We start from the raw sequence: 1,153,433 nt of genomic DNA, 5'->3' as shown, positions 1-1,153,433 counted from the left end.
TTGTCTTTCACACCTCCAATACCCCAGTTGGTATTCATACAGTTCCTGCAAACACCTTGTCACTCTCTTTACACTTCTCCAGTGACCGATTCAGCACTATGTAATAATCCATTCACTGCGCCAGAACCCAACCAGTAATACATTTACCTAGGTACTCTCCTTGAAGTACTCTAATGATTGAGTCAGTACTGAGGTACTTATGTAGTTAACTAAGATTTAGTACGTGCACTGCTTCAAACGTCTATGCACTATGTATGCAGGCCTCTAACCACCTATACACTTGTCTTTCAGACCTTCAATACCCTTGTCAGTATTCTTACAGTTCCCGCAAACACCCTGTCAGTCCCCTTACACTCCTCCAGTGACCCATTCAACATCATGTACTAATCCATTGACTACACCAAAACCCAACCACTTATAAATTCAGTGAGACACTCTCCTTGTAGTACTCTAATGATTCAGTCAGTACCCAGGTACTTATGTAGTGAACCCGGCCTTAGCACATGGAGTTCTTCAAATGTCTATCCACTATGCATGGAGGCATCTAACCACCTACACAATTGTCTTTCACACCTTCAATTGACCAGTCGGTATCTATAAACTCCCAAAAAAACTCTAACACTCCCCTTGCACACCTCCAGTGACTCATCCGACACCATGTACTAATCTATTCACTGCGCAAAAACCCGAACCTTTAAAAGATTCATTCAGGCACTCTCCTTGCAGTACTCTAATGTTTCAGTCAGTACGCAGGTACTCATACAGTGACGCATGCCTTTTCACAAGCACTGCTTAAAAGAACTATCCATAATGCATGTAGTGGTCTAACCAGTTTCACACTTGTGCTTCAGGCCTACATTTCCACAGTCACTATGCATACACTCCAGCAAACACACTGTGACTGCTGTTGCAAACCCATAGTGAGTCTTTCAGTACCATGTAGTAATCTATTCAGTAAAGTAAATTTCAAACAACTGTGAATTCACTCAGTGTCTCTCCTTATAGTACTGTAATCATTCAGTCAGTAAGCATGTAGTCTTTCAGTGAGGCAGGCTTTAGGGCATGGACTGCTTCAAAGTAGTATGCACTATGCATGTAGTGGTCTAACCACCTTCACACTTGTGCTTCAGGCCTATAATTTCTTCGTCGGTATTTATATAAAATGTGTTTGTATTGTAATAGAAAAGTATAATACATAAAGAGATTAATATACTTTTTTGTGATTAATTTTTACAGATACTGTGTATTACCATTAAAATAGAGAAATCATGCCGGACAAAGTAAGAAAAAGAAAAGAACAGAAAAAGGACAGTTACTTGAAGAAAAATCAACCACAAGTATTGAATGAACAACATAATGTGGCTAAAAAGAAAAAATCTTCTGGTAAGATCACAAAGCAATTTATTAAAAATGTTTGTAGGACCAGACAGAATGTACAGAATGCTGAAACCTCTGAGAATGCTTCAACTAGAAAAAATATTCAAAATAATAGGAAAAGCAAAAAAGCAAATGGACAGTCAAAGGAGACGAATTACGGTAAAAGAAGACAAAATCAGTATAAAGAAATACGCAAAAAATTATTTTACAAGAGAGTAGTACATAATTTGCAGAAAGATGTGAAGAAATATAAAAAGAGAGCTCTATTTTATAAAAAGAAGAAGCATATTGAAACCATTGTTGAAAAGGCTTTTGAAGTAAAAAGGAAACTATTCATTTTAGTATTAAACAGAATTCGATCACTAGATTAACCAATCCATTTAATGAAGGCCAAAAGTAAGAGGAAATGAGTAATTAACAGAACACATTTTTGTGATGCTTTTTTGGGTGAATGGAAACACAGTTCAAGTTCAGAGCCTTTATTTAATGAAGAGAGTTATTTACAGAGCAATAATTTATTGCATGCAGTTGACACCAGTGGTCGAGGTTATGAGGTTAGAAATAGTTGTCCAATTGACAAAGAGAAAATGGTTCAAAGAAATGCAGAAGAAGTGATAGCTGATGAAGCTCTGGGGAGATGTCCTAAAGACCCTGTGTACACTTGGGATTGCAGTAGTATTTGTAGTGTACGACAAGAATCTATTGATAAATTATGCAGTTTCTTACGAGCATATAGTAAAAAAAAGTGTTAAACAAAAGATTAAGGTGTTGCAAGGACAAGACCCTTGCAGAGTGAGAAAAAATACTGGTTTGCAAGGTCATTCTCTGGCTTGTCTTTCTAGGAAAGTTTGTCAAAGTGTTTTTTACCATTTCAGGATGTTGGCAGTACATCATACTCAAATGCGGAAGTTAGTGAGAAGATTGTATTATGCAAAAAGTCCAGCACTAAAGTTAAATGAGTTGAATAGTGCTCTTTTGCATGGGTCAGTATCAGATGTGAAGAAGGTTTGTGATGATATTGAGTTTTGTTACTTTGGTCCTCAGCAAGAGTGTGCAGAAACTGACACATTAATAGAAAAAAATGTTGAAGACAATGTAGAACCCATGATTACAAAAGATTTTGAAGATCAAATCACAAAGTTTAAGGTGATTTCAGGTGAAAGACCAAATGTTTCTTGTATTTGTTGTTGGCGAACTCACTATAAAAATCAGACTAGGAGTGTCAATCTGTATTTAAAAAGTGAAACAGAAGATAATGATAAGTGGAAGGAATTTGCAACTTATCTGTTGGTAGAGGATTGTTTTGATTTGGGATCTGAGCAGCGTATTTGTAAATATTGTTATAACAAATTAGATGAGAATAAAATGCCTGCTAGAGCTGTTCATAATAATCTAGAGTTGGTTGCTATTCCTCCAGAGCTGATAGATTTAAATACCTATGAGTCTATTCTCATTCAATGTGTGCACCCGTTTCAGGCTATTGTTCGTATGGAGCCTAAAACAGGTAAATTGCCTCCATCAGACTTACAAAGAGGATTGAAAGGAAGAACAACATTGAAACTATTGGTGTAGACCGTGCAGAAAAGGAACCACTAGTTATTCTAGTTAATGGCGTTCCTACTAAGAATAAGAACATCTGGCAAGAGTTAGTGGATGTTAGAAAAGTGCAAAAGGCAACATTGTATCTGATAAAAAATTATGAGTACTATAGAAATGTGTTTCTAGAAGAAGAAGAAATAGATTTAACAGAAGATACTGACACATTCAGGGGCCGATTCCGATTTCGGCCGCAAGACGAACTGACCAACACGGACCCGGACCGAATGCCGACCGACACGGACCAGCGCAGTATGACCTGTGCAGTACGATGCAACGCATGTGAATTATAACCGACACGTACGGAATACAAGCCGTACGACCGAGCCATAAGGAAAATAGTGATCGGGCCGGAAAACCGACGCGATTTTCACCGACCGACACGAACCCGGAATGAACCCGACCGACCCGTACCCGCGATGTACGATTTGCGCAATACGATGCAATGCGTGTAAAACCAGACCGACTCGCACGGAGACTAAGCCGCACGACCGACACGCACAGACAACCTGACACACAAGCAATAGAGACCGCAGCGACCGACGCATACCAAACACAGAAGATAGGCTGCGTGAACGAGGCGGAGAAACCCGCACGAGACAACAGCAGCGTCCATTTCCGTCACATGAACGTCTCCTTCATGCCTACAAAACACAAAGGAAAAAAGACAAAAAAAGGACCAAACAATCAATGACAAAGCCAATAAATACCAAAAAAAAACATGGGACAAAGACACACCCACCACTCCAACTATATAAAAGACTACAATCACTACCATCATCCCTTACAAACAGGAGACACAGCCAGCAGCAAACACCAGTACACAGCAACCACAGACACACTCACAACTCACCCATCACACAACTCACACACCATCAGCACCACATACAAAAGCACACACACATGCACCCAGCAAAACCAACACCAACCCACCATCACTTGCATCCTCACACACATATCCTTCACCACCACCACCCATCACCATGCCCCCAAAGAAGATTCCAAAGTTCACAGATAGTGAGTTAGAAGTGCTGGTAGACGAGATCATCAGAGTAGAGCCACATTTGTTTGGTACATTGGTCCAAAGGACCCCCATCTCACAGAAAACCAAGATGTGGGTGAGGATTGTGGACAAGGTGAACACCCAAGCACCAGCAAGGCGCACAAAGGACGATATCCAGAACAGGTGGTATGACGTGCGCAGGAGGGTCAAGAAACTCATCAAAAAAGATCACGCCCTGAGTCAGTGCACCGGCGGTGGCCCTCCTGCCAAACCAGTCTACTGCAGGACCTGGGAAGAGAAGGTGCGGGACATCATACCACCAGAGAGCGTCCATGGCCTAACAGACATCCCAGAACCTGGTGAGTACACAAACAACATATCCAAGATTGTGTGGCAAGGGGACAGTGAGACCATGCACTGCAAGCAAAGCTACACTAACCAATAGATAATCAGCCCAAGATGTGTATGCCAGTCAGACAAACACAATACCTGGCATCTCAGAGTGACTGAGAACTGTGCCATGACATGCACCAACCTACAAACAACTAGAGCAAGCCAGTGGCACAAAGCCAAATAGATCCTGCCAGACAGTTTGCCACCACAAACACACCACCTCACAGTGCAGCTGACTGTCAGGAAGGAATAGTGGGGATGCAGGTGAAGTGAGTGTAGCCAAAAGCATGATGGTGTCTGTAGTCACAGATAATGCTCCCCCTCCTGATTGGCCCATTAAGACCTCTCAGAAACATGCCCACATCACAGGGAGTGGAAAATGACTGACAAGATGGCTGACACTGGCTCCTGCTGTGAGGAGCACAAGGCCCTGCTAGGGTTTGTGTGAAGCACAGGGGCTCACTTTGGACTTGTAGCCAAACAAACACCAGGATTTCACTGTCAGCCATCTTGCCATTGCTGTTACGCCCCCTCACAGGGAAGCAGAGTCAAGAGGGAGGAAGTATGGGCATGCTGGGATGGGGGGTGTATCCAAGAGCATGATGGGACTCGCAGTCACAGACAACCTACATCCACCCACATGGCCCAGCAAGATCAAAATGAACCATACTCGCCTCACAGGGAGTGGGAAGGGACTGACAAGATGTCTGACACTGGGCTCTGTTGTGGGAGCACAAGGCCATGCTGGGAAATGGCCAACAACAAACATCAGGACTTCACAGTCAGCCATCTTGCCATTGCTGTCACACCCCCTCACAGGGAAGCAGAGTCAAGAGGGAGGAAGTATGGGCATGCTGGGAAGGGGGGTTGTAGCCAAGAGTATGATGGCACTCGCAGTCACAGACAACCTACACCCACCCACATGGCCCAGCAAGATCAAACTGAAACATACTCACCTCACAGGGAGTGGGAAGGGACTGACAAGATGTCTGACACTGGGCTCTGTCGTGGGGAGCACATGGCCATGGCCATGCTGGGAAATAGCCACAAACAATATCAAACTCTATCCGTGACAAGCTGGGAAAAAGCAGTGTACAGGCAGGCATCTGTTCGAAAAGTAGAAAATGTCATGTTTGTGAACCAACGATGCATGTAGAAACATAAATCACGTTGTGTGTCTCTTCCAAACACAGGTGGTGCTGGGCACCCAGCACCAAGTGATGAGGATACCCAGTCCCAGACTCTGGTGGACACTGAGCTCTCTGGTCTGACTCTCTCACTTTCCTCTTCGGATGACGACGACCCACCTGGCCCCTCCGGTGTGAGCCATCATGCAGCACCAGCAGCCTCAACATCTGCCCCCCCTGTACCCACGCCTCCAGCATCTGGACACCGACAGGGCACACCCGCCAACACGGACAAACCAAGGCCAATCAACACCCACAGCACAGGGGCACAGGACTCCCAGAAGCTACAGCAAACACCACCAGGAACACCACTCAAGGGGTCCCAGTGTCACCTGTGCGTCCCGCCGCTGGTCCTGCCCGTGTGGAGAGGGGTGCTGGGAGGGGTGGGAGGCACAGGGTGTGCCTTGCAGATGGGTCTGGACTGCATGATGACCCCCACCTGGCACGCATCTTAGATGCGTACTAGGATAGCACCGGAGGATTTGGCCAGGTAGTGGTGATCCTCAAGGACATGCAACATGAGCAGGTCGCCCACCATGCCCGCATGGAGGCCAAGTGGGATGACATTACTGCGGTGCATCGTGACATACTACAATGCCTCCGCCAGATCAACACCAACCTGTCCACGCCCCACTGTGTGCCCACAACATCTGTCGCAACACCATCTGCCAGCGGAACAGGGAGGGAAGAGGACTCTGGCGGAGATTCCCCTGCACATGAGGATCCCCGGTAGAAGAGGGGTCGTCCGAAGAAGGACATGTGAGAGGCAGATGTCCCAGCACATCCCCCAGGGCCTCTAAACCTGTTCTGGACAATGTTCTTTGTGCGCAACCCGTTCACCTTGTCCAATCGCACACAACTCGCCCACATGACATGGAGGGTTCATGTTGGGCCAATGTATCAGATGACTGTGGACTTTACTCTGGACATTTCATCTACCAGCACTTCCAACTCCAATGTGAACTTTGGATTCCCAAACCACTGTACAGCACCCACCATCCTGTGCACTTCCCCTCACACATGTTTGTAAATAAACTCACCAGTACACCATACTTGCCTCTGTTGTGATTCCAACTTGTCATGTTCAGGGAGATGTTGATCTGCTACACAACACAGTGCATGCCAAATACTGCAATAATGTGACCAACGTAAGGTGAATCATGGAGATGTGACACATGTGAGGGAGATACACCACTATGGCAACACAAAACATACTCACCATGGCCATGTTACTCATCACACACAATGATGTTGACCTGAAACGCATTGGCATGCACAGACACAACACCAACCCCAGTCAGTGGTAACAAGTCCACAGGTGAGGTAGGCAGATGTCACTCAGATGTGGGAAGACAGACAATGCACATAACAAAGCGTATCACAGGTTCATTACACATCAGCAACACGTTTATTCCACACTAGTTGCACGGTAATTCTACGTAACAGTGGACACACGCTCCCAATGTGTTGGAGAATGGAAGTCCAGGGATGTGTGGTGCATCAGTTGATGGGAATTGTCAACTTCCAAACTGGTGTTGGCTTCTGGGTGTTGGGGGTCAGTGTTGACCACACAACAGGCAAAGTACCCTGGGAAGGACAGACAAGATACTGTCAAAAGCACAGAAGAACAGGAGAGAAATGCAATACACATGCACAAAACATGTTGCAAGACACCTACACAAACACTAGTTAGCAGTACTACTCTATTGTGGAGTGCACACCACCTGAATGGACACATCACAGCACGCATCCAGTCAAGTGGCACACAGACACACTCAGACAGCAACAGAGCTGGCACAACACATTCCAGGCTACCTCCATACATTCACATAACAACCATGGAAACTCACATTCAGGTGAAGAAGTTGTTGATGAGCTGTGAGTAGACGTCACCATCATCTTCATCATCACTGGCATCTTGGCCCAGGCCGGGATCCTCCACAGGTGCCGGACGTTGGTCATCGTCATCGTCATCCGTGATGAGAGGCACCTCCTTCCGCACCGCCATGTTGTGTAGCATGCAGCAGACAAGGATTATTTTGCACACCTTTGCAGGCTCATATGGGAGGGCCCCTCCGGTCTTGTCCAGGCAGCGAAAGCGGCTTTTCAGGAGGCCGAACGTCCGCTCAATCACCCACCTACTCCAAATATGTGCCTCATTGTAGCACAGCTCGACCGGTGTCACAGGGTTCCTGAGGGGTGTCAGCAACCACGGCATGTTGGGGTATCCGGAGTCACCTACACACACAAAAATGAACAAGTAGCTGAGTTTTGTAGGAGGAGTGCAGAATACAACATTGACAAACACACACAATGAGAAACAGTCAGTACACACCGACAAGCCAGGCATGCTGAGCTGGCATCTGTGACATCAGCTTTGCTATGCGACTACTCCTCATAATGTAGGCATCGTGCGCAGAACCAGGGAACCGTGCACACACATGTGTGATTGACATGTCAGCAAGACAGACCACCAGAGTATTGATCGAATGGTGGTGCTTCCTGTTACGGTATGCCTGCTCATATGCCTCAGGGCAACATGTGTCCCATCAATAGATCCGATGAAGTTCGGCATCCTCCCCAGTGTATAAAAGGCATCCTTTATTTCAGGAAGTTCAGCTGGGCTCGGGAACTTGATATACAGGTCGAGGAATTGCAACATCCCCTCCAAGACATCGCGTAGCACCCGACTAAACATCATTTGCAACATCCCACCAGCAGTAGCCACAGTGTACTGGAAGGTACCAGTAGCAAAGAAGTGCAGGGCTGCCATCACCTTCACCTCTGGAGTCAGTGCTGTAGGGTATGTCCGGCCAGATAGCAGATGTGGCGCCAACTGCTTCGCCAACTCCTCAATCAGTGGCCTGGTGAAGCGGTACCCTCTGATACTGTCACGTTCCTGCATGGTTGCAAGGTCTGGGAACGGACGATGCACAGCTGGTGCCCTGCAGTGCAGAGATGCACAAAGGAAGATTGTCAGTACATCCCCCCATGTGGCCATGACCACGATCAATATCACATGCTAGTTCATGACATTACACAATGTACTGAGGTGTGTGCTGTTGGTCATGGACACGTATGTCACCTACAAGACCACCACCTCACATCTCAATTCCACATGTCCACATGAGTCCCATGTAGTGCAATGGCCAATCATCTGGCTGTGTCACCCAACTTATGTGCTGCTGCAACGTTCCAAACACACACCACAGTGACAATTGAGGCCTCATGTCTCCCAGGCATCACAGATCTTTGCCATGCAGAAACCCAGGCTCCCTGTATTGCCACATCAACACAGCAATGGACATGGCGTAGCACGTACACACCACAAGGCAAGCGCAAGTCCCACAGGTAGTGGCCACTCTTGTTCCTGCCGGCACGACATGTACGTCTCTAAGACACACACCCCATCAAGGTTGATGCATATACCACATGGATGTGGAGACTGTCACCCATTGGGAACATTTGATCAGACACATCTGAGACACAACATGCACACAGACTGTGGGTGCACATCAGCATTGTGGCTACAGGTATCACTGTGACGTACATGCCATCATCCCTAGGACTCAGGGTGTATGTGGCCTGTCCTAAACATATCCAACCTGACACTGTGTCCGTGACTCATGCCCATTACTGTCCAATTGCACATCACAGTGGTAATGTGCGCAACACACAGAGGATTCTGCCCCCATGTACACGTGCACAGCCTGGGAGTGGCTGCACAAAGTGCCAGCCAAAAAACAGAAGTGGCCCCCCACACACCAAGGGAATGCAGCCTTACATGCCATGGGACACTGTGTGGCCAATTGTGTAGTGTGGTAGGTGTGCACAGGTGTCCCTGGCCAGTATATGTGTGTTGCATCCGTATAATAGTCACACTAATGAGGTCCGACGCGGGTGACAATGCGTACGCATTGCACGGGTCATGTCCGAGCCGTGCGTACGCTTTGTCATTGAATGCAATGAGGTCCGACGCGGGTGACAATGCGTACGCATTGCATGGGTCATGTCCGAGCCGTGCGTACGCTTTGTCATTGAATGCAATGAGGTCCGACGTGGGTGACAATGCGTACGCATTGCACGGGTCCTGTCCGAGCCGTGCATACACTTTGTCATTGAATGCAATGAGGTCTGACACGGGTGACTATCATGCATATGCGTCGGACAGGCATGGTCCGAGACAGGCGTACGCCTTGGCCATTGAATCATATGGAGACGAGTGCATGTGTATATTCAAAATACGCGTTGTACAGTCAGTTGAACGAGCCGGGCGCACCCATTGGCTCCGGACTGTCTTGGAGACGGATGCGGATTCAAAACTTGTATGAGTTGTGCACTGGAAATTCAGTTGGATGCCTACAACAATGTTTCAATTTCAAGTGTTCCATGAAGGTGAAGATTTGAACGATGCGGAAGGTGTACGAGTTGTACTTTTAAATGGATTGGCCAGATTCATAGAATGCAACCGTGTTGGACCTATCACTTGGGACACATGGCACAGAGTCTGCCTCTGCAGCACAGATATAAGGCTGGCTGGCCCCCAGGGAGCTCACTTGCCTGCACTACATGCTCCTGGACCACATCCCTGCTACCACTGCTGCTGTCTCTGCATCCTCTGGCTCCTGCTATGGCACGTACTCTGAAGAGGGCCCCAGCCTTCACTGAGGAGGAGAAACAGGCCCTGCTGACGGACTCCTTCCACAGTAAAGCAAACTCTATGGGAAACCAGGGGAGCAGGTGAGTGTGCAGTCCACTGACTTCCTAATTATGCATGTTGGCTGACTAGCAGTACTAGCAGTGTGTACACCAGTGGCAAGCATTCTCGATGACTACTTTCATCCCCCAAAGTGTGTGGGTACATGTAATGAATAGGTTTTCTGCTGATAAAGTGCATTATTGCAAGCTTAAACTATCCAGGCATTGTTAACATGTCAGACATGCAGGTGATTATTCCTTCCCCATGGTTGCACAACCTGTGCAATTCATTTCCCTTTGTGATGATGACATGCATATCCAAATGTGTGCTGCACAAATCTGGGGCATGTGTGTTAATGTACTTTTCACTTTGTCTTCCTCATGTTGATACCCACCAGAAGCAGGAGATCTGGCTGACCATTGCCCAGGCTGTTCGTTCTGTGGGGGTCTACAAGCGCCGGATCCGCAACTGCCAGAAGAGGTGGCAGGACCTTCGGGGCTGGACCCGGAGGATAGCTAGAGTCCAGCTGAAGCTGTCACCTCCACGTAGGAGGGGCGGACACCGGACCCTGACTCCCCACATGCTCTGGATACTGGTGGTGGTCTTCCCAGACCTGGATAGGTAGCTGAAGGCCAGACAGCAGCAGGAAGGGGGTAAGTCCATGCCTAATCTGTGTACTATGTCTGACATGCTAATTGCAGTCTTTTGGCCTGGTCACACTTCCACATTACGTAGGTCTTGTAGTCCAATACTCAGGTCCATCAATTGTGTGATGCACCCTCCTCATCTGTTCCACAGGTGTGGCCCCTACAGTCTGTTGCTTGTGTCACTGGGGCACTGTGTCCCTGCAGTCAGCTATGCTTCAGCTACCGGTCAGCATCTGGTCCTGTGACTCTGTTGAGTGTTACATGGGTGGGTCAATTGTTTACACAATGCCTGAGATCTGACATGTGATCTGTGTGAGCCCTTGAGATGTGTACCAATTGCTGTTCTGACTCGCAACATGCGGCTGGTGTATTCCAAACAAACTCATGCAGCAGGGGACTCCAATTTTGGGGCCTCAGGAGTATGTATATCCAGTATGTCACACTTGCTTAGCCACCTGACTACTGTCCAGGGCCAAACACTGTTTCATGTAGACCTGGCCAGTCATGGCTCCTCAAGGGCATTTAGAAACACTCTGTAATCCCACTCCTGTGTATGAAATTGCAGTGTGAAATGTGCCCTCAGGTGTCTGCCTCCGTGTCATTAGGGTGTGGCTTGTTGTTATGTACAACTGGGGTGTCCATGATTCAGAGTGTCAGCATGACATCTGAGATGTGACTGTGAGAGACAAGACCTGTGCGACATATATGTGTGTGATCATCTGACAGCGCACAATGGTGTATGCAACTGTGTCTTTCATGTAGCTGGGTTACATGCATGGCAGACTGTGATGTGTTAGTTTACAGGGATTTGTGTATGCAGAGACTCATATGTATGATTTGCATGATGTTGTCTGGATGCCCTGCCTTGTTGACTGACTTTCAGGGCATCCCAGTGCCATGGCATTGAACTTGCTATGAGTGATCCTGCATTGTGTTCAAGTGTGCACCATGCACCCCATTGTGGCATTGCCCATCAGGACATGGGTACATCATAGTGTGTGTTGCTGGCATACATCACAGGCATGTGAAATGAGTCTCTGCCCATCCCTTCATCCGGACACCTGTACTGAGTCAGTAGCAAGAGATGTGCTGTGTGTATAGTGACATACTCCTACATGTTTACTTGCATGTACAACTAATGTGTGGGTGGTGCATGTTGGCACATTGGGGTGTTAGCATCCAACATGCAACGGACATATGTGTGAAAGTCAAGGAGGGATATGTTTGCCATGGTTGATGTTGAGAATGACAATTGTCTTATTGTAAACAGTGTCGGCACTTTGAGCTGTGTTCAGCTGATGATGCCAGGGCTTGCCCTGTGATGTGATGTACTCACTGTGGTGTGTGCAGTCGGTGCAGGTGACTGATGTTGTTCTCTTACTTCCTATTCCTATCCAGATGCATCCACGGCCACAGGAGGGGACAGCTCCATGGACCAGGAGGAGCCACAGAGCCTGACAGGGACAGAAGGAGAGGAGTCGGGTGGACCCAGTGGCACAGAGGGCGGTTTCAGCCACACAGAGGAGTTGTCAGCACCATCACCCCCAGCTGAGGGCCACAGCAGCTCTGAGGATGACTCCCTTGTAGAGGCGGGTGTGAGCAGCCACCAAACCCCAGCTAGTGAGGCTGTCCCCACCACCGCCACCACCACCACCACTCTCCCATCGGCTCCCATCCCAGAGGTCCCTGTGGGCTCCCGTGTTCGTGAGCATGTCTCCTTTGTGCCAGGCACCGCACCCCCTGCCCCTGTGTCCCCTGCTGCCTGAGTGAGGTGTCTGTGGACTTACTTAGACAGATCCATGTAGGGCAGACATCGATGCTGAAGGTCCTCCATGCACACACAGGTCAGTTGACACAACTGGTGTCATTCATGGAGGGCATTTCCTCAGGCATATCTGCCCTACAGAGCACCAATCAGTCTGTGGTCTCCTCTCTGATGGCAGCAGTGTCCCTCCTCTAACAGTCCCGCACCCCTCCTACCCCTGCACCACCCACAATTCCTAGCACCCTACCTGTCCCAAGCACAGAAACCCCCAAACCAAGGTCTAGACGTGCACACAAGCAAGCGCAGGGGACTGATGCCACACTCACAGGGGCTGGTTTGCAGACACACACACAGTCATCCACAACCACTCCGCAGTCCTCCGAGGCCTCTCCCTCCCAGCCCCCTTCCCTTGCCTCACCTGCAACCCCATCCCCCCAGAAGCTCTTCCTCTGTGACCTTGGCCTCTTCCCCACTGACCCTGCAGATCCTGATTACAAGGGGAAGAGGAAGTCCCCACACACAGAGGGGAGTGCCCCTCATACCCGGACACCCTCCCCTAGGCACAGTCAGACAGAGACCCCACCTGCAAGTCCCCCCGGTGCCAGAAGAGCAAGACCCCCCACCACCACGCAGCTCCAAGGCAAAGTCTCCATCCTCCAACCCCCAGGCCACCACTCCAGAGGTTCCCCTGCCACTCCCTGCCCCGGGTTCCCCCACCCACAGATACACCATCCCCAAAATGCTAAGGCCGTCCCCCCTAGCACTTGCTCCTCCATACTTGGTCAGACAGTTAGTGCCACTGATGTGGGGACCGTGTCCCCCCTGCCCTGCTGACCTCACCTGTCCCCCATTCCGCTCCCATGGATGTAGGCACTGCTTTGGAGTCCACCACCACCCCGTCTGACTTGGGCACTGCAGTGGTTAGCCAATCCACTCCATCTGACCTGCCCACTGGAGTTGTGGCAGCACCCACACCATCTGACTTGTGCCCCACAGTTGTGACAGCACCCACCACTTCAGTCAGCTCCACTGCAGTTGCAAGTGTCTCGCCTGCATCCACCACCTCTTCACTGCCTCCTTCTGCTGCGCCCTGATCCTGTCCCTGCGGTGCCTGGCCTGCCCCCATGTATGCCCCTCCGAGGGGATGACCCCGGTCCTTAGCAGTGCAGACAAGCAAGGTGTGACAGTTGTCACTCTACTTCACTCCTTGGCATTTGGACATGGACTGGCCATTGGCCTTTAGTTTGCACAGACGTTTAACTTTTATGCTGAATAAAGTTTTTTTCTTTCTCCCTGTGAGATTTAGCTGTACATTATGTTGATGATGTTTAACATGCCCGTGCACCTGTGATGCTTTGTTTACAATATTGAATACTGATGTGTTGCTGTGAGGTACTCCCTGTGGTCCATGAGATATGTATCCTATTCTGGTGGGTATCCATGTCATCCTTTGCAGCTACCTGGGTGTGTCAGGATCAACTATTTGTGGACATCTCTCTGTGAGCATTTCATTTGCATGGTCACATCTCTGGCTTGCACCCATGCACATTTGATGTGCTTCCCATTGTCCAATTTGTCACTTCCACATACTTTGTGCTCATCAACACTGTACCTACAGGTGTGGGCATCATTGTAATATGAGCAACTGGGTCCTCTGTGCAACTTGCTAGACATAGGTTTTGGGTATGTGCAGATGACTTAGGGGAGACTCACGTACCCAGGCTGTTGTGACCAGAGCCTTCATTGTGTGGTAACTGATGGCTGACTGACCAAGTGTTCTGCAGACATGAGTGAGACTTGCGATGAATATGTTTGGCACAGCTGGGCTTCCACAGGAGTTGTGTCCCCTCAAGTAAGGGTGTTGTCAAGTGACATGGCCTGGGCCCATGGTGTGTGTTGTATGAGAATGTGTGTGTGTCGACATCCCTGTTCATACACAGACAGTGTTCCCTTGATATGTTCATGTTGCTGATGCTTGCTGAGTGGTACTGAGTTCATCCCACTACTTTTCCAATGGGCTACCAGATGTGTGGGTGCATGCCACACTACTGTTAATTGGCGTACCATCATTGGGATTTGTCAGTTCTGAGTGGTGATGATGTTGTCAGACACAGATGGGACACAGTCAGGGTTCCTCAAGGCACCTGTTTATTTGCTAAATCTTGTAGTTGTCCCTAGGTGGTACCTTTCAGTGATTGAGACATTTGTATGTGTGTGTGACTGCTTCCAGTTGTCGGGTTCATGGTTTCGATGCTGGCAGGTGTCAGCACGTGTGCCTTGTGGTTCTCCTTGGCTTCTGCATTGTCCTGGGACTGTGGCAGGGATTCTGGAGGTTACGTGAGCTTTGAGGTCATGGCCATGTACCGCATACTGTGCAGTATGTCTGTCATTCCCCAGGAATGTAAACTGTCCTTGTGTGATGTGTCTGTGCACCTTAGTTACTCCCAACATTCCTGTGTTTGTCATGGGTGCATGTGCAATATCACCTGTCCATGTGGGCTTCACAGATACACATTGTTGCAGTTCAGGGTGTGTGGTGTTGAAGGTGGACTGATGTGAATGTTTGCATGGATGGTCCCCTAGCTCCCGTTTGTCCATGGATGCGGGGCCATGCTGAGTGATTTGTGTTTGTGTATGTGTGATGTACGTTTGTGGAACAGGACACATGTCTGGGTTTCCCAGTTTGTACGACAACTGCCGTTGTCATCACAGTGGAGTTGTCATGCATGCTTGTGTCTCCCACCAATGTCTGGTCCCTGTGGGTAGTGCTGTTGTGTGTCAGTCTCTTGCTGTGTTAGTTGGTGTTCATTCCAGGTTGTGTCACATGTATCTGTTGGGCTCCCTCTCATCTCCCAATGTCTGATTACCCACTGAGGGTGTCCCAATGATGGTTTAATTTTGTATGGCACTGTGTCCACATCTGTGTCACTGTGGTTCTGCCCCCCTCATGTGTTGTGTAGTTGCCTGGGGATACTGTGACACACACACACATGCTGTGTCAGATGTGCAGTGTGAGTTTGCCTGTTTGTGTTTGTGCATCTGCACCAGTGCATTGGTATTGCTGTTGTGGGCCTTTGTCTGGATGCTATTTCTGTGATTTTGCCTGCTGTCCCTGTGAGTCATATGACATCATTGTGCACATTCATCCTGGTTGTTAGGTGCCATTGCTGGCATGGAATGTGAGTTTGTGAGCTGACAACTACAGTCTACACATGTTTTTTTGATTGGTGTGTATTTTCGAGATGTGTGCATGCTTGGTGATGACCACTTCTGCTCTTGTGTCATTGTACACTGTCTGCATTGTCAGCCCCCATGTGTGGTGCTTGTCTGCACATGGCCGAGAGTGTGTTATGTTTTATCAGCACTGTTAGCCTCACCACATCTCTGTGTTTATGGGACACAACCACTAGTTTGCCCCAGAAGTGTTTAATGTGTTGGGAGCAGGGATCATACATGCTGTTTGTTATTTGTAGCTTTGACCATGATGACACATACCTTTTGGTCACTGTGATGAGGGAGGGTTTAGTCCCCATCCCCACAATGCTCAACATCTGCTGCATTTTGGAAGCCCACATTTAACTTCTGTTCTACACAGTGAGGGTGTGTTCTTTTTACATTGCCACAGTGCTATGGTGATGCTTGCCTTGTGTATGTTACACTCATGTGTTTGTCACACATGTGCTGTTACTTACATTGTAAGTTTGTGGCCATAATCACTGTTGTGGGCATTTGCCACAGACCACACACTGTTGACATGATGTTAGGGGGGATGTATTTTGCGGACATACCTGATGTTGGAGTAAGCTGGATGTGTTGCGCATCACCCATCCTATTGCTGGGGGTAGCAGGGGTGATGGGCAACAGGTCCCCTGTGAGTGGTGGTGGCAGGGGTGATGGGCAACAGGTCCCCTGTGAGTGGGGGTGGCAGTAGTGATGGGCAACATAAGCCCTATGGGTGAGGGTGGCAGGGGTGATGGGCAACAAGTCCCTGTGAGTGGGGGAGGCAGTAGTGATGGGCAACATAAGCCCTATGGGTGGGGGTGGCAGGGGTGATGGGCAACAGGTCCCCTGTTAGTGGGGGTGGCAGAGGTGATGGGCAAGAGGTCCCCTGTGAGTGGGGGTGGCAGTATTGATGGGCAACATAAACCCTATGGGTGGGGGTGGCAGGGCGATGGGCAATGAGTCCCCTGTGAGTAGGGGTGACAGTAGTGATGGGCAACATAAGCCCTATGGGTGGGGGTGGCAGGGGTGATGGGCAACAGGTCCCCTGTGAGTGGGGGTGGCAGAGGTGATGGGCAAGAGGTCCCCTGTGAGTGGGGGTGGCAGTATTGATGGGCAACATAAACCCTATGGGTGGGGGTGGCAGGGCGATGGGCAATGAGTCCCCTGTGAGTAGGGGTGACAGTAGTGATGGGCAACATAAGCCCTATGGGTGGGGGTGGCAGGGGTGATGGGCAACAGGTCCCCTGTGAGTGGGGGTGGCAGGGGTGATGGGCAACATCAGCCTATGGCTGGGGGTGGCAGGGGTGATGGCCAACATAAGCCCTGTGGCTGGGGGTGGCAGGGGTGAAGGGCAACAGGTCCCCTGTGAGTGAGGGTGGCAGTAGTGATGGGCAACATCAGCCCTATGGCTGGGGGTGGCAGGGGTGATGGGCAACAGGTCCCCTGTGAGTGGGGGTGGCATTAGTGATGTGCAACATAATCCCTATGGGTGGGGGTGGCGGGGGTGATGGGCAACAGGTCCCCTGTTAGTGGGGGTGGCAGGGGTGATGGGCAACAGGTCCCCTGTGAGTGGGGGTGGCAGTAGTGATGGGCAACATCAGCCCTATGGCTGGGGGTGGCAGGGGTGATGGGCAACAGGTCCCCTGTGAGTGGGGGTGGCAGGGGTGATGGGCAACATCAGCCCTATGGCTGGGGGTGTTAGTGGTGCTGGCCATGCAACCCCTATGGTGGGCTGTTGTTAGTGGCCAGGATGTGGATCCCCTGTGTGTGTGTGCCATTTTGCGGGTACGTGTCGTTTGTTTATGTGGTAGGTGTCTGACTTACCACCTGCGCCGTCGGCGTCGGTTCCTGAGCCGGTCATAGGTGTAGAGTACTGGTATGACCTGCGCGATGGTATTCATGATTTGTTTGTGTTGTGCACGCTGCTTGTTGCTCCGTCTCGTACCCGCTGCAAGCTGGTCCGTCTCGTAGCCGTGTATTGATTTGTGGCGCTAATCGTAGCTGATATGCTTGTTTTCCGGATGCTGTGACGTGCCGTACGTGGCGACCCGTCCGGCGCGTAGGAAGTACGCATCGTACTTGTCATGCCGGAAACTGCTATGGATACTGCTTCCGGGCGACTCGGTTCAGTGTTAGGAATTACGGCGCGGACGGGGAATGGAGCTTGAATCACATCCTACGTGTTTTTGGCAGATATGCGCATCGTACTTACTCTACAGGACGGACCGGCTACGGGTACCTGTCGGTCGCACGGTAAGGCTACGGACAGCTGTCCGACCGGCTATCGGAATCGGCCCCTCAGTGGACAAATTGAAAAAGTGGACATGTCCAGATGTGAAGAAATCTATGAACATTACAGTGTACATCCACTTCATTCCATAGAAGTGATGGGGAATACGATTGAGTTGTTCCAAATGAAAAAAGAAAAATGAAGTCCCATGAGTGTATGGGAAGAGAGCTTGGAAGCGCGCTGTTTCCCGCAGTTGTTTCCAACAGGAAAAGGTGGACGATATGATGAACGTCCTGTGCAGATTCCTGCATCTAAATATTTGGACAACAAGATTATATGCAGAAGATACAAGATTTCGACAATGTATTCCTTATATGTTTCATCTTCTGTTTGAAAGAGACTTGTCTGGACTTTCATATGCAGTAAATCACATTTTAAAAACTGGAATGCATCTGCAACATGTAACTGCAAAGGATTTTATGGATAAAGTGCATCAGAGAGATGATCATTTAGAATCTCAGTTGATTAATCTGATGGTATGTCAGCGTGGGACTAATGAATATTGGTACCGTTGTCATGGAGAACTGAAATGTATGCTACGGACCTTAGGAACGCCTACATGGTTTGTTACACTAAGCTGTGCTGAGTATGCTTGGTATGATTTACTTGAATTTCTTCGAGAGGCAAATTCAAATAAAAAAATATTGAATACAATATGATATGTTAATGTATGCAGATATTTCAATCATAGATTTGAAGCTATGATGTCTTTCCTCTGCAATAAAAAGAATCCTCTTGGAGAAGTTGTGGATTTCTTTTGGAGAAAGGAGTATCAAGCAAGAGGTGCTCCTCATATACATATGTTGTTATGGATCAAGGACGCCCCCAAATTTGGAACAGATTCAGATGATACTGTTTTGTCTTACATTGAAGAATATGCCACATGTGCTGTACCCAATAGCAGAGAAGATAAAAACTTAAAACAACAAGTGTTACAATTCCAAAGCCATAGATGTGGAAAATACTGTCGACGAAAGTACAAGTCTAAGGATAAGTTCTATACCAAATATTGTTTTGCATTTCCACGTCCTGTATTATCCAAAGGAAGAGTGACCCGTTTTATGTCAGCTATGCGACATACCATCACAAGAAAGTCTCTGAAACATACCTACAACTTAAGAAGAAGCGAAGAGTCAAAATACATAAATTACTATAATCCAGTTATTTTATCCATGTGGAACGCTAACATGGATATTCAGTATGTTGCGGACTATTCCATTGCTGTTGCTCGATATGTAACGTCCTACATTACTATATCTGAAAAGACGGAATTGAAAGAAATGTGGGAAGAGATTTCTCACGAGAAGACTCTAAGTAAGAAATTATACAGTTTCAGTTTGAAGATGTTATCGCATCGAGAAATTGGAGCATATGAATGCTCAGATCGGTTATCATCTGCAAGTCTATACTCCAAAAGTAGAAGAATCATTTGGGTGAGTCTAGGTCTTGCAGCAATGCGAAATTGGGTACTGAAATCTGTTCAAGAAATTGAATATTTAGCAGAAAAAGAACCAGAAAGTACAGATATTTTGAAAACGAATATGTTGGACACATAAAACCCAAACAGAAGTCATCATCTTGAGAACATGTGTCTCTATGAAGTGCTGCAAAACTACACTTTTAAACGGAATACTACAGAGAACATCAATGATGGAAAATATGCTCTGATTGGTTTCGAAGGATGTTTGGTGAAACAAAGGAACGGAAATGTAATTAATCACAGGAAACTGAGTTGCAACACTGCTGATAAAAGAGAATTTTACTATTTAGCCCTTTTGCAAATGTTCAAACGGTGGCGTTCAGAACTGGAATTACTTGGAGATTTTCAGAGCTATGAAGATTCATTTAATGCTCGTAAAGATAGCATACAATGCAGTGCTTTTGCAAATTATGTTAACATGTTGAATGATGAAATTGATCAAGAAGCTACAATTGCAGCTGAGATTGCTAGAGACAGTTCTCAAGACAGTCAAAGTTCTGCTGTACTGAGTCAAGATCCACTAGGACAACCAATTGTTGAAAATGAAGCAGCAATTGCCATGAATGAGGTGGAAACAGCAATGCATCAAGCTCAAGAAGATGTAATGCAGTTAGAATACTTGAAAGAACAACTAAATGTTGAACAGAAACAAATATATCAGCAAGTGAAAGAACAGATTGACCATGGATTACTTCATGAAAAGAAAGAGTTCTCATGTACATCAATTCAACCTATCCGAATGTATGTGAGTGGTCAAGCTGGAACAGGAAAATGTTTCTTAATTAAAGTAATTACAAGTTATCTGCAGAAAACAACTGAGTCTCATTTGTCTTGTGTTGTCACTGCTCCAACTGGGTTGGCAGCGCATAACATTAAAGGAATTACTTTACATCATTTACTAATGCTACCAGTAGAGCATGAGAAAAAATTGGAATACCACAAACTATCTGGAGAAGCTTGTTGTGAAGTTTCAAGAGTCCTGAAGAAAATGAAACTTCTCATTATTGATGAGGTAAGCATGGTCTCAAACTTGATGCTTGCCTTTGTGCATTTAAGAATGCAGCAAATTCTTAAAACAAAGTATGACATGTTATTTGGAGGAAAACACGTCATAGTTTTTGGAGATCTACTGCAACTGACTCCTGTAAAAGGACAACCAGCATTTAAAACACTTGCGCATGAAGATACCAGAAAGTCTCTGGGTAGTGTTGGAAACGTGAACATTTGGACATATTTTGAATACAAAGAACTGACGAAAAATATGCGACAGGCAAATGATGCTGAATATGGAAGTATTTTTCACGATATAAGAATTGGACTTCTGACAGAACATGGCAAACAAGCTTTGCAAAGTCGATTACTTTCCAATTTGTTTCCAAATGAAAATGTAGTTCCTGAGAAAATATGCATGAATTTTGCAGAAAATAAATCAGTGATCTGCTTAATGCCAACACTGAGCGAGTGTTCTATATTCAACGAAGAACTATTAAAACTGGAAAATGAAGGAATCACTATTATTTTGACGGTAAAATTGAAAACAAAACTGGATTCTTTAGAAAAAAAGTTATCTAAAACGGCTGGTTTAGAAAAGACTCTATATGCATGTATAAACTGTCGGGTAATTTTAAGGCGTAATTTGGAAGTAGAAAAAGGTTTAGTTAATGGAGCAATGGGAAAAGTGGTGGATTTTGTTAATTATCAGAAAAAAGATGGAATTGAATTTTTAAAAATTAAATTTGATCAGATTGAAGAAGTTAAAGAAATTGGTCATTGTTCAGGTCGTTTTTTGCTTGTTAAAGATTTATATGTCCGTAGGAAGCAATTTCCATTTTCTCTGGCATACGCAGTGACTATTCATAAATCTCAAGGATTAAGTGTGGACAGTGCATTGGTGAACATTGGATCTACCGTGTTTAAAGAGGGTATGGCATATGTTGCTTTGTCGCGAGTCAGAACATTATCTGGTTTGTTTTTGATTGATTTTGATGACACAACGGTTACTGCAGATGCAAACTGTGTAAAAGAGTATAATAGGTTAAGAAGGGCGTATGCTCCCAATTTAGGACAATATCCTGTATTTGAAAAGTGTGTGGTTGGTTGAAAAAGAAGGTATGAGAATATCTGTACTGAAGGTGTAGAGAAGGGAAAAGAACAAGATAATGTTGTGATTGCAAGCAAAAAGAAAAAGGACACTGTTGAAGAGATTGTTGGTTATGAGTTGTAAAATAATTCAGGTGTCAACTTCTATGCTAATATAGTGGTCAATGTTGTTTTTTATCTTTAAGGTTTGCAACAACAAATTATGCAGAATCGGGAAAAAAGATTTTGTTCCTTGTTGCATTCTGTTTATGAAAAATTGAGAACAGATTCAAGTAAAATACAAACTGTTTCAGATGTTCATAATCTTTTGGATGTATGTTCTGGCTCTACACAATTTACGCAAAATATCCAACAAGATGCTCAGGAATTTTTTATGTATATGCTTACCGTTTTTGAAAATGAAGGTGTAGAAATAGAAAATATTTTTGGCCTTGTTACAAATGGGAACATCATTGTGAAAATTGTATGTGTACATCTAGCATTAATGTAGAAACTGAAAGATTTCTATATTTAACATTACCGGACTGTAAATTAGTGTCTTTCAATAAATTAGTTAAAGCTGCAAATCAAAACATGGAGTGTAGCCAATGTAAATCAGAAATGTTATCCACATTATTTAAAAAAAAATATGGACAATATATAATTTTAATGATGCAACGTTGTACAGCTGATGGAAGAAAATTGGACACTTTAATAAAGCAATTTGTAGCAACACAACTATCAATATCAGAAAGGACTTTTGTAGCAATTGCAATAATTTTCCATGATGGTCCTTCCACAACACCTGGACATTACACTGCCTATCTAAAATGTGACAAAGGCTGAACACTTTGTAATGATGCCCAGTTGGTTTTCAAACAACGTTTGCCTAGTGAATTACCAAATTCCTACCTAATATTTTTAAAGCTAAAGTTTTTGGAAGATAATTCACTCTCTGAGGAATTTATTATTATAATGTATTAGGATTACCATTGGACCATTTACATAAAAAAACAGTGCAAAAATACCATTTGGCCTCAAGGAAAGGTATATGTTTGAATTATGGACTTTTTCTTACTCATTGACTCTGTGAATATTTTAAAGCGACAACATTTACAGTTTTTATAAATTGAAGTTATAAAATTTTGTTAGCAGTAAGCATTTTATATATGTGTGATTTGTATTTTCTGGCATTTTACTGAGAATAGAATGTTGTTGTTTTTTTAAACAATCTTTTTGATTTTTTTGCCCGCTGTTATGTGATGAGTACGATTGAAATCACTATTTCTAGTGAAATTCAATATATTCTGAGAACAGCAAAAAAGGCAAACAAATTACTTTGTTTAAATTATGCTGTTTTGTTAAAAATGTATTATTACATGTTATAACTATTTTTTCTTTTATTTCACAGATCCTAATGCTAAAATAAGCAATTTACCCAAATTTACATTACAAAAAACATCTGAAAAAAATGTGTACCATTTTTTATTTCTATTACTGTGAAGGTAAGTTTAATTAAGTATTAATATGCACAATGGGCAGATCTGAAAGATGCTACAAAGTTTGAATACGTTTTTGAAAAAAACACACTGTTTATACCTATGTAGTTTTGGAATCTCCCTGTCATAGGATATCATATGACCTGCAAAAAAACAGATTTGAGTGGTTTATAATATTTCCCATTGTACCTATTGAAGGACCGCAATCATTTCCATCATTCTTCTTTGAGTATATTTGCAGGCAAAACTCTGCGCTTACCTCCTATCATTCACAAGCAATTTTCCAAACAGAAATATGATACTTTTATAGCGTAAGACACTCTTTTATATTTACAAATAGAGGAAAAGGCACTCTCTGTACCTTTTTTTGTCAATGTAAATACGACCTCATCATACACACCACTTTGCATTGAAAGGGTGTTCTATAAGTGTTGCTGTGCGTGATTGCACAGAATACTGATAGAACAAGACACATCTCCAGATGTATCAAAAATAATAAATCTGGACATGTGCGTGAATGCTCCAATTGGTGTAGCAAAGCACAACAAGGAGAATTGTTTTCATTTCTCCTAATTTTTTAACCTTCAATATATGCTAAAATGCTCAGCATACATTGAAGGAGATAAATGTCTTTACTGATTGTTTTTGTGCAGGAAGGTGTGTCTTACTGCACAAAAACAAACTCCACATGACACAGATATCCTTGCACCATGTTGCAAGGGTGCCTGTGTCACCACATGGCTGCAGTTTAAGCAGCTGTGCAGAGAGAAGCATTGAGAAGCATAGACTTGCAACATATTTATGTACATATGTTGCATCCCTGTGCTTCGGAAGTACCACAGCACACTGCAGTTAAAGAGGTTACTGTGTGATGCTGCAGCACTTCCTCATAGTTGCACTTATACATTCACCATACACTACTAATGCATTCGTTCAGTCAATTACGCACTACACATACATTCATCTAAACTTTCACACACCAGCATACAAATATAGCTCTTTTTTTAAACCAGGAAAGTTAGTTCTTACAAGAACTTTTTTTTTCTTCTTTTTTCTTTTATATTATTTTTTTTTTTGTTTTCTGAACAATTTTTAATTTTTTTTTGTTTTTCTGGAAAAAAAAGGTAAAAACAGAACTGGAGGAACAAAACAATGAACTTCAGGGATAAAAAAAAACTAGAAATGATGGTTTTCTTGCTTCCTGCTAATTAAATCAATGGACTGCTCTCCGAAGCAAAGGACAGCATTGCATTTTAGGCAGAGGACTTTCAGTGTGGCAAACTGTGGACGGATGTCCAAGTGTTGGTCTGATGAATCCACGCGCAAATTACTCGGCTGTGATGCCTGTGAAGGACCAGGAAGAACTCGCATTCTTCGGCACTCTTCACGTGCCAGGTTGACTGGATGCATGGTTTTGAGGTGTTTTTTCATGCTGGCTGTACCACATGAATACTATTTAGTTGGATCGCCACGGGAGAGCACTCGTTGACATATCTTGCATGTCACTAAGGTGGCATTGGTTTTGGATTGCCCCTCTGGAAAAGTAAAAAATATCCAGACCACAGATGAATACCTTTCTGGGCGTGGTGGTTCAACCAGAAATTCATCTTCAGATGAATGAGCAGATGCTGGAGATGCCTGCTGCCCTGAAGCCATTGTTTGCAAAAAAAGTTTGATCTAAGTGTGAAATTAGTCAAAAAAAGTTCTTCTCAGCAGAGAGATGCTCCTCCAAAGAAGGTCTAAGAAGAATGACTGAAATGGATGGGGTCTTTCAATAGTTAGAATAGGAAGTCTAATGAACCAATCAAATCTCTTTTTTTCAGGTCACATGGGATCCGCGCACCATGCGCATAGACAGCACGCACCGAGCGCGAATTCACGAAATTGCATTTAAAAGCAATATAGGATGATTAAAAGTAAAATATATTAATTTTATGAGTAGCTTAGATTATGTCTTCCCTTAATATTTACATGAAATACATATATATATGTTTTTTGACATTTAAAATATTTCATGGGATTCGTGCACCCACCGCGTCAACCACGCACATGACGTTTCGCGGAAGCACACAGGCGTTGCGTAACGTACTTCGTACGTGTCGCGTATGTGCTTGGTGTCGCGTACAGGTCGCATAGCAATCGCGCACGAAAATACGTACCCAACACACACCGTACGCGGATCCTACACTACAATCGTAAAATGGCGACTATGTTCTGCACAGGGATTGAGAAAGGTGCGCATTGGGTGCGCGAATCCAAAAAATAATTGAAAAAAATAAATAATGACAAAGTATTAAAAATATAGTTTAAAAAATATTTTAAAAAATTATAAAAAATAGAGTTAAAAAAAATAACTAATATTTTTTAATTTTTGTTTATTAAAAACAAATAATATTTATTTTTTTAAGAAATAAGTAAAAAAAACTTTAACAAATGGTGAAAAACAATATAAAAAACATAAATAAAGGAATTGATACACTGAAAAATAAAGATTTAGAAATCCTATGAAAATCATTAAAAATCATAGGTTAGAAATAAGTTATAGACAGGAATTAGCATTTAAAAAACCTTAGAAATTCACTGAAAAAAACCATAGGTTTCAGGGGCGTTATAGTTAGCTGGACATTTCCCCCGTAGAAAACCATTGAAATTCCCCCGTTATAGTTATTTCAGCTAACTATACCTCGCGCCCCCGCAATGCACTACTGATGGCATCACGTATTACATCACTCATGACATGGTCAGTGACATCACTTATGACATCACTGATGACATCTCAAATGACATCACTGATGACATCACTGATGACGTCATCCATGTGATAATTTGATGCATCTTCTCACAACCTAATATAACCTTTGATACACCCACTCTAATTTACATACTGCCACTCTCAAAACCATAGACACTCCAACACCAATAAGTACATACCCCATCACAGAGTCTTAGGTCTACACACCCATCCACTCACTCACCCGTACAGTCACTCATACTTATGGTCACTCAGTACAGGACTATCATATGCACTCATACACCTATATAGACACTCACACACCGCTACTCATCCATAGAGGTACTCACACACGTACTCAGTCATGCAAATAACTAATCACACTGCCATTTACTCACCTATACAGTTATACACACACTAGCTCAATTACTCATACAAATACTAGCACATTCTTATGCTCTTATAGAATCAATGATGCAAGCACACACTCATCCATACTGCCATCCACACGATCACAAACTCTCACTTATAGTCATTTCTGTACTCCAACACACATATATACTGCCGTTCACATATGTACTAAATCACACATATATATTCACTCACTAACACAACCATACACATACTCACCCACCCATACAGTCCATCACAGACCTAGTCTTGAAACCATGCACCCAGTGAATCACTCACTCACACATCTATGCACAGAGTCATACACACCCCACCCACACAAACACTCAGGCACCCATACAGATACTCAGACAACCAATCAATAACTCATATAGACACTCATGTAGCTATTTACAAACCCATGCAGCCGCTTACAGACAGACGCATACAGACATTCACACAGTTTAGTCACTAACCCATGCATTCAGTAAGATACGTTTAATCACTCACTTATACAGTCAGTCACGCACCTACTAAATCCTCCATACAGACACTTATACACCCACTCATTCCTCAATACAGCTTGGCATATATATAAAACACATTGTTGGATTATTTTAAAGCGTGCATGCCACTTGCACGAGGGAGGCACCCATCAAGTAAAGTGTTCGGCGGAACGAGTGGCGTTTGTTGGAACTCTTAAATGTGCTCTGCCAGAACCGCCGCAGCGAAGGATACAATGTTTCTGCCAACAAGAAGTTGGAACATGACCTCATGTTTTAGTGCGGATTACTATAACCGGCACTTTCAGACTCAGGATATCGTGTTTGAACAAAAGCGGCTGATGAAAGGGTTGAAAAACAAATACTGAAGCTCCTCAACTAACTGCTCAGCGATACAGTGTGACAAAAGAGGTATGTCCTGTTTCCCATTAAATAATGGAAGTTTACGAAAAAGAACAAACATTGTAAAATATATACCACCATGGAATATCAAACGAAAGAACATACACTCAAAGATGGCGGCTAAAAATCGGGAGGGACTGCATTTCCAGCATAGTCCTTCCTCGCTGAACACTGGGCAGGAGGAGCCTAATGAGGCTTTTTTAACAAAACTCCGAAGCTACAGATCTCCTTACTCACTTGACAGCATCTGAGGAAGTCAAAGAAGACGAAACGCGTCATGCTGGATGAAATAAAGGATTTCTAAGAACCCAAAGAGTGCTCCATGTTTGTTCCTGAAGGAGGGACACATTGTTGGATTATTTTAAAGCGTGCATGCCACTTGCACGAGGGAGGCACCCATCAAGTAAAGTGTTCGGCGGAACGAGTGGCGTTTGTTGGAACTCTTAAATGTGCTCTGCCAGAACCGCCGCAGCGAAGGATACAATGTTTCTGCCAACAAGAAGTTGGAACATGACCTCATGTTTTAGTGCGGATTACTATAACCGGCACTTTCAGACTCAGGATATCGTGTTTGAACAAAAGCGGCTGATGAAAGGGTTGAAAAACAAATACTGAAGCTCCTCAACTAACTGCTCAGCGATACAGTGTGACAAAAGAGGTATGTCCTGTTTCCCATTAAATAATGGAAGTTTACGAAAAAGAACAAACATTGTAAAATATATACCACCATGGAATATCAAACGAAAGAACATACACTCAAAGATGGCGGCTAAAAATCGGGAGGGACTGCATTTCCAGCATAGTCCTTCCTCGCTGAACACTGGGCAGGAGGAGCCTAATGAGGCTTTTTTAACAAAACTCCGAAGCTACAGATCTCCTTACTCACTTGACAGCATCTGAGGAAGTCAAAGAAGACGAAACGCGTCATGCTGGATGAAATAAAGGATTTCTAAGAACCCAAAGAGTGCTCCATGTTTGTTCCTGAAGGAGGGACACATTGTTGGATTATTTTAAAGCGTGCATGCCACTTGCACGAGGGAGGCACCCATCAAGTAAAGTGTTCGGCGGAACGAGTGGCGTTTGTTGGAACTCTTAAATGTGCTCTGCCAGAACCGCCGCAGCGAAGGATACAATGTTTCTGCCAACAAGAAGTTGGAACATGACCTCATGTTTTAGTGCGGATTGCTATAACCGGCACTTTCAGACTCAGGATATCGTGTTTGAACAAAAGCGGCTGATGAAAGGGTTGAAAAACAAATACTGAAGCTCCTCAACTAACTGCTCAGTGATACAGTGTGACAAAAGAGGTATGTCCTGTTTCCCATTAAATAATGGAAGTTTACGAAAAAGAACAAACATTGTAAAATATATACCACCATGGAATATCAAACGAAAGAACATACACTCAAAGATGGCGGCTAAAAATCGGGAGGGACTGCATTTCCAGCATAGTCCTTCCTCGCTGAACACTGGGCAGGAGGAGCCTAATGAGGCTTTTTTAACAAAACTCCGAAGCTACAGATCTCCTTACTCACTTGACAGCATCTGAGGAAGTCAAAGAAGACGAAACGCGTCATGCTGGATGAAATAAAGGATTTCTAAGAACCCAAAGAGTGCTCCATGTTTGTTCCTGAAGGAGGGACACATTGTTGGATTATTTTAAAGCGTGCATGCCACTTGCACGAGGGAGGCACCCATCAAGTAAAGTGTTCGGCGGAACGAGTGGCGTTTGTTGGAACTCTTAAATGTGCTCTGCCAGAACCGCCGCAGCGAAGGATACAATGTTTCTGCCAACAAGAAGTTGGAACATGACCTCATGTTTTAGTGCGGATTACTATAACCGGCACTTTCAGACTCAGGATATCGTGTTTGAACAAAATCGGCTGATGAAAGGGTTGAAAAACAAATACTGAAGCTCCTCAACTAACTGCTCAGCGATACAGTGTGCCAAAAGAGGTATGTCCTGTTTCCCATTAAATAATGGAAGTTTACGAAAAAGAACAAACATTGTAAAATATATACCACCATGGAATATCAAACGAAAGAACATACACTCAAAGATGGCGGCTAAAAATCGGGAGGGACTGCATTTCCAGCATAGTCCTTCCTCGCTGAACACTGGGCAGGAGGAGCCTAATGAGGCTTTTTTAACAAAACTCCGAAGCTACAGATCTCCTTACTCACTTGACAGCATCTGAGGAAGTCAAAGAAGACGAAACGCGTCATGCTGGATGAAATAAAGGATTTCTAAGAACCCAAAGAGTGCTCCATGTTTGTTCCTGAAGGAGGGACACATTGTTGGATTATTTTAAAGCGTGCATGCCACTTGCACGAGGGAGGCACCCATCAAGTAAAGTGTTCGGCGGAACGAGTGGCGTTTGTTGGAACTCTTAAATGTGCTCTGCCAGAACCGCCGCAGCGAAGGATACAATGTTTCTGCCAACAAGAAGTTGGAACATGACCTCATGTTTTAGTGCGGATTACTATAACCGGCACTTTCAGACTCAGGATATCGTGTTTGAACAAAAGCGGCTGATGAAAGGGTTGAAAAACAAATACTGAAGCTCCTCAACTAACTGCTCAGCGATACAGTGTGACAAAAGAGGTATGTCCTGTTTCCCATTAAATAATGGAAGTTTACGAAAAAGAACAAACATTGTAAAATATATACCACCATGGAATATCAAACGAAATAACATACACTCAAAGATGGCGGCTAAAAATCGGGAGGGACTGCATTTCCAGCATAGTCCTTCCTCGCTGAACACTGGGCAGGAGGAGCCTAATGAGGCTTTTTTAACAAAACTCCGAAGCTACAGATCTCCTTACTCACTTGACAGCATCTGAGGAAGTCAAAGAAGACGAAACGCGTCATGCTGGATGAAATAAAGGATTTCTAAGAACCCAAAGAGTGCTCCATGTTTGTTCCTGAAGGAGGGACACATTGTTGGATTATTTTAAAGCGTGCATGCCACTTGCACGAGGGAGGCACCCATCAAGTAAAGTGTTCGGCGGAACGAGTGGCGTTTGTTGGAACTCTTAAATGTGCTCTGCCAGAACCGCCGCAGCGAAGGATACAATGTTTCTGCCAACAAGAAGTTGGAACATGACCTCATGTTTTAGTGCGGATTACTATAACCGGCACTTTCAGACTCAGGATATCGTGTTTGAACAAAAGCGGCTGATGAAAGGGTTGAAAAACAAATACTGAAGCTACTCAACTAACTGCTCAGCGATACAGTGTGACAAAAGAGGTATGTCCTGTTTCCCATTAAATAATGGAAGTTTACGAAAAAGAACAAACATTGTAAAATATATACCACCATGGAATATCAAACGAAAGAACATACACTCAAAGATGGCGGCTAAAAATCGGGAGGGACTGCATTTCCAGCATAGTGCTTCCTCGCTGAACACTGGGCAGGAGGAGCCTAATGAGGCTTTTTTAACAAAACTCCGAAGCTACAGATCTCCTTACTCACTTGACAGCATCTGAGGAAGTCAAAGAAGACGAAACGCGTCATGCTGGATGAAATAAAGGATTTCTAAGAACCCAAAGAGTGCTCCATGTTTGTTCCTGAAGGAGGGACACATTGTTGGATTATTTTAAAGCGTGCATGCCACTTGCACGAGGGAGGCACCCATCAAGTAAAGTGTTCGGCGGACCGAGTGGCGTTTGTTGGAACTCTTAAATGTGCTCTGCCAGAACCGCCGCAGCGAAGGATACAATGTTTCTGCCAACAAGAAGTTGGAACATGACCTCATGTTTTAGTGCGGATTACTATAACCGGCACTTTCAGACTCAGGATATCGTGTTTGAACAAAAGCGGCTGATGAAAGGGTTGAAAAACAAATACTGAAGCTCCTCAACTAACTGCTCAGCGATACAGTGTGACAAAAGAGGTATGTCCTGTTTCCCATTAAATAATGGAAGTTTACGAAAAAGAACAAACATTGTAAAATATATACCACCATGGAATATCAAACGAAAGAACATACACTCAAAGATGGCGGCTAAAAATCGGGAGGGACTGCATTTCCAGCATAGTCCTTCCTCGCTGAACACTGGGCAGGAGGAGCCTAATGAGGCTTTTTTAACAAAACTCCGAAGCTACAGATCTCCTTACTCACTTGACAGCATCTGAGGAAGTCAAAGAAGACGAAACGCGTCATGCTGGATGAAATAAAGGATTTCTAAGAACCCAAAGAGTGCTCCATGTTTGTTCCTGAAGGAGGGACACATTGTTGGATTATTTTAAAGCGTGCATGCCACTTGCACGAGGGAGGCACCCATCAAGTAAAGTGTTCGGCGGAACGAGTGGCGTTTGTTGGAACTCTTAAATGTGCTCTGCCAGAACCGCCGCAGCGAAGGATACAATGTTTCTGCCAACAAGAAGTTGGAACATAACCTCATGTTTTAGTGCGGATTACTATAACCGGCACTTTCAGACTCAGGATATCGTGTTTGAACAAAAGCGGCTGATGAAAGGGTTGAAAAACAAATACTGAAGCTCCTCAACTAACTGCTCAGCGATACAGTGTGACAAAAGAGGTATGTCCTGTTTCCCATTAAATAATGGAAGTTTACGAAAAAGAACAAACATTGTAAAATATATACCACCATGGAATATCAAACGAAAGAACATACACTCAAAGATGGCGGCTAAAAATCGGGAGGGACTGCATTTCCAGCATAGTCCTTCCTCGCTGAACACTGGGCAGGAGGAGCCTAATGAGGCTTTTTTAACAAAACTCCGAAGCTACAGATCTCCTTACTCACTTGACAGCATCTGAGGAAGTCAAAGAAGACGAAACGCGTCATGCTGGATGAAATAAAGGATTTCTAAGAACCCAAAGAGTGCTCCATGTTTGTTCCTGAAGGAGGGACACATTGTTGGATTATTTTAAAGCGTGCATGCCACTTGCACGAGGGAGGCACCCATCAAGTAAAGTGTTCGGCGGAACGAGTGGCGTTTGTTGGAACTCTTAAATGTGCTCTGCCAGAACCGCCGCAGCGAAGGATACAATGTTTCTGCCAACAAGAAGTTGGAACATGACCTCATGTTTTAGTGCGGATTACTATAACCGGCACTTTCAGACTCAGGATATCGTGTTTGAACAAAAGCGGCTGATGAAAGGGTTGAAAAACAAATACTGAAGCTCCTCAACTAACTGCTCAGCGATACAGTGTGACAAAAGAGGTATGTTCTGTTTCCCATTAAATAATGGAAGTTTACGAAAAAGAACAAACATTGTAAAATATATACCACCATGGAATATCAAACGAAAGAACATACACTCAAAGATGGCGGCTAAAAATCGGGAGGGACTGCATTTCCAGCATAGTCCTTCCTCGCTGAACACTGGGCAGGAGGAGCCTAATGAGGCTTTTTTAACAAAACTCCGAAGCTACAGATCTCCTTACTCACTTGACAGCATCTGAGGAAGTCAAAGAAGACGAAACGCGTCATGCTGGATGAAATAAAGGATTTCTAAGATCCCAAAGAGTGCTCCATGTTTGTTCCTGAAGGAGGGACACATTGTTGGATTATTTTAAAGCGTGCATGCCACTTGCACGAGGGAGGCACCCATCAAGTAAAGTGTTCGGCGGAACGAGTGGCATTTGTTGGAACTCTTAAATGTGCTCTGCCAGAACCGCCGCAGCGAAGGATACAATGTTTCTGCCAACAAGAAGTTGGAACATGACCTCATGTTTTAGTGCGGATTACTATAACCGGCACTTTCAGACTCAGGATATCGTGTTTGAACAAAAGCGGCTGATGAAAGGGTTGAAAAACAAATACTGAAGCTCCTCAACTAACTGCTCAGCGATACAGTGTGACAAAAGAGGTATGTCCTGTTTCCCATTAAATAATGGAAGTTTACGAAAAAGAACAAACATTGTAAAATATATACCACCATGGAATATCAAACGAAAGAACATACACTCAAAGATGGCGGCTAAAAATCGGGAGGGACTGCATTTCCAGCATAGTCCTTCCTCGCTGAACACTGGGCAGGAGGAGCCTAATGAGGCTTTTTTAACAAAACTCCGAAGCTACAGATCTCCTTACTCACTTGACAGCATCTGAGGAAGTCAAAGAAGACGAAACGCGTCATGCTGGATGAAATAAAGGATTTCTAAGAACCCAAAGAGTGCTCCATGTTTGTTCCTGAAGGAGGGACACATTGTTGGATTATATATATATATATATATATATAAAGTTTCCCACACGATGACCTTTCTTCCACGGTCATAAATCGAGGCGCACACTGGAGCGATTACATTTCTTCAATTATTAGTTACCACATGACCACAGAAACAGATAGACGTGTTTCGGCTTCACGCCTTTTTTAATGTCGGTGGGGTCTTTAAAAACTAACGTATTTTAAATAAATTAAATCATAGACATCAAAGAAGGAAGCAATTCATTCAGATCACTGACATAGAGAAAATCTCTCTCTAGTCATGAAATTCAAGGGTTATTTTTGTCGGCAATCTTTGAGTGGTATACTGATACATGTAAAACATGGTTTCCATCTCAACCAAATTAGACACATAATTAAAGTTCTATATATTTCTCAAGTTTCAATTCATTATTATATGCATATGCAATATGAAGCCATTACACTGCATCCATTATTTCATTGTTTAAGAATTAAGCCATGAATGGGCAATTATTGCAAGACATGAAATTCATTATTATCATATCTTAGTTGCACTCCTCCCGCAATGAAAATATTTAAAACAATACCATATACCTCAAATGATTTCTGTATGTTCATAATCCATAAATTATTGATTAAAGACGTTCTACATTTCATATTCCGAGTTCTCCAAGAATATTTTTGTTATTTCATACAACTCTGCACACCTTGCTAACTTTATGAAATGTGGACTCATAACTCCGCTTCATTATTCAGACCCTGTGGAGGTTTTGTCTGCAATTCTATGATGTACTTGGATTGTAGTATTCTTAATTTTTTGGTTCTGTCCCCTCCTCTTTCTTCTTTGGGGACCTGGGCTAAGCAAAAGCATGTTAAAACGTTTTGATTGCTTTTATGTTTGTGCAGCTTTGAAAGGACATGCCACAGGATACGGTACATCATGATTTTTTATGGCCCGCATATGCTCAAAGATTCGTTTTTTTGTTGGATGAATCGTGCTACCAATATATTGCATATCACAAGGGCAAAAAAAAACAACAACAAAAAAATATATATATATATTTTATATACATATATATGTTCATCTAAGGCCAGAAAGCATTGAGTATGCACTCAACAGTAGAGGCAAACCATTAGGTTTATTATTTCAAAAAGGAAACCAGCATCTTCATTCCGGTGTTTCAATTTCGCCTGACGCGTTTCGAGGCTCCAGCCTCTTATTCATAGGCAGCTTGGAATGAGAATGTAGCATGCAGCTGATTGACTGCATGCTATTCAATTTATACTGACCCCCAGTGGGCCTCGCTGAGTGCGTAATACCATTAGTGTATGCTGGGACTTGTGGTCCTGATTAGAGCAATTCCCACAAGGCAATACTAATTATACACACCTGTGAGGCCCCACTGGGAGGTAACAAAAAGAAGCTAATTACCTGGTACTGCAAAGTTAAATCCCAGCCTGTGACCAAGGACCAGGAGGTCAGAAACGCGTAAGGCTTGACAAATTAAGCTGTGTGACTATGCCGGTTTTGCCATTAACTTATGATCTGCTGCAGAGTGCGTCTTAATGCTTTGGGCATCTTTGGTTGGAATATATATATATATATATATATATATATATATACACACACACAGACACACACACACACATATATACATATATATTAATATATATTTATATACAGATAAACAAATATATGTGTTCACTGAAAAAACCAAAGGTTACAGTAACGTTATCGTAAGGCGAAATGTTCTGTAACAACTCTAAAAACCACAGAAGTTATCTCAAGTAGCTATAACTCATGCCCTAGGGTAACAATAGCTTGCACCCCGCCATGCAGTTTTCTCATCAATAATTTCATTGCCAATCTTGCAGTGATATTATCAATCAAGTCATCGAGAATGTCATAAGTGATGTAATATGCTGGGTATTGACCAGTGCATGGTTCAGGGCACGAGTAATAGATACTTGAGATAGCTATAACTGGTGAATTTCTGTGGTTTTTACAGTTTAAAACGTTACGTTGTTACTGAACATTTCACCTAACTACAACGCTACTTAAACCTATTTTTGTTCAGTGAATTTTAAGGTTTTAAAAAAATGTAATTGCCATACGTAAAGCCAACCCCCCCCCCTTTGGCCATGCGTGGCAGGGGATTGCCTATATATATTTCACAGAGTAGCATCATCATCATCAGTCTTTATTCGATTTTAAAAAGATCATAAAAGACACAAACATGAAACAAAACTTAACATCTTGTGCCCAAAGAAGTTATAAAAAACCCATCAATAAATACTTAGAAAAGTTTAAAAAAGCATTAAACAATTCAAAAGACTGGAGAGTAGAAATACATAGTTAAAAATGACAACAAAGTCTACTGCAGTGTATAAATTACTGAGTGATTAAAAAACATATCATGATACAAGAGGAGAAACCCGAGCCCCAGTTTTATGTTAGAGGGCTTCTAGGGTTTGTTTAATGGCTTTATTCCGTAAAATCCACGCCCATCCCAGAAATTTGGCTAATGCTATAGAAATGATTGTTAAGGTGCTTGAACGCAAAATTCTTAATGCCACAGCACTACTCCTAGTACTTAAGGTCTTGCACATTGGGGACAACCAAACTCGTCTTGGGGTAGCAAATGCAGGGCAGACAAACAGGAAGTGGGCAGTTGTTCCTGCTTGTAACCCACAGGCAGGGCATATTTCCTCACGTACACTGGACCACCTTCCTGTCAGACCTGAGAGGTAGAGAACCAGCTCTAAACTGGAAATAAAGTTTCCTATCTCCAGGTTTGGCAACCAAGTTCCAGTAGTAGCTACTCTGCGGCCGATTCCGGCCGCAAAACGAACCGACACGGACCCGGACCGAATACCGACCGACACGGACCAACGGCGTACGACCCGTGCAGTATGATGCAACGCGAGTGAATTACAACCGACACGTACTGAATACAAGCCGTACGACCGAGCCGGAGGGAAAATAGTGATCCGGCTGGAAAACCGACACGATTTTCACCGACCGACACGAACCCGGAATCAACCCGACCGACCCGTACCCGCGATATACGATTAGTGCAGTACGATGCAATGCGTGTAAAACCAGGCCGACTCGCACTGAGACCAAGCCGCACAACCGACACGCACAGGCAACCCGGCATACAAGCAATAGAGACCGCCAAACATAGAAGACAGGCAGCGTGAACGACAGCAGCGTCCTTTTCCGTCACATGAACGTCTCCTACATGCCTACAAAACACAAAGGAAAAAACACACAAAAAGGACCAAACAAGCAATGACTAAGCCAATAAATACCCAACACAAATTAATTGGACAAAGACACACCCACAACTACAACTATATAAAGGACTACAATCACTACCATCATCCTTTGCAAACAGGAGACACAGCCAGCAGCAAACACCAGTACACAGCAACCACAGACACACTCACAACTCACCCATCACACAACTCACACACCATCAGCACCTCATACAAAAGCACACACACATACACACAGCAAAACCAACACCAAACAAACATCACTTGCACCCTCACACACACATCCCTCAACCCCACCACCCATCACCATGCCCCCAAAGAAGAATCCAAAGTTCACAGATAGTGAGTTAGAAGTGCTGGTAGACAAGATCATCAGAGTAGAGCCACATTTGTTTGGTACATTGCTTCAAAGGACCCCCATCTCACAGAAAACCAAGATGTGGGCGAGGATTGTGGACAAGGTGAACGCACAAGCACCAACGTTGCGCATAAAGGACAATATCCAGAACAGGTGGTATGACGTGTGCAGGAGGGTCAAGAAACTCATCGAGAAAGATCACGCCTGGAGTCAGCACACCGGCGATGGCCCTCCTGCCAAACCAGTCTACTTCAGGACCTGGGAGGAGAAGTTGCGGGACATCCTACCACCAGAGAGCGTCCATGGCCTAACAGACATCCCAGAGACTGGTGAGTACACGAACAAAAAACCCAAGATTGTGTGGCAAGGGGACAGTGAAACCATGCACCCCAGCGAACCTACACTAACCAATAGATTATCAACCCAAGATGTGTATGCCAGTCACACAAACACAATACCTGCCCTTTCATAGTGACTGGGACTTTGTCATGACATACACCAACCTACAAACAAATAGAGCAAGCCACTGGCACTAAGCCAAATACATCCAGCAAGACAGTTTGCCACCACAAACACACCACCTCACAGTGCAGCTGACTGTCAGGAAGGAATAGTGGGGATGCAGGTGAAGTGAGTGTAGCCAAAAGCATAATGTGGCCTGTAGTCACAGATAATGCTCCCCCTCCTGATTGCCCATCAAGACCTCTCTGAAACATGCCCACATCACAGGGAGTGGAAAATGACTGACAAGATGGCTGACACTGGGTCCTGCTGTGGGGAGCACAAGGCCCTGCTAGGGCATGTGCGCAAATCAGAAGCAGGACACCACTGACTGACATCCTGAATGACAACTTGCACGCCCTACAATGGAAGCACGTGTCATGATGGGAAGGAGGACTGACAGCCCTGACCATACTAATCAGCATGGGGAGACACCCCCCCAACACAAACTCCACACAACTCACCGGGTACAATGCTTTGACACACACCTCATTGAAATATCAGCAAAAGATCCCCCGTACTGGCTGCTGCTGTGTGAAGCACAGGGGCTCACTTGGGACTTGTAGCCAAACAAACACCAGGATTTCACTGTCAGCCATCTTGCCATTGCTGTCACACCCCCTCACAGGGAAGCAGAATCAAGAGGGAAGAAGCATGGGCATGCTGGGAAGGGGGGTGTAGCCAAGAGTATGATGGAACTCGCAGTCACACACAACCTACACCCACCCACATGGCCCAGCAAGATCAACCTGAACCATACTCGCCTCACAGGGAGTGGGAAGGGACCGACAAGATGTCTGACACTGGGCTCTGCTGTGGGGAGCACAAGGCCATGCTGGGACTGCTAGCCAAACAAACACCAGGATTCCACAGTCAGCCATCTTGCCATTGCTGTCACACCCCGTCACAGGGAAGCAGAGTCAAGAGGGAGGAAGCATGGGCATGCTGGGAAGGGGGGTGTAGCCAAGAGTATGATGGGACTCGCAGTCACAGACAACCTACACCCACCCACATGGCTCAGCAAGATCAACCTGAACCATACTCACCTCACAGGGAGTGGGAAGGGACCGACAAGATGTCTGACACTGGGCTCTGTTGTGGGGAGCACAAGTCCATGCTGGCAAATGGCCAACAACAAGATTAAACTCTGTCCGTGACAAGCTGGGAAAAAGCAATGTACAGGCAGGCATCTGTTATAAAAGTAGAAAATGTCATGTTTGTGAACCAACGATGCATGTAGAAACATAAATCACATTGTGTATCTCTTCCAAACACAGGTCGTGCTGGGCACCCACTGACAAATGATGAGGATACCCAGTCCCAGACTCTGTTGGACACTGAGATCTCTGGTCTGACTCTCTCACTGTGATCTTCGGATGACGCCGACCAACCTGGCCCCTCCGGTGTGAGCCATCATGCAGCACCAGCAGCAGCAACATCTGCCCCCCCTGTACCCACGCCTCCACCATCTGGACACCGACAGGGCACCCCCGCCAACACGGACAAACCAAGGACAATCAACACCCACAGCACAGAGACACAGGACCCCCCGGAAGCTACAGCCAACACCACCAGCAACACCACTCAAGGGGTCCCAGGGTCACCTGTGCGTACCGCCGCTGGTCCTGCCTGTGTGGAGAGGGGTGCTGGGAGGGGTGGGAGGCACAGGGCATGCCTTACAGAGGGCTCTGGACTGCATGATGACCCCCAACTGGCACGCATCATAGATGCGTACCAGGATAGCACTGGAGGATTTGGCCAGGTAGTGGGGATCCTCAAGGACATAAAACAGGAGCAGGTCGCCCACCATGCCCGCAAAGTGGGATGCTCTTACTGCGGTGCATCGGGACATACTACTATGCCTCCGCCAGATCAACACCAACTTGTCCCCACCCCCCTGTGTGCCCACAACATCTGTCGCAACACCATCTGCCAGCGCCACAGGGAGCCGTTCACCTTGTCCAATCGCACACAACCTCGCCCACATGACATGGAGGGTTCATGTTGGGCCAATGTATCAGATGACTGTGGACTTTACTCTGGACATTTCATCTACCAGCACGTCCAACTCAAATGTGAACTTTGGATTCCCAAACCACTGTATAGCACCCAACATCCTGTGCACCTCACTCACACATGTTTGTAAATAAACTCACCAGTACACCATACTTGCCTCTGTTGTGATTCAAACTAGTCATGTTCAGGGCGAAGCCGATCTGCTACACAACACAGTGCATGCCAAATACTGCAACAATGTGACCAACGTAAGGTCAATCATGGGGATGTGAGGGAGACACACCGCTATGGCAACACAAAACATACTCACCATGGCCATGTGACTCATCACACACAATGATGTTGACCTGAAACACATTGGCATGCACAGACACAACACCAAGCACAGTCAGTGGTAACAAGTCCACAGGTGAGCTAAGCAGATATCACTCAGATGTGGGAAGACAAACAGAAGAGAAATGCAATACACATGCACAAAACATGTTGCAAAACATCTACACAAACACAAGTTAGCAGTACTACCCTATTGTGAAGTACACACCACTTGAATGGACACACCACGGCACGCATCCAGTCAAGTGGCACACAGACAAACTCAGACAGCAACAGAGCTGGCTCAACACATTCCTGGCTACCTCCATACATACACATAACAAACCTGGAAACTCACTTTCAGGTGAAGAAGTTGTTGATGAGCTGGGAGCGGACGTCACCATCATCTTCATCATCACTGGCATCCTGGCATCCTGGCCCAGGCCGGGATCCTCCACAGGTGCCGGACGTTGGTCGTCGTCATCCTCATCCAGGATGAGAGGCACCTCCTTCCGCACCGCCATGTTGTGTAGCATGCAGCAGACCAGTATTATTTTACACACCTTTGCAGGTTCATATGGAAGGGCCCCTCTGGTCTTGTCCAGGCAGCGAAAGCGGCTTTTCAGGAGGCCAAATGTCCGCTCAATCACCCTCCTGCTCCGACCATGTGCCTCATTGTAGCGCAGCTTGGCTGGTGTCACAGGGTTCCTGAGGGGTGTCAGCAACTGCGGCATGTTGGGGTATCCGGAGTCACCTACACACACAAAAATGAACAAGTAGATGAGTTTGGTAGGAGTGTGGAATACAACAATGACAAACACACAATGAGAAACAGTCAGTATACACCGACAAGCCAGGCACGCTGAGCTGGCATCTGTGACATCAGCGTTGCAATGTGACTACTCCTCATTATGTAGGCATCATGCGCCGAACCAGGGAACCGTGCACACACACGTGTGATCAACATGTCAGCAAGACAGACCACCAGAGCATTGATCGAATGGTAGTGCTTCCTGTTACGGTATGCCTGCTCATGTGCCTGTGGTGGTATCAGGGCAACATGTGTCCCGTCAATGGATCCAATGACGTTTGGCATCTTCCCTAGTGTATAAAAGGCATCCTTAATTTCAGGGAGTTCATCTTGGCTTGGGAACTTGATATACAGGTCGAGGAATTGCAACATCCCCTCCAAGACATCGCGTAGCACCCGACTAAACATCGTTTGCGACATACCACCAGCAGTAGCCACAGTGTACTGGAAGGTACCAGTAGCAAAGAAGTGCAGGGCTGCCATCACCTTCACCTCTGGGGTCAGTGCTGTAGGGTATGTCCGGCCAGGTAGCAGATGTGGCGCCAACTGCTCCGCCAACTCCTCAATCAGTGGCCTGGTGAAGCGGTACCCTCTGATGCTGTCACATTCCTGCATGGTTGCAAGGTCTGGGAACGGACGATGGACAGCTGGTGCCCTGCAGTACAGAGATGCACAAAGGAAGATTGTCAGTACATCCCCTCATGTGGCCATGACCACGATCACTCTCACATGCTAGTTCATGACATTACACAATGTACTGAGGTGTGTGCTGTTGGTCATGGACACATATGTCACCTACAAGACCACCACCTCACATCTCAATTCCACATGTCCACATGAGTCCTATGTAGTGCAATGGGCTAATCATCTGGCTGTGTCACCCAACCTATGTGCTGCTGCAACGTTAAAAAAACCCACCCCAGTGACTAATGAGGACTCATGTCTCCCAGGCATCAGGAGTAGATATTGCAGCGCACAATGGTGTATGCAACTCTGTCCCTCATGCAGCTGGGTTATATGCATGGCAGACTGTGATGTGTTAATGTACATGGATTTGTGTTTGCTGAAACTCATATGTCTGATTTTCATGATGTGGTCCTGGATATGTTGTTTGCATGGGATGGGCAAGTGCGCCGGTCATCTGCAGAGTCAGATTTGCCCCTGAGCTAGGATTGTGAGTCAGTGCATATTGTTGTTGTCTGGATGCCCTGCCCCTGTGACAGGAGACAGTGTTGACTGACTTACAGGGTATCCCAATGCCATGGCATTGAACTTGCTATGAGTGAGCCTGCCTTGTGTTCAAGTGTGCACCATGCACCCCATTGTGGCCTTGCCCATCAGGACATGAGTACATCATAGTGTGTGTTGCTGGCATGCATCCCAAGCATGTGAAATGAGTCTCTGCCCATCCCTTCATCCGGAAACCTGTGCTGAGTCAGTCGCAAGAGATGTGCTGTGGGTCTAGTGACATACTCCTACATGTTCACTTGCATGTACAACTAATGTGTGGGTGGTGCATGTTGGCACATTGGGGTATTAGCATCCAACATGCGACAGACATATGTGTGCATGTCAAGGACGGATATGTGTGCCATGGTTGATGTTGGAAATGACAATTGTCTTATTCTAAACAGTGTTGGCACTTTGAGCTGTGTTCAGCTGATGATGCCAGGGATTGCCCTGTGATGTACTCACTGTGGTGTGTGCAGTCAGTGCAGGTGACTGATGTTGTTCTGTTACTTTCTATTCCTATCCAGATACATCCACGGCCACAGGAGGGGACAGCTCAATGGAACAGGAGGAGCCACAGAGCCTTACAGGGACAGAAGGAGAGGAGTCAGGTGGACCCAGTGGCACGGAGGGCAATTTCAGCCACACAGAGGAGTCGTCAGCACCATCCCCCCCAGCTTAAGGCCACAGCAGCTCTGAGGATGACTCCCCTGTGGAGGCGGGTGTCAGCAGCCACCAAACCCCAGCTAGTGAGGCTGTCTCCGCCACTGCCACCACCACCACCACCACCACCACCACCCCCCTCCCATCGGCTCCCATCCCAGAGGTCCCTGTGGGCTCCCGTGTTCGTGAGCATGTCTCCTTTGTGCCAGGCACCGCACCCCCTGCCCCTGTGTCCCCTGCTGCCCTGAGTGAGGAGACTGTGGACTTATTTAGAGAGATGCATGTGGGGCAGATGTCGATGCTGAAGGTCTTCCATGCACACACAGGTCTGTTGACACAACTGGTGTCATTCATGGAGGGCATTTCCTCGGGCATGACTGCCCTACAGAGGACCAACCAGTCCGTGGCCTCATCCCTGACGGCAGCAGTGTCCCTCCTTCAACAGTCCCACACCCCTCCTACCCCTGCAGCACCCACAATTCCTAGCACACTACCTGTCCAAAGCACAGAAACCCCCAAACCACGGGCTAGACGTGCACACAAGCAAGCGCAGGGGACTGATTTCACACTCACAGGGGCTGGTTTGCTGACACACACACAGTCATCCACAACCACTCCACAGTCCTCCGAGACCTCTACCTCCCAGCCCCCTTCCCTTGCCTCACCTGCAGCCCCATCCCCCCAGAAGCTCTTCCTCTGTGACCTTGGCCTCTTCCTCACCGACCCAACAGATCCTGATTACAAGGGGAAGAGGAAGTCCCCACACACAGAAGGGAGTGCCCCTCACACCCGGACACCCTCCCCCAGGCACACTCAGACCGAGACGCCCACCCGCAAGTCCCCCCAGCGCAAGAAGAGCAAGAACCCCCTGCCAGCACGCAGCTCCAAGGCAAAGTCTCTGTCCTCCATCCCCCAGGCTACCACTCCAGAGGTTCCCCCGCCACTCCCTGCCCCGGGTTCCCCCACACACAGATACACCATCCCCAAAATGCTAAGGCCATCCCCCCCTAGCACTTGCTCCTCCACACCTGGTCAGACAGTTGCTGCCACTGATGTGGGGACCGTGTCACCACCCCCTGCCCTGCAGACCTCACCTGTCCCCCATTCCGCTCCCATGGATGTAGGCACTGCTTTGGAGTCCATGCCCACCCCGTCTGACTTGGGCACTGCAGTGGTGAGCCAATCCACTCCATCTGACCTGCCCACTGGAGTTGTGCCGGCACCCAGCCCATCTGACTTGTGCCCCACAGTTGTGACAGCACCCACCACTTCAGTCATCTCCACTGCAGCTGCCTCCTTCTGCTGCGCCCTGATCCTGTCCCTGCGGTGCCTGGCCTGCCCCCATGTATGCCCCTCCGAGGGGATGACCCCGGTCCATAGCAGTGCAGGCAAGCAAGGGGTGACAGTTGTCACTCTAGTTCACTCCTTGGCAATTTGACATGGACTGGCCATTGGCCTTTTGCTTGCACAGACGTTTCAAATTTCATATACTGAATTTGTGACTCTAGTTCACTCCTTGCCCTTTGGACATGGACTGGCCATTGGCCTTTTGTCGGAACAGACGTTTCACTTTTCATATGCTGAATAAAGCTTTTTACTTTGTCCCTGTGAACTTGATTTAGCTGCACATCATGTTGAGGTTGTTTTAGATGCCCTTGCACCTGTAATGCTTGGTTTATAATGTTGCATACTGATGTGTTGATGTGAGGTACTCCCTGTGGTCCATGAGATATGTATCCTATTCTGGTGGGTATCCATGTCATCCTTTGCAGCTACCTGGGTGTGTCTGGATCAACCATTTGTGTACATCTCTCTGTGAACATTTAATTGCCATGGTCACATCTGTGGCTTGCAACCCTGCACATATGATGTGCTTCCCATTGTCCAAATAGTCACTTCCACATACTTTGTGCTCATCACTACTGGCCCTACAGGTGTGGGCATTATTGGTATAGGAGCAACTGGGTCCTTTGTGCAACTTGCTGTACATATGTATTGAGTATGTGCAGATGACTTAAGGGAGACTCACGTACCTAGGCTGTTGTGACCAGAGCCTTCATTGTGCGGTAACTGATGGCTGACTGACCAAGTGTTCTGCAGACATGAGTGGGACTTGGGGTGAATATGTTTGGCACAGCTGGGCTCCCACAGGAGTTGTGTCCCCTCAAGTTAGTGTGTTGTCCAGTGACATGGCCTGGGCCCATAGTGTGTGTTGTATGTGTATGTGTGTGTGTGTCCACATCCCTGTTCATACACAGACAGTGTTCCCTTGATATGTTCATGTTGTTGATGCTTGCTGAGTGGCACTGGGTTAATCCTACTACTTTTCCAATGGGCTACCAGATGTGTGGGTGCATGACTCACTACTGTTAATTGGTGTATCATCATTGTGATTTGTCAGTTCTGAGTGTTGATGATGTTGTCAGACACAGATGGGACACAGTGAGGGTTCCTCAAGGCACTTGTTTGTTCGCAATATCATGTAGCTGTCCCTAGGTGGTAGTTTTCAGTGATTGAGACATTTGTATGTGTGTGTGTGACTGCTCCCACTTGTCGGGTTCACGGCAGTGATGCTGGCAGGTGTCAGCATGGGTGGCTTGTGTTCCTCCTTGGCATCTGCTCAGTCCTGGGACAGTGGCAGGGATTGTGAAGGTCACATGAGCTTTGAGGTCATGGCCATGTACTGCATACTGTGCAGTGTGTCTGTCATTCCCCAAGGTTGTAAACAGTCCTTTTGTGATGTGTGTGTGCACCTTAGTTCCTGCCAACATTCCTGTGTTTGTCATGTGGGTATGTGCAATGTCACCTGTCCATGTGGGCTTCACAAATACACATTGTTGCAGTTCAGGTGTGTGGTGTTGATGGTGGACTGATGTGAATGTTTGCATGGATGGTCCCTTAGCTCCCGTTTGTCCATGGATGAGGGGCCATGCTGAGTGATTTGTGTTTGTGTATGTGTGATGTATGTTTGTAGCACATGACACATGTCTGGGTTTCCCAGTTTGTATGACATCTGCCTTTGTCATCACAGTGGAGGTGTCATGCATGCTTGTGTCACACCAATGTCTTGTTCCTGGGATTGTGCTGTTGTGTGTCAGTCTCTTGCTGTGTTAGTTGGTGTTCATTCCAGCTAGTGTCACATGTGTCTGTTGTGCTCCCTCTCATCTCCCAACGCCTGATTGCCCACTGAGGGTGTCCCAATGATGGTTTACTTTTGTATGGCACTGTGTCCACATCTGTGTCACTGTGGTTCAGCCCCTCTCATGTGTTGTGTAGTTGCCTGTGGATACTGTGACACACACACACACATGTTGTGTCCGATGTGCAGTGTGAGTTTGCCTGTTTGTGTTTGTGCATCTGCACCAGTGCATTGGTATTGCTGTTGTGGGCCTTTGTCTGGATGCTATTTCTGTGATTTTGCATGCTGTCCCTGTGAGTCATTTCACATCATTGTGAACATTCATCCTGGTTGTTGGGTGCCATTGCTGGCATGGAATGTGAGTTAGTGAGCTGACACCTACAGTCTACACATGTTGTTTTGGTTGGTATGTCTATTTTCGAGATGTGTGCATGCTTGGTGATGGTCACTTCTGCTGTTGTGTCATTGTAAACTGTGCGCATTGTCAGCCCCCATGTGTGGTGCTTGTCTGCACATGGCCGAGAGTGTTATGTTTTCACAGCACTGTTTGCCTCAACACATCTCTGTGTGTATGGGACACAACCACTATTTTCCCCCAGAAGTGTTTGATGTGTTGGGAACAGGGATCATACATGCTGTTTGTTATTTGCAGCTTTGACCATGATGACACTTACCTTTGGTCACTGTCTTGAGGGGGCTTTGGTCCCCATCACCACAATGCTCAACATCTGCTGCATTTTATGAGCCCCCACTTGACTTCTGTTCTACACAGTGAGGGGGTGTTCTTTTTACATTGCCACAGTGCTATGGTGATGCTTGCCTTGTGTATGTCACACTCATGTGTTAGTCACACATGTGCTGTTACTTACATTGTATGCTCCTAGCTATATTCACTGTTGTGGGCATTTGTCACAGACTACACACTGTTGACATGATGTCGTGGGGGATGTATTTTGCAGACATACCTGATGTTTGCGTATGCTGGATGTGTTGCGCATCACCCATCCTATGGCTGGAGGAGGCAGGGGTAATGGCCAACAGGTCCCCTGTGAGTGGGGTTGGCAGGGGTGATGGGAAACATAAGCCCTGTGAGTGGGGGTGGCAGGGGTGATTAGCAACATAAGCCCTGTGAGTGGGGGTAGCAGTTGTGATGGGCAACATAAGCCCTGTGAGTGGGGGTGGCAGGGGTGATGGGCAACAGGTCCCCTGTGAGTGGGGGGGCAGGGGTGATGGGCAACATAAGCCCTGTGAGTGGGGGTGGCAGGGGTGATGGGCAACATAAGCCCTGTGAGTGGGGGTGGCAGGGGGGATGGGAAACATAAGCCCTGTGAGTGGGGGTGGCAAGGGTGATGGTCAACAGGTCCCCTGTGAGTGGGGGTGGCAGGGGTGATGGGCAACAGGCCCCCTATGGGTGTGGGTGGCAGGGGTGATGGGCAACATAAGCCCTGTGAGTGGGGGTGGCAGGGGTGATGGTAAACAGGTCCCCTGTGAGTGGGGGTGGCAGGGGTGATGGGAAACATAAGCCCTGTGAGTGGGGGTGGCAGGGGTGATGGGCAACATAAGCCCTGTGAGTGGGGGTGGCAGGAGTGATGGGCAACAAGTCCCCTGTGAGTGGGGGTGGCAGGGCTGATGGGCAACAGGTCCCCTGTGAGTGGGGTTTGCAGGGGTGATGGGCAACATAAGCCCTGTGAGTGTGGGTGGCAGGGGTGATGGGAAACATAAGCCTTGTGAGTGGGGGTGGCAGGGGTGATGGGAAACATAAGCCCTGTGAGTGGGGGTGGCAGGGGTGATAGGCAACAGGTCCCCTGTGAGTGGGGGTGGCAGGGGTGATGGGCAACAGGCCCCCTATGGGTGTGGGTGGCAGGGGTGATGGGCAACATAAGCCCTGTGAGTGGGGGTGGCAGGGGTGATGGGCAACATAGGCCCTGTGAGTGGGGGTGGCAGGGGTGATGGGCAACATAAGCCCTGTGAGTGGGGGTGGCAGGGGTAATGGGCAATAGGTCCCCTGTGAGTGGGGGTTGCAGGGGTGATGGGAAGCATAAGTCCTGTGAGTGGGGGTGGCAGGGGTGATGGGCAACTTAAGCCCTGTGAGTGGTGGTGGCAGGGGTGATGGGCAACAGGTCCCCTGTGAGTGGGGGTGGCAGGGGTGATGGGCAACAGGTCCCCTGTGAGTGGGGGTGGCAGTAGTGATGGGCAACATCAGCCCTATGGCTGGGGTGGCAGGGGTGATGGGCAACAGGTCCCCTGTGAGTGGGAGTGGCAGTAGTGATGGGCAACATAAGCCCTATGGGTGGGGGTGGCAGGGGTGATGGGCAACCGGTCCCCTGTGCGTGGGGGTGGCAGGGGTGATGGGCAACAGGTCCCCTGTGAGTGGGGGTGGCAGTAGTGATGGGCAACATCAGCCCTATGGCTGGGGGTGGCAGGGGTGATGGGCAACAGGTCCCCTGTGAGTGGTGGTGGCAGGGGTGATGGGCAACATCAGCCTCTATGGCTGGGGGTGTTAGTGGTGCTGGCCATGCAACCCCTATGAAGGGCTGTTGTTAGTGGCCAGGATGTGGATCCCCTGTGTGTGTGTGCCATTTTGCGGGTACGTGTCGTTTGTTTATGTGGTAGATGTCTGACTTACCGCCTGCGCCGTCGGTGCCGGTTCCTGAGCCGGTCATAGGTGTAGAGTACTGGTATGACCTGCGCGATGGGATTCATGATGTGTTTGTGTCATACTCGCTGCTTGTTGCTCCGTCTCGTACCCGCTGCAAGCTCGTCCGTCTAGTAGCCATGTATTGATTTGTGGCGCAAATCGTAGCTGATATGCTTGTTTTCCAAATGCTGTGAAGTGCCGTACATGGCGACCCGTCCGGCGCGTAGGAAGTACGCATCGTACTTGTCATGCCGGAAACTGCTATGGATACTGCTTCTGGGCGACTCGGTTCAGCGTTAGGAGTTACGGCTCGGACGGGGAATGGAGCTTGAATCACAGCCTACGTGTCGGTCGTGTTTTTGGCAGTTATGCGCATTGTACTTACTCTACAGGATGGGAGGTGGGTGTGGCAGGGTTGACGGGCAACAGGTCCCCTGTGAGTAGGGGTGGCAGAGGTGATGGGAAACATAAGCCCTGTGAGTGGGGGTGGCAGGGGTGATGGGCAACATGAGCCCTGTGAGTGGGGGTGGCAGGGGTGATGGGCAACAGGTCCCCTGTGAGTGGGGGTGGCAGGGGTGATGGGCAACAGGTCTCCTGTGAGTGGGGGTGGCAGTAGTGATGGGCAACATCAGCTCTATGACTGGGGGTGGCAGGGGTGATGGGCATCAGGACCCTGTGAGTGGGGGTGGCAGTAGTGATGGGCAACATCAGCCCTATGGCTGGGGGTGGCAGGGGTGATGGGCAACAGGTCCCCTGTGAGTGGGGGTGACAGGGGTGATGGGCAACATCAACCCTATGGCTGGGGGTGTTAGTGGTGCTGGCCATGCAACCCCTATGGTGGGCTGTTGTTAGTGGCCAGGATGTGGATCCCCTGTGTGTGTGTGCCATTTTGCGGGTACGTGTTGTTTGTTTATGTGGTAGGTGTCTGACTTACCGCCTGCGCCGTCGGTGCCGGTTCCTGAGCCGGTCATAGGTGTAGAGTACTGGTATGACCTGCGCGATGGGATTCCTGATGTGTTTGTGTCATACTCGCTGCTTGTTGCTCCGTCTCGTACCCGCTGCAAGCTCGTCCGTCTAGTAGCCATGTATTGATTTGTGGCGCAAATCGTAGCTGATATGCTTGTTTTCCGGATGCTGTGAAGTGCCGTACATGGCGACCCGTCCGGCGCGTAGGAAGTACGCATCGTACTTGTCATGCCGGAAACTGCTATGGATACTGCTTCTGGGCGACTCGGTTCAGCGTTAGGAGTTACGGCTCGGACGGGGAATGGAGCTTGAATCACAGCCTACGTGTCGGTCGTGTTTTTGGCAGTTATGCGCATTGTACTTACTCTACAGGATGGGAGGTGGGTGTGGCAGGGGTGACGGGCAACAGGTCCCCTGTGAGTAGGGGTGGCAGAGGTGATGGGAAACATAAGCCCTGTGAGTGGGGGTGGCAGGGGTGATGGGCAACATAAGCTCTGTGAGTGGGGGTGGCAGGGGTGATGGGCAACAGGTCCCCTGTGAGTGGGGGTGGCAGGGGTGATGGGCAACAGGTCTCCTGTGAGTGGGGGTGGCAGTAGTGATGGGCAACATCAGCTCTATGGCTGGGGGTGGCGGGCATCAGGTCCCCTGTGGGTGGGGGTGGCAGTAGTGATGGGCAACATCAGCCCTATGTCTGGGGGTGGCAGGGGTGATGGGCAACAGGTCCCCTGTGAGTGGGGGTGACAGGGGTGATGGGCAACATCAGCCCTATGGCTGGGGGTGTTAGTGGTGCTGGCCATGCAACCCCTATGGTGGGCTGTTGTTAGTGGCCAGGATGTGGATCCCCTGTGTGTGTGTGCCATTTTGCGGGTACGTGTCGTTTGTTTATGTGGTAGGTGTCTGACTTACCGCCTGCGCCGTCGGTGCCGGTTCCTGAGCCGGTCATAGGTGTAGAGTACTGGTATGACCTCCGCGATGGGATTCATGATGTGTTCGTGTCGTACTCGCTGCTTGTTGCTCCGTCTCGTACCCGCTGCAAGCTGGTCCGTCTCGTAGCCATGTATTGGTTTGTGGCGCGAATCGTAGCTGATATGCTTGTTTTCCGGATGCTGTGAAGTGCCGTACATGGCGACCCGTCCGGCGCGTAGGAAGTACGCATCGTACTTGTCATGCCGGAAACTGCTATGGATACTGCTTCTGGGCGACTCGGTTCAGCGTTAGGAGTTACGGCTCGGACGGGGAATGGAGCTTGTATCACAGCCTACGTGTCGGTCGTGTTTTTGGCAGTTATGCGCATTGTACTTACTCTACAGGATGGGAGGTGGGTGTGGCAGGGGTGACGGGCAACAGGTCCCCTGTGAGTAGGGGTGGCAGAGGTGATGGGAAACATAAGCCCTGTGAGTGGGGGTGGCAGGGGTGATGGGCAACATGAGCCCTGTGAGTGGGGGTGGCAGGGGTGATGGGCAACAGGTCCCCTGTGAGTGGGGGTGGCAGGGGTGATGGGCAACAGGTCTCCTGTGAGTGGGGGTGGCAGTAGTGATGGGCAACATCAGCTCTATGACTGGGGGTGGCAGGGGTGATGGGCATCAGGACCCTGTGAGTGGGGGTGGCAGTAGTGATGGGCAACATCAGCCCTATGGCTGGGGATGGCAGGGGTGATGGGCAACAGGTCCCCTGTGAGTGGGGGTGACAGGGGTGATGGGCAACATCAACCCTATGGCTGGGGGTGTTAGTGGTGCTGGCCATGCAACCCCTATGGTGGGCTGTTGTTAGTGGCCAGGATGTGGATCCCCTGTGTGTGTGTGCCATTTTGCGGGTACGTGTCGTTTGTTTATGTGGTAGGTGTCTGACTTACCGCCTGCGCCGTCGGTGCCGGTTCCTGAGCCGGTCATAGGTGTAGAGTACTGGTATGACCTGCGCGATGGGATTCATGATGTGTTTGTGTCATACTCGCTGCTTGTTGCTCCGTCTCGTACCCGCTGCAAGCTCGTCCGTCTAGTAGCCATGTATTGATTTGTGGCGCAAATCGTAGCTGATATGCTTGTTTTCCAAATGCTGTGACGTGCCGTACATGGCGACCCGTCCGGCGCGTAGGAAGTACGCATCGTACTTGTCATGCCGGAAACTGCTATGGATACTGCTTCTGGGCGACTCGGTTCAGCGTTAGGAGTTACGGCTCGGACGGGGAATGGAGCTTGAATCACAGCCTACGTGTCGGTCGTGTTTTTGGCAGTTATGCGCATTGTACTTACTCTACAGGATGGGAGGTGGGTGTGGCAGGGGTGACGGGCAACAGGTCCCCTGTGAGTAGGGTTGGCAGAGGTGATGGGAAACATAAGCCCTGTGAGTGGGGGTGGCAGGGGTGATGGGCAACATAAGCTCTGTGAGTGGGGGTGGCAGGGGTGATGGGCAACAGGTCCCCTGTGAGTGGTGGTGGCAGGGGTGATGGGCAACAGGTCTCCTGTGAGTGGGGGTGGCAGTAGTGATGGGCAACATCAGCTCTATGGCTGGGGGTGGCAGGGGTGATGGGCATCAGGTCCCCTGTGAGTGGGGGTGGCAGTAGTGATGGGCAACATCAGCCCTATATCTGGGGGTGGCAGGGGTGATGGGCAACAGGTCCCCTGTGAGTGGGGGTGACAGGGGTGATGGGCAACATCAGCCCTATGGCTGGGGGTGTTAGTGGTGCTGGCCATGCAACCCCTATGGTGGGCTGTTGTTAGTGGCCAGGATGTGGATCCCCTGTGTGTGTGTGCCATTTTGCGGGTACGTGTCGTTTGTTTATGTGGTAGGTGTCTGACTTACCGCCTGCGCCGTCGGTGCCGGTTCCTGAGCCGGTCATAGGTGTAGAGTACTGGTATGACCTGCGCGATGGGATTCATGATGTGTTCGTGTCGTACTCGCTGCTTGTCGCTCCGTCTCGTACCCGCTGCAAGCTGGTCCGTCTCGTAGCCATGTATTGGTTTGTGGCGCGAATCGTAGCTGATATGCTTGTTTTCCGGATGCTGTGAAGTGCCGTACATGGCGACCCGTCCGGCGCGTAGGAAGTACGCATCGTACTTGTCATGCCGGAAACTGCTATGGATACTGCTTTCGGGCGACTCGGTTCAGCGTTAGGAGTTATGGCTCGGACGGGGAATGGAGCTTAAATCACAGCCTACGTGTCGGTCGTGTTTTTGGCAGTTATGTGCATCGTACTTACTCTACAGGACGGACCGGCTATGGGTACGTGTCATTCGCACGGTAAGGCTACGGACAGCTGTCCGACCTGCTATCGGAATCGGCCCCTCATTGGACAAATTGAAAAAGTGGACATGTCCAGATGTGAAGAAATCTATGAACATTACAGTGTACATTCACTTCATTCCAAAGAAGTGATGGGGAATATAATTGAGTTGTTCCAAATGAAAAAAGCAAAATGAAGTCTGATGAGTGTATGGGAAGAGAGCTTGGAAGCGCGTTGTTTCCCGCAGTTGTTTCCAACAGGAAAAGGTGGACGATATGATGAACGTCCTGTGCAGATTCCTGCATCTGAATATCGGACAACAAGATTATATGCAGAAGATCCAAGATTTCGACAATGTATCCCTTATATGTTTCATCTTCTATTTGAAAGAGACTTGTCTGGACTTTCATATGCAGAAAATCACTTTTTAAAAACTGGAATGCATCTGCAAAATGTAACTGCAAAGGATTTTATGGATAAAGTGCATCAGAGAGATGATCATTTAGAATCTCAGTTGATTAATCTGATGGTATGTCAGCGTGGGACTAATCAATATTGGTACCGTTGTCATGGAGAACTGAAATGTATGCTACGGTACTTAGGAATGCCTACATGGTTCGTTACACTAAGCTGTGCTGAGCATGCTTGGTATGATTTACTTGAATTTCTTCGAGAGGCAAATTCAAATAAAAAAATATTGAATACGAGACACCTGGAGAATTGTGCTCTTTGGATCCTGTTAATGTATGCAGATATTTCAATCATAGATTTGAAGCTATGATGTCTTTCATCTGCAATAAAAAGAATCCTCCTCTTGGAGAAGTTGTGGATTTTTTTTGGAGAAAGGAGTATCAAGCAAGAGGTGCTCCTCATATACAAATGTTGTTATGGATCAAGGACGCCCCCAAATTTGGAACAGATTCAGATGATACTGTTTTGTCTTTCATTGAAGAATATGCAACATGTGCTAGACCCAATAGCAGAGAAGATAAACACTTAAAACAACAAGTCTTACGATTTCAAAGCCACAGGTGTGGAAAATACTGTCGACGAAAGTACAAGTCTAAGGATAAGTTCTATACCAAATGTTGTTTTGCATTTCCACATCCTGTATTATCCAAAGGAAGAGTGAACAGTTTTATGTCAGCTATGCGACATACCATCACAAGAAAGTCTCTGAAAAATACCTACAACTTAATAAGAAGCGAAGAGTCAAAATACATAAATGACTACAATCCAGTTATTTTATCCATGTGGAACGCTAACATGGATATTCAGTATGTTGCGGACAATTCCTTTGCTGTTGCTCGATATGTAACGTCCTACATTACTAAATCTGAAAAGACGGAATTGAAAGAAATGTGGGAAGAGATTTCTCACGAGAAGACTCTAAGTAAGAAATTATACAGTTTCAGTTTGAAGATGTTATCGCATCGAGAAATTGGAGCATATGAATGCTCAGATCGGTTATCATCTGCAAGTCTATACTCCAAAAGTAGAAGAATCATTTGGGTGAGTCTAGGTCTTGCAGCAATGCGAAATTGGGTACTGAAATCTGTTCAAGAAATTGAATATTTAGCAGAAAAAAACCCAGAAAGTACAGATAATTTGAAAACGAATATGTTGGACACATAAAACACAAACAGAAGTCATCATCTTGAGAACATGTGTCTCTATGAAGTGCTGCAAAACTACACTTTCAAACTGAATACTACAGAGAACATCAATGATGGAAAATATGCTGTGATTGGTTTCGAAGGATGTTTGGTGAAACAAAGGAAAGGAAATTTAATTAATCACAGGAAACTGAGTTGCGACACTGCTGATAAAAGGGAATTGTACTATTTAGCCCTTTTGCAAATGTTCAAACCGTGGCGTTCAGAACTGGAATTACTTGGAGATTTTCAGAGCTATGAAGATTCATTTAATGCTTGTAAAGATAGCATACAATGCAGCGCTTTTGCAAATCATGTGAACATGTTGAATGATGAAATTGATCAAGAAGCTACAATTGCAGCTGAGATTGCTAGAGACCATCAAAGTTCTGCTGTACTGAGTCAAGATCCACTAGGACAACCAGTTGTTGAAAATGAAGCAGCAATTGCCATGCATGAGGTAGAAACAGCAATGCATCAAGCTCAAGATGTAATGCAGTTAGAATACTTGGAAGAACAACTAAATGTTGAACAGAAACAAATATATCAGCAAGTGAAGGAACAGATTGACCATGGATTACTTCATGAAAAGAAAGAGTGCTCATGTACATCATTTCAACCTATCCGAATGTATGGGAGTGGTCAAGCTGGAACAGGAAAACGTTTCGTAATTAAAGTAATTACAAGTTATCTGCAGAAAACAACTGAGTCTCATTTGTCTTGTGTTGTCACTGCTCCAACTGGGTTGGCAGCACATAACATTAAAGGAATTACTTTACATCGTTTAGTAATGCTACCAGTAGAACATGAGAACAAATTGAAATACCACAAACTATCTGGAGAAGCTTGTTGTGAAGTTTCAAGAGTCCTGAAGAAAATGAAACTTCTCATTATTGATGAGGTAAGCATGGTCTCAAACTTGATGCTTGCCTTTGTGCATTTAAGAATGCAGCATATTCTCAAAACAGAGTATGACGTGTTATTTGGAGGAAAACACATCATAGTTTTTGGAGATCTATTGCAACTCACTCCTCTAAAAGGACAGCCAGTATTTAAAACACTTGCGCATGAAGATACCAGAAAGTCTCTGGGTAGTGTTGGAAACGTGAACATTTGGACATATTTTGAATACAAAGAACTGACGAGAAATATGCGACAGGCAAATGATGCTGAACATGGAAGTATTTTTCAAGATATAAGAATTGGACTTCTGACAGAACATGGCAAACAAGCTTTGCAGAGTCGATTACTTTCCAATTTGTTTTCAAATGAAAATGTCGTTCCTGAGAAAATAAACATGAAAATTGCAGAAAATAAATCAGTGATCTGCTTAATGCCAACACTGCGCGAGTGTTCTATACTCAACGAAGAACTATTGAAACTGGAAAATGAAATTATAAAAATGGAAGCCATCGATAAAATAGAGCATGAAGGAATGACTATTATTTTGACGGGAAAATTGAAAACAAAACTAAAACGTCTGGTTTAGAAAAGACTCTATATGCATGTATAAACTGTCGGGTAATTTTAAGGCATAATTTGGATGTAGAAAAAGGTTTAGTTAATGGAGCAATGAGTAAAGTGGTGGATTTTGTTAATTATCAGACAAAAGATGGAATTGAATTTTTAAAAATTAAATTTGATCAGATTGAAGAAATTAAAGAAATTGGTCATTTTTCAGTTCGTTTTTTGCTTGTTAAAGATTTATATGTTCGTAGGAAGCAATTTCCATTTTCTCTGGCATATGCAGTGACTATTCATAAATCTCAAGGATTAAGTGTAGACAGTGCATTGGTGAACATTGGATCTACCGTGTTTAAAGAGGGTATGGCATATGTTGCTTTGTCGCGAGTCAGAGTGATGTCATCAGTGATGTCATTTGAGATGTCATCAGTGATGTCATCAGTGATGTCACTGACCGTGTCATCAGTGATGTAATATGTGATGTCATCAGCAGTGCATTGCGGGGGTGCAAGTTAGAGTTAGCTGAACTAACTATAACGGGGGAATTTCAATGGTTTTGTACGAGGGAAATAACCAGCTAACTATAACGCCCCTGAAACCTACTGTTTTTTCAGTGAATTTCTAAGGTTTTTTAAATGCTAATTCCTAACTATAACGTGCCTGAAACCTATGGTTTTTTCAGTGAATATATATATATATATATATACATATATATATATATATATAAAGCTTCCCACGCGATGACCTTCCTTCCACGGTCATAAGTCGAGGCGCACACTGGAGCGATTACATTTCTTCAATTATTAGTTACCACATGACCACAGAAACAGACAGACGTGTTTCGGCTTCACACCTTTTTTAATGTCTGTGGGGTCTTTAAAAACAAACGTATTTTAAATAAATGAAATCATAGACATCAAAGAAGGAAGCAATTCATTCAGATCACTGACACAGAGAAAGTCACTCTCTAGTCATGAAATTCAAGGGTTATTTTTGTCGGCAATCTTTGAGTGGTATACTGATACATGTATTCAATAAATTATCAGCATTAAAAACATTGTTTCCCTCTCAACCAAATTAGATACATAATTAAAGTTCTATATAGTTCTCAAGTTTCAATTCATTATTATATGCATATGCAATATGAAGCCACTACACTGCATCCATTATTTCATTGTTTAAGAATTAAGCCATGAATGGGCAATTATTGCAAGACATGAAATTCATTATTATCATATCTTAGTTGCACTCCTCCCGCAATGAAAATAATTAAAACAATACCATATACCTCAAATGATTTCTCTATGTAAATTATTGATTAAAGACGTTCTACATTCCATATTCTGAGTTATCCAAGAATATTTTTGTTATTTCATACAACTCTGCACACCTTGCTAACTTTATGAAATGTGGACTCATAACTCCGCTTCATTATTCAGACCCCGTGGAGGTTTTGTCTGCAATTCTATGATGTACTTGGATTGTAGTATTCTTAATTTTTTGGTTCTGTCCCCTCCTCTATCTTCTTTGGGGACCTGGGCTAAGCAGAAGAATTTCAAGGTTTTGATTGCTTTTATGTTTGTCCAGCTTTGAAAGGACATGCCACAGGATACTGTACATCATGATCTTTTATGGCCTGCATATGCTCAAAGATTCGTTTTTTGTTGGATGAATCGTGCTACCAATATATTGCATATCACAAGGGCAAACAAATATATATATATATATATATATTCACTGGAAAAAACATAGGTTTCAGGGGCGTTATAGTTAGCTGGGGTTTTTACTCGTACAAAACCATTGAAATTCCTTCGTTATAGCTAGTTCAGCTAACTATAACTCGCGCAACTGCAATTCACTGCTGATGACATCACATATTACATCACTCATGACATGGTCAGTGACATCACTCATGACATCACTGATGACATCTCAAATGACATCACTGATGACATCACTGATGACATCATCCAGTGAATGTGTGTTTTTCTGAAAATTACATATGTGTTATATATGTATATCTCAAGGTCGATGGAAGAATAAATGGGTATATAAGTGTCTAAATGGATGATTTGTTTTTGAAAAATTGATTGTATAACTGACTGATTAAGTGTATCTTAGTGAATACATGGCTTAGTGAGTAATGTTTAAATATGTAAATATCTGTATCAGTCTCTCACTTTGTGTATAAGTGGCTGCATGGGTTGGTGAGTAGCTACATGAGTGTCTATATAGGTTATTAGTTGGTTTTTTGAGTATCAGTATGAGTGTCTGAGTGTCTGTATGGTTCGGTGGGGAGTATTACGTAGTGCATAGGTGCATGAATGAGTGACTCACTGTTTGTATGTGTTGAAGACACTTAGGTGCCAATTACGATCCGGCAAAAAAATTCCCCGTACGACTCGTATCCGGTCTTTTTACCGTACGAATCGTACAAGTGCCGTACAAACTGGCAATCACGATTCGCATGGTAAAAAGTCCATACGAACCGCATTCTGAATATTTCCCCACACGTCCTCGGGTCGGAAAATGTGTCCGACACGTCCTCGTACGATTTACCGTACAAATGTGAAAAGTGAAGTCCGACCGAGGAATCACGATCCAACCCGTGCGTCGATCTCACAACCGTATGGTAAAAACACCGTCCGCACCGAACTCCCATTGCAACCATGGAGACATGTCCCCGCATACGCGCCCAACACTCCCCCCCAGCACCCATACGTTCGAGTCGCACTCCCCGTTAATGTACACACACCCCCCTGTATGTACACCCGTGTACGTGTCGAACCCCCACCCGTGTATGTACACCCCTGTACGTTCGAGTCGTACCCCCACCCCTGTACGTGTCCTACCCCCGTGTATGTACACCCCTGTACGTTCGAGTCGTACCCCCACCCCTGTACGTGTCGTACCCCCGTGTATGTACACCCCTGTACGTTCGAGTCGTACCCCCACCCCTGTACGTGTCCTACCCCCGTGTATGTACACCCCTGTACGTGTCCTACCCCCATGTATGTACACCCCTGTATGTTCGAGTCGTACCCCCACCCCTGTACGTGTCCTACCCCCGTGTATGTACACCCCTGTATGTTCGAGTCGTACCCCCACCCCTGTACGTGTCCTACCCCCGTGTATGTACACCCCTGTACGTTCGAGTCGTACCCCCACCCGTGTACGTGTCCTACCCCCGTGTATGTACACCCCTGTACGTGTCCTACCCCCGTGTATGTACACCCCTGTACGTTCGAGTCGTACCCCCACCCGTGTACGTGTCCTACCCCCGTGTATGTACACCCCTGTACGTGTCCTACCCCCGTGTATGTACACCCCTGTACGTTCGAGTCGTACCCCCACCCGTGTACGTGTCCTACCCCCGTGTATGTACACCCCTGTACGTGTCCTACCCCCGTGTATGTACACCCCTGTACGTTCGAGTCGTACCCCCACCCCTGTACGTGTCCTACCCCCGTGTATGTACACCCCTGTACGTGTCCTACCCCCGTGTATGTACACCCCTGTACGTTCGAGTCGTACCCCCACCCCTGTACGTGTCCTACCCCCATGTATGTACACCCCTGTACGTGTCCTACCCCCGTGTATGTACACCACTGTACGTTCGAGTCGTACCCCCACCCCTGTACGTGTCCTACCCCCGTGTATGTACACCCCTGTACGTTCGAGTCGTACCCCCACCCCTGTACGTGTCCTACCCCCGTGTATGTACACCCCTGTACGTGTCCTACCCCCATGTATGTACACCCCTGTATGTTCGAGTCGTACCCCCACCCCTGTACGTGTCCTACCCCCGTGTATGTACACCCCTGTATGTTCGAGTCGTACCCCCACCCCTGTACGTGTCCTACCCCCGTGTATGTACACCCCTGTACGTTCGAGTCGTACCCCCACCCGTGTACGTGTCCTACCCCCGTGTATGTACACCCCTGTACGTGTCCTACCCCCGTGTATGTACACCCCTGTACGTTCGAGTCGTACCCCCACCCGTGTACGTGTCCTACCCCCGTGTATGTACACCCCTGTACGTGTCGTACCCCCGTGTATGTACACCCCTGTACGTTCGAGTCGTACCCCCACCCGTGTACGTGTCCTACCCCCGTGTATGTACACCCCTGTACGTGTCCTACCCCCGTGTATGTACACCCCTGTACGTTCGAGTCATACCCCCACCCCTGTACGTGTCCTACCCCCGTGTATGTACACCCCTGTACGTGTCCTACCCCCGTGTATGTACACCCCTGTACGTTCGAGTCGTACCCCCACCCCTGTACGTGTCCTACCCCCATGTATGTACACCCCTGTACGTGTCCTACCCCCGTGTATGTACACCACTGTACGTTCGAGTCGTACCCCCACCTAGGCCTGGGCAGTAAATTCCGTTCCGCTCACGGAATTTGCGTAATTTGCGTAATTTCGCGTTCCGCGGAGGCCGCGAAATTGCTCAAAAGTCTGCTTTCCGCGATTTCGCGAAATTTTTGCTTGTTCGCGTTCTGAAAATGCGTGTTCGCGAGATATTTCTCCCCGAGCACGCAAAAAGCAATAGTGAACAGGAAAAAAGCATCGCGAACAAGCAATTCCGCGTGTTCGCGGAATTTCTGCGTGTTCGCGGAGATTTTTTACCGTTTCGCGGAGATTTGCGTAACGCAATTACGCAAATTCCGCCCACCCCTACCCCCACCCCTGTACGTGTCCTACCCCCGTGTATGTACACCCCTGTACGTTCGAGTCGTACCCCCACCCCTGTACGTGTCGTACCACCGTGTATGTACACCCCAGTACGTTCAAGTCGTACCCCCACCCCTGTACGTGTCGTACCCCCGTGTATGTACACCCCTGTACGTTCGAGTCATACCCCCACCCCTGTACGTGTCCTACCCCCGTGTATGTACACCCCTGTACGTGTCCTACCCCCGTGTATGTACACCACTGTACGTTCGAGCCGTACCCCCACCCCTGTACGTGTCCTACCCCCGTGTATGTACACCCCTGTACGTTCGAGTCGTACCCCCACCCCTGTATGTGTCGTACCACCGTGTATGTACACCCCAGTACTTTCAAGTCGTACCCCCACCCCTGTACGTGTCGTACCCCCGTGTATGTACACCCCTGTACGTTCGAGTCGTACCCCCACCCGTGTACGTGTCGTACCCCCGTGTATGTACACCCCTGTACGTTCGAGTCATACCCCCACCCCTGTACATGTCCTACCCCCGTGTATGTACACCCCTGTACGTTCGAGTCATACCCCCAACCCTGTACGTGTCGTACCCCCGTGTATGTACACCCCTGTACGTTCGAGTCATACCCCCACCCCTGTACGTGTCGTACTACAGTGCATGTACACCCCTGTACGTTCGAGTCGTACCCCCACCCCTGTACGTGTCCTACCCCCGTGTATGTACACCCCTGTATGTGTCGTACCCCCCTGTATGTACACCCGTGTACGTCAGAGTCGCATCCCCACCACAACCTCCTAAGTACGGAGCGCACCCCAGGCCCCAACATCACAACCGCATGTACGAGTCGTACCAAGCCACACACAAGGACAGCACCGTACAACCAAATGGCCCATGTACACACCGTACACACGCTAAAAACGCACGTACACAACCAGGACAAAACAAAACAACACAAGAATACACCATTCGAATGGCACAAAGCCACAAAACATGTCCAACAAACACTAAAAAAACACATTCACTGACCTGCAACTGCCAAAAACAAACAGAGGCCCAAAACACCACCACTCCTTATAACACACCCACCCAAACTTCAAACACAGCCACACCCACCAATGGACCAATAAAAAGGGCCCACACACACAAACCATGAGCCTTTGCAACAGACTCACTGCTGCCAGACACCACATACAACCTACAGCACCATACTACAAGCTTCACCACACCTTACACTTGCACACCTTCACACAACCACCTTCACAAACACCACCTCATCACATTCACACACACACACCTGCACAACCACACCCACACCCCCACAACCATCCACACACACCCCCCACCATCCACACCCACACCCCTCACCATGCCCACTAACAAGAATCCAAAGTTCAGTAACCGAGAGTTGGAGGTCCTTGTCGATGAAATCCTCAGAGTCGAGCCACAGCTCTTTGCAACATTGGTCAGACAGACCAGCATTGCAGCAAAAACAGCCATGTGGCAGACCATCGTCGATGCTGTGAATGCTGTTGCGGACACCAGAAGGACCAGGCATGAATGCCAAGCCAGGTGGTACGATCTGCGGAGGAGGGTCCGAGCCAAGATGCTGGAGGAACACAACCAGGCCAACGCCACTGGAGGAGGGCCCTCCCGCAGAACCGTACACTACCAGCCCTGGGAGGAGAGGGTGATGGCCATACAGCTGGTGGAGGCAGTCGAAGGATTAGGAGGACTCCGAGACCCGGGTGAGTACACAAACAACGCACCTCACATGGGGGGAACGTCATCCACAACCAAAATCACTAACAGGCACGCAACCACCCCAAGCTATCGCATGACTCAACCACACTCCATGAACACGCACATGCCACTGGTGCCACCATGCCCCATGCACCCAGCTGGACAATGTCAAGTCACAGGCCACAGAAGACACCAACACATGACACGGTAACCCGGATGGCGGGAGGGTGGGCCCCAAAATTCACATAGTGCAACTCAGAAGCAGACAACAATGCCCTGTGCCCATATGGCCTAGGTCACAGCCATACAAACACTGTGTCCCCACACAGGAAAGACTCGCCAGCAAATGGCGGACGCCTTGCATTAACACATGGGGGTGAAGGCACTGTTTTGCACATGACAGCAGCTAATGAACAGCCAACATTGTGAAAGAGTGGCAGCACACACCACCACAGCAGCAGCGCAGAGACAGACACTACACCCAATGGGTGCCTGGAGATCAGAAACAAACTCACATCAACAAGCCAAGGGCCATTCAAAGATCTGCTAACAGTGTGTGCCCAGGAAGCTGGCCTGAGGTGACAGAGGGTGACACACAGAGGGAGGGAGAGGGGGACAGAGAGGGAGGGAGAGGAGGACAGAGAGGGAGGGAGACACAGGGAGACGGACAGAGGGAGGAGGCTGACACACGGAGGGAGGGAGACACAGGGACACGGACAGAGGGAGGAGGCTGACACACGGAGGGAGGGAGAGGGGGACAGAGAGGGAGGGAGACACAGGGACATGGACAGAGGGAGGAGGCTGACACACGGAGGGAGGGAGAGGGGGACAGAGAGGGAGGGAGACACAGGGACACGGACAGAGGGAGGAGGCTGACACACGGAGGGAGGGAGAGGGAAACAGAGAGGGAGGGAGACACAGGGACACGGACAGAGGGAGGAGGCTGACACACGGAGGGAGGGAGAGGGGGACAAAGAAGGAGGGAGACACAGGGAGAGCAAATCAGCCGTGTGGTGTGTGGGAATGTCTGCTCGTCAGCAGGTAGACTGCGTGCATGTAGCCAAGGGTGGCCAGTGCCAGAACCCCCCCTCTTCCCCATGGCAAAACACAGGGCCATGTCACAACCTGTTCATGAGCACAACGACAGCTACCTGCATTATATAAGTGTGTGGATCCACTCCATGTGCACATGTACAGTGCTACACGGAAGGCACCAATGCATGGCTCGCCACAACTGCCCACTCCACTGCTGACTGCAGTCACACTTGACGCAGCAAGTAAGACTGTGCCACACATAGTTAAAGGGGCCAAAGTGGTGCCCAAGGGACACACCCATGCACAAGTGCACTGTGAGTGGAATGCAAGACAGATCCTAATTGCAAGAGGAAATGTGCCAACGTTGAAACTGATGAAACATGGATGTTGCATGGACCAAAATTAACATTGTCTCTCTCACACACAGGTCAACGTCGTGGGGGGGAAGACTCACAGGTCCCGGATCTGCGGGAGCCCGATCCCACCAGCAGCGACGACTCGCACCACTCTGTGGACGACCCCGACCAACCTGGCACCTCTGGTGTCCAACCACCTGCAGCACCTGCGTCAGGTACAACGGGACCAACCACCACCCCCACTCCTGCCACATCCCAGGAGACACCCAGGATCCCTGCCCACCACCACAAAGCAGCCAGGCTGGCCAGGATGGACACGGTGTCCCGGGCACCCAGGAGGAGGCAGGCGACAACGCCAATGCCACCCCTCAGGGGTCCCGGAGACCCGATGTGCCCACAAGGGCAGGCCAGGTGCAAGTGGGCAGGGGTGGTGGGAGTGGAGGACGGCGGAGGTGCCAGCCTGACCATTTGGCTGGGGAACCGGTATATTCCCATGTCCGTAACATCCTGGACTCATACCGGCAGGACACCACGGGCATGGCCCAGGTTGTGTCCATCCTCGAGGGGATCAAGACTCAGCAGGCCCAGCAACATGCCTGTCTACGGCAACACCAACGGAGGATGGAGGACAGACAGGCTGAGCAAGTGACGGCGTTCCAGGGGATTCACGATACACTCTGTCGGATGGCCGACAACATGGGCAATTCTCCCTGTACCAGAAGGCGTAGAACATCACCACCCACAGGGAGGGATCAGGAGGAGGAGGAAACATCCGATGGAGCATCCCAAACATCGTCACGGCCCGCTTCTGAGGGTCCCCGCAGGAGGCCGTGTCGTCCACGGAAAGGACCGTGAGAGTCGGCGCTACATCACCATCTCCCAGGACACCTGGCCTGGCACCTGGCCCACTGGAGCAACAGCATCACAGCATCACGAGACATTCTCTGCCACATGGCCTTGCTGGTCACTGTCTGACCAATGTGGACAAAGACTGTGGCATGGACTCTGAGGATTTCCAATGGCAAGGACACCAACTCCCCTACTGAACTTTGGATTCCAAACTCCCGGAAAGCCCCTCATGTCATACCCCCCCCCCCCACCCCCCCACAAAAATAAAAAATCACACCATTAAGAGAAGATGCCTGCTGGTTGCATTATTACCTTACATGTGTCTTGTAAAGTTTAAACATGCCTGAGTTCTCTTTTGACTTCAACCATCCACACCCTGGGGCCTGAGTCTGGCACAGGACACACGGGCCACAGTGTATTAGGCAAGACAGACATGGAGAACAATACACACCCGTGATGGGCCCAACCAGCTGAGGGGGTGGCCGCACAACCGTGCTGACAGACACATTGAGTACAGCAACAGTCATGCGCAGAGGTCAGGGATCCAGTCCAGTGTCCTGGGGGGCACCCAGGTATGTGTAGACAGGTGGCAGAACCATGTCCTGCAAGCTTGAGTCCGGTGGATGCAGAGAATGGGGGCCTGGCCAACGTTGGATGCATGGGGATGACACATGTCACAATACCCACACAGTCATGGACATCATGCATAATACACAGTCTCAGCCCACACACACAGCTTGCATCTTGCTACTCGACACATAGACACATAGCCACTATCAGGGGAAACCCTGCCAGACATGCTGGATGCACCGTGGCAACACACCAGCATTGACTGAGAAGAGGCACCTTGGAGGCATAGGGACACCTTTATTGGTCATGTATTCGGGATTGCAGAGGCAACTTGAAGTACACATGAACACCTCATGTGGAGTAACATGTGGGTCCAACACTGGCACCCCCCTTCTGCAGCACAAATGCGTGATAGCCATGGAACTGGCACACAATTGTCGGCCAACAGCTAAACACCCACAGCTGCTCACGGAGAGACTGCCATACACCATTGATCCGCTGATGTTGAAGTCCCACACCATGTCAAGCCAATGCAAACCGTATGTGTTCGAGGGCAGTGTTACACACATTGATGCCATCATCACAATCCACTATCCCATCACTGATGACTGTCAACCAGTCAGACCATCTATTCAGGTGTACACAGCTGCATGTCGTGTCCCATGGTGATGCTACATGGCTGCAGAGGAACCAAACATCGACAGGGGCAGTGTGCATACATCGTGAACAACTGCCACACCCAATACACCCCTGATGCATCCCTTACCCTAAGGAGACTTCCAAACTTGTCCGTGCGTGTAACGCTGAGTCAGCACACGATGACGTGTCCATGAGGAATAGCAGTGCCACAACAATGCAACCAGCAGACGGCATGCGCAAGTACCTGGGGATGAGAGACACACAAGAAGTCAGCCACAAAAAGCACAGCCACTTGCATGTGCATGTACTCGACACATGTATGGATGACAACATGCTAGGTCACAATTATGACTGGGGAAATACAACCATCACTGCCACCATCACTCCAGTGACACACCCACACACACATCTGACTCACGTGCCATACATGCAGGTGGAGACACACATCACAACACATGCCACACGTGGAGCAATGTGTGCACACTCAGACACTGGTACTCACCACTAAGCAAAGAAGTCGCGTATGAGCCGAGTCCGGATGTCCTCTTGCGGCTCCACATCCTCCACATCACTAGCCCCATTGCCAAGCCCTTCGTCCTCCACGGGTGGATGGTCCTCGTCATGTTGATCCAGGATGAGTGGCACAGCTTTCTCAACTGCCATGTTGTGCAGCATGCAGCAGACCATGAAGATTTTGCAGACCTTCGCAGGGGCATATGGGAGCTCACCGCCGGTCTTGTGGAGGCACCGAAATCGGCTCTTCAGCAGGCCAAACGTCCTCTCTATCACTCGCCTTGTCCGGCCATGGGCGGTGTTGTAGCGGAGCTGGGCCGGCGTGATGGGGTTGCGAAGAGGTGTGAGCAGCCATGGCATGTTGGGATAGCCAGCGTCCCCTACATGGGAAGCACATGGACATCGTTAGAACTGGTGAAGCGGTCGTGCTGGTAGGCTATGCAAAATTCAGGACAGACAGACTGTACCCACCAACAACACATGCTCGTTCGTTGCGCAGCTGCATCATCATTTCAGGCATCCTGCTACGCCTCATGATGTAGGCATCGTGTGCTGATCCTGGAAAACGAGCACAGACATGTGAAATCACCATGTTGGACAGACACACCACAAGGGCATTGATGGAGTGGTAGTGCTTCCGATTGCGGTACGCTACCTCCTGTGCGTGTGGTGGTACCAAAGCTACATGTGTCCCATCTATGGACCCAATGACATGGGGCATCCCTCCCAGGGCATAGAATCCACGCTTGACCCCAGTCAACTGTTCAGGGGTTGGGAACTTGATGAAGTCATCCAGGTGAATCAACATGGCCTCTAAGAAATCATGCAGCACACGGCAGAACATGCTCTGGGACATGCCACCAACATGAGCTATGGTATTTTGAAAGGTACCCGTGGCTAGAAAATGTAGGGCTGCCATTACCTTCAGCTTGGGTGTCAGTGCTGTAGGATACCTGTGCAGCGGTTGCAGGTGTGGTGCCATTCTCGCCGTCAACTCCAGAATCAACCATCGTGGGAAGCGGTAGCACCGGATCCGATCATTCTCCCGCATGGCAGCCAAGTCCGGCATTGCTCGGGGAAGAGGCGGCACTCTGCAGTAATTTGGAAGTGACAAGGAAGAGTGAGTGCACCACAACAACAAATCATTTGTACTGAGCACATGTTAATCTGTCTATACACATATGCTACATACGGAGTGAGGTATGTGCCACATGCCCTGGACACGTATGGCTGCCAGGTGACACTCCTACCAAGACCCAGCTACACACGGAGATTGAGAACCTCCCCATGCCATGCCATGGGATTAGCTGTGTCCCAGTGCAAGTGAACAGCCAGACGCAAGACAGGAGTGACATACACCCACACATCAGCAGAAGTAGGAGGCCGATTGCAGAGACTGGTAGCGGAACACTAGAGCCACAGGTCACATGACATTACACTAGGACAGCCCACACACCTTGCCATGAAGGTGCACATGTCATGACTCACCACACATTCATTGAGAGGATGCAGACATGTCCTTGTCACGCTACTCCGTGTCCCATGCATACATGCGCACCTCACATCCGAAACCACATGTGGCATGGTGTGCGGAACAGTGTGCAATGTCAATCTACACACAGACACATGTTGGTTGCTGCAACAGCTGCAGCTTTTGAGGGTGCTCCAATATCAACCAACTGGGAAGCCCCCACACATACATGACATAGTCACATCGTGCACCGTGGGTAGTGACAAGTCAGGTGTGGTAACCCCTGTACCGGGCATCAGGGGACACTTCCGTTTGTTGGTGTCCGTGCCATGCCAGTGTCGGTCATCCCAAGTGTGCAGTACGACATGCACACATGTCCAAGGAGTCAAGGGCATGCCTGGCACACATTGCACCGTCACACATTACATCTGTACACATCTCATCATACATCTGGTGCCTTCTCGACTCAGGAGTAATGTGCCACATCACAGCCTGTCACACCTGTGCCCCACACATGTAGTAATGCACAGACAATGCCTTGATGTCCATTCATGGACAAGTATGTCCATCCATGGACAAGTATGTCCGCCCTATTCCTTCCTGTGTGCTGCCTGTCACCACTGTGATGTGTGAAAACTGCCGTACTGCTGCTAAGAGGGCCTGTGTACGTTCCCATATCACTATGGGAGTGCTGCCGTATGTGTACCCATCGTGATGGCGAGCGTACAGGCATGTGTACGGTCCGTACCACTACGAGTACGCATACGCAAGAACACCCATAGTGGTAGGGCCGTACACACGCCTGTACGCTCCCTATCACTATGGGTGTCCTCGCGTATGCCTACTCGTAGTGGTAGGGCCGTACACATGACTGTACGCTCCCTGTCACTATGGGTGTCCTCGCGTATGCGTACTCGTAGTGGTACGGGCCATAAACACGCCTGTACGCTCCCTATCACTATGGGTGTCCTCGCGTATGCGTACTCGTAGTGGTAGGGCCGTACACACGCCTGTACGCTCCCTATCACTATGGGTGTCCTCGCGTATGCGTACTCGTAGTGGTACGGGCCGTACACACGCCTTTACGCTCCCTATCACTATGGGTGTCCTCGCGTATGCGTACTCGTAGTGGTACGGGCCGTACACACGCCTGTACTCTCCCTATCACTATGGGTGTCCTCGCGTATGCGTACACGTAGTGATAGTGAGCGTACAGGCGTGTGTACGGCCCGTACCACTACGAGTACGCATATGCGAGGACACCCATAGTGATAGGGAGCATACAGGCGTGTGTACGGCCCGTACCACTACGAGTACGCATACGCGAGGACACCCATAGTGACAGGGAGCGTACAGGCGTGTTTACGGCCCGTACCACTACGAGTACGCATACGCGAGGACACCCATAGTGAGAGTGAACGTAGGCACGCGTGTACGGGCCGTTGCTACGCATTTGGGGTGCCCTAGGGCCCCGGAACGCACCGTACCTGTGTGTGAAGCTCCAAATTACATAGGGGACACATGAGGGACAAGTATTAAGGCCTACATGCATGCTGGTTGTCATGGAGACCAAGTTCAAATTTTGAATTTGTTCAGGAAGGTGCACAGCAGAAGTCAGTTGGAATGAATCTACTTTGTTGCAATGTGTTTGTGGGGCTGACATCATGCGGGAGAAAAAAACAGATTGAGAACCCACAGACTGCTAGGTTTGAAGGGATTGGAGGAAACATAGGATGCAAATGTGAGTGACCAATCACTCTGTACTCCTGTGCATGAGATGGGCCAGCAAGGCAGATATAAGGCAGCCAGGTCCCATGAGGGAGCACTTGCCTGCACATCTCTGTATTCCACGACCCAGCTGCTTCTACTGATTCCCTGGAACCATGTCAAGGGCTGTGGAGAGGTCACAGCCATTCACCCTGGAGGAGAACATGGCTTTGGTGGATGTGATCCTCCCACGGTACCCCATGCTGTATGGGCGACCAGGTTATCAGGTGAGTTCAGTGTCCACTGGCACAGACTGTGTCCCTTTTTTTGTGACTGTGACTTCTGCCATTGTGTCCAGGTGTGACACACATGCTATGTACTGTAGGGGGGGTCCCGGGGGGGGAATGCCTGATGTCTCCCAGCAGTGCCCTGAGACAGGAGGGGTGGGTTCCTATCACTCCCAGCAGTGCCCTGAGACAGGAGGGGTGGGTGCAGAGTCCTCCCAGCAGTGCCCAGAGACAGGAGGGGTGGGTTCCTATCACTCCCATCAGTGCCCTGAGACAGGAGGGGTGGGTTCCTATCACTCCCAGCAGTGCCCTGAGACAGGAGGGGTGGGTTCCTATCACTCCCAGCAGTGCCCTGAGACAGGAGGGGTGGGTGCAGAGTCCTCCCTGCAGTGCCCTGAGATAGGAGGGGTGGGTGCAGAGTCCTCCCAGCAGTGCCCAGAGACAGGAGGGGTGGGTTCCTATCACTCCCAGTAGTGCCCTGAGACAGGAGGGGTGGGTTCCTATCACTCCCAGCAGTGCCCAGAGACAGGAGGGGTGGGTGCAGAGTCCTCCCAGCAGTGCCCTGAGACAGGAGGGGTGGGTTCCTATCACTCCCAGCAGTGCCCTGAGACAGGAGGGGTGGGTTCCTATCACTCCCAGCAGTGCCCAGAGACAGGAGGGGTGGGTGCAGAGTCCTCCCAGCAGTGCCCTGAGACAGGAGGGGTGGGTGCAGAGTCCTCCCAGCAGTGCCCAGAGACAGGAGGGGTGGGTGCAGAGTCCTCCCAGCAGTGCCCAGAGACAGGAGGGGTGGGTTCCTATCACTCCCAGCAGTGCCCTGAGACAGGAGGGGTGGGTTCCTATCACTCCCAGCAGTGCCCTGAGACAGGAGGGGTGGGTTCCTATCACTCCCAGCAGTGCCCTGAGACAGGAGGGGTGGGTGCAGAGTGCCCTGAGACAGGAGCGGGTTGGGTGCAGAGTCCTCCCAGCAGTGCCCAGAGACAGGAGGGGTGGGTTCCTATCACTCCCAGCAGTGCCCTGAGACAGGAGGGGTGTGTTCCTATCACTCCCAGCAGTGCCCTGAGACAGGAGGGGTGGGTGCAGAGTCCTCCCAGCAGTGCCCTGAGACAGGAGGGGTGGGTGCAGAGTCCTCCCAGCAGTGCCCGGAGACAGGAGGGGTGGGTTCCTATCACTCCCAGCAGTGCCCTGAGACAGGAGGGGTGGGTTCCTATCACTCCCAGCAGTGCCCAGAGACAGGAGGGGTGGGTGCAGAGTCCTCCCAGCAGTGCCCTGAGACAGGAGGGGTGGGTTCCTATCACTCCCAGCAGTGCCCTGAGACAGGAGGGGTGGGTTCCTATCACTCCCAGCAGTGCCCAGAGACAGGAGGGGTGGGTGCAGAGTCCTCCCAGCAGTGCCCTGAGACAGGAGGGGTGGGTGCAGAGTCCTCCCAGCAGTGCCCAGAGACAGGAGGGGTGGGTGCAGAGTCCTCCCAGCAGTGCCCAGAGACAGGAGGGGTGGGTGTGATGCACAGTGTGAGCCTGGCTTATTGATTGTGTAGTTGCCCTCATTCCACCTGTGTCCTTTCAATGGCACGTACTGCTTTTGGCCTTCCTCCAGAGGATCATGTCCCTATGACAAAGGTGCAATGCGTTGGATGCACACTATGCCTTGTTGTAAACAGCAAATGTGTTCTAATCTGTGTCCCTGTGACATGTGCCAGGTGTATTGATGTAGTGTCACTTGTTCATCCTCACAGGTAGACGCCTCTGCCAAGGAGCAGATATGGCTGGACGCCGTCAGCGCCGTGAGGAGTGCAGATGGTCGAAGGCGGCACCTGTCCCAGGTGAGGAAACGCTGGCAGGATATCCGGTGCTGGACGCGGAGGATCGCACGGGTCCTGCTGGGGGACTCACCTGAGAGCCATAAGAACCGCGGGCGCCGCCGTCTCTCCCACATCCAGAAACGTGTGCTGGCGGTGGTCTTTCCAGACTTGGACAGGCGTCTACACGAGATGCAGCAGCCGGAAGGGGGTAGGTACATGTGTGTGTTTGTTGTGTTTCACCAGCATTTGTAAGTGCACTGTTCCATGGATACACTTCCAGGGTTTATGGTGCTGTGAAGATCCTGTTCCCCACAGTATTGCAGTGCTCTCCTGCCTCCCTTCCCCTCCTTGCAATGTGTTCCCTGGTCTGTGTGTAGTCACTCCATCACAAGGTTATGTAGCCTGACACCTTCTACAAGTGTACAATGCCTGCAGCATCATGTGTGGGGGTGGTGTGTAACAGGTTTTGTGACCTTGCCTGTGCCCTGTCCAGTTCTGGACTTGTGGGTTCCATGTCAGTTGGCACTAATGCTGAGTCCAGACATGGGAGTTAATCTCTCGAGTGACAGGCCTTCCAGCAGGCATGTCCCATGTGGTGGCCTGTGACATGATGTGCATGAGTGTGCGTTACGCATAGTGCAGGGATGTTAGCGTGTGTTGCAGTCATTCCCATTCAGGAGCATGGAGTTGTGTGGCCACTACTGTCCCCAGGGGCATATTTTCCTAGGTATCATGTGTGTAATCCGAGAATGTCGACAATCTCTGTGTCTACAGCATAGGTTGTGCTCTGTGCCATTGTCCCCTGGCACCATGTTTATTGACGTGAGATGTATTACAAGTGTCCACTGTCCAGCCTGACCTGATTTTCCAAGTACATACTCACGGTGGCCATTGCCTGTGTGTCTTGTAGCAATCATCTGATGATGCCCATTTGTACATGATTATTTGGACAGGCGCACCTTGGGTATTTGGTGTGCAATCTTGAATTATTGCATCCCATGTGTATTTCACTCAGACTAAGAGATGTAAGTGCTTCCTGTGTCTCCACAGATTTGTCTCATGTAGGGGGTGGGTGGTGCGGCCATGGCCTACATGTCAAGACCTGTAATCTCCTTGCTCGGACTGGCCAGTGTGTGATGTTTGTCTGGACATACACTCAAGGTGCAGTGTGCCAGTCAGGGTGGGCATGTTATCAGTATTACCTATGCTGCATGTGCCTCTAGTTCCTGGATATGGTCCCTGCTCATCCCAATTTCCTGCCACGCTGTGTGGTGCAGATGCAGTGCTGTATTGTCCCCAGGGCCTTGCTCCTCAGTCAAAATTCCATGTCATCTCCTTTGCTATTGTGTCATGCTCTCCATAGTTTTTCCATGGCATGGTGGGCCCCCAACATGATGCCCTGACCCCTGTGGAAGACAACGGCTTGTAACTGTGCAGGCAAGCTAGGGGACACGCATCCCACTGTGTCCCCCATCCAGCTGGGACTCCTGGACTGACCTATGGGCTTTGTTAATATTGAACTTACTTCATACTAGTTTTTTGCTCATGCTGAATAAAGCTATTTATTTTTTGCCCTTGGAACACTCCTGCTTTGCTGGCATTGCTGTTGGTGGGGCTGCTACATGGTTGTGGGTGTTGGTCATGTGTTGGGTGTGTGGGAAATGTAGTAGTGTGCTGCTCATAGGGGGGACCCTGGGATCTGTCTGCCATCACACGGTGTTAGCTACCTTTCTCCATTCATGTAAGCAGTTGCTGCATGTTGCAATTGTCCCAAGGTGTATTCCTTCCTCTCTGTACCCTGACTTCTTCCCTGCAGGGTGTCCCCTGACTTTAGCGCAGAGCTGTGTGTACATTAGCTGGGTGTGTGACGTAGTCCTTCACCTTTGCACATGCATGCTGAGCCATTCTCCACCTGCATCATTCGTGGCATCCTTGGTAGTCATTGTACTTTTGTATGTGGACTATTGACATGACTTCATGTGGACATGTTTTCTTTTTGGCCCTATGCATGCGTATACTCCCAGCCTCGCACACATGTGGTACATGTACTGCAGGGTCTTTGTGCACCTGACTGACATTTGTGGGCATGGTATCTGTGGCTACTCCACCCTTTGCGTTCCATGGGCACTGCTGGGAGTGATGGGCACCCACCCCTCCTGTCTCTGGGCACTGCTGGGAGGACTCTGCACCCACCCCTCCTGTGTCTGGGCACTGCTGGGAGGACTCTGCACACACCCCTCATGTCTCAGGGCACTGCTGGGAGTGATAGGCACCCACCCCTCCTGTCTCTGGGCACTGCTGGGAGGACTCTGCACACACCCCTCCTGTCTCTGGGCACTGCTGGGAGTGATAGGCACCCACCCCTCCTGTGTCTGGGCACTGCTGGGAGGACTCTGCACACACCCCTCTTGTCTCTGGGCACTGCTGGGAGGACTCTGCACACACCCCTCCTGTCTCAGGGCACTGCTGGGAGTGATAGGCACCCACCCCTCCTGTCTCTGGGCACTGCTGGGAGGACTCTGCACCCACCCCTCCTGTGTCTGGGCACTGCTGGGAGGACTCTGCACACACCCCTCCTGTCTCTGGGCACTGCTGGGAGTGATAGGCAGCCACCCCTCCTGTGTCTGGGCACTGCTGGGAGGACTCTGCACACACCCCTCCTGTCTCTGGGCACTGCTGGGAGTGATAGGCACCCACCCTCCTGTGTCTGGGCACTGCTGGGAGGACTCTGCACACACCCCTCCTGTCTCTGGGCACTGCTGGGAGGACTCTGCACACACCCCTCCTGTCTCTGGGCACTGCTGGGAGTGATAGGCACCCACCCCTCCTGTCTCTGGGCACTGCTGGGAGGACTCTGCACCCACCCCTCCTATGTCTGGGCACTGCTGGGAGGACTCTGCACACACCCCTCCTGTCTCTGGGCACTGCTGGGAGTGATAGGCACCCACCCCTCCTGTGTCTGGGCACTGCTGGGAGGACTCTGCACACACCCCTCCTGTCTCTGGGCACTGCTGGGAGGACTCTGCACACACCCCTCCTGTCTCTGGGCGCTGCTGGGAGTGATAGGCACCCACCCCTCCTGTGTCTGGGCACTGCTGGGAGGACTCTGCACACACCCCTCCTGTCTCAGGGCACTGCTGGGAGTGATAGGCACCCACCCCTCCTGTCTCTGGGCACTGCTGGGAGGACTCTGCACCCACCCCTCCTGTGTCTGGGCACTGCTGGGAGGACTCTGCACACACCCCTCCTGTCTCTGGGCACTGCTGGGAGGACTCTGCACACACCCCTCCTGTCTCTGGGCACTGCTGGAAGTGATAGGCACCCACCCCTCCTGTCTCTGGGCACTGCTGGGAGTGATAGGCACCCACCCCTCCTGTCTCTGGGCACTGCTGGGAGGACTCTGCACACACCCCTTCTGTCTCTGGGCACTGCTGGGAGTGATAGGCACCCACCCCTCCTGTGTCTGGGCACTGCTGGGAGGACTCTGCACACACCCCTCCTGTCTCTGGGCACTGCTGGGAGGACTCTGCACACACCCCTCCTGGGCACTGCTGGGAGTGATAGGCAACCACCCCTCCTGTGTCTGGGCACTGCTGGGAGGACTCTGCACCCACCCCTCCTGTCTCTGGGCACTGCTGGGAGGACTCTGCACACACCCCTCCTGTCTCTGGGCACTGCTGGGAGGACTCTGCACACACCTCTCCTATTTCACAATATGTACGCTCATTACATACACGAATGTGGGTACGCTCCATGCATTCGAGGTGGTGGTACGTGTCGTACTTACACTGTTGGGGTGGGGGGTACGCTCCATGCCTTCGAGGTGAGGGTACGTGTCGTACTTACACTGTTGGGGTGGGGGTACGCTCCATTCGTCCGCGGGTGAGGCCACGGGTCGTACTTACACTGTTGGGGTGGGGGTACACTTCATACGTCCGCGGGTGTGGGTACGGGTCGTACTTACACTGTTGGGGTGGGGGGTACGCTCCATGCCTTCGAGGTGAGGGTACGTGTCGTACTTACACTGTTGGGGTGGGGGGTACGCTCCATGCCTTCGAGGTGAGGGTACGTGTCGTACTTACACTGTTGGGGTGGGGGGTACGCTCCATGCCTTCGAGGTGAGGGTACGTGTCGTACTTACACTGTTGGGGTGGGGGTACGCTCCATTCGTCTGCGGGTGAGGCCACGGGTCGTACTTACACTGTTGGGGTGGGGGTATGCTCCATATGTCCGCGGGTGAGGCCACGGGTCGTACTTACACTGTTGGGGTGGGGGTACGCTCCATACGTCCGCGGGTGGGGGTACGGGTCGTACTTACACTGTTGGGGTGGGGGGTACGCTCCATGCCTTCGAGGTGAGGGTACGTGTCGTACTTACACTGTTGGGGTGGGGGGTACGCTCCATGCCTTCGAGGTGAGGGTACGTGTCGTACTTACTCTGTTGGGGTGGGGGTACGCTCCATTCGTCCGCGGGTGAGGCCACGGGTCGTACTTACACTGTTGGGGTGGGGGTACGCTCCATACGTCCGCAGGTGGGGGTACGGGTCGTACTTACACTGTTGGGGTGGGGGTACGCTCCATTCATCCGCGGGTGAGGCCACGGGTCATACTTACACTGTTGGGGTGGGGGTACGCTCCATACATCCGCGGGTGGGGGTACGGGTCGTACTTACACTGTTGGGGTGGGGGTACGCTCCATTCGTCCGCGGGTGAGGCCACGGGTCGTACTTACACTGTTGGGGTGGGGGTACGCTCCATACGTCCTCGGGTGAGGCCACGGGTCGTACTTACACTGTTGGGGTGGGGGTATGCTCCATACGTTCCTTGGGTGGGGGTACGGGGCATACTTACACTGTTGGGGTTGGGGGTATGCTCCATACGTCCGCGGGTGGGGGTACGTGTCGTACTTGCACTGTTGGGGTTGGGGGTCCGCTCCATGCATACGGGGTGGGGGTACGGTCCGTACATATCCGTCCCCACGCTATGTGATGCTTGTGCGGGCCGTCCCCAGGCCTTTGCCACGTGGGTACGAGCTGTCCCGCCATTGTTGGGGTGACGTAGGTGTGGGCGTGGTACAACTCGTACCCACGCTCTTAAGGCGTGGGTACGGGACGTACCTGTCTGGTTGTGTTGCAGGTTCGCGTCGACAAGGACTTCCATTGTGGCGGTCGCTGGCTTGGCTGGACACGGCCCCACCCCCTCGTAGTGACCAGGGCCTGGGAGTCAGGTATGCCCAGGGCATGTGTGCTGTGTGACTATGGTGGGGGTTTTGTGGCCTGCCCCATGTCCTGCCCCCCCCCTTTCCCCCCCTTTCCCCCCTCCCTTAGTTGTTCTGACCTTCTGCGGCGTCTGCGTCGTAACCTGTAGAGGAGGTCAACTGCTATGAGGGCCGGGATGACACGTAGGTTCGGGTCCATGTCTGTCCGTCGCGTACGGGTACTCCTTGTTCGCGTCGTCCTGTCTGTCCGTCGCGTACTGGTACTCCTTGTTCGCGTCGTCCTGTCTGTCCGTCGCATACTGGTACTCCTTGTTCGCGTCGTCCTGTCTGTCCGTCGCGTACTGGTACTCCTTGTTCGCGTCGTCCTGATTTCCCGGCAGTTTTTGGCAGCCGGAAAATATTCACCGTGCGGGATGACGTCGGTGCGAATCGTAATTCCTGGTTCGTGAATGGCAGGCTGCGAGCGTCCCGACGTCAGGTCGGCGCTTTCCCGGATCGTATTTGTAGGTTTATTTTCGTCGGTCGGGGTTTTGTACGATTCGTACGGAAATGGTGTTTCCGTGCGAATCGTACTTCCATGTTGGTAGATTTTGACGACCGGGTACGCGTCGGACGGAGAATATGCTCCATCCGACGGTTCGTACCCGGTTTTTACAGGATCGTGATCGGCGCCAATGTGTGTAGGACTGTATGGGTGGATGAGTGTGTGCATGGGTGTGTTAGTGAGTGAATGACTGTCTCAATTGTGTCTTTATGAGTAACTTCATATGTTTTAAACTAGTATATGTGACTATTGGTGTATATAAGTGAGTCTATGTGAGAGTGAGAGATTGAAAGAGTTCCTGTATGAATAAGTATGTGTTTCTATAAGTGATTGTTTAAAAGACGAAGTATGTGTAGGTTTCTGTAGAAGTAAGTGTGGTGGTGTGTGTATAACTGTATATGCAAGTAAATGGATGTTTGATTCTTTATTAGCATGAGTGACTATGTGTGTGAGTAACTCTATGGATGAGTGGCGTTGTGTAACAGGATGTATAGGTGTATGAGTACATATGATGAGTGAGTACATGTATGAGTGACTGTATAGGACTGTTGGTGAATGAGTGGATGTGTATGTGGATCTTAGAATTACTGAATAGGTTGTTGTAACTGTTATTGGTATGTCCATTGTTTTGAAAATTTTAGTTTCTATTTTTGAATGTGTGTATCAAAGGTTATATTAGGGGGAGAGGAGGTCTGCCACTCTATCACAAGGATGATGTCATCAGTGATGTCATTTGAGATGTCATGAGTGATGTCAATGACCATGTCATGAGTGATGTAATATGTGACGTCATCAGCAGTGCATTGCGGGCACGCAAGTTATAGTTAGCTGAACTAACTATAACGGGGGAATTTCAATGGTTTTGTACGAGTGAAAAGTCCAACTAACTATAACGCCCCTGAAACCTATGGTTTTCTCAGTGAATTTCTAAGGTTTTTTAAATGCTAATTCCTAACTATAACGTGCCTGAAACCAATGGTTTTTTCAGTGAATTTCAAAGGTTTTTTAAATGCTAATTTCTAATTATGCCTACAGAGATAGGACATGTGAAGAAAGAAGAAAAAACGCACAGAAAGACAAAAAAGAAATGCAGAAAGAAGCAACAGAAGTCCTCAAAGACGAAGAAAAGTGCAGGAAGAAGGATAACGTGCTGAAAGAAGCCTTGTTGCAAAATCATCCAGTACCCTCAACTTTTTCAGACAGATACTGGTGGTAACTGAGTCTGACTAACCAGTCCTAGAGCCAGTGCTATGTTAAAAGACACTCAGAATACAGTGAAAACACCTACATACACTAGGAAACACTATGCGTTGGGGTCCCCCTGTGATTAGCATGACCTCCACTGTAAGCCCCTAGTATATAATAGGGCAGGGGATTAAAACTACCTCTTAAAACGCGCCACAGGGCATGTTTGCACACGTCACCTCAGGCCCTGTCCACTCCCTTCACCACTGTGTAAACACGCCCTGTGGCCGTTTTTAGTTGGGAGATTAAGTTCATTTGAATCCTGAGGGTCCCTAGGGTCCAACTAGCCCACTAGGTACCTCCAGTAAGCGCCACAGAGCTGCGTTGCAGAGAGGTGCAAAAAGTGGCATGGCCTGGATCACCTCTCTGCAACGCAGCTCAGTGGCGCTTACTGGAAGCACCTGGTGGGCTAGTTAGCCCCCAGGGGCCCTCAGGATTGAAGGGGAATTATTTCCCCAACTTAAAACGCGCCATAGGGCGTGTTTGCACACGTCACCTCAGGCCCCGTCCGCTCCCTTCCCCACTGTGTAAACACGCCCTGTGTCCATTTTTTAAGTTGGGAGATTATGTCCCCTTGAATCCTGAGTGTTCCTAGGGGCAAAATAGCCCACTAGGTACATCCAGTAAGCGCCATTGCAGAGAGGTGTAAAAAGGGGCACGTCCTGCACCACCTCTCTGCAACGCAGAACAGTGGCGCTTACTGGAAGCACCTGGTGGTCTAGTTGGCTCCCAGGGTCATTCAGGATTGAAAGGGAATATTTCCCCAACTTAAAACGCGCCACAGGGCATGTTTGCACACGTCACCTCAGGCCCCGTCCCCTCTCTTCACCACTGTGTAAATGCACCCTCTGGCTGTTCTAAGTTGAGAGATTAAGTCCCCTTGAATATTAAGGGTCCCTAGGGTCAAACTAGCCCACTAGGTACCTCCAATAAGCGCCACAGAGCTGCGTTGCATAGAGGTGTAAAAAGGGGCGTGGCCTCAGAACACCTGTCTGCAACGCAGCTCCCTGGCGCATACTGGAGATACCTGTTGGGCTAGTTGGCCCTCAGGGACCCTCAGTATTGAAGGGGAATTAATTCCCCAACTTACAACTGGCCAGCAGGCGCGTTTGCAGAGTGCTGCAAGGAGGGGGCGTGGCCTCCGGCGCGATGCCGGTCTTTTATTTATTTTATTTTTTTAAGAAGGAGGGCTCTGTGGCCTCCCTTTTTTTTCTAATGTATTGGCCCTGGGGACCCCATCCCCCAGGGCCTGCACCCTAATTTATTTTGTTGAAAAAAATAAATTTGGCCCTCCCAAGGCCTTAATCGGCCCCAGGGACCCCAACCCCCGGGTCATGGCCTTTTTTTTTTTATTCTTAAGGAGGGGGTTGCGTTGCCCCCCTCCTCAGGCCACTTATGGCCCCGGGGACCCCATCCCCCGGGGCTGGCCTTTGTTTTTTATTATTTCTAAAAAATATATATTTATAGAAACACCTAGGACATGCTGGACAAACCGTATGTACCTATCACCATGACGATTTGCGTGATATTCATTAAAAGGTGACTATGCATACAATGAATCCACGTGGAATGTATTTACACCACTAGTGAACTCTGACGTGTCTGACACCCTACCGTGCCTAATCCCGGAGCCCCTGCCGGTGGGTACTCTCCAAGTAGACACCCTTGTTGTTTATTTATACAAACATGGGTAGCTATTGACGGGCACATTTGATACACACGCACACCAAGCCATTCAAAGAGGATTCGACAAAAATTCGACCAAACTATGCAAGAAACCCCCCTCACAGTTAATAAAACACACATCCACCGCCGGATGTGTAATACTTTTTATTTTACTCTCTGGAAAGGAGACAAACCTCACTTGAGAGTCACAGCGTGTTCCTGGCTGAGCCCAATGCTGTGTTACACCCACCAGTGCCCCCCGAGTGCCACACACCTTTGTGTTGTATTCCACCAGCTAGTGCGTATGCTATGACACTCTCTAGCCCATGTGCACTGTAACACCACCCCGTGAATATGTCATGCCACACTTGCCCTCGCACGGGTTATATTGCCCCATCTAACGTGCCTTCCTCGATGCCTATGTTATAATGCCATACATATTAAAATCTGGGATCCATATCTTTGTTACAGTGCATATGCAACGTTACACTCCCCAGCACATATTTTATATTACAACTTTAGAGACTAGTTAGGTTACACAACACTGCCCTGTGCATATCACACTCCAAGGCGCATATCGCATAGCACGCGCTAGTGCCTGTGCTATCTCACGCTATCCAATGAATCTGTCATTGCGCACAATGTATTGTATATTATATTTCACGCCCGGTTCATCTTATATCACACTTTTTGGTGCATAGTTTATACCATATACTATATCTAGTTTTCATTTTCAATCGTGCTCTAAGGACTATGTTCTATATAACACTGCGTCCACCTACCCTTTTCACGGGCATTACATTTTGCGATGGGGGGCGGAGGGTCAGGGGGTGTTTCTGCCAAGTGAGCCCGGAGTCACAGTCACAAACGTCCTCCTCTTCCTGAATAAAAGTGAGATTATGCTGCATACTTTTTCATATTTTAAGTAGTTCGCACAGACACACATTTTAAAAACAATAAAGTTCCTAATACCAACCTTCTCTGAACAGTTAGCTTGCTGCCCCATCCACCTCCTCCCTATCCTCTGTTGTCTGAATCCATGGACTAGCCTCCTCCCTCCTGCCATGCATGGTCTGATGTGCTGCCACTGCCCTCCATTTAGCATGATGTACCAGTCCACTCCTCCTGCCGTCCATTGCCCAATTCCATGGCCCATCATTGACCTCCTGCTTACCCGCTGTGCTTAGCTTGCTGCCCCTATTCTCCTTCCCCCTGCCCTCCGATGTCTTTGTGCATGCCCCTACTCCATCCTTTTTGCCCACCATGTTCCATGGACCTGCCACTCCTATCTACTCTGAGTGTTCTGTTGAGCTGCCACTCCCCTTCCACCTGCCTAGCATTGTCAGATGACTGTAACCTGTCCCTGCCACCTCCACCCTGCCTGTCCACATGCCATGCCCCTATCCCCTTCCTCCTGTCCTCCATGGTCCATTTTACTGCCACACCCTTCTGCCCTCCCTTGTCTGTTGTGCTGCAACTGCTCCTCCTGCCTGCCCCGCACGGTCTGTTGTGAGGCCCCTTCCCCTGAACTCTCTTGTCTGTGCCCAGGTCCTGACCCTCCCTTCTATCCTCCATGGTCCTTTGTGCATGCCCCTGCACCCTCCTTCTTGCTCATCATAGCCATTGTGCTGCCACTAACCCTCCCACTTGCCATGCATGGTCTTCTGTGCTGCCATGGCCCCTCCCACCTTCCCTGTGTGGTCAGCTAGCTGCCCTTGACCCCCTCCCACCTTCCCTCCATGGTCTGTGTGTATGCCATCATAGTCTCACTGTTGCTGTCCATGGTGTGTCTTGTTTCTATTGCCCATCCTGCCTGACCTCCATGGTCATCTTGCTGCTCCTGCCCTGCGCCCTTGCCCCCAGCCCTCTGTTTCCATGTGCAGACCCCTATTCCCTCCCTCCTGGCTTGTCTGTTCCATTGTAATGCCCCTGATCCGTCCCTCCTGCCCTTTATGGTCTGTTATGCTGAAGCTTTCTCTCCTGTCTGTCCATTATGGTCAGCTAGCTACCATTGCCTTTTTCCCGTCTGTTCTCTGTTGTCCATGTGCATGGTCCTGTCCCCTCCCTATTGCTTTCTATGGATTGTTGTGCTGCACTCCTGTCCTGCATGCACTGTGTGGTGTATTGTGCTGCTGCAAACCCTGATGCCTGCCATGTAGGGTCAGTTTGGTGCACCTCTCCATGTCCCTCCTGTCCTCTGTTATCCAAGTCCATGTCCCTACCCCAATTCCTCCTGCCTACCATGTTCCAATGTACCATACTTGCGAACATTTTGAACTTGGTAAGAGGGAGATTTTGAAAAGCAACTGGGGTATTGATTTTCCCCTTTGAGTTACATTGAAAAAGAGGAGATTGTAGACAGGAGACAGATCAAATAAAGCCCATTTGAGCTTAAAAACATTGGACGTTTCCTGGCTGAAACAGGTCTGTTGGCATGTATGGTTGTACTACCACTGCCTCTTCCTTCTGCCCACAATGGTCTACTATATTGCCACAGCCTCTCTTGCCAGTCCTGTATTGTTGGTTTGTTGCCCCTGACCCCCTTTCCACTGCCCTCCATAGTCTGTTGTGCTGCCAATGCCCTTCCTGCTTGCCCAGTGTGGTCAAATTGTTGTCTCTGCACTCTCCTACCTGCCTTCAATTTTCAGAGTCTGTGCCCCTGGCTTCTGCCTCTCAACAGTATCCCAATGAACAACTAGATTGCTAACATTCTATATTTATTACAAAAGTGTGGAACGCCTGACGTCATCTTGATGTAATCAAAACTGTAATACCTAGAGCATTTCCTTTAGAAATTACATATATGAGAGGGTCTTATTTGCATCAAAATTATGGTTAGTGCTCTAAAAAAGTAAAATGAGGATATATTTCCTGAGTTTTCAAATAGCGACAAAGAACTTTTAAATTATTTGTAATCTTTATGTTTTTTTTATCCAGTTGACCACTTGATTAAATGTTGCACCTAGGGGAGAGAATGTGGTGTTACTTCCAGAGCTGCAGACTTTGCAACTGGGGAACCAGGTTGGAGTTTCTGCTTCAGCTCAACATTCTGTGATTCTGGTCAAATCACTTAATCTCCCCATGTCTACAACTAAAATGAATTTGATCTTGTGTGATGTAACCAATGCTCAGGTAAAGCACTCCAATACCTGACAAGTCTGCACTACATAAAACTGCAAATACACACTTCTGTCAATGGGCTACATGTGGGCTACATCTGGGTGATTTTTGTGCTGCATTTGGGCTCTTTTGTCTCTGGTGGCCATCTTGGGAGATTTATTTGTTATGAAGTTTCCTAATTTCCTCATTTACAGCAGTCTCCTCAGTAGGAAATACTTACAGTTTTTTACTTTGGTTCCATCAAGAAGACATTCAGATGTGTCACACATTTGCCATAAATTCTGAATGTTAGCACTCTAGTTGCTCATTAGATCACTGTAATAAAGCTACTGTTTACCAGGGAAGTCTGCTGTTGGTATTCAAAGTGCATGTTTCAGTCTGCATGTCAGAATTGTTTTATGAAATAGAAGAGGATTTGAGAAGTAAAAATGTGCCCTAATTTTTCTTTCTGCAGCACTAATCATATTTTCTATGGCAAAATAAACCCCCTCATTTTGTTCCTTTTTAAATTAAATGTTTTAAGAGTTACCACTTTATTCCAATCAAGATGGCTTCAGGTGTGCAATACGTTTGTCATAAGTAGGACTGTTAGCACTCTAGTTGTTCTTTAGAACACTCTGGAAAGCTGCAGTAGAACACAAAGGAATCAACTGACAGTCTCTGCCCTTGTTGGATGTACATGTTTACTGAGAATGTCAGACTCCATTCTCACATGACTGAGAAAGATAATGTGAATTTACATATGCTCTCAGTTAAGCTTATAGATCACCTTCCAAACCTCTGTGGGAAAATCATGAGAAAATAGTTTTCTCTCAAACATGATTCATGATATCACAGCAGAAGGCTTTTTCACATGGTAAAATCACCTTAGAACACACCACAATTCCTAAAATGAGTATGGTACCATCAACAAATGATTTATAATGTAACTAAAGTCTTAAAACCTTCTATTAACTGCAATGCTTTTTAAAGAGGTGCTATCATGTATATTGGTCCCAAGATGGCTGCCAACACTTCTTGGATGAAGTACTGACAGCCAATCAGATCTCACAATGAGATGTGTGGTTAGGCTCCAGACAGATATATCTATCTTTTTAACTCTAATTTTCTCAGGAACTACTGAACGGATTTACTCCATTTAAGCAAAAGGCACAAGTCTGAACTGAGGACTACCTCTTTGCCAAATTTGGTGTAATTCCGTTCAGCAGTTCGGACTGCAGCTGCGTCAACAGGTCCTATGGGAAAATGCATGGGGAAAACTTGTTTTGGGTCCCCCCTTTTTCTCGGCCCCCGCTTGATGAATCACCGTGAAAGTTTCTGGATAGGAGCGGACCGGAGCTGGCCAATAGTTTGGAAAATTTCGCGAAGATTCGTCAAACGGCGCCAACGTTATTCCAAATAGAATGTTGCGGATTTCCTATGGAAAATAGATCCTAACTATAACTACCTACTGGTGACTGCCAGTAGGTCATATACATATTTTATATACATATATATGTTCATCTAAGGCCCGAAAGCATTGAGGATGCACTCGACAGTAGATGCAAACCATTAGGTTTATTATTTCAAAAAGGAAACCAGCATCTTCATTCCGGTGTTTCAATTTCACCTGACGCGTTTCGAGGCTCCAGCCTCTTATTCTTAGGCAGCTTGGAAGGAGAATGTTCACAGAAAGCTCTAATTAGCTGATTAACTGCATGCTATTCAATTTATACTGACCCCCAGTGGGTCTCGCTGAGTGCGTAATATCATTAGTGTATGCTGGGACTTGTGGTCCTGTTTAGAGCAATTCCCACAAGGAAATGCTAATTATACACACCTGTGAGGCCCCACAGGGAGGTAACAAAAAGAAGCTAATTACCTGGTACTGGAAAGTTAAATCCCAGCCTGTGACCAAGGACTAGGAGGTCAGAAACGCGTAAGGCTTGACAAATTAAGCTGTGTGACTATGCCGGTTTTGCCATTAAATTATGATCTGCTGCAGAGTGCGTCTTAATGCTTTGGGCATCGTTGGTTGGAATATATATATATATATATATATATATATATTCCTCAAAGATAAAGTACACGGCACACCTCTTGATGATTTAGAGTTGTTTATTCAGTTCGTGCCTGTCTCCTACGCGTTTCGAACCGTAGTTCCTGATCACGGTAGATCAGGAACACTCTACCGTGATCAGGAACTACGGTTCAAAACGCGTAGGAGACAGGCACGAACTGAATAAACAACTCTAAATCATCAAGAGGTGTGCCGTGTACTTTATCTTTGAGGAAGATTTTCGCGAGACCCTGTCCTGGTCTCGACGCGGGCACCAGCTGGCTAAGGTGCTCCCACTGTCACTTGGACGATTTGCTAAAGGATATATATGTATATATATATATATGCAAAAAAGAAGCAGAGAACTCTGGGTAGTTCTCAAGTTTAGGTGGAAAGCAGCTCCTGTATGGAGCACTCTCAACACCACCGACACTCTAGATCTGCTCACCTCAAATGTCTGTTTTTCTATCAAAATCTTTAAGCCTAGGATTAGCACAGTGCCATCCACGCCGAGATAGAAAAGGACAAAGTCTTTTGCCATTTGAACAGCAAAGTCTTTAAGCATATGTATATATATATTATCTACTGGCGGTCGCCAGTAGATAGTTATAGTTAGGACCGTGTTTCCATAGGAAATCTCAAAATTCTATTTTGAATAACTTTGGCGCCGGTTGACGAATGCTCGTGAAATTTTCAAAACTAATGGGGCGCTCCGTTCAGCTCCTACCCTGAAAGTCTCGGGGTGATTCGTCAAGCAGGGGCTGAGAAAAAAGGGGGGTCCTAAAACGTGTTTTCCCCATGCATTTTTCCATAGGACCTTTAGACACAGCTACAGCCCGAAACGGCTGAACAGAATTACTTGAAATTTGGCAGAGAGGTAGCCATAAGGTCAAGGAAGTGCCTTTTGCACGTGTGGTGTAAATCTGTTCAGTATTTCCTGAGAAAATAGCATTTAAAAGCATATCAATATCTATACGCGCGTACCGTGCGTGCACTGAGCAAGCCCTGTGCGCGCACCTTGCCGTGCGCGAGCATAATTCTGATTGATTGTTAGATGTCAGTAAACATTCGAATCGGTCGAAATCAGGCAGTGTCGGCCGCCATTTTGTCTGTCGCACTAAAAAGGAAAGGTGGAGACCGTGAACAGGGGGCAGGGTAGGGAGTTCTAGACCCCCTAGTCATTGTCAGGGGGGCACAGTAGGACCACGAAGGGCAAAAAAAAGATTTTAATTTTTTTTAAAACATCGCGAGGTGCGCACACTCTACGCGTACCCGAAAAAACCTTAAAAACATCACGAGGTGCATGCACCCAGCGCGCACCCGAAAAAAATAAATTTAAAAAAATCACTTTTAAGTGTTTAGATATTAGCCCTTGTGTTCATTGAGTGGTTTTTGGTACCTACAAGTAAGTACCGATGCAGAGTCTAAAGTTCAAGAGGAAGACTCTGTTCCCTTCATCATTGAAATGTACACCGTCTCCTCTATAAATGTCTTGCATGTTGTAACGCAAGTTGTTGTGGTAAATAGAACCCATACCATAGTCTCTGAGGAAAGCAGAAACAGACTTATTGACGTGCTTTCTTGCTTTGTCAATCTGCGGACAAAATTGGTTGGACCAGTTCCACTTTTGCGTTTGGCATATATTAGAATATACAAAGGCAGTTTGTGGAAAAAGTGATATCAATTGCAGAAAGGTGTCCTTAATAAGCATTTCCAGACCTACCCCAGTTAAAGTGCCTAGGTCATTTCCACCACAGTGCACAATAATAAGGTTAGGCTGTGGGAGATGTAGAAAGGTTTTCACCAAAGGCATTAATTGGTGCCACTTTAACCCTCTCTGACCAATCCATTTAATGTCTACATTTGGCAAAGCAAGGTCTCTCACCATACCTCTTTTTTCTGCAAATTTTTCACTCCAGAAGACATAGCTGTGACCTACAATCCACACTGTGAACATCTTTCAAGGAGAACAGGATGCACTCAGGAGGTGTCTTTCAGTAGAATTGCAATATGAAAAGAAAGACAGTTGAAAAATGCAGGCATACATACTTTTTTTTTAATACAAAGAACTCATTGGCTGTTTCAAACCATTCTACACTAAAAACTAGGCTGTATGTTTACATTTTTAAAAGCATCTTTTGGATTGGTTCAGAAAAATGTGTTCCCACTGAACATTACTTTGGATTTGCTGTTAGGTTTGAAAAATCAAGCAGTCTTGCTCTTTGGATTTGAAACATTGTCTGCTGAACTTCTGACCTCTCTGCTCACACGTGTGTATCATGAGCTGTTGCTATGGTAGCAGGCAGAAGTCATGTTGGGGGAAGGGATGATTTGCAAAGGGGTTGAAAGTAGCAACCAATAGAAATGTGTGATTCCATTTGAAAAAATGTGGGAAGGACTGTGATTTTACATTAACATGTATATGTGGGAAAAAAGAGAGGGAAAAATTGCCATTTACTGGTTGTGGAGAGAGGAGAGAGGTGTACATCTCTGAGATTCTGGATCTGATAATCTGCTGTTTGAGTGCCACATTTCTTTCTCAACTAATTAATTTTAAAGGTGAGTTATGAGTTTGAGAGGAGAAGTATGTGGTGTATTTTGATGTAAATAATAGAATTGTCATTCTTGTTTTAAAGTTGTGTTTTACATTTTGTGGTTTAGAAGATATTTAACTATCTTGAACTTGTAAGATATTATGGAGTATGTCTTCACTGTAAGTTAAGGTGTAGTGGTATCAGTGAGGAATATTGTTTTGAGACTCGCAGAAAAGGGGTAGTTTGTTATCTTAAAGTGTGATGGTTAGCATTCAGCAGAAATCATTTACTGACCAATGAGAGGAAAATGCAAACACATTTGAAAATAGTATGGTACATTTTCCTACCACTTTAAAAGTTGTGTTTTACATTTTATGTTAAGGAAGATATTTAAGTGGCTTGAACATGTTATATATTATGGAGTATGTCTTCATTATAAGTTAATGATTACTGGTATCACCCAGGAATACTGTTTTCTACCTATAATCATACCATGAGACAGTGAGCACACAGGAAATGTAAACAGAGATTTCATTCCGGTTGGTCTTGCACCATTACCCTTGCACTCGCAGGAAAGGGGCAGCTTGTTTTTTGTAAGACTCTAGTCTAATCAGTCATCCTCTAACACATGGTCATGGACTCAAGGAGCTGTTAGGACATGTGCTCCTTTGTGCTTGTCTAAACTAGAAGGAACATGTGTCAGTCTGTTACAGTAATTATCACTTGCTCTACCCCAGTAGTAAATGTGGTTTCAAATTGCCAAAGGAAATATCGCTTTCTGCCTAGAATGAGACCATGAGTCTGTGTGCATACAGGAATTGTTGTCAGCGTTTTAATTTGTGTTGCTGTTGTTCTGTAAAACTTGCACATTCAGGAAAGGCCTAGCTTGTTTTCTTCCAATGTGTTGGTTAGCACTCAGCAGAAATCAGTATTTCAAAAATGTGAGGCAAATGCAAACACATTTGAAAATAGCATGGTAGATTTTTCAACAATTCTTGCAATGGCTGAGGTGGTTCCTACATGTTGAAAACTCCAATTAACCCGTACCACACATGTACTCTTACACACATGTCTGTACTCTTCATGCAGTTGTGGGAGTCTCCATGCAGATCTCTCTTGCAGCTGACAATACACAGTCTCCAGAAACACACTATTTGCACACACACAGCAGCTTCTGCTACACTCCCATGTGTAATAGTCAGCTCAGTGTGGTGTTTCAGATAGCAGTGTGTAACGCAAACAGATTCAAAATCACCAAGGCTCATTTCCTTTGCTCTAGTCTAATCAGTCACCCTCTAACACATAGTCATTGTCTCAAGGAGCTGTTAGGACATGTGCTCCTTTCTGCCTGTCTAAACTAGAAGGAACATGTGTCAGGCTGTTACAGTAATTATCACTTGCTCTACCCCAGTAGTAAATGTGCTTTCAAATTGCCAAAGGAAATACCGCTTTCTGCCTAGAATGAGACCATGAGTCTGTGTGCACACAGGAATTGTTGTCAGCGTTTTAATTTGTGTTGCTGTTATTCTGTAAAACTTGCACTTTCAGGAAAGGCCCAGCTTGTTTTCTTCCAATGTGTTGGTTAGCACTCAGCAGAAATCAGTATCTCAAAAATGTGAGGCAAATACAAACACATTTGAAAATAGCATGGTAGATTTTTCATCAATTCTTGCAATGGCTGAGGTGGTTCCTACATGTTGAAAACTCCAATTAACCCTTACCACACATGTACTCTTACACACATGGCTGTACTCTTCATGCAGTTGTGGGAGTCTCCATGCAGATCTCTCTTGCAGCTGACAATACACAGTGTCCAGAAACACACTCTTTGCACACACGCAGCAGTTTCTGCTACACTCCCATGTGTAATAGTCAGCTCTGTGTGGTGTTTCAGATAGCAGTGTGTAATGCAAACAGATTCAACGTCACCAAGGCTCATTTCCTTTGCTCTAGTCTAATCAGTCACCCTCTAACACATGGTCATGGTCTCAAGGAGCTGTTAGGACATGTGCTCCTTTCTGCCTGTCTAAACTAGAAGGAACATGTGTCAGGCTGTTACAGTAATTATCACTTGCTCTCTACCCCAGTAGTAAATGTGCTTTCAAATTGCCAAAGGAAATATCGCTTTCTGCCTAGAATCAGACCATGAGTCTGTGTGCATACAGGAATTGTTGTCAGCGTTTTAATTTGTGTTGCTGTTGTTCTATAAAACTTGCCCATTCAGGAAAGGCCTAGCTTGTTTTCTTCCAATGTGTTGGTTAGCACTCAGCAGAAATCAGTATCTCAAAAATGTGAGGCAAATGCAAACACATTTGAAAATAGCATGGTAGATTTTTCATCAATTCTTGCAATGGCTGAGGTGGTTCCTACATGTTGAAAACTCCAATTAACCCTTACCACACATGTACTCTTACACACATGTCTGTACTCTTCATGCAGTTGTGGGAGTCTCCATGCAGATCTCTCTTGCAGCTGACAATACACAGTGTCCAGAAACACACTCTTTGCACAAACGCAGCAGCTTCTGCTACACTCCCATGCGTAATAGTCAGCTCTGTGTGGTGTTTCAGATAGCAGTGTGTAATGCAAACAGATTCAACGTCACCAAGGCTCATTTCCTTTGCTCTAGTCTAATCACTCACCCTCTTACACATGGTCATGGTCTCAAGGAGCTGTTAGGACATGTGCTCCTTTCTGCCTGTCTAAACTAGAAGGAACATGTGTCAGGCTGTTACGGTAATTATCACTTGCTCTACCCCAGTAGTAAATGTGCTTTCAAATTGCCAAAGGAAATATCGCTTTCTGCCTAGAATGAGACCATGAGTCTGTGTGCATACAGGAATTGTTGTCAGCGTTTTAATTTGTGTTGCTGTTGTTCTGTAAAACTTGCACATTCAGGAAAGGCCCAGCTTGTTTTCTTCCAATGTGTTGGTTAGCACTCAGCAGAAATCAGTATAAAAAAAATGTGATGCAAATGCAAACACATTTGAAAATAGCATGGTAGATTTTTCATCAATTCTTGCAATGGCTGAGGTGGTTCCTACATGTTGAAACCTCCAATTAACCCTTACCACACATGTACTCTTACACACATGTCTGTACTCTTCATGCAGTTGTGGGAGTCTCCATGCAGATCTCTCTTGCAGCTGACAATACACAGTCTCCAGAAACACACTCTTTGCACACACACAGCAGCTTCTGCTACACTCCCATGTGTAATAGTCAGCTCAGTGTGGTGTTTCAGATAGCAGTGTGTAACGCAAACAGATTCAAAATCACCAAGGCTCATTTCCTTTGCTCTAGTCTAATCAGTCACCCTCTAACACATGGTCATGGTCTCAAGGAGCTGTTAGGACATGTGCTCTTTTCTGCCTGTCTAAACTAGAAGGAACATGTGTCAGGCTGTTACAGTAATGATCACTTGCTCTACCCCAGTAGTAAATGTGCTTTCAAATTGCCAAAGGAAATATCGCTCTCTGCCTAGAATCAGACCATGAGTCTGTGTGCACACAGGAATTGTTGTCAGAGATTTAATTTATGTTTCTTCTATTTTGTAAGAGTTTGACTCGTAGGAAAGGATCAGCTCATGTGATAGGATTTGAAAAGTTTTTTTTAAAAAAATGTAATGAATTTAAATTACATAAAGGTATTTCTTTTTAGTTTTTTGCAGGTATTGGTGAGCAACAGTGAAAAAATATAAAGATGCCTATAAAGTCAAGAAAAAGAAAAGAAAAGAAACAACAACTATATTTGAAGACGACTGATAAAAAACAATAGGAGGCGAAGCACGTGTTGGAAAACAGAAAAAGTCTTCTGGTAAGCAAACTAAAGAATTTTTAAAAAATATCTTCAAAAAAAAAAAAAATGATCGAAAGATACATTCAAGCAGTGTTTCAAGTAAGAAACAACAACAGAGTCGACAGCAAAAAGAAAATGCTAATATAGACTCAGAAGTTAGGAAGAGTGACTTAACACGGAAAATAGATTTTAAAAACATTCGTCGAAAAATGTTTCAGAGAAGAGTGATGTTAAATTTGCTGAAGGATGTGAAAAAATATAAGAAAAAACCAAAATTTTATAAGAAAAAGAAATTTATTGAAAGTATTGTTACGAAGGCTTTAGAAATAAAAAAAAACTATTCATTTTAATTTTGAACAGGATGCGTAGATTAGATAAATTAGTGAATGCAATGAAGTCACAAAGCAAAAGGAAAAGAGAAGTCAAAAAAAAAAACTTTTGTAAAGTGTTCTTAGGAGAATGGAAACATAGTTCAAGTACTGAACCATTTTTTAATGAAGAGAGTTATCTTCAAAGTAATAGTTTGTTGCATGCAGTTGACACCAATGGTAGAGCTTATGAAGTTAAGGATGGTTGTGTAATGGAAAAGGAGAAAATGGTTCCAAGAAATGAGGAACAAGTGATGGCTGATGAGGTTATGGGAAGACGTCCTAAAGCCCCGGTGTACACTTGGAATTGTAGTAGTATTTGTACTGTGTGTCAGGAATCTATTGATAAATTACGTGACTTTCTAAGAGAATATAGTAAAAAGAGTGTTAAACAGAAAATTAAGGTGCTTCAAAGACTAGATCCATGCAGAGTGAGAGAGAATACTGGTTTGCAAGGACATTCTCTGGCTTGTCTATCTAGGAAAGTGTGTCAAAGTGTTTTTCACCATTTTAGGATGCTGGCTGTTCATCATACTGAAATGAGAAAGTTTGTGAGAACATTGTATTTTGCTAAAAGTCAAGCACTAAAGTTAAATGAGTTGAATAATGCTCTGTTCCGTGGATCTGTATCAGATGTAGTGAAGGTTACTGATGAAATTCAGTTTTGTTACTTTGGTCCAGAACAAGAAAGTGCAGAAAATGACACAGTTATTGATGAAAATGTGGAAGAGAATGTAGAACTCACTGTTAGTAAAAATTTTGATGATGAAATGACAAAATTTGCTATCATCTCTAATGAAAGACCAAATATTACTTGTGTATGTTGCCGGAGAAGCCATTACAAAAATCAAACAAGGAATGTTGATCTGTATAAAAAAAGTGAAAATGAAGATAATTATAAGTGGAAAGATTTTGCAACATATATATTTCTGGAAAATTGTTTTGATTTGGGTGAAGATCAGCGTATTTATAAATACTGTTATAACAAGTTAGAAGAAAATAGAATGCCAGCTAGAGCTGTACATAATAATTTAGAATTGGTTGATATTCCTCCAGAACTTTCTGATTTAAATACGTATGAGTCTATACTCATTCAATGTGTCCATCCGTTTCAGACCATAGTGCGTATGGAGCCAAAAACTGGTAAATTACCTCCTTCGGATTTACAAAAAGGTTTAAAAGGAAGAGTTGTCTATTTGCCATTAGATTTGAAAAAAAATATGGAAACAATTGATGCAGATACTTTGGAAACTGAACCATTAGTTATTCTGGTTAATGGTGTACCTACAAAGAATAAGAAAATTTGGCAGGAGCTGGTGGATGTACGAAAGTACAAAGAGCAAATTTGTATTTGAAAAAAAATAATAAATGGTATGAAGCCATTTATATGGATGAAGATGAAGAAGAAATACTAGAAGACACATGAATACCAACTGGGCAACTTGAAAAAGTGGATAAGTCAAAAGAAGAAGAAATTTATGAACATTTCAGCATACATCCTCTACATTCTAAAGAAGTTATGGGAAACGCTATTGATCTGTTTCAGATGAAGAAAGCACAAGGAACTCCCGTGAGTGTATGGGAGGAGAGTTTGGAAGCTCGTTGTTTTCCCCAGCTGTTTCCTACAGGAGAAGGAGGACGATATGATGAACGTCCAGTACAGATTCCTGCTTCTGAGTATCGGACTACAAGACTATATGCAGAAGATCCGAGATTTCGTCAAAGTATTCCTTATTTGTTCCATCTTTTAATTGAAAGTGACTTGTCAGCACTATCTTATGCAGTAAATCACATTTTGAAAACTGGAGTACATCTACGTAATGTGACTGCAAAGGATTTTATGAACAAAGTGCAACAGCGAGATGATCATTTGGAATCTCAATTGATCAATTTGATGGCTTGTCAGCATGGGACGAAGGAATATTGGTACCGACGCCATGGAGAATTGAAATGTATGTTACGGAATTTAGGAACTCCTACATGGTTCCTTACCCTAAGCTGTGCTGAGTACGCTTGGGATGATCTTCTGGATTTTCTTCGAGAATCAAATTCAAATATTGAAAACATCCAATACAAGACAGCAGGAGAATTGTGCTCATTGGATCCAGTTAATGTTTGTAGATATTTCAATCATAGATTTGAGGCTATGATGTCCTTCATCTGCAATAAAAAAAATCCACCTCTTGGAGAAGTTGTGGATTTCTTTTGGAGAAAAGAGTACCAAGCCAGAGGTGCTCCTCATATTCATATGCTGTTGTGGATCAAGGATGCTCCAAAATTTGGAACAGATTCTGATGATGCAGTTTTAAGTTTCATCGAAGGATATGCAACATGTGCTATACCTAAAAGCACAGAAGAGAAACATTTAAAAGAGCAAGTTTTACGTTTCCAAAGTCATCGGTGTGGAAAATACTGTCGACGAAAGTATAAGAGTAAAGATAAATTCTACACAAAATGTCGATTTGGATTTCCATGACCTGTTCTTTCAAAAGGAAGAGTAAACAGTTTTATGTCAGCTGTGCGACATACTATTACAAGAAAATCGCCTAAGAATACCTACAACCTAAGAAGAAAAGAAGAGTCAAAATATATAAATGACTACAACCCAGTCATTTTATCCATGTGGAATGCTAACATGGATATACAGTATGTGGCTGACAATTCTATTGCTGTTGCTCTCTATGTCACATCTTACATCACTAAATCTGAGAAAACGGAATTGAAGGAAATGTGGGAAGAGATTTCTCAAGAGAAGATGTTATCGCATCGAGAAATTGGATCCTACGAATGCTCAGATAGGTTATCATCTGCAAGTCTGTACTCGAAATCCAGAAGAATAATTTGGGCAAGTTTTGGCCTTGCAGGAATGTGAAATCGGGTACTGAAATCTATTCGAGAAATTGAATATTTAGCAGAGTTCGAACCAGAAAGTACAGACATTTTAAGAACAAACATGTTGGACACATATTATCCACAAAGAAGTCATCACCTTGAGAACATGTGTCTCTATGAAGTGCTGCAGAACTTTATTTTTAAACGGAATGTCACAGAAGATATCAACAATGGAAAATATAAAGTCATTGGTGAAGAAGGATGTTTGGTGAAGCAAACAAAAGGAAGTTCGATAAATCACCGGAAGCTGAGTTGCGACACTCCTGATAAAAAGGAATTTTACTACTTGGCACTTTTGCAGCTGTTTAAACCATGGCGTTCAGAGGAGGAACTACTTGGAGAATTTCAGAGCTATGAAGATTCCTTCAATGCTAGCAAAGATACCATAGAATGCAGTACTTTCACAACTTATGTTCAAATGTTAAATGAAGAAATTGAACAAGAAGCAACAATTGCAGCTGAAGTAGCTAGAGACAGTTCTCAAGACAGTCAAAGTTCTGGGACATTCAGTCAAGATCCTCTAGGACAACCGATCATCGAAAATGAAGCAGCAATAGCTATGACTGAAGTGGAAACAGCTATGAATCAAGCTCAGGAAGATTTAGTAGACTTAACATATTTGGAGGAGCAACTGAATGAAGAACAAAAACAAATTTATGAAGAAGTCAGACAAAAAATTGATCACGGATTACTACATGAAAATAAAGAGTGCTCATGCACATCTTTTGAACCAATGAGAATGTATGCAAGTGGACAAGCAGGAACTGGAAAAAGTTTCTTAATTAATGTAATTAGAAGCTACCTACAGAAGAAAATGGATTCCATTTTGTCTTGTGTTGTTACTGCTCCAACAGGGTTAGCAGCGTATAACATCAAAGGAGTTACCTTACATCGTTTGCTAATGATACCAGTAGAGCATGAGAACAAAATACAGTACCACAAACTAGCAGGAGAAGCATGCTTGGAAGTTTCAAGAGTATTGAAGAAAATGAAAGTACTCATTATTGATGAGGTAAGCATGGTATCAAACTTAATGCTTGCCTTTGTGCATTTAAGAATGCAGCAAATTCTGAAGACAGACTTTGACATCCTATTTGGAGGAAAACACGTCATAGTTTTTGGAGATCTTTTGCAACTTACTCCAGTTAAAAGAGAACTGGTATTCCATACACTTACACATGAAGACACAAAAAAGTCATTAGGAAGTATAGGCAATGTAAATATTTGGACATATTTTGAGTATAAGGAACTCATTACCAATATGAGGCAAGCAAATGATGAGGACTATGCAAGTATTCTGAAAGATATAAGAATTGGACTACTCACAGAACATGGCAGAAAAGCATTACAGAGTCGATTGCTGAGTAATTTGTTTCCAACAGAACAAATAGTTCCAGAGAAAATATACAAGGAAATTGCAGAAAAAAATACTGTAATCTGCTTAATGCCAACACTACATGAATGTTCTGTATTCAATCAAGAACTTTTGAAATTGGAAAATGAAGAGATTATAAAACTGGAAGCTGTGGATAAAATAGAACATGAACGAATAACTGTTATATTGACAGGCAAATTGGGTACTAAATTGGATTCTCTCGAGAAAAACATTTTAAAAACAGCAGGTTTGGAAAATAATCTTTATGTGTGTATGAACTGTAGAGTAATTTTAAGACGGAATTTGGATGTAGAGAAAGGTTTAGTGAATGGAGCTATGGGAAGAGTTGTGGGTTTTATTAATTACCAGAAAAAAGTTGGAATTGAATGTTTAAAAATAAAATTTGATCAGATACAAGAGGTTAAAGACATTTGTCGTTGTTCAGTTCGTTTCTTGCTTGTGAAAGACTTATATGTGCGTAGGAAGCAGTTTCCATTTTCTCTAGCATATGCTGTAACTATTCACAAGTCTCAAGGATTAACTGTAGATAGTGCTTTTGTAAACATTGGATCTAGTGTGTTTAAAGAAGGTATGGCATATGTTGCTTTGTCACGTGTGAAAAAATTATCTGGTTTATTCATGATAGACTTTGATGACTCAAAAGTAAGTGCTGATGCAAACTGTGTAAAGGAGTATAATAGATTAAGAAGAAGCTATGCTCCTCATTTAGGTCAGTATCCTGTGTTTGAAAAACGTGTTGTTTGTCGGAAAAGGAGATTTGAGGATATCTGTAATGAGGATGTACAGAAAAGAAAGCAAAAAGATAGTGATGTGACTGCAAGCAAAAAGAAAAAGGACAGTGTGGAAGAGGTTGTTGGTTGTCATTTTGAAAATAGCTCTGGTGTCAACTGCTACGGAAATGTAGTGCTGAATGTTGTATTTTATCTTGAATTTTTGCAAGAGCAGATAACACTAAATCATGAAAAAGATTCTGTTCTTTGCTGAGTCTCCTCTATGAGAAGCTGAGTAATGATAAAACTAAAATAGAAAGTGCTTCTGATGTTAGAAATCTTTTAGGTGTATGTTCTGGACGTACACAGTTTACACAAAATGTCCAGCAAGATGCACAGGAATTCTTGATGTATATCCTGATGGTACTGGAAGATGAAGGGGGAGAAGTAGAAAATGTATTTGGTGTCTCTTATAAATGGGAACATTGTTGTGATAACTGTATGAACACAAGCAGTAGTGATGTTGATTCTGAAAGGTTCATATATTTACCATTACTAGAGAGTAAAACAGTGACTTTTAGTAAATTAGTTAAAGATGCTAATCACAACATGGAATGTTCTCAATGTAAATCAGACATGTTGTCAACGTTATTTTTAAAGAAATATGGACAGTATGTAATTTTAATGATGCAACGTTGTAGAGCTGATGGTTCAAAATTGGACACTTTAATAAAGAAGTTTACAGGACAACAATTATCAATATCTGGAAAAACTTTTGTTGCAGTTGCAATAATTTTTCATGATGGACCTTCTATAACTTCTGGTCATTACACAGTTTATCTTAAATGTGAAAAAGGATGGACACTGTGTAATGATTCTCAATTGATTTTCAAGCAACGTTTGCCTTATGATTTACCCAATTGTTACCTAATTTTTCTGAAACCCAAATTTTAAATACTAACATCATCATTGGAAGAAAGCATTATTAAAATTTAAAAGGATTTAAATTGGATATTTCGCTCAAAAGAGATTTTAAACTTATCATTTGGCCGTAAGGAAAGGTAAAACAAACAATTGTGGACTTCTTTGACAGATATTATTTTGGAAAATGTTCTTTTGCAACAAGGTTTACAGACGTTATTTTTTGGAAATTGTTATTCTTCTTAAAAGGTATTTTTAACATTTCTATTAAAGTATGTTTTAGTGAGGATACATTTGGGGCTTTTTTAAACAATCTTTCAGATTGTTTTTTTTTTGCCCTCTGTTAAATGATGAATACAATTGATTTCACTATTTTCAGTGAAAATCAAAACATTCTGAAAACAGCAAAAAAAGGGCAAAAAATTGCTTTGCTAAATATGAAAAAACATGTACTGTTTAATAAAGTGTATTGTTGAATATTAATACTTTTTTTCTTTTTTTCAGAACTAGAAAGAAAATTTAGAAGATGTTATTCAGTTATCTTTGCAATTAAATAAAACCATTTAAATCTAAATTATTTATTTTGATGGTCAGGTAAGTTTAACATATCTGTATGTGTCACTGGTTTCGTTTCATGCTTCCTTTTCTTCACCTCTCCTTACTCGACTTTTCTCATTTCTCTTCTCACTCTCTCTTCCTGCTTTACTACTCTTTTGTAACTTCCTCACTCCTTCTATACTACTCCCCTACCTTTACTACCTCCATCACAAATTTTTCATCCATGTTTCTTTTTCTGTATCCATATGTCTTAGTCTTTTTAACTGCCATACTCCTTGTCAGTTGTTTGCTCTCTGTGTCTGTCTCTCTTGGTTTGTCTGTTTTACCCTTAATTTCCTTAACATCTCTGGGGCACATTTACAAGCCACCTGCGCCACCACTACGTCAATTTTCTTGACGAACTAGTGGCACAGGGTGTTCCTCCATATTTACAAGGAGAGGATAAGCCTCTCTGTGTGTCTTTTCCTCTCTTTGTAAATACAGCCAATTCAAATGCAGCACTAAAATGAGCTATTATGTTTTTTGGGTACCTATACATAAATACTGATGCAGAGTTTAAAGTTTAATAGGAAGACTGTCTTCCGTTCATCTGTGAAATGTACACCATCTCTTTTTTAATTACTTTGCCACTCCCCTCTCTTTCTCAGGGAGTTTTTTTTAAAAACCCATTGGGTGCGCGCTGGGCGCGCGCACTCTAAAAAAAAAAAAGAAATAGATTGTAAAAAACAAGTTGTGGTGTTTTGATTTTAGGTGGCTCTAAAAAGAGCCCTTGAGTTAATGTAGGGACAGAGGAAGAGAAAAACGAAAAAAAAAATATGAAAATTATGGTCTCTCGCAAGGATGCTCCTCAAATTTTCTTTGAATGAGATCAATACTGCTCTCAACCAAAGTAATAAGACGACCACAATCCATGCAGTGTGTACTCATCCTCAAAAAACAAGGACGAATATCCAGAGGTGTGGTAGAAGGTGAAGGCAACACTGCAGAAGAAGTGCTTGCCTGAGCTGCCGAAGATGTGCTCGGCTGAGCTGCTGCAGATGTCGTCAGCTGAGCAGGTGGAGGGTTTGCTCCAGAAGCTCGACGAAAAGTCACTGGATGCATTTTCTCAACATGCCTCGTCATAGTATGAATACTAAAACAATACTTCTTGTTAGGATTCCCACGTGACAAGACCCGCTGACACAGTTTGCAGGTGACCTTTGGTGCATTCACCTTCTTTTGTCCCTCTGGAAAAGTGAAAAACTGCCATATAAAGGAGTCTTTCTGCTTCCTCTGCCTCTGTCTCTCAACAGTGTCCAGCTCACTCTCAGAAGATGGCTGCTGCTCTGCCATTGTATCTCAACACACAGATTAGCTCCTTCTCCTAGGGAATCAGAACTAACAATGAGAGGGGTGGGTGTGATTTTGGAAGAATCTGGAAATGAAAGTACTTTGAACCAATGAAAAGTGATGTTTCTGGATCACATGACTTGCCATGAGGGGATTGGGTGTGGTGTTGAAACAATCTGAAACTGAAAGTAATGAAAACCAATTAGAAGTGTTGTTTTATTCATTACATACCCCGAGGTGCGCGCACCGAGCAAGCTCCCTGTGCGCACGGTACAATTACGCATGCGCGAACGCGTATGCGCGCATGTGCTTACGTACTATGCGCGTATGTAACGCACATACGCAGCACACGCGTATGCGTAAACGTCAGCGCGCGTACTCTACGCATATACGGAAGTGTACCGCGTGGAGTACATACGACGCACGTAAGCATGCGTACGTACGCATGCGTACTAGATGCGCACTCCTAGCGCACAGTAAAACATATGTATGCGTACGTAAATAACGTACGCCGGAATTCATGAAAAATGTACGCAAACGTACTAGGTGTACGCTCCGAGCGCGCAGTAAAACGTATGTATGCGTACGTAAATAACGTATGCCGGAATTCATGAAAAATGTACGCAAACGTACTAGGTGCGCGCTCTGAGCGCGCACCCCAAGAATTTATATAAAAAAAAAAATAAGTGGAAATAACTTAATAGAAGATATTAACTATGCTGTTCAACTTTATCTTAATTAAAACTTTAAAAAAAATGAGCCACACCAAATTAAAGGATACAGAAAATATATAAATGTATACATAGGGAAGTTTTTGAAAAAGAAATATTTAAAAAATATAATTAAAAAATACAAAAATTAGCATTTAAAAAACCTTTGAAATTTACTGAAAAAACCATAGGTTTCACACACGTTATAGTTAGGAATTAGCATTTAAAAAACCTTGCAAATTCACTGAAAAAACCATAGGTTTCACACACGTTATAGTTAGGAATTAGCATTTAAAAAACCTTGCAAATTCACTGAAAAAACCATAGGTTTCACACACGTTATAGTTAGCTGGACATTTTACTCGTAAAAAACCAATGAAATTCCCCCGTTATAGTTAGTTCAGCTAACTATAACTTTCGCGCCCGCAATCCACTGCTGATGACGTCACATATTACATCACTTATGACATGGTCAGTGACATCACTGATGACATCACTGATGACATCTCAAATGACATCACTGATGACATCACTGATGACATCATCCTTGTGATAGAGTAGCACATCTTCTCACACTCTAATATAACCTTTGATACACCGACTAAAAATGTAAGAGTTTCATTCTCAAAACCATACATACTGCAATACCAATAACTACATACCCAATTATTAACTCTTAGGTCTACATACACCTCCACACACTCACCTGTACAGTCACTCATACTTACAGTCACTCCATACAAAAGTATCATATGAATTTATAAACACACCTATATAGACACTCACACACTACCAATCATCCATAGAGGTACTCTCACACTTACTCAATCATGCAAATAATCACACTCCCATTTACTCACCTAGGCAGTGAAACACACTCAAGTTCACTTACTCATAAAAATAGTATCACATTCTTACGGTCTTAGAGATTCATTGATACAAGCATACACTCATCCATACAGCCACTCTCACAATCACACACTCTCACATCTACCCACTTATATACTCTTACACGCATATATACTGCCTTTCACATATGTAGTTAGTCACACATGTACCACTGAGATATACATTCAATCCCTAACACACCTATACATACAATCACCCAACCATACAGTCCATCACAGATGCAGTCTTAAAACCATGCACCCATAGAATCACCCACTCACACATCTATGCATAGAGTGACACACACCCTACCCACACAAACATTCATGAACACATACAGATACTTAGACAACAAATCAATTACCTATGTAGAGACTCATATAGCTGTTCTCAAAACCATGCAGCCACTTATACACCAACATACAGACACATACATACATTTACACAGTTTAGTCACTAGTCTGCAGTAAGATACATTTAATGACTAACTTAAAGAATCATGTTATGCACCACAGAAAATCATCCATTTACACACTTGTACACCCACTCATTCTTAAACAGGCCTTTCCCTATATATATTAAACATATTGACATTTTTCAAAAACACATACTCACTGGATGATGTCATCAGTGATGTCATCAGTGATGTCATTTGAGATGTCATCAGTGATGTCATCAGTGATGTCACTGACCATGTCATGAGTGATGTAATATGTGACGTCATCAGCAGTGGATTGCGGGCGCGCGAGTTATAGTTAGCTGAACTAACTATAACGGGGGAATTTCATTGGTTTTTTACGAGTAAAATGTCCAGCTAACTATAACGTGTGTGAAACCTATGGTTTTTTCAGTGAATATATATATATATATATATATATACACACACACACACACACACACACACACATATATATACATATATATTAATATATATTTATATATAGACAAATATATGTGTTCACTGAAAAAACCAAAGGTTACAGTAACGTTATCGTAAGGCGAAATGTTCTGTAACAACTCTAAAAGCCACAGAAGTTATCTCAAGTAGCTATAACTCATGCCCTAGGGTAACAATAGCTTGCACCCCGCCATGCAGTTTTCTCATCAATAATTTCATTGCAAATCTTGCAGTGATATCATCAATCAAGTCATCGAAAATGTCATAAGTGATGTAATATGCTGGGTATTGACCAGTGCATGGTTCAGGGCACGAGTTATAGAAACTTGAGATAGCTATAACTGGTGAATTTCTGTGGTTTTTAGAGTTTAAAACGTTACGTTGTTACTGAACATTTCACCCAAACTACAACGCTACTTAAACCTATTTTTGTTCAGTGAATTTTAAGGTTTTGAAAAAATTTAATAGCCATACGTAAAGCCAACCCCCCTTTGGCCATGCGTGGCAGGGGGTTGCCTATATATATTTCACAGAGTAGCCACTCTGTAGTTATTGTTAGGATGACCAGAGAAAGGACTATTAGTGTGAAAATTGTACTTAAATTATACATTTTACATACAACTATGATTGTACAATTTCTAATACTTGTGTAGTTTAAGGTGGGTTTGTATGCTAAACATAAATAACGTTTGCATAACCATAACTTATCTTTAACCTTTGTTTTATGTGTGAATATATATATATTCACTGAAAAAACCATAGGTTTCACACACGTTATAGTTAGGAATTAGCATCTAAAAAACCTTGCAAATTCACTGAAAAAACCATAGGTTTCACACATGTTATAGTTAGCTGGACATTTCACTCGTACAAAACCATTGAAATTCCTCCGTTATAGTTAGTTCAGCTAACTATAACTCGCGCGCCCGCAATCCACTGCTGATGACGTCACATATTACATCACTCATGACATGGTCAGTGACATCACTCATGACATCACTGATGACATCTCAAACATCTATAACATGTGTGAAACCTATGGTTTTTTCAGTGAATTTGCAAGGTTTTTTAAATGCTAATTCCTAACTATAACGTGTGTGAAACCTATGGTTTTTTCAGTGAATTTGCAAGGTTTTTAAAATGCTAATTCCTAACTATAATGTGTGTGAAACCTATGGTTTTTTTACTGAATTTGTAAGTTTTTTTAAATGCTAATTTATGTATGTATTATTATATTTCTTATATATTTATTTTACAATAAACTACCTATGTATATAGTTATAGATTGACTGTATCCTGTAATATGGAATGGCTCAGCTGTTTTTTTTTTAATTTGGATAAAGTTGAACAGCATAGTTAATATCTTTTATAAACTTATAAACAGTTGCATTTTTTTTTGTTTTTAGGGTTTTTGACGGTGCTTGTGGGTCCTTTTGAGACGCTGTGACAAGGCCTAGGGCGTTAGGAAGTGTCTTCCATTACTTGTTTTCACATTCTTAACTTTTCTCTTTGGCTATCTTCTGCCGCGCGGGTGCACGCACCATGCGCGCACCGTCTCCTTGTGCGCATGCGTGCTTCGTGTGTGCATGCGTGCGTGCTCCGTGCGTGCTCCGAGTGCGCATGCGTGCGTGCTCCGTGTGCGCATGCGTGCGCGCTCCGTGCGCGCACGGTGCGCGCATGGCAAATCATGTGATTACGAAACAACACTTTTCATTGGTTCATAGTAGTTTCAGTTCCAGAATCTTCAAACACCACACCCACTCCACTCATTATTTCCTCTTATTTTCTGGGAGAAGGAGCTGAACAGCAATGGCAGAACAGCAGACTTCTTCAGAGAGTGAGGAGGAGACCTTTGTGGCAGCAAGGCAGAGGAAATAAAAGGACTCATTCATCTGGAAGTTCTTTACTTTTCCAGAGGGTCAGAAGAAGGTGATTGCCCCAAAAGTCACCTGCACTGTTTGTGGAGTTGTTTTGTCTCGAGGAGATCCTAAAAAAAAATACTCCTTTAGTATTTATACTATGTTGAGGCACTTTCAAACAGTGCACATGAGTGTAGAACAGCCACAAGAGACAACCCTCCAGGTCCTCAGCCGAGCACATCATCTGCGGCCGCAGAATCACCTGCTTCAAGTCCTCTGGATATCCGCTCTCTGTTCCACAATATACATATACGGTGCAATGTGTGCAATGTTGTTCTCTGTTATGGTGAGAGCAGCATTAACCTGATAGAGAACAAAATCCAACAGCACACATGCACCACCCCATAATTTTTTTTTTTTTTGTGTTCCTGGTGAACAGTTTTTCATTTTTTTTTTTTTGTTGCTCGACAATAAAAACAGTTCTTTTCAGAACTCACTTCACTTCTCCAAGAAGAGCTATATTCTTAATATACTGTGTTGTAATTTTATTGAATGAATGTGTAGTGTATACATGAATGATTGAAATGACTGAGTGAAGAGGAGGAAAGGACTGATAGAATGAGTGAGAAAAAGAAAGTATGATCAGTCATGAAAGGGAAGTGAAAGACTGACTGCAACAAAAGGACTAAAGGTAGAGGATACAGGTAAGAAGAGTGAATGAGTAAGGGAATGACAGTGAGTAATGGAGAGTGAGGGAGGGGTGAGTGAGAAAAGGGGAGTAAGGGACGGAGATAGGAAAAGGGAGTAACAGATGAAGCGGATGAAGTACAGCAGGGTAAAGGGATTGAAAGTAAGAGAAGTGCAGTGATGGTGAGATAACAGGTATGAGGATTAGAAAAGGGGGTAAGGGAAAGTGAGAGATGGGGAGTGAGGGGATGGAGGGATTTAGGAAACTGGAGTGAGAGAAAGGGAGTCAGGATTTCAATGAGCAAAGCAGAGTGAGGCAGAGTGAAGGAAAGAATGCGAAAAGGTGAAGGGGTGTGAGATACAGACAGGAGGAAGTGAAGTAGGAAAATAGGAGTGACTATGAGAAAAGGAGAGTGACAGTTAGGGAAGGTGAGGGAAGGAGAATGACGGAGAAGGTTAAAAAATTAACATAGATGGAAAATGAGTGATGGAAAGAGTCGGAGTGGTAGAAACAGAGGGGCAGATTTATAACAAACTAACGCAGCACGGTGCAGCAAGTAATTTTGCTGCGCCGTGCTGCGTTAGTTTCGAAGCACAGAGATGCAACATATTTACAAGAATATGTCGCATCTCTATGCTTCCCCTGCACTGACGAACAAACTGCAGCCATGCGCCGGCGCAGGCTCCCTTGCACCTTGCAGCAAGGATGCCAGCGTGGCGGGGAGATTGTTCTTGTGCAGGAAGGGACACCTTCCTGCACAAAAACAATCACAAGAGGCTTTTTCCTCTTTCAATGCGTGCTGTAGCATGCAGCACGCACTGAAAGAGGAAAAAATGAGGAGAAATGAAAAAATTTCTCCTCGTTGCGCCTCGTAGCATTCACACGTATTTCCAGAGTTATGATTTCTTATAAATCTGGAGATGTGTCTAGTTCTATGGGTGTTGCGTGGGAACACCCACAACAACACCCATGGAACGCCCCTTCAACGCACAGTGCTGCATGTGAAGTGGCTGTATTTACGAGGAGAGGAAAAGTCACGCAGGGTGGCTTTTCCTCTCCTTGTAAATATGGAGGAGCCCCCTGCGCCACCAGTACGTCATGAAAAGTGGCGTAGTGGTGGCGCAGGGGGCTTGTAAATCTGCCCCAGAGATGTTAAGGAAATTAAGGGTAAGTCAGACAAAGGGAGGGAGACAGAAACAGAGAGCAAGGAACTGAGAAGGAGTAAGGCAGTTAGAATGACTGAGACATATGGAGACAGGGAGAGAAACATGGTTGAAAAATAGTGATGGAGGCAGTAAACCTAGGGAGTAGTAGAGAAGGAGTGAGGGAGTTACGAAAGAGCAGTAAAGGAAGAAGAGAGAGGGAAGGGCAATGAGAAAAGCAGAGTGAGGAGAAGTGAAGAAAAGGGAGCATGAAAGTGAAGGGGTGAGAAATACAGATATTTTAAACTTACCTGACCAACAAAATAACTTAATTAGAAATAAATGGGGTTTTTTAATTACAAGAAAAATGGATTCGATTTCCTAAATTTTCTTTCTCGATCTGAAAAAAAAGAAAAAAGTAGTAATATTTAACAATACATTTTAGAACACAGTACACATATTTTCATATTTATCAAAGTAATTTTTTGCCCTTTTTTTGCTGTTTTCAGAATATATTGAATTTCACTGAAAATAGTGATATCAATTGCATTCATCACTTAACAGCGGGCAAAAAAATAAACAATCTGTAATATTGTTTAAAAAAGCCCTGAATCTATCCTCAGTAAAACATACCTTGATAGAAATGTAACATATATATTAAAAATATCTTCTAAGAACAATAACTATTTGCAATAAATAACGTCTGTAAATCTTGTTGCTTAAGCACATACACCAATTTAATATTGGTCAAAGAAGTCCACAATAGAAATATTTACCTTTCCATGAGGCCAAATGGTAATTTTTAAACCCTTTTTAGGTGAAATATCCAATGGTAATCTTATAAAATCGAAATAATGGTTTCTTCAGATGCTGCAATTTGTATCTAAAATTTTGGTTTTAGAAAAAGTAAGTAGGAATTTGGTAATTCTGCAGGCATACGTTGCTTGAAAATCAATTGAGAATCATGACACAGTGTCCAGAAGTTATAGAAGGTCCATCATGGAAAATTATTGCAACTGCAACAAAAGTCTTTCCTGATATTGATAATTGATTTCCTGTAAACTTCTTTATTATAGTGTCGAATTTTGTGCCATCAGCTCTACATCGTTGCATCATTAAAATTATATACTGTCCATATTTCTTTAAAAATAACGTTGATAACATTTCTGATTTACATTGAGAACATTCCATGTTGTGATTTGCATCTTTAACTAATTTACTAAAAGTCACTTCTTTTAGTCTCTGGTAATGTTAAATGTATGAACCTTTCAGAATCAACATTAGTGCTGCATGTGTTCGTACAGTTTTCACAACAATGTTCCCATTTATAAGAGAGACCAAACATATTTTCTATTTCTACCCCTTCATCTTCCAGTACCATAAGCATATACATTAAGAATTCCTGTGCATCTTGCTGGACATTTTCAGTAAACTGTGTACATCCAGAACATACATCTAAAAGATTTCTAACATCAGAAGCACTTTCTATTTTAGTTTTATCATTACTCAGCTTCTCATAAAGGAAACTCAGCAGAGAACAAAATCTTTTTTCATGATTTAGTATTATCTGATCTTGCAAACTTTCAAGATAAAATACAACATTCAGCACTACATTAGCGTAGCAGTTGACACCAGAGCTATTTTCAAAATGACAACCAACAACTTCTTCAACATTGTCCTTTTTCTTTTTGCTTGCAATCACATCACTCTCCTTTTGTTTTCTCTTCTGTACATCCTCATTACAGATATTCTCAATTCACCTTTTCCGACAAACAACACGTTTTTCAAACACAGGATACTGACCTAAATGAGGAGCATAGCTTCTTCTTAATCTATTATACTCCTTTACACAATTTGCATCAGCACTAACTTTTGAGTCATCAAAGTCTATCATGAATAAACCAGATAATTTTTTCACTCGTGACAAAGCAACATATGCCATACCTTCTTTAAACACACTAGATCCAATGTTTACAAAAGCACTATCTACAGTTAATCCTTGAGATTTGTGAATAGTTACAGCATATGCTAGAGAAAATGGAAACTGCTTCCTACGTACATATAAGTCTTTCACAAGCAAAAAACAAACTGAACACCGACTAATGTCTTTAACCTCTTCAATCTGATCAAATTTTATTTTTAAAAATTCAATTCCAACTTTACCCATAGCTCCATTCACTAAACCTTTTTCTACATTCAAATTACGTCTTAAAATTACTCGACAGTTCATACATACATAAAGATTCTTTTCTAAACCAGCTGTTTTCGATATGTTTTTCTCTAGAGAATCCAATTTAGTTTCCCTGTCAATGTAATAGTTATTCCTTCATGCTGTATTTTATCCACGGCTTCCATTTTCATAATCTCTTCATTTTCCAATTTCAAAAGATCTTCATTGAATATAGAGCATTCATGTAGTGTTGGCATTAAGCAGATTACAGTATTTTTTTCTGCAATTTTCATGTATATTTTCTCTGGAACTATTTGTTCTGTTGGAAACAAATTACATAGCAATCGACTCTGTAAAGATTTTATGCCATTTTCTGTGAGTAGTCCAATTCTGATATCTTTGAGAATACTTGCATAATCATCATCATTTGCTTGCCGCATATTGGTAATGAGTTCTTTATACTCAAAGTATGACCAAATATTCACATTACCTATACTTCCTAACGACTTTTTCGTGTCTTCATGTGTAACAGTATTAAATACTGGTTGTCCTTTAACTGGAGTGAGCTGTAGTAGATCCCCAAAAACTATAACATGAGTTCCTCCAAATAACACGTCATAGTCTCTCTTTAGAATTTGCTGCATTCTTAAATGCACAAAGGCAAGCATTAAGTTTGATACCATGCTTACCTCATCAATACTGAGAACTTTCATTTTTTTCATTGCTCTTGAAACTTCAAAATATGCTTCTCCTGTTAGCTTGTGGTATTGTATTTTGTTCTCATGCTCTACTGGTAACATTAGCAAACAATGGAGGGTAATTCCTTTTATGTTATATGCTGCTAACCCAGTTGGAGCAGTCACAACACAAGACAAAGCTGAATCAGTTTTTTTCTGTAGGTAGCTTCTAATTACTTTAATTAAAAAACGTTTTCCAGTTCCAGCTTGTCCACTCACATACATTCTGATTGGTTCAAATGCTGTGCATGAGCACTCTTTATTTTCATGTAGTAATCCATGATCAATTTGTTTTGTGACTTCTTCATAAATTTGTTGTTGTTCATCATTCAGTTGTTGTTCCAAATTTGGTAAGTCTATTAAATCTTCCTGAGCTTGGTTCATAGCTGTTTCCACTTCATTCATGGCTATTGCAGCTTCATTTTCTACGATTGGTTGTCCTAGGGGATCTTGACTGAGCGTACCAGAACTTTGACTGTCTTGAGAACTGTCTCTAGCTACTTCAGCTGCAATTGTAGCTTCTTGTTCAATTTCTTCATTTAACATTTGTACATAATTTGAGAAAGTACTGCATTCTATGTTATCTTTGCATGCATTAAAGGAATCTTCATAGCTCTGAAAATCTCCAAGTAATTCATCCTCTGAACGCCATGGTTTAAACAGCTGTAAAAGTGCTAAGTAGTAAAATTCCTTTTTGTCAGTAGTGTCTAAACTCAGCTTCCTGTGATTAATCAAACTTCCTTTTGTTTGTTTCACCAAACATCCTTCCTCACCAATGACTTTATATTTTCCATTGTTAATGTCTTCTGTGGCATTCCGTTTATAAATGTAGTTCTGCAGCACTTCATAGAGACACATGTTCTCAAGATGATGACTTCTGTTTGGGTAATATGTGTCCAACATATTTGTTTTCAAAATGTCTGTACTTTCTGGTTCGTTCTCTGCTAAACATTCAATTTCTCAAATATATTTTCCTTACCTGATTTTGCATTCCTGCAAGGCCTAAGCTTACCCAAATTATTCTTCTGGATTTGGAGTACAGACTTGCAGATGATAGCCTATCTGAGCATTCGTATGAGCCAATTTCTCGATGCGATAACATCTTTAAACTGAAACTGTATAGCTTTTTACTGACCGTCTTCCCGTGAGAAATCTCTTCCCACATTTCTCTCAATTCCATTTTCTCAGATTTAGTGATGTAAGATGTGACATACCGAGCAACAGCAATAGAATTGTCAGCTACATACTGAATATCCATGTTAGCATTCCACATGGATAAAATGACTGGGTTGTAGTCATTTATATATTTTGACTCTTCTTTTCTTCTTAGGTTGTTGGTATTTTTCGGAGATTTTCTTGTAATGGTATGTCGCACAGCTGACATAAAACTGTTTACTCTTCCTTTTGAAAGAACAGGTCGTGGAAATCCAAATCGACATTTTGTGTAGAATTTATCTTTACTCTTGTACTTTCATCGACAGTATTTTCCACACCGATGACTTTGGAAACGTAAAACTTGCTCTTTTAAGTTTTTTTCTTCTGTGCTTTTAGGTATAGCACATGTTGCATATTCTTCAATGAAAGATAAAACTGCATCATCAGAATCTGTTCCAAATGTTGGGGCATCCTTGATCCACAACAGCATATGAATATGAGGAGCACCTCTTGCTTGGTACTCTTTTGTCCAAAAGAAATCCACAACTTCTCCAAGAGGTGGATTTTTTTTATTGCAAATGAAGGACATCATAGCCTCAAATCTATGATTGAAATATCTGCAAACATTAACCAGATCCAATGAGCACAATTCTCCTGCTGTCTTGTATTGGATGTTTTCAATATTTGAAATTGCTTCTCGAAGAAAATCCAGTAAATCATCCCAAGCGTACTCAGCACAGCTTAGGGTAAGGAACCATGTAGGAGTTCCTAAATTCCGTAAAATACATTTCAATTCTCCATGGCGTCGGTACCAATATTCATTAGTTCCACGCTGACAAGCCATCAGAATAATCAATTGAGATTCCAAATGATCATCTCGCTGTTGCACTTTGTTCATAAAATCCTTTGCAGACACATTATGTAGATGTACTCCAGTTTTTAAAATGTGATTTACTGCATAAGATAGTGCAGACAAGTCACTTTCAAATAAAAGATGGAACAAATAAGGAATACTTTGACGAAATCTTGGATCTTCTGCATATAATCTTGTAGTCGGATACTCAGAAGCAGGAATCTGTACTGGACGTTCATCATATCGTCCACCTTTTCCTGTAGGAAACAGCTGGGGAAAACAACGAGCTTCCAAGCTCTCCTCCCATACACTCACGGGAGTTCCTTTTGCTTTTTTCATCTGAAACAGATCAATAGTGTTTCCCATAACTTCTTTAGAATGAAGAGGATGTATGCTGAAATGTTCATAAATTTCTTCTTCTTTTGACTTATCCACTTTTTCAATTTGCCCAGTTGGTATTCCTGTGTCTGCTAGTAAAACTTCTTCATCTTCATCCATATAAATTGATTCATAGTACTTATTATTTCTTTTCAAATATGTTATGTTATGTTATGTTAAGGGTTTGTTGAGCGCGACAGCTGCCCCAGCAACGGGGCGTCCCGGCGCTAAGAACCATAGCATGACCTGTGGGGGGGGGAGAAGGTTTATAGGGGTGGGAAGAGGTGGGTTTTGATAGCTTTGCGAAAGGCGGCTAGGTTGTCGAGGCAACGGATGTGGAGGGGAAGAGAGTTCCACAGTTTTGCTCCCAGCAGTCTGAAGGAGCGGCCCCCAATACGGCAGAGTTTCGTGCGGGGGACCACTACTAAGTGCTGCCCCGTAGAGCGTAGATGGCGTTGGGGGGTGTACGGTGTTAACAGCGGACGGAGGAGTTCAGGGCCCTCCATTTTCAGGATTTTAAACGCCGTGGTCAAGGCTTTAAATTGGATGCGGGCTTCTACAGGAAGCCAGTGAAGTTTGTGTATTGTGGCTCTAGCCGAACACCTTCTAGGGAGGCCTATTATTGCTCTGGCCGCAGCGTTCTGTATTCGCTGGAACCTGATTGTCTCGGCTTTATTGGCGCCCAAGAGTAGGACGCTTGCATAGTCCAATCTAGCCAGGATGGTAGATTGGACAATGAGCTGCCGTGTTTTGTGGTTGAAGAAGCCTAGAATAGGTTTAAGGCTTCTCAGCAACCCGATGCAGGTAGCCGCTACTTTTTTTGTGTGATTCTGGTAGTTCAGTGCAGAGTCGAGCCATACACCCAAGTTTTTGACCGAAGATTTAGGAGGGGGAGTGGGGCCCAACAGGGGGGGCCACCAGTGGTCATTCCAGCAGCTGGAGTTCCTGCCTAGGAGTAGCACTTCGGTTTTCCCTGCATTAAGTTGTAAACAGTTTGCTGTCATCCAGTTGGCGACTGCGGCCAGTCCATCCCTGAATCTTGTGGCGGAAGTGGAGGGCACCTCTGTCAAGGTGATAACCAGCTGTGTGTCGTCGGCGTACGACACCAGCGTGAGCCCCCATTCCCTGGCTACTGCCGCAAGGGGCTGCATGTACAGATTAAAAAGGGATGGACTGAGGGAAGACCCCTGCGGGACTCCCTGACCTATGGTCTGAGGTTGGGAGATAAACGGGGGGGCTGACACACAGAAGGACCTGCCCGTAAGGAATGATCGGAACCACTCCAGTGCCAGTTCTTGTATTCCAAAACTTTCCAAACGGCTTAGAAGGATATTATGAGAGACCGTGTCAAAGGCTGCGCTGAGATCGAGTAGTATCAGCGCAGCACTCTGACCGGAGTCCATAATCTGCCGGAGGTGTTCAGTAGTGGAAAGGAGGGCAGACTCCGTACTGTGCCCAGGCCTAAACCCGTGTTGGGAGGGGTCTAAGATGTTATTTTCTGCTAGGTGGTTCATGAGTACTGTATTAGCGTGGGTCTCTGCCAATTTGGATACCCAAGGGAGCAGTGATACGGGCCTGTAGTTCTCCGGTTTAGTGGGATCTAGGGTGGGTTTTTTAATAATAGGCTTTACCCATGCTTGTTTCCAGCCGGTGGGTACTGTGGCCGATGAAAAGGAAAGATTGAGAAGTGTGGCCAGTGAGGGGAGAAAGAAATCTAGGGCTCCTAAAAAATAAGCTGGTCTCATGGGGTCAGAGGGGGCTCCCGATTTCACCCTTCTACAAATTTTAGCTAGATCATCATGAGCGATAGCTGGCAGATGTGTAAGCCTGGATCCCTTAAAAGGACAGTTAGGGGGGCTGGTGTAGATGGAGGAGTTTGGTGAAAAGGAATTATAAATTTTCCTCACCTTGTCAGTAAAGAATGTAGCGAGGTCTTCACACTGTTGGGTGGAGGAAATAATCGAGGCAGGGTTGCCCCCGGTTTGTAGCTTTTGGACTAATTTAAAAATTGTTTTTGTGGGGTTAGAACTGGAATCAATTTCCCTGGCATAGAAGGAAGCGCGGGCGATGCGTATAGCTTTATGATATATTTTGAGAGTGTTCAGATATAAGTATTTGTCCTCAGTCCTGTATTCTTTTCTCCATCGGCGTTCTGCTATTTTGCATTTTTTTCTCAATGTTTTTAAGTTCTCGTCATACCATGGATTAGATGGAGTAGAACGTCCTTTAGTCCATTTGTTCGGAATGAGAATATCAAGTCCTTTGGTAATCCATGCTTGGAAGGCGGCATATGACGCATTAACGTCATTTATGGTATCAAAGTTCGGTTCTCCTAATCTGGCCGGAAGGTCTAAGTTTTGGAGTTTGTGCCAGGTTCGTTTGAGGCAAGAGGTAGGCGTCGCCCTGATGGGTTGGGTAGCGACTGATATCACGACTGTGACGAGGAAGTGGTCCGTCCAGCCCATGGGTTTAGGTGGATCCGCATTAGCTCCCGGGATATTGGTAAAGACCGGGTCAAGTAGGTGCCCGGCGGAATGGGTAGAGGATTGTATAAGGGAGGTGAGTTGTAAGGCTGCTAGGTCAGCCAGGAGGTTGCTGATGATAGGATCCGAGATGGCATCAAAATGAAGGTTTAGGTCCCCTAAGATCGTAAAATTTGCGGAGCTAGTGACCAACGCATGAGCTGACTCTATATATAAATATAAATTTTCTCTTTGTACTTTTCGTACATCTACTAGCTCCTGCAAAATTTTCTTATTCTTTGTAGGTACACCATTAACCAGAATAACTAATGGTTCAGTTTCCAAACTATCTGCATCAATTGTTTCAATATTTTTTTTCAAATCTAATGGCAAATAGACAACTCTTCCTTTTAAACCTCTTTGTAAATCTGAAGGAGGTAATTTACCTGTTTTGGGCTCCATACGAACAGTAAGTTCTGCAGGAATATCAACCAATTCTAAATTATTATGTACAGCTCTAGCTGGCATTTTATTTTCTTCTAACTTGTTATAACAGTATTTACAAATACGCTGATCTTCACCCAAATCAAAACAATTTTCCAGAAACAAATATGTAAAAAAATCCTTCCACTCATAATTATTTTCTATTTCACTTTTTTTTATAGAGATCAACATTCCTTGTTTGAGTTTTATAATGGCTTCTCCGGCAACAAATACAAGTAATATTTGGTCTTTCATTAGAGATGATAGTAAATTTTGTCATTTGATCTTCAAATTTTTTACTAACAGTGGGTTCTACATTCTCTTCCTCATTTTCTTCAATAACTGTGTCATTTCCTGTACTTTCTTGCTCTGGACCAAAGTAACAAAACTCAATATCCTCACAAACCTTCTTCACATCTGATACAGATCCACGGAACAGAGCACTATTCAACTCATTTAACTTTTGTGCTGGACTTTTAGCAAAATACAATCTTCTCACAAACTTTCTCATTTCAGTATGATGTACTGCCAGCATCCTAAAATGGTGAAAAACACTTTGACAAACTTTCTTAGAAAGACAAGCCAGAGAATGTCCTTGCAAACCAGTATTCTTTCTCACTCTGCATGGATCTAGTCTTTGAAGCACCTTAATCTTCTGTTTAACACTTTTTTTTACTATATTCACTTAGCAAGTCACGTAATTTATCAATAGATTCTTGTTGTACAGTACAAATACTACTACAATTCCAAGTGTACACTGGGGCTTTAGGACGTTTCCCCAGAACCTCATCAGCTAACACTTCTTCCTCATTTCTTGGAACCATTTTCTCCTTTTCCATTACACAACCATCCTTAACTTCATAAGCTCGACCACTGGTGTCAACTGCATGCAGCAAACTATTACTTTGAAGATAACTCTCTTGATTAAAAAATGGTTCAGTACTTGAACTATGCTTCCATTCTCCTAAGAACACTCTACAAAAGTTATTTTTTTTCACTACTTTTTTCCTTTTGCTTTTTGACTTCATTACATTGACTATTTTATCTAATGTACGGATCCTGTTCAAAATTAAAATGAATAGTTTTCTTTTTAATTCCAAAGCCTTTGCAACAATTGATTCAATATGTTTCTTTTTCTTATAACATTTTGCTTTCTTCCTATATTTTTTCACATCCTTTAGCAAATTGAACATCTCTCTTCTCTGAAACATTTTTCTACGAATGTTTTGAAATTCTGTTTTTCTTTTTAAGTCATTCTTTCCTGCTTCTGATTGTACATTAGCATTTAGTATTTTTTTTCTATTGTCTTGTTGTTTTCTACTTGAAACACTATTTGCAGTGGATACATTTTTTAAATTTTTTCTATGTTTGAAGATATTTTTTTTTAAATCCTTAGTCTGCTTACCAGAAGACTTTTTCTTTTTTCCAACATGAGGTTCTTCAACTAATTTGTGTTGTCCAGTTGTCTTCAAATATAGATGTTTTTGCTGTTCTTTTCTCTTTCTTGATTTTATAGGCATGTTTAACCAATACCTAAAAGAAACTAAAAAAAAATACCTTTATGTAATTTTAATATATTACTATATTTTTTTTGAGCTTTTCAAATCCTATCATATGAGCTGCCCCTTTCCTACGAGTGCAAGTCTTACAGAACAAGAACAACACGAATTAAATCTCTGACAACAATTCCTGTGTGCACACAGACTCATGGTGTGATTCTAGGCAGAAAACGATACTTGATTGGCAATTTCAAAGCACATTTACTACTGTGGTAGAGCAAGTGATAATTACTGTAACAGCCTCACACATTTTCCTTATAGTTTAGAGAGGCAGAAGAGAGCACATGTCCTAACAGCTACTTGAGACCATGAGCATGTGGAACCTGGCTGAGTGATTAGACTAGAGCAAAGGAAATGAGCCTTGGTGACGTTGAATGTGTTAGCGTTACACACTGCTATCTGAAATACCACACAGTGCTGAATATTAAGCATGGGAGTGCAGGACAAGCAGCTGCCTGTGTGCTAAGAGTGTGTTTCTGGAGACTGTATATTGTCAGGTGCAAGAGAGATCTGCATGGACACTTGCACAACTGTATGAAGACTGCATACATGTATGTAAGAGCACATGTGGTAAGGGTTAACTGGGCTTTTGAACATGTAGGAACTACCTCACCCATTGCAGGAGTGGAAGGAAAATCTACCCTGTTGTTTTCAAATGTGTTAGCATTTGCCTCGCATCTGTGAGATAGTGATTTGTGCTGAATGCTAACCATCACAGTTCAAGAAAACAAGCTGCCCCTTTCCTGCGAGTGCAAGTCTTACAGAACAAGAGCAACATGAATTAAATCTCTGACAACAATTCCTGTGTGCAGACAGACTCATGGTGTGATTCTAGGCAGATAACGATATTTGATTGGCAATTTCAAAGCACATTTACTACTGTGGTGGAGCAAGTGATAATTACTGTAACAGCCCGACACATTTTCATTATAGTTTAGAGAGGCAGAAAAGAGCACATGTTCCAACAGCTACTTGAGACCATGAGCATGTGGAACCTGGGTGAGTGATTAGACTAGAGCAAGGGAAATGAGCCTTGGTGATGTTGAATGTGTTAGCGTTACACACTGCTATCTGAAATACCACACAGTGCTGAATAGTAAGCATGGGAGTGCAGGAAAATCAGCTGCCTGTGTGCTAAGAGTGTGCTTCTGGAGACTGTGTATTGTCAGGTGCAAGAGAGATCTGCATGGACGCTTGTACAACTGCATGAAGACTGCAGAGATGTATGTAAGAGTACATGTGTGGTAAGGGTTAATTGGAGTTTTGAACATGTAGGAACTACCTCACCCATTGCAGGAGTGGAAGGAAAATCTACCATGTTGATTTCAAATGTGTTAGCATTTGCCCCGCATCTGTGAGATAGTGATGTCTGCTGAATGCTAACCATCACAGTTCAAGAAAACAAGCTGCCCCTTTCCTGCGAGTGCAAGTCTTATAGAACAAGAGCAACACAAATTAAATCTCTGACAACAATTCCTGTGTGCACACAGACTCATTGTGTGATTCTAGCAAGAAAACAATATTTGATTGGCAATTTCAAAGCACATTTACTACTGTGGTAAAGCAAGTGATAATTACTGTAACAGCCTGACACATTTTCCGTATAGTTTAGAGAGGCAGAAAAGAGCACATGTCCCAACAGCTACTTGAGACCATGAGCATGTTGAAACTGGGTGAGTGATTAGACTAGAGCAAAGGAAATGAGCCTTGGTGATGTTGAATGTGTTAGTGTTACATACTGCTATCTGAAATACCACACAGTGCTGAATAGTAAGCATGGGAGCGCATGAGAAGCACCTGGCTGTGTGCTAAGAGTGTGTTTCTGGAGACTGTATATTATCAGGTGCAAGAGAGATCTGCATGGACACTTGCACAACTGCATGAAGACTGCATAGATGTATGTAAGAGCACATGTGGTAAGGGTTAATTGGGCTTTTGAACATGTAGGAACTACCTCACCCATTGCAGGAGTGGAATGAAAATCTACCCTGTTGTTTTCAAATGTGTTAGCATTTGCTACACATCTGTGAGATAGTGATTTCTGCTGAATGCTAACCATCACAGTTCAAGAAAACAAGCTGCCCCTTTCCTACGAGTGCAAGTCTTACAGAACAAGAACAACATGAATTAAATCTCTGACAACAATTCCTGTGTGCACACAGACTCATGGTGTGATTCTAGGCAGAAAACGATATTTGATTGGCAATTTCAAAGCACATTTACTACTGTGGTAGAGCAAGTGATAATTACTGTAACAGCCTGACACATTTTCCTTATAGTTTAGAGAGGCAGAAAAGAACACATGTCCTAACAGCTACTTGAGACCAAGAGCATGTGGAACCTGGGTGAGTGATTAGACTAGAGCAAAGGAAATGAGCCTTGGTGATGTTGAATGTGTTAGCGTTACACACTGCTATCTGAAATACCACACAGTGCTGAACAGTAAGAATGGGAGTGCAGGAGAAGCACCTGGTTGTGTGCTAAGAGTGTGTTTCTGGAGACTGTGTATTGTCAGGTGCAAGACAGATCTGCATGCACGCTTGCACAACTGCATGAAGACTGCAGAGATGTATGTAAGAGCACATGTGGTTAGGGTTAATTGGGCTTTTGAACATGTAGGAACTACCTCACCCATTGCAGGAGTGGAAGGAAAATCTACCCTGTTGTTTTCAAATGTGTTAGCATTTGCCTCGCATCTGTGAGATAGTGATTTCTGCTGAATGCTAACCATCACAGTTCAAGAAAACAAGCTGCCCCTTTCCTACGAGTGCAAGTCTTACAGAACAAGAGCAACACAAATTAAATCTCTGACAACAATTCCTGTGTGCACACAGACTCATGGTGTGATTCTAGGCAGAAAATGATATTTGATTGGCAATTTCAAAGCACATTTACTACTGTGGTAGAGCAAGTGATAATTACTGTAACAGCCTGACACATTTTCCTTATCCTTTAGAGAGGCAGAAAAGAGCACATGTCCGAACAGCTACTTGAGACCATGAGCATGTGGAACCTGGGTGAGTGATTAGACTAGAGCAAAGGAAATGAGCCTTGGTGATGTTGAATGTGTTAGCGTTACACACTGCTATCTGAAATACCACACAGTGCTGAATAGTAAGCATGGGAGTGCAGGAAAATCAGCTGCCTGTGTGCTAAGAGTGTGTTTCTGGAGACTGTGTATTGTCAGGTGCAAGAGAGATCTGCATGGACGCTTGTACAACTGCATGAAGACTGCAGAGATGTATGTAAGAGTACATGTGTGGTAAGGGTTAATTGGAGTTTTGAACATGTAGGAACTACCTCACCCATTGCAGGAGTGGAAGGAAAATCTACCATGTTGATTTCAAATGTGTTAGCATTTGCCCCGCATCTGTGAGATAGTGATGTCTGCTGAATGCTAACATCACAGTTCAAGAAAACAAGCTGCCCCTTTCCTGCGAGTGCAAGTCTTATAGAACAAGAGCAACACAAATTAAATCTCTAACAACAATTCCTGTGTGCTTACAGACTCATTGTGTGATTCTAGCAAGAAAACAATATTTGATTGGCAATTTCAAAGCACATTTACTACTGTGGTAAAGCAAGTGATAATTACTGTAACAGCCTGACACATTTTCCGTATAGTTTAGAGAGGCAGAAAAGAGCACATGTCCCAACAGCTACTTGAGACCATGAGCATGTTGAAACTGGGTGAGTGATTAGACTAGAGCAAAGGAAATGAGCCTTGGTGATGTTGAATGTGTTAGCGTTACATACTGCTATATGAAATACCACACAGTGATGAATAGTAAGCATGGGAGTGCAGGAGAAGCACCTGGCTGTGTGCTAAGAGTGTGTTTCTGGAGACTGTATATTATCAGGTGCAAGAGAGATCTGCATGGACACTTGCACAACTGCATGAAGACTGCAGAGATGTATGTAAGAGCACATGTGGTAAGGGTTAATTGGGCTTTTGAACATGTAGGAACTACCTCACCCATTGCAGGAGTAGAAGGAAAATCTACCCTGTTGTTTTCAAATGTGTTAGCATTTGCCTCGCATCTGTGAGATAGTGATTTCTCCTGAATGCTAACCATCACAGTTCAAGAAAACAAGCTGCCCCTTTCCCACGAGTGCAAGTCTTACAGAACAAGAGCAACACAAATTAAATCTCTGACAACAATTCCTGTGTGCACACAGACTCATGGTGTGATTCTAGGCAGAAAATGATATTTGATTGGCAATTTCAAAGCACATTTACTACTGTGGTAGAGCAAGTGATAATTACTGTAACAGCCTGACACATTTTCCCTATCGTTTAGAGAGGCAGAAAAAGGCACATGTCCGAACAGCTACTTGAGACCATGAGCATGTGGAACCTGGGTGAGTGATTAGACTAGAGCAAAGGAAATGAGCCTTGGTGATGTTGAATGTGTTAGCGTTACACACTGCTATCTGAAATACCACACAGTACTGAATAGTAAGCATGGGAGTGCAGGAAAATCAGCTGCCTGCGTGCTAAGAGTGTGCTTCTGGAGACTGTGTATTGTCAGGTGCAAGAGAGATCTGCATGGACGCTTGTACAACTGCATGAAGACTGCAGAGATGTATGTAAGAGTACATGTGTGGTAAGGGTTAATTGGAGTTTTGAACATGTAGGAACTACCTCACCCATTGCAGGAGTGGAAGGAAAATCTACCATGGTGATTTCAACTGTGTTAGCATTTGCCCCGCATCTGTGAGATAGTGATGTCTGCTGAATGCTAACCATCACAGTTCAAGAAAACAAGCTGCCCCTTTCCTGCGAGTGCAAGTCTTATAGAACAAGAGCAACACAAATTAAATCTCTGACAACAATTCCTGTGTGCACACAGACTCATTGTGTGATTCTAGCAAGAAAACAATATTTGATTGGCAATTTCAAAGCACATTTACTACTGTGGTAAAGCAAGTGATAATTACTGTAACAGCCTGACACATTTTCCGTATAGTTTAGAGAGGCAAAAAAGAGCACATGTCCCAACAGCTACTTGAGACCATGAGCATGTTGAAACTGGGTGAGTGATTAGACTAGAGCAAAAGAAATGAGACTTGGTGATGTTGAATGTGTTAGCGTTACATACTGCTATCTGAAATACCACACAGTGCTGAATAGTAATCATGGGAGTGCAGGAGAAGCACCTGGCTGTGTGCTAAGAGTGTGTTTCTGGAGACTGTATATTATCAGGTGCAAGAGAGATCTGCATGGACACTTGCACAACTGCATGAAGACTGCATAGATGTATGTAAGAGCACATGTGGTAAGGGTTAATTGGGCTTTTGAACATGTAGGAACTACCTCACCCATTGCAGGAGTGGAAGGAAAATCTACCCTGTTGTTTTCAAATGTGTTATCATTTGCCTCGCATCTGTGAGATAGTGATTTCTGCTGAATGCTAACCATCACAGTTCAAGAAAACAAGCTGCCCCTTTCCTACGAGTGCAAGTCTTTCAGAACAAGAGCAACACAAATTAAATCTCTGACAACAATTCCTGTGTGCACACAGACTCATGGTGTGATTCTAGGCAGAAAATGATATTTGATTGGCAATTTCAAAGCACATTTACTACTGTGGTAGAGCAAGTGATAATTATTGTAACAGCCTGACACATTTTCCTCATAGTTTAGAGAGGCAGAAAAGAGCATATGTCCGAACAGCTACTTGAGACCATGAGCATGTGGAACCTGGGTGAGTGATTAGACTAGAGCAAAGGAAATGAGCCTTGGTGATGTTGAATGTGTTAGCGTTAAACACTGCTATCTGAAATACCACACAGTACTGAATAGTAAGCATGGGAGTGCAGGAGAAGCACCTGGCTGTGTTCTAAGAGTGTGTTTCTGGAGACTGTGTATTGTCAGGTGCAAGAGAGATCTGCATGGACACTTGCACAACTGCATGAAGACTGCATAGATGTATGTAAGAGCACATGTGGTAAGGGTTAATTGGGCTTTTGAACATGTAGGAACTACCTCACCCATTGCAGGAGTGGAAGGAAAATCTACCCTGTTGTTTTCAAATGTGTTAGCATTTGCCTCACATCTGTGAGATAGTGATTTCTGCTGAATGCTAACCATCACAGTTCAAGAAAACAAGCTGCCCCTTTCCTACGAGTGCCAGTCTTACAGAACAAGAGCAACACAAATTAAATCTCTGACAAAAATTCCTGTGTGCACACAGACTCATGGTGTGATTCTAGGCACAAAACAGTATTCCTGGGTGATACCAGTACACCTTAACTTATGGTGAAGACATACTCCATAATATCTTACAAGTTCAAGGCAGTTAAATATCTTCCAAAACATAAAATGTAAAACACAACTTTAAAAGAAGAAACACATTTCTATTATTTATATCAAAATACACCACATACATCCCCTCTCAAATTCATAACTCACCTTTAAAAGTGGTTAGTTGAGAAAGAAATGTGGCACTCACACAGCAGATTATCAGAGCCAGAATCTCTGAGCTGTACACCTCTCACCATAACCAGTAAATGGCAAACTTTCCCTCTCTTTTTTCACACATATACATGTTAACTTCAAATCACATTGCTTCCCACATTTTTTCAAATGGAAACACACATTTCTATTGGTTGCAAATTTCAACCTTTTTCCAAATCATTCCTACCCCCAACATGACTTTTGCCTGCTACCATAGCAACAGGTCATGCAACACTGGTGTGAGCAGAGAGGTCAGAAGTTCAGCACACAATGTTTCTAATCCAAAGAGCAAGAGTGCTTGACTTTTGAAACCTAACAGCAAATCCAAAGTAATGTTCTGTGGGAACACATTTTTCTGAACCAATACAAAACATGCTTTTAAAAATGTAAACATACAGCCTAGTTTTTAGTGTAGAATGGTGTGAAACAGCCAATGAGTTCTTTTTATTAAAAAAAAGTATGTAAGCCTCCATTTTACAACTATCTTTCTTTCCATATTGTCATTCTACTGAAAGACACCTTCAGAGTGCATCCAGGTCTCCTCCTCACTCCCTGAAGAAGACTGCTGTTCTGCCATTTTCAAGTAAAATTGATAGCTGTCCACCTCCTTGTCCCAGGAAATAAGAAGAAATAGTGAGGGGAGTGGGTGCGGTGTTTGAAGATTCTTGAACAGAAACTACTATGAACCAATGCTTCTGAGTGGCATTTATAGAGGAGATGGTGTACATTTCACAGACTTCTGAGTGCATACAGGTCTCCGCCTCACTCCCTGAAGTAGACTGCTGTTCTGCTATTTTCAAGTACTGGAAAAGCTGTTCAGCTCCTTGTCCCAGCAAATAAGAAGAAATAGTGAGTGGAGTGGGTGTGGTGTTTGAAAATTCTTGAACAGAAACTACTATGAACCAATGCTTCTGAGTGGCATTTATAGAGGAGATGGTGTACATTTCACAGACTTCTGAGTGCATCCAGGTCTCCTCCTCACTCCCTGAAGTAGACTGCTGTTCTGCCATTTTCAAGTACTGGAAAAGCTGTTCAGCTCCTTGTCCCAAGAAATAAGAAGAAATAGTGAAGGGAGTGGATGTGGTGTTTGAAGATTCTGGAACAGAAACTACTATGAACCAATGCTTCTGAGTGGCATTTATATAGGAGATGGTGTACATTTCACAGATGAAGGGAACAGAGTCTTCCTCTTGAACTTTAGACTGTGCATCGGTACTTACTTGTAGGTACCAAAAAACACTCAATGAACACAACGGCTCTTTTTAGAGCCAACCAACATCTAAACACTTACACATGATTTTTAATTCTATGTTTTTTACGAATTTTTTGCCGCTGTACATGCACCGTGCGCGCACCGTGCGCACACCCCGCAATGTTTTGAAAAAAAAAGTAACATTTTTTTTCACCCTTCGGGGTCCTTCAGGGACCCCCTGAGAAAGGCTAGGGGGTCAGGAACTATTTACCCTGCCCCCTTTTCATGTTCTCCACCTTTCTTTTTCACTGTCACACACAAAATGGCGGCCGACACCTTCCTGATTTCGACCGATCCGAATGTTGACTGACATGTAACCACCAGTCAGAATTACGCTCGCGTACGTTATGGTGTGCGCACGGTGCGCGCACGGTGCGCGCATATAGATATTTATGTACTTTTAACTGCAATTTTCTCAGGAACTACTGAACAGATTGACACCATATATGCAAAAGGCACATGCCTGACCTGAGGACTACCTCTTTGCCAAATTTCAAGTAATTCTGTTCAGCCGTTTGGGCTGTACCTTCGACTATAGGTCCTATGGGAAAATGCATGGGGAAAACGCGTTTTGGGACCCCCCTTTTTTCTCAGCCCCCGCTTGACGAATCGCCCCGAGACTTTCAGGGTAGAAGCTGAGCGGAGCAGCCCATTAGTTTTGAAAATTTCGCGAGATTTCGTCAACCGGCGCCAAAGTTATTCAAAATAGAATTTTCAGATTTCCTATTGAAACTCGGTCCTTACTATAACTATCTACTGGCAACCGCCAGTAGATAATATGTATATATATATTCACTGAAAAAACCATAGGTTTCACACACGTTATACTTAGGAATTAGCATTTAAAAAACCTTGCAAATTCACTTAAAAAACCATAGGTTTCACACATGTTATAGTTAGGTGGATATTTCACTCGTAAAAAACCAATGAAATCCCCCCGTTATAGCTACTTCAGATAACTATAACTCGCGCGCCCGCAATCCTGTGCTCATGACATCACACATTACATCACTCATGACATGGTCAGTGGCATCACCCTTGACATCACTGATGACATCATCCTTGTGATAGAGTGGTGGTCGCGCGAGTTATAGTTATCTGAAGTAACTATAACGGGGGAATTTCATTGTTTTTTTACGAGTGAAATATCCACCTATCTATAACATGTGTGAAACCTATGGTTTTTTACGAGTGAAATATCCACCTAACTATAACATGTGTGAAACCTATGGTTTCTTCAGTGAATTTGTACGGTTTTTTAAATGCTAAGTTATGTATGTGTTATTATTTTTTTATATATTTATTTTACAATTAACTATGTATTAAAAATGTTTTTATTTTTTTTAATGGTTTTTCACCGTGCGCGACCAGTGCGCGCACCCCCGCGTTTAAAAAAAAAATTGTAATGTTTTTTTCTGCCTTCGGGGTCCTTCAGGGACCCCCTGACAAAAGCTAGGGGGTCAGGAACTCTCTACCCTGCCCCCTTTTCACGTTCGCCACCTTCCTTTTCCACTCTCGCACTGATAACAAACAAAATGGTGCACGGTGCGCGGCTATAGATATGTATGTGCTTTTAAATGCAATTTTCTCAGGAACTACTGAACAGATTGACTCCATATATGCAAAAGGCACTTCCCTGACCTGAGGACTACCTCTCTGCCAAATTTCAAGTAATTCTGTTCGGCCGTTCGGGCTGTACCTTCGACTAAAGGTCCTATGGAAAAATGCATGGGGAAAACGCGTTTTGGGACCCCCCTTTTTTCTCAGCCCCCGCTTGACGAATCACCCCGAGACTTTCAGGGTAGGAGCTGAGCGGAGCGCCCCATTAGTTTTGAAAATTTCGCGAAGATTCGTCAACCGGCGCCAAAGTTATTCAAAATAGAATTTTAAGATTTCCTGTGGAAACACGGTCCTAACTATAACTATCTACTGGCGACCGCCAGTAGATAATATATATATTTCGAAACAACCAAAAACACCATAGCGTTTAGAAATGGGAAGCACACGAAGAATTTCAAAGCAGCAATGCTTTATTGTGCAGACCCCCCCTTTGACCTGACAGACGCGTGTATATATACGCACACCCACACACATGCAAACGTGGTTTTGGATAGTGCTGGCTTTGGATAGTGCTCATTCAATCAGCACACTAGAAACAGCCTTTGTATCAAAATATGTTTTTTATTTCATGAAGCGCAGACTGGCTTTCTCAGCTTATCAAGCTGACAAGATTTAGTCATTTCGACCTTTCACCAATCAAAAGACAGTGGTGACCTAGAAATAGACAACGTTCCTCATTATGAGTTTAGATATAAAAGAGTTACTTTTAATTCATGCGATACATTACCTCATCCTACTTTTCAAAGTCAATCAATGTTGATATTACATTTTAAATGCATTAATGTATTATATTAATAATTGTAACTCATAGTTGATTCTTATTCAAATCATAGACATCGATGCATTATTTTTCATGGCTGATTTTCTGTTTCCAAACTGTAAATAAGACAAAATCCTTTTTCTATTCATTCATCTAATCCAGTCCAAGTGGACTACATCATTCTTCTATTCATTGGCCATATTTGTTTTATTTGATGTTTAATTATTAAATCACTCAATACCACGTATTCTGCCCATGTGGATTAATTAAACCCATTCACATACAAAGTAATTGATCACATAAACCCTACATTGCATTGTGCATATTAACTACTCCTAATTCAGTCTTGTCTGATCTCTCTCAGGTTAGCTGCTTATTAGAACAATACAACATGACTATGAATGTTTGTAATGGTATACTGAAAAAACAAATACAACAATTATTAATTTTTCCTTGCCAGGTAACATGTTCTTTGATCATTTATAGGCCACGTTTTTATATTTATTTATTTATTCAAAAGATTTATAAAGCGCACGGCTACCCAACCTGGAAGCGGGACTAGCGAGGAAGGGGCTCAGATGGCATTAGGCCTGACTAAAAAGGAAGGTATTTAGCTTTTTATGGAAAACAAGGAGAGATTGACAATTCCTGAGTTCTAGCGGAAGGGAATTCCATAGTTTAGGTCCCAGGAAGGAAAACGAACGGCTGCCCATACGAGTCAGCCAAACTCTGGGAACAGAGAAAAGAGAGAGATTGGCTGATCTTAGGTTGCGAGAGGGTCGATAAGGCTTGACAAGATTGAGTATGTATACGGGGGCCAGGCCATGCTGAACTCTAAACATGTGCCAGAGGGCCTTAAACTCGATACGCTTACTAACCCTGAGCCAATGAAGTTGATGGCGCAGAGGGGAAGCAGAGGTGTGCCGAGGCAACCTAAAAAGTAGGCGGGCTGTCGCATTCTGAATGAGCTGGAGATGATGTACAGAGGTCTTGTCCGCACCCAGATATAGTACATTTCCATAATCAAGTCTGGAGATCACCAAGGCCTGCAGAACAGTCCTCTGAGCAGACGGTGGAATTAGCCAAATAATTTTCTTTAGCCACTTGAGGATATCAAAGCAGGCCGAGGTGACTCCCGAGATCTGAGCAGCGAGGGAGAGCTTGCTATCGATGGAAAAACCCAGGTTCTTAACCTTAGGAACTGGGGTAGGCAAGGGTCCCAAAGAGACCGAATGGCTGGCTCCCCAGAGCTCAGGATTGTTCCCCAGAATGAGAACCGCAGTCTTAGAACCATTCAGCCTTTAAGCATTTCTGGACATCCACAATGAGATGTTACACAGACCAAGTTTAAGTAAGGAAGGATCCTGGTGTTGACTGGCGATAAAAAGAAAATAATCTGCGTATCGTCAGCATATGAAAGGATGGTCAACCCAGATAATTCTGCAATGTCTGCCAAAGGGCGAATGTAGAGATTGAAATGCAGAGGACTCAAAATAGATCCCTCAGAACTCCAGATGTTAAGGCAACGGGACTAGATTTAGCAGTGTGAGAGAAAACTTGAAAGGAGCGATCCTTTAGAAACAAAATCAACCACTTCAATGCTACACCTACAATGCCAGAGCTTTCAAGGTGATCTACCAGAATAGAATGGGAGACCGTGTCAAAGGCTGCGCTCAAATCTAATAGGATGAGCGCTGCTGTACCCCCACGGTCAAGCTGCTGTCTAAGGTTCTCCGTGACTCCCAACAGAGCTGATTCGGTACTGTGACCAAGACGAAAGCCAGACTGTGATGGATGAAATAACTTATGTTTTATCACATGTACAGAGAGTTGAGTTAATGTGTTTTTCCAATATTTTGGAGAAGATAGAGAGGAGAGATATAGGCCTGTAATTTGACCAACAAAGGGGATCTAAGCCAGTCTTTTTCAATAATGGAAGCACAAGAGCGTGCTTCCAGTTACGAGGCAGCTAGGCCAGTTTTAGGGAGGAATGAATACGCTTGGTAATCACCTCGAGGGCCTCATCGTCCAGGCATCTGAGCTTAGATGGGGGCAGGGGATCAAGTGGGGAGCCAGACTTAATGTTTCCCATTACATTTTTCAAGTCAATTGGGGGCCAAGCCTTAACTTGGTAAGATACATCAGACGTATAGTCAGGGGGAGCCGCTATGACCTGGTCAGAGGGTTGAGTGGTGGGAAAGATGAAATTATCATGAGGAGAGGAACCCAGCTCAAGCTCACGATGGATAGCCATGACTTTGTTATGAAAAAACAGCGCAAGTTCATTACAGTGATCAAATGAAAGGGTAGGGGCAGGCAGGAATGCATCTGGTGCAGAGAGTTCTGTTTAGGCCTGGCAGTAAATTCCGTTCCGCTCACGAAATTTGGGAAATATGGGTAATTTTGCGTTCCGCGGAGAATGCAGAATTGCCCAAAATTCGGCGTTCCGCGGCTTCGGGGAATTTTTTGCTTGTTCGCGTTCTCAAAATGCGTGTTCGTGAGCTATTTCCCCCCGAGCACGCAAACGGCATTCGCAAACAGGAAAAAAGCATCACAAACAAGCAATTCTGCGTGTTTGTGGGATTTCTGCATGCTCGCGGAGATTTTTTGCTGTTTTGCGGAGCTTTGCGGAGCTTTGCGGAGTGCGACTACGCAAATTCCGCCCACCCCTAGTTCTGTCACAACTTTAAATAGGGTTTTCTGACAGTTTTGGGCGGACATAATTTTAACCGTGTAAAAGGAGACATGCGCTGATCTGCATAAATCGTGATACTTTTTTAGTGCCTCCAAATAGATTGCTTTGGCCTCTGGCTGATAGTGCTTTCTCCACAGCCTCTCCAGAACTTTACATTGTTTTTTTCCACTCCAATGGAGTCAGTAAACCACGGAGTGGAAGGAAGCAATCTAGGTTGGGATTTAGTGGAAAGAGAAAGAATGGAATCGATAGCCTCAGACAGCCAGTGATCAACAAATAACTGGTCAGAGTCCTGTTGAGATGTAATAGAGGGGGTAGTCTGCCAAAGCATCTCATTAAGTGCCTTCATATCAAGTTGAGACCAATTCCGGATTTTCTTAGGCAAGGTGGAAGGACGAGGCGAGGGAGCCAGTGAGGAGTCAATAAAAAAAGGAATAGCCAGGTGATCAGACCAACCTAACTAAATGGGAGCAGTGGACACAGTAGGGAGATTCGAGTAAATAGGATCCAGAATATGACCTGCTACATGAGTAGGTAAGGAATTGATAAGTGAAAGATTCAGAGTCAAAAGATCATTCAAGAGAGTACGGACTGGTTTATTGCTAAGATCATCAAAATGAATATTCAAGTCCCCAAGCAGTGAAACATTTGCCACACGTAGAACATGGGGGACAAGTGATTCAGTCAGCAGAGAGCCCTAGTTGTTAGGCGGGCCAGGAGAGCGATAAATGAGGGCCCCAGAAAAGGTGAAATTAGGGGAAAGCGGAATGGAAAAGAATAGGGGTTGACTGTTTGGTATCGTGAGTGCCTCCATTTTGCAATTATATATATTTTTTTATAATGGCGATTCCCCCACTAGTTTTCAATGGTCTATTGATACCTAATAAAGCCAAATTCTGAGGTAGCGCCACAATCACATCAGGCATGGACCCATCATGGAGCCAAGTCTCAGTTAGAAAGACCACATCCTGATCCATGTCAACTAGGAAATGAAATAGATGTAACTGGTGTTTGGAAAGGGAGCGACAATTGAGACTACAAAACACACAAGATGATGGACGGAATGTTGCACATTGGCAAATCATTCACCCCCAGTCACAGATCTGGGTTTAATCCATCGTTATTTTGCTCACCACGCCACCCCAGTTCAGACATGGCCATATGCAAATCAGTCTTGACCCTGTGCCTCATGGGAACAGTCCAGCCCAAACTGCCAAGCCATGTCTTCCCTGGACCGGAATCAAGCATCCTAGGACCGGTTTTGGGGTTTCACCCCTCTTCAGCCAGGATAGCTTGACTCCAGTGGCGTAGTGAGCACGGGACCCATGTCTGGGCATACCCTTCCCACATAGGTTGAACAGCAAAACACACAAGATGATGGACGGAATGTTGCACATTGGCAAATCATTCACCCCCAGTCACAGATCTGGGTTTAATCCATCGTTATTTTGCTCACCACGCCACCCCAGTTCAGACATGGCCATATGCAAATCAGTCTTGACCCTGTGCCTCATGGGAACAGTCCAGCCCGAACTGCCAAGCCATGTCTTCACTGGACCGGAATCAAGCATCCTAGGACCGGTTTCGGGGTTTCACCCCTCTTCAGCCAGGATAGCTTGACTCCAGTGGCGTATTCAGCACAGGACCCACGTCTGGACATACCCTTCCCACATAGGGTGAACAGCAAAACACACAAGATGATGGACGGAATGTTGTACATTGGCAAATCATTCACCCCCAGTCACAGATCTGGGTTTAATCCATCGTTATTTTGCTCACCACACCACCCCAGTTCAGACATGCGCAAATCAGTCTTGACCCTGTGCCTCATGGGAACAGTCCAGCCCGAACTGCCAAGCCATGTCTTCCCTTGAGACTACAACAGCAGAAAACCTTAGGTGGATGTGAAACAGAATTGTCGACTCCGGAGAAGTGAGAACACTCTCCATCAGAGGAAGGATAAGAATCAGGCCACGTGAGAGTGGGAAGAAAATTATCAAAACAACAGTGAGAGCAGTGCGTGATACTAGCATCCAGAACAAGAATCTGACAGTTCATGTTTGGGGTAGGTTTAAGACTACTACGGTCCCGAGAAGAGTATACGAGTCGAGGCTGCAAAGTGGAATGACCAGGGGTTCTGGCCCCTGGCCCCGGCCGGACACGGACGGGCGCAGACGGGCTTGCCTTAGGCATGCCTTCGCCGTGTCCCAGTGGTGCGTCCACTCCGCACGTCCGCTCCGTACGTCCGCTGCACACCCATCATGGCATGGGTTTAAATAAAGCAAACCCGGAAATGCCGTAAGCGCGAGCCTGGTTGGTTCGGGAATGCACTCTGCCCAATCGGCACACAGATGTGGCGGAACGGGGCGGAAACAAGAAGAAGTAAAGGTTCCCCAAGCTGTGCAAAGGAGCAATGAGGTAAGAGCCCCACTAGTTAAAATTAAAACATCAACACTGATTCGCCACAAATTTAAAAATACAGGACTTCAATCAGCAAAATCTAAAAAGGAGCGTTTTATCAAATGTAATCACATGCTTCTTTAACACTGTTATTCAAAATATGTTCAAATATGTCCCTTAAAGTTTGCAATTCCATGTTTGTGGTTTAAAATCTTATCCCTAATTTTCACTTCTGATCGCTGTTCTTCCTCACCATTAAGCCTCTTTGGGTGTTTTGTCTCCAGCGATACTTGGTATTGTGATTCTAATTGCCTGAAGAGTAAGGTCTCCTCTGGTCCTTTGTTTTACAGTATCAATGCCAAATTATCTCGGTTCTTCTGCATTGCTTTGATGTCTTAATACCACATGTCTTGTCATAAAAAGACATGCTGCCATATGTTCCTAGATTTCCATCCATCTCCGAGCTGATGCTTTTTGATGTTTGAACAAAGAGTTCAGAATGCTCCAAAGTCTCAACACCCTATCCATAGGCAGGAACATTTTATCTACATCCTTTTTTCCACCTTTCCTCAATGAAGACCAGCTCTCTGGAAGGATTCAACTGGCATTTAGAGATCTTGAAAAGAAATCAATGCTGGTCTAAGTAGTCATAGTCAGATCTAAGTGTTGCGTCAGTTGTTCCTTCAAGGGGACATAAACCAACCAGTCATGTGGATAAGGGAAGATTAGCGCCCCCTATAAATGGAGATGAGCAGTAAAATCAGCTGCAACCTTTGTAAGTATCCTAGGGGCAGAACGAGGTCCAAAGGGAAGGGCCTTGAAGTGCCAATTCAATCGTGAATGCAAACTCTACGTTATCTTTGTTGTCCTTTCCACATTGGAATTTGCAGGTATGTATTCAATAAATCCATTGTTGCTATAACAATGTACCTCTTAATTAGAGGACTAATCCTTTGGATGGTCTCCATTTTGAAAGGAATGTCCTTCATATACTGGTTCAGGCTGGTTAAGTTGATCACAATCCGGCAACCTTCTTTCATCATAGGAAAATGGAACACAATTGAGTAAAGCTTCTTTGACACTGGAATGATTGATTGTTTCCTCAATAGAGTCTGTATTCCTTCCTCTAAGGCTGAAATATTCTGTTAGCACCTCAGTTAGGGTGTAGGTATGGTCCCAGAGTCCATTGGAAAGGAGATGACCTCTTTCTGACAACTCTTCTTTACAATGTTTAATACCCACACATCTGAGGTAGGCTATTCCCAGATGTCCAGGAAGTAATGGATAATCCCACAGAAATTCCTGATCATTAACTTCCTGTGACTGCAGATAGTCAGGAATGCTAGTCCTTATTTCTGGCAACTAGTTTCTGTTTCTTTTGGAACTTCCATCAAATGGATTTTGATTACTACCTCGAGAATGTATCCCACTTTTATTGCCTCCTAGAATACTGTATAAAAGTAGACTTTTGCCTGAAGATATTAGATGGTCTTGACTGCTGTTCCATGTCCTTAAGTAGCTTGTGTAGCTTGTCTTCTTTGCTAAATTGCATTCCACTCCTTTGGAAAAAGGTTACGTTGTGCAGCCACAGAAGCACCACAGGATCGTCCTGACATCCAACCACATTAAAAGTGATGTTAGAAAGGAATTTAATGTGGTTTTTCATGATTTACAGCAATTGTGAAAGTGGCAGCATGTGAAGGGGCATGGAGAGGTAATCCGGGACTTTGGTAGAGGGCAAAGAGGAGAGGCTCTGGCTGGAACAGAGGCAAGAATTAAGGTAGGGGAGAGTGTGCACAGCATGGGGACAAGTGAGTCGTCTGAGGGAAGGGTTAGATACAGTAAGAAAGGGAAGGCAGCAGAACCGGATGGAATACCAACTGAGGTATAGGTAAAGTTGGAAGAAGTTGCAGTCCCTGTGTGGAAAATATTGTTTAATTAAATTTTGAGTGGTAGGGGACAGATTATGAAACATGGAATAAGGCCACTGTCAGACTAATTGTAGAATGCAATGAGACTGCGATGAGATGTAAGTCATATAAGGCCAATGTCTCTTTTAAATTTTGATTACAAAGCTTTTGCTTTGAGAATGGTGATAAGGCTCGCTCAGCAAGTGGGAGTACTGATAGATGAAGACCAAAATAGGTTCATGCCTGGTAGATATCTGAGGGAATTAACCCACCTGCTATAGGGATCTAAAGATTTGGCTGTTGCAAACTTAACACCTTTATCGGTAATAACACTCAAAGCCTACAATCAGGTAATTTGAGTTATCCGAGGGAAGTATTGAACAATATGGGACTGGGTTTTGCAGGGTTTTGCAGGGTCATTGAGTTAATCTATAATTTAAGTTATTATTATTATTATTATCATTATTATTATTATTATCATCATCATCATTATTATTATTATTATTATTATTATTATTATTATTATTATTATTATTATTATTATCATTATGATTAGTATTATTATTGTTGTTATTATTGTTGTTATTATTATTGTTATTATTATTATTATTATTATTATTATTATTATTATGACTATTATTGTTATTATTATTAATATTATTGAGTTAAGGGTCATGTTTTGCAGGGTCATTGAGTTAATCTATAAGGCACCCAAAAGCACCCGAAAACAAGGAGAGATTGACAATTCCTGAGTTCTAGCGGAAGGGAATTCCATAGTTTAGGTCCCAGGAAGGAAAACGAACGGCTGCCCATACGAGTCAGCCAAACTCTGGGAACAGAGAAAAGAGAGAGATTGGCTGATCTTAGGTTGCGAGAGGGTCGGTAAGGCTTGACAAGATTGAGTATGTATACGGGGGCCAGGCCATGCTGAACTCTAAACATGTGCCAGAGGGCCTTAAACTCGATACGCTTACTAACCCTGAGCCAATGAAGTTGATGGCGCAGAGGGGAAGCAGAGGTGTGCCGAGGCAACCTAAAAAGTAGGCGGGCTGTCGCATTCTGAATGAGCTGGAGATGATGTACAGAGGTCTTGTCCGCACCCAGATATAGTACATTTCCATAATCAAGTCTGGAGATCACCAAGGCCTGCAGAACAGTCCTCTGAGCAGACGGTGGAATTAGCCAAATAATTTTCTTTAGCCACTTGAGGATATCAAAGCAGGCCGAGGTGACTCCCGAGATCTGAGCAGCGAGGGAGAGCTTGCTATCGATGGAAAAACCCAGGTTCTTAACCTTAGGAACTGGGGTAGGCAAGGGTCCCAAAGAGACCGAATGGCTGGCTCCCCAGAGCTCAGGATTGTTCCCCAGAATGAGAACCGCAGTCTTAGAACCATTCAGCCTTTAAGCATTTCTGGACATCCACAATGAGATGTTACACAGACCAAGTTTAAGTAAGGAAGGATCCTGGTGTTGACTGGCGATAAAAAGAAAATAATCTGCGTATCGTCAGCATATGAAAGGATGGTCAACCCAGATCTTTCTGCAATGTCTGCCAAAGGGCGAATGTAGAGATTGAAACGCAGAGGACTCAAAATAGATCCCTCAGAACTCCAGATGTTAAGGCAACGGGACTAGATTTAGCAGTGTGAGAGAAAACTTGAAAGGAGCGATCCTTTAGAAACAAAATCAACCACTTCAATGCTACACCTACAATGCCAGAGCTTTCAAGGTGATCTACCAGAATAGAATGGGAGACCGTGTCAAAGGCAGGGCTCAAATCTAATAGGATGAGCGCTGCTGTACCCCCACGGTCAAGCTGCTGTCTAAGGTTCTCCGTGACTCCCAACAGAGCCGATTCGGTACTGTGACCAAGACGAAAGCCAGACTGTGATGGATGAAATAACTTATGTTTTATCACATGTACAGAGAGTTGAGTTAATGTGTTTTTCCAATATTTTGGAGAAGATAGAGAGGAGAGATATAGGCCTGTAATTTGACCAACAAAGGGGATCTAAGCCAGTCTTTTTCAATAATGGAAGCACAAGAGCGTGCTTCCAGTTACGAGGCAGCTAGGCCAGTTTTAGGGAGGAATGAATACGCTTGGTAATCATCTTGAGGGCCTGATCGTCCAGGCATCTGAGCTTAGATGGGGGCAGGGGATCAAGTGGGGAGCCAGACTTAATGTTTCCCATTACATTTTTCAAGTCAATTGAGGGCCAAGCCTTAACTTGGTAAGATACATCAGACGTATAGTCAGGGGGAGCCGCTATGACCTGGTCAGAGGGTTGAGTGGTGGGAAAGATGAAATTATCATGAGGAGAGGAACCCAGCTCAAGCTCACGATGGATAGCCATGACTTTGTTATGAAAAAACAGCGCAAGTTCATTACAGTGATCAAATGAAAGGGTAGGGGCAGGCAGGAATGCATCTGGTGCAGAGAGTTCTGTTTAGGCCTGGCAGTAAATTCCGTTCCGCTCACGAAATTTGGGAAATATGGGTAATTTTGCGTTCCACGGAGAATGCAGAATTGCTCAAAATTCGGCGTTCCGCGGCTTCGGGGAATTTTTTGCTTGTTCGCGTTCTCAAAATGCGTGTTCGTGAGCTATTTCCCCCCGAGCACGCAAACGGCATTCGCAAACAGGAAAAAAGCATCACAAACAAGCAATTCTGCGTGTTTGTGGGATTTCTGCATGCTCGCGGAGATTTTTTGCTGTTTTGCGGAGCTTGGCGGAGCTTTGCGGAGTGCGACTACGCAAATTCCGCCCACCCCTAGTTCTGTCACAACTTTAAATAGGGTTTTCTGACAGTTTTGGGCGGACATAATTTTAACCGTGTAAAAGGAGACATGCGCTGATCTGCATAAATCGTGATACTTTTTTACTGCCTCCAAATAGATTGCTTTGGCCTCTGGCTGATAGTGCTTTCTCCACAGCCTCTCCAGAACTTTACATTGTTTTTTTTCCACTCCAATGGAGTCAGTAAACCACGGAGTGGAAGGAAGCAATCTAGGTTGGGATTTAGTGGAAAGAGAAAGAATGGAATCGATAGCCTCAGACAGCCAGTGATCAACAAATAACTGGTCAGAGTCCTGTTGAGATGTAATAGAGGGGGTAGTCTGCCAAAGCATCTCATTAAGTGCCTTCATATCAAGTTGAGACCAATTCCGGATTTTCTTAGGGAAGGTGGAAGGACGAGGCGAGGGAGCCAGTGAGGAGTCAATAAAAAAAGGAATAGCCAGGTGATCAGACCAACCTAACTAAATGGGAGCAGTGGACACAGTAGGGAGATTCGAGTAAATAGGATCCAGAATATGACCTGCTACATGAGTAGGTAAGGAATTGATAAGTGAAAGATTCAGAGTCAAAAGATCATTCAAGAGAGTACGGACTGGTTTATTGCTAAGATCATCAAAATGAATATTCAAGTCCCCAAGCAGTGAAACATTTGCCACACGTAGAACATGGGGGACAAGTGATTCAGTCAGCAGAGAGCCCTAGTTGTTAGGCGGGCCAGGAGAGCGATAAATGAGGGCCCCAGAAAAGGTGAAATTAGGGGAAAGCGGAATGGAAAAGAATAGGGGTTGACTGTTTGGGATCGTGAGTGCCTCCATTTTGCAATTATATATATTTTTTTATAATGGCGATTCCCCCAGAGGTAGCGCCACAATCACATCAGGCATGGACCCATCATGGAGCCAAGTCTCAGTTAGAAAGACCACATCCTGATCCATGTCAACTAGGAAATGAAATAGATGTAACTGGTGTTTGGAAAGGGAGCGACAATTGAGACTACAAAACACACAAGATGATGGACGGAATGTTGCACATTGGCAAATCATTCACCCCCAGTCACAGATCTGGGTTTAATCCATCGTTATTTTGCTCACCACGCCACCCCAGTTCAGACATGGCCATATGCAAATCAGTCTTGACCCTGTGCCTCATGGGAACAGTCCAGCCCGAACTGCCAAGCCATGTCTTCCCTGGACCGGAATCAAGCATCCTAGGACCGGTTTCGGGGTTTCACCCCTCTTCAGCCAGGATAGCTTGACTCCAGTGGCGTAGTGAGCACGGGACCCATGTCTGGGCATACCCTTCCCACATAGGTTGAACAGCAAAACACACAAGATGATGGACGGAATGTTGCACATTGGCAAATCATTCACCCCCAGTCACAGATCTGGGTTTAATCCATCGTTATTTTGCTCACCACGCCACCCCAGTTCAGACATGGCCATATGCGAATCAGTCTTGACCCTGTGCCTCATGGGAACAGTCTAGCCCGAACTGCCAAGCCATGTCTTCCCTGGACCGGAATCAAGCATCCTAGGACCGGTTTTGGGGTTTCACCTCTCTTCAGCCAGGATAGCTTTACTCCAGTGGCGTAGTGAGCACGGGACCCACGTCTGGGCATACCCTTCCCACATAGGGTGAACAGAAAAACACACAAGATGATGGACGCAATGTTGCACATTGGCAAATCATTGACCCCCAGTCACAGATCTGGGTTTAATCCATAGTTATTTTGCTCACCACGCCACCCCAGTTCAGACATGGCCATATGCAAATCAGTCTTGACCCTGTGCCTCATGGGAACAGTCCAGCCCGAACTGCCAAGCCATGTCTTCCCTGGACCGGAATCAAGCATCCTAGGACCGGTTTCGGGGTTTCACCCCTCTTCAGCCAGGATAGCTTGACTCCAGTGGCGTATTCAGCACAGGACCCACGTCTGGACATACCCTTCCCACATAGGGTGAACAGCAAAACACACAAGATGATGGACGGAATGTTGCACATTGGCAAATCATTCACCCCCAGTCACAGATCTGGGTTTAATCCATCGTTATTTTGCTCACCACGCCACCCCAGTTCAGACATGGCCATATGCAAATCAGTCTTGACCCTGTGCCTCATGGGAACAGTCCAGCCCGAACTGCCAAGCCATGTCTTCCCTGGACCGGAATCAAGCATCCTAGGACCGGTTCGGGGTTTCACCCCTCTTCAGCCAGGATAGCTTGACTCCAGTGGCGTAGTGAGCACGGGACCCATGTCTGGGCATACCCTTCCCACATAGGTTGAACAGCAAAACACACAAGATGATGGACGGAATGTTGCACATTGGCAAATCATTCACCCCCAGTCACAGATCTGGGTTTAATCCATCGTTATTTTGCTCACCACGCCACCCCAGTTCAGACATGGCCATATGCAAATCAGTCTTGACCCTGTGCCTCATGGGAACAGTCCAGCCCGAACTGCCAAGCCATGTCTTCCCTGGACCGGAATCAAGCATCCTAGGACCGGTTTTGGGGTTTCACCTCTCTTCAGCCAGGATAGCTTTACTCCAGTGGCGTAGTGAGCACGGTTCCCACGTCTGGGCATACCCTTCCCACATAGGGTGAACAGAAAAACACACAAGATGATGGACGGAATGTTGCACATTGGCAAATCATTCACCCCCAGTCACAGATCTGGGTTTAATCCATTGTTATTTTGCTCACCACGCCACCCCAGTTTAGCCATGGCCATATGCAAATCAGTCTTGACCCTGTGCCTCATGGGAACAGTCCAGCCCGAACTGCCAAGCCATGTCTTCCCTGGACCGGAATCAAGCATCCTAGGACCGGTTTCGGGGTTTCACCCCTCTTCAGCCAGGATAGCTTGACTCCAGTGGCGTATTCAGCACAGGACCCACATCTGGACATACCCTTCCCACATAGGGTGAACAGCAAAACACACAAGATGATGGACGGAATGTTGCACATTGGCAAATCATTCACCCCCAGTCACAGATCTGGGTTTAATCCATCGTTATTTTGCTCACCACACCACCCCAGTTCAGACATGCGCAAATCAGTCTTGACCCTGTGCCTCATGGGAACAGTCCAGCCCGAACTGCCAAGCCATGTCTTCCCTTGAGACTACAACAGCAGAAAACCTTAGGTGGATGTGAAACAGAATTGTCGACTCCGGAGAAGTGAGAACACTCTCCATCAGAGGAAGGATAAGAATCAGGCCACGTGAGAGTGGGAAGAACATTATCAAAACAACAGTGAGAGCAGTGCGTGATACTAGCATCCAGAACAAGAATCTGACAGTTCATGTTTGGGGTAGGTTTAAGACTACTACGGTCCCGAGAAGAGTATACGAGTCGAGGCTGCAAAGTGGAATGACCAGGGGTTCTGGCCCCTGGCCCCGGCCGGACACGGACGGGCGCAGACGGGCTTGCCTTAGGCATGCCTTCGCCGTGTCCCAGTGGTGCGTCCACTCCGCACGTCCGCTCCGCACGTCCGCTGCACACCCATCATGGCATGGGTTTAAATAAAGCAAACCCCGAAATGCCGTAAGCGCGAGCCTGGTTGGTTCGGGAATGCACTCTGCCCAATCGGCACACAGATGTGGCGGAACGGGGCGGAAACAAGAAGAAGTAAAGGTTCCCCAAGCTGTGCCAAGGAGCAATGAGGTAAGAGCCCCACTAGTTAAAATTAAAACATCAACACTGATTCGCCACAAATTTAAAAATACAGGACTTCAATCAGCAAAATCTAAAAAGGAGCGTTTTATCAAATGTAATCACATGCTTCTTTAACACTGTTATTAAAAATATGTTCAAATATGTCCCTTAAATTTTGCAATTCCATGTTTGTGGTTTAAAATCTTATCCCTAATTTTCACTTCTGATCGCTGTTCTTCCTCACCATTAAGCCTCTTTGGGTGTTTTGTCTCCAGCGATACTAGGTATTGTGATTCTAATTGCCTGAAGAGTAAGGTCTCCTCTGGTCCTTTGTTTTACAGTATCAATGCCAAAGTATCTCGGTTCTTCTGCATTGCTTTGATGTCTTAATACCACATGTCTTGTCATAAAAAGACATGCTGCCATATGTTCCTAGATTTCCATCCATCTCCGAGCTGATGCTTTTTGATGTTTGAACAAAGAGTTCAGAATGCTCCAAAGTCTCAACACCCTATCCATAGGCAGGAACATTTTATCTACATCCTTTTTTCCACCTTTCCTCAATGAAGACCAGATCTCTGGAAGGATTCAACTGGCATTTAGAGATCTTGAAAAGAAATCAATGCTGGTCTAAGTAGTCATAGTCAGATCTAAGTGTTGCGTCAGTTGTTCCTTCAAGGGGACATAAACCAACCAGTCATGTGGATAAGGGAAGATTAGCGCCCCCTATAAATGGAGATGAGCAGTAAAATCAGCTGCAACCTTTGTAAGTATCCTAGGGGCAGAACGAGGTCCAAAGGGAAGGGCCTTGAAGTGCCAATTCAATCGTGAATGCAAACTCTACGTTATCTTTGTTGTCCCTTCCACATTGGAATTTGCAGGTATGTATTCAATAAATCCATTGTTGCTATAACAATGTACCTCTTAATTAGAGGACTAATCCTTTGGATGGTCTCCATTTTGAAAGGAATGTCCTTCATATACTGGTTCAGGCTGGTTAAGTTGATCACAATCCGGCAACCTTCTTTCATCATAGGAAAATGGAACACAATTGAGTAAAGCTTCTTTGACACTGGAATGATTGATTGTTTCCTCAATAGAGTCTGTATTCCTTCCTCTAAGGCTGAAATATTCTGTTAGCACCTCAGTTAGGGTGTAGGTATGGTCCCAGAGTCCATTGGAAAGGAGATGACCTCTTTCTGACAACTCTTCTTTACAATGTTTAATACCCACACATCTGAGGTAGGCTATTCCCAGATGTCCAGGAAGTAATGGATAATCCCACAGAAATTCCTGATCATTGACTTCCTGTGACTGCAGATAGTCAGGAATGCTAGTCCTTATTTCTGGCAACTAGTTTCTGTTTCTTTTGGAACTTCCATCAAATGGATTTTGATTACTACCTCCAGAAAGTATCCCACTTTTATTGCCTCCTAGAATACTGTATAAAAGTAGACTTTTGCCTGAAGATATTAGATGGTCTTGACTGCTGTTCCATGTCCTTAAGTAGCTTGTGTAGCTTGTCTTCTTTGCTAAATTGAATTCCACTCCTTTGGAAAAAGGTTACGTTGTGCAGCCACAGAAGCACCACAGGATCGTCCTGACATCCAACCACATTAAAAGTGATGTTAGAAAGGAATTTAATGTGGTGTTTCATGATTTACAGCAATTGTGAAAGTGGCAGCATGTGAAGGGGCATGGAGAGGTAATCCGGGACTTTGGTAGAGGGCAAAGAGGAGAGGCTCTGGCTGGAACAGAGGCAAGAATTAAGGTAGGGGAGAGTGTGCACAGCATGGGGACAAGTGAGTCGTCTGAGGGAAGGGTTAGATACAGTAAGAAAGGGAAGGCAGCAGAACCGGATGGAATACCAACTGAGGTATAGGTAAAGTTGGAAGAAGTTGCAGTCCCTGTGTGGAAAATATTGTTTAATTAAATTTTGAGTGGTAGGGGACAGATTATGAAACATGGAATAAGGCCACTGTCAGCCTAATTGTAGAATGCAATGAGACTGCGATGAGATGTAAGTCATATAAGGCCAATGTCTCTTTTAAATTTTGATTACAAAGCTTTTGCTTTGAGAATGGTGATAAGGCTCGCTCAGCAAGTGGGAGTACTGATAGATGAAGACCAAAAATGGGTTCATGCCTGGTAGATATCTGAGGGAATTAACCCACCTGCTATAGTGATCTAAAGATTTGGCTGTTGCAAACTTAACACCTTTATCGGTAATAACACTCAAAGCCTACCATCAGGTAATTTGAGTTATCCGAGGGAAGTATTGAACAATATGGGACTGGGTTTTGCAGGGTCATTGAGTTAATCTATAATTTAAGTTATTATTATTATTATTATTATTATTATTATTATTATTATTATTATTATTATCATTATGATTAGTATTATTATTGTTGTTATTATTGTTGTTATTATTATTATTATTATTATTATGACTATTATTGTTATTATTATTAATATTATTGAGTTAAGGGTCATGTTTTGCAGGGTCATTGAGTTAATCTATAAGGCACCCAAAAGCAAGGATTTTGGTGAATCGTAAGCTGACAGGGCAGGTGAATATAACTAGAGGGACTATGCATATCTGACCCTTAGCTCCACACCAAATGTATATGAATATAGAGCCCTTTGCGCAGAGTTTGTGATTAAATGCGATTAGATAAAAGTAGTGTGTCTTTCTACGCAGTGGTTTTGAGATGAAGGTTGCTTTATATGCAGATGACTTTATGGTGTATACAGCCAACGTAGGTGAGACGATGGTGCAGATTAAGAAGGAAGTGCAGACTTTGGCGCACTCTCAGAGAGGGTAGCAGGTGAATGAAGAGAAGAGAGACTGGGTTGAACCAGTTAGGCCCATTGAACAGAGTACCTTAAATCCTGAGTTGTGGAGAAATGCGTGGATCTGCATAGAAGATGAGTCGTGCAGCCAAAGTGATGTGTTGGTTCCGGGATGCGGCGAGGCTGTGGTGCGAGGTCCTGGTGCATCAACGCCAAGGATCCATTTGACGGGGCTGGTGATGCATAGTCTGGTGTCAGAGAAGCAGCTCGCAGTCAAGGGATGCGTCAGTTCTGAGGAGCTATGAGGCTGTGATGCGGAGTCCAGCATTGTTGTCAAGGCTGCAGTCAAAGAGAGATGTGAAGGCCTTCGTTGAGGATTCATCGTGCAGTGGCGGCTGTGAAGGTGATGTGGGATGTGGCTGCGATGCAAGTCTTTGTAAAAGTTCCAATTCATGCAGCAGCGAGAAGCATCAGTTCTGCTGGGGATTGCGCCACGCAGCAGAGGCGATGCACCAAGTGAAATACAGCAGTTATAGTTACGCCCCCGCAATCCACTGCTTATGACCTCACATATTACATCACTCATGACATGGTCATATTTTTTTTTTCACTGAAAAAAACAAAGGTGAAAGTAACATTATAGTTAGGCGAGTTTGTCAATGACAACATTGTATTGAACTAAAAAAAAAAACACTGAAATTCACCAGTTATAGTTAGAAGCACTAACTATAACTTGTGCCACCACAGTTCCACTGCTCATGACCTCACATATGACATCACTCATAACATGTTCTATGACATAATTTATGACATCACTGATGACATCTCAAATGACATCAATAATGATATCATCCAATGAATGTGGTAGTTTGTTTTGTAGTTTACATAATGACGAGTAACTAACATACAACAATCTCTTCCGCATGGTGGGCTCCCTGGGTCCTTTAGAAGCCCCCTCCCCTTCTTTAATGATTGCAGCCCTGGGGGTGGGCTACCTGGGGCATCCAGTGGATCAGGGAGGAAAGCAATACATCCCCCCTCCCCCTACATAATATGTTCAACCCTGGGGGTAGGCTCTCCGAGGACTCTATTGGCCCATGAAGGGGAACTGTGCATCCCTCCTCCCCATAATATGTCCAGCCCTGAGGGTGGGCTTCCCGGTGCCTCTTGTGGCTTGGGGACGGGGCATGGCATTGTTTTCAGCCCAGGGGTGGGATCCCTGAGGTCTCTGAGACTTGGGGAGGGGACCAAGCAGCCCCCTACCCTTTATGAATACAGCCCGGGGGTGGGTTCCCCAGGGCTTATAGTAAATAAACACCATCATTTTTTCCGATTCGCTGCATTTGTTTGAATTTTATTTCTTATTTGGTCCCAGAGGGTATCCGTACCCTGCCCCTATAAATCTTTATTTTTGTGTAATCCTATTTTTAAATTGGCTCTCCTATGAGAGTCTCTCACAGACTCGACTGCCTAAATATACAATTATTCTTACCCTACATTTCTCAAAAACTACTGAACAGATTTACACTAATTCATATAAACTGCAGTCTGCAGACCAAGATCTAGATTCCTGCTGAATTTGGTGTAATTCCAATCATCAGCGTTTGCTGTAGCCGTGTCTAAAGAAGCCACACTCATATAGAAACTCTCATACACCCACTCCAACTGCCCTATGACCTCTCACATGCCCATTCACAGACCCATACCAGGACTCACACAACCAATCACTCATCCATAGAGCCACTCACACATCCACTCACTCATACAGGCACTCACATACCTACTAACCCACCCATACAGCTACTCATGCACCCACTCACTCACCAATACAGCCAATGACACATCCAGTCAAACAGACATACAGACACACACCCACTCATACACCCTTACAGCCACTCCCACATCCACTCAGTCATCCATACAGAAACTCACACAGCCACTCACTCACCCATACTGGTACTTACTCATCCATACAGCTACTCACACTGCCACACACTCACCAACACAGCTACTCACACACCCACTCAGTTACCCATGCAGCCACTCACTCATCACTCACCCATACAACCACTCACACATCCACAGATCCACTTACATGCCCATTCACACATCAATACAACCACTCATGCCCAATCACTCAGCCTTACGGCCACTCACACAGACATTCACGCTGCAATGCAGCCTTTGACACCCCTCACTTACCTATACACACACTCAAATGGCTACTCACTCACCCATAAGCCAATCAGTCACCCACACAGTCACTCACGCACCCATTCCCACACCTATGCAGTCACTCATATGGCCACTAACTCACCAACATAGCCACTCACACACCCACTCACTCTCCAATACAGTCACTCACACAGCCACACACTCACCCATACACCTACCATCATACCCGCTAATATATCCATACAGCTACTCACACATCCCCTCGCACACCCATACAGCCACTCAGACATCCACTCACATACAAATATATGATGTTTCCCCGCTAAAAAACACTCCGCATACCATTACCACGAATTTTTGGCAACGCAAGTTCAATGACCCTGCACGTTTTGACAATGGAAACTTTTACAATGATTATGCCTTTACCACACCTACCATTACAACGCAAAGGCATGCATGGTAAAGGTATACTCATGGTGAAAGTTTGACAGGTAATTGAGAGTAACCTGTCCTACCCTACACCCTAATGTAATACCCCTGCATGACCCTACACCGACACCCAGTCCTCTCCCTACATTTACACTACCCAGCACAACCCCCAGATACTACCCTAAACCACTACTCTGCACTACACACCCACCACAACAATACCCTAAAGCCTAAAACACTACCCCAACACTACCCTCCCCCGACCCCCAGTCCGGTCCCTTCACTGAAACACTACCCTGCACGACCCCCCAACACAATCCTAAACCCTAAACCCTAAATCACTACCCTACCCTACACAAACACCACAACACTACCCTGAACCCTAAAACACTACCCCCAGCATGACCCCCCGATCCCCAGTCCAGTCCCTACACTCAAACCCTGCCCTGCATGACCCCCGACCCTACCCTAAAACACTACCCTACACTACACAAACACTACAACACCACCCTAAACCCTAAAACACTACCCCCAGCAAGACCCCCCAACCTCAGTCACTACCCTACACTACACAAACACCACAACACTACCCTAAACCCTAAATCACTACCCCCAGCATGAGCCCCCCGACCCCCAGTCCAGTCTTTACACTCAAACACTGCCCTGCATGACCCCACAACACTACCTAAACCCTAAAATACTACCCTACACTACACAAACACCATAACACTACTCTAAACCCTAAAACACTACCCCCAACATGACACCCCCAACCCCCACTCCTGTCCCTACACTCTAACAGTACCCTGCATGACCCCACTGACACTACCCTAAACCCTAAAACACTACCCGACACTACACAAACACCACAACACTACCCTAAACCCTAAAACACTACCCCCAGCATGACCCCCGACCCCCAGTCCGGTTCCAACACTCAATCACTACCCTGCACGACCCCCCAACACTACCCTAAACCCTTAAACACTACCCTACACTACACAAACACCACAACAATACTCTAAACCCTAAAACACTACCCCCAACATGACACCCCCAACCCCCATTCCAGTCCCGACACTCTAACACTACCCTGCACGACCCCCCAGCACTAACCTAAACCCTAAAAAATTAACCCCCACCCCAGGCTTAATCCCCCTCACCTCTCTCTCCTCGTGGTTCCTCACTCCTCCTGGTTCCTGCTTCACATCGTCTGTCTCCGAGGGGCGGTGCACGTTGTTGTGAGGAAACGGAAGAGCCTCTGTTTCCTCACAACAACGTGGATCGCCTATATTTATTTTTACAACGCATGTGCATTTACCATAATACCCTTACAATGAAATTTGTTGTAAAGGCATGCGTGGTAAATGCACATGCATTGTAAAAAAATGCGGAGTAATGGTATGTGTGGTAGGTGCACCATATGTAGTACTTGAATGCGAAGTAATGGTATGCTGGGTCAAAATTCGTTCTGAAGGATATTTACTCTCACATACTAATACAGACAGTCACACAGCCACTCACATGAGATATGTTAGAAACAGTATGACTAATTACTAGTACAGAAAGAATAGTAATTTAGCTTATGCTGTTGCTTAGTATATGTCTTTAAGTCTCAGAAACGTTTACGAAACACGCTCATGGGATGATGTCATCAGTGATGTAATTTGAGATGTCATGAGTGATGTCACTGACCTTGAAATAAGTGATGTAATATGTGAGGTCATAAGCAGTGCATTGCGGGGTGTAAGTTATAGTTAGCTCATGTAACTATACCTGTGAATATCTATGGTTTTGTACAAATGAAATCTGAGCCTAACTATAACGTCCCTGTAACCTTTGATTTCTTCCGTGAATATATATATATGTTTCCGAAATTCCACCCCCTGCCACTGAACACCTTTAAGCCGGGTGCCATACCGTGATGGTGGACTCGGGAATATATCAAACAGCTACTTCAACCAAGAAGGACAGGCACTCGAGGGGTCGATGTCGAGATTTATTTCCAAACAGAGCAAACGCGTTTCGGGATCCTCCCTCTGTCAATGCCAGTGGCATTACGATAATTGAGGGGGCCCCCCTGCAAGGTATGTGGAGGGACCCCTCCGGATTCTATCAGGAGCTCCCCAGCCGAAGTGCAGTTCTGAGGGGGCCCCCAGGAACTTGGGGGCCCCCCCGCACTGCGGGGGATGCGGGGGCCTGTGTTACGCCCCTGGTCAATGCTCTTTAAAGTGAAACACATAACATCACTTTCATATTTAAATTGATCTGACTTCGCTCCCATTGGTAAGGGCAAAAACTGTTAGGGTCATATGGGGTCATGTGTTTTGGGCGACTATTGAAAGGTGTTTGTCGAGGCCTCGACACTTTGCTAATTTCTCACATAGTAAGGACTGTGACAAGTTAGAGGTAAGAAATGATAATGCTCTGATTTCTAACTGGTAATCTTCGTTAAATGTCATTTTACTCTTTCTCATCACTCCTCTCTCTCATCTGCGGTCTGTGCCTTTCACCGTGATGGCTCTCCTTGGATATTACAAACACGGGCTTCCACGTGTGAGTTCGGATACCAGTGTCACTTGAGCAAATGGAAGGGGCTAAAAATGTTTGTATAAGTTAAACAGCTAGCACAATTGTCTGTTTATTGTACTTGACAATCTTAGAATTATAGGATAAGAAAGAGTAGGATGCAGTGTAATGAGGATTTACGGTAAGTAGTCAGCGCACTGTAAAGAATGTGGTTTTCGTCTCATTTTCCAGGAAGCATAGTTATTGGTGACGGGATGAACAGTCTATTTGCTCCAAATGGAGAAAGTGTCTAGGCAAAGCAGCTTGAGGAATTTCTGCTTGATCCTGATAAGGTCTGAACCAGCCTGTTTAGTGGTGATGACATTCATAGGCTGTTCTCTCAAAGTACCTAGCAAGTCCAGAAGATGGTCCCAGAGTTCCATTAGTAGTTTCAGTTCTCTCACTAACAACATTTATTTTCTAGAAATCTATTTAAAAGAACGGTTCAGTTTCATAATTGTTAAAAGTCCACATTTATGTATTTTGTTTTGTCTGGGAATTGAGAGCACTGGATGAAGTATTATTCGTACCCTATGTCCCCCCCCCCCCAAAAAAAAATCATTGGCTTCCTAATCCCACATCCATCAACCTCAGGCTTGGTTTAGGGATGTGTAGCAAAGGAGAATCCTTTGACTTATGGAAGCTACATAAAACTTTCCTCCACCAGAAGTGTAGCATGGTGGTGGGTTTTATGATGCCACCCTCCCACCTTTGAAAAAAAAGTTACTACATCGCATCATCACTTGTAAATTTAGATATGTTTCTCAAAAATTAATATATCCAGAAATTATTTGGTCTTCCCAAAGCAAGTTGACAGATATTATGGTTTCGTAAGAAATGAAATCACAATATAAGTGAAGAACACAAATGCAACACTACTACATCACTGAAAAAGTTAATTCCTTTCCTATATTGACATTCATTTTCTCCTCCTGTGCCTCTTCTAAGGCCTTCTGTCCTCCAATGTCAGAATGTCATTGTAACTGTTATATTACAACTGTAGTTAATTGACTGATCCCCCTTAAATTTATATTCAATTGAGTTTTATGCCGTCTTTTAAAGCAGTGTCTGAATTCAGTCAATTAACAAATATTTTCCTGAAGGAAGAATTTCATATTATTCGAAGGATTGATGGTTGCACAAGTTATCCCGTTACATATTGCTAATTAAACCAAATCCGCTGACGCTGCCCCCTATTTACAAGGGATGCGTAAATAGGAGGCAGCGCCAGAATTAAGACCAGGGAAAACCTGGTCTTACCCTGGCGCAACACGGAGAAATGTTTCATTTCTCCTCGTTTTTCTGTTTTCATGTATGCTGTGATGGAGCAGGGGAAAATACAACATTTTTTGTACCATTCGAAGTCAATGACCTCATAACCTTAAAAATACTAACTGTTTGAATGCACGAAGTAATCAATAAATGCACCATTAATTAGACACTACACGTGGGAAACTAACTGGCATTCGCAAAAATCGAATTTATTTACCAATGTGAAATTAAATTAACATAGGTTTGTGATTTGTGTAGAAAAACAGGAGTAAATTGCATGTATTTCATTTGTAGTAAAATATATTGTGGCAAAGAATGCAGATGGTAAGTAAAATGGCTTTAAATGTCGCTTATACTAGGTAATAACTAACACGGGTCATTAGAATGGTGGGTGGTAAACAGAAGGGCTTATTTTCTATGTCTAATTTCTGCTATGTTGTTTTCATATTAGTTCCGTTCGGGCCTGCTAGCCCTCGCTGGGAAAATGGCCGCTGCCGAGAGATGTGACTGTACGCAAGAACAACAAGCATTGGCATAGCCAATAGGTCTCGCTTTCGGGATATTGTAAGTTTTTAGTTATGTTTTATATTATTGTATGTTAAAGTTCTAATAAAAGTGTTAAAACTTTCACATACAATAATATAAAACATAACTAAAAAGGGAGATCGGGACGCAGAGAGTAGAGGCAGGGTGCTGTGGCAGAGCTAAGCAGGCATAAGGTATTGGAAACATAGGGTGAGAGTGGGGGGCATGGGGGGCAGAGAGTAGAGACAGGGAGCAGGGTGCTGTGGAATAGAGCGGGACAGGCAGAGGGCACCGGAAGCACGGGGTGAGAGCAGGAGAGGGCAGAGAGCAGAGACAGGGACGGGCAGAGGTGAGGTTAGATCTGAGGGAGGTAACGGAGAGTGAGCATGGCAACAGAAGCACGGGGTGAGAGCAGGAGAGGGCAGAGAGCAGAGACAGGGACGGGCAGCGGTGGGGTTAGAGCTGAGGCAGGTAACGGAGAGTGACAGTAAAGGATGAAATGTTATGAAGCTAAAATAACAGGAATAAATGATCTCTCCTGATGTGCGGCTGGTGCAACATTTTATTTTCTGAACTGCCTTGTTCCAAATTAACGCAGGAAGACCAGAGAGAAGAGCAACATTGCAGATGGATGAAAATAAGAGCTGTATCTATTTTTGAAGCATGGAAAGCGAGAAAAGGCCAGATTGTGCAGACAGTAGGGTGCTAAAAACAAAAGCAAAGGAAGAAAGAAAACAGAATGTGCTATCACTCTAAGATTTTAGACAGAAGACAGGAAGGAATGTGGTGAAACCGAGAATGGATGAAGGACGGGGGTTACAAAACCAGAGAGTGGGGAGAAAAAAAATGATTTTAGTTTTAGAGAGATGGAGAGAGCGAGTTCACATCCCAGCCGCGGAAGAGCTAAGGCTAACATGACATAGAGGATGTTCCGAGAGAATTAAATTAAATGTCGACTTCAGACAGCGGGTCCGGGAGAATGACATTCAGCATTTCTTCGGAGGCTATGGCAGGCTCCTGGAGGTGGATAACAGGTACGTTGAGGAAAATGAAAGCAGACCCACTCACAGAAATGCTACACTTTTTTATGTTTTCCCATAAAACGTTCTCGTGCCAAAGTAAAGCTTTTGAAGTCCACACTGAAATTTTGAGGTGATAAGCTGCCTTGTGGGAGGTACGATGCGAGCCTCGTCAAGAGACTCCCCAAGCTGTTTTTCAGTGCACACAGAGATCGCGCAAGTTTTTAATACATGCGGAGTACGTCGTCCCGATTTACAGTAAGCTTCATATGAAGAAGCCATTGTTTTATGAAGTACAACAGCAAGCAGGAAAGAAACAAGATAAATTAGCATATGGGATTACTTGGCGGAATTTACAAGGCACACCAAACTGCCTACAACAAATGCAGCCTATGAGCCTTTGTGCTACCGACCAGTACTGGCTGCATCCGCTCTTCTGCCTTTTGTTTTCGGGTTTTTTTAACGCCATTGCCTAATTAAGTGCTAATGTTCCCCTTTGTTTGTTCCAAGCCTAATTAACTCCAGGTAGGAGGTAATTGATGTCTGCTGAAGCCGCGTGAGCTCTTCAGAAAGACAGAAGCAGTGCGTTGCTGAATGAGCTTAAATCAGATCAGAGAAAGAGTTGCTAAAAGAAATCTGTTCCGTCTTGGAATTTTAGAGGGTGAGACAGAGCGAAAGCGACCAAATCCAGTTTCACGCCGGCATTTGGAGTTGTATGCACACGTGCCGCGAAAGTGCATCATGATGCACTTAATGACCAGCGAAAGGAGGAATGACAGATGGCTGCTGCGCGCGTGCACGCTTGCGTGCACTCAAGCTTAAGGCCACCAAAATGCCTGTGGTAGCACTTTGAAAACCCGCTTTCTAAATGTCTCGCAGAGCAGCGCATGCGCTGGCTCAGGCGAGACCTAAAAATGGCCCCCACGCATGAGCAGAATGGAAGTTTTAGTCACAAGTGTGTGGCCTCTGCCCGGAGTGAGAGATGTCAAGGACAAAGTGACCTAAGACAAGAGCTGTGCCAACAGTCCCTGCATGAATGCTTGGGAACGGCTGAGAGACTCGAACTGCAGAAGAGGATCCAGTGCATGACCGATGGAAAATTGTTGCAAATACATTAACAAAGTTAAAATATCAGAACTTGATAAGTCACGAGAACTGTACATGAATGTATTATTTACAGAACAGGTTTAGGCAAGGAGGTCAATGATGTGACCATCACCACCCCTCCAATGGACCAATCAGAATAAATGTAGCCCCTAAAAAGTTTTCAATTTTGGGTATAGCAAGTTAGTGAAAGGGTATAAAAGAGTTGTGCTTATAATGACGTTGCATCACTTGCTTATTCTACTATTCAACACAACACGCTGTCTGTTGAGACGATTTCCTACTTGATGCTGAAAAGACTTTGACAAATTTGAACTTTGAACATTGATGGGGAAAAGGAACGAGATCGTCGTGGGATTCTATCCTGGGAGGGAATACGTCTGAGGAGGTTAGAGGGACAGTCAATCAGTTTGGGAACCTATCATGTGATCTGCGGTTCAAGCTCTGGTGAACCATTCTCGTCATCGCCCTAAGACCAAGGGTAATGAGTATTTTCCGTTTCTATTTCAATCTTTACTTGAATGCTTATGAAATTAATGTCTATAATTTTGTCTAATAAAACTTTACTTAATCAATGTATTCAATGAATCTAGATAACATTTCATGCTAACTCAAACTGAGTCTGTGGTTATTAGAATTAAAGTTATGATCCATAAATGTTAAAGGTTTTATTGTGATTGAGCTGGACTTAATCACCATCAACTGATTGCTACTAGTTGGTCCATTGACCCAAAATAGCGGAGTATCTTGATGTTTAAAACCGACAATTCTAGAGTCAAATGTATATAATGCATATAGTTATTATGTAGGCAAATAAATAGTATCAAGGTACCCCGTATGTCTTGCAGCTCGCCAGCTTATCATTGATCCAGAAAACTGAGTGAATGTGTGTTTTCGGAGTTATGGGCCCCGCCGATGAACAAGTGGTGTAAGGGTTTTCCTGGGTTGGTGTAGTTTGTAAAGGTTTTACTATAGCCGCGCTGCAACAGTTTTCATTGTGCAGCACACATGAAAACTGCAAAAGGCCAATGATTGTTTATGTACAGGAAGACCCCCCTTCCTGCACATAAAAATCATTTTTTATGCTGTTTTGCAACTTCTGTGTGTGCTGCATTCATCATCACACATAGAAGTTACAAAATGTAATTTCAAGATTGTTTATGTGCAGGAAGGGGGACCTTCCTGTATATAAACAATATTCCCCCTTATGCAGACACCCTGGCACTATGGTGCATAATGTGTTATGCTCAGGGTAATACTACCAGTAGTTACTGGTCAGCCTAATTGTGATGTTTATGACAGTGGCCCGATTGGCGTAATGGTTTATGTTATCCCTGTGAAGGCATGACAAGTGCCTAGTGGACAGTGATATATATGTGATGTTGTTCTAATGTGTTTTTCTGGGTAATGCAAAGGCTATTTTTTATATAACCTTGTGTGGAGTTTCTTTTGTGGTGTGCCTAGTGTGTCGCTGCTGTGTGACACATTGACTCTGGGATAAGCCTGACTGCTCATGCCAAGCTACCAAGGGAGTGAGCAGGGGTTATCTTCAGCATGTAACTCACTTGCCCTGACTAGAAAGGTGGGTTCTGCCTGGCTTAGGTGCATACCCTAGCCAACCAGAAACCCCATTTTGACAAACAAGCTGGAGACTTCTGGTGGCTCCTGGTCCACAGGGAGCACCAGCACACTTCTGCTCAAGCCAAAGAAATGTAATAAGCTTAATACCTACAATCGAACATTCTCTGGCTTTGCCACGGAGATCTGGAACTCCCTTCCAGTGGATACAAGACTGATTCCCTCTACACTTGCCTTTAAAAGGGAAGTTAAAGCTCTACCAATGAACACATTGTTGAACTAGATGCTTTGATCCTCTTGCCTCTAACTCACTGTATACATATCATTTGTTGCAACCCATTGTCACCTGCCTTACTGTCTTGTTTGCTCTTGATGTTTATTGCCCTACTTTTCGTTCTCACCCAACCTGCTTCCTATGTCCACCTTAATTTCATCTTGCTCCTGTTGTATATTGTCCCACTGTTACCCTGATTTTTCTCCCCTAGCTGTTTTCCTATGTCTACCTAAACAATATGTAAAGCGCTCTGATACCCACCAGGGTCATGCTCGCGCTATACACAACTTTAAAAATAAATAAATAATACATTTCTAACATATGGCATTTACTTACGTTTTCCAGATGGAATAACATGTGTCAAAGTCGTGTTTGGGTAACACCGCTTAGTGCCATTTGGTGACTTTGCGTGTTTACTAGAGTGTAACACATTGCAACTAATGGACGCTTTGCTTTTAACTTCACAGTGCAATTGATTTGTTAGATTGGGCATCCGCTGTGAAGCCATTACTGTGGAAGCAAGGTATTGCTGTAGAGCTCGAGCATTATTCATAATGGACAGATGTTCAGACACAAAATATTTTGTACCTTGATTTTCACTTGGCATTTGCAGATTAAGTTACAACACTGTTGTTTTCACTCAGTAGTGTGGTCACTCCCGTGGTGCTTTCATTGTAAAGACACTATGCAGAGATTAGTTGTGTGTTTTGTTTTGACTACCTTTAGTGCTGTGTTTCAGTGATAGTTTTTTGTGTCAGTAATTACAGGTGTAATCCCCTTTTCAACGCTGAGTCCTGAGGATGGTCTCGCGGACCTATATGGCCACTTGAGACCGAAACGTCGACAAAGTATTTTTCTTAGCATCATATGTAATATCTTACTTTGTTTTCAAGTTCCATTTCATTATTTTGAATGTTAATTATTTAGTTGATGGAGCCTTGGATTATTCTAATCATTGTCTGTTGAGAGGATTGATTGTGCTTCTCCCTGGAATTGATTGATACTAGTAGAACGGAGGGATTCTGTAAGTGCGCTAGTGTGAATACACTAATAAATGTATGTATAGCGTTTTGCTGTGATATATGAAATAGACTAATTGCTTGTACAATAGATATGATGGAACATTGTTGGAGTTAATGGACTAAATGTGTAATAGAATAATATACTTTTTTCTACTTCATTTTTTCTACTTCAACACTCCTGGATTTGATTTAATGAGCAATATGTAACGGGATAACTTGTGCGACCATCAATCTTTCGAATAATATGAAACAATACCTGCAGGAACATTTTTTATAATTGATTGTAGTACCCGGATCCTTGGGAAAATTGTGTCGCCCTGTAGTATTATAATAGTGTCTGAATTCAGGTCACGAGTCAGGGGTTGGACGTGGGTGTACAGAATCCCCTTTTATTTTTAGGAAGGACACTGAGTTGGCCTTATATCGAGGCCGAAGGTGGTGAGAGGTATTACCTTGTACCTTCTGCAGCACTTAATGCATGTAGCCTGGTCTCAGGGAGTTAGTAACCTCCATGGCACTTTTAACATTTATGAGAATCGCCCAAAGGAGAATACGTTTTAAAATCTTATTTGAGAAGGAACTGAGAACTTCACATCATTAAACCTTCTAATGCTTTTCAAACTGTGCTTTTTACCTGACTATTGAACACCAGCAGGATGCACACATGCTTTAAAAACACGTTTAACTGTTTTAAAGATACACCCGACATTTTTTATTTCCACACTAAACGCAGTTTTAAAATGTAATTGCCAAGTTCCACGTTTGTCTAAAAATATTAGTACTTGTTTCAGCCATTCCCGAGTACAGTTACACATTGATATGTGTCCAACATACTTGTGATATGTTAAACGAAAATATATTGTTGGTTATGATTATGTTATTTTCTTCTTTTTCCTACTTTTTACAAAATAAGCCCTTCCACTCTGAAGCGATATTACTGCTTGTGACGTCATTTCTGGTAACAAACGGCAGGGAGCAGACGGAGTAGGTGAACCAGCGTGGCAGTCCTTCTGATGAATGTGTGACTACAACGGGCACCACCCCTCCTTCTGACCGAATTTATGGCACCCCCTATAATCTAGGGTACATGATGAATTACGCATGAGAATATCCCAGGTAGGATTCACTTGGGCATACCTTAGGTGGACTCCCTTTTTAGCTGGTAGGGATATAGGGGACACCTTGTTTTGTAGTTGTAGGGCTCCTACAGCCCTGAGGAATGCCCCAGACCTATTTGGCTCTTTGTGTGGGCAGAAACATGTTGGCCGATTGTGACTTGGACTAGAGACATTATTCTCTAAAGGGTCCATCGACTTCTCTGATTTTAGCGTACCTCAGGTCCTCACTAATAAAAGTGATAATCAAGGAACCTGAAGGCACTTTTAATTTAACTGAATTCCGCTTGTCCTGTAAGTTTTATGTGAAAATTCCCTCGTACCGCCATAAGTCTTCGTGGAGGTTGAGTCTGCCCTGGTAGTACCATCTTACCAGGGTGGGGAGAGGAGGCCTATGACGTAGTGTTGCAGCGCAAGACTATGAAATGGGGAACAACATATACCGGTATCGTCCCTGCGTCGCAGACCCGTCGTCACACACACTCATTCATACATGCATTCATTGGTGGGGCCCATAACACCAACACTCACACAACCTATTCAAGAGTCTGCACACAGGAGGGATGAGTGATTTATGCGCCGGACATGTGGGGGAAACACCTAATAACCTATAGGGAAGGAAAAGTTATTTACAAAATATACATTAATGCCCTTTCGCCTATAGATCCTTAATCCTAAACATCAAGGCACTCCTCCCACTTCGGTCAAATGGACCAAATTAGTTGGATTGGTTGATGGTGATTTTAGAACCAGCTAAAACACATTTAAGACTTCAGATTCTATCTTTTAAATGAAACTCATGACTCATGAATTCTCGTTAATCAATAATTGTTTATCTAAAAATGTCATAATAATTTAAATTCGCTTTTGTCTCGTCAAGGTTTAGAAAGTTTATATCAAAATTTGAGTAAATTGCAGAACATCATATTTACCTAATCTGGCTATTTTGTGTCCTCTAATTCATTGGCTCTGCATAATTTTGTCATAAATCGTCCAAAAGCAAGCCAAAGCTCAATAGTTCTTAGCTCGGCACCTTACAGTCCCAAACGTCAGCGTCAGCCCGAACGTCAGCATCAGCGTCAGTGTCAGCCAAAGCGTCAGTAAGAAGAAAAGGAAGATGGAATCCCTCTCTATTCTACTACTTCTTTTATAATAAAATGTAGTAGAGATGATACAATATAATAATTTTAGACAGTCGTGATTTGCTGGTTGAGATCGCCCGATGTCAAGTTTAAGTTTTCAGTTCAGTTCAAGGGGTGATGTCATGAGACTGTCCAAAGTCAGCTTTTTCTGGTTTTATTGTAAGGTTGATTGTTCTCTAGGCTTGGCTGGTTGCCCACTCTGTCCTTGCTCTGGTACATGTTGAACCAAAGGTCGTGACAAGGTTTAGGAGAATTCTTGTGCATGCGTAGCTCATTCCGCGCCTCGTGGGACAGTGGCCACTTTGTCGTGTAGTGTCAGCGGCCATCTTGGTTTTTAGGCCCAAGTGCTAATTTAAGCGAAACAAACACAAAAGAGTAATTAATAGATGGAAATAATAAATCTAATGTTAACCCCTTACTAATCCCTTTATGTGCTTGTATTTATCTAGCGTATAGCAACATTTGAAGCCATTATATTCACCTTTTCGGTCCTCCTCTTGGGCAACATACAAAAGCAACATATATCATGCAATATTCTAATTACCTCTTATACTACTGTTAATATGCGTACAGATTTTAGTCATAAAGTTTATTTTAGCCATGCAAATGCAAATCCCACGTGTAATTCGAATATTAATAATGTTGGTTAATAAAACATGCAAACTTCTTTAATAATATTATAGTTAATAGATTATTTAATTAGTATTTTCATGCAGAATAGGGGAGGTATACAACATTTTGTACTACCGCTCCATCAATCCCCCCTTTGGTGATTTTATCACCACACTATTAAAATTTTGTATCAATTTGTCATGAATAGCGAAATTAATTCTTTACTTTAGTTCACATTTCTGTTTCCCCAATTTCTTCTTTTCTTGCTGTTTTATACATATTATCTTTCATTTCTTCTAATTCTACTTCTTCAAATTCCCTTTCTTATCTCTTTTTCTGTCTTCTCTTAAAAATTTCTCTATTTAACTTTTTCTGGATTTTCTTCCTTTTGTAACATAAACATCCTAGTCTTAAAACTAATACTAGAAAAATCACACATGTTAATGGAAATAAGATCCTACCTATAAATGTACCACCTAAATTAAAAAAGAAATCTTTAATGGAAGAAAGTTTCTTTCCAATCTTTTCCCAAACACTTTCAATCTCCAGTGGTGCAATTTCCTCATGCAATTCAGTTATATTTTTAATGTAGATCTTCAGATCTTTACTTTCGTCCGGAATGTTAGTACAACAAAGTTGAACTTTCAGCATTCCACAGACTCCACCCTCTTTTGTCAATATTATATCAAGGGCAAGTCAATTTTGCATCACCATGGCACGCATGGCAACCATTTCAATATTTACCAATAAAAATCCTCCAGTGGTGCTTGTTGACAAGCGATCCACTACTGTTGATAGCTTTCTAATTTTATGTGCATTCAGAGATATTCCCACTGCTGGTATCAATGCTCCAAAAATGTCTCCTACAATTTCTGACCAAGATTCTCTCTTTCTACGTGTTAGCAGACTACCTAACTTATGTACATCATCTTCTCCTCTTCCCATGTGGAATATCTTTGGAAAAACCAGACCTACATAACATGAGCCATACCAATGATCTGGCAAACGATAATATGCCTTGTTCCCGCAGATAAAATATAGTACAGGAAAAACTGGATAATTTACGCCTTTAAATCCCCATCCACCCATGATTCGGTATGTATCATGGCAATCACTGTTATCTACAAAGTAATTTTCATATGCAGTTTGATTCCTTCTAATACACAACTTTCCTTTCTGAGGCCAATCTAAATCCATTGTTGGACTAGCTTCTCCTTTCAAATGCTTTTCTATTTTAACATCCCAGACTGTCTTTTCCTCTCTTTCATCAGGTACTTTCTTTTGCATTTTTAATCTCCTTTCTTCAACCATATCCAAGAACACTTTCTCCTTCTTTAAACTACAAGTTAGATTATTCCTACATATAGATTCTAATGTTAATTCTTTAGTTTCTAAGAAAATTTCCCCCAATACCTTTGCAGGTTTTACTTTATTCAATTTGTTAATTATAGGTACTTGTGAAAATGAAATGAAATGAAAAGATAATTTATAAAGCGCCATGGCTACCCTGGGGCGTCCCAGCGCTGCAGAGGTTGGTCTGGGCGGAGTACGCTAGACTTAAACAATTTATTAAGAAAGATAATTTATTAAAAGGATGATTTATTAAAAAGCCAGGTTTTAAGGAGCTTTCGGAAGGTAAGTAGTTTAGGTTCTGATCTGATTGAGAGGGGGAGAGTGTTCCAGATCTTGGCTAGGTTGTAGGAGAGCAACCGGCCTCCACACCTGGCTCTCTTGATTCGGGGCACTGTGGTGAGATAAGATGTTCCGGATCTGAGGAGACGATTGGGATGATAGGCATTTACCAGGGGGCGATTGATATCAGGGCCTGTTCCCCAGTAGGAGCGATGGGCAACACACATGGCCTTGAATTCAATCCTCGATTTCACAGGAAGGCAGTGGAGATCCTTCAGTCGAGCTTTGACTGAGACTTGTCGCGGGATGTCGAGGAGAGTCCTGGCGGCACAGTTTTGGACAATTTGAATTCTATTGAGCGTGGACTGTGGGGCCTCAAGGTATAGGGCATTTCCGCAGTCAAGGCGAGATAGAATCAGCCCTTGGATCATGATCCGTTTTGAGTGGAAAGGGAGAAGGGGGAGAATTTTGCGAAGTAGCCTCAGGAGCCCGAAGCATGTGGCGGCAAGCTTAGTTGCTTGGTAGTTAAAGTTGAGTGTTCTGTCCAGCCATATGCCGAGACTTTTGATTTGCTCTTTGGGTTCGGGGGGACAGCCTAGGCAAGGGGGCCAGATGGAGTCGATATATTTGGTGATGGTATTTCCCAAGAGCATAATCTCTGTTTTCTCCCCATTTAGCTTTAAGCAGGAGGCCGACATACAGGCGGCGACTGCTTCCAGACATTTGTGTAGGCTGTGGTGAGAATTGAGAGGGGGTCCAATGCCACCACCAGCTGTGTGTCGTCCGCATAAGTGACAATTTTCACTCCAAGGGGGGCGGACGACATCAGCCAAGGGACTAAGGTAAACATTAAAAAGGGTGGGGCTCAGGGAAGAGCCCTGGGGCACCCCGCAGTTCAGGGGTCTACTGGAGGAAGTGAAATCTTTCTCAAATACCTGAAAAGATCGATCTGTGAGAAAAGATCTCAGCCAGGTGAGCGCCGTTCCCGAGACTCCTATCCTACTGAGACGGTGGAGAAGAATGTTGTGGTTTACAGTGTCGAAGGCGGCACTAAGGTCGAGGAGAACGATGGCCGAAGACCCACCGGTGTCTAAGATCCTTCTTGCCTCCTCCGTCACTGCGACAAAGGCTGTTTCGGTTCCGTGAAGGAGCCGAAAGCCCGTCTGTGAGGAATCAAGTATGTTGTTTGATTCCAAGAAGTGTGTCAAGACTGAGTTGACATATTTCTCTAGTAGTTTTCTGAGCCAGGGTAGCAGAGAAATAGGTCTATAGTTGGAGGGATTGTTTTGATCGAGGCTAGGTTTTTTTAATAAAGCCTTGACCATTGCTCTCTTCCATAAAGGCGGGACGATGCCAGTGTGGAGAGAGAAATTGAGCAGGTCCCGAATGATGGGTGAGATCTGACTGGTGATCGGGGTGAGAACTCGCGGAGAGGCCGGGTCAGTGGGTGATCCTGATTTGACCCGTTGCATAATACTTTCTACATGGCTAAGATCTAAGGGCGGGATATATGTGAGGGAGACGGGTAGTGCTGCCACAGAACCTGGGTGTACAGGACAGCTGGGCAGGGGGATATGTTGTGAGAAAGAGGAATTAATGATTTCTATTTTTCTGTGAAAGAAGTCCGCTAGCCCGTCACAGTGGGCCTGGGTGTTGCTGTGCTCCTTTGGTGTCTCGGGTAGTTGAAGGAGGGATTTTGCTATCTGATAGATCTCCTTGGGCTTAGAGGCTGCCTTGTCAATTTTTTCCTCAAAGTATTTTGCCTGTGCTAATTTAATACTAGATTTGTAGCTTTTGATAGCTGCTTTGTAAGCTGTTTTGTCCACGGGTAAGTAGTCGAGACGCCATTTTCTCTCAATTCTTTTACAGTTGCGTTTGGCGTCTCGGAGGTCAGTAGTGTACCAGGGGGCAGTTGGGTTCCCCCGCATGGGGTGGGTGCATTTAAATAGAAGTACCAGATCTAGAGAATTGGTAATCCAGCTGTTGTAGTTCTCGTTGCCCTCTATGGGGTTGGAGGTTTTAGTGGGTGCGGTTAGATTAAGGTTCTCCCGCCATACCGGCTGGGGAAGTTTGGACCAGTTACGTGACTTTTGGGCAGTCATGGGTTTAGGTAAGGGGTGGTTGGGGAGAGTCCATGTGAAAGGGATGAGGAAGTGATCAGTCCAGGGAAGGCTTTCCAACTTGTAGGTTCGGGCAGTTGCTAAATATGGGGTCCAAAAGATGGCCCTTTAGGTGGGTGGGCCCGAGGACTAGTTGCTGTAGTTCGAGGGCACCTAGACTGGAGGATAGTTCTCTAGCGTTTGAGTCATTAGGGTCATCAAGGTGAGTATTAAGGTCACCCAGGAGCGTGAAGTTAGCGGAGCTGAGTGCGAGGTTTGCAGCCGTTGGGGCAAGGTTAGAAAGAAATTGTCCTTGCGTCCCGGGAGGGTGGTATATAAGCAAACCTGAGAACATATTAGTGGGGCTGAATTTTATAGTGAAGGGAAGACATTCACTATCTGGAACACGAACGGGGGTGCTGGTGATTTCATAGCCTATCTTATGAATCACTGCTAGTCCTCCACCGATTCCTGTTTTGCGGTCATGGCAGAGTATTTGGTATCCATGTGGAAGAGTTTGTACCAAATCAGGTTCCGAGTGTTCATGCAACCAAGTCTCTGTGAGGAAGAGGATGTCCGGGTTTGCATCCTCTATCAGTAGAGAGATTTCCGCTGTGTGCTTGGGGAGGGATCTGCAGTTGAGCAAGAGCATAGAGTATTGTGTGGGTTCCATTTTTGCGTGGGATGAGAAATGAAAGCCACACTGGTTGCAAGCCAGATGTTGTAAGGATGGATCCCATGCGTGGAGACAGAACGGAGCAACTTCCTTCTTTAGTTGGAGGAGGGAGTGAGGGCTATGAGTTCTGGCCCAGTAGGGCGACCGAACAGGGGGGGTGGCCCCAGGCCCCGGTCGGCCACGGACGGGCGCAGACGGGCTTGCCTTTGGCACGCCTTCGGCGTGCAGGCGGCGCACCCGCTGCGCGTGTCCGCTGCACGTCCGGGGAAGGCACATTATATGTATATGAGAGGGGGGGTGTGGCCTCAGGGCCGTGGGCGTGGCCTGTGGGTTGAGGATGAGGAATGGCGGCGGAAATCACTGTGCCGTGGCAGCGTTAATATCGGCTGCGCGGCGAGTTTGCCAGAGATTTTAGAGTGGGAGAATGCGCGAGGTAAGGTGCAGGACAAGTAAAAACAAATTATTTTGTGACACGTGAATTGTTAAAAATCGAGCGTGCTCCCGGCTTCCGCCTCAGGAGTGTTGTGCCTCTGAATGCGCGCTTGTCAAACAGCGTGACTTATATAGCCGGTGCAGGGGGGCGTGGCCTCAGGGCCGTGGGCGTGGCCTGTGGGCTGAGGATGAGGAATGGCGGCAGAAATCACTGTGCCTTGGCAGCGTTAATATCGGCTGCGCGGCGAGTTTGCCAGAGATTTTAGAGTGGGAGAATGTGTGAGGTAAGGTGCAGGACAAGTAAAAACAAAGTATTTTGTGACACGTGAATTGCTAAAAATCGAGCTTGCTCCCGGCTTCCGCCTCAGGAGTGTTGTGCCTCTGAATGCGCGCTTGTCAATCAGCGCGACTTATCTAGCCGGTGCAGGGGGCCGTGGCCTCAGGGCCGTGGGCGTGGCCTGTGGGCTGAGGATGAGGAATGGCGGCGGAAATCACTGTGCCGTGGCAGCGTTAATATCGGCTGCGCGGCGAGTTTGCCAGAGATTTTAGAGTGGGAGAATGCGCGAGGTAAGGTGCAGGACAAAATACGTTATCTACATCTGAACAGTAAAATTCTAATTTCCCTATTTTGTAAAATAGACTAGCTATCACACTACATGTTATTCCATACCTTACTGGGTGGTGATGATAGGTCACTCCCTCAGATACAGATGCAGGTAACTGCATACAGATGTAGCAATCCCTCACATCCATTGTCTTTACATATTCATACAGTAGTTTCGAAAATACATTGTTAGAAAAGTCATTTATAGACCTGTCTTTATGAAGATAGTTTCTATTTATTTTTGTCGGATATGCTTTTTGAATCTTCTCTATATTAGTTTTATTTTCACTATGTCCTTCTATTGTTTCTAGTGTAACTTTTAACTATATCATCAAAGCTAATACACTCCACAGAAGCATTAGTAATCCTGTACAACAACAACACATTTTAAACCACCTTCTAAGAAACGTACTTTTAGCTTATCTATTTTCTGTGTTTGCAATTTTCGTAAAATGATCAGTGTCTTTTGACTTAGCCTCTTCTATTTCACAACTAGTTTTGTCTAACCCAAGGCTCTAAGCACCTACTTGGTTTTATCAGTTATGTCTTTTTCCGTTTTTTATAGTCTTCCATTTACAGTATTTTTGTCTTATTCAGTTTGGCATTTGATCATCTTTCACTTTTCTCTCGTAATCTTAATACAGAACTTCCTGAACATCCGTTTCTTCCCCAATGTCGGACAAGATAACTCTCAGGATTTCCGATTCTTCGTCTTCCTCAACCACTTCTTGTATGGTCACCTCTGGGTTTTCTTGGCTATCTGCCTCTTCTTTAATTTCAGGCAGGGCCACATGTGACCATTCCGACGACTTATACTTCTGGTTAGGTTTTCTCGTTCTTTTGTTTTCCTCTTCTGTAGTTATTTTCTCAATTTTCAATTTTTCTTGACTAGATACTTCATTCACTTGTTCTGCTCTTGGTGAATTCACTCGTGTCAATCTGTATCTCAATCTCTATTTTGTTTGGCCAGATTTCATCTTTTGCTGATCTTTTCATTTTATTTTTTATCATTCTTTTCAGCTCTCCATGCTCTCTTTCTCAAGACTCGACCTTCTGGTACTTCTTCATAACTTTCCTCTGATTCTTGCTTTTTGCTTTCAGCTGTTCTTCTTTCCACCACTTCTTTGATTTTTCCTACTTCTGTCCCTCCTCGTGGTTCTTGCACACAATCTTCCTGCTGACTAACTATCCCTTCTTCTAACTGGGTGTTTGAATTCCCTACAACTCCTCGGGGGTCTTCGGCAAGAATCTTTCCCTCACTTTTTGTATCTGGCACCTGTCCATCTACTTTTGTTATTTCTGGTGGAATTTCTCTCGGTTTCCCATCAAAAACTTCCTTATCAACAATTTCTTTGATTGTCTCTTCACTGCTTTTCTCTTTTCTCCAATGTACTTGTGCTTGTTCAGTCTCTGAGTCTGAGCTGGTATCAGAAATCTGTAATTTCCTTCTCAAGGGAATATTTTCTGGGGCAATAGTCCAATCTGGTTCCGATTCCCCCCTTTCGGGATTTTCTCTTGTTCTTGTTTCCTCAGCATCCGATTCAAAACTAGTCTCTGACTCTTCAAAATATTCTCCTTCCTTGTTATCCACTGGATTTGGGACACTCAGGTGCCGATTACGATCCGGTAAAAAAATTCCCCGTACGACTCGTATCCGGTCTTTTTACCGTACGAATCGTACAAGTGCCGTACAAACTGCCAATTACGATTCGCATGGTAAAAAGTCCATACGAATCACATTGGGAAATATTCCCCACACGTCCTCGGGTCTGAAAATGTGTCCGACACGTCCACGGACGATTTACCGTACAAATGTGAAAAGTGAAGTCCGACCGCGGAATTACGATCCATCCCGTGCGTCCGATGTTACAACCATATGGAAAAAACACCGTCCGCACCGAACTCCCATAGCAACCATGGAGACATGTGCCCGCATACGCGCCGACCCCCCCAGCCCCCGTACGTACGCGCCGACCCCCCCAGCCCTGTACGTATGCGCCGACCCCCCCAGCCCCCGTACGTATGCGCCGACCCCCCCAGCCCCCATACGTACGCGCCGACCCCCCAGCCCCCGTACGTTCGAGTCGTACCCCCCCAGCCCCCGTATGTACATGCTGACCCCCCCCAGCCCCCGTACGTTCGAGTCGTACCCCCACCCGTGTATGTACACCTGTGTACGTGTCAAACCCCCCCCGTGTATGTACACCCGTGTACGTGTCGAACCCCCCCGTGTATGTACACCCTTGTACGTGTCGAACCCCCCGTGAATGTACACCCGTGTACGTTCGAGTCGTACCCCCACCCGTGTATGTACACCCTTGTACATGTCGAACCCCCCCGTGTATGTACACCCGTGTACGTGTCAAACCCCCCCGTGTATGTACACCCTTGTACGTGTCGAACCCCCGTGTAATGTACACCCTTGTACGTGTCGAACCCCCGTGTATGTACACCCGTGTACGTGTCGAACCCCCCCGTGTATGTACACCCTTGTACGTGTTGAACCCCCCCGTGAATGTACACCCGTGTACGTTCGAGTCGTACCCCCACCCGTGTATGTACGGTGCGTACCCCCACCTCACCTCACCTCTTTCTGCACCTGCAGATTCAATGATGCATTATCACTGTTAGTATTCGGGGGAAATTTACACTCGGATTTCCAGTGCCCTATTCTTCCGCAATTATGACACGGCCATTTCTTTTTGGCTTCTTCTATATTAAATTGTCCCTTTCCTTTCCTATTATTACATTTTTGTTTCGTACCTGCACCATTGGCCTGTTCAATCAATTGAGCTTCCTGTCTTTCTGCTACCTTGACCTGTGCCCACATGGCTTTTTCTTTCAACTTACGCTGCTTAGCTTCAATTTCATCACTAAAATACTTTGCATGTCTCAGTACTTCATCTATTTTCTTATTTTGCCAGTCTACTGTATGCTGTTTAATCATTTCACTTATCTCTGGACGTAGTCTATATACAAATCGGTATACAAAGTGACTTAAATCCTTTTCACTCAAGTTTTCATTACCACTAAACTGCTTAAAGGCAAGGATCAACCTCTCGTAATAAGCATGTACTGATTCCTTAGCTTCCTAATGAGTCCTGTCGATGTTTACCCAATCACTCGTTTTGGGAGGTACCTTATTTTTCAGAAAAACAATTACTTGTTCATATTTTTTCATGACTTCTGGATCTGGGGCTACTGTTTTTGGATCCCTAGGGTATTCTTGTGTAGGCCAATTTATCATCAACTTGCATTCTGTCCATAAATCTGCTGGTACTATTATGTCAAATAGACTATTTAGATCAATCCACAAAGCTTTCGATAATTTTACAAACCTATCCACTTGCCTATACCACTCGACTGGCTTTTCACGTAGTCGAGGGAAATCATTGGTAAATGACAAAATATCTTGGTGCCGATCACGATCCGGTAAAAACCGGGTACGAACCGTCGGACGGAGCATATTCTCCGTCCGACGCGTACCCGGTCGTCAAAATATATCAACATGGAATTACGATTCGCACGGAAACACCATTTCCGTACGAATCGTACAAAACACCGACCGACTAAAATAAACATACAAATGCGATCCGGGAAAGCGCCGACCTGACGTCGGGACGCACGCAGCCTGCCATTCACGAACCAGGAATTACGATTCGCACCGACGTCATCCCGCACGGTGAATATTTTCCGGCTGCCAAAAACTGCCGGGAAATCAGGACGACGCGAACAAGGAGTACCAGTACGCGACGGACAGACAGGACGACGCGAACAAGGAGTACCCATACTCGACGGACAGACATGGACCCGAACCTACGTGTCATCCCGGCCCTCATAGCAGTCGACCTCCTCTACAGGTTACGACGCAGACGCCGCAGAAGGTCAGAACAACAAAGGGAGGGGGGAAAGGGGGGGGTGGCAGGTCCAGGGCAGGCCACAAAACCACCACCATAGTCACACAGCACACATGCCCTGGACATACCTGACCCTCAGACCCTGGTCACTACGAGGGGGTGGGGGCGTGTCCAGCTAAGCCAGCGACCGCCACAACGGAAGTTCTTGATGACGCGAACCGGCAACACAACCAGACAGGTACGTCCCGTACCCACGCCTTAAGAGCGTGGGTACGAGTCGTACCACACCCACACCTACGTCACCCCAACAATGGCGGGACGGCTCGTACCCACGTGGCAAAGGCCTGGGTACGGGCCGCACAAGCATTACATAGCGTGGGGACGGATATGTACGGACCGTACTCCCACCCCGTATGCATGGAGCGTACCCCCATCCCAACAGTGTAAGTACGACCCGTACCCCCACCCGCGTATGCAAGGAGCGTACCCCCCATGCCAACAGTGTAAGTACGACACGTACCCCCACCCGCGTATGCAAGGAGCGTACCCCCCACCCCAACCGTGTATGTACGACCCGTACCCTCACCCGCGTATGCATGGAGCGTACCCCCCACCCCAACATTGTAAGTATGACACGTACCCCCACCCGCGTATGCAAGGAGCGTACCCCCCACCCCAACCGTGTATGTACGACCCGTACCCTCACCCGCGTATGCATGGAGCGTACCCCCCACCCCAACAGTGTAAGTACGACACGTACCCCCACCCGCATATGCAAGGAGCGTACCCCCCATGCCAACAGTGTAAGTACGACACGTAGCCCCACCCGCGTATGCATGGAGCATACCCCCCACCCCAACAGTGTAAGTACAACACGTACCCCCACCCGCCTATGCAAGGAGCGTACCCCCCATGCCAACAGTGTAAGTACGACACGTACCCCCACCCGCGTATGCAAGGAGCGTACCCCCCACCCCAACCGTGTATGTACGACCCGTACCCTCACCCGCGTATGCATGGAGCGTACCCCCCACCCCAACAGTGTAAGTACGACATGTACCCCCACCCGCGTATGCAAGGAGCGTATCCCCAATGCCAACAGTGTAAGTATGACACGTACCCCCACCCGCGTATGCATGGAGCGTACCCCGCACCCCAACAGTGTAAGTACGATGCGTACCCCCACCCGCCTATGCAAGGAGAGTACCCCCATGCCAACAGTGTAAGTACGACACGTACCTCCACCCACGTATGCAAGGAGCGTACCCCCCACCCCAACCGTGTATGTACGACCCGTACCCTCACCCGCGTATGCATGGAGCGTACCCCCCATGCCAACAGTGTAAGTACGACACATACCCCCACCCGCGTATGCAAGGAGCGTACCCCCCACCCCAACCGTGTATGTATGACCCGTACCCTCACCCGCGTATGCATGGAGAGTACCCCCCACCCCAACAGTGTAAGTACAACACGTACCCCCACCCACGTATGCAAGGAGCGTACCCCCCACCCCAACTGTGTAAGTACGACCCGTACCCCCATGGAGCGAACCCACACACGTGTATGGACAAAGCGTACATATTGTTAAATAGGAGGGGTGTGTGCAGAGTCCTCCCAGCAGTGCCCAGAGACAGGAGGGGTGGGTGCAGAGTCCTCCCAGCAGTGCCCAGAGACAGGAGGGGTGTGTGCAGAGTCCTCCCAGCAGTGCCCAGAGACAGGAGGGGTGTGTGCAGAGTCCTCCCAGCAGTGCCCAGAGACAGGAGGGGTGGGTGCCTATCACTCCCAGCAGTGCCCAGAGACAGGAGGGGTGGGTGCCTATGACTCCCAGCAGTGCCTAGAGTCAGGAGGAGTGTGTGCAGAGTCCTCCCAGCAGTGCCCAGAGACAGGAGGGGTGGGTGCAGAGTCCTCCCAGCAGTGCCCAGAGACAGGAGGGGTGTGTGCAGAGTCCTCCCAGCAGTGCCCAGAGACAGGAGGGGTGTGTGCAGAGTCCTCCCAGCAGTGCCCAGAGACAGGAGGGGTGGGTGCCTATCACTCCCAGCAGTGCCCAGAGACAGGAGGGGTGGGTGCCTATCACTCCCAGCAGTGCCTAGAGTCAGGAGGGGTGTGTGCAGAGTCCTCCCAGCAGTGCCCAGAGACAGGAGGGGTGGGTGCCTATCACTCCCAGCAGTGCCCAGAGACAGGAGGGGTGGGTGCAGAGTCCTCCCAGCAGTGCCCAGAGACAGGAGGGGTGGGTGCCTAACACTCCCAGCAGTGCCCAGAGACAGGAGGGGTGTGTGCCTAACACTCCCAGCAGTGCCCAGAGACAGGAGGGGTGTGTGCAGAGTCCTCCCAGCAGTGCCCAGAGACAGGAGGGGTGGGTGCCTATCACTCCCAGCAGTGCCCAGACACAGGAGGGGTGGGTGCCTATCACGCACAGCAGTGCCCATGGAACGCAAAGGGTGGAGTAGCCACAGATACCATGCCCACAAATTTCAGTCAGGTGCACAAAGACCCTGCAGTACATGTACCACATGTGTGCGAGGCTGGGAGTATACGCTTGCATAGTGCAGAAAAGAAAACATGTACACATGAAGTCATGTCAATAGTCCACATACACAAGTACAATGACTACCAAGAATGCCACAACTGATGCAGGTGGAGACATCGCTCAGCATGCATGTGCAAAGTAGAAGGAGTCCGTCACACACCCAGCTAATGTACACACAGCTCAGCGCTAAATATTGGGAACACCCTGCAGGGAAGATGTCAGGGTACACAGAGGAAGGAATACACCTTTGGACAATTTCACCATGCAGCAACTGCTTACATGAACACAGAAACCTAGCTAACACCGTGTGATGGCACACAGATCCCAGGGTCCCCCCTATGACCAGCACACTACTACATTTCCCACACAACCAACACATGATCACCACCCAAAATCATGTAGCAGCCCCACCAACAGCAATATCAGAAAAGCAGTAGTGTTCAAAGGAAACAAAAATGGCTTTAATCAGCAATATCAAAAATTGTATGTTCGTAGAAAGTTCAATATTTACAAAGCCCATTGGGCAGTCCAGAAGTCACAGCTGGAACGGGGGACACAGTGGGATGCGTGTCCCCTAGCTTGCCTGCACAGTTACATTCCATCGTCTCCCACAGGGGTGAGGGCATCATGTGGGGGGGAAGTAACAGGCACCGCAGGGACAGGAGGGTGAAGGGTAGGCGTGGTGGGTGCAGGGATGGAGGACTCCACCACAGGGGGTGGGGCAGGGCCAAAGGTGGAGGCCAGGATCTCGCTGCACACCTTAGCAAGGTCCGCTAGGGAATCCCCTGCACCCGAAGGAACCACAGGCCCCAAGGAGGGGGGGGTCAGAGGGATGGGTCGCAGCGCCACTGGGGGAGGGTGTAGACAGGGGGGGGAATCAACCACCCTGACCGAGGACTTCCTTGACCGCTTGCGTGGTGGTGTCACTGTGGGGCTCAGGGACAGAGCGGCCATGAAGGAGTCTTTGGGGGAGATGTGGCCAGGAGAGCTGGGGGGAGGGGATTTGGACGGAGTGGATTGGGTGGAATGCGGACTCCCACTCTGGCTGCGTGTCACACGTTTGCCCCCCGACCCAGTGGGTGTGCCTACCTCACCCTGTGTGTGCGTGTCAGGAGGTGTGCGGTGGACCTTCCCTGCTGGTGTGGTGCCTGTGTGTGTTGTGGTGGGTGCATGCTGACGTCTGGGTGTACGTGGGACAGGGATGGGAGTGGGAAGTGTGGATGGGGCAGGGGTAAGGGGTGGGACGTAGCACTGCAGGAGACCCACTGCTGCAGTCAGTGTGGAGTCTATGGACCTCAGCAAGTTGCGTTGGTCAGCCTGCGATTAATGAATGCCCTCCAAGTATGCCTCCATGTTGTTGAGGACCTGGCTGTGGGCATGGAGGACATTAAGGATCGCAGTCTGACCAATCTGCAACTGCCGCTGGATGTCCACAGACTCAGCATTGGCGGCAGCAGTGGAGACAGGGGCAGGGGGTGCGGTGCCTGGCAGGAAGGAGACATGTGGTGACCGGGCACGTTGGGAAGGGACACGAGCACGTGGGAGGCGGCTGATGCCAATGGAGGGGGCAGTGCGAGATGTAGGGCTGCTGTCAGATGGTGGTGCAGCCACCGCCCACTCGGAGAGATCATCCTCGGACCCGTCAGCTGCATACTCTGTTGTGCCAGTCGACAGGTCCCCGGGTTCACTCTCCTCCGCCTCAGTCCCACTCGATGTGCCAGGCACGATGTCACCGCTGGCACTGGTGCTCGGTCCCTCCGCGCCGTCTGTGTCCATGTCTCCCTCCGTGTCCCCCGACGATGCTGTGGGCAGGGTGAAGAGACAGAAATTAATCATACACCTGTATACATATGTCACATGAGTCCAATCTACTTAGGTTACAGTGCATAGCCTGAAACAAAGGAAGAGTTACAACTACAAAACAAGGTACATATGTAGGCCCTGCAAGACACAGTTGTGTGACCCACCATGCCATGGAAAAACTATGGAGAGCATGACACAATAGCAAATGAGATGACATGGAATTTTGACTGAGGAGCAAGGCCCTGGGGACAATCCAGCACTGCATCTGTACCACACAGCGTGGCAGGCAATAGGGATGAGCAGGGACCGCATCCAGGAACTAGAGGCACATGCAGCATAGGTAATACTGATAGCATGCCCACCCTGACTGGCACACTGCACCTTGAGTGTATGTCCAGACAAATATCACACACTGGCCAGTCCTAGCAAGGAGATTACAGGTCTTGACATGTAGGCCATGCCCACACCACCCACCCCCTACATGAGACAAATCTGTGGAGACACAGGAAGCACTTACAGCTCTTAGTCTGGGTGAAATGCACATGGGATGCAAAAATTCAATATTGCACACAAAATACACAAGGTGCGCCTGTCCAAATAATCATGTACAAATGGGCATCATCAGATGATTGCAACAAGACACACAGGCAATGGCCACCGTGAGTATGTACTTGGAAAATCAGGTCAGGCCGGACAGTGGACACTTGTAATACATCTCACGTCAATATACATGGTGCCAGGGGACAATGGCAAAGAGCACAACCTATGCTGTAGACACAGAGATTGTCGACATTCTCGGATTACACACATGATACCTAGGAAAAGATGCCCCTGGGGACAGTAGTGGCCACACAACTCCATGCACCTGAATGGGAATGACTGCAACACACGCTAAAATCCCTGCACTATGCGTAACGCACACTCATGCACATCATGTCACAGGCCACCACATGGGACATGCCTGCTGGAAGGCCTCGCACTTGAGAGATTAACTCCCATGTCTGGACTCAGCATTAGTGCCAACTGACATGGAACCCACAAGTCCAGAACTGGACAGGGCACAGGCAAGGTCACAAAACCTGTTACACACCACCCCCACACATGATGCTGCAGGCATAGTACACTTGGAGAAGGTGTCAGGCTACATAACCTTGTGATGGAGTGACTACACACAGACCAGGGAACACATTGCAAGGAGGGGAACGGAGGCAGGAGAGCACTGCAATACTGTGGGTAACAGGATCTGCACAGCACCATAAACCCTGGAAGTGTATCCATGGAACAGTGCACTTACAAATGCTGGTGAAACACAACAAACACACATGTACCTACCCCCTTCCGGCTGCTGCTGCTGCATCTCCTGTAGGCGCCTGTCCAAGTCTGGAAAGACCACCGCCAGCACATGTTTCTGGATGTGGGAGGACTCTGCACCCACCCCTCCTGTCTCTGGGCACTGCTGGGAGTGATAGGCACCCACCCCTCCTGTCTCTGGGCACTGCTGGGAGACATCAGGCATTCCCCCCCCCATGGGACCCCCCCTACAGTACATAGCATGTGTGTCACACCTGGACACAATGGCAGAAGTCACAGTCACAAAAAAGGGACAGAGTCTGTGCCAGTGGACACTGCACTCACCTGATAACCTGGTCGCCCATACAGCATGGGGTACCGTGGGAGGATCACATCCACCAAAGCCATGTTCTCCTCCAGGGTGAATGGCTGTGACCTCTCCACAGCCCTTGACATGGTTCCAGGGAATCAGTAGCAGCAGCTGGGTCATGGAATACAGAGATGTGCAGGCAAGTGCTCCCTCATGGGACCTGGCTGCCTTATATCTGCCTTGCTGGCCCATCTCATGCACAGGAGTACAGAGTGATTGGTCACTCACATTTGCATCCTATGTTTCCTCCAATCCCTTCAAACATAGCAGTCTGTGGGTTCTTAATCTGTTTTTTTCTCCTGCATGATGTCAGCCCCACAAACACATTGCAACAAAGTAGATTCATTCCAACTGACATCTGCTGTGCACCTTCCAGAACAAATTCAAAATTTGAACTTGGTCTCCATGACAACCAGCATGCATGTAGGCCTTAATACTTGTCCCTCATGTGTCCCCTATGTAATTTGGAGCTTCACACACAGGTACGGTGCGTTCCGGGGCCCTAGGGCACCCCAAATGCATAGCAACGGCCCGTACACGCGTGCCTACGTTCACTATCACTATGGGTGTCCTCGCGTATGCGTACTCGTAGTGGTACGGGCCGTACACGCGCCTGTACGCTCCCTATCACTATGGGTGTCCTCGCGTATGCGTACACGTAGTGGTACGGGCCGTACACGTGCCTGTACGCTCCCTATCACTATGGGTGTCCTCGCGTATGCGTACACGTAGTGATAGTGAGCGTACAGGCGTGTGTACGGCCCGTACCACTACGTGTACGCATACGCGAGGACACCCATAGTGATAGGGAGCGTACAGGCGCGTGTACGGCCCGTACCGCTACGTGTACGCATACGCGAGGACACCCATAGTGATAGGGAGCGTACAGGCGCGTGTACACCCCGTACCACTACGTGTACGCATACGCGAGGACACCCATAGTGATAGGGAGCGTACAGGCGCGTGTACGGCCCGTACCACTACGTGTACGCATACGCGAGGACACCCATAGTGATAGGGAGCGTACAGGCGCATGTACGGCCCATACCACTACGTGTACGCATACGCGAGGACACCCATAGTGATAGGGAGCATACAGGCGCATGTACGGCCCGTACCACTACGTGTATGCATACGCGAGGACACCCATAGTGATAGGGAGCGTACAGGCGCGTGTAGGGCCCGTACCACTATGGGTGTTCTTGCGTATGCGTACTCGTAGTGGTACGGACCGTACACATGCCTGTACGCTCACCATCACGATGGGTACACATACGGCAGCACTCCCATAGTGATATGGGACCGTACACAGGCCCTCTTAGCAGCAGTACGGCGGTTTTCACACATCACAGTGGTGACAGGCAGCACACAGGAAGGAATAGGGCGGACATACTTGTCCATGGATGGACATCAAGGCATTGTCTGTGCAGTACTACATGTGTGGGGCACAGATGTGACAGGCTGTGATGTGGAACATTACTCCTGAGTCGAGAAGGCACCAGATGTATGATGAGATGTGTACAGATGTAATGTGTGACGGTGCAATGTGTGCCAGGCATGCCCTTGACTCCTTGGACATGTGTGCATGTCGTACTGCACACTTGGGATGACCGACACTGGCATGGCACGGACACCAACACACAGAAGTGTCCCCTGATGCCCGGTACAGGGGTTACCACACCTGACTTGTCACTACCCACGGTGCACGATGTGACTATGTCATGTATGTGTGGGGGGTTCCCATTAGGTTGATGTTGGAGCACCCTCAAAAGCTGCAGCTGTTGCAGCAACCAACATGTGTCTGTGTGTAGATTGACATTGCACACTGTTCCGCACACCATGCCACATGTGGTATTGGATGTGAGGTGCGTATGTATGCATGTGACACGGAGTAGCGTAACAGGGACATGTCTGCATCCTTTCAATGAATGTGTGGTGAGTCATGACATGTGCACCTTCATGGCAAGGTGTGTGCGCTGTCCTAGTGTAATGTCATGTGACCTGTGGCTCTAGTGCTCCGCTACCAGTCTCTGCAATCGGCATCCTACTTCTGCTGATGTGTGGGTGTATGTCACTCCTGTCTTGCGTCTGGCTGTTCACTTGCTAATCCCATGGCATGGCATGTGGAGGTTCTCAATCTCCGTGTGTAGCTGGCTCTTGGTAGGAGTGTCACCTGGCAGCCATACATGTCCAGGGCATGTGGCACATACCTGACTCCGTATGTAGCATATGTGTATAGACAGATTAACATGTGCTCAGTACAAATTATTTGTTGTTGTGGTGCACTCACTCTTCCTTGTCACTTCCAAATTACTGCAGAGCGCCGCCTCTTCCCCGAGCAATTCCGGACTTGGCTGCCATGCGGGAGAATGATCATATCTGGTGCTACCGCTTCCCCCAACGGTTGATTCTGGAGTTGACGGCGAGACTGGCACCACACCTGCAACCGCTGCACAGGTATCCTACGGCACTGACACCCAAGCTGAAGGTAATGGCAGCCCTACATTTTCTAGCCACAGGTACCTTTCAAAATACCATAGCTCATGTTGGTGGCATGTCCCAGAGCATGTTCTGCCGTGTGCTGCATGATTTCTTAGAGGCCATGTTGATTCACCTGGATGACTTCATCAAGTTCCCAACCCCTGAAATGTTGACTGGGGTCAAGCGTGGATTCTATGCCCTGGGAGGGATGCCCCATGTCATTGGGTCCATAGATGGGACACATGTTGCTTTGGTACCACCACACGCACAGGAGGTAGCGTACCGCAATCGGAAGCACTACCACTCCATCAATGCCCTTGTGGTGTGTCTGTCCAACATGGTGATTTCACATGTCTGTGCTCGTTTTCCAGGATCAGCACAAGATGCCTACATCATGAGGCGTAGCAGGGTGCCTGAAATGATGACGCAGCTGCGCAACGAACGAGCATGTGTTGTTGGTGGGTACAGTCTGTCTGTCCTGTATTTTGCGTAGACTACCGGCACGACCGCTTCTACAGTTCTAACGATGTCCATGTGCTTCCCATGTAGGGGACGCTGGCTATCCCAACATGCCATGGCTGATCACACCTCTAACCAACCCCATCACGCCGGCCCAGCTCCGCTACAACACCGCCCATGGCCGGACAAGGCGAGTGATAGAGAGGACGTTTGGCCTGCTGAAGAGCCGATTCAGGTGCCTACACAAGACCGGCGGTGTGCTCCCATATGCCCCTGCGAAGGTCTGCAAAATCTTCATGGTCTGCTGCATGCTGCACAACATGGCAGTTGAGAAAGCTGTGCCACTCATCCTGGATCAAGCTGACCAGGACCATCCACCCGTGGAGGACGAAGGGCTTGGCAATGGGGCTAGTGATGTAGAGGATGTGGAGCCGCAAGAGGACATCCAGACTCGGCTCATACGCGACTTCTTTGCTTAGTGGTGAGTACCAGTGTCTGAGTGTGCACGCATTGCTCCCCGTGTGGCATGTGTTGTGATGTGTGTCTCCACCTGCATGTATGGCACGTGAGTCAGAGGTGTGTGTGGGTGTGTCACTGGAGTGATGGTGGCAGTGATGGTTGTATTTCCCCAGTCATAATTGTGACCTGGCATGTTGTCATCCATACATGTGTCGAGTACATGCACATGCAAGTGGCTGTGCTTTTTGTGGCTGACTTCTTGTGTGTCTCTCTTCCCCAGGTACTTGCGCATGCCGTCTGCTGCTTGCATTGTTGTGGCACTGCTATTCCTCATGGACACGTCATCGTGTGCTGACTCAGCGTTACACGCACGGACAAGTTTGGAAGTCTCCTTAGGGTAAGGGATGCATCAGGGGTGTATTGGGTGTGGCAGTTGTTCACGATGTATGCACACTGCCCCTGTCGATGTTTGGTTCCTCTGCAGCCATGTAGCATCACCATGGGACACGACATGCAGCTGTGTACACCTGAATAGATGGTCTGACTTGTTGACAGTCATCAGTGATGGGATAGTGGATTGTGATGATGGCATCAATGTGTGTAACACTGCCCTCGGACACATACGGTTTGCATTGGCTTGACATGGTGTGGGACTTCTACATCAGCGGATCAATGGTGTATGGCAGTCTCTCCGTGAGCAGCTGTGGGTGTTTAGCTGTTAGCCGACAATTGTGTGCCAGTTCCATGGCTATCACGGATTTGTGCTGCAGAAGGGGGGTGCCAGTGTTGGACCCACATGTTACTCCACATGAAGTGTTCATGTGTACTTCAAGTTGCCTCTGCAATCCCGAAAACATGACTAATAAAGGTGTCCCTATGCCTCCAAGGTGCCTCTTCTCAGTCAATGCTGGTGTGTTGCCACGGTGCATCCAGCATGTCTGGCATGGTTTTCCCTGATAGTGGCTATGTGTCTATGTGTCGAGTAGCAAGATGCAAGCTGTGTGTGTGGGATGAGACTGTGTATTGTGCATGATGTCCATGACTGTGTTGGTATTGTGACATCTGCCATCCCCATGCATCCAACGTTGGCCAGGCCCCCATTCTCTGCATCCACCGGACTCAAGCTTGCAGGACATGGTTCTGCCACCTGTCTACACATACCTGGGTGCCCCCCAGGACACTGGACTGGATCCCTGAGCTCTGCGCATGACTGTTGCTGTACTCAATGTGTCTGTCAGCACGGTTGTGCGGCCACCCCCTCAGCTGGTTGGGCCCATCACGGGTGTGTATGGTGCTCCATGTCTGTCTTGCCTAATACACTGTGACCCGTGTGTCCTGTGCCAGACTCAGGCCCCAGGGTGTGGATGGTTGAAGTCAAAAGAGAAGTCAGGCATGTTTAGACTTTACAAGACACATGTAAGGTAATAATGCAACCAGCAGGCATCTTCTCTTCATGGTGTGAATTTTTATTTTTGTGGGGGGGTGGGGGGTATGACGTGAGGGGCTTTCCGGGAGTTTGGAATCCAAAGTTCAGTAGGGGAGTTGGTGTCCTTGCCATTGGAAATCCTCAGAGTCCATGCCACAGTCTTTGTCAACATTGGTCAGACAGTGACCAGCAAGGCCATGTGGCAGAGAATGTCTCTTGATGCTGTGATGCTGTTGCTCCAGTGGGCCAGGTGCCAGGCCAGGTGTCCTGGGAGATGGTGATGTAGCGCCGACCCTCACGGTCCTTTCCGTGGATGACCCGCCCTCCTGCGGGGACCCTCAGAAGCAGGCCGTGACGATGTTTGGGATGCTCCATCGGATGTTTCCTCCTCCTCCTGATCCCTCCCTGTGGGTGGTGATGTTCTACGCCTTCTGGCACAGGGAGGGTTGCCCATGTTGTCGGCCATCCGACGGAGTGTATTGTGAATCCCCTGGAACACCGTCACGAGCTCAGCCTGTCTGTCCTCCATCCTCCGTTGGTGTTGCAGTAGACAGGCATGTTGCTGGGCCTGCTGGGTCTTTATCTCATCGAGAGTCCCCTTCATCTCATTGAGGGTGGACACAACCTGGGCCATGCCCGTGGTGTCCTGCCGGTATGTGTCCAGGATGTTACGGACATGGGAATATACCGGTTCCCCTGCCAACTGGTCAGGCTGGCGCCTCTGCCGTCCTCCACTCCCACCACCCCTGCCCACTTGCACCTGGCCTGCCCTTGTGGGCACATCGGGTCTCCGGGACCCCTGAGGGGTGGCATTGGCGTTGTCGCCTGCCTCCTCCTGGGTGCCCGGGACACCGTGTCCCTCCTGGCCAGCCTGGCTGCTTTGTGGTGGTGGGGCAGGGATCCTGGGTGTCTCCTGGGATGTGGCAGGAGTGGGGGTGGTGGTTGGCCCCGTTGTACCTGACGCAGGTGCTGCAGGTCGTTGGACACCAGAGGGGCCAGGTTGGTCGGGGTCGTCCACAGTGTGGTGAGAGTCGTCGCTGCCGGTGGGATCGGCCTCCCGCAGAGCCGGGTCCTGTGAGTCTTCCCCCCCAGTGTTGGGGGGTGAACCACGAGGTTGACCTGTGTGTGAGAGAGACAATGTTAATTTTGGTCCATGCAACATCCATGTTTCATCAGTTTCAAAGTTGGCACATTTCCTCTTGGAATTAGGATCTGTCTTGCATTCCACTCACAGTGCACTTGTGCATGGGTGTGTCCCTTGGGCACCACTTTGGCGCCTTTAACTATGTGTGGCACAGTCTTACTTGCTGCGTCAAGTGTGACTGCAGTCAGCAGTGGAGTGGGCAGGTGTGGTGAGCCATGCATTGGCACCTTCCGTGTAGCACTGTACATGTGCACATGGAGTGGATCCACACACTTATATAATGCAGGTAGCTGTTGTTGTGCTCGTGAACAGGTTGTGACATGGCCCTGTGTTTTGCCATGGGGAAGAGGGGGGGTTCTGGCACTGGCCACCCTTGTCTACATGCACACAGTCCACCTGCTGACGAGCAGACATTCCCACACACCACAAGGCTGATTTGCTCTCCCTGTGTCTCCCTCCCTCTCTGTCCCCCTCTCCCTCCCTCTCTGTCCCCCTGTCCCTCCCTCTGTGTGTCAGCCTCCTCCCTCTGTCCGTCTCCCTGTGTCTCCCTCCCTCTGTGTCCCCCTGTCCCTCCCTCTGTGTGTCAGCCTCCTCCCTCTGTCCATCTCCCTGTGTCTCCCTCCCTCTGTGTCCCCCTGTCCCTCCCTCTGTGTGTCAGCCTCCTCCCTCTGTCCGTCTCCCCGTGTCTCCCTCCCTCTCTGTCCCCCTGTCCCTCCCTCTGTGTGTCAGCCTCCTCCCTCTGTCCATCTCCCTGTGTCTCCCTCTCTCTGTGTCCCCCTGTCCCTCCCTCTGTGTGTCAGCCTCCTCCCTCTGTCCGTCTCCCCGTGTCTCCCTCCCTCTCTGTCCCCCTGTCCCTCCCTCTGTGTGTCAGCCTCCTCCCTCTGTCCAACTCCCTGTGTCTCCCTCCCTCTGTGTCCCCCTGTCCCTCCCTCTGTGTGTCAGCCTCCTCCCTCTGTCCGTCTCCCCGTGCCTCCCTCCCTCTGTGTCACCCTGTCCCTCCCTCTGTGTGTCAGCCTCCTCCCTCTGTCCGTCTCCCTGTGTCTCCCTCCCTCTGTGTCCCCCTGTCCCTCCCTCTGTGTGTCACCCTCTGTCACCTAAGGCCAGCTTCCTGGGCACACACTGTTAGCAGATCTTTGATTGGCCCTTGGCTTGTTGCTGTGAGTTTGTTTCTGATCTCCAGGCACCCATTGGGTGTAGTGTGTGTGTCTGCGCTGCTGCTGTGGTGGTGTGTGCTGCAACTCTTTCACAGTGTTGGCTGTTCATTAGCTGCTGTCATATGGAAAAACGTGCCTTCACCCCCATGTGTTAATGCAAGGCGTCCGCCATTTGCTGGCGAGTCTTTCCTGTGTGGGGACACAGTGTTAGTCTGGCTGTGACCTAGGCCATATGGGCAGAGGCCATTGTTGTCTGCTTCTGAGTTGCACTATGTGATTTTTGGGGCCCACCCTCCCGCCATCCGGCTTATCGTGTCATGTGTTGGTGTCTTCTGTGGCCTGTGACTTGACATTGTCCAGCTGGGTGCATGGGGCATGGTGGCGCCAGTGGCATGTGCGTGTTCATGGAGTGTGGTTGAGTCATGCGATAGCTTGGGGTGGTTGCGTGCCTGTTTGTGGGTTTGGTTGTGGATGACGTTCCCCCCATGTGAGGTGCGTTGTTTGTGTACTCACCCGGGTCTCGGAGTCCTCCTAATCCTTCAACTGCCTCCACCGGCAGTATGGCCATCACCCTCTCCTCCCAGGGATGGTAGTGTACGGGTCTGCGGGACGGCCCTCCTCCAGTGACGTTGGCCTGGTTGTGTTCGTCCGTCATCGTGGCTTGGACCCTCCTCCGCAGATCGTACCACCTGGCTTGGCATTCCTGCTTGTTCCTTCTGGTGTCCGCAACAGCATTCACAGCATCGACGATGGTCTGCCACATGGCTGTTTTTTCTGAAATGCTGGTCTGTCTGACCAATGTTCCAAAGAGGTGTGGCTCGACTCTGAGGATTTCATCGACAAGGACCTCCAACTCTCGGTTACTGAACGTTGGATTCTTGTTAGTGGGCATGGTGAGGGGTGTGGGTGTGGATGGTGGGGGGTGTGTGTGGATGGTTGTGGGTGTGTGGGTGTGGTTGTGCAGGTGTGTGTGTGTGTGAATGTGATGAGGGGGTGTTTGTGAAGGTGGTTGTGTGAAGGTGTGCAAGTGTAAGGTGTGGTGAAGCTTGTAGTATGGTGCTGTAGGTTGTCTGAGGGGTCTGGCAGCAGTGATTCTGTTGCAAAGGCTCATGGTTTGTGTGTGTGGGCCCTTTTTATTGGTCCATTGGTGGGTGTGGCTGTGTTTGAAGTTTGGGTGGGTGTGTTATAAGGAGTGGTGGTGTTTTGGGCCTCTGTTTGTTTTTGGCAGTTGCAGGTCAGTGAATGTGTTGTTTTAGTTGTTGTTGGACATGTTTAGTGGCTTTTTGCCATTCGAATGGTGTATTCTTGTGTTGTTTTGTTTTGTCCTGGTTGTGTAGGTGCGTTTTTAGCGTGTGTACGGTGTGTACATGGGCCATTTGGTTGTACAGTGCTGTCCTTGTGTGTGGCTTGGTACGACTCGTACATGCGGTTGTGATGTTGGGGCCTGGGGTGCGCTCCGTACTTAGGAGGTTGTGGTGGGGGTGCGACTCTGGCGTACACGGGTGTACATACATGGGGGGTACAACACGTACACGGGTGTACATACACGGGGGTATGACACGTACAGGGGTGTACATCCACGGGGGTAGGACACGTACACGGGTGGGGTACGACTCGAACGTACTGGGGTGTACATACACGGTGGTACGACACGTACACGGGTGGGGGTACGACTCGAACGTACAGGGGTGTACATACACGGTGGTACGACACGTACACGGGTGGGGGTACGACTCGAACGTACAGGGGTGTACATACACGGTGGTACGACACGTACACGGGTGGGGGTACGACTCGAACATACAGGGGTGTACATACACGGTGGTACGACACGTACAGGGGTGGGGGTACGACTCGAACGTACAGGGGTGTACATACACGGGGGTACGACACATACACGGGTGGGGGTACGACTCGAAAACAGGGGTGTACATACATGGGTGGGGGTGTACATACACGGGGGTAGGACACGTACACGGGTGGGGGTACGACTCGAACGTACAGGGGTGTACATACACAGTGGTACGACACGTACAGGGGTGGGGGTAGGACTCGAACGTACAGGGGTGTACATACACGGTGGTACGACACGTACACGGGTGGGGGTATGACTCGAACGTACAGGGGTGTACATACACGGGTGGGGGTGTACATACACGGGGGTAGGACACGTACACGGGTGGGGGTAGGACTCGAACGTACAGGGGTGTACATACACGGGTGGGGGTGTACATACACGGGGGTAGGACACGTACACGGGTGGGGGTAGGACTCGAACGTACAGGGGTGTACATACACGGTGGTACGACACGTACACGGGTGGGGGTAGGACTCGAACGTACTGGGGTGTACATACACGGTGGTACGACACGTACACGGGTGGGGGTACGACTCGAACGTACAGGGGTGTACATACACGGTGGTACGACACGTACATGGGTGGGGGTACGACTCGAACGTACAGGGGTGTACATACACGGTGGTACGACACGTACACGGGTGGGGGTACGACTCGAACGTACAGGGGTGTACAGACACGGTGGTACGACATGTACAGGGGTGGGGGTACGACTCGAACGTACAGGGGTGTACATACACGGTGGTACGACACGTACAGGGGTGGGGGTAGGACTCGAACGTACAGGGGTGTACATACACGGTGGTACGACACGTAGACGGGTGGGGGTACGACTCGAACGTACAGGGGTGTACATACACGGTGGTACGACACGTACACGGGTGGGGTACGACTCGAACGTACAGGGGTGTACATACACGGGTGGGGGTGTACATACACGGGGGGTACGTCTCGGACGTACGGGGGCTGGGGGGAGTGTTGGGCGCGTATGCGGGCACATGTCTCCATGGTTGCTATGGGAGTTCGATGCGGACGGTGTTTTTTCCATACGGTTGTCACATCGGACGCACGGGATGGATCGTGATTCCTCGGTCGGACTTCACTTTTCACATTTGTATGGTAAATCGTCCGAGGACGTGTCGGACACATTTTCCGACCCGAGGACGTGTGGGGAATCATTCCCAATGCGGTTCGTATGGACTTTTTCCCATGCGAATCGTGATTGCCAGTTTGTACGGCACTTGTACGATTCGTACGGTAAAAAGACCGGATACGAGTCGTACGGGGAAAATTTTTCCAGGGTCGTGATCGGCACCCTTGTCTAGTCCAAGGGACATGTACATATCCCCCTCCTGGAATTTCTCTCATGGGACATTCTGTTACTACCTTTTCCTTTTCTCTTACGGGGAAAGCTGCAAACGTTTTATCCGAGGCATCATCTCGTTTTCTAAACCATCTACTTTTGCATTTATCCACGTCTCCCCATTTTCTTAACAAAACGATTATGTCTTTAATCTGAGTTATTCTTCCTGTGGTGTTCAGATTTTCAATATCTTTTTCAGAAAAATCTACTCTATATGGCTTTTGTAATGCTTTTACTCTTTCGAAGTCTATACCCATTTCGTTTGCCACTTTTTCTAGTCTTTCGTGTAGACTCTTTGCTCTCCATGTTATGCTTTTGCATAGAAATAGTAACTCTTCATCCTGATAATTATTTAGCTTTTCTGTGGGGATAGTCCCTACTATTAATTCTTCCAAAACCATCCTTAGCTTAGCCACATCTATAGATTGGGATTCTTTATCTTTTTGCTGTAAACTCCTTAGCCATTCACTTAATTCTTCTGAAGTAGGACCTACACTGTCTTTCTCAGTATTTTGTGGTGCTAACCTATCTGGTGTTCCTGGGACTGATTCTGTCGTCATTATTATCTTATCCACTAAACTTTGATTTACTGTCAAATTTCTAGGTGTACTCTGTTCTAATATACTTGTTGTTTGTCTCCAAGGGTTCTTGTCTATATTTTTTTCTGGCCTCTCTGTTTGTTTATTACTGTTTTAAGGAATCGTCAGACAATGCTCACTATCCTTCTGTTTATCAAAAATAGGCATTACAGGTCCTATGGTTACTGGAACAGTTATGGCTTCTAAATTTTTAGTTAATTCCCTAATCTTCTCAGTTAATTCTAAAGTGGTTTTTGCTAGTTCAGTTGAATTTTCATTACCCATTTTACCATGTTGCATTTGCTCTAATTCTTTAAAAGGATTGTTCCTTCCTGTCTCTGGTAATACTGATTCAAATGTTATATTCTGTGAAGTCTCCCTCATTGGGGCACTTGGTGTCAATATGGTAGAATCTGACTGATAAGGAGATGGATTTTTATAAAACATGTCGTCAAGAACATCATCCTCCGATTCATGCACACCATATCCTTGTTATTCGACATTGTTTCTTTTTTCCATACATTTTCTACTGCTAACTTCTTCCGTATGTCTCACAGGGAACAAACCATCAGCCATATTTGCACTTCACCATCTCCTCATTCTATCATCATGATTCTCCTGTCCATATGATCTACCAAACATGTACTTATACCTTCCGTCACTTCTCTGTCTCACTCTGTCATGCATCTCATCTTCCCATTCTGTCAATGCTTCAAACTGTGTTGGTCTAGGTCTCGGGTCTAGATTCATCATTCTTTCTCTCAAATTTCTTAAAACCGCTAACTTAAATGAACCATGTTCTGGAAATGCCAAAACTCCATCATCTTTTGTATACTTTACCCAATTGTCCAACCAAATACAAGTATGATATCCATATTTTGCAACCATAAAGGATGCGGGTGATTTCAGTGGAGGAAGCAACTGTCCCTCTCTAGTCTTAATCGGTTTGTCCTTTTTAAATAAACTCTTGATCTTTCCAAACCAGGTCTTTTTCTCTTTCTCTGGTGGATCGTAATACATCATTTTGTCTTCCTTGTATTGCTAGACTTTCCCTACAACTATTCTGTTGTTTTAACCAGTCGTAGCGCGACTCACACTAACGCACCAATCAGGAGCGTCTATGTCATTTATGTAATTCTCCAATCCCAGCGCGACTCACACTAACGCACCAATCCGGAGCGTCTACATCACCCTGTAATTCTGCAATCTCACCGCGGCATATACTAACGCACCAATCAGGAGCGTCTTCATTTCTTACTGACTATCCAATCCCAGCGCTGTCTTTCTGACGTCAGCTTTACTCGCTACTCCTTCTTCTGCTGACCCCTCCTTTACAAAATCTCTCGGTGAGCTTTTTTACGTTCTTTAAACTTATAAATCAGTTAGTAACGACATAAATACGCCACCATTATCTGTTTCGCTAACCAAAGTATAGTTAATGACCTTTCTTACAAGAATTCCGTTTTTCCCGAGAGCAGCGCTTACCTCTGCCCTACTACGGAATCGTTACTTCCGTTGATAAAGTAGCACATCCCTCTACTTTACCCTTCTAACAAGCATCAGCTAACCGTTTCTCCAGAATTAAGACACCTGGGTGCCAATTACGATCCGGTAAAAAATGTCCCCGTCCGACTCGTATCCGGTCTTTTTACCGTACGAATCGTACAAGTGCCGTACAAACTGGCAATCACGATTCGCATGGTAAAAAGTCCATACGAACCGCAGTCGGAATATTTCCCCACACGTTCTCGGGTCGGAAAATGTGTCCGACACGTCCTCGGACGATTTACCGTACAAATGTGAAAAGTCAAGTCCGACCGAGGAATCACGATCCAACCCGTGCGTCCGAACTCACAACCGTATGGTAAAAACACCGTCCGCACCGAACTCCCATTGCAACCATGGAGACATGTCCTCGCATACGCGCCCAACACTCCCCCCAGCACCCATACGTTCGAGTCGCACTCCCCGTCAATGTACACACCCCCCCTGTATGTACACCCGTGTACGTGTCGAACCCCCACCCGTGCATGTACACCCCAGTACGTTCGCGTCGTACCCCCACCCGTGTACGTGTCGTACCACCGTGTATGTACACCCCAGTACGTTCGCGTCGTACCCCCACCCGTGTACTTGTCGTACCACCGTGTATGTACACCCCAGTACGTTCATGTCGTACCCCCACCCCTGTACGTGTCGTACCACCGTGTATGTACACCCCAGTACGTTCGCGTCGTACCCCCACCTGTGTACGTGTCGTACCACCGTGTATGTACACCCCAGTACGTTCGCATCGTACCCCCACCCGTGTACGTGTCGTACCACCGTGTATGTACACCCCAGTACGTTCGCGTCGTACCCCCACCCCTTTACGTGTCGTACCACCGTGTATGTACACCCCAGTATGTTCGCGTCGTACCCCCACCCCTTTACGTGTCGTACCACCGTGTATGTACACCCCAGTACGTTTGCGTCGTACCCCCACCCCTGTACGTGTCCTACCCCCGTGCATGTACACCCCAGTACGTTCGAGTCGTACCCCCACCCCTGTACGTGTCCTACCCCCGTGCATGTACACCCCTGTACGTCCGAGTCGTACCCCCACCCCTGTATGTGTCCTACCCCCGTGTATGTACACCCCTGTACGTTCGCGTCGTACCCCCACCCCTGTACGTGTCGTACCACCGTATATGTACACCCCAGTACGTTCGCGTCGTACCCCCACCCCTGTACGTGTCCTACCCCCGTGCATGTACACCCCAGTACGTTCGAGTCGTACCCCCACCCCTGTACGTGTCCTACCCCCGTGTATGTACACCCGTGTACGTCAGAGTCGCACCCCCACCACAACCTCCTAAGTACGGAGCGCACCCCAGGCCCCAACATCACAACCGCATGTACGAGTCGTACCAAGCCACACACAAGGACAGCACCGTACAACCAAATGGCCCATGTACACACCGTACACACGCTCAAAACGCACCTACACAACCAGGACAAAACAAAACAACACAAGAATACACTATTCGAATGGCACAAAGCCACTAAACATGGCCAACAAACACTAAAAAAACACATTCACTGACCTGCAACTGCCAAAAACAAACAGAGGCCCAAAACACCACCACTCTTTATAACACACCCACCCAAACTTCAAACACAGCCACACCCACCAATGGACCAATAAAAAGGGCCCACACACACAAACCATGAGCCTTTGCAACAGACTCACTGCTGCCAGACACCACAGAACCATACTACAAGCTTCACCACACCTTACACTTGCACACCTTCACACAACCACCTTCACAAACACCCCCTCATCACATTCACACACACACCTGCACAACCACACCCACACACCCAGAACCATCCACACCCCCCCCCCACCATCCACACCCACACCCCTCACCATGCCCACTAACAAGAATCCAAAGTTCAGTAACCGAGAGTTGGAGGTCCTTGTTGATGAAATCCTCAGAGTCGAGCCACAGCTCTTTGGAACATTGGTCAGACAGACCGGCATGGCAGCAAAAACAGCCATGTGGCAGACCATCGTCGATGCTGTGAATGCTGTTGCGGACACCAGAAGGACCAGGCAGGAATGCCAAGCCAGGTGGTACGATCTGCGGAGGAGGGTCCGAGCCAAGATGCTGGAGGAACACAACCAGGCCAACGCCACTGGAGGAGGGCCCTCCCGCAGACCCGTACACTACCAGCCCTGGGAGGAGAGGGTGATGGCCATACAGCCGGTGGAGGCAGTCGAAGGATGAGGAGGACTCCGAGACCCGGGTGAGTACACAAACAACGCACCTCACATGGGGGGAATGTCATCCACAACCAAAATCACTAACAGGCACGCAACCACCCCAAGCTATCGCATGACTCAACCACACTCCATGAACACGCACATGCCACTGCCGCCACCATGCCCCATGCACCCAGCTGGACAATGTCAAGTCACAGGCCACAGAAGACACCAACACATGACACGGTAACCCGGATGGCGGGAGGGTGGGCCCCAAAATTCACATAGTGCAACTCAGAAGCAGACAACAATGCCCTCTGCCCATATGGCCTAGGTCACAGCCATACAAACACTGTGTCCCCACACAGGAAAGACCCGCCAGCAAATGGCGGACGCCTTGCATCAACACATGGGGGTGAAGGCACTGTTTTGCACATGACAGCAGCTAATGAACAGCCAACATTGTGAAAGAGTGGCAGCACACACCACCACAGCAGCAGCGCAGAGACAGACACTACACCCAATGGGTGCCTGGAGATCAGAAACAAACTCACATCAACAAGCCAAGGGCCATTCAAAGATCTGCTAACAGTGTGTGCCCAGGAAGCTGGCCTGAGGTGACAGAGGGTGACACACAGAGGGAGGGAGAGGGGGACACAGAGGGAGGGAGAGGGGGACAGAGAGGGTGGGAGACACAGGGACACGGACAGAGGGAGGAGGCTGACACACGGAGGGAGGGAGAGGGGGACAGAGAGGGAGGGAGACACAGGGACACGGACAGAGGGAGGAGGCTGACACACGGAGGGAGGGAGAGGGGGACAGAGAGGGAGGGAGACACAGGGACACGGACAGAGGGAGGAGGCTGACACACGGAGGGAGGGAGAGGGGGACAGAGAGGGAGGGAGACACAGGGACACGGACAGAGGGAGGAGGCTGACACACGGAGGGAGGGAGAGGGGGACAGAGAGGGAGGGAGACACAGGGACACGGACAGAGGGAGGAGGCTGACACACGGAGGGAGGGAGAGGGGGACAGAGAGGGAGGGAGACACAGGGACACAGACAGAGGGAGGAGGCTGACACACGGAGGGAGGGAGAGGGGGACAGAGAGGGAGGGAGACACAGGGACACGGACAGAGGGAGGAGGCTGACACACGGAGGGAGGGAGAGGGGGACAGAGAGGGAGGGAGACACAGGGAGAGCAAATCAGCCGTGTGGTGTGTGGGAATGTCTGCTCGTCAGCAGGTAGACTGCGTGCATGTAGCCAAGGGTGGCCAGTGCCAGAACCCCCCCTCTTCCCCATGGCAAAACACAGGGCCATGTCACAACCTGTTCACGAGCACAACGACAGCTACCTGCATTATATAAGTGTGTGGATCCACTCCATGTGCACATGTACAGTGCTACACGGAAGGCACCAATGCATGGCTCGCCACACCTGCCCACTCCACTGCTGACTGCAGTCACACTTGACGCAGCAAGTAAGACTGTGCCACACATAGTTAAAGGGGCCAAAGTGGTGCCCAAGGGACACACCCATGCACAAGTGCACTGTGAGTGGAATGCAAGACAGATCCTAATTGCAAGAGGAAATGTGCCAACGTTGAAACTGATGAAACATGGATGTTGCATGGACCAAAAGTAACATTGTCTCTCTCACACACAGGTCAACGTCGTGGTTCACCCCCCAACACTGGGGGGGAAGACTCACAGGACCCGGATCTGCGGGAGCCCGATCCCACCGGCAGCGACGACTCGCACCACTCTGTGGACGACCCCGACCAACCTGGCACCTCTGGTGTCCAACCACCTGCAGCACCTGCGTCAGGTACAACGGGGCCAACCACCACCCCCACTCCTGCCACATCCCAGGAGACACCCAGGATCCCTGCCCCACCACCACAAAGCAGCCAGGCTGGCCAGGAGGGACACGATGTCCCGGGCACCCAGGAGGAGGCAGGCGACAATGCCAATGCCACCCCTCAGGGGTCCCGGAGACCCGATGTGCCCACAAGGGCAGGCCAGGTGCAAGTGGGCAGGGGTGGTGGGAGTGGAGGACGGCGGAGGCGCCAGCCTGACCATTTGGCTGGGGAACCGGTATATTCCCATGTCCGTAACATCCTGGACTCATACCGGCAGGACACCACGGGCATGGCCCAGGTTGTGTCCACCCTCAATGAGATCAAGGGGACCCTCGATGAGATAAAGACCCAGCAGGCCCAGCAACATGCGGAGCAACATGCCTGTCTACTGCAACACCAACGGAGGATGGAGGACAGACAGGCTGAGCAAGTGACGGTGTTCCAGGGGATTCACGATACACTCCGTCGGATGGCCGACAACATGGGCAACCCTCCCTGTGCTAGAAGGCGTAGAACATCACCACCCACAGGGAGGGATCAGGAGGAGGAGGAAACATCCGATGGAGCATCCCAAACATCGTCACGGCCTGCTGCTGAGGGTCCCCGCAGGAGGCCGGGTCGTCCACGGAAAGGACCGTGAGGGTCGGCGCTACATCACCATCTCCCAGGACACCTGGCCTGGCACCTGGCCCACTGGAGCAACAGCATCACTGCATCACGAGACATTCTCTGCCACATGGCCTTGCTGGTCACTGTCTGACCAATGTGGACAAAGACTGTGGCATGGACTCTGAGGATTTCCAATGGCAAGGACACCAACTCCCCTACTGAACTTTGGATTCCAAACTCCCGGAAAGCCCCTCACGTCATAACCCCCCCCCCCCCCCACCCCCCCACAAAAATAAAAATTCACACCATTAAGAGAAGATGCCTGCTGGTTGCATTATTACGTTACATGTGTCTCGTAAAGTCTAAACATGCCTGAGTTCTCTTTTGACTTCAACCATCCACACCCTGGGGCCTGAGTCTGGCACAGGACACACGGGCCACAGTGTATTAGGCAAGACAGACATGGAGCACCATACACACCCGTGATGGGCCCAACCAGCTGAGGGGGTGGCCGCACAACCGTGCTGACAGACACATTGAGTACAGCAACAGTCATGCGCAGAGCTCAGGGATCCAGTCCAGTGTCCTGGGGGGCACCCAGGTATGTGTAGACAGGTGGCAGAACCATGTCCTGCAAGCTTGAGGCCGGTGGATGCAGAGAATGGGGGCCTGGCCAACGTTGGATGCATGGGGATGACACATGTCACAATACCCACACAGTCATGGACATCATGCATAATACACAGTCTCAGCCCACACACACAGCTTGCATCTTGCTATTCGACACATAGACACATAGCCACTAGCAGGGGAAACCCTGCCAGACATGCTGGATGCACCGTGGCAACACACCAGCATTGACTGAGAAGAGGCACCTTGGAGGCATAGGGACACCTTTATTAGTCATGTATTCGGGATTGCAGAGGCAACTTGAAGTACACATGAACACCTCATGTGGAGTAACATGTGGGTCCAACACTGGCACCCCCCTTCTGCAGCACACATGCGTGATAGCCATGGAACTGGCACACAATTGTCGGCCAACAGCTAAACACCCACAGCTGCTCACGGAGAGACTGCCATACACCATTGATCCGCTGATGTAGAAGTCCCACACCATGTCAAGCCAATGCAAACCGTATGTGTCAGAGGGCAGTGTTACACACATTGATGCCATCATCACAATCCACTATCTCATCACTGATGACTGTCAACCGGTCAGACCATCTATTCAGGTGTACACAGCTGCATGTCGTGTCCCATGGTGATGCTACATGGCTGCAGAGGAACCAAACATCGACAGGGGCAGTGTGCATACATCGTGAACAACTGCCACACCCAATACACCCCTGATGCATCCCTTACCCTAAGGAGACTTCCAAACATGTCCGTGCCTGTAACGCTGAGTCAGCACACGATGACGTGTCCATGAGGAATAGCAGTGCCACTACAATGCAACCAGCAGACGGCATGCGCAAGTACCTGGGGATGAGAGACACACAAGAAGTCAGCCACAAAAAGCACAGCCACTTGCATGTGCATGTACTCGACACATGTATGGATGACAACATGCTAGGTCACAATTATGACAGTGGAAATACAACCATCACTGCCACCATCACTCCAGTGACACACCCACACACACATCTGACTCACGTGCCATACATGCAGGTGGAGACACACATCACAACACATGCCACACGTGGAGCAATGTGTGCACACTCAGACACTGGTACTCACCACTAAGCAAAGAAGTCGCGTATGAGCCGAGTCCGGATGTCCTCTTGCGGCTCCACATCCTCCACATCACTAGCCCCATTGCCAAGCCCTTCGTCCTCCACGGGTGGATGGTCCTCGTCATGTTGATCCAGGATGAGTGGCACAGCTTTCTCAACTGCCATGTTGTGCAGCATGCAGCAGACCATGAAGATTTTGCAGACCTTCGCAGGGGCATATGGGAGCGCGCCGCCGGTTTTGTGGAGGCACCGAAATCAGCTCTTCAGCAGGCCAAACGTCCTCTCTATCACTCGCCTTGTCCGGCCATGGGCGGTGTTGTAGCGGAGCTGGGCCGGCGTGATGGGGTTGCGGAGAGGTGTGAGCAGCCATGGCATGTTGGGATAGCCAGCGTCCCCTACATGGGAAGCACATGGACATCGTTAGAACTGGTGAAGCGGTCGTGCTGGTAGGCTATGCAAAATACTGGACAGACAGACTGTACCCACCAACAACACATGCTCGTTCGTTGCGCAGCTGCATCATCATTTCAGGCACCCTGCTACGCCTCATGATGTAGGCATCGTGTGTTGATCCTGGAAAACGAGCACAGACATGTGAAATCACCATGTTGGACAGACACACCACAAGGGCATTGATGGAGTGGTAGTGCTTCCGATTGCGGTACGCTACCTCCCGTGCGTGTGGTGGTACCAAAGCTACATGTGTCCCATCTATGGACCCAATGACATGGGGCATCCCTCCCAGGGCATAGAATCCACGCTTGACCCCAGTCAACTGTTCAGGGGTTGGGAACTTGATGAAGTCATCCAGGTGAATCAACATGGCCTCTAAGAAATCATGCAGCACACGGCAGAACATGCTCTGGGACATGCCACCAACATGAGCTATGGTATATTGAAAGGTACCCGTGGCAAGAAAATGTAGGGCTGCCATTACCTTCAGCTGGGGTGTCAGTGCCGTAGGATACCTGTGCTGCAGTTGCAGGTGTGGTGCCAGTCTCGCCATCAACTCCAGAATCAACGGTTGGGGGAAGCGGTAGCACCGGATACTGTCATTCTCCCGCATGGCAGCCAAGTCCGGAATTGGTCGGGCAAGAGGCGGTGCTCTGCAGTAATTTGGAAGTGACAAGGAAGAGTGAGTGCACTACGACAACAATTTATATGTACTGAGCACATGTTAATCTGTTAATACACATATGCTACATAGGGAGTCAGGTATGTGCAACATGCCCTGGACACGTATGGCTGCCAGGTGACACTCCTACCAAGACCCAGCTACACACGGAGATTGAGAACCTCCCCATGCCATGCCATGGGATTAGCTGTGTCCCAGTGCAAGTGAACAGCCAGACGCAAGACAGGAGTGACATACACCCACACATCAGCAGAAGTAGGATGCCGATTGCAGAGATTGGTAGCGGAACACTAGAGCCACAGGTGACATGACATTATACTAGGACAGCCCACACACCTTGCCATGAAGGTGCACATGCCATGACTCACCACACATTCATTGAGAGGATGCAGACATGTCCTTGTCACGCTACTCCGTGTCCCATGCATACATGCGCACCTCACATCCGATACCACATGTGGCATGGTGTGCGGAACAGTGTGCAATGTCAATCTACACACAGACACATGTTGTTTGCTGCAACAGCTGCAGCTTTTGAGGGTGCTCCAACATCAACCTAATGGGAAGCCCCCACACATACATGACATAGTCACATCGTGCACCGTGGGTAGTGACAAGTCAGGTGTGGTAACCCCTGTACCGGGCATCAGGGGACACTTCCGTGTGTTGGTGTCCGTGCCATGCCAGTGACGCTCATCCCAAGTGTGCAGTACGACATGCACACATGTCAAAGGAGTCAAGGGCATGCCTGGCACACATTGCACCGTCACACATTACATCTGTACACATCTCATCATACATCTGGTGCCTTCTCGACTCAGGAGTAATGTTCCACATCACAGCCTGTCACACCTGTGGTCCACACATGTAGTAATGCACAGACAATGCCTTGATGTCCATTCATGGACAAGTATGTCCATCCATGGACAAGTATGTCCGCCCTATTCCTTCCTGTGTGCTGCCTGTCACCACTGTGATGTGTGAAAACCGCCATACTGCTGCTAAGAGGGCCTGTGTACGTTCCCATATCACTATGGGAGTGCTGCCGTATGTGTACCCATCGTGATAGTGAGCGTACAGGCATGTGTATGGTCCGTACCACTACGAGTACGCATACGCGAGGACACCCATAGTGGTAGGGCCGTACATACGCCTGTACGCTCCCTGTCACTATGGGTGTCCTCGCGTATGCGTACTCGTAGTGGTATGGGCCGTACACACGCCTGTACGCTCCCTGTCACTATGGGTGTCCTCGCGTATGCGTACTCGTAGTGGTACGGGCCGTACACACGCCTGTACGCTCCCTGTCACTATGGATGTCCTCGCGTATGCGTACTCGTAGTGGTACGGGCCGTACACACGCCTGTACGCTCCCTATCACTATGGGTGTCCTCGCGTATGCGTACACGTAGTGATAGTGAGCATCCAGGCATGTGTACGGGCCGTACCACTACGAGTACGCATACGCGAGGACACCCATAGTGACAGGGAGCGTACAGGCGTGTGTACGGCCCGTACCACTACGAGTACGCATACGCGAGGACACCCATAGTGGTAGGGCCGTACACACGCCTGTACGCTCCCTGTCACTATGGGTGTCCTCGCGTATGCGTACACGTAGTGATAGTGAGCGTACAGGCGTGTGTACGGGCCGTACCTCTATGAGTACGCATACGCGAGGACACCCATAGTGATAGTGAACGTAGGCACGCGTGTACGGGCCGTTGCTATGCATTTGGGGTGCCCTAGGGCCCCGGAACGCACCGTACCTGTGTGTGAAGCTCCAAATTACATAGGGGACACATGAGGGACAAGTATTAAGGCCTACATGCATGCTGGTTGTCATGGAGACCAAGTTCAAATTTTGAATTTGTTCAGGAAGGTGCACAGCAGAAGTCAGTTGGAATGAATCTACTTTGTTGCAATGTGTTTGTGGGGCTGACATCATGCAGGAGAAAAAAACAGATTGAGAACCCACAGACTGCTAGGTTTGAAGGGATTGGAGGAAACATAGGATGCAAATGTGAGTGACCAATCACTCTGCACTCCTGTGCATGAGATGGGCCAGCATGGCAGATATAAGGCAGCCAGGTCCCATGAGGGAGCACTTGCCTGCACATCTCTGTATTCCACGACCCAGCTGCTGCTACTGATTCCCTGGAACCATGTCAAGGGCTGTGGAGAGGTCACAGCCATTCACCCTGGAGGAGAACATGGCTTTGGTGGATGTGATCCTCCCACGGTACCCCATGCTGTATGGGCGACCAGGTTATCAGGTGAGTGCAGTGTCCACTGGCACAGACTGTGTCCCTTTTTTGTGACTGTGACTTCTGCCATTGTGTCCAGGTGTGACACACATGCTATGTACTGTAGGGGGGTCCCAGGGGGCGGGAATGCCTGATGTCTCCCAGCAGTGCCCTGAGACAGGAGGGGTGGGTGCCTATCACTCCCAGCAGTGCCCTGAGACAGGAGGGGTGTGTGCCTATCACTCCCAGCAGTGCCCTGAGACAGGAGGGGTGGGTGCCTATCACTCCCAGCAGTGCCCTGAGACAGGAGGGGTGGGTGCCTATCACTCCCAGCAGTGCCCTGAGACAGGAGGGGTGGGTTCAGAGTCCTCCCAGCAGTGCCCTGAGACAGGAGGGGTGGGTGCAGAGTCCTCCCAGCAGTGCCCTGAGACAGGAGGGGTGGGTGCCTATCACTCCCAGCAGTGCCCTGAGACAGGAGGGGTGGGTGCAGAGTCCTCCCAGCAGTGCCCTGAGACAGGAGGGGTGGGTGCCTATCACTCCCAGCAGTGCCCTGAGACAGGAGGGGTGGGTGCCTATCACTCCCAGCAGTGCCCTGAGACAGGAGGGGTGGGTGCAGAGTCCTCCCAGCAGTGCCCTGAGACAGGAGGGGTGGGTGCAGAGTCCTCCCAGCAGTGCCCTGAGACAGGAGGGGTGGGTGCAGAGTCCTCCCAGCAGTGCCCTGAGACAGGAGGGGTGGGTGCCTATCACTCCCAGCAGTGCCCTGAGACAGGAGGGGTGGGTGCCTATCACTCCCAGCAGTGCCCTGAGACAGGAGGGGTGGGTGCAGAGTCCTCCCAGCAGTGCCCAGAGACAGGAGGGGTGGGTGTGATGCACAGTGTGAGCCTGGCTCATTGATTGTGTAGTTGCCCTCATTCCACCTGTGTCCTTTCAATGGCACATACTGCTTTTGACCTTCCCTCAGAGGATCATGTCCCTATGACAAAGGTGCAATGCGTGGGATGCATACTATGCCTTGTTGTAAACAGCAAATGTGTTCTAATCTGTGTCCCTGTGACATGTGCCAGGTGTAGTGATGTAGTGTCACTTGTTCCTCCTCACAGGTAGACGCCTCTGCCAAGGAGCAGATATGGCTGGACGCCGTCAGCGCCGTGAGGAGTGCGGATGGTCGGAAGTGGCGCCTGTCCCAGGTGAGGAAACGCTGGCAGGATATCCGGTGCTGGACGCGGAGGATCGCACGGGTCCTGGTGGGGAACTCACCTGAGAGCCATAAGAACCGCGGGAGCCGCCGTCTCTCCCACATCCAGAAACGTGTGCTGGCGGTGGTCTTTCCAGACTTGGACAGGCGTCTACAGGACATGCAGCAACCGGAAGGGGGTAGGTACATGTGTGTGTTTGTTGTGTTTCACCAGCATTTGTAGGTGCACTGTTCCATGGATACACTTCCAGGGTTTATGGTGCTGTGAAGATCCTGTTCCCCACAGTATTGCAGTGCTCTCCTGCCTCCCTTCCCCTCCTTGCAATGTGTTCCCTGGTCTGTGTGTAGTCACTCCATCACAAGGTTATGTAGCCTGACACCTTCTACAAGTGTACAATGCCTGCAGCATCATGTGTGGGGGTGGTGTGTAACAGGTTTTGTGACCTTGCCTGTGCCCTGTCCAGTTCTGGACTTGTGGGTTCCATGTCAGTTGGCACTAATGCTGAGTCCAGACATGGGAGTTAATCTCTCGAGTGCCAGGCCTTCCAGCAGGCATGTCCCATGTGGTGGCCTGTGACATGATGTGCATGAGTGTGCGTTACGCATAGTGCAGGAATGTTAGCGTGTGTTGCAGTCATTCCCATTCAGGAGCATGGAGTTGTGTGGCCACTACTGTCCCCAGGGGCATCTTTTCCTAGGTATCATGTGTGTAATCCGAGAATGTCGACAATCTCTGTGTCTACAGCATAGGTTGTGCTCTGTGCCATTGTCCCCTGGCACCATGTGTATTGACGTGAGATGTATTACAAGTGTCCACTGTCCTGCCTGACCTGATTTTCCAAGTACATACTCACGGTGGCCATTGCCTGTGTGTCTTGTTGCAATCATCTGATGATGGCCATTTGTACATGATTATTTGGACATGCGCACCTTGGGTATTTGGTGTGCAATCTTGAATTATTGCATCCCATGTGTATTTCACCCAGACTAAGAGATGTAAGTGCTTCCTGTGTCTCCACAGATTTGTCTCATGTAGGGGGTGGGTGGTGCGGGCATGGCCTACATGTCAAGACCTGTAATCTCCTTGCTAGGACTGGCCAGTGTGTGATGTTTGTCTGGACATACACTCAAGGTGCAGTGTGCCAGTCAGGGTGGGCATGTTATCAGTATTACCTATGCTGCATGTGCCTCTAGTTCCTGGATATGGTCCCTGCTCATCCCAATTTCCTGCCACGCTGTGTGGTGCAGATGCTGTGCTGGATTGTCCCCAGAGCCTTGCTCCTCAGTCAAAATTCCATGTCATCTCTTTTGCTATTGTGTCATGCTCTCCATAGTTTTTCCATGGCATGGTGGGTCACACAACTGTGTCTTGCATGCCCTACATATGTACCTTGTTTTGTAATTGTAACTCTTCCTTTGTTTCAGGCTATGCACTGTGACCTAAGTAGATTTGACTCATGTGACATATGTATACAGGTGTATGATTAATTTCTGTCTCTTCACCCTGCCCACAGCATCGTCGGGGGACACGGAGGGAGACATGGACACAGACGGCGCGGAGGGACCGAGCACCAGTGCCAGCGGTGACATCGGGGCTGGCACTTCGAGTGGGACTGAGGCGGAGGAGAGTGAACCCGGGGACCTGTCGACTGGCACAACAGAGTATGAAGCTGACGGGTCCGAGGATGATCTCTCCGAGTGGGCGGTGGCTGCACCACCATCTGACAGCAGCCCTACATCTGGCACCGCCCACTCCATTGGCATCAGCCACCTCCCACGTGCTCGTGTCCCATCCCAACGTGCACCGGTCACCACATGTCTCCTTCCTGCCAGGCACCGCACCCCCTGCCCCTGTCTCCACTGCTGCCGCCAATGCTGAGTCTGTGGACATCCAGCGGCAGTTGCAGATTGGTCAGACTGCGATCCTTAATGTCCTCCATGGCCACAGCCAGGTCCTCAACAACATGGAGGCATACTTGGAGGGCATTCATTCATCGCAGGCTGACCAACGCAACTTGCTGAGGTCCATAGACTCCACACTGACTGCAGCAGTGGGTCTCCTGCAGCGCTACGTCCCACCCCCTACCCCTGCCCCTTCCACACTTCCCACTCCCATGCCTGTCCCACATACACCCAGACGTAAGCATGCACTCACCACAACAGACACAGGCACCACACCAGCAGGGAAGGTCCGCCGCACACCTCCTGACACGCACACACAGGGTGAAGTAGGCACACCCACTGGGTCGGGGGGCAAACGTGTGACACGCAGCCAGAGTGGGAGTCCACATTCCACCCAATCCACTCCCTCCAAATCCCCTCCCCTCAGCTCTCATGGCCAGATCTCCCCCAAAGACTCCTTCATGGCCGCTCTGTCCCTGAGCCCCACAGTGACACCACCCCGCAAGCGGTCAAGGAAGTCCACGGTCAGGGTGCTTGAGTCCCCCCCCTGTCTACACCCCCCCCCAGTGGCGCTGCGACCCATCCCTCTGACCCCCCCCCCCCTCCTTGGGGCCTGTGGTTCCTTCGGGTGCAGGGGAGTCCCTGGAGGACCTTGCAGAGGTGTGCAGCGCGCTCCTAGAATCCACCTTTGGCCCTGCCCCACCCCCTGTTGTGGAGTCCTCCATCCCTGCACCCACGTCGCCTACCCTTCGCCCTCCTGTCCCTGCGGTGCCTGTTCCTTCCCCCCAACATGATGCCCTGACCCCTGTGGAAGACAACGGCTTGTAACTGTGCAGGCAAGCTAGGGGACACGCATCCCACTGTGTCCTCCATCCAGCTGTGACTCCTGGACTGCCCTATGGGCTTTGTAAATATTGGACTTACTTCATACCAGTTTTTTGCTCATGCTGAATAAAGCTGTTTATTTTTTCCCTTGTAACACTCCTGCTTTGCTGGCATTGCTGTTGGTGGGGCTGCTACATGGTTGTGGGTGTTGGTCATGTGTTGGGTGTGTGGGAAATGTAGTAGTGTGCTGCTCATAGGGGGACCCTGGGATCTGTGTGCCATCACACGGTGTTAGCTATCTTTCTCCATTCATGTTAGCAGTTGCTGCATGTTGCAATTGTCCCAAGGTGTATTCCTTCCTCTGTGTACCCTGACTTCTTCCCTGCAGGGTGTCCCCTGACTTTAGCGCAGAGCTGTGTGTACATTAGCTGGGTGTGTGACGTAGTTCTTCACCTTTGCACATGCATGCTGAGCCATTCTCCACCTGCATCATTCGTGGCATCCTTGGTAGTCATTGTACTTGTGTATGTGGCCTATTGACATGACTTCATGTGGACATGTTTTCTTTTTGGCCCTATGCATGCGTATACTCCCAGCCTCGCACACATGTGGTACATGTACTGCAGGGTCTTTGTGCACCTGACTGACATTTGTGGGCATGGTATCTGTGGCTACTCCACCCTTTGCGTTCCATGGGCACTGCTGGGAGTGATGGGCACCCACCCTGTAGGAAGGTGGATATCTGACTATGGTTACCCCAAAATTTTTGCCTAATGTCTAGCTGGTTTTTCGACTTAGTTGGCCTGAGATCCTGCTATTCAGGATCTCAGCCTGGCTGTTCTCTCTTTAAAATGGACTCCATGTACCCTAGGTACATACCCAATTGGTTGGATCACCCTGTCAGCCCCTGTACCAGTGTACACTAGGTACCCAGGGCATTGGTGTACCCAAGGCCTGCCAAGGGCTGAAGCATGTATTATGCCACCCCAGGCTTGGCCTAACAATCTGACACAACTGGCTGATCACTCAGCTGGGGTAAGTTGGTGTAATCACCTCTTACTTAGGTGTAGTATACCTATACCTAACCTTAAATGGGACACATGGTAACCTATAAGTCACTCCTATGGCAGGCCTTAACAATCCTGAAGGCAGAGTGCTTGGTTCCATGTGAGATGGTGCTCTGGCATGAGCTGAGCCTGTCTGCAGTGGTCGGAACAACTTCCTTCTACTGTTTCCAGATATCGTCATACCATATACTCCTAAGTGCATTATGAACCTCGCGGTTAAATGCTATCTTTGGTTTGGCTTTATCAAAACATGTCGAGTAAGGTGTCATACGAATTGGAATACTAACCCCTCGCCAATTCTGGCGACGGGGTTAGCATTCCACCCTTCTAGAGGGACACGACATGTACAGTACCTGAAACCCGGGTAAAATCAGACATAGCCTCTGCTCCACAAAATGGATGCTGCCACCACAGACACAAGTCTGCCCTCCTGCTGCTGGGAGTCCTTCCAGCTTGGGAGGTGTGGACAAAGGGTTTCCTGCCAGGGGAGGTGCATGCACCACCCCAGACAGGATTTTGTGTATTGGTCAGGTAGGGCTTGAAAGAAACCAGACATGCCTGTGGCTCACAAGGAGCCTCGGTGCATATGCCAGTTCAAACCGGTCCTGGGGCACACCAGTCCCGGGCCTGGGGCGAGCTGGACAAAGGATTGGGGGTGTAACCACCCCCCTTCCTGGTCCCACCCATAGGGAGGGACCTAGCAGGTAGTCCGGCCCCTAGAATCCGCTTAAAGGTAGGAGCTGTGTCCTAAGACTTCAGACATCCTGGAATCAACTTAACACTAAGAAGAAGACGGGAACTTCGACGCTCTGCTGCACAGAGGACTGAAGCCAATCTCCCCTGTGGTCAGGGAGTGACCACCTTGCTAACGCAAGCACCATCCAGCGAATCAACGTCTGCTTTGCCGCCGCCTCCCGCCGGAGCCCGAGCCCGAGCCCAGAGACTGACAAGACCTGGACCTCCAGACCTCTCACCGCCCGATCCACAGTCCCTGAAAAGAGGAGACCCGTGGAGGCACCGAGACACGTGGAGCCAGCCATCTTGGAACGACTACGACAAGCTGACAAGTGCAACAACCGAGGCTCCCTCCAAGTTGTGCTTTGGGATCTGAGAATCCCAACACCCGAGCAGCATCTGCACCAAAGGTGAGCCCTCCAGCATCTCCACGATCTGCGTGGGGCCCTTCTGCATTTTGCCACTCGACGCGCCTAACCGGTTGCTGGCCTGCTGGCTAGTAGCCATCTTGGCGACGAACTCTACAAAATACGCCGCTGGTCTGGTTGCTCCAGACTGGCCCTTGCTCCCCACCAAAGGAGCAGTCCTTCTGACCTTGCTGGTCAGAACCATCAGCTTATTTCACCTCCTACAACAATTGCTTTTGCCAAGGCTTGTTTGCATCGATCAAGTCGCCGACACCGCCGACAGCGAGAGCCTGCGTGGGACAGCTCGTGAACCGACTCCTGGACGTCGTCGACCTCCAGGGACCACGTGGCTGCAGAGACAAGCTACACCTTTCTTCCTGTTTGCACCCGACATTGCCTGGTACCCACCTGGTGCCACGCTGGTCACTGGCTAGTGACTGTGAACACTGTCCCCTCTGCTTACAGGTCTTCAACATCTCCGATCCACTCTTGGATCCACTGCATCTCTCCCGGACCGACCGCCTGCAGCATCTTTGTCTTCAGGCTCCACGGAACAGATAGAAGAAACCCGACGCACTTCGAGGCCTATGCACCCGCTTCCTGTGGGTGAGGTAAAGCTGGCACACCTGTGCTCAAGTGTAGTAATACATCTCTAGTGCCTGTGTTCCAAATCTTGAGTTCCTAGTCCATCCGGAAGATCCTCTTTGCAGTAACTTTGTACTTTTTACGCACCCATTGAAACCTATGGGAGCACGCGTGTGACTATTTGCTCTGCACACGCCACCCGTGGACCTCCTGGTCACTAACTGAGGTTAGCTCCTTGTAGGCCCAGCGATTCTAGAGGCCCTAGGCCTTTTCCCTTTTCTGTTCGTGGTACTTATACCACTATTTTAGTATATGGTTTGAGCGGCCACCAGGGCCTATCCATATAAAGTGCAACTTCTGTGTATTCTACTGTAATCTTGTTTGACGATTTGTGCTCCTGTGCTCATAAAGAGACTAGGGGTTACTTTGAGAAATAAATACATATATATTTTGAATATATATCTGTGTGGTGTCCTTTCATTGGTATAAAAGGGGGTTACATTTGGTAAAACAGCTGGCTTAACACGCTTCACGAGTTTAGCCTCAAAGACTGCTTAGCCTACGCTACCACTAGGGCAGCTAGTCCGAAAAGGTTGACTTACAACCACACCATAAGGGTTGCTTGGCATGGTACAAGGTGATCACTTTAACTAGTGAGCATCATATACCAGGCCAACTTCTCACATTGGTGAGCAGCGGTTGGATTTGAGCTTGCTGTGTTTTACCATTGTAATCTCTTGGTTAGCAATTGAAAGATCACATAGGTACCTGTAGGTACATATAAAACAAGATTAGATATACATAAGTTCTACTGAACTTAGTTGTTGTAGAGCAAAGGGAGTAGCACACCCTGACTACAACTACTAGATAGGTTTAGTAGGTAAACCCAAGTGTAGGTAGATTGCAACACATCCACCCACACTTAAGAGCAATGGCAGGGGCAGAGGGGTCCACTGTACCCATCTCTGCTGAGAGTGACCCCCAGAGGGCACCATCCAGCTTTGCTACCCTTAACCAGAATGAGCTCAGGCATTTGGCAACTCTTAGAGGCCTTAAACAGCCCAAGAACCCTACCTCTGCTGAGCTCAGAGAACTCTTACAAAATGATGAGAATCAGAGAGAACTCAGGAAAGCTTCCCAGTTAGCCCCCTTAGGGTCAGGAACAGGAGGCCCCCCTTCTGAAGATGCTACAGAGGTACCCAGTTCCAATAGCCATCCCTTATATGAGAATCATACTACAGGGGAGGAAAGTGGTGAGGATACAGAAAGTAGTGATGATGAAGGGAGAACTAGCCCAGTGCTAAGTGTTATACTTGGCCCAGCTAAACTAAGGCTATTGGGGATTGACAGTGGGTTTACCCCATTGGATCTCCCCAGTGGACTTAACACAGGGCTTGGGAGGCAAAGGAATCGCTCAGGTGACTCCAATGCTTCCCATGGCTCTAGAGGCTCTCAAGGTCACTCCAGGAAAAGGATGACCACCCCTCAGAGGAGGGAACATGAGGCCAGAATGCAGGAAGCCCAGCTGAGGATCAGGAAGCAGGAGCTAGAAGTAGCCCTGATGGAAGAAAAACTGAACAAGGCTAGGCAACCTAGAGAGAGTGGGTCTTTACCCACTGGTGGCAGCATTGTCCCTAAGGACAAAGATAGGGTCTTTGATAATAGGAACCTGTCTAAGGTTGTGCCCCCCTACAAAAGTGGGGATGACATCCACAAATGGATAACTGCTCTTGAGAGAGCCTGCAAAGTACAGCAGGTTCCTGAAGACCAGTGGGCAGCAATCCTCTGGCTCTCCTTTGAAGGAAGAGGCAGAGACAGACTCCTCACTGTTAGAGAAGAGGATGTCAGAAATTACAGAGTCCTGAAGAGTGTTCTGGTAGATGGGTTAGGCTTAACCACTGAACAGTACAGGTTAATGTTCAGAGACACCCAAAAGACACAGACTCAGGACTGGTCTGAATATGTTGAATGTGCCACTAAGGCTTTGGAGGGTTGGTTGCTGGGAAGTAAGGTATCTGATTTTACAGGATTGTACAATTTGATGATGAGAGAACAGATTTTAAGTAACTGTCAAAACCAGCTCCTCCATCAACACCTGGTAGACTCAGATTTGACCTCTCCCCAAGAATTGGGAAAGAGGGCAGATAAATGGGTCAGGACCAGGATCAGGCCTAAGAATCAGGGTGGTGACCAAAAGAAAGATACCACCAAACCTCAAGAGAAGGGTGGGGATAAAGCAAAAGAGAAATCTTCCTCAGGGCCCCAAAACTCCACACAGGGTGGTGGGTCCCAAGCTCCCTCCTCTACCACAGGTAAAAAGCCTTACTGCCATGAGTGTAAAACTCCTGGGCATTGGAAAACTGACAGCAGTTGCCCAAGGGCTACAAACAAAACTGTTCCTCCAATTACTCCTGTCACACCACCTATTACTGTCAGCAGTAATCCCCCAGGTGGTGGGAGTGCCCCCAAAAATTTGGGTGGGTTTACTTGGGAAACACAGGGGGACCCTGGCTTAGCCAATTCCCCTGCAGCAGATACTCTTGTCTGTGATGGTGGCATGGGGTTTGCCAACTTCACTGCCTGTCCCAACACTTTGGGTAGGTACAGACAGGAGCCCTACATCAATGGTACAAAAGCTGAGGCCTACAGAGACACTGGAGCTAGCATCACAATGGTGGCCCATTGGCTAGTTCCCTCTGAGCAGCTTTTGCCTGGTTTCTCCTACCAGGTGACCAACATTGATGGCAAACAGAACAGTCATCCCATGGCAGAGGTATGTCTCAGCTGGGGAGGTGTCACTGGCCCTAAAAGGGTGGCAGTGTCCCCAACCTTGCCTGTAGACTGCTTACTGGGGAATGACTTAGAACTCTCAGCTTGGGCTGGAGTTGAACAAGACACCCATTCTAAAATGGTAGGCCTTTCACAAAAGGGTAGTGGGGTTGTGCCATTCACAACCCCTGTCCAAATAGATTTCCTCCCTGGAAAAGTTGGAAGGGCAGTGGTAGCCACAGCCCAGGCACAGACAGACTTCCCTGTAGAGACTGGCAGAGCTGTGACAGTCACAGCTCAAACACAAACTGAGTGCCCCCCTGAAAAGGTTGGCAAGGCTGTAATGGTCTCAGCCTATACTCAGACTGACATAGGTGTAGTGAAGCCTGAAACTATGGATCACTCCACACAAACAGAGAGTAGTGGGGAGGAAGAAAAGTCTCCCTCTCCCCAGACATTAGGAAAAAGTCAGCCTCCTCAGGGAGCTGACCTCACCCCTTGTGAAGGAACTGCCCCAGAGGTAGCCAGGCCTGGCCTGGCAGAGCCTCTGATGTCAGTGGCCCCTTCCAAGGTGGGACCCAGTCTGGTGCAGTCAGCCCAGGGCCTCAGTCAGCCCAGGGCTGCAGAGGTCAGGGAGGCCAGTGGACCCCAAGAGGGCCCCTGTCCACAAGAACCCCCCCATCAAAAAAATGAGGATTGCCTGGCTAGTAGCCCTAGTCAGGTGATGAGTAAAAACATTCCTGAGGGATCTCCTTTACAGGTAGTTAGGGACCTCCCCCAGAGGGATTCTGTTGGGTACAGGCAAACATGGGACCTTAGGGCCCCAGACCTGACCTGTCCCTCCAGTAAGCCCACAAAAGGGACCCAGCCTCCAGCTTTAGGTAGCCAGAGGCTGACCCTGAGAGCACAGTGCAACTCAGTTAAGGAAAGAAAGGCATCCATGGTGGAGGGGGATTGGAGGAAAGTGAGGCCTCACTTTGAGGACACTCACTTCAGTACTCCATCTCAACACCAGCCTTTTACTTTGCCAAGACACACCAAAGGTAGAGATTCCCTATGGTGGAGACCCTCTGATACCCTTAGGGTGAGGGATTGCTTAGTGGACCATGAGACAGGGGGTAACCATGCCAGTGCTGGTTCCTCCTTATATGGCCACTTGGGCAATATAGGCTTACCTGGTCAAGGTCAGCCTTATCTCCCTTCGTTTGGGGGGGGGTTGTGTAGGAAGGTGGATATCTGACTATGGTTACCCCCAAATTTGTGCCTAGTGTCTAGCTGGTTTTTCGACTTAGTTGGCCTGAGATCCTGCTATTCAGGATCTCAGCCTGGCTGTTCTCTCTTTAAAATGGACTCCATGTACCCTAGGTACATACCCAATTGGTTGGATCACCCTGTCAGCCCCTGTACCAGTGTACACTAGGTACCCAGGGCGTTGGTGTACCCAAGGCCTGCCAAGGGCTGAAGCATGTATTATGCCACCCCAGGCTTGGCCTAACAATCTGACACAACTGGCTGATCACTCAGCTGGGGTAAGTTGGTGTAATCACCTCTTACTTAGGTGTAGTATACCTATACCTAACCTTAAATGGGACACATGGTAACCTATAAGTCACTCCTATGGCAGGCCTTAACAATCCTGAAGGCAGAGTGCTTGGTTCCATGTGAGATGGTGCTCTGGCATGAGCTGAGCCTGTCTGCAGTGGTCGGAACAACTTCCTTCTACTGTTTCCAGATATCGTCATACCATATACTCCTAAGTGCATTATGAACCTCGCGGTTAAATGCTATCTTTGGTTTGGCTTTATCAAAACATGTCGAGTAAGGTGTCATACGAATTGGAATACTAACCCCTCGCCAATTCTGGCGACGGGGTTAGCATTCCACCCTTCTAGAGGGACACGACATGTACAGTACCTGAAACCCGGGTAAAATCAGACATAGCCTTAGCTCCACAAAATGGATGCTGCCACCACAGACACAAGTCTGCCCTCCTGCTGCTGGGAGTCCTTCCAGCTTGGGAGGTGTGGACAAAGGGTTTCCTGCCAGGGGAGGTGCATGCACCACCCCAGACAGGATTTTGTGTATTGGTCAGGTAGGGCTTGAATGAAACCAGACATGCCTGTGGCTCACAAGGAGCCTCGGTGCATATGCCAGTTCAAACCGGTCCTGGGGCACACCAGTCCCGGGCCTGGGGCGAGCTGGACAAAGGATTGGGGGTGTAACCACCCCCCTTCCTGGTCCCACCCATAGGGAGGGACCTAGCAGGTAGTCCGGCCCCTAGAATCCGCTTAAAGGTAGGAGCTGTGTCCTAAGACTTCAGACATCCTGGAATCAACTTAACACTAAGAAGAAGACGGGAACTTCGACGCTCTGCTGCACAGAGGACTGAAGCCAATCTCCCCTGTGGTCAGGGAGTGACCACCTTGCTAACGCAAGCACCATCCAGCGAATCAACGTCTGCTTTGCCGCCGTTCCCGCCGGAGCCCGAGCCCAGAGACTGACAAGACCTGGACCTCCAGACCTCTCACCGCCCGATCCACAGTCCCTGAAAAGAGGAGACCCGTGGAGGCACCGAGACACGTGGAGCCAGCCATCTTGGAACGACTACGACAAGCTGACAAGTGCAACAACCGAGGCTCCCTCCAAGTTGTGCTTTGGGATCTGAGAAGCCCAACACCCGAGCAGCATCTGCACCAAAGGTGAGCCCTCCAGCATCTCCACGATCTGCGTGGGGCCCTTCTGCATTTTGCCACTCGACACGCCTAACCGGTTGCTGGCCCGCTGGCTAGTAGCCATCTTGGCGACGAACTCTACGAAATACACCGCTGGTCTGGTTGCTCCAGACTGGCCCTTGCTCCCCTCCAAAGGAGCAGTCCTTCTGACCTTGCTGGTCAGAACCATCAGCTTATTTCACCTCCTACAACAATTGCTTTTGCCAAGGCTTGTTTGCATCGATCAAGTCGCCGACAGCGAGAGCCTGCGTGGGACAGCTCGTGAACCGACTCCTGGACGTCGTCGACCTCCAGGGACCACGTGGCTGCAGAGACAAGCTACACCTTTCTTCCTGTTTGCACCCGACATTGCCTGGTACCCACCTGGTGCCACGCTGGTCACTGGCTAGTGACTGTGAACACTGTCCCCTCTGCTTACAGGTCTTCAACATCTCCGATCCACTCTTGGATCCACTGCATCTCTCCCGGACCGACCGCCTGCAGCATCTTTGTCTTCAGGCTCCACGGAACAGATAGAAGAAACCCGACGCACTTCGAGGCCTATGCACCCGCTTCCTGTGGGTGAGGTAAAGCTGGCACACCTGTGCTCAAGTGTAGTAATACATCTCTAGTGCCTGTGTTCCAAATCTTGAGTTCCTAGTCCATCCGGAAGATCCTCTTTGCAGTAACTTTGTACTTTTTACGCACCCATTGAAACCTATGGGAGCACGCGTGTGACTATTTGCTCTGCACACGCCACCCGTGGACCTCCTGGTCACTAACTGAGGTTAGCTCCTTGTAGGCCCAGCGATTCTAGAGGCCCTAGGCCTTTTCCCTTTTCTGTTCGTGGTACTTATACCACTATTTTAGTATATGGTTTGAGCGGCCACCAGGGCCTATCCATATAAAGTGCAACTTCTGTGTATTCTACTGTAATCTTGTTTGACGATTTGTGCTCCTGTGCTCATAAAGAGACTAGGGGTTACTTTGAGAAATAAATACATATATATTTTGAATATATATCTGTGTGGTGTCCTTTCATTGGTATAAAAGGGGGTTACATTTGGTAAAACAGCTGGCTTAACACGCTTCACGAGTTTAGCCTCAAAGACTGCTTAGCCTACGCTACCACTAGGGCAGCTAGTCCGAAAAGGTTGACTTACAACCACACCATAAGGGTTGCTTGGCATGGTACAAGGTGATCACTTTAACTAGTGAGCATCATATACCAGGCCAACTTCTCACACACCCCTCCTGTCTCTGGGCACTGCTGGGAGGACTCTGCACCCACCCCTCCTGTCTCTGGGCACTGCTGGGAGGACTCTGCACCCACCCCTCCTGTCTCTGGGCACTGCTGGGAGGACTCTGCACCCAGCCCTCCTGTCTCAGAGCACTGCTGGGAGTGATAGGCACCCACCCCTCCTGTCTCAGGGCACTGCTGGGAGTGATAGGCCCCCCCCCTCCTGTCTCAGGGCACTGCGGGGAGGACTCTGCACCCACCCCTCCTGTCTCAGGGCACTGCTGGGAGGACTCTGCACCCACCCCTCCTGTCTCAGGGAACTGCTGGGAGGACTCTGCACCCACCCCTCCTGTCTCTGGGCACTGCTGGGAGGACTCTGCACCCACCCCTCCTGTCTCTGGGCACTGCTGGGAGTGATAGGGACCCACCCCTCCTGTCTCTGGGCACTGCTGGGAGGACTCTGCACCCACCCCTCCTGTCTCTGGGCACTGCTGGGAGTGATAGGGACCCACCCCTCCTGTCTCTGGGCACTGCTGGGAGGACTCTGCACCCACCCCTCCTGTCTCTGGGCACTGCTGGGAGGGCTCGGCACCCACCCCTCCTGTCTCAGGGCACTGCTGGGAGTGATAGGGACCCACCCCTCCTGTCTCTGGGCACTGCTGGGAGGACTCTGCACCCACCCCTCCTGTCTCTGGGCACTGCTGGGAGGACTCTGCACCCACCCCTCCTGTCTCAGGGCACTGCTGGGAGTGATAGGCACCCACCCCTCCTGTCTCAGGGCACTGCTGGGAGTGATAGGCCCCCACCCCTCCTGTCTCAGGGCACTGTTGGGAGGACTCTGCACCCACCCCTCCTGTCTCAGGGCACTGCTGGGAGGACTCTGCACCCACCCCTCCTGTCTCAGGGCACTGCTGGGAGTGATAGGGACCCACCCCTCCTGTCTCTAGGCACTGCTGGGAGGACTCTGCACCCACCCCTCCTGTCTCAGGGCACTGCTGTGAGTGATAGGCCCCCACCCCTCCTGTCTCAGGGCACTGCTGGGAGACATCAGGCACCCCCCCCCCTGGGACCCCCCCGACAGTACATGGCATGTGTGTTACACCTGGACGCAATGGCAGAAGTCACAGTCACCACATAGGGACAGTCTGTGGCAGTGGCCTATGCACTCACCTGATAACCTGGTCGCCCATACAGCATGGAGTACTGTGGGAGGATCACATCCAGCAGAGCCATGTTCTCCTCCAGGGTGAATGGCTGTGTCCTCTCCACAGCCCTTGACATGGTTCCAGGGAATCAGTAGCAGCAGCTGGGTCGACGAATGCAAAGATGTGCAGGCAAGTGCTCCCTCATGGGACCTGGCTGCCTTATATGTGCCCTTCTGCCCAGTCTCATGCACAGGAGTACAGAGAGATTGGTCACTCACATTTGCATCCTATGTTTCCACCAATCCCTTCAAACCTAGCAGTCTGTGGGTTCTCTATCGGTTTCATTCTCCTGCATGATGTCAGCCCCACAAACACATTGCAACAAAGTAGACAAATCCCAACTGACTTCTGCTGTGCACCTTCCAGAACAATTTCCAATTTTGAACTTGGTCTCCATGACAACCAGCATGCATGTAGGCCTTAATACTTGTCCCCCATGTAATTTGGAGCATCACACACAGGTACGGTGCGTGTGGGGGCCCTAGGGCACCCCAAATGCATGGCAACGGCCCGTACATGCATGCCTACGCTCTCCATCACTTTTGGTCTGCACGCGTATGCGTACTCGTCGTGGTACGGACCGAACACTCGCATCTACGCTCACTATCACTACGGGTACGCATACGCGTGCAGACCCATAGTGATAGTGAGCGTAGATGCGAGTGTACGGTCCGTACCACTACGGGTACGCATACGCGTGCAGACCCATAGTGGTACGGACCGTACACTCGCATCTACGCTCACTATCACTATGGGTCTGCACGCGTATGCGTACCCGTAGTGGTACGGACCGTACACTCGCATCTACGCTCACTATCACTATGGGTCTGCACGCGTATGCGTACCCGTAGTGGTACGGACCGTACACTCGCATCTACGCTCACTATCACTACGGGTACGCATACGCGTGCAGACCCATAGTGATAGTGAGCGTAGATGCGAGTGTACGGTCCGTACCACTACGGGTACGCATACGCGTGCAGACCCATAGTGATAGTGAGCGTAGATGCGAGTGTACGGTCCGTACCACTACGGGTACGCATACGCGTGCAGACCCATAGTGATAGTGAGCGTAGATGCGAGTGTACGGTCCGTACCACTACGGGTACGCATACGCGTGCAGACCCATAGTGATAGTGAGCGTAGATGCGAGTGTACGGTCCGTACCACTACGGGTACGCATACGCGTGCAGACCCATAGTGATAGTGAGCGTAGATGCGAGTGTACGGTCCGTACCACTACGGGTACGCATACGCGTGCAGACCCATAGTGGTACGGACCGTACACTCGCATCTACGCTCACTATCACTATGGGTCTGCACGCGTATGCGTACCCGTAGTGGTACGGACCGTACACTCGCATCTACGCTCACTATCACTATGGGTCTGCACGCGTATGCGTACCCGTAGTGGTACGGACCGTACACTCGCATCTACGCTCGCCATCACGATGGGTACACATACGGCAGCACTCCCACAGTGATTTGGGAACATGCACAGGCCCTCTCAGCAGCAGTACGGCGGATTTTACACATCACTCTGGTGATAGGCGACACACATGTCGGAATAGGGCGGACATACTTGTCCATGGATGGACATACTTGTCCAGGAATGGACACCAAGGCATCGTCTGTGCATTACCACATGTGTTGGGCACAGGTGTCACAGGCTGTGATGTGGAACATGCCTCCTGAGTGGATAAGGCACCAGATGTATGATGAGATGTGTACATGTGTACTGTGTGAGGGTGCAATGTGTGCCAGGCATGCCCTTGACTCCTTTGACATGTGTGCATGTGGGACTGCGCACTTGGGGTGAGCGTCACTGGCATGGCACGGACACCAACACACGGAAGTGTCCCATGATGCCCGGTACAGGGGTCATGACACATGACTCATCACTACCCACAGTGCACAATGTGACTATGCCATATATGTGTCCGGGATTTACATCGGGTTGATGTTGTTGCACCCTCAAAAGCTGCAGCCGTTGCAGCAACCAACATGTGGCTGTGTGTAGATTGTCATTGCACACTGTTCCCAACACCATGCCACATGTGTTACCGGATGTGAGGTGCACATGTATGCAAGGGACACGGAGTAGCGTGACAAGGCCATGTCAGCAAACTCACAAGGAATGTGTGGGGAGTCATGACATGTGCACCTTCATGGCAAGGTGTGTGGGCTGGACTAGTGTAATGTCATGTGACCTGTGGCTCAAGTGTTCCGCTGCCAGTCTCTGCAATCAGCATCACACTTCTGCTGATGTGTGGGTGTATGTCACTCCTGTCTTGCGTCGGGCAGTGCACTTGCACTGGGACACAGCTATTCCCATGGCGTGGCATGGGGAGGTTCTCAATCACCGTGTGTAGCTGGGTCTTGGTAGGAGTGTCACCTTGCATCCATACGTGTCCTGGGCATGTAGCACATGCCTGACTCCCTATGTGGCATGTGTGTATTGGCAGATTTACATGTGCTCAGTAGACATGAGTTGTTCTCGTAGTGCACTCACTCTTCCTTGTCACTTCCAAATTACTGCAGAGCGCCTCCTGTTGCCCGAAGAATTCCAGACTTGGCCACCATGCAGGAGAATGACAGGATCCGGCTCTACCGCTTCACCCAACCATTGATTCTGGAGCTGACGGCGAGACTGGCACCACACCTGCAACCGCAGCACAGGTATCCTACGGCACTGACACCCCAGCTGAAGGTAATGGCTGCCCTACATTTCCTTGCCACGGGTACCTTCCAATATACCATAGCTCATGTTGGTGGCATGTCCCAGAGCATGTTCAGCGGTGTGCTGCATGATTTCTTGGAGGCCATGTTGATTCACCTGGATGACTTCATCAAGTTCCCAACCCCTGAACAGATGACTGAGGTCAAGCGTGGTTTCTATGCCCTGGGAGGGATGCCCCATGTCATTGGGTCCATAGATGGGACACATGTAGGTTTGGTACCACCACACGCACGGGAGGTGGCGTACCGCAATCGGAAGCACTACCACTCCATCAATGCCCTTGTGGTGTGTCTGTCCAACATGGTGATTTCACATGTCTGTGCTCGTTTTCCAGGATCAGCACACGATGCCTACATCATGAGGCGTAGCGGGATGCCTGATATGATGATGCAGCTGCGCAACGAACGTGCATGTGTTGTTGGTGGGTACAGTCTGTCTGTCCTGTATTCTGTTTGGCCGAGCAGCACTACCGCTTCGCCAGTTCTAACGATATCCATGTGCTTTCCATTTAGGGGACGCTGGCTATCCCAACATGCCTTGGCTGCTGACACCTCTCCGCAACCCCATCACGCCGGCCCAGCTCCGCTACAACACCGCCCATGGCCGGACAAGGCGAGTGATAGAGAGGACGTTTGGCATGCTGAAGAGCCGATTCCGGTGCCTCCACAAGACCGGCGGCGCACTCCCATATGCCCCGGCGAAGGTCTGCAAGATCTTCATGGTCTGCTGCATGCTGCACAACATGGCAGTTGAAAGAGCTGTGCCCCTCATCCTGGATCAAGATGACGAGGACCATCCACCCGTGGAGGACGAAGGCCTTGGCAATGGGGCTAGTGATGTGGAGGATGTGGAGCCGCAAGAGGACATCCGGACTCGGCTCATACGCGACTTCTTTGCTTAGTGGTGAGTACCAGGGTCTGAGTGTGCACGCATTGGTCCCCGTGTGGCATGCGTTGTGATGTGTGTCTCCACCTGCATGTATGGCACGTGGGTCAGAGGTGTGTGTGGGTGTGTCACTGGAGTGATGGTGGCAGTGATGGTAGTATTTCCCCAGGCATAATTGTGACCTAGCATGTTGTCATACATACATGTGTCGAGTAAATGCACATGCAAGTGGCTGTGCTTCTTGTGGCTGACTTCTTGTGTGTCTCTCTTCCCCAGGTACCTGCGCATGCCGTTTGCTGGTTGCATTGTTGTGGCACTGCTATTCCTCATGGACATGGCATCGTGGGCTGACTCAGCGTTACAGGCACGGACACGTTTGGAAGTCTCCATGGGGTAAGGGATGCATCTGGGGTGTATTGGGTGTGGCAGTTGTTCACGATGTGTGCACACTGCCCCGGTCGGGGTTTGGGTCCTCTGCAGACATGTGGCATCCCCATGGGACACGACATGCAGCTGGGTACACCTGAATAGATGGGCTGCCTGGTTGTCAGTCATCAGTGATGGGATGGTGGATTGTGATGAAGGCATCAATGTGTGTGACACTGCCCTCGGACACATACGGTTAACATTGTCTTGACATGGCGTGGGACTTCCACATCAGCGGATGTATGGTGTATGGCAGGCTCTCCGTGAGCAGCTGTGGGTATTTGGCTATTATCCGACACTTGTGTGCCAGTTCCATGGCTATCACGCATTTGTGCTGCAGAAGGGGGGTGCCAGTGTTGGAGCCACATGTTACTCCACATGATGTGTTCATGTGTACTTCAAGTTGCCTCTGCAATCCCAAACACATGACTATTAAAGGTGTCCCTATGCCTCCAAGGTGCCTCTTCTCAGTCAATGCTGGTGTGTTGGCACGGTGCATCCTGCATGTCTGGCATGGTATTCCCTGATTGTGGCTATGTGTCAATGTGTCGAGTGGCAAGATGCAAGCTGTGTGTGTGTGCTGAGACTGTGAAATGGGCATGATGTCCATGACTGTGTGGGTATTGTGACATGTGCCATCCCCATGCATCCAACGTTGTCCATGACCCCATTCTCTGCATCCACCGGACTCAAGCTTGCAGGACATGGTTCTGCCACCTGTCTACACGTACCTGGGTGCCCCCCAGGACACGGGCCAGGATCCCTGACCTCTGCGCATGACTGTTGCTGTACTCAATGTGTCTGTCAGCACGGTTGTTCGGCCACCCCCTCAGCTGGTTCTGACCATCACGGGTGTGTATGGTGCTCCATGTCTGTCTTGCCTAGAAAACTGTGACCCATGTGTCCTGTGCCAGACTCAGGTCCCAGGGTGTGGATGGTTGAAGTGAACAGATGACTCAGGCATGTTTAGACTGTACAAGACACATGTTAGGTAATAATGCTACCAGCAGGCAACTACTCTTAATAGTGTGATTTATTATTGGGGGGGGGGGGCCAAGTGAGGGCCTTTCCGGGATTAGGGAATCCAAAGTTCAGTAGGGGAGTTGGTGTCCTTGCCATTGGAAATCCTCAGAGTCCATGCCACAGTCTTTGTCAACATTGGTCAGCCAGTGACCAGCAGGGCCATGTGGCAGAGAATGTCTCTTGATGCTGTGATGCTGTTGCTCCAGTGGGCCAGGTGCCAGGCCAGGTGTCCTGGGAGATGGTGATGTAGCAGCCACCCTCACGGTCCTTTCCGTGGACGACCCGGCTTCCTGCGGGGAACCTCAGCAGCAGGCCGTGACGACGTCTGGGATGCTCCGTCGGATGTTTCCTCCTCCTCCTCATGATCCCTCCCTGTGGGTGGTGATGTTCTCCGCCTTCTGGCACAGGGAGGGTCGGCCATGGTGTCGGCCATCCGACGGAGTTCAGCGTGAATCCCCTGGGACGCCGTCACTTGCTGAGCCTGTCTGTCCTCCATCCTCCGTTGGTGTAGCTGTAGACAGGCTATTAGCTCCGCATGTTGCTGGGCCTGCTGGACCTTGATCCCCTCGAGGACGGACACAACCTGGGCCATGCCCGTGGTGTCCTGCCGGTATGAGTCCAGGATGTTACGGACATGGGAAAATACCGGATCCCCAGCCAACTGGTCAGGCTCGCGCCTCCGCCGCTCTCCACTCCCACCACCCCTGCCCACTTGCGTCTGGCCTGCACTTGTGGGCACATGGGGTCTCCGGGACCCCTGAGGGGTGGCATTGGCGTTGTCGCCTGCCTCCTCCTGGGTGCCCGGGACACCGTGTCCCTCCTGGCGAGCCTGGCTGCATTGTGGTGTTGGGGCAGGGATCCTGGGTGTCTCCTGGGATGTGGCAGGAGTGGGGGTGGTGGTTGGCACGGTTGTACCTGACGCAGGTGCTGCAGGTGGTTGGACACCAGAGGGGCCAGGTCGGTCGGGGTCGTCCGCAGAGTGGTGAGAGTGGTCGCTGCCGGTGGGATCGGTCTCCTGCAGATCCGGGTCCTGTGAGTGTTCCCCCCCAGTGTTGGGGGGTGCAGCACGACGTTGACCTGTGTGTGAGAGAGACAATGTTAATTTTGATCCATGCAACATCCATGTTTCATCCGTTACAAAGTTGGCACATTTCCTCTTGGAATTAGGATCTGTCTTGCATTCCACTCACAGTGCACTTGTGCATGTGTGTGTCCCTTGGGCACCAATTTGGCCCCTTTAACTATGTGTGGCACAGTCTTACTTGCTGCGTCAAGTGTGACTGCAGTCAGCAGTGGAGTGTGCATGTGTGCCGAGCTATGCGTTTGCGCCTTCCTTGTAGCACTGTACATGTGCACATGGAGTGGATCCACACACTCATATGATGCAGGTGGCTGTCCTTGTGCTCGTGTACAGGTTGTAACATGGCCCTGCGTTTTGCCATGATGAAGAGGGGGGGTTCTGGCACTGGGCACCCTTGTCTACATGCACGCAGTCCACCTGCTGACGAGCAGACATTCCCACACACCACAGGACTGATTTGCTCTCCCTGTGTCTCCCTCCTTCTCTGTCCCCCTCTCCCTCCCTCTGTGTCCCCCTCTCCCTCCCTCTGTGTCCCCCTCTCCCTCCCTCTGTGTCCCCCTCTCCCTCCCTCTGTGTCCCCCTCTCCCTCCCTCTGTGTCCCCCTCTCCCTCCCTCTGTGTGTCAGCCTCCTCCCTCTGTCCGTCTCCCTCCCTCTCTGTCCCCCTCTCCCTCCCTCTCTGTCCCCCTCTCCCTCCCTCCGTGTGTCAGCCTCCTCCCTCTGTCCGTCTCCCTCCCTCTCTGTCCCCCTCTCCCTCCCTCTCTGTCCCCCTCTCCCTCCCTCTCTGTCCCCCTCTCCCTCCCTCTCTGTCCCCCTCTCCCTCCCTCCGTGTGTCAGCCTCCTCCCTCTGTCCGTCTCCCTCCCTCTGTGTCCCCCTCTCCCTCCCTCCGTGTGTCAGCCTCCTCCCTCTGTCCCCCTCTCCCTCCCTCTCAGTCCCCCTCTCCCTCCCTCTCTGTCCCCCTCTCCCACCCTCTGTGTCCCCCTCTCCCTCCCTCCGTGTGTCAGCCTCCTCCCTCTGTCCGTCTCCCTCCCTCTCTGTCCCCCTCTCCCTCCCTCTCTGTCCCCCTCTCCCTCCCTCCGTGTGTCAGCCTCCTCCCTCTGTCCGTCTCCCTCCCTCTCTGTCCCCCTCTCCCTCCCTCTCTGTCCCCCTCTCCCTCCCTCTCTGTCCCCCTCTCCCTCCCTCTGTGTCCCCCTCTCCCTCCCTCCGTGTGTCAGCCTCCTCCCTCTGTCCGTCTCCCTCCCTCTGTGTCCCCCTCTCCCTCCCTCCGTGTGTCAGCCTCCTCCCTCTGTCCCCCTCTCCCTCCCTCTCAGTCCCCCTCTCCCTCCCTCTCTGTCCCCCTCTCCCACCCTCTGTGTCCCCCTCTCCCTCCCTCCGTGTGTCAGCCTCCTCCCTCTGTCCGTCTCCCTCCCTCTGTGTCCCCCTCTCCCTCCCTCCGTGTGTCACCCTCTGTCACCTTGGCCCAGCTTCCTGGGCACACACTGTTAGCAGATCTTTGAGTGGCCCTTGGCCTGTTGATGTGAGTTTGTTTCTGATCTCCAGGCACCCATTTTGTCTGCTGTGTGTCTGTGCGCTGCTGCTGTGGTGGTGTGTGCTGCCACTCTTTCACACTGTTGGCTGTTCATTAGCTGCTGGCATGTGCAAAACAGTGCCTTCACCCCCATGTGTTGATGCAAGGCGTCCGCCATTTGCTGGCAAGTCATTCCTGTGTTGGGACACAGTGTTTGTCTGGCTGTGACCTAGGCCATATGGGCAGAGGGCATTGTTGTCTGCTTTGGAGTCGCACTATGTGATTCTTGGTGCCCAGCCTCCCGCCATCCGGGTTACCGTGTCATGTGTTGTTGTCTTCTGTGGCCTGTGACTTGACATTGTCCAGCTGGGTGCATGGGGCATGGTGGCAGCAGTGGCATGTGCCTGCTCATGGAGTGTGGTTGAGTAATGCGATGGCTTGTGGTGGTTGCGTGCCTGTTATTGATTTTGGTTGTGGTTGCAGTTCCCCCCATGTGAGGTGCGTTGTTTGTGTACTCACCCGGGTCTCGGAGTCCTTCTACTCCTTCAACTGCCTCCACCGGCAGTATGGCCATCACCCTCTCCTCCCAGGGATGGTACTGTACGGCTCTGCGGGAGGGCCCTCCTCCGGTGGCGTTGGCCTGGTCGTGTTCCTCTTGCCTCTTGGCTCTGACCCTCCTCCGCAGATCGTACCACCTGTTCTGGCAATCCTGCTTGGTCCTCCTGGTGTCCGCAACAGCATTCACAGCATCGACGATGGTCTGCCACATGGCTGTTTTGGCTGCCTGGCTGGTGCTTCTGACCAATGTTCCAAAGATCTGTGGCTCGACTCTGAGGATTTGATCAACAAGGACCTCCAACTCTCGGTGACTGAACTTTGGATTCTTGGTAGTGGGCATGGTGAGGGGTGTGGGTGGGGATGGTGTGGGTGTGGGGGGGGGTGTGGATGTTGGGGGGGGGGTGTGGATGGTTGTGTGTGTGTGTGAATGTGATGAGAGGGTGTTTGTGAGGGTGGTCGTTTGAAGGTGTGCAAGTGTAAGGTGTGGTGTAGCTTGTAGTCTGGTTCTGTGGTGTCTGGCAGCAGTGAGTCTGTTGGAAAGGCTCATGGTTTGTGTGTGTGGGCCCTTTTTATTGGTCCATGGGTGGGTGTGGCAGTTTTTGAATTTTGGGTGGGTGTGTTATAAGGAGTGGTGGTGTATTGGGCCTCTGTTTGTTTTTGGCAGTTGCAGGTCAGTGATTGTGTTATTTAAGTGGTTGTTGGCCATGTTTAGTGGCTGTGTGCCTTTCGACTGGTGTATTCTTGTGTTGTTTTATTTTGTCCTGGTTGTGTACGTGCGTTTTGAGCGTGTGTACGGTGTGTACATGGGCCATTTGGTTGTACGATTTTGTCCTTGTGTGTGGCTTTGTAAGACTCGTACATGCGGTTGTGATGTTGGGGCATGGGGTGCGCTCCGTACTTAGGAGGTTGTGTTGGGGGTGCGCCAGGAACGTACTGGGGTGGGGGTACGACTGGAACGTACTTGGGTGTAGGTACACGGGGGGTACGACACGTACAGGGGTGGGGGGTGTACATTGACGGTGGTACGACACGTACTGGGGTGGGGGTACGACTGGAACGTACTGGGGTGTAGGTACACGGGGGGTACGACACGTGCAGGGGTGGGGGGTGTACATTGACGGTGGTACGACACGTACTGGGGTGGGGGTACGACTGGAACGTACTGGGGTGTAGGTACACGGGGGTACGACACGTACTGGGGTGGGGGTACGACTGGAACGTACTGGGGTGTAGGTACACGGGGGGTACGACACGTACTGGGGTGGGGGTACGACTGGAACGTACTGGGGTGTAGGTACACGGGGGGTACGACACGTCCTGGGGTGGGGGTACGACTCGAACGTACTTGGGTGTAGGTACACGGGGGGTACGACACGTCCAGGGGTGGGGGTACGACTGGAACGTACTTGGGTGTAGGTACACGGGGGGGTACGACACGTCCTGGGGTGGGGGTACGACTCGAACGTACTTGGGTGTAGGTACACGGGGGGTACGACACGTACTGGGGTGGGGGGTGTACATTGACGGTGGTACGACACGTCCTGGGGTGGGGGTACGACTGGAACGTACTTGGGTGTAGGTACACGGGGGGTACGACACGTCCAGGGGTGGGGGTACGACTGGAACGTACTGGGGTGGGGGTACACGGGGGTACGACACGTACAGGGGTGGGGGGGTGTACATTGACGGTGGAATGACACGTACTGGGGTGGGGGTACGACTGGAACGTACTGGGGTGTAGGTACACGGGGGGTACGACACGTACTGGGGTGGGGGTACGACTGGAACGTACTGGGGTGTAGGTACACGGGGGGTACGACACGTCCTGGGGTGGGGGTACGACTCGAACGTACTTGGGTGTAGGTACACGGGGGGTACGACACGTCCAGGGGTGGGGGTACGACTGGAACGTACTTGGGTGTAGGTACACGGGGGGGTACGACACGTCCTGGGGTGGGGGTACGACTCGAACGTACTTGGGTGTAGGTACACGGGGGGTACGACACGTACTGGGGTGGGGGGTGTACATTGACGGTGGTACGACACGTCCTGGGGTGGGGGTACGACTGGAACGTACTTGGGTGTAGGTACACGGGGGGTCCGACACGTCCAGGGGTGGGGGTACGACTGGAACGTACTGGGGTGGGGGTACACGGGGGTACGACACGTACAGGGGTGGGGGGGTGTACATTGACGGTGGTACGACACGTACTGGGGTGGGGGTACGACTGGAACGTACTGGGGTGTAGGTACACGGGGGGTACGACACGTACAGGGGTGGGGGGTGTACATTGACGGTGGTACGACACGTACTGGGGTGGGGGTACGACTGGAACGTACTGGGGTGTAGGTACACGGGGGGTATGACACGTACTGGGGTGGTGGTACGACTGGAATGTACTGGGGTGTACATAGACGGTGGTACGACACGTACAGGGGTGGGGGGGTGTACATTGACGGTGGTACGACACGTCCTGGGGTGGGGGTACGACTGGAACGTACTTGGGTGTAGGTACACGGGGGGTACGACACGTCCAGGGGTGGGGGTACGACTGGAACGTACTGGGGTGGGGGTACACGGGGGTACGACACGTACAGGGGTGGGGGGGTGTACATTGACGGGGGTATGACACGTACTGGGGTGGGGGTTCGACTGGAACGTACTGGGGTGTACCTAGACGGGTGGGGGTATACATACACGGGGGGTACGTGTCGGACGTACGGGGGCTGGGGGGAGTGTTGGGCGCGTATGCGGGCACATGTCTCCATGGTTGCTATGGGTGTTCGGTGCGGACGGTGTTTTTTCCATACGGTTGTACGCTCGGACGCACGGGATGGATTGTGATTCCTCGGTCGGACTTGGCTTTTCACGTTTGTAAGGTAAATCATCCGAGGACGTGTCGGACACATTTTCCGACCCGAGGACGTGTGGGGAATGATTCCCAGTGCGGTTCGTATGGACTTTTTACCATGCGAATCGTGATTGCCAGTTCGTACGGCACTTGTACGATTCGTACGGTAAAAAGACCCGATACGAGTCGCACGGGGGAATTTTTTACCGGATTGTGATCGGCACCAGAGTGTTAATACATAAACCAATACTTATCCACAGTCAATAATCAATAAGCACTTTACAAGCAAAAATCACCAAACCAAAACAATAAAAACCATAACTCTGCTACCAGAAAAACTGTTGCAGCGCAAGACTATGAAATGGGGAACAACATATACCGGTATCCTCCCTGCGTCGCAGACCCGTCGAAACACACACTCATTCATACATGCATTCATTGGTGGGGCCCATAACACCAACACTCACACAACATATTCAAGAGTCTGCACACAGGAGGGATGAGTGATTCATGCGCCGGACATGTGGAGGAAACACCTTATAACCTATAGGGAAGGAAAAGTTATTTACAAAATATACATTAATGCCCTTTTGCATTTAGATCCTTAATCCTAAACATCAAGGCACTCTTCCACTTCGGTCAAATGGACCAAATTAGTTGGATTGGTTGATCGTGATTTTAGAACCAGCTAAAACACATTTAAGACTTCAGAATCCATCTTTTGAATGAAACTCATGACTCATGAATTCTCGTTAATCAATAATTGTTTATCTAAAAATGTCATAATTGAAATTCGCATTTGTCTCGTCAAGGTTTAGAAAGTTTATATCAAAATTTTAGTAAATTGCAGAACATCATATTGACCTAATCTGGCTATTTTGAGTCCTCTAATTCATTGGCTCTGCATAATTTTGTCATAAATCGTCCGAAAGCAAGCCAAAGCTCAATAGTTCTTAGCTCGGCACCTTACAGTCCCAAACGTCAGCGTCAGCCCGAACGTCAGCATCAGCGTCAGTGTCAGCCAAAGCGTCAGTAAGAAGAAAAGGAAGATGGAATCCCTCTCTATTCTACTACTTCTTTTGTAATAAAATGTAGTAGAGATGATACAATATAATAATTTTAGACAGTCGTGATTTGCTGGTTGAGATCGCCCGATGTCAAGTTTAAGTTGCAGTTCAGTTCAAGGGGTGATGTCATGAGACTGTCCAAAGTCAGCTTTTTCTGGTTTTATTGTAAGGTTGATTGTTCTCTAGGCTTGGCTGGTTGCTCACTCTGTCCTTGCACTGGTACATGTCGAACCAAAGGTCGTGACAAGATTTAGGAGAATTCTTGTGCATGCGTAGCTCATTCAGCGCCTCGTGAGACAGTGGTCGCTTTGTCGTGTAGTGTCAGCGGCCATCTTGGTTTTTAGGCCCAAGTGCTAATTTAAGCGAAACAAACACAAAAGAGTAATTAATAGATGGAAATAATAAATCTAATGTTAACCCCTTACTAATCCTTTTATGTGCTTGTATTTATCTAGCGTATAGCAACATTTAAACCCATTATATTCACCTTTTCGGTCCTCGTCTTGGGCAACATACAAAAGCAACATATATCATGCAATATTCTAATTACCACTTATACTAGTGCTTCGGCCATCAACTCTTCATTTTCTCTTTCCCAGGCTAGTTTTTGATAATGGATCAATTAAAGACTCTTCGGGTCTGAAGCAACTATTTAACAAAACATGCTGTCCCTTAAGCGCTGCAACACCAGTGACTTTCACTATCAGTACATTATGAATTCATCTGAGTGTCGATCAGAGGACAGCCCTCTACAGATCTGGGAGCCAGAGAGACTTCTACCCACAATCTGTAGTAATGGGTGAAGGTCTGATGAGAGGTGCATGTATCTGCCTTGCAAGTCTCCTTTTTACCGAAGAGACTCAGAACATTTGCTCCAGTCACCCATCTTGGTCTGTGTTAATGACAAGAGAGTGATTGCCTAGACAATGAAATCGAAGTCCAGATTTACCTGTTTAACTAGTCTACGGGAATGTCTGACAGAATATCGACGGACAGAAAATCGACCTACAAAAATATCGACACAAAAATATCGATGACAAGAATATCGAGATCCTAGCTACAACATGGTAAGTACAAAAATATCGAAAATAAAATATAGAGGTGCCAATTCCGATCCGGTAAAAACCGGGTACGAACCGTCGGACGGAGCCTTTTCTCCGTCCGACTCGTACCCGGTGCGAAATCCATCCGAAAATGCAAGTACGATTCATACGGAAACACCATTTCCGTACGATTCGAACAAAACACCGACCGAACAGAAACTAAACACAATTCCGATCCTGAAAGGAGCCGACGTGACGTCGGTACGCATCCAGCCTACGTTTCACGAACCAGGAAGTACGATTCGAACCGACGTCATCCCGCACGGAAAATATTTACCGGCTGCCAAAAACTGCCGGGAAATCAGGACGACACACGCAAGGAGCAGCTGGACGCGACGAACAGACATGGACCCGAACCTACGTGCCATCCCTGCCCTCCTAGCAGTCCACCTGGCGTACAGGAACCGACGCAGACGCCGCAGAAGGTCAGCACAACAACCAGGGGCAAAGGGGGGGGCAGGGGCAGGACACACAACACCAACACATGGTACCAAATCACACATGGCCTGGACATACCTGACCATCAGGGCCTGGTCACTTCCAGGGGGTGGGGGCAAGGCCAGCAACGCAAGCGTCCGCCACAACGGAAGTGGATGGTCACGCGAACCGGTACGTACCCTACCCAGGCCGCAAGAGCGTGGGTACGGAACGTACCACGCGTCCCCCTACGTCACTCCAACAATAGCGGTACGGCCCGTACCCACGTCAGAAAGGCCTTGGTACAGCTCGTACCAGCATTGCTGGGGTCATGTAGGGGTACGCGTGGTACGACCCGTAGCCACGCCCCCAAGGCCTGTGTACGGTGCGGACCCCACGGCCCGCAACAATGGTGGGACGCACCGTACCCACACACCAAAGGCATGGGTACGGCCCGTACCCAGGCACGCAGAGCGTGGGCAGGGGTATGTACGGACCGTACCCCCACCCGTGGAAGTACGGCCCGTACCCCCACCCGTGCATGTACGCCCCGAACCCCCACTCGTGTATGTACGCCCCGAACCCCCACCCGTGTATGTACGCCCCGAACCGCCACCCGTGTATGTACGCACCCAAGCGCCACCCGTGTATGTACGCCCCGAACCCCCACCCCACCCTGGTATGTACGCCCCGAACCCCCACCCGTGTATGTACGCACCCAAGCGCCACCCGTGCATGTACGCCCCGAACCCCCACCCCACCCTGGTATGTACGCCCCGAACCCCCAGCCGTGTATGTACGCACCAAACCCCCACCCGTGTATGTACGCACCAAACCACCACACCAGCCGTGTATGTACGCACCAAACCCCCACCCCAGCCGTGTATGTACGCACCGAACCACCACCCGTGTATGTACGCACCGAACCACCACCCGTGTATGTACGCCCCCGAACCCCCACCCCAGCAGAGTATGTACGCCCCGAACCCCCACCCGTGTATGTACGGACCGAACCCCCACCCCAGCCGTGTATGTACGCACCAAACCACCACCCGTGTATGTACGCCCCCTAACCCCCCCCAGCCGTGTATGTACGCACCGAACCACCAGCCGTGTATGTACGCACCAAACCCCCACCCGTGTATGTACGCACCTAACACCCACCCCAGCAGAGTATGTACGCCCCGAACCCCCACCCGTGTATGTACGGACCGAACCCCCACCCCAGCAGAGTATGTACGCCCCGAACCCCCACCCGTGTATGTACGGACCGAACCCCCACCCCAGCCGTGTATGTACGCACCAAACCACCACCCGTGTATGTACGCCCCCGAACCCCCCCCCAGCCGTGTATGTACGCACCGAACCACCAGCCGTGTATGTACGCACCAAACCCCCACCCCAGCCGTGTATGTACGCACCGAACCACCACCCGTGTATGTACGCACCGAACCACCACCCGTGTATGTACGCACCGAACCACCACCCGTGTATGTACGGACCGAACCCCCACCCCAGCAGAGTATGTACGCCCCGAACCCCCACCCGTGTATGTACGGACCGAACCCCCACCCCAGCCGTGTATGTACGCACCAAACCACCACCCGTGTATGTACGCACCAAACCCCCACCCGTGTATGTACGCACCAAACCACCACCCCAGCCGTGTATGTACGCACCAAACCACCACCCGTGTATGTACGCACCAAACGCCCACCCGTGTATGTACGCACCAAACCACCACACCAGCCGTGTATGTACGCACCAAACCCCCACCCCAGCCGTGTATGTACGCACCGAACCACCACCCGTGTATGTACGCACCGAACCCCCACCCCAGCAGAGTATGTACGCCCCGAACCCCCACCCGTGTATGTACGGACCGAACCCCCCCCCCAGCCGTGTATGTACGCACCGAACCACCAGCCGTGTATGTACGCACCAAACCCCCACCCGTGTATGTACGCACCTAACACCCACCCCAGCCGTGTATGTACGCACCGAACCACCACCCGTGTATGTACGGACCGAACCCCCACCCCAGCAGAGTATGTACGCCCCGAACCCCCACCCGTGTATGTACGGACCGAACCCCCACCCCAGCCGTGTATGTACGCACCAAACCACCACCCGTGTATGTACGCACCAAACCCCCACCCGTGTATGTACGCACCAAACCACCACCCCAGCCGTGTATGTACGCACCAAACCACCACCCGTGTATGTACGCACCAAACGCCCACCCGTGTATGTACGCACCAAACCACCACACCAGCCGTGTATGTACGCACCAAACCCCCACCCCAGCCGTGTATGTACGCACCGAACCACCACCCGTGTATGTACGCACCGAACCCCCACCCCAGCAGAGTATGTACGCCCCGAACCCCCACCCGTGTATGTACGGACCGAACCCCCACCCGTGTATGTACGCACCAAACCCCCACCCGTGCATGTACGCACCGAACCTGCTATAAGAATGGGGTGTGCAAAACACCCCCAGCAGTGCCCAGACACAGGAGGGGTGGGTGCAGGGTCCTCCCAGCAGTGCCCAGACACAGGAGGGGTGTGTGCCTATCACTCCCAGCAGTGCCCAGACACAGGAGGGGTGTGTACCTATCACTCCCAGCAGTGCCCAGACATCGGACAATATACCCCATCAACAAGTTCAGTGACCTACAAGGGTGATACCCCAGATGCAGGCGGAGCCATCGCTGAGCCAGCATGGCTATATTGAAAGGCAACCCTCACACATCCAGGAAATGTAGACACAGCACAGCACAGCATTTGGGAGACACCCTGCAGGAAAAATGGCCTGGGCCACAGAGGACGGAACACACCTTGGGACAATGTCACCATACAGTGAGAGCAAACATGACCAAATACCATTTGCAGAGACCTTTGTGATGGCACGCAGATGGCAGGGTACACCCCATGAGCAGCACACTCCAACATTTCACAGACCCCTAACACATTATCACCACCCCAACGCAGGGAGCACCAGCACCAACAGCAAGTCCAGGAAAGCATCAGTGTGCAAAACAAAAAGAAAAGGCTTTATTCAGCAGGAAAATATATCAGAGAAAATGTCCACTATGTACAAGGGCCATGGGCCAGCCCAGCAGCAATGTCCGGGGGGGGGGTACACATCGGGACGTGTGTCCCCTAGCTTGCCTGCACAGTTCACAAGTCCATTTCATCCACAGAAGAGGGGGCATCAGGGGGGAGGGTGGAAACAGGCACCGCAGGGACAGGAGGGGAAAGGGTAGGTGTTGTGGGTGCAGGGAGGGATGAATCTGCCACAGGGGGGGTGCCAGCGCCAAAGGTGGAGGACAGAATGGCGCTGCACACGTCGGCAAGTTCCCCCAGCGACTCCCCCGTACCCAATCCAACCACAGGCCCCAAGGAGGGGGGGGGGGCAAAGGGATGGGTCGCAGCGCCACTGGGGGAGGGTGTGGACAGGGTGGGGGACTCAACTCCCCTGGCCGGGTCCCGCCTCCACCGCTTGCGGGGTGGTGTCATCCTGGGGCTGGGGGGCACACTCGCAGTGGATGATGCTGTCACTGACTGTTGGCCAGGAGAGCTAAGGGGAGTGGATTTGGAGGGAGTGGGTTGTGTGGAATGCGGACTCCCACTGTGGCTGCGTGTTCTACGTTTCCCCCCCGACCCAGTGGGTGTGCCTTCCTCACCCTGTGTGTGCGTGACAGGAGGTGTGCGCTTCGACTTCCCTGGTGGTGTGGTGCCTGTGTCTGTTGGGGTGCGTGCACGCTGACGTCTGGATGTGCGTGGGACAGGCACGGGAGTGGGAATTGTGGATGGGGCAGGGGTAGGGGGTGTTACGCAGCGCTGCAGGAGATCCAGTGCTGCAGTCAGTGTGGAGTCTATGGACCTCAGCAACTGCCGTTGGTCAGACTGCGCAGCCGACATGCCCTCCATGTATGCCTCCATCTGGGTCAGCACCTGGGTGTGGGCATGGAGGACATTTAGCATCGCAGTCTGACCAACCTGCAACTGCCTCAGGATGTCCACAGACTCCGCACTCACCGCAGCAGTGGTGACAGGGGCAGGGGGTGCGGTGCCTGGCAGGAAGGAGACATGTGGGGACCGAGCACGGAGGGAAGGGCCACGAGCATGTGGGAGGCCGGTGATGGAACCTGAGGTGGCGGGGGGATGTGGAGGGCTGCCATCAGCTGGGGGGGCAGACTCCGCCACCTCTGGGAGCTCAGCCTCGGACCCGTCTGCGTCATAGTCTGTGTTGGCAGTCAACAGGTCCTCCGCCTCACTCCCTTCGGCCTCCGTGCCACTCCATGTGCCAGACAGGACAGCACTGCTGGTACTGGTGCTCAATCTCTCCTCCCGGTCCGTGCTAGTGTCTCCTTCCGTGTCCCCCGGCGATGCTGTGGGCAAGGTGAAGAGACAGGAGAAAATCAGACACCTGTACACTTATGTCACATGAGTCAAATATACATAGGTCACATTGCATAGCCTGAAAAGCAACAGGAGTAACACCTACAAAACAATGTACACATGTAGGCCATGGAACACACAGTTTTTCTACCCACCATGCCACTGAGACACAATGGAGATCATGACACAACAGCAAATCACTGCACCTGAAATTTTAGAGAGGAGTCAGCCTCTGGGGACAAATGTGCACAGCACCTGCACCACACTGCGTCGTCAAAAAGGGATGAGCATGAATCATATCCATTTACTCTTGCCGCATGCTGCAAAGGCAATACATGAAACCAGGCCACACATGACAGGGTCACTGCACCTTGAGCGTATGTCCAGTCAAACATCACACACAGGCTAAACCCAGCAAGGAGGATGAAGCTTCTGACATGTAGGCCTTGTACGCACAAACCACCCACACCTGAGACAATCTCATTGAGACGGAGAAAGTATGTACACCTCTTACTCTGGGATGGAAACACATGGCCTCCACTAATTCATGACTGTAAACACACAGCCCCTGGTGGCCATGTCCACACATCATTGACAGGCAAACATCATCAGATTGTCTCAACAACACACACAGGTAATGCCCACTGTGAGTATGCACAAGCAAAATGGGTCCCCCTGTACAGTGGACACATGTAGCAACCTGTAGGTCCTAACAGTTGAGCCCAGGGTACAATGCCACCCTACGCAACCCATGGCAAAGACACAGTGAATGGCCATATTGTTGGATGACGCACATGATACCTAGGAAGAGGTGCCCCAGGGCACAGTAGTGCCCACACTCCTCCATGGTCCAGGATGGACATGACTGCAAATTAAGCAACCGTCCCTGCACTTAGCAGGCATCCCACTCAGGCACATCATGTCAGAGGGCACACAATTGGACATGCATGCTGGAAGGCTGTACATTTTGGAGACACACCCCTATGTCGTGATTCACAATCAGTGCCAAGTGACATGGACACCACAATGACTGAAATTGGCCATGGCACACGCAAGGTCCCCATACCTGTGGCACATCACCCCCACACATGATGCTGATAGCATAGGGCACCTGCATGAACTGCCTGCATAAATAACCTTGTGCAAGAGTGGCGACAGACCAGGGAACACATTGCAAGGAGGGGAAGGGAGGGAGTGAGAACAGCACTGTGCTACTTTGTGGAGAAGTTGACGCACTGCACAATCAAACCCTGGCAGTGTATCCATGCAACTGCACACTTACATTGGCTGGGGACACACAACTGACACACATGTACCTACCCCCTTCCTGCTGCTGCCTCTCCTGTAGGCGCCTGTCCATATCGGGGAAGACCACCGCCAGCACACGCTTCTGGATGTGGGTCAGACGACGGCGGCCACGGTTCTTACGGCTCTCAGGTGAGTCCCCCAGCAGGAGCCGTGCAATCCTCCTCGTCCAGCACCGGATGTCCTGCCAGCGTTTCCTCACCTGAGACAGGCTCCGCCTCCGACCCTCTGTACCCCTCACGGCACTGACGGCTTCCCTCCAGATCTCCCCCTTGGCAATGGCGCCTACCTGTGAGGATGCAAAAGAGAGAATACATTAATCCACATGAGCAAAGACACAGAGACACACATATAGAACAATCCTCATTATGAACAGGCCATGGTATGCATGCAACTAATTGCACCTTTGTCATAGGGACATTATCCACTGTGGAAGGCCAAATGCACTACGTGCCAGTGGAAGCACACGGGTGGCATGAGGGGTACCACACACTCACTGACCAGGGATCACACTGTGCCTCACAGGCTACACCAGGATTATGTACAGCACCTCACAGCAGTCACCTGCCCCAGCACACTGATGCTACCTCAGCAGAGTACACAGACACACACAGGTACAGGACAATCACATGGCATTGCCAACTGCGGGTACACACCTCACTCTGCCCATGTGCCAGTAGACGGGGGTGTCACAGGTGTGGGGCTGGCTCAGCACGGCATGCACACAGCACTGCTCCCTGCTCACATCCGATGGCCAGGCCATATCCATCCCTCATGCTGCTTGTGTGCAACACTCCCCATATGCACTCACCCACATGACAGGGGACTAACACACACACCAATGTGCAGGGGACGAACACGGCCTTTGGACACTCACAGCACAGGTACACTGAACAAACACACATCCATGGGTACTGACACCTGTCACACTGGGGGGAACACAGGATCACATCAGGACTGTGGAAACAACATCCCCAGGAGGAGTATGCAGGCAGAATGTGGCATGCACCTTGCATTCATTGTCACAGTAGGCACTATGCAAGTGAGGAGTGCACACAGGAAACACAGCATGCTCTGCATGGGTGACATGAGGCCTTCCACACCCTGGGACCCACTCCAAACAACAGTGCATGTCTGTCACACATGGACACAATGCCAGAAGTCACTGTCACACAAAAGGGGCACAGTCTAAGCTAGTGGAGTCTGCACTCACCTGAACCCCTGGTCGACCATACAGGCTCTGGAACTGTGGGAGGATCACATCTATCAGGGCAAGGTTCTCCTCCTGGGTGAATGGCTGTGACCTCTCCACAGTCCTGGACATGGTGCCAGAGGAATCACTATCAGCAGCAGTGGTCATGGATGAATGGATGTGCAGGCAAGTGCTCTCTCATGGGACCTGGCTGCCTTATATATGCCTGGCTGGCCTGTTCATGTATAGGAGTACAGATTGATTGGTCAGTCACATTAGCATCCTACGTTTCATCCAATCCCTTCAAACCTACCCCAGTGTGTGGCTTTGCATGGTTTCAGTTTTGATAATGATGTCAAGTCAACATCCACATTGCAACAATGTAGATTCTTTCAAACTGACTTCTGCTGTGCACCTGGTGCTCAAATTCAAAAATTTAACTCAGTCTCCATGGCAACCATCAGGCATTTCGGCCCTTATACTTGTCCCTCATGTGTCCCCTATGTGTTTTCATACATTTACACACAGGTACGGTGCGTTCCACGCCCTAGGGCACCCCACAAGCAGTGATACCGACCGTACATGCGCTTGTACGGTCCGGATCACAATATTGCCGCTGGCGTATGCGTACGCCACAGTAGTACGGACTGTACACGCGCTTGTACGGTCCGGATCACAATATGGGCGCTGGCGTATGCGTACGCCACAGTAGTACGGACTGTACACGCGCTTGTACGGTCCGGATCACAATATGGGCGCTGGCGTATGCGTACGCCACAGTAGTACGGACTGTACACGCGCTTGTACGGTCCGGATCACAATAAGGGCGCTGGCGTATGCGTACGCCACAGTAGTACGGACCGTACAAGCGCGTGTACAGTCCGTACTACTGTGGCGTACGCATACGCCAGCGCCCATATTGTGATCCGGACCGTACAAGCGCGTGTACAGTCCGTACTACTGTGGCGTACGCATACGCCAGCGCCCATATTGTGATCCGGACCGTACAAGCGCGTGTACAGTCCGTACTACTGTGGCGTACGCATACGCCAGCGCCCATATTGTGATCCGGACCGTACAAGCGCGTGTACAGTCCGTACTACTGTGGCGTACGCATACGCCAGCGCCCATATTGTGATCCGGACCGTACAAGCGCGTGTACAGTCCGTACTACTGTGGCGTACGCATACGCCAGCGGCAATATTGGCCCAGGGACCCTATACACGCGCTCCGAGCGTATGTACGGTGCGTATAACAACTGTCAGTGGTGACAGGCGGCACACAGACAGGAATGGAGCGGACAGGTATTGCCAAGGGTGGACACCAATGCATTGTCTGTGCAATACCACCTGTGTGTGACACAGGTGTGTCAGGATGTGATGTGGCACTTTACCCCTGAGGTGTGGGCAAAGCACATGTACGATGAGCTGTGTACACATGTCGTGTGTGATGGTGCGCATTGTACCACACATCCCCTGCACTCCTTTGACATGTGTGCATGTCGTACACACTAGTGGAGCCATGAGTCACTTGCATGTCCCAGTCACGGACACCCGCACCTGTCCCCTGATGCCAGGTACACGGAATATTACATATGACACGTGTATGGCTGCGTTGCATGCTGCAACCATGTCATGTGTGTGGCATGTCTTTCCATGATTTTGCTGTAGGTGTGTGATTCAATGTGTCAGCAGTTGCTGCTGCCAACATGTGTCTGTGTGTCGATGGGCATGGCACACTGTTCCGCACACCAGCCCACATATGTGATTTGCCATGAGGTGTGTATGTATCCAACTACACGGAGTATCAACACAAGTACATATCCACATGCTCCCTATGTATGTTCTGTCTCGACATGTACTCCTCAAAGGCAATGTGTGTGGCCTGTCCTATTCCTATGACATGTGACCAGTGCATATCGCATCCAACTACCTGTCTGTACCATACGCATACTACTTCTGCACATGTGTGGATGTCTGTGAATCCTGTGATGCGTGTGCATGTTCACTTACACTGGCCCACAGCTAGTCTCATGCCATGTCATCGTGATCTTGCCCCCCTCCGTTAGTGGCTGTCCCTTGGTAGGAGTGTAACCTGACTGGCGTTCGTGTCCAGGAACTGTGGCACAGACCTGACTCACAACGTGGCATATGTGTATTGGCTGTGTAACATGTGCTCAGTGCATTGACGATGTTGTTGTACAGTGCTCACTCTTAGGTGTTCCTTCCATTTCACTGCAGGGCTCCGCCTCTCCCTCGACGTATGCCAGACATTGCTGCCCTGCATGAACGGGACTGTATACGCCGCTACAGATTCAGCCAACGGTTGATTGATGAGTTGACTGGCCGGCTGGAAGCACAACTCCTCCCGCGCCACAGGTATCCAAGTGCACTGACACCCAAGTTGAAGGTGATGGCAGCCCTACATTTCCTTGCCACGGGTACGTTCCAACATACCATTGCTGATGTCGGGGGCATGTCCCAGACGATGTTCAGCCGTGTTCTGCATGATTTCTTAGAGGCCATGTTGGTTCACCTGGATGAGTACATTAAATTCCCAAATCGTGAGCAGTTGACAGATGTCAAGCGTGAGTTCTATGCCCTGGGAGGGATGCCCCATGTCATTGGGTCCATAGATGGGACACATGTTGCGTTGGTACCACCACAGGCACAGGAGGTGGTGTATAGGAATCGCAAACATTATCACTCCATTAATGCCCTTGTGGTGTGTCTGTCCAACATGGTGATTTCACATGTCTGTGTTCGCTTTCCAGGATCAGCACACGATGCCTTCATCATGAGGCGTAGCAGGGTGCCAGAAATGATGCTGCAGCTGCGGAACGAGCGAGCATGTATTGTTGGTGGGTAGACTCTGGCAGTTCAGTGTTTGGCGTCATCTTCCAATCTCACTGCCTGTGCTGACACACTTCTGTCCATGATGTTTCCTTGTAGGGGACGCTGGCTATCCCAACATGCCATGGCTGATGACGCCTGTCCGCAACCCCAGCACGGCTGCCGAGCACCTCTACAACAACGCACATGGGCGGACCAGGAGAGTCATTGAGAGGACGTTTGGACTTCTGAAGAGCCGATTCCGGTGCCTCCACAAGACCGGCGGAGCACTCCCATATGCCCCGGTGAAGGTGTGCAAGATCATCATCGTCTGCTGCATGCTGCACAACATGGCAGTGGAGGAAGCTGTTCCACTCATACTGGATCAAGATGACCAGGACCATCCACCCGTGGAGGATGAAGGGCTTGGTGACGGGGCAAGTGATGTGGAGGAGGAGGAGGCTGTGGAGGACATGCGGAGTCGGCTCATACGCAACTTCTTTGCTTAGTGGTGAGTTCCAGTGTCTGAGTGTGCACGCATTGGGCCGTGTGTGGCATGTGTTGCAATGTGTGTGTCCATCTGCATGTCTGCCAAGTGAGTCAGTGGTGTGTATTGAAGTGTCACTCAAGTGATGGCGCAATGGAAGGATGTTGTCTGAGGGTCATCATTGTCACCTGTCATGTTAACAACATGATACGTGTTAAGTACATGCTTGCGGATGTGCTCCTTTGTGCTGAATCCTTGTGTGTCTCTCTTCCACAGGTCCATGTGCATGCTGTCTGCTGGTGGCATTGTTGTGCTCCTGCTACTCCTCATGAACACAGCGACATGTGCTGATTCAGCGTCACATGCACGGGCAAGTGTTGAAATCTCCTCAGGGTAAGGGATGCCTCACGTCGTTTTGGGTGTGTGAATTGTTTGTAGTCTGTGTGCACTTCTCCGGTTCATGTGTGTTCCATTTGCATACATGGTGATCCTACATGGGGAACATGACATGGGGCAGGCTTCACCTGGAGCCATGCTCAGACTTGGTGACTGTCATGTGGCAGGGGATTGGGGATTGTGATGAGGCCATCATTGTGTGTAACACTGGCCTCGGAAACATACAGGTTGCACCGGGTTGACATGGTGTGTGATTGCCCCATCAGGGCCTCAATGGTGTATAGCGGCCTCTCCGTGGCAGCAGGGGGTGTTTAGCTGTTATCCGTCACTTGTGTGCCAGGTCAATGGGATGCCAGCATCTGTGTTGCAATGGGGGGTGCCAGTGTTGCTCCCACATGTACATCCACATGACCTGTGTATGTGTTGACAGAGTATCATTGTCATTCCAACACACATGACTAATAAATTTGTCCCTCTGTCTCCAAGGTGCCTCTTCCCTGTCAATGGTGCCCTGTTGCCACTGTGCGTGCCGCAGGTCTGGCATAGTTTTCATAGGTGGTGCATATGTGTCTATGTGTAGAGTGACAAGATGCTAGGGGTTTGTCAGGGAGTGGGAACTGTATTATGCACAAGATGCACAGTTCCATCCACCTCAAGGCAAGAGAGACCATCCCCCAGGGAAACTACAACATCTGTGTAGAATCCTACCCTGCAGTCTACGGACATGTGCCTCACGACTCCCATGGTACTTGTCCATATCCGGAGTGCATCTGCACAGCTCTGCTACTGCGTCGGGCAACCAGGCCACATCAACGTCCTAACGGGATGGGGGGAATGTTTCACAGCCAGCTGCAGGATGACCTTCTAGATCCACGCCCACACTCATGATGCAGCCCACAACCCCAACACAACCATGTGGCACAGTGATCCTAAACTGCATTCTGGCATCTCCATGCATCCAACCTTGGCCTAGCCACCATTCTCAACATCCGCCTGACGCAAGCATGCTGCACATTGTAGGGACACATGTCTAGACATACCTGGGAGCGGCAAGCCAGGTCACTCCACATGATCCCTGACCTCTGCGCATGACTGTTGCTCCCCTGAATGTGTCTGTAGCCACAGTTGTGCGGGAACCACTCAGCTGGTTGGGCCCAGCACAGGTGAGTTTGGTACTCCATGTCTGTATCAGATGAGACATTGGGACCCATGTGTGTCCTGGGCAAGACTGCGACCCCACGGTTTGGATGGTTGGAGTTAATTCTGAGATCAGGCATGCTTTGACTGTACGACACACACATGTATTGTAATAATGTAGAATCACGGCATCATCTTGTAAGTGTGATTAATTTATTTGTGGTGGGGTACGGGTTTGTGGGGATGACAAGAGGTGCACAGCGGGAGTGTAGAATCCAAAGTTCACTGGGGGAGTTGGTATCCTTGTCGTAGCAAAATGTCAGAGTCCATGCCACAGTCTTCGTCAACATAGGTCAGACAGTGACCAGCAAGTCCATGTGGCAGAGAATGTCATGTGCTGCTATTGGGCCAGAGGGCCAGGTGCCAGGCCAGGTGACCTGGGAGATGGTGATGTTCTGCTGACTCTCACAGTCTTTTTCGTGGACGACCCACCTTCCTGCGGGGACCCTCGGAAGCAGTCCGTGACGATGTCTGTGACGCTCCGTCGGATGAATCCTCCTCCTCCTGATCCCTCCCTGTGTCTGGTAATGGCCTTCGCCTGGTGCCACAGGGAGGGTTGCCCATGTTGTCGGCAATCCGACGGAGTACACCGGTCATTTGGGTTTGCACCGCCACGAGCTCAGCCTGTCTATCCTCCATCCTTCCTTGGTGTTGCAGTTGACAGGCATGTTGCTGGGACTGCAGGGTCTTCATCTCCTGGAGGGTCCCCTTGATGTCATTGAGGGTGGACGCAATCTGGTCCATGCCCCTGGTGTCACGCCGGTATGTATCCAGGATGTTGCTGACCTGGGACACTACCGGGTCCTGAGCTGCCTGGTCAGGTTCGCGCCTCCGCCGTCCTCCACTCCCGCCACCCCTGCCCACGTGCACCTGGCCTGCCGTTGTGGGTGCATCGGGTCTCCGGGACCCCTGAGGGATGGCATCTGCGTTGCCGCCTGCCTCCTCCTGGGTGCCCGGAGGACCGTGTCCCTCCTGGGCAGACTGGCTGGGTGGTCGTGTGCGGGCAGGGCTCCTGGACGTCTCCTGGGATGTGGCAGGAATGGGGGTGGTGGTTGGCACAGTTGTACCTGACGCAGGTGCTGCAGGTGGTTGGACACCAGAGGGGCCAGGTTGGTCTGGGTCATCCACGGAGTGGTGAGAGTCATCGCTGGCGGTGGGGTCATCATCCCGCGGAGCCTGGTCCTGTGTGACTTCCCCCCCAGTGTTGGGGGGTGTTCGTCGACGTTGACCTGTGTGTGAGAGAGACAATGTTAACAGTGTCACATGTGGCATCCATGTTGCATGCATTTCTGATTTGGCACTCTTCCTCTGGGTAGTTGGATCTGTCCTGCATTCCTCTCACAGTGCACTTGTGCATGGCTATGTCCCTTGGCCACAGCTGTCAGGGCTTTACGCATGTGTGAGACACAATCTTAGTTGATGCATCTATTTGGGTACACAGTCAGCAGTGTGGTGTGCGGGCGTAGCGAGCCATGCAGAGGCGCCTTACGTGTTGCACTGTACGTGGCCAAATGGTGTTTTGGCAAGGCAATTTGATGTTGCAGGTAGGGGACTGAAGCATTTGTGACAGGGTTCTTACCGACACGGTGGGTGGGTATACTGGGTGTGTGGTTAGGTCTGTGCCTGCAGCACGGATGGACTCGTGCACAGATTGACACATGGACCGGTCTTCATCTACGGAAGGGGGGGTTGAGGCACTGCCAGACCTGGTCTGCATGCACACAGTCCACCGGCTGACGAGTGGACATGGCCACACCACCCAAGGGTGATTTAGTCTCCCTGTGTCTCCCTTCCTCCCTCCCTCTGTCACCCTCCTCCCTCCCTCTGTCGGTCTCCCTCTGTCACCCTACTCCCTCCCTCTGTCTGTCTCCCTGTGTCCCCCCTCTGTCTCCTTCCCTCTCATTCCCCCTCTCCCTCCCTCTCTTTGTCACTCTCTGTCACCTCAGGCCAGCTTCCTGGGCACACACAGTTAGCCGGTCTTTGAATGGCCATTGGCTTGTTCATGTGAGTTAGTCCCTGTTCTCCGGGCACCCATTGGGCAGTGTGTCTGAGTGTAGGCTGCTGCTGTGGCGGTGTGTGCTGAGACTCTATCAGAGCGATGCATCTTCATTGTCTGCTGTTATGTGCAAATTGTGCCTTCAGACCCATGGCATCCTGCATGGCAGCCATCATTTGCAGGCAAGACAGTACTGTGTGGGTACACACAGTTTGTATGGCTGTGCCCTGGGCCATATGGGCTGAGGGCATTGTTGTGTGCTTGTGAGTTGCTCAATGTTAGTTTTGCTGCCCCCACTCCCAGCATCGACCACATCCTGTGTTGTGTTGGTGTTTTGTGTGGCCTGTGACTTGGCATGGCCCTGATTGATGCATGGGGCATGGAGGTGCCAGTGGCATGTGTGTGTTTGTGGAGTGTTGTTGTGTCCGGTGGTGGCTTGGGGGGGGTGGCATGCATGATTGATTGTGTATGGCATCCCCCCCATGTGAGGTGAGTTGTTTGTGTACTCACCAGGGTCTGGGAGTCCTGGCAGTCCGTGTAGTCCCTCCACCGCCAGCGTGGACATCACCTTCTCCTCCCAGGGATGGTATTGTACCGGTCTGGGGGGCGGCCCTCCTCCAGTGATGTTCCCCTGGTTGTGATTGTCAGTCATCTTCCTCTTGACCGTCCTCCGCAGATCGTACCACCTGGATTGGCACTCGTGCCTGGTCCTTCTGGTTGTCCCAACAGCATTCACAGAATCGACGATCCTCTGCCACATGGCGGTTTTTTCGGATATGCTGGTCTGTCTGACCAATGTCCCAAAGAGCTGTGGCTCGACTCTGAGGATTTCGTCGACAAGGATCTCCAGCTCCTCCTTTGTGAACTTTGGATTCTTGGTGGTGGACATGGCGTGGGGTGTGGTTGTGGGGGTGTGGGTGTGGATGGCTGTGGGTGTGTGGGTGTGGTAGTGGAGGTGTGTGTGTGAATGTGATGAGGGGGTGTTTGTGTAGGTGGTTGTGTGAAGGTATGCAAGTGTGAGGTTCAAGTATGGTGGTGTGGGTCGTCTGTGGGCTCTGGCAGCAGTGGGTCTGTTGCAAAGGCTCATGGTTTGTGTGTGTGGTCCATTTTTATTGGTCCATTTGTGGGTGTGGCTGTGTTTGAAATTTGTGTGGGTGTGTTATGAGGAGTGATTGAGTTTTGGGCCTCTGTTTGGCAGTTTGGCAGTTGCAGGTGAGTGTATGTGATGTTTGTGGGGTTGTTGGGCCTGTTTGGTGGTGTGGGGAAACTCTACTTGACTCTCCTTGTGTAAATATGGTTTGTCCGGGTTCAGTACGTGTTTTTTTGGCGTCAGTACGGTCCGTACATGCACTGGTGGGGGTGCGGTCCGTACATTCCCTGGTGGGGTGGTGGTTAGGTGCGTACATACACGGCTGGGGTGGGGGTTTGGTGCGTACATACACGGCTGGTGGTTCGGTGCGTACATACACGGCTGGGGGGGGTTCGGGGGCGTACATACACGGCTGGTGGTTCGGTGCGTACATACACGGCTGGGGGGGGGTTCGGGGGCGTACATACACGGGTGGGTGTTTGGTGCGTACATACACGGCTGGTGGTTCGGTGCGTACATACACGGCTGGGGGGGGGTTCGGGGGCGTACATACACGGGTGGGTGTTTGGTGCGTACATACACGGCTGGTGGTTCGGTGCGTACATACACGGCTGGGGTGGGGGTTTGGTGCGTACATACACGGCTGGTGGTTCGGTGCGTACATACACGGCTGGGGGGGGTTCGGGGGCGTACATACACGGCTGGTGGTTCGGTGCGTACATACACGGCTGGGGGGGGGTTCGGGGGCGTACATACACGGGTGGGTGTTTGGTGCGTACATACACGGCTGGTGGTTCGGTGCGTACATACACGGCTGGGTGGGGGTTCGGGGGCGTACATACACGGCTGGTGGTTCGGTGCGTACATACACGGCTGGGGGGGGGGTTCGGGGGCGTACATACATGGGTGGGTGTTTGGTGCGTACATACACGGCTGGTGGTTCGGTGCGTACATACACGGCTGGGGTGGGGGTTTGGTGCGTACATACACGGCTGGTGGTTCGGTGCGTACATACACGGCTGGGGGGGGTTCGGGGGCGTACATACACGGCTGGTGGTTCGGTGCGTACATACACGGCTGGGGGGGGTTCGGGGGCGTACATACACGGGTGGGTGTTTGGTGCGTACATACACGGCTGGTGGTTCGGTGCGTACATACACGGCTGGGGGGGGGATTCGGGGGCGTACATACACGGGTGGGTGTTTGGTGCGTACATACACGGCTGGTGGTTCGGTGCGTACATACACGGCTGGGGTGGGGGTTTGGTGCGTACATACACGGCTGGTGGTTCGGTGCGTACATACACGGCTGGGGGGGGGTTCGGGGGCGTACATACACGGCTGGTGGTTCGGTGCGTACATACACGGCTGGGGGGGGGTTCGGGGGCGTACATACACGGGTGGGTGTTTGGTGCGTACATACACGGCTGGTGGTTCGGTGCGTACATACACGGCTGGGGGGGGGTTCGGGGGCGTACATACACGGCTGGTGGTTCGGTGCGTACATACACGGCTGGGGGGGGGGTTCGGGGGCGTACATACATGGGTGGGTGTTTGGTGCGTACATACACGGCTGGTGGTTCGGTGCGTACATACACGGCTGGGGTGGGGGTTTGGTGCGTACATACACGGCTGGTGGTTCGGTGCGTACATACACGGCTGGGGGGGGTTCGGGGGCGTACATACACGGCTGGTGGTTCGGTGCGTACATACACGGCTGGGGGGGGTTCGGGGGCGTACATACACGGGTGGGTGTTTGGTGCGTACATACACGGCTGGTGGTTCGGTGCGTACATACACGGCTGGGGTGGGGGTTTGGTGCGTACATACACGGCTGGTGGTTCGGTGCGTACATACACGGCTGGGGGGGGTTCGGGGGCGTACATACACGGCTGGTGGTTCGGTGCGTACATACAGGGCTGGGGGGGGGGTTTGGTGCGTACATACACGGCTGGTGGTTCGGTGCGTACATACACGGCTGGGGGGGGTTCGGGGGCGTACATACACGGCTGGTGGTTCGGTGCGTACATACACGGCTGGGGGGGGTTCGGGGGCGTACATACACGGGTGGGTGTTTGGTGCGTACATACACGGGTGGGGGTTCGGGGCGTACATACGCGGGCGGGGGGTGGTGGGGTGTTCGGCGCGTATGCGGGCACATGTCTCCATGGTTGCTATGGGAGTTCGGTTCGGACGGTGTTTTTTGCGTACGGTTGTGAAATGGGGAGGACGGGAGGGATCGTACTTGCGCAGTCGGACTTTATTTTTCCGCACGGTGGGTTTCTCGCCCGGGGACGTGTCGGTGACTTTTCCCGACCCGAGGACGTGTGGGGAAATCTTCCCAATGCGATTCGTATGGACTTTTTTCCGTTCGAATCGTACTTGGCAGTTTGTACGCTACTTTGACGATTCGGACGGAAAAAAATCCGGATACGAGTCGGACGGGGAATTTTTTTACCGGATCGGAATTGGCACCAGAATGTCAAAAATATCGTTATTAAAAATATAAAGTATTTTTTAGTTAGAAATAAATATGTAAAATAAACCAAATAATACTTATAAATAAAATAAACATAATTAAATATATGTTATAATGTTTAAAATTAATAATTAATATATATAATGTAATAAAACATTAATTAAACATATACATATAATATATAATATATATACTTACTTAATAATACATTTTAATAATTGTTTTAATAACTTATAACTTGTTAAAAATTATTATAAATTACAAATACAACATACACATAAAACAATAACATGAATAAAAATTAAATAATTAAATAATTATATATAACACATTTAAAAAATTACATTTAATTTGAATATTGTTAAAATTAATTATATATTACATTAGCTAAAATAATACAAAAAATATTAAATAGCACCGACAATAAAACTACTACTCCAGCTCCAAAAAAAAACAGTAAAGAAAATGTTGGATGGCGTAGAGCTAAAAATTACTATTTCCACTCCAGTGAGTGTAACAATAGGGAAAGTGTTGGATAACGTACAGGTATATATTACTATACCCACTGCAGGGAGTGCAACAGTAAGGAAAGTGTTGGATAGCGTAGGGGTAAAAATGACTATTCCAACTCCAAAGAGTGCAACAGTAGGGAAAGTGTTGGATAGCGTAGGGGTAAAAATAACTATTCCCACTCCAGAGAGTGCAACAGTAGGGAAAGTGTTGGATAGCGTAGGGGTAAAAATTACTATTCCCACTCCAGAGAGTGCAACAGTAGGGAAAGTGTTGGATAGCGTAGGGGTAAAAATTACTATTCCAACTCCACAGAGTGCAACAGTAGGGAAAGTGTTGGATAGCGTAGGGGTAAAAATTACTATTCCCACTCCAGAGAGTGCAACAGTAGGGAAAGTGTTGGATACCGTAGGGGTAAAAATTACTATTCCCACTCCAGAGAGTGCAACAGTAGGGAAAGTGTTGGATAGCGTAGGGGTAAAAATTACTATTCCAACTCCACAGAGTGCAACAGTAGGGAAAGTGTTGGATAGCGTAGGGGTAAAAATTACTATTCCCACTCCAGAGAGTGCAACAGTAGGGAAAGTGTTGGATAGTGTAGGTGTAAAAATTACTATTCCAACTCCAGAGAGTGCAACAATAGGGAAAATGTTGGATAGCGAAGGGGGAAAAAATTACTATTCCCACTCCAGAGAGTGCAACAGTAGGGAAAGTGTTGGATAGCGTAGGGGTACAAATTACTATTCCAACTCCAGAGAGTGCAACAGTAGGGAAAGTGTTGGATAGCGTAAGGGTAAAAATTACTATTCCAACTCCAGAGAGTGCAACAGTAGGGAAAGTGTTGGATAGCGTAGGGGTAACAATTACTATTCCCACTCCAGAGAGTGCAACAGTAGGGAAAGTGTTGGATAGCGTAGGGGTACAAATTACTATTCCAACTCCAGAGAGTGCAACAGTAGGGAAAGTGTTGGATAGCGTAAGGGTAAAAATTACTATTCCAACTCCAGAGAGTGCAACAGTAGGGAAAGTGTTGGATAGCGTAGGGGTAACAATTACTATTCCAACTCCAGAGAGTGCAACAGTAGGGAAAGTGTTGGATAGCGTAGGGGTAAAAATTACTATTCCCACTCCAGAGAGTGCAACAGTAGGGAAAGTGTTGGATAGTGTAGGGGTAAAAATTACTAATCCAACTCCACAGAGTGCAACAGTAGGGAAAGTGTTGGATAGAGAAGGGGTAAAAATTACTATTCCAACTCCAGAGAGTGCAACAGAAGGGAAAGTGTTGGATAGCGTAGGGGTAAAAATTACTATTCCCACTCCAGAGAGTGCAACAGTAGGGAAAGTTTTGGATAGCATAGGGGTAAAATTACTATTCCAACTCCAGAGAATGCAACAGTACGGAAAGTGTTGGATAGCATAGGGATAAAATGTACTATTCCAACTCCAGAGGGTGCAACAGTAGGGAAAGTGTTGGATAGCGTAGAAGTTAAAAATAACATAGTTATAAATAAAATAATTATTTAAAATAATTAGTGATTTAATTATTAAATAACTCAAAATTATTTACAAATACCAATAAATAATTATTACAAACATAACTACCAAAGAATAATGAATTAACAATACATTAATAATAAATACCAATAAATAATAATTAATAAATATTAATTACCAAATGATAAATATTACACGATAAAATATTTTTCATAACCAAAAACATATGAATTATTAAAAAGTAAATACCAATTAAAATATATTTAACAATTTTTAAAAATATATTCCGCAAAATAATAATTATGAAACATTAATTACCAATTAAAAAATATTGAACTATTAAATATTTTTCATACGCCAAAATATTAAATATTACACAATAATTACCAATTAATAATTACTTATTAGTATATTAATTAGAAATATCAATGCATAATATTTAATTATATTTAATTCACAATTAATGATTAATCAACAATTAATTATTTTTCATAACCAAAATATTATAATTTAAAATATTTACCAATTAATAATTATTGTCCAATTAATTAATTATCAATACCCAACAACTAATTTAATAATTACTTAATTAGATTTCAATTACTTCCAACATTATTCCCCTATAAACGCACGACACACTCCACTAATAAAATAATACACTTAACATAATTATCAATTAATCAACTAATTAAAACTAATTGCCAATTAATAAAAATTCATTACCAATTAATACCTAATTAACAATAATATAATTATAAATACCAATAAATGAAAATAAATTATTAATTAATTACTTCCCACCCTATTCCCCTATAAACCCACAACCCGCTACAGAACTTAAACGCAAAAATTTATTAAAATGAATTTATAATTCCTAAAAATGTATAATTAATTCCATATAATTACATTACTTCCCACCCTATTCCCCTATAAACCCACAACCCGCTACGGTACTAAAACACAAAATTGACTTAAAAAACCATTGTTAACATATAAAAATTGTATACATATATGTTAAAACCAGTAGAACACTTAACTAAAAAGATATAACACATACATATTAAATACATAATAAAATACATTACAATAATATAAATATCGATATTAGTAACATCAATATTAGTAAAATCGATATATGTGATGTCGATATTACTAACTTCGATATTACTAACATCGATATTAAAATACTTACCTTAGGATCGATATTCTGTCCATAGATATTATTGACATCGATATTCTGTCCCTTCGATATTTAAAACTCGATATTAGTGTAGGTAGATATTTTAGTTTCGATATTTTGGCTGCTCACCAGTCTACGGATGACTCCCTCCACTGCACAAGGCACCAAATGTCACAAACTGTCAGGTCTGCCTGATATTTCCAATGTCTCCAAATAGATAACCACAGATCTTCATGTAAAGTCCGCCTCCACTGAAACTAACACACCTTTGACAGGAAGGCAGGTTCTAACCTAAGTACCAGCACTTCTGGCTTACCGCTGGAAATAACTCCAAACACAGCACTAGATCAATTTCTCCCAACCCACCGACAGACATTACTTTCACCAGGAACTCTGCTTTCATTATAAGGAATTTGAAATCAATATTATTCAGATCCTCAATGGGCTATATTGTAACTCTTAGCAAATAAAGGGAAGTCTCCGGATGGACTTTTTGTTGAGCTAATAATAAGCGACGCACTAATCTCAAAATTGATGCTCCCCTCTACAATCCTACACCAGGGGGGCTGACAGGCCCGAATCACTGCCCACTGGGCCCACTTGGAAGTTACTGGGGGCCACAACTCAAACGTGTCCTGTAAGACCTGTATACAGATGCTCGTCCAATTTACCACAGATCTTGAAAGGAGTTTGTTCTAGTTTAAGTAATCCAAACCTGGTCATGGCTCTGCATACACTGTCAATATCTCGTGTCCCTTTTACTGAAGAATGAACAAGCCTTTTTTGAAATGCACTGCTGATATAGTGGGGTTGTTGATCAGGTAAGCATCTTTGAGAAAGGTTTCAAGCCAGTTCTTCGGGCCAAGGCAACTCTTTGATACAATTCTAACGGTGCCGTTACTGTTTTTATTGAGAGTTAGTTTTTTGCTGTACGGTTTAAAAGAGTAGAACATTTGTTTTATTTTTTACCTAGGTCTTACACTTGTTGTTTAAATGTTTCTCTCGAGATTCTTCTCAATACATTGACTTTTTTTGGACAATAGTTGTGACAGTATAGGAATTTGCTATTCCTGATGAATGCCCTTGACCTGGTATAATTTTCCATGGACAGAAAAATGTTGGCTTTTGATGACATAATGGAGTCCTCAAAATCCCTCTGATATCTCCTTGATTTATTTAAACTTGTAATATGATTTTTTTACCAAGCTATACTGCAATGATCTTGCACAAGACGACTTTAATCTGATTGTCCCTCTTTTTGACCATCATCATTTAGCTCTAGAACTAAAGTGACCGGTATGTTACTTTGGTTCCATGGCTAGTTGCTCACTGTTGATGGACATACAAAATTAGCACCGGACTTGATAATCAAAAATTCCACAACGTGGTTGAGAGTTCAGCATCATTAAAAATAATATGCTTTCTCTGAATGCTGCATGGAATACATCCCACAGCTGAATATGCCATAAGATAGCAACCACTGGTAAGTGTATTGTAATTAAAGACTCAATAAGCATTCGGGTGTTCTAAATGTATGCATATTTCTTTGGCAGGACACACCCCTGTTCCTTATTCTACAATTTTTCCCTCACTTCCCCTTGTTAATAACAGTGTCTCTGTATCTCATGACAACTCCTAGGCCACACTATGGGCCTGCAGAACCACGACTCCTGCTATTATGGTTGAGTACAGGAGAACGGTGATACTTTCAGATGAGGTCCTACAAGTCCTCAATAATACATTTTTGAAGTACAAGCCCCAGGCGACATTGCCACATGATTCCGATCAAGACACAGTGCAATTAGCAAAGAATAGACAGTGAACAAATATATAAGAAAATGTGATGGCAGCTACGGCCATTCCTTGTTCCTCTCATGAATTAAAAAGAATGCTGAATGGCATACCCTGAAGGGAACACCAAGAGATAGTTGGCCACTGATCTGAGGGGTCAACAGCTCTTGGTGCATTTTCAGAGAGGCCAACGGCAGTCACGTTGGAGTGATCAGCGGTGGTACAGACCAATACTTGCATTTTAGATCAATATCACCAGTTGCATTACAGGATTAAATATTCAAATTTTCCATAGGTGGCTATTTACTTAGATCTTTAACCAGGAATATCTTGCATCGTTGCATGAGTACTTCATGCGCAGAAAATGTGTAAGTGGGGTTGCAACTAACTACACAAGAACATTGTAAAGTAGCCTAGAACACGCACATGACTTCTCTGAATCCACATCACCTGAAATGCATGTGCATCGATATTTACTGCACACCATGCCAACAGACTTCAATCTTTCAACATTCAAGCATGTTCCATATTATTGTAGAGCTCTTTGCTACAATTACACAAAATGCAATTAAAAGAGTTTTAAGTTGGCAGACTGTAGAAAGCTGGCTCTGTATATACTATACCAAAGTGAGGTATAGTGTGCACAGAGTCCAGTGAAACCCCAAAGGTAGGCAGAGGTAAAAGTAGATAGAACCTTACTCTCTATTTGTGGTAGTGTGGTTGAGCAGCAAGGCAGTATCAGAGGACAGTGTTAAGCATTTGTTGTACACACTAAGGTGCCGATTACAATCCTGGAAAAACCGGGTACGAACCGTCGGTCGGAGCGTTTTCTCCGTCCGACTCGTACCCGGTTGTAAAACTTTACAAAAATGGAATTACGATTCGCACGGAAACACCATTTCCGTACGAATCGTAAAAAACACCGACCAACGAAAATAAACGTACAAATGCGATCCGGGAAAGCGCCGACGTGACGTCGGGACGCACGCAGCCTGCCATTCACGAACCAGGAATCACGATTCGCACCGACGTCATCCCGCACGGTGAATATTTTCCGGCTGCCAAAAACTGCCTTGAAATCAGGACGACGCGAACAAGGAGGACCTGTACGCGACGGACAGACAGAACGACGCGAACAAGGAGTACCTGTACGCGACGGACAGACATGGACCCGAACCTACGTGTCATCCCAGTCCTCATAGCAGTCGACCTCCTTTACAGGTTCCGACGCAGACGCCGCAGAAGGTTAGAACAACAAAGGGAGGGGGGAAAGGGGGGGGGGTGGCAGGACCAGGGGCAGGCCACAAAACCCCCACCAAAGTCACACAGCACACATGCCCTGGACATACCTGACCCTCAGGTCCTGGTCACTACGAGGGGGTGGGGGCGTGTCCAGCTAAGCCAGCGACCGCCACAACGGAAGTTCTTGACGACGCGAACCGGCAACACAACAATACAGGTACGTCCCGTACCCACACCTTAAGAGCGTGGGTACGAGTCGTACCACGCCCACACCTACGTCACCCCAACAATGGCGGGACGGCTCGTACCCACGTGGCAAAGGCCTGGGTACGGCCCACACAAGCATTCCACAGCATGGGTACGGATATGTACGGACCATACCCCCACTCGCGTATGCATGGAGCGTACCCCCATGCCAACAGTGTACGTACGGACCGTAACCCCACCCGCGTATGCATGGAGCCTACCCCCCACCCCAACAGTGTAAGTACGACCCGTACCCTCACCCGCGTATGCATGGAGCGTACCCCCCACCGCAACAGTGTAAGTACGACCCGTACCCTCACCCGCGTACGCATGGAGCATACCCCCATGCCAACAGTGTACGTACAGACCGTAAACCCACCCGCGTATGCATGGAGCGTACCCCCACCCCAACAGTGTAAGTACGACCCGTACCCCCACCCGCGTACGTATGGAGCGTACCCCCCACCCCAACAGTGTAAGTACGACCCGTACCCTCACCCGCGTACGCATGGAGCATACCCCCCATGCCAACAGTGTACGTACGGACCGTAACCCCACCCGCGTATGCATGGAGCGTACCCCCACCCCAACAGTGTAAGTACGACCCGTACCCCCAACCGCGTACGTATGGAGCGTACCCCCACCCCAACAGTGTAAGTACAACCCGTACCCTCACCCGCGTACGCATGGAGCGTACCCCCCATGCCAACAGTGTACGTACGGACCGTAACCCCACACGCGTATGCATGGAGTGTACCCCCACCCCAACAGTGTAAGTACGACCCGTACCCCCACCCGCGTATGTATGGAGCGTACCCCCCACCCAAACAGTGTACGTACGGACCGTAACCCCACCCGCGTATGCATGGAGCATACCCCCACCCCAACAGTGTAAGTACGATCCGTACCCTCACCTGCGGACGTATGGAGCGTACCCCCCATGCCAATAGTGTACGTCTGGACCGTAACCCCACCCCGTATGCATGGAGCGTACCCCCGCCCCAACCGTGTATGTACGACACGTACCCCCACCTCGAATGCATGTAGCGAACCCACACACGTGTATGTTCTAATCGTACATATTGTGAAATAGGAGGGGTGTGTGCGGAGTCCTCCCAGCAGTGCCCAGAGACAGGAGGGGTGTGTGCAGAGTCCTCCCAGCAGTGCCCAGAGACAGGAGGGGTGTGTGCAGAGTCCTCCCAGCAGTGCCCAGACACAGGAAGGGTGTGTGCCTATCACTCCCAGCAGTGCCCAGACACAGGAGGGGTGGGCGCAGAGTCCTCCCAGCAGTGCCCAGAGACAGGAGGGGTGGGTGCAGAGTCCTCCCAGCAGTGCCCAGACACAGGAGGGGTGGGTGCCTAACACTCCCAGCAGTGCCCAGACACAGGAGGGGTGGGTGCAGAGTCCTCCCAGCAGTGCCCAGAGACAGGAGGGGTGTGTGCAGAGTCCTCCCAGCAGTGCCCAGATACAGGAGGGGTGGGTGCAGAGTCCTCCCAGCAGTGCCCAGAGACAGGAGGGGTGTGTGCAGAGTCCTCCCAGCAGTGCCCAGACACAGGAGGGGTGGGTGCAGAGTCCTCCCAGCAGTGCCCAGAGACAGGAGGGGTGGGTGCAGAGTCCTCCCAGCAGTGCCCAGACACAGGAGGGGTGTGTGCCTAACACTCCCAGCAGTGCCCAGACACAGGAGGGGTGGGTGCAGAGTCCTCCCAGCAGTGCCCAGAGACAGGAGGGGTGTGTGCAGAGTCCTCCCAGCAGTGCCCAGACACAGGAGGGGTGGGTGCAGAGTCCTCCCAGCAGTGCCCAGAGACAGGAGGGGTGCGTGCAGAGTCCTCCCAGCAGTGCCCAGAGACAGGAGGGGTGTGTGCAGAGTGCTCCCAGCAGTGCCCAGAGACAGGAGGGGTGTGTGCAGAGTCCTCCCAGCAGTGCCCAGACACAGGAGGGGTGTGTGCCTATCACTCCCAGCAGTGCCCAGAGACAGGAGGGGTGTGTGCAGAGTCCTCCCAGCAGTGCCCAGAGAAAGGAGGGGTGTGTGCAGAGTGCTCCCAGCAGTGCCCAGAGACAGGAGGGGTGTGTGCAGAGTCCTCCCAGCAGTGCCCAGACACAGGAGGGGTGTGTGCCTATCACTCCCAGCAGTACCCAGAGACAGGAGGGGTGGGTGCAGAGTCCTCCCAGCAGTGCCAAGAGACAGGAGGGGTGGGTGCAGAGTCCTCCCAGCAGTGCCCAGACACAGGAGGGGTGGGTGCAGAGTCCTCCCAGCAGTGCCCAGAGACAGGAGGGGTGGGTGCAGAGTCCTCCCAGCAGTGCCCAGAGACAGGAGGGGTGTGTTCAGAGTCCTCCCAACAGTGCCCAGACACAGGAGGGGTGTGTGCAGAGTCCTCCCAGCAGTGCCCAGACACAGGAGGGGTGGGTGCAGAGTCCTCCCAGCAGTGCCCAGAGACAGGAGGGGTGGGTGCAGAGTCCTCCCAGCAGTGCCCAGACACAGGAGGGGTGGGTGCCTAACACTCCCAGCAGTGCCCAGACACAGGAGGGGTGGGTGCAGAGTCCTCCCAGCAGTGCCCAGAGACAGGAGGGGTGTGTGCAGAGTCCTCCCAGCAGTGCCCAGACACAGGAGGGGTGGGTGCAGAGTCCTCCCAGCAGTGCCCAGAGACAGGAGGGGTGGGTGCAGAGTCCTCCCAGCAGTGCCCAGACACAGGAGGGGTGTGTGCCTAACACTCCCAGCAGTGCCCAGACACAGGAGGGGTGGGTGCAGAGTCCTCCCAGCAGTGCCCAGAGACAGGAGGGGTGTGTGCAGAGTCCTCCCAGCAGTGCCCAGACACAGGAGGGGTGGGTGCAGAGTCCTCCCAGCAGTGCCCAGAGACAGGAGGGGTGTGTGCAGAGTCCTCCCAGCAGTGCCCAGAGACAGGAGGGGTGTGTGCAGAGTGCTCCCAGCAGTGCCCAGAGACAGGAGGGGTGTGTGCAGAGTCCTCCCAGCAGTGCCCAGACACAGGAGGGGTGTGTGCCTATCACTCCCAGCAGTGCCCAGACACAGGAGGGGTGGGCGCAGAGTCCTCCCAGCAGTGCCCAGAGACAGGAGGGGTGGGTGCAGAGTCCTCCCAGCAGTGCCCAGACACAGGAGGGGTGGGTGCCTAACACTCCCAGCAGTGCCCAGACACAGGAGGGGTGGGTGCAGAGTCCTCTCAGCAGTGCCCAGAGACAGGAGGGGTGTGTGCAGAGTCCTCCCAGCAGTGCCCAGACACAGGAGGAGTGGGTGCAGAGTCCTCCCAGCAGTGCCCAGAGACAGGAGGGGTGTGTGCAGAGTCCTCCCAGCAGTGCCCAGACACAGGAGGGGTGGGTGCCTATCACTCCCAGCAGTGCCCAGACACAGGAGGGGTGTGTGCAGAGTCCTCCCAGCAGTGCCCAGAGACAGGAGGGGTGGGTGCAGAGTCCTCCCAGCAGTGCCCAGAGACAGGAGGGGTGTGTGCAGAGTCCTCCCAGCAGTGCCCAGACACAGGAGGGGTGTGTGCCTATCACTCCCAGCTGTGCCCAGACACAGGAGGGGTGGGTGCCTAACACTCCCAGCAGTGCCCATGGAACGCAAAGGGTGGAGTAGCCACAGATACCATGCCCACAAATGTCAGTCAGGTGCACAAAGACCCTGCAGTACATGTACCACATGTGTGCGAGGCTGGGAGTATACGCATGCATAGCGCCGAAAAGAAAACATGTCCACATGAAGTCATGTCAATCGTCCACATACACAAGTACAATGACTACCAAGGATGCCACAAATGATGCAGGTGGAGACATCGCTCAGCATGCATGTGCAAAGTTGAAGGAGTCCATCACACACCCAGCTAATGTACACACAGCTCAGCGCTAAATATTGGGAACACCCTGCAGGGAAGATGTCAGGGTACACAGAGGAAGGAATACACCTTTGGACAATTTAACCATGCAGCAACTGCTTACATGAACAGAGAATCCTAGCTAACACCGTGTGATGGCACACAGATCCCAGGGTCCCCCCTATGACCAGCACACTACTACATTTCCCACACACCCAACACATGAACACCACCCAAAACCATGTAGCAGCCCCACCAACAGCAATACCAGCAAAGCAGTAGTGTTCCAAGGGAAAAAAATAAATTGCTTTATTCAGCATGATCCAATAAATCTTGTTTGTACGAAGTTCAATATTTACAAAGCCCATAGGGCAGTCCAGAAGTCACAGCTGGATGGAGGACACAGTGGGAAGCGTGTCCCCTAGCTTGCCTGCACAGTTAGATTCCGTCGTCTTCCACAGGGGTGAGGGCATCATGTGGGGGGGAAGAACCAGGCACCGCAGGGACAGGAGGGCGAAGGGTAGGCGTCGTGGGTGCAGGGATGGAGGACTCCACCACATGGGGTGGGGCAGGGCCAAAGGCGGAGGCCAGGATCTCGCTGCACACCTTAGCAAGGTCCTCCAGGGAATCCCCTGCACCCAAAGGAACCACAGGCCCCAAGGAGGGGGGGGGGTCAGAGGGATGGGTCGCAGCGCCACTGGGGGAGGGCGTAGACAGGAGGGGGACTCAACCACCCTGACCGGGGACTCCCTTGACTGCTTGCGGGGTGGTGTCACTGTGGGGCTCAGGGACAGAGCGGCCATGAAGGAGTCTTTGTGTGATATGTGGCCAGGAGAGCTGAGGGGAGGGGATTTGGAGGGAGTGGATTTGGTGGAATGCGGACTCCCACTCTGGCTGCGTGTCTTACGTTTGCCCCCCGACCCAGTGGGTGTGCCTACTTCACCCTGTGTGTGCATGCCAGGAGGTGTGCGGGTGACCTTCCCTGCTGGTGTGGTGCCTGTGTCCGTCGTGGTGGGTGCATGCTGACGTCTGGGTGTACGTGGGACAGGCATGGGAGAGGGAAGTGTGGATGGGGCAGGGGTAGGGGGTTGGATGAAGCGCTGCAGGAGACCCACTGCTGCAGTCAGTGTCGAGTCTATCGACCTCAGCAAGCTGCGTTGGTCAGCCTGCGATGAGTGAATGCCCTCCAAGTATGCCTCCATGTTGTTGAGGACCTGGCTGTGGCCATGGAGGACATTAAGGATCGCAGCCTGACCAATCTGCAACTGCCGCTGGATGTCCACAGACTCGACATTGGCGGCAGCAGTGGAGACAGGGGCAGGGGGTGCGGTGCCTGGCAGGAAGGAGACATGTGGTGACCGGGCACGTTGGGAAGGGACACGAGCAAGTGGGAGGCGGCTGATGGCAATGGAGGGGGCGTGGTGCGATGTTGTGCCACTGTCAGCTGGTGGTGCAGCCTCCGCCCACTCGGAGAGATCATCCTCGGACCCGTCCGCTTCATATTCGGTGGTGCCAGTGGACAGGTCCTCGGCCTCACTCTCCTCCGCCTTAGTACCACTCAATGTGCCAGCCACGATGTCAACGCTGGCACAGGTGCTCGGTCCCTCCGCACCGTCTGTGCTCATGTCTCCCTCCGTGTCCCCCGACCATGCTGTGGGCAAGGTGAAGAGACAGCAATTAATCACACACCTGTATACATATATCACATGAGTCCAATCTACATAGGTTACAGTGCATAGCCTGCAAAGAAAGATCAGTAACATCTACAAAACAAGGTACAGATGTAGGGCATGCAACACACAGTTGGTTCACCCACCATGCCAATGAAAACCCATGGAGAGCATGACACAATAGCAACTGACATGAAATGGAGTTTGACATAGGAGCCAGGCCCTGGGGACAATCCAGCAATGCATCTGCACCACACAGCGTTGCCGACAATAGGGATGAGGAGGGACCATATCCATGAACTTGAGGCACATGCTGCATAGGTAATACTGAAAACATGCCCACCATGACTGGCTCACTGCACCTTCAGTGTATGTCCAGACAAACATCACACACTGGCCAGACCTAGCAAGGAGAATTCTGGTTTTGACATCAAGGCTTGGCCCGCACCAACCACCCCCTACATGAGACAATTTGTTGAGACACAGGTGGCACTTACATCTCTTAGTCTGGGTGAAATACACAGGGGCTGCAGAAATGCAAGATTGGATGCCAAATACCCAAGGTGCGCCTGTCCAAATAATCATGTACAAATGGGCATCATCAGAGGATTGTAACTAGACACACAGGCACTGGCCACTGTGACTATGAACAAGGAAAATCAGGTCAGGCTGTACAGTGGACACTTGTACTACATTTCACCTCAATATACATGGTGCCAGGGGACAATGGCACAGAGCACAACCTATGCTGTAGACACTGAGAGTGTCCACGTTTTGTGATGACACACATGACACCCAGGAAAATATGCCCCAGGGGACAGTAGTGGCAACACAACTCCATGGTCCTGAATGGGAATGACTGCAACACACCCCAACATCCCTGCACTATGCGTATCGCACACTCATGCACATCATGTCACAGGCCACAACAGAGGACATGCGCGCTGTAAGGCATGACACTTGTGAGACTAACTCCCATGTCTGGACTCTGCATCAGTGCCAACTGACATGGAACCCACATGTACTGAACTGGACAGGGCATAGCCAAGGTCCCCAAACCTGTTACACACCACCCCCACACATGATGCTACAGGCATAGTTCACGTGGAGAAAGCGCCAGCCTACATTACCTTGTGAAGGAGTGACTACACACAGACCAGGGAACACATTGCAAGGAGGGGAAGGGAGGCAGGAGAGCACAGCTATACTGTGGCTAACAGGATCTGCACAGCACCTTTAAACCCTGGCAGTGTATCCATGCAACTGTGCACTTACAAATGCTGGTGAAACACAACAAACGCACATGTACCTACCCCCTTCCTGCTGCTGCTTCTCCTGTAAGCGCCTCTCCAAGTCTGGAAATACCACCGGCAGCACACGCTTGTGGATGTGGGTCAGTCGGCGGCGCCCGCGGTTCTTATGGCTCTCAGGTGAGTCCCCCAGCAGGACCCGTGCGATCCTCCGCGTCCAGCACCGGATATCCTGCCAGCGTTTCCTCACCTGGGACAGGCGCCGCTTCCGACCATCCGCACTCCTCACGGCGCTGACGGCGGTCAGCCATATCTTCTCCTTGGCAGAGGCGCCTACCTGTGAGGATGAACAAGTGACACTACATCAATACACCTGGCACATGTCACAGAGACACATATTAGAACACATTTGCTGTTTACAACAAGGCATAGTATGCATCCAACGCATTGCACCTTTGTCATAGGGACATGATCCTCTGGGGAAGGGCAAAAGCAGTATGTGCCATTGAAAGTACACAGGTGGAATGAGGGCAACTACACAATCAATGATCCTTGCTCACACTGTGCATCACAAGCTACACCAGGATAATGTGCAGCACCTCTAAGCAGTCACATGCCACAGGCCACTGACGCCACCACAGCAGAGTACACAGACACACACAGGCACAGGACATTCACCTGCCATTGCCAAATGCAGCGACATACCTCACTCTGCACATGTGCCACTAGACGGGGGGGGGCCCACAGGTGTGGGGCTGGCTCTGCACGTCAGACACACAGCACTGCTCCCTGCTCACATCACATGGCCAGGGTATATCCATCCCTCATGCAGCTGGGGTGCTACACTCCACATATGCACCCACCCACATGACAGAGGACTTACACACACACCGATGTCCAGGGTACGAACACATCATGTGGACACTCTCAGCACAGGTACACAGAACTAACACACATCTGTGGGTACAGTCACCTGTCACACTGGGCTGACCACAGAATCACATGAGGACTGTAGAGGCTACATTCCCAGGAGGACAAGACAGGCAGAATGTGGCATGCACCATGCAGTGATTGTCACAGTAAACACCATGCTAGTGAGGAAGGCAGACATGCACCACAGCATGCTCTGGCTGTGAGACATCAGGCATTCCCCCCCTGGGACCCCCCCTACAGGACATGGCATGTGTGTCACACCTGGACACAATGGCAGAAGTCACAGTCTTAAAAAAGGGACACAGTCTGTGCTAGTGGACTCTGCACTCACCTGATAACCTGGTCGCCCATACAGCAGGGGGTACTGTGGGAGGATCACATCCAGCAAAGCCAGGTTCTCCTCCAGGGTGAATGGCTGTGACCTCTCCACAGCCCTTGACATGGTTCCAGGGAATCAGTAGCAGCAGCTGGGTCGTGGAATACAGAGATGTGCAGGCAAGTGCTCCCTCATGGGACCTGGCTGCCTTATATCTGCCTTGCTGGCCTGTTTCATGCACAGGAGTACAGAGTGATTGGTCACTCACATTTGCATCCTATGTTTCCTCCAATCCCTTCAAACCTAGCAGTCAGTGGGTTCTTATTGTGTTTTTTTCTTGAGCATGATGTCAACTCCACAAACACATTGCAACAAAGTAGATTCATTCCAACTGACTTTTGCTGTGCACCTTCCGGAAAAAATTCAAGCTTTAAACTTGGTTTCCATGACAACCAGCATGCATTTTGGCCTTTATACTTGTCCCTCATGTGTCCCCTATGTAATTTGGAGCTTCACACACAGGTACGGTGCGTTCCGGGGCCCTAGGGCACCCCAAATGCATAGCAACGGCCCGTACAGGCGTGTGTATGCTCCGTCTCACTATGGGTGTTCTCGCGTATGCGTACTCATGGTGGTACGGACCGTACCCACGCCTGTACGCTCACTATCACTATGAGTACGCATACGCGAGAACACCCATAGTGATACGGAGCGTACACACGCGTGTACGGCCCGTCTCACTATGGGTGTTCTCGCGTATGCGTACTCATGGTGGTACGGACCGTACCCACGCCTGTACGCTCACTATCACTATGAGTACGCATACGCGAGAACACCCATAGTGGTACGGAGCGTACACACGCGTGTACGGCCCGTCTCACTATGGGTGTTCTCGCGTATGCGTACTCATGGTGGTACGGACTGTACCCACGCCTGTACGCTCACTATCACTATGAGTACGCATACGCGAGAACACCCATAGTGGTACGGAGCGTACACACGCGTGTACGGCCCGTCTCACTATGGGTGTTCTCGCGTATGCGTACTCATGGTGGTACGGACCGTACCCACGCCTGTACGCTCACTATCACTATGAGTACGCATACGCGAGAACACCCATAGTGGTACGGAGCGTACACACGCGTGTACGCTCCGTCTCACTATGGGTGTTCTCGCGTATGCGTACTCATGGTGGTACGGACCGTACCCACGCCTGTACGCTCACTATCACTATGAGTATGCATACGCGAGAACACCCATAGTGGTACGGAGCGTACACACGCATGTACGGCCCGTCTCACTATGGGTGTTCTCGCGTATGCGTACCCATGGTGGTACGGAGCGTACACGCGTGCGTACGCTCACTATCCCTAGGGGTACACATACGGCAGCACTTCCATAGTGATACGGGAACGTACACAGGCCCTTTTGGCGAAAGTACGGTGCTTTTCACACATCACAGTGGTGACAGGCAGCACACAGGAAGGAATAGGGCTGACATACTTGTCCATGGATGGACATCCAGGCATTGTCTGGGCAGTACTACATGTGTGGGGCACAGGTGTGAAAGGCTGTGATGTGGCACATTACTCCTGAGTGGAGAAGGCACCAGATGTATGATGAGATGTGTTCACATGTAATGTGTGACGGTGCGATGTGTGCCAGGCATGCCCTTGACTCCTTTGACATGTGTGCATGTCGTACTGCACACTTGGGATGAGCGTCACTGGCGTGGCACGGACAAAAACACACGCAAGTGTCCCCTGAGGCCCGGTACAGGGGTTACCACACCTGACATGTCACTACCCACGGTGCACGATGTGACTATGTCATGTATGTGTGGGGGTTCCCATTAGGTTGATGTTGGAGCTCCCTCAAAAGCAGCAGCTGTTGCAGCAACCACCATGTGTCTGTGTGTAGATTGACATGGCACACTGTTCCGCACACCATGGCACATGTGGTATTGGATGTGAGGTGCGTATGTATGCATGGGACACGGAGTAGCGTAACAAGGACATGTCTGCATCTTCTCTATGAATGTGTGGTGAGTCATCACATGCACACCTTCATGGCAAGGTGTGTGGGCTGTCCTAGTGTAATGTCATGTGACCTGTGGCTCTAGTGTTCCGCTACCAGTCTCTGCAATCGACATCCTACTTCTGCTGATGTGTGGATGTATGTCACTCCTGTCTTGCGTCTGGCTGTTCACTTACACTGGGACACAGCTAATCCCATGCCATGGCATGTGGAGGTTCACAATCTCCGTGTGTAGCTTGGTCTTGGTAGGGGTGTCACCTGGCAGCCATACGTGTCCAGGGCATGTGGCACATACCTGACTCCGTATGTAGCATATGTGTATTGACAGATTAACATGTGCTCAGTACAAATAAATTGTTGTTGTGGTGCACTCACTCTTCCTTGTCACTTCCAAATTACTGCAGAGCGCCGCCTCTTCACCGACCAATTCCGGACTTGGCTGCCATGCGGGAGAATGACTGTATCCGGTGCTACCGCTTCCCCCAACGGTTGATTCTGGAGTTGACGGCGAGACTGGCACCACACCTGCAACCGCTGCACAGGTATCCTACGGCACTGACACCCAAGCTGAAGGTAATGGCAGCCTTACATTTTCTTGCCACGGGTACCTTTCAAAATACCATAGCTCATGTTGGTGGCATGTCCCAGAGCATGTTCTGCCGTGTGCTGCATGATTTCTTAGAGGCCATGTTGATTCACCTGGATGACTTCATCCATTTCCCAACCCCTACAATGTTGACTGGGGTCAAGCGTGGATTCTATGCCCTGGGAGGGATGCCCCATGTAATTGGGTCCATAGATGGGACACATGGCTTTGGTACCACCACAGGCACAGGAGGTAGCGCACAGGACTCGCAAGCACTACCACTCCATCAATGCCCTTGTGGTGTGTCTGTCCAACATGGTGATTTCACATGTCTGTGCTCGTTTTCCAGGATCAGCACACGATGCCTACATCATGAGGCGTAGCAGGATGCCTGAAATGATGAAGCAGCTGCGCAATGAACGAGCATGTGTTGTTGGTGGGTACAGTCTGTCTGTCCTGTATCTTGCGTAGACTTCCAGCACGACCGCTTCTCCTGTCCTACTTATGTCCATGTGGTTTCCATGTAGGGGACTCTGGCTATCCCAACATGCCATGGCTGATCACCCATCTCCGCAACCCCATCACGCCGGCCCAGCTCCGCTACAACACCGCCCATGGCCGGACAAGGCGAGTGATAGAGAGGACGTTTGGCCTCCTGAAGAGCCGATTCCGATGCCTCCACAAGACCGGCGGCGCCCTCCCATATGCCCCGGTGAAGGTCTGCAAAATCTTCATGGTCTGCTGCATGCTGCACAACATGGCAGTTGAGAAAGCTGTGCCACTCATCCTGGATCAAGATGATCAGGACCATCCACCCGTGGAGGACGAAGGGCTTGGCAATGGGGCTAGTGATGTGGAGGATGTGGTTCCGCAAGAGGACATCCGGAGGCGGCTCATGCGCGACTTCTTTGCTTAGTGGTGAGTACCAGTGTCTGAGTGTGCACGCATTGGTCCCCGTGTGGCATGTGTTGCGATGTGTGTGTCCATCTGCATGTATGCCACGTGAGTTAGAGGTGTGTGTGGATGTGTCACTCGAGTGATGGTGCCAGTGATGAGTGTATTTCCCCAGTCATAATTGTGACCAAGCATGTTGTCATCCTTACATGTGTCGAGTACATGCATATGCAAGTGGCTGTGCTTTTTGTGGCTGACTTCTTGTGTCTCTCATATTCCCAGGTACTTGCGCATGCCGTCTGCTGGTTGCATTGTTGTGGCACTGCTATTCCTCATGGACACGTCATCGTGTGCTGACTCAGCGTTACACGCACGGACAAGTTTGGAAGTCTCCTTAGGGTAAGGGATGCATCAGGGGTGTATTGGGTGTGGCAGTTTTTCATGATGTATGCACACTGCCCCTGTCGATGTTTGGTTCCTCTGCAGACATGTCGCATCACCATGGTACACATTACATGCAGCTGGGTACACCTGAATAGATGGTCAGACTTGTTGACAGTCATCAGTGATGGGATTGTGGAATGTGATGATGGCATCAATGTGTGTTACACTGCCCTCGGACACATACGGTTTGCCTTGGCTTGACATGCTGTGGGACTTCCACATCAGCGGATCAATGGTGTATGGCAGTCTCTCCGTGAGCAGCAGGGGGTGTTTAGCTGTTAGCCGACACTTGTGTGCCAGTTCCATGGCTATCACGCATTTGGGCTGCAGAAGGGGGGTTCCAGTGTTGGACCCACATGTAACTCCACATTACCCGTTCATGTGTACCCCGAGTTGCCTCTGCAATCCCGAATACATGACAAATAAAGGTGTCCCTATGCCTCCAAGGTGCGTCTTCTCAGTCAATGCTGGTGTGTTGCCACGGTGCATCCGGCATGTCTGGCATGTTTTTCCGTGATAGTGGCTATGTGTCTATGTGTCGAGTAGCAAGATGCAAGCTGTTTGTGTGGGATTAGACTGTGTATTGTGCATGTAGTCAATGACTGTGTGGGTATTGTGACATGTGCCATCCCCATGCATCCCACGTTGGCCAGGCCACCATTCACTGCATCCACCTGACTCAAGCTTGCAGGACATGGTTCTGCCACCTGTCCACACATACCTGGGTGCCCCCCAGGACACTCCACATGATCCCTGACCTCTGCGCATGGCTGTAGCTGTACTCAATATGTCTGTCTGCACGGTTGTGCGGCCACCCCCTCAGCTGGTTGGGCCCATCACGGATGTGTATGGTGCTCCATGTCTGTCTTGCCTACTACAATGTGACCCATGTGTGTCCTGTGCCAGACTCAGGCCCCAGGGTGTGGATGGTTGAAGTCAAATGAGAACTCAGGCATAGTTAGACTTTACAAGACACATGTAAGGTAATAATGCAATCAGTAGGCATCTTCTCTTTATGGTGTGACTTTTTATTTTGGTTGGGGTAGGGGGGGGTTGACATGAGGGGCTTTCCGGGTGTGTGGAATCCAAAGTTCACTTGGGGAGTTGGTGTCCTTGCCATTTGAAATCCTCAGAGTCCATGCCACAGTCTTTGTCAACATTGGTCAGACAGGGACCGGCAAGTCCATGTGGCAGAGAATGTCTTTTGATGCTGTGCTGCTGTTGCTCCAGTGGGCCAGGTGCCAGGCTAGGGTTCCTGGGAGATGGTGCTGTTGCGCCGACCCTCACGGTCTTTTCCGTGGACGACCCGCCCTCCTGCGGGGACCCTCAGAAACAGGCCGTGACGATGTTTGGGATGCTCCATCGGATGTCTCCTCCTCCTCCTCCTGATCCCTCCCTGTGGGTGGTGATGTTCTACGCCTGATGGCACAGGGAGGGTTGCCCATGTTTTCGGCCATCCGACGGAGTGTACTGTGAATTCCCGTGAACACCGTCACAAGCTCAGCCTGTCTGTCCTCCATCCTCCGTTGGTGTTGCAGTAGACAGGCATGTTGCTCCGCATGTTGCTGGGCCTGCTGGGTCTTGATCCCCTCGAGGATGGACACAACCTGGGCCATGCCCGTGGTGTCCTGCCGGTATGTGTCCAGGATGTTTCGGACATGGGAATATACCGGTTCCCCAGCCAACTGGTCAGGCTCGCGCCTCCGCCGACCTCCACTCCCACCACCCCTGCCCACTTGCACCTGGCCTGCCCTTGTGGGCACATCGGGTCTCCGGGACCCCTGAGGGGTGGCATTGGCGTTGTCGCCTGCCTCCTCCTGGGTGCCCAGGACACCGTGTCCCTCCTGGCCAGCCTGGCTGCATTGTGGTGGTGGGGCAGGGATCCTGGGTGTCTCCTGGGATGTGGCAGGAGTGGGGGTGATGGTTGGCCCAGTTGTACCTGACGCAGGTGCTGCAGGTCGTTGGACACCAGAGGGGCCAGGTTGGTCGGGGTCGGGTTCGTCCACAGAGTGGTGAGAGTCGTCGCTGCCGGTGGCTCCGTCATTCCACCGAGCCGGATCCTGTGTGTCTTCCCCCCCAGTGTTGGGGGGTGATCCACGACGTTGACCTGTGTGTGAGAGAGACAATGTTAATTTTGTTCCATGCAACATCCATGTTTCATTGGTTTCTAAGTTGGCACATTTCCTCTGGGAATTTGGATATGTCTTGCATTCCACTCACAGTGCACTTGTACATGGGTATGTCCCTTGGCCACAGCTTTAGCGACTTTACCTATGTGTGGCACAGTCTTACTTGCTGCGTCAATTGTGACTGCAGTCAGCAGTGGAGTGGGCAGGTGTGGAGAGCCATGCATTGGTGCCTTCCGTGTTGCACTGTACGTGGGCACATGGAGTGGTTCCACACACTTAGATAATGTAGGTAGCTGTCGTTGTGCTCGTGCACAGGTTGTGACATGGCCCTGTGTTTAGCCATGGAGAAGAGGGGGGGTTCTGGCACTGGCCACCCTTGTCTACATGCACGCAGTCCACCTGCTGACGAGCAGACATTCCCACACCCCACAAGTCTGATTTGCTCTCCCTGTGTGTCCCTTTCTCGCTCCCTCTCTGTCCCCCTCTCCCTCCCTCCGTGTGTCAGCCTCCTCCCTCTGTCCGTCTCACTCTGTCTCCCTTTCTCCCTCCCTCTGTCAACCTCCTCCCTCTGTCCGTCTCCCTGTGTCTCCCTCCCTCTCTGTCCCCCTCTCCCTCCCTCCGTGTGTCAGCCTCCTCACTCTGTCCGTCTCCCTGTGTCTCCCTCCCTCTCTGTCCCCCTCTCCCTCCCTCTGTGTGTCACCCTCTGTCACCTCAGCCCAGCTTCCTGGGCACAGACTGTTAGCAGATCTTTGAATGGCCCTTGGCTTGTTGATGTGAGTTTGTTTCTGATCTCCAGACACCCATTGGGTGTAGTGTCTGTGTCTGCGCTGCTGCTGTGGTGGTGTGTGCTGCCACTCTTTCACAGTGTTGGCTGTTCATTAGCTGCTGTCATGTGCAAAAAGTGACTTCACCCCCATGTCTTAATGCAAAGCGTCCGCCATTTGCTGGCAAGTCTTTCCTGTGTGGGGACACACTGTTTGTCTGGCTGTGACCTAGGCCATATGGGCAGAGGGCATTGTTGTCTGCTTCTGAGTTGCACTATGTGATTTTTGGGGCCCACACTCCCGCCATCCCGGTTACCGTGTCTTGTGTTGGTGTTTTCTGTGGCCTGTGACTTGACATTGTCCAGCTGGGTGCATGGGGCATGGTGGCGCTAGTGGCATGTGCGTGTTCATGGAGTGTGGTTGAGTCATGCGATAGCTTGGGGTGGTTGCGTGCCTGTTTGTGAGTTTGGTTGTGGATGACGTTCCCCCCATGTGAGGTGAGTTGTTTGTGTACTCACCCGGGCCTTGGACTCCTTCTAATCCGTCCACTGCCACCACCGGCAGTATGGCCATCACCCTCTCCTCCCAGGGATGGTAGTGTACGGGTCTGCGGGCCGGCCGTCCTCCAGTGACGTTGGCCTGGTTGTGTTCGTCCGTCATTTTGGCTCTGACCCTCCTCATGCCTGGTCCTTCTGGTGTCCGCAACAGCATTCACAGCATCGACGATGGTCTGCCACATGGATGTTTTTTCAGAAATGGTGGTCTGTATGACCAATGTTCCAAAGAGGTGTGGCTCAACTCTGAGGATTTCATCGACAAGGACCTCCAACTCTCGGCTAGTGAACTTTGGATTCTTGTTAGTGGGCATGGTGAGGGGTGTGGGTGTGGATGGGGGGGGGTGTGTGGATGGTTGTGGGTGTGTGGGTGTGGTTGTGCAGGTGTGTGTGTGAATGTGATGTGGGGGTGTTTGTGAAGGTGTGTGTGTGAAGGTGTGCAAGTGTAAGGTGTGGTCAAGCTTCTAGTATGGTGCTGTAGGTTGTCTGTGGGGTCTGGCAGCAGTGAGTCTGTTGCAAAGGCTCATGGTTTGTGTGTGTGGGCCCTTTTTATTGGTCCATTGGTGGGTGTGGCTGTGTTTGAACTTTGGGTGGGTGTGTTATAAGGAGTGGTTGTGTTTTGGGCCTCTGTTTTGGATTTTGGCAGTTGCAGGTCAGTGATTGTGTGGTTTTTGAGCTTGTTGGACATGTTTAGTGGCTTTGTGCCATTCGAATGGTGTATTCTTGTGTTGTTTTGCTTTGTCCTGGTTGTGTACGTGCGTTTTTAACGTGTGTACGGTGTGTACTTCGGCCATTTGGTTGTACAGTGCTGTCCTTGTGTCTGGCTTGGTACGACTCGTACATGCGCGATGTTGTGTGAAGGTGCTGGTGTTGGGGCCTGGGGTACGCTCCATACGTCCGCGGGTGAGGGTACGGTTCGTACATACACGGGGGTACGACACGTACACGGGTGGGGGTACGACTCGAACGTACAGGGGTGTACATACACGGGGGTGCGACACGTACACGGGTGTACATACACGGGGGTTCGACACGTACAGGGGTGTACATACACAGGTGGGGGTACGACACGTACACGGGTGTACATACACGGGGGGTTCGACACGTACACGGGTGTACATACACGGGTGGGGGTACAACACGTACACGGGTGTACATACACGGGGGGTTCGACACGTACAGGGGTGTACATACACGGGGGTGACGATTCGAACGTACACGCGTGTACATACACGGGGGGTTTGACACGTACACGGGTGTACATTCACGGGGGGTTCGACACGTACACGGGTGTACATACACGGGGGGTTCGACACGAACGTACGGGGGCTGGGTGGGGGGTTCAACTCGAACGTACGGGGGCTGGGGGGGGTCAGCGCGTACATACGGGGCTGGGGGGGCTGTTCGGCACGTATGCGGGCACATGTCTCCATGGTTGCTATGGGAGTTCGGTGCGGACGGTGTTTTTTCCATCCGGTTGTAACATCGGACGCACGGGATGGATCGTAATTCTGCGGTCGGACTTCACTTTTCACATTTGTACGGTAAATCGTCCGTGGATGTGTCGGACACATTTTCCGACCCGAGGACGTGTGGGGAATAATTCCCAATGCGATTTGTATGGACTTTTTACCATGCGAATCGTACTTGCCAGTTTGTACGGCACTTGTACGATTCGTACGGTAAAAAGACCGGATACGAGTCGTACGGGAATTTTTTTACCGGATCGTGATCGCAACCTAAGTCGGGAAATTAATTCACACACTCAAAGACTGAACTTCAGACCAATTGTTTTTGTATAAAAATATTCTTTTAGTTATTTTATTTCTAGATCCAAGCAAGCCTGGCACAGGTAAGCAACAAATATTTCACAGTAGTAAATGCTGATTGTAAAACATTTCAATTGCAATTGTAAATGTACTATGGTTTGACTGTATTGTTTCAGAGAAATGCAATCACTTGTAAATACTGTACTTAGACTTAAATGGGATTTTCAGTAAAATGGCAGGTAAGGTACTTTTGGATTACAGCACTGTATGCCTGGATGCAGCACTGGAACATTTCCTGTAAACAGGTACGTAAAAGGTGAGTAAAAGCGTTTTTGTTAAATTGCACAATTTTAAAGAATTTCTTTAGGTTTCAAAACTCCACACTTTTCAGGAAAAAGTGTCAATGTTATCCTATGGAGGAAAATATGGTTATCGGTTTTTAGGTAAGTATTCGGTAGTGGGAGTTGAGGTTCTGGGGGTAGACACAGGGGTCCCCTAGGGTCAGTGATGCACTCTTGTTACACCCTCAGTGGCACTAGGGCGGCCGGGTGTAGAGTGATGAGTCCCATTGATATCCAATGAGGGATAGGGGGCCTCCGGTTGGTGGCTGCTAGCGAGCAGGCCACAAGGTTGTGGGAGCCAAGCTCCTGGCGTTAGGCTCAGGGCAAAGGGGATACGGTTTAGCACACAAAGTGCACCCGCAGCGGCGCAGGGGTGACTGGGTGCAGGGTGCTGTTTTGGCATCGGGTGCCCTGTTGTTTTCAATGGGGATTTTCGGTTTTGTTTTTTAGCTGCAGGCTCGGTCCAGGAAGACTTCCGGGAGGAACAGCTGGGCAGGTAAGTTGGAGGGCTTGGGGATGTAGGTACACCTGGGTTCTTTTCTCCAGCGCCCAGGGTGGCTGGATGCAGGGGTGTCTTTTGAGGTCGGGTTTCACCTTACCGGGCCATTTGCAGACGTCGGGAGTCCTGTATGGGACAACTCATGCTGGACTCGGACTTTGGAGCGCTGGGGGACCTCGCTGGGACTGGTAGGCCACTTGAACTCGGGCCGTAGGTGACGGGTGCAGTGGTAGTTCCAGGCGTCGGGTTTCTTTGTCCTCAGCAGGCTCAGAGATTATTTTCGGAGTTTCTTTTGAACAGGGCTGCTGTTCACAGGAGATCCGGTCTTTGTTGAAGGCAGTCAGTCCTCCCAAGGGTTCTGGAGGTCATTGGCTGCAGGACAAGACGGTTTTTGGCGCTGGATCTCCAGAAAATTGCAGACAGGCCAGTAGGGCTGGGGCCAAGTCAGTTGTTCTCTGCAGTCTCCTCTGTTTGGCGTCTTCTTTCATCCTTTTTCTTCATAGGTTGCCGGAATCTGCTTTTCTTGGTTCAGGGCTGCCCCCTAAATACTGTATTTAGGGGATGTTTTAGGGGTCTTGAGGTCAGTAGCCAATGGGCTACTGACCTTAGGGTGACTACACCCTTGGTGTGCTCCCCCCACATGGGGGAATGAGCACAATACATAATCCTGATTGGGGAGTGCCTGCAAACTGCAAGATGGTGAGCACTGAAGAGAGGGCTTCAACTTGCCTCCCCCACCTGAGGGGTGGAGTTGGCAGAGGTGGGCACACCTTCTGGGCTGGCTAGTTTTTTCCGCCTGTCTTCCTGCCGAAAAAGAGGGGAGGCAGAAAGGGGGCCTGCTCCTGCTAGCAGTAGAGGCTGGGGGTCGCATTACAAAGGATGCCAGGCCTTTGAAGCTCCCCTGCCACAGATGGCTCTTCCTGGCCTGGGGGAGGTGTGAACACCTCTGCCCAGGAAAGGCTTTGTCTCTGGGCTCAGGGAGCGAAGGCTCCCACCCTAGGGGTCTGGAAACATGTCTCGGGTGGCAGGCTGGTGTGTACCAGTCAGGGAACCCACCAGAGGCTGGTTGTTTTTCAGGGGGCATCTCTAATATGCCCTCTGTGTGCATTTTTCATTCAATACCACATTGGCATCAGTGTGGGTTTAATGTGCTGAGAAGTTTGATACCAAACTTCTCAGTTTTCAGTGGAGCCATTGTGGTCCTGTGGAGTTCGTAATGACAAGCTCCCAGCACCATATACTCTTAATGACGGCACTGCACTTACAATGTCTAAGAATGGACTTAGACACTGTAGCGGTACATGGCTCATGCACCTCTACCCTCACCACTGGTATAGGGCACCCAGTTAGAGGGGTGACTGATCTATGCCAGGGCAGTGGGTTGTAGGCATGGCACACTGGGATATGTGCCATGTCAACTCTTCACTTTGTTCTTCACCAAAACACACAGCCTGCAAAGGCAGTGTGTGTGTGTGTGTGTGTGTGTAAAGGTACAGGGCCTCTAAGGGTGGCATCATAAGTGCTGCGGCCCTTAGAGCTCTTCCCTGGACACAGTGCCCTGGGTACCTGTGGTACCATTTACCAAGGGCTGACCTGTGGCCAGAGATGCCAATTGGGTTAGGGTTGGGGAAAAAACACAGGCCCTGGGAACCTGATTGGCAGGGACCCAGGACACAGCAAGTCAAAGTGCATCAGTAGTCTGGCAAAAAGTGGGAGGGTTACTGCAACAGAAACCCACTTTCCTACACAGACCACAAGTATTTTTGCATAGTTGATGAACTTTTCAATATTACAGATCACCAGGATACACTAGAGATAGGAATGGAAGGAGAGGTAGAAATATAGAAGGACAAGAAGGTCCAGGGAGGAAAGTTGAAGGTGTTGCAATAGTCCCTCTATCAGAAAACTCATGTGCCCTCTACAAGTGGCAAATGTGACACCGTGGGCTTAAATACTGCCGAACAGTTGTCATATGGTTTCTCTGCCACCCACGTCCATTTGGTACCATCACCCAATGTTTAGACTATAGGTACTGCAACACTTTTCCCATGAAAACATCCACTATCTGTGAGAAACAGCTTCAGGAAAAACACAAAGGAGCTGATGGAAGGCAAAGTGGTTTTACTGAGCCCAGGCAAGAGAAGGAAGAGAACATAATATATGGCATTGGTACTCACAAACTTTCTCTCAGGGTCCAAATTTACATTGTGGTTTGTGTCCGAGGGCTGCACCAGTGGGGTCTGGGACAGTGGGAGGGGGTCTGTGGGGGTGAGGCTCAAGAAAATAAAATCACCACCTTTTAAAAACAAATCAAAGTCTTTCTGTTACCTTGTATGTCCATATAATACCTGCAAGAACAGAACACCTGTTAAACATACATTCAGAGCACAACCAGAGCAAGGTGATAGAACATAGTTCAAGTCAAGAACCACAAGGCTACAGTACCTTAACCTTGTGTGTCCATACAACAACAGCAAGGTTATCTATAAACTGGTCAGATATACATTTTTCTCAATGGTTGTTGACTTGAATGTATGCTGTTTTGCAAATGAGTTCCTCCATGCCCTTACCCACACATCTCCCATCTGCTAAAACGCTAAATGCTAAAATGCACCCAGGCCTCTAAATGCCAGGTATCTGCATCTGGACATGTATTTACACTTATATAGCATTTTTGAGTAACATAAACCTCTGGAAGGCCACTCACATTTGTCTAGTTACCAGTGGTTATCAGGACTAGGAGCATGGGAGCGGAGGAGAAACCTCAGTCCTCACTGCCTTCTTGAAAGTGACAAATTTGGCCCTTTCACTAATATAGTGACAAAGCCTAAGAAAACGGAAAGAAAAAAAGGAAGGGCAAAAGCAGTGAAAAGGGAGGGAAAAGCAAAGAAAACACTCAGAAAATGGGAAGGAAAGAAGGGAAAAGCAGTGAAAAGGAAGGGAAAAGCATAAAAAAGCACTCAGAAAATGGGACGTAATGAAGGTGAAAGCAGTAAAAAAAAAGGAAGGGAAAACAGCCAGAAAGCACTCTGCGAACCTACCTTAAATGGACCACGAAGCTGTTCTGCGGGTGGTGAGGAGGGAAGCAGGCTGGCCCAATCAAGTATCAATGTTACCTCAGTATCTGTGATGGCGCAGCATTCATTACACTTGTGGGCATATTTTTGAGAGGCTTGCGCCACCGTTGCATCACTTTCAACCCTTTCAACCATATCTGTGAGGCCATGCAAAGCCACTTTGCGTGTCTTTGAATGGTCTCATAGACATGGAGTAAGACAAGGCAGCACAAATCACTGCGTTTCCTTACTCTACATTAGTGAGGCGTTCCATGGGCATTGCGATGGGTGTTCCTATGCAACACCAATGGATTTTGACGCATTCCTAGATTTACAAGAGCCTGTAAACCTGGGGATGTGCCAAACCCTTACGCCTCCTCAGAGGAGGCACAACGAGGAGAAATATGTTTATTTCTCCTTGTTACTACCTCTTTCTATATGCAGCACACATCAAAAGAGAAAAAAGCCTCCCAGGATTTATTTTGTCGAGCAAGGTGCCACTTCCTGCACAAAAACAATCCTGCCTACAACGCAGACACCATTGCACCATGGTGCAAGTGGGTTTGATTCAGCGCTAGACAGCCCAAACTGAGCCAGCGCAATGGGAAAGGATAGGAATGCAAGGTATTGCATAGATGCAGCGCATTACAGCCCTTTCTTTTTGACGCAGAGCAGCACAGCAAGGTAAATCTGGACCTAGGTGCCCAGAATTCTACAGGAAAGCTTGCATCCTGTGCCTGGAACTGCTGTGTAGTTCCACACTCAGCTCCTATGGGTTCATCATTCCTACCCGTGTACATGAAATGACTCAGTATTCACAACCCTTCATACTGTGATTTTATTTCTATAGACCAGGGAATAATGCAACTTTGTGTACTCAGATGGTAGGATTGTGCTATGCCCTCTTTGCCTCTGGATATGGAGTACTTAGTAGAGTCAGAGGCTGTGATTGTGCCCTTAGCCTCAGTTCAGTACCTGGGACGGCACAGGATTTTTTTCCATAGTGCAGGCAGTTGTGTAATATTCCATACCTCATTGCTTGGGTTCATGGAGTATTTCTACCCTAGTGCGGGCATTATTCAACATGTTTCAGTATCAGTGACTGGTACTTCATCACCTGCTAGTTTGAAGTAATGTTTACATCAGATTAAATGTCTGTACAATAATTCTATACTTATTACCCAGGATGGTACAGTTTTTAATACAATCAGTACAGTCGATTGTGCTACAGGCCACAGTTCAGACGCTGTAATTGTGCATTATTCATTCCATCGGTGTGTACATTTGTTCAGTATTCAATACCTCGCTGCCTGGGTTTGTACAGTGTTTATTAACATAGTGCCTAGGACTGTGGAGTATTCATACCCACGGTGTGTGGTTATGAAGTATTACTTACCTTTTACATTATAATCTTTTTTTTATCTTCACTTACTATTGTATAGAAAACAAATTTTCCTGGGCTGTGGGGTTGTGCATAGTTCATTACCACAGCACATGTCATTGGACAGCATTTACCACCATCAGATCCTAGATTTCTCCACTATTCTGACCCTCTGTGCCGGAGCGGGTATGAACTACATTAGTTCACCAATTGCAAGGTATTCATTGTCAGTACTAAGAGAGCGGAGAAGTATTCCTTAATGTACTACCTTGGTGTGGATTTCTTTTGTTGCTTTCGTTCTCTACGATTTGTGGTAATCGTTATACAAGATGTTGGAAAACCCCATCATTAATTCTGCACCAGGAATGCAGCAATTGTGGAGAACTAACTCTTCAGAGCTGGGATTTTGCAGCACTGCTAGTTTCTGTGCCTAGAACTATGCAGTATTTGCTTCTTTAGTGCTCCAGGCTATTCAGAATTAATCACCTCATGGCCGGGGAGTTCGTAATATTAATTGGCGTTGTGCAGTATTAAGTGTCTACTTGCCTCTACTGGTACTGTATTCCTTCCCAAAGGCCCTGTGAGTTTGCAGTATGCATTGCCTTCAGGCTCAGGGTCGTGCAGAACTAAAAACATTCCGTTGCTCGAATGCACATGGTTCAATAAATCCAGCGGTCTTCTTTAGTGTTTGAAGACACTCTTGTTAAAAAAACACTGGTACATATCCTGCAAGGTCCACGGGTGCTAAGGAAGGCCTGCGGGTCGTACTATGAGTATCACAGGTCTATGGGATACTGATCTGCGAACACAGCTGGGCTTCACACCATTTTGAATAACTTAGAAACAAACAGGAGGAAAGGGAAGAGAAAGGCGGGTGGGGTGGGCTAGCGGGCAGGGAAAGGAGGGACAGCAGGTCTAGCTACACATAACCACAAAGTCTACTCTGCAATCTTAAGGGCCAATTGCATAGGCAGGTCCCAGACATAGGTACCGATCTCTGATGTACCCAAACACTATTCATACACTCGACATCCAATCAGAGGATTTCTAAGGGGGTGGGCGTCATGACAGGTTCCACGGGTTTATCCACGGAGAGCTAGTGATCAATATCCACTCTTGGAGGTAAATAGGCCTGTACCCCACCAAAAATGTATCTGCTTCCACCAACTGGTAGTCATTTCATGGTCCGGTCAAGGGGACACTAGTCACTTGTGATTAAAGGAGAACCCCTATTACACAATAGAGTCAAGCACTCTGATCGTGAACGACAAACACAACTTTCAGGGATTTGTGACACAGATCTCCTGCAAGACAAGAAAAGGAAAATGGGAGTCAGGATATGACATGACCACTCCACCACTGGCTTCCATTCCTACGGTTACCATAACAAATGTATCAGGGCTCGCAATGATGTTTGTTCTTATTAACTTCACCAAATGCTTTAGGATAAACAAATTAGGACCACTATACCTACTTTACTTATAGCCGGTCTCTCCCTGTTTATCCCTCCCTCTACAGCGACTCTCCACTAGCTTGCTCGCTGGAGGCCTTAAATATAGTCCACCCCTACAGGTCCTGATCTTATCCATCACAATAGCCAAGAATAAACATCTTATAGTAACACTCATATAGGAATGACGCTAAAGCAGATCTTCCAGGTTGAACTCTGTCCACTCTTTGACCCTTTCTATCATTCAAAGACTCGCGAGGCTCACTGAGTTAAGGGCCATTTGTCCTAATACAGTAGAAGAGATGTATTGAAAAAAACTAAAATCACCATAAATGTTACAAAGGAGAGCACATCATAACTGCCAGAAAGCTGAGAACCGAGACTTTATTAATACAACACTGCTACACGACTACACCCCTGAAAAGGTTCATTCCCTTCCTATATTGAAATTCATTAGCGCATCTTCGGCCTCTTCGAATACCTTCTGTCCTCCAAAGTCAGAATGCCATTGTAACTGATATATTGCAATTGTAGTTAGCTTGTGCCCCAGCACTGCAGCTCCTCGCATTTGCAAACACAATGAATGTCTCGGGGTGTTAGTAAGCCTCCATCTCACTGATAGCAGTTCATTTGTGAGAAGAACCCAAGAGGGGGAAATGAGAACGTCAAACCATGAATCCTTTGGATGGTTAAGAAGCTGGAAAATGAACACTAACAGGATACAGACATGCATTGAGAATAAGTTTAAAAATACACCCGGTACATTTTGTTTACACACTAAACCCAGTTTAAAAATGTAGTTGCCAAGTTCCACGTTTGTTATAGTAGTAGTTTCAGTCACTTCCGAACTCAGGGGTCGATTATGTTGGTGGGCGATCCGCCTGCCAATTTCCACCGCCCGCCTCCAATTTCCCCCGCCACATTACGATGGCGGGGGACCCCGGCGGACGGAAAGACCGTCCGCTGGTTTTTCGCCGGCCGACGAGTCGACCGGGCTGAAAAAGTGTTTAACACCGCCATCCATATTAAGATGACTGTGGAGATCAGCCTTTCCATAACAGCAACGCCGCCATGGAAAGGCATGCGGATCCTGCATTTGGGAGCCCGTTGCGGGCCCCCAGGGTGTTGGGGGGTGGGGGGTGCACATGGTACCTATGGTACCCCCAGCATTTGCATGCACAAGGTGGCAGGCACCGCGCGGTGCCTGTCACCTTGTGCATTCAAATGCACAACATACATTTTTTACCTTGCGGCGGGTGCTGCTTGCAGCACCGCCTGCCGAAATGTAAAAAATGAGGGATGCGCCCGCCAGTATGGCGGGTGCATCCTAATGCCAACGGCGGGACTGCCGCACCTATGGCGGGCGGTCCCTTTAGCCGTTGCGGTGGCGGGCGGACATCGCAATAGACCCCTCAGTTACACGCTGGTTTGGGGAAAACATACTGGTGATATGTTAAACGAAAAAATATTGTTTTCGTTATGATTGCTTATTACTTGTTTTTGAAAATTGCGCCCTTCCCCCTTTGAAAAAGACCACACTTTGTGACGTCATTTCTGATAACGTCATTGTAAATTCCACATGCTAATTAGGCCTCCCGCAGTTTTTCTGAGGATTCGAGCCCAGTTTGGGTCATAAGGCTTTCTTTTACTTTTGGTCATACTGGACACACTGATATCTTCGCGGTAAGTCTGGCTTAACTGAAACATAAGACTGGAAGTTTGTTGCAGGATCAGCACATTATTTATTTCATCCATCCTCGATTCCTGATTAATGCCATAATAGCAATAGTTTAACTTATATCTGAAACCTTACGCTGCTGTCAATAACAAGCTGAGTTACTTCAAGTGTCTGGGAATGCACCATGCATTCAGAGATCTCACTCCTCATTCTCACGCTTCACTTTCACGCTAACCTTGCACTCAAAACGCATAGTTATGGATTTTCTGCATTTGCCACATAATCCATTATCTGCAGCATAATTTTCAGATTTGGAATAAATTTGTTTCTAGCTCAATCGGTTCAAAAGTTACTAAAAATGCAGCAACTCATGTTACCTCACAGAGGAAGGCCCTTTCTAAAGGTTGACTGGTCACCTTTATGTCGCTTATTGCTATATGTGGGTATTAATGTGGTACTTATGAGGAGCAATAAAGGCCAGGACAGCGTTAACAAGTGTAAAAATTGAAAACTAATGCAGTAATGCCATAAAAAAATATGCAGCATTATGCAGCATAATTCACCCTTGCTTGCTGCAGAATTTAGTGAACCATGCTGCATAATTTGGCCTTTTCCTGGTGCATAATTCCAGTGGCCCTGTTTACAGTGCAATGAGGTCCCAGCCTGTGACAGAAAGCACTGTGAATAAGTAAGTAATTATTTTAAAAACTTATTTACATACTCTCAGCTAGGCTGCTGCAAAATGATACAGTGATTGAGATAAAACAAGTTCTTACAAAATATACTTTTCAGTAATAAGCAATCAAACTCTATCTAATGCAGACATTTTTGTAAGTGTCTCCTCTATTCCAGATCTCAGCTGATAACACCCTTACATTACATCTCAAAAAGAATAAATCTTTGCCACAATGAAGCTTTAATCAGAGCCACTGGAATTATTCAGCAGAAGAGAACCACATTATGCGGCAGGCTTGAATAAATTATGCAGCAAGAACAGATAAATTATGCTGCACAATGCGCCACTATTTGTGGTTAGCATTACTTAATAGGTAATGCTGTCAGAAGAAATATTTTACCTCATTAGTACCGGTTTAACACCCAAATACAGCAGTAAGCAACTACAAGACCATTACCAGTCAATCTTTGCACAGGGCCTTCCACTGCTCCGGAACTCTGTCACGCTTTAAGTAACTTTTGTTCTGTTTGAGCTAGAATCAAGTTTTTTGTTGTTGAAATCTGCAGATTATGTAGCAAATGCAGTAAAAAGTTAAATATGTGGAAAACTCTGCTACTGCAGAAACTCATAATTCCAGTAGCCCTGGCTTTAAGTGTCTCAATCAATTAATAGCTGGTAAGAAGGCTGGTTTCTTTTTTAACTTTCTGCACTACCACCACACCCTTCAATTTCAGGCATAGGCACCTCAAAGTCAGTATTAACCATTCAGGGCAGTTATTTTGTGAAAGCTGAGTCCATGGGTTGGCAGGTAGAAGGCCAGCAGGGTTGCATTCAGATGCAGAGCCCTTATCCTCTTGACGCCTGGGGCCTCACAGTAATGGTCTAGGAGACAGAGGAAAGGATTGAGATTCATAGATATTGTCAAAGAGGTGTCCCAGAATAGGGAGCACTGTATGGGGACTCATTTGTATGTTTACAAATGGCCAGAAACAGCTTCTTCAGAGAGATACATCAAAGAAGGGGACACAAGAAGTGTTTTTTTTGTTTAAAGGGTCATTCATTAGTGAAGCTGGTACTGCTGCCAAGTGTGTAAGTGGCCACTGCTGGTTACCATTAAGGAAGCAGATACAGAGGGACTGGGGCCCAGGGATTTAAGGGGTCCACTGCATCAGTTATGACTATCTACCTTTAAAAAAGGGGCATCAGAGATCATTTTCCTTTCAAGCATTAGGCCCAAGGTGATGATCCGTCATGGTGGGGAAGAGGTAAAAGATGCAGGGGAGATAGCCGGCTACTCAGGACTGCAGTTATCATTAGTGCAGCAGGTTAAGTTTCATTTGGGTCAAAGAGTGTGAGGGGCTCACAACACCCCAATTATGGGGAGCAGTTTGTTTGGAATAAAATCTATTTTTGCTTGATGCATTTGCTGTTTTATAAGTCTCATATTTAGTGCGGTTCATAAACTATAGAAAAGGTATTCCTGAAATCATCTCATAAGCCCCGCTCCCTGCACGCAGCCTTGTCCCTCCCGCTCACCAATCCTTGACATTAAGGTGCTGATTCCGATCCATTAAAAAAAATTACCGTACGACTCGTATCCGTATTTTTTTACGTACGAATCGTACAAGTCCCGTACAACCGGTGAAGTACGATTTGTACGTAAAAAATACATACGATTCACTTCGGGAAAAGGTGTACGAGAGGGAGCCGGACAGTTTCACGTACAAATCCGAGCACGCAAGTACGATCCGTACCGCCCTTCCGAATACACAAGCGCATGGAAAACGCCCCGTACGGAGCGAACGCCATACCACTCGTATCCGGGGAAACTTGTGCCCGGGATACCAGTCGCACAGCCCCCCTCCCCCCGCATATGTCAGCACCGTACCCACGTATGTCAGCACCGTACCCCCCACCGGGCCACACTGTACCCCAGCCCCGTACGTGTACACGCCGTACCCCACCACCGTACCCCAGCCCCGTACTTGTATGCACCATACCCCAGCACTGTACCCCAACACCGTACCCCAGCCCCGTACTTGGACGCACCGTACCCCAGCACCGTACACCAACACCGTACCCCAGCCCTGTACATGTACGCACCGTACCCCAGCACCGTACCCCAGCACCGTACCCCAACACCGTACCCCAGCCCCATACTTGGACGCACCGTACCCCAGCACCGTACCCCAACACCGTACCCCAGCCCCATACATGTACGCACCATACCCCAGCACCGTACCCCAGCCCCGTACTTGTACGCACCGTACCCCAGCACCGTACCCCAACACCATACCCCAGCCCCGTACATGTATGCACCGTACCCCAGCACCGTACCCCAGCCCCGTACTTGGACGCACCGTACCCCAGCACCGTACCTCAACACCGTACCCCAGCCCCATACTTGGACGCACCATACCCCAGCACCATACACCAACACCGTACCCCAGCCCCGTACATGTATGCACTGTACCACAACACCGTACCCCAGCTCTGTACATGTACGCACCGTACCCAGCACCGTACCCCAGCCCCGTACTTGTACACACCGTACCCCAACACCGTACCCCAGCCCTGTACTTGGACGCACCGTACCCCAGCACCGTACCCCAACACTGTACCCCAGCCCGGTACATGTACGCACCATACCCCAGCACTATACCCCAGACCCCTACTTGTATGCACCGTACCTCAGCACCGTACCCCAACACCGTACCCCAGCCCTGTACTTGGACGCACCATACCCCAGCACCGTACACCAACACTGTACCCCAGCCCTGTACATGTACGCACTGTACCCCAGCACCATACCCCAGCCCGTACATGTACGCACCGTACCCCAGCACCATACCCCAGCCCCGTACTTGTACGCACCGTACCCCAGCACCATACCCCAACACCATACCCCAGCCCCATACTTGGACGCACCGTACCCCAGCACCATACACCAACACCGTACCCCAGCCCCGTACATGTACGCACTATACCCCAGCACCGTACCCCAGCTCTGTACATGTACGCATCGTACCCCAGCACCGTACCCCAGCCCCGTACTTGTACGCACTGTACCCCAGCACCGTACCCCAACACCGTACTCCAGCCCTGTACTTGGACGCACCGTACCCCAGCACCGTACCCCAACACCGTACCCCAGCCCCGTACATGTACGCACCGTACCCCAGCCCTGTACATGTATGCACCGTACCCCAGCACCGTACCCCAGCCCCGTACTTGTACACACCGTACCCCAACACCGTACCCCAGCCCCGTACTTGGACGCACCGTACCCCAGCACCGTACCCCAACACTGTACCCCAGCCCGGTACATGTACGCACCATACCCCAGCACCGTACCCCAGCCCCGTACATGTATGCACCGTACCCCAGCACCATACCCCAGCCCCCTACTTGTACGCACCGTACCCCAGCACCGCACTCCAACACCATACCCCAGCACCGTACTTGGACGCACCGTACCCCAGCACCGTACACCAACACTGTACCCAAGCCCCGTACATGTACGCACCGTACCCCAGCACCATACCCCAGCCCGTACATGTATGCACCGTACCCCAGCACCATACCCCAGCCCCGTATTTGTACGCACCGTACCCCAGCACCATACCCCAACACCATACCCCAGCCCCGTACTTGGACGCACCGTACCCCAGCACCATACACCAACACTGTACCCCAGCCCCGTACATGTACACACTGTACCCCAGCACCGTACCCCAGCTCTGTACATGTACGCATCGTACCCCAGCACCGTACCCCAGCCCCGTACTTGTACGCACCGTACCCCAGCACCGTACCCCAACACCGTACCCCAGTCCTGTACTTGGACGCACCGTACCCCAGCACCGTACCCCAACACCGTACCACAGCCCCGTACATGTACGCACCGTACCCCAGCACCGTAACCCAGCCCCGTACATGTACGCACCGTACCCCAGCACCGTACCCCAGCCCCATACTTGTACGCACCGTACCCCAGCACCGTACCCCAACACCGTACCCCAGCCCCGTACTTGGACGCACCGTACCCCAACACCGTACCCCAGCATCGCGTATGTATGAACCGTACAACAACATTGCATATGTGAGCACTGTACAACAACATCGCGTATGTACGCACCTTACATACACGAAAACGACTCGTACAGAACCAGGACACTGTAAAACACCACAAGGAGGGTCAATTCGACTCGCACAACACCACAAAACACGTCTACAGTAGAAAAAACATCTAAATGACTGACCTGGCACATCCAAACAGGCAAACAGAGGCCCAAACTCACAACCACCTCTTATAACACACCCACCAAAATTTCAAACCCAGCCACACCCACACATGGACCAATAAAAAGGGCCCACACACACAAACCATGAGCCTTTGCAACAGACCCACTGCTGACAGACACCACACACAAACAACTGCACCCATACACCTTAACTTACACACCTTCACACAACCTCCTTCACACAGACCCCCTCTTCACATTCAGACCCACACCGTCACATTCACACCCACACACCCACAACCATCCAAACCCACACCCCACACCATGCCCACAGACAAGAATCCAAAGTTTACAAGGGAGGAGCTGGACATCCTTGTCAACGAAGTCATCAGAGTCGAGCCACAGCTCTTTGGAACATTGGTCAGACAGACCAGCATAGCAGAAAAATCAAGCATGTGGCAGAGGATCGTCGATAAGGTGAATGCTGTTGCGCCCATCAGAAGGACCAGGAATGAATGCCAAGCCAGGTGGTACGATCTGCGGAGGGCAGTCAAGCACAAAATGAACGAGGACTATGCCCAGAGCAACATCACTGGAGGTGGGCTGCCCCGCAGACCGGTACATTACCATCCCTGGGAGGAGAAGGTGATGGCCCTGCTTCCGCCGGTGGGAGTACACGGAGTCGAAGGAGTGGCAGAGCCTGGTGAGTACACAAAAAACGTACGTAACATGGGGGTAATGCCATCCATACCCCAACTACACCAAATGCACGCAACTACCCCCAAGCCCTCACCTGACACAACCACACTCAAAAACAACGCTCATGCCACTAACATGTGCATGCCCCATTCACAAAGCAAGGCCATGTCCCAGGCTACACGAACCACAAACACAAGCCTGGATGTCCGTGATGCTGGGAGGGTGGGACTCAAAAAACACATTGTTCAACTCAGAAGCAGACATCATTGCCCTCAGCCCATATGGCCCAGGTACATACCCATGCACCATGCTCAATGCACAGGGACTGGCAAAGTACTGACAAGGCAGCTGACACTTGACCCTGCTGTAGGCAGCACAAGACCCTCCTGTGACCACTGTAACCTCAAACACCAACACCACAAGCTCAGATATCTAGGACAGGAACTCACACTCACTGTCATGCCAGCATGCTCCATGAGGGGACAGACACATCACCTGGGAGACCCAATGCCAAATCACACTACACCCAACAGCAGGTCCTGTCACACACACCCCTTACACAAGCACACACCCCCAGGGCAGGCAATGGATTTACCCACTCTCACAATGGACATGTAACACAACAAGATCAATCCATAGCCAAAGAAGCATCACAGCCAAAAATCTACATGTCAAACACTCATGAGAACATATCAATCTGTCCCCCGCAACATACCCATCCACAAGTGAACATTGAGAGGAATGCTAGGCACATCCAACTACCTGGGGGAACTGTGCCAACTTGAATATGTATGAAACATGGATGTCACATGAAACAGCATTAACATTGTCTCTCTCTCTCACACACAGGGCAACATCATGGATCTCCCCCAAACAATGGGGGGGAAGAATCACAGTCCCAGGCTCGGCAGGAAGTTCATCCCACCGGCAGCGACGACTCTCAACACTCTGTGGATGACCCCAACCCACCTGGACCCTCTGGTACCCAAGTCCCTGCAGCACCTGCTTCAGGTACATCTGTGCCAACCACCACCCCCATTCCTGCCACATCTCAGGAGACACCCAGGAGCCCTGCCTGCACTGAACAACTGAGCCAGTCTGACCTGGAGGGACAAAGTTCTCCGGGCACCCAGGAGGAGGCAGACAACCCCGCAAATGCCATCCCTCAGGGGTCCCGTAGACCCGATGTGCCCACAACGGCAGGCCAGGCTTGTGTGGGCAGGGGTGGTGGGAGTGGAGGCAGGCAGAGGCGAGAACCTGACCAGCCAGCTGAAGGGACTGGTATGTCACACATACGCCACATCCTGGACACATACCGGCGTGACACCAGGGCCATCAGCCCGGTAGTGGAGACCCTCACAGAGATTAAGAACCAGCATGCCGAGCAACACGCCAGTCAACAACAACACCAAGGACGGATGGAGGCAAGACTGGCTGAGCTCCTGGCGGTGCAAACGGACATAAGCCGTTCATTCCGTCGGATCGCCGACAACATGGGCAACCCTCCCTGTGCCACCAGGCGAAGACCACCATCAGCCACAGGGAGGGAGGAGGAGGAGGATTCATCTGACGGAGCGTCCCAAACATCGGTCAAGGCCTGCATCTGAGGGTCCCCCGAGGAAGGTGGGTCGTCCACGGAAAAGACCGTGAGAGGCAGCGGACCATCCACATCTCCCAGGTCACCTGGCCTGGCACCTGGCCTTCATGCGCAACAGCAGCACCTCATTCACTGACATTCTCTGCCACATGGACTTGCTGGTCACAGTCTGACCAATGATGACAAACACTGTGGTCTGGACTCTGATGACTTCAAATGCCAAGGATCCCATCTCCCCCTGTGAACTTTGGATTCTAGGCACACTGTATAGCACCTATTTTGTCCCACAAAACACGCCCCCCACCGAGAATAAAACGAAATTTCTTTAATTAGATGTTGCAGTCATTTTGCATGAGTCCACAACATACGTGTGGGGAAATGTCAAACTATGCCTGAGTGTTCAACTAACTCCAGCCATCCAAACCCTGGGATCTGAGTCCGGTACAGGACACACATGGGTCACAATGTATCATCCAATACAGACATGGAGCACAATACTCACCCGTGATGGCCTCAAGCTGCTGAGGGGGGGCTTGCAATACTGTGCGGACAGACCAATTTGGAAGAGTATCATCAAGGCGTAGAGGTCATGGCTCATGTCGAGGTTCCCGGGGAGGGAGTCCCAGGTATGTTTGGCCAGGTGGGAGAACTATGTCCTGCATGCTGGAGTTCGGTGGATGTGAAGAATGGTGGCCAGGGCAAGGTTGGATGCACGGAGTTGGCCCAACGGGGTCTTGGATGACAGACGTCCAAGGTTGGTTTGGGGTCTGGGGTTGTGGACTGCCTCTTGAGTGTGGGTGAGGAGTGTGAAGGTCATCCTGCAGCAGACAGTGATCCATTGCAGCTATCTCAGGTGGATGGTGATGTGGCTGGGTCGCGGGATGTTGAAGCTGAGGTGTGCAGATGCACCCTGGATGTGGACAAGTTTTCCGGGAGTTTGGCAGTAATTGCTCCGTAGAGGGCGGGGCTGTAGCTGACACGGCTGGTGTCGTGGACCTGGGGGTCCACGACACCAGCCGTGTCGTGGACCCCCAGGTCCACGACACGGCTGTCTTGCCTTGGAGTGTCTTGCCTTGGAGTGGATCTATCTGTGGATCATGTGCATCATGCGGAGGGTGTTGCAGCATGAGGTAAAGATGCTGGTGATTTGCATGGCAAATGTGAGCGACAAATCCATGATGCACACCATCTTGTTTGCGTGGCCACTGGGTGCTTGTTAGACCCGGCCCTTGTAACATAGTCAGACCTGACCCCTGCACCTCACACCAGCCCCGAGCCCACGGCCTAGCCGATCCTTCCCACCAGAACACACACACCCGACCCGGACTTCCCCCGTCCGTGGCCTTCCTCCTTCGGCCACCCCGGGCCAGCGTGCCCACTTCATGCACCAAGATGGCCGCCCGGCCCCAGCGCGACCCTGGCCTAGAGGCGCCACTCCGGCTGGAGGACATCGCGCTCCCCTTGGGATGAGAAAGGGAGGAGCAGTTTCCATCACACCTCTGCGCTTCCCTGGGACGGTGGGTTTCGATCGACCCGCCGGCCTCCCCGAGGGCTGGCTCCACGCCTGCTGGGTGTCTGGGGCTCCTCCCGACCCGGCCCTGAAAGGATCAAAGGACAATGGCAGGAGACCCCCAACAAGCGACCCCCAGGTGACAAGACCCCTGCCTGCACAGACTCCGGACATCAAAGAGGAGTCGCCCTATAACAAGGGGTGCTCTGGGACTGTCCGGCAGATTCGCCTTGGAACACCTGAGCCCTGCTGAGTGACTCGCGGCTCCCCTGAAGATCGTAAGACCTCCGACCTTGTGCCTGAGCCCTGCTGAGTGACTCGCGGCTCCCTGAAGATCGTAAGACCTCCGAACTTGTGCTTGAGCCCTGCTGAGTGACTCGCGGCTCCCTGAAGATCGTAAGACCTCCGAACTTGTGCTTGAGCCCTGCTGAGTGACTCGCGGCTCCCTAAAGATCGTAAGGCCTCCGAACTTATACTCGAGCCTGCCGAGTGACTCGCGGCTCCCACAGACTCTCTTGGTCCCGCCGGACCCCACGACGACGAGCGTATCCCCCAGCTCGAGGATTGTGAGCTGTGCGCCGGGTACGCTCCTGCATTTGATTCTTATCCCCAAAGACTGTCCCGCTACCTCCTAACCCCCCTCCAAGACTTTGTGAGCCCGCGCTCTACTTGTATATATTTTGCCTTGCTGATCATAAAGATCCCACAACTCCGATCTGATAAAGATTTGCTCTTAAGAACTTCTCGTGTACTCTCTCTCTGTCTTGTGGTGCCGAGTGTACGATCCTAGATACGAGGTTCCTCCCCTGAGGAGTCTCCCGCCAGTGCCCGGCTACGATACCTCGAGGGTGGGTCTCAGGGCAGTCAGGGCTCCTTCCGGGCCCCTCTGAGGTCGCCTTCTAACATTGGTGGCAAGCGACGGGATTCGGGCCCATAATCTAGAGATCGTACCGTGAACGGCTGACGCACTACCGACAAAGATGGCAGAAGGAAACGCCGCGGTTCTCATAGAAGACGACGCCAGTACCGTGTTCCAGGTGGAACAGCTGGAAGAGTACACTCACAAAGAACTAAAGCAATTCTGCAAGGAACTCAGAATTGCTACCACTGGTCTCAACACCAAAGAAGATATGCAAAAGGCACTGAAAGCTTGGGTGGATTCTGGAGCCTCCCGCCCAGAAGGAGCGGGGGAGCCCCACGACGAAGCTGGACCCTCCCAAGGAGAACGCAGCAGCAACCAGGTGCGAGGCTTTGTACCAGACGGGGGCCTATCCCCGGAGGAACTCGCAGACAGAGAAAAAAGTCGCCATCACGAGCTCGAATTGGCCAAACTCAAAATTGAGGGCGAGTTGAAATTAGCCGAGAAAAAGCTAGCAGTAGAACAGTTGCGAGTACAAGGAGAACTAGAAGAGAAGAAACTCCAACGAGAACACGAGGGAAGGAGACTTCAACTGGAACATGAACGCAGCTTGAAGGAAATAGAACTGAAAGCAAGAAGCGAAGAAGCGCGTCCCCCGGGGAACCGGGAGGCGGCCGCCCCGACGGAGCAGAAGGTCCACATCCCCAAGGATGTGGTCAAAGAATATTACAAAAATGATGACATTCAGCAGTGGTTCCGGGCCTACGAGGTCGCCATGACCTCCCATCGGGTCCCACAGAAGGATTGGGGGGCTGGGTTATGGGGACGATTCCTGAGCGAAGGGAGAGACACCCTGCTCGACCTACCCACCTCCATGCAGACCTCCTATGAACACATGAAAGCGGCCCTCCTCACTAGGTACGGCCTCACCCCGGAGATGTACTTCCAGCGGTTCCGGGACTGCAGGAAGATCCCGGGTACCACCTGGGTGGAATATGTGAATTTCTTCAGTCGCGCCTTCGATGGGTGGATCAAGGGCAGCAAGGTAACCACCCTGGAAGAACTAACCGACCTTATGTTGTGGGAGCACCTGGCTGCCAACTGCTTTGTGGAACTACGCCAGCATCTGCTCGACAGCAAGCTCATGGACCTGAGGAAGCTGGCTGTCGAGACGGATCGCTGGACCAACACCCGGGTCTCCCGGGGCCCTGTAGGAGAGTACCCCCGAGCCAGTCAGGGACCACCCCGCCAGAGAGGGAGGGGAAACCAGGGAGGGCAGAGAGAGTCCCAGGCTAGTCCCCCGAAGTCCCAATCTCCACCTTTCCCGGCACCCCCACCAGCTGTATCCGCCCCCCCCTGAGACGGGGGCACCGGGTAACCATCACTTGTTTCCGTTGCCAGAAGCCCGGGCATTACGCCAACGACCCTGAATGCCCCATGGCCCCACGCACCACCCAGGCAGCACCCCCCGCTAGACAGATAGCCAATGTAGCCCTGGGGGAGGAGGTTGAGGAGGCCGAGGAGTGGGAACCCGCCGCTATGGCCCTAGTATCCTTAGGAGATAGAGAGATGGTCCCTGGGAGCCTCCTGCCCTCTAACACAAAGAAATATGGGCAGCTCGTAACGATCAATGGCCACCAAGTAGAAGCCCTCCGTGACACAGGGGCCAGCATCACCGGGGTCCTCAGCCACTTAGTCCACGAAGACAAGGTCCTCCCCAACGTATTTTGCCCTGTCATTTCAGCCGACAACACAGAAAGCCTATGTAAGGTAGCCCTGGTGCCCTTTGAGTGGGGAGGGGTGGTCGGCAAACTGAAGGTCGCAGTGAGAACCTCCCAGCCCGTCGACTGTCTCCTGGGGAACGACCTGGAAAGTTCCCCCTGGGGACAAGTTGAGCGTAAGACCCACCTAGGGATGATGGGCCTCCCTGAGTGGGTGTGCGCCACCACTCGATCCATGGCGGCTCGACTGACCCCCCTGAGGGACGTCGACGACGCCCCGGCCCCTGAAGATGAGATGGTCCCGGCCGAGGGTCCCCACATCCCCCCACCAGAAGAGTCGATCGCCAGTGACGAACCCCCGCCTTCCGACTCCACCCCAGACACCGAGTTAGGCGATCTGCCCGAATTAGCCCAGTGGCGCCACGAGGGGGGCCCCTCCCGAGAGGAGTTCTGCCGAGAGCAGGCTACCTGTCCCTCCCTGGTTGGGCCGCGGCAGCAGGCAGAGGCCCAGGCCGAGGGCGACCAGACGGGGACGCACCGGGTATACTGGGAGAATGACCTTTTGTACAGCGAACAGAAGTCGGTGGAGCTAGGGTCCGGCCGGGTGCTGGTGGTACCCCTACGCTTCCGAACCCTCCTCCTGGGCTTGGCCCACGACGTTCCCCTCGCAGGCCACTTGGGTCAGGACAAAACATACAGTCGCCTCGTGACTCACTTCTACTGGCCCAGAATGAAAGCGGATGTGAGAGCCCACTGCAAGTCCTGTCCCACGTGCCAGGCCAGTGGGAAGAGTGGAGGGAAGCGCAAGGCTCCCCTCCAACCCTTCCCTGTCATCAGTACCCCTTTTGAGCGGGTCGGGATCGACATTGTAGGACCTCTGGACCCCCCAACTTCCCAGGGGCACCGGTTCATCCTCGTCCTGGTGGACCATGCCACCCGTTACTCTGAGGCCATCCCCCTGCGTACCGTCACGGCCCCGTGGTGGGCCGGGCGTTGATGGGAATCTTCTCCCGCATGGGTTTTCCCCGCGAGGTCGTGAGCGATCGCGGTACCAACTTTATCTCCCGATACATGAGGTCCTTATGGCAACAGTGCGGGGTGTCCTACAAGTTCACCACCCCGTACCACCCCCAAGGAAACGGCCTGGTAGAGCGGTTTAACCGGACTCTGAAGGGGATGATCGCGGGCCTGGAAGAGCCCCTCCGGCGTAAGTGGGACCTCCTGCTCCCCTGCCTCCTATTCGCATACCGAGAGGTTCCCCAGAAATCCTTGGGTTTCAGCCCATTTGAGTTACTCTACGGGCACCCCGTCAGGGGGCCCCTCAGCCTGGTCAAGGAAGAGTGGGAGGCGGCGCCCCGAGGCCCCCCCTGAGACGTGTTCTGTTACGTCCTGACCCTCCGAAATCAGACTAGGAGGTTCCGGGAGATGGCAGAGGCCAACCTGGAGGCGAGTCAGGAGGAGATGAAGCGCTGGTACGACCAGAACGCCGCCCTAGTCGAGTTTCAGCCAGGCCAGCTGGTGTGGGTCATGGCCCCCGTGAAACCCTGCGCTCTCCAGGATAAATGGACCGGGCCCTTCAAAGTAGTTGAGCGGAAGAGCCCGGTCACGTACTTGGTAGACGTCCAGTCACCCCGGGACCCCCTCCGGGTCCTCCACGTGAACCGCCTCAAGCCCCACTTTGTGCGGACGGAGCTGAGCCTCCTACTGGCCACTGACGACGGGTCCGAAGAAGAGTCAGATCCTCTCCCTGATCTTCTGTGCACCAAGGAGAAGGACGGCTCCGTAGAGGGAGTGAATCTCTCCCCGTCTCTCACTCCCCAGCAACGTGAGGATTGCCGCCAGTTCCTAGGGCAGTTTCCGGACCTTTTCTCCTTGGTCCCCAAGGTCACCGACTGGTGTGTCCATGATGTGGATACCGGGGACAGCCCGCCAGTAAGACACCGAGCCTACCGAGTCCCTGATCGGGTCCGGTCCTGTATCCAAGCCGAAGTCTCAAAAATGTTGACCCTAGGCGTGATCGAACCCTCAGACAGCCCCTGGGCCAGCCCCGTAGTCCTGGTCCCAAAAGCAGCTGCCCCCGGGGTCGCCCCAGAACTCCGCTTCTGCGTGGACTACCGGGGACTCAATGAAGTCACCCGAGCCGATGCCCACCCCATTCCCCGAGCCGACGAGCTCATTGACCGGCTCGGGGCTGCTCGGTTCCTCAGCACCTTCGATCTCACCTGCGGCTACTGGCAAATTGCGCTCACAGAGGGAGCCAAGGAGCGGTCCGCCTTCTCCACCCCGGATGGGCACTATCGCTTTCGCGTGATGCCTTTCGGGATGAAAAATGCCCCGGCCACCTTCCAGCGACTGGTAAATAGAGTCCTGGCCGGGCTGGAAAAATTCAGCGCTGCATATCTCGACGATATTGCAGTTTTTAGTTCCGAATGGAGTGAGCACCTCCAGCACCTCCGGAGGGTGCTAACCACCCTACGCCAGGCGGGCCTCACCGTGAAAGCCAGCAAATGCCAGATTGGGCAAGGTTTGGTAACCTACCTGGGCCACCAGGTCGGAAGCGGGCAGGTCGCCCCTCCACAGCCCAAAATCGACGCCATCCTAGCCTGGGAACCCCCCACTACCCAAACAGAGGTCCGAGCCTTTCTGGGCCTCACGGGCTACTACCGGAGATTCATCCGGAATTACGGCAGCCTGGTCGGTCCCCTCACGGGACTTATGTCCAAGAAACAGCCCAAGAAGGTACAGTGGTCCCCTGCCTGCCAAGAGGCGTTCAATGCCCTGAAAACGGCCATGTGTACGGCCCCCGTCCTCCAGGCCCCCGACTACTCCAAAGAGTTTGTGGTACAAACTGATGCCTCCGAGCATGGCATCGGGGCAGTCCTCTCCCAGGTAAATGACCAGGGTCTAGACCAGCCCGTGGCCTTCCTCAGCCGAAGGCTGTTGCCCCGGGAACAGAGATGGAGTACCATCGAGCGCGAGGTGTTCGCCGTAGTCTGGGCCCTCAAGAAACTACGCCCTTACCTGTTCGGCACCCATTTCAGGGTCCAAACCGATCATCGCCCCTTGCGATGGCTCATGCAGATGCGAGGAGAAAACCCCAAGCTTCTGCGGTGGTCAATCTCCCTCCAGGGGATGGATTTCACCGTGGAACATCGCCCTGGTACGGACCACGCCAACGCCGATGGCCTCTCCCGATTCTTCCGCCTCAGCGAAGAGAACCCCTAAGAAGATGGGTAGTTCTCTCCGGCTTTCAGCTGGGGGGGACGCGTGTTAGACCCGGCCCTCGTAACATAGTCAGACCTGACCCCTGCACCTCACACCAGCCCCGAGCCCACGGCCTAGCCGATCCTTCCCACCAGAACACACACACCCGACCCGGACTTCCCCCGTCCGTGGCCTTCCTCCTTCGGCCACCCCGGGCCAGCGTGCCCACTTCATGCACCAAGATGGCCGCCCGGCCCCAGCGCGACCCTGGCCTAGAGGCGCCACTCCGGCTGGAGGACATCGCGCTCCCCTTGGGATGAGAAAGGGAGGAGCAGTTTCCATCACACCTCTGCGCTTCCCTGGGAAGGTGGGTTTCGATCGACCCGCCGGCCTCCTCGAGGGCTGGCTCCACGCCTGCTGGGTGTCTGGGGCTCCTCCCGACCCGGCCCTGAAAGGATCAAAGGACAATGGCAGGAGACCCCCAACAAGCGACCCCCAGGTGACAAGACCCCTGCCTGCACAGACTCCGGACATCAAAGAGGAGTCGCCCTATAACAAGGGGTGCTCTGGGACTGTCCGGCAGATTCGCCTTGGAACACCTGAGCCCTGCTGAGTGACTCGCGGCTCCCCTGAAGATCGTAAGACCTCCGACCTTGTGCCTGAGCCCTGCTGAGTGACTCGCGGCTCCCTGAAGATCGTAAGACCTCCAAACTTGTGCTTGAGCCCTGCTGAGTGACTCGCGGCTCCCTGAAGATCGTAAGACCTCCGAACTTGTGCTTGAGCCCTGCTGAGTGACTCGCGGCTCCCTGAAGATTGTAAGGCCTCCGAACTTATACTCGAGCCTGCCGAGTGACTCGCGGCTCCCACAGACTCTCTTGGTCCCGCCGGACCCCACGACGACGAGCGTATCCCCCAGCTCGAGGATTGTGAGCTGTGCGCCGGGTACGCTCCTGCATTTGATTCTTATCCCCAAAGACTGTCCCGCTACCTCCTAACGCCCCTCCAAGACTTTGTGAGCCCGCGCTCTACTTGTATATATTTTGCCTTGCTGATCATAAAGATCCCACAACTCCGATCTGATAAAGATTTGCTCTTAAGAACTTCTCGTGTACTGTCTCTCTGTCGTGTGGTGCCGAGTGTACGATCCTAGATACGAGGTTCCTCCCCTGAAGAGTCTCCCGCCAGTGCCCGGCTACGATACCTCGAGGGTGGGTCTCAGGGCAGTCAGGGCCCCTTCCGGGCCCCTCTGAGGTCGCCTTCTAACAGTGCTTGTGTAGGGCCCTGGCGGGTGCGACACAAGGAGTTGACCCAGCTGTAAGGGGACAATTCTCAGATGATTACCTCAGTCCTGTACAAGTCCAGCCTCAGGTGGCTGATGTTCAGACATTCATCAACGGACCTCATGCCTTCTTGAATGTTGGAACTGGCAATGGCTGCGTCTTTGGTGAGGGTGAGGAGCACCTAGCTGTCAATGGCATACGAGCTGATGATGAGGTTGTGTGCGCATGTGATGGTGGAGAGGGGGGTCCTGGACACATTGAAGATTGACACGCTGAGAGATGATCCCTGGGCCATGTGCCAGATGACGCCACTATACTACATGCTTAAGGCTTGAGTCCCACTCCCATGGCCTTGCTGGTGTACAGAGCAGGTGTGGAGTAGGAGGGACATGACCTGGTTGGTGTGACAGGGTCTGGAAGGCGGGGCAGCGCTGTGTAGGCAGTTGGAGTTGCACACTCAGCATGCAAAGGTGTCGTGTTTGCGCTTAGGGTATGCCTGAGAGCAGGGAGTTGATTTTCGGATGGACATTGCTTGGAGGGTGGCTGCAACATCAGACTGTAGTGTGATGTGGGTCATACAAGGACATGAGGCTCGTGCAATGTGCACGTTGCATGTGCTGACGGTCCTGTCTTTGGCACCGCGTGGCCGCAACAGTGGCACAGACAAGCTGATGACAGCCAAATGAATGGGTGGAGGGAGTTAGGGAGAAGCATCTTTGAGGCGTGTGTGTTGCAGAATCCGGCAGCTTTGTGGGCCCTTGCTGCAGGGGCCGCAGCAGCAGGCGGCATGTCCTGGAAACTATGCCGAAAGTAGCACACAAAGACAAGGATGTCAGAAAGGACAACTGCAACAGGCGTATGTAAAGGAAGGAGTGTCCGGTCACCCATGGCACACCCACAGAAAATGGATGCACAATCACCAAAGATGACTGACACAGGATCAGGAAACAGAAGGCCGAGCTGCGCACAGGAGACACACCCTCAGCAGGCGTTGACGGCCCGTTGTGGGGACCAACATGGCCAAATATATACAAAACCATGGACTTCATGCACAATAGAGATTCTAACCCATGAAGAACTGCATGCATGTTGCCAAACTACACATAGACTCATATGCACAATCTTTGACAACTATGCCAGAGATGCCGCATGCAAAGTGGCAAGAGACCTGCATTGACAGAGATGAGGCACATTGGAGGGTGAGTAACACCTTCATTACTCAGGCTCACACTAAGGGAAATGCATCAATATGAACAGACTCACAGGTCATTTGGCTGAACATGTGGGACCTACATTGGACACCCCCTTCACAACACAGATGTTGTAAATCCAAATGAACTGGCACACAAGTTAAGAGGATGAGCCAAACACCCCCTGCTGCACACGGAGAGGCTGCAATTCCCCATTGAGCCTCTTATGGGGATGTCCAACACTATGTCCACCCGTAGCATCCCGTATGTTTCTGAGGGAAGTTTTACACACATTGATGCCTTCATCAGAATCCACAAAACCATTACAGATGACTGTCACGAAGGTTGACTATCAATTCATGGGAGTCATGCTACATGTCATGTGCCCCATGGTGAGTCGATATGTATGCATGGTAACACAACATGCACAGGAGCAATCCCCACACATTCCAAACACGTCCCACCCCCAAAATGCCATGCTGCAATCCTTACCCAAAATTACTTTTCCCCATGTCCGTGCATGGAACGCTGAATCAGCACACGTTGCAATACTCATGAGGAATAGCAGGAGGCCAACGATGACACGACCAGACAACATGCGCAAGAACCTGTGGATGACAGACACACAAGAAGTCAGCTAAAACATTGTTATCCGCATACATGGTCATTTACTCTACAGGAATAATGTTGTCACCATGCAAATTGAAAATTTTGTGTCTCAGCTAAAATGTGTGGAATGACATCATCACTCGAGTGAAACATCAGAACACACATCTAAGTCACTTAGCATACAGTCAGCTGGACACACACATTGCAACACATGCCACACAAAGCTCAAAGCGTGCACACTCACATCCAGTGACTCACCATTATGAGAAGAAGTTGCGTATGAGCTGACTCCGGATATCCTCCTCCTCCTCCTCCTCCTCACTTGCCTTGTGACCAAGCCCTTCATCCTCCACGGGTAGATGTTCCTGCTCATCCTGCTCCAGGATGAGTGGCACTGCCTTTTCCACTGCCATGTTGTGCAGCATGCAGCACACGAGGAAGATTTTGCAGACCTTCGCCGGTGCATATGGGAGGGACCCGCCTGTCTTGTGAAGGCACCGGAATCGGCTCTTCAGGAGGCCAAACATCCTCTCAATCACTCGCCTGGTCTGCCCGTCTGCATTGTTGTAACGGTGATCTGCAGCTGATCTTGGGTTGCGGAGAGGCGTCATCAGCCATGGCATGTTGGGATGGCCAGAGTCCCCTACATGAAAACATCATGTAAAGAAGTGGGTCAGGAGATGCCGTAAGATACAAAGATACCACAAAACACAGGTCAAACAGAGTATACCCACCAACAAGACAAGCTAATTCGTTGTGCAGCCGCAGCATCATTTGTGGCACCCTGCTACACCTCATGATGTAGGCATCGTGTGCTGACCCTGGAAAATGTGCACAGACATGGGAAATCAGCATGTTTCAAGACACACCACAAGGGCATTTATAGAGTGGTAATGTTTACGGTTGCCATAGGCTACCTCCTGTGCCTGTGGTGGTACCAAAGCCACATGTGCCCCATCAATGGACCCAATTACATGGGGCATCCCTCCCAGGGCATAGAAATCACCCTTGACAGCTGTCAACTCCTCAGGAGTAGAAAAATGGATGAATTCATCCAGGTGCTCCAACATGGCTACTAAACATCATGCAGGACACGGCTGAACATCGTTTGTGACATGCCACCAACATCAGCTATGGTGAATTGAAACGTACCTGTGGCAAAAAAATGTAGGGCCGCCATCACCTTCATCTTGGGGGTCAGCGCAGTAGGATACCTGTGTCTTGGTTGGAGGTGTGGTGCCAGCTTGGCGGTCAAGTCCTCAATCAACTGTTGGGTGAATCTGCAATGTCGTATGCAGTCACGTTCCCTCATGGCACCCAAGTCTAGCATTGGTCTGGGGACAGGCGGTGCCCTGCAGAAAATTGGAATGAATAACGAAGAATGAGAACATAACAACATCAATGTCAATGAACTGAGCACATGCTCAACTGCTAATACACATCTGCTAAATAGAGAGTCTGGTCTGTGCAATACATCCAGGACATGTATGCCAGCCAGGTGATACTCCTACAAAAAGCAAGCTACACCCGTTGATTGGCAAGTCTACATGACATGCCTTGAAACGAGCTGTGGGCCAGTGTGAGTGAACAGCCAGAGACATCACAAGAGTGACATACATCCACATATCTGCATTTGAAGGATGTCATCTCACACAGACACCTGACGGAAAGCTAGACGCACAGGTCACATGGAATGTCAAATGTACAGATCACACACATTGCGATGAAGGGGTACACGTGAAAACAGAAAACACAGACATTGAGACGACGCAGATATGTCCTCATGTCTAAATATCATGTTCGATGCATACTGACACACGTTACGTGGGAATCCACATGTGGCATGGTGAGCCTAGATGTGTGCCATGCCCATCTACACACAGACACATGTTGGATGCAGCAACAGCAGATGCAGTTGACGGAACACCAACAGCAAGCTCATGGGAACACATGACACACACATGACATTGTCACATCGGGGCACGCTGGTCGTTAAATGTCAGTTGTTAGTGTCCCTGTCCCTGGCATCAGGGGACAGTTGCGGGTGGTGGTGACTGTGCTTGACACGTTTGTACTACCAGTGCGTACACGTACGTGTAGGCACTGGTAGGACACGTACCCATACGTGTACTACCAGTGCCTACACATATGTGTACTACCAGTGCCTACAAGTACGTGTAGGCACTGGTAGTACACGTACGGGTACGTGTACTACCAGTGCATACCCGGATGTGTAGGCACTGGTAGTACACGTATGGGTACGTGTACTACCAGTGCCTACACGTACGGGTACGCACTGGTAGTACACGTACGTGTAGGCACTGGTAGTACACGAATGGGTACATGTACTACCAGTGCCTACACGTACGTAGTACACGTACGTGTAGGCACTGGTAGTACACGTACGGGTACGTGTACTACCAGTGCGTACCCGTACGTGTAGGCACTGGTAGTACACATACTACCAGTGCCCACACGTACGGGTACGCACTGGTAGTACACGTACCCGTACGTGTACTACCAGTGCCTACACATACGTGTACTACCAGTGCGTACACGTACGTGTAGGCAGTGGCAGTACACGTACGGGTACATGTACTACCAGTGCCCACACGTACGGGTACACACTGGTAGTACACGTACCTGTATGTGTACTACCAGTGCCTTTACGTACGTGTACTACCAGTGCCTACACGTACGCGTACGCACTGGTAGTACACGTACCCGTACGTGTACTACCCGTGCCTACACGTACGTGTACTACCAGTGCATACCCGTACGTGTACTACCAGTGCATACACGTACGTGTAGGCACTGGTAGTACACATACGTGTACTACCAGTGCCTACACATACGGATACGCACTGGTAGTACACGTACAGGTACGTAGGGGTACGTGTCAAACGCACCGTACCTGTGTGCGGATTCAAAATTACATAGGGGACACATAAGGGACAAGTATTAGGCACTAAATGCATGCTGGTTGTCATGGATACAGAGTTTTCAGTTCAAATTTTTCCATCAGGTGTCCGTTGGCCACAAAATACAATGTTGCAAAGTGGTTATTGACTTGACATGATGGTCAAAATTTGAACGATGCTAATGCTGTCTCTGGTGTATGTGGAAAGGGATTGGAGTAAACGTAAGATGCAAATGAATCTGACCAATCACTATGTATTCCTCCAAACGAATGCCCCTCAGCAAGACAGATATAAGTCAGCCAGACTCCATGAGAGGGCACTTGCCTGCACAACTTTCCTGTTGACAACACTGCTGCTGTCTGTGCTTCCTCTGGCACCATGTCAAGGTCTGTGGAGAGGGCCCAGCCATTCACCCAGGAGGAGAATGAGGCATTGCTGGATGTCATCCTCCCACAGTACCCCAGCCTGTATGGAAGACCAGGGGAGCAGGTGAGTGCTGACTCCACTACCTTTGACTGTGCACCTTCTTTGAGACTGTCACTTCTGGCATTGTGTCCAGGTGTGACAGACATGCAATGTTGTTTAGAGTGGGTCCCGGGGGGGGGGGGGGGAATGGCTTATGTCTCTCATGCAGAGCATGATGTAGTTCATGTGTGCACTCCTCACTTGCATTGTGCTTACTGTGACATTTATTGCATAGTGCATGACACATTCAGCCTGGCTAATCCTTTGTGGCATTTTTGGTCTATAGTCCTGAGGTGAATCAGTGGTCCCCCCGGTGTGACAGGTGACTGTACCCACAGATGAGTGTGAGTTTAGTGGAGCTGTGGTGAGAGTGTCCAAGTGATGTGTACGCCCCCTGGACATTGATGTGTGTGAATGTTCCTTGTCATGTGGGTGAGTGTCTATGTGAAGTGTTGCACCACAACTGCATGGAGGAGGCTACAGCTCTACCCATCTGATGTGAAAAGTAAGCCGTGCTGTGTGTCTGACTTGCTGAGCTAGCCCCACACCTGTGACACCCCACAGGCAAGTGGCACATGTGCAGAGTGAGGTTTGTATCCGCTGTTGCCAATGCCAGGTGATTGATCTGTGCCTGTGTGTGTCTGTGTACTCTGCTGAGGTTGCGTCAGTGGCCTGGGGCATGTAACTGCTTGGAGGTGCTGTCCATCAGCCTGGTGTTGCTTGTGATGCACAGTGTGTGCCATGATCATGGAGTGTGTCGCAAACCTCATGCCACCTGTGTACTTTCAATGTCATGTAGTGCATTGGGGCTTCCACAGAGGACAATGTCCATCTGACAAAGGTGCTATTCCTTGGCAGCATCCTATGCCCTGTTCAACATATCAAGGATGTTCAAATGTGTGTCTCTCTGACATGGAGCAGGTGTAGTGATGTTGTCTCACTTTGTCATCCTCACAGGTAACTGCCTACAAGAAGGGGGAGATCTGGAAGCGGGCCGTCAGGGCCGTGAGATCGGCGGAGGGTCACAGTCGGCGCCTAGCCCAAGTCCGAAAACAGTGGCAGGACATCCGGTGCTGGACCCGGAGGATCGCCTGGGTCCAGCTGGGGCACTCACCTCCACGCCCCCACGGCGGGCCCCATCACCTGACCCACCAGATGAAGCGTGTCCTGGCGGTGGTCTTCCCTGACATGGATAGGCAGTTCCAGGAGAGACAGCAGCAAGGAGGGGGTAGGTACATGTGTTTTTGTTGTGTGTCACCAGCTTTTGGAAGTGCTCAGTCGCCTGGATACACTGCCAGGGTTTATATGTGCAGTGCATATCCTGTTCCCCCAAGTCAACCGGTGCTGTTATTCCTCCCTTCCCCTCCTTGACATGTGTTCCCTGGTCTGTGTGTAATCACTATTGCACATGGTCATCTAGGCTGCCAGTTAATCCAAGTGCACATTGCTTTCTGCATCATGTGTGGGGGTGGTCTGTGACATGTGTTGGTACCTAGCCTGTGCCCTGTCCTGTTCAGTCATTTGGGGGTCCATATTTTTTGGCACTGATGATGAGTCTCAACATAGGAGTGTGAGGTTTCAAATGAACACACTTGCAGCATGCATGACATGATGTGCATGAGTGGGAGATATGCATAGTGCCAGGACGGTTGCTCATGTTACAGTCAGATCATTCTAGGACCATGGAGCAGTGTGCCCACTACAGTCCCCTGAGATACCCTTGCCTCGTAATCATGTGTGCCATCCAACACTGTGCCCATTCTCTGTGTGTTCAGCATAGATTGGCCTCTGTGGCATTGTTCCCTGGCCTCATTTGTATTTATCTAAAGTGTGCTACATGTGTCCACTGTACAGGGAGACCCCATTTGGCTTGTGCATACTCACACTGGGCAGTGCCTGTGTGTCTATTCACAACTATCTGTTGATGGGTGTTTGTCACTAATATGTGTTGGCAGCCTCACAAGGTGATGTGGAGTACATTTGGGAATTCTTGATGCACATTTTTGTAAACTCTGATTAAGCGGTGTCACTTCTTGATCTGTCTCAATCACATTGTCTCAGATATGGGGGCTTGTGCGGGCAAGGCCTACATGTCCAAACCTTATGTCTCCTTGCCAGGTCTGACCTGTGTGTGATAATTGTCTGGACAGACACTCAACATGCAGTGACCCAGTCATGTTGTGCAGGGTTTAATGTGTGTGCTTTGCAGCATGTGTCAATAGTTTAAATACACGATTCATGCTCATCCATTTTTGGCACCAGTGTGTGGTCCAGATGCCACATAGTTTTGTCTTTGTGTGCTGAAATCTGTGTGGACATTCTGGCTTGCCATGAGGGTGTCTCCTCACTGCAGGTATGCCTTATTCCAACACAATTGCAGGCCCATTAGCTTATGCATTGGCCTGTGTTTGGACATGTGTGCCACTCCACATGACAGGCAGTGGGTCAGATGTGTTGCCAGCTGTGTCATCATGGTACGGATGGCCATGTGACAGGTGGCATGATTCAAGTTGTTAGTCAAAAAGTATTGTACCTTGGCACTCACTACACTTGTCAACATGTCTTCATGTTTTCAATGCTTGAGTTTGATGTTTTGTTGTGAAGGACAATAATGTGCCTGCATGACCAATGTCTCCCAAGGAAGTACACAAGAAACCACCTTTACACTTTCAGGGAACATGCTGGCTTTGTTTAAAGAAAGGCACAGTTCGAATAAGACTGTTTTTCAGATTATACATATCCATGTTCCCACAGTGTGGTGGAATTTGTGTAAGTCCTTGGTTGTTGGTGACCTCAACTTACGAGTGTCAAGTCATCCAGACCGCCGTGGTCCCATGTATATGTACTTTCTGAAACACCATTTCTTTCTAACAGTGGCTTCTTTGAATAAGGCTGGCAGCTTATACAATGACTGGGTAAATGTAGTTTTGTGTGCACCTCCTTGTGAGACTTCTTTTATACAGGCACATGTGTGTTCTGTTCACAAAGTGGCACATTCACACATTCTAAACATGTCGATTGTGTAAAGTGGTGTGATTCCCAAGCGATCAAAATGTATTTAGTTTGGGTTTCCAAAGTACTTACAGGTCCCTGAGTGTGGGGACACCTTTAGCATTGAGGTCTGGTATTTAGCTTTGGGTGCACCAATACTGTTTCATTCCCAGTAAACAAGAGGTGGCATGACTTCATAGTATTGCTGTGCTCAACTGTTCCCAGACACTAGCTTCTCAGTATATTTCTCAAACAAGTTTTTGGCTGGTGTGTCCTATTTTTCCTTGTTTCCAAGTGGCATGGTGGGTCAACCAACTGGAGAGTACAGGGCTTACATATGTACGGAGTCATCTAGATGTTACTCATGATGCATTGCCTGATATGCACTGTGACCTATTTTGTTTGGACTCATGTGTCAGATCAGGTGACTGGTTCTTTTTCTGTATCTTCACCTTGCCCACAGCATCATCGGAGGAAACCGAGGGAGACACCTGCACGGACCTGGAGGAGGGGCACCGGTGCCACCAGTGCTGGCGAGTCTGTGGGAGCAAGTGGCACGGAGGGCAAGGGAGTCAGTCGGAGGACCTGTCTGGTGGTGAGGCCAACTACAACGCTGACGGGTCCGAGGCTGACCTCATCGAGGGGTCAGAGGCTGCTACAACACCTGGCAGCAGCCCAACATCTGTCCCCGCCTCCTCCATTCCCATCACCGCCATCCCAGTTGCTCCGGTCCCTTCTGTCCGTGCAGGGCAACACCATGTCTCCTTCGAGCCAGGCACCGCACCCCCTGCCCCTGTCTCCCCTGCTGCCCTCACTGCAGAGTCTGTGGACATTCAGCGGCAGTTGCAGGTTGGGCGGACATCGATGCTGAATGTCCTCTATGGCCACACCAGACTGCTGACACAGATGGTGTCGTTCATGGAGGGCATGTCAGCAACGATGTCTGAGCAACGGATGTTGCTGCGGTCCATGGACTCATCACTGACGACAGCAGTAATTCTCCTGCAGCGCTTCATCCCCCCCTACCCCAGCCCCATCCACACTTCCCACTCCCATACCTGTCCCATGCACACACAGACATTCCCAAGCACGCACCCCACCAGACACAGGCAGCACACCACCAAGTAAGGGCAAGCACACACCTCCTGGCAAGCACACTCAGGGGGATAAATGCACACCCACTGGGTCTGGGGCACACAGACATACACGCAGCCACAGTCTGAGTCCGCATGCCTCACGACCCAGGACCTCCAAAAGCACTCCCCTTGGCTCCCCTGCACACAGTCAGACAAGGAAAGCAACATGTCTGTGCTGGCCCTCAGCCCCACTGTGTCACCACCCCGCAAGCGGGCAAGGGACTCCACGGGCAGGGGAGTTGAGTCCCCCCCATGTCCACCCCCTCCCCAGAAGCTCTGCACCCCATCCCTCAGACCCCTCCTCCTTTGTGCCTGTGGCTTCTTCCGGTGCAGGGGATACTCTGGACGACCTGGCAGAAGTGTGCAGCGCCGAGCTCACCTCCACCTTTGGCGCTGCTCCACCCCCTGTGGTGGAGGCATCCAGCCCTGCACCCACCACACCTACCCTTACACCTCCTGTCCCTGTGGTGCCTGGTCCTTCCCCACATGATGCCCCCCGGTCGACGAACCTGAGGGTTCCACTGTGCAGGCAAGCTAGGGGAGACGCGTGCCCATGTGTACCCCCAAGGACTTCTATTCTGGACTGGCCATTGGCCTTGTATATATTGTTATTTCCAAAATTTTGTTTTATGCTGAATAAAGCATTTTCTTTTTACTTTGAACACTATTGCATTTCAGGTATTGATGTTGATGCTGATGCTCCAGGAGTTGGTGTTGTGGTAATGTGTTATGTTTCTGAGAAATGTTCTAGTCTGATGGTCATGAGGTGGACCATGGTATCTGCGTGCCATTACAAGGTCTCTGCAAAGTATGTTTGGTCGTGTGTGTTATTTGTGTTTTGAGACATTGTGCCAAGGAGTGTTCCTTCCTCTGTGGCACCTGACATATTCCCTGCAGAGAGTTGCACAATTGTTGTGCTGACCTGTCTCTACATTTCCTTTGTTGGTGACGGATCCCTTCAACGATGGCCATGCCTGCTCAGCAATGTCTCCGGCTGCATCGTCTGTGCCATCCTTGCTAGTCACTGTACTTGTGTATTGAGTATGTTGAAATGCCTTCATGGCGAAATTCTCCCTTTTCAGCACTATGCATGTGTGTAATCCCAGCCTAGCACACATATGGTACTTGTTCTGCAGGGTATTTGGGCACTTGACTCACAATTGTGGGCATTGTATCTGTGGGAACTCCACCCTATTCCTTCCATGAGAGACAAAATCTTGGTGGCTGTCCCAGCACCTGTACATTCCTATCAGTCCTGGGATGTGCATGACAGTGTGTGTTCCCTTTGGCTCTCTTAGTTTAGTGGGCATTGCAATGACTATACAGTCTTGTGGCATGATCTCAGTGTGTGTATTGTGCTGCCACCGCCAGGGGTGGGTAAGCATGTGTCATTTGTCCTCACACCCACATGTGGTGTGTCATGCAGTGGGGGAAAGACATCCATCCTCCTGGGAGTGGGACACTGCTGTCAGTGATTTGTTGTTATGGCACTATCAACATAGTTGAAAATTAGGGATGCACCCATTGAGTTGTGGTCATCTGATAATGATGTTCACACCCTCATGTCTCTGTCCACTGCTGGTATTCCTCTGCACCCACCCCCATCTCTCTGTCCACTGCTGGTATTCCTCTGCACCCACCCCCATGTCTCTGTCCACTGCTGGGAGTGATAGGCACCCACACCCATATCTCTGTTCACTGCTGGGAGTGATAGGCACCCACCCCCATGTCTCTGTCCACTGCTGGGAGTGATAGGCACCCACACCCATGTCTCTGTCCACTGCTGGTATTCCTCTGCACCCACCCCCATGTCTCTGTCCACTGCTGGGAGTGATAGGTACCCACACCCATGTCTCTGTCCACTACTGGTATTCCTCTGCACCCACCCCCATGTCTCTGTCCACTGCTGGGAGTGATAGGCACCCACACCCATGTCTCTGTCCACTGCTGGTATTCCTCTGCACCCACCCCCATGTCTCTGTCCGCTGCTGGGAGTGATAGGCACCCACACCCATGTCTCTGTCCACTACTGGTATTCCTCTGCACCCACCCCCATGTCTCTGTCCACTGCTGGGAGTGATAGGCACCCACCCCCATGTCTCTGTCCACTGCTGGGAGTGATAGGCACCCACCCCCATGTCTCTGTCCACTGCTGGGAGTGATAGGCACCCACACCCATGTCTCTGTCCACTGCTGGTATTCCTCTGCACCCACCCCCATGTCTCTGTCCACTGCTGGGAGTGATAGGCACCCACACCCATGTCTCTGTCCACTGCTGGTATTCCTCTGCACCCACCCCCATGTCTCTGTCCACTGTTGGGAGTGATAGGCACCCACACCCATGTATCTGTCCACTGCTGGTATTCCTCTGCGCCCACCCCCTTGTCTCTGTCCACTGCTGGTATTCCTCTGCACCCACCCCCATGTCTCTGTCCACTGCTGGGGGTGATAGGCACCCACCCCCATGTCTCTGTCCACTGCTGGGAGTGATAGGCACCCACACCCATGTCTCTGTCCGGTGCTGGTATTCCTCTGCACCCACCCCCATGTTTCTGTCCACTGCTGGGAGTGATAGGCACCCACACCCATGTCTCTGTCCACTGCTGGGAGTGATAGGCACCCACCCCCATGTCTCTGTCCACTGCTGGGAGTGATAGGCACCCACCCCCATGTCTCTGTCCACTGCTGGGAGCGATAGGCACCCACCCCCATGTCTCTGTCCACTGCTGGGGGTGATAGGCACCCACACCCATGTCGCTGTCCACTACTGGTATTCCTCTGCACCCACCCCCATGTCTCTGTCCACTGCTGGTAGTGATAGGCACCCACACCCATGTCTCTGTCCACTGCTGGGAGTGATAGGCACCCACCCCCATGTCTCTGTCCACTGCTGGGAGTGATAGGCACCCACCCCCATGTCTCTGTCCACTGCTGGGAGTGATAGGCACCCACCCCCATGTCTCTGTCCACTGCTGGGAGTGATAGGCACCCACCCCCATGTCTCTGTCCACTGCTGGGAGTGATAGGCACCCACACCCATGTCTCTGTCCACTGCTGGTATTCCCCTGCACCCACCCCTCACATATCTGTCCACTGCTGGCAATCCTATGCAGCCACCCACCCACCCACCCGTCCCCTTGGTGCAGTACACTGCTGTCCTGGGCATACACACACCCCAATATACTGGTAATGTGCTGCACCAGGCCGTAAGCCAACATTCGTGGCGTGTGTACGCCTTGTATCCAAAACGTCCTGGTGCCGTAGGGGTACCGGTGATACGGACCGTACCCCCGCATTCATAAGGTATGTACGGTCCGTACCACGCGTACCCCTACGTCACCACTACAATGGTGGTACGGACCGTACCCACGCTCTGAGGGCGTGTGTACGGTCCGTACCACCATTGTAGTGGTGACGTAGGGGTACGTGTGGTACGGACCGTACCTACTCCCTCAGAGCGTGTGTACGGTCCGTACCACACATACCCCTACGTCTCCACTACAATGGTGGTACGGACCGTACCCACGCTCTGAGGGCGTGTGTACGGTCCGTACCACGCGTACCCTTAGGTCACCACTACAATGGTGGTACGGACCGTACCCACGCCCTCAGAGCATGTGTACGGTCCGTACCACGCGTACCCCTACATCACCACTACAATGGTGGTACGGACCGTACCCATGCTATGAGGGCGTGTGTATGGTCCGTACCACGCGTACCCCTACGTCACCACTACAATGGTGGTACAGACCGTACCCACGCCCTCAGAGGGTGGGTACGGTCCGTACCACCACCATTGTAGTGGTGACGTAGGGGTACACGTGGTATGGACCGTACCCATGCTCTGAGGGCGTGGGTACGGTCCGTACCACCATTGTAGTGGTGACATAGGGGTACGCGTGGTACAGACCGTACACACGCCCTCAGAGCGTGGGTACGGTCCGTACCACCATTGTAGTGGTGCCGTATGGGTACGCGTACACGTCCACTTCAGTTGTTGCGGTACGCAGGGATTGGTGGACACACCCCCCCCAAAGTGACCAGACCCTGGAGGTAAGTTATGTCCTCCATATTGTATGTTTTAATTTGGGTAGGGGGTATGTTTCATGGGTGTTGTTCTAACCTTCTGCGGCATGTGCGTCGGGTTCGGTGCACCAGGTCGTAGGCTAGGAGGGCCGGGATGACACATAGGATGGGGTCCATGTCTGTCCGTCGCGTACCGGGGCTCCTTTTTCGCGTCGGACTCAGGTTTCCAGCTTTTTTTAGCTGCCATAAAAAAATTGCTGTGCGGAATGACGTAGGGATGAATCGTACTTGCTGGTCCGTAAAACACTGCCTGACTCCGTACGGACGTCGCGTACGCGCTGTCCAGGATCAGAATAGTAGGTATTTTTTAGCCGTACGGTGTTTTGTACGAATCGTACGGAAATGATAATTCTGCACGAATCGTACTTGCTGGTTTGTACGGTGGATATCCCGGGTACGAGTCGTGCGGAGAATACGCTCCGTACCCGGGTTTTACAGGATTGGAATCGGCACCAAAGTGTTGGGGGGGGACCCAAACCTCAAAACATTTTGCTGAGGGGGGCTCGGAGTAAAAAAGTTTGAAGACCTCTGCTGTAATGTGCAAATTGTTCTCCAGGACAACTATAGCCCTTTAAAATATATGCTTGCCCAGTGTCTTGCACTGCACGCAGCATTAACATTGGAAAAATATGCTCCAACCAGACTTCAAGAAGAACCCACCGATGCTAACTGTAACCAGTCATATAGAAACATGTGCAGACAGGTATTTAAGTGAGATGAAAAAAGTGGGTGCCCTCTAAAAAGGAACATGCCAAATACATTTCTGTGATTCCCATAGTGTGCCATCAGACCTGTATTTTGGTATCTCTCTGAGATGTAATTTTATACAGATAAATAGCACAGCAACTGATATACGCCTAAAGCCTGTCAGTATGATTGGTTTTGTCACTGAGTGTTAGCTGTTTAAGATAAATGAGTAACAACAATGATTTCTTATAAATAATTAACAATGGAAATGTTTACATTTTGTGAATTAAACAGCATGGAGACCTGTGGAAGGAGTTTTGGCCTTCAATTATGTGTGCTTTATGTTATATATGTATCCTCTTTTTTTCTGCATATCTTATCCATCTGCACATCTTCAACCCCCTCTCTTTCCTCTTCAGCATCCTCTTTTCACTCTACCCTGAATGCCCTTCCTCGCATCTCTGTCACTTCACCACCCCCAACGTGCACTGCACTCCCTCAAATTTAAGCACTTTAATTTCTATTACTTTTGCCTTGCAAATATTTTGACATCAGTGTACCCCCTTCACAAACATATCCACGGAATTTCAGTTGTAAATGGAATACATAAATATTGTTCTATGTGCTCTGCAGAGAGGCCAACCCACTGACACACAAGTTGTTTGGCTTCAGCCTTAGCGCCTGAGTGCTCAAGCAAAACCCCTCATAAACACCTGGCATGGCTCAAGCTTCAAAGTATGCACAGAAAAAAATACAGATAAACAACAACATTATAAAATAGCTAACTCGTGGGGAAGGCAAGATTAAGTAAAGCATGTAAAATAAGAGAGGAACTAAATCGCTGAAATGCATTCGCTCGATGTTTTTAACATTCATTGTTTGCAAGTCAATCCATGTTTTTAGCATCAGTGTTAAATTAGGGGCATAGACACAGGGCCAGTTTTAATGCTATGCATCAGAGAACTGGCCACTGTAAGAACATGTTACACAGTAAGCACATATCTCTAGCTTTGGACCTGACTCAGATATTTGGATCCATTTCGCAAGGGAACAAGAGCGAACCCTGCTCCATATTTGGATCCATTTCACAAAGGAGAAAATGCCGCAGCTCCACTTCTAAAGGAGAGAGCAATGTGCAGGGAGGGCCTGGGGTGTCACAGTGGGGGAGGTTAGAGTGATAAGGGGGTCTCGGCACAATATACAGAACACAGAATTAGCTTACAACCATTACCGAGAACAAGGTACTGGATCAGAAGTGCTTGCATCCACTCTCAAGTATGACGAAAGGGTGGGATCTATGTCTTTGAATGAAGGACGTCTGAAATCACGCAGGGATGAAGCCTCCTATGCCTGAAACCATGACGCTTATTGTGTCACTGGCCTACAGTGCAGTGGCGGCTCGCCGACGGAGTGCTACGGGCGGTGAGGCAGGGTGGGGGTAGTGGACTTGGACATACGACGGACAGTAGTAAGGTAAGTAATTAAATAAATAAAACTATTTACCTTGCGCTCGCTGCATCGCCAAGTTGGCATACAACCAGAGACCCCAATGGCAATGAAGTGCTTTAAAACAGAAAGCTCAGCGTCCTGCGTCACGTTAAGAAAGTTGATTTACTGCCTGTCTTCCGTCTCCTGTTTCAGAGCGAGGCGGGGCAGGCAGCCTGAAACAGACAACCCAGACTTAAATACATCAATTTATTTATGGATACGATCGTATCTGTAAATAAATCGATCTATTTTATATTTTTAATGTAAATGTGTAGGAATTTTCAGAGGGGCGCATCCCCACAGCCCTAATGGAGAAACTGCCCCTCCTTAATAAAAACATTTTGTGATGGTTGGTCACAGAACCACAAGACAGGAATCAGATTTGAAAGGAAGATTTACTGGCGAAACACAACCTGGCGTCAGACCACCTCGAAGAGCCAGCAGCAACTGACTCAAATCGAGTGTCATCCACCTCACATTCTCAAAATAATACAGCAGTTAAGATTCCATCATAACACATCCTCTCCCTTTACATTAAGGGTATTAATCCAAAATAACAAAAACAAATAAACGAAAGAACAAAAAAAAACAGAATACATGAAAGAACTCTCCAAAAATGACATGCAATTCTAATGCAATGAAACAAAACACACAAAAAATTAGAGACAACTCATCTCTTGACATAATCCTTTAATAAATAAGAGGGTTTCTTTTGGATTCTAAAATCCCCCCCAACACAAGATCTGCACTCATTTTCCGGTAGGACAATTGGTGTTTTATCCAACTGTTTCAGAACCAAACTTGGCTCCCAGAGTTCCGTTAGCACCTAATTTCATAATCATAGCTCCAGAACATCCTTCATCGTTTTCACTCTTTACACACTCACCTCCTCTCTGATACAAAGCTACTCTGTGCAACTTCCACCTCTCCCCACCTTCAATGACCACAAATACTTTTCAACCCTCTCTATCCAAAAAGGTCGTTTAAATTTGCTCAAACCACCCATTCCTCTGCCTGATCTTATTTTAACCCAATCGCCTATCCTGAACTTTGTAAAACCATTTTCATTGACATGCTCACCACCCAAGAGTATCCAATCCCTTAACCAAGCTGGGACCAACCTTGTCCCCGACTGGTGTCCCCTCATGAGTTGAAAAGGACATTTGTAAGTGACTATGTATGGTGGTACGAAATGCCCATATCATGTCATCTACAAGTTTTTTGACAAATTGTCCATTCGACACTGCAAACTGAATTGTGCCCTTTACTAGTCTGTTGGCTCTCTCCACAATTCTATTACCCATGGTATATAGAGAGAGGTGCAAGAACGTTTGACCCCACACTTCTCAAGAAAACAATGCATTTTCATTGGAAGTCAATTGCGTCCAATTATCAGTTAGTAAAGTGTGAGGAACACCTTCCTCATCAAAGATCCTCTCCAAAAAAGCAGTGGTAGACCTGGTTGTAACATCTCTCATGAATTTAACTATTAGCCACCTTGAATGAATTTCCACTAAAACCGCAGCAAAACTCAATTCACTAGACAGTTCGTAAAAGGGGCCTATGAAATCCAAACAAATAGTGCTCCAAGGTTTTCCAGGATCATCAGTTTTACCCGTAACATCCTGATTGCCAACCCTCAATCTTTTCTCACTCTCTTTACAAAACCCACAACTTTCTACGCACTTTTTTACCTGGTCATCTATCCCAGGCCACTGGATTTCTTCTTTAAATCTCCTGCTGATCATTCCCTGCCGTAAGTGTCCTTCATGAGCTATACTAAATATGTGAAACCTCAAACCATCAGGTGGCACAAAACGATCGCCTCTCATAATCACATCCAATCCACTCACCGTCAATTCATCCAACATCTTCCAAAATGGCCTAGCTGCCACAGACACAGTACTTTCTCTCAAACCTCCTTTTTTGATCATTTCAATAACTTCTTTCAACTGTCCAAATGCATTTCTTCCTCCCATTGTGACCTGGTATATGCACCCAGATCATACGCCACCACATCATGAACCACCACATCATGAAACACCGCAACAGCCTCTTCTTGATCCAGACTCTTCACAGTGGCCTTGTCCACAGTTTCCCAACTCAAAGACATATGCAACAGGCAGTCAGCTTGTGAATTCTTCCACCCCTGAATAATTCAACGTTATAAAGGTATTCTTGCAGTCTGGCTATGAATCTGGCCAACAGTGCAGACCCTTTGCCAGCCCCACCTGCAGACAAGATCTTGATCAAAGGTTTATGATCTGTTCTCAGGACAAATCTCATGCCCCACAAATACACATGAAAATACTCTGCACCCCTCGCCGCAGCTAAAGCCTCCCGTTTGATTACGAATAGTTCTCTCAGCTTGCGTGAGGGTACGTGAAGCAAAAGCCACAGTCTTTTCAACACCATTTTACTTTTGTGATAAGACAACGCCAATCCCTGTGGCACTAGCATCAACAGTTGAAAATGACTTACATTTGGTATTAAACAACGTTGGGATACCTGCATTACATATTTCATCTTTGATGTTCTCAAAAGAAACTAATTGTTCCCCCTCTCACGTGTATTTGTTGCCCTTACGTAAAAGCTTCCTTAAATTTTCAGTTTTATCAGCAAAAACGTTTATAAATTTAGAATAATATTCTACAAGACCTAAAAATAATCTTAACTGGTCTTTATCTTTGGGACAACGAGCAGAACTTATCGCCTCCAATAAATTACGCTTGGGTGCTATATCTTCAGTAGAGATAAAATAGCCCAATTATTCCACTCGTTTAGTTAAAAACTTGCATTTGTCTCTGTGTACTGTCAAATCCACCTCCTCATGCTTCCTCAACACTTGTCTTAAAATGGTGTTGTGCTGTTCTACTGTCTTCCCTAAGACCAAAATGTCATCTTGAAAATAATCAACACCCCTTAGACTTTCAAATATGTTTGCCATCATCCTCTGAAACACACTCGCCACTGACAGCATGCGAGTAAATCAGTAAGTGCCTTCATTGGTGATGAAAGTAGTCAACAACTTAGAATCAGGGTGCAATTCAATCTGATGGTAAGCACTTCTCAGATCAATCTTAGAGCAGTACTTCCCACCACCAATTGACTGCAAAAGCTCATTGATGTTAGGAAGAGGAAACACGTCAGTCACTATATCATAATTAAGTGATCTCAAGTCAATGCAAAATCTCAAGCGGCCATCAGCCTTTTGTTTTATGACCACTGGAGAAATCCATGACGAAGCTTCCACTGGTTCTATAACTCCCTTCTTCAACATGTCTTGCAACAGATCTTTGAGCCCATCTCTCACAGACATCAGCAATCTCCTGAGCTTGTGTTGCACTGGGACAGCATCACACTTAAGGATGATTTTATGAGCATATCCCTTTACACACCCCAACCTGTCTTAAAAAACTCTGTGTGCTTGACGTAAGATGTCCTCTAGTTGAACCTCATCCAACATCATAACCTGACAAGGTGACCTTGAGTTTATTAGAATGTTAAGATCATACTGGTGCATCTCTATTCACAGTCTCGTCCACCACTAACATTCTATCTATACTAATTTGTTCATTGTCACACTGTTGCACCACATTGAACTTAGGTTTATTTTTGTCAGCTGTATAACCTTCTTTACACATGCATGCATAATGGCCCTTGCACCCACACTTCCTGCAAACTTGATCTAGTGCAAAGCAGCGCTTCAAACCTGCTGTATGATACTGACTCCTACAGCGCATACATTCTCTCCCGTTGCTCCTAAAAACTGTACTCGACACTCTCTTAGAGTTTTCATTTGAAACTAGGCTTACTTCCCCTCTTCTACCTTCTTCCTTGATCACAAAATGGGTTCCGGCCAAGACATAGTACGGAATCCGCTCTTCTGGCGGTTATAGAACAGCTAAGGGCAACGTTGGATGAGGGCAACGCTTCGGCACTGATTTTACTCGATCTGAGTGCGGCCTTCGACACAGTCTCCCATAAGATTCTGCTTCAACAACTTGGGGAGATCGGGGTCAGAGGCAAGGCCTTGGCCTGGATTGTGTCTTTTCTATCTGAACGCTCCTTTAAGATGTACGCCCCTCCCTACTTGTCCATCATCTACCCCCTCAGTAGTGGTGTCACCCAAGGCTCTGCCCTGAGCCCTATGTTGTTCAACGTGTATGTCCGCCCTCCGGCGCTCCTGGCCAAAGTCCGGACTATTGATATGATATCGTATGCTGACGATACACAATTGATATTTACCTTTTCCAACAATCCGGATCTAGGCCAACTGAAATTCCGCGAAGATGTTTTGGCCATCTCAGACTGGATGGCGGATAACTATTTACAACTCAACTCCTCGAAAACTGAGGTACTCCTGTTAGGTCGCGATACCCATAAATGGGACTATCATTGGTGGCCTGCGGCCCTGGGCACCCATCCCCAACCGAAAAGTGTAGTCAAGAACTTGGGGGTCCTGATTGACAACGCCCTCTCATTCGAGCTTCACGCCAAAAAGGTGGCAGGTACATGCTTTGGCCACCTACGTGGTCTGAAACCCATTCTGGGGTTTTTCGATGCTCCCACTTGACAAGTGATTATTCAATTGGTGGTTCAGTCCCGTTTTGACTATTGTAATGGACTTCTAATTTGCGTGAATAAAACTGTCACTAAAAGACTCCAACGGGCACAGAACGCAGCTGTCCGCATTCTCTTTGCCTAAGCACTGTCACACTTCCCATCTTCTGCGCCGCCTTCATTGGCTGCCAATTGAACAGAGAATCCAGTTTAAAACTCTCTGCACCACTCACAAGATCCTACACAGCGAGGGTCCCCAGATACTGCAGGGGCTTTGAACATCATAGGTTCCAGTGCGAGCACTGCGCTCCGCAGATCTGCATCTTGCTTGCACTCCCTGGGTATGTAGGTGTAGAGCTGGAGGCGGTCTTTTAGGGCTTTAGCCCCAGCCCTATGGAACTCCATTCCACTTGCTGCATGTAGCACACAAGATCATTGGGCATTTAGAAAACAGATTAAAACCTAGCTGTTTTCGTCCATCTAGCTTCTCTCTCGACCGCTAGCGCTGGGACGCCCCAGTGTTGGGACAGCCATGCGCTATACAAATGTACCTCACATAACATAACATAAGAACATTCTAAATTGGCAACTTCAAAGTTAGTCTTTTCTCTCTTCCCCAACTCGTTAATGCACTTTTTGGAATCCACGATGACTGTAGTCATATCTACCACTTTCTTCAATGAAGGATCTTTGGCAGCCCAAAGTCTCTCCTGAATTTTCCTCTCTTGGATATTGTACTATTAACTGGTCCCGAATCAGTTCCTCAGTCATGACACCAAACCTGCTTTTCACAGATAATTCACTTAACCTGGCAACAAGCTCATCTATCGATTCATTTTCCGCTTGAGGTTTGGGATAAAATGTATATCTTGCCATTACTAAATTAACATCCTTAGCAAATTTCGTTTCTAGTCTTTTTATTGTTTCTTTATAGACATCATCCATAGGTTGACCATTTGGACCAAGAGCCACAGGTAGATATTTAAAAATGTGTTGGCCTTCACTGCCTAAAGCACTAAGCAATAACGCCTTCTTTCTTGTTGGTGAAATGCTATGGGCATCTAAAGCAGTAAAAGAATTATCCAATATTTATACCCAATCTTCCCATGCTATTTTTGGTGTGCTAGGATGTGCTAAAAATGTAGGCGGCATCATTATATTAGTTTGCATGGCCATAACGTCCCCAAGTTGTCTAATCGTAGTTCATTTACTAATGCCAGTATATAAAAAATAAATAAAAGGACGTATTAAATATGCATCTGATGTTACCTTATGGTGCAGGTCACCATAGATAAACTTGCACAGACTGTACCCAATAAGCAACAGTCCTTGATAGGTGTGCCGACCACCATGTGAGGTATTTGTTTGCATGGAACCGGCAGTAGCAGCAACAGCGTGGATATGGTGATTCAGGTACCAGGGAGTTGCTGCAAAAATAAGATGGAGGTACGTAGACATTGCTGCGAACAAACGTATGGCATCACCAAGTGACGTGAACTGAACACGACCTGATGTGTTACTGTGCCGTGGACATACTAGATAATTCTTGTGTCACGAACGGGGTCACGTGACTCCAACTGTGCTTTCAGGAAAAAGCACTATAAATTAAATAATAGTATGTCTCATCGAAAGATCAGCCGATCACCTTCTCAAATAAGGAGAAAATTCAACAGCAAGGATACTTCTCCGACACATCATGTCTCCTTCGTGGAGACTCGAGGACACAAGGTTGTGTTTCCCGTGGATCGTGTTCAAGATCGTCACAAAAAATGTTGTCTTGGTTGGTCACAGAACCACAAGACCGGAATCAGATTTGAAAGGAAGATTTACTGGCGAAACACTACCTGCCGTCAGACCACCTCGAAGAGCCAGCAGCAAGTGACTCAAATCGAGGGTCGTCCACCTCACATTCTCAAAAGGAATACAACAGATACGATTCCATCATAACAAGAATCTTTTTGCTATAGCTATGCCCTGAAAAATGAAAATATATGTACAGCCACACGCATTACCACAAATGTCTTCCTAACTTGTGTATGTTTGTTGGAAAAAAAGGCATAGATGAACCTTAAACTGGTTCAGTTCTTAACCCCTTCGCTGCTAGGCCTTTCCTCCCCCCGCGCTAAGGCTTTTTTTGACTATTTGGAGTAGTTCGCCCTTAGGCCCCTGTAACTTTTTGACCACATAAGGTATCCACGCCAAATTTGCATCCTTTTCTTCCAACACCCTGGGGATTCTAAAGGTACCCAGGGTTTGGGGACTCCCCTGAAGGGGACCCAGAAACTAGCCACAATACAGCTAAATTTTGTTTTTTGGGGAAAAAAGTGCCGCAAATGAAAGCGACTGGGTTTTTCCATGCAAATGGTATAAAAAAAGAGTTTGTGGGGCTGAAGTCACCATTTTCCCAGCTTTTAGGGAATGACAGACTTTTGTAAGAACACCAAAATATTTTACACAGTTTGGGAATTTTTCTGGGACATAGCCTATTTTTGCTATTTTTTGTGCTTTTAACCTCCTTCCAGTTAATGGTAGAAATGGGTATGAAAGCAATATTGGATCCTGGAAAGCTATACATTTTAGAAAAGTAGACAAAATTCAGAATTCAGCGAGTGGTCATTAGTGTAGATACTTCAAGATTTCTTTATAGAAACTAACAGTTAAATATAGGAAATATTGAAAATTAGTTGAAAAAAAACAGCATTTTGTGTCAACGTTTTCACCTGTAACTTCTTTTAAATATGACAGCTCTTTGACAGCAATATACTGTTACATCCGCTGGACCTTACTGGTTGTGGGGATATATAGGACTTGTAGGTTTGCCAAGAACCCGACGAACCCAGAGCCATAAACTGGCCAGCGACTTGCAATGGTTTTTTATTATGTACCGGGTATATAGCAATTATTCTGGGAAAATGTATACATGGAGAAATTGGTATGAAAGACACCTATGTATTTCTAAAATGGGAACAAAATATAGAGTTTAGGACCAGTAGATATTTGCACATTTCCGAAATTGGGAATACTCATACTAGCATGAGAATTAACGGTCATTTTTCAAACTGACTTCTTTTTTACACATTGTCTTTCATTTGGAAGGAAGAAATGCATCAAAAGTCAATAGGTAATAACAGTTGCTTTGCAAAACTGAATTACCCTAAGTCTCCCGATAAAAATGGTACCTCACTTGTGTGGGTAGGCCTAGTGCCCACGACAGGAAACGGCTCAAAACGCAACGTGAACACAACACATTTTCACAATGAAAAAATACCCTTTTTTTGCAAAGTGCCTAGCTGCAGTTTTTGAACCCTAGCTCTACCGGCACCTAGGGAAACCTAGCAAACCTATACATTTTTGAAAACTAGACACCCAGGGAAATCCAGGATGGGGTGCTTTGACTGGCTCTCACCAGGTTCTGTTACCCAGAATCCCTTGCAAACCTAAAATATTGTCAAAAAAACTACATTTTCCTCACATTTCTATGGTGAAAGGTTCTGGAATCTGGGTGGATCCACAAATTTCCACCCACTCCGCGTCCCCCAAAATCTTCCAATAAAAATGGGTCAAGGACCTGCGACAGGCAAGGGCCCAAAACCTATTGAGGCAATATCAAAATTACCTATCACAAACCAACCTGGTTTTGCAAGGGGGGTCCCATAAGTTTTTGGCCCGGGGCTCGGCAGCCATCTAGGGAAACCTACCAAACCCACACATTTCTGGAAACAAGACACCTGGGGGAGTCCAGCGAGGTATGGCTTGCATGGGTCTCCCAACATTCTCCTACCCAGAATCCCCTGTAAACCGCAAATTTCACTGAAAAAAATCGCATTTTCCTCATATTTCTGTGGTGGAAAGTTCTGGAATCTGCGTGAATCCACAAATTTCCACCCACCCGGCATTCCCCAAAGTCTTCCAATAAAAATGGTACCTCCCCCAGGTGTCTAGTTTCCAGAAATGTGTGGATTTGGTAGGTTTCCCTAGATGGCCGCTGAGCCCCGGGCCAAAAACTCATGGGACCCCCCTTGCAAAACCAGGTTGGTTTGTGATAGGTAATTTTGATGTCGCATCAATAGGTTAAGGGCCCTTTCCTGCCGCGGGTACTTGGCCCACCCATACAAGTGAGGTACCATTTCTAATGGGATACTTGGAGAAATGCTGGGGGGATGGAAATGTGTTGTTACTTTCTGCAGCGTGAAAACCTGAGCACAATAATGCAAGGAAAATGTCACGGTCACATTTTGAGGTTTGCAGGACATTTATGGGTAAGATAACTTGTTGGGATCCACAAGAGAGACTTCACCATGTACTCCCATGGGTGTTTAGTTTATGACAAAATCTACAGTTGGTAGGTTATTCTTAGATGAAATGTACACCTTGGCAGAGAGACAAAAAAGACAAAGATTACTGCACAGCCATCTATTCCTCAAGCACACACGCATACTGGTTGGATTTGGTACGAGGGTGAGTGATGGTTCAGTATATAACATTTTATTAACAAGAGATTTCACAAAAATTAAAGGCACTGTCAATAATTGAAAGGACAAAAAACTGAACCAGTGACTCGCAGCTCATGAGCTGTAAAGCCAAGTCGAGGCACCAATGCTTTACAGGCCATTCATACACCTTTCATATGTGTGACACATACAAAACCATTCACACCGCCAGCCGCGGGCCCAGCACATTACAACATTCACACCAGCAGACAGCGCCATTCAAGGGCCCATCACTTTCGCACGCCCACATTCCTGACACAGCAACCACACCAGCTCACAGATTGCTTGGAGTGGCGTTTGGCTAGCAGTGTGTGTAATGACCAGCAGCTAGTCACTACTCACACACCGCCAGCCAAGTGCCAGTCCACGTACACCGCCAGCCGAGCGCAAGTCCACGCACACCGCCAGCCAAGCGCCAGTCCACACACACCGCCAGTCCACGCACACCACCAGCCAAGCACCAGTCGCAACACACTGCCAGCCAAGCGCCAGTCCAAACACACCGCCAGCCAAGCGCCAGTCCACGCACACCACCAGCCAAGCGCCAATCCAAACACACCGCCAACCAAGCGCAAGTCCACACACACCGCCAACCAATCAGCAGTCCACACACACCGCCAGCCAAGCACCAGTCCACGCACACAGCCAGTCAAGCGCCAGTCCACGCACACCACCAGCCAAGCATCAGTCCAAACACACCGCCATCCAAGCGCCAGTCCAAACACACCGCCAGCCATGCGCCAGTCCATGCACACCGCCAGACAAGTGCCACTCCACGGACACCGCCATCACATTTGGGATTTTTTTTATACAAATAAGAAAACCCAAACAAATTGCAAATAGATACAAATCATCTAACACAAAATCTGAAACTAAATACACTACACAAATACCAACCTTGAAACTGAACAAAAAATAGTAAACAATAGAGGCCAGGCAGTTTACTTTACCACTCATGGATGCTCCCAAAAGTTCTTTTGCGTGTGGTACATTCTAAAACAAAGAGGCACACACAGCCCAGGGTTAGAAGGACACTCGGGGCAGTACATACGAGTCTCCTTCTGTGTACCTCTTTGCCAACAGAATCTCCTACTGGGAAAGTCTTTTGAGGGTGTGGGAGGAATGTGATCAGGAAAGTGGTGATCTTTCAATCTAGCCACATCCTCCACCACTAAAACAAGGCTGCCTATTACAGACTCCTGAAAATTAGCAAACATCATCTTTGACTCAGGACAAGAATCCTTGAATACAACAAAACCATTAAAGGTTGCCAAGTGGAAAAGATGGATAGCCAACTTCTTATACCAAATGTAAGCCTTACGAAGAGCTGCGTAAGGTTCCAACCACTGATCTACTCTTTAAACACCACCCATGGGCCTATTATAGTCTAAAATGCACACAGGTTTGCACGCTTCAGCAACCTGACCCCAAACAGTCACAGGTGAAGTGCTTTCATCATGGATGGTAGTCAGCATGTAGACATCTCTCCTGTCTAAAAACTTCCCAGCTAGAAGTTCCTCGCAACGCACTGCACTTTCCCAGCCTAAACTTTTGACAAACTAGTTCTTTAGGGAAACTTTTACGGTTAGAGCAGATTGTGCCACAAGCAACAGTGTCCACTTTGACCAATTCCCTGAACAACCGCACACCAGCGTAGAAGTTATCTACATATAAATGGTGACCTTTGTTAAAAAGTCCTCTACCAAGTTCCCACACAATTTTCTGAGTCACTCCAAAAGTGGACGGACAACCAGGGGGGTTAATCCTGGATTCCTTACCGGTGTACACTTTGAAATTAGAGACATATCCAGTCTTACTGTCACACAGCATATACAGCTTAATTCCATAGCGTGCCCTCTTACTAGGAATGTATTGCCTAAAAACCAAGCGGCCCTTGAACAAGACCAAAGACTCGTCCACTGGTATTTCTTTCCCCGGAGCATAGATCTCAGAAAATCGATCTACAAAGTGATCAATGACAGGCCGAATCTTAAAAAAACGGTCAAACTCAGGGTGATCTTGTGGCAACGCTAAACCATTATCGACAAAATGCAGCATCCGAAGCAGAAGTAAATACCTATCACGACTCATGCCTGCCGAAAATATAGCCGTTGCCATCAAGGGACTAGTAGACCAATATGAAGACATTGACGGCTTCCTTAGCAAGCCCATCAAAAAAGTGAAACCCAAGAACTTCTTCATCTCTTCCAGATTTGTGGGAGTCCACCGGGTAGCTCTAGAATGGGGCTTCAGGCTGGTACTGTTGTCCCTCAAAAACTGTTCTGCAGACAAATTAGTCTGGTCAACAATCTCTGCCAAAAACACATCGTCCATAAACAACTGAAAAAAATGTATCGCAAAAAGTTTTCTGTATTCACTCATGATTCCATGTGGAGAGAACATTCACTGCCTCAATCTTCCCCTCCCACCTCTGCCTCAGATGCAGAGTCAGTCTCTGAACCATGGTCAGAGGAAGACTCAAAAAGCATACCCACAACCTGCTGAGCAGTAATCCTGCGGCTAGCCATTATCCTTACTAAGAAAGGAGACTGCACAAACAAGTCAACAAACATCCAACACTGTGCAAAATAAGTAAGTAAAAAAAATGTGTGCCTTTATCACAAAGATCTATATACTCAAAAGCTATACAATTCACTTGAAAGAGACAGCTACACTCACTAGCACCTACTCTGCAGAGAGACAGCAAAACAGATATCCCACTAGAAAGAAAAAAACAAAACCAATTACTCACAAGACAACAAAATACAAATCAAGCACAAATGCAAAAAGTTTTTGACACTCAAAAAACAGAAGCCAAACATACTGCTATTATTACACCATTTGCAAAAAACACATTCATGTAGAGAAATGAAAAACATTTACATTGTACAGAAAAAAGTCTCTTACCAAACTCATGCAACTACACAAACAGCAGAATTACCAGTAACGAAACCGCAACCTGGAACAGTCTAAAGAGCAAAAGCCTTGAACTAGAACAAAAAGGGAGAAATAAAGTATTACAATTGCAATTCACAAGAAATAAAACAATTAACATTATAACAAGCTATGTCACTACCCAAATGGGGGCAGAAAGGCCAAATACCCAGGGGGGGCAGAATACACAATAAAAAATATATGTTCCCTGGAAGCGACCCTTGCCCAAGGGGTCGCTTCCAATTTATTTATTTTAAATCTCTGGCTCTAGTGGGCTTTTCTGCACATCCCCCTGGGGCCAGAAACACCAAAAAATGCAGCCGATCTATCCCCAGGGGTGGCAGAAAAGTCTTAAGAATTTTTTAGGCCCATAAGGAAGCGACCCTTGCCCAAGGGGCTCCTTCCATTTAAAATGTAAAACACTCCCTGGTGTCTAGTGGGGTTTTCTGCTCTTGGGGGCAGAAAGGCCAAATAAACAAACCATGGCCCAAGGGGTCGCTTCCAATGTAATAAAAACAAATGCCCTGGTTTTAGTGGGCTTTTCTCCTCCCCCCTGGGGCCAGATATGCTGAAAATAAATCGGGTGACCTGTCCCTGGGGGGAGGGGGGGCAAAAAAAGTCTTTAAAATGATTTTCCCCATAGGTAGCGACCCGTGCCCAAGGGGTCGCTTCCATTTAAAAATTAAGAAACTCCCTGGTGTCTAGTGGGGTTTTCTGCCCCCCTGGGGGCAGAAAGGCCAAATAAAAAAAATGATCTGCAGAATATACTTTATAAATAAATTTGCCCCCAATAAGCGACCGTTGCCCAAGGGGTCGCTTTCAACTTAAACGGCCAAAGAATAGGCCGATCTGTCCCTGGGGGGGGCAGAAAAGTCTTAAATTAAATTAGCCCCCATAGGTGGCAAACCTTGCCCAAGGGGTCGCTTCCTTTTTGCCAGAAAGACATCCCTGGTATCCAGTGGGATTATTATGAAAAATAATGGGGTGACCCTGTGTCCCTCAGAACCTGGGTATTTGTATTATATGGCTACAATGGTTCTGTCGGGGAAATACAATTGCTTTGGGATGTTCACAATATAAATACATTACATGTAACATGTATCCATGATTCAGGAAGAGAAAAGAACAACACCCAAGCAAAAGTTTCAATCAATATTTTAAGAAGTAACAAATAAATTGGGCTACAATGGTACAATTGAAAGAATTGTGAAAGAGGGGGGACATGTGGAAGTAAATACAGACAATACACTTAGTACACTTAATATAACAAATAAAGGAATAGTTGGGAAAGTGCTATTTTTGGTAAAGTCCATATGATTGATCGCATACGCCTCCTGTTCATATGTGAATAGGCTTTTGAACTGAGATGTTGCGTAGACTCTTAGTATGCGTCGACGTTTCGACCCTATGTAAGGCGCAAAAAATTTGAAGCATCACAGCGGGTCTTCTTCGGGACGGAGGAATGTATGTAGCCTGCGGAGTAAAAGAACTTCTTTAAGGGTGTGTGCTAATGCGAACAAGTAATTAAATCAGTGTTCAGAAAGGTAATGATGCTTACCCTGCGCAAGTGTCATTAATCACTGCGCGTGTATTATGCTTCTTTTTAAAAAATGAGGTAGATTTATGTTTGACCTGTGGGGTAATAATAACAAATATCAATGAAGTGATAGCTATTTACAAGGACCGGACAAACTATGGGCTTTAACCAAGCTCAGACAAATAAATCAGGCTTTGTGCAAGTGCATATGTGGCTCAGTGTACAGATAAAGAAGCGCCCCAGAAAAAGTTGCTCCGAACATGAGGATAACATAGAGGTACTAGCACGTCTCTAAGCAATTAATTCCTTCATGCCAGTGAGGTGATTTAGCTGAAGCAAAAAAGAGAGGGATTTGAAGCCGAACCTGTTTGAAAAGAAGGTCAAAAGCCAGGTGGTTGTCTATTTCAAAGCGAAAGTGAGGTATTTAAAGAGGAGCCTGTTTAAAAGGAAGTCAAAGGACAGCTTAATAATTGCTGTTTGTCCATTCATGCCAGTCAGGTGATTTAAAAGTGAGGCATTTAATAAAGAGCTAGTTCGGAGGTAAATAATTGCCGTATTAATTTCCAGCATAAACAAAATACACAGTTAATTAGAACGTACCTCACAAGAGACACGAGTCAAAGAGGTTTGGCAAAAGTCCAAGAAGTTAATTCTTTCTGTCAGTCGGGTGATTTACTGCAAAGAAAGTGAGGCATTTAAAAGACGAGTCTATTTTAGATTTACAGAAAGTCAAGGGCCAGGGGGTTAAGACACTTACCATGATCTGCTGAAAATGACATCTCTCCAGCTCTCAGTGCGAAGCGATACTGAGGCGGGAGATTGGAGCCTGTTTATGTATGCAGCTGAACGTGGCTTTGACGTGCACGTTCACACATGACAGAGGGAGCAGGGATTTCACTAGTAACACCTGTGTAGAAGCAAGGGATGTGATGTAAAGAGAGCAACTAGCTCGCTAACTCTGTTGTGGCCATGAGTCAAGGGGAGGTGTCAAAATTGACATTAGACACAGACTAAAAAATTAATGAATTACCACATTTTGAAGGTGTTCCAACAGTCAGATAACTAATTCAAATAGCGTTTAAGCACTGGGTAAATAATGACATTTAGCTCGATGCCCACATTGTAACATGTATAAATATTAACACAAATGGAATACAGTTTATTTAAACTGTAGGTTGGTCAGCAGAAAAATGCTAATTAGTTAGTCATATGTAGTCACAAGGAAGCATATTCAGGGTATGCATAAACAAAAATCGTCACTGACTTTTTCCATAAAAAATGTTTCATTCATGAATTAAAGTACTATAGTAGAAGTTAAAATATGGTCATAGAAGGGTTTACTGCGCATGGTCATACAAAATCATATGCAATTGAAAGATTCTAAAGTCTTGTCATTTGCTTATATGTCTCCTCCTGTTCGTTTAACCCATTTTTAACTGAGTCTAGCAGGTGAATCCATCTGCATTCTTTAAAGTTCAGTGTTTGGAGTATGCTCCCGCACCTGGGATGGAGTGTCGCCTTTTCAATTACCCACCATTGTAGGTCATCAGCTGTGTGGTTGTTTGTGATGAAGTGGTCAACCAGGGGGGCTCCCTGCACATTACAACGGATTCTACTTTGATGTTGTAGAATCCTAGGGGCATATGTATGAAAGGAAAAATTAGTCGCAAACGCTGCGAATCGCAAAAAACAGCGTTTGCGACTGATTTTTCGCTATTTCATATGTATGACACACTTCCAAACAGAAAAATAAGAAATCGCTAAATTAGCGATTTCTTAGGCTGCGAAACAAGAAAACAGCGAATTTCCTAGCGAATACTTAATTTGCGATTCCTTAGCGTTGCGAATATCGCTAACAAGAAATCGCTAGCTAAGAAATCGCAAACACATGTATGAAATTGTCGCAAATTGCGATTTCACAAAATTAGCAATTTAAGAAATCGCTATTAACACCAATTGCTTGCAGGTGGTAAACTGGTGCAAGGTACAAAAACCAGCCCACAATGCAACAAACACACCCACAATGGCTGCAATGTACGTGATAGCCAGGAGGCTGCGTATTCGGGCCCTTGCTCACAGGAGAATGAGACAGGAACGTATCTTCAGGCTGCGCATCACTGAAGAGGAGATCTATGACAAGTACAGACTGCACCCACAGACCATAATGGACCTGATTGAGGAGCTGAAACCCCACTTGGAGCACCCTACTCGCAGGACACAAACAATTCCCACACATGTGCAGGTCCTGTGCTCCCTGCACCTCCTGGCGTCAGGGAGTTTTCAACGGGTCACAGCGGAGGTTGGTGGGGTGTCACAGAGTGCACTTTCGCGCTTCTTCCATGCCTTCCTAGATGCAATGCTACTGAGGCTCTCACATCACATTTACTTCCCCACCACCCAACAGGCATTACAGCAAACGATACTGGACTTCTACCAGATTGCACGTTTCCCCCACGTCATTGGCTGCATTGACGGGACCCATGTGGCCATCACACCCCCAGCAGAAACTGAATATGTCTACAGAATTCGGAAATGCTACCATTCCCTCAACATACAGATTGTGTGCAACGCTAAGTATCATATCACAGATATCGTAGCCAAATACCCCGGCAATACACATGACTCCTTCATCTTCCGACACAGTGGAATACACAGACGTCTGAGTGCTGGAGAGTTTGGGGAGGGGTACCTGCTCGGTAAATACATTGCACACATCAATACATCCACTACATCACTTGAGGGGGGGGGGACATTGACTCACCTATTGTGTTTTTTTTCCATGCAGGTGACAGTGCCTATGCAGTGTGCGACTTCATCCTGAACCCATACCTGGATCCTGCAAATGCAAGTGAGAGGAGCTACAACAGGGCACACAGATCTACACGCTGTGTCATTGAGCGAACCTTCGGAATCCTGAAGAGCCGCTTCAGGTGCCTGCATAAAAGTGGAGGCGCACTGCAATACAGCCCTGAGACCTGCTGTAAAATCGTGGCAAGCTGTGCAATGCTACATAACATGGCAATGAGGAAAGGCACCACAATTGATGTGACCGATACAGACACATCGGATGACGAGCGCCCTGCTCCCCCTGCCAGACCAGCACCAGGAGTTGGGGCAGCTGCTGGACGCCAGAGACGGACTGAGATCACACGAAACTACTTTTAGGTGAGTATTGAGGAAATGAGACTACAAAGCCTGATGATGTGTCAAGTGTTTAATCACACTTCACATGAAAGAAATTGTAATTGTCCCCAGCACATGTTGTACACACAGTGCAGAGAAGGCACAAGTAATAGGGCAAACAGCCTTTTCGGGTAAATGCACCCGTGTTGCAGTCAGTGTCCCCGCAGATGATCACCTCCGTCGGTGCCGTCCAGGGTGAGTGCCCCCCATGGTGAGCCCTTGGCCTGCTACCTGCCTGCCACTGCGGCGTCTTTCACCTGGCAAGGTTGGAGTGATGCTGCTGCGACTCGATGTGTCCTCACTCTCAGCAGAGGCCATTAGTGCGCTGCCACCAGCATTGGCTGTCTGCAGCTGTTCCACAGCAGTGGTTACCTGCTCTAGCCCTCGTGCAATGTCCTGGCAGCAATGTGCCATGTCCACCTGCATGGTTATGCTTCTGCGTGTGAGTGCGCTGGTGGTGGTGCAGAGGCGGTTGACTGCCTTTGTATAATTGTGTAGCCGTGCATTGGCACGTCATCCAGCCCTGTCATTGGCAGCTTGGGTGTCCCTCAAAGTGGCACAGAGCTCATGTATTGCCGCTACCATGTTGCGATTGTCCTGATGTATGCGGCCTAGCTGGCGATTTATTGACCGCATTGCCTTGCTTTGTAGGCGCTGTTCCTGCAGCATGCACTGTTCCAAGCCGGAGAACAAGGTGCCTTCTCCTTCTGTTGCAGTGCTGCTCCTGGGCCTTGACCTGGATATGGCTTGTTCCCTTTGCCTTGGTGTTGGTGCATCATGACGGGGCATGTCTGTCACACCCTGACTCCCCTCTCTCCTGTCGGTGTCATCGCCTGTTGCTGGGACTTCGTCCTCAAATGGAGGCAGTGGGGGCACATGTGCGCGCTTCCTGCGCTGAATTGGCTGCTGCTCTGTGTCATCGCTGGAGTCCGCATGGTCTGCAGGCTCCTCTCCCTCTGCGCTGTCTTCTTGTGGCATGCCGTGTGCTGTGGATGTAAAGGGGACTACATGAGTTTGTGTTACTGTCTGCATGTGGCACTCAATAAAGTTACAATTCTTTGACGGCTAACTTCTGACACATTTCCATTCAATGATCCCCAAAACACATATGTTGCATTTAATTGTGATGGTGTCATGGACACACAGTCAGACACAGTACTACGAGTCCCATGATGCATTGCTGGGTGTGATGTAAGACCTGGGCCGGATTGGCATGTTGGGAGTTTACTATGCGCATTTGGGGGAGTGTGCAAGGGATGGGGAGGAGTGCAGGGTGATTTGGCATGCATCTTACCTTGTCTGCTGGATGAGGGGTCGGAGCTGTCTATTGCAGCCAAACCACCAACGCTCTCAGGCAGGAGGGTAGACTCCACGAGCTCCTCATGGGGGTTGGCTGCTCTGCAGTGGATGGTCCTCCTCCAGTCTGATTGGCATCCTTGAGTCTGGCTGCCACCCTCTCCTTGGACCTCTGGCGCATATCATACCACCGCTTGCGCAGCTCCTCGATGGTGCGTGTTGTGACTCCAACAGCATTCACCTTGCTCTGTATTTCCAGCCAGATTTTCCTCTTCCTGGCCTCTGGGACTTTGAGTGCCTTCTTCCCAAAGAGGAGCTCATGGCTGCAGACCATCTCCTCAACGAGGACCTCCTGCTCCTTTTCTGAAAACTTGTGTTTTCTCTTTCTTTTTTCTGCATCCTTGCCCTGCTGGTTTTGTTTGGGATCCATTGCTGGTTGCTGTCTCCAGGAAAGCCTCCTCACACTCCACAACCAGCCTCTGGGTGTGGCTCAGGTGAGCAGGTGCAGGCAATCACTACAGTTTCCTGTTTGTGATGTCATCAGCCTGCACCAGGCTTGCAGATTCCCGTTTTTGCGATTTCTTAATTAGCGAATTTCGCTATTAAGAAATCGCAATACGGGATTCTGCGAATTATTTGCGATTTTTAAGTAATCGCAAATAATTAGCGATTTATTTTATACATCCTGTTTAGCGAATCTGAATTTGCGAATTGCAAAATCTCGCAAATTAGGATTCGCTAAAGGGGAGTTTGGTACATATGCCCCTTAGTTGTTACTTTCTTGGTAGTCTGTCATACGTAGATTTTTTTACAGGGGCATTTGATGGCATAGATCACATTGTGACTGTTGCAGTTACTGTGATGTCGTAGGTGATATGTTCTTCCAAGGTGTTGGAAAGTCGTACCAGTTAGTGTAGATTCACAAGCCTTACATGTGCTACACTTGAAATGTATAAAGATGTGGGACGGTTGCACTCCCGGGTAGATTGAGGTAGTTCAAGTAATCTTGTGTAACAAACTCTGGTGCTGGTGAGACCACCTCCTAATCGGTGAGGTGTAACTGAACAATGTCTGAATGCGTCTACGGGAAAGACGTCCTCACATTAGCACTCAATTGCGGAAAAACCGCTGTTTAAAAAGTGATACAAACGATGTGGTATGATTCTTTCTTTGTTTTAATTCATATTCTTTTCATATGACTGATCCAATAGTATGATGGTGCTCATACAAACAAAAGTAGGTTCGGTTCATTAAATTAAATCCATGGTTTTAACAAGCCATTTTTTGAAATATCCCCGATGCATTTCGGGACTTGCCCTTCGTCAGGGGGAATTCTACAAAAGAAAATAAGGAGGACATAAGGCTAGAGTCCAGGATGTATACAGACATCAGTAAAACAGTAAACACTTTGATAACCGTGATGTCTATACTGTATAAGTAAGGTGACATAAATATCAGCGTGTTGGAAAGGAATTGAGTTACGATGGTGAACTGGTAACCAAAGAGAGCTAACATTGAATCCGTGTTGGTTAGAGGACCAGAGCTGGTAGTGTACAAAGCGTATAAAAGAAGAAAACTGGAGTGTTAATGCTCGTGGGGTCAATAAAGTTGAAAAAGTTGAAAAAATGACACCAGTGCGTTCCGTGAAACCAAATCTCGGAAACATTTAAAACCCGTGATGATAAACCGAGCGTGGTAATCGGAGAGTGGGGAAAGTTTAGCAAAGATGTGGGAAACGACCAGTTTGAATTACCTGAATGGCGCCAAGGATGTGGGTGTGTCGAAACCTCTTCCAAATGGGTGAAAACATGCATCATGGTGCCCCGTACTTAATATCGTGAACCCGGAAGTAGAAAACCGAGTGAACTACGAAAAACAAGTCATGTGATAGAAGAAGCTGGAAGAAAGACTAACGTGCTTGAGAGAGTAACCAGAAATTTACACTGAAAAGATAATGTATGAAAAAATAACAAAGAAAGGTGAAACTGAAAAACAGGAAAGAAAAATATTAAAGAAAAGAAAAACAGTTTCAATAAAAAAGAGGGGTAAAAAGACATATGTTAGATGAGAGAAATATCATAGGAAAACATAATAATACAGATGTACACGATACCATAAGGAGATAATTACAGAAAACAACTGAATTCCAAGCGTTCATTAAGACCATGCGGGTAAATAGAGTTCAATCTATTTATCCAAAAGAGTTCACGTTGTAACAGAAAAGCTCCATTGTCTTTCCCTCTTTAGATTTTGACTTGTTCTAAGATCAAGAATCTCAATTGACTGCAATTGTGATTGTTTTCCGTAAAGATGAACACACAATGAACTACGTCATTGAAGGACAAGAAGACTCCACATTAGATATAAGTGTGGATGAGACCGAACTGCAGGACATGCAACAGATTAAACAAGAGGATGACGCCAATTTTGAATATCTTGGATATTCCATTGATGATCAGGGAGACTTCCCTATGCCAGGAAATATTAACACAACAGAAGAGACATCTGAAATAACCGGACACGGATCATCAACTAACTCAAGCGATCCCATAATCAACATCTCAAACCATATATTGACACAAAGCGAATACAACATACTTTGCAAAGGTTTATCATTCATTCCAACCACCGCTCCAAACAATTTTAATATCAAGCTTGAACTCCAGCAATTCTTCCGAAAAATATGCTTAAAATACTACTTCAGGAATAATGAAAATTGGACCAGACATACATCAGCTACGGAGTTCAGGCCAGCTTCGACATTCCTGCCCGCCACATATCAAATGAGTGAAAAGATCCTTGCATATCAAAAAATCGTAATGGAAGAAATAATGGATCTCCTCAACAAGAAGAAATACATCAAACACAATATATCCAAAGATGAGAGAGAGGCACTGCAGTCGCTGAATAAAAATACCTCAATCGTTATCAAAGCAGCGGACAAGGGTGGAGCTGTAGTAATACAAAGCACTCAGGCCTATATTACAGAAATCAACAAACAATTGAGCTGCACTGAAAGTTACCAAAGAATAACGAAAAATCCAACCATGGAAATTAGTGCTCTCATCAAGACACTCACCCAACAAGGACTGACAGAAGACTTTTTGTCCAAAAACGAATACGATTTCTTGAACAAAACCGACCCTAGAATACCTACCATATACACTCTGCCAAAAATTCACAAGGATCTACATAACCCACCTGGTCGACCTATTGTGTCAGGCTGGGGATCTATCCTTGAGCCTCTCAACCAGTTCTGGGATAGTTTCCTCCAACCATTTGTATTGGAAACACGCTCCTTTCTCCGAGATACCATGCACACTATACAAATAATGGAAAATCAGCCCTATGATAAAGAAACCCAATTCATGGCTACCCTTGATGTGTCTTCATTGTACACCAGCATCCCCCAAGAGCATGCCATTCAGGTCATGAAAAAGATACTGGACAAACGACCAACACGTGTCTGGATTCCAACCGAATTCCTGGTAGATTTACTGGAAATCGCAATGAAAAAGAACTATTTAATTTTCCAAAATACTTACTATATACAATGCAAAGGCGTAGCCATGGGAGCTGGATTCACTCCTAGCTTGGCCAATCTGTATATGGATGACTATGAGGATACTTACCTATATGACCTAACCAACCCTTACCTAAATAGTATCACAATCTTGAAGCGTTATATCGATGACGTGCTTATGGTATGGACAGGCAGTGAACAAAGCCTAATGGAGTACAAGACATGGCTTAATGGACGTACCACTGACATACAATTCACCATGTCCTATAATAATCAGACCATTGACTTCTTGGATATTGTTTCTCGTTCATCTCGGAGCCGCATGTGCTCGAGGTTGAGTTTCTGTTCGGCTAACTTGAGTTCCCCATCCATCTTGAGTCGTGCCATTTCCAACTCGTGCAATCTGGTTCTTTCTCTTTCTCGGATCTCCTCCTGCGAGAGGCCCGTTCCCCGCTCCTCGGGAGCCGTGGCGTTCCCCTCTGGTGTGATGCTGCTTTGGTCGGAGGGTCCGGCGACCCCAGTTTCTGTCCACGACTCTAGGGCGTGCTTTAGATCATCTTTGGTACTCAGGCCGGTGGTAGCAATGCCAAGTTCTATGCAGAATTGTCTCAGTTCGCGGTGGTTGTATTCTTCTAATTTATCCATTTGGAATTTCTCGGTGGAGTTGCTATCTTTGGCTGACATCGTGTTGTTGTCGTGGGGTGAGCTACTCTCTGTACGATTACGCGTTGATTCGGATCGCGCCGCTGGCCACCAATGTTAGAAAGGATAGACGGACCGGGAGGGTCGGCCGGGGTCAGGAGGAGAGGTCTCCGGGGAGAGCCGTCTCCAGCGGTCGTACAGACAAGTAACTTCCCCCCCACAGACAGATACCACACACGGATAAGGTTCAGTGTTCTTTATAAGCACTTCTTAAGGTACGGTTGAATGGTACAAGGAGGTCTGGACTCAGGGGTCCCCTCGATTCAAGTCTCTCAAAGTAGGGTAAGGGGTAGCGGGACAGTCTGTCTACCAGTCAGGTAGTTTGGATGAGATGATGATTAGCTCACAATCCTCGAGCTTAGTTGGTGCGGGCCGCGGCAGCGCCAGCAGGTCCCGGAAAGATGGTCGATGGACGGTCCGCGGCAGCGCCAGCAGGTCCCGGTGAGGATGGTCGTTACAACGGGCCGCGGCAGCGCCAGCAGGTCCCGGAAAGATGGTCGATGTACGGTCCGCGGCAGCGCCAGCAGGTCCCGGTGAGGATGGTCGTTACAACGGGCCGCGGCAGCGCCAGCAGGTCCCGACGAGGATGGATGTTGTAGAAGGCCGCGGCAGCGCCAGCAGGCAGGACGATGGTTCACAAGAGCGGGCTACGGCAGCGCCAGTAGTCCGTCAAGGCTGAGTTCTCTCGGTGTCTCTCGACTCCAGGATACAACTGCCTTCCTGCTCCGGAGTTGCCCCAGTTATAGGGCAGGCGCTCTTTGATGTCCGGACCCTCGCACTTGGAGGTCGGAGGGCCCGGGATGAAGGTGTCCAGACACCCAGCAGGGGGTGGAGCCAGCGCCTGGGGGAGTTGGAGGCGATCGGCACCTGGCGGGGGAAGAGCTCTTGACACTTCGTCCTCCCATTGACCTGCCAAGTGGTCCGCTCACCTCCCGGGTGGATGGTGGTGCCGGGATGTCGGGGCCGGTCAGGCCCGGGGTTAGGGTCGGGGCGAGGCCACGCGGCCTCGTGGTGCAGGGCCCAAGATGGCGGCTTGAACCGGCCGGGGGAGCCGGTGGGGCTGGGCCCCGTGATGAGTAGAGGTCCGAGGGCAGACGATCCGTCGGGAGACGGGGTACGGGTGCTTTTCGTGGGTTATGCCTGGTGGGCCGGAGCTCGGGCCCTGTCATGCGGGGAGGGAGCAAGCCCTTCGTGTGGCCTGTCCAACAGATATAACAATACAAAATGAGGAGGGAAGACTTTTTACCACACTCTACACCAAACCAACGGCACGAAACACCACCTTGAAATATGATTCCCATCATCCAAGAAGCCTCAGGGATAATTTGCCTTATGGCCAATTCTTAAGATTACGGCGGAACTGTTCCAAAAGAAGTGACTTTTACAAAGAAACAGACATTCTCATAAAAAAACTCAGGGATCGTGGCTACCCGAAGGGCCTGCTAAATCGCTCACGTAAAAGAGCTTGGTACCGACCCAGAGAAACTCTGCTGGAAATCCAACCACACACGGAAGACATTCAGAAACTGGTGTGTGTGTCCACCTTCAACACACGCAGTCATGAAATAAAGAAAGTCGTACTTAGATATTGGAATCTAGTAAGCACTGAAATTGGAACACAGGAGAAACCCATGTTTGCTTTTAAACGAGCCAAAAACATCAAAGACTATGTAGTAAGTTCCTTCCTTGGAATGGAGAAACCACAAGACCTGAGACAACAACTTAACTTACCACCAATAATGGGACATTTCAAGTGTAGCACATGTAAGGCTTGTGAATCTACACTAACTGGTACGACTTTCCAACTCCTTGGAAGAACATATCACCTATGACATCACAGTAACTGCAACAGTCACAATGTGATCTATGCCATCAAATGCCCCTGTAAAAAAATCTACGTAGGACAGACTACCCAGAAAGTAAAAACTAGGATTCTACAACATCAAAGTAGAATCCGTTGTAATGTGCAGGGAGCCCCCCTGGTTGACCACTTCATCACAAACAACCACACAGCTGATGACCTACAATGGTGGGTAATTGAAAAGGCGACACTCCATCCCAGGTGCGGGAGCATACTCCAAACACTGAACTTTAAAGAATGCAGATGGATTCACCTGCTAGACTCAGTTAAAAATGGGTTAAACGAACAGGAGGAGACATATAAGCAAATGACAAGACTTTAGAATCTTTCAATTGCATATGATTTTGTATGACCATGCGCAGTAAACCCTTCTATGACCATATTTTAACTTGTACTATGGTTCTTTAATTCATGAATGAAATTTTTTTAATGGAAAAAGTCAGTGACGATTTTTGTTTATGCATACCCTGAATATGCTTCCTTGTGACTACATATGACTAACTAATTAGCATTTTTCTGCTGACCAACCTACAGTTTAAATAAACTGTATTCCATTTGTGTTAATATTTATACATGTTACAATGTGGGCATCGAGCTAAATGTCATATTTACCCAGTGCTTAAACGCTATTTGAATTAGTTATCTGACTGTTGGAACACCTTCAAAATGTGGTAATTCATTTATTTTTTAGTCTGTGTCTAATGTCAATTTTGACACCTCCCCTTGACTCATGGCCACAACAGAGTTAGCGAGCTAGTTGCTCTCGTTACATCACATCCCTTGCTTCTACACAGGTGTTACTAGTGAAATCCCTGCTCCCTCTGTCATGTGTGAACGTGCACATCAAAGCCGCGTTCATCTGCATACATAAACAGGCTCCAATCTCCCGCCTCTGTATCGCTTCGCACTGAGAGCTAGAGAGATGTCATTTTCAGCAGATCATGGTAAGTGTCTTAACCCCCTGGCCCTTGACTTTCTGTAAATCTAAAATAGACTCGTCTTTTAAATGCCTCACTTTCTTTGCAGTAAATCACCCGACTGACCGAAAGAATTAACTACTTGGACTTTTGCCAAACCTCTTTGACTCATGTCTCTTGTGAGGTACGTTCTAATTAACTGTGTATCTTGTTCATGCTGGAAATTAATACGGCAATTATTTACCTCCGAACGAGCTCTTTATTAAATGCCTCACTTTTAAATCACCCGACTGGCATGAATAGACAAACATCAATTATTAAGCTGTCCTTTGACTTCCTTTTAAACAGGCTCCTCTTTAAATCCCTCACTTTTGCTTTGAAATAGACAACCACCTAGCTTTTGACCTTCTTTCCAAACAGGCTCGGCTTCAAATCCCTCTCTTTTTTGCTTCAGCTAAATCACCTCACTGGCATGAAGGAATTAATTGCTTAGAGACGTGCTAGTACCTCTATGTTATCCTCATGTTCGGAGCAACTTTTTCTGGGGCGCTTCTTTATCTGTACACTGAGCCACATATGCACTTGCACAAAGCCTGATTTATTTGTCTGAGCTTGGTTAAAGCCCATAGTTTGTCCGGTCCTTGTAAATAGCTATCACTTCATTGATATTTGATATTATTACCCCACAGGTCAAACATAAATCGACCCCGTTTTTGAAAAAGAAGCATAATACACGCGCAGTGATTAATGACTCTTGCGCAGGGTAAGCATCATTACCTTTCTGAATACTGATATAATTACTTGTTCGCATTAGCACACACCCTTAAAGAAGTTCTTTTACTCCGCAGGCTACATACACTCCTCCGTCCCGAAGAAGACCCGCCGTGACGCTTAAAATTTTTTGCGCCTTACATAGGGTCGAAACGTCGACGCATACTAAGAGTGTACGCAACGTCTCAGTTCAAAAGCCTATTCACATATGAACAGGAGGCGTATGCGATCAATTATATGGACTTTACCAAAAATAGCACTTTCCCAACTATTCCTTTATTTGTTATATTAAGTGTACTAAGTGTATTGTCTGTATTTACTTCTACATGTCACCCCTCTTTCACAATTCTTCCAATTGTACCATTGTAGCCCAATTTATTTGTTACTTCTTAAAATATTGATTGAAACTTTTGCTTGGGTGTTGTTCTTTTCTCTTCCTGAATCATGGATACATGTTACATGTAATGTATTTATATTGTGAACATCCCAAAGAAATTGTATTTCCCCGACAAATGGTATCCAGTGGGGGCATTCCTGCAGCACGATCGCGACACTGTGCGCAATTGTGCTGCAGGAATGCCCTGCATTGAGACGTCAGAGGAGAGGAAACACTCTTTCCTCTCCCCCAATGCCTCAATGCATGTGCATCTGGCCCCCCCGCCCCACCCGAGCACCAAAACTCACCCCTCACTCGTCTGGACGCCTGGAAAATATGGTTTCCAGGCGTCCAGCGCTTCCTGATGACGTTGGCGCGCGCTGTGCATGCTGACGTCATGGGATTGCGTGGGGGTTCGGGGGTGCTATCCCCCTTTTGGTGCAACATGTTGGGCTGCCCATGGGGGGAACGACAGCGCTCCCCCCATGGGTGGTGCCATGACGGAGCAGTTCCGTCATGAGCACAGCCCAACTGATGCTCATGACAGAACCGCTCCGTCATGAGCATCGAAGGGGTTAATACAAAGTAAGCACACATTACTCCTTAGTTGTGGCTTGGCAGTGCAGCTGTCGTCAGACCTTATATGAACAACACAAAACAAGGCTTCAAAAACACTACTGACATAGGGGCTTTGGTTCCACCCATTTGATTGGGCGGAAGTGGTGTGGTTCCGGAGAAATAGAGCGCTTGTGTTGTACTTTATGCCTTGTAGGAAATCTTATGCTCTGTACAGCAGGAATATGTAGGATTTGGTGGCAAAGCAATGATCACGGTTATAGGTCTGATTTGTTTATTATTAACAGTTATGATAAAGGCAGTAGGCCTGATGTAGTTATTGTGGCATACATTTTTAAAAGTCATTAGACATTAAATTGTGGAATGCTCCCACTCTGTATTAAAGCCCACAGAAAGGTATTTAGTTACATGGAATCCAAAGATTATCATAGTCAGGGGTGTTTGGGGTGTTACACCCCCCTAATAAATGTGGTTTATGATAAATAGTTGGGAACAGGTGCTTTCAGTCAGGTATGGTGAGGTGTCTGTCGGATTTCACCAGAAATGTTTGCACATACAGACAAAATCATACACACGCACTCTCTCCCTCTCGCTTTTTGTAAAGACTTAAAAAATGTTGGTTATTCCTCAAAATAATGTGTTTTCCCGTACTTAGGGGCCTTTTAGGATGGCGGGCGGACACCCTTGCGCTGCTGGGACTCGCCGCCAGTGGTGCGGCGGTCCCGCACCGGCAATTAGGATGCCACCACCACGGTGGCGGTAGCATCCCCCATACACATCATTGTAGCGGGCAGTGTACCCAGCTCACGCCCCTAATCTAATTGACCAAGCTACGCCCCTGATGGATCACTGACAGAATATCGAAGGTCAGAATATCAACCTACAACAATATTGCAGCAAGAATATCGAAGTCAAGAATATCAACATCCTATCTACATTATGGTAAGTACAAAAAAATTGGGAAAAACAAATTGTCAAAAATATCGTTGTTCAAAATATTGTTTTTTTAAGTTAAAAAATAATGTAAAATAAAGTAAATAATACATATAATTAAAATAAACATAGTTAAAAATAATTTAAAATGTTTAAAAATTATAAATAATATATATATAATTTATAAATACATTAAGGTGGCGATTCCGATCCGTTAAAAAAATTTACCGTCCGACTCGTATCCGTATATTTTTACGTACGAATCGTACAAGTACCGTACAAACGGCGAAGTACGATTTGTACGTGAAAAATACATACAAATTGCGTCGGGAAAATGGTCCGAGAGGGAGCCGTAAATTTTTACGTCCGAATAGCGTCGGGAAAAGTGTCCCATAGGGAGCCGGACATTTTTACGTGCAAATCGTAAAACAGGAGTCCGAGCACGCAAGTACGATCCGTACCGCCCGTCCGAATACACAACCGCATGTAAAAGGCCCCGTACGGAGCGAACGCTGTATCCTACATGTACACGGGTAAACTTGTGCCCGAATACGAGTCGTACAGCCCCCCTCACCCCGCACATGTCAGCACCGTACCCCCGTATGTCAGCACCGTACCCCCCTCCGCACCGTACCCCAACACCGTAGCACAGCCCCGCACCTGTACGCACCGTACCCCAACACCGTAGCCCAGCCCCGTACCTGTACGCACCGTACCCCAACACCGTAGCACAGCCCGCACCTGTACGCGCCGTACCCCAACACCGTAGCAAAGCCTGCACCTGTACGCACCATGCCCCAACACCGTAGCACAGCCCCGCACCTGTACGCACCGTACCCCAACACCGTAGCCCAGCCCGTACCTGTACGCACCGTACCCCAAAATCGTAGCCCAGCCCCGTACCTGTACGCACCGTACCCCAACACCGTAGCACAGCCCCGCACCTGTACGCACCGTACCCCAACACCGTAGCCCAGCCCCATACCTGTACGCACCGTACCCCAACACCGTAGCACAGCCCGCACCTGTACGCGCCGCACCCCAACACCGTAGCACAGCCCGAACCTGTACGTGCCACACCCCAACACCGTAGCACAGTCCCGCACCTGTACGCACCGCACCCCAACACCGTAGCCCAGCCCCATACCTGTACGCGCCATACCCCAACACCGTAGCACAGCCCGCACCTGTATGCGCCGCACCCCAACACCGTAGCACAGCCCGCACCTGTACGCTCTGCACCCCAACACCGTAGCACAGCCCCGCACCTGTACACACCGTACCCCAACACCGTAGCACAGCCCGCACCTGTACGCGCCGCACCCCAACACCGTAGCACAGCCCCACACCTGTACATACCGTACCCCAACACCGTAGCATAGCCCGCACCTGTACGCGCTGCACCCCAACACCGTAGCACAGCCCGCACCTGTACGCGCCGCACCCCAACACCGTAGCACAGCCCGCACCTGTACGCGCCGCACCCCAACACCGTAGCATAGCCCGCACCTGTACGCGCCTCACCCCAACACCGTAGCACAGCCCCGCACCTGTACGCACCGTACCCCAACACCGTACCCCAGCACCCACACCCAGCATCGCGTATGTACGTACCGTACCTACACAAAAAAGACTCGTACAGAACCAGGACACAGTAAAACAGCACAAGGAGGGTCAATTCGACTCGCACAACACCACAAAACACATCAACATGACAAAATACATCTCTATGACTGACCTGCCACATCCAAACAGCCAAACAGAGGACCAAATCACAACCACCTCTTATAACACACCCACCACAAATTCAAACACAGCCACACCCAAAAATTGGACCAATAAAAAGGGCCCACACACACAACCCATGAGCCATTGCAACAGACCCACTGCTCACAGACACCACAGACAAACAACTGCACCTTACTCACACCTACACACCTTCACACAACCTCCTTCACAAACACCCCCTCTTCACCTTCACACACACACCGTCACATTCACACCCACACACCCACAACCATCCACACCCACACCCCACACCATGCCCACTGACAAGAATCCAAAGTTCACTACGGCGGAGCTGGAGCTCCTTGTCAGCGAAGTCATCAGAGTCGAGCCACAGCTGTTTGGAACATTGGTCAGACAGACCAGCATAGCCCAAAAAACCAGCCTGTGGCAGAGGATCGTCGATAAGGTGAATACTGTTGCGCCCATCCGAAGAACCAGGCATGAATGCCAAGCCAGGTGGTACGATCTGCGCAGGGCAGTCAAGAGGAAAATGAACGAGGAATACGCCCAGAGTAACATCACTGGAGGCGGGCTTCCCCACAGACCTGTACATTATCATCCCTGGGAGGAGAAGGTGATGGCCACGCTTCCGCCGGTGGGAGTACACGGAGTCGAAGGAGTCGCAGAGCCTGGTGAGTATACAAACAACTCACGTAACATGGGGGGAATGGCATCCATACCCCAACTACAACAAATGCACTCACCTACCCCCAAGCCCTCACCGCACACAACCACACCCTAAAAACCACGCTCATGCCACTAACGTCTCCATGCCCCATTCACAAATAAAGGCAGTGCCATGTCCCAGGCCACACCAAGCACAAACCCAAGACTGGATGTCCGGGATGCTGGGAGGGTGAGGCTCACACAACACATTGTGCAACTCAGAACCAGACACCAATGCCCACAGCTCATATGGCCTAGGTACATACCCATGCACCATGCCCAATGCACAGGGACTGGCAAAGTAATGACAAGGTAGCTGACACTTGGCCCTGCTGTAGGTAGCACAAAGCCCTCCTGTGACCACTGTACACTCAAACAACAACTCCACTAGCTCACATACCCAGCACAGGAACTCACACACACTGTCATGCCAGCATGCACCATGAGGGGACAGACACATCACCTGGGAGACCCAATGACAAATCACACTACACACACCCCCCCTCACACAAGCACACACCCCCGGGGCAGGCAACATATTTACCCCCTCTCACAATGGACATGTGACACAACAAGACCAATCCATAGCCAAATAAGCATCCCAGCAAAAAATCTACTGGCAAACACTCAGGAGCACATACCAATCTGTCCCCCGCAACATACCCATCCCCAAGTGTACATTGAGAGGAATGCTAGGCACATTCAACCACCTGGAGGAACTGTGACTACTTGAATATGTATGAAACATGGATGTGGCATGAAACAACATTAACATTGTCTCTCTCTCACACACAGGGCAACGACATCGACCTCCCCCCAACAATGGGGGGAACAATCACAGTCCCAGGCTCAGCGTGAAGATGATCCCACCGGCAGCGACGACTCTCACCACTCCGTGGATGACCCCGACCAACCTGGCCCCTCTGGTGCCCAAGCCCCTGCAGCACCTGCGTCGGGTACATCTGTGCCAACCACCACCCCCATTCCTGCCACATCCCAGGAGACACCCAGGAGCCCTGCTCGCACTGAACAACACAGCCAGTCTGTCCAGGAGGGACAAGGTTCTCCGGGCACCCAGGAGGAGGCAGACGACCACGCTAATGCCATCCCTCAGGGGTCCCGTAGACCCGATGTGCCCACAACGGCAGGCCCGGCTCGTGTGGGCAGGGGTGGTGGGAGTGGAGGCAGGTGGAGGCGAGAACCTGACCAGCCAGCTGAGGGAACTGGTATGGCACACATGCGCCACATCCTGGACACATACCGGCGTGACACCAGGGGCATCAGCCAGGTAGTGGCGACCCTCAATGAGATGAAGAACCTGCAGGCCGAGCAACATGCGAGTCAACAACAACACCAAGGACGGATGGAGGCAAGACTGGCTGAGCTCCTGGCGGTGCAAACGGACATGAGCCTTTCACTCCGTCGGATTGCCGACAACATGGGCAACCCTCCCTGTGACACCATGCGAAGACCAGCACCAGCCACAGGGAGGGAGGAGGAGGAAGAGGATTCCTCCGACGGAGCATCACAGACATCGTCAAGGCCTGCATCTGAGGGTCCCCGGAGGAAGGTGGGTCGTCCACGGAAAAGACCGTGAGAGTCAGCGGACCATCCACATCTCCCAGGTCACCTGGCCTGGCACCTGGCCCTCTGGCGCAACAGCACCACCTCACTCAATGACATTCTCTGCCACATGGACTTGTTGGTCACAGTCTGACCAATGATGACCAACACTGTGGTCTGGACTCTGATGACTTCAACTGACAAGGATGCCATCTCCCCCTGTGAACTTTGGATTCTATGCACCCGGTAGAGCACCTTACTTCATCCACCAAAAGACTTACCCCACCAAAAATAAATACTTAATTTGGTCATAAGATGTTGCTGTCATTTGGCATTATTCACCAACATATGTGTGTGTAAATGTCAAACTATGCCTGAGTGTTGAACTAACTCCACACATCCATACCCTGGGAACGGAGTCTGGTACAGGACACACATGGGTCACAATGTATCATTTAATGCAGACATGGAGCACAATACTCACCTGTGATGGCCTCAAGCTGCTGAGGGGGTGCTAGGGAAACTGTGAGGACACACCTATTTGGAAGAGTAACATTAAGGCGTAGAGGTCATGCCTTATTTGGAGGTTCCCGGGGAGGGAGTCCCAGGTATGTGTTCCCAGGTGGGAGAACTATGTCCTGCATGCAGGAGTATGGTGGATCAGAAGAATGGTGGCCAGGTCAAGGTTGGATGCACGGAGATGGAACTACGGGGTCTCGGATGACAGTGGTACAAGGTTGGTTTTGGGTCAGGGTTGTGGTCTGCCTCCTGAGTGTGGGTGAGGACTCTGAAGGTCATCCTGCAGCACACAGTGATCCATTGCAGCTATCTCTGCTGGACATGATGTGGCTGGGGCGCGGGATGTTGACGCTGAGGTGTGCAGATGCAGCCTGGATGTGGACACGTGTCCCTGGATTTTGGATGTGGCTGCTCCGTAGAGGGCAGGGCAGTATTTGACACGGATGTTGTCGTGGACCTGGGGGATGGTCCATCTTACCTTGGAGTGGATCTATCTGGGGATCATGTGCATAATGCTGAGGGTGTTGCAGTGTGAGGTACAGATGCTGGTGATTACCATGGCAAATTAGAGCAAGCAATCCATGATGCACAACATCTTGTGTGCGTGGACAATGGGTGCCTGTGCGGGGCTTCTGTGGGTGGGACACAAGCAGTTGAGCCAGCTGTAGGGGGACAATCCTCAGATGTTGACCTCAGTCCTGTACAAGTCCAGCCTCAGGTGGCTGCTGTTCTGCCATTCATCTATGGATCCCATGCAATCTTGAATACTGGAACTGGAAATGTCTGCGTCCTTGGTGAGGGTGAGGAGCGCCTGGCTGTCAATGGCATACGAGTTGATGATGAGGGCGTGTGCGCATGTGATGGTGGATAGGGGGGTCCTGGACACATTGTAGATTGACACGCTGAAAGATGATACCTGTGCCATGTGCCTCACGACGAAAGCATACTACATGCAGAAGCCTTGAGTCCCACTCCCATGGCCTTGCAGGGGTACAGATCTGGTGGGGAGTAGGAGGGACATGACCTGGTGGGTGTGACAGGTCCTGGAAGGCATGGCAGCGCTGTGTAGACAGTCAGAGTTGCACACTCATCATGCAAAGGTGTTGTGTGCGCGCTCAGTGCATGCCTGAGAGCAGGCGGGAGATGAGTGGATGGACCTTGCTTGTAGGGTGGCTGCAACATCACACTGTAGTGTGATGTGGGTCATGCAAGGACCTGAGGGTCGTGCAATGTGCACATTGCATGTGCAGATGGTCCAGCCTTTGGTACCGCGTGGCCGCAACTGTGGCACAGTCGAGCCGAAGACAGCCAAATTAATGTGTTGAGGGAGGAAGGGAGGAGCACCTTTGATGTGTGTGTGTTGCCAAATCTGGAAACTACGTGTGCCCTTGCTGCAGTGGCTGCAACAGCAGGCGGCATGTCCTGGGAATTATGCCACAATATCCACACAAAGACTAGGATGTCAGAAAGGACTACTGCAACAGGTGTATGTCAAGGAAGGAGATACCAGTTTGCAATGGCACACACAGAGACAAAGGATGCACAATCACCAAAGATGACTGACACCGGATCATGAAACTGAAGGCCGAGCTGCACACAGGAAACACACCCCAGAAGGTTTTGACGGCCTGTGGGGGGGACTAACATGCCAAAACACATACACAGCCATGGACATCATGCACAATAGAGAATCAAATACATGAAGAACAGCATGCAGGTTGCTAATCTACACATAGACTCATATGCACAATCCTTGACAACCATGCCAGAGATGCCGCATGCACAGTGGCAAGAGACCTGCATTGACAGAGATGAGGCACCTTGGAGGCTGAGGAACACCTTTATTACTCATGCTCACACCTATGCAAAAGCATCAACATTAACAGACACACAGGTCTATTGGATTAACATGTGGGACCTACACCGGACACCCCCTGTGCACCACAGTTGCTGTAAACCCATTGTACTGGCACACAAGTGAAGGGGTTGAGCCAAACATCCCTTGCTGCACACGGAGAGGCTGCAATTCCCCTTTGAGCATCATATGGGGATGTCCCACAATATGTCCACCCGTAGCCTCCCGTATGTTTCAGAGGGAAGTTGTACACACATTGATGCCTTCATCACAAACCACAATCCCATAACAGATGACTGTCACGAAGTGTGACTATCAATTCATGTGAGTCATGCCACATGTCATGTGACCCATGGTGAGTCAACATTTATGCATAGTAACATAACCTGCTCAGGAGCAGTGCCCACACATTACAAACAACTACCACACCCAAAAAGCCTTGCTGCAATCCTTACCCAAAGGAGAATTTTCACCATGTCCATGCATGTAACGCTGATTCAGCACATGTTGCATTACTCATGAGGAATAGCAGGAGCACAACGATGCCACGAGCAGACAGCATGCGCAAATACCTGGGGATGAGAGACACACAAGAAGTCAGGAAAAACATAGTCATCTGCATGCATGGTCATGTACTCTACATGAATAAGGTTGACACCATGCCAGTTGTCAATTGAGTGTGTCAGCTAAAATGTGTGGAATGACATCAGCACTCATGTGACACATCAGCACACACCTCAAAGTCACTTAGCATACAGTCAGCTGGACACACAAATTGCAACACATGCCACACAAGGCTCAAAGCGTGCACACTCAGACCCAGGAACTCACCATTATGAGAAGAAGTTGCATATGAGCTGACTCCGGATGTCCTCCTCCTCCTCCTCCTCCTCCTCCTCACTTGCCTCGTGACCTCCATGGGTGGATGTTCCTGCTCATCGGGATCCAGGATGAGTGGCACAGCTTTCTCCACTGCCATGTTGTGCAGCATGCAGCACACGAGGAAGATTTTGCAGACCTTCACCGGTGCATATGGGGGGGACCCGCCGGTCTTGTGAAGGCACCGGAATCGGCTCTTCAGGAGGCCAAACGTCCTCTCAATCACTCGCCTGGTCTGCCCATGGGCGTTGTTGTAACGGTGATCTGCAGCTGTTCTCGGGTTGCGGAGAGGCGTCACCAGCCATGGCATGTTGGGATAGCCAGAGTCCCCTACATTGAAACATCATGTAAAGAAGTGGGTCAGGAGATGCCGTCACATACTAAGATAACGCTGAATACTGGACAAACAGAGTCTACTCACCAACAATACATGCTCGTTCGTTGTGCAGCTGCAGCATCATTTCTGGCACCCTGCTACGCCTCATGATGTAGGCATCGTGTGCTGACCCTGGAAAACGTGCACAGACATGGGAAATCACCATGTTAGCAAGACACACCACAAAGGCATTAATGAAGTGGTAATGTTTACGGTTACAGAAGGCTACCTCGTGTGCCTGTGGTGGTACCAAAGCCACATGTGTCCCATCAATGGACCCAATTACATGGGGCATCCCTCCCAGGGCATAGAACTCACCCTTGATACCTGTCAACTGCTCACGAGTTGGAAAATGGATGAATTCATCCAGGTGCTCCAACATGGCTTCTAAAACATCATGCAGGACATGGCTGAACATGGTCTGAGACATTCCATCCATATCAGCTATGGTCAATTGAAACGTACCGGTGGCAAAGAAATGTAGGGCTGACATCACCTTCATCTTGGGGGTCAGCACAGTCAGATAACTGTGTCGCGGTTGGAGGTGTGGTGCCAGCCTGTTTGTCAGGTCCACAATTAACCGTTGGGGGAATCAGTAGCGGCATATGCAATCATGTTCCCTCATGGCAGCCAAGTCTGGCATTGATCGGGGGAGAGGCGGTGCCCTGCAGAAAATTGGAAAGAATAACGAAGATTGAGTACATTACTACACCAATGTCAATGAACTGAGCACATGTTCAACAGCTAATACACATATGCCACATACAGAGTCTGGTCTGTGCAATACATCCTGCACACGTATGCCAGCCAGGTGATACTCCTACCACGAGCCAGCTACAAACATGGATTGTCAAGGTCTACATGACATGCCATGAAAGTAGCTGTGGGCCAGTGTGAGTGAACAGCAAAACACATTACAGGAGTGACATACATCCACATATGTGCATTTGAAGGATGTCATCTCATACAGACAGCTGCCGGCAAGCTAGACGCACAGGTCACATGTCATGGAGAAAGGACAGACCACACACCTTGCCATGAAGGGGTACATGTCAAATATGATTACACAGACATTGAGACTACGCAGACATGTCCTAAGCTCGCAAGTCCCTGTTAGATGCATACAGACACACGTCACGTGTTATTCCACATGTGTCCTGGTGTGCGTAATAGTTTGACATGGGCATCTACACACAGACACATGTTGGATGCAGCTACAGCAGATGCTGTTGACGGAACACCAACAGCAAGATCATGGGAACACATGACACACACATGACATAGTCACATCGTGGCACGCGGGTAGTGAGATGTCAGGTGTCATCATCCGTGTACCTGGCATCAGGGGACATTTGCGGGTGTTGGGGACTGTGCCATGCCAGTGATGCACTGCTTGACAAGTTTGAAATACATGCACACATGTAAAAGGTGTGAAGGGGAAGTGCGCCACATAGTGCCCCATCACACATGACATGTGTACACAGGTCATCACACAACTATTGGGTTAAAACATGAGGAGACATGAGCCGGCTCACTGCCTGACACACCTAGGCCCTACACATGATGCACTGCACTGACAATGACTTGATGTCCATCCTTGTGCGAGTCATACACCTCCATTCCTTTCCTGTGCGCCTCCTATCACCAGTGTAAGCTGTGAAACGCACCGTACACACTCTCTGAGGGCGTTAGTACGGTCGTATCACAATATGGGGTTTGGGTAGGAGTACGCATGTGTGCAAGGACCGAACACATGTATGTGTACACACTGGTCCTATCCCCATGGTAGTGTTGGCGTAGGCATACGCCATAGAGATAGGGCTCTTACCCGCGTATGTACGGCCCGTGGCACTATGGCGTACGCCTACGGCAACACTACCATAGTGCTACAGGTCATACCCACGTGGGTACGGCCCGTAGCACTATGGTAGTGTTGCCGTAGGCGTACGCCATAGAGATACGGGCCGTACATACGCGGGTACGAGCCCTATTTCCATGGCGTACGCCTACGCCAACACTACCATAGTGCTACGGGCCGTACCCGCGTGTGTAGGGCCCATAGCACTATGGTAGTGTTGCCGTAGGCGTACGCCATAGAGATATGGGCCGTACATACGCGGGTAAGAGCCCTATCTCTATGGCGTATGCCTACGGCAACACTACCAAAGTGATACGGGCCCTACACACGCGTGTACGGACCGTATCACTGGAGTAGTGTTGCTCTAGGGGTACGTGTGGAACGCACCGTACCTGTGTGTGGATAGTGAAATTACATAGGGGACACATGAGGGACAAGTATAAGGGCCTAAATGCATGCTGGTTGTCATGGAGACCGAGTTTCCAGTTCAAGTGGCCAGCAAAAGTCGGTTGGAGACAATATACTATGTTGCAAAGTGGTTGTTGACTTGACATCATGCTCAAATTTTGAACCATACAAAGGCCCTCACTGGGGTAGGTTTAAAGGGATTGGAGGAAATGTAGGATGCAAATGAGATTGACCAATCACTCTGTACTCCTGTAAATGAAACAGCCCAGCAAGGGAGATATAAGGCAGCCAGGCCCCATGAGAGAGCACTTGCCTGCACAACCTTTCATTCCACACCACTGCTGCTGCTCGTGATTCCTCTAGCACCATGTCCAGGTCTGTGGAGAGGGCCCAGCCATTCACCCAGGAGGAGAATGAGGCGTTGCTGGACGTCATCCTCCCACAGTACCCCAGCCTATATGGGAGACCAGGGGAGCAGGTGAGTGCTGACTCCACTAGCTGTGACTGTGCCCCTTTTTTGTGTCTGTCACTTCTGGCATTGTGTCCAGGTGTGACAGACATGCAATGTTGTTCATGGTGGGTCCCGGGGGGGTGAATGCCTTATGTCTCCCATGCAGAGCCTGATGTGGTTCATATCTGCACTCCTCACTTGCATTGTGCTTACTGTGACAATCACTGCATGGTGCATGCCACATTCAGCCTGGCTAATCCCCTTGGGAATGTTGTTTCCATAGTCCTGATGTGATTCTGTGGTCCCCCCAGTGTGACAGGTGACTGTACCCACAGATGTGTGTGAGTTGAGTGTACCTGTGGTGATAGTGTCCCAATGATGTGTACGGCCCCTGGGCATTGGTGTGTGTGTAAGTCCCCTGTCATGTGGGTGAGTGTCTATGTGGAGTGTTGCACCCCAGCTGCATGGAGGATGCATATGCCCTACCCATCTGATGTGAGGAGGGAGCCGTACTGTGTGTCTGACGTGCTGAGCTAGGCCCACACCTGTGACTCCCCCCAGTCAAGTGGCACATGTGCAGAGTGATGTTTGTACCCGCAGTTGCCAATGGCAGGTGATTGTCCTGTGCCTGTGTGTGTCTGTGTACTCCGCTGAGGTTGCGTCAGTGGCCTGGGGCATGTGACTGCTTTGAGGTGCTGTCCATTATCCTGGTGTTGCTTGTGATGCACAGTGTGAGCCATGATCATTGATTCTGTCGCACCCCTCATCCCACCTGTGTACTTTAAATGCCACGTAGTGCATTTGGCCTTCCCCAGAGGATAATGTCCCTATGACAAAGGTGCAATGAGTTTGCTGTATACTATGCCCTGTTCAAACAAGCCCAATTGTTCTAATGTGTGTCTCTGTGACATGGAGCAGGTGTATTGATGTTGTCTCACTTTGTCATCCTCACAGGTAGCCACCTACGCCAAGGGGGAGATTTGGAAGCGGGCCGTCAGGGCCGTGAGGTTGGTGGAGGGTCGCAGTCGGCGCCTGGCCCAGGTGAGGAAACGCTGGCAGGATATCCGGTGCTGGACCAGGAGGATCGCCCGGGTCCTGCTGAAGGACTCACCTCCACGCAAACACGGCGGGCGCCGGCGCCTGACCCACCAAATGAAGCATGTCCTGGCGGTGGTCTTCCCTGACATGGATAGGCGGCTACAGGAGAAGCAGCAGCAGGAAGGGGGTAGGTACATGTGTGTTTGTTGTGTGTCACCAGCTTTTGGAAGTGCTCAGTCGCCTGGATAAACTGCCAGGGTTTATATGTGCAGTGCATTTCCTGTTCCCCAAAGTCAACCGGTCCTGTTCTTCCTCCCTTCCCCTCCTTGACATGTGTTCCGTGGTCTGTGTGTAGTCACTCTTGCACAAGGTAATCTAGGCTGGCAGGTAATCCAAGTGCCCAATGCTTGCAGCATCATGTGTGGGGGTGGTCTGTGACATGTGTTGGGACCTTGCCTGTGCCCTGTCCAGTTCAGTCATTTTGGGGTCCATGATTGTTGGCACTGATGCAGAGTCTCAACATAGCAGTGTGAGGCTTAAAATGAACTGCCTTGCAGCATGCATGACCGATGTTGTGGCCTCAGACATGATGTGCATGTGGGGGAGATATGCATAGTGCGGGGACGGTTGCTCCTGTTGCAGTCAGATCTATCCAGGACCATGGAGCAGTGTGGCCACTACAGTCCCCTGAGACACCTTTTCCTAGGAATCATGTGTATCATCCAACACTGTGGACATTCTCAGTGTCTTCTGCATAGGTGGGCCTCTGTGGCATTGTACCCTGGCCACATTTGTATTTACGTAAAGTGTGCTACATGTGTACACTGTACAGGGTGACCCAATGTGGCTTGTGCATCCTCACACTGGCCAGTGCCTGTGTGTCTGTGTACAACTATCTGATGATGGTTGTTTGTCAATATTATGTGTGGTCCGCCCCACGAGGGGTAGTTAGAGTGCAATTAGGATTTAATGGAGCCCATTTTTGTGATCCCTGATTAAGAGGTGTAAGTCCTTCCTCTGTCTCAATCACATTGTCTCAGGTAGGGGGGGGTTTGTGCGGGCAAGGCCTACATGTCCAAAGCTTATGTCTCCTTGCCAGGTCTGGCCTGTGTGTGATAATAGTCGGAACAGACACTCAACAAGTATTGACCCAGTCATGCTGTGCAGGGTTTAATGTTTGTGCTTTGCAGCATGTGTCAAAAGTTAAAAGACACGGTTCCTGCTCATCCCTTTTTGGCAACGGTGTGTAGTCCAGATGCTGTGCTCGACTGTCCAGAGACACTAGCTGCTCTGTATAATTCGATATCAAGTTCTTTGCTGTTGTGTCATGCTCTCCATTGTATCAAAGTGGCATGGTGGGTCAACCAACTGTGTAGTGCAGGGCCTACATATGTGTGTAGTATTGTAGATGTTACTCATGATGCTTTTCATGCTATGCACTGTGACCTATGTAGTTTGGACTCATGTGTCATATGTATACAGGTGTCTGATTATTTCCTGTCTCTTCACCTTGCCCACAGCATCATTGGGGGACACCGAGGGAGACACCGGCACGGACGTGGAGAAGGGATCCAGCACCGGTGCCACCAGTGCTGGGGAGTCTGGCGCAGCAAGTGGCACGGAGGGCGAGGGGAGTCAGGCGGAGGTCCTGTCCAGTCCCAACACCGACTATGACGCTGACGGGTCTGAGGCTGAGCTCCCAGAGGGGGCAGAGGCTGCTCCCACAGCTGAAAGCAGCAGTACATCTCTCGCCGCCCCCTCCATTTCCATCACTGCCCTCCCACTTGCTCGGGTCCCTTCTGTCCGTGCTAGGCGACCACATGTCTCCTAGCACCGCACCCCCTGCCCCTGTCTCCCCTGCTGCCGTCAATGCCGAGTCTGTGGACATCCTGCGGCAGTTGCAGGTTGGTTAGACATCGCTGCTTAATGTCCTCCATAGCCACACCAGACTGCTGACACAGATGGTGTCGTACATGGAGGGCATGTCATCAGCGATGTCTGACCAACGGATGTTGCTGAGGTCCATGGACTCGTCACTGACGGCAGCAGTGGGTCTCCTGCAGCGCTCTGTCCCCCCCTACCCCTGCCCCATCCACACTTCCCACTCCCATGCCTGTCCCAAGCACACCCAGACATCCCCATGCACGCACCCCACCAGACACAGGCAGCACACCAACAGGGAAGGCCAAGCGCACACCTCCAGTCACGCACACACAGGGGGAAGTAGGCACGCCCACTGGGTCGGGGGGCAAACGGCAGCCACGCAGCCACAGTGGGAGTCCGCAGTCCTCACAACCCACTTCCTCCAAAACCACTCCCCTTAGCTCCCCTGCCCAACAGTCGGACAAAGAGTCCTTCATGGCCAGTCTGTCCCTCAGCCCCAGTGTGACAGCACCCCGCAAGCGGTCGAGGAAGTCCCCAGGCAGGGGAGTTGAGTCCCCCCCCTGTCCACACCCTCCACAAGTAGCGCTGCAACCCATCCCTCCAACCCCCCCTCCTTGGGGCCTGTGGTTCCTTCGGGTGCAGGGGAGACGCTGGCAGACCTTGCAACCGTGTGCAGCACCATCCTAACTACCACCTTTGGCGCTGCCCCAACCCCTGTGGTGGAGTTGTCCGTCCCTGCACCCACAACACCTACCCTTGCCCCTCCTGTCCCTGCGGTGCCTGGTCCTTCCCCCCCACATGATGCCCCCCCCTGTGGATGGAAAGGAACTCTGAACTGTGCAGGCCAGCTAGGGGAGACGCGTCCCAATGTGTCCCCCCCCCCGGAATTCGCATATGGACTGGCCTATGGGCCTTGTATATAGTGTACATTTCAAATCCACTCTTTTTTTATGCTGAATAAAGCATTTTGTTTTTCATTTGCACACGAATGCTTTTCTGGTATTGCTGTTGGTGCTGCTGCTCTCTGAGTTGGGGTGGTGATAATGTGTTAGGTGTCTGGGAAATGTTGTAGTGTGGTGCTCATGGGGAGGACCCTGGTATCTGCGTGCCATCACAAGGTCTCTGCAAATAATCTTTGGTCATGTAAGCTCTTACTGTATGGTGACATTGTCCCAAGGAGTGTTCCTTCCTCTGTGGCACCTGACTTCTTCCCTGCAGGGTGTTTCCCAATTGTTGTGCTGACCTGTGTCTACATTTCCTTGCTGTGTGTGGGATCCCTTCAACTTTGGCCATGCCTGCTCAGCAATGTCTCCGCCTGCATCGTCTTTGCCATCCTTGGTAGTCACTGTACTTGTGTATGGAGTATGTTGCCATGGCTTAATGTAGACATGGTCCCTTTTCCGCACTATGCATGTGTGTACTCCCAGCCTAGCACACATGTGTTACTTGTTCTGCAGGGTATTTGGGCACCTGACTGACAATTGTGGGCATTGTATTTGTGGGTACTCCACCCTTTTCCTTACATGGGAGGCAACAACTTGTTGGCTGCCCCAGCACCTGTACATTCCTATCAGTCCTGGAATGTGGGTGACAGTGTGTGTTCCCTTAGGCTCTCTTAGTTTAGTGGGGTTTCACATGAGGATACAGTCTTGTTGCATGATCTCAGTGTGTGTATTGGGCTGCCACCGCCAGGGGTGGGTATGCATGTGTAATTTGTCATCACACCCACATGTGGTGTGTCATGCAGTGGGGGAAGGACATCCATCCTCATGGGAGTGGGACACTGCTGTCAGTGATGTGTTGTCATGGCACTATCAACATAGTCGCACATTGTGGATGCCTTCATGCACCCATGGAGTTTTGCTAATGGGAGGATGATGTACACACCCCCATGTCCATGTCCACTGCTGGGAGGCCTCTGCACCCACCCCTCATTTGTCTGGGCACTGCTGGGAGTGATAGGCACCCACCCCTCATATGTCTGGGCACTGCTGGGAGTGATGGGCACCCACCCCTCATATGTCTGGGCACTGCTGGGGGTCCTCTGCACCCACCCCTCATATGTCTGGGCACTGCTGGGAGTGATAGGCATCCACCCCTCATATGTCTGGGCACTGCTGGGAGTGATAGGCACCCACCCCTCATATGTCTGGGCACTGCTGTGAGTGATAGGCACCCACCCCTCATATGTCTGGGCACTGCTGTGAGTGATAGGCACCCACCCCTCATATGTCTGGGCACTGCTGGGGATCCTCTGCACACACCCCTCATATGTCTGGGCACTGCTGTGAGTGATAGGCACCCACCCCTCATATGTCTGGGCACTGCTGGGAGTGATAGGCACCCACCCCTCATATGTCTGGGCACTGCTGGGAGTGATACGCACCCACCCCTCATATGTCTGGGGACTGCTGGGAGTCCACTGCACCCACCCCTCATATGTCTGGTCACTGCTGTGAGTGATGGGCACCCACCCCTCATATGTCTGGGCACTGCTGGGAGGGATAGGCACCCACCCCTCATATGTCTGGGCACTGCTGGGAGTGATAGGCACCCACCCCTCATATGTCTGGGCACTGCTGGGAGGGATAGGCACACATACCTCATATGTCTGGGCACTGCTGGGGGTCCTCTACGCCCACCCCTCATATGTCTGGGCACTGCTGGGAGTGATAGGCACACACCCCTCATATGTCTAGACACTGCTGGGAGTCCTCTGCACCCACCCCTCTTATGTCTGGGCACTGCTGGGAGTGATAGGCACACACCCCTATGTCTCTGTCCACTGATGTGGATCATAGCACGACACCCACCCACCCGCCCACACGCACTGAAGGCCTGGGTACGGGCCGTACCACCATTGTTGGGGTGCCGTTGGGGTACGGCCCATACCCAGGCCTACAGAGCGTGGGTACAGAACGTACCACGCCTACCCCTACGTCACCCCAACAATGGTGGTACGGCCCGTACCCAGGCCTGAAGAGCGTGGGTACGGGTCGCACCACGCGTACCCCTACGTCACCCCAACAATGGTGGTACGGCCCGTACCCACACTCTTCAGGCCTGGGTACGGGCCGTACCACCATTGTTGGGGTGACGTAAGGGTACGCGTGGTGCGACCCGTACCCATGCTCTTCAGGCCTGAGTACGGGCCGTACCACCATTGTTGGGTGCCGTAGGGGTACGGCCCATACCCAGGCCTACAGAGCGTGGGTATGGAACGTACCACGCCTACCCCTACGTCACCCCAACAATGGTGGTATGGCCCGTACCCAGGCCTGAAGAGCGTGGGTACGGGTCGCACCACGCGTACCCTTACGTCACCCCAACAATGGTGGTACGGCCCGTACCCACGCTCTTCAGGCCTGGGTACGGGCCGTTCCACCATTGTTGGGGTGACGTAGGGGTAGGCGTGGTGCGACCCGTACCCACGCTCTTCAGGCCTAGGTACAGGCCGTACCACCATTGTTGGGGTGATGTAGGGGTAGGCGTGGTACGACCCGTAACCACGCTGTTCAGGCCTGGGTACGGGCCGTACCCCCAATGTTGGGGTGACGTAGGGGTACGCGTGGTGCGACCCATACCCACACTCTTCAGGCCTGAATACGGGCCGTACCACCATTGTTGGTGTGACGTAGGGGTACGCGTGGTGCGACCCGTACCCACGCTCTTCAGGCCTGGGTACGGGCCGTACGACCATTGTTGGGGTGACGTAGGGGTAGGCGTGGTGCGACCCATACCCACGCTCTTCAGGCCTGGGTACAGGCCGTACCACCATTGTTGGGGTGACGTAGGGGTAGGCGTGGTACGACCCGTAACCACGCTGTTCAGGCCTGGGTACGGGCCGTACCCCCAATGTTGGGGTGACGTAGGGGTAGGCGTGGTACGACCCGTACCCACGCTCTTCAGGCCTGGGTACAGGCCGTACCACCATTGTTGGGGTGACGTAGGGGTAGGCGTGGTGCGACCCATACGCACGCTCTTCAGGCCTGGGTACAGGCCGTACCACCATTGTTGGGGTGACGTAGGGGTAGGCGTGGTACGACCCGTAACCACGCTGTTCAGGCCTGGGTACGGGCTGTACCCCCAATGTTGGGGTGACGTAGGGGTAGGCGTGGTATGACCCGTACCCACGCTCTTCAGGCGTGGGTACGGTGCGTACCACAATTGTTGTGGTGATGGGACGCATCCACGTCCACTTCCGTTGTGGCTGGATGCAGGCCTTGGTGGACACGCTCCCCCCCCGAGTGACCAGTCCCTGGAGGTAAGGTATGTACAGGGCATGTATACATTTTGCCTTGGGTGGGGGTTATGTTTCCTGCCCCTGCCCCCCACCTTTGCGCCTGGGTGTTGTTCTGACCTTCTGCGGCGTCTGCGTCGGTTCCTGTGCACCAGGTCGTAGGCTATGAGGGCCGGGATGACACGTAGGATGGGGTCCATGGCTGTCCGTCACATACAGGTGCTCCTTCCTCACGTCATCCTCAATTTCCCGGTTCGTAAAACGCTGCCTGACTCCGTCCGGACGTCACGTACACGGTCTCCCGGATCGGAATTGTGGGTATATTTTAGCCGGTCGGTGTTTTGTACGAATCGTACGGAAATGGTATTTCTGTACGAATCGTACTTGCGGGTTTGTAAGGTGGTTTTCCCGGGTACGAGTCGGACTGAGAAAAGGTTTGTACCCGGGTTTTACAGGATCGGAATCGGCACCTTAATATATACATATAATATATAATATATACACTTCTTAATATGTTTTAATAACATAAATTATTTTAAAAAATATAAATTATAAATACATCTATACACATAAACCAATAATATAAATACAAATTAAATAAATATATGTAACAAATTTAAAAAAAAAATATATTTTTAATCTTTTTTAAATTAATTATATTCTACATTAGCTAAAATAATACAAAAAATAATAGATAGTGGAGGGAATAAAATTACTATTCCAACTCCAAACAATGCAACAGTAGGGTAAATGATGGATAGCGTAGGGGTTAAAATTACTATTCCTACTCCAATGAGTGCAACAGTAGGGAAGGTGTTGGAGAGCATAGGGGCAAAAATTACTATTCTCACTCCAGAGAGTGCAACCGTAGGGAAAGTGTGGGATAGCGTAGGGGTAAAAATTACTATTCCCACTCCAGAGAGTGCAACAGTAGGGAAAGTGTTGGATAGCGTAGGGGTAAAAATTTCTATTCCCACTCCAATGAGTGCAACAGTAGGGAAAGTGTGGGATAGTGTAGAGGTAAAAATTACTATTCCCACTCCAGAGAGTGCAACAGTAGGGAAAGTGTGGGATAGCGTAGGGGTAAAAATTACTATTCCCACTCCAGAGAGTGCAACAGTAGGGTAAAGTGTTGGATAGCATAGATGTAAAAATTACTATTTCCACTCCAGAGAGTGCAACGGTAGGGAAATTGTGGGATAGTGTAGGGGTAAAAATTACTATTCCCACTCCGTGAGTGCAACAGTAGGGAAAGTGTTGGATAGCAGAGGGGTTAAAATAACAGACTTATAATTAAATTAATTTTTTTAAATAAATAATGACTTAATTATTAAATAACAATACATTAATTATCAATACCAATAAATAATTAATCAAAAATAATGACCAATTAATAATTAATTAACAATCAATTAATGATAAATACCATTAAATAATAATTAACAAAAATGAATTACCAAATAAAAATTAATTAACAACAAATTAATTTCCAAGACCAAAAAATAATAATTATTCAAAAGTAATTACCAATTATTAATCAATTAACAATAAAGTAATGATAAATACCAATAAATAATAATTAATGCAAATTACCAATTACTAATTTATTAACAATAAAGTAATTTTCAATAAATTAATTATATTCTACATTAGCTAAAATAATACAAAAAATAATAGATAGTGGAGGGAATAAAATTACTATTCCAACTCCAAACAATGCAACAGTAGGGTAAAAGATGGATAGCGTAGGGGTTCAAAATTACTATTCCTACTCCAATGAGTGCAACAGTAGGGAAGGTGTTGGAGAACGTAGGGGTTAAAAATAACAGTCTTATAATTAAAATAATTTTTTTAAATAAATAATGACTTAATTATTAAATAACAATACATGAATTATCAATACCAATAAATAATTAATCAAAAATAATTACCAGTTAATAATTAATTAACAATACATTAATTATCAATACCCAACAATACAATTAATAATTACTAGGGGTCGATTATGTTGGCCCGTATGGCAGTGGCGATCCGTCCGCCAATTCCCACCGCCCGCCTACCATTCTTCCCCCGGCCACATTACGATGGCGAGGGGGACCCCGGTGGATGGAAAGACCGTCCGCTGGTTTTCCACCTGTCGACTCATCGACTGGGCGGAAAACGTGTTTGATATGGTGGCGGTGTCTGCAAGACACCGCCATCCATATCAAGAAGATTGCGGAGATCAGCCTTTCCATGGCGGCAACGTCGCCATGGAAATGCATGTGGATCCTACATTTGGGGGCCCGTTGCAGGCCCCTAGGGTGTTGGGGTGGTGGGGGGTGCACATGGGGTGTACATAAGGTACCCCCTAGCATTTGCATGCACAAGATGGCAGGCACCGTGCGGTGCCTGCCACGTTGTGCATGCAAATGCTCGACATGCATTTCTGACATTGCGGAGAGTGCTACTGACAGCACTGCCCGCCGCATTGTTAGGAATGCCACGGGGTCTCCGCCATGGAAAGCCATGCACAGCTGCCCATGCTAATATGGATGGCGGTGTCTAAGACACCGCCACCATATATAGCCCCTTTTCCACCCGGTCGACTGGTCAACCGGCGGAAAACCGGCGGACGGTCTTTCCGTCCGCCGGGGTCCCCCCGCCATACTAATATGGCGGGGGAATTGGTGGCGGGCAGGGATCGCCTCCACCATGCGGGCGGGGGCGATCCACCCTACATCCTAATCGACCCCTGTATGTCTGATGGTTGCCTTGTGGGAAAGCTCATGCTCAAAAGAGTAGACCTGAGCTGTTTATGGTTACAAGCCAAGAATAAAGGCCGTAGGTCTCTGTGGTTCGTTTGAGAAACTTGTTGTATGTCATAGGTCACATCTGTTTATTATTAAAAGTTATGATTGTTATGACACAAGATTACTGGCTGTAGACAGGCAATATTTTAAAAAATCTTACAGATTACCATAACTGTTTTGGTGTTGGTTCTCCCCTCTGACAAACACTATGGGCCCGATTCCGATCCGGGTCGGAAAGTGTTCTGATCGACACGGACCGGGACTGAAGTCAAACCGACTTGTACAGGTGCTGTACGACCTTACAAGTACGATGAGTCCCGGTCAAAATCCAACCGACTCGCACGGATTCAATCCGGACTGACCGAAACGTACGGAAAACAGTGCCACCACTTGGTAACTGAACCGAAACCTTCCGACCGACATGGAACGGCTACAGTTCCGACCAACACGTACACGTGCCTTACAACCAGCCAAGTATGATGCAATGTGTCGCGGACAAAAGCGAGTCGCACGGAGTCCAAGCCATACAACCGATTCGCACAGACCAGAGATATTGGCAATAAAAAGAGCCCATCGCGACCGGCGCGTACGTGAAACATGCAACATAGCACAATGTCAGTGTGACTGACTCGGATCACAGCGCAAGTGACGCCCCAGGCCTACGACCCGGACAACTGAACGTACCCATCAGGCCTAAAATAATCATGTAATTGACACAGAAAAAAGGCCAAACAGGCAGTTGGAAATCCCCAAAAATCACATTTCAATCCAAGACACACCCACAACTCCACCAATAAAAAGGCCAAAAATCCAGACCATGATCCTTTGTAAATCTCACAGACCTGCAAACAGACAACACCACCACACTGAGACATACAGCCACAACCTACACACTACACAACATTAGCACCACACAATAGGCACACTCACAGTCACCCAGCCATACACATACTCACCAACCCTCACTACCACACACACACCCATCCATCTCCACCACCACCCATCACCATGCCCCCAAAGAAGAATCCAAAGTTCACAGACAGTGAGTTGGAGGTCATGGTAGATGAAATCATCAGAGTAGAGCCACAGTTATTTGGTACCTTGGTCCAACAGACCCCCCCTACCCCAGAAAAACAAGATGTGGGCAAGGATTGTCGACAAGGTGAATGCCTTAGCTCCTACCATGCGTACAATGGACGACATCATGATGGGCACCCCTCGCCCCCACCCCCTCCATTGGTTGATCATGCTGGTACTTATGGCTATCTACGCCCTATGGGTGTTGTACTTGTCGTCTGCATGGTATGCATTGATTCCTGTTGTTGATTCGTTCATAGACGTACAGTGCAGGGATGACATGCGCGATCGGATACATGCTTGGTTCATCTTGTACCCGCTGTCCGTGCTGTGGCGCGAAACGACGCGAAGAGACTCCAGTTCTGGATTCTGAGATGTGCCGTCAGTGGCGAACCGTTCGGCGCGTAGGAAGTGAGCATCGTACTTGCCCGGCTGAAAACTGCTGTTTAAATGCTTCCGGACGAGTTGAATTCTGGGGTTATGGTTCCGGCTCGTACGGAAAATGAGGCTGATTTCAGAGCCTATGGCTCGGTCAGCAGTCGGACACATTTGGGCATCGTACTTCCTTGTACGGATGGCTCCGGGACCGAGTCGGTCGTAAGGTATGTCTACAGACGGCTCTCGGAGGGCTGTCCGACCCGGATCAGAATCGAGCCCATAGTAGAATATTTTCATGATGATAATCATTGTGTTAGGCACTTTTCAGAAGGGTTTTATATTATTTTGTTAGCTGTAATGTTATAGCTGTATGCTTTTTTGTTGCCAGCTTTAGCACACTCCCGTAGGGCTCTGTTGTTTATGATATGAAACCATCAGTAATAGGTATGGGCCTTTCGGTTCATCTGGAAAAGTGATGTTAGGCTCTTTAAATTCAATATGTATATTGTGAAAAGGTATGAAAATGCCAGTAAACCTGACTTACATATTATGAAAAGCATATGCTAAAGGCAATAGATTTACCAGTGTGGATTGTCATTGCACTGTGCTAAAGCCTGTAGGCAGGAATTTTGTTACATGAAATCGCACACATTATCATAGCATTCAAATGTTTTGATATGAATTAATGAAAGGCTTATATAGTGCACATATGAATGAAAGGCTTAAATAGTGCACAGGTACTCAGAGAGTGTCCCTGCGCTGATCCAACAGGTAACCTAAGGAGGAGAGAATATGTTATGTCCTAAACTGTCAGGAGTGCCTTAACGGTCTTAGGTCCAAAGACCATTCAAGGATGTCTGTGCATGATCAAGGTGATTGTGTGTTTATTTTCCTGCACTATGCAATGCCAGCACATGAGCAATGTGCCATAGCACTTGCAACTTCATGCAGTCCTCAAGACTAGAGAACATAGGATGTTTTTTGGGTATGGCCAAGTGTGGCAAGCTTGGGTGTGGCTAGCTCACTTGGGGTTGGGTGTGGTTGACTATTGAAGCTCCACCCAACCACATGTGAGTGCTTACAATTCAGAACCTGAACTGAAGGAGGAAGTAGCCTATGCACTGTCTTCTGCATCGCAGTCTGTACTCCATTTTCAGCATCTTGGCCATACTCCGTTTTCAGCACTGCAGCAGGGATCCATCATCATGGACATACATACAAGAAAACCAAAATCACATTTGGAATTTTCAAGGCGGTATTGCGCTAGCACTTCTAGTTAGTAATAAGACATACCTGAGTACTCTAGACGTCTCGTGCGTTCTGGCCTAACCACACCTGCAAAAGAGATAAAAAGGGAAAACTAGGTTACAAGTAGCAAGTACAATCACTAGCTGCAACATACTCGCTAAAGTGTTTCAGCTTCTGAAAATAAACTGTGCTACCAGTGTCTTTTCTGTACACAAACTTACAGAAGAACAATGGGGCAGATTTACAAGCCCCTAGCGCCTCATTTACGCCGCCGTTGCGTCACTTTTGTGACGCAGCGGCAGCGCAAATCCTGCGCCATGATTCGGGGTACTTACAACGTGACGCATCTGGGAGATGCGTCACGTTGTAAAGCCCTGCGCCACATGTAGGCGTTCCTGCGCAGGGGGGGGAGTTCCGGCGCAGGAACGCCTCCTAAAAGTGGCTGAGTGAAATCTACAAGATTTCACTCAGTCACTTTAAGGCCCATGCTGCGTCAAAACCCTGCGCCTGCCTGAAGCAGGCGTAAGGATTGACGCAGCATTAGCAATATAGGGCCCCCCAGACCATTGCTGGAGCTGCGTCGAGCTTGCGACGCAACTCCAGCAATGCGCCACTTTTACGGCACAGATGCGTCACGCATCTGTGCCGTTTTTGCCCCATGGTGCGCCGCATTGTAAATGCGGCGCATCCATGGTGGCGGAGCTGTGGTGCACAATAACTGGCGCATCCCTGCTGATATGCAGGGATGCGCCAGTTATTGTAAATATGCCCCAATGTTTGTATAACAGTAATTTTTTGGGACTTTTTTGGTTTTAAGCAATCATGTTATTTGACTGCCTGTGTGCTAGAATGCAGTTGTAGAGTAAAATGTGTCTATCATGAGACTCCTGAAGTAAGGAGTGAGAAGGATTTATGTATAAGACAGTATCTCTACACTTCTGAAGGAAGAAGTTGTGAATCAGTTTTTCTAACAAATCTAGTGACGAGAGCATAGGAGGGTATCATCCGCATTTGAGGCCTATTGATTGGCGAGAATTGTGAGTAAGAGCATGTCTAATGTATTTCTCATTTATGTAGGAACACACCCTGTCTATAATCATCATCAGAGAGAGTGAGGGAGCCTATTATCCAATACAAGAGGGAACGGGGTATTCAAAGGTGAGGAACGGTATCATTACAAATTAACAATAGCAGTACCAAGGCATACATTGTTTGAAGTAACTCACATCCTTCATTATATTTTCAGCCAACAGCAGGCATAGAATTCCAATCAGCTGCTCCCAATTGGGCACCTAGGAGTAAACTGAGAAGTAACTACATCCAGGGAGATCCTTCTGTCTCTCTCCCTCATCCCAACACCATTCCCATGTTGAACTCTCAGGGTCAGCAGAATTACCACCCTTTGGGGGCGTGGGAGTTTGACAGTGGAATTGGGATCTATCATTGGTGACTCATCTTGTCTATATGGGATCAGCTATATATTAGGTTAGTGTAAGAGATTTCCTGACATAAACATTGATGACCATATCCAACTCAGATATACTGTACTAAACATAAGCTTTCCAACAAGGCAGGCATCAGATTTATCCTAATGAAAGTATAAATATGTAAATGATTCCAGTTGTAAAAACAAATAAAATCCTTCCTAAATGGCCTTAGTAGGGATTTGCATGTGGTAATCCCTACTAAGCCCATTTAGGAGGGATTTTGTTTGTTTATATAACTGCGATCATGTACATATTTATACTTTTATTATGGTAAATCTGATCCCTGCCATGTGAGAAAGTTTATGTTTATGTTCAGTACAGTATCTCTGAGTTGATTATGGTGATAAGCCAGTAAGAAGGGCTATATGCATGATTGGTTCATTGGGAAATTATATTTCAGATGCTATATGTCTGATCTGTTTATTATGAAAAATTATGACAAAGGTCGTAGGCCAGATTTATGTATTATGATACACATACATTAAAGCCAATAAGCCTTTAATTGTGGGCTATTTTTGCACTGTGTTAAAGCCTGTAGACATCATTTGTTACATAAAATCTCACAGATTACCTTTGTAGGCAAGAAGTTTGGTGTTGATTATATACTTTGACAAACACTAATAATCTGCACTTTGAACATTCTTGAAAGAATCCCTTGGGTAGGCTTCATAGGCTTAGTTGTCTTACAGGGTCCAGATCTTGTAACAACTAAGGGGCCGATTCACAGAACTAATCTGAGATAGAATCCTAAACTTACTACTTTTAGTATTCACAGAAGGCATTTAGTAATAGTAAAGCTAGGACTCCAAACTTTACTACAACTAAACTGAGATAAAATCCTAACTTTACGACTTTTGGTATTCACAAAAGGTTTTTAAGGGTCGATTCCGATCCGGGTCCGACAGCCCTCCGAGAGCTGTCTGTAGCCTTACCTTGCGACCGACTCGTACCGGGAGACGGTCCGTCCGGATGATGAAGTACGATGAGCAAAAGTGCCAAAATTCCGTCCGACCGTAGGCTGCGATTCCAGCAGCATTTCCCGTACGAGCCGTACCTCCAAACACCGATTCGAATCGCCCGGAAGCAGTTCCCACAGCAGTTTCCTGCCGGACAAGTACGATGCGCAAATCCTACGTGCCGGAGGGGTCGCAACTAGCAGCACATCACAGCATCCAGTAGAGTTACATATCAGGTCCTATTCGCGCCACAATACGATCCATGGCTACGAGACGGGCCAACTCTCAATGTGTACGAGACTGAGCAACGATCAGCAAGTACGAGACGAACCAACGATGAATCCCATCGCGCAGGTCATCCCAGTACTGCATATCTATGACCGGATCATGAACAGATGCGCCCATCGCAGACAGTAAGTCAGACACCCCCACAAACCAATGTCACGCACACGTGAAATGCTACCAACTCATAGGGAGCTGGATGACCTGCACCACTACCCCCAACGCATAGGGGGCTGTATGCCTGCATCACAACCATCCCCACTCATAGGGGTCTGGATGCCCTGCACCACTACCATCCCCACTCATAGGGGGATGGATGCCCTGCACCACTACCCTTCCCACTCATAGGGGGCTGGATGCCCTGCACCACTACCCCGCAACTCATAGGGGGATGGATGCCCTGCACCACTACCATCCCCACTCATACGGGGATGGATGGATGCCCTGCACCACTACCATCCCCACTCATAGGGGGATGGATGCCCTGCACCACTACCCCCAACTCATAGGGGGCTAGATATCCTGCACCACTACCCTTCCACTCATAGGGGGCTGGATGCCCAACAATACCAGTACCCCCAACTCATAGAGGGCCGGATGCCCTGCACCACTACCATCCCCACTCATAGGGGGCTGGATGCCCTGCACCACTACCATCCCCACTCATAGGGGGATGGATGCCCTGCACCACTACCCCCAACTCATAGGGGGATGGATGCCCTGCACCACTACCATCCCCACTCATAGTGGGATGGATGCCTAGCACCACTACCCCCAACTCATAGGGGGCTGGATGCCCTGCACCACTACCATCCCCACCCATAGGGGGCTGGATGCCCAGCAATACCAGTACCCCCAACTCATAGGGGGTTGTGTGCCCTGCACCACTACCATCCCCACTCATAGGGGGATGGATGTCCTGCACCACTACCATCCCCACTCATAGTGGGGTGGATGCCTTGCACCTCTACCACAACTCATAGGGGGCTGGATGCCCTGCACCACTACCATCCCCACTCATAGGGGGCTGGATGCCCAGCAATACCAGTACCCCCAACTCATAGGGGGCTGTATGCCCTGCACCACTACCATCCCCACTCATAGGGGGCTGGATGCCCTGCACCACTACCATCCCCACTCATAGGGGGCTGGATGCCCTGCACCATTATCCCCAACTCATAGTGGGCTGGATGCCGTGCACCACTACCATCCCCACTCATAGGGGGCTGGATGCCCAGCAATACCAGTACCCCCAACTCATAGGGGGATATATGCCCTGCACCACTACCATCCCCACTCACAGGGGGCTGGATGCCCTGCACCACTACCCCCCAACTCATAGGGGGATGGATGCACTGCACCACTACCATCCCCACTCATAGGGGGATGGATGAACGCCCTGCACCAATACCATCCCCACTCATAGGGGGATGGATGCCCTGCACCACTACCCCCAACTCATAGGGGGCTGGATGTCCTGCACCACTACACTCCCACTCATAGGGGGTTGGATGCCCAACAATACCAGTACCCCCAACTCATAGAGGGCTGGATGCCCTGCACCACTACCATCCCCACTCATAGGGGGATGGATGCCCTGCACCATTACCCCCAACTCATAGGGGGATGGATGCCCTGCACCACTACCATCCCCACTCATAGTGGGATGGATGCCTAGCACCACTACCCCCAACTCATAGGGGCCTGGATGCCCTGCACCACTACCATCCCCACACATAGGGGGCTGGATTCCCAGCAATACCAGTACCCCCAACTCATAGGGGGCTGGATGCCCTGCACCACTACCATCCCCACTCATAGGGGGCTGGATGCCCTGCACCACTACCATCCCCACTCATAGGGGGCTGGATGCCCTGCACCCCTACCATCCCCTCTCATAGGTGGATGGATGTCCTGCACCACTACCATCCCCACTCATAGTGGGGTGATGCCTTGCACCACTACTCCCAACTCATAGGGGGTTGGATGCCCTGCACCACTACCATCCCCACTCATAGGGGGCTGGATGCCCAGCAATACCAGTACCCCCAACTCATAGGGGGCTGTATGCCCTGCACCACTACCATCCCCACTCACAGGGGGCTGGATGCCCATCACCACTACTCCCAACTCATATGGGGCTGGATGCCCTGCACCACTACCATCCCCACTCATAGGGGGCTGTATGCCCAGCAATACCAGTACCCCCAACTCATAGGGGGCTGGATGCCCTGCACCACTACTATCCCCACTCATAGGGGGCTGGATGTCCTGCACCCCTACCATCCCCACTCATAGGGGGCTGGATGCCCTGCACCACTACCATCCCCATTCATAGGGGGCTGGATGCCCTGCACCACTACACCCAACTCATAGGGGGATGGATGCCCTGCACCACTACCATCCCCACTCCTAGGGGCTGGATGCCCTGCACCACTACCATCCCTACTCCTAGGGGGCTGGATGCCCAGCAATACCAGTACCCCCAACTCATAGGGGGATGTATGCCTGCATCACAACCATCCCCACTCATAGGGGGCTGGATGCCCTGCACCACTACCATCCCAACTCATAGGGGGATGGATGTTCTGCACCACTACCATCCCCACTCATAGTGGGGTGGACGCCTTGCACCACTACCCCCAACTCATAGGGGGATGGATGCCCTGCACCACTACCATCCCCACTCATAGGGGGCTGGATGCCCAGCAATACCAGTACCCCCAACTCATAGGGAGCTGTATGCCCTGCACCACTACCATCCCCACTCATAGGGGGCTGGATGCCCTGCACCACTACCATCCCCACTCATAGGGGGCTGGAAGCCCTGTCCCACTACCAACAACTCATAGGGGGATGGATGCCCTGCACCACTACCATCCCCACTCATAGGGGGATGGATGTCCTGCACCACTACCCCCAACTCAAAGGGGGATGGATGCCCTGCACCACTACCATCCCCACTCATAGTGGGATGGATGCCTAGCACCACTACCCCCAACTCATAGGGGGCTGGATGCCCTGCACCACTACCATCCCCACCCATAGGGGGCTGGATGCCCAGCAATACCAGTACCCCCAACTCATAGGGGTTTGTATGCCCTGCACCACTACCATCCCCACTCATAGGGGGATGGATGTCCTGCACCACTACCATCCCCTCTCATAGTGGGGTGGATGCCTTGCACCACTACCCCCAACTCATAGGGGGTAGGATGCCCTGCACCACTACCATCCCCACTCATAGGGGGCTGGATGCCCAGCAATACCAGTACCCCCAACTCATAGGGGGCTGTATGCCCTGCACCACTACCATCCCCACTCATAGGGGGATGGATGCCCTGCACCACTACCATCCCCACTCATAGGGGGCTGGGTGCCCTACACCATTACCCCCAACTCATAGGGGACTGGATGCTGTGCACCACTACCATCCCCACTCATAGGGGGCTGGATGCCCAGCAATACCAGTACCCCCAACTCATAGGGGTTTGTATGCCCTGCACCACTACCATCCCCACTCATAGGGGGATGGATGTCCTGCACCACTACCATCCCCACTCATAGTGGGGTGGATGCCTTGCACCACTACCCCCAACTCATAGGGGGTAGGATGCCCTGCACCACTACCATCCCCACTCATATGGGGCTGGATGCCCAGCAATACCAGTACCCCCAACTCATAGGGGGCTGTATGCCCTGCACCACTACCATCCCCACTCATAGGGGGATGGATGCCCTGCACCACTACCATCCCCACTCATAGGGGGCTGGGTGCCCTGCACCATTACCCCCAACTCATAGGGGGCTGGATGCTGTGCACCACTACCATCCCCACTCATAGGGGGCTGGATGCCCAGCAATACCAGTACCCCCAACTCACAGGGGGCTGAATGCCCTGCACCACTAACCCCCAACTCATAGTGGATGGATGTCCTGCACCACTACCATCCCCACTCATAGGGGAATGGATGGATGCCCTGCACCACTACCATCCCCACTCATAGGGGGATGGATGCCCTGCACCACTACCCCCAACTCATAGGGGGATGGATGCCCTGCACACTACCATCCCCACTCATAGTGGGATGGATGCCTAGCACCACTACCCCCAACTCATAGAGGGCTGAATGCCCTGCACCACTACCCCCCAACTCATAGTGGATGGATGCCCTGCACCACTACCATCCCCACTCATAGGGGGATGGATGGACACCCTGCACCACTACCAACCCCACTCATAGGGGTTGGATGCCCTGCACCACTACCCCCAACTCATAGGGGTCTGGATGCCCTGCACCACTACCCTCCCACTCATAGGGGGCTGGATGCCCAACAATACCAGTACCCTCAACTCATAGAGGACTGGATGCCTGCACCACTACCATCCCCACTCATAAGGGTCTGGAAGCCCTGTGCCACTACCCCCAACTCATAGGGGGATGGATGCCCTGCACCACTACCATCCCCACTCATAGGGGGATGGATGCCCCCCACCACTACCCCCCAACTCATAGGGGGATGGATACACTGCACCACTACCATCCCCACTCATAGGGGGATGGATGAACGCCCTGCACCAATACCATCCCCACTCATAGGGGGATGGATGCCCTGCACCACTACCCCCAACTCATAGGGGGCTGGATGTCCTGCACCACTACACTCCCACTCATAGGGGGTTGGATGCCCAACAATACCAGTACCCCCAACTCATAGAGGGCTGGATGCCCTGCACCACTACCATCCCCACTCATAGGGGGATGGATGCCCTGCACCATTACCCCCAACTCATAGGGGGATGGATGCCCTGCACCACTACCATCCCCACTCATAGTGGGATGGATGCCTAGCACCACTACCCCCAACTCATAGGGGCCTGGATGCCCTGCACCACTACCATCCCCACACATAGGGGGCTGGATGCCCAGCAATACCAGTACCCCCAACTCATAGGGGGCTGGATGCCCTGCACCACTACGATCCCCACTCATAGGGGGCTGGATGCCCTGCACCACTACCATCCCCACTCATAGGGGGCTGGATGCCCTGCACCCCTACCATCCCCTCTCATAGGTGGATGGATGTCCTGCACCACTACCATCCCCACTCATAGTGGGGTGATGCCTTGCACCACTACTCCCAACTCATAGGGGGTTGGATGCCCTGCACCACTACCATCCCCACTCATAGGGGGCTGGATGCCCAGCAATACCAGTACCCCCAACTCATAGGGGGCTGTATGCCCTGCACCACTACCATCCCCACTCACAGGGGGCTGGATGCCCATCACCACTACTCCCAACTCATATGGGGCTGGATGCCCTGCACCACTACCATCCCCACTCATAGGGGGCTGTATGCCCAGCAATACCAGTACCCCCAACTCATAGGGGGCTGGATGCCCTGCACCACTACTATCCCCACTCATAGGGGGCTGGATGTCCTGCACCCCTACCATCCCCACTCATAGGGGGCTGGATGCCCTGTACCACTACCATCCCCATTCATAGGGGGCTGGATGCCCTGCACCACTACACCCAACTCATAGGGGGATGGATGCCCTGCACCACTACCATCCCCACTCCTAGGGGCTGGATGCCCTGCACCACTACCATCCCTACTCCTAGGGGGCTGGATGCCCAGCAATACCAGTACCCCCAACTCATAGGGGGATGTATGCCTGCATCACAACCATCCCCACTCATAGGGGGCTGGATGCCCTGCACCACTACCATCCCAACTCATAGGGGGATGGATGTTCTGCACCACTACCATCCCCACTCATAGTGGGGTGGACGCCTTGCACCACTACCCCCAACTCATAGGGGGATGGATGCCCTGCACCACTACCATCCCCACTCATAGGGGGCTGGATGCCCAGCAATACCAGTACCCCCAACTCATAGGGAGCTGTATGCCCTGCACCACTACCATCCCCACTCATAGGGGGCTGGATGCCCTGCACCACTACCATCCCCACTCATAGGGGGCTGGAAGCCCTGTCCCACTACCAACAACTCATAGGGGGATGGATGCCCTGCACCACTACCATCCCCACTCATAGGGGGATGGATGTCCTGCACCACTACCCCCAACTCAAAGGGGGATGGATGCCCTGCACCACTACCATCCCCACTCATAGTGGGATGGATGCCTAGCACCACTACCCCCAACTCATAGGGGGCTGGATGCCCTGCACCACTACCATCCCCACCCATAGGGGGCTGGATGCCCAGCAATACCAGTACCCCCAACTCATAGGGGTTTGTATGCCCTGCACCACTACCATCCCCACTCATAGGGGGATGGATGTCCTGCACCACTACCATCCCCTCTCATAGTGGGGTGGATGCCTTGCACCACTACCCCCAACTCATAGGGGGTAGGATGCCCTGCACCACTACCATCCCCACTCATAGGGGGCTGGATGCCCAGCAATACCAGTACCCCCAACTCATAGGGGGCTGTATGCCCTGCACCACTACCATCCCCACTCATAGGGGGATGGATGCCCTGCACCACTACCATCCCCACTCATAGGGGGCTGGGTGCCCTACACCATTACCCCCAACTCATAGGGGGCTGGATGCTGTGCACCACTACCATCCCCACTCATAGGGGGCTGGATGCCCAGCAATACCAGTACCCCCAACTCATAGGGGTTTGTATGCCCTGCACCACTACCATCCCCACTCATAGGGGGATGGATGTCCTGCACCACTACCATCCCCACTCATAGTGGGGTGGATGCCTTGCACCACTACCCCCACCTCACAGGGGGTAGGATGCCCTGCACCACTACCATCCCCACTCATATGGGGCTGGATGCCCAGCAATACCAGTACCCCCAACTCATAGGGGGCTGTATGCCCTGCACCACTACCATCCCCACTCATAGGGGGATGGATGCCCTGCACCACTACCATCCCCACTCATAGGGGGCTGGGTGCCCTGCACCATTACCCCCAACTCATAGGGGGCTGGATGCTGTGCACCACTACCATCCCCACTCATAGGGGGCTGGATGCCCAGCAATACCAGTACCCCCAACTCACAGGGGGCTGAATGCCCTGCACCACTAACCCCCAACTCATAGTGGATGGATGCCCTGCACCACTACCATCCCCACTCATAGGGGAATGGATGGATGCCCTGCACCACTACCATCCCCACTCATAGGGGGATGGATGCCCTGCACCACTACCCCCAACTCATAGGGGGATGGATGCCCTGCACACTACCATCCCCACTCATAGTGGGATGGATGCCTAGCACCACTACCCCCAACTCATAGAGGGCTGAATGCCCTGCACCACTACCCCCCAACTCATAGTGGATGGATGCCCTGCACCACTACCATCCCCACTCATAGGGGGATGGATGGACACCCTGCACCACTACCAACCCCACTCATAGGGGTTGGATGCCCTGCACCACTACCCCCAACTCATAGGGGTCTGGATGCCCTGCACCACTACCCTCCCACTCATAGGGGGCTGGATGCCCAACAATACCAGTACCCTCAACTCATAGAGGACTGGATGCCTGCACCACTACCATCCCCACTCATAAGGGTCTGGAAGCCCTGTGCCACTACCCCCAACTCATAGGGGGATGGATGCCCTGCACCACTACCATCCCCACTCATAGGGGGATGGATGCCCCCCACCACTACCCCCCAACTCATAGGGGGATGGATGCACTGCACCACTACCATCCCCACTCATAGGGGGATGGATGAACGCCCTGCACCAATACCATCCCCACTCATAGGGGGATGGATGCCCTGCACCACTACCCCCAACTCATAGGGGGCTGGATGTCCTGCACCACTACACTCCCACTCATAGGGGGTTGGATGCCCAACAATACCAGTACCCCCAACTCATAGAGGGCTGGATGCCCTGCACCACTACCATCCCCACTCATAGGGGGATGGATGCCCTGCACCATTACCCCCAACTCATAGGGGGATGGATGCCCTGCACCACTACCATCCCCACTCATAGTGGGATGGATGCCTAGCACCACTACCCCCAACTCATAGGGGCCTGGATGCCCTGCACCACTACCATCCCCACACATAGGGGGCTGGATGCCCAGCAATACCAGTACCCCCAACTCATAGGGGGCTGGATGCCCTGCACCACTACCATCCCCACTCATAGGGGGCTGGATGCCCTGCACCACTACCATCCCCACTCATAGGGGGCTGGATGCCCTGCACCCCTACCATCCCCTCTCATAGGTGGATGGATGTCCTGCACCACTACCATCCCCATTCATAGTGGGGTGATGACTTGCACCACTACTCCCAACTCATAGGGGGTTGGATGCCCTGCACCACTACCATCCCCACTCATAGGGGGCTGGATGCCCAGCAATACCAGTACCCCCAACTCATAGGGGGCTGTATGCCCTGCACCACTACCATCCCCACTCACAGGGGGCTGGATGCCCATCACCACTACTCCCAACTCATATGGGGCTGGATGCCCTGCACCACTACCATCCCCACTCATAGGGGGCTGTATGCCCAGCAATACCAGTACCCCCAACTCATAGGGGGCTGGATGCCCTGCACCACTACTATCCCCACTCATAGGGGGCTGGATGTCCTGCACCCCTACCATCCCCACTCATAGGGGGCTGGATGCCCTGCACCACTACCATCCCCATTCATAGGGGGCTGGATGCCCTGCACCACTACACCCAACTCATAGGGGGATGGATGCCCTGCACCACTACCATCCCCACTCCTAGGGGCTGGATGCCCTGCACCACTACCATCCCTACTCCTAGGGGGCTGGATGCCCAGCAATACCAGTACCCCCAACTCATAGGGGGATGTATGCCTGCATCACAACCATCCCCACTCATAGGGGGCTGGATGCCCTGCACCACTACCATCCCAACTCATAGGGGGATGGATGTTCTGCACCACTACCATCCCCACTCATAGTGGGGTGGACGCCTTGCACCACTACCCCCAACTCATACGGGGATGGATGCCCTGCACCACTACCATCCCCACTCATAGGGGGCTGGATGCCCAGCAATACCAGTACCCCCAACTCATAGGGAGCTGTATGCCCTGCACCACTACCATCCCCACTCATAGGGGGCTGGATGCCCTGCACCACTACCATCCCCACTCATAGGGGGCTGGAAGCCCTGTCCCACTACCAACAACTCATAGGGGGATGGATGCCCTGCACCACTACCATCCCCACTCATAGGGGGATGGATGTCCTGCACCACTACCCCCAACTCAAAGGGGGATGGATGCCCTGCACCACTACCATCCCCACTCATAGTGGGATGGATGCCTAGCACCACTACCCCCAACTCATAGGGGGCTGGATGCCCTGCACCACTACCATCCCCACCCATAGGGGGCTGGATGCCCAGCAATACCAGTACCCCCAACTCATAGGGGTTTGTATGCCCTGCACCACTACCATCCCCACTCATAGGGGGATGGATGTCCTGCACCACTACCATCCCCTCTCATAGTGGGGTGGATGCCTTGCACCACTACCCCCAACTCATAGGGGGTAGGATGCCCTGCACCACTACCATCCCCACTCATAGGGGGCTGGATGCCCAGCAATACCAGTACCCCCAACTCATAGGGGGCTGTATGCCCTGCACCACTACCATCCCCACTCATAGGGGGATGGATGCCCTGCACCACTACCATCCCCACTCATAGGGGGCTGGGTGCCCTACACCATTACCCCCAACTCATAGGGGGCTGGATGCTGTGCACCACTACCATCCCCACTCATAGGGGGCTGGATGCCCAGCAATACCAGTACCCCCAACTCATAGGGGTTTGTATGCCCTGCACCACTACCATCCCCACTCATAGGGGGATGGATGCCCAGCAATACCAGTACCCCCAACTCACAGGGGGCTGAATGCCCTGCACCACTAACCCCCAACTCATAGTGGATGGATGCCCTGCACCACTACCATCCCCACTCATAGGGGAATGGATGGATGCCCTGCACCACTACCATCCCCAGTCATAGGGGGATGGATGCCCTGCACCACTACCCCCAACTCATAGGGGGATGGATGCCCTGCACACTACCATCCCCACTCATAGTGGGATGGATGCCTAGCACCACTACCCCCAACTCATAGAGGGCTGAATGCCCTGCACCACTACCCCCCAACTCATAGTGGATGGATGCCCTGCACCACTACCATCCCCACTCATAGGGGGATGGATGGACACCCTGCACCACTACCAACCCCACTCATAGGGGTTGGATGCCCTGCACCACTACCCCCAACTCATAGGGGTCTGGATGCCCTGCACCACTACCCTCCCACTCATAGGGGGCTGGATGCCCAACAATACCAGTACCCTCAACTCATAGAGGACTGGATGCCTGCACCACTACCATCCCCACTCATAAGGGTCTGGAAGCCCTGTGCCACTACCCCCAACTCATAGGGGGATGGATGCCCTGCACCACTACCATCCCCACTCATAGGGGGATGGATGCCCCCCACCACTACCCCCAACTCATAGGGGGATGGATGCCCTGCACCAGTACCATCCCCACTCATAGTGGGATGGATGCCTAGCACCACTACCCCCAACTCATAGGGGGCTGGATGCCCTGCACCACTACCATCCCCACCCATAGGGGGCTGGATGCCCAGCAATACCAGTACCCCCAACTCATAGGGGTTTGTATGCCCTGCACCACTACCATCCCCACTCATAGGGGGATGGATGTCCTGCACCACTACCATCCCCTCTCATAGTGGGGTGGATGCCTTGCACCACTACCCCCAACTCATAGGGGGTAGGATGCCCTGCACCACTACCATCCCCACTCATAGGGGGCTGGATGCCCAGCAATACCAGTACCCCCAACTCATAGGTGGCTGTATGCCCTGCACCACTACCATCCCCACTCATAGGGGGATGGATGCCCTGCACCACTACCATCCCCACTCATAGGGGGCTGGGTGCCCTACACCATTACCCCCAACTCATAGGGGGCTGGATGCTGTGCACCACTACCATCCCCACTCATAGGGGGCTGGATGCCCAGCAATACCAGTACCCCCAACTCATAGGGGTTTGTATGCCCTGCACCACTACCATCCCCACTCATAGGGGGATGGATGTCCTGCACCACTACCATCCCCACTCATAGTGGGGTGGATGCCTTGCACCACTACCCCCAACTCATAGGGGGTAGGATGCCCTGCACCACTACCATCCCCACTCATATGGGGCTGGATGCCCAGCAATACCAGTACCCCCAACTCATAGGTGGCTGTATGCCCTGCACCACTACCATCCCCACTCATAGGGGGCTGTATGCCCTGCACCACTACCATCCCCACTCATAGGGGGCTGGGTGCCCTGCACCATTACCCCCAACTCATAGGGGGCTGGATGCTGTGCACCACTACCATCCCCACTCATAGGGGGCTGGATGCCCAGCAATACCAGTACCCCCAACTCACAGGGGGCTGAATGCCCTGCACCACTAACCCCCAACTCATAGTGGATGGATGCCCTGCACCACTACCATCCCCACTCATAGGGGGATGGATGGATGCCCTGCACCACTACCATCCCCACTCATAGGGGGATGGATGCCCTGCACCACTACCCCCAACTCATAGGGGGATGGATGCCCTGCACACTACCATCCCCACTCATAGTGGGATGGATGCCTAGCACCACTACCCCCCAACTCATAGGGGGCTGGATGCCCTGCACCACTACCCCCCAACTCATAGTGGATGGATGCCCTGCACCACTACCATCCCCACTCATAGGGGGATGGATGGACACCCTGCACCACTACCAACCCCACTCATAGGGGTTGGATGCCCTGCACCACTACCCCCAACTCATAGGGGTCTGGATGCCCTGCACCCCTACCCTCCCACTCATAGGGGGCTGGATGCCCAACAATACCAGTACCCTCAACTCATAGAGGACTGGATGCCTGCACCACTACCATCCCCACTCATAAGGGTCTGGAAGCCCTGTGCCACTACCCCCAACTCATAGGGGGATGGATGCCCTGCACCACTACCATCCCCACTCATAGGGGGATGGATCCCCCCACCACTACCCCCAACTCATAGGGGGATGGATGCCCTGCACCAGTACCATCCCCACTCATAGTGGGAAGGATGCCTTGCACCACTACCCCCAACTCATAGGGGGCTGGATGCCCTGCACCACTACCATCCCCACTAATAGGGGGCTGGATGCCCAGCAATACCAGTATCCCCAACTCATAGGGGGATGGATGTCCTGCACCACTACCACCCCCACTCATAGTGGGGTGATGCCTTGCACCACTACCCCCAACTCATAGGGGGTTGGATGCCCTGCACCACTACCATCCCCACTCATAGGGGGTTGGATGTCCTGCACCACTACCATCCCCACTCATAGTGGGGTGGATGCCTTGCACCACTACCCCCAACTCATAGGGGGTAGGATGCCCTGCACCACTACCATCCCCACTCATATGGGGCTGGATGCCCAGCAATACCAGTACCCCCAACTCATAGGGGGCTGTATGCCCTGCACCACTACCATCCCCACTCATAGGGGGATGGATGCCCTGCACCACTACCATCCCCACTCATAGGGGGCTGGGTGCCCTGCACCATTACCCCCAACTCATAGGGGGCTGGATGCTGTGCACCACTACCATCCCCACTCATAGGGGGCTGGATGCCCAGCAATACCAGTACCCCCAACTCACAGGGGGCTGAATGCCCTGCACCACTAACCCCCAACTCATAGTGGATGGATGCCCTGCACCACTACCATCCCCACTCATAGGGGAATGGATGGATGCCCTGCACCACTACCATCCCCACTCATAGGGGGATGGATGCCCTGCACCACTACCCCCAACTCATAGGGGGATGGATGCCCTGCACACTACCATCCCCACTCATAGTGGGATGGATGCCTAGCACCACTACCCCCAACTCAAAGAGGGCTGAATGCCCTGCACCACTACCCCCCAACTCATAGTGGATGGATGCCCTGCACCACTACCATCCCCACTCATAGGGGGATGGATGGACACCCTGCACCACTACCAACCCCACTCATAGGGGTTGGATGCCCTGCACCACTACCCCCAACTCATAGGGGTCTGGATGCCCTGCACCACTACCCTCCCACTCATAGGGGGCTGGATGCCCAACAATACCAGTACCCTCAACTCATAGAGGACTGGTTGCCTGCACCACTACCATCCCCACTCATAAGGGTCTGGAAGCCCTGTGCCACTACCCCCAACTCATAGGGGGATGGATGCCCTGCACCACTACCATCCCCACTCATAGGGGGATGGATGCCCCCCACCACTACCCCCAACTCATAGGGGGATGGATGCCCTGCACCAGTACCATCCCCACTCATAGTGGGATGGATGCCTAGCACCACTACCCCCAACTCATAGGGGGCTGGATGCCCTGCACCACTACCATCCCCACCCATAGGGGGCTGGATGCCCAGCAATACCAGTACCCCCAACTCATAGGGGTTTGTTTGCCCTGCACCACTACCATCCCCACTCATAGGGGGATGGATGTCCTGCACCACTACCATCCCCTCTCATAGTGGGGTGGATGCCTTGCACCACTACCCCCAACTCATAGGGGGTAGGATGCCCTGCACCACTACCATCCCCACTCATAGGGGGCTGGATGCCCAGCAATACCAGTACCCCCAACTCATAGGTGGCTGTATGCCCTGCACCACTACCATCCCCACTCATAGGGGGATGGATGCCCTGCACCACTACCATCCCCACTCATAGGGGGCTGGGTGCCCTACACCATTACCCCCAACTCATAGGGGGCTGGATGCTGTGCACCACTACCATCCCCACTCATAGGGGGCTGGATGCCCAGCAATACCAGTACCCCCAACTCATAGGGGTTTGTATGCCCTGCACCACTACCATCCCCACTCATAGGGGGATGGATGTCCTGCACCACTACCATCCCCACTCATAGTGGGGTGGATGCCTTGCACCACTACCCCCAACTCATAGGGGGTAGGATGCCCTGCACCACTACCATCCCCACTCATATGGGGCTGGATGCCCAGCAATACCAGTACCCCCAACTCATAGGTGGCTGTATGCCCTGCACCACTACCATCCCCACTCATAGGGGGCTGTATGCCCTGCACCTCTACCATCCCCACTCATAGGGGGCTGGGTGCCCTGCACCATTACCCCCAACTCATAGGGGGCTGGATGCTGTGCACCACTACCATCCCCACTCATAGGGGGCTGGATGCCCAGCAATACCAGTACCCCCAACTCACAGGGGGCTGAATGCCCTGCACCACTAACCCCCAACTCATAGTGGATGGATGCCCTGCACCACTACCATCCCCACTCATAGGGGGATGGATGGATGCCCTGCACCACTACCATCCCCACTCATAGGGGGATGGATGCCCTGCACCACTACCCCCAACTCATAGGGGGATGGATGCCCTGCACACTACCATCCCCACTCATAGTGGGATGGATGCCTAGCACCACTACCCCCAACTCATAGGGGGCTGGATGCCCTGCACCACTACCCCCCAACTCATAGTGGATGGATGCCCTGCACCACTACCATCCCCACTCATAGGGGGATGGATGGACACCCTGCACCACTACCAACCCCACTCATAGGGGTTGGATGCCCTGCAGCACTACCCCCAACTCATAGGGGTCTGGATGCCCTGCACCACTACCCTCCCACTCATAGGGGGCTGGATGCCCAACAATACCAGTACCCTCAACTCATAGAGGACTGGATGCCTGCACCACTACCATCCCCACTCATAAGGGTCTGGAAGCCCTGTGCCACTACCCCCAACTCATAGGGGGATGGATGCCCTGCACCACTACCATCCCCACTCATAGGGGGATGGATGCCCCCCACCACTACCCCCAACTCATAGGGGGATGGATGCCCTGCACCAGTACCATCCCCACTCATAGTGGGAAGGATGCCTTGCACCACTACCCCCAACTCATAGGGGGCTGGATGCCCTGCACCACTACCATCCCCACTAATAGGGGGCTGGATGCCCAGCAATACCAGTATCCCCAACTCATAGGGGGATGGATGTCCTGCACCACTACCACCCCCACTCATAGTGGGGTGATGCCTTGCACCACTACCCCCAACTCATAGGGGGTTGGATGCCCTGCACCACTACCATCCCCACTCATAGGGGGCTGTATGCCTTGCACCACTACCATCCCCACTCATAGGGGGCTGGATGCCCTGCACCATTACCCCCAACTCATAGGGGGCTGGATGCCGTGCACCACTACCATCCCCACTCATAGGGGGCTGGATGTCCAGCAATACCAGTACCCCCAACTCACAGGGGGCTGGATGCCCTGCACCACTACCCCCCAACTCATAGGGGATGGACGCCCTGCACCACTACCATCCCCACTCATAGGGGGGTAGATGCCCTGCACCACTACCCCCAACTCATAGGGGGCTGGATGTCCTGCACCACTACCCTCCCACTCATAGGGGGCTGGATGCCCAACAATACCAGTACCCTCAACTGATAGAGGACTGGATGCCCTGCACCACTACCATCCTCACTCATAGGGGTCTGGAAGCCCTGTACAACTTCCCCCAACTCATAGGGGGATGGATACCCTGCACCACTACCATCCCCACTCATAGGGGGATTGATGCCCTGCACCACTACCCCCAACTCATAGGGGGATGGATGCCCTGCACCACCACCATTCCCACTCATAGTGGGATGGATGCCTAGCACCATTCCCCCAACTCATAGGGGGCTGGATGCCCTGCACCACTACCATCCCCACTCATAGGTGGCTGGATGCCCAGCAATACCAGTACCCCCAACTCATAGGGGGCTGGATGCCCTGCACCCCTACCATCCCCACTCATAGGGGGATGGATGTCCTGCACCACTACCATCCCCACTCATAGTGGGGTGATGCCTTGCACCACTACCCCCAACTCATAGGGGATTGGATGCCCTGCACCACTACCATCCCCACTCATAGGGGGCTGGATGCCCAGCAATACCAGTACCACCAACTCATAGGGGGCTGTATGCCCTGCACCACTACCATCCCCACTCACAAGGAGCTGGATGCCCATCACCACTACTCCCAATTCATAGGGGGCTGGATGCCCTGCACCACTACCATCCCCACTCATAGGGGGCTGTATGCCCAGCAATACCAGTACCCCCAACTCATAGGGGGCTGTATGCCCTGCACCACTACCATCCCCACTCATAGGGGCTGGATGCCCTGCACCACTACCATCCCCACACATAGGGGGCTGGATGCCCTGCACCACTACCCCCAACTCATAGGGGGATGGATGCCCTGCACCACTACCATCCCCACTCATAGGGGGCTGGATGCCCTGCACCACTACCATCCCTACTCCTAGGGGGCTGGATGCCCAGCAATACAAGTACCCCCAACTCATAGGGGGCTGTATGCCTGCATCACTACCATCCCAACTCATAGGGGGCTGGATGCCCTGCACCACTACCACCCCTACTCATAGGGGGCTGGATGAACTGCACCACTACCCCCAACTCATAGGGGGCTGTATGCCCTGCACCACTACCATCCCCACTCATAGGGGGCTGGATGCCCTGCACCACTACCATCCCCACTCATAGGGGGCTGGATGCCCTGCACCAGTATCCCCAACTCATAGGGGGCTGGATGCCGTGCACCACTACCATCCCCACTCATAGGGGGCTGGATGCCCAGCAATACCAGTACCCCCAACTCATAGGGGGATCTATGCCCTGCACCACCACCATCCACACTCACAGGGGGCTGGATGCCCTGCACCACTACCCCCCAACTCATAGGGGGATGGATGCCCTGCACCACTACCATCCCCACTCATAGGGGGATGGATGGACGCCCTGCACCACTACCATCCCCACTCATAGGGGGATGGATGCCCTGCACCACTACCCCCAACTCATAGGGGGATGGATGTCCTGCACCACTACCCTCCCACTCATAGGGGGCTGGATGCCCAACAATACCAGTACCCCCAACTTATAGAGGGCTGGATGCCCTGCACCACTACCATCCCCACTCATAGGGGGATGGATGCCCTGCACCACTACCCCCTACTCATAGGGGGATGGGTGCCCTGCACACTACCATCCCCACTCATAGTGGGATGGATGCCTAGCACCACTACCACCAACTCATAGGGAGCTGGATGCCCTGCACCACTACCATCCACACACATAGGGTGCTGGATGCCCAGCAATACCAGTACCCCCAACTCATAGGGGGCTGGATGCCCTGCACCACTACCAACCCCACTCATAGGGGGATGGATGTCCTGCACCACTACCATCCCCAATCATAGTGGGGTGATGCCTTGCACCACTACTCCCAACTCATAGGGGGTTGGATGCCCTGCACCACTACCATCCCCACTCATAGGGGGCTGGATGCCCAGCAATACCAGTACCCCCAACTCATAGGGGGCTGTATGCCCTGCACCACTACCATCCCCACTCACAGGGGGCTGGATGCCCATCACCACTACTCCCAACTCATAGGGGGCTGGATGTCCTGAACCACTACCATCCCCACTCATAGGGGGCTGTATGCCCAGCAATACCAGTACCCCCAACTCATAGGGGGCTGGATGCCCTGCACCACTACCATCCCCACTCATAGGGGGCTGGATGCCCTGCACCACTACCATCCCCACTCATTGGGGGCTGGATGCTCTGCACCACTACCATCCCCACTCATAGGGGGCTGGATGCCCTGCACCACTACCCCCAACTCATAGGGGGATGGATGCCCTGCACCACTACCATCCCCACTCATAGTGGGGTGGACGCCTTGCACCACTACCCCCAACTCATAGGGGGATGGATGCCCTGCACCACTCCTATCCCCACTCATAGGGGGCTGGATGCCCAGCATTACCAGTACCCCAAACTCATAGGGGGCTGTATGCCCTGCACCACTACCATCCCCACTCATAGGGGGCTGGATGCCCTGCACCACTACCATCCCCACTCATAGGGGGCTGGAAGCCCTGTACCACTACCCCCAACTCATAGGGGGATGGATGCCCTGCACCACTACCATCCCCACTCATAGGGGGATGGATGCACCGCACCACTACCCCCAACTCATAGGGAGATGGATGCCCTGCACCACTACCATCCCCACTCATAGTGGGATGGATGCCTAGCACCACTACCCCCAACTCATAGGGGGCTGGATGCCCTGCACCACTACCATCCCCACCCATGGGGGCTGGATGCCCAGCAATACCAGTACCCCCAACTCATAGGGGGTTGTATGCCCTGCACCACTACCATCCCCACTCATAGGGGGATGGATGTCCTGCACCACTACCATCCCCACTCATAGTGGGGTGGATGCCTTGCACCACTACCCCCAACTCATAGGGGGTAGGATGCCCTGCACCACTACCATCCCCATCATCGGGGGCTGGATGCCCAGCAATACCAGTACCCCTAACTCATGGGGGCTGTATGCCCTGCACCACTACCACCCCCACTCATAGGGGGCTGGATGCCCTGCACCACTACCATCCCCACTCATAGGGGGCTGGATGCCCTGCACCATTACCCTAAACTCATAGGGGGCTGGATGCCGTGCACCACTACTATCCCCACTCATGGGGGGCTGGATGCCCAGCAATACCAGTACCCCCAACTTATAGGGGGCTGGATGCCCTGCACCACTACCATCCCCACTCATAGGGGGCTGGATGCCCTGCACCACTACCATCCCCACTCATAGGGCGCTGGATGCCCTGCACCACTACCCCCACCCAACTCATAGGGGGATGGATGCCCTACACCACTACCATCCCCACTCCTAGGGGCTGGATGCCCTGCACCACTACCATCCCTACTCATAGGGGGCTGTATGCCTGCATCACTACCATCCCCACTCATAGGGGGCTGGATGCCCTGCACCACTACCATCCCAACTTAAAGGGGGATGGATGTCCTGCACCACTACCATCCCCACTCATAGTGGGGTGGACGCCTTGCACCACTACCCGCAACTCATAGGGGGCTGTATGCGCTGCACCACTACCATCCCCACTCATAGGGGGTTGGATGCCCTGCACCATTACCCCCAACTTATAGAGGGCTGGATGCCGTGCACCACTACCATCCCCACTCATAGGGGGCTGGATGCCCAGCAATACCAGTACCCCCAACTCATAGGGGGCTATATGCCCTGCACCACTACCATCCTCACTCACAGGGGCCTGGATGCAAATCACCACTACATCCAACTCATAGGGGGCTGGATGCCCTGCACGACTACCATCCCCACTCATAGGGGGCTGTATGCCCAGCAATACCAGTACCCCCAACTCATAGGGAGCTGTATGCCCTGCACCACTACCATCCCCACTCATAGGGGCTGGATGCCCTGCACCACTTCCATCCTCACTCATAGGGGGCTGGATGCCCTGCACCATTACCCCCAACTTATAGAGGGCTGGATGCCGTGCGCCACTACCATCCCCACTCATAGGGGGCTGGATGCCCAGCAATACCAGTACCCCCAACTCATAGGCGGCTATATGCCCTGCACCACTACCATCCCCACTCACAGGGGGCTGGATGCCCATCACCACTACATCCAACTCATAGGGGTCTGGATGCCCTGCACGACTACCATCCCCACTCATAGGGGGCTGTATGCCCAGCAATACCAGTACCCCCAACTCATAGGGGGCTGTATGCCCTGCACCACTACTATCCCCACTCATAGGGGCTGGATGCCCTGCACCACTACCACCCCACTCATAGGGGGCTGGATGCCCTGCACTACTACCCCCAACTCATAGGGGGATGGATGCCCTGCACCACTACCATCCCCACTCATAGGGGGCTGGATGCCCAGCAATACAAGTACCCCCAACTTATAGGGGGCTGTATGCCTGCATCACTACCATCCCCACTCATAGGGGGCTGGATGCTCTGCACCACTACCATCCCCACTCATAGGGGGCTGGATGCCCTGCACCACTACCCCCAACTCATGGGGGGCTGTATGCCCTGCACCACTACCATCCCCACTCATAGGGGGCTGGATGCCCTGCACCACTACCATCCCCACTCATAGAGGGCTGGATGCCCTGCACCATTATCCCCAACTCATAGGGGGCTGGATGCCTAGCACCACTACCATCCCCACACATAGGGTGCTGGATGCCCAGCAATACCAGTACCCCCAACTCATAGGGGGCTGGGTGTCCTGCACCACTACCATCCCCACTCATAGGGGGATGGATGTCCTGCACCACTACCATTCCCACTCATAGTGGGGTGATGCCTTGCACCACTACTCCCAACTCATAGGGGGTTGGATGCCCTGCACCACTACCATCCCCACTCATAGGGGGCTGGATGCCCAGCAATACCAGTACCCCCAACTCATAGGGGGCTGTATGCCCTGCACCACTACCATCCCCACTCACAGGGGGCTGGATGCCCATCACCACTACTCCCAACTCATAGGGGGCTGGATGCCCTGCACCACTACCATCCCCACTCATGGGGAGCTGTATGCCCAGCAATACCAGTACCCCCAACTTATAGGGGGCTGGATGCCCTGCACCACTACCATCCCCACTCATAGGGGGCTGGATGCCCTGCACCACTACCATCCACACTTATAGGGGGCTGGATGCTCTGCACCACTACCATCCCCACTCATAGGGGGCTGGATGCCCTGCACCACTACCCCCAACTCATAGGGGGATGGATGCCCTGCACCACTATCATGCCGACTCCTAGGGGCTGGATGCCCTGCACCACTACCATACCTACTCCTAGGGGGCTGGATGCCCAGCAATACCAGTACCCTCAACTCATAGAGGGTTGTATGCCTGCATCACAACCATCCCCACTCATAGGGGACTGGATGCACTGCACCACTACCATCCCAACTCATAGGGGTATGGATGTCCTGCACCACTACCATCCCCGCTCATAGTGGGGTGGACGCCTTGCACCACTACCCCCAACTCATAGGGGGATGGATGCCCTGCACCACTACCATCCCCACTCATAGTGGGATGGATGCCTAGCACCACTACCCCCAACTCATAGGGGGCTGGATGCCCTGCACCACTACCATCCCCACTCATAGGGGGATGGATGTCCTGCACCACTACCCCCAACTCATAGGGGGATGGATGCCCTGCACCACTACCATCCCCACTCATAGTGGGATGGATGCCTAGCACCACTACCCCCAACTCATAGGGGGCTGGATGCCCTGCACCACTACCATCCCCACCCATAGGGGGCGGGATGCCCAGCAATACCAGTACCCCCAACTTATAGGGGGTTGTATGCCCTGCACCACTACCATCCCCACTCATAGGGGGATGGATGTCCTGCACCACTACCATCCCCATTCATTGTGGGGTGGATGCCTTGCACCACTACCCCCAACTCATAGGGGGTAGGATGCCCTGCACCACTACCATACCCACTCATAGGGGGCTGGATGCCCAGCAATACCAGTACACCAACTCATAGGGGGCTGTATGCCCTGCACCACTACCAACCCCACTCATAGGGGGCTGGATGCCCTGCACCATTACCCCCAACTCATAGGGGGCCGGATGCCGTGCACCACTACCATCCCCACAAATAAGGGGCTGGATGCCCAGCAATACCAGTACCCCCAGCTCACAGGGGGCTGGATGCCCTGCACCACTACCCCCCATCTCACAGGGGATGGGTGCCCTGCACCACTACCATCCCCACTCATAGGGGGATGGATGGACGCCCTGCACCACTACCATCCCCACTCATAGGGGGATGGATGCCCTGCACCACTACCCCCAACTCATGGGGGGCTGTATGCCCTGCACCACTACCATCCCCACTCATAGTGGGCTGGATGCCCTGCACCACTACCATCCCAACTCATAGAGGGCTGGATATCCTGCACCATTATCCCCAACTCATAGGGGGCTGGATGCCTAGCACCACTACCATCCCCACTCATAGGGGGCTGGATGCCCAGCAATACCAGTACCCCCAACTCATAGGGGGATATATGCCCTGCACCACTACCATCCCCACTCACAGGGGGCTGGATGCCCTGCACCACTACCCCCCAACTCATAGGGGGATGGATGAACACCCTGCACCACTACCATCCCCACTCATAGGGGGATGGATGCCCTGCACCACTTCCCCCAACTCATAGGGGGCTGGATGTCCTGCACCACTACCCTCCCACTCATAGGGGGCTGGATGCCCAACAATACCAGTACCCCCAACTCATAGAGGGCTGGATGCCCTGCACCACTACCATCCCCACTCATAGAGGGATGGATGCCCTGCACCACTACCCCCAACTCATAGGGGGATGGATGCCCTGCACCACTACCATCCCCACTCATAGTGGGATAGATGCCTAGCACCACTACCCCCAACTCTAGGGGGCTGGATGCCCTGCACCACTACCATCCCCACTCATAGGGTGCTGGATGCCCAGCAATACCATTACCCCCAACTCATAGGGGGCTGGGAGTCCTGCACCACTACCATCCCCACTCATAGGGGGATGGATGTCCTGCACCACTACCATCCCCACTCATAGTGGGGTGATGCCTTGCACCACTACTCCCAACTCATAGGGGGTTGGATGCCCTGCACCACTACCATCCCCACTCATAGGGGGCTGGATGCCCAGCAATACCAGTACCCCCAAATCATAGGGGGCTGTATGCCCTGCACCACTACCATCCCCACTCACAGGGGGCTGGATGCCCATCACCACTACTCCCAACTCATAGGGGGCTGGATGCCCTGCACCACTACCATCCCCACTCATGGGGAGCTGTATACCCAGCAATACCAGTACCCCCAACTCATAGGGGGCTGGATGCCCTGCACCACTACCATCCCCACTCATAGGGGGCTGGATGCCCTGCACCACTACCATCCACACTCATAGGGGGCTGGATGCTCTGCACCACTACCATCCCCACTCATAGGGGGCTGGATGCCCTGCACCACTACCCCCAACTCATAGGGGGATGGATGCCCTGCACCACTACCATGCCCACTCCTAGGGGCTGGATGCCCTGCACCACTACCATCCCTACTCCTCGGGGGCTGGATGCCCAGCAATACCAGTACCCCCAACTCATAGAGGGTTGTATGCCTGCATCACAACCATCCCCACTCATAGGGGACTGGATGCACTGCACCACTATCATCCCAACTCATAGGGGGATGGATGCCCTGCACCACTACCATCCCCACTCATAGGGGGATGGATGCCCTGCACCACTACCCCCAACTCATAGGGGGATGGATGCCCTGCACCACTACCGTCCCCACTCATAGTGGGATGGATGGCTAGCACCACTACCCCCAACCCATAGGGGGCGGGATGCCCAGCAATACCAGTACCCCCAACTCATAGGGGGTTGTATGCCCTGCACCACTACCATCCCCACTCATAAGGGGATGGATGTCCTGCACCACTACCATCCCCATTCATAGTGGGGTGGATGCCTTGCACCACTACCCCCAACTTATAGGGGGTAGGATGCCCTGCACCACTACCATCCCCACTCATAGGGGGCTGGATGCCCAGCAATACCAGTACCCCAACTCATAGGGGGCTGTATGCCCTGCACCACTACCATCCCCACTCATAGGGGGCTGGATGCCCTGCACCACTACCATCCCCACTCATAGGGGGCTGGATGCCCTGCACCATTACCCCCAACTCATAGGGGGCCGGATGCCGTGCACCACTACCATCCCCACAAATAGGGGGCTGGATGCCCAGAAATACCAGTACCCCCAACTCACAGGGGGCTGGATGCCCTGCACCACTGCCCCCCATCTCACAGGGGATGGGTGCCCTGCACCACTACCATCCCCACTCATAGGGGGATGGATGGACGCCCTTCACCACTACCATCCCCACTCATAGGGGGATGGATGCCCTGCACCACTACCCCCAACTCATAGGGGGCTGGATGTCCTGCACCACTACCCTCCCACTCATAGGGGGCTGGATGCCCAACAATACCAGTACCCTCCAACTCATAGAGGACTGGATGCCCTGCACCACTACCATCTCCACTCATAGGGGTCTGGAAGCCCTGTAACCACTACCCCCAACTCATATGGGGATGGATGCCCTGCACCACTACCATCCCCCCTCATAGGGGGATGGATGCCCTGCACCACTACCCCCAACTCATAGGGGGATGGATGCCCTGCACCACTACCATGCCCAATCCTAGGGGCTGGATGCCCTGCACCACTACCATCCCTACTCCTAGGGGGCTGGATGCCCAGCAATACCAGTACCCCCAACTCATAGGGGGCTGTATGCCTGCATCACAACCATCCCCACTCATAGGGGACTGGATGCACTGCACCACTACCATCCCAACTCATAGGGGGATGGATGTCCTGCACCACTACCATCCCCGCTCATAGTTGGGTGGACGCCTTGCACCACTACCCCCAACTCATAGGGGGATGGATGCCCTGCACCACTACCATCCCCACTCATAGTGGGATGGATGCCTAGCACCACTACCCCAACTCATAGGGGGCTGGATGCCCTGCACCACTACCATCCCCACTCATAGGGGGATGGATGCTCTGCACCACTGCCCCAACTCATAGGGGGATGGATGCCCTGCACCACTACCATCCCCACTCATAGTGGGATGGATGCCTAGCACCACTACCCCCAACTCATAGGGGGCTGGATGCCCTGCACCACTACTATCCCCACCCATAGGCGGCGGGATGCCCAGCAATACCAGTACCCCCAACTCATAGGGGGTTGTATGCCCTGCACCACTACCATCCCCACTCATAGGGGGATGGATGTCCTGCACCACTACCATCCCCATTCATAGTGGGGTGGATGCCTTGCACCACTACCCCCAACTCATAGGGGGCCGGATGCCGTGCACCACTACCATCCCCACTCATAGGGGGCTGGATGCCCAGCAATACCAGTACCCCCAACTCACAGGGGGCTGGATGCCCTGCACCACTACCATCCCCACTCATAGTGGTCTGGAAGCCCTGTACCACTACCCCCAACTCATAGGGGGATGGATGCCCTGCACCACTACCATCCCCCCTCATAGGGGGATGGATGCCCTGCACCACTACCCCCAACTCATAGGGGGCTGGATGTCCTGCACCACTACCCTCCCACTCATAGGGGGCTGGATGCCCAACAATACCAGTACCCTCAACTCATAGAGGACTGGATGCCCTGCACCACTACCATCCCCACTCATAGTGGTCTGGAAGCCCTGTACCACTACCCCCAACTCATAGGGGGATGGATGCCCTGCACCACTACCATCCCCCCTCATAGGGGGATGGATGCCCTGCACCACTACCCCCAACTCATAGGGGGATGGATGCCCTGCACCACTACCATCCTCACTCATAGTGGGATGGATGCCTAGCACCACTACCCCCAACTCATAGGGGGCTGGATGCCCTGCACCACTACCATTCCCACTCATAGGGGGCTGGATGCCCAGCAATACCAGTACCCCCAACTCATAGGGGGCTGGATGCCCTGCACCCCTACCATCCCCACTCATAGGGGGATGGATGTCCTGCACCACTACCATCCCCACTCATAGTGGAGGGATGCCTTGCACCACTACCCCCAACTCACAAGGGGTTGGATGCCCTGCACCACTACCATCCCCACTCATAGGGGGCTGTATGCCCAGCAATACCAGTACCCCCAACTCATAGTGGGCTGGATGCCCTGCACCACTACCATCCCTACTCATAGAGAGCTGTATGCCCTGCACCACTACCATCCCCACTCATAGGGAACTGTATGCCCAGCAATACCAGTACCCCAACTCATAGGGGGCTGTATGCCCTGCACCACTACCATCCCCACTCATAGGGGGCTGGAAGCCCTGTACCACTACCCCCAACTCATAGGGGGATAGATCCCCTGCACCACTACCATCCCCACTCATAGGGGGATGGATGCCCTGCACCACTACCCCCAACTCATAGGGGGATGGATGCCCTGCACCACTACCATCCCCGCTCATAGTGGGATGGATGCCTAGCACCACTACCCCCAACTCATAGGGGGCTGGATGCACTGCACCACTACCATCCTCACACATAGGGGGCTGGATGCCCAGCAATACCAGTACCCCCAACTTATAGGGGGTTGTATGCCCTGCACCACTACCATCCCCACTCATAGGGGGATGGATATCCTGCACCACTACCATCCCCACTCAGAGTGGGGTGGATGCCTTGCACCACTACCCACAACTCATAGGGGGTAGGATGCCCTGCACCACTACCATCCCCACTCATAGGGGGCTGGATGCCCAGCAATACCAGTACCCCCAACTCATAGGGGCTGTATGCCCTGCACCACTACCATCCCCACTCATAGGGGGCTGGTTGCCATGCACCGCTACCATCCCCACTCATAGGGGGCTGGATGCCCTGCACCATTACCCCCAACTCATAGGGGGCTGGATGCCGTGCACCACTACCATCCCCACTCATAGGGGGCTGGATGCCCAGCAATACCAGTACCCCCAACTCACAGGGGGCTGTATGCCCTGCACCACTACCCCCCAACTCATAGGGGATGGATGCCCTGCACCACTACCATCCCCAATCATAGGGGGATGGATCGATGCCCTGCACCACTACCATCCCCACTCATAGGGGGATGGATGCCCTGCACCACTACCCCAAACTCATAGGGGGCTGGATGTCCTGCACCACTACCCTCCCACTCATAGGGGGCTGGATGCCCAACAATACCAGTACCCTCAACTCATAGAGGACTGGATGCCTGCACCAATACCATCCCCACTCATAGGGGTCTGGAAGCCCTGTACCACTACCCCCAACTCATAGGGGGATGGATGCCCTGCACCACTACCATTCCCCACTCATAGGGGGATGGATGCCCTGCACCACTAACCCCACTCATAGGGGGATGGATGACCTGCACCACTACCATCCCCACTCATAGGGGGCTGGATGCCCAGCAATACCAGTGCCCCCAACTCATAGGGGGCTGGATGCCCTGCACCCCTACCATCCCCACTCATAGGGGGATGGATGTCCAGCACCACTAACAACCCCACTCATAGTGGGGTGATGCCTTGCACCACTACCCCCAACTCATAGGGGGTTGGATGCCCTGCACCACTACCATCCCCACTCATAGGGGGTTGGATGCCCTGCACCACTACCATCCCCACTCATAGGGGGCTGTATGCCTTGCACCACTACCATCCCCACTCATAGGGGGCTGGATGCCCTGCACCATTACCCCCAACTCATAGGGGCTGGATGCCGTGCACCACTACCATCCCCACTCATAGGGGGCTGTATGCCCAGCAATACCAGTACCCCCAACTCATAGGGGGCTGGATGCCCTGCACCACTACCATCCCCACTCATAGGGGGCTGGATGCCCTGCACCACTACCATCCCCACTCATTGGGGGCTGGATGCTCTGCACCACTACCATCCCCACTCATAGGGGTCTGGAAGCCCTGTACCACTACCCCCAACTCATAGGGGGGTGGATGCCCTGCGCCACTACCATCCCCACTCATAGGGGGATGGATGCCCTGCACCACTGCCCCCAACTCATAGGGGGATGGATGCCCTGCATCACTACCATCCCCACTCATAGTGGGATGGATGCCTAGCACCACTACCCCAACTCATAGGGGGCTGGATGTCCTGCACCACTACCATCCCCACTCATAGGGGGCTGGATGCCCAGCAAAACCAGTACCCCCAACTCATATGGGGCTGGATGCCCTGCACCCCTACCATCCCCACTCACATGGGGCTGGATGCCCATCACCACTACCCCCAATTCATAGGGGGCTGGATGCCCTGCACCACTACCATCCCCACTCATAGGGGGCTGTATGCCCAGCAATACCAGTACCCCCAACTCATAGGGGGCTGGATGCCCTGCACCACTACCATCCCCACTCATAGGGGGCTGGATGCCCTGCACCACTACCATCCCCACTCATAGGGGGCTGGATGCCCTGCACCACTACCCCAACTCATAGGGGGATGGATGCCCTGCACCACTACCATCCCCACATCTAGGGGCTGGATGCCCTGCACCACTACCATCCCTACTCCTAGGGGGCTGGATGCCCAGGAATGCCAGTACCCCCAACACATAGGGGGCTGTGTGCCTGCATCACAACCATCCCCACTCATAGGGGGCTGGATGCCCAGCAATACCAGTACCCCCAACTCATAGGGGGCTGTATGCCCTGCACCCCTATCATCCCCACTCATAGGGGGATGGATGGCCTGCACCACTACCATCCCCACCCATAGTGGGGGGATGCCTTGCACACTACCCCCAACTCATAAGGGGTTGGATGCCCTGCAACACTACCATCCCCACTCACAGGGGGCTGGATGCCCATCACCACTACTCCCAATTCATAGAGTGCTGGATGCCCTGCACCACTACCATCCCCACTCATAGGGGGCTGTATGCCCAGCAATACCAGTACCCCCAACTCATAGGGGGCTGGATGCCCTGCACCACTACCATCCCCACTCATAGGGGGCTGGGCGCCTTGCACCACTACCATCCCCACTCATAGGGGGCTGGATGCCCAGCAATACCATTACCCCCAACTCATAGGGGGCTGTATGCCCTGCACCACTACCATCTCCACTCATAGGGGGCTGGATGCCCTGCACCACTACCATCTCCACTCATAGGGGGCTGGAAGCCCTGTACCACTACCCCCAACTCATAGGGGGATGGATGCCCTGCACCACTACCATCCCCACTCATAGGGGGATGGATGCCCAGCACCACTACCCCCAACTCATAGGGGGGTGGATGCCCTGCACCACTACCATCCCCACTCATAGTGGGATGGATGCCTAGCACCACTACCCCCAACTCATAGGGGGCTGGATGCCCTGCACCACTACCATCCCCACCCATAGGGGGCTGGATGCCCAGCAATACCAGTACCCCCAACTCAAAGGGTGTTGTATGCCCTTCACCACTACCATCCCCACTCATAGGGGGATGGATATCCTGCACCACTACCATCCCCACTCATAGTGGGGTGGATGCCTTGCACCACTACCCCCAACTCATAGGGGGTAGGATGCCCTGCACCACTACCATCCCCACTCATAGGGGGCTGGATGCCCAGCAATACCAGTACCCCCAACTCATAGGGGGCTGTATGCCCTGCACCACTACCATCCCCACTCATAGGGGGCTGGATGCCCTGCACCACTACCATCCCCACTCATAGGGGGCTGGATGCCCTGCCTCATTACCCCCAACTCATAGGGGGCTGTATGCCGTGCACCACTACCATCCCCACTCATAGGGGGCTGGATGACCAGCAATACCAGTACCCCCAACTCACAGGGGGCTGGATGCCCTGCACCACTACCCCCCAACTCATAGGGGATGGATGCCCTGCACCACTACCATCCCCACTCATAGGGGGATGGATGGACGCCCTGCACCACTACCATCCCCACTCATAGGGGGATGGATGCCCTGCACCACTACCCCAAACTCATAGGGGGCTGGATGTCCTGCACCACTACCCTCCCACTCATAGGGGGCTGGATGCCCAACAATACCAGTACCCTCAACTCATAGAGGACTGGATGCCCTGCACCAATACCATCCCCACTCATAGGGGTCTGGAAGCCCTGTACCACTACCCCCAACTCATAGGGGGATGGATGCCCTGCACCACTACCATCCCCACTCATAGGGGGATGGATGCCCTGCACCACTACCCCCAACTCATAGGGGATGGATGACCTGCACCACTACCATCCCCACTCATAGGGGGCTGGATGCCCAGCAATACCAGTGCCCCCAACTCATAGGGGGCTGGATGCCCTGCACCCCTACCATCCCCACTCATAGGGGGATGGATGTCCAGCACCACTAACAACCCCACTCATAGTGGGGTGATGCCTTGCACCACTACCCCCAACTCATAGGGGGTTGGATGCCCTGCACCACTACCATCCCCACTCATAGGGGGCTGGATGCCCAGCATTACCAGTACCACCAACTCATAGGGGGCTGTATGCCCTGCACCACTACCATCCCCACTCACAGGGGGCTGGATGCCCATCACCACTACTCCCAATTCATAGGGGGCTGGATGCCCTGCACCACTACCATCCCCACTCATAGGTGGCTGTATGCCCAGCAATACCAGTACCCCCAACTTATATGGGGCTGGATGCCCTGCACCACTACCATCCCCACTCATAGGGGGCTGGATGCCCTGCACCACTACCATCCCTACTCATAGGGGGCTGGATGCCCTGCACCACTAACCCAAGTCATAGGGGATGGATGCCCTGCACCACTACCATCCCCACTCCTAGGGGCTGGATGCCCTGCACCACTACCATCCCTACTCCTAGGGGGCTGCATGCTCAGCAATACCAGTACCCCCAACTCATAGGGGGCTGTATGCCTGCATCACAACCATCCCCACTCATAGGGGGCTGGATACCCTGCACCACTATCATCCCAACTCAAAGGGGGATGGATGTCCTGCACCACTACCATCCCCACTCATAGTGGGGTGGACGCCTTGCACCACTACCCGCAACTCATAGGGGGCTGTATGCGCTGCACCACTACCATCCCCACTCATAGAGGGTTGGATGCCCTGCACCATTACCCCCAACTTATAGAGGGCTGGATGCCGTGCACCACTACCATCCCCACTCATAGGGGCTGGATGCCCAGCAATACCAGTACCCCCAACTCATAGGCGGCTATATGCCCTGCACCACTACCATCCCCACTCACAGGGGGCTGGATGCCCATCACCACTACATCCAACTCAGAGGGGGCTGGATGCCCTGCACGACTACCATCCCCACTTATAGGGGGCTGTATGCCCAGCAATACCAGTACCCACAACTCATAGGGGGACATATGCCCTGCACCACTACCATCCCCACTCACAGGGGGCTGGATGCCCTGCACCACTACCCCCAACTCATAGGGGGATGGATGCCCTGCACCACTACCATCCCCACTCATAGGGGGATGGATGGACGCCCTGCACCACTACCCCAAACTCATAGGGGGATGGATGCCCTGCACCACTACCATCCCCACTCATAGGGGGATGGATGCCCTGCACCACTACCGCCAACTCATAGGGGGCTGGATGCCCTGCACCACTAACATCCCCACACAAAGGGTGCTGGATGCCCAGCAATACCAGTACCCCCAACTCATAGGGGGCTGGATGCCCTGCACCCCTACCATCCCCACTCATAGGGGGGTGGATGTCCTGCACCCCTACCATCCCCACTCATAGGGGGATGGATGCCCTGCACACTACCCCCAACTCACAGGGGGTTGGATGCCCTGCACCACTACCATCCCCACTCATAGGGGCTGGATGCCCAGCAATACCAGTACCACCAACTCATAGGGGGCTGTATGCCCTGCACCACTACAATCCCCACTCACAGGGGGCTGGATGCCCATCACCACTACTCCCAATTCATAGGGGGCTGGATGCCCTGCACCACTACCATCCCCACTCATAGGGGGCTGTATGCCCAGCAATACCAGTACCCCCAACTCATAGGGGGCTGGATGCCCTGCACCACTACCATCCCCACTCATAGGGGGCTGGATGCCCTGCACCACTACCATCCCCACTCATAGGGGGCTGGATGCCCTGCACCACTACCCCCAACTCATAGGGGGATGGATGCCCTGCACCACTACCATCCCCACTCCTAGGGGCTGGATGCCCTGCACCACTACCCCCAACTCATAGGGGATGGATGTCCTGCACCACTACCATCCCCGCTCATAGTGGGGTGGACGCCTTGCACCACTACCCCCAACTCATAGGGGGATGGATGCCCTGCACCACTACCATCCCCATTCATAGTGGGATGGATGCCTAGCACCACTACCCCCAACTCATAGGGGTCTGGATGCCCTGCACCACTACCATCCCCACTCATAGGGGGATGGATGCCCTGTACCACTACCCCCAACTCATAGGGGGATGGATGCCCTGCACCACTACCATCCCCACTCATAGTGGGATGGATGCCTAGCACCACTACCCCCAACTCATAGGGGGCTGGATGCCCTGCACCACTACCATCCCCACTCATAGGGGGCTGTATGCCCAACAATACCAGTACCCCCAACTCATAGGGGGCTGGATGCCCTGCACCATTACCATCCCCACTCATAGGGGGCTGGATGCCCTGCACCACTACCATCCCCACTCATAGGGGGATGGATGCCCTGCACCACTACCCCCAACTCATAGGGGGATGGATGCCCTGCACCACTACCATCCCCACTCATAGGGGCTGGATGCCCTGCATCACTACCATCCCTACTCCTAGGGGCTGGATGCCCAGCAATACCAGTACCCCCAACTCATAGGGGGCTGTATGCCTGCATCACAACCATCCCCACTCATAGGGGGCTGGATACCCTGCACCACTACCATCCCAAGTCAAAGGGGGATGGATGTCCTGCACCACTACCATCCCCACTCATAGTGGGGTGGACGCCTTGCACCACTACCCACACCTCATAGGGGGCTGTATGCGCTGCACCACTACCATCCCCACTCATAGAGGGTTGGATGCCCTGCACCATTACCCCCAACTTATAGAGGGCTGGATGCCGTGCACCACTACCATCCCCACTCATAGGGGGCTGGATGCCCAGCAATACCAGTACCCCCAACTCATAGGGGCTATATGCCCTGCACCACTACCATCCCCACTCACAGGGGGCTGCGTGCCCATCACCACTACATCCAACTCATAGGGGGCTGGATGCCCTGCACGACTACCATCCCCACTCATAGGGGGCTGTATGCCCAGCAATACCAGTACCCCCAACTCATAGAGAGCTGTATGCCCTGCACCACTACCATCCCCACTCATAGGGGCTGGATGCCCTGCACCACTACCATCCCCACTCATAGGGGGCTGGATGCCCTGCACCACTACCCCCAACTCATAGGGGGATGGATGCCCTACACCACTAACATCCCCACTCATAGGGGGCTGCATGCCCTGCACCACTACCATCCCTTCTCCTAGGGGGCTGGATGCCCAGCAATACCAGTACCCCCAACTCATAGGCGGCTATATGCCCTGCACCACTACCATCCCCACTCACAGGAGGCTGGATGCCCATCACCACTACATCCAACTCAGAGGGGGCTGGATGCCCTGCACGACTACCATCCCCACTTATAGGGGGCTGTATGCCCAGCAATACCAGTACCCCCAACTCATAGGGGGCTGTATGCCCTGCACCACTACCATCCTCACTCATAGGGGCTGGATGCACTGCACCACTACCATCCCCACTCATAGGGGGCTGGATGCCCTGCACCACTACCCCCAACTCATAGGGGGATGGATGCCCTGCACCACTACCATCCCCACTCATAGGGGGCTGGATGCCCTGCACCACTACCATCCCCACTCATAGGGGGCTGGATGCCCTGCACCACTACCCCCAACTCATAGGGGGATGGATGCCCTGCACCACTACCATCCCCACTCCTAGGGGCTGGATGCCCTGCACCACTACCATCCCTACTCCTAGGGGGCTGGATGCCCAGCAATACCAGTACCCCCAACTCATAGGGGGCTGTATGCCTGCATCAAAACCATCCCCACTCATAGGGGGCTGGATGCCCTGCACCACTACCATCCCAACTCAAAGGGGGATGGATGTCCTGCACCACTACCATCCCCACTCATAGTGGGGTGGACGCCTTGCACCACTACCCGCAACTCATAGGGGGATGTATGCGCTGCACCACTACCATCCCCACTCATACGGGGTTGGATGCACTGCACCATTACCCCCAACTCATAGAGGGCTGGATGCTGTGCACCACTACCATCCGCACTCATAGGGCGCTGGATGCCCAGCAATACCAGTACCCCCAACTCATAGGGGGCTATATGCCCTGCACCACTACCATCCCCACTCACAGGGGGCTGGATGCCAATCATCACTACATCCAACTCATAGGGGGCTGGATGCCCTGCACGACTACTATCCCCACTCATAGGGGGCTGTATGCCCAGCAATACCAGTACCCCCAACTCATAGGGAGCTGTATGCCCTGCACCACTACCATCCCCACTCATAGTGGCTGGATGCCCTGCACCACTACCCCCAACTCATAGGGGGATGGATGCCCTGCACCACTACCATCCCCACTCATAGGGGGCTGGATGCCCTGCACCACTACCATCCCTTCTCCTAGGGGGCTGGATGCCCAGCAATACCAGTACCCCCAACTCATAGGCGGCTATATGCCCTGCACCACTACCATCCCCACTCACAGGGGGCTGGATGCCCATCACCACTACATCCAACTCATAGGGGGCTGGATGCCCTGCACGACTACCATCCCCACTCATAGGGGCTGGATGCCCTGCACCACTACCATCCCTACTCCTAGGGGGCTGGATGCCCAGCAATACCAGTACCCCCAACTCATAGGGGGCTGTCTGCCTGCATCACAACCATCCCCACTCATAGGGGGCTGGATGCCCTGCACCACTACCATCCCAACTCAAAGGGGGATGGATGTCCTGCACCACTACCATCCCCACTCATAGTGGGGTGGACGCCTTGCACCACTACCCGCAACTCATACGGGGCTGTATGCGCTGCACCACTACCATCCCCACTCATAGGGGGATGGATGCCCAGCACCACTACCCCCAACTCATAGGGGGATGGATGCCCTGCACCACTACCATCCCCACTCATAGTGGGATGGATGCCTAGCACCACTACCCCCAACTCATAGGGGGCTGGATGCCCTGCACCACTACCATCCCCACCCATAGGGGGCTGGATGCCCAGCAATACCAGTACCCCCAACTCAAAGGGGGTTGTATGCCCTTCAAAACTACCAACCCCACTCATAGGGGGATGGATATCCTGCACCACTACCATCCCCACTCATAGTGGGGTGGATGCCCTGCACCACTACCCCCAACTCATAGGGGGTAGGATGCCCTGCACCACTACCATCCCCACTCATAGGGGGCTGGATGCCCAGCAATACCAGTACCCCCAACTCATAGGGGCTGTATGCCCTGCACCACTACCATCCCCACTCATAGGGGGCTGGATGCCCTGCACCACTACCATCCCCACTCATAGGGGGCTGGATGCCCTGCACCATTAGCCCCAACTCATAGGGGGCTGTATGCCGTGCACCACTACCATCCCCACTCATAGGAGGCTGGATGCCCAGCAATACCAGTACCCCCAACTCACAGGGGGCTGGATGCCCTGCACCACTACCCCCCAACTCATAGGGGATGGATGCCCTGCACCACTACCATCCCCACTCATAGGGGGATGGATGGATGCCCTGCACCACTACCCCAAACTCATAGGGGGCTGGATGTCCTGCACCACTACCCTCCCACTCATAGGGGGCTGGATGCCCAACAATACCAGTACCTTCAACTTATAGAGGACTGGATGCCCTGCACCACTACCATCCCCACTCATAGGGGTCTGGAAGCCCTGTACCGCTACCCCCAACTCATAGGGGGATGGATGCCCTGCACCACTACCATCCCCACTGTTGGACAGGCCACATGAAGGGCTTGCTCCCTCCCCGCAGGACAGGGCCCGAGCCCCGGCCCCCCAGGTGTTACCCACAGTAACAACCCGCACCCCGTGTCATACGGGACTCCTGCCCCCGGACATCTCGGTATCATGGGGCCGAACCACTACCGGCTTCCTCGCCCGGCCCGGCCGCCATCTTTGACACTGCACCACGAGGCCGCGTGGCCTCAGCTCGACCCTAACCCTGGGCCTGGCCAGGCCCCGACATCCCGGCACCACCAGCCACCCAGGAGGTGAACGGACCACTTGGCAGGTCGATGGGAGAAAGAAGTGTCGATGGCTCTCCCCCGCCAGGTGCCGATCGCCCCCCCAGCTCCCCCGGGCGCTGGCTCCACCCCCCTGCCGGGTGTCTGGACGCCCTCACCCCGGACCTCCCGGCCTCCAAGTGCGAGGGGCCGAACATCAAAGGGCGCCAGACCTATAACTGGGGCAGCTCCAGAGCAGGAAGGCAGTTGTATCCTGGAGTCGAGAGACACCGAGAAGAACTCATCCTTGATGGACTACCGGCGCTGCCGTAGCCCTGCCCTGTGAACTATCACTCTGCCTGCTGGCGCTGCCGCGGCCTTCTGCATCCTCCATCCTCGTCGGGACCGGCTGGCGCTGCCGCGGACCGTTGTACCTACCACCTTCATTGGGACCTGCTGGCGCTGCCGCGGACCGTTGTAACCTCCACCTTCATCGGGACCTGCTGGCGCTGCCGCGGACCGTGTAACGACCACCTTCACCGGGACCTGCTGGCGCTGCCGCGGCCCGTCCAACTAGAACACCGAGCTCGAGGATTGTGAGCTATCCATCATTTCATCGCATCTACCAGATTGGTAACAAGACTGTCCCGCTACCCCCTTTCCCAACCGAGAGACTAGAATCGAGGGGACCCCTGAGTCCTGACCTCCTTGTACCATTCTATCGTACCTAAAGATTGCTTTTAAATAACGTTAAAACCTATCTTTGTGTGGTGTACATCTGTGGGGGGGAAGTTACTCATCTGTACGATCGCTGGAGACGGCTCTCCCCGGAGACCTCTCCCCTTGTCCTCGGCCGACCCTCCCGGTCCGTCTAACACCCACTCATAGGGGGATGGATGCCCTGCACCACTACCCCCAACTCATAGGGGGATGGATGCCCTGCACCACTACCATCCCCACTCATAGTGGGATGGATGCCTAGCACTACTACCCCCAACTCATAGGGGGCTGGATGTCCTGCACCACTACCATCCCCACTCATAGGGGGCTGGATGCCCAGCAATACCAGTGCCCCCAACTCATAGGGGGCTGGATGCCCTGCACCCCTATCATCCCCACTCATAGGGGGATGGATGTCCAGCACCACTACCATCCCCACTCATAGTGGGGTGATGCCTTGCACCACTACCCCCAACTCATAGGGGGTTGGATGCCCTGCACCACTACCATCCCCACTCATAGGGGGCTGTATGCCCTGCACCACTACCATCCCCACTCACAGGGGGCTGGATGCCCATCACCACTACTCCCAATTCATAGGGGGCTGGATGCCCTGCACCACTACCATCCCCACTCATAGGGGGCTGGATGCCCTGCACCACTACCATCCCCACTCATAGGGGGCTGGATGCCCTGCACCACTACCCCCAACTCATAGGGGGATGGATGCCCTGCACCACTACCATCCCCACTCCTAGGGGCTGGATGCCCTGCACCACTACCATCCCTACTCGTAGGGGGCTGTATGCCCAGCAATACCAGTACCCCCAACTCATAGGGGGCTGTATGCCTGCATCACAACCATCCCCACTCATAGGGGGCTGGATACCCTGCACCACTACCATCCCAACTCAAAGGGGGATGGATGTCCTGCACCACTACCATCCCCACTCATAGTGGGTTGGACGCCTTGCACCACTACCCGCAACTCATAGGGGGCTGTATGTGCTGCACCACTACCATCCCCACTCATAGAGGGTTGGATGCCCTGCACCATTACCCCCAACTTATAGAGGGCTGGATGCCGTGCACCACTACCATCCCCACTCATAGGGGGCTGGATGCCCAGCAATACCAGTACCCCCAACTCATAGGGGGCTGTATGCCTGCATCACAACCATCCCCACTCATACGGGGCTGGATGCCCTGCACGACTACCATCCCAACTCAAAGGGGGATGGATGTCCTGCACCACTACCATCCCCACTCATAGTGGGGTGGACGCCTTGCACCACTACCCCCAACTCATAGGGGGATGGATGTCCTGCACCACTACCATCCCCACTCATAGGGGGCTGGATGCCCAGCAATACCAGTGCCCCCAACTCATAGGGGGCTGGATGCCCTGCACCCCTATCATCCCCACTCATAGGGGGATGGATGTCCAGCACCACTACCATCCCCACTCATAGTGGGGTGATGCCTTGCACCACTACCCCCAACTCATAGGGGGTTGGATGCCCTGCACCACTACCATCCCCACTCATAGGGGGCTGGGTGCCCATCACCACTACATCCAACTCATAGGGGGCTGGATGCCCTGCACGACTACCATCCCCACTCATAGGGGGCTGTATGCCCAGCAATACCAGTACCCCCAACTCATAGGGAGCTGGATGCCCTGCACCACTACCCCCAACTCATAGGGGGATGGATGCCCTGCACCACTACCATCCCCACTCATAGTGGGATGGATGCCCAGCAATACCAGTACCCCCAACTCATAGGGGGATATATGCCCTGCACCACTACCATCCCCACTGACAGGGGGATGGATGGACGCCCTGCACCACTACCATCCCCACTCATAGGGGGATGGATGCCCAGCAATACCAGTACCACCAACTCATAGGGGGCTGTATGCCCTGCACCACTACAATCCCCACTCACAGGGGGCTGGATGCCCATCACCACTACTCCCAATTCATAGGGGACTGGATGCCCTGCACCACTACCATCCCCACTCATAGGGGGCTGTATGCCCAGCAATACCAGTACCCCCAACTCATAGGGGGCTGGATGCCCTGCACCACAACCATCCCCACTCATAGGGGGCTGGATGCCCTACACCACTACCATCCCCACTCATAGGGGGCTGGATGCCCTGCACCACTACCCCCAACTCATAGGGGGATGGATGCCCTGCACCACTACCATCCCCACTCCTAGGGGCTGGATGCCCTGCACCACTACCATCCCTACTCCTAGGGGGCTGGATGCCCAGCAATACCAGTACCCCCAACTCATAGGGGGCTGTATGCCTGTATCACAACCATCCCCACTCATAGGGGGCTGGATACCCTGCACCACTACCATCCCAACTCAAAGGGGGATGCATGTCCTGCACCACTACCATCCCCACTCATAGTGGGGTGGACGCCTTGCACCACTACCCGCAACTCATAGGGGGCTGTATGCGCTGCACCACTACCATCCCCACTCAAAGGGGGTTGGATGCCCTGCACCATTACCCCCAACTTATAGAGGGCTGGATGCCGTGCACCACTACCATCCGCACTCATAGGGGGCTGGATGCCCAGCAATACCAGTACCCCCAACTCATAGGGGGCTATATGCCCTGCACCACTACCATCCCCACTCACAGGGGGCTGGAAGCCAATCACCACTACATCCAACTCATAGGGGGCTGGATGCCCTGCACGACTACCATCCCCACTCATAGGGGGCTGTATGCCCAGCAATACCAGTACCCCCAACTCATAGGGAGCTGTATGCCCTGCACCACTACCATCCCCACTCATAGTGGCTGGATACCCTGCACCACTACCCCCAACTCATAGGGGGATGGATACCCTGCACCACTACCATCCCCACTCATAGGGGGCTGGATGCCCTGCACCACTACCATCCCTTCTCCTAGGGGGCTGGATGCCCAGCAATACCAGTACCCCCAACTCATAGGCGGCTATATGCCCTGCATCACTACCATCCCCACTCACAGGGGGCTGGATGCCCATCACCACTATATCCAACTCATAGGGGGCTGGATGCCCTGCACGACTACCATCCCCACTCATAGGGGCTGGATGCCCTGCACCACTACCATCCCTACTCCTAGGGGGCTGGATGCCCAGCAATACCAGTACCCCCAACTCATAGGGGGCTGTATGCCTGCATCACAACCATCCCCACTCATAGGGGGCTGGATGCCCTGCACCACTACCATCCCAACTCAAAGGGGGATGGATGTCCTGCACCACTACCATCCCCACTCATAGTGGGGTGGACGCCTTGCACCACTACCCGCAACTCATAGGGGGCTGTATGCGCTGCACCACTACCATCCCCACTCATAGGGGGATGGATGCCCAGCACCACTACCCCCAACTCATAGGGGGATGGATGCCCTGCACCACTACCATCCCCACTCATAGTGGGATGGATGCCTAGCACCACTACCCCCAACTCATAGGGGGCTGGATGCCCTGCACCACTACCATCCCCACCCATAGGGGGCTGGATGCCCAGCAATACCAGTACCCCCAACTCAAAGGGGGTTGTATGCCCTTCACCACTACCATCCCCACTCATAGGGGGATGGATATCCTGCACCACTACCATCCCCACTCATAGTGGGGTGGATGCCTTGCACCACTACCCCCAACTCATAGGGGGTAGGATGCCCTGCACCACTACCATCCCCACTCATAGGGGGCTGGATGCCCAGCAATACCAGTACCCCCAACTCATAGGGGGCTGTATGCCCTGCACCACTACCATCCCCACTCATAGGGGGCTGAATGCCCTGCACCACTACCATCCCCACTCATAGGGGGCTGGATGCCCTGCACCATTACCCCCAACGCATAGGGGGCTGTATGCCGTGCACCACTACCATCCCCACTCATAGGGGGCTGGATGCCCAGCAATACCAGTACCCCCAACTCACAGGGGGCTGGATGCCCTGCACCACTACCCCCCCCCAACTCATAGGGGATGGATGCCCTGCACCACTACCATCCCCACTCATAGCGGGATGGATGGACGCCCTGCACCACTACCATCCCCACTCATAGGGGGCTGGATGTCCTGCACCACTACCCCAAACTCATAGGGGGCTGGATGTCCTGCACCACTACCCTCCCACTCATAGGGGGCTGGATGCCCAACAATACCAGTACCCTCAACTCATAGAGGACTGGATGCCCTGCACCACTACCATCCCCACTCATAGGGGTCTGGAAGCCCTGTACCACTACCCCCAACTCATAGGGGGATGGATGCCCTGCACCACTACCATCCCCAATCATAGGGGGATGGATGCCCTGCACCACTACCCCCAACTCATAGGGGGATGGATGCCCTGCACCACTACCATCCCCACTCATAGTGGGATGGATGCCTAGCACCACTACCCCCAACTCATAGGGGGCTGGATGTCCTGCACCACTACCATCCCCACTCATTGGGGGGATGGATGTCCAGCACCACTACCATCCCCACTCATAGTGAGGTGATGCCTTGCACCACTACCCCCAACTCATAGGGGGTTGGATGCCCTGCACCACTACCATCCCCACTCATAGGGGGCTGTATGCCCTGCACCACTACCATCCCCACTCACAGGGGGCTGGATGCCCATCACCACTACTCCCAATTCATAGGGGGCTGGATGCCCTGCACCACTACCATCCCCACTCATAGGGGGCTGGATGCCCTGCACCACTACCATCCCCACTCATAGGGGGCTGGATGCCCTGCACCACTACCCCCAACTCATAGGGGGATGGATGCCCTGCACCACTACCATCCCCACTCCTAGGGGCTGGATGCCCTGCACCACTACCATCCCTACTCCTAGGGGGCTGTATGCCCAGCAATACCAGTACCCCCAACTCATAGGGGGCTGTATGCCTGCATCACAACCATCCCCACTCATAGGGGGCTGGATACCCTGCACCACTACCATCCCAACTCAAAGGGGGATGGATGTCCTGCACCACTACCATCCCCACTCATAGTGGGGTGGACGCCTTGCACCACTACCCGCAACTCATAGGGGGCTGTATGCGCTGCACAACTACCATCCCCACTCATAGAGGGTTGGATGCCCTGCACCATTACCCCCAACTTATAGAGGGCTGGATGCCGTGCACCACTACCATCCTCACTCATAGGGGGCTGGATGCCCTGCACCACTACCATCCCCACTCATAGGGGGCTGGATGCCCTGCACCACTACCCCGAACTCATAGGGGGATGGATGCCCAGCACCACTACCATCCCCACTCATAGGGGGCTGGATGCCCTGCACCACTACCATCCCTACTCCTAGGGGGCTGGATACCCAGCAATACAAGTACCCCCAACTCATAGGGGGCTGTATGCCTGCATCACTACCATCCCCACTCATAGGGGGCTGGATGCCCTGCACCACTACCATCCCCACTCATAGGGGGCTGGATGCCCTGCACCACTACCCCCAACTCATAAGGGGCGGTATGCCCTGCACCACTACCATCCCCAATCATAGAAGGCTGGATGCCCTGCACCACAACCATCCCCACTCATAAGGGGCTGGATGCCCTGCACCATTATCCCCAACTCATAGGGGACTGGATGCCGTGCACCACTACCATCCCCACTCATAGGTGGCTGGATGCCCAGCAATACCAGTACCCCCAACTCATAGGGGGACATATGCCCTGCACCACTACCATCCCCACTCATAGGGGGCTGGATGCCCTGCACCACTACCCCCCAACTCATAGGGGGATGGATGCCCTGCACCACTACCATCCCCACTCATAGGGGGATGGATGGACGCCCTGCACCACTACCATCCCCACTCATAGGGGAATGGATGCCCTGCACCACTACCCCCAACTCATAGGGGGCTGGATGTCCTGCACCACTACCCTCCCACTCATAGGGGGCTGGATGCCCAACAATACCAGTACCCCCAACTCATAGAGGGCTGGATGCCCTGCACCACTACCATCCCCACTCATAGGGGGATGGATGCCCTGCACCACTACCCCCAACTCATAGGGGGATGGATGCCCTGCACCACTACCATCCCCACTCATAGTGGGATGGATGCCTAGCACCACTACCCCCAACTCATAGGGGGCTGGATGCCCTGCACCACTAACATCCCCACTCATAGGGTGCTGGATGCCCAGCAATACCAGTACCCCCAACTCATAGGGGGCTGGATGCCCTGCACCCCTACCATCCCCACTCATAGGGGGATGGATGTCCTGCACCACTATCCCCACTCATAGTGGGGTGATGCCTTGCACCACTACCCCCAACTCACAGGGGGTTGGATGCCCTGCACCACTACCATCCCCACTCATAGGGGGCTGGATGCCCAGCTATACCAGTACCACCAACTCATAGGGGGCTGTATGCCCTGCACCACTACAATCCCCACTCACAGGGGGCTGGATGCCCATCACCACTACTCCCAATTCATAGGGGGCAGGATGCCCTGCACCACTACCATCCCCACTCATAGGGGGCTGTATGCCTAGCAATACCAGTACCCCCAACTCATAGGGGGCTGGATGCCCTGCACCACTACCATCCCCACTCATAGGGAGCTGGATGCCCTGCACCACTACCATCCCCACTCATAGGGGGCTGGATGCCCTGCACCACTACCCCCAACTCATAGGGGGATGGATGCCCTGCACCACTACCATCCCCACTCCTAGGGGCTGGATGCCCTGCACCACTACCATCCCTACTCCTAGGGGGCTGGATGCCCAGCAATACCAGTACCCCCAACTCATAGGGGGCTGTATGCCTGCATCACAACCATCCCCACTCATAGGGGGCTGGATGCCCTGCACCACTACCATCCCAACTCATAGGGGGCTGTATGCGCTGCACTACTACCATCCCCATTCATAGGGGGTTGGATGCCCTGCACCATTACCCCCAACTTATAGAGGGCTGGATGCCGTGCACCACTACCATCCGCACTCTTAGGGGGCTGGATGCCCAGCAATACCAGTACCCCCAACTCGTAGGGGGCTATATGCCCTGCACAACTACCATCCCCACTCACAGGGGGCTGGATGCCCATCACCACTACATCCAACTCATAGGGGGCTGGATGCCCTGCACGACTACCATCCCCACTCATAGGGGGCTGTATGCCCAGCAATACCAGTACCCCCAACTCATAGGGAGCTGTATGCCCTGCACCACTACCATCCCCACTCATAGGGGCTGGATGCCCTGCACCACTACCATCCCCACTCATAGGGGGCTGGATGCCCTGCACCACTACCCCCAACTCATAGGGGGATGGATGCCCTGCACCACTACCATCCCCACTCATAGGGAGCTGGATGCCCTGCACCACTACCATCCCTTCTCCTAGGGGGCTGGATGCCTAGCAATACCAGTACCCCCAACTCATAGGCGGCTATATGCCCTGCACCACTACCATCCCCACTCACAGGGGGCTGGATGCCCATCACCACTACATCCAACTCATAGGGGGCTGGATGCCCTGCACGACTACCATCCCCACTCATAGGGGGCTGGATGCCCAGCAATACCTGTACCCCCAACTCATAGGGGGCTGTATGCCCTGCACCACTACCATCCCCACTCATAGGGGCTGGATGCCCTGCACCACTACCATCCCCACTCATAGGGGGCTGGATGCCCTGCACCACTACCCCCAACTCATAGGGGATGGATGCCCTGCACCACTACCATCCCCACTCATAGGGGGCTGGATGCCCTGCACCACTACCATCCCTACTCCTAGGGGGCTGGATGCCCAGCAATACAAGTACCCCCAACTCATAGGGGGCTGTATGCCTGCATCACTACCATCCCCACTCATAGGGGGCTGGATGCCCTGCACCACTACCCTCCCCACTCATAGGGGGCTGGATGCCCTGCAATACCAGTACCCCCAACTTATAGGGGGCTGTATGCCCTGTACCACTACCATACCCACTCATAGGGGGCTGGATGCCCTGCACCACTACCATCCCCACTCATAGGGGGCTGGATGCCCTGCACCATTATCCCCAACTCATAGGGGGCTGGATGCCGTGCACCACTACCATCCCCACTCATAGGGGGCAGGATGCCCAGCAATACCAGTACCCCCAACTCATAGGGGGATATATGCCGTGCACCACTACCATCCCCACTCACAGGGGGCTGGATGCCCTGCACCACTACCCCCCAACTCATAGGGGGATGGATGCCCTGCACCACTACCATCCCCACTCATAGGGGGATGGATGGACGCCATGCACCACTACCATCCCCACTCATAGGGGGATGGATGCCCTGCACCACTACCCCCAACTCATAGGGGGCTGGATGTCCTGCACCACTACCCTCCCACTCATAGGGGGTGGATGCCCAACAATACCAGTACCCCCAACTCATAGAGGGCTGGATGCCCTGCACCACTACCATCCCCACTCATAGGGGGATCGATGCCCTGCACCACTACCCCCAACTCATAGGGGGATGGATGCCCTGCACCACTACCATCCCCACTCATAGGGGGCTGGATGCCCTGCACCACTACCATCCCTACTCCTAGGGGGCTGGATGCCCAGCAATACAAGTACCCCCAACTCATAGGGGGCTGTATGCCTGCATCACTACCATCCCAACTCATAGGGGGCTGGATGCCCTGCACCACTACCACCCCTACTCATAGGGGGCTGGATGAACTGCACCACTACCCCCAACTCATAGGGGGCTGTCTGCCCTGCACCACTACCATCCCCACTCATAGGGGGCTGGATGCCCAGCAATACCAGTACCCCCAACTCATAGGGGACTGTATGCCCTGCACCACTACCATCCCCACTCATAGGGGGCTGGATGCCCAGCTATACCAGTACCACCAACTCATAGGGGGCTGTATGCCCTGCACAACTACAATCCCCACTCACAGGGGGCTGGATGCCCATCACCACTACTCCCAATTCATAGGTGTGAGAAGTTGGCCTGGCATATGCTGTTCCTAGTTATAGGGACACCTTGCACCAGTCCAATTTGACTCCTATTGATGATAGGTTTAAGACAACCTTTAAAGAAAGCTATCCTAGTGGTAGCTGTGGAGAGCAGCCTTCCGGCTAAGTCTTGAAGGAGTGTTAAGCTTATTGTTTTACCATAATAACCTCTTGAATAGCCAAATGAAAGAGTAGCCCACTCAGGTATATATATAAAATATATGTATTTATTCTAGACAGAATCCCACAGTCACTTTATGTGGCTAGTGGCAAAGTTACACTTCAAACAAGCATTTATAAACACAATAAATAGCACAGAAATCAATGGGCCCCAGGGGGGGACCAAACCATATACTAAAATAGTGGTATAAGAACCACGACAATTCTACAGGCAATGCCTAGGGCATTCAGGATCGCTGGCCCCTTCAGAATCCACCCACAGTTAAGAGGAAGGGGACCCACGGGAGGCGTGTGCAGTGCGAGAAGTTGCTATCGGGATCGCAATGTTAGCCTATGGAGAATGTCGCGGTTGAATAATTAAGGTTTAAGGTTTAAGGACACTTCTAACAACAGTACAAAGTTAAGGCTTGAGACTTAAGGCTTTGGAGAGCCCACCACCACGGAAGTACGGAAGTACCACTGTTACCTGCCCCAGGGAAGCCGGGTGCATAGGTCGAAGTAGAGGGTGCTCTACTTTGCAGGGAGCGTAGAGCAGGCCTGGAGCAACCAGGAGAACTCTTGGAAAAGAAGATTGTCCTCCGTCAGGGCCCACAAGTCGAGAGACAAGGGACCGCGGAAGGCAGCAAAATGGAGTGCGTAAAAGGGCTCCCACGGGCCACCGGAGCGGGCCAGGGAGCTGAGAGTCGGCACAAATGCTGCTGGGTGGTTGGCTCAGAAATGGGCCAAAGCACAACTTCCCCACTGGTCGGGGTCGTGTGCTGGACAAGAGGTGGCCGGTGTCTCAGGGTATGCGGGGATCTCGACACCCACGTGGTCCAGGGTGCTCAGACTTGCTGGGCCCACTCACAGGACGCTGGGATGCACTGGAGACCCACCTCGAGGTTGCTGGAAGGCGTCGAAGGTCGTGAGAGCAACGAAGTTCCAACCGGGTATCTTGTAGTCTTTTAGGTGCCTGCCAAGCAGGGGGATAACTCCTTTATCCCAAGGGAGATTTCTTCAGTCAGCTGGGCAGCAGCTTGTCGAAGGTCAGTTCTGTGAAGTCCTGTACGAATCTAAGGCTCTAGGGCAAAGTTATTCCCATATATCCCCAAGATTAGGGGATGGTCCAAAATAGAGCCTACCAATCAGAGTAGAGGCGGGAAAGGGTGGGTACACCCACTCCCCTTTGTGTGTTTCCCGCCTGGGCAAGGGGCAGGATGCCCCTGAACCGGTTCCAGGCGGTGTATGCAGAATTGGGGCTCTGCAGCTGCCTACGTGCAACTCTGAAAGGACATTTGGTGCACCCACCCTGTTCCAATCCACATATCCTGTCTGGGGAGGTGCTGGCACCTCCCTGCCACAGGAGCCCTATTGTCCAGATGGCGAGGCTGGGGTTTTCCCCAGCAACAGCCAGCCAGAGTCGTGTAGGTGGCGGACAGTAGCCATTTTGTGGTACATGTGCACTTTTAAATTGGTGTCTAAATTCTACCGCTTTTCCCATATCACCCTCCTAGCAAGGGGGAATCGTGCCCCCATGCCCGTGGCTGGACTGGGGGTATGATTCCTTCATGTTTGACACCAAACACGATATGGTTCTGTGTAGCCATTCCCAAGTTACAGCGATGACGCAATAACTTATAATGCGGTTAAGAGTATATGGTATGGCTACACTACAAACAACCCAGTAACGATTTTACGATGGTTGCAGAGAGGTCCTACTCACGTAGGGGTCCCCCCTCACACATACCTCAGCACCCAGCCCTGTAGGATTACCAGGGCCTGCCATAGGGGTGACCTATGAGAGTATATGTGTTGTAATGGTATGGGACATAGGGTACCTACATCCCTGTAAGGGGTGCTAGCACCACCTTACCCAGGCTACAGTAGTGGCCTGGTGGTGTCAGTTTGGGTGGCTGTCCCAGGGTGGCACAATAAGTGCTGCAGCCCTGGTAGGCCTACTGGGGGACCCACGCCCTGGGTACCTAGGGTACCATCTACAAGGGACTGGTAGGGCATGCCCAGCATCCAATTATGTTTGTACCTAGAGTACTCACAACAGTTTTAGGGAGAAAGCAGATAGGCTGGGGTCCTGGATAGCAGGATCCCAGCCAGACTAGTCAAAAACCACTGAAATACCAGGCAAAAAGTTGGGGGCAACCATTAGTCAGATTCCACTCTCCTACATAACCCCCCCCCCCAAACGAAAGGAGATAAGGCTAACCTTGTCCAGATAAGCCTTTATTTCCTGAGTGGCCATATAAGGAAGAACCTGTACTAACATGGTTGCTCCCTGTGTCATGGTCCACTTGGGAAATCCTACCCCAAGGGGTTCTAGAGTTTCTCCAAAGTCTAGGAAAATTACCTGTATTGGTTTTTGGGTCAGAGGTGGGCTGGTGGGGTGTCTGAGTCTGGAAGCGAGACCCTACTTGGGTTGGTCTCAACCTCCTCAGATCACTGGCCACTATGGAAGCCTTTCTGCCCATGACTGTGTCATATCTGGCCCTAAGGGTCAACCTCTGGCTGCCTACAGCTGGGGGTTGGATCCCTTTGGCTGGAATAGTGGAGGGCACTGGAAGGTTTGGGGCAGCTAGGCCCCAGGTTTCCCTGTGCTCAACAACATCCATTTGAGGGGTGCCTATACCTAGGGGTAAGGGGGATCCCTCAGTTTGTAGAGGAATGTTCACCTGGCTGAAACTACTCTGCTGGGTGTCCCTAATCTGTTGATGAGGGGGTTCCTCTGGACAGGGGCCCAGCAGGGGTCCACTGACCTCCCTGACCTCTGCAGCCCTGGGCTGACTGAGGCAGGGTAGAGAGGGGCAGGATACCTGCTCCAGACTGGGTACCACCTTGGAAGGGTCCCCTGCCATCAGAGAGGTGGGCAGGCCAGGCCTGTCCACTTCTGGGGCAGTTACTTCACAAGGGGCAGGATCAGTTCCCTGAGAAACTTGACCCTTACCTGTAGTCTGGTGGGGGGAGGACTGTTCCTCTTCCCCTATGCTCTCTGTTTGGGTAGAGTGATCCATAGTTTCAGGCTTCACTCTTTCTATTTTCTCCTGGGGTGGAGGTGAGGCCCTCAGGGGCTCATCCACTCTCTCAGGGATTCCTACCATTTTCAAATGGGCCTTGTGGTCAACCTCAGCCCAGGCTGAGATTTCTAGATCATTCCCCAGTAGACAATCTACAGGAAAGTTTGGGGACACTGCCACTCTCTTGGGGCCAGTGACCCCTCCCCAGCTGAGATTTATCACTGCCATGGGATGATCTGTCCTGATTCCATCTATGTTGGTCACCTGGTAGCTAAACCCAGGTAAAAGCTGATCTAGGGGCACTAGCCTCTTGGTCACCATGGTGACACTGGCCCCTGTGTCCTTATAGGCCACAGCCTTCTGACCATTGATTATTGGTTCTTGTCTGTACCTGCCCAAAATACTGGGGCGCATGGTAAAGTTGGCAAACCCCATGCCACCATCACAGACCATAGTTGCTTGAGTAGGAGACCTGGATAGGCCAGAGTCCCCCTGAGTTCCCCAAGAAATCCCAACTAAGTTTTTGGGTGCACTCCCACCACCTGGGGGATTACTACTAGTAGCAACAGGAGGTGTTGGAGCTGGTTTTGGAGGAACATTTTCTTTATTGCCATTCTTAGGACAGCTGGAGTCAGTTTTCCAGTGGCCAGGTTGCTTACACACATGACAATATGGTTTCTTGTTATTAGAGGAAGTATTTTGGGACCCACCCCCAGCACTGGGTTTTTGGGGCCCTTCAGAGGACTTTTCTTGTTTATCATCCCCACCTTTCTCTTTGGGCTTAGTGGAATCCTTCTTCTGGTCACCAACTTGGTTCTTAGGCCTAATCCTGGTTCTGACCCATTTGTCTGCCTTCTTTCCCAATTCTTGGGGAGAGGTCAGATCAGAGTCTACCAGGTGCTGGTGTAAAAGTTGATTTTGACAATTATTAAGAATCTGCTCCCTCATAATGAGATTATACAATCCTTGATAATCATTAACTTTACTGCCATTTAACCAACCTTCCAGTGCCTTGGTTGCACAATCCACAAAGTCTACCCAATCTTGATTCTGTGCTTTCTGGGTGTCTCTGAACTTAAGTCTGTATTGATCAGTGGTTAAGCCAAACCCATCTATTAAAGCAGCTTTCAAGATATAATAATCATCAGCATCCTCTTCTCTTACAGAGAGGAGCTTGTCTCTACCTTTATCTGAAAAGGAGAGCCACAGGATTGCTGCCCACTGCTCTACTGGGACCCTTTGTACTCTACAGGCCCTCTCAAGAGCAGATATCCATTTGTGGATATCATCCCCATTCTGATAGGGGGGCACAATCTTGTGGAGGTTCCTATTGTCAGGGACTTTCTCTCTAACTCTAGGGGTTTCATCACTGCCACCAGGGATCTCTAGACCCCACTTTCTTGAAGCTTTCTGAAGCTCCAGGGTTTCCCTGTCCAATGCTAACTGTTCTCTTTTAAGCTCAAGCTTAGCCTGCTCAAATTTGATCAGTCTGCATTTCCTCTCATGAGAGGATTCTCTTCTCTGAGAAGAGGCAGAGGACCCTTTGGATCTCCTAGAATGGTTGGATCCCACTGAGGGGGATCTGTTCCTTCTTGGATCCACCACTCTCCTTTTAAGGGTGGAGGGAGTGCCTCTTGAGCCATCACCTCCATGTTGTGAGTGGTTTGTTTCTTCCAGGTCAGGACTTTCATCCTCTTCCTGTTCCTCATCAGAGTCCACTCTGGGAGTGTCCTCTTCTGAAGGATGCCCACCCACTCTGTCTGTCCCTCTGGACCCTATGGACTCCATAAAGTCTGCTATGAGCAGGATTTCCCTGAGACGTTGTGTGTTGGCACCTTTGTTTGTCTTCAGTTTTCTAAGGGTGCACATTTCCCTGAGCTCTGCAAAGGAGAAATTATCATACTTATCTACTGGGACCCTCTGGGGTCCTTCCATAGCCTTAGTGGCACCTGCACCTGAAGACATGTTTAGTGTAGTGATGTATCTACCTACACTAAGTGTGGCCTACTGAACCCTCTCTTGAGTTGTAGTCAAGGTGTGCTAAACCCTCTACACACAACTCTAAGTTCAGTAGAACTTATTGTATTCTAGCTTGAATTTATATGTACCTTTGGTACCTTGTGGCTTTCACTTTAGAAATTCAATTTGTTATCTGGTAAAACAATGGCAAGCTTGAATCCCACCGCTGCCACCAATGTGAGAAGTTGGCCTGGCATATGCTGTTCCTAGTTATAGGGACACCTTGCACCAGATCAATTCGACTCCTATTGATGATAGGTTTAAGACAACCTTTAAAGAAAGCTATCCTAGTGGTAGCTGTGGAGAGCAGCCTTCAGGCTAAGTCTTGAAGGAGTGTTAAGCTTATTGTTTTACCATAATAACCTCTTGAATAACCAAATGAAAGAGTAGCCCACTCAGGTATATATATAAAATATATGTATTTATTCTAGACAGAATCCCACAGTCACTTTATGTGGCTAGTGGCAAAGTTACACTTCAAACAAGCATTTATAAACACAATAAATAGCACAGAAATCAATGGGCCCCAGGGGGGGACCAAACCATATACTAAAATAGTGGTATAAGAACCACGACAATTCTACAGGCAATGCCTAGGGCATTCAGGATCGCTGGCCCCTTCAGAATCCACCCACAGTTAAGAGGAAGGGGACCCACGGGAGGCGTGTGCAGTGCGAGAAGTTGCTATCGGGATCGCAATGTTAGCCTATGGAGAATGTCGCGGTTGAATAATTAAGGTTTAAGGACACTTCTAACAACAGTACAAAGTTAAGGCTTGAGACTTAAGGCTTTGGAGAGCCCACCACCACGGAAGTACCGAAGTACCACTGTTACCTGCCCCAGGGAAGCCGGGTGCATAGGTCGATTCTGGTGTCTGGTCGCGGGCTGATTTTCTATGGAAAAGTAGTCCAAACTGCTGCTAGCTGAAAGCGTCGTTGAAGTCGTGAAGGTTAAAGTTGAAGAGAAGATAAAGGTGAACCTGAAAGCAGAGGGGACAGAGTCTGGGTCACAGCACAGTGACCAGGGAACTCACAGGAAGGAACTCGTGGATGTCGGGTGCTTCAGGTGTGGAAGGTACAGCTGGGCTCTGCAGTCACGGGCTCCGGGAGGCTTCAAGGAAGGCCACCTTCTGGAGGGCGACTGTCCCACGTCGGCTGAGGGTCGCTGCGGTGTTAGTGTCCCGATTGGATCCACTAAGCATTGGCAACCGCAACCCACGCAAGATAAACAAAGCAGCTGCTGGTGCAGACCCACGAGGTCTGAGGGTGCTCTCCTTTGCAGGGAGCGTAGAGCAGGCCTGGAGCAACCAGGGGAACTCTTGGAAAAGAAGATTGTCCTCCGTCAGGGCCCACAAGTCGAGAGACAAGGGACCGCGGAAGGCAGCAAAATGGAGTGCGTAAAAGGGCTCCCACGGGCCACCGGAGCGGGCCAGGGAGCTGAGAGGCGGCACAAATGCTGCTGGATGGTTGGCTCAGAAATGGGCCAAAGCACAACTTCCCCACTGGTAGGGGTCGTGTGCTGGACAAGAGGTGGCCGGTGTCTCGGGGTATGCGGGGATCTCGACACCCACATGGTCCAGGGTGCTCAGACTTGCTGGGCCCACTCACAGGACGCTGGGATGCACTGGAGACCCACCTCAAGGTTGCTGGAAGGCGTCGAAGGTCGTGAGAGCAACGAAGTTCCAACCGGGTATCTTGTAGTCTTTTAGGTGCCTGCCAAGCAGGGGGATAACTCCTTTATCCCAAGGGAGATTTCTTCAGTCAGCTGGGCAGCAGCTCGTCGAAGGTCAGTTCTGTGAAGTCCTGTACGAATCTAAGGCTCTAGGGCAAAGTTATTCCCATATATCCCCAAGATTAGGGGATGGTCCAAAATAGAGCCTACCAATCAGAGTAGAGGCGGGAAAGGGTGGCTACACCCACTCCCCTTTGTGTGTTTCCCGCCTGGGCGAGGGGCAGGATGCCCCTGAACCGGTTCCAGGCGGTGTATGCAGAATTGGGGCTCTGCAGCTGCCTACGTGCAACTCTGAAAGGACATTTGGTGCACCCACTCTGTTCCAATCCACATATCCTGTCTGGGGAGGTGCTGGCACCTCCCTGCCACAGGAGCCCTATTGTCCAGATGGCGAGGCTGGGGTTTTCCCCAGCAACAGCCAGCCAGAGTCGTGTAGGTGGCGGACAGTAGCCATTTTGTGGTACATGTGCACTTTTAAATTGGTGTCTAAATTCTACCGCTTTTCCCATATCACCCTCCTAGCAAGGGGGAATCGTGCCCCCATGCCCATGGCTGGACTGGGGGTATGATTCCTTCATGTTTGACACCAAACACGATATGGTTCTGTGTAGCCATTCCCAAGTTACAACGATGACGCAATAACTTATAATGCCGTTAAGAGTATATGGTATGGCTACACTACAAACAACCCAGTAACGATTTTACGAAGGTTGCAGAGAGGTCCTACTCACGTAGGGGTCCCCCCTCACACATACCTCAGCACCCAGCCCTGTAGGATTACCAGGGCCTGCCATAGGGGTGACCTATGAGAGTATATGTGTTGTAATGGTATGGGACATAGGGTACCTACATCCCTGTAAGGGGTGCTAGCACCACCTTACCCAGGCTACAGTAGTGGCCTGGTGGTGTCAGTTTGGGTGGCTGTCCCAGGGTGGCACAATAAGTGCTGCAGCCCTGGTAGGCCTACTGGGGGACCCATGCCCTGGGTACCTAGGGTACCATCTACAAGGGACTGGTAGGGCATGCCCAGCATCCAATTATGTTTGTACCTAGAGTACTCACAACAGTTTTAGGGAGAAAGCAGATAGGCTGGGGTCCTGGATAGCAGGATCCCAGCCAGACTAGTCAAAAACCACTTAAATACCAGGCAAAAAGTTGGGGGCAACCATTAGTCAGATTCCACTCTCCTACAATAGGGGGCAGGATGCCCTGCACCACTACCATCCCCACTCATAGGGGGCTGTATGCCCAGCAATACCAGTACCCCCAACTCATAGGGGGTTGGATGCCCTGCACCACTACCATCCCCACTCATAGGGAGCTGGATGCCCTGCACCACTACCATCCCCACTCATAGGGGGCTGGATGCCCTGCACCACTACCCCCAACTCATAGGGGGATGGATGCCCTGCACCACTACCATCCCCACTCCTAGGGGCTGGATGCCCTGCACCACTACCATCCCTACTCCTAGGGGGCTGGATGCCAGCAATACCAGTACCCCCAACTCATAGGGGGCTGTATGCCTGCATCACAACCATCCCCACTCATAGGGGGCTGGATGCCCTGCACCACTACCATCCCAATTCAAAGGGGGATGGATGTCCTGCACCACTACCATCCCCACTCTTAGTGGGGTGGACGCCTTGCACCACTACCCGCAACTCATAGGGGGCTGTATGCGCTGCACCACTACCATCCCCACTCATAGGGGGTTGGATGCCCTGCACCATTACCCCCAACTTATAGAGGGCTGGATGCCGTGCACCACTACCATCCGCACTCATAGGGGGCTGGATGCCCAGCAATACCAGTACCCCCAACTCATAAGGGGCTATATGCCCTGCACAACTACCATCCCCACTCACAGGGGGCTGGATGCCCATCACCACTACATCTAACTCATAGGGGGCTGGATGCCCTGCACGACTACCATCCCCACTCACAGGGGGCTGGATGCCCATCACCACTACATCTAACTCATAGGGGGCTGGATGCCCTGCACCACTACCATCCCCACTCATAGGGGGCTGGATGCCCTGCACCACTGCCCCCAACTCATAGGGGGATGGATGCCCTGCACCACTATCATCCCCACTCATAGGGGGGTGGATGCCCTGCACCACTACCATCCCTTCTCCTAGGGGGCTGGATGCCCAGCAATACCAGTACCCCCAACTCATAGGCGGCTATATGCCCTGCACCACTACCATCCCCACTCACAGGGGGCTGGATGCCCATCACCACTACATCCAACTCATAGGGGGCTGGATGCCCTGCACGACTACCATCCCCACTCATAGGGGGCTGGATGCCCAGCAATACCAGTACCCCCAACTCATAGGGGGCTGTATGCCCTGCACCACTACCATCCCCACTCATAGGGGCTGGATGCCCTGCACCACTACCATCCCCACTCATAGGGGGCTGGATGCCCTGCACCACTACCCCCAACTCATAGGGGGATGGATGCCCTGCACCACTACCATCCCCACTCATAGGGGGCTGGATGCCCTGCACCACTACCATCCCTACTCCTAGGGGGCTGGATGCCCAGCAATACAAGTACCCCCAACTCATAGGGGGCTGTATGCCTGCATCACTACCATCCCCACTCATAGGGGGCTGGATGCCCTGCACCACTACCATCCCCACTCATAGGGGGCTGGATGCCCTGCAATACCAGTACCCCCAACTTATAGGGGGCTGTATGCCCTGTACCACTACCATCCCCACTCATAGGGGGCTGGATGCCCTGCACCACTACCATCCCCGCTCATAGGGGGCTGGATGCCCTGCACCATTATCCCCAACTCATAGGGGGCTGGATGCCGTGCACCACTACCATCCCCACTCATAGGGGGCTGGATGCCCAGCAATACCAGTACCCCCAACTCATAGGGGGATATATGCCGTGCACCACTACCATCCCCACTCACAGGGGGCTGGATGCCAATCATCACTACATCCAACTCATAGGGGGATGGATGCCCTGCACCACTACCATCCCCACTCATAGGGGGATGGATGAACGCCATGCACCACTACCATCCCCACTCATAGGGGGATGGATGCCCTGCACCACTACCCCCAACTCATAGGGGGCTGGATGTCCTGCACCACTACCATCCCCACTCATAGGGGGATGGATGCCCAACAATACCAGTACCCCCAACTCATAGAGGGCTGGATGCCCTGCACCACTACCATCCCCACTCATAGGGGGATGGATGCCCTGCACCACTACCCCAACTCATAGGGTGATGGATGCCCTGCACCACTACCATCCCCACTCATAGGGGGCTGGATGCCCTGCACCACTACCATCCATACTCCTAGGGGGCTGGATGCCCAGCAATACAAGTACCCCCAACTCATAGGGGGCTGTATGCCTGCATCACTACCATCCCAACTCATAGGGGGCTGGATGCCCTGCACCACTACCACCCCTACTCATAGGGGGCTGGATGAACTGCACCACTACCCCCAACTCATAGGGGGCTGTCTGCCCTGCACCACTACCATCCCCACTCATAGGGGGCTGGATGCCCAGCAATACCAGTACCCCCAACTCATAGGGGACTGTATGCCCTGCACCACTACCATCCCCACTCACAGGGGGCTGGATGCCCATCACCACTACTCCCAATTCATAGGGGGCTGGATGCCCTGCACCACTACCATCCCCACTCATAGGGGGCTGTATGCCCAGCAATACCAGTACCCCCAACTCATAGTGGGCTGGATGCCCTGCACCACTACCATCCCCACTCATAGGGGGCTGGATGCCCTGCACCAATACCATCCCCACTCATAGGGGGCTGGATGCTCTGCACCACTACCATCCCCACTCATAGGGGGCTGGATGCCCTGCACCACTACCCCCAACTCACAGGGGGATGGATGCCCTGCACCACTACCATCCCCACTCCTAGGGGCTGGATGACCTGCACCACTATCATCCCTACTCCTAGGGGGCTTGATGCCCAGCAATACCAGTATCCCCAACTCCTAGGGGGCTGTATGCCTGCATCACAACCATCCACACTCATAGGGGGCTGGATGCCCTGCACCACTACCATCCCAACATATAGGGGGCTGGATGCCCTGCACCACTACCATCCCCACTCATAGGGGGCTGGATGCTCTGCACCACTACCATCCCCACTCATAGGGGGCTGGATGCCCTGCACCACTACCCCCAACTCACAGGGGGATGTATGCCCTGCACCACTACCATCCCCACTCCTAGGGGCTGGATGCCCTGCACCACTACCATCCCTACTCCTAGGGGGCTGGATGCCCAGCAATACCAGTACCCGCAATTCATAGGGGGCCGTTTGCCTGCATCACAACCATCCCCCCTCATAGGGGGCTGGATGCCCTGCACCACTACAATCCCAACTCATAGGGGGATGGATGTCCTGCACCACTACCATCCCCACTCATAGTGGGGTGGACGCCTTGCACCAACAACCCCAACTCATAGGGGGATGGATGCCCTGCACCACTACCATCCCCACTTATAGGGGGCTGGATGCCCAGCAATACCAGTACCCCCAACTCATAGGGGGCTGTATGCCCTGCACCACTACCATCCCCACTCATAGGGGGCTGGATGCCCTGCACCACTACCATCCCCACTCATAGGGGGCTGGAAGCCCTGTACCACTACCCCCAACTCATAGGGGGATGGATGTCCTGCACCACTACCATCCCCACTCCTAGGGGATGGATGTCCTGCACCACTACCATCCCTACTCCTAGAGGGCTGGATGCCCAGCAATACCAGTACCCCCAACTCATAGGGGGCTGTATGCCTGCATCACAACCGTCCCCACTCATAGGGGGCTGGATGCCCTGCACCACTACCATCCCTACTCCTAGAGGGCTGGATGCCCAGCAATACCAGTACCCCCAACTCAAAGGGGGTTGTATGCCCTTCACCACTACCATCCCCACTCATAGGGGGATGGATATCCTGCACCACTACCATCCCCACTCATAGTGGGGAGGATGGCCTGCACCACAACCATCCCCACTCATAGGGGGCTGGATGCCCAGCAATACCAGTACCCCCAACTCATAGGGGGCTGGATGCCCTGCACCACTACCCCCCAACTCATAGGGGATGGACGCCCTGCACCACTACCATCCCCACTCATAGTGGGATGGATGCCTAGCACCACTACCCCCAACTCATAGGGGGCTGGATGCCCTGCACCACTACCATCCCCACCCATAGGGGGCTGGATGCCCAGCAATACCAGTACCCCCAACTCATAGGGGGTTGTATGCCCTGCACCACTACCATCCCCACTCATAGGGGGATGGATGTCCTGCACCACTACCATCCCCACTCCTAGTGGCTGGATGCCCTGCACCACTACCATCCCCACTCATAGGGGGCTGTATGCCCAGCAATACCAGTACCCCCAACTCATAGGGGGCTGGATGCCCTGCACCACCACCATCCCCACTCATAGGGGGCTGGATGCCCTGCACCACTACCATCCCCACTCATAGGGGGCTGGATGCCCAGCAATACCAGTACCCCCAACTCATAGGGGGCTGTATGCCCTGCACCACTACCATCCCCACTCATAGGGGCTGGATGCCCTGCACCACTACCATCCCCACTCATAGGGGGCTGGATGCCCTGCACCACTACCCCCAACTCATAGGGGGATGGATGCCCTGCACCACTACCATCCCCACTCATAGGGGGCTGGATGCCCTGCACCACTACCATCCCTACTCCTAGGGGGCTGGATGCCCAGCAATACAAGTACCCCCAACTCATAGGGGGCTGTATGCCTGCATCACTACCAACCCCACTCATAGGGGGCTGGATGCCCTGCACCACTACCATCCCCACTCATAGGGGGCTGGATGCCCTGCAATACCAGTACCCCCAACTTATAGGGGGCTGTATGCCCTGTACCACTACCATCCCCACTCATAGGGGGCTGGATGCCCTGCACCACTACCATCCCCGCTCATAGGGGGCTGGATGCCCTGCACCATTATCCCCAACTCATAGGGGGCTGGATGCCGTGCACCACTACCATCCCCACTCATAGGGGGCTGGATGCCCAGCAATACCAGTACCCCCAACTCATAGGGGGATATATGCCGTGCACCACTACCATCCCCACTCACAGGGGGCTGGATGCCAATCATCACTACATCCAACTCATAGGGGGATGGATGCCCTGCACCACTACCATCCCCACTCATAGGGGGATGGATGAGTGCCATGCACCACTACCATCCCCACTCATAGGGGGATGGATGCCCTGCACCACTACCCCCAACTCATAGGGGGCTGGATGTCCTGCACCACTACCATCCCCACTCATAGGGGGATGGATGCCCAACAATACCAGTACCCCCAACTCATAGAGGGCTGGATGCCCTGCACCACTACCATCCCCACTCATAGGGGGATGGATGCCCTGCACCACTACCCCAACTCATAGGGTGATGGATGCCCTGCACCACTACCATCCCCACTCATAGGGGGCTGGATGCCCTGCACCACTACCATCCCTACTCATAGGGGGCTGGATGCCCAGCAATACAAGTACCCCCAACTCATAGGGGGCTGTATGCCTGCATCACTACCATCCCAACTCATAGGGGGCTGGATGCCCTGCACCACTACCACCCCTACTCATAGGGGGCTGGATGAACTGCACCACTACCCCCAACTCATAGGGGGCTGTCTGCCCTGCACCACTACCATCCCCACTCATAGGGGGCTGGATGCCCAGCAATACCAGTACCCCCAACTCATAGGGGACTGTATGCCCTGCACCACTACCATCCCCACTCACAGGGGGCTGGATGCCCATCACCACTACTCCCAATTCATAGGGGGCTGGATGCCCTGCACCACTACCATCCCCACTCATAGGGGGCTGTATGCCCAGCAATACCAGTACCCCCAACTCATAGTGGGCTGGATGCCCTGCACCACTACCATCCCCACTCATAGGGGGCTGGATGCCCTGCACCACTACCATCCCCACTCATAGGGGGCTGGATGCTCTGCACCACTACCATCCCCACTCATAGGGGGCTGGATGCCCTGCACCACTACCCCCAACTCACAGGGGGATGGATGCCCTGCACCACTACCATCCCCACTCCTAGGGGCTGGATGCCCTGCACCACTATCATCCCTACTCCTAGGGGGCTTGATGCCCAGCAATACCAGTATCCCCAACTCCTAGGGGGCTTTATGCCTGCATCACAACCATCCACACTCATAGGGGGCTGGATGCCCTGCACCACTACCATCCCAACTTATAGGGGGCTGGATGCCCTGCACCACTACCATCCCCACTCATAGGGGGCTGGATGCTCTGCACCACTACCATCCCCACTCATAGGGGGCTGGATGCCCTGCACCACTACCCCCAACTCACAGGGGGATGTATGCCCTGCACCACTACCATCCCCACTCCTAGGGGCTGGATGCCCTGCACCACTACCATCCCTACTCCTAGGGGGCTGGATGCCCAGCAATACCAGTACCCGCAATTCATAGGGGGCTGTTTGCCTGCATCACAACCATCCCCCCTCATAGGGGGCTGGATGCCCTGCACCACTACAATCCCAACTCATAGGGGGATGGATGTCCTGCACCACTACCATCCCCACTCATAGTGGGGTGGACGCCTTGCACCAACAACCCCAACTCATAGGGGGATGGATGCCCTGCACCAATACCATCCCCACTTATAGGGGGCTGGATGCCCAGCAATACCAGTACCCCCAACTCATAGGGGGCTGTATGCCCTGCACCACTACCATCCCCACTCATAGGGGGCTGGATGCCCTGCACCACTACCATCCCCACTCATAGGGGGCTGGAAGCCCTGTACCACTACCCCCAACTCATAGGGGGATGGATGCCCTGCACCACTACCATCCCCACTCATAGGGGGATGGATGCCCTGCACCACTACCCCCAACTCATAGGGGGATGGATGCCCTGCACCACTACCATCCCCACTCATAGTGGGATGGATGCCTAGCACCACTACCCCCAACTCATAGGGGGCTGGATGCCCTGCACCACTACCATCCCCACCCATAGGGGGCTGGATGCCCAGCAATACCAGTACCCCCAACTCATAGGGGGTTGTATGCCCTGCACCACTACCATCCCCACTCATAGGGGGATGGATGTCCTGCACCACTACCATCCCCACTCCTAGGGGATGGATGTCCTGCACCACTACCATCCCTACTCCTAGAGGGCTGGATGCCCAGCAATACCAGTACCCCCAACTCATAGGGGGCTGTATGCCTGCATCACAACCATCCCCACTCATAGGGGGCTGGATGCCCTGCACCACTACCATCCCTACTCCTAGAGGGCTGGATGCCCAGCAATACCAGTACCCCCAACTCAAAGGGGGTTGTATGCCCTTCACCACTACCATCCCCACTCATAGGGGGATGGATATCCTGCACCACTACCATCCCCACTCATAGTGGGGAGGATGGCCTGCACCACAACCATCCCCACTCATAGGGGGCTGGATGCCCAGCAATACCAGTACCCCCAACTCATAGGGGGCTGGATGCCCTGCACCACTACCCCCCAACTCATAGGGGATGGACGCCCTGCACCACTACCATCCCCACTCATAGTGGGATGGATGCCTAGCACCACTACCCCCAACTCATAGGGGGCTGGATGCCCTGCACCACTACCATCCCCACCCATAGGGGGCTGGATGCCCAGCAATACCAGTACCCCCAACTCATAGGGGGTTGTATGCCCTGCACCACTACCATCCCCACTCATAGGGGGATGGATGTCCTGCACCACTACCATCCCCACTCCTAGTGGCTGGATGCCCTGCACCACTACCATCCCCACTCATAGGGGGCTGTATGCCCAGCAATACCAGTACCCCCAACTCATAGGGGGCTGAATGCCCTGCACCACCACCATCCCCACTCATAGGGGGCTGGATGCCCTGCACCACTACCATCCCCACTCATAGGGGGCTGGATGCTCTGCACCACTACCATCCCACTCATAGGGGGCTGGATGCCCTGCACCACTACCCCCAACTCACAGGGGCATGGATGCCCTGCACCACTACTATCCCCACTCCTAGGGGCTGGATGCCCTGCACCACTACCATCCCTACTCCTAGGGGGCTGGATGCCCAGCAATACCAGTACCCCCAACTCATAGGGGGCTGTATGCCTGCATCACAACCATCCCCACTCATAGGGGGCTGGATGCCCTGCACCACTACCATCCCAACTCATAGGCGGATGGATGTCCTGCACCACTACCATCCCCACTAATAGTGGGGTGGACGCCTTGCACCAATACCCCCAACTCATAGGGGGATGGATGCCGTGCACCACTACCATCCCCACTCATAGGGGGCTGGATGCCCAGCAAAACCAGTACCCCCAACTCATAGGGGATATATGCCGTGCACCACTACCATCCCCACTCACAGGGGGCTGGATGCCAATCATCACTACATCCAACTCAAAGGGGGATGAATGCCCTGCACCACTACCATCCCCTCTCATAGGGGGATGGATGAACGCCATGCACCACTACCATCCCCACTCATAGGGGGATGGATGCCCTGCACCACTACCCCCAACTCATAGGGGGATGGATGCCCAACAATACCAGTACCCCCAACTCATAGATGGCTGGATGCCCTGCACCACTACCATCCCCACTCATAGGGGGATGGATGCCCTGCACCACTACCCCAACTCATAGGGTGATGGATGCCCTGCACCACTACCATCCCCACTCATAGGGGGCTGGATGCCCTGCACCACTACCATCCCTACTCCTAGGGGGCTGGATGCCCAGCAATACAAGTACCCCCAACTCATAGGGGGCTGTATGCCTGCATCACTACCATCCCAACTCATAGGGGGCTGGATGCCCTGCACCACTACCACCCCTACTCATAGGGGGCTGGATGAACTGCACCACTACCCCCAACTCATAGGGGGCTGTCTGCCCTGCACCACTACCATCCCCACTCATAGGGGGCTGGATGCCCAGCAATACCAGTACCCCCAACTCATAGGGGACTGTATGCCCTGCACCACTACCATCCCCACTCACAGGGGGCTGGATGCCCATCACCACTACTCCCAATTCATAGGGGGCTGGATGCCCTGCACCACTACCATCCCCACTCATAGGGGGCTGTATGCCCAGCAATACCAGTACCCCCAACTCATAGTGGGCTGGATGCCCTGCACCACTACCATCCCCACTCATAGGGGGCTGGATGCCCTGCACCACTACCATCCCCACTCATAGGGGGCTGGATGCTCTGCACCACTACCATCCCCACTCAAAGGGGGCTGGATGCCCTGCACCACTACCCCCAACTCACAGGGGGATGGATGCCCTGCACCACTACCATCCCCACTCCTAGGGGCTGGATGCCCTGCACCACTATCATCCCTACTCCTAGGGGGCTTGATGCCCAGCAATACCAGTATCCCCAACTCCTAGGGGGCTGTATGCCTGCATCACAACCATCCACACTCATAGGGGGCTGGATGCCCTGCACCACTACCATCCCAACTTATAGGGGGCTGGATGCCCTGCACCACTACCATCCCCACTCATAGGGGGCTGGATGCTCTGCACCACTACCATCCCCACTCATAGGGGGCTGGATGCCCTGCACCACTACCCCCAACTCACAGGGGGATGGATGCCCTGCACCACTACCATCCCCACTCCTAGGGGCTGGATGCCCTGCACCACTACCATCCCTACTCCTAGGGGGCTGGATGCCCAGCAATACCAGTACCCCCAATTCATAGGGGGCTGTTTGCCTGCATCACAACCATCCCCCCTCATAGGGGGCTGGATGCCCTGCACCACTACAATCCCAACTCATAGGGGGATGGATGTCCTGCACCACTACCATCCCCACTCATAGTGGGGTGGACGCCTTGCACCAACAACCCCAACTCATAGGGGGATGGATGCCCTGCACCACTACCATCCCCACTTATAGGGGGCTGGATGCCCAGCAATACCAGTACCCCCAACTCATAGGGGGCTGTATGCCCTGCACCACTACCATCCCCACTCATAGGGGGCTGGATGCCCTGCACCACTACCATCCCCACTCATAGGGGGCTGGAAGCCCTGTACCACTACCCCCAACTCATAGGGGGATGGATGCCCTGCACCACTACCATCCCCACTCATAGGGGGATGGATGCCCTGCACCACTACCCCCAACTCATAGGGGGATGGATGCCCTGCACCACTACCATACCCACTCATAGTGGGATGGATGCCTAGCACCACTACCCCCAACTCATAGGGGGCTGGATGCCCTGCACCACTACCATCCCCACCCATAGGGGGCTGGATGCCCAGCAATACCAGTACCCCCAACTCATAGGGGGTTGTATGCCCTGCACCACTACCATCCCCACTCATAGGGGGATGGATGTCCTGCACCACTACCATCCCCACTCCTAGGGGATGGATGTCCTGCACCACTACCATCCCTACTCCTAGAGGGCTGGATGCCCAGCAATACCAGTACCCCCAACTCATAGGGGGCTGTATGCCTGCATCACAACTATCCCCACTCATAGGGGGCTGGATGCCCTGCACCACTACCATCCCTACTCCTAGAGGGCTGGATGCCCAGCAATACCAGTACCCCCAACTCAAAGGGGGTTGTATGCCCTTCACCACTACCATCCCCACTCATAGGGGGATGGATATCCTGCACCACTACCATCCCCACTCATAGTGGGGAGGATGCCCTGCACCACTACCATCCCCACTCAAAGGGGGCTGGATGCCCAGCAATACCAGTACCCCCAACTCATAGGGGGCTGGATGCCCTGCACCACTACCCCCCAACTCATAGGGGATGGACGCCCTGCACCACTACCATCCCCACTCATAGTGGGATGGATGCCTAGCACCACTACCCCCAACTCATAGGGGGCTGGATGCCCTGCACCACTACCATCCCCACCCATAGGGGGCTGGATGCCCAGCAATACCAGTACCCCCAACTCATAGGGGGTTGTATGCCCTGCACCACTACCATCCCCACTCATAGGGGGATGGATGTCCTGCACCACTACCATCCCCACTCCTAGTGGCTGGATGCCCTGCACCACTACCATCCCCACTCATAGGGGGCTGGATGCCCAGCAATACCAGTACCCCCACCTCATAGGGGGCTGGATGCCCTGCACCACCACCATCCCCACTCATAGGGGGCTGGATGCCCTGCACCACTACCATCCCCACTCATAGGGGGCTGGATGCTCTGCACCACTACCATCCCACTCATAGGGGGCTGGATGCCCTGCACCACTACCCCCAACTCACAGGGGCATGGATGCCCTGCACCACTACTATCCCCACTCCTAGGGGCTGGATGCCCTGCACCACTACCATCCCTACTCCTAGGGGGCTGGATGCCCAGCAATACCAGTACCCCCAACTCATAGGGGGCTGTATGCCTGCATCACAACCATCCCCACTCATAGGGGGCTGGATGCCCTGCACCACTACCATCCCAACTCATAGGCGGATGGATGTCCTGCACCACTACCATCCCCACTAATAGTGAGGTGGACGCCTTGCACCAATACCCCCAACTCATAGGGGGATGGATGCCCTGCACCACTACCATCCCCACTCATAGGGGGCTGGATGCCCAGCAATACCAGTAACCCCAACTCATAGGGGGCTGTATGCCCTGCACCACTACCATCCCCACTCATAGGGGGCTGGATGCCCTGCACCACTACCATCCCCACTCATAGGGGGCTGGAAGCCCTGTACCACTACCCCCAACTCATAGGGGGATGGATGCCCTGCACCACTACCATCCCCACTCATAGGGGGGATGGATGCCCTGCACCACTACCCCCAACTCATAGGGGGATGGATGCCCTGCACCACTACCATCCCCACTCATAGTGGGATGGATGCCTAGCACCACTACCCCCAACTCATAGGGGGCTGGATGCCCTGCACCACTACCATCCCCACCCATAGGGGGCTGGATGCCCAGCAATACCAGTACCCCCAACTCATAGGGGGTTGTATGCCCTGCACCACTACCATCCCCACTAATAGGGGGATGGATGTCCTGCACCACTACCATCCCCACTCCTAGGGGCTGGATGTCCTGCACCACTACCATCCCTACTCCTAGAGGGCTGGATGCCCAGCAATACCAGTACCCCTAACTCATAGGGGGCTGTATGCCTGCATCACAGCCATCCCCACTCATAGGGGGCTGGATGCCCTGCACCACTACCATCCCTACTCCTAGAGGGCTGGATGCCCAGCAATACCAGTACCCCCAACTCAAAGGGGGTTGTATGCCCTTCACCCCTACCAACCCCACTCATAGGGGGATGGATATCCTGCACCACTACCATCCCCACTCATAGTGGGGTGGATGCCTTGCACCACTACCCCCAACTCATAGGGGGTAGGATGCCCTGCACCACTACCATCCCCACTCATAGGGGGCTGGATGCCCAGCAATACCAGTACCCCCAACTCATAGGGGGCTGTATGCCCTGCACCACTACCATCCCCACTCATAGGGGGCTGTATGCCCTGCACCACTACCATCCCCACTCATAGGGGGCTGGATGCCCTGCACCATTACCCCCAACTCATAGGGGGCGGTATGCCATGCACCACTACCATCCCCACTCATAGGGGACTGGATGCCCAGCAATACCAGTACCCCCAACTCACAGGGGGCTGGATGCCCTGCACCACTACCCCCAACTCATAGGCGGATGGATGCCCTGCACCACTACCATCCCCACTCATAGTGGGATGGATGCCTAGCACCACTACCCCCAACTCATAGGGGGCTGGATGCCCTGCACCACTACCATCCCCACCCATAGGGGGCTGGATGCCCAGCAATACCAGTACCCCCAACTCATAGGGGGTTGTATGCCCTGCACCACTACCATCCCCACTCATAGGGGGATGGATGTCCTGCACCACTACCATCCCCACTCCTAGGGGCTGGATGCCCTGCACCACTACCATCCCCACTCATAGGGGGCTGTATGCCCAGCAATACCAGTACCCCCAACTCATAGGGGGCTGGATGCCCTGCACCACTACCATCCCCACTCATAGGGGGCTGGATGCCCTGCACCACTACCATCCCACTCATAGGGGGCTGGATGCCCTGCACCACTACCCCCAACTCACAGGGGCATGGATGCCTTGCACCACTACCATCCCCACTCCTAGGGGCTGGATGCCCTGCACCACTACCATCCCTACTCCTAGGGGGCTGGATGCCCAGCAATACCAGTACCCCCAACTCATAGGGGGCTGTATGCCTGCATCACAACCATCCCCACTCATAGGGGGCTGGATGCCCTGCACCATTACCATCCCAAATCATAGGGGGATGGATGTCCTGCACCACTACCATCCCCACTCATAGTGGGGTGGACCCCTTGTACCAATACCCCCAACTCATAGGGGGATGGATGCCCTGCACCACTACCAACCCCACTCATAGGGGGCTGGATGCTCAGCAATACCAGTACCCCCAACTCATAGGGGGCTGTATGCCCTGCACCACTACCATCCCCACTCATAGGGGGCTGGATGCCCTGCACCACTACCATCCCCACTCATAGGGGGCTGGAAGCCCTGTACCTCTACCCCAAAGGGGGATGGATGCCCTGCACCACTACCATCCCCACTCATAGGGGGATGGATGCCCTGCACCACTACCCCCAACTCATAGGGGGGTGGATGCCCTGCACCACTACCATCCCCACTCATAGTGGGATGGATGCCTAGCACCACTACCCCCAACTCATAGGGGGCTGGATGCCCTGCACCACTACCATCCCCACTCATAGAGGGCTGGATGCCCAGCACCACTACCATCCCTACTCCTAGACGGCTGGATGCCCAGCAATACCAGTACCCCCAACTCAAAGGAGGTTGTATGCCCTTCACCACTACCATCCCCACTCATAGGGGGATGGATATCCTGCACCACTACCATCCCCACTCATAGTGGGGTGGATGCCTTGCACCACTACCCCCAACTCATAGGGGGTAGGATGCCCTGAACCACTACCATCCCCACTCATAGGGGGCTGGATGCCCAGCAATACCAGTACCCCCAACTCATAGGGGGCTGTATGCCTGCATCACAACCATCCCCACTCATTGAGGGCTGGATGCCCTGCACCACTACCATCCCTACTCCTAGAGGGCTGGATGCCCAGCAATACCAGTACCCTCAACTCAAAGGAGGTTGTATGCCCTTCACCACTACCATCCCCACTCATAGGGGGATGGATATCCTGCACCACTACCATCCCCACTCATAGTGGGGTGGATGCCTTGCACCACTACCCCCAACTCATAGGGGGTAGGATGCCCTGAACCACTACCATCCCCACTCATAGGGGGCTGGATGCCCAGCAATACCAGTACCCCCAACTCATAGGGGGCTGTATGCCCTGCACCATTACCATCCCCACTCATAGGGGGCTGGATGCCCTGCACCACTACCATCCCCACTCATAGGGGGCTGGATGCCCTGCACTATTACCCCCAACTCATAGGGGGCTGTATGCCGTGCACCACTACCATCCCCACTCATAGGGGACTGGATGCCCAGCAATACCAGTACCCCCAACTCACAGGGGGCTGGATGCCCTGCACCACTTCCCCCCAACTCATAGGGGATGGACGCCCTGCACCACTACCATCCCCACTCATAGTGGGATGGATGCCTAGCACCACTACCCCCAACTCATAGCGGGCTGGATGCCCTGCACCACTACCATCCCCACCCATAGGGGGCTGGATGCCCAGCAATACCAGTACCCCCAACTCATAGGGGGTTGTATGCCCTGCACCACTACCATCCCCACTCATAGGGGGATGGATGTCCTGCACCACTACCATCCCCACTCCTAGGGGCTGGATGTCCTGCACCACTACCATCCCTACTCCCAGAGGGCTGGATGCCCAGCAATACCAGTACCCCCAACTCATAGGGGGCTGTATGCCTGCATCACAACCATCCCCACTCATAGGGGGCTGGATGCCCTGCACCACTACCATCCCTACTCCTAGAGGGCTGGATGCCCAGCAATACCAGTACCCCCAACTCAAAGGGGGTTGTATGCCCTTCACCACTACCATCCCCACTCATAGGGGGATGGATATCCTGCACCACTACCATCCCCACTCATAGTGGGGTGGATGCATTGCACCACTACCCCCAACTCATAGGGGGTAGGATGCCCTGCACCACTACCATCCCCACTGATAGGGGGCTGGATGCCCAGCAATACCAGTACCCCCAACTCATAGGGGGCTGTATGCCCTGCACCACTACCATCCCCACTCATAGGGGGCTGGAGGCCCTGCACCACTACCATCCCCACTCATAGGGGACTGGATGCCCAGCAATCCCAGTACCCCCAACGCACAGGGGGCTGGATGCCCTGCACCACTACCCCCCAACTCATAGGGGATGGACGCCCTGCACCACTACCATCCCCACTCATAGGGGGATGGATGCCCTGCACCACTACCCCAAACTCATAGGGGGCTGGATGTCCTGCACCACTACCCTCCCACTCATAGGGGGCTGGATGCCCAACAATACCAGTACCCTCAACTCATAGAGGACTGGATGCCCTGCACCACTACCATCCCCACTCATAGGGGTCTGGAAGCCATGTACCGCTACCCCCAACTCATAGGGGGATGGATGCCCTGCACCACTACCATCCCCACTCATAGGGGGATGGATGCCCTGCACCACTACCATCCCCACTCATAGGGGGCTGGATGCCCAGCAATACCAGTAACCCCAACTCATAGGGGGCTGTATGCCCTGCACCACTACCATCCCCACTCATAGGGGGCTGGATGCCCTGCACCACTACCATCCCCACTCATAGGGGGCTGGAAGCCCTGTACCACTACCCCCAACTCATAGGGGGATGGATGCCCTGCACCACTACCATCCCCACTCATAGGGGGGATGGATGCCCTGCACCACTACCCCCAACTCATAGGGGGATGGATGCCCTGCACCACTACCATCCCCACTCATAGTGGGATGGATGCCTAGCACCACTACCCCCAACTCATAGGGGGCTGGATGCCCTGCACCACTACCATCCCCACCCATAGGGGGCTGGATGCCCAGCAATACCAGTACCCCCAACTCATAGGGGGTTGTATGCCCTGCACCACTACCATCCCCACTAATAGGGGGATGGATGTCCTGCACCACTACCATCCCCACTCCTAGGGGCTGGATGTCCTGCACCACTACCATCCCTACTCCTAGAGGGCTGGATGCCCAGCAATACCAGTACCCCTAACTCATAGGGGGCTGTATGCCTGCATCACAACCATCCCCACTCATAGGGGGCTGGATGCCCTGCACCACTACCATCCCTACTCCTAGAGGGCTGGATGCCCAGCAATACCAGTACCCCCAACTCAAAGGGGGTTGTATGCCCTTCACCCCTACCAACCCCACTCATAGGGGGATGGATATCCTGCACCACTACCATCCCCACTCATAGTGGGGTGGATGCCTTGCACCACTACCCCCAACTCAAAGGGGGTAGGATGCCCTGCACCACTACCATCCCCACTCATAGGGGGCTGGATGCCCAGCAATACCAGTACCCCCAACTCATAGGGGGCTGTATGCCCTGCACCACTACCATCCCCACTCATAGGGGGCTGTATGCCCTGCACCACTACCATCCCCACTCATAGGGGGCTGGATGCCCTGCACCATTACCCCCAACTCATAGGGGGCGGTATGCCATGCACCACTACCATCCCCACTCATAGGGGACTGGATGCCCAGCAATACCAGTACCCCCAACTCACAGGGGGCTGGATGCCCTGCACCACTACCCCCAACTCATAGGCGGATGGATGCCCTGCACCACTACCATCCCCACTCATAGTGGGATGGATGCCTAGCACCACTACCCCCAACTCATAGGGGGCTGGATGCCCTGCACCACTACCATCCCCACCCATAGGGGGCTGGATGCCCAGCAATACCAGTACCCCCAACTCATAGGGGGTTGTATGCCCTGCACCACTACCATCCCCACTCATAGGGGGATGGATGTCCTGCACCACTACCATCCCCACTCCTAGGGGCTGGATGCCCTGCACCACTACCATCCCCACTCATAGGGGGCTGTATGCCCAGCAATACCAGTACCCCCAACTCATAGGGGGCTGGATGCCCTGCACCACTACCATCCCCACTCATAGGGGGCTGGATGCCCTGCACCACTACCATCCCACTCATAGGGGGCTGGATGCCCTGCACCACTACCCCCAACTCACAGGGGCATGGATGCCCTGCACCACTACCATCCCCACTCCTAGGGGCTGGATGCCCTGCACCACTACCATCCCTACTCCTAGGGGGGTAGATGCCCAGCAATACCAGTACCCCCAACTCATAGGGGGCTGTATGCCTGCATCACAACCATCCCCACTCATAGGGGGCTGGATGCCCTGCACCATTACCATCCCAAATCATAGGGGGATGGATGTCCTGCACCACTACCATCCCCACTCATAGTGGGGTGGACCCCTTGTACCAATACCCCCAACTCATAGGGGGATGGATGCCCTGCACCACTACCAACCCCACTCATAGGGGGCTGGATGCTCAGCAATACCAGTACCCCCAACTCATAGGGGGCTGTATGCCCTGCACCACTACCATCCCCACTCATAGGGGGCTGGATGCCCTGCACCACTACCATCCCCACTCATAGGGGGCTGGAAGCCCTGTACCTCTACCCCAAAGGGGGATGGATGCCCTGCACCACTACCATCCCCACTCATAGGGGGATGGATGCCCTGCACCACTACCCCCAACTCATAGGGGGGTGGATGCCCTGCACCACTACCATCCCCACTCATAGTGGGATGGATGCCTAGCACCACTACCCCCAACTCATAGGGGGCTGGATGCCCTGCACCACTACCATCCCCACTCATAGAGGGCTGGATGCCCAGCACCACTACCATCCCTACTCCTAGACGGCTGGATGCCCAGCAATACCAGTACCCCCAACTCAAAGGAGGTTGTATGCCCTTCACCACTACCATCCCCACTCATAGGGGGATGGATATCCTGCACCACTACCATCCCCACTCATAGTGGGGTGGATGCCTTGCACCACTACCCCCAACTCATAGGGGGTAGGATGCCCTGAACCACTACCATCCCCACTCATAGGGGGCTGGATGCCCAGCAATACCAGTACCCCCAACTCATAGGGGGCTGTATGCCTGCATCACAACCATCCCCACTCATAGAGGGCTGGATGCCCTGCACCACTACCATCCCTACTCCTAGAGGGCTGGATGCCCAGCAATACCAGTACCCTCAACTCAAAGGAGGTTGTATGCCCTTCACCACTACCATCCCCACTCATAGGGGGATGGATATCCTGCACCACTACCATCCCCACTCATAGTGGGGTGGATGCCTTGCACCACTACCCCCAACTCATAGGGGGTAGGATGCCCTGAACCACTACCATCCCCACTCATAGGGGGCTGGATGCCCAGCAATACCAGTACCCCCAACTCATAGGGGGCTGTATGCCCTGCACCATTACCATCCCCACTCATAGGGGGCTGGATGCCCTGCACCACTACCATCCCCACTCATAGGGGGCTGGATGCCCTGCACTATTACCCCCAACTCATAGGGGGCTGTATGCCGTGCACCACTACCATCCCCACTCATAGGGGACTGGATGCCCAGCAATACCAGTACCCCCAACTCACAGGGGGCTGGATGCCCTGCACCACTTCCCCCCAACTCATAGGGGATGGACGCCCTGCACCACTACCATCCCCACTCATAGTGGGATGGATGCCTAGCACCACTACCCCCAACTCATAGCGGGCTGGATGCCCTGCACCACTACCATCCCCACCCATAGGGGGCTGGATGCCCAGCAATACCAGTACCCCCAACTCATAGGGGGTTGTATGCCCTGCACCACTACCATCCCCACTCATAGGGGGATGGATGTCCTGCACCACTACCATCCCCACTCCTAGGGGCTGGATGTCCTGCACCACTACCATCCCTACTCCCAGAGGGCTGGATGCCCAGCAATACCAGTACCCCCAACTCATAGGGGGCTGTATGCCTGCATCACAACCATCCCCACTCATAGGGGGCTGGATGCCCTGCACCACTACCATCCCTACTCCTAGAGGGCTGGATGCCCAGCAATACCAGTACCCCCAACTCAAAGGGGGTTGTATGCCCTTCACCACTACCATCCCCACTCATAGGGGGATGGATATCCTGCACCACTACCATCCCCACTCATAGTGGGGTGGATGCATTGCACCACTACCCCCAACTCATAGGGGGTAGGATGCCCTGCACCACTACCATCCCCACTGATAGGGGGCTGGATGCCCAGCAATACCAGTACCCCCAACTCATAGGGGGCTGTATGCCCTGCACCACTACCATCCCCACTCATAGGGGGCTGGAGGCCCTGCACCACTACCATCCCCACTCATAGGGGACTGGATGCCCAGCAATCCCAGTACCCCCAACGCACAGGGGGCTGGATGCCCTGCACCACTACCCCCCAACTCATAGGGGATGGACGCCCTGCACCACTACCATCCCCACTCATAGGGGGATGGATGCCCTGCACCACTACCCCAAACTCATAGGGGGCTGGATGTCCTGCACCACTACCCTCCCACTCATAGGGGGCTGGATGCCCAACAATACCAGTACCCTCAACTCATAGAGGACTGGATGCCCTGCACCACTACCATCCCCACTCATAGGGGTCTGGAAGCCATGTACCGCTACCCCCAACTCATAGGGGGATGGATGCCCTGCACCACTACCATCCCCACTCATAGGGGGATGGATGCCCTGCACCACTACCATCCCCACTCATAGGGGTCTGGAAGCCCTGTACCACTACCCCCAACTCATAGGGGGATGGATGCCCTGCACCACTACCATCCCCACTCATAGGGGGATGGATGCCCTGCACCACTACCCCCAACTCATAGGGGGATGTATGCCTGCACCACTACCATCCCCACTCATAGTGGGATGGATGCCTAGCACCACTACCCCCAACTCATAGGGGGCTGGATGTCCTGCACCACTACCATCCCCACTCATAGGGGGCTGGATGCCCAGCAATACCAGTGCCCCCAACTCATAGGGGGCTGGATGCCCTGCACCCCTACCATCCCCACTCATAGGGGGATGGATGTCCAGCACCACTACCATCCCCACTCATAGTGGGGTGATGCCTTGCACCACTACCCCCAACTCATAGGGGGTTGGATGCCCTGCACCACTACCATCCCCACTCATAGGGGGCTGGATGCCCAGCAATACCAGTACCACCAACTCATAGGGGGCTGTATGCCCTGCACCACTACCATCCCCACTCACAGGGGGCTGGATGCCCATCACCACTACTCCCAATTCATAGGGGGCTGGATGCCCTGCACCACTACCATCCCCACTCCTAGGGGGCTGTATGCCCAGCAATACCAGTACTCCCAACTCATAGGGGGCTGGATTCCCTGCACCACTACCATCCCCACTCATAGGGGGCTGGATGCCCTGCACCACTACCCCCAACTCATAGGGGGATGGATGCCCTGCACCACTACCATCCCCACACCTAGGGGCTGGATGCCCTGCACCACTACCATCCCTACTCCTAGGGGGCTGGATGCCCAGCAATACCAGTACCCCCAACTCATAGGGGGCTGTATGCCTGCATCACAACCATCCCCACTCATAGGGGGCTGGATACCCTGCACCACTACCATCCCAACTCAAAGGGGGATGGATGTCCTGCACCACTACCATCCCCACTCATAGTGGGGTGGACGCCTTGCACCACTACCCTTAACTCATAGGGGGCTGTATGCGCTGCACCCCTACCATCCCCACTCATAGAGGGTTGGATGCCCTGCACCATTACCCCCAACTTATAGAGGGCTGGATGCCGTGCACCACTACTATCCCCACTCATAGGGGGCTGGATGCCCAGCAATACCAGTACCCCCAACTCATAGGGGGCTATATGCCCTGCACCACTACCATCCCCACTCACAGGGGGCTGGGTGCCCATCACCACTACATCCAACTCATAGGGGGCTGGATGCCCTGCACGACTACCATCCCCACTCATAGGGGGCTGTATGCCCAGCAATACCAGTACCCCCAACTCATAGGGAGCTGTATGCCCTGCACCACTACCATCCCCACTCGTAGGGGCTGGATGCCCTGCAACACTACCACCCCACTCATAGGGGGCTGGATGCCCTGCACCACTACCCCCAACTCATAGGGGGATGGATGCCCTGCACCACTACCATCCCCACTCATAGGGGGCTGCATGCCCTGCACCACTACCATCCCTTCTCCTAGGGGGCTGGATGCCCAGCAATACCAATACCCCCAACTCATAGGCGGCTATATGCCCTGCACCACTACCATCCCCACTCACAGGGGTTGGATGCCCATCACCACTACATCCAACTCAGAGGGGGCTGGATGCCCTGCACGACTACCATCCCCACTTATAGGGGGCTGTATGCCCAGCAATACCAGTACCCCCAACTCATAGGGGATGGATGCCCTGCACCACTACCATCCCCACTCATAGGGGGCTGGATGCCCTGCACCACTACCCCCAACTCATAGGGGGATGGATGCCCTGCACTACTACCATCTCCACTCATAGGGGGCTGGATGCCCTGCCCCACTACCATCCCTACTCCTAGGGGGCTGTATGCCTCCATCACTACCATCCCCACTCATAGGGGTCTAGATGCCCTGCACCACTACCATCCACACTCATAGGGGGCTGGATGCCCTGCACCACTACCCCCAACTCATAAGGGGCGGTATGCCCTGCACCACTACCATCCCCACTCATAGGGGGCTGGATGCCCTGCACCACAACCATCCCCACTCATAGGGGGCTGGATGCCCTGCACCATTATCCCCAACTCATAGGGGACTGGATGCCGTGCACCACTACCATCCCCACTCATAGGGGGCTGGATTCCCAGCAATACCAGTACCCCCAACTCATAGGGGGACATATGCCCTGCACCACTACCATCCCCACTCACAGGGGGCTGGATGCCCTGCACCACTACCCCCCAACTCATAGGGGGATGGATGCCCTGCACCACTACCATCCCCACACATAGGGGGATGGATGGACGCCCTGCACCACTACCATCCCCACTCATAGGGGGATGGATGCCCTGCACCACTACCCCCAACTCATAGGGGGCTGGATGTCCTGCACCACTACCCTCCCACTCATAGGGGGCTGGATGCCCAACAATACCAGTACCCCCAACTCATAGAGGGCTGGATGCCCTGCACCACTACCATCCCCACTCATAGGGGGATGGATGCCCTGCACCACTACCCCCAACTCATAGGGGGATGGATGCCCTGCACCACTACCATCCCCACTCATAGTGGGATGGATGCCTAGCACCACTACCCCCAACTCATAGGGGGCTGGATGCCCTGCACCACTACCATCCCCACACATAGGGTGCTGGATGCCCAGCAATACCAGTACCCCCAACTCATAGGGGGCTGGATGCCCTGCACCCCTACCATCCCCACTCATAGGGGGATGGATGTCCTGCACCACTACCATCCCCACTCATAGTGGGGTGATGCCTTGCACCACTACCCCCAACTCATAGGTGGTTGGATGCCCTGCACAACTACCATCCCCACTCATAGGGGGCTGGATGCCCAGCAATACCAGTACCACCAACTCATAGGGGGCTGTATGCCCTGCACCACTACCATCCCCACTCACAGGGGGCTGGATGCCCATCACCACTACTCCCAATTCATAGGGGGCTGGATGCCCTGCACCACTACCATCCCCACTCATAGGGGGCTGTATGCCCAGCAATACCAGTACTCCCAACTCATAGGGGGCTGGATTCCCTGCACCACTACCATCCCCACTCATAGGGGGCTGGATGCCCTGCACCACTACCCCCAACTCATAGGGGGATGGATGCCCTGCACCACTACCATCCCCACTCCCAGGGGCTGGATGCCCTGCACCACTACCATCCCTACTCCTAGGGGGCTGGATGCCCAGCAATACCAGTACCCCCAACTCATAGGGGGCTGTATGCCTGCACCACTACCATCCCCACTCATAGGGGGATAGATGCCCTGCACCACTACCCCCAACTCATAGGGGGATGGATGCCTGCACCACTACCATCCCCACTCATAGTGGGATGGATGCCTAGCACCACTACCCCCAACTCATAGGGGGCTGGATGTCCTGCACCACTACCATCCCCACTCATAGGGGGCTGGATGCCCAGCAATACCAGTGCCCCCAACTCATAGGGGGCTGGATGCCCTGCACCCCTACCATCCCCACTCATAGGGGGATGGATGTCCAGCACCACTACCATCCCCACTCATAGTGGGGTGATGCCTTGCACCACTACCCCCAACTCATAGGGGGTTGGATGCCCTGCACCACTACCATCCCCACTCATAGGGGGCTGGATGCCCATCACCACTACTCCCAATTCATAGGGGGCTGGATGCCCTGCACCACTACCATCCCCACTCATAGGGGGCTGTATGCCCAGCAATACCAGTACCACCAACTCATAGGGGGCTGTATGCCCTGCACCACTACCATCCCCACTCACAGGGGGCTGGATGCCCATCACCACTACTCCCAATTCATAGGGGGCTGGATGCCCTGCACCACTACCATCCCCACTCATAGGGGGCTGTATGCCCAGCAATACCAGTACTCCCAACTCATAGGGGGCTGGATTCCGTGCACCACTACCATCCCCACTCATAGGGGGCTGGATGCCCTGCACCACTACCCCCAACTCATAGGGGGATGGATGCCCTGCACCACTACCATCCCCACTCCTAGGGGCTGGATGCCCTGCACCACTACCATCCCTACTCACAGGGGGCTGGATGCCCATCACCACTACTCCCAATTCATAGGGGGCTGGATGCCCTGCACCACTACCATCCCCACTCATAGGGGGCTGGATGCCCAGCAATACCAGTACCCCCAACTCATAGGGGGCTGTATGCCTGCATCACAACCATCCCCACTCATAGGGGGCTGGATACCCTGCACCACTACCATCCCAACTCAAAGGGGGATGGATGTCCTGCACCACTACCATCCCCACTCATAGTGGGGTGGACGCCTTGCACCACTACCCTTAACTCATAGGGGGCTGTATGCGCTGCACCCCTACCATCCCCACTCATAGAGGGTTGGATGCCCTGCACCATTACCCCCAACTTATAGAGGGCTGGATGCCGTGCACCACTACTATCCCCACTCATAGGGGGCTGGATGCCCAGCAATACCAGTACCCCCAACTCATAGGGGGCTATATGCCCTGCACCACTACCATCCCCACTCACAGGGGGCTGAGTGCCCATCACCACTACATCCAACTCATAGGGGGCTGGATGCCCTGCACGACTACCATCCCCACTCATAGGGGGCTGTATGCCCAGCAATACCAGTACCCCCAACTCATAGGGAGCTGTATGCCCTGCACCACTACCATCCCCACTCGTAGGGGCTGGATGCCCTGCACCACTACCACCCCACTCATAGGGGGCTGGATGCCCTGCACCACTACCCCCAACTCATAGGGGGATGGATGCCCTGCACCACTACCATCCCCACTCATAGGGGGCTGCATGCCCTGCACCACTACCATCCCTTCTCCTCGGGGGCTGGATGCCCAGCAATACCAGTACCCCCAACTCATAGGCGGCTATATGCCCTGCACCACTACCATCCCCACTCACAGGGGTTGGATGCCCATCACCACTACATCCAACTCAGAGGGGGCTGGATGCCCTGCACGACTACCATCCCCACTTATAGGGGGCTGTATGCCCAGCAATACCAGTACCCCCAACTCATAGGGGATGGATGCCCTGCACCACTACCATCCCCACTCATAGGGGGCTGGATGCCCTGCACCACTACCCCCAACTCATAGGGGGATGGATGCCCTGCACTACTACCATCCCCACTCATAGGGGGCTGGATGCCCTGCCCCACTACCATCCCTACTCCTAGGGGGCTGTATGCCTCCATCACTACCATCCCCACTCATAGGGGGCTAGATGCCCTGCACCACTACCATCCACACTCATAGGGGGCTGGATGCCCTGCACAACTACCCCCAACTCATAAGGGGCGGTATGCCCTGCACCACTACCATCCCCACTCATAGGGGGCTGGATGCCCTGCACCACAACCATCCCCACTCATAGGGGGCTGGATGCCCTGCACCATTATCCCCAACTCATAGGGGACTGGATGCCGTGCACCACTACCATCCCCACTCATAGGGGGCTGGATGCCCAGCAATACCAGTACCCCCAACTCATAGGGGGACATATGCCCTGCACCACTACCATCCCCACTCACAGGGGGCTGGATGCCCTGCACCACTACCCCCCAACTCATAGGGGGATGGATGCCCTGCACCACTACCATCCCCACACATAGGGGGATGGATGGACGCCCTGCACCACTACCATCCCCACTCATAGGGGGATGGATGCCCTGCACCACTACCCCCAACTCATAGGGGGCTGGATGTCCTGCACCACTACCCTCCCACTCATAGGGGGCTGGATGCCCAACAATACCAGTACCCCCAACTCATAGAGGGCTGGATGCCCTGCACCACTACCATCCCCACTCATAGGGGGATGGATGCCCTGCACCACTACTCCCAACTCATAGGGGGATGGATGCCCTGCACCACTACCATCCCCACTCATAGTGGGATGGATGCCTAGCACCACTACCCCCAACTCATAGGGGGCTGGATGCCCTGCACCACTACCATCCCCACACATAGGGTGCTGGATGCCCAGCAATACCAGTACCCCCAACTCATAGGGGGCTGGATGCCCTGCACCCCTACCATCCCCACTCATAGGGGGATGGATGTCCTGCACCACTACCATCCCCACTCATAGTGGGGTGATGCCTTGCACCACTACCCCCAACTCACAGGGGGTTGGATGCCCTGCACCACTACCATCCCCACTCATAGGGGGCTGGATGCCCAGCAATACCAGTACCACCAACTCATAGGGGGCTGTATGCCCTGCACCACTACAATCCCCACTCACAGGGGGCTGGATGCCCATCACCACTACTTCCAATTCATAGGGGGCTGGATGCCCTGCACCACTACTATCCCCACTCATAGGGGGCTGTATGCCCAGCAATACCAGTACCCCCAACTCATAGGGGGCTGGATGCCCTGCACCACTACCATCCCCACTCATAGGGGGCTGGATGCCCTGCACCACTACCATCCCCACTCATAGGGGACTGGATGCCCTGCACCACTACCCCCAACTCATAGGGGGATGGATGCCCTGCACCACTACCATCCCCACTCCTAGGGGCTGGATGCCCTGCACCACTACCATCCCTACTCCTAGGGGGCTGGATGCCCAGCAATACCAGTACCCCCAACGCATAGGGGGCTGTATGCCTGCATCACAACCATCCCCACTCATAGGGGGCTAGATGCCCTGCACCACTACCATCCCAACTCAAAGGGGGATGGATGTCCTGCACCACTACCATCCCCACTCATAGTGGGGTGGACGCCTTGCACCACTACCCGCAACTCATAGGGGGCTGTATGCGCTGCACCACTACCATCCCCACTCATAGGGGGTTGGATGCCCTGCACCATTACCCCCAACTTATAGAGGGCTGGATGCCGTGCACCACTACCATCCGCACTCATAGGGGGCTGGATGCCCAGCAATACCAGTACCCCCAACTCATAGGGGGCTATATGCCCTGCACCACTACCATCCCCACTCACAGGGGGCTGGATGCCCATCACCACTACATCCAACTCATAGGGGGCTGGATGCCCTGCACGACTACCATCCCCACTCATAGGGGGCTGTATGCCCAGCAATACCAGTACCCCCAACTCATAGGGAGCTGTATGCCCTGCACCACTACCATCCCCACTCATTGGGTCTGGATGCCCTGCACCACTACCATCCCCACTAATAGGGGGCTGGATGCCCTGCACCACTACCCCCAACTCATAGGGGGATGGATGCCCTGCACCACTACCATCCCCACTCATAGGGGGCTGGATGCCCTGAACCACTACCATCCCTTCTCCTAGGGGGCTGGATGCCCAGCAATACCAGTACCCCCAACTCATAGGCGGCTATATGCCCTGCACCACTACCATCCCCACTCACAGGGGGCTGGATGCCCATCACCACTACATCCAACTCATAGGGGGCTGGATGCCCTGCACGACTACCATCCCCACTCATAGGGGCTGGATGCCCTGCACCACTACCATCTCCACTCATAGGGGGCTGGATGCCCTGCACTACTATCCCCAACTCATAGGGGGATGGATGCCCTGCACCACTACCATCCCCACTCATAGGGGGCTGGATGCCCTGCACCACTACCATCCCTACTCCTAGGGGGCTGGATGCCCAGCAATACAAGTACCCCCAACTCATAGGGGGCTGTATGCCTGCATCACTACCATCCCCACTCATAGGGGGCTGGATGCCCTGCACCACTACCATCCCCACTCATAGGGGGCTGGATGCCCTGCACCACTACCCCCAACTTATAGGGGGCTGTATGCCCTGTACCACTACCATCCCCACTCATAGGGGGATGGATGCCCTACACCACTACCATCCCCACTCATAGGGGGCTGGATGCCCTGCACCATTATCCCCAACTCATAGGGGGCTGGATGCCGTGCACCACTACCATCCCCACTCATAGGGGGCTGGATGCCCAGCAATACCAGTACCCCCAACTCATAGGAGGATATATGCCCTGCACCACTACCATCCCCACTCACAGGGGGCTGGATGCCCTGCACCACTACCCCCCAACTCATAGGGGGCTGGATGCCCTGCACCACTACCATCCCCACTCATAGGGGGATTGATGGATGCCATGCACCACTACCATCCCCACTCATTGGGGGATGGATGCCCTGCACCACTACCCCCAACTCATAGGGGGCTGGCTGTCCTGCACCACTACCCTCCCACTCATAGGGGGCTGGATGCCCACCAATACCAGTACCCCCAACTCATAGGGGGTTGGATGCCCTGCACCACTACCATCCCCACTCATAGGGGGCTGGATGCCCAGCAATACCAGTACCACCAACTCATAGGGGGCTGTATGCCCTGCACCACTACCATCCCCACTCACAGGGGGCTGGATGCCCATCACCACTACTCCCAATTCATAGGGGGCTGGATGCCCTGCACCACTACCATCCCCACTCATAGGGGGCTGTATGCCCAGCAATACCAGTACTCCCAACTCATAGGGGGCTGGATTCCCTGCACCACTACCATCCCCACTCATAGGGGGCTGGATGCCCTGCACCACTACCCCCAACTCATAGGGGGATGGATGCCCTGCACCACTACCATCCCCACACCTAGGGGCTGGATGCCCTGCACCACTACCATCCCTACTCCTAGGGGGCTGGATGCCCAGCAATACCAGTACCCCCAACTCATAGGGGGCTGTATGCCTGCATCACAACCATCCCCACTCATAGGGGGCTGGATACCCTGCACCACTACCATCCCAACTCAAAGGGGGATGGATGTCCTGCACCACTACCATCCCCACTCATAGTGGGGTGGACGCCTTGCACCACTACCCTTAACTCATAGGGGGCTGTATGCGCTGCACCCCTACCATCCCCACTCATAGAGGGTTGGATGCCCTGCACCATTACCCCCAACTTATAGAGGGCTGGATGCCGTGCACCACTACTATCCCCACTCATAGGGGGCTGGATGCCCAGCAATACCAGTACCCCCAACTCATAGGGGGCTATATGCCCTGCACCACTACCATCCCCACTCACAGGGGGCTGGGTGCCCATCACCACTACATCCAACTCATAGGGGGCTGGATGCCCTGCACGACTACCATCCCCACTCATAGGGGGCTGTATGCCCAGCAATACCAGTACCCCCAACTCATAGGGAGCTGTATGCCCTGCACCACTACCATCCCCACTCGTAGGGGCTGGATGCCCTGCAACACTACCACCCCACTCATAGGGGGCTGGATGCCCTGCACCACTACCCCCAACTCATAGGGGGATGGATGCCCTGCACCACTACCATCCCCACTCATAGGGGGCTGCATGCCCTGCACCACTACCATCCCTTCTCCTAGGGGGCTGGATGCCCAGCAATACCAATACCCCCAACTCATAGGCGGCTATATGCCCTGCACCACTACCATCCCCACTCACAGGGGTTGGATGCCCATCACCACTACATCCAACTCAGAGGGGGCTGGATGCCCTGCACGACTACCATCCCCACTTATAGGGGGCTGTATGCCCAGCAATACCAGTACCCCCAACTCATAGGGGATGGATGCCCTGCACCACTACCATCCCCACTCATAGGGGGCTGGATGCCCTGCACCACTACCCCCAACTCATAGGGGGATGGATGCCCTGCACTACTACCATCTCCACTCATAGGGGGCTGGATGCCCTGCCCCACTACCATCCCTACTCCTAGGGGGCTGTATGCCTCCATCACTACCATCCCCACTCATAGGGGTCTAGATGCCCTGCACCACTACCATCCACACTCATAGGGGGCTGGATGCCCTGCACCACTACCCCCAACTCATAAGGGGCGGTATGCCCTGCACCACTACCATCCCCACTCATAGGGGGCTGGATGCCCTGCACCACAACCATCCCCACTCATAGGGGGCTGGATGCCCTGCACCATTATCCCCAACTCATAGGGGACTGGATGCCGTGCACCACTACCATCCCCACTCATAGGGGGCTGGATTCCCAGCAATACCAGTACCCCCAACTCATAGGGGGACATATGCCCTGCACCACTACCATCCCCACTCACAGGGGGCTGGATGCCCTGCACCACTACCCCCCAACTCATAGGGGGATGGATGCCCTGCACCACTACCATCCCCACACATAGGGGGATGGATGGACGCCCTGCACCACTACCATCCCCACTCATAGGGGGATGGATGCCCTGCACCACTACCCCCAACTCATAGGGGGCTGGATGTCCTGCACCACTACCCTCCCACTCATAGGGGGCTGGATGCCCAACAATACCAGTACCCCCAACTCATAGAGGGCTGGATGCCCTGCACCACTACCATCCCCACTCATAGGGGGATGGATGCCCTGCACCACTACCCCCAACTCATAGGGGGATGGATGCCCTGCACCACTACCATCCCCACTCATAGTGGGATGGATGCCTAGCACCACTACCCCCAACTCATAGGGGGCTGGATGCCCTGCACCACTACCATCCCCACACATAGGGTGCTGGATGCCCAGCAATACCAGTACCCCCAACTCATAGGGGGCTGGATGCCCTGCACCCCTACCATCCCCACTCATAGGGGGATGGATGTCCTGCACCACTACCATCCCCACTCATAGTGGGGTGATGCCTTGCACCACTACCCCCAACTCATAGGTGGTTGGATGCCCTGCACCACTACCATCCCCACTCATAGGGGGCTGGATGCCCAGCAATACCAGTACCACCAATTCATAGGGGGCTGGATGCCCTGCACCACTACCATCCCCACTCATAGGGGGCTGTATGCCCTACACCACTACCATCCCCACTCATAGGGGGCTGGATTCCCTGCACCACTACCATCCCCACTCATAGGGGGCTGGATGCCCTGCACCACTACCCCCAACTCATAGGGGGATGGATGCCCTGCACCACTACCATCCCCACTCCCAGGGGCTGGATGCCCTGCACCACTACCATCCCTACTCCTAGGGGGCTGGATGCCCAGCAATACCAGTACCCCCAACTCATAGGGGGCTGTATGCCTGCACCACTACCATCCCCACTCATAGGGGGATAGATGCCCTGCACCACTACCCCCAACTCATAGGGGGATGGATGCCTGCACCACTACCATCCCCACTCATAGTGGGATGGATGCCTAGCACCACTACCCCCAACTCATAGGGGGCTGGATGTCCTGCACCACTACCATCCCCACTCATAGGGGGCTGGATGCCCAGCAATACCAGTGCCCCCAACTCATAGGGGGCTGGATGCCCTGCACCCCTACCATCCCCACTCATAGGGGGATGGATGTCCAGCACCACTACCATCCCCACTCATAGTGGGGTGATGCCTTGCACCACTACCCCCAACTCATAGGGGGTTGGATGCCCTGCACCACTACCATCCCCACTCATAGGGGGCTGGATGCCCAGCAATACCAGTACCACCAACTCATAGGGGGCTGTATGCCCTGCACCACTACCATCCCCACTCACAGGGGGCTGGATGCCCATCACCACTACTCCCAATTCATAGGGGGCTGGATGCCCTGCACCACTACCATCCCCACTCATAGGGGGCTGTATGCCCAGCAATACCAGTACTCCCAACTCATAGGGGGCTGGATTCCGTGCACCACTACCATCCCCACTCATAGGGGGCTGGATGCCCTGCACCACTACCCCCAACTCATAGGGGGATGGATGCCCTGCACCACTACCATCCCCACTCCTAGGGGCTGGATGCCCTGCACCACTACCATCCCTACTCCTAGGGGGCTGGATGCCCAGCAATACCAGTACCCCCAACTCATAGGGGGCTGGATACCCTGCACCACTACCATCCCAACTCAAAGGGGGATGGATGTCCTGCACCACTACCATCCCCACTCATAGTGGGGTGGACGCCTTGCACCACTACCCTTAACTCATAGGGGGCTGTATGCCCTGCACCCCTACCATCCCCACTCATAGAGGGTTGGATGCCCTGCACCATTACCCCCAACTTATAGAGGGCTGGATGCCGTGCACCACTACTATCCCCACTCATAGGGGGCTGGATGCCCAGCAATACCAGTACCCCCAACTCATAGGGGGCTATATGCCCTGCACCACTACCATCCCCACTCACAGGGGGCTGAGTGCCCATCACCACTACATCCAACTCATAGGGGGCTGGATGCCCTGCACGACTACCATCCCCACTCATAGGGGGCTGTATGCCCAGCAATACCAGTACCCCCAACTCATAGGGAGCTGTATGCCCTGCACCACTACCATCCCCACTCGTAGGGGCTGGATGCCCTGCACCACTACCACCCCACTCATAGGGGGCTGGATGCCCTGCACCACTACCCCCAACTCATAGGGGGATGGATGCCCTGCACCACTACCATCCCCACTCATAGGGGGCTGCATGCCCTGCACCACTACCATCCCTTCTCCTCGGGGGCTGGATGCCCAGCAATACCAGTACCCCCAACTCATAGGCGGCTATATGCCCTGCACCACTACCATCCCCACTCACAGGGGTTGGATGCCCATCACCACTACATCCAACTCAGAGGGGGCTGGATGCCCTGCACGACTACCATCCCCACTTATAGGGGGCTGTATGCCCAGCAATACCAGTACCCCCAACTCATAGGGGATGGATGCCCTGCACCACTACCATCCCCACTCATAGGGGGCTGGATGCCCTGCACCACTACCCCCAACTCATAGGGGGATGGATGCCCTGCACTACTACCATCCCCACTCATAGGGGGCTGAATGCCCTGCCCCACTACCATCCCTACTCCTAGGGGGCTGTATGCCTCCATCACTACCATCCCCACTCATAGGGGGCTAGATGCCCTGCACCACTACCATCCACACTCATAGGGGGCTGGATGCCCTGCACAACTACCCCCAACTCATAAGGGGCGGTATGCCCTGCACCACTACCATCCCCACTCATAGGGGGCTGGATGCCCTGCACCACAACCATCCCCACTCATAGGGGGCTGGATGCCCTGCACCATTATCCCCAACTCTTAGGGGACTGGATGCCGTGCACCACTACCATCCCCACTCATAGGGGGCTGGATGCCCAGCAATACCAGTACCCCCAACTCATAGGGGGACATATGCCCTGCACCACTACCATCCCCACTCACAGGGGGCTGGATGCCCTGCACCACTACCCCCCAACTCATAGGGGGATGGATGCCCTGCACCACTACCATCCCCACACATAGGGGGATGGATGGACGCCCTGCACCACTACCATCCCCACTCATAGGGGGATGGATGCCCTGCACCACTACCCCCAACTCATAGGGGGCTGGATGTCCTGCACCACTACCCTCCCACTCATAGGGGGCTGGATGCCCAACAATACCAGTACCCCCAACTCATAGAGGGCTGGATGCCCTGCACCACTACCATCCCCACTCATAGGGGGATGGATGCCCTGCACCACTACTCCCAACTCATAGGGGGATGGATGCCCTGCACCACTACCATCCCCACTCATAGTGGGATGGATGCCTAGCACCACTACCCCCAACTCATAGGGGGCTGGATGCCCTGCACCACTACCATCCCCACACATAGGGGGCTGGATGCCCAGCAATACCAGTACCCCCAACTCATAGGGGGCTGGATGCCCTGCACCCCTACCATCCCCACTCATAGGGGGATGGATGTCCTGCACCACTACCATCCCCACTCATAGTGGGGTGATGCCTTGCACCACTACCCCCAACTCACAGGGGGTTGGATGCCCTGCACCACTACCATCCCCACTCATAGGGGGCTGGATGCCCAGCAATACCAGTACCACCAACTCATAGGGGGCTGTATGCCCTGCACCACTACAATCCCCACTCACAGGGGGCTGGATGCCCATCACCACTACTTCCAATTCATAGGGGGCTGGATGCCCTGCACCACTACTATCCCCACTCATAGGGGGCTGTATGCCCAGCAATACCAGTACCCCCAACTCATAGGGGGCTGGATGCCCTGCACCACTACCATCCCCACTCATAGGGGGCTGGATGCCCTGCACCACTACCATCCCCACTCATAGGGGACTGGATGCCCTGCACCACTACCCCCAACTCATAGGGGGATGGATGCCCTGCACCACTACCATCCCCACTCCTAGGGGCTGGATGCCCTGCACCACTACCATCCCTACTCCTAGGGGGCTGGATGCCCAGCAATACCAGTACCCCCAACGCATAGGGGGCTGTATGCCTGCATCACAACCATCCCCACTCATAGGGGGCTAGATGCCCTGCACCACTACCATCCCAACTCAAAGGGGGATGGATGTCCTGCACCACTACCATCCCCACTCATAGTGGGGTGGACGCCTTGCACCACTACCCGCAACTCATAGGGGGCTGTATGCGCTGCACCACTACCATCCCCACTCATAGGGGGTTGGATGCCCTGCACCATTACCCCCAACTTATAGAGGGCTGGATGCCGTGCACCACTACCATCCGCACTCATAGGGGGCTGGATGCCCAGCAATACCAGTACCCCCAACTCATAGAAGCTATATGCCCTGCACCACTACCATCCCCACTCACAGGGGGCTGGATGCCCATCACCACTACATCCAACTCATAGGGGGCTGGATGCCCTGCACGACTACCATCCCCACTCATAGGGGGCTGTATGCCCAGCAATACCAGTACCCCCAACTCATAGGGAGCTGTATGCCCTGCACCACTACCATCCCCACTCATTGGGTCTGGATGCCCTGCACCACTACCATCCCCACTAATAGGGGGCTGGATGCCCTGCACCACTACCCCCAACTCATAGGGGGATGGATGCCCTGCACCACTACCATCCCCACTCATAGGGGGCTGGATGCCCTGAACCACTACCATCCCTTCTCCTAGGGGGCTGGATGCCCAGCAATACCAGTACCCCCAACTCATAGGCGGCTATATGCCCTGCACCACTACCATCCCCACTCACAGGGGGCTGGATGCCCATCACCACTACATCCAACTCATAGGGGGCTGGATGCCCTGCACGACTACCATCCCCACTCATAGGGGCTGGATGCCCTGCACCACTACCATCTCCACTCATAGGGGGCTGGATGCCCTGCACCACTATCCCCAACTCATAGGGGGATGGATGCCCTGCACCACTACCATCCCCACTCATAGGGGGCTGGATGCCCTGCACCACTACCATCCCTACTCCTAGGGGGCTGGATGCCCAGCAATACAAGTACCCCCAACTCATAGGGGGCTGTATGCCTGCATCACTACCATCCCCACTCATAGGGGGCTGGATGCCCTGCACCACTACCATCCCCACTCATAGGGGGCTGGATGCCCTGCACCACTACCCCCAACTTATAGGGGGCTGTATGCCCTGTACCACTACCATCCCCACTCATAGGGGGCTGGATGCCCTACACCACTACCATCCCCACTCATAGGGGGCTGGATGCCCTGCACCATTATCCCCAACTCATAGGGGGCTGGATGCCGTGCACCACTACCATCCCCACTCATAGGGGGCTGGATGCCCAGCAATACCAGTACCCCCAACTCATAGGAGGATATATGCCCTGCACCACTACCATCCCCACTCACAGGGGGCTGGATGCCCTGCACCACTACCCCCCAACTCATAGGGGGCTGGATGCCCTGCACCACTACCATCCCCACTCATAGGGGGATTGATGGATGCCATGCACCACTACCATCCCCACTCATTGGGGGATGGATGCCCTGCACCACTACCCCCAACTCATAGGGGGCTGGCTGTCCTGCACCACTACCCTCCCACTCATAGGGGGCTGGATGCCCACCAATACCAGTACCCCCAACTCATAGAGGGCTGGATGCCCTGCACCACTACCATCCCCACTCATAGGGGGATGTATGCCCTGCACCACTACCCCCAACTCATAGGGGGATGGATGCCCGGCACCACTACCATCCCCACTCATAGTGGGATGGATGCCTAGCACCACTACCCCAACTCATAGGGGGCTGGATGCCCTGCACCACTACCATCCTCACACATAGGGTGCTGGATGCCCAGCAATACCAGTACCCCCAACTCATAGGGGGCTGGATGCACTGCACCACTACCATCCCCACTCATAGGGGGATGGATGTCCTGCACCACTACCATCCCCACTCATAGTGGGGTGATGCCTTGCACCACTACTCCCAACTCATAGGGGGTTGGATGCCCTGCACTACTACCATCCCCACTCATAGGGGGCTGGATGCCCAGCAATACCAGTACCCCCAACTCATAGGGGACTGTATGCCCTGCACCACTACCATCCCCACTCACAGGGGGCTGGATGCCCATCACCACTACTCCCAACTCATAGGGGGCTGGATGCCCTGCACCACTACCATCCCCACTCATAGGGGGCTGTATGCCCAGCAATACCAGTACCCCCAACTCATAGGGGGCTGGATGCCCTGCACCACTACCATCCCCACTCATAGGGGGCTGGATGCCCTGCACCACTACCATCCCCACTCATAGGGGGCTGGATGCCCTGCACCACTACCCCCAACTCACAGGTGAATGGATGCCCTACTCCACTACCATCCCCACTCCTAGGGGCTGGATGCCCTTCTCCACTATCATCCCTACTCCTAGGGGGCTGGATGCCCAGCAATACCAGTACCCCCAACTTATAGGGGGCTGTATGCCTGCATCACAACCATCCCCACTCATAGGGGGCTGGATGCCCTGCACCACTACCATCCCAACTCATAGGGGGATGGACGCCTTGCACCAATACCCCCAACTCATAGGGGGATGGATGCCCTGCACCACTACCATCCCCACTCATAGGGGGCTGTATGCCCAGCAATACCAGTACCCCCAACTCATAGGGGGCTGGATGCCCTGCACCACTACCATCCCCACTCATAGGGGGCTGGATGCCCTGCACCACTACCATCCCCACTCATAGGGGGCTGGATGCCCTGCACCACTACCCCCAACTCACAGGTGAATGGATGCCCTACTCCACTACCATCCCCACTCCTAGGGGCTGGATGCCCTTCTCCACTATCATCCCTACTCCTAGGGGGCTTGATGCCCAGCAATACCAGTACCCCCAACTTATAGGGGGCTGTATGCCTGCATCACTACCATCCCCACTCATAATGGGGTGGACGCCTTGCACCAATACCCCCAACTCATAGGGGGATGGATGCCCTGCACCACTACCATCCCCACTCATAGGGGGCTTGATGCCCAGCAATACCAGTACCCCCAACTCATAGGGGGCTGTATGCCCTGCACCACTACCATCCCCACTCATAGGGGGCTGGATGCCCTGCACCACTACCATCCCCACTCATAGGGGGCTGTAAGCCATGTACCACTACCCCCAACTCATAGGGGGATGGATGCCCTGCACCTCTACCATCCCCTCTCATAGGGGGATGGATGCCCTGCACCACTACCTCCAACTCATAGGGGGATGGATGCCCTGCACCACTACCATCCCCACTCATAGTGGGATGGATGCCTAGCACCACTACCCCCAACTCATAGGGGGCTGGATGCCCTGCACCACTACCATCCCCACCCATAGCGAGGTGGATGCCCAGCAATACCAGTACCCCCAACGCATAGGGGGTTGTATGCCCTGCACCACTACCATCCCCACTCATAGTGGGATGGATGTCCTGCACCACTACCATCCCCACTCCTAGGGGCTGGATGCCCTGCACCACTACCATCCCCACTCATAGGGGGCTGGATGCCCTGCACCACTACCCCCAACTCACAGGGGGATGGATTTCCTGCACCACTACCATCCCCACTCCTAGGGGCTGGGTGCCCTGCACCACTACCATCCCTACTCCTAGGGGGCTGGATGCCCAGCAATACCAGTACCCCCAACTCATAGGGGGCTGTATGCCTGCATCACAACCATCCCCACTCATAGGGGGCTGGATGCCCTGCACCACTACCATCCCAACTCATAGGGGGATGGATGTCCTGCACCACTACCATCCCCACTCATAGTGGGGTGGACGCCTTGCACCAATACCCCCAACTCATAGGGGGATGGATGCCCTGCACCACTACCATCCCCACTCATAGGGGGCTGGATGCCCAGCAATACCAGTACCCCCAACTCATAGGGGGCTGTATGCCCTGCACCACTACCATCCCCACTCATAGGGGGCTGGATGCCCTGCACCACTACCATCCCCACTCATAGGGGGCTGGAAGCCCTGTACCACTACCCCCAACTCATAGGGGGATGGATGCCCTGCACCACTACTGTGAGAAGTTGGCCTGGCATATGCTGTTCCTAGTTATAGGGACACCTTGCACCAGTCCAATTCGACTCCTATTGATGATAGGTTTAAGACAACCTTTAAAGAAAGCTATCCTAGTGGTAGCTGTGGAGAGCAGCTTTCAGGCTAAGTCTTGAAGGAGTGTTAAGCTTATTGTTTTACCATAATAACCTCTTGAATAACCAAATGAAAGAGTAGCCCACACAGGTATATATATAAAATATATGTATTTATTCTAGACAGAATCCCACAGTCACTTTATGTGGCTAGTGGCAAAGTTACACTTCAAACAAGCATTTATAAACACAATAAATAGCACAGAAATCAATGGGCCCCAGGGGGGGACCAAACCATATACTAAAATAGTGGTATAAGAACCACGACAATTCTACAGGCAATGCCTAGGGCATTCAGGATCGCTGGCCCCTTCAGAATCCACCCACAGTTAAGAGGAAGGGGACCCACGGGAGGCGTGTGCAGTGCGAGAAGTTGCTATCGGGATCGCAATGTTAGCCTATGGAGAATGTCGCGGTTGAATAATTAAGGTTTAAGTACACTTCTAACAACAGTACAAAGTTAAGACTTGAGACTTAAGGCTTTGGAGGGCCCACCACCATGGAAGTACCGAAGTACCACTGTTACCTGCCCCAGGGAAGCCGGGTGCATAGGTCGATTCTGGTGTCGGGTCGCGGGCTGATTTTCTATGGAAAAGTAGTCCAAACTGCTGCTAGCTGAAAGCGTCGTTGAAGTCGTGAAGATTAAAGTTGAAGAGAAGATAAAGATGAACCTGAAAGCAGAGGGGACAGAGTCTGGGTCACAGCACAGTGACCAGGGAGCTCACAGGAAGGAACTCGTGGATGTCGGGTGCTTCAGGTGTGGAAGGTACAGCTGGGCTCTGCAGTCACGGGCTCCGGGAGGCTTCAAGGAAGGCCAGCTTCTGGAGGGCGACGGTCCCACGTCAGCTGAGGGTCGCTGCGGTGTTAGTGTCCCGATGGGATCCACTAAGCATTGGCAACCGCAACCCACGCAAGATGAACAAAGCAGCTGCTGGTGCAGACCCACGAGGTCTGAGGGTGCTCTCCTTTGCAGGGAGCTTAGAGCAGGCCTGGAGCAACCAGGGGAACTCTTGGAAAAGAAGATTTTCCTCCGTCAGGGCCCACAAGTCGAGAGACAAGAGACCGCGGAAGGCAGCAAAATGGAGTGCGTAAAAGGGCTCCCACGGGCCACCGGAGCGGGCCAGGGAGCTGAGAGTCGGCACAAATGCTGCTGGATGGTTGGCTCAGAAATGGGCCAAGGCACAACTTCCCCACTGGTCGGGGTCGTGTGCTGGACAAGAGGTGGCTGGTGTCTCGGGGTATGCGGGGATCTCGACACCCACGTGGTCCAGGGTGCTCAGACTTGCTGGGCACACTCACAGGACGCTGGGATGCACTGGAGACCCACCTCGAGGTTGCTGGAAGGCGTCGAAGGTCGTGAGAGCAACGAAGTTCCAACCGGGTATCTTGTAGTCTTTTAGGTGCCTGCCAAGCAGGGGGATAACTCCTTTATCCCAAGGGAGATTTCTTCAGTCAGCTGGGCAGCAGCTCGTCGAAGGTCAGTTCTGTGAAGTCCTGTACGAATCTAAGGCTCTAGGGCAAAGTTATTCCCATATATCCCCAAGATTAGGGGATGGTCCAAAATAGAGCCTACCAATCAGAGTAGAGGCGGGAAAGGGTGGCTACACCCACTCCCCTTTGTGTGTTTCCCGCCTGGGCGAGGGGCAGGATGCCCCTGAACCGGTTCCAGGCGGTGTATGCAGAATTGGGGCTCTGCAGCTGCCTACGTGTAACTCTGAAAGGACATTTAGTGCACCCACCCTGTTCCAATCCACATATCCTGTCTGGGGAGGTGCTGGCACCTCCCTGCCACAGGAGCCCTATTGTCCAGATGGCGAGGCTGGGGTTTTCCCCAGCAACAGCCAGCCAGAGTCGTGTAGGTGGCGGACAGTAGCCATTTTGTGGTACATGTGCACTTTTAAATTGGTGTCCAAATTCTACCGCTTTTCCTATATCACCCTCCTAGCAAGGGGGAATCGTGCCCCCATGCCCATGGCTGGACTGGGGGTATGATTCCTTCATGTTTGACACCAAACACGATATGGTTCTGTGTAGCCATTCCCAAGTTACAGCGATGACGCAGTAACTTATAATGCGGTTAAGAGTATATGGTATGGCTACACTACAAACAACCCAGTAACGATTTTACGAAGGTTGCAGAGAGGTCCTACTCACGTAGGGGTCCCCCCTCACACATACCTCAGCACCCAGCCCTGTAGGATTACCAGGGCCTGCCATAGGGGTGACCTATGAGAGTATAGGTGTTGTAATGGTATGGGACATAGGGTACCTACATCCCTGTAAGGGGTGCTAGCACCACCTTACCCAGGCTACAGTAGTGGCCTGGTGGTGTCAGTTTGGGTGGCTGTCCCAGGGTGGCACAATAAGTGCTGCACCCCTGGTAGGCCTACTGGGGGACCCATGCCCTGGGTACCTAGGGTACCATCTACAAGGGACTGGTAGGGCATGCCCAGCATCCAATTGGTTGGTACCTAGGGTACTCACATAGTTTACCAGAGGAAGCAGATAGGCTGGGGTCCTGGATAGCAGGGCCACAGCCTGGCTAAAGTCATAAATACAGTCAAAACATCAGCAAAAAGTTGGGGGCAACTATGCAGTCGATGCCACTCTCCTACACAACCCCCCCCAAACGCAGGGACATTAAACTAACCTTGACCAGTTGAGTCTTCATGTTCTAAGTGGAAATATCTGGAGAGGCCATCTGCATTGGCATGGTTGCTCCCAGGTCTATGTTCCACTGTATAGTCCATCCCCTGTAGGGAAATGGACCACCTGAGTAGTTTGGGGTTTTCACCCTTCATCTGTTTTAGCCATAGGAGGGGCTTATGGTCTGTCTGAACAATGAAGTGAGTACCAAACAAGTATGGCCTCAGCTTCTTCAGGGCCCAGACCACAGCAAAGGCCTCCCTCTCTATGGCTGACCAACGTTTCTCTCTGGGGGTCAACCTTCTGCTAATAAAAGCTACTGGTTGATCCTGGCCCTCCTCATTCAGTTGTGATAACACAGCACCTACCCCCACCTCTGAAGCATCAGTTTGAACTATGAATTCTTTGGAGTAGTTGGGGCTTTGGAGCACTGGAGCAGAGCACATTGCCTGTTTAAGGTCATCAAAAGCTTTCTGACAGCTGACAGTCCACTGAACCTTTTTGGGCATCCTCTTGGAGGTGAGATCATTCAAGGGGGTCACTATGGATCCATATCCCTTTACAAATCTCCTATAATAACCAGTCAGGCCCAAGAAAGCTCGAACCTGAGTCTGGGTGGTTGGAGCAACCCAGTCCATGATGGTCTGGATTTTGCTCTGTAAAGGTTGAACCTGGCCTCCACCTACAAGGTGTCCCAGGTATACAACCTGACTCTGCCCTATCTGGCACTTAGTAGCCTTGATAGTGAGCCCAGCCTTCTGCAGGGCTTCTAAAACTTCCCTCAGGTGGATCAGGTGATCTTCCCAGGTGGAGCTAAAGACAGCAATATCATCCAGATATGCTGCACTAAAGTCTTCCAGGCCTGAGAGGACTTGGTTCACCAACCTTTGAAAAGTGGCAGGTGCATTTTTCAAACCAAAGGGCATCACAATAAATTGATAATGCCCACTAGGGGTAGAAAATGCAGTTTGGGCTTTTGCAGACTCAGCTAACCTTATCTGCCAGTAGCCAGCTGTCAGATCAAATGTGCTCAGATATTTGGCTGAGGCCAACCTATCTATGAGCTCATCTGCTCTGGGAATTGGATGAGCATCAGTCTTAGTGACTGCATTGAGACCCCTGTAGTCTACACAGAACCTCATCTCTCTCTTACCACCCTGGGTGTGAGGTTTTGGTACTAGGACTACTGGGCTAGCCCAGGGGCTATCTGAGGGCTCAATTACTCCCAACTCCAACATCTTTTGGACTTCAGTCCGTATGCAGTCCCTGACATGGTCAGGTTGCCTGTAGATCTTATTCTTGACAGGCAGACTGTCCCCAGTGTCCACTTCGTGAGTGCACCAGGTGGTCTGACTAGGAGTCAGAGAAAACATATGTCTGTAACCTTGTAGAACCTGTCTACAGTCTGCTTGCTGCTGGTCAGTGAGGCTGCCTGCCAAGGCTACTCCATCAACTGACCCATCGTCAGGGTTCTGAGAGAGCAGGTCTGGGAGAGGGTCACTCTCTTCCTCCTGTCCCTCATCTGTTGCCATGAGCAAGCCCATGTCAGCCCTGTCCACATATGCTTTCAATCTATTCACATGAAGTACCCTGTGGGGACTTCTGGGAGTGCCAAGGTCTACCAGGTAGGTAACCTCTCCCTTTTTCTCCAAAATGGTATGGGGTCCACTCCACTTATCTTGGAGAGCTGCTGGGGCCACTGGCTCCAACACCCATACCTTCTGTCCTGGCTGGTACACCACCAGGACAGCCTTTTGGTCATGCCAGGCTTTCTGTAATTCCTGACTTGCCTCCAGGTTTTTAGTTGCCTTCTTCATATACTCAGCCATCCGGGAGCGGAGACCAAGTACGTAGTCCACTATGTCCTGTTTAGGGGGTTTGAGAGGTTGCTCCCATCCCTCCTTCACTAGACAAAGTGGCCCTCTAACAGGATGGCCAAACAAAAGTTCAAAAGGGCTGTAGCCAACCCCCTTCTGTGGCACCTCTCTGTATGCAAAGAGAAGGCAGGGCAGAAGAACATCCCATTTTCGCCTAAGCTTTTCTGGTAGTCCTTTAATCATACCCTTTAAGGTCTTGTTGAACCTTTCAACGAGACCATTGCATTGAGGATGGTAAGGGGTGGTGAACTTGTAGTTGACACCACACTCCTTCCACATTGCCTTCAGGTAACTACTCATAAAGTTTGTACCTCTGTCAGACAATACCTCCTTAGGAAACCCCACCCTGGAGAAGACTTCCAGGAGGGCCCTTGCCACCACAGGAGCTGTGATGGTCCTAAGGGGAATAGCTTCTGGGTATCTAGTGGCATGATCCACTACCACTAAAATGAACCTGTGCCCAGATGCTGTTGGTGGGTCCAAGGGACCAACGATGTCAATCCCCACCCGCTCAAAGGGCACCCCCACCACAGGCAATGGTATCAGAGGGGCCTTTGTGGATTTACCTGCCTTGCCACTTGCTTGGCAGGTAATGCAAGAGCTGCAAAAGCTCTTACAGTCTTCACTCATGTGGGGCCAATGAAAGTGTGGGACAATTCTGTCCCAGGTCTTATTTTGGCCCAGGTGTCCTGCTAAGGGGATATCATGGGCCAGTGTGAGCAGGAAGCTCCTAAACTTCTGAGGTATGACCAACCTCCTGGCTGCACCAGGCTTGGGGTCTCGACCCTCAGAGTAAAGGAGCCCTTCATCCCAATAAATCTTATGGGTCCCACTGGCATCCCCTGCAGCCTCAGCAGCAGCTTGCTGTCTGAGGGGTTCAAGAGTGGGGCAGCCCTGCTGCTCCAGGCTCAAGTCTGCCCTAGAAGGTCCCCCTGCCCCCAAGAACTCAACCTGATCAGGTTCCAGTTCCTCTGGGGCAGTTCCTTCTTCAGGAGCTAGATCCTCTTCTGCTAAAAGAGTCTCTACAGACTGATCCTGGGGGGAAGGCTCGGCCTTACCCCTGCTACTCCTCCTCTTGGAAGGCCCTTGGTCCATTTTTCCAGGATCCAAGGCCTGTTCAGTTCCTGTCAGCTTTGCTTTTGACCTTGTCAGGGCAAACACTTCTGCTGGTATACCCAACATTGCTGCATGGGTACTTAGCTCCACCTCAGCCCATGCTGAGGTCTCCAAATCATTCCCTAGTAAACATTCAACAGGTAGGTCTGCACTCACCACAACTTTCTTGAGGCCAGTTACCCCTCCCCAGGAGAAGTTCACAACAGCTAGAGCATGGTCTGTACTAACGTTGCTAGCATTGGTCACTTGGTATGTCTCTCCAAGTATGATCTGGTTAGGGTCTACAAGGTCCTTAGTCACCATAGTGACACTAGCCCCTGTATCCGTGTAAGCTAGTGACTCCCTTCCATTTATGGTTGGCTGTTGTCTGTATTTGCCCAGACTACTGGGGCTCACAAACAGGGACAAGCCCCCATCACAAACTAGAACAGCCTGAGTAGGAGTTCTGACTAGGCCAGATTCCTCTCCAGATCCCAGGGTCAACCCTACTGTGCCTTTGTTCTGTGCACCAACACCTATAACTGTACTAGGGGGAACAGGAGCCTTAGGGGCAGGTGTGGTGTTTTTGGAGTCTTTGGCCTTATTACAGTCTGAAGTCCAATGGGTAGTCTGTTTACAGTACTTACGCCATGGCTTCCTTGGTTGTTTGGGTTTGCTATTCTTGGTATTCTCAGATGCTGCTTTTTGGGGGCCTGTTGAAGACTGCTGGTCTTTTCCCTTTTCCCCACCCTTGACAGAGTTTTTGGCATCTTCCTTTTTAGTTGCACCTCCCAAGGGCTGGACCTTTTGCTTAATCCTGGTTCTGACCCATTTGTCTGCCTTCTTTCCCAATTCTTGGGGAGAGGTCAGATCAGAGTCAACCAGGTGCTGATGTAAGAGCTGGTTCTGACAATTGTTAAGGATCTGCTCCCTCATTATGAGATTGTATAATCCTGTATAATCATCTACTTTGCTGCCAGTTAACCAACCTTCCAGTGCCTTGGTTGCACAATCCACAAAGTCTACCCAATCCTGATTTTGTGCTTTCTGGGTGTCTCTGAACTTAAGTCTGTATTGATCAGTGGTTAAGCCAAACCCATCTATTAAAGCATCTTTCAAGATATAATAGTCATCAGCATCCTCTTCTCTTACAGAGAGGAGCTTGTCTCTTCCTTTATCTGAAAAGGAGAGCCACAGGATTGCTGCCCACTGCTCTACTGGGACCCTCTGTACTCTACAGGCCCTTTCAAGAGCAGATATCCATTTGTGGATATCATCCCCATTCTGATAGGGGGGCACAATCTTGTGGAGGTTCCTATTGTCAGGGACTTTCTCTCTAACTCTAGGGGTTTCATTACTGCCACCAGGGATCTCTAGACCCCACTTTCTTCAAGCTTTCTGAAGCTCCAGGGTTTCCCTGTCCAGTGCTAACTGTTCTCTTTTAAGCTCAAGCTTAGCCTGCTCAAATTTGATCAGTCTGCATTTCCTCTCATGAGAGGATTCTCTTCTCTGAGAAGAGGCAGAGGACCCTTTGGATCTCCTAGAATGGTTGGATCCCACTGAGGGGGATCTGTTCCTTCTTGGATCCACCACTCTCCTTTTAAGGGTGGAGGGAGTGCCTCTTGAGCCATCACCTCCATGTTGTGAGTGGGTTGTTTCTTCCAGGTCAGGACTTTCATCCTCTTCCTGTTCCTCATCAGAGTCCACTCTGGGAGTGTCCTCTTCTGAAGGATGCCCACCCACTCTGTCTGTCCCTCTGGACCCTATGGACTCCATAAAGTCTGCTATGAGCAGGATTTCCCTGAGACGTTGTGTGTTGGCACCTTTGTTTGTCTTCAGTTTTCTAAGGGTGCACATTTCCCTGAGCTCTGCAAAGGAGAAATTATCATACTTATCTACTGGGACCCTCTGGGGTCCTTCCATAGCCTTAGTGGCACCTGCACCTGAAGACATGTTTAGTGTAGTGATGTATCTACCTACACTAAGTGTGGCCTACTGAACCCTCTCTTGAGTTGTAGTCAAGGTGTGCTAAACCCTCTACACACAACTCTAAGTTCAGTAGAACTTATTGTATTCTAGCTTGAATTTATATGTACCTTTGGTACCTTGTGGCTTTCACTTTAGAAATTCAATTTGTTATCTGGTAAAACAATGGCAAGCTTGAATCCCACCGCTGCCACCAATGTGAGAAGTTGGCCTGGCATATGCTGTTCCTAGTTATAGGGACACCTTGCACCAGTCCAATTCGACTCCTATTGATGATAGGTTTAAGACAACCTTTAAAGAAAGCTATCCTAGTGGTAGCTGTGGAGAGCAGCCTTCCGGCTAAGTCTTGAAGGAGTGTTAAGCTTATTGTTTTACCATAATAACCTCTTGAATAACCAAATGAAAGAGTAGCCCACACAGGTATATATATAAAATATATGTATTTATTCTAGACAGAATCCCACAGTCACTTTATGTGGCTAGTGGCAAAGTTACACTTCAAACAAGCATTTATAAACACAATAAATAGCACAGAAATCAATGGGCCCCAGGGGGGGACCAAACCATATACTAAAGTAGTGGTATAAGAACCACGACAATTCTACAGGCAATGCCTAGGGCATTCAGGATCGCTGGCCCCTTCAGAATCCACCCACAGTTAAGAGGAAGGGGACCCACGGGAGGCGTGTGCAGTGCGAGAAGTTGCTATCGGGATCGCAATGTTAGCCTATGGAGAATGTCGCGGTTGAATAATTAAGGTTTAAGGACACTTCTAACAACAGTACAAAGTTAAGACTTGAGACTTAAGGCTTTGGAGGGCCTACCACCACGGAAGTACCAAAGTACCACTGTTACCTGCCTCAGGGAAGCCGGGTGCATAGGTCGATTCTGGTGTCGGGTCGCGGGCTGATTTTCTATGGAAAAGTAGTCCAAACTGCTGCTAGCTGAAAGCGTCGTTGAAGTCGTGAAGATTAAAGTTGAAGAGAAGATAAAGATGAACCTGAAAGCAGAGGGGACAGAGTCTGGGTCACAGCACAGTGACCAGGGAGCTCACAGGAAGGAACTCGTGGATGTCGGGTGCTTCAGGTGTGGAAGGTACAGCTGGGCTCTGCAGTCACGGGCTCCGGGAGGCTTCAAGGAAGGCCAGCTTCTGGAGGGCAACTGTCCCACGTCGGCTGAGGGTCGCTGCGGTGTTAGTGTCCCGATGGGATCCACTAAGCATTGGCAACCGCAACCCATGCAAGATGAACAAAGCAGCTGCTGGTGCAGACCCACGAGGTCTGAGGGTGCTCTCCTTTGCAGGGAGCGTAGAGCAGGCCTGGAGCAACCAGGGGAACTCTTGGAAAAGAAGATTGTCCTCCGTCAGGGCCCACAAGTTGAGAGACAAGGGACCGCAGAAGGCAGCAAAATGGAGTGCGTAAAAGGGCTCCCACGGGCCACCGGAGCGGGCCAGGGAGCTGAGAGGCGGCACAAATGCTGCTGGATGGTTGGCTCAGAAATGGGCCAAGGCACAACTTCCCCACTGGTCGGGGTCGTGTGCTGGACAAGAGGTGGCCGGTGTCTCGGGGTATGCGGGGATCTCGACACCCACGTGGTCCAGGGTGCTCAGACTTGCTGGGCACACTCACAGGACGCTGGGATGCACTGGAGACCCACCTCGAGGTTGCTGGAAGGCGTCGAAGGTCGTGAGAGCAACGAAGTTCCAACCGGGTATCTTGTAGTCTTTTAGGTGCCTGCCAAGCAGGGGGATAACTCCTTTATCCCAAGGGAGATTTCTTCAGTCAGCTGGGCAGCAGCTCGTCGAAGGTCAGTTCTGTGAAGTCCTGTACGAATCTAAGGCTCTAGGGCAAAGTTATTCCCATATATCCCCAAGATTAGGGGATGGTCCAAAATAGAGCCTACCAATCAGAGTAGAGGCGGGAAAGGGTGGCTACACCCACTCCCCTTTGTGTGTTTCCTGCCTGGGCGAGGGGCAGGATGCCCCTGAACCGGTTCCAGGCGGTGTATGCAGAATTGGGGCTCTGCAGCTGCCTACGTGCAACTCTGAAAGGACATTTGGTGCACCCACCCTGTTCCAATCCACATATCCTGTCTGGGGAGGTGCTGGCACCTCCCTGCCACAGGAGCCCTATTGTCCAGATGGCGAGGCTGGGGTTTTCCCCAGCAACAGCCAGCCAGAGTCGTGTAGGTGGCGGACAGTAGCCATTTTGTGGTACATATGCACTTTTAAATTGGTGTCCAAATTCTACCGCTTTTCCCATATCACCCTCCTAGCAAGGGGGAATCGTGCCCCCATGCCCATGGCTGGACTGGGGGTATGATTCCTTCATGTTTGACACCAAACACGATATGGTTCTGTGTAGCCATTCCCAAGTTACAGCGATGACGCAGTAACTTATAATGCGGTTAAGAGTATATGGTATGGCTACACTACAAACAATCCAGTAACGATTTTACGAAGGTTGCAGAGAGGTCCTACTCACGTAGGGGTCCCCCCTCACACATACCTCAGCACCCAGCCCTGTAGGATTACCAGGGCCTGCCATAGGGGTGACCTATGAGAGTATAGGTGTTGTAATGGTATGGGACATAGGGTACCTACATCCCTGTAAGGGGTGCTAGCACTACCTTACCCAGGCTACAGTAGTGGCCTGGTGGTGTCAGTTTGGGTGGCTGTCCCAGGGTGGCACAATAAGTGCTGCACCCCTTGTAGGCCTACTGGGGGACCCATGCCCTGGGTACCTAGGGTACCATCTACAAGGGACTGGTAGGGCATGCCCAGCATCCAATTGGTTGGTACCTAGGGTACTCACATAGTTTACCAGAGGAAGCAGATAGGCTGGGGTCCTGGATAGCAGGGCCACAGCCTGGCTAAAGTCATAAAAACAGTCAAAACATCAGCAAAAAGTTGGGGGCAACTATGCAGTCGATGCCACTCTCCTACAACTACCATCCCCACTCATACGGGGATGGATGCCCTGAACCACTACCCCCAACTCATAGGGGGATGGATGCCCTGCACCACTACCATCCCCACTCATAGTGGGATGGATGCCTAGCACCACTACCCCCAACTCATAGGGGGCTGGATGCCCTGCACCACTACCATCCCCACCCATAGGGGGCTGGATGCCCAGCAATACCAGTACCCCCAACTCATAGGGAGTTGTATGCCCTGCACCACTACCATCCCCACTCATAGGGGGATGGATGTCCTGCACCACTACCATCCCCACTCCTAGGGGCTGGATGCCCTGCACCACTACCATCCCCACTCATAGTGGGATGGATGCCTAGTACCACTACCCCCAACTCATAGGGGGCTGGATGCCCTGCACCACTACCATCCCCACCCATAGGGGGCTGGATGCCCAGCAATACCAGTACCCCCAACTCATAGGGGGTTGTATGCCCTGCACCACTACCATCCCCACTCATAGGGGGATGGATGTCCTGCACCACTACCATCCCCACTCCTAGGGGCTGGATGCCCTGCACCACTGCCATCCCTACTCCTAGAGGGCTGGAGGCCCAGCAATACCAGTACCCCCAACTCATAGGGGGCTGTATGCCTGCATCACAACCATCCCCACTCATAGGGGGCTGGATGCCCTGCACCACTACCATCCCAACTCAAAGGGGGATGGATGTCCTGCACCACTACCATCCCCACTCATAGTGGGGTGGACGCCTTGCACCACTACCCGCAACTCATAGGGAGCTGTATGCGCTGCACCACTACCATCCCCACTCATAGGGGGCTGGATGCCCATCACCACTACATCCAACTCATAGGGGGCAGGATGCCCTGCACGACTACCATCCCCACTCATAGGGGGCTGTATGCCCAGCAATACCAGTACCCCCAACTCATAGGGAGCTGTATGCCCTGCACCACTACCATCCCCACTCATAGGGGCTGGATGCCCTGCACCACTACCATCCCCACTCATAGGGGGCTGGATGCCCTGCACCACTACCCCCAACTCATAGGGGGATGGATGCCCTACACCACTACCATCCCCACTCATAGGGGGCTGGATGCCCTGCACCACTACCATCCCTTCTCCTAGGGGGCTGGATGCCCAGCAATACCAGTACCCCCAACTCATAGGCGGCTATATGCCCTGCACCACTACCATCCCCACTCACAGGGGGTTGGATGCCCATCACCACTACATCCAACTCATAGGGTGCTGAATGCCCTGCACGACCACCATCCCCACTCATAGGGGGCTGTATGCCCAGCAATATCAGTACCCCCAACTCATAGGCGGCTATATGCCCTGCACCACTACCATCCCCACTCATAGGGGGCTGGATGCCCTGCACCACTACCCCCAACTCATAGGGGGATGGATGCCCTGCACCACTACCATCCCCACTCATAGGGGGCTGGATGCCCTGCACCACTACCATCCCTACTCCTAAGGGGCTTGATGCCCAGCAATACAAGTACCCCCAACTCATAGGGGGCTGTATGCCTGCATCACTACCATCCCCACTCATAGGGGGATGGATGCCCTGCACCACTACCATCCCAACTCATAGGGGGCTGGATGCCCTGCACCACTACCCCCAACTTATAGGGGGCTGTATGCCCTGCACCACTACCATCCCCACTCATAGGGGGCTGAATGCCCTGCACCACTACCATCCCCACTCATAGGGGGCTGGATGCCCTGCACCATTATCCCCAACTCATAGGGGGCTGGATGCTGTGCACCACTACCATCCCCACTCATAGGGGGCTGGATGCCCAGCAATACCAGTACCCCCAACTCATAGGGGGATATATGCCCTGCACCACTACCATCCCCTCTCACAGGGGGCTGGATGCCCTGCACCACTACCCCCCAACTCATAGGGGGATGGATGCCCTGCACCACTACCATCCCCACTCATAGGGGAATGGATGGACGCCCTGCACCACTACCATCCCCACTCATAGGGGGATGGATGTCCTGCACCACTACCCCCAACTCATAGGGGGCTGGATGTCCTGCACCACTACCCTCCCACTCATAGGGGGCTGGATGCCCAACAATACCAGTACCCCCAACTCATAGAGGGCTGGATGCCCTGCACCACTACCATCCCCACTCATAGGGGGATGGATGCCCTGCACCACTACCCCCAACTCATAGGGGGATGGATGCCCTGCACCACTACCATCCCCACTCTTAGTGGGATGGATGCCTAGCACCACTACCCCCAACTCATAGGGGGCTGGATGACCTGCACCACTACCATCCCCACACATTGGGTGCTGGATGCCCAGCAATACCAGTACCCCCAACTCATAGGGGGCTGGATGCCCTACACCACTACCATCCCCACTCATAGGGGGATGGATGTCCTGCACCACTATCATCCCCACTCATAGTGGGGTGATGCCTTGCACCACTACTCCCAACTAATAGGGGGTTGGATGCCCTGCACCACTACCATCCCCACACATAGGGGGCTGGATGCCCAGCAATACCAGTACCCCCAATTCATAGGGGACTGTATGCCCTGCACCACTACTATCCCCACTCACAGGGGGCTGGATGCCCATCACCACTACTCCCAACTCATAGGGGGCTGGATGCCCTGCACCACTACCATCCCCACTCATAGGGGGCTGTATGCCCAGCAATGCCAGTACCCCCAACTCATAGGGGGCTGGATGCCCTGCACCACTACCATCCCCACTCATAGGGGGCTGGATGCCCTGCACCACTACCATCCCCACTCATAGGGGGCTGGATGCTCTGCACCACTACCATCCCCACTCATAGGGGGCTGGATATGCCCTGCACCACTACCCCCAACTCATAGGGGGATGGATGCCCTGCACCACTACCATCCCCACTCCTAGGGGCTGGATGCCCTGCACCACTACCATCCCTACTTCTAGGGGGCTGGATGCCCATCACCACTACCCTCAACTCATAGGGGGCTGGATGCCCTGCACCACTACCATCCCCACTCATAGGGGGCTGGATGCCCAGCAATACCAGTACCCCCAATTCATAGGGGACTGTATGCCCTGCACCACTACCATCCCCACTCAAAGGGGGCTGGATGCCCATCACCACTACTCCCAACTCATAGGGGGCTGGATGCCCTGCACCACTACCATCCCAACTCAAAGGGGGATGGATGTCCTGCACCACTACCATCCCCACTCATAGTGGGGTGGACGCCTTGCACCACTACCCGCAACTCATAGGGAGCTGTATGCGCTGCACCACTACCATCCCCACTCATAGGGGGCTGGATGCCCAGCAATACCAGTACCCCCAACTCATAGGGGGCTATATGCCCTGCACCACTACCATCCCCACTCACAGGGGGCTGGATGCCCATCACCACTACATCCAACTCATAGGGGGCAGGATGCCCTGCACGACTACCATCCCCACTCATAGGGGGCTGTATGGCCAGCAATACCAGTACCCCCAACTCATAGGGAGCTGTATGCCCTGCACCACTACCATCCCCACTCATAGGGGCTGGATGCCCTGCACCACTACCATCCCCACTCATAGGGGGCTGGATACCCTGCACCACTACCCCCAACTCATAGGGGGATGGATGCCCTGCACCACTACCATCCCCACTCATAGGGGGCTGGATGCCCTGCACCACTACCATCCCTTCTCCCAGGGGGCTGGATGCCCAGCAATACCAGTACCCCCAACTCATAGGCGGCTATATGCCCTGCACCACTACCATCCCCACTCACAGGGGGTTGGATGCCAATCACCACTACATCCAACTCATAGGGGGCTGAATGCCCTGCACGACTACCATCCCCACTCATAGGGGGCTGTATGCCCAGCAATATCAGTACCCCCAACTCATAGGGGGCTGTATGCCCTGCCCCACTACCATCCTCACTCATAGGGGCTGGATGCCCTGCACCACTACCATCCCCACTCATAGGGGGCGGGATGCCCTGCACCACTACCCCCAACTCATAGGGGGATGGATGCCCTGCACCACTACCATCCCCACTCATAGGGGGCTGGATGCCCTGCAACACTACCATCCCTACTCCTAGGGGGCTTGATGCCCAGCAATACAAGTACCCCCAACTCATAGGGGGCTGTATGCCTGCATCACTACCATCCCCACTCATAGGGGGCTGGATGCCCTGCACCACTACCATCCCCACTCATAGGGGGCTGGATGCCCTGCACCACTACCCCCAAATTATAGGGGGCTGTATGCCCTGCACCACTACCATCCCCACTTATAGGGGGCTGAATGCCCTGCACCACTACCCCCAACTCATAGGGGGCTGGATGCCCTGCACCATTATCCCCACCTCATAGGGGGCTGGATGCTGTGCACCACTACCATCCCCACTCATAGGGTGCTGGATGCCCAGCAATACCAGTACCCCCAACTCATAGGGGACTTTATGCCCTGCACCACTACCATCCCCTCTCACAGGGGGCTGGATGCCCTGCACTACTACCCCCCAACTCATAGGGGGATGGATGCCCTGCACCACTACCATCCCCACTCATAGGGGAATGGATGGATGCCCTGCACCACTACCATCCCCACTCATAGGGGGCTGGATGTCCTGCACCACTACCCTCCCACTCATAGGGGGCTGGATGCCCAACAATACCAGTATCCCCAACTCATAGAGGGCTGGATGCCCTGCACCACTACCATCCCCACTCATAGGGGGATGGATGCCCTGCACCACTACCCCCAACTCATAGGGGGCTGGATGACCTGCACCACTACCATCCCCACTCATAGGGGGATGGATGTCCTGCACCACTATCATCCCCACTCATAGTGGGGTGATGCCTTGCACCACTACTCCCAACTAATAGGGGGTTGGATGCCCTGCACCACTACCATCCCCACTCATAGGGGGCTGGATGCCCAGCAATACCAGTACCCCCATTTCATAGGGGACTGTATGCCCTGCAACACTAACATCCCCACTCACAGGGGGCTGGAAGCCCATCACCACTACTCCCAACTCATAGGGGGCTGGATGCCCTGCACCACTACCATCCCCACTCATAGGGGGCTGTATGCCCAGCAATGCCAGTACCCCCAACTCATAGGGGGCTGGATGCCCTGCACCACTACCATCCCCACTCATAGGGGCTGGATGCCCTGCACCACTACCATCCCCACTCATAGGGGGCTGGATGCTCTGCACCACTACCATCCCCACTCATAGGGGGCTGGATGCCCTGCACCACTACCCCCAACTCATAGGGGGATGGATGCCCTGCACCACTACCATCCCCACTCCTAGGGGCTGGATGCCCTGCACCACTACCATCCCTACTCCTAGGGGGCTGGATGCCCATCACCACTACTCCCAACTCATAGGGGGCTGGATGCCCTGCACCACTACCATCCCCACTCATAGGGGGCTGGATGCCCAGCAATACCAGTACCCCCAATTCATAGGGGACTGTATGCCCTGCACCACTACCATCCCCACTCACAGGGGGCTGGATGCCCATCACCACTACTCCCAACTCATAGGGGGCTGGATGCCCTGCACCACTACCATCCCCACTCATAGGGGGCTGTATGCCCAGCAATGCCAGTACCCCCAACTCATAGGGGGCTGGATGCCCTGCACCACTACCATCCCCACTCATAGGGGGCTGGATGCCCTGCACCACTACCATCCCCACTCATAGGGGGCTGGATGCTCTGCACCACTACCATCCCCACTCATAGGGGGCTGGATGCCCTGCACCACTACCCCCAACTCATAGGGGGATGGATGCCCTGCACCACTACCATCCCCACTCCTAGGGGCTGGATGCCCTGCACCACTACCATCCCTACTCCTAGGGGGCTGGATGCCCAGCAATACCAGTACCCCCAACTCATAGGGGACTGTATGCCTGCATCACAACCATCCCCACTCATAGGGGGCTGGATGCCCTGCACCACTACCATCCCAACTCATAGGGGGATGGATGTCCTGCACAACTACCATCCCCACTCATAGTGGGGTGGACGCCTTGCACCACTACCCCCAACTCATAGGGGGATGGATGCCCTGCACCACTACCATCCCCACTCATAGGGGGCTGGATGCCCAGCAATACCAGTACCCCCAACTCATAGGGGGTTGTATGCCCTGCACCACTACCATCCCCACCCATAGGGGCATGGATGTCCTGCACCACTACCATCCCCACTCCTAGGGGCTGGATGCCCTGCACCACTGCCATCCCTACTCCTAGAGGGCTGGAGGCCCAGCAATACCAGTACCCCCAACTCATAGGGGGCTGTATGGCTGCATCACAACCATCCCCACTCATAGGGGGCTGGATGCCCTGCACCACTACCATCCCAACTCAGAGGGGGATGGATGTCCTGCACCACTACCATCCCCACTCATAGTGGGGTGGACGCCTTGCACCACTACCCGCAACTCATAGGGAGCTGTATGCGCTGCACCACTACCATCCCCACTCATAGGGGGCTGGATGCCCAGCAATACCAGTACCCCCAACTCATAGGGGGCTATATGCCCTGCACCACTACCATCCCCACTCACAGGGGGCTGGATGCCCATCACCACTACATCCAACTCATAGGGGGCAGGATGCCCTGCACGACTACCATCCCCACTCATAGGGGGCTGTATGCCCAGCAATACCAGTACCCCCAACTCATAGGGAGCTGTATGCCCTGCACCACTACCATCCCCACTCATAGGGGCTGGATGCCCTGCACCACTACCATCCCCACTCATAGGGGGCTGGATGCCCTGCACCACTACCCCCAACTCATAGGGGGATGGATACCCTGCACCACTACCATCCCCACTCATAGGGGGCTGGATGCCCTGCACCGCTACCATCCCTTCTCCTAGGGGGCTGGATGCCCAGCAATACCAGTACCCCCAACTCATAGGCGGCTATATGCCCTGCACCACTACCATCCCCACTCACAGGGGGTTGGATGCCCATCACCACTACATCCAACTCATAGGGGGCTGAATGCCCTGCACGACTACCATCCCCACTCATAGGGGGCTGTATGCCCAGCAATATCAGTACCCCCAACTCATAGGGGGCTGTATGCCCTGCCCCACTACCATCCTCAGTCATAGGGGCTGGATGCCCTGCACCACTACCATCCCCACTCATAGGGGGCTGGATGCCCTGCACCACTACCCCCAACTCATAGGGGGATGGATGCCCTGCACCACTACCATCCCCACTCATAGGGGGCTGGATGCCCTGCAACACTACCATCCCTACTCCTAGGGGGCTTGATGCCCAGCAATACAAGTACCCCCAACTCATAGGGGGCTGTATGCCTGCATCACTACCATCCCCACTCATAGGGGGCTGGATGCCCTGCACCACTACCATCCCCACTCATAGGGGGCTGGATGCCCTGCACCACTACCCCCAAATTATAGGGGGCTGTATGCCCTGCACCACTACCATCCCCACTTATAGGGGGCTGAATGCCCTGCACCACTACCATCCCCACTCATAGGGGGCTGGATGCCCTGCACCATTATCCCCAACTCATAGGGGGCTGGATGCTGTGCACCACTACCATCCCCACTCATAGGGGGCTGGATGCCCAGCAATACCAGTATCCCCAACTCATAGGGGGATATATGCCCTGCACCACTACCATCCCCTCTCACAGGGGGCTGGATGCCCTGCATCACTACCCCCCAACTCATAGGGGGATGGATGCCCTGCACCACTACCATCCCCACTCATAGGGGAATGGATGGACGCCCTGCACCACTACCATCCCCACTCATAGGGGGATGGATGCCCTGCACCACTACCCCCAACTCATAGGGGGCTGGATGTCCTGCACCACTACCTTCCCACTCATAGGGGGCTGGATGCCCAACAATACCAGTACCCCCAACTCATAGAGGGCTGGATGCCCTGCACCACTACCATCCCCACTCATAGGGGGATGGATGCCCTGCACCACTACCCCCAACTCATAGGGGAATGGATGCCCTGCACCACCACCATCCCCACTCTTAGTGGGATGGATGCCTAGCACCACTACCCCCAACTCATAGGGGGCTGGATGACCTGCACCACTACCATCCCCACACATTGGGTGCTGGATGCCCAGCAATACCAGTACCCCCAACTCATAGGGGGCTGGATGCCCTGCACCACTACCATCCCCACTCATAGGGGGATGGATGTCCTGCACCACTATCATCCCCACTCATAGTGGGGTGATGCCTTGCACCACTACTCCCAACTAATAGGGGGTTGGATGCCCTGCACCACTACCATCCCCACTCACAGGGGGCTGGATGCCCAGCAATACCAGTACCCCCAATTCATAGGGAACTGTATGCCCTGCAACACTACCATCCCCACTCACAGGGGGCTGGATGCCCATCACCACTACTCCCAACTCATAGGGGGCTGGCTGCCCTGCACCACTACCATCCCCACTCATAGGGGGCTGTATGCCCAGCAATGCCAGTACCCCCAACTCATAGGGGGCTGGATGCCCTGCACCACTACCATCCCCACTCATAGGGGCTGGATGCCCTGCACCACTACCATCCCTACTCCTAGGGGGCTGGATGCCCAGCAATACCAGTACCCCCAACTCATAGGGGACTGTATGCCTGCATCACAACCATCCCCACTCATAGGGGGCTGGATGCCCTGCACCACTACCATCCCAACTCATAGGGGGATGGATGTCCTGCACCACTACCATCCCCACTCATAGTGGGGTGGACGCCTTGCACCACTACCCCCAACTCATAGGGGGATGGATGCCCTGCACCACTACCATCCCCATTCATAGGGGGCTGGATGCCCAGCAATACCAGTACCCCCAACTCATAGGGGGCTGGATGCCCTGCACCACTACCATCCCCACTCATAGGGGGCTGGATGCCCTGCACCACTACCATCCCCACTCATAGGGGGCTGGAAGCCCTGTACCACTACCCCCAACTCATAGGGGGATGGATGCCCTGCACCACTACCATCCGCACTCATAGGGGGATGGATGCCCTGCACCACTACCCCCAACTCATAGGGGGATGGATGCCCTGCATCACTACCATCCCCACTCATAGTGGGATGGATGCCCTGCACCACTACCATCCCCACTCATAGTGGGATGGATGCCTAGCACCACTACCCCCAACTTATAGGGGGCTGGATGCCCTGCACCACTACCATCCCCACCCATAGGGGGCTGGATGCCCAGCAATACCAGTACCCCCAACTCATAGGGGGTTGGATGCCTTGCACCACTACCCCCAACTCATAGGGGGTAGGATGCCCTGCACCACTACCATCCCCACTCATAGGGGGCTGGATGCCCAGCAATACCAGTACCCCCAACTCATAGGGGGCTGTATGCCCTGCACCACTACCATCCCCACTCATAGGGGGCTGGATACCCTGCACCAATACCATCCCCACTCATAGGGGGCTGGATGCCCTGTACCATTACCCCCAACTCATAGGGTGCTGGATGCCGTGCACCACTACCATCCCCACTCATTGGGGGCTGGATGCCCAGCAATACCAGTACCCCCAACTCACAGGGGGCTGGATGCCCTGCACCACTACCCCCCAACTCATAGGGGATGGATGACCTGCACCACTACCATCCCCACTCATAGGGGGATGGATGGACGCCCTGCACCACTACCATCCCCACTCATAGGGGGCTGTATGCCCAGCAATACCAGTACCCCCAACTCATAGGGGGCTGGATGCCCTGCACCACTACCATCCCCACTCATAGGGGGCTGGATGCCCTGCACCACTACCACCCCCACTCATAGGGGGCTGGATGCCCAGCAATACCAGTACCCCCAACTCATAGGGGGCTGCATGCCCTGCACCACTACCATCCCCACTCATAGGGGGCTGGATGCCCTGCACCACTACCATCCCCATTCATAGGGATCTGGAAGCCCTGTACCACTACCCCCAACTCATAGGGGGATGTATGCCCTGCACCACTACCATCCCCACTCATAGGGGGCTGGATGCCCAGCACCACTACCATCCCCACTCATAGGGGACTGGAAGCCCTGTACCACTACCCCCAACTCATAGGGGGATGGATGCCCTGCACCACTACCATCCCCACTCATAGGGGGCTGGATGCCCTGCACCACTACCATCCCTACTCCTAGGGGGCTGGATGCCCAGCAATACAAGTACCCCCAACTCATAGGGGGGTGTATGCCTGCATCACTACCATCCCCACTCATAGGGGGCTGGATGCCCTGCACCACTACCCCCAACTCATAGGGGGATGGATGCCCTGCACCACTACCATCCCCACTCCTAGGGGCTGGATGCCCTGCACCACTACCATCCCTACTCCTAGGGGGCTGGATGCCCATCACCACTACTCCCAACTCATAGGGGGCTGGATGCCCTGCACCACTACCATCCCCACTCATAGGGGGCTGGATGCCCAGCAATACCAGTACCCCCAATTCATAGGGGACTGTATGCCCTGCACCACTACCATCCCCACTCACAGGGGGCTGGATGCCCATCACCACTACTCCCAACTCATAGTGGGCTGGATGCCCTGCACCACTACCATCCCCACTCATAGGGGGCTGTATGCCCAGCAATGCCAGTACCCCCAACTCATAGGGGGCTGGATGCCCTGCACCACTACCATCCCCACTCATAGGGGGCTGGATGCCCTGCACCACTACCATCCCCACTCATAGGGGGCTGGATGCTCTGCACCACTACCATCCCCACTCATAGGGGGCTGGATGCCCTGCACCACTACCCCCAACTCATAGGGGGATGGATGCCCTGCACCACTACCATCCCCACTCCTAGGGGCTGGATGCCCTGCACCACTACCATCCCTACTCCTAGGGGGCTGGATGCCCAGCAATACCAGTACCCCCAACTCATAGGGGACTGTATGCCTGCATCACAACCATCCCCACTCATAGGGGGCTGGATGCCCTGCACCACTACCATCCCAACTCATAGGGGGATGGATGTCCTGCACAACTACCATCCCCACTCATAGTGGGGTGGACGCCTTGCACCACTACCCCCAACTCATAGGGGGATGGATGCACTGCACCACTACCATCCCCACTCATAGGGGGCTGGATGCCCAGCAATACCAGTACCCCCAACTCATAGGGGGTTGTATGCCCTGCACCACTACCATCCCCACTCATAGGGGGATGGATGTCCTGCACCACTACCATCCCCACTCCTAGGGGCTGGATGCCCTGCACCACTGCCATCCCTACTCCTAGAGGGCTGGAGGCCCAGCAATACCAGTACCCCCAACTCATAGGGGGCTGTATGGCTGCATCACAACCATCCCCACTCATAGGGGGCTGGATGCCCTGCACCACTACCATCCCAACTCAGAGGGGGATGGATGTCCTGCACCACTACCATCCCCACTCATAGGGGCTGGATGCCCTGCACCACTACCATCCCCACTCATAGGGGGCTGGATGCCCTGCACCACTACCCCCAACTCATAGGGGGATGGATACCCTGCACCACTACCATCCCCACTCATAGGGGGCTGGATGCCCTGCACCGCTACCATCCCTTCTCCTAGGGGGCTGGATGCCCAGCAATACCAGTACCCCCAACTCATAGGCGGCTATATGCCCTGCACCACTACCATCCCCACTCACAGGGGGTTGGATGCCCATCACCACTACATCCAACTCATAGGGGGCTGAATGCCCTGCACGACTACCATCCCCACTCATAGGGGGCTGTATGCCCAGCAATATCAGTACCCCCAACTCATAGGGGGCTGTATGCCCTGCCCCACTACCATCCTCACTCATAGGGGCTGGATGCCCTGCACCACTACCATCCCCACTCATAGGGGGCTGGATGCCCTGCACCACTACCCCCAACTCATAGGGGGATGGATGCCCTGCACCACTACCATCCCCACTCATAGGGGGCTGGAAGCCCTGCAACACTACCATCCCTACTCCTAGGGGGCTTGATGCCCAGCAATACAAGTACCCCCAACTCATAGGGGGCTGTATGCCTGCATCACTACCATCCCCACTCATAGGGGGCTGGATGCCCTGCACCACTACCATCCCCACTCATAGGGGGCTGGATGCCCTGCACCACTACCCCCAAATTATAGGGGGCTGTATGCCCTGCACCACTACCATCCCCACTTATAGGGGGCTGAATGCCCTGCACCACTACCATCCCCACTCATAGGGGGCTGGATGCCCTGCACCATTATCCCCAACTCATAGGGGGCTGGATGCTGTGCACCACTACCATCCCCACTCATAGGGGGCTGGATGCCCAGCAATACCAGTATCCCCAACTCATAGGGGGATATATGCCCTGCACCACTACCATCCCCTCTCACAGGGGGCTGGATGCCCTGCATCACTACCCCCCAACTCATAGGGGGATGGATGCCCTGCACCACTACCATCCCCACTCATAGGGGAATGGATGGACGCCCTGCACCACTACCATCCCCACTCATAGGGGGATGGATGCCCTGCACCACTACCCCCAACTCATAGGGGGCTGGATGTCCTGCACCACTACCTTCCCACTCATAGGGGGCTGGATGCCCAACAATACCAGTACCCCCAACTCATAGAGGGCTGGATGCCCTGCACCACTACCATCCCCACTCATAGGGGGATGGATGCCCTGCACCACTACCCCCAACTCATAGGGGGATGGATGCCCTGCACCACCACCATCCCCACTCTTAGTGGGATGGATGCCTAGCACCACTACCCCCAACTCATAGGGGGCTGGATGACCTGCACCACTACCATCCCCACACATTGGGTGCTGGATGCCCAGCAATTCCAGTACCCCCAACTCATAGGGGGCTGGATGCCCTGCACCACTACCATCCCCACTCATAGGGGGATGGATGTCCTGCACCACTATCATCCCCACTCATAGTGGGGTGATGCCTTGCACCACTATTCCCAACTAATAGGGGGTTGGATGCCCTGCACCACTACCATCCCCACTCACAGGGGGCTGGATGCCCAGCAATACCAGTACCCCCAATTCATAGGGAACTGTATGCCCTGCAACACTACCATCCCCACTCACAGGGGGCTGGATGCCCATCACCACTACTCCCAACTCATAGGGGGCTGGCTGCCCTGCACCACTACCATCCCCACTCATAGGGGGCTGTATGCCCAGCAATGCCAGTACCCCCAACTCATAGGGGGCTGGATGCCCTGCACCACTACCATCCCCACTCATAGGGGCTGGATGCCCTGCACCACTACCATCCCTACTCCTAGGGGGCTGGATGCCCAGCAATACCAGTACCCCCAACTCATAGGGGACTGTATGCCTGCATCACAACCATCCCCACTCATAGGGGGCTGGATGCCCTGCACCACTACCATCCCAACTCATAGGGGGATGGATGTCCTGCACCACTACCATCCCCACTCATAGTGGGGTGGACGCCTTGCACCACTACCCCCAACTCATAGGGGGATGGATGCCCTGCACCACTACCATCCCCATTCATAGGGGGCTGGATGCCCAGCAATACCAGTACCCCCAACTCATAGGGGGCTGGATGCCCTGCACCACTACCATCCCCACTCATAGGGGGCTGGATGCCCTGCACCACTACCATCCCCACTCATAGGGGGCTGGAAGCCCTGTACCACTACCCCCAACTCATAGGGGGATGGATGCCCTGCACCACTACCATCCGCACTCATAGGGGGATGGATGCCCTGCACCACTACCCCCAACTCATAGGGGGATGGATGCCCTGCATCACTACCATCCCCACTCATAGTGGGATGGATGCCCTGCACCACTACCATCCCCACTCATAGTGGGATGGATGCCTAGCACCACTACCCCCAACTTATAGGGGGCTGGATGCCCTGCACCACTACCATCCCCACCCATAGGGGGCTGGATGCCCAGCAATACCAGTACCCCCAACTCATAGGGGGCTGTATGCCCTGCACCACTACCATCCCCACTCATAGGGGGCTGGATACCCTGCACCAATACCATCCCCACTCATAGGGGGCTGGATGCCCTGTACCATTACCCCCAACTCATAGGGTGCTGGATGCCGTGCACCACTACCATCCCCACTCATTGGGGGCTGGATGCCCAGCAATACCAGTACCCCCAACTCACAGGGGGCTGGATGCCCTGCACCACTACCCCCCAACTCATAGGGGATGGATGACCTGCACCACTACCATCCCCACTCATAGGGGGATGGATGGACGCCCTGCACCACTACCATCCCCACTCATAGGGGGCTGTATGCCCAGCAATACCAGTACCCCCAACTCATAGGGGGCTGGATGCCCTGCACCACTACCATCCCCACTCATAGGGGGCTGGATGCCCTGCACCACTACCATCCCCACTCATAGGGGGCTGGATGCCCAGCAATACCAGTACCCCCAACTCATAGGGGGCTGCATGCCCTGCACCACTACCATCCCCACTCATAGGGGGCTGGATGCCCTGCACCACTACCATCCCCATTCATAGGGATCTGGAAGCCCTGTACCACTACCCCCAACTCATAGGGGGATGTATGCCCTGCACCACTACCATCCCCACTCATAGGGGGCTGGATGCCCAGCACCACTACCATCCCCACTCATAGGGGACTGGAAGCCCTGTACCACTACCCCCAACTCATAGGGGGTGGATGCCCTGCACCACTACCATCCCCACTCATAGGGGGATGGATGCCCTGCACCACTACCCCCAACTCATAGGGGGGTGGATGCCCTGCACCACTAGCATCCCCACTCATAGTGGGATGGATGCCTGGCACCACTAACCCCAACTCATAGGGGGCTGGATGCCCTGCACCACTACCATCCCCACCCATAGGGGGCTGGATGCCCAGCAATACCAGTACCCCCAAATCATAGGGGGTTGTATGCCCTGCACCACTACCATCCCCACTCATAGGGGGATGGATGTCCTGCACCACTACCATCCCCACTCATAGTGGGGTGGATGCCTTGCACCACTACCCCCAACTCATAGGGTGTAGGATGCCCTGCACCACTACCATCCCCACTCATAGGGGGCTGGATGCCCAGCAATTCCAGTACCCCCAACTCATAGGGGGCTGTATGCCCTGCACCACTACCATCCCCACTCATAGGGGGCTGGACGCCCTGCACCACTACCATCCCCACTCATAGGGGGCTGGATGCCCTGCACCATTACCCCGAACTCATAGGGGGCTGGATGACGTGCACCACTACCATCCCCACTCATAGGGGGCTGGATGCCCAGCAATACCAGTACCCCCAACTCACAGGGGGCTGGATGCCCTGCACCACTACCCCCCAAGTCATAGGGAATGGATGCCCTGCACCACTACCATCCCCACTCATAGCGGGATGGATGGACGCCCTGCACCATTACCATCCCCACTCATAGGGGGCTGGATACCCTGCACCACTACCATCCCCACTCATAGGGGCTGGATGCTCTGCACCACTACCATCCCCACTCATAGGGGGCTGGATGCCCTGCACCACTACCCCCAACTCATAGGGGATGGATGCCCTGCACCACTACCATCCCCACTCCTAGGGGCTGGATGCCCTGCACCACTATCATCCCTACTCCTAGGGTGCTGGATGCCCAGCAATACCAGTACCCCCATGTTGGACAGGCCACACGAAGGGCTTGCTCCCTCCCCGCACGACAGGGCCCGAGCTCCGGCCCACCAGGCATAACCCACGAAAAGCACCCGTACCCCGTCTCCCGACGGATCTTCTGCCCTCGGACCTCTACTCATCACGGGGCCCAGCCCCACCGGCTCCCCCGGCCGGTTCAAGCCGCCATCTTGGGCCCTGCACCACGAGGCCGCGTGGCCTCGCCCCGACCCTAACCCCGGGCCTGACCGGCCCCGACATCCCGGCACCACCATCCACCCGGGAGGTGAGCGGACCACTTGGCAGGTCAATGGGAGGACGAAGTGTCAAGAGCTCTTCCCCCGCCAGGTGCCGATCGCCTCCAACTCCCCAGGCGCTGGCTCCACCTCCAGCTGGGTGTCTGGACACCTTCATCCCGGGCCCTCCAACCTCCAAGTGCGAGGGTCCGGACATCAAAGAGCGCCTGCCCTATAACTGGGGCAACTCCGGAGCAGGAAGGCAGTTGTATCCTGGAGTCGAGAGACACCGAGAGAACTCAGCCTTGACGGACTACTGGCGCTGCCGTAGCCCGCTCTTGTGAACCATCGTCCTGCCTGCTGGCGCTGCCGCGGCCTTCTACAACATCCATCCTCGTCGGGACCTGCTGGCGCTGCCGCGGCCCGTTGTAACGACCATCCTCACCGGGACCTGCTGGTGCTGCCGCGGACCGTACATCGACCATCTTTCCGGGACCTGCTGGCGCTGCCGCGGCCCGTTGTAACGACCATCCTCACCGGGACCTGCTGGCGCTGCCGCGGACCGTCCATCGACCATCTTTCCGGGACCGGCTGGCGCTGCCGCGGCCCGCACCAACTAAGCTCGAGGATTGTGAGCTAATCATCATCTCATCCAAACTACCTGACTGGTAGACAGACTGTCCCGCTACCCCTTACCCTGCTTTGAGAGACTTGAATCGAGGGGACCCCTGAGTCCAGACCTCCTTGTACCATTCAACCGTACCTTAAGAAGCGCTTATAAAGAACACTGAACCTTATCCGTGTGTGGTATCTGTCTGTGGGGGGGGAAGTTACTTGTCTGTACGATCGCTGGAGACGGCTCTCCCCGGAGACCTCTCCTCCTGACCCCGGCCGACCCTCCCGGTCCGTCTATCCTTTCTAACATTGGTGGCCAGCGGCGCGATCCGAATCAACGCGTAATCGTACAGAGAGTAGCTCACCCCACGACAACAACACGATGTCAGCCAAAGATAGCAACTCCACCGGAACTCACTGGGTCTACTGGGATAACGACCTGCTATACAGCGAGCAAAGAATCGCCGAGCTGGGGGCCGGTCGAGTACTGGTGGTACCTCTCCGCTTCAGAGACTTTCTGCTCAACCTGGCCCACGATGTCCCCCTGGCTGGACACCTGGGCCAAGATAAAACGTACAGCCGCCTAGTGACCCACTTTTTCTGGCCGAAGATGAGGAACGACGTCCTGAACCACTGCCGATCTTGCCCCACATGCCAAGCCAGCGGGAAGAGTGGTCGGAAGCTGAAAGCCCCTCTGCAACCCTTCCCTGTGGTCACCACCCCGTTCGAGAGGGTGGGGATAGACATCGTGGGGCCTCTGGACCCCCGCACGGCACAAGGACACAGGTTCATCTTAGTACTGGTGGACCATGCCACCCGCTACCCCGAGGCGGTGCCCCTACGGACCGTGACAGCTCCGGTGGTTGGCCGGGCCCTAATGGGGATCTTCTCCCGGGTAGGCTTCCCCCGAGAAGTCGTCAGCGACCGAGGCACGAACTTTATATCCAAATACATGAAGTCCCTCTGGCAACAATGCGGGGTCACCTACAGATTCACGACCCCCTATCACCCCCAAGGGAACGGACTAGTGGAGCGTTTTAACCGCACCCTCAAGGGGATGATTGGGGGATTGGAAGAGCCCCTCCGTCGCCAGTGGGATGTACTACTCCCGTGCCTCCTCTTCGCCTACCGCGAAGTTCCCCAGAAGTCCCTCGGTTTTAGCCCTTTCGAACTCCTGTACGGGCACCCTGTGCGAGGGCCCCTCAGCCTAGTAAAAGAAGGTTGGGAGATGGCCCCCCTAAAGACCCCTCCAGACGTCTTCAAATACCTCCTGGCCCTACGCAATCAGACCCGGCGCTTCAGAGAGATGGCCAAGGCGAACCTCGAGGCCAGCCAGGAGGACATGAAGAAGTGGTATGATCACAATGCCTCCTCCATTGAGTTCGAGCCTGGACAACAAGTATGGGTGATGTCCCCCACCGAACCATGTGCCTTGCAAGATAAGTGGACGGGGCCCTTCAAAGTGGTCGAGCGCAAAAGCCCCGTCACTTACCTCATCGACCTGGGGACCTCCCGGAACCCCCTTCGGGTCCTCCACACCAACCGACTCAAACCACACTTTGTGCGCTCAGAACTCAGCCTCCTGATGGCTACGGACAGTGGGGCAGAGGAAGACTCCGAACCCCTCCCGGATCTTCTGAAGACTCAGGAGAATGACGGCTCCGTGGACGGGGTCCGGCTCTCTGACGCCCTCACTTCGGAGCAACGCCAGGGCTGCCGGAACCTCCTGCTGCAGTTCGCTACCCTGTTCTCCCTCACCCCCGGGGTCACCCCTTGGTGTTTGCACGACGTGGACACCGGGGACAGTCCCCCTGTCCGACACCGGGCCTACCGCGTACCAGATCGGGTACGGGCCTGCATACAGGAGGAGGTGGCCAAGATGCTCACAATCGGGGTCATCGAGCCCTCGGACAGTCCCTGGGCCAGTCCGGTTGTATTGGTCCCCAAAGCCGCTGCCCCCGGCACCGCACCTGAACTGAGATTCTGCGTCGACTACCGGGGCTTGAACGCTGTCACCCGGACCGACGCTCATCCGATCCCCCGAGCAGACGAGCTGATCGACCGGCTGGGGGCCGCCCGCTACCTCAGTATCTTCGACCTAACAGCGGGCTACTGGCAGATCGGCCTCACACCCAGGGCTCAGGAACGGTCAGCCTTCTCTACCCCCGATGGCCACTACCAATTCAAGGTCATGCCCTTCGGCATGAAGAATGCCCCCGCCACGTTTCAACGCCTCGTGAACCGGGTCTTGGCGGGGCTCGAAGAGTTCAGCGCTGCCTACCTGGACGATATCGCTGTATACAGCCACCACTGGCCCGACCACCTCCGTCACCTCCAAGAGGTCCTACAGGCCCTCCAGCGGGCCGGCCTCACAATTAAGGCCGGCAAGTGCCAAATTGGCCAAGGGTCTGTGACCTACCTTGGGCACCAAGTGGGAAGCGGGCTGGTGGCCCCGCTACAACTTAAGATTGCTGCCATCCAGTCCTGGCAGCCCCCCGTCACCCAGACCGAGGTCCGAGCCTTCTTGGGGCTCACCGGCTACTACCGGCGGTTCGTGAAGGACTACGGCAGCATCGTGGGGCCCCTCACGGGTCTCACGTCCAAGAACCAGCCGAAGCGGATTAACTGGACCCCCGATTGTCAAGCGGCCTTCGAGAAGCTGAAGGCCGCTCTATGCACCGCCCCTGTGCTCCAGGCCCCCGATTACAGTCGGGAATTCATGGTACAGACCGACGCCTCCGACCACGGCATCGGAGCCGTCCTTTCTCAGTTAAACCCCGAAGGTCATGACCAGCCGGTGGCCTTCATCAGTCGACGTCTCCTGGCCCGAGAACAGCGCTGGAGCACCATCGAGAGGGAGGCCTTCGCAGTGGTGTGGGCCCTCAAAAAGCTCCGGCCCTATCTCTTCGGTACCCACTTCCGGGTACAAACCGACCATCGACCCCTGCAGTGGCTGATGCAGATGCGGGGGGAGAACCCAAAACTCTTGCGCTGGTCCATTTCCCTGCAGGGAATGGACTTCACTGTGGAGCACCGACCAGGCCAAGACCACGCCAACGCGGATGGCCTGTCCCGCTTTTTCCGCCTCGACGAAGAGAGTCCCCAAGGAGATGGGTGACTCTCCCCGCCTTCAGCTGGGGGGGACGCATGTTGGACAGGCCACACGAAGGGCTTGCTCCCTCCCCGCACGACAGGGCCCGAGCTCCGGCCCACCAGGCATAACCCACGAAAAGCACCCGTACCCCGTCTCCCGACGGATCTTCTGCCCTCGGACCTCTACTCATCACGGGGCCCAGCCCCACCGGCTCCCCCGGCCGGTTCAAGCCGCCATCTTGGGCCCTGCACCACGAGGCCGCGTGGCCTCGCCCCGACCCTAACCCCGGGCCTGACCGGCCCCGACATCCCGGCACCACCATCCACCCGGGAGGTGAGCGGACCACTTGGCAGGTCAATGGGAGGACGAAGTGTCAAGAGCTCTTCCCCCGCCAGGTGCCGATCGCCTCCAACTCCCCCAGGCGCTGGCTCCACCCCCTGCTGGGTGTCTGGACACCTTCATCCCGGGCCCTCCGACCTCCAAGTGCGAGGGTCCGGACATCAAAGAGCGCCTGCCCTATAACTGGGGCAACTCCGGAGCAGGAAGCCAGTTGTATCCTGGAGTCGAGAGACACCGAGAGAACTCAGCCTTGACGGACTACTGGCGCTGCCGTAGCCCGCTCTTGTGAACCATCGTCCTGCCTGCTGGCGCTGCCGCGGCCTTCTACAACATCCATCCTCGTCGGGACCTGCTGGCGCTGCCGCGGCCCGTTGTAACGACCATCCTCACCGGGACCTGCTGGCGCTGCCGCGGACCGTACATCGACCATCTTTCCGGGACCTGCTGGCGCTGCCGCGGCCCGTTGTAACGACCATCCTCACCGGGACCTGCTGGCGCTGCCGCGGACCGTCCATCGACCATCTTTCCGGGACCGGCTGGCGCTGCCGCGGCCCGCAGCAACTAAGCTCGAGGATTGTGAGCTAATCATCATCTCATCCAAACTACCTGACTGGTAGACAGACTGTCCCGCTACCCCTTACCCTGCTTTGAGAGACTTGAATCGAGGGGACCCCTGAGTCCAGACCTCCTTGTACCATTCAACCGTACCTTAAGAAGTGCTTATAAAGAACACTGAACCTTATCCGTGTGTGGTATCTGTCTGTGGGGGGGGGAAGTTACTTGTCTGTACGATCGCTGGAGACGGCTCTCCCCGGAGACCTCTCCTCCTGACCCCGGCCGACCCTCCCGGTCCGTCTATCCTTTCTAACACCCCAACTCATAGGGGGCTGTATGCCTGCATCACAACCATCCCCACTCATAGGGGGCTGGATGCCCTGCACCACTACCCCCAACTCATAGGGGGATGGATGCCCTGCACCACTACCATCCCCACTCATAGGGGGCTGGATGCCCAGCAATACCAGTACCCCCAACTCATAGGGGGCTGTATGCCCTGCACCACTACCATCCCCACTCATAGGGGGCTGGAAGCCCTGTACCACTACCCCCAACTCATAGGGGGATGGATGCCCTGCAATACCAGTACCCCCAACTCATAGGGGGCTGTATGCCTGCATCACAACCATCCCCACTCATAGGGGGCTGGATGCCCTGCACCACTACCATCCCAACTCATAGGGGGATGGATGTCCTGCACCACTACCATCCCCACTCATAGTGGGGTGGACGCCTTGCACCACTACCCCCAACTCATAGGGGGATGGATGCCCTGCACCACTACCATCCCCACTCATAGGGGGCTGGATGCCCAGCAATACCAGTACCCCCAACTCATAGGGGGTTGTATGCCCTGCACCACTACCATCCCCACTCATAGGGGGATGGATGTCCTGCACCACTACCATCCCCACTCCTAGGGGCTGGATGCCCTGCACCACTACCATCCCTACTCCTAGGGGTCTGGATGCCCAGCAATACCAGTACCCCCAACTCATAGGGGGCTGTATGCCTGCATCACAACCATCCCCACTCATATAGAGCTGAATGCCCTGCATCACTACCATCCCAACTCAAAGGGGGATGGATGTCCTGCACCACTACCATCCCAACTCATAGTGGGGTGGACGCCTTGCACCACTACCCACAACTCATAGGGGGCTGTATGCGCTGCACCACTACCATCCCCACTCATAGGGGGCTGGATGCCCAGCAATACCAGTACCCCCAACTCATAGGGGGCTATATGCCCTGCATCACTACCATCCCCACTCACAGGGGGCTGGATGCCCATCACCACTACATCCAACTCATAGGGGGCTGGATGCCCTGCACGACTACCATCCCCACTCATAGGGGGCTGTATGCCCAGCAATACCAGTACCCCCAACTCATAGGGGGCTGCATGCCCTGCAACACTACCATCCCCACTCATAGGGGGCTGGATGCCCTGCACCACTACCATCCCCATTCATAGGGGTCTGGAAGCCCTGTACCACTACCCCCAACTCATAGGGGGATGTATGCCCTGCACCACTACCATCCCCACTCATAGGGGGCTGGATGCCCAGCACCACTACCATCCCCACTCATAGGGGGCTGGAAGCCCTGTACCACTACCCCCAACTCATAGGGGGATGGATGTCCTGCACCACTACCATCCCCACTCATAGGGGGATGGATGCCCTGCACCACTACCCCCAACTCATAGGGGGGTGGATGCCCTGAACCACTACCATCCCCACTCATAGTGGGATGGATGCCTGGCACCACTAACCCCAACTCATAGGGGGCTGGATGCCCTGCACCACTACCATCCCCACCCATAGGGGGCTGGATGCACAGCAATACCAGTAACCCCAAATCATAGGGGGTTGTATGCCCTGCACCACTACCATCCCCACTCATAGGGGGATGGATGTCCTGCACCACTACCATCCCCACTCATAGTGGGGTGGATGCCTTGCACCACTACCCCCAACTCATAGGGTGTAGGATGCCCTGCACCACTACCATCCCCACTCATAGGGGGCTGGATGCCCAGCAATTCCAGTACCCCCAACTCATAGGGGGCTGTATGCCCTGCACCACTACCATCCCCACTCATAGGGGGCTGAATGCCCTGCACCACTACCATCCCCACTCATAGGGGGCTGGATGCCCTGCACCATTACCCCCAACTCATAGGGGGCTGGATGACGTGCACCACTACCATCCCCACTCATAGGGGGCTGGATGCCCAGCAATACCAGTACCCCAACTCACAGGGGGCTGGATGCCCTGCACCACTGCCCCCCAAGTCATAGGGAATGGATGCCCTGCACCACTACCATCCCCACTCATAGCGGGATGGATGGACGCCCTGCACCACTACCATCCCCACTCATAGGGGGCTAGATACCCTGCACCACTACCATCCCCACTCATAGGGGGCTGGATGCTCTGCACCACTACCATCCCCACTCATAGGGGGCTGGATGCCCTGCACCACTACCCCCAACTCATAGGGGGATGGATGCCCTACACCACTACCATCCCCACTCCTAGGGGCTGGATGCCCTGCACCACTATCATCCCTACTCCTAGGGGGCTGGATGCCCAGCAATACCAGTACCCCCAACTCATAGGGGGCTGTATGCCTGCATCACAACCATCCCCACTCATAGGGGGCTGGATGCCCTGCACCACTACCATCCCAACTCATAGGGGGATGGATGTCCTGCACCACTACCATCCCCACTCATAGTGGGGTGGACGCCTTGCACCACTACCCCCAACTCATAGGGGGATGGATGCCCTGCACCACTACCATCCCCACTCATAGGGGGCTGGATGCCCAGCAATACCAGTACCCCCAACTCATAGGCGGCTGTATGCCCTGCACCACTACCATCCCCACTCATAGGGGGCTGGATGCCCTGCACCACTACCATCCCCACTCATAGGGGGCTGGAAGCCCTGTACCACTACCCCCAACTCATAGGGGGATGGATGCCCTGCAATACCAGTACCCCCAACTCATAGGGGGCTGTATGCCTGCATCACAACCATCCCCACTCATAGGGGGCTGGATGCCCTGCACCACTACCATCCCAACTCATAGGGGGATAGATGTCCTGCACCACTACCATCCCCACTCATAGTGGGGTGGACGCCTTGCACCACTACCCCCAACTCATAGGGGGATGGATGCCCTGCACCACTACCATCCCCACTCATAGGGGGCTGGATGCCCAGCAATACCAGTACCCCCAACTCATAGGGGGTTGTATGCCCTGCACCACTACCATCCCCACTCATAGGGGGATGGATGTCCTGCACCACTACCATCCCCACTCCTAGGGGCTGGATGCCCTGCACCTCTACCATCCCTACTCCTAGGGGTCTGGATGCCCAGCAATACCAGTACCCCCAACTCATAGGGGGCTGTATGCCTGCATCACAACCATCCCCACTCATAGGGGGCTGAATGCCCTGCATCACTACCATCCCAACTCAAAGGGGGATGGATGTCCTGCACCACTACCATCCAAACTCATAGTGGGGTGGACGCCTTGCACCACTACCCGCAACTCATAGGGGGCTGTATGCGCTGCACCACTACCATCCCCACTCATAGGGGGCTGGATGCCCAGCAATACCAGTACCCCCAACTCATAGGGGGCTATATGCCCTGCATTACTACCATCCCTACTCACAGGGGGCTGGATGCCCATCACCACTACATCCAACTCATAGGGGGCTGGATGCCCTGCACGACTACCATCCCCACTCATAGGGGGCTGTATGCCCAGCAATACCAGTACCCCCAACTCATAGGGAGCTGTATGCCCTGCACCACTACCATCCCCACTCATAGGGGCTGGATGCCCTGCACCACTACCATCCCCACTCGTCGGGGGCTGGATGCCCTGCACCACTACCCCCAACTCATAGGGGGATGGATGCCCTGCAGCACTACCATCCCCACTCATAGGGGGCTGGATGCCCTGCACCACTACCATCCCTAATCCTAGGGGGCTTGATGCCCTGCAATACAAGTACCCCAAACTCATAGGGGGCTGTATGCCTGCATCACTACCATCCCTACTCATGGGGGGCTGGATGCCCTGCACCACTACCATCCCCACTCATAGGGTGCTGGATGCCCTGCACCACTACCCCCAACTTATAGGGGGCTGTATGCCCTGCACCACTACCAACCCCACTCATAGGGGGCTGGATGCCCTGCACCACTACCATCCCCACTCATAGGGGGCTGGATGCCCTGCACCATTATCCCCAACTCATAGGGGGCTGGATGCCGTGCACCACTACCATCCCCACTCATAGGGGGCTGGATGCCCAGCAATTCCAGTACCCCCAACTCATAGGGGGATATATGCCCTGCACCACTACCATCCCCACTCACAGGGGGCTGGATGCCCTGCACCACTACCCCCCAACTCGTAGGGGGATGGATGCCCTGCACCACTACCATCCCCACTCATAGGGGGATGGATGGACGCCCTGCACCACTACCATCCCCACTCATAGGTGGATGGATGCCCTGCACCACTACCCCCAACTCATAGGGGGCTGGATGTCCTGCACCACTACCCTCCCACACATAGGGGGCTGGATACCCAACAATACCAGTACCCCCAACTCATAGAGGGCTGGATGCCCTGCACCACTACCATCCCCACTCATAGGGGGATGGATGCCCTGCACCACCACCCCCAACTCATAGGGGGATGGATGCCCTGCACCACTACCATCCCCACTCATAGTGGGATGGATGCCTAGCACCACTACCCCCAACTCATAGGGGGCTGGATGCCCTGCACCACTACCATCCCCACACATAGGGTGCTGGATGCCCAGCAATACCAGTACCCCCAACTCATAAGGGGCTGGATGCCCTGCACCACTACCATCCCCACTCATAGGGGGATGGATGTCCTGCACCACTACAATCCCCACTCATAGTGGGGTGATGCCTTGCATCACTACTCCCAACTCATAGGGGGTTGGATGCCCTGCACCACTACCATCCCCACTCATAGGGGGCTGGATGCCCAGCAATACCAGTACCCCCAACTCATAGGGGACTGTATGCCCTGCACCACTACCATCCCCACTCACAGGGGTCTGGATGCCCATCACCACTACTCCCAACTCATAGGGGGCTGGATGCCCTGCACCATTACCATACCCACTCATAGGGGGCTGTATGCCCAGCAATACCAATACCCCCAACTCATAGGGGGCTGGATGCCCTGCACCACTACCATCCCCACTCATAGGGGGCTGGATGCCCTGCACCACTACCATCCCCACTCATAGGGGGCTGGATGCTATGCACCACTACCATCCCCACTCATAGGGGGCTGGATGCCCTGCACCACTACCCCCAACTCATAGGGGGATGGATGCCCTGCACCACTACCATCCCCACTCATACGGGGATGGATGGATGCCCTGCACCACTACCATCCCCACTCATAGGGGGATGGATGCCCAGCAATACCAGTACCACCAACTCATAGGGGGCTGTATGCCTGCATCACAACCGTCCCCACTCATAGGGGGCTGGATGCCTTGCACCACTACCATCCCAACTCATAGGGGGATGGATGTCCTGCACCACTACCATCCCCACTCATAGTGGGGTGGACGCCTTGCACCACTACCCCCAACTCATAGGGGGATGGATGCCCTGCACCACTACCATCCCCACTCATAGGGGGCTGGATGCCCAGCAATACCAGTACCCCCAACTCATAGGGGGCTGTATGCCCTGCACCACTACCATCCCCACTTATAGGGGGATGGATGCCCTGCACCACTACCCCCAACTCATAGGGGGATGGATGCCCTGCACCACTACCATCCCCACTCATAGTGGGATGGATGCCTAGCACCACTACCCCCAACTCATAGGGGGCTGGATGCCCAGCAATACCAGTACCCCCAACTCATAGGGGGTTGTATGCCCTGCACCACTACCATCCCCACTCATAGGGGGGTGGATGTCCTGCACCACTACCATCCCCACTCCTAGGGGCTGTATGCTTTATACCACTACCATCCCTACTCCTAGGGGGCTGGATGCCCAGCAATACCAGTACCCCCAACTCATAGGGGGCTGTATGCCTGCATCACAACCATCCCCACTCATAGGGGGCTGGATGCCCTGCACCACTACCATCCCAACTCAAAGGGGGATGGATGTCCTGCACCACTACCATCCCCACTCCTAGTGGGGTGGACGCCTTGCACCACTACCTGCAACTCATAGGGGGCTGTATGCGCTGCACCACTACCATCCCCACTCATAGGGGGTTGGATGCCCTGCACCATTACCCCCAACTTATAGAGGGCTGGATGCCGTGCACCCCTACCATCCCCACTCATAGGGGGCTGGATGCCCAGCACCACTACATCCAACTCATAGGGGGCTGGATGCCCTGCACGACTACCATCCCCACTCATAGGGGGCTGTATGCCCAGCAATACCAGTACCCCCAACTCATAGGGAGCTGTATGCCCTGCACCACTACCATCCCCACTCATAGGGGCTGGATGCCCTGCACCACTACCATCCTCACTCATAGGGGGCTGGATGCCCTGCACCACTACCCCAACTCATAGGGGGATGGATGCCCTGCACCACTACCATCCCCACTCATAGGGGGCTGGATGCCCTGCACCACTACCATCCCTTCTCCTAGGGGGCTGGACGCCCAGCAATGCCAGTACCCCCAACTCATAGGTGGCTATATGCCCTGCACCACTACCATCCCCACTCACAGGGGGCTGGATGCCCATCACCACTACATCCAACTCATAGGTGGCTGGATGACCTGCACGACTACCATCCCCACTCATAGGGGGCTGTATGCCCAGCAATACCAGTACCCCCAACTCATAGGGGGCTGTATGCCCTGCACCACTACCATCCCCACACATAGGGGCTGGATGCCCTGCACCACTACCATCCCCACTCATAGGGGGCTGGATGCCCTGCACCACAACCCCCAACTCATAGGGGGATGGATGTCCTGCACCACTACCATCCCCACTTCTAGGGGCTGTATGCCCTGCACCACTACCATCCCCACACATAGGGGCTGGATGCCCTGCACCACTACCATCCCCACTCATAGGGGGCTGGATGCCCTGCACCACTACCATCCCAACTCAAAGGGGGATGGATGTCCTGCACCACTACCATCCCCACTCCTAGTGGGGTGGACGCCTTGCACCACTACCCGCAACTCATAGGGGGCTGTATGCGCTGCACCACTACCATCCCCACTCATAGGGGGTTGGATGCCCTGCACCATTACCCCCAACTTATAGAGGGCTGGATGCCGTGCACTCCTACCATCCCCACTCATAGGGGGCTGGATGTCCAGCAATACCAGTACCCCCAACTCATAGGGGGCTATATGCCCTGCACCACTACCATCCCCACTCACAGGGGGCTGGATGCCCATCACCACTACATCCAACTCATAGGGGGCTGGATGCCCTGCACGACTACCATCCCCACTCATAGGGGGCTGTATGCCCAGCAATACCAGTACCCCCAACTCATAGGGAGCTGTATGCCCTGCACAACTACCATCCCCTCTCATAGGGGCTGGATGCCCTGCACCACTACCATCCTCACTCATAGGGGGCTGGATGCCCTGCACGACAACCCCAACTCATAGGGGGATGGATGCCCTGCACCACTACCATCCCCACACATAGGGGGCTGGATGCCCTGCACCACTACCATCCCTTCTCCTAGGAGGCTGGATGCCCAGCAATGCCAGTACCCCCAACTCATAGGCGGCTATATGCCCTGCACCACTACCATCCCCACTCACAGGGGGCTGGATGCCCATCACCACTACATCCAACTCATAGGTGGCTGGATGACCTGCATGACTACCATCCCCACTCATAGGGGGCTGTATGCCCAGCAATACCAGTACCCCCAACTTATAGGGGGCTGTATGCCCTGCACCACTACCATCCCCACTCATAGGGGCTGGATGCCCTGCACCACTACCATCCCCACTCATAGGGGGCTGGATGCCCTGCACCACTATCCCCAACTCATAGGGGGATGGATGCCCTGCACCACTACCATCCCCACTCATAGGGGGCTGGATGCCCTGCACCACTACCATCCCTACTCCTAAGGGGCTTGATGCCCAGAAATACAAGTACCCCCAATTCATAGGGGGCTGTATGCCTGCATCACTACCATCCCCACTCATAGGGGGCTGGATGCCCTGCACCACTACCATCCCCACTCATAGGGGGCTGGATGCCCTGCACCACTACCCCCAACTTGTAGGGGGCTGTATTCCCTGCACCACTACCATCCCCACTCATAGGGGGCTGGATGCCCTGCACCAATACCATCCCCACTCATAGGGGGCTGGATGCCCTGCACCATTATCCCCAACTGTAGGAGAGTGGCATCGACTGCATAGTTGCCCCCAACTTTTTGCTGATGTTTTGACTGTTTTTATGACTTTAGCCAGGCTGTGGCCCTGCTATCCAGGACCCCAGCCTATCTGATTCCTCTGGTAAACTATGTGAGTACCCTAGGTACCAACCAATTGGATGCTGGGCATGCCCTACCAGTCCCTTGTAGATGGTACCCTAGGTACCCAGGGCATGGGTCCCCCAGTAGGCCTACCAGGGCTGCAGCACTTATTGTGCCACCCTGGGACAGCCACCCAAACTGACACCACCAGGCCACTACTGTAGCCTGGGTAAGGTGGTGCTAGCACCCCTTACAGGGATGTAGGTACCCTATGTCCCATACCATTACAACACATATACTCTCATAGGTCACCCCTATGGCAGGCCCTGGTAATCCTACAGGGCTGGGTGCTGAGGTATGTGTGAGGGGGGACCCCTACGTGAGTAGGACCTCTCTGCAACCTTCGTAAAATCGTTACTGGGTTGTTTGTAGTGTAGCCATACCATATACTCTTAACCGCATTATAAGTTAATGCGTCATCGCTGTAACTTGGGAATGGCTACACAGAACCATATCGTGTTTGGTGTCAAACATGAAGGAATCATACACCCAGTCCAGCCATGGGCATGGGGGCACGATTCCCCCTTGCTAGGAGGGTGATATGGGAAAAGCGGTAGAATTTAGACACCAATTTAAAAGTGCACATGTACCACAAAATGGCTACTGTCCGCCACCTACACGACTCTGGCTGGCTGTTGCTGGGGAAAACCCCAGCCTCGCCATCTGGACAATAGGGCTCCTGTGGCAGGGAGGTGCCAGCACCTCCCCAGACAGGATATGTGGATTGGAACAGGGTGGGTGCACCAAATGTCCTTTCAGAGTTGCACGTAGGCAGCTGCAGAGCCCCAATTCTGCATACACCGCCTGGAACCGGTTCAGGGGCATCCTGCCCCTCGCCCAGGCGGGAAACACACAAAGGGGAGTGGGTGTAGCCACCCTTTCCCGCCTCTACTCTGATTGGTAGGCTCTATTTTGGACCATCCCCTAATCTTGGGGATATATGGGAATAACTTTGCCCTAGAGCCTTAGATTCGTACAGGACTTCACAGAACTGACCTTCGACAAGCTGCTGCCCAGCTGACTGAAGAAATCTCCCTTGGGATAAAGGAGTTATCCCCCTGCTTGGCAGGCACCTAAAAGACTGCAAGATACCCGGTTGGAACTTCGCTGCTCTCACGAACTTCGACGCCTTCCATCAACCTTGAGGTGGGTCTCCAGTGCATCCCAGAGTCCTGTGAGTGTGCCCAGCAAGTCTGAGCACCGTGGACCACGTGGGTGCCGAGATCCCTGCATACCCCGAGACCCCGGCCACCTCTTGCATAGCACACGACCCCGACCAGTGGGGAAGTTGCGCTTTGGCCCATTTCTGAGCCAACCTTCAAGCAACATCCGTGCCAAAGCTCAGCCCCCTAGTCCACTCCGGTGGCCCGTGGGAGCCCTTTTACGCACTCCATTTTGCTGCCAGGCTCCAGGCCTGCTCTACGCTCCCTGCAAAGGAGAGCACCCTCAGACCTCGTGAGTCTGCACCAGCAGCTGCTTTGTTCATCTTGCGTGGGTTGCGGTTGCCAATGCTTAGTGGATCCAATCGGGACACTAACACCGCAGCAACCCTCAGCCGACGTGGGACAGTCACCCTCCAGAAGCTGGCCTTCCTTGAAGCCTCCCGGAGCCCGTGACTGCAGAGCCCAGCTGTACCTTCCACACCTGAAGCACCCGACATCCACGAGCTCCTTCCTGTGAGCTCCCTGGTAACTGTGCTGTGACCCAGACTCTGTCCCCTCTGCTTTCAGGTTCACCTTTATCTTCTCTTCAACTTTAATCTTCACGACTTCAACGACGCTTTCAGCTAGCAGCAGTTTGGACTACTTTTCCATAGAAAATCAGCCCGCGACCCGACACCAGAATCGACCTATGCACCCGGCTTCCCTGGGGCAGGTAACAGTGGTACTTCGGTACTCCCGTGGTGGTGGGCTCTCCAAAGCCTTAAGTCTCAAGCCTTAACTTTGTACTGTTGTTAGAAGTGTCCTTAAACCTTAATTATTCAACCGCGACATTCTCCATAGGCTAACATTGCGATCCCGATAGCAACTTCTCGCACTGCACACGCCTCCCGTGGGTCCCCTTCCTCTTAACTGTGGGTGGATTCTGAAGGGGCAAGCGATCCTGAATGCCCTAGGCATTGCCTGTAGAATTGTCGTGGTTCTTATACCACTATTTTAGTATATGGTTTGGTCCCCCCCTGGGGCCCATTGATTTCTGTGCTATTTATTGTGTTTATAAATGCTTGTTTGAAGGGTAACTTTGCCACTAGCCACATAAAGTGACTGTGGGATTCTGTCTAGAATAAATACATATATTTTATATATATACCTGTGTGGGCTACTCTTTCATTTGGATATTCAAGAGGTTATTATGGTAAAACAATAGGCTTAACACTCCTTCAAGACTTAGCCTGAAGGCTGCTCTCCACAGCTACCACTAGGATAGCTTTCTCTAAAGGTTGTCTTAAACCTATCATCAATAAGAGTCGAATTGGACTGGTGCAAGGTGTCCCTATAACTAGGAACAGCATATGCCAGGCCAACTTCTCACATTGGTGTGCAGCGGTTGGATTCAAGCTTGCCATTGTTTTACCAGATAACAAATTGAATTTCTAAAGTGAAAGCCACAAGGTACCAAAGGTACATATAAATTCAAGCTAGAATACAATAAGTTCTACTGAACTTAGAGTTGTGTGTAGAGGGTTTAGCACACCTTGACTACAACTCAAGAGAGGGTTCAGTAGGCCACACTTAGTGTAGGTAGATACACCACTATCACTACACTAAACATGTCTTCAGGAGCAGGTGCCACTAAGGCTCCAGAAGGACCCCAAAGGGTCCCAGTAGATAAGTATGATCATCTCTCCTTTGCTGAGCTCAGGGAGATGTGCACCCTTAGAAAACTGAAGACAAACAAAGGTGCCAACACCCAACGTCTCAGGGAAATCCTGCTCATAGCAGACTTTATGGAGTCCATAGGGTCCAGTGGGGTAGACAGAGTGGGTGGGCATCCTTCAGAAGAGGACACTCTCAGAGTGGACTCGGATGAGGATCAGGAAGAGGATGAAGATCCTGACCTGGAAGAAACAAATCACTCACAACATGGAGGTGATGGCTCAAGAGGCACTCCCTCCACCCTTAAAAGGAGAGTGGTGGATCCAAGAAGGAACAGATCCCCCTCAGTGGGATCAAACCATTCTGGGAGATCCAAAGGGTCCTCTGCCTCTTCTCAGAGAAGAGAATCCTCCCATGAGAGGAAATGCAGACTGATCAAATTTGAGCAGGCTAAGCTTCAGCTTAAAAGAGAACAGTTAGCATTGGACAGGGAAGCCCTGGAGCTTCAGAAAGCTTCAATAAAGTGGGGTCTAGAGACCCATGGTGGCAGTAAGGAAACCCCTAGAGTTAGAGAGAAAGTCCCTGACAATAGGAACCTCCACAAGATTGTGCCCCCCTATCAGAATGGGGATGATATCCACAAATGGATATCTGCTCTTGAAAGGGCCTGTAGAGTACAGAGGGTCCCAGTAGAGCAGCGGGCAGCAATCCTGTGGCTCTCCTTTTCAGATAAAGGAAGAGACAAGCTCCTCTCTGTAAGAGAATAGGATGCTGATGACTATTATATCTTGAAAGCTGCTTTAATAGATGGGTTTGGCTTAACCACTGATCAGTACAGACTTAAGTTCAGAGACACCCAGAAAGCACAAAACAGGATTGGGTAGACTTTGTGGATTGTGCAACCAAGGCACTGGAAGGTTGGTTAACTGGCAGCAAAGTAAATGATTATACAGGATTATACAATCTCATAATGAGGGAGCAGATCCTTAATAATTGTCAGAATCAGCTCTTACATCAGCACCTGGTTGACTCTGATCTGACCTCTCCCCAAGAATTGGGAAAGAAGGCAGACAAATGGGTCAGAACCAGGATTAAGCAAAAGGTCCAGCCCTTGGGAGGTGCAACTAAAAAGGAAGATGCCAAAAACTCTGACAAGGGTGGGGAAAAGGGAAAAGACCAGCAGTCTTCAACAGGCCCCCAAAAAGCAGCATCTGAGAATACCAAGAATAGCAAACCCAAACAACCAAGGAAGCCATGGTGTAAGTACTGTAAACAGACTACCCATTGGACTTCAGACTGTAATAAGGCCAAAGACTCCAAAAGCACCACACCTGCCCCTAAGGCGCCTGTTCCCCCTAGTACAGTTATAGGTGTTGGTGCACAGAACAAGGGCATAGTAGGGTTGACCCTGGGATCTGGAGAGGAATCTGGCCTAGTCAGAACTCCTACTCAGGCTGTTCTAGTTTGTGATGGGGACTTGTCCCTGTTTGTGAGCCCCAGTGGTCTGGGCAAATACAGACAACAGCCAACCATAAATGGAAGGGAGTCACTAGCTTACAGGGATACAGGGGCTAGTGTCACTATGGTGACTAAGGACCTTGTAGACCCTAGCCAGATCATACTTGGAGAGACATACCAAGTGACCAATGCTAGCAACGTTAGTACAGACCATGCTCTAGCTGTTGTGAACTTCTCCTGGGGAGGGGTAACTGGCCTCAAGAAAGTTGTGGTGAGTGCAGACCTACCTGTTGAATGTTTACTAGGGAATGATTTGGAGACCTCAGCATGGGCTGAGGTGGAGCTAAGTACCCATGCAGCAATGTTGGGTATACCAGCAGAAGTATTTGCCCTGACAAGGTCAAAAGCAAAGCTGACAGGAACTGAACAGGCCTTGGATCCTGGAAAAATGGACCAAGGGCCTTCCAAGAGGAGGAGTAGCAGAGGTAAGGCCGAGACTTCCCCCCAAGATCAGTCTGTAGAGACTCTTTTAGCAGAAGAGGATCTAGCTCCTGAAGAAGGAACTGCCCCAGAGGAACTGGAACCTGATCAGGTTAAGTTCTTGGGGGCAGGGGGACCTTCTAGGGCAGACTTGAGCCTGGAGCAGCAGAGCTGCCCCACTCTTGAACCCCTCAGACAGCAAGCTGCTGCTGAGGCTGCAGGGGATGCCAGTGGGCCCCATAAGATTTATTGGGATGAAGGGCTCCTTTACTCTGAGGGTCGAGACCCCAAGCCTGGTGCAGCCAGGAGGTTGGTCATACCTCAGAAGGTTAGGAGCTTCCTGCTCACACTGGCCCATGATATCCCCTTAGCAGGACACCTGGGCCAAAATAAGACTTGGGACAGAATTGTCCCACACTTTCATTGGCCCCACATGAGTGAAGACTGTAAGAGCTTTTGCAGCTCTTGCATTACCTGCCAGGCAAGTGGCAAGGCAGGTAAATCCACAAAGGCCCCCCTGATACCATTGCCTGTGGTGGGGGTGCCCTTTGAGCGGGTGGGGATTGACATTGTTGGTCCCTTGGACCCACCAACAGCATCTGGGCACAGGTTCATTTTAGTGGTAGGGGATCATGCCACTAGATACCCAGAAGCTATTCCCCTTAGGACCATCACAGCTCCTGTGGTGGCAAGGGCCCTCCTTGGAGTCTTCTCCAGAGTGGGGTTTCCTAAGGAGGTATTGTCTGACAGAGGTACACACTTTATGAGTAGTTACCTGAAGGCAATGTGGAAGGAGTGTGGTGTCAACTACAAGTTCACCACCCCTTACCATCCTCAATGCAATGGTCTTGTTGAAAGGTTCAACAAGACCTTAAAGGGTATGATTAAAGGACTACCAGAAAAGCTTAGGCGAAAATGGGATGTTCTTCTGCCCTGCCTTCTCTTTGCATACAGAGAGGTGCCACAGAAGGGGGTTGGCTACAGCCCTTTTGAACTTTTGTTTGGCCATCCTGTTAGAGGGCCACTTTGTCTAGTGAAGGAGGGATGGGAGCAACCTCTCAAACCCCCTAAACAGGACATAGTGGACTACGTACTTGGTCTCCGCTCCCGGATGGCTGAGTATATGAAGAAGGCAACTAAAAACCTGGAGGCAAGTCAGGAATTACAGAAAGCCTGGCATGACCAAAAGGCTGTCCTGGTGGTGTACCAGCCAGGACAGAAGGTATGGGTGTTGGAGCCAGTGGCCCCAGCAGCTCTCCAAGATAAGTGGAGTGGACCCCATACCATTTTGGAGAAAAAGGGAGAGGTTACCTACCTGGTAGACCTTGGCACTCCCAGAAGTCCCCACAGGGTACTTCATGTGAATAGATTGAAAGCATATGTGGACAGGGCTGACATGGGCTTGCTCATGGCAACAGATGAGGGACAGGAGGAAGAGAGTGACCCTCTCCCAGACCTGCTCTCTCAGAACCCTGACGATGGGTCAGTTGATGGAGTAGCCTTGGCAGGCAGCCTCACTGACCAGCAGCAAGCAGACTGTAGACAGGTTCTACAAGCTTACAGACATATGTTTTCTCTGACTCCTAGTCAGACCACCTGGTGCACTCACGAAGTGGACACTGGGGACAGTCTGCCTGTCAAGAATAAGATCTACAGGCAACCTGACCATGTCAGGGACTGCATAAGGACTGAAGTCCAAAAGATGTTGGAGTTGGGAGTAATTGAGCCCTCAGATATCCCTTGGGCTAGCCCAGTAGTCCTAGTACCAAAACCTCACACCCAGGGTGGTAAGAGAGAGATGAGGTTCTGTGTAGACTACAGGGGTCTCAATGCAGTCACTAAGACTGATGCTCATCCAATTCCCAGAGCAGATGAGCTCATAGATAGGTTGGCCTCAGCCAAATATCTGAGCACATTTGATCTGACAGCTGGCTACTGGCAGATAAGGTTAGCTGAGTCTGCAAAAGCCAAAACTGCATTTTCTACCCCTAGTGGGCATTATCAATTTATTGTGATGCCCTTTGGTTTGAAAAATGCACCTGCCACTTTTCAAAGGTTGGTGAACCAAGTCCTCTCAGGCCTGGAAGACTTTAGTGCAGCATATCTAGATGACATTGCTGTCTTTAGCTCCACCTGGGAAGATCACCTGATCCACCTGAGGAAAGTTTTAGAAGCCCTGCAAAAGGCTGGGCTCACTATCAAGGCTACTAAGTGCCAGATAGGGCAGAGTCAGGTTGTATACCTGGGACACCTTGTAGGTGGAGGCCAGGTTCAACCTTTACAGAGCAAAATCCAGACCATCATGGACTGGGTTGCTCCAACCACCCAGACTCAGGTTCGAGCTTTCTTGGGCCTGACTGGTTATTATAGGAGATTTGTAAAGGGATATGGATCCATAGTGACCCCCTTGAATGATCTCACCTCCAAGAGGATGCCCAAAAAGGTTCAGTGGACTGTCAGCTGTCAGAAAGCTTTTGATGACCTTAAACAGGCAATGTGCTCTGCTCCAGTGCTCCAAAGCCCCAACTACTCCAAAGAATTCATAGTTCAAACTGATGCTTCAGAGGTGGGGGTAGGTGCTGTGTTATCACAACTGAATGAGGAGGGCCAGGATCAACCAGTAGCTTTTATTAGCAGAAGGTTGACCCCCAGAGAGAAACGTTGGTCAGCCATAGAGAGGGAGGCCTTTGCTGTGGTCTGGGCCCTGAAGAAGCTGAGGCCATACTTGTTTGGCACTCACTTCATTGTTCAGACAGACCATAAGCCCCTCCTATGGCTAAAACAGATGAAGGGTGAAAACCCCAAACTACTCAGGTGGTCCATTTCCCTACAGGGGATGGACTATACAGTGGAACATAGACCTGGGAGCAACCATGCCAATGCAGATGGCCTCTCCAGATATTTCCACTTAGAACATGAAGACTCAACTGGTCAAGGTTAGTTTAATGTCCCTGCGTTTGGGGGGGGGGGGGGTTGTGTAGGAGAGTGGCATCGACTGCATAGTTGCCCCCAACTTTTTGCTGATGTTTTGACTGTTTTTATGACTTTAGCCAGGCTGTGGCCCTGCTATCCAGGACTCCAGCCTATCTGCTTTCTCTGGTAAACTATGTGAGTACCCTAGGTACCAACCAATTGGATGCTGGGCATGCCCTACCAGTCCCTTGTAGATGGTACCCTAGGTACCCAGGGCATGGGTCCCCCAGTAGGCCTACCAGGGCTGCAGCACTTATTGTGCCACCCTGGGACAGCCACCCAAACTGACACCACCAGGCCACTACTGTAGCCTGGGTAAGGTGGTGCTAGCACCCCTTACAGGGATGTAGGTACCCTATGTCCCATACCATTACAACACATATACTCTCATTGGTCACCCCTATGGCAGGCCCTGGTAATCCTACAGGGCTGGGTGCTGAGGTATGTGTGAGGGGGGACCCCTACGTGAGTAGGACCTCTCTGCAACCTTCGTAAAATCGTTACTGGGTTGTTTGTAGTGTAGCCATACCATATACTCTTAACCGCATTATAAGTTATTGCGTCATCGCTGTAACTTGGGAATGGCTACACAGAACCATATCGTGTTTGGTGTCAAACATGAAGGAATCATACCCCCAGTCCAGCCATGGGCATGGGGGCACGATTCCCCCTTGCTAGGAGGGTGATATGGGAAAAGCGGTAGAATTTAGACACCAATTTAAAAGTGCACATGTACCACAAAATGGCTACTGTCCGCCACCTACACGACTCTGGCTGGCTGTTGCTGGGGAAAACCCCAGCCTCGCCATCTGGACAATAGGGCTCCTGTGGCAGGGAGGTGCCAGCACCTCCCCAGACAGGATATGTGGATTGGAACAGGGTGGGTGCACCAAATGTCCTTTCAGAGTTGCACGTAGGCAGCTGCAGAGCCCCAATTCTGCATACACCGCCTGGAACCGGTTCAGGGGCATCCTGCCCCTCGCCCAGGTGGGAAACACACAAAGGGGAGTGGGTGTAGCCACCCTTTCCCGCCTCTACTCTGATTGGTAGGCTCTATTTTGGACCATCCCCTAATCTTGGGGATATATGGGAATAACTTTGCCCTAGAGCCTTAGATTCGTACAGGACTTCACAGAACTGACCTTCGACAAGCTGCTGCCCAGCTGACTGAAGAAATCTCCCTTGGGATAAAGGAGTTATCCCCCTGCTTGGCAGGCACCTAAAAGACTGCAAGATACCCGGTTGGAACTTCGCTGCTCTCATGAACTTCGACGCCTTCCATCAACCTTGAGGTGGGTCTCCAGTACATCCCAGAGTCCTGTGAGCGTGCCCAGCAAGTCTGAGCACCGTGGACCACGTGGGTGCCGAGATCCCTGCATACCCCGAGACCCCGGCCACCTCTTGCATAGCACACGACCCCGACCAGTGGGGAAGTTGTGCTTTGGCCCATTTCTGAGCCAACCTTCAAGCAGTATCCGTGCCAAAGCTCAGCCCCCTAGTCCACTCCGGTGGCCCGTGGGAGCCCTTTTACACACTCCATTTTGCTGCCCTCCGCGGTCACTTGTCTCTCGACTTGTGGGCCCTGACGGAGGAAAACCTATCTTTCCAAGAGTTCCCCTGGTTGCTCCAGGCCTGCTCTACGCTCCCTGCAAAGGAGAGCACCCTCAGACCTCGTGGGTCTGCACCAGCAGCTGCTTTGTTCATCTTGCGTGGGTTGCGGTTGCCAATGCTTAGTGGATCCAATCGGGACACTAACACCGCAGCGACCCTCAGCCGACGTGGGACAGTCGCCCTCCAGAAGCTGGCCTTCCTTGAAGCCTCCCGGAGCCCGTGACTGCAGAGCCCAGCTGTACCTTCCACACCTGAAGCACCCGACATCCACGAGCTCCTTCCTGTGAGCTCCCTGGTCACTGGGCTGTGACCCAGACTCTGTCCCCTCTGCTTTCAGGTTCACCTTTATCTTCTCTTCAACTTTAATCTTCACGACTTCAACGACGCTTTCAGCTAGCAGCAGTTTGGACTACTTTTCCATAGAAAATCAGCCCGCGACCCGACACCAGAATCGACCTATGCACCCGGCTTCCCTGGGGCAGGTAACAGTGGTACTTCGGTACTCCCGTGGTGGTGGGCTCTCCAAAGCCTTAAGTCTCAAGCCTTAACTTTGTACTGTTGTTAGAAGTGTCCTTAAACCTTAATTATTCAACCGCGACATTCTCCATAGGCTAACATTGCGATCCCGATAGCAACTTCTCGCACTGCACACGCCTCCCGTGGGTCCCCTTCCTCTTAACTGTGGGTGGATTTTGAAGGGGCAAGCGATCCTGAATGCCCTAGGCATTGCCTGTAGAATTGTCGTGGTTCTTATACCACTATTTTAGTATATGGTTTGGTCCCCCCCTGGGGCCCATTGATTTCTGTGCTATTTATTGTGTTTATAAATGCTTGTTTGAAGGGTAACTTTGCCACTAGCCACATAAAGTGACTGTGGGATTCTGTCTAGAATAAATACATATATTTTATATATATACCTGTGTGGGCTACTCTTTCATTTGGATATTCAAGAGGTTATTATGGTAAAACAATAAGCTTAACACTCCTTCAAGACTTAGCCTGAAGGCTGCTCTCCACAGCTACCACTAGGATAGCTTTCTTTAAAGGTTGTCTTAAACCTATCATCAATAAGAGTCGAATTGGACTGGTGCAAGGTGTCCCTATAACTAGGAACAGCATATGCCAGGCCAACTTCTCACACCAACTCATAGTGGGCTGGATGCCGTGCACCACTAACATCCCCACTCATAGGGGGCTGGATGCCCAGCAATACCAGTACCCCCAACTCATAGGGGGATATATGCCCTGCACCACTACCATCCCCACTCACAGGGGGATGGATGGACGCCCTGCACCACTACCATCCCCACTCATAGGGGGATGGATGCCCTGCACCACTACCCCCAACTCATAGGGGGCTGGATGTCCTGCACCACTACCCTCCCACTCATAGGGGGCTGGATGCCCAACAATACCAGTACCCCCAACTCATAGAGGGCTGGATGCCCTGCACCACTACCATCCCCACTCATAGGGGGATGGATGCCCTGCACCACTACCCCCAACTCATAGGGGGATGGATGCCCTGCACCACTACCATCCCCACTCACAGTGGGATGGATGCCTAGCACCACTACCCCCAATTCATAGGGGGCTGGATGCCCTGCACCACTACCATCCCCACACATAGGGTGCTGGATGCCCAGTAATACCAGTACCCCCAACTCATAGGGGGCTGGATGCCCTGCACCACTACCATCCCCACTCAAAGGGGGATGGATGTCCTGCACCACTGCCATCCCCACTCATAGTGGGGTGATGCCTTGCACCACTACTCCCAACTCATAGGGGGTTGGATGCCCTGCACCACTACCATCCCCACTCTTAGGGGGCTGGATGCCCAGCAATACCAGTACCCCCAACTCATAGGGGACTGTTTGCCCTGCACCACTACCATCCCCACTCACAGGGGGCTGGATGCCCAGCAATACCAGTACCCCCAACTCATAGGGGGCTGGATGCCCTGCACCACTACCATCCCCACTCATAGGGGGCTGGATGCCCTGCACCACTACCATCCCTACTCCTAGGGGGCTGGATGCCCAGCAATACCAGTACCCCCAACTCATAGGGGGCTGTATGCCTGCATCACAACCATCCCCACTCATAGGGGGCTGGATGCCCTGCACCACTACCATCCCAACTCATAGGGGGATGGATGTCCTGCACCACTACCATCCCCACTCATAGTGGGGAGGACGCCTTGCACCACTACCCCCAACTCATAGGGGTATGTATGCCCTGCACCACTACCATCCCCACTCATAGGGGGCTGGATGCCCAGCAATACCAGTACCCCCAACTCATAGGGGGCTGTATGCCCTGCACCACTACCATCCCCACTCATAGGGGCTGGATGCCCTGCACCACTACCATCCCCACTCATAGGGGGCTGGAAGCCCTGTACCACTACCCCCAACTCATAGGGGGATGGATGCCCTGCACCACTACCATCCCCACTCATAGGGGGATGGATGCCCTGCACCACTACCCCCAACTCATAGGGGGATGGATGCCCTGCACCACTACCATCCCCAGTCATAGTGGGATGGATGCCTAGCACCACTACCCCCAACTCATAGGGGGCTGGATGCCCTGCACCACTAAGATCCCCACCCATAGGGGGCTGGATGCCCAGCAATACCAGTACCCCCAACTCATAGGGGGTTGTATGCCCTGCACCACTACCATCCCCACTCATAGGGGGCTGGATGCCCAGCAATACCAGTACCCCCAACTCATAGGGGGCTGTATGCCCTGCACCACTACCATCCCCACTCATAGGGGCTGGATGCCCTGCACCACTACCATCCCCACTCATAGGGGGCTGGATGCCCTGCACCACTACCCCCAACTCATAGGGGGATGGATGCCCTGCACCACTACCATCCCCACTCATAGGGGGCTGGATGCCCTGCACCACTACCATCCCTACTCCTAGCGGGCTTGATGCCCAGCAATACAAGTACCCCCAACTCATAGGGGGCTGTATGCCTGCATCACTACCATCCCCACTCATAGGGGGCTGGATGCCCTGCACCACTACCATCCCCACTCATAGGGGGCTGGATGCCCTGCACCACTACCCCCAACTTGTAGGGGGCTGTATGCCCTGCACCACTACCATCCCCACTCATAGGGGGCTGGATGCCCTGCACCACTACCATCCCCACTCATAGGGGGCTGGATGCCCTGCACCATTATCCCCAACTCATAGTGGGCTGGATGCCGTGCACCACTTACATCCCCACTCATAGGGGGCTGGATGCCCAGCAATACCAGTACCCCCAACTCATAGGGGGATATATACCCTGCACCACTACCATCCCCACTCATAGGGGGATGGACGCCCTGCACCACTACCATCCCCACTCATAGGGAGATGGATGCCCTGCACCACAACCCCCAACTCATAGGGGGCTGGATGTCCTGCACCACTACCCTCCCACTCATAGGGGGCTGGATGCCCAACAATACCAGTACTCCCAACTCATAGAGGGCTGGATGCCCTGCACCACTACCATCCCCACTCATAGGAGGATGGATGCTCTGCACCTCTACCCCCAACTCATAGGGGGATGGATGCCCTGCACCACTACCATCCCCACTCATAGTGGGATGGATGCCTAGCACCATTACCCCCAACTCATAGGGGGCTGGATGCCCTGCACCACTACCATCCCCACACATAGGGTGCTGGATGCCCAGCTATACCAGTACCCCCAACTCATAGGGGGCTGGATGCCCTGCACCACTACCATCCCCACTCAAAGGGGGATGGATGTCCTGCACCACTACCATCCCCACTCATAGTGGGGTGATGCCTTGCACCACTACTCCCAACTCATAGGGGGTTGGATGCCCAGCACCACTACCATCCCCACTCATAGGGGGCTGGATGCCCAGCAATACCAGTACCCCCAACTCATAGGGGACTGTTTGCCCTGCACCACTACCATCCCCACTCACAGGGGGCTGGATGCCCATCACCACTACTCCCAACTCATAGGGGGCTGGATGCCCTGCACCACTACCATCCCCACTCATAGGGGGCTGGATGCCCTGCACCACTACCATCCCCACTCATAGGGGGCTGGATGCTCTGCACCACTACCATCCCCACTCATAGGGGGCTGGATGCCCTGCGCCACTACCATCCCCACTCATAGGGGGCTGGAAGCCCTGTACCACTACCCCCAACTCATAGGGGGATGGATGCCCTGCACCACTACAATCCCCACTCATAGGGGGATGGATGCCCTGCACCACTACCCCCAACTCATAGGGGGATGGATGCCCTGCACCACTACCATCCCCACTCATAGTGGGATGGATGCCTAGCACCACTACCCCCAACTCATATGGGGCTGGATGCCCTGCACCACTACCATCCCCACCCATAGGGGGCTGGATGCCCAGCAATACCAGTACCCCCAACTCATAGGGGGTTGTATGCCCTTCACCACTACCATCCCCACTCATAGGGGGATGGATACCCTGCACCACTACCATCCCCACTCATAGGGGCTGGATGCCCTGCACCACTACCCCCAACTTGTAGGGGGCTGGATGCCCTGCACCACTACCATCCCCACTCATAGGGGGCTGGAAGCCCTGCACCACTACCCCCAAACTCATAGGGGGATGGATGCCCTGCACCACTACCATCCCCACTCATAGTGGGATGGATGCCTAGCAGCACTACCCCCAACTCATAGGGGGCTGGATGCCCTGCACCACTACCATCCCCACTCATAGGGGCTGGATGCCCTGCACCACTACCATCCCCACTCATAGGGGGCTGGATGCCCTGCACCACTACCCCCAACTCATAGGGGGATGGATGCCCTGCACCACTACCATCCCCACTCCTAGGGGCTGGATGCCCTGCACCACTACCATCCCTACTCCTAGGGGGCTGGATGCCCAGCAATACCAGTACCCCCAACTCATAGGGGGCTGTATGCCTGCATCACAACCATCCCCACTCATAGGGGGCTGGATGCCCTGCACCACTACCATCCCAACTCATAGGGGGATGGATGTCCTGCACCACTACCATCCCACTCATAGTGGGTTGGACGCCTTGCACCACTACCCCCAACTCATAGGGGTATGGATGCCCTGCACCACTACCATCCCCACTCATAGGGGGCTGGATGCCCAGCAATACCAGTACCCCCAACTCATAGGGGGCTGTATGCCCTGCACCACTACCATCCCCACTCATAGTGGCTGGATGCCCTGCACCACTACCATCCCCACTCATAGGGGGCTGGAAGCCCTGTACCACTACCCCCAACTCATAGGGGGATGGATGCCCTGCACCACTACCATCCCCACTCATAGGGGGATGGATGCCCTGCACCACTACCCCCAACTCATAGGGGGATGGATGCCCTGCACCACTACCATCCCCACTCATCGTGGGATGGATGCCTAGCACCACTACCCCCAACTCATAGGGGGCTGGATGCCCTGCACCACTAAGATCCCCACCCATAGGGGGCTGGATGCCCAGCAATACCAGTAACCCCAACTCATAGGGGGTTGTATGCCCTGCACCACTACCATCCCCACTCATAGGGGGATGGATACCCTGCACCACTACCATCCCCACTCATAGGGGGCTGGATGCTCTGCACCACTACCATCCCCACTCATAGGGGGCTGGATGCCCTGCACCACTACCCCCAACTCATAGGGGGATGGATGCCCTGCACCACTACCATTCCCACTCCTAGGGGCTGGATGCCCTGCACCACTACCATCCCTACTCCTAGGGGGCTGGATGCCCAGCAATACCAGTACCCCCAACTCATAGGGGGCTGTATGCCTGCATCACAACCATCCCTACTCATAGGGGGCTGGATGCCCTGCACCACTACCATCCCAACTCATAGGGGGATGGATGTCCTGCACCACTACCATCCCCACTCATAGTGGGGTGGACGCCTTGCACAACTACCCCCAACTCATAGGGGGATGGATGCCCTGCACCACTACCATCCCCACTCATAGGGGGCTGGATGCCCAGCAATACCAGTACCCCCAACTCATAGGGGGCTGTATGCCCTGCACCACTACCATCCCCACTCATAGGGGCTGGATGCCCTGCACGACTACCATCCCCACTCATAGGGGGCTGGATGCCCTGCACCACTACCCCCAACTCATAGGGGGATGGATGCCCTGCACCACTACCATCCCCACTTATAGGGGGCTGGATGCCCTGCACCACTACCATCCCTACTCCTAGGGGGCTTGATGCCCAGCAATACAAGTACCCCCAACTCATAGGGGGCTGTTTGCCTGCATCACTACCATCCCCACTCATAGGGGGCTGGATGCCCTGCACCACTACCATCCCCACTCATAGGGGGCTGGATGCCCTGCACCACTACCCCCAACTTGTAGGGGGCTGTATGCCCTGCACCACTACCATCCCCACTCATAGGGGGCTGGATGCCCTGCACCACTACCATCCCCACTCATAGGGGGCTGGATGCCCTGCACCATTATCCCCAACTCATAGTGGGCTGGATGCCGTGCTCCACTAACATCCCCACTCATAGGGGGCTGGATGCCCAGCAATACCAGTACCCCCAACTCATAGGGGGATATATGCCCTGCACCACTACCATCCCCACTCACAGGGGGATGGATGGACGCCCTGCACCACTACCATCCCCACTCATAGGGGGATGGATGCCCTGCACCACAACCCCCAACTCATAGGGGGCTGGATGTCCTGCACCACTACCCTCCCACTCATAGGGGGCTGGATGCCCAACAATACCAGTACCCCCAACTCATAGAGGGCTGGATGCCCTGCACCACTACCATCCCCACTCATAGGGGGATGGATGCCCTGCACCACTACCATCCCCACTCATAGTGGGATGGATGCCTAGTACCACTACCCCAACTCATAGGGGGCTGGATGCCCTGCACCACTACCATCCCACACAGAGGGTGCTGGATGCCCAGCAATACCAGTACCCCCAACTCATAGGGGGCTGGATGCCCTGCACCACTACCATCCCCACTCAAAGGGGGATGGATGTCCTGCACCACTACCATCCCCACTCATAGTGGGGTGATGCCTTGCACCACTACTCCCAACTCATAGGGGGTTGGATGCCCTGCACCACTACCATCCCCACTCATAGGGGGCTGGATGCCCAGCAATACCAGTACCCCCAACTCATAGGGGACTGTTTGCCCTGCACCACTACCATCCCCACTCACAGGGGGCTGGATGCCCATCACCACTACTCCCAACTCATAGGGAGCTGGATGCCCTGCACCACTACCATCCCCACTCATAGGGGGCTGTATGCCCAGCAATACCAGTACCCCTAACTCATAGGGGGCTGGATGCCCTGCACCACTACCATCCCCACTCATAGGGGGCTGGATGCCCTGCACCACTACCATCCCCACTCATAGGGGGCTGGATGCTCTGCACCACTACCATCCCCACTCATAGGGGGCTGGATGCCCTGCACCACTACCCCCAACTCATAGGGGGATGGATGCCCTGCACCACTACCATCCCCACTACTAGGGGCTGGATGCCCTGCACCACTACCATCCCTACTCCTAGGGGGCTGGATGCCCAGCAATACCAGTACCCCCAACTCATAGGGGGCTGTATGCCTGCATCACAACCATCCCCACTCATAGGGGGCTGGATGCCCTGCACCACTACCATCCCAACTCATAGGGGGATGGATGTCCTGCACCACTACCATCCCCACTCATAGTGGGGTGGACGCCTTGCACCACTACCCCCAACTCATAGGGTGATGGATGCCCTGCACCACTACCATCCCCACTCATAGGGGGATGGATGCCCTGCACCACTACCCCAACTCATAGGGGATGGATGCCCTGCACCACTACCATCCCCACTCATAGTGGGATGGATGCCTAGCACCACTACCCCCAACTCATAGGGGGCTGGATGCCCTGCACCACTACCATCCCCACCCATAGGGGGCTGGATGCCCAGCAATACCAGTACCCCCAACTCATAGGGGGTTGTATGCCCTGCACCACTACCATCCCCACTCATAGGGGGATGGATACCCTGCACCACTACCATCCCCACTCATAGGGGGCTGGATGCTCTGCACCACTACCATCCCCACTCATAGGGGGCTGGATGCCCTGCACCACTACCCCCAACTCATAGGGGGATGGATGCCCTGCACCACTACCATCCCCACTCCTAGGGGCTGGATGCCCTGCACCACTACCATCCCTACTCCTAGGGGGCTGGATGCCCAGCAATACCAGTACCCCCAACTCATAGGGGACTGTATGCCTGCATCACAACCATCCCCACTCATAGGGGGCTGGATGCCCTGCACCACTACCATCCCAACTCATAGGGGGATGGATGTCCTGCACCACTACCATCCCCACTCATAGTGGGGTGGACGCCTTGCACAACTACCCCCAACTCATAGGGGGATGGATGCCCTGCACCACTACCATCCCCACTCATAGGGGGCTGGATGCCCAGCAATACCAGTACCCCCAACTCATAGGGGGCTGTATGCCCTGCACCACTACCATCCCCACTCATAGGGGGCTGGATGCCCTGCACCTCTACCATCCCCACTCATAGGGGGCTGGAAGCCCTGTACCACTATCCCCAACTCATAGGGGATAGATGCCCTGCACCACTACCCCCAACTCATAGGGGGATGGATGCCCTGCACCACTACCATCCCCACTCATAGTGGGATGGATGCCTAGCAGCACTACCCCCAACTCATAGAGGGCTGGATGTCCTGCACCACTACCATCCCCACCCATAGGGGGCTGGATTCCCAGCAATACCAGTACCCCCAACTCATAGGGGGTTGTATGCCCTGCACCACTACCATCCCCACTCATAGGGGGATGGATGTCCTGCACCACTACTATCCCCACTCCTAGGGGCTGGATGCCCTGCACCACTACCATCCCTACTCCTAGGGGGCTGGATGCCCAGCAATACCAGTACCCCCAACTCATAGGGGGCTGTATGCCTGCATCACAACCATCCCCACTCATAGGGGGCTGGATGCCCTGCACCACTACCATCCCAACTCAAAGGGGGATGGATGTCCTGCACCACTACCATCCCCACTCCTAGTGGGGTGGACGCCTTGCACCACTACCTGCAACTCATAGGGGGCTGTATGCGCTGCACCACTACCATCCCCACTCATAGGGGGCTGGATGCCCATCACCACTACATCCAACTCATAGGGGGCTGGATGCCCTGCACGACTACCATCCCCACTCATAGGGGGCTGTATGCCCAGCAATACCAGTACCCCCAACTCATAGGGAGCTGTATGCCCTGCACCACTACCATCCCCACTCATAGGGGCTGGATGCCCTGCACCACTACCATCCTCACTCATAGGGGTCTGGATGCCCTGCACCACTACCCCAACTCATAGGGGGATGGATGCCCTGCACCACTACCATCCCCACACATAGGGGGCTGGATGCCCTGCACCACTACCATCCCTTCTCCTAGGGGGCTGGATGACCAGCAATGCCAGTTCCCCCAACTCATAGGCGGCTATATGCCCTGCACCACTACCATCCCCACTCACAGGGGGCTGGATGCCCATCACCACTACATCCAACTCATAGGTGGCTGGATGACCTGCACGACTACCATCCCCACTCATAGGGGGCTGTATGCCCAGCAATACCAGTACCCCCAACTTATAGGGGGCTGTATGCCCTGCACCACTACCATCCCCACTCATAGGGGCTGGATGCCCTGCACCACTACCATCCCCACTCATAGGGGGATGGATGCCCTGCACCACTACCCCCAACTCATAGGGGGATGGATGCCCTGCGCCACTACCATCCCCACTCATAGGGGGCTGGATGCCCTGCACCACTACCATCCCTACTCCTAGGGGGCTTGATGCCCAGAAATACAAGTACCCCCAATTCATAGGGGGCTGTATGCCTGCATCACTACCATCCCCACTCATAGGGGGCTGGATGCCCTGCACCACTACCATCCCCACTCATAGGGGGCTGGATGCCCTGCACCACTACCCCCAACTTGTAGGGGGCTGTATGCCCTGCACCACTACCATCCCCACTCATAGGGGGCTGGATGCCCTGCACCACTACCATCCCCACTCATATGGGGCTGGATGCCCTGCACCATTATCCCCAACTCATAGTGGGCTGGATGCAGTGCACCACTAACATCCCCACTCATAGGGGGCTGGATGCCCAGCAATACCAGTACCCCCAACTCATAGGGGGATTCATGCCCTGCACCACTACCATTCCCACTCACAGGGGGATGGATGGACGCCCTGCACCACTACCATCTCCACTCATAGGGGGATGGATGCCCTGCACCACTACCCCCAACTCATAGGGGGCTGGATGTCCTGCACCACTACCCTCCCACTCATAGGGGGCTGGATGCCCAACAATACCAGTACCCCCAACTCATAGAGGGCTGGATGCCCTGCACCACTACCATCCCCACTCATAGGGGGATGGATGCCCTGCACCACTACCCCCAACTTATAGGGGGATGGATGCCCTGCACCACTACCATCCCCACTCATAGTGGGATGGATGCCTAGCACCACTACCCCCAACTCATAGGGGGCTGGATGCCCTGCACCACTACCATCCCCACACATAGGGTGCTGGATGCCCAGCAATACCAGTACCCCCAACTCATAGGGGGCTGGATGCCCTGCACCACTACCATCCCCACTCAAAGGGGGATGGATGTCCTGCACCACTACCATCCCCACTCATAGTGGGGTGATGCCTTGCACCACTACTCCCAACTCACAGGGGGTTGGATGCCCTGCACCACTACCATCCCCACTCCTAGGGGGCTGGATGCCCAGCAATACCAGTACCCCCAACTCATAGGGGACTGTTTGCCCTGCACCACTACCATCCCCACTCACAGGGGGCTGGATGCCCATCACCACTACTCCCAACTCATAGGGGGCTGGATGCCCTGCACCACTACCATCCCCACTCATAGGGGGCTGTATGCCCAGCAATACCAGTACCCCCAACTCATAGGGGGCTGGATGCCGTGCACCACTACCATCCCCACTCATAGGGGGCTGGATGCCCTGCACCACTACCATCCCCACTCATAGGGGGCTGGATGCTCTGCACCACTACCATCCCCACTCATAGGGGGCTGGATGCCCTGCACCACTACCATCCCTACTCCTAGGGGGCTGGATGCCCAGCAATACCAGTACCCCCAACTCATAGGGGGCTGTATGCCTGCATCACAACCATCCCCACTCATAGGGGGCTGGATGCCCTGCACCACTACCATCCCAACTCATAGGGGGATGGATGTCCTGCACCACTACCATCCCCACTCATAGTGGGGTGGACGCCTTGCACCACTACCCCCTACTCATAGGGGTATGGATGCCCTGCACCACTACCATCCCCACTCATAAGGGGCTGGATGCCCAGCAATACCAGTACCCCCAACTCATAGGGGGTTGTATGCCCTGCACCACTACCATCCCCACTCATAGGGGCTGGATGCCCTGCACCACTGCCATCCCCACTCATAGGGGGCTGGAAGCCCTGTACCACTACCCCCAACTCATAGGGGGATGGATGTCCTGCACCACTACCATCCCCACTCATAGGGGGATGGATGCCCTGCACCACTACCCCCAACTCATAGGGGGATGGATGCCCTGCACCACTACCATCCCCACTCATAGTGGGATGGATGCCTAGCACCACTACCCCCAACTCATAGGGGGCTGGATGCCCTGCACCACTAAGATCCCCACCCATAGGGGGCTGGATGCCCAGCAATACCAGTACCCCCAACTCATAGGGGGTTGTATGCCCTGCACCACTACCATCCCCACTCATAGGGGGATGGATACCCTGCACCACTACCATCCCCACTCATAGGGGGCTGGATGCTCTGCACCACTACCATCCCCACTCATAGGGGGCTGGATGCCCTGCACCACTACCCCCAACTCATAGGGGGATGGATGCCCTGCACCACTACCATTCCCACTCCTAGGGGCTGGATGCCCTGCACCACTACCATCCCTACTCCTAGGGGGCTGGATGCCCAGCAATACCAGTACCCCCAACTCATAGGGGGCTGTATGCCTGCATCACAACCATCCCCACTCATAGGGGGCTGGATGCCCTGCACCACTACCATCCCAACTCATAGGGGGATGGATGTCCTACACCACTACCATCCCCACTCATAGTGGGGTGGACGCCTTGCACAACTACCCCCAACTCATAGGGGGATGGATGCCCTGCACCACTACCATCCACACTCATAGGGGGCTGGATGCCCAGCAATACCAGTACCCCCAACTCATAGGGGGCTGTATGCCCTGCACCACTACCATCCCCACTCATAGGGGCTGGATGCCCTGCACCACTACCATCCCCACTCATAGGGGGCTGGATGCCCTGCACCACTACCCCCAACTCATAGGGGGATGGATGCCCTGCACCACTACCATCCCCACTCATAGGGGGCTGGATGCCCTGCACCACTACCATCCCTACTCCTAGGGGGCTTGATGCCCAGCAATACAAGTACCCCCAACTCATAGGGGGCTGTATGCCTGCATCACTACCATCCCCACTCATAGGAGGCTGGATGCCCTGCACCACTACCATCCCCACTCATAGGGGGCTGGATGCCCTGCACCACTACCCCCAACTTGTAGGGGGCTGTATGCCCTGCACCACTACCATCCCCACTCATAGGGGGCTGGATGCCCTGCACCACTACCATCCCCACTCATAGGGGGCTGGATGCCCTGCACCATTATCCCCAACTCATAGTGGGCTGGATGCCGTGCACCACTAATATCCCCACTCATAGGGGGCTGGATGCCCAGCAATACCAGTACCCCCAACTCATAGGGGGATATATGCCCTGCACCACTACCATCCCAACTCACAGGGGGATGGATGGACGCCCTGCACCACTACCATCCCCACTCATAGGGGGATGGATGCCCTGCACCACAACCCCCAACTCATAGGGGGCTGGATGTCCTGCACCACTACCCTCCCACTCATAGGGGGCTGGATGCCCAACAATACCAGTACCCCTAACTCATAGAGGGCTGGATGCCCTGCACCACTACCATCCCCACTCATAGGGGGATGGATGCCCTGCACCTCTACCCCCAACTCATAGGGGGATGGATGCCCTGCACCACTACCATCCCCACTCATAGTGGGATGGATGCCTAGCACCACTACCCCCAACTCATAGGGGGCTGGATGCCCTGCACCACTACCATGCCCACACATATGGTGTTGGATGCCCAGCAATACCAGTACCCCCAACTCATAGGGGGCTGGATGCCCTGCACCACTACCATCCCCACTCAAAGGGGGATGGATGTCCTGCACCACTACCATCCCCACTCATAGTGGGGTGATGCCTTGCACCACTACTCCCAACTCATAGGGGGTTGGATGCCCTGCACCACTACCATCCCCACTCATAGGGGGCTGGATGCCCAGCAATACCAGTACCCCCAACTCATAGGGGACTGTTTGCCCTGCACCACTACCATCCCCACTCACAGGGGGCTGGATGCCCATCACCACTACTCCCAACTCATAGGGGGCTGGATGCCCTGCACCACTACCATCCCCACTCATAGGGGGCTGTATGCCCAGCAATACCAGTACCCCCAACTCATAGGGGGCTGAATGCCCTGCACCACTACCATCCCCACTCATAGGGGGCTGGATGCCCTGCACCACTACCATCCCCACTCATAGGGGGCTGGATGCTCTGCACCACTACCATCCCCACTCATAGGGGGCTGGATGCCCTGCGCCACTACCATCCCCACTCATAGGGGGCTGGAAGCCCTGTACCACTACCCCCAACTCATAGGGGGATGGATGCCCTGCACCACTACAATCCCCACTCATAGGGGGATGGATGCCCTGCACCACTACCCCCAACTCATAGGGGGATGGATGCCCTGCACCACTACCATCCCCACACATTGTGGGATGGATGCCTAGCACCACTACCCCCAACTCATATGGGGCTGGATGCCCTGCACCACTACCATCCCCACCCATAGGGGGCTGGATGCCCAGCAATACCAGTACCCCCAACTCATAGGGGGTTGTATGCCCTGCACCACTACCATCCCCACTCAAAGGGGGCTGGATGCTCTGCACCACTACCATCCCCACTCATAGGGGGCTGGATGCCCTGCACCACTACCCCCAACTCATAGGGGGCTGGATGCCCTGCACCACTACCCCCAACTCATAGGGGGATGGATGCCCTGCACCACTACCATCCCCACTCCTAGGGGCTGGATGCCCTGCACCACTACCATCCCTACTCCTAGGGGGCTGGATGCCCAGCAATACCAGTACCCCCAACTCATAGGGGGCTGTATGCCTGCATCACAACCATCCCCACTCATAGGGGGCTGGATGCCCTGCACCACTACCATCCCAACTCATAGGGGGATGGATGTCCTGCACCACTACCATCCCCACTCATAGTGGGGTGGACGCCTTGCACAACTACCCCCAACTCATAGGGGGATGGATGCCCTGCACCACTACCATCCCCACTCATAGGGGGCTGGATGCCCAGCAATACCAGTACCCCCAACTCATAGGGGGCTGTATGCCCTGCACCACTACCATCCCCACTCATAGGGGGCTGGATGCCCTGCACCACTACCATCCCCACTCATAGGGGGCTGGAAGCCCTGTACCACTATCCCCAACTCATAGGGGGATGGATGCCCTGCACCACTACCCCCAACTCATAGGGGGATGGATGCCCTGCACCACTACCATCCCCACTCATAGGGGGCTGGATGCTCTGCACCACTACCATCCCCACTCATATGGGGCTGTATGCCCAGCAATACCAGTACCCCCAACTCATAGGGGGCTGGATGCCCTGCACCACTACCATCCCCACTCATAGGGGGCTGGATGCCCTGCACCACTACCATCCCCACACATAGGGGGCTGGATGCCCAGCAATACCAGTACCCCCAACTCATAGGGGGCTGTATGCCCTGCACCACTACCATCCGCACTCATAGGGGGCTGGATGCCCTGCACCACTACCACCCCCACTCATAGGGGGCTGGAAGCCCTGTACCACTACCCCCAACTCATAGGGGGATGTATGCCCTGCACCACTACCATCCCCACTCATAGGGGGCTGGATGCCCTGCACCACTACCATCCCCACTCATAGGGGGCTGGAAGCCCTGTACCACTACCCCCAACTCATAGGGGGATGGATGCCCTATACCACTACCATCCCCACTCATAGGGGGATGGATGCCCTGCACCACGACCCCCAACTCATAGTGGGATGGATGCCCTGCACCACTACCATCCCCACTCATAGTGGGATGGATGCCTGGCACCACTACCCCCAACTCATAGGGGGCTGGATGCCCTGCACCACTACCATCCCCACCCATAGGGGGCTGGATGCCCAGCAATACCAGAACCCCCAACTCACAGGGGGTTGTATGACCTGCACCACTACCATCCCCACTCATAGGGGGATGGATGTCCTGCACCACTTCCATCCCCACTCATAGGGGGCTGGATGCCCAGCAATTCCAGTACCCCCAACTCATAGGGGGCTGTATGCCCTGCACCACTACCATCCCCACTCATAGGGGGCTGGATGCCCTGCACCACTACCATCCCCACTCATAGGGGGCTGGATGCCTTGCACCACTACCCCCAACTCATAGGGTGTAGGATGCCCTGCACCACTAACATCCCCACTCATAGGGGGCTGAATGCCCAGCAATTCCAGTACCACCAACTCATAGGGGGCTGGATGCCCTGCACCACTACCATCCCCACTCATAGGGGGCTGGATGCCCTGCACCACTACCATCCCCACTCATAGGGGGCTGGATGCCCTGCACCATTACCCCCAACTCATAGGGGGCTGAATGACATGCACCACTACCATCCCCACTCATAGGGGGCTGTATGCCCTGCACCATTATCCCCAACTCATAGTGGGCTGGATGCCGTGCACCCCTAACATCCCCACTCATAGGGGGCTGGATGCCCAGCAATACCAGTACCCCCAACTCATAGGGGGATATATGCCCTGCACCACTACCATCCCCACTCACAGGGGGATGGATGGACGCCCTGCACCACTACCATCCCCACTCATAGGGGGATGGATGCCCTGCACCACAACCCCCAACTCATAGGGGGCTGGATGTCCTGCACCACTACCCTCCCACTCATAGGGGGCTGGATGCCCAACAATACCAGTACCCCCAACTCATAGAGGGCTGGATGCCCTGCACCACTACCATCCCCACTCATAGGGGGATGGATGCCCTGCACCTCTACCCTCAACTCATAGGGGGATGGATGCCCTGCACCACTACCATCCCCACTCATAGTGGGATGGATGCCTAGCACCACTACCCCCAACTCATAGGGGGCTGGATGCCCTGCACCACTACCATCCCCACACATAGGGTGCTGGATGCCCAGCAATACCAGTACCCCCAACTCATAGGGGGCTGGATGCCCTGCACCACTACCATCCCCACTCAAAGGGGGATGGATGTCCTGCACCACTACCATCCCCACTCATAGTGGGGTGATGCCTTGCACCACTACTCCCAACTCATAGGGGGTTGGATGCCCTGCACCACTACCATCCCCACTCATAGGGGCTGGATGCCCAGCAATACCAGCACCCCCAACTCATAGGGGACTGTTTGCCCTGCACCACTACCATCCCCACTCACAGGGGGCTGGATGCCCATCACCACTACTCCCAACTCATAGGGGGCTGGATGCCCTGCACCACTACCATCCCCACTCATAGGGGGCTGTATGCCCAGCAATACCAGTACCCCTAACTCATAGGGGGCTGGATGCCCTGCACCACTACCATCCCCACTCATAGGGGGCTGGATGCTCTGCACCACTACCATCCCCACTCATAGGGGGCTGGATGCCCTGCACCACTACCCCCAACTCATAGGGGGATGGATGCCCTGCACCACTACCATCCCCACTCCTAGGGGCTGGATGCCCTGCACCACTACCATCCCTACTCCTAGGGGGCTGGATGCCCAGCAATACCAGTACCCCCAACTCATAGGGGGCTGTATGCCTGCATCACAACCATCCCCACTCATAGGGGGCTGGATGCCCTGCACCACTACCATCCCAACTCATAGGGGGATGGATGTCCTGCACCACTACCATCCCCACTCATAGTGGGGTGGACGCCTTGCACCACTACCCCCAACTCATAGGGGGCTGTATGCCCTGCACCACTACCATCCCCACTCATAGGGGGCTGGATGCCCTGCACCACTACCATCCCCACTCATAGAGGGCTGGAAGCCCTGTACCACTATCCCCAACTCATAGGGGGATGGATGCCCTGCACCACTACCCCCAACTCATAGGGGGATGGATGCCCTGCACCACTACCATCCCCACTCATAGTGGGATGGATGCCTAGCAGCACTACCCCCAACTCATAGGGGGCTGGATGCCCTGCACCACTACCATCCCCACCCATAGGGGGCTGGATTCCCAGCAATACCAGTACCCCCAACTCATAGGGGGTTGTATGCCCTGCACCACTACCATCCCCACTCATAGGGGGATGGATGTCCTGCACCACTACCATCCCCACTCCTAGGGGCTGGATGCCCTGCACCACTTCCATCCCTACTCCTAGGGGGCTGGATGCCCAGCAATACCAGTACCCCCAACTCATAGGGGGCTGTATGCCTGCATCACAACCATCCCCACTCATAGGGGGCTGGATGCCCTGCACCACTACCATCCCAACTCAAAGGGGGATGGATGTCCTGCACCACTACCATCCCCACTCATAGTGGGGTGGACGCCTTGCACCAATAGCCGCAACTCATGGGGGGCTGTATGCGCTGCACCACTACCATCCCCACTCATAGGGGGCTGGATTCCCAGCAATACCAGCACCCCCAACTCATAGGGGGCTATATGCCCTGCACCACTACCATCCCCACTCACAGGAGGCTGGATGCCCATCACCACTACATCCAACTCATAGGGGGCTGGATGCCCTGCATGACTACCATCCCCACTCATAGGGGGCTGTATGCCCAGCAATACCAGTACCCCCAACTCATAGGGAGCTGTATGCCCTGCACCACTACCATCCCCACTCATAGGGGCTGGATGCCCTGCACCACTACCATCCCCACTCATAGGGGGCTGGATGCCCTGCACCACTACCCCCAACTCATAGGGGGATGGATGCCCTGCACCACTACCATCCCCACTCATAGGGGGCTGGATGCCCTGCTCCACTACCATCCCTTCTCCTAGGGGGCTGGATGACCAGCAATACCAGTACCCCCAACTCATAGGCGGCTATATGCCCTGCACCACTACCATCCCCACTCACAGGGGGCTGGATGCCCATCACCACTACATCCAACTCATAGGGGGCTGGATGCCCTGCACGACTACCATCCCCACTCATAGGGGGCTGTATGCCCAGCAATACCAGTACCCCCAACTCATAGGGGGCTGTAAGCCCTGCACCACTACCATCCCCACTCATAGGGGCTGGATGCCCTGCACCCCTACCATCCCCACTCGTCGGGGGCTGGATGCCCTGCACCACTACCCCCAACTCATAGGGGGATGGATGCCCTGCAGCACTACCATCCCCACTCATAGGGGGCTGGATGCCCTGCACCACTACCATCCCTACTCCTAGGGGGCTTGATGCCCAGCAATACAAGTACCCCCAACTCATAGGGGGCTGTATGCCTGCATCACTACCATCCCCACTCATAGGGGGCTGGATGCCCTGCACCACTACCATCCCCACTCATAGGGTGCTGGATGCCCTGCACCACTACCCCCAACTTATAGGGGGCTGTATGCCCTGCACCACTACCAACCCCACTCATAGGGGACTGGATGCCCTGCACCACTACCATCCCCACTCATAGGGGGCTGGATGCCCTGCACCATTATCCCTAACTCATAGGGGGCTGGATGCCGTTCACCACTACCATCCCCACTCATAAGGGTCGGGATGCCCAGCAATACCAGTACCCCCAACTCATAGGGGGATATATGCCCTGCACCACTACCATCCCCACTCACAGGGGGCTGGATGCCCTGCGCCACTACCCCCCAACTCATAGGGGGATGGATGCCCTGCACCACTACCATCCCCACTCATAGGGGGATGGATGGACGCCATGCACCACTACCATCCCACTCATAGGGGGATGGATGCCCTGCACCACTACCCCCAACTCATAGGGGGCTGGATGTCCTGCACCACTACCCTCCCACACGTAGGGGGCTGGATGCCCAACAATACCAGTACCCCCAACTCATAGAGGGCTGGATACCCTGCACCACTACCATCCCCACTCATAGGGGGATGGACGCCCTGCACCACTACCCACAACTCATAGGGGGATGGATGTCCTGCACCACTACCATCCCCACTCATAGTGGGATGGATGCCTAGCACCACTACCCCCAACTCATAGGGGGCTGGATGCCCTGCACCACTACCATCCCCACACATAGGGTGCTGGATGCCCAGCAATACCAGTACCCCCAACTCATAGGGAGCTGGATGCCCTGCACCACTACCATCCCCACTCATAGGGGGATGGATGTCCTGCACCACTACCATCCCCACTCATAGTGGGGTGATGCCTTGCACCACTACTCCCAACTCATAGGGGGTTGGATGCCCTGCACCACTACCATCCCCACTCATAGGGGGCTGGATGCCCAGCAATACCAGTACCCCCAACTCATAGGGGACTGTATGCCCTGCACCACTACCATCCCCACTCACAGGGGGCTGGATGCCCATGACCACTACTCCCAACTCATAGGGGGTTGGATGCCCTGCACCACTACCATCCCCACTCATAGGGGGCTGGATGCCCAGCAATACCAGTACCCCCAACTCATAGGGGACTGTATGCCCTGCACCACTACCATCCCAACTCATAGGGGGATGGATGTCCTGCACCACTACCATCCCCACTCATAGTGGGGTGGACACCTTGCAACACTACCCCCAACTCATAGGGGGATGGATGCCCTGCACCACTACCATCCCCACTCATAGGGGGCTGGATGCCCAGCAATACCAGTACCCCCAACTCATAGGGGGCTGTATGCCCTGCACTACTACCATCCCCACTCATAGGGGAATGGATGCCCTGCACCACTACCCCCAACTCATAGGGGGATGGATGCCCTGCACTACTACCATCCCCACTCATAGTGGGATGGATGCCTAGCACCACTACCCCCAACTCATAGGGGGCTGGATGCCCTGCACCACTACCATCCCCACCCATAGGGGGCTGGATGCCCAGCAATACCAGTACCCCCAGCTCATAGGGGGCTGGATGCCCTGCACCACTACCATCCCCACTCATAGGGGGCTGGATGCCCTGCACCACTACCCCCAACTCATAGGGGGATGGATGCCCTGCACCACTACCATCCCCACTCATAGGGGGCTGGATGCCCTGCACCACTACAATCCCTACTCCTAGGGGGCTTGATGCCCAGCAATACAACTACCCCCCACTCATAGGGGGCTGGATGCCCTGCACCACTACCCCAACTCATAGGGGGATGGATGCCCTGCACCACTACCATCCCCACTCATAGGGGGCTGGATGCCCTGCACCACTACCCCCAACTTATAGGGGGCTGTATGCCCTGCACCACTACCATCCCCCCTCATAGGGGGCTGGATGCCCTGCACCACTACCATCCCCACTCATAGGGGGCTGGATGCCCTGCACCATTATCCCCAACTCATAGTGGGCTGGATGCCGTGCACCACTACCATCCCCACTCATAGGGGGCTGGATGCCCAGCAATACCAGTACCCCAAACTCATAGGGGGATATATGCCCTGCACCACTACCATCCCCATTCACAGGGGGCTGGATGCCCTGCACCACTACCCCCCAACTCATAGGGGGATGGATACCCTGCACCACTACCATCCCCACTCAAAGGGGGATGGATGGATGCCCTGCACCACTACCATCCCCACTCATAGGGGGATGGATGCCCTGCACCACTACCCCCAACTCATAGGGGGCTGTATGTCCTGCACCACTACCCTCCCACTCATAGGGGGCTGGATGCCCAACAATACCAGTACCCCCAACTCATAGGGGGATGGATGCCCTGCACCACTACCATCCCCACTCATGGTGGGATGGATGCCTAGCACCACTACCCCCAACTCATAGGGGGCTGGATGCCCTGCACCACTACCATCCCCACACATAGGGTGCTGGATGCCCAGCAATACCAGTACCCCCAACTTATAGGGGGCTGGATGCCCTGCACCACTACCATCCCCACTCATAGGGGGATGGATGTCCTGCACCAATACCATCCCCACTCATAGTGGGGTGATGTCTTGCACCACTACTCCCAAATCATAGGGGGTTGGATGCCCTGCACCACTACCATCCCCACACATAGGGAGCTGGATGCCCAGCAATACCAGTACCCCCAACTCACAGGGGGCTGGATGCCCTGCAATACTACCCCCCAAGTCATAGGGGATGGATGCCCTGCACCACTACCATCCCCACTCATAGAAGGATGGATGGACGCCCTGCACCACTACCATCCCCACTCATAGGGGGCTGGATGTCCTGCACCACTACCCTCCCACTCATAGAGGGCTGGATGCCCAACAATACCAGTACCCTCAACTCATAGAGGACTGGATGCCCTGCACCACTACCATCCCCACTCATAGGGGTCTGGAAGCCCTGTACCACTATCCCCAACTCATAGGGGGATGGATGTCGTGCACCACTACCATCCCCACTCATAGGGGGATGGATGCCCTGCACCACTACCCCCAACTCATAGGGGGATGGATGCCCTGCACCACTACCATCCCCACTCATAGTGGGATGGATGCCTAGCACCACTACCCCCAACTCATAGGGGGCTGGATGTCCTGCACCACTACCATCCCCACTCATAGGGGGCTGGATGCCCAGCAATACCAGTACCCCCAACTCATAGGGGCCTGGATGCCCTGCACCCCTACCATCCCCACTCATAGGGGGATGGATGTCCTGCACCACTACCATCCCCATTCATAGTGGGGTGATGCCTTGCACCACTACCCCCAACTCATAGGGGGTTGGATGCCCTGCACCACTACCATCCCCACTCATAGGGGGCTGGATGCCCAGCAATACCAGTACCACCAACTCATAGGGGGCTGTATGCCCTGCACCACTACCATCCCCACTCATAGGGGCTGGATGCCCTGCACCACTACCATCCCCACTCGTCGGGGGCTGGATGCCCTGCACCACTACCCCCAACTCATAGGGGGATGGATGCCCTGCAGCACTACCATCCCCACTCATAGGGGGCTGGATGCCCTGCACCACTACCATCCCTACTCCTAGGGGGCTTGATGCCCAGCAATACAAGTACCCCCAACTCATAGGGGGCTGTATGCCTGCATCACTACCATCCCCACTCATAGGGGGCTGAATGCCCTGCACCACTACCATCCCCACTCATAGGGTGCTGGATGCCCTGCACCACTACCTCCAACTTATAGGGGGCTGTATGCCCTGCACCACTACCAACCCCACTCATAGGGGACTGGATGCCCTGCACCACTACCATCCCCACTCATAGGGGGCTGGATGCCCTGCACCATTATCCCTAACTCATAGGGGGCTGGATGCCGTTCACCACTACCATCCCCACTCATAAGGGTCGGGATGCCCAGCAATACCAGTACCCCCAACTCATAGGGGGATATATGCCCTGCACCACTACCATCCCCACTCACAGGGGGCTGGATGCCCTGCGCCACTACCCCCCAACTCATAGGGGGATGGATGCCCTGCACCACTACCATCCCCACTCATAGGGGGATGGATGGACGCCATGCACCACTACCATCCCACTCATAGGGGGATGGATGCCCTGCACCACTACCCCCAACTCATAGGGGGCTGGATGTCCTGCACCACTACCCTCCCACACGTAGGGGGCTGGATGCCCAACAATACCAGTACCCCCAACTCATAGAGGGCTAGATGCCCTGCACCACTACCATCCCCACTCATAGGGGGATGGATGCCCTGCACCACTACCCACAACTCATAGGGGGATGGATGTCCTGCACCACTACCATCCCCACTCATAGTGGGATGGATGCCTAGCACCACTACCCCCAACTCATAGGGGGCTGGATGCCCTGCACCACTACCATCCCCACACATAGGGTGCTGGATGCCCAGCAATACCAGTACCCCCAACTCATAGGGAGCTGGATGCCCTGCACCACTACCATCCCCACTCATAGGGGGATGGATGTCCTGCACCACTACCATCCCCACTCATAGTGGGGTGATGCCTTGCACCACTACTCCCAACTCATAGGGGGTTGGATGCCCTGCACCACTACCATCCCCACTCATAGGGGGCTGGATGCCCAGCAATACCAGTACCCCCAACTCATAGGGGACTGTATGCCCTGCACCACTACCATCCCCACTCACAGGGGGCTGGATGCCCATGACCACTACTCCCAACTCATAGGGGGTTGGATGCCCTGCACCACTACCATCGCCACTCATAGGGGGCTGGATGCCCAGCAATACCAGTACCCCCAACTCATAGGGGACTGTATGCCCTGCACCACTACCATCCCAACTCATAGGGGGATGGATGTCCTGCACCACTACCATCCCCAATCATAGTGGGGTGGACACCTTGCAACACTACCCCCAACTCATAGGGGGATGGATGCCCTGCACCACTACCATCCCCACTCATAGGGGGCTGGATGCCCAGCAATACCAGTACCCCCAACTCATAGGGGGCTGTATGCCCTGCACTACTACCATCCCCACTCATAGGGGAATGGATGCCCTGCACCACTACCCCCAACTCATAGGGGGATGGATGCCCTGCACTACTACCATCCCCACTCATAGTGGGATGGATGCCTAGCACCACTACCCCCAACTCATAGGGGGCTGGATGCCTTGCACCACTACCATCCCCACCCATAGGGGGCTGGATGCCCAGCAATACCAGTACCCCCAACTCATAGGGGGCTGGATGCCCTGCACCACTACCATCCCCACTCATAGGGGGCTGGATGCCCTGCACCACTACCCCCAACTCATAGGGGGATGGATGCCCTGCACCACTACCATCCCCACTCATAGGGGGCTGGATGCCCTGCACCACTACCATCCCTACTCCTAGGGGGCTTGATGCCCAGCAATACAACTACCCCCCACTCATAGGGGGCTGGATGCCCTGCACCACTACCCCCAACTCATAGGGGGATGGATGCCCTGCACCACTACCATCCCCACTCATAGGGGGCTGGATGCCCTGCACCACTACCCCCAACTTATAGGGGGCTGTATGCCCTGCACCACTACCATCCCCCCTCATAGGGGGCTGGATGCCCTGCACCACTACCATCCCCACTCATAGGGGGCTGGATGCCCTGCACCATTATCCCCAACTCATAGTGGGCTGGATGCCGTGCACCACTACCATCCCCACTCATAGGGGGCTGGATGCCCAGCAATACCAGTACCCCCAACTCATAGGGGGATATATGCCCTGCACCACTACCATCCCCATTCACAGGGGGCTGGATGCCCTGCACCACTACCCCCCAACTCATAGGGGGATGGATGCCCTGTACCACTACCATCCCCACTCAAAGGGGGATGGATGGATGCCCTGCACCACTACCATCCCCACTCATAGGGGGATGGATGCCCTGCACCACTACCCCCAACTCATAGGGGGCTGTATGTCCTGCACCACTACCCTCCCACTCATAGGGGGCTGGATGCCCAACAATACCAGTACCCCCAACTCATAGAGGGCTGGATGCCCTGCACCACTACCATCCCCACTCATAGGGGGATGGATGCCCTGCACCACTACCCCCAACTCATAGGGGGATGGATGCCCTGCACCACTACCATCCCCACTCATGGTGGGATGGATGCCTAGCACCACTACCCCCAACTCATAGGGGGCTGGATGCCCTGCACCACTACCATCCCCACACATAGGGTGCTGGATGCCCAGCAATACCAGTACCTCCAACTTATAGGGGGCTGGATGCCCTGCACCACTACCATCCCCACTCATAGGGGGATGGATGTCCTGCACCACTACCATCCCCACACATAGTGGGGTGATGTCTTGCACCACTACTCCCAAATCATAGGGGGTTGGATGCCCTGCACCACTACCATCCCCACTCATAGTGGGCTGGATGCCCAGCAATACCAGTACCCCCAACTCATAGGGGACTGTTTGCCCTGCACCACTACCATCCCCACTCACAGGGGGCTGGATGCCCATCACCACTACTCCCAACTCATAGGGGGCTGGATGCCCTGCACCACTACCATCCCCACTCATAGGGGGCTGTATGCCCAGCAATACCAGTACCCCCAACTCATAGGGGGCTGGATGCCCTGCACCACTACCATCCCCACTCATAGGGGGCTGCATGCCCTGCACCACTACCATCCCCACTCATAGGGGGCTGGATGCTCTGCACCACTACCATCCCCACTCATAGGGGGCTGGATGCCCTGCACCACTACCCCCAACTCATAGGGGGATGGATGCCCTGCACCACTACCATCCCCACTCCTAGGGGCTGGATGCCCTGCACCACTACCATCCCTACTCCTAGGGGGATGGATGCCAAGCAATACCAGTACCCCCAACTCATAGGGGGCTGTATGCCTGCATCACAACCATCCCCACTCATAGGGGGCTGGATGCCCTGCACCACTAACATCCCAACTCATAGGGGGATGGATGTCCTGCACCACTACCATCCCCACTCATAGTGGGGTGGACGCCTTGCACCACTACCCCCAACTCATAGGGGTATGGATGCCCTGCACCACTACCATCCCCACTCATAGGGGGCTGGATGCCCAGCAATACCAGTACCCCCAACTCATAGGGGGCTGTATGCCCTTCACCACTACCATCCCCACTCATAGTGGGGTGATGTCTTGCACCACTATTCCCAACTCATAGGGGGTTGGATGCCCTGCACCACTACCATCCCCACTCATAGGGGGCTGGATGCCCAGCAATACCAGTACCCCCAACTCACAGGGGGCTGGATGCCCTGCACCACTACCCCCCAGCTCATAGGGGATGGATGCCCTGCACCACTACCATCCCCACTCATATGGGGCTGTATGCCCAGCAATACCAGTACCCCCAACTCATAGGGGGCTGGATGCCCTGCACCACTACCATCCCCACTCATAGGGGGCTGGATGCCCTGCACCACTACCATCCCCACACATAGGGGGCTGGATGCCCAGCAATACCAGTACCCCCAACTCATAGGGGGCTGTATGCCCTGCACCACTACCATCCCCACTCATAGGGGGCTGGATGCCCTGCACCACTACCACCCCCACTCATAGGGGGATGGAAGCCCTGTACCACTACCCCCAACTCATAGGGGGATGTATGCCCTGCACCACTACCATCCCCACTCATAGGGGGCTGGATGCCCTGCACCACTACCATCCCCACTCATAGGGGGCTGGAAGCCCTGTACCACTACCCCCAACTCATAGGGGGATGGATGCCCTATACCACTACCATCCCCACTCATAGGGGGATGGATGCCCTGCACCACGACCCCCAACTCATAGGGGGATGGATGCCCTGCACCACTACCATCCCCACTCATAGTGGGATGTATGCCTGGCACCACTACCCCCAACTCATAGGGGGCTGGATGCCCTGCACCACTACCATCCCCACCCATAGGGGGCTGGATGCCCAGCAATACCAGAACCCCCAACACACAGGGGGTTGAATGCCCTGCACCACTACCATCCCCACTCATAGGGGGATGGATGTCCTGCACCACTTCCATCCCCACTCATAGGGGGCTGGATGCCCAGCAATTCCAGTACCCCCAACTCATAGGGGGCTGTATGCCCTGCACCACTACCATCCCCACTCATAGGGGGCTGGATGCCCTGCACCACTACCATCCCCACTCATAGGGGGCTGGATGCCTTGCACCACTACCCCCAACTCATAGGGTGTAGGATGCCCTGCACCACTAACATCCCCACTCATAGGGGGCTGGATGCCCAGCAATTCCAGTACCCCCAACTCATAGGGGGCTGGATGCCCTGCACCACTACCATCCCCACTCATAGGGGGCTGGATGCCCTGCACCACTACCATCCCCACTCATAGGGGGCTGGATGCCCTGCACCATTACCCCCAACTCATAGGGGGCTGAATGACATGCACCACTACCATCCCCACTTATAGGGAGCTGGATGCCCAGCAATACCAGTACCCCCAACTCACAGGGGGCTGGATGCCCTGCACCACTACCCCCCAAGTCATAGGGGATGGATGCCCTGCACCACTACCATCCCCACTCATAGGGGGATGGATGGACGCCCTGCACCACTACCATCCCCACTCATAGGGCGATGGATGCCCTGCACCACTACCCCCAACTCATAGGGGGCTGGATGTCCTGCACCACTACCCTCCCACTCATAGAGGGCTGGATGCCCAACAATACCAGTACCCTCAACTCATAGAGGACTGGATGCCCTGCACCACTACCATCCCCACTCATAGGGGTCTGGAAGCCCTGTACCACTATCCGCAACTCATAGGGGGATGGATGTCGTGCACCACTACCATCCCCACTCATAGGGGGATGGATGCCCTGCACCACTACCCCCAACTCATAGGGGGATGGATGCCCTGCACCACTACCATCCCCACTCATAGTGGGATGGATGCCTAGCACCACTACCCCCAACTCATAGGGGGCTGGATGTCCTGCACCACTACCATCCCCACTCATAGGGGGCTGGATGCCCAGCAATACCAGTACCCCCAACTCATAGGGGGCTGGATGCCCTGCACCCCTACCATCCCCACTCATAGGGGGATGGATGTCCTGCACCACTACCATCCCCATTCATAGTGGGGTGATGCCTTGCACCACTACCCCCAACTCATAGGGGGTTGGATGCCCTGCACCACTACCATCCCCACTCATAGGGGGCTGGATGCCCAGCAATACCAGTACCACCAACTCATAGGGGGCTGTATGCCCTGCACCACTACAATCCCCACTCACAGGGGGCTGGATGCCCATCACCACTACTCCCAATTCATAGGGGGCGGGATGCCCTGCACCACTACCATCCCCACTCATAGGGGGCTGTATGCCCAGCAATACCAGTACCCCCAATTCATAGGGGGCTGGATGCCCTGCACCACTACCATCCCCACTCATAGGGGAATGGATGCCCTGCACCACTACCATCCCCACTCATAGGGGGCTGGATGCCCTCCACCACTACCCCCGACTCATAGGGGGATGGATGCCCTGCACAACTACCATCCCCACTCCGAGGTGCTGGATGCCCTGCACCACTACCATCCCTACTCCTAGGGGGCTGGATGCCCAGCAATACCAGTACCCCCAACTCATAGGGGGCTGTATGCCTGCATCACAACCATCCCCACTCATAGGGGGCTGGAGTCCCTGCACCACTACCATCCCAACTCAAAGGGGATGGATGTCCTGCACCACTACCATCCCCACTCATAGTGGGGTGGACGCCTTGCACCACTACCCCCAACTCATAGGGGGCTATATGCCCTGCACCACTACCATCCCCACTCATAGGGGGTTGGATGCCCTGCACCATTACCCCCAACTTATAGAGGGCTGGATGCCGTGCACCACTACCATCCCCACTCATAGGGGGCTGGATGCCCAGCAATACCAGAACCCCCAACTCATAGGGGGCTATATGCCCTGCACCACTACCATCCCCACTCACAGGGGGCTGGATGCCCATCACCACTACCCCCAACTCATAGGGGGCTGGATGTCCTGCACCACTACCCTCCCACTCATAGAGGGCTGGATGCCCAACAATACCAGTACCCTCAACTCATAGAGGACTGGATGCCCTGCACCACTACCATCCCCACTCATAGGGGTCTGGAAGCCCTGTACCACTATCCCCAACTCATAGGGGGATGGATGTCGTGCACCACTACCATCCCCACTCATAGGGGGATGGATGCCCTGCACCACTACCCCCAACTCATAGGGGGATGGATGCCCTGCACCACTACCATCCCCACTCATAGTGGGATGGATGCCTAGCACCACTACCCCCAACTCATAGGGGGCTGGATGTCCTGCACCACTACCATCCCCACTCATAGGGGGCTGGATGCCCAGCAATACCAGTACCCCCAACTCATAGGGGGCTGGATGCCCTGCACCCCTACCATCCCCACTCATAGGGGGATGGATGTCCTGCACCACTACCATCCCCATTCATAGTGGGGTGATGCCTTGCACCACTACCCCCAACTCATAGGGGGTTGGATGCCCTGCACCACTACCATCCCCACTCATAGGGGGCTGGATGCCCAGCAATACCAGTACCACCAACTCATAGGGGGCTGTATGCACTGCACCACTACAATCCCCACTCACAGGGGGCTGGATGCCCATCACCACTACTCCCAATTCATAGGGGGCGGGATGCCCTGCACCACTACCATCCCCACTCATAGGGGGCTGTATGCCCAGCAATACCAGTACCCCCAATTCATAGGGGGCTGGATGCCCTGCACCACTACCATCCCCACTCATAGGGGGATGGATGCCCTGCACCACTACCATCCCCACTCATAGGGGGCTGGATGCCCTGCACCACTACCCCCGACTCATAGGGGGATGGATGCCCTGCACAACTACCATCCCCACTCCTAGGTGCTGGATGCCCTGCACCACTACCATCCCTACTCCTAGGGGGCTGGATGCCCAGCAATACCAGTACCCCCAACTCATAGGGGGCTGTATGCCTGCATCACAACCATCCCCACTCATAGGGGGCTGGAGTCCCTGCACCACTACCATCCCAACTCAAAGGGGGATGGATGTCCTGCACCACTACCATCCCCACTCATAGTGGGGTGGACGCCTTGCACCACTACCCCCAACTCATAGGGGGCTATATGCCCTGCACCACTACCATCCCCACTCATAGGGGGTTGGATGCCCTGCACCATTACCCCCAACTTATAGAGGGCTGGATGCCGTGCACGTCTACCATCCCCACTCATAGGGGGCTGCATGCCCAGCAATACCAGTACCCCCAACTCATAGGGAGCTGTATGCCCTGCACCACTACCATCCCCACTCATAGGGGCTGGATGCCCTGCACCACTACCATCCCCACTCATAGGGGGCTGGATGCCCTGCACCACTACCCCCAACTCATAGGGGGATGGATGCCCTGCTCCACTACCATCCCCACTCATAGGGGGCTGGATGCCCTGCACCACTACCATCCCTTCTCATAGGGGGCTGGATGCCCTGCACCACTACCCCCAACTCATAGGGGGCTGGATGCACTGCACCACTGCCATTCCCAATCATAGGGGGCTGAATGCCCAGCAATACCAGTACCCCAAACTCTTAGAGGGCTCTATGCCCTGCACCACTACCATCCCCACTCACAGGGGGCTGGATGCTCATCACCACTACTCCCAACTCATAGGGGGCTGGATACCCTGCACCACTACCATCCCCATTCATAGGGGGCTGGATACCCAGCAATACCAGTACCCTTAACTCATAGGGGTCTGTATGCCCTTCACCACTACCATCCCCACTCATAGGGGGCTGGATGTCCTGCACCACTAACATCCCCACTCATAGGGGGCTGGATGCCCTGCACCACTACCCCAACTCAAAGCGGGATGGATGCCCTGCACCACTACCATCCCCAATCATAGGTGGATGGATGCCCTGCACCACTACCCCCAACTCATAGGGGGATGGATGCCCTGCACCACTACCATCCCCACTCATAGGGAGCTGGATGCCCTGCACCAGTACCCACAACTCACAGGGGGCTGGATGCCCTGCACCACTACCATCCCCAGTCTAGGGGGCTGGATGCTCAGCAATACCAGTACCCCCAAATCATAGGGGGCTGTATGCCCTGCACCACCACCATCCCCACTCATAGGGGGCTAGATGCCAATCACACTACCCCCAACTCATAGCGGGCTGGATGCCCTGCACCACTACCCCCAACTCACAGGGGGCTGAATGCCCTGCACCACTACCATCCCCACTCAGGGGGCTGTATGCCCAGCAATACCAGTACCCCCAACTCATAGGGGACTGTTTGCCCTGCACCACTACCATCTCCACTCATAGGGGACGGGATGTCTGTAGGGCCAGGGGTCACCAGGCCCTAAGGGGGTAACGTGACTCGAGCGGGTGGGCACCAGAAGGCTTAAGTGTAAAGCGACCATACAACACACACATCTCCTGAAGCAGGAAACGCACGCAATAACGGACACCACTCAGTAGGTTCAATGGAAGTCAATCAGTTTATCTAGTTCAGATTAGGTTCAAAGGCAATTCATTAGGTTCCCACTGGCAGTACCACTATACATTCAAAAGCATTTCATTACACTTTAAATTGGCAATACCTGAGTACCGTGAATGTCAGGTGCAAAAGCGTGTCATTACACTCCAATGGGTAATACCTGAATACTTTGAACGGGTATGGGACCCAGACGCGACACCTGGTGATCCTGGAGGAGCGTCAAACACAATCGTTAAATACAACGCTGCGCGTAGCAACTTAGAAGTAGGCAGAGGGGAATAGCACTGTACAGGGCCCTGGAATTACGCTTAAGATCAGGCCTAGTTCCCTAGTGCGTTACGCAGCGTTGGCATCCCGCTTTACAGTAGGCCTAGGATCATAGCGATTGGATAACACTCTAAATCAGGCATCTGATCATAACGATTGAATAACACTTCAAATCAGGCTTCTGATCATAACGTTTGATTAACACTTCAAATCAGGCTTCTGATCATAACGTTTAAATAACACTCTAACTCAGGCTTCAGATCATAACGTTTGAATAACACTTCAAATCAGGCTTCTGATCATAACGTTTGATTAACACTTCAAATCAGGGAAGCATGGGCGGGTCGAGCCTGCAGTGAGTTTATGATGGATTGCTCCTCGGGGCCTTACATGAGGCAGTCCTCGCGCTGCCCCTAGAAGACAGTCAGGAGTCCGTGTGGGACAGCGGGGGTCTTGCGGGGGATCGCCCCGGGGGAGGGGCGTGATCCGGGCCTTTTGGGCCTCCCGCCCTACTCCCCGGGGGTTACCTGCGTTGCAGGTCTTCCTCCTCCCCGGCGGAGACCTCCCGGCGATCTCCGGGTCGAGGGCCTCACTCGTGGCTTCCGGCAGTGGGGGAACAAAGCGCGGGCTCCCGGTCGGATCGGATGTGACCGGGGAGCTCCGCTGCCCTCGCCAGGGCTTCCGGGGTTTCCTTCGGTGCCTCAAGGGCCCGCGCCCGCAGCCGCCAATGGCAGTGCGGTCTGCGGGGGCGCGGCCCAACCCACCACTAGGGCTAAGGCGGGGGCAGCGCTCGGCAGTCCACCCCCGTCAGGTGACTGGGGATCTGGCTTCAGGCCTACGCGGCCGTAGCAAGGCGTCGGGGCCCAACGAGGCCTTCCCGGCCCTGGGGGTCGCGAATCTTCGGCTGCGACGGCAGCGGCGGGGCCCCGGGCTTCTCCGTGGGCCCCGGTGACGACAGGGGGCAGACTTCCGGCCCTGGGCCGCAGTGGTGAGAATACCTCTGATCCCCTCACCGGGGGGGGCAGAAGTTAAGGGGTGACTTCGGCGCACAACGCCCGTGGCCGGACTGGCTAGGGGGGTCCCAGGTAAGGTCAGGGAGCGCAGGGGTCACAGCGCTAGTACCTGGTTGATCCCCCGGCAGTCCATCAGTAAGTTCCAGCTTCAAGTTTCAGAATTCAGTTTCAGCATCAAGTTTCAGCATTCAGTTTCAGCATTAAGTTTCAGCATTCAGTTTCAGCATTAAGTTTCAGCATTAAGTTTCAGCATTAAGTTTCAGCATTCTTTGTGGCGCAGTTGGCTCTGGCGCCCTTGGGGGTTCCGTTGCTTGGGGGGGGGGGGTTGAGTTGGTGACTAGTTCGCTCCTAGTCAAGCTTGGCAGATGGCCCCCAGCGTTCCCCTCCCGCTGGGCTAGATCAGTGGGCTAGTACAGGATCCCTCACTCACTTAAAAGGCAGCACCTAAGCCCTGTCACTTTCAGAGGCATAAGTCCCTGACTAGGCCCTACCGCCTAAAACTCCTGCGTGGGTTCCCCAGGTCTGCGTTACTCCAACTGACTAAAAGTTCCCTCCCTCTGTTAAGTAGCCCTAGGTCAGGTGACCACTATCCAAGGCGGCAAAAAGTAAACCACACCTCCCTTCTAGAAGGTTCCAGCACATTCCAGGAGCTTCCCCATTCTACCTATGGGACAAAAAAGGCGGGCTGGTGTCACAACATTGTTGTGGGGTTCCAGCCGGCTCCTGGCAGCTAGGGTGCTACTAGAAAGGCCACTCTGCAGTAGCAGGGGCCTGTGGCAGCCATCTTGGGAGAAGGGAGCACCTGCACCTTAACACTGATTGGCAATGAAAAGGCGCCCGGAGACCTAGTCCAACATAAAAATGAGGGTGGAAAAAATGAGGCACGATACAAAAATGGAAGGGGAGACCACCCTAGGGCTGACAGGTCTAACACGCATCCCCCCCAGCCGAAAGAGGGGAGAGCTACCCAACCTCTAGGGAGTTCTCATCGCTAAGGCGGAAAAACCTGGAGAGACCGTCAGCATTGGCGTGGTCAACTCCGGGCCGATGTTCCACCCGAAAGTCCATCCCCTGTAGGGAAATGGACCACCTCAACAACTTGGGGTTTTCGCCTCTCATCTGCATGAGCCAGCGAAGGGGGCGGTGGTCCGTCTGAATTAGGAAGTGAGATCCAAAGAGGTATGGCCTCAACTTCTTCAGAGCCCAGACCACCGCGAAGGCTTCCCGCTCGATGGGGCTCCATCGCCGTTCCCGAGGGAGGAGTCTTCTGGAGATGAAGGCCACAGGTTGATCTTGGCCTTCGGCGTTGAGTTGCGAGAGCACCGCACCTATGCCGTGCTCTGAGGCGTCCGTCTGTACAATGAACTCTTTACTGAAATCTGGGGTTGCGAGTACTGGAGCGGTACACATCGCATGTTTCAGCGTTTTAAATGCCTCCTGGCAAGCAGCTGTCCATATGACTCTACGTGGCTGTTTCTTGGATGTCAATTCTGTCAAGGGGGTTACGATGGTACCATATCCCTTAACAAACCGGCGGTAGTACCTAGTGAGGCCGAGGAAAGCTCGGACCTCAGTTTGGGTCTTGGGGGGCTCCCAAGCCAAGATGGTCTCTATTTTGGCTTGGAGGGGTTGCACCTTACCTCCGCCCACCAGGTGTCCCAGGTACACGACAGATCCATGTCCAATCTGGCACTTGCTGGCTTTAATGGTTAGGCCAGCGCGTTGCAGCGCCTTCAATACCTCCTGGAGGTGCTGCAGATGGTCCTCCCAGGTGCTGCTGAAGACAGCTATGTCATCCAGGTATGCCGCTGAGAAGGACTCCAGGCCAGATAGTACCTGATTCACTAACCACTGGAACATGGCCGGAGCATTTTTGAGCCCGAAGGGCATCACTCGGAACTGGAAGTGGCCCTCGGGGGTGGAGAACGCTGTCTGCTCCCTGGCTCCATCGGCCATGGCAATTTGGCAATATCCGGATGTTAGATCAATGGTGCTGAGGTACAGGTCTGCTCCCAGCTGGTCCACCAGCTCGTCTGCTCGTGGGATGGGGTGAGCATCTGTCTTCGTGACAGAGTTCAACCCCCGGTAGTCCACACAGAACCGAAGTTCTGGTATGGTGCCCGGTGGGGGCGCTTTCGGCACCAACACCACCGGACTAGCCCACGGGCTGCTGGAAGGTTCTATCACCCCCAGCTCCAGCATTTTCGCTACCTCACTCTGGATGCTGTCTTTCACTCGGTCAGAGAGCCAGTAAGACTTGTTCTTTACCGGGGGGCTGTCCCCTGTGTCCACATCATGGGTACAACGAGGCGTACTGCCCCAGCACCTGGCGGCAGTCCCTCTGTTGCTCTGGGGTCAAGGATAGGGAAAGGATTACGCCCTCCACTGAACCATCCTTTTCCTGGGCCGCTAGAAGGTCAGGAAGAGCTTCACTCTCTTCCTCTTCGTTCCCATCCGTCACCATAAGGAAAGCAAGCTCTGATCGCTCATGGTGCGGCTTCAGGCGGTTAACGTGGAGCACCCTATGGGGCTGTCGGGGGTTTTTTAAGTCAACTACGTATGTGGTCTGGCCTCGTCGCTCCACAATTTCGTACGGACCAGTCCACCGGTCCTGGAGGCCACAAAGCTCCCCAGGCTCCATGACCTACACCTTCTGTCCAGCGTCCAACTCTACCGTCCGAGCGTTGCGGTCATACCACTCCTTCATGACGGCCTGGCTGGCCTCTAGATTCTCTGAGGCCGCCTTCCACAGCTTGGCCATCTGGCTGCGGAATGCCAGCATGTAGCTGACAATGTCACGGGGAAGCTTCTGCGAAGTCTTCTCCCACCCCTCCTTCACTAAGCTGAGGGGCCCCTAACGGGATGGCCATAGAGCAACTCAAACGGGCTGAACCCGACTCCCTTCTGCGGTACCTCTCGGTAGGAGAACAACAAGCAGGGGAGGAGGACGTCCCATTTACGCCTCAAGCCCTCTGGTAGGCTCCGGATCATTCCCTTCTAGGTTTTGTTGAAGCGCTCTACGAGCCAGTTAGTCTGGGGGTGGTAAGGAGTGGAGAACCGGTATGTCACTACACACTCCTTCCACATGGCCTGTATATAGGCCGACATAAAATTAGTGCCCCTGTCCGACACCACGACCTTGGGGAATCCCACTCGGGTAAAAATCCCCAACAGGGCCCGCGTCACCACCGGTGCAGTGATGGTCCTCAGAGGAATAGCCTCTGGGTACCGAGTGGCGTGGTCCACTAAGACCAGAATGAACCGGTGTCCCGCAGAGGTCGGAGGGTCCAACGGCCCAACAATGTCTATTCCGACCCGCTCAAAAGAGGTCCAGACCACCGGGAGCGGTTCCAAAGGGACCTTCAATTTAGTCCCAGTCTTGCCATTTGCCTGGCAAGACTTACAGGTCTTACAAAAGGTGTCTGAGGCAACTCTCATCCTGGGCCAATAAAAATGTGGGACCAACCGCGCCAAGGTTTTGTCCTGACCCAGGTGTCCGGCTAAGGGTATCTCGTGCGCTAACTCCAGCAGGAAGGCCCGGTAGCATTGGGGGACCACTAAGGCCCTTGAAGATCCATGCACCGGCACCTTAGGCTCACTGTACAGGAGGCCATCCTCCCAATACACATGATATCTGCCCATCTCCTGACTGGCCACTTGGACTTCGGCCTGTCGCCGCATGTCTTCAAGCGTGGGGCACGCCCTTTGCGCCTGACAAAATTCCTCCCGGGTAGGCCCTCCTTCCACATGCCAGTCGGCAAGGGTCGGCAAGTCCCCCACGGGAACGACATCCACCTCCGCGGACTCCGGGGGCACCTCTGCGGCCTCCCCATCCATCACACGGGGCGTGTCCTCCACCACATTCTCCTCTCCACACTCAGCGTTGGGTTGGGCCATTATCCCAGGCTCCAACCCGGGTTGAGTTCCATGCCGGGCAGCCATGGACCGCGTGACTACGCAAGTCCACCCTGGTAACCCCAGCATCTCGGTATGAGCTCGAAATTCTACATCTTTCCACTTGGTGTGCTCCAGGTCGTTCCCTAACAAGCACCCCACAGGCAAGGCAGGGCTCACCGCAACTCTTAGTAGGCCTTTGACTCCTCCCCACTCAAATGGAACTCGAGCCACTGGATAGTGACTCACACTGCCGTCAGCCAATACGGCCAGATGGAACTCCTCGGGGACTACTTGGTCTGGGGACCCCAGCCGCCTCACTACGGTGGTCATGCTGGCACCTGTGTCCCTCAGAGCCTCCACCTCCTCCCCGTTAACTCTCACCCTCTGCTGGTATTTAGCAGTGTTCGAGGGCAGGGACACTACGGGGACCATCTCTCTATCCCCGAGTGAAACCAGTGTCAGGCCTGTTCACTCCCCTTTCCTATCTAAGGGCAGCTCCACCCCAAGCGCTACACTACTTACCCCGGGGCTCTTCCTACCCGTTGGGGCTGGGGGTCTCTTGCAACACTTGGGATCTCCTTTGTAGTGTCCAATTTCCCCACATTCGTAGCACCTCACAATCCTTGGCTGCTGACTCCTGTCAGGGTAAGTGGGCTTTGGGGAATTGGACGGAGGTGGGGTTCCTACTCCTTTCCCAAACTGCTTATTTTGGGGGCCTCTCGAGAACTCCACCTTTTTATCTCCCCCATCTTTCTTCTGGGGGAAACCCTGTCCGCCTTTCGAGCCATCTCCCCCGGGGCCCTTGTGAGACACCCGGGTGCTCACCCAAATATCCGCCTCCTCGGCAAGCTCACGGGGATCCGTTAACTTGCGGTCCACCAGATGTTGGCGCAGCTCCGGAAAGCACTTATCCAAGAGCTGCTCCCTTAAAAAAAGATTTATACAACCCTTGGTAGTCCTGCACCTCGCTGCCACGCACCCAACCATCTAGTGCCTTACAGGCATAGTCAAAAAAATCCACCCAATTCTGTGTGGACAGCTTATGGCTGCCACGGAACTTCTGCCTATACCTCTCGGGGTTGAGACCAAATTTCTTTAGTAGGGCCTCTTTCATGGGGGCATACCTGACCTGATCCGCCTTGGCTAAATACAAAAGGGTGTCCCTGACATTGGGAGGTATATAGCGATACAGGCCACCTCCCCAGTTGCTCTCGGGTACCCCATGGGCAGTCAAGGCCACCTCGTATGCCTCCAGCCACTTGGCAATATCATCCCCCACCGTGTAACTGGCAATGACTTCTTTGGGCAAATAAAATTTTGACTCTTGGGGATCTTTTGGTACGCTGCCACCATTGTCCTTATTGGACGCATTCAACTGGAGAGCGCGCAGCTCCAACTCTTTCAGCTGAAGCTCGTGCGCCAGCTTCTTTTCTTCCATTGCCCATCTCTTGTTTTCTCTTTCTTGCTCTAATTTGGCTAGCTCCCATTTCAACTGTCTCTCCTCCCTCCTGTCCTCATACTCACTCTGGAGACGCGCTCCTCCTAGACCCTGTCCTACTGCTGGCCCCAGAACGTCTCCCAGGTGGCACATTTTCAGACATATCCACGTTGAGCAGGTCTAGCTCCTCATGCGCGCTCTCCTCCTGAGGTGCATCCTGCACCCCCTGTCCCTCATCCTCTCTCCCCTCTGGGTGGGCCTCTACCCATGCCCTTAAGGCGGTACGGAGTTCCGGTCCTTTGGCCCTCCGCACCCCAGGCACCCCCATCCCCTGCCCGAATTCTCTCAGTTGCCTTACAGAATACCCCTCAAGGTCGGCTAACCGGAACTCCATCGTGACAGGTGGGGACCTCGATATCAAGGAGAAAAAATACTAGGATACGGGTGACAGTGTCAGGCTAACTAGGATTCTACACCCTCAGTCTGGACAGTGGAATTCAATCAATGCAGTAATAAACAGTTGCAGAGCTTAACCACAATAGGTGTCTAATTGCGGCGCCCTCCTCTTCACTGGAGGCTGCTGTATGGTCACAGGCCCTTATCCCACCGCTCGCCAACAATGTAGGACCAGGGGTCACCAGGCCCTAAGGGGGTAACGTGACTCGAGCGGGTGGGCACCCGAAGGCTTAAGTGTAAAGCGACCATACAACACACACATCCCCTGAAGCAGGAAACGCACGCAATAACGGACACCACACAGTAGGTTCAATGGAAGTCAATCAGTTTATCTAGTTCAGATTAGGTTCAAAGGCAGTTCATTAGATTCCCACTGGCAGTACCAGTATACATTCAAAAGCATTTCATTACACATTATATTGGCAACACCTGAGTTCCGTGAATGTCAGGTGCAAAAGCGTGTCATTACACTCCAATGGGTAATACCGGAATACCTTGAACGGGTATGGGACCCAGACGCGACACCTGGTGATCCTGGAGGAGCGTCAAACACAATCATTAAATACAACGCTGCGCGTAGCAACTTAGAAGTAGGCAGAGGGGCATAGCACTGTACAGGGCCCTGGAATTACGCTTAAGATCAGGCCTAGTTCCCTAGTGCGTTACGCAGAGTTGGCATCCCGCTTTACAGTAGGCCAAGGATCATAGCGATTGGATAACACTCTAATCAGGCTTCTAATCATAACGATTGAATAACACTTCAAATCAGGCTTCTGATCATAACTTTTGATTAACACTTCAAATCAGGCTTCTGATCATAACGTTTAAATAACACTTCAAATCAGGCTTCTGATCATAACGTTTAAATAACACTCTAACTCAGGCTTCTGATCATAACGTTTGCATAACACTTCAAATCAGGCTTCTGATCATAACGTTTGATTAACACTTCAAATCAGGGAAGCATGGGCGGGTCGAGCCAGCAGTGAGTTTGGCTGGATTGTTCCTCGGGGCCTTACATGAGGCAGTCCTCGCGCTGCCCCTAGAAGACAGTCAGGAGTCCGTGTGGGACAACGGGGGTCTTGCGGGGGATCGCCCCGGGGGAGGGGTGTGCTCCGGGCCTTTGGGGCCTCCCGCCCTCCTCCCCGGGGTTACCTGCGTCGCGGGTCTTCCTCCTCCCCGGCGGAGACCTCCCGGCAATCTCCGGGTCGAGGACCTCACTCGTGGCTTCCGGCAGTGGGGGAACAAAGCGCGGGGCTCCCGGTCGGATCGGACATGACCGGGGAGCTCCGCTGCCCTCGCCGGGGCTTCCGGGGTTTCTTTCGGTGCCTCAAGGGCCCACGCCCGCAGCCGCCAATGGCAGTGCGGTCTGCGGCGGCGCGTCCCAACCCACCAATGGGGCTACGGCAGGGGCGGCGCTCGGCAGTCCGCCCCCGTCAGGTGACTGGGGATCTGGCTTCAGGCCTACGCGGCCGCAGCAAGGCGTCGGGGCCCAACGAGGCCTTCCCTGCGCTGGGGGTCGCGACTCTTTGGCTGCGACGGCAGCGGCGGGGCCCCGGGCTTCTCCGTGGGCTCCGGTGACGACAGGGGGCAGACTACAGGCCCTGGGCCGCAGCGATGAGAATACCTCCGATCCCCTCACCAGGGGGGGACAGAAATTAAGGGGTGACTTCGGCGCACAGCGCCCATGGCCGGACTGGCTAGGGGGGTCCCAGGTAAGGTCGGGGAGCGCAGGGGTCACAGCGCTAGTACCTGGTTGATCCCCCGGCAGTCCGTCAGTAAGTTCCAGCTTCAAGTTTCAGCATTCAGTTTCAGCATTAAGTTTCAGCATTCAGTTTCAGCATTAAGTTTCAGAATTAAGTTTCAGCATTCTTTGTGGCGCAGTTGGCTCTGGCGCCCTTGGGGGTTCCGTTGCTTGGGGGGGTGGTTGAGTTGGTGACTAGTTCGCTCCTAGTCAAGCTTGGCAGATGGCCCCCAGCGTTCCCCTCCCACTGGGCTAGATCAGTGGGCTAGTACAGGATCCCTCACTCACTTAAAAGGCAGCACCTAAGCCCTGTCACTTTCAGAGGCATAAGTCCCTGACTAGGCCCTACCGCCTAAAACTCCTGCGTGGGTTCCCCAGGTCTGCGTTACTCCAACTGACTAGAAAAAGTTCCCTCCCTCTGTTAAGTAGCCCTAGGTCAGGTGACCACTATCCAAGGCGGCAAAAAGTAAACCACACCTCCCTTCTAGAAGGTTCCAGCACATTCCAGGAGCTTCCCCAATCTACCTCTAGGACAAAAAAGGCGGGCTGGTGTCGCAACATTTTTGTGGGGTTCCAGCCGACTCCTGGCAGCTAGGGTGCTACTAGAAAGGCCACTCTGCAGTAGCAGGGGCCTGTGGCAGCCATCTTGGGAGAAGGGAGCACCTGCACCTTAACATTGATTGGGAATGAAAAGGCGCCCGGAGACCTAAGTCCAACAAAAAAATGAGGGTGGAAAAAATGAGGCACGATCAAAAATAGAGGGGGAGACCACCCTAGGGCTGACAGGTCTAACAATGCCCATCACCACTATCCCTAACTCATAGGGGGCTGGATGCCCTGCACCGCTACCATCTCCACTTACAGGGGGCTGGATGCCCAGCAATACCAGTACCCCCAACTCATAGGGGGCTGTATGCCCTGCACTACTCCCATCCCCACTCATAGGGGATGGATGCCCATCACCACTACCATCCCCACTCATACGGGGATGGATGCCCTGCACCACTACCCCGAACTCATAGGGGGCTGTATGCCTGCACCACTACCATCCCCACTCATAGGGGGATGGATACCCTGCACCACTACCATCCCAACTCATAGGGGGCTGGATGCCCTGCACCACTACCATCCCCACTCATAGGGGGGTGGATGCCCTGCACCACTACCATCCCCACTCATAGGTTGACCAAGCAAACAACCCCCCTAAAGAGGGATTATATGTTTGTGTATTCAAAATGCCCACAACACAGATCCTGACAGTGAACATACAATGTGACTCCCATCACATGTCTGCCCAAAAGGTTGTTGTGGGGTTCCAAAAACCAGATTTTTAGGATCATTGTGGTAATGGGGTCTAAACCCCACATCACTACAGTGAGCAAAAGGTGAGTGTGAGGTCCAAAAATCCAGCATTGTAGGATAATTGTGGTAAAGGGGTCTAAACCCCTATCACTACAGTGACAAAAAGGTGAGTGTGGCCATAATAAGAGCAGCATCACCAGACCAGCATTTGTGACTACTGGACCCAACGCCACAATCAATGTAATGGCAATGTGGTGGTTGTGTCACATACAAACATAGATTTGAGAGGCAAAGAATGCTGTGTATCACAAGAACTCCCTCTGCCATGTGCAGACAAGCATTGGCCATGACCCCTGACAATGCCGACAGTGTCCAATTAGACTATGTGAAAAGTGAGCATCATGATGCATACACACATATCTCTACGAACAGACACACAAACACACACAGACATGCTCACACAACACACACCATGTGCCCAGGCAATATCACGGAATGACACAATGCCATGAGGGGACTCCACTCCTGGGGAAGGTCAGCTGTGCCAAACGTTGTCTGTGCAGGCTTCTGTCATGCCAGCACAACACTTGCCCAGTGAGCCAACAATTACAACACAAGAAAAGCTCTGGTCACAGCAGTCTGTGTACGGGAGTCTTCCTTCAGTCATCTGCACATACGCAATACACATGTAGAGCAAGTTTAACTGATGACACAGATGACTTGTGTAACATGGATGCGCAAACATGCCTATCCAGTGGAGATGGTCCGAGTCAGGGAATCTTACTATGTGCCCAAATGTAAGCACAACATATGTGAAACAGTGTATGCAAAAGATCTGAAGTAGCGAACCCAAAGAGAAAATCCTAGTCACAACATTTTGCCATACTTACACCCTGAAATTGCAGCTAAGGATGTCATGGATACATATCAGAAAAGTACACATATTCTATGAACCACATGGAGTACATCACACCAACAAATCATTCTGTTATACCTTTAAAGCACCTGTGCAACAGCAAGTCCATGACACTCATCATCAACCTCATGTACATTTGATGCAACAACACTGGATAACAACAATTGGCTTTATTGGGCATATAACTCTTTGAAACTGTTTAGTCCACAATGTCAAAAGGCCAATTGCCAGTCCATTTCAGGAGTCCTCCCAGGGTGAGATGTGACAAGTTGTCACCCATTGCTTGCCTGCACTGCTACGGGCAGGGGACATCTCCCCTTGGAGGGACATACACAGGGGCAGGCCAGGCACCGCAGGGACAGGATCAGGGGATAGCAGAATGGGGCAGCGGAGGGCTGGTGGGTGCAGGAGTGTCACTGGCAACTGCAGTGGAGGTGTCTGACACAGTGGGCACCGTCATCACGGCAGGGCCCAAGTCCAATGTGGTGGGTGCTGTCACCACTGCAGGGCTCAAGTCAGACAGGGTTGCTGCCAGCACCACTGCAGGGATGGGAGCAGATGGGAGGGTGGAGATGGTGGTGGTGGAGGGGACAGACTCGCTAGGTGTTGTCTGTGGTCTGCTGACACCACCTCCACAAGGGAGTCCTCACTGGAGATGCTGTGTTCCTCAGCCGAGTTGGTCGTAGCTGAGGTCTCCTCAGTGTGGCTCCCCTCACCCTCTGTGCCACTGGGTCCCTCCAACTCCTCTGAAGCGGACCCAGTCTGGCTCTGCGGCTCCTCTTGGTCCATGGAGCTGTCTCCTCCAGTAGCCGTAGATGTATCTGCAATCAATCGGGATGAACAGATCCACATCAGTCACCTGTTTCACCTGACACATCACAGTCAGTACAGCACATTAAAGAGCACGCCTTTGCAACAAGTTCCAAATATTGCAAAAAGTGCAGACATTTTTGGGAAATGACACTTGTCAGTCTGCCAGTCAACCATGCCCCTCATATCCTGCCCCTCCATGGACCCATCTGTCTGGTGCATGTAGTATGCCACTTCTTGTATTTGTGCACATGCACCACATAGACATATCTCAGAACTGCAGAAATTGTGATTGAAATGTGCCAGTACACATATCCCATCTCCTGCCACTGACTCAGTACATGTGTCAGGATAAGGGATGGCCAAAATCATTGTCAGTAAAATGGATATGCTTCATTCACAAGACACCATGAGGTGCCCATGTATTGATGGTCAATGCCACAATAGAGTGCATGCTGTACAACTGACATTACTGCGGGATACACATCAGCAAGTGGGATACCATGCTACGGCCCAGTATGGTAATCAGCCATCACTGGCTTCAGTCTCAGGGGCAGTGCATCCAAAAATAAACAGTCTGCACTGTGTCACAATCATTAACATTTTTGTGAATGTAAGCCCTGCAGCTGTCAAGTGAACAGGTACCCCCACTGCTACCCACATCTTCAGGCATCTGATGATCACACGTAATATAAATGCAACAGTTGAGTGACTGCAAGCACCAATATGTAAACATGATAACATTACAGCATGATGAGAACGAATTGAGGCTGCCTTCACTGTGATGTATAATACAACATTATGCACCGTCAAGTGATTACACACCTATGTATTACCCCATTGTGATGATCCATTAGCCACACCTCAGCTAGCTGCACAAACCACAATGACCAACACCACAGGAGTCTAAGAGGCTAGGCCACTCCACAATGACAAAGAGGCAGACACCATATTGTACATTTCGCAATGCACTAAATGTAGGCTGACACACAGGAGTAGAAGAACAGAGTGTACTTCACGTCCGGAGTAGGCATACCTATCCAGGAACATGTGCAACATGGGATTACCCTGGACACCAGGCATGTGTTCATGCATGTGTGAAACACATGATGTACATTCTTCTGATGCCCCTACATTGTCTTACCTGCTGCATGGCTGTGTGGTAAATACCCCTGGCACATCTCGTGTCCCAAAACATCAATAAGAACACATGTCAATTGCCCACACAGAGTACATGTCTGATTTCTGGCAATGTGCAGACACATGGAAATCATTAGCCTCACTCATGAAGACAAAACAATGCACCGGTAGTAGATGCTGTTTACAACCTTAAGTTTGGACAACAGCAGGGACACACAACCCAAGTTACACAAGTCACAGACTGAAAGGGGCATACCTGTGTAGCAGATGAGGATTGGCCATGACCTAATTTGAGCACATGACTCCTGTACAAGCAGACAGGAGATCTGTGGGAGTGTAACCAGGATGAAAGAGTGCAAACAGCATGTGAGACATGGTACACAGAAAATACATGCAATTACCCCCTCCTTGCTGCTGTCTGGTCTTCAACTGCCCATCCAGGTCCGGGAAGACCACCGCCAGAATCCGGAGCATGTGGGGGGTCAGTGTCCATCGTCCGCCCCTTCTGCAAGGAGGCGACAGCTTCAGCTGGACTCTGGCAATCCTCCCGGTCCAGCCACGAAGGTCCTGCCACCTCTTCTGGCAATTGCGGCATCTGTAGACCCTCACAGAACGAACAGCCCGGGCAATGGTCAGCCAGATCTCCTGCTTCTGATGGGCATCAACCTGTGAGGATGACAAGGATAAAAAAAGTCCATTACCACACATGCCACATGTTTGTCCATCACACAGTTGGATATACATGTCTTTCTCGCAAGGGCATATGATGTGCACAGGTAGTGCAACTCTGGTGATTGACAGTTGTCCTGCATTTTCAACATGGAAACATTGCCTGAGTATTACAACCGTGTGACAATGCACTTTTCATGCACAGTACCTGTCCACTACAGGTACCTACACACTTTGGGGGTAACAACTACTCAGTGAGCATGCTAGACACTGGTGAACACAATGACATTAGTGCCAGTCAGACAACATACACAATGAAAAAGGTATGTGGAGTGCACACTCAGCTGCTCCCCTGGTTTCCCATACAGCTTGCTGTACTGTGGAAGGAGGCTGTCCAGCAGGGCCTTGTTCTCCTCAGTGAAGGCTGGGGCCCTCTCCACAGTACGTGCCATTCTTGGAGCCAGAGGATGCAGAGACAGCAGCAGTGGTAGCAGAGATGTCAATCTTGAGCATGTAGTGCAGGCAAGTGAGCTACCAGGGGAACAGACAGCCTTATATCTGTGCTACAGAGGCAGATTCAGTCCCATGCGTCAAAAGCGATAGTTCCGACTCGTTTGCATCCTATGAATCTGGCTAATCCATCGCATTGCACGGCTCGTACACGCCTTCCGCATCGTTTGAAAAATTCTAAAGCATTGCTCTAATGAGTCTGATACATTGTTGCAGGCAGCCAACAGATTTTCAAGAACCCGATTCGTACCAGGCTCGATTCCGCGTCAGTCCCCTTTGAAGTCAATGTGCAAGGCGTGCGTGCAAGGCGTGCGTGTGACTCCTTCCCTAGGTATCCGACGCGTCTTTCGAATTGGTCACCCGCGTCAGTCCCCATTGAAGTCAATGTGCAAGGCATACGTGCAAGGCGTGCGTGTGACTCCTTCCCTAGGTGTCCGACGTGTCTTTCAAATTGGTCACCCGCGTCAGTCCCCATTGAAGTCAATGTGCAAGGCGTGCGTGCAAGTCATGCGTGCGACTCCTTCCCTAGGTGTCCGACGCGTCTTTCGAATTAGTCACCCGCGTCAGTCCCCATTGAAGTCAATGTGCAAGGCGTGCTTGCGGCTCCTTCCCTAGGTGTCTGACACGTCTTTATAATTGGTCATCTGCGTCAATCCCCATTGAAGTCAATGTGCAAGGCGTGTGTGCAAGGCGTGCGTGAGACTCCTTTCCTAGGTGTCCGACGCGTCTTTCGAATTGGTCACCCGCATCAGTCCCCATTGAAGTCAATGTGCAAGGCGTGCTTGCGGCTCCTTCCCTAGGTGTCTGATGCATCTTTCGAATTGGTCACCCGCGTCAGTCCCCATTGAAGTCAATATGCAAGGCGTGCCACACACCATAGCTTGCCATGGACCCATGGGCACACCAACAACAATACAGTCTGTGACACAGTATCTCAAAGTGCATGTCAGGCTGCATTACCTGTGTGTGTATGTGGGTAAACATGTGATTTAGTATGTTTCATTTAGTGGCACCCACTCCCAGGCAGGGCAAGGTGTCATGGGGACAGATACAATTGTGACCTGGACACATAACCACTGTGGTTGACAACAGAACATTTCAGTGCATGAGGCATGTACACAGTTACCGGTGTACATTGTGTATGTCATGTGACATACAGCCTGACTCTTCGGTGGAATGGTATGCGTCTCACAGGGTGTCACAGTGCCACATATGTGATGTTCATCCACAGTATGTGTGCATTTCCATGCAGAGATGACTCAGATTTCATATGCTCAATGTCAAACGGTCACAACATCCATGTATATTGTCAATGCGGGTTGATGTTGTGTCTGTGTGTCACAGACATCAATGTGTGAGCTGGCAGGAAATCAGGGGGCACTACATGTGTGTGTTGTGTGCGTTGTGCATATGAGACGCTACATCATGATGGTGTCCTTGTTGCGACACAAGGTCCCTGTGTGTGTCTATCAAAAACCTGTGATGTGGGGTAGACATCTGTCCTCACTAGTTACTGTGGTGTGTGTCTGTTATGTGACACTCATACTGATGTACTGTGACAGAGCCCATTGATTGCTCACAGCACAACATGCATCTTGTTGTGTGGACTTGTAGAGCTGAGATGTCAGATGATGGGCATGTATCTGACATGTGTGCCCATACCCAACAGCACACACATCATGTTTTTGTGTCCTGTAATGTTGTTTCATGTGCTATTTGTCATGTACACTGGCACATAGATAGGAGAATGACAAACTGTCTTTGCTCATCTATGTACTGCAGGAGACCAGCTGTCCACAGACCGTTCCCTGACCTTGAAACAATGTTTGAACGTGACTGCATGCGACGGTACCGCTTCACCAGGCCACTGATAGAAGAATTGGCGGAGCAGTTGGCCCCACACTTGCAACCTGGCCGGACATAGCCTTCAGCGCTGACCCCAAAGGTAAAGGTGATGGCAGCCCTACACTTTTTTGCCACCGGTACTTTCCAGCACACTGTTGCTACTGCTAGTGGGATGTCACAGACTATGTTCAGCCGTGTGCTTCGAGATGTGTTGGATGTTGCATTTCCTCAACCAGTACATCAATTTCCCCAAAGCACAACGACTCGCTGACATCAAGGGGGACTTCTATGCCCTGGGCAGGGTGCCACATGTCATTGGCTCCATTGATGGGACACGTGGCTTTGGTACCACAACAGGCATATGAGCAGACATTCCGAAACAGGAAGCATTCCACTCGATAAATGCTCTGGTGGTTTGTTTGGCGGATATGACCATTTCCCATGTGTTTGCACGGTTCCCAGGCTCAGCGTACAACGCTTACATAATGAGGAGTAGTCGCAATCCAACGATGATGTCACAGATGCAGTACCAGCGGTCCTGGCTTGTCGGTGTGTACTGACTGTTTAGCATTGTGTGTGTTTTCTAAAGTTGATTAGCACCCTATTTCACACTCAACTAATGTGCAATTGTCTCTATGTAGGTGACTCTGGATACCCCAACATGCCGTGGTTGGTGACACCCCTCAGGAACCCTGTGACACCGGCGGAGATGCACTACAATGAGGCACATGGTCGGACCAGGAGAGTGATCGAGCTGACATTTGGCCTCCTGAAAAGCAGATTCCACTGCCTGGACAAGACAGGAGGGGCCCTCCCATATGCACATGCGAAGGTGTGCAGGATCATTATAGTGTGCTGCATGCTACACAACCTGGCAGGATGATGATGACCAACCTCCGCCAGCCGTGGAGGATCCTGGCCTGGGGCATGATGCTAGTGATGATGAGGGTGATGGTGATGTTCGGAGCCAGCTGATCCAGAACTTCTTCACATGAATGTCAGTATATAGGTATGTGTTGTCAAAGTATTGTGTTTGCCTGACATATGTTGGTGGTGCACTGGTGCTGATTGAGTGTGGCTGTATGCTACTTATCAGGATGCTTGCTGTGATGTGTCCTTTCTGGTAGTCCGTACTCCCAAACAGTGTTTACCTGATTGTTAGGTTGTGTCTAGGTAGTTAGTGTTTTGTTTTGGGCATGTATATTGTTGTTGTCTGCTGTAAATCTGTGCTTTTTATAGTGTTTTCTGTCTGTCCTTCACAGGGTACTTTGGATGCTGTATGGTGCGGTCTGAACCAAAAGACCCAGATCCTTGTTCCAGAGTGCAAGTACTCGCTTTCCCAACCAATGATGTGCCACACACCCCTGGAATTTCATTGTTCACCACTTGTTTAATTTTTGCTCACTGTCACGTGAGGCTAACTTGCATCAGTTGCAGAATTCTCACATTGTGAATATTTAATAAACCTGTGCTTCACTTTGGGATGTGCTCCCTGTGTGTCCAAACATCCGACAGTCATTCGCATCCTGTACCTATGGGCTGCTTGCCACTGACCCAGGATGGGTGTTGTGTATGTGCATTCCACTGTATTTCCTGTTAAAATCATTGTTGACGATGAGTTAGATGGCCATGGTGAGTATGTGTTGTGGTGCCATAGTGGTGTGTCTCCCTCTTATGTGTCACATTCCCATGACTCACATAACGGTGTTCACATGGCTGTAGTAGTTTGCATGCACAGTGTTCGTTAGCAGATCATCATCGCCATGGCACAAACCAAGTATAAATCACGACAGAGGCAGGTATTGTGTGATTATGATTTTATTGCCAAACATGTGTAAGGATGGTGAACGGAATTTGAAGTGCTGTACAATGTGATGGTAATCCAAAGTTCACAGGTGAGTTGGTAGTCTTGGGATTTTAAATGTCCAGAGTAGAATCCACAGTCATTTGGTGCATTGTCACAACTTTGACCATCCATGTCAAGTGGTTGATTCGGATGTAAGTCGACAAGGTTAAATGGTTTGCACACAAAGGACGATATCAACACCAGGTATTGGGTACCTGGGGGATATGCATGGCCATCAGCGTCTCAATTGCCCTTCTTCGGACGACCCCTCTTCTTTCCTGGGGGTCCCTCATGTGCAGGCTGCTGCGGTACCAAGGACTCTCCACCAGAGTCCTCCTCCCTCCCTGTGGCTGTTGTGGCAAAAGATGTTGTGGGCGCACAGGGAGGTGTGGTCATGTTGGTGCTGATCTGGTGGAGGCATGTCAGTATGTCCCTATGCACTGCTGTTAGCTCATCCAATTTGTCCTACTTGGACTCCACCCGGGACAAGTGGGAGTCCAAGTGGGCATGCTGGGCAGCCTGCTGTTCTTTGAGTTCATTGAGGATCCTCACTACCTGTCCAAACCCTCCGATGCTTTCCTGGTATGCATCTATGATGCGTTCTAGGTGTGGCTCATCATGCAGTCCAGCCGTGTTAGACCTGGCAAAATTGGCGTAGGTCTCCCTTCCATTTTTGTCGTTTTTGTCTCCTTCATGGTTGCTGACGTTAGATGTTCTGGGCGCTGTGCCACTGCCAATCAGTGACACAGCGTGAATGCTCCTTATTATAAAATAACTGATGAACCGGTGTAGTCCTAGTAGTACCAAGGAACATGTTAGGGAAATCGAATTTGGTATGCTTCCGCTCCAAATATTAAAGTGCATCTGGTAGTAGTGATTGTCTTTATATTCTGTGTGTGCAACTGCCACTTTTGGAAAGTAGGTATCTTTTTGTCTAAGTCTTTCTGTGTGTTTCACTGGTATGTGTATTGGTTGCCTGGTTTAGAAGGGCAGGCTGGGGCTGACCTGGGTCGAACGGAGCAATCTGCCGTTGAAGTATGGGGAGGAGTGACCCCTTTGATCTGAGCAGGGCTGTGCCTGGCAAGGTGAATGATGGCTCCACCTCCCACTGGGTGTCTAATGGTGGGCCCCCTCTCCCTGAAAGGGAGAATGCAGCCTCGTAAATAAAGTGACCCAAGTTGACACCAAACTGGTTATGGCCGGGTCGTGTGATTTGTGACTTTCTCAAGAACAAAGACTTTGGGGGTATAAAGATCTGAGCTGAAACCCCTTCGTGGTGTGTAACTTCGGGATGCGAAGACGAACCTCTGGCCGTGGAAACGAGAGGAAAAGGACTTTGAAACTTAAATCCATCCACTGAAGCCTATTGAGAGAAATCCTACTCGCGGGTGTGGCCTCTGTCGAGAAATCCAAGGCCTCTTGATCTACTGTGGGGAACGCCACTTTTGCTTGCCTACGGAAACTATTGCTATCGCCATTGTGGGCCGCTGCTGATGAGGAGCTGTGCTGCTGAGTGCTCGCATTTGCCTTGGCTACGGAATCTATTGCTATCGCCATTGTGGGCCGCTGCAGCTGAGGAGCTGTGATGCTGAGTGCCCGCATTTTCCTTGTCTACGGGAACAATTGCTATCGCCATTGTGGGCCGCTGCAGCTGAGGAGCTGTGCCGCTGAGTGCCCACCTTTGCCTTGTCTACGGAAACTATTGCTATCGCCATTGTGGGCCGCTGCAGCTGAGGAGCTGTGTCGCTGAGTGCCCGCATTTGCCTTGTCTACGGAAACTATTGCTATCGCCATTATGGGCCACTGCAGCTGAGGAGCTGTGCCGCTGAGTGCCCGCATAGGCCTTGCTACGAGATCCATTGTTGACGCCATTGTGGGCCACCACAGCCGAGGAGCTGTGCCGCTGAGTGCCTACCTTGACCTTGCTACAGAAAACCTTGTTGTCGCTATTGTGGGCCGCTGCCGCTGAGTAGCTGTGTCGCTGAGTGCCTACGCTAGCCCGACATCGGGAGCCTTGTCAACTTCCACATGCGCAACTGGGTGCCGCTTTAACCCGTCCCAGGATTATCGCGAGTGCACGCTGCGGATCGCCGCCACCACCCAGGAACTGTAGCCGCTGGGGGTCCACCTGCTATGTCGCACCTTACCTGAGGAGCTGTGCCCCATGCCCCTTTATATCTTAAGTACCTTGTACATTGTGCATCACCGGGTCGCAGAGATCCCGGCCCGAACCAAGTTAGTTCCACCTGCACGCACAAGTGCTTTCCTCGCTCTTGAGACGAATCTGTAATTACGTGCATTGTGGTTCTTTGAGCATTTCTCAGTTTTGTGTTTAATCTATATAAAGATAGCTATTTTTTATAACTGCTTGTGGTGTCTATTTTGTAGCGTCTTTCCTGCGTTATTGTGTATGGTCCTAAATGCTTCACACACTGCCTCTGAGATAGGCCTGTCTGCTCGTGCTATGTTACCACAGGGTTGAGCAGGGGTTATCAAAGGGTGTAGCCCCCTTACTCTGTCTTAGGATGAAGGGTCACTATGCGACATCGGCGCCAGCCACTGTCGACTAGAGACCCCCATTTCTAACATTGGTGGCAGCGGTGGGATCAGGACTTGCATTTGTGATCCACGTACAATAACCAGTGTACGCTACTAGTGAGGGTAAACCACGTACGGTTTGATTTTGGTTCTATTGCTGACTGTGATTGCCAGCCACGTATTTCTTTTTGTTGTTCTGTGCTGACTGTGATTGCCAGCCAGGTGATTTTGATTCTATTGCTGACTGTGATTGCCAGCCAAGTATTTTTTGTTGTTCTGTGCTGACTGTGATTGCCAGCCAGGTGATTTTGGTCCTATTGCTGACTGTGATTGCCAGCCAAGTATTTTTTTTTGTTCTGTGCTGACTGTGATTGCCAGCCAGGTGACTTTGGTTCTATTGCTGACTGTGATTGCCAGCCAAGTATTTTTTTTCTCGCGGTTCTGGTACGGACTTTGATTGTCAACCAGGTATTTTCTTGGTTCTGTTCTATTGTTGACTGTAGTTACCTGTCATGTCTGCACTGGGTAGGCCAACCTCCAATGCTTCGGAGGATCTCCTCTTTGAGAAAGATAGGTTAGAAACACACACTGCCAAACAGCTAAAGTCTTTTTGCAAACGATTCACCGTCCCTGTAGCGGGCCTCTCTAGGGAAGAGGAATATCAGAAGGCCCTTAAGGCCTGGATGGAGGCGAGAGAGTCCGCCAGGAATGAGGAGGAGAATGCTGGAGGGCAGCAGGATGAGGAAGTGGGTTTAGTGGGAGGTAAAGCACTTTCCAACCCAGGTACTAGTGTGTCCTCAAAGGGTCTGTCTCCGGAAGAGATGGCTAAATTGGAAGGTCAGAAGGACCTAAAGAGCAAGAAAATGGATATTGAAAATAATAGGTTGGCATTTGAACTTGAGAAAATGAAACTTGAGCATCAGAGAGTGTTGAGGGAGTTAGAGATCAAGGCTAAGAGTTTGGAGATCTCCCCCTCTGGTGGCAGCATACCTTTAGTACCTACCAAGAGTAGAGTGTATAATATACCCAAGAATGTCATCAAGGATTTCCATAAAAGTGAGGATATTGGGCAAATGTTTGCCGCATATGAGATAGCCATGGTGCCCCACCGTGTCCCTGAGAAGGATTGGGGAGCGGGGTTGTGGGGACGATTTGTGAGTGATGGGAGGGATACCCTGTTGGACCTGCCTGAGCAGAGCAGGATGGTGTATGCCCATATGAAAGAGGCCTTGATGACGCGTTATGGTTTGACCCCAGAATTGTACAGGCAGAGATTTAGGACCTGCAAGAAGTTAGAGGGTACCACTTGGGTTGAATATGTGTCTTTTTTTTGCAGCGCAATGGATCACTGGGTAAATGGTAGTAAAGTGGAAACCTTTGAGAAATTGTATGATTTGTGCGCATGGGAGTATTTATCTAGTAACTGTTTTCCAGAGCTACGCCAGCACCTTGTTGATAGCAAGCTCACTAACCCTAGGAAGCTTGCTGAGGAGGCGGACCGCTGGGTGAGCCCCCGGGTTCGCAAGGGTCTTGTGGGAGACTTCGCCAAAGGTGGGCAGGGTCCCAAGCAGATTAGTGGGGGGGACAGGGGTAAACAGAGGGATTCTCAGAGAGGTCCCCAAAATAATTCCCCAGGGAACCAAGGAGTGGTGTCGCAGCCTCCCCCTGAAAAGAAGCCAGTGCCCCCGACAGGTAGGCCTGTTCAGAGGGGGCCCCTAACTTGCTTTAGTTGTGGTCAAGTGGGCCACAGGTATTATGATCCTGAGTGTCCCCTGAGGGACACTAATGCACCACCCCATGCACCCCCCGCCAGATTGCCAGTATAGCCCTGGGAGGGGAGGAGATGGGTGTCCAAAGTGGGTGGGAACCAGTAGAATTGACCCTTGTCTCGCTAGGACACTCTGAGAAGGTCCCTAATCCCGCACTGCCTGCTAACACTAAGAAGTACAGGCAGTGGGTAACCATCAATGGTCATAGGGTGGAGGTACTGAGGGACACAGGAGCTAGTGTGACTGCTGTCAGCTCCCGGTTGGTGTCCAAAGAGCAGACTGTCCCCATGCCTTCTGCCCAGTAGTTTCAGCAGACAACTCTGAGAGCCAGTGTGAAGTGGCTCAAGTTCCCTTTGAGTGGGGGGGGTCTCAGGAACTCTCCAAGTAGCTGTGAGGCCAGCCATGCCAGTAGACTGTCTGTTGGGCAACGATTTAGAGTACTCCCCGCGAGCTACAGTGGAGAGGAAGTCTCATCTGGAAATGTTGGGTCTGCCTGAGTGGGCGTGTGCAACCACTCGGTCCATGGCAGCCAGTAAGGATGTTCAGAAGGACCTGGAGCCTGAAAGTATAGCCCAGGCCCCTGCCTTAAAGAGAAGGGGTAGGGGGCGTAGGAAACCAGCCCCCATGGTTCCCACGGTCCAGGAAGGAGCAGACCTTGAGGGGGATGCCCTGGAACCTACAGGGGAACCAGTAGCCGAACTGGGGGACCTACCAGAGCTGACCAATTGGCAGAAGGAAGGAGGGCCCACCAGGGAAGGAATTTTGTGAACAGCAGAGAACGTGCCCTTCTCTTGAGGGACTGCGGCAGCAGGCCACAGCCCAAGCAGCAGGTGATCAGTCAGGATCACATCTGATCTATTGGGAGAATTACCTCCTTTACAGCGAGCCTAAGGCTGCTGAGCCTGGGTCAGCCCGTGTGCTGGTGGTACCCCAGCGCTTCAGAGCCTTCCAACTGGGGTTGGCTCACGATGTGCCATTGGCCGGACATCTATGGCAGACCAAGTCCTTTAAGAGGCTGGTCACCCACTGTTATTGGCCCCTGAAGCCATCCCCCTCCAGACAGTGATGGCCCCCGTGGTGGGACGTGCACTGATGGAGATTTTCTCCCGTGTGGGATTCCCCAGAGAGGTGGTGTCCGATAGGGGTACTAACTTCATTTCCAAATATATGAAGTCTCTGTGGGAGGAGTGCGGAGTAACTTACAAGTTCACGACTCCTTAACACCCCCAAGGTAACAGGTGTAGAGATTCAACTGGACCCTTAAGGGCATGATTATGGGCCTAGAGGAGCCCATGAGGCGTAAGTGGGATGTTCTCTTGCCATGCCTGATGTTTGCTTACTGTGAGGTGCCACAGAAGTCTCTAGGGCTCAGTCCCTTTGAACTGCTCTATGGTCACCCGGTAAGAGGGCCTCTGAGTTTGGTCAAGGAGGGCTGGGAGCAATCTCCCAGGAAGCCTCCCCAGGATGTGTTTAGCTACATGCTGGCCTTCAAGAACCAAACTCGGCGTTTCAGAAAACTTGCTAAGGCAAATCTGGAAGCTAGCCAGGAAGAGATGAAACGCTGGCACGATCAGAATGCCACTCTGATCGAGTTTCAGCCTGGTCAAAAGGTTTGGGTCATGGCCCCAGTGGAGCCCTGTGCGCTCCAGGATAGGTGGACCGGCCCCTTTGAGGTGGTGGAGCGCAAGAGTCCTGTTACCTACTTGGTGGACTTGCACTCTCCCAGGAACCCTCTGCGGGTCCTGCATGTCAACCGCCTGAAGCCCCACTTTGAGAGGTCTGCAGTGGGCATGCTTCTTGGTACAGATGCTGGTACGGAAGAAGAGAGTGAGCCTCTTCCTGACCTCCTGTGGGCAGAGGAGAAAGATGGGTCAGTGGAGGGTGTGGTCCTCTCCACCACACTGACCCCTGAGCAGCAGAGTGATTGTCACCAACTGTTGGGGCAATTCAGTGATCTGTTCTCCCTGGTGCCTAGTGTCACTGATTGGTGTGTCCATGACGTGGACACTGGGGATAGTCCTCCTGTGAAGCATAAGGCTTACCGATTGACTGACCGGGTCAGAGCGTACATTAAGGATGAGGTCTCCAAAATGTTTGCTTTAGGGGTGATTGAGTCCTCTAGCAGCCCTTGGTCCAGCCCAGTGGTCCTGATACCCAAGGCTGCGGTACCTGGTGCCACCCCAGAACTTCGGTTGTGCGTGGACTACCGAGGTCTCAATTCAGTCACCAAGATTGACGCGCACCCCATCCCCAGAGCTGATGAGCTCATAGATCGGCTAGGAGCTGCACGGTACCTCAGCACGTTTGATTTGATGTCTGGGTTCTGGCAGATCACCTTCATCAATGGGGCAAAGGAGAGGTCGGCGTTCTCCACACATGACGGGCAGTACCAGTTCCGGGTGATGCCCTTTGGGATGAAGAATGCCCCTGCCACCTTTCAGAGGTTGGTCAACAGAGTGTTGGTTGGGTTGGAAGATCTCAGCGCCGCCTACCTGGATGACATCGCAGTGTTTAGTTCCTCATGGGAGGACCACCAGAACCACCTCTGGGAAGTGTTGATGCCCCTGCGAATGGCGGGCCTCACAATCAAGGCAAGCAAGTGCCAGATTGGGCAGGGTTCGGTGGTGTACTTAGGACATCAGGTGGGGAGCGGCCAGGTGGCACCCCTGCAACCCAAGATTGAAACCATCCTGTCTTATGGGAGCCCCCAAGAATCCAGACACAGGTGAGAGCCTTTTTAGGACTCACAGGTTATTACAGGAGGTTTGATAAGGGGTATGGCAACATTGTTGCACCCTTGACTGAGCTGACTTCTAAAAAGCAGCCAAAGATTGTGAACTGGACTGACACCTGTCAGAAAGCTTTTGATGCCCTGAAGACTGCCATGTGCTCCGCACCAGTACTTCAGGCGCCCAACTTTTCAAAGGAATTTGTTGTCCAGACAGATGCTTCCGAGCATGGTGTGGGGGCCGTTCTGTCACAGATCAATGAGGAGGGCCTAGACCAACCTGTGGCTTTCATTAGTAGAAGGTTGCTCCCCCGGGAACAGAGGTGGAGTGCAATTGAACGTGAGGCATTTGCTGTGGTCTGGGCATTGAAGAAGCTGAGGCCATACCTGTTTGGGACTCACTTCCGGGTTCAAACAGACCACAGGCCCCTCAGATGGTTGATGCAGATGAGGGGGGAGAATCCAAAGTTGTTGAGGTGGTCCATTTCTCTACAGGGTATGGAATTTATGGAACACCGCCCTGGTACAGAACACGCCAAAGCGGACGGTCTGTCCAGATTTTTCCTCCTCAGTGATGAGAACTCCCAGGGGTGGGTAGTTCTCCCCATATTTTAGCTAGAGGGGACGCGTGTTTGACCTGGCACCATTGACGTAGGTCTCCCTTCCATTTTTGTCGTTTTTGTCTCCTTCATTGTTGCTGACGTTAGATGTTCTGGGCGCTGTGCCACTGCCATTCAGTGACACAGCGCGAATGCTCCTTATTATAAAACAACTGATGAACCGGTGCAGTCCTAGTAGTACCAAGGAACATGTTAGGGAAGTCGAATTTGGTATGCTTCCGCTCCAAATATTAAAGTGCATCTGGATGGGGGGCATGGCCACGCAAGCGTCCAAGATGGTCACTTGCGATTGAAGCTCTGCCGGCCGGACTCGCGTTCACATACTTTGCGGCATGAAGAAGTGGATTTCAATATTAGGAAAGCACACCACTGTGCTGCGGAAATGAGGAGGACTCCAGCGATCCCTGTCTGAAGCCTCGGCGACGCTCCGATCCGGCGTTTGCAGCTGCTACGTATGGCGTACCTGAGCTCCGTGCACCGCGACCTGGAGCCATGCTGGAATCGCTGAGGCAGTGAGACGCGATTGACATAGGAGGTGAGCGGGGGCCGCCGGTCAGTGATCCGATGCCATGGTCACCCGACGCATAGCTGCTAAGCTGCCCTCCCCCCGAAGCAAGCTTTGTGCTGGGTTGGTGGTGCTGCGTGAGTAGTGTTAGCCCCATTCCAGTGATTACCGCTACACAGGGGGTCCGTGTTGGGTACAGGGCTTTCTGGTCCCCCAATTGTTACAGGGGTGCGGTGTGTGTGTGTATGAGGGCAGCCTGCTTGATTCCACGAGTAACATCGACGTGGCGGACGTCCGGGTTGAGTGGCTCCTTCTCCCTCCTACCCCCCAGGCCCTGCGGGCCCAGAGCTGCCGAATCTGCTACAGGACCGAGGGAAAATGAAAAAGGGGACTCTGCGAAGTGCCGCTTCTTCCCCAGATAAGTTGCGGGTGATACCCTGAATAACTGTTTGGGGGCCAGTTTCATAGATCCATGGCTATAGTGCCCTGCCACCTATGACAGTCCAGATATCAGGCTACAAGTGCACTGCGGGACACCCGGGGCCAACTGACCTACAGAATCTCAGCGCTTCCTCTTCTGTTGGCTCCTCACAACTCAGTTGCATCCATACCCCAGAGGACACGGGAAGATCAATACACTGGGGGTTCATTCTGGTCCTTGATACACAGCATATAGCGTGACTCTTCTAAGTGCGTAGCATTCACAGGCTTCTTCCAATCCCGCGTAGCTGAAAGGTGCTGTTCCTTCGCTGTCCTCCCCTGATACGCTTGGCTCAAGGGCTTCATTGTTTTGGGGGGCCTCACATCCTGCGACAACTGGGGCCTGAGAACTCTCCTGGCTCGTGCTGTGGGTCCGCATTGCAGGATTCCACGCCCAGAATCAAAGCTGTCCTAATCCTCATATTGGGTTTCTTGTCCTTGCTGCCAAGATTGCCGACTCGGTCTCCATCCACGACTGTCCTGCCTCGGTGAGGCCTTTGCTCCATCCTTGATCCCCACCTGCACGCTTGCCCCACGGTACGTCTCACAGTAGAGCACATTCCACATCTTGCGGCATGGGCCACAAAGACCCCAAGCAAAGGACCCTACCCTTTGGGAAAGCGGCGGACAATACTACTGAAGATCCTTCCGACATGGCAGACGGTGCCCGCGGGGCCGAAATACAGAAGATCTACCGGTGCTATCAGCTGCAATGCTCCAGGAGATGAGAGCGGGATTCAAGGCCTTGGACGGCAGATTCGACGCATTGGATAAAAGCTTAACAGACATGGGTGCTAAGGTCCAGGCTCATGACCGTCGGCTTGCTGTAGCGGAGGCTCGAATATCAGACGTTGAGGACAGTGCGGCGCAGTCCCAGAAATGACTGGACAGGGTGGAAATAATCCTGAAAGAAGTCACGATTAAAAATGGGGACCTGGAAGCGTGCAGTCGGCGCAACAACGTGCGCATTCTAGGTGTACCAGAAACAGCTACTTCTGGGCGTATGGATGTCTTCGTGGAACAATTGCTGTTGGACCTGTTTGGCAGGGAGGCCTTTACTCAGGGATTTATGGTAGAGCGGGTACACAGATCACTGGGCCCCCGCCCTAATCCTGGACTTCCCCCAAGACCCATCATTGCAAGGATTATTAACTTTAGGGATCGTGACTTCGCTTTGTGTTTGGCCCGAGAACGGGGTGAAATCCACTGGCAGAGGTCTAAACTATCCTTCTTCCCAGACTTCACTATCCTGGTTCAGGACGCCCGACGCAAGTTCAACGAGGTGAAGGCTACCCTACGGAATCTGGGGCTGCGGTACGGTATGCTATACCCTGCTAGGCTCAAGGTTGACGTGGGAGGCAGATCCCGCATTTTTGACACTCCGACTGAAGCGCAAGAGTTTTGTCGCACTTAGAAGAAGGATAACAGCGAAGTTGTGGCTGCAGGGCGAGTTTCCTCTCCTCCACAGAGCGGCTCTGAGGCCAGCATGGAGCTGTTCTCTAATACAGGGACTGGATAATCGGATATTACTGTATTGGCTTTCTGTCACCGATGCTTTATTGATAATGTTACTCTTTCTTCACTGAAGTTGTCACTTGATTGTCTGGCCGGTGTGGCGTTGCCACGCCTCAAGGTGTACACCGTATTTTGGTTTTGGTTTCTACAGATGCAGCGGTGTTGGTTCGATGTTTTCATGTTTAGTCGAGCATTTCATTGGCACCGCCAGAGGGTTCGATGGGCATGGTTTTGCCTCGCTAGGGAATGGGTGAGGCTGGGTGGTGGGTGGTGGGGGGGATCCTTGCAGTTTGTTCAATGTTTTCAGGGAATTTATACACAGGTCATTGTCACTAGGCATTTTCGTAGATTCATTGCTAACATGTTCAATGTTGTAATCCTATTCTGGCACAGTTAGGTAACTTGCCTGGGCCTTCTGGTCTGTCCCTTATGTCATGGAACGTTTGGGGCCTCAACAATACCTGCAAGAGACGACAGGTGATCAACTACTTATTACGACATAACATCGATATAGCCTGCTTACAGGAGACACACTTGTCCAAATCAGACACTGCACTAGTTGCCGCAAGCTGGGGGGCACATAGATATTTCTCTAGAAACAGTAGATACGCATGAGGGGTTGCTATCCTGATCCATAAAAGGATTCCTTTTCGCCCGGGTAAAGTGATAGAAGACAGTGAGGGCCGTTTCCTAATAGTCACAGGTACTCTAATGGGTCACTTTGTTGCGGTGATCTGTATCTATGGTCCGAACGTAGACACTCCAGATTTTTTTCATTCCCTACAGTTACACTCATTGACATTAAATTCATGTTTGCTTATTATGGGTGGAGACTTCAATTTGTTGTTATATCCCAAGAGGGACAGCACTTCCACATCCCCTGACGCAAAACCCCGCTCTCACATTGCATTACAAGACATTTTTCGGCAATTCTCCTTGGTAGATGTGGAGCGTATACACAATGCTATGGCCACTGCATACACTCACTATTCAGGTTACCATGACACCTGGACCAGAATTGACTATTGGTTGGTTTCCCCGGTAGTGGCTGGCTGGGTCCGGGCAATTAACACACTGCCACTGACTTATTCGGATGACTCTCACGTGGTGTTGAGGCTCGCTATCCCTCGTCCTTGGGGATTTGAAAGGCAGTGACGATTTCTGAGTAGGGCACTTCAGGATCAGGTTTTCTATGAGGAGGTTTGTGGGGCTATCGAAGACTATTTTGACATAAACACTGGATCTGTAGATACATGGGCGGTCCTATGGGAGGGGTTTAAAGCATATACACGGGGAGTGTGCATTGCCAACAATGCGGGTGTCCTCAAAGACTTGCGTATTACCCTGGCCCGATTTGAGGGGGACATATCGGCATTAGATGCAGAGTTGCTTGAGAACACCTCTGAAGAGGGGGAAACTAAGCGTTTGGCTCTGTTAGTAGAATTTCGTGATGCCGCGGACAGGGAATCACTACACTTGGGTAAACATCACACGGCCAGGAGATACGGAGAGGGCGAACGACCTGGCAGGATTCTGGAACACATGCTCCACCCCCGTACAGCAGAGCATCCATAACCGAAATTAATATCCCAGATAATCAGTTGGTCTATTCTACCCCTGAGATTAGGGAGACATTTTTGACTCATTTCAAAACCCTTTACAGCTCCAGAATCGACGGCGATCTTGGCGCCTAGGAAAATTATCTATCGGAAATTGCGCTAGTTTATCTTCAGAAATATATGCAGGACTTCCTGGTTATTACAATATCCCAAGAAAATATTGTGCAGGCCATAGATGCACTCCGTAGTTCCTCTGCTCCGGGTCTAGATGGGTTCTCTGGAGACTTTTATAAGGCATATAAAGACATTCTTGTGCCACGATTGATAGAAGTGTACGCAGAATCGCTGGAGAAGTAAATTCTTCCCCCTACTTTTTGAGAGGCTGTCATTATTCTTCTTCCTATACCTTGCAAGGACCCTTCACTGTGTGGCTCGTACAGGCCCCTATCCTTACTGAATTTGGATTATAAAATATTGGCTAAGGTGATTGCCATCAGGCTCTCTTTGTTGATGGAATTTATTATTTCCCCTGCTCAGTCTGGATTTGTTCCCCAGCGCTCCACTTCGCTTAACTTCCGGACCCTTTTTGCAGTTCTTCACAGGATAGGCCCCTCAGTCCCTGCAGCGGCGGTGCTATTTGATGCAGAGAAGGCTTTTGATTCTTTGGAATGGCCCTTTTTTCTTTCAATAATGCGCCGCATGGGAATGCCTGAGGGTTTGGTTTCCACCAATCAATCAATCAATCAAAGACATTTCTAGAGCGCACTACATATCCGTAGGGTCTCAAGGCACTGGGGGTAGGGGGGGTGCCGCTACTGCTCGAACAGCCAGGTCTTCAGCTTCTTCCTGAAGGAGAGGTGGTCTTGGGTCAGGCGCAGGTCGGTCGGGAGGGAGTTCCAGGTCTTGGCGGCCAGGTAGGAGAAGGACCTTCCTCCTGTAGTCGCTCTTCGGATGCGGGGGACCGCGGCGAGGGCGTGGTTGGCTGAACGGAGGTGGCGTTTGGGAGCGTAGAAGTTGATTCGGCTGTTGAGGTAGCTCGGGCCTTGGTCGTGTAGGGCTTTGTGTGCGTGGGTGAGGAGGCGGAAGGTGATTCTTTTGTTGACGGGGAGCCAGTGTAGGTCTCTCAGATGTCCGGAGATGTGGCTGGTTCGTGGGATGTCGAGGATGAGTCTGGCTGAGGCGTTCTGGATCCGCTGGAGTCTCTTCTGGAGCTTGGCGGTGGTACCGGCGTAGAGGGCGTTGCCGTAGTCCAGTCGGCTAGTGACGAGGGCCTGGGTGACGGTCTTCCTGGTCTCGGTGGGGATCCACCAGAAGATCTTCCGTAGCATGCGTAGGATGTTGAAGCACGCCGAGGAGACGTTGTTGACTTGTCTGGTCATGGAGAGGGAGGAGTCCAGGATGAAGCCCAGGTTGCGTGCATGGTCTGTCGGTTTGGGTGCGGTGCCCAGGGCGGGAGGCCACCAGGAGTCGTCCCAGGCGGAGGGTGAAGAGCCCAGGATGAGGACCTCCGTCTTGTCTGAGTTCAGTTTCAGGCGGCTGGTCGTCATCCACTCGGCTACCTCTTTCATCCCTTCGTGCAGGTTGGCTCTTGCGGCGGCGGGGTCGTTGGTCAGGGAGAGGATCAGCTGGGTGTCGTCGGCATAGGAGATTATGCTGAGGTTGTGTTGGCGTGCGATGGCCGCGAGGGGGCTCATGTAGACGTTGAAGAGGGTGGGGCTCAGCGAGGATCCTTGGGGGACGCCGCAGATGACTTCGGTGGCCTCTGACTTGTACGGTGGTAGGTGGACTCTCTGTGTTCTTCCGTCGAGGAAGGAGATGATCCATTCCAGAGCCTTGTCCTGGATTCCGACGTTGCTGAGGCGCTGTACTAGGGTGCGGTGGCAGACAGTGTCGAATGCCGCGGAGAGGTCTAGGAGGATGAGGGCCGCTGTTTCTCCGTTGTCCATCAGGGCTCGGATGTCATCGGTGGCGGCGATGAGGGCGGTCTCGGTGCTGTGGTTGGCTCGGAAGCCAGACTGTGAGGGGTCGAGGGATCCATTCGTCTCGAGGAAGGCGGCCAGCTGCTTGTTGACGGTCTTCTCGATGACTTTGGCTGGAAACGGGAGGAGCGAGATGGGGCGGTAGTTCTTGAGTTCGGTGGGGTCCGCTGTGGGTTTCTTGAGTAGAGCGCTGAGTTCGGCGTGCTTCCAGCTCTCGGGGAAGGTGGCGGTGTCGAAGGATGTGTTGATGATGTCTCGCAGGTGGGGTGCGATGACAGCGTCGGCCTTGTTGAAGACGTGGTGAGGGCAGGGGTCGGTCGGTGATCCGGAGTGGATGGAGTTCATCGTGCGGATGGTGTCTTCGGTGCTGATCGGGGTCCAGGCGTGGAGGGTGGTGGTGGGGGGTGGTTGTTCGGTCGTGGTGTGCGTTGGTTGGTTGTTGAAGCTGTTGTGTATGTCCGCGATCTTGTTGTGGAAGTATGAGGCGAGGGAGTTGCAGAGGTCTTGCGATGGGGTGATGTCGTTGTTTCCTGCGCTGGGGTTGGATAGCTCTTTCACGATGTTGAAGAGTTCCTTGCAGTTGTGTGCGTTGTTGTCCAGCCGGTCCTTGAATGCAGTTTTCTTGGCAGCGCGGATCAGCTGGTGGTGCTTCCGGGTGGCAAGCTTGAAGGAGGTCCTGTTGTCCGGTGTAGGTTCCCTTCTCCAGACTTTCTCGAGGGCTCGGCAGTTCTTCTTGGAGCTCTTGAGTTCGTCGGTGAACCATGGGGCTTTCTTGCTGCCGGGTCTGCTGGGCGGGGTCCTCAGCGGGGCGAGCTCGTCCGCGCAGTTGCTGATCCACTTCGTGAGGTTGTCGGCGGCCTGGCTGGGGTTCGCTGAGCTGGCAGGAGGGTGCTGGCTCAGGGAGGTGGCGAGCTGGTCGGCTGTGATCTTGTTCCAGCTTCTGCGGGCAGCCTGTTGCTGGTGGTGGTGGGTCGTCGTTCTTTTGAAGGTGAAGTGGACGCAGCAGTGGTCCGTCCATTGAAGCTCTGTGGCGTGGCTGAAGTCGATGTCTGTGCAGGAAGAGAAGACTGCGTCGAGTGTGTGTCCGGCGAGGTGGGTGGGGGTGGACACCAGCTGCTTGAGTCCAAGATTGGCGAGGTTGTCGAGCAGGGTGCTGGTGTTGCGGTCGTTGTTGTTCTCCAGGTGGAAGTTGAGGTCCCCCAGGAGGATGTAGTCAGCGGAGGGGAGGGCATGCGGGCTGACGAAGTCGGCGATGTCCTCGCTGAATTGGGTGCGTGGTCCCGGAGGTCGGTAGATCAGGGTGCCTCTGAGGGTGGTCTTCGGGTCGGTGTGGATCTGGAAATGCAGGTGTTCGGCAGTGGTCAGGGTGTTGTCGGTGCTGGTCGTGAGACGGATGGTGTTCCTGTGGATGATGGCGATGCCTCCTCCCATCTGGTTGGCGGTGCGATCCCTCCGGGTGATCTTGTAGCCCTCTGGGATGGCGATGGCGATGTCGGGAGCTGAAGAGGCGTTCATCCAAGTCTCCGTGAGGAAGGCAACGTCCGGGGCTGTGGCGTCTAGGAGGTTCCAGAGTTCGATGGCGTGTCTGTGGACGGAGCGGGTGTTGAGCAGGATGCACTTGAGGTGGGTGCTGTTGGTGTTCGCCTTGGCGGGTGCTGGTGCGAGGCAGGTCCGGATGCAGGTGAATTTGCAGGCGTGGCAGCTGAAGGGTCCGTGGGTGCGTCGTGGTGTGGCTCGGTAGCATCCTGGGAATCGGCCGGTGTTGAGTGCGATGAGGGTGGCGGCGGTGTACGTCAGGCGGGTCGGTCGGGGTCCTCGTGGGCCAGGGGTCCTGGCGCTGGGCGCGATCCGGTCGCGGACGGGCGCAGACGGGCTTACCTTTGGCGCACCTTCGGCGCTCAATCGGTGCTCCCGCTGCGCGCGTCCGCTGCGCGGTCGCTCTGGGGACGTCATAAGAAGGGAGCCGGTCGGGAGGGTCTGCGGGGAGGCGGGAGCGCGATCCAATCGGCTGTCGGGGGGCGGGGCCACGGGCTGGGGCGGCGGGAAACGCTGGAGCCGGCTTGGCGGCCCTCGGGTGGCTGGGGCGGCGGGAAAAGCAGGTGTGGGCTCGGCGGCCCTCGGGAGGCTGGGGCGGTGGGAAAAGCAGGTGTGGGCTCGGCGGCCCTCGGGAGGCTGGGGCGGCGGGAAAGGCAGGTGTGGGCTCGGCGGCCCTCGGGAGGCTGGTGCAGCGGGAAAGCAGGTGTGGGCTCGGCGGCCCTCGGGAGGCTGGTGCAGCGGGAGCGGCAGCAGGCACAGGAGCGTGGGGGTGACCAGGCCGAAGGCGCTGTGGTCACTCCCTAGATCTTGGTCTGGCTCCCCTTAAGAAGGGAGCCGGTCGGGAGGGTCTGCGGGGAGGCGGGAGCGCGATCCAATCGGCTGTCGGGGGGCGGGGCCACGGGCTGGGGCGGCGGGAAACGCTGGAGCCGGCTTGGCGGCCCTCGGGTGGCTGGGGCGGCGGGAAAAGCAGGTGTGGGCTCGGCGGCCCTCGGGAGGCTGGGGCGGCGGGAAAAGCAGGTGTGGGCTCGGCGGCCCTCGGGAGGCTGGGGCGGCGGGAAAGGCAGGTGTGGGCTCGGCGGCCCTCGGGAGGCTGGTGCAGCGGGAAAGCAAGTGTGGGCTCGGCGGCCCTCGGGAGGCTGGTGCAGCGGGAGCGGCAGCAGGCACAGGAGCGTGGGGGTGACCAGGCCGAAGGCGCTGTGGTCACTCCCACCACCGATCTCTTATATACTTGCCCCACAGCTAGACTGCGCATCAACGACACGTTATCTCAACGCTTTTGCTTGACACGAGGGCTGCCCATTGTCCCCTTATTGTTTATTTTAGCTATGGATCCTTTGATCAGGCACTTCCAGGAGCGTCACCTGCACCGTGATCTTCAGTTTAACACGGGACCATTGCTAGTATCACTTTACGCAGATGATACTATTCTATATGTGAGACACCCACAGACCAATCTTGAACCGATAATCCGGGAAATCTTGCGATTTGGCAGTTTTTCGGGACTTGGCATAAACTGCCACAAGTCTGTGCCTTTTCCGTTGACACGCAGCACCACCCCGTGGGATTGTGAGTATCCACTTGAATGGTGCCATGACACAGTCAAATATCTCGCCATCCACATACATCTGGACACGTCCAATATACTTAGTTTAAATTATGGACGTGCCGTAAGCTCCTTAGAGACGCAGGTGGAGAGATGGCTTTGTCTCCCACTGTCCATGGTGGGCAGGATTGCCATTCTCAAAATGATAGTGCTGCCTAAATTTTTATATCTTTTTAATAATATTCCCATTCCCCTCACTCAGTAGTTTTTTTGCAGTTACGGCAACATCTTTTAAGATTGATCTGGGGTGGTAAGCGCCCTTGGGTTAACTGGCAGATTTTGACTCTCCCGTATGAAAAGGGCAGTCTCGGTGTTCCCGATTTATATTAGTTAGCTGCTCAGTGCAGTTATGCCTATGCTTGGTATCACCCGGACGCTCCAGTTCATTTCCTGAGACCAGAGGCAGATTTAGTGCTCCCTCAAAAGTTGTCCACAGTGCTTACCAGGGGTATACCTAGAGACCCACTTGACATACAGATGGTATCCACCACTAGCTGGGCATGGGAGAAGCTTCAAAGACTTCTGGGGCTAGACCTACTGTACTCACCGGCTTTGCCGCTCTCAAACTCTTCATGGCTCCCCATCACGGGTCAAACTCTAGTACAACGCACATTGGCCAAATTTGATATTCGAAAGATAGGTGATTTATTCCCGAATGATCATGTTTTCTTTATGTCAGAGGACGCCCGGATTCAAGACAGCTCTTTTATGGATGCCTTCACAATGCGACGCATGCACTCCATATTACGAGCAGCGCTCCCTACATACCCAGTTACCCCGGACCCTGCGGCCCCATTAACACTGATAAGTGAGAGTGAGACGGGCACTCATCTCATCTCCAAAATGTACAGATCAAGCACTAGTACACATCCACTTACTGATGTTAAAGTACGCACTGCTTGGGAACGTGATCTAGGCCGACCCATATCGGATAAACAATGGGAAAAATGTTGCATGGTTACGAAAGAAGTATCCCTCAACAGCAGGCACAAACTTATTCATTTTAAATTCCTCCGCAGGCTATACCACACTCCAGCCTGGTCACACAAAATAGACCCTTCTAGGCCGCACCATTGTTTGAAATGTAATGCCCCTCAAGCGGACTTTGCCCATCTTACATGGACTTGTCCTAAAATACAACCATATTGGGAACAGGTACACGCTACTTTGGGTGAGATGACTGCACTGTCTCTGACACCCACTCCGGAAATCGCTCTCATGGGATACACACTCAACTTTCCCAAGAAGATCAGGAGGTTTGCGGCACTTGAGTTTCTGTTGCCCAAGCGGGAGATAGCGCTAGTATGGGGTAAGAGAACTGCCCCACATTGCAGGCCTGGCTGCGTAGCCTGGCATATTGTAATGTAAACTGTGAAATTTACACCTCCCTAATGGCAAGCTCTTCACGTCCCAAAGATATATGGGGCCCAAATAGGGCATATGTTGCTGAGAAGCGCAGGGACTCTGCTACACAGATTGAAAGCGGCATAGTCCCAGAAGGAGTGGGTTGATGGGCTATGAAGATGTCATAGGATTCTTGTTATTCAATGCGCCCTAAACTCATCTTTCTGTTAAGGACACGTCGCATGGGTTGGAACAGACTAGCGATCTTGTAACTATTACATTGCATGATAAATTGACATGTTGGCACATTTCAGGGTGGGACGAGCCAGGGGCGGGAAGTATGATAAACTCCTTTATTAGTTGTTTTAGTTTTTAGTTGAGTTGCCTAATATTGTGATTTGCAAATTATTGTGTATCATTAATAAGTGAGGGAACGCCTGACAATGTACCGCAATGATATTGTTTATTTCTAGCTGTATACTACAACTTGAAAATAAAGATTTAAAAAAAAATAAAGTGTATCTGGTAGTAGTGATTGTCTTTATATTCTGCGTGTGCAACTGCCACTTTTGGAAAGTAGGTATCTTTTGTCTAAGTCTTTCTGTGTGTTTCACTGGTATGTGTATTGGTCATCTGGTTTAGAGGGCCAGGGCAGGCTGGGGCTGACCTGGGTCGAACGGAGCAATCTGCGATTGAAGTATGGGGAGGGTGACCCCTTTGATCTAAGCAGGGCTGTGCCTGGCAAGGTGAATGATGGCTCCACCTCCCGCTGGGTGTCTAATGGTGGGCCCCCTCTCCCTGAAAGGGAGGATGCAGCCTCGTAAATAAAGTGACCCAAGTCGACACCAAACTGGTTCTGGCCGGGTCGAGTGACTTGTGACTTTCTCAAGAACAAAGACTTTGGGGGTACAAAGATCTGAGCAGAAACCCCTTCGTGGTGTGTAACTTCGGGAGGCGAAGACGAACCTCTGGCCGTGGAAACGAGAGGGAAAGGACTTTGAAACTTTCATCCATCCACTGAAGCAACTACCCAAGGGCCTGAATTGAGCTTGCCCCCTGCCAAAGTCTCAGGGACATTAGACTTCATTCATCAGCAGCCCAGATTCCTATTGAGAGAAATCCTACTCGCAGGTGAGGCCTCTGTCGAGAAAACCAAGGTCTCTGGATCTACTGCGGGGAACGCCGCTTTTGCTTGCCTATGGAAACTATTGCTATCGCCATTGTGGGCCGCTGCAGCTGAGGAGCTGTGCCGCTGAGTGCCCGCATTTGCCTTGCCTACAGAAACTATTGCTATCGCCATTGTGGGCCGCTGCAGATGAGGAGCTGTGCCGCTGAGTGCCCGCATTTGCCTTGTCTACGGGAACTATTGCTATCGCCATTGTGGGCCGCTGCAGCTGAGAAGCTGTGCCGCTGAGTGCCCACCTTTGCCTTGTCTACGGAAACTATTGCTATCGGCATTGTGGGCCGCTACAGCTGAGGAGCTGTGCTGCTGAGTGCCCGCATTTGCCTTATCTACAAAAACTATTGCTATCGCCATCTAGGGCCGCTGCAGCTGAGGAGCTGTGCCGCTGAGTGCCCGCATTTGCCTTGTCTACGGAAACTATTGCTATTGGCATTATGCGCCACTGCAGCCGAGGAGCTGTGCCTCTGAGTGCCCGCATAGGCCTTGCTACGAGATCCATTGTTGACGCCATCGTGGACCACCGCAGCCGAGGAGCTGTGCCGCTGAGTGCCTACCTTGGCCTTGCTACGAAAAACCTTGTTGTCGCTATTGTGGGCCGCTGCTGCTGAGAAGCTGTGCCGCTGGGTGCCCGCATTTGCCCTACTACGAGAATCAGTACCACCGCCACTGTGGGCCGCTGCAGCCGAGGAGCTGTGTCACTGCAGGCCCGCATTGGCTTTGCTACGAGAGTCCTTACTATCACTGCTTTGGGCCGCCACCATTGAGAAGTTGTGCCGCTGAGTGCCCATCCCTACTTTGCCACAAGATTCATCGCTATCGCTATTGTGGCCACTGCAGCTGAAGAGCTGCGCCGCTGAGTGCCCACACTAGCCCCACATCAGGAGCCTTGTCAACTTCCGCGTGCGCCGCTGGGTGCCGCTTTTACCCATCCCAGGATTATCATGAGTGCACGTTGCGGATCGTCGCCCCCACCCAGGAACTGTGGCCGCTGGGGGTCCGCCTGTCATCCCGCACCTTCCCTGAGGAGCTGTGCCCCGTGCCCCTTTATATCCTAAGTACCTTGTACATTGTGCATCCCCGGGTCGCAGAGATCCCGGCCCGAACCAAGTTTGTTCCACCCGCACGCACAAGTGCTTTCCTCGCTCTTGAGACAAATCTGTAATTACGTGCATTGTGGTTCTTTGAGCATTTCTCAGTTTCGTGTTTAATCTATATAAAGATAACTTATTTTTATAACTGCTTGTGGTGTCTATTTTGTAGCATCTTTCCTGCGTTATTGTGTATGGTCCTAAATGCTTAACACACTGCCTCTGAGATAGGCCTGTCTGCTCGTGCTACGTTACTACAGGGTTGAGCAGGGGTTATCAAAGGGTGTAGCCCCCTTACTCTGACTTAGGAAGAAGGTCCACTGTCAACTAGAGACCCCCATTTCTAACAAGCCCCCTCTGCAGGCTGTGTCCTCTGCCTGCCCACCCTCCCACCACCCCTACCCACATGGGCAGGACCTGACATGGATGGCACAGGCGACACTGGGCCCCCTTGAGTGTTGGTGCCTGTGGTGTTGTCCCTTGCTTCCAGGGTGCCCTGTGTACTTGTTCCGTTGTTGCTCTGTGGCCTCAGCCTGTCTGTGTTGGCAGGGGTACTCTGTCTGGTGGCAGATGTGGCAGGAGTAGTTGCCGGTGGTGCTGATGTTACTGCTGCTGGGGCTGCACGATGGCTCACAACGGAGGTGCCAGATCGTTCAGGGTCGTCGTCCGAAGAGGACAGAGACTGATCCCCACCGGGGAGCTCAGGGTCCGCCAGAGTCTGGGACTGGGACTCTTCGTCAGGTCCTGTGTGTCCCAGCATCCCCTTTGTTTGGAGGAGACACACAATGTATGTTATGTTTAGGCTGTCCAGTTTTAGGTTTAAACCTATAATAACTGATAAAACCCTACTGAAAGGAAAATAGCCCTCACCAGTGTAAACATATAATCACTGAAAAAACACCCGCAGAACCACAAACTAAATGACATTCACAGAAAGGAAACGGAGAGTGAAAGAGTAATTCTTTTTCTTCCTGAAGGGGTTAATACAATTTAACTTTGTTATACAAGCTAGCAGCAAGAAAGACTGAGCTAACATTATTCTGCTTGAGTTTTGCTGTTTAGGGATGTCACTAAAATATTGTTTCTTCTTCCTTTTGCTTTTTCAGTTTTGTGGTCTTTGGTCTAAAGATGCATGGTTTAGAAGAATGTTTTAAGTCTTGTTTAATTATTTTATAAACTGTAGAGAATCAGGAAATATCAAAATCATATTTGATATTTTGGCTGCATTTGATTTTTTCACTGATACCTAAAATGGCTGGTTTCATAAGAATCTTTCCCAATATGTGGCATCACATTTACCCACAAAGAATGGGTAAGAACCCTTGATGCATCGTCCCCCAATTTCTAGTGAGTCTGTATTGCTAGTAGGTGAAATGGCAACACCTCAGGCTTTAAACATTCAATGCAAGGTATAGTGACAAGTATATGTGAAAAGAGTGCTATTACCAAGCATCTGGGATAGTGGTGAAAACATGACACCAGACTTTTGGAAAACACGGAACGCAGTGTCACTTGGAATGTTGCTGCAAAAAGGTTCTTTCCAAGTTCAACAAAGATTGGAGTGATATTGTTTATATTTGCAATGATTCAGCAACGTTTATGAAAAGGTTGTGTGATGACATGTCAAAATCCATACCTGAGCTTAAGTGCTTCCCTGTAAGAGATCCTTGTCAGTTGCTAGATGGCATGCTGAAAGCATCTTTACAATCTTTAGAGTGAATGAAGAATGCTATTGACTTTTAAGTCCATTCTGGTGCACTGTTTTGCTATGCGTGGGAACTAAAATGCAAATATTTTTTATTTTGTGCTTTCTGTGGCATCAAAGAAAGAGTCATCCCAAATGTGTAATTAGCTGGTGATTCTCAGTCCTAGAGGCTGTGATTGCTATATTATCAACGTGCCAACCGTTTACAGAATTTTTGCCGAGTGATGATGCCAAAGGCAAGAAATGTGAGGCTCTTTGGTCGCATATTGATAGTGATTAGAAAAAAAATACACTCTGCTGCATTCTTAGATCTTTACAGGAAAACATAACTGCTGTAGTGGACATAATAAAAAAACTAGAGTTCGAAAACACCCTTGTTTGCCAAGTGTTCAGCATAATTGGTGTATATGTGAAACATCACCTCGAGAGTAGGCTGGACAACACCTTTAGTGACTGGCACTGCAAAATGTTCCATGTTAGAGTGCTTGCCACTTGGTAAGCAAAGCAATGTTGAAGAGCAATTCAGGAACTTTTATTTTACAATGTATGAGAAATGGCTTGCAATGATGCATAGAAATGTCCCTTCACCAACCATGGCATTTGAAGTCAATGAAAACTCACTGTGGTACTATGTACAAGTTCTAGATTCCTTCCATAAAGGGGAGTCTGCTCCATAGTTTCAAAAGTGCTGCTTCATTTCTGACCGCTTCAGTAACTCTGAGGGCATAAGCACCCAGTTCAATGCAAGTTTTGCAGAACCTACCCAGAGAATCCCAATCTTCAAGTGCACCAGTATTGGCATGGAAAGCTATGTCAGTGGCCAGAGTTAGCAAATTGTGTAGTGGCTGTTTTGGCATTGACCGTCTCAAGTGCCAATGTTGCGAAGGCCTTTTCACAGAAAAAAGTTTACATGGGAAGGAAATAACGAGCACACATGACCAAAGACTCACTAAAGAAGTATTGTGTGGTGTACTACAATAAGTTTGATTTGCAAACATTTATTTTGACCTCATATACACTGTATGATCAAGGTCTATATACCATGCACTATCAGTGCAGAAAGCAGGCAATAATAAAAGCAAACGTTCCATAAATACCGGAAAAACACTGTTTCTGTTGTTTTCAATGGCGTGAAAATGTGAAACCACTGATAACCAATGTTTTTTAAGGTATTGAAATCACTTGAAAACACTGAAAAAATCCCACCAGAATGATCCAAAAATAGAAACTGAAAACAGGAAAGCCTAGTTATGTTTCTACCGACATCAAAGTTGCACACACATGACAGTTGTCACTGTACATCATTATGAGAGTCTGTACATTGCATTGTCCTAAGTTGTGACAGACAGAGGTTGATATTGTTGAAGCACTTTGTAATGGCAACCTGAATAATTTCGATGTGCACGTCAAGCTGTGTGCATGACCAGCTCAAGTATTGATCAATTGTCTGTAGATGGCCATTGCTACTCAGGTTCCATCACATGCCTGACACAGCTGTATTATCCCTGTCCACATTTGTGCTTTAACAATGACATACGCACAATTGCACTTCGGGTATGTAGCAAGCTTGGGGCATGTGTTGTGTAATTCTTTTCTTTCCTCTGTGCGTCACATTGGTGTGTTTGTGCAACATGTTCACAGTCCGGGATGCCTGAGATCCAATGTGAGATTCTGATTTATTGTATGTGTTCCTAGTTCACATCTCATTTCATACAAGTCATGGGGTTAGCGTAGCTAATGAAGTTGGTGCTGACTTTTGTTAGTGCTAACGTCTTCTATCTTGTCAATTTCCTCCATGGTGAGAGGGATTGGGCACAGAAGCACTCTCTTGCTTTTACATGCACATGACAGTGATGGGCAGAGATGTGTGTGTTACAGTTCTGCTGCTGTGAGTTGCATGCCTCCTCCGATGCAGTCCATGTTAGTCATTGTGCTTTGAGTGTCCATGTCAGTGAATGATGTGTTGAGTGAATGATGCGTACAAAGTAGACCGATGTGGAATTGAAATGCAGCTCACAACGGCACATTTTGTGAATGACACCATGCTACAGTGTCAGCTATATGTGTGTGTCCATTCTAGTCACTGTCAGGTGTCCACTGTCAATGATGTATAGGTGACATTGTGTGTGCTTGGTGCTATGTACTATGTCTACATCTCCCCAATTGTCATCTACGAGACACACCTTCACAGCCATGTCAGGATACACCACAGGGACGCTGCATCTCCAGAGAGTGGGAGGATACCTACCGTTCCAATGGCTGTGAGTGTAGATGTGTTTGAGTTGGCCAGTGCATAGGTGTGACTTGCAGCCAATTCATACATCATGACCATGTGTCAGCCATCTTGCCAAGGCATTTACTTTTGGAGTGACTGGTCCCAAGGGTGCACTTTGTTCTGGCTGAGAAGGTGTGCTCTGAGGCGGCATTGATGGCATTTGGAGTCATTGCAGGACCTCCTTCACCCACAGAGGCCAGCTAATCCCACATGTGTCATGCTTCCATTGCAGGGAGTCACAATTTTCGTTCAGGCTGTCAGGCAGTTGTGTCCTGTTGTCAGTTTGAGCCCAAGGCCAGGCTACCCACAGCAGGGCCTAGTGTCAGCCATCTTGGCAGTACTGTTGCACTTCCTGTGAAGTGAGCATGGTTCAGTGTGAGCTTGCTGGGACTTGTGGGTGGGGGACTGGTGGCTGTGACTGCAACTCCCATCATGCTTTTGGCTCCACCCACTTTCCCACAATACCTGAGCTTCTTTCCTGTGGATCTTTTTCCCTATGTGGTGGTGTGCCTGTGCTGACAAGTTGGCAGGCAGTGGTGTCCTGGTGTTTGTTTGCACTCAAGTCCCAACAAGCCCATGTCCTTCACACAGCAGAACCCAGTGTGGTAAATCTTTGTGGGATATTTAAATGGATTCTGAGGGAATGCATTAGACAAGGTGGGTTGGGTGTAGTTTGTGTTAGGGGGTGGTGCAAGTGCCTGCTGGTAGATGTAGTCAGAGCTGGCAGTCCTCCCCAGTCCAGACATCCCACCATGCAGCCTGCTTCCGTTGCAGGGAGTAGTAGTTACCTTTCAGGCTGTCAGGCATTGGTGTACTGTTATCAGTTTGAGTCCAAGGCCCAGCAGGTACTTGTGCTTCCCACAGCAGGGCCTAGTGTCAGCCATCTTGGCAGTACTTTTGCACTCCCTGTGAGGTAAGCATGGTTCAGTGTGAGCTTGCTGGGACATGCGGGTGGGGGACTGTTGGCTGTGACTGCAACTCCCATCATGCTTTTGGCGCCACCCACCTTCCCACAATACCTAAGCTTCCTTCCTGTGACTCTGCTTCCATGTGAGTGATTGAGACAGCAATAGTAAGATGACGGACAGTGGTATCCAGCTGTTTGTTTGTGCACAATTTCAAAGCAGGGCCTTGTGGTTCTCACAGCGGAGCCCATTGTCAGGGTTCTTGGTAGAGACTTTTCACTGACTCTCTTGTGTAGCATAATCCCAGGTGTGTATTTTGGTGTTGGTGGGAGGGGTGTGTGTGACAGGGGCTGCTGGTAGATTTAGTCAGAGCTGGCAGTCCGCCTCCCCCAGTCCCGACATCCCACCATGCAGCATGCTTCCATTGCAGGGAGTTGTAGTTACCTTTCAGGATGTCAGGCATTGGTGTCCTGTTGTCAGTTAGAGCCCAAGGCCTAGCAGGGCCTTGTGCTCCCCACAGCAGGGCCTAGTGTCAGCCATCTTGGCAGTACCTTTGCACTCCCTGTGAGGTGAGCATGGTTCATTGTGAGCTTCCTGGGACATGTGGGTGGGGGACTGTTGGCTGTGACTGCAACTCCAATTATGCTTTTGGCTCCACCTACCTTCCCACAATACCTGAGTTTCCTTCCTGTGAATCTTTTTCCCTATGTGGTAGTGTGCCTGTGCTGACAAGTTGGCAGGCAGTGGTGTCCTGGTGTTTGTTTGCACTCAAGTCCCGACAAGCCCATGCCCTTCACACAGCAGAACCCAGTGTGGTAAATCTTTGTGGGATATTTAAATGGATTCTGAGGAAATGCATTAGACCAGGAGGGTTGGGCATAGTTTGTGTTAAGGGGGGTGTGTGTGCAAGTGCCTGCTGGTAGATGTAGTCAGAGCTGGCAGTCCTCCTCCCCCAGTCCAGACATCCCACCATGCAGCATGCTTCCATTGCAGGGAGCAGTAGTTACCTTTCAGGGTGTCAGGCATTGGTGTACTGTTGTCAGTTTGGGCCCGAGGCCCAGAAGGGCCTTGTGCTCCCCACAGCAGGGCCTAGTGTCAGCCATCTTGGCAGTACTTTTGCACTCCCTGTGAGGTGAGCATGGTTCAGTGTGAGCTTGCAGGGACATGTGGGTGGGGGACTGGTGGCTGTGATTGCAACTCCCATCATGCTTTCTGCTACACGCACATTTCCAGCAGCCAAACCTTCCTTCATTTTGACTCAGCTTTCCTGTGAGGTGGTGTGACAGTGGTGGCAAGATGGATGACAGTGTTTCTTGGTCATTTATGGTCATGCCTTGCAGTATTAGTCTCTAGGTTTGTATATGTTAGGACGTAGTTCCATATTACTGTGGGATGGCACATATTGTGTTTGTGTAACTGATATACACGTCACAGGATACTTGCCTTTCCATTGCTATGGCTTTGCTGGCAGTAATTGGTTTCACAGTCCCCTTGACAGTGCTATATGTGTATTGGCACACAAATTTGAGCAAATTGGTTGTGTACTCACCAGGCTCTGGTATTCCTGTTAATCCATGTATGCACTCCGGTGGTAGGATGGCCCGCACCTTCTCCTCCCAGGACCTGAAGTGTGTGGGTTTGGCAGGAGGGCCACCGCCAGTCTGCCTGCTCAGGGTGTGTTCCCTGTCGATGAGCTTCTTGACCCTCCTGCGCATATCATAGTGTAGGAAGGTGGAATCTGACTGAATGGTTGCCCCCACTTTTTTCCTGATGTTTTGATGGTTTTTGACTTAGTTTGACTGAGAACCTGCTATCCAGGTCCCCAGCCTATCTGCTTTCCCTTATAAATTGATTCCCTGTACTTTAGGTACACCACAGATTGGACCCTGAGGTGCCCTTGTGAGTCCCTAGTATATGATGTACTAAGTACCCAGGGCATAGGTACCCCAGAGGCCTACCAGGGGCTAAAGCATATACTATGCCACCCCTGGAAAGCCACCCAAAATGACACCACAGGTCTGCTACTGCAGCCTGGGTAAGGTGGTGCATGCACCCCTTACTGAGGTATAGGTTCACTATACCTCACCTATCACTGAACATACAAACCTATCAGTCACCCCTATGGCAGGCCTTATCAATCCTGAAGGCAGGATGCTTGGTTATATGTGAGAGGGTTCCCCGGCATGAGCTGAGCCCCTCTGCAGCCTTCAGAATCTCTTCTCCGGGGTTGTCAGTGGTGCAGCCTGACCATATACTCTTAAGTGCATTATACCCAAACGGTAAATGCTAACTTTGGACTGGCAGCACAGAAACATGTCATGTTTGGTGTCAAACACCCTGGAATCGTACCCTCACACCAGTAACTGGTGTGGGAGTATGATCCCACCTTTCTAGAGGGAGAGACATGGCAGTACTGGGTTACCCAGTAGAAACTTAATAGAGCCCTGGCATCACAAAATGGATGCTGCAGTCACAGACACGGGTCTGGCCTCCTGCTGCTGACCGAAACTCCAGCAGGAGAGGCCTGGACAATAGGTTTCCTGTCACAGGGAGGTGTAAGCACCTCCCAGACAGGCTTATGTGTATTGGGGCAGGGTGGGAGTACTCTCCGAGTGCTTTGAAGTCCTGCACTGGGGGGCACATTTGGTGTCCCTGTGCATAGTCCAGCTCAAACCGGTTCTGGGGCTTCCAGCCCCTGCTCTGGTGCAAAACTGGACAAAGGAAATGGGTGTAGCCACCCCTCTTTCCAAACTCTCCCATAGGTGGGTCCCCAAAGCTAGTCCAACCCCTTCCTTAGGTATAAGTAAGGAACCCCTGTAACCAGAACTTTAGATATCCCTGGACGAAACTCTGAAGCTGAATCCTGGAACTTCGATGCTCTGCTAAAGACCAGAGGACTGAAGAAATCTCCCTTGGGGTCAAGGAGTGACTCCCCTGCTTGGCAGGCACCAACGAAGCAATTTGCCGGTCTGCATTTCCGAAGCTCCTGCCGGACTCCAAAGTATTTGCAGCCCATGGAAGAGGATGTCCAGACAACTCACAGGCTGACCCGAGTCCCCAGCAAAGCTGAGACCCGCAACCCTTGTGAGTAGCGTGGAACCGGAACTCCTAGTCACTGTGCACTTTTGCAAGTGCATTGCCTTCTCGACATCTCCTGAAGTCGTGCTTGGGCTGACTTGTAGCCCCCACCTTGAGCACAGGATTCACTGAAGATTGTCGGCCTAGTCACCCCGAGTGACCCGTGGGACACCATTTTGTGTTTCGTCTCGAGGTCCCTTCGCGATCCCTGGTCCGTTGACTAGTGGGTCCCTGAGGGGGTAACTTTGAATTTCCTTGGGCTTCCCTGGTTGCTCCAGATGTGCCCCGACTCTCTACCAAGTGGTGAGTCCCACAGACCTTACTGATCTGCACCGAAGCATCTTTCTCCTTTCTGCGTGGGTTGTTGTTGCCAAGGCTTGTTGTATCCAATCCGGGCACCGACACTGCAGCACTAGACACCCTTTGTGGGACAGCTCGAATCCAGCTCCTGGTTGTCCTCGACACCTCCTGGTCCTTGTGGCTGAAGAGTCAAGCTTCACCTCCTTCACCTGAAATCACCTGACATCGATGGGCATCTGCCTATCGCTTTCCTGTTCACTGGCTAGTGACCCAGACTCTGTCCCCTCTGCTTTCAGGTTCTTCTCATCTTCGATCCAGGCTTGGATCTCTTCGGACACTTCGCATCTTCCAGGCAGCAGCACTTCTTCGCCAGCTTCCATTGAAATCGACGACGCGACCCGACACCATTTGACACCTATGCACCCGGCTTCCCTGGGTGAGGTAACACGAGTTCTCCGGTGCTCCCATGGGTGTTGACCCTAGAACTCCAAAGGGTTTGGTCCTGACTCAATTCTAAGTGTCCCTAATCTTTAAAAATCTAACCGCGACTTTCCCCATAGAAGCTAACGGGAGCTTGCGTATGTGTTCACACACTGCACACGGCCCCCGTGGGTCCCCTGTGTCACTACCTTGGGTGGTTCCTTGGGGTCCCAGCGATTCTACAGGCTCCAGGCCTTGTGTCTAGTTGAGTCGTGGTTCTTATACCACTATTTTAGTATATGGTTTGGCTCGCCCCTAGGGCCTGACGTAAATTTGTGCTATTTTACTGTAATATTTGAAGTGTAACTTATGTGTTTTAACCTCTAGTCTCATAAAGAGGGTGTGTTTAGCAATAAATACATATATTTTATATATATACCTGGTGTGGATGTCTTTCATTTAGGCACTCAAGAGATTATAGACTGGTAAAACAAGCTGCTTTACATTCCTTCAAGACTTAGCCTGAAGGCTGCTCTCCATAGCTACCACTAGGATAGCTTTCAATAAAGGTTGTCTTTAACCTATAACCAATAAGGGGTTCTTTGGACTGGTACAGGATGCCCACTATAACTAGTGGACAGCATATAACAGGCCAACTTCTCACACATAGTACCTGTTCTGAATATTGTCCTTTGTACGTAAACAAGGTGCTTATGCATTGACCTTGTCGACAATCCTCTCCCACATTTTGGTTTTCTGTGACATGGGGGTCTGTTCGACCAATGTGCCAAACAACTCTGGCTCTACCCTTGAAGTATTTCGTCAATCATGACTTCCAACTCACTATCCGTGAACTTTGGATTCTTCTTGGGGGGCATGGTGCTGGGTGGTTGTGGGGATTGATGTGTGGGAGAGTATATGTGAGTGTGGGGGGTGTGAGTTTCTCAGTGAATATGTGATTTAGTTTTTGAGTGGTGCAAATGGTGTAGTTGTTGTGTGTTGTGTGAGTTGTGGTGTGTCTCTGCAGTGTGGTGGTGGTGTCTGCTGTCCTATGCCTGTTGTTTGCAAAGGATCATGGTAGGGATTTCTTGCCTTTATATAGGTGGAGTTGTGGGTGTGTCTTTGTACATTTTTTTTATTTATTGGCTTTGTCATTTATTTCTTGGTGCTTTTTTGTGTCATTTCCTTTGCTTTTGTTGTGCATGATAGAGACGTTCGTTTTACTGTGTCGGACGCTGCCAGTGGCTCGCCCGGGGTGACCCAAGTCGGTCACACTGACATTCTGCTATTTTTCGACGTTGGCGTGCACGTCGGACGTAAAGGGGTCTGTTGTTTGCTAGCCACTATTTGCTGTGCGTCTCGGTTTTCATGATCGTTCTCCATTCACACGTATTGCATCGTACTGCGCGGCTCGTGCATCGTGGGTACGTTTCGGTCACGTCAATTCCTGATGCGTGTCGGTTGGTACGATTCACGGACATTTTACGTGCGAATCACTGATTTGCGTACGGTTCGGTCGTGCGGCTCGTGTTCCGTACGAGTGGGTTGTAATTCACATGCGTTGCATCGTACTGCACGGGTCGTACGGTGCCGGTCCGTGCCAGTCGGTCTCCGTTCGTAGTAGGAAAGTTAGGAGTCCTAACGCTACTACTCCTAAATGCCTTCTGTGAATACCAAAAGTTGTAAGTTTAGGATTTTACCTCAGTTTAGTAGTAGTAAAGTTAGGAGTCTCAACTTTACTACTGCTAAATGCCTTCTGTGAATACCAAAAATAGTACGTTTAGCATTTTATCTCAGATTAGTTCTGTGAATCGGCCCCTAAATCATAAAAAATACATATTACTCAGTGACAATCGCCACTGTGTAGTTATACCTAGGTTAGAGTTTCTATAGGAAGAATGTTTTTTGTTTTGCTAATAACTTTAGTGCCGTTTGACCAATGCATTTACCTCCTAGGAAGTTTTGGGGTGACTTGTTAATTATAGGCCAATCAAAAGGGTGGGTCCCAAAACATTGTTTTCCTATGTTAATTCCCATAGAGATATTTGGGAAGCGATAAAGAAAAAATGGCCAAAATGACTGGATGGTAGTGAACCAGATTTGGCAGAAAGTTAGAACTTTTTTCAGAAAGTATGCTAGTCATTATTTTGTGCAAATCCATTCAGCCGTTTTTGGGAAATGCACATTTAAAGAGGTGGTCCGGTGGTCATGAAATGGTTAAAATGATAGTGGTATCTGGACGTTTTGGTTCTACGGGAGTCCCACATACCGTAAATTATGAACATAAGTGCTCCTGTTTGGCTGAGAGAGCTTTTCTCCCATCTGCCTTTATGGTACCAACCCCCATTGTGCAGGACCAAAGGTCGTATTCGGTGGGTGGTTGGCCTTTCACAGAGGGTTGGCCCTGCAGCCAATCCCCCTCATTTACAGTTACAATTGTCTCCAAGGTTTACACTAATATGGATTCTCACCTATACACTCATTAACTCTATGGTGTACATGTCTATTGTGTTATCAGTGATGTCATTAGTAATATCATTTGAAATGTCACCAATGATGTCATCAATGATCCTATTTAACATGTCATGTACTATTTGAGGTCATAAGCAGTGCATGGTGGGGGCACAAGTTATAGTTAGCTCAGTAAACCATAACTGGTGAATTTCAGTGTTTTTTTGTTTTTATAAATTTACATTTTTGTGTTATTTGAGCACCTAACTAAAAACGTCACTTTAACCTTTGGTATTTTCAGTGATTTCATAGTGTTCTTTTTCTTACATAAGTTGAAACCTTATTACCATGCCTAACTATAATGTCCCTTTAATCTTTGCTGTTTCAGTGAATTTCTAGTTTTTTTTAAGTGTAAGTTATATATACATACATAGAGGGCTTTGGATCTATCAATCAATCAAGGTTTGTAAAGCGCACTACTCACCCATGAGGATCTCAAGGCGCTGGAGGAAGGGGTGTGAGCAACTCCGTTGGGTCATTCGTAGAGCCAGGTCTTGAGGTCCTTTCTGAACTGGTGCAGTGTCGGGCTTTGTCGGATGTGAAGGGGGAGTTTGTTCCATGTCTTGGCTGCGAGGTAGGAGAAGGATATACTACCTGCTCTGGCCCTGTAGAAATATGGGACGGTGGCTAGGGCGAGGTCGGCTGAGCAGGGGTTTGTCTTGGGGGCGTGGAAGGAGATTCGTTCATTGAGGTATTGGTGTCCACTGTTGTGGAGGGATTTGTAGGCATGTGTGAGCAGTTTGAAGATTATTCTTCTTTCAACGGGGAGCCACTGGAGGCCACGGTGTTGTTGGGTGATGTAGTCATGTCATGGGATGTTGAGGATAAGTCTGGCTGTGGCGTTCTCGACGGTCTGGAGTTTGCAAAGGAGTTTTTTGTTGATTTGGGCATAGAGAGCGTTTCTGTAGTCCAGTCTGCTGATAATAAGTGGGTGACGGTTTTCCTGGAGTCGGGGGGGATCACCTTGAAAGTCTTGGATCTGCTCTCTTCTGCCACTGGTCTGTAGCCGTGTCATTTACTCTCTGCTTCCATTTATGACAGCATACAGCATGGGACAGTAGGTCAACCCACATCAGTGATTGTCTCTCTTGCCCTGTGAGTGATGACATTTGTTTCATCAAATGTGCACATCCAGCAGAAAATGATGTGCTTCTGTTCCAGGATTGGTGGGCCAATTTTTTAGTTTTCAAGTTTCTCCTTTTTTGGGTCCCCATTAATTTCTTTCCTTATCCTCTTTTTAGTCTAATTTTAAAGCACACTATAGTTTCTTGCTGCACATTTAGTCTACTGCACGCCTTCCCATGTAATCACTGCCTCTAAACCAGACAGCCATCATGGAATGGTATTGCCGCTAGTGTATCACTATTTTAACATTCAAAGATGGCCTACACTTTGACTCTAACTGCGGTGGCAATGCTGGAAATCTAAAACAATGATACGCTATGTACAGTACCATTGTAACACTCCCACCCACTGGTAGGTTTCATTTTATTTGTTACTGCAAGCACCTGCCCACAATGCTTAGGTATCAGAATGTTTTCTTTTTTTTACTTTTATTTTTTAAATGTATCTTTCATATGTTGTTGAGTTTCTCTGGATTTGACATATAAGCCAAGATATAATCTTTGAAGTATGTTACATTCTGAGTACTTTCAAACAGTTTGTGTATGGTTCTGTAGAAAACATTTGATGCAAACATCAATCCAAGCAAAACACTTAAATCTAGAAGTGTCTTATGGCAATGACAAATGTTAGTGGATTGGAAGCCAGTCGCGACTGGTGAACTTCGAAGATAGTGGGGCATGAGACCAAATATTGAATTTGCCTTCACAGCTGCCCCATGCATGAGTAACTTATCCAGGCCAAATATTTACTTAGCATTCTGGGACTTATAGTCCAAATTTGATAATAAACATACTTAGAAGACTACAAGTACAAGAATGCAAGTAAAAAACCTGAACAGGATGAGCTGCTCAGTCATGGACCCTGGAAACTTGAGGATTCTGCATCCACTATGACCTTATGACTGCTTGCAATGTAATTGGGGACAGTGTATCATGTGCAGCACCATACTGAAGTAAGATCCTGCTCTTGGCTGGGACTGCGGCACTTTTTTTGTTACGTACATTTCTCCTGTCTCCTCCCCAACCCTCGCTTCAGTGTCACATCACTCTCAGCCTTAGAGGGGCAATAGAAACTCAGCTCTGCACCCCCACTAACACTGCTGTGGGGTACAGGGTCATGGGATGGTGCATTGTGCATACCTCTTAACTGCATCAGAAAGGAAAAGGTGGCAGGGCAATGTCAACCTCTTCCACCTAAACCAGCTGAGCAACAAACTGCAGACTGCCAGGGGTGTGTGATGAAAGGAGCATCTGCTCACACACCATGTTCTCTCACCATAAAGTTAGATAGTTTAAAAAATAGCATACAGGCATGAGCAGTTATCAGAATGTACAACATCTGTTAAAGCCACAGCACATTTGTCCAATGGGATCATTTCTATATAAAAAATTTAAATAATGTAACTTTGTGATGAGAAAACATGGTGCAGCAATGCATCCAAGAGGAGCACAAATTACGCTACTCGAGAATGCTCCCATCTCTGCAAGTCTTCCACTGCTTTTTGATTTTTAAAGAGAAATAACAAAGGTCTGCACACATCAACAAAATTATAAAAGCAATGCACATACCATCAGATCCCAAATAGTTTACACTAGAATAGAGGACAAACCACTAGCACTATAAGAAAACTGCAAAACAATCTGCACCATCAAGTACTATGTACACCCACACAAATATATCAGGCCTTCAAACATGCACAACATTATAAAGGGACTAGATATAACTTACAGTACTACATCAAGACTACACATACCAGCAACTTTACAATAACAAGTATCCACCATTAGCACTGTAACAGAACTGCAGAAACCACTAGTACCATACTGTGTCCACCAACAGCAATATAATAGAACTACCCACATGAACAAGACCCGGACAGGACTGCATGCTCCAGCAATGGTACAAAAAGTCTTAAAAGCAGAGTGATGAAGGACACTAAATCAAAATCTGTTAGGGACCATTTCAAGGCCAATTTTCTTTTTTTTGCTTAATGACAGTCCTTAGCAATCCATTGCATTAAAGTCCCTCTCTAGATCCACCTCCCCTAGTATCCCTGAATGACCACACTTGCCTCAAACACTAAATACTGGTAGCAGCTCTAGGCTCCTATCTCCTACTGTCCACAGTCTTGTGTGCACTTCACACATTTCCCAACTCCTTTCAGGATTGAGTGGGGCCTCGGAGGCTTGATTATCCCATCCCTCCCTTTGGTGAGTTAAGAAATGGGTGGCGACCCCCTACTCCATCCGTTGCGACCACAGCCATCTTGCTTGCGATCCCTGGCTGTTTGTCAGCCTTGGCAAGTGCACTGGTGGCATAAAATCAGCTGCAGTGTGAGCAGCGCTTGATTGCACTGCTGTGCTGAAGCTCTACATACAGAGACATTATGATGGTCTGCAAGTGGGGCCCGGTGGAGGGGGGCAATTTGTCTCACTTGTTCCTATAGTGGCCCTGTGCTAGGTCAACTGACGCAGTCCTTGATTTAATACATTGTATTTATTTGCTGGGGGCCAGGGCCAGAAAGCTGAGCGAATGAGCACGAAGCATAATAGGACAGTGACTAACGACACGTGTTGCAGCTAGCAGCACATGTGTTCAAGTGCCAGCGTGCACCTGCTGCACCCTGTCCTAGGTGAGGATGGGCTGCCTGGTGTGGTATGTGTACCACCATGCTTGAAACTGCTGACCGGGTCCCAGGGCCATCAATCTGGTAGTGTGCAAAAGTGCTACCAATGATGGTGTCCCAGGCAAAAATTATTGGCTTGCCCCCATGTGGCAGTAAAAGCCTTGGAGTCAAGTTAGACTTGTGTCTGCTGCATGGGGGCTGGGTGTCAAGACTCAAGAGTTACTGAGTAGAATCAACACAAGTTCTGAACACGCTGTGAATGACTTGCTTCTCTTAATTGTCACTCTCTGACTGAGTCAGACGGTCAGACCTTGGGCGGGCTGCGGGGCAGGTGAGTTTGTGTGAGAGTGAGACTGACTGAGTCGTCACATCGACTCGACTAAAGTCTCTACTCTCGGACTCCCTTTGTAGTGGTGCCAGTCATTGTGACTTCTGTGAGCTGCCAGCCCTGGGAAAACCTAGTACCAGATACTACCTGAAACAATGTATGTAGCTGCATTTTTAATTGGATTTGAAGTATGTCTGTTTATAGGGTACTTCTTTTGTATCTCTAGATATTTTCCAGCCTCTTTTTGTGCTGTATGTAACCAAACGTTAGATGTATCCCTTCCTGTGATAGCACCAAGCCAAAGGCCATGCATTGTCGCTTCCTTTGATTACATAGGATCCAAAGGTCACGTGTTGTAACTTCCTAAGATGTCATCAGGTCAAATGCCTTGGGATGTCACTTCAGGGCCTACAGACAGGTGATGTTACATCCTGTGATGTCACCAGGCCAAAGTTTGTGTGATATCCCTTCCTGTGACATCAGGCAGGGTCACATGACATGTGATGCCACTTCCATGACCCCTGACATTTTGATGAATCGACGTCCATGCCAGCACTGTGTAATAGGAGACAATGGTGTTACAGACTTGCAGGGCAAAGAGGAGCAGGGCTGAAATTAGGTAAGCCCTGTAAAACCTGCAACGGCAGCTGTAAGAAGCTGGCTCTATATATAGTGTATCAACACCAATAATGGCTTGGCATCAAGAGGACTCACGTTTCAATTCAAGGACCTCCACTACTATTGGGAATAACTATTTCCCAACCAACGGCAACACGTCCAAATTTAGCCAGGTCCTGAACCTCTTGAATTTCAATTAAAACAACCTGCAATACAGCCCTTCAATGCCTCACGCAAAGTATGACACCACAGCTCACAAAAAAATCAGAAAAGTCAATGTCAGAAGTGAAAAAGTGAAGGAAGAGAAGGCACCTCACGTACGCAACACCAGGAAGGCTGCCAGCTGGTTCTCGCTGGTATGCCCACGTTTTATCATCATTGGTTGCCAACTCATAGAGATAGTGTCCAGTAAAGTATATATAGTGTACCAAAATGAGGTACACTATGCAGATAGTCCAGGTGAACCTTATTAGTTTACAGGGGGTGGTTTAAGAATCCCAAAGTGTTTTGCTTATCACAGGAAATACCTGACGGGTAGCCTTCTGGGCGTCCAGAGTCAGATGCCTACATTTATTTGATCATGAGCTTTTCAGAAATTGTGAAATACGTCAGTCAGATAAAAATCAGTTCTTTGGAATCAATGCCGTGGACGGGTTCTGTAATTTCCTTACTTCATCATTGGATGTGACAATCTCCAAGCATTCGAGCATTTCTTTTTTCTTTTCTCTTTTTTTTTTTACACACACGTAAAATATGTCAGCTTGTGGAGAAAAGAATGCAAAGGAAGAAGTCGAAAGATTTTGATTGAAATGCACTTTTGGGAAAATATTTAACAGAATGCAAGTGATAGCAAAGTACAGAGAGGCATAATAAATGAATCTTTAGTCAAAAATAATTGAGAGAATGCTCGAAAATGTAATATTTTTTATTGTCATTATGTCATTAACAATCTGGCCCTCCACATTTGCAATTTTAGTCTTGTGCAGTTCTAGTAGAAAGCCGAATGTGTGGGATTGCAAGTTTGTTTGTTTGCCTTGATTCATTAGAAGCCAGTCACCACATCTTCTGGGCACCCGGGAAGTAACGGAAATGCACTTTTAAACCAGAGCTGCTGTCTCCAGAGCTGGGGATCCTGGTTCGAGTCTCGGCGGTGCAGCGCAACATCCTGTGATTCTATGCAAATCACTTTGGGCCAGATGTACTAACATTTTTTGCGGGAGCAAATGGGTTTTGGACCCGTTTGCGACCGTAAAAAACGTGTGGCCCATGTACTAATCCTATTTTGCCAGTTGCAAATCAATTTGCGACTCGCAAAATAGAATTAGCGACTCGCTATTGGGAAGGGGCGTCCATTCCTAATAGCGACTCCTGAAGCTATGTATGACTGTTTTGCGACTGCCAGTCAGAGTGGACCACCCTTCACAGAAGGGTGGTAAACCACTCGCAAACGGGAAGGGGTCCCCAGAGGACCCCTTCCCCCTTTGTGAGTGGCTCTCAAAATAAGTTTCATCTTTATTTTTTAATTGCATCTCGTTTTTCTTTAAGGAAAACGAGATGCATTTAAAAAAAAAACTGCTTCATTTAAAAGCAGTCCCAGACATGGTGGTCTGCTGACCCCAGCAGGCCACCATCCCTGGGAATGCCAGCCATTCCCAATGGGGTCACAAATTGCGACAGCCTCATTAATATGCATGAGGCATGCAATTTGCGACCCCATTGGGAATCGCAAACAGTGTCTCAGACACTGTTTTGCATCCCAATTGCATTTGCGACTCGAAAATTGGTGGGTCGTACATATGGCCCTTAATCTCTCCGGGTGATAAATTGTTATATAAATATGCTGCAATAGTAATAGGCAAAACTTGATATAAATAATAGTTCCACCAAAGCAGATGTTAACAGTATTTCGGAGGCGGGAAAATAATAAGAGAAGCAGACGAGGAACAAGCATTTGTAAATGTAGGAAAAAATGCTACAGACAATAGAAATGGAGGAAAGGTAAGTGGCACACACAGGACCCAAAGAGAAGCCAAGAAAGAGAGGAGGTGGGATGTAAGTCCCTTTTAAGTTTATTTTAAACATAATAGATTTATCAAATACAGCGCAAGCTCTGTGCAGGAGAAACCGAAAAAGGTCACTTTTCTACAGCAGGCACATATGTACTAATGCATTTGCCTTTTAAAAGTGGCTGCTTTTGCCTGACCCTCGCACAGAGCGAGGGTCTGTAGCGTCAAATAGTTCAGTACTTGTGCAATTTATGAAAACAAGTAAGAGGTGTAAGAATTGATGCAGGGGGCGCAGCCTTTTGCCCTAAGCAATCAGCCACCCTTGCTGGATGCCCTTTTGAAAAATATTCCAATCATAGGCAGGTGATAAGTATAAGGTGGAGAACACCATCCCAACCATCACTGTGAACATATTTTCAACACTGGATGAGAAGAATTGATAAACCCAAGTACTAACATGCAGATTGTTAAAATCTAAATAAATATTGAAAGACCAATTCCATCCACACCACCCACTCAGAAGTCTATATTTACAAAAATATGCTCCTTACAAAGTCGTTCTAGCTACTTTCTCAAATAATCAATCAATCAATCAAGCTTTATGTGACCAACTCCTGAGGCGGAAAGCCGGGAGTACGATTGTTTTTTAAAATTGAAAGTGATTGTTTTACCTTGTTGTGCACTCCTCCCTGGGCACTTCCCCTCCTATACCGCACCTGGTATCTCCGCGCAGCTGAGCACAGCGCTGCCGCGGGTTAGAGCTCACTTGCCGCCATTCCACATGAAGCCCACAGGCCACGCCCACGGCCGTGAGGCCACGCCCCCTCCTGGCTCTCTATATAAGTCGCGCTGAACTCCTCGCCCGCATTAGATGTGACCAACTCCTGAGGCGGAAAGCCGGGAGTACGATTGTTTTTTAAAATTGAAAGTGATTGTTTTACCTTGTTGTGCACTCCTCCCTGGGCACTTCCCCTCCTATACCGCACCTGGTATCTCCGCGCAGCTGAGCACAGCGCTGCCGCGGGTTAGAGCTCACTTGCCGCCATTCCACACGAAGCCCACAGGCCACGCCCACGGCCGTGAGGCCACGCCCCCTCCTGGCTCACTATATAAGTCGCGCTGAACTCCTCGCCCGCATTAGATGTGACCAACTCCTGAGGCGGAAAGCCGGGAGTACGATTGTTTTTTAAAATTGAAAGTGATTGTTTTACCTTGTTGTGCACTCCTCCCTGGGCACTTCCCCTCCTATACCGCACCTGGTATCTCTGCGCAGCTGAGCACAGCGCTGCCGCGGGTTAGAGCTCACTTGCCGCCATTCCACACGTAGCCCAAGGGCACGCCCACGGCCGTGAGGCCACGTTCCCTCCTGGCTCTCTATATAAGTCGCGCTGAACTCCTCGCCCGCATTAGATGTGACCAACTCCTGAGGCGGAAAGCCGGGAGTACGATTGTTTTTTAAAATTGAAAGTGATTGTTTTACCTTGTTGTGCACTCCTCCCTGGGCACTTCCCCTCCTATACCGCACCTGGTATCTCCGCGCAGCTGAGCACAGCGCTGCCGCGGGTTAGAGCTCACTTGCCGCCATTCCACACGAAGCCCACAGGCCACGCCCACGGCCGTGAGGCCACGCCCCCTCCTGGCTCACTATATAAGTCGCGCTGAACTCCTCGCCCGCATTAGATGTGACCAACTCCTGAGGCGGAAAGCCGGGAGTACGATTGTTTTTTAAAATTGAAAGTGATTGTTTTACCTTGTTGTGCACTCCTCCCTGGGCACTTCCCCTCCTATACCGCACCTGGTATCTCCGCGCAGCTGAGCACAGCGCTGCCGCGGGTTAGAGCTCACTTGCCGCCATTCCACACGAAGCCCACAGGCCACGCCCATGGCCGTGAGGCCACGCCCCCCTCCCTTCCTCTTAAAAACAATGTGCCTTCCCCGGACGCGCAGCGGACGCGCGCAGCGGGCGCGCCGCCAGCGCGCCGAAGGCGCGCTAAAGGCAAGCCCGTCTGCGCCCGTCATCGCCAAGACATCGCCTCTCGCCAGTCCCCCTGCACAAAATCCCCCACTTCGTTTCAGCTATGACAGAGACCATCTCCTTTCATTAAAGGACAAAACTAGATGCAACAAGCTCGAAGGTCGCCTCGGACAAACTGCACTTCATTGTGAGTCCTGCAATTTTACTACGCCCCTGCCCAGCCTGGTAAGTGGTACAGCAGCAATACCTAAGCTGCCTTCCCTCCGGGTTCTGCAATTGAATGTCAGATCTCTCGTAAAGCACCATGCAGAAGTCAACACTCTCATTACGGACGAAAACCCAGATATTCTGTTCATATGTGAAACCTGGCTCCATAACGACCAAACCAGCATTTTAAATCTCACGCTGCCTAACGGTTTCTCCATGAAACTGGTTAACAGAGACTCTAGGGGCGGTGGAATAGCCGTTGTATACCGAAGCACATACAACTGCTCCTTCATCAAAGAAGAAATCTGGGGCTGCGAATGCGCACGCTTCAAGATTGCCACTTGCCCGCAATGCACTCTCTCTGGCCTTTACATCTATCGGCCTCCTGGCCCCTCCGCCAGATTCATTGAGGAACTCTTGGAACTTGCCCACACCTTGGCAGTCTCTTCCCCCAACTTCACCATCTTGGGTGATCTCAATCTCCACTTCGACTCCACCACTGACCCCATTATCAAAAACCTGCTAGCCGACATCATGGCCTTGCAGTTAAACTCCCTGGTTCATTCCCCCACCCACATTGCTGGGCACATACTGGATCCCGTTTTCTCTAATTTATCGGAAGTCGCGGCTGATCCCCCTGAACCCATGGGCTGGACTGATCACTTTCTTGTTAAATTAGCCATTATGGCAAAAAAACCGCCCCCCAAAGTTGCGGTCAACTCCAGCCACAAACGACCATGGCACAAACTCGTCTCCGGAGACCTCATCAACCACCTAGGAGAATTCCACCTCCCCGATGAGAATAGGGATATTAATACAGTATACGCCGCCTTCCACGAATGGATAGTCACAGGGCTTGACGCCTTAATTCCGCCCAAATGGACTAAAACCCGCAGTTCCCCCTCTAACCCATGGTACAATGACTCACTCAAAACATTACGGAAAGAGTGCAAAAAAGCCGAACGCGAGTGGAGGAAAGACTACTTAGACTCTAACAAAACCCTTTACCTATCTAAACTTCGCGCCTACCACAAGGCGATTCGCACTACTCGAGCCTCCTTCTACGCAAAGGAAATCGAACGCAGCTCCAATCCCACCAAAACCATCTTCAACTTAGTCCAAAATCTCCAGAAAATCCCCAATCCAGGCTCTTGCATCACCTCCCTGAAACAATGTGAGGACCTTGCCACCTTTTTTACCGAAAAGGTGAGGAAGATCTACGCGTCCTTTCCACAAGACGATGCTACGCCCACTAACACCCCCTATCCGACGGCAGAGACATCAAAACTGCTAAGAATACCCGACATATCCCTCGACGACCTTTCTAAACTATGTAGACAGGTCAAGTCTGGTTCCCCAGCAGACCCCATGCGACCATCCAAATTCTTGGAATCACTCGACTTCTTCCTCCCCCCGCTTGCCAAACTACTCAATCTCTCCTTTTCCTCAGCGGTGGTCCCCACCTGTTGGAAATCTGCTTGGGTTTCACCCATCATCAAAAAACCCACATTGGACCCCAATAAACCAGAAAATTTCCGGCCTATTTCACTGCTCCCCTGGACGTCAAAACTGGCTGAAGCTCATGTCAACAAAATACTATCCCATCACATGCAGCAAAACCATGTCCTGGACCCCTCCCAAAACGGCTTTAGGCCAGGTCACAGCACTGAGTCGGCTCTGCTGACCACTACGGAGCACCTTCGAGGTATCCTAGACGCCGGTCAAAGTGCCGCGCTGATCCTGTTGGATCTCAGCGCGGCCTTTGACACGGTCTCACACAACATCTTGCTGAAACGACTTGAGGCCATTGGGATTGGCGAATTAGCCCTTGAATGGTTCCAGTCCTTCTTAAAAGACAGGTCCTTTCAAGTTTCAGCCCCACCCTACATCTCTCAACCCCACTCCATCGGGCAAGGGGTCCCCCAGGGGTCGGCGCTTAGCCCATCCCTATTTAACCTATATGTTCAGCCTCTCGCAGTGGTGGCAAAAGAGTGGGACCTTACGCTGGTGTCGTACGCTGACGACACACAGCTGGCCATCACACTCTCAGAAGGCCCATCACCTTCGGCAACCAAATTCAGAGATGGCCTCGCAGCAGTCGCTAGGTGGATGACACTCAACTGCTTGCAGCTAAATGCCGGGAAAACGGAGGTCCTCCTCCTGGGAAAAAACCCCACCCTTTGGAACCATCATTGGTGGCCCTCTGTACTTGGCCCCACCCCCGTGCCAAAAGATGTCGTCAAAAACCTAGGTGTCTGGCTCGACCCCTCACTTAGCTTTCAGTCCCACACGAAGAAAGTGGCAGCTACGTGTGTGGGTCTCATGAGGAGCCTCAACCCCATACTTGGATTCTTTGACTCCAAAACCCGCCAACTCATTATACAATCTATGATTCTTGCCCGGCTGGATTATGCCAATGTCTTACTCTTGGGGGCAAACAAAGCTGAACTAGCAAGACTGCAACGTATCCAGAACTCGGCCGCCAGAGCAGTGGTTGGTCTCCCACGTAGGTGCTCTGCCAGAGCCACCATCCGTAATTTGCACTGGCTGCCAATTGAATCTCGGATCCACTTTAAAACCCTGACCATGGCATTTAAAATTCTTAACTCTGATTGTCCTGAACTCCTGCGCCCTCTTCTGGTACCATACACGCCCCAGCGCAACTTGCGCTCACTGGGACAACACCTCGTGACGGTCCCCCGAACTAAGCTCTGCAGACAGGGTGGACGTTCCTTCAAAGTCTTAGGGGCTAAGCTATGGAACTCCCTACCTCTGCACATCCGTACCCAAACCATTCTGATCGCTTTCCGAAAGGAACTCAAAACCCATCTCTTCTCTGTCATCTAATTCCTCTGTTGGTCCCCCCTCCCCTCAGGTACTGGTTAGGTCAGCGCCGGGACGCTCCGTTGCTGGGGCAGCTGTTTGCGCTTTAACAAATAAATAACATAACATAACATAACATTCGACAGTTGAGTCATAAAAGCACATACAAACATCACACAAATAGCATATAAATTACCTAAAAATATTTAAGACAAGCATTAAATCCAATATTTCAACCATCAATAAGCTAAAATCGATTTAAAACCATATACAAATATTCACAAAATAAAATATCACATATGTAAAAAACTAAGTATATGTTTCCATCGTAAAAGTAGATATTTGATAGAATTTGCACTATTACGATTAATTTCTACAGGTTGCCATCGTGTCTCATTGCTTTAGATCGTAAACCCCAAGCCCACCCTAGGAACTTGGCCACTGCTATACAGATAAGTGGAGCAGGGTCAGTGCTCAGAATGCGAAGAGCTGTTCGATAGTTCCTAATGCCCAACGATTTACATACAGGTTTTATCCAAGTTTTACGGGGTTGCATGTACATTGGGCAAAAAAATAGCAAATGTTCTACAGATTCACATTCCTCTGTGCAATTATAACATTTATTGCTTTTATTTTGGGTGTTTTGCCAACTAGCGGTAAAATCTGCAACCGGTATGGCACCCACCCGTAACTGGAAATATAACTTGCGGTCGAAGGGCCTCTCTATTATATCCCAGTAACTTTCGAGTAATGGGCTGATTTTAAGATCAAGAAAGCGGCCTGTTAGATGGGAGGAGAGGCCTTGCGTGGTTTCTATCATATAGACCCATTCCCAATAGATAGCTTTCAATTTGTTCTTGGAAGGGAAGGTAGCATTTTCTGGATCGTTCCATAGTTCAATCAGGCCTATGCTGCTCAGAAGGGATTTGATGATGCACAACCAGTGGATATTATATGATGAATTAGATTTAATTATATCCATAAAGCCGCGCTTATAGTGCTCAAGTTCATCTGTGCACCAAAGGCGACGCCAATATAGCAGTGGGCGAAGCTTGACAAGGTATGCCAATGGTTTTTTCCCCAAGTCTAGCAATAGAGGACACAGTGGTGTACTAGCAGGGAGGCTTGTGATTTTGCGTAGGAATGCATTTTCAAGCACCGTCAATTTGTTCAAGTTACTAAAGCCCCAAAGTTCAGACCCATATAAACATGAGCTCAGTACCATTGTACCGTATGCTTCCAAAGCTGGTGAAATTGGCTTTGTATATGATCTGTTAAATCTAGTTAGAAGGGCACCTGATTTTTGTTTATGTATCAGTGTCACTCGATCCATTTGGGAGTCCCAACGCATGTCCTTCTGTAATGTAATGCCTAGATATGTGAAGGAGGTTACCTCCTCCAGGGGTAAATCATTCATGAATATTTTCCCCCCAAATGATTTATGTGCATTGAAGGACATGAATTTAGTTTTTTCGGTGTTTACTAGCAAACCCCTCAGTTTGCAGAACTCTTCGAAACGTCCAAGTGCCTTCTGCAGGCCGCTTGGGGTCTTGGAGATAATCAGCGTGTCATCCGCAAACATGAGGATGGGAACACGTGATCCAGCCAAAACAGGTGCATCGGTGGGGGTCCGTGAGAGAAAGTCGACCACACCGTTGACAAAGAGCGAGAACAGGGTAGGCGCCAAGACGCACCCCTGCCTCACACCCCTGTCAACCGGGAAGTCTTCCGTCACCTCTCCCACTTCCCCCCAGCGGACCCGAGCCACATTACCCTCATGCAAGCGGATGACTACAGAAAGGAGTTCAGGTACGAAGATCCAACTTTTGATGGGGCAAGATGGCCGCCGCTGCGTTGTGTTGAGAGGACGCATCCCTACTCTCTCCCGCATCTATGGATAGACTGCTGTGTGCGATGCTGTGCTGCCTGTGATGGAGTTAGCGCGATGGTGGTATAGCGGATTACACAAAGCTGAATATTTCAAGGCACAAGTGCTCTGGATCAAACGAGCTAAGCGAGTAATCAGGTGTTTCCTAGACGGATTACTGATGGCCCCTAAAATATCCAACCGGGCAAACCAAGAAAAGGCAAGTGAAAAAGGGAAAAAGACAGTGGATACCGCAGCGAAGTTTGGAACTGCAACTCTTAGTTTAAAGTCAGATACACCCGTGGGGAAGAAGAATATCGGCGCGATCAGGAAGGCGAAAAATGGAGACGCACGGAAACCAAATACGGTTACTAAAGGCAACAATGGAAGCAACAGTGGAAGCACTGGAGGAGACCGCGTTGTGAGTAAACTTTACCCCGGGAAAGGAGATGAAAAGAATCGGGACGCGGGGATGCGGCAACCTACCATGGAAGAGATTCTGTCAGCGAAGCCCAGTGTGATGTCGGAGATGCCAGATTCTCTCAACGAGACTGACGGCGCTGTCATCCTGGCCTCGGGGAGCGTCCTCGAGGACGTAACAGACGGCGGCGGGAGCCAGGTTGCTAGGCAACAAGGCGAGCTGGGACCGGAGTCAAGAGCTAAGCGGAGAACTGCAGAAGCGCATTCACAAGCGGTAGGAGGGTCAGATATCGGGGGTGAACAACAAAAGGAATACAATACTGGAGGAAAAGATGAGGCCAGAGGGGGTTTGGTTACTGATATGAGCTGCACAGATGTTACCACTGGTGATATGTTGGAGGCCTTAACATTGTTGGAAGAAGAGATGAACTCTTCAAAGAAAGAGATCGGTACCTGGGGGAGTAGGAGCAGCATAGAAAATCAGAGCTGCTTAAAGGGGCAGAAAACCGGTAAGCACCCTCAGGGGGGAGGAGATTGTACCTCCCTTGAAGGGGAAGGAGAGTTCTATTCAGTGAACGAAGACTCAGTGTCAATACTCACATCAGAGTCCAACACAGAGGATGATGACGAGGACAATCAGGAATGCACTGATTCTGGCACCAGTACATCAGGGAAAGAATCCACAACAAAGAAGAGTCGTGTAAAATTAAAGAGACAAAACTCTGACCCATCTAGACATCTAGATAGACGGTTACTGTGGGATTACTCTGCAACCTCACAAGTATATCAGGAGGATAGCAAATCCGGTAACGTCATTGAGGGTGCGGTTGCTGGCCCTACTCCTCCCCCGCAGGACCCCTTCCACACTCTGCTTACCACAATGAAGCAGATGCAAAGTGAGGCAAGGACAGAAAGCCGTAGGGCGAGACAGGCATCAAAGAAAATCCAGAATAGTTTAAGAAAGGTTAATAAATTATACGATGTACTGGTGGAACGTGTAACAGAGGTAGAGGAGCGCACCGGCAAGCTTGAAGATGATGTCGGGAGATGGCAGCAATTCAAGACGGAGCAGGAAAAAATGGCTGCGGATATGTGCTGGAAGATGGAGGATTTTGAAAATAGGCAGAGGAGGAACAATGTTAGACTGCTGGGTGTGGCGGAAGGGTCAGAAGGGCAGGATGTTAGACAATTTGTTGTTAATCTTTTAAGAGGGGCCTTTCCAGAGTCTCAGTGGCAGTGGGAAAAAGAAGTACAGAGGGCGTACAGGTTCCCATTCACTATGAAGAAAGCTCAGGCCTCAGGAGGAGCTGGGAGGGATGGACAGCAGAATCACCCAAGGGCAATACTAGTGTACTTAGGGAACTTCTTACTCAGGGAGGAGATCTTGGGTAAGGCAAGACCAGATAGCAGAAGGATTTTCGAAGGTAACGCTTTTTTTGCTAGACCCGACTTCTGTCACTTTACTATAGAGAGGAGATGGAAGCTAAGGCAGTTGATCGCTCCCTTCCAAGCCTTAGGCTTGGAAGCATATCTACTATATCCAGCCAGGCTTAAGGTGATAGTGAGTGGGAAAACGTGGATGTTTACTTCTGAGATCAAGGCTGAGCTATTCTTGGCGGAAATGAGGAAGCATAAGGGGGGTTAGAGTACTTGTATGCATCCAAGTGTCACCTGTATATAGATATCAGGGCCAGGGGGAAGGGCAGCACAGTAATGCACAGTAATGCACAGGAATGTTAAGGTACCTTGCGGGAGAGGGATGCGACCCGCGCAACCATGGCGGGCACACATAGGTCTTTGGCCTATTTGCCTGTTAAGGGGAGGGAGGGGAGGGAGGTGGGGAGGGTTGTGCAGGGTGGGAGAGGGCAGGGGTGGTTTCAGGTGGGGGGGGACAGGAATAATTATTGTTTGGTATACTTTAAGATTTGGCACATTGTTATGCATGTAGGAAATTTAAGTTGTACACAAACTGGTTTGAGGATGGTAAATAATGCTTATCTTTGGCATCTGTGGCATCTACAAATATTAGCAGTATGGCGTGCAGGATAGCATCAATCAATATATGTGGTCTTAACGAGGGGAACAAGAGGATGAGAGTGGCAGCATATTTAAAAGTTTTGCAATTGGATCTGATATGTCTTCAGGAGACCCATATAGAATTAGGTAGGGCATACCTTTTGGAGCAACTAGGGTTCAAGGTGTTGGCAAGTACTAAACAGGGGACTAGGACGAGAGGGGTGGCAGTTTTGGGTAGACAAAGGGATGTGGTTGTAGGGAAAAAGAAGGAAGATCAATGGGGTAGATGGGTTATTTTGGAAGTATGCTTTAGGGGGCAGAAAATAACTCTCGTTACAATTTATGGTTCCACGGAGGATGACCCAGATGTATTTCAGTTCTTAGATATGGAGTTGGCCCAGTGGCCTGAGCCCATAGTATGCTGTGGTGATTTTAACCTTCATGATTTAGATAGCTCATTTACACGCCAAGATGCGATATACCGTGGCAGAAAGAGGAAAGTATTTAGGGCACTAGCTGATATGGTTATACATAATGCTTTGGTGGACCCATGGGTAAAGCTACATCCCTATCTAGATGGAAGTACCTTCTTTTCCGCCCCGCATAAATTAATGGTTAGGCTTGATTACTTTTTGATTTCTAATTGTTTACTCTCGGGGGCACAAGTGGAGAAGTTGCCTAGGGTGATATCAGACCACAGCCCGGTGATTCTTACTCTTAAGATTGGACAAACACCAAGGACACCCTCAGTGTGGACCTTTGAGAGGGCTTTATTAAAGGATCCTGCATATAGGGAGCATATGAATGCCTGGATTAAATGTTTTTGGGATGTTAATAGGGGGACAGCGGCCGCGGGAGTGGTCTGGGACACCTTTAAGGCAGGAATACGGGGAGAAACAATTAGTTTTGTTGGGGGGAGACAAAAGAGAGAGAGAGTTAAGAGAGAGCAGGTTGGGCAGAGATTATTGAGAAAGGAAGAAAACCTCAGCAGGGCCATAGCACAGAATTTACCCTTAGAAGTACACTTGTTGGAAATTATAGCCCTAAAAGCTGAAGTGGTGGAAGGGTTCGCTAGGCAAGCTGCAGATAACTTTCTAACAAAGAAGGAAGAAACGTATGAACTGAGCGAGAAGGTGGGGCGTGTGTTGGCAATTAGAACTAGGCAGAAAACGGCGGCAGCTGCGATAAAGGAAATTAGGGATGTATGCGGGAACATGGTTACGGATACTGATTTAATTAGGGAAGAATTCAGAAAGTTTTATACAGATTTGTATACCCCAGAGGAGTCAGCATGTTTGGTGGAGGTCGGTAACTATTTGCGTAACATTCCCCCTCCGATAATGTCCGAAGAAGATAAAGAGGTATTAGATAGACCGTTACAGATGGAAGAACTCTCTGAGGCCCTCGGTAACCTACCAGGAGGCAAAGCAGCAGGGCCAGATCAAATTCCGGTTGAATTTTATCAAATATTCAAAAATGTACTCCTATCAGACATGTTCTTAATAATGCAACAAGCACAGTTAGGGGAATCTAGCCCGGAATCATGGGGAGGGGCTCACATAATCGTAATTTTGAAAAAGGGTAAGCCGCCAGAAATGCCAGGGTCATATAGACCAATCACATTAATGAATTCTGATGTTAAGGTATATTCTAAAATTTTAGCAAAGAGGCTCGCAGGGATCATTGAGCAGTTGGTAACACCTATACAGCACGGGTTCATCCCTGGTAAAGGAACAACACAGCACGTTAGGACTGTTATTACTATGTTTGACGCTGTAGGTGTCCTAGGGGGTCCTGTCGCAGCGCTTTTTTTAGACGCCGAGAAGGCTTTCGACAGGGTCTCCTGGGATTACCTTTGGCAGGTTCTGAGGTGGTGTGGGATGGGGGAGCCGTTTATCAAAGCTATGGGTGTACTTTATAACACCCCAACAGCAAGAATTAGAGTGAACGGTGGGTTGTCGGATATAGTTAAAATTGCTAGGGGGACTAGGCAGGGATGTCCCTCTTCCCCCCTCCTTTTTGCATTGTATCTTGAACCGCTATTACGACGACTCGAAGCTAATCAAGAGATTCCACCAATGAGGGTAAACGGTTGCAGCATCAAGACCTTGGCTTACGCAGACGATATAGCTATTATGACCCCGAACCCCACCCAAGCTATAACGGAGGTTGAGATTGAGGCCCAGGCATTTGGCCAGATTTCGGGCTATAGCTTAAATAGATTAAAGACGCAGATTATTAAAAACAGCAATACATTATGTAATGATGATAGGGTGGCTTCCTCAGCAGTATATCTAGGGGTGTTATTAACGACGGATCTAGATAAGATTGTAGAATTGAACCTGACCCCTCTGATTGAGAAGGTAAAGAGGGAATTGGAGAGGATGAACAACCTGCATCTTTCACTTATGGGATGTACCAACTTGATTAAAATGCTGATCCTGCCCAAATTTTTATATTTTTTTCGGGCTATCCCTTTGGTTTTTGAAGGTAAATGGTTTAACTTGTTAGAGAGAGTTTTGAATAGATTTATCTGGGCGCATGGGAAAACCAGGCGGGCTTATAGACATATGACCCTCCCAAGAGAAAGAGGGGGATGGGGGACCCCTGATTTTAGGTTATATCAAATTGCGGCAGCACTACAATACATGCAGGGTTTGATAGGTGGTTGGGGACTCGATACAGGAAATATGACCCTCCCCACAGAGGTGTATTCTATAGTATTGGGGGCAGAGACGGAAAATAATTTTCTAAATAGAATTGTGTTTGGATATCATAAAAGGACTAGATTTAAGACCGTAGGGGCAGCAACCAGGATTTGGAATACTTTCCTTAAAAAAATGGGATTGGGAAGATATAATAGGTATGTCAGGCTTTATAAGAATAAGTCCTTCCCTCCAGAAGTGTTTGCTGATTCGACAATGGCGAGGTGGACTCAAAAAGGGATAGTACAGATTGGGGATTTAATGGATAAGGAGGGATTAGTTCAGTTTGCAGACCTTACCCTTAAGTATGGTATTGAGAGTAAGGACTTTTTTAAATACCTACAGGTAAGGAGCTTCTTTTGTCGCAAGCAAGGTGGGAGTATGGGATTTAGTACTAATGAAATATTGGAGAAAATAAAAAGTGCGGAAGATTGCACAATTAGATCCTTCTACGCATGTCTTGTTAAAGGAAAGTTAGATGATATCGAAAAAGTTAGTAATAAGTGGGTGGGAAAATTGGGGGTGGAGCCCGGAAATTTTCAAGAATCTTTGGACTTGGGTTGTAGTATTTTGTGCTCGGGCCCCCTGCAATCACAACACTATAAGACTTTGTTCTCACTCTATCACACTCCCGCGAGAATAGTTAAATGGGGAGGCTCCACTGGCACTACTTGCCCTCGTTGCAATGCAGGTGACGCAGATTTAATCCATATGTTTGCTACTTGCCCTCAGTTGTATACCCTGATTAAAAATGTTGAGGATTTTTTAGGTAATACATTGGGTATACGAAGAAAAGTGTCACCTATGATGATCTTGTTGGGGATAGACAATCAAGTTGGATCTGTATACAAGGAATTTGTGTTCGTGGCTGCGGCAGTCTTGAGGTTGTCAATAGCAAGAGCATGGTTAGACAAGGTACCCCCGGGAATGCAAGTATGGCTGGCAAATTTATTATTCTGTTATAACCTTGAGAAAACAATATATGCACGCAAGGGGAAAAGGGGAAGAAGGCTTGGTTTAAAAATTTGGGAACCGATAGCGAAGTGGAAAGCAAGTATGGTAGTATAGGTTATACTGATATAATTTGAAACATAGTTATACCAAAGTAGGTACATGCTGTCTAAAATGTGTGCGTTGTTACTTTGTATTGTTTAAACTTCAAACCAGTCATGGTAGAGTATTCAAAGACTGGAATACTGATTGGAAAATGTACTAATGTCTAAATGTATAACAATGTGTTTATTGTGAGGAAAAACGGGATAAAATCAATAAAAATATTATAAAAAAAAAAAAAAGAAAGGAGTTCAGGTACAAAACCCATCTCCCTCATAACAGCCCAAAGTTTGGTTCGTGAGACCAGATCAAATGCTGCTTTTAGGTCCACGAAGACGGCGTATAATGCACCCTTGCCCAAGATCACTATCTTCCAGTATAAGATGACAAAACGGAAGATTTGTTCGATTGTACTTGTCCGCTGGCGAAAACCAGCCTGCGCGGGACTTAGGATGTCCTGTTCTTCAACCCATAATAGGATCTTGTGTAGAAATAGGCGGGCCACTATCTTCTGGATTGAGTCTATAAGGCTAATTGGCCTATAATTAGCCGCAATAGACTTGTCCCCCTTTTTGAATACAGGGACTATTTCAGCTCCCTTCCATGAGGCAGGGATATCGGCACCCTGCGCAATTGCATTTGCAAGGCGCAGGATATATCTGCACCATAGGTGTCTATCACTGGTGAACACATCTGCAGGGATTCCATCCATCCCGGGGGCTTTACCCTCAATCACTTTGTCTAAGGCCTGTTCTACGTCTCTTAAAAGAAATATTTCTTCTGCATAGTACACATGGCAATGGGTATCGCCACAGTATACTTCTTCACTAGGAGCAGCATACTGTGGTTTAAAATGGTCAATCCAGGCATTCTTAGCCACATTGTTCTGGGGCCGCTCAGGGAATCCCCCCCTGTCCCACTTATAAATATCCCAGAATTGCTTATTGTTCCTAGATCTACAGGCTTCGAGGAGATCTTTCCATTTTCCGTTATCCCACATTCTTTTTGCTTTGTATATTGTTCTCCTGTATTGCGTCCTTGCCAATTTTACTGAAGAAGCATCTTTCGCCCAAAGGGCTCTGCCAGGTTTGGCTCGGGCTTCCTTACAATCAGCGTTGTACCAACCCACAGTATTATGGTGTTTGGGGTATCTTTTGGGAATGGGTTTGATAAAGTATTTCTTCAGTCCCTCAAAGAGTTTATTATGTGCTACTACGACAGACTGATGGGGACACATGTCTTCTGCCATAGTTTCGAGGGGTTGTAGAACATTAGTTACTTCTTTTTTAATTGCAACCAATGATGTTGGATCTTCTATAATCCTATCCCATTTTAGGTGACGCAGGTTGTTAGCCAAGAATTGATTCGACACAGGGTTCATCTGCCGTGCTGGAGGTCCACCTTTAGGAGGTTGGTCAAACAGCACCGCAAGTGGTTGATGGTCACTCTCGATACGATCAATAACATTCATATCGATAAGATTTGCCCAGAGCTTTACATGAATAAGAAAATAGTCTATACGACTCTCCCTACGACCGCTGACAAAGGTATTCTTAGCGCATTTATCTGATTTACTTCTGCCATTAGCGGCCCTCAGGTGATTTCCTAAGCACAAACCTTTTAACTGGATTGCAGCCTCTGTCCATTTTTTTATGGAAGCAATTTCTAAGGACGGGATTCCCCATCTAGAGTCTTCCTCTTCAGTGAGTTGTAATATATCATGGCCAAGAGGCTCAAAAGAAGTGTTAAAGTCACCTGATACTAGGGGCAGCGTATTAGGTGGCAGGAGGTCTAGGATATCTTCAAGTTCTTGTACAACAGGAGATTTTTTTCCCCCCGGAAGACCACGTGCATATACGTTAAAAAGTTCCACTTTATGTCCAGATCGAAGGGTCATTCTTATTGAAATATTATCATTGCTGGACTTGAGACCTACTTTTATATGGTTCCCCATATCCTGCTTTACCCATACAGTTAAGCCACCAGAGGGGCGGCCTCTTTTGCTTTTTTGGGCTGGTACATAAAAATTGAGATAACCGTTGCAATATATAGGGTCAATTGCCCAAGTCTCTTGAAAGAGGCAGATGTCATATTTTGTCGTGAAGGCCATCCAATCTGGGCTTTCAATTTTGGAACCCAGACCTGCAATGTTCCACGACAAAATAGACAAGATGCTCTTTCCTTTCCTTCCCCCCTTATTGGATACAGTGTTCCCTAATGGGATGTTTTGGCTGCCTCTCTCAGAGTAGTCCAAACTATCTTCCGAGCATGTACCCATATTGGGCAGACCACTTAAACTGCTTGTGGAGTGTATTAGACATCCCATTGTGTCCCCTGATGCTTTTCCACAAGCTGCCCCTATCTGGTTCGTACATGATAGTAGTACGGCAGTCTGTGAATTAATTTCGCTACCAGGGCGGCAATCACTAATATTAGCACTCGAATCAGTGGATTTGCATCTATTGTCATTCGTGGGGGAGTCTTGGTCTATGTTATGTAGTGCTTTCCTAGCCCCGGGTTGTCGTCAATCGCAGTCCTCTAAACCAGAGGGCTTATCGAACCCACCCTGTACTTTTGAGTAGCAGTGGGTCCTAGCTTCGTTAGCTGGGTCTAATGGACCGGAAGCATGCTGGATAGGCTGTAGATGGCCGCAATAAAAGAAAGACAGAGGTAATGGGAGAATAGGTGAATTAAAGTTGAATCTCTGCCAATTACAAATATATTCAACTGCCCTCTTGTCTCTAAAGTTAATTACGACACAATCTCCCTTTATTGATTTACTCTTGGGGCCTACCCAGTCCACTCTTCTGGCAAAAAGTATCTCAGTTGAGACATTCAAAGGTAAGGGGCGATTTTGATTTAGCCAGTAGATACACTTATGTTTCAATTCCCAATAATCTTCTCGCTTATCACCACTTAGAGGTTTAACCCCTGCCAGGATCACCACATAGGGAGTGGATTCTGGGGGAAGGTGTAGTTTAGGGAATTTTATAACTGTCTTATTAGGTAGGTCCCTCCCCGATGCCTTCTCTACAAGGCCTTTTTTTACTGTTGACCCCCTTGCATCCATCTTTTTGCAGGTTGTATCCTTTGTTGCTCCTCTAGCTGTCTGCCCTGGTGTTAGTGAAATGGGAATAGTTGAAGTAGAAATGGGGATTGAGATAGTACTCACTGTAGAAAAGCTTCTAGTTGGCGATTTTCCAGGTGCAATCGTGGGCTCTAGACCATTACTTGCATTTTTATACTTTGACAATGCAGACGCATAAGAGAGCTCTAGACAAGCCAATCTATTCTCTATAGCATCTAGTCTATCATATATTGGGAGACACGTTTTATAGAAAATCGATTCTATCTTTCCCCAGAAGTCATTGTCTTGAACTTGCAGCAAAGATGGGGATGGGACTCGAGGGGGGTGCGCTAATGCAACATCTTGTAGAGCGGGAATGGATTTCCCAGTGGGAGCTTGGCTCTCCTTACAACTGTCATCAGGGTTAGTTCGCCTGGTCTTTGCTTTTTGTCCGCCATTTGGTGGATCGCCGCGTTTCCTTTTGGGTCTCTGGGTCTTGTTGTTTCCCCTATTAGTCGGCGTTATAGTTTTATCTTTGGAGTTCTTGGCTGATCGGGTTTTGACACACGCGGAGACACTATCCTTTTTATGGCAGTTAACTTGGCTTACTCTTAATCTTGAGTTCAAGTCTAGTCCTTCTAAATAGGGTTGGCAGCGAGAATGCTCTTCATCGGAGGCAGGGTTGTTTGTAATCTCGCGAGACGCCGAAGTAGCCTCATGGCCAGGTCTCACTCTTGGAATTTCACGTTAGATATATGGCCCAGGGAGGAGCGCTTTTCTGTCACAGAACCCAAGGATAGTCTTTTCTCAGTTTGGTCTATTTCTTTGTCGAGAATCGAGGATACTTTCACCAAAAATTGGTCGAGCGTTCCCACGATGGATTTTGTGCTCGCCATTGACAAACACGGTGCTAATACAATCCAACACACTTTTAGCAACCGCGATCAAACCAATGCAGCGCGGGGGAAGTCCGTAAATATATGCGCCTCCTGGCGCGGTAATGACGTTGGCGGGCTTCCGCCGCAGAGGAGCTTGGGGACTGTGGTTGTTATCCCCCCTGCGCACTGCGGCCACACGAAGGATTGTCTGTTGCGGCGGCGGCAGGGAGGAGTCGCGTTCCCCTGGTTCTGCTCTGGAGCTGGGCAAAGGCTGGACAGGTAATGGCTCCCAAAATATGCTGCTAGAAACTAACACGGACACCCGCTCTGCCGGGGAAGTCCGTAAATATATGCGCCTCCTGGCGCGGTAATGACGTTGGCGGGCTTCTGCCGCTGAGGAGCTTGGGGACTGTGGTTGTTATCCCCCCTGCGCACTGCGGCCACACGAAGGATTGTCTGTTGCGGCGGCGGCAGGGAGGAGTCGCGTTCCCCTGGTTCTGCTCTGGAGCTGGGCAAAGGCTGGATAGGTAATGGCTCCCAAAATATGCTGCTAGAAACTAACACGGACACCCGCTCTGCCGGGGAAGTCCGTAAATATATGCGCCTCCTGGCGCGGTAATGACGTTGGCGGGCTTCCGACGCAGAGGAGCTTGGGGACTGTGGTTGTTATCCCCCCTGCGCACTGCGGCCACATGAAGGATTGTCTGTTGCGGCGGCGGCAGGGAGGAGTCGCGTTCCCCTGGTTCTGCTCTGGAGCTGGGCAAAGGCTGGACAGGTAATGGCTCCCAAAATATGCTGCTAGAAACTAACACGGACACCCCAATAATCACTCAATGTCACTTACACACTACAAGCTTTCTGCACTTTGGGCCGAGCATTTCTTTAGTATTATTCCACCCACAAAACTGTGCAGCTTGCCTGACCCTTTCTTAATGGTCTCTTGGTATTGTCTGTCACGATACATGCCACCATCCTGGATCTTCCATAGGTAGCACTGGATCGGCATGGTTTAGGTCTAGCTTATTCTTTCGGTCATACGGTGGTGTTCAACCCGTCAAACATTGTCCATTGTCCACCACAGTCACTTATTACTTTGTCATTCGTTCCTTGGGTACCATTTATTACAGTCCTTGAATTGTGGGCATTTAGCAGAATAACGATAGGAAATTTCGTGAAAGCATTTTCGTCTATAGGAAAACATGGCAGCCAAGAATTTGTGAGCATGGTAATCTCTCATCTATCAGCAACTTTTTCGGTATGGTCCCCCTTTCTTTCAAAAGATACTGCCATGCAGAATGTATTCTTCGTTTAAACTACCTGCCAGTAGCATGTTTATGTACACCAGTGACAGCCTTTCACACTTGCAAAGAAAGCATTTTACATGGATTTTCCTCTTTTTCTCCCTTTGCACATCATTGGATTTTTTAAATTATTGCGTTTGTATTATGAGTTGCCTCTTTGAAAGCATATGCTTTTAGTCTTCAATTATGACTAGTTCTAAGCTTAATACTGCTATATTTGTTTTAGAAAATGCACTGTCTATAAGCACAAAATATTGTTTTGCAAGGTGGAACACATGCATATCTTCTAAATTAATATATTGCACTGCTGATCAGTTTTATAATCCTGTTTTATCAGCTGATGAGTGTTTGCAAGAAGAGCCTTGCCTGCAAGCAACTAGCCAACTACTAGTAGCTTGCGGCTCCAGGCATTGCGTTCTTTGCTTGTCTTTAAATAGTGTATTTTTGGTGCTAATCAGTACACTGCCTATCCGCAAGCAGTGACTTGCGTGCTCCCAGCCAGCCTACTGCTTGCCCCCAATCACATTGCCACCTGTACCATTTACCTGTATGTTAAGGCCTTGATCACATTGTGAAGACACATCGGAAAGTCTTGATAACAAGAGGTAAAATCGCTGTTAATGAAATGCAGGACTAACATACCAGCAGAACAGAAGCGAGGTTTTACTTCACTCTGCGCAACCTCAGCTCTCTGTAACAAGGCACATAGGCCAGCAGTAAGCACATTTTGGAAACATATTTTTGATACATTAATATAGTCTGGGAAATTTATTATCAGTTACTAGTATATCTGTCTTGTATCTGTGATGTTTTTGCTTTTTGGCTGATATGGTTGTGCAGTTCAATTTTTTACCCCTTAATTTGGCACATGCAGCTCCCTTTCCATTCCTCAATATCAAGAATGAGAATGAACCACTTAGGTCTATGAGGTGGCACTTTCAGTAGCATGCCTTTTTTCAGTATATGTGGTGTTTCTTTTTATTCTGTGTTATATTTAACTATAAAGGGCATTGGGTGTCAGCACCTGTGCATACTTTCCACGTTACGTATACCGAATGCTGCACTGAGAGAAACATGTGGCATTAAATCTTTGCATAGATTGTTATCGCAGTAATACTGTTTCTTCTGAAATTACACATGATTATTTTAGTGATGTAAAGAGATCTATTCTGACCCTTATCAAACAGTCTGAAAATGAACACATTGAATCAATTGTGTTTATCACATGAATTAAGCTAGATTCTCTTGGCAATATCAGGTAACGTGCTGAGGGGCATATCAACATGGGCCATATCTCTGCTTTTTTGGCTTTTAAAGCCAAAAAAGCGGAGATAAAAATATCGCCCTGACGGAGCAGGTAAAACAAAATGTTGTATACCTCCTCTGTTTTGTATGAAATTAATTACGTAATCATTCTAAAAAATTAACTCGTACTAATTAGTTTGAAGTGAGATATTATTGACCAACCCTTACACCTTGATAAACACAAGATACACGTGGGACTAAAATGCTAATTGCATGGCAGAACAACTCATTAATTAACTTTGGTATGCTAACTAACTTTAGATTGTGGTATCATGTTGCTTTGTGATCGTTTGTGCTTTTAGTACTGCAAGATGGTGAGCATTATTGCTTTAAATGTTGCTATAAACTAGGAAAATACTAATATTCATTGGGATTAGAGTGGGAATACACATTAGAATCCTCATTTCTATATATTAATTACTGTTATGTCTGTTTTTGCTTAAGTTGGCATTCGGGCCTGCTAGGCCGCAGTACTTAAAATGGAGGTCCTGTGCAGCTGCCGTCATGTGAGCGCAATGACTTCTGCGCAGAATCGGAAGGCTCTGGAGATCTCCAAGTGACCTCAGCCCCTGCACCATCATGTTCTTTGTCAAGGATAGGAGCATGGAGGGTTGCTAAATGAGGAGCGGCGTGAACCACCAAGGGGACAATGGAAGACCTGTACAAGGATGCTTGCTTGTTATTACTTCGGAACTTTCGCCTGTTAGCCGGAGAAATAAAATACATTTCGCGCCTTGCTATGCCAAGTCTCCTGGAAAACCAGTTGGTCCTGGGAAACTTTTTTAGAAACTGCAAGTTGACCCGGACTGGCCAATTGGAACAGTTTCTACCCCTAAATTGTTGCAGGTTGATCTGAAGTAAGAGGGAAAAAGGGTATAAAAGACCCTCATCCGCCCAAGGGGGGGGTTAACTGGGCTGATCGTCTATGGCGTTGGGTCTACGTTGAGCTGATGAAGATTTCCATGGTTTACCTTGGGTTTCTTTGATTTTCGGGAAGTTATTTCATCTGATGGTTTGATTATTGCTGTGGGTCGGACATTTTATCCTGGAGATTTTAGCAGAGACTTTGAATAAGGGTCGCCAACGTTTGATATTTGGTAACTATAACGCAATTCTAAATCTATGCTTATGTTCCAAAGATTTGATTTCTTCTTGAAATAAACCGAATTATGTTATATTCTGTAGTGCCTAAATGCTAATGCAGAGCAAATTAATATTAGATAAACAAATTTGGATTAATAAGAAATGAGTTTGTGATTCTTTAATTGAGTACCGACATTAATCAAATGTTTCCTAGGCTTTAATTGTGTTTTAGCTGGTTCTAAATCACCATCAACCACTCCAACTAATTGGTCCGTCGACCAAGTGGTGGAGTGCCTTGATGTTAAGGTCAGGATTCCATAGGTGCAGATGTATATAATGTAAAGAAATTTAATTCTGATAGGTAATAAGGTACCCACATGTCCAGCGCTTTCTCTCCTGTGTGCAGATTCGAGTGAGAAGAGTGCATGTTGGTGTTATGGGCCCCACCAATGAATGAGTGTATGGATGAGTGGTGTGTGATAACGAGTCTGTGACATAGGGGGAATATGTAAATTTGCCCTTTTCCGCTGGAGCAGTTTTCTTGGTAGCAGATTGATGGTTTTATTGCATTGGTTTGGTGATTATTGATTTATGTTTAACACTTTATGTTGACTTTATGTTGCGCTTTATGGTGTCAAATGTTTTAAGACTTCCGGGAAGTAGGAAGTTGGTTGCCCTGTATGCAGGCAGGGGAAAACGTGTGGCAAGTGAAGTCGCACAGTGCATTGTCTGGTTTCAAAGTGGTAACATCGTCGTGTGTTATCGGTAGGGACATCTTCCGTATGAATATGTGTGAGTGAAATAGCAATAGGTTCTCTTGTGAAACTCTGGCCTTAATTCTCAGGAGCACTGTAGTCTCCACATGTGTTTTATCCCCAGAGAAACGGGTTAGCCTTTTTGCTTCTTAGAAGGGTAAGGTAGAAGGAAGAGCTACTTTATCGGCGAAACGGAATCATTCAGTGGTAGGGTTGAGGTAAGCGCTGCCTACTGGAAAGACAGAATTCTTGTGTAAGTGGACAAAACTATCTCGTTGGTTTAGCGAAACAGGCAATGAAGATGTGTTATGTCTTTACTAACAGATTTTGATTAAAGAAAACGTAAGAAAAAGTTTGCAGATAAAATTTTGTAAAGGAGGGGTCAGCAAGAGCAGGAGTAGCGATAAAGGCTGATGTCAGAAAGACCGCGCTGGGATTGGTCAGCTGTAGAGAGACGAAGCTTGCACTTATTGGTGCGTTAGTGCGAGTCGCTCTGGGAGTGGAGAATTACCGGTGTGACGTAGACGCCCAGGATTGGTGCGTTAGTGTGAGTCGCGCTGGGAGTGGAGAACTTCAGGAGTGACGTAGATGCCCAGGATTGGTCCGTTAGTGTGAGTCGCACTAGGATTGGACAGAATACGGAGAAGCCGTGAAGGAAGTGATTTGCAAAGCCTAGTTGATTAAGAACTTTGAAAAATAAAAATGATGTACTACGATCCACCTGAGAAACAGAAAAAATCATGGTTTGGAAAAATTAAAGGCCTATTTAAGAAGGATAAGCCGATTGTGACTAGGGAAGGACAGATACTTCCTCCACCAAAATCGCCTCCATCTCTTATGGTAGCGAAATATGGTTATCATACATGTATTTGGTTGGAGAATTGGGCAAGGTATACCAAAGAAGATGGAGTACTGGCATTTCCAGAAAGTGGCTCGTTTAGTTTGGCTGTATTATGAAATTTAAGAGAAAGGATGATGAGGTTAGAACCGAAACCCAGACCTACCCAATTCGAGGCTTTGACTGAATGGGAAGAAGAGATGTATGAAAGGGAAAGGCATCGGAGGGTAAGAAGGTATAATTACATGTTTGGTAGACATTGTGGTCAAGAAAGTTATGATGACAGAATGAGAAGATGGCGGAATGCAAATATGACTGATGGTATGTTTCCTTTGAGAAATGCTGAAGAGACGAGTGGCAGGAAGTGTACAGAAAAGAGAAATAACACAGGGTCAGAAGGGTATAGATATGGAGTGAGTGAATCAGAAGATGGAGTGCTGGAGGACATGTTCTACAAAAATCCACCCCCATATCAACCGAAATCTACGTTAATGACGCGGAGTGCGCCGGTAAAAGAAACTGTAATGAATAAAAAGTTTGAGCAAACGCCGCCTAATTTGGGGAAAATTAATCAGTTTAAAGATTCTGAAATGCCACAACCCGTTAGAACTGGAAATGAAAATTCAGTCAAGTGAGCTAGAACTGCACTGGAGTTAACGGAGAAAATTAGAGAGTTAACTAACAATATGGAAGCAGTGACCGTACCTGTAACTATAGGGCCGGTAATGCCTGTCTTTGCTAAACAGAAAGATAGTGAGCATTGTTTAACAGTTCCTTATAATTGTGGTAGGCAAAAAGAGATTGAAAGAAGTGGTTCCGGAGGGAATGAATGGAAGAATATGACAGGAATATAAGGGTTAAGTACCCCTACAAATTTAACTGTAAATCAAAGTCAGACACTTATGACAACAGAATCAGCAACTAAAACCCCAGAGAGAATAACGGATAAAATAGGAACCTAGACAACCCCTGTAGGACCCTCATCTGAAGAATTAAGTGATTGGTTAAGAAGTTTACAGAGAAAAGATACAGAACCACAACCTTTAGATGTAGCGAAATTAAAGGTAACATTAGAAGAATTAATCGTAGGAACCATTCCAAATGAAAAATTAAAAGCATATCAGGATGAGGAGCTAATGTTCCTCTGCAAAAATATAACTTGGAGAGCGAGAACTTTGCATGAAAAATTAGAAGAGACAGCAAGTGAAATGGGAATTGATTTTGAGAAAATAAGGTCATTACAAAATCCATATAGGGTAGATTTTTCCGAAAAGGATATTAAAAACTTGAATATTGCAGGAAGGTTGACCCAAATTAAAGAACTGATTGCCTTGCTAAGGAAATGGGGTGATGTGGATCGGTGGAAAAGTAGATGGTTCCGAAAAAGAGAGGAAACTACAGATAAGGCTTTCTCAGCATTCCCGGTGAGAGAAAAAGAGCCAGTGGTAACAGAATGTCCTATGAGAGAAATCCCAGGAGGGGGATATGTGCATGTCCCTAGGACTACACAGGATATTTTGTCATTTACCAATGATTTCCCAAGGTTAAGAGAAAAACCAGTTGAATGGTACCGACAGGTAAAAAGGTTTGTCAAACTTTCAAAGGTGTTGTGGATAGATCTGAACAGTCTTTTTGATATAATTGTACCTGCAGATTTATGGGCAGAATGTAAAATTACAATAGATTGGCCAACACAAGAGTATCCTAGGGATCCTAAGACGGGAGCCCCTGATCTGGAAGTAATGAAAAAATATGAGCAGGTAATTACCTTTTTGAAAAATAAAGTACCTCCGAAAGAAACTGACTGGGTAAAAATTGTCAGAACTCACCAAGAGGCTAAAGAATCTGTTCATGCATAGTATGAGAGGTTGTTGTTAGCTTTTAAGCAATATAGTGGAGATGAGAAATTAAGCGAAAAGGATCTGAAACATTTTGTGTACAGATTTGTTTATGGTTTAAAGCCTGAGGTTAGTGAAATGATCAAACAACATACAGTAGACTGGCAGAATAAAAAGATAGACGAGGTGTTATGACATGCAAAATATTTTAGTGATGAAATTGAAGCCAAACAACGTAAACTAAAAGAAAAAGCAATGTGGGCACAGGTTAAGGTAGCTGAGCGACAAGAAGCCCAGCTGATCGAGCAAGCTAATGGTATCGGCCAAGTAAAACAAAAAACTAATATTGGAAAGGGAAAAGGACAGGTCAGCATAGAGGAAGCTAAAAAGAAGTGGCCATGTCATAATTGCGGAAAATTAGGGCATTGGAAATCCGAGTGTAAATTGCCACCGAGAGCTAATGGAGATAATTCATCATTGAATCCGCAGGTGCAGAATGAGGTTAGTTGCCAACCGCCGCGACAGCAGCAGGTTGTTGCCCAACACTAAAACCAAATGATGATGGACGGAGTGTTGAACAATGCAAGCACTCACCCCCAGTCAACTGATCTGGGTTTATTCCATCATCATTCTGTTCTGCATTCTGTCCATCAACTGTTGTTTTTGCATTTGTCACCCGGAGTGGGACGGGTATGCCCAGACGTGGGTCCCGTGCTCTCCATGCCACTGGAATCAAGCTATCCTGGCTGAAAAGGGGTGAAACCCCGAAACCGGTCCTAGGATGCTTGTTTCCAGTCCAGGGAGGACCTGGCTTGGCAGTTCGGACTGGACTGTCCCCATGAGGCACAGGGTCAAGACTGATTTGCATATGGCTGGGTTCAAACTGGAATGGCATGGTGAGCAAAAAAACGATGGATTTAGGCCCGGATCTCTGTACTGGGGTGAATGTATGACATTGTTCTGCATTCTGTCCATCAACTGTTGTTTTTGCATTTGTCACCCTGAGTGGGACGGGTATGCCCAGACGTGGGTCCCGTGCTCTCCATGCCACTGGAATCAAGCTATCCTGGCTGAAGTGGGGTGAAACCCCAAAACCGGTCCTAGGATGCTTGTTTCCAGTCCAGGAAGGACCTGGCTTGGCAGTTCGGGCTGGACTGTTCCCATGAGGCACAGGGTCAAGACTGATTTGCATATGGCCGGGTTCAAACTGGAATGGCATGGTGAGCAAAAAAAACAAGGGGTTTAGGCCCGGATCAATCAATCAATCAAACACTTGTAAAGCGCACTACATACCCGCGAGGGTCTCAAGGCGCTGGGGGGAGGCTGCTACTGATCGAAGAGCCAGGTCGAGTGTTCTCCTGAAGGTCAGCAGGTCTTGGGTCTGTCGTAGGCTCAGCGGTAGGGTGTTCCATGTTTTGGTGACGAGGTGGGAGAAGGATCTCCCGCCTGTGGTAGTTCTTCGGATGCGCAGAACGGTGGCAAGTGAGAGGTCGGCGGATCGTAGCTGGTGGTTGGGGATGTAGAAGGAGAGTCGACTGTTGAGTTAGGCGGGGCCGGTCTTGTGGAGTGCCTTGTGTGCGTGGATGAGGAGCTTGAAGGATATCTTCTTGTTGACGGGGAGCCAGTGCAGGTTTCTCAGGTGGGGGGTGATGTGGCTGTGGCGTGATATGTCAAGGATCAGTCGCGCTGAGGCGTTTTGGATGCGTTGTAGTTGTTTGATGAGTTTGGTCAGGGCTCCCACGCAGAGGGCGTTTCCGTAGTCGAGTCTGCTGCTGACGAGGGCTTGGGTGACTGTCTTTCTTGTGTCCGTTGGGATCCATTTGTAGATTTTGCGGAGCATGCGGAGGGTTTTGAAGCAGGAGGAGATGGCGTTGACTTGCTTGGTCATTGTGAGCGTTGAGTCGAGGATGATTTCCAGGTTGCGTGCGTGGTCTGTGGGTGTCGGGGCTGTCCCTAGTGCTGTCGGCCACCAGGAGTCGTCCCAGGCTGAGGGGTTGGAGCTGAGGATGAGGACCTCCGTCTTGTCCGAGTTCAGCTTCAGGTGGCTGGCCCTCATCTAGTCGGCGACGGCCCTCATTCCTTCATGGAGGTTGGCTTTGGTGGTGGTGGGGTCCTTGGTGAGGGAGAGGATCAGCTGGGTGCCGTCGGCATAGGAGATTATGTAGAGGTCGTGCTGTCGGGCGACGTGTGCAAACGGGGCCATGTAGATTTTGAACAGTGTCGGGCTGAGGGAGGAGCCCTGGGGTACACCGCAGATGATCTCGGAGGCTTCAGATCAGAATGGGGGGAGGCGGACGCTCTGGGTTCTGCCTGAGAGGAAGGATGTGGTCCATTCCAGAGCCTTGTCTCGGATCCCTGCAGCATGGAGTCCTGCGCATAGTGTGCGGTGGCAGACGGTGTCGAAGGCGGCGGAGAGGTCTAGGAGGAGGAGTGCTGCAGTCTCACCGTTGTCCAGCAGGGTCCTGGTGTCGTCGTGGCAGCGATGAGGGCAGTCTCGGTGCTGTGGTTGTTGCGGAACCCTGACTGAGAAGGGTCCAGGATTCTGTTTTCTTTGAGGTATTGGGTCAGCTGTTTGTTGATGATCTTCTCGATGACCTTGGCTGGGAACGGGAGCAGAGAGATGGGCCGGAAGTTCTTGAGGTCTCTTGGGTCTGCCTTGGGATTTTTGAGAAGAGCGTTCATCTCTGCGTGTTTCCAGCTTTCTGGGAAGGTCGTGGTCTCGAGGGAGAGGTTGATGACGTTGCGTAGGTGGGGTGCGATGAATCTACATGCTTTGTTGAAGATGTGGTGCGGGAATGGGTCTGACGGAGAGCCGGAGTGGATTGTGCTCATGGTCTTGATGGTGTCATCGATGCTCACGCTGGCCCAGGCTAGCAGGGGTCGTAGTCGATGATGTGAGGAGAGTTTGTTGTGTTGCTGTAGGTTGGGGCGGTCTGGGTGTTGAAGCTGTCGTGGATGTCTGCCATCTTTCGGTGGAAGAAAGTGGCGAGGGAGTCGCAGGAGGCTTGTGATGGCGGGATGTCGTTGGTGTTGGACATGAGGTTGGAGAGTTCCTTCACGATGTTGAAAAGCTCCTTGCTGTTGTGTGCGTTGTTGTCGAGGCGGTCTCTGAAGGAGGTCCTCTTGGCAGCCTTGATGAGGAGGCGGTGGTTGTGGATGGCGTCCTTGTGTGCTGTGAGGCTGTCCGGGGTCTGTTCGCTGTGCTGTTTCTTCTCTAGCTTCTGGCAGGCTTGCTTGGAGGCAAGGAGTTCTGGGGTGAACCAACTGGCCCTCTTGCTGGTGTCTCTGTGGGGGGGTTTCTTCAGTGGGGCGAGGGTGTTGGCGTAGTCCTCGATCCAGCATCTGAGGCTGAGGGCAGCGTCGTCGGCGTTGGAGGGTTCGGTGGGTGGGCTGAGAGTGAGGTTTGCATGAAGTTGATCTTCGGTGATTTTGCTCCAGCAGCGGCGGGGGATCTGTTGGGTGCGGTGGTGTGTGGTGGGTTTCTGGAAGGTGAAGTGGATGCAGTGGTGGTCGGTAAAAGGGAGTTCGGTGGTGTGGTTAAAGGAGACGTGCGGGCTTGAGGAGAAGATGGGGTCGAGCGTGTGGCCGGCAGAGTGGGTGGGCGTGGTGACGATTTGCCTCAGTCTGAGGTTGGCAAGGTTATCGATCAGGGTTGTGGTATTGCTGTCATTGTTATTCTCAAGGTGAAAGTTCAGGTCTCCGAGGAGGATGTAGTCAGTGGAGGTCAGGGCGTGCGTGCTGATGAAGTCGGTGATGGAGTCGCTGAACTGGGGGCGTGGTCTGAGCGGTCGGTAGACAACGGTGCCTCTGAGGGTGGAGTTGGGGTCTGTGTGGATCTGGAAATGCATGTGTTCAGCAGTGCTGAGAGTGTCGTCGGTGCTAGTCGAGACCCTGATGCTGTTCTTGTGGACAATGGTGATTCCTCCTTCGACTCCGTTGGTGCGGTCTCTGCGGGTGTTCTTGTAGCCATCTGGGATGGCTATGACGTTGTCGGGTGCGGAGGAGTCGTTCATCCACGTCTCTGTCAGGAAGGCGACATCTGGGGATGTTGTGTCGAGCAGGTCCCAGAGGTCAACGGCATGTTTGCGTGCGGAGCGAGTATTCAGTAGGATGCATTGGATGTGGTTGGGGTCTTGTTTGGCTGGTGGTTCATTGGTTCTGAGGCTGGTGTAGCTGCGGTTCCGGCAGGTGAAGGGGCCATGTGTGCGCTTCGGGGTGGCCTTGAGGCAGGTGTGGGTCCGTCCGGGGTTGAGAGCATGCAGAGTGCTGGCATCGTAGTGGCGGCGTTCCATGTGGTGGGTGCGGCGACCAGGGGTTCTGGCGCTGGGCGCGGTCCGGGCGCAGACGGGCGCAGACGGGCTTGCCCTAGATGCGCCTTTGGCGCGCCAGCGGCGCGCTCACTGGTCGCGGCCGCACAGCGGCCGGCATATATGGGGAGGTGGGAGAGAGGAGGAGCTGGGAGGTGGGGCAGCAAATGGGCAGTCAGGAGGGCGGGGCCACAGGGGAGGCAGCGGCGGGAGCGGAGCGGGACGATGAAGGGTACAGAAGGCAAAGAGGCACAGGTGAGGGGGCAATGAAGCTACAGAAGGCAAGGCAGGCAGATATGGAGGTGCGGGGCAGCGAGGGGAACAGAGGCGAGATCGGCCACAGGAACGCAGGGCAGCGGGGAGAACAGAGGAGAGAACGGGCACAGAGACGCGGGGCAGCGAGGGGAACAGAGGCGATAACGGGCACAAGACGCAGGGCAGCGAGGGGACCAGAGGCAAAAGACAGGCACAGAGCAAGTACAGGCGGCAGAGGAGGACGGAGAAAAACAGTTACGGGCACAACAAAGATCAGGCAGCTTACTCAGCAAAAGCGGCAGACACACAGGCGGCGCTGTGCGGCGGGGGAGCGACCTACCAGGTAGGGTCAAATATCTTTGTACTGGGGTGAATGTATGACATTGTTCTGCATTCTGTCCATCAACTGTTGTTTTTGCATGTTGCCCAACAGTGTCAGGTGCCAAAGCCACCTTTTCCACAGCACGTAAATCCTCAGAGATACAGCAATGAGACAGGATCCTACACCGAGGAACAGGTAACAAAGCTACCGCGTACTAGTGCTGTTTCGCAGTATTGGCTGCAACGCGATGAGAGTGAGCCAGAGGAGAGTTATTGACGGTGCCTAGGAGAGGAAGAGGAGTGTGTACTTGGTGCAACTCTAGAGGTAGACCAGACAGGACCCTTTGTGGATGGAAAGGTGAATGAAGAGAACATTACTTTCCTAGTAGATACTGGTGCTACTCGTTCAACTGTTACATCAGCTGATGTTAAAAATCTTCCTCTCTCTGGTGAAACAATCCAAGTAGTTGGGGTCTCCAATAAACCGATAAAAGCTTATCTAACGGATCCTTTTAAAGGTTAAAATAGGGAAATTCACCGACATGCATTGTTTTGTCGTGTGTGACACTAGCCCCGTAAATCTGTTGGGGAGAGATTTGTTGTGCAAAATGAATTGCACTATTTTCTGTACCACTGATGGCATAGCTTTTGAAACTCCTGATGAAGACGTACTGTATAGAATGACAATGGCAAACTTAGAACCTGAAATCACTGAGGCTTTGTTGTATTTGATCGGGAAGGATTGCCTCAAGAATTGAAGACATGACGTGTTGGACATGAGGTTGGAGAGTTCCTTCACGATGTTGAAAAGCTCCTTGCTGTTGTGTGTGTTGTTGTCGAGGCGGTCTCTGAAGGAGGTCCTTTTGGCAGCCTTGATGAGGAGGCGGTGGTTGCGGATGGCGTCCTTGTGTGCTGTGAGGCTGTCCGGGGTCTGTTCGCTGTGCTGTTTCTTCTCTAGCTTCTGGCAGGCTTGCTTGGAGGCAAGGAGTTCTGGGGTGAACCAGCTGGCCCTCTTGCTGGTGTCTCTGTGGGGGGGTTTCTTCAGTGGGGCGAGGGTGTTGGCGTAGTCCTCGATCCAGCATCTGAGGCTGAGGGCAGCGTCGTCGGCGTTGGAGGGTTCGGTGGGTGGGCTGAGAGTGAGGTTTGCATGAAGTTGATCTTCGGTGATTTTGCTCCAGCAGCGGCGGGGGATCTGTTGGGTGCGGTGGTGTGTGGTGGGTTTCTGGAAGGTGAAGTGGATGCAGTGGTGGTCGGTCCAGGGGAGTTCGGTGGTGTGGTTAAAGGAGACGTGCGGGCTTGAGGAGAAGATGGGGTCGAGCGTGTGGCCGGCAGAGTGGGTGGGCGTGGTGACGATTTGCATCAGTCTGAGGTTGGCAAGGTTATCGATCAGGGTTGTGGTATTGCTGTCATTGTTATTCTCAAGGTGAAATTTCAGGTCTCCGAGGAGGATGTAGTCAGTGGAGGTCAGGGCGTGCGTGCTGATGAAGTGGGTGATGGAGTCGCTGAACTGGGGGCGTGGTCCGAGCGGTCGGTAGACAACGGTGCCTCTGAGGGTGGAGTTGGGGTCTGTGTGGATCTGGAAATGCATGTGTTCGGCAGTGCTGAGAGTGTCGTCGGTGCTAGTCGAGACCCTGATGCTGTTCTTGTGGACGATGGCGATTCCTCCTCCGACTCCGTTGGTGCGGTCTCTGCGGGTGTTCTTGTAGCCATCTGGGATGGCTATGGCATTGTCGGGTGCGGAGGAGTCGTTCATCCACGTCTCTGTCAGGAAGGCGACATCTGGGGATGTTGTGTCGAGCAGGTCCCAGAGGTCAACGGCGTGTTTGCGTGCGGAGCGAGTATTCAGTAGGATGCATTGGATGTGGTTGGGGTCTTGTTTGGCCGGTGGTTCATTGGTTCTGAGGCTGATGTAGCTGCAGTTTCGGCAGGTGAAGGGGCCATGTGTGCGCTTCGGGGTGGCCTTGAGGCAGGTGTGGGTCCGTCCGGGGTTGAGAGCATGCAGAGTGCTGGCATCGTAGTGGCGGCGTTCCGTGTGGTGGGTGCGGCGACCAGGGGTTCTGGCGCTGGGCGCGGTCCGGGCGCAGACGGGCGTAGACGGGCTTGCCCTAGATGCGCTTTTGGCGCGCCAGCGGCGCGCTCACTGGTCGCGGCCGCACAGCGGCCGGCATATATGGGGAGGTGGGAGAGAGGAGGAGCTGGGAGGTGGGGCAGCAAATGGGCAGTCAGGAGGGCGGGGCCACAGGGGAGGCAGCGGCGGGAGCGGAGCGGGACGATGAAGGGTACAGAAGGCAAAGAGGCACAGGTGAGGGGGCAACGAAGCTACAGAAGGCAAGGCAGGCAGATATGGAGGTGCGGGGCAGCGAGGGGAACAGAGGTGCGATCGGGCACAGGAACGCAGGGCAGCGGGGAGAACAGAGGAGAGAACGGGCACAGAGACGCGGGGCAGCGAGGGGAACAGAGGCGATAACAGGCACAAGACGCAGGGCAGCGAGGGGACCAGAGGCAAAAGACAGGCACAGAGCAAGTACAGGCGGCAGAGGAGGACGGAGAAAAACAGTTACGGGCACAACAAAGATCAGGCAGCTTACTCAGCAGCAGCGGCAGACACACAGGCGGCGCTGTGCGGCAGGGGAGCGACATACCAGGTAGGGTCAAAGATCTTTGTACTGGGGTGAATGTATGCAATTCTTCTGCATTCTGTCCATCAACTGTTGTTTTTGCATGTTGCCCAACAGTGTCAGGTGCCAAAGCCACCTTTTCCACAGCACGTAAATCCTCAGAGATACAGCAATGAGCCAGGATTCTACACCGAGGAACAGGTAACAAAGCTACCACGTACTAGTGCTGTTTCGCAGTATTGGCTGCAACGCGATGAGAGTAAGCCAGAGGAGAGTTATTGACGGTGCCTAGGAGAGGAAGAGGAGTGCGTACTTGGTGCAACTCTAGAGGTAGACCAGACAGGACCCTTTGTGGATGGAAAGGTGAATGAAGAGAACATTACTTTCCTAGTAGATACTGGTGCTACTCGTTCAACTGTTACATCAGCTGATGTTAAAAATCTTCCTCTCTCTGGTGAAACAATCCAAGTAGTTGGGGTCTCCAATAAACCGATAAAAGCTTATCTAACGGATCCTTTAAAGGTTAAAATAGGGAAAATCACCGACATGCATTGATTTGTCGTGTGTGACACTAGCCCCGTAAATCTGTTGGGGAGAGATTTGTTGTGCAAAATGAATTGCACTATTTTCTGTACCACTGATGGCATAGCTTTTGAAACTCCTGATGAAGACGTACTGTATAGAATGACAATGGCAAACTTAGAACCTGAAATCACTGAGGCTTTGTTGTATTTGATCCGGAAGGATTGCCTCAAGAATTGAAGAAAACAATAAAACCCGAAGTATGGAATTCACAGGAGAGGATATTAGATTAATGAAAAGGGTAGATCCTCGGAAAATAATTGTAAAAGAAGGAGTAAATTACCCGAATATCCCTCAGTATAAACTAACACCAGAAATAATTGCCTGTAATTGACAGAATGATTGAACAAGGAATTCTGAGAGAGATAATGAGTAGTCCATGTAATTCTCCGATCATGGGTTTGAAAAAACCAAATGGGACTTTTAGGATAGTACAGGATTTGAGAAAAGTGAATAAAATCGTTGTTCCATGCTGTTCCATTGTACCGAACCCTTCGGTAATCCTATATCAGATTCCCCATGATGCAGAATGGTACACAGTCATTGACTTGTGTCATGCTTTCTTTTCTATCCCATTGCACCCTGACAGCCAACAAATTTTTGCGTTCCGGCGAGCGTATTTTGGCATGATGCCGTATCCCTCAAGGGTATACAGAAAGTCCATCAATATTTAATCAGATTCTAAAGATGTCCCTGGAAGATTTAAAAATGCCCGAAAGTTCAGTGCTAGTGCAGTATATCGATGACCCATTAGTGGCATCGATGACACGAGAAGCATGCGTGGTGGACACAGTTGCCGTGTTAAATCATTTGGCTGATGGAGGACTCAAAGTATCCCCATCGAAATTACAGTTTTGTCAGAAAGAAGTACAATACTTAGGTCATAAGATTGAAAAAGGCCTGAGAAAGGTGACTGTGGACAGGATTAGAATAATAAAAGGAATGAGAGCACCAATGACACAAAGAGAAATCAGAATGTTTCTTGGGATGGTAAGATATTGTCGCCAGTGGATCATCAACTTCTCGCTGATTGCAAAACCACTGGTACACTTAACAAAAAGTGATGTAAAAGATCCCCTTGAGCTGAATAAAGAAGAGATGAAAGCTTTTAGGCAATTGAGAGACAGCTTGTGTGAAGCACCAGCTCTTGGAATGCCTGATTACGAGAAGGAATTCGAGCTCTATTGCAGTGAGAGAGATGGATGTGCACTTTCCGTGTTGGTACAAAGGCATGGAAGATTGAGACAACCGATTGCCTATTTTTCAGCTGTGTTAGATACCATAGCTGTAGCTTTGCCTGGTTGTTTGAAAGCTGTGGCAGCCACGTGTAAATGTTTGGAACAAAGTGAAGAAATTGTGATGGGATATCCTGTAACAGTGTTTGTGCCCCATGATGTGGCAATCCTTTTGACAAGGAGCAAGACTCAGTTCATAACGCATAGTCGTCTAAACAAATATGAAAAGGTCGTTTTGGGTGCTACAAATGTGAGTCTTGTAAGGTGCACTAATGTGAACCCATCGACATTACTACCTGATGCTGTAAATGCGGAAGTGAAGGATGATGTTGATCACAACTGTTTGGAAGTGCTTGATTTTTGCACCAAACCACGTCCGGACATAAAAGATGTGCCTCTGAAAGAGAGTGACTATGTGATGTTTGTGGATGGGTCATGCTTGCGAACTGGAGAAGGGATTTTGAGTGCTGCATATGCTGTGTGTACTGTAGCGACTGTTTTGGAAGCATCTTGTTTGAGAGGAGTACCATCTGCTCAAGTTGCTGAGTTGTTTGCACTGATCAGAGCATGCATGTTGGGAAAGAATTTGCGAGTCACTGTGGTTACTGACAGTCAGTATGGGTTTGGAGTGGTGCATGACTTTGGGCAGATCTGGTCCCAAAGAGGTTTCTTGACGTCGAGTGGAACTCCAATCAGAAATGCAGAAATGGTTCGAACATTACTTGAGGCTATACAGCTGCCTAAACAAATTGCAGTTATAAAATGCGCAGCGCATACGAAGGGAACTGACTATGTGTCAGCCGGCAATGAGTTTGCCAATAACATAGTGCAATATTGTGCGCAAAATCAAAACTCCTTGAACCGTAATAGGGAGAGGGAAATGGAGTCATGTCCCTTGCTTTTTACTAATATTGTGAATACATGGGATGAAGTGAGGCAGTTACAGGAAGAAGCAGGGGAAGAGGAAAAGAGGCAGTGGATAAAATCAGGATGGGCACCATGAGAGGCAGATAGAGTTTGGGTTTATCGCGATGGAAGACCAGTAATGCCTGATAGCATGATCTCTACCATGGCACGGATGTACCATGGGCAGGCTCAAATAGGTAGGGATGCCATCATTAGACTTTTTAAACAGGCCTGGTATAATGCGAAGTTTCAGCTTATAGCTGAGAGCCTTTGTCAGAGATGCCTTTTATGCCAGCAATATAATCCAGGAAGAAAAACTGTGGTGAGTTTAGGAACCATAGGACGGGAGGGAGGTCATTTCACTCAAATGCAGCTTGATTTCATTGAAATGCCCTCATGTAACAGGCTAAGATATGTTCTGGTGATTGACTGTCTGTTTTCACGTTGGGTGGAGGCTTACCCGACCAGAAAGAATGATGGAGTTACTGTAGCAAAACACCTACTAAGAGAGTTAATTCCTAGGTTTGGTTTCCCAGTAACAATTGAATCAGATAGAGGAACACATTTCCAGAATGAAATTATAAAATTGATTTGTGAAGCATTGAATGTACAACAGAAACTGCATTGTGCCTACCGACCAGAAGATTCTGGAGTGGTGGATCAGATAAATGGCACCATAAAGAACAGATTGGGAAAAATGTGTTTGGCCACAGGTCTAAATGGCCAGATGTCTTGCCTCTGGTACTCATGACAATTAGGTCAATTACTGATAGGAACACTGGTCTGAGTCCCCATTAAATTATCATGGGTAGAGCAATGAGACATGTTTTCATTCCTGTCAACAAACTACTGCCTATATCTGAGGACTTCGTCTTGGATTTTGCAAAGGATTGGCTGATATGGTACATTCTGTGTTTCATCAGGTTGGACCAGATGCGACCACTCTCGAAAAGAAGCCAGCTCATGACTTGAGTCCTGGAGATTGTGTGCGCATCAAAGTACACAGAAGGAGAAATTGTCTGATTCCAAGCTGGGGGAAACCGCGTCAAGTGATTCTGACCACAACGACTAGGGGTGGGCGGAATTTGCGGAATTAACCTTCGCAAATTATCGCGAGAATGTTTAAAATTATCGCAAACAAGCAGAAATATCGCAAAGATGCGGAAGTTTTTTTCCGGCATGTTCGCGAGATTTTCTGCATGGTTGCGGGTCGCCAACTTACCCATGTGGTTGCTTGCGGGCGCGGCCATCTTGTTTTGAGTTGTTCTCGCGGTGCATGATCGCGAGAAGAAAGACGTGATCGCGCGACGCATGACGTCACTGCGGGCGCGAACTGTCGCGAGACAGCGCAAATGGCTAAAAACAATACAACATCTCATGGAGAACGCGACCGGATCAAGAAAACTTGTCGGCGAACGCAGGGATTCAGGTAAGGCGATCGCGCGCGCGCGAGAATGTATCATTTTACAGCGCGAGCAAGAAACAAATTATCGCCAAGCTGCGGAAACCGGAATTTTTGACATTTTCGCGCTCTCCGCGGAACGCAAAAATGTCAAATTATCGCAATTTCCGCGAACGGAACGAAATTTTTGCCCAGGCCTAACAACGACTGCTGTGAAGTGTGCAAAGGAAAATAATTGGATTCATGCCAGTCACACTCTTTGAGTCCTCAGTCCTGCAAATCGATCTGAAGAAGAGCATCAGGAAGTGTCAGATACCAGCTCTGAATCAGAATCAGAAGAGACAAGAACAAGACAAAACCCAGTAGCAGGCCAAGCGGATTTGGGTCAAAGTGTGGGGCAAGAGAATATACCACTAAGAAGACGACTTGAAATTTCTGATACCAGTTCTGAATCAGAGACAGAACAAGTAGGAATACAAGAAAGAATAAATGGGAATACTGAAGAAACTGAACAAGAAATCTTTGATAAGGAAGCCCCGAGTACAAGCACAAGAGAGATTCCGCCCAAAATCATATAAATAGAAGGTGAGGAATTAGATACAGAGAGTGAGGGTAAGATAATTGCGGAGGACCCCCGAGGAGGTGTAGGGACAACACACACCCAGGTAGATAAAAAGGGACAGTTAGTCAGCAGGAAGATTGCGTGGAAGAAACACGAGGAGGGATAAATGTAAATAGTGAACCTGAGGTCCTAAGGATAATATCCAAAGAAAGTAAAAGCAAGACGGATACAGAATCTGAAGAGAGTGAAGAAGAAAACAAAGGGGGAAGAACTTTAAGGAAAAGAGCTTGGAAAACGGAGCGAGAAGGGAATGGAACAAAATTAAAGAGGCCATCAAAAGAAGAAATTTGGCCCAGCAAACTCAAAAGATTGAGATACAGATTAACGAGGATAAAATCTTCTAATGCTGAAAAAGTGAATGAAGTATCTAGTCAAGAAAAATCAGAAGACACTGACCAAAAACACTTGCAAGGAGCAAAGAGGATAACGAAACCGAACCAGAAGTACAAGTCACTGGAATGGACATATGTGGCACTTCCTTATATACAAGAGGAAGCGGATAGCCAAGAAAGTCTATGAGTGACTGTGCAGGAAGTGGTTGAGGAAGAAGAAGATTCGGAAATCCTGAGAGCTATCTTGTCTGACACCAAAGAAGAAACGGATGATCAGGAAGTTCTGAACAGAGATTGTGAACCTAAAGACCAAGACGATCCATGCATGGATTGAAATGACAAAGGAAATCAAAAGGAATTAAAACCCTGAAAGAGACACATGACCAGAAAAGAACCAAGTAGTCAATCAAAGCCTTAGGTTTAGACAAAGGTAAATTGTTGACGAAAAGAGGCTAACTCAAAAGACACTGATCATTACCGAAATGGCAAACAGACAAGGTAGAAAACCTACATGTGGGTTTCTCCGAAAATGATGTAAAATGTGTTTTTGTTGTACAGGATTACTAATTCTTGTCTGGATCATATTAGCAATAACAATTTCATTAACAGTAACATTTGAAGATATAGAAAAACACACCGAAAACAGTACTAATAAGGGAAAGATTGATGAAAGTCATGTTACAAAAGTGGTAGATAGAACAGAACTTTACAAAGATAAGTCCATAAATGATTTTTCTAATAATGTTTTTTCAAAGTTGCTGTATGAGTATGTAAAGACTATGGAGGTTAGGGACTGCTACGTCAGCATGCAGTTACCTGCATCTGTGTCAGAAGGTGTCACTTATCATCATCTTCCTTTGACATATGGGACTCTGACATCACTTTCATTCCTCGAAGCAGCTCACCCCCTTCACAATTTTCTTCGCACACATGTTTACTTTCAAACAACAATTGTCTATTTCACTAAAAGAATCAATAGAATTCAACCACTCAAAGAACACACTCTCACAAATGAAACCTCGACCAGCGGGGAATCACATAAATCAGTATAGGTTCCATTCTGTGCAAAAAGGTCCACCACACTATTCACAATTTTCCCATTCACACAGAGTTCTCTGTCTCAATTGGGCCATCGATGACCTCTCACGATAACCCCCCACAAAACACTGCAGACAAATACAACACGGTGTCTTCTGCACCTTACTATATAACCCTGGATCTTAGGCCATGTTGGACCCGATAACAACTTTGACAACAACTTATAACCACATTCACACAACTCTCACAACATCTCTGCCAGACATCACGCAACTAATTCCTCACTGCAGTCTAACATAACTATCACACACAACCTTACTAATACTCACTTCTCCTCTGCCACTTGATTTGCCGCACATCACTGGAACACCGCTTGTCCTCCAATTCTCGGTTTTGGGCTCTAAGATAGAGACACCAGGGTGGAGCTCTACAGCTTGTAGGTTCTAAGTTTTCCCTTACTTCAAGTGCACAACAATCCTCTGTAGCTACCATTTGGAAAAGCTGGAACCTGTCCTCCTCAACAGCCTGGTCAATATTTCTTGTTGTGCAGCATGAGAGGTGAAGGGAAACACCTTTTCGAAATTCCAAGGTATCCAAACTACTATGTAAGAACTCAGGTTGCCAACAAATCTAAGATTAGTTTGTTGATTGCAAACTCTGAAACAGATTAATGTACACTAATCCAAGCATAATGGTATAGAAATACAAAGAAGATAGGATGAAGCCAAATCTCCGGAACCGATTCACCCTATATAACAAAAAGAAAACTACTAATTTGATCATGGCCACATAGACTAAAATGCACATTGGATGGCATCAAGATTCCATTCAGAAACCCCAACAAATCTCTAACTGTCCCTTCACTGCCCTAAAGTGGAAATCCTAGTCTAAGTCAAGTTTCAGTAAAGATGGAAAAATGTGCCAGCTGTTAGAGCCTTCCAAAGAAGTATCTCCATCCGGGGTCATATTGCATAAAGCCACAGCAGCTAAAAATTAGGTCTGTACCTCAAGGCATCCCAAAGTAAAAGTATCAGCTGTCCCTATATGTTACAACATAAGCAATCGCTGAATTAAGGCACCTCCCACAGTTCTACTGGTATTTTTCCATTATTCCAGCTTCCTCTCTCTGCCTCCATATTCACACATTGAGATAGTTTGTACGTCCTTGGTGCGATCTCCTTCTCCCACGAGAACTCGTCCATTATCCATTATCATATTTCTTCTTCTCAGGCCTCTCTATCTGCTAGGAACAATAACCCTTTCTCCCAACTAATAAAGCCTTGTCCAACTGCAGTGGGAACACAAAATACATGCAACATTCTACGGTACAAGTAAGATGCGAATTCAAACGTTTGCTGAAAAATGAATTGGAAACGCATTTCAGACCTACAGTTAAGCTAAATTAACAATGCACAGGTTAAATTATATGCGCCCTTCTGCAGACAAATAAGCCCTACTTTTGACAAATACCTTAACAGTTATAAATGGCAAATCATAAAATATCAGTGCCATGAGTGATATATTAAACAACATTTTCAAACACTTTTTAGTTTTTTATCCCTTGATTCAGTATTAATGCACACTTTTGTTAGTTACATTTCTAAAATACACATGTGATTTGCCTTAGTCATGAGGATACTTCAACATCTCGGACTCCTCTTTCTTCTAATTCATGTATTATTCACACAGAATATATGTGAGTGCAAACTACCCATGATTATAGCACACTCCTACTGTTCATTCAAAAAGGGGGCCCCAAGAATCTCCTCCAATGTTGTTAGAACATTACATACAGGGCACTGCTTTTCAATGCGAGATGGCTGATAGTACTCTGGGACCACATACATTTTGTGCACACACATATATATATATATAAATATATTTATATATATAATATATATATAAAAATATATATATTACCTACTGGCGGTCGCCAGTAGGTAGATATAGTTAGGACCTATTTTACATAGGAAATCTGCAACATTCTATTTGGAATAACGTTGGCACCAATTGACGAATCTTCGCGAAATTTTCAAAACTTTTGGCCAGCTCCGGTCCGCTCCTATCCTGAAAATTTTACGGTGATTCGTCAAGCAGGGGCCGAGAAAAAAGGGGGGGTCCCAAAACGCGTTTTCCCCATGCATTTTCCCATAGGACCTGTTGACGCAGCTACAGCCCGAACTGCTGAACGGAATTACAACAAATTTGGCAAAGAGCTAGTCCTCAGTTCAGACTTGTGCCTTTTGCTTAAATGGTGTAAATCCGTTCAGTAGTTCCTGAGAAAATTAGAGTTAAAAAGATAGATATATCTATGGCCTCGGAGGATCCGCCCACCCTCCCCGCACTCAGCGCGCACCGTGCCGTGCACGAGCTGTATTCTAACTGGCTGTCAACACTCCAGATCAGGTAGTGTTGGCAGCCATCTTGTGCCGCGGTAGAACCGAGGCACAAGAAACCTAAAAAGAAACGCGAAAAATGCGACAAGGGGGCAGGGTAGAAACACCCTAACTCCCGAGGCCTGCTCAGGGGGTCCCACAAGGACCCCCAGGGCCAAAAAAAGTATTTTTTATTTTTTTTAAATCGAGGAGATTCGCGCACCCAGCGCAAATTTCGGAAGGAAAAAAAAATAAAATTCAGTGCGGGCTCCCGGGGCCAAATCCCGGGGGCATAATTTAAAAAAAAAGTGTGGGGGGTCCCAATCCCCCCCACACTGCCCTGGGGACCGCCACCTCCAGGTCTTTATTTCAATGTATGCGGGGGGCTCATGGCCCCCCCGCAGCCCCGGGGTCCGCCACCCCCGGGGCTTGTTTTTTTTTTAATAACCAAAAAGCCTGTGTGGGGGGGCTCGAGCCCCCCCACATGCCCTGGGTACCGCCACCTCCCCGGGGCACTAAATATTTAAAATAGGGGTCCGTCACGGATCCCCAAGCCCCGGGGACCACCACCCCCGGGTTTTTAAATTAAATGGGAGGGGGGCCGCGTGGCCCCCGCTGGAGCCAATGATGGCCCTGGCAACCGCCACCCCCCAGGGCCGGCTCCTGCAGTGTCCCAGGGTGCCCACCCCCAGGACACTGCTATTTGCAATGGCAGGGTGGGAGCCTTGCGGCTCCCACCCTGCCATTGCAAACTGCTTTGCTTCATTGCTGCATCTTTTAGACCAGCACTGACCCTGAAAAGTAATTCTAAGCGTACTTACCAGTAACTTATATTTCTTTCAATGGGAATCCATTGTGTGGTTTTCAGCAGAAAAGTTTCTAAGTGTCCATTTTTGAAACGTACAAATATTTCTCTAAAATCAGCTGAACTACGAATTACGATTTACTCACCTGTTATCAGGAGAGAAACCAGGGCTGCATCTTTTAGACCAGCACTAACCCTGAAAAGTAATTCTAAGCATACTTACCAGTAACTTGTATTTCCTTCCATAGGAATCCATTGTGTGGTTTTCAGCAGAAAAGTTTCTAAGTGTCCATTTTTCAAACGTACAAATATTCCTCTAAAATCAGCCGAACTACGAATTACGATTTACTCACCTGTTATCAGGAGAGAACCCAGGGCTGCATCTTTTAGACCAGCACTGACCCTGAAAAGTAATTCTAAGCGTACTTTCTAGTAACTTGTATTTCCTTCCATAGGAATCCATTGTGTGTTTTTCAGCAGAAAAGTTTCTAAGTGTCCATTTTTCAAACGTACAAATATTCCTCTAAAATCAGCCGAGCTACGAATTACGATTTACTCACCTGTTATCAGGAGAGAACCCAGGGCTGCATCTTTTAGACCAGCACTGACCCTGAAAGGTAATTCTAAGCGTACTTACCAGTAGCTTTTATTTCTTTCCATAGGAATCCATTGTGTGGTTTTCAGCAGAAAAGTTTCTGTGTCCATTTTTGAAACGTACAAATATTCCTCTAAAATCAGCCGAACTACGAATTACGATTTACTCACCTGTTATCAGGAGAGAACCCAGGGCTGCATCTTTTAGCCCAGCACTGACCCTGAAAAGTAATTGTAAGCATACTTAACAGTAACTTGTATTTCCTTCCACAGGAATCCATTGTCTGCTTTTAAGTAGAAAAGTTTCTGTCTATTTTCACAAACTAAAAATATTCCTATAAAATCGTCTGTATGACTTAAACACATTCTTTCAACTGTTTACAGGAGATTCACCTGTGCTGGATCCAGGATCCACCCCTGAGTATGAAAAAGTAACGATAACACTACTTACCTGCTGAGTGAATTTTCTGCCATAGGATAACATTGGTGATTCTATGTGAACATTTTTCTAGGTGTCAACTTTTAAAATACAATAATAATCCTTAAAAATTACTACTGTAACCAAAACGCTTTTACTCAACTGTTTACAGGAGATGTCCAAGGACTGAATCTAGCATCCAGTCCTGTGGTTAGAAAAGTAGTCCATAAAGTAACTAATTGCATTTGACTAGAAATTCACATTGAGCTCAATGTTGCTTTGTGTTTGAAATTTTGTTGCCCATTGCAACAACTGTAACTAATGTACTTAAAAGTCTATTGCCTATTTGCAAAGTATTTAAACTAAAGTAATTCATTCTGAGAAAGTATATTTTGTATTGTAATGTATAATGTAATTAAAAAAATAAAATATCTAAAAATAAACAGTTTAAACAATGTAGTAAATCAGTATAAAAAAAATCAGTATAACAATTAATACATTAAAAATTGTCATTTACAAAACCTTTGAAATTCACCGAAAAAAACATAGGTTTCAGGCCTGATATAGTTATGAATTAGCATTTAAAAAACCTTTGAAATTCACTGTAAAAACCATAGGTTTCAGGCCTGATATAGTTAGGAATTACCATTTAAAAAACATTTGAAATTCACTGAAAAAACCATAGGTTTCAGGCCTGATATAGTTAGGAATTAGCATTTAAAAAACCTTAGAAATTCACTGAAAAAACAATAGGTTTTAGGGGTGTTATAATTAGCAGGACATTTCACTCAAACAAAACCATTGAAATTCCTCCAATATAGTTAGTTGTACTAACTACATCTCGCGCGCCCGCAATCCACTGCTGATGATGTCACATATTACATCATTCATGACATGGTCAGTGACATCACTGATGACATCTCAAATGACATCACTGATGATATCACTTATGACATCATTCATGTGACAATCAGATACACCTCATCATACACTAGTATAACCTTACATCACTCACTGTAAAATAGAGAGTGCCAGATTTAAAACCATTGACACACCAATACAAGTTTCTAAACACCCACTCAGTGATTCCTAGATCTATACACACATCTAATCACTTACCTATAGATTCACTCATACATGCTGTCAACGATCAATAGCAAAAACAACAATTGATCGACAGAATGCAGAACAATGTCATACATTCACCCCAGTACAGAGATCTGGGCCTAAATCCATCGTTTTTTTGCTCACCATGCCATTGCAGTTTGGACCCAGCCATATGCAAATCAGTCTTGACCCTGTGCCCCATGGGAACAGTCCAGCCCGAACTGCCAGGCCAGGTCCTCCCTGGACTGGAAACAAGCATCCTAGGACCGGTTTGGGGGTTTCACCCCTCTTCAGCCAGGATAGCTTGACTCCAGTGGCATGGAGAGCACGGGACTCACGTCTGAGCATACCCGTCACACTCGGGGTGACAAATGCAAAAACAACAATTGATGGACAGAATGCAGAACAATGTCATACATTCACCCCAGTACAGAGATCTGGGCCTAAATCCATCGTTTTTTTGCTTACCATGCCATTCCAGTTTGGACCCAGCCATATGCAAATCAGTCTTGACCCTGTGCCCCATGGGAACAGTCCAGCCCGAACTGCCAGGCCAGGTCCTCCCTGGACTGGAAACAAGCATCCTAGGACCAGTTTCGGGGTTTCACCCCTCTTCAGCCAGGATAGCTTGACTCCAGTGGCATGGAGAGCACGGGACTCACGTCTGAGCATACCCGTCCCACTCGGGGTGACAAATGCAAAAACAACAATTGATGGACAGAATGCAGAACAATGTCATACATTCACCCCAGTACAGAGATCTGGGCCTAAATCTATCGTTTTTTTGCTCACCATGTCATTCCAGTTTGGACCCAGCCATATGAAAATCAGTCTTGACCCTGTGCCCCATGGGAACAGTCCAGCCCGAACTGCCAGGCCAGGTCCTCCCTGGACTGAAAACTAGCATCCTAGGACTGGTTTCGGGGTGTCACCCCTCTTCAGCCAGGATAGCTTGACTCCAGTGGCATGGAGAGCACGGGACTCACGTCTGAGCATACCCGTCCCACTCGGGGTGACAAATGCAAAAACAACAATTGCTGGACAGAATGCAGAACAATGTTATACATTCACCCCAGTACAGAGATCTGGGCCTAAATCCATTGTTTTTTTGCTCACCATGCCATTCCAGTTTGGACCCAGCCATATGCAAATCAGTCTTGACCCTGTGCCCCATGGGAACAGTCCAGCCCGAACTGCCAGGCCAGGTCCTCCCTGGACTGGAAACAAGCATCCTAGGACCAGTTTCGGGGTTTCACCCCTCTTCAGCCAGGATAGCTTGACTTCAGTGGCATGGAGAGCACGGGACTCACGTCTGAGCATACCCGTCCCACTCGGGGTGACAAATGCAAAAACAACAATTGATGGACAGAATGCAGAACAATGTCATACATTCACCCCAGTACAGAGATCTGGGCCTAAATCCATCGTTTTTTTGCTCACCATGCCATTCCAGTTTGGACCCAGCCATATGAAAATCAGTCTTGACCCTGTGCCCCATGGGAACAGTCCAGCCCGAACTGCCAGGCCAGGTCCTCCCTGGACTGGAAACAAGCATCCTAGGACCGGTTTCGGGGTGTCACCCCTCTTCAGCCAGGATAGCTTTACTCCAGTGGCATGGAGAGCACGGGACTCACGTCTGAGCATACCCGTCCCACTCGGGGTGACAAATGCAAAAACAACAATTGCTGGACAGAATGCAGAACAATGTCATACATTCACCCCAGTACAGAGATCTGGGCCTAAATCCATCGTTTTTTTGCTCACCATGCCATTCCAGTTTGGACCCAGCCATATGCAAATCAGTCTTGACCCTGTGCCCCATGGGAACAGTCCAACCCGAACTGCCAGGCCAGGTCCTCCCTGGACTGGAAACAAGCATCCTAGGACCGGTTTCGGGGTTTCACCCCTCTTCAGCCAGGATAGCTTGACTCCAGTGGCATGGAGAGCACGGGACTCACGTCTGAGCATACCCGTCCCACTCGGGGTGACAAATGAAACAAGCATTTGCAATGCAATAGGTCTCGCATTTATTGGAGTTGGAGCTATTGGTATTGTAAATAACAAATCCTTTCTATTTAAGTATTCAAAAAGTAATCCCCAAAAAAATGCATTGTTATGTGCAATGCCAATATCTCAAACTCGTGTCAATGCGAGATCTAGTGCATTGCAAATGCCTGTTTTTAAATGCGAGACCTATTGCAGTGTAAATGCTTGTTTCAGTACTGCGTGCTTTTTAAAAGTTGTAGTCAATACTCAAAATGGAATCCATGTTATCAGCGTTCCCAGTGGTCCTTTATGTTTAATGGCCTAAATGAATCACAATGTTTAAAGCAGATTGCTAAATAGGATCTCCAGCCCCGAGGACAATGTCTCACTTCATGGTGGACAGTGTGTACCCTGTTTTCATGCAGTGCCAAGACGGGGTTAACTAATGCAGAGAGTGAGGTCTGTTAGCCTCCGAGGATCAAAGCATTCCTTGCAACAGTGCGCTGTGGCACGGTGTTGCCATGTGTACAGCACACACTTTGCAACAGCAAGATGGTTTGAAAGTTGGGGGTGACTTTCTAAATTTTCCAGAGTGTTCATCGGGTTTGTTGACAGCGTATTTATGCTGTCAGCCCAAAAATTGTTTGTGGTTGTGTGTGTGTGTAGTTGTGTGTGTGTTGTTGTGTGTGGTTGAGTGTGTGTTGTTGTGTGTGGTTGAGTGTGTGTGTGTGGTTGAGTGTGTGTGTGTGTGTGTGGTTGAGTGTGTGTGCGTGTGGTTGAGTGTGTGTGCGTGTGGTTGAGTGTGTGTGTGGTTGAGTGTGTGTGTGTGTTTGTGTGTGTTTGTAGGTGTGTGTTTGTAGGTGTGTGGTTGTATGTGTGTGGTTGTGTGTGTGGTTTTGTGTTCGGTTGTGTGTGTGTGTGTGTGTGTGGTTGAGTGTGTGTGGTTGAGTGTGTGTGGTTGAGTGTGTGTGGTTGAGTGTGTGTTTGGTTGTGTGTGTGTCTGTGTGTGGTTTTTTGTTCTGTTAGTGTGTGGGGTTGAGTGTGTGTGTGGTTGAGTGTGTGTGGTTGTCGTTGTACTAAAACACTCACATGAATGGATCGGTTTGGCAGTGTGAAACCTATACAGCGTTTGTCAATAGCCACCTTGGGCAGTGCCTGTGTGTACCCATGGCGCGCTGTAATGAGCACCGGCATAGAACTGAAAGTGCGCTGTGTGCGCGTTGTACTGAAACACTCACATGAATGGATCGGTTTTGCAGCGTGAAACCTATACAGCGTTTGTCAATAGCCATCTTGGGCAGTGCTTGTGTATACCCATGGCGCGCTGTAATGAGCACCGGCAAAGATTTGAAAGCGCGCTGTGTGCACGTTGTACTAAAACACTCCCATGAATGGATGTGTTTGGCAGCGTGAAACCTATACAGGGTTTGTTAATAACCACCTTGGGCAGTGCCTGTGTATACCCATGGCGCGCTGTAATGAGCACCGGCACAGAACTGAAAGTGCGCTGTGTGCGCGTTGTACGAAAACACTCACATAAATGGATCGGTTTGGCAGCGTGAAACCTATACAGCGTTTGTCAATAGCCACCTTGGGCAGTGCTTGTGTATACCCATGGCGCGCTCTAATGAGCACCGGCACAGATCTGAATGCGCGCTGTGTGCGCGTTGTACTAAAACACTCACATGAATGGATGTGTTTGGCAGCGTGAAACCTATACAGCGTTTGTTAATAGCCACCTTGGCCAGTGCCTGTGTATACCCATGGCGCGCTGTAATGAGCACCGGCACAGAACTGAAAGTGCGCTGTGTGCGCGTTGTACTAAAACACTCACATGAATGGATCGGTTTGGCAGCGTGAAACCTATACAGCGTTTGTCAATAGCCACCTTGGGCAGTGCCTGTGTATACCCATGGCGCGCTGTAATCAGCACCGGCACAGAACTGAAAGTGCGCTGTGTACGCGTTGTACTCAAACACTCACATGAATGTATCGGTTTGGCAGCGGCTGAGGGGGGGGCTTGCTTAATGAGACAGTGTGAGGAGCCATAGCCAGAAATACGATGTTGGTGCCATTCCGATAATAAACGGAGCCCTTTAAAGTTTTAAACTTGTGCCTTTCCATTTTTTGCGAGGGTGGGGGAGGATGGGGGAGTTTGTTCTGAACATGCGAGTCCGACTTTGTATTCTCCACAGTTCACGGGGCCCACAGGCTAGAGTGCAATGGGCTGTAAGTCTGTAAGCAATAGAATGTGTACATTTCTGTGTTAGAACTGTGGCTACACGCAAAACTGTGCGCGTGCTCTGTATATCAATGTATTGTTTTTTGGGTAGCGGCTTGAAACCCATTCAGTGTTTGTCAATAGCCACCTTGGGCAACGTCTGTGTATACCCATGGCGCGCTGTAATTCGCACCGGCACAGAACTGAAAGTGCGCTGTGTGCGCGTTGTAGTAAAACACTCACATGAATGGATCGGTTTTGCAGCGTGAAACCTAAACAGCGTTTGTCAATAGCCACCTTGGGCAGTGCTTGTGTATACCCATGGCGCGCTGTACTGAGCACCGGCACAGATCTGAAAGCGCGCTGTGTGCGCGTTGTACTAAAACACTCACATGAATGGATCGGTTTGGCAGCGTGAAACCTATACAGCGTTTGTCAATAGCCACCTTGGGCAGTGCTTGTGTATACCCATGGCGCGCTGTAATGAGCACCGGCACAGATCTGAAAGCGCGCTGTGTGCGCGTTGTACTAAAACACTCACATGAATGGATGTGTTTGGCAGCGTCAAACCTATACAGCGTTTGTTAATAGCCATGTTGGGCAGCGTCTCTGTATACCTATGGCGCGCTGTAATCAGCACCGGCACAGAACTGAAAGCGTGCTGTGTGCGCGTTGTACTAAAACACTCACATGAATGGATCGGTTTTGCTGCGTGAAGCCTATACAGCGTTTGTCAATAGCCACCTTGGGCAGTGGCTGTGTATACCTATGGCGCGCTGTAATGAGCACCGGCACAGAACTGAAAGTGCGCTGTGTGCGCGTTGTACTGAAACACTCACATGAATGGATCGGTTTTGCAGCGTGAATCCTATACAGCGTTTGTCAATAGCCACGTTCGGCAGTGCTTGTGTATACCCATGGCGCGCTGTAATGAGCACCGGCACAGATCTGAAAGCGCGCTGTGTGCGCGTTGTACTAAAACACTCCCATGAATGGATGTGTTTGGCAGCGTGAAACCTATACAGCGTTTGTTAATAGCCACCTTGGGCAGTGCCTGTGTATACCCATGACGTGCTGTAATGAGCACCGGCACAGAACTGAAAGTGCGCTGTGTGCGCGTTGTACTAAAACACTCACATGAATGGATCGGTTTGGCAGCGTGAAACCTATACAGCGTTTGTCAATAGCCACCTTGGGCAGTGCTTGTGTATACCCATGGCGCGCTGTAATGAGCACCGGCACAGATCTGAAAGCGCGCTGTGTGCGCGTTGTACTAAAACACTCACATGAATGGATGTGTTTGGCAGCGTGAAACCTATACAGCGTTTGTTAATAGCCACCTTGGGCAGTGCCTGTGTATACCCATGGCGCGCTGTAATGAGCACCGGCACAGAACTGAAAGTGCGCTGTGTGCGCGTTGTACTAAAACACTCACATGAATACATGTGTTTGGCAGCGTGAAACCTATACAGCGTTTGTTAATAGCCACCTTGGGCAGTGCCTGTGTATACCCATGGCGCGCTGTAATGAGCACTGGCACAGAACTGAAAGTGCGCTGTGTGCGCATTGTACTAAAACACTCACATGAATGGATCGGTTTGGCAGCGTGAAACCTATACAGCGTTTGTCAATAGCCACCTTGGGCAGTGCCTGTGTATACCCATGGCGCGCTGTAATGAGCACCGGCACAGAACTGAAAGTGCGCTTTGTGCGCCTTGTACTGAAACACTCACATGAATGGATCGCTTTTGCAGCGTGAAACCTATACAGCGTTTGTCAATAGCCACCTTGGGCAGTGCTTGTGTATACCCATGGCGCGCTGTAATGAGCACCGGCACAGATCTGAAAGCGTGCTGTGTGCGCGTTGTACTAAAACACTCCCATGAATGGATGTGTTTGGCAGTGTGAAACCTATACAGCGTTTGTTAATAGCCACCTTGGGCAGTGCCTGTGTATATCCATGGCGCGCTGTAATGAACACCGGCACAGAACTGAAAGTGCGCTGTGTGCGCGTTGTACTAAAACACTCACATGAATGGATCGGTTTGGCAGCGTGAAACCTATACAGCGTTTGTCAATAGCCACCTTGGGCAGTGCTTGTGTATACCCATGGCGCGCTGTATTGAGCACCGGCACAGATCTGAAAGCGCGCTGTGTGCGCGTTGTACTGAAACACTCACATGAATGGATGTGTTTGGCAGCGTGAAACCTATACAGCGTTTGTTAATAGCCACCTTGGGCAGTGCCTGTGTATACCCATGGCGCGCTGTAATGAGCACCGGCACAGAACTGAAAGTGCGCTGTGTGCGCGTTGTACTAAAACACTCACATGAATGGATCGATTTGGCAGCGTGAAACCTATACAGCGTTTGTCAATAGCCACCTTGGGCAGTGCCGGTGTATACCCATGGCGCGCTGTAATCAGCACCGGCACAGAACTGAAAGTGCGCTGTGTACGCGTTGTACTCAAACACTCACATGAATGTATCGGTTTGGCAGCGGCTGAGGGGGGGCTTGCTTAATGAGACAGTGTGAGGAGCCATAGCCAGAAATACGATGTTGGTGCCATTCCGATAATAAACGGAGCCCTTTAAAGTTTTAAACTTGTGCCTTTCCATTTTTTGGGAGGGTGGGGGAGGATGGGGGAGTTTGTGCTGAACATGCGAGTCCGACTTTGTATTCTCCACAGTTCACGGGGCCCACAGGCTAGAGTGCAATGGGCTGTAAGTCTGTAAGCAATAGAATGTGTACATTTCTGTGTTAGAACTGTGGCTACACGCAAAACTGTGCACGTGCTCTGTATATCAATGTATTGTTTTTTGGGTAGCGGCTTGGAACCCATTCAGTGTTTGTCAATAGCCACCTTGGGCAACGTCTGTGTATACCCATGGCGCGCTGTAATTCGCACCGGCACAGAACTGAAAGTGCGCTGTGTGCGCGTTGAACTAAAACACTCCCATGAATGGATGTGTTTGGCAGCGTGAAACCTATACAGCGTTTGTTATTAGCCACCTTGGGCAGTGCCTGTGTATACCCATGGCGCGCTGTAATGAGCACCGGCACAGAACTGAAAGTGCGCTGTGTGCGCGTTGTACTAAAACACTCACATGAATGGATCGGTTTGGCAGCGTGAAACCTATACAGCGTTTGTCAATAGCCACCTTGGGCAGTGCTTGTGTATACCCATGGCGCGCTGTAATGAGCACCGGCACAGATCTGAAAGCGTGCTGTGTGCGCGTTGTACTAAAACACTCACATGAATGGATGTGTTTGGCAGCGTGAAACCTATACAGCGTTTGTTAATAGCCACCTTGGGCAGTGCCTGTGTATACCCATGGCGCGCTGTAATGAGCACCGGCACAGATCTGAAAACACGCTGTGTGCGCGTTGTACTAAAACACTCACATGAATGGATGTGTTTGGCAGCGTGAAACCTATACAGCGTTTGTTAATAGCCACCTTGGGCAGTGCCTGTGTATACCCATGGCGCGCTGTAATGAGCACCGGCACAGAACTGAAAGTGCGCTGTGTGCGCGTTGTACTAAAACACTCACATGAATAGGTCCGTTTGTCAGCGTGAAACCTATACAGCGTTTGTCAATAGCCACCTTGGGCAGTGCTTGTGTATACCCATGGCGCGCTGTAATGAGCACCGGCACAGAGCTGAAAGCGCGCTGTGTGCGCGTTGTACTAAAACACTCACATGAATGGATGTGTGTGGCAGCGTGAAACCTATACAGCGTTTGTTAATAGCCACCTTGGGCAGTGCCTGTGTATACCCATGGCACGCTGTAATGAGCACCGGCACAGAACTGAAAGTGCGCTGTGTGCGCGTTGTACTAAAACACTCACATGAATGGATCGGTTTGGCAGCGTGAAACCTATACAGCGTTTGTCAATAGCCACCTTGGGCAGTGCCTGTGTATACCCATGGCGCGCTGTAATCAGCACCGGCACAGAACTGAAAGTGCGCTGTGTACGCGTTGTACTCAAACACTCACATGAATGTATCGGTTTGGCAGCGGCTGAGGGGGGGGCTTGCTTAATGAGACAGTGTGAGGAGCCATAGCCAGAAATACGATGTTGGTGCCATTCCGATAATAAACGGAGCCCTTTAAAGTTTTAAACATGTGCCTTTCCATTTTTTGGACATGCGAGTCCGACTTTGTATTCTCCACAGTTCACGGGGCCCACAGGCTAGAGTGCAATGGGCTTGAAGTCTGTAAGCAATAGAATGTGTACATTTCTGTGGTAGAACTGTGACTACATGCAAAACTGAACAGTGTTTGTAGTGCGCAGCCGTGACTCACTCCTTTGGGAAGCTTCTGGCACTGATGGAGCAGTACGTGCGAGTGAGAGCGGGAGGAGCTTGTGAAGTGGGAGAACGGAGAAAAAGTACGGAAGGTGAAAAGGAAGCAAGGAGAGGGAGAAAGGGGCAAAGAGGGGGCAAAAGGAGGGTGCAAGGGAGGTACATGGGGAGCAAAGAGCGCGACCCCATGAGGAGAACAGGACGCATGGAGAGGGCGAAAAGAGTGGGTGGGGTTACAGGTTATAGAGAAAGACCTAAAGTGAGCGCTTACGGGAACACATAAGAATGCCATTAATCAAGCAGGATGGCTCTGTCTCCCTTCACGCCCAGGGAGGAGGGAGATGCGAGCAGAGCATCAAAGGGCTGGGTGAGAAGGGAGGGGGGAATGCAAGGGTCAACGCAGTGAAAGTACTCCAGCAGAGCATCAAAGGGCTGGGTGAGAAGGGAGGGGGGAAATGCAATGAGCAGAGGAGCAGCTGTGCACGTGCATGTGATCTCGTGCACTCAAGGTTTAGGCCAGCCAAAAGTGTGGGTAGCACTTTGAAATTCCCACATATAAAATGTCTCTTTCGAGCCTTTGGCTCGCGAGACCTAAAAACAACAATTGATGGACAGAATGCAGAACAATGTCATACATTCACCCCAGTACAGAGATCTGGGCCTAAATCCATCGTTTTTTTGCTCAACATACCATTCCAGTTTGGACCCAGCCATATGCAAATCAGTCTTGACCCTGTGCCCCATGGGAACAGTCCAGCCCGAACTGCCAGGCCAGGTCCTCCCTGGACTGGAAACAAGCATCCTAGGACCGGTTTCGGGGTTTCACCCCTCTTCAGCCAGGATAGCTTGACTCCAGTGGCATGGAGAGCACGGGACTCACGTCTGAGCATACCCGTCCCACTCGGGGTGACAAATGCAAAAACAATTGATGGACAGAATGCAGAACAATGTCATACATTCACCCCAGTACAGAGATCTGGGCCTAAATCCATCGTTTTTTTGCTCACCATGCCATTCCAGTTTGGACCCAGCCATATGCAAATCAGTCTTGACCATGTGCCCCATGGGAACAGTCTAGCCTGAACTGCCAGGCCAGGTCCTCCCTGGACTGGAAACAAGCATCCTAGGACCGGTTTCGGGGTTTCGCCCCTCTTCAGCCAGGATAGCTTGACTCCAGTGGCATGGAGAGCACGGGACTCATGTCTGAGCATACCCGTCCCACTCGGGGTGACAAATGCAAAAACAACAATTGATGGACAGAATGCAGAACAATGTCATACATTCACCCCAGTACAGAGATCTGGGCCTAAATCCATCCTTTTTTTGCTCACCATGCCATTCCAGTTTGGACCCAATCCTTATGAAAATCAGTCTTGACCCTGTGCCCCATGGGAACAGTCCAGCCCGAACTGCCAGGCCAGGTCCTCCCTGGACTGGAAACAAGCATCCTAGGACCGGTTTCGGGGTTTCACCCCGCTTCAGCCAGGATAGCTTGACTCCAGTGGCATGGAGAGCACGGGACTCACGTCTGAGCATACCCGTCCCACTCGGGGTGACAAATGCAAAAACAAAAATTGATGGACAGAATGCAGAACAATGTCATATATTCAGCCCAGTACAGAGATCTGGGCCTAAATCCATCATTTTTTTGCTCACCATGCCATTCCAGTTTGGACCCAGCCATATGCAAATCAGTCTTGACCCTGTGCCCCATGGGAACAGTCCAGCCCGAACTGCCAGGCCAGGTCCTCCTGGACTGGAAACAAGCATCCTAGGACCAGTTTCGGGGTTTCACCCCTTTTCAGCCAGGATAGCTTGACTCCAGTGGCATGGAGAGCACGGGACTCACGTCTGAGCATTCCCGTCCCACTCGGGGTGACAAATGCAAAAACAACAATTGATGGACAGAATGCAGAACAATGTCATACATTCACCCCAGTACAGAGATCTGGGCCTAAATCCATCGTTTTTTTGCTCACCATGCCATTCCAGTTTGGACCCAGCCATATGCAAATCAGTCTTGACCCTGTGCCCCATGGGAACAGTCCAGCCCGAACTGCCAGGCCAGGTCCTCCCTGGACTGGAAACAAGCATCCTAGGACCGGCTTCGGGGTTTCACCCCTCTTCAGCCAGGATAGCTTGACTCCAGTGGCATGGAGAGCACGGGACTCACGTCTGAGCATACCCGTCCCACTCGGGGTGACAAATGCAAAAACAATTGATGGACAGAATGCAGAACAATGTCATACATTCACCCCAGTACAGAGATCTGGGCCTAAATCCATCGTTTTTTTGCTCACCATGCCATTCCAGTTTGGACCCCGCCATATGCAAATCAGTCTTGACCCTGTGCCCCATGGGAACAGTCCAGCCCGAACTGCCAGGCCAGGTCCTCCCTGGACTGGAAACAAGCATCCTAGGACCGGTTTCGGGGTTTCACCCCTCTTCAGCCAGGATAGCTTGACTCCAGTGGCATGGAGAGCACGGGACTCACGTCTGAGCATACCCGTCCCACTCGGGGTGACAAATGCAAAAACAACAATTGATGGACAGAATGCAGAACAATGTCATACATTCACCCCAGTACAGAGATCTGGGCCTAAAGCCATCGTTTTTTTGCTCACCATGCCATTCCAGTTTGGACCCAGCCATATGCAAATCAGTCTTGACCCTGTGCCCCATGGGAACAGTCCAGCCCGAACTGCCAGGCCAGGTCCTCCCTGGACTGGAAACAAGCATCCTAGAACCGGTTTTGGGGTTTCACCCCTCTTCAGCCAGGATAGCTTGACTCCAGTCGCATGGAGAGCACGGGACTCACGTCTGAGCATACCCGTCCCACTCGGGGTGACAAATGCAAAAACAACAATTGATGGACAGAATGCAGAACAATGTCATACATTCACCCCAGTACAGAGATCTGGGCCTAAATCCATCGTTTTTTTGCTCACCATGCCATTCCAGTTTGGACCCAGCCATATGCAAATCAGTCTTGACTCTGTGCCCCATGGGAACAGTCCAGCCCGAACTGCCAGGCCAGGTCCTCCTGGACTGGAAACAAGCATCCTAGGACCAGTTTCGGGGTTTCACCCCTTTTCAGCCAGGATAGCTTGACTCCAGTGGCATGGAGAGCACGGGACTCACGTCTGAGCATACCCGTCCCACTCGGGGTGACAAATGCAAAAACAACAATTGATGGAAAGAATGCAGAACAATGTCATACATTCACCCCAGTACAGAGATCTGGGCCTAAATCCATCGTTTTTTTGCTCACCATGCCATTCCAGTTTGGACCCAGCCATATGCAAATCAGTCTTGACCCTGTGCCCCATGGGAACAGTCCAGCCCGAACTGCCAGGCCAGGTCCTCCCTGGACTGGAAACAAGCATCCTAGGACCGGCTTCGGGGTTTCACCCCTCTTCAGCCAGGATAGCTTGACTCCAGTGGCATGGAGAGCACGGGACTCACGTCTGAGCATACCCGTCCCACTCGGGGTGACAAATGCAAAAACAATTGATGGACAGAATGCAGAACAATGTCATACATTCACCCCAGTACAGAGATCTGGGCCTAAATCCATCGTTTTTTTGCTCACCATGCCATTCCAGTTTGGACCCAGCCATATGCAAATCAGTCTTGACCCTGTGCCCCATGGGAACAGTCCAGCCCGAACTGCCAGGCCAGGTCCTCCCTGGACTGGAAACAAGCATCCTAGGACCGGTTTCGGGGTTTCACCCCTCTTCAGCCAGGATAGCTTGACTCCAGTGGCATGGAGAGCACGCGACTCACGTCTGAGCATACCCGTCCCACTCGGGGTGACAAATGCAAAAACAACAATTGATGGACAGAATGCAGAACAATGTCATACATTCACCCCAGTACAGCGATCTGGGCCTAAATCCATCGTTTTTTTGCTCACCATGCCATTCCAGTTTGGACCCAGCCATATGCAAATCAGTCTTGACCCTGTGCCCCATGGGAACAGTCCAGCCCGAACTGCCAGGCCAGGTCCTCCCTGGACTGGAAACAAGCATCCTAGGACCGGTTTTGGGGTTTCACCCCTCTTCAGCCAGGATAGCTTGACTCCAGTGGCATGGAGAGCACGGGACTCACGTCTGAGCATACCCGTCCCACTCGGGGTGACAAATGCAAAAACAACAATTGATGGACAGAATGCAGAACAATGTCATACATTCACCCCAGTACAGAGATCTGGGCCTAAATCCATCGTTTTTTTGCTCACCATGCCATTCCAGTTTGGACCCAGCCATATGCAAATCAGTCTTGACCCTGTGCCCCATGGGAACAGTCCAGCCCGAACTGCCAGGCCAGGTCCTCCTGGACTGGAAACAAGCATCCTAGGACCAGTTTCGGGGTTTCACCCCTTTTCAGCCAGGATAGCTTGACTCCAGTGGCATGGAGAGCACGGGACTCACGTCTGAGCATACCCGTCCCACTCGGGGTGACAAATGCAAAAACAACAATTGATGGACAGAATGCAGAACAATGTCATACATTCACCCCAGTACAGAGATCTGGGCCTAAATCCATCGTTTTTTTGCTCACCATGCCATTCCAGTTTGGACCCAGCCATATGCAAATCAGTCTTGACCCTGTGCCCCATGGGAACAGTCCAGCCCGAACTGCCAGGCCAGGTCCTCCCTGGACTGGAAACAAGCATCCTAGGACCGGTTTCGGGGTTTCACCCCTCTTCAGCCAGGATAGCTTGATTCCAGTGGCATGGAGAGCACGGGACTCACGTCTGAGCATACCCGTCCCACTCGGGGTGACAAATGCAAAAACAACAATTGATGGACAGAATGCAGAACAATGTCATACATTCACCTCAGTACAGAGATCTGGGCCTAAATCCATCGTTTTTTTGCTCACCATGCCATTCCAGTTTGGACCCAGCCATATGCAAATCAGTCTTGACCCTGTGCCCCATGGGAACAGTCCAGCCCGAACTGCCAGGCCAGGTCCTCCCTGGACTGGAAACAAGCATCCTAGGACCGGTTTCGGGGTTTCACCCCTCTTCAGCCAGGATAGCTTGACTCCAGTGGCATGGAGAGCACGGGACTCACGTCTGAGCATACCCGTCCCACTCGGGGTGACAAATGCAAAAACAACAATTGATGGACAGAATGCAGAACAATGTCATACATTCACCCCAGTACAGAGATCTGGGCCTAAATCCATCATTTTTTTGCTCACCATGCCATTCCAGTTTGGACCCAGCCATATGCAAATCAGTCTTGACCCTGTGCCCCATGGGAACAGTCCAGCCCGAACTGCCAGGCCAGGTCCTCCCTGGACTGGAAACAAGCATCCTAGGACCGGTTTTGGGGTTTCACCCCTCTTCAGCCAGGATAGCTTGACTCCAGTGGCATGGAGAGCACGGGACTCACGTCTGAGCATACCCGTCCCACTCGGGGTGACAAATGCAAAAACAACAATTGATGGACAGAATGCAGAACAATGTCATACATTCACCCCAGTACAGAGATCTGGGCCTAAATCCATCATTTTTTTGCTCACCATGCCATTCCAGTTTGGACCCAGCCATATGCAAATCAGTCTTGACCCTGTGCCCCATGGGAACAGTCCAGCCCGAACTGCCAGGCCAGGTCCTCCCTGGACTGGAAACAAGCATCCTAGGACCAGTTTCGGGGTTTCACCCCTTTTCAGCCAGGATAGCTTGACTCCAGTGGCATGGAGAGCACGGGACTCACGTCTGAGCATACCCGTCCCACTCGGGGTGACAAATGCAAAAACAACAATTGATGGACAGAATGCAGAACAATGTCATACATTCACCCCAGTACAGAGATCTGGGCCTAAATCCATCGTTTTTTTGCTCACCATGCCATTCCAGTTTGGACCCAGCCATATGCAAATCAGTCTTGACCCTGTGCCCCATGGGAACAGTCCAGCCCGAACTGCCAGGCCAGGTCCTCCCTGGACTGGAAACAAGCATCCTAGGACCGGTTTCGGGGTTTCACCCCTCTTCAGCCAGGATAGCTTGACTCCAGTGGCATGGAGAGCACGGGACTCACGTCTGAGCATACCCGTCCCACTCGGGGTGACAAATGCAAAAAAATAACTAATAACCTGAATAGACACTAATGTAGCTACTCACCAACCCATGCAGCCACGTATACACAAAGTGAGAGACTGATACAGATATTTACATATTTAAACAATACTCACTAAGCCATGTATTCACTAAGATACACTTAATCAGTCAGTTATACAATCAATTTTTCAAAAACAAATCATCCATTTAGACACTTATATACCCATTTATTCTTACATTGACCTTTAGATATACATATATAAAACATATGTAATTTTCAGAAAAACACACATTCACTGGATGATGTCATCAGCGATGTCATCAGTGATGTCATCAGTGATGTCATGAGTGATGTCACTGACCATGTCATGAGTGATGTAATATGTGACGTCATCAGCAGTGCATTGCGGGCGCGCGAGTTATAGTTAGCTGACCTAACTATAACGGGGAATTTCAATGGTTTTGTACGAGTGAAAAGTCCAGCTAACTATAACGCCCCTGAAACCAATGGTTTTTTCAGTGACGTTTTAAGGTTTTTTAAGTGCTAATTCCTAACTATAACGTGCCTGAAACCTATGTTTTTTTCAGTGAATTTCAAAGGTTTTTTAAATGCTAATTTCTAACTATGCCTACAGAGATCGGACATGTGAAGAAAGAAGAAAAAACACACAGAAAGAAAAAAAAGAAATGCAGAAAGAAGCAACAGAAGTCCTAAAAGACGAAGAAAAGTGCAGGAAGAAGGATAACGTGCTGAAAGAACAAACAGAAGAGCAGAAAGAAGCCTTGTTGCAAAATCATCCTGTACCCTCAACTTTTTCAGACGGATACTGGTGATAACTGAGTCTGACTAACCAGTCCTAGAGCCAGTGCTATGTTAAAAGACACTCAGAATACAGTGAAAACATCTACATACACTAGGGAACACTTTGCGTTGGGGTCCCCCTGTGATTAGCATGACCTCCTCTGTAAGGCCCTAGTATATAATAGGGCAGGGGATTAAAACTACCTCTTAAAACGCACCACAGGGCGTGTTTGCACACGTCACCTCAGGCCCCGTCTCCTCCCTTCCCCACTGTGTAAACACGCCCTGTGGCCGTTTGAAGTTGGGAGATTAAGTCCCCTTGAATCCTGAGGGTCCCTGGGGTCCAACTAGACCACCTCCAGTAGGCGCCACAGAGCTGCGTTGCAGAGAGATGTAAAAAGGGGCACGGCCTAGACCACCTCTCTGCAACGCAGCGCAGTGGCGCTTACTGGAAGCACCTGGTGGGCTGGTTGGCCCCCAGGGTCGCTCAGGATTGAAGGGGAATTTTTTCCGCAACTTAAAATGCACCACAGGGCTTGTTTGCACACGTTCACTCAGGCCCCATCCGCTCCCTTCACCACTGTGTAAACACGCCCTGTGGCCGTTTTTAGTTGGGAGATTAGGTTAATTTGAATCCTGAGGGTCCCTAGGGTCCAATTAGCCCACTAGGTACCTCCAGTAAGCACCACAGAGCTGCGTTGAAGAGAGGTGTAAAAAGTGCCACGGCCTGGACCACCTCTCTGCAACGCAGCTTAGTGGCGCTTACTGGAAGCACCTGGTGGACTAGTTAGCCCCCAGGGGCCCTCAGGATTAAAGGGGAATTATTTCCCCAACTTAAAACGCGCCGTAGGGCGTGTTTGCACACGTCACCTCAGGCCCGTCCCCTCCCTTCCCCACTTTGTAAATACGCCCTGTGGCCATTTTTTAACTTGGGAGATTAAGTCCCCTTGAATCCTGAGGGTCTCTAGGGGCAAAATCGCCCACTAGGTACGTCCAGTAAGTGCCATTGCAGAGAGGTGTAAACAGGGGCACGGCCTGCACCACCTCTCTGCAACGCAGAGCAGTTGCGCTTACTGGAAGAACCTGGTGGGCTAGTTGGCCCCAAGGGTCACTCAGGATTGAAAGGGAATTATTTACCCAACTTAAAATGCGCCACAGGGCGTGTTTGCACATGTCACCTCAGGCCTCGTCCCCTCCCTTCACCACTGTGTAAACGCGCCCTGTGGCCGTTCTAAGTTGAGAGATTAAGTCCTCTTGAATCTTAAGGGTCCCTAGGGTCAAACTAGCCCACTAGGTACCTCCAGTAAGCGCCACAGAGCTGCGTTGCATAGAGGTGTAAAAAGGGGCGTGGCCTCAGAACACCTTCTCTGCAACGCAGCTCCCTGGCGCATACTGGAGATACCTGTTGGGCTAGTTGGCCCTCAGGGACCCTCAGTATTGAAGGGGAATTAATTCCCCAACTTACAACTGGCCAGGGGGCGCGTTTGCAGAGTGCTGCAAGGGGGGGCATGGCCTCCGGCGCGATGCCGGTCTTTTATTTATTTTATTCTTTTAAGAAGGAGGGCTGTGTGGCCCCCCTTCTTTTTCTAATTTATTGGCCCTGGGGACCCCACCCCCCAGGGCCTGCACCCTAATTCTTTTTGTTGAAAAAAATAAATTTTGCCCTCCCAAGGCCTTAATCGGCCCCGGGGACCCCAACCCCCGGGTCATGGCCTTTTTTTTTTTTATTCTTTAGGACGGGGGCTGCGTTGCCCCCCTCCTCAGGCCACTTATGGCCCCGGGTACCCCATCCCACGGGGCCGGCCTTTGTTTTTTAATATTTAAAAAAAATATATATTTATAGAAACACCTAGGACATGCTGGAAAAACCGTATGTACCTATCACCATGACGATTTGCGTGATATTCATTGAAAGGCGACTATGCATACAATGAATCCACGTGGAATGTATTTACACCGCTAGTGAAGCTCTGACGTGTCTGACGCCCTACCCTGCCTAATCCCGGAGCCCCCGCCGGTGGGTACTCTCCAAGTAGACACCATTGTCGTTTATTTATACAAAGATGGGTAGCTATTGACGGGCACATTTAATACACACGCACACCAAGCCATTCAAAGGGGATTCGACAAAAATTCGACCAAACTATGCAAGAAACCCCCCTCACGGTTAATAAAACACACATCCACCGCCGGATGTGTAATACTTTTTATTTTACTCTCTGGAAAGGAGACAAACCTCACTTGAGAGTCACAGCGTGCTCCTGGCTGAGCCCAATGCTGTGTTACACGCACCAGTGCCCACCGAGTGCCACACACCTCTGTGTTGTATTCCACCAGCTAGTGCGTATGCTATGACACTCTCTAGCCCATGTGCACTGTAACACCACCCCGTGAATATGTCATGCCACACTTGCCTTCGCACGGGTTATATTGCCCCATCTAACATGCCTTCCTCGATGCCTATGTTATAATGGACAGCGCTATGCCATACATATTACAATCTGGGATCCGTATCTTTGTCACTGTGCATATGCAATGTTACACTCCCCAGCACATATTTTATATTACAACTTTAGAGACTAGTTAGGTTACACAACACTGCCCTGTGCATATTACACTCCAAGTCGCATAACGCATAGCACGCACTAGTGCCTGTGCTATCTCGCGCTCTCCAATAAATCTGTCATTGCGCACAATGTATTGCATATTATATTTCACGCCCCGGTTCATCTTATATCACACTTTTTGGTGCATAGTTTATACCATATACTATATCTTGTTTTCATTTTCAATCGTGCTCTCAGGACTATGTTCTATATAATACTGCGTCCACCTACCCTTTACACGGGCATTACATTTTGCGAGGGGGGGTGGAGGATCAGGGGGTGTTTCTCCCAAGGGAGCCCAGAGTCACAGTCACAAACGTCCTCTTCTTCCTGAATAAAAGTGAGATTATGCTGTATACTTGTTCATATTTTAAGTATTTCGCACAGACACACATTTTAAAAACAATAAAGTTCCTAATACCCACCTTCTCTGAACAGTTAGCTTGCTGTCCCATCCACCTCCTCCCTATCCTCTATTGTCTGAATCCATGGACTAGCCTCCTCCCTCCTGCCATGCATGGTCTGATGTGCTGCCACTGCCCTCCATTTAGCATGATGTACCAGTCCACTCCTCCTGCCCTCCATTGCCTAATTCTATGGCCCATCATTGACCTCCTGCTTAGCCTCTGTGCTTAGCTTGCTGCCCCTATTCTCCTTCCCCCTGCCCTCCAATGTCTTTGTGCATGCCCCTGCTCCATCCTTTTTGCGCACCATGTTCCATGGACCTGCCACTCCTATCTACTCTGAGTGTTATGTTGAGCTGCCACTCCCCTCCCACCTGCCTAGCATTGTCAGATGACTGCAACCTGTCCCTGCCACCTCCACCCTGCCTGTCTACATGCCATGCCCCTTCCTCCTGTCCTCCATGGTCCATTTTACTGCCACACCCTTCTGCCCTCCCTGGTCTGTTGTGCTGCAACTGCTCCTCCTGCCTGCCCCGCACTGTCTGTTGTGAGGCCCCTTCCCCTGAACTCTCTTGTCTGTGCCCAGGTCCTGACCCTCCCTTCTATCCTCCATGGTCCTTTGTGCATGCCCCTGCACCCTCCTTCTTGCTAATCAGAGCCATTGTGCTGGCACTAACCTTCCCGTTGCCATGCATGGCCTTCTGTGCTGCCATGGCCCCTCCCACCTTCCCTGTGTGGTCAGCTAGCTGCCCCTGACCCCCTCCCACCTTCCCTCCATGGTCTGTGTGTATGCCATCATAGTCTCATTGTTGCTCTCCATGGTGTGTCTTCTTTCTAGTGCCCATCCTGCCTGACCTCCATGGTCATCTTGCTGCTCCTGCCCTGCCCCCTTGCCCCCAGCCCTCTGTCTCCATGTGCAGACCCCTAGTCCCTCCCTCCTGGCTTGTCTGTTCCATTGTAATGCCCCTGATCTGTCCCTCCTGCCCTTTATGGTCTGTTATGCTGCAGCTTTCTCTCCTGTCTGTCCATTATGGTCAGCTAGCTACCATTGCCTCTTTCCCCTCTGTTCTCTGTTGTCCATGTGCATGGTCCTGTCCCCTCCCTATTGCTTTCTATTGATTGTTGTGCTGCACTCCCGTCCCGCATGCCCTGTGTGGTGTATTGTGCTGCTGCAAACCCTGATGCCTGCTGTTGCAAAGTCACCCACCTGAACTCCGGTTGTTCCTCCTTCGATGCTGCCTGTCCCCGATTCTCCCTGAAGTCAGCCGGCAGCGCAAAGAGTTACATTTCTTAGGATTCCGTCTGACCCCCGGGGAAAGGGGGGAATGGGAAGAGAGAGAGAAAAGATAACACTGGTGTCTCGGTGGTGATGTCGTTCGGACAATGGCAAGGGTGAACTTCTGTATTTTCTGTTTTCTAAGCTAAGTAATTGTCCTTAGATTTCTCTGTAAAACACTTATTTCTGTTCTTTCTAAAACATACCACAGAAATGAACCTGGACGTTGAAATCACCATCTAGATTATATCTTTGCACTGTGGTTATTCAGTATTTATCTCTCTGTAACAAATAAACAATAAAAAAATGAGTGCTCAGCTACCTTAACTAAATGTAACTCTCATTAATCATCTCTATCAAAACATTATACCTGATAGTCTCTTGGATTTTAACTTAAAACGGGATTCTGAAATGATTTAACAAATAAAAGAAAATAAAGTCTTTCCAAATATATATATATATATCTGGTACACAATATTGCCGGCAGTGAAGATCTGGCCTTATTTTTAAAGTACCCAAGTTCTTTGTTTAACTCCAGCATTGTTTCTTAACTGTTGTAGTTCGTAAGCTTCTAGATCTCAAAGCCTACCGCTGAATTAGCGTAGTCCTAAAATATTCCTGAAGTTGCCAACCTGCCAATAACTCCTTTTACTTTAAACCAGAATGGTCGCACACTGCTACACCTACCAGGCGTGTTCCCCCAATGAAAATGGTCCCTGAAGGTCAGCGTCGGCGGATACACCTATGCTCGAGTGTGAATGCAAGTATGCGTGGCGTGTGCCATCCCTGGACACGTGTTTCGAGGTAGTTGCCTCTCGTCAGCAGGGAGTAGGAAAATGTGTGGGGTTGCTGTGTAAGCTGCTAAAATCGTATCAGGTCTAGTACCTCTCGTAGCGCGCAGGTGCGTAACCATGAGTCCGTCGACTCCACCGGCTCAAGGGAGCCTGAATATAAAGCTAAACCAGATTGGTCGCACACTGCTACACCTACCAGGCGTGTTCCCCCAATGAAAATGGTCCCTGAAGGTCAGCGTCGGCGGATACACTTATGCTCGAGTGTGAATGCAAGTATGCGTGGCGTGTGCCATCCCTGGACACGTGTTTCGAGGTAGTTGCCTCTCGTCAGCAGGGAGTAGGAAAATGTGTGGGGTTGCTGTGTAAGCTGCTAAAATCGTATCAGGTCTAGTACCTCTCGTAGCGCGCAGGTGCGTAACCATGAGTCCGTCGACTCCACCGGCTCAAGGGAGCCTGAATATAAAGCTAAACACATTTTCCTACTCCCTGCTGACGAGAGGCAACTACCTCGAAACACGTGTCCAGGGATGGCACACGCCACGCATACTTGCATTCACACTCGAGCATAGGTGTATCCGCCGACGCTGACCTTCAGGGACCATTTTCATTGGGGGAACACGCCTGGTAGGTGTAGCAGTGTGCGACCAATCTGGTTTAACTTTATATTCAGGCTCCCTTGAGCCGGTGGAGTCGACGGACTCATGGTTACGCACCTGCGCGCTACGAGAGGTACTAGACCTGATACGATTTTAGCAGCTTACACAGCAACCCCACACATTTTCCTACTCCCTGCTGACGAGAGGCAACTACCTCGAAACACGTGTCCAGGGATGGCACACGCCACGCATACTTGCATTCACACTCGAGCATAGGTGTATCCGCCGACGCTGACCTTCAGGGACCATTTTCATTGGGGGAACACGCCTGGTAGGTGTAGCAGTGTGCGACCAATCTGGTTTAACTTTATATTCAGGCTCCCTTGAGCCGGTGGAGTCGACGGACTCATGGTTACGCACCTGCGCGCTACGAGAGGTACTAGACCTGATACGATTTTAGCAGCTTACACAGCAACCCCACACATTTTCCTACTCCCTGCTGACGAGAGGCAACTACCTCGAAACACGTGTCCAGGGATGGCACACGCCACACATACTTGCATTCACACTCGAGCATAGGTGTATCCGCCGACGCTGACCTTCAGGGACCATTTTCATTGGGGGAACACGCCTGGTAGGTGTAGCAGTGTGCGACCAATCTGGTTTAACTTTATATTCAGGCTCCCTTGAGCCGGTGGAGTCGACGGACTCATGGTTACGCACCTGCGCGCTACGAGAGGTACTAGACCTGATACGATTTTAGCAGCTTACACAGCAACCCCACACATTTTCCTACTCCCTGCTGACGAGAGGCAACTACCTCGAAACACGTGTCCAGGGATGGCACACGCCACGCATACTTGCATTCACACTCGAGCATAGGTGTATCCGCCGATGCTGACCTTCAGGGACCATTTTCATTGGGGGAACACGCCTGGTAGGTGTAGCAGTGTGCGACCAATCTGGTTTAACTTTATATTCAGGCTCCCTTGAGCCGGTGGAGTCGACGGACTCATGGTTACGCACCTGCGCGCTACGAGAGGTACTAGACCTGATACGATTTTAGCAGCTTACACAGCAACCCCACACATTTTCCTACTCCCTGCTGACGAGAGGCAACTACCTCGAAACACGTGTCCAGGGATGGCACACGCCACGCATACTTGCATTCACACTCGAGCATAGGTGTATCCGCCGACGCTGACCTTCAGGGACCATTTTCATTGGGGGAACACGCCTGGTAGGTGTAGCAGTGTGCGACCAATCTGGTTTAACTTTATATTCAGGCTCCCTTGAGCCGGTGGAGTCGACGGACTCATGGTTACGCACCTGCGCGCTACGAGAGGTACTAGACCTGATACGATTTTAGCAGCTTACACAGCAACCCCACACATTTTCCTACTCCCTGCTGACGAGAGGCAACTACCTCGAAACACGTGTCCAGGGATGGCACACGCCACGCATACTTGCATTCACACTCGAGCATAGGTGTATCCGCCGACGCTGACCTTCAGGGACCATTTTCATTGGGGGAACACGCCTGGTAGGTGTAGCAGTGTGCGACCAATCTGGTTTAACTTTATATTCAGGCTCCCTTGAGCCGGTGGAGTCGACGGACTCATGGTTACGCACCTGCGCGCTACGAGAGGTACTAGACCTGATACGATTTTAGCAGCTTACACAGCAACCCCACACATTTTCCTACTCCCTGCTGACGAGAGGCAACTACCTCGAAACACGTGTCCAGGGATGGCACACGCCACGCATACTTGCATTCACACTCGAGCATAGGTGTATCCGCCGACGCTGACCTTCAGGGACCATTTTCATTGGGGGAACACGCCTGGTAGGTGTAGCAGTGTGCGACCAATCTGGTTTAACTTTATATTCAGGCTCCCTTGAGCCGGTGGAGTCGACGGACTCATGGTTACGCACCTGCGCGCTACGAGAGGTACTAGACCTGATACGATTTTAGCAGCTTACACAGCAACCCCACACATTTTCCTACTCCCTGCTGACGAGAGGCAACTACCTCGAAACACGTGTCCAGGGATGGCACACGCCACGCATACTTGCATTCACACTCGAGCATAGGTGTATCCGCCGACGCTGACCTTCAGGGACCATTTTCATTGGGGGAACACGCCTGGTAGGTGTAGCAGTGTGCGACCAATCTGGTTTAACTTTATATTCAGGCTCCCTTGAGCCGGTGGAGTCGACGGACTCATGGTTACGCACCTGCGCGCTACGAGAGGTACTAGACCTGATACGATTTTAGCAGCTTACACAGCAACCCCACACATTTTCCTACTCCCTGCTGACGAGAGGCAACTACCTCGAAACACGTGTCCAGGGATGGCACACGCCACGCATACTTGCATTCACACTCGAGCATAGGTGTATCCGCCGACGCTGACCTTCAGGGACCATTTTCATTGGGGGAACACGCCTGGTAGGTGTAGCAGTGTGCGACCAATCTGGTTTAACTTTATATTCAGGCTCCCTTGAGCCGGTGGAGTCGACGGACTCATGGTTACGCACCTGCGCGCTACGAGAGGTACTAGACCTGATACGATTTTAGCAGCTTACACAGCAACCCCACACATTTTCCTACTCCCTGCTGACGAGAGGCAACTACCTCGAAACACGTGTCCAGGGATGGCACACGCCACGCATACTTGCATTCACACTCGAGCATAGGTGTATCCGCCGACGCTGACCTTCAGGGACCATTTTCATTGGGGGAACACGCCTGGTAGGTGTAGCAGTGTGCGACCAATCTGGTTTAACTTTATATTCAGGCTCCCTTGAGCCGGTGGAGTCGACGGACTCATGGTTACGCACCTGCGCGCTACGAGAGGTACTAGACCTGATACGATTTTAGCAGCTTACACAGCAACCCCACACATTTTCCTACTCCCTGCTGACGAGAGGCAACTACCTCGAAACACGTGTCCAGGGATGGCACACGCCACGCATACTTGCATTCACACTCGAGCATAGGTGTATCCGCCGACGCTGACCTTCAGGGACCATTTTCATTGGGGGAACACGCCTGGTAGGTGTAGCAGTGTGCGACCAATCTGGTTTAACTTTATATTCAGGCTCCCTTGAGCCGGTGGAGTCGACGGACTCATGGTTACGCACCTGCGCGCTACGAGAGGTACTAGACCTGATACGATTTTAGCAGCTTACACAGCAACCCCACACATTTTCCTACTCCCTGCTGACGAGAGGCAACTACCTCGAAACACGTGTCCAGGGATGGCACACGCCACGCATACTTGCATTCACACTCGAGCATAGGTGTATCCGCCGACGCTGACCTTCAGGGACCATTTTCATTGGGGGAACACGCCTGGTAGGTGTAGCAGTGTGCGACCAATCTGGTTTAACTTTATATTCAGGCTCCCTTGAGCCGGTGGAGTCGACGGACTCATGGTTACGCACCTGCGCGCTACGAGAGGTACTAGACCTGATACGATTTTAGCAGCTTACACAGCAACCCCACACATTTTCCTACTCCCTGCTGACGAGAGGCAACTACCTCGAAACACGTGTCCAGGGATGGCACACGCCACGCATACTTGCATTCACACTCGAGCATAGGTGTATCCGCCGACGCTGACCTTCAGGGACCATTTTCATTGGGGGAACACGCCTGGTAGGTGTAGCAGTGTGCGACCAATCTGGTTTAACTTTATATTCAGGCTCCCTTGAGCCGGTGGAGTCGACGGACTCATGGTTACGCACCTGCGCGCTACGAGAGGTACTAGACCTGATACGATTTTAGCAGCTTACACAGCAACCCCACACATTTTCCTACTCCCTGCTGACGAGAGGCAACTACCTCGAAACACGTGTCCAGGGATGGCACACGCCACGCATACTTGCATTCACACTCGAGCATAGGTGTATCCGCCGACGCTGACCTTCAGGGACCATTTTCATTGGGGGAACACGCCTGGTAGGTGTAGCAGTGTGCGACCAATCTGGTTTAACTTTATATTCAGGCTCCCTTGAGCCGGTGGAGTCGACGGACTCATGGTTACGCACCTGCGCGCTACGAGAGGTACTAGACCTGATACGATTTTAGCAGCTTACACAGCAACCCCACACATTTTCCTACTCCCTGCTGACGAGAGGCAACTACCTCGAAACACGTGTCCAGGGATGGCACACGCCACGCATACTTGCATTCACACTCGAGCATAGGTGTATCCGCCGACGCTGACCTTCAGGGACCATTTTCATTGGGGGAACACGCCTGGTAGGTGTAGCAGTGTGCGACCAATCTGGTTTAACTTTATATTCAGGCTCCCTTGAGCCGGTGGAGTCGACGGACTCATGGTTACGCACCTGCGCGCTACGAGAGGTACTAGACCTGATACGATTTTAGCAGCTTACACAGCAACCCCACACATTTTCCTACTCCCTGCTGACGAGAGGCAACTACCTCGAAACACGTGTCCAGGGATGGCACACGCCACGCATACTTGCATTCACACTCGAGCATAGGTGTATCCGCCGACGCTGACCTTCAGGGACCATTTTCATTGGGGGAACACGCCTGGTAGGTGTAGCAGTGTGCGACCAATCTGGTTTAACTTTATATTCAGGCTCCCTTGAGCCGGTGGAGTCGACGGACTCATGGTTACGCACCTGCGCGCTACGAGAGGTACTAGACCTGATACGATTTTAGCAGCTTACACAGCAACCCCACACATTTTCCTACTCCCTGCTGACGAGAGGCAACTACCTCGAAACACGTGTCCAGGGATGGCACATGCCACGCATACTTGCATTCACACTCGAGCATAGGTGTATCCGCCGACGCTGACCTTCAGGGACCATTTTCATTGGGGGAACACGCCTGGTAGGTGTAGCAGTGTGCGACCAATCTGGTTTAACTTTATATTCAGGCTCCCTTGAGCCGGTGGAGTCGACGGACTCATGGTTACGCACCTGCGCGCTACGAGAGGTACTAGACCTGATACGATTTTAGCAGCTTACACAGCAACCCCACACATTTTCCTACTCCCTGCTGACGAGAGGCAACTACCTCGAAACACGTGTCCAGGGATGGCACACGCCACGCATACTTGCATTCACACTCGAGCATAGGTGTATCCGCCGACGCTGACCTTCAGGGACCATTTTCATTGGGGGAACACGCCTGGTAGGTGTAGCAGTGTGCGACCAATCTGGTTTAACTTTATATTCAGGCTCCCTTGAGCCGGTGGAGTCGACGGACTCATGGTTACGCACCTGCGCGCTACGAGAGGTACTAGACCTGATACGATTTTAGCAGCTTACACAGCAACCCCACACATTTTCCTACTCCCTGCTGACGAGAGGCAACTACCTCGAAACACGTGTCCAGGGATGGCACACGCCACGCATACTTGCATTCACACTCGAGCATAGGTGTATCCGCCGACGCTGACCTTCAGGGACCATTTTCATTGGGGGAACACGCCTGGTAGGTGTAGCAGTGTGCGACCAATCTGGTTTAACTTTATATTCAGGCTCCCTTGAGCCGGTGGAGTCGACGGACTCATGGTTACGCACCTGCGCGCTACGAGAGGTACTAGACCTGATACGATTTTAGCAGCTTACACAGCAACCCCACACATTTTCCTACTCCCTGCTGACAAGAGGCAACTACCTCGAAACACGTGTCCAGGGATGGCACACGCCACGCATACTTGCATTCACACTCGAGCATAGGTGTATCCGCCGACGCTGACCTTCAGGGACCATTTTCATTGGGGGAACACGCCTGGTAGGTGTAGCAGTGTGCGACCAATCTGGTTTAACTTTATATTCAGGCTCCCTTGAGCCGGTGGAGTCGACGGACTCATGGTTACGCACCTGCGCGCTACGAGAGGTACTAGACCTGATACGATTTTAGCAGCTTACACAGCAACCCCACACATTTTCCTACTCCCTGCTGACGAGAGGCAACTACCTCGAAACACGTGTCCAGGGATGGCACACGCCACGCATACTTGCATTCACACTCGAGCATAGGTGTATCCGCCGACGCTGACCTTCAGGGACCATTTTCATTGGGGGAACACGCCTGGTAGGTGTAGCAGTGTGCGACCAATCTGGTTTAACTTTATATTCAGGCTCCCTTGAGCCGGTGGAGTCGACGGACTCATGGTTACGCACCTGCGCGCTACGAGAGGTACTAGACCTGATACGATTTTAGCAGCTTACACAGCAACCCCACACATTTTCCTACTCCCTGCTGACGAGAGGCAACTACCTCGAAACACGTGTCCAGGGATGGCACACGCCACGCATACTTGCATTCACACTCGAGCATAGGTGTATCCGCCGACGCTGACCTTCAGGGACCATTTTCATTGGGGGAACACGCCTGGTAGGTGTAGCAGTGTGCGACCAATCTGGTTTAACTTTATATTCAGGCTCCCTTGAGCCGGTGGAGTCGACGGACTCATGGTTACGCACCTGCACGCTACGAGAGGTACTAGACCTGATACGATTTTAGCAGCTTACACAGCAACCCCACACATTTTCCTACTCCCTGCTGACGAGAGGCAACTACCTCGAAACACGTGTCCAGGGATGGCACACGCCACGCATACTTGCATTCACACTCGAGCATAGGTGTATCCGCCGACGCTGACCTTCAGGGACCATTTTCATTGGGGGAACACGCCTGGTAGGTGTAGCAGTGTGCGACCAATCTGGTTTAACTTTATATTCAGGCTCCCTTGAGCCGGTGGAGTCGACGGACTCATGGTTACGCACCTGCGCGCTACGAGAGGTACTAGACCTGATACGATTTTAGCAGCTTACACAGCAACCCCACACATTTTCCTACTCCCTGCTGACGAGAGGCAACTACCTCGAAACACGTGTCCAGGGATGGCACACGCCACGCATACTTGCATTCACACTCGAGCATAGGTGTATCCGCCGACGCTGACCTTCAGGGACCATTTTCATTGGGGGAACACGCCTGGTAGGTGTAGCAGTGTGCGACCAATCTGGTTTAACTTTATATTCAGGCTCCCTTGAGCCGGTGGAGTCGACGGACTCATGGTTACGCACCTGCGCGCTACGAGAGGTACTAGACCTGATACGATTTTAGCAGCTTACACAGCAACCCCACACATTTTCCTACTCCCTGCTGACGAGAGGCAACTACCTCGAAACACGTGTCCAGGGATGGCACACGCCACGCATACTTGCATTCACACTCGAGCATAGGTGTATCCGCCGACGCTGACCTTCAGGGACCATTTTCATTGGGGGAACACGCCTGGTAGGTGTAGCAGTGTGCGACCAATCTGGTTTAACTTTATATTCAGGCTCCCTTGAGCCGGTGGAGTCGACGGACTCATGGTTACGCACCTGCGCGCTACGAGAGGTACTAGACCTGATACGATTTTAGCAGCTTACACAGCAACCCCACACATTTTCCTACTCCCTGCTGACGAGAGGCAACTACCTCGAAACACGTGTCCAGGGATGGCACACGCCACGCATACTTGCATTCACACTCGAGCATAGGTGTATCCGCCGACGCTGACCTTCAGGGACCATTTTCATTGGGGGAACACGCCTGGTAGGTGTAGCAGTGTGCGACCAATCTGGTTTAACTTTATATTCAGGCTCCCTTGAGCCGGTGGAGTCGACGGACTCATGGTTACGCACCTGCGCGCTACGAGAGGTACTAGACCTGATACGATTTTAGCAGCTTACACAGCAACCCCACACATTTTCCTACTCCCTGCTGACGAGAGGCAACTACCTCGAAACACGTGTCCAGGGATGGCACACGCCACGCATACTTGCATTCACACTCGAGCATAGGTGTATCCGCCGACGCTGACCTTCAGGGACCATTTTCATTGGGGGAACACGCCTGGTAGGTGTAGCAGTGTGCGACCAATCTGGTTTAACTTTATATTCAGGCTCCCTTGAGCCGGTGGAGTCGACGGACTCATGGTTACGCACCTGCACGCTACGAGAGGTACTAGACCTGATACGATTTTAGCAGCTTACACAGCAACCCCACACATTTTCCTACTCCCTGCTGACGAGAGGCAACTACCTCGAAACACGTGTCCAGGGATGGCACACGCCACGCATACTTGCATTCACACTCGAGCATAGGTGTATCCGCCGACGCTGACCTTCAGGGACCATTTTCATTGGGGGAACACGCCTGGTAGGTGTAGCAGTGTGCGACCAATCTGGTTTAACTTTATATTCAGGCTCCCTTGAGCCGGTGGAGTCGACGGACTCATGGTTACGCACCTGCGCGCTACGAGAGGTACTAGACCTGATACGATTTTAGCAGCTTACACAGCAACCCCACACATTTTCCTACTCCCTGCTGACGAGAGGCAACTACCTCGAAACACGTGTCCAGGGATGGCACACGCCACGCATACTTGCATTCACACTCGAGCATAGGTGTATCCGCCGACGCTGACCTTCAGGGACCATTTTCATTGGGGGAACACGCCTGGTAGGTGTAGCAGTGTGCGACCAATCTGGTTTAACTTTATATTCAGGCTCCCTTGAGCCGGTGGAGTCGACGGACTCATGGTTACGCACCTGCGCGCTACGAGAGGTACTAGACCTGATACGATTTTAGCAGCTTACACAGCAACCCCACACATTTTCCTACTCCCTGCTGACGAGAGGCAACTACCTCGAAACACGTGTCCAGGGATGGCACACGCCACGCATACTTGCATTCACACTCGAGCATAGGTGTATCCGCCGACGCTGACCTTCAGGGACCATTTTCATTGGGGGAACACGCCTGGTAGGTGTAGCAGTGTGCGACCAATCTGGTTTAACTTTATATTCAGGCTCCCTTGAGCCGGTGGAGTCGACGGACTCATGGTTACGCACCTGCGCGCTACGAGAGGTACTAGACCTGATACGATTTTAGCAGCTTACACAGCAACCCCACACATTTTCCTACTCCCTGCTGACGAGAGGCAACTACCTCGAAACACGTGTCCAGGGATGGCACACGCCACGCATACTTGCATTCACACTCGAGCATAGGTGTATCCGCCGACGCTGACCTTCAGGGACCATTTTCATTGGGGGAACACGCCTGGTAGGTGTAGCAGTGTGCGACCAATCTGGTTTAACTTTATATTCAGGCTCCCTTGAGCCGGTGGAGTCGACGGACTCATGGTTACGCACCTGCGCGCTACGAGAGGTACTAGACCTGATACGATTTTAGCAGCTTACACAGCAACCCCACACATTTTCCTACTCCCTGCTGACGAGAGGCAACTACCTCGAAACACGTGTCCAGGGATGGCACACGCCACGCATACTTGCATTCACACTCGAGCATAGGTGTATCCGCCGACGCTGACCTTCAGGGACCATTTTCATTGGGGGAACACGCCTGGTAGGTGTAGCAGTGTGCGACCAATCTGGTTTAACTTTATATTCAGGCTCCCTTGAGCCGGTGGAGTCGACGGACTCATGGTTACGCACCTGCGCGCTACGAGAGGTACTAGACCTGATACGATTTTAGCAGCTTACACAGCAACCCCACACATTTTCCTACTCCCTGCTGACGAGAGGCAACTACCTCGAAACACGTGTCCAGGGATGGCACACGCCACGCATACTTGCATTCACACTCGAGCATAGGTGTATCCGCCGACGCTGACCTTCAGGGACCATTTTCATTGGGGGAACACGCCTGGTAGGTGTAGCAGTGTGCGACCAATCTGGTTTAACTTTATATTCAGGCTCCCTTGAGCCGGTGGAGTCGACGGACTCATGGTTACGCACCTGCGCGCTACGAGAGGTACTAGACCTGATACGATTTTAGCAGCTTACACAGCAACCCCACACATTTTCCTACTCCCTGCTGACGAGAGGCAACTACCTCGAAACACGTGTCCAGGGATGGCACACGCCACGCATACTTGCATTCACACTCGAGCATAGGTGTATCCGCCGACGCTGACCTTCAGGGACCATTTTCATTGGGGGAACACGCCTGGTAGGTGTAGCAGTGTGCGACCAATCTGGTTTAACTTTATATTCAGGCTCCCTTGAGCCGGTGGAGTCGACGGACTCATGGTTACGCACCTGCGCGCTACGAGAGGTACTAGACCTGATACGATTTTAGCAGCTTACACAGCAACCCCACACATTTTCCTACTCCCTGCTGACGAGAGGCAACTACCTCGAAACACGTGTCCAGGGATGGCACACGCCACGCATACTTGCATTCACACTCGAGCATAGGTGTATCCGCCGACGCTGACCTTCAGGGACCATTTTCATTGGGGGAACACGCCTGGTAGGTGTAGCAGTGTGCGACCAATCTGGTTTAACTTTATATTCAGGCTCCCTTGAGCCGGTGGAGTCGACGGACTCATGGTTACGCACCTGCGCGCTACGAGAGGTACTAGACCTGATACGATTTTAGCAGCTTACACAGCAACCCCACACATTTTCCTACTCCCTGCTGACGAGAGGCAACTACCTCGAAACACGTGTCCAGGGATGGCACACGCCACGCATACTTGCATTCACACTCGAGCATAGGTGTATCCGCCGACGCTGACCTTCAGGGACCATTTTCATTGGGGGAACACGCCTGGTAGGTGTAGCAGTGTGCGACCAATCTGGTTTAACTTTATATTCAGGCTCCCTTGAGCCGGTGGAGTCGACGGACTCATGGTTACGCACCTGCGCGCTACGAGAGGTACTAGACCTGATACGATTTTAGCAGCTTACACAGCAACCCCACACATTTTCCTACTCCCTGCTGACGAGAGGCAACTACCTCGAAACACGTGTCCAGGGATGGCACACGCCACGCATACTTGCATTCACACTCGAGCATAGGTGTATCTGCCGACGCTGACCTTCAGGGACCATTTTCATTGGGGGAACACGCCTGGTAGGTGTAGCAGTGTGCGACCAATCTGGTTTAACTTTATATTCAGGCTCCCTTGAGCCGGTGGAGTCGACGGACTCATGGTTACGCACCTGCGCGCTACGAGAGGTACTAGACCTGATACGATTTTAGCAGCTTACACAGCAACCCCACACATTTTCCTACTCCCTGCTGACGAGAGGCAACTACCTCGAAACACGTGTCCAGGGATGGCACACGCCACGCATACTTGCATTCACACTCGAGCATAGGTGTATCCGCCGACGCTGACCTTCAGGGACCATTTTCATTGGGGGAACACGCCTGGTAGGTGTAGCAGTGTGCGACCAATCTGGTTTAACTTTATATTCAGGCTCCCTTGAGCCGGTGGAGTCGACGGACTCATGGTTACGCACCTGCGCGCTACGAGAGGTACTAGACCTGATACGATTTTAGCAGCTTACACAGCAACCCCACACATTTTCCTACTCCCTGCTGACGAGAGGCAACTACCTCGAAACACGTGTCCAGGGATGGCACACGCCACGCATACTTGCATTCACACTCGAGCATAGGTGTATCCGCCGACGCTGACCTTCAGGGACCATTTTCATTGGGGGAACACGCCTGGTAGGTGTAGCAGTGTGCGACCAATCTGGTTTAACTTTATATTCAGGCTCCCTTGAGCCGGTGGAGTCGACGGACTCATGGTTACGCACCTGCGCGCTACGAGAGGTACTAGACCTGATACGATTTTAGCAGCTTACACAGCAACCCCACACATTTTCCTACTCCCTGCTGACGAGAGGCAACTACCTCGAAACACGTGTCCAGGGATGGCACACGCCACGCATACTTGCATTCACACTCGAGCATAGGTGTATCCGCCGACGCTGACCTTCAGGGACCATTTTCATTGGGGGAACACGCCTGGTAGGTGTAGCAGTGTGCGACCAATCTGGTTTAACTTTATATTCAGGCTCCCTTGAGCCGGTGGAGTCGACGGACTCATGGTTACGCACCTGCGCGCTACGAGAGGTACTAGACCTGATACGATTTTAGCAGCTTACACAGCAACCCCACACATTTTCCTACTCCCTGCTGACGAGAGGCAACTACCTCGAAACACGTGTCCAGGGATGGCACACGCCACGCATACTTGCATTCACACTCGAGCATAGGTGTATCCGCCGACGCTGACCTTCAGGGACCATTTTCATTGGGGGAACACGCCTGGTAGGTGTAGCAGTGTGCGACCAATCTGGTTTAACTTTATATTCAGGCTCCCTTGAGCCGGTGGAGTCGACGGACTCATGGTTACGCACCTGCGCGCTACGAGAGGTACTAGACCTGATACGATTTTAGCAGCTTACACAGCAACCCCACACATTTTCCTACTCCCTGCTGACGAGAGGCAACTACCTCGAAACACGTGTCCAGGGATGGCACACGCCACGCATACTTGCATTCACACTCGAGCATAGGTGTATCCGCCGACGCTGACCTTCAGGGACCATTTTCATTGGGGAAACACGCCTGGTAGGTGTAGCAGTGTGCGACCAATCTGGTTTAACTTTATATTCAGGCTCCCTTGAGCCGGTGGAGTCGACGGACTCATGGTTACGCACCTGCGCGCTACGAGAGGTACTAGACCTGATACGATTTTAGCAGCTTACACAGCAACCCCACACATTTTCCTACTCCCTGCTGACGAGAGGCAACTACCTCGAAACACGTGTCCAGGGATGGCACACGCCACGCATACTTGCATTCACACTCGAGCATAGGTGTATCCGCCGACGCTGACCTTCAGGGACCATTTTCATTGGGGGAACACGCCTGGTAGGTGTAGCAGTGTGCGACCAATCTGGTTTAACTTTATATTCAGGCTCCCTTGAGCCGGTGGAGTCGACGGACTCATGGTTACGCACCTGCGCGCTACGAGAGGTACTAGACCTGATACGATTTTAGCAGCTTACACAGCAACCCCACACATTTTCCTACTCCCTGCTGACGAGAGGCAACTACCTCGAAACACGTGTCCAGGGATGGCACACGCCACGCATACTTGCATTCACACTCGAGCATAGGTGTATCCGCTGACGCTGACCTTCAGGGACCATTTTCATTGGGGGAACACGCCTGGTAGGTGTAGCAGTGTGCGACCAATCTGGTTTAACTTTATATTCAGGCTCCCTTGAGCCGGTGGAGTCGACGGACTCATGGTTACGCACCTGCGCGCTACGAGAGGTACTAGACCTGATACGATTTTAGCAGCTTACACAGCAACCCCACACATTTTCCTACTCCCTGCTGACGAGAGGCAACTACCTCGAAACACGTGTCCAGGGATGGCACACGCCACGCATACTTGCATTCACACTCGAGCATAGGTGTATCCGCCGACGCTGACCTTCAGGGACCATTTTCATTGGGGGAACACGCCTGGTAGGTGTAGCAGTGTGCGACCAATCTGGTTTAACTTTATATTCAGGCTCCCTTGAGCCGGTGGAGTCGACGGACTCATGGTTACGCACCTGCGCGCTACGAGAGGTACTAGACCTGATACGATTTTAGCAGCTTACACAGCAACCCCACACATTTTCCTACTCCCTGCTGACGAGAGGCAACTACCTCGAAACACGTGTCCAGGGATGGCACACGCCACGCATACTTGCATTCACACTCGAGCATAGGTGTATCCGCCGACGCTGACCTTCAGGGACCATTTTCATTGGGGGAACACGCCTGGTAGGTGTAGCAGTGTGCGACCAATCTGGTTTAACTCCTTTTACTTTAGTTCGTGAAGGGTTAATCAGGTTTCTCTCCCGATGAGTCCTTGTGACGAAAGTATGCTTGAAACAAAGTGCTCTTACCTCGTAAGTTCTTTTGTTTTTAGCGTTACCTTCATTCCCTCGAGGGTTACTAAGCAACTGATGTTGTTGACCTTTTCTCTTTCTTTTGTTTTTACAGGAAGTTCGATGATGACCTCCAGAAAGCAGAAGACGGCATCACCGGAGTTTTCGGGATGTCAAGACTCGGAGCAGGGTCCTGGATTCAAGGCGGGGAGCGCTGAGCCAACAGGAGACGGAGTCAGGTAAGTGGAGTTCACAAGAAGCGAAACGCTGAAGTAAGGCGGGTGGGGTTTAAATAGAGCTGAGCGTGCATGGTTCTGGGAACGATTAAAACGTGTTCTGAGGATGATTTGCATAACTCGTGTACCGGCGCGCATGACTCTAGAAACGGTTGAAACGTGTTCTGAGGATGATTTGCATAACTCGTGTACCGGCTCGGTGGTTACCAAAACGTGTTTGAAGCATTTAACAACGTGTCCCAGTACTGTCCTTGGAAATAACAGCTTTGGAGATTTAAATATAATAAAAACGAACATTGGCAAGAGCAATACAACATGAATTGGCAAAAGCAATACAACATGTTAATCTCTGGGAATGATCAAAAGAATATCATGCCTTTTTGGCGGTCAATATCACTAGAAACATCCTTGACTAATGCAACAGATTACAAGGGTTCACATGAAAGACTAGTGTCAGAAACATTCAGAACACCAAATACACCTTGGAAGTGAGTGTGTCCTAGGTTTTCATAACAATTCCCCCCCCAAAGGTCGTCTTACTGGGCAGGGTTTTTCCGGGTGTAAAGCATGAAAGGCCTTTATAAGACGTGGGGCGTGTACATTTTTGTCTGGTTCCCAAGAAAGTTCCGATACATCATAACCCTCCATTCAATCAAATAATAGAGTTTACCATGAATTCGCTTTGAATCTATTATGCGGTTAACCTCATATTCGACATGATCACCGACTATGACTGGTGGCGGTGGGTTGTCCTGTCGAGTGGAAGGATCATGTGGCTTTAATAACGAAACATGAAATACAGGGTGTATGTTGAAATCTTTAGGTAGGGTTAATTTAACTGACACGGGGATCAGGATTTTTTCAATAGGGTAAGGACCATTGAATCTGGGTTTTAGTTTTCTTGGGCCATCCATTTGAATGTTTCTTGTTGACAACCATACCAAATCCCCTATCTTATAAGGTGGTGTTTGGTTTCTATGTTTGTCAACTGTCAATTTCATCCTTAATTTATTCTTAGCTAGACTTTGTTTAGCCTTTTCTTGATATTCTTGTAGGGTGTGGAGTCGATCAGCTACTGCTGGCATGACATCGAAAGTGTCAGGTAGAATGGTTGGTAAACTTCGTGGATGCATTCTGGTAATAAAAAAGAAAGGTGAACAACCAAGTGCAGAATGAAAACTGTTGTTGTAAGAAAACTCCGCCAAAGGCAAAGCTTCATCCCAACTAGATGTTACTGTGGAAGTCAGACAACGTAAACTCTGCTCTAAATACTGGTTAACCCTTTCTGTCTGGCCATCAGTCTGTGGGTGGAAAGCTGAGGAAAGAGCTATTTCTATGCCTAACCTCTTGCACAATTGTCCCCAAAATTTCGAAATGGATTGAGGGCCCCTCTCTGAAATAATCTTACTGAGAAATCCATGTAGCCTTACAATTTGTTGTATGAAAATGTCACAAAATTCACTTGCAGATGGTAGTTTGTGTAACGGAATAAAATGTCCCATCTTGGATAGTTGATCTACTACTACTAGAATTGTAGTAAAAGTATGTGAGTCGGGTAAATCAGTAATGAAGTCTAAACTATTTGTGTGCCTTGGGGACGGCGGACTAGGTAATGGTTGTAAAAGCCCAGTGGGAGATTGGTGGGAAGCTTTTTGTCTAGCACAGACTGGACATGTTTTTACATATTGTTTTACGTCCTGACTGATCTTATGCCACCAAAAATGCCTTGAACAGAGTTCCAAGGTTTTACTTATCCCAGGGTGTCCTGCAGTACAAGAATCATGATTCCACTTTAGAATTTGTTGCCGTAATTCACCTTGAGGAATGAACAGTTTCTTATTGTGGAAAAAATAACCTTCATGTACTGAATTTGGGTTTTGAGAAAGCCACTCCTTTTGACTTAAGGACAGAGTCTTGGTTTTTACTTGAGTGAGAAAAGTGTCTACTTGTGATGTCGCTATTATTTTTTCTGAAGGTACGATACTGGGTGGTTCAATCTTTTCATTAGGTTTTTTATCACAAACTAACCTTGACAAGGTATCAGACAAAAGTTGCTTTTGCCCGGGACGGTAAGTGATAATGACATCGAATTCACTAAAACATTACAGCCAACGCATTTGTCTGGGAGTTAGCGCTTTAACTGTTGAAAAGAACTGTAAGTTCTTATGATCAGAAAATATAGTCACGGTATGTTTTGCCCCTAATAAATGATGTCTCCATTCAAGAAAAACTGCCTTAATTGCCAACAATTCCCTTTCGGCAATTGTGTAATTTTGTTCTGCGGGCAAGAGTTTTCTAGAATAGAAAGCGATTGGATGAAGGTGTCCAGTGGTAGTATCTTTTTGCATTAAGACCCCTCCCAAGGCTGTTTGTGAAGCATCAGCTTCAACAAAGAAAGGTCTGTCTGGATCAGGGTGGATCAAAATTGGTGCAGAAGTGAAAGCCCTTTTTAATTTGGTAAAGGCCTGTTCTGCATCTGAATTCCATTGGAATTTCACGCCTTTTTGAAGTAAGTGAGTGATAGGCGTTACTATGTCTGAAAAGTTAGATATAAACCGCCGATAAAAATTGTCGAAGCCCAACACTCTTTGAGTTTCCTTTACAGAAGTTGGGGTGGGCCAATTTAGGATTGCTTCCACCTTTGCTGGGTCCATTAAGAGCCAATAACCTAGAAATTCAACTCTTTGAGTATTGAAGATGCATTTCTCAAGTTTTACATACAAAGAATTGTCTCTTAATCTTTGTAGAACAGATCGAACATGTTTGGTATGTTCTTCTTCAGTTTTGGAAAAAATCAGAATGTCATCTATATATACTATAATGCAAACATCTAGTAGATCATGTAAAACTTCATTAATGAAATACTGAAATGCGGCTGGCGCATTACAGAGTCCAAATGGCATTACAGTATACTCAAATAGGCCATATTTAGTGCGGAATGCTGTCTTCCATTCGTCACCCTCTTTTACACGGAGTAGGTGGTAAGCGCCGCGTAAATCCAATTTAGTATATATACTGGAGCCTTTGACCTGATTTAACAAAACTGGAATCAATGGTAGAGGGTACCGATTTTTAATTGTTGCCTTATTTACTGCGCGATAATCAATACATGCTCTCAAATCGCCAGATTTCTTAGCTACAAAAAAAAGCGGCGAAGGGACAGGTGAGGTAGAATGTCTTATAAACCATTTTTCTAGTAGTTCTTCCAGGTAATTCTTTAGGTATTGATTCTCTGGCTCTGTTAGAGCATAAATTCTGCTGCAGGGTAAGACTGCACCTGGGATGAGATCTATTCTGCAGTCATAAATTCTGTGAGGCGATAATTGGGTTGCTTGTACTGGGTCAAAGACCTCGGAGATATCTTGGTATACTTCCGGAAGTTCAGGAACTGATGGAATCACTGCTGAACAAAACAAAGGAAGTATTGGGTCTTGAATGTCCTGGTAACAGTGATGCCTGCAAAATGCAGAGTCAAAAGTAATGGTTCTTTTAACCCAATCGATTTTGGGATTGTGCTGTTCAAGCCAGGGCACTCCAAGGATAACTCCAAAAGTTGGAGTATCAATGAGATCAAAAATTAGTTCTTCAGTGTGCCCATTTTCAGTGACGATAGTTATTGGTTGGGTGTGAAATTTTATTCATCCTGATGATAAAGCTGACCCATCCACTGCCCGAACTACTTCTGGTTCTTTTTTCGGAATTCGTGTTACTCCTAACTTGCTGGCCAGCTCCAAATCAAAAAAGTTGCCCGTAGCGCCTGAATCTATCATGACGGCCAAGCTATATCTTTGTTGTATTGTAATTATAAAAGTTAGCCTTACCGTCAAGTGTCTTGGTGTATGGGTTAAGACATTTGTTGCATAATGAGAGACCTGAGTTGAGAATTTTTCCGAAGAAACAATCTCTTCTTCCTTCGGGAAGACTAGTTTTCCGTTTCCCCGGAACTTGAATCTAAAGCTGCAACTCCCTTTCTTTTAGTTGGCTTGATTGGACAATCTTTAGCGTAGTGTCCTGGTTTACCACAATAAAGGCAAAGATTCCCTTTTCTCCTACGATCATTTCCTTCCATTGAAAGGGGGTCTTTCAAAACCCCTATCTGCATAGGTTCAGGGTGAACATTTTTGTCCTCTACATCTTTTTTCTCTGTTTTAAAATGTAGAGCTCTAAAATCCCCTCTTGGTCTCTCGCTTTTTCGCTCTCCCAATCTATGGTCTAGTTTCACTACTAAGTCTAGAAATTCAGTATTCTCATCAGGTAAGTTTACTATGTGTGCTAATGAATCTTTTAAGTCATCTCGGAGACCTCGATAAAACAACAAAATTATTTTGTTTTCAGGCCAATGTGTTTCTGATAATAACCTATTAAAATTAGTAATATACGTAATTAGATCTTTTGAGCCTTGACGCAAATTTAAAAGCTCGTTGTCTGAAGCATGGATAAATACATGTTTGGCAAATAAACTTGACATGGCTGTCTTGAAATCTGTTAAGTTATGTATTAAGGGATCATTAGTATCCACAAGGGGCATTGCGCAATTTGCAACCACTCCTCCGAGGTAAGAAATAATGAGAGCTACCTTAGAAGTATCAGTAGTAAAAATCTGAGGTTTGCACAAAAAATGTAGTTGACACTGGCTCATAAAAATTTAAAACCGGCTAGTGTCCCCAGTAAAACGCTCTGGATTGGCTAATGGAACTGGACTGGGGGAATGTGCAGTAACCTGAAGATTTTGTTCTGGGTTTGTACCTGAGGTGGTAGAAGGGTAAGTAAAGGTGGGACCAAATTTAGCTGGCGCAATGAGGGGTTTATTTTGTTCGAAACTAGAATCCCTCCAGCTGGTGAACCCAGTCTTGGTTTTCACTAATTCGTGTCTAAGAGTGTGATTCTCCTGCCTTAATTCCTGCATTTCTTCAGTAAGTTTACGGACCAGTGTAGTTAACTGGGAAGGATCTAACACTCCCTCCCCCTGATCCATTATGCAGAATCGAAGAAGGAACGTGGGTTTTTAGGCTTCGCTTTCTGTTGCAAAGTCACCCACCTGAACTCCGGTTGTTCCTCCTTCGATGCTGCCTGTCCCCGAATCTCCCTGAAGTCAGCCGGCAGCGCAAAGAGTTACATTTCTTGCGATTCCGTCTGACCCCCGGGGGAAGGGGGGAATGGGAAGAGAGAGAGAAAAGATAACACTGGTGTCTCGGTGGTGATGTCGTCCGGACAATGGCCAGGGTGAACTTCTGTATTTTCTGTTTTCTAGGTTTCAGGAACACCTGCCTTTAAAGACACAGAAATACAATTGTAACTCGCTAAGTAATTGTCCTTAGATTTCTCTGTAAAACACTTATTTCTGTTCTTTCTAAAACATACCACAGAAATGAACCTGGACATTGAAATCATCATCTAGATTATATCTTTGCACTGTGGTTATTCAGTATTTATCTCTCTGTAACAAATAAACAATAATTTCAAATAAAAAAATGAGTGCTCAGCTACCTTAACTAAATGTAACTCTCATTAATCATCTCTATCAAAACATTATACCTGATAGTCTCTTGGATCTTAACTTAAAACGGGATTCTGAAATGATTTAACAAATAAAAGAAAATAAAGTCTTTCCAAATATATATATATCTGGTACACAATATTGCCGGCAGTGAAGATCTAGCCTTATTTTTAAAGTACCCAAGTTCTTTGTTTAACTCCAGAATTGTTTCTTAACTGTTGTAGTTCGTAAGCTTCTAGATCTCAAAGCCTACCGCTGAATTAGCGTAGTCCTAAAATATTCCTGAAGTTCCCAACCTGCCAATAACTCCTTTTACTTTAGTTCGTGAAGGGTTAGTCAGGTTTCTCTCCCGATGAGTCCTTGTGACGAAAGTATGCTTGAAACAAAGTGCTCTTCCCTCGTAAGTTCTTTTGTTTTTAGCGTTACCTTCATTCCCTCGAGGGTTGCTAAGCAACTGATGTTGTTGACCTTTTCTCTTTCTTTTGTTTTTACAGGAAGTTCGATGACGACCTCCAGGAAGCGGAAGACGGCACCACCGGAGGCTCCGGGATGTCAAGACTCGGAGCAGGGTCCTGGATTCAAGGCGGGGAGCGCTGAGCCAACAGGAGACGGAGTCAGGTAAGTGGAGTTCACAAGAAGCGAAGCGCTGAAGCAAGGTGGGTGGGGTTTAAATAGAGCTGAGCGCGCATTGTTCTGGAAACGATTAAAACGTGTTCTGAGGATGATTTGCATAACTCGTGTACCGGCGCGCATGACTCTAGAAACGGTTGAAACGTGTTCTGAGTATGATTTGCATAACTCGTGTACCGGCTCGGTGGTTACCAAAACGTGTTTGAAGCATTTAACAACGTGTCCCAGTACTGTCCTTGGAAACAACAGCTTTGGTGATTTAAATATAATAAAAACGAACATTGGCAAGAGCAATACAACATGAATTGGCAAAAGCAATACAACATGTTAATCTCTGGGAATGATCAAAAGAACATCATGCCTTTTTGGCGGTCAATATCACTAGAAACATCCTTGAATAATGCAACAGATTACAAGGGTTCACATAAAAGACTAGTGTCAGAAACATTCAGAACACCAAATACACCTTGGAAGTGAGTGTGTCCTAGGTTTTCATAACACTTGCCCTGTAGTGTCAGGTTGGTGCACCTCTCCATGTCCCTCCTGCCCTCTGTTATCCGAGTCCATGTCCCTACCCCAATTCCTCCTGCCTACCATGATCCAATGTACCATATTTGCGAACATTTTGAACTTGGTAAGAGGGAGATTTTGAAAAAAAACTGGGGTATTGATTTTCCCCTTTGAGTTACATTGAAAAAGAGGAGATTGTAGACAGGAGACAGATCAAATAAAGCCCATTTGAGCTTAAAAACATTGGACGTTTCCTGGCTGAAACGGGTCTGAAATAGGGGTGGGCGGAATTTGCAGAATTAACCTTCGCAAATTATCGCGAGAATGTTTAAAATTATCGCAAACAAGCAGAAATATCGCGAAGATGCGGAAGTTTTTTTCCGGCATGTTCGCGAGATTTTCTGCATGGTTGCGGGTCGCCAACTTACCCATGTGGTTGCTTGCGGACGCGGCCATCTTGTTTTGAGTTGTTCTCGCGGTGCATGATCGCGAGAAGAAAGACGTGATCGCGCGACGCATGACGTCACTGCGGGCGCGAACTGTCGCGAGACAGCGCAAATGGCTAAAAACAATACAACATCTCATGGAGAACGCGACCGGATCAAGAAAACTTGTCGGCGAACGCAGGGATTCAGGTAAGGCGATCGCGCGCGCGCGAGAATGTATCATTTTACAGCGCGAGCAAGAAACAAATTATCGCCAAGCTGCGGAAACCGGAATTTTTGACATTTTCGCGCTCTCCGCGGAACGCAAAAATGTCAAATTATCGCAATTTCCGCGAACGGAACGAAATTTTTGCCCAGGCCTAGTCTGAAACGGGTCATGTATGGTTGTACTACCACTGCCTCTTCCTTCTGCCCACAATGGTCTATTATATTGCCACAGCCTCTCTTGCCAGTCCTGTATTGTTGGTTTGTTGCCCCTGCCCCCCTTTCCACTGCCCTCCATAGTCTGTTGTGCTGCCACTGCCCTTCCTGCCTGCCCAGTGTGGTCAAATTGTTGCCTCTCCACTCTCCTACCTGCCTTAAATTTTCAGAGTCCGTGCCCTTGCCCTCGGCCTCTCAACAGTATCCCAATGAACAACTAGATTGCTAACATTCTATATTTATTACAAAAGTGTGGAACGCCTGGCGTCATCTTGATGTAATCAAAACTGTAATACCTAGAGCATTTCCTTTAGAAATTACATATATGAGAGGGTCTTATTTGCATCAAAATTATGGTTAGTGCTCTAAAAAACTAAAATGAGGACATATTTTCTGAGTTTTCAAATAGCGACAAAGAACTTTTAAATTATTTCTAATCTTTATTTTTTTTATCCAGTTGACCACTTGATTAAATGTTGCACCTAGGGGAGAGGATGTGGTGCTACTTCCAGAGTTGCAGACTTTGCAACTGGGGAACCAGGTTGGAGTTTCTGCTTCAGCTCAACATTCTGTGATTCTGGTCAAATCACTTAATCTCCCCATGTCTACAACCAAAATGAATTTGATCTTGTGTGATGTAACCAATGCTCATGTAAAGCACTCCAATACCTGACAAGTCTGTACTATATAAAACTGCAAATACACAAAAAATGTGTTTTGCACATTTCTGTCATTGGGCTACATGTGAGCTACATCTGGGTGATATTTGGGCTACATTTGGGCTCTTTTGTCTCTGGTGGCCATCTTGGGAGATTTATTTGTTATGAAGTTTCCTAATTTCCTCATTTACTGCAGTCTCCTCAGTAGGAAATACTTTCAGTTTTTTATTTTGGTTCCATCAAGAAGGCATTCAGATGTGTCACACATTTGCCATAAATTCAGAATGTTAGCACTCTAGTTGCTCATTAGATCACTGTAGTAAAGCTACTGCTCACCATGGAAGTCTGCTGCTGGTATTAAAAGTGCATGTTTCAGTCTGCATATCAGAATTTTTTAATGAAATAGAAGAGGATTTGAAAAGTCACTCAAAATGTGCCCTAATTTTTCTTTCTATAGCACTAATCATAATTTCTATGGCAAAATGACCCCCTCATTGTGTTCCTTTTTAAATTAAATGTTTTAAGTGTTACCAGTTTATTCCAATCAAGATGGCTTCAGGTGTGCCATACTTTTGTCATAAGCAAGACAGTAAGCGCTCTAGTTGTTCTTAAGAACACTCTGGGACATTCTGTCATTGGGCTATACTTGGGCTACATCTGGGTGATATTTGGGCTACATTTGGGCTCTTTTGTCTCTGGTGGCCATCTTGGGAGATTTATTTGTTATGAAGTTTCCTAATTTCCTCATTTACTGCGGTCTCCTCAGTAGGAAATACTTTCAGTTTTTTATTTTGGTTCCATCAAGAAGGCATTCAGATATGTCACACATTTGCCATAAATTCAGAATGTTAGCACTCTAGTTGCTCATTAGATCACTGTAGTAAAGCTACTGCTCACCAGGGAAGTCTGCTGCTGGTACTCAAAGTGCATGTTTCAGTCTGCATGTCAGAATTTTTTTATGAAATTGAAGAGGATTTGAGAAGTCAAAATGTGCCCTAATTTTTCTTTCTGCAGCACTAATCATAATTTCTATGGCCAAATGAACCCCCTCATTTTGTTCCTTTGTAAATTAAATGTTTTAAGTGTTACCACTTTATTCCAATGAAGATGGCTTCAGATGTGCCATACTTTTGTCATAAGTAAGACTGTTAGCACTCTAGTTGTTCGTTAGAACACTCTGGGACATTCTGTCATTGGGCTATACTTGGGCTACATCTGGGTGATATTTGGGCTACATTTGGGCTCTTTTGACTCTGGTGGCCATTTTGGGAGACTTATTTGTTATGAAGTTTCCTAATTTCCTCGTTTACTACAGTCTCCTCAGTAGGAAATACATTCAGTTTTTTACTTTGATTCCATCAAGAAGGCATTTAGATGTGTCACACATTTGCCATAAATTCAGAATGTTAGCACTCTAGTTGCTTATTAGATCACTATAGTAAAGCTACTGCTCACCAGGGAAGTCTGCTGCTGGTTTTGAAAGTGCATGTTTCAGTCTGCATGTCAGAATTTTTTAATGAAATAGAAGAGGATTTGAGAAGTCACTCAAAATGTGCCCTAATTTTTCTTTCTGCAGCACTAATCATACTTTCTATGGCAAAATGAACCCCCTCATTGTGTTCCTTTTTAAATTAAATATTTTAAGAGTTACCACTTTATTCCATTCAAGATGGCTTCAGGTGTGCAATACGTTTGTCATAAGTAGGACTGTTAGCACTCTAGTTGTTCTTTAGAACACTCTGGGAAGCTGCAGTAGAACACAAAGGAATCAACTGACAGTCTCTGCCCTTGTTGGATGTACATGTTTTACTGAGAATGTCAGACTTCATTCTCACATGACTGAGAAAGATAATGTGAATTTACTGAAAATATGCTCTCAGTTTAGCTTATAGATCACTTTCCAAACCTCTGTGGGAAAAGCATGAGAAAATGGTTTTCTCTCAAACATGATTCATGATATCACAGAAAAAGGCTTTTTCACATGGTAAAATCACCTTAGAACACACCACAATTCCTAAAATGAGTATGGTACCATCAACAAATGATTTATAATGTAACTAAAGTCTTAAAACCTTCTATTAACTGCAATGCTTTTTAATGAGGGGCTATCATGTATATTGGTCCCAAGATGGCTGCTAACACTTCTTGGATGAAGTGCTGACATCCAATCAGATCTCACGATGAGATGTGGGGTTAGGCTCCGCCCAGATATATATGTGATTTTGATTTGGATTTTCTCAGGAACTGCTGAACCGATTGACACCATATATGCAAAAGGCACATGCCTGACCTGAGGACTACCTCTTTGCAAAATTTCATGTAATTCTGTTCAGCCGTTCGGGCTGTACCTTCGACTAAAGGTCCTATGGGAAAATGCATGGGGAAAACGCGTTTTGGGACCCCCCTTTTTTCTCAGCCCCCGCTTGACGAATCACCCGAGACTTTCAGGGTAGGAGCTGAGCAGAGCGCCCCATTAGTTTTGAAAATTTCCCGAAGATAAGTCAACATGCGCCAAAGTTATTCAAAATAAAATTTTCTGATTTCCTGTGGGAACTCGGTCCTAACTATAACTATCTACTGGCGACCGCCAGTAGATAATATATATATATATAAATATATATATATATATATATATATATATATATATATATATATATATATATATATATATTATCTACTAGTGGTCGCCAGTAGATAGTTATAGTTAGGACCTATTTTCCATAGGAAATCCGCAACATTTCTATTCTATTGGGAATAACTTTGGCGCCGGTTGACGAATATTCGAGAAATTTTCCAAACTTTTGGCCAGCTCCACTCCGCTCCTACCCTGAAAGTTTCGTGGTGATTCGACCAAAAAAAGGGGGGTCCCAAAACACGTTTTCCCCATGCAATTTCCCATGGGATCTGTTGTTGCAGCTACAGCCCGAACCGCTGAACGGAAGTACACCAAAATTGGCAAATAGGTAGTCCTCAGTTCAGACTCGTGCCTTTTGCATAAATGGTGTGAATCCGTTCAGTAGTTCCTGAGAAAATTAGAGTTAAAAGTACATAAATATCTGCAGACCCTACATGCACCGTAAGCACACCCTCCCCGAACCGGGCGCGCACCCTCCCGATCACGCGCTGAATGCTAATTGGCTGTCGAGTGTCTCTGTACCTTCGAAACCAGGAACTGTTAGCGGCCATTTTCTGCCTCGGTAGAAGCGAGGCTGAAGAAGCAAGGGGAATAAGTGTGTAAAACATATAAAGGGAGCAGAGTGGAAATACTCTGACCATCTAGAGGTGCTTAGGGGGTCCCAGAAGGACCCCCAGGGCCCCCCTTTTTTTAAAACGCGTTGGGTGCGCGGATCCAAGGAAAAAAAACTGAAATGTTTGGGAGATAAACATCAAGCTTAAGTGTTTTGTTCTTGAGTGGCTCTAAAAAGAGCCGTTGCGTTCATTCAGAGTTTTTGGTACTTGTAAGTAAGTACCTATACAGAGTCTAAAGTTGTTGAGGAAGACTCTGTTACCTTCATCAGTAAAGTGTACTCCATCTCTCCTCGCAGATTGTTATTGTAAATGGACCCCAGTCTGTAGTCTCGGAGAAAAGCAGAAACAGATTTATTCACATGTTTCCTAGCTTTTTCAATCTGTGGACAAAAATGATCAGACCAGTTCCATTTCTGCCTTTGGCATATGTCAGAATACACAAAGGCAGTTTTAGGGAAAAGTGAAATCAGTTCTGCAAAGGTGTCCTTCATAAGCATTTCCAGACCTACCCCAGTCAAAGTGCCTAGGTCATTGCCACCACAGTGCACTATTATGAGGTCAAGGTGTTGGATTTGCATGAAGGATTTCACCAATGGCATCAATTGGTGCCACTTTAACCCTCTCTGTCCAATCCATTTAATGTCTACATTTGTCAAACCTAGGTCTTTGTGAATGCCTTTGTTTTCTGCATAACTTTGGCTCCAGAAAATGTAGCTGTGTCCCACAATCCACACTGTAAGCATCTTGTAAGGAGGTCTGGATGCACTCAGATGGTCTCTGTAAATGAAATGGCAGTTTGGAAAGTAAGATGTTTGTAAAATGGTGGCTAAGATGCAGTTTTGAAAAAAGACAAGAAATCATTGGTTGTTTGACAACCTTCTACACTGAAAGGTAGGGTGTATATTTCTGTTTTTTAAACGCATGATTCTTATTGGTTAACAAAAACTGATTGTAAGGTACATTATATATGATAAGCTGATATGTTGAAAAGTCAAGTACACTTGCTGTCTTGATTAGCAACATTGTGTGTGCTGAACTTGTGACCTGTGTGCTCGGTACAGTGTTCCATGACCTGTTTCTATGGTAACGGGCTGAAGGAAGATTGGGGGAAGGGTTGAAGTTTATGTCATTTGGAAAGGGTTGAAATGTTTAACCAATAGAAATGTGTGTTTGCTTTTGAATTTATGTGGGAAGGAATGTGATTTGATGTTTATATGTATATGTGTGGAAAATGAGAGGGAAACTTTGCCATTCTTTGGTTCTGCTGACAGGTGCACAGTGCACAGATTCTGTATAAGAAAATTTGGTGTGTGACTGATATCTGGTGTGTGACTGATATACTTCTTAATCTACAAAACATCTTGAAAGGTGAGTTATTTAATTGTGAGGGGATGTATGTAGACTATTTTGATTTTAATCAGACTAATGTATTTCTCCTGCTAAAGTGTAGGGAGTACTTTTTTTTCTCTTCAATCTTATTGACAGTGTGTGTGCATGTAGAGACCATTCTGTGATAAGCATTTGTCTTTTTCAAGTGTTTGTAGACAGATAACTGTGCAGTTTTTATATTTTGGTAGAATTAGAAACCAGTCATTGTTTATGAATTTGTGAAATGAGTTATGTTTCTGCACTAAAATGTAGTACTCCTTGTAGATGAAGAAATGTGTTTTGGTATAGTGCAAGGGATAGTGTTGTTTGTCTAGAATCACACAGTGAGTCTGTGTGCATTTGGGAACCACTGTGAGAGAAGCATTTGGTAACATCGTGTATTTGCTGACAGATAACTCTTTTAAAACCTGTCATGTTGTCAAGTTTTAGTAGCATTAGAAGCCAGTCTTTGCTTATTCGTTGATTAAATGAGTCAGGCTTTGACACAAAAGTGTACTTTTGAAATATGTACATTGTGTGCAGTTCCCTTTCCACTTCCATAGTGGTGAATAAGTTTTGGTAAACTCCTAGGGATAGTGGTTGTTGTCTAGAATCACACTGTGAGTCTGTGTGCATTTGGGAACCACTGTGAGAGAAGCATTTGGTAACATCGTGTATTTGCTGACAGATAACTGTTTTAAAACCTGTCATGTTGTGAAGTTTTAGTAGCATTAGAATCCAGTCTTTGCTTATGCGTTGATTAAATGAGTGAGGGTTTGACACAAAAGTGCAGTCCCGAAATATGTAGATTGTGTGCAGTTCCCTTACCACTTCTACTGCAGTGAATGAGTTTTGGTAAACTCCTAGGGATAGTGGTGCTTGTCTAGAATCACACTGTGAGTGTGTGTGCATTTGGGTAAGGATTGTGAGAGAAGCATTTGGTAACATCGTGTATTTTCTGACAGATAACTCTTTTAAAACCTGTCATGTTGTCAAGTTTTAGTAGCATTAGAAGACAGTCTTTGCTTATGCGTTGATTAAATGAGTCAGGCTTTGACACAAAAGTGCAGTCTTGAAATATGTACATTGTGTGCAGTTCTCTTACCACTTCCATAGTAGTGAATGAGTTTTGGTAAACTCCTAGGGATAGTGTTGTTTGTCTAGAATCACACAGTGAGTCTGTGTGCATTTGGGAACCACTGTGAGAGAAGCATTTGGTAACATTGTGCATTTGGTGGCAGATAACTGTTTTAAAACCTGTCATGTTGTCAAGTTTTAGTAGCATTAGAAGCCAGTCTTTGCTTATGCTTTGATTACATGAGTCAGGCTTTGAAACAAAAGTGCAGTCCTGAAATATGTAGATTGAGTGCAGTTCCCTTACCACTTCCACTGTAGTGAATGAGTTTTGGTAAACTTCTAGGGATAGTGGTGCTTGTCTAGAATCACACTGTGAATCTGTGTGCATTTGGCCAACCATTGTGAAAGAAGCATTTGGTAACATCGTGTATTTTCTGACAGATAACTGTTTTAAAACCTGTCATGTTGTCAAGTTTTAGTAGCATTAGAAGCCAGTCTTTGCTTATGCGTTGATTAAATGAGTTAGGGTTTGACACAAAAGTGCAGACCTGAAATATGTACATTGTGTGCAGTTCCCTTACCATTTCCACAGTAGTGAATGCATTTTGGTAAGCTGCTAGGGATAGTGTTGTTTGTCTAGAATCACACTGTGAGTCTATGTGCATTTGGGAACCACTGTGAGAGAAGTGTTTGGTAACATTGTGTATTTGCTGACAGATAACGGTTTTAAAACATGTCATGTTGTCAAGTTTTAGTAGGATTAGAAGACAGTTATGGCTTATGCTTTGATTAAATGAGTCAGGCATTGACACTAAAGTGCAGTCGTGAAATATGTACATTGTGTGCAGTTCCCTTACCACTTCCACTGTAGTGAATGAGTTTTGGTAAACTTCTAGGGATAGTGGTTGTAGGAAGGTGGATATCTGACTATGGTTACCCCCAAATTTTTGCCTAGTGTCTAGCTGGTTTTTCGACTTAGTTGGCCTGAGATCCTGCCATTCAGGCTCTCAGGCTATCTGCTCTCTCTGTAAAATGGACTCCATGTACCCTAGGTACATACCCAATTGGTTGGATCACCCTGTCAGCCCCTGTACCAGTGTACACTAGGTACCCAGGGCATTGGTGTACCCAAGGCCCGCCAGGGGCTGCAGCATGTATTATGCCACCCCAGGCTTGGCCTAACAACCTGACACAACTGGCTGATCACTCAGCTGGGGTAAGTTGGTGTAATCACCTCTTACTTAGGTGTAGTATACCTATACCTAACCTTAAATGGGACACCTGGTAACCTATAAGTCACTCCTATGGCAGGCCTTAACAATCCTGAAGGCAGAGTGCTTGGTTCCATGTGAGATGGTGCTCTGGCATGAGCTGAGCCTGTCTGCAGTGGTCGGAACAACTTCCTTCTACTGTTTCCAGATATCGTCATACCATATACTCTTAAGTGCATTATGAACCTCGCGGTTAAATGCTATCTTTGGTTTGGCTTTATCAAAACATGTCGAGTAAGGTGTCATACGAATTGGAATACTAACCCCTCGCCAATTCTGGCGACGGGGTTAGCATTCCACCCTTCTAGAGGGACACGACATGTACAGTACCTGAAACCCGGGTAAAATCAGACATAGCCTCAGCTCCACAAAATGGATGCTGCCACCACAGACACAAGTCTGCCCTCCTGCTGCTGGGAGTCCTTCCAGCTTGGGAGGTGTGGACAAAGGGTTTCCTGCCAGGGGAGGTGCGTGCACCACCCCAGACAGGATTTTGTGTATTGGTCAGGTAGGGCTTGAAAGAAACCAGACATGCCTGTGGCTCACAAGGAGCCTCGGGGCATATGCCAGTTCAAACCGGTCCTGGGGCACACCAGTCCCGGGCCTGGGGCGAGCTGGACAAAGGATTGGGGGTGTAACCACCCCCCTTCCTGGTCCCACCCATAGGGAGGGACCTAGCAGGTAGTCCGGCCCCTAGAATCCGAATAAAGGTAGGAGCTGTGTCCTAAGACTTCAGACATCCTGGAATCAACTTGAAACTAAGAAGAAGACGGGAACTTCGACATTCTGCTGCACAGAAGACTGAAGAAAATCTCCCCTGTGGTCAGGGAGTGACCACCTTGCTAACGCAAGCACCATCCAGCGAATCAACGTCTGCTTTGCCGCCGCCTCCCGCCGGAGCCCGAGCCCAGAGACTGACAAGACCTGGACCTCCAGACCTCTCACCGCCCGATCCACAGTCCCTGCAAAGAAGAGACCCGTGGAGGCACCGAGACACGTGGAGCCAGCCATCTTGAAACGACCACGACAAGCTGACCAGTGCAACAACCAAGGCTCCCTCCAAGTTGTGCTTTGGGTCCTGAGAAGCCCAACCCTCGAGCAGCATCTGCACCAAAGGTGAGCCCTCCAGCATCTCCACGATCTGCGTGGGGCCCTTCTGCATTTTGCCACTCGACGCGCCTAACCGGTTGCTGGGCCGCTGGCTAGTGGCCATCTTGGCGACGAAATCTACGACAAACACCGCTGGTCTGGTTGCTCCAGACTGGCCCTTGCTCCCCTCCAAAGGAGCAATCCCTCTGACCTTGCTGGTCAGAACCAACAGCTGATTTCCGAATCCTCCTGCAATTGCTTTTGCCAAGGCTTGTTTGCTTCGATCAAGTCGCCGACACCGCCGACAGCGAGAGCCTGCGTGGGACAGCTCGTGAGCCGACTCCTGGACGTCGTCGACCTTCAGGGACCACGTGGCTGCGGAGACAAGCTACCCCTCATCACCTGTTTGCACCCGACATCGCCTGGTACCCACCTGGTGCCACGCTGGTCACTGGCTAGTGACTGTGAACACTGTCCCCTCTGCTTACAGGTCTTCAACATCTCCGATCCACTCTTGGATCCACTGCATCTCTTCCCGACCGACCGCCTGCAGCATCTTTGTCCCAGGCTCAACGGAACAGATAGAAGAAACCCGACGCACTTTGAGGCCTATGCACCCGCTTCCTGTGGGTGAGGTAAAGCTGGTACTCCGGTGCCCATGTGTAGTAATACATCTCTAGTGCCTGTGTTCCAAATCTTAAGTTCCTAGGTCATCCGGAAGATTCCTTTTGCAGTAACTTTGTACTTTTTACGCACCCATTGAAACCTATGGGAGCCCGCGTGTGACTATTTGCTCTGCACACGCCACCCGTGGACCTCCTGGTCACTAACTGACGTTAGCTCCTTGTAGGCCCAGCGATTCTAGAGGCCCTAGGCCTTTTCCCTTTTCTGTTCGTGGTACTTATACCACTATTTTAGTATATGGTTCGAGTGGCCACCAGGGCCTATCCATATAAAGTGCAACTTCTGTGTATTCTGTTATAATCTTGTTCGACGATTTGTGCTCCTGTGCTCATAAAGAGACTAGGGGTTACTTTGAGAAATAAATACATATATATTTTGAATATATATCTGTGTGGTGTCCTTTCATTGGTATAAAAGGGGGTTACTATTGGTAAAACAGCCTGCTTAACACGCTTCACGAGTTTAGCCTCAAAGACTGCTTAGCCTACGCTACCACTAGGGCAGCTAGTCCGAAAAGGTTGACTTACAACCACACCATAAGGGTTGCTTGGCATGGTACAAGGTGATCACTTTAACTAGTGAGCATCATATACCAGGCCAACTTCTCACATTGGTGGCAGCGGTGGGATTTGAGCTTGCTGTGTTTTACCATTGTAATCTCTTGGTTACCAATTGAAAGATCACATAGGTACCTGTAGGTACATATAAAACAAGATTAGATATACTTAAGTTCTACTGAACTTAGTTGTTGTAGAGCAAAGGGAGTAGCACACCCTGACTACAACTACTAGATAGGTTTAGTAGGTAAACCCAAGTGTAGGTAGATTGCAACACATCCACCCACACTTAAGAGCAATGGCCGGGGCAGAGGGGTCCACTGTACCCATCTCTGTTGAGAGTGACCCCCAGAGGGCACCATCCAGCTTTGCTACCCTTAATCAGAATGAGCTCAGGCATTTGGCAACTCTTAGAGGCCTTAAACAGCCCAAGAACCCAAACTCTGCTGAGCTCAGAGAGCTCTTACAGAATGATGAGAATCAGAGAGCACTCAAGAAAGCTTCCCAGTTAGCCCCCTTAGGGTCAGGAACAGGAGGCCCCCCTTCTGAAGATGCCACTGAAGTACCCCTTCCCAATAGTCACCCCTTAGATGGGATGCCTACCACAGAGGATGAGAGTGAAAAGGATACTGACAGTAGTGAGGATGAAGGGAGAACTAGCCCAGTGCCAAGTGTTATACTTGGCCCAGCTAAACCAAGGCTATTGGGGACTGACAGTGGGGTCAACCCACTGGATCTCCCCAGTGGACTTAACCCAGGGCTTGGAAGGCAAAGGAATCGCTCAGGTGACTCCAATGCTTCCCATGGCTCTAGAGGCTCTCAAGGTCACTCCAGGAGAAGGATGACCACCCCTCAGAGGAGGGAACATGAGGCCAAGATGCAAGAGGCTCAGCTGAGGATCAGGAAGCAGGAGCTAGAAGTAGCCCTGATGGAAGAAAAACTGAGCAAGGCTAGGCAGCATAGAGAGAGTGGGTCTATACCCACTGGTGGCAGCAATGTCCCTAGGGACAAAGATAGGGTCTTTGACAATAGGAACCTGTCCAAGATTGTGCCCCCCTACAAAAGTGGGGATGACATCCACAAATGGATGACTGCTCTTGAGAGAGCCTGCAAAGTGCAGCAGGTTCCTGAAGACCAGTGGGCAGCAATCTTATGGCTCTCCTTTGAGGGGAGAGGCAGAGATAGACTCCTCACTGTTAGAGAAGAGGATGTCAGAAATTACAGAGTCCTGAAGAGTGTCCTAGTTGATGGGTTAGGCTTAACCACTGAACAGTACAGGTTAATGTTCAGAGACACCCAGAAGACACAGACTCAGGACTGGTCTGAATATGTGGAATGTGCCACTAAGGCTTTGGAGGGTTGGTTGCTGGGAAGTAAGGTGTCTGATTATACAGGATTGTACAATTTGATGATGAGAGAGCAGATTTTAAGTAATTGTCAAAACCAGCTTCTCCATCAACACCTGGTAGACTCAGATTTGACCTCTCCCCAAGAATTGGGAAAGAGGGCAGATAAATGGGTCAGGACCAGGATCAGGCCTAAAAACCAGGGTGGTGACCAAAAGAAAGATACCACCAAGCCTCAAGAGAAGGGTGGGGATAAAGAAAAAGAGAAACCTTCCTCAGGGCCCCAAAACTCCACACAGGGTGGTGGGTCCCAAGCTCCCTCCTCTACCACAGCTAAAAAGCCCTACTGCCATGAGTGTAAAACTCCTGGGCATTGGAAAACTGACAGCGGTTGCCCAAGGGCTAAAAACAAAACTGTTCCTCCAATTACTCCTGTCACACCACCTATTACTGTCAGCAGTAATCCCCCAGGTGGTGGGAGTGCCCCCAGAAATCTGGGTGGGTTTACTTGGGGAACACAGGGGGACCCTGGCTTAGCCAATTCCCCTACAGCAACCACTCTTGTCTGTGATGGTGGCATGGGGTTTGCCAACTTCACTGCCTGTCCCAACACTTTGGGTAGGTACAGACAGGAGCCCTACATCAATGGTACAAAAGCTGAGGCCTACAGAGACACTGGGGCTAGCATCACAATGGTGGCCCATTGGCTAGTTCCCTCTGAGCAGCTTTTGCCCGGTTTCTCCTACCAGGTGACTAACATTGATGGCAAACAGAACAGTCATCCCATGGCAGAGGTATGTCTCAGCTGGGGAGGGGTCACTGGCCCTAAAAGGGTAGCAGTGTCCCCAACCTTGCCTGTAGACTGCTTACTGGGGAATGACTTAGAACTCTCAGCTTGGGCTGGAGTTGAACAAGACACCCATTCTAAAATGGTAGGCCTTTCACAAAAGGGTAGGGGGGTTGTGCCATTCACAACCCCTGTCCAAATAGATTTCCTCCCTGAAAAGGTTGGAAGGGCAGTGGTAGCCACAGCCCAGGCACAGACAGACTTCCCTGTAGGGACTGGCAGAGCTGTGACAGTCACAGCTCAAACACAAACTGAGTGCCCCCCTGAAAAGGTTGGCAAGGCTGTAATGGTCTCAGCCTATACTCAGACTGACATAGGTGTAGTGAAGCCTGAAACAATGGATCACTCCACACAAACTGAGAGTAGTGGGGAGGAAGAAAAGTCTCCCTCTCCCCAGACATTAGGAAAAGGTCAGCCTCCTCAGGGATCTGACCTCACCCCTTGTGAAGGAACTGCCCCAGAGGTAGCCAGGCCTGGCCTGGCAGAGCCTCTGATGTCAGTGGCCCCTTCCAAGGTGGGATCCAGTCTGGTGCAGGTAGCCTGCCTCTCTCTACCCTGCCTCAGTCAGCCCAGGGCTGCAGAGGTCAGGGAGGCCAGTGGACCCCCAGAGGGCCCCTGTCCACAAGAACCCCCCCATCAAAAGAATGAGGATTGCCTGGCTAGTAGCCCTAGTCAGGTGATGGGTAAAAACATTCCTGAGGGATCTCCTTTACAGGTAGTTAGGGACCTCCCCCAGGGGGATTCTGTTGGGCACAGGCAAACATGGGACCTTAGGGCCCCAAACCTGACCTGTCCCTCCAGTAAGCCCACAAAAGGGACCCAGCCTCCAGCTTTAGGTAGCCAGAGGCTGACCCTGAGAGCACAGTGCAACTCAGTTAAAGAAAGAAAGGCATCCATGGTGGAGGATGATTGGAGGAAGCTGAGGCCTCACTTTGAGGACACTCACTTCAGTACTCCATCTCAACACCAGCCTTTTACTTTGCCAAGACACACCACAGGTAGAGATTCCCTATGGTGGAGACCCTCTGATACCCTTAGGGTGAGGGATTGCTTAGTGGACCATGAGACAGGGGGTAACCATGCCAGTGCTGGTTCCTCCTTATATGGCCACTTGGGCAATATAGGCTTACCTGGTCAAGGTCAGCCTTATCTCCCTTCGTTTGGGGGGGGGTTGTGTAGGAAGGTGGATATCTGACTATGGTTACCCCCAAATTTTTGCCTAGTGTCTAGCTGGTTTTTCGACTTAGTTGGCCTGAGATCCTGCCATTCAGGCTCTCAGGCTATCTGCTCTCTCTGTAAAATGGACTCCATGTACCCTAGGTACATACCCAATTGGTTGGATCACCCTGTCAGCCCCTGTACCAGTGTACACTAGGTACCCAGGGCATTGGTGTACCCAAGGCCCGCCAGGGGCTGCAGCATGTATTATGCCACCCCAGGCTTGGCCTAACAACCTGACACAACTGGCTGATCACTCAGCTGGGGTAAGTTGGTGTAATCACCTCTTACTTAGGTGTAGTATACCTATACCTAACCTTAAATGGGACACCTGGTAACCTATAAGTCACTCCTATGGCAGGCCTTAACAATCCTGAAGGCAGAGTGCTTGGTTCCATGTGAGATGGTGCTCTGGCATGAGCTGAGCCTGTCTGCAGTGGTCGGAACAACTTCCTTCTACTGTTTCCAGATATCGTCATACCATATACTCTTAAGTGCATTATGAACCTCGCGGTTAAATGCTATCTTTGGTTTGGCTTTATCAAAACATGTCGAGTAAGGTGTCATACGAATTGGAATACTAACCCCTCGCCAATTCTGGCGACGGGGTTAGCATTCCACCCTTCTAGAGGGACACGACATGTACAGTACCTGAAACCCGGGTAAAATCAGACATAGCCTCAGCTCCACAAAATGGATGCTGCCACCACAGACACAAGTCTGCCCTCCTGCTGCTGGGAGTCCTTCCAGCTTGGGAGGTGTGGACAAAGGGTTTCCTGCCAGGGGAGGTGCGTGCACCACCCCAGACAGGATTTTGTGTATTGGTCAGGTAGGGCTTGAAAGAAACCAGACATGCCTGTGGCTCACAAGGAGCCTCGGGGCATATGCCAGTTCAAACCGGTCCTGGGGCACACCAGTCCCGGGCCTGGGGCGAGCTGGACAAAGGATTGGGGGTGTAACCACCCCCCTTCCTGGTCCCACCCATAGGGAGGGACCTAGCAGGTAGTCCGGCCCCTAGAATCCGAATAAAGGTAGGAGCTGTGTCCTAAGACTTCAGACATCCTGGAATCAACTTGAAACTAAGAAGAAGACGGGAACTTCGACATTCTGCTGCACAGAAGACTGAAGAAAATCTCCCCTGTGGTCAGGGAGTGACCACCTTGCTAACGCAAGCACCATCCAGCGAATCAACATCTGCTTTGCCGCCGCCTCCCGCCGGAGCCCGAGCCCAGAGACTGACAAGACCTGGACCTCCAGACCTCTCACCGCCCGATCCACAGTCCCTGCAAAGAAGAGACCCGTGGAGGCACCGAGACACGTGGAGCCAGCCATCTTGAAACGACCACGACAAGCTGACCAGTGCAACAACCGAGGCTCCCTCCAAGTTGTGCTTTGGGTCCTGAGAAGCCCAACCCTCGAGCAGCATCTGCACCAAAGGTGAGCCCTCCAGCATCTCCACGATCTGCGTGGGGCCCTTCTGCATTTTGCCACTCGACGCGCCTAACCGGTTGCTGGGCCGCTGGCTAGTGGCCATCTTGGCGACGAAATCTACGACAAACACCGCTGGTCTGGTTGCTCCAGACTGGCCCTTGCTCCCCTCCAAAGGAGCAATCCCTCTGACCTTGCTGGTCAGAACCAACAGCTGATTTCCGAATCCTCCTGCAATTGCTTTTGCCAAGGCTTGTTTGCTTCGATCAAGTCGCCGACACCGCCGACAGCGAGAGCCTGCGTGGGACAGCTCGTGAGCCGACTCCTGGACGTCGTCGACCTTCAGGGACCACGTGGCTGCGGAGACAAGCTACCCCTCATCACCTGTTTGCACCCGACATCGCCTGGTACCCACCTGGTGCCACGCTGGTCACTGGCTAGTGACTGTGAACACTGTCCCCTCTGCTTACAGGTCTTCAACATCTCCGATCCACTCTTGGATCCACTGCATCTCTTCCCGACCGACCGCCTGCAGCATCTTTGTCCCAGGCTCAACGGAACAGATAGAAGAAACCCGACGCACTTTGAGGCCTATGCACCCGCTTCCTGTGGGTGAGGTAAAGCTGGTACTCCGGTGCCCATGTGTAGTAATACATCTCTAGTGCCTGTGTTCCAAATCTTAAGTTCCTAGGTCATCCGGAAGATTCCTTTTGCAGTAACTTTGTACTTTTTACGCACCCATTGAAACCTATGGGAGCCCGCGTGTGACTATTTGCTCTGCACACGCCACCCGTGGACCTCCTGGTCACTAACTGACGTTAGCTCCTTGTAGGCCCAGCGATTCTAGAGGCCCTAGGCCTTTTCCCTTTTCTGTTCGTGGTACTTATACCACTATTTTAGTATATGGTTCGAGTGGCCACCAGGGCCTATCCATATAAAGTGCAACTTCTGTGTATTCTGTTATAATCTTGTTCGACGATTTGTGCTCCTGTGCTCATAAAGAGACTAGGGGTTACTTTGAGAAATAAATACATATATATTTTGAATATATATCTGTGTGGTGTCCTTTCATTGGTATAAAAGGGGGTTACTATTGGTAAAACAGCCTGCTTAACACGCTTCACGAGTTTAGCCTCAAAGACTGCTTAGCCTACGCTACCACTAGGGCAGCTAGTCCGAAAAGGTTGACTTACAACCACACCATAAGGGTTGCTTGGCATGGTACAAGGTGATCACTTTAACTAGTGAGCATCATATACCAGGCCAACTTCTCACAGTGGTGCTTGTCTAGAATCACACTGTGAGTGTGTGTGAATTTAGGAATCACTGTGAGAGAAGGATTGAGTAACATCGTGTATTTTCTGACAGATAAGTCTTTTAAAACTGGTCATGTTGTCAAGTTTTAGTAGCATTAGAAGCTAGTCTTTGCTTATGCGTTGATTAAATGAGTCAGGCTTTGACACAAAAGGGCAGTCTTGAAATATGTACATTGTGTGCAGTTTCCTTAACACTTCCATAGTAGTGAATGAGTTTTGGTAAACTCCTAGGGATAGTTGTTGTTGTCTAGAATCACACTGTGAGTCTGTGTGCATTTGGGAACCACTGTGAGAGAAGCATTTGGTAACATCGTGTATTTGGTGGCAGATAACTGTTTAAAAACCTGTCATGTTGTCAAGTTTTAGTAGCATTAGAAGCCAGTCTTTGCTTATGCTTTGATTAAATGAGTCAGTCTTTGACACAAAAGTGCAGTCCTGAAATATGTAGATTGTGTGCAGTTCTCTTACCACTTCCACAGTAGTGAATGAGTTTTGGTAAACTTCTAGGGATAGTGGTTGTTGTCTAGAATCACACAGTGAGTCTGTGTGCATTTGGGAACCACTGTGAGAGAAGCATTTGGTAACATTGTGTATATGGTGGCAGATAACTGTTTTAAAACCTGTCATGTTGTCAAGTTTTAGTAGCATTAGAAGGCAGTCTTTGCTTATGCTGTGATTAAATGAGTCAGGCTTTGACACAAAAGTGCAGTCCTGAAATATGTAGATTGTGTGCAGTTCCATTACCACTTCCACAGTAGTAAATGAGTTTTGGTAAACTTCTAGGGATAGTGGTTGTTGTCTAGAATTACACAGTGAGTCTGTGTGCATTTGGGAACCACTGTGAGAGAAGAATTGGGTAACATTGTGTATTTTCTGACAGATAACTCTTTTAAAACCGGTCATGTTGTCAAGTTTTAGTAGCATTAGAAGCTAGTCTTTGCTTATGCATTGATAAAATGAGTCAGGCTTTGACACTAAGGTGCAGTACCAACTACTATTCTCTTCACTGTCGCAGAACTGAAAATGTAAACGTTTTACCCAAGCACTGTCCTAGAAGTAGTCTGATGATTTAGTCAGTTTCTAAGTACCAAATAGACTGCTTCAAATGTCTATGCAGTATGCATGCAGTGTTCTAACATACTATACACTTGTCTTTTACACCTTCAATTCCCAAGTCTGTATCCATACACTTCCAGGAAACACCCTGTCACTCACTTTGCAGTCCTCTAGTGCCCCATTCAGCACCATGTACTAATCCATTCACTGTGCCAAAACCCAAACACTTATAAATTCACCAAGACACTCTCTTTCCAGTACTCTAATGATTCAGTCACTGCCTAAGTATTCATGCACTGAGCTAGGCCTTAGCACATGGACTTCTTCAAACCCCTATCCACTGTGCATGCAGTCTTCTAACCACCTAGACACTTGTATTTCACAGTTTCAATTCCCTAGTCAGTATCCATACAGTCCAGCAAACATCCTGTCACTCCCTTTGCACTCTTCTAGTGAGCCATTCAGTACCAAGTACTAATCCATTTCCTGCGCCAAAAGCCTACCACTTATAAATTCACCCAGGCACTCTCCTTGCTGTACTCTAATCATTCAGTCAGCACCCAAGTACTCATGCAGTGAGTGCTTTGACAACCTGAGAACACTACTGAGGCGGAAGCCGGTAGTCGCTAATCTATTTTAAACCTTGTATACTTGTGTATTGTGTGTGATTTTAAAACCATATGCACCCTTAAAAAACCTTGGCCTTACCTGCTCCTGAGCTTAGCGGCAGACAGCTTGTCGCTTCGCTCTTAGAGCACATCGCGTCCTGCAGCCATTCCTGGTCGCCGCCAGACACGCCCACCGTGGCTGGCCACGCCCCCTCCGCCCAGTTTGTATAAATCGCACGCCAAAGCGCCAGCGCTTCATTGACAACCTGAGAACACTACTGAGGCGGAAGCCGGTAGTCGCTAATCTATTTTAAACCTTGTATACTTGTGTATTGTGTGTGATTTTAAAACCATATGCACCCTTAAAAAACCTTGGCCTTACCTGCTCCTGAGCTTAGCGGCAGACAGCTTGTCGCTTCGCTCTTAGAGCACATCGCGTCCTGCAGCCATTTCCTGGTCGCCGCCAGACACGCCCACCGCGGCTGGCCACGCCCCCTCCGCCCAGTTTGTATAAATCGCGCGCCAAAGCGCCAGCGCTTCATTGACAACCTGAGAACACTACTGAGGCGGAAGCCGGTAGTCGCTAATCTATTTTAAACTTTGTATACTTGTGTATTGTGTGTGATTTTAAAACCATATGCACCCTTAAAAAACCTTGGCCTTACCTGCTCCTGAGCTTAGCGGCAGACAGCTTGTCGCTTCGCTCTTAGAGCACATCGCGTCCTGCAGCCATTCCTGGTCGCCGCCAGACACGCCCACCGCGGCTGGCCACGCCCCCTTCCTACGCACTGACATCGACTATAAAACATGAGCCCCTGCAGGAAGCGCAGCGGACGAGCGCAGCGGGCGAGGCGAATGCGCGCCGAAGGCGCGCATAAGGCAAGCTCGTCTGCGCTCGTCCGCGCCTCGGTAGCGCCCGGAGCGACCCCTGAGGCTCCAGGCCCCCTATCCACCACTAGCCCTTCGCCTCTGGCGCGCGAGTCTTTAATCCGACTCAGAGACCATGCTCATGAAGGCCATCTGTCCTTCTTTGACACCACCTATCCTCTGCACGACTTTGCCTGCAAAGGTTTACTGTCGGGTGGCCTGCTGAACGTCAGGTCTTTGCCTAAACATGCTAACGAAATCTCCCAGTTGATCGATAATCACCATCTTGATGCTCTATTCCTGACGGAGACCTGGACCCACTCCGACTGTAATATTGAATTGGATTGGGCCTGTCCTCAAGATTTTAAAATCCTGCATCTCCCTAGACCTAAGGGTCGGGGTGGTGGAGTCGGTATAATATATAGAGCCTCCTGGACCGTAAAAACTCTTGATATGGACCCAGTGGCCGGCACGGAAATACTTGGACTCTCAATCGACTGCCACTCCGGAACAACTTTCACGGCTGTGATTTGTTACCGCCCACCGGGAGCTTTTAACTCCACTCAGCAGCAGTCGCTCCTCACCACCCTTACTAATATGGCTACCTCTCACAACAAGTTGATCGTCTTGGGCGATTTTAACTTATGGCCCAACGGCAGCCTAGACTCCGCTCTTAACAATCTACTACTTTCCTGTGAAGGTATGGGACTCTCCCAGCTGGTCAATAAGCCTACACACTCCGCAGGGCACCAGCTCGATTTAATCTTTTCCTCCCCCAGCTAGTACTCCTGAGCGACATTCTGCCTATGTGCTGGACCGACCATGCGCTCATTAAATTTCACATAGCCGACAGCAGGGCCAGCAGATCGTCACTCAGCTCCGGCCCGATCTTTTGTTCAGAGATTGGAAAGCTCTGGATAAACTAAGACTGACCGGCCCGGTTTTTGAGGTGGAAGACAGCTTCTCCATCACTCAGTCGGTAGAGGACAACTTTCTGTCCCTCTGCTCAAGGATTTCCAACATCTCCGACCGCCTCGTCCCTCAGAAAAAGGGCAAACCAAAGAGACGAGCACCTGCCCCCTGGTTCGACGACTCATTGAGAGCACTCAAACTAGCCTGCAGACAAGCAGAGAGAAGATGGAGGCAAGGCTATTCTGACACCAACAAATCTCTTTGGAAAGACAACCTCCGGGCGTACAAAACTGCCATTGCCCATAATAAGGCCAACTATTACTGTTCCACCATCACCAATGCCACCAACAGTTCGAAAAGTATCTTCCAGATTCTTAAAAACTTAACCCATCCAGACTGTGTAACTTCTTCGCAGCCCCCCACCCAAGCCCTCTGTGATAACCTCGCAGCATTTTTTATCAACAAAATAAACACCATCATTCAAAACCTGAAAACACCCCCTTCTCTGGGAGCACCTAACATTCAGGGATCCAGTACCAGTTCTCAAAACCTGACGCCTCCAGGCTCCGTCCTGACGGCCAGATTACGGGAATTTCCTCCTATCCCGGTCTCCGAGTTTGAAAGACTGGCGCTTGGAATTACCTCGGGCTCCCCACTCGACCCCCTGCCCCCTAAAATTTGGAAAAGTTTTGGAACTGAACTTTTCGGCACCATGCGCCAAATATGTAACCAGTACTTGCACAGTGGTTATGTCCCAACCTCATGGAAACAGGCGCTGGTCACCCCACTCCTAAAAAAACCCTCCCTGAGTCCAGACTGTCTATCTAACTACCGACCCATCTCCCTATTACCATTTCCGGCGAAAGTCGCTGAACGATGGGTCAGTTCTTGCCTTTCCTGTCATCTAGAACAGAACAATTTTCTAGACGATCATCAGTTCGGATTCCGTCCCGCCCACGGCACCGAAACAGCGGTCTTGACAGCCATGGAAGACCTTCGCATGCGTGCAGACAGGGGCCAGCCAGTAGCACTGATACTGCTGGACCTGTCTGCCACATTCGATACGGTCAACCACAGCACGCTGCTGCAGAGACTAGGTGAGGCAGGCGTGGATGGCACAGCGCTGCTCTGGTTTCACTCCTACCTGTGGGACAGGAGACAGGCTGTCTCCCTCCCCCCATTCCAATCCACCTTCGCACCGGTGCCTCAGGGAGTTCCCCAGGGCTCCTCCATCAGCCCCATTCTTTTTAACGTGTACCTCATCCCGTTGATCACGTTAATTAAGTCTTTTGGGATAAAAACGATCAACTACGCTGATGACACGCAGCTCATTCTCTCTTGGGAAGGAGAAGACTCCATTCCTTTAACCACCTTCCACGACTGCTTAAGAGAGACGGCTGGGTGGCTCCACAGAAACTCCCTCCAATTCAACTCCTCCAAAACAGAGGTTCTGTTCTGTGCGGCCACCAACACACCCCGCCCCTTTCCGAGTGAATTCTGGCCACCTGAGACTAGGGATAAACCTCTGCCAGTCTCCTCGGTCCGCAACCTGGGAGCCATGCTCAATAACAAGCTGAGTACGGAAACCCAGGTAGCAAAAACAGTGGGGATCTGCACAGCCCTGCTACGCTCCCTGCGTAAAATCATGCCACTCCTCCCAGCCCAAGCCCGGGCGTCGATAGTCAGATGCACAATACTCAGTCGCATTGACTATTGTAACTCCCTGCTCCTTGAATCTCCAGTCACGCTGATGGACCGACTTCAAAGAATTCAATCTGCCGCCGCCAAGCTGGCTCTTGGCTGGACGAGAAGGTCTTCGGCCACAGCAGCCCTGGCCGAGCTACATTGGCTACCCTTAAAGCAGCGTGTGGCATTCAAGTCCCTCTGCATCGTCTTTAAGGCTCTGCATAGACTCGGGCCCAGACCCCTGCAAGCTTTGTTCCTGTGGTACACTCCCACCAGAGACTTACGATCATCATCAGCCCGTCTGGTAAAGGTGCCCAGATTCAACAAAGCCGGAACCGGGGGCAGATCCTTCAGGGTCGCAGCGGCCAAGTTATGGAACAGTCTGCCTATTGACATACGCCAGATCTCACAACTTCTTCCATTTAGGAAGCGCATCAAGACCTGGCTATTCCCCTAAATTCTGCCCACCTGCTAACTACTCCGGTCTATCCTTCAGCAGAGTATTCTCCAGCGCCAGGAAGCCTGCAAGGTATCAGTCGCGCTCTATAAATACTTAAAATAAATAAAATAATGAGCCAGGCCTTAGCACATGGACTGCTTTAAATGCCTATCCAGTATGCATTCAGTCCTCTAATCACCTACACAGTTGTCTTTCATACCTTCAATTCCCCAGTTAGTATTCATACACTTCTAGCAAACACCCTGTTAGTCACCCAGTGTGTCTCCTTATAGTACTGTAATCATTCAGTCAGTTAGCATGTAGTCTTTTAGTGAGGTAGGCTTTAGGGCATGAACTGCTTCAAAGTAGTATGCACTATGCATGTAGTGTTTTAACCATCGTCACACTTGTGGTTCAGGGCTATAGTTTCTTAGTCAGTTTTTATATAATATGTGTTTGTACAGTAATGGAATAGTGTAAATTTGAAAGTTATTAATATACATTTATTTGTGATTCTTTTTTGCAGATACTGTTTTTCAACGTTAAAATAGAGAAATTATGCCAGAAAAAAAAAGAAAAAGAAAAGAACAGAGACAGGAGGATTATTTGAAGAAATATCAACCAAAAGTATGGAATGAACAAGATAATGTGGCTAAAAGGAAAAAATCTTCTGGTAAGATCACGAAGCAATTTATTAAAGATGTTTGTAGGAGCAAACAGAATGTAGATAATGCTGCAACTTCTGAGAATTTTTCAAGTAAGAAAAAAATTCAAAATAAGAGGAAAAGTAAAAAAGCAAATGTTCACTCAAAGGAGATAAAGTATTATAAAAGAAGACAAAATCAGTATAAGGAATTACGCAGAGTAGTGCATAATTTGCTGAAAGATGTGAAGAAATATAAAAAGAGAGCTTTATTTTATAAAAAGAAGAAGCATATTGAAGCATTGTGGAAAAGGCTTTTGAAGTAAAAAGGAAACTGTTTATTTTAGTGTTAAACAGAATTCGATCACTAGATAAACCAATATATGTAATGAAGGCCAAAAGTAGGAGGAAAAGAGTTATTAATAAAAAAAAAATTGTGATGTTTTTTGGGGAGAATGGAAACACAGTTCTAGTTCAGAGCCTTTTTTTAATGAAGAGAGTTATTCACTGAGTGAAAAATTATTGTATGCAGTTGACACCAGTGGTAGAGGTTATGAGGTTAGTGATGGTTGTCCAATGGAGAAAGAGAAAATGGTTGAAAGAAATGCAGAAGAAGTGATAGCGGATGAAGTTTTAGGGAGACGTGCTAAAAACCCTGTGTACACTTGGGATTGCAGTAGTGTTTGCAGTGTACGACAGGAATATATTGAAAAATTATGTCGTTTTTTACGAGCCTATACTAAAAACAGTGTAAAACAAAAGATTAAGCTGCTGCAAGGACTAGACACTTGCAGAGTGAGAAAACATACTGGTTTGCAAGGTCATTCTCTGGCTTGTCTTTCTAGGAAAGTTTGTGAAAGTGTTTTTCACCATTTCAGAATGCTGGCAGTACATCATACTCAAATGCGGAAGTTAGTGAGAAGGTTGTATTATGCAAAAAGTCCAGCACTAAAGTTAAGTGAGTTGAACAGTGCTTTTTTACGTGGGTCAGTATCAGATGTGAAGCAGGTCTGAGAGGATATTGAGTTTTGTTACTTTGGGCCTCAGCAAGAGAGTGAAGAAACTGACACATTAGTAGAACAAAATGTTGAAGACAATGTAGAACCCGTAATTACAGAAAAATTTGAAGATGAAATCACAAAGTTTAAGGTAATTTCAGGTGAAAGACCAAATGTTTGTTGTATTTGTTGTCGGCGAAGTCACTATAAAAATCAAACTAGGGGTGTCAATCTGTATTTAAAAAGTGAAATAGAAGATAATGATAAGTGGATGGAATTTGCAACTTATTTGTTGGTAGAGAATTGTTTTGATTTGGGATGTGAGCAGCGTATTTGCAAATATCGTTATAACAAATTAGATGAGAATAAAATGCCTGCTAGAGCTGTTCATAATAATCTAGAGTTGGTTTCTATTCCCCCAGAGCTGATAGATTTAAATACGTATGAGTCTATTCTTTTACAATGTGTTCACACGTTTCAGGCTATTGTTCGTATGGGGCCAAAAACAAGTTAATTACCTCCATCAGAGTTGCAAAGAGGATTGAAAGGAAGAGTTGTGTATTTACCATTAGATTTAAGGAAAAATATTGAAACTATTGGTGTAGATCATGCAGAAAATGAGACACTAGTCATTCTAGTTAATGGTGTTCCTACTAAGAATAAGAAAATCTGGCAAGAGTTAGTGGATGTTAGAAAAGTGCATAAGGCATCATTGTATCTGTTAAAAAATAATGAGTACTATAGAAATGTGTTTGTTGGAGAGGAAGAAATAGATTTAGCAGAAGATGGTGAAACATTAAATGGATAAATTGAAAAAGTGGACATGTCCAGATGTGAAGAGATCTATGAACATTACAATGTACATCCACTTCATTCCAAAGAGGTGATGGGGAATATGATTGAGTTGTTTCAAATAAAAAAGCAACAGGAAGTCCCATGATGTATGGGAAGAGAGCTTGGAAGCTCGTTGTTTCCCGCAGTTGTTTCCAACAGGAAAAGGTGGATGATATGATGAACGTCCTGTGCAGATTCCTGCATCCGAATATCAAACAACAAGATTATATGCAGAAGATCCATGATTTCGACAATGTATCCCTTATATGTTTCATCTTCTGTTTGAAATTGACTTGTCTGGACTTTCAAATGCAGTAAATCACATTTTAAAAACTGGAATGCATCTTCAAAATGTAACTGCAAAGGATTTTATGGATAAAGTGCATCAGAGAGATGATCATTTAGAATCTCAGTTGATTAATCTGATGGCATGTCAGCGTGGGACTAATGAATATTGGTATCGTCGACATGGAGAACTGAAATGTATGCTACGGAACTTGGGAACTCCTACATGGTTCATTACACTAAGCTGTGCTGAGTATGCTTGGGATGATTTACTTGAATTTCTTCGAGAGGCAAATTCCAATATAAAAAATATTGAATACAAGACACCTGGAGAATTGTGCTCTTTGGATCCTGTCAATGTATGCAGATATTTCAATAATAGATTTGAAGCTATGATGTCCTTCATCTGCAATAAAAAGAATCATCCTCTTGGAGAAGTTGTGGATTTCTTTTGGAGAAAGGAGTATCAAGCAAGAGGTGCTCCTCACATACATATGTTGTTATGGGTCAAGGACGCCCCCAAATTTGGAACTGATTCAGATGAAACTGTTTTGTCTTTCATTGAAGATTATGCTACATGTGCTCTTCCAAATAGCAGAAAAGACAAAAACCTAAAACAACAAGTCTTACGATTTCAAAGCCACAGGTGGGGAAAATACTGTTGACGAAAGTACAAGTCAAAGGATAAGTTTCATACCAAATGTTGTTTTGGATTTACACGTCCTGTATTATCCAAAGGAAGAGTGAACAGTTTTATGTCAGCTGTACGACATACCATCACAAGAAAGTCTCCGAAAAACACCTGCAACTTAAAAAGAAGCGAAGAATGAAAATACATAAATGACTACAATCCAGTTATTTTATCCATGTGGAACGCTAATATGGATATTCAGTATGTTGCGGACAATTCCATTGCTGTTGCTCGATATGTAACGTCTTACATTACTAAATCAGAAAAGACTGAATTGAAAGAAATGTGGGAAGAGATTTCTCACGAGAAGACTCTAAGTAAGAAATTATACAGTTTCAGTTTAAAGATGTTATCGCATTGTGAAATTGGAGCATATGAATGTTCAGATAGGTTATCATCTGCAAGTCGATATTCCAAAAGTAGACGAATCATTTGGGTAAGTCTAAGTCTTGCAGGAATGCGAAATCGGGTACTGAGATCTGTTCAAGAAATTGAATATTTAGCAGAAAATGACCCTGAAAGTACAGATATTTTTAAAACCAATATGTTGGACACATACTATCCAAATAGAAGTCATCATCTTGAGAACATGTGTCTCTATGAAGTGCTGCAAAACTACACTTTTAAACGGAATACTACAGAGAACATAAACAATGGAATATATGGAGTGATTTGTTCCGAAGAATGACTGGTGAAACAAAGGAAAGGAAATTTAATTAATCACAGAAAACTGAGTTGCGACACTGCTGACAAAAGGGAATTTTACTATTTAGCCCTTTTGCAAATGTTCAAACCATGGCGTTCAGAACTGGAATTACTTGGAGATGTTCCCAGCTATGAAGATTCATTTAATGCTTGTAAAGATAGCATACAATGTAGTGCTTTCGCAAATTATGTCAAAATGTTGAATGATGAAATTGATCAAGAAGCTAAAATTGCAGCTGAGATTGCTAGAGACAGTTCTCAAGACAGTCAAAGTTCTGCTGCACTGAGTCAAGATCTAGGACAACCAATTGTTGAAAATGAAGCAGCAATTGCAATGAATGAGGTGGAAACAGCAATGTATCAAACACAAGAAGATGCAATACAGTTAGGAAACTTAGAAGAGCAACTAAATGTTGAACAGAAACAAATATATCAGCAAGGGAAAGAGCAGATTGAGCATGGATTACTTCATGAAAAGCGAGGGTGCTCATGTACATCATTTCAACCTATCTGAATGTATGTGAGTGGTCAAGCTGGAACAGGAAAAAGTTTCTTAATTAAAGTAATTACAAGTTATCTGCAAAAAACAACTGAGTCGCATTTGTCTTGTGTTGTCACTGCTCCAACTGGGTTGGCAGCACACAACATTAAAGGAATTACTTTACATTGTTTACTAATGCTACCAGTACAGCATGAAAACAAATTGGAATACCACAAGCTATCTGGAGAAGCTTGTTGTGAAGTTTCAAGAGTCCTGAAGAAAATGAAACTTCTTATTATTGATGAGGTGAGCATGGTTTCAAACTTGATGCTTGCCTTTGTGCATTTAAGAATGCAGCAAATTCTTAAAACAGAGTATGACGTGTTATTTGGAGGAAAACACGTCATAGTTTTTGGAGATCTACTACAACTGACTCCGGTAAAAGGACAACCGGTATTTAAAACACTTGCCCATGAAGATACCAGAAAGTCTCTTGGCAGTGTTGGTAATGTGAACATTTGGAGTAATTTTGAATACAAAGAACTGACAACAAATATGCGACAGGAAAATTATGCTGAATATGGAAGTATTCTTCAAGATATAAGAATTGGAATTCTTTCAAAACAAGGGAAAGAAGCTTTGGACAGTTGATTACTTTGCAATGTCTTTCCAAATGAAAATGCAGTTCCTGCAAAAGTGTACGTGGAAATTGCTAAAAATAAGTCAGTGATTTGCTTAATGCCAACACTGCGTGAGTGTTCAATATTCAATGAAGAATTATTAAAACTGGAAAATGAAGAAATTGTAAAAATGGAAGCCATCGATAAAATACTGCATCAAGGAATCACTATTATTTTGACGGGTAAGTTGAGATCAAAACTGGATTGTTTAGAAAAAAAAATATCTAAAACTGCTGGTTTGGAAAAGACACTGTATGCGTGTGTAAACTGTCGGGTAATGTTAAGGCGTAATTTGGATGTAGAGAAAGGTTTAGTTAATGGTGCAATGGGCAAAGTGGTGGATTTTGTGAATTATCAGAAAAAAGAAGGAATTGAATTTTTAAAAACTAAATTTGATCAGATTAATGAAGTTAAAGAAATTGGTCGTTGTTCAGTTCGTTTTATGCTTGTTAAAGATTTATATGTCCGGAGGAAACAATTTCCATTTTCTCTGGCATATGCAGTGACTATTCATAAATCTCAAGGATTAAGTGTAGACAGTGCATTGGTGAACATTGGATCTACCGTATTTAAAGAGGGTATGGCATTTGTTATTTTGTCGCGAGTCAGAACATTATCTGGTTTGTTTTTGATTGATTTTGATGAGACAAAGGTTACTGCAGATGCAAACTGTGTAAAAGAGTATAATAGGTTAAGAAGGGTGTATGCTCCAAATTTAGGTCAATATCCTGTATTTGAAAAGCGTGTGGTTGGTCGAAAAAGAATGTTAGAGAATATCTGTTCTGAAGGTGTCAAGAAAAGAACAAGATAATGTTGTGATTGCAGGTAAAAAGAAATTGGACACTGTTGGAGAGATTGTTGGTTATCAGTTTGAAAATAGTTCAGGTGCCAACTGCTATGCTAATGTAGTGGTCAATGTTGTTTTTTATCTTAAAGGGTTTGCAAGAACAAATTATGGAGAATCGGCAAAAAAGATTTTGTTCTCTGTTGCATTCTGTTTATGAAAAATTGACAACAGATAGAAGTAAAATACAATCTGTTTCTGATGTTCGTAGTCTTTTGCATGTGTGTTCTGGTTCTACACAATTTACACAAAATATCCAACAAGATACTCAGGAATTTTTAATGTATATGCTTACCATTTTTGAAAATGAAGGTGTAGAAATAGAAAATATTTTTGGCCTTTCTTACAAATGGGAACATTATTGTGAAAATTGCATGTATACATGAGGCACCAATGTAGACACTGAGAGATTTCTGTATTTAACATTACCAGACTGTAAATCAGTATCTTTCAATAAATTAGTGAAAGGTGCAATTCAAAACATGGAGTGTAGCCAATGTAAATCAGAAATGTTATCCACATTATTCTTAACAAAATATGGAAAATACATCATTTTAATGATGCAACATTGTACAGCTGACGGAAGAAAATTGGATACTTTAATAAAACAATTTGTAGCAGCACAACTATCAATATCAGGAAGGACTTTTGTAGCAATTGCAATAATTCTCCATGATGGTCCTTCCACCACATGTGGACATTACACTGCCTATCTAAAATGCGACAAAGGCTGGACACTTTGTAATGATGCCGAGTTGGTTTTCAAACAACGTTTGCCTAGTGAATTACCAAATTCCTACCTAATATTTTTAAAGCCAAAGTTTTAGGAAGATAATTCACTCTCTGAGGAATTTATTATTATAATTTAATAGGACTACCATTGGACAATTTACATAAAGAAGAAGTGCAAAAATACCATATTTCCTCAAGGAAAGGTATATTTTTGAATTATGGACTTTTTGGTGGTCATTTATTCGGTGATTATTTTAATGCGGCAACATTTACAGTTTTTATAAGTTAAAGTTATAAAATGTTGTCATCTGTAAGCATTTCATATATGTATGATTTGTATTTTCTGGTATTTTACTGAGAATAGTATGTTGTTGTTTTTTTAACAATCTTTCTGATTGTTTTTTTTGCCCGCTGTTAAGTGATGAGTACCATTGAAATCACTATTTCTAGTGAAATTCAATATATTCTGAGAACAGCGAAAAAGACAAACAAATTACTTTGTGGAAATTATGATGTGTTGCAAAAAATGTATTATTACATGTTATAATTTTTTTTTCCTTTTCTTTCACAGATCCAAGTTTTAAAATAAGCCATTTTTAGGAATTTAGATTGGAATGAAAATGTGAAAAAAATGTGTACCATTTTATTCCTATTACTGTGAAGGTAAGTTTAACTAAATCTCAATATGCTGAATGAGGAGGTCTGCAAGAAGCTACAAAGTGGAAACATGTTTCTAAAAACACTCTGTTTATACCTATGTAGTTTTGAAATCTGACCATAATCAGATATCATGTGACCTGCAAAAAAAGAGATTTGAGGGGTTCATAATATTTCCTATTTTAGCTATTGAAGGACCGCAATTATTTCAATTATTCTTCTTTGAACATCTTTGCAGACAAAACTCTGTGCTTACCTTTTATCATTCGCAAGGAATTTTAAAAATGTAAATATGTCACTTTTTGTAACATAGTTATTGCGCAAGACACTCATATTTACAAAGAGAGGAAAAGGCACTCTGTGCACTTTTCATACTCCATGTAAATACAACCTCATCATGCAGACCACTTTGTTTTTAAAGGGTGTTCTATAAGTGTTGTTGTGCATGATTGCACTGAATACTCATAGAACAAGACACATGTCTAGATTTGTCAGAAATCATGAATCTCAATATGTGTGTGAATGCTGCACCATTCTAAAATTGGTGTAGGAAAGCACAACAAGGAGAATTGTTTTCATTTCTCCACATTTTTATATCTTCAATGCATGCTACAATGCTCAGCATACATTGAAGGAGAAAAATGCCTTTACTGATTGTTTTTGTGCAGGAAGGTGTGTCTTCCTGCACAAAACCAAACAGCACATGACACAGATATCCTTGCACTATGGTGCAAGGGTGCCTGTGTCACCACATGGCTGCAGTTTAAGCAGCCGTGCAGACAGAAGCATAGATTTGCAACATATTTATGTACATATGTTGCATCCCTGTGCTTCGGAAGTACTACAGCATACTACATTTAAAGAGGTTACTGTGTGATGCTGCAGCACTTCCTCATACTTCTGCACTTATACATTCACCATACACTACTAATACATTCATTCAGTCAATTACGTACTACACATACATTCATCTAAACCTACACTAAAAAAGAAATTTAGCTCTTTTTTTAAACCAGGAAAGTTAGTTCTTACAAGAACTTTTTTTTTTCTTCTTTCTTTTATAATTTTTGGGGGGTTTTCTGAACAATTTTTAAATTTGGGGGGTTTTTTTGGAAAAAAAAAAAACAGGAGAAACCAAACAATGAACTTCAGGGAACAATAAAAAAACACCAAAAAAAACTAGCAAATGTGACTTTCTTGGCGGCGGCATATCAGATCAATCCACTGCTCACCATAGGGCAAAGTCGCATTGCACTTAGTGCAGAGCACTTTTAAATATTGAAATTGAGGACGGATGTCCAAGGTTTGAGCTGATGGATGCACTCTTGATGTGCTCGGCTGCAATGAGGTGGATGGCGCAGGAGCAGGAGTGTTTCTCATCCGTCGGCACTCTTCTCGTGCAAGATTGTTTGGATGAAGGGTCCTCATGTGCTTCATCATACTTGCCGTGCCGCAAGAGTATTTCTTGTTAGGATCCCCTCGCGACAGGACTCTTTTGCAAATCTTGCACGTGACCAAGGTGGCATTGGTCTTATTCTGCCCCTCGGGAAAAGTAAACAATTTCCACACCACTGAAGAAAAACGTTTTTTGGGTGGTGCCTCCGCCAAAAATTCATCCTCAGAAGTATGAGGTGATGCAGGTGATGCCTGCTGCCCTGAAGCCATTTTTGGTTGAAAAAAGTTAGAGCTAAGTGTAAACTTATTCTAAAAAATCTTCTTCTCTCCAAAGAGATGGTGCTCTAAAGAAGTTCAAAGAAGAATGATTGAAATGGGTGGGGTCTTTCAATAGTTAGAAGAGGAGGTGTAATGAACCAATCAAATCTCTTTTTTTTTGGAGAGGAGCCTAGCGCGCAACCAAGATGGACGCGTAGGCACCGGGCTCCCCGGACCCTTGCCGCTCCTCGCAACTTATCCTGACATTATCCTGGATTTGTGAACGGATTCTGGAAGATGAACCTTGGCTGAATCCATAACTCTTTTCAGAACGAAAATCGGACCAGGGAGACCTGAAATATAGCGTCTTGCATTTTGGAGGCCCACCTGGAAGCTGTGCCCGGTGCTTTGGTGAACTGTGGGGCCGGGGAGTAGTTGAACAACAACGGCATCGGAGCCTTGCCAATGACCGCGCCCCCGCTTTCGGTTTCGCTTTTGCACTTCTACATGGCCTGATTGAGGAGCTGCTTCGCGCGACTGGGGCGTCCTCCGGCCTTTGTACTGGACTGATTTGTGCCCCTTTTTTTCCACTTTTCCGAGCGGGCTCTCGGACAGTCGGAGTCTGATCTGCTGGCACCCCTTTGCTATCGGTCCTGGCGGACCCCTCCGGTGAGCATCGCTTAACATGGCGGGCAAGGGGGATCCCGAGAAACGGAGGACCAAGACATCCCACCGTGGGGGACCAGTCCAGAGTAACATCATGGATCGTTATACCCAGAGTAAAGGATCCCCCGGGCCAGCAAGTGCCGCCGTGGAGGACTCTGGTGGTGGCCCGTCCATGCCCACGGAGTTGTCGCTGCAAGACGTTATGGGTGCCATCAACGGCATAAGGGAGACCATCGCCCTGCAGTACGAGGCTCTGGCCCGTAAAATTGACACGGTTGCCATTGATGTCACGCTAATTCGGGCGGATCTCTCTAAGACTAACGAGAGGGTTCAATCGCTGGACTTGAGGACATCCACTCTTGTCACGGATGTATCAGACCTCCAGGCAACTCTTGGCGATCTAAAGTCGGCGAACGACACGATGTCCCCCCGGCTGGAGGATTTCGAGGGTCGGCCACGACGCAATAATATCCGCGTCATAGGTGTGCCGGAGACTCTCGACAATCGTCCGGTGGACCTCATGGTCGAAGATCTAGTCCTCAATCATCTTGCTCCTTCAGGCCTGAGCAAGTTCTTTGCCGTGGAGCGTGCTCATCGTGTCCCGGGCGGTAGGCCTCGACCAGGAGCTCCCCCGAGGCCTATTATTGCAAAACTTTTTCACTACAGAGGCCGGGATGCGATCCTGCAGGCCTCGAGGGTACATGGCCCAGTTAACTATGAGAATGCCTCCGTTAACTTCTTTCCGGACTTCACCCAACTCGTTCAGAAACAGAGAATGGGCTTTCAGGGGGTGAAGCGCCGTCTTCGAGATTTGGAACTTAAATATTCTATGCTTTTCCCTGCCAGGCTTCGTGTGGAATATGAAGATCGGACTATCTTTTTTGAACGCCCTGATATTGTGAGTGACTGGTTAGACTCCCTGCCGGACCGGGGCGAACGATCTGGGCGTACTGGCGGTGCTGAGGGCGGAGGGCCTCCGCAGGAATGACTCTTGGTCCTCTACTTTGACATTTCCTTCTGCGCCCAGCCAGGTTCTACTTCAATTGTATATTTTGTCTATTAATGTGCTGTTTGGATGCGGGCGGGGACGGGTCCCTTCCCTCCTCTAGGGTCTTTTTGTAGCATGGGATTGTTAGGGCGACAGGCACACTGCAAGTTGGGGGGGCTGTATAGTCCGCAGGGGTGCAGGGTGGGGGGAGTTGTAATGGCGTGGGGGTGGGAGGGGGACAGGGGTTGTTGGGTTGTGTGTTTTTTCTTTTCAAGGCGGTGTGTTTGTTTCCTTTCAGTTTTAGGTGTCTGGCTGCGTGCCCGGGGACTCCAGCTTCTTGTGTTGGGATGGGGGGACGGGTTGAAACTCATGTCTTGGAACGTCAACGGATTGGGGGACCGTATCAAACGTGGGGTGGTGTTGCAATTTTTGCGCCGATTGGCCCCTGATGTGGTATTCCTTCAAGAGACGCACTTGGTGGGTAATGTATGTCATGCCATGAACAGGGGTGGCTACCGATTGGTTGCGCATTCTGGCTTCACCACCGGATCCAGAGGGGTGGGCATCTTACTGCGATCTTCCCTCCCGCTTGAGATTGACAAAGTTACTCTTGATGATAGAGGGCCCTATGCGTCCTTGACGGGACGGTGGGAGGGTCAGACTCTTTCATTGGTCTCGGTCTATGTTCCCCCGGGCCTCCAGACCTCCACTTTCTCTGATGTGGGTCGTATGTTACTTGAACTTCCTGATAGTCTCTTGCTTGTGGGTGGGGATTTTAATTCCGTGATTTCTGGCGAGTTGGATCGTTACCCTCCCAGAGCCCTCTCTGCCGCCCAGGCGTGGCTCGGCGGGTTCTTGGACACTTTTGGCCTAGTGGACTGCTGGAGGTTGATACATCCGACACAGAGTCAGTACACATTTCACTCCGGGGCTCACGGGAGTCTCTCCAGACTAGATTACTTTCTTATGCCAGCGGCCCAGACCACCCGGGTCCGGGAGGTTAAGCACCTGGCCCGGGGCATTTCCGATCATTCCCCATTGTGGCTCCTCTTCGATACTGGGATGCGATCCGCCGGGCGGGTCACCCCCATTAACCCCTGGTACCTGCGTGACCCCAAGATCCGCAAGGGTCTCATTAAGTCGCTTGACCAGTATTTTCTTGAGAATGAGGGGTCCGTCTTGTCCTCTGTGTCCTTGTGGGAGGCTTTCAAAACGGTTCTCCGAGGACACGCCCTATCCCTGATCGTGGAGGCCAAGAAAGCTAAGAACGGGGAGGTGGTTGCGTTGGAGGCCGAGATATCGGGGTTGGAGGCTGCCTTGGAGACGGCTGTCACTCAGGACGGGCTCCACGCTCTCAGCCTGAAGCAATTCGAATATAAATCCCTTGTTACGGAGGCTGCTCGAACAATGTATAGGGAACAGCAGGGTAGACTATGATGCTGGGGATAAGGCGGGTAAATTGATTGCTTGGCTTGATAAGAAGGAGAGAGCGAATCGAGTGGTCCCCGTGCTTCAGACGTCGGAGGGAGTGAGTGTGACTGACCCTGGTGAGATTGTGGAGTGTTTCGCTGATTACTTCCGTGCTGTGTACTCCCCGGTGTCTGATAGGGATGAGGCTGACTCCCGTCACTTGTTGAAGGATATTGCTTTGCCCTGCCTGTCGGTGGATGAGCGTGAGCAGTTAGATGCCCCGTTGTCGGTCGACGAGATTGCTACCGCGATTCGTTCCCTTCGCTCAGGCAAGGCTATGGGCCCCAACGGACTCCCTATTGAACTTTATAAACTGCAACCGGATAAAGTTGCACCATTTCTCCGTCGTATGTTTTCGGAGTCACTTGAACTTGGTTCTCTCCCTGCTGACCAGCGCTTGGCCACTATAGTCGTGATTCCCAAGGACGGTAAGCCTCGGGACCGTTGCACCTCGTACAGGCCTATTTCTCTGTTGAACGCTGAGCCGAAAATCCTTGCCAAGGTTCTTGCTAATCGCCTGCTTACTGTTATCTGTGACCTGGTGCATCCGGACCAATCCGGTTTTATCCCGCACCGGAATACGGCCCTTAACTTGCGGCGCCTACATGGCGTATTTGCAAGGGCGGAATATCTCTCAGAGCCGGCCATCTTGGTTTCCTTGGACGCCACGATGGCCTTTGATACGATAGAATGGCCGTATCTTTGGGCCGCCCTGGCAAAGTTTGGACTCGGGGCGGGATTTATTAGTTGGGTTAAACTCTTATACGCTGCTCCGTTGGCTCAGGTTGTCGTTAATGGAAGGGTTTCCCGGCCCTTCGTTCTTGGGAGAGGCACTAGGCAGGGGTGTCCGTTGTCTCCCCTGCTCTTCGCTCTGGCTTTGGAGCCGCTCGCTGCTTGGCTTCGTTGGGAACCGTCGATAAGAGGGATCCAGTGGGCCCCTGGCTTCGAGGATCGAGTTTCGTTGTACGCGGATGACATTCTTTTGTACCTCACCTCACCACGTCAGTCACTCAATGTGCTCTTTGACATCCTTACTTCCTTCGGCAAGAACTCTGGTTTGATTATTAACTGGTCCAAATCTTGTGTCTATGCTATATCCGGTGACTTTCCTCTCTTGCCTTCTCGTTTTCCTATTAAGGCGTCCCACTCCGCTTTACGTACCTGGGGGTGTATGTCTCATTGGACCCGGCGATCCGCTAGGAGCATAATCTCCTCTCTCCACTTCGGAGATTGAGGTTAGACGTGGCCTGTTGGTGTAAGCTTCCCTTGTCTCCCCTCGGTCGTGCGGCGCTTTTTAAAATGATGTCTGTTCCCCGATTCCTTTACGCACTTCAGAACTCCTTTGATATTATTCCGGCAGCCTACTTCCGGGAAGTGGAGAGCTTACAGAGGAGGCTTGTTTGGGATGGTCGTGCACGTATTGTTCTTGCAAAACTGACTCTCCCCTGGTATGACGGGGGCATTGCGCTCCCGGACATCAGGAGGTACTATTGGGCCTCCCAGCTATCTGCTATTAACCATGCAACGTACGCACCTGGTCCGAATCCGGCTTTCGAAATGGATAGACTTTTGTTGCCTGGCGGCAACTTTAACAGAGCGCTTTACTCTCGATCGGCTGGGAGGAACTTAACCGGTCCCACTAAGATTGCGGTGCGTGTGTGGAGGGCTGCGAATGTGGCCATGGGCTGGAATGAGCGTTTGACGGGTGCGACCCCTCAGTTTGCGTCTGAAAGATTGGGAAGCCTCTGGACAACGAAGGGCTTCGAGCGTTGGGACACGATTGGCATCAGTAGAGTGGGTGACCTTTGGGTGAAGGGTGCGGTTAAATCCTTTGCTGCGTTGCAGAGTGAGTACGAATTGAGTAAGCGGGAGTTCTTTCGGTACGTCCAGGTTCGGCACGCCTTGCTCTCGGCCTTCGGGGCTGGGACTACAGTCCCTGTGTCTTCGCCACTCGAGGACCGCATACTTGACGGTCACTTGCCCGACAGTACTATTTCCCTTATCTATAAAAAACTAATAAACGTGCGGGCGGATCTCCTCGTGCGCCTTCGGGAGGCGTGGACCGGGGATGGTGTGGAACTGGACGATGAGGACTGGCAATCTGCGCTGTCCTCCCCTAAGGAAGTGGCCATACCCGCGCGTCTCCGTCTTGTCCAGCTTAAAATTCTCCACCGTGTCTACGTGACAGGCCCTCGTTTAGTTTTGATGGGTCTTTCTGAAGACGGGCTCTGTAGGTGCGGCTGTGGGCTCAGCGCCACTTTTCTCCATGTTCTCTGGGAGTGCTGTGAGGTAGGGGAGTATTGGCGCTGGGTGCATGCTGTCATGGAATGCGTCACTGGGGTCGCTTTGTTGCCCGAGGCTCGCCGATGTTTGTTGAACGTGTGGGAGCCTAATGACTATAATGCGGCTCAGGCTCGGTGGGCGGCCCTTGGGAACATGATTGCTAAGAGGGACATCGCACAGCGTTGGGGTTCCCGACGGCCTCCCACCGTGTCGGTATGGAAGGAGAGCATGGATTGGTGCATGTGCAGAGAGAAGACTGTGTATGTGTCTCGGGGTAAGCCGGGGGCGTGGGGTAGAATCTGGGGTGAGAGGAACGCGTACCGAGGGAACATCTGCACGCCCCCCCTCGTGGACACATCTGATGCTGCCTTGTCCCCCTGATCCTGAGGTTCCCGGACTATTACATTTTACCTGTAGACGGTTGTGTTTCTCCCGTCGCCCCCACCTCCCTCTTGCTCATCCTCATTGTCCACCTGCGGGTGGAGTTTGTATTGTGCAGTTCCCCGGATGTGGTTAGACGCCCCCCTTTTTCGATGGTTTCCGCCTTGGTTTTTGGTGTTAATTTCTTTTTCTTTGTTTGTATTTCTAAAATCTATGTATCCTGATAATCTCTGTGGTGTACTCAGTAACTCGTTAATTCGGCTGGGCCCCAGGGGGCCTGTTGCTGCCCTGATGTTGTTGATCATGTACGTATTAGCGGCCGGCCCTGGTGGTTGTAGGCCCATGTCTGTATTGATTTTTATGTACAATAAAGGTTTTCGCAAAAAAAAAAAAAAAAAAACTCTTTTTTTGCAGGTCACATGAGATCCGCGCACCCTGCGCTTACGCAGCACGCACCCAGCGCGCATCCGCGAAGTTGAATTAAAAAAAATTATAGGATTAGATGTAAAAATATATTAGTTTTAAGACTAGTTTAGAGTTTGTCTTCAATTCATATTCACATGAAATAGATATATATGTTTTTTTAAATGTTAAATATTTCGCGGGATTCGCACACCTACCGCGTCATAGATGCAGATGACGCGGAAGCGCGTAAACGTTGCGTTACGTATTTCGAACATGTCGCATATACGCTGGGAGTCGCGTACCGGTCGCATTGCGATCGCACACTAAACACGTACCCAGCGCATACTATGTGCGGATGCTATCGCGTAGGGATCGGGAACGGTGCGCTTAGGGTGCGCGGATCCAAAAACATTGAAAAAAATATATAAAATAAAGTTTTGCACATATAGTTAAAAAAATATTTTGAAAAATATGAAAAACATATGTTTGAAAAACCCATTAAGTTCCAATAATATTTTTTAATTTTTAAAAGAATTAATTGAAAAAATAAGTTTAAAAAATGGTGATAAAAAAGTATTTAAAAAAAATTTAATTACTGAAATTGACACACTGAATTTGAAAAATATACAAATCTGATAAAAATCATTAAACATGATATCTTCAGAGATAAGTTATACATAGGAATTAACATTTAAAAAACCTTTGAAATTCACAGAAAAAACCATAGGTTTCATGCACGTTATAGTTAGGAATTGGCATTTAAAAAACCTTTGAAATTCATTGAAAAAACCAAAGGTTTCAGGGGCGTTATAGTTAGGAATTGGCATTTAAAAAACCTTAAAAATTAACTGAAAAAACCACAGGTTTCAGGGTTGTTATAGTTAGCTGGACATTTCCTTCGTACAAAACCCTAGAAATTCCCCTGTTATAGTTAGTTCAGCTAACTATAACTCGCGCCCCCACAATGCACTGCTGATGACGTCACATATTACATCACTCATGACATGGTCAGTGACATCAATGATGACATCACTGATGACGTCATCCATGTGATAAATTACTGCATCTTCTCACACCCTAATTTAACCGTTGATACACCAACTCAAAATTTCAGACGTCCATCCTCAAAACCATAGATACTCCAATACCAATAACTACATACCCACTTATTAACTCTTAGGTCTACATACACCCCCACTCATTCACCTGTACAGTCACTCATACTTACAGTCACTCCGTATAAGACTATCATATGCATTTATACACCTACATAGAGACTTACACACCACCAATCATCCATAGAGGTACTCTCACACCTAGTCAGTCATTCAAATAATTAATTACACTCCCATTTACTCACCTATGCAGTTATACACACTCAAGTTCACTTACTCATAGAAATAGTATCACATTCTTACGCTCTTATACAATCATTGATACAAGCACACACTCATCCATACAGCCACTCTCACAATCACACACTCTCACATATACCCACTTATATACTCTTACACGCATATATATTGCCTTTCACATATGTAGTTAGTCACAAATGTACCACTGAGATGTCATCAGTGATGTCATGAGTGATGTCACTGACCATGTCATGAGTGATGTAATATGTGACGTCATCAGCAGTGCATTGCGGGCGCGCGAGTTATAGTTAGCTGAACTAACTATAACGGGGGAATTTCAATGGTTTTGTACGAGTGAAAAGTCCAGCTAACTATAACACCCCTGAAACCTATGGTTTTTTCAGTGAATTTCAAAGGATTTTTAAATGCTAATTTCTAACTATGCCTACAGAGATAGGACATGTGAAGAAAGAAGAAAAAACGCACAGAAAGAAAAAAAAGAAATGCAGACAGAAGCAACAGAAGTCCTCAAAGACGAAGAAAAGTGCAGGAAGAAGGATAACGTGCAGAAAAGACAAACAGAAGAGCAGAAAGAAGCCTTGTTGCAAAATCATCCTGTACCCTCAACTTTTTCAGACGGATACTGGTGGTAACTGAGTCTGACTAACCAGTCCTAGAGCCAGTGCTATGTTAAAAGACACTCAGACTACAGTGAAAACACCTACATACACTAGGGAACACCATGCGTTGGGGTCCCCCTGTGATCAGCATGACCTCCTCTGTAAGCCCCTAGTATATAATAGGGCAGTGGATTAAAACTACCTCTTAAAACGCGTCATAGGGTGTGTTTGCACACGTCACCTCAGGCCCCGTCCCCTCACTTCCCCACTGTGTAAACACGCCCTGTGGCCGTTTTAAGTTGGGAGATTAAGTCCCCTTGAATCCTGAGGGTCCCTAGGGTCCAACTAGACCACTAGGTACCTCCAGTAAGCGCCACAGAGCTGCGTTGCAGAGAGATGTAAAAAGGAACACGGCCTAGACAACCTCTCTGCAACGCAGCACAGTGGCGCTTACTGGAAGCACCTGGTGGGCTAGTTGGCCCCCAGGGTCCCTCAGGATTGAAGGGGAATTATTGCCCCAACTTAAAACGCGCCACAGGGCTTGTTTGCACACGTTAACTCAGGCCCTGTCCCCTCCCTTCACCACTGTGTAAACACGCCCTGTGGTCGTTTTTAGTTGGGAGATTAAGTTCATTTGAATTCTGAGGGTCCCTAGGGTCCAACTAGCCCACTAGGTACCTCCAGTAAGAGCCACAGAGCTGCATTGCAGAGAGGTGTAAAAAGTGGCACGGCCTGGACCACCTCTCTGCAACGCAGCTCAGTGGTGCTTACTGGAAGCACCTGGTGGGCTAGTTAGCCCCCAGGGGCCCTCAGGATTGAAGGGGAATTATTTCCCCAACTTAAAACACGCCATAGGGCGTGTATGCACATGTCACCTCAGGCCCCGTCAAAGTGCCTAGGTCATTGCCACCACAGTGCACTATTATGAGGTCAAGGTGTTGGATTTGCATGAAGGAGTTCACCAATGGCATCAATTGGTGCCACTTTAACCCTCTCTGTCCAATCCATTCAATGTCTACATTTGGCAAACCTAGGTCTTTGTGAATGCCTTTGTTTTCTGCATACCTTTGGCTCCAGAAAATGTAGCTGTGTCCCACAATCCACACTGTAAGCATCTTGTAAGGAGGTCTGGATGCACTCAGATGGTCTCTGTAAATGAAATGGCAGTTTGGAAAGTAAGATATTTGTAAAATGGTGGCTAAGATGCAGTTTTGAAAAAAGACAAGAAATCATTGGTTGTTTGACAACCTTCTACACTGAAAGGTAGGGTGTATATTTCTGTTTTAAAAACGCATGATTCTTATTGGTTAACAAAAACTGATTGTAAGGTACATTATATATGATAAGCTGATATGTTGAAAAGTCGAGCACACTTGCTGTCTTGATTAGCAACATTGTGTGTGCTGAACTTGTGACCTGTGTGCTTGGTACAGTGTTCCATGACCTGTTTCTATGGTAACGGGCTGAAGGAAGATTGGGGGAAGGGTTGAAGTTTATGTCATTTGGAAAGGGTTGAAATGTTTAACCAATAGAAATGTGTGTTTGCTTTTGAATTTATGTGGGAAGGAATGTGATTTGATGTTTATATGTATATGTGTGGAAAATGAGAGGGAAACGTTGCCATTCTTTGGTTCTGCTGACAGGTGCACAGTGCACAGATTCTGTATAAGAAAATCTGGTGTGTGACTGATATCTGGTGTGTGACTGATATACTTCTTAATCTACAAAACATCTTGAAAGGTGAGTTATTTAATTGTGACGGGATGTATGTAGACTATTTTGATTTTAATCAGACTAATGTATTTCTCCTGCTAAAGTGTAGGGAGTACTTTTTTTTCTCTTCAATCTTATTGACAGTGTGTGTGCATGTAGAGACCATTCTGTGATAAGCATTTGTTTTTTCAAGTGTTTGTAGACAGATAACTGTGCAGTTTTTATATTTTGGTAGAATTAGAAACCAGTCATTGTTTATGAATTTGTGAAATGAGTTATGTTTCTGCACTAAAATGTAGTACTCCTTGTAGATGAAGAAATGTGTTTTGGTATAGTGCAAGGCATAGTGTTGTTTGTCTAGAATCACACAGTGAGTCTGTGTGCATTTGGGAACCACTGTGAGAGAAGCATTTGGTAACATCGTATATTTGCTGACAGATAACTCTTTTAAAACCTGTCATGTTGTCAAGTTTTAGTAGCATTAGAAGCCAGTCTTTGCTTATTCGTAGATTAAATGAGTCAGGCTTTGACACAAAAGTGTACTTTTGAAATATGTACATTGTGTGCAGTTCCCTTTCCACTTCCATAGTGGTGAATAAGTTTTGGTAAACTCCTAGGGATAGTGGTTGTTGTCTAGAATCACACTGTGAGTCTGTGTGCATTTGGGAACCACTGTGAGAGAAGCATTTGGTAACATCGTGTATTTGCTGACAGATAACTGTTTTAAAACCTGTCATGTTGTGAAGTTTTAGTAGCATTAGAATCCAGTCTTTGCTTATGCGTTGATTAAATGAGTGAGGGTTTGACACAAAAGTGCAGTCCCGAAATATGTAGATTGTGTGCAGTTCCCTTACCACTTCTACTCAGTGAATGAGTTTTGGTAAACTCCTAGGGATAGTGGTGCTTGTCTAGAATCACACTGTGAGTGTGTGTGCATTTGGGTAAGGATTGTGAGAGAAGCATTTGGTAACATCGTGTATTTTCTGACAGATAACTCTTTTAAAACCTGTCATGTTGTCAAGTTTTAGTAGCATTAGAAGACAGTCTTTGCTTATGCGTTGATTAAATGAGTCAGGCTTTGACACAAAAGTGCAGTCTTGAAATATGTACATTGTGTGCAGTTCTCTTACCACTTCCATAGTAGTGAATGAGTTTTGGTAAACTCCTAGGGATAGTGTTGTTTGTCTAGAATCACACAGTGAGTCTGTGTGCATTTGGGAACCACTGTGAGAGAAGCATTTGGTAACATTGTGTATTTGGTGGCAGATAACTGTTTTAAAACCTGTCATGTTGTCAAGTTTTAGTAGCATTAGAAGCCAGTCTTTGCTTATGCTTTGATTACATGAGTCAGGCTTTGAAACAAAAGTGCAGTCCTGAAATATGTAGATTGAGTGCAGTTCCCTTACCACTTCCACTGTAGTGAATGAGTTTTGGTAAACTTCTAGGGATAGTGGTGCTTGTCTAGAATCACACTGTGAATCTGTGTGCATTTGGCCAACCATTGTGAAAGAAGCATTTGGTAACATCGTGTATTTTCTGACAGATAACTGTTTTAAAACCTGTCATGTTGTCAAGTTTTAGTAGCATTAGAAGCCAGTCTTTGCTTATGCATTAATTAAATGAGTTAGGGTTTGACACAAAAGTGCAGACCTGAAATATGTACATTGTGTGCAGTTCCCTTACCCCTTCCACAGTAGTGAATGAATTTTGGTAAGCTGCTAGGGATAGTGTTGTTTGTCTAGAATCACACTGTGAGTCTATGTGCATTTGGGAACCACTGGGGGAGAAGTGTTTGGTAACATTGTGTATTTGCTGACAGATAACGGTTTTAAAACATGTCATGTTGTCAAGTTTTAGTAGGATTAGAAGACAGTTATGGCTTATGCTTTGATTAAATGAGTCAGGCATTGACACTAAAGTGCAGTTGTGAAATATGTACATTGTGTGCAGTTCCCTTACCACTTCCACTGTAGTGAATGAGTTTTGGTAAACTTCTAGGGATAGTGGTGCTTGTCTAGAATCACACTGTGAGTGTGTGTGAATTTGGGAATCACTGTGAGAGAAGGATTGAGTAACATCGTGTATTTTCTGACAGATAAGTCTTTTAAAACTGGTCATGTTGTCAAGTTTTAGTAGCATTAGAAGCTAGTCTTTGCTTATGCGTTGATTAAGTGAGTCAGGCTTTGACACAAAAGTGCAGTCTTGAAATATGTACATTGTGTGCAGTTTCCTTAACACTTCCATAGTAGTGAATGAGTTTTGGTAAACTCCTAGGGATAGTGGTTGTTGTCTAGAATCACACTGTGAGTCAGTGTGCATTTGGGAACCACTGTGAGAGAAGCATTTGGTAACATCGTGTATTTGGTGGCAGATAACTGTTTAAAAACCTGTCATGTTGTCAAGTTTTAGTAGCATTAGAAGCCAGTCTTTGTTTATGCTTTGATTAAATGAGTCAGTCTTTGACACAAAAGTGCAGTCCTGAAATATGTAGATTGTGTGCAGTTCTCTTACCACTTCCACAGTAGTGAATGAGTTTTGGTAAACTTCTAGGGATAGTGGTTGTTGTCTAGAATCACACAGTGAGTCTGTGTGCATTTGGGAACCACTGTGAGAGAAGCATTTGGTAACATTGTGCATTTGGTGGCAGATAACTGTTTTAAAACCTGTCATGTTGTCAAGTTTTAGTAGCATTAGAAGGCAGTCTTTGCTTATGCTGTGATTAAATGAGTCAGGCTTTGACACAAAAGTGCAGTCCTGAAATATGTAGATTGTGTGCAGTTCCATTACCACTTCCACAGTAGTAAATGAGTTTTGGTAAACTTCTAGGGATAGTGGTTGTTGTCTAGAATTACACAGTGAGTCTGTGTGCATTTGGGAACCACTGTGAGAGCAGAATTGGGTAACATCGTGTATTTTCTGACAGATAACTCTTTTAAAACCGGTCATGTTGTCAAGTTTTAGTAGCATTAGAAGCTAGTCTTGCTTATGCATTGATAAAATGAGTCAGGCTTTGACACTAAGGTGCAGTACCATCTACTATTCTCTTCACTGTCGCAGAACTGAAAATGTAAACGTTTTACCCAAGCACTGTCCTAGAAGTAGTCTGATGATTTAGTCAGTTCCTAAGTACCAAATAGACTGCTTCAAATGTCTATGCAGTATGCATGTAGTGTTCTAACATACTATACACTTGTCTTTTACACCTTCAATTCCCTAGTCAGTATCCATACACTTCCAGGAAACACCCTGTCACTCACTTTGCAGTCCTCTAGTGCCCCATTCAGCACCATGTACTAATCCATTCACTGTGCCAAAACCCAAACACTTATAAATTCACCAAGACACTCTATTTCCAGTACTCTAATGATTCAGTCACTGCCTAAGTATTCATGCACTGAGCTAGGCCTTAGCACATGGACTTCTTCAAACCCCTATCCACTGTGCATGCAGTCTTCTAACCACCTAGACACTTGTCTTTCACAGTTTCAATTCCCTAGTCAGTATCCATACAGTCCAGCAAACATCCTGTCACTCCCTTTGCACTCTTCTAGTGAGCCATTCAGTACCAAGTACTAATCCATTCCCTGCGCCAAAAGCCTACCACTTATAAATTCACCCAGGCACTCTCCTTGCTGTACTCTAATCATTCAGTCAGCACCCAAGTACTCATGCAGTGAGCCAGGCCTTAGCACATGGACTGCTTTAAATGCCTATCCAGTATGCATTCAGTCCTCTAATCACCTACACAGTTGTCTTTCACACCTTCAATTCCCCAGTTAGTATTCATACACTTCTAGCAAACACCCTGTTAGTCACCCAGTGTGTCTCCTTATAGTACTGTAATCATTCAGTCAGTTAGCATGTAGTCTTTTAGTGAGGTAGGCTTTAGGGCATGAACTGCTTCAAAGTAGTATGCACTATGCATGTAGTGTTTTAACCATCGTCACACTTGTGGTTCAGGGCTATAGTTTCTTAGTCAGTTTTTATATAATATGTGTTTGTACAGTAATGGAATAGTGTAAATTTGAAAGTTATTAATATACATTTATTTGTGATTCTTTTTTGCAGATACTGTTTTTCAACGTTAAAATAGAGAAATTATGCCAGAAAAAAAAAAGAAAAAGAAAAGAACAGAGACAGGAGGATTATTTGAAGAAATATCAACCACAAGTATGGAATGAACAAGTTAATGTGGCTAAAAGGAAAAAATCTTCTGGTAAGATCACGAAGCAATTTATTAAAGATGTTTGTAGGAGCAAACAGAATGTAGATTATGCTGCAACTTCTGAGAATTTTTCAAGTAAGAAAAAAATTCAAAATAAGAGGAAAAGTAAAAAAGCAAATGTTCACTCAAAGGAGATAAAGTATTGTAAAAGAAGACAAAATCAGTATAAGGAATTACGCAGAGTAGTGCATAATTTGCTGAAAGATGTGAAGAAATATAAAAAGAGAGCTTTATTTTATAAAAAGAAGAAGCATATTGAAAGCATTGTGGAAAAGGCTTTTGAAGTAAAAAGGAAACTGTTTATTTTAGTGTTAAACAGAATTCGATCACTAGATAAACCAATATATGTAATGAAGGCCAAAAGTAGGAGGAAAAGAGTTATTAATAAAAAAAAAATTGTGATGTTTTTTGGGGAGAATGGAAACACAGTTCTAGTTCAGAGCCTTTTTTTAATGAAGAGAGTTATTCACTGAGCGAAAAATTATTGTATGCAGTTGACACCAGTGGTAGAGGTTATGAGGTTAGTGATGGTTGTCCAATAGAGAAAGAGAAAATGGTTGAAAGAAATGCAGACGAAGTGATAGCTGATGAAGTTTTAGGGAGACGTGCTAAAAACCCTGTGCACACTTGGGATTGCAGTAGTGTTTGCAGTGTACGACAGGAATATATTGAAAAATGATGTCGTTTTTTACGAGCCTATACTAAAAACAGTGTAAAACAAAAGATTAAGCTGCTGCAAGGACGAGACACTTGCAGAGTGAGAAAACATACTGGTTTGCAAGGTCATTCTCTGGCTTGTCTTTCTAGGAAAGTTTGTGAAAGTGTTTTTCACCATTTCAGAATGCTGGCAGTACATCATACTCAAATGCGGAAGTTAGTGAGAAGGTTGTATTATGCAAAAAGTCCAGCACTAAAGTTAAGTGAGTTGAACAGTGCTTTTTTACGTGGGTCAGTATCAGATGTGAAGCAGGTCTGAGAGGATATTGAGTTTTGTTACTTTGGGCCTCAGCAAGAGAGTGAAGAAACTGACACATTAGTAGAACAAAATGTTGAAGACAATGTAGAACCCGTAATTACAGAAAAATTTGAAGATGAAATCACAAAGTTTAAGGTAATTTCAGGTGAAAGACCAAATGTTTGTTGTATTTGTTGTCGGCGAAGTCACTATAAAAATCAGACTAGGGGTGTCAATCTGTATTTAAAAAGTGAAATAGAAGATAATGATAAGTGGATGGAATTTGCAACTTATTTGTTGGTAGAGGATTGTTTTGATTTGGGATGTGAGCAGCGTATTTGCAAATATCGTTATAACAAATTAGATGAGAATAAAATGCCTGCTAGAGCTGTTCATAATAATCTAGAGTTGGTTTCTATTCCCCCAGAGCTGATAGATTTAAATACGTATGAGTCTATTCTTTTACAATGTGTTCACCCGTTTCAGGCTATTGTTCGTATGGAGCCAAAAACAAGTAAATTACCTCCATCAGAGTTGCAAAGAGGATTGAAAGGAAGAGTTGTGTATTTACCATTAGATTTAAGGAAAAATATTGAAACTATTGGTGTAGATCATGCAGAAAATGAGCCACTAGTCATTCTAGTTAATGGTGTTCCTACTAAGAATAAGAAAATCTGGCAAGAGTTAGTGGATGTTAGAAAAGTGCATAAGGCATCATTGTATCTGTTAAAAAATAATGAGTACTATAGAAATGTGTTTGTTGGAGAGGAAGAAATAGATTTAGCAGAAGATAGTGAAACATTAAATGGACAAATTGAAAAAGTGGACATGTCCAGATGTGAAGAGATCTATGAACATTACAGTGTACATCCACTTCATTCCAAAGAGGTGATGGTGAATATGATTGAGTTGTTTCAAATGAAAAAAGCAACAGGAAGTCCCATGATGTATGGGAAGAGAGCTTGGAAGCTCGTTGTTTCCCGCAGTTGTTTCCAACAGGAAAAGGTGGATGATATGATGAACGTCCTGTGCAGATTCCTGCATCTGAATATCGGACAACAAGATTATATGCAGAAGATCCATGATTTCGACAATGTATCCCTTATATGTTTCATCTTCTGTTTGAAAGTGACTTGTCTGGACTTTCAAATGCAGTAAATCACATTTTAAAAACTGGAATGCATCTTCAAAATGTAACTGCAAAGGATTTTATGGATAAAGTGCATCAGAGAGATGATCATTTAGAATCTCAGTTGATTAATCTGATGGCATGTCAGCGTGGGACTAATGAATATTGGTATCGTCGACATGGAGAACTGAAATGTATGCTACGGAACTTGGGAACTCCTACATGGTTCATTACACTAAGCTGTGCTGAGTATGCTTGGGATGATTTACTTGAATTTCTTCGAGAGGCAAATTCCAATATAAAAAATATTGAATACAAGACACCTGGAGAATTGTGCTCTTTGGATCCTGTCAATGTATGCAGATATTTCAATAATAGATTTGAAGCTATGATGTCCTTCATCTGCAATAAAAAGAATCATCCTCTTGGAGAAGTTGTGGATTTCTTTTGGAGAAAGGAGTATCAAGCAAGAGGTGCTCCTCACATACATATGTTGTCATGGGTCAAGGACGCCCCCAAATTTGGAACTGATTCAGATGAAACTGTTTTGTCTTTCATTGAAGATTATGCTACATGTGCTCTTCCAAATAGCAGAGAAGACAAAAACTTAAAACAACAAGTCTTACGATTTCAAAGCCACAGGTGTGGAAAATACTGTTGACGAAAGTACAAGTCAAAGGATACGTTTTATACCAAATGTTGTTTTGGATTTACACGTCCTGTATTATCCAAAGGAAGAGTGAACAGTTTTATATCAGCTGTACGACATACCATCACAAGAAAGTCTCCGAAAAACACCTGCAACTTAAAAAGAAGCGAAGAATCAAAATACATAAATGACTACAATCCAGCTATTTTATCCATGTGGAACGCTAATATGGATATTCAGTATGTTGCGGACAATTCCATTGCTGTTGCTCGATATGTAACGTCTTACATTACTAAATCAGAAAAGACTGAATTGAAAGAAATGTGGGAAGAGATTTCTCACGAGAAGACTCTAAGTAAAAAATTATACAGTTTCAGTTTAAAGATGTTATCGCATCGTGAAATTGGAGCATATGAATGTTCAGATAGGCTATCATCTGCAAGTCGATATTCCAAAAGTAGACGAATCATTTGGGTAAGTCTAAGTCTTGCAGGAATGCGAAATCGGGTACTGAGATCTGTTCAAGAAATTGAATATTTAGCAGAAAATGACCCTGAAAGTACAGATATTTTTAAAACCAATATGTTGGACACTAAGGTGCCAATCACGATCCGGTAAAAAAATGGCCCGTACGACTCGTATCCGGTCTTTTTACCGTACGAATCGTACAAGTGCCGTACAAACTGCCAATTACGATTCGCATGGGAAAAAGACCATACGAATCGCATTGGGAACAATTCCCCACACGTCCTCGGGTCCGAAATTGTGTCCGACACGTCCCCGGACGATTTACCGTACAAATGTGAAAAGTCAAGTCCGACCGCGGAATCACGATCCATCCCATGCGTCCGATGTTACAACCGTATGCAAAAAACACCGTCCGCACCGAACACCCATAGCAACCATGGAGACATGTGCCCACATACGTGCCGAACACCCCCCCAGCCCCCGTACATTCGAGTCGTACCCCCACACGTGCATGTACACCCGTGTACGTTCGAGTCATACCCCCACCCGTGTATGTACACCCGTGTACGTGTCCTACCCCCCGTGTATGTACACCCGTGTACGAGTCGTACCCCCCGTGTATGTACACCCGTGTACGTTCGAGTCGTACCCCCCATGTATGTACACCCGTGTATGTGTCGTACCCCCGTGTATGTACACCCGTGTACGAGTCGTACCCTCTGTGTATGTACACCCGTGTACGTGTCCTACCCCCGTGTATGTATACCCGTGTACGTTCGAGTCGTACCCCCACCTGTGTATGTACACCCGTGTACGTGTCCTACCCCCGTGTATGTACACCCGTGTACGTGTCCTACCCCATGTATGTACACCCGTGTACGTTCGAGTCGTACCCCCACCTGTGTATGTACACCCGTGTACATGTCCTACTCCCCGTGTATGTACACCCGTGTACGTTCGAGTCGTACCCCCTGTGTATGTACACCCGTGTACGTGTCGTACCCCCCGTGTATGTACACCCGTGTACGAGTTGTACCCCCGTGTATGTACACCCGTGTACGTTAGAGTCGTACCCCCGTGTATGTACACCCGTGTACGTGTTGTACCCCCGTGTATGTACACCCGTGTACCAGTCGTAACCCCCGTGTATGTACACCCGTGTACGTGTCCTACCCCCGTGTATGTACACCCGTGTACGTGTCCTACCCACCGTGTATGTACACCCGTGTACGTTCGAGTCGTACCCCCCGTGTATGTACACCCGTGTACGTGTTGTACCCCCGTGTATGTACACCCGTGTACGAGTCGTACCCCCCGTGTATGTACACCCGTGTACGTGTCCTACCCCCGTGTATGTACACCCGTGTACGAGTCGTACCCCCCGTGTATGTACACCCGTGTACGTTTGAGTCGTACCCCCGTGTATGTACACCCGTGTACGTGTCGTACCCCCCATGTATGTACGACCCATACCCTCACCCGCGGACGTATGGAGCGTACCCCAGGCCCCAACACCAGCACCTCCACACAACATCGCGCATGTACGAGTCGTACCAAGCCAGACACAAGGACAGCACTGTACAACAAAATGCCCTAAGTACACACCGTACACACGCTAAAAACGCACGTACACAACCAGGACAAAGCAAAACAACACAAGAATACACCATTCGAATGGCACAAAGCCACTAAACATGTCCAACAAGCTCAAAAACAACACAATCACTGACCTGCAACTGCCAAAATCCAAAACAGAGGCCCAAAACACAACCACTCCTTATAACACACCCACCCAAAGTTCAAACACAGCCACACCCACCAATGGACCAATAAAAAGGGCCCACACACACAAACCATGAGCCTTTGCAACAGACTCACTGCTGCCAGACCCCACAGACAACCTACAGCACCATACTAGAAGCCTTACCACACCTTACACTTGCACACCTTCACACACACACCTTCACAAACACCCCCACATCACCATTACAGAAAAAACATCCATGTGGCAGACCATCGTCGATGCTGTGAATGCTGTTGCGGACACCAGAAGGACCAGGCATGAATGCCAAGCCAGGTGGTACGATCTGCGGAGGAGGGTCCGAGCCAAAATGACCGACGAACACAACCAGGCCAACGTCACTGGAGGAGGGCCACCCCGCAGATGCGTAGAATACCATCCCTGGGAGGAGAGGGTGATGGCCATACTGCCGGTGGTGGCAGTGGATGGATTAGAAGGACTCCGAGACCCGGGTGAGTACACAAACAACTCACCTCACATGGGGGGAACGTCATCCACAACCAAACTCACAAACAGGCACGCAACCACCCCAAGCTATCGCATGACTCAACCACACTCCATGAACACGCACATGCCACTAGCGCCACCATGCCCCATGCACCCAGCTGGACAATGTCAAGTCACAGGCCACAGAAAACACCAACACAAGACACGGTAACCCGGATGGCGGGAGTGTGGGCCCCAAAAATCACATAGTGCAACTCAGAAGCAGACAACAATGCCCTCTGCCCATATGGCCTAGGTCACAGCCAGACAAACACTGTGTCCCCACACAGGAAAGACTCGCCAGCAAATGGCGGACGCCTTGCATCAAAACATGGGGGTGACGGCACGTTCTTGCACATGACAGCAGCTAATGAACAGCCAACACTGTAAAAGAGTGGCAGCACACACCACCACAGCAGCAGTGCAGACACACACACTACACCCAATGGGTGCCTGGAGATCAGAAACAAACTCACATCAACAATCCAAGGGCCATTCAAAGATCTGCGAACAGTCTGCGCCCAGGAAGCTGGGCTGAGGTGACAGAGGGTGACACACAGAGGGAGGGAGAGGGGGACAGAGAGGGAGGGAGACACAGGGAGACGGACAGAGGGAGGAGGCTGACACACAGAGGGAGGGAGAGGGGGACAGAGAGGGAGGGAGACACAGGGAGACGGACAGAGGGAGGAGGCTGACACACGGAGGGAGGGAGAGGGGGACAGAGAGGGAGGGAGACACAGGGAGACGGACAGAGGGAGGAGGCTGACACACGGAGGGAGGGAGAGGGGGACAGAGAGGGAGGGAGACACAGGGAGATGGACAGAGGGAGGAGGCTGACACACGGAGGGAGGGAGAGGGTGACAGAGAGGGAGGGAGACACAGGGAGACGGACAGAGGGAGGAGGCTGACACACGGAGGGAGGGAGAGGGGGACAGAGAGGGAGGGAGACACAGGGAGACGGACAGAGGGAGGAAGCTGACACACAGAGGGAGGGAGAGGGGGACAGAGAGGGAGCGAGAAAGGGACACACAGGGAGAGCAAATCAGCCTTGTGGGGTGTGGGGATGTCTGCTCGTCAGCAGGTGGACTGCGTGCATGTAGACAAGGGTGGCCAGTGCCAGAACCCCCCCTCTTCTCCATGGCAAAACACAGGGCCATGTCACAACCTGTGCACGAGCACAACGACAGCTACCTGCATCATATAAGTGTGTGGAACCACTCCATGTGCACACATACAGTGCTACACGGAAGGCGCCAATGCATGGCTCGCCACACCTGCCCACTCCACTGCTGACTGCTGTCACAATTGACGCAGCAAGTAAGACTGTGCCACACATAGGTAAAGTCTCAAAAGCTGTGGCCAAGGGACATACCCATGCACAAGTGCACTGTCAGTGGAATGCAAGACATATACAAATTCCCAGAGGAAATGTGCCAACTTTGAAAACAATGAAACATGGATGTTGCATGGAACAAAATTAACATTGTCTCTCTCACACACAGGTCAACGACGTCGATCACCCCCCAACACTGGGGGGGAAGACACACAGGATCCGGCTCGGCGGGATGACGGAGCCACCGGCAGCGACGACTCTCACCACTCTGTGGACGAACCCGACCCCGACCAACCTGGCCCCTCTTGTGTCCAACGACCTGCAGCACCTGTGTCAGGTACAACTGGGCCAACCACCACCCCCACTCCTGCCACATCCCAGGAGACACCCAGGATCCCTGCCCCACCACCACAATGCAGCCAGGCTGGCCAGGAGGGACACGGTGTCCCGGGCACCCAGGAGGAGGCAGGCGACAACGCCAATGCCACCCCTCAGGGGTCCCGGAGACCCGATGTGCCCACAAGGGCAGGCCAGGTGCAAGTGGGCAGGGGTGGTGGGAGTGGAGGACGGCGGAGGCGCGAGCCTGACCAGTTGGCTGGGGAACCGGTATATTCCCATGTCCGAAACATCCTGGACACATACCGGCAGGACACCACGGGCATGGCCCAGGTTGTGTCCATCCTCGAGGGGATCAAGACCCAGCAGGCCCAGCAACATGCGGAGCAACATGCCTGTCTACTGCAACACCAACGGAGGATGGAGGACAGACAGGCTGAGCTCGTGACGGTGTTCACGGGAATTCACAGTACACTCCGACGGATGGCCGACAACATGGGCAACCCTCCCTGTGCCATCAGGCGTAGAACATCACCACCCACAGGGAGGGATGAGGAGGAGGAGGAGACATCCGACGGAGCATCCCAAACATCGTCACGGCCTGCTTCTGAGGGTCCCCGCAGGAGGGCGGGTCGTCCACGGAAAAGACCGTGAGGGTCGGCGCAACAGCACCATCTCCCAGGACACCTGGCCTGGCACCTGGCCCACTGGAGCAACAGCAGCACAGCATCAAAAGACATTCTCTGCCACATGGACTTGCTGGTCACTGTCTGACCAATGTTGACAAAGACTGTGGCATGGACTCTAAGGATTTCAAATGGCAAGGACACCAACTCCCCTAGTGAACTTTGGATTCCACACACCCGGAATGCCCCTCATGTCAAACCCCCCCCCTACCCCAACCAAAATAAAAAGTCACACCATAAAGAGAAGATGCCTACTGATTGCATTATTACCTTACATGTGTCTTGTAAAGTCTAACTATGCCTGAGTTCTCATTTGACTTCAACCATCCACACCCTGGGGCCTGAGTCTGGCACAGGACACACATGGGTCACATTGTATTAGGCAAGACAGACATGGAGCACCATACACACCCGTGATGGGCCCAACCAGCTGAGGGGGTGGCCGCACAACCGTGCCGACAGACATATTGAGTAAAGCGACAGCCATGCGCAGAGGTCAGGGATCATGTGAAGTGTCCTGGGGGGCACCCAGGTATGTGTGGACAGGTGGCAGAACCATGTCCTGCAAGCTTGAGTCAGGTGGATGCAGTGAATGGTGGCCTGGCCAACGTTGGATGCATGGGGATGGTACATGTCACAATACCCACACAGTCATGGACTACATGCACAATACAGAGTCTAATCCCACACAAACAGCTTGCATCTTGCTACTCTACACATAGACACATAGCCACTATCACGGAAAACCATGCCACACATGCCGGATGCACCGTGGCAACACACCAGCATTGACTGAGAAGAGGCACCTTGGAGGCATAGGGACACCTTTATTAGTCATGTATTCGGGATTGCAGAGGCAACTCGGAGTACACATGAACGGGTCATGTGGAGTAATATGTGGATCCAACACTGGAACCCCCCTTCTGCAGCCCAAATGCGTGATAGCCATGGAAGTGGCACAAAAGTGTCGGCTAACAGCTAAACACCCCCTGCTGCTCACGGAGAGACTGCCATACACCATTGATCCGCTGATGTGGAAGTCCCACAGCATGTCAAGCCAAGGCAAACCGTATGTGTCCGAGGGCAGTGTAACACACATTGATGCCATCATCACATTCCACAATCCCATCACTGATGACTGTCAACAAGTCTGACCATCTATTCAGGTGTACCCAGCTGCATGTAATGTGTACCATGGTGATGCGACATGTCTGCAGAGGAACCAAACATCGACAGGGGCAGTGTGCATACATCGTGAACAACTGCCACACCCCTGATGCATCCCTTACCCTAAGGAGACTTCCAAACTTCTCCGTGCCTGTAACGCTGAGTCAACACACGATGACGTGTCCATGAGGAATAGCAGTGCTACAGCAATGCAACCAGCAGACGGCATGCGCAAGTACCTGGGGATGAGAGAAGCACAAGAAGTCAGCCACAAAAAGCACAGCCACTTGCATGTGCATGTACTCGACACATGTAAGGATGACAACATGCCAGGTCACAATTATGACTGGGGAAATACACATCACTGCCACCATCACTCCAGTGACACATCCACACACTCCTCTGACTCACGTGGCATACATGCAGATGGACACACACATCGCAACACATGCCACACGGGGACCAATGCGTGCACACACAGACACTGGTACTCACCACTAAGCAAAGAAGTCGCGTATGAGCCGAGTCCGGATGTCCTCTTGCAGAACCACGTCCTCCACATCACTAGCCCCATTGCCAAGACCTTCGTCCTCCACGGGTGGATGGTCCTGATCATCTTGATCCAGGATGAGTGGCACAGCTTTCTCAACTGCCATGTTGTGCAGCATGCAGCACACCATGAAGATTTTGCAGACCTTCGCCGGGGCATATGGGAGTGCGCCGCCGGTCTTGTGGAGGCATCGGAATCGGCTCTTCAGGAGGCCAAACGCCCTCTCTATCACTCGCCTTGTCCGGCCATGGGCGGTGTTGTAGCGGAGCTGGGCCGGCGTGATGGGGTTGCGGAGAGGTGTGATCAGCCATGGCATGTTGGGATAGCCAGCGTCCCCTATATGGAAAGCACATGGACATAAGTAGGACAGGAGAAGCGATCGTGCTGGAAGTCTACGCAAAATACAGGACAGACAGACTGTACCCACCAACAACACATACTCGTTCGTTGCGCAGCTGCGTCATCATTTCAGGCATCCTGCTACGCCTCATGATGTAGGCATCGTGTGCTGATCCTGGAAAACAAGCACAGACATGTGAAATCACCATGTTGGACAAACACACCACAAGGGCATTGATGGAGTGGTAGTGCTTGCGATTCCTGTACGCTACCTCCTGTGCCTGTGGTGGTACCAAAGCCACATGTGTCCCATCTATGGACCCAATGACATGGGGCATCCCTCCCAGGGCATAGAATCCACGCTTGACCCCAGTCAACATTTCAGGGGTTGGGAAATGGATGAAGTCATCCAGGTGAATCAACATGGCCTCTAAGAAATCATGCAGCACACGGCAGAACATGCTCTGGGACATGCTACCAACATGAGCTATGGTATTTTGAAAGGTACTCGTGGCAAGAAAATGTAGGGCTGCCATTACCTTCAGCTTGGGTGTCAGTGCCGTAGGATACCTGTGCAGCGGTTGCAGGTGTGGTGCCAGTCTCGCCGTCAACTCCAGAATCAACGGTTCTGTGATGACTCACCACACATTCATAGAGAGGATGCAGACATGTCTTTGTTACGCTACTCCGTGTCCCATGCATACATACGCACCTCACATCTGATACCACATGTGGCATGGTGTGCGGAACAGTGTGCCATGTCAATCTACACACACACACATGTTGGTTGCTGCAACAGCTGCTGCTTTTGAGGGAGCTCCAACATCAACCTAATGGGAACCCCCCACACATACATGACATAGTCACATCGTGCACCGTGGGTGGTGACATGTCTGGTGTGGTAACCCCTGCACCAGGCCTCAGGGGACACTTGCGTGTGTTGTTGTCCGTGCCATGCCAGTGACGCTCATCCAAAGTGTGCAGTATGACATGCACACATGTCAAAGGATTCAAGGGCATGCCTGGCACACATTGCAGCGTCACACATTACATGTGTACACATCTCATCATACATCTAGTGGTATGGAGCGTACACACGCCTGTACGCTCACTATCACTATGAGTACGCATACGCGAGAACACCCATAGTGAGACGGAACGTACACACGCCTGTACGCTCACTATCACTATGAGTACGCATACGCGAGAACACCCATAGTGATACGGAGCGTACACACGCCTGTACGGGCTGTTGCTATGCATTTGGGGTGCCCTAGGGCCCCGGAACGCACCGTACCTGTGTGTGAATCTCAAAATGACATAGGGGACACATGAGGGACAAGTATAAAGGCCTACATGCATGCTGGTTGTCATGGAGACCAAGTTTAAAGTTTGAATTTTTTCCAGAAGGTGTACAGCAGAAGTCAGTTGGAATGAATCTACTTTGTTGCAATGTGTTTGTGGAGTTGACATCATGCTGAAGAAAAAAACACAATAAGAACCCACTGACTGTGCTAGGTTTGAAGGGATTGGAGGAAACATAGGATGCAAATGTGAGTGACCAATCACTCTGTACTCCTGTGCATGAAACAGGCCAGTAAGGCAGATATAAGGCAGCCAGGTCCCATGAGGGAGCACTTGCCTGCACATCTTTGTATTCCACGACCCAGCTGCTGCTACTGATTCCCTGGAACCATGTCAAGGTCTGTGGAGAGGTCACAGCCTTTCACCCTGGAGGAGAACCTGGCTTTGCTGGATGTGATCCTCCCACAGTACCCCATGCTGTATGGGCGACCAGGGTATCAGGTGAGTGCAGAGTCCACTGGCACAGACTGTGTCCCTTTTTTGTGACTGTGACTTCTGGGATTGTGTCCAGGTGTGGCACACATGCTATGTACTGTAGGGGGGGTCCCGGGGGGGGAATGCCTGATGTCTCCCAGCCAGTGCATGCTGTGGTGCATGTCTGCCGTCCTCACTTGCATTGTGTTTACTGTGACAATCACTGCATGGTGCATGCCACATTCTGCCTGTCTTGTCCTCCTGGGAATGTAGCCTCTACAGTCCTCATGTGATTCTGTGGTCAGCCCAGTGTGACAGGTGCCTGTACCCACAGATGTGTGTTAGTTCTGTGTACCTGTGCTGAGAGTGTCCACATGATGTGTTAGGACCCTGGACATCGGTGTGTGTGTAAGTCCCCTGTAATGTGGGTGGGTGCATATGTGGGGTGTGGCACCCGGGCTGCATGAGGGATGGATATACCCTGCCCATGTGATGTGAGCAGGGAGCAGTGCTGTGTGTCTGACGTGCAGAGCCAGCCCCACACCTGTGAGCCCCCCCCCCCCCGTCTAGTGGCACATGTGCAGAGTGAGTTTTGTCGCAGCATTTGGCAATAGAAGGTGAATGTCCTGTGCCTGTGTGTGTCTGTGTACTCTGCTGCGGTAGCGTCAGTGGCCTGTGGCATGTGACTGCTTAGAGGTGCTGCACATTATCCTGCTGTACCTTGTGATGCACAGTGTGTGCCTGGATCATTGATTGTGTTGTTGCCCTCATTCCACCTGTGTACTTTCAATGGCACGTACTGCTTTTGCCCTTCCCCAGAGAATCATGTCCCTATGACAAAGGTGCAATGCGTTGGATGCATACTATGCCTTGTTGTACACAGCACATTTGTTCTAACATGTCTCTCTGTGACATGTGCCTGGTGTATTGATGTAGTGTCACTTGTTCATCCTCACAGGTAGGCACCTCTGCCAAGAAGCAGATATGGCTGACCGCCATCAGTGCCGTGAGGAGTGCGGATGGTCGGAAGCGGTGCCTGTCCCAGGTGAGGAAACGCTGGCAGGATATCCGGTGCTGGACGCGGAGGATCGCACGGGTCCTGCTGGGGGACTCACCTGAGACCCATAAGAACCGGGGGTGCCGCCGTCTGACCCACATCCACAAGCGTGTGCTGGCGGTGGTATTTCCAGACTTGGAGAGGCGCTTACAGGAGAAGCAGCAGCAGGAAGGGGGTAGGTACATGTGTGTTTGTTGTGTGTCACCAGCATTTGTAAGTGCACAGTTGCATGGATTCACTGCCAGGGTTTAAAGGTGCTGTGCAGATCCAGTTACCCACAGTATAGATGTGCTCTCCTGCCTCCCTTCCCCTCCTTGCAATGTGTTCCCTGGTCTGTGTGTAGTCACTCCTTCACAAGGTAATGTAGGCTGGCGCTTTCTCCACGTGAACTATGCCTGTAGCATCATGTGTGGGGGTGGTGTGTAACAGGTTTGGGGACCTTGCCTGTGCCCTGTCCAGTTCAGTACATGTGGGTTCCATGTCAGTTGGCACTGATGCTGAGTCCAGACATGGGAGTTAGTCTCTCAAGTGTCATGCCTTACAGCGCGCATGTCCTATGTTGTGGCCTGTGACATGATGTGCATGAGTGTGCGATACGCATAGTGCAGGGATGGTGGCGTGTGTTGCAGTCATTCCCATTCAGGACCATGGAGTTGTGTGGCCACTACAGTCCCCTGGGGCATATTTTCATAGGTGTCATGTGTGTCATCACAAAACGTGGACACTCTCAGTGTCTACAGCATAGGTTGTGCTCTGTGCCATTGTCCCCTGGCACCATGTATATTGAGGTGAAATGTAGTACAAGTGTCCACTGTACAGCCTGACCTGATTTCCCTTGTTCATAGTCACAGTGGCCAGTGCCTGTGTGTCTTGTTACAATCATCTGATGATGGCCATTTGTACATGATTCTTTGGACAGGTGCACCTTGGGAATTTGGCGTCCAATCTTGCATTTATGCAGCCCCTGTGTATTTCACCCAGACTAAGAGATGTAAGTGCTTCCTGTGTCTCAACAACTTGTCTCATGTAGGGGGTGGTTGGCAAAGCCTACATGTCAAAACCTGAACTCTCCTTGCTAGGTCTGGCCAGTGTGTGATGTTTGTCTGGACATACACTCAAGGTGCAGTGAGACAGTCATGTTGGGCATGTTTTCAGTATTACCTATGCAGCATGTGCCTCAAGTTCATGGATATGGTCCCTGCTCATCCCTATTTTCGGCAACGCTGTGTGGTGCAAATGCAGTGCTGGATTGTCCCCAGGGCCTGGCTCCTATGTCAAACTCCATTTCATGTCATTTGCAATTGTGTCATGCTCTCCATGGATTTTCAGTGGCATGGTGGGTGAACCAACTGTGTGTTGCATGCCCTACATCTGTACCTTGTTTTGTAGATGTTACTCATCTTTCTTTTCAGGCTATGCACTGTAACCTATGTAGATTGGACTCATGTGACATATGTATACAGGTGTGTGATTAATTGCTGTCTCTTCACCTTGCCCACAGCATCATCGGGGGACACGGAGGGAGACATGAGCACAGACGGAGCGGAGGGACCGAGCACCAGTGCCAGCGTTGACATCGTGGCTGGCACATTGAGTGGTACTGAGGCGGAGGAGAGTGAGGCCGAGGACCTGTCCACTGGCACAACTGAATATGAAGCTGACGGGTCCGAGGATGATCTCTCTGAGTGGGCGGAGGCTGCACCACCAGCTGACAGCGCCACAACATCGCACCCCGCCCCCTCCATTGCCATCAGCCACCTCCCACTTGCTCGTGTCCCTTCCCAGCGTGCCCGGTCACCACATGTCTCCTTCCTGCCAGGCACCGCACCCCCTGCCCCTGTCTCCACTGCTGCCGCCAATGCCGAGTCTGTGGACATCCAGCGGCAGTTGCAGATTGGTCAGGCTGCGATCCTTAATGTCCTCCATGGCCACAGCCAAGTGCTGCACTACATGGAGGCATACTTGGAGGGCATTTTTTCATCGCAGGCTGACCAACGCCAGTTGCTGAGGTCCATAGACTCGACACTGACTGCAGCAGTGGGTCTGCTGCAGCGCTACGTCCTACCCACTACCCCTGCCCCATCCACACTTCCCACTCCCATGCCTGTCCCACGTACACCCAGACGTCAGCATGCACCCACCACAACAGACACAGGCACCACACCAGCAGGGAAGGTCATACGCACACCTCCTGGCACGCACACACAGGGTGAAGTAGGCACACCCACTGGGTCGGGGGGCAAACGTAAGTCATGCAGCCAGAGTGGGAGTCCGCATTCCACCCAATCCACTCCCTCCAAATCCCCTCCCCTCAGCTCTCCTGGCCACATTTCCAGCAAGGACTCCTTCATGGCCGCTCTGTCCCTGAGCCCCACTGTGACACCACCCCGCAAGCGGTCAAGGGAGTCCCCGGTCAGGGTGGTTGAGTCCCCCCCCTGTCCACACCCTCCCCCTGTGGCGCTGCAACCCATCCCTCCGCCCCCCCCTCCTTGGGGCCTGTGGTTCCTTCGGGTGCAGGGGAGACGCTGGAGGACCTTGCAAAGGTGTGCAGCGCCATCCTGGCCTCCGCCTTTGGCCCTGACCCACCCCCTGTGGTGGAGTCCTCCATCCCTGCACCCACGATGCCTACCCTTCACCCTCATGTCCCTGTGGTGCCTGGTCCTTCCCCCCCACATGATGCCCTCCCCGCTCTGGAAGACGATGGAGTCTGACTGTGCAGGCAAGCTAGGGGACACGCGTCCCACTGTGTCCCCCACGTGGATTGGAACTTTGGTTTGCCCTATGGGCATAGTACTTTTGAACTTTGAAGTGAAAAACATATGTTTTGGATGCTGATTAAAGCTATTTATTTTTCCTTTGTACACTACTGTCTGTCTGGTATTGCTGTTGGTGGACCTGCCCCATTATTTTGGGTGGTGATTATGTGTTGGGTGTGTGGGAATTGTCGTCTTGTGCTGGTCATAGGGTGGATCCTGGTATCTGTGTGCCATCACAAGCTGTTGGCTACATAACTTTGTTCATGTAAGCAGTTACTGCATGGTGACATCGTCCCAAGGTGTGTTCCTTCCTCTGTGTAACCTGACTTCTTCCCTGCAGGGTCTTTCCAATATGTGGTGCTGAGCTGTGTCTACATTGGCTGGGTGTGTGACAGCCTCGTTAGACTTGGCCCATGCATGCTGAGCGATGTCTCCACCTGCATCATTCGTGGCGTCCTTGGTGGTCACTGTACGTGTGTATGTAGACTGTTGCCATGACTTCATGTGTACATGTATTATTTTAGGCGCTATGCATATGTATACTTCCAGCCTCGCACATATGTGGTACATGTACTGCAGGATCTTTGTGCACCTGACTGACATTTGTGGGCATTGGATCTGTGGGTACTCCACCCTTTTCTTTGCAGGGGCACTGCTGTGAGTGTTAGGCACCCACCCCTCCTGCATCTGGGCACTGCTGTGAGGACTCTACACCCACCCCTCCTGTGTCTGGGCACTGCTGGGAGGACTCTGCACCCACCCCTCCTGTGTCTGGGCACTGCTGGGAGGACTCTGCACCCACCCCTCCTGTCTCTGGGCACTGCTGGGAGGACTCTGCACACACCCCTCCTGTGTCTGGGCACTGCTGGGAGTGTTAGGCACCCACCCCTCCTGTCTCTGGGCACTGCTGGGAGTGTTAGGCACCCACCCCTCCTGTCTCTGGGCACTGCTGGGAGTGTTAGGCACCCACCCCTCCTGTGTCTGGGCACTGCTGGGAGGACTCTGCACACACCCCTCCTGTGTCTGGGCACTGCTGGGAGGACTCTGCACCCACCCCTCCTGTCTCTGGGCACTGCTGGGAGTGTTAGGCACCCACCCCTCCTGTGTCTGGGCACTGCTGGGAGGACTCTGCACACACCCCTCCTGTGTCTGGGCACTGCTGGGAGGACTCTGCACCCACCCCTCCTGTCTCTGGGCACTGCTGGGAGTGTTAGGCACCCACCCCTCCTGTGTCTGGGCACTGCTGGGAGGACTCTGCACACACCCCTCCTATTTCAGGATATGTACGCTTAGAACATACATGTGTGTGGGTTCGCTCCATGCATATGCGGGTGAGGGTATGGGTCGTACTTACACTGTTGGCATGGGGGGTACGCTCCATACGTACGCGGGTGGGGGTACGGGTCGTACTTACACTGTTGGCAGGGGGGGTACGCTCCATACCTACGCGGGTGGGGGTACGGGTTGTACTTACACTCTTGGGGTGGGGGTACGCTCCATACGTACGCGGGTGGGGGTACGGGTTGTACTTACACTCTTGGGGTGGGGGGTACGCTCCATGCATACGCGGGTGGGGTTACGGTCCGTACGTACACTGTTGGGGTGGGGGGTACGCTCCATACGTACGTGGGTGGGGGTACGGGTCATACTTACACTGTTGGCAGGGGGGGTACGCTCCATACGTATTCGGGTGGGGGTACGGGTCGTACTTACACTCTTGGGGTGGGGGGTACGCTCCATGCATACGCGGGTGGGGTTACGGTCCGTACGTACACTGTTGGGGTGGGGGGTACGCTCCATATGTACGCAGGTGGGGGTACGGGTCGTACTTACACTCTTGGGGTGGGGGGTACGCTCCATACATACAGGGGTGGTGTTACGGTCCGTACGTACACTGTTGGGGTGGGGGGTACGCTCCATACATACGGGGGTGGTGTTACGGTCCGTACATACGCTGTTGTGGTGGGGGTACGCTCCATACGTACGCGGGTGGGGGTACGGGTCATACTCACACTCTTGGGGTGGGGGGTATGCTCCATGCATACGCGGGTGGGGTTACGGTCCGTACATACAATGTTGGGGTGGGGGGTACGCTCCATGCATACGCGGGTGGGGTTACGGTCCATACGTACACTGTTGGGGTGGGGGGTACGCTCCATACGTACGTGGGTGAGGGTACGGGTCATACGTACACTGTTGGGGTGGGGGGTACGCTCCATACGTACGCAGGTGAGGGTACGGGTCGTACTTACACTGTTGGCAGGGGGGGTACGCTCCATACGTCCGCGGGTGAGGGTACGGGTAGTACTTACACTGTTGGCGGGGGGTACGCTCCATACGTCCGCGGGTGAGGGTACGGGTCGTACTTACACTGTTGGGGTGGGGGGTACGCTCCATACGTACGCGGGTGGGGGTACGGGTCGTACTTACACTGTTGGGGTGGGGGGTATGCTCCATACGTACGCGGGTGAGGGTACGGGTCGTACTTACACTGTTGGCAGGGGGGGTACGCTCCATACGTACGCGGGTGGGGGTACGGCTCGTACTTACACTCTTAGGGTTGGGGGTAGGCTCCATGCATACGGGGGGTGGGGGTACGGTCCGTACATATGCGTCCCCACGCTATGTGATGCTTGTGCGGGCCGTACCCAGGCCTTTGCCACGTGGGTACAGCCGTCCTGCCATAGTTGGGATGACGTAGGTGTGGGCGGGGTACGACTCGTACCCACGCTCTTAAGGCATGGGTACGGGACGTACCTGTATTGTTGTGTTGCCGGTTCGCGTCGTCAAGCACTTCCGTTGTGGCGGTCGCTGGCTTTGCTGGACTCGCCCCCACCCCCTCGTAGTGACCAGGGCCTGAGGGTCAGGTATGTCCAGGGCATGTGTGCTGTGTGACTTTGGTGGGTGTTTTGTGTCCTGCCCCTGCCCCCCCCCCTTTGCCCCTGGGTGTTGTTCTGACCTTCTGCGGCGTCTGCGTCGGAACCTGTAGAGGAGGTCGATTGCTATGAGGGCCGGGATGACACGTAGGTTCGGGTCCATGTCTGTCCGTCGTGTACAGGTACTCCTTGTTCGCGTCGTCCTGATTTCCCGGCAGTTTTTGGCAGCCGGAAAATATTCACCGTGCGGGATGACGTCGGTGCGAATCGTGATTCCTGGTTCGTGAATGGCAGGCTGCGTGCGTCCCGACGTCACGTCGGCGCTTTCCCGGATCGCATTTGTACGTTTATTTTCGTCGGTCGGGGTTTTGTACGATTCGTACGGAAATGGTGTTTCCGTGCGAATCGTAATTCCATGGTTGTATATTTTGACGACCGGGTACGCGTCGGACGGAGAATATGCTCCGTCCGACGGTTCGTACCCGGTTTTTACAGGATCGTGATCGGCACCATACTATCCAAATAGAAGTCATCATCTTGAGAACATGTGTCTCTATGAAGTGCTGCAAAACTACACTTTTAAACAGAATACTACAGAGAACATAAACGATGGAAAATATGGAGTGATTGGTTCCGAAGAATGTCTGGTGAAACAAAGGAAAGGAAATTGAATTAATCACAGAAAACTGAGTTGCGACACTGCTGACAAAAGGGAATTTTACTATTTAGCCCTTTTGCAAATGTTCAAACCATGGCGTTCAGAACTGGAATTACTTGGGGATGTTCCCTGCTATGAAGATTCATTTAATGCTTGTAAAGTTAGCATACAATGTAGTGCTTTCGCAAATTATGTCAAAATGTTGAATGATGAAATTGATCAAGACGCTAAAATTGCAGCTGAGATTGCTAGAGACAGTTCTCAAGACAGTCAAAGTTCTGCTGCACTGAGTCAAGATCTACTAGGACAACCAATTGTTGAAAATGAAGCAGCAATTGCAATGAATGAGGTGGAAACAGCAATGTATCAAGCACAAGAAGATGCAATACAGTTAGGAAACTTGGAAGAGCAACTAAATGTTGAACAGAAACAAATATATCAGCAAGTGAAAGAGCAGATTGAGCATGGATTACTTCATGAAAAGAGAGGGTGCTCATGTACATCATTTCAACCTATCTGAATGTATGTGAGTGGTCAAGCTGGAACAGGAAAAAGTTTCTTAATTAAAGTAATTACAAGTTATCTGCAAAAAACAACTGAGTCGCATTTGTCTTGTGTTGTCACTGCTCCAACTGGGTTGGCAGCACACAACATTAAAGGAATTACTTTACATCGTTTACTAATGCTACCAGTACAGCATGAAAACAAATTGGAATACCACAAGCTATCTGGAGAAGCTTGTTGTGAAGTTTCAAGAGTCCTGAAGAAAATGAAACTTCTCATTATTGATGAGGTGAGCATGGTTTCAAACTTGATGCTTGCCTTTGTGCATTTAAGAATGCAGCAAATTCTTAAAACAGAGTATGACGTGTTATTTGGAGGAAAACACGTCATAGTTTTTGGAGATCTACTGCAACTGACTCCGGTAAAAGGACAACCGGTATTTAAAACACTTGCCCATGAAGATACCAGAAAGTCTCTTGGCAGTGTTGGTAATGTGAACATTTGGAGTAATTTTGAATACAAAGAACTGACAACAAATATGCGACAGGCAAATGATGCTGAATATGGAAGTATTCTTCAAGATATAAGAATTGGAATTCTTTCAAAACAAGGGAAAGAAGCTTTGGACAGTCGATTACTTTGCAATGTCTTTCCAAATGAAAATGCAGTTCCTGCAAAAGTGTACGTGGAAATTGCTAAAAATAAGTCAGTGATTTGCTTAATGCCAACACTGCGTGAGTGTTCAATATTCAATGAAGAATTATTAAAACTGGAAAATGAAGAAATTGTAAAAATGGAAGCCATCGATAAAATACTGCATCAAGGAATCACTATTATTTTGACGGGTAAGTTGAGATCAAAACTGGTTTGTTTAGAAAAAAAAATATCTAAAACTGCTGGTTTGGAAAAGACACTGTATGCGTGTGTAAACTGTCGGGTAATGTTAAGGCGTAATTTGGATGTAGAGAAAGGTTTAGTTAATGGTGCAATGGGCAAAGTGGTGGATTTTGTGAATTATCAGAAAAAAGAAGGAATTTAATTTTTTAAAATTAAATTTGATCAGATTGATGAAGTTAAAGAAATTGGTCGTTGTTCAGTTCGTTTTTTGCTTGTTAAAGATTTATATGTCCGGAGGAAACAATTTCCATTTTCTCTGGCATATGCAGTGACTATTCATAAATCTCAAGGATTAAGTGTAGACAGTGCATTGGTGAACATTGGATCTACCGTATTTAAAGAGGGTATGGCATTTGGTACTTTGTCGCGAGTCAGAACATTATCTGGTTTGTTTTTGATTGATTTTGATGAGACAAAGGTTACTGCAGATGCAAACTGTGTAAAAGAGTATAATAGGTTAAGAAGGGTGTATGCTCCAAATTTAGGTCAATATCCTGTATTTGAAAAGCGTGTGGTTGGTCGAAAAAGAATGTTAGAGAATATCTGTTCTGAAGGTGTCAAGAAAAGAACAAGATAATGTTGTGATTGCAGGTAAAAAGAAATTGGACACTGTTGGAGAGATTGTTGGTTATCAGTTTGAAAATAGTTCAGGTGTCAACTGCTATGCTAATGTAGTGGTCAATGTTTTTTATCTTGAAGGTTTGCAAGAACAAATTATGGAGAATCGGCAAAAAAGATTTTGTTCTCTGTTGCATTCTGTTTATGAAAAATTGACAACAGATAGAAGTAAAATACAATCTGTTTCTGATGTTCGTAGTCTTTTGGATGTGTGTTCTGGTTCTACACAATTTACACAAAATATCCAACAAGATGCTCAGGAATTTTTAATGTATATGCTTACCATTTTTGAAAATGAAGGTGTAGAAATAGAAAATATTTTTGGCCTTTCTTACAAATGGGAACATTATTGTGAAAATTGCATGTATACATGTAGCACCAATGTAGACACTGAGAGATTTCTGTATTTAACATTACCAGACTGTAAATCAGTATCTTTCAATAAATTTGTGAAAGGTGCAATTCGAAACATGGAGTGTAGCCAATGTAAATCAGAAATGTTATCCACATTATTCTTAACAAAATATGGAAAATACATCATTTTAATGATGCAACATTGTACAGCTGACGGAAGAAAATTGGATACTTTAATAAAACAATTTGTAGCAGCACAACTATCAATATCAGGAAGGACTTTTGTAGCAATTGCAATAATTCTCCATGATGGTCCTTCCACCACATTTGGACATTACACTGCCTATCTAAAATGTGACAAAGGCTGGACACTTTGTAATGATGCCCAGTTGGTTTTCAAACAACGTTTGCCTAGTGAATTACCAAATTCCTACCTAATATTTTTAAAGCCAAAGTTTTAGGAAGATAATTCACTCTCTGAGGAATTTATTATTATAATTTAATAGGACTACCATTGGACAATTTACATAAAGAAGAAGTGCAAAAATACCATATTTCCTCAAGGAAAGGTATATTTTTGAATTATGGACTTTTTGGTGGTCATTTATTCGGTGAATATTTTAATGCGGCAACATTTACAGTTTTTATAAGTTAAAGTTATAAAATGTTGTCATCTGTAAGCATTTCATATATGTATGATTTGTATTTTCTGGTATTTTACTGAGAATAGTATGTTGTTGTTTTTTTAACAATCTTTCTGATTGTTTTTTTTTTGCCCGCTGTTAAGTGATGAGTACCATTGAAATCACTATTTCTAGTGAAATTCAATATATTCTGAGAACAGCGAAAAAGACAAACAAATTACTTTTGGGAAATTATGCTGTGTTGCAAAAAATTTATTATTACATGTTATAATTTTTTTTTCCTTTTCTTTCACAGATCCAAGTTTTAAAATAAGCAATTTTTAGGAATTTAGATTGGAATGAAAATGTGAAAAAAATGTGTACCATTTTATTCCTATTACTGTGAAGGTAAGTTTAACTAAATCTCAATATGCTGAATGAGGAGGTCTGCAAGAAGCTACAAAGTGGAAACATGTTTCTAAAAACACTCTGTTTATACCTATGTAGTTTTGAAATCTGACCATAATCAGATATCATGTGACCTGCAAAAAAAGAGATTTGAGGGGTTCATAATATTTCCTATTTTAGCTATTGAAGGACCGCAATTATTTCAATTATTCTTCTTTGAACATCTTTGCAGACAAAACTCTGTGCTTACCTTTTATCATTCACAAGGAATTTTAAAAACGGAAATATGTCACTTTTCGTAACATAGTTATTGCGCAAGACACTCTTTCATATTTACAAAGAGAGGAAAAGGCACTCTGTGCACTTTTTATACTCCATGTAAATACAACCTCATCATGCAGACCACTTTGTTTTGAAAGGGTGTTCTATAAGTGTTGTTGTGCATGATTGCACTGAATACTCATAGAACAAGACACATGTCTAGATTTGTCAGAAATCATAAATCTCAATATGTGTGTGAATGCTGCACCATTCTAAAAGTGGTGTAGGAAAGCACAACAAGAAGAATTGTTTTCATTTCTCCACATTTTTATATCTGCAATGCATACTACACTGCTCAGCATACATTGAAGGAGAAAAATGCCTTTACTGATTGTTTTTGTGCAGGAAGGTGTGTCTTCCTGCACAAAAACAAACAGTACATGACACAGATATCCTTGCACTATGGTGCACGGGTGCCTGTGTCACCACATGGCTGCAGTTTAAGCAGCCGTGCAGACAGAAGCATAGATTTGCAACATATTTATTTACATATGTTGCATCTCTGTGCTTCGGAAGTACTACAGCACACTGCATTTAAAGAGGTTACTGTGTGATGCTGCAGCACTTCCTCATACTTCTGCACTTATACATTCACCCTACACTACTAATACATTCATTCAGTCAATTACGTACTACACATACATTCATCTAAACCTACACTAAAAAAGAAATTTAGCTCTGTTTTTAAACCAGGAAAGTTAGTTCTTACAAGAACTTTTTTTTTCTTCTTTCTTTCATAATTATTTGGGGGTTTTCTGAACAATTTTTAAATTTTGGGGGTTTTTCTGGAAAAAAAAAACCCAGGAGAAACCAAACAATGAACTTCAGGGAACAATACAAAAACACCAAAAAAAACTAGCAAATGTGACTTTCTTGGTGGCGGCATATCAGATCAATCCACTGCTCACCATAGGGCAAAGTCGCATTGCACTTAGTGCAGAGCACTTTTAAATATTGAAATTGAGGACGGATGTCCAAGGTTTGAGCTGATGGATGCACTCTTGATGTGCTCGGCTGCAATGAGGTGGATGGCGCAGGAGCAGGAGTGTTTCTCATCCGTCGGCACTCTTCTCGTGCAAGATTGTTTGGATGAAGGGTCCTCATGTGCTTCATCATACTTGCCATGCCGCAAGAGTATTTCTTGTTAGGATCCCCTCGCGACAGGACTCTTTTGCAAATCTTGCACGTGACCAAGGTGGCATTGGTCTTATTCTGCCCCTCGGGAAAAGTAAACAATTTCCACACCACTGAAGAAAAATGTTTTTTGGGTGGTGCCTCCGCCAAAAAATTCATCCTCAGAAGTATGAGGTGATGCAGGTGATGCCTGCTGCCCTGAAGCCATTTTTGGTTGAAAAAAGTTAGAGCTAAGTGTAAACTTATTCTAAAAAATCTTCTTCTCTCCAAAGAGATGGTGCTCTAAAGAAGTTCAAAGAAGAATGATTGAAATGGGTGGGGTCTTTCAATAGTTAGAAGAGGAAGTGTAATGAACCAATCAAATCTCTTTTTTTGCAGGTCACATGAGATCCGCGCACCATGCGCTTACGCAGCACGCACCCAGCGCGCATCCGCGAAATTGAATTAAAAAAAATTATAGGATTAGATGTAAAAATATATTAGTTTTAGGACTAGTTTAGAGTTTGTCTTCAATTAATATTCACATGAAATAGATATATATGTTTTTTTTTTATGTTAAATATTTCGCGGGATTCGCACACCTACCGCGTCATAGATGCAGATGACGCGGAAGCGAGTAAACGTCACGTTACGTATTTTGAACATGTCGCGTATACGCTGGGAGTCGCGTACCGGTCGCATTGCGATCGTACACTAAACACGTACCCAGCGCATACTATGTGCGGATGCTATCGCGTAGGGATCGGGAACGGTGCGCTTAGGGTGCGCGGATACAAAAACATTGAAAAAAATATATAAAATAAAGTTTTGCACATATAGTTAAAAAAAAAATTGAAAAATATGAAAAAAATATGTTTGAAAAACCCATTACGTTCCAATAATATTTTTTAATTTTTAAAAGAATTAATTGAAAAAATAAATTTAAAAAATGGTGATAAAAAAGTATTTACAAATAATTTAATTACTGAAATTGACACACTGAATTTGAAAAATATACAAATCCAATAAAAATCATTAAACATGATATCTTCAGAGATAAGTTATACATAGGAATTAACATTTAAAAAACCTTTGAAATTCACAGAAAAAACCATAGGTTTCATGCACGTTATAGTTAGGAATTGGCATTTAAAAAACCTTTGAAATTCATTGAAAAAACCAAAGGTTTCAGGGGCGTTATAGTTAGGAATTGCCATTTAAAAAACCTTAAAAATTCACTGAAAAAACCACAGGTTTCAGGGTTGTTATAGTTAGCTGGACAGTTCCTTCGTACAAAACCCTAGAAATTCCCCTGTTATAGTTAGTTCAGCTAACTATAACTCGCGCCCCCACAATGCACTGATGATGACGTCACATATTACATCACTCATGACATGGTCAGTGACATCAATGATGACATCACTGATGACGTCATCCATGTGATAAATTACTGCATCTTCTCACACCCTAATTTAACCGTTGATACACCAACTCAAAATTTCAGACGTCTATTCTCAAAACCATAGATACTCCAATACCAATAACTACATACCCACTTATTAACTCTTAGGTCTACATACACCCCCACTCATTCACCTGTACAGTCACTCATACTTACAGTCACTCCGTACAAGACTATCATATGCATTTATACACCTACATAGAGACTTACACACCACCAATCATCCATAGAGGTACTCTCACACCTAGTCAGTCATTCAAATAATTAATTACACTCCCATTTACTCACCTATGCAGTTATACACACTCAAGTTCACTTACTCATAGAAATAGTATCACATTCTTACGCTCTTATACAATCATTGATACAAGCACACACTCATCCATACAGCCACTCTCACAATCACACACTCTCACATATACCCACTTATATACTCTTACACGCATATATATTGCCTTTCACATATGTAGTTAGTCACAAATGTACCACTGAGATGTCATCAGTGATGTCATGAGTGATGTCACTGACCATGTCATGAGTGATGTAATATGTGACGTCATCAGCAGTGCATTGCGGGCGCGCGAGTTATAGTTAGCTGAACTAACTATAACGGGGGAATTTCAATGGTTTTGTACGAGTGAAAAGTCCAGCTAACTATAACGCCCTGAAACATATGTTTTTTTCAGTGAATTTCTAAGGTTTTTTAAATGCTAATTCCTAACTATAACGTGCCAGAAACCTATGGTTTTTTCAGTGAATTTCAAAGGTTTTTTAAATGCTAATTTCTAACTATGCCTACAGAGATAGGACATGTGAAGAAAGAAGAAAAAACGCACAGAAAGAAAAAAAAGAAATGCAGACAGAAGCAACAGAAGTCCTCAAAGACGAAGAAAAGTGCAGGAAGAAGGATAACGTGCAGAAAAGACAAACAGAAGAGCAGAAAGAAGCCTTGTTGCAAAATCATCCTGTACCCTCAACTTTTTCAGACGGATACTGGTGGTAACTGAGTCTGACTAACCAGTCCTAGAGCCAGTGCTATGTTAAAAGACACTCAGACTACAGTGAAAACACCTACATACACTAGGGAACACCATGCGTTGGGGTCCCCCTGTGATCAGCATGACCTCCTCTGTAAGCCCCTAGTATATAATAGGGCAGTGGATTAAAACTACCTCTTAAAACGCGTCATAGGGTGTGTTTGCACACGTCACCTCAGGCCCCGTCCCCTCACTTCCCCACTGTGTAAACACGCCCTGTGGCCGTTTTAAGTTGGGAGATTAAGTCCCCTTGAATCCTGAGGGTCTCTAGGGTCCAACTAGACCACTAGGTACCTCCAGTAAGCGCCACAGAGCTGCGTTGCAGAGAGATGTAAAAAGGGGCACGGCCTAGACAACCTCTCTGCAACGCAGCGCAGTGGCGCTTACTGGAAGCACCTGGTGGGCTAGTTGGCCCCCAGGGTCCCTCAGGATTGAAGGGGAATTATTGCCCCAACTTAAAACGCGCCACAGGGCTTGTTTGCACACGTTAACTCAGGCCCTGTTCCCTCCCTTCACCACTGTGTAAACACGCCCTGTGGCCGTTTTTAGTTGGGAGATTAAGTTCATTTGAATCCTGAGGGTCCCTAGGGTCCAACTAGCCCACTAGGTACCTCCAGTAAGAGCCACAGAGCTGCATTGCATAGAGGTGTAAAAAGTGGCACGGCCTGGACCACCTCTCTGCAACGCAGCTCAGTGGTGCTTACTGGAAGCACCTGGTGGGCTAGTTAGCCCCCAGGGGCCCTCAGGATTGAAGGGGAATTATTTCCCCAACTTAAAACGTGCCATAGGGCGTGTATGCACATGTCACCTCAGGCCCCGTCCCCTCCCTTCCCCACTGTGCAAACACGCCCTGTGGCCGTTTTTTAAGTTGGGAGATTAAGTCCCCTTGAATCCTGAGGATCCCTAGGGGCAAAATAGCTCACTAGGTACGTCCAGTAAGCGCCATTGCAGAGAGGTGTAAAAAGTGGCACGGCCTGGACCACCTCTCTGCAACACAGAGCAGTGGCGCTTACTGGAAGCACCTGGTGGGCTAGTTAGCCCTCAGGGGCCCTCAGGATTGAAGGGGAATTATTTCCCCAACTTAAAACGCGCCATAGGGCGTGTATGCACATGTCACCTCAGGCCCCGTCCCCTCCCTTCCCCACTGTGCAAACACGCCCTGTGGCCGTTTTTTAAGTTGGGAGATTAAGTCCCCTTGAATCCTGAGGATCCCTAGGGGCAAAATAGCTCACTAGGTACGTCCAGTAAGCGCCATTGCAGAGAGGTGTAAAAAGGGGCATGGCCTGCACCACCTCTCTGCAACGCAGCTCAGTGGTGCTTACTGGAAGCACCTGGTGGGCTAGTTAGCCCCCAGGGGCCCTCAGGATTGAAGGGGAATTATTTCCCCAACTTAAAACGCGCCATAGGGCGTGTATGCACACGTCACCTCAGGCCCCGTCCCCTCCCTTCACCACTGTGTAAACGCGCCCTGTGGCCGTTCTAAGTTGAGAGATTAAGTCCCCTTGAATCCTAAGGGTCCCTAGGGTCAAACTAGCCCACTAGGTACCTCCAGTGAGCACCACAGAGCTGCGTTGCATAGAGGTGTAAAAAGGGGCGTGGCCTCAGAACACCTGTCTGCTACGCAGCTCCCTGGCGCATACTGGAGATACCTGTTGGGCTAGTTGGCCCTCAGGGACACTCAATTAATTCCCCAACTTACAACTGGCCAGGAGGCGCGTTTGCAGAGTGCTGCAAGGAGGGGGTGTGGCCTCCGGCGCGAAGCCGGTCTTTTATTTATTTTATTTTTTTAAGAAGGAGGGCTGTGTGGCCCCCCTTCTTTTTCTAATTTACTGGCCCTGGGGGACCCCATCCCCCAGGGCCTGCACACTAATTTGTTTTGTTGAAAAAAATAAATTTGGCCCTCCCCGGGGCCTTAATCGGCCCCGGGGACCACAACCACCGGGTCATGGCCTTTTTTTTTGTTTGTTAATTCTTTAGGAGGGGGCTGTGTTGCCCCCCACCTCAGGCCACTTATGGCCCCGGGGACCCCATCCACCCTTGTCGTTTATTTATACAAACATGGGTAGCTATTGGCGGGCACATTTAATATACACGCACACCAAGCCATTCAAAGGGGATTCGACAAAAATTCGACCAAACTATGCAAGAAACCCCCCTCACGGTTAATAAAACACACATCCACTGCTGGATGTGTAATACTTTTTATTTTACTCTTTGGAAAGGAGACAAACCTCACTTGAGAGTCACAGCGTGCTGCTGGCTGAGCCCAATGCTGTGTTACACCCACCAGTGCCCGCCGAGTGCCTCACACCTCTGTGTTGTATTCCACCAGCTAGTGCGTATGCTATGACACTCTCTAGCCCATGTGCACTGTAACACCACCCCGTGAATATGTCATGCCACACTTGCCTTCGCACCGTTTATATTGCCCCATCTAACGTGCCTTCCTCGATGCCTATGTTATAACGCACAGCGCTATTCCATACATATTACAATCTGGGATCCATATCTTTGTCACAGTGCATATGCAACGTTACACTCCCCAGCACATATTTTATATTACAACTTTAGAGACTAGTTAGGTTACACAACACTGCCCTGTGCATATTACACTCCAAGGAGCATATCGCATAGCACGCGCTAGTGCCTGTGCTATCTCGCGCTCTCCAATGAATCTGTAATTGCGCACAATGTATTGCATATTATGTTTCATGCCCCAGTTCATCTCATATCACACTTTTTGGTGCATAGTTTATACCATATACTATATCTAGTTTTCATTTTCAATCGTGCTCTCAGGACTATGTTCTATACAACACTGCGTCCACCTACCCTTTTCACAGGCACTATATTTTGCAATGGAGGGTGGAGGGTCAGGGGGTGTTTCTGCCAAGTGAGCCCGGAGTCACAGTCACAAACGTCCTCTTCTTCCTGAATAAAAGTGAGATTATGCTGCATACTTGTTCATATTTTAAGTAGTTCGCACAGACACACATTTTAAAAACAATAAAGTTCCTTATACCCACCTTCTCTGAACAGTTAGCTTGCTGCCCCATCCACCTCCTCCCTATCCTCTGTTGTCTGAATCCATGGACTAGCCTCCTCCCTCCTGCCATGCATGGTCTGATGTGCTGCCACTGCCCTCCATTTAGCATGATGTGCCAGTCCACTCCTCCTGCCCTCCACTGCCCAATTCTTTGGCCCATAATTGACCTCCTGCTTAGCCTCTGTGCTTAGCTTGCTGCCCCTATTCTCCTTCACCCTGCCCTCCGATGTCTTTGTGCATGCCCCTGCTCCATCCTTTTTGCCCACCATGTTCCTTGGACCTGCCACTCCTATCTACTCTGAGTGTTCTGTTGAGCTGCCACTCCCCTCCCACCTGCCTAGCATTGTCAGATGACCGTAACCTGTCCCTGCCACCTCCACCCTGCCTGTCCACATGCCATGCCCCTATCCCCTTCCTCCTGTCCTCCATGGTCCATTTTACTGCCTCACCCTTCTGCCCTCCCTGGTCTGTTGTGCTGCAACTGCTCCTCCTGCCTGTCCCGTGCGGTCTGTTGTGAGGCCCCTTCCCCTGAACTCTCTTGTCTGTACCCAGGTCCTGACCCTCCCTTCTATCCTCCATGGTCCTTTGTGCATGCCCCTGCACCCTCCTTCTTGCCCATCATAGCCATTGTGCTGCCACTAACCCTCCCGCTTGCCATGCATGGTCTTCTGTGCTGCCATGGCCCCTCCCACCTTCCCTGTGTGATCAGCTAGCTGCCCCTGACCCCCTCCCACCTTCCCTCCATGGTCTGTGTGTATGCCATCATAGTCTCATTGTTGCTCTCCATGGTGTGTCTTGTTTCTAGTGCCCATCCTGCCTGACCTCCATGGTCATCTTGCTGCTCCTGCCCTGCCCCCTTGCCCCCAGCCCTCTGTTTCTATGTGCAGACCCCTATTCCTTCCCTCCTGGCTTGTCTGTTCCATTGTAATGCCCCTGATCCGTCCCTCCTGCCCTTTATGGTCTGTTATGCTGTAGCTTTCTCTCCTGTCTGTCCATTATGGTCAGCTAGCTACCATTGCCTCTTTCCCCTCTGTTCTCTGTTGTCCATGTGCATGGTCCTGGCCCCTCCCTGTTGCTTTCTATGGAATGTTGTGCTGCACTCCCGTCCCGCATGCACTGTGTGGTGTATTGTGCTGCTGCAAACCCTGATGCCTGCCCTGTAGGGTCAGTTTGGTGCACCTCTCCATGTCCCTCCTGTCCTCTGTTATCCGAGTCCATGTCCCTACCCCAATTCCTCCTGCCTACCATGATCCAATGTACCATACTTGCGAACATTTTGAACTTGGTAAGAGGGAGATTTTGAAAAAAAAACTGGGGTATTGATTTTCCCCTTTGAGTTACATTGAAAAAGAGGAGATTGTAGATAGGAGACAGATCAAATAAAGCCCATTTGAGCTTAAAAACATTGGACGTTTCCTGGCTGAAACGGGTCTGTTGGCATGTATGGTTGTACTACCACTGCCTCTTCCTTCTGCCCACAATGCTCTATTACATTGCCACAGCCTCTCTTGCCAGTCCTGTATTGTTGGTTTGTTGACCCTGCCCCCCTTACCACTGCCCTCCATAGTCTGTTGTGCTGCCACTGCCCTTCCAGCCTGCCCAGTGTGGTCAAATTGTTGCATCTGCACTCTCCTACCTGCCTTCAATTTTCAGAGTCCGTGCCCCTGGCCTCTGCCTCTCAACAGTATCCCAATGAACAACTAGATTGCTAACATTCTATATTTATTACAAAAGTGTAGAACGCCTGACGTCATCTTGATGTAATCAAAACTGTAATACCTGGAGTATTTCCTTTAGAAATTACATATAGGAGTGGGTCTTATTTGCATCAAAATTATGGTTAGTGCTCTAAAAAACTAAAATGAGGACATATTTTCTGAGTTTTCAAATAGCGACAAAGAACTTTTAAATTATTTGTAATCTTTATGTTTTTTTATCCAATTGACCACTTGATTAAATGTTGCACCAAGGGGAGAGGATGTGGTGTTACTTCCAGAGCTGCAGACTTTGCAACTGGGGAACCAGGTTGGAGTTTCTGCTTCAGCTCAACATTCTGTGATTCTGGTCAAATCACTTAATCTCCCCATGTCTACAACCAAAATGAATTTGATCTTGTGTGATGTAACCAATGCTCATGTAAAGCCCTCCAATACCTGACAAGTCTGCACTATCATAACTTCCATCAAAAAGGTATTCAGATATGTCACACATTTGCCATAAATTCTGAATGTTGGCACTCTAGTTGCTCATTAGATCACTGTAGTAAAGCTACTGCTCACCACGGAAGTCTGCTGCTGGTATTAAAAGTGCATGTTTCAGTCTGCATATCAGAATTTTTTAATGAAATAGAAGAGGATTTGAGAAGTCACTCAAAATGTGCCCTAATTTTTCTTTTTTCAGCACTAATCAAAATTTCTATGGCAAAATGAACCCCCTCATTTTGTTCCTTTTTAAATTAAATGTTTTAAGTGTTAACAGTTTATTCCAATCAAGATGGCTTCAGGTGTGCCATATACTTTTGTCATAAGTAAGACAGTAAGCGCTCTAGTTGTTCTTAAGAACACTCTGGGACATTCTGTCATTGGGCTATACTTGGGCTACATCTGGGTGATATTTGGGCTACATTTGGGCTCTTTTGTCTCTGGTGGCCATCTTGGGAGATTTTTTTGTTATGAAGTTCCCTAATTTCCTCATTTACTGCAGTCTCCTCAGTGGGAATACTTTCAGTTTTTTATTTTGGTTCCATCAAGAAGGCATTCAGATGTGTCACACATTTGCCATCAATTCTGAATGTTAGCACTCTAGTTGCTCATTAGATCACTGTAGTAAAGCTACTGCTCACCAGGGAAGTCTGCTGCTGGTATTCAAAGTGCATGTTTCAGTCTGCATGTCAGAATTTTTTTATGAAATAGAAGAGGATTTGAGAAGTCAAAATGTGCCCTAATTTTTCTTTCTGCAGCACTAATCATAATTTCTATAGCAAAATGAACCCCCTCATTTTTTTCCTTTGTAAATTAAATGTTTTAAGTGTTACCACTTTATTCCAATCAAGATGGCTTCAGGTGTGCCATACTTTTGTCATAAGTAAGACTGTTAGCACTCTAGTTGTTTGTTAGAACACTCTGGGACATTCTGTCATTGGGCTATACTTGGGCTACATCTGGGTGATATTTGGGCTACATTTGGGCTCTTTTGTCTCTGGTGGCCATTTTGGGAGACTTATTTGTTATGATGTTTCCTAATTTCCTCATTAACTACAGTCTCCACAGTAGGAAATACTTTCAGTTTTTTACTTTGATTCCATCAAGAAGGCATTCAGATGTGTCACACATTTGCCATAAATTCAGAATGTTAGCTCTCTAGTTGCTTATTAGATCACTGTAGTAAAGCTACTGCTCACCAGGGAAGTCTGCTGCTGGTATTGAAAGTGCATGTTTCAGTCTGCATGTCAGAATTTTTTAATGAAATAGAAGAGGATTTGAGAAGTCACTCAAAATGTGCCCTAATTTTTCTTTCTGCAGCACTAATCATACTTTCTATGGCAAAATGAACCCCCTCATTTTGTTCCTTTTTAAATTAAATGTTTTAAGAGTTACCACTTTATTCCAACCAAGGTGGCTTCAGGTGTGCCATACGTTTGTCATAAGTAGGACTGTTAGCACTCTAGTTGTTCTTTAGAACACTCTGGGAATCTGCAGTAGAACACAAAGTAATCAACTGACAGTCTCTGCCCTTGTTGGATGTACATGTTTTACTGAGAATGTCCGACTTCATTCTCACATGTCTGAGAAAGATAATGTGAATTTACAGAAAATATGCTCTCAGTTTAGCTTATAGATCACCTTCCAAACCTCTGTGGGAAAAGCATGAGAAAATAGTTTTCTCTCAAACATGATTCATGATATCACAGCAGAAGGCTTTTTCACATGGTAAAGTCACCTTAGAACACACCACAATTCCTAAAATGAGTATGGTACCATCAACAAATGATTTATAATGTAACTAAAGTCTTAAAACCTTCTATTAACTGCAATGTTTTTTAATGAGGTGCTATGATGTATATTGGTCCCAAGATGGCTGCCAACACTTCTTGGATGAAGTGCTGACAGCCAATCAGATCTCACGATGAGATGTGTGGTTAGGCTCCGCCCAGATATATATGTGATTTTACTTTTGATTTTCTCAGGAACTACTGAACGGATTTACACCATTTAAGCAAAAGGCATGAGTCTGTACTGAGGACTACCTCTTTGCCAAATTTTGTGTAATTTCGTTCAGCACTTCGGACTGTAGCTGCGTCTACAGGTCCTATGGGAAAATGCGTTTTGGGACACCCCTTTTTTCTCGGCCCCCGCTTGACGAATCACCGTAAAAGTTTCAGGATAGGAGTGGACCGGAGCTGGCCAAAAGTTTGAAAAATTTCGCGAAGATTCATCAATCGATGCCAACGTTATTCCAAATAGAATGTTGCGGATTTCCTATGGAAAATAGGTCCTAACTATAACTACCTACTGGCGTCTGCCAGTAGGTAATATATATATATATATATATATATATATATATATATATATATATATATATTCACTTAAAAAACCATAGGTTTCACACATGTTATAGTTAGCTGGACATTTCACTCGTAAAAAACCAATGAAATTCCCCCGTTATAGTTAGTGCAGGCAACTATAACTCACGCGACCGCAACCTCTGTTGATGACGTCAGATATTACATCACTGATGACATATGTGTCGTTATGAAAAATAAATATTTGTAATATATGTATAGCTAAAGATTAATGGAAGAAGACATGGGTAAATAAGTGTCTAAATACAGTGATGTAATATCTGACGTCATCAGCAGAGGATTGCGGTCGCGTGAGTTATAGTTGCCTGCACTAACTATAACGGGGGAATTTCATTGGTTTTTTACGAGTGAAATGTCTAGCTAACTATAACATGTGTGAAACCTATGGTTTTTTAAGCGAATTTGCAAGGTTTTTTAAATGCTAATTCGTAACTATAACGTGTGTGAAACCTATGGTATTTTCAGTGAATATATAAACATATAAATATAATCTGCAATCTATATAAATATAAATTCATGCAAACATATACATATATGCATACATATGCATGGTATGTACATGGAAGTTTGAAAAACTCTAATACAAGCAAAGCTAAAAAGCCACCTAATTACAAACAGAATTGCTTTAACTGAAACGAGGGCGAGACCTATTGCATTTTCAATGCTTGTTTACTTTAGTTCCATCAAGAAGGCATTCAGATGTGACACATTTGCCATAAATTCTGAATGGTAGCACTCTAGTTCCTCATTAGATCACTGTAGTAAAGCTACTGCTCACCAGGGAAGTCTGCTGCTGGTATTCAAAGTGCATGTTTCAGTCTGCATGTCAGAACTTTTTAATGAAATAGAAGAGGATTTGAGAAGTCAAAATGTGCCCTAAGTTTTCTTTCTGCAGCACTAGTCATAATTTCTATGGCAAAATGAACCCCCTCATTTTGTTCCTTTGCAAATTAAATGTTTTAAATGTTACCACTTTATTCCAATCAAGATGGCTGCAGATGTGCCATACCTTTGTCATAAGTAAGACTGTTAGCGCTCTAGTTGTTCTTTAAAACACTCTGGGATTTCTGTCATTGGGCTATACTTGGGCTACATCTCGGTGATATTTGTGCTACATTTGGGCTCTTTTGTCTCTGGTGGCCATCTTGGGAGACTTGTTATGAAGTTTCCTAATTTCCTCATTTACTGCAGTCTCCTAAGTAGGCATACTGTCAGTTTTTTTACTTTGATTCAATGAAGAAGGCATTCAGATGTGTCACACATTTGCCATAAATTCAGAATGTTAGCACTCTAGTTGCTCATTAGATCACTGTAGTGAAGCTACTGCTCACCAGGGAAGTCTGCTGCTTGTATTGAAAGTGCATGTTTCAGTCTGCATGTCAGAATTCTTTAATGAAATAGAAGAGGATTTGAGAAGTCACTCAAAATGTGCCCTAATTTTTCTTTCTGCAGCACTAATCATACATTCTATGGCAAAATGAACCCTCTCATTTTGTTCCTTTTTAAATTAAATGTTTTAAATGTTACCACTTTATTCCAATCAAGATGGCTTCAGGTGTGCCATACCTTTGTCATAAGTAAGACTGTTAGCGCTCTAGTTGTTCTTTGGAACACTCAGGGAAGCTGCAGTAGAACACAAAGGAATCAACTGACAGTCCCTGCCCTTGTTGGATGTACATGTTCGTCAACCGGCGCCAAAGTTATTCAAAATAGAATTTTGAGATTTCGTATGGAAACTAGGTTGTAACTATAACTATCTACTGGCGACCGCCAGTAGATAATATATATATATATATATATATATATATATATTCCATATGCAACTGCTCCCAGTTGAAGACACCACACACAACGTTTTGCTTTCACCTTTTATTGTCTGGGAGGCAGCAGCAGGCTAAGACACATCCATCACAGCATCGAGTAACACCATGTCTGCCATACGCGTTTCGGATATGTTCCTTGTTCACTGGCTGGCGTATACGGGGGAAAGGAGCAGCTTTGCTGATTTTAAACAGATGGTTTCAAGTGGTGTTCCCGCCCCACTGGGCGTGTGCTTGCTAGGCACTCTGGGTGACGTAGTCCTTTGCATAGTGCTGTCCATAGTGGTTGTTGCTTTACCTTCACCTCCCCAAATACAATCCCGTTGGGTCGTTGTGCGGAAGAATCCCGCTCGCTGCTTTAGTGACGCCTACTCCAAACAGGTACGTTGTTCCGTTGTCTGTGCTGTTGAGCACACGGACCTGCTTTGCACACAGTGGGGTGTCCTCGTGGTCAGAGCGGACCACAAATATTCCATATGCAACTGCTCCCAGTTGAAGACACCACACACAACGTTTTGCTTTCACCTTTTATTGTCTGGGAGGCAGCAGCAGGCTAAGACACATCCATCACAGCATCGAGTAACACCATGTCTGCCATACGCGTTTCGGATATGTTCCTTGTTCACTGGCTGGCGTATACGGGGGAAAGGAGCAGCTTTGCTGATTTTAAACAGATGGTTTCAAGTGGTGTTCCCGCCCCACTGGGCGTGTGCTTGCTAGGCACTCTGGGTGACGTAGTCCTTTGCATAGTGCTGTCCATAGTGGTTGTTGCTTTACCTTCACCTCCCCAAATACAATCCCGTTGGGTCGTTGTGCGGAAGAATCCTGCTCGCTGCTTTAGTGACGCCTACTCCAAACAGGTACGTTGTTCCGTTGTCTGTGCTGTTGAGCACACGGACCTGCTTTGCACACAGTGGGGTGTCCTCGTGGTCAGAGCGGACCACAAATATTCCATATGCAACTGCTCCCAGTTGAAGACACCACACACAACGTTTTGCTTTCACCTTTTATTGTCTGGGAGGCAGCAGCAGGCTAAGACACATCCATCACAGCATCGAGTAACACCATGTCTGCCATACGCGTTTCGGATATGTTCCTTGTTCACTGGCTGGCGTATACGGGGGAAAGGAGCAGCTTTGCTGATTTTAAACAGATGGTTTCAAGTGGTGTTCCCGCCCCACTGGGCGTGTGCTTGCTAGGCACTCTGGGTGACGTAGTCCTTTGCATAGTGCTGTCCATAGTGGTTGTTGCTTTACCTTCACCTCCCCAAATACAATCCCGTTGGGTCGTTGTGCGGAAGAATCCCGCTCGCTGCTTTAGTGACGCCTACTCCAAACAGGTACGTTGTTCCGTTGTCTGTGCTGTTGAGCACACGGACCTGCTTTGCACACAGTGGGGTGTCCTCGTGGTCAGAGCGGACCACAAATATTCCATATGCAACTGCTCCCAGTTGAAGACACCACACACAACGTTTTGCTTTCACCTTTTATTGTCTGGGAGGCAGCAGCAGGCTAAGACACATCCATCACAGCATCGAGTAACACCATGTCTGCCATACGCGTTTCGGATATGTTCCTTGTTCACTGGCTGGCGTATACGGGGGAAAGGAGCAGCTTTGCTGATTTTAAACAGATGGTTTCAAGTGGTGTTCCCGCCCCACTGGGCGTGTGCTTGCTAGGCACTCTGGGTGACGTAGTCCTTTGCATAGTGCTGTCCATAGTGGTTGTTGCTTTACCTTCACCTCCCCAAATACAATCCCGTTGGGTCGTTGTGCGGAAGAATCCCGCTCGCTGCTTTAGTGACGCCTACTCCAAACAGGTACGTTGTTCCGTTGTCTGTGCTGTTGAGCACACGGACCTGCTTTGCACACAGTGGGGTGTCCTCGTGGTCAGAGCGGACCACAAATATTCCATATGCAACTGCTCCCAGTTGAAGACACCACACACAAGGTTTTGCTTTCACCTTTTATTGTCTGGGAGGCAGCAGCAGGCTAAGACACATCCATCACAGCATCGAGTAACACCATGTCTGCCATACGCGTTTCGTATATGTTCCTTGTTCACTGGCTGGCGTATACGGGGGAAAGGAGCAGCTTTGCTGATTTTAAACAGATGGTTTCAAGTGGTGTTCCCGCCCCACTGGGCGTGTGCTTGCTAGGCACTCTGGGTGACGTAGTCCTTTGCATAGTGCTGTCCATAGTGGTTGTTGCTTTACCTTCACCTCCCCAAATACAATCCCGTTGGGTCGTTGTGCGGAAGAATCCCGCTCGCTGCTTTAGTGACGCCTACTCCAAACAGGTACGTTGTTCCGTTGTCTGTGCTGTTGAGCACACGGACCTGCTTTGCACACAGTGGGGTGTCCTCGTGGTCAGAGCGGACCACAAATATTCCATATGCAACTGCTCCCAGTTGAAGACACCACACACAACGTTTTGCTTTCACCTTTTATTGTCTGGGAGGCAGCAGCAGGCTAAGACACATCCATCACAGCATCGAGTAACACCATGTCTGCCATACGCGTTTCGGATATGTTCCTTGTTCACTGGCTGGCGTATACGGGGGAAAGGAGCAGCTTTGCTGATTTTAAACAGATGGTTTCAAGTGGTGTTCCCGCCCCACTGGGCGTGTGCTTGCTAGGCACTCTGGGTGACGTAGTCCTTTGCATAGTGCTGTCCATAGTGGTTGTTGCTTTACCTTCACCTCCCCAAATACAATCCCGTTGGGTCGTTGTGCGGAAGAATCCCGCTCGCTGCTTTAGTGACGCCTACTCCAAACAGGTACGTTGTTCCGTTGTCTGTGCTGTTGAGCACACGGACCTGCTTTGCACACAGTGGGGTGTCCTCGTGGTCAGAGCGGACCACAAATATTCCATATGCAACTGCTCCCAGTTGAAGACACCAAACACAACGTTTTGCTTTCACCTTTTATTGTCTGGGAGGCAGCAGCAGGCTAAGACACATCCATCACAGCATCGAGTAACACCATGTCTGCCATACGCGTTTCGGATATGTTCCTTGTTCACTGGCTGGCGTATACGGGGGAAAGGAGCAGCTTTGCTGATTTTAAACAGATGGTTTCAAGTGGTGTTCCCGCCCCACTGGGCGTGTGCTTGCTAGGCACTCTGGGTGACGTAGTCCTTTGCATAGTGCTGTCCATAGTGGTTGTTGCTTTACCTTCACCTCCCCAAATACAATCCTGTTGGGTCGTTGTGCGGAAGAATCCCGCTCGCTGCTTTAGTGACGCCTACTCCAAACAGGTACGTTGTTCCGTTGTCTGTGCTGTTGAGCACACGGACCTGCTTTGCACACAGTGGGGTGTCCTCGTGGTCAGAGCGGACCACAAATATTCCATATGCAACTGCTCCCAGTTGAAGACACCACACACAACGTTTTGCTTTCACCTTTTATTGTCTGGGAGGCAGCAGCAAAGCAGGTCCGTGTGCTCAACAGCACAGACAACGGAACAACGTACCTGTTTGGAGTAGGCGTCACTAAAGCAGCGAGCGGGATTCTTCCGCACAACGACCCAACGGGATTGTATTTGGGGAGGTGAAGGTAAAGCAACAACCACTATGGACAGCACTATGCAAAGGACTACGTCACCCAGAGTGCCTAGCAAGCACACGCCCAGTGGGGCGGGAACACCACTTGAAACCATCTGTTTAAAATCAGCAAAGCTGCTCCTTTCCCCCGTATACGCCAGCCAGTGAACAAGGAACATATCCGAAACGCGTATGGCAGACATGGTGTTACTCGATGCTGTGATGGATGTGTCTTAGCCTGCTGCTGCCTCCCAGACAATAAAAGGTGAAAGCAAAACGTTGTGTGTGGTGTCTTCAACTGGGAGCAGTTGCATATGGAATATTTGTGGTCCGCTCTGACCACGAGGACACCCCACTGTGTGCAAAGCAGGTCCGTGTGCTCAACAGCACAGACAACGGAACAACGTACCTGTTTGGAGTAGGCGTCACTAAAGCAGCGAGCGGGATTCTTCCGCACAACGACCCAACGGGATTGTATTTGGGGAGGTGAAGGTAAAGCAACAACCACTATGGACAGCACTATGCAAAGGACTACGTCACCCAGAGTGCCTAGCAAGCACACGCCCAGTGGGGCGGGAACACCACTTGAAACCATCTGTTTAAAATCAGCAAAGCTGCTCCTTTCCCCCGTATACGCCAGCCAGTGAACAAGGAACATATCCGAAACGCGTATGGCAGACATGGTGTTACTCGATGCTGTGATGGATGTGTCTTAGCCTGCTGCTGCCTCCCAGACAATAAAAGGTGAAAGCAAAACGTTGTGTTTGGTGTCTTCAACTGGGAGCAGTTGCATATGGAATATTTGTGGTCCGCTCTGACCACGAGGACACCCCACTGTGTGCAAAGCAGGTCCGTGTGCTCAACAGCACAGACAACGGAACAACGTACCTGTTTGGAGTAGGCGTCACTAAAGCAGCGAGCGGGATTCTTCCGCACAACGACCCAACGGGATTGTATTTGGGGAGGTGAAGGTAAAGCAACAACCACTATGGACAGCACTATGCAAAGGACTACGTCACCCAGAGTGCCTAGCAAGCACACGCCCAGTGGGGCGGGAACACCACTTGAAACCATCTGTTTAAAATCAGCAAAGCTGCTCCTTTCCCCCGTATACGCCAGCCAGTGAACAAGGAACATATCAGAAACGCGTATGGCAGACATGGTGTTACTCGATGCTGTGATGGATGTGTCTTAGCCTGCTGCTGCCTCCCAGACAATAAAAGGTGAAAGCAAAACGTTGTGTGTGGTGTCTTCAACTGGGAGCAGTTGCATATGGAATATATATATATATATATATATATATATTTATATATATAAATATATATTATCTACTGGCGGTCGCCAGTAGATAGTTATAGTTAGGACCGTGTTTCCATAGGAAATCTGAAAATTCTATTTTGAATAACTTTGGCGCCGGTTGACGAATCCTCGCGAAATTTTCAAAACTAATGGGGCGCTCTGTTTAGCTCCTACCCTGAAAATCTCGGGGTGATTCATCAAGTGGGGGCCGAGAAAAAAGGGGGTCCCAAAACGCATTTTCCCCATGCATTTTCCCATAGGACCTTTAGTCGAAGGTACAGCCCGAACGGCTGAACAGAATTACTTGAAATTTGGCAGAGAGGTAGTCCTCAGGTCAGGGAAGTGCCTTCTGCAGGTCTGGTGTCAATCTGTTCAGTAGTTCCTGAGAAAATAGCATTTAAATGCATATAAATATCTATAAGCGCGTACCGTGCGTGCACTGTGCGCGCACCGTGCGAGCACCGTGAGAGCACCCTAACGTGCGCGTGCGTAATTCTGATTGGTGGTTACATGTTAGTCAACGTTCGAATCGGTCGAAATCAGGAAGTGTCGGCCGCCATTTTGTTTGTTTTCAGTGCAAGAATGAAAAAGGAATGTGGCGAACGTGAAAAGGGGGCAGGGTAGAGAGTTCCGGACCCCCTAGCCTTTGTCAGGGGGTCCCTGAAGGACCGCGAAGGCAGAACATTTAAAAAAAAAAATCAAATTAAAAATCGCGGGGGTGCGCGCACTGTGCGTGCACGGTGAAACCCCCCCCCCAAAAAAAAAATTTTCATACGTAGTTTATTGTAAAATAAATATATAAAAAAATAATAATACATACATAACTTAGTATTTAAAAAAACGTACAAATTCACTGAAAAAAACATAGGTTTCACACACGTTATAGTTAGGAATTAGCATTTAAAAAACCTTGCAAATTCACTTAGAAAACCATAGGTTTCACACATGTTATAGTTAGGTGGATATTTCACTCGTAAAAAATCAATGAAATTCCCCCGTTATAGTTAGTTCAGATAACTATAACTCGCGTGACCACCACGCTATCACAAGGATGATGCCATCAGTGATGTCATGAGTGATGCCACTGACCATGTCATGAGTGATGTAATATGTGACGTCATGAGCAGAGGATTGCGGGCGCGCGAGTTATAGTTATCTGAACTAACTATAACGGTGGAATTTCATTGGTTTTTTACGAGTGAAATATCCACCTAACTATAACATGTGTGAAACCTATGGTTTTTTAAGTGAATAGATATATATATATTCTTTTTTCACAAAATACTACTAGTTCATATTTGCAAATATCACCTAAGAATAATATAATTAAATCTTTGATTTGGTTGTGTCTCTCAATGCCTGCTGCCAGAGCTAGTACTGGACAGTGTGAGAGGCAGTTCAGGAAGAACGATACAAGTGCTGGTTAAACAATGAAAAAAAAAAAAAAATCAGCTCTTCTAAACTGTCACAAGTCATGTGCCTTCTCACCAATGGTGTATTTGGACTTCTATGCTGTATGTGCACACATACATGGATGAGCAGGGTCAGTTTTAGTGCTGGTGGTGCCTGGTGCGACAATCTTTTTTAGCGCCCTCCCCCCATGACCTCCTTCTCAGATTCCCTCACTACCACCCAGCAAAACTGCCCATCATCACTCCATAGCCCCTCTCTCACATACATTTTATTGTTTTAAAGCACTGGTAAAGGCTGACTTTACTAATCCACCCAGCTATCCTCATAAAATACAGATCTGTTCTTTGCAGTACGCATAATAACCCTCTGCCCAATTCAGCCGCGGCCCGTGCAGGTAAGAGCTGTGGGGCCTGGTTGGGGGGCATTTCGACAGATGACGGTGAGGGAAAATTAATTATTTATTTAATTTTCCCTTCTTGTATGTCAAAATCCCCCCACACCCGGCCACACCGCCCAATCGCTCTTACTAGCACGGGCTGCGGCTGGCCCTACTTTAAGGTGAATCAAAACTCTGCTCTCTCTCTGTACCAGGAACATTAATCACAAGCGTTATCTTGACATGTTGTTGCTGCCTGAAAGCAGGTGCTTTTAAATCGTAAGTTATTGCTTAACACAGCGCCCCCCTGAGGTCAGTGCTCCCCATCCAGGTCCAGTGTGGACGCACCCGTCGAATCTCCCTAAAGCCGGTCCTGTGGATGCTGTTGGTTTACAGCTCTAATGTTGACTTTGACCTTCACCTGTGAAGAAGGCCACTAAATTTTTTGTCTGTTGTTTACAGTGAATTCACGAATTTCGATGGAATATGACTGCGTCACAGATTGTCCTCACCCTTTGTAAAGTACTTGTGTGTGTCATTCAGAAAGGCACGGTATTAAAAAGACTGACACTTGTAAATAGCAGTATCACTATAGCCAAACATGGGAGTGCCCAATCCCATTTGCTCATATTTGCAAGTTCGTTTAAAGCCAGTCTAATGTTAAAACAAGTCAGTCTGCGAAATGAAGATGTCCAATAAAAAAACATGCAAAAGCCGCAATCCAGGAAGGCACAGACTATGGGACAGATTTACAATAACTGACGCATCCCTGCATATCAGCAGGGATGCGCCAGTTATTTTGCGTCACGGCAGACACCTCTTGCGCCACCATGGATGCGCTGCATTTACAATGCGGCGCACCATGGGGCAAGAATAGACAGATGTGTGACGCATCTGCTGCCGTAAAGGTGACGCATTGCTGGAGTCGTGTCGCAAGCGTGATACAGCTCCAGCAAGGCTCGGGGTGCCCCTATGCCTAACATGCTGCGTCAATCCTTACGCCTGCCTCAAGCAGGCGCAAGGTTTTGACGCAGCATGTCCGTAAAAGTGACTGAGTGAAATCTTTTAGGAGGCGTTCCTGCGCCGGAATGCCCCCCCCTGCGCCGGAACGCCCACATGTGACGCAGGGCTTTACAACGTGACGCATCTCCCCAGATGCGTCACGTTGTAAATACCCCGCAGCATGGCGCTGGCTTTGCGCCGCCGCTGCGTCACAAAAGTGACGCAACGGCGGCGCAAATGTGGCGTACGGGGCTTGTAAATCTGCCCCTATGTCTGGAAAAGAATAAGTAATCAGCACACCAGGGTCATAGACGCCAGCTGAGATTAAAAGGGGCTGGGATTGAGGAAGCCCATCTCACTGTCATTAACTGGACATGAAGAAAGGCGAAGAGTACAAAGCTGCAATGGCAACCCGCCTATGATGCATGATACTTATGCCACAGAATATCACACACCCAGTACAGATTAGTGGGATACACTCCAGTGCAGTTATTTAAATTAAAGTCCAATTCCTCAAGAAAGTTGAGTTGCGGTTAAGGGACGGCTATTGGAGCTGCTAAGGGGCATGAGTCAGAGGCAGGGCATTTTCTAGGTTTGCATGTTCATTTGTAGCCTCTGTAAAATATGGAGCTGATCTGATATTTTCATTTAATCTCTTTTTCTCTGCACAGACTGCCCCATGCTCAACAACTTAACTGCCCTCTTAAATTGCCACAACACAGTCATTTGTTGGTCATCATTACCTTGCTGAAAGGATACGCCATTGTAATCAATACACTAACATACATTTAGATTGGGCTTTGGGTCATCCCATTGCATATCATTGGCTGGCTTTCTTGTCCATTTCAAATTCCTGCTTATGATTGGTAATCTTTGCTCCCTATTTTTGTGTTTGTCCTGCCCCTGTAGCATTTAGGTTTCACCTTGATTTTTGTTTGATTCAACGTATTCTACTTCTGACGTTAGGGAACAATTTTATAATTTACTATGTCTCCCTCTCTGGCCTGTCATCGCAGTTCTCGCTTCCTGACCCTGATCACCTTGCTTCCGGCTCCCTTCCTCGTCTCTTGCTCTGTTCGTCCTCCACCCTCTCTTTCTGTCCGGTCGTCACCCACCGCCTACTGCTCTCACTGCAGCCCAGTGCCAGTTCCTCCAAAAGGGCGGAGGAGAGTCACCCCACCTGCTGCAAGCGTAGCAGGTAAACTCAGATTAATAAAATGGTCATGACCCTTTTATTATATCTGTGTGCCACCGGCCATGCTGGTATTGCATGAGCGTGAGAGTGGGGGGCGGGGCATATTCCTTCAGATTGCAGGATGACTGCTGCTACTGCTAGTGTGGTGTGCCCATGGCGGATTGGCCGGCTTTCTTATGACTGGCAGCCCAACATGCCCACTTCAGACCCACCAATCCCAGTGCTGTGAAATAGCCAGGGGATTGCAGGCACAGAACCCTAGCCTCAAAATGAACGCTGGGTTAGCCTTCTCCAACCAATCCTGGCGCTTCTCTTATGCTGAAAACTGCATGAGAGCAGCTCCAGGATTGGTTGGATTCACGTTGGCACTTGGTAGGATGTCAACCACCTTCCTTCCCTTCCCTTTCCTCTGCGACAGAACTTCCAGACCCTTCTTTCCCTACTCTTCTCTGTCAACTCACACATTCCCATCTTTTCTCGATATTTATGTTATGTTTCTCCCCCCCCCTTTCAGCTGTCTCCCCTGTGCTGGGCTTTTGACACTCCCCATCCCCTGTCTGCTAATTCCTACACTGCTGAGATTTTTTTTGTTTCGGTTTTCGGTTAACACTTGTCAAAATCAAGATATTTTAGGGCCTTGATCGTGCTGGGTTCCTCTGGGGGCTACCAGATACTTCCAGTGAAATTAATATTCTGCTTTGTATACACTCTGTCCATAGAATTTTGTGATTTAAATGGTATATGTAATTTATTTTCATTTATATTTAAAGTAAATGTTATAAATTAAGTAGCCAGGACCAGCCATTAAGTAGGTGTACGAAAGTGCCCTTTTTTGCATGGTTGCCCTCCAACTTTTTGCATGATGTTGATGCTCTTTTGACTAAGTGTGCCCTGTGCCCTGTGTTCCTGCACACCCAATTGGCAACTCTCTGGCCACATGTAAGTCTCTTGTAAAAGCTACCATGGGTACCAAGGGCCCTGTGACCAGGGAAGGCCTCTAAGGGCTGCAGCACATATTGTGCCACCCTTAGAGGCCCTGTACCCCGACATACACACACTGCCAATGCAGGCTGCATGTTTTGGTGCAGAGCAAAGTGAAAAGTCGACATGGCACACATCCCTGTGTGCCATGCCTACAACCCACTGCCTATGGCATAGGTCAGCCACCCCTCTAGTTGGGTGCACTATGCAACTGGTGAGGGTACAGGCATAGCTGCCAAGGTTTCAGATTGCTTATGTGTGACATTTTCATAATTTCAGTGTAATTATGAGTGACATTCAACGACTATGAGTGACACTAACTCGCGAGCATAAATAAAGCAATGAAAACAAGGGAAACATAAATATCAGAAATTACACCCATTTGAGCAACGAGTAACTCTAAGAGATCTTAAAACTGCTGCAAATCACCAGAAACATAGCTGCCAAGTTTGCAGACTGCTTATGTGTGGTGTCAGTTTGCATATGAGCAGGGCCACTGGAATTATGTGATTGTGCTGGTATTTTTCCATAATTGTTGATTTGCCGCATTTGCCACATGATCCATCATCTGCTGCATAATCTGCAGATTTAAAAAAAAACTTTGTTTCTAGCTCAAACGGTTCAAACGTTAGTAAAAACACAACGACATCTGTTGCTGATCAGTGGAAGGCCCTTTGCAAAGGTTGACTGGTTAAATCTATGTAGTTTATTGCTATAGTTGGGTGTTAAGCTCGTACTAATGAGGCACAACAAATGCCCACACACACTGTTAACTAGCTTAAAAATGACACAAAACCGAAGTAGTACCATCACAAAATGTGCCGCATAATGCAGCATAATTTGGCTTTTCTTGCCTCATAATTTACTCTACCCTGTCGCATAATTTGACCCTTCCCTGCCGCATAATTCCAGTGGGCCTGCATATGAGTGAAATTCTACTGTCAAATGAGCGACACTGAGTAATATTTTCTTGTAAGTAAATGTAAGCAGTAATTAACCATTACTAAGATCTGTGAAAGGGCTATTGGTGTTTGGACTTTCTGATCACCCCTGTTCTCTCTTCACACTGCTTTCATTTGCAGTCTTTCACCATTAGCCACTTGTTCCCCCTTTTTCTCTGCATCTTTTTGAAAACCTTATTCTGCATATACTGCATCATCTCTTTCCTCATCCTCTTGTTTTTCACTGTGTCCTGCAAGCACTACATGTATGTCCCCTTCACCACACACCTACCCACCCTCTCTTTCCTCACCTTCAAACACACTTTTCTTTTTATGCAATCAATATTTTGACATCTGCTTATTACTCCTTCACACACTTTGATATAAGATAGAAATCACAATTGGCACACATGTGAACATCTCTCTGCAGAGAGGCCAAGGGTTGGATGGTCTGAACACCTGTATTTGACCTACAGATAGGCACTGTGGGAAGCTCTCTATGCCTTCAGCACTCACCTATCTGTTTCATAAAACACTACATAAAAATGCAAATACTTTTAGCGAATGTAAGATAAAGTCAAAATAGTTTTAAGGGTAAGGATGTTCTTATAATGCGTCACTCTGGGGTACTGTACCGCTGTGAAACAAAGGTAAAAAAAATGTCAGGCCCGAATCGATGCATGTTTACTTCTCTGTCACACCGACCTCAATGCTGTGCAGGGAGAGTTGCATGGGGTTGTCTCAAACGTGGGAATGGTTCTCTTACCTTGAGTCAACCAAAGTCTCTTGTTTTTGCCCACAATAACAGGTTTACACAGCATTTTCAGAACAGGGTGGAAGGTCCCGGCAGAGGTGATCTGTCTGGAATCTGATTCAGAGATAGCGCTGTGTATAACCCTGCCACACACACACACAATTGCCTACAGGAGCAGCACGAAAAAAGATTACGGAATTTAAACAATAATGTAACAAATGCATTATTATTGAGTGCAACATTCAGTAAAACGTGGCATTATTGCTAAATCAAGTTACCTAGAAGCAGAGTGCTGCTGGTGGTTTCACTTTTGTTCGGGAGCTGGTATCAAACATAACGGTCACAGCCTTTGACCTGCTCTCTCTCCAGAATCCAGAGGGCGCAGAGGCGGGGACACCATGTCAACATTGGCCACGTTGGATAAATTAACTGCAGTGATGACGGATCCTTCACGTGAGGCTGGGTGAGTTTAGCGCTTAATAGTTTGTGATTGAGGAAGACCCCTCTGACAGCCTGAGAAATGAAACCGTGGCACACGTGAATCTCTGAGGGGAGGGGCGGGTCATCAGAGCACAATTTGTTTTTGCCGCGCAGCGCCGAAACAATGTTTCTGACTGAAGTCTGAAACTTTGCAGGGGTCACCATGGCAACAAGTGAGTGCCTCCGTAACAGAATATTAAGCTGTAAATAGCGAAGGAAATGACCACGCAGGTCACTTTTATTTGGCGATGGAGTACCTCATGATCTCCCAGCAGGGGCATAACGAAACTTGAGGGGGCCCCCCTGCAAAGCACATGGAGGGGACCCCCCCTCGGCAGCCCGGCCTACCACCTACCACTTTGCCCCACCAACCAAAAATCTGTTATATTTTGATTTGAAACCTCCAACATTTAATAAAATGCTTCTATATTGTCTTGACTCAAAGTTCTAATGAGAAAGTGGGAAACCCTCTTAATATATAAGCTACGCCATTTGTAACAATACTGTCATGAGCAGATTATTTAACTGAGAGAGTAATCAGAACAATGCCAAGGAGAGGTCCTTTTGTCTCAGGAACAGCAGCAATCAGAACAATGCCAAGGAGCGATCCTATTGTCTCAGGAACTGCCTTTGGCTGAAGATCAAAGAACAACTATGAAGGATCTGAATTAGAATTGACATTGATAGACAATAACTTGAAACTTTGAAAGACAAGCCCAAACCTGCAATTCCATAGACTCGACTGACAATATACATGAGAAGAACACAAGATATAACTCAGTATCCTCCGAATTCCAAGAGAAATACACTAGTGAATTATCAAAATGCCACACCCTTGCAACTGTCTAGGTCTGTCCATGATAATAACTGAGGAAGCAATTTCAATTTCTACCATCATGTCTTTATTAGTAAGCAGGACAAAACAGGCAGGCAAACGAGGCTGAGGATGAAAACTGTTTGGATGCTTCAGAACATTGATGCAGATGTTTGTCTGTTTGAATTTATAATTTCTGTAGTATAAACAATGCTACATACAAGATTTAAGACACACGTATTACCGACAAGTGCCAGCAACACCATAAATAACACCGCATGTAGAATAAAAACAAACCATATCAGCAAGTACCTAATGACAGAATCTATCCAAACTGTAGTTGGTAAAGCAAAAGAAAAGTGCAAATACTTCCAAAAGTGCATAATAAAGCAATCACAAGTCCAGCAATATTCAAGCATGTTTTGTAAAACAATCCAACTTTCTTGCATCAAGGTGAAAATATTTTCAAAGTGCATGATAAAAACAAGTCTAGCAGTATGCAAAAATGAAGCCAAGTTAGTCAAACAATTCTCTGTTTGGTGTGTGCATAAAGGCACATATATTTCAAAGAACTGGTAATCAATAACAACTACAGCACCATACAATAATCAAACTGGTTTAGACTAACAATTCCCTTTTTGAAGGCTAAAATATTTCAAAGTGACTGGCAAATCAGTAACAAGTACAGCAGCAAGCAGCATACAAAAATCAAACCACTTTAGTCAACAAATGCCCTTTTGGTTTGTGCACGAAGGTGCAAATATTTCAAAGTGACTGGTAAATCAATAACACGTACAGCAAGCAGCAGCATACCTAAGTCAAACCTATTTAGTAAAACTAATTCCCCTTCTGTTTGTGCATGAAGGCATAAATATTTCAAAGTACCTGATAAAGCAATACAATTTAGCAGCATAAACATCAAACCCGTCCAGTCAAACAATGCCCCTTTTATTTGTGCATAAAGGTGCCGGAGCCCATTTTGCCCATGCCTTAAAACGTCTCTGCATGGCATCTGCCTTTAATGGTTGCAACAATCTCCCAACCAGTAATGGCAGCTTAAGACGCAGCAATTGTGACCTGGGGAAAGTAAAGGAGGCCCTGGCAAGAGGTGATCCCAAATATATGGCTTGACAAACATGATACATGGCAGAGCACTTGGAATCAGGCCTGGGCCCTGGCATGGAACAGGAGCTGAGAATTTACTGCTCGTGAAGGGAGGTGTGAGGGAAGATAGCAGCCCATCACAAAATGGTGGGCATGTAAATGGAAGTAACAGGGTGGCCAGAGACAGTCCTGCAGGCAAAGGGGCACCAAAACCCACGGACCTAAATAATTTGAAACGATGTCTTTCAGCCCCACACGTTGGTTCGCGAAAAAGCAAAGGCATGTACATTTTAGTTAGAAGCATCCAAATCTGCTCAAGCGGCAAATGATTTCAAACAAATAGTAGCTAGTTGTAGGCTTGCTTTTAAAATGTGTGCACACATCATTTTTCCAATACACCCCATTCCCATATAACAGCTCTCCGTCTGAGCAAGTCTATATTGAAGTGTTTTAGGATGTTCAGAGTAAAGCTGGAGATGATGACGTGGTTAGTTGTTAAAGGGAAAAGTAAGATTTCGATCACCTTCCTTTCTCTTTTGCTGATGAAGGCAATAGAATTTGAGAAGGGAGTAAAGCATACTATATTAAGGGGTTGGTTATGCAGAGTGATGGACACATCCTTTTTTTCCACAGAGAGGTTATTGTGAAGATGAATTCCTGATCTTCAAAAATGGAGATGAATATTGTACATTCGGTGAACAATTAACATCAATACTGGGAGGAATAAGAGGCTTATGTGCCCTCACATTATAAACTCTGTGGTCTACAAAAAATATAAATTTTCGAACAACTCGTTATTTTCAACATGGTTGACAATTCTGCATTAGCATAGCAGTGTGCTAAAAAAAATCAAAGTCCATATTCAACTCCGTGAGCTTTCACTCATGGTTCAAAACGAGGGAAGTACTATATAATGTCCAGAGATAGACATATCTATACTATGGAGATCAAATGGGTGTGGCACTGGGGGTGGCACAGGTACCCCCAGTGCCACACTCATTTGTGCCCATTCACGGATTGGCTTTTCCCCTTGCTTCCCCAGTGGCCATCACTGACCTAAGCCTCAGATAACAATTCAGGAAAGTGAGAACTAAAGTCCTGAGTTGGCTGGGGGATTGAAACCAGAGGCGCAACTGTACCCGAACTTCAGGGGGGCTACCACTCCCAGCCAGGGAAGGCCCTAGCACTGGTCGCACATGGTGCAAGTCTTTTTTGGTGCCCCCTCCCACATTTCCTCCTTCTCCATGAATTCCCTCACTACCACTAACCAACAATGCACCTCATCTCACTATAGCACCTTTCTGACAAACATTTCATTTTTTTCATAGCACTACTCACACTCAGTTCTGTGATCTGCATGGTGCACGTTCTTTGTAGCAGGCACATTAACCCTCTGCACTTTGTGGGTGGCAGGAGTGCCCATGTGAGTGCACGGGGAGTTATGCAACAGTGTGAGAGTAGGGTAAGAGGCGTGACTGTAGGATGAGTGAGGTGACCATATGAATTTGGGAGCGGATGTAAGTGCAGAGTGGGACGAATGAATGCATGGTTAGTGATGGGCTTGTTTGAGTGAGATTGCAGATTGAGCAGTGAGGGGGACAGGTCAGTGAAAGGTGAGTAGTGTGCTTGTGTGACTGCAGTGTGAGGTACAGGGTGAACAGCGCAAGTGCATTGTGAGTGCAGAGCGATCACTGTGAGTGCAGGGGGAGCAAGTGAATGGTGTGAATGCATGGTGATCAGTGTGAGTGCATTGTGATCGCTGTGAGTGCAGGGTAAGCGGGTGAATGGTGTGAGTGCATGGTGGTCAGTGTGAGTGTATTGTGATCGCTGTGAGTGCAGGGTGAGTATAAAAGTGAAGGGCAAGAATGAAGAGTGAGTTGTCTGAATGCAGGGTGCATTCCCAGACACTTGAAGTAACTCAGCATGTTATTGACGGCGGCGTAGGGTTTCAGATATAAGTAAACTATTTCTATTATGGCATTAATAGGGATCGAGGGTGTGGGAAATAAATAATGTGCTGATCCTTCAACAAACTTCCAGTCTTATCATTAGGGTTGCCAGCTCATTATTTTGATCTCCCAGACAGACTTATCTGTGCATATTTCGAACAGCAAATATAAATAGAAAGAACTTTTAATTGTGTTCTAGGGCTGCCTGAATGATCCATGACTGATAATTAAAGGGAACAAAGACAGAAAAGTCACATTACAAATGAATACATACTTTTTTATTTATAACCACGGCACAAGTCCTAAAAAATGAAGTGGGGGGGACTAACCTAGTTAATCAGTATGCAAGTGACATCATGGCGTGCGACATCACGGTGCGTGACATCACGGTGAATGACATCACGGTGCGTGACAGCAGAGGAAGTGGCATCATAAGAAGTGACATCAGATCTTAAGCCCTCACATATATGTTTGACATGTCTATCATGAGTACATTAAAGCAAATTTCCAGTATACAGGGAATTCCTCCTGATTTAGGCAGAAGATTTGCACTTTTGTAAGCTACACATAAAACAGTGTTACCTTTTGTCAGCGTAAACTTATTCTACCCATAGTGCTTTACAAGAAAAAATGGTGATATTTAAATTATTACAACGCCTCCTCAGGGTTAGTAAGCACTATATAAATGCTATTTATTTTATGTAAATACTTGGAAAGATCAACACATCTGACATTCTTACAGTGCATGCATATCTCCCAAACAGAGCCTGAACAAAGTGAAAAGCTGCCTCTCTTAAGTATATGTGAAGTGCTAACAAGGTGTGAGCCTTTGTTTCCCCTCTGCTAAATTTGCCTCTAGGTGTGAGGCTTCTGAATGCTGCCAGCCAGGAGACTCCAACAAAAGGAGGCCTGATGACACCTCAGATTGGACCTTTGTTTTGGGCCCAGCAGGAGTCTGAACTAAGAAAGCCCTGGCACTGCATACTATGAAACTGAGCTCTGCTGTGGTGCCTTCAGGAGGCCAGCATCTGTCTAAATCTGAATGGGAGGCAGAAGCCCCAACACAAAGGATGTTTTGCTAAACACAACTTCAGAAAGGTGTTTTCACCTTTAAAGACACAAAATAATGCAGTATTCTCTGGGAAGGCCATCAAAAGAGAGCCAGGTGATGCTTTGCTTTGACGGGCCTCTGCTGCAGAAGACAACGGCCTACTTAAAGCCAAGCCCATAGAAATCACTGGAGTGATACTGACCGAAACCCCTGGGCGACAACTTTCGGTAAACAGTTACTACGTCACAGCTCCTCACTGGCTTCTTCTTGCATTCACTGATGAAAACACTTCAGTCTTCGCCAGAACCTGCCCACAATTGAGGGGTATCGGGGATCACGTCTATAAGACGCCAATGATGTGCATAATTGAAAAACATGAAGACTGATGTGGCCCTGCCGCACCCCCTCTGGAAACAAGTCCGACCACATCACAGCCTTTAGATTCATTCAGAGGCCGCTTGTGTACTCGGGTGCACCCAGCCAGCAGCAGCGCGTGTGGATCCGTGGGTGCTAGGCCCCAGCCTCTTTCCTTTTGAACCACCTGCTGGGTGGATGTCATCTGTGTACTTTTAGAGTGTCCATCCACATAGTAGGCCTTTTTTACTCCAACCAAAGGAAGCAAATGTCTGTTTTAAGGGGGTGGGGTTTGTGCAGACCCTGTGGAATGCTCGCATTCCTTTTGGGAGAAGTAAAGTACCACTTTAATCGGCTGGAAGCAGTGCTTTAAACGGGCAGATACTGTCGGGACGAGAACCTCTTTAATTCGAAATGGAGAGAACCTGCACTTCTTGGGCACTGCTAAAATACATTTAACGGAAAGTACTGGCACTTTTCAGTTTTTAAACGCCTGACAGGCATTCGATAGAAGCCTCGCGCCCCAGGTGGGGATTACCTTTAACAGAGACGTTGTGATTCACCAGGAGCACGAGACCGCGTACATCCAAGCGGCCACTCAGGGGCTAGCTATAGTTAAATTATGACCGCAGCCGCACAGGCCCTCGGTCGTCTCGGGAATGCCTCAGCTCCTCACACGCACTTTTAATTGCTCAATGCGCATGACAAAGTTTACTAGTCTCCGCACAGATGCGGAGACGTGTGCACCATTTAATTTATAAAGAGGCCGCATCGAGGTATCTAATAAGTGCTGGCTGCGCAGAGGGGCCCCTGGAGCACCCCACCCCCCCCCCACTGCGGGGGCCTGTGTTACACCCCTGCCACAAAGGCTTGTTATTGATGGTCTTTTGGAGGCCTGTGAAATACGTTGACAGAGTGTGACGCGTCAGCCCCAGCCCAGCCTATGACAATTCAAGTAGTGCATCTGTCCTAGAAGCTGCACATTCCGGACCACGGGCGTAGGGGGATGGCTAAAAGCCTTTCAGCCTAATGGGCGCTGCGAGCCGTTACCACCAAAGTAGATCAGCAGTAATTTACTGAATCCCTGAGAAGATGAAGGAAGTAGCAGAGTATCAAATTTATTTAGTCCATGGGTGTGCCCACAGTGTGTCAATAGGTAACTAAAGTAGACGAGTCTATGTGGATAAATATCCATAGCAAAGTAAAAGTTGTAGGACGTGTGAGTGTCAGCCGGTATCTGTATTGAAAGAGGTGGAGGAGAACTAGAAAAGGGAACGCTGACAGGTCTAAGTAAATGACAAAAGGACTAGGAAATGCTAAATTAAAAAAAAGAGCACAAATAACTTCTACCTAGAAGAATGCCAAAGAAAAGTGGGAAAACTACTTAAAGGAATGTTAACACAGGGAAGGAAGAAGCAGTGGTAATAATGATAGGATACAGCAATATGGTGAGGAGCAGGAACCCCATGGTGGTCTGTGAAGACAAAGATATACAGGTGAAGGCCTGAGTAAAACCCTAAACAGAGAACTTACTGAAAAAGTGTAGATTAAAGTGGCGTAATAACCTCCATGCAGTATAAAGTGGAAAGCAACCATTAGAATGTTAGCTCTTAAAGTATCAGACATACTTCATAAACATATGACGTCCATACATGCTGTCCGCCATGCGTACCATTTAATTCATGAAAGCAGAGGGCAGGCTTGCTGGCTGAGTGAGGGGGCCCCTGCCTGCCCTGGAGCACCCCCACGCCACCCCCCCCCGCAACACGGCTCGGGGTCTTGCGCGCACCATTTAAATTAATCAGGAGGCCGTGCGCACCATATCCGTGCGTGCGCACCATTTAATCCATGAAAGAGCGAAGCTTGCTAATGCTTGCTCCACTGAGTGTCATGAGGGTGCCCCCGCAACGCGGGGGCTGCGGGGGCCTGTGTTACGCCCCTGTCTCCCATTGTATCAGGGAGCCTTGTAAATGTGTGACTAATGCATTTGAGGGCAGTGATGTGGCCACCAGCACAAAAATGCGTTAGTCTCACGCCTGATGCGTGGTACTTGGCAGGTCTGTACAGGTGCAAGAGCTGTGTACCTCTACAGTATCTAAGTCCATTCTTAGACATTGTAAGTGCAGTAAAGCCATAAAGAGTATAAGGTCTGGGTGTTTTTTCATTATGAACTCCACAGTACCATAATGCCTTTACTGAAAACTGGGAAGTTTGACATCAAAATTCTCAGCACATTAAACCCACACTGACATTGTGAGATTTAATGCAAAATACACTCAGATGGCATTTTATTAATGCCCCTTGAAAAATTATCTGAGTCTAGTGGACTGGCTACTCTTCACCTACCACCCCCAGACATTTTTCAGGACCCCTGGGTTGAGAGCCTCCCGCTCTCGGGTCTTGAAACAAAGCACATCCTGGGCAGAGGTGCCAAGCCTCTTTCCCCAGGATGGGCAAGATTCAGGAAAGAGAAGCTTCAAGGCCTTTCCGCCTTTGTGAGCTGATCCAGCCATTTCCTGCTCCTAGCAACTGGCCCCTAATGGTTCTGACCCCTACTTTGGGTGGGAGAATCAGTTGGAAAACCAAGATAGGAGGAGATGTGTGCCCACCTTTGCCAACCCCACCCCGCAGGTGGAGGAGGCGAGGCAAAGCACAACTCTCAGTCCACGCCATCTTGAAGATAGGGGGACCCAGGTAACGAAAGTGAGGCTATTCCCCCCCTCCCACTGGAGCGTAGCATAATAGGGTTGTACCCACCCCAAGGAGGGGACCCATTGCTCCCAACCTGTACCAACCTAAAACGTCCCTAAATTTAGGGGCAACCCTGAACCTTGCTTCCTCAGACAAGGAGAAAGAAGAAGAAGGACCGAAGAGACGTGCTGAAGGAAGAAGAGGAGGACACCAACTGCCTTGGCCCAAGCCCTACCGGCCTGTCCTGACCTTGACCTGCTCCAGCAGAATCCCAGTGTGTCCTGCAGCCAGCAGCCCCTAGAGCCCAGAGGACCTACCCTGCTTTCCCTACAAAGACTTTGTCTCCCGTGAGCACCCGACTTTCTCTAGAACTAGACTCTGGCTCCTGCCGAATCCGCAATTCTGCACTACTCTGCACCCGACGCCCACAGCCCAAGTTCGAGTGGCCCAACACCACGAGAAGCTCCTCCCAGTGATCCTGACCTGGGATCTGGTGATCCCTGACCTACCTCAAGCCTCCCGACGACGCCTGCAGCCTTTATTTGGAGGGTCCACCCAAACGCATCCGGAGCTGGTAAGAAAACCTGATGGCTAAAGACACCCCTGCACCCGATGCCCCGATGGTGCGCCGGCATCCCACGACATTCCAACTTACCTCTACAACCGGTGGTCGCCACCAGAAGATCTTCGTGCCCGGGCCTGCTGTGTTTTTTCTAACCGGAGCTTCCCCTTTGAAACCAACAGGGCTTCCGATGTCGATCCAGCATCCTGCACCCAGTCGCCCCTGTGCCGCTGAGAACTTGGATCCCCCTTTCCCCTGAGCTAAACCCTAGGCATGCCCATGAGCAGCCACCAACCGCCCCCTATCCCCAATTTGGATTACATTGGGCCTCAGCACTCTGCACCCGGCCGCCCTAGTGCCGCTGAGGATGTTCTTTGAGTGCATCCTTGACCCTGGTGGAACCCTGGTTCTAACCCCAGAAATCCAACTCCCAAGACCGAGTACTTACCATAAAACCAGTAACCTGATTTTCTCCCATGGTACTGCATTGACTGATTTTCTATGAAAAAGTGAAGTGTGGAAATTGTATGAGAACCTTAAGAAACTATGTATTTACAAAAAACTGACTTACTTACCTTTTATCTAGGAAATGTCCCAGTGTGATATCTAGGCATATCAAACTGAGTAAAAAAAGTAATCTGAAAAGTAATCTATAAAGTAATCACAAAGTAATTGCAAAGTACCTGAAAAGTAATTTCAACTGTTTCTGAACATTTGACCTACCTGTAACAAAGCCAACTGCATTCAACTGTATTATACCAGAAAGGTACTGCTTTGCTCCTGCACCAAGTCCTGCTTGGTTCTAAAAAATAAAATACAACAAAGAAATATTTGTATACAAAACAATTGGTCTGAGTTCAGTCTTTGGGTGTATGACATCATTCCTTGCCTGAGTGTGTACAATAAATGCTTAACACTACCCTCTGATAAAGCCTTACTGCTCGCCCACACTACCACAAATAGAGAGTAAGGTATTATCTACTTTTACCTCTGTAAGCCTTTTTCGGATCCACTGGACTCTGTGCACACTATACCTTACTTTGGTATAGTATATACAGAGCCAGCTTCCTACAGTAAGTTCACAGCCATAGCCCCCCTAGGGCTTACCTTAGCATGGTCCTCTGACCAGGCAAGGCCCCTTCAGACCCAGCTCCAGCACCTGAGACTCCCACTTTGCTCCTCTTCTGGTCATCTCTGTCTCTCTGTCTCGCTCTCTCTCTCCGTGCATTTTTCTTCTGTGCACTTTTTTTCTGCTCTGTGTTTACCCTGTGTTGTGCCTTTTCTGGTCTGTTCTTTGGACTGATTTGTTCTTCCTTTGCTCCGCTCTTCGCTGTGTTTCATCCTTGTTTGTGCCTCTTTTCTGCTTGGTTTTACCCTTGTTTTGTGCCTTTTTCTTTTCTACAGTGTTGTCCCAAGTCTGTGCCTCTTTATGCTTCTCTGCTCCATGTCTTTGCCTCTTTTCTCTGTTTTGTCTGTGACTCTGTGCCTTTTTTTGTTTCAATTTACGTAGTATCAGAGTGCTTTACAACAGTAGCAGGATACATGGGTTAAGGCAAGTTCCAGTTACAGTAGTTAAACTTGGATGTTTACATTGGAAGATGTGTGCAGGAGTTCCCACATGAGACACGTACAGCAGTTGGGTAAAGCCTGCACACAGTCAAAGCATCAATGTAGATTGTGGGGTGTCACGTAACGAAGGTAGATCATATCCTGGTGGAGTGAGGACTTAAGTATGGTCGAGGGGGATTATCCAAAGTGTCTGTCACATAGGAGGAGCTTGAGACCCTTTTCGAATGTGAGTAGGCAGGTGGTTAATCAGAGGGAGGGAGGCAGAGAGTTTCATATTCTTGTGGCACTACCAGACAATGACTGGCTCATGTATCATTCTCGACTGCAGGTGGGGGGTTCCAGGAGTGGGGATTGGACATTTCTGAAACCCCAATTTGCTCCAGGGATTTTCAGTTTCTCGTTTCGATAGGAGGGTGAAGAGGAGTGCAGCACTCTGTGGAAAGTGCAGGCAGTTTTAAATTGGGCCCGCGCTTCAATGGGAAGTCATTGGAGGGTTAGTAGATCAGGGGGAATGTAGTCAAATTCTTTGAGACCTAAAACGAGGTGCGCTGCTGCGTGTAGTTTTGCTCTAAGTGGTCCTAGTTGAACTTTGGGAATACCTGAGAGAAGGGCAATTCCATAATCTAGCCTGGAGAGAACGAGAGACTGCACCAGAGGTCTCGTTCTGGGATCAACTGATGCCCCAAAGCTGTCTAAGTTGGTGGTGTGCACTTTTGGCCATGGCTGCGATGTGTCCATTAAGACTGAGATGATTGTCATGGGTGATACCAAATGATTCCAGACAATGGCAGTGCTGCCATCCAGGGTGGGAAAGGTAGCCATCCATTCCTGTACTGCAGTGCTTGCTTTCAGAGGCAAAATCAAAATAAATTCTGTTTTAGTTGGGTTGAGTTGTAAATGGTGGTTAGACGTCATGTTTTGAATCTTTAAGAGCATGGTTGAAAGCAGTGCAACCTCTTCTGGGGATGATATTTTCATGTATATTTGCATGTCATCGTCGTAGAAGCGGAAGAGAATCCCTGAGTTTCTGAGAATCACACATAGTGGTTCTAGGTAGAGGTTAAAGAGGGTTGGGGAGAGGATCGAGCCTTGAGGGAACCCTTGATGAATGCTGACTGGTCTCGGGAACGAGTTGCCCATGTTCACAATTTGCGAATGGTTGGTTAAGTATGACGCAAACCAGTTGAGGACTGTGCCTCCACATCCCATGTGTTGCTCTAGAATGCTAAGGAGATCCAGATCGTAGACAGTATTGAATGTAGTAGATAAATTCAGGTGGCAGGAGTTACAGGAGTCGAGGATTCTAAGGGAGTCATCGACTATTTGAAGGATCGGTATTTCTGTACTGTGGCCCTGGCGGAAACATAATTGGAGAATGCCTGGGATGTTGTTTGTTCGAACGTGTGAAGCGAGTTGGGATGCTATGCATCTTTCTATGACTTTTCCTAAAAATGGGAATGTGGAGACTGGATGGTTGTTGTCCGTGTTCTCTGGATCTAGAGGTTTTTTAAAGAGAGGAGAGACTTGGCCCATTTTTATCTATAAACTTTCAGTGCTGATACATATGCATCATAAACTCAAACAGAGTGGGGTTCAATAGCTTTGAGACTGTATGTAACAGTATCAATGCATTACCTTTTTCTGTTTATACTTTATGATCTGGAAAACGTATCTTGTGTAACAAGAAATTTAAAATAGCAGATTCCAGCTCAATTTCTAACATATGTCTCCTTATGGATTTTAAAGTCTCCTCTACCTCAATATAGAACCCTGGCGCCAGGGCTTTGGATAACCCTGGTGGGAGGAGAACATATTCAACAGTAGCTGTAGTTCTTACTGTCAGAGGATGTAAGGGTTCGGTGCTTAATTTGTAAAAGAGTAAGTGCTGGGGCTCAACGTTTTGCTCAGAAGCACATAGCTGTTGTTGAATGTCGGTTTGTCAAATACTAAGGCTGTGTGTAGTCTTGATTTCACCACAGGACTCTTTCATGCAGCATAAAACACTACCTACCCCTTCATACCACTCTTGCAGGTATCTACTTGTTGCTGTTGTCACAGTTTCTCCATATTCTCTCTTCTTCCTTCCCTCTCTTTATAGGTTTCCCTCTCTTGCTTTGGGGGAAAATAAGTGCTAGTCCCCAAAAAAGAGTGCCTTTGGGGTCCGCCAGCAACCACTGGGTCAAATAAAGCACTGGCAAGTTTAGAATGAGATTTGAACAAAGTGGTTACTAAATGACCAGGCAGTAACTTGTTCTCAGACAAACGTGTCCTACCCAGGGCTGGCCTGCTTTTCTACGACTCTGGTATTATCTCGGTGGGCTGCATGCTAGCTTTCAGACCAGGATGGGCTGCCATTACCCATTCACGAATACATTCTAGTTGTGAACTCTTGTAGCATGGGCCTGGCCCTATCTGATTGCCGTAGACAAAAAAAACGCAAAAAACATTTTTCTAAAGCTAGCTTCAGTTCTGGCGCTCTGCTGTTTGATCTGTCATTAATCCAATACTCAGATCAAGTTGTGTTGCATTCCTGCACGGTGAGGTTCGTTTTTATTTTCTGAATAAAGGCTAAAAAATCTACTGAAAGTGATTTGCATAAAACGTCAAAGCGGACGCCGGGAAAATCCCTACAGTTCTACCACTGGCTTCCAGTACGCGTCATACGTACAAACCCTCGGGCAGGGAGGCCAACGAAATTACAGGTTTAGCAGCGCACTCGTGAAGTAAACAACTTCACCACTGTGGAGTGTGCCACAGGCAGGTGTCTTGGCTGTGGCCTCGGCCTGTTTAATCTAAAAATTGTTTAAAATAATTGAAAAAAATAACACAGAGTCAGAACCGTCTCATAAAACACCAAGGTTGCACTCCGGAGCAGTACCGCCTACTTTCCTGGAATGTTTGTTTCAGGGAGGGCAAAGGGTCTACCGAAATTAGTGTAAATATATACTGTCAGCGCCTGTTAATTGCTTCTAGTCTCTTCATACGGTGTTGATTTTTGAGTGACATTGTTATCATGATTTGATGTTTGCCAGTGTGTGTTTACGTTGGACATTTCACCTTGTCTTTGTTTTTTTTCTATTTCTTTTCATAGAGTATCTCTCTCTACTGATATTCGCCACACTACCTACCACTTATGTGCTTGTGTTTGTCGCAGTGTCTCTGGCATATGTTTTTCATTATGCACCTAAGTTTGGTGTTTTCCCGCTGTTTATCCCTGTGTGTCTGTCTGGTGTACCATCGTACAACCAGGCAAACAAGGACAAACACCAGACAGACACACAGGGATAAACAGCGGGAAAACACCAAACTTAGGTGCATAATGAAAAACATATGCCAGAGACACTGCGACAAACACAGGCACATACGTGGTAGGTAGTGTGGCGAATATCAGTAGAGAGAGATACTCTATGAAGGTTGTACGATGGTACAACGCATGCAAGTACATCGCGTGCCTTTGACACGCATTTTTTAGTGCGCATGTTTTTACCGCGAAAATGCATTTCAAACGCATGCCAATGCCACGCATTGTTTGTATATTTAAAAACAATGTATTTGTGGGGGGAGACCCCCCACACCCCAACTTACCTTAAATGCGTGGTATTGGCATGCGTTTTAAATGCATATGCGCAGTAAAAATATGTGTGCTAAAAAAATGTGTGGTAAAGGCTTAATGAGGTAAAAACCTTGTTGTAAAGGCTGTTTCCTGGCTTGACAGCAAAACTCTACCAATTCTTATGTGATCAACAGAAAAAAAGTTTCAGAAGTACTACTGGGAGAGGGGCTTAGGCTCTGCCCACATTTGTGTACCTTGACTTCAGCATTTGATTGGACATAAGTTGAGTGCTTCTACTGAATAAGAGAGCTTGTGCTGTGCAATGTTGACTTGTGAGAAAGGTTATGATCAATTCAACAAGACTGAGTTGGGCATGGTAGCAAGCAAGTGATAAGGCATGATTGACTTGTTGCGAAAAGTTACAATAATGGCAGTAGGCCTGACATATTTATTGTGAAAAGCATTTGTTAGGCTCTATGTGCATGTAAGGGTGGATTTTTATTATACTGTTTTAAAGCCTGCAGAAAGGTATTTTGTGACATGGAATCTGCTAGATTATCCTTCTAGGAAGGTGGGTGTAGTTGGTTACACCCCTTTGTCAAATTGTAGGGATAGAAGATGTGAAAGTGAAAGATTTGACTCATCTTAAGGAAGTGCAGAGGGTTAATGTGCCTGCTGCAAAAGACGTGTACAATGCAGATCGCAAAATCCATATAATATAAATAGGTCAGGGCTTTTGTCAGAGAGATCCTTTTGTTACTTGCAGTGTATAAGTTAAAATTCTAATATAGAACAGTGTAGATTTTCCAAACACATAAATAAAAGGCATTGCCATTTACAGAACCAATAGCTCAAAGTCTCGCAAATGAGAGACCTATTGCATTGCAAATGCTTGCTTATGATTTTATGCCCCTGTGGGAGAGCTTATGATCAATACAGTGGGCCTGGGTTGGTTTTGCTGTCAAGCCATTGATGAAAGCTGTAAGCTTAATTGGTTCACTCGAAAAGGTTATGTCTCATGCCTTAGGTCTGATCTGTTATTATGAAAAAAGTTTGATGGGCAGGTGGTCTGGCTTATTTATAGTGAAAAACATTTAGTAAAGCCAATAGGTCTTTATCAGTAGATTGTTATCATACTGCATTAGAGACTATAGACTAGTATTTTGTTTTATTAAATCTAATATATTACATTAGTAGGCAAGGGTTTTGGTATTGGCCAGCCCCTAAGACAAACCCTGGGGATGGGCTATGTTTCCTGTGATAATCCCTATTAGGTCCTTTTGGGAGAAGTTGTATATTGTTTGCCAAGTTTAATTTTGTACATATTGTAGTTTTACATATGTGTGCATGAAGGTTGCCAGTTTATGCACACTTTAGCATGCCTGTGTTGGTTATTGTGCCAAACAAATGGTAAAGGCTATAAGCTTTATTGGTTTATTGAGAAAAGATTTGTCAATTTCCAGAAGTTTGATGTATTTATTATAAAAAATAATGACAACGCGGGTAAGCCTACTTACTTATTGTGGAAAGTATGTGTTAAAGGCAAAAGACTTTTAAGGGTGGGTTGTTAAACTATGCTAAAGCCTCTAGGTAGGTATTTTGTCACATGGAATCTCACAGGTTACCAGACTGGGCAAGAGTTTTGGTATTGATAGCCCACTTGAACAAACAGTGGGGACAGATTTACACTACGATAATCATTGTTAGGGCCTCTTTGAAGCAATTTTATATTATTTTGATAACTATAATATTGTACATATTTGTAATTTTATGTCAGTATGCCTGATGGTTGCTTTGTGAGAAAGTCTATGCTGAATACAGTAGGTCTGACTTGGTTATGGTGAAAGCCAATGATAAAAAAAACTATACACCTGATTGGATCATTTGAAAAATATATTTGAAATGCCATAGGTGAGATCTGTTTATTATGAAAGGTTCTGACAAAGGCAGTAGGCCTGATTTAAAAAACATGTTAAAGCCAATACGTTTTTAAGATTCTGTTATTATTGCATTGTGTTAAAGGCTGCAGATATGTATTTTGTTTCATTAAATCTTACATATTAAATTTCTAGGATAGGATTTTGGTGTTGATTAGCCCCTTTGATAAAGAAAAGCGGTAGAAGATTTGTACTTTAATAATTCTTGCTAAAATCTCTTTGGAAAGCACAACAGACTTAGAGGCTGATTACGATGTCTTGTGGAAACTTTCCACTTGACACCGTCTCGGAATCGGGACCGACCGACTCGCGGTCGGTGGTTCCGCCCACCTGATTACGATGCCACCGAAAACTGTTCCGTCAGGTTCCTATTGTTTCCAATGGAAGCTTGTGTTCCGCCAGACGACACAGGCTCGTATGGGGAAATGGGGTGTGTGTGTGTAAAACTCTGCACCATGGCTCGGGTACCCAACGGTACCTGCCAAACAGTGCAGGGTTTTACAGAGGGGTCCACTAGGTACCCCTCGGCATCCAACCGAAGGCTGCAGGATGAAGGGGGCCCTGCTAGGGGCCCCTAAAGTCACTTTCTGACAGCCTTTGCATGTCGGACAGGCTGACTCGGAAAGGCTGTTGGAAATCTGCATTGTAATCGCGAGGTCGGAAACGCTGTCCATAGAGGTGTATGATGCGGTGCCGGCCAACACTAATTCTCCGAGAACCAGTTGGAACCGATTCGGAATGACCACGCGGTTTACATTCTGACCGCGAACATCGTAATCCGTCGGGCGGATTGTAAACCGACTGAGTCGGTCGCAAGCGTTCTGACACAGTCAAGGAGATTCTGACTGTCAGGAGGAGGCTTTCCGCCCGACATCGTAATCTCCCCCTTAGTTGTATGTCTAGATCATATAATCAAATAATTTATAAAAAAAAGGCATATATACATAGATAAATAATTATACATAAAGATACACAGAAGGGTTATGGGCCAGCCCTCTTCTGCCAGTGGCATGTATCCTTCCATCAATGAAAGCATACACAAGGGGGTTGCTCACTTCAGCCATTTGCTGTCTTGCGCTGTGAGTGATGGCATTTATCTGATCACATGTGTAAATCTGCCAGAAAATGAGTATGCTTTATTGCCAAGGCTGTGAGGCTGGTCCTTTCATTTAGAGCATGCTGCAGCTCACTATAAAATGCTAAAATGCCCCTGGCTTGGCGCTCATTGTATCTGTAGTGCACGGCATCCCTCATAGCCACTGCATCTAAGCCAGGCAACCATCATCATAATGTGTATAGTGTATCATGATTATACCATTCCGATATGCCTATCACGTTGGTTCTAAATGTGGCGGCCATGCCAGAACTTTTAAACAGCAATACAGTATGTACAATATCATTGCAAGATGGCCACCTGCTGCCTTGCTAAATTTTGTTGGTTTTTGTAGACATAGGCTCTCCATGTTTAGGTGGCATTATGTCTTCTTTTTTTAGTTTTGTTCTTTTTATTTATCTTTCATATGTGGTTCACTGTGTGTGTGCTTTATTGTGATTGGGTAAATAGGTGAATGTAAGGATCCAGAAGTGCAAGGATGTGTAACAGTTCATGTACGGTGACCTGCTGAGCACCTACACTTTTTTTAATATCCCAGACAATTGGAATTGCCATATGTCTTAACTGGTTTCTTTTATGTCCTCATGCGCCATTAATTTTTTCCAGAGCTAACTCGATTTACTCTGCATATTGGCAACAGCAAGAGAACTCTGATGTTAATGGTTTGCACTTTACACAGAACCCCTCGTGATTGGTCTGTTCTAATCTTCTATCTGTAAGGCCCAAAAACTGACCCGAGTGGTAAAGTAATTCCATGTAGAGGCATAATCATTGGACAAACATACCCCTAAATTTAAAGACTGTCTAAACAACCTATGCATGGTGACCAAAAGGCCCTCTTCTTGCTTTTTTCTTTTCTTGTGGCCATATCCAATTTCATTACATATTTAATAGAATTTAGCCAGTCTAGAAAGGTCGGAGGGGTACATTTAATCCAACATTTACGAATTTCTCTACGAGCTAGTAAAATAAGATAGAAACATATCTTATTATTATCCAAGGGTAACAGTTCATAGTTCGGGAGGATACCAAAGAATATTAAAAAAGTGCTCACCTGAATATCGAACCCGAATATGTCTTCCATACCTTTTATTACAGGACCCCAGAACTGCTGTAACCTAGGGCAACTTATAAACATATGCTCATCGTTAGCTTTATCCTTCCGACACTTTGGGCAGCATGGAATAGTACCATTTGCAAACTTCGACAGTTTAAAAGGAGACCAGTACACTCTGTGAAGAGAAAAGAGATGATTTCTCCTTAAATTGGCAGCTTGAACTGTGGAGTATAGTAGGTCAAAAGATACTTGCCATATAGCTTCTATGCTGACGCTCGGCAAGCACTCGCCCCACAGCTGTGATGGAAGAATAAAGTCGCCGTCTACCAGATCTATGAGAAGCCAGTAAAGTTTTGCCACTTCTTTCTTGTTCCATTGTCCAATTCTCAGAGTGGTCTCTAGCTCATTTGTAAAACCCACCGAAATACCAACCGCCTGGGACCAACTTTTTATTTGTATATATTTAAATTTAGATAATTGATTGTCCGTTATAACCTTCAGATCTTCCCAGGGTAGCAGACATCCCTTTGGAATAAGTTGGGCCCAGCGATTTACTCCGGCAGATTTTAAAGGTGTTATTAATGAATCTTTAGTCCACTCAGGTGAGCCTGGTGTGTCCCAAATAGGCGCCATAGCGCTATAGTAGCTGATTTTTAGCTTTCTGATTTTGCACCAAGTGTTTGCAAAGTCCCTTAAAGATTTCAGTCGAACTTTCTTGAAAAAGCGTGGATCTCCGATTTTGTATAGAAAAGCATGTTCGGCTCCTTTTGGGTCTTGCAACATTTCCCTAAACATCCTTCCTATATCTGAGAAATTGGGCTCATTCATAAGCATTTTGGCTGCCTTCATTAGAAAAACCCATGCGTAAATAATTATATCGGGCACACTTAGCCCTCCCTTGTTCTTCCTTCTCCGAAGTTTCTTCCAGGATATTCTAATACCCTTGGAAGCCCATATAAATGAATTCATTTTTGACTGGATTTTCCTCAAGCTTTCTTCTTTAAAGGCTAGCGGAATATTCTGAAATGCAAAGATCAGTTTAGGTAAAAGCATCATTTTTATTAGATTAACCCTTCCTATTAATGTTAAGGGTATATATGCCCAGCTTTTTAAAGAATCGGAGATTTCTTTATCAATTTCGAGTAGATTTGTGTTGGGTATATCATTGATATCCTGAGTGATTTTTATTCTTAGATATCTAATTTCTCTTTTCAGTTGAAGAGAACTAACTGTGGAATTCCAGACCATTCATTCCGTTTTGACTGATTAATCTCATACCCAGAGATGTTACCAAATTGTTGGGCTAGGCTATATATAATAGGAATGGTTTTCTCAAGATCTGACATATATACCATGATATCATCGTCATATAATGAGTCTTTTTTTACCCAATTACCAAATCTAAACGGGAGTATATCCTCATGTCTCCTGATACTTTCTGCAAAAGACTCTATATATAAATTAAAGAGCATTGGCGAGAGTGGACATCCCTGCCTTGACCTTCTTTGCACATGTATAGAAGGGGAGAGATTACCATTTATCAATATTCTAACTATCTGGGCTTGGTAGATTGACGAGATTACCCTACAGAATTTTTCGCCCAAATTGCATTTCTCTAATACTTTAGTTAAATAAACCCAATTGACCTGATCGAAAGCTTTCGTAGCGTCCAACGTGATAATGGCCAATGGTAGTTTGTATGATGTTGCAAGGTCAATAGCGCCAATCAAATTATAGGTTAGCTCTTGGATACCTCTCCCTCTGACAAAACCCTTTTGATCCTGATGTAATAAACCACTTATGATACCATTCAACCTCTCTGCTAAAACCTTGACAAAATATTTTATAATCAAGGTTAAGCAGAGAGATTGGTCTATATGAGTCACACTGCTTTGCAGGCTTAGATGGTTTTAAAATAAAGGCTACCGTGGCCTCATCCCATGAGGGAGGCATATTCCCGCCTTTTTCAAAAATGTTAGAAAACAGTTTATCCAATACTGGAATCAAAACCTCAGCTAAGGTTTTATATAGCTCGGCCAGGAGCCCATCTGGTCCTGGCGCCTTGCCTTTCTTGCCTGATTCTATTGCGTTCTTAATCTCAGACTGAGATATAGATTTGTTAAAATTACTTAAGACCTCATCACTAACTTTTTTAGAGGGAAAACACTGGAGCCAAGATTCTACTATGTTTTCCTGTGGGGTAAATTCTTCTTTATAAACTTTCTCGGAGTGTTGTCGGAAAGCTTCTTCGATATCTGTGGGAGTCTGACACACTTTTCCGGTAGTATTACATACTACTTCCTTAATTTTGCTTTTTGCTAGTTCTTGTTTAGTTTTCCAGGCAAGGAGCTTGCCGAAACCTTCCCCATATTCAAAGTGCGCCATCTTACTAGACTACCATCTCTTTTGCAGCCTCACATCCAGTACCCCTGCCAAATCCATTCTAAGAGATAATAGTCTATCAGTAATGTTCTCTTGTATTCTATCTCCTTGGGCAATGAGGTCATGCTCTAACTCCTGAATTTTATCCTCTATTTCCTTTATCTCTGTTTTATGTTTCTTCTGTCTAGCTATTTGGATAGAAGTTATTCAGCCTCTTAAGCAAGCTTTGTAAGCATCCCATACTATTTCTATAGGCGCACTATCCAAGTTAGTTGAGAAATAGATCTTGGTTTCTACAACTAATCTTTCTATTATTTCTTCCTCAGACAAGATAACTCGATCTAACGTCCATCTTTTATTTGTTGGTTTACTTGGGAGTTTCAACGTTAATGTTACAGCCACATGGTCAGATAAATGATCCCCAAGATGTTTCGTTTCTGTCACCCAACCCCGCAGCATCGCGCTGATTAGAAAGAAATCTAGCCTAGACCTGTGACCTTGCTTCTTATTAGAAACGTATATCCTCTTCTAACACCCTCTCTTTCTCTCCATATGTCCGTCCAGCCTAACTGTTTCATCGTATTTTTCAGTAGGGATCTCATTTTGCAATTCTGTGATGTTTTACTGTTCAGAGATCTGTCCATCACAGGGCCCAGGACTAAATTAAAGTCACCTGCCAGTATTAGAGGATCTCGAAATGGCAATAGCTTGGCACATAGACCCCTTAACAGAGCTGGATCATCTAAATTAGGACCATAATATCCTGCTACCGTAAATGAGAATAAAACCTTATATTTGCTATGGCCCATCTACCATCTTATCCACTTCAAACCCTTTCACTGATAGAGCAGGGTTTTTCTTTATAATTATTGCTACTCCCTTAGTTGTTATTTGTTGTGTAGTACAGATAACTTCTTTAATCCAATTTTTGGTTTTGCACAGACTCCTCGTCTCTTTTTCAACTAGATGTGTTTCTTGGAGGATTAGGATTTGTTCTGAGACATCTTTTAAATACTGAAATATCCTTTCCATCCTGTGTTTTACCCTCAACCCATTTAGGTTCCATGTCAACACCCTCAAATATATAGCATGATCAGCTGAGGCCTGTGTCATCACTCATTAAAATAAATGGTGAACTTTTATGAGATTTTGTATGCGAGTTGGACACTTTTTTTTTTCTTTTTCCCCTATGCTCCCCACCTAGTGAACTACCCTGCTCCCCCCCCTCCCACCCTTATGCTCCCCTGTCCTCCCTTTGGTCCGGACAGTTATTATTTTCTTAAGCTCCTTAAATAGCTAGTAGCTTATATCAAATGATGATTTAAAGATGAGCTTCCAGAATTCCTGCTGAAATTGCGTTGAAAAATCGAAGTGAAAGCAAATAAATTTTTCAACGAACCATCAGTTAACTGTTCTTAACTGTGATATGGTGCAAAAAGGTTTCTGCCTCCTCCACCCGTCTAAATGTATGCATTTTATTTTTAAACATCACTTTTAGTGTGGCTGGAAATTTGAGTTGAACCGTTGCGCCTGCCTGTCTAAGTGGTTCTAGAAGCTATCCTAGCTCACACTGTTTGGATGCAGTTATGGAGGAGGCATCAGACCGGATTTGAAAAGTAAAACCTTTTGCGCTTAGTGTATTTAATTTTAAAGCTTTGTTTAATATTTCATCTTTTAGACTATATGTCAAAAAGTGAATTAAAATTTTTCTGGGTCTAGTCTTATTCGGGCTCAATCTGAAAGGATCTCTATGCACCCTTTGAATATCTGCAAGAAGGACTTGTTCTGAACAATCAATGTTCGTTGTTTGCTTAATCAGTTGTACTACAAATTGTTTTATATTATCACCTTCGACTCCCTCAGGCACCTTAAGTTGGCGAAGATTATTCCTTCGTTGGACATTCTCAATAGATTCCAGCTTATCCTGTAGGCTGGCTTCTTGTTCTTTTATTTTGTTAAGATCTTTTACATTTTCATCCACTTTTGCTGTTAACTCGGCCGCCGTCGTCTCTAATGCTGCGGCTCTGACTGTTAAAGAATCCAGCTTCTCTTTCATTTTTCCTCAGAAAAGCTTGATTTCAGCTTGATTTTTTTCAGAGACCTGGAATCTATTCCTCATCTCCTCCGTCAGGGCCTGTAAGAGATCTGAGGTTGACCGCTGAGTGTTTGAGCTCCCCACCTTTTCCCTTGATGTCTACATGCTGATCCTTCTCCTTTCCCCCATCTCGGGAAATAATTAGAGAGGTCTCATCTTTTTCCAAACTTAACGAATTATTAGCTGTGTCTTGTATACCAGACCCCCCTACTCCCTTTTCTGCTGAAAGGTCTGCCAATAGCTGAAACTTATTAGGGGTTAGTATACCATCAGAATATTGAATCCGCTCAGTAGAATCAACCAAATTGCCACCATTGCTTTCTCTAGACATGCTCTCTACCGGTTTAAGTATCAATGTGCTTGGCACTGTCTTAAAGTAATCTCTTAATGAGGGGGTAGGGTTTATTGTATTTTTTCTCTGATCCTGGGTTCACTTCTTTTTTCCTTAGGTTTAGGATTTGATTTTCCTAAGTTTGTCTGAGTCTTGCGACTGAGGGAGAGACTCGCAAGGGGGGCTTTACGGGTTAAAGCACTGGAATCGCCTGCCTCCGCGACCTCTGATGACCCAGAGAATAGGTCCCGTCCTGAGCTCCATAGAGTATATTGCGGTGGTGGTTTGCCAATTAACCCCCTCTTTTTCCCTAATGGGCCTCTCTTAGACCGACCCCCCCCCCACCCTGTTCAGCAGACACAACACTTACTTTTTGTTGCAGATGTGTGTCAGTGTCTGGATCCTCCAAGGGGGTCACTTGTGCTCCGCTTCTCCTTTGATTGTTTTTAGAGTTGTCAAGTTTCCCGCATACTCCTCCTCTCCCCCTACTGCCATGAATGGAAAGCCTTGCTGCTGCCCTCCATCCTCGATACAGTTCCAGGGCCGCCCGAGACCAGAGAGCAACCTGCTCTTCCTGAGGCTCTCTCACTCGCTCCTCCAATGAAGATGCCACGCCCGGGTGGCTGCAACAAGCCCCGCCACCTCTGCCTCACTCTTGGGGGAATACACTGCTGCAAAAATACTGAAGAGCACACCGCTCACCTCCATGCCTTCGATAGCGGAACCCAGACGAGACGCACATGGAGACCCGCCCACGGCTTACCGGTAAGGCGTCTTACGAAATTTCTCGGTTTCCTTCCCCAATATATTTATATTACATCCCGGATTGTACCCAGTTTATATCCACAGCTTCAAAGTAGATTTCCACATAAAGTACAACTATTGTGCTTCACTCCGCGATGTAAAAACCGTCCCGACCTCAGGAGCCTCCGCGACCCGCTAACCGCCGGCCGCCATGTTCTCCAACTCCAATGGTTTTTGAGGCATGCAGAGATGTACAAGACCTTGTAAACCTGGAAATGTGTCAAAAAGATACACCTTAACTGGGTGTGTTTCTGATATTCGCTCCGTTTTGTATATTTCTATTGCGATTTGTATCAATGTCTGAGTATACTTCTTTTTCGTCATTCTCTGTCTTAGATACATGCCTGTGGTACAGTTATTGATAACAGGCTTTTACCTCCAGGGTTAGCTGAGGTTTTCAAACGTGCCCCTGTGTTCTTCATATAAGCAATATTATCCAAGGTGAGGTCACTCCCAAGCAATTAATGATCAGCGTGGAGTCGGAGGGCATGAATTAAATATTGTTATTGTAAATCAGGCTCTTAAAATTTGTGTTGAAATTCACAAAACTGTTTCATGGTGTATATTTCATAATACTATTTAATTGAAAGTTTACATGCAGCATATGAGCTGACATTTTTGTTGATAAGAGACTGCATTGTGGTGAAGGCCTAGTTTTGAGGGTCTCAAAAAGAAGGATTTAGTTTCTGTTGTTCGAGGTGAGGAAGTTTCTGTGGCTGGGCTGGCCCTTTTGTGTTTCATTATTGCTTCAGAGAGACTGATGACAGTCGAAGCAGGAAACTCACAACTCATTGTGTCCATGTATATAGGATACCACTGTACAAGGGACTTACAGTTAAATTAAGTATGCCAAACAGGAGTAGACCAATCTTACCACTTTTACAGGAGAAAGCACATTCACTTTAGCACTGATCAGCAGTGGTACAGTGTCCAGAGTCATACAACCAATAAAAACAAGTCAGAAAAAATACAGGAGGAAGGCAAAATGTTTGGGGATTTCCCTTCAAAAAGGGTCAGTTCCAACAGTGCTGCTGCTTGGGGCCAGCACCAATGGCACCTGATGTGAGGAGCACTACTTTACCAAAATGGTGGGTATAAAGAGCAGTCTGAGAATGACATTTTATAGTGAACCAACCCAGTTCTAAAGCATGAAACAGTAGTTCATCATCCTCTGTCTAGAAAAGTGTATAACAGAGGGATCCAAAGCATCCCACTTGGCTCCACTCCCAAGTTCATCTAGACCAAGGAAGCAGATGTGTCTCGGGGGAATCAAAGAGCTGCTGTGCAACCAGGGCTGGTATCTGCCAGACAGCCAGTCTGCCAAAAGTGAGGGCACATAAACTGAAGTCAACACTTTCTGCTAGAGGAGCTGATGGTCTGCCTGAAAAGCCTAGAAGCCTGACTGCCTCTTGAGAGATGGACAGAGTGTGCCACACGCTACAAAAGGAGAGACTGCCCTGGAGGAAAGGCTGATGTGTGTTCCTGGCGAGAGGACCCTAGAGAAACACAGGAGGCCAGGAGTGGCCCCTGCTGTCAAAGGGTCTCCCTGATCACTGGGCTGTTCCAGGAGTGAGATTTGCCATGTGCAAGTCAGAAATGAATCACCTGGCAGATGACCACAGATTCAATCTTCTAACGCTCCAGCTCTGCCGACAAAGGGTGAAGGACTGTGTCAGCGCAGAGCACAGACTCAGATTCTGTACAGGGGTGTGAAAAACTAAAATTACCTGTTCTTAATACTGTTGTGCTTGCGGGCACCATTTTAAATAACCATGATAATTTGTACTATTGTTCAACACCTGTATTATGTACAAAGTCTTGCAAAGTCTATTCCTGTGTTGCAGTAGAAAGTTGTAATACGGAAACTGCTTATTCTCCATGTTTTCATTCCTGTAATATTTTAAACGCAAATATGTTTTGTCTTCTTTTTGCTTCCTTCTTCCCTGTAGATAGTGGGTAATGTTTCAAAACTGTAGCACATAATGTTTGTTAGGCGCTTTTGCTTTTTCACTATAAATTAAGTACATCAATTTATGAAAGTAGCATTACTAATGTTCATAGCAGAAGACAATGCTCTGTTGCTCCATTCGGCAATTCACAGAATAAATATATATCAGACTTCTTTTGTGCTATTTTATTCCAACAGTTGCCCCTACTGCCCAACTGATCACCGAGAAGATTTGGCCTGAAGGCTGCAACTACACCTGCTGAGCCCCTGGCCACAGGTGAGTTTGGCAGTCTTCACTAGAGATCCGCCTCCATCTTCTGATGCCATTCAGAAATGTCTATGCCATTGCTCCCTGTCAAAGAATCCATGCTGTGAAGGAGGGAAGGTGTTGGCGCATTCGCCACATACTGGGACTGTCAAGACCATTCTTGCATATTTACCTGCTAGGGGACAAGAGACACGAAGGCAAATGGACCGATCCACTGTACCCGCTATAGATTCTTATTTTGACTATAAATACATTTTAATTTTTTTTTTAGAGAGTTGCCTTTTGAAACCAGTGAGAACATTTGAGCTAACTGCATCTGACTCTAACACTGACTTGAGCTATAGAAGAGTGGGCACGGTAATAGCGGGCACAATAACCCTAGTGGGAAAAGAGGACAATTACCAAGAAGGGAAAAGGAGTCTGCAACTCCCTATGTTGTACATATGCATTTGTGAATCACTGAGTGTTGCTGTGAGATTAAAGGTACTTTGTTTTCTATAAAGACCAGCAATATGCTTGACAAAACCTTATTTTATCTACTGGTTGCCTGTTGAGTTCTGATCTCTTGCTGTCCACACCACGTCCCCGAGCAGCCTGTGACTGCTCACCCCAACTGTCTTAAGAGTCAGGTGCCGAAAGGATTGTACTTGGCCCAGTTTGCAGATCCATAGATGGACAGACCCAAGAACACTATTGAAAAACAACCTTGACCATCACACTTGGAGCCTGTAGCCACTCTCTGTCCTGTGGTCTTCCAAACCGAACTTGACAATGACCATGTTATAGCTGCAGCATTCTGATGTGACCTTAAGCCGATGCACCGAGCACTATCAACTGTTCCATAATTAGCATTTTGGTTTGCCTTCTTACACTTCCCTTACATTTACGTTGACACTTACCTCGCTCAATGTTGATCAAAGGCTCTGCTGCCTGTATTTTCTTGGAAAACAAGCTGAACTACAGTAGACTCACTTGAAATACTGTTAGGCACCTCTGACTAGATGCATAAATAGATTTTTTTTCTTCAGTGTGCCTCCTGTTGTACATTATGAGAGTGTGTGCACATGGCACACATTGTGCTGCGGTATTCTCGGGTAGAAGTCCCATTTTTAGGTTGAGCCTGAGCCAGCGAGCATGCGCTGCTCTGGTGATCTGCTGTAGTCGAGTATGGAAGAGAAGCCCCGCCCCTTCTCTGCCCATATTTGTCATTGGCTTCTGTGTGTGTCCTTTGTAAATGCAGGCTTTTGATTAAGTAATCGGTTTGTTAGTCCCTCCTTAGTACCGCCTTGTCTTCATTTGTAGCTACTGGTCCCTTTACTTTGGTTGTTACACAATACGTGACTTGTAAGCACTATTTTCATTATTGAGTTTCTCCTCCTTCAGGCACCACGACACAACATGCTTTGCATCACGTTCATCGCCAAGCCATGCCCGCTTTCACTTTCCAACCAGCTGGGACAATGGGGGCCGCCTTGTCCCTCCCCGAGAGCTGGACGCATTCCTGCTCCAAGTGCGTTGTTGTGTTCACGTCTGTGCGTATAGTAGAGATAGTGATGCGAGGTCCTGAGTACTGCCTGGGTCCAGGGCCCTTAATGTCAGTGGCCTGGCTCTCTGCCTCAGCACCCCCCTACTCCCGGGCCGCTGGGGAAAGCTAAGAGAGAGGGGCCTGGAACCGGAGCTGGGGCCACTGCAGCCCATCAGCAGTTTTGGAGTGGAAAGTTAAGGGCCACAGATATTGTAAACTTGATGCCTGTTTCTTTATAAATAAAAAGAAAAAAAAAGAGAGCAGAATCTTTCATTTTTTTTTTAAGTGCCATTATCGAGGAAGGTTCTGTGTGATTGTGAGATCGACGAGCAGCACCTGGTGTGAGCGAGAGGCAAAATGTCTACAGCACCTGGTATTCCCAGGCGGTCTCCCATCCATGTACTAACCAGGCCCGACCCTGCTTAGCTTCCGGGATCTGCCGCATTCAGGGTGGTATGGACGTAGGCATTGGAGGCTGCAGTTATAGGCTTCTTGTGCTGACACAGCCCGCATTTCTGAAGGAGGCTGCCCTCAAACATATTTGCACAATCCCTTCAACAACTGCCCTCCTTTGAAAGCTTCCTGCAGATAGCCAAGCACAGCTCTATCTTGCACTTGCTTATTTTCCACTTGGGCACAGGCTGGGACATACCTTCTTTAGGAGCCAGCACTAGCAGCAGCAGACCAGCAGCCTGGGATTTTTACCAAGTTCCTAGCCTTGCTTCGCACTGGCCTTTAACCACCTCTCTATGTGCCAGTGGCAGCAGGGACTACCGCTCAGCAGCTGATGCTCATCCACTCTCCTGCCCGAACTCTGGGGATGCAAGTTCTTTTCCCTGAAGCTCTGTCTGCAAGTCACCTTTTTTTAATCAAGGACAGGCCCCTCATATGCAAATAATGTCCATGCCCCACCCCTCTGTGCATATAGAAGAGATAGTGAGGCGAGGGTCTGAGTACTGCCTGGGTCCAGGGCCCTTAATGTAATCGGCCTGGATCTCTTCCTCCGCACCCCCCTGCTTACGGGCTGCTGGGGACAGCCAAGAGAGGGGGGCCTGGAACTGGAGCTGGGTCGGTGCAGCACATCAGCAGCAGCTTGCAGCAGCTCCCTGCCGACCAGCTGAAGAAAAGCCTTGGCTGGGGGTCCTCTGTCCTGTCTTAGGGTAAAAGCTTTCTTCATTGTCTTTCAGTTTTGGAGTGGAAAGTTAAGGGCCACGCATATTGTAACTTGATGCCAGTTTCTTTATAAATAAATAAATAATTTAAAAAAAGGGTCTGTGGGATTGATGAGCACCACCTGGTTGGAGCGAGAGGTAAAGTGCCTACAGCACCTTGTATTCCCAGGTGGTCTCCCGTCCAAGTGCTAACCAGGCCTGACCCTGCTTAGCTTTTGAGATTAGGAGCATTCAGGGTGGTATGGTCGTAGGCATTAGAGGCTGCTATTGCAGGCCTCTTGTGCTGGCACAGCCCGAGTGTCTGAAGCAGGCTACTCTCAAGCACATTTGCACACTTGCCTTCAACAACTGCCCTCCTTTGCAAGATTGCTACAGATAGCCAAGCACAGCCCCGTCTTCCTGGAGCCTTGCACTTGCTTATTTTCCACTTATACACAGGCTCGGACCTCCCTTTAGATGCAAGCTCGAGAGCTGGCAAACCAGCAGCCTGGGATTTTCACCAAGTGCCTAGCCTTGTTTTGCACTGGGCTCTAAGGCACTGTATCAGGCCAGTTCTCTATTTGCTATCTCTGAACAGCGCATTAGCGTCATGTGTGTGATGGGATAGTGAATGCAGGAGGCAGGAGTGGGAAGAAGGTAACAGTAGAGTCTATGGAGTAGTTCTACAGGAGAAGAGACTATGCCTGACCTGGTGGATTCATACTTCTGTATGTTCACAGGCTGGTAGTGTTGGGGTGCAGCTTTGGTTTTAGCTCTCCAGAGGTAAGATTGTGTGACCAGGCACAAGATGTCTTTTTGAGATGAGCTTGCAGTTGTCCTATCGCTGAAGGCTGGTAGGTTGGGGAAGTAGTGTCTGTGGCGTCCTTTAAACAAGCATTTGCAATGCAATAGGTTTCACATTTGCAAGAGTTTAAGCTATTAGCTTTGTAAATGACATTCCTTTTATTTATGTTTTAAAAACCAAAACATAAATAAAAGGCATTGCCATTTATAATGCCAATAGCTGAAACTATCGTAAATGCGAGACCTATTACATTGCAAATGCTTGTTTACTGTGCTTGGACATGCATGCAGTTTGTCTTTTTTGCAATTACTTTCCTTCTTAATAGGGTCCGGGGCACTAAAATGTGATGAAATAGATATTGCATTAAACCCTTCGATGCGCAGGACAGCCGGGAGCCATTGTGCACATCAGTGCTCGTCTGCGCAGGACGGCTCCAGGCCATCCTCGCACATGGCACCAGAAATCCCTCTGAGAGATTTCCTTTTCTCCCCAACAGCCTCCGGAGCTGGGGATGAGCTTCCACATCTCCCGAGGCTCTCCCACTGGATTCCCTGAAATGACGATCAGCGCGCACGTCACGCTGTCGTCATTTCATAGAAACCAAAACTGAAATGAGCCTTTAGGCTCATTACAGTTTCTCTTTCTATGTGCTCTCAGCCCCCCAAACACAAAGAAAGACAGGAGAAGTATCATTGGAAAGGGGAGATTCTCCCCTTTTCAATGGTAACCCTCCCTAGTGGATCCCTGCTTGGGGATTGCCCCAGAAGGGCGATCCCCAAGCAGGGATGCACCCACTAGACACCAGGGAGGGGGGAGCAGCCCCTTGGGCAAGGGCCTTTGCTCCCCCCAATTTATTTGGGGTACTACAGTCTTTCTGTCCCCCCCGCCCCGGGGGGGGGGGGGGGGGAAGGGAGATGGAGCAGTAGCCCCCAGGGCAGAAAGACCACTAGAAACCAGGGATTTGTTTGTATTTTTGTATTCATTTTGGGGTGGTGTAAGTTGTGAGTCCAGCCACTCACCTGAAAACCAGGTCCATCTGCAGGGGCAATGACTATTCCTCAACCCACCCTGAGCACCTCTCAGTGCTGCTGATAAAAACAGAAGCCCTGGCAGGTGCCCAAAGAGGGAAGGGGATTTGGGATGAGAGACAAAGAGAGAGAGAACGCTATGCTTCGTGCTTCACCAAAAGGAGGATGTGCCATCTGGGCCAGCCAGGTTCTGAAAGGTTACTCGGCAAGCTACTTGAGATATATCCTAAAAAAAATACTCAAAGCGCAGAAGCATTCCATTCCCCAATTTCATTGGACTACATGTAAAACATACACGTGGGTTAATGTTCACATTACCTTTCTTTGTGTGATGCCTTGTCAACTAGTTTGTCTCTCAGTAAGGACTATGATATATACAGTTTGCTTCTATAACATAAACAGGCATTGTATTAGACTAAGTAATCTATATCATAACATGAGATTTTATGCATTAGATTTATACCTTCCTATGATCTCACCTTAATGTGTGCAAGAAGTTTCCTAATGTCAATCAGATAATGCTTTGGCCAAAGTGTCCTTAATACGCTGCCAGCATTCTCCAACAACTTGGGGATGGCGCACCTTTAGAGGGAGTTACTTGCACCTTTAAATAAAGTCACTTTTAAAACAAACAAAAAACATATATGACTAAATCAGGCGACCTGTACAAGATCTGTTCTCTGCGCACACGCTGCCAAATACGTGTACAAACAGGGTTACCCACTTTACAAAAATAAGAAGGATTATTGCCTATTCTCAGCCCAGTAACATGTGCATTTACATTAGGCAATAGTCATAAGAACGAAATAATTATTGTCCTCATAAAGGATAGTATTAACAAGATCAATATTGCCCCAAAATGTCCACTCATCAAAATTGCATGTAAAGTCCCAAGCAATTTATACAGAGATAACTGAAGTGGAAAGGAGACTAAGATAAAATAAACAATGATTGAAAACGTAGCTCGTAGCTCTTCCGAGTGATTCACAGGCTCTGCAATGTCCTTGAAGTCTGTCTGAACTTGAAGATGGGAGAAATGCCTGCAGGCTGAGGTCACAGTGCTTGCTGAAGAGGAGAAGGCTCTGGGGAATTCTTCCTTGAAGGCTTGAATTACACAGGGCTCTGTGGAATCCTTGAACGATGTGTGACATGCAGGAATCAAAAAGCCAAGCAACCAGTGCTTTGAAGAGCAAGGCTATTTATAGCCTGGATCCTGGGCTTTGTCTGGGCATGTTCTGGCAAAGTGTCAATTCAGTTACCAAGCACATGTTTAAGCTGCAAAGAGCAGCTGTCTCATTTAAATGCACATGCTCTCCGGTCTCCTTACTTCCAACAAGCATTGGCAAAAACAAATGTTTAAAAGGAAAACAATATACAAATAAGCATTGGTCATAGAATACAGCAACAAATGAATAATGAAAGAAACCACTGGTCACAGTTAATTCATTGTTGAATTACTGCAACATGATTAATCTTTTCACCACATGTATGTTGGCAAATAACACATGGCAAGCCCAGGATAGTGTGACAGGAATTCCTGACAGGTGGGGGCTATCCAAAATGGGTATGACAATGCCCCCCAGAGAAATTCCAGTCTTTCTGCCCCCCTGGGGGCATACAGGGGAAGTAGCTGCCAGACTGACCCCTCGGGGGGCAGAAAGCCCACTAGAAACCAGGGATTTTTTTTTTATCAATATGGGGTGGGGGCTGCCCAAAATGGGCATGACAATGCCCCACCCCCCAACCCCCCAGAGAAATTCCAGTTTTTATGCCTCCCCGGGAGCAGACGGAGGCTGTAGCCCCCAATCTGACCCCCGGGGGGGGGGGCAGAAAGCCCACTAGAAGCCAGGGATTATTTTTACATTTGATTTAGGGGGTGGGGACTGGCCAAGATGGGCAGACCAAAGCCCCCACCCCCTAAAAAAATGCAACAGTCTTTCTGCCCTGCAGGGGCAAATGGGGGCAGTAGCTTCTGATCTGCCCGCGGGGGGGAAGAAGCCCACTAGGCACCAGGGATTTTTTTTTTATGATGTAGGGGTCGGGCTGCCCAGAATGGGCATGCCAATGCCCCCAACCCAAAAACAATTACTACAGTCTTTCTGCCCCCCGCGAGAGGCATATGGGGGCAATAGCCCCTTATCCGCCCCCCCGGGGGGCTGAAAGCCCACTAGGCATCAGGAAATATATATATTTTTTAATTCAGGGGTGAGGTCAGCCCAGATGGGCATGCCAATGCCCACCCCCGAAACAAATGCCACAGGCTTTCTGCTCCCCCCGGGTGGAAGATGAGGGCAGTGGCCCTTGATGGCAGAAAGCCCACTAGGCGCCAGCGCCTATGCTGGCTTTTTTATGCATGGGGGCTACCCAGAAGGGCATACCAATGCACCCACTCCCCCCCAAAATATCCACAGTCTTTCTGCCCCACTTGGGGGCATATCGGGGCATACCTCCGTCCCCCTTATTCCTCCCCAGGACAGCAGAAAGCCCACTAGGCACAGACTTGTTTTTAGCAAAGTGCCTACCTGGGGCTTTAGGGCCCTAGCGTAGGCGGCACATAGGGAAACCTAGCAAACCTGTACATTTTTTTAAACTAGACACACAGGGAAACCCAGGATGGGGTGACTTGTTTGGCTCCCACTAGGTTCTGTTACCCAGAATCCCTTGGAAACATCAAACTTTGTAAAAAAACGCATTTTCCTCACATTTCTGTGATGGAAAGTTCTTGAATCTGCATGGATTCACAAAATTCCACCTACCCCGCATTCTCCAAGGTATTCCGATAAAAATAGTACCTCACTTGTGTGGCTCGACCTAGTGCCCACAACAGGAAGCGGCGCAAAACGCAATGTGGACACGCCACATTTTTTTACAGTGAAAACCGACCCTTTTTTTTGCAAAGTGCCTAGCTGTAGATTTTGAACCCTAGCTCTTCCGGCACCTACGGAAACCTAGCAAACCTATACATTTTTTTAAACTTGACACTCAGGTGAATCCAGGATGGGGTGACTTGTCTGGTTTTCACCAGGTTCTGTTACCCAGAATCCCTTGCAAACCTCAAATTTATCACAAAAAAAAAGAAATTCCTCATATTTCTGTGGTGGAAAATTCTGGAATCTGTGTGGATCCACAAAATTCCATTCACCCAGCATTACCCAAAATCTTGCGAGAAAAATAGTACCTCACTTGTTTGGGTAGACCTTGTGCCCGCGACAGGAAACGGCCCAAAACATGACGTGGACACACCACATTTTCACAGTGAAAACTGACCCTTTTTTTGCGACGTGCCTAGCTGTAGATTTTGAACCCTAGCTCTGCCGGCACCTAGGGAAACCTAGCAAACCTGTACATTTTTTTAAACTGGACACCATGGGGAATCCAGGATGGGGTGACTTGTCTGGCTTTCACCAGGTTCTGTTACCCAGAATCCCTTGCAAACCTCAAACTTTGTAAAAAAAACACATTTTCCTCACATTTATGTGGTGGAAAGTTCTGGAATCTGCATGGAACCACAAATTTCCTACCACCCAGCATTTCCCCAGGTCTCCCGATAAAAATGGTACCTCACTCGCGTGGGTGGGTCAAGTACCCGCGACATGCAAGGACCCAAATCATATTGAGGAGACATCAAAATTACCTATCACAAAACAACCTGTGTTTGCAAGGGGAGTCACCTGGGTTTTTGGCCCCGGGCTCGGCGGACATCTTGGGAAAACTACCAAACCTACACATTTCTGAAAATGAGATACCCAGTGGAGTCCAGCGAGGTATGGCATGTGTGGACCCCCCAACGTTTACCTACCCAGAATCCCTTGCAAACCTCAAATTTAGCTGAAAAAAACACATATTTTTGTATGGAATCACCGTGCGGGCACAAATGTCCTACCCTACAGCGTTCCCTTCAGTCTCCCAGTAAAATGCCAAAACTGTGTACAAAATGTTGTTTTTTTCAGACAAAAGTCTGTCAGTCCCCGAAAGCTGGGAAAACGGGGATTTCAGCCCCATAAACCCTTTGTTGATACCATTTCAGGGGAAAAAACAGACACTTTCATTTGCAGCACTTTTTTCCCTCCAGGGAAATCCGCAAACCCTGGATTCGTTTAGAATCCCATAATGTTGGAAGAAAAGGACGCAAATTTGGCGTGGATACCTTATGTGGTCAAAAAGATACATGGGTCTAAGTGCCAACAACCCTAAATAGCCAAAAAAAGGCTTAGCACGGGGGGGGGGGGGGGGGGAAGGACTTGCAGCAAAAGCGTTACCTCATTCATTTCCTTCCTGATTTCCTTCCCGATTTAAACCACATCAATGCTTTCAATAATTTTCATATAGCTCACTTCCTCAATGTTAGACATGACCCTTTTTACAGGTTTATCCCCAGACTTTTTGCCTTTTGCCTCCTATTTTTCTGATCCTGTTTATATTGGCTATAGGTTTCTGGGCACTTTACCACTGCTGATCAGTGCTAAAGTGCATATGCTCTCTATATAAATTGTGACAATGATTGGTTATCCATGATAGGCATATTTGATTTACTGGTAAGTCCCTAGTAAAGTGCACGGTGTGTGCCTGGACCTGTATATCAAATGCTACTAGTGGGCTTGCAGCAATGGTTGTGCCACCCACATGAGTAGCCCTGTAAATGTGTCTCAGACCTACCAATGTAAGGTCTGCGTGCGCAGTTTGTAACTACCATGTTGTCCTGGCAAGTGCACCCACTTGCTAGGCCCAAACATTCCCCTTCTTTACATGTAAGGCACCTCTAAGGTAGGCCCAAGGTACACCCATGGGCAGGGTGTAGTGTATGTGAAAGGTAGGACATGTACTGGTGTGTGTGACATGTCCTGATAGTGAAATACAGGGTAATTTGTTTTTCACAATTGAAAGGCTATCTGTCCCATAGGCTTATCAGTGGGGCTGCACTGTAACAATTTTACAGGTGTAGCTTTCCATAGGGATAAGATAGAAAAATTAAGTTTAGGCTTTCCGAACACAGAATTTATCAACGCACCTTTTGGTAAAGGTGGCTTTTAAATTCTGTGTTTGGAAGTGCCACTTCTAGAAAGTGGGCATTTTCTTACTTTACCATTCTGTGTGCCTCTGGCTGTTTGTGTATTCAGCATCTGGTGATTGAATGACAGGATCTGGGATGTCCATCCATTCACTCTAGACACTCACTGAATGGGTTGAGGTGTGCCCTGCCTTGCCTGTATGACTCATCGCAGGGCTGAATAGAGTTGGTCTGCATTTAAAGTGGTGGGTGGAGTTTTGCTTGCATCTGAATAGACTGTGTCTCCTTTTTCACAATGCTGTCTCCACCCCCTGTAGTCATGTTGCACCAGGGAGCACAGGACTGGTTTGGACTGGGTTCAGAGACTCTTAAAGCAAAAAGAACAATGACAATTTGGGGTATAAGAATTACACCTAACACCCCAGTATTTTAGAAAACTTCAAGGAACAAGAGGACCCTGCCAAGAAGAAGAGCGGAAGGACTGTGTGAGGAGCGCTACCTTTTCTGTGTGAGCGGTGGGTTGGCCTGCAGTTGCTGCTTCTATCTGTGGTGGAGGAAAAGGACTGACTCTTTTTTGCCCTGCTGTGGTATCCTGCTTGGGAAGAATCTCCAAGGGCTTTTGTATGCTGGCCTCGTGTGGGAAGTCTCAGGGATACAAAAGATTTCAGGAAAGGTACTTGCTGGATTTAAAAAGAACCTGCCTTGAGCAGGAGAAGGGCTGGACTGTTCTTTGTTTTTTTTAAAGGAAGCCTGCAAGAGCGCTTTATGATTTTCTTCCTAGTTAGTGGGTATGGAGCGCTGTGCTGTTGACTCCAAGCTAAGGAAGTGCTTAGACAAAACCAGCCACCCAGCGCAGGGTGAGTGCTTAATTTTCCCTATTGTGCCACAAAGCACAGGGTGAGCACTTCTTTTCCCCTATCGTTGTGTCAAGAAGTGTGTGGTAAGCGCTTAACATTTATGGTGGCAAAGAAAGCGCATGTTGAGGGATGCATGTAACGGAGGGATCAGTGCATGGCTGATCCCCTTTGGGTGCCGGTGAGAAAAGCTGCCGAGATCCCATGACAGGAGTGTGTGGTGAGCACTGCCCTTGGGACCCAGAAATGCCAGCAGATCCTCAAGGGATTCCCCACTCCTGTGTGCTGCCTCCATCAGCAGGAGCGTTTGACAGCAGAAGGAAGCGCCAGCCGCCCTGTTGCACCCCTCTTCAGTGGGGCCCCATCTCCAGGCAGGCTTTGATGCCAGCAGGCAGGTTGCAGTAGCAACCGTAAACCAGCCCCTGCCGACGGTCCATGCACCGCAGAGAGGATCAGCGCCTCCCACCCCAAGACAATGGGGAGAGCTCACATATAGCTGGACCGGTGAAAGGCCGTGCAAGGAGCTGAGTCTGCGCAGCTCCATTTGCCAGGTGTAGCAGCTGCCCAGTGTGGTAGTGGGTAGCTACCTTGACCTACCGGGCGATCCTGGCGATACGCGGGGGAACCTGTGAGGTCAAACCCACGGAGTTGAAGTGGTCCTCCCCTCCCCCGTCCTGACTCATACCTTGTGGGGGCATTTCATGAGGGTGAAGCCAAGATTTTTGTTATCATGCAGGAGTTCACGCAGCCTGGGATACCTCACCAAGTTGATCTGTTTATCGTCGCAGCCTACCCTTTAAGGTCGGCCCATTTTGTGCAGGGTGCTGTCTACATGATCAGTGTCAATGCAGGGCCTTTGTTCTAATGGCTGGTGACATAACGTGACTGCATGATGAGTAATAACGCAACACCAGAATTGTTACCTGGTTCACTGCTGGTGTTTATGACAAAATGTGTATGACAGGAGCAACTCATAAGTATTTACTTATGCACTACATGTTAGGCTCATGACAATTGTCCGCTCAGCGAACTGTCTATGATTTATGTGATCTGGACTCTAATGTGCATTATATATATACAGTGATGGTGGTCTAATGGGCTTTGCCTATACTATCGAGTGATTTTTGATCTGCTTATTCTTATGACCATTTCCTGGTTGGCAAAGTGATTGATGAACTACGTGTATATGTATTCTTATGACGAGTGCCAAGTGGCACAGTGATTCTTGTAACTGTGGCCTATGTGTTTTTATAATACAAAGAATATTTCTATATACCCCTTCTGTGGAGTCTCTTTTTGTGGAGTGCCTACTGTGTCACTGGTGTGTGTGTGTTGTGCCTCTGGGATAAGCCTGACTGCTCTGCCAAGCTACCAAGGGGGTGAGCAGGGGTTATCTTGTGTGTGTAACCCTCTTTAGAGTGGTGGGTTCTGCTTGGCTTAGGTGTACACCCTAGCCAACGAGAAACCCAATTTCTAACACTCAACTATAGTGTAAAGGTGCAAGTCTATGAGAGGACGTGGCTCAAAACACCTTCCCAAGACAACCTAACATGTCTCACATTAGGAGTGAATAGTTCATGTACATTCTAAGTCTACAGGAACAAGAATGAAAAGAAAACAGCTGATGTCGGAAAATATCTGGAATTTGTAGAACATTGAACAGGTGGCCATGTGTGACATGGCTAGAATGAATCATTTGTGTTTTCATGCGTTAAAAAAGAAGGGGAAAAAACAACTTTCCTTCGAAATAGAGAGTACATATGTAAGCATGGCAAAAGAGTAGGGATATATCATGTGAATATTTCTTTACGTGTTTGTTATTACCACAGGTTATTGGTGTGCTCGATTTGAAGGTATTGCTTTAAATCCTGTGGAATAATTGTTTTTTTATTTTCTTGATTGCACATACAAACTACGGCGTCCATAGAGTCATGAAAAAGAGTTTGCCCCGATATCTGGCCCCATGTAGCTGGAAGCATCATTCTTTAATAAATACATCTGATCTTGCTCAAATTACACATTTACCAGGAAAACCCTCAGTTTTGGTTTAGAACTTCAAACAGAAGTCAGGTTCCTTCCTCTTACTGTTATCCAAAATAGCTAAAGAAGTCCCCAAGGAAGGCGATCTATGCTTTGAATTACCCATATTAGTTAACACAATAAATGTGTTATCTTGGGAAGATTGCATGATTTCTGTTTTTTTTTTAAACCACACATTTATACCATTCCTCTAGCTAACTCGGTATCCCAAAACTTTTTAATTCATAAATTTGTGCATGGTTTTGAATACTTCAATATTAAGCCCATTTAGACCATGTCTTGAAAGAACAATTGATAAATATATTTCATTTTCTGCACACGGGTCGATAAGGGTCTTACCCTGGCACATCCCCTCTTTCTGGTTCATGTACTTTGATCGGGAGAAGGTTCAGCCTTTCACGAGGACCTCAGACAGGCACTGAACTTCAGTGGTAAGTAAACAAGGATAAACCGTAGACAACCTGCTGCTACTGTGGGGCTTGGACAAGAAATGTGCAGGTTACATCGTTCTGTGGGCTCTTATCTGCTATTTCAGCTTGTATCACATGGTGTCTGATGGCCCGATCGTGGGAGTACTCAGCCACGTCATCACTGGAGTGTATCCCTGACTGTCCCTAGAATTCCCTGGAGCAGGATAGGTCGCTCTCCTTGGGACATAATGTGTTGTGATGGGTTTAGGCTCATAGGATATGGTGCTGAGGATGCAGTGCCGTGCTGATGGTGAGTTCTCCTAGAAAGCAGTGCCATGCTAATGGTGAGTGCTTCTAGGAAGCAGTGCCGTGCTGATGGTTGAAGATCCAGAACCTTTTGGGCCTGGCGGCGCAGGGTACGCCCAAGTCTCCGGAGTTCTCCTGCTCAGCTACACAGAGACACGGGACACTCTGTCGGCGTTAGAAGATCAGATTTATTTAGCTACAGCTAGTACAGTTATCCTAGAAGTACACAAAGTAGGTTCTCAGGAGACTGCTACTTCACTCTGTGGCGCACAGGGTTTTATACTGTATAGGGTTCGTATACATTAACCAAAAGCACTCCCAGAACACACAGGAAAGAGCCAATAAGGAAAGTTAGAAAACAGGATAGAACCAATAGGAGAAGTTGGAAAACAAAAGTGTCAGATGACTCGAAGAGACTTCTCCTCCAACTATGTTTGTCACCCCTCCCTCAAGCTAATTTATTAACAGATTTGTAACTAACTTGCAGGTGGCGAGATACGTTTGTGTGTGTTGGAGGACAATTGTGAAACGAGAGAATGCTAGCAGAAGACAGTGAAGGCTAGACGATGAGATAAGGTCAGGAAAGAATAGTGTGAACCAACAGATAGTTGAGACGGGGATTAGGAAAGCCAGACAGGGATTAGTGTACTCGGCTAGTCCTAACACCAGCTTTGCAAATAGAGGCAGAAAGCGTATTTCGACACCAGGCTGCAGAAAAAGCAGAATAGACTTTGTTTGCCGTGCTGCCTGAGTGATGGCAACATAAAATGGCGGCGGAGCACAAAATGGTGGGTCGATTCGATCGCGATCAGAAATCGAAGTTCCTCAGACCCTCCTTTTGCCAGAACTCAGGCAAGATAGACTCATGCTAATCTGAGTCAACGTCGATAGCCATGAGGTCATCGAGTTGTTGCTGTAACATCATTCTTATGTTTTCTGTTACTTGTGATTTGGGTTTTGGGATGCACATAGTAGCACAAAGGTCACAGATAGCGGGACCACAGTGCATACAAAGGCAACAGGAGAAAATAATGGTCAGAATTATACCAAGAAACGTCAATGCTTTCCAACCCCATTTGGACAGTAGTCCCCAAAACCACTCCGTAAAAGACCAATCTCCTTCGTACTGATGAATAGACTCAGAGATTATGTGCAACTTGGAGATAGCTTGGTATACTGTCGGAGCGTCATTAGGTATGAAAATACAGCAACTTGACCCGATCAGTTTGCACACTCCACCACGATCGGCAAGAACAAAATCTAAGGCAACTCGATTTTGTAATGTCATAAGACGGTCCGCCTGTAGTTCTGCCGTGATGTTACTTAAGGCACCTACAGTGATGTCTATTGTAGTCTGTACGACACGGACTAGTTGCCTTATTTTTCTGCTATAGGCCATTGGACCCAAGAAGGGAAAAAATCCTTTAAGGAAATCTCCTCCTTCTTGTCCTGCTGTGTCCTTCGAATCAATAATCCCTCTGCCGTATCGGGTTCGATGATGATTTGCGGAAGCGGTGTAAGTAGGGGGAAGAAGAAAGGCTATATAACAAGTACCAGAGAAACCCGTTGGTAACCAAGTATAAGCCCTATTATAGCAGATGAAATAGGTGGCTTGAGACGGCACTAGAGGAGGCGAGTTCTGAGAGGAATAAACGTACGTGTAGGAGCAGTTATTCCTTTGTATGGTGTCGGAAGAGCGATCGTTTATCTGTAAGCAGAAGTTGCCCTGATGTGGTATAGTCCAAATCGGTGAGGACTTTCCTTTCCTAACTTTCCCACTTAGACTAGACATATATTGGGTGACGTTCCAGTTAGTGTATGCTTTTCTTTCATCAATGGAGATTTTACTATTTTCCATGATTTTAGCCATAGCTACCATTCCCTTAGTCAAAGAACTATGACTAAAATCCGGATCGCTAACATGTGAACTAACGGATCGTCTGAATTTGCTTTGATAAGCATTGGAGAAGATGACAAAATAAGCCCAAGCAGAACCCTCATAAGAGAACGGGAGAACTAAATATGGCATTCCTTTCTCTGTGGTGTGTGGCATAAGTCCACACACCCAACAGTTAGTTGTATTGACCACTAACTGGTGCTGATGTAATAGCTGGATAAAGGAATTGTTATAATATTCAGTTCTTCTAATGAGTTCATGTGGAAGAAGAGTATGAAAGAAATGTGGAGAGACAGTTGAAGAAGATGAAGAGGAAGAAGGGGAGACAACTTTTGGCTGCAAAACATAAATAATCCAACCGATAAACGCCAAAGCAATACACAATGATATAATGATACATAAAGTTATGCTGAAATGACTGTACATTATTTTACAGGATGCTTTCTTCATTTCATCTTTTCTCTCTCTTTTGCCTAGTGTAGTTTCCATCTTTCTAATGGATGCTCACGGCAATCTTCCTTGATCGCTCAATCACGATTGTCTGCCGTCCTATGACACTACAAGTCCTGCAGACCTATTGCCACTACTCAGGTCGTGATTCAGACTCCTACCGTGACCCTGCAACTGGGACAGAATACTACACAAGAGAGAAATCTTAAGTGTTCTTTGGTCTAGGTCTTAAATCGTATCTTTCCTTCCCAGGAATGTCCTGGTTTTGAAACAATGTTCATGGATTAGTCGTATCCAAGCGACGATGTGGTGGCATTGCTTCCTGCAAAACGGCGTCGTCTTCTTTCTCAGACAGTGTCCTATTCAGGTGTGCATCACTGAAGGGTACGAATCGTGGAACTTTTTCACCTTCACAGTCACTAATACCCCCTGCGTACCCATTGATCGTAGCGTAAAGGCAAAGGCACTTTCTTACAATGCACACCGTGAATCCAATTTTTCTTTCCTTCGACTTTAACTGCTGTTCTCGTAGTTAACAAAACCATCCGGGGCTCTCGCCATCTGGGTTCCAAATTGCTTGTCCTCTGGAAATTCTTAACGCAAATCCAGTCACCTGGTCGGATGGAATGACCAGGGTCTGTGGAAGCCTTCGTCAGAGCACTCTGAACCTGTTGATGGAGAACACGCAATTTAGTCGTAAGATCATGCAGGTAGTCAATTAGCATTGGGTATGGCAAGTCTGAGTATTTCTTAGGGCGAGGGACTCCCCATACATTAGCCGGGCGTCCAAAAACCACTTCGTAAGGGCTAAGTCCCAAACGTGAGTGTACTGCAGTTCTAGTGGACAGCAGAGCTAACGGCAAAGCATCGGGCCAATTAAGTCCTGTACTCGCTTGAACCTTTGCTAGTTTTAACTTCAAGGTTCCGTTGTAGCATTCTACTAAACCTGCTGATTGTGGATGATTTGCCGCATGGAACTTTTGCTTGATACCAAGACCTGCACAAACTTTCTGCATGACCTGGCCAACAAATTCGCTCCCATTGTCACTCCATACAATGCGCGGCAAACCAAACCTGGGGAAAAATTCTTTTAGAAGGATTTTAGCTGTGGATAAGGCTGTGTTATCTTTTAGAGGGTATGCTTCTATCCAACTTGAAAAGGCGCATACTACCACCAGAACATATTTGAGGTTGGTGCATCGCTCCATATGAATATAATCGATTTGCAACACCTCAAATGGATATGTCGGAGGAGCAAAGTGACCTGCTGGAGTTGGGGTTCCCTTTCCCGGGTTGTACATTAAACAAACAATACAGTGCTTCACTACATTGTCTGCACATTTTGGGATACCTTCATTCTGCCACACTGGAGCCAGAAGTTTACAAATACCCTTTGCACTTAAGTGGGCTGGACCATGTGCCATAGTAACCACTGGGAGAACATAGGCATCTGGTAACAGCCAACGTTGATGTTCAGATAATTCCACCCAACAACCCATCTCATTTAACATTCCTGTACTTTCTTTCCACTTGCTTATCTCCCTCTCTGAAGCCTCTTTCTGAATCGCTTTTACACTTTCCACTGTATCCTCATACATTCCTCTCTCTCTGACCCAATTCGCAGGACCTGCCACATACATTCGACTTGTTGAATCTCTCGCTGTCTTCTTCGCTATTTTGTCTGCAAATGCATTTCCTCGACCAACATCATCCGTAATCTTTTTGTGTGCACTACACTTCACGATTGCTATTTGGGTGGGTAAGGCAAGTGATTTGAGGAGATCAGTCACTAATTGACCATGTTGTATTTTGGTGCCATGTGAAGTGAGAAAACCCCTTTCCTTCCAGAGACGCCCAAAGTTGAACGTTACACCAAAAGCATATTGGCTGTCAGTGTACACGTTCACTCTCTTCCCTTTTGACAATACACAAGCTCTCGTTAATGCTATCAATTCTGCTGCTTGCGCTGAATTGTGTCTAATGCGTGCAGTTTCCACAACTGGATGTAAAGTAGTTACAGCATAGGCTGAGACTGTATCTCCATTAGGCATTTTGAAACAAGAACCGTCTACCCATAGAGTTCCATCCGGATTCTCTAGCGGTGTGTCTTTCAGGTCAATTCTTCCTTTTGTCTCTTCCTCATTGCGGAAGAAACAATCATGCTGTTCTTTAACATTTTCCTCATCTGGAAGGGGAGACAGAATAGCTGGATTCAGGGTATTACATCGTTTGATGTGTACGTGACTAACCAGAAGTGTAAGCTCGTATCCAGTTAGACGAGCACTCGTAAGATGTTGCGTTTTCGTTCTGTTTAGCAAAGTATCCACTGCATGTGGCACCATGACAATGAGAGTGTTATCCAACACCACTCTAGCAGACTGTTGAATAGAAATTGCTGCTGCTGCTGTCGCTTTGAGATAACTGGGCAATGCTTTAGCTACAGGATCTAACGTAGCCGAAAAATAGGCACATGGCCGCTGTTTGTCTCCAAATTGCTGTGTTAAAACTGACAACGCACAACCTTCTTTCTCATGAACATAGAGCGTAAAAGGCTTAGTGTAATCTGGGGTGCCTAGTACAGGAGCAGAACACAGAGCGGTACGTAAATCAGAAAAGATCTTTTGACACTCATCAGTCCAAGGAAGGGGCTGAGGCGTATCTTTTAAAGTAAGTGCCAACAAAGGTTTGGCTATTAGAGAGAAGTTAGGGATCCACTGTCTACTATAAGAAGTAATACCCAGAAAGCCACGTACTTCCCTTTGTGTGGATGGTACAGACATTTGCGTAATCGCCTGAATTCGTTCTGGTGTCAATCGTCGTCCCTCCTTTGATAGGAGATGACCCAAGTAGGCAACCTCTCGACAAACATATTGTAGTTTGGAAGGTGAAACCTTGTGATTCAGATTAAACAAATGGCGTAATAATGCAACAGTGACATCTTTGCAGATATCTTTTAAATCAGCGGCGACTAACAAGTCATCCATATATTGTATAAGAGCAGCACCAGACGGCAAATGAAAAGTATCAAGATGACATTTTAAAGCTTGGCTGTAAATAGAGGGACTTTCACAATAGCCTTGAGGTGCGCGCTTAAACCGGAAGCTTCGGCCTCCAAGGGAGAAACCAAAAATGTCCCTACTCTCTTCTGCAATAGGAATACTAAAGAAGGCATTCCTTAGATCGATAACAGAGAACCAAGTCGCTGTGGAAGGTATCATTGTCAACAAAGCAGTGATATCTGGAACAACAGGAAATTGTGGGACAACGATTTTGTTTACCTCCCGCAGATCAATTACGAAACGATACACAGGAGGCTGAGAAGGATCAGTGCGTTTGAGAACAGGAAGAATAGGACTATTGCATGTGTTACCTTTTGTTTCTTCAACCACACCCTTCTGAATCAAGTCATGAATGATTCCCAAAAGCGCTTTCTCACCTTCAGCAGAAATGTTATACTGTGGGATGCGCGGTAATTCAACATTGGGCTTGAGAGTGACAACATAAGGTGGAATCTCAAGACAGCCTACATCGTTCGGACCCGTGGCCCAAAGCGCTGCTGGAAGAGAAAGTAATTCAGGTGGGAACTGATCTTTGGATAAATACATTGGGGAGATCAATTTCTGTCCTAAAGTAAGATGTACACCAGAAGGAGAACAATATATCGTAGCATGCATTCTTTTCAATAGGTCTAAACCCAACAGATTCTCACCACAACCATTCGTCAACAGAAGTGGAGCTTCCAAATCATAAGGGCCAACTGAAATAGGCAAAGGGCAAGAAACTAGATTGCGAACAGGGGCGCCAGAAAATCCTACAGAAACATTTGTTAAGCCAGACAAAGGTGCCCCAGGGAGTTTAGAATGAATGATAGAACTTCTCATTGCCCCAGTATCCAGAAGAAATGGCTCTGAAACACCCATTGTAGTGACGTTAACAGAAGGTCCATTCTGATCTACTGGGATCGACACAACTCCCTTACTTTGTCCATGGCTGTCCTAGTTAGCATGAAGACTTTCATTCTCGCCTTCAATATAATGGTCTTCACTGTAATACTGAGTAAACCTAACATTTTGCTGATCAAAGTAGTTCACGGAATTGGGAGAAGGAAGGGCACACTGTTCTTGAGTCAACACACCCCGACCTCTACCTCTGTTTGCTGACTGGAGGCCAGCACGACCTCGTGGAGCAGATAATGCTCCATTTCGCTGCAATAAAACCGGACAACTATTCTTAAAATGACCTTCCTCTCTACAATAGGCACATTGATTAGGTCCTAACAAAGGTCGCGGAATGTATGGCTCAGGTTTTTGATACAACCTCTGAAACTGCGGAGGCTGTTGAAATTGAGGCTGAACATGACGTGGAGGATAGGCTTGTTGCAAGAGAACCTTTGTTTTTAAATCTTTCGTCTTTTTCTCTTGCTTTTCTTTTATCTCCTTATCTCTATTTTCATATTATTGCGCAGTAGCCAACATCTGGGCAGAAGAAGAAACAGCCCATGAACTTTCTGAATCTTTTAATTTGTGTGACAGCTCGGGAAGCAAATTGAATACGAATTTATCCACAAATAATCGCTGTCCACCCTCTGTAGCCATGTCTTGACCACTGTGGTCGATAAATGTCTCCTCGAAACGAGTAAAGAAATCAGAGACACTTTCATCTTTCTTTTGTTTGCATGCTGCTAGTTTATCCCAATTAACTCTCAATGCAGGCATCATAGTTTTCATTAATGTAATAATCCTACCAGGAAGTTCCGAGATCAAGGCGTCAGGCTTTGCACCACCCACTTGGTCTCTATCTGTAGTAGTTATAACATCCCAAGTAGCACCTAGTTCCTGCGCGTGATCCTCTCTACGAATATTAGCCCATATTGTCTGTGGGACTACATTTCCCATTAACATGTCGATATCTGCTAGGTTCATGATGCAAGCATCAACTGTCTGTGATAATTCTTTGTAATAACCTGCAGGGTTTTTACGAGGATCCGGTAGAGTCTGCTTAAGGGCCAAGACTTCAGATCTCTTCCAAAGGACATGTACCCATATGCGTTGGAAATGAGCAGGAATAGGTGCATTACCACCTACTCCCGCTACCGCCTCCTTCCATACTGGAGGAACCTCTCTCATAGGATAATTTTTCAGTGTCAGTTTAACCGACAGCTTAGAATCAAAGAAAGCCTGAGAGGACAATAAGGATCTATAAGAAATAAGTGTCCTTACAGCTTTCTCAACTTTGGAACCCACAATAAGTCCTTTATCAAAATCAGTCTGAACATTTAACAGATCTTGTGGGATCGGACTCGAACTCATATTTTCCCATTTTTTAATGAGAGTGTCGCACATTGTATTAAAAACATATCTTTGCGTAGGCGCATTCCATTGCGAAAAGGTAGGCATAATATCAAGCACACTGTATTGTGGACCCTTTTTAATCCATTTACGTGCAAGCGAGTCCAACTTCTCTCGTTCCTCAAAATCTGGGAACTGACTACGAGACTGTCTTCGAGCAAAAGCCGGAGACACATTTAAAGCTTCAAAGAAAGGAGATAGAATACCAGTAACAGTGTCTGTGAGACGCTTACGCACAGACGGAGAATTAGACATAAGAATTGGAGACAGAGTATTAGGAGAACTGACAGGTGGAGAACCAATAATCACAGGAGGAGCAGAAGGCAAAGGAGATCTAAGATCAGGAGATGAAGGCAAAGAAGTTGAAGTTAACGGTAAAACCGGCAAGGGCGGTACTACTGGAGGAGTCAAATGCGGAAGAGCCGGAACAGGCGGAGGTACCGTTGGCGGCTGGACAGGCTGTAACGGCTGAGGTGCATTGGCACTTTGTGCATAGGGCGAGGCAGCCTTAATAAGTGGGACATTAGGGGATCTTCTTCTATATCTTTCTTTTTATCAGAAGGGGAAACAGGCAACACCGGTTAGCATTTATCTATCGCCATACGATGCTGTCTTTCTGAAATTTCAGTCGCATTGTCAATTTCATCGTCTTTAAACTGTTGGGCAGCCTGTATAATTGTATAATTGTCATACCCTGTGCGTTTCTATCTCGTTTTGTTTGTTTAGTTTCTTTCTGTTTGGCTTCCGCCGAAGGCGGAAAGAGTCAAACATTGCCGGCCGGGCTTTTCTTTTGAATAAAACTGCTTCCAAATTGTCTAGCACATCAGGATCAAAACTACCATTTTCTGGCCATTTTAGAACACCATCTTTCTTCGTGTCTCGTTAAAGGCAATGGGGCCAATACCATGTTTTGAATAGAGCTCATATGTGGGAGTTCCAACCGAAGGAATCGGACAAGAGTCCTCAAGTCGGGAATCCCTATTACAACCAAGACAACAAATTCTTCCAAACTTAGTCAGACCAGGCATCTCGAAATGTCACCAGACTGTTCACAAACTTCAAGGGAGCAAAACTCAGTTTACGCAGCACAAATGCACTTACCCTCGGCTTTGTTTATTGCAATAGACAAATCTAAGAATCAAAAGGAATCAACAAAGAACAAAATTGTGGGCGCGACCCATGAAAATACTTAACTAAGGACGTCTTCTCCCACCAACAGAGGCCCGTCTATCGCCTCGCCTTACCATACATCATCAAAGGAAGGGCCAAAGCAGGGCGGCAGTCAGGGCAGCGGTCGTTAGTAGCCGTCAGGAAGGAGTAACTGCGCTGCAAAAGACCTTCGGACCACTTTCGACATACAGGGGTCGCTTAATGTGGCTCGCGAACCCTCCGGAATTTTCTTGCGGCGCTCCTCTCGACCTTCAGGCAGAACCGGTACCACTGAAGCCGCGCCACTATGGGCGCCAGTTGAAGAACCAGAACCTTTTGGGCCTGGCGGCGCAGGGTACGCCCAAGTCTCCGGAGTTCTCCTGCTCAGCTACACAGAGACACGGGACACTCTGTCGGCGTTAGAAGATCAGATTTATTTAGCTGCAGCTAGTACAGTTATCCTAGAAGTACACAAAGTAGGTTCTCAGGAGACTGCCATTTCACTCTGTGGCGCACAGGGTTTTATACTGTATAGGGTTCATATACATTAACCAAAAGCACTCCCAGAACACACAGGAAAGAGCCAATAAGGAAAGTTAGAAAACAGGATAGAACCAATAGGAGAAGTTGGAAAACAAAAATTTCAGATGACTGGAAGAGACTTCTCCTCCAACTATGTTTGTCACCCCTCGCTCAAGCTAATTTATTAACAGATTTGTAACTAACTTGCAGGTGGCGAGATACGTTTGTGTATGTTGGAGGACAATTGTGAAATGAGAGAATGCTAGCAGAAGACAGTGAAGGCTAGATGATGAGATAAGGTCAGGAAAGAATAGTGTGAACCAACAGATAGTTGAGACGTGGATTAGGAAAGCCAGACAGGGATTAGTGTACTCGGCTAGTCCTAACACCAGCTTTGCAAATAGAGGCAGAAAGCGTATTTCGACACCAGGCTGCAGAAAAAGCAGAATAGACTTTGTTTGCCGTGCTGCCTGAGTGATGGCAACAAAAAATGGCGGCGGAGCACAAAATGGTGGGTCAATTCGATCGCGATCAGAAATCGAAGTTCCTCATGGTGAGTGCTCCTAGGAAGCAGTGCCGTGCTGATGGTGAGTGCTCCTAGGAAGCAGTGCCGTGCTGATGGTGAGTGCTATTCCTAGGAAGCAGTGCTGTGCTGATGGTGAGTGCTATTCCTAGGATGCAGTGCTGTGTTGATGGTGAGTGCTCTTAGGAAGCAGTGCCGTGCTGATGGTGAGTGCTCCTAGGATTCAGAGTGCTCCTAGGAAGCAGTGCCGTGCTAATGGTGAGTGCTCCTAGGAAGCAGTGCCGTGCTGATGGTGAGTGCTATTCCTAGGAAGCAGTGCTGTGCTGATGGTGAGTGCTATTCCTAGGATGCAGTGCCGTGTTGATGGTGAGTGCTCCTAGGAAGCAGTGCCGTGCTGATGGTGAGTGCTCCTAGGAAGCAGTGCCGTACTGATGGTGAGTACTCCCAGGATGCAGTGCAAGGTTGAATATTGATATTCATAGGATTGAGTGGCTTAGTGTCCTTGGATACAGCTCATTTGGTGTTAGTGCCCTTGGATGCAGCACACTGCTGTGTGCTCCTGTTGCCTTGATATACTACAGAGTCGTGGGCATGTTCCCCACGCCTGTCATGCAGTATGATACATTAGTTACGTTAGTGTCCATAGGATGCAGAATGGTGGGTTTTTATCCTTACAGTGTAGGGCGGTTTGATGAAACACCATTACAAGAGTGCAGTGTGATGGGACAGTTTTCTAAAAAGGCTGTGTAATGAGTTGGGATAGAATCCCCATGATTTCCCCAGTGAGTTAGTGCCCTTTATGTCATCGATTGAATTTCGCTTAAGACCTAAGAATGCTCTAGGTATGTTATCTATTTATCAATGTAGATCTTTAGCAACATTATAGATAGAGCTTATATGCTAAATGCTTATGAAATCATATGAGCAATTTTTATTATATTTCTTTTGAAGTTGAGTAGTGACAAATGTTTTTATAGTTTATAGAAAAAGACAGTACATTGTTATCGATGTAGTTGAGTGAGTCAATAACATTATGATGTCTCTGTTATTTAGAAAACTGTCCTGAGGAAGGTGAACGATCCATTTCTCTCCGAAACGCAGCGTCGACTTGTTGTTTTATTCACATTGTATTGTATAATATATGTATATTTTTTAAATGAAATGTTTTTTAATTAAAAATATTTTTTATATGTTATGTTTTTTTGAGTTCAAAAGGAAGTTTATTGAGATAAAAGAAAATACTAGCACAAATTTCTTTTTATGTTTTTAATCCCAAATGTGCACCAATCTGAATACATTTTAATTCATTGAGTTATCTGTGTGATTAGTTCTCTATGTATGTTTGACTCACTACAATTGATCTCCATTATATATTGTAATAATTATAAACTACTTTGTCACACAACTTTTGATTTTAGATTGTTCTAGAAAGCTTGAGCTATAATTCTCTTTTACCTTGGGACTCCGTGTGTTTTCCCTAGGATGAAGTGCCGCATCGCCAGCTCGTTGTCTACCTGGAAAATATATGTGGACACCGTGTATAGTGAAACCCGATTTCTCATCCACACTGAACAACGTCCCATGAACTTACAGGCAAAGCCACGTGGTTGAGCGAGGAAGCCATAGAATTGGGCAAAGAGAAGAAAATTAAATCTCGATTACTATGACTCCAAGTGTCAGAGATCAAATTCTTCCTCCGTGTTGTCTGCTTTTTCTAACTTCCATAAATTAACTCTCTCTTCTCCCACAAAACCGACATGTTCCTGACACTTGCAATGAAGTTGCATCTTTCCTGCACTAACTCCTGCTACAAAATAACTCGCAAAAAAGTTTAATTAAATCTTGTTTGGCTTTAGAACAGTGTTTTACATTTAACTTCCTGGCTGTTGTGCCACTGAAAATGAGCACAGCACGGTATAGTTTTAAATCCATAAAATGCTTTGCCTTCACGTATTTCTTCCTATGTTGTCTATTTAGCATTGAGACTTATTGTTTGCATTCCTAGATTTAAAGTCCACTAGCCCATTAGTTTATTGTTGAATCAAACGTAGAGAAGAAATTAATAAAATTGGGTGTTACTCAGAACATTAGTCTCTGCAATCTGGATGACTGGATGACTGTGGCAGCTTCAGATATCCAGAAACCCTCTGGTACAGAGCACCATTGTTTGTTTGAATAGGGCTTAAAATAAATATCTGTTTCCAGAACTGTGCTAGGAGGACAGTTTACACGTGCCCTGTGATATAGTGATCATGGGAAATGCCCTAATCACTTACGAAAAATCTCCATTACTCCAAGTCATAGTCTTCCTTCTCACACTTTACCCTTACAAAATGAGTGTTAAATCTAGGAGACAGGCAAATCCACCCACCTTAACCCCTTTTAGAAAAAAGAAAAACACACTCTTCTGCATAAGTTTTTTTTACATTTATTGCTTCTCCTTCTTTTTCCTACAGAGCCCCAATGATTCACCAGAGATCCTGTTTCATCTGTGTTCTCTGGAGGCTGATTCTGTACTCCCCTTCTTTCCAGTGCGATGGCCAGTGTATGTTGTTTGGATATCAGATCTGACGTGTTCTTTTATATTTATTCTTCCAGGTTAAGGGAATGGCTGCCTCATGCCAGGTCTGGGGCCCCAACAAGGGCTCTGCCGAGCCGGAGTGGTTGATATAGCTTGGCCCCAACACTGAAGCAGTACATGTTTTATTTAGCTGCTTGGCATGTTGAATGAGCTTTACTCTACACCAAGGGGTATATTCACAAGAACGTGTTATAACTACCACAAGAGTAGCGTAACGCAACTTCCAATATCGCAGCCCATCGCGGGAAAATAACCCTGTGTCAACGTGGAATTCACAACAAGGCGGTACCATGCGATAGTCCACCGACACCGCGGACAATGTCCGCGATACAACCACCACAATGGAGATAAAACCACAAACCACAACACCAAAAAACACGCGATGGGCCAAAGAGCGATGAGGAAATCAGCGATAAGCAGCGCCAGGCCTGCAACACACACCTGGCAGGCCGAAAAAATCACCATAAAAGTAGAAAAAACGCCCACACCCACACTGACCTACACCCAAGCACCATAGATGCTGCCGGAGCAGGTGCAGAGGACGAGCGCAACCCCACAAGCACCCCGGACAACCAGCCCTTGGACATCGGGGACAGGGAAGGGCAAGGACAAGAAGACGAGGAAGAAGTTCAGTCCGCAGGCGAACAGGATTATAGTCACGGAGGTGAAGGAACAGCATCAACAACTCTTCGTCACCTCCAATGTGTCATTGGGCACCAAAACTGGAATATGGCGGGACATCGTCGACAAGGTGAATGCCGTAGGAGAGCACAAGCGGACAATGGACGAGGTCAAGAGGCGATGGAATGACATCAAGCGGAAGACCAAGGAGAAACTCTCCGCCAACCAGAATGCAGCAATGCAGACCGGAGGTGGGGGCCCAGCACCACAGCTCGAGCTGGATGACATGGAGGAGCTGGTGTCGACAGTCATCAGTGTGGAGACTGTGGCCGGAGTCGGGGGACCAGACACTGCTCGACAGGACACAATACAACCGCAACAGGGTGAGTGACCACCAGGTACTGGGGGGAGGGGTGGAGATGGGCACGATGGCACATATGCACAATCAAGCAGGGCAAAGTACACACCCACAATGACCCTGACTCCTCGCACAGACCCACAGACTGTCACAATGTACAATGCCATGCCGTCAGAATGTCAACCTGTACCATGCGGCTACATACATGTGGACACATTGTAATACACCATCGCCCCTTTACATCGCAGGGGCATCATCAACACCTCCTGCAGAGCAGTCCCAGCCACTCTTCACTGATGATGAGGAGGACAACACCAGCATTGACGCACGAGCCCTCCTAGACATCATTGACATTATCTGCGACTCACCTCCAAGATCAGGGAAGCCCAGCTACATCGAGGAGACACCACCCAAACCACCCAGCATCAGGCACCCACAGACCCGGCACCCTCCCAAGTCCCCCAGGAACAACAAATGGTCTTCCAATGCCGTGTGCTGGAGGGCCAGAGGGAGACGGCTGAGCAGGTGTGGGTGGGGTTCGAACTCATGGCTGCCAAACTGGACACCATCCTTGGGTGTCTATGTCCGCCCCACGGTCTCCCACGAGCCCTGACTCATATCGCTGGAGTCATGACGTGGAGAGTAGAACAGCTGTCCGCTCAGAGTGGCTCCAGCGATACCAGCCGTTAGCTGGCACACATGCGGAGGCTCATGGAGGACATGGTGCGTATGGAGGTGGAAAGGATGGCAGCCACCGCTGCACATCATCGAAATGTAGCTGGGATCTACCATACCCTGCAGACCTCCATCATGGCATTGCCGCCACAAGGCGTGGCACTGATGAATGCTGCTGCCCCCACACCATCCACATCCCCGCACCCTGGTGTGTCAGTGCCTCACAGTGCGGCAGTCGTATCCACTCAGGCCTCTGATGTGTCAGTGGCACACAGGGCCGCAGCCGGTACTGCAACACCCACAGGGGGGGGCAGGACACACATCCGGGGATGAGGATGTGGATGGGTTTGTGATCAGGAGGCACTAGCATTCATTTCTGTCACCTGGCCTGTTTCTGCTTGGTGCCACACATGGCCTCATGACCTTCCACTGACCCCTGATACACTCCGATGCACTCACCTTGGACAGCGACATGGACCGCCACATCCTGTTCGATGACCAATGACACGGCGGACAGACTGCGGACTGTACCCTTCCACTTCCGACAGTACATGTAATCCCCGGATGGACTCTGGCTGGCCCTCCTTGGGCCCATATTGTGTAGTGTGCTCGGCATTGCCCTGTACCACTCCAGCTGCATAACTGCACTGGATGTGCATATAAACATCCAGTGATGCACTGCTGTGTCATGTCTTTCATCATTCATGTATGAATGTGTGGAAGAATGTAGGGACAGTGATTTCCCTTGCGTCAAAGATGCTCATCTTGCGGGATGCCAGTCAGAGGTTGCCACATTGCATATTGTGTAACGGGTCCTGCGAACACTACAACAGGGACACATGCATCAGTCACTTCATTGTCCAGTCATGGACTGGACCACGCCCCGAGTGCACGAGTCATTGTGGCAAGCCCTGCGCTGGTCCGGCGTACGGCAGGCCAGACCACTCCGATGACGCACTGAGGGGGGGCCATCATTGCTACCCATCACAGGCGAACTCACTGGTGGTGAGCAGGTCACTGGTCTAGTCGTCAGCATGTCACAGCCACTCCCTGAGGGCAGGATTGCACACACACCACACCCATCCGGCACATGCGTCACTGGCCATGTGACTCCGCCAACATAAGGGGCCGACGACGTCACATTCTCCTCTTCCGGTGGTGACTGGATGACGGCCGCTCCATGCTTCTCATTCATAAAGGGCCCATGAGTTGTTCGCACAGGGTTGGTGGCATCCGAGGCCTGGTGCACGACTCGGGCCTACTGCCACGTGGCACTGACTGGGCTTGCATGGGGTTAGTGGCACCTGAGGCCTTGCAGCTGGCATGGGCCTGCCACCACGTGGCGCTGACTGGGGTTGCACAGGGTTAGTGGCACTCAGAGCATTGTGGACGGCACAGGCACCCCGCCACGGGATGGTGACTTTGGGTGCACTGAGTCAGTGGCACCTTAAACTGCTGAGCGGGTGTGCAGCCTGCAATGATGCCCTGTCATGGCGGTCTGGACAGCTCAGGTTTAGTGTGCCCTGCTGGACCGCAGTGTAGGTTGGAGTCAGCGGGCAACGCAGGCCTACCGCCTCGTGGCATCGCTTCCGGGATCCCAGAGTTATTGACACCCATTGGGCTGAGCGGGTGTGCAGCCTGAGATGGTGCCGGGTGCACTGGTATGTCCTCTGCCATGGAGTAATCAATACCCAGCACCAAACGTGAGACGTGTTGGCCTGCGGAGTGTGGCTGCATGGTGTTGTGGGTGCCATGTCTGCGGGCCCGGGCTTGTGGCTTGCAGCGGCACGTGGTGGGACTTCCTGTCTATGCGCCGGTGGCAGAAGGTGAGCAGTGAGGCCTGTGTGTGCATGGGTGGGCATGTTCCAATGGGCGGCGGGAGGGGTTGGGGTGCCTCTGCCTGGGCGTGCATGGGCGGGCAGGCGATGTTGTCTTGTGCAGGTGTGTGTACTGTGCCAGTCATGTATCTGGACTCTGTTTCAGCTGACATAAAGGCACGTGGTTGGAGACACACCGGTGGCAGCAGGTGAGCAGTATGTCCTGGATGCACAGGGGCGGCACTCTCTCTCTCTCCCCCTCTCTTCTTCTCTCTCTCTCTCTCTCTCTCTCTCCCCCTCTCTTCTTCTCTCTCTCTGTCTCTCCCCCTCTTGTCTTCTCTCTCTCTCTCCCTCTCTTCTTCTCTTCTTCTCTTCTTCTCTCTCTCTCTATCTCTCTCTCCCCTTCTCTTCTTCTCTCTCTCTCTCTCTCTCTCTCTCTTCCCCTCTCGTCTTCTCTCTCTCTCTCTCTCCCCCTCTCTCCCCCTCTCTCTCTGTCCTTTGATGTGCGGAGGACACACCTTCTCATCTTGTTTTTTGTCTTGAAGCCTGGGACCTACGGATTGTCCCGAGAGGAGCGGCCATGTGTCTTCATTTCATTTCAGTGTTCATTTTAATAAAGTTTCATTTGTTGCTTCGAAAGTGAATGTGTGCTGCTCATTTATGTGTCGACACATGCATGTCACCAGTTGTGATTGTGCGACGTCAGGTGGATTATTTTGTGCATGTTTAGGTGTAGCTGATGTGGCATGTCTTTGGTCGGGGGGTACCAGGGAGGGGTGGTCCTGGGGGTAGTGTTGGTGGGTGTTGTGGCCCTCTTGGGTGTCCAGGCCGCATGATGGGTGGCTCCATGGCATCTGTTGACCTTCTGATGTGGCCCTGGACAGTGCTCCCTTTTGTTGTGCAGGCTGCCGTCCGACTTTACACCAGGTCAGAGCAGGTGTAGATTTCCTGGTGCTGACGCGCCTTATCACCCGTATTGTGTTTTTATCGTAATTCTGTCTGGTCGTTGTGAATGTTGAGGTGTGATGTTGTCGCGGCTTTTGGCACGGGAACACCCACTCTACATATCATTAGCGATAGTTATGGGGGGCCTCTGTGGCGATGTTTTTTGCACCTGCTATCGCGGGTATACTGGTGCTGTGGGCTGTTAACACCAGCTTGTGAATGGGGCAATAGAGTTATCGCAACTTTGGCTGTGATAAAGTGCAGTTGACTCAGCGATAGTTTCTTGTGAATTTGCCCCCAAGTGTGTTGCCAGGAGCGCACCACTAAACTTTCCATCCAGGTATGCATATCTAGCCCTGCAGTGCTTTCAACACATATTTGAGCTGAAGTGCTTTGGTTGCAAAAAGCAATAAAGCATTACAGCTTGAGACCATCAAAAGTTCAAAATGCTGAGGGTGAGGCCGCTCGGGGTGTTGCACAATTTCAAAGGTAATCTTGCTGGCAGGAGTCTCTGTGATTGATTCATGCAGTGAAGCCATGGGTCCCTATGGCCTGCTTTTAGAAGGTTTTTCAAGACATTCGTGCACATTTGGAGGACAAGTACACGAGGTTTTACTAAACCTTGGTTACCAGTTTGGTGCTGAGAAAGCCATCAACTAGATAAGAAAAGAGATCCGTATATTGTTACTTTAGATTGTTATCCCCTGCCTCATGTTTCCCCTTTTCAAGCCTCCTTGATGGTGACAAAAATGTATCTCACTCAACTCGGGGTACCAATTAAATCTCCTCATTACTGCCTAAATAGTACAATATAAAGGCTTTCAATAGCCAGCTGGACGATCCAATAACTGCAAGTGACATTAGTTCATGAATATGGGGAACTTTACACTTTTGCCATGGAAGCGCTTGGGTTAAAGTAAAGGGGCAGGAGGTAGAGTGACCACTGTTTTCCTGTGGTAAATTGAAGGAGTGAAACTGGAGTGAGGGTTGGGTGTCGGGAGGTGAAAGTGGTTTAAAAAGGGATCTCGGCGAAGGCCGGTTGCAGATGGCCTTGGCAGAGACCAAGGTTTTCCCCTGGATTTGTTTTCCCAATGGAGGGTCTATAGCTATGCATTATATGCTAGATACAAGGACTAGAAAAGACACACAAATTACTACAGCAGGAAAGTTCTGATCATCATGCTCTAGAGCAGCAGCCATATCGTGAATGTCCAGAGTGGTCATGAATTCTCTGTTATGCTTAAGTTTGCATTAACCTGTAGATTTGAATGTTGATGCAGAAATGACATGGAACCCCCTCCATTCTCCTCCCTTAGCAGCAGTTTGGGAAATGTCTAAGACTGTGCTCAACATGATGGCGAAGAGTGGGAAAGAGTGGTAGAAATGTGAGAGAAAGCATGCTAGAGAAGTAATTGGATTGTAATCATGCAGCTCATCTCGCCAAATGGAGGCTCTCTGGATAATCTGCAGTCCCTCACAAATGACAGCTCATTTATAAAACAGAGCACAGACTACTCTCTTGCACCAGTTTAATCTGCATGCAGATTTTGCCTTTAGGTGGATTTCACATAAATGTTAAAATTCTACAGAAACTGAAAAATACCCAAGAATTACTCTCCAAACAGGCGCAGTATAGCAAATATGCAACTTATCAATGGAACAGCACTTTTAGCTTGCTACAAGTAAGGGAATCGTTCTGAGAGTGGTCTGTTCTGATGTTCTATACACAGTTGGTAAAGATTTACAACAGAAATAAATGTTCACTCAGGATATGTAAAGAACTCTATGAAGGCAGAGGAGACAGTCGCTTCAGCACAACTTAGCAGATGAGGCCGAGTTCTAGTATGTAGGTACAAAGTGCAGTTCAAGAATCCAATAGCTGTTTCACAAACCAAACAAATAAATCTAACTCTCCCTAACTAATAACCACCCTGAGGCCACTGAGGACAACACTCGAACAACCCAAAGAGTTACAAAGATGCTAGGAAATGTTTTGAAGTGATGCTGATGAAGAAGCTCCAACATGCATTGTTGCAGGGACTCTGCTGCTCATGCACAGAACTATGCGCAGGATACCAGGACCTCGGTGTATTGTTGTGTACCAAAAAAGCCACCTTAGTGCCCAAAACCCCAATCCGACTAGCATTAGTGTCTCATTCGTTCTCCATACTACAGCGAAGCTACCAATGATTAGACAACCTACAATATGCGACTTAGTAAACTCTCAGGAATAGTGGGAAACAAGAACACTCTTTCGATCACACTCATACTTGACCACAACGTGAGTAATCAGAGACACTGTATAGTTTAAAATGGTTATTTTTAACTAACGTACTCTAAGGTGCAGTACTCTAGCCAATACGAGCAGCATAATGCATAAAAAAAATATAATTAGCATTGTTACAATTCCATAAAGCACAAAAGAGGAAATCATATTATAATGACAGTGGAAACAGGACTATAGCTCCTTTTACCACCCTCCCCATGCTCATGAGCTAGTTTAGAATAATCATAGAAGACCTCGGGGCTTTGTCAGCGAGACCCCATACCAACGAGATCAGATGCAGTGAATTACATCTCAGGATCAGCACAGCTCTTCTATGTTGGAAAGGTTTTCTCCAAGTGCCTTCTCATACATGTAATGCCATATTAAAAGCACCTGAATTTCAGTTGGGCCACTGTGCTTCATGTTATGTCTATGTGCGTGGGACTGACCAAAGTGAATCAACAGCATACATTGTCATTCCACCTTGAATAGGCTGTGCAGACAGAGAGCGTGGTGCCCCGCTGGATATGTGAAAGGTAGACAGGTCTCATGTGAAGCAGCTCCAGCAAAGTATTTCACGAGAACAGAGCCATGTAGCGTCGTGTGCAAAAGTGGCAGAATGGCAGCCAAGCATACACTACTTATGCTAATTTAGCAATGTCTGCAGTTAACCCCATTTCCTCACTACACCCTCCACTTGGTCTGGCCAAAGGACAGTGGACTTAATAGAACACAGAATTCAAGTATGAGTGAGCAAGAATTAGGAGCAGCAGTCATATTTGGACAAAGAGTCAAATGGGGCACTAATGCGTGTGTGAAAAATCAATTTGAGAGAAAAAAAGTGAAAAAGAAAACCATTACAAAAAAAATTCCGGCAGATGATGGAAGTCATCCAAGTTAATCCATTAAGGTGTATGAGCAGTATGTTGCAACAGCCTCCAAGAGGAAGTCATTGATATTGTCAGAAAAGAGAGTAGCCATCCATTCCATACATCCACATACATGTTCGTCAACAATGGGAGCTTTTAGCACCATCAGTGGACAACTTGCGTGTTCCTCAAGAAAACTTCGTTGTAGGAAATCATGTGCAGCTGCACATACATCCCATTCTGCTAAAACTCCAAGCGCAGCCGTGCAGGCCATAATCCAAACACCAGAACATTCCAGCTCATGCGCCACTAGAGGACTCATTAGCTGGTCCTAATCCGGGGCAGGAGACACCATATTGGAGAGGCAAAGATCCAATGCCCATTCGAACGAACATTAAAGGCAGTGGAAGACTGGTTGCACGCAAGTGAAATAACCAAAACGAAAGGATAATCCATAAGCCATGCTCAGAGTGGCCAGTGGTAAAGTACCGTAGCATTCAAGCATACGACTACGAAGCAGCAGCAGCCGGTCCCGGCTGTTTGGTGCCACAGAAAGAGCATCCAATTCAGAGCAAGAAAATTAACAGCAGAATTCCAGCGGCTAGTGCAAGTAATAGTGGTAAGCCACCGAAGACGTTGGAAAAAATAGAATGGATAAATGCTGGTATCACACCAAATATAGTTTGAAAAGAGGTCACAAGGCCAGTGCCTACAGCTTTAAAAAAAATGGCCAATGCTTGTAGTATTAGAAGCATTGAAGATAGTGTGAATCAACGCACTGAAATTTAGTGGGAGATCGGTATTAAGAAGCGCATGTACCTCTGTACGGGTGTTAGCCACGTGAAGGACGAAGGTCTCACGGGCAGATGTGAGAGCAACTTCTTTTTGGGACAATAAAGCTCTTATTCTGCTCAATTTGTTGAACTCTGCCTTCAAGATTGGAATGGAAGGCCAAATCGAGATGTCAAGCCTCCCATGCGGGGGTGGAAAAAGCAAATTTTTACAGCAAACCACACACTTTGAGACTGTTACAATGTAAGGGATGCCACCAAGCATGCCGCAGCAATCTTCATTGTTTAAAAGCAAATAGCTACAGTTTGCTAGAAGGGTAAACGTAGGTGTGATAGCTGGTACTGGATGACCCTTCAAAATACACGCCCAATTTGGTGCTTTTAAATTATATGTGCCATGCAACTGTACATTCTTACACACAAGAGAATGATCAGGCGAGGAATCAGATGACTCCCCAATGAGGCACACCTCTTTGTTATCCCGTAAGCAACTGTATGTGAATGGTAAAGACCAAACCTCGCGAAGAAATGCACTACCTAAAGGTTCATAGCGGTCCAAGGGATAATGTTTCATACATGAACTAATTTTAAATAGGGAAAATGGCAAAGTTATTACCCCATGGATGAGCCACACTGCAGAATTAGTTTCAGCAACTGAAAAAGGCAAAGGTTCTAATTTGTCAATAGAGTGTATGTGGAATCCTTCATGGACATAAACAGTTGTCTATTTGTCAAGTTAAATGGCGTAAATAACGATAACCTGTTCATGTAATCCCATGGAACTTTTCCCATCTTCAAAGTTTGCAATGTCCATGCAAACTGCATAATTGACACAATTGATTTTGACCATGATACAAAACAGATACTTCATCATGAACAATATCCACAACCGATGAAACAATATTGTCTAATGTGTATATACGGGAAGAAAGAGTGTTAATACTATTATCAACAACAGCAAGCACTTTTTTTAATTAGCTTGGTCTATTGTCCTTAGACGCGAAGCAGCTTCAATTTGGGACAGCTTCCAGATTTCATTGTAAGTGGCATAAATAAATCTTTTTGATCTTGGACCAGAAGGCCCTTTTATAAAATCTGTTTAGTTAACTTCACCTGACAACAACGACAAATGGCGTTTAACTGACGTAAGGGTCGAGGGTTGCAACCAATTTTGACATAATGTTCCTACTGAATAGGTAGTAACCGAATGGTAGTCAGAAAAACGTGGATTAGGTCTATCCTGAATGTATCCTGGGGCCTTGCCTAGAAAACGGCGTTGGCAAGAATCTGAACTTGTTTGCCAAACCAACCAACCCTGGGGGTCCAGGCTAGAGATATTAAAAGTATTATTGGTAAGCAACAATTGCAAATCATCAATGGCCAAGTCAGTATGATTATCCCAGGTGTCATAAGGAGCCAGTGTAGGTATTTTAGGTGCATTCATTTGTTTTTCAGAGGCTAAACCTAAATAGGTTGTTTGATAAATCAAACTATTCAAAAATAGGATTTGTTTTGGGATAAGGCACGCATGGTGCAAAGCTTCAGAGCCTTGTACCTGCCACAATTTAGTACCCCAAAGAGACTTAAGATCTACTGTATCCTTCCACAGTTCATAGCCACCCACTGCCAGTTGATCAATAAAGAATTTGGAATACACTAATTTAGTGTGGGTTAGCATGACTTTAGAATTGGACGTATTATTCAATTAAAAATTAAACAAATCCGGGTTGGAAATATTGAAATCAGTGAAATATAAAAAAAAATTCAAAAGAGTTCTTGAACTGCCTTCAATGGGAGCCGGGCAATGTTCCCATTGTGTGAAATTAAAAACATTTCTAAATGTATTAGCTTTATGCAGGTAATGATGGCCAAAATGCTGGTAACAAAATAAATCAGCATAAGTTGCAGTACTTAAATACATCAAATGCAGCATAATACTTTAAATCAGAAAATAAAGATTCAATGGCTTGTAAGTCCCAATCATCAGAGCGTATGTTATGTTGCACTACATCCCCCATAGAAACGCGAAGTACATTGGGAACATTAACCACCTCTGGGGGGCCATGAATTTGGAAGTTAACTGCATCCCACACTATTCCATCTGCAACTGGCCAGGCAGAGATGTTGACAAAAGTCTGGTCCCTTTTCATGATGTGTGTTGAGGAGTGCTGGACCAAAGTTCCATCAAATAGTTTAACTGCAGAGCGTTCAGTGAGGTAGTGACCATTTATTAAAAGGAAGAAAAATGTCACAAATCCAATCGACATGAACAAAAAAATGGCGATGAGCACCAACCAAATGTATGTCCAAGGAGGAACCAAATAATTTCTTTTAAACCAGGTGACAAAAATAGAATATTTGAAGGGGGGGACTGGATGATGTGGAGTTAGAGTCAAAGGAAAAACGGACCTGGTTCAGTGTGTTGTCTTGCAAACCAGGCAATGACTCTGTAGCGGGATACTTATATTCAGTTTCTTCATGAAGACTGCAAGCCGGAGGGTTTAGCAAAGGTTCAGTAACAGAAGTCATCTCTATGGCAGTGTTAGGCCTGATGTTGTTGGAACTGGCCAAGACTGTATTCCTGGATATTGTTGGACAGGAAGCAGCAGGTGTCATACTATGTAGAATCGGCCAGGCGTTGTAGTTAGACATTGTCCACTGAGATGTATCTGTTATCTTTGCGACCAGGAAGTGGTGGTAAACTGACTGTACAAGTACCCTTCACGCGAAGCACTGGGACAGGTGCACGATAAGAGGGGCCAAACTCTTTCTTGTTCTCCACCTACTCACGGACCTGGTCTCCGCTCTTGGGTAGCCAGCCGACTACCGGGAGCTGCAGCGCCGCTTCAGTGGTGGAGGGTAAATGTCCTTTTTCAAGACCGTTTCGAGACTCTTGTATTTACTGTAACATATCAGAATGATTATCTACGTCAGAAGGATGCGGCTGTCGCTACCATGTCTAGACCATCAAGGTCCGCAACAAACATTTTCATGCCAAAGAGCATTTTGTATGGGGTCCGCCCACTGTTCTGCTTGGGTTTTCGGATCAGGTGGAACCCGCTCAACAGAGCCTTTCTAACCCAAACCAGAACGTTACCCCCTCCCTAGGGCCTTTTTACACCTAAATAACCACATATATATGTACCACCTAGGGACAGGGAATTCCTATTATATATATATATATATATATATATATCAAGACCTCACAGCCTCGCGATCTCAGACAGACCCAGAACCTCCTACCCAGACGGCAGCCACAGTCTCGCGGTCTCAGACAGACCCAGAACCTCCTACCCAGACGGCAGCCACAGTCTCGCGGTCTCAGACAGACCCAGAACTTCCTACCCAGACGGCAGCCACAGTCTCGCGGTCTCAGACAGACCCAGAACCTCCTACCCAGACGGCAGCCACAGTCTCGCGGTCTCAGACAGACCCAGAACTTCCTACCCAGACGGCAGCCACAGTCTCGCGATCTCAGACAGACCCAGAACTTCCTACCCAGACGGCAGCCACAGTCTCGCGGTCTCAGACAGACCCAGAACTTCCTACCCAGACGGCAGCCACAGTCTCGCGGTCTCAGACAGACCCAGAACTTCCTACCCAAACGGCAGCCACAGTCTCGCAGTCTCAGACCTCACAGCCTCGCGGTCTCAGACAGACCCAGAACTTCCTACCCAGACGGCAGCCACAGTCTCGCGGTCTCAGACAGACCCAGAACTTCCTACCCAGACGGCAGCCTTAGCCTCGCGGTCTCGAACGGACCCAGTACTTCCTACCCAGACGGCAGCCTTAGCACGAGCTCATCCTATTATCACCGTAGTACACGATAGGGGAATCGGGGTTACTATGTATCAGATCACACAAAGACTATTAGTTGAGCACAACCTGTTCTTTAGTTCGAGGGGCTCTTTTCTCCCTCATTCAGTTACCACTTACCTGATCAGGATTAACATCTGTTCATGTCAAGTTGAATCTGACTAGAAGAATAGGCTATCCTCCTATACAAGGATACACAACACATGCTGACTCACAACAAGCTAAATACTTTATTTAATTGCTACATGCACACTCACAGAATACATCATATATACAACCTGCAAGGAAAGTAAAAGGTTAAGTTATACACTTCAATAAAAAGGGGTCGACATCACCTTAGTCGTATGTAGCCTGTGCTCAATGGTCATCTAGGTTCCCTTCTCGTCTGTGCCTCGGCTTCGCCTGGAAGTCACACCTCCGCAGTCGCGGATCTACTCCCTTCTCCCTCTCCGAGTCACTGGAACCTCTTCCTCATCGGCTACTCTCTCCTCTTTAGATTCAAGTTCATCATCTGTCTTCCCTGAAATAAGTAGTAGCTTTTCTGCTAACGGCCAGGTGCCGCCTATGGACTAGAAGCAAGTGCCAATATCTAACTCAGACTTTCACTAATATAGAGGTGCATTCTCTCATGGAAAATTCCAGCTCGAAACCTGCCGCCCACCAAATTCCTGTACCTCCCCGTGCCAAGGACACGTTCCCAGCCGGCCGGCCTGATGTAGTGTCTTCGGCAGGGGAAGAATACACTCCTTCGATAAGGGCCGGCCTGAACCGGTTCTCTCCGAGCGAATAACACCTCATAACTAAAATATCACCCTTCACCTAGAAATGTCCCAAGCTGCCGGGGCAGAAAGAAAGATGGAGTCTCTCCTGTCTGAGGCCTACCAGGCCTGAATTCAGCACGACTCCATGAAATACCCTCACTATAGGGCAGGTTATCCCTAATACTAACGAATCTATCCCCTAGGCTATGTATGTAAGCCCTGATCTATGGGGAGGAGCACAGGATCGTGTCAAAGTGTCTAATAAATAGGCTCTATTCACTACTCTAATCCTTAGACTTGGATGGAAAGAGACTGAAGTCATATTAATCGCTCTACAACACAAGAAGGCCGGGAAAATCGAGCAGTACATTTCACCCTTGACTTCAGTCTATTATACATCCATTAAACAGAACTAACATCGGTGGAAGAATAATATGAAACAAAACTAACTGATCTATGTCTAGTACCGAGTGTACAGAAGTGAAGCAGTGAAGGGATACACTGAATAAAGCAACAGATAGAAATCAAAACAGCGATAGCAATCAAAATGCCACCTAATGTGTGGCGTAACATATGCACGTCCGGTAACCAATTAAAGAGCCAGTCAAACCAGCCCTGATCAATGTGTTTTCTAACTTCATCCGTTAAGTCATGCAACTTATCTAGGTGTGCACGAATGGATTGTGTATGATCAGATAAGTTAAAACAGCAGAGGCCTTCAAAGTCCGAGCAACCATGTCCATGTTTAAGCAAAAGATAATCAATGGCTGCTCTATTTTGCAAAATGGCCCTACGTTCACCCTGGGCGTCCAATAGCAAGTCAGACAAGACTGTAGAAGTATGATTAATAGATTTCACCATCCAGCAAGCCATTTTCCCAATAGATTTGGCATTATAAACCGCCAAAGCAGGAACACCAATAATTGAAACAGCTAGGCTAAGATATTCAGACTTGGAATATAAATGCAAAGATGAGTCACAATCCTCCTGTAACATCATAGTATCTCGAAGCACACGAGAGTTGGCATTTGGATGTGATGAGAACATCAGCAAACTCAGTCTGGTAATGGCACACGGGCCTCCGGAAATGTTTGCAGGGACATATGGCCAGGAAGTGTTACCACATGAGAAAAGCCATCCGGCAGGTAGCAACATCGCACGATAGTTACTGGGAGTAACTACCAAACTATTGCAAGTCATATTGTTCTGGACTGAGACACATGTGGTCGGTGTCCTCTGAAAACACAAAGTCCGTTCGTGAGTTGTGAATGAAGTGGCGCCTCTTAACTTGAGGCGTAGGAAATTGCATTAGGATTACATGTAAGAAAGAAGCATAGGTCACCTCGTGTGATATTATACGTAATTATTTGGGACTGGATGGGGAGTTGCTCATTCGGCAGTTCAGTGCACAAAGGACAATATACATGGGTAGCAAAATCACCCAGGATAATATTCGGACGAGCCTTCGAAACGTTAAAGATACTAATTAAAGTCTCCAGTGAGGCGGGGACAGCAACTAGACAAGTCGCTAGAATGTCATGCACAGATCTCATCGGTGTCAAGCAGAAGTGAGGGGCATCAGTCACTCTCTTGGCCAGTAATGTCCAAAAGTTCGATGACGAATCCCACGCATTGAAGGAACGCAACACTCGGGTTCTCAGTTCATCCCGGGTTGACGGGATCCCTTCTCTCTCGCCGAACCAATCCAAAAGGAGTACAGTTCCGACACATCCTGCAGCAACAATCCAAAGAATGATCTGAAAAAGAACCAAATACAGGCATTAATCATTCTCGTAAATAACATTTATCAGCTGGGACAGCTTCCCAGCTATCTTTCCCTGGCCTCATAACCAAAATGGTATTGTCCTGACCGGTGGCAATAACCTCTGCTTGTTCAGGGGGATTCTTAGGCGATTGCACCCAAACCCTGGCCCCAGGGTTATCCGTAGAGCCAAAGCCTTTCTGGCCACGTACAGTTAGCAAAGTTGGGGCAGTGCCTTTCAATATCTCGCCACTGAAACAGGCATAATGAGTAATTGAGCCACTCGGTCAGTGCGGTGTATCAGTAAGTCAATCTCACTGCTATTTAGCAGAAGTACCTTAATCTCTCCCTGATAGTCACTGTCGATGACACCTCCAAGTACCTGGATGCCTTTTACAGCCAGCCCCGATCTAGGGGCGATCAATCCAAAATTCCCAGGTGGTATATGAATACCAACACCAGTAGCAATGATGACCCGATTCTTACTCTCCAGAACGGTGTCATCCATGGCGTGCAAGTTTAAACCTGCCGACCCTGGGGTAGCTCTGCATGGAGTCAGAGCTCCGGGAGTAATTTCCCAATACATCACTGTAGGAAGGTGGATATCTGACTATGGTTACCCCCAAATTTTTTGCCTAGTGTCTAACTGGTTTTTGACATATTGAGGCTGTGGGCCTGCCAATCAGACCCCCAGCCTGCTGTTCTCTCTACTAAAAAAAAAACTATGCACCCTAGGTGCATAACCAATTGGAAGTGGATCACCCTGTCAGCCCCTGTACCAGTGTACACTAGGTACCCAGGGCATTGGTGTACCCAAGGCCTGCCAAGGGCTGCAGCATGTATTATGCCACCCCAGGCTTGGCCTAACAATCTGACACAACTGGCTGATCACTCAGCTGGGGTAAGTTGGTGTAATCACCTCTTACTTAGGTGTAGTATACCTATACCTAACCTTAAATGGGACACCTGGTAACCTATAAGTCACTCCTATGGCAGGCCTTAACAATCCTGAAGGCAGAGTGCTTGGTTCCATGTGAGATGGTGCTCTGGCATGAGCTGAGCCTGTCTGCAGTGGTCGGAACAACTTCCTTCTACTGTTTCCAGATATCGTCATACCATATACTCTTAAGTGCATTATGAACCTCGCGGTTAAATGCTATCTTTGGTTTGGCTTTATCAAAACATGTCGAGTAAGGTGTCATACGAATTGGAATACTAACCCCTCGCCAATTCTGGCGACGGGGTTAGCATTCCACCCTTCTAGAGGGACACGACATGTACAGTGCCTGAAACCCGGGTAAAATCAGACATAGCCTCAGCTCCACAAAATGGATGCTGCCACCACAGACACAAGTCTGCCCTCCTGCTGCTGGGAGTCCTTCCAGCTTGGGAGGTGTGGACAAAGGGTTTCCTGCCAGGGGAGGTGCGTGCACCACCCCAGACAGGATTTTGTGTATTGGTCAGGTAGGGCTTGAAAGAAACCAGACATGCCTGTGGCTCACAAGGAGCCTCGGTGCATATGCCAGTTCAAACCGGTCCTGGGGCACACCAGTCCCGGGCCTGGGGCGAGCTGGACAAAGGATTGGGGGTGCGACCACCCCCCTTCCTGGTCCCACCCATAGGGAGGGACCTAGCAGGTAGTCCGGCCCCTAGAATCCGCTTAAAGGTAGGAGCTGTGTCCTAAGACTTCAGACATCCTGGAATCAACTTGAAACTAAGAAGAAGACGGGAACTTCGACATTCTGCTGCACAGAAGACTGAAGAAAATCTCCCCTGTGGTCAGGGAGTGACCACCTTGCTAACGCAAGCACCATCCAGCGCATCAACGTCTGCTTTGCCGCCGCCTCCCGCCGGAGCCCGAGCCCAGAGACTGACAAGACCTGGACCTCCAGACCTCTCACCGCCCGATCCACAGTCCCTGAGAAGAAGAGACCCGTGGAGGCACCGAGACACGTGGAGCCAGCCATCTTGGAACGACTACGACAAGCTGACAAGTGCAACAACCGAGGCTCCCTCCAAGTTGTGCTTTGGGATCTGAGAAGCCCAACCCCCGAGCAGCATCTGCACCAAAGGTGAGCCCTCCAGCATCTCCACGATCTGCGTGGGGCCCTTCTGCATTTTGCCACTCGACGCGCCTAACCGGTTGCTGGCCCGCTGGCCAGTGGCCATCTTGGCGACGAACTCTACGAAATACACTGCTGGTCTGGTTGCTCCAGACTGGCCCTTGCTCCCCTCCAAAGGAGCAATCCCTCTGACCTTGCTGGTCAGAACCAACAGCTGATTTCCGAATCCTCTTACAATTGCTTTTGCCAAGGCTTGTTTGCTTCGATCAAGTCGCCGACACCGCCGACAGCGAGAGCCTGCGTGGGACAGCTCGTGAGCCGACTCCTGGACGTCGTCGACCTTCAGGGACCACGAGGCTGCGGAGACAAGCTACCCCTCATCACCTGTTTGCACCCGACATCGCCTGGTACCCACCTGGTGCCACGCTGGTCACTGGCTAGTGACTGTGAACACTGTCCCCTCTGCTTACAGGTCTTCAACATCTCCGATCCACTCTTGGATCCACTGCATCTCTCCCGGACCGACCGCCTGCAGCATCTTTGTCTTCAAGCTCCACGGAACAGATAGAAGAAACCCGACGCACTTCGAGGCCTATGCACCCGCTTCCTGTGGGTGAGGTAAAGCTGGCACACCTGTGCCCAAGTGTAGTATTACATCTCTAGTGCCTGTGTTCCAAATCTTGAGTTCCTAGTCCATCCGGAAGATCCTCTTTGCAGTAACTTTGTACTTTTTACGCACCCATTGAAACCTATGGGAGCACGCGTGTGACTATTTGCTCTGCACACGCCACCCGTGGACCTCCTGGTCACTAACTGACGTTAGCTCCTTGTAGGCCCAGCGATTCTAGAGGCCCTAGGCCTTTTCCCTTTTCTGTTCGTGGTACTTATACCACTATTTTAGTATATGGTTTGAGTGGCCACCAGGGCCTATCCATATAACGTGCAACTTCTGTGTATTCTGTGATAATCTTGTTTGACGATTTGTGCTCCTGTGCTCATAAAGAGACTAGGGGTTACTTTGAGAAATAAATACATATATATTTTGAATATATATCTGTGTGGTGTCCTTTCATTGGTATAAAAGGGGGTTACATTTGGTAAAACAGCTGGCTTAAAACGCTTCACGAGTTTAGCCTCAAAGACTGCTTAGCCTACGCTACCACTAGGGCAGCTAGTCCGAAAAGGTTGACTTACAACCACACCATAAGGGTTGCTTGGCATGGTACAAGGTGATCACTTTAACTAGTGAGCATCATATACCAGGCCAACTTCTCACATTGGTGAGCAGCGGTTGGATTTGAGCTTGCTGTGTTTTACCATTGTAATCTCTTGGTTACCAATTGAAAGATCACATAGGTACCTGTAGGTACATATAAAACAAGATTAGATATACATAAGTTCTACTGAACTTAGTTGTTGTAGAGCAAAGGGAGTAGCACACCCTGACTACAACTACTAGATAGGTTTAGTAGGTAAACACAAGTGTAGGTAGATTGCAACACATCCACCCACACTTAAGAGCAATGGCCGGGGCAGAGGGGTCCACTGTACCCATCTCTGTTGAGAGTGACCCCCAGAGGGCAACATCCAGCTTTGCTACCCTTAATCAGAATGAGCTCAGGCATTTGGCAACTCTTAGAGGCCTTAAACAGCCCAAGAACCCAAACTCTGCTGAGCTCAGAGAGCTCTTACAGAATGATGAGAATCAGAGAGCACTCAAGAAAGCTTCCCAGTTAGCCCCCTTAGGGTCAGGAACAGGAGGCCCCCCTTCTGAAGATACTACAGAGGTACCCAGTTCCAATAGCCATCCCTTAGATGAGAATCATACTACAGGGGAGGAAAGTGGTGAGGATACAGAAAGTAGTGATGATGAAGGGAGAACTAGCCCAGTGCCAAGTATTATACTTGGCCCAGCTAAACTAAGGCTATTGGGGACTGACAATGGGTTTACCCCATTGGATCTCCCCAGTGGACTTAACACAGGGCTTGGGAGGCAAAGGAATCGCTCAGGTGACTCCAATGCTTCTCATGGCTCTAGAGGCTCTCAAGGTCACTCCAGGAAAAGGATGACCACCCCTCAGAGGAGGGAACACGAGGCCAGAATGCAGGAAGCCCAGCTGAGGATCAGGAAGCAGGAGCTAGAAGTAGCCCTGATGGAAGAAAAACTGAGGAAGGCTAGGCAACCTAGAGAGAGTGGGTCTATACCCACTGGTGGCAGCATTGTCCCTAAGGACAAAGATAGGGTCTTTGATAATAGGAACCTGTCTAAGGTTGTGCCCCCCTACAAAAGTGGGGATGACATCCACAAATGGATAACTGCTCTTGAGAGAGCCTGCAAAGTACAGCAGGTTCCTGAAGACCAGTGGGCAGCAATCCTCTGGCTCTCCTTTGAAGGAAGAGGCAGAGACAGACTCCTCACTGTTAGAGAAGAGGATGTCAGAAACTACAGAGTCCTGAAGAGTGTTCTGGTTGATGGGTTAGGCTTAACCACTGAACAGTACAGGTTAATGTTCAGAGACACCCAAAAGACACAGACTCAGGACTGGTCTGAATATGTTGAATGTGCCACTAAGGCTTTGGAGGGTTGGTTGCTGGGAAGTAAGGTATCTGATTATACAGGATTGTACAATTTGATGATGAGAGAACAGATTTTAAGTAACTGTCAAAACCAGCTCCTCCATCAACACCTGGTAGACTCAGATTTGACCTCTCCCCAAGAATTGGGAAAGAGGGCAGATAAATGGGTCAGGACCAGGATCAGGCCTAAGAATCAGGGTGGTGACCAAAAGAAAGATACCACCAAACCTCAAGAGAAGGGAGGGGATAAGGCAAAAGAGAAATCTTCCTCAGGGCCCCAAAACTCCACACAGGGTGGTGGGTCCCAAGCTCCCTCCTCTACCACAGGTAAAAAGCCTTACTGCCATGAGTGTAAAACTCCTGGGCATTGGAAAACTGACAGCAGTTGCCCAAGGGCTACAAACAAAACTGTTCCTCCAATTACTCCTGTCACACCACCTATTACTGTCAGCAGTAATCCCCCAGGTGGTGGGAGTGCCCCCAAAAATTTGGGTGGGTTTACTTGGGGAACACAGGGGGACCCTGACTTAGCCAATTCCCCTGCAGCAGATACTCTTGTCTGTGATGGTGGCATGGGGTTTGCCAACTTCACTGCCTGTCCCAACACTTTGGGTAGGTACAGACAGGAGCCCTACATCAATGGTACAAAAGCTGAGGCCTACAGAGACACTGGAGCTAGCATCACAATGGTGGCCCATTGGCTAGTTCCCTCTGAGCAGCTTTTGCCTGGTTTCTCCTACCAGGTGACCAACATTGATGGCAAACAGAACAGTCATCCCATGGCAGAGGTATGTCTCAGCTGGGGAGGTGTCACTGGCCCTAAAAGGGTGGCAGTGTCCCCAACCTTGCCTGTAGACTGCTTACTGGGGAATGACTTAGAACTCTCAGCTTGGGCTGGAGTTGAACAAGACACCCATTCTAAAATGGTAGGCCTTTCACAAAAGGGTAGTGGGGTTGTGCCATTCACAACCCCTGTCCAAATAGATTTCCTCCCTGGAAAGGTTGGAAGGGCAGTGGTAGCCACAGCCCAGGCACAGACAGACTTCCCTGTAGAGACTGGCAGAGCTGTGACAGTCACAGCTCAAACACAAACTGAGTGCCCCCCTGAAAAGGTTGGCAAGGCTGTAATGGTCTCAGCCTATACTCAGACTGACATAGGTGTAGTGAAGCCTGAAACTATGGATCACTCCACACAAACAGAGAGTAGTGGGGAGGAAGAAAAGTCTCCCTCTCCCCAGACATTAGGAAAAAGTCAGCCTCCTCAGGGAGCTGACCTCACCCCTTGTGAAGGAACTGCCCCAGAGGTAGCCAGGCCTGGCCTGGCAGAGCCTCTGATGTCAGTGGCCCCTTCCAAGGTGGGACCCAGTCTGGTGCAGGTAGCCTGCCTCTCTCTACCCTGCCTCAGTCAGCCCAGGGCTGCAGAGGTCAGGGAGGCCAGTGGACCCCAAGAGGGCCCCTGTCCACAAGAACCCCCCCATCAAAAGAATGAGGATTGCCTGGCTAGTAGCCCTAGTCAGGTGATGGGTAAAAACATTCCTGAGGGATCTCCTTTACAGGTAGTTAGGGACCTCCCCCAGAGGGATTCTGTTGGGTACAGGCAAACATGGGACCTTAGGGCCCCAGACCTGACCTGTCCCTCCAGTAAGCCCACAAAAGGGACCCAGCCTCCAGCTTTAGGTAGCCAGAGGCTGACCCTGAGAGCACAGTGCAACTCAGTTAAGGAAAGAAAGGCATCCATGGTGGAGGGGGATTGGAGGAAGGTGAGGCCTCACTTTGAGGACACTCACTTCAGTACTCCATCTCAACACCAGCCTTTTGCTTTGCCAAGACACACCAAAGGTAGAGATTCCCTATGGTGGAGACCCTCTGATACCCTTAGGGTGAGGGATTGCTTAGTGGACCATGAGACAGGGGGTAACCATGCCAGTGCTGGTTCCTCCTTATATGGCCACTTGGGCAATATAGGCTTACCTGGTCAAGGTCAGCCTTATCTCCCTTCGTTTGGGGGGGGGGTTGTGTAGGAAGGTGGATATCTGACTATGGTTACCCCCAAATTTTTTGCCTAGTGTCTAACTGGTTTTTGACATATTGAGGCTGTGGGCCTGCCAATCAGACCCCCAGCCTGCTGTTCTCTCTACTAAAAAAAAAACTATGCACCCTAGGTGCATAACCAATTGGAAGTGGATCACCCTGTCAGCCCCTGTACCAGTGTACACTAGGTACCCAGGGCATTGGTGTACCCAAGGCCTGCCAAGGGCTGCAGCATGTATTATGCCACCCCAGGCTTGGCCTAACAATCTGACACAACTGGCTGATCACTCAGCTGGGGTAAGTTGGTGTAATCACCTCTTACTTAGGTGTAGTATACCTATACCTAACCTTAAATGGGACACCTGGTAACCTATAAGTCACTCCTATGGCAGGCCTTAACAATCCTGAAGGCAGAGTGCTTGGTTCCATGTGAGATGGTGCTCTGGCATGAGCTGAGCCTGTCTGCAGTGGTCGGAACAACTTCCTTCTACTGTTTCCAGATATCGTCATACCATATACTCTTAAGTGCATTATGAACCTCGCGGTTAAATGCTATCTTTGGTTTGGCTTTATCAAAACATGTCGAGTAAGGTGTCATACGAATTGGAATACTAACCCCTCGCCAATTCTGGCGACGGGGTTAGCATTCCACCCTTCTAGAGGGACACGACATGTACAGTGCCTGAAACCCGGGTAAAATCAGACATAGCCTCAGCTCCACAAAATGGATGCTGCCACCACAGACACAAGTCTGCCCTCCTGCTGCTGGGAGTCCTTCCAGCTTGGGAGGTGTGGACAAAGGGTTTCCTGCCAGGGGAGGTGCGTGCACCACCCCAGACAGGATTTTGTGTATTGGTCAGGTAGGGCTTGAAAGAAACCAGACATGCCTGTGGCTCACAAGGAGCCTCGGTGCATATGCCAGTTCAAACCGGTCCTGGGGCACACCAGTCCCGGGCCTGGGGCGAGCTGGACAAAGGATTGGGGGTGCGACCACCCCCCTTCCTGGTCCCACCCATAGGGAGGGACCTAGCAGGTAGTCCGGCCCCTAGAATCCGCTTAAAGGTAGGAGCTGTGTCCTAAGACTTCAGACATCCTGGAATCAACTTGAAACTAAGAAGAAGACGGGAACTTCGACATTCTGCTGCACAGAAGACTGAAGAAAATCTCCCCTGTGGTCAGGGAGTGACCACCTTGCTAACGCAAGCACCATCCAGCGCATCAACGTCTGCTTTGCCGCCGCCTCCCGCCGGAGCCCGAGCCCAGAGACTGACAAGACCTGGACCTCCAGACCTCTCACCGCCCGATCCACAGTCCCTGAGAAGAAGAGACCCGTGGAGGCACCGAGACACGTGGAGCCAGCCATCTTAGAACGACTACGACAAGCTGACAAGTGCAACAACCGAGGCTCCCTCCAAGTTGTGCTTTGGGATCTGAGAAGCCCAACCCCCGAGCAGCATCTGCACCAAAGGTGAGCCCTCCAGCATCTCCACGATCTGCATGGGGCCCTTCTGCATTTTGCCACTCGACGCGCCTAACCGGTTGCTGGCCCGCTGGCCAGTGGCCATCTTGGCGACGAACTCTACGAAATACACTGCTGGTCTGGTTGCTCCAGACTGGCCCTTGCTCCCCTCCAAAGGAGCAATCCCTCTGACCTTGCTGGTCAGAACCAACAGCTGATTTCCGAATCCTCCTACAATTGCTTTTGCCAAGGCTTGTTTGCTTCGATCAAGTCGCCGACACCGCCGACAGCGAGAGCCTGCGTGGGACAGCTTGTGAGCCGACTCCTGGACGTCGTCGACCTTCAGGGACCACGTGGCTGCGGAGACAAGCTACCCCTCATCACCTGTTTGCACCCGACATCGCCTGGTACCCACCTGGTGCCACGCTGGTCACTGGCTAGTGACTGTGAACACTGTCCCCTCTGCTTACAGGCCTTCAACATCTCCGATCCACTCTTGGATCCACTGCATCTCTCCCGGACCGACCGCCTGCAGCATCTTTGTCTTCAAGCTCCACGGAACAGATAGAAGAAACCCGACGCACTTCGAGGCCTATGCACCCGCTTCCTGTGGGTGAGGTAAAGCTGGCACACCTGTGCCCAAGTGTAGTATTACATCTCTAGTGCCTGTGTTCCAAATCTTGAGTTCCTAGTCCATCCGGAAGATCCTCTTTGCAGTAACTTTGTACTTTTTACGCACCCATTGAAACCTATGGGAGCACGCGTGTGACTATTTGCTCTGCACACGCCACCCGTGGACCTCCTGGTCACTAACTGACGTTAGCTCCTTGTAGGCCCAGCGATTCTAGAGGCCCTAGGCCTTTTCCCTTTTCTGTTCGTGGTACTTATACCACTATTTTAGTATATGGTTTGAGTGGCCACCAGGGCCTATCCATATAACGTGCAACTTCTGTGTATTCTGTGATAATCTTGTTTGACGATTTGTGCTCCTGTGCTCATAAAGAGACTAGGGGTTACTTTGAGAAATAAATACATATATATTTTGAATATATATCTGTGTGGTGTCCTTTCATTGGTATAAAAGGGGGTTACATTTGGTAAAACAGCTGGCTTAACACGCTTCACGAGTTTAGCCTCAAAGACTGCTTAGCCTACGCTACCACTAGGGCAGCTAGTCCGAAAAGGTTGACTTACAACCACACCATAAGGGTTGCTTGGCATGGTACAAGGTGATCACTTTAACTAGTGAGCATCATATACCAGGCCAACTTCTCACAATCACAGTTTCACTGATTACATTAGGCATAGTCTCAACATTTGGGGGAAACAAACGCATAAGTGGAGATTCAGCATTTAAAAAAGGACGATTATTCAGAATCAATAGTGCTTGTGGTAAAAAGTCTCGCCAGTTTTTATACTTGTCATCTGTTAACTTTCGTAATTGGTCCTTTAACAGGCCATTCAATCTCTCCACCAGGCCCGAGGCCTGCGGGTAGTAGGGTATATGAAATATCCATTCAATATTATTTTCCACACAGAATTCTTGTACCAATCTTCCACGAAAATGGGATGCATTATCAGATTGAATTTGGAATGGCACACCATAATACATCATAATTAATTCTAATGTTTTTATGGTATTCAATTGGGTAGCTTGCTTACATGGAAGAGCTACCAGCAAGCCACTATATGTATCGACAATTGTGCAAACATATTGACAATTCCTACTCATGGGAAGGGGTCCGATGTAATCAATCTGCCAAATTTGAGCGGGCAATTTCCCGCGATGTAAATGGCCTCTAACAATTTGGGGTACCTTACGCTGTCTGATATGTTGACAGACGGGACAATGTAAAATAACATTTTTGATTAGATCCAGGGGAATATAAATTCCTCTATCAGCAGCCCACCTGCTAGTGGCCTTCTCTCCAAAGTGTCCTGCCTTCTGGTGTGCCCATTTCGCCAATCCCGCAATATCAGGATCTTGTCTGTCTACCACTGCCTCAGCAATTTTAGATTTTTCATCTGCAATGTTATGAAAAAATTTGTCAAGGGAGTCTATTGGAGTGTGAGCATCCACATGGAAGATTGTAACAGTACTCTGTGGGAGCATCTCCCAAATCTCTTGCCATAACTCTTTTCCCCACAATTCTTTGGAATGTAACTTCCAATTATGGGAATGCCAAGTTGGCAACCAGACAGCCAGTCCATTGGCAGTTGACCAAGAATCGGTAAAAATATGACATGTACCAGGTAATTCTTGTTTCAAAACTTGGTAAACAGTGTAAAGCTCGGCAAATTGGCTACTCTTCCCTTCACCAGTTGTGCTCAACAGTTTCTGTGTGACCGGATTATAAGACACCGCCTTCCAGTGCCGTGTCGTCCCAATAAACTTCGCCGACCCATCTGTGAACCAAACATGGTTTCTGTCCTCAGCGGACAAATCATCAAAAGGTCTACCCCACTTAACAGGAGACTCCTGTTCTAAAGGTACGGAACACTCACTCTCAGTCTCAGTCGACGGTGCTTGCGCCACTTGCTCATGTAAAGACGCAACTCCTTTCGGGCCCACACGTGCCCTGTCTTGTATGTACCATTTCCATTTAATCACGCTCGCCTCTTGAGCATGCCCAATTCGATGAGTTTTCGGTGAACTCAGAACCCACTGCATAATAGGAATTTCAGGACGCAAGAATATATCATGTCCCAAAGTCAATTGCTCGGTATCCACCAAAGCCCAATAACAAGCAAGTAGCTGTTTCTCAAAGGGTGTATAACGCTCACCAGCATCAGGTAGCTTTTTGGTCCAAAAACCTAACGGTACCTTACTCCTGCCTTGTTTCTGCCACAAACTCCAATTTGCATAAGGGCCTTGCACAGACACATTCAAATCCACATCACCATCACGTACAGGCCATAGATCCATAGCATGTTGAATTGCCTCTTTCGCCAGACTAAATGCATCTTGCTGTTGCTTATCCCATTCAAATGCATTCTTTTTACGTGTAATTCGGTACAAAGGGGCCAATATTTGACTCAAATGAGGAATATGCTGGCGCCAAAAACCAAATAAGCCAATGAAGCTCTGGGCTTCCTTCCTATTCCTCGGAACCGAAAAATCAAGAATCTTCTGTTTAACTTGAGGGATCACCTCGCGGAGTCCCTCATGCCAATTAATACCTAAAAATTTTACAGCTTGGGACGGACCTTGTAATTTATCCGGATTGATCTCCCAACCTTTCTCACGCAGACACTCAATGACTCTATCTAATTGTGTCTGAACATCCTCTTGTGTTTCGCCTTGGATCAAAACATCATCAATATAATGACATATCTGAATTTTGGGATGAACTGGTACCTCAGCCAAATGTTCTGCCACCAGCCGGTGACAAATCGTAGGACTATGCACATAGCCCTGAGGAAGACTTCTAAACGTCATCTGACGCCCGTTCCACGTAAAACTGAACTGTTCCTGACACTCAGGGGCAATTGGAATAGAAAAGAAAGCATTAGCAATATCGATGGACGCATACCATGTACCTGGATGTGTTTGGATTCTTTCAATCAGGGTAATAACATCCGGTACTGCAACAGTCAAAGAGGGCGTGTGTTTGTTCAATTCTCGATAATCAACAGTCATGCGCCAAGAATTATCACTCTTACGCACCGGCCAAACAGGATTATTCCAAGCAGAAGTAACTGGAGTTATAACACCTGCATCAACCAACTCCTGAATGGTGGTACTAATCTCTTCATGACCACCCGGAATACGATACTGCTTCTGACAAACCACTTTGGTCGCCTGGGGAACTTGTATGGGGGGCATCCTTAAACGACCAACCCGTATAGGTCTGGACGAGATATAATGCGTCGTTCCAAATTGGTAACACCCATCATCAAGATGCAACGTCATTCCCTTCAAAATATCAATTCCAATTATGAATTCTAAGAGTGGCACCACTAATACAGAATATTCCTTTCTAGGGATTCTACCTATTCTCATTTCAAGCAAAGTTTGAACTGCAGGGGTTTCTTTTCCTCCTAATCCGGTAATAGTAAAAGGCTGCCCTGTAAACTTCTTTGATTTTCCATGAATAAGAGTGGCCTCCGCTCCTGTATCAACTAATGCTCGGGCCCTTTGGATATTACGATGTCTCCAATAAATATCAATATCTACATAGGGTCTATTATCTCTATGAGCCCATCTGTGTACCGGAGCTTGACCTATTTCCTAGTCATTCTTACTGCATTCTGTGTACCAGGACAAATCAGGATAAAGACTCTCACGTTTCTTAGGTATCGGTACCTCCTGTTCATATCCATTCCCCGTACGGAACGGATTCAAGTCTTCAGTATTATACCGTGGGTTACGATCAACCAAGCTGTGACGATTCTCTCTCCTCCTCAACTCAGGAGATTGATCCCTATCATCTCTACGCCTGCTGTAAGCATGATCATTTCTCCCCTTTTCCTTTTCCCCCTCTCTCTCCCTGTCCCGCTCTCGACGGGGGGACAGATCACGTACAGGACACCGATCATCACGACGATCAGAGCGCCCACGGCGATCGTCATCACCGCTACCATCAGAACAACCACGATCACACTCAGTCGTTCGAACACGCCGGGCACCCTCCTTCCGATCCAAGCCCCGTTTGCGAAACAACTCCCACAAATGAGCAGTAGTCTCACCATCAATGTCCTCCCGACGTACACCATCAGCCAAAAGACCAGTAAAGATATCACGTCTAGTAAATTTATATTCACCAGGAGTACGAGTGTCAGACCGGGGCTGACGTTCAGGTTTAAACCACTCACCCAACTCACCGAGTTGGCGCACCGATTCCAACACCGTAGATAGCACATTACCAGTCTGGTTAATCAACAAAGTCATCATGACCTGCTTGTAGGCGACAGGAGAAGAGCGAATGATACGATTCCGCACAGAAGAAGTCAACATCCCATCAAGCAACCTGTCAGCAGTGCCCAGAAAAATAGCTGTTTTCATCACTTCCTCCTTAAGACGTTGTGCAGCATCACGCAAAGTATACCACGGCTTGTCATTGACAGGCCAGTCAGATTCAGTAGGATACTTCAAATTACAACCCTCAGTCGCCAATTGGAGCAAAGAAATTTGACCACCACCATTATAGTTACGAAAATGATCTTGCACAGTAGAATCCAAACTCAAAGAACAAAATTTCAAACAGTCGCCAGTATCCAGCATAATACCGGCAGCGCCCAGTTCATAAAGGCGCACCATCCATGTGAGCAAGGCCTCACCAGTCCGCTGCCAAAAGCGCTGCAAAATATCACTAATTTCTTGTTGAGTAAAATCTTCTAAACAGTCCAAAGAAACACCCTGCGGAGCATTAGGAGATTGCTGCAACTTCCGACGAAAAACCGGATGCGCAGAGACCACGGGACGAGCATCACAAGGAGCCCGAGCAGTACTAGTAGAGGGACAATCAGTGTAAGAAGCATCGATCCCGCCCGAAGAACGAGCATAATCACGGGGTGCACCATCAGAGGTGCGAGAAGCAGACTTACATTCATGACGGGAACGAGAAAACTCGTGCGTAACAGACTCCTCACCCGAGGAACAAGAGGTACTCGAGTCCCAGATATTACCATCCCATTCATCAGGATTCCAATCTAGTCCAGCTTTCGCCACGACCAGACGCACCTTACGCGTCGAAACTCGACCACGCCTGTTCTTGTACTTATAACGAGCAATCCGCACAGCCGCCCTTTCGGCAACCGTTTGGTAAGTGTCAAGTTTGTCAGAAAGCAACTTATTTTGACATCGCAGTAGAGTATTAGAATTCTGAATCTCAACAAAGTGTGCCTCCACATCCTTAAGAGAGATCTGTAATTTCAACAATCTCTCATGCAGAATCCGATACGCAGACAGAATAACCCAACCTCTGCGCCCCAAAGCGGGAACCTCCTCACCCTTCAATACAGGTGCCGTCCGCAAACAAGTAATCACGTCAGCCGGTTCCGCCGACTCCAAAGAAGAGTTCCAATTTTCACTCAGACCAGTAGAGTCAGCCCATTCACGGGCTAAGGCTCCATAAGGCGTTGAATCCCATCCGGGAATATCAACGGACAATTTAAGAGTAGATTTAGATTTCTTAGAAAACATCGCGAAAAAAGAAAGAAAAAGAAACGCAGAGAAAAGAAAGGAAGAGAGAAAGGAAGAGAGAAAGAGAGAGAGGAGAAAAAAAAACTATACACGCAAATATATAAAAAAGAATGCAAAGAAAACCACGCACACACCGAAAGCAAACATAAGACAAACAAAACGCACACAGGTTTCGTAAACAGTTCGTGACGCCAAATGTTCTGCTTGGGTTTTCGGATCAGGTGGAACCCGCTCAACAGAGCCTTTCTAACCCAAACCAGAACGTTACCCCCTCCCTAGGGCCTTTTTACACCTAAATAACCACATATATATGTACCACCTAGGGACAGGGAATTCCTATTATATATATATATATATATATATATATATCAAGACCTCACAGCCTCGCGATCTCAGACAGACCCAGAACCTCCTACCCAGACGGCAGCCACAGTCTCGCGGTCTCAGACAGACCCAGAACCTCCTACCCAGACGGCAGCCACAGTCTCGCGGTCTCAGACAGACCCAGAACTTCCTACCCAGACGGCAGCCACAGTCTCGCGGTCTCAGACAGACCCAGAACCTCCTACCCAGACGGCAGCCACAGTCTCGCGGTCTCAGACAGACCCAGAACTTCCTACCCAGACGGCAGCCACAGTCTCGCGATCTCAGACAGACCCAGAACTTCCTACCCAGACGGCAGCCACAGTCTCGCGGTCTCAGACAGACCCAGAACTTCCTACCCAGACGGCAGCCACAGTCTCGCGGTCTCAGACAGACCCAGAACTTCCTACCCAAACGGCAGCCACAGTCTCGCAGTCTCAGACCTCACAGCCTCGCGGTCTCAGACAGACCCAGAACTTCCTACCCAGACGGCAGCCACAGTCTCGCGGTCTCAGACAGACCCAGAACTTCCTACCCAGACGGCAGCCTTAGCCTCGCGGTCTCGAACGGACCCAGTACTTCCTACCCAGACGGCAGCCTTAGCACGAGCTCATCCTATTATCACCGTAGTACACGATAGGGTAATCGGGGTTACTATGTATCAGATCACACAAAGACTATTAGTTGAGCACAACCTGTTCTTTAGTTCGAGGGGCTCTTTTCTCCCTCATTCAGTTACCACTTACCTGATCAGGATTAACATCTGTTCATGTCAAGTTGAATCTGACTAGAAGAATAGGCTATCCTCCTATACAAGGATACACAACACATGCTGACTCACAACAAGCTAAATACTTTATTTAATTGCTACATGCACACTCACAGAATACATCATATATACAACCTGCAAGGAAAGTAAAAGGTTAAGTTATACACTTCAATAAAAAGGGGTCGACATCACCTTAGTCGTATGTAGCCTGTGCTCAATGGTCATCTAGGTTCCCTTCTCGTCTGTGCCTCGGCTTCGCCTGGAAGTCACACCTCCGCAGTCGCGGATCTACTCCCTTCTCCCTCTCCGAGTCACTGGAACCTCTTCCTCATCGGCTACTCTCTCCTCTTTAGATTCAAGTTCATCATCTGTCTTCCCTGAAATAAGTAGTAGCTTTTCTGCTAACGGCCAGGTGCCGCCTATGGACTAGAAGCAAGTGCCAATATCTAACTCAGACTTTCACTAATATAGAGGTGCATTCTCTCATGGAAAATTCCAGCTCGAAACCTGCCGCCCACCAAATTCCTGTACCTCCCCGTGCCAAGGACACGTTCCCAGCCGGCCGGCCTGATGTAGTGTCTTCGGCAGGGGAAGAATACACTCCTTCGATAAGGGCCGGCCTGAACCGGTTCTCTCCGAGCGAATAACACCTCATAACTAAAATATCACCCTTCACCTAGAAATGTCCCAAGCTGCCGGGGCAGAAAGAAAGATGGAGTCTCTCCTGTCTGAGGCCTACCAGGCCTGAATTCAGCACGACTCCATGAAATACCCTCACTATAGGGCAGGTTATCCCTAATACTAACGAATCTATCCCCTAGGCTATGTATGTAAGCCCTGATCTATGGGGAGGAGCACAGGATCGTGTCAAAGTGTCTAATAAATAGGCTCTATTCACTACTCTAATCCTTAGACTTGGATGGAAAGAGACTGAAGTCATATTAATCGCTCTACAACACAAGAAGGCCGGGAAAATCGAGCAGTACACCCACCCAGAGATCTTCTAGGGAGATTATTTAGTGCATGTTGTACGCTGTACAAATGGCCGAACCAGTTCCTGTCAGTTACTATAACTCTAGTTGCCAAGGATTGCTTTAAGTCATGGTTCATTTGCTCCACAACTGAGTTGCCCTCAGGCCTGTATAGAGACGAAAATTTAACTTGTACCACCAAAGACTTCATGGCATCCTTATACGCCAAAGAGGCGAACGCGGGACCCTGGTCAGAATGAAAGGTGCCACATACAAAAATTCCCACAAAGACACGCAAATCCCTGATGACAGTTTGTGCGTCAGCACTGCGTTGTGGCCAAACTCAAAGAAAACGTGTGCACGAATCAACTGCAACCAAGATAAACTTATACACAGTATCAGAAGAAAAAGGACTGCAGTGATCTAAATGTACAGCTGTGTTTGTGGTGGACGTGCTGCAGTTCAAGGTTTAATCTGCTGACAAATGTCACAAGAAAGCACATAATTATGGGTTTGTTTATATAACCCATGCCACCAGTAACGTTGCTGTAAGATAGATACAGTCGCCGAAATGCCTGCATGAGCCGAGGCCATGCCTTCGTGCGTGGCTGTTATCAATGCTAGTCTGCGGTCCTGGTTGGGAATCAACCTGTCACCAACGTCATTAATTCTCACATAGGGAACTTTATCGGGACTTAAATGAAAAGAGTGTTTCGAATGGAAACCCTGTGGGTACTTACTTCCCTTCTCTGTAGCAGCTATAGCTGCCAAGATGTCATCATCAATCTTAGTCATGGATCTTATAACTGCTGCTACTGAATATGTGGCTACTGCTGTTTTATCTGCTTCATCAGCCAAACTGTAACCGACTGCGTGTACTCCTATGCACTGGTGGCCAAGAGTATGAATTACTTGTGTGAGAGGCAGACGTTCTTCAAGCTCTGCAACTCGAACCCAAAGCATTTTATGCTTAATTACACTGCCTTTAGAATCCCGATAGTCATTCTGAGACCAAAATAATAAGTTGTCATTAAAAGACTGCACACAGTAGTAAGAGTCACTTACAATTAAGGTAGTCACGTTAGGATCAGCAAACTCCAGTGCTAGCACCAGAGCACGCAGCTCCGCTAACTGGGCGGTACAGTCCCCTAGTGACTGCGTGTGCACGACACTGGACTTGATATCACCGTTCACTATGGTACCTGCCACTATAGAGCATGCCGCCGAGTAAGAATGTTTTGATACGGTCACCAGTTGCGCAGAACCGTCGGCATAAATGATACAATGGTAGTCCTTGAGCGGGCACATTGATATAAGAGCAGGATGAACAAATTCATACTGTAAGAACTCCTGAGTTTGCAATGAGGTGTCAAAGATATAGGTGACATCAGATGAAGTCAACGAAGTAGCCCATTGTATCCAACGTGGATGTAAAGCTTTTGAGTTTGGTACACTGGCTTTTGTCACAGCTTGAAGAACAGTATATGGTGTTACAACCATCATACGTCTTCCTTGCGCCAGTTTGTGTTTCTTCAGGATCTTTCAACAGTTGAAAAACGCAGTTCAGCCGAAGTGTACAAATGTGACTTGTAAGCCATAGGTACTGTGTCACCTTCATTAAATGTCAAGTAGGTGAAACCCACTGCCCCAGGCACAATTCTTATCACCAAGTTTGTATGGGTATCACGTGTTAACAACTTACATCCACGTTGGATACAATGGGCTACTTCGTTGACATCAACCAAAGGCCTGGTGGCCAGAGGAGGCAGCAGCCCCCCCCTCCAGTGTGGAAGTAACAAGAAATTTGGGAGTTTTATCCGATACCTCCCTTTCTTTTAAGCAGCATGCACGTAAAGTGGCTGGGACCTGCTTTGGTTAAATTAAAACTCAAAAAAATTCTTAGATCTCATCCCCCTCTCGGCCAGGAAAACAGTCACGGTGGCATTGATACTCTCACAACTGGACTATTGTAATAGCCTCCTGGCGGGTACTAACAAATCTACACTGAAGAGGCTACAATGTAGCAGCCCGCCTGGTACTGAAACTTCCTTGTAGGGCCTCCGCCTCTGCTGCTTTGAAATCTCTTCATTGGCTTCCGCTACATAAGAGAATTTTATTTAAGCTTCCTGTCACCACCTTCAGAGCAGCTCGCCAACTGGGTCCAATATATCTTTCTGCAAGATTTACACCATATTCCACAACAAGGACACTTAGATCCTCATTAGCAAATCCCCACAAATTGCCTGGTTTCCGACTTAAAATGCGGGTAGGGAAATCTGCAGCAGTGTTAGGAGCAAGAGCTTGGAATCTCATGCCAAGCAAATTGAGATTCCTAGAGACAGAAATGCAGTTTAGGAAGGCCCTAAAAACCTGGATCTTTGGAGCCTCAGATAAACTTTGTCATGCCCTTATCTAGATTCCTAGGCCTCACGATCAGGGTCTGGGCTTACCTCTATCCGTTCAGCGCCAGGAGGTTTCTTCCGGAGCGACAGTTGTGCTTTATAAGTACCCCATTCAATTCAATTCAAATTTAGATTCAAGAAGATCAGACTGCAAGGATTGCAGAATAGGTGAATGTTCTGGAAGCCAGCAGGCTTTTATAAAGGTATGTTATATCAAGGCATACAGTGGCTTGATACGCTGGGCATAATCGGGAATGTAAGTTCGTCCGAAGTTTAAAAATCCCAGCAAAGATTGCCATTTTTTCAGGGTTGTAGGAGAGCGCAAATGTGCGCATCCCTCCAAGACGTGAGGCGCCAGGCCTCTACCTTCATTGTTGAGCTCATAGCCCAGGAACAACACTGTGTACTCTGCAATGTGTGATTTTGCAAAGTTAAATTTGTAAACGTAGTCCGCAAACAAAATTATGATGTGGTCCACGCGACAAAGATGCGGCCATAATTTGTCGTCTGTGAGATAAATATCATCAACGTACGAGTACGCATCGGGGTCTATGTCGTCTAACAGAGAGACAATACGTGCGGCAAAAACACCCGGGCTGTTTTTTGTAGCCCATGGCCAACCTTGTAAATTGTTTTTGTTTACCGCCCAAGGTGAATGCTGTCCATTGACTACTTATAGAGGACTGATTGTGGCTAAAAAAGCCTTTGGAAATGTCAAGTGTAGTTTTATATTTTTTACGCACAAGACTGTCTACAAGTCCTGAGCTATGGGTATTCTGAACCGCACAATTACGACAATGAGAGTTCAAATGTCGGTAATCCAAAACTAAGCGGTACGACTCATCTGGTTTGGTTAATGTAAAAAGAGAGTTATTCATCGGTGACACACATGTCTCAATCACTCCTTGATACTCCAATTGTTCAAGAATTTCAGAAACGGGAGCTTTTGCTTCCCGCCGGAGGGGATATTGGGCTTGTGGCTGTGACATTGACCGCAATGGTATCTCGTGAGGCGGAGAGGTTTTATCACAGCCCACCTGAGTACGGTACAGAGCCGGTGCAAGCACCAAAGCCCACTCTTTTGCAAAAGCCATTGCTTGCTCCTTGGCTACGTTGTGTGAAAAAGTAGGGAGGATCACCTCCTCCCTCCGTGGAGCAGCTAAAACAAATGGTGGGGCGAGTCTGCCTCAGCTAACAAGATGTCATACGAAGAAGTCAGATTTTCCCAAAAAATCCCTTTAACAACACGTTGTATATCAGCTTCTATTAAAAATACAATTTCATATAATCTATCAGGAGGAGTCACTCGGGTGTCAGCAGTTTCTACTGTGATGAAAGTGTCAGTAGCTGTCGCCTCCAGAAATGGACGCAGTGCTTGCCGCACTATGGTAACCTCCCCTGCGCTGTCTAGCAGCGTTACTGCCCAAGTTAGAATCCGAAGGCGGGTTCTCACCGTCCGTGGCATATCTCGCTGTTAAAGCAGCAACTTTCTTTTTCTGAAACGGAGGGCGTCGACGAGGAAAATTGTCCTCCTTTCCTTTGCCGTCAGTCTGATGAGGTTGCTCGCATCCTTGGGGGCTATCGACCACTGCCGCGATCCTGTCGATCACGTCCACCGGCTTGTGAGCCCGATGTTTCCTGTGAAGAACGAGGAGAACGCTTGTCAGGAACCTGAAACCTGTCAGGAGACCTAATTCTCACGCGGTTGTGCAAATCATACGTGCGCTCAGAGGGTTCAGGTGCCGGTGACGCTGCACGTGACCCTTCTTTCTGTTGTTGCTTCCCCTGATTTTTATTTTTCCAATTCTTTATAGGAAAAATTGGACGGTCGTCTTTATCAGACTGCGCTGTCTGAGTTTGCTGTTGTGCCGGTATTTTAGCAAAAGGCTTAAAACCCAAACTATTGCGTCCAATGGTCTTATAGGCATCGGCAATAATTTTTGGTAACACTCTGGGTTTCTCTTCTTCTGGGACAAGACGCAAAGCATTAGACACCTAGAACTTAACCGCATCCCTCTTAACGTTCGCAAGTATGAGATCAGTAACTATGTCAAACACTCCGACAAGCCTCATCCCCAACTCCACTGCCGCCTTCGGGCCGTGCTCATCCTGAACATGCTTAATCACGGAGGGCAGCACAGTCATAGAAGGTGTGCCAAAACACTTCGCATACACCTCTGCGAACACTTTACCTTAAGTCTCACAATCGGTTACCTCTGGTTTTAAGTCTTTCTGCAAACTTATTGTTAAGATCCTGTGTTTCCCACAGGAGAGGTATTAGGAAATAGCGCTTCCAGCTGGTCAAATTTCTCAGCAAGCCAGTAAGGTAAATCATCCTTCTTCTGTGGTTGCTTGCCCATAACCGATTTAACCATGACGGGGACTAATAGACATTAGTTGCACCGCGCCCCAGGTGCTCTCATCTGGAGATTGCGGGAAACGTATTGTACTAGAGCCCTATGCACCTCAATCAAGGAGGTGTGCAAGACACGCAATTTGTCTACAGTGGCTGCTAGATAACGTGGATGTGTTGTCTACCCGGCCAAAACTGGCCAAGTGGCCCTTGGAATCGACAAAGGGCCTAACCGGACCGGAGTCACGGTGTGGGGGAGGGCAACATTAAAACCAAATACAGTGTTGCCATGCTGAAATCGGAACCTCGAGAGTCGTATATGGCCGATACGCTACAGGTATTGCAGTGGGAGTGTAGGTATGGAACAAATTATCATCACCGCCCACTGCCGGAACCGTTACCCAAGAGTAAAATACCTCAAATTGGAAGGCCGGATTGGCTCCAACCACAAAGATTAGTGCGATACCAGCGTCTGACATTCCATATGCTGCCAAATGATGACGGACTGGCCTGCGGCTATGCGCCGCAATATCGACTTCAGCCATAAGGACTAAGAAAAGCAAAACAACTCAAAAGCGTGGCAGCACAACAGGTTCGCAATTCATATGAACGAGAAAACCATTTTATAATATCAAGCTTGAAAAGACCTATAAAGTATCAATACAGGTAGGTTATGCCGTCACCACTGTTAACCGGAAAACAGGAGTGAGGGTATTGTGGACAAGTAGAAGCACTACTAAAGCATCTCGTAAATAAGTACCAGACGAAACGTTAAGGGGTCCATGTTGCAGGGATTCTGCTCATGCACAGAACTATGCGCAAGAAACCAGGACCTCAGTGTATTGTTGTGTACCAAAAAAGCCACCTCAGTGCCCAGAACCCCAATCCGACTAGCATTACTGTCTCATTCGTTCTCCGTACTACAGCGAAGCTAACAATGATTAGACAACCTAGAACATGCAACTTAGTAAACTCTCAGGAATGGTGGGAATCAAGAACACTCTTGCAATCACACTCATGCTTGTCCACAACTTGAGTAATCAGAGACACTGTATAGTTTAAAATGTTTATTTTTAACTAACGTGCTCTAAGGTGCAGTACTCTAGCAAATACGAGCAGCATAATGCATGAAAACAATATAATTAGCATTGTTCCAATTCCATAAGGCACAAAAGAGGAAATCATATTATAATGACACTGGAAAAAGAACTATAGCTCCTTTTACCACCCTCCCTGTGCTCATGAGCTAGTTTAGAATAATTATAGAAGACCTCTGGGCTTTGCCAGCAAGACCCCATACCTACTAGATCAGATGCAGTGAATTACATCTCAGGATCAGCACAGCTCTTCTATGTTGGAAATTTTTTCTCCAAGTGCCTTCTCATGCATGTAATGCCATATTACAACCACCCGAGTTTCAGTTGGGCCGCTGTGCTTCATGTTATGTCTATGTGCGTGGGTCTGACCAAAGTGAATCAACAGCATACATTGCTATTCGACCTTGAACAGGCTGCGCAGACAGAGAGCGCGGTGCCCCGCTGGATATGTGAAAGGTAGACAGTTCTCATGTGAAGCAGCGCAAGCAAAGTATTTCACGAGAAGAGACCTATGTAGTGTCGTGTGCAAAAGCAGCAGAATGGCAGCCAAGCATATACTACTTATGCTAACTTAGCAATGTCTGCAGTTAACCCCATTTCTTCACTACAGCATCACAAGCAGAAAAGCTTTGAGAAGATGAACTTGGCATAAGATGTGAAGAATGTTGGAGCTGTGAGACAGACACACAGGAGAAGCTGAAAACTCAAGCAGAGGAACACAGGTGAAGAGCATAGCCCAGGCCGAGGAGTCCTCTCATCAACAAGTAGGAAAGCCAAGCACCTGGCCACACCCTGCAAATGGCTTTTAGAGACTGATGGATCATTAAGAGGTTAACAAATTAGCTTTCTTTTTATCCAATATACTGATTTTTAGGTCGAGCCTAGACAGTGCTTGTGCTGTCTGAAAGACATGTTGTATTGTATTCTATGTGTATGAAAAAATTAACTGCTTTCCATTGACTGTTGGCTGTGCCATTCAAAAATGGAGCCTTTGTATTGGCGTTGGGTTGTAAAAGTCCCTCCCTTCTCTCCTTCTGGCGATTTCACTTAGTGAGTATTTAGTTTGGCCATCACACTGTGTAGCGTGACGTGCATCTGTTAGCAATTATCCTTATTGTAACTGCAGTCTGGGTTATATTCTAACCTAAAGAAGCTCTGTGGTTGTGTTTCTGTTTCAGCGTGCATCTGTTAGCAATTATCCTTATCTTAACTGCAGTTTCACTTCAATTCCGACCTAAAAAAGCCCTGTGCCTTTGTTTATGTTTTAACGTGCATCTGTTATGAATTATCCTGATGGTAACTGCAGTATGACTTTTATTCTAACAGTCAAACCTAAAAATTATATTAAACATTGCGTGTTATTAATTAAATAATACAGTAGAGCGTTTTTTGTTTCCCTTTCTGTTGAATTTGTTGGGGTTTGTTTTCCGTTTTGCCAGCGGACCTGGGCAGAGATGCTGGAGTCATGTAAGGTGTGGCTGAAAGTAAATCGCAGTGCATATGCACTTTTCAGAGCCAACGATGGTGAGCACCGGCAGGACCTGGGCCAATTAAAGCTGGTGTTATTAAAAAATACGGTAGAGCATTTTTAGTTTCCTTTTCTATTGACGTTGTTGGGGTTTGCTTTCTGTTTTGCCAGCGGACATGGGCAGAGATCCTGGAGTCATGTAATGTGTGGCTGGAAGTAAATCGAAGTGCATATGCACTTGCTTCGGCACCAGCTTTTTACAGCTAACGATGGTGAGCACCGGGGGGACCCGGGCCAATTAAAGCTGGTGTTATTAAAAAATACTTTACAGCATTTTTAGTTTCTTTTTCTGTTGATGTTGTCCGGTTTTGTTTTCCATTTTGCCAGTGGACATGGGCAAAGATGCTGGAGTCATGTAAGGTGTGGCTGGAAGTAAATCGCAGTGCATATGCACTTTTTAGAGCCAACGATGGTGAGCACCGGCAGGACCTGGGCCAATTAAAGCTGGTGTTATTAAAAAATACGGTAGAGAATTTTTAGTTTCCTTTTCTGTTGACGTTGTCGGGGTTTGTTATTCATTTTGCCAGTGAACATGGGCAGAGAGGCTGAAGTCATGTAATGTGTGGCTGGAAGTAAATCACAGTGCATATGCACTTGTTTCGGCCCCAGCTTTTTAGAGCTAACGATGGTGAGCATCGGCAGGACCCGGGCCAATTAAAGCTGGTTCTCTTGGGCTCATTAATACAACTATATCAAATAGTCAAACTTAAAAATGATATTAAAAAACGACGGAGCAGTTTATCTTAGTAATATTAAGCATTGCGTCTTATTAAAAACTACAGTAGATGATTTGTTTTCCTTTTCTGTTCACATTGTCGGGGTTTGTTTTCCGTTTTGCCAGCGGACATGGACAGAGATGCCGGAGTCATGTAAGGTGTGGCTGAAAGGTGTGGCTGGAAGGTGTGGCTGGAAGTAAATCACAGTGCATATGCAGTTGTTTCGGCACCAGCACCAGCTTTTTAGAGCTAACAATGGAGAGCACCAGCAGGACCCGGCCCAATTAAAGCAGTGTCTATTGGTGTGATTAATACAACTATACCAAACAGTCAAACTTAGAAATAATATTAAAAAACCACGGAGCATTTTATTTTACTAATATTAAACATTGCGTGTTATTAATTAAATAATACAGTAGAGCGTTTTTAGTTTCCCTTTCTGTTGAATTTGTTGAGGTTTGTTTTTCGTTTTGCCAGCAGACCTGGGCAGAGATGCTGGAGTCATGTAAGGTGTGGCTGGAAGTAAATCGCAATATATATGCACTTGTTTCGGCGCCATCTTTTTAGAGCTAACAGTGGTGAGCACCGGCAGGACCCGTGCGAATTAAAGCAGGTGTTATTAAAAAATATGTTACAGCATTTTTAGTTTCTTTTTCTGTTGACGTTGTCGGAGTTTGTTTTCCGTTTTGCCAGCAGACATGGGCAGAGATGCTGGAGTCATGTAAGGTGTGGCTGGAAGTAAATCGCAGTGCATATGCACTTTTCAGAGCTAACGATGGTGAGCACCAGCAGGACCCGGCCCAATTAAAGCTGGTTTTATCGAAAAATACGTTACAGCACCAGATTTTTAGAGCTAACGATGATGAGCACCGGTAGGACCCGGGCCAATTAAATCTGGTGCTAATAAAAAATACGTTAGAGCATTTTTAGTTTCTTTTTCTGTTGATGTTGTCCGGGTTTGTTTTCCGTTTTGCCAGCAGACATGGACAAAGATGCTGGAGTCATGTAAAGTGTGGCTGGAAGTAAATCGCAGTGCATATGCACTTTTTAGAGCCAACGATCGGGAGCACCGGCAGGACCCGGGCCAATTAAAGCTGGTGGTATTAAAAAATACAGTAGAGGATTTTTAGATTCTTTTGGCTGGAAGTAAATCGCAATATATATGCACTTGTTTCGGCGCCATCTTTTTAGAGCTAACAGTGGTGAGCACCGGCAGGACCCGTGCGAATTAAAGCAGGTGTTATTAAAAAATATGTTAGAGCATTTTTAGTTTCTTTTTCTGTTGACGTTGTCGAGATTTGTTTTCCGTTTTGCCAGCGGACATGGGCAGAGATGCTGGAGTTATGTAAGATGTGGCTGGAAGTAAATTGCAGTGCATATGGACTTGTTTCGCACCAGCTTTTTAGAGTTAACGATGGTGAGCGCTGGCAGGACACGGGCCAATTAAAGTTGGTATTATTAAAAAATACTGTAGATGATTTTTTTTCCTTTTCTGTTTACATTGTCAGGGTTTGTTTTCCGTTTTGCCAGCGGACATGGGCAGAGATGCCGGAGTCATGTAAGGTGTGGCTGGAAGGTGTGGCTGGAAGTAAATCACAGTGCATATGCAGGTGTTTCGGCACCAGCCTTTTAGAGCTAACAACGGAGAGCATCAGCAGGATCTGGCCCAATTAAAGCTGTGTCTGTTGGTGTGATTAACCCCTTGTGTGCCACGCCCTTTCCCCGCCCTGTGCCGGGTGTTCCATTAGCGGGTGGGGTTCATGACGAGCTGGACTCGTCATGGGCACAGCGCAACCGCGGCCCATGACGAGTCCAGCTCGTCATGGGCACAGAAGGGGTTAATACAACTATGACAAACAGTCAAACTTATAAATAATATTAAAATACCATGGAGCATTTTATTTTACTAATATTAAACATTGCGTGTTATTAAAAAATACGGTAGATCATTTATTTTTTCCTTTTCTGTTGACGTTGTCGGGGTTTGTTTTTAGTTTCGGTACCACTGCTCTTTAATACTTTCATTGCTCTTTAATGCTTTTTACATACTAAACTGCATAATACGGCGAGCCCTATTGGCACTGACAATACTTGTTTTATTTTCCTGTTTTTAACAGTGCTTTAATAACTACAATTGGCAAACCCAATAGCTTAGCACTTGTACTATATACGTGCTATTGTTTTTCCCAATGTTTGTTCTATTTATGGCTTCCTCTATATAGATAGATCTTCTCTGTGTTGCTATTTTGTTCAGTGTATTATTTTGCTTTATATGAAGTGCTCTGCTACCGATGCAGCAAGGTCTGCACATTACAAATACCACAATAATAATATTAATAATACTTAAAATATAAATAGACCACTCAAAGGATACTGAGAATTCAACTAAAGACTGTGCACCTAACATCAAAAACAAAAGTGGATCAATTAGGCGCTTCCCATCTGTTAGAAAGTCACCCTTTTTGGCCTGTTCACCCCCATTTTTTGATGCTGAATGGAACTGGTGGTAGCTGACTCTGACTCTGTTCTGGGTTCTGCTAGCCGGGCCCATGGCTATGTTAAACACAAACACACACAATGCGGTAAACTTATAATTGGCATGACCTACTCTATACGTCCATAGTAGATAATAGGGCCAGGAAATTAAAACTACCTATAATCCCTAGTATATATTAGGATGGGGCAGTTTAGAGGCCAGCAGCCTTTCTTGCACTTGTATGTGTGCACTGCTGAGAGCCTGAGGTCAATTTAAAAGCAGCCCTGTGTTGCAGCACTGCTTTTAAAAGTAAATTCACTGCAAATGTGACTTTGGTGATATGGGCACTTTAACAGGGATAATCTACCTTATATTGACATATTAGGTACCCTCAAGATCTCCCCTAGGTGTTCCAGGGGTGGGACTATAGGCAGGGTCCCTCTAAAAGATGTTTCATAAACCCTGGTGAGTAAAAACTGCCCATTTTATTTTTTCCTAGTGTAGGAAATTCACTACAAAGTCAACTTTGGTGCTTTGGGCCCTGTGACGTAATAATCTAAATAATGTTTGCATATTAGGAACCCCCCAGGTCTCCCCTATGTGTTCCAGGGTTGGGGGTCCTGTTAGGAGCAGGGGCTTTATAAAAGAGGTTTAAAAAACCCTGGTGAAGAAGAAATTGCACATTTCAGTTTCCCCATTGAACATAGTTGGCCTCATAGACTAACATGGCAATATGTTATTGAACCATAACTATTGTTAGGAGATTGTCAAAATTTCATTCGAAGACTTAACAGAATGGTATTGATAAATCCAGCCACTTGGCATTGTTGAATTTACCATAACTTGTACAGAAAAGAAGTTATAAGTCTTTTCTTTTCTGTAAGCCAAAATTCAGCCTCTAGCACTCTTCCCTCATTGGCCAGCCCTGAGGGGATTAGACAAGCTGCCTTGATTAGGTGATAAGTGGCCTGGACTGGCTGAGACTCTGATGGAGAGAGCTCTGTGGTGCACAGAAATGCCAGAGAAGGGGTTTGGGCCATAAAGCATCACCTTCAAAGGAAGAACAGGTCAAGCAGGTCCGTCAGCCAGGGCCACCCCCTCTCCCTGCCAGATAGGAGGCTTAAGGAAGTAATTCACAAATGTGAGTAGGGGGAGTTAATGGAAAGAAGCAATAATCTGAGTTTGATTTAGTAAGCTCTTGCTGCTCATCTGAAATGTCCTTCATGATGGATTTTGAGAGCATAGTGCATTTTGGGACATGACTTTGCAAAACTTTGGAGAATGATGTCCTGCTTTGGGGTGTTGCACTGCACCTCATTGGACAGCGGCGCTCCCCTGCTTGTTGCCAGAGAACACTGGATAAATATGTGAGAGGTGCAGGGCCTCTCAGTTCTGCTTCCTGAAACTGCAAGAAGAAGAAGGAATGTTCTGCTGGAATCCTGATCTGCACCCAAGGGCCTGCCTGGTGAAGACTGCGCCTGATGCATTATCTGGGACTATAGCTCTGGGGACTTTGCCTTGCTTCAAGAAGGAGTAAGTAGCGGACTCCCTACAGCTACAGCCTAACTGAGCTTAACTGACCCTTCTCAAGTCAGAGCCCACCTCCTGGACTGCATCCAGTAGAGTTTGGGGGGTTGACAAAGTGCATTAGAGGAAGTGAAGTACACACCTGCCACGGACCATCTAGGAGATTACCGATTCATGGATATGTGTTTTGGACCCTTAGTACCCACCAGGAGATCTTTTGGAATTACTTCCATTTGTTTGAGAATATTTGAAAAACTTTTGGGAAAAAGCTCCAGAAGGTGACTCACCCGACCTTGAGAGCCAAGTTGGCCACCTTCAATTGCAGCCCGGCCTGGATTGCAGGTTTGTCCCACCGAAGAGCTCCAGAGGTCCAACTTCCAGAGTTTGACCTGGACTAGTGGATAGCAGCGAGGGCCCTCGGCGGAAAAAGCTACAGAAACTTTTCTAAGTCTGAAAGTAAAATTTTGACTTTGTCCCGGTCGAGCACAGCCAGATGTCTAGAAGTGGCGCTATTGGTTTCTAAGCATTAGAAAGTATTAATTCTTTAAAAATTAATATCTCCGGTTCCCTTCATTGGACTTCATGGTTTTGGTGTCATTTTAAAGAATACAATATTTCCTATTTGTATAGACTGGTTTTGTATTTTTATTATGTGTTTTGTCTTACTTATTTACTGTATTGGCATTTTGTAAATGCTTTACAAGCCTGTCTCCTAAGTTAAGCCTTATTGCTTATAGAGACCCTATTTAGGACCCAGTACCGTGTTGATAGCCTTGTTGACGGTGTTAGGTGCCTTCCTACCACTCCCAATAACCCACCTTTCAACATTTAATTTCAAAGGAATCCATCCAAATCCAAGCCAAAAATGGTTCTCAGATTTGATCACTGAATTTGGGAAGGAACAGAGGTATCAAGTAAATCAGTGGAGTAGAACAAAATCACTTTAAATACTCTCTAAACTTAACAAAGCTTTGGAAAGAATACAAGTCAATCCTCCTAAAACAAAACAAACACACATCAAAAATTGTTGTTCCTCTGGACTTTATCATCTTACAGATGACACCAATGAACTGTGCAAGGGATTTCTTAATCACTTCACTGGAACAATCCTCACAAAAAAGACAAATTTCACCAAACACAAACTCTTCGATAATATCACCAAAGTACTCCACAAAATAGGAGGTCTTTAAGCCAAACCTTCCGAAGGGAACCATGAAATATTTCAAGCCTACAAACTATCTTTGCAAACCTTTCTCTGCCAAAATCATCAAAGATAACTCATCCATGTTCACGGCTTGAGATCTTATCTAATCAGTGCCTCCCTCAAGCAATAAGCAGTTCCTAACTCACTAAGAACCGTTCAGATCTCACCTGCCGGTAACTGAACATGCGAGTCCCCAGATGAACAGAAGTGCTTGAACAGGAAATAGAATCACCAAAGGGATCATTCATAAAAGAACAGGAATAAAAGAGTATGCAAACAAGAAGAGTTCATCAAATCTGAAGGCATGCCTGAAGGAGCCTGGAGCTAATCTAGATAGACAAGTTTAATCTCTTTCAAACTTGTGCCATTTTGAGTATCAGCTTGAAAAGAATTAAAAGGCACAGCCAACTCATTCATCCGTCAATTGTTCAGTAATGTGTTGTATTTCAAGAAATCCTTCTGTTTCAAATGGGGTAGCTATATTGCAGTCAAACACATGACTATGGGCAGGAGGACCCAGGGGACACCATGCGTCAGTGGTCACCGGCCTTTACTTCCTATTGGTTGGACAGATAGTAAGTTGAAGAACAATACATCACATTTGAGTGTAGAGCAGTTTAAGGAAGGCAAGTTTTCAGTCCACCCCAGCAGTACAGAACTAGTGTAACAGAGATGGTATCGATAAATAAAAGCTGTTTAGACAAAATATAGAGAAAAACAAAGTATTTGGCCAAAATATTGTCTCAAAAATATAGAGGACAAAATGTATGTTGTACCTTGATGATCTATATATCTTCAAGGTACATAAATGAGGAGATAAGAATAGTAAACCTATACTTGCCTTCTCGATATTTTGATCCTTAAAACTTTTGACATGATATTCTGTCCACACAGGGCTTTAAGTAGGATGAAAAAAGTGTGAGGATCTTTATGTAATTATATGTAATTATATTTGTGGCTTAAAATCTAACATACGTTTTTGTGACTTCCATAGTGTGGCATCTGACCAGTATTTTGCTTCCTCTTTGAGCTTTCTGTTATTGTATTCAGATTGGTAACACAACACCTGACATACACCTAAAACTAGCTAGGACTATTGACTTTGCTAATGTGTGTCTCTGTGAGCTCTGCAGATAGGCCAATGATTGGATGACCATGTATTCTGAACGGATCACTGACATAATATCGATGACAACAATATGACCTGCCAGAATATCGTGTCAAAAATATTGATGTCCAGAATATAGACAGCCTATCTACAACATGGTAAGTACAAAAAAAATTGAGAAAAAAATATTGTTATTTACAATATCGAAGTTAAATATATCAGGTTTTTTAATGTTCAAAAAAATATTGTGAAAAAAATACTATTAACTTAAAAATAAATTATTTTAATTTATTTTTAAATGTAAAAAATTCTAAATATTAAATTTAGTTAAAAAAATAAACACATATTTACAATGTAATATATATTTACTTTAAAATAATTAATAAATAATTATAACATATTAGAAATATATAAAAAAATGCAATTAAATATATATACACAAACACCTGCAACATAAATATTATAAAAAAATTAAAATATATTATAATTGTTTTATATAAAATATTCATTACATTTTAAATAATAATTTAGTACAAAAGTAAGGAAACTGTTGGATAGCGGAGGGGTAAAAATTACTATTCCCACTTCAGCGAGTGCAACAGAAAGGAAAGTGTTGGACATCGGGTGGGTAAAAATTACTATTCCCACTCCAGTGAGTGCAACAGAAGGGAAAGTGTTGGATAGCGGGTGGGTAAAAATGACTATTCCCACTCCAGCGAGTGCAACAGTAGAGAAAGTGTTCGATAGGGGTGGGTTAAAATGACTATTCCCACTCCAGTGAGTGCAACAGAAGGGAAAGTGTTGGATAGCGTGAAGGTAAAAATATATATTCCCACTCCAGCGAGTGCAACAGTAGGGAAAGTGTTAAATAGTGGGTGGGTAAAAATGACTATTCCCACTCCAGCAAAAGCAACAATATGGAAAATGTTGGATAGCGTGGATGTAAAAATTCACATTCCCACTCCAACGAGTGTAACAGTAGGGAAAGTGTTAGATAGCGGAGGGGTAAAAATTACTATTCCCACTCCAGTAAGTGCAACAGTAGGGAAACTGTTGGATAGCGGGGGGATAAAAATTACTATTCCCATTCCAGTGAGTGCTACAGTAGAGAAAGTGTTGGATAGCGGGTAGGTAAAAATTACTATTCCCACTCCAGCGAGTGCAGCAGTAGAGAAAGTGTTGGATAGCGGGGGGTAAAAATTACTATTCCCACTCCAGTAAGTGCAGCAGTAAGGAAAGTGTTAAATAGCGGGGGTAAAAATGACTATTCCCACTCCAGCAAAATAATTAACATTAATTAACAAATAATTGATTATTCAAAAATGATTTACCTCCCACCATATTCCCCTATAAATGACACCACCAATATTGTAAAACATGACAAAATTAACAAAATTAATTGACAATTAATTTACTAATAACAATTAACAAACAAATTAAAAACAATCACTAATAAATAAGTTCACACAATTAAGACTATAAAATAACTTTAAATAAATATTATAGAAAGAAATAATAAAACTTATTAAAATGAAATTACTTCCCACCCTACTCCCCTATCAACGCACAACACACTCTTACAAAAAAGACACAGCTAAACTCATTATTAATAATTATCAATACCCAAATAATAAATAATTATTAATAAATTATTAACCACATTTAACAATATAAAATATTAAAAACATAAATTGTTGTTGTTGTTGTAGTACTTTATTCGACATATAAAAAATATCATAAAAGTGTAGCACAGTACATATAAGAACAATTTAAAACCTACTACAACAGATGGCTTCATTCCTTATATAGTTAAAAAGAAATAAAAAAAACAGCATATATATACACATGACATTTTCAGATATCCCCGTTGGGTGATATTGTAAACAGTATTAGTCCTACAGGGTCAAGGAGGTGGGTGGTTTAGTTGTAATTGGTGCGCCTTGAGTAGCCTGCGTCTTATCCTCCATGCCCAACCCAGATATTTGGCGGTCCCACAGATTACACTAGGGACAGATGTTTCGTAGGTCAGAATGCACAGTGCCACCCTGGCAGACCTTATAACCAAATTTTTACAGACCGGTTTGAGCCACCTTAGTCTCGGTTGCCTGTATGCCTGGCAGGCAAACATAAAATAGCCAATGGACTCTATAGGCGAGGCACAGCCTGGGCAGCCTTTTGAGTTCGCGATTGCCTTGCTCCAGCTAGATTGAAATTCATGGAGTGAAAGTGTACCATATCTCAATTTGAGATATAGCGATCTATCTTCAGGGGATTCAATAAGGTCCAAAAAGGACTCCAAACTAGGAGCAGGTTTCGTGTCCAGAAAGTTCACAGTGAGCGCACCCTCCTGATTTCTTAAGGTATCGGCCGTGACCCAATCCCAGTAGATTTTTTTCAACATTAGTTTGGGTGGAGGGACCTGGCTCACCCAAGCCTCTTCCAAACCTATCTTCTGCAGTTGTGTTTTCAGGTTCGATACCCAAGGGATCTTGTGTTCTGCTCCCAGATTTAATAACTCGTCCAGGGCGGAAGCATAGTGGTGGAGTTCAGGGGACCTTCTAATCCTTGACCAGTATAATATAGGGCGCAACCTGGCCACGTTGCTGATGTTTTGTCTGCCAAGGTCGCTACGGAGTGGAACTAGCGGGGTGGACATGGGGAGTGAGACTAAGGTGCCGATCACGATCCGGCAAAAATTACCCCGTGCGACTCGTATCGGGTCTTTTTACCGTACGAATCGTACAAGTGCCGTACGAACTGGCAATCACGATTCGCATGGTAAAAAGTCCATACGAACCGCACTGGGAATCATTCCCCACACGTCCTCGGGTCGGAAAATGTGTCCGACACGTCCTCGGACGATTTACCTTACAAACGTGAAAAGCCAAGTCCGACCGAAGAATCACGATCCATCCCGTGCGTCCGAGCGTACAACCGTATGGAAAAAACACCGTCCGCACCGAACACCTATAGCAACCATGGAGACATGTGCCCGCATACGCGCCCAACACTCCCCCCAGCCCCCGTACGTCCGACACGTACCCCCCGTATATGTATACCCCCACCCGTCTAGGTACACCCCAGTACGTTCCAGTCGTACCCCCACCCCAGTACGTGTTGCACCACCGTCAATGTACACCCCCCCACCCCTGTACGTGTCGTACCACCGTCTATGTACACCCCAGTACGTTCCAGTCGCACCCCCACCCCAGTACGTGTCGTACCCCCGTGTACCTACACCCCAGTACGTTCGAGCCCCACCCCCACCCCAGTACGTGTCATAGCCCCGTCTAGGTACACCCCAGTACGTTCCAGTCGTACCCCCACCCCAGTACGTGTCGCACCACCGTCAATGTACACCCCCCCACCCCTGTACGTGTCGTACCACCGTCTATGTACACCCCAGTACGTTCCAGTCGCACCCACACCCCAGTACGTGTCGTACCCCCGTGTACCTACACCCCAGTACGTTCGAGCCCCACCCCCACCCCAGTACGTGTCATAGCCCCGTCTACCTACACCCCAGTACGTTCCAGTCGTACCCCCACCCCAGTACGTGTCGTACCCCCCGTGTACCTACCCCCCAGTACGTTCGAGCCACACCCCCACCCCAGTACGTGTCATAGCCCCGTCTACCCACACCCCAGTACGTTCCAGTCGTACCCCCACCCCAGTACGTGTCATACCCCCGTGTACCTACACCCCAGTACGTTCCAGTCGTACCCCCACCCCAGTACGTGTCATACCCCCGTGTACCTACACCCCAGTACGTTCGAGTCCTACCCCCACCCCTGTACGTGTCGTACCACCGTCAATGTACACCCCCCCACCCCTGTACGTGTCGTACCACCGTCTATGTACACCCCAGTACGTTCCAGTCCTACCCCCACCCCAGTACGTGTCGTACCACCGTGAACCTACACCCCAGTACGTTCGAGCCCCACCCCCACCCCAGTACGTGTCATACCCCCGTGTACCTACACCCCAGTACGTTCCAGTCGTACCCCCACCCCTGGACGTGTCGTACCACCGTGAACCTACACCCCAGTACGTTCGAGTCCTACCCCCACCCCAGTACGTGTTGTACCACCGTCAATGTACACCCCCCCACCCCTGTACGTGTCGTACCACCGTCAATGTACACCCCCCCACCCCTGTACGTGTCGTACCACCGTCTATGTACACCCCAGTACGTTCCAGTCGTACCCCCACCCCAGTACGTGTCGTACCACCGTCAATGTACACCCCCCCACCCCTGTACGTGTCGTACCACCGTCAATGTACACCCCCCCACCCCAGTACGTGTCATAGCCCCGTCTACCTACACCCCAGTACGTTCCAGTCGTACCCCCACCCCAGTACGTGTCATACCCCCCGTGTACCTACACCCCAGTACGTTCCAGTCGTACCCCCACCCCAGTACGTGTCATACCCCCCGTGTACCTACACCCCAGTACGTTCCAGTCGTACCCCCACCCCAGTACGTGTCATACCCCCCGTGTACCTACACCCCAGTACGTTCGAGTCCTACCCCCACCCCTGTACGTGTCGTACCACCGTCAATGTACACCCCCCCACCCCTGTACGTGTCGTACCACCGTCTATGTACACCCCAGTACGTTCCAGTCCTACCCCCACCCCAGTACGTGTCGTACCTCCGTGAACCTACACCCCAGTACGTTCGAGCCCCACCCCACCCCAGTACGTGTCTTACCCCCGTGTACCTACACCCCAGTACGTTCCAGTCGTACCCCCACCCCTGGACGTGTCGTACCACCGTGAACCTACACCCCAGTACGTTCGAGTCCTACCCCCACCCCAGTATGTGTCGTACCACCGTGAATGTACACCCCCCCACCCCTGTACGTGTCGTACCACCGTCAATGTACACCCCCCCACCCCTGTACGTGTCGTACCACCGTCTATGTACACCCCAGTACGTTCCAGTCGTACCCCCACCCCAGTACGTGTCGTACCACCGTCAATGTACACCCCCCCACCCCTGTACGTGTCGTACCACCGTCAATGTACACCCCCCCACCCCAGTACGTGTCATAGCCCCGTCTACCTACACCCCAGTACGTTCCAGTCGTACCCCCACCCCAGTACGTGTCATACCCCCCGTGTACCTACACCCCAGTACGTTCCAGTCGTACCCCCACCCCAGTACGTGTCATACCCACCGTGTACCTACACCCCAGTACGTTCGAGTCCTACACACACACCAGTACGTGTCGTACCACCGTGAACCTACACCCCAGTACGTTCCAGTCGTACCCCCACCCCTGGACGTGTCGTACCACCGTGAACCTACACCCCAGTACGTTCGAGTCCTACCCCCACCCCAGTACGTGTCGTACCACTGTCAATGTACACCCCCCCACCCCTGTACGTGTCGTACCACCGTCAATGTACACCCCCCCACCCCTGTACGTGTCGTACCACCGTCAATGTACACCCCCCCACCCCTGTACGTGTCGTACCACCGTCTATGTACACCCCAGTACGTTCGAGTCCTACCCCCACCCCAGTACGTGTCATACCACCGTCAATGTACACCCCCCCACCCCAGTACGTGTCGTACCACCGTGAACCTACACCCCAGTACGTTCGAGCCCCACCCCCACCCCAGTACGTGTCATACCCCCCGTGTACCTACACCCCAGTACGTTCCAGTCGTACCCCCACCCCAGTACGTGTCGTACCAACGTCAATGTACACCCCCCCACCCCTGTACGTGTCGTACCACCGTCCATGTACACCCCAGTAGTTCCTGGCGCACCCCCAACACAACCTCCTAAGTACGGAGCGCACCCCATGCCCCAACATCACAACCGCATGTACGAGTCGTACAAAGCCACACACAAGGACATAATCGTACAACCAAATGGCCCATGTACACACCGTACACACGCTCAAAACGCACGTACACAACCAGGACTAAACAAAACAACACAAGAACACACCATTGGAAAGGCACAAAGCCACTAAACATGGCCAACAACCACTAAAATAACACAATCACTGACCTGCAACTGCCAAAAACAAACAGAGGCCCAATACACCACCACTCCTTATAACACACCCACCCAAAATTCAAACACTGCCACACCCACCCATGGACCAATAAAAAGGGCCCACACACACAAACCATGAGCCTTTGCAACAGACTCACTGCTGCCAGACACCACAGAACCAGACTACAAGCTACACCACACCTTACACTTGCACACCTTCACACGACCACCCTCACAAACACCCTCTCATCACATTCACACACACACACAACCATCCACACCCCCCCCAACATCCACACACCCCCCACACCCACACCATCCCCACCCACACCCCTCACCATGCCCACTACCAAGAATCCAAAGTTCAGTCACCGAGAGTTGGAGGTCCTTGTTGATCAAATCCTCAGAGTCGAGCCACAGATCTTTGGAACATTGGTCAGAAGCACCAGCCAGGCAGCCAAAACAGCCATGTGGCAGACCATCGTCGATGCTGTGAATGCCGTTGCGGACACCAGGAGGACCAAGCAGGATTGCCAGAACAGGTGGTACGATCTGCGGAGGAGGGTCAGAGCCAAGAGGCAGGAGGAACACGACCAGGCCAACGCCACCGGAGGAAGGCCCTCCCGCAGAGCTGTACAGTACCATCCCTGGGAGGAGAGGGTGATGGCCATACTGCCGGTGGAGGCAGTTGAAGGAGTAGAAGGACTCCGAGACCCGGGTGAGTACACAAACAACGCACCTCACATGGGGGGAGCTGCAACCACAACCAAAATTACTAACAGGCACGCAACCACCACAAGCCATCGCATGACTCAACCACACTCCATGAGCAGGCACATGCCACTGCTGCCACCATGCCCCATGCACCCAGCTGGACAATGTCAAGTCACAGGCCACAGAAGAGAACAACACATGACACGGTAACCCGGATGGCGGGAGGCTGGGCACCAAAAATCACATAGTGCGACTCCAAAGCAGACAACAATGCCCTCTGCCCATATGGCCTAGGTCACAGCCAGACAAACAGTGTGTCCCAACACAGGAATGACTTGCCAGCAAATGGCGGACGCCTTGCATCAACACATGGGAGTGAAGGCACTGTTTTGCACATGACAGCAGCTAATGAACAGCCAACATTGTGAAAGAGTGGCAGCACACACCACCACAGCAGCAGCGCACAGACACACAGCAGACAAAATGGGTGCCTGGAGATCAGAAACAAACTCACATCAACAGGCCAAGGGCCACTCAAAGATCTGCTAACAGTGTGTGCCCAGGAAGCTGGGCCAAGGTGACAGAGGGTGACACACGGAGGGAGGGAGAGGGGGACACAGAGGGAGGGAGAGGGGGACTGAGAGGGAGGGAGACGGACAGAGGGAGGAGGCTGACACACGGAGGGAGGGAGGAGGCTGACACACAGAGGGAGGGAGAGGGGGACAGAGAGGGAGGGAGAGGGGGACAGAGAGGGAGGGAGACACAGGAAGACGGACAGAGGGAGGAGGCTGACACACAGAGGGAGGGAGAGGGGGACAGAGAGGGAGGGAGACACAGGAAGACGGACAGAGGGAGGAGGCTGACACACAGAGGGAGGGAGAGGGGGACAGAGAGGGAGGGAGAGGGGGACAGAGAGGGAGGGAGAGGGGGACAGAGAGGGAGGGAGAGGGGGACAGAGAGGGAGGGAGACACAGGAAGACGGACAGAGGGAGGAGGCTGACACACAGAGGGAGGGAGAGGGGGACAGAGAGGGAGGGAGAGGGGGACAGAGAGGGAGGGAGAGGGGGACAGAGAGGGAGGGAGAGGGGGACAGAGAAGGAGGGAGACACAGGGAGAGCAAATCAGTCCTTTGGTGTGTGGGAATGTCTGCTCGTCAGCAGGTGGACTGCGTGCATGTAGACAAGGGTGGCCAGTGCCAGAACCCCCCCTCTTCATCATGGCAAAACGCAGGGCCATGTCACAACCTGTACACGAGCACAAGGACAGCTACCTGCATCATATATGTGTGGATCCACTCCATGTGCACATGTACAGTGCTACAAGGAAGGCGCAAATGCATGGCTCGCCACACCTGCACACTCCACTGCTGACTGCAGTCACACTTGATGCAGCAAGTAAGACTGTGCCACACATAGTTAAAGGGGCCAAATTGGTGCCCAAGGGACACACCCATGCACAAGTGCACTGTGAGTGGAATGCAAGACAGATCCTAATTCCAAGAGGAAATGTGCCAACTTTGAAACGGATGAAACATGGATGTTGCATGGACCAAAATTAACATTTTCTCTCTCACACACAGGTCAACGTCGTGCTGCACCCCCCAACACTGGGGGGGAACACTCACAGGACCCGGATCTGCAGGAGACCGATCCCACCGGCAACGACCACTCTCACCACTCTGCGGACGACCCCGACCGACCTGGCCCCTCTGGTGTCCAACCACCTGCAGCACCTGCGTCAGGTACAACCGTGCCAACCACCACCCCCACTCCTGCCACATCCCAGGAGACACCCAGGATCCCTGCCCCAACACCACAATGCAGCCAGGCTCGCCAGGAGGGACACGGTGTCCCGGGCACCCAGGAGGAGGCAGGCAACAACGCCAATGCCACCCCTCAGGGGTCCCGGAGACCCGATGTGCCCACAAGTGCAGGCCAGACGCAAGTGGGCAGGGGTGGTGGGAGTGGAGGACGGCGGAGGCGCGAGCCTGACCAGTTGGCTGGGGATCCGGTATTTTCCCATGTCCGTAACATCCTGGACTCATACCGGCAGGACACCACGGGCATGGCCCAGGTTGTGTCCGTCCTCGAGGGGATCAAGGTCCAGCAGGCCCAGCAACATGCGGAGCTAATAGCCTGTCTACTGGTACACCAACGGAGGATGGAGGACAGACAGGCTGAGCAAGTGACGGCGTTCCAGGGGATTCACGCTACACTCCGTCGGATGGCCGACACCATGGCCGACCCTCCCTGTGCCAGAAGGCGGAGAACATCACCACCCACAGGGAGGGATCAGGAGGAGGAGGAGGAAACATCCGACGGAGCATCCCAGACGTCGTCACGGCCTGCTGCTGAGGTTCCCCGCAGGAAGCCGGGTCGTCCACGGAAAGGACCGTGAGGGTGGCTGCTACATCACCATCTCCCAGGACACCTGGCCTGGCACCTGGCCCACTGGAGCAACAGCATCACAGCATCAAGAGACATTCTCTGCCACATGGCCCTGCTGGTCACTGGCTGACCAATGTTGACAAAGACTGTGGCATGGACTCTGAGGATTTCCAATGGCAAGGACACCAACTCCCCTACTGAACTTTGGATTCCCTAATCCCGGAAAGCCCCTCACTTTGTCCCCCCCCCCCCAATAATAAATCACACTATTAAGAGTAGATGCCTGCTGGTAGCATTATTACCTAACATGTGTCTTGTACAGTCTAAACATGCCTGAGTCATCTGTTCACTTCAACCATCCACACCCTGGGGCCTGAGTCTGGCACAGGACACATGGGTCACAGTTTATTAGGCAAGACAGACATGGAGCACCATACACACCCGTGATGGGCAGAACCAGCTGAGGGGGTGGCCGAACAACCGTGCTGACAGACACATTGAGTACAGCAACAGTCATGCGCAGAGGTCAGGGATCCTGGCCAGTGTCCTGGGGGTCACCCAGGTATGTGTAGACAGGTGGCAGAACCATGTCCTGCAAGCTTGAGTCCGGTGGATGCAGAGAATGGGGTCATGGACAACGTTGGATGCATGGGGATGGCACATGTCACAATACCCACACAGTCATGGACATCATGCCCAATACACAGTCTCAGCACACACACACAGCTTGCATCTTGCCACTCGACACATTGACACATAGCCACAATCAGGGAATACCATGCCAGACATGCAGGATGCACCGTGCCAACACACCAGCATTGACTGAGAAGAGGCACCTTGGAGGCATAGGGACACCTTTATTAGTCATGTATTCGGGATTGCAGAGGCAACTTGAAGTACACATGAACACATCATGTGGAGTAACATGTGGGTCCAACACTGGCACCCCCCTTCTGCAGCACAAATGCGTGATAGCCATGGAACTGGCACACAAGTGTCGGCTAACAGCTAAATACCCACAGCTGCACACGGAGAGCCTGACATACACCATAGATCCGCTGATGTGGAAGTCCCACGCCATGTCAAGACAATGTTAACCGTATGTGTCCGAGGGCAGTGTCACACACATTGATGCCATCATCACAATCCACTATCCCATCACTGATGACTGACAACCAGGCAGCCCATCTATTCAGGTGTACCCAGCTGCATGTCGTGTCCCATGGGGATGCCACATGTCTGCAGAGGAACCAAACCCCGACCGGGGCAGTGTGCACACATCGTGAACAACTGCCACACCCAATACACCCCAGATGCATCCCTTACCCCATGGAGACTTCCAAACGTGTCCGTGCCTGTAACGCTGAGTCAGCCCACGATGTCATGTCCATGAGGAATAGCAGTGCCACAACAATGCAACCAGCAAACGGCATGCGCAGGTACCTGGGGAAGAGAGACACACAAGAAGTCAGCCACAAAAAGCACAGCCACTTGCATGTGCATTTACTCGACACATGTATGGATGACAACATGCTAGGTCACAATTATGACTGGGGAAATACTACCATCACTGCCACCATCACTCCAGTGACACACCCACACACACCTCTGACCCACGTGCCATACATGCAGGTGGAGACACACATCACAACACATGCCACACGGGGACCAATGCGTGCACACTCAGACACTGGTACTCACCACTAAGCAAAGAAGTCGCGTATGAGCCGAGTCCGGATGTCCTCTTGCGGCTCCACATCCTCCACATCACTAGCCCCATTGCCAAGCCCTTCGTCCTCCACGGGTGGATGGTCCTCGTCATGTTGATTCAGGATGAGTGGCACAGCTCTTTCAACTGCCATGTTGTGCAGCATGCAGCAGACCATGAAGATCTTGCAGACCTTCGCCGGGGCATAAGGGAGTGCACCGCCGGTCTTGTGGAGGCACCGGAATCGGCTCTTCAGCATGCCAAACGTCCTCTCTATCACTCGCCTTGTCCGGCCATGGGCGGTGTTATAGCGGAGCTGGGCCGGCGTGATGGGGTTGCGGAGAGGTGTCAGCAGCCAAGGCATGTTGGGATAGCCAGCGTCCCCTACATGGGAAGCACATGGACATCGTTAGAACTGGTGAAGCGGTCGTGCTGGTCGGCTATACAGAATACAGGACAGACAGACTGTACCCACCAACAACACATGCCCGTTCGTTGCGCAGCTGCATCATCATATCAGGCATCCCGCTACGCCTCATGATGTAGGCATCGTGTGCTGATCCTGGGAAACGAGCACAGACATGTGAAATCACCATATTGGACAGACACACCACAAGGGCATTGATGGAGTGGTAGTGCTTCCGATTGCGGTACGCCACCTCCCGTGCGTGTGGTGGTACCAAACCTACATGTGTCCCATCTATGGACCCAATGACATGGGGCATCCCTCCCAGGGCATAGAATCCACGCTTGACCTCAGTCATCTGTTCAGGGGTTGGGAACTTGATGAAGTCATCCAGGTGAATCAACATGGCCTCCAAGAAATCATGCAGCACACCGCTGAACATGCTCTGGGACATGCCACCAACATGAGCTATGGTATTTTGGAAGGAACCCGTGGCAAGAAAATGTAGGGCAGCCATTACCTTCAGCTGGGGTGTCAGTGCCGTAGGATACCTGTGCTGCGGTTGCAGGTGTGGTGCCAGTCTCGCCGTCAGCTCCAGAATCAACGGTTGGGTGAAGCGGTAGAGCCGGATCCTGTCATTCTCCTGCATGGTAGCCAAGTCTGGAATTCTTCGGGCAAGAGGCGGCGCTCTGCAGTAATTTGGAAGTGACAAGGAGGAGTGAGTGCACTACGAGAACAACTCATGTCTACTGAGCACATGTAAATCTGGCAATACACACATGCTACATAGGGAGTCAGGTATGTGCTACATGCCCAGGACACGTATGGATGCAAGGTGACACTCCTTCCAAGACCCAGCTACACACGGTGATTGAGAACCTCCCCATGCCACGGAAATAGCTGTGTCCCAGTGCAAGTGCACAGCCCGACGCAAGACAGGAGTGACATACACCCACACATCAGCAGAAGTGGGATGCCGATTGCAGAGACTGGTAGCGGAACACTGGAGCCACAGGTCACATGACATTACACTAGTCCAGCCCACACACCTTGCCATGAAGGTGCACATGTCATGACTCACCACACATTCCTTGTGAGGATGCTGACATGGCCTTGTCACGCTACTCCGTGTCCCATGCATACATGTGCACCTCACATCCGATGACACATGTGGCATGGTGTGCGGAACAGTGTGCAATGACAATCTACACACAGCCACATGTTGGTTGCTGCAACGGCTGCAGCTTTTGAGGGTGCTACAACATCAACCTGATGTAAATCCCGGACACATATATGACATAGTCACATTGTGAACTGTGGGTAGTGACAAGTCATGTGTCATGACCCCTGTACCGGGCATCATGGGACACTTCCGTGTGTTGGTGTCCGTGCCATGCCAGTGACGCTCACCCCAAGTGCGCAGTCCCACATGCACACATGTCAAAGGAGTCAAGGGCATGCCTGCCACACATTGCACCCTCACACAGTACACCTGTACACATCTCATCATACATCTGGTGCCTTCTCCACTCAGGAGGCATGTTCCACATCACAGCCTGTGACACCTGTGCCCCACACATGTAGTAATGCACAGACGATGACTTGATGTCCATTCCTGGACAAGTTTGTCCATCCATGGACAAGTATGTCCGCCCTATTCCTACCTGTGTGTCGCCTATCACCACAGTGATGTGTAAAAACCGCCGTACTGCTGCTGAGAGGGCCTGTGTATGTTCCCAAATCACTGTGGGAGTGCTGCCGTATGTGTACCCATCGTGATGGCGAGCGTACAGGCATTTGTACGGTCCGTAGCACTACGAGTACGCATACGCGTGCAGACCCATAGTGATAGTGAGCGTGGATGCGTGTGTACGGCCCTATCACTATGGGTCTGCACGCGTATGCGTACCCGTAGTGGTACGGACCGTACACTTGCATGTACGCTCACCATCACTATGGGTCTGCACGCGTATGCGTACTCGTAGTGGTACGGACCGTACACACGCATCCACGCTCACTATCACTATGGGTCTGCACGCGTATGCGTACTCGTAGTGATAGTGAGCGTACATGCGAGTGTACGGTCCGTACCACTACGGGTACGCATACGCGTGCAGACCCATAGTGATAGTGAGCGTACATGCGAGTGTACGGTCCGTACCACTACGGGTACGCATACGCGTGCAGACCCATAGTGATAGTGAGCGTACATGCGAGTGTACGGTCCGTACCACTACGGGTACGCATACGCGTGCAGACCCATAGTGATAGTGAGCGTGGATGCGTGTGTACGGCCCTATCACTATGGGTCTGCACGCGTATGCGTACCCGTAGTGGTACGGACCGTACACTCGCATGTACGCTCACCATCACTATGGGTCTGCACGCGTATGCGTACTCGTAGTGGTACGGACCGTACACACGCATCCACGCTCACTATCACTGTGGGTCTGCACGCGTATGCGTACTCGTAGTGATAGTGAGCGTACATGCGAGTGTACAGTCCGTACCACTACGGGTACGCATACGCGTGCAGACCCATAGTGATAGTGAGCGTACATGCGAGTGTACGGTCCGTACCACTACGGGTACGCATACGCGTGCAGACCCATAGTGATAGTGAGCGTACATGCGAGTGTACGGTCCGTACCACTACGGGTACGCATACGCGTGCAGACCCATAGTGATAGTGAGCGTGAATGCGTGTGTACGGTCCGTACCACTACGGGTACGCATACGCGTGCAGACCCATAGTGATAGTGAGCGTACATGCGAGTGTACGGTCCGTATCACTACGGGTACGCATACGCGTGCAGACCCATAGTGATAGTGAGCGTACATGCGAGTGTACGGTCCGTACCACTACGGGTACGCATACGCGTGCAGACCCATAGTGATAGTGAGCGTACATGCGAGTGTACGGTCCGTACCACTACGGGTACGCATACGCGTGCAGACCCATAGTGATAGTGAGCGTACATGCGAGTGTACGGTCCGTACCACTACGGGTACGCATACGCGTGCAGACCCATAGTGATAGTGAGCGTGGATGCGTGTGTACGGTCCGTACCACTACGGGTACGCATACGCGTGCAGACCCATAGTGATAGTGAGCGTACATGCCAGTGTACGGTCCGTACCACTACGGGTACGCATACGCGTGCAGACCCATAGTGATAGTGAGCGTACATGCCAGTGTACGGTCCGTACCACTACGGGTACGCATACGCGTGCAGACCCATAGTGATAGTGAGCGTGGATGCGTGTGTACGGTCCGTACCACTACGGGTACGCATACGCGTGCAGACCCATAGTGATAGTGAGCGTACATGCGAGTGTACGGTCCGTACCACTACGGGTACGCATACGCGTGCAGACCCATAGTGATAGTGAGCGTGGATGCGTGTGTACGGTCCGTACCACTACGGGTACGCATACGCGTGCAGACCCATAGTGATAGTGAGCGTACATGCGAGTGTACGGTCCGTACCACTACGGGTACGCATACGCGTGCAGACCCATAGTGATAGGGCCGTACACACGCATCTACGCTGACTATCACTATGGATCTGCACGCGTATGCGTACCCATAGTGGTACGGACCGTACACACGCATCCACGCTCACTATCACTATGGGTCTGCACGCGTATGCGTACTCGTAGTGATAGTGAGCGTACATGCGAGTGTACGGCCCGTACCACTACGAGTACGCATACGCGTGCAGACCCATAGTGATAGTGAACGTAGGCATGCATGTACGGGCCGTTGCCATGCATTTGGGGTGCCCTAGGGCCCCGAAACGCACCGTACCTGTGTGTGATGCTCCAAATTACATAGGGGACAAGTATTAAGGCCTACATGCATGCTGGTTGTCATGGAGACCAAGTTCAAATTTCGAAATTGTTCTGGAAGGGGCACAGCAGAAGTCAGTTGGAATTCTTCTACTTTGTTGCAATGTGTTTGTGGGGCTGACATCATGCAGGAGAATGAAACCGATAGAGAACCCACAGACTGCTAGGTTTGAAGGGATTGGTGGAAACATAGGATGCAAATGTGAGTGACCAATCACTCTGTACTCCTGTGCATGAGACTGGGCAGAAGGGCACATATAAGGCAGCCAGGTCCCATGAGGGAGCACTTGCCTGCACATCTTTGCATTCGTCGACCCAGCTGCTGCTACTGATTCCCTGGAACCATGTCAAGGGCTGTGGAGAGGACACAGCCATTCACCCTGGAGGAGAACATGGCTCTGCTGGATGTGATCCTCCCACAGTACTCCATGCTGTATGGGCGACCAGGGTATCAGGTGAGTGCATAGGCCACTGCCACAGACTGTCCCTATGTTGTGACTGTGACTTCTGCCATTGTGTCCAGGTGTAACACACATGCCATGTACTGTCGGGGGGGTCCCAGGGGGGGGTGCCTGATGTCTCCCAGCAGTGCCCTGAGACAGGAGGGGTGGGGGCCTATCACTCACAGCAGTGCCCTGAGCCATGAGGGGTGTGTGCAGAGTCCTCCCAGCAGTGCCCTGAGACAGGAGGGGTGTGTGCAGAGTCCTCCCAGCAGTGCCCTGAGACAGGAGGGGTGGGGGCCTATCACTCACAGCAGTGCCCTGAGACAGGAGGGGTGGGGGCCTATCACTCACAGCAGTGCCCTGAGCCAGGAGGGGTGTGTGCAGAGTCCTCCCAGCAGTGCCCTGAGACAGGAGGGGTGTGTGCAGAGTCCTCCCAGCAGTGCCCTGAGACAGGAGGGGTGGGGGCCTATCACTCACAGCAGTGCCCTGAGACAGGAGGGGTGGGGGCCTATCACTCACAGCAGTGCCCTGAGACAGGAGGGGTGGGGGCCTATCACTCACAGCAGTGCCCTGAGACAGGAGGGGTGTGTGCAGAGTCCTCCCAGCAGTGCCCTGAGACAGGAGGGGTGGGGGCCTATCACTCACAGCAGTGCCCTGAGACAGGAGGGGTGGGGGCCTATCACTCACAGCAGTGCCCTGAGACAGGAGGGGTGGGGGCCTATCACTCACAGCAGTGCCCTGAGCCAGGAGGGGTGTGTGCAGAGTCCTCCCAGCAGTGCCCTGAGACAGGAGGGGTGTGTGCAGAGTCCTCCCAGCAGTGCCCTGAGACAGGAGGGGTGGGGGCCTATCACTCACAGCAGTGCCCTGAGACAGGAGGGGTGGGGGCCTATCACTCACAGCAGTGCCCTGAGACAGGAGGGGTGGGGGCCTATCACTCACAGCAGTGCCCTGAGACAGGAGGGGTGGGGGCCTATCACTCACAGCAGTGCCCTGAGACAGGAGGGGTGGGTGTGATGCACAGTGTGAGCCTTGATCATTGATTGTGACATTGCCATCATTCCACCTGTGTACCCACTGTGGCACGTACTGCTTTTTCCCTCACCAGGGGATGATGTCCCTATGACAAAGGTGCAATGCGTTGGCTGCATGACATGCCTTGTTGTAACCAGCTAATTTGTACCCATATGTCTCTCTGTGACATGTGGCTGGTGTATTGATGTGGTGTGACTTGTTCCTCCTCACAGGTAGGCGCCACTGCCAAGGAGCAGATCTGGCTGACCGCCGTCAGTGCCGTGAGGGCTGTGGATGGTCGGAGGCGGAGCCTGCCCCAGGTGAGGAAACGCTGGCAGGATATCCGGTGCTGGACGCGGAGGATTGCACGGCTCCTGCTGGGGGACTCACCTGAGAGCCACAAGAACCGCGGCCGCCGCCGTCTGAGCCACCTCCACAGGCGTGTGCTGCCGGTGGTCTTTCCAGACCTGGAGAGGCGCTTACAGGCGATGCAGCAGCCGGAAGGGGGTAGGTACAAGTGTGTTTGTTGTGTGTCACCGGCATTTGTAAGGGCACAGTAGCATGAATTCACTGGCAGGGTTTAAAGGTGCTGTGCAGATCCTGTTTGCCCCAGTATAGCGCTGTGCCCCTGCCACCCTTCCCCTCCTTGCAATGTGTTCCCTGGTCTGTGTGTAGTCACTCCTTCACAAGGTAATGTAGGCTGGCGCTTTGTCCACGAGAACAATGACTGTAGCATCATGTGTGGGGGTGGTGTGTAACAGGTTGTGGGACCTTGCCTGTGCACTGTCAAGTTCACTGCATGTGGGTTCCATGTCAGTTGGCACTGATGCTGACTCCAGACATGGGAGTTGGTCTCTCATGTGTCATGCCTTACAGCGCGCATGTCCTATGTAGTGGCCTGTGACATGATGTACATGAGTGTGCGATACACATATTGCAGGGATGGTGACGTGTGTTGCAGTCATTACCATTCAGTAGCATGTAGTTGCGTGCCCACTACTGTCCCCTGGGGCACCTCTTCCTCAGTGGTGTATGTGTCATCATAAACGTGGCCAATCTCAGTGTCTACAGCGTAGGTTGTGCTCTGTGCCATTGTCCCCTGTCACCATGTATATTGACGTGCTATTTTGTACAGGTGTCCACTGTGCAGCCTGACCTGATTGTCCTTCTTCATACTCACAGTTGCCAGTGCCTGTGTGTCTTGTTATACTCATCTGAGGATGGGCACTGGTACCTCATTATTTGTACAGGCGCACCTTGGCTGTTTGGCGTCCAATCTTGCTTTTTGCCTGCCCCTGTGTGTATCACCCAGACTATGAGATGTTGGTGCCACCTGTGTCTCAACAATTTGCCTCGTGTAGGGTCTTGTTGGGGCGGGCAATGCCTATGTGTCAAATCCTGATTTCCACTTGCTGGGTCTGGGCAGTGTGTGATGTGTCTGGACACACACGCAATGTGCAGTGACCGAGTCATGTTGGGCATGTTTTCAGCATTACCTATGCAGCATGTGTCTCAAGTTCATGGATATGGTCCCTGGTCATCGGTATTTTCGCCAACGCTGTGTGGTGCAGATGCAGTGCTGGATTGTCCCCAGGGCCTGGGTGCTATGTCAGACTCTGTTTCCTGTCTTTAGCTATTGTCTCATGCTCTCCATGGTATTTCAGTGGCATGGTGGCTCAACCAACTGTGTGTTTCATGCCCTACATCGGTACCATGTTCAGTAGATGTTAGGGATCTTCCTTTTCAGGCTATGCAATGTTACCTATGTAGATTGGACTCATGTGACAGATGTGTACAGGTGTCTGATTAATTTCTGTCTCTCCACCCTGCCCACAGCATCGTCGGGGGACACAGAGGGAGACATGGACACAGACCAGGCGGAGGGACCGAGCACCAGTGCCAGCCGTGACATCGGGTCTGGCACATCGAGTGGGACAGAGGCGGAGGAGAGTGTGGCCGAGGACCTGTCGACTGGCACATCAGACTACGAAGCTGACAGGTCCGAGGAGGATGTCTCCGAGTGGGCGGAGGCTGCACCAGCAGCTGACAGCGGAACAACACCTCGCACCGCCCCCTCAGTTTCCATCAGCCGCCTCCCACTTGCTCGTGTCCCTTCCCAGCGTGCCCGGTCACAGCATGTCTCCTTCCTGCCAGGCACCGCACCCCCTGCCCCTGTCTCCACTGCTGCCGCCAATGCAGAGTCTGTGGACATCCAGCGGCAACTGCAGGTTGGTCAGGCTGCGATCCTTAATGTCCTCCATGCCCACGGCAAAACCCTCACCAACATCGAGGCTTTCTTGGAGGGCATTCATTCATCGCAGGCTGACCAACGCAACTTGCTGAGGTCCATAGACTCCACACTGACTGCAGCAGTGGGTCTCCTGCAGCGCGACCTCCCCCCACCTACCCCTGCCCCATCCACACTTCCCACTCCCATGCCTGTCCCACGTACACCCAGACGTCGGCATGCACCCACATCAACGGACACGGGCACCACACCAGCAGGGAAGGTCCACCGCACTCCTCCTGACACGCACACACAGGGTGAGGTAGGCACACCCACTGGGTCGGGGGGCAAACGTGTGACACGCAGCCATAGTGGGAGTCCGCATTCCACCCAGTCCACTCCCTCCAAATCCCCTCCCCTCAGCTCTCCTGGCCACATCTCCCCCAAGGACTCCTTCATGGCCGCTCTGTCCCTGAGCCCCACAGTTACACCACCACGCAAGCGGTCAAGGAGGTCCCCGGTCAGGGTGGTTGAGTCTCCCCCCCTGTCTCCACCCTCCCCCGGTGGCGCTGCGACCCATCCCTCTGACCCCCCCCCTCCTTGGGGCCTGAGGTCCCTTCGGGTGCAGGGGACTCCCTGGAGGACCTTGCAAAGGTGTGTAGTGCCATCCTGGCCTCCGCCTTTGGCCCTGCCCCACCCCCTGTGGTGGAGTCCTCCATCCCTGCACCCACAACGCCGCCCCTTTGCCCTGATGTCCCTGCGGTGCCTTTTGCTTCCCCCCCCCGATGCCCTCACCAGTGTGGAAGACGATGCCATTTGACTGTGCAGGCAAGGTAGGGGACACGCATCCCACTGTGTCCCCCATCCAGCTGAGAATCATTGACTGCCCTATGGGCTTTGTGAAGATTGAACTGCCTGCGATCCACGGACATTGTGCTCATGCTGAACAAAGCTTAATTTTGTTTTCATTATCACACTACTGCTATGCTGGTATTGGTGTTGGTGGGGCTGCTACATGGTTTTGGGTGGTGTGTAAGGGTTTGGGTGTGTGGGATATGTAGTAGTGTACTGCTCATTGGTGGGACCCTGGGATCTGTGTGCCATCACAAGGTGTTGGCTAACTTTCTTTGTTCATGTAAGCAGTTACTGCATGGTGCACTTGTCCCAGGGTGTATTCCTTCCTCTGTGTACCCAGCTTTCTTCCCTGCAGGGTGTTCCCAATGTTTAGCGCAGAGCTGTGTCTACATGAGCTGTGTGTGTGACGGAGCCCTTCTACTTTGGCCATGCATGCAGGGCCATGTCTCCACCTGCAACAATCGTGGCATCCTTGGTGATCACTGTACTTGTGTGTGGAGTCTGTTGACATGAGTTCATGGGGACATGTTCCCTTGTAGCCAGTATGCATGTGGATAATTCTGGCCTCACACACATGTGTTACACCCCTCCTGTCTCAGGGCACTGCTGGGAGGACTCTGCACACACCCCTCCTGTCTCAGGGCACTGCTGGGAGGACTCCACACCCACCCCTCCTGTCTCAGGGCACTGCTGGGAGGACTCTGCACCCACCCCTCCTGTCTCAGGGCACTGCTGGGAGTGATAGGCACCCACCCCTCCTGTCTCAGGGCACTGCTGGGAGGACTCCACACCCACCCCTCCTGTCTCAGGGCACTGCTGGGAGGACTCTGCACCCACCCCTCCTGTCTCAGGGCACTGCTGGGAGTGATAGGCACCCACCCCTCCTGTCTCAGGGCACTGCTGGGAGGACTCCACACCCACCCCTCCTGTCTCAGGGCACTGCTGGGAGGACTCTGCACCCACCCCTCCTGTCTCAGGGCACTGCTGGGAGTGATAGGCACCCACCCCTCCTGTCTCAGGGCACTGCTGGGAGGACTCTGCACACACCCCTCCTGTCTCAGGGCACTGCTGGGAGGACTCCACACCCACCCCTCCTGTCTCAGGGCACTGCTGGGAGGACTCTGCACACACCCCTCCTGTCTCAGGGCACTGCTGGGAGGACTCTGCACACACCCCTCCTGTCTCAGGGCACTGCTGGGAGGACTCCACACCCACCCCTCCTGTCTCAGGGCACTGCTGGGAGGACTCTGCACACACCCCTCCTGTCTCAGGGCACTGCTGGGAGGACTCCACACCCACCCCTCCTGTCTCAGGGCACTGCTGGGAGGACTCTGCACACACCCCTCCTGTCTCAGGGCACTGCTGGGAGTGATAGGCACCCACCCCTCCTGTCTCAGGGCACTGCTGGGTGGACTCTGCACACACACCTCCGATTTCAGGATATGTACGCTTGGAACATACACGGTGGGGGTACGCTCAATGCATTCGAGGTGAGGGTACGAGTCTACTTACACTGGTGTGGTGGGGGTACGCTCCCTGCATACGCGGGTGGGGGTACGGGTCGTACTTACACTGTTGGGCTGGGGGGTACGCTCCATGCATACGCGGGTGGGGGTACGGGTCGTACTTACACTGTTGGGCTGGGGGGTACGCTCCTTGCATACGCGGGTGAGGGTTCGAGTCGTACTTACACTGTTGGCATGGGGGGTACGCTCCATGCATACGCGGGTGGGGGTACGGGTCGTACTTACACTGTTGGGCTGGGGGGTACGCTCCATGCATACGCGGGTGGGGGTACGGGTCGTACTTACACTGTTGGGCTGGGGGGTACGCTCCATGCATACGCGGGTGGGGGTACGGGTCGTACTTACACTGTTGGGCTGGGGGGAACGCTCCATGCATACGCGGGTGGGGGTACGGGTCGTACTTACACTGTTGGGCTGGGGGGTACGCTCCATGCATACGCGGGTGGGGGTACGGGTCGTACTTTCACTGTTGGCATGGGGGGTACGCTCCTTGCATACGCGGGTGAGGGTTCGAGTCGTACTTACACTGTTGGCATGGGGGGTACGCTCCATGCATACGCGGGTGGGGGTACGGGTCGTACTTACACTGTTGGGCTGGGGGTTACGCTCCTTGCATACGCGGGTGGGGGTACGGGTCGTACTTACACTGTTGGCATGGGGGGTACGCTCCATGCATACGCGGGTGGGGGTACGGGTCGTACTTACACTGTTGGGCTGGGGGGTACGCTCCATGCATACGCGGGTGGGGGTACGGGTCGTACTTTCACTGTTGGGGTGGGGGGTACGCTCCTTGCATACGGGGTGGGGGTAGGGTCCGTACATATCCGTCCCCACGCTATGTGATGTTTGTGCGGCCCGTACCCAGGCCTTTGCCACGTGGGTGCGATCCGTCCCGCCATTGTTGGGGTGACGTGTGTGGGCGTGGTCCGACTCGTACCCACGCTCTTCAGGCGTGGGTACGGGACGTACCTGTCTGGTTGTGGTGACGGACTTCCGTTGTGGCGGTCGCTGGCTTATCAGGACACGCCCCCACCCCCTCGTGGTGACCGGGGCATGGGAGTCAGGTATGTCCAGGCCATGTGTGGTGTGTGACTTATGTGGTTGTTTTGTGGCCTGCCCTGGTCCTGCCACCCCCACCCCACCCCACTTTCCCCCCTCCCTTAGTTATTCTGACCTTCTGCGGCGTCTGCGTCGTAACCTGTAGAGGAGGTGGACTGCTATGAGGGCAGGGATGACTCGAAGGTTCGGGTCCATGTCTGTCCGTCGCGTACTGGTACTCCTTGCTCGCGTCGTCCTGTCGCGTACGGGTCCTCCTTGGTGGCGTCGTCCTGTGTGTCCGTCACGTACTGGTCCTCCTTGTTCGCGTCGTCGTCTGTCCGTCGCGTACTGGTGGTCCTTGTTCGCGTCGTCCTGATTTCCCGGCTGTTTTTGGCTGCCGCAAAATATTCACCGTGCGGGGTGACGTCGGTGCGAATCGTGATTCCTGGGTCGTGAATGGCTGGCTGCGAGCGTCCCGACGTCAGGTCGGCGCTTTCCCGGATCGCATTGGTAGGTGTTTTTTTGTTCGGTCGGGCTTTTTTACGATTCGTACGGTAATGGTGTACCCGTGCGAATCGTAATTCCTTGTTTGTAAAAATTGACGACCGGGTACGCGTCGGACGGAGAATATGCTCCGTCCGACGGTTCGTACCCGGTTTTTACCGGATCGTGATCGGCACCAGAGTCTCTGAAGAACTTGTTCTCAGATCTAAGTAGCTATGTCAGATTTTCGAATACCCACTGTTCCGCCCCGTAGAGGGCTGCTGACAATGCCTTCCCCTCATAGACCTTAACAGCCGCCGCTATTGGCCTGCTATATGAGAGCCTCTGATGTTTCGATATTGCCCCTGAGGCTCTTTTATGGGCAAGGAGCATTTTCGAAAGATGGGGGGCCCATTTAAGCTTGTTGTTCACCCTCACTCCAAGGTAATCAAAAGCCTCCACTAGCTCAAGTGTGGTACCGTTAAGCTTGATATTATTCCTAAAGTTTTTTGAGGGAGATAGCGCCATCAGCTTGGTTTTTGATGTGTTTATTTTCAAACCCCTGATGTCACAAAACTGGGAAAAACGGGACAGCAGTCTTTGCAAGCCCATATGAATTAATAAAAAACATGAATTAATTAATTAATTATAATTAAATTACTTCCCACCCCAATCCCATATAAACCCACAACCCACTACTAAAAAATGAGACAGTTAACATATTTAACAATTAATTAATAATTATTCATAACCAATAATAAATCATTAATATTAAATTAACTACCACAATTAACATTATAAATTATTAAATACATAAATATTAATTAATAAACATTATAAATTATTTAATAATAATTACATTGCTTCCCACCCTATTCCCCTATAAACCCACAACCTGTACGGAACGAAAACACAACATTTAATTAAAAAATAATAAATAACTTCTAAAAATTATTAATAAATGTATTATAATTAAATTACTTCCCACCCTATCCCCTATAAACCCACCACCCGCTACAGAACTAAAATGCAAAATTTAATTAAAAAAATTATGAATAACTTCTAAAAATTATGAATAAATGTATTATAATTAAATTACTTCCCACCCTATTCCCCTATAAACCCACAACTCATTACGGAACTAAAACATAAAGGTGCCGATTCCGATTCGTTAAAAAATATTACCGTACGACTCGTATCCGTATTTTTTTACGTACGAATCGTACAAGTCCTGTACAACCGGTGTAGTACGATTCGTACGTGAAAAATACATACGAATCGCTATGGAAAACGGTGTACGAGAGGGAGCCGGACAGTTTCACGTACAAATCGTAAAACTGAAGTCCGAGCGCGCAAGTACGATCCGTACCACCCTTCCGAATACACAAGCGCATGGAAAACGCCCCGTACGGAGCGAACGCCGTACCACTCGTATCCGGGGAAACTTGTGCCCGGGTTACCAGTCACACAGCCCCCCCCTCCCCCTGCATATGTCAGCACCATACCCACGTATGTCAGCACTGTACCCCCCCACCATGTCCGCACTGTACCCCAGCCCCGTACGTGTACGTGCCGTACCCCACCACCGTACCCCAGCCCCGTACTTGTACGCACCGTACCCCAGCACTGTACCCCAACACCGTACCCCAGCCCCGTACTTGGACGCACCGTACCCCAGCACCGTACACCAACACCGTACCCCAGCCCCGTACATGTACGCACTGTACCGCACCACCGTACCCCAGCCCCGTACTTGAACGCACCGTACCCCAATACCGTACCCCAGCCCCTTACATGTACGCACTGTACCCCACCACCGTACCCCAGCCCCGTACCTCTACGCACCGTACCCCAGCACCGTACCCCAGCCCCGTACTTGGACGCACCGTACCCCAACACCATACCCCAGCATCGCGTATGTATGAACCGTACAACAACATTGCATATGTGAGCACTGTACAACAACATCGCGTATGTTTGCACCTTACATACGCGAAAACGACTCGTACAGAACCAGGACATTGTAAAACACCACAAGGAGGGTCAACTTGACTCGCACAACACCACAAAACACGTCTACAGTAGAAAAAACATCTAAATGACTGACCTGGCACATCTAAACAGGCAAACAGAGGCCCAAACTCACAACCACCTCTTATAACACACCCACCAAAATTTCAAACCCAGCCACACCCACAAATGGACCAATAAAAAGGGACCACACACACAAACCATGAGCCTTTGCAACAGACCCACTGCTGACCGACACCACATACAAACAACTGCACCCATACACCTTAACCTACACACCTTCACACACAACCTCCTTCACACAGACCCCCTCTTCACATTCAGACCCCCACCATCACATTCACACCCACACACCCACAACCATCCACACCCACACCCCACACCATGCCCACAGACAAGAATCCAAAGTTCACAAGGGAGGAGCTGGACATCCTTGTCAACGAAGTCATCAGAGTCGAGCCACAGCTCTTTGGAACATTCGTCAGACAGACCAGCATAGCAGAAAAATCACGCATGTGGCAGAGGATCGTCGATAGGGTGAATGCTGTTGCGCCCATCAGAAGGACCAGGAATGAATGCCAAGCCAGGTGGTACGATCTGCGGAGGGCAGTCAAGCGCAAAATGAACGAGGACTACGCCCAGAGCAACATCACTGGAGGTGGGCTGCCCCGCAGACCGGTACATTACCATCCCTGGGAGGAGAAGGTGATGGCCCTGCTTCCGCCGGTGGGAGTACACGGAGTCAAGGGAGTGGCAGAGCCTGGTGAGTACACAAAAAACTTATGTAACATGGGGGTAATGCCATCCACACCCCAACTACACCAAATGCACGCAACTACCCCCAAGCCCTCACCTGACACAACAACACTCAAAAACAACGCTCATGCCACTAGCATGTGCATGCCCCATTCACAAAGCAAGGCCATGTCCCAGGATACACGAACCACAAACACAAGACTGGATGTCTGTGATGCTGGGAGGTTGGGGCTCAAAAAACACATTGTTCAACGCAGAAGCAGACATCATTGCCCTCAGCCCATATGGCCCAGGTACATACCCATGCACCATGCTCAATGCACAGGGACTGGAAAAGTACTGACAAGGTAGCTGACACTTGGCCCTGCTGTAGGCAGCACAAGGCCCTCCTGTGACCACTGTAAACTCAAACACCAACACCACAAGCTCAGATATCTAGGACAGGAACTCACACTCACTGTCATGCCAGCATGCTCCATGAGGGGACAGACACATCACCTGGGAGACCCAATGCCAAATCACACTACACCCAACAGCAGGCTCTGTCACACACACCGCTTACACAAGCACACACCCCCGGGGCAGGCAATGGATTTACCCACTCTCACAATGGACATGTGACACAACAAGATCAATCCATAGCCAAAGAAGCATCACAGCCAAAAATCTACATGTCAAACACTCATGAGAACATAGGCACATCCAACTACCTGGAGGAACAGTGCCAACTTGAATATGTATGAAACATGGATGTCGCATGAAACAGCATTAACATTGTCTTTCTCTCACACACAGGGCCACGTCATGGATCTCCCCCCAACAATGGGGGTGAAGAATCACAGTCCCAGGCTCGGCAGGAAGCTCATCTCACCGGCAGCGACGACTCTCAACACTCCGTGGATGACCCCAACCCACCTGGACCGTCTGGTGCCCAAGCCCCTGCAGCACCTGCTTCAGGTACCTCTGTGCCAACCACCACCCCCATTCCTGCCACATCCCAGGAGACACCCAGGAGCCCTGCCCGCACTGAACAACTGAGCCAGTCTGACCTGGAGGGACAAGGTTCTCCGGGCACCCAGGAGGAGGCAGACAACCCCGCAAATGCCATCCCTCAGGGGTCCCGTAGACCTGATGTGCCCACAACGGCTGGCCAGGCTCGTGTGGGCAGGGGTGGTGGGAGTGGAGGCAGGCGGAGGCGAGAACCTGACCAGCCAGCTGAAGGGACCAGTATGTCACACATACACCACATCCTGGACACATACCGGCATGACACGAGGGCCATCAGCCAGGTAGTGGAGACCCTCACAGAGATTAAGAACCAGCAGGCCGAGCAACACGCCAGTCAATAACAACACCTAGGACGGATGGAGGCAAGACTGGCTGAGCTCCTGGCGGTGCAAACAGACATAAGCCGTTCACTCCGTTGGATCGCCGACAACATGGGCAACCCTCCCTGTGCCACCAGGCGAAGACCACCACCAGCCACAGGGAGGGAGGAGGAGGAGGATTCGTCCGACGGAGCATCCCAAACATCATCAAGGCCTGCATCTGAGGGTCCCCCGAGGAAGGTGGGTCGTCCACGGAAAAGACCGTCAGAGGCAGCGGACCATCCACATCTCCCAGGTCACCTGGCCTGGCACCTGGCCTTCATGCGCTATAGCAGCACCTCATTCACTGACATTCTCTGCCACATGGTCTTGCTGGTCACAGTCTGACCAATGATGACAAACACTGTGGTCTGGACTCTGATGACTTCAAATGCCAAGGATCCCATCTCCCCCTGTGAACTTTGGATTCTAGGCACACTGTATAGCACCTATTTTTTCCCATAAAACACACCCCCCACCGAGAATAAAACTAAATTTCTTTAATTAGATGTTGCAGTCATTTTGCATGAGTCCACAACATACGTGTGGGGAAATGTCAAACTATGCCTGAGTGTTGAACTAACTCCAGCCATCCATACCCTGGGATCTGAGTCCGTTACAGGACACACATGGGTCACAATGTATCATCCAATACAGACATGGAGCACAATACTCACCCATGATGGCCTCAAGCTGCTGAGGGGGGGCTTGCAATACTGTGTGGACAGACCAATTTGGAAGAGTATCATCAAGGTGTGGAGGTCATGGCTCATGTCGAGGTTCCCGGGGAGGGAGTCCCAGGTATGTTTGGCCAGGTAAGAGAACTATGTCCTGCATGCTGGAGTTCGGTGGATGTGAAGAATGGTGGCCAGGGCAAGGTTGGATGCACGGACTTGGCCCAACAGGGTCTTGGATGACAGACGTCCAAGGTTGGTTTGGGGTCTGGGGTTGTGGACTGCCTCCTAAGTGTGGGTGAGGAATGTGAAGGTCATCCTGCAGCAGACAGTGATCCATTGCAGCTATCTCAGGTGGACGGTGATGTGGCTGGGGCGCGGGATGTTGAAGCTGTGGTGTGCAGATGCACCCTGGATGTGGACACGTTTTCTGGGAGTTTGGCAGTACTTGCTCCGTAGAGGGCGGGGCAGTAGTTGACACGGCTGGTGTCGTGGACCTGGGGGACGGTCTGTCTTGCCTTGGAGTGGATCTATCTGTGGATCATGTGCATCATTCGGAGGGTGTTGCAGCATGAGGTACAGATGCTGGTGATTTGCATGGCAAATGTAAGCGACAAATCCATGATGCACACCATCTTGTGTGCGTGGCCACTGGGTGCTTGTGTAGGGCCCTGGCGGGTGGGACACAAGGAGTTGACCCAGCTGTAAGGGGACAATCCTCAGATGATTACCTCAGTCCTGTACAAGTCCAGCCTCAGGTGGCTGATGTTCAGACATTCATCAACGGACCTCATGCCTTCTTGAATGTTGAAACTGGCAATGGCTACACCTTTGGTGAGGGTGAGGAGCACCTGGCTGTCAATGGCATATGAGCTGATGATGAGGTTGTGTGCGCATGTGATGGTGGAGAGGAGGGTCCTGGACACATTGAAGATTGATACGCTGAGAGATGATCCCTGGGCCATGTGCCAGATGACGCCACTATACTATATGCTGAAGGCTTGAGTCTCACTCCCATGGCCTTGCTGGTGTACGGAGCCGGTGTGGAGTAGGAGGGACATGACCTGGTTGGTGTGACAGGGCCTGGAAGGCGGGGCAGCGCTGTGAAGGCAGTTGGAGTTGCACACTCAGCATGCAAAGGTGTCGTGTGTGCGCTTAGGGTGATATTCAGATGGACATTGCTTGGAGGGTGGCTGCAACATCAGACTGTAGTGTGATGTGGGTCATGCAAGGACATGAGGCGCGTGCAATGTGCACGTTGCATGCGCTGACGGTACTGCCTTTGGCACCGCGTGGCCGCAACAGTGGCACAGACAAGCTGATGACAGCCAAATGAATGGGTGGATGGAGGAATGGAGGAGCATCTTTGAGGCGTGTGTGTTGCCGAATCCGGCAACTTTGTGGACCCTTGCTGCAGGGGCCACAGCAGCAGGCGGCATGTCCTGGAAACTATGCCGAAAGTAGCACACAAATACAAGGATGTCAGAAAGGACAATTGCAACAGGCGTATGTAAAGGAAGGAGTGTCCGGTCACCCATGGCACACCCAGAGAAAATGGATGCACAATCACCAAAGATGACTGACACAGGATCAGGAAACAAGGCCGAGCTGCGCACAGGAGACATACCCTCAGCAGGCGTTGACGGCCCATTGTGGGGACCAACATGGCCAAATACATACACAACCATGGACTTCATGCACAATAGAGATTCTAACCCATGAAGAACTGCATGCATGTTGCCAAACTACACATAGACTCATATGCACAATCTTTGACAACTATGCCAGAGATGCCGCATGCAAAGTGGCAAGAGACCTGCATTGACAGAGATGAGGCACCTTGGAGGGTGAGTAACACCTTTATTACTCAGGCTCACACTAAGGGAAATGCATCAATATGAACAGACTCACAGGTCATTTGGCTGAACATGTGGGACCTACACTGGACACCCTCTCCACAACACAGATGTTGTAAATCCAAATGAACTGGCGCACAAGTTAAGGGGATGAGCCAAACACCCCCTGCTGCACACGGAGAGGCTGCAATTCCCCATTGAGCCTCTTATGGGGATGTCCCACACTATGTCCACCCGTAGCATCCCGTATGTTTCTGAGGAAAGTTTTACACACATTGATGCCTTCGTCAGAATCCACAAACCATTACAGATGACTGTCACGAAGGTTGACTATCAATTCATGGGAGTCATGCTATATGTTATGTGCCCCATGGTGAGTCGACATGTATGCATGGTAACACAACATGCACAGCAGCAGTCCCCACACATTACAAACACGTCCCACTCCCAAAATGCCATGCTGCAATCCTTACCCAAAATGACTTTTCCCCATGTCCGTGCATGGAACGCTGAATCAGCACACGTTGCAATACTCATGAGGAATAGCAGGAGGCCAACGATGACACGACCAGACAACATGCGCAAGAACCTGTGGATGACAGACACACAAGAAGTCAGCTAAAATATTGTTATCCGCATTCATGGTCATTTACTCTACAGGAATAATGTTGTCACCATGCGAATAGAAAATTTAGTGTCTCAGCTAAAATGTGTGGAATGACATCATCACTCGAGTGACACATCAGAACACACATCTAAGTCACTTAGCATACAGTCAGCTGGACACACACATTGCAACACATGCCACACAAGGCTCAAAGCGTGCACACTCAGACCCAGAGACTCACCATTATGAGAAGAAGTTGCGTATGATAGATAATAATACTTTATTCGAGTTCAAGATTCATGAATTCATAAAAGTAACATGTTCATATAGACAAAAGTAATCCACAATAAAATATTGTTACACAGAACTTAAATAAGTTACTTTAAAAACTCATTAAACGTTTCCTTTTCCTTAAAATACTTTTTAAAAAGCCCAACATTATTGACACACAGTATTCGTTTTGTAAAGATACTAAAAACAATAAGGCGGGCCGACAATGTCTCCAAGAACCATGTTTTTTAAAAATGGCTTAATCCATCTAGATCTTTCCATCGAATAAAATTTACAAAAACAAATTACATGTAGGGTAGACTGGGTAGACAGATTATCACAAGGGCAATTACATAATTTTCTTGCCCAGTCATTAACTACGGGGAAGGAAACTAAGCGGAAAAAGACATTGAACCTTAGCCTGGTGAGCAAAAAACGGTCAAAGCCCACCTGGCACCATGTTAAATAAGGCTGAATATCACTAGAAACCAATGTAAATTGATGTTGAAATACAAGGTTCTTATTGAGTTCAACGCCTAATCTAAGTGATTCAACGTGGGACCAACATAGCTCCTTCAAATCCTATCTTGATAGACTGCACATGGTCTCTGGTTGAAAGTAAAACTCGGGTCTGCCAAGGTCCCTTGTGAAATGACAAATATACTTCAACCAGGGTATCCTAAGTGCCTTATCCAATCCCATACAATCTTTAAGGATATCTCTATTTAACGTTAATGCTGGAGAAGTCCATACCCTGTACCAAAGCAGAACTGGTTGTATACTAATCAGATCACTCACATAGCGCATACCTAGCTCTGCGTGACAGTTAAAAACAGGGGAACTAGCAGGGGTTGCCAAGATAAATCTTAAGAAAGCGTTCTCTACCCTTTGTATTGAGGAGAAATTATTATTGATCCCCCAAATACCTGCCCCATAAATGGCTATACTAATGCACTTGGCTTGGTAGATTTTTAACAGTATTGCCGGTGGTCTCCTCCCCAGCTTTTTCGAGAAGATCATAAGTGCAGCGGTAGCTTTCTTAAATGACAATGTCCTATTTCTAATAGCTGGCCCCCAGGACCCCTTTTCCTCGAGGACTATTCCCAAGTACGAAAATATTTTAGCTGGGGCAAGTTCCTCTTTCCCCACAAACAAGCGGCATGCTCTTTTTTTGCCACTGCCACAGGACATTACAAACGATTTGGAAACATTCAATTTTAACCCCCTGTTATCCATAAACTTTATGTAAGTGTCCAGAGCAGTTTGGAGACCTCTTTGCGTCCGGGACATGATCACTGCATCGTCAGCATATAAAAGGGACGCGATTTGATGCTGATTGGCCTGGGGGGAATCGCGTACTGCAGCAATCAAAACTTTTTCTAGGTCGTTGGTATACAAGTTAAACAGCAGTGGGGCGAGTACGCACCCTTGTCTCACGCCCCTCTTTACATAGAAGGGCTTAGTGCATTCACCATTTAAACCATATCTGACCTTTGCCCTAGCGCCAGCATACAACTGCCTTAGAAAGGAGATAAGTACTTCATCAACCTTCATGTCGCTCAAGATCTGCCATAATCGATTATGAATGACACAATCGAAAGCCGCACTTAGGTCAACGAACACAACAAAAAGTTTGCCCTCTTTGGCCTGAGTATATTTGCCAACTAGTGACGTGAAGTTGAGAACCTGTTCTACGGTAGCGCAGCCCTTGCGAAAGCCGTATTGAACCGGCGATAAGATGTTAAACTCGTCGGCCCAAAGTTGCAAACGGTTCAGGATAACTCGCCCAGTGACTTTCAAAAAAGAGTCCAGAAGGGATATGGGACGGTAACAAGAAGGTTTGTCCCGGTCCCCTTTTTTGAATATAGGTATAATTATCGAGTCTGCCCAAGTATCGATGAAACCCCGCGCGCAACTGGCCTCTAAAGCACGCGTAAGTAGAGGCGACCAGAGTCCCGGCTGAAGTTTGAACAAATCAATTGGGACGCCATCAGCGCCTGGCGCTTTATTGCCTTTGCTCTGGGTGATTGCGGCGGACAATTCGTCAACAGTAGCATCTAAATTAAACGGGACGAAATCGTCCGCCAGTTGGCCCTGAGTAATGGGCTTCTTAGCTACCAGTTTGTCTTTCCCTCCCGGGTTATAAACCTCAGCGAAGAAGTCGACCCAAGAATCTTCAGTAATGGCCACATCCATTCTATCCGTTTCCCCTGTAATAAGGAAAGGAGCCCTGACCGCCAGCCAGAAGGCAGAGCAGTCCTTTTCCAGGGAAGCGTTATATAGGCATTCCCACGCTTCGTTCTTAAGCGCGCGTTTCCGCACCTTCCTAACCTGGTTGTACACGCGTCTAGAATGAGTAATTTCAGTTTGATTCCTAGGATTTTTGCCCAAGGCTATCTTTAAGGCAGTGTGGGCCTTGGTACACGCCGAATCAAACCACCCTTTTCTAGCTACTTTCCCCGTTTTTGGGGGACGGTGTAGAACATCTTTGATGATCTTTGTGATGGAAGCAAAAGATTCCAGGATATCTGTATGGGATACTTCATCCTGAAGGCACACGTTAATGGAAATTAAAGCTTGTTTAATAATATTCCTATACGTCTCCACTTGATTGCACTGTGACCATTTAAGGGCAAACCCGTTTGTTCTATTTAAGGTGCTGTCGATAGTCCAGGCCAGTTTCTCCACCAGAGGACGAACTGATTTGCCAGGGAGCTGAATGCTAAAGCTCAAGGGAAGATGATCACTCACCCCAATAATATGTGTTGCAAAATCAGTTAGCCAGCTGGAATGGGAGTTGGTAATTGTGACAAAGTCAATCAACGTGCTATACCCTCTCCCCACATACGTCGGGCTAAACTCCACCGGAGGTCTACAGAGCAAGTTAATAAAACCAAGATCAAAGGTTGCCATCATTTCATTAAATGAGTCACCCCCGCTGTTGTGATCGAAATGTGGTTGATATTCAGATTTATATTTTTCCTGATCACCACAACCGCTCAGAAAATGTTTACAGAGGTGGTGATTAAAGTCACCTCCCCAAATAATGATTGAATCCCGATGAGATAAGGCTAGCAGAGCTCCCAAATCCTTAGTGAGAATATTTATCATACCATTTACTAAACCTTTCTCAATGCTATTGTACAGATTAACAATAAGCATTTCCACGTTTGGGGACACCCGGATTGAAACAATCTGATAATGATCGCATTGGCCCACCATTTTTACAGACAGGGTCTCCATCAGGTTAGATAAATAGATAGTCAGACCCCCTTTATTTCTCCCAGAGGTAGACGGACTAGCAGGTTGATGAAAGGTTATGTAACCGGTAATATGGATGGCTTCCAAGGACCAGGTCTCTTGCAAACATAAAATATCTATATCCTTAATATAGTCGATCCATATGGGATTATCAATCTTGGAACGAAGACCAGCTACATTCCAGAAAACAATCCTCGTTCCTTTGTCTTTTACTGGCTCAGGTAGGTGCAATAATGGGGTTACCGACTGCACGTCGTTAAAACAAGGGATCGCAGTAGGTACACACAATTCAGTCATGGCGGGAGTAACAGCGGCCTCCGCAGATGGGCGTCAATCCACTCCTTCGAGTCCGCTCAAAACTGAGAAGCGGTTGACCCCAGAAAAACTACGGTGACCGTCGTCCCTCCCACACCAAGTCCTAATAGGGAACGTTTTCCTGGGGTATTCCCAACCTAAATTGAGTGGGGTGCGATAGCTCTTCCTCCCCCCAAGCTCAGAGATCATACTGGAGTTTGGTCTATTCAGCTCTCTGTAGAAAAAATCGAGTGGGAAGATCTGGATGCCCCTCGATTGTGGTTTCACATTGTAGAACGATTCGTAGATAATTCGTCTAACCAAAAAAGGATTGTTAAAATTAAGTATAATGCAATCTCCATCAATGGTTTTCTTAGATCTACCAATCCAGGCCACTCTTCGTACCATTATTAGCTCGTTCCAAGTGTTGTGACCCGCCATGGTATTCTTTGTCAACCAGTGGAGCACCTTGTTTTTTAATTGGCCAAAGTCCTCGCTAGCGCCTTTATTCAAAGTAGGGATATTAGCGAGCACTACTACTAGAGGTGAGCACGCTGGTGGGAGGTTAATAACCGATAATGGAACCCGTTCATCCTGATCATCCCGCTCTTTCTCCCTCACACATTTATCACTAGTTTGTAAGTAGGTGTTAGTAGGTGGGGTGGGTTCAACAGTATTGACACTAGTAGATATCGGGGGCAACACGGGTAAAATAGTGACGCAATTATCGCCAGGAATTATTATATCTTTCTGGGTGTTTAGACCTTGAGGGGCTGGGTTGTTACTGGGTATTATTCCAGTGCAGGTGCACGGCTTGGGCGGTGTTAAGGTCACAAGTCTACACGTATTGGTGTTGACAAGCTCCCCCAAAGCGTCTAACTTATTGTTAATCTCTTTCAATCTCTCTATTAATGGAAGGGTAAAGGAACGCATAAGGTGAATTATGTTAGGAAGAGATACGGTTGTGTCCTCGACCCTTCCATCAAATGAATCTCTATTTTGTAAGACAGGGGACAATAAAAGAGGATCTGTCAAAATTTGTGTGTTCTTCTTGGATTTTTTAGTAGCATTCTTAGGGCAAGTAACACTATGTGTACCAGTCAGTTTTATAATTTTGGATTTCCTGCCTGTTTGACTGTTACCACCCCTTTTCCTTTTCTTTTTCCCTTCCTTATCCACACTAGAGAGAGGCGCTACTGCTTTGGCATCGGAGGCTACATGATCATCTGGCTGTAAACTTTTTCTAGGCTCGATTGGATAAAAACCCTCGGATGAATCAAGGCTGCTGAAGGAATTATTACTCTGGAACACGGAATCCTCAACAACAGCGTGGACAGAGTACGTTGACATACGTGGGCATGCGGAAGTCAGATCTGTCCTTACTGGTGACACCACGCAATTTAAATCTCCTAGGGAGGAGCGTCTATTACTCAGAAGTTCCAGGGACAAACGTTTTTCAGTCCGGGCAATCTCCCTACTTACAACGTCAGCTGCTCTCAAAAAGAAGTCATCAAGTGTACCTGTAGTTCTTCCGCCTACTGTGGCTGGTGTTAGGCAGCGTTGCCCCTCTTTATCCGTGACGCATGACATGGTTGTATACGATAGCAGAATTACAACAGACAAAGAGATCTTACCAAGGAGATGTTAGCCTCAGAGACGTGGCCCAGCCCTGCCTCCTCCTGCCCCGGACGGCCACAGATGGCCCGCCCTTTGCCCGGGCTTAGCCCGGCGCACTCCCGCGCGCGTCCCGCGATGCGGGAGGCGCGAGGTGCTTTAAAGCAGTCCCGGTGTCAGGGGGCGGGACCTCTGCTCGTTGCGCTGCCCTGAGGGCTCCTGGGGCGTGTGGTTCTCTGCCTCTGCAGTCGTTGGTCCTTAGAGGTGCTGCGAAGCGTCTGCGTATGAGCTGACTCCAGATATCCTCCTCCTCCTCCTCCTCACTTGCCTCGTCACCAAGCCCTTCATCCTCCACGGGTGGATGTTCCTGCTCATCCTGCTCCAGGATGAGTGGCACTGCCTTCTCCACTGCCATGTTGTGCAGCATGTAGCACACAAAGAAGATTTTGCAGACCTTCGCCGGTACATATGGGAGGGACCCGCCTGTCTTGTGAAGGCACCGGAATCGGCTCTTCAGGAGGCCAAACATCCTCTCAATCACTCGCCTGGTCTGCCCGTGTGCATTGTTGAAACGGTGATCTGCAGCTGATCTTGGGTTGCGGAGAGCCGTCATCAGCCATGGCATGTTGGGATAGCTAGAGTCCCCTACATGGAAACATCATGTAAAGAAGTGGGTCAGGAGATGCCGTAAGATACAAAGATATCGCAAAACACAGGACAAACAGAGTATGCCCACCAACAAGACATGCTCGTTCGTTGTGCAGCCGCAGCATCATTTGTGGCACCTTGCTACGCCTCATGATGTAGTCATCGTGTGCTGACCCTGGAAAACGTGCACAGACATGGGAAATCAGCATGTTAGAGTGGTAATGTTTACGGTTGCGATAGGCTACCTCCTGTGCCTGTGGTGGTACCAAAGCCACATGTGTCCCATCAATGGACCCAATTACATGGGGCATCCCTCCCAGGGCATAGAAATCACCCTTGACACCTGTCAACTCCTCAGGAGTCAGAAAATGGATGAATTCATCCAGGTGCTCCAACATGGCTGCTAAAACATCATGCAGGACACAGCTGAACATCGTCTGTGACATGCCACCAACATCAGCTATGGTGAATTGAAACGTACCTGTGGCAAAAAAATGTAGTGCCGCCATCACCTTCATTTTGGGGTCAGCGCAGTAGGATACCTGTGTCGTGGTTGGAGGTGTGGTGCCAGCTTGGCGGTCAAGTCCTCAATCAACTGTTGGGTGAATCTGTAACGTCATATGCAGTCATGTTCCCTCATGGCACCCAAGTCTGGCATTGGTCTGGGGACAGGCAGTGCCCTGCAGAAAATTGGAATGAATAACGAAGAGTGAGAACATAACAACATCAATGTCAATGAACTGAGCACATGCTCAACTGCTAATACACTTCTGCTAAATAGACAGTCTGGTCTGTGCAATACATCCAGGACACTTATGCCAGCCAGTTGATACTCCTACGAAAAGCAAGCTACACCCGTTGATTGGCAAGTCTACATGACATGCCCTGAAACGAGCTGTGGGCCAGTGTAAGTGAACAGCCAGAAGGATGTCATCTCACACAGACACCTGACGGAAAGCTAGACGCACAGGTCACATGGAATGTCAAATGTACAGATCACACACATTGCGATGAAGGGGTACAGTTGAAAACAGAAAACACAGACATTGAGACGACGCAGATATGTCCTCATGTCTAAATATCATGTTCGATGCATACAGACACACGTTACGTAGGAATCCACATGTGGCATGGTGTGCGTAGATGTGTGCCATGCCCATCTACACACAGACACATGTTGGATGCAGCAACAGCAGATGCAGTTGAGGGAACACCAACAGCAAGCTCATGGGAACACATGACACACACATGACATTGTCACATCGGGGCACGCTGGTCGTTAAATGTCAGTTGTTAGTGTCCCTGTCCCTGGCATCAGGGGACAGTTGCGGGTGGTGGTGACTGTGCCATACCAGTGATGGTGTGCTGGACACGTTTGTACTACATGCACACATGTGCAAAGTGTGAAGGGGAAGTGTGCCACAAAGTGCTCCATCACACATGACATGTGTACACAGGTCATCACACATCAATTGTGCAAATACATGAGGAGACATGTGCAATATCACTGCCTGACACACCTAGTCCCTGCACATGTAGGACTGCAATGACAATGACTTGATGTACATCTTTGTGCGAGTCTGAGACCTCCATTTACAATATCGAAGTTAAATATATCAGGTTTTTTAATGTTCAAAAAAATATTGTGAAAAAAATACTATTAACTTAAAAATAAATTATTTTAATTTATTTTTAAATGTAAAAAATTCTAAATATTAAATTTAGTTAAAAAAATAAACACATATTTACAATGTAATATATATTTACTTTAAAATAATTAATAAATAATTATAACATATTAGAAATATATAAAAAAATGCAATTAAATATATATACACAAACACCTGCAACATAAATATAATAACAAAATTAAAATATATTATAATTGTTTTATATAAAATATTCATTACATTTTAAATAATAATTTAGTACAAAAGTAAGGAAACTGTTGGATAGCGGAGGGGTAAAAATTACTATTCCCACTTCAGCGAGTGCAACAGAAAGGAAAGTGTTGGACATCGGGTGGGTAAAAATTACTATTCCCACTCCAGTGAGTGCAACAGAAGGGAAAGTGTTGGATAGCGGGTGGGTAAAAATGACTATTCCCACTCCAGCGAGTGCAACAGTAGAGAAAGTGTTCGATAGCGGGTGGGTTAAAATGACTATTCCCACTCCAGTGAGTGCAACAGAAGGGAAAGTGTTGGATAGCGTGAAGGTAAAAATATATATTCCCACTCCAGCAAGTGCAACAGTAGGGAAAGTGTTAAATAGTGGGTGGGTAAAAATGACTATTCCCACTCCAGCAAAAGCAACAATATGGAAAATGTTGGATAGCGTGGATGTAAAAATTCACATTCCCACTCCAACGAGTGTAACAGTAGGGAAAGTGTTAGATAGCGGAGGGGTAAAAATTACTATTCCCACTCCAGTAAGTGCAACAGTAGGGAAACTGTTGGATAGCGGGGGGATAAAAATTACTATTCCCATTCCAGTGAGTGCTACAGTAGAGAAAGTGTTGGATAGCGGGTAGGTAAAAATTACTATTCCCACTCCAGCGAGTGCAGCAGTAGAGAAAGTGTTGGATAGCGGGGGGTAAAAATTACTATTCCCACTCCAGTAAGTGCAGCAGTAAGGAAAGTGTTAAATAGCGGGGGTAAAAATGACTATTCCCACTCCAGCAAAATAATTAACATTAATTAACAAATAATTGATTATTCAAAAATGATTTACCTCCCACCATATTCCCCTATAAATGACACCACCAATATTGTAAAACATGACAAAATTAACAAAATTAATTGACAATTAATTTACTAATAACAATTAACAAACAAATTAAAAACAATCACTAATAAATAAGTTCACACAATTAAGACTATAAAATAACTTTAAATAAATATTATAGAAAGAAATAATAAAACTTATTAAAATGAAATTACTTCCCACCCTACTCCCCTATCAACGCACAACACACTCTTACAAAAAAGACACAGCTAACCTCATTATTAATAATTATCAATACCCAAATAATAATTAATTAATAATAAATTATTAACCACATTTAACAATATAAAATATTAAAAACATAAATTGTTGTTGTTGTTGTAGTACTTTATTCGACATATAAAAAATATCATAAAAGTGTAGCACAGTACATATAAGAACAATTTAAAACCTACTACAACAGATGGCTTCATTCCTTATATAGTTAAAAAGAAATAAAAAAAACAGCATATATATACACATGACATTTTCAGATATCCCCGTTGGGTGATATTGTAAACAGTATTAGTCCTACAGGGTCAAGGAGGTGGGTGGTTTAGTTGTAATTGGTGCGCCTTGAGTAGTCTGCGTCTTATCCTCCATGCCCAACCCAGATATTTGGCGGTCCCACAGATTACACTAGGGACAGATGTTTCGTAGGTCAGAATGCACAGTGCCACCCTGGCAGACCTTATAACCAAATTTTTACAGACCGGTTTGAGCCACCTTAGTCTCGGTTGCCTGTATGCCTGGCAGGCAAACATAAAATGGCCAATGGACTCTATAGGCGAGGCACAGCCTGGGCAGCCTTTTGAGTTCGCGATTGCCTTGCTCCAGCTAGATTGAAATTCATGGAGTGAAAGTGTACCATATCTCAATTTGAGATATAGCGATCTATCTTCAGGGGATTCAATAAGGTCCAAAAAGGACTCCAAACTAGGAGCAGGTTTCGTGTCCAGAAAGTTCACAGTGAGCGCACCCTCCTGATTTCTTAAGGTATCGGCCGTGACCCAATCCCAGTAGATTTTTTTCAACATTAGTTTGGGTGGAGGGACCTGGCTCACCCAAGCCTCTTCCAAACCTATCTTCTGCAGTTGTGTTTTCAGGTTCGATACCCAAGGGATCTTGTGTTCTGCTCCCAGATTTAATAACTCGTCCAGGGCGGAAGCATAGTGGTGGAGTTCAGGGGACCTTCTAATCCTTGACCAGTATAATATAGGGCGCAACCTGGCCACGTTGCTGATGTTTTGTCTGCCAAGGTCGCTACGGAGTGGAACTAGCGGGGTGGACATGGGGAGTGAGACTAAGTCTCTGAAGAACTTGTTCTCAGATCTAAGTAGCTATGTCAGATTTTCGAATACCCACTGTTCCGCCCCGTAGAGGGCTGCTGACAATGCCTTCCCCTCATAGACCTTAACAGCCGCCGCTATTGGCCTGCTATATGAGAGCCTCTGATGTTTCGATATTGCCCCTGAGGCTCTTTTATGGGCAAGGAGCATTTTCGAAAGATGGGGGGCCCATTTAAGCTTGTTGTTCACCCTCACTCCAAGGTAATCAAAAGCCTCCACTAGCTCAAGTGTGGTACCATTAAGCTTGATATTATTCCTAAAGTTTTTTGAGGGAGATAGCGCCATCAGCTTGGTTTTTGATGTGTTTATTTTCAAACCCCTGATGTCACAAAACTGGGAAAAACGGGACAGCAGTCTTTGCAAGCCCATATGAATTAATAAAAAACATGAATTAATTAATTAATTATAATTAAATTACTTCCCACCCCAATCCCATATAAACCCACAACCCACTACTAAAAAATGAGACAGTTAACATATTTAACAATTAATTAATAATTATTCATAACCAATAATAAATCATTAATATTAAATTAACTACCACAATTAACATTATAAATTATTAAATACATAAATATTAATTAATAAACATTATAAATTATTTAATAATAATTACATTGCTTCCCACCCTATTCCCCTACAAACCCACAACCTGCTACGGAACGAAAACACAACATTTAATTAAAAAATAATAAATAACTTCTAAAAATTATTAATAAATGTATTATAATTAAATTACTTCCCACCCTATCCCCTATAAACCCACCACCCGCTACAGAACTAAAATGCAAAATTTAATTAAAAAAATAATGAATAACTTCTAAAAATTATGAATAAATGTATTATAATTAAATTACTTCCCACCCTATTCCCCTATAAACCCACAACTCATTACGGAACTAAAACATAAAGGTGCCGATTCCGATTCGTTAAAAAATATTACCGTACGACTCGTATCCGTATTTTTTTACGTACGAATCGTACAAGTCCTGTACAACCGGTGTAGTACGATTCGTACGTGAAAAATACATACGAATCGCTATGGAAAAAGGTGTACGAGAGGGAGCCGGACAGTTTCACGTACAAATCGTAAAACTGAAGTCCGAGCGCGCAAGTACGATCCGTACCGCCCTTCCGAATACACAAGCGCATGGAAAACGCCCCGTACGGAGCGAACGCCGTACCACTCGTATCCGGGGAAACTTGTGCCCGGGTTACCAGTCACACAGCCCCCCCCTCCCCCTGCATATGTCAGCACCGTACCCACGTTTGTCAGCACTGTACCCCCCCACCATGTCCGCACTGTACCGCAGCCCCGTACTTGGACGCACCGTACCCCAGCACCGTACACCAACACCGTACCCCAGCCCCGTACATGTACGCACTGTACCGCACCACCGTACCCCAGCCCCGTACTTGGACGCACCGTACCCCAATACCGTACCCCAGCCCCTTACATGTACGCACTGTACCCCACCACCGTACCCCAGCCCCGTACCTCTACGCACCGTACCCCAGCACCGTACCCCAGCCCCGTACTTGGACGCACCGTACCCCAACACCATACCCCAGCATCGCGTATGTATGAACCGTACAACAACATTGCATATGTGAGCACTGTACAACAACATCGCGTATGTTTGCACCTTACATACGCGAAAACGACTCGTACAGAACCAGGACACTGTAAAACACCACAAGGAGGGTCAACTTGACTCGCACAACACCACAAAACACGTCTACAGTAGAAAAAACATCTAAATGACTGACCTGGCACATCTAAACAGGCAAACAGAGGCCCAAACTCACAACCACCTCTTATAACACACCCACCAAAATTTCAAACCCAGCCACACCCACAAATGGACCAATAAAAAGGGCCCACACACACAAACCATGAGCCTTTGCAACAGACCCACTGCTGACAGACACCACATACAAACAACTGCACCCATACACCTTAACCTACACACCTTCACACACAACCTCCTTCACACAGACCCCCTCTTCACATTCAGACCCCCACCGTCACATTCACACCCACACACCCACAACCATCCACACCCACACCCCACACCATGCCCACAGACAAGAATCCAAAGTTCACAAGGGAGGATCTGGACATCCTTGTCAACGAAGTCATCAGAGTCGAGCCACAGCTCTTTGGAACATTCGTCAGACAGACCAGCATAGCAGAAAAATCACGCATGTGGCAGAGGATCGTCGATAGGGTGAATGCTGTTGCGCCCATCAGAAGGACCAGGAATGAATGCCAAGCCAGGTGGTACGATCTGCGGAGGGCAGTCAAGCGCAAAATGAACGAGGACTACGCCCAGAGCAACATCACTGGAGGTGGGCTGCCCCGCAGACCGGTACATTACCATCCCTGGGAGGAGAAGGTGATGGCCCTGCTTCCGCCGGTGGGAGTACACGGAGTCAAGGGAGTGGCAGAGCCTGGTGAGTACACAAAAAACTTATGTAACATGGGGGTAATGCCATCCACACCCCAACTACACCAAATGCACGCAACTACCCCCAAGCCCTCACCTGACACAACAACACTCAAAAACAACGCTCATGCCACTAGCATGTGCATGCCCCATTCACAAAGCAAGGCCATGTCCCAGGATACACGAACCACAAACACAAGACTGGATGTCTGTGATGCTGGGAGGTTGGGGCTCAAAAAACACATTGTTCAACGCAGAAGCAGACATCATTGCCCTCAGCCCATATGGCCCAGGTACATACCCATGCACCATGCTCAATGCACAGGGACTGGAAAAGTACTGACAAGGTAGCTGACACTTGGCCCTGCTGTAGGCAGCACAAGGCCCTCCTGTGACCACTGTAAACTCAAACACCAACACCACAAGCTCAGATATCTAGGACAGGAACTCACACTCACTGTCATGCCAGCATGCTCCATGAGGGGACAGACACATCACCTGGGAGACCCAATGCCAAATCACACCACACCCAACAGCAGGCTCTGTCACACACACCGCTTACACAAGCACACACCCCCGGGGCAGGCAATGGATTTACCCACTCTCACAATGGACATGTGTGAGAAGTTGGCCTGGTATATGATGCTCACTAGTTAAAGTGATCACCTTGTACCATGCCAAGCAACCCTTATGGTGTGGTTGTAAGTCAACCTTTTCGGACTAGCTGCCCTAGTGGTAGCGTAGGCTAAGCAGTCTTTGAGGCTAAACTCGTGAAGCGTGTTAAGCAAGCTGTTTTACCAATAGTAACCCCCTTTTATACCAATGAAAGGACACCACACAGATATATATTCAAAATATATATGTGTTTATTTCTCAAAGTAACCCCTAGTCTCTTTATGAGCACAGGAGCACAAATCGTCAAACAAGATTATCACAGAATACACAGAAGTTGCACTTTATATGGATAGGCCCTGGTGGCCACTCGAACCATATACTAAAATAGTGGTATAAGTACCACGAACAGAAAAGGGAAAAGGCCTAGGGCCTCTAGAATCGCTGGGCCTACAAGGAGCTAACGTCAGTTAGTGACCAGGAGGTCCACGGGTGGCGTGTGCAGAGCAAATAGTCACACGCGGGCTCCCATAGGTTTCAATGGGTGCGTAAAAAGTACAAAGTTACTGCAAAAGGAATCTTCCGGATGACCTAGGAACTTAAGATTTGGAACACAGGCACTAGAGATGTATTACTACACATGGGCACAGGTGTGCCAGCTTTACCTCACCCACAGGAAGCGGGTGCATAGGCCTCAAAGTGCGTCGGGTTTCTTCTATCTGTTCCGTTGAGCCTGGGACAAAGATGCTGCAGGCGGTCGGTCGGGAAGGGATGCAGTGGATCCAAGAGTGGATCGGAGATGTTGAAGACCTGTAAGCAGAGGGGACAGTGTTCACAGTCACTAGCCAGTGACCAGCGTGGCACCAGGTGGGTACCAGGCGATGTCGGGTGCAAACAGGTGATGAGGGGTAGCTTGTCTCCGCAGCCACGTGGTCCCTGAAGGTCGACGACGTCCAGGAGTCGGCTCACGAGCTGTCCCACGCAGGCTCTCGCTGTCGGCGGTGTCGGCGACTTGATCGAAGCAAACAAGCCTTGGCAAAAGCAATTGCAGGAGGATTCGGAAATCAGCTGTTGGTTCTGACCAGCAAGGTCAGAGGGATTGCTCCTTTGGAGGGGAGCAAGGGCCAGTCTGGAGCAACCAGACCAGCGGTGTTTGTCGTAGATTTCGTCGCCAAGATGGCCACTAGCCAGCGGGCCAGCAACCGGTTAGGCGCGTCGAGTGGCAAAATGCAGAAGGGCCCCACGCAGATCGTGGAGATGCTGGAGGGCTCACCTTTGGTGCAGATGCTGCTCGAGGGTTGGGCTTCTCAGGACCCAAAGCACAACTTGGAGGGAGCCTCGGTTGTTGCACTGGTCAGCTTATCGTAGTCGTTCCAAGATGGCTGGCTCCACGTGTCTCGGTGCCTCCACGGGTCTCCTCTTTTCAGGGACTGTGGATCGGGCGGTGAGAGGTCTGGAGGTCCAGGTCTTGTCAGTCTCTGGGCTCGGGCTCCGGCGGGAGGCGGCGGCAAAGCAGACGTTGATTCGCTGGATGGTGCTTGCGTTAGCAAGGTGGTCACTCCCTGACCACAGGGGAGATTTTCTTCAGTCTTCTGTGCAGCAGAATGTCGAAGTTCCCGTCTTCTTCTTAGTTTCCAGTTGATTCCAGGATGTCTGAAGTCTTAGGACACAGCTCCTACCTTTAAGCGGATTCTAGGGGCCGGACTACCTGCTAGGTCCCTCCCTATGGGTGGGACCAGGAAGGGGGGTGGTTACACCCCCAATCCTTTGTCCAGCTCGCCCCAGGCCCGGGACTGGTGTGCCCCAGGACCGGTTTGAACTGGCATATGCACCGAGGCTCCTTGTGAGCCACAGGCATGTCTGGTTTCTTTCAAGCCCTACCTGACCAATACACAAAATCCTGTCTGGGGTGGTGCACGCACCTCCCCTGGCAGGAAACCCTTTGTCCACACCTCCCAAGCTGGAAGGACTCCCAGCAGCAGGAGGGCAGACTTGTGTCTGTGGTGGCAGCATCCATTTTGTGGAGCTGAGGCTATGTCTGATTTTACCCGGGTTTCAGGTACTGTACATGTCGTGTCCCTCTAGAAGGGTGGAATGCTAACCCCGTCGCCAGAATTGGCGAGGGGTTAGTATTCCAATTCGTATGACACCTTACTCGACATGTTTTGATAAAGCCAAACCAAAGATAGCATTTAACCGCGAGGTTCATAATGCACTTAAGAGTATATGGTATGACGATATCTGGAAACAGTAGAAGGAAGTTGTTCCGACCACTGCAGACAGGCTCAGCTCATGCCAGAGCACCATCTCACATGGAACCAAGCACTCTGCCTTCAGGATTGTTAAGGCCTGCCATAGGAGTGACTTATAGGTTACCAGGTGTCCCATTTAAGTTTAGGTATAGGTATACTACACCTAAGTAAGAGGTGATTACACCAACTTACCCCAGCTGAGTGATCAGCCAGTTGTGTCAGATTGTTAGGCCAAGCCTGGGGTGGCATAATACATGCTGCAGCCCTTGGCAGGCCTGGGGTACACCAATGCCCTGGGTACCTAGTGTACACTGGTACAGGGGCTGACAGGGTGATCCAACCAATTGGGTATGTACCTAGGGTACATGGAGTCCATTTTAAAGAGAGAGCAGATAGCCTGAGAGCCTGAATGGCAGGATCTCAGGCCAACTAAGTCGAAAAACCAGCTAGACACTAGGCAAAAATTTGGGGGTAACCATAGTCAGATATCCACCTTCCTACACAACCCCCCCCCAAACGAAGGGAGATAAGGCTGACCTTGACCAGGTAAGCCTATATTGCCCAAGTGGCCATATAAGGAGGAACCAGCACTGGCATGGTTACCCCCTGTCTCATGGTCCACTAAGCAATCCCTCACCCTAAGGGTATCAGAGGGTCTCCACCATAGGGAATCTCTACCTGTGGTGTGTCTTGGCAAAGTAAAAGGCTGGTGTTGAGATGGAGTACTGAAGTGAGTGTCCTCAAAGTGAGGCCTCAGCTTCCTCCAATCATCCTCCACCATGGATGCCTTTCTTTCTTTAACTGAGTTGCACTGTGCTCTCAGGGTCAGCCTCTGGCTACCTAAAGCTGGAGGCTGGGTCCCTTTTGTGGGCTTACTGGAGGGACGGGTCAGGTTTGGGGCCCTAAGGTCCCATGTTTGCCTGTGCCCAACAGAATCCCCCTGGGGGAGGTCCCTAACTACCTGTAAAGGAGATCCCTCAGGAATGTTTTTACCCATCACCTGACTAGGGCTACTAGCCAGGCAATCCTCATTCTTTTGATGGGGGGGTTCTTGTGGACAGGGGCCCTCTGGGGGTCCACTGGCCTCCCTGACCTCTGCAGCCCTGGGCTGACTGAGGCAGGGTAGAGAGAGGCAGGCTACCTGCACCAGACTGGATCCCACCTTGGAAGGGGCCACTGACATCAGAGGCTCTGCCAGGCCAGGCCTGGCTACCTCTGGGGCAGTTCCTTCACAAGGGGTGAGGTCAGATCCCTGAGGAGGCTGACCTTTTCCTAATGTCTGGGGAGAGGGAGACTTTTCTTCCTCCCCACTACTCTCAGTTTGTGTGGAGTGATCCATTGTTTCAGGCTTCACTACACCTATGTCAGTCTGAGTATAGGCTGAGACCATTACAGCCTTGCCAACCTTTTCAGGGGGGCACTCAGTTTGTGTTTGAGCTGTGACTGTCACAGCTCTGCCAGTCCCTACAGGGAAGTCTGTCTGTGCCTGGGCTGTGGCTACCACTGCCCTTCCAACCTTTTCAGGGAGGAAATCTATTTGGACAGGGGTTGTGAATGGCACAACCCCCCTACCCTTTTGTGAAAGGCCTACCATTTTAGAATGGGTGTCTTGTTCAACTCCAGCCCAAGCTGAGAGTTCTAAGTCATTCCCCAGTAAGCAGTCTACAGGCAAGGTTGGGGACACTGCTACCCTTTTAGGGCCAGTGACCCCTCCCCAGCTGAGACATACCTCTGCCATGGGATGACTGTTCTGTTTGCCATCAATGTTAGTCACCTGGTAGGAGAAACCGGGCAAAAGCTGCTCAGAGGGAACTAGCCAATGGGCCACCATTGTGATGCTAGCCCCAGTGTCTCTGTAGGCCTCAGCTTTTGTACCATTGATGTAGGGCTCCTGTCTGTACCTACCCAAAGTGTTGGGACAGGCAGTGAAGTTGGCAAACCCCATGCCACCATCACAGACAAGAGTGGTTGCTGTAGGGGAATTGGCTAAGCCAGGGTCCCCCTGTGTTCCCCAAGTAAACCCACCCAGATTTCTGGGGGCACTCCCACCACCTGGGGGATTACTGCTAACAGTAATAGGTGGTGTGACAGGAGTAATTGGAGGAACAGTTTTGTTTTTAGCCCTTGGGCAACCGCTGTCAGTTTTCCAATGCCCAGGAGTTTTACACTCATGGCAGTAGGGCTTTTTAGCTGTGGTAGAGGAGGGAGCTTGGGACCCACCACCCTGTGTGGAGTTTTGGGGCCCTGAGGAAGGTTTCTCTTTTTCTTTATCCCCACCCTTCTCTTGAGGCTTGGTGGTATCTTTCTTTTGGTCACCACCCTGGTTTTTAGGCCTGATCCTGGTCCTGACCCATTTATCTGCCCTCTTTCCCAATTCTTGGGGAGAGGTCAAATCTGAGTCTACCAGGTGTTGATGGAGAAGCTGGTTTTGACAATTACTTAAAATCTGCTCTCTCATCATCAAATTGTACAATCCTGTATAATCAGACACCTTACTTCCCAGCAACCAACCCTCCAAAGCCTTAGTGGCACATTCCACATATTCAGACCAGTCCTGAGTCTGTGTCTTCTGGGTGTCTCTGAACATTAACCTGTACTGTTCAGTGGTTAAGCCTAACCCATCAACTAGGACACTCTTCAGGACTCTGTAATTTCTGACATCCTCTTCTCTAACAGTGAGGAGTCTATCTCTGCCTCTCCCCTCAAAGGAGAGCCATAAGATTGCTGCCCACTGGTCTTCAGGAACCTGCTGCACTTTGCAGGCTCTCTCAAGAGCAGTCATCCATTTGTGGATGTCATCCCCACTTTTGTAGGGGGGCACAATCTTGGACAGGTTCCTATTGTCAAAGACCCTATCTTTGTCCCTAGGGACATTGCTGCCACCAGTGGGTATAGACCCACTCTCTCTATGCTGCCTAGCCTTGCTCAGTTTTTCTTCCATCAGGGCTACTTCTAGCTCCTGCTTCCTGATCCTCAGCTGGGCTTCCTGCATTCCGGCCTCATGTTCCCTCCTCTGAGGGGTGGTCATCCTTTTCCTGGAGTGACCTTGAGAGCCTCTAGAGCCATGAGAAGCATTGGAGTCACCTGAGCGATTCCTTTGCCTCCCAAGCCCTGTGTTAAGTCCACTGGGGAGATCCAATGGGGGGAACCCATTGTCAGTCCCCAATAGCCTTAGTTTAGCTGGGCCAAGTATAATACTTGGCACTGGGCTAGTTCTCCCTTCATCATCACTACTTTCTGTATCCTCACCACTTTCCTCCCCTGTAGTATGGTTCTCATCTAAGGGATGGCTATTGGAACTGGGTACCTCTGTAGTATCTTCAGAAGGGGGGCCTCCTGTTCCTGACCCTAAGGGGGCTAACTGGGAAGCTTTCTTGAGTGCTCTCTGATTCTCATCATTCTGTAAGAGCTCTCTGAGCTCAGCAGAGTTTGGGTTCTTGGGCTGTTTAAGGCCTCTAAGAGTTGCCAAATGCCTGAGCTCATTCTGATTAAGGGTAGCAAAGCTGGATGGTGCCCTCTGGGGGTCACTCTCAACAGAGATGGGTACAGTGGACCCCTCTGCCCCGGCCATTGCTCTTAAGTGTGGGTGGATGTGTTGCAATCTACCTACACTTGGGTTTACCTACTAAACCTATCTAGTAGTTGTAGTCAGGGTGTGCTACTCCCTTTGCTCTACAACAACTAAGTTCAGTAGAACTTAAGTATATCTAATCTTCTTTTATATGTACCTACAGGTACCTATGTGATCTTTCAATTGGTAACCAAGAGATTACAATGGTAAAACACAGCAAGCTCAAATCCAACCGCTGCTCACCAATGTGAGAAGTTGGCCTGGTATATGATGCTCACTAGTTAAAGTGATCACCTTGTACCATGCCAAGCAACCCTTATGGTGTGGTTGTAAGTCAACCTTTTCGGACTAGCTGCCCTAGTGGTAGCGTAGGCTAAGCAGTCTTTGAGGCTAAACTCGTGAAGCGTGTTAAGCAAGCTGTTTTACCAATAGTAACCCCCTTTTATACCAATGAAAGGACACCACACAGATATATATTCAAAATATATATGTGTTTATTTCTCAAAGTAACCCCTAGTCTCTTTATGAGCACAGGAGCACAAATCGTCAAACAAGATTATCACAGAATACACAGAAGTTGCACTTTATATGGATAGGCCCTGGTGGCCACTCGAACCATATACTAAAATAGTGGTATAAGTACCACGAACAGAAAAGGGAAAAGGCCTAGGGCCTCTAGAATCGCTGGGCCTACAAGGAGCTAACGTCAGTTAGTGACCAGGAGGTCCACGGGTGGCGTGTGCAGAGCAAATAGTCACACGCGGGCTCCCATAGGTTTCAATGGGTGCGTAAAAAGTACAAAGTTACTGCAAAAGGAATCTTCCGGATGACCTAGGAACTTAAGATTTGGAACACAGGCACTAGAGATGTATTACTACACATGGGCACAGGTGTGCCAGCTTTACCTCACCCACAGGAAGCGGGTGCATAGGCCTCAAAGTGCGTCGGGTTTCTTCTATCTGTTCCGTTGAGCCTGGGACAAAGATGCTGCAGGCGGTCGGTCGGGAAGGGATGCAGTGGATCCAAGAGTGGATCGGAGATGTTGAAGACCTGTAAGCAGAGGGGACAGTGTTCACAGTCACTAGCCAGTGACCAGCGTGGCACCAGGTGGGTACCAGGCGATGTCGGGTGCAAACAGGTGATGAGGGGTAGCTTGTCTCCGCAGCCACGTGGTCCCTGAAGGTCGACGACGTCCAGGAGTCGGCTCACGAGCTGTCCCACGCAGGCTCTCGCTGTCGGCGGTGTCGGCGACTTGATCGAAGCAAACAAGCCTTGGCAAAAGCAATTGCAGGAGGATTCGGAAATCAGCTGTTGGTTCTGACCAGCAAGGTCAGAGGGATTGCTCCTTTGGAGGGGAGCAAGGGCCAGTCTGGAGCAACCAGACCAGCGGTGTTTGTCGTAGATTTCGTCGCCAAGATGGCCACTAGCCAGCGGGCCAGCAACCGGTTAGGCGCGTCGAGTGGCAAAATGCAGAAGGGCCCCACGCAGATCGTGGAGATGCTGGAGGGCTCACCTTTGGTGCAGATGCTGCTCGAGGGTTGGGCTTCTCAGGACCCAAAGCACAACTTGGAGGGAGCCTCGGTTGTTGCACTGGTCAGCTTATCGTAGTCGTTCCAAGATGGCTGGCTCCACGTGTCTCGGTGCCTCCACGGGTCTCCTCTTTTCAGGGACTGTGGATCGGGCGGTGAGAGGTCTGGAGGTCCAGGTCTTGTCAGTCTCTGGGCTCGGGCTCCGGCGGGAGGCGGCGGCAAAGCAGACGTTGATTCGCTGGATGGTGCTTGCGTTAGCAAGGTGGTCACTCCCTGACCACAGGGGAGATTTTCTTCAGTCTTCTGTGCAGCAGAATGTCGAAGTTCCCGTCTTCTTCTTAGTTTCCAGTTGATTCCAGGATGTCTGAAGTCTTAGGACACAGCTCCTACCTTTAAGCGGATTCTAGGGGCCGGACTACCTGCTAGGTCCCTCCCTATGGGTGGGACCAGGAAGGGGGGTGGTTACACCCCCAATCCTTTGTCCAGCTCGCCCCAGGCCCGGGACTGGTGTGCCCCAGGACCGGTTTGAACTGGCATATGCACCGAGGCTCCTTGTGAGCCACAGGCATGTCTGGTTTCTTTCAAGCCCTACCTGACCAATACACAAAATCCTGTCTGGGGTGGTGCACGCACCTCCCCTGGCAGGAAACCCTTTGTCCACACCTCCCAAGCTGGAAGGACTCCCAGCAGCAGGAGGGCAGACTTGTGTCTGTGGTGGCAGCATCCATTTTGTGGAGCTGAGGCTATGTCTGATTTTACCCGGGTTTCAGGTACTGTACATGTCGTGTCCCTCTAGAAGGGTGGAATGCTAACCCCGTCGCCAGAATTGGCGAGGGGTTAGTATTCCAATTCGTATGACACCTTACTCGACATGTTTTGATAAAGCCAAACCAAAGATAGCATTTAACCGCGAGGTTCATAATGCACTTAAGAGTATATGGTATGACGATATCTGGAAACAGTAGAAGGAAGTTGTTCCGACCACTGCAGACAGGCTCAGCTCATGCCAGAGCACCATCTCACATGGAACCAAGCACTCTGCCTTCAGGATTGTTAAGGCCTGCCATAGGAGTGACTTATAGGTTACCAGGTGTCCCATTTAAGTTTAGGTATAGGTATACTACACCTAAGTAAGAGGTGATTACACCAACTTACCCCAGCTGAGTGATCAGCCAGTTGTGTCAGATTGTTAGGCCAAGCCTGGGGTGGCATAATACATGCTGCAGCCCTTGGCAGGCCTGGGGTACACCAATGCCCTGGGTACCTAGTGTACACTGGTACAGGGGCTGACAGGGTGATCCAACCAATTGGGTATGTACCTAGGGTACATGGAGTCCATTTTAAAGAGAGAGCAGATAGCCTGAGAGCCTGAATGGCAGGATCTCAGGCCAACTAAGTCGAAAAACCAGCTAGACACTAGGCAAAAATTTGGGGGTAACCATAGTCAGATATCCACCTTCCTACAACATGTGACACAACAAGATCAATCCATAGCCAAAGAAGCATCACAGCCAAAAATCTACATGGCAAACACTCATGAGAACATAGGCACATCCAACTACCTGGAGGAACAGTGCCAACTTGAATATGTATGAAACATGGATGTCGCATGAAACAGCATTAACATTGTCTTTCTCTCACACACAGGGCCACGTCATGGATCTCCCCCCAACAATGGGGGTGAAGAATCACAGTCCCAGGCTCGGTAGGAGGCTCATCTCACCGGCAGCGACGACTCTCAACACTCCGTGGATGACCCCAACCCACCTGGACCGTCTGGTGCCCAAGCCCCTGCAGCACCTGCTTCAGGTACCTCTGTGCCAACCACCACCCCCATTCCTGCCACATCCCAGGAGACACCCAGGAGCCCTGCCCGCACTGAACAACTGAGCCAGTCTGACCTGGAGGGACAAGGTTCTCCGGGCACCCAGGAGGAGGCAGACAACCCCGCAAATGCCATCCCTCAGGGGTCCCGTAGACCTGATGTGCCCACAACGGCTGGCCAGGCTCGTGTGGGCAGGGGTGGTGGGAGTGGAGGCAGGCGGAGGCGAGAACCTGACCAGCCAGCTGAAGGGACCAGTATGTCACACATACACCACATCCTGGACACATACCGGCATGACACGAGGGCCATCAGCCAGGTAGTGGAGACCCTCACAGAGATTAAGAACCAGCAGGCCGAGCAACACGCCAGTCAACAACAACACCTAGGACGGATGGAGGCAAGACTGGCTGAGCTCCTGGCGGTGCAAACAGACATAAGCCGTTCACTCCGTTGGATCGCCGACAACATGGGCAACCCTCCCTGTGCCACCAGGCGAAGACCACCACCAGCCACAGGGAGGGAGGAGGAGGAGGATTCGTCCGACGGAGCGTCCCAAACATCATCAAGGCCTGCATCTGAGGGTCCCCCGAGGAAGGTGGGTCGTCCACGGAAAAGACCGTCAGAGGCAGCGGACCATCCACATCTCCCAGGTCACCTGGCCTGGCACCTGGCCTTCATGCGCTATAGCAGCACCTCATTCACTGACATTCTCTGCCACATGGTCTTGCTGGTCACAGTCTGACCAATGATGACAAACACTGTGGTCTGGACTCTGATGACTTCAAATGCCAAGGATCCCATCTCCCCCTGTGAACTTTGGATTCTAGGCACACTGTATAGCACCTATTTGTTCCCATAAAACACGCCCCCCCACCGAGAATAAAACTAAATTTCTTTAATTAGATGTTGCAGTCATTTTGCATGAGTCCACAACATACGTGTGGGGAAATGTCAAACTATGCCTGAGTGTTGAACTAACTCCAGCCATCCATACCCTGGGATCTGAGTCCGGTACAGGACACACATGGGTCACAATGTATCATCCAATACAGACATGGAGCACAATACTCACCCATGATGGCCTCAAGCTGCTGAGGGGGGGCTTGCAATACTGTGTGGACAGACCAATTTGGAAGAGTATCATCAAGGCGTAGAGGTCATGGCTCATGTCGAGGTTCCCGGGGAGGGAGTCCCAGGTATGTTTGGCCAGGTAAGAGAACTATGTCCTGCATGCTGGAGTTCGGTGGATGTGAAGAATGGTGGCCAGGGCAAGGTTGGATGCACGGACTTGGCCCAACAGGGTCTTGGATGACAGACGTCCAAGGTTGGTTTGGGGTCTGGGGTTGTGGACTGCCTCCTAAGTGTGGGTGAGGAGTGTGAAGGTCATCCTGCAGCAGACAGTGATCCATTGCAGCTATCTCAGGTGGACGGTGATGTGGCTGGGGCGCGGGATGTTGAAGCTGTGGTGTGCAGATGCACCCTGGATGTGGACACGTTTTCTGGGAGTTTGGCAGTACTTGCTCCGTAGAGGGCGGGGCAGTAGTTGACACGGCTGGTGTCGTGGACCTGGGGGACGGTCTGTCTTGCCTTGGAGTGGATCTATCTGTGGATCATGTGCATCATTTGGAGGGTGTTGCAGCATGAGGTACAGATGCTGGTGATTTGCATGGCAAATGTAAGCGACAAATCCATGATGCACACCATCTTGTGTGCGTGGCCACTGGGTGCTTGTGTAGGGCCCTGGCGGGTGGGACACAAGGAGTTGACCCAGCTGTAAGGGGACAATCCTCAGATGATTACCTCAGTCCTGTACAAGTCCAGCCTCAGGTGGCTGATGTTCAGACATTCATCAACGGACCTCATGCCTTCTTGAATGTTGAAACTGGCAATGGCTACACCTTTGGTGAGGGTGAGGAGCACCTGGCTGTCAATGGCATATGAGCTGATGATGAGGTTGTGTGCGCATGTGATGGTGGAGAGGAGGGTCCTGGACACATTGAAGATTGATACGCTGAGAGATGATCCCTGGGCCATGTGCCAGATGACGCCACTATACTATATGCTGAAGGCTTGAGTCTCACTCCCATGGCCTTGCTGGTGTACGGAGCCGGTGTGGAGTAGGAGGGACATGACCTGGTTGGTGTGACAGGGCCTGGAAGGCGGGGCAGCGCTGTGAAGGCAGTTGGAGTTGCACACTCAGCATGCAAAGGTGTCGTGAGTGCGCTTAGGGTATGCCTGAGAGCAGGCAGTTAATATTCAGATGGACATTGCTTGGAGGGTGGCTGCAACATCAGACTGTAGTGTGATGTGGGTCATGCAAGGACATGAGGCGCGTGCAATGTGCACGTTGCATGCGCTGACGGTACTGCCTTTGGCACCGCGTGGCCGCAACAGTGGCACAGACAAGCTGATGACAGCCAAATGAATGGGTGGATGGAGGAAGGGAGGAGCATCTTTGAGGCGTGTGTGTTGCCGAATCCGGCAACTTTGTGGACCCTTGCTGCAGGGGCCACAGCAGCAGGCGGCATGTCCTGGAAACTATGCCGAAAGTAGCACACAAATACAAGGATGTCAGAAAGGACAATTGCAACAGGCGTATGTAAAGGAAGGAGTGTCCGGTCACCCATGGCACACCCAGAGAAAATGGATGCACAATCACCAAAGATGACTGACACAGGATCAGGAAACAAGGCCGAGCTGCGCACAGGAGACATACCCTCAGCAGGCGTTGACAGCCCATTGTGGGGACCAACATGGCCAAATACATACACAACCATGGACTTCATGCACAATAGAGATTCTAACCCATGAAGAACTGCATGCATGTTGCCAAACTACACATAGACTCATATGCACAATCTTTGACAACTATGCCAGAGATGCCGCATGCAAAGTGGCAAGAGACCTGCATTGACAGAGATGAGGCACCTTGGAGGGTGAGTAACACCTTTATTACTCAGGCTCACACTAAGGGAAATGCATCAATATGAACAGACTCACAGGTCATTTGGCTGAACATGTGGGACCTACACTGGACACCCTCTCCACAACACAGATGTTGTAAATCCAAATGAACTGGCGCACAAGTTAAGGGGATGAGCCAAACACCCCCTGCTGCACACGGAGAGGCTGCAATTCCCCATTGAGCCTCTTATGGGGATGTCCCACACTATGTCCACCCGTAGCATCCCGTATGTTTCTGAGGAAAGTTTTACACACATTGATGCCTTCGTCAGAATCCACAAACCATTACAGATGACTGTCACGAAGGTTGACTATCAATTCATGGGAGTCATGCTATATGTTATGTGCCCCATGGTGAGTCGACATATATGCATGGTAACACAACATGCACAGGAGCAGTCCCCACACATTACAAACACGTCCCACTCCCAAAATGCCATGCTGCAATCCTTACCCAAAATGACTTTTCCCCATGTCCGTGCATGGAACGCTGAATCAGCACACGTTGCAATACTCATGAGGAATAGCAGGAGGCCAACGATGACACGACCAGACAACATGCGCAAGAACCTGTGGATGACAGACACACAAGAAGTCAGCTAAAATATTGTTATCCGCATTCATGGTCATTTACTCTACAGGAATAATGTTGTCACCATGCGAATAGAAAATTTAGTGTCTCAGCTAAAATGTGTGGAATGACATCATCACTCGAGTGACACATCAGAACACACATCTAAGTCACTTAGCATACAGTCAGCTGGACACACACATTGCAACACATGCCACACAAGGCTCAAAGCATGCACACTCAGACACAGAGACTCACCATTATGAGAAGAAGTTGCGTATGATAGATAATAATACTTTATTCGAGTTCAAGATTCATGAATTCATAAAAGTAACATGTTCATATAGACAAAAGTAATCCACAATAAAATATCGTTACACAGAACATAAATAAGTTACTTTAAAAACTCATTAAACGTTTCCTTTTCCTTAAAATACTTTTTAAAAAGCCCAACATTATTGACACACAGTATTCGTTTTGTAAAGATACTAAAAACAATAAGGCGGGCCGACAATGTCTCCAAGAACCATGTTTTTTTAAAAATGGCTTAATCCATCTAGATCTTTCCATCGAATAAAATTTACAAAAACAAATTACATGTAGGGTAGACTGGGTAGACAGATTATCACAAGGGCAATTACATAATTTTCTTGCCCAGTCATTAACTACGGGGAAGGAAACTAAGCGGAAAAAGACATCGAACCTTAGCCTGGTGAGCAAAAAACAGTCAAAGCCCACCTGGCACCATGTTAAATAAGGCTGAATATCACTAGAAACCAATGTAAATTGATGTTGAAATACAAGGTTCTTATTGAGTTCAACGCCTAATCTAAGTGATTCAACGTGGGACCAACATAGCTCCTTCAAATCCTTTCTTGATAGACTGCACATGGTCTCTGGTTGAAAGTAAAACTCGGGTCTGCCAAGGTCCCTTGTGAAATGACAAATATACTTCAACCAGGGTATCCTAAGTGCCTTATCCAATCCCATACAATCTTTAAGGATATCTCTATTTAACGTTAATGCTGGAGAAGTCCATACCCTGTACCAAAGCAGAACTGGTTGTATACTAATCAGATCACTCACATAGCGCATACCTAGCTCTGCGTGACAGTTAAAAACAGGGGAACTAGAAGGGGTTGCCAAGATAAATCTTAAGAAAGCGTTCTCTACCCTTTGTATTGAGGAGAAATTATTATTGATCCCCCAAATACCTGCCCCATTAATGGCTATACTAATGCACTTGGCTTGGTAGATTTTTAACAGTATTGCCGGTGGTCTCCTCCCCAGCTTTTTCGAGAAGATCATAAGTGCAGCGGTAGCTTTCTTAAATGACAATGTCCTATTTCTAATAGCTGGCCCCCAGGACCCCTTTTCCTCGAGGACTATTCCCAAGTACGAAAATATTTTAGCTGGGGCAAGTTCCTCTTTCCCCACAAACAAGCGGCATGCTCTTTTTTTGCCACTGCCACAGGACATTACAAACGATTTGGAAACATTCAATTTTAACCCCCTGTTATCCATAAACTTTATGTAAGTGTCCAGAGCAGTTTGGAGTCCTCTTTGCGTCCGGGACATGATCACTGCATCGTCAGCATATAAAAGGGACGCGATTTGATGCTGATTGGCCTGGGGGGAATCGCGTACTGCAGCAATCAAAACTTTTTCTAGGTCGTTGGTATACAAGTTAAACAGCAGTGGGGCGAGTACGCACCCTTGTCTCACGCCCCTCTTTACATAGAAGGGCTTAGTGCATTCACCATTTAAACCATATCTGACCTTTGCCCTAGCGCCAGCATACAACTGCCTTAGAAAGGAGATAAGTACTTCATCAACCTTCATGTCGCTCAAGATCTGCCATAATCGATTATGAATGACACAATCGAAAGCCGCACTTAGGTCAACGAACACAACAAAAAGTTTGCCCTCTTTGGCCTGAGTATATTTGCCAACTAGTGACGTGAAGTTGAGAACCTGTTCTACGGTACCGCAGCCCTTGCGAAAGCCGTATTGAACCGGCGATAAGATGTTAAACTCGTCGGCCCAAAGTTGCAAACGGTTCAGGATAACTCGCCCAGTGACTTTCAAAAAAGAGTCCAGAAGGGATATGGGACGGTAACAAGAAGGTTTGTCCCGGTCCCCTTTTTTGAATATAGGTATAATTATCGAGTCTGCCCAAGTATCAATGAAACCCCGCGCGCAACTGGCCTCTAAAGCACGCGTAAGTAGAGGCGACCAGAGTCCCGGCTGAAGTTTGAATAAATCAATTGGGACACCATCAGCGCCTGGCGCTTTATTGCCTTTGCTCTGGGTGATTGCGGCGGACAATTCGTCAACAGTAGCATCTAAATTAAACGGGACGAAATCGTCCGCCAGTTGGCCCTGAGTAATGGGCTTCTTAGCTACCAGTTTGTCTTTCCCTCCCGGGTTATAAACCTCAGCGAAGAAGTCGACCCAAGAATCTTTAGTAATGGCCACATCCATTCTATCCGTTTCCCCTGTAATAAGGAAAGGAGCCCTGACCGCCAGCCAGAAGGCAGAGCAGTCCTTTTCCAGGGAATCGTTATATAGGCATTCCCACGCTTCGTTCTTAAGCGCGCGTTTCCGCACCTTCCTATCCTGGTTGTACACGCGTCTAGAATGAGTAATTTCAGTTTGATTCCTAGGATTTTTCCCCAAGGCTATCTTTAAGGCAGTGTGGGCCTTGGTACACGCCGAATCAAACCACCCTTTTCTAGCTACTTTCCCCGTTTTTGGGGGACGGTGTAGAACATCTTTGATGATCTTTGTGATGGAAGCAAAAGATTCCAGGATATCTGTATGGGATACTTCATCCTGAAGGCACACGTTAATGGAAATTAAAGCTTGTTTAATAATATTCCTATACGTCTCCACTTGATTGCACTGTGACCATTTAAGGGCAAACCCGTTTGTTCTATTTAAGGTGCTGTCGATAGTCCAGGCCAGTTTCTCCACCAGAGGACGAACTGATTTGCAAGGGAGCTGAATGCTAAAGCTCAAGGGAAGATGATCACTCACCCCAATAATATGTGTTGCAAAATCAGTTAGCCAGCTGGAATGGGAGTTGGTAATTGTGACAAAGTCAATCAACGTGCTATACCCTCTCCCCACATACGTCGGGCTAAACTCCACCGGAGGTCTACAGAGCAAGTTAATATAACCAAGATCAAAGGTTGCCATCATTTCATTAAATGAGTCACCCCCGCTGTTGTGATCGAAATGTGGTTGATATTCAGATTTATATTTTTCCTGATCACCACAACCGCTCAGAAAATGTTTACAGAGGTGGTGATTAAAGTCACCTCCCCAAATAATGATTGAATCCCGATGAGATAAGGCTAGCAGAGCTCCCAAATCCTTAGTGAGAATATTTATCATACCATTTACTAAACCTTTCTCAATGCTATTGTACAGATTAACAATAAGCATTTCCACGTTTGGGGACACCCGGATTGAAACAATCTGATAATGATCGCATTGGCCCACCATTTTTACAGACAGGGTCTCCATCAGGTTAGATAAATAGATAGTCAGACCCCCTTTATTTCTCCCAGAGGTAGACGGACTAGCAGGTTGATGAAAGGTTATGTAACCGGTAATATGGATGGCTTCCAAGGACCAGGTCTCTTGCAAACATAAAATATCTATATCCTTAATATAGTCGATCCATATGGGATTATCAATCTTGGAACGAAGACCAGCTACATTCCAGAAAACAATCCTGGTTCCTTTGTCTTTTACTGGCTCAGGTAGGTGCAATAATGGGGTTACCGACTGCACGTCGTTAAAACAAGGGATCGCAGTAGGTACACACAATTCAGTCATGGCGGGAGTAACAGCGGCCTCCGCAGATGGGCGTCAATCCACTCCTTCGAGTCCGCTCAAAACTGAGAAGCGGTTGACCCCAGAAAAACTACGGTGACCGTCGTCCCTCCCACACCAAGTCCTAATAGGGAACGTTTTCCTGGGGTATTCCCAACCTAAATTGAGTGGGGTGCGATAGCTCTTCCTCCCCCCAAGCTCAGAGATCATACTGGAGTTTGGTCTATTCAGCTCTCTGTAGAAAAAATCGAGTGGGAGGATCTGGATGCCCCTCGATTGTGGTTTCACATTGTAGAACGATTCGTAGATAATTCGTCTAACCAAAAAAGGATTGTTAAAATTAAGTATAATGCAATCTCCATCAATGGTTTTCTTAGATCTACCAATCCAGGCCACTCTTCGTACCATTATTAGCTCGTTCCAAGTGTTGTGACCCGCCATGGTATTCTTTGTCAACCAGTGGAGCACCTTGTTTTTTAATTGGCCAAAGTCCTCGCTAGCGCCTTTATTCAAAGTAGGGATATTAGCGAGCACTACTACTAGAGGTGAGCACGCTGGTGGGAGGTTAATAACCGGTAATGGAACCCGTTCATCCTGATCATCCCGCTCTTTCTCCCTCACACATTTATCACTAGTTTGTAAGTAGGTGTTAGTAGGTGGGGTGGGTTCAACAGTATTGACACTAGTAGATATCGGGGGCAACACGGGTAAAATAGTGACGCAATTATCGCCAGGAATTATTATATCTTTCTGGGTGTTTAGACCTTGAGGGGCTGGGTTGTTACTGGGTATTATTCCAGTGCAGGTGCACGGCTTGGGCGGTGTTAAGGTCACAAGTCTACACGTATTGGTGTTGACAAGCTCCCCCAAAGCGTCTAACTTATTGTTAATCTCTTTCAATCTCTCTATTAATGGAAGGGTAAAGGAACGCATAAGGTGAATTATGTTAGGAAGAGATACGGTTGTGTCCTCGACCCTTCCATCAAATGAATCTCTATTTTGTAAGACAGGGGACAATAAAAGAGGATCTGTCAAAATTTGTGTGTTCTTCTTGGATTTTTTAGTAGCATTCTTAGGGCAAGTAACACTATGTGTACCAGTCAGTTTTATAATTTTGGATTTCCTGCCTGTTTGACTGTTACCACCCCTTTTCCTTTTCTTTTTCCCTTCCTTATCCACACTAGAGAGAGGCGCTACTGCTTTGGCATCGGAGGCTACATGATCATCTGGCTGTAAACTTTTTCTAGGCTCGATTGGATAAAAACCCTCGGATGAATCAAGGCTGCTGAAGGAATTATTACTCTGGAACACGGAATCCTCAACAACAGCGTGGACAGAGTACGTTGACATACGTGGGCATGCGGAAGTCAGATCTGTCCTTACTGGTGACACCACGCAATTTAAATCTCCTAGGGAGGAGCGTCTATTACTCAGAAGTTCCAGGGACAAACGTTTTTCAGTCCGGGCAATCTCCCTACTTACAACGTCAGCTGCTCTCAAAAAGAAGTCATCAAGTGTACCTGTAGTTCTTCCGCCTACTGTGGCTGGTGTTAGGCAGCGTTGCCCCTCTTTATCCGTGACGCATGACATGGTTGTATACGATAGCAGAATTACAACAGACAAAGAGATCTTACCAAGGAGATGTTAGCCTCAGAGACGTGGCCCAGCCCTGCCTCCTCCTGCCCCGGACGGCCACAGATGGCCCGCCCTTTGCCCGGGCTTAGCCCGGCGCACTCCCGCGCGCGTCCCGCGATGCGGGAGGCGCGAGGTGCTTTAAAGCAGTCCCGGTGTCAGGGGGCGGGACCTCTGCTCGTTGCGCTGCCCTGAGGGCTCCTGGGGCGTGTGGTTCTCTGCCTCTGCAGTCGTTGGTCCTTAGAGGTGCTGCGAAGCGTCTGCGTATGAGCTGACTCCAGATATCCTCCTCCTCCTCCTCCTCACTTGCCTCGTGACCAAGCCCTTCATCCTCCACGGGTGGATGTTCCTGCTCATCCTGCTCCAGGATGAGTGGCACTGCCTTCTCCACTGCCATGTTGTGCAGCATGTAGCACACAAAGAAGATTTTGCAGACCTTCGCCGGTACATATGGGAGGGACCCGCCTGTCTTGTGAAGGCACCGGAATCGGCTCTTCAGGAGGCCAAACATCCTCTCAATCACTCGCCTGGTCTGCCCGTGTGCATTGTTGTAACGGTGATCTGCAGCTGATCTTGGGTTGCGGAGAGCCGTCATCAGCCATGGCATGTTGGGATAGCTAGAGTCCCCTACATGGAAACATCATGTAAAGAAGTGGGTCAGGAGATGCCGTAAGATACAAAGATATCGCAAAACACAGGACAAACAGAGTATGCCCACCAACAAGACATGCTCGTTCGTTGTGCAGCCGCAGCATCATTTGTGGCACCTTGCTACGCCTCATGATGTAGTCATCGTGTGCTGACCCTGGAAAACGTGCACAGACATGGGAAATCAGCATGTTAGAGTGGTAATGTTTACGGTTGCGATAGGCTACCTCCTGTGCCTGTGGTGGTACCAAAAGCCACATGTGTCCCATCAATGGACCCAATTACATGGGGCATCCCTCCCAGGGCATAGAAATCACCCTTGACACCTGTCAACTCCTCAGGAGTCAGAAAATGGATGAATTCATCCAGGTGCTCCAACATGGCTGCTAAAACATCATGCAGGACACAGCTGAACATCGTCTGTGACATGCCACCAACATCAGATATGGTGAATTGAAACGTACCTGTGGCAAAAAAATGTAGTGCCGCCATCACCTTCATCTTGGGGTCAGCGCAGTAGGATACCTGTGTCGTGGTTGGAGGTGTGGTGCCAGCTTGGCGGTCAAGTCCTCAATCAACTGTTGGGTGAATCTGTAACGTCGTATGCAGTCATGTTCCCTCATGGCACCCAAGTCTGGCATTGGTCTGGGGACAGGCAGTGCCCTGCAGAAAATTGGAATGAATAACGAAGAGTGAGAACATAACAACATCAATGTCAATGAACTGAGCACATGCTCAACTGCTAATACACTTCTGCTAAATAGACAGTCTGGTCTGTGCAATACATCCAGGACACTTATGCCAGCCAGGTGATACTCCTACGAAAAGCAAGCTACACCCGTTGATTGGCAAGTCTACATGACATGCCCTGAAACGAGCTGTGGGCCAGTGTAAGTGAACAGCCAGAAGGATGTCATCTCACACAGACACCTGACGGAAAGCTAGACGCACAGGTCACATGGAATGTCAAATGTACAGATCACACACATTGCGATGAAGGGGTACACGTGAAAACAGAAAACACAGACATTGAGACGACGCAGATATGTCCTCATGTCTAAATATCATGTTCGATGCATACAGACACACGTTACGTAGGAATCCACATGTGGCATGGTGTGCGTAGATGTGTGCCATGCCCATCTACACACAGACACATGTTGGATGCAGCAACAGCAGATGCAGTTGAGGGAACACCAACAGCAAGCTCATGGGAACACATGACACACACATGACATTGTCACATCGGGGCACGCTGTCAGTTGTTAGTGTCCCTGTCCCTGGCATCAGGGGACAGTTGCGGGTGGTGGTGACTGTGCCATACCAGTGATGGTGTGCTGGACACGTTTGTACTACATGCACACATGTGCAAAGTGTGAAGGGGAAGTGTGCCACAAAGTGCTCCATCACACATGACATGTGTACACAGGTCATCACACATCAATTGTGCAAATACATGAGGAGACATGTGCAATATCACTGCCTGACACACCTAGGCCCTGCACATGTAGGACTGCAATGACAATGACTTGATGTACATCTTTGTGCGAGTCTGAGACCTCCATTCCTTTGGGTCAATCTCCTGTGAAACCAACACAAAACACAACAATTGAAAAAGGACTAAACAAAATGTTAATTGGAAATGTGATTAGAAAGGGAAACAAGACTACACCAGGCCATCCACAGTCAATGGAAATGACATAGTACTGCACAGAGGCTCTACCCAAAGGAGGCAGCCATATTGGAACGGCTACAGCACAAGGATACAACACTCAATTCTGGAGTTCTCTCCACCTTGGCACAGCTTCCTCCCTAAGATATTTCCTTTATTGGCATCCTTTCACAGCTTCCTCCCTAAGTTATTTCCTTTATTGGTATCCCTTCCCCCTTTTTGGGCACCCTCCACTCCATTTTTTTTTTCCCATAACATGGCGGCATCCAGTTCTAGGCTTACCTAAAATGACTTCTCAGTCCACTGTTTCTCTGCCCCCGTCTTCAGCCTCCACACCGCCCGATTCGCACTGCTTTGGGGGGTTCATACCATGGAGCTTGCAGTTACACACACCTACAGCATCATTTACCCCCCTAACCTCTCTAAACTATCATCCAAACGTTTCAAGCATAATTTCATAAAACTCCACCCCGAAATTCTCTTCGCCGACCCCTATTTCTCAATTCATAGTGGGTTTTCTACCACTGATCTCATTTTTCACACTAAACGAAGAGCCCAATGGAGAAAGGCTTTCCTAGCTTCTCTTTCGATCTCCTCTACGAGGAAATCCGCGCATGGGACAGCCTTCAGTATCTCCCCCTCCCAACTTTATCAAGCGACTGCGACCATCACCATTTACAATAACGGTTCTATTCTCATCCAAGCCACAGACCGCAATTTAAATCTCTTTGACAACATCTTCCCCATCATTAAAAAACGGGTCTCTATATCCCAGCTGCCTTCGCAACCCGCTACCTGCGGCTGCACAGAGCGGATTAGCCCCCCCACCCTGACTAACACTACCTCCCCGCTTCCACCCTGTCCTCGTCCCTCCCCCCCTCAATTTACACCCCTCTCCCACACATCGCGTTTCACCCCTTCCTCACCATCCTGCTCGCATCATGCCCTCGCCCTGCACTTGCCCCAATCACCATTAACGGTACCGGTGCCTTACGGCACTCCCCCTGCACACCCCTAACATCTACAGTCCCCCCACCATTGCACCTGACCCTTGCTCTTTCTGGCCCAGCACGGCGGAGGCAGCCCACATACCTCTCCCTGGTGGGGATCATATTCCTCTGAAGCTCTCCGCTCCTCTTCCCACTGTCTCTTCCTCTCCTACCACCTCCAGAAAAGGCCTCTCCTGGCACATACTCCCCACAGCGCATTCGCACACCCCCACTTACTCAGCAGGCTAACAACGCTGCACTTCACCCTCCCTTTATTACTACGCTTTCCTTGGAGCATTCCACCCTCCATCCTATCTCTACACCTTCTCAACAGCCAGCAACCCCCATTCTACAACCCCCTACACAGCCATCCTCAGGCATAGCACACTCCCTAACCTCTCTCCCATCCTCACCAGACCCTAGTCTTGAGGATATTATGATCGTCCTGCACCAAATTCAAGCAGAGCTGCATGCTTTCAAGATGAGTCTGTCTAAACACTCATTGCACTTCACCCCCTCAACGACTTTAAAATCACATGAGTGCCCGGACCGCTGTTCATCCGCCTCTATAATGCACCCACCCAGTTGGAAAACAGTTCCGTCTCACAACACACTAACACGCCCAAAGCGCAGCACCAACCCGTTTTCGGAGCGCGATCTCCTCTCCCTTCTGCACTCCTATGAAACCTCCCTCCCAAACTCCCTCACGCCCTGTCAGATGATCATACCAACTGTCCCCTCCAACCCCTGCAGGCTCGCTACACACAACAACAGAAGAGTCACTGATAACAACCTACGAAGAATCTCTATCACTCAGGACCCATCCTCTTCCCTCATTTCACCACATCTGAAATGCACTTTGCTAAACTGTAGATCAGCCGCCAGACACGCAGCCGACATAGCTGACCTCATCATCTCTCAGGAGCTGGATATCTTATTCCTAACTGAAACCTGGTTAACAGAATCATCCACCCCTCTCCTCGACATCCTTGTTCCACCTGACTATGACATCATGAGATTAGACAGAACGGACAAAACAGGGGGTGGCATAGCCTGTATACATCGCAGCAGCATCACCATAAACAGAGCCTTATCAATCTCCATTGGAACGACAACAATGACTCAGTGGTCAAGAGCGTCAAAAACTTCTTGGATGATCTTACCCTCATCCAATCCTGCAACAGCCCGACACACAACAAAGGCTCAACCATTGATCTTATAATCGCCAAATCTGACATCATCCAGGTCGATTCGATCCAACCTTGTGACTGGTCGGACCATCATATCATTGCCTTCTATATCAAGGGAACCACCAAACCCATTTCAGCGCAATCCTCAAAACCAAAGATCTGGAAAAGAGACCTGAAAAAACTCAATCCCAACTCACTACCCTCTTCTAGCTACAATCTGCTCCAGCCCCCTTCTGATGTTCATGCTCTCACCAACCACTATCTCAATGCTATGACTACGATAATTAATGAGGTAGCCCCTCTGCAACTTAAGAGAGCTCCCATCAAAGATTCCAAGCCTTGGTATAACACGCTGCTTAATGAGGACAGACGGGCCCTCAGATCCTTTGAACGCAACTGGAGATCAGTCCCTTCAGCTATCCACCTTAAACTTCTAAGGAAAAAGACAAATGCTTACTACAAAAAGATTAAGCGCACTAAAGCGGACTTCTTCAGCCATTAACTAAACCAAGCAAAAAACCGCCCAAAACAACATTTTTTCGAATTAATCAAAAATCAATCCAAGGATGCACCCCAACGGCTACAAGACCTAGCTCGCCCTCAACCTAACTGTGAAGAATTCTCTACTTTCTTTAATCTGAAGACCGACAACATCTCGAAGGATCTCCTCAATAACCAACCACCACACTCTGCTCCTAATACAGAAATCCCCACCTCTTCTCCAACCACGTCTGGCCAACCCCACCCTAAGCCAGGCCCTAAAAACGAGGCAGCATGGTCCTCCTTTGATTTATTCACTGAACACGACCTAGGCAAAATCCTAAATTCCCTGAAACCGGCCAATCACATCATTGATCCCCTCCCTGCCAATGCAGTCAAAGACCTTGCCCCCTGGCTTCTTCCACTTTGGACCAAAATCATTAACAGCTCAATTCAACAAGGCTGCATCCCGGACCCCCTCAAAGTAGGTCAAGTCTCACCTATTCTAAAGAAACCCACTGCTGACCCTACGGACCTTAACAACTATCGACCCATATCCAATATTCCCACCCTTGCCAAACTGCTGGAAAAATGTGTTCACCGACAACTAACTAATCACATAGATCACTTTGAACTCCTTAATGTACACCATTCAGGTTTCAGAGCAGGTCATAGCACAGAATCAGCCATCACACACATTATTGATGATGCGCTACAAATCCTTGACCAGAACGATTCGTGCCTACTCATCCTGCTAGACCTTTGCTCAGCCTTTGATACGGTCAAACACCAGAAACTAATTGATCTCCTGGAGCATAGGATGGGTCTGTCAGGCACAGTGTTAAACTGGTTTACCTCCTTCCTCCATAACCGCACACAAAAATTCAAGGTCAACAACACGCTCTCCAATTCCTCACCTGTTACACTTGGGGTTCCGCAAGGGTCCTCACTCTCGCCGACCTTATTCAACTTGTTCATGGAACCTCTCACCGAAATTCTGCAGGCATCTAATGTACAATTCCATATGTACGCGGACGACACACAACTATATCTCAAGATCAACTCCCTAGAAGACATTAATATGCTCAACTCCACACTCAGGACCACCCAGTCTTGGCTTTCAGAAAACCATCTCAAACTGAACACATTAAAAACAGAATTCCTCCTCATAGCTCCACCGGTCAAAGTCCCTTTAATGCACGACCTGATCAAACAGCTTACCGCCTTCAACGTTCAACCAACCATCGTGGATTCAGCAAAATCCTTGGGAATTACCCTCAACAGCAACCTTTTGATGCAAAAATACATCAGTAACGCTACAAAGGGAGCTAATTTCCAGATAAATACACTTAGGAAGCTGAAACCCTTCCTGCCTTTTGAGGACTTCAAATTGGCAGTTCAAGTTCTAGTTATCCCTCATGTCGAGTACGGAAGTGTCTCCTTATGTGGCCTCCCAAAAGCTGCTACAGCCCCTCTACGAGCAATTATCAACACGGCAGCTAGACTCATCACTGGCTCGAAAAGAAGTGCTCACATTTCCCCTGACCTTAAAGCCCTGAACTGGCTACCATTTGAAGCTAGAATCCATCTAAAAATTGCGTGCATGACTCATAAAGCCCTACACCACAACACTCCCAGCTATTTCGTGAAGAAACTGACTATCTCTGGTGGTCTAAGGTCCTCTAGAAATGCTGGTAAACTTCTACTGAAACCACAAAGGTTCAACAAGAAGAAAACCTATAAACGATCCTTCTCAGGGATGGCGCCCAAAATATGGAACTCTCTTCCCCCTGAAACCAGACTGAATGACTCTTCCGCATCGTTCAAAAAAGAAGTTAAAGCTTTGCTCATGGCAAAATTTACATGAACACTTGCTATCCATGCCCCGAGCTCTTTGGAGCCTGTTTAAAATGCACTACTTGACTTATCCTCCTACGATTTCTTGCTCCAAATGTTGTTTTTTATATGACTGTTACCTGCACACTATTGTTTGTTCCAACTTCCAGCTGTTGTTATGTAAAGTGCTCTGATATCCGCAAGGATCTTGTTCGCGCTATATAAGACTTTCAAAATTAAATAAAAATAAAATACGTGTAGGCACTGGTAGTACACGTACGTGTAGGCACTGGTAGTACACATACGGGTACGTGTACTACCAGTGCGTACCCATACGTGTAGGCACTGGTAGTACACGTATGGGTACGCACTGGTAGTACACGTATGTGTACGCACTGGTAGTACACGTACCTGTACATGTACTACCAGTGCCTACACGTACATGTACACACTGGTAGTACACGTACCCGTACGTGTACTACCAGTGCCTACACGTACGTGTACTACCAGTGCGTACCTGTACGTGTACTACCAGTGCGTACACGTACATGTAGGCACTGGTAGTACACGTACCCGTACGTGTACCACCAGTGCCTACACGTATGGGTATGCACTGGTAGTACACGTACGGGTACGCACTGGTAGTAAACGTACGTGTACTTTGGTAGTACATGTACGTGTACTACCAGTGCGTACACATACGTGTCAAACGCACTGTGCAATTGGTGCCGTAGGGGTACGTGTGAAACGCACCGTACCTGTGTAAGGATTCAAAAATTACATAGGGGACACATAAGAGACAAGTATTAGGCACTAAATGCATGTTGGTTGTCATGGATACAGAGTTTTCAGTTCAAATTTTTCCATCAGGTGTCCTGGAAAAGTCAGTTGGCCACAAAATACAATGTTGCAAAGTGGTTGTTGACTTGACATGATGCTCAAAATTTGAGCGATGCTAATGCTGTCACTGGTGTATGTGGAAAGGGATTGGAGTAAACATAAGATGCGAATGAATCTGACCAATCACTATGTATTCCTCCAAATTAATGTCCCTCAGCAAGACAGATATAAGTCAGCCAGAACCCATGAGAGGGCACTTGCTTGCACAACTTTCCTGTTGACAACACTGCTGCTGTCTGTGCTTCCTCTGGCACCATGTCAAGGTCTGTGGAGAGGGCCCAGCCATTCACCCAGGAGGAGAATGAGGCATTGCTGTATGTCATCCTCCCACAGTACCCCAGCCTGTATGGGAGACCAGGGGAGCAGGTGAGTGCTGACTCCACTACCTTTGACTGTGCACCGTTTTTGTGACTGTCACTTCTGGCATTGTGTCCAGGTGTGACAGACATGCAATGTTGTTTAGAGTGGGTCCCAGGGGGGGAATGGCTTATGTCTCTCATGCAGAGCATGATGTAGTTTATGTGTGCACTCCTCACTTGCATTGTGCTTACTGTGACATTCACTGCATAGTGCATGACACATTCAGCCTGGCTAATCCTTTGTGGCATTGTTGGTCTATAGTCCTGAGGTGATTCAGTGGTCCCCCCGGTGTGACAGGTGACTGTACCCACAGATGTGTGTGAGTTTAGTGGAGCTGTGGTGAGAGTGTCCAATTGATGTGTACGCCCCCTTGACATTGATGTGTGTGAATGTTCCTTGTCATGTGGGTGAGTGTCTATGTGAAGTGTTGCACCACAGCTGCATGGAGGAGGCTACAGCTCTACCCATCTGATGTGAGAAGTAAGCCGTGCTGTGTGTCTGACTTGCTGAGCTAGCCCCACACCTGTGACATCCCACAGGCAAGTGGCACATGTGCAGAGTGAGGTTTGTATCCACTGTTGCCAATGCCAGGTGATTGATCTGTGCCTGTGTGTGTCTGTGTACTCTGCTGAGGTTGCGTCAGTGGCCTGGGGCATGTAACTGCTTGGAGGTGCTGTCCATCAGCCTGGTGTTGCTTGTGATGCACTGTGTGTGCCATGATCATGGAGTGTGTTGCAACCCTCATGCCACCTGTGTACTTTCCATGCCATGTAGTGCATTGGGTCTTCCACAGAGGACAATGTCCATCTGACAAAGATGCTATTCCTTGGCAGCATCCTATGCCCTGTTCATCATATCAAAGATGTTCAAATGTGTGTCGCTCTGACATGGAGCAGGTGTAGTGATGTTGTCTCACTTTGTCATCCTCACAGGTAACTGCCTACGAGAAGGGGGAGATCTGGAAGTGGGCAGTCAGGGCCGTGAGATTGGTGGAGGGTCGCAGTCGGCGCCTAGCCCAAGTCTGAAAACGGTGGCAGGAGATCCGGTGCTGGACCCGGAGGATCACCCGGGTCCTCCTGGGGCACTCACCTCCACGCCCCCACGGCGGGCGCCGACGCCTGACCCACCAGATGAAGCGTGTCCTGGCGGTGGTCTTCCCTAACATGGATAGGCAGTTCCAGGAGAGACAGCAGCTAGGAGGGGGTAGGTACATGTGTGTTTGTTGTGTGTCACCAGCTTTTGGAAGTGCTCAGTCGCCTGGATACACTGCCAGGGTTTATATGTGCAGTGCATATCCTGTTCCCCCAAGTCAACCGGTGCTGTTATTCCTCCCTTCCCCTCCTTGACATGTGTTCCCTGGTCTGTGTGTAATCACTATTGCACATGGTAATCTAGGCTGCCAGTTAATCCAAGTGCACATTGCTTTCTGCATCATGTGTGGGGGTGGTCTGTGACATGTGTTGGTACCTAGCCTGTGCCCTGTCCTGTTCAGTCATTTGGGGGTCCATATTTTTTGGCACTGTTGATGAGTCTCAACATAGGAGTGTGAGGTTTCAAATGAACACACTTGCAGCATGCATGACCGATGTTGTGGCCTCAGACATGATGTGCATGAGTGGGAGATATGCATAGTGCCAGGACGGTTGCTCATGTTACAGTCAGATCATTCCAGGACCATGGAGCAGTGTGCCCACTACAGTCCCCTGAGACACCCTTGCCTCGTAATCATGTGTGTCATCCAACACTGTGCCCATTCTCTGTGTGTTCAGCAGAGGTTGGCCTCTGTGGCATTGTTCCCTGGCCTCATTTGTATTTATCTAAAGTGTGCTAGATGTGTCCACTGTACAGGGAGACTCCATTTGGCTTGTGCATACTCACACTGGGCAGTGCCTGTGTGTCTATTCACAACTATCTGTTGATGGTTGTTAGTCACAAATATGTGTTGGCAGCCTCAAGAGGTGATGTGGAGTACATTTGGGAATTCTTGATGCACATTTTTGTAAACCCTGATTAAGAGGTGTCACTTCTTGATCTGTCTCAATCACATTGTCTCAGGTATGGGGGGGTTTGTTCGGGCGAGGCCTACATGTCCAAACCTTATGTCTCCTTGCCAGGTCTGACCTGTGTGTGATAATTGTCTGGACAGACACTCAACATGCAGTGACCCAGTCATGTTGTGCAGGGTTTAATGTTTGTGCTTTGCAGCATGTGTCAATAGTTTAAATACACGATTCCTGCTCATCCATTTTTGGCACCAGTGTGTGGTCCAGATGCTACGTAGTTTTGTCTTTGTGTGCTGACATCTGTGTGGACATTCTGGCTTGCCATGAGGGTGTCCCCTCACTGCAGGTATGCCTTATTCCAACACAATTGCAGGCCCATTAGCTTATGCATTGGCCTGTGTTTGGACATGTGTGCCACTCCACATGACAGGCAGTGGGTCAAATGTGTTGCCAACTGTGTGATCATGGTATGGATGGCCATGTGACAGGTGGCATGATTCAAGTTGTTAGTCAAAAAGTATTGTACCTTGGCACTCACTACACTTGTCAACATGTCTTCATGTTTTCAATGCTTGAGTTTGATGTTTTGTTGTGAAGGACAATAATGTGCCTGCATGACCGATGTCTCCCAAGGAAGTGCACAAGAAACCACCTTTACACTTTCAGGGAAGACGCTGGCACATTTTAAAGAAAGCCACAGTTCGAATAAGACTGTTTTTCAGATTATACAAATCCATGTTCCCACAGTGTGGTGGAATTTGTGTAAGTCCTTGGTTGTTGGTGATACCAACTTACGAGTGTCAAGTCATCCAGACCGCCGTGGTCCCATGTATATGTACTTTCTGAAACACCATTTCTTTCTAACAGTGGCTTCTTTGAATAAGGCTGGCAGCTTATACAATGACTGGGTAAATGTAGTTTTGTGTGTACCTCCTTGGGAGACTTCTTTTATAACGGCACATGTGTGTTCTGTTCACAAAGTGGCACATTCACATATTCTAAACATGTCAATTGTGTAAAGTGGTGTGATTCCAAAGGGATCAAAATGTATTTAGTTTGGGTTTACAAAGTACTTACAGGTCCCTGAGTGTGGGGACACCTTTAGCATTGAGGTATGGTATTTAGCCTTGGGTGCACCAATACTGTTTCATTCTCGGTAAACAAGAAGTGGCATGACTTCATAGTATTGCTGTGCTCAACTGTTCCCAGACACTAGCTTCTCAGTATATTTCTCAAACAAGTTTTTGGCTGGTGTGTCCTATTTTTCCTTGTTTCCAAGTGGCATGGTGGGTCAACCAACTGGGGAGTACAGGGCTTACATATGTGCGGAGTCATCTGGATGTTACTCATGATGCATTGCCTGATATGCACTGTGACCTATTTTGTTTGGACTCATGTGTCAGATGTATACAGGTGACTGATTCTTTTTCTGTATCTTCACCTTGCCCACAGCATCATCGGAGGAAACCGAGGGAGACACCTGCACGGACCTGGAGGAGGGATCCAGCACCGGTGCCACCAGTGCTGGCGAGTCTGCGGGAGCAACTGGCACGGAGGGCGAGGGGAGTCAGTCGGAGGACATGTCTGGTGGAGAGGCCAACTATGACGCTGACGGTTCCGAGGCTGACCTCATCGAGGGGGCAGAGGCTGCTACAACACCTGGCAGCAGCCCAACATCTGTCCCCGCCTCCTCCATTCCCATCACCGCCCTCCCAGTTGCTCCGGTCCCTTCTGTCCATGCAGGGCACCACCATGTCTCCTTCGAGCCAGGCACCGCACCCCCTGCCCCTGTCACCCCTGCTGCCCTCACTGCAGAGTCTGTGGACATTCAGCGGCCATTGCAGGTTGGGCAGACATCGATGCTGAATGTCCTCCATGGCCACACCAGACTGCTGACACAGATGGTGTCGTTCATGGAGGGCATGTCAGCAACGATGTCTGAGCAACGGATGTTGCTGCGGTCCATGGACTCTTCACTGGCGGCAGCAGTGAGTCTCCTGCAGTGCTTCGTCCCACCCCCCTACCCCAGCCCCATCTGCACTTCCCACTCCCACAACTGTTCCATGCACACCCAGACATTCCCAAGCACGCACCCCACCAGACACAGGCAGCACACCACCAAGTAAGGGCAAGCACACACCTCCAGGCACGTACACTCAGGGGGATAAAGGCACACCCACTGGGTCTGGGGCACACAGACATACACGCAGCCACAGTCTGAGTCCACATGCCTCACGACCCAGGTCCTCCAAAAGCACTCCCCTTGGCTCCCCTGCCACACAGTCAGACAAGGAAAGCTACATGTCTGTGCTGGCCCTCAGCCCCACTGTGTCACCACCCCGCAAGCGGGCAAGGGACTCCTCGGGCAGGGGAGTTGAGTCCCCCCCATCCACCCCCTCCCCCAGAAGCGCTGGACCCCATCCCTTGGACCCCTCCCCCTCCTTTGCGCCTGTGGCTTCTTCCGGTGCAGGGGATACTCAGGACGACCTGGCAGAAGTGTGCAGCGCCGAGCTCACTTCCACCTTTGGTGCTGCGCCACCCCCTGTGGTGGAGGCGTCCAGCCCTGCACCCACCACACCTACCCTTACACCTCCTGTCCCTGCAGTGCCTGGTCCTTCCCCACATGATGCCCTCCCCCCCGGTCGACGAACCTGAGGGTTCCACTGCGCAGGCAAGCCAGGGGAGACACGTGCCCATGTGTCCCCCCAAGGACTTCTATTCTGGACTGGCCATTGGCCTTTGTATATATTGTTATTTCCAAAATTTTGTTTACTGCTGAATAAAGCATTTTCTTTGTACTTTGAACACTATTGCATTTCAGGTATTGATGTTGGAGCTGATGCTCCAGGACTTGGTGTTGTGGTAATGTGTCATGTTTCTGAGAAATGTTCTAGTCTGATGGTCATGAGGTGGACCATGGTATCTGCGTGCCATCACAAGGTCTCTGCAAAGTATGTTTGGTCGTGTGCGTTATTTGTGTTTTGAGACATTGTACCAAGGAGTGTTCCTTCCTCTGTGGCACCTGACATCTTTCCTGCAGAGAGTTGCACAATTGTTGTGCTGACCTGTGTCTACATTTCCTTTGTTGGTGACGGATCGCTTCAACTATGGCCATGCCTGCTCAGCAATGTCTCCGGCTGCATCGTCTGTGCCATCCTTGCTAGTCACTGTACTTGTGTATTGAGTATGTTGAAATGCCTTCATGGCGAAATTCTCCCTTTTCAGCACTATGCATATGTGTAATCCCAGCCTAGCACACATATGGTACTTGTTCTGCAGGGTATTTGGGCACCTGACTCACAATTGTGGGCATTGTATCTATGGGAACTCCACCCTATTCCTTCCATGAGAGACAACATCTTGGTGGCTGTCCCAGCACCTGTACATTCCTATCAGTCCTGGTATGTGCGTGACAGTGTGTGTTCCCATTGGCTCTCTTAGTTTAGTAGGCATTGCAATGACTATACAGTCTTGTGGCATGATCTCAGTGTGTGGATTGTGCTGCATCCACCAGGGGTGGGTATGCATGTGTCATTTGTCCTCACACCCACATGTGGTGTGTCATGCAGTGGGGGAAAGACATCCATCCTCCTAGGAGTGGGACACTGCTGTCAGTGATGTGTTGTTATGGCACTATCAACATAGTTGAAATTTAGGGATGCGCACATACACCCATGGAGTTGTGGTCATCTGATAATGATGTCCACACCCCCATGTCTCTGTCCACTGCTGGTATTCCTCTGCACCCACCCCCATGTCTCTGTCCACTGCTGGGAGTGATAGGCACCCACCCCCATGTCTCTGTCCACTGCTGGGAGTGATAGGCACCCACACCCATGTCTCTGTCCACTGCTGGTATTCCTCTGCACCCACCCCCATGTCTCTGTCCACTGCTGGGAGTGATAGGCACCCACACCCATGTCTCTGTCCACTGCTGGTATTCCTCTGCACCCATCCCCATGTCTCTGTACACTGCTTGGAGTGATAGGCACCCACACCCATGTCTCTGTTCACTGCTGGCATTCCTCTGCACCCACCCCCATGTCTCTGTCCACTGCTGGGAGTGATAGGCACAAACCCCCATGTCTCTGTACACTGCTGGGAGTGATAGGCACCCACACCCATGTCTCTGTCCACTGCTGGGAGTGATAGGCACCCACCCCCATGTCTCTGTCCACTGCTGGTATTCCTCTGCACCCACCCCCATGTCTCTGTCCACTGCTGGGAGTGATAGGCACCCACCCCCATGTCTCTGTCCACTGCTGGGAGTGATAGGCACCCACCCCCATGTCTCTGTCCACTCCTGGAAGTGATAGGCACCCACCCCCATGTCTCTGTCCACTGCTGGTATTCCTCTGCACCCACCCCCATGTCTCTGTCCACTGCTGGGAGTGAAAGGCACCCACCCCCTTGTCTCTGTCCACTGCTGGGAGTGATAGGCCCCCACCCCCATGTGAGTGATAGGCACCTACCCCCATGTCTCTGTCCACTGCTGGGAGTGATAGGCACCCACCCCCATGTCTCTGTCCACTGCTGGGAGTGATAGGCACCCACACCCATGTCTCTGTCCACTGCTAGGAGTGAAAGGCACCCACCCCCATGTCTTTGCCCACTGCTGGTATTCCTCTGTACCCACCCCCATGTCTCTGTCCACTGCTGGGAGTGATAGGCACCCACCCCCATGTCTCTGTCCACTGCTGGGAGTGATAGGCACTCACACCCATGTCTCTGTCCACTGCTGGTATTCCTCTGCACCCACCCCCATGTCTCTGTCCACTGCTGGGAGTGATAGGCACCCACACCCATGTCTCTGTCCACTGCTGGGAAGGATAGGCACCCACCCCCATGTCTCTGTCCACTGCTGGGAGTGATAGGAACCCACCACCATGTCTCTGTCCACTGCTGGGAGTGATAGGCACCCACACCATGTCTCTGTCCACTGCTGGTATTCCTCTGCACCCACCCCCATGTCTCTGTTCACTGCTGGGAGTGATAGGCACCCACACCCATGTCTCTGTCCACTGCTGGGAGTGATAGGCACCCACCCCCATGTCTCTGTCCACTGCTGGGAGTGATAGGCACCCACACCCATGTCTCTGTCCACTGCTGGTATTCTTCTGCAACAACCCCTCACATGTCTGTCCACTGCTGGGAATCCTATGCAGCCACCCACCCACCCACCCGCCCCCTTGGTGCAGTACACTGGTGTCCTGGGCATACACACACCCCAATATACTGGTAATATGCTGCACCAGGCCGTAAGCCAACATTCGTGGCGTGTGTACGCCTTGTATCCAAAATGTCCTGGTGCCATAGGGGTACGGGTGATACGGACCGTACCCCCGCATTCATAGGGTGTGTACGGTCCGTACCACGTGTACCCCTATGTCACCACTACAATGGTGGTACAGACCGTACCCACGCTCTGAGGGCGTGGGTACGGTCCGTACCACACGTACCCCTATGTCACCACTACAATGGTGGTACGGACTGTACCCACGCTCTGAGGGTGTGTGTACAGTCCGTACCATCATTGTAGTGGTGACGTAGGGGTACGCGTGGTACGGACCGTACCCGCGCCCTCAGAGTGTGTGTACGGTCCGTACCACGCGTACCCCTATGTCACCACTACAATGGTGGTACGGACCATACCCACACTCTGAGGGCGTGTGTACGGTCCATACCACGCATACCCCTACGTCACCACTACAATGGTGGTACGGACCGTACCCACGCCCTCAGAGCGTGGGTACGGTCTGTACCACCATTGTAGTGGTGACGTAGGGGTACGCGTGGTACGGACCATACCCACGCTCTGAGGGCGTGGGTACGGTCCGTACCACCATTGTAGTATTTACGTTCCTTCACACTTTGGGGCCGATTCCAATCCTGGAAAAAGGCTGTACGAATCGTTGTACAGAGCGTTTTCTCCGTACGACTCGTACCCGGTAAACTTTCCGTACAACCTAGAAAGTATGATTTGTACAGAAAGCCTATTTCCGTACGTTTCGTACAACGATTCTGATCTGGAACAACTTGTACGCGACGTCTGGACGTATTCAAGCAGCGGTTTCCGGCCCAGTAAGTACGATTCGTCCCTACATCACTCCGTACGGCTCTTTTCTTACGGGAGCCAAACACAGACGGCAAAGCAGAGTCCTATGCGAACCGCTACGCAATGGAGCCCCGGTACGCGACGTACACGCCATGAACCCCATCGAACATGTCATCCCGGTCCTCCTAGCCTATGACCTGGTGCACCGGACTCGACGCACACGCCGCAGAAGGTGAGAACAACACCCAGGGGCCAGGGTGGGGGTGAGGGGCAGGAAACATACCCCATACCCAAATCCAAACCTAGAATATGGAGCCCATACATTACCACCAGGGTCTGGTCACTTGGGGGGGCGTGTACAGCAACCCCTGCGCACCGTAACTACGGAAGTGGGTGTGTACGGTGCGTTGCAGACGTACCCCTACGGCACCAGTAGAATAGTGTTATGGACCGTACACACGCAATGAATGCGTGGGTACGGTGCGTTTCACACGTATCCCTACGGCACCAGTAGAACAGTGATACGGACCGTACACACGCAATGAATGCGTGGGTACGGTGCGTTGCACACGTACCCCTACAGCACCAGTAGAACAGTGATACGGACCGTACACACGCAATGAATGCGTGGGTACGTACCCCTACGGTACCAGTACAATAGTGATACAGACCGTACACACGCAATGAATGCTTGGGTATGGTGCGTTTCACACGTACCCCTACGGCACCAGTAGAACACTGATACGGACCGTACACACGCAATGAATGCGTGGGTACGGTGCTTTTCACATGTACCCCTACGGCACCAGTAGAACAGTGATACAGACCGTACATACGCAATGAATGCGTGGGTACGGTGCCTTTCACATGTACCCCTACGGCACCAGTAGAGCAGTGATACGGACCGTACACACGCAATGAATGCGTGGGTACGGTGCGTTTCACATGTACCCCTACGGCACCAGTAGAACAGTGATACGATGCGTACACACGCAATGAATGCGGGGGTACGGTGCGTTTCACCCGTACCCGTACGGCACCAGTACAATACTGATACCAGCCGTACACACGCAATGAATGCGGGGGTACGGTGCGTTTCACACGTACCTGTAGGGCACCAGTACATTTGGGATACGAGGCGTACACACGCCACGAATGTGGGGTTACAGTCTGGCCCTGCATGTTACCTTCATATCGGTGTGTGTGTAGTTCCAAGCCAGCAGTATACTGCTCCAAGGGGGTGGGTGGGTGGTTGCAGAGGACTCCCAGCAGTGGCCAGCCATATGGGGTTGGCTGCAGATCAATACCAGCAGTGTCCAGACATGTAGGGGTGGCTGTAGAGGACTCCCAGCAGTGGTCAGCCATATAGGGGTGGCTGTAGATGAATACCTGCAGTGTCCAGCCATATGGGGGTGGCTGCAGATGAACACCAGCAGTGGACAAACATATAGGGGTGGGTGCAGAGGACTACCAGCAGTGGACAGAGACATGGGGGTGGGTGCATATGACAACCAGCAGTGGCCTGCAATATGAGGGGTGGGTGCAGAGGACTCCCAGCAGTGGACAGAGACATGGGGGTGGGTGCAGAGGACTCCCAGCAGTGGACAGAGACATGGGGGTGGGTGCAGAGGACTCCCAGCAGTGGACAGAGACATGGGGGTGGGTGCATATGACTACCAGCAGTGGCCTGCAATATGATGGGTGGGTGCAGAGGACTCCCAGCAGTGGACAGAGACATGGGGGTGGGTGCAGAAGACTCCCAGCAGTGGACAGTGACATGGAGGTGGATGCAGAGGACTACCAGCAGTGGACAGAGACATGGGGGTGGGTGCATATGACTACCAGCAGTGGCCTGCAAAATGAGGGGTGGGTGCAAAGGACTCCCAGCAGTGGGCAGAGACATGGGAGTGGATGCAGAGGACTCCCAGCAGTGGACAGAGACATGGGGGTGGGTGCAGAGGACTACCAGCAGTAGACAGAGACATGGGTGGATGCAGAGGACTCCCAGCAGTGGACAGAGATATGGGGGTGGGTGCATATGACTACCAGCAGTGGCCTGCAGTATGAGGGGTGGGTGCAGAGGACTCCCAGCAGTGGACAGAGACATGGGGGTGGGTGCAGAGGACTCCCAGCAGTGTACAGAGACATGGGGGTGGGTGCAGGGGACTCCCAGCAGTGGATAGAGACATGGGGGTGGGTGCATATGACTACCAGCAGTGGCCTGCAATATGATGGGTGGGTGCAGAGGACTCCCAGCAGTGGACAGAGACATGGGGGTGGGTGCAGAAGACTCCCAGCAGTGGACAGTGACATGGGGGTGGATGCAGAGGACTACCAGCAGTGGACAGAGACATGGGGGTGGGTGCATATGACTACCAGCAGTGGCCTGCAAAATGAGGGGTGGGTGCAGAGGACTCCCAGCAGTGGGCAGAGACATGGGAGTGGATGCAGAGGACTCCCAGCAGTGGACAGAGACATGGGGGTGGGTGCAGAGGACTACCAGCAGTAGACAGAGACATGGGGGTGGGTGCAGAGGACTCCCAGCAGTGGACAGAGATATGGGGGTGGGTGTATATGACTACCAGCAGTGGCCTGCAGTATGAGGGGTGGGTGCAGAGGACTCCCAGCAGTGGACAGAGACATGGGGGTGGGTGCAGAGGACTCCCAGCAGTGGACAGAGACATGGGGGTGGGTGCAGGGGACTCCCAGCAGTGGATAGAGACATGGAGGTGGGTGCATATGACTACCAGCAGTGGCCTGCAATATGAGGGGTGGGTGCAGAGGACTCCCAGAAGTGGACAGAGACATGGGGGTGGGTGCAGAGGACTCCCAGCAGTGGGCAGAGACATGGGGGTGGGTGCAGAGGACTACCAGCAGTGGACAGAGGGATGGGGGTGGGTGCAGAGGACTCCTAGCAGTGGACAGAGACATGGGGGTGGGTGCAGAGGACTCCCAGCAGTGGACAGAGATATGGGGGTGTACATCATTATCAGATGACAACACCTACATGGTGGTATGTACGCATCCCTAACTTTGGACTATGATGACAGTGCTATAACAACACATCACTGACAGCAGTGTCCCACTCCCAGGAGGATGGATGTCTTTCACCCACTGCATGACACACCACATGTGGGTGTGAGGACAAATAACACATGCATACCCACCCATTGCAGATGCAGCACAATACACACCCTGATATCATGCCACAAGACTGTATAGTCATGTAACTGCCTACAAAACTAAGATAGCCAAAGGGAACACACACTGTCATGCACATCCCAGGAGTGATAGCAATGTCCAGGTGCTGGTCCAGCCACCAAGATGGTGTCTCTCATGGAAGGAATAGGGTGGAATTCTCCTAGATACAATGTCCACAATTGTGAGTCAGGTGCCCAAATACCCTGCATAACAAGTACCATTTGTGTGGTAGGCTGTGATTACACACATGCATAGTGCTGAAAAGGGTGAATTTGTCCCTGAAGGCATTTCGACATACTCAAAACACAAGTACAGTGACTAGCAAGGATGGCACAGACGATTCAGCAGGAGACATCGGTGAGCAGGGATGGCCATTGTTGACGGGATCCGTCACCAACAAAGGAAATGTTGACCCAGGTCAGCACAACAATTGTGCAACTGTTTGCAGGGAAGATGTCAGGTGCCACAGAGGAAGGAACACTCCTTGGGACAATGTCTCAAAACAAAATGAACACACACTACCTATATGGTCAGGTACAGCCGAGACCCCCTCCTCCCTTAGCAATACTAAGACAGTAACACGCCTACCACAAGGAACTTTTTTGGATTAGGGAGTCGTAAACCCCCGTCCGTATTTATTAACATAAAATTAAATCAACAATTTTAATTATAATATTTAAACAATAAGCAGAAAACCATTACATTGATTACTTGGAGAGGTACAGGTGTAATTTTCCTAACCTTAACATATCTCCAATACAAAGAGATTCCTATCCGAATCTAAACATTACATAATCAATAATCATAACAATAACATTTTCATTTTCTGCGTATCCCTATTTTGAGCCTACGGCAAGGTCATTAACTGGTGCCAGATCCTTATCAAATTATTCCCGCACTCCAACGGAGTGCGCATGCGCAGGGGGCCCATTTACCGTGAGGGTAATTCCCCCACCAGGTCGCCCCCGTACGCCCTTATGCCCGCCCTCCAACAGGAGTGCGCATGCTCAGAGGGCCCATTTCCCGTGAGGGTACTTCCCCCCCCAGGTAACCCCCCTACATCCTGTAAATACTCTCCATAAGGGGCCCTTGCAGTTATGCGCCATTTACTTGCACCCTTGTGCACGTGCGGGGTGGCCAAGCATCCTACTGGAAAAGCGTGACTCCCCCTCCCCCTTACCGCCTGACCAAGGAATAGCACTAAAATACAACAATAAACAACGTATTCAAGAAAACAACCTCCTATAATAATGGGAAAGAAACTATCACACATATGAATAGACATTACCATGTTAACTTGAAGGAACTAAAATACAACAATAAACAATGACCTGTTCAATGAAAACCCTCTCCTAAACAATGGGAAAGAAAATCATCACACATCTGATTAACTGGTGCCAGATCCTTATCAAATTATGCCCACACTCCAACGGAGTGCGCATGCGCAGGGGGCCCGTTTACCGTGAGGGTACTTCCCCCCCAGGTCGCCCCCATACGCCCTTATGCCCGCCCTCCAACCGGAGTGCGCATGCGCAGAGGGCCCATTTCCTGTGAGGGTACCTCCTCCCCCAGGTCACCCCCGTACGTCTTGTAAATTCTCTCCATAAGGGGCCCTTGCAGTTATGCGCCATTTACTTGCGCCCTTGTGCACGTGCGGGGTGGCCAAGCATCCTACTGGAAAAGCGTGACTCCCCCTTCCCCGTACCCATCCAGCCAACCGGCTGTAACTGCCCCTGGAGTTCTATGAGAGACCACTTGTCCCTCCCCCTTGGGCGACGCCATTCAAGAATGGCGCCGCCCTCTAAGGACCTTAAATTTACTGCTCACCAATCATGACCTTACCGCCACAGGCCTGCATAGTTGACCGACTATCAGACCCCCCCCCAAAAAAACTCCCCGAAAGGTCATGCCTAGCCCCTATACCCAACTAACTCGGCTAGAAGATCCTCCATAATGATTACAAAACCCTAACTTTGACAGATGGATGCCGTCTTTTAAGAAGCACGACTCTATAGTCTGGAGGTGTGGAGCCCTAGATAGCCTCCCCTTAGGGGATCTTTGCAGTCCTCGTGCCCGGATGTACCCCGGGCATAGACGTGCCTACCCATCTACTTCTGATTAGTGTTTTGCCCAGTCCCCTTATTACCCAAGCGTACCCAGTCATTCCCACCCCGAGTGTAGGATAATAATGCGAGGGCTGACTGGCTAAGGGGAAAATGACATTGTCTGGGAGCCACTAAACGGCCCCAATTGATAGCAGCGCGATGTGCCCAATAGACACAATGCCCCAGACCGATACCCATTGCCGGTGGAAATGCCCCATTGGAAGGCTACACCGGGAGGGCCCCTAAGGGGCCCCCAAGATCCCCCATGAACATATCATGGAACACAACCTACACTGGACCACTATGTTCTGGGATAGGGTCTGCGCAAGCTTCTACCCCTACTGCGGAGCATCCCAACAGCTCACCTACGATGGCACCTGCGAGCACAGGCGCCATAATGGCAGAAATACCTTTTCCCGACCAGGGGTGTCGGATCCGCCTTTTAAAAACCTGGGTTCAGTCGAGCTGGCCAGGCATACACCTGTGAAGTAGCGTACTGCTAAATTACCACATCAGGCAATGACCAATGGTTGACACCTACACCTGTAAAGTAGCGGACTGCTAAATACCCTGGCTGGCAACAACAAATGGGTGACACACATATTCAACCAATACAGTGCATGGGCAGCACCATCTCACCCATGCACGCTGGCACCTCTTGAGCTTTTCCATTGATCGCCCATCAGCCTTGATTCCGCTGCTTGCCACTCCCGTCCTGGATCATCGGGTCCCCCTGCCTGCCCCCATATTGCAGTCATTGTGGTGTGGAGCGCCTCCCATGTAACAGTCATGGATCCAGCCATACATAAATGAAAACCAAACACAGATGATTAGTGTTTTGGCTTTGGGTAAAAGATACAGTGTGATACAATGTGTGACACAAAACGAATGCAAGATATCATAGGCATCCAACACACTATAAGTGCACAAGCCATGAGCGGTAGGTACAGTGTATCGCAGAAACCGAGTGCAGAGATACCGCGTGACAAACCATAGGCCTCTAATGCTTGATCAGGTATCTAGGGCGGACCGGTAGCGTGTGCCACCACACAGACATCCAATGAACCAGTGTTCAGGCACCTGGGTGCAGAGATAGTGTGCGACACCATAAATTAGTAGTATGCATACATACAAGTAGAGTACATGGGTGCACCGGTAACATGTGACAACCACCGACATATATCGCTGCACCCTCCTTGTGACCTAAGGGGTTTCTAATGTATAGGTGTCATCGCAATTGGTGTCAAGATGCTTTCCGGCAGTCCCCTACTTTGTATGTGTAACTGCACACGCGTGCTTAAATACTCATGAAGGCATGACAGCAAGGCATGGGACGAAATGATGTGACATCATACGTGGCGATAATGCGCTTGGGTGACTTCACCTGGGCCAGCGCCTCGCAAGACTGTCCTCAAAACCGTGGAATGGGTTGCTGTCACATGACAGCTTGGAATATCTAGATGTGAATGGCCACTGAAAGGCAAGTCACGTTTCGTACTCCAAACTCCAATGGTTTGGCCATTCTGGTGACAACAAATTGCCCCGGCCAGGCCATTGGTGCCAAAAACCTGCCGCTGACACACCTAAAATGTGACCATTAAAAAACGCATGGGCATGTAACATTGAGCTCTTTGCATTCTGATGAACCAGCCCCCGTATCACGCCAACAGTAACTACCCCAGTCAGTAATACCCCAAAATTGGACTAAATGTGGAAAGAATGTGTAACTGACAAAAGCGGCAATCTATAACTTGCATTTTTTGTAAAGCGGCCCAAACTCAATTTAACCTACAAGTGCCGAATCCATACTTGCATTCCCTGTGAAGCGGCCCAAGCACACTTTTACATGCATGGTGTTACCAACCATAACGGGAGCGTAAACCTTTAGCTCTTAGCTTTCCATTCAGAAAATAAAGTACTGTGCAGAACATTGCCATCAGACTTTTCAATGAGGCCTAGCATAGCCCCAAGTGCATTAAACTCAGACTGTCCGCTGACAGCGCTTAGCATAGCACCAGTGTTTTTACAGGACTTGCTCAGTTAAAGTTTCCTGTATGACTACAGCTCCTGGAATGCCATAATCTGAGCATAATGCTGCTAATTAATTAGAACCATCTGGGAAACCTAATTCCAATATTTGCATCAAAATGCATTCTCCCTGAGTTTAACAGCAAGCATGATAAAGTGATGGATCTAATCCTGTCACTGTGTTTGCAATCCCATGGAATACAGCTAAGGCACAGACCAGAGAATTTCCCAGAGGTAAATGTGATCGCTGGCTGAATGTGGGCTTTTAGCACCAGGCGGCGAGAGATCTAGTCGTGGCTGCCTCACGTGATCAACCGTATGAGTCTGGGGGCAAAAACACTATATCTGCCCACACACTCCCTGTAGATCATATAAGGCCTATACGGACCCTCATGCAAAGATGGCTTTATGATCTGTGAACGAGCAGGACAATATATTGCCTGTGTAATACGTACCTTTCACGCACAGTCTTACCATTAAATTGCTTCCTGGCGAGTATCTAAGTAATTCCTGCATTGAAACATGTGCACGTATGCCACTGGCTGGCCCTCCGGTGCACAAATGTTACTTAAGCTCTCAACTAAACCCCTGCATATCCCTCTTTGAGAGTGTTGCTGCCATATAAACTAACATGTATTTGCAAAGGTCCAAGTTCTCTCGGTGCTAAATAACAGATGTTTATTGCTACCCAACTCCATGGTATTCTTTTTATCCATCCCTGAATGAGACAAGGCTGGATGGACCCATAGGGATCTGAAACTGCGGCCATGAGGTCAAACACAGGCCACTATAGCCCCCTACGCCACCAGGCCCCACTCTATATGGAAGACAGCTGCAGCTCATTAATATTGCTGCAAGATTACTCTCTGCGACCTTTCCCATTCCTTTTAGAGGACATTCTGATTTAGACCAAAAGAAACTTTTATAAATCTCGGAAGTACCCACCGGGGCTAATAAAGGGGGCATAATCATTTAAATCATCTGTTTTCAGAATTATTAACGGACAGCGAGATCCAAACTCTGCCAAAACAGAGTTTGTTCTGTGTGGGAGCTAGGGGTGGGCGGAATTTGCGAAAGCGACTTTCGCAAATTATCGCGAAAATGTTAAAAATCTCCGCAAACAAGCGGAAATATCGCGAAGATGCAGAAGTTTTTTTCCCGCCCGTTCGCGATATTTTTTGCATGGTTGCGGGTCGCTAACTTACCCCTGTGGTTGCTCGCGGGCGCGGCCATCTTGTTTTCAGTTGTCTCGCGGTGCATGATCGCGAGAAAAAAGACGTGATCGCGTGACGCATGACGTCACTGCGGACGCGAACTGTCGCGACACAGCGCAAATGGCTAAAACAATACAACATCTCATGGAGAACGCGACCGGATCGGGAAAACTTGTCGGCGAACGCGGGGATTCAGGTAAGGCGATCGCGCGCGCGCGAGAATGTATTATTTTACAGCGCGAGCAAGAACCAAATTATCGCAAAGCTGCGGAATGCGGAAATTTTGACATTTCCGCGCTCTCCGCGGAACGCGGAAATGCCAAATTATCGCAAATTCCGTGAACGGAACGGAAATTTTGCCCAGGCCTAGTGGGAGCCCACTGCCGAGTTGGACTGGCCCGATGGACAGCGCACACAGTTATGTTAATGCGGCGAGCAGGGGAAAAAGTACCAAACACTCGCCGCCAGAAAATTGTCCGCACAGAAATAAAGCAAATAAGCAGAGCAGTACCAGCCCCGTTCCAAAGCCTGCCTGAAACAATAGCCAAGCATCCAAAGGGGCAGCCTGCTCCACCCAGCAGTATTAAAGAGCAGTGCAGGCGCAGCGCTAACCCCTGCTATCGAACCCGGTCCACTCCCAAGTAAGCACAATGGTGACCTGTTGTGTCTGGTAAAATCTAATGCCTTAAAGGATGCAAGGCTGCGCAGGGAGCCAAGTTCATCGCCTGCACGCTTTGCACACTGAGTTGCCCTGCGCACCGATTTAGGTGATCTTTATAATTCTCATTACGCTCACCCAGCATCCTATAACTTGCCATGATACCAACCTTGTATACACACTTTTGCTAGTTATATGGTTTCGTAGTGCAACCAGGTACGTTGGACAGCAGTGCAGGCTGGCCACGAAAAGATTCTGAGGCCCCAAGCTCTTCCCCGAAATCTGCTTTTTTGGCGTGAGTCTGGTTTGTAACCAAATCGCCCTAATTACTTTCCGAAATATTCACAAAAACTGTCCTTTTGAAAAGAACTCAACAGGAAAGCAGTGCTGACCATGATGGGGGTCGAAGCCCCCCCAGCCTCATGGTTATATCTCCTGCTCCCATGTACGTCAGTCGCGGGCTCCGAACATGCTGTCGTCCACATGCGGAAGGTTTTAAAACTAAATGGAGCCCTCTTCTCAGGAGAGCAGCAGATAAAAATGACCCAGGAAAGAAATTGCACAACTTGTCGACCCTTCATAAACAATATTTATCTCTTCCTAGCTCCCTTGGCATCTGAGACTTAGCTTAAAGTTGGCACGAGGAACCAATTTCACGTAAAAAAGCTCTCAATAAAAGGGCGCGCGCCCTCTCTGGGCCTAGAACGCTTTTTTATAGCGCGAATTTGACCCAAATCCAATCAGGAATCAGAGCGCTTTACATAGCACTGGCCACGTTACATGAGGACACACATTCATTTTTGTTAGGCACGGGGAGATTAAGAGATTAGCGTCATGACTGAGACTCGAACCCAGTTCCCCCAGAACAAGGTCGAGCGCCCTAACCGTTAGGCCAACTCCTCTCCACAGCAATATTTATGCAAACGTATAACATGCCTAATAGAAAAGAGCCCGCCCCTAACGAGGGTTAAACATTTCACTTATTTCATGGCTCCTTCTGACAAGGAAGGGAGCCTCGTACCACTATAAACCGCACATGCACTTTTTCAAATGCCCCAGCTAGGATCCGAACCTTTGACTGCTTTAAATACGATTAACTGTCACAATGAACCGAACCCACGGACTTGCTCTGGGTATTATGGGAGCTAATCACTGCCAACAGCTACAACACATAATTCTGCGGCGGGAGCTGGAATACTTACACTCCGGTCCCGGCTGTCCCAACGTTGTTATGCTGCCCGCTATTCAGCGCGACCTCCGAATTGACTCGGCTGTCCCTCCCCTCGAAAACAGCTACTGGACGCGCCCCTGCTCCTCTGCCACCACTAACAAAAGACCTCCGGTGTTTCGGTGTCCTGTGATCTCCGCTTCGTGCCCACACGATGTCGATTTCACCCGGGACCTCGTGCTCCGTGAAGAGGACTCCCACCGACCATCCTGGGGACGCACCTGTAAAGTAAGAAGAAAGAAATTAAAATACAGCCTCCTAGCGAGGCTGTTGTCCTTAAGGGGCAGGCTGCAGGAGCGGCGAGCAAAGAGGTAGCCTCTGCCGCTCCCCAGCCTTTTATTGAAAATCTACTCAAGCCAGGGCCGATTCTAACCGGCCAAGCCTTGATGCTACGCGTGCCCCGGAAGTGATTAAAATCACTTCTGGGGCACGCCCCAGAACCAAGAGACCAACGATTGGCGGGACGGGCCTGTCGCGTCCACTTGCGTGCGACAGACCCGCCACTGTGAGGTCGTCGGGGGCCGGCAGGACCGCCATACATGCGGCGTGTCCGATGCCGGCCCCGCCTTCTTATGATTCTTTGTAGAGACATTGTGATGGCCCACAGATACCATTGTCCACCTCATGACCATCACACAAAAACATTTCTCAGAACCCTAACACATTACCAGAACACCAACTCCTGGAGCCTCATCACCACCATCAAGTACCTGAAATGCAATAGTGTTGAAAGTAAAAATAAAGGCTTTATTCAGCACAAAAAAAATATAAAAAAATAGACTATTTACACAGGCCAATGGCCAGTCCATACGTAAAGTCCAAGGGGGGACGTAGGGGACCGCGTCTACCCCTAGCTTGCCTGCACAAATGAACCTCCAGGTTCGTCGGACGGGGGAGGGGCATCATCTGTGGCAGTACCAGGCACCGCAGGGACAGGAGGGGGAAGGGTGGGTGTGGTGGGTGCAGGGGTGGACGTCTCCACCACAGGGAGTGGGGCAGCACCGAAGATGCAGGCGAGCTCGGCGCTGCACACCGCTGCCAGTACGTCCTTCCGAACACCTGTACCTGAGGATTCCCCAGGGTCAAGGGAGGGTGTGGTGGGCGAGGGATGGGGTGCAGCGCTCCTGGGGGAGGAGGTTGAGGGGGTGGGGGACTCAACTCCCGTGCCCGGGGACTTCCTCGCCCGCTTGTGGGGTGGTGGCTCAGCGGGGGCGAGGTCCAACCCACCCAGAAAGAGCTGCTTGGGTGAGCGTTGGCAGGGGAGCCAAGGGGAGTGGTTTTGGAGGGACAGGGTTGTGAGGACTGCGGACTGCGACTGTGGCTGCGTGTATGTCATCTGTCCCCAGACCCTCTGGGTGTGCCTACATCCCCCTGAGTGTGCGTGCCAGGAGGTGTGCGCTTTGCCTTACTTGGGGGTGTGCTGCCTGTGTCTGGTGGGGTGCGTGTCCGTGTCTGTCTGGTAGTGCGTTGGACAGGTATGGGAGAGGGAAGTGTGGATGGGTCCGGAGTAGGGGGGGACTGAGCGCTGCAGGAGAGTAACTGCTGCCGTCAGGGAAGAGTCCATGGACCGCAAAATCTTGCGTTGGTCACACATCGTTGCTGACATGCCCTCCATGAACGACACCATCTGTGTGAGCAGTTAAGTGTGGCCATGGAGGACATTCAGCACCGATGCCTGCCCAACCTGCAACTGCCACATTATGTCCACAGACTCTTCACTGAGGGCAGCAGGGGTGACAGGGGCAGGGGGTGCGGTGCCTGGGCCGAAGGAGACATGGTGGGCCTCTGCACGGACAGAAGGGATGGGACAACTGGGAGGGCGAAGATGGTAACGGAGGAGGCAGGGACAGATGTGGGGATGCTGTGGGGATGCTGCCCGGTGGTGTAGCAGCCTCCGGCTCCTCGAGGAAGTCAGCGTCGGACCTGTCGGCATCGTAGCTGGTCTCGCCTCCAGACAGGTCCTCGGACTGACTCCCCTCGCCCTCCGTGCAACTGGCTCCCTCGGACTCGCCAGCAATGGTGGCACTGTCGGTGGGTCCCTCCTCCAGATCCGTGCAGGTGTCTCCTTCTGTTTCGGATGATGATGCTGTGGGCAAGGAGAAGAAACAGAAATGCATCAGTCACCTGTATACATCTGACACATGAGCACAAAAACAATAGGTCACAGTGCATATCATGCAATGCATCATGAGTAACAGCTAGATTACTCCGCACATATGTAAGCCCTGTACTGCCCAGTTGGTAGACCCACTATGCCACTTTGACACAAGGAAAAAAAGAACACACCAGGCCACAACTTGAATGAGAAATACACTGAGAAGCTAGTGTCTGTGAACAGGTGAGCACAGCAATACAATGAAGTCATGCCACCTCTTGTTTACCCTGAAAGAAACAGTAGTGGTGCACCCAAGGTAAACTAACACACCTCACTACTCAAGGTGTCACCACACTCAGAGACCTGTAAGTACTTTTTAACACAAAACGAAAAAATGTTGTTACCTTGGGATTCACAATACTTTACACAATCGACATGCATTGAATGTGGCAATTCGCCATTTCGTGAAAAGAACACTCATGTGCCTGCCTGAACGATGTTTCCCAAGGAAGTGCACACAAAACTACATTTACACTGTCATTGAAGAAGCTGGCACCTTTTTTAAAGAAGCCACTGTTAGAAATAAATGGTGTTGCAGAAAGTACATATACATGGGCCCACGGAGGTCTTGATGTCTTGAAACACGTTAGTTTGTATTACCAACAACAAAGGAGTTTCACAAAATCAAGACCACATGTATACGGAGAATCTGCAACACCATTTAATTCTAACAGTGGCTTCTTTGAAAAGGTGCCAGAGTGTTCCATGAAAGTGGAAATGTCGTTTGGTGTGCACTTCCTTGGGAGACATCTTTCATGCAGGCACATTAGTGTTCTTAACACAAATCATCAAATTACCATCTTTAAAACATGAAGATCTGTCGACAAGTGCTGTGAGTGCCAAGGTACAAACATTTTTGACTAACAACTTGAATTATGTCAGTTGTCACATGGCCATCCGTTACCTGATGACACAGTTGGCTACACATATGACCCACTGCCTGTCATGTAGAGTGGCACACATGTCCAAACCCAGGACAATGCATAAGCTAATGGGCCTGCAATTGTGTTGTAAAAAAACATAGCTGTACTGTGGAGACACCCTCATGGCAAGCCAGAATGTCCACACAGATGTCAGCACACAAAGACCAAACTGCGTTGCATCTGAACCACACACATGTGCCAAAAATGTATGAGCAGTAATCATGTTTTTAAAAAAATGACACAGGCTGCAAAGCACGAACATTAAGCACTGGCCACCATCACAGGGGCACTGCAGGGTGATTCTTTGTACAGCCAATTCTCACACACAGGTCAGACCTGGCAAGGAGAAATCAGGGGTGCCCATGTAGGCCTCTCCCGCACAACCCCCCATACCTGACTCAATGTGATTGATACAGATCATGAAGTGACACCTCTTAATCAGGGTTTCAAAAACTGTGCAGCAACAATTGCTAAATTGACACAACATCACCTCGTGGGGCTGGCAAAACATATTTGTGACAAACAACCATCAACAGATTGTTGTGAATAGCCACACAGGCACTGCCCAGTGTGAGTATGCACAAGCCAAATGGTGTATCCCTGTCCAGTGGACACATGTAGCACACATTGGACAAATACAAACTAGGCCAGGGAACAATGCCACAGACGCAGACCTATGCTGAACCCACAGAGAATGTGCACAGTGTTGGATGATACACATGATTAAGAGGCCAAGGTGTCTCAGGGGATTGTCGTGGGCACACTGCTCCGTGTTCCTGGAATGAGCTGACTGTACCATGAGCAACCATCATGGCACTATGCATATCTCCCACTCATGCACATCATGTCTGAGGCCACAATATTGGTCATGCATGGTGCAAGGGTGTTCAGTTGAAACCTCACACTCCTATGTTGAGACTCATCATCAGTGCCAACAAATATGGACCCCCAACATAGTGAACAGGTCATGGCACAGGCAAGGTACCAACACATGTCACAGACCACCCTCCCACATGATGCGGAAAGCAATGTGCACTTTGGTTTTCTGGCACCCTAGATGACCATGTGCAAATGTGATTACACACAGACTAGGGGACACATGTCAAGGAGTGGAAGGGATGAAAAAGAGCACCAGGTGACATTGGGGAACAGAAAATGCACTGCACACATAAACTCTGGGAGTGTATCCAGGGTACATATCACTTCCAAAAGCTGGTGACACATAACACAACAAACAGCCATGTACCTACCCCCTCCTTGCTGCAGTCTCTCCTGTAACTGCCTGTCGAGGTCAGGGAAGACCACTGCCAGGACACGGGTCATGTGGGCGGTCAGACGTCGGCGCCCACCGTGGGGGCGAGGAGGGTCCATCCCCAGCTGGACCCGGGCGATCCTTTGGGTCCAGCACTGGATATCCTGCCACCATTTTCTGACCTGTGGTAGACGCCGACTCCGATCCCCCGCCAATCTCACGGCCCTGACGATGTCCTGCCAGATCCCCATCTTCTCGTAGGCAGTTACCTGTCAGGATGACAAAGTGAGACAACATCACTACACCTGCTCCATGTCCCAGAGACACACATTTGAACATCTTTGATATGTTGAACAGGGCATAGGATGCTGCCAGGAATTGCATCATTCTCAATGAGAAATTGGCCTGAGTGCAAGCCCCAATGCACTACATGGCATTGAAAGTCAACAGGTGGCATAAGGTGTGCGACACACTCACTGATCATGGCACACACTGTGCAGCACATGCAACAGCAGGCTGATGGACAGCACGTGACAAGCAGTCACATGTCCCACTCTACTGACGCACCCTCAGCAGACTAGACAGACATACCCAGGCACAGATCACTCGCCTGTCAGTCACAACAGCGGATACAACCCTCACTCTGCACATGTGCCACTTGCCTGTGGGGTGTCACAGGTGTCGTGCTAGCTTTGCAAGTCAGACGCACAGCACGGCTTACTTGTCACATCAGATGGGTAGAGCTGTTGCCTCCTCCATGCAGCTGTGGTGCAACACTTCACATAGACACTCACCCACATGACAAGGAACATTCACACACATCAATGTCCACGAGGTCGTACACATCATTTGGACACTATCACCACAGGTCCACTCAACTCATACACATCTGTGGGTACAGTCACCTGTCACACCGGGGGGACCACTGAATCACCTCAGGACAATAGGAAAAAAAGCCACCAAGGATTTGCCAGGCTGAATGTGTCATGCACTATGCAGTGAATATCACTGTAAGCACAATGAAAGTGAGGAGTGCACACAGGAACTACCTCATGCTCTGCATGAAAGACATAAGCATGCCCCCCCCCCGGGACCAATTCTAAACAACATTGCATGTCTGTCACACCTGGACACAATGTTGACAGTCACACAACAGGTGCATAGGGAAAGGTAGTGGAGTCAGCACTCACCTGCTCCCCTGGTCTCCCATACAGCTTGGGGTACTGTGGGAGGAGGCAGTCCAGCAACGCTTCATTCTCCTCTAGGGTGAATGGCTGGGCCCTCTCCACAGTACGCGACATGGTCCAGAGGAAGCAAAGACAGCAGCAGTGTGGTCGACTGGAAAGTTGTGCAGGCAAGTGCCCTCTCATGGGCTCTGGCTGCCTTTTTACTGTCTTGCTGAGGGGCATTCATTTAGAGGAGTAGATAGTGATTGGTCAGACTCATTTGCATCATACGTTTACTCCAATTCCTTTAAACATACACCAATGACACGCATTCGCATCATTCAAATTGTGAGCATCATGTCAAGTCAACAACCACTTTGCAACATTGTATTATTTGGCCAACTGACTGTTCCAGGACACCTGATGGACACATTGCAAATGAAAACTCTGTATCCATGACAACCAGCATGCATTTTGGGCCTAATACTTGTCCCCTATGTGTCCCCTATGTAATTTTGAAATCCACACACATGTACGGTGTGTTTCACACGTACCCCAACTGCACCAGTAGAACAGTGATACGGATCGTACACACGCAATGAATGCGTGGGTACGGTGCATTTCACACGTACCCATACGGCACCAGTAGAACATTGATACGGACCGTACACACGCAATGAATGTGTGGGTACGGTGCATTTCACACGTACCCATATGGCACCAGTAGAATAGTGATACGGACCGTACACACAAAATGAATGTGTGGGTACGGTGCCTTTCACACGTACCCGTACGGCACCAGTAGAACAGTGATACGGACCGTACACACGGAATGAATGCGGGGGTACGGTGCATTTCACACGTACCCCTACGGCACCAGTAGAATAGTGATACGGACCGTACACACGCAATGAATGCATGGGTACGGTGCGTTTCACACGTACCTGTACGGCACCAGTAGAATAGTGATACGGACCGTACACACGCAATGAATGCAGGGGTACGGTGCGTTTCACACGTACCCATACGGCACCAGTAGAACATTGATACGGACCGTACACACGCAATGAATGCAGGGGTATGGTGCGTTTCACGTACCCGTACGGCACCAGTAGAATAGTGATACGGACCGTACACACGCAATGAATGCGGGGATACGGTGCATTTCACACGTACCCCTACGGCACCAGTTGAACATTGATACGGACCGTACACACACAATGAATGCGTGGGTACGGTGCATTTCACATGTACCCGTACGGCACCAGTAGAATAGTGATACGGACCGTACACACGCAATGAATGCGGGGGTACGGTGCGTTTCACACGTAGCCGTACGGCACCAGTAGAATAGTGATATGGACCGTACACACGCAATGAATGCAGGGGTACGGTGCGTTTCACACGTACCCCAACGGCACCAGTACAATAGTGATATGAGGCGTACACACGCCAGGAATGGAGGGCTACGAGTCGCACATGGATGTCCATCATTACTTGTCATTGCATACTTTCATGTGCAGGCCCTAGGTGTGTCAGCCAGTGATTTTGCACAGGTCATCTCATCTAGTTGCACAATTGATGTGTGATGACCTGTGTACACATGTCATGTGTGATGGGGCACTATGTGGCACCCATCACCTTGCCACTTGCCACATGTGTGTCTGTAGTCCAACTGTGTCATGCACAGCAGCAGTAGGATGGCACAGTCATCACCACCCGTACCTGTCTCCTGATGCCAGGGGCAGGGACTCTCTATCAACTGACACGTCACGATCAGCGTGCCCCTATGTGACTATTTCAGGTGTGTGTCATGTGTTCCCATGAGCTTGCTGTTAGTGTTCCGTCAACTGCATCTGCTGTTGGTGCATCCAACATGGTTCTGTGTGGAGATGGCATGGCACACATCTACGCACACCATGCCACATGTGGATTACCACGGCTGTAGGGTCTGTGTGCATCGGACATCATATTTTCCCAGGCATACAAGTCTGCGTCGTCTCAATGGCTGTGTTTTTTTGTTGTCACGTGTACCCCTTCATTGCAATGTGTTTCATATGTACATTTGACATTCCATGTGACCTGTGCGTGTGCCTTGCAGTCAACTGTCTGGATGAGATGACATCCTTCCAATGCAGCTATGTGGATGTGTGTCACTCCGGTGATATCTCTGGCTGTTCACTCCGACTTGCCCTCAGCTCATTTCAGGGCATGTCATGTAGACTTGACAATCAACAGGTGTATCTGGCTTTTCGTAGGAGTGCCAGCAAGCTGGCATATATGTCCTAGATGTATTGCATACACCAGACTCCATAGTTACCTGATGTTTAGTAGCAGTTTAGCATGTGCTATGTTCATTGACATTGATGTTGGCAGACTCTCAATCTTCATTATTCCTAACAATGTCCTGCAGGGCACCGCCTGTCCCAAGACCAATGCCAGATTTGGCTGCCATGAAGGAACGTGCCTGCATACGACGTTACAGATTCACTCGACAGTTGATTGAGGACTTTACCGACAAGCTGGCACCACACCTCCAACCGCGACACAGGTATCCTACTGCGCTGACCCCCAAGATGAAGGTGATGGCAGCCCTACATTTTTTTGCCACAGGTACTTTTCAATTGACCATAGCTGATGTTGGTGGGATGTCACAGACAATGTTCAGCCATGTCCTGCGTGATGTTTTGGCAGCCATGTTGGAGCACCTTGATGAATTCATCAAATTTCCTACTCCTGAGGAGTCGACAGATGTCAAGGGTGATTTCTATGCCCTGGGAGGGATGCCACATGTCATTGGGTCCATTGATGGGACACAGGTGGCTTTGGTATCACCACAGGCACAGGAGCAAGCCTATCGCAACCATAAACATTACCACTCAATAAATGCCCTTGTGGTGTGTCTTGCTAACATGCTGATTTCCCATGTCTGTGCACGTTTTCCAGGATCAGCACACGATGCCTACATCATGAGGCGTAGCAGGGTGCCACAAATGATGCTGCGGCTGCACAACGAACGAGCATGTCTTGTTGGTGGGTATACTCTGTTTGTCCTGTGTGTTGCGGTATCTTTGGCTCTTACGGCATCTCCTGACCAACTTATTTACATGATGTTTCCATGTGGGGGACTCTGGATATCCCAACATGCCATGGCTAATGACCCCTCTCCGCAACCCAAGAACAGCTGCAGATCACCGGTACAACAATGCACACGGGCAGACCAGGCGAGTGATTGAGAGGACGTTTGGCCTCCTGAAGAGCCGATTCCAGTGCCTTGACAGGAGAGGCGGGTCCCTCCCATATGCACCGGAGAAGGTCTGCAAAATCTTCATTGTGTGCTGCATGCTGCACAACATGGCCATTGAGAAGGCAGTGCCACTCATCCTTGATCCTGATGAGCAGCAACATCCACCCGTGGAGGATCCAGGGCTTGGTCATGAGGCAAGTGATGAGGAAGAGGAGGATGATATCCGGAGTCAGCTCATACGCAACTTCTTCTCCTAATGGTGAGTCACTGGGTCTGAGTGCGCAAGCTGGTAGCATTGAGTGGCATGTGTTGCAATGTGTGTGTCCAGCTGACTGAATGCAAAGTGACTTTGATGTGTGTACTGATGTGTCACTCGAGTGATGATGTCATGCCACACAGTTTTGCGGAGAGAGTTTCTTTGAAATTTGCATGTGTCCAACATTGTTCATGTTTCGTAACTGACCATGTGTGCGGCGAGATTTGTTTTAGGTGACTTCTTGTGTGTCTGTCATTCCCAGGTTTTTGCACCTGTTGTCTGCTCGTGTCATCTTTGTCCTCCTGCTATTTCTCATGAGGATTGCAACGTGTGCTGAATCAGCGTTCCATGCACGGACATGTGGAAATGTCAGTTTGGGTAAGGATTGCAGCAAGGCTTTTTGGTGGTGGTATGGGTTGGGAATGTGTGGGGACTGCTTCTGTGCATGTTGTGGTACCATGCATACATGTCTTCTCAACATGGAGCATATCACATGTAGCATTACTCCCATGACATGATAGTCACTCTTCTTGACAGTCATCTGTAGTGGAGTGTGGAGTCTGATGAAGGCATCAATGTGCGTAAACCTTGCCTCTGAAACATTGCGGATGCTACGGGTGGACATGGTGTGGGACATCACAACAACAGGCTCTATGGGGAATTGCAGCCTCTCCGTGTGCAGCAGGATGTGTTTGGCTCATCCCCTTAACTTGTGTGCCAGTTCATTGGGATTTACAACATCCGTGTTGTGAAGGGGGGGTCCAGCGTATGTCCCACATGTTCTGTCAACTGACCTGTGAGTCTGTTCGTATGGATGCATTTCCCTTTGTGTGAGTTTGTGTAATAAAGCTGTTCAGCACAATCCAAAGTGCCTCATCTCTGTCACTGCAGATGTCTTGCCAGTTTGCATGCGTCATCTATGGCATAATTGTCAAAGATTGAGCATATGAGTGTATGTGTACTTCAGCAACATGCATGCAGTTCTTCATGGCTAATAATCTCTATTGTGCATGAAGTACCTGGTTGTGTATGTATTTGTGCAGGTTGCTCCCCACAACAGGACGTCAATGCCTGCTGACGGTGTGTCTCCTGTGCGCAGCTCCGCATTTTGTTGCCTGATCCTGTGGCCGTCATTTTTGGTGATTCTTCATACATTTTCTTGGAGTGACCCATGAGTAACCTGACACTCCTTCCTTTACATACACCTGTTGCACTGTGCCGTTCTGACCTCCTTGTCTTTGTGTGCTACTTTTTGCCTAGTTTCTCACCCCTTCCGCCTGCTGCTGCCTCACCTGCGGCACCGCCCCACCGAGTGCCCTGATTCTGCAACCCACACGCCTCTGAAATGCTCCTCCCTTCCCCCTCCACCCATTCTTAATGCAGCCAGCAGCTTGTCTGTGCCACTGTTGCACCAACGCCGTGCCAAAGGCAGGACCGTCTGCGCCTGCAACGTGCACAGTGCATGACCCTCTAAACCTTGTATGACCCACGTCACACAACAGGCTCATGCTGGAGCCACCCTCCAAGCAATGTCCACCAGACAAGCAACCGCCTGCTATCAGGCAACCCCTAAGCGCACACACGACACCTTTGCATGCTGAGTGTGCAACTCCAACTGCCTACACAGCACTGCCCCGCCTACCAGACCCTGTCAGAACAACCAGGTCATGTGCCTCCTACTCCACACCCGCTCCGTCCACCAGCACGCCATTGGACTCTGTTACCTCCTGAACACAACAACCCCACACATCACCTTCATGACAGTAACCCCGGATAAAAGCATCCTCAGCACACAACTTCTTCATTGCCATCTTTGACGGATACAAGATCACCCGCAGGGACGGCACCAACAATCCCGGAGGATGAGTTGCAACTTATTCACAAGTACACCCTCAGAGTCACAAATCTGGTTTTGCACCAACCCCCTGGCAACCCTCAGAGTAACACTCATCTAAAGATCTCCAGGCCTACATCCACAATTCTGCAAAGCCATCAACACGTACATCTGCACGCACGCCCTCACCTCCGCAGGCTACATGTGGCTGGGGGCCAGTAACTTCTTGCTGGAGGAGAACCACACCACCATCCATAATTGGTCCATCAACATTGCATCCACGTCTTCGACAAGCAACACACTACCCCACACCCCGCTACCGATCTCCCAAAGATGCTTGATGTAAGTCACCAAAGACAAGCTGTGTGGGACACTCGAACCAACACCCCCGCCACACCCTGCAACCTCACACACTGGATCAGCAACTGATCCAACAATCTTGCCACATTGACGGACTTTCCTGTGAAGCACAACAACAGTTAAGCCACCTGGGACAAGGCAGACCTACTGGACTCATACATATCTAGCCGGACACTTGTGCAAACCTTGCAACACAAAGAACCATCAGTTACCTTACAGCCCTGGAAAACGCCACACACAGCCATCACCATATCATCAGCAAGGACAAGTGGAGATCTTTCAGATAGGGGCGAGGCACCAAAACACACGACATAAAGGAGCTCATCAGCATTGTGAGTGAACTGACAGCAGCTCTCCATCCAAAAGATACCCCACCCTTGCAAGGCAGATCAAATCCCTTGCAACTTTCTACCACTGCAAGCTCATGGACATACATGACAGCCTTGGTACACAGAGGCAGACAGCACTATTATCCGTGGGACAAACCCCCCTCAGGTTCTGGACTCCGTCAGCAGCAAATACACCACCTGGCTCATGTGCACCATCCACTCTGGCTCTCCATCAGGCCCCTTCCCACACAACATCTCAACCACATCATTCCCCATCCTTGAAGCCCACGTCCAGCACGTCATGAATGTCTCCTTTGAGTTTGCCACATTCCATGGCGAGCTGGAGGCATGCAGAGACCCGGGCCCTTCTTAAACAACGGACGGCAGTACCGCAGGATCTCCTGGAACATCACCCTGCTTCCCTACCCAGCAAATGTCATCAGGAAGACACTCAACGAGCAACTGACAAACTTCCTCCATGCAAACAGCTCCAGGCAACCGGCACCAGACCATCTTCCACAGTAATCACACAACTGCAACCGTCATAATTGCCACCACCAACGACAACTTTGCCCTGCTCAACAATGGTGAGACCACCCCCCTTGACCTCTCAACGGCATTCTACACCATGTGCTACCACACTGTCAGCTCACACATCTCCAACACTGGTATCCAGAGGAGGGCCCAGGATTAAATCACCAAGTAGCTCACCAGCAAGGCCCAGGGAGTCGGCCTCCACCCTTCATCATGTGGTACACTGGGGTCATCTGGCCCATGCCCCAGGGCTCATCTCTCAGCGTGACGATCTTCAATGTCTCCATGACCCCCCTCTCCACCATCACATGCGCACACGTCCTCATCATCTCGTATGCCATTGACACCAAGCTGCTACTCACCCTCACCAAAGACCCAGCCATTGCCAGATCCAACCTTCAAGAAGGCATGAGATCCGTTGATGAATGGCTGAACATCAGCCACCTGAGGCTGGACTTGGACAGGACTGAGGTCATCATCTGAGGATTGTCCCCTTACGGCTGGGTCAACTCCTTGTGTCCCACTGGCCTGGGCACCGCACCAGCACCCAGTGGCCACGCACGCAAGCTGGTGTTCATCATGGACTCATCGCTCACAATTACCATGCAACTCAACACCATCTGTACCTCATGCTGCAACACCCTCCTCATGCTGCAAATGATCCACATGTAGATCCACTCCAAGGCAAAACAGACTGTCCCCCAGGTCCACGACACCAGCCGGGTCAACTACAGCAACGCCCTCTACGGAGGAACAACAGCAAAACTGCAGGAGAAGTTGTCCACATCAAGGGTGCATCCGCACACCTCATCTTCAACATCCCCGGCCCCAGCCACATCACCGTCCACCTGAGATAGCTACAATGGCTCACTGTCTGCTGCAGGATCACCTTCAGACTCCTCACCCACACTCAGGAGGCAGTCCACAAACCCAGACCCAAAACCGACCTTGGACGTCTGTCATCCAACACCCCGTTGGCCCAACTCCGTGCAGCCAAACTTGCCCTGGCCACCATTCATCACATCCACAGAACAACTGCATGCAGGAGATAGTTCTCCCACCTCGCCAAACAGACCTGGGACTCCCTCCCCGGGCACCTCCACATGACCCATGACCTCTACGCCTTCATGATACTCTTCCAAATTGGTCTGTCCGAGCAGTATTGCAATACCCCCCTCAGCAGCTTGAGGCCATCACGGGTGAGTATTGGGTACCATGTCTGTATTTCATGATACATTGTGACCCATGTGTGTCCTCGACCGGACTCAGATCCCAGTGTATGGATGGCTGGAGTTAGTTCCACACTCAGGCCTACTTTGATATATCCCGACATGTATGTTGTGGACTCATGCGAAATGACTGCAACATCAAATTTATTTATTTATTTTTATTATACGTCTGGGGTGTGATTTGTGCAAGAAAAAGGTGCAATACAGGGACCATAGAATCCAAGGGGGAGATGGGATCCTTGGCATTTGAAAGCAGTAGAGTCCAGACCACAGTGTTTGGCATCATTGGTCAGACTGTCACCAGCAAGTCAATGTGGCAGAGAATGTCAGTCAATGAGGTGATGCTGTTGCACATGAAGGCCAGATGCCAGGCCAGGTGACCTAGGAGATGTGGATGGGCCGCTGCCTCTCACGGTCTTTTCCATGGACGACCCACCTTCCTCAGGGGACCCTCAGATGCAGGCCATGACGATGCTTGGGACGCTCCGTCAGACAAATCCTCCTCCTCCTCCCTCCCTGTGGCTGGTGGTGGTTTTTGCCTGGTGGCACAAGGAGGGTTGCCCATGTTGTCTGCGATCCGACAGAGTGAATGGCTTATGTCCCTTTGCACCACCAGGAGCTCAGCCAGTCTTCCCTCCATCCGTCCTTGGTGTTCTTGTTGACTGGCGTGTTGCTCGGCCTGCTGGTTATTCATCTCTGTGATGGTCCCCTTTATTTATGTGAGTGTCCCAACTACCTGGCTGATCTCCATGGTGTCATGCCGGTATGCCTCCATGATGTTGTGTATGTGTGACATACCGGTCTCTTCAGCTGGCTGGTCAGGTTCTTGCCTCCGCCTGCCTCCACTCCCACCACCCCTGCCCACACGAGTCTGGGCTGCCGTTGTGGGCACATCGGGTCTACGGGACCCCTGAGGGATGGCAGTGGTGGTGTTGTCTGCCTCCTCCTGGTTGCCCGGCGAACCTTGTCCCTCCTGGTCATATTGGCTCAGTTGTTCACTGCGGGCAGGGCTCCTTGGTGTCTCCTGGGATGTGGCAGGAATGGGGGTGGTGGTTGGCACAGATGTTCCTGAACCAGGTGCTGCAGGGGCTTGGACAGCAGAGGGTCCAGGTCGGTCGGGGTCATCCGCGGAGTGTTGAGAGGCGTCGCTGTCGGTGGGATCAGGTTCCTCCTGAGCCTGGGACTGTGATTCTTCACCCCCATTGTTGGGGGGAGATTCATCACGTTGCCCTGTGTGTGAGAGACAGACAATGTTAATGCTGTTTCATGTAACATCCATGTTTCATACACATTCTATTTGGCACTGTTCCTCCAGGTAGTTGTATGTGCCTAGCATTCTCCTCAATGTTCACTTGTGGATGGGTATGTTGCGGGGGACAGATTGATATGTGTTCCTGAGTCTTTGACTTGTTGATTTTTGGCTTGGATGCTTCTTTGGCTAAGTATTGGTCTTGTTGTGTTACATGTCCATTGTGACAGTGGGTAAATCCATTACCTGTCCTGGGGGTGTCTGCTTGTGTAAGGGGTGTGTGTGACAGGGCCTGCTGGTGGGTGTAGTGTGATTTGGCACAGGGGCTCCAAGGTGATGTAGCTGTCCCCCCATGGAGCATGCTGACATGACAGTGAGTGTGAGTTCCTGTCCTAGATATCTGACCTTGTTGTCTTGGTGTTTGTGTTTGCACTGGTCACAGGAGGGCCTTGTGCTGCCTACACCAGGGCCCAGTGTCAGCTATCTTGTCAGTACTTTCACAGTCCCTGTGCATTGAGCATGGTGCATGGGTATGTACCTGGGCCATATGGGATGAGGGCAATTGTGTCTGATTTGGAGTTCAACAATGCGTTTTGTGACACCCACCCTTCCAGCATACCGGACATCCATTCTTGGGTTAGTGCTTCGTGTAGCATGGGACATAGCATGGCCTTGCTTTCTCAATGGGGCATACACATGTTAGTGGCATTAGCGTTGTTTTTGACTATGGTTCTGACCAGTGAGTGTTTGGAGGTAGTTGCGTGCATTTTGTGTAGTTGGGGTGTGGATGCCATTATCCCCATGTTACATAAGTTGTTTGTGTACTCACCAGGCTCCGGAACTCCTTGAAGTCCATGTACTCCCACCGGCGGAAGCAGGGCCATCACCTTCTCCTCCCTGGGATGGAAATGTACTGGTCTGCGGGGCCCACCACCTCCAGTGATGTTGCTCTGGGCGTAGTCATCATTCATTTTTCGCTTGACTGACCTCCGCAGATCGTACCACCTGGCTTGGCATTCAGTCCTGGTCCTTCTGATGGGTGCAACAGCATTCACCCTATCGACGATCCTCTGCCACACCCTTGATTTTTCAGCTATGCTGGTCTGTCTGACCAATGTTCCAAACAGCTGTGGCTCGACTCTGATGACTTCATTGACAAGGATCTCCAGCTCCTCCCTTGTGAACTTTGGATTCTTGTCTGTGGGCATGGTGTGGGGTGAGGGTGTGGATGGTTGTGAGTGTGTGGGTCTGAATGTGAAGTTGTGGGTCTGAATGTGAAGAGGGGGTATGTGTGAAGGAGGTTGTGTGAAGGTGTATATGTTAAGGTGGATGGGTGCAGTTGTTGGTGTGTGCTCTCTAGCTGCAGTGAGTCTGTTGCAAAGGCTCATGGTTTGTGTGTGTGGGCCCTTTTTATTGGTCCATTTGTGGGTGGGCCTCAGTTTGAATTTTTGGTGGGTGTGTTATAAGGGGGGGTAGTGAGTTTGCCCCGCTGTGTGCCTGTTTGGATGTGGCCAGGTCAGTCATTTCCATGTTTTGTGCACTGTAGACGTGTTTTGTGGTGTTGTGCGAGTCGAATAGACCCTCCTTGTGCTGTTTTACATTGCCTAGGTACGGTGCGTACATACGCGGTGTTGTTGTGAGGTGCGTACATACGCGATGTTGGGGTACGCACTGTACATACACGATGTTGGGGTAGGCACCATACATACGCGATGTTGTTGTAAGGTGCATACATACGCGATGTTGGCGTACGCACCCTACATGCGCGATGTTGGTGTACGCACCGTACATACACGATGTTGTTGTAAGGTGCGTACATACGCAATGTTGGTGGACGCACCATACATACGCGATGTTGGCGTACGCACCGTACATGCGCGATGCTGTTGTAAGGTGCGTACATACGCGATGTTGGCGGATGCACCGTACATACGCGATGTTGGCGTAGCACCGTACATACGCGATGTTGTTGTAAGGTGCGTACATATGCATGGGGGGCCTGTATGACTCATACCCCTGTATGACTCGCACCCTGGGAACAACTTTTCCCAGGATTCGAGTTGTACAAAGTTTGCTTCGTAGCGGGTAAAGTCATTCTCTGTGTACGGGACGTTTTCCGTACGAATCCTAAATCGGAAAGCCGGTCCGGATCGTACTTGTACGGTCGGACTGTATTTTTAGGATTCGTACGGAAAAGTGTCCTGGTCCGTCTCGTACAACTTTTCCCGATCCAATTCATACGGATCGGGCCGATCCGTATGTATTTTTCCCGTACGAATCGTACTTCACGGGTGGGACGGGACTTGTACGATTTGTACGGGAAAAATTACGGATACGTGTCGTACGGAAAAAAAAAATACAGGATCGGAATCGACCTCTTTGTCATGTAAGTCAACGAAAACATTATACAAACTTTTACATATTCCACGATTATTTGAGATTATGGTCATCAGAAACAATTTTTGATGTCATTTTTGACTTTTCCGTCCCTAAAAACATATTAAATGATACCACACATGGGCATATAAACAGTTATACCCTATATCTCTAATACTGGGCAGCCATTTTGAAAATCCGCCATATTGGATTAACGCGTTATGATAGAGTGGTAGACTTTTCACCATCGTTTTCTACGGAAAAATTTCAATAACAAACCACTCACAGAAATTGTATTGCAATTAGTTCTAGGTTCCACAACAAATTGACTAGTCTATAACGTAACACAGACTCCTGCAGGAAGGGCCCCTACCTCACAGGGAGGCCCCGACTTTTCAAGTGGGCCCCATTGAACTCAAGGTCAATCAATGTCTGTGAGATGTGGGGGACTCAGGGGCCCCTCATCACATTCTTCAGGGGGCCCCATCATTTTGTGTAATGCCACTGAACCGAGAAGTCAGACCCTTCACTGCAGGGGCTGTAGGGGTGTGTGTCGCATGGTCGGTAGTTTCACTCTAGTCCTACAAATACTGTGTATTCACAAAGGGAGTTGCACTTTTACATGTAAGCTGGTCTGTGCAGTGCAGGAAACGTGCACCTACCATCATGGATGTGGGGCACAAGGGCACAAGGGACGGAGGGCACCAACCAGCAAATAGGTTAATTGGTCATTTTGAAAGGCATATTTTATGCATAGGGGAATTGTACTTAAATGAAACAATAATGTCTCCATCACAGTTTTAATGTCTTGTCACAGCAAGGAAGTATACTCTTAATGGTACATTACCAGCATTTCTCAGCAGGATTTCTATACTGGTAAGGCACAGTACCTGCACTTTTCAGCAGAGCTGTTATACTTGCAATGAGCAGCACCAGGACGTCTCAGTATGACTGCTGTATTTACAGTGGGGCAGTAGTACCGAGCTGCTTTTCTAGTAATGGACCGTACCACCAATTCATCAGAGGGTTTAATGTGCATGCACAGCACTTATCTGCGGGCCAGTCTTACATGTATTGTTGTTTTTATGATAACTGTCCGCAAGCCTGCCAAGCTTTTAAGGAGGCTGTATGAGCATTTGTTTTTCAGGACTACCATACATATATTGGGCAGTAAGAGCCCTTCTGTGGAGCAAGGAGCTACATTGTGATAAAAAATTTTGCACCCGTTCTGCATTTTATTAACTGTAATGATCTCACACACACAATAATTATTAATCTTTAAATACTACAATTCTTATATCAAAGTTTGAGAGTAGATGGTATGTATTATAGAGACCCCCTATAAGAATAACAAACAGTATTGTTCATAATTTATATTTCTTCAAAGAAAATACACAAAACAAAGACGGAGAGGTGCCCCACCTCTCGTTTCCCATTCAGATCAAATGCTTAAATTGAAATTGACTAGAAAAGTGAAGCATCCAAACAAATGTACCCATCCTTCCACCACTGTTATTGACAGTATTTGATAATTCAATTAATTCAATTCAATTAATCTTTATTCGGATTCAAAAATGTATCCATAAAAGCACAGGTCAAAATAAATCAATATTAAAATACATAAAATCGGTATCATAACAGCATTGTACAAAACAGTGCCCATAAAAGTCCAATAAATACAGAATGGCATTACAATATAGCTATAAAGTGCAGTTGGTTACATTTGTTCATTACAAAATGCCTCGATTTCATGTGATCCTAAAGGGGAAATAACATATACAGTGCGCGCCTAAAAAATGAACCTTCATTAAGTGCTTATAGAGGTGCGTGAGTGGAGTGCAGCTTTCAAGAAGGAACCTACACGGTAAATCAAAGCATCCTCTTCTAATTTAAGAATTTCTGTGTAGGCTGTTTTATGATCAATAATGGCGGTTTCCTTAAAAAAAGGAATCAAAATCAATTTTGTATACATTTGATAGAAATTACAGAAAAATAGAAAATATGGCATTGTTTGTTTACTAAGGTTATCACATGGGCATAACATTTGATCTAGCTTAGCGTTAAACCCTAGGCTGAAACAGAGCATATATTTCATAGTACCCGCTCTTAGTCGAAACAACAATCCTCTTTCCCAACGGCTAATATTCTTCAGAAGGTAACTAGATGGCAGATAAGATGGCGGCAGTCGTACATCTTCTAAGAACGTACCTTGCTACTGAGGATTTCAGGAGCTCTTCCTCATGTCTAGCCCTGCTATACTTATCATATAACACCTCCTGAAGCGATTTTTTACTTACACCGTCCATATTAGTTGGGTTTAAAAAGATATGTTCGAGGTTTACACTGATTAGACTTTCCACGGTATGTCTATCCCCTTTTCACATTTCAGGCAGTCGGAAATTATATTTCTTGTAAGCATTGCTGCTGGATTCTGTCCAATTTTAAGCCAAAATATACTAGGCCGCGCCCTAAAAAAATCCTCAATATATGGCAATTTTAACTCTCCATGGCAGATATACTGTGATGCGGAGATTGGGGCCCCCATCAATTTCCAACAGAATCTGTTTTCCTCACCCTGAATGCAACTACAACCAGTGAAGCCCCAAACCTCCGCCCCGAAGTTTGCAACAGGTATACGCTGCAATTTAAAAAATTTGGTAATAGGTAGTACCACCTCAACTTTTTTCGGTTGGGGTAGTGACAATACCGAATTAATAGATGTAGTGAATTTTCCCCTGCTGTGTGCCACATGATTAGTCCAGGAACCATTGGCTGCAAATATCAGCCCCAGATAAGGAAAAGTGCGGGTGCTTAGTAAACGTTCATTGCCTATGGGGATTGAATTAACAAGGTGCTTTTTTGGGCCACATGCCATTATAAAAGATTTGTTAAAATGTGTGCGAAGATCTAAAACTGCCATAAAATCAACAAAACCCTGTATTAAAGTGCGCAGTGCATTTGGTGTGCGGCCCATTAGGACCGCATCATCCGCTTATATTAAGGCGGGTAGGATATTACCATAAATGATGGGAACATCATTAGTGAGCTTAGATAGGGATTCATGCAAATCATTAATATATAAAATGAATAAAAGTGGGGCCAATACGCACCCTTGCCTGACCCCTCTGCCAACAGTGATGTCCTATGTGACCTCACCGCCTTTACCAATCCGCACCCGGGCCTTTAAGTCCCTATGTAGGTATGCTAAAAAATTAACAAAAACTTCGTCCAACTCATATTTTAAGAGAATAGACCAAAGGTGTGACCTGTTAACAAAATCAAAAGCTGAAGTAAGGTCCGTGAAGGCAAAATAAATAGGGGATTTTCGTGCTATGGTATATTTACCAATAATTAAGTTAAGGTTTAGGCACTGTTCTACGGAGCCTATTTTGCTTCTAAAACCTAACTGACAAGAATTTAAAATATGTTCATCCTCGGCCCAGGACCTAATCTTATTAAGCAGGATTCTCCCAAGGATTTTTAATATATTATCAATCAGGGAGATTGGTCTATAGCAGCTAGGGTTGGAACGATCGCCCTTTTTAAAAAATAGGAACAATAATACTTGTAGACCATGTGCAAGGAATTGAAGCAACAGTTAGATTATTAAAAACTTTACATCAATCTGAAATGCGGTAGTGATGGAACTGTCAGTCGCACATCTATTCCCTAGTAGCTAGAACAGTTTTCGGTGCCCATCAGGATAGAAAAACATCCCACTACCATAGGATGTGACTGGCCACAAGACCCGGGAGAGGGGCACTTGTGGTTACAACGTTTTTTCTAACTGGGTACTATCCCGGCACTCTAATGTAGAAAAACACAGTATCACAAAGTATAGTGAGAGGTAAAGTGTAACAATGCAGTATTCGTGCTCACAATCCTGGCTGTCCCCCAATGTTCAAAATAAACAATATTGTCCCAACAAGTTGTGGTCGTAACACATGTTATTTAATTTACACGTAGTTCTGAATTACAGTATTAGAATTGCAACCATGTTATCCAATACACACGTAGTTCACAATTACAGTGTTGTGATTGCAATATGCACCAATGCACACGTAGTTCAAAATTACAGTGTTCTGATTGCAATATGCACAAATGATCCCTTTGTAATGCACCAGTTTCTCGTGCAATAAAGACAAGTAATAAAGTATCCAAAATTCAGGAGAACGGTGATCCAAAAACAGCCGACACGTGTTTCGTTACCGATGTAACTTTTTCAAGGCTGTAGAAGTAAAGGTTATTGAACACTTAAAACTGATCCAAAAGTACAAATTAGCTTCCAAAAGTAATTCAATGATTCCACGGTGTTCATGTGTGTTAATTCCAGTCACATATAAAGAAAGTAATCGAGCAAAGAATTTCGGTTCGAAAAGTAGTGAAGTTTCCATTCATTCATTGGTTCAGTGATGTTCACCATAAACCCAATTACTAGGAAAGCCAGAAGGCAGGAAAATAGCCCCAAACTCAAAGTCACAAACCAAAATGTGAAGTAAGTAAATAAATAAGTAAATAGTCACGAAAGTGAGGTAAATGGAAGAGTCCCAGGAAGCCCAAATGAATCATAGAGACGTGCTGGAATGCCTAATCAAGATGTGTAGACTCTTAAAGTATTACCTTGTTCAAACGATAGATTTGTACAAAACTTGTACAATATCATTGCAGTCCCAAGGAATGTTCCTTTGCTTGGGTCAAGATACGTGCCGAAAGCCTGTATGATAGTTCTGCGCAGTCTGTCTGTGTTCTGAAATAGACACGTTTACGTAAGCCACTTGAAAACAAAAATATGTCTGTGCTAAGCACGTCTCTGGGGACTAGCCCATCCACAAAACAGTCCATGACACCCCATTACCTTTAGTAGGAACTGCCTAAATTGTAACTGGAAGAGAAAGTTCTGAGGTCCCGGTCGTCCAGGGTACGGAATTCCGGGCCCTGGTGGGAATAATTTGCAGGATTCTGTAGTAATCAAAGCAAACGCCTGACAAAAAAAGTAAAAGAAAGAAATGATTTGTATCTAGTGCTAAATCATGTATGTTGTGCAGAGCTTTCGCTCAAAGTACTGAAGGGATAACCTTTAATACGGGCTTAAATAGTCCACTGTATTATATACGATAAAACTTACTATAATTGGCTCGCTTCCAGGATTCCTACTAAGTACTAGGATACATTGCAGTAGTACGCTCGTAAGTGTCTAAACGGGACCTGAAGACAAAAGCCAAGGAGAACCAGTGATTACCTGGCCACGAAAGTTCTCAGCATGAAAAAGGGCACCCAGTCTGTCCCCCAGTTATTCGCCCATAAGAATAGCACTAATGGTATACCCTAAATCGTAAGACACTACGGTTTAAGTTAAGTACAGTGAAGGAACAATTAACATCGAAAGTGTTGGGTTTATATGTCCGTTCTTACCCGCAAGGAATTTATGTTCAAACTTGGTAAGATTGGTGTCAGAACTTCAGAGCAGCGCTAATCGAGCAATACCTCGTGTTAGGTATGGCCGGAAATTGGAGAAAGAAACACTTAGTTCTTCCCATAAGTAAATGATACACCTATAAAACAACAGACCCATAGTCACCGAGTACTAGAGACAATAAACGAGTCAAGAAGTCACTGGTTAGCAAAAGGTCAGGTTGCATAAGGTAGTGAAGCGTCCGAACGCACACATTGAGGCAACCGTGAAGTATTTCCTAATAACCAAACTAGTCCTAGTAAACAGAGACAAAAACATAAATCTTACTGTTGTATCCTTAGCTCGACCGTATAGCAGAATGTTCTGCCAAAAAGCACTATGGTAGGTGCCTGCATGAAAGAATAGTATTACGCGTTAAACACATTGTGGCGATATTACGAGAAAAAAAAAAAAACGTAAAGTCCCACCCAAAACTAGTCTCATTATCAACAGTGTATAGCAACTATCCCCTATTTACTTACTTAAAATACACTACAATTGTTCAGCGGGTCATGCAGGCGGCGTCCGTCAAGGCGGTCTCTGTCGGTACAGCCACCTCTATTAGTATACATACTTAGAAAGAGTAAAAGGACTCCGTGTCTATGGTAGACTTCCTGTTCCGAAATTCAGAAATCAGGACTCCATTTGATTCCAAGGTATCTGCCATATTGGAGTGGGGAATCTAGCACGAAAGGGGCTAGCCTAATGTTGAATGTACCGGCTGACCACTAACAGTACATACAGTGAGTGGTTGCCGGAAGTTAGCTGAAAGGCCCCCTCATGTGCGTTCAGGCTATTTGGGAGGGTAAATGTAGTACGAAAGTGTCCTAATGTCACCCTATCTTCAATAAGACGTTAGTGGTAATCATGTTCAACAAAGGCAGAATTTAATCTCTCTCAACCCTTGAGAGAACCTTCTATCCAGTCCAAAAAGAGTTGCAAAAGGAACCAGTAGACAAAGAAGTGAAATACCATAGAGAACCAGTAAAAAGAAAGAAAGGAGAAAAAAAAGGTGAAATATCATAAGGACAAATAAACATAGACGAGAGAAGATCTATGAGGGTTAACAGACACAGTACATCCCATATCGTTTCCATTTTCATCTCACAAACCCTAACATGTCCATGTGTAGATGCATTCTGTGTAAGGACATCTAATCTTTGAGAAAAACCTGTAGCTCCCTATCAAAGTTAATGCCCTGTTCTACGGCCCGTAGGCAAATAATCCATTGCGCCTCTAGCTTTCTAAGGGTCAGTGTCCGATCGCCCCCCCCGGGGTGATTGTATGCCTGAGTAATCCCGTGAAATCTGATATTAAGGAGTGAGTTGTCCGAGTGCATAGAGTTAAAGTGTACTGCCAGAGGATAGCTCTGATCATTTTTCCGGATGGCCCTCATATGTTCTTAAATCCTCACTTTAAGCGTACGAAGCGAGCCAATTATAGTAAGTTTTATCGTATATAATACAGTGGACTATTTAAGCCCGTATTAAAGGTTATCCCTTCAGTACTTTGAGTGAAAGCTCTGCACAACATACATGATTTAGCACTAGATACAAATCGTTTCTTTCTTTTACTTTTTTTGTCAGGCGTTTGCTTTGATTACTACAGAATCCTGCAAATTATTCCCACCAGGGCCCGGAATTCCGTACCCTGGACGACCGGGACCTCAGAACTTTCTCTTCAGTTACAATTTAGGCAGTTCCTACTAAAGGTAATGGGGTGTCATGGACTGTTTTGTGGATGGGCTAGTCCCCAGAGACGTGCTTAGCACAGACATATTTTTGTTTTCAAGTGGCTTACGTAAACGTGTCTATTTCAGAACACGGACAGACTGCGCAGAACTATCATACAGGCTTTCGGCACGTATCTTGGCCCAAGCAAAGGAACATTCCTTGGGACTGCAATGATATGGTACAAGTTTTGTACAAATCTATCATTTGAACAAGGTAATACTTTAAGAGTCTACACATCTTGATTAGGCATTCCAGCATGTCTCTATGATTCATTTGGGCTTCCTGGGACTCTTCCATTTACCTCACTTTCATGACTATTTACTTATTTATATACTTACTTCACATTTTGGTTTGTGACTTTGAGTTTGGGGCTATTTTCCTGCCTTCTGGCTTTCCTAGTAATTGGGTTTATGGTGAACATCACTGAACCAATGAATGAATGGAAACTTCACTACTTTTCGAACCGAAATTCTTTGCTCGATTACTTTCTTTATATGTGACTGGAATTAACACACATGAACACCATGGAATCATTGAATTACTTTTGGAAGCTAATTTGTACTTTTGGATCAGTTTTAAGTGTTCTATAACCTTTACTTCTACAGCCTTGAAAAAGTTACATCGGTAACGAAACACGTGTCGGCTGTTTTTGGATCACCGTTCTTCTGAATTTTGGATACTTTATTACTTGTCTTTATTGCACGAGAAACTGGTGCATTACAAAGGGATCATTTGTGCATAGTGCAATCAGAACACTGTAATTTTGAACTACGTGTGCATTGGTGCATATTGCAATCACAACACTGTAATTGTGAACAACGTGTGTATTGGATAACATGTGTGCAATTCTAATACTGTAATTCAGAACTAAGTGTAAATTAAATAACATGTGTCACGACCACAACTTGTTGGGACAATATTGTTTATTTTGAACATTGGGGGACAGCCAGGATTGTGAGCACGAATACTGCATTGTTACACTTTACCTCTCACTATACTTTGTGATACTGTGTTTTTCTACATTAGAGTGCCGGGATAGTACCCAGTTATAAAAAAAGATTATTAAAAACATTCAATAAGAGCGGTGCCCAGAAAACAGGTTTGTGTTTAATAAGATCTATCGGTAGCCCGTCGGGACCAGGGGCTTTATTGCCCAAGCTTTGGTGTATGGCTTCCTCGACTTCAGATACGGATATCTCAATCCTAGAGGGTCTTTGATAGTTATATGATTCCTCATTCCTTGGTGTGGCTTGATAGATCTATGAAAAATGGGATACCCATGCTTCGCTGGAAATTGTACAGCTTATAGAAGTTAATGTGTGGCCTGCAGTTCTCATCTCCTTCACAGCTAACCAAAAACCATTCCCGTTGTCAAGTTTGGCAGCACACGCAAGGCTATCCCATCTCTCTTTTAGGACCTCTTCTTTCCGTTGTTTCATGATGCACTTGAATTGGTGTCTCAAGGATTTGACTAATACCGGGTCCCTAGGATTCATCGCAAGGGCCTCGCGGAGATCTCTATTAGCTCTAGAGCAAGCACTATCAAACCAGCGTGGACCCCGGTTAGACTCAGTTAGTGGTCTAGTTAATATTTGTTTAATGCCCCCATACATTTGAACAAAGGCATCAATTACCGCAGGGTTGTGATCAACTGGTGTCAAACAACTAGCAATTAGTCCTGGAAAAGCTTTTATCATTCTAGGAAATAGGTCGTTGTTATCAACGCCTTGCCAGGCCAGTCTTAGATTGTAAGTGGAAGGCACTAAGTTGCTAGCCCCACTTTCTTTCACAAATTTTGGCCTGGGGGCCACTTTTAGTGTTGTAGCAATAGGGTTATGATCGCCCAGAAAAGTTTGTATGACCTCAGTCCTTAACAAACAATCTTCCAGTGAGACGGATATAAATACATAGTCAATAGTGGAGGCACAGCCTCGCCCTCTATATGTTGGTATAATATGACTATCTTTATGGGATACAGCCGCAATTTCCATTACATTTATTAAATTGTAATTAGATAAAAGAGTCAACAGTTCAGCCCCCCTAATACACGGGCATTTATCTGTAGTGGGTTCCTTGTCTAAAATGTTACTGCTAGGAATCCTCACATTGAAGTCACCACCTAGACAAATACCAGCTAACTTGTCAAACAACCTGTCCGCAAGCCTGCCAAGCTTTTAAGGAGGCTGAATGAGCATTTGTTTTTCAGGACTACCATACATATATTCGGCAGTAAGAGCCCTTCTGTGCAGCAAGGAGCTACATTGTGATAAAAAATGTGCACCCGTTCTGCATTTTAGTAACTGTAATGACCTCACACACACAATAATTATTAATATTTAATTACTACAATTCTTATATCAAAGTTTGAGAGTAGATGGTATGTATTATAGAGACCCCCTATAAAAATAACAAACAGTATTGTTCATAATTTATATTTCTTTAAAGAAACTACACAAAACAGAGACAGAGAGGTGCCCCACCTCCTCGTTTCCCATTCAGATCAAATGCTTAAATTGAAATTGACTAGAAAAGTGAAGCATCCAAACAAATGTCCCCATCCTTCCACCACTGTTATTGGCAGTATTTGATAATAATCATATTGATATATATCTTTGGTGAATTCCTGTGGCCACATTACATATAGGGCACACTGCTTCGGTCTGTGCCATAACACACCCTTAACTAGGCATGCCAGTTGCAGACTGGAACAGTGTGCCTTATTACAGTCACAAGGTATTAACTAAAAGGCCGCCTCGCTCTTAAAAACTGCTAGTCTCCTTTCACTTCAGGCGGATACCCGGCCTCACATTTAAAGGTAAGCAGGGTTCTCCCAGCAAGGGTGCAGTAAGTGACTGCACCCACCTGCAGGCAGGTGCCTGGGTAATCCCAAAGACCTCTGTCTCGCCTCTCCCAGTGGAGCTACCGGGGTCACTTTGACTATGTGCCACATTCATGTCACTCGTTCTGCACCTCCTAGGCCTCTGTGCTCGTGTCAATATAAAGACCAGCCGCATAACCAAAAGTCTGTGGACACTTCTGAAATACCAAAATGCTGTGGGGGTGCAAAAAGCAGGTGCACATCCCTGTTGCACCCTCGTGGCACTTAGGTGTGAATGGAAACAATTTGGATTTCTTCATGACTAAGACTCTGGGCCTGTTGGAATCAGCTCATGACATACTAAGCAGGAAGGCGATCGTTGATGCTTCACACTCCCACCTTGCTATAACAAAGCTAATAGGTCTCAGAAATGGCCAGCTCTAAGCTTTAGGCGTTGTTATTTTGATTTTTGTTGCCGTTTTTTAGCCGTATGTTTAAAGACAACATGAATAGCAGTCTGTAGCACTATTCTGGTAGCTATAATTCTTCACTTGAAGGCCTTTAAACTCGATAGCCATCTCTAAATGGAGTCATTTTAGACCACGCTGTTCACAGCGCTAAGACCTGAACTTTCAGTAACCCCACATTCACGAAAAGAAAAAGAGATATAGGGCCACATGCGTCAAGCATTTTTGCCCTTGCAAACAGGCCGATTTGCAGAATCGGCCCGCTTGATAGGTCAACAAGCATTGGCATTGCCAATAGTTCTCGCTTTTGGGACCTTCTAAGTATTTAGTTATGCAGCACAATATCCTTAGTGCAACCACATCAACTGTTGCGTGGCTAAACACTTATAAGGTCCCAAAGGCAAGACCTATTGGCTATGCCAATGCTTGGTGTGGTTGTGTGTGTGTGGTTGTGTGTGTGTGGTTGTGTGTGTGTGTGGTTGTGTGTGTGGTTGTGTGTGTGTGTGTGGTTGTGTGCGTGTGTGTGGTTGTGTGTGTTGTGTGTGTGTGGTTGTGTGTGTGGTTGTGTGTGTGTGTGTGTGGTTGTGTATGGGTGTAGTTGTGGGTGTGGTTGTGGGTGTGTTTGTAGATGTGTGGTTGTGTGTGTGGTTGTGTGTGTGTGTGTGTGATTGTGGTTGTGTGTGTGGTTGTGGTCGTGTGTGTGTGGTCGTGTGTGTGTTTGTGTGTGTGTGGATGTGTGTGTGTGTGGTTTGGTTGTGTGTGTAGTTGTGGTTGTGTGTGTGTGGTTGAGTGTGTGTGGTTGTGGTTGTGTGTTGTGTGTGTGGTTGTGTGCTTGCGGTTGGGTGTGGTTGTGTGTGTGTGGTTGTGTGTGTATGGTTGTGTGTGTGGTTGTGGTTGTGTGTGTGGTTGTGGTTGTGTGTGGGTGCAGTTGTGGGTGTGGGTGTGGTTGTGTGTGGATGTGTGGTTGGGTGTGGTTGTGTGTGTGGTTGTGTGTGGTTGTGTGTGTGGTTGTGTGTGTGTGTGTGGTTGTGTGTGTGGTTGTATGTGTGGTTGTGTGTGTGGTTGTATGTGTGGTTGTGTGTGTGTGGTTGTGTACGGTTGTGTGTGTGTGATTGTGTGTGTGTGGTTGTGTGTGTGGTTGTGTGTGTGGTTGTGTCCGTATTTGTGGTTGTGCATGTACTTGTGGTTGTGTGTGTGATTGTGGTTGTGTGTGTGGTTGTCTGTGTGTGTGTGTGGTTGTGGTTGTGTGTGTGTGATTATGGGTGTGGTTGTGGGTGTGGTTGTGTGGGTGTGGTTGTGTATATGGTTGTGTGGTTGTGTGTGGTTGTATGCATGGTTGTGTGGGTGGTTGTGTGTGTGTGGGTGGTTGTGTGTGAGTGTGATTGTGTGTGTATGTGGTTGTGTGTGTGGTTGTGTGTGTGGTTGTGTGTGTGTAGTTGTGGTTGTGTGTGTGTGGTTGTGTGTGTGGTTGTATGTGTGGTTGTGTGTATGTGGTTGTGTGTGTGGTTGTGTGTATGGTTGTGTGTGGTTGTGTGGTTGTGGTTGTGTGTGTGCGGTTGTTTGGTTGTGTGTATGGTTGTGTAGTTGTGTGGGTGGTTGCGTGTGTGGTTGTGTGTGTGTGTGTGGTTGTGTGTGTGGTTGTGTGTGTGGTTGTATGTGTGGTTGTGTGTGTGGTTGTGTGTGTAGTTGTGGTTGTGTGTGTGTGGTTGTGGTTATGGGTGTGGTTGTGTGGTTGTGTGTGGTTGTGTGTGTGTGGTTGTGGGTGTGGTTGTGTGGATGTGGTTGTGTGGGTGGTTGTGTGGTTGTGTGTGTGGTTGTGTGGTTGTGTGGGTGGTTGTGTGTGTGTGGTTGTGTGGGTGGTTGTGTGTGTGTGGTTGTGTGTGTGTGGTTGTGTGTGTGTGGTTGTGTGTGTGGTTGTATGTATGATTGTGTGTGTGGTTGTGTGTGTGTGGTTGTGTGTGTGGTTGTGTGATTGTGTGTATGTGGATGTGGGTGTGGTTGTGTGGATGTGGTTGTGTGTTTGGTTGTATGGTTGTGTGTATGGTTGTGTGGTTGTGTGGGTGGTTGTGTGTGTGTGGTTGTGTGTGTGTGTGGTTATGTGTGTGTGTGGTTGTGTGTGGGAATGGGTGTGTGTGGGTGTGTGGTTGTGTGTGTGTGGTTGTGTGTGGGTGTGTGTGTGGTTGTGTTTGTGGTTGTGTGTGCTTGTGTGTGTGGTTGTGTGTGTGGTTGTGTGTGTGGTTGTGGCTGTGTGTTTAGTTGTGTGTGGGTGCTGGTGCAGGTATGGTTGTGGGGGTGTGTGGTTGTGTGTGTGTGTGTGTGTGTGTGTGTGGTTGTGTGTGTGTGGTTGTGTGGTTGTGTGTGGTTGTGTATGTGTGTGGTTGTGTGCAGTTGTGTGTTGTTGTGTGTATGTGTGGTTGTGTGTGGTTGTGGTTGTGTGTGTGGTTGTGTGTGTGGTTGTGTGTGGTTGTGTGTGTGGTAGTGTGTGTGTGTGTGGTTGTGTGTGTGTGGTTGTGTGTTTGTGTGTGTGTGTGTGGTTGTGTGTGTGGTTGTGTGTGTGTGGTTGTGTGTGTGGTTGTGTGTGTGGTTGTCTGTGTGTGGTTGTGTGTGTGTGGTTGTGTGTGTGGTTGTGTGTGTGGTTGTGTGTGTGTGGTTGTGTGTGGGTGCAGTTGTGGGTGCGGTTGTGGTTGTGGGTGTGTGTGTGGATATATGGTTGTGTGTGGTTGTGTGTGTGGTTGTGTGTGTGTGTTTGTGTGTGTGGTTGTGTGTGTGTGGTTGTGTGTTTGGTCGTGTGTGTGGTTGTGGTCATGTGTGTGTGTGGTTGTGTGTGTGGTTGTGTGTGTGGGTGTGTGTGTGTGGTTTGGTTGTGTGTGTGGTTGTGTGTGTGTGGTTGTCTGTGTGTGGTTGTGGTTGTGTGTGTGGTTGTGCATGTGCGGTTGTGAGTGGTTGTGTGTGCGTGTGTTGTTGTGTGTGTACGGTTGTGTGTCTGGTTGTGGTTGTGTGTGTGGTTGTGGTTGTGTGTGGGTGCAGTTGTGGGCGTGGTTGTGGGTGTGGGTGTGGATGTGTGGTTGAGTGTAGTGTGTGTGGTTGTGTGTAGTTGTGTGTGTGTGTGGTTGTGTGTGTGTGTGTGTGGTTGTGCGTGTGTGGTTGTGTGTGTGGTTGTGTGTGTGGTTGTATTTGTGGTTGTATGTGTGGTTGTGTGTGTGTGTGTGGTTGTGTGTGTGGTTGTGTGTGTGTGGGGTTGTGTGTGTGTTTGTGTGTGTGGTTGTGTGAATGTGTATGGTCGTGTGTGTGGTTGTGTTTGTGGTTTTATGTGGTTGTGTGTGGGGGTGTGGGTGTGGCTGTCTGTGTGGTTGTGTGTGTGGTTGTGCGTGTGTGTGTTTGTGTTTGTGTGGTTGTGTGTGTGGTTGTGTGTGTGGTTGTGGTTGTGTGTGTGGTTGTGTGTGTGTGGTTGTGGTTGAGTGTGTGGTTGTGTGTGTAGTTGTTGTGTGTGTGTGGTTGTGGTTGTGTGTGTGGTTGTCTGTGTGTATGTGTGGTTGTGGTTGTTTGTGTGTGATTATGGGTGTGGTTATGTGGTTGTGGGTGTGGTTGTATGCATGGTTGTGTGGGTGGTTGTGTGTGTGTGTGGTTGTGTATGGTTGTGTGTGTGTGTGGTGGTGTGTGCTGTTGTGTGTGTGTAGTTGTAGTTGTGTGTGTGTGGTTGTGTGTGGTTGTATGTGTGGTTGTATGTGTGGTTGTGTGTGTGGTTGTGTGTATGTTTGTGTGGGGTTATGTGGTTGGATGTGGTTGTGTGTGTGTGTGTGGTTGTGTGTGTGGTTGTGTGGGTGTGGTTGTGTGGGTGTGGTTGTGTGTGTGGTTGTGTGTGTGGTTGTGTGGGTGGTTGCGTGGGAGGTTGTGTGTGTGTGTGGTTGTATGTGTGTGGGTGTGTGGTTGTGTGTGTGGTTGTGAGTGTGGTTGTGTGTGTGTGGTTGTGAGTGTGGTTGTGTGTGTGTGGTTGTGTGTGTGGTTGTGTGTATATAGTTGTGGTTGTATGTGTGTGGTTGTGGTTATGGGTGTGGTTGTGTGGTTGTGTATGGTTGTGTGTGTGGTTGTGGGTCTGGTTGTGTGGGTGTGGTTGTGTGGGTGGTTGTGTGGTTGTGTGTGTGGTTGTGTGGGTGTGTGTGTGTGTGGTTGTGTGTGTGTAGTTGTGTGTGTGTGTGTGGTTGTGTGTGTGTGGTTGTGTGTGTGGTTGTATGTGTAGTTGTTGGGTGTGTGTGGTTGGGTGTGTGTGGTTGTATGCATGGTTGTGTGTGTGTGGTTGTGTGTGTGGTTGTGTGTGGTTGTGTGTGGTTGTGTGTGTGTGGTTGTGGTTGTGTGGGTGTAGTTGTGTGTTTGGTTGTGTGGTTGTGTGGGTGGTTGTGTGTGTGATTGTATGTGTGTGTGGTTGTGTGGTTGTATGTGTGGTTGTGTGTGTGGTTGTGTGTGTGTGGTTGTGTGTGGTTGTGTGGTTGTGTGTGTGTGGTTGTGTGTATGGTTGTGTGGTTATGTGGGTGGTTGTGTGTGTGGTTGTGTGGTTGTGTGTGTGGTTGTTGGACAGGCCTCACAGACGGTTTGCTCCCTCCCCGCACGACAAGGCCCGAACTCCGGCCCACCTGGCATACCCCCGCGACAAGCACCCGTACTCCGTCTTCCGACGGACCCTCTGCCCTCGGACCCCTACTCATCACGGGGTCCAGCCCCACCGGCTTCCCCGGCCGGGTCAAGCCGCCCTCTTGGGCCCTGCACCACGCGGCCGCATGGCCTCACCTCGACCCTAACCCCGGGCCTGGCCGGCCCCGACATCCCGGCACCACCATCCACCCAGGAGGTGAGCGGACCACTTGGCAGGTCAATGGGAGAAAGAAGTACCAAGGGCTCTCCCCCGCCAGGTGCCGATCGCCCCCAGATCCCCCAGGCACTGGCTCCACCCCCTGCTGGGTGTCTGGACACCTTCATCCCGGACCCTCCGACCTCCAAGTGCGAGGGTCCGGACATCAAAGGGCACCAGCCCTATAACTGAGGCAGCTCCGGAGCAGGAAGGCAGTTGTATCCTGGAGTCGAGAGACACCGAGTGAACTCAACCTTGACGGTCTACTGGCGCTGCCGTAGCTGCTCTTGTGAACCCTCGTCCTGCCTGCTGGCGCTGCCGCGGCCTTCTGCAACATTCATCTTCCTGGGACCTGCTGGCGCTGCCGCGGCCCGTTGTAACGACCATCCTCACCGGGACCTGCTGGCGCTGCCGCGGCCTTCTGCAACATTCATCTTCCTGGGACCTGCTGGCGCTGCCGCGGCCCGTTGTAACGACCATCCTCACCGGGACCTGCTGGCGCTGCCGCGGCCTTCTGCAACCTTCATCTTCCTGGGACCTGCTGGCGCTGCCGCGGCCCGTTGTAACGACCATCCGCACCGGGACCTGCTGGCGCTGCCGCGGACCGTACCACCTAACCACCAAGCTCGAGGATTGTGAGCTCATCATCCTCTCATCCGAACTACCTGATTGGTAAATAGACTGTCCCGCTACCCCCTTCCCTACCTTGCGAGACTCTAATCGAGGGGACCCCTGAGTCCAGACCTCCTTGTACCATTCAACCGTACCTTAAATAAGTGCTTATAAAGAACACTGAACCTTATCCGTGTGTGATATCTGTCTGTGGGGGGGGAAGTTACTTGTCTGTACGATCACTGGAGACGGCTCTCCCCGGAGACCTCTCCCCCTGACCCCGGCCGGCCCTCCCGGTCCGTCTACCTTTTCTAACATTGGTGGCCAGCGGCGCGATCCGAATCAACGCGTAATCGTACAGAGAGTAGCTCACCCCACGACATAAGCACGATGTCGACCAAAGATAGCAGCTCCACCGAGAAATTCCAAATGGAGAAATTAGAAGAATACAACCACCGCGAACTGAGACAATTTTGCATAGAACTTGGCATTGCTACCACCGGCCTGAGTACCAAGGATGATCTAAAGCGCGCTCTTGAGTCATGGACAGAAACTGGGGTCACAGGACCCTCCGACCAAAACAGCGTCACACCAGAGGAGAACGCCACGGCTCCCGAGGAGCGGGGAACGGGCCTCCCACAGGAGGAGATCCGAGAAAGAGACAGAGTCAGATTACACGAGTTGGAGATGGCACGACTCAAGATGGATGGGGAACTCAAGTTAGCTGAACAGAAACTCAACCTCGAGCATATGCGGCTTCGAGAGGAACGAGAAGGAAAGCAGAGACAGAGAGAGCTGGAAGAGAAAAAAATAACGCTCGAGCACGAGCGCCGACTAGCGGAAATAGAACTGCGCAAACAGAATAAGGAACTGGGAGTGCCTGAGCGACCACACACCCCGGGGCCAAGTGAGAAAAAAGTTCACATCCCCAAGGATGTTGTCCGCGAATATGTCCGAGAAGACGACATACAACAGTGGTTTAAAGCCTATGAGATCGCCATGACCTCCCACCGGATCGACCGGAGTGATTGGGGAGCCGGACTTTGGGGGAGATTTATCAACGAGGGTCGCGATGCCCTGCTGCAGCTCCCCGATCACCAAATGTCGTCCTACGACCACATGAAGGCTGCCCTCCTCACCCGCTACGGCCTCACGCCCGAGATGTACCGCCAGAGGTTCAGAGATTGCACCCGGATCCCAGGTACAACTTGGGTGGAATACGTGAACTATTTCAGCCGGGCCTTCGAGGGTTGGATCAAGGGAAGTCAGGTCACCACCTACGAACAACTCTTCAACCTTATGGTATGGGAGCACCTGTCAAACAACTGTTTCGTCGAGCTCAGGCAGCACCTACTCGACAGTAAGCTAACTGACCCCCGGCAGCTCGCCGCCGAAGCTGACCGGTGGGAAAGCACCCGAGTGGGCCGGAGAGGGCCACACGACCAGAACAGAAGCAACCAAGGCCAGCACCGTCCTCGGGGAGGAGAAGGGGGCCCGGGGCGAGGGAGAGACGCCTTACCAGCAACACCCGTGGCCAGCACCCCGCCTCCGGCCGGCCGGGGCAACCCCCCGTTGCGGCCTGGGTACCGAGCCAACGTCACGTGCCACCGGTGCCAGCGACTAGGCCACTACGCCAACGACCCGAACTGCCCGCTAAACCAAACACCCAAGCCCCGCCAGGTAGCAGCCGCTGCCCTAGGGGAAGAGCAATCATCGGAGGGACCCGAAGAGTACGAGCCGGCCCAGCAAGGGTGGGAACCGGCCGCCATGGTCCTGGCATGCTTAGGGGGGAGAGACATGGTTCCGCGGGCTCCCCTACCCGCCAACACCAGAAAATACGGTCAGTGGGTGACCATTAATGGACAGAGAGCCGAGGCCTTGCGTGACACCGGCGCCAGCGTGACGGCCGTCCGCTGTCATCTGGTGAAGCCCGAGCAGATCCTGCCGAACATTCTCTGCCCCGTCCGCTCGGCAGATAACTCTGAGAGTATGTGTAAGATGGCCTGCGTCCCGTTTGAATGGGGAGGGGTCTCCGGCCTACTGAAGGTGACGGTCCGGGACGATGCCCCCATGGACTGCCTCCTGGGGAATGACCTCGAGAGTTCCCCGTGGGCCACCGTCGAGAAAAGAGAGCACCTGGGGATGCTGGGCCTCCCGGACTGGGCCTGCATAACCACCCGATCCATGGCCGCCCGTGCCGCCCCCCGATCCGAAGAAACCGAATGGCCAGCACCTCCGCCCCCGGTTGCCCCCGTAGAGGACAACGGCGAGTCCGACCTCCCGGACCCGACTACCGAAGAAGACGCGCAACACCAGGACCTTCCGGATCTGGCTCAGTGGCGTCAAGAAGGGGGGCCCACCCAAGAACAGTTCCGCCAGGAACAAAAGACCTGTCCCTCCCTCGAGGGACTCCGCCAACAAGCCAGTACCCAAAACGCCGGGGACACCACCGGAACCCACTGGGTCTACTGGGATAACGACCTGCTCTACAGCGAGCAAAGAATCGCCGAGCTGGGGGCCGGTCGAGTTCTGGTGGTACCGCTCCGCTTCCGAGACTTTCTGCTCAACTTAGCCCACGATGTCCCCCTGGCTGGACACCTGGGCCAGGACAAAACGTACAGTCGCCTGGTGACCCACTTTTTCTGGCCGAAAATGAGGAATGACGTCCTGAACCACTGCCGATCTTGCCCCACATGCCAAGCCAGCGGGAAGAGTGGTCGGAAGCTGAAGGCCCCTCTGCAACCCTTCCCTGTGGTCACCACCCCGTTCGAGAGGGTGGGGATAGACATTGTGGGGCCTTTGGACCCCCGCACGGCACAAGGACACAGGTTCATCTTGGTACTAGTGGACCATGCCACCCGCTACCCCGAGGCGGTACCCCTACGGACAGTGACAGCTCCGGTGGTTGGCCGGGCCCTGATGGGGATCTTCTCCCGGGTAGGCTTCCCCCGAGAAGTCGTCAGCGACCGAGGTACGAATTTCATATCTAAATACATGAAGTCCCTCTGGCAACAATGCGGGGTCACCTACAGATTCACGACCCCCTATCACCCCCAAGGGAACGGACTAGTGGAGCGTTTTAACCGCACCCTCAAGGGGATGATTGGGGGATTGGAAGAGCCTCTCCGTCGCCAGTGGGATGTACTGCTCCCGTGCCTCCTCTTCGCCTACCGGGAAGTTCCCCAGAAGTCCCTCGGTTTTAGCCCCTTCGAACTCCTGTACGGACACCCTGTGCGAGGGCCCCTCAGCCTAGTCAAGGAAGGTTGGGAGATGGCCCCCTTAACGACCCCTCCAGACGTCTTCAAATACATCCTGGCCTTACGAAACCAGACCCGGCGCTTCAGGGAGATGGCCAAGGCGAACCTCGAGGCCAGCCAGGAGGATATGAAGAGGTGGTATGATCACAATGCCTCCTCCGTTGAATTCGAGCCTGGGCAGCAAGTATGGGTGATGTCCCCCACCGAACCATGTGCCCTGCAAGATAAGTGGACGGGGCCCTTCAAAGTGGTCGAGCGTAAAAGCCCCGTCACTTACCTCATCGACATGAGGTCCCCCCGGAACCCCCTTCGGGTCCTCCACACCAACCGGCTCAAACCACACTTTGTGCGCTCCGAACTAAGCCTCTTGATGGCTACAGACAGTGGTACAGAAGAAGACTCCGAGCCCCTCCCGGATCTCCTGAAGACTCAGGAGAAGGACGGCTCCGTGGACGGGGTCCGGCTCTCTGACGCCCTCACCTCGGAGCAACGCCAGGACTGCCGGGACCTCCTGCTGCAGTTCGCTGCCCTGTTCTCCCTCACCCCCGGGGTCACCCCTTGGTGTTTGCACGACGTAGACACCGGGGACAGTCCCCCTGTCCGGCACCGGGCCTACCGCGTACCAGATCGGGTACGGGCCTGCATACAGGCGGAAGTGGCCAAGATGCTCACGATCGGGGTCATCGAGCCCTCGGACAGTCCCTGGGCCAGTCCGGTTGTATTAGTTCCCAAGGCCGCTGCCCCCGGCACCGCACCTGAACTGAGATTCTGCGTCGACTACCGGGGCGTGAACGCTGTCACCCGGACCGACGCTCATCCCATCCCCCGAGCAGACGAGCTGATCGACCGGCTGGGGGCCGCCCGCTACCTTAGTATCTTCGACCTAACGGCGGGCTACTGGCAGATCGGCCTCACACCCAGGGCTCAGGAACGGTCAGCCTTCTCCACCCCCGATGGCCACTATCAATTTAAGGTCATGCCCTTTGGCATGAAGAATGCCCCCGCCACGTTCCAACGCCTTGTGAACCAGGTCTTGGCGGGGCTCGAAGAATTCAGCGCTGCCTACCTGGACGATATCGCTGTATACAGCCGCCACTGGTCCGACCACCTCCGTCACCTCCAAGAGGTCCTACAAGCCCTCCAGCGGGCCGGCCTCACCATTAAGGCCGGCAAGTGCCAAATTGGCCAAGGGTCTGTGACCTACCTTGGGCACCAAGTGGGAAGCGGGCTAGTGGCCCCCCTACAACTTAAGATTGCGGCCATCCAGTCCTGGCAGCCCCCCGTCACCCAGACCGAGGTCCGAGCCTTCTTGGGGCTCACCGGCTACTACCGGCGGTTCGTGAAGGACTACGGCAGCATCGTGGGGCCCCTCACGGGTCTCACATCCAAGAACCAACCGAAGCGGGTCAACTGGACTCCTGATTGTCAAGCGTCCTTCGAGGAGCTGAAGGCCGCCCTGTGCACCGCCCCGGTGCTCCAGGCCCCCGATTACAGTCGGGAATTTGTGGTGCAGACCGACGCCTCCGACCACGGCATCGGAGCCGTCCTCTCTCAGTTGAACCCCGAAGGTCATGACCAGCCAGTGGCCTTCATCAGTCGACGTCTCCTGGCCCGAGAACAGCGTTGGAGCACCATCGAGAGGGAGGCATTTGCAGTAGTGTGGGCCCTCAAAAAGCTCCGACCCTATCTCTTCGGTACCCACTTCCGGGTACAAACCGACCATCGACCCCTGCAATGGCTGATGCAGATGCGGGGGGAGAACCCAAAACTCTTGCGCTGGTCCATTTCCCTGCAGGGAATGGACTTCACCGTGGAGCACCGACCAGGCCAAGACCACGCCAACGCGGATGGCCTGTCCCGCTTTTTCCGCCTCGACGAAGAGAGTCCCCAAGGAGATGGGTGACTCTCCCCGCCTTCAGCTGGGGGGGACGCATGTTGGACAGGCCTCACAGACGGTTTGCTCCCTCCCCGCACGACAAGGCCCGAACTCCGGCCCACCTGGCATACCCCCGCGACAAGCACCCGTACTCCGTCTTCCGACGGACCCTCTGCCCTCGGACCCCTACTCATCACGGGGTCCAGCCCCACCGGCTTCCCCGGCCGGGTCAAGCCGCCCTCTTGGGCCCTGCACCACGCGGCCGCATGGCCTCACCTCGACCCTAACCCCGGGCCTGGCCGGCCCCGACATCCCGGCACCACCATCCACCCAGGAGGTGAGCGGACCACTTGGCAGGTCAATGGGAGAAAGAAGTACCAAGGGCTCTCCCCCGCCAGGTGCCGATCGCCCCCAGCTCCCCCAGGCACTGGCTCCACCCCCTGCTGGGTGTCTGGACACCTTCATCCCGGACCCTCCGACCTCCAAGTGCGAGGGTCCGGACATCAAAGGGCACCAGCCCTATAACTGAGGCAGCTCCGGAGCAGGAAGGCAGTTGTATCCTGGAGTCGAGAGACACCGAGTGAACTCAACCTTGACGGTCTACTGGCGCTGCCGTAGCCGCTCTTGTGAACCCTCGTCCTGCCTGCTGGCGCTGCCGCGGCCTTCTGCAACATTCATCTTCCTGGGACCTGCTGGCGCTGCCGCGGCCCGTTGTAACGACCATCCTCACCGGGACCTGCTGGCGCTGCCGCGGCCTTCTGCAACATTCATCTTCCTGGGACCTGCTGGCGCTGCCGCGGCCCGTTGTAACGACCATCCTCACCGGGACCTGCTGGCGCTGCCGCGGCCTTCTGCAACCTTCATCTTCCTGGGACCTGCTGGCGCTGCCGCGGCCCGTTGTAACGACCATCCGCACCGGGACCTGCTGGCGCTGCCGCGGACCGTACCACCTAACCACCAAGCTCGAGGATTGTGAGCTCATCATCCTCTCATCCGAACTACCTGATTGGTAAATAGACTGTCCCGCTACCCCCTTCCCTACCTTGCGAGACTCTAATCGAGGGGACCCCTGAGTCCAGACCTCCTTGTACCATTCAACCGTACCTTAAATAAGTGCTTATAAAGAACACTGAACCTTATCCGTGTGTGATATCTGTCTGTGGGGGGGGAAGTTACTTGTCTGTACGATCACTGGAGACGGCTCTCCCCGGAGACCTCTCCCCCTGACCCCGGCCGGCCCTCCCGGTCCGTCTACCTTTTCTAACAGTGGTTGTGTGTGTGTGTGTGTGGTTGTGTGTGGGTGTGTGGTTGTGTGTGTGTGGTTGTGTGTATGGTTGTGTGTGTGGTGGTATATGTGGTTGTGTGTGTGTGTTTGTGTGTGTGGTTGTGTGTGTGGTTGTGTGTGGTTGTGTGTGATTGTGTGTGTGTGTGGCTGTGTGTGTGGTTGTGGCTGTGTGTGTGGTTGTGTGTGGGTGCTGGGGCAGGTATAGTTGTGGGGGTGTGTGTGGTTGTGTGTGTGTGTGGTTGTGTGGTTATGTGTGGTTGTGTGTGTGTGTGTGTGGTTGTGTGTAGTTGTGTGTGGTTGTGTGTGTGGGTGGGTGTGGTTGTGTGTATGTGGTTGTGTGTGATTATGTGTGTGTGTGGTTGTGTGTGTGGTTGTGGCTGTGTGTGTGGTTGTGTGTGGGTACTGGTGCAGGTGTGGTTGTGGGGGGGTGGTAGTGTGTATATGTGTGTGGTTGTGTGTGTGTGTGATTGTGTGTGTGTGTGGTTGCGTGGTTATGTGTGGTTGTGTGTGTGTGTGGTTGTGTGCAGTTATGTGTGGTTGGTTGTGGTTGTGTGTGTGGTTGTGTGTGTATGGTTGTGTGTGTGGTTGTGTTTGTGCGTGTGTGTGTGTGGTTGTGTGTGTGGTTGTGTGTGATTATGTGTGTGTGTGGTTGTGTGTGTGGTTGTGGCTGTGTGTGTGGTTGTGTGTGGGTACTGGTGCAGGTGTGGTTGTGGGGGGGTGGTAGTGTGTATATGTGTGTGGTTGTGTGTGTGTGTGTGATTGTGTGTGTGTGTGGTTGCGTGGTTATGTGTGGTTGTGTGTGTGTGTGGTTGTGTGCAGTTATGTGTGGTTGGTTGTGGTTGTGTGTGTGGTTGTGTGTGTATGGTTGTGTGTGTGGTTGTATGTGTGGTTGTGTGTGTGTGGTTGTGTGTGTGGTTGTGTGTATGGTTGTGTGTGGTTGTGTGGGTGGTTGTGTGTTGTTGTGGTTGTGGTTGTGTGGATGTGGTTGTGTGTGCAGTTGTGTGGTTGTGTGTGTGGATGTGTAGTTGTGTAGGTGGTTGTGTGTGTGGTTGTGTGTGTGTGTGGTTGTGTGTGTGTGGTTGTGTGTGCGTTTGTGTGTGAGTGTGTGTGTGGTTGTGTGAGTGTGTGGTTGTGTGTGTGTGGTTGTGTGTGTGGTTGTGTGTGTGGTTGTGTGTGTGGTTGTGGTTGTGTGTGTGTGGTTGTGGTTATGGGTATGGTTGTGTGTGTGTGTGGTTGTGTGTGTGTGGTTGTGGGTGTGGTTGTGTGGATGTGGTTATGTGGGTGGTTGTGTGGTTGTGTGTATGGTTGTGTGGTTATGTGGGTGGTTGTGTGTGTGTGGTTGTGTGTGTGTGGTTGTCTGTGTGTGTGGTTGTGTGTGTGGTTGAGTGTGTGGTTGTGGTTGTGTGTGTGTGGTTGTGTGTGTGGTTATATGTTTGGTTGTGTGTGTGTAGTAGTTGTGTGGGTGGTTGTGTGTGTGGTTGTGTGTGTGGTTGTGTGGTTCTGTGTGTGTGTGGATGTGGGTGTGGTTGTGTGGATGCGGTTGTGTGTTTGGTTGTATGGTTGTGTGGTTGTGTGTGTGGTTGTATGTGTGTGTGTGGTTGTGTGTGTGTGGGTATGTGTGTGTGTGTGTGTGGTTGTGTGTGGGTGTGGTTGTGTTGGTGTGTGGTTGTGTGTGTGTGGTTGTATGTGGTTGTGTGTGTGGTTGTGTGTGGTTGTGTGTGTGGTTGTGTGTTTGTGTGTGTGGTTGTATGTGTGGTTGTGGCTGTGTGTGTGGTTGTGTGTGGGTGATGGTGCAGGTGTGGTTGTGGGGGGGGGTGATTGTGTGTCTCTGTGTGTGTGTGTGTGGTTGTGTGTGTGTGGCTGTGTGGTTGTGTGTGGTTGTGTGTGTGTGTGGTTGTGTGTGTGTGTGGTTGTGTGTGGTTGTGTGTGTGTGGTTGTGTGTGTGGTTGTGTTTGTGGTTGTATGTGTGGTTGTGTGTGTGTGGTTGTGTGTGGTTGTGTGTGTGTGTGGGGTTGTATGTGTGGTTGTGTGTGTGGTTGTGTGAATATGTATGGTCGTGTGTGTGGTTGTGTTTGTGGTTGTATGTGGTTGTGTGTGTGTGGGTGTGTGTGTGGTTGTGTGTGTGGTTGTGTGTGTGTGGTTGTGTGTGTGGTTGTGGTTGAGTGTGTGGTTGTGTGTGTTGTTGTTGTTGTGTGTATGTGTGGTTGTGGTTGTGTGTGTGGTTGTCTGTGTGTGTGTGTGGTTGTTGTTGTTTGTGTGTGATTATGGGTGTGGTTATGTGGTTGTGGGTGTGGTTGTATGCATGGTTGTGTGGGTGGTTGTGTGTGTGTGTGGTTGTGTGTATGTGTGGTGGTGTGTGCAGTTGTGTGTGTGTAGTTGTGGTTGTGTGTGTGTGGTTGTATGTGTGGTTGTGTGTGGTTGTGTGTATGGTTGTATGGGGTTGTGTGGTTGTGTGTGTGTGTGGTTGTGGGTGTGGTCGTGTGTGTGTGGTTGTATGTGTGTGGGTGTGTGGTTGTGTGTGTGGTTGTGTGTGTGTGGTTGTGAGTATGGTTGTGTGTGTGGTTGTGTGTGTGGTTGTGTGTTTGGTTGTCTGTGTATAGTTGTGGTTGTGTGTGTGTGTGGTTGTGGTTATGGTTATGGGTGTGGTTGTGTAGTTGTGTGTGTGGTTGTGGGTCTGGTTGTGTGGGTGTGGTTGTGTGGGTGGTTGTGTGGTTGTGTGTGTGGTTGTGTGGGTGGTTGTGTATGTGTGGTAGTGTGTGTGTGTGTGTAGTTGTGTGTGTGTAGTTGTGTGTGTGTGGTTGTGTGTGGTTGTATGTGTAATTGTTGTGTGTGTGTGTGTGTGGTTGTGTGTGTGTGGTTGTATGCATGGTTGTGTGTGTGTGGTTGTGTGTGTGGTTGTGTGTGTGGTTGTGTGTGGTTGTGTGGTTGTGTGTGGTTGTGTGTGTGTGGTTGTGGTTGTATGGGTGTAGTTGTGTGTTTGGTTGTGTGGTTGTGTGGGTGGTTGTGTGTGTGATTGTGTGTGTGGTTGTGTGGTTGTATGTGTGGTTGTGTGTGTGGTTGTGTGTGGTTTTGTGTATGTGGTTGTGTGTGGTTGTGTGTGGTTGTGTGTGGTTGTGTGTGTGTGTGGTTGTGTGTATGGTTGTGTGGTTGTATGGGTGGTTGTGTGTGTGTGGTTGTGTGTGTGTGTGTGGTTGTGTGTGGGTGTGTGTGTGTGTGTGTGGGTGTGTGGTTGTGTGGTTGTGTGTGTGTGGTTGTATGTATGGTTGTGTGTGGTGGTATATGTGGTTGTGTGTGTGTGGTTGTGTTTGTGTGTGGTTATGTGTGTGGTTGTGTTTGGTTGTGTGTGATTGTGTGTGTGTGTGGTTGTGTGTGTGGCTGTGTGTGTGGTTGTGGCTGTGTGTATGGTTATGTGTGGGTGCTGGTGCAGGTGTGGTTGTGGGTGTGTGTGTGGTTGTGTGTGTGTGGTTGTCTGGTTGTGTGTGGTTGTGTGTGTGTGTGGTTGTGTGTATGGTTGTGTGGTTATGTGGGTGGTTGTGTGTGTGGTTGTGTGGTTGTGTGTATGGTTGTTTGTGTGTGTGTGTGTGGTTGTGTGTGTGGGTGTGTGGTTGTGTGTGTGTGGTTGTGTGTATGGTTGTGTGTGTGGTGGTATATGTGGTTGTGTGTGTGTGTTTGTGTTTGTGTGTGTGGTTGTGTGTGTGGTTGTGTGTGGTTGTGTGTGATTGTGTGTGTGTGTGTGGCTGTGTGTGTGGTTGTGGCTGTGTGTGTGGTTGTGTGTGGGTGCTGGTACAGGTGTGGTTGTGGGGGGGTGTGTGGTTGTGTGTGTGTGTGGTTGTCTGGTTGTGTGTGGTTGTGTGTGTGTGTGGTTGTGTGTATGGTTGTGTGGTTGTATGGGTGGTTGTGTGTGGTTGTGTGTGATTGTGTGTGTGTGTGGCTGTGTGTGTGGTTGTGGCTGTGTGTGTGGTTGTGTGTGGGTGCTAGTGCAGGTATAGTTGTGGGGGGGTGTGTGGTTGTGTGTGTGTGTGGTTGTGTGGTTGTGTGTGTGTGTGTGTGGTTGTGTGTAGTTGTGTGTGGTTGTGTGTGTGGGTGGGTGTGGTTGTGTGTATGTGGTTGTTTGTGTGGTTGTGCATGTGGCTGTATGTGTGGTTGTATGTGTGGTTGTGTTTGTGCGTGTGTGGTTGTGTGTGTGGTTGTGTGTGATTATGTGTGTGTGTGGTTGTGTGTGTGGTTGTGGCTGTGTGTGTGGTTGTGTGTGGGTACTGGTGCAGGTGTGGTTGTGGGGGGGTGGTAGTGTGTATATGTGTGTGGTTGTGTGTGTGTGTGTGTGATTGTGTGTGTGTGTGGTTGCGTGGTAGTGTGTGGTTGTGTGTGTGTTTGGTTGTGTGCAGTTATGTGTGGTTGGTTGTGGTTGTGTGTGTGGTTGTGTGTGTATGGTTGTGTGTGTGGTTGTATGTGTGGTTGTGTGTGTGTGGTTGTGTGTGTGGTTGTGTGTATTGTTGTGTGTGGTTGTGTGGGTGGTTGTGTGTTGTTGTGGTTGTGGTTGTGTGGATGTGGTTGTGTGTGCAGTTGTGTGGTTGTGTGTGTGGATGTGTAGTTGTGTGGGTGGTTGTGTGTGTGGTTGTGTGTGTGTGTGGTTGTGTGTGTGTGGTTGTGTGTGCGTTTGTGTGTGTGTGTGTGGTTGTGTGAGTGTGTGGTTGTGTGTGTGTGGTTGTGTGTGTGGTTGTGTGTGTGGTTGTGGTTGTGTGTGTGTGGTTGTGGTTATGGGTGTGGTTGTGTGTGTGTGTGGTTGTGTGGTTGTGGGTGTGGTTGTGGGGATGTGGTTATGTGGGTGGTTGTGTGGTTGTGTGTGTGGTTGTGTGGTTATGTGGGTGGTTGTGTGTGTGTGGTTGTGTGTGTGTAGTTGTCTGTGTGTGTGGTTGTGTGTGTGGTTGAGTGTGTGGTTGTGGTTGTGTGTGTGTGGTTGTGTGTGTGGTTATATGTTTGGTTGTGTGTGTGTAGTAGTTGTGTGGGTGGTTGTGTGTGTGGTTGTGTGTGTGGTTGTGTGGTTGTGTGTGTGTGTGGATGTGGGTGTGGTTGTGTGGATGCGGTTGTGTGTTTGGTTGTATGGTTGTGTGGTTGTGTGTGTGGTTGTGTGTGTGTGTGGTTGTGTGTGTGTGGGTATGTGTATGTGTGTGGTTGTGTGTGGGTGTGGTTGTGTTGGTGTGTGGTTGTGTGTGTGTGGTTGTGTGTGGTTGTGTGTGTGGTTGTGTGTGGTTGTGTGTGTGGTTGTGTGTGATTGTGTGTGATTGTGTGTTTGTGTGTGTGGTTGTATGTGTGGTTGTGGTTTTGTGTGTGGTTGTGTGTGGGTGATGGTGCAGGTGTGGTTGTGGGGGGGTGGTTGTGTGTCTCTGTGTGTGTGTGTGTGGTTGTGTGTGTGTGGCTGTGTGGTTGTGTGTGGTTGTGTGTGTGTGTGGTTGTGTGTGTGTGTGGTTGTGTGTGGTTGTGTGTGTGTGGTTGTGTGTGTGGTTGTGTTTGTGGTTGTATGTGTGGTTGTGTGTGTGTGGTTGTGTGTGGTTGTGTGTGGTTGTGTGTGTGTGTGGGGTTGTATGTGTGGTTGTGTGTGTGGTTGTGTGAATATGTATGATCGTGTGTGTGGTTGTGTTTGTGGTTGTATGTGGTTGTGTGTGTGTGTGGGTGTGTGTGTGGTTGTGTGTGTGGTTGTGTGTGTATGTGGTTGTGTGTGTGGGGTTGTGTGTGTGTGGTTGTGGTTGAGTGTGTGGTTGTGTGTGTTGTTGTTGTTGTGTGTATGTGTGGTTGTGGTTGTGTGTGTGGTTGTCTGTGTGTGTGTGTGGTTGTTGTTGTTTGTGTGTGATTATGGGTGTGGTTATGTGGTTGTGGGTGTGGTTGTATGCATGGTTGTGTGGGTGGTTGTGTGTGTGTGTGGTTGTGTGTATGTGTGGTGGTGTGTGCAGTTGTGTGTGTGTAGTTGTGGTTGTGTGTGTGTGGTTGTATGTGTGGTTGTGTGTGGTTGTGTGTATGGTTGTGTGGGGTTGTGTGGTTGTGTGTGTGTGTGGTTGTGGGTGTGGTCGTGTGTGTGTGGTTGTATGTGTGTGGGTGTGTGGTTGTGTGTGTGTGGTTGTGAGTATGGTTGTGTGTGTGGTTGTGTGTGTGGTTGTGTGTGTGGTTGTGTGTTTGGTTGTCTGTGTATAGTTGTGGTTGTGTGTGAGTGTGGTTGTGGTTATGGGTGTGGTTGTGTAGTTGTGTGTGTGGTTGTGGGTCTGGTTGTGTGGGTGTGGTTGTGTGGTTGTGTGTGTGGTTGTGTGGGTGGTTGTGTATGTGTGGTAGTGTGTGGTGTGTGTAGTTGTGTGTGTGTAGTTGTGTGTGTGTGGTTGTGTGTGTGTGGTTGTATGCATGGTTGTGTGTGTGTGGTTGTGTGTGTGGTTGTGTGTGTGGTTGTGTGTGGTTGTGTGTGTGTGGTTGTGGTTGTATGGGTGTAGTTGTGTGTTTGGTTGTGTGGTTGTATGGGTGGTTGTGTGTGTGTGGTTGTGTGTGTGTGTGTGTGTGGTTGTGTGTGGGTGTGTGTGTGTGTGGGTGTGTGGTTGTGTGTGTGTGGTTGTGTGTATGGTTGTGTGTGGTGGTATATGTGGTTGTGTGTGTGTGGTTGTGTTTGTGTGTGGTTATGTGTGTGGTTGTGTTTGGTTGTGTGTGATTGTGTGTGGTTGTGTGTGTGGCTGTGTGTGTGGTTGTGGCTGTGTGTATGGTTATGTGTGGGTGCTGGTGCAGGTGTGGTTGTGGGTGTGTGTGTGGTTGTGTGTGTGTGGTTGTCTGGTTGTGTGTGGTTGTGTGTGTGTGGTTGTGTGTAGTTGTGTGTGGTTGTGTGTGTGTGGGTGTGTGTGGTTGTGTGTATGTGGTTGTTTGTTTGGTTGTGCATGTGGCTGTATGTGTGGGTGTGTGTGTGGTTGTGTTTGTGGTTGTGTGTGTGGTTGTGTGTGATAATGTGTGTGAGGTTGTGTGTGTGGCTGTGTGTGTGGTTGTGTGTGAGTACAGTTGCAGGTGTGGTTGTGGGGGGGTGGTAGTGTGTGTGTGTGGTTGTGTGTGTGTGTGTGTGTGTGGTTGTATGTGTGTGGTTGCGTGGTTATGTGTGTGTGTGTGTATGGTTGTGTGTGGGTGTGGGTGTGTGTGTGTGTGTGGTTGTGTGTGTGTGGTTGTGTGTATGGTTGTGTGTGTGGTGGTATATGTGGTTGTGTGTGTGTGGTTGTGTTTGTGTGTGGTTGTGTGTGTGGTTGTGTGTGGTTGTGTGTGATTTTGTGTGTGTGGTTGTGGGTGTGGTCGTGTGTGTGTGGTTGTATGTGTGTGGGTGTGTGGTTGTGTGTGTGGTTGTGTGTGTGTGGTTGTGAGTATGGTTGTGTGTGTGGTTGTGTGTGTGGTTGTGTGTTTGGTTGTCTGTGTATAGTTGTGGTTGTGTGTGTGTGTGGTTGTGGTTATGGGTGTGGTTGTGTAGTTGTGTGTGTGGTTGTGGGTCTGGTTGTGTGGGTGTGGTTGTGTGGGTGGTTGTGTGGTTGTGTGTGTGGTTGTGTGGGTGGTTGTGTATGTGTGGTAGTGTGTGTGTGTGTGTAGTTGTGTATGTGTAGTTGTGTGTGTGTGGTTGTGTGTGGTTGTATGTGTAATTGTTGTGTGTGTGTGTGTGTGGTTGTGTGTGTGTGGTTGTATGCATGGTTGTGTGTGTGTGGTTGTGTGTGTGGTTGTGTGTGTGGTTGTGTGTGGTTGTGTGGTTGTGTGTGTGTGGTTGTGGTTGTATGGGTGTAGTTGTGTGTTTGGTTGTGTGGTTGTGTGGGTGGTTGTGTGTGTGATTGTGTGTGTGGTTGTGTGGTTGTATGTGTGGTTGTGTGTGTGGTTGTGTGTGGTTTTGTGTATGTGGTTGTGTGTGGTTGTGTGTGGTTGTGTGTGGTTGTGTGTGTGTGTGGTTGTGTGTATGGTTGTGTGGTTGTATGGGTGGTTGTGTGTGTGTGGTTGTGTGTGTGTGTGTGGTTGTGTGTGGGTGTGTGTGTGTGTGTGTGGGTGTGTGGTTGTGTGGTTGTGTGTGTGTGGTTGTATGTATGGTTGTGTGTGGTGGTATATGTGGTTGTGTGTGTGTGGTTGTGTTTGTGTGTGGTTATGTGTGTGGTTGTGTTTGGTTGTGTGTGATTGTGTGTGTGTGTGGTTGTGTGTGTGGCTGTGTGTGTGGTTGTGGCTGTGTGTATGGTTATGTGTGGGTGCTGGTGCAGGTGTGGTTGTGGGTGTGTGTGTGGTTGTGTGTGTGTGGTTGTCTGGTTGTGTGTGGTTGTGTGTGTGTGTGGTTGTGTGTATGGTTGTGTGGTTATGTGGGTGGTTGTGTGTGTGGTTGTGTGTATGGTTGTTTGTGTGTGTGTGTGTGGTTGTGTGTGTGGGTGTGTGGTTGTGTGTGTGTGGTTGTGTGTATGGTTGTGTGTGTGGTGGTATATGTGGTTGTGTGTGTGTGTTTGTGTTTGTGTGTGTGGTTGTGTGTGTGGTTGTGTGTGGTTGTGTGTGATTGTGTGTGTGTGTGTGGCTGTGTGTGTGGTTGTGGCTGTGTGTGTGGTTGTGTGTGGGTGCTGGTACAGGTGTGGTTGTGGGGGTGTGTGTGGTTGTGTGTGTGTGTGGTTGTCTGGTTGTGTGTGGTTGTGTGTGTGTGTGGTTGTGTGTATGGTTGTGTGGTTGTATGGGTGGTTGTGTGTGGTTGTGTGTGATTGTGTGTGTGTGTGGCTGTGTGTGTGGTTGTGGCTGTGTGTGTGGTTGTGTGTGGGTGCTAGTGCAGGTATAGTTGTGGGGGGGTGTGTGGTTGTGTGTGTGTGTGGTTGTGTGGTTGTGTGTGTGTGTGTGTGTGTGGTTGTGTGTAGTTGTGTGTGGTTGTGTGTGTGGGTGGGTGTGGTTGTGTGTATGTGGTTGTTTGTGTGGTTGTGCATGTGGCTGTATGTGTGGTTGTATGTGTGGTTGTGTTTGTGCGTGTGTGTGTGTGGTTGTGTGTGTGGTTGTGTGTGATTATGTGTGTGTGTGGTTGTGTGTGTGGTTGTGGCTGTGTGTGTGGTTGTGTGTGGGTACTGGTGCAGGTGTGGTTGTGGGGGGGTGGTAGAGTGTATATGTGTGTGGTTGTGTGTGTGTGTGTGTGATTGTGTGTGTGTGTGGTTGCGTGGTTATGTGTGGTTGTGTGTGTGTTTGGTTGTGTGCAGTTATGTGTGGTTGGTTGTGGTTGTGTGTGTGGTTGTGTGTGTATGGTTGTGTGTGTGGTTGTATGTGTGGTTGTGTGTGTGTGGTTGTGTGTGTGGTTGTGTGTATGGTTGTGTGTGGTTGTGTGGGTGGTTGTGTGTTGTTGTGGTTGTGGTTGTGTGGATGTGGTTGTGTGTGCAGTTGTGTGGTTGTGTGTGTGGATGTGTAGTTGTGTGGGTGGTTGTGTGTGTGGTTGTGTGTGTGTGTGGTTGTGTGTGTGTGGTTGTGTGTGCGTTTGTGTGTGTGTGTGTGGTTGTGTGAGTGTGTGGTTGTGTGTGTGTGGTTGTGTGTGTGGTTGTGTGTGTGGTTGTGGTTGTGTGTGTGTGGTTGTGGTTATGGGTGTGGTTGTGTGTGTGTGTGGTTGTGTGTGTGTGGTTGTGGGTGTGGTTGTGTGGATGTGGTTATGTGGGTGGTTGTGTGGTTGTGTGTGTGGTTGTGTGGTTATGTGGGTGGTTGTGTGTGTGTGGTTGTGTGTGTGTAGTTGTCTGTGTGTGTGGTTGTGTGTGTGGTTGAGTGTGTGGTTGTGGTTGTGTGTGTGTGGTTGTGTGTGTGGTTATATGTTTGGTTGTGTGTGTGTAGTAGTTGTGTGGGTGGTTGTGTGTGTGGTTGTGTGTGTGGTTGTGTGGTTGTGTGTGTGTGTGGATGTGGGTGTGGTTGTGTGGATGCGGTTGTGTGTTTGGTTGTATGGTTGTGTGGTTGTGTGTGTGGTTGTGTGTGTGTGTGGTTGTGTGTGTGTGGGTATGTGTATGTGTGTGGTTGTGTGTGGGTGTGGTTGTGTTGGTGTGTGGTTGTGTGTGTGTGGTTGTGTGTGGTTGTGTGTGTGGTTGTGTGTGGTTGTGTGTGTGGTTGTGTGTGATTGTGTGTGATTGTGTGTTTGTGTGTGTGGTTGTATGTGTGGTTGTGGTTTTGTGTGTGGTTGTGTGTGGGTGATGGTGCAGGTGTGGTTGTGGGGGGGGGTGGTTGTGTGTCTCTGTGTGTGTGTGTGTGGTTGTGTGTGTGTGGCTGTGTGGTTGTGTGTGGTTGTGTGTGTGTGTGGTTGTGTGTGTGTGTGGTTGTGTGTGGTTGTGTGTGTGTGGTTGTGTGTGTGGTTGTGTTTGTGGTTGTATGTGTGGTTGTGTGTGTGTGGTTGTGTGTGGTTGTGTGTGGTTGTGTGTGTGTGTGGGGTTGTATGTGTGGTTGTGTGTGTGGTTGTGTGAATATGTATGATCGTGTGTGTGGTTGTGTTTGTGGTTGTATGTGGTTGTGTGTGTGTGGGTGTGTGTGTGGTTGTGTGTGTGGTTGTGTGTGTATGTGGTTGTGTGTGTGGGGTTGTGTGTGTGTGGTTGTGGTTGAGTGTGTGGTTGTGTGTGTTGTTGTTGTTGTGTGTATGTGTGGTTGTGGTTGTGTGTGTGGTTGTCTGTGTGTGTGTGTGGTTGTTGTTGTTTGTGTGTGATTATGGGTGTGGTTATGTGGTTGTGGGTGTGGTTGTATGCATGGTTGTGTGGGTGGTTGTGTGTGTGTGTGGTTGTGTGTATGTGTGGTGGTGTGTGCAGTTGTGTGTGTGTAGTTGTGGTTGTGTGTGTGTGGTTGTATGTGTGGTTGTGTGTGGTTGTGTGTATGGTTGTGTGGGGTTGTGTGGTTGTGTGTGTGTGTGGTTGTGGGTGTGGTCGTGTGTGTGTGGTTGTATGTGTGTGGGTGTGTGGTTGTGTGTGTGTGGTTGTGAGTATGCTTGTGTGTGTGGTTGTGTGTGTGGTTGTGTGTGTGGTTGTGTGTTTGGTTGTCTGTGTATAGTTGTGGTTGTGTGTGTGTGTGGTTGTGGTTATGGGTGTGGTTGTGTAGTTGTGTGTGTGGTTGTGGGTCTGGTTGTGTGGGTGTGGTTGTGTGGTTGTGTGTGTGGTTGTGTGGGTGGTTGTGTATGTGTGGTAGTGTGTGTGTGTGTAGTTGTGTGTGTGTAGTTGTGTGTGTGTGGTTGTGTGTGGTTGTATGTGTAATTGTTGTTGTGTGTGTGTGTGTGGTTGTGTGTGTGTGGTTGTATGCATGGTTGTGTGTGTGTGGTTGTGTGTGTGGTTGTGTGTGTGGTTGTGTGTGTGGTTGTGTGTGGTTGTGTGTGTGTGGTTGTGGTTGTATGGGTGTAGTTGTGAGTTTGGTTGTGTGGTTGTATGGGTGGTTGTGTGTGTGTGGTTGTGTGTGTGTGTGTGTGGTTGTGTGTGGGTGTGTGTGTGTGTGGGTGTGTGGTTGTGTGTGTGTGGTTGTGTGTATGGTTGTGTGTGGTGGTATATGTGGTTGTGTGTGTGTGGTTGTGTTTGTGTGTGGTTATGTGTGTGGTTGTGTTTGGTTGTGTGTGATTGTGTGTGTGTGTGGTTGTGTGTGTGGCTGTGTGTGTGGTTGTGGCTGTGTGTATGGTTATGTGTGGGTGCTGGTGCAGGTGTGGTTGTGGGTGTGTGTGTGGTTGTGTGTGTGTGGTTGTCTGGTTGTGTGTGGTTGTGTGTGTGTGGTTGTGTGTAGTTGTGTGTGGTTGTGTGTGTGTGGGTGTGTGTGGTTGTGTGTATGTGGTTGTTTGTTTGGTTGTGCATGTGGCTGTATGTGTGGGTGTGTGTGTGGTTGTGTTTGTGGTTGTGTGTGTGGTTGTGTGTGATTATGTGTGTGAGGTTGTGTGTGTGGCTGTGTGTGTGGTTGTGTGTGAGTACAGTTGCAGGTGTGGTTGTGGGGGGGTGGTAGTGTGTGTGTGTGGTTGTGTGTGTGTGTGTGTGTGTGGTTGTATGTGTGTGGTTGCGTGGTTATGTGTGTGTGTGTGTATGGTTGTGTGTGGGTGTGGGTGTGTGTGTGTGTGTGGTTGTGTGTGTGTGGTTGTGTGTATGGTTGTGTGTGTGGTGGTATATGTGGTTGTGTGTGTGTGGTTGTGTTTGTGTGTGGTTGTGTGTGTGGTTGTGTGTGGTTGTGTGTGATTTTGTGTGTGTGGTTGTGTGTGTGGCTGTGTGTGTGGTTGTGGCTGTGTGTGTGGTTATGTGTGGGTGCTGGTACAGGTGTGGTTGTGGGGGTGTGTGTGGTTGTGTGTGTGTGTGGTTGTCTGGTTGTGTGTGGTTGTGTGTGTGTGGTTGTGTGTATGGTTGTGTGGTTATATGGGTGGTTGTGTGTGTGTGGTTGTGTGGTTGTGTGGTTGTGTGTGTGTGTGTGTGTATGGTTGTGTGTGGGTGTGGGTGTGTGTGTGGGTGTGTGGTTGTGTGTGTGTGGTTGTGTGTATGGTTGTGTGTGTGGTGGTATATGTGGTTGTGTGTGTGTGGTTGTGTTTGTGTGTGGTTGTGTGTGTGGTTGTGTGTGATTGTGTGTGATTGTGTGTGTGTGTGGTTGTGTGTGTGGCTGTGTGTGTGGTTGTGGCTGTGTGTGTGGTTATGTGTGGGTGCTGGTGCAGGTGTGGTTGTGGGGGTGTGTGTGGTTGTGTGTGTGTGATTGTCTGGTTGTGTGTGGTTGTGTGTGTATGTGTGGTTGTGTGTAGTTGTGTGTGGTTGTGTGTGTGTGGGTGTGTGTGGTTATGTGTGTGTGGTTGTTTGTTTGGTTGTGCATGTGGCTGTATGTGTGGGTGTGGGTGTGGTTGTGTTTGTGGTTGTGTGTGTGGTTGTGTGTGATTGGGTGTGTGTGGTTGTGTGTGTGTGTGTGTGGCTGTGTGTGTGGTTGTGTGTGGGTACTATTGCAGGTGTGGTTGTGGGGGGGTGGTAGTGTGTGTGTGTGTGGTTGTGTGTGTGTGTGTGTGGTTGTGTGTGTGTGGTTGTATGTGTGGTTGTGTGTGTGTATGGTTGTGTGTGGGTACAGTTGTGGGTGCAGGTGTGTGTGGTTGTGTTTGTGTGTGTGGTTGTGTGTGTGTGATTGTGTGTGTGGTAGTTTGTGTGTGTGGTTGTGTGTGGGTGCAGTTGTGGGTGTAGTTGTGGGTGTGTGTGTGGATGTGTGGTTGTGTGTGGTTGTGTGTGTGGTTGTGTGTTTGGTTGAGTGTGTGTGGTTGTGTGTATGGTTGTGTGTGTGTGTGTAGTTGTATGTGTGTGTGTGGTTGTGTGTATTTGGTTGTGTGTGGGTGCAGGTGTGGGTGCAGGTGTGTGTGGTTGTGTTTGTGTGTGTGGTTGTGTGTGTGTGGTTGTGTGTGTGGTAGTGTGTGTGTGGGTGCAGTTGTGGGTGCGGGAGTAGTTGTGGGTGTGTGTGTGTGGATGTGTGGTTGTGTGTGGTTGTGTGTGTGGTTATGTGTTTGGTTGAGTGTGTGTGGTTGTGTGTATGGTTGTGTGTGTGTGTGTAGTCGTATGTGTGTGTGTGGTTGTGTGTGTGGTTGTGTGTGTAGTTGTGGTTGTGTGTGTGTGGTTGTATGTGTGCGGTTGTATGATTGGCTGTGTGTGTGGTTGTGTGTGGTTGTGTGTGGTTGTGTGTGTTTGTGGTTGTGGATGTGGTTGTGTGGGTGTGGTTGTGTGTTCCGTTGTGTGTATGGTTGTGTGTGTGGTTGTGTGTGTGTGGTTGTGTGTGTGTTTGTGTGTGTATGTGTGGTTGTGTGTTTATGGTTGTGTGCAGGTGTGATTGTGGGTGTGGGTGTGTGGTTGTATGTGTGTGGTTGTGTGTGTGTGGTTGTGTGTGTGGTTGTATGTGTGGTTGTGTGTGTGTGGTTGTTTTTGTGGTTGTATGTGCGGTTGTGCGTGGTTGTGTGTGTAGTTGTGTGTGGTTGTGTGTGATTGTGTGTGGTTGTGTGTGTGGTTGTGGCTGTGTGTGTGGTTGTGTGTGGGCGCTGGTGCAGGTGTGGTTGTGGGTGTGTGTGTATATGTGTGTGTATGTGTGTGTGTGTGTGTGGTTGTGTGTGTGCATGTGGTTGTGTGTGTGGTTGTGTATATGTGTGGTTTTGTGTGTGGTTGTATATGGCTGTGCGGTTGTGTGTGTGTGTTTGGTTGTGTGGTTGTGTGTATGTGTGGTTGTGTGTAGTTGTGTATGGTTATTTGTGTGTGTGGTTGTGTGTGTGGTTGTGTGTGGTTGTGTGTGTGGTTGTGTGTGTGGTTGTGTGTGTGGTTGTGTGTGGTTGTGTTTGTGGTTGTGTGTGTGGTTGTGTTTGTGGTTGTGTGTGTGTATGGTTGAGTGTGTCTGTGGTTGTGGTTGTGTGTGTGGTTGTGTGTGGGTGTGTGTGTGGTTGTGAGTGTTTGTGGTTGTGTGTGTGTGGTTGAGTGTGTCTTGTGGTTGTGTGTGTGGTTATGTGTGTGGTTGTGTGTGTGTGGTTGTGTTTGTGGTTGTGTGTGTGTGGTTAAGTGTGTCTGTGGTTGTGGTTGTGTGTGGTTGTGTGTGTGGTTGTGTGTGTGGTGTGTGTGTGGTTGTATGTGTGGTTGTGTGTGTGGTCTTATGTGTGCTTGTGTTTGTGTGTTTGGTTGTGTCTGTGGTTATGGTTGTATGTGTGTGTGGTTGTGTGTGTGTGGTTGTATGAATGTGGTTATGTGGGTGGTTGTGTGGTTGTGTGTGTGGTTGTGTGGTTATGTGGGTGGTTGTGTGTGTGTGGTTGTGTGTGTGTGGTTGTGTGTGTGTGTGGTTGTGTGTGTGGTTGAGTGTGTGGTTGTGGTTGTGTGTGTGTGGTTGTGTGTGTGGTTATATGTTTGGTTGTGTGTGTGTAGTAGTTGTGTGGGTGGTTGTGTGTGTGGTTGTGTATGTGGTTGTGTGGTTGTGTGTGTGTGTGGATGTGGGTGTGGTTGTGTGGATGCGGTTGTGTGTTTGGTTGTATGGTTGTGTGGTTGTGTGTGTGGTTGTGTGTGTGTGTGGTTGTGTGTGTGTGGGTATGTGTGTGTGTGTGGTTGTGTGTGGGTGTGGTTGTGTTGGTGTGTGGTTGTGTGTGTGTGGTTGTGTGTGTGGTTGTGTATGTGGTTGTGTGTGGTTGTGTGTGTGGTTGTGTGTGATTGTGTGTTTGTGTGTGTGGTTGTATGTGTGGTTGTGGCTGTGTGTGTGGTTGTGTGTGGGTGATGGTGCAGGTGTGGTTGTGGGGGGGGTGGTTGTGTGTCTCTGTGTGTGTGTGGTTGTGTGTGTGTGGCTGTGTGGTTGTGTGTGGTTGTGTGTGTGTGTGTGGTTGTGTGTGTGTGTGTGGTTGTGTGTGGTTGTGTGTGTGTGGTTGTGTGTGTGGTTGTGTTTGTGGTTGTATGTGTGGTTGTGTGTGTGTGTTTGTGTGTGGTTGTGTGTGGTTGTGTGTGTGGGGGGTTGTATGTGTGGTTGTGTGTGTGGTTGTGTGAATATGTATGGTCGTGTGTGTGGTTGTGTTTGTGGTTGTATGTGGTTGTGTGTGTGTGTGGGTGTGTGTGTGGTTGTGTGTGTGGTTGTGTGTGTATGTGGTTGTGTGTGTGTGGTTGTATGTGTGTGGTTGTGGTTGAGTGTGTGGTTGTGTGTGTTGTTGTTGTTGTGTGTATGTGTGGTTGTGGTTGTGTGTGTGGTTGTCTGTGTGTGTGTGTGGTTGTGGTTGTTTGTGTGTGATTATGGGTGTGGTTATGTGGTTGTGGGTGTGGTTGTATGCATGGTTGTGTGGGTGGTTGTGTGTGTGTGTGGTTGTGTGTATGTGTGGTGGTGTGTGCAGTTGTGTGTGTGTAGTTGTGGTTGTGTGTGTGTGGTTGTATGTGTGGTTGTGTGTGGTTGTGTGTATGGTTGTGTGGGGTTGTGTGTGTGTGTGGTTGTGGGTGTGGTTGTGTGTGTGTGGTTGTATGTGTGTGGGTGTGTGGTTGTGTGTGTGGTTGTGTGTGTGTGGTTGTGAGTATGGTTGTGTGTATGGTTGTGTGTGTGGTTGTGTGTGTGGTTGTGTGTTTGGTTGTCTGTGTATAGTTGTGGTTGTGTGTGTGTGTGGTTGTGGTTATGGGTGTGGTTGTGTAGTTGTGTGTGTGGTTGTGGGTCTGGTTGTGTGAGTGTGGTTGTGTGGGTGGTTGTGTGGTTGTGTGTGTGGTTGTGTGGGTGGTTGTGTGTGTGTGGTAGTGTGTGTGTGTGTGTAGTTGTGTGTGTGTAGTTGTGTGTGTGTGGTTGTGTGTGGTTGTATGTGTAATTGTTGTTGTGTGTGTGTGTGGTTGTGTGTGTGTGGTTATATGCATGGTTGTGTGTGTGTGGTTGTGTGTGTGGTTGTGTGTGGTTGTGTGGTTGTGTGTGGTTGTGTGTGTGTGGTTGTGGTTGTATGGGTGTAGTTGTGTGTTTGGTTGTGTGGTTGTGTGGGTGGTTGTGTGTGTGATTGTGTGTGTGGTTGTGTGGTTGTATGTGTGGTTGTGTGTGTGGTTGTGTGTGGTTTTGTGTGGTTGTGTGGTTGTGTGTGGTTGTGTGTGTGTGTGGTTGTGTGTATGGTTGTGTGGTTGTATGGGTGGTTGTGTGTGTGTGGTTGTGTGTGTGTGTGGTTGTGTGTGGGGGTGTGTGTGTGTGTGTGTGGGTGTGTGGTTGTGTGTGTGTGGTTGTGTGTATGGTTGTGTGTGGTGGTATATGTGGTTGTGTGTGTGGTTGTGTTTGTGTGTGGTTGTGTTTGGTTGTGTGTGATTGTGTGTGTGTGTGGTTGTGTGTGTGGCTGTGTGTGTGGTTGTGGCTGTGTGTGTGGTTATGTGTGGGTGCTGGTGCAGGTGTGGTTGTGGGGGTGTGTGTGGTTGTGTGTGTGTGGTTGTCTGGTTGTGTGTGGTTGTGTGTGTGTGTGGTTGTGTGTAGTTGTGTGTGGTTGTGTGTGTGTGGGTGTGTGTGGTTGTGTGTGTGTGGTTGTTTGTTTGGTTGTGCATGTGGCTGTATGTGTGGGTGTGCGTGTGGTTGTGTGTGTGGTTGTGTGTGTGGTTGTGTGTGATTATGTGTGTGTGGTTGTGTGTGTGGCTGTGGCTGTGTGTGTGGTTGTGTGTGGGTACTGTTGCAGGTGTGGTTGTGGGGGGGTGGTAGTGTGTGTGTGTGGTTGTGTGTGTGTGTGTGGTTGTATGTGTGTGGTTGCGTGGTTATGTGTGTGTGTGTGTATGGTTGTGTGAGGGTGTGGGTGTGTGTGTGTGTGGTTGTGTGTGTATGGTTGTGTGTATGGTTGTGTGTGTGGTGGTATATGTGGTTGTGTGTGTGTGGTTGTGTTTGTGTGTGGTTGTGTGTGTGGTTGTGTGTGGTTGTGTGTGTGTGGTTGTGTGTGTTGCTGTGTGTGTGGTTGTGGCTGTGTGTGTGGTTATGTGTGGGTGCTGGTACAGGTGTGGTTGTGGGGGTGTGTGTGGTTGTGTGTGTGTGTGGTTGTCTGGTTGTGTGTGGTTGTGTGTGTGTGTGGTTGTGTGTGGTTGTGTGTGTGTGTGGTTGTGTGTATGGTTGTGTGGTTGTATGGGTGGTTGTGTGTGTGTGTTTGTGTGGTTGTGTGGTTGTGTGTGTGTGTGTGTGTGGGTGTGGGTGTGTGTGTGGGTGTGTGGTTGTGTGTGTGTGGTTGTGTGTATGGTTGTGTGTGTGGTGGTATATGTGGTTGTGTGTGTGTGGTTGTGTTTGTGTGTGGTTGTTTGTGTGGTTGTGTGTGATTGTGTGTGATTGTGTGTGTGTGTGGTTGTGTGTGTGGCTATGAGTGTGGTTGTGGCTGTGTGTGTGGTTATGTGTGGGTGCTGGTGCAGGTGTGGTTGTGGGGGTGTGTGTGGTTGTGTGTGTGTGATTGTCTGGTTGTGTGTGGTTGTGTGTGTATGTGTGGTTGTGTGTAGTTGTGTGTGGTTGTGTGTGTGTGGGTGTGTGTGGTTATGTGTGTGTGGTTGTTTGGTTGTGCATGTGGCTGTATGTGTGGGTGTGGGTGTCATTGTGTTTGTGGTTGTGTGTGTGGTTGTGTGTGATTGGGTGTGTGTGGTTGTGTGTGTGTGTGTGTGGCTGTGTGTGTGGTTGTGTGTGGGTACTATTGCAGGTGTGGTTGTGGGGGGGTGGTAGTGTGTGTGTGGTTGTGTGTGTGTGTGTGTGGTTGTGTGTGTGTGGTTGCGTGGTTGTGTGTGTGTGTGTGTGTGGTTGTGTGCAGTTATGTGTGGTTGGTTGTGGTTGTGTGTGTGGTTGTGTGTGTGTGGTTGTGTGTGTGGTTGTATGTGTGGTTGTGTGTGTGTATGGTTGTGTGTGGGTACAGTTGTGGGTGCAGGTGTGTGTGGTTGTGTTTGTGTGTGTGGTTGTGTGTGTGGTAGTTTGTGTGTGTGGTTGTGTGTGGGTGCAGTTGTGGGTGTAGTTGTGGGTGTGTGTGTGGATGTGTGGTTGTGTGTGGTTGTGTGTGTGGTTGTGTGTTTGGTTGAGTGTGTGTGGTTGTGTGTATGGTTGTGTGTGTGTGTGTGTAGTTGTATGTGTGTGTGTGGTTGTGTGTGTTTGGTTGTGTGGGTGCAGGTGTGGGTGCAGGTGTGTGTGGTTGTGTTTGTGTGTGTGGTTGTGTGTGTGTGGTTGTGTGTGTGTGGTTGTGTGTGTGGTAGTGTGTGTGTGGGTACAGTTGTGGGTGCGGGAGTAGTTGTGGGTGTGTGTGTGGATGTGTGGTTGTATGTGGTTGTGTGTGTGGTTATGTGTTTGGTTGAGTGTGTGTGGTTGTGTGTATGGTTGTGTGTGTGTGTGTAGTCGTATGTGTGTGTGTGGTTGTGTGTGTGGTTGTGTGTGTAGTTGTGGTTGTGTGTGTGTGGTTGTATGTGTGCGGTTGTTAGAGTGGCTGTGTGTGTGGTTGTGTGTGTGGTTGTGTGTGGTTGTGTGTGGTTGTGTGTGGTTGTGGTTGTGGGTGTGGTTGTGTGGGTGTGGTTGTGTGTTCCGTTGTGTGTATGGTTGTGTGTGTGGTTGTGTGTGTGTGGTTGTGTGTGTGTTTGTATGTGTATGTGTGGTTGTGTGTTTATGGTTGTGTGCGGGTGTGATTGTGGGTGTGTGGTTGTGTGTGTGTGGTTGTGTGTGTGGTTGTATGTGTGGTTGTGTGTGTGTGGTTGTTTTTGTGGTTGTATGTGCGGTTGTGCGTGGTTGTGTGTGTAATTGTGTGTGGTTGTGTGTGATTGTGTGTGGTTGTGTGTGTGGTTGTGTGTGTGGTTGTGGCTGTGTGTATGGTTGTGTGTGGGTGCTGGTGCAGGTGTGGTTGTGGGTGTGTGTGTGGATGTGTGTGTGTGTGTGTGTGTGGTTGTGTGTGTGCATGTGGTTGTGTGTGTGGTTGTGTGTATGTGTGGTTTTGTGTGTGGTTGTATATGGCTGTGCGGTTGTGTGTGTGTGTTTGGTTGTGTGGTTGTGTGTATGTGTGGTTGTGTGTAGTTGTGTATGGTTATTTGTGTGTGTGGTTGTGTGTGTGGTTGTGTGTGGTTGTGTGTGTGGTTGTGTGTGTGGTTGTGTGTGTGGTTGTGTGTGGTTGTGTTTGTGGTTGTGTGTGTGGTTGTGTTTGTGGTTGTGTGTGTGTATGGTTGAGTGTGGTTGTGGTTGTGTGTGTGGTTGTGTGTGGGTGTGTGTGTGGTTGTGAGTGTTTGTGGTTGTGTGTGTGTGGTTGAGTGTGTCTTGTGGTTGTGTGTGTGGTTATGTGTGTGGTTATGTGTGTGTGGTTGTGTTTGTGGTTGTGTGTGTGTGGTTGAGTGTGTCTGTGGTTGTGTGTGGTTGTGTGTGTGGTTGTGTGTGTGGTGTGTGTGTGGTTGTGTGTGTGGTTGTGTGTGTGGTCTTGTGTGTGCTTGTGTTTGTGTGTTTGGTTGTGTCTGTGGTTATGGTTGTATGTGTGTGTGGTTGTGTGTTGTGTGTGTGGTTGTGTGTGTGGTTGTGTGTGTGCAGTTGGGTGTGGTTGTGTGTGTGGTTGTGTGTATGGTCGTCATTGTGTGTGGTTGTGTGTGTGGTTGTGGGTGTGGTTGTGGTTATATGTGTAGAAGTGTAGCTCACTGGTTAGAGGAGGCATACCCTGAAGCAGAGGTCAGACCCGGGACCAGGGTTCAATTCCCGACGCGGCAGGGTCCGGAGCCTAATTGTCCACGGACTCGATAATTCTCGCTTCGGTGCCCACTCTAAGCACGAGTTCACACTATGCAGCTCTGGGCAACAAGCTTGCTTAATCTCCACAACGGCCCCCCCGCGGCGGGATGCCTGGCTTTCACCTTGGGGATGCCCAGTATGGGTTATCTCACAGGGAAAAACCAGGACGGGTTCCCAATGCAAGCGCCAAGATGCCCAAGGGTAAGTTGAGCGCTATATAAGAACACATAATAATAATAATAATAATAATAATGTGTGGTCATGTTTGTGGTTGTGTGTGGATGCAGTTGTGGGTGCAGGTGTGATTGTGGGTGTGTGTGTGTGGATGTATGGTTGGGTGTGGTTAGGAGTGGTTGTGTATGTGTGGGTGGTTGTGTGTGTGTGGTTGTGTGTGTGTGTGGTTGTGTGTGTGTGTGTGGTTGTGTGGTTGTGTGTGTGGTTGTGTGTGTGGTTGTGGTTGTGTGTGTGTGGTTGTGTGTGTGGTTATATGTTTGGTTGTGTGTGTGTAGTAGTTGTGTGGGTGGTTGTGTGGGTGGTTGTGTGTGTGGTTGTGTGGTTGTGTGTGTGTGGATGTGGGTGTGGTTGTGTGGATGCGGTTGTGTGTTTGGTTGTATGGTTGTGTGTGTGGCTGTGTGTGTGTGTGGTTGTGTGTGTGTGATTGTGTGTTTGTGTGTGTGGTTGTATGTGTGGTTGTGGCTGTGTGTGTGGTTGTGTGTGGGTGCTGGTGCAGGTGTGGTTGTGGGGGGGTGGTTGTGTGTCTCTGTGTGTGTGTGTGTGGTTGTGTGTGTGTGGCTGTGTGGTTGTGTGTGGTTGTGTGTGTGTGGTTGTGTGTGTGTGTGGTTGTGTGTGGTTGTGTTTGTGTGGTTGTGTGTGTGGTTGTGTGTGTGGTTGTATGTGTGGTTGTGTGTGTGTGGTTGTGTGTGGTTGTGTGTGGTTGTGTGTGTGTGTGTGGGGTTGTATGTGTGGTTGTGTGTGTGGTTGTGTGAATATGTATGGTCATGTGTGTGGTTGTGTTTGTGGTTGTATGTGGTTGTGTGTGTGTGTGGGTGTGTGTGTGGTTGTGTGTGTGGTTGTGTGTGTATGTGGTTGTGTGTGTGTGGTTGTGGTTGAGTGTGTGGTTGTGTGTGTTGTTGTTGTGTGTATGTGTGGTTGTGGTTGTGTGTGTGGTTGTCTGTGTGTGTGTGTGGTTGTGGTTGTTTGTGTGTGAATATGGGTGTGGTTATGTGGTTGTGGGTGTGGTTGTATGCATGGTTGTGTGGGTGGTTGTGTGTGTGTGTGGTTATGTGTATGTGTGGTGGTGTGTGCAGTTGTGTGTGTGTAGTTGTGGTTGTGTGTGTGTGGTTGTATGTGTGGTTGTGTGTATGGTTGTGTGGGGTTGTGTGGTTGTGTGTGTGTGTGGTTGTGGGTGTGGTTGTGTGTGTGTGTGGTTGTATGTGTGTGGGTGTGTGGTTGTGTGTGTGGTTGTGAGTGTGGTTGTGTGTGTGTGGTTGTGAGTATGGTTGTGTGTGTGGTTGTGTGCGTGGTTGTGTGTGTGGTTGTGTGTTTGGTTGTCTGTGTATAGTTGTGGTTGTGTGTGTGTGTGTGTGGTTGTGGTTATGGGTGTGGTTGTGTGGTTGTGTGTGTGGTTGTGGGTCTGGTTGTGTGGGTGTGGTTGTGTGGGTGGTTGTGTGGCTGTGTGTGTGGTTGTGTGGGTGGTTGTGTGTGTGTGGTAGTGTGTGTGTGTGTGTAGTTGTGTGTGTAGTTGTGTGTGTGTGGTTGTGTGTGGTTGTATGTGTAATTGTTGTTGTGTGTGTGTGTGGTTGTGTGTGTGTGGTTGTATGCATGGTTGTGTGTGTGTGGTTGTGTGTGTGGTTGTGTGTGTGGTTGTGTGTGGTTGTGTGGTTGTGTGTGGTTGTGTGTGTGTGGTTGTGGTTGTATGGGTGTAGTTGTGTGTTTGGTTGTGTGGTTGTGTGTGTGGTTGTGTGTGTGATTGTGTGTGTGGTTGTGTGGTTGTATGTGTGGTTGTGTGTGTGGTTGTGTGTGGTTTTGTGTGTGTTGTTGGGTGTGGTTGTGTGGTTGTGTGTGGTTGTGTGTGTGTGTGGTTGTGTGTATGGTTGTGTGGTTGTATGAGTGGTTGTGTGTGTGTGGTTGTGTGATTGTGTGTGTGTGTGTGTGGTTGTGTGTGGGTGTGTGTGGGTATGTGGGTGTGTGGTTGTGTGTGTGTGGTTGTGTGTATGGTTGTGTGTGGTGGTATATGTGGTTGTGTGTGTGTGGTTTTGTTTGTGTGTGGTTGTGTGTGTGGTTGTGTTTGGTTGTGTGTGATTGTGTGTGTGTGTGGTTGTGTGTGTGGCTGTGTGTGTGGTTGTGGCTGTGTGTGTGGTTATGTGTGGGTGCTGGTGCAGGTGTGGTTGTGGGGGTGTGTGTGGTTGTGTGTGTGTGGTTGTCTGGTTGTGTGTGGTTGTGTGTGTGTGTGTGGTTGTGTGTAGTTGTGTGTGGTTGTGTGTGTGTGGGTGTGTGTGGTTGTGTGTGTGTTGTTGTTTGTTTGGTTGTGCATGTGGCTGTATGTGTGGGTGTGTGTGTGGTTGTGTTTGTGGTTGTGTGTGTGGTTGTGTGTGATTATGTGTGTGTGGTTGTGTGTGTGGCTGTGGCTGTGTGTATGGTTGTGTGTGGGTACTGTTGCAGGTGTGGTTGTGGGGGGGTGGTAGTGTGTGTGTGTGGTTGTGTGTGTGTGTGTGGTTGTATGTGTGTGGTTGTGTGGTTATGTGTATGTGTGTGTATGGTTGTGTGTGTGTGTGGGTGTGTGTGTGTGTATGGTTGTGTGTGTGTGGTTGTGTGTATGGTTGTGTGTGTGGTGGTATATGTGGTTGTGTGTGTGTGGTTGTGTTTGTGTGTGGTTGTGTGTGTGGTTGTGTGTGGTTGTTTGTGATTGTGTGTGTGTGTGTGGTTGTGTGTGTGGCTGTGTGTGTGGTTGTGGCTGTGTGTGTGGTTATGTGTGGGTGCTGGTACAGGTGTGGTTGTGGGGGGGTGTGTGGTTGTGTGTGTGTGGTTGTCTGGTTGTGTGTGGTTGTGTGTGTGTGTGGTTGTGTGTATGGTTGTGTGGTTGTATGGGTGGTTGTGTGTGTGTGGTTGTGTGGTTGTGTGTGTGTGTGTGTATGGTTGTGTGTGGGTGTGGGTGTGTGTGTGGGTGTGTGGTTGTGTGTGTGTGGTTGTGTGCATGGTTGTGTGTGTGGTGGTATATGTGGTTGTGTGTGTGTGGTTGTGTTTGTGTGTGGTTGTGTGTGTGGTTGTGTGTGATTGTGTGTGATTGGTTGTGTGTGTGGCTGTGTGTGTGGTTGTGGCTGTGTGTGTGGTTATGTGTGGGTGCTGGTGCAGGTGTGGTTGTGGGGGGGGGTGTGTGGTTGTGTGTGTGTGATTGTCTGGTTGTGTGTGGTTGTGTGTGTATGTGTGGTTGTGTGTAGTTGTGTGTGGTTGTGTGTGTGGGTGTGTGTGGTTGTGTGTGTGTGGTTGTTTGTTTGGTTGTGCATGTGGCTGTATGTGTGGGTGTGGGTGTGGTTGTGGTTGTGTGTGTGGCTGAGTGTGATTATGTGTGTGTGGTTGTGTGTGTGTGTGTGTGGCTGTGTGTGTGGTTGTGTGTGGGTACTATTGCAGGTGTGGTTGTGGGGGGGTGGTAGTGTGTGTGTGTGTGTGTGGTTGTGTGTGTGTGTGTGTGGTTGTGTGTGTGTGGTTGCGTGGTTATGTGTGGTTGTGTGTGTGTGTGTGTGGTTATGTGCAGTTGTGTGGTTGGTTGTGGTTGTGTGTGTGGTTGTGTGTGTGTGGTTGTGTGTGTGGTTGTATGTGTGGTTGTGTGTGTGTATGGTTGTGTGTGGGTACAGTTGTGGGTGCAGGTGTGTGTGGTTGTGTTTGTGTGTGTGGTTGTGTGTGTGTGATTGTGTGTGTGGTAGTGTGTGTGTGTGGTTGTGTGTGGGTGCAGTTGTGGGTGTAGTTGTGGGTGTGTGTGTGGATGTGTGGTTGTGTGTGGTTGTGTGTGTGGTTGTGTGTTTGGTTGAGTGTGTGTGGTTGTGTGTATGGTTGTGTGTGTAGTTGTGGTTGTGTGTGTGTGGTTGTATGTGTGCGGTTGTATGAGTGGCTGTGTGTGTGGTTGTGTGTGTGGTTGTGTGTGGTTGTGTGTGGTTGTGTGTGTTTGTGGTTGTGGGTGTGGTTGTGTGGGTGTGGTTGTGTGTTCCGTTGTGTGTATGGTTGTGTGTGTGGTTGTGTGTGTGTGGTTGTGTGTGTGGTAGTGTGTGTGTGGGTGCAGTTGTGGGTGCGGGAGTAGTTGTGGGTGTGTGTGTGGATGTGTGGTTGTGTGTGGTTGTGTGTGTGGTTATGTGTTTGGTTGAGTGTGTGTGGTTGTATGTATGGTTGTGTGTGTGTGTGTAGTCGTATGTGTGTGTGGTTGTGTGTGTGGTTGTGTGTGTAGTTGTGGTTGTGTGTGTGTGGTTGTATGTGTGCGGTTGTATGAGTGGCTGTTTGTGTGGTTGTGTGTGTGGTTGTGGCTGTGTGTGTGGTTGTGTGTGGGTGCTGGTGCAGGTGTGGTTGTGGGTGTGTGTGTGGATGTGTGTGTGTGGTTGTGTGTGTGCATGTGGTTGTGTGTGTGGTTGTGTGTATGTGTGGTTTTGTGTGTGGTTGTATATGGCTGTGCGGTTGTGTGTGTGTGTTTGGTTGTGTGGTTGTGTGTATGTGTGGTTGTGTGTAGTTGTGTATGGTTATTTGTGTGTGTGGTTGTGTGTGTGGTTGTGTGTGGTTGTGTGTGTGGTTGTGTGTGTGGTTGTGTGTGTGGTTGTGTGTGGTTGTGTTTGTGGTTGTGTGTGTGGTTGTGTGTGTGGTTGTGTGTGTGATTGTGTGTGTGGTTGTGTGGTTGTATGTGTGGTTGTGTGTGTGGTTGTGTGTGGTTTTGTGTGTGTTGTTGGGTGTGGTTGTGTGGTTGTGTGTGGTTGTGTGTGTGTGTGGTTGTGTGTATGGTTGTGTGGTTGTATGAGTGGTTGTGTGTGTGTGGTTGTGTGGTTGTGTGTGTGTGTGTGTGGTTGTGTGTGGGTGTGTGTGGGTATGTGGGTGTGTGGTTGTGTGTGTGTGGTTGTGTGTATGGTTGTGTGTGGTGGTATATGTGGTTGTGTGTGTGTGGTTTTGTTTGTGTGTGGTTGTGTGTGTGGTTGTGTTTGGTTGTGTGTGATTGTGTGTGTGTGTGGTTGTGTGTGTGGCTGTGTGTGTGGTTGTGGCTGTGTGTGTGGTTATGTGTGGGTGCTGGTGCAGGTGTGGTTGTGGGGGTGTGTGTGGTTGTGTGTGTGTGGTTGTCTGGTTGTGTGTGGTTGTGTGTGTGTGTGTGGTTGTGTGTAGTTGTGTGTGGTTGTGTGTGTGTGGGTGTGTGTGGTTGTGTGTGTGTTGTTGTTTGTTTGGTTGTGCATGTGGCTGTATGTGTGGGTGTGTGTGTGGTTGTGTTTGTGGTTGTGTGTGTGGTTGTGTGTGATTATGTGTGTGTGGTTGTGTGTGTGGCTGTGGCTGTGTGTATGGTTGTGTGTGGGTACTGTTGCAGGTGTGGTTGTGGGGGGGTGGTAGTGTGTGTGTGTGGTTGTGTGTGTGTGTGTGGTTGTATGTGTGTGGTTGTGTGGTTATGTGTATGTGTGTGTATGGTTGTGTGTGTGTGTGGGTGTGTGTGTGTGTATGGTTGTGTGTGTGTGGTTGTGTGTATGGTTGTGTGTGTGGTGGTATATGTGGTTGTGTGTGTGTGGTTGTGTTTGTGTGTGGTTGTGTGTGTGGTTGTGTGTGGTTGTTTGTGATTGTGTGTGTGTGTGTGGTTGTGTGTGTGGCTGTGTGTGTGGTTGTGGCTGTGTGTGTGGTTATGTGTGGGTGCTGGTACAGGTGTGGTTGTGGGGGGGTGTGTGGTTGTGTGTGTGTGGTTGTCTGGTTGTGTGTGGTTGTGTGTGTGTGTGGTTGTGTGTATGGTTGTGTGGTTGTATGGGTGGTTGTGTGTGTGTGGTTGTGTGGTTGTGTGTGTGTGTGTGTATGGTTGTGTGTGGGTGTGGGTGTGTGTGTGGGTGTGTGGTTGTGTGTGTGTGGTTGTGTGCATGGTTGTGTGTGTGGTGGTATATGTGGTTGTGTGTGTGTGGTTGTGTTTGTGTGTGGTTGTGTGTGTGGTTGTGTGTGATTGTGTGTGATTGGTTGTGTGTGTGGCTGTGTGTGTGGTTGTGGCTGTGTGTGTGGTTATGTGTGGGTGCTGGTGCAGGTGTGGTTGTGGGGGGGGGGTGTGGTTGTGTGTGTGTGATTGTCTGGTTGTGTGTGGTTGTGTGTGTATGTGTGGTTGTGTGTAGTTGTGTGTGGTTGTGTGTGTGGGTGTGTGTGGTTGTGTGTGTGTGGTTGTTTGTTTGGTTGTGCATGTGGCTGTATGTGTGGGTGTGGGTGTGGTTGTGGTTGTGTGTGTGGCTGAGTGTGATTATGTGTGTGTGGTTGTGTGTGTGTGTGTGTGGCTGTGTGTGTGGTTGTGTGTGGGTACTATTGCAGGTGTGGTTGTGGGGGGGTGGTAGTGTGTGTGTGTGTGTGTGGTTGTGTGTGTGTGTGTGTGGTTGTGTGTGTGTGGTTGCGTGGTTATGTGTGGTTGTGTGTGTGTGTGTGTGGTTATGTGCAGTTGTGTGGTTGGTTGTGGTTGTGTGTGTGGTTGTGTGTGTGTGGTTGTGTGTGTGGTTGTATGTGTGGTTGTGTGTGTGTATGGTTGTGTGTGGGTACAGTTGTGGGTGCAGGTGTGTGTGGTTGTGTTTGTGTGTGTGGTTGTGTGTGTGTGATTGTGTGTGTGGTAGTGTGTGTGTGTGGTTGTGTGTGGGTGCAGTTGTGGGTGTAGTTGTGGGTGTGTGTGTGGATGTGTGGTTGTGTGTGGTTGTGTGTGTGGTTGTGTGTTTGGTTGAGTGTGTGTGGTTGTGTGTATGGTTGTGTGTGTAGTTGTGGTTGTGTGTGTGTGGTTGTATGTGTGCGGTTGTATGAGTGGCTGTGTGTGTGGTTGTGTGTGTGGTTGTGTGTGGTTGTGTGTGGTTGTGTGTGTTTGTGGTTGTGGGTGTGGTTGTGTGGGTGTGGTTGTGTGTTCCGTTGTGTGTATGGTTGTGTGTGTGGTTGTGTGTGTGTGGTTGTGTGTGTGGTAGTGTGTGTGTGGGTGCAGTTGTGGGTGCGGGAGTAGTTGTGGGTGTGTGTGTGGATGTGTGGTTGTGTGTGGTTGTGTGTGTGGTTATGTGTTTGGTTGAGTGTGTGTGGTTGTATGTATGGTTGTGTGTGTGTGTGTAGTCGTATGTGTGTGTGGTTGTGTGTGTGGTTGTGTGTGTAGTTGTGGTTGTGTGTGTGTGGTTGTATGTGTGCGGTTGTATGAGTGGCTGTTTGTGTGGTTGTGTGTGTGGTTGTGGCTGTGTGTGTGGTTGTGTGTGGGTGCTGGTGCAGGTGTGGTTGTGGGTGTGTGTGTGGATGTGTGTGTGTGGTTGTGTGTGTGCATGTGGTTGTGTGTGTGGTTGTGTGTATGTGTGGTTTTGTGTGTGGTTGTATATGGCTGTGCGGTTGTGTGTGTGTGTTTGGTTGTGTGGTTGTGTGTATGTGTGGTTGTGTGTAGTTGTGTATGGTTATTTGTGTGTGTGGTTGTGTGTGTGGTTGTGTGTGGTTGTGTGTGTGGTTGTGTGTGTGGTTGTGTGTGTGGTTGTGTGTGGTTGTGTTTGTGGTTGTGTGTGTGGTTGTGTGTGTGGTTGTGTTTGTGGTTGTGTGTGTGTATGGTTGAGTGTGTCTGTGGTTGTGGTTGTGTGTGTGGTTGTGTGTGGGTGTGTGTGTGGTTGTGAGTGTTTGTGGTTGTGTGTGTGTGGTTGAGTGTGTCTTGTGGTTGTGTGTGTGGTTATGTGTGTGGTTGTGTGTGTGTGGTTGTGTTTGTGGTTGTGTGTGTGTGGTTAAGTGTGTCTGTGGTTGTGTGTGGTTGTGTGTGTGAGGTTGTGTGTGTGGCTGTGTGTGTGGTTGTGTGTGGGTACTGTTGCAGGTGTGGTTGTGGGGGGGTGGTAGTGTGTGTGTGTGGTTGTGTGTGTGTGTGTGTGGGTTGTATGTGTGTGGTTGCGTGGTTATGTGTGTGTGTGTGTATGGTTGTGTGTGTGTGTGTGTGTGTGTGTGTGGTTGTGTGTGTGTGGTTGTGTGTATGGTTTTGTGTGTGGTGGTATATGTGGTTGTGTGTGTGTGGTTGTGTTTGTGTGTGGTTGTGTGTGTGGTTGTGTGTGGTTGTGTGTGATTGTGTGTGTGTGGTTGTGTGTGTGGCTGTGTGTGTGGTTGTGGCTGTGTGTGTGGTTATGTGTGGGTGCTGGTACAGGTGTGGTTGTGGGGGTGTGTGTGGTTGTGTGTGTGTGTGGTTGTCTGGTTGTGTGTGGTTGTGTGTGTGTGTGGTTGTGTGTATGGTTGTGTGGTTGTATGGGTGGTTGTGTGTGTGTGGTTGTGTGGTTGTGTGTGTGTGTGTATGGTTGTGTGTGGGTGTGGGTGTGTGTGTGGGTGTGTGGTTGTGTGTGTGTGGTTGTGTGTATGGTTGTGTGTGTGGTGGTATATGTGGTTGTGTGTGTGTGGTTGTGTTTGTGTGTGGTTGTGTGTGTGGTTGTGTGTGATTGTGTGTGATTGTGTGTGTGTGTGTTGTGTGTGTGGCTGTGTGTGTGGTTGTGGCTGTGTGTGTGGTTATGTGTGGGTGCTGGTGCAGGTGTGGTTGTGGGGGTGTGTGTGGTTGTGTGTGTGTGATTGTCTGGTTGTGTGTGGTTGTGTGTGTATGTGTGGTTGTGTGTAGTTGTGTGTGGTTGTGTGTGTGTGGGTGTGTGTGGTTATGTGTGTGTGGTTGTTTGTTTGGCTGTGCATGTGGCTGTATGTGTGGGTGTGGTTGTGTTTGTGGTTGTGTGTGTGGTTGTGTGTGATTGGGTGTGTGTGGTTGTGTGTGTGTGTGTGTGGCTGTGTGTGTGGTTGTGTGTGGGTACTATTGCAGGTGTGGTTGTGGGGGGGTGGTAGTGTGTGTGTGTGTGGTTGTGTGTGTGTGTGTGTGGTTGTGTGTGTGGTTGCGTGGTTATGTGTGGTTGTGTGTGTGGTTGTGTGCAGTTATGTGTGGTTGGTTGTGGTTGTGTGTGTGGTTGTGTGTGTGTGGTTGTGTGTGTGTGGTTGTATGTGTGGTTGTGTGTGTGTATGGTTGTGTGTGGGTACAGTTGTGGGTGCAGGTGTGTGTGTGATTGTGTGTGTGGTAGTTTGTGTGTGTGGTTGTGTGTGGGTGCAGTTGTGGGTGTAGTTGTGGGTGTGTGTGTGGATGTGTGGTTGTGTGTGGTTATGTGTGTGGTTGTGTGTTTGGTTGAGTGTGTGTGGTTGTGTGTATGGTTGTGTGTGTGTGTGTGTAGTTGTATGTGTGTGTGTGGTTGTGTGTGTTTGGTTGTGTGTGGGTGCAGGTGTGGGTGCAGGTGTGTGTGGTTGTGTTTGTGTGTGTGGTTGTGTGTGTGTGGGTGCAGTTGTGGGTGCGGGAGTAGTTGTGGGTGTGTGTGTGTGGATGTGTGGTTGTGTGTGGTTGTGTGTGTGGTTATGTGTTTGGTTGAGTGTGTGTGGTTGTGTGTATGGTTGTGTGTGTGTGTGTGTAGTCGTATGTGTGTGTGTGGTTGTGTGTGTGGTTGTGTGTGTAGTTGTGGTTGTGTGTGTGTGGTTGTATGTGTGCGGTTGTATGATTGGCTGTATGTGTGGTTGTGTGTGTGGTTGTGTGTGGTTGTGTGTGGTTGTGTGTGTTTGTGGTTGTGATGTGGTTGTGTGGGTGTGGTTGTGTGTTCCGTTGTGTGTATGGTTTGTGTGTGGTTGTGTGTGTGTGGTTGTGTGTGTGTTTGTGTGTGTATGTGTGGTTGTGTGTTTATGGTTGTGTGCAGGTGTGATTGTGGGTGTGGGTGTGTGGTTGTGTGTGTGTGGTTGTGTGTGTGTGGTTGTGTGTGTGGTTGTATGTGTGGTTGTGTGTGTGCGGTTGTTTTTGTGGTTGTATGTGCGGTTGTGTGTGGTTGTGTGTGTAGTTGTGTGTGGTTGTGTGTGATTGTGTGTGTTGTGTGTGTGGTTGTGTGTGTGGTTGTGGCTGTGTGTGTGGTTGTGTGTGGGTGCTGGTGCAGGTATGGTTGTGGGTGTGTGTGTGGTGTGTGTGTGTGTGTGTGTGTGGTTGTGTGTGTGCATGTGGTTGTGTGTGTGGTTGTGTATATGTGTGGTTTTGTGTGTGGTTGTATATGGCTGTGCGGTTGTGTGTGTGTGTTTGGTTGTGTGGTTATGTGTATGTGTGGTTGTGTGTAGTTGTGTATGGTTATTTGTGTGTGTGGTTGTGTGTGTGGTTGTGTGTGGTTGTGTATGTGGTTGTGTGTGTGGTTGTGTGTGTGGTTGTGTGTGGTTGTGTTTGTGGTTGTGTGTGTGGTTGTGTTTGTGGTTGTGTGTGTGTATGGTTGAGTGTGTCTGTGGTTGTGGTTGTGTGTGTGGTTGTGTGTGGGTGTGTGTGTGGTTGTGAGTGTTTGTGGTTGTGTGTGTGGATTGGAGTGTGTCTTGTGGTTGTGTGTGTGGTTTGTGTGGTGTGTGTGTGGTGTGGTGTGTGTGTGGTTGTGTTGTGGTTGTGTGTGTGTGGTTAAGTGTGTCTGTGGTTGTGGTTGTGTGTGGTTGTGTGTGTGGTTGTGTGTGTGGTGTGTGTTGTGGTTGTGTGTGTGGTTTGTTGTGTGTGGTCTTGTGTGTGCTTGTGTTTGTGTGTTTGGTTGTGTCTGTGGTTATGGTTGTATGTGTGTGTGGTTGTGTGTGTGTGGTTGTATGGATGTGGTTATGTGGGTGGTTGTGTGGTTTTGTGTGTGGTTGTGTGGTTATGTGGGTGGTTGTGTGTGTGTGGTTGTGTGTGTGTGGTTGTGTGTGTGTGTGGTTGTATGTGTGGTTGAGTGTGTGGTTGTGGTTGTGTGTGTGTGGTTGTGTGTGTGGTTATATGTTTGGTTGTGTGTGTGTAGTAGTTGTGTGGGTGGTTGTGTGTGTGTTGTGTGTGTGGTTGTGTGGTTGTGTGTGTGTGTGGATGTGGGTGTGGTTGTGTGGATGCGGTTGTGTGTTTGGTTGTATGGTTGTGTGGTTGTGTGTGTGGTTGTGTGTGTGTGTGTGGTTGTGTGTGTATGGGTATGTGTGTGTGTGTGTGGTTGTGTGTGGGTGTGGTTGTGTTGGTGTGTGGTTGTGTGTGTGTGGTTGTGTGTGTGGTTGTGTATGTGGTTGTGTGTGGTTGTGTGTGTGGTTGTGTGTGATTGTGTGTTTGTGTGTGTGGTTGTATGTGTGGTTGTGGCTGTGTGTGTGGTTGTGTGTGGGTGATGGTGCAGGTGTGGTTGTGGGGGGGGTGGTTGTGTGTCTGTGTGTGTGTGTGTGTGGTTGTGTGTGTGTGGCTGTGTGGTTGTGTGTGGTTGTGTGTGTGTGTGGCTGTGTGTGTGTGTGGTTGTGTGTGGTTGTGTGTGTGTGGTTGTGTGTGTGGTTGTGTTTGTGGTTGTATGTGTGGTTGTGTGTGTGTGGTTGTGTGTGGTTGTGTGTGGTTGTGTGTGTGTGGGGTTGTATGTGTGGTTGGTGTGTGGTTGTGTGAATATGTATGGTCGTGTGTGTGGTTGTGTTTGTGGTTGTATGTGGTTGTGTGTGTGTGTGGGTGTATGTGTGGTTGTGTGTGTGGTTGTGTGTGTATGTGGTGTGTGTGTGTGGTTGTATGTGTGTGGTTGTGGTTGAGTGTGTGGTTGTGTGTGTTGTTGTTGTTGTGTGTATGTGTGGTTGTGTGTGTGGTTGTCTGTGTGTGTGTGTGGTTGTGGTTGTTTGTGTGTGATTATGGGTGTGGTTATGTGGTTGTGGGTGTGGTTGTATGCATGGTTGTGTGGGTGGTTGTGTGTGTGTGTGTGGTTGTGTGTATGTGTGGTGGTGTGTGCAGTTGTGTGTGTGTAGTTGTGGTTGTGTGTGTGTGGTTGTATGTGCGGTTGTTTGTGGTTGTGTGTATGGTTGTGTGGGGTTGTGTGGTTGTGTGTGTGTGTGGTTGTGGGTGTGGTTGTGTGTGTGTGGTTGTATGTGTGTGGGTGTGTGGTTGTGTGTGTGGTTGTGTGTGTGTGGTTGTGAATATGGTTGTGTGTGTGGTTGTGTGTGTGGTTGTGTGTGTGGTTGTGTGTTTGGTTGTCTGTGTATAGTTGTGGTTGTGTGTGTGTGTGGTTGTGGTTATGGGTGTGGTTGTGTAGTTGTGTGTGTGGTTGTGGGTCTGGTTGTGTGAGTGTGGTTGTGTGGGTGGTTGTGTGGTTGTGTGTGTGGTTGTGTGGGTGGTTGTGTGTGTGTGGTAGTGTGTGTGTGTGTAGTTGTGTGTGTGTAGTTGTGTGTGTGTGGTTGTGTGTGGTTATATGTGTAATTGTTGTTGTGTGTGTGTGTGGTTGTGTGTGTGTGGTTATATGCATGGTTGTGTGTGTGTGGTTGTGTGTGTGGTTGTGTGTGGTTGTGTGGTTGTGTGTGGTTGTGTGTGTGTGGTTGTGGTTGTATGGGTGTAGTTGTGTGTTTGGTTGTGTGGTTGTGTGGGTGGTTGTGTGTGTGATTGTGTGTGTGTTGTGTGGTTGTATGTGTGGTTGTGTGTGGTTTGTGTGTGTGGTTGGGTGTGGTTGTGTGGTTGTGTGTGGTTGTGTGTGTGTGTGGTTGTGTGTATGGTTGTGTGGTTGTATGGGTGGTTGTGTGTGTGTGGTTGTGTGTGTGTGTGTGGTTGTGTGTGTGTGTGTGTGTGTGTGGGTGTGTGGTTGTGTGTGTGTGGTTGTGTGTATGGTTGTGTGTGGTGGTATATGTGGTTGTGTGTGTGGTTGTGTTTGTGTGTGGTTGTGTGTGTGGTTGTGTTTGGTTGTGTGTGATGTGTGTGTGTGTGTGGTTGTGTGTGTGGCTGTGTGTGTGGTTGTGGCTGTGTGTGTGGTTATGTGTGGGTGCTGGTGCAGGTGTGGTTGTGGGGGGGTGTGTGGTTGTGTGTGTGTGGGGTTGTCTGGTTGTGTGTGTTGTGTGTGTGTGTGGTTGTGTGTAGTTGTGTGTGGTGGTGTGTGTGGGTGTGTGTGGTTGTGTGTGTGTGGTTGTTTGTGTGGTTGTGCATGTGGCTGTATGTGTGGTTGTATGTGTGGTTGTGTTTGTGTGTGTGGTTGTCTGTGTGTGTGTGTGGTTGTGGTTGTTTGTGTGTGATTATGGGTGTGGTTATGTGGTTGTGGGTGTGGTTGTATGCATGGTTGTGTGGGTGGTTGTGTGTGTGTGTGGTTGTGTGTATGTGTGGTGGTGTGTGCAGTTGTGTGTGTGTAGTTGTGGTTGTGTGTGTGTGGTTGTATGTGTGGTTGTGTGTGGTTGTGTGTATGGTTGTGTGGGGTTGTGTGTGTGTGGTTGTTGGTGTGGCTGTGTGTGTGTGGTTGTATGTGTGTGGTGTGTGGTTGTGTGTGTGGTTGTGTGTGTGTGGTTGTGAGTATGGTTGTGTGTATGGTTGTGTGTGTGGTTGTGTGTGTGGTTGTGTGTTTGGTTGTCTGTGTATAGTTGTGGTTGTGTGTGTGTGTGGTTGTGGTTATGGGTGTGGTTGTGTAGTTGTGTGTGTGGTTGTGGGTCTGGTTGTGTGAGTGTGGTTGTGTGGGTGGTTGTGTGGTTGTGTGTGTGGTTGTGTGGGTGGTTGTGTGTGTGTGGTAGTATGTGTGTGTGTAGTTGTGTGTGTGTAGTTGTGTGTGTGTGGTTGTGTGTGGTTGTATGTGTAATTGTTGTTGTGTGTGTGTGTGGTTGTGTGTGTGTGGTTATATGCATGGTTGTGTGTGTGTGGTTGTGTGTGTGGTTGTGTGTGGTTGTGTGGTTGTGTGTGGTTGTGTGTGTGTGGTTGTGGTTGTATGGGTGTAGTTGTGTGTTTGGTTGTGTGGTTGTGTGGGTGGTTGTGTGTGTGATTGTGTGTGTGGTTGTGTGGTTGTATGTGTGGTTGTGTGTGTGGTTGTGTGTGGTTTTGTGTGTGTGGTTGGGTGTGGTTGTGTGTGGTTGTGTGTGGGTGTGGTTGTGTGTATGGTTGTGTGGTTGTATGGGTGGTTGTGTGTGTGTGGTTGTGTGTGTGTGTGTGGTTGTGTGTGGGTGTGTGTGTGTGTGTGTGGGTGTGTGGTTGTGTGTGTGTGGTTGTGTGTATGGTTGTGTGTGGTGGTATATGTGGTTGTGTGTGTGGTTGTGTTTGTGTGTGGTTGTGTGTGTGGTTGTGTTTGGTTGTGTGTGATTGTGTGTGTGTGTGGTTGTGTGTGTGGCTGTGTGTGTGGTTGTGGCTGTGTGTGTGGTTATGTGTGGGTGCTGGTGCAGGTGTGGTTGTGGGGGTGTGTGTGGTTGTGTGTGTGTGGTTGTCTGGTTGTGTGTGGTTGTGTGTGTGTGTGGTTGTGTGTAGTTGTGTGTGGTTGTGTGTGTGTGGGTGTGTGTGGTTGTGTGTGTGTGGTTGTTTGTTTGGTTGTGCATGTGGCTGTATGTGTGGGTGTGCGTGTGGTTGTGTGTGTGGTTGTGTGTGTGGTTGTGTGTGATTATGTGTGTGTGGTTGTGTGTGTGGCTGTGGCTGTGTGTGTGGTTGTGTGTGGGTACTGTTGCAGGTGTGGTTGTGGGGGGGTGGTAGTGTGTGTGTGTGGTTGTGTGTGTGTGTGTGGTTGTATGTGTGTGGTTGCGTGGTTATGTGTGTGTGTGTGTATGGTTGTGTGTGGGTGTGGGTGTGTGTGTGTGTGGTTGTGTGTGTATGGTTGTGTGTATGGTTGTGTGTGTGGTGGTATATGTGGTTGTGTGTGTGTGGTTGTGTTTGTGTGTGGTTGTGTGTGTGGTTGTGTGTGGTTGTGTGTGTGTGGTTGTGTGTGTTGCTGTGTGTGTGGTTGTGGCTGTGTGTGTGGTTATGTGTGGGTGCTGGTACAGGTGTGGTTGTGGGGGTGTGTGTGGTTGTCTGGTTGTGTGTGGTTGTGTGTGTGTGTGGTTGTGTGTGGTTGTGTGTGTGTGTGGTTGTGTGTATGGTTGTGTGGTTGTATGGGTGGTTGTGTGTGTGTGTTTGTGTGGTTGTGTGGTTGTGTGTGTGTGTGTGTGTATGGTTGTGTGTGGGTGTGGGTGTATGTGTGGGTGTGTGGTTGTGTGTGTGTGGTTGTGTGTATGGTTGTGTGTGTGGTGGTATATGTGGTTGTGTGTGTGTGGTTGTGTTTGTGTGTGGTTGTTTGTGTGGTTGTGTGTGATTGTGTGTGATTGTGTGTGTGTGTGGTTGTGTGTGTGGCTATGAGTGTGGTTGTGGCTGTGTGTGTGGTTATGTGTGGGTGCTGGTGCAGGTGTGGTTGTGGGGGTGTGTGTGGTTGTGTGTGTGTGATTGTCTGGTTGTGTGTGGTTGTGTGTGTATGTGTGGTTGTGTGTAGTTGTGTGTGGTTGTGTGTGTGTGGGTGTGTGTGGTTATGTGTGTGTGGTTGTTTGGTTGTGCATGTGGCTGTATGTGTGGGTGTGGGTGTCATTGTGTTTGTGGTTGTGTGTGTGGTTGTGTGTGATTGGGTGTGTGTGGTTGTGTGTGTGTGTGTGTGGCTGTGTGTGTGGTTGTGTGTGGGTACTATTGCAGGTGTGGTTGTGGGGGGGTGGTAGTGTGTGTGTGTGGTTGTGTGTGTGTGTGTGTGTGTGTGGTTGTGTGTGTGTGGTTGCGTGGTTATGTGTGGTTGTGTGTGTGTGTGGTTGTGTGCAGTTATGTGTGGTTGGTTGTGGTTGTGTGTGTGGTTGTGTGTGTGTGGTTGTGTGTGTGGTTGTATGTGTGGTTGTGTGTGTGTATGGTTGTGTGTGGGTACAGTTGTGGGTGCAGGTGTGTGTGGTTGTGTTTGTGTGTGTGGTTGTGTGTGTGTGATTGTGTGTGTGGTAGTTTGTGTGTGTGGTTGTGTGTGGGTGCAGTTGTGGGTGTAGTTGTGGGTGTGTGTGTGGATGTGTGGTTGTGTGTGGTTGTGTGTGTGGTTGTGTGTTTGGTTGATTGTGTGTGGTTGTGTGTATGGTTGTGTGTGTGTGTGTGTAGTTGTAAGTGTGTGTGTGGTTGTGTGTGTTTGGTTGTGTGGGTGCAGGTGTGGGTGCAGGTGTGTGTGGTTGTGTTTGTGTGTGTGGTTGTGTGTGTGTGGTTGTGTGTGTGGTAGTGTGTGTGTGGGTGCAGTTGTGGGTGCGGGAGTAGTTGTGGGTGTGTGTGTGGATGTGTGGCTGTGTGTGGTTGTGTGTGTGGTTATGTGTTTGGTTGAGTGTGTGTGGTTGTGTGTATGGTTGTGTGTGTGTGTGTGTAGTCGTATGTGTGTGTGTGGTTGTGTGTGTGGTTGTGTGTGTAGTTGTGGTTGTGTGTGTGTGGTTGTATGTGTGCGGTTGTTAGAGTGGCTGTGTGTGTGGTTGTGTGTGTGGTTGTGTGTGGTTGTGTGTGGTTGTGGGTGTGGTTGTGTGGGTGTGGTTGTGTGTTCCGTTGTGTGTATGGTTGTGTGTGTGGTTGTGTGTGTGTGGTTGTGTGTGTGTTTGTATGTGTATATGTGGTTGTGTGTTTATGGTTGTGTGCGGGTGTGATTGTGGGTGTGTGGTTGTGTGTGTGTGGTTGTGTGTGTGTGGTTGTATGTGTGGTTGTGTGTGTGTGGTTGTTTTTGTGGTTGTATGTGCGGTTGTGCGTGGTTCTGTGTGTAGTTGTGTGTGGTTGTGTGTGATTGTGTGTGGTTGTGTGTGTGGTTGTGTGTGTGGTTGTGGCTGTGTGTATGGTTGTGTGTGGGTGCTGGTGCAGGTGTGGTTGTGGGTGTGTGTGTGGATGTGTGTGTGTGTGTGTGTGTGGTTGTGTGTGTGCATGTGGTTGTGTGTGTGTGGTTGTGTGTATGTGTGGTTTTGTGTGTGGTTGTATATGGCTGTGCGGTTGTGTGTGTGTGTTTGGTTGTGTGGTTGTGTGTATGTGTGGTTGTGTGTAGTTGTGTATGGTTATTTGTGTGTGTGGTTGTGTGTGTGGTTGTGTGTGGTTGTGTGTGTGGTTGTGTGTGTGGTTGTGTGTGTGGTTGTGTGTGGTTGTGTTTGTGGTTGTGTGTGTGGTTGTGTTTGTGGTTGTGTGTGTGTATGGTTGAGTGTGTCTGTGGTTGTGTGTGTGGTTGTGTGTGGGTGTGTGTGTGGTTGTGAGTGTTTGTGGTTGTGTGTGTGTGGTTGAGTGTGTCTTGTGGTTGTGTGTGTGGTTATGTGTGTGGTTATGTGTGTGTGGTTGTGTTTGTGGTTGTGTGTGTGTGGTTGAGTGTGTCTGTGGTTGTGTGTGGTTGTGTGTGTGGTTGTGTGTGTGGTGTGTGTGTGGTTGTGTGTGTGGTTGTGTGTGTGGTCTTGTGTGTGCTTGTGTTTGTGTGTTTGGTTGTGTCTGTGGTTATGGTTGTATGTGTGTGTGGTTGTGTGTGTTGTGTGTGTGGTTGTGTGTGTGGTTGTGTGTGTGCAGTTGGGTGTGGTTGTGTGTGTGGTTGTGTGTATGGTCGTCATTGTGTGTGGTTGTGTGTGTGGTTGTGGGTGTGGTTGTGGTTATATGTGTGGTCATGTTTGTGGTTGTGTGTGGATGTAGTTGTGGGTGCAGGTGTGATTGTGGGTGTGTGTGTGGATGTATGGTTGGGTGTGGTTAGGAGTGGTTGTGTATGTGTGGGTGGTTGTGTGTGTGTGGTTGTGTGTGTGTGTGGTTGTGTGTGTGTGTGGTTGTGTGTGTGTGTGGTTGTGTGTGTGGTTGTGTGTGTGGTTGTGGTTGTGTGTGTGTGGTTGTGTGTGTGGTTATATGTTTGGTTGTGTGTGTGTAGTAGTTGTGTGGGTGGTTGTGTGTGTGGTTGTGTGTGTGGTTGTGTGGTTGTGTGTGTGTGGATGTGGGTGTGGTTGTGTGGATGCGGTTGTGTGTTTGGTTGTATGGTTGTATGGTTGTGTGTGTGGCTGTGTGTGTGTGTGGTTGTGTGTGTGTGATTGTGTGTTTGTGTGTGTGGTTGTATGTGTGGTTGTGGCTGTGTGTGTGGTTGTGTGTGGGTGCTGGTGCAGGTGTGGTTGTGGGGGGGTGGTTGTGTGTCTCTGTGTGTGTGTGTGGTTGTGTGTGTGTGGCTGTGTGGTTGTGTGTGGTTGTGTGTGTGTGGTTGTGTGTGTGTGTGGTTGTGTGTGGTTGTGTGTGTGTGGTTGTGTGTGTGGTTGTGTGTGTGGTTGTATGTGTGGTTGTGTGTGTGTGGTTGTGTGTGGTTGTGTGTGGTTGTGTGTGTGTGTGTGGGGTTGTATGTGTGGTTGTGTGTGTGGTTGTGTGAATATGTATGGTCGTGTGTGTGGTTGTGTTTGTGGTTGTATGTGGTTGTGTGTGTGTGTGGGTGTGTGTGTGGTTGTGTGTGTGGTTGTGTGTGTATGTGGTTGTGTGTGTGTGGTTGTGTGTGTGTGGTTGTGGTTGAGTGTGTGGTTGTGTGTGTTGTTGTTGTTGTGTGTATGTGTGGTTGTGGTTGTGTGTGTGGTTGTCTGTGTGTGTGTGTGGTTGTGGTTGTTTGTGTGTGGATATGGGTGTGGTTATGTGGTTGTGGGTGTGGTTGTATGCATGGTTGTGTGGGTGGTTGTGTGTGTGTGTGGTTATGTGTATGTGTGGTGGTGTGTGCAGTTGTGTGTGTGTAGTTGTGGTTGTGTGTGTGTGGTTGTATGTGTGGTTGTGTGTGGTTGTGTGTATGGTTGTGTGGGGTTGTGTGGTTGTGTGTGTGTGTGGTTGTGGGTGTGGTTGTGGGTGTGTGTGGTTGTATGTGTGTGGGTGTGTGGTTGTGTGTGTGGTTGTGAGTGTGGTTGTGTGTGTGTGGTTGTGAGTATGGTTGTGTGTGTGGTTGTGTGCGTGGTTGTGTGTGTGGTTGTGTGTTTGGTTGTCTGTGTATAGTTGTGGTTGTGTGTGTGTGTGTGTGGTTGTGGTTATGGGTGTGGTTGTGTGGTTGTGTGTGTGGTTGTGGGTCTGGTTGTGTGGGTGTGGTTGTGTGGGTGGTTGTGTGGCTGTGTGTGTGGTTGTGTGGGTGGTTGTGTGTGTGTGGTAGTGTGTGTGTGTGTGTAGTTGTGTGTGTATAGTTGTGTGTGTGTGGTTGTGTGTGGTTGTATGTGTAATTGTTGTTGTGTGTGTGTGTGGTTGTGTGTGTGTGGTTGTATGCATGGTTGTGTGTGTGTGGTTGTGTGTGTGGTTGTGTGTGTGGTTGTGTGTGGTTGTGTGGTTGTGTGTGGTTGTGTGTGTGTGGTTGTGGTTGTATGGGTGTAGTTGTGTGTTTGGTTGTGTGGTTGTGTGTGTGGTTGTGTGTGTGATTGTGTGTGTGGTTGTGTGGTTGTATGTGTGGTTGTGTGTGTGGTTGTGTGTGGTTTTGTGTGTGTTGTTGGGTGTGGTTGTGTGGTTGTGTGTGGTTGTGTGTGTGTGTGGTTGTGTGTATGGTTGTATGGTTGTATGAGTGGTTGTGTGTGTGTGGTTGTGTGGTTGTGTGTGTGTGTGTGTGGTTGTGTGTGGGTGTGTGTGGGTATGTGTGTGTGTGGTTGTGTGTGTGTGGTTGTGTGTATGGTTGTGTGTGGTGGTATATGTGGTTGTGTGTGTGTGGTTTTGTTTGTGTGTGGTTGTGTGTGTGGTTGTGTTTGGTTGTGTGTGATTGTGTGTGTGTGTGGTTGTGTGTGTGGCTGTGTGTGTGGTTGTGGCTGTGTGTGTGGTTATGTGTGGGTGCTGGTGCAGGTGTGGTTGTGGGGGTGTGTGTGGTTGTGTGTGTGTGGTTGTCTGGTTGTGTGTGGTTGTGTGTGTGTGTGTGGTTGTGTGTAGTTGTGTGTGGTTGTGTGTGTGTGGGTGTGTGTGGTTGTGTGTGTGTTGTTGTTTGTTTGGTTGTGCATGTGGCTGTATGTGTGGGTGTGTGTGTGGTTGTGTTTGTGGTTGTGTGTGTGGTTGTGTGTGATTATGTGTGTGTGGTTGTGTGTGTGGCTGTGGCTGTGTGTATGGTTGTGTGTGGGTACTGTTGCAGGTGTGGTTGTGGGGGGGTGGTAGTGTGTGTGTGTGGTTGTGTGTGTGTGTGTGTGGTTGTATGTGTGTGGTTGTGTGGTTATGTGTATGTGTGTGTATGGTTGTGTGTGTGTGTGTGTGTGTGTGTGTGTGGTTGTGTGTGTGTGGTTGTGTGTATGGTTGTGTTTGTGGTGGTATATGTGGTTGTGTGTGTGTGGTTGTGTTTGTGTGTGGTTGTGTGTGTGGTTGTGTGTGGTTGTTTGTGATTGTGTGTGTGTGTGGTTGTGTGTGTGGCTGTGTGTGTGGTTGTGGCTGTGTGTGTGGTTATGTGTGGGTGCTGGTACAGGTGTGGTTGTGGGGGTGGGTGTGGTTGTGTGTGTGTGGTTGTCTGGTTGTGTGTGGTTGTGTGTGTGTGTGTGGTTGTGTGTATGGTTGTGTGGTTGTATGGGTGGTTGTGTGTGTGTGGTTGTGTGGTTGTGTGTGTGTGTGTATGGTTGTGTGTGGGTGTGTGTGTGTGTGTGGGTGTGTGGTTGTGTGTGTGTGGTTGTGTGCATGGTTGTGTGTGTGGTGGTATATGTGGTTGTGTGTGTGTGGTTGTGTTTGTGTGTGGTTGTGTGTGATTGTGTGTGATTGTGTGTGTGTGTGGTTGTGTGTGTGGCTGTGTGTGTGGTTGTGGCTGTGTGTGTGGTTATGTGTGGGTGCTGGTGCAGGTGTGGTTGTGGGGGGGTGTGTGGTTGTGTGTGTGTGATTGTCTGGTTGTGTGTGGTTGTGTGTGTATGTGTGGTTGTGTGTAGTTGTGTGTGGTTGTGTGTGTGGGTGTGTGTGGTTGTGTGTGTGTGGTTGTTTGTTTGGTTGTGCATGTGGCTGTATGTGTGGGTGTGGGTGTGGTTGTGTTTGTGGTTGTGTGTGTGGTTGAGTGTGATTATGTGTGTGTGGTTGTGTGTGTGTGTGTGTGGCTGTGTGTGTGGTTGTGTGTGGGTACTATTGCAGGTGTGGTTGTGGGGGGGTGGTAGTGTGTGTGTGTGTGTGGTTGTGTGTGTGTGTGTGTGTGGTTGTGTGTATGTAATTGCGTGGTTATGTGTGGTTGTGTGTGTGTGTGTGTGGTTATGTGCAGTTGTGTGGTTGGTTGTGGTTGTGTGTGTGGTTGTGTGTGTGTGGTTGTGTGTGTGGTTGTATGTGTGGTTGTGTGTGTGTATGGTTGTGTGTGGGTACAGTTGTGGGTGCAGGTGTGTGTGGTTGTGTTTGTGTGTGTGGTTGTGTGTGTGTGATTGTGTGTGTGGTAGTGTGTGTGTGTGGTTGTGTGTGGGTGCAGTTGTGGGTGTAGTTGTGGGTGTGTGTGTGGATGTGTGGTTGTGTGTGGTTGTGTGTGTGGTTGTGTGTTTGGTTGAGTGTGTGTGGTTGTGTGTATGGTTGTGTGTGTGTGTGTGTAGTCGTATGTGTGTGTGTGGTTGTGTGTGTGGTTGTGTGTGTAGTTGTGGTTGTGTGTGTGTGGTTGTATGTGTGCGGTTGTATGAGTGGCTGTGTGTGTGGTTGTGTGTGTGGTTGTGTGTGGTTGTGTGTGGTTGTGTGTGTTTGTGGTTGTGGGTGTGGTTGTGTGGGTGTGGTTGTGTGTTCCGTTGTGTGTATGGTTGTGTGTGTGGTTGTGTGTGTGTGGTTGTGTGTGTGGTAGTGTGTGTGTGGGTGCAGTTGTGGGTGCGGGAGTAGTTGTGGGTGTGTGTGTGGTTGTGTGTGGTTGTGTGTGTGGTTATGTGTTTGGTTGAGTGTGTGTGGTTGTATGTATGGTTGTGTGTGTGTGTAGTCGTATGTGTGTGTGGTTGTGTGTGTGGTTGTGTGTGTAGTTGTGGTTGTGTGTGTGTGGTTGTATGTGTGTGGTTGTATGAGTGGCTGTTTGTGTGGTTGTGTGTGTGGTTGTGGCTGTGTGTGTGGTTGTGTGTGGGTGCTGGTGCAGGTGTGGTTGTGGGTGTGTGTGTGGATGTGTGTGTGTGGTTGTGTGTGTGCATGTGGTTGTGTGTGTGGTTGTGTGTATGTGTGGTTTTGTGTGTGGTTGTATATGGCTGTGCGGTTGTGTGTGTGTGTTTGGTTGTGTGGTTGTGTGTATGTGTGGTTGTGTGTAGTTGTGTATGGTTATTTGTGTGTGTGGTTGTGTGTGGGGTTGTGTGTGGTTGTGTGTGTGGTTGTGTGTGTGGTTGTGTGTGGTTGTGTGTGTGTATGGTTGAGTGTGTCTGTGGTTGTGGTTGTGTGTGTGGTTGTGTGTGGGTGTGTGTGTGGTTGTGAGTGTTTGTGGTTGTGTGTGTGTGGTTGAGTGTGTCTTGTGGTTGTGTGTGTGGTTATGTGTGTGGTTGTGTGTGTGTGGTTGTGTTTGTGGTTGTGTGTGTGTGGTTAAGTGTGTCTGTGGTTGTGTGTGGTTGTGTGTGTGAGGTTGTGTGTGTGGCTGTGTGTGTGGTTGTGTGTGGGTACTGTTGCAGGTGTGGTTGTGGGGGGGTGGTAGTGTGTGTGTGTGGTTGTGTGTGTGTGTGTGTGTGGTTGTATGTGTGTGGTTGCGTGGTTATGTGTGTGTGTGTGTATGGTTGTGTGTGGGTGTGTGTGTATGTGTGGTTGTGTGTGTGTGGTTGTGTGTATGGTTGTGTGTGTGGTGGTATATGTGGTTGTGTGTGTGTGGTTGTGTTTGTGTGTGGTTGTGTGTGTGGTTGTGTGTGGTTGTGTGTGATTGTGTGTGTGTGGTTGTGTGTGTGGCTGTGTGTGTGGTTGTGGCTGTGTGTGTGGTTATGTGTGGGTGCTGGTACAGGTGTGGTTGTGGGGGTGTGTGTGGTTGTGTGTGTGTGTGGTTGTCTGGTTGTGTGTGGTTGTGTGTGTGTGTGGTTGTGTGTATGGTTGTGTGGTTGTATGGGTGGTTGTGTGTGTGTGGTTGTGTGGTTATGTGTGTGTGTGTGTATGGTTGTGTGTGGGTGTGAGTGTGTGTGTGGGTGTGTGGTTGTGTGTGTGTGGTTGTGTGTATGGTTGTGTGTGTGGTGGTATATGTGGTTGTGTGTGTGTGGTTGTGTTTGTGTGTGGTTGTGTGTGTGGTTGTGTGTGATTGTGTGTGATTGTGTGTGTGTGTGGTTGTGTGTGTGGCTGTGTGTGTGGTTGTGGCTGTGTGTGTGGTTATGTGTGGGTGCTGGTGCAGGTGTGGTTGTGGGGGTGTGTGTGGTTGTGTGTGTGTGATTGTCTGGTTGTGTGTGGTTGTGTGTGTATGTGTGGTTGTGTGTAGTTGTGTGTGGTTGTGTGTGTGTGGGTGTGTGTGGTTATGTGTGTGTGGTTGTTTGTTTGGTTGTGCATGTGGCTGTATGTGTGGGTGTGGGTGTGGTTGTGTTTGTGGTTGTGTGTGTGGTTGTGTGTGATTGGGTGTGTGTGGTTGTGTGTGTGTGTGTGTGGCTGTGTGTGTGGTTGTGTGTGGGTACTATTGCAGGTGTGGTTGTGGGGGGGTGGTAGTGTGTGTGTGTGTGGTTGTGTGTGTGTGTGTGTGGTTGTGTGTGTGTGGTTGCGTGGTTATGTGTGGTTGTGTGTGTGTGTGTGGTTGTGTGCAGTTATGTGTGGTTGGTTGTGGTTGTGTGTGTGGTTGTGTGTGTGTGGTTGTGTGTGTGTGGTTGTATGTGTGGTTGTGTGTGTGTATGGTTGTGTGTGGGTACAGTTGTGGGTGCAGGTGTGTGTGGTTGTGTTTGTGTGTGTGGTTGTGTGTGTGTGATTGTGTGTGTGGTAGTTTGTGTGTGTGGTTGTGTGTGGGTGCAGTTGTGGGTGTAGTTGTGGGTGTGTGTGTGGATGTGTGGTTGTGTGTGGTTATGTGTGTGGTTGTGTGTTTGGTTGAGTGTGTGGTTGTGTGTATGGTTGTGTGTGTGTGTGTGTAGTTGTATGTGTGTGTGTGGTTGTGTGTGTTTGGTTGTGTGTGGGTGCAGGTGTGGGTGCAGGTGTGTGTGGTTGTGTTTGTGTGTGTGGTTGTGTGTGTGTGGTTGTGTGTGTGGTAGTGTGTGTGTGGGTGCAGTTGTGGGTGCGGGAGTAGTTGTGGGTGTGTGTGTGTGTGGATGTGTGGTTGTGTGTGGTTGTGTGTGTGGTTATGTGTTTGGTTGAGTGTGTGTGGTTGTGTGTATGGTTGTGTGTGTGTGTGTGTAGTCGTATGTGTGTGTGTGGTTGTGTGTGTGGTTGTGTGTGTAGTTGTGGTTGTGTGTGTGTGGTTGTATGTGTGCGGTTGTATGATTGGCTGTATGTGTGGTTGTGTGTGTGGTTGTGTGTGGTTGTGTGTGGTTGTGTGTGTTTGTGGTTGTGGATGTGGTTGTGTGGGTGTGGTTGTGTGTTCCGTTGTGTGTATGGTTGTGTGTGTGGTTGTGTGTGTGTGGTTGTGTGTGTGTTTGTGTGTGTATGTGTGGTTGTGTGTTTATGGTTGTGTGCAGGTGTGATTGTGGGTGTGGGTGTGTGGTTGTGTGTGTGTGGTTGTGTGTGTGTGGTTGTGTGTGTGGTTGTATGTGTGGTTGTGTGTGTGCGGTTGTTTTTGTGGTTGTATGTGCGGTTGTGTGTGGTTGTGTGTGTAGTTGTGTGTGGTTGTGTGTGATTGTGTGTGGTTGTGTGTGTGGTTGTGTGTGTGCATGTGGTTGTGTGTGTGGTTGTGTATATGTGTGGTTTTGTGTGTGGTTGTATATGGCTGTGCGGTTGTGTGTGTGTGTTTGGTTGTGTGGTTATGTGTATGTGTGGTTGTGTGTAGTTGTGTATGGTTATTTGTGTGTGTGGTTGTGTGTGTGGTTGTGTGTGGTTGTGTGTGTGGTTGTGTGTGTGGTTGTGTGTGTGGTTGTGTGTGTGGTTGTGTGTGGTTGTGTTTGTGGTTGTGTGTGTGGTTGTGTTTGTGGTTGTGTGTGTGTATGGTTGAGTGTGTCTGTGGTTGTGGTTGTGTGTGTGGTTGTGTGTGGGTGTGTGTGTGGTTGTGAGTGTTTGTGGTTGTGTGTGTGGTTGAGTGTGTCTTGTGGTTGTGTGTGTGGTTATGTGTGTGGTTGTGTGTGTGTGGTTGTGTTTGTGGTTGTGTGTGTGTGGTTAAGTGTGTCTGTGGTTGTGTGTGGTTTTGTGTGTGGTTGTGTGTGTGGTGTGTGTGTGGTTGTGTGTGTGGTTGTGTGTGTGGTCTTGTGTGTGCTTGTGTTTGTGTGTTTGGTTGTGTCTGTGGTTATGGTTGTATGTGTGTGTGGTTGTGTGTGTGTGGTTGTATGGATGTGGTTATGTGGGTGGTTGTGTGGTTTTGTGTGTGGTTGTGTGGTTATGTGGGTGGTTGTGTGTGTGTGGTTGTGTGTGTGTGGTTGTGTGTGTGTGTGGTTGTGTGTGTGGTTGAGTGTGTGGTTGTGGTTGTGTGTGTGTGGTTGTGTGTGTGGTTATATGTTTGGTTGTGTGTGTGTAGTAGTTGTGTGGGTGGTTGTGTGTGTGGTTGTGTGTGTGGTTGTGTGGTTGTGTGTGTGTGTGGATGTGGGTGTGGTTGTGTGGATGCGGTTGTGTGTTTGGTTGTATGGTTGTGTGGTTGTGTGTGTGGTTGTGTGTGTGTGTGGTTGTGTGTGTATGGGTATGTGTGTGTGTGTGGTTGTGTGTGGGTGTGGTTGTGTTGGTGTGTGGTTGTGTGTGTGTGGTTGTGTGTGTGGTTGTGTATGTGGTTGTGTGTGGTTGTGTGTGTGGTTGTGTGTGATTGTGTGTTTGTGTGTGTGGTTGTATGTGTGGTTGTGGCTGTGTGTGTGGTTGTGTGTGGGTGATGGTGCAGGTGTGGTTGTGGGGGGGTGGTTGTGTGTCTCTGTGTGTGTGTGTGTGGTTGTGTGTGTGTGGCTGTGTGGTTGTGTGTGGTTGTGTGTGTGTGTGGTTGTGTGTGTGTGTGGTTGTGTGTGGTTGTGTGTGTGTGGTTGTGTGTGTGGTTGTATGTGTGGTTGTGTGTGTGTGGTTGTGTGTGGTTGTGTGTGGTTGTGTGTGTGTGGGGTTGTATGTGTGGTTGTGTGTGTGGTTGTGTGAATATGTATGGTCGTGTGTGTGGTTGTGTTTGTGGTTGTATGTGGTTGTGTGTGTGTGTGGGTGTATGTGTGGTTGTGTGTGTGGTTGTGTGTGTATGTGGTTGTGTGTGTGTGGTTGTATGTGTGTGGTTGTGGTTGAGTGTGTGGTTGTGTGTGTTGTTGTTGTTGTGTGTATGTGTGGTTGTGTGTGTGGTTGTCTGTGTGTGTGTGTGGTTGTGGTTGTTTGTGTGTGATTATGGGTGTGGTTATGTGGTTATGTGGTTGTGGGTGTGGTTGTATGCATGGTTGTGTGGGTGGTTGTGTGTGCGTGTGGTTGTGTGTATGTGTGGTGGTGTGTGCAGTTGTGTGTGTGTAGTTGTGGTTGTGTGTGTGTGGTTGTATGTGCGGTTGTGTGTGGTTGTGTGTGGTTGTGTGTATGGTTGTGTGGGGTTGTGTGGTTGTGTGTGTGTGTGGTTGTGGGTGTGGTTGTGTGTGTGTGGTTGTATGTGTGTGGGTGTGTGGTTGTGTGTGTGGTTGTGTGTGGTTGTGAGTATGGTTGTGTGTGTGGTTGTGTGTGTGGTTGTGTGTGTGGTTGTGTGTTTGGTTGTCTGTGTATAGTTGTGGTTGTGTGTGTGTGTGGTTGTGGTTATGGGTGTGGTTGTGTAGTTGTGTGTGTGGTTGTGGGTCTGGTTGTGTGAGTGTGGTTGTGTGGGTGGTTGTGTGGTTGTGTGTGTGGTTGTGTGGGTGGTTGTGTGTGTGTGGCAGTGTGTGTGTGTGTGTAGTTGTGTGTGTGTAGTTGTGTGTGTGTGGTTGTGTGTGGTTATATGTGTAATTGTTGTTGTGTGTGTGTGTGGTTGTGTGTGTGTGGTTATATGCATGGTTGTGTGTGTGTGGTTGTGTGTGTGGTTGTGTGTGGTTGTGTGGTTGTGTGTGGTTGTGTGTGTGATTGTGTGTGTGGTTGTGTGGTTGTATGTGTGGTTGTGTGTGTGGTTGTGTGTGGTTTTGTGTGTGTGGTTGGGTGTGGTTGTGTGGTTGTGTGTGGTTGTGTGTGTGTGTGGTTGTGTGTATGGTTGTGTGGTTGTATGGGTGGTTGTGTGTGTGTGGTTGTGTGTGTGTGTGGTTGTGTGTGTGTGTGTGTGTGTGTGTGGGTGTGTGGTTGTGTGTGTGTGGTTGTGTGTGGTTGTGTTTGTGTGTGGTTGTGTGTGTGGTTGTGTTTGGTTGTGTGTGATTGTGTGTGTGTGTGGTTGTGTGTGTGGCTGTGTGTGTGGTTGTGGCTGTGTGTGTGGTTATGTGTGGGTGCTGGTGCAGGTGTGGTTGTGGGGGTGTGTGTGGTTGTGTGTGTGTGGTTGTCTGGTTGTGTGTGGTTGTGTGTGTGTGTGGTTGTGTGTAGTTGTGTGTGGTGGTGTGTGTGTGGGTGTGTGTGGTTGTGTGTGTGTGGTTGTTTGTTTGGTTGTGCATGTGGCTGTATGTGTGGGTGTGTGGTTGTGTGTGTAGTTGTGTGTGTGTGGTTGTGTGTGTGGTTGTGTGTGTGGTTGTGTGTGTGTGGATGTGTGTGTGGTTATAGTTGTGTGTGTGGTTGTGTGAGTGGTTATGGTTGAGTGTGTGGTTGTGTGTGTAGTTGTGGTTGTGTGTGTGTGGTTGTGGTTGTGTATGTGGTTGTCTGTGTGTGTGGTTATGGTTGTGTGCATGTTATTATAGGTGTGGTTGTGTGGTAGTGGATGTGGTTGTGTGGGTGTGGTTGTGTGTGTGGTTGTGTGTGGTTGTATGCATGGTTGTGTGTGTGGTTGTGTGTGTGTGTGGTTGTATGTGTGTGTGGTTGTGTGTGTATGTGGTTGTGTGTGTGGTTGTGTGTGTAGTTGTGGTTGTGTATGTGTGGTTGTGTGTGTGGCATTATGTGTGGTTGTGTGTGTGTGGTTATGTGTGTGGTTGTGTGTATGGTTGTGTGGGGTTGTGTGGTTGTGTGTGGTTGTGTGTGTGTGGTTGTGGGTGTGGTTGTATGGGTGTGGTTGTGTGTGTGGTTGTGTGTGTGGTTGTGTGTGTGGTTGTGTGTGTGGTTACATGGGTGTTTGTGTGTGGTTGTGTTTGTGTGGGTGTGTGGTTGTTTGTGCAGTTGTGTGTGTGGTTGTGTGAGTGTGTGGTTGTGTGTGTGTATGGTTGTGGGTGTGGTTGTGTGGTTGTGTGTGTGGTTGTGTGTATGTATGTGTGGTTGTGGTTATGGGTGTTTTTGTGTGTGGCTGTGTGTGTGTGGTTGTGAGTCTGGCTGTGTGGGTGTGGTTGTGTGGGTGGTTGTGTGGTTGTGTGTGTGTTTGTGTGGGCGGTTGTGTGTGTGGTTGTGTATGTGGTTGTGTATGTGTATGTGTGGCTGTGTGTGTGTGGTTGTGAGTCTGGCTGTGTGGGTGTGGTTGTGTGGGTGGTTGTGTGGTTGTGTGTGTGTTTGTGTGGGTGGGTGTGTGTGTGGTTGTGTGTATATGTGTAGTTGTATGCGTGTGTGGTTGGGTGTGTGTGGTTGTGTGTGTGGTTGTGTGTGTGGTTGTGTGTGTAGTTGTGGTTGTGTGTGTGGTTGTGTGTGTGTGATTGTATGTGTGATTGTGTGTGGTTGTGGGTGTGGTTGTGTATGTGGTTGTTTGTGGTTGTATGGTTGTGTGTGTGTGTGTGTGTGGTTGTGGTTGTGGTTGTGTGTGGATGCGGTTGTGTGTGCAGGTGTGATTGTGGGTGTGTGTGTGGATGTATGGTTAGGTGTGGTTAGGAGTGGTTGTGTGTGTGTGTGGTTGTGTGTATGTGGTTGTGTGTGTGGTTGTGTGTGTGGTTGCGTGTGGTTGTGTGTGTACATGGGTGTGGTTGTGTGTGTGGTTGTGTGTGTGGTTGTGTGGTTGTGTGGGTGGTTGTGTGTGGTGTGTGTGTGTAGTTGTGTGTGTGGGTATGTGGTTGTGTGTGTGGTTGTGTGTGTGAGGTTGTGTGTGTGGTTGTATGTGTGGTTGTGTATGTGGTTGTGGGTGTGGTTGTGTGTTTTGTTACGTGTGGCTGTGTGGTTGTGTGTGGTTGTGTGTGTGTGGTTGTGGGTGTGGTTGTGTGGGTGTGGTTGTGTGTATGCTTGTGTGATTGTGTGGATGGTTGTGTGTGTGGTTGTGTGTGTGTGGTTGTGTGTGGGTGTGGTTGTGTGTGTGGGTGTGTGGTTGTGTGTGTGGTTGTGTGTGTGGTTGTATATATTGTTGTGTGTGTGGTTGTTTTTGTGGTTGTGTGTGGTTGTGTGTGGTTGTGTGGTTGTGTGTGTGGTTGTGTATGTGGTTATGGCTCTGTTTGTGGTTGTGTGTGGGTGCTGGTACAGGTGTGGTTGTGGGTGTGTGTATGGTTGTATATGTGAGGTTGTATGTGCATGTGCGGTTGTGTGTGTTTGGTTGTGTGGTTGTGTGTGGTTGTGTGTATGTGTGGTTGTGTGTAGTTGTATGTGGTTATTTGTGTGTGTGGTTGTGTGTGTGGTTGTGTGTGGTTGTGTGTGTGGTTGTGTGTGTGGTTGTGTGTGTGTGGTTGTGTGTGGTTGTGTTTGTGGATGTGTGTGTGGTTGTGTTTGTGGTTGTGTGTGTGTGTGGTTTAGTGTGTCTGTGGTTGCGTGTGTGGTTGTGTGTGGTTGTGTTTGTGGTTGTGTTTGTGGTTGTGTTTGTGGATGTGTGTGTGTGGTTGAGTGTGTCTGTGGTTGTGGTTGTGTGTGTGGTTGTGTGTGTGGTTGTGTGTGGGTGTGTGTGTGGTTGTGTGTGTTTGTGGTTGTGTGTGTGTGTGTGGTTGAGTGTATCTGTGGTTGTGGTTGTGTGTGTGGTTATGTGTGTGGTTGTGTGTGTGTGGTTGTGTTTGTGGTTGTGTGTGTGTGGTTGAGTGTGTCTGTGGTTGTGGTTGTGTGTGGTTGTGTGTGTGGTTGTGTGTGTGGTCGTATGTGTGGTGTGTGTGTGGTTGTATGTGGTTGTGTGTGTGGTTGTGTGTGTGGTTGTGTGTGTGGTTATATGTGTGGTCGTGTGTGTGCTTGTGGTTGTGTGTGTGGTTATGGTTGTATGTGTGTGTGGTTGTGTGTGTTGTGTGTGTGGTTGTGTGTGTGCGGTTGGGTGTGGTTGTGTGTGTGGTTGTGTGTATGGTTGTCATTGTGTGTGGCTGTGTGTGTGTGGTTGTGTGTGTGGTTGTGGGTATGGTTGTGGTTGTGTGTGTGGTTGCGGTTGTGGTTGTGTGTGGATGTGGTTGTGGGTGCAGGTGTGATTGTGGGTGTGTGTGTGGATGTATGGTTGGGTGTGGTTAGGAGTGGTTGTGTGTGTGTGTGTGGTTGTGTGTGTGTGGTTGTGTGTGTGGTTGCATGTGGTTGTGTGTGTGTGTGGTTGTGTGTGTGTGGGTGTGTGGTTGTGTGTGTGGTTGTGTGTGTGTGAGGTTGTGTGAGTGTGTGTAGTTGTGTGTGTGTGTATGTGTGGTTGTGTGTGTATGTGTGGTTGTGTGTGTAGTTGTGTGTACATGGGTGTGGTTGTTTGTGTGGTGGTGTGGTTGTGTGGGTGGTTGTATGTGGTTGTGTGTGTGTGGTTGTGTGTGTGTGGGTGTGTGGTTGTGTGTGTGGTTGTGTGTGTGAGGTTGTGTGAGTGTGTGTAGTTGTGTGTGTGTGTGTGTATGTGTGGTTGTGTGTAGTTGTGTGTATGGTTGTGTGTGTGTGTGTGGTTGTGTGTGGGCGCAGTTGTGGGTACAGGCGTGGTTGTGGGTATGTGTATGGATGTGTGGTTGTGTGTGTGCTTGTGTGTGTGTGGTTGTGTGTGTGGTTGTGTGTGTGGTTGTGGTCGTGTGTGGTTGTGGTCGTGTGTGGTTGTGTGTGGTTGTGTGTGTGGTTATGTGTGTGGTTGCATGAGTGGCTGTGTATGTGGTTATGTGTTTGGTTGTGGTTGTGTGTGGTTGTGTGTGTGGTTGTGTGTGTGGTTGTGTGTGTGTGGTTTGGTTGTGTGTGTGTGTTTGTGTGTGTGGTAGTGTATGTGTGGTTGTAGTTGTATGTTGTGTGTGCAGTTGTGTGTTGTTGTATGTGTGTTTATGGTTGTGTGTGTATGGTTGTGTGTGTGGTTGTGTGTGTAGATGTGGTTGTGTGTGTGGTTGTGTGTGGTTGTATGTGTGGTTGTGTGTGAGGTTGTGGGTGTGGTTGTGTGTTTGGTTGTGTGTGGTTGTGTGTGGTTGTGTGTGTGTGGTTGTGGGTGTGGTTGTGTGGGTGTGGTTGTGTGTTTGGTTGTGTGGTTGTGTGTATGCTTGTGTGGTTGTGTGGATGGTTGTGTGTGGTTGTGTGTGTGTGGTTGTGTGTGGGTGTGGTTGTGTGTGTGGGTGTTTGGTTGTGTGTGTGGTTGTGTATGTGGTTGTGTGTGTGGTTGTATGTGTGGCTATGTGTGTGGTTGTGTGAGTGTGTGGATGTGTGTGTGTGGTTGTGTGTGTGGTTGTGTGTGTGGGTGTGTGTGTGGCTGTGTGTATGTAGTTGTGGTTGTGTGTGTGGTTATGGGTGTGGTTGTGTATGGCTGTGTGTGTGTGGTTGTGGGTCTGGCTGTGTGGGTGTAGTTGTGTGTGTGTGTGGTTGTGTGTGTGTGGTTGTGTGTGTGGTTGTGTGTGTGGTTGTGTATGTGGTTGTGTGTGTGTATGTGTGGTTGTGTGTGTCTGGTTGTGTGTGTGATTGTGTGTATGTGTATGGTCGTGTGTATGTTTGTTTTTTTTTGTGGTTGTGTGTGTGTGGGTGTGGTTGTGTGTGTGGTTGTGTGTGTAGTTGTGTGTGTGTGTGTGGTTGTGTGTGTGGTTGTTTGTGTGGTTGTGTGTGTGTGGATGTGTATGTGGTTATAGTTGTGTGTGTGGTTATGTGAGTGGTTGTGGTTTAGTGTGTGGTTGTGTGTGTGTGGTTGTGGTTGTGTATGTGGTTGTCTGTGTGTGTGGTTATGGTTGTGTGAATGTGATTATAGGTGTGGTTGTGTGGTTGTGGGTGTGGTTGTGTGGGTGTGGTTGTGTGTGTGGTTATGTGTGGTTGTATGCGTGGTTGTGTGTGTGTGTGGTTGTGTGTATGTGTGGTTGTGAGTGTGTATGTGGTTGTGTGTGTGGTTGTGTGCGTAGTTGTGGTTGTGTATGTGTGGTTGTGTGTGTGGCGTTATGTGTGGTTGTGTGTGTGTGGTTGTGTGTGTGGTTGTGTATATGGTTGTGTGGGGTTGTGTGGTTGGTTGTGGTTGTGTGTGTGTGGTTGTGGGTATGGTTGTATGGGTGTGGTTGTATGGTTGTGTGTGTGGTTGTGTCTGTGGTTACGTGGGTGGTTGTGTGTGGTTGTGTTTGTGTGGGTGTGTGGTTGTGTGTGCGGTTGTGTGTGTGGTTGTGTGAGTGTGTGGTTGTGTGTGTGTATGGTTGTGGGTGTGGTTGTTTGTGTGGTTGTGTGTGTGGTTGTGTGTGTGGTTGTGTGTATGTATGTGTGGTTGTGTGTGTGGTTGTGGTTATGGGTGTGGTTGTGTGTGGCTGTGTGTGTGGTTGTGAGTCTGGCTGTGTGGGTGTGGTTGTGTGGGTGGTTGTGTGGTTGTGTGTGTGTTTGTGTGGGTGGTTGTGTGTGTGTGGTTGTGTGTGTATGTGTAGTTGTATGCGTGTGTGGTTGGATGTGTGTGGTTGTGTGTGTGGTTGTGTGTGTAGTTGTGGTTGTGTGTGTGGTTGTGTGTGTGTGGTTGTATGTGTGGTTGTGTGTGGTTGTGGGTATGGTTGTGTATGTGGTTGTTTGTGGTTGTATGGTTGGGTGTGTGTGTGTGGTTGTGGTTGTGGTTGTGTGTGGATGCGGTTTTGTGTGCAGGTGTGATTGTGTGTGTGTGTGTGTGTGTGTGTGGATGTATGGTTGGGTGTGGTTAGGAGTGGTTGTGTGTGTGTGTGTGTGTGTGGTTGTGTGTATGTGGTTGTGTGTGGTTGTGTGTGGTTGCGTGTGGTTGCGTGTGTGTACATGGGTGTGGTTGTGTGTGTGTGGTTGTGTGGTTGTGTGGGTGGTTGTGTGTGGTTGTGTGTATGTGTGGTTGTGTGTAGTTGTGTATGGTTATTTGTGTGTGTGGTTGTGTGTGGTTGTGTGTGTGGTTGTGTATGTGGTTGTGTGTGTGGGTGTGTGGTTGTGTGTGTGGTTGTATGTGTGTGGTTGTGGGTGTGGTTGTGTGTTTAGTTGCGTGTGGTTGTGTGTGGTTGTGTGTGTGTGGTTGTGGGTGTGGTTGTGTGGGTGTGGTTGTGTGTATGCTTGTGTGGTTGGTTGTGTGTGTGGTTGTGTGTGTGTGGTTGTGTGTGTGGTTGTGTGTATGGTTGTGTGGGGTTGTGTGGTTGGGTGTTGTGTGTGTGTGGTTGTGGGTGTGGTTGTATGGGTGTGGTTGTGTGTGTGGTTGTGTGGTTGTGTGTGTGGTTATGTGTGTGGTTACGTGGGTGGTTGTGTGTGGTTGTGTTTGTGTGGGTGTGTGGTTGTGTGTGCGGTTGTGTGTGTGGTTGTGTGCATGTGTGGTTGTGTGTGTGTATGGTTGTGGGTGTGGTTGTTTGTGTGGCTGTGTGTGTGGTTGTGTGTGTGGTTGTGTGTATGTATGTGTGGTTGTGTGTGTGGTTGTGGTTATGGGTGTGGTTGTGTGTGGCTGTGTGTGTGGTTGTGAGTCTGGCTGTGTGGGTGTGGTTGTGTGGGTGGTTGTGTGGTTGTGTGTGTGTTTGTGTGGGTGGTTGTGTGTGTGTGGTTGTGTGTGTATGTGTAGTTGTATGCGTGTGTGGTTGGGTGTGTGTGGTTGTGTGTGTGGTTGTGTGTGTGGTTGTGTGTGTAGTTGTGGTTGTGTGTGTGGTTGTGTGCGTGTGGTTGTATGTATGGTTGTGTGTGGTTGTGGGTGTGGTTGTGTATGTGGTTGTTTGTGGTTGTATGGTTGTGGGTGTGTGTGTGTGTGTGGTTGTGGTTGTGTGTGGATGCGGTTGTGTGTGCAGGTGTGATTGTGGGTGTGTGTGTGGATGTATGGTTGGGTGTGGTTAGGAGTGGTTGTGTGTGTGTGTGTGTGTGGTTGTGTGTATGTGGTTGTATGTGTGGTTGTGTGTGTGGTTGCGTGTGGTTGTGTGTGTGTGTACATGGGTATGGTTGTGTGTGTGGTTGTGTGTGTGGTTGTGTGGTTGTGTGGGTGGTTGTGTGTGGTTTTGGGTGTGTGTGGTTGTGTGTGTGTGGGTGTGTGGTTGTGTGTGTGGTTGTATGTGTGAGGTTGTGTGTGTGGTTGTATATGTGGTTGTGGGTGTGGTCGTGTGTTTGGTTGCGTGTGGTTGTGTGGTTGTGTGTGGTTGTGTGTGTGTGGTTGTGGGTGTGGTTGTGTGGGTGTGGTTGTGTGTATGCTTGTGTGGTTGTGTGGATGGTTGTGTGTGTGGTTGCGTGTGTGTGGTTGTGTGTGGGTGTGGTTGTGTGTGTGGGTGTGTGGTTGTGTGTGTGGTTGTGTGTGTGGTTGTATATATTGTTGTGTGTGTGGTTGTTTTTGTGGTTGTGTGTGGTTGTGTGGTTGTGTGTGTGGTTGTGTATGTGGTTGTGGCTGTGTTTGTGGTTGTGTGTGGGTGCTGGTACAGGTGTGGTTGTGGGTGTGGTTGTATGTGTGAGGTTGTATGTGCATGTGCGGCTGTGTGTGTGTGTTTGGTTGTGTGGTTGTGTGTGGTTGTGTGTATGTGTGGTTGTGTGTAGTTGTGTGTGGTTATTTGTGTGTGTGGTTGTGTGTGGTTGTGTGTGGTTGTGTGTGTGGTTGTGTGTGTGGTTGTGTGTGGTTGTGTTTGTGGTTTTGTGTGTGGTTGTGTTTGCGTTGTGTGTGTGTTGTTGAGTGTGTCTGTGGTTGTGTGTGTGGTTGTGTGTGTGGTTGTGTGTGGGTGTGTGTGTGGTTGTGTGTGTTTGTGGTTATGTGTGTGTGGTTGAGTGTGTCTATGGTTGTGGTTGTGTGTGTGGTTATGTGTGTGGTTGTGTGTGTGTGGTTGTGTTTGTGGTTGTGTGTGTGTGGTTGAGTGTGTCTGTGGTTGTGGTTGTGTGTGGTTGTGTGTGTGGTTGTGTGTGTGGTTGTGTGTGTGGTGTGTGTGTGGTTGTATGTGGTTGTGTGTGTGTGGTTGTGTGTGTGGTTGTGTGTGTGGTCTTGTGTGTGCTTGTGGTTGTGTGTGTGGTTGTGTGTGTGGTTATGGTTGTATGTGTGTGTGGTTGTGTGTGTTGTGTGTGTGGTTGTGTGTGTGGTTGTGTGTGTGCGGTTGGGTGTGGTTGTGTGTGTGGTTGTGTGTATGGTTGTCATTGTGTGTGGCTGTGTGTGTGTGGTTGTGTGTGTGGTTGTGGGTGTGGTTGTGGTTATATGTGTGGTTGTGGTTGTGTGTGGATGCGGTTGTGGGTGCAGGTATGATTGTGGGTTTGTGTGTGGATGTATGGTTGGGTGTAGTTAGGAGTGGTTGTGTGTGTGTGTGTGGTTGTGTGTGTGTGGTTGTGTGTGCGGTTGTATGTGTGGTGGTGTGTGTGTACATGGGTGTGGTTGTGTGTGTGGTTGTGTGTGTGTGTGGTTGTGTGTGTGTGGGTGTGTGGTTGTGTATGTGGTTGTGTGTGTGAGGTTGTGTGAGTGTGTGTGGTTGTGTGTGTTTGTGTGTGTGTGTATATGTGGTTGTGTGTGTAGTTGTGTGTATGGTTGTGTGTGTGTGTGGTTGTGTGTGGGTGCAGTTGTGGGTACAGGTGTGGTTTTGGGTGTGTGTGTGGATGTGTGGTTGTGTGGTTGTGTGTGTGCTTGTGTGTGTGTGGTTGTGTGTGTGGTTTTGTGTGTGGTTGTGTGTGTGGTTGTGGTCGTGTGTGGTTGTGGTTGTGTGTGGTTGTGTGTGTGGTTGTGTGTGTGGTTATGTGTGTGGTTGTGGGTGTGTGTGTGGATGTGTGGTTGTGTGTGTGCTTGTGTGTGTATGGTTGTGTGTGTGGTTGTGTGTGTGGTTATGTGTGTGGTTGCATGAGTGGCTGTGTGTGTAGTTGTGTGTGTGGTTGTGTGTGTGTGTGTGTGTGGTTGTGTGTTTGTGGTTGTGTGTGTGTTGGGGGGGTGTGTGGTTGTGTGTGTGGTTGTAGTTGTGTGTGTAGTTGTGTGTGGTTATTTGTGTGTGTGGTTGTGTGTGGTTGTGTGTGTGGTTGTGTGTGGTTGTGTGTTTGGTTGTGTGTGGTTGTGTTTGTGGTTGTGTGTGTGATTGAGTGTGTCTGTGGTTGTGGTTGTGTGTGGTTGTGTGTGTGGTCGTGTGTCTGGTTGTGTGTATGGTTGTGTGTAGTTGTGTGTGTGTGGTTGTATGTGGTTGTGTGTGTGTGGCTGTGTTTGTGGTTGTGTGTCTGGTTGTGTGTATGGTTGTGTGTGTAGTTGTGGTTGTGTGTGTGGTTGTGTGTGTGGTTGTGTGTGTGGTTGTATGTGTGGTTGTGTGTGTGGTTGTGGGTGTGGTTGTGTGTTTGGTTGCGTGTGGTTGTGTGTGGTTGTGTGTGTGTGGTTGTGGGTATGGTTGTGTGGGTGTGGTTGTGTGGTTGTGTATATGCTTGTGTGGTTGTGTGGATGGGTGTGTGTGTGGTTGTGTGTGTGTGGTTGTGTGTGGGTGTGGTTGTGTGTGTGGGTGTGTGGTTGTGTGGGTGGTTGTATATATTGTTGTGTGTGTGGTTGTGTATGTGGTTGTGGCTGTGTTTGTGGTTGTGTGTGGGTGCTGGTACAGGTGTGGTTGTGGGTGTGGGTGTGGTTGTATGTGTGAGGTTGTATGTGCATGTGCGGTTGTGTGTGTGTGTGTGTGTGTTTGGTTGTGTGGTTGTGTGTGGTTGTGTGGTTGTATGTAGTTGTGTGTGGTTATTTGTGTGTGTGGTTGTGTGTGTGGTTGTGTGTGGCTGTGTGTGTGGTTGTGTGTGTGGTTGTGTGTGGTTGTGTTTGTGGTTGTGTTTGTGGTTGTGTTTGTGGATGTGTGTGTGTGTGGTTGAGTGTGTCTGTGGTTATGGTTGTGTGTGTGGTTGTGTGTGGGTATGTGTGTTGTGTGTGTTTGTGGTTGTGTGTGTGTGTGGTTGAGTGTGTCTGTGGTTGTGGTTGTGTGTGTGGTTATGTGTGTGGTTGTGTGTGTGTGGTTGTGTTTGTGGTTGTGTGTGTGTGGTTGAGTGTGTCTGTGGTTGTGTGTGTGGTTGTGTGTGTCGTGTGTGTAGAGTGTGTGTGGTTGTATGTGGTTGTGTGTGTGTGGTTGTGTGTGTGGTTGTTGTGTGTGTGGTTGTATGTGTGGTCTTGTGTGTGCTTATGGTTGTGTGTGTGGTTGTGTGTGTGGTTATGGTTGTATGTGTGTTGTGTGTGTGGTTGTGTGTGTGGTTGTGGGTGTGGTTGTGTGGGTGTGGTTGTGTGGGTGTGGTTGTGTGTTTGGTTGTGTGGTTGTGTGTATGCTTGTGTGGTTGTGTGGGTGGTTGTGTGTGGTTGTATGTGTGTGGTTGTGTGTGGTTGTATGTGTGGGTGTTTGGTTGTGTGTGTGGTTGTGTATGTGGTTGTGTGTGTGATTGTATGTGTGGCTGTGTGTGTGGTTGTGTGTGGTTGTGTGAGTGTGTGGTTGTGTGTGTGTGTGGTTGTGTGTGTGGTTGTGTGTGGGTGTGTGTGTGGTTGTGTGTATGTAGTTGTGGTTGTGTGTGTGGTTATGGGTGTGGTTGTGTGTGGCTGAGTGTGTGTGGTTGTGGGTCTGGCTGTGTGGGTGTGGTTGTGTGTGTGTGTGGTTGTGTGTGTGTGGTTGTGTGTGTGGTTGTGTGTGTGGTTGTATATGTGGTTGTGTATGTGTATGTGTGGTTGTGTGTGTGTGTGTGGTTGTGTGTGTGATTGTGTGTATGTGTATGGTCATGTGTATGGTTGTGTGTGTGGTAGTGTGTGGTTGTGTGTGTGGTTGTGTGTGTGTGTGGTTGTGTGTGTGGTTGTGTGTGTGGTTGTGGCTGTGTTTGTGGTTGTGTGTGGGTGCTGGTGCAGGTGTGGTTGTGGGGGTGTGTGTGGTTGTGTGCTTGTGTGTGGTTGTGTGTAGTTGTGTGTGGTTATTTGTATGTGTGGTTGTGTGTGGTTGTGTGTGGTTGTGTGTGGTTGTGTTTGTGGTTGTGTGTGGTTGTGTTTGTGGTTGTGTGTGTGTGGTTGAGTGTATCTGTGGTTGTGTGTGGTTGTGTGTGTGGTTGTGTGTGTGGTTGTGTATGTGTGGTTGTGTGTGTGGTTGTGTGTATGGTTGTGTGGGGTTGTGTGGTTGGGTGTGGTTGTGTGTCTGTGGTAGTGGGTGTGGCTGTATGGGTGTGGTTGTGTATGGTTGTGTGGTTGTTTGTGTGGTTGTGTGGTTAAGTGGGTGGTTGCATGGGTGGTTGTGTGTGGTTGTGTTGTGTGTGTGGTTGTGTGTGTGTGGGTGTATGGTTGTATATGTGGTTGTGTGTGTGGTTGTGTGAGTGTGTGGTTGTGTATGTGTGTGTGATTGTGTGTGGTTGTGTGTGTGGTTGTGTGTGTGGTTGTGTGTGTGGTTGTGAGTATGTAGTTGTGGTTGTGTGTGTGGTGAAGGGTGTGGTTGTATGTGGTTGTGTATGTGTGGTTGTGGGTCTGGCTGTGTGGGTGTGGTTGTGTGGGTGGTTGTGTGGTTGTGTGTGTGGTTGTGTGGTTGTGTGGGTGGTAGTGTGTGTGTGGTTGTGTGCGTGTGTAGTTGTACGTGTGTGTGTGGTTGTGTGTGTGTGGTTATGTGGTGTTGTATGTGTGGTTGTGTGTGTAGTTGTGGTTATGTGTGTGGTTGTGTGTGTGTGGTTGTATGTGTGGTTGTGTGTGTGGTTGTGGTTGTGTGTGTGGTTGTGTGTGTGTGGTTGTGTGTGTGTGGTTGTGGTTGTGTGTGTGTGTGGTTGTGTGTGTGGTTGTATGTGGTTGTGGGTGTGTGTGGTTGTGTGTGTGTGGTTGTGTGTGGTTGTAGTTGTATGTGTGTGGTTGTGGGTGTGGTTCTGTGTGGTTGCGTGTGTGGTTGTGGGTGTGGTTGTGTGGGTGTGGTTGTTTGTGTGGTTGTGTGTGTGTGGTTGTGGTTGTGGTTTTGTGTGGCTGTATGTGTGGTTGTGTGTGTGGTTGTGTGAGTGGTTGTTTGTGTGGTTAGATATAGATGTTTGTGGTTTTGTGTGGCTATGTGTGTGGTTGTGTGTGTGGTTGTGTGTGGTTGTGGTTGTGTATGTGATTGTGTGGTTGGGTGTGGTTGTGTGTGTGTGTGTGTGTGTGTGTGGTTGTGTGTGTGTGGTTGTATGTGTGGTTATGTGTGTGGTTGTGGGTGTGGTTGTGTGTGTGGTTGTGTGGTTGGGTGTATGTGTGTGGTTGTGTGTGTGGTTGTGTGTGTGCAGTTGGGTATGGTTGTTTGTGTGTGGTTGTGTGTATGGTTGTCGTTGTGTGTGCCTGTGTGTGTGTGGTTGTGTGTGTGTGTGTTTGTGGGTGTGGTTGTGGTTGTGTGTGTGGTTATGGTTGTATGTGGGTGTTAGTGTGGGTACAGGTGTGATTGAGGGTGTGTGTGGATGTGTGGTTGGTTGTGGTTAGGAGTGGTTGTGGGTGTGTGTGTGTGTGTGGTTGTGTGGTTGTGTGTGTGGTTGTGTGTGTGGTTGTGTGTGTAGTTGTTGTGTGTGTGTGGTTGTGTGTGTGGTTTTATGTGTGGTTGTGTGTGGTTGTGTGTTTGGTTGTGTGATTGTGTGTGGTTGTGTGTGGTTATTTGTATGTGTGGTTGTGTGTGGTTGTGGTTGTGTGTGGTTGTGTGTGTGGTTGTGTGTGGTTGTGTGTGGGTGTGTGTAGTTGTGTGTGGTTGTATTTGTGGTTGTGAGTGGTTGCGTTTGTGGTTGTGTGTGTGTGGTTGAGTGTGTCTGTGGTTGTGTGTGTGGTTGTATGTGTGGTTGTGTGTGTGGTTATATGTGGTTGTGTGTGTGTGTGGTTGTGTGTGTGGTTGTGTGTGTGGTTGTGTGCATGGTTGTGTGTGTGTGGCTGTGTGTGTGTGGTTGTTTGAGTGTGGTTGTGTGTATGGTTGTCATTGTGTGTGGCTGTGTGTGTGTGGTTGTGTGTGTGTGTTTGTGGGTGTGGTTGTGTGTGGTTGTGGTTGTATGTGGGTGCGGTTGTGGGTACAGGTGTGATTGTGTGTGTGTGTGGTTGGTTGTGGTTAGGAGTGGTTGTGTGTGTGTGTGGTTGAGTGTGTGTGGTTGTGTGTGTGGTTGTATGTGTGGTTGTGTGTGGTTGTGTGTGTGTACATGGTTGTGTGGATGTGGTTGTGTGTGTGGTTGTGTGGGTGGTTGAGTGTGGTTGTGTGTGTGTGTGGTTGTGTGAGTGTGTGGTTGTGTGTGTGGTTGTGTGTGTGGTTGTGTGTGTGGTTGTGTGTATGTAGTTGTGTGTGTGATTGTGGTTATGGGTGTGGTTGTGTGTGGTTGTGTGTGTGGATGTGGGTCTGGCTGTGTGAGTGTGGTTGTGTGGGTGGTTGTGTGGTTGTGAAGGTGGTTGTGTGGGTGGTTGTGGGTTTGTGGTTGTGTGTGTGTGTAGTTGAATGTGTGTGTGTGTGTGTGGTTGTGTGTGGTTGTATGTGTGGTTGTGTGTGTGGTTGTTTTTGTGGTTGTGTGTGTGGTTTTGTGTAGTTGTGTGTGGTTGTGTGTGTGTGTGTGGTTGTGTGTGTGGTTGTGTGTGTGGTTTGGCTGTGTTTTTGGTTGTGTGTGGGTGCTGGTGCAGGTGTAGTTGTGGGGGTGTGTGTGGTTGTGTGTGTGGGTGTGTGTGTGTGGTTGGGTATGGTTTTTTATATGTGGTTGTTGTTGTGTGTGGTTGTGTGTGTGTGTGGTTGTGTGTGTGTGTGTGTGTTTGTGAGTGTGGTTGTGGCTGTGTGTGTGGTTGTGGTTGTTATATGTGGGTGTGGTTGTGGGTACAGGTGTGATTGTGGTTGTGTGTGTGGATGTGTGGTTGGTTGTGGTTAGGAGTGGTTGTGTGTGTGTGTGTGTGTGTGTGTGTGTGTGAGTGGTTATGTGAGTGTGTGGTTGTGTGTGTGGTTGTGTCTGTGGTTGTGTGTGTGTGGTTGTGTGCATGGTTGTGTGTGTGTTTGTGTGTGGTTGTGTGTATGGTTGTGTGTGTGCTTGTGTGTATGTAGTTGTGGTTGTGTGTGTGGTTGTGGTCATGGGTGTGGTTGTGTGTGGTTGTGTGTGTGGTTGTGGGTCTGGCTGTGTGTATGTGGTTGTGTGGGTGGTTGTGTGTGTGTGTGGTTGTTTGTCTGTGTAGTTGTACATGTGTGTGTGTGGTTGTTTGTGTGTGGTTGTGTGTGTGGTTGTGTGTGTGGTTGTGTGTGTAGTTGTGGTTGTGTGTTTGTGGTTGTATGTGTGTGGTTGTATGTGGGGTTGTGTGTGTGGTTGTGTGTGTGGTTGTGTGTGTGGTTGTGTGTGGTTGTGTGGTTGTGTGTGGTTGTGTGTGTGTGGTTGTGGGTGTGGTTATGTGGGAGTGGTTGTGTGTTTGGTTGTATGGTTGTGTGTATGGTTGTGTGTGTGTGTGGTTGTGTGTGTGGTTTTGTGTGTGGTTGTGTGTGTGTGGTTGTGTGTGTGGGTGTGGTTGTGTGTGTGGGTGTGTGGTTGTGTGTGTGGTTGTATGTGTGGTTGTGTGTGTGGTTGTTTTTGTGGTTGTGTGTGTGGTTTTGTGTGGTTGTGTGTATTTAGTTGTGGTTGTGTGTGTGGTTGTGGTTATGGGTGTGATTGTGTGTGGTTGTGTATGTGTGGTTGTGGGTCTTGCTGTGTGAGTTTGGTTATGTGGGTGGTTGTGTGGTTGAGTGTGTGGTTGTGTGATTGTGTAGGTGGTAGTGTGTGTGTGGTTGTGTGTGTGTAGTTGTACGTGTGTGTGTGTGGTTGTGTGTGTATGTGGTTGTGTGTGTGGTTGTGTGTGTGGTTGTGTGTGTAGTTGTGGTTGTGTGTGTGGTTGTGTGTGTGTGGTTGTATGTGTGGTTGTGTGTGTGGTTGTGGGTGTGGTTGTGTGTGTGGTTGTGTGGTTGGATGTATGTGTGTGGTTGTGGGTGTGGTTGTGTGTTTGGTTGTGTGGTTGTGTGTATGCTTGTGTGGTTGTGTGGGTGGTTGTGTGTGTGTGGTTGTGTGTGTGTGGTTGTGTGTGTGTGTGGTTGTGCTTGTTTGGTTGTGTGTGGGTGTGGTTGTATGTGTGTGTGGTCATGTGTATGATTGTAAGTGTGGTTGTGTGTGTTGTTGGATGTGTGGTTGTGTGTGTGTGGTTGTTTTTGTGGTTGTGTGTGCGGTTGTGTGTGTGGTTGTGGTTGTGTGTGGGTGCTGGTGCAGGTGTGGTTGTGGGTGTGTGTGTGGTTGTGTGTGTGTGGTTGTGTGTGTGCGTGTGGTTGTGTGTGTGTGTGGTTGTGTGTGGTTGTATGCTTGTGTGTGTTTGTGTGTAGTTGTGTGTGGTTATTTGTATGTGTGGTTGTGGTTGTGTGTGTGGTTGTGTGTGGTTATGTGTGGTTGTGTGTGTGGTTGTGTTTGGTTGTGTGTTTGTGGTTGTGTGTGGTTGTGTTTGTGGTTGTGTGTGGTTGTGTGTGTGTGGTTGAGTGTGTCTGTGGTTGTGTATGTGGTTGTGTGTGTGGTTGTGTGTGTTGTGTGTGGTTGTGTGTGTGTGGTTGTGTGTGTGGTTGTGTGTGTGGTTGTGTGTGTGCGGTGGTGTGTGGTTGTTTGTGTGTGGTTGTGTGTATGGTTGTCATTGTGTGTGGCTGTGTTTGTGTGTTTATGGGTGTGGCTGTGGTTGTGGTTGTATGTGGGTGCAGTTGTGGGTACAGTTGTATGTGGGTGCAGTTGTGGGTACTGGTGTGATTGTGGGTGTGTGTGTGGATGTGTGGTTGGTTGTGGTTAGGAGTGGTTGTGTGTGTGTGTGGTTGAGTGTGTGTGGTTGTGTGTGTGTACGTGGTTGTGTGGATGTGGTTGTGTGTGTGGTTGTGTGTGTGGTTGTGTGGTTGTGTGGGTGGTTGAGTGAGTGTGTGGTTGTGTGTGTGGTTGTGTATATGTAGTTGTGGTTGTGTGTGTGGTTGTGGTTATGGGTGAGGTTGTGTGTGGTTGTGTGTGTGGATGTGGGTCTGGCTGTGTGTGTGTGGTTGTGTGGGTGTGGTTGTGTGGTTGTGTGTGTGGTTGTGTGTGGTTGTGTGTGTGTGGTTGTGTGAGTGTGTGGTTGTGTGTGTGGCTGTGTATATGTAGTTGTGGTTGTGTGTGTGGTTGTGGTTATGGGTGAGGTTGTGTGTGGTTGTGTGTGTGGATGTGGGTCTGGCTGTGTGGGTGTGGTTGTGTGGGTGGTTGTGTGGGTGGTTGTGTGGGTGGTTGTGTGGGTGGTTGTGTGTGTGTGTTTGTGTGTGTGTAGTTGTACGTGTGTGTGTGTGTGGATGTGTGTGTGTGGTTGTGTGTGTGGTTGTATGTGTGGTTGTGTGTGTGGTTGTTTTTGTGGTTGTGTGTGTGGTTTTGTGTGGTTGTGTGTGGTTGTGTGTAGTTTTGGGTGTGTGTGTAGTTGTGTGTGTGGTTGTGTGTGTGGTTGTGTGTGTGCGGTTGGGTATGGTTGTTTGTGTGTGGTTGTGTGTATGGTTGTTGTTGTGTGTGGCTGTGTGTGTGTGTGGTTGTGTGTGTGTGTGTTTGTGAGTGTGGTTGTGGTTGTGTGTGTGGTTGTGGTTGTTGTTGTATGTGGATGTGGTTGTGGGTACAGGTGTGATTGTGGGTGTGTGTATGGATGTGTGGTTGGTTGTGGTTAGGAGTGGTTGTGTGTGTGTGTGGTTGAGTGTGTGTGGTTGTGTGTATGGTAGTGTGTGTGGTTGTGTGTAGTTGTGTGTGTGTATGTGGTTGTGTGTATGTGGTTGTGTGTGTGGTTGTGTGTGTGGTTGTGTGGGTGGTTGTGTGTGTGGTTGTGTGTGGTTGTGTGTGTGTGGGTGTGTGGTTGTATGTGTGGTTGTGTGTGTGGTTATGTGAGTGTGTGGTTGTGTGTGTGGTTGTGTATGTGGTTGTGTGTATGGTTGTGTGTGTGTTTGTGTGTGGTTATGTGTATGGTTGTGTGTGTGGTTGTCTATATGTAGTTGTGGTTGTTTGTGTGGTTGTGGTTATGGGTGTGGTTGTGTGTGATTGTGTGTGTGGTTGTGGGTCTGGCTGTGTGTGTGTGTGGTTGTATGGGTGGTTTTGTGGTTGTGTGTGGTTGTGTGTGTGGTTGTGTGTGTAGTTGTGGTTGTGTGTTTGTGGTTGTGTATGTGTGCGGTTGTGTGTGTGGTTTTGTGTGTGGTTGTGTGTGTGGTTGTATGTGTGGTTGTGTGTGGTTGTGTGGTTGTGTGTGATTGTGTGTGTGTGGTTGTTGGTGTGGTTGTGTGGGTGTGGCTGTGTGTTTGGTTGTGTGGTTGTGTGTATGGTTGTGTGTGTGTGGTTGTATGTGTGGTTTTGTGTGTGGTTGTGTGTGTTGTTGTGTGTGTGGGTGTGGTTGTGTGTGTGGGTGTGTGGTTGTGGGTGTGGTTGTGTGTGTGTTTGTGTGTGTGGTTGTATGTGTGGTTGTGTGAGTGGTTGTTTTTGTGGTTGTGTATGTGGTTGTGGCTGTGTTTGTGGTTGTGTGTGGGTGCTGGTGCAGGTGTGGTTATGGCGGTGTATGTGGTTGTGTGTGGCGGTGTGGTTGTATGAATGTGTGTGTGGTTGTGTGTGTGTCTGGTTGTGTGGTTGTGTGTGGTTGTGTGTGTGTGGTTGTGTGTAGTTGTGTGTGGTTATTTGTGTGTGTGGTTGTGTGTGTGGTTGTGTGTGGTTGTGTGTTTGGTTGTGTGTGGTTGTGTTTGTGGTTGTGTGTGTGATTGAGTGTGTCTGTGGTTGTGGTTGTGTGTGGTTGTGTGTGTGGTCGTGTGTCTGGTTGTATGTATGGTTGTGTGTAGTTGTGTGTGTGTGGTTGTATGTGGTTGTGTGTGTGTGGCTGTGTTTGTGGTTGTGTGTCTGGTTGTGTGTGTGGTTTTGTGTGTGGTTGTGGTTGTGTGTGTGGTTGTGTGTGTGGTTGTGGTTGTGTGTGTGTGTGGTTGTGGTTGTGTGTGTTGTATGTGTGGTTGTGTGTGGTTGTGTGTGTGGTTGTGTGTGTGTGGTTGTGTGTGGTTGTTTGTGTGTGGTTGTGTGTATGGTTGTCATTGTGTGTGGCTGTGTTTGTGTGTTTATGGGTGTGGTTGTGGTTGTGGTTGTATGTGGGTGCAGTTGTGGGTACAGGTGTGATTGTGGGTGTGTGTGTGGATGTGTGGTTGGTTGTGGTTAGGAGTGGTTGTGTGTGTGTGTGGTTGAGTGTGTGTGGTTGTGTGTGTGTACGTGGTTGTGTGGATGTGGTTGTGTGTGTGGTTGTGTGTGTGGTTGTGTGGTTGTGTGGGTGGTTGAGTGAGTGTGTGGTTGTGTGTGTGGTTGTGTATATGTAGTTGTGGTTGTGTGTGTGGTTGTGGTTATGGGTGAGGTTGTGTGTGGTTGTGTGTGTGGATGTGGGTCTGGCTGTGTGTGTGTGGTTGTGTGGGTGTTGGTGTGTGGTTGTGTGTGTGGTTGTGTGTGGTTGTGTGTGTGTGGTTGTGGGTGTGTGTGGTTGTGTGTGTGGTTGTGTGTGTGGCTGTGTATATGTAGTTGTGGTTGTGTGTGTGGTTGTGGTTATGGGTGAGGTTGTGTGTGGTTGTGTGTGTGGATGTGGGTCTGGCTGTGTGGGTGTGGTTGTGTGGGTGGTTGTGTGGGTGGTTGTGTGGTTGTGTGGGTGGTTGTGTGGGTGGTTGTGTGTGTGTGTTTGTGTGTGTAGATGTACGTGTGTGTGTGTGTGTGGATGTGTGTGTGTGGTTGTGTGTGTGGTTGTATGTGTGGTTGTGTGTGTGGTTGTTTTTGTGGTTGTGTGTGTGGTTTTGTGTGGTTGTGTGTGGTTGTGTGTAGTTTTGGGTGTGTGTGTGGTTGTGTGTGTGGTTGTGTGTGTGGTTGTGTGTGTGCGGTTGGGTATGGTTGTTTGTGTGTGGTTGTGTGTAAGGTTGTTGTTGTGTGTGGCTGTGTGTGTGTGTGGTTGTGTGTGTGTGTGTTTGTGAGTGTGGTTGTGGTTGTGTGTGTGGTTGTGGTTGTTGTTGAATGTGGATGTGGTTGTGGGTACAGGTGTGATTGTGGGTGTGTGTATGGATGTGTGGTTGGTTGTGGTTAGGAGTGGTTGTGTGTGTGTGTGGTTGAGTGTGTGTGGTTGTGTGTGTGGTAGTGTGTGTGGTTGTGTGTAGTTGTGTGTGTGTATGTGGTTGTGTGTATGTGGGTGTGTGTGTGGTTGTGTGTGTGGTTGTGTGGGTGGTTGTGTGGGTGGTTGTGTGTGGTTGTGTGTGTGTGTGGTTGTGTGTGTGGGTGTGTGGTTGTATGTGTGAATGTGTGTGTGGTTATGTGAGTGTGTGGTTGTGTGTGTGGTTGTGTATGTGGTTGTGTGTATGGTTGTGTGTGTGTTTGTGTGTGGTTATGTGTATGGTTGTGTGTGTGGTTGTCTATATGTAGTTGTGGTTGTTTGTGTGGTTGTGGTTATGGGTGTGGTTGTGTGTGGTTGTGTGTGTGGTTGTGGGTCTGGCTGTGTGTGTGTGTGGTTGTATGGGTGGTTGTGTGGTTGTGTGTGTGGTTGTGTGTGTAGTTGTGGTTGTGTGTTTGTGGTTGTGTATGTGTGCGGTTGTATGTGTGGTTTTGTGTGTGGTTGTGTGTGTGGTTGTATGTGTGGTTGTGTGTGGTTGTGTGGTTGTGTGTGGTTGTGTGTGTGTGGTTGTGGGTGTGGTTGTGTGGGTGTGGCTGTGTGTTTGGTTGTGTGGTTGTGTGTATGGTTGTGTGTGTGTGGTTGTGTGTGTGGTTTTGTGTGTGGTTGTGTGTGTTGTTGTGTGTGTGGGTGTGGTTGTGTGTGTGGTTGTGTGGTTGTGGGTGTGGTTGTGTGTGTGTTTGTGTGTGTGGTTGTATGTGTGGTTGTGTGTGTGGTTGTTTTTGTGGTTGTGTGTGTGGTTGTGGCTGTGTTTGTGGTTGTGTGTGGGTGCTGGTGCAGGTGTGGTTGTGGCGGTGTGTGTGGTTGTGTGTGGCGGTGTGGTTGTATGAGTGTGTGTGTGGTTGTGTGTGTGTCTGGTTGTGTGGTTGTGTGTGGTTGTGTGTGTGGTTGTGTGTAGTTGTGTGTGGTTATTTGTGTGTGTGGTTGTGTGTGGTGTGGTTGTGTGTGTGGTTGTGTTTGTGGTTGTGTGTGTGATTGAGTGTGTCTGTGGTTGTGGTTGTGTGTGGTTGTGTGTGTGGTCGTGTGTCTGGCTGTGTGTATGGTTGTGTGTAGTTGTGTGTGTGTGGTTGTATGTGGTTGTGTGTGTGTGGCTGTGTTTGTGGTTGTGTGTCTGGTTGTGTGTGTGGTTTTGTGTGTGGTTGTGGTTGTGTGTGTGGTTGTGTGTGTGGTTGTGGTTGTGTGTGTGTGTGTGGTTGAGTGTGTCTGTGGTTGTGGTTGTGTGTGTGGTTGTGTGTGTGGTTGTGTGTGGGTATGTGTGTTGTGTGTGTTTGTGGTTGTGTGTGTGTGTGGTTGAGTTTGTCTGTGGTTGTGGTTGTGTGTGTGGTTATGTGTGTGGTTGTGGGTGTGTGGTTGTGTTTGTGGTTGTGTGTGTGTGGTTGAATGTGTCTGTGGTTGTGTGTGTGGTTGTGTGTGTGGTCGTGTGTGTGGTGTGTGTGTGGTTGTATGTGGTTGTGTGTGTGTGGTTGTGTGTGTGGTTGTATGTGTGGTCTTGTGTGTGCTTATGGTTGTGTGTGTGGTTGTGTGTGTGGTTATGGTTGTATGTGTGTGCGGTTGTGTGTGTTGTGTGTGTGGTTGTGTGGGTGTGGTTGTGTGTTTGGTTGTGTGGTTGTGTGTATGCTTGTGTGGTTGTGTGGGTGGTTGTGTGTGGTTGTGTGTGTGTGGTTGTGTGTGGGTGTGGTTGTGTGTGTGGGTGTTTGGTTGTGTGTGTGGTTGTGTATGTGGTTGTGTGTGTGGTTGTATGTGTGGCTGTGTGTGTGGTTGTGTGTGGTTGTGTGAGTGTGTGGTTGTGTGTGTGTGTGTGGTTGTGTGTGTGGTTGTGTGTGTGGGTGTGTGTGTGGTTGTGTGTATGAAGTTGTGGTTGTGTGTGTGGTTATGGGTGTGGTTGTGTGTGGCTGAGTGTGTGTGGTTGTGGGTCTGGCTGTGTGGGTGTGGTTGTGTGTGTGTGTGGTTGTGTGTGTGTGGTTGTGTGTGTGGTTGTGTGTGTGGTTGTGTATGTGGTTGTGTATGTGTGTGTGTGGTTGTGTGTGTGTGTGTGGTTGTGTGTGTGATTGTGTGTATGTGTATGGTCATGTGTATGGTTGTGTGTGTGGTTGTGTGTGGTTGTGTGTGTGGTTGTGTGTGTGGTTGTGGCTGTGTTTGTGGTTGTGTGTGGGTGCTGGTGCAGGTGTGGTTGTGGGGGTATGTGTGGTTGTGTGTGGTTGTGTGTAGTTGTGTGTGGTTATTTGTATGTGTGGTTGTGTGTGGTTGTGTGTGTGGTTGTGTGTGGTTGTGTTTGTGGTTGTGTGTGGTTGTGTTTGTGGTTGTGTGTGTGTGGTTGAGTGTATCTGTGGTTGTGTGTGTGGTTGTGTGTGTGGTTGTGTATATGTGGTTGTGTGTGTGGTTGTGTGTATGGTTGTGTGGGGTTGTGTGGTTGGGTGTGGTTGTGTGTCTGTGGTAGTGGGTGTGGCTGTATGGGTGTGGTCGTGTGTGGTTGTGTGGTTGTTTGTGTGGTTGTGTGGTTAAGTGGGTGGTTGCATGGGTGGTTGTGTGTGGTTGTGTTGTTGTGTGTGTGGTTGTGTGTATGTAGTTGTGTGTGTGATTGTGGTTATGGGTGTGGTTGTGTGTGGTTGTGTGTGTGGATGTGGGTCTGGCTGTGTGAGTGTGGTTGTGTGGGTGGTTGTGTGGTTGTGAAGGTGGTTGTGTGTGTGGTTGTGGGTTTGTGGTTGTGTGTGTGTGTAGTTGAATGTGTGTGTGTGTGTGGTTGTGTGTGGTTGTATGTGTGGTTGTGTGTGTGGTTGTTTTTGTGGTTGTGTGTGTGGTTTTGTGTAGTTGTGTGTGGTTGTGTGTGTGTGTGTGGTTATGTGTGTGGTTGTGTGTGTCGTTTGGCTGTGTTTTTGGTTGTGTGTGGGTGCTGGTGCAGGTGTAGTTGTGGGGGTGTGTGTGGTTGTGTGTGTGGTTGTGTGTGTGTGGTTGGGTATGGTTTTTTGTATGTGGTTGTTGTTGTGTGTGGCTGTGTGTGTGTGTGGTTGTGTGTGTGTTTGTGAGTGTGGTTGTGGTTGTGTGTGTGGTTGTGGTTGTTGTTATATGTGGGTGTGGTTGTGGGTACATGTGTTTTTGTGGTTGTGTGTGTGGATGTGTGGTTGGTTGTGGTTAGGAGTGGTTGTGCGTGTGTGTGTGTGTGTGAGTGGTTATGTGAGTGTGTGGTTGTGTGTGTGGTTGTGTCTGTGGTTGTGTGTGTGTGGTTGTGTGCATGGTTGTGTGTGTGTTTGTGTGTGGTTGTGTGTATGGTTGTGTGTGTGCTTGTGTGTATGTAGTTGTGGTTGTGTGTGTGGTTGTGGTTATGGGTGTGGTTGTGTGTGGTTGTGTGTGTGGTTGTGGGTCTGGCTGTGTGTATGTGGTTGTGTGGGTGGTTGTGTGTGTGTGGTTGTGTGTCTGTGTAGTTGTACATGTGTGTGTGTGGTTGTTTGTGTGTGGTTGTGTGTGTGGTTGTGTGTGTGGTTGTGTGTGTAGTTGTGGTTGTGTGTTTGTGGTTGTATGTGTGTGGTTGTATGTGTGGTTGTGTGTGTGGTTGTGTGTGTGGTTGTGTGTGGTTGTGTGGTTGGGTGTGGTTGTGTGTGTGTGGTTGTGGGTGTGGTTGTGTGGGAGTGGTTGTGTGTTTGGTTGTATGGTTGTGTGTATGGTTGTGTGTGTGTGGTTGTGTGTATGGTTTTGTGTGTGGTTGTGTGTGTGTGGTTGTGTGTGTGGGTGTGGTTGTGTGTGTGGGTGTGTGGTTGTGTGTGTGGTTGTATGTGTGGTTGTGTGTGTGGTTGTTTTTGTGGTTGTGTGTGTGGTTTTGTGTGGTTGTGTGTATTTAGTTGTGGTTGTGTGTGTGGTTGTGGTTATGGGTGTGATTGTGTGTGGTTGTGTATGTGTGGTTGTGGGTCTTGCTGTGTGGGTTTGGTTATGTGGGTGGTTGTGTGGTTGAGTGTGTGGTTGTGTGATTGTGTAGGTGGTAGTGTGTGTGTGGTTGTGTGTGTGTATTTGTACGTGTGTGTGTGTGGTTGTGTGTGTATGTGGTTGTGTGTGTGGTTGTGTGTGTGGTTGTGTGTGCAGTTGTGGTTGTGTGTGTGGTTGTGTGTGTGTGGTTGTATGTGTGGTTGTGTGTGTGGTTGTGGGTGTGGTTGTGTGTGTGGTTGTGTGGTTGGATGTATGTGTGTGGTTGTGGGTGTGGTTGTGTGGGTGTGGTTGTGTGTTTGGTTGTGTGGTTGTGTGTATGCTTGTGTGGTTGTGTGGGTGGTTGTGTGTGTGTGGTTGTGTGTGTGTGGTTGTGTGTGTGTGGGTGGTTGTGCTTGTTTGGTTGTGTGTGGGTGTGGTTGTATGTGTGTGTGGTCATGTGTGTGATTGTAAGTGTGGTTGTGTGTATGGTTGTATGTGTGGTTGTGTGTGTGTGGTTGTTTTTGTGGTTGTGTGTGCGGTTGTGTGTGTGGTTGTGGCTGTGTTTGTGGTTGTGTGTGGGTGCTGGTGCAAGTGTGGTTGTGGGTGTGTGTGTGGTTGTGTGTGTGGCTGTGTGTGTGCGTGTGGTTGTGTGTGTGTATGGTTGTGTGTGGTTGTGTGCTTGTGTGTGTTTGTGTGTAGTTGTGTGTGGTTATTTGTATGTGTGGTTGTGGTTGTGTATGTGGTTGTGTGTGGTTATGTGTGGTTGTGTGTGTGGTTGTGTTTGGTTGTGTGTTTGTGGTTGTGTGTGGTTGTGTTTGTGGTTGTGTGTGGTTGTGTGTGTGTGGTTGAGTGTGTCTGTGGTTGTGTATGTGGTTGTGTGTGTGGTTGTGTGTGTTGTGTGTGGTTGTGTGTGTGTGGTTGTGTGTGTGGTTGTGTGTGGTTGTGTGTGTGGTTGTGTGTGTGCGGTTGTGTGTGGTTGTTTGTGTGTGGTTGTGTGTATGGTTGTCATTGTGTGTGGCTGTGTTTGTGTGTTTATGGGTGTGGTTGTGGTTGTGGTTGTATGTGGGTGCAGTTGTGGGTACAGGTGTGATTGTGGGTGTGTGTGTGGATGTGTGGTTGGTTGTGGTTAGGAGTGGTTGTGTGTGTGTGGTTGAGTGTGTGTGGTTGTGTGTGTGTACGTGGTTGTGTGGATGTGGTTGTGTGTGTGGTTGTGTGTGTGGTTGTGTGGTTGTGTGGGTGGTTGAGTGAGTGTATGGTTGTGTGTGTGGTTGTGTATATGTAGTTGTGGTTGTGTGTGTGGTTGTGGTTATGGGTGAGGTTGTGTGTGGTTGTGTGTGTGGATGTGGGTCTGGCTGTGTGTGTGTGGTTGTGTGGGTGTATGGTTGTGTGTGTGGTTGTGTGTGGTTGTGTGTGTGTGGTTGTGTGAGTGTGTGGTTGTGTGTGTGGTTGTGTGTGTGGTTGTGTATATGTAGTTGTGGTTGTGTGTGTGGTTGTGGTTATGGGTGAGGTTGTGTGTGGTTGTGTGTGTGGATGTGGGTCTGGCTGTGTGGGTGTGGTTGTGTGGGTGGTTGTGTGGGTGGTTGTGTGGTTGTGTGGGTGGTTGTGTGGGTGGTTGTGTGTGTAGTTGTACGTGTGTGTGTGTGTGGATGTGTGTGTGTGGTTGTATGTGTGGTTGTGTGTGTGGTTATAGTTGTGTGTGTGATTGTGTGTGTGACAGTAAATACTAAAAGCATCTCAAAATAAAGGAACACAAACATCGAGTTTGTGGAAAGAGAAAGCATGTCGTAAGTCAAACGGGCGCAGAAAAGCATTGACACAACAACAAAACAAGATCACTTAGCGAAGACTGAGTGCTGATAATGGATACACACAGCCCATCATCTTAAGAGTTCGATTGCAGCCAATGTGCACTCAAACCTGCCCCTCCTTGTGAGTTGCACCCCATATTTCATGAGTTATAACTGCTGCACCCACCATAGCGCTTTGAGATCTAAAGCGCTACATAGGTCTAATCGACTAACCAGCCGCCAACATGCTGTGCTTTTAAAGAAAATGTGCCAAAATTTTTCAGCTGCCTCATCATGTCCTCATGAAAGCACCAACGTAAGGACTCCCTGAATGGTGCAACGGACATGAAGCAGCCGCTGCGATCAGAAATAAACACTGTGAACTTGTTGTCCAGTTTCACGGTAACATTTCCTTAATGTTCCTTAAGTCAAGTCACAAAACAGTAATACTAAAAGCATCTCAAAATAACGGAACACAAACATTGAGTTTGTGGAAAGAGAAAGCACATTGTAAGTCAAACGGGCGCAGCAAAGCACTAACACAACAACATGTTCTTTGATGTTTGATGTTCTTTGAACGAAAACATCAAAGGGGCGCCGCAAAAGTGATCGCCGGCGAAAGTGAAAGTGATCGCGGGCGCTTAATGAGCATGACGAGGTTTGCCATATGGTGCCTCTGCTCCTAAGTGCGTGCCCGAGCACATGCACTGTACTTCTAGGCTGGCCATGGTAGCCTTTTTTGAGCCCTCACTAAAAGTCTCGCCAGACCAGTGCATGCGCTGTGTCAGGCGAGACCTAAAAGGGTCTTCTCAGATGCATCAAAGGCTTTCCATTCGCAAGTTAGGTAATCGTAATTTTTTGTGATTACCTAAATTGCTAATGCAATTAGGGAATCGCAATTTGTGATTCCCGAAATGCGATGTATCAAGCCTTTCCTAAATGCAAACTGTGCATTTAGGAAACGCTAATTACCATCAACTTCAAGTTGATGTTAATCTGCGTATTCTTTGAAAAATGAAGAAAAGTGCATTTTTAAAATGGCCATGTGGCACACACACATGTTCTTAGGGCATGTTTGCGCGCCACTTGTGCACACTTACCTTTTTGGGGGGTGCATGAGGGGGGCCTTAGGCCCCCTGGCACCCTTGAAATTGCATTTGCAATTTGCGATTACCAATTTGGTAATCTCAATTTCCGAATGCATTCCCATTCATTCCTATGGGCCCATAGGAATGAATGGAGTGAAATTACCTAATAGTGATTCGCAATTTGCGAATCGCTGTTAGGTAATGTTTAGAAATTGCAATTTATTTTGCGATTCCTACATGCATAAGGAATTGCGATTCCTTAAAAATCGCTATTTAGGAATCACAATTCCTTGTGTTGATGCATGTAGTAAATAATTCCTCCACCTAAGCGTGAGAAACAAAGCCTTGCAATAAAAATGTTACATTAGAAAAATATGTTTCATTTGAAGAGAACAGCAGGGGAGTTTCTGACCAGGCACGTGCACTTAGATGTTAAACCAGGTATGCAAACAATTTACAACATGGGAAATATGCCGGCCCACTCAAACCACTGGGGTTTTCATTGCATTGGCATAGACAATAGGTCTCGCCTTTGGGACCTTTTTTAGCCATGCTGCACATTATCCTGTGTGTGTGTGTGGTTGTGTGTGTGGTTGTGTGTGTGGTTGTGGTTGTGTGTGTGGTTATGTGTGTGTAGTTGTGTGTGTGTGGTTATGTGTGTGGCCGGGCCAACCACAGCACCAAGACCGCCCTGATCGCAGCCACCGATGACATCCGAGCTCTGCTTGACAACGGAGAAACAGCGGCCCTCATCCTCCTAGACCTCTCCGCGGCCTTCGACACTGTCTGCCACCGTACACTAGTGCAGCGACTCAGCAACGTCGGAATCCAGGAGAAGGCACTGGAGTGGATCATCTCCTTCCTCGCCGGAAGGACACAGAGAGTCCGCCTCCCCCCATTAAGATCTGAAGCCACCGAAGTCATCTGCGGCGTTCCTCAAGGCTCCTCGCTCAGTCCAACCCTCTTCAACGTGTACATGAGCCCCCTCGCAGACATCGCACGCCAGCACAACCTCAACACCATCTCCTACGCTGACGACACCCAGCTGATTCTCTCCCTCACCAACGACCCCGCCACCGCCAGAGCCAACCTCCACGAAGGGATGAAAGAGGTAGCCGAATGGATGAAGAACAGCCGCCTGAAACTGAACTCGGGCAAGACGGAAGTCCTCATCCTGGGTTCCTCAGCCTCCGCCTGGGACGACTCCTGGTGGCCCCCTGCCCTAGGCAGTGCACCCAAACCAACAGACCACGCACGCAACCTGGGCTTCATCCTGGACTCCACCCTCTCCATGACCATACAAGTCAACGCCGTCTCTTCGTCGTGCTTCAACATCCTGCGCATGCTACGAAAGATCTTCCGGTGGATCCCCACCGAGACCAGGAAGACAGTCACCCAGGCCCTCGTCACCAGCCGTCTGGACTACGGCAACTCCCTCTACGCCGGAACCACCGCCAAACTCCAGAAAAGACTTCAGCGGATCCAGAACGCCTCAGCACGACTCATCCTGGACATCCCCCGTCGCAGCCACATCTCCGGACACCTGAGAGACCTGCACTGGCTCCCGGTCACCAAGAGAATCACCTTCCGCCTCCTCACCCACGCACACAAAGCCCTACACAACCAAGGCCCAGGATACCTCAACAGCCGCCTCAAATTCTACGCTCCCAAACGCCATCTCCGATCGACCGGCCACGCCCTCGCCACCGTCCCCCGCATCCGAAGAGCCACCACAGGGGGACGGTCCTTCTCCTTCCTCGCCGCCAGGACGTGGAACTCCCTCCCAACCCACCTCCGCCTGACCCAGGACCACCTCGCCTTCAGGAAGCAACTCAAGACCTGGCTGTTCGAGCAGTAGCGGACCCCCCTCCCCTAGCGCCTTGAGACCCTCTGGGTGAGTAGTGCGCTATATAAATGCTTTGATTGATTGATTGATTGTGTGGTTGTGTGTGTGTGTCGTTGTGATTGTGTGTGTGGTTATGGGTGTGGTTTTGTGGTTGGGTGTGGTTGTGAATGTGTGGTTGTGGGTGTGGTTGTGTGGGTGTGGTTGTGTGTGTGGTTGTGTGGATGGTTGTGTGGGTGGTAGTGTGTGGGTGTGGTTGTGTGTGTGTGTGTGTGTGTGTGTGTGTGTGTGTGGTTGTGTGTGTGAGGTTATGTGTGTATGGGTGTGTGGTTGTGTGTGTGTGTGGTTGTGTGTGTGGTTGTGTGTGTGGTTGTATGTGTGGTTGTGTGTGTGGTTGTGTGTGATTGTGTGTGGTTGTGTGTGGTTGTGTGTGGTTCTCTTTGTGTGTGTGTGGTTGTGTGTGTGGTTGTATGTTTGGTTGTGGTTGTGTGTGTGGGTGTGTGTGGGTGTGGGTGCGGGTGTGGGTGTGGGTGTGGTTGTGTGTGTGTGTGGTTATGTGTGTGTGTGGTTGTGTATGTGTGTGGTTGTGGTTGTGTTTGTGGTTGTGTGTGTGGTTGTCTGTGTGGTTGTGTGTGTGATTGTGAGTGGTTGTGTGTGTGGTTGTGTGTGATTGTGTGTGTGTGGTTGTGTGTGTCTGTGGTTGTGGTTGTGTGTGGTTTTGTGTGTGGTTGTGTGTGTGGTTGCATGTGGCTGTGTGTGTGTGTGTGGATGTATGTGTGGGGTTGTGTGTGTGTGTGGTGTGTGTGTGGTTGTGTGTGTGTGTGTGTTAGACCTGGCACATTGGCGTGAGTCTCCCTTCCATTTTTCACTGTTGCCTCATACGTTTTTGCTGGTGTTAGTTGCTCAGGGCACTGTGCAACTGATGTCCAATGCCACAGTGCAAGTGCTCCCTATTGTAAATTGATGTATAATTTGTGATACCATGATTGGTTGGTTTGGGTTACCTGTCAGACCCTAGTACAGTGCACCAGGAGTGCCCAGGGCTTGTAATCCAAATACTGCTGGTTGGCTTGCAGCACTGGTTGTGCCACCCACAGAAGCAGCCTGTAAACATGTGTCTAAGGTCTGCCATTGCAGAGCCTGCGTGCAGTCTGGTACTGTCATGCTGACTGGGCAAGTGCACCCACTTGCCAGTCCCTAAACCTTCCCTTTTCGTCATATCAGACACCCCTATAGTAGGCCCAAGGGCAGGGTGCATTGTAAGGATAAGGTAGGACATGCCCTGGTGTGTGTGGCATGTTCTAATAGTGAATTACAGCCATTTTCGTTTTTCACTATTGCAAGGCTATCTGTTCTCCATAGGTCAGAATGGGCAGTTTGGTTATTACATCTTATAATCCTAACTGACTCAGAGAACATGGTAGAAATTCGAATTTAGTATGCCTGAACTAAGGATGATAAAATACAACTTTTAATGAAGTTGGTTTTAACATTCTGTGTTTGAAAATGCCACTTTTAGAAAGTAGTACAAAAGGGGGTGGTGACGGATGGAGCATCAGAACCAATCAAACACTCACACCCAGTCAATGGATCTGGGTTTGATCCATCACCGTTCTTTAGCCCACTCTGCCACCCCAGTACAGACATGGCCATATGCAAATCAGTCTGACCCTGTGCCTCATGGGAACAGTCCAGCCCAAACTGCCAAGCCATGCCTTCCCTGGACCGGAAACAAGCTTCCTAGGACCGGTTTCTGGCATTTCAGCCGTCTTCAGCCAGGCTTGCTTGAATCCAGTGGCAAAGTGAGCAAGGGACTCACGTCTGAGCATACCCTGCCAACTTATGGCTAACAAAGCAGTACAAAAGGGGGTGGTGATGGACGGAGCATCAGAACCAAGCAAACACTCACACCCAGTCAACAGATCTGGGTTTGATCCATCACCGTTCTTTAGCCCACCCTGCCACCCCTGTTCAGACATGGCCATATGCAAATCAGTCTGACCCTGTGCCTCATGGGAACAGTCCAGCCCGAACTGCCAAGCCATGCCTTCCCTGGACCGGAAACAAGCTTCCTAAGACCGGTTTCTGGCATTTCAGCCATCTTCAGCCAGGCTTGCTTGAATCCAGTGGCAAAGTGAGCAAGGGACTCACGTCTGAGCATACCCTGCCAACTTATGGCAAACAAAGCGGTACAAAAGGGGGTGGTGATGGACGGAGCATCAGAACCAATTAAACACTCACACCCAGTCAACAGATCTGGGTTTAATCCATCACCGTTCTTTAGCCCACTCTGCCACCCCAGTTCAGACATGGCCATATGCAAATCAGTCTGACCCTGTGCCTCATGGGAACAGTCCAGCCCGAACTGCCAAGCCATGCCTTCCCTGGACCGGAAACAAGCTTCCTAGGACCGGTTTCTGGCATTTCAGCCGTCTTCAGACAGGCTTGCTTGAATCCAGTGGCAAAGTGAGCAAGGGACTCAACTTCTGAGCATACCCTGCCAACTTATGGCGAACAAAGCGGTACAAAAGGGGGTGGTGATGGACGGAGCATCAGAACCAATCAAACACTCACACCCAGTCAACAGATCTGGGTTTAATCCATCACCGTTCTTTAGCCCACTCGGCTGAAATGCCAGAAAACGGTCCTAGGAAGCTTGTTTCCGGTCCAGGGAAGGCATGGCTTGGCAGTTCGGGCTGGACTGTTTCCATGAGGCACAGGGTCAGACTGATTTGCCTATGGCCATGTCTGAACTGGGCTGGCAGAGTGGGCTACAGAACGGTGATGGATTAAACCCAGATCTGTTGACTGGGTGTGAGTGTTTGATTGGTTCTGATGCTCCATCCATCACCACCCCCTTTTGTACCACTTTTAGAATGTAGGCATTTTCTTGTCTAACCATTCAAACCTGCCTCTGCTAGGCTGTGTGTATTCCTTTGTCTGGAGTTTGAGTGACAGGGCTGGGGAATTCCAGGAGACAGGGTGAGATGCCCCAGTGGTGAATAGAGAGATCTGCATCTAGATGGGTGGGAGGAGTTGCACCTGGGACCTGACTAGGACTGTGCCTGCCTTCCACAATGCTGGCTCCACCCCCTGGGAAGCGGCTGATGTCTCTGCCCTGCATAGTGAATGAAAAGAAGGAATCCTGTCAACAAAGTGCTCAAGGGCTGTACTTGCCTTCCACAATGCTGGCTCCACCTCCTGTGGGGCGTCTAATGTTTCTACCCTGCACTGTGAAAGGAAAGGAGAAGTCTGGTAAACAGAGTGCTCAGGAACTGGTTTGGACTGGGCAAAGGCCCCTCTGCCTTCAGAGGACAAAGGATTTCTGGGTATAAATATTGGGACCCTGATCCCAAGAATTTAGATCACTTTGGGAAAACAAGAAGAACCTCTATGAGGGAGGAACCAGAAGAAGCTGAGAAGGAAACTATCCCTGAAACTGGGGGATTGGCCTGCAGTGGTTGCCTTACTGCCAAAGAGAGGAGAAAGGAACTTTGTGTGTACTTTTGCTCAACTTGTGAAGGATCTCCAAGGGCTTGAAAAAGAGCTTGCCTCCTGCTGAAGTCTCAGGAACAACAGACTTCACCCCCCAGCTCCCCAGAGTTCTTTGGAAGTGCCTGCTGCTGTTGTTGGGCCTTCTGAGGGACTGCGTGTCGCAAGGAGCTGAAAGCACGACGCAGGGAGGAGAAACGTGCCGCATCGGAGCTGTTGTCGACACATCTCATAAAGTGTGTCACTGCTGCAGCATCGCATCGAGTGGAAACGTCTCGCATCATCCAGGAAGTGTCTTGCAACGCCGAAGGAGCGTGTCGCCATCGCAGCCATCGTAGCTGACGCATTGCACCGCATCAAGAAAAGCGCCTCGCATCCACGGAGAAGCGTGCCACCGTCGGAGCTGTTGTTGTCGCTTCATATAAAGGGGTGTCACCGCTGCAGCATCGCATCGAGCGGAAGCGTCTCGCAACGTTGGAGAAGAGTGTCGCTGCCAAGGCCGCTGTCGTCGCATCACATAAAGGGTGACGCCGCTGAAGCATCGAGTCGAGTCTTCTCACAACATCGGAGAAGCATGCCGCATCTGGAAGATCTTCACGTCTTTATTTCTTTGCACCAAAAACTTCATCACATCAACATCATTGCAACACTTTCGTTGCCCTGTGTGTCGCATCTAAAAGGTACATTGAATTAAAGTGTCACATTTAAGAACTTAAGAGAACTAAGCAAAATCCTACCATCTAGAGTAACAGTATTGTGTGCTTTTGTCGTTTAATGGTCTTGTGGTAAATCTATATAAAGAATACTTATTTTTTATATAAAACCTGTGTGGTGTCCATTTGTAGTGTTGCCACTTGGTTACTGTATGTGTTCACAAATGCTTTACACACTGCCTCTGAGATAAGCCTGTCTGCTCATGCCAAGCTCCCAAGGGAGTGAGCAGGGGTTATTTTAGGAGTGTACCCCCTTACCCTGATTAGAGGAGAGGGTCCCTATTTGTCACAAGTGCATACCTGTGCCAACTAGAGACCCCCAAGTCTAACAGTGTGGTTGTGTGTGTGGTTGTGTGTGTGGTTGTGTGTGTGGTTGTGGTTGTATGTGTGGTTGTATGTGTGGTTGTGTGTTTGTGTGGTTGTGGTTGTGTGTGTGTGTGGTTGTGGTTGTGTGTGTGTGGTTGTGTGTGTGTGGTTGTGGTTGTGTGTGTTGTGTTTGTGGTTGTGTGTGTGGTTGTGTGTGGTTGTGTGTGTGTGGTTGGGTGTGTTGTGTTGTGTGTGTGTGTGGTTGTGTGTATGGTTGTGGTTGTTTGTGGCTGTGTGTGTGCGGTTTTGTGTGTGGTTGTGTGCGTGGTTGTGTGTGTGGTTGTGGTTGTGTGTGGGTGTGGTTGTGGGTACAGATGTGGTTGTGTGTGTGTGGATGTGTGGTTGGGTATGGTTGGGTGTGGTTGGGTGTGGTTGTGTGTGGGGTTGTGTGTGTGTGGTTGTGTGTGTGTGTGGGGTTGTATGTGTGTGGTTGTGTGTGTGTGGTTGTGTGTGGTTGTGTGTGTGGTTGTGTGTGTAGTTGTGGTTGTGTGTCTGTGGTTGTGTGTGTGGGTGTATGTGTGGTTGTGTGTGTGTGGTTGTGTGTGGTTGTGTGGTTGTATGTGTGTGGTTGTGGGTGTGGTTGTGTGGGTGTGGTTGTGTGTGTGGTTGTGTGGTTGGTTGTGTGTGTGGTTGTGTAGGTGGTTGTGTGTGTGGTTGTGTGTGTGTGTGGTTGGTTGTGTGTGTGTGGCTGTGTGTGTGGTTGTGCATGTGGTTGTGTGTGTCTGGTTGTACTGTGTGTGTGTGGTTGTGTGTGTGTGGTTTTGTGTGTGGTTGTGTGTGGTTGTGTGTGTGGTTGTGTGTGTGGTTGTAGTTGTGTGTGTGGTTGTGTGTGTATGGTTGTGTGTGGTTGTGTGTGTATGTGTGGTTGTGTCTGTGGGTGGGTGTGGTTGTATGTGTGGTTGTGTGTGTGTTGTGTGTGGTTGTGTGTGTGTGGGTGTGTGGCTGTGTGTGTGGTTGTGTGTGTGTGTGGTTATGTGAGTGTGTGGTTGTATGTGTGGTTGTGTGTGTGGTTGTGTGTGTGTGGTTGTGTGAGTGTGTGGTTGTGTGTGTGGTTGCGTGTGTGGTTGTGTGTGGTTGTGTGTATGTAGTTGTGGTTATGTGTGTGGTTGTGGTTATGGGTGTGGTTGTGTGTGGTTGTGTGTGTGGTTGTGGGTCTGGCTGTGTGTGTGTGGTTGTATGGGTGGTTGTGTGGTTGTGTGTGGTTGTGTGTGGTTGTGTGTGTGGGTGTGTGTGTAGTTGTGGTTGTGTGTTTGTGGTTGTGTATGTGTGCGGTTGTATATGTGGTTTTGTGTGTGGTTGTGTGTGTGGTTGTATGTTTGGTTGTGTGTGGTTGTGTGGTTGTGTGTAGTTGTGTGTGTGTGGTTGTGGGTGTGGTTGTGTGGGTGTGGTTGTGTGTTTGGTTGTGTGGTTGTGTGTATGGTTGTGTGTGTGGTTGTGTGTGTGGTTTTGTGTGTGGTTGTGTGTGTGTTGTTGTGTGTGTGGGTGTGGTTGTGTGTGTGGGTGTGTGGTTGTGGGTGTGGTTGTGTGTGTGTTTGTGTGTGTGGTTGTATGTGTGGTTGTGTGTGGTTGTTTTTGTGGTTGTGTGTGTGGTTTTGGCTGTGTTTGTGGTTGTGTGTGGGTGCTGGTGCAGGTGTGGTTGTGGGGGTGTGTGTGGTTGTGTGTGTGTGTGTGGTTGTATGAGTGTGTGTGTGGTTGTGTGTGTGTCTGGTTGTGTGGTTATGTGTGGTTGTGTGTGTGTGGTTGTGTGTAGTTGTGTATGGTTATTTGTGTGTGTGGTTGTGTGTGGTTGTGTGTGTGGTTGTGTGTGGTTGTGTGTTTGGTTGTGTGTGGTTGTGTTTGTGGTTGTGTGTGTGTGATTGAGTGTGTCTGTGGTTGTGGTTGTGTGTGGTTGTGTGTGTGGTTGTGTGTGTGGTTGTGTGTATGGTTGTGTGTGGTTGTGTGTGTGTGGTTGTATGTGGTTGTGTGTGTGTGGCTGTGTTTGTGGTTGTGTGTCTGGTTGTGTGTGTGGTTTTGTGTGTGGTTGTGGTTGTGTGTGTGGTTGTGTGTGTGGTTGTGGTTGTGTGTGTGTGTGGGTGGTTGTGTGTGTGCGGTTGTGTGTGGTTGTGTGTGTGTGGTTGTGTGTATGATTGTCATTGTGTGTGGCTGTGTGTGTGTGTGGTTATGGGTGTGGTTGTGTGTGTGGTTGTGGTTGTGTGTGGGTGCGGTTGTGGGTGTGGGTGTGATTGTGGGTGAGTGTGTGGATGTGTAGTTGGGTGTGGTTAGGAGTGGTTGTGTGTGTGGTTGTGTGTGGTTGTGTGTGTGGTTTTGTGTTGTTGTGTGTGTGTGCGTGGTTGTGTGTGTGTCTGGCTGTGTGTGTTTATGTGTGGTTGTGTGTGTGGGTGTGTGTGGTTGTGTGTGTGTGGTTGTGTGTAGTTGTGTATGTGTGTGATTGTGTGTGTATGGTTGTGTGTGTATGGTTGTGTGTGTTGTTGTGGTTGTGTATGGTTGTGGTTGTGTGTGTGGTTATGTGTGTGGTTGTGTGTGGGTGTGTGCGTGTGTGTGGTTGTGGTTGTGTGTGTGTGGTTGTGTGTGTGTATGTTAAAACGACAACGCCAACACCGCAGCCCGAACCCTGCACAGATGGCCCTCTGACAGCGCCATCACCATAGCCCCCCTCAAGAAAAACAACAACACCCACGCCAAGAAAGCTAGATGGTTCACCACTGAACTTCGAGAGTCCAGACGCACTTTAAACCGCCTCGAAAAGACCTGGAGGAACACCAAATCCACAGAAGCCCACAACAACGTCAGAGCCGCCACCAACGCTCACCACCAACTCATCAGAAAAATGAGTAAAAAAGCGATTGAAGACAGAATCTCCACTCACGCACACAACAGCAAAGAACTCTTCAACATCATCAAGGAGTTCGCCCAACCCACTAGCGAGTCCACCGACATCCTTCCCTCACAAGACCTCTGCGACAAACTCAGCACCTTTTTCCACCACAAAATCAAGAGCATCTACGACAACTTCGACGAAGACAACCAACACACTGAACCCTCACCAACCACCCCTGACACCCTGAAGCCAGCGATCGACAACTGGACAGCCCTCACCACCGAAGACACACTGAAGACGATGAAGTCAATCCACTCTGGGGCCCCCACGGACTCCTGCCCCCACCAAATTTTCACCAGAGCCGCCGACACCATCGCACCCTTGCTCTGCCAAACCATCAACCACTCCCTGGCAACCGCCAAGAGCACAACATCCTCGACTCCTCCCAATCCGGCTTCAGAAAAAACCACAGTACGGAAACCGCCCTCCTCGCCGCAACAGACAACATCCGTACCTTACTGGACAAAGGAGAAACAGCAGCCCTCATCCTCCTCGACCTCTCAGAGGCGTTTGACACAGTCTCTCACCGCACCCTAATACGCAGACTCCACGATGCAGGGATCCAAGACAAGGCCCTCGACTGGATCTGCTCCTTCCTCTCTGGCAGAATACAGTGGGTCAGACTTCCCCCTTTCATCTCAGACCCTACACCTACCACCTGCGGAGTCCCCCAGGGGTCCTCCCTCAGCCCTACGCTCTTCAACATCTACATGGCTCCGCTCGCCCCATCATCAGAACCTACGGACTCAACATTGTGTCATACGCAGACGACACCCAACTCATCCTCTCCCTATCCAACAAACCGAACACCGCCAGATACATCTTTCGAGAAGGCATGGAAGCCGTCGTCAAATGGATGAAAAACAGCTGCCTACAACTAAACACCAACAAAACGGAAGTACTCATCATGGGCCCAAACCCAGACGCCTGGAATGACACCTGGTGGCCCCCCACCCTCGGAAGCCCGCCTACCCCCACAGACCACGCACGCAACCTGGGAATCATCCTGGACTCAGAGCTCAAAATGGACCGCCAGATCAACTCCGTCTCGTCCTCCTGCTTCCACACCCTCTGCCTCCTACGTAAGACCTTCAAATGGATCCCCCTCGAACACAGAAAGACCGTCACTCACGCCCTGGTCACCAGCAGGCTCGACTACGGCAATGCACTCTATGCCGGACTAAACAAAATCCTTACCCGCAAGCTACAGAACATCCAAAACGCCGCCGCAAGACTGGTCCTCAACCTGCCAAGACACTGCCACATCTCCCAGCACCTGCGAACACTCCACTGGCTCCCCATCGAAGTTAGAGTCACCTTCAAGATGCTAAACCACGCCCATAAGGCCCTCCACGACACTGGACCAGCATACCTGAACAGCCGACTCAAATTCCACACACCCAAAAGGACCCTACGATCAGCCCAGCTCTCCTACGCAGTGGTCCCCCGCACCAGAAAGACCAGATCAGGAGGCCGCTCATTCTCCTTCCTCGCGGCCAGAGCCTGGAACGACCTTCCGCTCCACCTCAGATAGATAACATCGCTCCCCGTCTTCGCAAGCAACCTCAAAACCTGGCTCTTCAACAGACCCCCTCCTTGATGGACTGGAACCTGCAAACCCCCCCCCACCCCCAGCACCTTGAGACCCTTACGGGTGAGTAGTCGTGCTTAACAAACACCTGATTTGATTTGATTTGTGTGTGTGGTTGTGTGTGTGTGTGTGGTTATGGGTGTGGTTGTGTGGTTATGGGTGTGGGTGTGGTTGTGGTTGTGTGTGTGTGTGGTTGTGGGTGTGGTTGTGTGGGTGTGGTTGTGTGTGGTTGTGTGTGTGGTTGTGTGTGTGTGGTTGTGTGTTTGTGGTTGTGTGCGTGATTGTCGTTGTGTGTGTGGTTGTGTGTGTTGTTGTGGTTGTGTGTGGTTGTGGTTGTGTGTGTGATTGTGTGGTTGTGTGTGGTTGTGTGTGTGTGGTTGTGTGTGTGGTTGTGTGTGGTTGTGTGTGGTTGTGTGTGTGATTGTGGTTGTGTGTGTGGTTGTGGTTGTGTGTGGTTGTGTGTGTGGTTGTGTGTATGTGTGGTTGTGTGTGTGTGTGTGGTTGTGTGTTTGTGGTTGTGTGTGTTGTGTGTGTGGTTGTGGTTGTGTGTGTGGTTGTGTGTGTATGGTTGTGGTTGTGTGTGTTTGTATGTGTGTGTGTGGTTGTGGTTGTGTGTGTGTGTGGTTGTGGGTGTGGTTGGGTGTGATTGTGGTTGTGTGTGGTTGTGTGTGTGGTTGTGTGTGTGTGGTTGTTTGTGTGGTTGTGTGTGTGTGGTTGTGGTTGTGTGTGGTTTTGTGTGGTTGTGTATGTGGATGTGTTTGTGTGTGTGGTTGTGTGTATGGCTGTGTGTGTTTGCGTGTGTGTGTGTGTGGTTGTGTGTGGTTTTGTGTGTGGTTGTGGTTGTTTGTGTGGTTGTGTGTTGTGTGTGTGTGTGTGGTTGTGTGTGTGTGTGGCTGTGTGTGGTTGTGGGTGTGGTTGTGTGGTTGTGCATGTGGTCGTATGTGTGGTTGTGGTTGTGTGTGTGGTTGTGTGTGTGGTTGTGTGTGCGGTCGTGTGGTTGTTTTGTGTGTGTGGTTGTGTGTGTGGTTGTGGTTGTGTGTGTGGTTGTGTGCGTGGTTGTGTGTGCATGTGTGTGTGGTTGTGTGTGTGTGTGGTTGTATGTGTGGTTGTGTGTGTGGTTGTGGTTGTGTGTGTGTGGATGTGTATGTGTGTGTGGTTGTGTGTGTGGTTGTGTGTATGGTTGCGGTTCAGTGTGTGGTTTTGGTTGTGTGTGTGATTGTGTGTGTGACAGTAAATACTAAAAGCATCTCAAAATAAAGGAACACAAACATCAAGTTTGTGGAAAGAGAAAGCATGTTGTAAGTCAAACGGGCGCAGAAAAGCATTGACACAACAACAAAACAAGATCACTTAGCGAAGACTGAGTGCTGATAATGGATACACACAGCCCATCATCTTAAGAGTTCGATTGCAGCCAATGTGCACTCAAACCTGCCCCTCCTTGTGAGTTGCACCCCATATTTCATGAGTTATAACTGCTGCACCCACCATAGCGCTTTGAGATCTAAAGCGCTACATAGGTCTAATCGACTAACCAGTCGCCAACATGCTGTGCTTTTAAAGAAAATGTGCCAAAAGTTTCCAGCTTCCTCATCATGTCCTCATGAAAGCACCAACGAACAGAAATAAACACTGTGAACTTGTTGTCCAGTTTCACGGTAACATTTCCTTAATGTTCCTTAAGTCAAGTCACAAAACAGTAATACTAAAAGCGTCTCAAAATAACGGAACACAAACATCGAGTTTGTGGAAAGAGAAAGCACATTGTAAGTCAAACGGGCGCAGCAAAGCACTAACACAACAACATGTTCTTTGATGTTTGATGTTCTTTGAACGAAAACATCAAAGGGGCGCCGCAAAAGTGATCGCCGGTGAAAGTGAAAGTGATCGCGGGCGCTTAATGAGCATGACGAGGTTTGCCATATGGTGCCTCTGCTCCTAAGTGCGCGCCCGCGCACATGCACTGTAGCTCTCGGCTGGCCATGGTAGCCTTTTTTGAGCCCTCACTAAAAGTCTCGCCAGACCAGTGCATGCGCTGTGTCAGGCGAGACCTAAAAGGGTCTTGTCTGATGCATCAAAGGCTTTCCATTCGCAAGTTAGGTAATCGTAATTTTTTGTGATTACCTAAATTGCTAATGCAATTAGGGAATCGCAATTTGTGATTCCCGAAATGCGATGTATCAAGCCTTTCCTAAATGCAAACTGTGCATTTAGGAAACGCTAATTACCATCAACTTCAAGTTGATGGTAATCTGTGTATTCTTTGAAAAATGAAGAAAAGTGCATTTTTAAAATGGCCATGTGGCACACACACATGTTCTTAGGGCATGTTTGCGCGCCACTTGTGCACACTTACCTTTTTGGTGGGTGCATCAGGGGGGCCTTAGACCCCCTGGCACCCTTGAAATTGCATTCGCAATTTGCGATTACCAATTTGGTAATCTCAATTTCCGAATGCATTCCCATTCATTCCTATGGGCCCATAGGAATGAATGGAGTGAAATTACCTAATAGTGATTCGCAATTTGCGAATCGCTGTTAGGTAATGTTTAGAAATTGCAATTTATTTTGCGATTCCTACATGCATAAGGAATTGCGATTCCTTAAAAATCGCTATTTAGGAATCACAATTCCTTGTGTTGATGCATGTAATAAATAATTCCTCCACCTAAGGGTGAGAAACAAAGACTTGCAATAAAAATGTTACATTAGAAAAATATGTTTCATTTGAAGAGAACAGCAGGGGAGTTTCTGACCAGGCACGTGCACTTAGATGTTAAACCAGGTATGCAAACAATTTACAACATGGGAAAATATGCCGGCCCACTCAAACCACTGGGGTTTTCATTGCATTGGCATAGACAATAGGTCTCGCCTTTGGGACCTTATTTAGCCATGCTGCACATTATCCTGTGTGTGTGTGTGGTTGTGTGTGTGGTTGTGGTTGTGTGTGTGGTTATGTGTGTGTAGTTGTGTGTGTGTGGTTATGTGTGTGTGGTTGTGTGTGTCGTTGTGATTGTGTGTGTGGTTATGGGTGTGGTTTTGTGGTTGGGTGTGGTTGTGTATGTGTGGTTGTGGGTGTGGTTGTGTGGGTGTGGTTGTGTGTGGTTGTGTGGTTGTGTGTGTGGTTGTGTGGTTGTGTGGATGGTTGTGTGGGTGGTAGTGTGTGGGTGTGGTTGTGTGTGTGTGTGTGTGTGTGTGTGTGTGTGTGTGTGTGTGTGTGTGTGGTTGTGTGAGGTTATGTGTGTATGGGTGTGTGGTTGTGTGTGTGTGGTTGTGTGTGTGTGGTTGTGTGTGTGGTTGTGTGTGTGGTTGTATGTGTGGTTGTGTGTGTGGTTGTGTGTGATTGTGTGTGGTTGTGTGTGTGGTTGTGTGTGGTTCTCTTTGTGTGTGGTTGTGTGTGTGGTTGTGTGTGTGGTTGTATGTTTGGTTGTGGTTGTGTGTGTGGGTGTGTGGGGGTGTGGGTGCGGGTGCAGGTGTGGTTGTGGGTGTGGGTGTGGTTGTGTGTGTGTGTGGTTGTGTGTGTGTGTGGTTGTGTGTGTGTGTGGTTGTGGTTGTGTTTGTGGTTGTGTGTGTGGTTGTGTGTGTGGTTGTGTGTTTGATTGTGAGTGGTTGTGTGTGTGGTTGTGTGTGATTGTGTGTGTGTGGTTGTGTGTGTCTGTGGTTGTGTGTGGTTTTGTGTGTGGTTGCATGTGGCTGTGTGTGTGTGTGGTTGTATGTGTGTGGTTGTGAGTGTGTGTGGTGTGTGTGTGGTTGTGTGTGTGTGTGTGTGTTAGACCTGGCACATTGGCGTAAGTCTCCCTTCCATTTTTCACTGTTGCCTCATACGTTTTTGCTGGTGTTAGTTGCTCAGGGCACTGTGCCACTGATGTCCAGTGCCACAGTGCAAGTGCCCCTTATTGTAAATTGATGTATAATTTGTGATACCATGATTGGTTGGTTTGGGTTACTTGTCAGACCCTAGTACAGTGCACCAGGAGTGCCCAGGGCTTGTAATCCAAATACTGCTGGTGGGCTTGCAGCACTGGTTGTGCCACCCACAGAAGCAGCCTGTAAACATGTGTCTAAGGTCTGCCATTGCAGAGCCTGCGTGCAGTCTGGTACTGTCATGCTGACTGGGCAAGTGCACCCACTTGCCAGTCCCTAAACCTTCCCTTTTCTTCATATCAGACACCCCTATAGTAGGCCCAAGGGCAGGGTGCATTGTAAGGATAAGGAAGGGCATGCCCTGGTGTGTGTGGCATGTTCTAATAGTGAATTACAGCCATTTTCGTTTTTCACTATTGCAAGGCTATCTGTTCTCCATAGGTCAGAATGGGCAGTTTGGTTATTACATCTTATAATCCTAACTGACTCAGAGAACATGGTAGAAATTCGAATTTAGTGTGCCCGAACTAAGGATGATAAAATACAACTTTTAATGAAGTTGGTTTTAACATTCTGTCTTTGAAAATGCCACTTTTAGAAAGTAGTACAAAAGGGGGTGGTGATGGATGGAGCATCAGAACCAATCAAACACTCACACCCAGTCAATAGATCTGGGTTTGATCCATCACCGTTCTTTAGCCCACTCTGCCACACCAGTTCAGACATGGCCATATGCAAATCAGTCTGACCCTGTGCCTCATGGGAACAGTCCAGCCCGAACTGCCAAGCCATGCCTTCCCTGGACCGGAAACAAGCTTCCTAGGACCGGTTTCTGGCATTTCAGCCGTCTTCAGCCAGGCTTGCTTGAATCCAGTGGCAAAGTGAGCAAGGGACTCACGTCTGAGCATACCCTGCCAACTTATGGCGAACAAAGCGGTACAAAAGGGGGTGGTGATGGACGGAGCATCAGAACCAATCAAACACTCACACCCAGTCAACAGATCTGGGTTTAAACCGTTCTTTAGCCCACTCGGCTGAAATGCCAGAAAACGGTCCTAGGAAGCTTGTTTCCGGTCCAGGGAAGGCATGGCTTGGCAGTTCGGGCTGGACTGTTTCCATGAGGCACAGGGTCAGACTGATTTGCATATGGCCATGTCTGAACTGGGCTGGCAGAGTGGGCTAAAGAACGGTGATGGATTAAACCCAGATCTGTTGACTGGGTGTGAGTGTTTGATTGGTTCTGATGCTCCATCCATCACCACCCCCTTTTGTACCACTTTTAGAAAGTAGGCATTTTCTTGTCTAACCATTCAAACCTGCCTCTGCTAGGCTGTGTGTATTCCTTTGTCTGGAGTTTGAGTGACAGGGCTGGGGAATTCCAGGAGACAGGGTGAGATGCCCCAGTGGTGAATAGAGAGATCTGCATCTAGATGGGTGGGAGGAGTTGCACCTGGGACCTGACTAGGACTGTGCCTGCCTTCCACAATGCTGGCTCCACCCCTGGGAAGCGGCTGATGTCTCTGCCCTGCATAGTGAATGAAAAGAAGGAATCCTGTCAACAAAGTGCTCAAGGGCTGTACTTGCCTTCCACAATGCTGGCTCCACCTCCTGTGGGGCGTCTATTGTTTCTACCCTGCACTGTGAAAGGAAAGGAGAAGTCTGGTAAACAGAGTGCTCAGGAACTGGTTTGGACTGGGCAAAAGCCCCTCTGCCTTCAGAGGACAAAGGATTTCTGGGTATAAATATTGGGACCCTGATCCCAAGAATTTAGATCACTTTGGGAAAACGAGAAGAACCTCTATGAGGGAGGAACCAGAAGAAGCTGAGAAGGAAACTATCCCTGAAACTGCGGGATTGGCCTGCAGTGGTTGCCTTACTGCCAAAGAGAGGAGAAAGGAACTTTGTGTGTACTTTTGCTCAACTTGTGAAGGATCTCCAAGGGCTTGGAAAAGAGCTTGCCTCCTGCTGAAGTCTCAGGAACAACGGACTTCACCCCCCAGCTCCCCAGAGTTCTTTGGAAGTGCCTGCTGCTGTTGTTGGGTCTTTTGAGGGACTGCGTGTCGCAAGGAGCTGAAAGCGCGACGCAAGGAGGAGAAGCGTGCCGCATCGGAGCTGTTGTCGACGCATCTCGTAAAGTGTGTCACCGCTGCAGCATCGAGTGGAAACGTCTCGCATCATCCAGGAAGTGTCTTGCAACGCCGAAGGAGCGTGTCGCCATCGCAGCCATCGTAGCTGACGCATTGCACCGCATCAAGAAAAGCGCCTCGCATCCACGGAGAAGCGTGTTGCCGTCGGAGCTGTTGTCGTCGCTTCATGTAAAGGGGTGTCACCGCTGCAGCATCGCATCGAGCGGAAGCGTCTCGCAACGTTGGAGAAGAGTGTCGCTGTCAAGGCCGCTGTCGTCGCATCACATAAAGGGTGACGCCGCTGCAGCTGAAGCATTGAGTCGAGTCTTCTCACAACATCGGAGAAGCGTGCCGCATCTGGAAGATCTTCACGTCTTTATTTCTTTGCACCAAAAACTTCATCACATCAACATCATTGCAACACTTTCGTTGCCCTGCGTGTCACATCTAAAAGGTACATTGACTTAAAGTGTCACATTTAAGAACTTAAGAGAACTAAGCAAAATCCTACCATCTAGAGTAACAGTATTGTGTGCTTTTGTCGTTTAATGGTCTTGTGGTAAATCTATATAAAGAATACTTATTTTTTATATAAAACCTGTGTGGTGTCCATTTGTAGTGTTGTCACTTGGTTACTGTATGTGTTCACAAATGCTTTACACACTGCCTCTGAGATAAGCCTGTCTGCTCATGCCAAGCTACCAAGGGGGTGAGCAGGGGTTATTTTAGGAGTGTACCCCCTTACCCTGATTAGAGGAGAGGGTCCCTATTTGTCACAACTGCATACCTGTGCCAACTAGAGACCCCCAAGTCTAACAGTGTGGTTGTGTGTGTGGTTGTGTGTGTGGTTGTGTGTGTGGTTGTGATTGTATGTGTGGTTGTGTGTGTGGTTGTGTGTTTGTGTGGTTGTGGTTGTGTATGTGTGTGGTTGTGGTTGTGTGTGTGTGGTTGTGTGTGTATGGTTGTGGTTGTGTGTGTGGTTGTGTGTGGTTGTGTGTGTGTGGTTGGGTGTGTTGTATGTGTGTGTGTGTGTGGTTGTGTGTATGGTTGTGGTTGTTTGTGGCTGTGTGTGTGTGGTTGTGTGTGTGGTTGTGTGTGTGGTTGTGTGTGTGGTTGTGGTTGTGTGTGGGTGCGGTTGTGGGTACAGATGTGGTTGTGTGTGTGTGGATGTGTGGTTGGGTAAGGTTGGGTGTGGTTGGGTGTGGTTGTGTGTGTGTGGTTGTGTGTGTGTGTGGGGGGTTGTGTGTGTGTGTGTGGTTGTGTGTGTGTGGTTGTGTGTGGTTGTGTGTGTGGTTGTGTGTGTGGTTTTGTGTGTAGTTGTGGTTGTGTGTGTGTGGTTGTGTGTGTGGTTGTATGTGTGGTTGTGTGTGTGTGCTTGTGTGGTTGGGTGTGTGTGGTTGTGGGTGTGGTGGTGTGGTTGTGTGTGTGGTTGTGTGGTTGGTTGTGTGTGTGGTTGTGTGGGTGGTTGTGTGTGTGTGGTTGTGTGTGTGTGTGGGTGGTTGTGTGTGTGTGGCTGTGTGTGTGGTTGTGTGCGTCTGGTTGTACTGTGTGTATGTGGTTGTGTGTGTGTGGTTTTGTGTGTGGTTGTGTGTGTGGTTGTGTGTGTGGTTGTAGTTCTGTGTGTGGTTGTGTGTGTATGGTTGTGTGTGTGGTTGTGTGTGTATGTGTGGTTGTGTCTGTGGGTGGGTGTGGTTGTATGTGTGGTTGTGTGTGTGTTGTGTGTGGTTGTGTGTGTGGTTGTGTGTGTTGTTGTGGTTGTGTGTGTGGTTCTGACTGTGGGTATTTTTGTGTGTGTGGTTGTGTGGTTGTGTGTGGTTGTGTGTGGTTGTGTGTGTGTGGCTGTGTGTGTGGTTGTGTGTGGTTGTGTGTGTGGTTGTGTGTGTGGTTGTGGTTGTGTGTGGTTGTGTGTGGTTGTGTGTGTGTGTGGTTGTGGTTGTGTGTGTGTGTGTGTGGTTGTGTGTGTGTGGTTGTGTGTGGTTGTAGTTGTGTGTGTGGTTGTGTGTGTGTGTGGTTGTGGATGTGTGTGGTTGTGTGTGGGGTTGTGGTTGTATGTGTGTGGTTATGGGTGTGGTTGTGTATGGTTGTGGTTGTGTGTGTGGTTGTGGGTGTGGTTGTGTGGGTGTGGTTGTTTGTGTGGTTGTGTGTGTGTGGTTGTGGTTATGTGTGGTTGTGTGTGTGGTTGTGTATGTGGTTGTGTGAGTGGTTGTTTGTGTGGTTGGGTGTGGATGTATGTGGTTTTGTGTGGCTGTGTGTGTGGTTGTGTGTGTGGTTGTGGTTGTGTATGTGATTGTGTGGTTGTGTGTGCTTGTGTGTGTGTTTGTGTGTGGTTGTGGGTATGGTTTTGGGTGTGTGGTTGTGCATGTGGTTTTGTGTGTGGTTGTGGTTGTGTGTGTGGTCATGTGTGGTTTTGTGTGTGTGTGTGTGGTTGTGTGTGTGGTTGTGTGTGTGTAGTTGTGTGTAGGGTTGTGTATGGGGTTGTGTGTGTGGTTGTGTGTGGTTGTGTGTGTGTGGTTGTGTGTGGTTGTGTGGTTGTTGTTTGTGTGTGTGGTTGTGTGTGTGGTTGTGTGTGGTTGTGTGTGTGTGGTTGTGTGTGTGTGGTTGTGTGTGTGTGTGGTTGGGTGTGTGGTTGTGTGTGGTTGTGGTTGTGTGTGTGGTTGTGTGTGTGTGGTTTGTGTTTGGTTGTGGTCGTGTGTGTGGTTGTGGTTGTATGTGTGTGGTTGTGTGTGTGTGGTTATGGGTATGGTTGTGTGGTTATGGGTGTGGTTGTGTGTGGTTGTGTGTGTGTGGTTGTGTGTGTTGTGTGTGTGTGTGGTTGTGTGTATGGTTGTGGTTGTTTGTGGCTGTGTGTGTGTGGTTGTGTGTGTGGTTGTGTGTGTGGCTGTGTGTGTGGTTGTGGTTGTGTGTGGGTGCAGTTGTGGGTACAGATGTGGTTGTGTGTGTGTGGATGTGTGGTTGGGTATGGTTGGGTGTGGTTGTGTGTGGGGTTGTGTGTATGTGGTTGTGTGTGTGTGTGTGTGGGGTTGTGTGTGTGTGGTTGTGTGTGTGTGGTTGTGTGTGGTTGTGTGTGTGGTTGTGTGTGTGGTTGTGTGTGTAGTTGTGGTTGTGTGTGTGTGGTTGTGTGTGTGTGTGGTTGTATGTGTGGTTGTGTGTGTGTGGTTGTGTGGTTGTGTGTGTGGTTGTGGGTGTGGTTGTGTGGGTGTGGTTGTGTGTGTGGTTGTGTGGTTGGTTGTGTGTGTGGTTGTGTGGGTGGTTGTGTGTGTGTGGTTGTGTTTGTGTGTGGGTGGTTGTGTGTGTGTGGCTGTGTGTGTGGTTGTGTGTGTCTGGTTGTACTGTGTGTATGTGGTTGTGTGTGTGTGGTTTTGTTTGTGGTTGTGTGTGTGGTTGTAGTTGTGTGTGTGGTTGTGTGTGTATGGTTGTGTGTGTGGTTGTGTGTGTATGTGGGGTTGTGTCTGTGGGTGGGTGTGGTTGTATGTGTGGTTGTGTGTGTGTTGTGTGTGGTTGTGTATGTGGTTGTGTGTGTGTGGTTGTGTGTGCGTGTGGTTGGGTGTATGGTTGTATGTGTAATTGTGGTTGTGTGTGTGGTTGGGTGTGTGGTTTGTGTGTGGTTGTGGTCATGTGTGTGGTTGTGGTTGTATGTGTGTGGTTGTGTGTGTGTGGTTATGGGTGTGGTTGTGTGGTTATGGGTGTGGTTGTGTGTGTGATTGTGTGTGTGGTTGTGTGTGTGGTTGGGTGTGGGTGTGTGTGATTGTGTATGTGGTTATGTGTGTGGTTGTGTTTGTGTGTGTGTGGTTGTGTGTGTTGTTGTGGTTGTGTGTGTGGTTGTGTGTGGTTCTGAGTGTGGTTGTGGTTATGTGTGTAGTTGTGTGTGGTTGTGTGTGTGGTTGTGTGTGTGGTTGTGTGTGTGGTCGTGTGTGTGTGGTTGTGTGTGGTTGTGTGTGTGTGGTTGTGTGTGGTTGTGGTTGTGTGTGTGTGTGGTTGTGTGTGTGTGGTTGTGTGTGGTTGTGGTTGTGTGTGTGGTTGTGTGTGTGTGGTTGTGGATGTGTGTGGTTGTGTGTGTGTTTGGTTGTATGTGTGTGGTTGTGTGTGTGGTTGTGGGTGTGTGTGTGGTTGTGGGTGTGGTTGTGTGGGTGTAGTTGTTTGTGTGGTTGTGTGTGTGTCGTTGTGGTTGTGGTTTTGTGTGGTTGTGTGTGTGGTTATGTGAGTGGTTGTTTGTGTGGTTGGGTGTGGTTGTATGTGGTTTTGTGTGGCTGTGTGTGTGGTTGTGTGTGTGTTGTGTGTGGTTGTGTGTGTTTGGTTGTGTGTGTGTGGTTGGGTGTGTGGTTGTGTGTGTGGCTGTGTGTGTGGTTGTGTGTGTGGTTTGTGGGTGGTTGTGGTCGTGTGTGTGGTTGTGGTTGTATGTGTGTGGTTGTGTGTGTGTGGTTATGGGTGTGGTTGTGTGGTTATGGGTGTGGCTGTGTGTGTGATTGTGTGTGTGGTTGTGTGTGTGGTTGTGTGTGGGTGTGTGTGATTGTGTGTGTGGTTGTGTGTGCGGTTGTGGTTGTGTGTGTGTGTGGTTGTGTGTGTTGTTGTGGTTGTGTGTGTGGTTCTGACTGTGGTTATTTTTGTGTGTGTGGTTGTGTGGTTGTGTGTGGTTGTGTGTGTGTGGTTGTGTGTGTGGTTGTGTGTGTGGTTGTGTGTGTGGTTGTGGTTGTGTGGTTGTGTGTGGTTGTGTGTGTGTGTGGTTGTGGTTGTGTGTGTGTGTGGTTGTGTGTGTGTGGTTGTGTGTGGTTGTAGTTGTGTGTGTGGTTGTGTGTGTGTGTGTGTGGTTGTGGGTATGTTTGGTTGTGTGTGGGGTTGTGGTTGTATGTGTGTGGTTGTGGGTGTGGTTGTGTATGGTTGTGGTTGTGTGTGTGGTTGTGGGTGTGGTTGTGTGGGTGTGGTTGTTTGTGTGGTTGTGTGTGTGTGGTTGTGGTTGTGTGTGGTTGTGTGTGTGGTTGTGTGTGTGGTTGTGTGAGTGGTTGTTTGTGTGGTTGGGTGTGGATGTATGTGGTTTTGTGTGGCTGTGTGTGTGGTTGTGTGTGTGGTTGTGGTTGTGTATGTGATTGTGTGGTTGTGTGTGGTTGTGTGTGTGTTTGTGTGTGGTTGTGGGTATGGTTGTGGGTGTGTGGTTGTGCATGTGGTTTTGTGTGTGGTTGTGGTTGTGTGTGTGTTCATGTGTGGTTTTGTGTGTGTGTGTGGTTGTGTGTGTGGTTGTGTGTGTGTAGTTGTGTGTAGGGTTGTGTATGGGGTTGTGTGTGTGGTTGTGTGTGGTTGTGTGTGTGTGGTTGTGTGTGGTTGTGTGGTTGTTGTTTGTGTGTGTGGTTGTGTGTGTGGTTGTGTGTTGTTGTGTGTGTGTGGTTGTGTGTGTGTGGTTGTGTGTGTGTGTGGTTGGGTGTGTGGTTGTGTGTGGTTGTGGTTGTGTGTGTGGTTGTGTGTGTGTGGTTTGTGTTTGGTTGTGGTCGTGTGTGTGGTTGTGGTTGTATGTGTGTGGTTGTGTGTGTGTGGTTATGGGTATGGTTGTGTGGTTATGGGTGTGGTTGTGTGTGTGGTTGTGTGTGTGGTTGGGTGTGGGTGTGTGTGATTGTGTGTGGTTGTGTTCGTGGTTGTGGTTGTGTGTGTGTGGTTGTGTGTGTTGTTGTGGTTGTGTATGTGGTTGGGTGTGGTTCTGAGTGTGGTTGTGGTTGTGTGTGTGGTTGTGTGGTTGTGTGTGGTTGTGTTTGTGTGGGTGTGTGTGGTTGTGTGTGGTTGTGGTTGTGTGTGTGGTTGTGTGTGGTTGTGTGTGTGTGGTTGTGTGTGTGTGTGTGTGTGGTTGTGTGTGGTTGTGGTTATGTGTGTGTGTGTGGTTGTGTGTGGTTGTGTGTGTGGTTGGTATTGTGTGTGTGGTAGTGTGTGTGTGGTTGTGGATGTGTGTGGTTGTGTCTGTGTGTGGTTGTGGTTGTGTGTGTGTGGTTGTGGGTGTGGTTGTGTGTGGTTGTGGTTGTGTGTGTGGTTGTGGGTGTGGTTGTGGGTGTGGTTGTGTGGGTGTGGTTGGTTGTGTGGTTGTGTGTGTGTGGTTGTGATTTTGTGTGGTTGCGTGTGTGGTTGTGTGTGTGGTTGTGTGTGTGGTTGTGTGAGTGGTTGTGTGTGTGGTTGGGTGTGGTTGTATGTGGTTTTGTGTGGCTGTGTGTGTGGTTGTGAGTGTGTGGTTGTGTGTGTGGTTGTGTGTGTGGTTGTGGTTGTGTATGTGGTTGTGTGGTTGGGTGTGGTTGTGTGTGTGTGTGGTAGTGTGTGTGGTTGTGGGTGTGTGGTTGTGCGTGTGGTTTTGTGTGTGGTTGTGGTTGTGTGTGTGGTTGTGTGTGGTTTTGTGTGTGTGTGTGGTTTTGTGTGGGGTTGTGTGTGGGGTTGTGTGTGTGGTTGTGTGTGTGTGGTTGTGAGTGGTCGTGTGGTTGTTGTTTGTGTGTGTGGTTGTGGGTGTGGTTGTGTGTGTGGTTGTGTGCATGTGTGTGGTTGTGTGTGTGTGTGTGGTTGTGTGTGTGTGGTTGTATGTGTGGTTGTGTGTGTGGTTGTGGTTGTGGTTGTGTGTGTGTGGTTGTGGTTGTGTGTGTGGTTGTGTGTGTGGTTGTGTGTTTGACAGTAATACTAAAAGCATCTTAAAATAAAGGAACACAAACATCGAGTTTGTGGAAAGAGAAAGCACGTTGTAAGTCAAACGAGCGCAGCAAAGCATTGACACAACAACAAAACAAGATCACTTAGCGAAGACTGAGTGCTGATGATGGATACACACATCCCATCATCTTAAGATTTAGATTGCAGCCAATGTGCACTCAAACCTGCCCCCTCCTTGTGAGTTGCACCCCATATTTCATGAGTTATAACTGCTGCACCCACCATAGCACTTTGAGATCTAAAGCGCTACATAGGTCTAATTGACTAACCAGTTGCCAACATGCTGTGCTTTTAAAGAGAATGTGCCAAAAGTTTCCAGCTTCCTCATCATGACTTATGAGAGCACCAACGAAAGGACTCCCTGAATGGCGCAACGGACATGAAGCAGCCGCTGCGATCAGAAATAAACACTGTGAACTTGTTGTCCAGTTTCACGGTAACATTTCCTTAATGTTCCTTAAGTCAAGTCACAAAACAGTAATACTAAAAGCATCTCAAAATAAAGGAACACAAACATCGAGTTTGTGGAAAGAGAAAGCACATTGTAAGTCAAATGGGCGCAGCAAAGCATTAACACAACAAGATGTTCTTTGATGTTTGATGTTCTTTGAACGAGAACATCAAAGGGGCGCCGCAAAAGTGATCGCAGGCGAAAGTGAAAGTGATCGCGGGCACTTAATGAACATGACGAGGTTTGCCATATGGTGCCTCTGCTCCTAAGCGCGCGCCCGCGCACATGCACTGTACTTCTAGGCTGGCCATGGTAGCATGTTTTGAGCCCTCCCTCAATAAAAGTCTCGCTAGATCAGCGCATGCACTGGGTCAGGTGAGACCTAAAAAGGCCTTCTCTGATGCATCAAAGGCTTTCCATTCGCATGTTAGGTAATCGTAATTTTTTGTGATCACCTAAAATGCTAATACAATTAGGGAATTGCAATTTGTGATTCCCGAAATGCGATGCATCAAGCCATTCCTAAATGCAAACTGTGCATTTAGGAAACGCTAATTACCATCAACTTCAAGTTGATGGTAATCTGCGTATTCTTTGAAAAATGAAGAAAAGTGCATTTTTCAAATGGCCATGTGGCGCATACACATATCCTTAGAGCATGTTTGTGCGCCACTTGTGCACACTTACCTTTTTGGGGGTGTGCAGCAGGGGGGCCTTAGGCCCCCTGGCACCCTTGAAATTGCATTCGTAATTTGCGATTACCAATTTGGTAATCTCAATTTCCGAATGCATTCCCATTCATTCCTATGGGCCTAGAGGCCCATAGGAATGAATGGAGTGACATTACCTAATAGTGATTCGCAATTTTTGAATCGCTATTAGGTAATGTTTAGAAATTGCAATTTATTTTGCGATTCCTACATGCATAAGGAATTGCGATTCCTTAAAAATCGCTATTTAGGAATCACAATTCCTTGTGTTGATGCATGTGGTAAATAATTCCTCCACCTAAGCGTGAGAATCAAAGACTTGCAATAAAAATGTTACATTAGAAAAATGTGTTTCATTTGAAGAGAACAGCAGGGAAGTTTCTGACCAGGCACGTGCACTTAGATGTTAAACCAGGTATGCAAACAATTTACAACATGGGGAAATATGCCGGCCCACTCAAACCACTGGGGTTTTCATTGCATTGGCATAGACAATAGGTCTCACCTTTGGGACCTTATTTAGCCATGCTGCACATTATCCTGGGTGCTGCAACATCTACTCTTCTTTAACGTGTAAGCTTTGACACTAATTGGCACATTATTGCTCTTCATTGAGAATTACTTAGTTAAAGTGTTCTTTTTTGTATTGAACTCATAACTGGAAGTGCTTTGCTTTCATACATGATAGTGTAGAATTAGACTGAACTATACAAGGCACATAAGTGGTACATATATTATAAGTGAATCTGTACTTTTAGACTCGTGAGATTTATTCAGAGAATATCAGTGATGGCTCGCATAGGGCATGCTGCAGGGCGGTGGGCCGGGTGGGGGAGGGGCAGGGTGGGGGTGTAGTAAACTCGAACGTAATAATTACTTTTCTCCGTTCCATCGTATGTCCGAGTTTACTAACCCCACCCTGCCCCTCGCCGCCTCACCACCCCACAGCACGCCCTATGCGAGCCGCCACTGCCAGAGATGCAGCGTGCAATACATATTTGTTCCTCGTAAGAAGCATCCAAGAACTAAAACTTAATGTCACTTGTAGCAAAGAGGTTCCAGAGTAGGTAAACAATGTTCTATTTGTAAGTAATAAATTAGAGAGTTGTTAATTTGAGAACGGAGCACAATTCATCATTAACATAAAAGTCAACCGTCACTTCCTCAAGAAGAGGCCATGGGCACACAACACGACCTGTGGGCATGCAAACCATACACTCCCAACGTTTGGCCACAGACCATCTGCTTGCAGGCTCGAACCACATAAAGCCTAAGAGGGAGTACAAAAAACAGCCTGTGAATGAGAACAAAGCACGAAGCCACAGACTGCGTGCGTGCAGTCCAAAACCCTTACACGGCCTTGTTCAGTGCAAAACCACAATGTAATCGGTGAGGAAATGCTAACCATAACCCGATAGCCCATGAGAAGGCATACAGCAGAACACAGCCCTGTGCTGGCACAAACTAAAAAAAGTCTCATTGGAGGCAGAAACCTCAAAATAGCCTGTGAGTGGACCCAAAGCACAACACAGACTTCGGTGTGGCAGAACACAGGCTGTGTGCTTCAGCACTAAGGAACGCACAGCTTCACTTACCAAGTCAATGAGGTAACGCAAAGGTAACGCTGCGGGGCGGTGAGGCGGGGTGGGCTGGGTGGGGGGTAGTGGAGTCCATCATACGACGGCAGATATTTATTTATTTATTTACATTCACCTTTGCCGTCGTGTGTCGGACACCACATACCCCACAACCAGCCCCTACTCGCTTCACCGCCACACAGCGTTACCTCTGCGAGCCGCCACTGGCTCATGTGCCACGTAGTACAAAGCAATTTGCAATCTATGCAAAGCAGGCATGAAGGACAGGAACTGTGCAACACCCTTCGGGTTCCATGCAATGCTACAGCTAATAAAGTAGCACAAACTAGCTTTATGTGGAAATCTAGCTGTAAAGAAACCTAGGAGCAAACAATGGACGAGCTGAATATCATGTGATCCTTCCATGTACAACAAGTGTAATGTCTCCAAAATGACACATTTTACCAGGCTTACCACTGAGTGGTTCTCTCTGCATAGAAATGTGTACTGTGGGTGTGCCTTCAGTACAAATCTCACAGAAGAAAACCATTCATTAGCGTTTGCAGCGTGGCAACACTAAAGCACTTGGAATAGTACATCGTTTTTAGGGCGAGTTCAGCCGATGATGTCACAGCATTCTTATCACATACAGAGCTGTACGATGTTCCCCCTGGTGCAGCACTGTGCATCTTTATGCAGTGCTGTGCTGGCTTTTTTTGTTTTTTTGAACTTCAGCTCAAATGTAATGTATTTACAGAGACAGAAACACTGAATGCCTCTCTCACTGAACTCAACCTTCCTTCCTCCTATTAAAAGTGACAACACATTACGGGGATCGAATTAAAGGGATAGATTACATGAATGATGGAGAGAAATTCCCAATCACAGGAGGTGTCCCTGCCATTAACTCCAGATATTCATGTGACCCAAAATCCTTGGAAACAGGAATACCTTAATGAATTAAGGTAACTGTGTTTTAAAATACGCGCACGACAAATGGAATTATGCAATTCTGCACCTGCATTTTTCTTCCTCTGTAATTATGGTTTTAACCCCCGCCCACATATTACTCTTTCTGCTGCATAAATTGCAGAGTTTATACCCAAAAGATTCTACCTCAAACAGTTCAAAATGTATGAAATAAAGATGTCACATGTATAGACTTCGGTGCGGCAGAACACAGGCTGTGTGCTTCAGACCTAAGGAATGCACAGTTTCACTTACCAAGTTAATGTGTCCTCCCAGAGTTAAAAAATAAATAATAATAAGAGCAGCAGACGTGAGTTTAAAAGTAATAAAATCGGCACTATATGTTAATTTAAGCAACAGCGCTCCTAATGTTTGGCCGGACCAGTCACCCATTTGAAAAAATAATAAAGTAGTCCTGAATACAATGATAATCGCAGCTGGGTAGGTTTAAATGTAGTTGGGCGAAGCACTCTGTGAGGGTTAAACACCGAGAGGCATGACGTATGCATGCCCTTCACAAGTGGGAAGAAAGAACAAGCATTGGCATAGCCAATAGGTCTCGCCTTTGGGACCTTGTAAGTGTTTAGCCATGCAACAGTTGTTGTAGCACCAAAGAAATTGTGCTGCATAAATAAATACTTATAAGGTCCCAAAAGCGAGACCTATTGGCTATGGCAATGCTTGTTCTTTGTAAAGAAATAGATGCTTGTTTCTATTTCTTTACTTTTGTTATAATCGCGGCACCGGCGCTTTATTTTTAACATTAAAAGTAAAGCGCCGGTGCCGCGATTATACCAAAAGTAAAGAAATAGAAACAAGCATCTATTTCTTTACTTTTGCTATAATCGCGGCACCGGCGCTTTATTTGTAACATTAAAAGTAAAGCGCCGGTGCCCGATTATAGCAAAAGCGCCTTCATGAAGTACAGTACCCGTGACGGAGACATATGGCAGCTGCGCGCGTTCACGCGCACATGCACGCAGGCTTTAGGCCAGCGGCTGCAGCACTTTGAAAATTCCCTTACAAAAATTCGGGAGGTTACTCCATAATATAGACACAGCAAGTCTCGGTTCGAGACAGCGTATGCGTGCCGTTTAGAGCAGATACCTAAACAGTGCATGCACTCTTCTCATCTCCTTGCTTTACCAGTGCTCCTCGCTCATGCAGTGTACTGGTATTGACGGGATGTGGAGGATATGCAAAACAGCAATCATCCTATGTTGTAGTGGTCGATGGTGACAATCAGTTAGGATGATCAAATATCAGAACCAAAAAACCGGGATGACCAAATACATAGCAGAAGGACTAAACGTTAGCACTGATCACAGACCCTGAAAGACTACAATGCATCATCCATCAATATAGATGAACCATATAAAAGACTGCAAATAAAAACAACAAGGAAGATTGTGCACTTTGTTGCATTTTGAAACATTTTGACTAGCCAAGAGAAAGAGGTGGAGAAAAGAGAGTCGCCAGTCGGGAGAGGAGGCTGGGGGCACCAGGAAAGTCCGCCAAAGGAACACCACAAAACTTCAGAGCAGAAGCGTGAAACCCAAAGAGTTCTGATTGGCCTGCAGTTCTTAAGTGAACCAATCAAGGACACTAATGAAACAACTTGAGATGGGACCTGGAGATCATATCCACAGTAGCATGTTCCTGTTTTCTGAGACTGCAAAACGTTCTCTGTGGTGCATGAAGAGGGAAGCTTTTCTGTGGACTATTTTCCTCTACTTTGAGACGGTTATCTTGGGTAGTCTATCTTTGTATGTTTCTGTGGTTAGAAATCGTGCAAATTGTTTTTTAGGTCTCGCCTACGCAGCGCGCATGTGTTGCTTAGAAGGGCCTTTAGCCGTCGCTCTGCTCTTTTTGAAGCACACACTCCTGTTCGTGGCGGCATCCACCTTGTGGGAGCGAGCAGCGGCGCGCATGCTAATTGGCTGTTACTCGATCCCACAAGGCGCATGATGCCACAAGCACGAGTGTGCTTCAAAACAGTGATTAAGCAGAGCACGGGGCGTGTTTTTTTTTTTTTTTCATGAGGAGGCTCTGATTCAGGCTGCATCACCCTGGCCTACGTAGGCCCTGGACCCGCCCTCCTTAATGCACTACGTCATTGTGCTATATGTTTTTTGTAACAAAATACATAGTGTTGTAAAAAAGGAAAGAAAAAAGCGCAGGTGTCAGAAATCCCTGGTAATTGTATTGCACAGTCTGTAAAATGACTTTCAATTTTTCCCCTTATTGCTGGCCAGCATATCCCATGAACAAACGTGGCTTAATGATGTCATGAGCATGTGGTCGGTGCATGCGCTCTGGTGTTTAGTGTTGTCAGGGCTATTTACAGCTCATTGAACCTCGCTGTGTACTTATTGCATTTGCAAGAAATCGTTTACCCATACTGGCAGAGCGCCAAGAGCGTGGGCTTGGCGCACTTTCTTTCCCAGTGTGTTAGCTCCGGCTCAAGGGTGATGCTGCCTGAGATCATCTGTTTATTCCATTTGCTCCCGACCTTGATGAATTGAGAAAAGAGTTTAGGAGGAAAGTCATTCCGAATATTACATTTAGCACCAAGATGAGGCAAAGAATTTGTCGGTATTACTTTCGATTATTCGTATTTTAAGCTTATGTTTCACTCGTTATTAATCCTCGAGGTACCTTTTATTGACTGATCTCTTTTCTTATTTAATGACGTGTTTTAAACATAGTCACCAGCGTTTCTGTACTTTTAGTTGTTACTGCACTGATCACGGCTTTAAGTAATTACGTCAATTTCCTTTCCCTTTTTTCTGTTCACAGGACGTGTTTGGGATTCTCTCCCCTGGCTCCGCGTTCATCATCATTTCACATTGTTCTACTCCTCGTTGGCCTTTTTTCTGCCTGTCATCTTCTCAACCCTAGTATTCATCTCATGTTACTCTCCTCTTTGTAGAGACTCTTTTATAAGCATCCTGGGAATGATTTAGGAAGACTGGTTGGCGGGAATCAGCCTGCATGTGCCCCGCTAAGCGGTTGAGGTCTTGATGCAAAAACCTGCCCTTCATTCACCTAGTTAAGAAAAAAGTGATCCACATCTCCTAAACCCGATCTTTGAGGAAAACATTAAATGCTCTTTTCTTAGAAAACAAAAATGTTGATTTTACTCTGACATTATTTTTGGTTTTCCTCACTCTGCCAAATCTTCCAAATGTTGGCAAGCACTGTTAAGAGATGGTTATATGTGGTGGTACAAGACATACTGTTTACATATATACTAAACTCACAGAGAAACAAGCATTGGCATAGCCAATAGGTCTCGCCTTTGGGACCTTATAAGTGTTTAGTTATTCAGCACAATATCCTTGGTGAAACAACATCAACTGTTGCATGGCAAAACACATATAAGGTCCCAAAGGCGAGACCTATTGGCTATGCCAATGCTTGTTTAGTTATTTTATGGCTCTGTACCTACATGCAAAGAAGGAGGACATTCAATAAGGAAACTATCATAAAATTGGGGACGTTAATTCCTTAATTAAGCTGCAGCAGAGGGGAAGTGTTTCTTGTGAGTGAAAGATAAACTCAAAGCAGCGAAATACAATACAGTGATACACCTGCAGCAAAATATCTTTAGGATATAGATGTGCGCTTTTACAACTATTTAAAGAAACTAGGGGTGCATTTGAATCTACCCATAGAAATCCCTTTAATTTCATACCATAGTACTTTTATTGTATAAATCCGTGCACATTTTCGATTAAAGAAATGTGTACATTTGCATCCTTTGGAAGACATCACATGGGTCTAGCCAAAGCCTTTAAAAATTCAATGCGTTTTTTAAAAACAAAATGGCGAGTTTGCATCCAGCAGACTCTCCCACTGTGCAGTTCCATGTGAATGTGTGTCTGTGTACCAGGTGGAGACAAACGTTGGTTTCCACTGATCGAGGTGTGAAATGTTATATTCAATGCCCCTTATCAACGAAAGATGAGGTGTGCACTCGGTTTACTGTCTTTGAGGAATGATTTTAGTGTAAACATTGATTGAGAGGAGTGTCCACCATAACAAGGCAAGTCCCCCATATGTGGCACAGCCAGCTACCTGATACTGTGTGCCCATCCAGAGGGTATTCAGCCTAGAGTTTTGGTGGTGCTGCTCTTTTAAGGTGTGACCAAGGACGAGCTGCCTGTGTTTGGTCATGTGTGGATGTGATGATCCAAGGAACAAATGAAGAGACTAGCAGTACTCGTGCACAAAATGAGCTTGTGACGCTACAATCAAATATTAACATGCAGTATAAGATCATGCTTCAAACTGGAATGAGTAATCTAAAAGCACATGAATGGAATGTGAACAAATGAATTACCAGTAGTTTAGGCTGACTCAGGGAGCAGGGGAAACTCCTCCAGAACGTTCACGGCGGCTAGAATTGGGAGAGGTGTCAAAGTGACATACCCACGGGAGTGCAAGGATTTGGAAAACTATAGCCACATTGATGTAAGTAGTAAATAATATCACATTCGTTTAATTATTAATTGATTGAAGCACATGTTTATGCCCATGATAGAGTAACACAGTAATACCACTAAAATCGTGCCAGAGTACTCTCTAGCAAAGTACAGCTACATCCCTACTAAGCCCCTTTGAGGTATGCTCCTGGGCCATTCAGAAACAAGATAATAGGCATGACTTATCTGCACACCATAAAACCTTATGCACACAGTCACAATCGCGACAAGCAACAATCTGAGGAAAAAAGATCTTGTTTTCGCCTTAAAACCACAGAATCACAACGTTCAATGACCCTAGAGGATTTGTCATCTTAGTCGGAGCGCTGCACGTAGCAAAATCCAGGCTTGAAGACACGTAGTTGACTCTAGGGTCTGACAATGAAGCAGCAGAATAGTCAATTCATAGAAGGGCAGCTAACTTCCTGCTAGTACTCTGATTACTGAGAGGACCCCACCGCACCTAGGGGTGGGGGCCCTTAGTGGCATTTCGTGCGAGAGGCAACAGAGAGGCTGGGCCAGTGCACATCTGGTCAGCGCGAGTGGGAGGGGCCACCAGGAAATACTAGGAGGTAGGCAGGCACATAGTGGGTCACCTAGGTCCGCAGGCGGCCCCTCCAGGGAAAATGATAAGAACGCTGAACACGAGGGAGAAGCCCTCTTTGTCCTCTTGCCTCGGGCGCCCAGCAGGTCGCGGCCAGAAGCAAAGTTGGCAAGTTGCGGCGGGCACCGGGGTGAGGGGGCCTCACAGCGTAGCACAACCAGGACTGGCAAGGTGGGTAGTTAGTACTGTTTGGCGGTCGTTTTTAACAATTTAGTTTAATATGGATGAAGTGCGTGATGGGTCGCGAGGCGTGGCAGGACGTTGTGGGTAAAGCGCGATAGAGGAAACCAGGGTTCGAGCCTCAATGTCACGTCCACATCCTGTGATTCTGGGCAAATCACTTAATCTCCCCGTGCCTGAATGTGTAATGTAAATACGGTGCTATGTAAAGCGCTCCAATACCTTCGGGTCGAGTTTGCGCTATATAAATATGCAAAAAAAAAAGGTTGGTATATTTGATGGAGGTGAGGCCAGGGTCTGACCCGCATGGAATATATTTCGGATTAGCTAGAAAGATAAAGGAGGGTCCGTTAAAGGATCCCTGGTAGCGCGTGATGATGGATGTTTTTTTGGCAATGTGGCCGATTCAAGAAAAGGCACGCTTCGGCAACACGGCGGGGATAATGTTTGATGCAATTTAGGTGTGAAGGGAAGGCCCGGAAGGCAGCTTGGTGGGGAAATAAACGCAGGATTGTCGGGATGGCTAAGTGGGATGTGGGGAGCCGGGGGGGCGAGTTAGCGTGCATTGAGGATCGGCATGTTAGGAGTCTGTCCTCTTCCTAGGACAGTTCATGAAGGGGTTTCCACACAGTTAGAACTTGGAGACAAGCCTTTAGACAGATATTGTCCAGGGGCGTAACGGCCCACCGACGTGCCCTTGGGAGGATTGCTTTCCGTACAGTCGTGTGCTCAATCGGCGTTCTGTTTAACGCCTTTGGCGGTACTAGGATAACTGTTGTACTGTCATTACTAGTAGAGTCACACAGAAAGCGTTTAACCCCTTCCCCGCTCATGACGGAACCACTCCGTCATGAGCCACGGGTGCGCTGTGCTCATGACGGAGTGGTTCCGTCATGCTGCGGCCGTTGGCGGCCGCTCCGCCCACGTGGCGCTAATTCCCCGCCTGTGCGGGCGATTAGCGCAGTGGGCGGAGTCGTGACGGAACCACTCCGTCATGAGCACAGCTCATCCGTGACTCATGACGGAGTGGTTCCGTCACGAGCACGGCGGCACCGCAACTGCCCCCAAACCCCCCCAGCGCCGCGGCGGAATTCCTGCCGCGGCGAAGGGGTTAATGCCCGCTTTGGGTTGCAAACACCTCACACAACAAAACAAAGCTGTCGTGTATTTTCAGTACCTTTGGCTCAGAGCAAATAGGACGTAACATTTAATGCAGCTAAATCGGGGACCTGGCTCGCGCTATAGCGTTGAAGAATACTACAGTATTTGATGCTCTGGCAGAATTAAATCAGTTAAAAAGACTGCAAAACCCTTAAATAGTTGCAGGGAAAGCTAAAGCAGCATAATGGGCCGAGTCCTTTTAGATTAATGGCTGCCATAACAGCATTTTCTGAGGTTTTAACCTAGAAATATGGATTTATCCTTTTATTATATGTTATGACATTTCGCCACTATTTATTACGCCTGCATTAAAGAATGGATGAGCTAGGACAGTATACTGCCGACAGTAAGATGTCAACATGGATGCAGGAGGGCAGGTTGCAGCGGAGAGTTTTTGGCTCATGTCGCATATAGTTCCTTGGACCATATGTTATTTCTGAGGATGGTGCCCCTTGGTTGCACTGCTGAACGTTATATGCAGGTTAAGCACCGCTGTAATGTAGCTGTCGCAGAGATTTATCCTTGCAACTGCAGGGGTAGGGAAGAAGGATTCCCGTTTCTAAAAAAAAAACAAAAAAAAAAGTTACTTTCGAGCGTATAATGTTAATGATGATAATCTCGTGTTGATCCCCACTAAACACCCATAACCTTCCTCACCTGCTTGGTGATACATGCTGCCTACCTTTGATGGAGGTCACAGTACTTCACGTATGCTAGCTAAGGAAAGGCATGTGGTTTAGTTTATACGAGTATTTGGGAGCTTAGTTAAAATAATTTGTTGAAAATACCAAGCCAGAGCATGAGGGTTTTCGTTTAATAATATGACCTAGCCTTTATACATCAGGGGGATAGAGGCATGGAGTGTTCACTGGGGTGGTGTGATCCTTGGCAAGCGGTTTGTTTGCAGGGGAAAGCGGGGTGGCCCTGAAGTATTTCTCTGTAGCACCTGTTCTTCTTTCTTTTGAGTTCAGGCTCGATCTAAGCAGGGGTGGCCAAAAATGTTAAAGGACGTGCGGTGAGGCAGTTAACATAAAGCGAAAATGTCGATGCGCACAGGGCAAAGGAAAGTGCAACAAACATTAATTTTTCGATTTTCCGTTTGCTTTATATCTGGCTCACACGAGAGGTGCACCTCACTAAGATGGCGGCGGCATGAGGATGGGCCAAGTCACGTGGAAGGGTAGTGGTCAGCAACCTCATTAAGATGGCGGCTGCAGGAGGATGGACCAAGTCACGTGGAAGGGGAGTGGTCAGTGACGTCAATGGACCAAGATACGGCGAGGGCATGCGGAAGGCCACCAAGGAGCTGATATTGCATTAGCAAGATGAGTGCGTGTCAAGCGCTCGGCATGGGTAAGGCGAGCTAAGTTGGAAAGGACGGGTTGGATGTTAGTTGCTGAGCTCCAGGGAGCTTTAGCTAACTGGGAAGGGGCGGGCACCTGGTAGTGCGGACTCTCCCAAGACAAGGAATCGAAGCCCGCCCATGCTCGAGACCCGTCCTTAGTGGTTGAAACTGCAAGCACATCTTGCTCTTCTGGGGATAATACTGACTTGGAATAGTCAGAGGAGGTTGAAGCTCTCATGGGCCCTTTCTATGTCACGAGGAAGCTGTCCCAATTTTGGCGCAAACAGCAAGTGCGGGGGCTAGCAGTTCCAACTGAGGGGGTTGGTCACATATGAGTGAAACACAATAGGGCCACGGGTTAGGGCTTTGGCTACAGTGGGGTAAACGTGGCTGAGAGGCCCTTTAATGAGTAAACTTAGCGGCATGGTAAGGTAGCATATCGAAGTGCCATAGCATGTGCGAACGAACCCAAGGGGCCCCAGGTTAGGGTGTGGCTATGGGGAGTAAACAGGGTCTGAAGGAATTGGTATTTGGAGTGCATAATAGCATGGGTATTCTTTGAAAAGGAAGGAAGCAAGGGTTCAAGCTTGTTTGTCCTATTGACTAGGCCATGGGATGGGACGCATCACCCAAGTTACCGGTGGGTGTAATGAGAACTTGGAGAGCATATTTGGTATAGGATCCAGGGGAGGGCAAGGTGTTTCAGCACAGCCCTATATGTAGCGCCTCTGGGGTACAGGACTGGTGGTTACCACAAAAAAAAAAAAAAGTTGTCGGCTGTGGTCTTTTGGCACAACAAGCATAGGAGTACATCTCTGGGGAGCCTTATGTTGAGGGGTCATTAAGGTAAGGTAATACAATAACAATCAGTGGCTGGAAGATATTGGCAAAACTAATTGCTTGCTACCACATCAGTGGGTTACGGTATTTATATACACTGGTTAGAGGTGTACATTCAATCAACAATTACAGAGGGCGCTGAAGGTAGGTGTAGTTAAGAGATTATGCAGTAAAGACCAAGCCTATCTGAGGTGGGGGGAGTTTCATCCAGTCGCGTGAAAAATGAGGAAAGTTAAGAGCTGTTGGCGTGTGGCACAACATTGTCTATCGGAAGGGTCTAGCGGCAGCGGTTGGGGCCTTATCTCCTGGGGGTGAGACTCTCCAACTGGCAGCGTTTGGCCCGTATCTACACTGGGGAAGGCTCTCAGATTATTCTGCACAGAGGGACACTGTTTTAGTGGTAATTGGAGGAAGAATACCATGCTATTTCAAAGCAGCGGATCTCCCCAGGGAGGTTGTAGAGGCCGACCACTCGAAAGGCATGGCAGATGCCAGTGATGGTGAGGAAGCTTCAGTTGCTTAGGGGCAAGGGGAATGCCCAACAATGGGGTTTTTAGCAGCTGGAGGGACCCCAGGAGGGGTCAGTGGCCATGTGTACTTTATTGCCCTAACCCAACATGGATGGACTGGAGTAGGATATTGGAGGGGCTTCGTCAGTTTATTAGGGGCAAGGGGGATGCCCAACAAGGGTGCTTACGTCTACGGAATGGACCCCATGAAGGGGTAGTTACCACGTGAACAGAAGGTAGGCAGGGAGAGGGCTGTCCTGCTGCTGATCCTGCACTCTGCTGCCCTAACCCAACACGGAAGGACTGGGGTAAAATATTGGGGAAGTTGTTTCAGTTCTCTTGGGGGCAAGGGAGATGCCAAACAGTGATGGGTTTTTAAACCTATCTGAAAGACCTCAGGAGGGAGTGTTTTTTTCCACATGTAGTATTGTGCTCTACTGCCCTAACCCAACAAGGACGAGAGTAGACTGTTGTGGGGGCTGGTTCAGTTTTCTTGGGGACAAGGGGGATGCCTAGCAACTATTTGAGGATCCCATGAAGGGGTGGTTTTCCACGTGTACAGAAGGTAGGCGAGGAGGGGACTGTCCTGCTGCTGGTCCTGGATTTTCTGCTTTCAATGAACTCGGGTGGACTGGAGTGCAATATTGGGGGGCCTGCAGGTGTGCAGGTACCCTGGGGGCAGATGCGGGATGCAGTGCCCTGGTGTTTTAAGGGGTGCCCCTGTTGGCTGTAGACCGTTGGGGCCTGCTGGCGCAATGGACGCAGCAGAGTGGGTACTTGGTAGGCTGAGTCGGCCAAGTTCAGGATTACGGCCGGGTTTCAGGATTATGGCCGGGTTTCAGGATTATGGCCGGGTTTCAGGAGTACAGACGGGTTTCAGGAGTACGGCCGACTTTCAGGGGTACGGCTAAGGTCATGAGTACGGCCAAGTGCAAGAGTACGGGTACACTGAAGATGAAATGCATTGTCTTGACTAAAGTTTCTTGCTGCCTTTCATAGGTGGACTTGGTGGAAAAGGGGAGCTGTGAATAAGTTTCGATATATCCAAGGGGGTATGCTTACTACGGGGTATTGGAAATAGTAGACAAAGATAGGCTGCAAAACACACGTTTCCCGGGATGGCGCGTGTAGTCATGCGGCACACAGATCAATTGGTTTATCGCCTTTAGTTAGTAACTTCAGTGGACAAAGGGGAATGGTTGTTAGGTTGGGCTTTACTCAGGTCTTGAAGCAGGGTCGCTGCCCATTCAAGTAACGAAATGATCAAAAGGTGAGCAGGTGGCGGTCTTCTAGTTGGGAACAGTAGGTCAGACTACAGTTAGTTAAACGTGGCCGGGGGGCAGCGGCGAACTAGCAGTGCCTTTTTTCTTTATACTCTGTGACTTTTCATACAGTGGTTTCAAGGCATCGGACGCAAGGATTCTGGGGAGGAGATATGCAGGCGGCAATATGATTCCGGTGGGTGGAAGGGGGCTGTTATGCTCCATCAGGCATACCATGATACAGGCAACGAAATCGGTATTGTACCTACCAGATGGGGTCCAGCTGTCCAGCGCAGGGTTGGAATTATTCATCCGCGCTATATGGGGGAGCTTTAGCGCTAGATCTGAAGGTGAAGCTGTTTTTTGGGGGAAGGGCGAGAGTGCCAGTAGGCTCCTCGCCCTGTGGCGGGGTCCCGGGTCAGGAAAATGGCGGGGACTCCTGTTTGACGGGGACTGGCCAATCCTGGAACAAGGAGGGCAGTCAATGGGGCTCCGGGCCGGCGGGAGAGGGGGCCGTCCTGAGGGTGGCCCTGGACTCTCTGGCCCTACCCGAGATGCCGGTGCTTGGAGGAAGCAACTTGGTAAAAGCTGGTGCGCAAGGAAAGGCGAAAAGCAGTGCTCTGGTGGCCGCGTCTTGGAGGTAGACGATGGGTAGTTGCCTGAAATGGAAGCAATGGAGATGGGTTGTGTCCTGCTGGTACAACCCGCATACCGTGTGTCTCGGGAGATTCTGAACTGTAAATACAAGTGCAACTGTAACCTGTGGTTCAAACGAATACTGTGCAACCCAATGTTATCAATGTGTGTTGGATTGGTTAATAAAAGTTGGTCTAATGTTGACAGTGCATCTACAAATAAAGATGGCGTTATCTGAGAATTAATAAAGACTACGCAGTGAAGACCATCCACTGGTATGGTGCCTTTTGTGGTGGGAAAAGAGGGGTCAAGTGTGGTGGGACGAATCGGACGTTATATGCCTACTATGAGAGGCCCCCACCGCGCCTAGGGGTGGGGGGCCCTTAGTGGCATTTCGTGCGAGAGGCAACAGAGAGGCTGGGCCAGTGCACATCTGGTCAGGGCGAGTGGGAGGGGCCACCAGGAAATATTAGGAGGTAGGCAGGCACGTAGTGCATCACCTAGGTACGCAGGCGGACCCTCCAGGGAAAAGGATAAGAACGCTGAACACGAGGGAGAAGCCCTCTTTGTCCTCTTGCCTCGGGCGCCCAGCAGGTCGCGGCCAGAAGCAAAGTTGCCCACCCACCCATCCCTCATTTTTTAAGGTAGAGCTGGCGGGGTCCCGGGCCAGGAAAATGGCGGGGACTCCTGTTTGATGGGGACTTGCCAATCCTGGAACAAGGAGGGCAGTCAATGGGGCTCCGGGCTGGTGGGAGAGGGGGCCGTCCTGCTGGTGGCCCTGGACTCTCCGGCCCTACCCAAGATGCCGATGCTTGGAGGAAGCAACTTGGTAAAAGCTGGTGCGCAAGGAAAGGCGCAAAGCAGTGCTCTGGTGGCCGCGTCTAGGAGGTGGACGACGGGTAGTTGCCTGAAATGGAAGCAATGGAGATGGGTTGTGTCCTGCTGGTACAACCCGCATACCGTGTGTCTCGGGAGATCCTGAACTGTAAGTACAATTGCAACTGTAACCTGTGGTTCAAACGAATACTGTGCAACCCAATGTTATCAATGTGTGTTGGATTGGTTAATAAAAGTTGGTCTAATGTTGACAGTGCATCTACAAATAAAGATGGCGTTATCTGAGAATTAATAAAGACTACGCAGTGAAGACCATCCACTGGTATGGTGCCTTTTGTGGTGGGAAAAGAGGGGGCAAGTGTGGTGGGACGAATCGCACGTTATATGCCTACTATAAGGCAATAAGGGGCTTCTTTATGAGAGCCCTGCCGCCTGACTCATGAGTTATGAGGCCATTCAAAGTTACACAGGGTGGCGTTATAAATCTCTACGAGAGCTCTGCGTCACGCATGTGCCACTTTATGTGGTGTAAAGGGGATGAAGGGCTCTCAGGGCCCCTTAGTTTAATTGCAACTCAAGAATAACCTGGAGATCAAGAAGTGATATGTAGCTAGTAAAGCAGACTCATTTGTTGATGCCTTCTTTTGCTTTCAGGTGGGCAGACACCTTGATCAATGACTTCCTTACTAAGAGATCTTTGGACCCAGATAGAACCCAATTATACCAGTTGATCGAATGCCTCTTGCTGCTGATACGAGCATAAAAATCGATACTTTGTGACCTTCAGGTAAGTTACAGGCCTGGAAAATTTTGGTGGACCCAAATTGAGAGGGCAGTGGAGTAATCTGTCTTTGGAGCCTACACATGCAGATGAACCAAGTGAGGCAGAAATCCGGTGAAGAAGTCTTATGTGTAGGTAGGCAAGAAAGGTTGGTGGCGGGCTTGGCCTATTACTGAAGTGGTGGAGATGGAAGTCACTCTCCATGTGAGATGATTATCTCAAATCATCTGTTGCACAGACCGTGCAGGGTAGTGAGCTTTGGCCCCATCTAGGCTGGGGAATCATGCTTTTGCTTAGAGAATGTACAACTGGGGACAGAACAGTAGTCATCAGGAATTTCAAAATGACCCAAGGGTGTAATAGTACATCAGTGCAACTTGAGTGAGCAGCAGATTCCCATGCTTAAGAGGTCAGGATTTACAGGAGGAAGCCTGTCTGGCATGTAGGCCAAATCTACATAGCCAGGGTGCAAAATGTGCAACCAAGGAGTACGAGCTAGAAGACTCCTTCTAGAAAAATACTGGTATGTGGCACAGCAAACCAGACATGAGGTGGAAGGGAATGATTCCAAAAGATTCCTGGCTGCGATGAGCAGACCAGTCACCGCAGGAGTAAGAAATTGACAATGGTAGATGATGAGTGACAAAGGGGTGGACTTAACATTGCTAATCAGACTCGGGAGCATGTTTTAATGTGCCACGGATAATTCCTATGATCATTTATAATGAGGCCTTGTCACAGTCTGCAGTGGAGAAATGCAGGAGCAAGTCAGGCAAAGCTGTGTGCAAGTATGCAAGGGAATGGACCGAGTGTTTTTCAGACACGGTCTTATTAAGGTGAAAATGAAAGGTGGTTACGCAGATGAGGAGGTTCACCTGGCCAGGGTGGGCATGGATCCATTTCTCCTTAACAAGTCCAACACTCTTGAATTAGCTGAGTGCACTTAAGACAGGCTTGGAAGTCAGAATTTTAAAGGAAGGAGCCACAAAAGGGCATGCCATTATCGGCTTGGTGGTAATCTAGTGGTCAGACCCATAAGGGAGTCACCCCCATGGTCAGAAAGACAAACCCATGGACAGTGGCCTGCAACAGTGAGCCTTGGGAAGCCAAATGGCAGGGCCAACTAAAATGGAAGCAGAGAAGGTTACCCCAAAGCAGGCACAGCACTCTCAGCCCAAGACTGCCCGGTGGCCAGCTACCAGGAACTAGGAATATTTAGCGAGCTAAGCTCCCATCTGGCGCTGGGTGTACAGGAAAGACAGAACAACTCAAAGAGACTTTATATTTGCATGATCATCGAAAAGGAGCAATGCCAATCTTTCAAGGAGACTTATCGCAAATAAATACTGAAATTATTTTGCCCCGCCCTGTAAGTGGGCCATATTTTTGGAAAATGTAAGTTAAACTGCGCTCCCTTGATCTCCAGCATAGGCAGCACAGCAGAGGATTCTTCGAAGAAGTGAACTTTTGTCCTTAGTGTGTTGAAAGGGCCAGTGAGTGGTGTAGCAAGAGTTTAACTAATGATAGCCATAGATATACATGAAAGAAAAAAATGTAAGAAGTTTGTAAGAAAATAATTATCCCTGTTTATATTTCACTGCCCCTGACAACAGCCTCTCCAGAACATTTTTAAATGGCGCTGTTGCAAAACGTGTGCTACAGAATCTTGTGTTCTGTGTTGTTTTCCTGCTGATCTTCGTCTGTTGTGTCCTGCGAGACACGTTCTAGTGACTTGACAGACACAGAGTTGGTAGCCACTCCCCGATGGGAGTGGGCACACTTGCACCCCCACACGCATCCCTCACTGGCGTCACGAGTGACGTGAGCCTGTCAATAAAAGGGCCCGGCTCGTGGCCAGTTGAATAATCACAGTCACTGTGTCTGCGTCAGTCATTTGGCAGCATGTGGGCCTAGGGCCCACAACACAACATCGTCCATGATTTTTCAGGGTGCTACAGCAGCTCCGCCACCCCTAGTTGCAGCACCACTGGGTGGTTTTAATTGTTCATGCCATTGACATAGTTCTATCAGAGAGCCTCAGAAGCAAACAAGTCTTTGTTACGACCAGTATGAAAACGTTTATTTTCTTCTCCCAGATCTATCTCCCTGTTTCCCTACATTTTAGCCCATAGCATTTTGCAAATTGTGACTTCTAGTTTCGAATTTTGAATGGGACTGTAGTTTCAACAATGCAAATTGGAATATAGGAAATCAATTGCACGGTAGCAGTGGTTTTGATGATTTAAAATGTAAAGTATTTGAGTCGTTGGTCTCAGGTGCAGTACACCTGTCGCGTCCTACTCCTGATTTCATCGACTTTTGTCACGCATTGCCCGGCCGTGACATCACTGGTGGTCTTTATGTATCCCTAAAGCAACTCCTTGGCTGCATGACACACTATAAATTACCATACAAATAATTAACAGTTTGTTTCGAAGGTCAACCTTCCAGCGCTGCGTGTTTTGACGTTTTCTCACGTAACCCAAATGTTAGTTGATGAGTCCCCACTGACAATCTCTTATCTCGCTTATATCCATAGGCCTTGAGGGTGAAAGGGCCCCGCTAAATGGCGCACCACCTTCCCCTTCCCTTCCTCGTGCAGCGGGGGATGCAGGGAAAAATCGCTCACGGGAAGGTTTATTTCCGGGGCACAGCACGCCGAAGACAGTTTGCCTACTAGATGTCAGTGTTATACCGTCTCTGCTCTGGGTTTATAACGGCATTTTGGAAGTCAGCCTTGCTGCATAAAGACAGCTGATCTAACATGCTCTCACTGCTAATGAACACCGCTTGCGTGCCACAGAAGGGAAACATCCTTTACCACGATGGCGTTACAACGAGGAACATTTACTACACAACACTTACCTCGTAGACGTCTTCACCTCGTGTTCTTCTACCACGATCGCGTCTTCACCACGCAAGTCTTCTTCCATCTTCATCGTCTTCTACGTTGCTACGTCCTGCGTTTAATGTCATTAGTGTAGTCCTTTTTTACTGTCTAAGGTGTGTTTTCAGCTTGTTGAAGACGTGAGTTAAAGGCAAAAAGAAAAAAATGGTGGGCTTGGGGGGTCTTCCCCCCCCCCAAAAAAAATTGAAAAGAAAGGGGGGTGGGGAGGGGTCCCCTCCCCCCCCAAAAAAAATAACGTGGGGAAGTAGAGAAAATCAACGTTGTTTTATGTGAAAGGAAATGACGCTTCAAATTTAAGACGTATAACGTCAGTCACGAAGAGAAGAACGAAGAGACGACGTGAAGAGGTAAGGGAAATACAAATTTAAAATATATATATATATATAAATTGAGGGTAACGGGCAGGGGTAATTATAAAAAGTATTGGGGGAAGGGGGATCACGTAAGGGTACAAGGGAGGGGTATAACCTTTACCAAGAGTAGTCCATTACCATGCAAGTATGCGTGGTAAAGGAATATTAGTGGTAAAGATTATGCGAGGAAAAATCATTCCGTTGTAACGCATGTGTGGTAAAGGCATGCTTTGCAACGGAATTTGTTGTAACGACATACATTCGCCACAGAACTAGTCACCTTTTGATCGCTGAGCATATCTCCCCCCGCCCCCATTGCCCAAAGACTCATTTTAATACAACTTACAAACCAAACTAACCGGCCTCCACAAGCTGTATATTCATACATTAAAAGTAATTGGCAGCCTACATGCCACCCCCCTCCCTGCCCCCCAGTTCCGGCGGGAGACAACCGGTTTCAAGGCTAGTCTCCCGCATGCAGAAACCCGGTTTGGATTGCTGAATCGTGATCTGCTGGAGACAAATCCTTGAGCTCCGAAATATAAATCCTGAGGCAGAACGATTTAGACTTAATTATTGAAGGGGACATTTAGAGGGTGTGATAGGCCTACATATAAAAAAAAAAAGAGTTTAGAACTCTATTTGTGTTTGCACTATGTTACTAAACTGCCAATAGGCGCAAGGCTCGAAACATGTTGACCGAATTAAAGATATAAACACATTGTAACTTATTTCTTCCTGCCAAAACCTCTGTTTTTAACCATACGACTAGAGGCAGGAATAAAGTAGGGGTGCTACTAGTCAGGTATTTTTAACTTGATGGTATTCGCATTCCACTCCCCTCACAAACACTGTCTTTATCATAGACTTTATCTATAAGTGCTCCCGCATTTTTCACCTGGTCACAGCACGCCTCGATCCGCAGTGGATCGGGAGGAACCCTAATGATCAAGCATGCCACCAAGGGGTAACCCTGGTGGGTGAGGGTTTTCTAAGAAAAAGTATGTTTTTTCTCCAAATTCCATTGTGGTGGGGAGTTTGCCTTCATCTAACCCCTTCCCAGTGCTGAGTTTTTCTATTATTGAGTATATACTATTAAGGAGGGTGAACCCAGTTTTTTCCTCTTCCTCTCCCCATTTCGGATAAATTCTTTAAAATGTTGGCATGTAGGTAACAGAACCGAACACAAAATATACAAACCACAAAAGGGAGCAAAACATGAACTTTAACAGTATGAACATAATTCAACAACGTAAAATTGCAAAAATGCCCCCACAAAAACAACGCAATACATCACCACAACAATAAGCCTCACAACAAATATGCACAGTGTTGTGACACATTACCATCTCTAAGTATCTGATTTCATAATACTGTGTGAAAAAGATGTTTGCACCAAGCACTGGCTTGTGCACCACCAATAATATGACATAGAACCAGTCAAAAATGTTTTTGATCTGGCACCAACACAACACAAGTTGATAGTGGCATTCTTTATTGCCCTATAGACTGACATTGATATGGATGCATGTCGATTGATAGTGCATAAGTATGTATCACTTTATTATACAAGGCCTTCTGTTTTGGAGACTTACAGCTCCCCATAGATAGCCTCGTTCTTGTCCTGCAAATTCCACCAAGGTTAATCTAATCAGTGAACTCAGGAAAGAGAAAAACACTAAGAATTGAGGCGAGGCAAGAATGGGATTCAAACTCTGGCCCACAGACAAGCAAAGCCAAGCTGACCACATAGTAGACCTATAGGTCTTATAAGACCTATGGGCAAGTGACCTGTACAAGCACATTGATCATCAAATGTTATAATTTAAACAATTACTGAAAGGTGCAAGTCTGTCTAACCTTGCAGCAAGCATAGGATCCGCATCTACCCCATGACCTTCAGCCACATTAAATGCACCCATTGATTGACAGGTATACACCTGTGGAACCTTGCACCAAACCTCGAAGCTGTATAAACACAATAAACTTCGAGCAGAACAATGACTGATAGACATAAGAGTGCCAACCCATGTGTCATACCGTGGTGCTGCATATGCACAGTAGTTTTCGACAGGGTCATCTATGGACCATTAACTGATGGATATCGTGTGTCAAACCAAAGAGGCATATAAAAACAAAACCGTCAAGTTGGTTAGCTTTAGACAAGTGACCGACAGCTGAAACATTTCTAACATTGCCCCCCCTTTTGTTGACTCTTCTGTAATTGTATCTTCCTTTTGCCTTTGATACACGCAATACATTTTATGGCTTCGCCTAACCTCAGATAAGGGTTCCCATAATAGCCAACCTACATCATAAGTATGAGTTTACTTTGATAAAGTTCTGAAGTTCAGGCAACTATTCGCACGTACCATAGCTCTAAACGGAGAGGGAGGGAACTAACCATTGAGACTTGCTGGGAACCTAGGACACAGAATGATAAACAGAGCACCGTTGCAGCCTTATGTATCCTTCTGTGCCTGCCCCTGTCTCCATAAAAACATGGTGTTCGAAAACGAGGCAGCATCGGGAACCAAACACCCAATTGTAGCGCCTGACTCTCAGAGGGTAGCGTTGCAGAGCAGTCTGAGGCTTACTCAAGGGAGGTGGTGTGGGCTAGTAATCGCCATTTGCAGGTGCACAAAAATAACACTCAATAATTGATTGTCCAGTCTGTACTTTGCTTTATAAAAGTAAGAGTACATTTATTAAGCACACACACTATTCAATACCATGCACCAATTTACAAATATACATAAGCTGTTGGAATTACTTTGTGACATTGCATAACATCTCCACCCCTCCCGTAGAGGGGGTGGGGTCTAGTACCACCACTCCCATGTATGCACATCAACTTGCCCCCAATGCAGTTAGTTGAACCTAACCTGGAGCGAGGGCCCTGCGCACTGGCACCATCCCAGTGGCGACTCACCCCATTACCTCAAAAAGCATTAAAAAGGGGTAAACCTGCCTTGGTGACACATGACCATGACTGAGCATCACAATAAAGGAAAGGGAGTTGGAGGATAGGAAGGTAGGTTTTTCCTCCTGTTACGATATATCTGTCAAAAAAAGGGAACCAAAAGGATCCTGATAAAGCCTACCTAGAAAAATATATGTATGAGTGCTCTATGAATTAATAGAGTACTACACTAGAAAAAACACGTATTTTTCTAGAGTCCCCTCACTCACCTAGGGTTGCCCCAGGGTGACATGCTTCATCATAGGGGTCCTCCCAGACATCTACTGTCTGGGGCGTGCTACAACTTAACGAAATACGCAGGAGCACTTTTTATATTTTTTCAACTATGTGTAGTGATGTGTTGTGCAGTGCTGTGTGGAGTGAAAAGTGAAATTAATTCAATAAAAATTACCTGGATAGTGAGCCCTAATTTTATTCTGCTCCTATCCGGTAAATGTACTTAAAAATGGGGCTAGTAATAGAGTACAGTAACGTTATGTGTGCCTGTCCCTAATTACTTGGTCGACATGTTTCGTGGTTACCCCAACCACTTCCTCAGGACCATACAAGGACCAGCCTTGCGTGTACCACTCCGTGTTTTTACAGACAAACAACTAATTTGTACTGTTTTTATACCATTGGTTTTTTTAAAAAACATACGATTCCCATGTTTATCAGGATTTCTTAGATGTACTGGGTCGTAGTTTTTTAATGGAGGTGTAATTCTACTCCATAGTGTTGGTGGGGACAGAGAGGCTCTAGACATTTGTCTAGATTGCACCGTCAGCTTTTAAATCTATGAGCTCCCAGGAACACCGCATATGCCACCCCGGGGGCAGTTTCAAGACCGGCGGCGGAGCCCCACGTGCTTTGCCGTCGGTCCCAGCAAAGGTCAAAGTCGTGTACCTTCTTGGGGGCATATCTCAGCCCCCAGGGATCCAATCTCCTCCATTTTCGCGTCTTCTCGATCCTGGTGGCGCCCCCAGCCACTGGGAGCACTCTCCTTCGCCCTCAGGGTCTCCAAGAGGCTGCCTTCTGCAGGGAACAGTCTTCACTGGCTCCCTGCGCCAGCCTTTCGCCTGGCTCTTGTTCTGTGCCTCTCTTCTCCCTGCGCAGAGGCCACTGCTCCTGTGCACCGGTCCTGGGCTCTTCTTCTGGTGCTGTTAGGGTCCTGGGGGCAGTCAGGGGGTCTCTCCTTCCAACTGCCCATTGCACCAGGCTCCAGCACCTTCAGCCTCAGCCGACCACACCCCAGAGAGACCTTCTCTTCCTGTGCAAGCACTTTTTAAAAGTTGAGTAGGGGGCTGGCAGGAAGTCCCTGTTGGTCCTATCAAACAGCGACACCTCACTTTCCTGCCCCTGCTCCCTCCTTCTTGTCCAGCCTCTGGGTTTGTTCAAAATGGCGTCGTCCAGTGTCTCTGGCCACATGGCCTCTGAAACCCAACTCCTTCCCTCCTTAGTGCAGCCTGGTGCCTGGCACCCAGCGACAGCAGTTGATGGATTGGCCTGCAGCCCCACCCATCTTCTCTTCGTGGAGAGGAGGCCCTAGCTTGTGGAAGAAAGGTTATCAATCCATCCAGCTGAGGTCAGCCCTCTGCCTGGGTCTGGTCATGGCTGGCTCAGAGAAATATGACAGTTCTGGATGACCCAAAAGCAGTACAAATATGACTTTGGACTCTGCAGAATACTTCTTTTCACATTTCCTACAGTGGACTTAAGTGCGTGTCTGGAATCTGTAGGCCTAATTGAAGTTAATCTAGCCCCTGGCTCCACATTCCCATAGGGGAATAAGGAAGTGAAAATACAGTAAAACACACTCAGTTTCCCTGGCATGTCTCTTCCATCCTGAGTTCACTGTGGTTGAGTCCAACTTATGAGGCTCTCCCACCGTAAAATCTCAACAATGAGGTGCTCAAAAAGTGAAAAATCCGGACGGCCCATAGTTTCAGAACCACCTTCTAACACACGCCACGCCGAGCTGATTCCTACAGGGAAGAAGTAGCCACTCTACATGGGTACACTTCCCACAGTCAGCGATAACTAGTTATAAGGGGTTCTGACCAGACCCCCTTACTGACCAGTTATCTGCTTAGACCACCTCCTCCTCCCATCTATGAAATCTCCACCCATGACAGGGATCCCAGACTACCCTAAGAACCCTCCGGGCTCTAGGTTAGATACCTCTAGGTCACCCATGGTCTACATGGACTCAGCCTAACTAGGCTCCCCTTTGCTCTTGGGCATGCAACCCTATGCCTACCACTTCTCCAGACAAGGGTCCAGTGCCTCAGCACCGATGCGGTCTTCTGGGATAGGTCTAAATCCCATCCCCGGGGTCACTGGCTGGTCTCCCTGCCAGAGTTTGTTCCAACCAGTACCCTCTCTCCGTTTGGTCCTTGCACCCCAAAGATGCAACCTCTCTGGACCCTCAGCCTGCCGCTGAGGTCATTCTGCTGCCACCACCCTTTCGGGATGACTGTCTTCCCTAAAGAAAGCACAGCCACTTGTGCTTCCCCACACAGAAAAGCACCCTTCGGCCACTGGCCTGGCTCCCTGATAGGACCTCAGACCGGCCTCACCACCACACTGGCAGTGCCAGGGAGGAACACTGAGGGTGCCTCATCAGACATCCTACAGCTCATTCCCCCCGTCAGTAGCTCCACACGGAAACTACCCCAGGAACCTAGACCCCTTCCTTGTTCTCCCCTGCGAGAACAGGGCCTATGTACCCTTCCCTCTGAGAGGTGCGCTCTCCTCCCGGAGTACCCTTAGAGAGCCTGTGGGCCCAGAGTTAGCTAGACCCAGGCCCGCCTCTCATGGCTCTCCCTGGTCTCCCTGCAGCGCCTTGGGAGACCGCCCAGGGACCTACAGGGTCCCTGGAGGGCCTGCACCACCCCTTCTGAGGAGCAGGGTCCCTTCACTTAAGATAGGCCCCACCTGCCTTCAGGGTAGTACTACCACTCTCAGCCCGGGACCCTAAAGATCCTGGCTAGGCCTGCACCACCCCTTCGCGAAGCACAGGGTCCCTTCACTTAAGATAGGCCCCACCTGTGTTCAGGGTAGTACTACCACTCTCAGCCCGGGACCCTAAAGATCCTGGCTAGGGCTGCACCACCCCTTCGCGAAACACAGGGTCCCTTCACTTAAGATAGGCCCCACCTGTGTTCAGGGTGGTACTACCTGGCAGAAGTCCACCTCCTACCTCGAGCTAGGGGATCACCCCCATGCTCCTGGTCCTGGGGTTCAAGACCCACAGGGCCTACCTGAGTGGTCACCAGCCACCCGACCCTGACACCTCTGGGTCCACCACTAACCCTCCACGTGGAACTAGGTAGCACATCGCCCCCACTCAGATCTCCACTGGGTCAGTTACTTAGCCCACCTAGGGTACCTAGGGGCTACCACTACACACCATCACTCAAGAACTACCCTCCTTGGGGGCCACCCACTACCAGGGGCCACCTCTGGGTTGCTCACCTCCCCACCAGTTAACCTGGGGGGACCTGCCGGACACTCAACTCTACCACACCCTCCTCCCACTGTGGGAAAAGGTTCTTGGGGTCCCCCACCATGGGAACCCCTGGGGTGCTACTACCCGGGGTAAAGAAACCTCCTGCCCCACCCTTCCAGTGGTTTTGGCCTGCGCCATTAGCAAGAAACTTCCAGTGGGGGAAGGATATCTGGGGCCCCTCCTGTGGAAACTCTCCCTGCCCTTAAAAAGCGCGGGAACCTCCCAGGACCCCTACTTCTCCTGTCCCCCTTGAAGGTCAATCCACCCCTACACCCCCACCTGTTATGTAGGTATCAGTTGCTGTCCCTATCTCTTGAGGAGAGACCCTCCACACGCAGGTGTAGTGTATGTAGTGTTAGGGTTCAAAGGTGTACAATATGGCTTAGAACATTTGTGTGCAATCATTTCCTGGAAAGCACCACCCCGCTAGCACATTATAATCAACATAGCGCGGTCAGATCAATACAGCTTACATTTAAACCATAATAACTTCACATGACACATATGGGCGCTGGGCTTTCCTTTCCCATACCTTTAGTTCACATTACCAAAACTTTGAACCCTTCTCAGAGCCTTGCGCTCTTCCATTTGCTCAATGCTGCATAGGGAATGTGTGGCAAAACTGGACTTATCAAATGCTATAAATGCGCACCAGAATGGGATACTATGTTTCCCGCCGCTAGACACCAATGTTGGAAAACGAGGCAGCATCTGTGAGGCCTGCACAAATAACCTGACTACATTTGTCCTTCACTGGGAACCAAACACCCATTTGTAGCGCCTGACTCTCAGAGAGTAGTGTTGCAGAGCAGTCTGAGGCTTACTCAAGGGAGGTGGTGTGGGCTAGTAATCGCCATTTGCAGGTGCACAAAAATAAAACTCAATAATTGATTGTCCAGTCTGTACTTTGCCTTATAAAAGTAAGAGTACATTTATTAAACACACACACTATTCAATACCATGCACCAATTTACAAATATACATAAGCTGTTGGAATTACTTTGTGACATTGCATAACATCTCCACCCCTCCCGCAGGGGGGGTGGGGTCTAGTACCACCACTCCCATGTATGCACATCAACTTGCCCCCAATGCAGTTAGTTGAACATAACCTGGAGAGAGGGCCCTGCGCACTGGCACCATCCCAGTGGCGACCCACCCCATTACCTCAACAAGCATTAAAAAGGGGTAAACCTGCCTTGGTGACACATGACCCTGACTGAGCATCTCCTACTGACCATAAAGTATGCACCTCTATATCTTAAGGGCTAGCAGTCTGGGGTCTTCACCTAAGCACAGCAGCAAGAATCCATGTTTACGCACACTTTAGAATGACAGTACTCATTACCTTAGTGGATCATTTGAATGCATTGCAATTACAGCCCCTAAAGGCATCACAGATGAAATCACAGGATTACGCATATACAGCCAGACACCCTAGCAGGACTGTCTGACAACATAACCCCACTTGGCTTATGACGTCACCTTACACCAGCACATCAGATCAAACAAATGAACTTCAGTCCCTCTGAAAGAAATAACTATTAGTAAATGCATTTCGGTGCAGTTACACCACTTCACCTCCAGGGGATGCCCTTCACCAGACATCCCCAACTCAGCCCTTCACTCCATGATGCACATCGTCGTACACCCTCAGCTGTAGAACATAAGTTCCAGCCCCTAAGGTGATAAATGCTGGCTGAGCCCTTGAGGGGTTATTATTTCAGGTGCCCCAGGAAACTTATGTGGGGACTGTTCTCCTTTCTGCTGGGGGAGGCTGCTGTGCTCCTGCAGCCCCCATGCACTCCCTTTCACCCATGAGGGTGACCCCCTCCTCTGGGGGCCACCAGGCACCAAAAACGAGGTTCTCCCCATGCCTTGCAAGGCATTATGGGGCGCTTTGAGCTCCTTCCTTCGCATAACAGATGAGCGGCTCTCCCGCTGTGCCGGGGAGAGCCGCGCTGGTGGTGCCGGTGGCTTCGCCACTTCTTCTCCCTCCGTTGGGGGGCCCGGTCCCACCCGGACCCCCAGGTGCTGCTAGGCGACTCAGGGAGCCCACCCCCGGCCGCTCCTTCTGGTTTCTGGGGCCCGGCCCCACCCGGGCCCCTCGCGCCTCCTAACTTCGTGTTCGGGGACCCGGTCCCACCCGGGACCCCCGCATGCCTCCGTGATGGAGGGCAGCCTGTGGAGCACACCCCCGGCTGCCCCCGCCGGCTCCCTGCCCGGCCAGCACCCTCGCGTGCTGCCGCGGGAGCCGGCACGACTGTTCTCTTCTGCCCGCTCCAGCGGGAGACACGCCGCATCCTCCATGGAGTGGTTCTTCGGAGGGAGTGCAACGGCACTTCCCCCCACCTTCTCCACCCTCGGGGCCCGGGGATGGGGTCCCGGGCCCCCGAACATCTTCGGGGGGGCGCGACGGCGCTCCCCCTCACTCAGCATCATGGGGGCCAGGGTGGGCTCCTGGCCCCCTGCCAAGGGCCACCTTCCCGGGGAGCGCAACGGTGCTCCCCCTCCTCCTTTTTTGTCGGGGGCCAAGGTGGGCTCCTGGCATCCCGCGGGGAACTTTCACGGGGTGCGCGACGGCGCACCCCGACTTTCCTTCCTTGGGGGACAGCCCCTGGGAGCTGACCCACCCCGGGGCAGTTTCAAGACCGGCGGCGGAGCCCCACGTGCTTCGTCGCCGGTCCCAGCAAAGGTCAAAGGTCGTGTACCTTCTTGGGGGCATATCTCAGCCCCCAGGGGTCCGATATCCTCCATTTTTGCATCTTCTCGCTCCTGGTGGCGCCCCCAGCCACTGGGGGCACTCTCCTTTGCGTCTCCAAGAGGCTGCCTTCTGCAGGGAACGGTCTTCACTGGCTCCCTGCGCCAGCCTTTCGCCTGGCTCTTGTTCTGTGCCTCTCTTCTCCCTGCGCAGAGGCCACTGCTCCTGCGCACCGGTCCTGGGCTCTTCTTCTGGTGCTGTTAGGGTCCTGGGAGCAGTCAGGGGGTCTCTCCTTCCAACTGCCCATTGCGCCAGGCTCCAGCACCTTCAGCCTCAGCCGACCACACCCCAGAGAGACCTTCCCTTCCTGTGCAAGCACTTTTTAAAAGTTGAGTAGGGGGCTGGCAGGAAGTCCCTGTTGGTCCTATCAAACAGCGACACCTCACTTTCCTGCCCCTGCTCCCTCCTTCTTGTCCAGCCTCTGGGTTTGTTCAAAATGGCGTTGTCCAGTGTCTCTGGCCACATGGCCTCTGAAGCCCAACTCCTTCCCTCCTTGGTGCAGCCTGGTGCCTGGCACCCAGCGACAGCAGTTGATGGATTGGCCTGCAGCCCCACCCATCTTCTCTTCGTGGAGAGGAGGCCCTAGCTTGTGGAAGAAAGGTTATCAATCCATCCAACTGAGGTCAGCTCTCAGCCTGGGTCTGGTCATGGCTGGCTCAGAGAAATATGACAGTTCTGGATGACCCAAAAGCAGTACAAATATGACTTTGGACTCTGCAGAATACTTCTTTTCACATTTGTTACAGTGGACTTAAGTGCGTGTCTGGGTTCTGTAGGCCTAATTGAAGTTAATCTAGCCCCTGGCTCCACATTCCCATAGGGGAATAAGGAAGTGAAAACACAGTAAAACACACTGACTTTCCCTGGCATGTCTCTTCCATCCTGAGTTAACTGTGGGTGAGTCCCAACTTATGAGGCTCTCCCACCGTAAAAGCTCAACAATGAGGTGCTCAAAAAGCGAAAAATCCGGGCGGCCCATAGTGTCAGAACCACCTTCTAACACATGGAGCATCCATCAAAGTAAATGTGATGATGAGTTTACTGGAAGATCATTTGCCAGGACTGACAGCAGGGTTTACTGAGACCAAAGCACCTAGCCCTGGGCTTTGGGAACAAAGGCATTCATAAAAAGCCACAGTGGCATTGCGCTATCTCATGAAATAATAACAAAGAATGGCACTTTAGGATAACCTAATGTAGCTGGTATGAGAGGCTAATCCATTAAAGTTACCTCTGGAGACCACAGGAGCAGTAATGTGTGTCTGTTATCACATAGAGCCCACAGCCAGCGTCCAGTCCAGGCCAGGAATAAGAACCGACAAATCAAGGACCCAAGGCAGAACATAGACATGCGCAGCAGCACAAAGCCCTTGTGCATTATGTAAACACCTTCAAGCAACATATAGGACTGTGTGAGGTCAACCTCGACAAAGCAATGGAAGAGCTCTGCAGCACAAGGCCACTATATGTCTGGAAATCACTTCAAAACAACAATTAGGACAGCACACGGCTAACAGCAACACAGCCCATGACAGAAGGTAACATACCAATTGAGCTCTTTTTAATTTTTTTATTTTCCTGAGTTGGAAAAATACGAAGGGCCTTATTTACAAGAAAATGCCACAGCATGGCACCGCAGGTCCCTAGGCACTTTCAAAGCACAGGGATGCACCATAATTACAAAAATATGACACTTCTCTGTGCTTTCCACTGTGCTGGCACACAATTGGCTGCCATGCGCGGATGCAGGCACCCTTGCGCCATGGTGCAAGGGTACGTGTGATGTGGGGGGATTATTTTTGTGCTGGAAGCAACACCTCTGTCTATGTGTGCTGCAAAATACAGCACGTAAAAAAAGAGGAAAAAACGAGGAGAAATTAAAACCTTTCTCCTTATTGCGCCTCCCTACACCTTCCCTGGTGAGTTGTAGGAATCTAACGGATTTCCAGGTTTATGTGTTAGAAGCCATGGGTGCTGCGTTGGAACACACACAGCAACACCCATGGTACTCCCCTTTCATGCAAAGTGCTGCATGTAAAGGGGCCGTATTTACAAGGACACAAAATAACACACAGAGTGGCTTTACGCATCCTTGTAAATATGGGGCAGCACGATGCCCACCGGTGTGTCACAAAAAGTGATGCACTGGTGGCAAAAGGGGCTTGTAAATATGCCCCGAAACTCATAAATTAAATTACATTGTCAAACCTGTAGTCACAAACGAATTAATTAATTAATTCCCCAGCAGGTTCTAAAGCTTAACTGACATAAAATTCCATAGCTCCTTTTTCCAAATCATTATTATGTAAAGTGCATATGAGTTTCCAACAATTGCGCTAGAGAAGACTATTTAACAATTACCTTTCAAACGCAGAATCGAAGGGAGAAAAAAGAGAATACAAAGCAACCTGCAATTATCATATCATCCCTCTACAAATTTTCTGAATCCTTCAAGAGTTCATTGCATCTAACCATTCAGACACTGACATCCATGTCTTGGTTCCCCTAGCCCTAACTTTTTTTCCCTTGCATTGATTCAGACTCTCTTCAGTGTGATATATCAGCAGACATCCGGATAGCCAATGGCAAGAGGATAATGGCTTTGGATTCAGCCAATCGGCTGCAATACTTATATTATATTGAACATCACTTGTTCTTTTGGCATTTGTCACCCCGAGTGGGACGGGTACGCCCAGACGCGGGTCCCGTGCTCTCCATGCCACTGGAGTCAAGCTATCCTGGCTGGTGAGGGGCGAAACCCCGAACCCAGTCCTAGGATGCTTTTTTCCAGTCCAGGGAGGACCTGGCCTGGCAGTTCGGGCTGGACTGTTCCCATTGGGCGCAGGGTCAAGACTGATTTGCATATGGTTGGGTCCTAACTGAAATGGCATGCTGAGCAAAAGAACGATGGATTTAGGCCCAGATCTCTGTACTGGAGTGAATGTATGACATTGTTCAACATTCTGTCCATCAATTGTTCTTTTGGCATTTGTCACCCCGAGTGGGACGGGTATGCCCAGTCGTGGGTCCCATGCTCTCCATGCCACTGGAGTCAATCTATCCTGGCTGATGAGGGGTGAAACCCCAAAACCGGTATTAGGATGCTTGTTTCCAGTCCAGGGAGGACCTGGCCTGGCAGTTTGGGCTGGACGGGTCCCATTGGATGCAGAGTCAAGACTGATTTGCATATGGCTGGCTCCAAACTGGAATGTTATGTTGAGCAAAGAAACGGTGGATTTAGGCCCAGATCTCTGTAATGGGGTGAATGTATGACATTGTTCTGCATTCTGTCTGCCAATTGTTCTTTTTGAAAAGAAAAAAATGTCAAACCAGGCTGTTTAGACTGTCCAAGGCATCTGCATGCCTGTGCAGCTCCATAACATGATGCATAGCCTTAAAAACCTTATATGTACATCTGGCTTAAGACTGCATTGATGATTGCACCATGTGTATTTTCCAATTTAAATCCCCACAGACAATCAGAAGAATTGGCCAGGAAGCCAGTTCCACACCCAACAGGTCGAAGACAACCACTTCACCAATACTGGTCCCATATATTGAACAAATAGAAAATACATATCCAGATATGTGGCACTTAGCTTTTGCTCATATTCCAAATCTATCCAAGGCACTCCTATTAGCAGCACATAAATCCACTCTCATTAACCCCTTCCCCGCTCATGACAGAACCGTTCCGTCATGAGCCACGGTTGCCGTGTGCTCATGACGGAACGGTTCTGTCATGACAATCCTGTTGGCGGCCGCTCCGCCTGCGCGGCGCTGTTTCCCCGCCTGTGCGGGGCGACAACGCAAATGGGCGGAGTCATGACGGAACCGTTCCGTCATGAGCACAGCTCAACTGTGGCTCATGACGGAGCGGCTCCGTCATGAGCACAGGCCCACCGCGCTGCCCCCCTGCCCCCCCCAGCGCTGCAGCGGAATGTCCGCAGCAGCGAAGGGGTTAAAATAGCCACTCATCTGATGATAGTAAGAATTTCTTAGTGAGTAGGATGGCCGTATCTCGAAAACAGACTATATCTGAGTATGTTATGCCTTTCAGTAACAATAGCCCTCTTAAATCTGTTGTTATATCCAAGAACATTGATTGACCCAATGCAAAGATTATTCATACTTTATACCACTAAAAAGTATATCTTCAATCTTCCGCCAGAGTCATCATTTATTTCACCTCGACCCACACAGTGAAATCATGCCTTTCCAATAGTGGTTAGAACAAGCTCCATTACTTTGAACACTGCAACTGCTACCCACTGAACTGCTTTAACATCTTTATTCCTCAATTTTCTCCCCACCACCCTCTTCCACCCCCACCCCCTCCCAGTCCCACATTCCCCCATGCACCCTCCCAACAGCACTACCAGTGAAGTTATCAAGATAAACAATCCAGAAATTCTTTTGCCTTGATTTCTTAATAAAAGGCTTGAATCTTATTATTAAAGATAATCTTAAACTTCACCGGATTAAGCAGAACGTCTTGAGTCCATTGTCCTGAAAGGTTTTATCATCTGGTGCAGCATTCCTGGTCACTCCACATAAAAAGAATAACCATCAATATTTTCTTTTGAATTTGGACGTGCTTTCTCAAAGCTTATATGCTTGACCAGCTAGGTTCCAAAGAAGACTAAGATGACTCTGTGCTTAGGAATGACTGATGTGAGTTCTAGCAATGATTGTTTCATCAGAAGAGGGAACCTGTGGGCATGTTGAAGCTCAAGCTCACAGTTTCTTCCTGTTAGCTTTGGGATGGTGGACTCGAAGAAGTTGATTACAAAACCTCTTATGTTGTTGCCTTCAGCACCTGACTTAATCTCCAGAACCATAAAATTATTCTGTCTTTGACGGTTCTCAAAATCTTCCATCTTCTATCTACAGGTTGGGCATCTTGGGTAGTGGTCTGTTCCCTCATAAAAATGTCAGATTCCTGAGCTGCTTTTGCGTCCCTCAACTGCTGGGATTCTAACTACTTTCTCAGAGCAGGTTTTAGAGATTTTCAGTATTGCCCCTGCTGTTTCCTTGTGGCTGTACAAACCAGGCCTGGGTGTAGTTCACAGAGTTTTGCTTCACGGAACTCCGCGAAGTGACAAAAAGAGCAAGAAAAATTGCTCCACCATCTCTGTGTCTGATAATGTTTTAGCCATGTCCCATCTTTCCTTACATTTGCCCTTACTGTAAGTAAGTAAGTAAGTAAAATTTTATTATGTATGGTTAATTAAAACCTTTACAAAAAAGTAAAATTCAAAATAGCTTATTCCATTTAAATAAATAATTTAAAAAACATTTACGGATTTTTTTTTTTTTTTGTAGAAATGAAGTCCAACTTTCATTGTCTATTTTCAAAGTCATTTATTCCAATAAGACTTTAGGTATGCCCAATAGGTCACCTCTTTTTTCATTTTCCTGCAGAAGGCGACTAGTTTTCTGAAAAAATCTGGTGGCCCTGCAATCTGTCTGCAATTGTTGGCTGTTCAATACTAACATAGCTGCCGACCGACATGTTCTAATTTGAAAAAGGCGGAATATCTGTAGGAGATAATACCGTCTCAATTTACTCAGAAGAGGACAGATGCACAGGACATGGATCAAAGTTTCTTCAGAGAGACCACAAAGCCTGCACAGCGCTGTTGGCCATGTTTGCTGCCATGCCGGGATCTGATCTTTTGTGGTATAGGTTCCCAGCCGTAGTCGTAGTAGCATTTGTTGCGTGGATGGTGTTATATAGCTAACTAGATACGGTTGCGGGTTGCATCTCTCATACGTGGCCAATACCATCCAGCCGTGTTTTTTCTTTGCCAAAGCTGCTTTATCGGCCATCCAGGATTTATGTTTTGCAGCTCCATTGGCTATTTTTTTAAAGGCCGCGAAGGTATGTTTGGAGTTCCACGTCTCTTGCATGTCTAAGCTTTTCAATGATTCTTCCAGTGTTGTTTTCCAAGCCTTTTTTCCTTTTGTTTGATTGTTAATTTCAGACCAGCAGTGACCCATCAGTGTGTCTTCTTGAGCTGCTCTTAATTTCCAGCACGTTTTTATTGTGGCGGCTTGTCTAGCATGGTGCTGATTTAATAACCCGAATTCAAGGCGTACCTGCGCCTGAGATGCAAACTGCGGAATTTGAAAAAGATGTTTAAACAACACTGACTGTTGGAGGTTCAGGAAATTAGCGTCTTTGCCTCTGTATAGGTCGGAGCCATACGTGAGGGATGGTAAAAATTTGGCAGCAATCACTTTCAGCAGGTATTCATTCGATGGGCATTTTAATTTAGTTAGTAGTATGTTTAAGGCGAACCGCAGTTTGTTTGCCTGGGCTTTTCTGTACAGGGTATGTTCTCTCAATGACCATCTTGAGTCAACCAGTACTCCCAAATACTTGTAGGTGGAACTTTGCTCTATATTATGCCCAGCAATGTACCATCTGAATGTTTGCTGTCCTGGGTGAGACGCAAAACAGACCACTTTCGTTTGCCCTTACTGCTCATGCCAGCTTATGAGTGGTCTTTCCCTTTGGTTTTCCCCATTGGATTTTATGAGAGCATCCTTCCCTTTGCCCTCCAACCTAATCATGAGATCTAAAAAGGTTTCTGGACGAAGTGATCTCAACCCAGGGGCTGGTTGTGCTCTGGATACAGCAGGTAATGATTATGTCCCCTTCGCTACTGTAGAACCTCTTGTCTTGCATCATTCGCCAGACAAAAAACTTAGCCTCCATCATGCATCATAGTTTTGTCAGTGATCACAAAAGAAACACGATCCACCACAACAGCCAAGGGTATATGAAAGCCATTTCTGCCTTCAGATTGCATAATATTTACTTTAGGCATCCCCACTGTGTTGTCCTAATCACTATCGGTGGGTGTTCAAATTACGATCGGACACCGAAGGACTGAATGATGATATACCTTGGGGACAATTTGTGTAAAATAAAGGTAGATACACCGGCCATCGCCTAACAAATTCTGCCCTATGATCCTGTCTCAGCATACAGCCGGCTGGTTGTTGTTTTTTGTCTTTTTTGTTTGTAATTATCCTAACTGAGTCTCATCGGGCCATTTGTCTTTTAATTAATATCTTTGAACATATGGGTCATATGCCCTCGGTCCTTTTGGAACCACCCCCCCCTCCCCTGTTTTTCCTGATATCTCCCACCTATTTGGCTTTAACCGGCATAGGTTCATACACTATGACCAATGTGTCGAGACTAATCATGTTTTTTGGCTTCAACCAGCATAGTTTAATACACTATGACGAATTTTTCGTGATAATGATAAAAATATGTTTTAGGTGTATATTCCACCTGTTTTTCATCAACACATAATATCCCCGATGTGGCCTTATCCATCATGGCCGCACCGTCCACACTACGTTATGCGAGCCTTAGCATCGTACACCCAATTAGGCGTATTATGGTTCACAATTTAATTAGTATTTCCTTATTTTTATTTTTGTTTTTAGTTTTCCCTAGTATTTTATCCCTTCACTGTGAAATCTGGCCACTCGATCTCTGGATCACTAACACCATGCGCTCCCAATCCAAGATGGCCACATCGGAAAGGACCTCCTAACTGAGAGTCCTTCCTCTTTCTCTACGCGGAAACACTCACTGATAACCGGCCCCTCGCTCGAGACACTCCAGTATGCAGTCCGAGAGGTTTGGCTCCAACAGGTTGACAAGAGTGTGGGTGTCCACGTACAAGTAAGTGAGGAGGTTTGGGAAGATCAATCCGGCCCCTTTTGACTCCGGATATTAACTCCTTTTTTCCCCCGTTTTTTACTAAGGGTCTGCCAGAGACACGGCGCCCCTTCGCCATTAACTACCCAATTTATCATTTTCTAGGTGTACGAGATCTCCACACCCCCTCCGTGACCATGGGGCACATTGTTGCTTCGTAAAATGTATGTAATGTCTCGCAGTAGTCAAGTTTTGTGTGTGTTTTATGTTATGTCCTGTGTCAGATGCATGAGGGTTTGCATTTTAATTCACTTGAACCACATAGCGGCACAAAAGAGCGGAGACTTTACCAACACTTATGTGTGTAGTGTCATCACTATTGAATTAATAATAACGCCAATGATCTTTTGTTCCTTTAATATTGTGTTTTATGTACCCTACAGATATTACCTGACGTTTATTTATGTATGTATTGTTTCAAACGCATGCCTATTAGTCGCAGCGTCTCACTTTTGCACCTTAATTAGGTCGACTAGGAGTGGTTTTTACACTGGGCTGGTCCCGTTGTAGTCCTGAGGAAGAGCTGGGGGAAGCTCAAAACTAGTTGACTATATGCTAGGTACACCTATCTCATTATAGCTAGGCCCTTTAGCATATTACCCCGTGTTTAATCCTATTAGCTAGGAGCAAGAATAAAATTATTTGGCTCACTAGCTAATTATTTTAAATATTCACTACACCCCACTCCACTACACTTTTTCTGCACTACACATAATTTGTATTTTTAGTGCTCCTACGTAATTCGCAAGCACGCCTCAGCCCGTAGAGGACTGAGAGGACCCCAATGATGAAGCATGTCACCGTGGGGAAACCCTGGTGAGTGAGGGGACTCAAGAAAGAAATAATCCTTTTCTTTCTTTTTCTGGTGAATCTCAGAACTTAATAGATTTCTGACACCTCATTTCTACAAGCTAGGTTCTTTTACCTGAGGTTGTTTATGATGCACTAACCTGAGTTCCAACAGCAAGTGGGGGGGAGAGTTGCGTTGATAGAAGTCAGAACATCCACTGAAAGTGAGTTGAGCAGAGTCCCCTTACGGGGGGGAGGGTAGGCTGCTTTGGATCATCTGATGAACAAGCAGAGCTCCCTCCCCATCTTGCCAGTGCATGTAAGGATTGCTGTGTCTTTTTGTGTCTTAGACAAAAGGTTTGCAATTGTAGGCTTAGACGGGGCAGCTTCTGCCCTAGCCCCTCAAGAGGCTTGAGACCTTGCAGAACCTGCTATGGTTGTTCTTGCACCATCTCCTATTTGTCCCAACCCTGACGAGTTGTTCAGCTTCGCCCCAGTGGTCCCAGGTGCCGTCCCGCTAGCAGCCACATAAGGCTTGAATCTTTTCACTTGCTTTGGCGTAATGCAGCATCCTGATCAGCCGTGCAAGCTGAGGACACACCTGAAACTGTGAGATTCTAAAGCGAGGAACAAACAAGTGGAGCCAGCGTAGTGCAGGACTCTCTGACAGTAGAAGACAATTAGTCTCGCTCCCCCGAGCCTCATTCCATAAGGAATCCTAAATCCATTCCGACACACAGACATGCAATGCCCATAGGGCTAAAAGGGCTTCAGCCCCCACCACCCGTTGTGTGTCTCAGCCTGGGCTGCTTCAGCTCGAGCTGCTGTGGGCTCGGCTGGGCAGTGTCTGGAGTCTTATCTCTGGCATGCCCAAGTTAAAAGACCATTTGCATATTCACATACCTTTTTTAACTGGTTACCGAGGTTTCGTTTTTTTCTTCTGTTTCCAGTTCCGCCTGGGCCCCCACTATGCCTATTCTTTACATTTATATTTTACATTTACTTCCGTAGTGTGAGAATGCATTTCATGAAAAGGAATGTAAAGTAGGGTTGCCAAACGAAAAATGCCAGCCATGTGTTGTTTAAAGAGCCTGCAAATTCCTCGTCTTGACACTAAGTTGTCGATTCCAATCCTGTAAAACCCGGGTACGAATGGTCGGACGGAGCGTTTTTGCCGTCCGAATGGTACCCGGGAAAAACACCTTACAAACTCGCAAGTACGATTTGCACAGAAACACCATTACCGCCCGAGTCGGAAAAAACACCGACCGGCAAAATTTTTACATACGAATCACTGTCGGGACGGCGCACATGCGACGTCCGGACAGAGTCAGGCAGCGTTTCACGGACCAGCAAGTACGATTCGTGCCGACGTCACTCCGCACGCTGCAGTTTTTACGGGAGCCAAAAACTGCCGGGAAAGTGAGGACGCCGCGAACAAGGAGCCCCGGCACGCCAGGGACAGCGATGGACCCCAACCTACGCGTCGTCCCGGCCCTCATAGCCTACCACCTCGTATACAGAAACCGACGCAGACGCCGCAGAAGGTCAGAACAACCCCCAGGGGCAAAGGGGGTGTGTGTGTGTGTGTGCAAGGGCCAGGAATCCTAACCCACACCCCACAAATAACTACAACAGCATGAACAGCAATTGCCACCATCACTTCGGGGGGCATGTCCACCAATCCCACATCCCGCCACAACGGAAGTGGACATGGACGCGTACCCGTCAACACCACAATGGTGGCACGGCACATACCACGCCCACCCCTACGTCACACAAACTACGCCGGTACGGCCGCACCCACGTCCCAAAGGCATGTGAACGGGCCGCACCCCCAAAGTTGTGGCGCCCTAGGGGCACGGGCCCCACCCAGGCCATCAGCACGTGGTTACGGCACATACCACACCCACCCCTACGTCACACGAACTACGCTGGTACGGCCGCACCCACGTCCCAAAGGCATGTGAACGGGCAGCACCCCCAAAGTTGGGGCGCCCTAGGGGCACGGGCCATCAACGCGTGGTTATGGCACATACCACGACAGTGGACAGATACATAGGGGTGTGTGCCTATCACTCCCAGCAGTGCCCAGAAATATGAGGGGTGGGTGCCGAGGACCCCCAGCAGTGGACAGAGACATGGGGGGGCCAACATCATTATCAGATGACCACAGCTCCATGGGTGAATGTACGTATCCCTAACTCAGGACAATGACGATAGTGCCATAACAACACATCACTGACAGCAGTGTCCCACTCCCAGGAGGATGGTCGGCCTACCCCCACTGCATGACACACCACATGTGGGTGTGAGGACAAATTACACATGCATACCCACCCCTGGCGGAGGCAGCCCAATACACACACTGAGATTTTGCCACAAGACTGCACCCTCATGTCAAACACCACTAAACAATGCGAGCCAAAGGGAACACACACTGTCACGCACAGTCCACGAATGAGAGGAATGCACAGGTGCCGGGGCAGCCAACAAGCAGATGCCCCCGATGGAAGTGAAAGGGTGGAGTACACACAGATACAATGCCCACAATTGTCAGGCAGGTGCCCAAATACTCTGCAGAACACGCAACACATGTGTGTGAGGCAGGGAGTACACACATGCAAAGTGCGGAAAACGGACAATGTCCACATGAAGTCATGTCAATACACGCCATACACAAGTACAGTGACCAGCAAGGATGCCACAAACGATGCAGGTGGAGACATTGCAGAGCATGCATGGCCAAAGTCGAAGGGATGTGTCACACACTGAGGCAATGTTGACACAGCTCAGCACAACAATTGGGAAACACCATGCAGGGAAGATGACAGGTGCCACAGAGGAAGGAACACACCTTGGGACAATGTCACCATGCAGTAAGAGCCAACATGACCCACGAATATATGCAGACACCATGTGACGGCATGCAGATACCAGGGTCCACCCCATGAGCAGGACACAACAACATTTACCAGACACCCAACACATCATCACCACCCCAACCCAGGGAGCAGCAGCACCAGCAGCAACAGCAGAATAGAAATAGTGTGCAAACGAGAAAATAACAACCACATACAGCATCTCGAAGGCAAGTAGCCACAGTACACCATTCCACAAGCCCATAGGCCACACCAGATGCGAAGCACCGGGGGGGGACACGTAGGGACGCGTCTCCCCAGGCTCGCCTGCACAATACACTGTACCATATTATCCACAGAAGTGGGGGCATCATGTGGGGGGAAAAACCAGGCACCGCAGGGACAGGAGGGGCACGGGTAGGTGTCGTGGCTGCAGGGACGGACGACCCCACCACAGGGGGTGCGGTGCCTGGCACGAAGGAGACATGTTTGGCGTACCACAAACTCCCCTCAGAACCCAGAACCCCACATCCGACTAGCTAAGTGTCCCATTCGATATCCGAGGTTGGGCCCAGCAGTCCCAATGTATAGACAAGCCCGAACTAGCGACTTACAACATCCCCATGAATGGTGTGAATCATACATAGCTGTGCGTCATGATTCACAGATCAGTCCACAACAGAATAGACACAGACAAGGTAAAGTTTAATGAGTACAAACAATGAACCTCACGTCCTAAGATGCAGGACTGTGGCCAACATAAGCAGACAAATGGTCATGGTCAGAAACATCAGCATTGTTGCAATATCATAGACATTGAAAGGAGCAATCTTATGAAACTGACAGTGGAAATAGCAATCTTCCTGTCGGCAGTAAACTAATAGTAGTATCATTCGACTAATAGCAGGTCCCTAAGCTAGAACGGGGGACCCCCCACCGTACAGATCAGCTCAGTGGTATCACATCACAGGATCATCTAGTCCCATCTCCTGCAAAAGTCCTCCATCCATTAGGGGTGCTAATTCGAGAACGCAGAGTTCAAGTTTGATAGAACGGAACCAAGGGCATGAACTGGAAGTCCATAGAAGGGAAGCGAAAAAGTCATGAAAGAAATGCAAACCTGAACGATGTTGCAGGGAAATCAACCATGTAAAAGGGGAGGAAAATATCACATCGACGGATGCACCATGAAATGAGCAGGGCTAAAGTTCATCCATCAAGGCATAGGCACTATAAGTTGCAACAGCTTCCAAGAGGAAATCATCTGCACATTCCGAAAAATTGTCTGCCATCCAGTTAAGCAGGGGGAAAGAACACACGTGTTCCTCAACAATCGGGCCATCCAGCACAACTTGTGGACAACAGGTGGGGACATCAAGATAACTCCTGGTTAAGAACTCATTTGCTGCTGTTCGGATGTCCCAATTCCCCAGGACTCCATGTGCAGCAGCACAGGCCATGACACTGACGCCAGAACAGTCCAACTCATGAGCCACTAAGGGGCACATCAGTCCATCCAAATCCGGGTCAGAAGGCACCGAGTTACACAGGCACACATCCAGAGCCCATTCGAATGGACAGTCTAGGCAATGAAAGACAGGTTGCACGCAGGGAAAGAAGGGAAACCGGAAGGACAATCCATAGGCACTGCTTAAGGTCGCCAGCGGCAGAGTGCCGTATAATTCAAGCATCATGTTCCGAAGATGGAGCAGCCGGTGCATGCTGTCTTGTAACGCAAGAGGTGAAGCCACAACGTAGTACGCTGATCTATTATGGCACCCCAGCTACGAGGGCGACAAGCAAAGGGATACCTCTGAAGACGGTAGACAAAAGCGAATGATGAAATGCGGGGAGCACACCAAACAGAGTTTGAAAGGAGGTCACGAGGCCGGAGACCACAATGTAAAAAAACCAGCCAGACCACCTGTTGACGAGGCATGAAAGATAGTCTGAATCCGAGTTCCAAATATGTAGTGGGAGATCAGTGTTAATAAGCCTCTTGCACCTCTGTGGGCGTGTGATCTTCGTGAAAGCCAAATGTTTCTCGGGAAGAAGTCAACACGACTTGTGTTTGAGACAATGGAGCCCTTATACTGCTCATCTTGTTGAACTCCGCTTTCAAGGTTGCAATGGGAGGCCAGATGGATACATCCAGCCGGACATGCGGGGGTGGGAAAAGCCGAAATGACAGAAAACCACTCGTAGTGATACAGTCACGATCTCAGGAATTGCCGGAAGCATCCCACAGCAAGCTTCTGCATTGAATAGCACATAATTGCCGTTAGCAAGCAGAGCACAAGATGGGGTTATGACTGGCACACGAATCCACTTCAGTATACAAGCCACGTCATGAGCGTGCATGTAACAAGCACCATGCACTTGAATGTGCCTACACACCACAGAATGATCCGGAGTGGAAGTGCCCCCTTCACCCCTTGAATACACCTCCTTGCCGTCTCTCACGCACCTGTTGTCGCCTAGCACGGACACAAGGGACCCGAGCAACTGGGGGGGCGGTGATGAGAATGGAGGGTGCGCCGAGGGATGGAGTGCTGCCTTCAGCACTGGGGGCAGCCTCCGCCCCCTCTGGGGACTCAGCCTCGGACCGGTCAGCGTCATAGTAGGTGTTGGGACTGCCCAGCACTGGTGGCCCCGGTGCTGTCTACCTCCCCCTCGTCCGTGCCAGTGTCTCCCTCTGTTTCCCCCGACGATGCTGTGGCCAAGGTGAAGAGACAGGAAATGACCAGACACCTGTATACACATGACACATGAGTCCAATCTACATAGGACACAGCGCATAGCATTAACGCCAACATGGGTGACATCTACAAAACTACAAACATAAGTAGGCCCTGCACCACACAGTTGGTTTACCCACCATGCCACTGGGAAACAATGGGGAGCATGACACAACAGAAATGTACTTGTCCTAAATCGATACAGAGGAGCTACTCACTGGGGACAGTCGAGCACTGCATCACTGGCATGGCACGGTCACCTACACCCGCAACTGTCCACCGATGCCAGGGACACAGTTAATGACACCTCAAATGTTACTACCGGCGTTGCACGTTGTGACTATGTCAAGTGAGTGTCATGTGATCCCATGAGCTAGCTGTATGAGTTCCGTGACATGCATCTGCATTTGCTGCATCCAACATGTGTGTGCGTGTTGATGGGCATGGCACACTATTACGCACACCAGGCCACATGTGGAATCAGACGTAACGGGTGTATGTGTGCATCGCACATGCACTTGCGAGACAAGGACTATTCTGCGTAGTCTCAATGTATGTGTCATCATACCTGACATGTCCCCCTTCCTGCCAAGGTGTTTGGGCTGTCCTGTTTCAAGGACATGCGACCTGTGCCTCTAGTGTCCCGCAACCGGTCTGTGTGATAATACATCCTTCTAATGCACATATGTGGATGTCTGTCACTCCTGTTATGCGTCAGCCTCTTCACTTACACTGGCCCACAGCTAGTTCCATGTCATGTCATGTTGACCTTGCGCACCCACGTGTGTAGCTGACTGTTGTTAGGGGTGTTACCTGGCTGGCATACGTGTCCTGGATGCATTGCACAGTACAGACTCTGTATGTAGCATATGTGTATTAGCTGTTGAACATGTGCTCAGTTCATTGACAGTGGTGTATTGCTGTACTCAATCTTCGTTATTCCTTCCAAATTTCTGCAGGGCACCGCCTCTCCCCCGACCAATGCCAGACTTGGCTGCCATGAGGGAACGTGACTGTATACGCTGCTACCGCTTCACCCAACCGTTGATTGACGACTTGACCACAAGGCTCGAGCAACACCTCCAACCGCTACACAGGTATCCTACTGCACTGACACCCAAGATGAAGGTGAGGGCAGCCCTACATTTCTTTGCCACCGGTACGTTTCAATTGACTATAGCTGATGTAGGTGGCATGTCCCAAACCATGTTCAGCCATGTCCTGCATGATGTGTTAGAGGCCATGTTGGTACACCTTGATGAATTCATTGCCTTTCCAACTCGTGAGCAGTTGACAGGTGTCAAGGGTGAGTTATATGCCCTGGGATGGATGCCCCATGTCATTGGGGCCATTGATGGGACACATGTGGCTTTGGTGCCACCACAGGCACAGGAGGTAGCCTTCCGTAACTGCAAGCATTACCACTCCATCAATGCCCTTGTGGTATGTCTTGCCAACATGATGATATCCCATGTCTGTTCACGTTTTCCAGGATCAGCACACGATGCCTACATCATGAGGCGTAGCAGGGTGCCCGAAATGATGCTGCAGCTGCGCAACGAACGTGCATGTCTTGTTGGTGGGTATGATCTGTTAGTCCTGTATTTAGCCGTTTCTTCATGTCTTACTGCTTCTCCTGACCCACTTCTGTCCATGATGTTTCCATGTAGGGGACGCTGGCTATCCCAACATGCCATGGCTGATGACGCCTCTCCGCCACCCCAGAACAGCCGCAGAACACCGGTACAACGACACCCATGGGCAGACGAGGCGCGTGATTGAGAGGACGTTTGGACTCCTGAAGAGCAGATTCAGGTGCCTCCACAAGACCGGCGGCGCCCTCCCATATGCCCCGGTGAAGGTCTGCAAAATCTTCCTTGTGTGCTGCATGCTGCACAACATGGCAGTGGAGAAGGCCGTGCCACTCATCCTGGATCCTGATGAGCAAGATCATCCACCCGTGGAGGATGAAGGGCTTGGGCACGGGGCAAGTGAGGATGAGGATGAGGATGAGGACATCCGGAGTCAGCTGATCCGCAACTTCTTCTCATAATGGTGAGTTCCGGTGTCTGAGTGTGCACGCCTAGTGCCTTGTGTGGCATGTGTTGCAATGTGTGTGTCGAGCTGACTGTGTGCCAAGTTACTTGGAGGTGTGTTCTGATGTGTCATACAAGTGCAAATGTCATTCCCCATATTTGTGCAGGTACACAAAAATCATTATTCCCATGGTGACAACATCAATCCTGTAGGGTGCATGTACATGTGTGCGGATTACTAGCTCCTCGCTGACTTGTTGTGTCTCTGTCCTCCCCAGGTTCCTGCGGCTGTCGTCTGCTCATGTCATCATTGCACTCCTGCTATTCCTCATGATTTTTCCAATGTGTGCTGGATAAGAATTACATGCACAGAGATGGTGAGAAGTCTTTTTTGGTAAGGAGTGCAGCAAGGCCTTTTGTGGGTGGTACGACTTTGTGATATGTGGGTACTGCTCCTGTGCATGTTGTGTTACCATGCATACATGTCGACTCACCATGGGCCACGTGCCGTGTTGCATGGCCCCCATTAATTGATAGTCAACCTTCCTGATAGTCATCTGTCATGGATTGTGGATTCTGATGAAGGCATCAATGTGTGTCTAACGTCCCTCAGGAACATACGGGATGGTCATGCTGGACATGGTGTGGGACATCCCCATATGAGGCTCAATGTGGAATTGAAGACTCGCCTTGTGCAGCAAGGGGTGTGAGGTCAACCCCTTCACTTGTGTGCCAGCTCAGTAGGATTTACCACATCTGTGTGTTGCAGGGGGTGTCCAGTGTGGGTCACACATGTTCAGCCGAATGACCTGTGATTGTGTTCCAATGGATGCAACTCCATTAGTGTGAGGCTGAGTAATAAAGGGGTTTGTCATACTCCAAGGTGCCTCGTCTATCTCAATGCTGATCTCTTGCCACTTGGCATGCGGCATCTCTGGCATACTTGCTGTAGATAATGCATAGGAGTCCTTGTGTAGTTTAGCGACATGCATGCAGTTGCTCATGGATTTGGCTCCCTATTGGGCATGTAGTACATGGTCGTGTATGTTTTTTAGCGAGGTCAACCACACAATGGGCCATCACCAGTTGCTGAGGGTGTGTCTCCAGTGCGCAGGTCGACCTTCAGTTTCCTGATCCTGTGTAATGGTTCTTTGGGGATTGGGCATGCATTGTCTCTGGGTGTGCCATGTGACACTGGACACTCCTCACTTTACACACGTGCCTGTTGCAGTTGCCCTTCTGACATCCTAGTGTTTGTGTGCAAGATGGGCCATTTGGCAGGGGGATGGCGCCTGCTGCTGCAGGCCCTGCACAGGCACACAGTGGCCACACTCACAAGATGTTGTGCATCATGTTTTACTCGCTCACATTTGCCATGGTAGTCCACAGCATCTGTACCCCATGCTGCAACGCACTCTGCATCATGCACATGATCCACAGATAGATCCACTCCAAGTTACGACAGGCCATCCCCCAGGTCCATGACGACATCCATCTCATATACTGCCCTGCCCTCTACGGAGCAAGTACATCCACACTCCAAGGACACTGGTCCACTTCCAGGGGGCATCTGCACACCTCAGCTTCTACGCCCTGCGCCCCAGCCACCTCACCGTCCACCATAGCTGGCTGCAATGGATCACTGTCTGCAGCAGGATGTCCTCCGCACACCCCACCCACACTCAGGAGGCAGTCCACAAACCCGACCCCACACCAACCTTGTACGTCTGTCATCCTATATCCCGTTGGTCCATCTCCGTGCATCCAACCTTTCCCTGGCCCCCGTTCTTCTCATCCACCGTACTCCAGCATCCAGCATACAGGACATAGTTCTCCCACCTGGCCACAAATCCCTGGGACTTCCTCCCCGGGTACCTCCACATGGGCCATGACCTCTACGCCTTGATGATGATCTCCCAAAGAGTTCTGTCCGCACAGTTTAGCAAGCCCCCCCTCAGCAGCCAGAGGCCATCACAGATGAGTGTTGTGCTCCATGCCTACATTGACTGATACTTGTGACCCATGTGTGTCCTGTACCAGACTCTGTTCCCAGGGGATGGATGGCTGGAGTTGGTTCAACACTCACGCATAGTTAGACATTTCCACACACATATGTCGTAGAATAATGCAAAATGACAGCAACATCTCATGTGCAGAACAATGTGACTTTATTTTTGGTGGGGTGCATCTTTTGGTAGATGTGCTAAGGTGCACTACCGGGGGAATAGAATCCAAAGTTCACTGGGGGAGATGGCATCCTTGGCATTGGAAGTCATCAGAGTCCGGACCACAGTGTTGGTCATCATTGGTCAGACTGGGACCAGCAAGTCCATGTGGCAGAGAATGTCATTGGGTGAGGTGCTGCTGTTGCGCCCGAGGGCCAGGTGCCTGGCCAGGTGACCTGGGAGATGGGGATGGTCCGCTGACTCTCACGGTCTCTTACGTGGATGACCCACTTTCCTCCGGGGACCCTCAGATGCAGGCCTTGACGATGCTAGGGACGCTCCGTCAGATGAATCCTCCTCCTCCTCCCTCCCTGTGTCTGGTGCTGGTCTATGCCTGGTGGCACAGGGAGGGTTTGCCAGACTTTGGGCGATCTGACGGAGTGATTGGCTCACGTCCCTGTGCACCGCCAGGAGCTCAGCCAGTCTTGCCTCCATCCGTCCTTGTTGTTGTTGGTGACTGGCATGATGCTCGTCCTGCAGGTCCTTGATCTCATCGAGGGTCCCCTGCATCCCGGAAAGTATGACCACGACCTGGTCGATGCCTCTGGTGTCACGCCGGTATGAGTCCAGGATGTTGCGTAGGTGGGCCATACCGGGGTCCTGAGCTGGCTGGTCAGGTTCGCGCCTCCGCCTACCTCCACTCCCACCACCCCTGCCCACACGTGCCTGGCCTGCCGTTGTGGGCACATCGGGTCTACGGGACCCCTGAGGGATGGCATCGGCAGGGTTGTCTGCTTCCTCCTGGGTGCCCGCAGAACATTGTCCCTCCCGGTCAGACTGGCTGTGTTGTGCAGTGCGAGCAGGGATCCTGGGTGTGTCCTGGGATGTGGCGGGAATGGGGGTGGTGGTTGGCACAGATGTACCTGACGCAGGTGCTGCAGGAGCTTGTACACCAGAGGGGCCAGGTTGGTCGTGGTCATCCACGGAGTGGTGAGAGTCGTTGCTGCCGGTGGGATCGTCGTCACGCGGTACCTGGGACTGTGAATCTTCCCCCCCAGTGTTGGGGGGAGATCGTCGACGTCGCCCTGTGTGTGAGAGAGGGACAATGTTAATGCTGTTTCATGCCACATCCATGTTTCATACATATTCATGTTGACACAGTTCCCCCAGGTATTTGGATGTCCCTGGCATTCCTCTCAGTGTCCACTTGGGGATGGGTATGTTGCGGGGGACAGATTGGGATGTTCTCCTGAGTGTGTGGCCTGTAGATAGTTGGCTCTGATCAGGCGCGCAACACCCATTGGGCTAACCGGGCTTGTGCCCCCCCCGTCATGTGTGTCGGCCCGGCTGAGACAGCCTCGCGGGCTGGCGTCCGTCTACTTGCATCCGGACCCGAGAACTTCACAGGTGTATGGTAGACCATTTACTCAAACATTCGGCTTTTGTTGTGGTTTCACCCATTCTTACAGCCACTCTGCCTAGGGCTGGTTGATTTGCCCCCCCCAATCTTTTACTGCCCCCCCCGGAAGTTGGCTGTAGTTGCCCGCCTGGCTCTGATGCTTACTTGGCTCCGGATTGGTCTTGTTGTGTCACATGTCCATTGTGGGAGTGGGTGTATCCGTTGCCTGCCCCGGCGGTGTGTGCTTGTGGGGGGGGTGACCTGGCGTGCTGTGGTGTGTTGTGTGAGTCGTCATTGGGTCTCCCAGGTGATGTGTGTGTCCCCTCATGGTGTGTGCTGGCATGACAGTGTGTGTGGGTTCCTATGCTGGATGCCTGTGCTTGTGGATTTGGTGTTTGAGTGTACAGTGGTCCCAGGAGGGCCTTGTGCTGCATACAGCAGGGCCCAGTGTCAGCGACCTTGTTAGTAGTTTGCCAGTCCCTGTGCATTGTGCATGGGTATGTCCCTGTGCCATATGGGCTGGGACATTGGTGTCTGCGTCTCATTTTCACGATGTGTTGTGTGGGGCCCACCCTCCCAGCCTCCTGGACATCCTGTCTTGTGTTTGTGGTTGTTGTGGCCTTGGACATGGCTTTGCCTTGATTTGTGAAGGGTTAATGGTGACGTTCGTGGCATGGCCATGGTTATTGAGTGTGGTTGTGTGCGGTGAGTGCTTGGGGGTGGGTGCATGCATTTGTTGTGGTTGGCAGGCGCGCAACACCCATTGGACTCACAGGGCTTCAGCCCCACCCCCTTCGTGTGTGGCAGCTCGGGATGAGACAGCTTCCCGGTGCACTCACAGCCGCACCCGCACACTTCACAGGTCTTTCAGAGGCCATTTGCGTGTTAATGAGGCCTCGCGGTTGTTTCACCCCTTTGACAGCCCCTGCAGCTCCACTCTGCCTATGGCTTACAAGATTCATCCCCCCACGGCAATTTTTCTTAGCCTCCCCCGAAATTTTGCTATAGTTGCGCCTCTGGTGGTTGGGGTGTGGATGCCATTCCCCCAAGTTACATGAGTTGTTTGTGTACTCACCAGGCTCTGCGACTCCGTCCACTCCGTGTACTCCCACCGTCGGTAGCATGGCCATCACCTTCTCCTCCCAGGGATGGTACTATACGCGTCTGCGGGGCGGCCCACCTCCAGTGATGTTGGCCTGGGCATGTTCTTCATTCATCTTCCTCTTGACCGCCCTGCGCAGATCGTACCATCTGGCTTGGCATTCATGCCTGGTCCATCGAACAGGCGCAACAGCATTCACCTTGTCGACGATCCTCTGCCACATGGCAGATTTTTCAGATATGCTGGTCTGTCTGACCATTGTTCCAAACAGCTGTGGCTCGACTCTGATGACTTCGTCGACGAGGAGCTCCAGCTCCACCGTAGTGAACTTTGGATTCTTGTCTGTGGGCATGGTGTGGGGTGTGGGCGGTTGTGGGTGTGTGGGTGTGAATGTGTGTGTGTGTGACTGTGAAGAGGGGGATGTTTGTGGGGGAGTTTGTGTGAAGGTGTGTGAGTGGCGGGGTAGCAAAGGTATGAGTTCTGTGGGGTGGTTTGTGTGTGAGCTCTGTCCGCAGTGAGTCTGTTGCAAGGGCTCATGGTTTGTGTGTGTGGGCCCTTTTTATTGGTCCATTGTTGGGTGTGGCTGTGTTTGAATTTTGGTGGGTGTGTTATAAGAGGTGGTTGTGTTTGGGGCCTCTGTTGGCCAGTTTGGATGTGGCAGGTCAGTAATTGAGTTGTGTTTTTTAGTGTGAACGTGTTTTGTGTGTTTGTGCGAGTCGCTTTGGACCTCCTTGTGCTGTTTTCCACTGTCCTGGTTCTGTATGTGTGATTTTCGCGTAGGTAGGCGCCGTACATTCGCGATGGTGTGTGAGGGTGCTGGGGTTCGGTGTTGGTGTACGGCAAGTTAATGCGGTGGGGGGGCTGGAGGTACAGTGCGGACAGGGTGGTGTACGGTGCAGACGAATGGGGGGGGCTGTGCGGCTCGTACACGGGCATGAATTTACCCGTGTATGAATTTACCCGTGTACTTGTGTGCTTCAGCGTTGGCTCCGTACGGGCCTTTTTCCGTGCGATTGGGTTTTCGGACGGGCGGTCGGGATCGTACTTGCGTGCTCGGACTTGTGTTTTACGATTTGTACGTGGAACTGTCCGGATCACTTTCGTACACTTTTCCAGCCGATATTCGGACGTGGTCACTTTCCGACGCACGCTTGTAGACTTTTCCCAACACTATTCGTAGTTATTTTTCACGTCCCATTCGTACTTGCCAGTTTGTACGGTACTTGTGCGACTCGTACGTAAAAAAATACGGATGCGAGTCGTATGGTATTTTTTTTTACCGGATCGGAATCGACACCTATATAGGGTTATAAATAAAAAAGTATATATTAATTTGTAATGTGACTTTTCTGTCTTTGTTCCCTTTAAATATCAGTCATAGATCTTTCAGGCAGCCTTAGAAGACAATTAAAAGTGCTTTCTATATATATTTGCTGTTCGAAGTATGCACAGATAAGTGCTGAAAATACAGCTTTAGGTGACTTTTTATTTTTGTACCATCCGGGACGTCAAAATAATGAACTAGTAACCCTAATCATTAGACTGGAAGTTTGTTGCAGGCTCAGCACATTATTTATTTCCTCCACCCTTGATCCCCGATTAATGCCATAATAGCAATAGTTTTACTTATATCTGAAAACCTACTCCGCTGTCATTAACATGTTGAGTTACTTCAAGTGTCTGGGAATGCACCCTGCATTCAGACAACTCACTCCTAAATCTCGCCCTTCACTTTCACGCTCACCCTGCACTCACAGCAATCACAATGCACTCACACTAATCACCATGCACTCACACCATTCACCCGCTCACCCTGCACTCACAATGCACTTGTGGTGTTCACCCTGTACCTCACCCTTCAGCCACATGAGCACACTACTCACCCTGCACTCAAGTGATACTTCACTCACCTGCCCCACTCACTGCTCAATTTGCAATCTCACTCAAACAAGCCCATCACTAACCATGCATTCATCCGTCCCACTCTGCACTTAGATCAGCAAACAAATTCATATGGTCACCTCACTCACCCTGCAATCACTCCTCCTAACCCTACTCTCACACTAACGCATCGTTCACCGTGCACTCACATGGGCACTCCTGCCACCCACACAGTGCAGAGGGTTAATGTGCCTGCTACAAAGAATGTGTACCATACAGATCACAGAAGTGAGTGTGTGTAAACTATGAGTAGCGCTATAAAAAAATGAAATGGTTGTCAGAAAGGTGCTATAGAGAGATGAGGTGCATTGTTGGTAAGTGGTAGTGAGGGAATTCATGAAGAAGGAGGCAATGGGGGAGGGGCATCAAAAATGACTGTTGCACCATGTGCGACCAGTACTTGGGCCAGCCCGGCTGGGAGTGTTACCCCCCTTCCCCCCCCCCCCCGAAATTCAGGTCTAGTTGTTCCCCTGGTCTGACAGGGGGAGAAGGGGGCTGAGGCACGGCAGACTCAAATAGCCGCCATCTTGCTTCTTTCTGCTTCTTGACAACAATGAAGCTCAGTGTATGTGTAAATGTTCAGGTAAAACAAGTGAGACACTACAGCACCATTCAGAAATTTTCAGATTTAGAAACATGTTCTTTCCTGGTTAGATCAATGGATGTGCAGTGACTAAAGGAAAGTAGTAATTTCTCATGACAAAAGGGGAAACTCATTTTGAAGGGCCGGTTTACCCAAGCTAGGGTGCGGATTATGGACTAAAAGGGATTTTGAAGATTATAAAATCTAGTTTTGCATCACATCAACAAAAAGCTTTTATATAAGCAAAGACAGAAAGTAACAGACTTTCAGACAATGATCATTATAAACAATAAGAATTAGCATCTATATATATGAAACCCTGAGATTGGCTATGTCAATCAGAATGGTCAGAATGCTGGTCTAAGTACTGTTGTTCCCTTGTATTCGGATTGCAGTGACAGCATGAAGCAGAGACACAGAGCAGTAGGAATATTGTCCTGTTTGCTAAATTCCCTAAACCTTATGCAAGTGTCCTAGTTCAGACTGTTCCAAGCCCCCACAGCTGTAAGAATGGCTTTGGCAGCAGGCAATAGCAATATCAAAGAATTGAATTACTCAATGCCTGTTGACGCGGTCATCTCTAAGATAGACAGACAGTGCCAACTAGTGGCAGACTGTCACAAGCGCCGGTGGTGACAAATAAGTGACGGGAAAACAGCCCCTTAAATACCCAATTGTATATCAACTAAATAATCTGCAATAGTCATCCTTGTACATTACAGAGTGATCCAGTCAAGGGACAGGCGACCGAGGTTGTATTTTATCCCTTATAATCCTATGATTTGTGAGTCCCTCCCAGTGTTATTCTTCACTACACCATTTGTACGGACCTCCCCGTGAATGGGCAGCTCTGGCGTTTTGACAACCCCTCAACTTGAACAACAGTCTTGTCACAGTATTGAAATATATTGTATGAGCAGGGACGTCCAGAGCTGCTGGAAGGTTCTGAGGCAGACCCATTTTACGTTTAAATACACATCAAGAGCCACCATCAACTCAATAATGTACTCTGGAATCCCTAAGCCATTTAACAGGTTTTTACCTAAACACACTGACACCTTCGGGCAAGTTTACATTAAAGCAGGGCCCCTACCCCGACCTGCAGGTTGCATCGATATCGGAGTGGGATGTTACCTCCTAGGCTATTCCCTTAATAAAGGTTTTTTTAAAACATTTACCCGGTGCAATAAATGCGAAGATGGTATTGCTAGAATGAACTACAGGCACTTGAGTGTGCGCTGTGCCACCTTGGCGAGAAGCAGAAAGGACACCAAGGTATACCACAATCAAATAAAGTACCTGAACGCCCCAAGCCAACCACATCCCTTATGTAAGAATGTGCCTGTAACGGTGAACATTAATATTGACCTTGCGCGATATAGTGTTTACCACTATTTTGAAAATGCACACTGCTTACCCTAATTAACGCTGTGCCCCTTTAACTGAGCTACGGCGACGCTAGATCCAGCCAGTGATAAATATAATCCTTGATGAAGTGACCAGATTGCCCTGGCCACCCTGAAACGCCATCCACACACACCGACACACTCAGCGCGTGAAGAGGACTTCGCAGTGCAATGCAGGCACAAGCCATCCCGCCTGACCATAGCCCTTCCCACGCTCCCCCCAGAGCCTTACACAAGCAATTAGGCCTCTTTCCATTCGACCTGTGGGCCAGTTGCAGATGAACTGCAAAACAACTCAAGGGCAATCTCTTGTTCGCCTCGGGCCTAGTGTTCCCACAAGGTGGCACCCGACAATGACCTTTCACACTTTGGCTTTAACACATTCGCCCCATGGAGGCCCTGCAGACGGACCGCGAGACAAGTAATTTTAAGACAGAAAGTTGAGCCATAACTCCACTCGGTGCTACTCAATTTGAAAGTGGCCTACTGGTCAACACCCGCATAATTATTTCGGGTTCAGTGTATGAACTGTCTAAAACAGCCCCCTGCGGCCTACAAACTTACAGAGGCTGCCTCACGTTCATACTGGCTGAAAGACACATCTGTAAACCGCTGGCGGCGTGACGCCAAACATCTTGTAGAGTAAAGGATCATACCGTTCATGCCGGTCTTTGAACCACGCATCTGCACTGTCTTCCAACTTCAAGCTTATTGACAATTGGTGACATACGGACGCCAGGGTCCGCACCGGGTCCAGGTGCCCCCCCTGCTGCTTGGTACTGGCCCTACGTGGTACACTTGTTGTCCTGCTAACGTTGACAAGCCCTCCGGTGCCTTCGGGTCAAGTCCACACTGTACAAAATGCAAAATTAAACAAAACGCAATTCGGCGTGAGAACAGAGCCCGTGGGGACACCTACAATGTCAGCGATCCTAGAAGATATGCTGTCTGCTGATCAGAGATATGGCCATGCTGCAGTAATACCTCGCTGCCTCCTCCTGCCCAATCCTATTATGCAGGGTTTACCCTGAGGTATCCCCTCCGTGGGAATGGTGCCTGCGCCACCTGCTTGGACCCAGCCCCTCGCAGTGAAAGGTCGTAATTGCATTGCAAAAATATGTGGGGAGCCTCGCAGTGGGCCGCAATCCTTACTCTCGCTGGAGCAGACTAGGGCTGGGACACGCGTTGGGAACGCAAGCAGACCGAGTGGGAGCAAGGGACCCAGTGGCCGCCCAGATCTGTACCCACAGTTCCTTCTCAACAGCCCCCCTCCAACAACAAAGGAAAATAATTCCGGGAGCCCGGTAGGACTTACGCTTCCCCGGCTTCCCTTGGACCACCAGAGATCCCAGCCCCCTTGCAAGTCCAATAAAATGACCAGTAACATACAATGCGGCGTATACACATAATACAGCTATGGGCAGCATGAAACGAGAGATTGGGTTGATTAACCCTTACTGACACAATCGTGAAGCACAGAAGGTAGGCACAGGTGGCACATGCAGCCCGGGCGCTGCCCCCCCCCCAGCATGTTGCAAGCAGTGCTGGTTTTGAATCCAATGGTGCGGACCTGCGACCTGCCCGGAACACAATCTTCCACCCCCGAACCACCCAGGATGAACTCCCTTCCGGCCCGCAAGCGACGTGCGTACCGTGTGTCCATCCGACACACATGGAATACCTGGGGCCCCACAGCTCTGCCTCCTGTCCCCCCACTACTTGGTCACTCCTTGTGTGGCGTCTCATTAGATGCGCGAGACCACAGGATGGAACGCTGGAGATGCCCTGCTGTACTTCCCACTAATTGCATAAGCGAGTTTATGGTATTACCACAGTTTTCCCTCGCTGGTGTTAGTACTTGTCTGTTTACCAGTGCCCTACATAGGGATTACTTGAATATGCAACGCAGTCTGCACTGTGAGCACAGCCCCGGCCTCGCACCGACACTCGGCACCCTTTGCATGCTACGATGGGCAACTCCTGATCCCAGCCGCCTACCTCTGGAGTCACGCCTGGAGGCCGTGCCGGACAGAGCCCGAGAGCCGCAGCATGCACTCCACCATGGAGCTACCTCCCCACTGGCGAACCGTGTGCTCCTCCCGCAACACCGCACACAGTCACATCGGCCAGAGGAAGTACAGGGGGCACGGGCATACCGCTGCCCCCCCCACTGCCCAACGCCAGCCCCACTGCGAGGCATATCGCCGGAGCCCTTCGTCTCACGCTTGCCGCCCTCCCCCGTTGGATCGAAACCCCAGCCGGTGGCAGGGGAGGGAGCATGGGCATACTGCTGCTCCCCCCTTGCAAAAACATCCCAACCACGACTAGCGGACGCCCCTGCAGTGACCCCGTGCTGATAGCAGCGGGACATGCCAGTGCATTGTGATGCCCTGGAGGTGGTCCCGGAGAGCCCCGCATGGAACTGCATTCTCCCCCTGCAGTACTTGGGCTCGCTGCCCGATACGGCATGCACTGGCCCGCGTGGGCCGGGAGTAACTGCCGCTACAGATTGCCTCGCCCGGCACAAATGGGAAGCCCCGGACCCCGCGGGGGAGGACCGGGCACAAAGAAAGGAGCTCACACCGCCTCCCTCCTTCCCACACCCCAGGCCTAACATGGAGCCCTGCTGGGCAACCAAGGTCGGGACCAAGCGTGGCGGGAATATGCCAGGCTGGGAAGTTACAGGCCCGTGTCCCCGGGAGCTGTGCTAACCCCCCCCCCGCAGCAGACCCATGCCTAAGGCGGCTGCCAGGCACTCGGCCCACCGAGTGCCTGCTGGGGGAGAGAGGGGGGGAGTTCGCACTCACAGCGATAAAGCTCCTGGGGGCTCGCCGCTCCTGGAGGATCCCCAAGCGGATCCTTAACAGCGTCGGGGTAGTGGGCAAAGAGGGCGCCCAGAGGGCGGGGAGCGGTATATGCACCTCATCCTCCGCCCCCCCCTCTTTCCCCAGAAGTGACGCGGCACACCTGGACCCTTTGGGGGTCCCAAACACTGGGAGGCTGCCTCCTGTGCCTCTTGTGGCACTAAATAGGCCGTCCTTTTAGTGGGTCTCCTTCGTGGACCCCGGGCAGCCTGCAATTGTCCTGTTTGCTGGTGTTGAGTGAGATTCGAGGACTGGCGATGTGCTAACCTGTTTATTGCCGCATGGCATTTAATTTTAACAGTAGTTAATCAGCCAGGACCTGAATTATAAACACAAATGTGCCCTTGCCCCAAACCACCACACTAAGATACTCAGCAGCAAGGAGCAGTGGTGTAACGAGACTTGAGGCCCCTCCTGCAAAATACAAGCAGGGGGCTCCGACGCTCCGGATCGAGTTCGTAGCTCTCAAGCCAGGGACCTGCCGGAGGGGACCCCCGGAGCTCGCCCCCCTCTCCCCCCACACTGGGAGGGCTCTGGGGGCTTTTGTTATGCCACTGGCATGGAGGAAGATTGGGGAAGAGAAGGTCAGTAGTACTCTCATCAAGAGCCTACAACAGCCCCCCTTACCCTCCCACCCCACCCCACAGGCCCACGCCAAGACATCCGTGGCAATGGATCTACGGGTAAAGTTAGTGGTCCCAGCTAGAGCAGCAATGAGTATTTTACCCCGGCATTAATAATATTTTGCAAGCACACAGTTACCCTCTTAAGGGGGTCCTGTGGTTAGGCGGACATAATATGTAGGACACGCAATAGTGTCAGACAGCAGAGCAGACTTTTCTCATTCAGACAGAAACCACAGCACAGACTTATCACCATTACATTGTGTTTTAGGGAAGGCTGTAACATACTGCACTTCGGAAAGGCAGCAGTGTACACATGGCGGCGGGGAACTAAGGTAGGGTGGATTAGGAGGGGTGGCAAAACTGGTTTTGCCCAGGGAGCTATTTAAGCGTAGACCAGCCCAGGGTGCATTTGCCCCACTGACTGCTGTTTCCTAATCTTATTTAGAGACAAAGCATCCAATTGCCAAATGCTCATCTGCCACAGGGTTACTCCCTCATGGCCACCACCTTTCAACCATCAGGAGACCCCTCCAATTTTGTACGCGCCTCCCAATGAAGATTTTGCCTTTGAGGCATTGTGGACCAGGCAGGGAAAGTAGTTGGCCCAAGAAAATTCATTGCATGGGAGGGCTATTGTTTATTTTACATTTACAACATTTTTATAAAGAAATGTTGAGAGAGGTGCCATTTGGCATTTATAACTCCTGCCGTATTTGCAGTGTGACTCAAGACAAGGGAGTACACACTGTGCTACTTTCTACAAAATAAAAGCCTAATTTGAATGGTTAGATTTAAGCTACATTAAAGTGAGATCTGTGAGCATCCAGGAACTCACCTCATGAAAGTTGCAACATCCAGGACATGTTAAAGGTGGTTCAAAGAGGGATCTGTGGCTAGGGATGATCTGGGGACATAATTATCACTGAAGTTCCTATCAGTGTAGTTTGCTGATGAAGAGCTAACACCCACCCTTGAAGGTGATCCATGCAAGCAGAGGGGCCAAAACATAAACATTTTTAGAGATGCTAATCTGATAAGAGGGCAGGGATTGCACTTCACCTAGATGCAAGAGTAAGAGGAAGTAAGGGAGCAACTTCTTATAAGCACACTGTCAGCTGCACAACATGGATTACAGAAGGATGCTCTCTACGATGTTATGCTAATACATACACTCCATGGTGACAAAAACGCATCTAAAGAACATGGAGAACTTGAGCCAACAGAATTGGAGATTATAAAACTGCAAAACCAACACTTAGCTTGCAGGAATTATTAACATGGTGCTTCAATGGAGGAGGTTAAAAGAATTGTGATGCAATGAAGAATATTTAATTTATGGCATCTATGCCAGAGAACAGGAAGCAACTGAGCAGAAGTGCTAGGTCAAAAAGCCGCCGTGATGGTTTGGTTATAATCTAAAGTAGAGCACAGACTGGCACTCATGGTGGATTTATTCATAGGCAATGCCCCTGGGATAGAGAATTGTCTCTGGATGCTGACCTCCAACTACAAGATATTTCCCAAGCAAGACCTAAACCTAGAAGATCCCACCAACACACTTCAAAGAGGTGTAATCTACAGTGTAGAAGCTCAAATGATCAATGCCTGACTATGAGTGTGTTATGCCATAACATGTTTTCTCTGTGTGAAAGCATAGGCAGGGGTGGAATTGAGGCCCATGCTGCCCCTGCGGCACAGGGGGGCCCCTAGTTCTTGAGGGCCCCCAACACTTTAGGAAGACCCAATCCAGCCAAAAGCCAATGATTTTTTGTGAGCTATTGGAGAATCTGGAGGCTCCTTATCGCATTCTGCAGATGGACCCCATTGTTTTGCGTTACGCCACTGAACATAGTTCTTTGTGCATGACTACACGTTCTCCAGGCTATTGTACGAATGCATTGTTTAAAAGTGAGAGACTGCAGATGCACAGGCACTTTGCATTGAAACATAAAGGTTCAGGATTGAATCGCAAGTACAGTGACGATCCACATGATTTATTATAAGGTTTCTACTAGGGAAAGAATGATTTTGGCCAATGAAACCGATTTCCCCCATTTCAACTTAACTACGTATGACTAAATATTATAAAGCAAGGTTGGCAGAAGTGTTTAAGCCTGATCAAGTATGGTTGTACCTAAACAGCCCCTGGTGCAGTTAAAATGGGTAGGCATTCAATTTACTGAGATAAAAAGGGATCCATCTAACCAAGAGAGAATTTACCATTTGGCAGACAAGTGTGAAATGGAAGTAGAAATTATAAAACTTGGCAAGAGGGTTGATAAAAAAACAATCAGGAACTTAACTGAGGTTTGCAAGGTCAAATGAAAAGCAGGCAAGAAAACTTGCATCAGAAGGTTTTGGATTTAATTCAGCTAAGAATGAACCTATGTCACCTACATTTGAAATTAAGGCAGAGTATTTTCCAGACATAAAGACATGTAACTTGAAGACTTTCAGGAGACCTCCTTCACCACTATGGTTGCGCACGCCTGTGCTTCCATCTGGTTTTCACTTGACTCCTTACCGGACATGTTCCGTTGGCATGTTGTGTCGTGCTGAGCTTTGGGTGATGAGGCTGACGAGTAACTAACAAAGAGGGTGATTGAAGAATGGGCAGGGAGCGCTGATCTCTGGTCATTTGAGACGTCATCAGTGATGTTATAAATGTTAACATAGAACATATATTGAGTCATGTTATAGGTGAGGGTATTAGAAATGGGGTTTGTGGTTGGCTTTGGTAGGCACCTAAGCCAAGCAGAACCCATCAATCTAGTCAGGGCAAGTACGATTATAACAAGCATTTGCAATGCATTCGGTCTCGCCTTTGGGACCTGATATGTATTTAGCTATGCAGCACATTAGCCTGGGTGCAGAAAAATCTACTGTTCTTTAACATGGAGGGAAAGTAAGCACCAAACTGCGTGACACAACAGGTATGGGAACACATGGAGAGAAAGATTGCATTTCAGCTAGAAATGGTATAGAACAAAGCTCTGTTTTTAATATAAAATCAGGGCCTTCGGTGGTCATATCACTGAAAATATTATTGTCTACGGGTGCTCGTGGAAGACAATTTCTATGGACTGGAATCTAGAGAATGCTAAAGTGATTCTGGTATTTAACTGACCTCAGCTGGTCGTTTTCTATAAAGAAAGTTAAATAGGGGGGTTGTGGCCAAGCGCGGAGAGAAGATGGCCGCGTAGTGAGTGAGTTCCGTCACCCTTCTTAGCCCCTGTCTATCCTGAGGGACCATCCGGTACACAGATTGCCAGTTCTCGGCATCGGAGCACTAGCTGAGCCCAGCCCGCTTGCCCCGGCTCCGCGATCGTGTCTGCAGCCGGAGGACTGACGCCTCGGAGAGCTGTGGCCTGGTGCGGAGCCTAAAGCCGGGACCCACAGTAGATGGTCCGGCCGTGGAGGCACCTTAGCTGCCCCGGGGTGGTGCTACGAATCGGGGAGCGGCGGAAGTATCTTTAAGGCCAGAGAGCCCGGTGAGCGACTGAGACCTGCGGCGGTGGTGGCTTGGGTGCCCCGCCGGGTTCAGTGACTAAATATCGAGGGACATAATGCCCAAAATATCGACGCCAAAATATAGAAGGACAGAATATCGAATCCCTATCTACAAACAGGTAAGCACTAAAATATCGATTCCAAAATATAGAATGTTAAAATATAGTTAGCTAAAATATCGAATTGTTTAAATGTATTACAAATAATATAAAAGTAATTAAATATTAAAAACAATTAAATAAAACATACATAATATAATATAAAAAAGTTTAAAATGTAAACATAATAAAAGTAATGTAAAAAAAGTAGAGCTTTTGTTGGATAGTGAGAGCGTAAAAATTACTATTCCCACTCCAGTGAGTGCAACAGTAGTGAAAACGTTGGATAGCATAGGGGTAACAATTACTATTCCCACTCCAGTGAGTGCAACAGTAGGGAAAGCGTTGGATAGCGTAGGGGTAAAAATTACTATTCCCACTCCAGAGAGTGCAACAGTATTGTGGTAAATAATTTAATTACCGGAACTTAATTTGATGCGGAAAATCTATAATAATAGCTCAGTAAAATAAGAGGCAGAATCCGTGGTATTAGAGGTTCGGAACGGGCTTTATTCCAAAATCAATTCGAATTGATGGACTCCATATTCCATCACCACGAAGGTTCAGGAAGTGAAGGACCAACTTTATTGACAAGTAATCATTTTTATACAATAGGCATTACAGTGAAACAGATGCAGGAGGCGTAACAGTTGATAACAAAGATAAGAACATACATGCGTAACTAAAATGGGTGTAACTGGCCGTAACTTAAAGAACGTCATCAGGTATGATGTCACAATAGGGTGGTTCCATGAAAGAATTTCGCAATGTCAGCAGAAATACTTGGCAGAGATGCGCGCGCAGCAGCATGACGTGTGATTGACGCGCAACTAGGGGGTGAAGGGGACTTGACATTTAGCTCTACATGTGGAGACAGAAGTCTGGGGTTATGTCAACCTAATCCCAAATCATATCTAACATCCTATGTTTAAAGAACTATGTTATCCAAAGAGAGGTCTCTTAGGATAGAATCTTATTCTATACTGACTATACTGACTGTTAGTGCGTGTACAAGCGTCTAAGTGTCTACACTAGATGCGAGGGGGTAGGAATATTCCATGGTAACAGGGCTATGAATTACTTGCATAAAGACAGAGAAGCCGGGCCTTTTGCTCGGTAGCTGAAAGAATGTTTACTTAAACTACTAGACAGGAATGCATTGGGTGAGGAGCGGAGCAGAGCAGATAATCTTGAAGGTGAAATACAGTTTTTGGCAAGCAGACAGATCGAGTCAGGCACCGTTAGCCGCACAGGGAGTAGGACAAAGTTCATGGATACAGATGCGAGCTCAGACTGGAGCTTTCAGAGGCAGAAGGCAGGAAAAGGCTTAATGGCAGAATCAGGGCCTATTCGCCTGGACTGTGAAATGGGATAAATGAACCATATAAAGCCGGTGGCCTTTCATACTTAGGAATAGAATATCCGGCCCATTCATGGCTGATCTGAAAGAGGACATGTTGACGGTGGCCGCACATGTGTTTGCGTCTTCATAACTGGAACTGGAGGAAACATACATGTACTTGTGATTTATACATGAAACCGTTGGGGTCCAAGATAGGGGACATAACTGATCATAAAAATCCATATTTCCACATTCCCTCCTTGTCCCCTACTTGCCCTTAAGAGATATCAATCTTCATCAATCCATTGATCTGTTCATATAGCATCATTTGTTCTTCTTTCTTCTTCCGGGATGAATGAAATCTTGGTGGTGGAATACACGATGTGGCACACAGACCACAAATCGCTGGTCCACATTGTAGGCATAAGCAGCAACTGAATAGTATGAGAAAGCCAATACCTAGGAAGGATAGGACCCTCCATCCAAAGGTAGATAATACACTCCAAAACCAACCGGACCAAGTCCAGGTGCCTGGATTCTGGTGTATCTGGCTTACAATCTTATGAAGGCGAGTTATGGCTTTATATACAGATGGCGAATTTTCTGGTATGAAAATGCAACAACTTGATCCGATGACCCTACAAGCTCCGCCCCTATCGGCCAGAATGACGTCAAGGACAAGACGATTTTGAAGCACAACAATCCGCATAGCAGACTGCTCTTCTGTTAAATTGCCTAAGGCGGAAATAGTTTCGTTTACTACTGCTTCAAGGGTTCTGGTTAATCTACGTATCAGCTTACTATTAGTGACTGTACCTATATAGGGAAAGAGACCTTTATTGAAATCTGTGTATTTTTCCCATGCTGTTTCAGTGTAGTCGACTATTGGGAGATCTCTCCGTTCTCTATTGTGTACTAAGTGAGTATTTCTATGATAATCAGGAGGAGCTAGGAAAACAGGTGGCAAAAGGAATCCGATGTAACAGGTACCATCCCAATCTAGAGGCAAACGTGTATATGCAGTCTGACCACATATAAAGTAGGAATGGCGAGAAGCTCTAAATGTAGATTTGCCTTGATCACTGAATTCTACTACAGTGATGCATTTACTATGGCCCATGTGTATGGAGCCATTCTTTCTTATACACAATTCACCTTTAACTGGAAATACTGACATAGCGGGCAAAATTGGTGCAGCTTCGGATTCGACATTCAGGATCATGAGATTAAGCGTGAAATTACCTAATCCATATACTTCATTTTCTAGATCAGTTCCTGTTCTTTTGGGAAGTCCCTCCTTGTTAGGATAACAGACTTTAAGCAAGACTAAGTTCAGGTTTCCCCATACCCAGTTGTCTTGATAAACTGCGGAATTCAAATCTAGGGAATTGATTAAACTAAACCATGCTCCACAGGAGCCATTATGTGTGAACGGATAGGGAAAGAGAGGCAGAATTCCCTTATAGTTCTGATAGGGAGGGAGTCGGCCACATATCCAACAATTTGTAGCATTGCTAGCCTGATGGGAATGATGTAACATACTAATAAAAGTGTTATTGCGCAGCGCAAATCTATAGGACAACTCATGCGGGGGAAATTCACTAAAAGAATGTTCAGCAGTAACATTGTAAACATGTTTAGAAATAGGATAATATATGTGCAATAATATACTTGCAGCGATTATTAAAAGACATAAGAAAAACAGAATTAATAACGTCACTGTGCAATGACTACGCAGTGATTTACAGTACGCATGTTTTTTCAACTGGATTTGATTATTTCTTTCTCTATTCCGGTCCAGAGGGTACATGTCAGAGACAAATTCAACCGATTCACCTTGGAGAGGACTTAAACAATCAAATTGTCTGACTTATTGGACCTCAATTTTAGTCTATATAGTTCTGAGTTTGTTTGCTCAACCAAGGGGAGCTTTGAGTCTGTCTTTGAGGAAATACAGGGTTTAGTCTCTATATCGGATGGTAATCCATGAAATTTCTTGATATGACTTGAATGTATCCAGCCTTTTCGACCTTCGATCTTCACGGCTGTCCTCGTGGTTAACAGTACGAGTTGAGGCGATTTCCACCTAGGATCCAGCTGAGACTTCCGGTCAAAGTTCCTCACTAACACCAGGTCCCCGGGAATTACGTCATGGGGTTTCACCTCGGTGTTGTCGGGAAAGGCTGCAGCTACCTGTGAACGACAAGATTGTAGTGCAGACATCAAGGAAGCTAGGTAATCTGTCAGCATATTACAGTCTACATCAGTTATTTTGCGTGGTATAGGCGTCCCCCACATATTTGGTGGTCTACCGAAGATCACCTCATAAGGGGATAGCCCTGTTCGAGAGTGCGCTACCATTCTCATGTAAAAGAGTGCAACTGGTAAGGCTACTACCCAGTCGACACCTTTCTCTCTACATATTTTGGACAATCTCATTTTCAGAGTTTGATTATGTCGTTCCACGAGACCTGCTGCCTCGGGGTGTCGGACACAATGAAATCTCCATTGATAGCCTAACAAAAGTGAAACGTGTTTCATTAGTTCGGATGAGAACGGCTGGCCGTTATCTGAGTAGACAACACGTGGTAAACCGTACCGTGGGAAGAATTCTCGAACTAACTGTTTGGCAGTAGTCGGGGCAGTGTAATCTGAAACCGGGTATGCCTCTGTCCAACGGGAAAGAGCACAGACAACTACAAGAACATATTTGAATCCTCGACATCGTTCCATCTGGATATAATCCATCTGGAGGACTTCAAAAGGGTGCTCAGGAGGCTGAAATCCACCCTGTTCTACGGGAATGCTTTTACCTGGGTTAAACTGACAGCAGATCATACAGGTACGGACCTTTTGTTTAGCTGCTGCTCGTAAATGTTTGTTGAACCAAATGTGTTGAATGCTGTCTAGCATAGCCTTTTCTCCTAGGTGCGCTGGACTATGTATTGTATTAATGATAACTTGGACCATTGAGTCGGGAAGAAACCATACAGATTTTTCCTTCGTCATCCATCCGTGATCCGTTTGGATCCCTCCTAATTCAGTCCATTTCTTTATTTCGTCTGGTGTAGCATGTGTCTGTATGTCAATTACGTCAAGAGCGGGATCCTTAACCATCATGCAATGTGTTGGTGTCGGAACTATTGTCTTTGTCATGTCAGATGTGTGAGTTTGAGCAGTCTGTTTAGCTGTTCTGTCAGCTAGATCATTGCCTTGGGAAATGATATCAGTAACTTTCGTATGAGCTTTACATTTCATAATTGATATTGCAGCGGGTAGATGTATTGCATCTAATAAGGCATGAATGAGGGGTCCGTGCTGAATGTGGGCACCGTGAGAAGTTAAATAACCTCTCTCTCGCCACAGCACGCCGAAGTCATGTACAACTCCGAATGCATAACGTGAATCAGTGTATATGTTGACTTTCTTATTTGTGGCTTGAATACAGGCTTGTGTCAGAGCGATGAGCTCTGCTGCTTGAGCTGACAAGGTATTAATACGATTTGTTTCAATGACTTCAGTGTCTGTTGTGACTGCATACGCGGCCACTAGCTCTCCTGTACTTGTTCTCATACATGAACCATCTACATACAACGTCAGGTCTGGATCTGACAAAGGGATATCTGTCAAGTCTTGTCTAGGTTTCGTCGTGATAGTAATAACTTCAATACAATCATGTGCTAATGGGTCTGTTCCGTTTACTGGTAACAGTGTGGCAGGATTTAATGTACTACAACGTCTGATTTCCATGTGTGGCTGAAATAATGTCAATTCGTAACCAGTGAGTCTTGCTATAGTCAAGTGTTGTGTTTGTGTGCGGTTCAAGAGAACCTCTACTGCATGTGGTACTTGTACCGTCAATTGGTGTCCTAACACTATGGCATCGCTTTGTCTGATTGCTAAAGCTGTCGCTGCCACTGATTTCAGGCACGCAGGCAGAGCCTGAGCTACGGGATCTAATGTACTAGAAAAATAAGCACATGGTTTGTGTGATCCTGCTTGTTCCTGTGTGAGTACTGACAAAGCAGTACCTTCGCGTTCTGTAACAAAGAGTGTAAACTGTTTATTATAACATGGTGTTGCTAAGACAGGTGCTTGACATAAAGCTTTCTTTAGGCTTTCAAAAGCTTGTGTATGTTCCTGAGTCCAAGGGAGGACAGTCGATGTGGCTGCCTCCTGTGTTGTCAACTGAATGAGTGGTTTTGCTAGAAATGCATACTGAGGGATCCACTGCCTACAATATGAAGTGAGGCCTATAAAAGCCCGTACCTCCTTTTGTGTCTTGGGTATTGGCATGTTAGCAATTAACTGGATGCGATCGGGTGTAAGCTGCCTTCCCTCCTTGGACAGCGAGTGACCAAGGTAAACAACTCGCTGGACACAGAATTGCAGCTTAGAAGGGGACACCTTGTGCCCCTTTTCGGCCAAGAATTGTAAAACCGTCAGTGAGGCTTTTTCACATTCAGGTTCGCTTCTAGCGGTGATCAGCAGATCGTCGACATATTGAAGCAGGGCAGTGTTGACTGGCATGTGTATACTGTCAAGTTCTCGTTTCAGTGCTTGGCTATAGATGCTGGGGCTTTCTGTGAATCCTTGAGGTGCGCGTGTGAATTTAAAGCTTCGTCCATTTAAACTAAATCCGAACAAGTATTGGCTTTCCGGATCTATTGGGACGCTGAAAAAGGCATTCTTGAGATCAATTACAGTAAAGAATGTTGCTTCGGAATCAATGGCTGTCAGTAATGAAGAAATATCTAGGACTACGGGGTATTGTGGTACAATACATTTATTTAATTCGCGCAGATCAATAACCAATCGATATACTGGCGGGGCTTTTGGATCAGTTCGTTTAAGAATCGGAATTATCGGGGAATTACATACATTGGAGTCCGTTTCCACAACCACTCCTTGGGTAATAAGCTCGTCAATGATTTGCAGTAAAGCCACTACAGCATCTGGGGGTAACTTGTATTGTCGCATTCGTGGTAGTACCACTCCTGCCTTTAGTGTGACTCGATATGGTGTAATGTTCATGCAACCAACATCTGTAGGGCCTTGTGCCCATAAATGTGTGGGTAAAGTCTGCAGTCGGTGATCCATGTCTCGGGACACATAGTGCCCTTTGAAATCACGTAGAAACAATCTTACTCCTTCCGGAGAACAACATATTATAGCTCCTAGAGCTTTCAAAGTTTTTATACCTAACAAGTTTTCTGGACATGATTTAGTAAGCAATAAATCTGTAGTTCGTGTCAAGGGACCAATCGTAAGGGGAAGAGGCTGTGATACTTCGTTAACGATAGGTTTTCCTGAAAAGCCAAGGGAAATATTCTGTGAGCCTGAGAGGGGTGCCCCTGGAACTTCACTTCGTTTTATGGTTGTTCGGCTTGCCCCTGTATCAAGTAAAAATTTTCTATCTTGGCCTAATAGTTCACTGTGTACATAAGGTCCTTCTTGATCTACAGGGACCTCGATAAGGGGTAAGCCAACTTCCCTCTCTAGGCTGTTTCATGAGTATCGTTGATAATCAGGATAGTCATACTGTGCGGTCTGGTACATCTGTCGTGTCGTTGTTTGTGTGGCAGCAATAGGCTGCGGTGGTGGAGCTGTCATAGATTGTTGCGGAGCTGGCATGGACTGTGCATGCTGCGGGGCTCCTTGTTGGTTCTGATCCTGTCTAAGTGGCCGTGGTCTTTCTTTTGTATTACCTATGGCGATATTATGTTTTAAAACTGGACAATCGTGTACATAATGACCTGGCTGTTTACAATAGTTGCATGTCCCTTTTACAGGACCTGCTGAAACACTGGACTGTGTCATACCCTTTTTATGACCGTCAGCTGGAACTGTCTGAGAAACTAGCATTTTCATTTTCGTGTCTTTCATGCGTCTTTGTTCATGTTCTTGTTCCTCTCTAATTCTATTGTGATGGTACTGTAGCATTTGTAACATTTGTGACGGAGAGTTACCTTGCCAGGTACTCTCGAATTTCAATACTCTATTCTTAACTTGGGGCAAGGAATTTTCAACTAATTTTGTCACAAACAGATGTGGATACGATTCGCTACTTGCTTTTATTCCACTATTTATACCAAAACATTTTTCGAATCGGGCATAGAAATCACTAGTGTCCTCATCGTGCTTTTGTTTACAGGCTGAGATTGCACCCCAGTCTTCCTTTTTCGTAGTTAATAAACGTGGCAGTACCTGTACTAGTAAACCTGGTAGTGTTTTGGTCTTTTCCCCAAGCCCTGAACCTGGACCTCGAGCTTTTTCTTCGTTTTCTAATGCTGTCCAATCTATCTTCTGGTCTCCCACCTCCCAATCCTTTTCCTTGAGTTTTTCGTAAATGCCCGCAGGCATTAATACCTTCAATATTGTCATAATGTCGGGATAGGTATACTCTCCCATGAGCAACATGTCTTTAATTTCACGGTGGAAACCCGCTGGGTCTTTGTCATGACTGGGTACCACTTTCATCATTTCTAATAGTTCTATTTTAGATATGGGTGTGTATACAAACACACGTTTAAACTGATTGTCATCACCTTTTATCGGGTGTACTTCGCGTAAGGGATTCTGTCTATCCATGTAATACGTCGTTCTTTCTTTTATGGGCAGTGAGACATGTTCGGGACAGACAAAAAGAATGTACTGTTTTCTG

Source organism: Triturus cristatus, chromosome 1_1, assembly GCF_964204655.1.
Source record: "Triturus cristatus chromosome 1_1, aTriCri1.1, whole genome shotgun sequence".
NCBI lineage: Eukaryota > Metazoa > Chordata > Amphibia > Caudata > Salamandridae > Triturus > Triturus cristatus.
Note: the sequence above shows the minus strand (reverse complement) of the source record.